The sequence below is a fragment of the Meles meles genome, chromosome 13 (genome assembly GCF_922984935.1).
Source record: "Meles meles chromosome 13, mMelMel3.1 paternal haplotype, whole genome shotgun sequence".
Classification (NCBI taxonomy): domain Eukaryota; kingdom Metazoa; phylum Chordata; class Mammalia; order Carnivora; family Mustelidae; genus Meles; species Meles meles.
In genome coordinates this window covers 16,045,232-17,198,664 of record NC_060078.1, presented here as the reverse complement: position 1 = coordinate 17,198,664, position 1,153,433 = coordinate 16,045,232, and the positions used below count along the sequence as shown (strand labels likewise).

The window sequence follows — 1,153,433 nt, the reverse complement described above, 5'->3', positions numbered from 1 at the left end:
CTTTAAGGACCTTGAATGATAGCAGGAAAAGGTGTATTATCGTCAGACGTACATGACTATCACAAGTACCATGTGATCTATTATTAAGCACCTATAGAGGACACAAGTTCAAGGAAAGAGAGCTCTCTTTACAACTGAGAGGTAGAAGGGTTTTGTTAAGAAAGTGAACTTTATTAAGTATTAAATGATAGGCTGGCTTCTGGTGGGAAGAGAGAGATGAAGAACGTAAAACATATAGTTCAGGGGTCGGCTGTGGCACGTCTGGGAGGTAAGCATGAGATTGAGACCTGGACTGAGATCAAGATTTGGATGCTTAACTGACTGAGCCACCCAGGTTAGCCTACAGATACTCATTCTCTGCTCAAACACAAATATGCTCTCCCATTCTTATAGCATCATAACAATAATGAGATTGCTTTTGAGACATGACCTCTAGAATCAGGCTCATTTTATAAACATATATACTTGTCATTTTTTCCATAAGTATTTATAATAAAATTTATTTTCTTGCAAGATTAAAATAAGTTGTTCTGTAGAATTTACTTTTTTTTAAAGTTTTTTAAAAAATTTTATTTATTTATTTGACAGACAGAGATCACAGGTAGGCAGAGAGGCAGCCAGAGAGAGAGGAAGGGAAGCAGGGTCCCTGCTGAGCAGAGAGCCTGATGTGGGGCTCGATCCCAGGACCCTGAGATCATGACCTGAGCTGAAGGCAGAGGCTTTAACCCACTGAGCCACCCAGGCACCCCTGTAGAATTTACTTTCTTAATCAATATTTCTGACTTTATAGACTGTTTTTTTAAGAAAAAGATAGAGAAGACTTTTAATGCTACCATCCACTCCCAGTCCCACAGAAGAAAAAGAAGAGGAGGCATGTAGATAAAATAGAACACTATCTCTGTAACTTGGACAAGCCCTTGCTAAGAAGGGAGAGTTATCCCGAGTTTGATGATAACTCGTTACTATCACCTGTGTGAGTCCAGACAGATTTCCATTTAGCTCACAGGCTGACCTGTGACAACCATCTGTACACATCAGTATTTGTCCCCCAAAGTGAAATCTGAAAGGCAGCTCCTACAAATACCAGGTACACCTTCTGGGATCCTCATCACGGCCAAGTATTTTTAAACACAGCTTCTCACATGGTTACTGCTATTCTTTCCTCCTCCATTTCAGCCTGACACTTCAACTTGGTTAAAAAAAGAAAGAAAGAAAGAAAACTGTAAAAAAAAAAAAAAAGAATTATCAAGTTCCTCAGTAAGTTCTTAACTGACTCAGTTTTGTGCAAGTTTATCAACTATTTTTTTATGAATACTGCAATTACAGTTTCTTTTTAATTACAGTTCTCCTTGCAGCAGAGAAAGGAGCTGCTCAATCATAACTTTGAATCAATGAAATTTAAATCCATTACTTTCTCATAATTCATCCAGCTCATCATGTTAGAATTTAGACCTTTATCCGTAGTCTAAGAACACAAACGTTCTCTTCAACGTTCATCAGCCTGGTAGTAACTTAGCTTTTAACTGTAACTTAAATACATGTTTTCAAATAAGTATTATTCATTCATAGAAATTTTTATAAGAAATAGTCAAAACAGGGGCACCCAGCTAGGTTAGCTGCTGGAGCATGTGACTCTTGATCTTTGGGTCATGAGTTCCAGCCCCATGTTGGGTGTAGAGATTATAAATAAATAAACTTAAAGAAAAAAAGAAATGGCCAAAGTAGCATTCTCCATTATTATTACCATCTGTTTTTCAAAATAACCCATGAACTGTACGAGTTGTATTTGCAACTACTAGGAAGATAGATGGGTGGATGAGTAGACAAATGGATGGATCAATGGAAGGATAGAAGGATGGATAGATGGATAAATGGATGCAGGATGGATGGATAGATGGAGGGATAGATGGGTAGATGGATGGAAGGATGGATGGAAGGAAGGAAATGTAGATAAATGGTTGGATAGATGGATGGATGGGTGTATGAATGGATGGATAGTATTTTCTTCTCATGTTCAGTCTTAATTCTCTCTCCTGTTGAGTAGTTTATTTCAGAAGCCATTTATTTTTATAATCTAATTTTATCAGCTTTCAGTAAATAAACTTTTTGAGGTATCCACTGCATTCATTCTGTATTTTTAATTTACTTTTATTATTTATTTATTTGATATCATATATAATTAACATTCAATGTTATAATACTTTCAGATGTACAATGTGATGATTCAACAATTCAATACATTGCTCAATGCTCATTATAGTAAGTTTACTTAATCTGCTTCACCTATTTCACATACTTCCCCCTATTTCCCCTCTTGTAAACACCCATTGTTCTCCATGGTTAAGAATTTGTTGTTGTTTTTTCTTAGAGTATTTTTTTTATTTATTTTTTTAAATTTATTTATTTATTTTTTTAAGCATAACAGTATTCATTGTTTTTGCACAACACCCATTGCTCCATGCAATACGTGCCCTCCCTATTACCCACCACCTGGTTCCCCCAACCTCCCACCCCCGCCCCTTCAAAACGCTCAGGTTGTTTTTCAGAGTCCATAGTCTCTTATGGTTCGCCTCCCCTTCCAATTTCCCTCAACTTCCTTCTCCTCTCCATCTCCCAATGTCCTCCATGTCATTTGTTATGCTCCACAAGTAAGTGAAACCATATGATACTTTACTCTCTCTGCTTCACTTATTTCACTCAGCATGGGTTAGGGAGATAGGAGAAGAATTTGTTTTTGATTTGTCTCTTTTTCTTTGTCTTGTTTCTTAAATTCCACATTTCACATGAGTGAAATAATGCATTGTCTTTCTCTGACTGACATATTTCACTTAGATTTATATACTCTAGATCCTTCCATATCACAAATACTAAGATATTAAGTACCTAATATCTATATATTGACTATATTGAGTATAATATGGCATAAAATATACATATATCACATCTTCTTTATCCATTTATCTATCCATTGACACAGGCTGCTTCCATAATATGATTATTGTGAACAATGTTGCTATAGATGTAGGGGTGCATATATCCCTTTGAATTAGTGTTTTCTATATAGAAATAATCAGTAGAGGAATTACTGGATCCTAGGATAGTTCTATTTTTAATTTTTTGAGTAAGCCCCCATACTGTTTTCCACAGTGGCTGCACCAGTTTGCATTCCTACAAGCATGCACAAGGATTCCTTTTTCTCTACGTCCTCACCAACACTTGCTGTTTCTTGTTTATAAAATTTTTTTTTGTCATTCTGATGGGTATGGTGAGGTATACCTCATTGTGGTTTTGATTTGTACTTCCCTGATGATAAGTGATGTTGAGACTCTTTTCATGTGTTTATTGGCCATTTGTATGTCTTCTATTTTTAATTAGATTACTTTTTTTTTGGTGTTGATTTGTGTAAGTTCTTTACATGTTTTAGTCTTATCTACTTTTTGCCATTCTTTTTTTTTTTAAGATTTTATTTATTAATTTTGACAGACAGAGATAGATCACAAGTAGGCAGAGAGGCAGGCAGAGAGAGTGAGAGGGAAGCAGGCTCCCTTCAGTGCAGAGAGCCCGACGTGGGACTTGATCCCAGGACCCTGAGATCATGACCTGAGCCAAAGGCAGCGGCTTAAACCACTGAGCCACCCAGGCGCCCCTACTTTTTGCCATTCTTAATAACTGTGTGTTTTGGTGTGGACCTCCTTGCATTGTTTTATTGGGGTTTCTTTGTGCCTCCTGGATCTCGATTTCTGTTTTCTTCCCCAGATTTGAGAAGTTGTCAGCTATTATTTCTTCAAATAAATTTTTGTCCCCCTTCTCTCTCTCTCTTCTTCTTCTATAATGTAAATGTTATTATACTTGATATTTTTCTCATTCCCTAAGTCTATTTTCATTTTTTGTCATTTTTTCTCCCTCCTGTTTAGTTTGATTGCTTTGTATTACTCTCTTCCAGGACACTGACCCATTTTTTTGCTTCCTCTAGTCTACTATTTATTCCCTCTAGTGTAATTTTAACATTTCAGTTATTTAGGTTTTCATATTTGATTAGTTCTTTTTTAATGTTTTCTATCTCTTTAAGGGTCTCACTGAGGTCCCCTCTTCTTTTCTCAAGTCCATGGAGTATCTTTTTGACCATCATTTTAAATTCTGTATCAGGCATATTACTTCCCTCCATTTCATTCAAGCATTCCTCCTTTATACACAACATTTGATCCAAAGCGTGTTTCTTTGTACCTGGCTGGGTTCCAGGGGATAAGATCTGTTTCAATAACCATTTTAAAAAGGAAAGTTTTATATCTATCTATCTACACAATTGTATATATTATTATATACAATTATGTTGTAATTATGTATATTGGTATAAGAGTTGATCTTTTTTTGTATATTCTGTTGAGTCATATAAATTTTACTCACAGTCTTTCAGTGTAGGTACACTATTCTCTACAGCTGATAGTAACTTATTAATGAATAAGAAGGTCAACTATATTCAAATGGTTCATATAGTCACCTTTTGAAAAGAATAACTATTTTAATTCAAATTCAAATCAAGCATTGTACTGGGATTAAAGTGGTGAACTAAAGCAGATAATATTTATTGTCCTGGTGAGATTAATTATATTTATTTTGGTATATTTTCGGTTTGGGGACAGGCCTAGAAAAATAAATGGTAAGAATTACTAATCTCAGTATTTTTTATTAACAGGCATGTGCCTAGTAATTTCTATTAACTTAATGCAATAACATGAGGAATAAAAATTTTTGGGGGCGCCTGGGTGGCTCAGTGGGTTAAAGCCTCTGCCTTCGGCTCAGGTCATGATCCCAGGGTCCTGGGATTGAGCCCCACATCGGGCTCTCTGCTCCGCAGGGAGCCCGCTTCCTCCTCTCTCTCTCTGCCTGCCTCTCTGCCTAGTGTGATTTCTCTCTGTCAAATAAATAAAATATTAAAAAAAAAGAAATTAAATGTTTTTTTCTCAAAAACTGAATAGAAAAGAATGTACTACATGAGATGATATTAACATGTTTTTGGACTTGAATGCATTTGTTTACATCATGGCATAAAAATTATAAAAATGTAAGATTAAGTGAACAGAAAACATGAAGATCTTCACAGTAATAGCTTGGGAATGATAGAAGGACCACTAGAAAACATGAAGAGGTGTTAAGTGATGGCTTTAAAGGCTAACCCTTTAAGGCAAGGCTTGAATTTAACTTCCTAGATCTTATAGCAAGTTAGTGGCACCATGTTATTAGGACATGAAGAACTGCCTTTAATGTATTTCTTAGGTTATTTGAGAAGCCTACAAGATCATTTTATTGTGTCCTTTGGAAAAAGTTACTCAGCCAAATGTCTCTCTTCAAAAGTTATAATTGCTCTACTGGAATTAGATCATAATGCTATTAAAATCAGTGATTAAGTATTTTTTTGAAACAGCTCTGGTGAGTCTGACTGAGGATAAGATTGTATATTTTACAGGACATATGTGTATGCTGTGTGAATAGTGCACTGGACACAAACGCCATCTGAGTTTGTGCTCTAAGCTCTGCTATCTCATATACTGTCTCTCTGCTCACCTCAACACCACTGGAAAAGCTGCCCTTTGGTTTTTACTGGAGAAGCTATTTACAGAAACTGGTGCTGTTTGCGGTAGACTGTTCACCTCACAAGATATCTGACACCTTCCTTAAAACAAGATCTCCTTCTCTGATTACTGTGCTATGTCCCATTTTTGGCTGTCCAGGATAGTTCTTTCTAAGTAGTGTATATCTGTGAGATTGTGAAAGGAAACATAACCGACTAATAAGGGCTGCTAACTGGTCAGCATTTTTAATACAAAAATGAAGCTCAGAGAGGTCAAGTAACTTCAGTCAATCTGTCAGCCTCACAGACTCTATCCTGTTACCACATGCCATGTTGCTTCACTGAAAAACATCAGACATGGAATTAAGATAAGCTGCTTGGTTCTTCTGAAACCTAAATACAAAATTGTAGTCCTAAGTTCATCAAGTTAAAAATCAAATAGGAGTTGGTAGGAAAAGAGTTTTATCTTTTTGATAAACTTAACATGTTATATTTTTCTGAATATAAGGAAAGAAATTTGGTAGTTTTTTAGGTTAATTTCTCAACAAATAAGGTACTTACAAAATAGAATAAACCTAATAGGTATATGGCAAATAAATTTTAAAAGTTCTTAGAGATTTATCAAGAAACATTTAAGTGTTACATAATAAAGTTTTTAGGTACATTGAGACTTTGCACAGACACTAGTTTTATTCATCAGTTAAAAAAATAAATAAATAAAAATAAAATAAAATATTTACTGGCCTCTAAAATCTTCTGTGGTCTATAGAATTCTGAATAATCAATCCAGATTGTATTTGAACTGTCCCTTCTTCAATTTCAAGAAGACCACAGGAAAGCAGACAGAAAGGATTAGCGTGCTTTAGCAACCTGAGCAATACTTAGGCAGCTGCTATTCATAGGGGAATATGGTTTTCCACCCAGTACCAGTCTTGTTTACACAAACACACCAGTCTTCTACTTCTGTCCACAGAGCATAGCTGCAGAATGACAATCCTGTGGCTGGTTTTGAAATGGATTATGTTGCAATTTTCCTTCAATGTGGACTACTAAGTGGAGACAACTTAAAAGAATCCCATTTGTAATTTTGAAATGTTTTTCAACTTCAGTTATGAATAGCTGGGTCTAAGAACTAATGCCAAATTGAATGAATTCTGTAAAATAAAACTTAAGCAAGCAACTGGTCCAGTTTTACTCCAGTGCATTGAGGGAAAGTTCAAATGCACCTCTCTTGCTACTGCTGATTTGTGCTGCCCACTGGTAAGGCCAGAGAGAGATAATCTCTTCAAATTTTGAGCTAGGAACTGAAAGCTGTATTTGTAAATTCAATCCACACTACCTTCTTCTATCATGCATCTATCATAGCGCTATTTACACATCAAATGCTAACATCTCCTTTTCTACATAGTAAGGTTCAAAGTTCACCTGAACTATCCATTTCATGATTATTTTAAGCAAAATTAAGAGAGTGAGACTTGATACAATATAACTGATAAGATGATTAATTCTGTATAGTTTTTAGTATATACCTATATTACTCCCCAACCCAGTTGGTTAACTTCTACTTCTCTCTCTTCTCACCATCTTCCTGCATTTCCAAGTAAAGCCTCCAAGTCCTAGTTCCCAGTGTCACTCTTGACAACTGTAGGAATGTTAAGTCACTGCTCCCTTAGTTTTGCAACCCAAAACCCCAGTGAAACATCTCCTAGCCATGCATCGGTGTCCATCTATCAACCTTGCCCCTTATTTGAACTGACCTGTGGAGCTCTTTCTGTCCTCCACTGTAAACGTAAGATTGTACTTGAACTTTTCCAAAACATCCCTGCTCATTACGAGACTTTTACAAGTGTATCTTGTCCCCATCATTGTCTCTTCTCCTAGTATTTCTTCATATGTCCCTCTACAGCTTGAATGTGGGGTATAAGTCTTTCCTTTGAGCCTTAAGGCTCAACAAACAGTCTATTTCTTGGAACACCTGGGTGACTCAGTCGGTTAAGCGTCTGACTCTTGATTTTGGCTCAGGTCATTATCTCAGGGTCATGAGTTTGAGCCCTGTGTGGGGCTCCAGGCTAGGTGAGCCCCATTGGGTTTGTCTCTCTTCCTCTCCCTCTGCCCCTCCCCCATCTCTAAAAAGAAAGAAGGATTCCAGCTCTTTTCTCTCTCCCTCCTGGCTGTTTTTAGGTTATGCAGACACAATGCATTTCCTTTATCTTCAGTAAAGCCTATGTAGCAAATTGAAGAGTCATGGAAAACAGATCAGATGATTTCATAATATCTTGGAAAGTGAAAAAAAATTATTTTCTTTCAACATTCAAATTTAGGAGTGACTCAGAAGACCCAATTACCTTGACAGTACCTAAAAAGTAAATAACTGTAGATATTTCAAAATACAGCAATGTTTAATACATGTTTTTATAATCAAGGACAGAAGAGCCAGAACCAATTAAACATCATACAAATCTAAACACTATCAGTAATGAAAGACCTAGAAATTAAACTGTGAGAAATGATTACCAAAACAGAAGGTATTATATATGAAACGAAGACACTACATTATAAATTTGGTTGTTCCCAGTTCTTGAAGGTTTGAATTTTAAAAATTGAGTAAACTCTTATTACATAGCTACAGACATTAGAACTCAGGTTTAAAAGAAACAATGTATATTTGCTTTCAAATAAATGTTAAAGCAAATAAGTAATAAGTGTTTATTTTTTAACTAGACATCTCTGGACATTTATATGCAAAGAAAAGCTTATTATTACAGAGGGGCTTTTTTTTTTTTTTAGTGTAATGTTGTGGTATATAATAGGCTCTAAAGTTTTATACCCACTCAAAATTATTTGGTTCTTTAGTTTTCATCCATGGAATAGCTAAGAGACTTTGTGTTTTCCGTTATTGGACTGCCCTGAAAATGGATGCCCATAGCTTGTTGAGGCTGTATGAGTTCCAGAAACTCATGGTGACAATTTATTCCATTTTGGAAATGAAGACCACTTATTTCCAAATGTAAAAGGTATGAGTTTGTCAGAGAAAATGTCTGAAAGGGAATGTTGCTAGGCCAAGTCACACTATCACTATTGAAAAGAAATCATTTCAGGGCCTCCCTAACAGTGCTTCAGTAATATGTCTCAGTGACTCAGAGTATTAAAATAAAGACATTTTCCTTCTATAGAGTCACAAATAGATTAATCAGTGGAACTCTTCCTGACTACTGTTCAGGCCCAGCATGTGAATAGCCTGAGTTGTAATGACAAGCTGCCTTCTATCTGTTGAGCAGGTATAGCAATCCGGTGGGTCAGGGAAGTAAAAAAGAACTCTAAGGCATTCCTGAGTCCAGTATTTGCACACTTCCCAAACACAGGGATGCCATTCTTCACATGCAGGTGATTCAATAGTCTGCTTTTCCCAAAACAGTCTCAGTTTGGAACAGAAATTAAACATCTATCTTACTTCTAATCATAAAATTTGAAATGACAATAATGAGGTGGTGGATTCAGAAAAGTTGAAAAATCAGATTATTATGTAGAGAAAAGAAATAAGATTAAGGGGTTTTGCTTTATGTTTTTTTTTTTTCCTGCTCACATAAATGAAAGATTCATTGTGTTCTAAACTAACTATTTTTTGCACCACCAACTACAAAAACTCTTCTGTTCTCCCTCTTGCTAGCAACAAGTTATGGCAAGATGGGAGCAGGAGCGAGAAGGGAAAGTATAATTCAAAATCCTTCTGACACAAGCAGACTGAACTCTAGCCCATGGCCATCATAGAGGGTCTTATTTTCCGCAGTAGCCCATAGATAATGAACCTGCTAATAATGACTTAATATACTGCTATTAGAAAGCTCTGAATGATGGGTAGGACTGTCTTAAGACAGGATGGTTTCACTAAGAAATGTAACTAACAGTGAGAATCACATCATCAATGTTATTGAATGAGATTAAACTAAACATGATTAATTTTGAAACTAGCAGCATCTATCACAATACTTTTCCAGTGTTGTTTATTGATTTGTCAGTGTTTGTAACCCTTAGAGGCAAGCTCTTGTCACTTGAATAACTGATGTTTCATTTACCAGTTTTATAAAGAATCCTCTCATTATCCTTCTCTGAGTCGGGACAGAAAGCATTGATTGAAATTAGTACAATCAGGGTAAAAAGGAGGACTCAGCCTTTTGCTTGGTAGAATTATGCCAGTACCTTTGAGAATTGCTGTTTTACACAAGATATAATATACAATTAGGGATTGTTAGTAATTGCTAAAGCTTCTTGAGTGTTTCCTTGTGGTAGACATACCACTAAGAGTTCTTTACTCATTTAATCCTCAGGACAATGGATGATAGATACTGTTATTTTGTATCATAATTGTTATTAATATCATTTTCATATCCATTAAACAGAAAATAAAACAGGTTTAAAGAGATTGAACAATGTATCTTTTAGAGGAAATGTATATTTATTTACTAATATATAGTAATGCAAAAAAAGGTGTGGAGTAAGTTTATTTCCCATTCACCTCAATCCATCCAAGAGTAAGTGCAGAATATTGGAACCAAGCATAACATTCTTTATTTACAACAAAGAAACAAGGAAACAAACAAATACATAAGCCTATTTCTACAACATGTGATTAAATTTCAGACACTATGAGAAATTTATTGCAAAGATCATTCACTGGTTAAGCTACCAATTTATAATTGGAGAGAAGGGTAACTTACATATAATGCACTGTTCATCTTTTCTCCTCCCTTCAAAATGAAAGAAGATAATCAATGATTGTGAAAATCTAAGGCAAAAATCCACAGGCATGTCTTCATGATCAATCCAGAATTATTCTTCCCCAGAGTAGGGATGTCACAATTTGATGCCTAGCTCATGAGGCAGAGGTAAATCTCTTCTTAGGAAATGGCATAAACAAATGTTTGCTTCAGAGATACTCATTCAGGCTCATTACCTGGTGGGAGATAGTTACAATGTTTCATTTAAGCGCTCCAGGGAGGAATGTGATGTCACATGTATGCATGTGCACACATGCACACACCCTTACTCTGGCCTCCAGAGGCTGGTGCAGACTCTACTGAGGTTGTAGGGTGGGCAGGGATGCATCCTCAGTGGACTAGTTAAGAACTTCACAGGAAGCCAATACTGCGAGAACTAGTGAAATAAGAGCTGAGAGACAGCCTGGATACTCAGGTAAAATGCTTATTATGGACAAAGAAAAAGAAGAGTGAAATTAAAACTAGCAAAGTTCACAGAGCTTGCAGAATGTCAGAAAGTGGAGGCAAGAAAAATGGCCTGGAAGTGTATCGGAAGTGTATGGGAAGGAAAATTATTTTTACACCTGAAACTTCCCTCAAAATACTTTAGAACTGTATTCTTAAAATATGTTAAAAGTGAAAAAGATATGCTATCACCATTATTTTATTATACTGATAAAATTATTTAAGTAGACAATCATTTCTCCGAAATATTACCAAACTATTCTAAAGCTACTGATGTATTTTTTTAAAGATAATATTTATTTATTTGACAGAGATCACAAGTAGGCAGAGAGACAGGCAGAGAGAGAGGAAGGGAAGCAGACTCCCTGCTGAACAGAGAGCTGGATGTGGGGCTTGATCCCAGGACCCTGAGATCATGACCTGAGCAGAGGCCTTAACCCACTAAGTCACCCAGGCACCCCAAGCTACTGATATTTCTATATTCATTTCTTAATCATTGCCTTCATTTTGCATGTTTTATTTGCAAAAAAAAGTATATTTTTACATTTTGATTAATTCTCTGAAGCTTTTAGATGTTGGCACATCATATATAGGTTCTTCTTGATACATGCACAGCTTCTTTCCCAAGATACTTCCTTGTCCAATTCCTTGTCCAAGCAACTTCCCCTCCAAGGATGAAGGTGGCAAATCACAGATTCTCTTTGTCTGTCTGTCTCTCACTCTTTCACACACATCTAATTCTGGTTCATCACATAAGTGGGGGCGGGGGGCTAGAAATTTGGTTGAAGCACAACCATGGGACAACAATCTAGTTTTTGGTATTTATAGACTCATTATCATCTCTTTTCAGCATCATTACTGAAACTTTTCTACACTTGGTATATATTTACGTAGGTGATAATTATGCCACTTAATAAGTCGTATATTATATGGTACCAGTGAAAACTACTCTATTAGATTCAGCATATTTGCCATATTCTAACTGGGCCTGTCTGCATCCTTGGATGAAACTGAATAGTAAATATAAACCTCATATCCCTTTGCTTTATGTCTTATACTCCTGAATCCACAGTCTTTACCCTTATAGTGGTGATCTAACTACAATATGAAATTTGCTTTATTACCCTTCCATTGAGCATATCTATGGGTCCATTGTGATCATCCATATGACATACAACTTGCCCTTTGTATCATGGTCCTGGCCCGTTTCCCTGGCCTTACTTTCCAGCACTTCCCAGCTTGATGTTTGTGTTATAATAGTATAGAATACCTATGTGTTTTATGATTGCCTACATTTACCCATGTTTTCCCCTTTGCCTGAAACATAACAGTCCCTGACATTTCCTTATCAGACTCATTACCTAAATTTAAGTTTATGTTGGATAGTGTGTCCTCCAAGAAGACATTCTCAGTCTAGTAGGCTGGGGCTGACTTTAAATGGTGTCACCTCTTTCCTTTCTCTAAATTATCTGTTTACATGTTTCCTTGTTGCTTTAGATTACACATTACTTGCCGGTAGAGCAAATGTGTTTTTTTTTATTTTTGTAGGCTCATCACTGAGCATTGTGTCTGGCAGACTTAGGTGATAATGCATATTTGTTGATTTGAAATAGCCAAAAGTTTTCATGGAATAAGAAACAGAATTTTGTCTCAAGGTTGGGCATTAACAAAATAATCTTGCATTGTTTTGAAATAAAATCATCAATAAAGAAGTTAAGTAGGCTAGATTTCTCCAGTGATCTTAAGTCCATACCCTGGCCTTTCTTGACTGCTTTCAGATCATTCATTCATTCATTCATTCACTCATTCATTCTTTGATTCTCTATCTGTTATTTACATAACTTTTAAGGATGGCGTCTTGGTCTCTATACTTGCTTCAAACAGTATCCAGTTTCTACACCAGGAATTCATTTCCAGTAGGTGCCAAACCAGTATATGCTATATTTCAACACTTCTTCCTTAAACCCATAAAGGCAAGAACATTGGGATCTACAATACTGAGATACTGTTGTCTGATGCACTATTTATCTTAGGGGAGGCTATTCTCACTGGAGTTTGCTTGCAACAAATTCCATCGACTGTCTTACTTAACAAGTTCTCTGCTCCTGCTTTGGGGCTGACCAGGCTTGCCTGCCACGTGAAATAGCTCTTAGGTCAGTAGCTTAAGTGGATAGCTCAAGCTCCAATTCCATTCATCACCTACAAAGATCGGCAGTTAAGAGTACAGCAAGGGCAGTCACAGGGCTCCATATTTCTTATTATAAACATGGTGAAACACTTTCAGCATTGCTTCAAGGAAACAGGTACATATAACATCCTGAACTCAGTTCTATGTTCTTAGCAGGATTATCTGCTTTCTTTTTTCTAAGGTCTTACATATATCTTCTAATTTTCCATTCCCCAAGAGTCAGGCCTCAAAAGCCTGCATGCTCCCTTGGGATGTGTGTAAAAAGTAAAGAATTAGGAAACATGGCAATCATTCCAAGATTTTATATTATCCTTTCCTACTGTCTGAGGCATTGTGTCTATCAAGATCAGCTCTGCGTATCACATGTTTCTGCAAGATACAAATGCAGTGTGAATTTTAATAATGACTCTGGGTAATGTTTGATCATTAGACTCATATTTAACTTTCATGTATAAAAATAATACCTGTTTCGATTTGACTACTACTTCCTTGAGGACAGGGCAAAGTTTCATATTATTACATGTTGTTCAAGGCCACTAATGGAGATTTTGACTGAATACATATTTACTAACTTGGTTCTTTTAAAAAGATTAATTGATATTATTTAGTATAGCTGAAATCTGAGGGTGGTTCATGGATTCCTATAAATGCTTCTAATATCTAATGTTATAACCCAGTTTTTCCGAACAAGTGTGTGGATGATTTCAGGAAATGATGTGATTACAAATAGTTTTGCATCTTGGAATACTTTGAATCTATATTTATCCTTTCTTGTTCTTTGCCATTAGGAGCAAGTAGGAATGACCTGAACATTTTTGACCTAAACATAATTGATTGTGCACTAGACCATTTAAAATTCAGTAGCACTATAGTTTAAAAATCATTTGGACACTTAACCTTATTAGTTTTTATAGAAAAAAGTTATTATGTTAAGTACCAAAGGCAGAAAATGTTTGGTGAAAAATACTTTTTATTTCTTAAAATGTTTTTTACTTAAAAAACTTTCTCTGGAGGAGGAGGTCTTTAAAAGGCCTTCCACTCCAAATGTACGTGAGCATATCTATATACCTTAGCAATTTGCTTATATTTGAGGGCATTTTAAAAAATGTTAAAAACCCTCTAGTGTCAAAGCTTGATGTCTAATCAATTCACTATTACAATTATTGATAAGGTATTGCTATTCAGAATGAATTTATTTTAAAAGCCTACGGATTTTTATTTAAATAAGACTTAGGCATTTCAAGCCAGAGTTCTGTGTAAATCTCACTTATGCATTATTTTCACTTCTTTCTGTCTCTGAAGGGAATCAAGCCTCACTTGTCATTAAAAGTAGCAATCCTAAATAGTAGAATTTATTATAATATTGCAAATTTATTATTATTAATAAGTCTCAATCTAGTCCTCATTATCTCTTCAGCTTCATCTCTCTAACCATGATAAAAAGGTAGATAAATTGTTCTATATTAAGATTAAAAATGTTCATCAAAATATATAATTAAGATAGTGAAAAGACAATTCATAGAGTGGAAGGATATGTTTGTAACACACATAACAAAAACAGATCTCATATAAAGAATATATAGGATACTCCTTCATGTCAGTAAAAACATTACAGACAGCTAGAGAGGAATGGACAAGAGACTCCAGCTACAAGCTCATGAGGGTGCTATCTGAATGGGCAGCAAACTTAGGAAAAGGAGCCTAAATCTGTGAGGAAAATGCAAATTACATCAACTGATACCACTACACACCTGTGAGAAGGGCTAAAATTGAAAGAAAAGTAATACAAAATAATGGCAAGCATGTGAATAATTCAGGATTTTCAAAGCAAGCTTCCAGTATAAAAGTGTGAATTCACCTGAAAGAATGACTTGACATACTCTAAATATAAATTGATGCATATACTAGGATATCAAAAGTTTCACTCCTAGGAAGATAGTCATCATAATGGAACCAAAATATCAGTATATTCTTAAAATTATTGTTTAAATAGCCCTAAACTAGTAACAGCTCAAATAACCATAAATAATAGAATGAATGAATAAATTCTGATAAGTAAAGAATATCCACTAGTCTCCCCCTTGTTGTAAGGGGTATGGTCCAAGATCCCCAGAGGATGCCTGAAGCCACAGATACTACTGAGCCCTATATATGCTATTTTTCCCATATATGCATACCTATGATAAGGATGAATTTAGAAATTAGGCACAGTAGGAGATTAACAATACCTAATAAAATAACAGTATGGTCTAGTAAATGTTATATGAATATGCTCTCTCTCTCAAAATATTGTACTATACTCACTTTTCTTCTTGTGATGAGGTGAGATGCTAAAATACTGATGATAAATGTGAAATAATAGTAATGAGATGAAGTGAGTGGAGTGATATAGGCATTCTGAAGTAGCATTACAGGACTAATAACTGTCTGGCAATATGTCAGAAGGACAATCATCTGCTTTCTGACTGTGACTGACTGAGGGAAAGTAAGAACACATGTGAGGGGGACCAAAGTATAGCCACAGATCACCACACAACTAAACAAATGTTCTGCATACTCCCACAAGAGAATGGATTGACCTTGCTGACAAGCATTAGTAACATTACCAAACACACACACATACAAACACTGTTTTATACCATTTCCATAACATGGAAAAATGGAGAAAATTATTTCATGCTATGAGAAGCCAAAAGGGAGGAAGTGCAATAGTTTCTGATGAGCTAATATTTATTTTTCTTTACCTCTGTGATGTTTTCATAAGTATATTCATGCTGTGTTAATGCATTTCCCTGTACTCTAACATGTATACATTTTTGTAAGGTATGCTATATTAGATGTCTTCAGGGAAACAACTGGATGGATGGATGGATGGGTGGGTGGATGGATGCATGGATGGATGGATGGATAGATAGATAGATAGATAAAAGGGGAAATTTATTGAAAGAATTGACTCACAGGGTTGTGGAGACCAAGGAATCCCATGAACCATTGTATTTAAACTGGGGAGCCAAGAGAGTCAGTGGTGTAATTCAGTTCAAGACCAAAGTCCTAAGAGTTGAGGGGCCAGTGGTGTAAGTCCCAGACTGAGTCTAAAGGCCTAAGAACCAGGAACACTAGTGTCTGAGGTTAGGAGAAGGTGGGCATCCCAGCCGAGCAAATAGGGAAGATTTGTGCTTCCTTCCTTCCTCCACCTTTTTCTTCTGTTCAGGCCCTCTGAGGATTGGGTGATATCCACCTTGCATTGATTTCCATAGACTTTACTCAGTCTACTGATTCAAATGCTCATCTGTTCCAGAGACGCCCTCACTGACACCCTGAAAAAAGAATGTTTTACCCACTGTCTGGGCATCCCTCAGTCCAGTCAAGCTGACCTAAAATTCACCATCACCTGTGCTATGATTTAAGTATGTAATATTTAAATGGTTTATAATACTTTTAGGTCCAGTGAAACCATATTATCATCTCCAGTTAGTATGAATTTAAATTGGTAGTAATGTTTATGAGGGGAATTATGCAATGTGTGTAATGAATATAGAAACAGTATTAATGAATTCTATTGCTAAGAATTTATCTAAAGAAAATGTCATTACTACACTGATATTTATGACTAAGAGTATACAACAGAGTATTACGTGATAGAGGTAGTCATTCTTGTCTTTAAAAAATGACACCATCGGGCGTCTGGGTGGCTCAGCAGGTTAAAGCCTCTGCCTTCAGCTCAGGTCATGATCCCGGGGTGCTAGGATCGAGCCCCGCATCGGGCTCTCTGCTTAGCTGGGAGCCTGCTTCCTCCTCTCTCTCTGCCTGCCTCTCTGCCTACTTGTGATCTCTATCTGTCAAATAAATAAATCTAAAAAAAAAAAATGACACCATCATCTACCTGAGATTTCAAGCCCTAAACCTGTAAAGCATTCTTATATCCCACACATCAATTACTCCCAGAACTATTCTATTCTTGTTGTTCGGTCCCAACTACAAACTTGTTCACTAGTCTATTTTCTCCTTATTGCCAAACTTCCCCGTTTCCACTCCACACTTCCTCATATCCACTCTTCAAAAGATTGGTCTTAAAAAGATGCATGATACTGGGGCACCTGGGTGGCTCAGTCTATTAAGTGTCTGCCTTCAGCTCAGGTCATGATCCTGAGGTCCTGGGATCGAGCCCACATCAGTCTGCCCTGCTCAGTGTGGAGCCTGCTTCTCCATCTGCCACTGCCCCTGCTTGTGTTCTCTCTCACTCTCTCTCAAAAAAAATAAAATCTTAAAAAAAAATGCATGACATGATATATTTCTGTGCATACCCACTTTGTACAAAAGGAAGGGCTATAATATAAAGTAACGCTCAAGACAGTCTCCGTGTTTGTATTTCCCTTCTAGGAATGATTACTATCTGGATTTCCATTTATTCTCTGGTTTGATTTCTGTCTCTGCAATAGAATATGGGCTCTATGGGAAAAGAGTAATCTCAGTGCCATAAAACAGAAGGAAAAAGTGATAGCGAGTTTAGAACAAATCAGAATGTCCAAACACAGAGTATTTAAGGTTTTAGATGAAACATTATGTAGGCATTAAGAGCAAGATTAAAGGTGAAAATTTCTTCGTACAGAAAAAGATTCAGTGTCTTACTTTCCTCTCTAAACCCAGATGGAAATTTAATGAACTATTAAAGGAATTTACTGAGAATTAGTTGAGAGAATATAATTAGAAGGAACCTATAAAAATATACATGTAAAAATGTATACAAAATATTCATTAAGACAAAGCTGATTTTTATATCTTCATGTTGTTTACTTATCTTTGATTAAATAAATATGAATTTACCAGTAAAATGCTTTTACAAAATTTCAAAAGACAGGGAAATTAATGAGTATTTATCCCCTATTAAAATGTTAAATTGTGTAACACTCCAAGTATATTATTAGAATACAATAAAAATTTATGTAAATATATATAAAATATATAAAACATATATAAAACATATGTATAAAAACATATATATACACATACATTTATATATTTTTTCTATAACATTCATTATAGGATATGTTGGCTAAAATTATAGTACAATGAGAATTACATGTAAATGTTTCTGTTTCGAAGGCTGAGTTTTTCCCATCCTATCCCTGTCACCATCCACCTGCTCTGCTCTTGGCTATGAGTTAGATGTATAAGAACTACTGAGCTCTACTTTCAGAGGTGAGCGAAGGCTACAGTTAACATTGTGATCATGATGTGGTAAGATCGCTCATCAAACACACAAAACATACACAGGAATGCTTTCCTTCACAGCTTGTTACTGCTGGTTATATTGACTTAGAATAGGGCCTTCATGATGAAGTTTACTGGACATTCAAGGTATAGTACCTTGATGACTTAATTCAAAAGGTGGCCAATTTTTCTTTCTGTGACATAGGACATAATGATTCATTGAGGATACACAGTACTATTTTATTTTCCTTTCCAGGTGGCATGTATTTCAAAATTATCAAATTACGTTATAAAACTGAAGGTAGCCACATCATTGATACAGTTTCTGAAATATCATAGGAATGTATTATATTGTCTGAAGCTTATTTTTTAATGCTTTGTCCAAAACCCTCTTACCCCTTCAGGCATTAGATCTTTATCCTACCAATTATGGGCAAGCTTATCCCCACACCACTACGGAAGGCGGAAATTATTTTTACAAACATACTCACTTGATTAATATGGACTGTGCTTTGTAAATGAGAAAGAGGAATTTTCTTATTTAGCCTCTTAATCAAGAAGTCCTTTCTTGAGGGCATGGGGGAAATCATCATAATGATCAAAAGTAGCTTCAGTAAGAAAGTTGTACACACACAGGACACCATCAGCAGTTAAAGAATGACTACTCTCTCTATGCAAGAGTAAAGGCTCCATGTCATTGAAAGAATCAGGAATGATACTAGAAGGTATCAGGGAACAGTTGGCTGTCCTGGGCCAGGCACCCTGCTAGAACATCTATTTATCTGTGATCTCTGAATTCAGGAGCTATTCAGAGTAGGCAGTATGTGTTCATTTTACAAGTGATTAAATTGAGAACAAAGAATTAGAGAGGTTATAGGTAACTGATCAAAAGCATACAGCTTTTAAATTAATTGGAGGTGATTTAAAGCAGGTTCTGGCCAGCATTGCATTTGAAGATCTTTGCAGTACCCCACAGATGTCAAATTCTCCATCTCATTCCCTTTCTCCTGGCAGATACAGCAAATAAATTACAGCTTTTCTTTCTCCTCCACAACACACTCCCTTAAAATCCTTCTAAACATGGAATCCATATAGCACTGACCAGATTTGACACAGATGATAGAACCTCAGGGAACATCCTGTTAGAACATTGTTCTCTAATTTTCCTTGGGTGCATCCACGTTACTGGGTCTGTGAGTTTCAAGAAACTCATTTATATGTGACTTGATCCCAGCCCTTCAAATATTCTCTTCCTCCCTAGTTTTGAGCCTTGTTAATGTATTTCTCCAGCCCATGAAATCAACCTGGGTGTGCTTTCTAGCCAAATGAATGTAAACTCGATTTCATTGCAATTCTCCATTTGGATGGCTTTGCCTTTCTCTAGGTGGCTGTGACTAGACGGGGTGAAGGGATGATGATTCCAGATTAACACGGACCCATATTTCCCCTTGATTGCTTCATGACTTTTAAACATCACTCTTCCCATATTAAGGCTTTCTTTCTAGATAAGTATTGATTTAGGAGTCTCTCTGCCAAAGATAAGGAGATGTGCAGAATGCCACTCAATAGAGAAGTTAGCAAGTGGCCTAAATTGTATCTAAGTGTGGTACAGAATGAGAAGTAACCAATAATAGAAAGGACGTTTGTGTAAGAACTCTTTTTTTTTTCTTTCTTCCTCCCTCCCTCCCTTCCTTCCTTTTTTGATATATCATGAGACATTATAAATGGAAAAAAACATAAGTAAGCATAAACATTTCACAGAAAACTGTAAGTGTGCAAAGATAGAAATATAAATATGTACATTTCCATATTCATAGCATTCTACTTTGTGGAAAATCAGAAACAACATGACCATCTAATATAACAAGTTAAAGTAAGTGGCATTTTCAATAGAATGATATACTTTCATTATTAGTGAAGATACAAATTTATATATAGATATACCTGTAGATACATAAACTCAAATTTAAGAGGTCATGTTATGTGAACAAAGAGTTTTAAAGCAGAATATTTGGCATGATGCTATTACGAAGCCAAAACTATGTATTTTTAAAACTTTCAAGAATACATAAATAATAAAAGAGGTTAACTTTAAAATTTCAAATTATTTGCCCTTTTAATCCTATTTGATACCATGTGGTTACGAATTCTTATCTATTAAAAAGTCTCTTCTTATGTAATAACAATAGTAAAAGCAAATAGAAACAATGAGGTAACTGGGTGTTGGGTATTAAGGAGGGCACGTATGGTGATGTGCAATGGTGTTACACACAACTAATGACTCGTTGAACACCCCATCAAAAACTAATGATGTACTATATTATGGCTAACTGAACATAATAAAAAATAAAAATAACAAATGAAACAAAAACAATCCCTTCTGCATCCTGCAAGACAACAGTTGTCAGACAGTAAAGGTGGGGAAAAAAGATACAGGTAAAATATCCTCAGGACAATTCACAACTACATCATTTTATGTAACTACCTAAAAGTACTTGGAATAGTAAAAACAGAAAGGAACAAAATAAAATAATAAGAAGTGACCATGATAGGGGTGCCTAGGTGGCTCAGATGGTTGAGTGTCTGCCTTTGGCTCAGCATGTGATCTCCAAGTCCCAGGATCTAGTCCCCTATCTGGCTCCTGGCTCAGCCAGGAGTTGGCTTCTCCCTCTGCCTCTCCCACGCTGCTTGTGCTCTCTCTCTATTTCTCCCTCCCTCTATCTCTCGCTCTCTAATTAATAAATAAAATCTTAAAAAAAAGAAATAACCATGCTGACGTTGAATTTAAAGTAGAAATTTAGTGTCGAAATTAAATAATAAAATAGCTATGTATCATGAATCATTGCTATTAAGTGAGAAGTGAGTAATGGGAAGGTTTAACTCTCAGCTTCCAACATCATTTTCCTATTTCCCTTTCCTCTGACATTCATAGCACATTTTAAAATATATATATGTATATATATACATATATATTTTTAATTTTAACATTTTTAAATATCAAAAATATTTTATTTTTAAATATTTATGTTTTGTGGCTAATTAATAAAGATGCTATGTTCCTGTAAAAAAAACTTACTTTATCTTAAAACTACTCTGTGGCATTTATTGTCAGTATAACCTATTTGGTAAGTGCACAGGTTGTATTTAATACTTGTTTTATTATTTTGAACAATTTGATTAATTTGTTTTTCATTTGTTAGCCTTGAGCACATTTCTCCCCAGTCCATTTTCCTAAAATGCTTAGCTCATGTGACATAGTAGGTTTATTAATTTATTTTTGAGAATTCCTTTAAAGCACTGGCTCATTTTGGGGCATCTGGCCCGCAGGGAGCCTGCTTCTCCCTGCTCCTCCCCTCTTGTGCTCTTTGTTGCTATCTCTGTCTCTCAAATAAATAAATAAAATCTTTAAAGCAATAATAAAATAAAGTAGTGGCTCATTTTTTTTTTATAATTATAAAGATTCTATTTATTTATTTGAGAGAGAGCGCATGAGCAGGGGAAGGGGGGAAGGGAGAGGGAGATGCAGACTCCCCGCTGAGCAGGGAGCTGGATGTGGGGTTGGATCCCAGGACCCTGGGTTCATGACCTGAGTTGAAGGCAGACGCTTAACAGACTGAGCCACTCAGGTGCCCGGTAGTGGCTCATTTATTCCACAGATTTTCTAGACATGAAGGATATTTTCTGAAAACATGAGCGAAACATTGACTATTATTTTGGTATTTGCCATGTTGTATTTTCCACTTCACAGTTGTTTGAGGTCCTTATCTTGACACTTATTTGTGTCCTATGTTCTTTTAGGTGGAATAAATCCTTCTAAAATTGACTGTATTACTTTCATTTTTAGAATTTTTATTTATTTTTTTAAATTTCTTTTCAGTGTTCCAGAATTCATTGTTTATGCACCACACCCAGTGCTCCATGCAATACATGCCCTCCATTTCATTTCTATCCAGATCATTTTATTTATTTGTAGCCTCAAGTGTATCACCATAATAACATTAACACAAAAGTTAATTTTTTAGTTTTTACTTTATTGCTAAGATATTTATGTTTATAATACAATTTTAACCCCTGAACTGTTACGATTACTCCCAATTTTATGAGTGAGACAACTGAAAATAGGTGAGCTTATGTTATTCAAAATGGAAAAATCCTATACTGAAGTTTAGGCCTCACTGAATTTAAATTCATGCTCTTAAATATGTTCCTTGGAGGAGAGCTCTGTTTTCTTGCCTCTGTTGTGCAGTCGCTCATAACCATAGAAGGTTTATTCATGAACAGTGCAGGCTGGCTGGCAGTCACTGAGGTGTGAGAATTGCCCCCAGTAATGATCTTAGCATTGGCTCCTGTTTTGGTGGACACAAGCCCTCTTCTACCCAAGACTCTCTGATCTGGGAAATTCTCAGTATCAAATTTATACACTTTTCCTCTTCCCATACTTTTTCTAGAAAAAGATGAGTAGTATAAAAACATGGATTTCACTGAAAGTTCAGCGACTGGAAAAGGACACCATTTTTAAAGCCTATTTTTCCTTCAGAAACAAGTTGGAGAATCAATAGCCCAACACCGCTGTAGGTCCCAATACCCTCCCTTTCAAACTGATGAGCTCCAAAAAGAGTTTATTTGTTTCTACTCAAAAAATGCTGCTAATTTAGGATATGATCATGTATGTTTAAAAATAGAATTTACTAGCGTACAGTGATGTTACCAAGTGTAAATCTAGAATTTGAATTGCACACTTTCTAGCAAGAGTCCATTTACTTATATAAAGCAAAGAAAATCAGGAAAGAAACAAAAAGACCCTCAAATGTCAAGATTGTAATTATTCCTGAATTATAAAAGATAAGGAATAATGTTGGGGTAAGAGTGGCTTTCATTACCTTGAGTACTTACTTTGTGTTTGTGTTTATGGTGAGTGTGTAGCATCATTATCTCATTTAAACTTTAGTAGACCTTTTCCATTTTGCTGGTGCTGTCCCTGAGATTGGAGTTCTTACCTGATTGCTGTGCTTATTTTTTTTAAGATTATTCATTTATTTATTTGATAGACAGAGATCACAAGTAGGCAGAGAGGCAGGCAGACAGAGAGGAAGGGAAGCTGACTCCCTACTGAGCAGAGAGCCTGATGCAGGGCTGGATCCCAAGACCCTGGGATCATGACCTGTGCCGAAGGCAGAAGCTTTAACTCACTGAGTCATCCAGGCACCCCTGATTGCTGTGCTTCTTATTTTGAGTTCTTCATCTGAGATGTTTGGAATTATTTCATTTTAATTTTAAGAGTAGCTTAGGCATATGACTTAGTTTAGAAATTATGGAAGTTATATTTATATATCTCATGTCACTGAAGTCACAAGCTTTAACCATTTCTTATTTGTAGTCTATTTTCTATGAATGAGCTGAATCCATAAATGTTAAATCACAGAATAAGATGAAGTTTTAACCCAATTAGATTTCATCTACAAAGCATCTGACTTGAGAGAAAATCAAAACTTATATTGCAGAGAAGTTATTTTGATTTTTAGAGTTTAAGTGATAGAAGATGATTTGAATCTCTGAATTTTAGTAGGATTAAAATCCTGCTGGAAACAAGCGTACTGTTTATGAGTTTAAAAAACAAGTGATGGGTTCCATAGAAAGATGCATTTTTTCATTGCTTTTCACTTCATATAAGCACGTATAATCTTGACCTGTATGAATGTATGTATACACATACATGCATAGAGTGAATATATATAGCTTAGTAAAAAGATGCAGAAGTAATAATTATAAATACATTCCTTGTGTGAGCTTGAAAAATGAAGAAAAGAGTCTACAGTTTCAGTTCCAAGTATGCATGAATATACTAAAGCTAAAAGACACTATGAATCATGCTTCTAAATTATTTATTGTTATTTCTCTCATGGTAGTAAGTAATTTGGGAACAAATAAAAACTTTTGGAGATGTTTTAAATTATCATCTCTGAAATATAATTATAGTTAAATATTACCTTGAATTTCATATGAATTGTAAAATATATTCCTCTTTTCTGATAAAATGGCTGGAGAATTACCTTTATTCACTTAACAACTGAGGGACATACAATTTCTTTTTTTTTTTTTTTTAATTTAGTGCCTTCTCTGTTTTCTCCCCGAAAGGTTGTGAAATCAGTAAAGCTAATTTCTGAGTGGCTTTACCCCACAAGTAGAAAGCCTGCAGAAGGCATGGGTATATTCTTCAAGCTGTGAAAATGTTTGTCTAAGTCTCACGGAAGAATTATAGACAGGGTATAAAGAAAGTTCTTGTTCAGAAATCCAGTTTCCTTGAAGAATGATGTTCATGTATTCAGTGTCTGTAAAATACAAAAAATTTAGATAATCTTGTGGTTGAAAAGCACTGTGTCGTCCCTAGTTTTCACTTCAGTGTGCTCACCTCCACACCCTGAAGAGTACTCCCCAGCTCCTGCCGCAGAAAGATTTCACAGTTAATAAATCAATGCCAAAGATCCTTCTAGACTTAAAACTTGTCAGTCACGAGGTTTGTAATAGTTTAATATAAGGTTGTGGTATTGAAGGGGAGCTATAGAACAAAATGGGTTGGTTCCCAGCTAATGGTTTTTCCAGTTGAAGAGTTACATCAGGAGAATTTCATGCTTGGAAAGCTTCTAGTGGCTACAGACTCCAACCGAATCTAAGAAGTCACACAGCCAGGAAACATACAGTAGATTATGACTCATTGACTCTTTTTCATGAACAGGATTATTTGAGGCTGCTACTAAGAACAAAATAAAACAAAGCATTAAAACAAGGCATACAGTATTTTTCAGAGTCATAGCAACAAATTTAGACACTAACGTGATTCCTTTTTCAAAAAAGATGCAAGGATGTGTGGGTTTTCTTACCTGAAATGTCTTTTAAGAATCTTCTGTTCCTAAAAGTTGATTAGAAAAACAGACTTCCCTCTTTCCTTCTGCTGTGCACCATTACGAGTCTGCTGCTCGAGGACATGAATTACTCCATTTTCTCACGGCCACCATACCCTATACCATCCTTCTCCGGACCATTTGCAAACCATAAATATAGACCCCACCCCACCTGCTCAGAGGAACTCCACTTCCTGATGGGCAGAAACCTGAGGGAAAAACCTGGCATTTCCCTCCCTGATCATCCCATTCAACCTATTATCAAATTCTATAAAGGGTAATAGTATCTTATGTACCTGTTGAAGTACTTGCTTTTCTAGAGACATTGAGGTCATAAGCAAAGCTTTGAACATTATAGGTGGTTCTAAAATTTGGTCAGTAATGGGGCCACTGGATGTCTCAGTCAGATAAATGTCCTTTGCTCAGATGATCTCAGAACCCTGGGATTGAGCCCTGCTCAGTGGGGAGCCTGCTTCTCTTTTTCCCTCCCCCCATTCATGCTTTCTCTCTGTCTCTCTGTCTCTCTGTCTCAAGTAAATGAATTAATTAAATCTTACAAAGAAGTTTTTCGATGATATTAGCAGACCTGGAGACCTTTAGTTGATTGATGATGATGATGATGATTGATGATGAATGGTTTAGAGACTTCTAACAGCTGAAAATGCCAATTTCTAATACTCTGGTGAGATCTTTGATATTGGACCCCACCACCATCTCCCCACACTTTTCCCCCATAACTCCAGGTGTGCATGTACACACACACACACACACACACACACACGTGCATGCAAACACACACACAGAACTTCTGGTACCCAGTACCATGAATGAACTCTTTCATGCCTAGTTTTGACCACCCATTTTACTTTAACTGTGTATTAATTATGTGTCGCCATTACCCCAAACATAGTAGCCTGAAAAATCAAACACATATTCTCGCCAACATCCCATGGCAAGGCATCCTAGGACTGGCCTAATGGCTTGTTCTGGCTCAGGGTTGCACACAGTGTTGCAGTCAAGCTGTTAGTTTTGTCACTGGGGTAAGTTCTGCTTCCAAGCTCACCCAAGTGACTATTGGCAGGCCTTGGAAAACCTGCTTCCAGGTCCCTTCACTACTTGAGGGCAGGCCTCCATTCTTCCCCATGTGGGAATATGCACAAGGCTGCTTCACGACCTGGCAGCTGGCTTGGAACAGTTTAAAAAATGAATTTCATGTTTTGAGAAATTTCCCAGTAACTATACTCTCTGTTCCATCTATGATGATCTGGCCTCAACCTGTTCTTCCCTGCTCACACCCAAATATCTGAAAGTCCAGCGAAGAATGTTCTGTTTCCTAATCATACTGTGTTCTTCATTCACCCGTGATTTTGTGTGGCCTATGACCAATTTTGGATTAAAAGTCATCGCTGTGAAAACTCCACCTGCTGCCTTACCCCGTTCAGAAGAATTTGCTTACATGCCCCCCAGTACCCAAGGGTCTTGGTAACTGGATGTATTATAACACATACTTTCTTATATTATTATCTGCCTGTTTGTTTAGGGAAGAACAGTTCTAAGGTAAGATTATATCTTCACTGCCATGTGCTCTGTGACTAACATAGCCAGGGGACCTAGTATTTGATGTTTTCTTTTTGGAATGGACATCATTAATATTGTTATTTCATAAATGGATGAGTGATGGTAAAAATGTCAGGGATAATCCAAATATATTTATCTACACAATACTTTCTTCATACCCTAATTGCTAACTTACAAAAAGTGCTTTCTGTGTCTAATAAGTTAATAAGGAAAGGGGTTATAACCAAACACAGGTTTTGATCTAAAATTTGTGTCATAGTGTCTATGAATACTCATGAGTTAATAATGAATTATTGCTTTAGAGACCAACAGTTTCTATGAACACTTTACATAGTACTTAAGCTCTTTGCTTCTGGGACTTTCACAATTACCATATCTAAAAAAACTACTTTGTATTTGGATGGTTTAAATGAATAATAAACAATGTTTCCCATGTGTGTTTGTGGAATTGCTTATATTACCATCAATTAGGCCAAATACTTAAAAATGAGCTATTTTATACCCATTTAAATCTATATGTATGTAGATAAAGAAATACAAATACGAACATAGCAGGACTTTTACTTTTGAGGTTGTGGAAACCTTGCCTAACAATGTGGTAACAACAACAACAACAGCAACAAAACTTTAAATGTGATAGAGGAGAAGAACGTGATTTTGGAAACATTACTAAGAAAGCAGGAACTCAGTCCGGTAGCTATAAAAATACAGAATACAAGTCATCTGATGTAAAAACAAACAAACAAACTAAAAAACAAGCAGTTAAGCTTATTGTGCCTTTATGCACACTCTTAATCCAAATAGTGATGGGAATCTTGTAGATTTCCTCATTCACAGTGGGCACAAATAAACCCAAGCCTTGGTTCTCTTCTGCACAGAGAGACCACCTGCTACTGCTGTGACACATTTTCCTCTTGGATTTTTCTTACTGAGAAAGTGATTTCCTCTCGTAGTTGATATAGAGGTGCTGCTTTCAGAGTTTAACTTCAGTGCAGTGCTTGGGTCGGGATAGAAACTCTACTATGGTCTCGTTGATCTCTGCATCACCAGTAGCCAGCAACTCTAATGACACGCTTCTACATTTTCTCCTTGAGAACGGAGCAGGAGGGATGTGTGCACACGTGGTCTGACCACATGCCCATGTAGCAAGGTCCTTGCATATCTTTCACAAGTGGGTGCCCTTCAGGCTATACAGTGGTCACTCACCTTCACCCCCTGCTCTAACACTGTGGATTCTGAAATGCAAAGTTCATGCTGTAAATCTGCTTGTGTGAGGAGACTGAGGCGTCATTACCCATTTTTTTCATTGTTTGGCAGGAGTCAGATTGAACTACCAATGTTTGGGACCCTGTTTTAGCAGGGTAATAATGCTCTCAGTTTGATATGATGAGCCCTACTCTCAAGAAATAAAATTGAGGCTCTGAGGGGTGAGTAGTTTACCCAAACCCACCTGATGGATGAATGCAGTTCTGGAACTCAAACATGCGTGTTGTTTTGTTTTGTCTTGTTTTGTTTTCAAGTTTTACTTATTCATGAAAGAGAGAGGGAGAGAATAAGCAGGGAGAGGGGAAGAGGCAGAGGGAGAAGCAGACTCTCCACTGAGCAAGGAACCCAATGTCAGAACTTGATCCCAAAACCCTGATATCATGACCAGAGCTGAAGTCTGATGCTTAATTGACTGCACACAGGCACTCCTCAAACATACGTTTAATGACTTCGAAATCTATTGTTTCCATTATTTGACTCTTTTGCCATTTATCTACATTCTTAAAATCCTGTCTTCAGTGGGCTGACAATTTTACTTTTTCAATTTAATTGAAATCTCAGAGGTGGATTTAAAATTAGTTTAATATCTACATGGCTGTATCTGTTAACTTTCTGATTTAAATCCTCCATTGAATCCTTATTGCCTTCCAACCGAAACTGGCACTCTTTGGTGTTGGAATTCACACCCAGTCCCAGGTCATGATCTCATGGTCATGAGATGGAGCTCTGGGTGGGGCTGCTTGAGATTCTTTCCCTCTCCCGCTGCCCCTCCAGCTTGCACTCTCTCTCTCTGAAATAAATAACTAAATCTTTAAAAAAATGAAGTTACAGTAGAAATCATTAGTTCTATGGCTCTCATTAGTTTTATGACAATCAAGAGTAAAGCAGAGAAAGCAGTCCGTGTCCTTACCATTTTGGGTTTTCCAATGTTACCATAGTTTATACCAGTTTTAACAATCTGAAAACTAATTTTAACAATATGAATAAAATCCTAGAACTTTATATAATTTCTACTCATTTGTTTTTTTTAATAATGTAAAGCCAGGTAAATTCTATTCTTTAATAAAATTTATCTAAAATTGACAGATTTAATTTTTTTTAGAGTCAGTGGAAATACTTTAACTCCATTCAAGTAGGTTTGGGGACTTTTCAGTTCTCTGGGCATACATTTATGAGAAATATCATTTTTAATAACTTAGAATTTTTGAGGGTTTAAATTTGGCCAAATATTAACTTAAGAGTTGCTTTGCCATCTAACATTTCTAATTAGAATCATTTGTAATTTGAAGTATCTGTTACAGTGTCCAGTATCTAAAAATAAAGTCTATCCCAAATGATTAAAACAAATGTGCAAAGTTGTTCATCACATCATGATATATACCACAAAGATTAATATGACTTCAATTTCTAAAAGTAAAAAAAATATTAGAACTATTAGACTGAATCTAATATTGCAGAGTTTGAAAGATTCTCTAGCAATGTAAAAAATGCTTGTGTGAATTAAATTTTCTAAAAGCCAAAAACAAATTAGTCATTTTTGATATTATGAAAACTAATTTTTGCCAAAAAATATTTAAAAATAACTCAGGAAAGCATTCCCTATGAGTGTTCCCTTAAAAATAGCAATTTAAAGCAAAGATGATTACGTTAAATTTTTCAGTAATACCCTCTAAAACCTGCCAAAATATTAAACAGCCTTTAAACTTTTTTTTCTGATTAAAAAAACCATGTATGTCAAAGAATATTCCAACTAGTAGTAGATAGTTTTAATTTTTTTAAATATATCATCCCCGGGTCACTATTAAAACTGAATACCTTGGGGTGCCTGGGTGGCTCAGTGAGTTAAGTCTCTGCCTTCAGCTCAGGTCATGATCTCAGGGTCCTGGGATTGAGCCCTGCATCAGGCTCTCTGCTCAGTGGGGAGCCTGCTTCCCCCCCCCCCCGCCTACTTATGATTTCTCTGTCAAATAAATAAATAAAATCTTAAAAAAAAAACCTGGATACCTTGTTCTCTTGGGTTTGGATTTCCATTCTAAATTAGAAAAAAGAACAATGACTGGAAAAATTATATATATATATTTATTTATATAAATATATATAATCAAGTTATTATTTATATATTATGGCATGTTATATACGATAAAGCTTATGGACATGAAATCTGTTTATGTCCACGTATGTATGTATACACATTCACGGTGGCTTCTTTGGAGATGGGGTGAAGGGAATGAGGCCAAGGTGTACTTTGCAAGTAAAACCACAGAAGTTCATGAGCAGACTGAATGGGGGTAAAGACGATGAACTGATGAAGTGAGAAGCTAGATTCAGGGAGACAAGGAGACAGAGGAACAAACCCTGAGACCCGAGTGCCTCTCCCAGCATGATAAACAAATAAGTTGTGGATGACAGATATTGTACTTAGCTTTCCTATCTACTGTCATTTCATTCTGCAGAATTTAATATTAACATATTTTAATTAAAATTTTATGTAAATTTAAGTATAAGAATATGATAAGGGAATTGCTGACTTGTTTATTCAGATACCCCTTAAAGAGATAAGATGCATTTTTTTCTGTTTTTCTGTTTAAACAAATACTAGCATACTATTTTCTTATACACTTTATTTTCTAAGGGAGTGCACTGGGAAAATTATTTGATTTGAGTATAAGATTTACATTATTGTTGCTGTTAGATTTTCAATAACAAAAATATAAACTTTGAAGATTTAAATATCCAGGTGATTTTTTTAAATTAACATATAATGTATTATTTGATTCAGGGGTATAGGTCTGTGAATCATCAGTCTTACACAATTTGCAGCTCTCACTATAGCACATGCCCTCCCCAATATCCATCCCCCAGCCACTCCATCCCTCCCACCTCCCTCCCTTCCAGCAACCCTCAGTTTGTTTCTTGAGCTTAAGAGTCTCTTATGGTTTGTCTCCCTCTCTGGTTTCATCTTGTTTCATTTTTCTCTCCCTTCCTCTATGTTCCTCTGTCTTGTTTCTCAAATTCCCCATATCAGTGAGATCATATGATAATTGTCTTTCTCTGATTGACTTATTTCACTTAGCCTAAGGCCCTCTAGTTCCATCCATGCCGTTGCAAATGGCAAGATTTCGTCTCTTTTGATGGTTGCATAGTATTCCATTCTATATATATACCACATTTCTTTATCCATTCATCTGTTGATGGACATCTAGGTTCTTTCCATAGTTTGGCTCTTGTGGACATTGCTGCTATAAATACTGGAGTGCTCATGCCCCTTCGGATCACTACATTTGTAACTTTAGGGTAAATACCCGGTAGTGCCATTGCTGGGTCGTAGGGTAGCTCTATTTGCAACTTTTTGAGGAAACTCCATAGTGTTTTCCAGAGTGGCTGCACAAGCTTGCATTCCCACCAACAGTGTTAAGAGAATTCCCCTTTCTCTGCATCCTCACTAACACCTGTCAATTCCTGACTGGTTAATTTTAGCCATTCTGACTGGTGTGAGGTAGTATCGCACTGTGGTTTTGATTTGTATTTCCCTGATGCTGAGTGATGTTGAGCACTTTTTCATGTGTCTTTTGGTCATTTGAATATCTTCCTTGCAGAAATATCTGTTCATGTCTTCTGCCCATTTCTTGATTAGATTATTTGTAATACCCAGGTGACACTGATATGAATGTTTTTCCTATCCCCTGAGTATTTCCCATGTATAAAAAATAAAACTTGAAATATCTTTATCATAATTTAATTTTAATAAGTTTGACATATTCAAAAGCTATTTTTCGATGTATGTGTACAGATTAAAATAAAAAATAAAATCAATTTATTTTATTATCATGGCTAGGTGTTAAATGGCTTCTATTCAGAGGCTATATACCTACCACTGGAGTGTGATAGAGGTTTGCTTTAACTGATTAATGCCTGGCTTCTGTAATAGGTTAGCTTGTGTCTATAAGAGAGAAATGCAAAGAAATTATTTTTGTGGCTGTGAGTGGAGTATCTTATAGTGCTATATCAGAGGGTTATGAAAATACATATTTACATATGTTTTTATCAAATGAGGCTTATAATCATTGTTAGATTTTCTTCCTGGAGAAGGTAAAACTGCAGATTTAATATAAACATCTAGGTTTTATTAATCTACATATTTCTCTTACCTCCTTAATATATTTTTGAAAACCTTTCCATTTCAGTGTATAAGTATGATTTTTAAAAGATACATGTGGGGCACCTTGGTGGCATAGTTAACTAAGCATCTGACTCTTGATTTTGGCTCAGGTCATGATCTCAAGGTCGTGAGATCGAGCCCTGAGTCGGGCTCTGTATTCCGTGCAGAATCAGCTTTAGATTCTCTCTCTCTCTCCCCCTCCCACTCATGTTCTCTCTCCCTCTAAAATAAATAAATAAATCTTTAAAAAAAAGATACATATATTCTATTAAGACTGCAGAATTCCATCTATCATCTGTTCCTTATTTTTATACATTCTGAGTGTATACATTATACATTCTGATTTCCAGTCTCTTGGTATTACAAATGATACCTCAGTGAATAGCCTCATACCCTATACAAAGTCATTATACCCTATTTGAGTTATATCTGTAGGAAAAGACAGAACCGTTACTTAATGTAACACCTGTACCTTAATATTTGATAGATATTACCTAATTACTTTTGGTAGAAGTAGTAGCATTTACATTTACATTAGCGATGTATGAGAGAGTGTCTGTTTCCCCACACTTCCTCTAATATAAATTACCAAATTTTATCTCTGGTGATCTGATATACCAAAAACAGCATCTTCTGATTTTATTATGTATTTTTCTTATTAATGTTATATTGAGTGTGTATTGTGTGTGTGTTTATATAGGTAGGTAGGTAGAAAGTGCATGTGTACATGTGTATATTATAAGTTTTTTGTGTGTATATGTGTGTGTTTGTGTGTGTGTGTTTGTGTATGCTTAGGGGACAATAAGCAAATAATCCCCACATCATAATGACTTAAACCCACAAAACTTTATTTCTCCCTATATCTTCCTCATATCCTGTATCCAGTGTGTCCATACTTCCAGCTAGTGATTCTGAAAATCAGGCTGGATTTGATCTCAAAGCTTAATAATGTAAGACTTCCTCCATGGTTACCCATCAGTAGGGAGGGAGAAGCTCGATAGCTGACCTGAGACTTCTTACTTCCTCTATACAGAAATATCATGTATCACTTACTCACATAGTCCTAAACAGCTTCTGTGATTCTGACAAACACAGGAAGCAAAGTATCCCATTTTCCTAGAAAGGAAGGGAGAAATATATATTCATGAATATTGATATTTTCTACCATATTAAATTTCTTTTACCGAGATAATGCAATCAAATTTATTTTCATAACAGGCCCATGGAGAAATAAAATTCCTCTTATAAAACACTAACTTGTCAGACAACATATCCAAAGGCAAACTGACTTTTGTTGTCATGGTATTTGTGTAGTTGGCATTAAAATGAGATAATCTAACTTCCAGGGAAAGTCGTCATCTTCTTAATTGTAGCTATTTTAACAAAACGGAATAAATCTTACAATGCCTTTAGATCTAGCATCATTCACATCAGAAGCAAATTCAGTCAATGTACATTCTTCTCCGTACAAATTTATATTTGGAACTGGTGTTGCATATTTTCTATTTTCATTATATTTATTCAAATGGGAAAAAAATAAGATGGTTGCTAGATTTTTTTTTTTTCTGTGATACTTCTGAAAAAGGATTTCTGGCTTGGATACAAGAATTCCCTACCCTGAGGCCATCCTGTTAAAAACAGTTTATTCAGAATTCTGAAAGAGTATTTTCATTTGTCATCAAGAAAGTTTTTTATAGACGAGAGATTTATAAACTTTATAAGCAATGAACACCTTTGGATGAGTTACTGAAAAAATATGGAGGAGACTCTTCTCTATCATTCATATTGGTCCATTTGTAAGAAATGTTCTACACAGGGAGGAGTCAAGATGGCGGAGAAGTAGCAGGCTGAGACTACATCAGGTAGCAGGAGATCAGCTTGATAGCTTACCTAAACATTGCAAACACCTACAAATCCAACGGGAGAGCAAAGAGAAGAAGAACAGCAACTCTAGAAACAGAAAATCAACCACTTTCTGAAAGGTAGGACTGGCAGAGAAGTGAATCTAAAACGACGGGAAGATAGACTGCGGGGGGAGGGGCCGGCTCCCGGCAAGCGGCGGAGGAACGGAGCACAAAATCAGGACTTTTAAAAGTCTGTTCCACCAAGGGACATTGCTCCAGAGGCTAAACCGGGGTGAAGCCCACACAGGTGGCCCCAGGTCCCGCAGGGTCACAGAAGGATCGGGGGTGTCAGAGTGTCAGAGAGCTTGCAGGTATTAGAACGGAGAAGCCGGCTGCAGAGACAGAGCCGAGGACTGAACTCTCAGCTCGGGGTTACCTTGAACTGGTTGCGGGCTGGGTGAGCTCGGAGCGCGGCTAGAGGCTGGGGATACGGGAGTGATTGGGTGCTGTCCTCTGGGGGCGCACTGAGGAGTGGGGCCCCAGGCTCTCGGCTCCTCCGGGCCGGAGACTAGGAGGCCGCCATTTTCATTCCCGTCCTCCGGAACTCTACGGAAAGCGTTCAGGGAACAGAAGCTCCCAAAAGCGAACCCGAGCCGATTACTTAGTCCGGCCTCTGGTAAGGGCAGTGCAATCCCGCCTCGGGCAAAGACACTTGAGAGTCACTACAACAGACCCCTCCCCCAGAAGATCAACAAAATATCCAGCCAGGACGAAGTTCATCTATCAAGGAAAGTAGATTCAGTTACTAAGACAGCAGAGCAATTCCAGAGGAGGAGAAAGCAAAGCACGGAACTCATGGCTTTCTCCCCATGATTCTTTAGTCTTGCGGCTACTTCAATTTTTTTTTTCTTTTTTCAATTTTTTTTTTCTTTTTTCTTTTTTCTTCTTCTGCTAAATTTTTTAAAACTTTTACCCTTTTCTTTTTTAACATTTTTTGACTAGTTTCTCTAAATATATATATTTTTTCTTTCTTTTTTATATTTTTTCTTTATTTGTTTTATTTTTTAAATTTTTTTCTTCTTTTTTTAGAACCTGTTTTTATCCCCTTTTTCCCCCCACAATTACGGGTCTCTTCTGATTTGGTTACAGCGCATTTTTCTGGGGTCTTTGCCACCCTTTTAGTAGTTTATTTGCTCCTTCATATCCTCTTATCTGGACAAAATGACAAGGCGGAAAAAATCACCACAAACAAAAGAACAAGAGACAGTACCGAAGGCTAGGGACCTAATCAACACAGACATTGGTAATATGTCACATCAAGAGTTCAGAATGACGATTCTGAACATTCTAGCCAGGCTCGAAAAAGGCATGGAAGATATTAGAGAAACCCTCTCTGGAGATATTAAAGCCCTTTCTGAAGAAATTAAAGAACTAAAATCTAACCAAGTTGAAATCAAAAAAGCTATTAATGAGGTGCAATCAAAAATGGAGGCTCTCACTGTTAGGATCAATGAGGCAGAAGAAAGAATTAGTGATATAGAAGACCAAATGACAGAGAATAAAGAAGCCAAACAAAAGAGGGGCAAACAGCTACTGGACCATGAGGGGAGAATTCGAGAGATAAGTGACACCATAAGACGAAACAACATTAGAATAATTGGGATTCCAGAAGAAGAAGAAACAGAGAGGGGAGCAGAAGGTCTATTGGAGAGAATCATTGGAGAGAATTTCCCTAATATGGCAAAGGGAACAAGCATCAAAATCCAGGAGATGCAGAGAACCCCCCTCAAAGTCAACAAGAATAGGCCCACACCCCATCACCTAATAGTAAAATTGACAAGTCTTAGTGACAAAGAGAAAATCCTGAAAGCAGCCCGAGAAAAGAAGTCTGTAACATACAATGGTAAAAATATTAGATTGGCGGCAGACTTATCCACAGAGACCTGGCAGGCCAGACAGAGCTGGCATGATATATTCAGAGCACTAAACGAGAAAAACATGCAGCCAAGAATACTCTATCCAGCTAGGCTATCATTGAAAATAGAAGGAGAGATCAAAAGCTTCCAGGACAAACAAAAACTGAAAGAATTTGCAAACACCAAACCAGCTCTACAGGAAATATTGAAAGGGGTCCTCTAAGCAAAGAGAGAGCCTAAAAGTAGTAGATCAGAAAGGTACAGAGACAATATACAGTAACAGTCACCTTACAGACTAATAATGGCACTAAATTCATATCTCTCAATAGTTACCCTGAATGTTAATGGGCTAAATGCCCCAATCAAAAGACACAGGGTATCAGAATGGATAAAAAACCAAAACCCATCAGTATGTTGCCTACAAGAAACTCATTTTAGACGTGAAGACACCTCCAGATTAAAGTGAGGGGGTGGAAAACAATTTACCATGCTAATGGGCATCAGAAGAAAGCTGGGGTGGCAATCCTTATATCAGATCAATTAGATTTTAAGCCAAAGACTATAATAAGAGATGAGGAAGGACACTATATCCTACTCAAAGGGTCTGTCCAACAAGAAGATCTAACAATTTTAAATATCTATGCCCCTAACGTGGGAGCAGCCAACTGTATCAACCAATTAATAACAAAATCAAAGAAACACATCAATAATAATACAATAATAGTAGGGGACTTGAACACTCCCCTCACTGAAATGGACAGATCATCCAAGCAAAAGATCAACAAGGAAATAAAGGCCTTAAATGACACACTGGACCAGATGGACGTCACAGATCTATTCAGAACATTTCATCCCAAAGCAACAGAATACACATTCTTCTCTAGTGCACATGGAACCTTCTCCAGAATAGATCACATCCTGGGTCACAAATCAGGTCTCAGCCAGTATCAAAAGATTAGGATCATTCCCTGCATATTTTCAGAACTCAATGCTCTGAAGCTAGAACTCAATCCCAAGAGGAAATTTGGAAAGAACCCAAATACATGGAGACTAAACAGCATCCTTCGAAAGAATGAATGTGTCAACCAGGAAATTAAAGAAGAATTGAAAAATTTCATGGAAAAAAAGATAATGAAAACACAACAGTTCAAAATCAGTGGGACACAGCAAAGGCAGTCCTGAGAGGAAAATATATAGCGGTACAAGCCTTTCTCAAGAAACAAGAAAGGTCTCAAGTACACAACCTAACCCTACACGTAAAGGAGCTGGAGAAAGAACAAGAAAGAAACCCTAAACCCAGCAGGAGAAGAGAAATCATAAAGATCAGAGCAGAAATCAATGAAATAGAAACCAAAAAAAAAAAAAAAAATAGAACAAATCAATGAAACTAGGAGCTGGTTCTTTGAAAGAATCAATAAGATTGATAAACCCCTGGGCAGACTCATCAAAAGAAGAGAAAGGACCCAAATCAATAAAATCATGAATGAAAGAGGAGAGATCACAACGAACACCAAAGAAATACAGACAATTATAAGAACGTACTATGAGCAACTCTACGCCAACAAATTTGACAATCTGGAAGAAATGGATGCATTCCTAGAGACATATAAACTACCACAACTGAACCAGGAAGAAATAGAAAACCTGAACAGGCCCATAACCAGTAAGGAGATTGAAACAGTCATCAAAAATCTCCAAACAAACAAAAGCCCAGGGCCAGACGGCTTCCCAGGGGAATTCTACCAAACATTTAAAGAAGAACTAATTCCTATTCTCCTGAAACTGTTCCAAAAAATAGAAACGGAAGGAAAACTTCCAAACTCATTTTATGAGGCCAGCATCACCTTCATCCCCAAACCAGACAAGGATCCCACCAAAAAAGAGAACTACAGACCAATATCCTTGATGAACACAGACGCAAAAATTCTCGCCAAAATACTAGCCAATAGGATTCAACAGTACATTAAAAGGATTATTCACCACGATCAAGTGGGATTTATTCCAGGGCTGCAGGGTTGGTTCAACATCCGCAAATCAATCAATGTGATACAACACATTAATAAAAGAAAGAACAAGAACCATATGATACTCTCAATAGATGCTGAAAAAGCATTTGACAAAGTACAGCATCCCTTCCTGATCAAAACTCTTCAAAGTGTAGGGATAGAGGGCACATACCTCAATATTATCAAAGCCATCTATGAAAAACCCACCGCAAATATCATTCTCAAAGGAGAAAAACTGAAAGCTTTTACGCTAAGGTCAGGAACACGGCAGGGATGTCCATTATCACCACTGCTATTCAACATACTACTAGAAGTCCTAGCCTCAGCAATCAGACAACAAAAAGAAATTAAAGTCATCCAAATTGGTAAAGAAGAAGTCAAACTATCACTCTTCGCAGATGATATGGTACTATATGTGGAAAACCCAAAAGACTCCACTCCAAAACTGCTAGAACTTGTACAGGAATTCAGTAAAGTGTCAGGATATAAAATCAATGCACAGAAATCAGTTGCATTTCTGTACACCAACAACAAGACAGAAGAAAGAGAAATTAAGGAGTCAATCCCATTTACAATTGTACCCAAAACTATAAGATAACTAGGAATAAACCTAACCAAAGAGGCTAAGAATCTATACACAGAAAATTATAAAGTACTCATGAAAGAAATTGAGGAAGACACAAAGAAATGGAAAAATGTTCCATGCTCCTGGATTGGAAGAATAAATATTGTGAAAATGTCCATGCTGCCTAAAGCAATCTACACATTTAATGCAATCCCTCTCAAAATACCATCCATTTTTTTCAAAGAAATGGAACAAATAATCCTCAAATTTATATGGAACCAGAAAAGACCTCGAATAGCCAAAGGAATATTGAAAAAGAAAGCCAAAGTGGGTGGCATCACAATTCTGGACTTCAAGCTCTATTACAAAGCTGTCATCATCAAGACAGCATGGTACTGGCACAAAAACAGACACATAGATCAGTGGAACAGAATAGAGAGCCCAGAAATCGACCCTCAACTCTATGGTCAACTAATCTTCGACAAAGCAGGAAAGAATGTCCAATGGAAAAAAGACAGCCTCTTCAATAAATGGTGCTGGGAAAATTGGACAGCCACATGCAGAAAAATGAAATTGGACCACTTCCTTACACCACACACGAAAATAGACTCCAAATGGATGAAGGACCTCAATGTGAGAAAGGAATCTATCAAAATCCTTGAGGAGAATGCAGGCAGCAACCTCTTCGACCTCAGCCGTAGCAACATCTTCCTAGGAACAACGGCAAAGGCAAGGGAAGCAAGGGCAAAAATGAACTATTGGGATTTCATCAAGATCAAAAGCTTTTGCACAGCAAAGGAAACAGTTAACAAAACCAAAAGACAACTGACAGAATGGGAGAAGATATTTGCAAACGACACATCAGATAAAGGGCTAGTATCCAAAATCTATAAGGAACTTAGCAAACTCAACACCCAAAGAACAAACAATCCAATCAAGAAATGGGCAGAGGACATGAACAGACATTTCTGCAAAGAAGACATCCAGATGGCCAACAGACACATGAAAAAGTGCTCCACGTCACTCGGCATCAGGGAAATACAAATCAAAACCACAATGAGCTATCACCTCATACCAGTCAGAATGGCTAAAATTAACAAGTCAGGAAATGACAGATGCTGGCGAGGATGTGGAGAAAGGGGAACCCTCCTCCACTGTTGGTGGGAATGCAAGCTGGTGCAACCACTCTGGAAAACAGCATGGAGGTTCCTCAAAATGTTGAAAATAGAACTACTCTATGACCCAGCAATTGCACTACTGGGTATTTACCCCAAGGATACAAACATAGTGATCCGAAGGGGCACGTGTACCCGAATGTTTATAGCAGCAATGTCTACAATAGCCAAACTATGGAAAGAACCTAGATGTCCATCAACAGATGAATGGATAAAGAAGAAGTGGTATATATACACAATGGAATACTATGCAGCCCTCCAAAGAAATGAAATCTTGCCATTTGCGATGACGTGGATGGAACTAGAGCGTATCATGCTTAGTGAAATAAGTCAATCGGAGAAAGACAACTATCATATGATCTCCCTGATAGGAGGACATGGAGATGCAACATGGGGAGGTAGGGGGATAGGAGAAGAATAAATGAAACAAGATGGGATTGGGAGGGAGACAAACCATAAATGACTCTTAATCTCACAAAACAAACTGGAGGTTGCTGGGGGGAGGTGGGGTTGGGAGAGGGGGAGGGGGCTATGGACATTGGGGAGGGTATGTGCTATCATGAGTGCTGTGAAGTGTGTAAACCTGGCGAGTCACAGACCTGTACCCCTGGGGATAAAAATACATTATATGTTTATTAAAAAAAAATTTTTTTGGAAGGGGAGGTGACCCATAAGAGACTATGGACTCTGAAAAACAACCTGAGGGTTTTGAAGGGTCAGGGGTGGGAGGTTGGGGGAACAGGTGGTGGGTAATGGGGAGGGCACGTTTTGCATGGAGCACTGGGTGTTGTGCAAAAACAATGAATACTGTTACGCTGAAAAAATAAATAAAATGGAAAAAAAAGAAAGAAATGTTCTACACAAGGTATTTTATTGTACTTTGAAATTGGGGACTTATTTTACTCAAACAGAATATTAGGTTGCACTCTACTATGTGCCTTCAGTTATTTTACTGAAAACACTCATGTCTCCTTCCTGAAAATAAATTCAAACTCCACATATTTTTTAAAAAGTAAATTTTGATTTCAATTCAAGATAATTTGCAATTGAATGATATTTTTTAAAAAAATAAGAATTTGAAATTTAGTCATGTTTTTGGCCTGACAGTGGCACAAGCTCACACAAGTGTCATACTCTGGTCTTTATGATTCCCTTTTTAAATGACAATGTGTGACTGAAGACATCAGTTAATGAAAGTTTGTGCAGCATAAGAAATCCAAAATCCTATAACTCTCTCTGCCAGAAGACTTACTATTTTTTTTTTACAAAAAAAAAAAAAATTAGAATCTTCTAGTTGCATTTTTGTCACATTATTTTCTTTGTTTGGGAAAGACTACATAATGAATACCATTAATGCCCTGTTCCCCAACATTATTTTTATTTTCACCTTGAAATCTGTCATGTGAAGAGAAAGGAACTTTAGATTACTTCAGAGATACTGATGCACTGCTGTCACTGAGCCCTAAACTGCAGTGACACTTCTTCCAGCACTGGAGCATCTAAAACTTTCCTTACAAGTGGCTTCTAAGTTCATATTTATTGGAGATGTTCGTGTTTTTATACATGCACACACATTTGAACAGAGACAGCCATGTCGAGGCGTTAAATCATTCCTACCAAATTCTTCCTGCAGAGAGCTTTTCTGTATTGTCTTCCAGTCTATCAACTAATTTTGTAAAAGGTCTTGAAATGTAGTGACTTGCTTCAAAACATCCTCCAAAAAATCCACGAACTACTGGATGACAGAGAGGAGCATTACCAGTTCTCTTTTCCTGGTTAAGCATCATGAGGAGGTGAAGGTTCAGAACGCTGGCTCTTTCTTCTCATGTTCGTAGGAGAGGACTTATCATCCCTTCAAAAATAGTTGGGAGAGCCCCTGAGGTCAGCAGAGAATAACATTTCTCAGTAACAGGGGGTTTGTTTCTTCACCAAAGAAGCAAAACCAGATGAACTCCCCACACTGTGGCTCTTGAATCACACAGAGGCTTCTACCAAAGTTTGTGTCTCCTGTTAGTGTTTGACTCAGTAGAGATATCTTCTGCCCATCTGAAAATGTGTTGGCTATTTTTGAAGATTTCCAAATGAGGACTTCCAATGCCTTTTTTTTTTTTTTAATTGGACAGAGAGAGATATCACAAGCAGGCAGAAAGAGGGGGAAGCAGGTTCCCTGCTGAGCAGAGAGCCTGTTGCGGGGCTCGATCCGAGGACCCTGGGATCATGACCTGAGCCTAAGGCAGAGGCTTTAACCCACTGAGCCACCAAGGCGTCCCTCCAATGCCTTTTTTGATGAACTGGTTGAAAAACATTATAAATTTGTTTATATGGATACTGATAGGAAACAGAATTAACTGTTTCTCCAAGTCACACTTCAAAATATCAGATGACGTATCTGCAGACTTGTAGCAAACACCATCTTTTCTTTTCCTCTTGAAAGTTGCTGACTCCTAGCTGGGATATTTCCTGATGTGTCTACTTGATCAATAGATTTCCACTCTCTATTTATTTTCTAGAGAGAGCGCATGCACATGTGAGTGGGAGGAGGGGAAGAAGACAAAAGAGAGAATCTCAAGTGGACTTTCTGCTAAGCATGGAGCCCAAGGTGGGGCTCAGTCTCAGGACCCTGCGATCATGACCTGAGCCAAAATCAAGAGTAGGCTAATCAACCCAATGAGCCACCCAGGGCCCCCATCTTTCATTACTTAGATTTTTTAGATTTAGTCTTAATTTTAGTATGTTTAGAACTTTTCCAAGCAATAAATTTAATACAGAAAGTCAACACTACCTGATTTATTTTCAGGATGACCAGATATAATGTTTCTGTCTCTTTCATTGATTTGATTCCTTTGTTGCTAAGGAAACTGTTATGCATAAACTAGATATTTATGTCATCATATTTGACATATGAGAGCCCTTTTTTTGATTATGTGTTTCCATTTCACATTTCCCAACCTGTGCGAGGCCTGTTTCTTGTTCTCATTTTGTTGTGTTTTTTGTTTTAGAGAAAGAGTGAGAGAGCAAGACAGAGAGCATGTGTGGTGGTGGAGGGGACGGGCCAAGGGAGAGGGAGGAAAAGAATCCCAAGCAGACTCCCGGCCCAGTGCGGAGTGAGGGGCAGGAACTGAGATCATGACCTGAGCCGAAATCAAGGTTCAACGGTCTGGAGGCTCACCTGACTGAGCCACCTGGGTGCCCCAGGCCTTTCTTAAATAATGATAGATGCCCAGATTTCTAGTAAGAGACTAGTTGTCTTTCATTCCTATAAATAGGAAACTGATATATTCACTATAACACAAAAACAGTAAGTACCTTATCTTATACCACGGAATAGCATCGTAAGTTCCTGTTAGAAACAAGATCTTAAAAAAATGAAGTCTTAACATCGTGATAAGAAGTTTCTTTTTTATTAAAACAATTTTGAGACCATCAAATAAAATGCATTGCTAATATAGACAGTCCAAGCACTGTGTTAGTTTCCCGGGCTGCTGTAGCAATTACCATGACCTCAGAGGCTTGAAACAGCAGAGGTGCATCCTTTCACAGTTCTGGAGGTATGAAATCTGAAAAGGTGTTGTCAGGACTATACTCCCTCTGAAGCCTCTAGGGGAGAATCTGCCTCCGCCTCCTCCAGCATCTGGCAGCACCGAGGGTTCCCCGGCTTATGCCCATGACCTTGCCGTCTCTGCCCATGTCTTCACGGGGCCTTCTCCTGGCCTCTGTCTGTGTGCTTGTGCATGCAACCCTTCCACTTCTTCTAGGTGGATCTCATTGGATGTACGGACCACACACGGTCAATCCAGGTTAATTTCATCTCAAGATCCTTAACTGAATTAGATCTACAAAGACCTTTTTCCAAAGTAAGTGCATGTTCACATATTCTATGGGTTAGAATTTGGACATATCTTTTTGTGAGCGGGATCCCTATTCAACTCAACACAAACATTTAAAAAAAAAAACTAAAAACAGGATCCCAGTTAAAGAACTCATGATGTAGAAGAAAAACCTATTGCCTAAATATGATAGTAATTAAAAAATCAATTTTATGCTTATATTTCTTACAACTTCTGCTTCTGTAAATAGCAACTTATATTTTCAGTCATCCAAATATTAGCCTTATTTTTTTTCAGTGTTCAATGATTCATTATTTGTGTATAACACCCAGGGTCATTACATCATATGCCCTCCTTAATGCCCATCACCCGGTTACCCCATCCCCTTACCCCCTTCCCTTCTATAACCCTCAGTTTGGTTCCTAGAGTCCAGAGTCTTTCATGGTTTGTCTTCCTCTCTGATTTCTTCTTTCTCAGTTTTCCCTCCCTTCCTCTATAGCCCTCCATGCTATTCCTTATGTTCCACATACAAGTGAAACCATATGATAATTTTCTTTCTCTCCTTGTCTTATTTTACTTAGCATAATACTTTCTGGTTCCATTCATGTAGTCTTCTAAGGGCATCTGAGTTGTTAGTTCTCTAGAAAGTCTGAATTCTCTCCCAGATATAAATAACCTTCCTCTTATATATTGAAAATTTCTATATGTTTTTGTTTTTATGACAGTAAAACTGTCGTGAGCTATGATATAAACAGTACCTCTTCCGAGACTCTTTTTCTAATCATCACCTTAACATTTCACAAAGGAAACACTGAGACTTTGAAAGGCTCAAAAACATTCCCAAGGTGATGTAGCTAGACATGGGCAAGATCAAAGTGCAATTCAGATTAGTTAGACCCTTGTCCCAAACTTTTCATCATTACACAACATACCTGAGACATCTCGGCCTTCCCAGTGCCATGAAGAGACAGCTGTCATAGATTTGAAGACCTCACTCCAGACTTGCATCTCATGTCCAACATGTGATCTTGGTGAGGCCACCTGACCTCTCCATCTCCGCTCCTGCCTAGTTCACAAAGAGATGAAAACACTTATTTTTATAAATCTGATATGGAGATTAAAAGATAAGATTTATTTAAAATGCCTAGAAAAGGATCTAAAAATAAAATGTAGATGCTGAAACATTGTAGTTGCTTCTGAAAATTGATGATAGAATTTGTTTTGAATGCTTCCCAATACCTGGTCTGTGTGAAGCATGCAATAAAGGTCTATAGTTTACATAAACAATTCTAAAATTATTAGTAGCCTGTGCTGATGATTAGGAGCCATGCATCATGTCATTTTTCAAAGAACCTTGTTCTAGTCCAGTTGTTCAGACCAGAGTGGTCATTCATATAATACAAGAAGTTTCATTATTTGCTGCCTACCCAAGTGTTTTGAATAATTTCCACCTTTGAAAATATTTATTTGAGATTCAGTTATATTTAAGATATTTTACTTCATAGGAAAAATTTTAAAAGACTTTATTTAATAGTAAATTACACGTAAAGATGAAAAAAGAACTCAGTACCATTTTGACTACTCTAATCCTGCATACCAACAGCTGAAAGTGGCTAGAGACACACAAACACACAAGTGAACTTCAAGTGGCCTGTTATCCCTGTGTACTTAACTATATTGCATTTTCCCCATTCGTTCATGCTCTTATTTTCTCAAGGAGTACTTTATGTCTTATTTCCTCAAACCTCCAACACACCTTTCTCATCCCCAAACTTCCACATATCCCCTGCATTTTCTCTAGAAATAATGAATGAACTGTGCATGTCCACCAGAGCTCAGTCCCTTGTACCAACCTGAGGATGTCTCTCCTGCAGTGATGCCCATGGTCTCTCTTGCTCCTGTTCTGTCTGCACTGTCCCCCCATGGATTATTCCCATCAGTAATGTCCCATCCTTAAACACACAAACATGCACCGCGCACACGACTCCTTAATCAGTCATCACCACTCTCTTCTTGGCTCCATATTTTGCTGATCACTTGTATGACAAGAACATCAAAGAACGGTCTAAACTCTATTTCTTGAAGATCTCTAGGAGGGTTTCTATTCCCACTGTTTTCCTGAAGCTACTTTTCTGTTCAGGACACCAGTGACCCCTCCTTTGCCTCATACTCTGTGGTCAGTTCCCAATCCTTATCTTTTTCAGCGTATCAGTAGCACTTGACACATTCATATCCTCTACATTTTGGAAACTTCTTTTTCACTGGGCTTTAGAAACTCTTCACTCCTTCTCAGCTACTTTAGCTAGACCACCCCTCTTATTTTTCCCAGCACAAACTATTTGCAGGTCTCATTTCTTCTCCCTTTACTCGCCCCATAGTCTGTATCAGTTCCATGATTATTCCATGAACATCAACAGTGTTTCTCACCTGACTTCCAAACTCATTGATATCAGGCTGTAGGACATCATTACTTGTCACCCTTTAACTTTCCAAGTCAAACTCTTGCTGTCTTATTTAAATCTACTTTTCCTTCCACATAACACACCCTAGGAAGAGGCACCCTTACTCTGCAAGCCCCCCGAGTTGGCTACTTTTCTCATGTCCTCTACTCTTGGCTCCCCCTCAATTGAGCTGCAGTTAAATTAAACTATTTGCTGTTTTTCAACTATGGCTGGCATGCTCCCAACTCAGAGCCTTTGAAATTTGTGTTCCTGCTTCCCAGTGATGGATTTTCTAAAACGTCCCCTGCTCTATTCAGGTCTCAGTTCAAATGTCACTTTATCAAAGAGCCTTCCCTGAGCATATACTGCTTAAGGAGCAACTCTCTCACTCCTCCAGTCCTCACATCCATCTTCAAGGGCTAACACTGCCTACATTATGTTTGTGCTTTTGTCTCTTCTTACAAAATTCAAGCTCCATAAAGGCCTTGTTAAATCATACTTTTCGAACAAGGTGAAAAGGTTAAAAAAAAGGACAAATATGTCTGGCCATTTTATTTTTAATACTTAGGAAGAATACTTAATACACTTCAGCTTTGTGTTTAAGTTGTAGAATTTTGCTGTAGAAGGCAGGAAAAACAACCTCTAGCTCTGACCCCAAAGAGCATCTCTACGGATGTACTGCTGAATTATTGATCTTTTATTTCTCTTTTGTTAGGGGCTTCTTTTTATTTTCATTCATTTCCTAACACTACATTTGCCACACTATGCAGGAGAAATAGATAACTTACCATTTCCAGGGGCAGAAAACCTAACTTGCTTTCACAAATGAGCAAAATCTGTAAAGTGAATATATTTAATCAAAGTTCAATTAAAATGTGTTTGGATTAGATATATTTTATCTAATCAGTTTAACATGTATATGTTAATATATCATCTACACAAATAACTAAATACCTTAAAATGTACTTAATCCATCAAATATGAGATATCCCCAAGATTTATAATTATATCCCAAGTTCTGAACTTTACAAGTTACTGGATAATTGTTTAATTTGTTTTCTGAGAAACTAAAGTAGCAATAATATCTTTAAAATAACCAACAGGAATTCATTTCAATTTGTGATAGTATTTTTCTTCAATAAAGAAGTTTAAATAAAACTTTTCTTATTAGACTAAGTATTTTCATTCTTAAAAGTTTCAATAGCTTTTTTCTGTAAACAAATCACTATCACCAGACTCCCACGCCCTCTGTAATTACTGTTGCTTAAGAAAGCTCCATTCAGAATGAGATTACAAGAAAATTATAGGCATCAGCCACTTAAAGGTGTTTAATATGACAGTTAGAATAGCTTCTGTTCTGTATGTATCACTTGGCTGGTAGAAGATAGCACATGATGCAACTTTAGTTCCAACTCAAAGTATTAAAATCCGTGCACTTCTCATGTATTTTCAAGAAGCATGATTTTTAGAGACTAATCTCTGTACACAGACTTTCCCAATTTAATTAGGAGTTGTCATGTAACAGTATGTTTTCCTAGTGTTTTTGTCCACGTGAAGTCTCTCTTGGTAAGCGTCATTATATATAAATGCCCTTTTTTTCTCTCCAGTCCAGTAATCTGAAAGGGAAATTTCCTAGATTGTACTACCAAAGCCTATTCTGTCATAGTTTTTTTTTCTTTTTATTAACGTATAATGTATAATTTGTTTCAGAGGTACAAATTTTTGATCATATGTTTTGAAATTCACATTTGCAACAGGAGTGGTATGCAGATATTTCTGGAATCCCACTTATATAATCAGGGCTTTATTGTTCTACTCAATTTTATATTCCTGTTCTTTCCTCCTATATTTAGACATTATTTTACTCCAAGAAAGTTATGTTTACTCCAAATATAATAGGACATATGCCACCTCTTTTTATCTTTATGGTGTCCTACATGCTAAATGTAGGAGTTCTGAAAATAGTCAAACTTATTTAGGAAGGCTTCTTTTTAATTCAGTTGATTGTAGAAGAAAAAAAAAACATAGGGAACAAGTCTTGTGATCACAATAATTCAATTATTTATTCTTTTTTTTCTTAATGAATAGTAGAACAACATGCATGAGCTTAGAGTCAAAATGGGCTATCACTGGAAGTTGAAACACTAGATTCCGAAAACTGTTTTAAAAGATTGTCTACAACCACATGGATGGCCCTACAGGATATTATGTTAAGTGGTATAAACCATACAGGAAAAGACAAATACCATATGATTTCACTCAGAAGTGGAGTCTAAAAACACAAAGCAAATGAATAAACAACAACAACAACCAGAAATAGACTCATAGATACAGAGCACAAACTGGTGGTTGCCAGGGGGCGGGAGGGGGGGAGACGATGGTGTGCAGAGATGGTGGAAATAGGTGAAGGGGATTGAGAGGTTGAAACTTCCAGTTATAAATAAACCATGGGTTTGAAGAGCACAGTATAAGGAATATAGTCAATAATATTGTAATAACTTCGTATGGTGACAGATGGCAACTACATTTGTCATGAACATTTTGTAATATATGATTGTTGATTCACTCTGTTGTACACCTGAAATTAATATAATAGTTTTGTCAACAATACAGCAATATAATATGTAAAAAAAAGTTACTTAGAACAAAACATAGGTAAATGCCATCAATATGAATTCAACCTAGAATTTTGTATGCAATACATACATACATACATATAGATAGATAGATAGATAGATATAGATATATAAAATTTATTTTAGAGTTTGCATGGGGAAATGGGGAGGGGCAGAGAGGAGAAGAAAGCCCTCAAGTAGACTCTCTGTGGAGCACAGAATCCCCTCCGCCATGGGGAGCTCAACCCCACCACCTGAGATCATGACCTGAACCAAAACCAAGAGTGGACGCTTAACATCTTGAACCACCCAGGTGTCCCTGTTGACTTTTTTTTTAAGATTTTATTTGTTTATTTGACAGAGAGAGAGAGCACAAGTAGGCAGAGAGGCAGGCAGAGAGAGGGGGGAAGCAGCCTCCCTGCGGAGCAGAGCCTGATGCGGGGCTCAATCCCAGGACCCTGAGATCATGACCTAAGCTGAAAGCAGAGGCTTAACCCACTGAGCCACCCAGGCACCCCTCTCTGTTGATTTTTAAAATCGCTCACATGATTACAGAATTTAGAGCGTACATAAGTACTTGAGGCAAGAATTAAATTTGCAATGAAAAAAAATTTTTTTGTAATGATAATGACTATGACCTAAAGGCATAATAAATTTGGAAGGTAGATATGCATCTAAGAAAATGTCTGTGACTGTATATATGTATCCTATATGTGTATCACTTTTTAAAGTAACTACATGACATTTCTGAAAATTCCTTTTGAAGAAATTTTGAGAAGAGTAGTACTAAAGTTTCCACCTAGGTGATTGTTCATCCTGGTACATTATCTTTATAGCTATTGCTGGTATTACTGAGAGATTTTTCCAGGCAGAAAGACACCCTCCACGGCTTTAATTCTTAAAGACTGTGGCTATGAAAAGAGTCTTTGTGGGCCGTGATGACAGACTTGTGATCTTCAGGATACAGAGAAAGCTGGGATTATGTAACTGACAGTCCATGACAGACTGTAAAACCTGAGCTTTCAGATTGTTGTACCCTGGGCTGGACAGCACAGTTACAATTCTTTGCCCAAGCCTGTTATGTTAAAAGTAGTTTAATTCAAACAATTTAATATAGGGGTTGATTGGGTGGCTCAGTCATTTAAGCATCTAACTCTTGATTTGGGCTCTGGTCCTGATCTCAGGGCTGTGAAATCCAGCCCTGCCTCCAGCTCCTCTTACCATGTGGAGCTTGCTTCGGAGTCTCTCTCTCCCTCTGCCTCTGACCCTCCCCCTGCTCGCACTCTCTCTCTGTCAAATAAATAAAGAGGTCTCTGGAAAGTCAATAAAACAATTTAATATCATGGCTACTTACACTCCAGAGTACATGCAGTCTACTGCACACCATGCAAAACGACCAGCAAGCGTGCTCACACGTGTGTGCACTCATGCACAAGCACACACACTCACACACGTGCACGCTCACTCACGCACATGCACAGTCACATGTGCATGCGTGAACATCTTTCCAGCTTCTCTTCTCAACAGCTTAGCACAGGTTTTCATCCCACCACAGACAGATCTGATGATTTTTTAAAATCTTCCTACACGCACTGTTTATAAGCAATTAGCAAAATACACTTCTGCAATGCATGCCAGTTTGGTGGGAATGGACAGAGGGATGGGATTTGCTTCCTCTTTGATCCCCCCTTTCACACTGCCCTTATCATCATTAAAATTGCAACTTCAAAATTATCTGTAATATCTGCTTCTGTCTTTGCCTATGGGCATCACATTAATAAGTTTCCAATCTTAAGACTTCTATATCCTTTCATTCACCAAAGATTCCTGATGCTGATTTATTCACCCACCTCCGAAGCTGGAAAGAGGGGGGAGGGCCTTTCTAGCCATCAGTTTAGATGAGTGTTAGTACTCATTAATGATATTTTTCTAAGAGAAATATCTTACTGAGTCATGTAAAACAGGAGACTTTTCTTACTTTTGAAAGTTACACTGCATGCTTTATGAGCAGCAGTTAAAAATTTGAACCTTTGAACTACAGCAATAATTCTAAGGGGAAAAGCATTACTTTATAAAGTGGTTATTGTTTAATTAGACAAGAATGCTGATTAAGTAGGGGAAAAGCTCCAACTCACATTTCCATACATGCTTTGAGTCCTTTCTGTTTTCTGAAAATTCTTTCAAAAGAGGTACTTATATTTATGTCATTTCCCATTCCTTTTACCGTTTCAACAAAAATGTTAAAATACCATTATGTGACTTATGTTCAGTTATTTCAGTGATTTTTCTATGAAAATCCATATTAAAAATAGACATTATTATGGGTTAAAGATAGTTCTGTTAATATCGGTGTGCTCAGACACACAGCGATGTTTATTATTCATAAAACATTATCTGTGTGAGTACGAGGATTATCTAAATTATGTTTTCCCCTCAAACATAAAGAATACATTAGTTGTATTGAGTTACTGTTGATACAGAGGACTGGATTTTACAATTATAACACTGGCTATCTCTTATAAGGAATGTTCTAAGACCAGCTAATAGCTTTCTTGTTTTATTGCTGTGTCCTGCAAATATCGAGCAACCCTGCTAGTATGTATTTACATCCATATATATTTAAACAGAGGATGTAGCCGGAGTAATTATAGCATTTGGTAGCATATAGTCATCTGTTACTCATCATTCCTCCCTCCAGTACATTTTATGTGTTTCTACTGAGTGAATCTGGATATCATTCTCTTTCTAAAACATGTCAATAGGTTACTTTTAATAAAAATAAAGACAGAAAGAAAGAACAGTAACAACAAAAAGAACCTGTTAGCCTAGGGGAATCTGGGTGGCTCAGTCAGTTAAACCTCAGACTCTTGATTTAGGCTCAGGTCATGATCTAAGGGTCCGATAGAACCCATGGAGCCTGTTAAAGAGTCTCTCTCCAGGCACCAGGATGGCTCAGTTGGCTAAGTGTTTGCCTTCAGCTCAGGTCATGATCCCAGGGTCCTGGGATCGAGCCCCTCTTTGGGCTCCCTGATTAGCAGAAAGCTGGCTTCTCCCTCTCCTTCTGACTGCTGCTCTGCCTACTTGTGCTCTTGCTCTCTCAAATAAAGAAATAAAATCTTTTTTTTTTCCATTTTATTTATTTTTTCAGCGTAACAGTATTCATTCTTTTTGCATAACACCCAGGGCTCCATGCAAAACGTGCCCTCCCCATTACCCACCACCTGTTCCCCCAACCTCCCACCCTTGACCCTTCAAAACCCTCAGGTTGCCCCAACCTCCCACCCCTGACCCTTCAAAACCCTCAGGTTGTTTTTCAGAGTCCATAGTCTCTTATGGTTCGCCTCCCCTCCCCAATAAAATCTTTTTAAAAAATAAAAAAATAAAGATTCTCTCCCTCTTCCATTCCCTCATTGCTCACGCTCGCTCTCTCTAAAAACAGAACAAAACAACTTGTTAGCTTAAATTTTCTGATTGCATCTGATTTGATTGGTGATATATTTTTCCAAATGTATCACGGGCTAGTCCATCAGGCAGACTCTGTATTAGCTTACTGGTTTTGGTTTTCTTAATCCTTCTTCCTTTACTTTTTTAACCTTATTTATCCTACCTGAGTGATTTTTGCTCCCTTCTGAAATCTTATATAGATCTTGTTAGACTTCAAGGCCCTTGGGAAGTTCCACGATATTTGTGAAATAATTCATGTCTCACACTCCAGTTGTCAGGGACGCTCCATCCACACTCCTGTGGAAGAAACATCTTTACTCCATTCTTATACTACATGCTTTGACTTATGTATATTTTCATCTCAAACCTACTATACTAAAACAGGTATCAATAAAATCTACTACAGTGTCTGAATGACCATTAAAGGATTTATAATATATTTTCAATGATCAAACATACAATATTATATCCTCTTTACAAAGTCATTTCATAGCCATTATTTAATTTGTATTCGTTTTTGTTTTCAGCACAATAACTAATTATTTAAAATGTTACATTCTCAGTATAATGCTGTGATTTTCCAACATCCAAGTAGTCCAGATATTTTTAATATTATATCTCTTTTCAGCTCTTTCAGCCACATATAAATTATATAAATTTAGATATAAAATTGCATCATGGTTATTTTTCTAGTCTTGAGCAAAATTGTTGCTTGCCAGAACTTCTGTTCGATCAAGTAAAACTTGGTATTACATTAGAATTATAGTCTCTTTAGGAAAGATTGTAATGACCTTGATGGATTTTTAACATGAATGAAGGGCTTGCATAATCACTTGTTTCTCTAGGTCAAATTATTCATCTTCACACTTTTGCCAGTTGAGAAGATTGAATACTTCCTTAATCATAAAGATTTATAAGATAAAGAGTTTAAAATAATTGCATCAAAACAAAGCTTAAAATAATTCTAAAAAAATACTTATTTATATGTCTTTTCCTACTAAGCCATTATTCAAGTTATTATTACTGTATTTGAGATATTTCTACAAATACTTAAGGCTATAAATTTCACTTATAATTTATTAATATAAATAAGAAAAACAAGGTGACATCAAACAGAACAATCTACCACTTGTCAAAGTTAGGAGTATATGTCTAACAATTTTAGAAATAGTACTCTCATATTCAAAATATCCATCTTTTGCAGCATTTTTATCAGAATCAATCATATATATTTTGTTCTAAATAGAATTTTCCAATTTAAAATTATGATAAATGAACTCGTTCTAATTACGTACAGCATATAGCTTCTGTACTTGGATTGACATCGTAAAGAACTTTGTCTGTGGTTAGCATGTACATAATGTGAACTATTAATAAAGCCTAGAAAAGGCCCCAATTCTCTATGTCCCTTGGGGTATGAAGAAGGACAATGGCAAATGAACTTAATTTCATATGTTCTCCTCTTATATCTCACTTAGCAAAATAGTTAAAATGCAAATTTTCTAATACAGTTACATTAAATAAAAACTACAGATAAAATTTATAAAGTATATATTGAAACAACATAGTACACAAAATACTTTATTAATTAGAAATCCTGTTTCCCAGGGTACCTGGGTGGCTCACTTGGTTAAGCTTCTGCCTTCAATTCAGGTGGTGATCCTAGATTTGTGGGATGGAGTCCCACATCGGGCTCCATGTTGGTGGAAAGTCTCCTTCTCCTTCTCTTTCTCCATCTGCTTCTCACTCTGCTTGTGCTCTTTCTCTGTCACTCTCTCTCTCAAATAAATAAATAAAATCCAAAAAAAAAAAAATCCTGTTTTCCAGTGTTCACTCTAGTATCTATTATATACATCTTAATAGTCAAGTAAGCACCATAAATGATGTTTTCTGTGTTCACCAACTGTATGTAAGAGAAATGATGTGCTTTATTGATTGATCACCCATGATCTCCATGCATGCAGGTTTTAGAAAAACAAATGAAAAATGTAAAGATGACTATTTGGCGTGTCATTTAACACTTGCAAATATTTCTTAAAATCCTAATGGTTATGAATCTTTATCCTAAGTCTGTCACTTACTTAAAAGACTATTATTTAAAACTACATTTCCAACCAAATCTTAGTGATGGTAAAAGTGAGTAAAATAATATGATGAAATTCTAGGACAATTTGTTTTTCAGTTAAGGAAACAGGAAAAAGAAAGATTTATCAGGAAAAATGAATTTTGTGTACCTTTGATCATATCTGAAATAATTGCAATCTCATCACTTTTGTGTTTAAATTAACAATATTTTCAAACTATTATTTATAGTACAGAATGCAGTTTTCTATATATTAAGTATTATTTTAATTTTTTAATTTCTGACTTTATTTTAGTACATATTTAGTGAATCAATTTTCAATTTTACTTATCTAAATACAATATTGGCTCTGTTTATTAAAGGCAAATTGGATTCTCAAAGTTTCCATAGTCCAGAACACAGTACTAATTTGCTTGTATTATTTGCATAAATTTTTAGTAATGGTGTTTGGCAGCTCTAGCACAAAGGGACATATTTGTTCTCCCTACTTTATTTTATACCTGATTAGTTTATGCTCATTAAAATTGTTATTATGCTAGTAATATAAACACAATTAAATATACATTTTACTCATAAAAACCTGGCAGTTGAAGGAAAAACATTTTAGAACTATAGTTACATCATTCTGGTTAGTTTATTTGTTTTTCGAACCTGTAAAAACTTAAGACCTAAGAGATTAGAGGTAGTTAGAATCAACTATTTTTGACCTTTAATTCTTTAGTGTTCTTATCTCAGGAAATGCTTGTGAAATATGGGAAAGCCATTTTGCACATGAGACTCACATACACATGACCCAAAGCAGCATTTAGAGGAAGGTTTAGTCCCGCGATGGTGCAGGAGATGAGTTATCATGCGTGTTGTTTCACAGATGCCGCAGTCCCTGGACACTGCCAAAGCACTCCACGTTTTCTGACTGTGCCTTTCCCACTTTAATTGTGGGCAGCACTCTCCTTCCCATCCTCAATTCCTAAGCACTGCCATTTTACCGACATATATTTTTCATCAGATCCTCCTATGTATTCTCTACTGCAGCGTGCAAACTCCCACACATTTGGGGGCTTAAAACAAGCTGCTTTCACTATGGAATGACTTCTGTGGGTGAGGAGTTCAGCCACAGCCCCTCTGGGACCTCTGCTCAGAGCCCTACAAGGCTGCAATTCCGTGCCTGCCCATCTTCATCTTCTGGAGGTTTGATTAGGGAAGTAGCCCTACAAACTTACTGAGATTGTTGCTGCAGTTCATCCCCTCTCAGGTGTGTGACTGAGGGCTGTTGTCTGCAGGCCACCCTTGGATACAAGAAGGTACCAGGGGTTGCCCAGCATGGGTCCCTCTCCATGAATATTTATAACGTGAATATTAACAGCTTCAAGCTCAAAGGGAAAGTACCTCCAAAAGGCCAAGCCTTCTGTAATTTAACTGAGTCAGGGGGACTCAGTTAAATATCTACCATATTCTGTGAGTTGGAAGCAAGTCCCAGATTTCACCTGCCCATCATGGAAGGGGATCACACCAGGGCATGACTCATAGTGGGACACCTAAGCCTGTAGCTCTCACACTGCGTGAGGCTGAAGACTGCACCTGGAACTTTATCATGCATTTATTAATTCATCCGTTCATTTATTTTGTTCTGCTACTACTGTAGTCTCTGCATCTTATAACATGCACTGCCCAGATTCAGTGCTCAATAAACACTTACACACTAAATTTTTAAAATAAATATTCTTTAGTACTCTTCTTATTAATTTTTGTATCAATCACATGTTCACTTTTTTTACAGAAGAATAAAATGGATTTTAATTGTTTATTTTTATTTTATTTATGTATTTATTTAAAGGTTTATTTCTTTACTTATCTTAAGCAGAGGAGGGGCACAGGGTGAGGGAAAGAGAGAATCGGACCCCTCTCTGAGAGGGAAAGAGAGAATCAGACCCCTCTCTGAGCAAGGAGCTCTATGGAGACTCCAACCCAGGATCCTGAGATCATGACCTGAGCCAAAATCAACAGTTGGACTTGACCGACTGAGCCACCGAGGTGTCCCTACGTTCTAAAGTGGATTCTGTTACCCCAATTTTAAGCTGAGTCTCACAAGTTTTCATTGCTTTACCATTCATATCACAGGGAAGTGCTAAGGGCTAGGAATGCCCCATGAGTCTCCCTCATCCCAAAGCCAGGACTGTTTTTCTAATACCCCCCAAAATTCACTGGCATTATCACACTTTGAATTTCAGTCACTCCTGGCCAACTAAATACTTTGATTCTTGTTTACTCTAGGAAAATAATAATTGTTTTATTAATGTGTGTTTCTTGGAATGTTTAACTTTCATCAAACAAAAATGTTAGGTATAATCTGTTTCCTATGTCGGTGAATGACATAAGCAAATCTCCTTTTCATGTTTTCTTTTGAAATCATGCATGTACTTGTCTGAGCTTTAAAACTTGGTTTTAAATGTACCCGGTTATATCCGTAATTTAAAGACAGTATAGATAAAATACTGCTTGGGCTTTTCCCATTTCAGAGTTCTTGCTCCTTTCAAACTAGGCTTTTTTCCTGTTAGTTTTCTAAGAAATCATAGGAAGCATATTTATGTCTAAGACTAGTATTTACATGATGTTTCAGAAAACATAGATTAAACAGAAATCACTTAAAATTGGACATTAAATTTAATATCTCCCTAATTTAGAATCATCTTATTGAAGTACTTTGAAATGAAGTATTAAGTTTAAAAAAAAAAAAGGTGATACGGTACTCGCTCAATAGCAAAGTCATTGTGAGGAACTAAATTGATTTATTTCTGCAGTAGAAGCAGAGTTTCTAACATGCTTTAAATATGCAGTAAATTCCTGTTAAATAAATATGCATATAAACACTAAAGACAATACCCAATTTAATAACAATATTGAATATAAGTATTGAAATCTACTCTCTATTTAAAATTTTTGCTTATTCTCACTTGATCAAACTAACTCGTATGGCTAGATTATTAACATATGCTTAACACATACCACTGATTATAAATAGAGTCTTGGCTCTCCTAGTAGTAGGATACAGTTTTTTAAAGATTTTATTGGGGGGCGCCTGGGTGGCTCAGTGGATTAAGCTACTGCCTTCGGCTCAGGTCATGATCTCAGGGTCCTGGGATCGAGCCCCTCATCGGGCTCTCTGCTCCGTGGGGAGCCTGCTTTCCTTCCTCTCTCTCTGCCTGCCTCTCTGCCTACTTGTGATCTCTCTCTCTGTCAAATGAATAAATAAAATCTTAAAAAAAAAGATTTTATTGGGGAGAGATAAAGAGAGAGTGAGCAAGAGAGCAGAAGCAGGAGGGGTGGGTGGGTGGTGTGGGAAGGGGAGGCAGAAACAGACTCCCTGATAAACAGGGAGCCTGATGTGGGACTTGATCCTGGGACTCCAGGATTATGACCTGAGCCAAAGGCAGACACTGAAGCAACTGAGCTACCCAGGCGCCCCACGATACAATTTTTAAATGGAAATTAAATAGACTTATTATACTTGTCATTAACTTGTTTCCATTTTTCATTGAAGTATAATTCACACACAATGTTATGCTAGTTTCAGGTGTACAACATAATGACGGAAGCACTTTGCACGTGACTCAATCAGTGCTCACCACAATAAGGGTCCTCAGTATCTGTCACCAGACTGCATTATTTCAGCATTTGTTTATATTCCCTGTGCTATACATTCCATCTACTTGACTTATTTGTTACTGGAAGTTTGTACCTCTTAACCTTCTTTATCTATTTTGCCCACCCATCCCCTCTCCCCTCTGGCAACCACCAGTTTCTTTTCTGTATTTAAGGCGCTGTTTTCATAGAAGTGAAATCATATGGTATTTGTCTTTCTCTGCCTTATTTCATTCAGCATAATATCCTCTAGGTGCATCCATGTTGTATGTTGTCACACATGGCAAGATCTCATTCTTTTATATGACTGTGTACGTTTCCTCATATGTATATCATCTTTTTTTTACCTGTTCAGCTATCAGCAGACATACACTGGGTATCCTAAAAATGCTGCAGAAAACATAGGGGCACATATATCTTTTTGAATTGGTGTTTTTGTTTTCTTTGGGTAAATGTCCAGTAGTGGATCATATGGTGTTTCTATTGTCTTTAATTTTTTGAGGAATCTTCATATTATTTTCTACTATAGCTGCACAAATTTACATTCCCACCAACAATGAATGAGGGTTCCATTTTTGTCTTTCTGATAGCTGAGTAATAGTCCATTATGTATGTATACAACTTTTCTTTATCCATTCGTCAGTCAGTGGACTCTTTCTATAATTTGACTATTGTTGATAACACTGCTATAAACATCAGGGTGCATTATCTTTGAATTAGTACTTTTGTATACTTTGGGTAAATACTTAGTAGTGCAATTGCTGAATTGTAGGCTAGTTCTATTTTTAACTCTCTGTGGAAACTTCATACCAAATAAACATACATTTTAAAGTGGACAGCCAAGGTATACTCAGACATTCTGGCATGTCAACAGACTATAAATTCCAGCAAAGATCAGGTAAGCCTGATTTACCTGGGCTAGGTTGAAGGGCTGCCTTTGATCACAATGCACTGTGAAAACAAGGTTATTTTGTAGCTCTTACATAAAATTAGTTACAAGTTGACTATTTGTGTCCTTGAACAGAATTCACCTCCTGACTAAAAAAAGTATAAATGAAAGATAGCATCAATATTTATCTAGATAGCTAGCTATATATAGTGTAAATTTAAATAAAATATAAATGCATTTCTTTCTATAGACTTTATGCATAAAATATAGATAGTTATATAAATATGTTGCTTTATGTAACTCATATATGCATAAGGTATACTTTATACTATACATGTATGTATATTTCATTATATTTTCTGTATTATATAAATATAATATATTTTATAAATACAATATATATTACATGGAAATATGTAGTACAAAGGTATCTGTAAACATATATATGCATATTTAAAATAAATTTATATATAAATTATAGTAAGAGACAACATATGAAGTGATCTAGAAAGAAGCAAAATCTCTGAATCTTTGGAATGTTATATTTTTTGAAGTTTATATTATAAAGAAAAGAAATAAAAGATTCATCAGGTCACGCTTAGGAGTGAGGACTGTTCTCTGTACTGATGGAAACGTTTTGGTGTTTCCCCCCGTGGTGAGGGAAAAGGAAGGTTTCCAACCAGTCATGTACAGAAGTTCATATTTGGTCTGTTGAGGTGTCGTGATGTTGGAAAACCTTGAGTTTTCAGTTTGATAGTGGAAGCTGCTTTGAGAGGAGTTTGCTTTATTCCCACAAGTGGATAGCATACCCTTCTTGCAAGGAATATGGACCAGTGACAAGTTTCATTTTTACAACGCTGTCTAGATGTTGTCAGAGCTAGACGTCCCAGAGTCTGACAGAGCAGAGTGCTGGGGGCAGGTGCATGGGGACAGCTCCCACTTCACCGAGAGGCATTCCAGCTGGTAGCCTGACACCGTGTCGGGATGGGAGTTCTCATCATGGTACTGGCAATGTGCTCCAAATTTTGATAGATCAAGGAGACTACTGTGTTTTGTTTTGTGTTGTTCCCCAGATAGCAGTCAGGGACAAACACTTAGAAAAAAAAAAAAAATACATATATATATATATATAGTTGACATTGTCAAAAATATACCAGAGGGAAGATGGCTGGGGGGTCAGTCTTGACTACTCTTGCCATGTGTCATACAACCAGCCTGGCCACACAAAGCACCATGTGTTTGCAGTCACTGGATGTGTCCTTGAATGTGAAAGGGATGAAAGGTCATTATTCTTCTTCTAAGAGAGGAACAACAGTGTGTACTCAGGGCGTAAGGTTAACTCAAGGGTGTATCCAGCTAGGGAGTAAAGTTCTCCTTCAGTTCTATTCTCAGAAAACATTGTGGTTGCTTCATATGATCCAACTTCATTCTATGAATGAAAATTAAGTGTTAAGGGACCATATCACATTTTGAAAATGCAAGCTGGTATTTTCATGTCACTACTTTTTCACCTGTTATATGATGTGTTTGTGTTTATTGTTTGTCTCTCTTCATGTTCCTAGAATGCCAGATGCATGAGAGTAGGCATGTCAGTGGGTTTTTTGTCATTGATATCCTGCTGCCTAAAAGGGTGAGTGATACCTCATAGACCCTCCATGACTGCTTGTCGAGTAAATGAATTTCTAAGAACATCGAATGCCCAAGAAATATATATTAGTTTTGTCTGGGGGGAGTCCAAATGATGTGCAAGTCAAAATGGATATATTATATCTTGAATAATTGTAGTAAAATACTCTTAAGCCCGTGGAAAATGTATTGTAAATTTCATGAAACTCAACTACTTACATGTAGAATTATAACATAATGGGAAAGCTGCCTTTTTTCCCAATATATTTGACATAGAATGTTGTTTCCAAATCACTAAGCAAAACAGGAGTTTATTAGGTATACCAGAGTATTGACTTAATCAATTAGATTATCTCCTGAAAGGCAAGTATGATGAACTTATGTACAGGTGAGCTCTATTCCTTTTTAGAATGGGACATGTTCTAGTTGCTAAAGCATAACATTGTTGGCCAACGAGATCCAGAGGGAAGATTTGTACCCAGAGAACATGGTAGAATTTGATACGGAATTTGTAGTAAAGGTACTACACCGCATTTGGGATGTTGTTTGAAATGCCTTTCATTTACATGTGGTCATTTAACAGGATTTGGGTTTTCATCTCCTGTAAGAACTTTGTCTATAGTCCTACAGACCCCATAACTAGTAATGAAAATGTTATTTTGGTTAAAATGTTTGGTCTGTTCCAACTTATTCGATGACAGAAGATCCTGTCAACTGACTAGCACCATGAGTTTATTAATAGTGCAGGTCCTTAGTCTTCCCTTTGTAGAAGCATAGCCTGTTTCCAGGAAATATTTTCTCATTGCATCTTTATTCAGAAATCAGGATTTTCTTATTAAACCAATATGTGCATTATGCGTTAGGATATCAGGCTGACATGATGAGTCATAACTTTTCTTTTAGGTGCTATACATGTTTGGCCCATTGAAATAATTAAAATTGCCTTGGAAATGATAAATACATAAATTAAGTCTTAAAAAATTGAGATAGGAAAGTAACTATGTTTTCATTATTCAAAATAACATATTCTCCCCAAAATTCATATTATACTATATCTAGTCTAAATGAGTTTTGATGCAAGTTTTTATTGTGATATTTTCAAAAATATAAGTATGATTCTCTAGTAACAATATACAGGATCATAGATCAAAAGGTTCTATTTCTGGAGATAGAAAAATGCAGTGGCTTTAGTAATTTTAAAATTAGGACCCATCTGGTGGTTTTCATCTTCAAGGCTGTTAAATGGAACCAAATAGTTTGACTCAGAAGCAAAAGAAAATGACACATTACAGGAACATAATACTAAAAACTAAGCCAGTGAGAGGGAAGTCAAGTTGGTTAAGGACTCATGAAGAAACACAACGTTGCTCTTTTGTCACTTAGAAAGATAATACTTTCCTTTAAATTTTTCTTAATAAATATTTTAACTATTTTGTGTGTATGTGTGTGTGTGTGTGTGTGTGTATTTTTTTTTAAATTTTATATCCTACTTTCTCTTTCTTGGTGTTATTACATTTTTTTAAGAAAAAATGTTTTGGGGCTATCATTTATAAATTATGATAGCAGGACTTTTCTCCAGGTTTGGGAAGAGGCCTCCATGTCCCTTGAAACCTTCTGAGCCTGTAATGCAATGAGCACAGGTTTCAGACTCGCCACCTCTATGGCCAGTTTATAACCTGAAGCTAGTCAATGTGACCTTTCCTCCACAGAATAGAGATAATAGCAACTATGTTAGAGGCTATCCTGAAAACAGGTTGAGAAAATGTATGTTTCAGCACTTTGAAGCCCCCACAGATGTTGAGTCAAAAATGTGCATTTTAATCTCACTCTGTTTGATGCAATGAGCATCATTTATTTATCCATTCACTTATTTAATCCTCAAGACAAACTTTTGGGGTAGGTCCTGTTTTAGCTTCATGTTAATGATGAGGAAGGTAAGATAGAGATGCTGTCTGATTTGCTCAAAATCATGTAACTGGTAATTTGAATAACTTGAATTTATAAAGAAACTTGAGGATGCCTGGGTAGCTTAGTCTTTAAGTGTCTGCCTTTGGCTCAGGCTATGATCCCAGGGTCCTGGAATCAAGCAATGCATTGGGCTCCCTCCTCGGCAGGAGGCCTGTTTCTCCCTCTCCCACTCCCCGGGCTTGTGTTCCCTCTCTAATTGTGTCTCTCTCGGTCAAATAAATAAGTAAAATCTTAAAAAAAAAAAAAAGAATAACTTGAATTTATAACTCTGATCAACTGCTCTTACATATGTTCACACTGGCCAGCTGTAAGTATGGTTTCTTACATTCTCTTAATATTTAATACTGGGTTCTTCTTTGAGCTATCTGTGCCTAGAAGATACAAAAGCAGAGGCTGAATCTATTGCCAGCCAGGGAGAAAATACTTTGTGAGGGTCAGGTAAAAAGAAGGTTCTTTTTTGTCTGTCTATATGTTTGTCTTAGATAAGGAAACAGAAGAATAGTTCCCATTCTTAAATGTGTATGACCTAATGTAATGACCTTGGAAACTTGACTATGTATCCTATGAATAAATAATAAAAAAAAATGGGCTTGCATTTTAATACAAGTTTAAAATAAATTATGTACATTTATATATGTTACTGTACAAGTACACTTTATAAAACAGAAAGATGGATGAAATAAAATCCATGTAAAGGCGGGATGAAAATATTTCCTTGGTACATTCTTATGAGTCTTACCACAAGTCGTCTAAGGAGAGAGAATCTTGGGCAGGAGTGGTAAACCCAAGGCCCTCAGAGGACAATATGGCCCACCAGAAGCACTTGGTTATAAAAAGGGTTTGACAGACGTCTAAACACTGGGCCATCTCACATGGCATTGTGGATTTCTATGATATCCTGGAAACTTAGAAGACCTGGCAACACTGGTTTGCATTCCCACCCAACAACCATTGACAGAAATTGGCCCCAGTTGGCCTCCGCAGACAAACCCTGCTCCCCATCACAGCCTTGCCATCCTCATGGCTGCTTTGCGGTCATTCACTCTTTCATCTTCTTGTCCCCATAGGCACTTGAGCATAGAACCCCTGAATGAGAGAAGCAGAGTTCCTGTCCCTGTTCTACCGTGATCTATTACCAGGGTCACTTTGAGCAAGTCCGTGTGTATGATTTTTTCAATTTACATGGAAACCTAGCACATCATTCTTTCAATATGACTTCTTGGTGCACTCACTGGCCACTAATATCTCACTCAGTTTCTTTACTTGTTGCAGGATTGTAAAGAAAAGCAAAGGGTTGAAAATGAAATGTGTCCCAATGCTTTGCAAGACAGATGTGGTTAAAATAGATAGTCTATCTTTGGTCTCATTTGGCATAGTCAATCTCCTTTTGCTCCGCCAGAAAGCAATTTCTACTGTAATGAGGGGTTTTTCTATTTGATTGTATAAAACAAAGGCCCATTGAAATTTTCATGTAGGACATTAACAACTAGTGTGCCCGCTTAAATTGTCATAAAACAACACACACTTGAGGCACCTGGAGGACTCAATCGGTTAAGCCACTGAATCTTGGTTTTGGCTCAGGTCATGGTCTCAAGGTCATGTGGTCGAGCCCCATATCAGAAGGGAGTCCACTTGGGATTCTCTCCCTCTGCCCCTCCCACTTTTCGTGTACTCTCTCTAAATAAATAAACTTTTAAAAACAAAACAATGTATACTTTGTCATTGAACTAGGCTATAGACCACATAAATTTAGTATCTTAAACTGTTTAACTTTTGCTACACTCATGAGGTCTCAGTGTTTAACAGGGCATGGTTCTGGCATCATCAGTATGTCAGCTTTGCAACTTACTTGCTTAGAGTCACAGAAAATATTTGTTTCCTTAGAGATTGAGTAATCTCTGAAAATCCCTGTGGGAAAGAGTTACAGGGCATTGCAAAGGTGTGTTACTTTGTTAATGGAGAGTATGGCACAGGCTATTGCCTATGAAGTCATTAAGGGTTTTCTGTGCTGTGACAGCTGTGTTTACCTATCACAAATCAATGAACTTGTCCCATGTTTCCTTCCCTCTCCTGTTATTTCAGATCATCCTTGAGTGGTATTCAACAAAAGATGCTACAACAGTTTTATCTCTGGAAACTGTTAGCTTCAGGGACTGTCCTCACAGCGTTCTTCACAATCTGCTTCAGCCAGTATGACGACGGTAAGTCTGCTTGTAGTCTGACTTGGAGTGTTGACTGGGGTTTCTGTTATTAGATGCAGAATGAATCATAACACCACAGTGGATAATGCTCATTTGTAGTTCATTTTTAAAGGTTAGTGGCTGTGTGTAATAATTTACTTTAATTAAAATAATCCTACAAAAGTGGCCTCTGGATGCACCTTGTTTCTTAATAAGGATTGTGGTTTGATAGAAAATCCAGAGGAAGGCCTCCCTTTGAACACTTACTCATTATCACTAAGCAAATGTGTGATTGCTATGGGGAAAAACAGCAACAACATTAAATGCTATTTACTAACCCTTGCATAGACAGAAGCAATGGTTCAGATAAAGTTTAAGAATACAAAATACACCAAAATTTCCTATAAGATAAGATCTCTGAAGAGGTCAAAAGTAGACATTTTAGGTGATTTTACTGTTAGCACTTTTAACTGGGTATTATGTTATTTCATCCAGCACCATTTTATCTGGAAAGAAAAAAAATGGTAAAAGACTTGACATTAGAGTTTGTAAGATATTTGCTAACAGTAATTCAGGCACTTTAGAAAGAAATGTTAGTCATCAGGCTCCTAATGGACCATTTAACACATTCTGTCTGCAGGGTCCTGAATGCGCATATCCTCGATACTTGAATATTAGAGGGATCTGGCTTTGAATACCATGTAATAAGAGTTAGGATATATATAATACTTTAGGTTCAATAGAAGGAAGAAAGGGACAAATGTATCCACTATGTAGAAAATTGAGCTTTATTTTTCCTTTGCATCGTTTTTACCCTACCTTTGTTCAGCATTTGGGGTTCCCAGCCAGAGGCGAGCAGACCCTCTTGACCCCTGTTGCCCTGTTATCTGGTTGCACTTAGTGGCAGCAAAGAATGGGATCCATATTAGTTGTTATGCTTTGCTTGGCTAAATTGAATGATCTGAAGATAGATGAATCGATTTGTCTTTATCACAAACAAAATTCAAATTGCACCCATATTAAGACATTCTTACTCCTTGGAAGTAATAGTTTCTATTTTCTATTCTTTCTATTTCTATTTTTCATAGTTAGAATAATACAACTCTTTGGAGACTTGCAGAATAATTAACAACAGCAACTATTTTCATATAGTCAATAGCCTAATTCCTTGAAAAGTGTTAGTAATTAGTGCATTGCTTGCTTTAAGTGTGTCTGAGCTCAGTGCTCATATTGTTGCCATTTCTGATGATCACAAATCTACATTCTAAAAAAAAATGTTTAAGTGTCATGATAAATAAATAAGGTAACTGCTACTTTGAAGCAAAAATAAAAATCAATGAAACTTAGAAGAGCATGACTTTCTATTAAAAGGATGTATTTTAAATTTGCCCCAGGAAGGGAGCCTGGTGGCTCAGTGGGTAAAACATTCTGCCTTCTGCTCTGGTCATGATCTCATGGTCCTGGGATCGAGCTCTGTGTCAAGCTCCCTGTTTAGGGGAAGTCTACTTCTCCCTTTGCCCCTCCCCCTGCTTATGCTGGCTCTCTCTCTTCTCCCCCCTTGCCTCTCAAATAAATAAAATCTTAAAAAAAAAGGAAGAAAAAATAATTTTGCCCCAGTAATAGATGACAAATCTGTATTGATTGTTATCTATGTCATAAGGCATTCTATTTTTATTCATATTTAGTGTTCACACTGAACAGGGTAGATTTCACTGTCACTGCTCACATTAGAAGGACACAGGCCCGGTACTTTTCAGCTATGTAATTAAGGTTATCAGAGGAAATGACTCCTGGTTTAACTTGGAATGCTGTAGATTGGTTTTCTTTTTTTTTTTTCCCATTTTATTTATTTTTTTAGCGTAACAGTATTCATTGTTTTTGCACAACACCCAGTGCTCCATGCAAAACGTGCCCTCCCCATTACCCACCACCTATTCCCCCAACCTCCCACCCCTGACCCTTCAAAACCCTCAGGTTGTTTTCCAGAGTTCATAGTCTCTTATGGTTCGCCTCCCCTTCCAATTTTTTTTTTTTAATAAACATATAATGTATTTTTATCCCCAGGGGTACAGGTCTGTGAATCGCCAGGTTTACACACTTCACAGCACTCATGATAGCACATACCCTCCCCAATGTCCATAGGCCCCTCCCCCTCTACCAATCCCACCTCCCCCAAGCAACCCCCAGTTTGTTTTGTGAGATTAAGAGTCATTTATGGTTTGTCTCCCTCCCAATCCCATCTTGTTTCATTTATTCTTCTCCTATCCCCCTACCCCCCCATGTTGCTTCTCCATGTCCTCATATCAGGGAGATCATATGATAGTTGTCTTTCTCCGATTGACTTATTTCACTAAGCATGATATGCTCTAGTTCCATCCACGTTGTCGCAAATGGCAAGATTTCATTTCTTTTGATGGCTGCATAGTATTCCATTGTGTATATATACCATTTCTTCTTTATCCATTCATCTGTTGATGGACATCTAGGTTCTTTCCATAGTTTGGCTATTGTAGACATTGCTGCTATAAACATTTGGGTACACGTGCCCCTTCGGATCACTATGTTTGTATCTTTAGGGTAAATACCCAGTAGTGCAATGGCTGGGTCATAGGGTAGTTCTATTTTCAACATTTTGAGGAACCTCCATGCTGTTTTCCAGAGTGGTTGCACCAGCTTGCATTCCCACCAACAGTGGAGGAGGGTTCCCCTTTCTCCACATCCTCGCCAGCATCTGTCATTTCCTGACTTGTTAATTTTAGCCATTCTGACTGGTGTGAGGTGATATCTCATTGTGGTTTTGATTTGTATTTCCCTGATGCCGAGTGACGTGGAGCACTTTTTCATGTGTCTGTTGGCCATCTGGATGTCTTCTTTGCAGAAATGTCTGTTCATGTCCTCTGCCCATTTCTTGATTGGATTGTTTGTTCTTTGGGTGTTGAGTTTGCTAAGTTCCTTATAGATTTTGGATACTAGCCCTTTATCTGATGTGTCGTTTGCAAATATCTTCTCCCATTCTGTCAGTTGTCTTTTGGTTTTGTTAACTGTTTCCTTTGCTGTGCAAAAGCTTTTGATCTTGATGAAATCCCAATAGTTCATTTTTGCCCTTGCTTCCCTTGCCTTTGCCGTTGTTCCTAGGAAGATGTTGCTACGGCTGAGGTCGAAGAGGTTGCTGCCTGCATTCTCCTCAAGGATTTTGATAGATTCCTTTCTCACATTGAGGTCCTTCATCCATTTGGAGTCTATTTTCGTGTGTGGTGTAAGGAAGTGGTCCAATTTCATTTTTCTGCATGTGGCTGTCCAATTTTCCCAGCACCATTTATTGAAGAGGCTGTCTTTTTTCCATTGGACATTCTTTCCTGCTTTGTCGAAGATTAGTTGACCATAGAGTTGAGGGTCGATTTCTGGGCTCTCTATTCTGTTCCACTGATCTATGTGTCTGTTTTTGTGCCAGTACCATGCTGTCTTGATGATGACAGCTTTGTAATAGAGCTTGAAGTCCAGAATTGTGATGCCACCCACTTTGGCTTTCTTTTTCAATATTCCTTTGGCTATTCGAGGTCTTTTCTGGTTCCATATAAATTTGAGGATTATTTGTTCCATTTCTTTGAAAAAAATGGATGGTATTTTGAGAGGGATTGCATTAAATGTGTAGATTGCTTTAGGCAGCATGGACATTTTCACAATATTTATTCTTCCAATCCAGGAGCATGGAAAATTTTTCCATTTCTTTGTGTCTTCCTCAATTTCTTTCATGAGTACTTTATAATTTTCTGTGTATAGATTCTTAGCCTCTTTGGTTAGGTTTATTCCTAGTTATCTTATAGTTTTGGGTACAATTGTAAATGGGATTGACTCCTTAATTTCTCTTTCTTCTGTCTTGTTGTTGGTGTACAGAAATGCAACTGATTTCTGTGCATTGATTTTATATCCTGACACTTTACTGAATTCCTGTACAAGTTCTAGCAGTTTTGGAGTGGAGTCTTTTGGGTTTTCCACATATAGTATCATATCATCTGTGAAGAGTGATAGTTTGACTTCTTCTTTACCAATTTGGATGCTTTTAATTTCTTTTTGTTGTCTGATTGCTGAGGCTAGGACTTCTAGTACTATGTTGAATAGCAGTGGTGATAATGGACATCCCTGCCGTGTTCCTGACCTTAGCGTAAAAGCTTTCAGTTTTTCTCCATTGAGAATGATATTTGCGGTGGGTTTTTCATAGATGGCTTTGATAATATTGAGGTATGTGCCCTCTATCCCTACACTTTGAAGAGTTTTGATCAGGAAGGGATGCTGTACTTTGTCAAATGCTTTTTCAGCATCTATTGAGAGTATCATATGGTTCTTGTTCTTTCTTTTATTAATGTGTTGTATCACATTGATTGATTTGCGGATGTTGAACCAACCCTGCAGCCCTGGAATAAATCCCACTTGATCGTGGTGAATAATCCTTTTAATGTACTGTTGAATCCTATTGGCTAGTATTTTGGCGAGAATTTTTGCGTCTGTGTTCATCAAGGATATTGGTCTGTAGTTCTCTTTTTTGGTGGGATCCTTGTCTGGTTTGGGGATGAAGGTGATGCTGGCCTCATAAAATGAGTTTGGAAGTTTTCCTTCCGTTTCTATTTTTTGGAACAGTTTCAGGAGAATAGGAATTAGTTCTTCTTTAAATGTTTGGTAGAATTCCCCTGGGAAGCCGTCTGGCCCAGGGCTTTTGTTTGTTTGGAGATTTTTGATGACTGTTTCAATCTCCTTACTGGTTATGGGCCTGTTCAGGTTTTCTATTTCTTCCTGGTTCAGTTGTGGTAGTTTATATGTCTCTAGGAATGCATCCATTTCTTCCAGATTGTCCAATTTGTTGGCGTAGAGTTGCTCATAGTACGTTCTTATAATTGTCTGTATTTCTTTGGTGTTAGTTGTGATCTCTCCTCTTTCATTCATGATTTTATTGATTTGGGTCCTTTCTCTTTTCTTTTTGATGAGTCTGGCCAGGGGTTTATCAATCTTATTGATTCTTTCAAAGAACCAGCTCCTAGTTTCATTGATTTGTTCTATTGTTTTTTTGGTTTCTATTTCATTGATTTCTGCTCCGATCTTTATGATTTCTCTTCTCCTGCTGGGTTTAGGGTTTCTTTCTTGTTCTTTCTCCAGCTCCTTTACGTGTAGGGTTAAGTTGTGTACTTGAGACCTTTCTTGTTTCTTGAGAAAGGCTTGTACCGCTATATATTTTCCTCTCAGGACTGCCTTTGCTGTGTCCCACAGATTTTGAACTGTTGTGTTTTCATTATCATTTGTTTCCATGAATTTTTTCAAATCTTCTTTAATTTCCTGGTTAACCCATTCATTCTTTAGAAGGATGCTGTTTAGTCTCCATGTATTTGGGTTCTTTCCAGCTTTCCTCTTGATTGAGTTCTAGCTTCAGAGCATTGTGGTCTGAAAATATGCAGGGAATAATCCCAATCTTTTGATACCGGTTGAGACCTGATTTGTGACCCAGGATGTGATCTATTCTGGAGAAGGTTCCATGTGCACTAGAGAAGAATGTGTATTCTGTTGCTTTGGGATGAAATGTTCTGAATATATCTGTGACGTCCATCTGGTCCAGTGTGTCATTTAAGGCCTTTATTTCCTTATTGATCTTTTGCTTGGATGATCTGTCCATTTCAGTGAGGGGAGTGTTAAAGTCTCCTACTATTATTGTATTATTATTGATGTGTTTCTTTGATTTTGTTATTAATTGGTTGATATAGTTGGCTGCTCCCACGTTAGGGGCATAGATATTTAAAATGGTTAGATCTTCTTGTTGGACAGACCCTTTGAGTAGGATATAGTGTCCTTCCTCATCTCTTATTATAGTCTTTGGCTTAAAATCTAATTGATCTGATATAAGGATTGCCACCCCAGCTTTCTTCTGATGCCCATTAGCATGGTAAATTGTTTTCCACCCCCTCACTTTAAATCTGGAGGTGTCTTCACGTCTAAAATGGGTTTCTTGCAGGCAACATACTGATGGGTTTTGGTTTTTTATCCATTCTGATACCCTGTGTCTTTTGATTGGAGCATTTAGCCCATTAACATTCAGGGTAACTATTGCGAGATATGAATTTAGTGTCATTATTAGCCTGTAAGGTGACTGTTACTGTATATTGTCTCTGTACCTTTCTGATCTACTACTTTTAGGCTCTCTCTTTGCTTAGAGGACCCCTTTCAATATTTCCTGTAGAGCTGGTTTGGTGTTTGCAAATTCTTTCAGTTTTTGTTTGTCCTGGAAGCTTTTGATCTCTCCTTCTATTTTCAATGATAGCCTAGCTGGATAGAGTATTCTTGGCTGCATGTTTTTCTCGTTTAGTGCTCTGAATATATCATGCCAGCTCTTCCTGGCCTGCCAGGTCTCTGTGGATAAGTCTGCTGCCAATCTAATATTTTTACCATTGTATGTTACAGACTTCTTTTCTCGGGCTGCTTTCAGGATTTTCTCTTTGTCACTAAGACTTGTCAATTTTACTATTAGGTGACGGGGTGTGGACCTATTCTTGTTGACTTTGAGGGGGGTTCTCTGCATCTCCTGGATTTTGATGCTTGTTCCCTTTGCCATATTAGGGAATTTCTCTCCAATGATTCTCTCCAATAGACCTTCTGCTCCCCTCTCTGTTTCTTCTTCTTCTGGAATCCCATTTATTCTAATGTTTTTTCGTCTTATGGTGTCACTTATCTCTCGAATTCTCCCCTCATGGTCCAATAGCTGTTTGTCCCTCTTTTGTTCGGCTTCTTTATTCTCTGTCATTTGGTCTTCTATATCACTAATTCTTTCTTCTGCCTCATTTATCCTAACAGTGAGAGCCTCCATTTTTGATTGCACCTCATTAATAGCTTTTTTTATTTCAACTTGGTTAGATTTTAGTTCTTTAATTTCTCCAGAAAGGGCTTTAATATCTCCAGAGAGGGTTTCTCTAATATCTTCCATGCCTTTTTCGAGCCCGGCTAGAATGTTCAGAATCGTCATTCTGAACTCTTGATCTGACATATTACCAATGTCTGTGTTGATTAGGTCCCTAGCCTTCGGTACTGTCTCTTGTTCTTTTGTTTGTGGTGATTTTTTCTGCCTTGTCATTTTGTCCAGATAAGAGGATATGAAGGAGCAAATAAACTACTAAAAGGGTGGCAAAGACCCCAGAATAATGCGCTGTAGCCAAGTCAGAAGAGACCCTTAATTGTGGGGGGAAAAAGGGGATAAAAACAGGTTCTGAAAAAAAAAAAAAAGAAAAAAAGAAAAAAAAAGAAAAAAATTTAAAAAATAAAACAAAGAAAAAATATAAAAAAGAAAGAAAAAAATATATATATTTAGATAAACTAGTCAAAAAACGTTAAAAAAGAAAAGGGTAAAAGTTTTAAAAAATTTAGCAGAAGAAGAAAAAAGAAAAAAGAAAAAAAAATTGAAAAAAGAAAAAAAAAAATTGAAGTAGCCGCAAGACTAAAGAATCATGGGGAGAAAGCCATGAGTTCCGTGCTTTGCTTTCTCCTCCTCTGGAACTGCGCAGCTGTCTTAGGAAATGAACCTACTTTCCTTGATAGATGAACTTCGTCCTGGCTGGATATTTTGTTGATCTTCTGGGGGAGGGGCCTGTTGTAGTGACTCTCAAGTGTCTTTGCCCGAGGCGGGATTGCACCGCCCTTACCGGCGGCCGGACTAAGTAATCGGCTCGGGTTCGCTTTTGGGAGCTTCTGTTCCCTGAACGCTTTGCTTTCCGTAGAGTTCCGGAGGACGGGAATGAAAATGGCGGCCTCCCAGTCTCTGGCCCGGAGGAGCTGAGAGCCTGGGGCCCCACTCCTCAGTGCGCCCCCAGAGGACAGCACCCAATCAATCCCGTGTCCCCAGCCTCTAGCCGCGCTCTGAGCTCACCCAGCCCGCGACCAGTTCAAGGTAACCCCGAGCTGAGAGTTCAGTCCTCGGCTCTGTCTCTGTAGCCGGCTTCTCCGTTCTAATACCTGCGAGCTCTCCGACTCTCTGACACCCCCGATCCTTCTGTGACCCTGTGGGACCTGGGGCCACGCTGACCCCGTGTGGGCTTCACCCTGGTTTAGCCTCTGGAGCAATGTCCCTCAGTGGAACAGGCTTTTAAAAGTCCTGATTTTGTGCTCCATTCCTCCGCCGCTTGCCGGGAGCCGGCCCCTCCCCCCGCGGTCTATCTTCCCGTCGTTTTAGATTCACTTCTCCGCCAGTCCTACCTTTCAGAAAGTGGTTGATTTTCTGTTTCTAGAGTTGCTGTTCTTCTTCTCTTCGCTCTCCCGTTGGATTTGTAGGTGTTTGCAATGTTTAGGTAAGCTATCGAGCTGATCTCCTGCTACCTGATGTAGTCTCAGGCTGCTACTTCTCCGCCATCTTGACTCCTCCCCTAGATTCGTTTTCTTAATAAGCTCATTTGCTTTTGCTAAGTGTGTTCCCATAGACTCCAAAATAAGATCAGGTGGCCACCTTATCATTTACTTTCTGAAGCATCGTGTAGCCTCACACCTGCCCCCTGCCTGCCTGCAGGAGGCCTGCCCCTGGGGGACTGAAGTGGGGATGGCCCCCTGCAGCCCTTGTGAGATCCCTGCTCAACCTCCTTCCACCCCCACGGACTCACTCGGCTTTCAGGAAGACAAAGGGATTGGAGCCCTTAAAGAAGCATGAATTCTGTATGCTGTCTTGTAGAAGTCTCTTCCCTTTATGTGCTTTCTCCCATCTCTTCCATCCTTGCTTCTTCCCATGTACCCCATGCCAGTGTCTCAGTCTTTTCATGAGGTACCCCACCCCCTAGGTCTTCACTTCTCTCTGACTTCCCCCAGTCAGGGAGGCTGTGGCATCACTGTTATTCAGTTGTTTAGTGATGGGTGGCTGGAAATTGTTCTTATACTTGCTATTTTTTTAAAATATTTTATTTATTTATTTGACAGAGATCACAAGTAGACAGAGAGGCAGACGGGGGATAGGGGGAACAGGCTCCCCAACGAGCAGAGAGCCCGATATGGGGCTCGATCCCGGGACTCTGGGATCATGACCGGAGTGGCTTTAACCCACTGAGCCACGCAGGCGCCCCGCTATTTTTTTAAAATTATATAAAATTGGGAGCCTACACAATGAAGGAGTAAATCAGAACTCGGAAGTAAAATTGCACTAAACTGGAATATGCAGTAAGAATTTCTTGAAGCAATGTGTTTTTAACTCAAATGCTGGGGGATGCAGGTATAGAAGATTAGATGGAAGGAAGGTAACGGTGACATCCTAAATATGATTGAATCCTGTGAGGAAAGTGAAAAATGAAAAGAATACTTTGCCTTAGTTAATAATGCTGGTTGGATTGGCCTGTTATGATAGTTGGCAACTGGTCAAATAAAGGGTGAGCAGTTTCGAATATAGAAAAATAAGGGAGAAAAAATTTAAACTACCGTAAGGCTATTAGGATAACAGTCTATTAGGATAAAAGACTAGATTTTTCTTATATGAAATAATAGGATTCTTCTGGACTTTTAATGAAAAATAGTTTCTTCTGCTTTTTTTTTTCTTTTAGGCATAAGAGAGTTATCCTGAAATAAAATATTCTGGTATTAGCCAAATGTGTAGAACTGCTTCTAAGGGAAATATATAATTATTATTTAAAATACTCTACAACACATTTTTTTCACTTGAAAACTTTGGCTAAGTTTTGAGTCTTTTCATATTTTTCACTCTGCTGGGAGAAGTTTCTAGATTCAGTAATAAAATTTGCAGACGGCCTGTTCCATAGTGGACACTTCATTTGTTTGTTGAGTATATCTAAGCAAACATTAATAGTGTCAGTGAGATTGATTGTCTTATATTAAATTTTAAAACTAAGAATTTAGCTAACTGATATAAAATAGAAGAACATAATATATTTTCAGTTAATGGCCTCTTTCTACCCATAGATAGCATTGGAATTGATAGTCTCGCTTGTGGTTTCACACATTATGAGCACTGACAAGTTTTTTTTTTAATATTTTATTTATTTATTTGACAGAGAGAGATCACAAGTAAATAGAGAGGCAGGCAGAGAGAGAGAGAGAGAGAGAGGGAAGCAGGCTCCCTGCTGAGCAGAGAGCCCGATGCGGGGCTCGATCCCAGGACCCTGAGATCACGACCTAAGCCGAAGGCAGCGGCTTAACCCACTGAGCTACCCAGGCGCCCCGAGCACTGACAAGTTTATTTGAATGGGAACGTGTGCCCTGATCCCACATTGATTGTGGGGAGTCTGGGGCAGAGGAGGGAGGAAACAGGGCCATCTGATAAAGTGTGTGTGGGATGGGGGAAAAAAACGCCTCTAAAAGATGTCTCTTATTCTAACGTGCTAGTCACAGGGAGGCAAATAAGCGAAGTTGTGTACAGGGTCTGTTAATTGATCCTGTGTTGATTTTGAGTTCATGAATGAATCCTGAAAGAGAGAGAGAGAGAAAAAGAACGGGAAAATTATGTATGGGTAATGGGTATGTTTTATTTTATGTTGTATGATTTCCTCTGCATTTTCAAATTGTCCATATTAAATCTACAATCAGGAAAAGTATCTCAGTTTAAAAAACAAACTGCAATCTGTACATTATGACTAAGTTTAAAGTCAGAGGAGTTTTAGAAGGTATGTGTACCAATGTGGGGGCGCGAGGTTTCTAGCTCTCTGTAAGAGATAGAAACATTCATTAAGTGCGAGCACGTTATGGAAACCAGCTTGCATTTATTCAAGGAAGGGTTCTCAATGGCTGTTCTGGCATTTAGCTGGAAGACAAACATCTTCTGCCTTGCTCTTGAGCTATTACATAAATCAGCACACATCTGGGACCTGAAGAGAGCTGCTCGATAAGCCCAACCAAATGAAGGGGACCCTGGTTAAAAGCCCATTGAGACACCACAGTACCTAAGCCTGTTCCCTTACAAATAAGTCACTCTTGGAACTCAAGTGGAAAGTCTCTCATAGCATTTGGTATGTGGCTAATGTTCAATTAACTGTTAATCTTTGTTGCTATTATTACTTCTCATCACTTGTAAATCATCATACTTCTTTTTTATAACCTTACATATTTATTTATAAAGGAGTACTATGTGTCTCTGTGCTTGTAAATGTGTTCTTTTTAAAATTTTTTTTTGTCTCTCCAAATTTACCAAACACCTTGAAGGCTTTGTTAAATTACACTTCATTCTGAAAAGTATCTATGACTATGTTCTCTCCTTGGAGAGCTTCCTGGCCCATGTGAAATGGGGGGTTGTAGGGGAGGAAGTTGGAGGAGTGTTTCCAGGTTCATTTTCATGCTTTCTGTTCTGTAATCTGTGGAAGGTCAATGAGGAGATATGCATGCCGGTCTGTTAAGAGTGTGACCATCTAAGGTCTGAGGCCAAGCCCGGAAACTTTGTTTTCCTCAGTGACTTTGCCTCATGCTAATTAATCTTAGAAGAGAATGGCTGATAAATTACAATGCTGATAATATAATTATAAGGAGATTCTGTCAAATGAGCTGAAACACTTGAGTTTCCAAGCAAAGCGGGTTCCTACTTGAGATGCCTCAAAGAAAGGAGAGTTGGTTTAGTAAAGGGAACAGCTATGCCAGAGCAGTGGGATGGTCTTAATGGCTCCTATTCCAAGGCTTTTCCAGACTGTCAAGAGGACGCTGCCATAGCACTATACCCACATCACGGGCTGCAGTGGGACCCCCCTGTCTGCCAGGATCACGCTGGACATCTCTCAAAAATCCCATATCCCCTGAGTATTCTATTTCTAAGTGTAATGCATGTGGTCTTCTTGACAACATTATCTTTCTCTGGACATAGTATTGTGCAACTGTTTCTCCTAGTTTCTTTCAGTTATAATCAAATTAAGCTAAAGATGATTACTGAAGATTCTAAGTAGTTTTCAATGAGCTATGTTGTCTGTGAAACATCTTCATCCCTCATTTAAGGCAGCATTCATAGAAAGTGAGCAAATACATGTGCACACACACATATCTACCTGTATAATACACATTATAATACACATTTCAGACGAACTAGAGCATGCATTCTTATGCAAGTTTTTCACATCATATGTTAATAAACATCTTTTTGTTTGTAATTTATTTCATCTGACAGTATTTGTTTTCGTTCTGGGTCAAAAGCTTGGCTGTGTCCTCTCTTTAGATTATACCCACAGCTGCATTTCTTGTCCCCTCTTTTCTGACGATGAGTCATCACATGGGTCCTTATTAAGCACTCCCCCCACCCCCAGGACTTTGTTTTAGAGTAAAGGTTTGAAAAACATACACCTCTTTATGTAGTTTGTTTCAGCAACAATTGTCCAGTTAGCAAGTTCAGATAAAAACGCTAAGCTCTGACCTTGTGCTGAGAAGGATTACTTCTGTGGCTTTTGTATACTCTAGTAATTGGCTCACTTAAAGTCCATCTGTATACTCTGCAGAGCCAGAGAGCTAAATAACTGGGGGGAGGGAGGGACTCTGATAAAGAGAAGACCAATTATTATACTTAGAAGATTCTTTTTCTACTCACCTGTGCCCACCTATGCGCTCTCGCTTGCGTGCGCACTCTCTCTCTCTCTCTCTCACACACGTTATTTCCTAGATAACTTGGAATTGCTAAGTACTAATACTTCAGATGCCCCATTTGTCCTGTGAAGAGAGGGAAAAGAAGGGAAAGGTCTAATTCAGTGTCCTAGCGCTTCAGACTAAAATAATGGTAACTGGTAAGGTGGATACTTCCCTGCAGGGTTCTAACACCTGAAAACTGGAACCTATTGAAAAATAAAGTACTCATATCCTAATTGCATGAAAGGCATGAAAGGCTGAACTCATTTTAAGTATCCTTAGTAGACACTGAGATTGAGCAAAAATGTCACCGTAACCCTGCATGGTTTCAAGTCATCAGTGACGCATACAGCTCATGGTACGGTGGTTTTTCTTAGTTGGGTTTTTTCCTGTCAAATCTCTCCTGTTACCACCACTTCTCCACCAATTCCCTTAAGCTCTACAATTTGCTTTTTCTCACAACCCTACTAAAACTGTGCTCTCTGAAGCTCCACCAGCCACTTTCTTGGACAAATCCTATAATCTACCATTTTAGCAAGCAGCCCTATTGATCCACCTTCCTTGCAACTTTGTTTTTCTTGGAGGTTCTTTTTACTGACTTTTTGTACATATCAGCCTCCTTCTTCTTCCTGGTGAACATTCTACCTCTTCCTTTTTTGTGGTTTTGAAAGTATCCCACTCTTATTTATATTTCCATAAGGAGCTATATTTTTTAATGAATTAGTTTTGAATTTTTTGACAGTGTGGTCATTCTCTACCCTCCTTCTCTTGCACAGAATATTCCTCTCCCTTCACTCCCTCTGCACATACAGTCACGTTGCCTTGGTCCACATGTTCTGAATCACTTATTTGTTAACATTTTATTGTCCCTCTCCCTCTGCCCCCCTCAAATAAATAAATAAAATCTTTTAAAAATCAAGGCAGTATCTTCATCCAAGTGTAATAATGACAGTGATAGTCAATGTGCAATGTGATCTGTGTATGAATAGAATTAAGTGCAGTGTCTGGGTTTTGGGGGAATACCAGTGGAAAATTTGCTGAAGAATTCAGGGTAGACATAGTAAGAAACTATTCACAGGACAGATTTTGAGTTTCCAAGTTTAGGAACTTGAGGACCATATAATTTGAGAAAGCAATGTGGTGCACTGAGCTGGCATTCTGGTTTTCAGACGTGTACAGGTCTCTTGGCACAACACCAGGGATTGTGGGTGCTATATCGTGATTTTATTCAGGAGATATTAGGCATTAATGTATCCGAAGGTAACAAAACAGCATGTGTTTGTGATCACTATCTGTCCTGAGTTCATCTGTGTGCTCGTCCCATTCATGGAACTCCAGCTGACCACATCCCCAGTCTGTTTTTGTTTTGTGTGTGTGTGTGTGTATGTGTGTGTGTGAGAGAGAGACAGGCAGACAGACAGATGAACAGAGACAGAGACAGAGAAAGGGAGAGATACCCCTAGAAGCTATTTCTCAATGTTTGTAGTGCTCAGTTTTTGCAACTGACTGTATTAATACCGTGCCTTCTCAGACACTGTTCTGTTCCTACGTATTTGCATACACACCATCCGTCATATTCAACAAGTTCTTTGAAATCAGGAAGCGTATCGACATTTATGTTATGTATAAACCATTATCTCTTAACAATAACCACAACATTTATTTAGTATTTACTAACCAAGTCTCCAGGTACATTGCATTCCTTAGTTTAATTTTCAGGAGAACTCCAGGAGGTCATGGAGGTGATATAAACAACCACGTAGCAGTTCTCTTCTATTCCTCCCTAACCCCAGGTCATGAGGCTCTAGTGGCATGAAGAGGTGAACTTGCTTCCCGGTTTGATATAACTAGGAGGGTACAAAGCCCAAACCAGACCTTTTCCTTAGGTCCGTGTGTAGTCACTAGCCTCTGGGCTATTTTATCATGACATCAGAATCTAATATTCCCTTCCAGATTTTACTCAGATTCTGTTTATTCCTTGATACTAACTTATTCATTATTCTTTGATGTTGTTACTAATGACAATCAAAATTAAACATGGAACGTTGGTCAAAGGGTCTAGACTTCTGGGTACAGAGGAACAAGTTCTGGGGATCTAATATCCAGTATGGTGGTGACCATTACTAACACTATAGTGTGTATTTGAAATTCACTGAGATAGGAGATATTGACTGGTCTCACCATGGCAAAACAGAGAAACACATGCATCGATCCACAAATACACAGCCAAGTAAATACATAAATAAGATAGCTGTGCAGGTTGATGGCTTGTGTTATTTGGGTTGATTATGGCCATCATTTTGCAATGGGTAAGTATCCAGACACCACACCATGCTCCTTACATAGGTAAAATTTTTGTCAATTACACTGCAATCAAGTTGAAAAAAAATAATACCTCTCTCCCCCCTTTATATTCTAACATATCATCTAACATTTGTTTTATGTTGAGATTATAAATTGCTGAAGACAGAAACTGTCTCATTTACTTTTCTCAGCCCTTGACAGAATGACCCAATTAGAGGTTATTGAAATAAGTAAACACTGAAATTAGAGAAAATATTAGAGAGATGAAATGTCTCTTTCAACAACGTAGGGCAGGATGATGAAGTTCAAGAAGAGCAACTAGGGTTCAAACAGCAGTTCAGAGACATAGTTAATGAGCGTTTGATTTCTTTGGCATTGCTCAACATTGATGCGGGGACAAAAACAATCCATAGACACTTGTGCTGGGGAGATGCTGCCCACAGCTAGGTATTTTTGGTTTGTTTGTTTCTGTTTTTGTGGGATTTTTGCATCCTGTTGAGAAACCTGTTTAGGCAAGCTCTGTATGTATATATGTGTGATTTTTGAGAGATTCAGCTGTCATTGACAGCATCATAGCGTGTCACTGAGCCAAGTCCATGGAAAACTCAAACTGAACCCATCCTTCCCTCTGGTGTGCTTCCTGCCTGTCTTTTCTCCGGTTCTCAGCCGCCCTTCTGGGCATTTGTTCACAACATCGGTGGATCCCACAGTGGCACTGATTCCTGGATCAGCAGCCCAGCTCATGCCACTAATCTTTTCTGCTCATGTAAGACCTTCTACTGCCCCTCAGGGCCACTCAATTAGACTGTTCAGTGATGACTGTCCTGCTACTCTGAGTTTATTAGGTGTCTCTGTTGAACACATGGAATACTGATGAGCTTTCTTCAGACTGAGCCTGAGACTGGGTGCAGACAAGGCTGTGCCAACTCCACACTGCATGGGGCTAGATCCAGCCCTGGGCCATGGCAGCTCTGCTGGGTACACGGGAGGCACTTGGGATGCCTCCCCCGCAGGGAAAAGAAGACAGCATTTAAAAAAATATTGATAATGCATTGTGTGCATTATATTCATTCATCCGTTTGTCTATTCAGGTAGAGCAAGCATATGCAACTTCTATTATGTGCACATCGGATTTCTGTTAATCACAACCAAGTGATTGCTGAGTGCCAGGTGCATACATACTACACACTCGAGTTACACTGCTTATATACATACAATACACATGATATGTGTGTGTATGTGTGTGTGTGTGTGTGTTTAGATAGGTTGCCAGTGCTATAGAGAAATACAATCTTTGCAAAGAGCCAGATTTCTAGAAGAGCAAGAAGAAAAAAGGAATATTCAGCAAAGTATATATTCTCTTGTTCAATTCATTTAAACTGCACAAGAACCCCATGAGATAAATTCTATTATTATTCCTATCTTACGGATGAAGAAATTGAAGCTCTATGGATAGCAAACTGTCTTGGTTCAGGTCATGGGTCTCCTACATCTGAGGGCTATGATCCTACTTCAGGCAGCATGGCTCAAACTGGCACAGCCTGAACTACTGTGTTTCAAAGCCTTAGGACAGAGTGCTACAGGACTCAAGAAAGTTGGATAATATAGACCCTGATCCATGGAACCTTAGAGAATCATGGCGCCATGATCAACCACTATTGTCCATTTATTCAATATATATGTATTAACATCTCTGATGTGCCAGCTTCTTGCTAAGTTCTGGAGATGAAAACATCAATAAGATACATTTTTTGGACCTCATGAATGCTACAGCCTAGTTCGTACAGAACATCAATACAAGGAACAAACAGATTACAAGTATAAGTCAATATACTATAGGTTGTGAAGGGCAGGAGTTAAAAGGATATCATTCTTTGAAGTGTGCCGAAGTCTGCGAAAGTCCTAGAAAGATTTTTAGGGTGAGATAGTTTTGAGTTACTTGGAAAACGAGTGACAAGCTGCAATAGATTCAAACCTGATACATGATGCATTGTGTGTGCAGTCTGAGCGAAGGGGAACGTGGGAGGATTAACAGAGGATACTCATTGGTGGTGTGCGGAGATGGAAGGAGTGGTTAAAGCACAGGTTTGGGAGTCAGACAGACCTTCTCCAACTTCTGACACAATCAATGCAGGCATTTTGATGAGTGATGTAACCTCCCTCAGACTCAGATCTCCATCTCTTAAACAAGGGTAATGCTAGCTTGACTGGACTGCTGGTGGAATTAACTGACGTGATGTGTGTGAATGGCTCACGAGGCTTCCCAGCATATGGGCAGTGAATAACACATGCACTTTGGTATAATATAATATTTCCATTATCCAGTTAAGGTATACTTCAGGCTTCCTCATCATTATTCAGTATTTATTTGGGTTCTGTTTGCCTGAAAATATGAATGCACACACACAATCACCTACAACATAGTAAATGGACCGCACCCTCCATAGAAAGATCATAAACCTTCACCATACTTGTTTCGGGGTACTAGACTTCTCTGTAGGGTTTCCTGCCCATGGAGCCTGTGGATTTTTTTAGCTGTGCTTATTATGGCATCTGGGAGAAGAGAAACCCAGTAAGCATTTGGCTATCTCTACCTTTTCCATAGTTTTCTCTTATTTCTCTACTGCCTTCAACTCTGTCAGTTTTGAATAGCTCCTTTTTATGTACAGGAACTTCCTTTAGTTCCTTCTACCTACTCTTTCTTTGTTTTTGTTTTTGTTTTTGTTTCAGTGTTCCAGGATTCATTGTTTATGCACCGACCTTCTTCACTCTTGGGATATAGTACTCATCGCTTTCTTCTTTGTGTTTTGTTTCCTACATTTCCCCAACCCTCTCCTCCGTCCTTATTTGTTCTCTTTCCTGTTTCTTTGTCTTCTCTCTGTCTCTCTCTCCCTCTCTCTCTCTCCTCCCCTTGCCCTCTCACTCTCCTTCCCTCTCCTTCGCTCACCCTTCTCCCCTCTCCTCTCCTAGAACTTCCTCTAGTCTTGTTATCTTTCTCCCTCCCTGTAGATAATTTACATTCCAGAAAGTACAACAAGCACTTTCTTGGCTTTAGTCACTTCATATTCCTAACAGTTTGGTCTACATTTAAAAGGTAATCTCAACTGGCCTTTCAGTCTCATTTGTTGCAGAAAAGAATTAGGATAGCATCTTAGAGAAAAAGAAAGAAAAAACTCCCAGAGCGCACACACTGCAATACCTCTAAAGTTTCCTTCTATTATCAAATGAGTGCCTTAGAAGAGATGCCATCCGATTTCATTTCCAATGATACTGAAGTTTGAAAACATTTTCAATTGCATCTCTAAATTTGTCAGATTTCAATTCAAACTAGGACCTTTGCCAAATAGCATCTGTGAAATTATCAATTCCAAGGAAGTTCATTTAAATATGTAAAGTGAGATATAGTCTGGGGGGGGTGGGAAACAACAACAACAACACTGGACTCCTTAGTGACCTGTGGGCATTGGACCTGAGCCCACACAGGCAGTTGGTACTGGTCACTGAGAGCTCCCCAGCTCCCTCCCATCTGACAACAGAAGTCCCTTTTCTCAGCCAGGTTAACTGTGGCTTTGGGAGCAGATCTCCCAAAATGTGTGACGTTTGAAGGCAATCATAATGTATTTCTGTTTGTCGTATATTAAGTGCTTCATTCCATAACATACACCCCCTCACACATGCATACACACAAACACACACACACAAGCTAACTTATGTAATCAAATCATGTGAAAATCAGCTTCTACTTACTGAAAAGTCTTCAAAAGTTTTCCAAGAGCTATGGTGGCGCTGACGTTAAAAGAGACATAATGCAAACAGCCTTGCAAAAAAACTCTTGAATTCTGGATTTTCTACAAACCTGATCCCATCGCTAGAGATTACTGCAAGGAACAACTGGCCAGTGATGGCACTGCTGATAAGAATAACTAGAAACTGGGGTGCCTGTGTTCCTCAGTGGGTGAAGCACCCAACTCCTGGTTTCTTGATCTTAGGGTCATGGGATCGAGGCTCCCCATCAGTCTCTGTGGGGAGTTGCTTGAAGAGTCTCTCCCTCTGCCTCTCCCTGCACGCTCTCTGTCTCTCAAATAAATAAATTAATTCAAGAAAAATGAATAACTAGAAACTTATGAGAAAGCACTTCAAAAACAGAGAATGTTCAACCACATTCCCTCAAGATAGTGAGTTGTCAAATAGGGAAGTGTCAGATAATGGTACTCCTTGTTGACCTGGCAGAATGCAGGGTGATATGAAATACTGCAATTTAAGATTGCTTACATGTTTTGGTAGAGTAAATAAATAATGAATAGGTTTTTTTTTAAATCAATGACTCAGAATATGAAAAACATATTCAGTCGGGTTTGGAAACAACTGAATATCAGTCAGAATTTTATGCTTATGTGATTCCTACACCGTATCTTCTTTCTTTCTTTTTTTTTTTTCTTAGTTCAAGTTTAGCAACAACAATGAAAGATCAAAAGTGATGCCCCACTACTGTACAGTTCAGTCAGCCTGCCCCAGAGCACAGCTTAGGCCATTCTCTCCAGAGGAAGAAAATCTGGCCTCCTCAGCTCCTACAGGAAGGGCCTGTCCTGTCCCATACCACACCTGCACTGAGTCTAAAGTCTTGTGTTTTAACATGGATAATAGTACCAAAGAGATTTTTCATGGCCGCCTATGGCAGCTTGGCCCTAAAATGGCCCAGGGTTCACTTCTGCTTAGAGAAGTATTCTTTGCCTTTGGGACAGCAGGCTTGATGGTATCACTGCCCGCCTTCTAGCCAGCTGGGCACACTTCCCCATGCTTTTCAGGAAACTCAACTAGTCTGACTCTCAACCACAAAGCGACCAGCAGGGAGGTCTTCACAGCGATCTGTGGAAGGATGCCTTTTATCATCAATGATAAAGATGCAGGAGAGGTCTTCATCAGCCTTTAGGACTCCATAGTCCTGAGCGATGGTACACTTGGGGTGTGAAATAAGGGAATGTTTACGGGTCCCCGTCCTCCTTGTTTCTTGGGTGTGTTGATCTACACCAGGTGACGGAAACAAGAACCCACAGAAGTACCAATCACTTGACACTTGACTTTCTTAAATCTTTCTGCCCTGTTACTGGAAGCAATGATCTCTATGGGGGCACACAAAGATAAAGTCAAGAGTCAAAAAGAACACAGCATGTTTTCCTTTGTAGTCAGAGAGACTGATGTCTTTGAACGGGCCATCTAGCATAACAGTCTTGGCTTTGAAGTTGGGGACAAGATGCTCAATTTTGGCATTTCCTGAAGACATCTTTCTATTGGCAGATTTGAAACGGAACACACCAAAGACCAGTCAGGAAGAAGACCTCTACACCCATTTAAAATTTAAATTTTAAATGGAATTTTTTGGGACTATTACAAAGATATATTGCTGTAACAGGGGGGTGGGGAGTCTGTATACATACGTACATACATATGTACATAATTCATTATCTTCAGTGAAAGATGTAGAGGAGCAAATGAATTTCAAAAGTAGGCACAAAGGGAAAACTACATTCTAACTTCACAGAATCTCAAAATAGACTCTCTTCTCTGTGTGCTGTGTGTATGGCAAGTTTGGTGACACATTCATTTGAATATATTAGCATATTACACTGATCAATTGCATTCTATTATAGAATTTCATTATATAAAATTAGGAAAAAAGGAAATATCTTTGCTGGTACTTCTGAAATGTATTTCTTAAGTATTTTGTGAACATTCTTTCAGGTTTGAGATTTAGAAATCGTTATGAACAGGTTTGATATAACAAGTTATTTGAAGAGAAGCTCTTAAAATAAATGGGAAGGGAAAAAAAGCATGTCAGCATAGGTCTGTCTAACTTTATCACCATCACTTCTCTTCCTTCTCATTGGATGGTTACAGTAGATATTTACGTGGTATACACTTGGGCCAAAGTTACTTTAGGAAAGACTGATACTTGTATAGAAAATATATTTTGGATATTACCGAATATGCATTTTTGGCTTTTGTTTAGTTTCAGTGTTTTTTTTTTTTTAAATACAAGGAAATAAGAACATGCAAAATGTACTGCTACCTCTAAACTGACCCATTATGATTACTGTTGGTTTGGGACATAATCATCATTGCTTCAGTGAGAGAAATGAATTTTCTATAAATCACAGCATCTCTGATACTGAATGTTTTTTCTAGAAGTCATTAAATGTCTGCCAACGCCTATGTAATATATCTGAGGCACTAATCACTTTAGTCACTACTCATTTATTTATTTATTCATTCAAAACACTTCTGAAGGATTGCTACTATATGCCAGGTACTGTAAAAAGTGTTGGGGCAAGGCTTTTATTCCCGATGGAAGGAATAATGTGTGTGGCGCTGTGATCAGAAGTAAGCACAGTAAGACAAAGAATTTGAATGAAGGTCAGTGTAAATCAAATGCTAATGGAACTGAGGATATATGCAAGGACCAAGGTTTACAGATGGTAATAGTGATAATTTTAGATTTAATTATAAGTGAAGCCATTGGAGTTTTAAAAGCAGGAGCAGGGTGCCTGGGTTGTTCAGTCAGTTGAGCATCTGCCTTTGACTTAGGTCATGATCCCAGGGTCCTGGAATCAAGTCCTGCATCAAGCTCCCTGCTCAGCAGGGAGTCTGCTTCTCCCTGGTCCTCTGCCACTCCCTCTGCTTGTGTGCGCTCAATCTCTCTCTCTTTCTCTGTTGAATAAATAAGTGAAATCTTTAGAAGGAAAAGAAAAAAAAATGGGCAAGAGTAGAAGGGAAGGTGTGACAACATGATCCCATTTGTTCTAAGACAAATCACTACATCTAGTGGGAAGAATGAATTCCCATAACGTCTCATCGAGAAAAATAACACATAGACAAGATATACAACTGTGGCATAGTCCAAGCAGGAGATAGTGGTGGTTTAAACCATGAAGGGGTCGGATTAGCTAGGGAAGGAAACTATATATAGAGACTGATGGAGAGATTTGGAGGAAAAAAAAAGAAAAAATATATGTATAATGTGTATATATATATACACACACACACATATATATATATATATTTATACACACACACATGCACATATGATGTATGATTTATTAAAAACCAGGAGGGAAGAGAGGAAAAAATATATATACTATGTATATGTGTGTATATATATATATATATTCATACTATATATATAATATGTATATATGTATACATACATACATGCACACATCATGTATGATTTATTAAAAACCAGGAGGGAGGAGAATAAAGGGAAACAAAGCTGAAGTAAGTAGTCCCAAGAGCAGGACCATTCACTGAGACAGAACCCCTAAAAATTCCACAGTTAGAAGGGAGAGCTTGAGTTTCGTTGTGAGCAAATTGAGTTTGAAAGAGAAATTATTTGATTCAGAATTATGTTTAATTTTTGCAACAAAAATAGTAATCTTCAATGCTTTGCCATGATTTTCTAAAAAAATCACCAATGTGTGGTAGAAAATAATCAATTTTTACAGTTATTTTGATTTTGTGTTTTGTTGAAAACGAAAGTTTAACTTTGATGGCTCTCTGGATCCTTTACTCAATGTTGTATACAATTTAATGAATTGTTTTTCTCTATAGGAATGTCCAGTATACAACTGGTAAGGTAACAATTAGTATATTAAAATATATAATTAGTAAGATAACAATTATATATTGGATATTCCTACAAAGAATAATCAACATAATTTTTCTCTCAAGAAAGAAAAAGACATTGGTATTTTTCTCTAAAAATTTAGAGTTGTTAGGCCTTTTACTTCCCTTTTAGTATCATAAAATGAGCAAATTTAGATTCTGCTTGCAGAAATACCTTTTAACTCTTAACCCATTGACCACATAAGATTTTAAGAATCTAAGACCAAAGAATATGTGTATTCATCCTCATAGACTCATTCTTTGAAGTCATGTTTGTCTGAATTTTATACATTGTGTTACAAACTATGGAAATTTAAAATAATTTAAGTTTTGTGGAGACTGCATTATATATCATTTATAATTTATCATCAATTCATTAATAAATTGTTTATTAATTTGTAATAATTTATTGATAATCTTAATGTTTTATTAATAAATTTTATTAATAAATGCACATATATGCAAATCTTAAAATTAAATATAAGGGAAATGATCACATATAATTTTCCATATTTGTGTAATTCAGTAGGGAAATATCAAATATGACTATTAATTTTGAAAGATTAAAATACTCCATAGCAGTATGTGTTCTCCTCAAGGAACACAGGGGATAAAGGACAGCAGGCCCTCTGTTATAGGGACACAAGTATGCAAAACGGAAACTGGGCATCATCCTAATCCCATTAGTCATCTCATTTTCCGCTTTTTCTCTATTGTTCCTGTTCATGTAAATTTTTACTTGAGAGCGTTAGGATTTTAATTATTATTAAATGCCCTTACTGAAGACAACCAAATATACTCCAGGTATATTAACACTGTGCAGAGATTCCTGGGACAGATTTCTTTCAACACAGTCCAAATTTCGGTTTTGAAAGAAAAATCTAATTTATAAATCTGTCAAGTATGTAGACCATAGCCTTTTCTTCTGAACATACTCATTAGATTATAATCAAATATAAGGCTGAAATGCATAGTTTCTCCTTGAACTTGGTGCCCCAGCCTATCTATCTATCTATCTATCTATCTATCTATCTATATATTTTTTTTTGTGAGAGACCCTGAATCCCCAGAGTCTAAGTAGCTCTATTGCATTGTGAAAGTTATAAAATGTGACACAGAGGGAAGAATTAAATAGTCCCCCACCTCTAGGAAGAACTAGAGTGACATTAAGATATTAAGCACTTCTGTGAATAAAATATCACTTTAAAAAATAAATTTGATTAAGTTAACATATAGTGTATTATTAGTTTCAGAGGTAGAATTTACATCAGTTGCACATAACACCCAGTGCTCATTCCATCACATGTCCTCCTTAATGTCCATCACCCAGTTATACCATTCCCTACCCACCTCCCCTCCAGCAACCCTATTTCATTTCCTAAAGTTAAAAGTCTCTTATAGTTTGCCTGCCTCTCTGTTTTTATTTTATTTTTCCTTCCCTTCCCCTATGTTCATCTGTTTTGTTCCTTAAGTTCCACATCTGAGTGAAATAATATGTATTTGTCTTTCTCTGACTGACTTATTTCACTTAGCGTAATAACCTCTAGTTCCATCCAAGTCATTGCAAATGGCCAGATTTCCTTAATTTTGATGGCTGAGTAATATTCTTTTATCTATGTATACCACTTCTTTTTTATCCATTCATTTGTTGATGAACATCTAGGCTCTTTCCATAATTTAGCAGTTTAGCACTGCTGTTAGAAACATTGGCATGCATGTATTCCTTCAAATCACTATATTTGTATCCTTTGGGTAAATATCCAAAGTAGTAGTGCAATTGCCAGGTTATAGGGTAAATCTATTTTTAACTTTTTGAGGAATCTCCATACTGTTTTCCACAATGGTTGCACCAGTTTGCATTCCCACCAGTAATGTAAGAGGGTTCCCCTTTCTCCACATACTCACCAATACCTGTTCTTTCCTGAGCTGTTACTTTTAGCCATTCTGACAGATGAGAGGTGGTATCTCATTATGATTTTGATTTGTATTTTCCTGGTAATGACTGATGTTGAGCATTTTTTCACGTGTCTCTTGGCCATCTGGATGTCTTCTATGGAGAAATGTCTGTTCATGTCTTCTGCCCATTTCTTGTCTGGATTTTTTGTTTGTTTTTTGGGTGTTGAGTTTGATAAGTTCTTTATAGATTTTGGATATTAGCCCTTTATCTGATATGTCATTTGCAAATATCTTCTCCCATAAAATGTCACTTTGATGCTTGAAGAGTTGCAAAATTGAGAACAGTGAGAGAGAGTCTCAGCATGGACAACTGAGGCATGGTGCTTCCTGGCAATCATAGGACTAAGGTGATCCCCTCAGTGACTTTGATATCATAGGATCAATCACTAAGACCACTTATATAAGACTATTTTGCCAAGAGGATATCCAGCATTGACAAGGCTAAGATTTGAGAAGACATAAGATGAATGATCTTGAAAAAAGTCACTTCCCCTGTCTGGGAAACAGTTTCCTCATCTGTTACATGAACAGATTAATTGAAAATAACTCTTTCATAGGAGATTTTTATAATAAACTAGTTAATCAAAGTGACCTGGATATTGTTGATGCAGTAGGTCCTTGTCTGCTTCAGATGTTCAAAAAAAATAAATATAACCTCTATGTCCATGGTGCTAAATAAAATGGGCTGACTATATCCTGAAACTTGATTGTTTCAATACCATAATTACTGAGTTCATGACACACACCACATAATTTATTATCCTACTTGGGATAAAAAGAGTAAAACCTCCCCAAACATTCGGCATTCTAATTTCCAGAATCTATGAGTATATTATATTACATGGTAAAGGAAAATTTAGATTTCAGGAAAAATTAATTTAGCTAATCTGCTGACTTTAAAATAAAAGGATTATGCAGGATGTATGCAATGTAATCACTAGGGTTCTTAAAAGTGGAAAACTGAAACAGCTGAATTCTGCATGGGAGGGAAATGTGAGTACGGAAGAAGTGAGAGGGATATGCTATGCGAAGAAATTATCTGGCTGTTACTACCTTTCAGGATGGAGGAAGGACCATGAGCCAGGAGAAGTGGACAGTATCTAGAAGCTAGGAAAGACAAAGAACTAAATTTTTCTATAGACCCTAGGAAGAGAACACAACCCTGTCCTCACCTTGATTTTAAGCCAATGGGACTATGTCTTACAGAACTGTTGTTCAGAGTCACATAGTCTTGGTGACTGGTTACAATAGCCATAGAAAACTAATATATCTCTTAAAGATTTTACAGCATAGTTAGGGGCACAGACCAGAAAACTCATAAATCTGTCACAGTGGCATTTACAGTGTATTATAAGAAAACAAGATCGCTAACTAAATCATTCTAGAGTTAGCTGTGTTCAGTTGTTTTTGTAAAGAACTGTTCTAAGTTGAGAATTGAGTAAGAGTAGGATAAGCAGAGGCAGAGATACATGATAGGGAACGAAACAGAGCTCAAACGGTGGAAGTAGCATTTGCTATGATGGGAAGGTTTGAAGGACTTTCATATACTTGGAAGGATGACAGCTTACAGAACTCCTGTTTACTTATAGTTTACCGTCATGTGTCTCACAGTAGCCAGTTTTCCTTTAAATGATTTTGGATGAAACAACCAAACACTTGGCCCTGTTTCTTACTATAATAGGTCTATAATAATTTCAGACTTGTGTTTCTTATTCATAAGTTAAAAAATTAAAGGATTTTAAAATATTATATTGTGTAGATATGGGCCTCTTTATAGCTCTCTGTCATTCCTGGTATTGATTCTAAAAAGAAGAAAAGCAATACTAGGTTGTTAACCTTGCACTCTTACTTAGATCCTTTGTCAGTTTTGCTCACTTTTTTTCTTTCTGTTCTATACATTTCAGAGACTAAAGGCTTAAAGCATACTACATTTTTAAGACATGCGACTTCTTGAAAATGTATTTGTTTAGGATGGTCAACTTCATTCACTGCGTGTTTGAATTTCAGATCAGAGGGAAAATGTGATATGTCCTGATTAAATACAATTTAGTTGTATAGTGCACAGAGACATGAGATGGCTGTCCTTAGCAAGGTCTGCGTACAAGTATGGCCCTTGTGTGGCATCTGGAAGAGAGATTACCTCCTGGAGTGGAGCGGAGGGGGTGAGGCCCTACAGAAGTGCAGGTGCATGGTATCAGTACTATTGTAGTTCCTGGATTGGGCAAGTTGGCAATGCTCATTACGTTCTATAAATACATACTTTTTAAGAAGAGTCCTGTTTACTTGGTAATGATGATAGGGTATAATAAACTGGTTATTAAATCAGAGTAGTAAATAGAATATTAATAAACTGATTTATGGGGGTGCCTGGGTGGCTCAGTGGGTTAAGGCCTCTGCCTTCGGCTCGGGTCATGCTCTCAGGGTCCTGGGATCGAGCCCCACATTGTGCTCTCTGCTCAGCAGGGAGCCTTCTTCCTTTCTCTCTGCCTGCCTCTCTGCCTACTTGTGATCTCTGTCAAATAAATAAATAAAATCCTTAAAAAAATAAACCGATTTATGATTAGTCTTATAAAGTACATTTCAGATCTAACTAAAATGTTAACAATGGAGGAAAAGGTTTTGGAAACATTCATATTTTATTCTGAGAATTACTGGATTAATGACTTTATATGGATTAACTGGACTCTATCACTCTGAACTTCACCTTTAATAACAACTGTTGATAAGGATTCTCTCAGAATGTTTTTTTGAGAGGGGTCAGCCATTAGACCTAATACCAAATATTTCTGTTTCTCCATACGGGCACGTTACAGGACTGCACTTCCACGGGCGTTCTGTTTTCGTTTTCTTAAAATGATGTCTAATCATGATATTTGTGTTTAGAAGTGCAATTATGAAACTCAGTTCTGAAAGAAAAATCTAAGTGCCAGTGTATAAGTTGCCACATTTCCTTCTGTCTGCTGAGAGAAAAATTTAATGCCAGTGTATAAGTTGCCACATTTCCCTCTGTCTTCACTTCTGCCAGTCTGCTCTTCTGAGCAGCTTTGATAGCAGAACTATTTGGATATGGAGAATGAACAAGAATATATACTTTCTGTTGTTTTAAGCCTGTTTTATTTCTTTTTGTTTGTCACTACAGCATATCTCTGCTTATCCTAACTGATGAATTTTTTAAAAAAATTAAACATATAATGTATTATTTGTTTCGGGGTACAGATCTGTGAATCATCAGTCTTACACAATTCACAGCTCTCAGCATAGCACATACCCTCCCTAATGTCCATCCCCCAGCCACCACATCCCTTCCCCACTGCCCTCCAGCAACCTTCAGTTTGTTACCTGAGATTAAGAGTCTCTTATGTCTTTTTTTTTAAAGATTTTATTTATGTATTTGACAGAGAGAGATCACAAGTAGGCAGAGAAACAGGCAGAGAGAGAGAGGGGGAAGCAGGCTCCCCGCCAAGCAGAGAGGCTGATGTGGGGCTAGATCCCAGGACCATGAGATCATGACCTGAGCCAAAGGCAGAGACTTAACTACTGAGCCACCTAGGCGCCCCACGAGTCTCTTACGGTTTGTCTCCCTCTCTGGTTTCATCTTGTTTCATTTTTCCCTCTCCTCCCCTATAATCCTGTCTTGTTTCTTAAATTCCTCATATCAGTGAGATCATATGATAATTGTCTTTCTCTGATTGACTTATTTCGCTTAGTATAATACCCTCTAGTTCCATCCATGTCATTGCAATGGCAAGATTTCATTTTTTTGATGGCTGCATTATATATATATATATAATATATATTATATATATATATATATATAATATATATATATATCACATCTTCTTTATCCATTCATCGCTGATGGCCATCTAGGCACTTTGCATATTTGGGGGCTATTGTGGACATTGCTGCTATAAACACAAATTTTTTATTAAAGGAAATAAAATAATACAGCACACCCAGCATAATGCTTAATGTATTAAGAGTGATTAACAAATAATAATAATTATTTTATTCTGTTTTCTACTTATATAACAGCTCTAGCAGAATACCACATAGAATGGGTAAAGTTTGGTAAACAAAATATTAGAGAATTTCTCCATACATGGAGACGCATATACACCTGAATCATGGATCAAGGGCCATTAAATACAAATTCTGTAACCATTTTTTGCCTGGAGCTGTCCCTTTATTACTTGACTTGTTAAAGCAAATTTCAACTAAATGACTGTGTTTTACATGAATTTCTTAAATTTATCTTTTTCTACCTCATAATCAGGAAAGCAAGTCCCAGAATGATTGATTCATTCATAAAATGAGAGTATTTTTATAAATTTTAAAAAGAAACTGAAAAGTATATTGTTTAGGCATACTTACATATATGATTTTTTAGCAAAGGAAAATCTAAACATAAGATTCTGGTGAATGATAATCTGGCTGTAGGAGTTCAGTGGTGAGTTCATGACTGGAAATCTTTATCTTTCTAAAGATGCTACTTACACTTAGGCATCTCCTTTAAAAACAAACAAACAAACCCAAAAACCCAAACCAAAAAGCCCTCCATAAATAATTAAATAAAAGAAAGAAAGAAAAGAAAGAAAGAAATTAATTTAAAAAGCCCCCCATTTTGGGCTTGTTATCCAAAGTAGTAATGCTAGTTATTTTATGGTATCTTAAAAGTGTAGAGTATAAGAAACTATAGTTTTATAAATGTAAAGAAGCCTACTATGTGTCTTTTAAATTTCACTGAGGATCCAGTGTTTGCTTTAGCATATCCATAGCCGAAGCAGTAGGAAGACAGCATGTATGTACAGGCATCTTTCAAATGCACTGTCTTAATTACCAAAATTAAAAGAAAACACATAAATTTTCTTCTTAGTCTCTTCTTGTTGTTTATTTTCGTTCCCATTATTCTCATCCTTTTTAAAGAAAATTTACAGAGCCCTGAATCATAGACCAAGAACACAGCTTCCACTTAGATGAACAAATAAATAACTGCATTTTTCACATAAAAATGTGTAATTTTGGACAAAATTACACATTTTGAATGTGAATGTGAATCCAGGGGCTTATACTATCCTCAAGAACTAAATAAATAAAATATTCTTCATTTTCCATCACTGTAACAAATCAAAACTGCTGTTCACTTTAACAAAAGAACACTTTTGAAATTTTAATCATTTTTACATGTTTTTATTTGCTATACTGACAGGTAATATAAAGAACATCCCTAAGGAAGAATGCCTGGGTGGCTCAGTTTGTTAAGTGTCTGACTCTTGATTTCAGCTTGGGTTGTCGTCTTGGGGTTGTGAGATCAAGCCCTGCATTCAGGCTTCCTGCTGGGCATAGAGTCTGTTTGAGATTCTCTCTCTCCCTGTCCCATTACCCTCCACCCTCCCCCCAAAAAAGAACATTCTTAAGGATATAGAACAGTGTCAAGATCTCATAATTTCGCTTATAAATAGTTCCATTCCCTTGAAATGTAATATTGCTGTTGTTCTTAAGAATAATGCACGTATATGATACAAGTATATAGGCACGAGGAGTCCTCTGAGTTCAGTGTCTGTGGACAGAAAGAAACTGAAAGCATAGATGGTATTTGTGGAGGTGAGGAGTGGCTCAGAGGAGACAGAGGCATGGTTGGTGTGTGGGCATCTTGGGACATCAGGGGATCTGTGGACTCATGGGCAGTTCTGGCTGCCTTATTTATCAGTCCTCATGAAATCTCTCTGTCTATACTCTTTTTATGACATAAATTCAGTTTTCATGTTCTACATGTTTGTTGTGGAGAGATCTCTACAGAGTGAGTATATTCATCCAGTTAGAGACAATTGGTTTATAGGTATCCTTATTTTCTGAAACTGTGGACATCACAGAGAGCACCATTTCCCTCAGAGGGTCAGTATTTGTGTGGACAGTTAGACTCTGTACTGGCCTGTCTCCTTGCTCTGCCTTTTGCTGGTCAGTCCCCTTCTGTTATGGTCAAGGCATTCTCCACTGAAAGTTGCTCTGAGTTCTCTCCAGTCCCCCCGCTGAATTCAGAGGGGCCCTACCCAGTGCATCAGCTCCCTTCTCTGCCCAACCTAGACAGTGTGCTCAACAACCAACCTTCTTCCCTCTCTGGCAGCACTGTCCCCCTTTATAGAACAAATTCACCAACTTTGGAATTGTGCAAATCTCTTAAATAAATGATTAGTTCAACTTCTGAAAAGAATTAGAATTTTAGAAGGAAAAGAGTTCAAGATCTGACTAGATTTCAGTATTCTTTGCCTCTCAGAAAATAATATGCCTACTAATCAGGGCATCCAGGAGAAAGTACTCACTGGACCCTTCCACTTCTTATGTGACTGTCTGACCTTTGGGTTTATCTATGCTCCCTTCTTCAGTTTACTCCATTTTCTTTTAAAGATTTTATTTATTTGACAGACAGAGATCACAAGTAGGCAGAGAGGCAGTCAGAGAGAGGAGGAAGAAGCTGAGCAGAGAGCCCCATGCGGGGCTTGATCCCAGGACCCTGAGATCATGACCTGAGCCAAAGGCAGAGGCTTAACCCACTGAGCCACCCAGGTGCCCCAGTTTACTCCATTGAAACAAAATTTATATAACTCTTTCCACAGGAAGTTATCTCATTTCCTGGACCTTCTCCAGTCTTCCTACTCATCATGGTGTTAAACCAAATACAATTTGGAACCAAAGTTCAGCCTTTAATCTGGTGACCAGAGAATCTCACTGAGTTATAATTTCATTTGAGCAAGTGAGAATAACTTTCACCTTCCTGCTTCCTTTTTATATTCCCATAGCTGCCTATTCAGTGCCTATCCTAGTTGACCTATAATGTATACACAGTTCTCCCCAAAAACTGAATATTTTTCCTTGAAACTTACAGTCCCAATCCTTTTGAGGCAGAATCTAGGTAGGTCTGATTTTACAATCTATAGCATATATTTTTTTTTATTTGGAAATTTCAGATAAGTGATTAATAAGCCTATGTCTACGCTTTTGATCCAATCTTGGGGAAAGTACAAATTCTTATATTTTCCCTCAGAATGGAAGATTCAAGAGCAAGGATACCAGTATCCCTCATCCTCACACCACATTTCAAATACCTTCCCTTTAATGTAGAGTTGTTGCTTTACCCTCTAAATTATTTCTATGAGGTTTTAAAAATATTTAATTAAATGTAATATACAAATAGTAGCTAAAATTTTATTAGAAACCAAAAAATCTTAGGTCATCCTGATTAAGAAGATGGATTTTTAACGTGCTTCACATTTTAACTCATGAAGGCCAACGCAGGCAGGTTAGTGTTTTAGAGAACAGATGCTTGATTTTAAGAACCCCAAATATGGCATTGTTTAAATCTCACTAGGGAAAAAAAAAGTTGATTGACATTTCTCCTCACAAATGTTAAAATAATGACAGTGACCCACATCCATTTAGAGTATAAGTGGGGCAGAAAATAAAATTAATGATTTCATTTTTAACCTGCTTCTTTAAGGGAGATGAGGAGTTATGAATAATCAGAGAAACACATCTATCTGTGTGTAAGAAGAAGATATATAGGAATCCTGAAAAGGAACTTACATGTTCCTGCTTTCTCCCCATCACTTTCATATGCAGACTGAAAGACCTGCTTTCAGGGGTTGGTGTGTCTAGTGCTCATTTACCGAGATCAGAAATCGTCATTTCCATTCATCCACATCTCATAAAAAATGCTGTGATAGAGGCCAGAAAACCAGTAATAATTGTATGACAGATACTAGCATACCACTAACAAAAATGAATATAATTTTATGCCCCTCATAGCTTAAATTTAATGGATGTGCCTTTATAATTATTTTAGGGTATAAAATTCAGCTGTATTGAATGTTGTTTAAACAACTGTTGACCATATGATTTTTCTGTGATTGAATGCACATGTAAATAACTGATAAAATCATGTAGTGCATTATATCTTTGGTTGTTTTCCCAGAACAAGTAATATAGTATTAGTCACTTTAGTGATAGTTTCAAATCCTTTAAGTCAAAATAAAGTATGGAATCTGACAGAAATTTGAAGAAATGTAATGAAAATTGAAGGAATACAATCACTGAAAGGCTTTGGGTTTTGATTGGATTAAATTTTTTTAAAGATTTTTATTTTTTTACTTGACACACAGAGAGAGATCACAAGCAGGCACAGAGGCAGGCAGAGAGAGAGAGAGAGGGAAGCAGGCTCCCTGCTGTGCAGAGAGCCCGATGCAGGACTCAATCCCAGCACTCTGAGATCATGACCTGAGCTGAAGATAGAGGCTTAACACACTGAGCCACTCAGGCACCCCTGGATATTTTTTTTTAAATGTAGGATTATTTCATCCTGTTTTTGACCATTTGATGTCCAAGAGGTACTCAATCTAATCTCTAAAATTATAATAGTCACAATTTGTACCACATTCTTTTATTTATTCACCTTCTTAATTGCTTAAGTCAGATTTGAAAAGCAACCTGGATCTCCTCTCTTCATCACTTCTCCTGTATGCAGACCCTTCTACATATTAGTTCTGTTGACTCTACTTGTTAGTTATTTGTTGCATCAGTTCCTTTCTACATATGTTGCTCTTTATTTTAGTTGTCTAGTTTAGTTTAGTTTTATTATTAGCCACATAGTACATCATTAGTTTTTGGTGTAGTATTCAGCGATTCATTAGTTGTGTGTAACACCCTCTGCTCATCACCACACTTGCCCTCCTTAATACCCATCACCCAGTTACCCCCTCCCCCCACCCCTCCCTCTGTAACCTTCAGTTTGGTTCCCAGAGTCCAGAGTCTTTCATGGTTTGTCTCTGTCTCTGGTTGCTTCCCCTTCAGTTTTCCCCCCTTCCCCTGTGGTCCTCCACGCTATTCCTTATGTCCCACATATGAGCGAAACCATATGATAATTGTCTTTCTCTGCTTGACTTATTTCACTCAGCATAATCTCCTCCAGTCCCATCCATGTCGATACAAATGGTGGGTATTCATCCTTTCTGATGGCTAAGGAATATTCCATTGTTTGTATGAACCACATCTTCTTTACCCATTCATCTGTTGAAGGGGATCTCAGCTCCTTCCACAGTTTGACTGTTGTGGACATTGCTGCGATGAACATTGGGGTGTATGTGCCCCTTCTTTTCACTACATCTCTATATTTTGGGTAAATACCTAGTAGCACAATTCCTGGGTCATAGGGTAGCTCTATTTTTAACTTCTTGAGGACCCTCCATACTGTTTTCCAGAGTGGCTATACTAGTTTGCATTCCCACCAACAGTGTAAGAGGGTTCCCCTTTCTCCATATCACCAACATTTGTTGTTTCATTTTGGCCTTGCTAGTTTATTAGTTAAGATTCCATGTTCTAACTTGCTTCCTCAAACTTACACTGTTTTCTCAGAATACTCTTTCTGAAAAATAAACACTAAAAAAGTAATTTAAAAATGGTTAAATCTATTAGCCTGGTCTATAAAGTGTTCCATATTCAAACTCACCTACTCAACTTTTAACTGATTAACATACATGCCAGTCAAGAGTTACTAAAACGAAACATGCATCTCAAGCCTCAGTGTCTTTCATAGAGTCAGTCTAGCATCTTGTTCATCCTCAAAGAACCATCTCAGGCTTCCTTCCCTAGAAGCTTTCCCTTATCTCCATTCCTTGCAGAATTCTGCACACTCTGCTCTATCTGTCTAGTGTGCCTTGCAATCAACACACCATGTATCATACTGGATAACTCATCTGTTTTCCCAACTGGTCTATCCAAACCTTTAAGGTAAGAACTGGGTCATATTTGTCTTCATATATTTTGTAGGAACCTTACTCTGCAACCTAGTATACCTTTAAGGACTACTTATTTTGCCTGTTGGCTTGGCTGTTAGACCTCCATGCAAGATTTCTTCCATCTGTTTGAGCTAATATCTCTATGGTTGGAATCATGAAATTGCTTATTTTTTGTACCTGTCCTCTGTAGCTGACCTTTCAATATGGATTCAGTTCTTGTTACTGTTGAGCCCTCTTGGGTATGATTATTTAGACTGTTCCTTTTTCTTGAGCTTTTCAACATTCATTCTTGGCAATGTGACCATTAAATCTATTTTTGCTCCTATATAAACTTCAGTCTGAGTCTCATTCCCTTGCTAGACAGACAAATTGCACACCCACAAGTATACCAATAAATGTGTTGAAAGAGTTAATGGTTAGATGAAACTATGTGTGTGTTTAAAAATATCCTAATGCCTGATTATTTGCCCTAATTCCAGAGGCAATGTTATTTTTCATCATTTAAAAAAAATATTCCTCTTCCAGTACTTAAACAAGAAGAAAAACAAATCATTGAAACTATGAGTTTGTATTTTCACTCATTCCTTTGAGAGAAAACTGCACAGATATCAAATCCCTAGTTTTATTTTTTAGACATGCTTTATGACATTCCAAACATTGAGTACAGATAACAAACAATAATAATTAATCAAAGTTGATTTTAGTTGCCTGAAGCATTATCTGTGAGGAAAATGGCATAGCAATTGTTCTCATAAAAATGTGCTGCTGGGGCACCTGGGTGGCTCAGTGGGTTAGGCCGCTGCCTTCGGCTCAGGTCATGATCTCGGGGTCCTGGGATCGAGTCCCGCATCGGGCTCTCTGCTCAGCGAGGAGCCTGCTTCCCTCTCTCTCTCTCTGCCTGCCTCTCTATCTACTTGTGATCTCTCTCTGTCAAATAAATAAATAAATAAAATCTTTAAAAAAAAAAAATGTGCTGCTAATATGTCGTTGAAATACAAGACGAAAACAAAAGATTAAGGATTTCCCCCATACATATCTTTTGTTTCAACCTTTTCTATTGGTTGATTCTTTGCCGGGTCTTGACAGTTTTGTTTTTGTGTTTGTTTTTTTCTACAAACACTGTCAATTTTTCTCGCATTCCAGATTTATTACATTTCCATCCAACTCTTCATCCCTTCTCTTTTTGTCTAGCCTTGGTCAGCCTTAGAAGAAAAGAATATTCAGAGAGAGAGGCTGACTTCCATGAAAACATGCTGATAATAAAACCCCTCACTTGCCATAAGCAATGAATTTTTGTGAGGTGTTAGGTCCCTGAAGGAGAAATTAATGTGTTTAACCAGCAATATGCTGCGGAGGTGGCCAAAACACGAGCCATCTTGTTCTTGCCAGTGGAAGGCTCTTTTCACTTGGTTCCAACATGTTGGCTGTCAGCTCCTAATGCCCTCTCAGGAAGAACAATCACTGTTGTTGCTATTTGGTAGGGGGACAGGACACATCTAATTTCATGCAAAGCAACCCCACGTTCTTTGTCTTCATAGAAGCAAAGAGCGAACTGTTTAACTTGCCAACTGGATGGTTTGTGTGTTTCTGAGCAAAGGTGGCCTATGTAATGGCGTATATTCAATGTGAAAAGTGCCCCAAGGAGACCAAGTAGGTTAAAAAGGAAGATGTTTGCTTACCTACAATCCACCCAGTGTCGTAATTCTCCATATACTAGAAAAACGTGTTGCTTTCTATTTAACTCTTTAATCTATTTTCCAATCATAACCTCCTTCAAAAGATATGGCAAAATTCCATTAATCTGTGAAAAAAGTTATCTCTCAAGTATATTAAGAAAAGCCACATAACTTGTTAAGTAGGGTGCATGCCGATGGCAGCTAGTAATTTTAATTTATAGTTTTGAATTGATTTCTTTTTCTGAGAAAGAATTACTTTAAAAGCTGCTAAGATGTGTCCTGCCTCTTTAGTTGCCCGCCCACTTAGAGAGAGCATCCATTCAAACTCAGGTTAGAGTTATTTTTAGAAGTAAAATTTAATAAATATTAAAAATATTAAACCAGTCTAGTTCTATGAAAGCAGATGCACACACACACACACACACACACACACACACAGTACACCTACATAATTTTTCAAATGTAGGAAAGGCAACAGTAAATGAGATTACAATGATATGCAGTGATAATAGGACTTATGAATGATCACAAATAACTATTTTCCAGGTTTTTACTAGACTCTTCATGTCTCTTAATTTGTAATTCTAATTAAAATGTTATAAACACCTGAGGCTTATAGACACTGTGCAATCCAGGCTTACAGGTTGAGGCAAACACCATAAAAAGGAAGGTATATCCTCTTCTTAAGCCCTTGAGATTCTACTGCAAATCACACCAAGCCACGCTCTGCTTGCTTGCAGATGTGTTCCATCAGTCCTGGCAATAAACAAACAAACAACAACCAAAAAGTAGATTTATGGCCACATAACAAGATTCTCTATGGATATCAGTTTTTATCACATTTATTATATATAACTAGTGTTAGATGATTTAAAAATTCTATTTTGTCTTTAAAACATTATCTGCTGTATCCATTCAAGTATAATTTGGACTCCATTTGAGCTTTATAAGTGAAGTTTGGCAAAGTAAAATATTTGTATTTTATTTAAATGTTTTAATTATGAATTTCTAAATACCACTTTTCTTCATGGAAAATAAGGACTTTTTATCTTATAAAAGACTCCCTACATTTAAGATTCTGTTATGCATTTATAAATATATTCTACATTATTTAAAGGGGCATAATTTTCCCTGTGCTTATTAGTGTTGTTTTATTCCTGCTAAAACATCAATATAAGCTAAATGTATTTTTTTTCCAAGACAATGGAAAAGAGTAAAAAAACCCCATAAAGTTATACATGCAATAACTCGTATAAATGGGGCATGATGGACATGTGTGCCAAAACCCCTGTAGACTCCAGGGCCCTTGAACAGCCTGGGACTTGGGTTTTATTCCAGCCAATGGTGTTCGATGCCAGGGAAGAAGTCAGCACAAAGTAGAAACCAGCCTACCTAGAACAGACTCATGAAAGACAGGGAAAGTAAAATCAATTGAACCAAACTGTGAATAATTAGATTGATGAGATCAGACTTTATTCTGAGATAATGGGAATCCAATCAGCATTCATTCAAAGAACAAACCTGAAAAGAAGTGCAGTATTTGAAGAAAATGCATCTGAAGGTGGCCAGCAGGACACATCAGGTCTTGGACTGACTGACAAGAAACTGCTTTGAAAGAACCCACAGGAGAGAGGTTGTGGGAGGCATGTGTGGAGGCAAGGATGAAGAGGGCCTTCCAGACTTGAGAGATACTGTAGAGAAACAGCCCTGGGGTCAGTGCTTGGATCTGCAATGGGGAAGGAGCAAAGAGACTTGGATCACACTGAAATTAGATAGTCGGGAGCTGGGAAAATGGACGAAAGATTAGAAGCAGTGTGACAGCAGAAGTTAAAGTATGAGGGTGAGAGCCTTGTTGCTCAGGAGCTATGGAGAATGGAGATTAAACTCTTGCCACTGATTATTATATCTTTCCACGTCCCAGGCATCAGCAAGTGTTCTGTGGCACACTGTCCCCTAGGGCTACAGACTTCCCTGCAGAGACAGAAAAGCTGGGGAGACGAGACACGTAACTGCCTCCCACCTCCCCTAGCACGTGCATGTGCGCGCACACACACACACACACACACACACACACACACACACCACTTCGAGTAGGAGCAGCCATTAGTGCTGATGGCTGTAGGCAACATGAAAACAAGAGCTCCTTTCCCTCCCCGCTTAGCAGTAGACACCCCGACCAATCCCATTCTCTAATTTCCCTATGGCTGCACCCTCTCCAAATGTCCTGTTTCCTTCCCTTCCCTGAAGGATGTCCCTTCCTTTCTCTTTTTACCCCCCTACATTTCAGTTTATATTATATTTTCTGTGTGGCTCTTCATTTACTGATTCTCCTGTCTCTCTTAGAGGATGGGTTCTTCCAAACAAGCAAGGTTAGGATCGCTCAAAGCAGCTTGGGAGTTGAGTGGAAAAGATGAGTGGGTAGCAAGCAGAAGTAAAGCTGAAAAGCCACACTATTGAAAAGAAAAAGAAATATATTTTTAGATTAGAAAATAAGAAAAATGTGGACCCCAGGGTGGCTTAGTCATCTAAGCAGGTGACTTTGGCTCACATCACATTCTTAGGTTTCTGGGATTGAGTCCCGTGTTAGGCTCCCTTCTCAGTGGGGAGTCGCCTTCTCCCTCTCCCTCTCCTGCTCTGCCTGCTTGTGCTTTCTCTCTTTCTGTCAAATAAAGAAATCAAATATTTTTTTTTTAAAAAATAAGAAAAATTGATAGGGACTGAGTACTCACAAGCAGAGGAAATAAAAGATATTGAATATTTTCCATTTTCTGGATAAAGTAGATGAGATTATCTACACAAAATGTCTGGCTTTAAATGGATGAGAGAATTCAGAAAAATGGGTCCTTACAAATCTATATGTTGTGAAGTCGTGCTAAATGTAGTGCTCATGCATATCATCTTGATTCTCTTTTTCTTTTTTAAAAAAAGACTTTATTTATTTATTTGACAGAGAGAGACCACAAGTAGGCAGAGAGGCAGGCAGAGAGAGAGAGAGAGGAGGAAGCAGGCTCCCTGCCGAGCAGAGAGCCTGATGCGGAACTCGATTCCAGGACCCTGAGATGATGACCTGAGCTGAAGGCAGAGGCTTAACCCACTGAGCCACTCAGGTGCTCTCATCTTGATTTTCTCATGCAAAGTAGACTTTCCTTTCAAAATAATCTTGGAGACTTATGTAGATATCAGCATATTTAATAAATTGAACCAGTTAATTACACTGGGGGATGCATTTTATTAATAACAGTAATTATAGCTTCTACCATAATGTTTAGAGGTCACTAATGGATACATGTTTATTTACTTGAAATAATGCTTTAATCCCTTTTAAGATAAATGTTGCTTTTGTTACATGAATAATTACAATCAAATTCAGCTCTTATGAGTGAATCAGATTTATGTTCTCAGGGTTTATTTAAAGTGAACTGCAACTCTATAATTTAAAATAAATAACAATTTTCTTTACAGACATAGTAAACCTTAGGGAACATACTTAAATCTGCTATTTTAATGTTTTTCAAAGTAAGGATATATTTTCTCTTTATTGAGTTTTCAGAGATTGATATTTTTCTTCTTTTATAATAAAATTAGTACTAGATCTCTTACTGGTTTTTTTTTTAAGGAAAACATGGCAGATTGTTTAATGAACAGGTTTTTAATAGGGGGAAAATAGAACTATCGTCTGGATAATACTTCTCTTCATATGCATGGCATTAGTACATGGCCTCTTTTTCTTCTGAAGGCATAATTCTATTCAAAATACAAACAATCCTGAAGGTATGTAGGAAATATACAAAAATATACAAAATGAACAGATAGATAATATACTTTTACAGTTTTAAAAGCTATCCTGTTATGATTGTTGTAATTATATACTAATAAGGACGGTTTCTGACTCAATTTTTCAGCCACATCTATCATAAAATGAGGTTTCCCACTTTCCCAAGAAAGCAGAGAGTAATGGCATTCAAAGATTTAAATGTGCTGATGCAGGCTTCTTACTGAAGGTGATCTGACATGTTTAGTATCCTTGACCTTCACAGAAGAGTAAAAAGAATCCATTTTAAAGTACAACCTATATAATTTGTTTTACATGATCATTTTCCCCAAAACTGTGTTAGAGGAAACTCAGTTTCATTTATAAGACTAGAATTAACAGAAACATTTTATCATCTAATATTCACCTACTAGAATAAATCCACTGTATCAGATTTTTCCTATATGACATGTAATTATAAAGTAATAAGAGGGATATTTTATCAGACCCTTTCTGGATGACTTTTCCATTACTCTATAATTATATCATTGGGATGTCTGGGTGGCTAAATCAGTTGAGCATCCAACTATGGACTTTAATTCAGGTCATATGATCTCAGGGTCATGAGATCAAGCCCTGCATTGGACTTTGTGAGGCTGTGCTGGGATGGAACCTGCTTGGGATTCTGTCTCTCCCTCTGCCCCTTCCCACATCCTTTCTAAAAAAGAAATAATAATAAATTATATCATAGGTTCGCAGTATACCTTTCTCCACAGTATTTCTAAATCTCTGTATATCCAAAATAATTTTCCTAGAGCAGGGGTCAGCAAACATTTTCTATAAAGACCAGAGAGTAAATCATTTAGATTTTGTAGGCTGGATGGTCTCTGTTGCAACGACTTCACTCTGCCCTTGTAACATGAGGACTACTAACACTGTGTAAAGGGATGGGCAAGACTATGAACATTGAAATTAGAATTTTATATAATTTCTACATGCCAAGACATATTATTCTTGCTCTGATTTTTCCCAAGTATTTAAAAATGGAAAAACCATTCTTATTGTATTGGCCATGCAAAAATCCAACAGTGGTCTGGATTTGTGCAAGGGGCTGTGGTTTGCCTAGTCCTGTCGTAGATCACGCAATCAGCAAACCAGCTCTTAGAAGCTCAGTTGCAGGTGTAGAAGGGTATACACATTTAAAACTGGAGAAAGGTACAGTATGAACTAGAGGAATATTGTAAACTTGGTCTTCACAGCAAGGGCTCCAAGAAGAGCCTGAATTGTGACAGTCAAGAAAATTAAATGTGGTAATCTACTTAAAAGTGGGGTGTAATTGTGCAAACGCATTCTGGGATACTCGTTTTGAAGTAACTCCTTGGTGGGAGCCAACACCTCTGCTCGGTATCCTTGTCCCCAAGTGTTCCCCACTCCCGGGACTTACTCAAACACCAGCTGTCTGTTTCAAGAGTGCACAGGGAAGGACAGCTAAGGGGGAAAGGATGCTTCACATTAGTTTTACTAGGTGCGAGAATGGTGTTCAATTCCTCAAACTTCAAGACTTCTCTCAATGCCACTATGAAACCATCCCTGGTCTCTTCAATTCTTCTCTTATCCGAATCAATGAATTATCACCCCTCCTTTCTTTAAAATTATTTAAAGGATTTTGGTTCTTATTAACAGATGTTAATTAGCAGTCTGCTATGCAAGAGAGTTGAGGACTTCTTATTTTATATCCTTTTAAAGTGATAGATTGTGAGGGCACAGGGCGTTAGTGTCCTCATTAGTTTCTCCAGGAAAGGGTTTTATTTTTAATTGTTGTCACTTAAGCCTTTTTTTTTTAACTGAGTTAAACCTACATAATGAAATGTGAAAATTTTGTAAGCTCTTAACTATTAATATTGAAGATCAGTGCTTAGCTTTCTTTTCTTTATTTGAAGGGAATATTTTGTTAAAAATGGTAATAATTAACATCATGAACCAAAAACTCAATTTTAAGACTTTTGTATTAAAAGGAAAGCTGGATGGCTCAGTTGATTAAGCATCCTACTCTTGGCTTCCTCTCAGGTCCTGATCTTAGGATCGTGGAATCAAGCCCTGTGTCAGGTTCTGTGCTGGGTGCAAAGTCTGCTTGAGATTCTCTCTCTCCCTACCCCTCAGCACCTCTCCCCACTCATGAGCACTCTCTCTTTCTGTCTAAAAAAATAAATAAAAATTAAAAATTAAAAAAAAATAAATTAATTTAAAAATCCATATTAAATACTTCTTTTTAATGAACATTTCCATTTGATACTTTAATATCTTCCTGGAGTACCATTCTATCTACAGATATATTTTTTCATATAGAATAATGTTATTGGTACATCTGTATATAGTTCCCTCTGTGTACCTTCATGTGTATTTCTTCATAGTGAAGTTACTTTGACACTAAAGATCTAGGTTTCTCTCTCTCTCTTTTTTTAAGCACATGCTTTCATAATGCTGTTTCAATATAGCCACTTATTTGAACTGTAGAAATGGTCCCATGTAAGCAGCTCATGATTTCACCCGGCCCACATCTGGGAGCATGCACGTTCATGCTCAATGGATAATATGTATTATTAGGATACATATGTTTGCTTACATTCGGGGGAGCCTATGAAGTGCCATCAATGATAATCATTGTAATCATAGTGCTGCATTTGTGAATTTCTTACTCCATGCCAGTTGCATCCCAGTTGCATTTTCTTATTTGGTGCTCACAACCATCTGGTTGATTAAAAACAAAAACAAAAAACTGTGTAAACATTGTTCCATTCTTCATTGTTATTAAGAATGAGTTTACTTGAAATGTTCCCCTGCTTCTCCCTCACACTGTGTGTCCTAGCAGGAGACTGGCTGGCTGTGAGTATCAGCTCATAGGAAATGCACCAAATGAGTGAAGAGCTGAACTTAACGAAGCTATTGTTGCAGCCTGAATATCAATTTAGGAAGAACGAGTGGTTCACGGACCCAGCCAAACAGGCGCTCATGCTGTTGTACTGATAAATACATTTCTTTTCTTTTCTTTATTTTTAAAGATTTTGTTTATTTATTTGACAGAGATCACAAATAGGCAGAGAAGCAGTCAGAGAGAGAGGAGGAAGCAGGCTCCCTGCTGAGCAGAGAGCCCAGTGTGGGGCTCGATCCCAGTACCCTGGGATCATGACCTGAGCTGAAGGCAGAGGCTTTAACCCACTGAGCCACCCAGGCACCCCTGATAAATACATTTCAACCTCAAATACTCACGTATTGGGTTCATAGAAATAATTAGCCTACAGCAAAACTGGAGATACCAAAATACATGTTACCTCCTCTCATCTTGTGCCAAAAATGGCAGGAATTTAGAACATTTTTATACTGGGAAATTGTTAATACTCTAGATGGACTTCTGAACTGTTCAATATGGCCCCAAACTGAAAATGAAAGTTCTCATTCCAGATGCTTGTTTGGATGATATGTAGCCCTCCTTCTATCTCCTCACCATCTTCTTTCTCTTGATATTCATTAAATTTCATTTTTACTTTTTTTTTCTTATTTTTATTTTTATCTTTACTCTTGAAGTGTATCTGACGTGCAGGGTTATATTTGTTTCAGGTGTGCAGCATTGTAAGTGTAGCTCCCTTCTGTCATGCAGTGCCATTACAATGTCATTGACTGTATTCCCTCTGCTGTACTTTTTAATCACCATAGCCTACTTATTTCATAACTAGAAGCTTCTGCCTGTTAAACCCCTTCATCTATTTCACTCATCCCCTCCCTACTCCCCTTTGGTAACCAGCAGTTTGTTCTCTGTATTTATGAGTCTCTTTTTGTTTTTGTTTGCTTTTTCATTTGTTTTGATTTTTAGATTCCACATAGACATGAAATTATATGATATTGTCTTTCTTTGACTTATTTCACTTAGCATAATACTCCCTAGGTCTATCCATGGTATCACAAATACCAAGATTTTATTCTTTTTTATGGTCGATTAATATTCCATTTGATATACACACATTGTATATATATGTGCATATTTACATATATATGCATTGCATATATACATACACATAAGCATATATATACACATTGTATATACGTGTATATGCATATTCATATAAAGAATCATGTCATCTGCAAAGAGAATTTGACTTCTTCCTTGCCAATTTGGATACCTTTTATTTCTCTTTGTTGTCTGATTGCTGTTGCTAGAACTTCTAATACTATGTTGAACAAGAGTGGTGAGAGTGGGCATCCTTGTCGTGTTCCTGATCTCAACGGGAAGGCTGCAAGCTTTTTCCCATTGAGGATGATATTTGCTGTGGGTCTTTCATAGATAGATATTATGAAGTTCAGGAATGTTCCCTCCATCCATATACTTTGAAGCGTTTCAAACAGGAATGGATGCTGGATTTTGTCAAATGCTTTTTCTGCATCAATTGAGAGGACCATGTGGTTCTTCTCTCTTCTCTTATTGATTTGTTCTATCACATTGATTGATTTGCCAGTGTTGAACCAACCTTGCAACCCAGGGATGAATCCAACCTAGTCAGGGTGGATAATCTTTTTAATGTGCTGCTGGATCCTGTTTGCTAGGATCTTGTTGAGAATCTTTGCATCCATATTCATCAGTGATATTGGTCTGAAATTCTCCTTTTTGGTAGTGTCTTTGCCTGGTTTGGGGATCAGGGTAATGCTGGCTTCATAAAAAGAGTCTGGAAGTTTTCCTTCTGCTTCAATTTTTTGGAACAGCTTCAGGAGAATTAGTGTTATTTCTTCTTTGAAAGTTTGGTAGAATTCCCCAGGGAATCCGTCAGGTCCTAGGCTCTTGTTTTTTAGGAGGTTTTTGATCACTGCTTCAATCTTGTTACTAGATATCAGTCTATTCAGGTTGTCAATTTCTTCCTGGTTCAATTTTGGGAGTTTGTAGTTTTCCAGGAATGCATCCATTTCATCTAGGTTGCTTAGCTTATTGGCATATAACTGTTGGTAATAATTTCTGATGATTGTTTCTATTTCCTTGGTGTTAGTTGTGATCTCTCCCTTTTCATTCATAATTTTATTAATTTGGGCTTTCTCTCTTTTCTTTTGGATTAGTGTGGCCAATGGTTTATCGATCTTATTGATTCTTTCAAAAAACCAGCTTCTAGTTTCATTGATACGTTCTACTGTATCTCTTGTTTCTACCCCATTGTTCTCTGCTCTAATCTTGATTATTTCCCTTCTTGCATGTGGAGTTGGTTTGATTTGTTGTTGATTCTCCAGTTCTTTAAAGTGTAGAGACAGCTGGTGTATTCTGGATTTTTCAATGTTTTTGAGGGAGGCTTGGATGGCTATGTATTTCCCCCTTAGAACTGCCTTTGCTGTATTCCATAGGTTTTGGACCGAAGTGTCTTCATTCTCATTGGTTTCCATGAATTGTTTAAGTTCATCTTTGATCTCCTGGTTGATCCAAGCATTCTTAAGCAAGGTGGTCTTTAGCTTCCAGGTGTTTGAGTTCCTTCTGAACTTTTCCTTGTGATTGAGTTCCAGTTTCAAAGCATTGTGATCTGAGAATATGCAGGGAATAATGTCAGTCTTTTGGTATCGGTTGAGTCCTGCTTTGTGACTGAGTATGTGGTCTATTCTGGAGAAGGTTCCATATGCACTTGAGAAGAATGGGTATTCTGTTGTTTTAGGGTGGAATGTTCTGTATATGTCTATGAGGTCCATCTGGTCCAATGTTTCATTCAATACTCTTATTTCTTTATTAATTTTCTGCTTCGATGATCTGTGTATTTCTGAGAGAGGCATATTAAGATCTCCTACTATTATTGTATTCATATCAATATGACTCTTTATCTTGATTCATAGTTTTCTTATGTAATTAGCTGCTCCCATATTGGGGGCATAGATATTCACAATTGTTAGATCATCTTGGTGGATAGTCCCTTTAAGAATTATGTAGTGTCCTTCTGTATCTCTGACTACAGTCTTTAGTTTAAAATCTAATTTATCTGATATGAGAATCACTACCCCGGCCTTCTTTTGAGGCCCATTGGCATGAAAGATGCTTCTCCATCCCTTCACTTTCAGTCTGGGTGTATCCTTAGGTTCAAAATGGGTCTCTTGTAGACAACATATGGATGGGTCCTGTCGTTTTATCCAATCTGCAACCCTGTGTCGTTTTATGGGTGCATTTAGGCCATTCACATTGAGAGTGATTATTGAGAGATAGGTTTTTATTGACATCGTGTTGCCTTTGAAGTCTTTCTGTTACCAAAATGACTAGGAGGAGGAATACCCAACAGAAGAAAAATACAGAGGATGGGCCTTCTGCAACAGAGCTAATGGCTATCGACATAGACAATATGTTGGAAAAGGAATTCAGACTAACAATTATGCAGGCAATAGCTAGGTTGGAGAAAGCCATGGATGACCAAACAGAATTGATTAGGGCAGAACTGAAAGCCACCAGGGATGATGTTCACAATGTTAGGGCAGAACTGAAAGCCACCAGGGATGATGTTCAAAATGCTCTCAATGAGTTCCAATCCAATCTAAATTCTCTAAAAGCTAGGGTAACTGAGACAGAAGATAGAATTAGTGATCTGGAGGACAAACAGATAGAGAGAAAGGATCAGGAGGAAGCCTGGAACAAACAGCTCAGAAGCCACGAAAACAGAATCAGGGAAATAAACGATGCCATGGAACGTTCCAACATCAGAATTATTGGAATCCCTGAAGGGGAGGAAAAAGAAAGAAGTCTAGAAGATATAGTGGAAGAAGTTGTCTATGAAAATTTTCCCAATCTCATGAATGGAAACAACGTTCATGTACTAGAGGCAGAGAGATTTCCTCCCAAGATTTTAGATTCTCGAAAATCCTCACGACACCTTATAGTTAGAATGAGGAATTATGTTTCAAGAGAGACCCTCTTAAAAGCAGCTAGGACAAAGAAGCTCCTTACATACAGAGGAAAGCCCATTAGAATAACGTCAGACCTTTCCACAGAGACCTGGCAAGCCAGGAAGGGCTGGCAAAATATATTCAGGGTACTAAATGAGAAGAACATGCAACCAAGAATATTCTATCCAGCAAGACTGACATTTAAAATGGATAGAGAGATAAAGAGTTTCCAAGACCGGCAAGGCTTAAAAGACTATGCAACCACCAAGCCGACACTGCAGGAAATATTAAGGGGGGTCCTATAAAAGAGAAAATATCCTAAGAATATCATTGAACAGAAGTATATGCATATTCATATATAGACTCATACATAGACATATTCCTATATATACGGTGTATATATACACATATATATACTGTATATGTAAATTGTATATATACATATACAGTGTGTGTATATATATATACATGGGTGTGTGTATGTATGTGTGTGTGTGTGTATATATATATATATGCCACTTACTCTCTATCTATTCATCTGCTGAAGAACACTTGATTTCCCTCCTTATCTTGCTTATTATAATAAGGATGCAATAAACATAGAGTTGCATGCATATTTTCTAATTTGTACTTTTATTGAATCCAGTAATGGGATTACTGGACCATATGGTATTTTTATTTAGACTTCTTTGGGAAACCTTCATACTGTTCTCCACAGAGGCTGTACCCCTTTGTGTTCCCACCAACAGTGCACCACGGGTTCCTTTTTCTCTGTATCCTCGCCAACACTTATTATTTCCTATTTTTTAATAGGGTTTTTTCCTTTTGTTTTATGTTTTATGTTTTTTCATGGTTTTTTTCTTTGTTTTGTTGTTGTTTTTATTTTAGCCATTCTGACAAGTGTGAGGTGATTCCTTATTGCACTTTTGATTTGCATTTCTCTGACGATGAATGATATTGAGCATCTTTTCATGTGTCTGTTTGCCACCTGGATATCTTCTTTGGAAAAAAAAATGTGTATTAAGCTGCTCTGCCCATTTTTTAATCAAATTATTTATATTTTTGGTGTTGAGCTTATACATTCTTTATAGATATGAACCCTTACTAGATATATCATTTGCAAATATCTTGTCCCACCCAGTAGGTCTTTCCCATTGTATATTCTTGCCTTCTTTATCATAGATTAATTGACCATGTAATCATGGGTGTATTTCTGGATGCTTCATCCTCTTCTTTTCATTTATGTGTCCTATTTTGTGCTGGGACCATGCTGTTTTGGTTACTACAGCTCTCTAGTATATCTTATCTGGGATTGTGATACCTTCAGTTTTGTTCTTCTTTCTCAAGATTGCTTTGGCCCTTCGGGGTCTTTTGTGGTTCCATATAAATATTAAGATTATTTGTTCTAGTTCTGTGATAAATGCTATTATTCTCCTTGCTGTTCAATTCTTCACTTTCTTTTTATCTTTTGTTTTCTTATGAATAGTGATAAATTACATTGTGTACTTCATTGACTATCAGTGATATAGACGTATAATCTCTCATTTTCTCACTTACATGAAATCCAAGTACCATGTCTCAAAGTTTTAGCTACATCGACCTATGTCATATTCCACATGTATAGTAAATGTAAATTATAGGTTTTAATTATTTTATAATAGTATAATTTATTTCTGAGTAAGATTTTTTCTAAAATATAAATTTACTATTACTTAAGAGCAGGTCACATATAGGTTAGGTGCTTAAGAAATTGCTTAATATGTCATCTCGAGAGTCTATAACTTTATCTGTGAGTTGTTCAATGCCTATCGTGACACCAGAAATAATTGTGGTAATACTTTTAGGCCATTAATGTATTTTAACAAGTACCCGTGTTTCTAAAGGGGCAATGAAATTGAATTTGCAGTAATGATTTATTGAATGATTATTAAATCCAATTAGGTTTTTCTCTTTTATGCTGAATTTAAACAAACTGTAGGTCTAAAAATGTTTTACAAAGAAATGATATACTTTAAAATTACCAACTTGATTAATTAAAATGGGCATTCAAAAGATGTTAAAAGTGTATCCAAAGGCTATAACATAATACAATAAAAATTTTAAAAATTAAATATTTAAAAATTTAAAATTCAAAAATTTTAAAAATAAATAAATGAAGACTATAATGCAATAGAATATAGGCTTCATGCATCCAAACACACCTTAAGATCATGTAGTTAAACTTGTGAGAGGAGAAGGGAGTTGAGGGAAATTGGGAGGGGAGGTGAACCATGAGAGACTATGGACACTGAAAAACAACCTGAGGGTTTTGAAGGGGCGGGGGGGGTGGGAGGTTGGGGGAACCAGGTGGTGGGTATTGGGGAGGGCACTTTTGCATGGAGCACTGGGTGTGGTGCAAAAACAATGAATACTGTTATGCTGAAAATAAATTAAAAAAAAAAAAAAAACAAAAACTTGTGACAATCTAGATCTCTTGGGACCCCTTCCTATGAGTTCTTGTAAGTCTGCATGGGGTTCAGAACCTCAAATTAAACAAGTGTTCTTGGCCAATCTACATATTAGTGTCTGGTGATCAGTGCTATAATTCCAAAACATTTTCTTTGTATTAAAATTAATTAAAGGTACAAAAAAATTAAAAAATAATAAAATTAATTAAAGATACAAATTAAAATAAAGATAGAATTAATTAAAGATACAATTAAAAATCGCTATTTCTGTGCCAAATCAAAAATATTCAGCTTCATAAATCTGCAATGATGCCCAACAACATTATATACATTTTAACAAATACAGGTGATTCTAATATGGAAATCCATTCACCTACTCTAAAAAATCAGGACCTATTTGGATGAAATTTATTCAAATAATCCCAAACCTGCTAAATCTTGAAGCATCCCCAAGAAGGAGCGTCTATGATTTCACTCATTTAAAAGTTTGTCATTGATCCAGGAATATTTTATTATTGATCTAATTTTGCATAAAAAATTAAGGACAGTGGCTTTTTCTGTGTTATTGCTGTCCTTTCACAGTTTCTGTAGTATCCACAGAACTTTTTTCATAATGCCCTTTTCTATTATAATTTCTTTAATTCAGGGTCAAATACTAGAAGCCTGAATGTTGATTCCACCCACAGACATAGTTTTGGGGTTTTTCCATTCTATGTTTTGAAATTTTTTGTTTACTCACTATTTGTGTTTAAACCAAACCAACTGTTGAAGTCTTTATGTGTGAATACACACACACACACACACACACAGAGTCTAGATTTATTTCCTCTCTTTAAAAATATGAGATAATTTGATAGTGCTGAGCCGGCAGTTGTATAAAGGAATAATTTCTGAGTAGAAGCCACCTGCTTTAAACAGAGAGTGAAATATGGAGTTTACCAACAATGCTACCGCTCCTCCTTATAATTTCTCTGACACTGAGACCACATACCCATGGCCATTTCTCATTGGAAATATTTTTTTTTATTATTTTTGAGAAGCTCTTTTCTGTGTTCACATTACTATAAAAAAATCATGGGCCATTAAATTGGACAGGAAAGGCTGCATATTTCAAGGATATGTGAGGGAGATCATTTTTTTTTTTTATGAAAGTAACAATATTTTATGTGTTTATTTTATAAACCTGAAATGCTTCACCCATTTTGTTATCTGTCAGCATCTGAGTTTGCAAGTTTTGGTTTATGTGTTTTCCCTCTCACTGGTTTGAAGGTCTGTACTGTTTTTAGGCAGATGAAGATTATGCCTTACTCGTCTCTGTGGACCAAGCACCAGGCTAACAGTCAGGACCTGCTTAGAACAGATGCACATATGTGTTTCAGTGATTAACAGCATAGTTTTTTTTAAACTTTTTATCAATGTTATAGATGGCATAAGTCCAGTTTTTTGTTTGTTTTTATGTTTGTTTGTTTAATTTTCATGGCTGTATTTCCCAGCATTAGCTTGCCTTTCACGTGTTCTACTTCTTCTGGTTCTTGTCCCATTCCATAATTTCCACATATTTCTCTTTTGTTAAAGGAACACATATAAAAAAAAAAATCTGTCTCAGGCACCCTACTGGCTCAGTCAGTTAAGCATCTGCTGTCAGCTCAGGTCATGATCTTGGGGTCCTGGGACTGAGTCCTGTGTCGGGCTCCCTGCTCAATGGGAAGTCTGTTTCTTTGTCTGCCTATCTCCCTGCTCATGCTCTCTCTCACCATCCTTCTCTCTCAAACAAATAAATAAAATATTAATTAATTAATTAATTAATTAATTTTGAAGTATTTTATTTGAGAGAGAGAGAGAGAGAGAGCATGTGCACCAGCAGGGGTAGCGACAGGTAGAGGGAGAAGCAGGATCTCTGCTGCGCAAGAAGCCTGAGGTGGGACTCAATCCCAGGACCCCAGGATCATGACCTGAGCTGAAGGCAGATGCTTAACCAACTGAGCCACCCAGAGGTCCCTAAATAAAATTAAAAAAAAAAAAGAAAATCTGTCCAGCATACTTCCACATGGAACAACGTATCAAGTACAGAACAATTTTCTCAGCTGCCAACAGAAATCTCCAGCACCTGTTTCCAGTTCACATCTCAGTTCATATTATTCTCCCACTTACCTAGTGGTGTTTATTCTCATCTAATTCATGTTATCTAATCACTCACCTAGGGTTATTGTTCTCTTAGGGGATAGCCACCATCCAGTGCACTTTTATCCATACCTGAGCAGGCATGCTGAATGTTCAGCAAACTGTGTGAATGGGTAAATCCATGCCAGCACCCCAATAAAGATAAATGAATCATTAAAATCCAAGCCCAAGTGAGCAGTAGCAAAAGTAGTCACCATTTGCCGAGTACTTGATGTATGCTCGGCATTAGACTAGGACACTTCTGCACAATTTCTCATTGGTCAGCATGATGATTTCTTCACTGAAGAGCAGATTCAGGTTTAGGCAGGGGTAGGAGCAGGCAGCACCTGGGAAGAAATGGTGGACACTGATCCCAAATTTCTTCCCTGCCCATGTGCTCTGCAGTGAGACTTGGCCTCCCAGGGGCAGGAAGTCAGAAGCGCCTAGAAGCTGAGGAATGGGAAGGGCACCCTGACAGGATATTCACATTAGTGGCAGAACACCTCGTGAGTGATGATTTTGTTTGAAGCTTTAGTATTTGGGTCTAGTAGTGCAAGCAAAATTGTCATGCAAAATCATTGTTTTGTGGTTCCTTTAATCATGAAAATTAGTCAAATGTAAGTGGTTTATAACTTCCAAAATGATGAAGTTCTGACTTTCTGAACCCTTAAAATTTAAGAAATTTAAACTCATTTGAAGCACAATATTGCCCTTAAAACAAACACCTTAAAGATGAAACTTTCAGTATTTCCAGTACTCATTACATCTACTTAAAAACATTCTTAGAAGAAACAGAGTAGCATATATTTGCTACTGGCAGGAAGTTGAGAAATCCTTGAATGACCCAAAGGTGCTAAAACTCAAAATCCCTTCTGACCTCATAGCTCCTCTGGGCTAGTGATGGCTCAAGATTTGTCTTGTTGGGATTATTGCATTTGGGAAATTTCTAGAGCCATTTCCTGTTACATGAATATAGGTATAATAATATGCATGTAACTGTAATATGTGTGGATACATATGTGTGTTTATGTATATGTCTGTATGTATATTGCTTTATATTGCTTACTAATTCCATTGACAATGGCCTTTTATGTACTTTGTCTTTATATATCAGAAAAGTAGTTATCTTTACTAAGAAACAGTCACCTTTATTGAGAAAAAAATAAGTAAATAAGCTCATAACTCTTCATTAAAATGTTGTGGGAAATAATTTTGGAGCTAAAAATGGCCTTGGATCTCCTTCTCTTCCCCCATTATAGGGCTCATCTATGCAGTGCTCAGTTACCCAAGGTCGAGGAGCTCACAAACTTACTTATAAATCTAGACCATTTTGTTATTGTTACTTTTTTTTGTGGGATAGTTTCCATTAATCAGTCAAGCCATTTCCTCTCCTGTCTTTTTGGGTACGTGATTAGAATAAAACTCCTGCTGATCTCCTCTCTTTGTAATCCTAGTGAAACTCTATTAATCTGCTGAAATATCAAAATTACCACAAATGTGCTTAATTCAATGTCTTCTCAGATTATTCCAGAAAGCATGATGCATACAGACACTGGGGCTTAATACTCCACATTTTCTTCCAGCTAGTCAATATGCATGTGTATATGTGTGTGTGTGAGAGAGAGACAGAGACAGAGAGGGAGGGAACGAGGCTTGAGCTTGATACTCTAATCTGAAAAGGTGAGGGTGAATGGTTCTCGGTTACCTGTGCCACGGAGTGAGTCACATTTGCTTTGCAATCCCTGTCACCCCACAAGAACAGACTTCCCAGAACAACAGTCTTTATTTTTCCAGTTCACCCTCTGTGCATAATTTGAACTTTGCCTTTAGGGAATGATAAAGTTTCTTTTCCTTCTTGAACTGAACATGCCCTAGGGACACAGCAATGCCATGTTTACCTGAAACGAGCAATACAAAATATAAGTATCATTTCTAGACCTGAATCAGTATTTTATCTAATCATCTCTATTTGCTTAGTTTTCCTTAATGTTGTGACTACTTTAAATTAAAATAGAAAATTATGCTTTGTTCTTACATGTTTAAAGTGTAACTAAATGAAAACATACACTACTTTTTTTCTAAGAGGGGCATTTTTTATGCAACTGAGAAATATACCAGAAGCTAAAAATGATTTAAATAGGTTCATTTGATTTTTAAGTACCTGCTGCCATTTTTTTTAAAGATTTTTATTTTTATATTTGACAGAGATCACAAGTAGGCAGAGAGGCAGGCAGAGAGAGAGAGGGAAGCAGGCTCCCTGCTGAGCAGAGAGCCCAATGTGGCACTGGATCCCAGGACCCTGAGATCATGACCTGAGCCTAAGGAACCGGCTTAACCCACTGAGCCACCCAGGCGCCCCCTGCTGCCATTTTAAAAGAAGTAAATAAGAATAAGAAAATAGGTATTATCTTCAGGTGACTTTTTCTAGTAGCAAAGTACAATTAAATCCTTAACATAGAAATCTGATAGTTTTACATAGAATAAGTACTCTCGTTAAAGAATCAATAACTCTATCTTCCTCATGGATTTATTTAATTTATTTGCATGGTCAGCATTATTTTAAGTGTTAGGAATCAGGCAGTAAATCACACAAAATCTCTTGCCTTCTTTTGGCTTATAAAGAGTTGGGGTTTCACTTATTACTGTACAATATGTTCATCCATTCATACTTGTGAATTTGAGGGCCAGAAATTCATGTTGAAAAGAAATATTAAGGGTGCCTGGGTGGCTCAGTGTTTTAAGCCTCGGCCTTTGGCTCAGGTCATGATCTCAGGGTCCTGGGATCAGGTACTGCATCAGGTTCTCTGCTCAGCAGGGAACCTGCTCCGCCACCCCTCCACCCGCCCTCTGCCTGCCTCTCTGCCTTACTTGTGATTTCTCTCTCTGTCAAATAAATAAATAAAATCTTAAAAAAAAAGAAAAAAGAAATATTTAAAAAACATAAATATCAAGGGACACTTGGGTGGCTTAGTCAGTGAAGTGTCTGCCTTCCATTCAGGTTATGATCTTGGAGTCCTGGGACCGAATCCCGCATTGGGCTCCCTGCTCAGCACCCTGCTTCTCTCTCTGTCTGCTGCTCCACCTGCTTGTGCTCTCTCTCTGTCTCTGTTAAATACATAAAATCTTTTAAAAAATGTAAATATCAAGATGGACATTACAGAGTAAATTAACTAATACTAATGAAACAAGATGGGATTGGGAGGGAAACAAACCATAAATGACTCTTAATCTCACAAAACAAACTGGGGGTTGCTGGGGGCAGGTGGGATTGGGAGAGGGGGAGCGGGCTATGGACATTGGGGAGGGGAGGCGAACCATAAGAGACTATGTACTCTGAAAAACAACCTGAGGGTTTTGAAGGGTCAGGGGTGGGAGGTTGGGGCAACCTGAGGGTTTTGAAGGGTCAGGGGTGGGAGGTTGGGGGAACAGGTGGTGGGTAATGGGGAGGGCACGTTTTGCATGGAGCACTGGGTGTTGTGCAAAAAGAATGAATACTGTTACACTGAAAAAATAAATAAAATGAAAAAAAAATAAATAAATAAAAAACAAAACAAACAAACAAAAAAAAGAAACTTACTTAGAACTCAATAGAATATGTTCAAATTGGCTTCTATGCTACATAATTTAATACTTTACATCTCATATCAGTACAACTTTGACCAAACTGTTAGGTCAAATAAGACATAGCATTAGTGTTTTTCCACAACCAGTTTTTATTTACCTCATAGAGGTAAGTCAGGGGCGACATTATTCTCTCTTCATTTAGAACACAAAAAGGAACCATGAATTATATATTTGACTTTTTGTTTTCCAAATGTGTAAATCATGACATTCTCTAAATTTCATTGCTTTATAGGATGTATATGTAAAAAAATACCATTTGTTCTCCCAGCCAACTTGGTCTAAAAGTATTTTAGGTAAATAAAAATTAATCGTTTATCTCATGGAAAAATAACTATTAGAAATTTAACAATGCAAAGAGAAGAGTAGGTTTTCTGCTGGTAATGGAGTTTTGTGTTTGTGAATAACTGAGTTGAAGCACCTAGTTTTTCCACGCCACTCTCTGTAATGCCAAAATCTTTTAACAAATATATTTTTATAAAGCTTTAGAAATATCTCTCCTAATTCATTATGTATAGAAAGTCCTCACAAGATAGGCATTTTTGGTTAAACTTAGGATTTCTTATTTTACTACATTTGTTCATCTTATTTCTTTTTGTGTGTGTGTCTTTTGTTTGGGGGATTATGTTATTCTCGACCTCATACTCTTCCAAAGCCACTAGAGTGACTATACAGAAATAGCTAAAGCATTTTGAAGACCATATACCCGAAAAAAAGAAATTTCATAAAGGAAGATAGATCATTTTCATTGATTTTAGGCTCTGCGTGTGTCTTTACAGTTTTTCAAGTGTTTTGACGAGTAGAATACTGTAGAAGAGGGATAGCTGAGAGGGGGATATGAGTCATATAATTTATTCTTTTGTCATTTTTCTTCTTATTTTTCTCTTCCTACTGGAGAAAATTTTAAGTACAAAGACAGTAGATGTATGGCTGCCTGAGGGAGGCTGCTGGTTTACTGAGCTCCCCGCACACCCGCTCTGGGCACATTAGGGACTACCCACAGGTGCTTGGAGCATGCGGATCACTACAGCTTGACCCTGTTGCTCTCCTACCATGGTCTTCCTCCTCCACACCCCCGGCTGCCTCCTGAATTCTGTTACTTTGCGGAAGGCCTAGACTCTTCCGACTCTGCTCCCATCAGCATGTCAGTCCTTGGTCCTATCTCGCCGAGTCAGCTGCTGAACTCGTTATTCAGGCAAGATAATTCTCCCTGGGCACGAATATAAGCTTACCTGTTTAAAGGGAATTTTTATTGTGAAGAGGACTTTAAAAGCACATGCTAACGGAACCTAAAGAGATCGGAGGAGATGCTTTTGAGGATAAGTGTCTCCCTGTCCTTTGTTACTCTCTCAGCTGCTCTCATGCTTTCCACTTTAATCCAGAAGTTCTAAAAAAAAAAAAAACATAAAACATCAGTATTCCTGATATAGAATAATATTACGTTCTTGCTAATGTTTGCACAGGGAACCCATGGTGGCTCAACACACATGGAAACTGGACGTTAGCACAGAGAATTACAAACATTCACAATGTGGGTCAAACCAAACAGATGAACATATTGGAAGGGAAACACAGAGAGAGAGGGAAACAAACCATTAGAGACTCTTTTTTCTTTCAAGATTTTATTTATTTATTTATTTATTTATTTAGAGCATGAGCAAGGTGGAGGGTGGGCAGAAGGGACATAGAGTGAGAGAGAGAGAGAGAGAGAGAGAGAGAGAAAGACTCCCCAGCAGATTCTGCACTAAGCCCAGAACATAATGTGGGGCTCAATCTCATGACCCTGAGATCATGACCTGAGCCAAAATCAAGAGTCTGATGCTTAACTGACTGACCCATCCAGGCACCCCAGAGAGGCTTAACTCTACACAACAAACAAGGGGTTGTTGGAGGGAATTGGGTGGTGGAGGGACTGGATGGAGGATGGGCATTAAGGAGGGCACCTGTTGGGATGAGCACTGGGTGTTGTGTGAAAGCGATGAGTCACTGAATCCTGTTTCTAAAATCAATCCTACCATATATGTTAACCAACTAGAATTTAAATGGAAACTGGAAATCACAACAAAAGACAAAAAAAAAATGGAGATCACAAATATTCAAAATCAAATTTTCACCTCTTCAGCTGCAAGAAACAATGCACTTTTGTGTTTCTTACCTTTTGTTTTTCATGCACTGTCCTTCACGTGGGTTACCCATGTCTTCTGTCTGTGGTTATTTATCCCATTTAGATATTTGGAAAAAATTCTATTTACAAAGATCTGCAGAAGTTGTGCACCTGTGTTGTTCCATCCTAGAGCAACACTGCTATTTAAAGACCGCAAACAGCAGTGACAGGAAATAGAAACAAAATGAAACAAAACAAAGAGAAAAACAAACAGAAAGTCACATCCTTTACAGTTATTTCTCAAGTTCTACAATGCCTTGTCTGGAAACGTGCCTTTTCACTTCGTTGTCACTTACTAGTTCTCTTCAGTCCAGCTCCCCTTCAGGAAGCTTCCCCCAAGCCCCAGAGCACCTCATTCTCCTCTTACTCCCCTTTCTCATCATCTTCCCTATTGTAAGAAGCCCAGAAGGGGCACCTGGGTGGCTCAGTTCATTGAGTGACACACTGGTTTTGGCTCAGGTCCTGATCTCAGGGTCATAGGATCGAGCCCCATGTTGGGCTCCACGCTGATGGGGGGAATCCGCTGTAGATTCTCTCTCTCTTCCCTCTGCCCCTCCCCTCTCATGATATTAATTAATTAATTAATTAATTAATTCTTAAGGAAAAAAAAGTCCAGAAGAACCAGTGTAGCAAAACGTTATTCAGAAGGCGAAATATTGGATAGGTTGAATCATCTCCCCCGGAATGTTTTCCAGAAAGTGGATGAGGAAAGCTTGGGAGTGCTCTTGTCCATGGGAGCTAAAACTGAGGATAGGACAAGTGTAGGCTTAACAGTATCAGCTTTGGAATCAACACAGACCTCTGAATCGTATACCACAAAATACTACCCTTGTGACCTTGCAAAAGGTAGTTAGCCTGTTGAATTTGCTTTTGTGTTCGTTTTTGTTTGTTTATTTGTTTGTTTTTTAATTGTAAAACTGCACCTCTCTCTCAGGTTTAGTACATGGATAGGAGGTCATGTCAGTAAAATGTTTACACAGTCCTCGTATAAAAAAAATATATATTTTTGAGATGACAAGTGTTTTTGAAAACAACTTGGACGTTCAACTCAGAGGACAAACACAAAGCCAGCAGTTTTTATAGGCTAAAAGTCCATAGGTAAGCATTGCTGAAGAGATTCTTTGAGAGAATCGGGATCTTCCCTGAGAGCCCCTTCAGCTTCTCGGACTGTGATGTGACCAAGCTTTATACAGGTCCCCTAGAAGGAGGAGTTGTCGCCCTGAAGGTTATGGAGATAACAGAACCAATGGAACAGGAGAAACATAAAGGGAATAAGTAATAATTTTGTGCAGTGATTTTTATCTCTGACACACCCTAGTATCATTGTTGGAATGATCAATAAATGCAGATGAAAATAAAATTTTTAAAACAACATTTAAAGAAATTACTTTAATGACAAGTATATGAAAATAATAGAACTCGCTAAGAGGTGTTTAAACCAAATTTAGCTGTCTAATAAATTATAAATAGCTCTGTCTTTACACACATTTTCTCTAGGGAGTAAATAGAGTTATTTACTTTTTATAAATATTCAATATTCTTCAAAGTGTCTTCCCTACAAAAATGTTAAAGTAATTGGGGGAGGGGAGGGGTTAAGAAAGCACATTGCTTTATACCCGTGCATATAACTATGTGATTTATACAATAAACACAACCACACTAGCAGTATATTTTCTGGATGTTAATAGCCTGAAATTTCTTTTAGTAGTAGCATTAATCAGTCAAGGATGGGTTATTTTATGGCCTTTAATGGCCTTTGTTGATAGATGGAGATTTTGTTTACAGATTATTCTTCATTGAACTACCATACATTGCAAGCTATGTTTCTTAAATGATGTTCTCAAAATACAAATTGCACTGCTGAGAATCTGTTCTCAGCTAAATTAAATTAGATAAATGCATTCTTTATGAAGCATAGGTAATGGAGCAATGTGCTAAAAATGCCTTTTCCTGAGACATTAGTGTGGAATGCCTTAAACATACAATTTTTCCTTCAGAAATATCTCTCTGCTTGTGTGCAAACTTTTGAGCCTACTTGTTTTTGTTCCAGAGTAATTTATGTAGAATACATAACGTATGAAGTTTGCTTTATGGTGTTTGACTATTATAATGGATATCTGCCTTCAGGTCGCACATTACCAACAATTTTCATTTTTTAAAAATGAACAAAAGCAGAAGTGCCAATTTATATTTTCCAAATGTTTTAATAATGTTGAATATACTGAGAGTGCAGTGGCAAGAGTTTTAATAATTGTCACAGTCAATGTTTTGTTTCACAGAGAATAACTGTTTATTGTACCTTTGAGGGCAGTATTATTCACATGCTTGTAAAACATTATTATTCTTCGTCTTGGTTCTAATAATATTTTGCTCACATAAGCCTTGTGGATTGAGTACAAAATCTCAAAGTTTGGGTAGGATTATATTACTTCAAAATACATTTTTATTTCCCAAACATATTGACTTTTAAAATCTCTATCTAGGGATTTAATGTGGGTTTTTGTCATTGCTGTGATTGAAATTTGCAATGGTAGAAATCAGTGGCTGAGTCACACCAAATAGGTCATCCCTTCATTTAGTTCAACGTGGAAGTTGGATTTTTAAGGCAGTTTGAATGCCTGGCTTCCCAGTCTGACTAGAGGACATCATTTAATCTGAGGGATCTCCTCTCGTTTTGAGTGAAACTGTGCATAAAGAGCCCCTCTTAGGCTAGAACTCTGGTTGTCCGTCTTTTAGCTCTATCACATTTACATTATTTCCAAAAAATCTCTCTCTATATATATACATATATGTACATATATATAAATATATAAGTATATATATAAGTATATATATAAAAATATATTCGTTAAAATTTTTTTTCCATTTTATTTATTTTTTCAGCGTAACAGTATTCATTGTTTTTGCACAACACCCAGTATTTTGAAAATTCCAATCATTTTTGCAAGTCTTTCACAGAAGTCAAAATGGCATAAGCATGGTCTTTCCCAGGAGATGCTGCCCAGCAGGAAAGGAGTGGTTAGTGGTATCTGGCCTCACTCAGTCTGTAGGCCATTGTCCCTAAATGCCAGATTTAGAAAAGATTCTTTGCTCTAACAGTATAAAATTTTAAAAGGTAGTATTGTCTTACTGAGATTATCTCCTATTAATTCTATTAATTCTAATATATATATATATAAATATATCTAGATAGATAGATTTTAAGATGATATATAAGTTAAAATCTCCGTTATTCTCTAGTCCATCTCATTTCCTTACTGAATGAAGAGTTTTTATGCTAAAGCAGTTCTGAGGATCAGGGTTATTTTTACTCTGAATCTGAAACTAGAAAAAACGTTGCATGCACACAAGTTGGCAGAATGTCCAGAAAATAAACATATGCTAGTATTTGAGGGGTCCCCGAGAACAGGGACCTGTGGTTCGTGAATGCCTTCCCACCCTTATTTTGTTCCTCATGCTTTTTCCTTGTTTAATAATTTCACACACCCTCGGGTATTTTGTGGGGACAGGAAGTCTGGGAGAATGAGGACATTTAGATAAACCAGGTAGTTGCATCCCATCCATGGTATATTACATGCTGTGGGCATAAATTCTATAATTAAACCTTATAATTATTTTGTGACTATATCAGTTCTTTTGCATCATATTTCTTATTTGACTTAGGTAAAAAAGTGTTAATTTATTACATGAAAACATTTGAAACAAGTTATTTTCTCAAGCATTTTTCAGCATTTTCATTTGTAAAAATTGCACTAAATCTTAAAAATATAAATAATCAGAGAATAAGATAGCATGAGACTGTTGATTCAGGGAAACAAACTGAGGGTTGCTGGAGGGGAGGTGGGTAGGTGGATGGGGTAACTGGGTGATGGGCATTAAGAAGGGCATGTGATGTGATGAGCATTGGGTATTATATGCAACTGATGAATCACTGAACAGTATATGAAAAACTAATAACATACTATACATTGGATAATTGAATTTAAATAAAAAATATATATATATATAAATAAGCTGAACCACTAGAAGATCCTAATACCATCTTGGTAAGTATCTGTCTCTTACCCTGGTTTAATCTCTCTCTTTTCTTGTTGTTTAATTCACTGTCTTTTTCTGGGTTTGCAGCCACCCGCTACTTGCCCTTAGGGGAAGGACACTCAGGAGCTATGAAATAGGAGCTTCAGACCATTGGGGACTTTGTAACAGAAAACAGCTTTTTAAGTTTCTTCTCACATATCCTTCCTGTCATCCTTCCCTTAGAAATTCTGTTGTACTCTTGGTTTCTGATGTGACTTGGCATTGAGTCCTGACCAGCCTTTCAACAGTCTGTTGGTATTCCCTGCCTTCGGAACAGAAGGAGGTCACCAGACTCCTCCACTCGCCTGATTTCCGGTTGCTTTCATACTGAGATTCTCGGCTGCTGATTCTGTTTGAGGGCATTCCTCATTTTCCTCTTTCCCTTTTAAACACTGGCCTGTCCCCATCATCTTGATCCTGACCCTTCGCTTCCATGGCTAAGGCAGTACAAAGCACCCCAACTTTCCACCTTCTGTTTCCTTTGCCTTCTTGACAACAAGAAATACTGATATTAGGGCTGACCAAGAGATGAGCACTTATTCTTGGATGGCAACACTGAAGATGATTCTTGTCCTCTGGGAATGGTTCCTGGTAGCTGCCTTCTGAGTTCTTGGTCTGTCTACCTCTGTGTCCCCATCTGGGGTCCGCATTCTCTGGCTGCCGCCCAACTCCTCACACCCCCACCCCACCCAGTCAGGCATTGCACCTGCTCCAGCTTCTAGGGACGAGCTAGGCTACATCAAGAATAAATCCCAAAAGAAACATGAACTGCACAATTAAACAAGTTTTCTTTGTATCCTTTTGTTTACTTAATTTTAACTTCCACAATTGATAAGCTGAATATCACTCTTGACACCATCCATCATCCTTCCTATCAATAGAAGGAAACAGCTCTGTGTTGTTTTGTGCAGTGTGTTTCCCTCTGTGTCCGCAAGTGTAAAATGTGCCATGATAATTGGTTCTCCATAGGATAGTGTCAAGTTAAAGCCAAAACTCTCTTGTTTGCACATTCATTGTCATCACATGTTCTGGGGCTCATCTGCTGTTAGATGTAAGCTGAGTTCTGATGAGGCTGGGTTGTGTTGGGTGTCATTGGAATTGACTGAGACATGCTGATGTCATTTTTTTTTTTTATGCTGATGTCATTTTTTAATGAGGACATAATGATAGGTTTAAAACGTTGCTTTCAGGTGGATGACGACTAGAAAAGCTATTTGTTTCTTTGTATTTTTGAGAGTAACAAACTAACCTCAGTGGCATTTTAAAATAATTCAAATTTCTGGGGCACCTGAGTGGCTCAGTCAGTTAACCATCTGACTATTACTTTTGCTTAAATCATGATCTCAGGGCCATGAGATAAAGCCTCGCATTGGGCTCCCCACTCAGCATGGAGTCTGCTTGAGATCCTCTCTCTCCCTCTGCCCCCACCCCTCTAAATAGATAAATCTTAAAAAATAAAATAATTCAAGTATCTCAAATACTTAATATAGAACAACTCTACGTGCCATTTTAATTTGTGTCATAATTTTGGGTATTTTTTACATCCGATTTTGGTAGTGTGTGTGTGTGTGTGTGTGTGTGTGTGTGTGTTATTTATTTAAAAAATATTCATGGGGCACCTGGGTGGCTCAGTGGGTTAATTATCTACCTTTGGCTCAGGTCATGATCCCAGGGTCCCAGGATTGAGTCCCGTCTTGGGCTCCTTGCTCAGTGGGGAGTCTGCTGCTCCCTCTGCTTGTGTGCTCTCTCTCAAATAAATACATAAATAAAATGTTTTAAAAATACACTGTGAGGGGCGCCTGGGTGGCTCAGTGGGTTAAGCCTCTGTCTTTGGCTCTGGTCATGATCTCAGGGTCCTGGGATCAAGCCCCGCATCGGGCTCTCTGCTCAGCAGAGGAGCCTGCTTCCCCCTCTCTCTGCCTCCCTCTGCCTACTTGTAATCTCTCTCTCTTTCTGTCAAATAAATAAAATCTTAAAAAAAAAAGATTAAAAAATATGTACTGTGATCTTATTACTTACCTATTGCTGCTGTGGTGCATTTAGTGGCTCCCAAAAACTCAAGTGTGTTATTTGAGGGTTCTGTCAGTCACATGTTAGACACAGGATTCAGTGGCTAACATCAAGATGTTGGCAAGACTGTGTTCCTTTCTGGAGATGCTAAGGGAGAATCTGTTTTCTCAGCTCTTTCAGCTTCTAGAGGCCACCTGCATTCCTTGGCTCCAGCCCCTTTCCTCCATTTCCAAAGCCAGAAATGTTGGATTTTCCTGGCTATTCTTCTGTAGTCACATCTTCCTCTCTGGCGACAGCCAAGAAAGGCTTACTACTTTTTTTGTTTTTTTTTTAAAGATTTTATTTGTTCGACACAGAGAGTGAGCGCACAAGCAGGGAGAGCAACAGGCAGAGGCAGAGATAGAAGCAGGCTCCCCACTGCGTAGGGAGCCCAATGAGGGACTCGATCCCAGGACCCTGTCATCATGACCTGAGCCAAAGGCAGATGCTCAGCCAACTGAGCCACCCAGGTGCCCAGGAAAGACTTAATACTTTCAAAGACTCATGTGATTAGGTAAAAACCATCCCATACAGATAATCCAGGACAGTCTTCCTATCTCAAAATTGTTAACCTTAATCACATCTGCAAAACAGGGTGCCATTGCTATGTAAATGATGACATATCACTGGTCCCAGGGATTAAGGCATGGATATTTCAGAGAGCCCCACCCCCTACCCCAGTCAAATAACCCAAACTTATTTCCTGTAGTAGTTTTTATACATTCACATTTAATATGGTGTAGTATGTAATCAGTCTGTCAATTATGAGAAAAAATTTCATTATCACTTCAGGAAGTTCAGTATAATTAGGAAACCATATTAAATCTTAATTTTTCTTCCAAGCTTTTATTTAAATTCCCATTACTTAATATACAGTGCAATATTAGTTTCAAGTGTAGGATTTAGTGTTTCATTAGTTATGTGCAACACCAGGTAAACATAAGAAAGTACACTCCTTAACCCCTGTCACCCATTTAGCCCATCTCCCCACCCACCTCTTTCCATCAACTCTGTTCTCTATAGTTAAGAGTCTGCTTGAGGGTTTGCCTCCTCTCTTTTTTTCCCTATGCTCATCTGTTTTGTTTCTTAAATTCCACAGATGTGTGAAATCATATGGTATTTGTCTTTCTCTGGCTGACTCATTTTGCTTAGCAAAATACACTCTAGCTCCATCCATGTTGTTGCAAATGAAAAGATTTCATTTTTGGATGACTAAGTAATAGTCCATGGTATATATACTACCTCTCTTTATCCATTCATCACTCAATAGACACTTGGGCTCTTATCATAATTTGGGTATTGTTGATAATGCTGCTGTAAACATCAGCATTCATGTATCACTTCTAATCAGTATTTTTATACCTTTTGGGTAGACACCCAATAGTACAATATTAGACCATAGGGTAGTTTTATTTTTAACTTTTTGAGGAAACCATGCTATTTTCCAGAGTAGCTGCACCAGCTTGCATTCCCACCAACAGTATAAGAGGGTTCCCCTTTCTCCTCACCCTCACCAACATCTGTCATTTCTTGGGTTGTTGATTTTTGCCATTCTGACTGGTGTGAGGTGGTATCTCATCATGGTTTTGATTTGTAATTCCCTGAAGATGAGTGATGTTGAGCATCTTTTCATGGGTCTATTAGCTGTCAGTATATTTTCTTTGGAAAAATGTCTATTCATGTCATCTATTTGGGAGACCATTATTTTGCCTACTGTGCTGAACATCTGGGTACTAGAGGTTTGAGGCATCTCACCTCTAACTGGATGCCCAGGCTGAAATACAGAAGAATCCACTATGCAGATTTGTATGTATAAATATAGATACATTTCCCTCTACCTGTGAGATTAAAAAATATCCATTGGTTATGCCATTGAATATTTACCATCTATGTATATCTATAAATATTATTCTCTCTGAATTTTTAGCTATTTTCCCAAATGTAGTAAGAGGAGGATTTTTTTGGTTGTTTCTTTTTTTGTTTTTTAGTTTTGGTTTTGTTTTCTGGTACTAGATAGTTGCATGGTAATGTATGGCTATACAGGGTGCAAAGTGTTTTCATGCAAATCAACTCACCAGATTCTTACAACAATCCCTTGAAGTAGGCAAAACAAGTTTTCTTGTGTTTTCTATGCCTTTAACAAATCAGGGTTTTCAACAGCTCAGTAAATATAACTTAGATTTTCAACAGCTCAGAGTCACTTTGTGACTTAGAGTCACAAACATCTTATGTTGTGGGACTTCTCACTGTTATCATTATAGCATATCCAATTAACTTTCTTAGGATAGACAGTTCTTCAAAGAGCTGCCAGGAGTGTTTAAACTACCTTCATAATGTTGGTCCTGAATACTGGAAATTTCTATACTTAAAATAATGCTGGATAATAAATGATGGAGCCAGGAAATTACCAAAGTCATCCAAAACACCTAATTTAAGCAAGAGGTAATATTTGGACGAATATAGCAGATCTAATGGACACTGAGAAAAGATGGAATCAGCCCAAGTTTTGGAGTCAGGCAATTGAATTTCACTTTGAGTTCTATCACTTCTTATTTATGTTACTTTGGGTTACATTTTTTTCTACCTTGATTTTTCAGTTAACAGAATGCATATGATAGTATATGGTGGTTGTGTGAGCACAAAATATCATAAATTAAGGGGTTTGGTTTTAAAAAATTATGTTCCCTAAATTGCAAAATTATTAAAATAATGCTTCATAATACTAAGGACTTTTTTACCTAGAAAAAAATAACAACCAAATCAAGCAGCCCAGATGTTTTAAGACTCTTCTTGTAATGGAGAGGAGAGCAACTCTGAGAATGAGATATTTAAAAATGGGCTTGAGGGACATGAAGAAGTTAGCAAATTTGATTTCTGGGGGAAGGGTGTTCCAGGGAGAGAAACAGTGGAATTTTATGTGTGGTGGTTAAGAGCAGAGATAGTGCAGCTGCAGTAGGTGAGGAAAGGTAGAGTCCTGGGAGGTGACAAGAGAGACGGAGTGTGGGATTTTGTACTAGGGGTGGGTAGCAGCATATCTCTGTTTCCTTCCAGCCATCCCTTCAGAAAAATATTTATTGAATACTCGAGTTTGGGCTATATCAGGGAACATAACAACGATTCTTTGACTTTCTCAAACTCTTGAAATATATTTGAAAATAGTCCACAGTTTAGAGCATCACTATTTTCTCTCACTAGCAAGCGGCCATCCTCAGTTTTTCTGCAGAATATGGTGCAATTCTGATTTTTCCCAATGTAACCATACATTGCCTTACAGATAATTTAGTATTGTTCTATCTTTACTAACATTTTCCTACTTACACTAAACTCTGTATCTTTCATTATAAAAAAATCCATGCTTGCTTTGTGAGGGTTACAAAAACAACCCTGTACATGAAGAGCATACAAGCTAATCTTAATCAGTGGGAAGAATTATGATTGTTCCATAACTTTTACATTTTTTTGTAAAAGTATTTTTAGAATAGTTTACTATAATTTATAGGGAGCTTTTAAAAATAGTAAAATTAATATTTATTTAGCACACTCATTGATATTGACTTTGATAAGTAAAAAAATTAAAGTCACCTTTTTTTCTGACTCTCAAGTTTTATTTTCAACTTTACTATTAGCATTATCATTTTTCATTTCCCATCTGTGCTTTCATGTTTGCTGACCAGTCCCATCTTTTGATTTCATTAAACTTAAAAATTCAAATTCTTATTAAAACATATGAAGAGGGGGAGTCTGTGTGGCTCAGACAGTTAAGAGTCTGCCTTCAGCTCAGGTCACGATCCCAGGGTGCTGCGATTGAGTCCCCCATCAGGCTTCCTGCTCAGCGGGGGAGTCTGCTTCTCCCTCTCCCTCTGCACTCTCCCCCACTCATGCTCTTTCTCTCTCTCTCTCAAGTAAATAAAATCTTGAAAAAAAAAAAAAACCATATTAAGAGTAGGACACCTGTGTGGTAGAGTTAGTTAAGGAACCGATTCTGAATTGCTCAGGTCATGATTTCAGGGTCCTGGGATAGACCCCTGCTCAGTAGGGAGTCTGTTTGAACTGGGGGATTCTCTCCCTCTACAGACCCTGTGTGTATGTGTGTGCTCTCACTCCTTCAAAATAAATCAGTAAATAAAAAATATATATGTATTAGGAGCAGTATGAATAGGGCCTGTTCTCTCATCTTTCAGACAGTTATATAGAGAGCATCTTTTCTATGCCTTGACAAATTCTCATAATTGTAAATTTGAAACAGCTTCCCAAACTTATCTTTTGTGCTTTAAAAGTTATGATGTATCTTTGTGAATTCCTTTAATGTAAAGTTTTTAGTTTTGTTTTTCCATGTGTTTTGATTGTTTTGTTTTGGGTTTTTTTCTTGTTTGTTGTTGTTGTTGGCCAGGGTGTGAGATTTTGGGCTAAAGAACAGGAGCAAAGATTGTACTTCATGTAATTTTCTACAGTTAATATGCTATGATAACTGAGATTTAAACTTTGTCATTAGGGAACTGGTGTAATTGGACTAAACAGTCGGGCTGCCATAGGAAAATATCATAGAGTGATGGTTTAAACAACCAAGTCTATTTTGTCACAGTCCTAGAAACCCAGTGATGGGTTCTTGGGATGCTCACTGCCGCCTCCTCACATGGCCCTTCTGTGCACTCTCACGGGGGGAAGAGAGAGAAAGGAAGCAAGCTTTCCAGGTTTCTTATCGTTGACACTGATCTCATCCCAAGAACACTACTCTCATGATTGCATCTAAACCCAATTACTTCTCAGAAGCCATGTCTGCAAACACCAGCACGCTGTGCATTTGGGGAGCCAAAGGGACACCATTCAGTCCATATCTCATGGTGTAAGGAAGCTGTGTGCATACGGAAACCACATTGTAGAGGACCTGCAGGTAGTTAGGGGCTCACGATGCACAGTGAGATCCTGTGCAGACCTGAACTTAACACTGGGTAACTGGGCATCAGGAGGAGATGCAATCTTCCAAGCCATAGTGTCCACACCTCGAACATGGGATGGAATGTGGCCTGTATGATTGTCATAAGCGATTAAGTAAAGGGATGACTGTCAAGCAGGCACTTGACAGGTGCAGAGTAAATATCTAGTATGTGTTAGTTATTTGGGTTATTACTTCTGCTCTAGTGGGCTTGATCTCCACGGTACCATCATAACCTCATTACCCAGCACGAGGCCTGGAACGTAATGGGCCCTCCATCAAGCTGTTTTAAATCAATGAAATTCAGTTTCTCCACTGTTAGGACAATGCCACAGTAAATGGAACCAAGTAACACATTTTTTTTTTCTTACCTTGCCAAAATTTATTTCCAGGAAGATGTCCAGATTTCCTCTTCTCCATCCCTCCCTTATAATCTTATATGTGAGCAAACAGAAAAGACTGACCCTTTTTAAAATGAAAATTTTATTACCACAAATACTGCATAATAAATACTGTAAAACTGGGTCTAATTTTCCTGAAAATTAACCTTAAAGGAAAAATCGGGAGTAATTTGATTTCCGACTTGAGTTAGCAATCAGTTTTGTTAATCCTACTCTCCCCTCTTGGGACATGACTATCTTTGCTCAAATCCTTTGGGTTTTTCTACGTAGCATCAGATTAACTCACTTGTGCCTTTGAGGCAGAGGTGAAGTGGCTATTTTTCAAATCTCAAGTGCTCTACCCACAGGAAGCAATATTATTTTTTCATTTAATGAGCTTTAGCACATGAACAATTAAGAAGACATAATTGAATGGAGCTAATCAGCAAAAAGCAAGAACTTGCCTCCAGGAACCTGCTGAAGTTGGTCACAGCTCTTATCTGTCCTGATATCTGTTAAGCTGATAGTGCCAATGGGTGGAAAAGTATTGACTAGTAATTGTACACATTTGGTAAGCTCCCGTTTTAAAATTGCTTTTTAAAAATACATATTGCTGGGAGGACTGATAATGCCCATACTGTGAGAATGAAGCCATTGGTTAACCTACAACTCTCAGGTTGTTACTAAAGAAGGCGAAGTTAAAAAAAATGAAATTTATTTTCTTTATCTAGTAATTAACATCTGCTCTGAGGGGTAGCTTTAATTACTATAAGAAAACTTTCCTTATTCTAAGGTAGGGGGTCAGCCACTTAATGAAGGATAGCTTGTTTAGAACTTTTGTTCCAAAGTTTAATAAAGCCAGAGTTTTAAAATATTCAGGTCCCTAAAGGAACTGGAGATATCTGCCTCTCTTAGTTGGAACATGGTAATTCATAGGAAATTGCTATATTGGGATTCCCAGAATCAGGAGCTGGAAAACCTCACAGGATAGATGTCCCAATTAAAGTAGTGAACCTCATAGTAGGGGTTACATTGGCGGTGTATTTAAACTAAACCCTCAGGGCGCTAACTTGTGTGGGTCATTTGCAGCTTCTAAGAGACTTACAGAGCCTTTTTATCTAGAGTTCCAGAAAAGTGGCTTTCTTCAGATTCAAGGGTATTTGCATATTTCTCTTGCAACACTTGTAGCTGTTTAATTTGGTATATTTTATATTTTGATGCTATAAATATATATATCTGATAATTAGATTTTCATAGAATAGAAGCATACCTACTTTCTTTAGTGCATTCTAGTATTTGTAACTGTTCCTGACATTCCCCTTTTTTCCTTGTCTTTTTGTCTTTGTTTTATTATTTGAGAATAGCTATATTTTCTTTATATGAGTAGACTCTCATTGCTAACAGACATTTGGCAAGATCCCTTTTATTTACAGCCATGGGTTTAAAGTATTTCCAGTCACCCCCACAGGTATCTGCCAGACAGCTTCACCCCCACATAGGCAGGGAGCTGGAGCCCAGGAGCTTAGATGCTGGACTGAGGCAGGACATACAGAGAAGGCAATGTAAGAATACTGGAAGAAGAGACATGAATTCAGGAAGGATAAAGAGAAAGTATACAAATTGCTAAAGCAAGAGAAGAGAATGAAATGGTACAAGCAAAAAGATAAAAAAAAAGATGTTATTGTAGAGAACGTATTTCTCATGAAAACAGATTTAAGGGATAATTTTAGCAATATGATAGAATTTTTAATTCTTGCTTTATTTAAATAAATATTCATTTATTATATTTTATTATATATCTTTATATTATATATTTCTATATTAAAAGATATTATATATCTTTATTATATTTAAACTTTGAAAAATATTATTAAGACTGTTCACTATCTTTTTAGCAGAGGCAATTCTGAGGCCCCTGGGTTACTCAGTGGGTTAAGCCTCTGCCTTCATCTCCTGTCAAGATCTCAGGGTCCTGGGATCAAGGCCTGCATCAGGCTCTCTGCTCAGCAGGGAGCCTGCTTACCTCGCTTTCTCTGCCTGCCTCTCTGTCTACTTGTGATCTCTCTGTGTCAAATAAATAAATAAAATCTTTTTTTAAAAAGTGATTCTGTTAAAAAGATTCTGTTTCTAAATCACTTTTCATGCAATAATAATAAGGTGAATGACAAATTCCCAATTAAAGTGGAAGCCTTTTTTTCTGTTCTTAAAAGTTCTGTGTCTTGGGAGGGAGACAAACCATAAATGACTCTTAATCTCACAAAACAAACTGGGGGTTGCTGGGGGGAGGTGGGATTGGGAGAGGGGGAGGGGGCTATGGACATTGGGGAGGGGAGGCGAACCATAAGAGACTATGGACTCTGAAAAACAACCTGAGGGTTTTGAAGGGTCAGGGGTGGGAGGTTGGGGGAACAGGTGGTGGGTGATGGGGAGGGCACGTTTTGCATGGAGCACTGGGTGTTGTGCAAAAAGAATGAATACTGTTACGCTGAAAAAAATAAATAAAAAAAAATAAAAATAAAAATTAAAAAAAAAAAAAAATAAAAAAAAAAAAAAAAATAAAAAAAAAAAAAAAAAAAAAAAAGTTCTGTGTCTTTATTGTTATTTTTATATCTTTATATCCTGAATGAAAGCACATAATATCTTATGATTGAATGTCTTCCTATTGAAATTTTAGTTCAGTCTTAATTTAAAATAGGTACTTACATTTAGGTAATACTTTTTGTCTACCATTTTAACTTCAAGTATAGTTGTAGCTAAGTAGATTCACCTTTGGAGAGATATTGAGCAGGTGTTGAATATACCTTAGGGAGTTTCTGTTTTCACACATCCTTACTATGATAGCAGACAGTAAAATCAAGTTCTTTCCCTTCTAGACTTATAGATGATGTTGATAGATATAGATGATGTTGAAACAAGTTATATAGTTGTTTAGTATATGAGCTTTTTTTTTTTTTTAAATAATTCTTGAGTGCTAATGATCTCACCTGCTACATGTTGGAGTTCCTGTATGTGTAAATACTATTATATTTCCAAGCCTGCATTTAACCTTTCCCATGTAGGTAAAAGAATGAAACACTGCTTAATTGTAATATACCTTAGTATACAACTCTCTCCCTGTTCATTTATTATCTATATGCCCACACCTACACTGTAGCTGTGAAGTATCTTTAACTTTGATCTGAGTATGAGAAGGTAACAAACAGCATTCCAATTAGTGAAATAACATGGAGGGAAAAGGCAATTATCCAAGTAGCACAGTAAAAATAAACAAAAGAAATTTTAGAAAACTTTTGAAATTTTCAGTTGTGTGGTATAATATTCTATATGTTATGCCCATTGGCTCAGATTTGTTATTATATGGATCAAATATCACATGTCAGAGTATTTAGTCTATTTGATCGATCAAAAGCATGACTTTATTTAAATACACTTCTAAAAAGCCTACAAGGGGCGCCTGGGTGACTCAGTGGATTAAGCCGCTGCCTTCAGCTCAGGTCATGATCTCAGGGTCCTGGGATCGAGCCCCGCATCGGGGTCTCTGCTCAGCAGGGAGCCTGCTTCCTCCTCTCTCTGCCTGCCTCTCTACCTACTTGTGATCTCTCTCTCTCTGTCAAATAAATAAATAAAATCTTTAAAAAAAATAAAAAAAAATAAAAAGCCTACATGTTGTTTAGAAGTGCATACATACATTGTAGTATATCAGAAGACACAAGTAATGTACGGCATGAAATTCAGGGTAGTGCGGGAAATGGTGAAGGAAGAACATCAGCAACATTCTATTTCTTGGGTGGCATGCATTTTAAAATTTGACTTTTATTATATAAAAGTAAGTAGAAATGCATACTGTTTTGTGTACATACTTTTTTTTTTTATAAGAAAAGCATGATTAAAAGAGTATATAATTACGATGAGAAAAGGGATATCTTGAATGCGACTTAACAACATAGAGATCCCTTGCTGGATTCTAGGTGTACTAGTTAATCATTTCACACGTGATGTCACTGAAGCTGCACCTTTTACCAGTTACAGACGCAATGATGTAATCAGATGATCAAAGGGAATTTAACAATTTTTATACAAGTAGAATAGTTTTGTTTTACGTGATCATGAAGATATGCCTTTAACAGTAAGCATTCCCCCCTTTTCTTTACAAAGGTAGAAAACAGAAAGTTTAGGCATGCCTGGGTGGCTCAGTTGGTTGTGTCTGATTTTTGATTTTGGCTTTGGTTATGGTCTCAGAGTCCTGGGATCAAGCCCAGTGTGGGACTTCACACTCAGTGGAAAGTGTGTTTGAGGATTCTATCTTGCCCTTCTCCTCTGCCCCTCCCTCTGTTCGTGCACATTCTCTCTCTTTAAAATAAATAAATAAATCTCTTGAAAAAAATGAAGCAAAACCAGAAAGTTTACATTTTCAAAGGAAAACCCTTAAAAAATAACAGTAACAAATGATACGATTAGTGAAATATGTAAGGAAAATTAAAATGTTTGGAAAATACTCCAAGTAATAAGGTTTGTTAATATGGTCATGTATTTTTTAGTGGTTTGTAGTCTATTAAGTAATCTAGATATGTTAATCCCAAGACCAATACAGCATGTCCTGTATTACAAAGATAAGTATTTTAGTTCTCACTGCACCGATGACAAAACTTAGGTGACATAAATTGTCATGTATCATATTGCACATAGATGGTATAATTTAGATGTAAAGAAGTATTTCTGATTTCAAAGATGTTAGTTGTTTAAAGATTTTATTTACTTATTTATTTACTTATTTTAGAGAGAGAGAATATGCGTGGGGGAGGAGGGAGAGAGAGAGAATGTCAGAAGACTCCCTGCTGGGCACAGAGTCCCCCTTGATCTCACAACCCTGAGATCACAACCTGAGCCAAAACCAAGAGTCAGATGCTTAACCAACTGAACCACCCAAGCTCCCTGAAGATGTTAGTTTTTAAAGTTCAGTGATTAAAAATATAATAATCAAGAAATCTTTGAATAACAGAATAAGTGTTTACTAAACTTATCTCCTTATATCTAAAATGAAGATCCTGTACTTTAACAGAATATAGAAATAAAATTTTAAATTGCATAATGTTTTTAAATTCCCTAAATAAACCACATCCATTAATTCCAGTTGTCCCAAAACACCAGTTATCCTAAAACACAGGCACTAGATTTCACAGTGCTGTCTTGGAGTCCAGTTTTTATAAGGGGATATATTTTTCCTTTACAAAATATCTAGAGCCTTCATGGTTTTAAATAGACTTTGCTATGTCTTTTGGAGATATTTCTGTGTTTCATTGGTTTTTGTTTTGATCTGACAACTCTAGACAAAATGCTTCTTGATATTAAACATCTGACATCACCTTTTCAAAGGTTTATTTTTTTCCCTAAAGAGATGACTTATATGAACAACGTAAGGATACTGGTTTTTAGAGTTCGCTTTAGTTACTTGTTTATTTTATTAACTGTTATTTTCAAATCAGTGGAGAGAACAGGGGGAAAAAATGAAAGGACCAAAATATTACAGTAGACATGCCCCCAAACCGTTTTAAGTCTCAAGATGAGATAAGAACATAAGCTCCATCACAGCAAGTATTTTCTCCCAGAACTTTATCCGTAAGGGCTGGAATTGTAGGCACTCAGTAAATACATTGAGTGAATGAATGAATAAATAAATTAGATTAGATTACTCCTGAAAATTGACGTAACTGTAGATTTTGAAGAATCCATGAAGGTTAGAGACTTCATAAAGACATTGTATTTACGAGGCATTCACCGGGTAATGTTTTTTGTACTCAGTCTTCTGAGTTAAGACATTAAAACAGTGGAGTAAAGCTCACAGAGAAGAGTCCCGTTGAGAATAAGAACGTGGGAATCAGAAGGGACCAGTGCACTTCTCACATTTCATAACGTATCTTCAATTATATTAGAACCATTGTTGTTCTTTTCTCTTCTGAAGCCCACACAAAAATGGGAAACTTCTAAGTTTCTTTTAAATAGTTCAAAAATTACTCTTTAACAACTCTCTTTGTGCAGAGGGAGTAGCTAAAGATAAAATAAAAAACAATTTTACATCAGTTTTTCAAATATGTTATTTTCTGAATCATCATCAGTGCTCTATAAATGTCACTTTCCCCTATTCTTTTCTATATTAGGTCTTTATGATTCACCTAGAGGAAAAAAATAGTATGATATCTCTGTACATCGTGTATGAGGGGGATCTCGGGTGATTGCACTTTGGTGTTATCAAACACACAAACAGGGGCGCCTGGGTGGCTCAGTGGATTAAGCCACTGCCTTCGGCTCAGGTCATGATCTCGGGGTCCTGGGATCGAGCCCCGCGTCGGGCTCTCTGCTCCGCAGGGAGCCTGCTTCCTCCTCTCTCTCTGCCTGCTTCTCTGCCTACTTGTGATCTCTCTCTCTGTCAAATAAACAAAATAAAAATCTTAAAAAAAAATTTAAACACACAAACAAATAAATAGATGAGTATAGAGTAGGTAATAAGTCTCCAAGTGCATTTTACTCTGTAATCATTGCCCAGTATTTTTATACTAACAAAACATGTTTGTGGAACAGTGTCTTACATAAGCTAGAAGTCCCTGGGCACCTGTGCTGAAATGGGTTACAATAAGCACTTAGGGACTTCATTTTTTCTGTCCTGTATTTTTCAAGTAGATCAGCATTCTGAGATACACACACACACACACACACACACACACACACACACACACACAATTAGCCTGTAAGAGCCATCAACATTTCTTTCAACTGCAGAATGGCAATAAGTCTACATGGTAAAATCTAGAGTGTCAGCATCAGGGCCACCTTAGGAGCGGGAAGAGGCAATAGGATGAGATGTAGGGGTACGTGTACAGCCTGCAGCTTCTGATAGTTCTGTCTCTGGCATATTGTCTTTTGCTCAACATTACCATTTCATTTCGTAATCTCTCATTATTTCCTCAAGGTTACCTGATAAAACGCAAATTTCCCTAAACCTTATAACTGCAGTTTCAGGTAAGGTAACTTTCATGCCTCCATTCATTCATCCACCCACCATCAATCCACCATAATTCCCAGCATAAGTTGAGGACTATCTATACTTTCAACCCAAGACAAATGGTTCAGAGTCAGATTTTCTTCAGTGTTATAATTCTCCCCTCTGGGGAGGGGAGGTCAGTGGGCAGTTTGCTCTCTATCAGTTTGTTCTCTATAGTTAAGAATCTGTTTCTTCACTTGCCTCTCTCTTTTTTCCCCTTTGCGCATTTGATTTATTTCTTAAATACCATGTATGAGTGCATTCCCATAGTATTTGTCTTTCTCTGGCTTATTTTGCTAACATAATATACTCTAGCTCTGTCCATGTCATTGCAAATTGCAAGATTTCAATCTTTTTAATGGCTGAGTAATATTCCTCTGGTGTGTGTGTGTGTGTGTGTGTGTGTGTGTGTGTGTGTGCATGCGCATGTGTGTGTGTACACCTACATCTAGCACTTCTTCTTTACCCATTCACCAGCTGATGGACACTAGGGCTGTTTCTATGGTTTGGCTATTGTAGATAATGCTACTATAAACATCAGGGTGAAACTATCTCTTTGAATTAAGACTTTTGTATTCTTTGGGTAAACATCGAGTGGTGCAATTGCTGGATCCGATGAGGTAGTTCTATTTTTAACTTTTTGAAAAATCTCCATACTATTTTCCACAGGAGCTGTAATAGTTTGCATTCTGACCAACAGTGCAAGAGGATTCCTTTTTCTTTGCATCCTTGACAACATCTTTGATTTCCTGTGTTGTTTATTTTAGCCATTCTGACAGGTGTGAACTGATATCTCATTGTAGTTTTGATTTGTAGTAATCCCTGATGATGAGTGATATTGAGCATCTTTTCTGGGTCTGTTGACCATCTATATATCGTTTTTGGAAAAATATCTATTCATGTTTACTGTTATTATTTTTAACCATGGGGGTTAATTCTTAAATCTCAGGAGACTAGTCATTAGAAATATTTGCTAAAATCATACCATTTACCATTTCCTGTAAGTTTAATAGTTCTGGAAGATTTCCTTTAAATTGAAAGACAGAATGATTAATCAAATTCCCAAATATCAGAATGTTGGAGAGAATAGTTTCTTTACCAACCATGATACTCACATTGATAGAAATGATTGATAGTACCGTATTAATTGATACAAAGAGTTATTTGTAAGCCCAAGACCAATGACTCTCAATTTTTGTGGAGCATAACAGCTGTCTATGGAAATTTTTTTCAAAAAATATATGTTCAGGTTGACTTCAGCAATTCAGAAAGCACTTTAGAAAGTATAAGGAGTTTGCAAGTTAAAATTTTATAAGACTCCACAGATGATCCTAATACATGCACTAAGGTTGGGAACTATTGTGATCAAGTGTAAAACATTGCAAAGTGTCCATAAACTGCCAGGATAATGTAGGAAAGTATTGTACAATTTTAGCTTATTTAATGTAATTTGTCTTAATTTAATATAGTCATGGGGTACCTGAATGACTCAGTGGTTAAGCATCTGCCTTCACCTCAGGTCCTGATTCCAGGGTTCTGGGAATATGCCCTACATCCCGCTCCCTGCTCAGCTGGGAATCTGCTTCTCTCCCTCTACCTTTCCCATGCTTGTGCCCTCTCTCTCTCTCTCTCACACACACACACATATACACACATGCACATAAACAAATAAGTAAAATTTTTAAAAAATATATAATCTAGTCATGGCATGCTCTTCAGAAAGACTCATCAGGGTTCTGGGTAAACTGCTAGAATACTCATAGAAGAGGAATTGTTCTGGAAGCCAGAAGCTAAAAAATCCCTTCACCCTTGGAACTCCTCTGAGTGAGAATGTTGTCTGGAGGGGAGGGTGTACAGCCCAGACTGAGCCAGGACTCATGTATGCAGGGTCATCTGACCTGTGGATCAGTTCCTGCAAGAGTTTTAAACCAGTAACTAGATGCTAATGAGAAATCCTTATAGGAATGGCTGGCCTTGAGCTTCATCTCTATAACTTGAGAGTTCTTGGTTTTCATGGAGTAATGATATGTGATCAATTAAACTTGACATTCTTTTCCTGCACTCTCTCCAACACAGCATTTTATGATCGGAGGACACCTTAAGGCACTTTTTGAGCACTGAGTTTCTGACAAGAGAACCGCTGACGTTTGTGTATTAACTTGCCTTCACATTAATCTTAAAAGCATTGAAGTCTTGGAACAGGGTGGGCCAAGGAAGACAAGTCAAGAAAATTAAGTTTTCTCCTCAGACCCTCCAGGTCCCCTCTCTTGTCTCCTTCGGCCCTGGCAGCATCTCAGTCTCCCAGGTTTTGAGGCATCAATCCAGACTTTTTTTCATCTTTGTATCAGAATTTCCAGGAGGAAAATAATTTAATCAACTCTACTAGATTGCACACTCCTCAGGACAGGACTACCAATATATTTTTTGCCAAATTCTTGACATAGAGTGGATACCCAAAAATATTACTTGCAAGAATGGATGGATTCTTTAAAATGTAAATTCTTGATTACACTAAATATTTTATGTGCACAACACCTTAGGTCCAAGGGATATGATACAAGGTTTTGATCTGAGAGACCGAAGTGGGGAAGGAGAGGTAAGAGAGGGTAATCACACTGATCACTAACAGAACTAAAATATGTGTGGAAAACAGCTTGATATGTTACCACACTATAATTTTTAAGAGTGATATGGACCATAATGTGTTGATCAGATTCTAAGGTTCTTTTTTTTTTCAGAATTGGGATGCAACTTTCTAATATTTGACATTTTCTAAGACTGATGGAGTCTGATTGAATTCCCTGCACTTGACAACTCATGGGAAAAGTGCTGTTATAACCTACAAATCACCTTATAATTCTTCTCTTTGATAACTTTATGACATTAACAAAGATTATCCCTCAAAAAAAATGTAAGACAGATTATAGACCAAGAAGGCCTTGCCATGAAGCATGGCAGTAGGAGGCTTTATTCATCTTCCTTTTCATTTCCCACAAGTTGTCTTTTAAGAGACCAGTAATCCTCTATAGGACATAATCTCACATTGAAGGAAAATGCCACCAGTCCAGTATTTTTCATACTAGCTCAGTATTTATTTCCTCAACTTCTGGTTTTAAACCTAATTCTTAAGCAAAAGAGGAATCCAAATATCCAACATTGATTTTATAAGAAGTGGGTCATTTGGTACCCAAACCATATGTTATGTAGTTCTAATTCATGAAGAGAGGTGATAGACTTTTTTTTCAAAAAATTAGTAAGCATCAGATAGCTACTAGCAACACATCCTTTCATTATAGTAGACTTATAGTTATGGCACTGTTGGTGTAATACATTTTAAATTAATAATACACACAAGAGCTAACAGAACACATTATATTTGATAACAAGTTTTATACCAAAAAAAAAAAAAAACCCACACAAAAGGGATAGTTGCATTAGCATTTCATGTTCCTTGAATAGAATTGCTTGCAAAATCAATTCTATCTCAGCAAAAGAAGATAAGTAAAAATAAATATAACCAACTTATTTAGAATTTTAGGGCTTGTTTATTTTCAGCAATAGAATAATAGTAGGGACTTCAATACCCTACTCTAAGCAATAGTTAGAAAGTCAGTAAGGAAATATTGGATTTAAAATACATGTTAGAGCAGATGTACTGAACAGGCACAAACAGAACCTTTCAACCAACAATGGAAGACTGCACAGTCTCCTCATGTGCACATGGAACATTCTCCAGGTTAGATCACGTGTGAGGCCATAAAACAAATTTTAATAGACTTAAGATTGAAGTCAATGGTATAAAACTACAAATGAATTAGAGAAGAAATCAGTAAAATTTACCAAGATGTGGAAATTAAACAACACACTCTTAAATAATTGTTGGGTCAAAAAAAAAAAAAAAAAAACTTAAAATGGAAGTAAAAAAAAAATCTTGGAAAGGAAAATGGAAATACAACATGCCAAAACTTATGGGATGCAGTAAAAATAATACTAAGAGGGGCATTTAGAGTGATAAACATCTACATTAAGTAAACAAAAAATTAGAAATATACAACCTAACTTTCCACTCAAGGAACCAGAAAAAGAAGAAAAACTAAGTTCAATGTAGTAGAAGGAAGCATAAATAAATGAAATGGAGACTAAAATACAGTAGAAATGAGTAATAAAAATAAAAGCTCCAAGCCATTTTTGAAGGGATAATCAAAATAACATAATAAATAATTAAACAAAAAACAAACCTTTCGCTAGACCAAGAAAAAGGAGAAGGTACAAATAAATAAAATTGGAAAAAGAGAAGGAGACATTACAACTGATAAACAGAAATACTAGGAATAATATGAAACTACTATGAACAATTATATGCCAACACACTAGATAACCTAGAAGAAATGGATAAATTCCAAGAAACATAACTCAAACAAGACTGAATTATGAAGGAAGAGATAATCAGAATAGACAATTAACAAGTAAGGAGATTGAATCAGTAATCAAAAATTTCCCAACGAAAAAGGTCCAGTACAAGATGGTGTCACTGATAAATTCTATCTATCTAATTAAAGAATAATTAATACCAATCCTTCTCAAAACTCTCCTAAGACATAGAAGAGGAGGGAACACTTCCAAACTCATTTTAGAAGGCCAACATTATACTGATACCAAAACCAGACAAGGACATCATAATGAAAGAAAATTATATGCTGATATCTCTGATGAACTTAGATGCAAAGATTCTCAACAATGTATTAACAAACCAAATCCAGTAGTAAAAGTAGTTAAGTAGATCAATAGACATGATCTAGTAGGATTTATTCCTGAGATGCAAGAATAGTTCAACATACACAAATCAAAAAACATGGTATGCCCCAATCAAAAATGAAAAATGAAAATCATAAATTCATCTCAGTAGATGCAGAAACAGCATTTGATGAAATTGAACATTCTTTCATGATAAAAAAATCAACAACTTAAGTATAGGAGAAATATACTTTAGCATAATAATGGCCACAGCTAACCTCTTACTAAGGAATAAGACAAGGATGCCTAGTCTTACCACTGTTATTCAACATAATACCAGAAGTCCTACCCAAAACAATAAAGCAAGAAAATAGATAAATAAATAAAAGGCAGCCAAATCAGAAAGGAAGAAGTAAACTTGTTGTTGTTTCCAAATGACATGATACTATATGTGGAAAACCCAAAACAGTGCACCAAAAAACAACAGCTAAACAAACAAATCGAAACTAATCAACAAAGTAGTTTCAGGATACAAAAGTCAATACACAAAAGTCCATTGTATTTCTATAGAGTAACAATGAACTATCAGAAAAAGAAATTAAGAAGACAATTCCATTTACAATTACATCAAATTTTTAAGATTTTATTTATTTGTTTATTTGAGAGAGAGAGAGAACATGAGAACATGTGCCCTTGAGAGTAGGGGGAGGGACAGAGGAAGAGAGGGACAAGAAGACCCTGCGCTGAGCATGGAGACCAATGGCTGATCTCAGGACCCTGAGATCATGACCTGCGCTGAAACTGATTGAACTATCTCCCTGCATCAAATATTATTAAACTGTTCTTACTACTCAAAGCGATCTACAGATTCTGTGCAATCCCTATCAAAATTCCAAAATTCCTTGGGGCGCCTGGGTGGCTCAGTGGGTTAAAGCCTCTGCCTTCGGCTCAGGTCATGATCTCAGGGTCCTGGGATCGAGCCCCGCATCGGGCTCTCTGCTCCGCAGGGAGCCTGCTTCCTCCTCTCTCTCTGCCTGCCTCTCTGCCTGCTTGTGATTTCTGTCTGTCAAATAAAAAAAAAAAATAAAAAAAAAAAAATTCCAAAATTCCAATCCATTTTTCACAGACATAGGAAAAACAATCCTAAAATTTGTATTGAAGCACTAAAGACCTCAAATAACTGAAACAATTTTGAGAAAGAACAAATCTGGAGGAATCACATGTCTTGGTTTCACAATATATTAGAAAACTGTTGTAATCAAAATAGTCTGTTGTTGGCATGAAATAGACACCTATATCAATGGAACATAATAGAGAACCCAAAAATAAATACACACATACACGATTAATTAGTTTTTGACATGGGGCCAAAACTATATGACAGGGAAAGGACAGTCTCTTCAATGAATGGTGTTGGGAAAACTGTACATCCCCTTGCTAAGAACCCCAAAGATACAGATATATTGAAAAGAAGAGCCATCTGTACCCCAATGTTTATTGCAGCAATGGCCACGGTCACCAAACTGTGGAAAGAACCACGATGCCCTTCAATGGACGAATGGATAAGGAAGATGTGGTCCATATACGCTATGGAGTATTATGCCTCCATCAGGAAGGATGAATACCCAACTTTTGTAGCAACATGGATGGGACTGGAAGAGATTATGATGAGCGAAATAAGTCAAGCAGAGAGAGTCAAGTATCATATGGTCTCACTTATTTGTGAGATGGAGAGGAGAGGGAGTTGAGGGAAACTGGAAGGGGAGATGAACCATGAGAGACTATGGACTCTGAAAAACAACCAGAGGGTTTTGAAGGGGCGGGGGTGGGGGGTGAGTGGGAGGTTGAGGAACTAGGTGGTGGGTAATAGGGAGGGCACATACTGCATGGAGCACTGGGTGTGGTGCAAAAACAATGAATACTGTTACTCTGAAAATAAACAAATAATAAAAAAACCCCAAAAACATCATCCCTATCTTATACAATATACCAAAATCAACTCAAAATGTACTAAATAACTGAATTAATACCTAAAAGTACAAAATCACTCAATGAAAGTCACAGGGGGTAAGCTTCTTTTCACCAGACTTGTCAAAATTTATTTGTGTTTGTTTTTGTTTTGACACCAAAAGAAAAGGTGATAAAAGCAAAATAAACAAGTAGGGCTACATCAAACTAAAAAGCTTTTCACAGCAAAGGAAACCATCCACAAAATCAAAGGCAACCTGTGGAACAGGGTAAAATATTTGCAAGCCACATATCCAAAAAAGGTTAATTTTCAAAATATACAAGGAACTCATACAACTTAATGATAAAATAAGAAGTAATTAAAAAATGAGCAAAGGACCATTTTTCCAAAGACATGCAAATGCTTAACAGATGAAAAGGTGCATGAAAAGGTGCCCAGCATACTACTCATCAAGGAAATGCAAATCAAACTACAATGAGATACCACATCACACCTCTTAGAATGACTGTTATCAAACAAATAAGAGATCAATGCTGGTGAAATTGTGGAGGAAGGGAAACCTTGAGCACTATTAGTGGGAATACAAACAGATGCAGCTGGTGTGGAAGACATTAGAGGTTAGACCTCTTGTAAGTAAGCAGCACACTTGTTTCTTACACATATGTTGTCTTCAGTTCACTTTTTCATTTCTTTTAATTTTCCTCTTTCTTTTCTACCGAGAAATTATTGGTAGACCTAAAGATACTTGAGAATAAACACAATAAAGCAAGTCATTCATGTGAACTTTTAAAAGATTAGGGAAAAGAAGCATCTAGATTGTTCGGATATTGATGGAAAATAGGTCAGTCTCTAAGATTCATTGTTAAATACCATTATCACAAGCATGAACACAATACAATTTCTTCTCTGTATTTTTTAACTATGACTAAATATTGAAGCAATTATTTTTTCTACAATACCTTTTTTTGATAAAGTAACTTGGTTAATAGTCAGGAATTAGTTATAATGAGATTTATATGTCAGACAAAAATTTGATAAGAGAAGAAATAATGAAATGGAAATTTAGATGATTTTAATAAAGACATTATTTACATATATAGGTAAGAATCTATTTACTGGTAAGGATAGTGTTTGGGGACTGGTAAAAGGAATCATGCTACATTAAACTACTGTTGGCAGGACACTGTTTCCACCCTTGGATCCAAGATCATAATCCAGAGTAAGGTATGGTTAGCAGAATCTGGAGTCAGAGAAAGCTGTAAAGAGAAGGCCACCTTATAGATGCTGTGATGCAGATATCAACCTATATGTTAATGAAATATTTGTAATTGTTTACAGGGTTTGTACATATGCCTTTGTAATTAATTTAGAGAAATCCACTATGAAACATAGAGAGTTAAACCTTTTGAGCAAATGGCTCAGAAATCAGAATTCACCTGTAGGGAAAAGGAGCCAAGGGATATCATCCAAATTACATGCTTTGTTATATATAGAAAATGTTGATACTGAATATTGCATCTTCATGAGCACCAAATTGGTGGGGCCTACGCTTAAGTTTTTTCTCCTAAATCTCTGTTGTTTGATGATAGAAGAAACATAACTTGTAGATTCAGCCTCAGTACTCATATTAAACATTTTTCATTAAAATCTTGGAAAAAATCAAGAAAAATAGAGACAAGGTGTATTCTTTTTTTTTTAAATTAAATTAGTACTGCAGTTTCTTTAATTTGGAGTATGTGAGTCAGGATTTCTTTTGAGAGGAGATTTGGCAAGAATATGGGTTAAAGTCCTCAATTTCTAATCTTTCTTAGATTGGGAAATTATATAGATTATATCTAATTTATATATAATTATATACATTTATATTTGTATAGTTATACATACACATACATACACATATATGTATATATATATATATATTCTAGCAGATGCAAGGCATGGTATAATTTAAAGAAAACATGAAGAAACAAAACACTGATACATAAAAATAGCCAAGTAGAACATGAGGTTGATTATTACCTTTGATTCACAGTAGGATTAAATAAAAAATTCAAACTTGAAAAAGGGCATGTGATTTCCTTCAGGATACAAAAGTTGAGTTTTTACCTGCCTCTTCTAATTTAGCTGGATCTAATTCCATGTACAGGAAACACTGGAGTTACAATAAAGTGATTACTTCTTTTTATCTTTTACTTTCCTAGTAATCTGTTTCAGCTCATCTTTTCTTCACTGAATTTTCAGAATGTTTCCTACAGGCCAGTGAGTAAAACTCATTAATTTAGTAAGTTGTAAAGGAACTAGACCTAATTGTAATAGTAATGAATTATTCATGTAATATTCATGTAATGACTCAGTGTTATAATGGATTCCATTTGGGTGTGCCCACTGTGATCATTGTCATTGTCACCAAAACATTGGAGATGTTTCCTCAGGCGGAGTGCTTACCTCTTATTCCTTCCAATATGGCAAATGTGGTATTCCCTCATTTAATTCTTCTAATGAACCCCAACAACATTATTATGCTACAGTTACAGATGAACAAAGAGAAAGGTTTTAGGAGGGGCCGTAACTTGCCCATATTTTCCAAGTAATAAGTTTCAGAAACTCCTTGAGACCAGGTCTATGTCATTCCAAACCTTTTGTCCTTAACTAGCTCACACTCTGTTTTCCCATCTGCTCCCAAATCCTGTCAGCAGTCACTCTGGAGATTTTCAGACCTTTGATTTTTAAAATTGGTACATGAATCCAGAGCATAAGAATTTCTCTCTGAGGTAATACAACAGCAATTTTTAAGGCAGACCTAAGAAAATGTGAAAAATGTGAAGCAGGCATTCAGTCAAACTGTACCTTCCCACTTGTGTAAAACTTACCCCACCTCATTGCACCTGGCTATTCATGAAGCCCAATTTATTTCTCATCCTTTGGAAAGCTCATTTTTCAGAGCTTCTATTATTTCCCATTTCAACATTTTTTTTTTTTTTAGTTCATTCTAGCTCAAAAACCTTATAAGTGCTGATGGGTAGTCTCTTGTCTTTCCAGGTGTTATAATTGGGTTTTAATGAGGGTATTGTGAAGGTGGTATATTAATCCTCTGCATTGCTTGTAATGATGACATTTATCAGACACTGACATACTTAACAGAAAACCCATTGTATTTACTATAGTCTTATTTTCCCTCAGGAAAATGTTTCCTTACATAAAGCTTTTTCAAATTATGGTTATTTCCTAACACCACCTGCATCTCAGAGCAAGGAGGTCGAACTGAGATCCTTCTCCTCTACCCACTTGCTAAAATCCTTGCTTTTTTCAGCTTCCTTTTCCCCCATCTCATATTACTTGCCCCTGCCAACTTACCCCCAGTGCAACCTCTTTCAGAGTTCTATGTCAGAGGTTATTTTCTCTACCTGAGATTCTCCCATCATCCTGGTGCCTTTCCCATCTTCAAAGATAATGAGAACTTTAGACTCTCGGTTCCTTGATTTTATTCCAGTACTCGCCACTCTACCATAGGCACCCACAGTCCATGGTCAATCCTTCAAACCATGGTTGGGATTAGGGTGAGACCAGTGAGGCTTTCAATTTGGGGGAAAAAACTTAAGGGATGCCAGTGAAACTCAATAATCAAGATAAATTACATTTTAATGTATTTAAAAAATTTAAAATGTGATATAAGGATTCTATAAGAAATAGTTCATTAAAATATTAAAGTCAAGATCAACAAATTGAAATTAATAGTTATTTAAGATCTTGGTCAAGAGAAATTGACAAACAGAGCAGTTGTCTCAGTTGAAAATGAGATGAGTGAAGGAGCAGATTCTGAAAATAGTACCGATGAATTTTCTTTCCTGGAAGCCAGGAAAGTAAAATTATTATATCTTATTACTTTGAAATAGAATAATATTTTAACTTAAAATATTATATGGTTTATATTATGTATTATATGTTATATAATTTAAAATATTGTATGTTTTAAACCCAACTTTGCAATTTTTCATTAATTTTTCAACCATTTTAATGTCCTCAAAAAATAACCATTAAATAGCACATTAAATATGTATATGGCAGCTCACGTTTTTGCTTTGACCTCCGGCTCTGAGGCAGTAACCAGTACTCCTTGCAATTGCTCCATCATGTCTAGGGATTCCCATCTCTCCCTCATTGCCCACTCCTGGGGTAGCAAGGTACACACAGAAACATAAAGAAATCCTTGTTGGATTGGTAAAGAGATACTATGGCTCCTAAGAGTGTTGTCTTCCTGGGCCTTCACCTCTATCCCGTAGTGAGAGTGAGTACTGAGCTCCATGTCTTAGGGACAAAATGAATGTTAGACTCCTAGTTCTATTGAAGTCACCCACTATAGGAAGTTCTGTACAAGGTTTTTATGTATCTTGATGTCTTGGGCCAGAAACTCTAAAAGAACCTTGTATGTGGTAAATTATTTCATGGCAGAGCTCTCTCCTTACCATTTTTAAGATTTCTTGTTTCAGTGTTTGTTGCCAGCATCTTGGTGGTTTCCAGTGAATAGAAAATATTGCCATGAGACCTGTTGTCCAAGTGTTGGCTTCTAATTTAGTCTGGAAATTCCCAAAAACCCAACTTTGTATTTCCTTTTCTAAAAACTACACTAAGAATTTATTTTGGCACAATCATCTACCCTTGTTTCAAATTCTTCAAAATCTGTTTACTGGAATGGAGCACTTTAAAGAAAATTAACTGTGATAATAATCATCCTTGTGTGCTGTTGACTGTAATGTTTTGGAGAAATAAATACCTCTGTTCTTTCACAAATATTCAAGAAATGTTGATTTTAGCGACTTGTGGGACATAAAATTTTCCTATGAATATTGATAAATAAAAATATGAGCATCAGCAGGAGCAAATAAAGATGAGGTTAAAAATTATGGATAACAGAATGACCTATTTTGCAAGAATATTGTACAGGTTTTCTTCATAATATATAATTTTTATTTTTTGGTATTTTCATATATATGTTTTTCATTTTATTTTGTATATTTATCCTGCATATATATTTTCATATATATTTTAATGTAAAAATTTTGAGACATACCAAATTATTCAACTTTATTCAGCATATATATGGTTGTATACACACACTCACACCCCCCCACACATATAATTTCACAATAAAATATGCTAAAATTAATTTTTTTCTGTAAACATCATGACTATTTCAAAATAAAAAAAGTTATTTATTTATTTTTAAAAGGCAATTTACAATTACATTAAAGCAATCTGTTTTTACAGGTTATTCTTTGAAACCCAGAGTCCAAATCTGAGTTCCACATGAAGAAAAAAAGAAAATTATCTATTACAAAATACAAAATTACAATAGGCAAATTGTTTTAAATGGCTCATGAGGTTTACAAAGACCTTGGTTCTGCACTAATGGTTGAGTTATACAGTTTAGTATCATAATGATAAGTTTAAAAATATCACATTTGCTTTTGCAGAATTTTGAATTAAAATAGAAAATAGTACAAATAGAGAATAAGCATGTGACATAAACATAATGCACTGAACAAACCGTAAATTCTGTTTATATGAGATTATACAATAGGCAAAAGAATCTATACCGAAATAAATCAGATCAGCGGCATGTCTCTGTGGGTAGGGGAATAATTGACCCAGGAACATGAGGGAACCTTCTCGGATGATGGATATGCTCTGTGTCTTCCGCGGGTGTGCCATTTGTCAAAACTGTAAACCATAATACTAAAAATCAATGGCCTTCACTGTTTATTAATAATATCATAATAAAAACAAGTAAATAAAACATATTTCAGGTTGAAAACTGTTTTTACTACTTTTTTTAGGTCTAAAAAGTCTACCTTTTTAATATGCTATAGTATGTCAGGTAGTGATATGTAGAATTAAATTTAAAAGGAGGAGGGTAACATGTCATCTGCAAAGAGTGAAAGTTTGATTTCTTCCTTGCCAATTTGGATGCCTTTTATTTCTATATGTTATCTGATGCCGAGGCTAGGACTTCCAGTATTATGTTGAATAACAATGGTGAGAGTGGACATCCCTGTTTTGTTCCTGACCTTAGAGAAAGTCTCTCATTTTTCCCCACTGAAGATATTATTAGCTGTGGGTCTTTTATATATGGTCTTTATGCTGTTGAGGTACGGTACTCTATGTAGAAAACCCAAAAGACTCCACAAAAACACTGCTAGAACTGATACAAGAATTCAGTAAAGTTGCAGGATACAAAATCAGTAAATCAGTGTATAGAAATCTGTTGCATTTATAAACACCACAAATCAAACAGCAGAAAGAGAAGTCAAGCAACTGATTCCATTTACAATTGCACCAAAAACCATAAGATATCTCTGAATAAACCTAACCAAAGAGGTAAAAGGTCTGCACCCTGAAAACTATAAGACACATAAGAAAGAAATTGAAATAAATTGAAATTAAAATAGAAAACACTACTAATAGAGAAGCATGTGACATAAACATAAACATAATACGTCTGATAAAAGGTTAATATCCAAAATATATAAAGAACTTATCAAACCCAACACCCCAAAAAGGAATAATCCAGTTAAGAAATGGGCAGAAGACATGAATAGACATTTTTCCAAAGAAAACAGCGAGATGGCCAACAGACTCTTGAAAAGATGCTCATCATCACTCATTATCAGGGAATTGCAAATCCAGACTACAATGAGATACCACCTCACACCAGTCAGTTTGGTTAAAATCAACAACACAAGAAATGACATGTTGCAAGGACTCAGAGAAAGGGGAACACTCTTGCACTTTTGGGGGGAATGGAAACTGGTGCAGCCACTACTGAAAACAGTACGGAGGTTCCTCAAAAAGTTAAAAATAGAACTACCCTACAATCCAGCAGTTGCAATACTAGGTATTTAACCAAAGGATACAAAAATACAGATTTGAAGGGATACATGCACCCTGATGTTTATAGCATTATCAGCAATAGCCAAACTATGGAAAGAGCTCAGCTGTCCATTGACAGAGGAATGGATAAAGAAAATGTGGTATATATATATATATATATATATATATACACAATGGACTATTACTCAGCAAGCAAAGAAATGAAATCTTGCCATTTGCAACGACGTGGATGGAACTAGAGAGTATTATGCTAAGCAAATTAAGCCAGAGAAAGACAAATACCTTATGATTTCACTCATATGTGGAATTTAAGAAACAAAACACATGTACATGAGGAGAAAAAACAGAGAAGCAAACCACAGGGGCAACCTTTAACTCTAGAGAACACACTGCTGATCATCAGAGGGGTTTTATGGGGAGGATGGGGGAGAGGATGGGGGAAACAGGTGACAGGGATGAAGGAGGGCACTTGTGATGAGCATGGGGTGATGTAGGGAAGTGTTGAATCACTACATCTGAAACTAGTATTACACTGCACCTGTTAACTAACTGGAATTTAAATAAAACCTTGAAACAAAAAAAAAAAAAAAAGAAAAAGAAACAAACAAACAACAACAACAAAAAAAAGAGGAAGGTCAGATCAGAGCTGACAGTGTGGACAGTGGGCTCTTCTCAACAAGGTGGCAGAATAGGCTTCTTTGAGAAAGTGACACTTGAGCAGAAAGGGGAAGGAAATGAGGCCTGGAGCCACACAGTCAAACTAAGGAAGGAAAGTTCAGGCAAAGGCTATGGCAAGGGGCAGACTAAAATGGAAAGTGGAACTGTGTTTAAATTACCAGCTTAACGGTGGTAAGTGAGTGAGAGAGAGAGAGATAGAAAGCAAAAAGAAGAACCAAGTTTTGAAAGTACATTTTTAAAGATAACACCATATCTTACGAACCAAAGTGTACTGATTAGTCCTCTCCTGAGGGGTTAGAATTTTGCTTTCTAAGTGGGCACAAGGCTCTCTTTCTCATCAGTGCGCTGGGTGTCCCAATACTCATACCTAACGGAGATGATTTCAACAACAGAGCCACTCAGAGGAGTTTCCGCAGATGCTGGAAACCACGCAGGATGCGGGCTTCTCTTTCTGTGGAAGGAGAGAGCACAGCAGGCGTGCCTCCCTGATGTGAGGCTGCAACTCTTCACCCGCGGCTGGTTGCCTCTTGACATCTTAATAAAATTACTTACACATCTTAACCCACTTTGGCTCCCTTATCATCGCCTCTAGAAATATATGTCTATGTCGAGTATGAAGATCTTTTTTTGGAATAATTAGGAGAGTCTGCAGACAGTGAAATAGCATTTTCAACATTATAAGCTTGATTATAGAGCACAGAGTGCTTAAGAGTAGATAGATCCAAGACATTATGTTACCGTAGGATGTTTTAGCCTTGCCTTTTGAAAAGATAATTTATCATTTGGTTTTATAATAATAAAAATATAACTGCTTAATAATGGCTTGGAAGAATTAAAAGCATTGATAAAAAATGTGAGATGAGTATTATACAATAAAATTTAATGTCTTTTTTCAAAAATACTGTTTTTAATAAAAACAATTGTGCCACAAATTACATGGTTTTTATTCAAATTTTCACAAATAATTTTATTTATGCATAAGAAGTACTGTAGAGATTTCTGGTGAACAAACCTATTGAGGTATAATTTACATATATAAAATGCAAGACGTTTTCAATGCCATGAGTTTTGGCAATTGCCTACACCTGTGTAGATGGTACTTCAAACAAGGAATTAAACCACTTCCATCATTCCAGAAAGTAACATCATGCCCCTTCCCAGACAGTGTTCTCTTCCATTTTACCATCATCATCATCATCATCTAGAAATCTCCTGTACATCCTTTCCTGACATTTAGTCCCTGTGAAAGACTCCGTTCCCATTAAACATTTTTCGACTGATAGACTCAGTGCAGCAGTTAGAGAAAGAGAGTGTAGCTGCCCACTAGAGATGGTGTGCAGTCCAAGCCTCGATGAGCAGAAGCATGGAGCTGGGGAAAGCTGGGACCAGAGTTGACCCACTGCAGATCTAGAAATGGAATGGGGTCACATGAGCCAAGCCCATTCCAGACCCAGCCGTGGGACAACAGGACAGCTTGTTGCTTATGATAAGAAATACAATGGACAAAGGGCTGGAGTGTCTGAATGTATTAGGTGATACATTTTCTCCCTATAGGAACGTAGAAAGAAGGAGCCAAATTTCAGCTCAAAGACTGCAATTAGAATCAGAGGGAGTGAACTGAGTTTAATGCTGACAACGATTTGGGCTCATCAGTTTTGCTAGACGAATGCATCACTTGTGTTAGAGGAATGGAGACCTCGAGGTTTGTTTGTTTGTTTGTTTGTTTATTCTATTCATTTATTTGACGAGAAAGAGCATAAGCAGGGGGAGAGGCAGGGAGAGAAAGAAGCAGACTCCCTGCTGAGCAAGGAGCCCGATGCAGGACTCGACCCCAGGACCCTGAGATCATGACCTGAGCCGAAGGCAGAATGCTTAACCAACAGAGACACCCAGGCATCCCAATTTTAGATTATCCTTTCTCTTGACAGGGCTACAGAACCCAATTCTAGGAATCTTGTGTATGATCACAGACTATAATACATAAAAAGTATTCCTTGCAGCACTGTTTTAGTGAAAAACTAGAAGCAACCTACATGTCTACCAATAGGGAAATAGTTCAAAATTATGCAATGATTTACATATCTGTATAGTTTGCAAGTATCATCCAAAACACTCAAGAGCACTCACTTTTAGAAATCCCCATCTAAGCCAAGGAATAGGAAAAAAAAAAAATTAATCATACTTAGGAATTTTGAGAGGAAATTATTATGCTAATTAAATTGTTTTCTGATGTAGATTAATCCTCAGTCCATCATGTGCCAGAAAAAAAGAAAAATGCCTTATGAACAGGCATTAGGACTGTTTGGAAGGGAATCAGAGCAGAGGACCAGCGGTCACTTCCACAACAGGGGTACAGGATGACTCAGCCCAAATTCTAAAAGCTCCAGGCAACCATTTTCTAGCTAGAATGCAGTAATGCACTTATTTAAGGGAAACAACATATCAGGTCACAGAAATGGATTTCCTTTTTTAATGGACATTATGAAATCAATAATATCATGCGTGCAGCATTGTATACAGTGATAAAATTTTACTTATGAAATTAATTTAATTTGTTTTAATAACATGAGCGAGTAAGCAACTTTTTTTTCCTTTAAGACAAGTTATTGAGTAAACTTACTGCAACAGGGACATAATTCTCATTTAAGCCAATCATCTCCAAAGTCAGAAACTAACTCCGTCTAAAGCACGTTGTTTTGTTTTCAAGAAATAGTCATTATTAAAATATATACATATAAAATGGTTATTTCTCATTGGTGGTCTTAGAGGACATTTACTATTGGACCAAATTGATGTTTGCTTGGTCACTGAGGGCTTTTGGTGGTGGGGAGAGAAGATTTATACTTTATTCTCTGAAGGAGATTCAGAAAATATGGTCCCTGTAATTTATCTTCAGAATAATAAGTAGACCACATATGCCAACACGTACTCAGTGCCTTGCACTTGGCATTTTAAGAGCTATGACTTCTTCCTACTAAAGATACATCATTGAATGTTTGTAAATATTTTCAAAACCTGACCTCTGCAAGTGGTTTCATTACACAGAGGTTGTTGGTCCACCAGGGCTCAATAACAAGATTAATAGCTATTTTTAAGGGAGTACCTACTAGGAGCTTTAAATACATTATCCTTTGGCCTCCCAGGAGCAGCAGAAAAGTAATGAGGACCATTACTGAGCACTTAGGATCTGTCAGGTTCTGTGCTCAGCTCTGTCCTTGTTACAGAATTTAAATCTCCCATGCAATGTGTGTCTTACATAGTAAAAGTTAAAACAAAAAAAGAAATGGACTGAACAAACTGATGAAAACAGTTAAGTTTATGTAAAATAGCATATTAAAAAATAATCAAAAAGGAAGTAAGGTGTGGGATAAGTCTTTGGAAAAAGCTATCTCAAAAGACAAACACGGTAGTTTTAGGGAAAAAATTACAGATGATTTTTTTCTCACGCCTTCTCACAACAGTAAATGATAGAGAAATACCATGATGCTAGCAGTGAAAATAATGGAAATAAAATACCAGTTGTTTGCATTTACTCCAAGGAAAATACTGTGCTAAAATAATCTACATTTATTGGAAGTTATTGCAATAGGAGTAAATACTCCTCTGACAAAAATTTACCGGTATCTCAAGTGCCTGGGTGGGGCCATTGATTGAGCCTCTGACTGTTGCTTTCAGCTCAGGTCATGATGTCAGGGTCTTGAGGTCAAATCCTGCATGGGGTTCCATGCTCAGTGGGGAATCAGCTTGAGAATCTCTCCCCCTGCTCTACCCCTTTTGCAAATTCTCTCTAAAATAAATTAATAGATTAAAAAAGAAAAAAAAATATTGACTACTTTCTCAGAAACAGGAAGTCAGAAGTGAGACACAAGGAGCTTTGAGGACGAGGCTGCAGAGATTCAAGGCAGGAACGAGTTGGGGCAGGGCTAATTCCATGATACAATATTTAAGTCCTGGACATGGTCAGGGGGCCTGATAAGTAAAGTGTTGTTTTGATGAATAAGCTATTTAGTGCTGTCTCCAAAAAACTTACTTTGGTTACTTCCTGAGACAAACAGTACTTTATTGAATTACTATCTTTTCTTTCCATGAGAAAGTTTTTTTTGTTGTTGTTGTTTTGTTTTGAATCAAAACAAACCACCAACGGAATATTGGTTAACATCAATGTCCTCTAATTTCTCCCACTTCTCTTGTGGTCCAGCCAAAGCTGGAGGATAAACAGCTATCATCCTGATAAATGATCAGCCAAGATCCACACTGCTGTTTGAAGGACTGTGACTGCAAACCAGGTTTTGGGCAGGGGACATTTCCGTGCCTTGTGTTGTCGCCGTGCTTGGAGGATTAATACACTCAGCCTCAGTACTGAGTGGATGGGCCGGACTGCCTCCAGAGAACAGTGACTGCCCAGGCTTAGCCCTGGTTTTTATGGAGAAAATTATCTGGAGATGTCATCAACTAACCCAAAGCAAGGAAGGACTAGAACAAAGGAGACCTGTTACTTTTAAACATGAACTACTAACTCATTCATAGGATAGGTACAGTTGCTCAGAAAGTACATATAGAGAAAAGATGGGCTATAATCACCCCTGCCCCCTAGAGCCTCCTAAGGGTCATAAAAGCTTTGTCTCAAATACCTTAGAGAGTGAGAGGTTCAGACAAAGTCGATGCTGACGTTTCAGCAAATGCCTTAGATTTATGCCCAGAGGTTCAAATCATATTTTCTAAAATTAACTCCATGATGTAGATCACATTTTTCTGTCCTTTTGACATTTTTCTGTTCATTTGTTGGGTCACTTATGACACTCGGGCTACATAGGAGAATTTAAGACCATGGGGATATGCATGTGAATGCTGAATTACTGATAGATACCAAATAAAAATTAGAATCAGGTGATTTACACTTCTAAGCTAGGAGCCAAAAATGTCTTCCTTAAAATGAGAAATGTGGAGCTATTAGCCAAATAATCTAATTTTATTTTATTTTATTTATTTTGCTTTTTGAGTTTTCTCTATCCTAGTAACAAGAAGACACTAGAAGTACCTTGCTGAGAAATGTACACTGTCAGAAAAAGGAAACCAAAAAAAAAAAAAAAAATCAAGCATCATATAGCAATAGGCTTTTGCCACCAAGTCTAGGCAAAGGTTGTAGTAAATAATTGGTTTTCAAAGGTTCTGATAAGGTTAAGTCTGAACATCAATGGATTGTTAAATTAAAAAATAAAAATTGTTAAAAAAAAAAACAAAACCCAAGATTATTAGGAAGGCTGTACATTTAACTTTAAATCACATGTATGAATGCATACACACACACACACACACACACACACACACACACACTCATACTGATTATTTTAGAAATCCAAGGACGGGATTCAGTTATCACAACTAAGTTACATCTTAGAAGTGTGGTAATTTCAAAAATGTTGGGAACCTACCACATGGAGTAACTTATGAGATCTAAAAAAACTTCTTTTTAAAAAAGTTTTTTTTTTTTTTTTTAATCTGTACTTCTTTGTTTATTGTTGCATTGTGCACAAGAGACAGGATACAGTAACAACTTAAGTATCCATCAATAGTCCTAGAAAAGTTTCACCTGGTTTGTAGTCTCTCAAGAGTGTATGTGTATTCCCCTGGACCAGCTATTTCTTAGACGGTACAGTTTTTTCTAACAAAATTATATGTCTTTGGAAACTTTATATGCTTTTGAGCTGTGAGTAGTAGACTCAGTCTCAAATCTCATGCTATCATTTAAAACATGGCCCAAGTTTGCCTGCATATTGGATAAGGGTAGAATCACAGAGAGATTCACGGTCCTTCAGATTCTGGTTGAGGACTTGTCAAGAGTAGGGCAATGCTCTGGGCTAAAATTGTGTAGGTATATTTTTGATTTTCCAGTGGAAAGACTAACAAGTGTTTACTTTCTTGATCCAAAAGGGACAGTAGGAAAACAGAATGTGGATTTAGAATTAAAAAAATGCATAAGCTCAATTGGTGGCATGGCAATCAAAATAATATGGGGTCTTTTGATCATGGGGAAATAAGAATGAATGTTTTGTTCATGGTCCAAAGTCCTGAATGAATGGGTACCCCGGTCCATTAGATTTATGGAATCAGGGAAGATTATTGCAAGAACTGGTACGAGGTATATTGAATTCTTTCTGGATTAGGTTTTTCTGCAGTTCACTTTTTTTTGACGAATACTTGACATAAATAGCATATTAACCTTAGGTATACAACATAGTGATTTGACACTTACGTACATTACAGAATGATCACCATGATAAGTCTAGTTACTGTCACCAAAGTTATTATGACTATATTGACTATATATTGACTATATTCCCTATGCTGTACTTTCCATCCGCATGACTTACGAGTTTTAGAACTAGAATTTTGTACCTCTTAATCTCTGTCACTCATTTCACCTGTTCCTCTATCGACCTTCCATCTGGCAATCACGTGTTTGTTCTCCTTATTTAAGAGTCTATTTGGTTTTTCTGTTGTTGTTTGTTTGGTCCTTTATTTTGTATTTTACATTCTACGTATAAGTGACATCATATGCTATTTGTCTTTCATTCTCTGACTTATTTCACTGAACATAATATCTTCTGGATGCATCCTTAACTGCTGGCTTTTGTCCTCCTTTTGCTTTTGGTAATAGGGGTCAGTGTAGATAGAGATTTTGATGGGTCATTCAGAATGTAATGGGTCCTTCTCCAATTATTCTGCCAGTATCACTAGGACTTTTTTTTTTTCCCACAAATTCTAGAAATCTTCTGGAGAAACTCAGTTTGGTCTCGATTTAGACAGAAGGCTGATAGTAAGCCATTGTCCAAATGAGGTCTGATATGATTGTGAACAGATGATCTCAAGGCAACTGAAGAGAAAGTCCTCTGAAAGGATTTAAATGGGTAATTCCATTTTTATAGTGCATCTGTGCCCACTGAATGAGTAGGTGTTGGTCACAAGGGAGGAAATAATTTTAAAGGTCTGAGGGTAAAAGGGCAAGTGTCTGTGGGTTTTTGTACTTGACCATCCTGAAGCCCCTCATCGACTCTCAGGGAGATGGTATACATGTACAGCAGGGTTTGTGGGTTAAATCTCTGTGTCTGAGTCAATCAAAAACTTCAAAACTGGTTTTTAATATTTGGAGAATTTTTTTCATTTTGACTTTAAGGATAAGATGGAGAATCGGGTACATGATTACCCCTCATGTCAGCACCAGCTTCCCTAAATACATCCCCCCCCCCATTTTCACAGCTACTAGAGGATAACTGTCTTTTTTTCAATATTCTTGCTGCTTATGCTACCTACAATGTTTTTATTAAGGAGACTTCTTCCCCTGGTGCTTGATGAATTAGGTGAAAATATCTAGTTGTTTTATCTGTAAGGCTATTTATTCTGAGTCAAATTCTGCTTTTGTTTCAAAGCTGCTTCCAAGTGTTCAGTGAGGGGTTGGTGTTCTCCCTACAGTGGGGCTGCTCCCATCCCAGGTCCTTTTGTGTTTTCCACACCATCACCAGAAAGGGGGTTTCCTCACAGAAAGTGGGTAGGGAGCCGAGCTTCCACCTCTTTCAAGATCTGTTTCTAAAGATTTTTAGAGTCTTTTCTTCAAATTTACAGTGGAATTACCTTTTCTGTTTTAGGAATGGACTAAAGCCCATTTTATTTTCACAGGAAACGCTTTGGAGTAGACTTTAAAATATTTTCTTTATTACAAACAGACTCCTACATACTTCTGGTTTTCTGTCAAATTTAGGGTCTCTCAGTCACCTTGGGATTCTCCTGACTGTAATTTTTCATCTGATATTTTTTAACATCTACTTTTTTTACTGCCTTATGAAACACTTTTATAAATCAGGGGCCTTAAGATTCCATGTTGTTGGAATGGTTTTAAATTCCTCCATAATTTCTCTGTATTTTGTTTAGACTTTGCAGTCTCACACCATGGTTCTTAGTTCAGACTGAGATGAAGTCTAAAAATAGCCTGTCAAGGCTTGGCCATTTCCAAAGGGGATTTGGTTTTTGGGTTTTGGTTTTGTTTTTTACTTTATTAATTATTTTTATTAACATATAATATCGGGGCGCCTGGGTGGCTCAGTGGATTAAGCCGCTGCCTTCGGCTCAGGTCATGATCTCAGGGTCCTGGGATCGAGCCCCGCATCGGGCTCTCTGCTCAGTGGGGAGCCTGCTTCCTCCTCTCTCTCTGCCTGCCTTTCTGCCTACCTGTGATCTCTGTCTGTCAAATAAAAATTAAAAAAAAAAATCTTTAAAAAAAAATAATATCATTTGCCCAGGAGTACATGTCTGTGAATTATCAGGCTTACACATTTCACAGCACTCACCATATCATATACCCTCCCCAATGTCCATAACTAAACCACCCTCTCCCTAACCTCTCCACCCCCCAGCAAACCCCCTTAGTTTGTTTTGTGATATTAAGAGTCTTTTATGGTTTGTCTCCCTCCTGATCCCATATTGTTTCATTTTTTCTTTCCCTACCCCACACAACCTCCCGCCCTGCCTCTCAAATTCCTCATATCAAAGAGATCATATGATCATTGTCTTTCTCTGACTGACTTATTTCGTTCAGCATAATACCCTCTAGTTCCATCCATGTTGTTGCAAATGACAAGATTTCGTTTCTTTTGATGGCTGCATAGTATACCACATCTTCTTTATCTATTCATCTGTTGATGGACATCTAGTTTCTTTCGATAGTTTGGCTATTGTGGACATTGCTGCTATAAACATTTGGTTGCACGTGCCTCGGAAGGGAATTTGATCTGAAGAGGCAGTTGATATTTATAAATCCCAGACTGGCCAGAAGGTAAGAGAAGTAAGTTAGGAGAGGGGGTAAAGGAGGAAGATGATAGGAAAGAAGGAAGAGCAGATGAAAAGCAAGGAAAAGACACTGAGTTCAAGTTGTGATGGAACTTCAGCTCCTTTCCATCCTATGACACCTCCCAAGTTCAAATTTTTGTTCATATCAATTTTTGCAGAGTGGTCCCTGCTTTTAAACTGTCCTTGATAAAATGATGCCTTTTGAAATGTAATCACATGAATTAGAGTCATGATGTAAATGTCTGTAAGAAGCAAGAGTCCAATGGCCAAAGGCAAAACTTTAGACTTAGAATGATATAAAACCAAGAGAATCTGGCAACAGATCATTCAAAGTCTTGATTTTGCATGCTGTCTCTTGGGCCCCTAAGTTCTTCGGTGGCTTTTTAAAAAATCCCCAATCCAATAGCCTGAGATTCTTGGTGAACAGAATTTTTTCATGGTAGATTTCATACAGAACCAGATTCTTACAGACTAAACAAGAGTTAGGAGCATTCACATAAGTCTTTGAAAAGTGACCACAGGCAAAGTTTGTCCAAAGGATACCAGTCTGAGAAAGAATATTTTAAACTTGTCTGTTGTGGGGCTGTCTCTAGGAGTCAATTGATCAGTGTAAATGTTTGGCCTTCTTCCTAGAAACGTCCTCTTTTTTTAAAAAAATTTTATTTATTTATTTGACAGAGAGAGATCACAAGTAGGCAGAGAGGCAGGCAGAGAGAGAGGGGGAAACTGGCTCCCCGCTGAGCATTTGCCCGATGCGGGACTCTATCCCAGGACCCTGAGATCATGACCCGAGCAGAAGGCAGCGGCTCAACCCACTGAGCCACCCAGGTGCCCCGAAACTTCCTCTTAATAGATTCATATAAATGATGAGGACAGAAGGAGGCAATGAGTGATGTCAGTAATAAGGCAGATTTCCATTAAGCATTAAAAATTTCAAACCTGATCAGATTACACAAGATGCCCTACAAGAGATCCTATTTCCCAGCAGACAAAATAATATTAGCATTTGGGAACTTGATGAAACAAAACAAAGATCAGATTCCATATCAATATTTACACTGTACAATCTGAGTAGAAGAGATTTCCTCAAGAATTCTCCAGTAGAACATTTCCAAATCAAGAGTCTTGGGCCATAGGAGGGAGGCTATGTCCAGTGGACCACAGTCGTGATTTCAGGGTACTGATCTCATTATATCACCAGATAATCTGTTAGTAATGCATACATAAATTTACTAGAATGTAAAGTGATCAGAGAGGACATACCTTGAAAGAATTTTACCAGTGTCTCAGAAGGGTAAGTCAGACTGGGGTATTTATAAAGTCTTATGTCTGGCCTTAAATGATGATATACAAATCTTTCAAGGCAAGGAACTAATTAAGATTGGGAAACTTAATATGATATTTTAGGATTAGTGGGTTTTGTGAGGTCAGTATTTTGAGCCACTTAACTATTGTTTGATAAGTGAATTGTTTGATCAGAGCAACAGACTATTATCTCCAATAAATTGATCTGTAGGAATTTCATGGAAAGAGAAACAACAATGAAGTTAGTTATTGATTTATAGTAAAGAGTTCGATGAAGGTTTCCTGATACAGGTAAGTCCTTGTCATCCACTCTTGCCTGAGTAATGTGGACATTCCCGATCAGCTGATATCCTATTTAATAACTATGGATAGGTTAATGTTTTCATGACACTGTGTGTCAGATATTATCCACCTGCTTTATGATGATGTCATTTACTCCTTGGAGCAACTCTGTGAGGTAAATAGTCTTGTTATCCCCTTTTAACAACAGGTGAGCTGAAACCCAGAAAGTATAAGTAAGTTTTCCAAAACATAGCAAGACTGGGCCATCAGGTAGGATTCAAACCCAGGCAAACCAGTAGTAGAAGCCATGTTCTTCATTACTGTATTTTAATGCCTCTGCTGTATTAACCATGTCACTTAAATTTTAGGAACAAAAGAGAACTGACAATGCCATTCAAAGGTTTCATGTAAGAGACAGCATTAGGCACAGACCTTGCACAGAGGCTTGACTTCTCACTCTGTACTTTGCCATTGGGATAACAATGTCTGGAAAAATTAGCAGTGTAGAAGGTGATCTACAAATAAATTGCCATTGCAATCCAAATTCCTAAATTGTTTTCTCTAGAACTTCATAATCTGACTCTTAAATGGATTACATGGGTGGGGGTCCAAGAAATTCTAAGGACTAAGAATAAGATGGGTGTGGTTTTTTTCCTACCAGTCAGGGATGCTCATTTTAAAGGTGTAATAAACAAAGCAATGGGATTATTAGTGCAGGACGAGACCAAAGAGATCAAAGAAACCAAAGGAGAGGTGTAAAAACTAATCTACATTTGTACCATAATAAATAGTATAAACACCACAGCATTTGCAGATTAATTAGGATGTGATTAAACCTTTCATAAATTGTTCTAAAATAGTTGATTTTTCAGAAAGAAATTGAAAATTGTTCTTTTAATAGCATTTATTAAATAATTACAACAATCAGTCCAAAAATATTAATGACTTATGTGCGAAAGACACAAATATAAAACTAAAGAAATTTAAGAAAAATATGCTCATGTCCTTAGAATCAAGAAGGTTTTCTTAAGTCAGCCACATAAAGAAAAAATGTATGAGGATGATACATTAAAAATAAGAAGCTTCTTTGTTGAAAGACCCAAACGATGATGGTAGTATATTCCATGAAATATATTTTCAACACATGTAAACAATAATTGATTCATTACTAGAATACATTAATTAAAAAAGAAAGATAAGCAGTACAATAGAAAATTGAATAAGCATTCCATAGAAGAGACACTCGTGTTCATTCAACATTAGAAGTTGCCAAGTAGTCAGAAAAAAATGTGAATGTAAGAACATAAAATATTATGTCACAACAGTCAAAATGACAAATATCGTATATCAGCTGTTATGGAAGCTGAGGAGACAGAGGAACTCTGAAATCGCTGCTAACCATGAAAATGGTACAGCAATTTAGGAAAACAATTTGAAATTATTTTGTAAATTTAAGTACATACCATACTTATGACCCAGCACTTCTGTTCCCAAGAATATGCCTCTAAAATATCGTTCTAATTATTCACTAAGAGAAATATGCCATAATGTGCGTTGTTCATAACACTTTATTTATAGACACACACAACCTCATCAAAATAATAATACTCCCAGTAGGAAAAGGAGTCTATGGAGTGTAGTCTAGTTATACAATGGGTACTCTATAGCATCAAGTCCTTGAAGGTACTTGCTTCAGTATGGATTAATCTCAGAAGATAATATTGCAGAGAAAGAGGCAAGTTGCAGAACACACACAGGGTAATTCTATTATACAAATCGCACAAATCTTGTAAAACTCTACCACAGGGCACACGGAAGATTTATGATGTGCTAGTAATCTTTTATGTCTTATTGTGGGGGGTCTGGATATAAATATTCATTTTATTGTAATATTATTGATTTTTTAATTCTACAAATATGTGCCCTTTTTTGTGTGTGCATCTGATATACTTGACATTTTTAAAAAGGAAAAACCAAGTATCAGTAAACAAAGAATAGTGACAGGAGATGGATGGCAGGATGGCTTGCCGCGTAAATAAAACATTTTCTTGAGAAACCCAAAGTAGTGTTAAATGTCATGTTAAACTGCACGCTCGACTATTTTGTTTTCCAAATATATGATTGCCTTGCTTTATTCATAGTGGGACATAGCTCACTGTATACAATAAGTGGAAGAAAAATAGAGTAGAAGTGGAAAAAGGAGAGTTGAAATGTTTTGAACACAGTGAGTGCTGACAAAATATTCCCTGGCTGATGGCTCTTCCCTGGCCTTTGATCTGAATGTGAGCCCCCTGCAGCGAGCTTTCCCATGGCATCATGACAACAGCATCATAGGACCTCTAGCTCAGTCCCCCAAGTAAACTAGAAGTCACTGACCCTTCGAGATTTTTATCTGTTGTGCTGCACTCGGAACCCTGTGCCAGACTTCCATTGGAATTGGTGGGGATCATGCTAAGTTGAAGGAGGTGTTAAGGAGTAGCTGTCACGCCACATGTAGCAGCTTCTGGAGGTCTTCAATGTGGCACGATGACAAGAATGCAATTTTCATGGACTTAACAGACTTTAAATCAACACCTGTTCTGATAAAACTGATTTCACTCCATTACAACATTCTGTATTCTATATTCTATATTGTTTATAAGGTTTTTTATTCTATTTAGAATCTTTGTGATATTATTTATATATATTTTTCTAGGTAAGTGCAGTTCTTTATTTTATATTCCAAGTTGTCTTTATTGTCGGTTTTCTTTTAAGTGTGATACATGAGCAATTTAGGAAGTTTTAAGTAACTAAAAACAATAATGATAATAACGATAATTTACTAGATTTTTGTTGAAAGATTTTACTCAGTCAGTTAAGCATCTGCCCTCAGCTCAGGTCATGATCTCAGGGTCCTGGAATTGAGTCCTGCATTGGGCTCCCTCTCCTGCTGGGAGCCTGCTTCTCATTTTCCCTCTCCCTTGTGCTCTCTTTCTCTCAAATAAATAAATAAATAAAATCATTAATAAAAAAAGTTTAAAGATCAGAATTTCTTCAACAGCACAAGCATACTTTCTTGTGGCTGATTTCAAACATCAAATTTTATAGCACAAAAAAATAGAATGCAAGGAACCTGTTGGGTCCGGAGTGGATTAGCATGCATTGGGTGACTTGGAAGGGTCAGAAAACTAAGCTTGGATTAGGGCAGGATCAAGAAAGAGAGAGAAACACCTATCTGTGAGGACCTGGAACATTGGTAGTAGAATCCCCAATGGTGTAGCATCTGCACGCCAACCTGCAGCACCTGCAGCACCTGTGCCCACACCTTCAGCACCTGCACTCACACCTGTACCACCTGCACTCACACCTGCACCACCTGCACTCACACCTGCACCACCTGCATCACCTGTGCCCACACCTGCAGCAGCTGTACCCACACCTACAGCACCTGTGCCCTCAGGTGTAGCACCTGCAACATCTGTAGTGCTTGCACCTCCCACTGCTTTATCTTGCACACCTGCTCTGGAAGAAACACACGCTTCTCATCTTCTGTGCATCTGAGTTCGTGGTCTCAGGACCCTCTTTCTTCCATGTGTCATAACATTTGGCTCTCTTTGGCAGGTTACCAGGTGAATCCTACCCGTGAATGAATCTAGGACATGACTGTTCAAGCTCCATAGTCTCTGGAGAACAAAATCCCATGCTAGATAAACAGTGGGAGTGGGTGGGCTGATCGGCAGGATGATCTGCAGGACCTGCCTCTATACCGTAGAGTATACCTGAACCACAATGTGTGAACACAATTACTATTGTTTGCACTTGTAGCAGCAGTGTATACTTGTCTGATTATTTCTATATAAGTTTAGTCCCAGAGTAAAATTTCCCCATCAAAGTGCAGTATTCTTAAAAACCTTGCCATTTTTTCTGCCTTCTTAAAAATAGTTGATATCTCCCCCCAAATCACCTAGTACTTTGCATTTCCTAACTTTTTAACCAACTCTAAGACTCTTTTAATAATTTTTTAAATAATTGGACAGAACAAAAATACCACTTCATTTTAATTAGGATTTGTTTTTATTATAAACCCCATAGATGTAAATCTCTCTATAATAGATAGTATGCTTTTCCATTCTTTAAAGAGTTTGCATAAATTAGAGCTTAGGAGGATGAGTTAATGTTATTAGCATAAGTATTAATTAGTAAAATGTGCCAGGAACCAGTGCAGAACAAACAGAAGGATGGCATTTTCTCCAGACAATTATGCTTTGAGAGTTCTTGTACATACTTTTAATGATTTTTACTCTCTGCCCTTGCTCTCACATTGAAATTGTGCCTTCCTTTAGGTATGTCTCTTTTTTCTTACACATTCTCTACCTGTATTAGTTTTTCTAATCCATTATGCATTAAGAAAGAAGAAAATAAATTTTATTATAGGAGTATGGAAAAGTAGCTTTGATTCTGAGTGAAGGCCCAGATCTTTCTCTACATTATCAAGTTCTTGACCATTAGTGTATAGACATTTGGGATCTTGGGAGCTATGTTCATCTCATTCTCTGGTTCTTGACTGTGCCTGTGATCATTGAAATAAAAAAAATAAATAAATTTTAAAGAAACCTCTTGATGTTAGGGATATTACCAAAGTTAATGCGGAAAAAAAAAATCTAACAACAGTCCAATGAGTCCATTGTCAATATTAAGTAAACTAATTTGCGGAGAGATAAAACAATATCATTTTGATGTAACAGAAGTTCTGGAAAGATTAATTTCTGCTATTTGTAGTATTGCCCTCTCACAGAAAATTGTCACATGTGTACCATCAGACATGCAAAGCTAGGAATAGGGGAACAAATGTGAAATAAGAAATTGTGTTGCTTAGAAAGCAAGAAGGGGGGCAGTTATAACCAGAAAGTGTCCTTCAGACTCACTGTCGGCAAAATATGTGATATGAGCAAACACAGAGAAATAAAATATGCAGTTCTGCCCTTCAGAAGTTCTCTTAAATAGCAGCAGCTCTTCAAAATCACAGGTGTCTGTACAGACGATTGTCAAAAAATGAACCTGGGAGTGGTAGGCTCTGCAGGACGTAAAGCTCCATGCATCCTGTGTTGTACATGTGGATACCAAGCTGTCAAAAATATCATCTCTAAATGCCAAGGGTGGTATCATCATCTTCAATACTTGGCTATTTTCAGTCTTTGAGAACTCTAAGGAAAACTTCCAAGCCCCCCCCCCCAAATAGTTTATCAATAACATAATTTTTATTCTTATGGCTCCGTCTAAAATTATAGTCCTCCCTTTCTTTTCTTTAAGGGATTAATTGGAAATAAGGACAGGCATGTTTGAATCTATGGCCACACTGCCTTTTGCCAAATTTGTCAACCAAAGTTTTCTCTCTGTCCAAGAAATGTAGGATCATATTATGACCCTGACTTGTTTTTTACATCAGCCTGCAAGGCTGATGATGCAGAAAGGACTTATTTGTTAAATGAAAGACTATAATTTTAAGAATAGTTGACACACGATGACGTTACCTCTCTGACACTCGGTATTCATTGGGACACAATGAAGAGACCAGAGATTCACTGGGAGCTTGTGGTTCTATATTCAGCAGGCCCCTGGAATGACTTCTAGCTGTTTGGCCCTCAGCACATCGTGTCACTAGGAATTGTGCCTGAGGAAGACAGTGAAAGCAAGCCACAGAAGAATATGGAGATGTAGGACACCGACATTTTGTGGGTTCTGTTGTTTTTTAGGCACTTCTCCCATAACTCTCAGCTCCAGCCTCTCATCATGCCACTGTTAGGCCTTCTTCTTTCTCTTCTTGAGAGAAGAGAAATGTCCCTAGCATTTAGAAATGGGAAAATAAAGCAAAGGGAAAACATTTCTGAATTACCTCTTATCTATGTATACTCAAATATGTGAATTTTCCAGCCAGACAGTGCAACCAAATACTTTTCCCTGCTTCCTTTAACAGCCCCCACACTTCATAAACAGAATAGTTATATCCTAGATGATGAAACAGAAAGTTCCATAATTGGGAGCCTGGGTGGCTCAGTCGGTTAAACAATAGACTCTTATTTTTGGCTCAGGCCTATGATCTCAGGGTCACAGGATTGAGTCCTGCATCCCCTCAGGCTCTGCATCCCATCAGGCTCTGCACTCAGCGGGGAGTCTCCTTGAGATTCTCTCTCTCCCTCTGCCTCTTCCCCTGCTTATGCACTCGCTCCCTCTCTCTTTTTCTCTCTTATACATAAATAAATCTTTAAAAACAATTCAATATTATCACACTCTTCTGGGAGTCCAGTGGATCAGCTTTCTGTTGAAGTATTGCTACACCTGGAGCATATGCATGAGGCTCCCAGACCTCACTGGTGCTAACTGGTTCCCAAGGACACTGGCAGGCTTCCAATAGCCTCAACAAACTGGGATTCTTAGAGTACCCTGGTGTTTTCCACCTCCTGTGGCACTATGCTCTCCACAAGCCCCTGCAAATCCAGGCACAAGGTTGGCACCCACAAGCATCAGGCTGACTTCTACAGACCCAGAGTTTCCACCCATCCCAGTGCCAGGCCAACCTCCATCGACCTAGAATCCAGACCAGCTTGTAGGAATCAGACTGCCCATGAACCTTAGGACCACACAGGTCCTCACTGAATTAACCACCAGGCTAACTCCCACAAACCAGGCTCTAGGCTCACCAAGGCATCAGGTTGGTCCCCATTGCCCTAGCCCTCAAGCCAGCTTCCATGAAACCCAGATTCCTGGCCTATCCATGATATATCCTCACCAGTAGTAACTTGCACCTGGTTGACCCCTATAAACCCAGGCCGAGCTCATCTTCATAGACCCAGGTACCAGGCTGGTCTCCATGTACCAAAGCACCAGGCCTGACCCCCTGCTGACCAGGCACCATATCTGTCCACCCAAGGACTCCAATAGTAATCCTGCCCACAGACACCACCAGAGTCTCTGGATGAGCTGACTGGTGAAGGGCTTTGCCTACCAAAGCCAATCTGTAAAGATTAGAAGCGGTACCTACCTCCTCAAATGCACAGACACCAAGGCAAGGCCGTAAGAATCATGAATATTCAGGATATTCTAATTCTGTGATGTGGTGTGTATTAATCACCTAACTCTAGGGTGGAAGTTAAAGGACAAAAGCATTAAAAATAACTGTAGCTACAATAATGAGTTGTGGATACACAGTATAAAGAGAGGTAAATGGTGACACCAAAAATGAAAATTATGAGGGGTGACAGTAAGAGTGTAGTGTTACTGCATGCAATTAAAGACAAGTTATCACCTTAAAATGCACTGCTATATCTATGAGATGTTTTCTGTAAGCCCCATGGTAACTAAAAAATAAAAACTCTCACTAGATCTGCAAAGAGAGAGAGAAGAGAATCAAAGATAGCAAATGAAAATTACCAGTTCATAGAAATGAAAGCAAAATAGGAAGAAAGGAACAAGGGTTCTGCAAAATAGCCATAAAACAATGAAATGGGAATAGTAATTCCATACCTATCAATAATTACTATAAGGAAAGTGGATTGACTTCTCCAGTCAAAAGGCCTATTGATCAAGTGTTTTATTTTTTTTTTAAAGATTTTATTTATTTATTTGACAGAGAGAAATCACAAGAGAGGCAAGCAGAGAGAGAGGAAGGGAAGCAGTCTCTCTGCTGAGCAGAGGGCCCGATGTGGGACTCGATCCCAGGATCCTGAGATCAAGACCTGAGCTGAAGGCAGCGGCTTAACCCACTGAGCCACCCAGGCGCCCTGATCAAGTGTTTTAAAAAACAAGGCCCCACGCCTGGGTGGCTCAGTGGGTTAAGCCGCTGCCTTCGGCTCAGGTCATGATCTCAGGGTCCTGGGATCGAGTCCCGCGTCGGGCTCTCTGCTCGGCGGAGAGCCTGCTTCCCTTCCTCTCTCTCTGCCTGCCTCTCTTGTAATTTCTCTCTGTCAAATAAATAAAATCTTAAAAAAAAAATATTTAAAAAAAACCAAAAAACAAAAAACAAGGCCCCATCAGTGCTGCCTGTGAGAGATCACTTTAGCGTCAAACACATATATAGACTCAAAGAAAGGGGTGGAAAAGGATATTCCATGAAAACAGAGACCAAAAGAGAACATCAGTAGCTATACTGACATCAAACAAAATAGATTTTAAGTAAAAAAACTGTAATAAGATGCAAAGGATATCATTACATATTGAAGAAAGGGATAAATTAAATGAGAAATTATAACAATTATATATGCACCCAATATTGGAGCACCTGAATATATTAAGCAAATATAAAAAGTTCTTAAGGAAATTATAGACAACAATACAATAATGGGACTTTAATACCACTTTCAACAACGGAAGGATGGTCCAGATAGAGTATCAAGAAGGAAACATTGAACTAGAACCACACCTTACACCCAGTGGAGCTAACAGACACATACAGAACATCCCATTCAACAGCAGCGGAACACACATTCTTCTCACACGGAACATTCTCCAAGATTGGTCATTTGTTAGGTCACAAAGCAAATGTAAGAAGATTTAAATCGTACTGAGTATTTGTTTTCTGGTGGTATAAAACTAGAAATCAGTAATAGAAAGAAAACTGGAAAATTCACAAATGTGTGAATATTAAACATACACTTGAACACCAATGAGTCAAAAAAGAAATCAAGAGGGGCGCCTGGGTGGCTCAGCGGGTTAAAGCCTCTGCCTTCAGCTCAGGTCATGATCCCGGGGTGCTGGGATCGAGCCCCGCATCGGGCTCTCTGCTTAGCTGGGAGCCTGCTTCCTCCTCTCTCTCTGCCTGCCTCTCTGCCTACTTGTAATCTCTATCTGTCAAATAAATAAATCCTTAAAAAAAAAAAAAAATCAAGAGATAATTTTTTAATCTAAAAATAAATGAAAATGCAATCTTCCAGCCCTAAGTTGAGAAATTTCTGAAGCTTTAATGTCCAACACGGTGACTATAATTAACAATTCTGTATTCTATGCTGAAAGTTTACCGGGCAGTGCAGCTTAAATTCTTTCCACACACGCAGGGGCAAATGATGCGAAGGTATGAAAGTGCTAACTAACCTTACTCTGGCAATCACTTCACAGCCTAGATGTGGATCAGATCATTACATCATCCACCTTAAAGTTATGCATGTTCTATGTCAATAATATCTCAAAGCTGGGGGAAAAAAGAAGAAAACAGATGTGATGCTTACGTGGATACAGTATTTGGGGTTTGGTGTTCTTAAACTTTTGTCTTTATGACTTACCCCATAGTTTGCCTTTTCACTGGCAGCTTGGGTACTCATAATTGGCTTGTGGCAAGGAAGTTGACTTAAATAGACAAGCAGGCTGCAAAGAAAGGCTTCTTCAGGATCTCTCTGTTGTAGAATGCCGTTTCAATCAACATTGTTGATGTGCCATTTTATCCTTTGACCTTGTTGAGGATCTGAGGAAGAATCATGATTCTCATTAAGAATATTTAGAAAATAGGGGCGCCTGGGTGGCTCAGTGGTTTAAGCCTCTGCCTTCGGCTCAGGTCATGATCTCAGGGTCCTGGGATTGAGTCCGCATCAGGCTCTCTGCTCAGCAGGGAGCCTGCTTCCTCCTCTCTCTCTCTGCCTCCCTCTCTGCCTACTTGTGATCTCTCTCTGTCAAATAAATAAATAAAATCTTTTTTAAAAAAAGAATATTTAGAAAATAAAATAAATTAGCTTTTGGAAACAACATAAACTCTTTAAATGTTTTTCATAAAGTGTTTCTTGAATAATTTTCTTCTCCTCATTGGCACAAACCCTTCTGCCTTCCTTTCTCCTTTATATTTCAATGATAAAACCTAAAGACAAATTGGATAATGTGGTAAGATGAGCTACCCGACAGAAAATGCCTTTTGAGATGACTTTAGGATAAGAGCAAAATCTTGCAAAGAACATATAGAAGAGATACACAATTTACTTTATGTTACTATGTTAAAAGAAACTTTTTATTTTAGTTGTAAGCATCCCTCAGATAATTTTAAAAAGAAAATCCTTTGCATGACTTCCAATCACTCTATATCCTTTACAATCTATAGACATGTTATTAAATGTGCTGTCACTGTTCCAGTATGTTAAATGGACGTCACAAATGCTAACACATCCTGGGCCTATTTTGATCTGCTAATAAAATATGGCTTTCTTATGAAAGTTGAAAAGGGTAAGAAACTGCTACTTACATAATTTAATTTATGTGAAATTTAAATTTTACATAAATTTAAAATATGTGAATTTAAAATTATGTGAAAGTAATTTTTAAAATGAAGAGATAAGCAAATTTTGTAGAATTTACCTAGCAGGAACATTTAAATCATTTAAAGTCTGCTTCTCCCCCATCACCATCCCCCACCCCTTTCTCAGGCTCCTGCATACACTTTCTCTGTCTCTCTCTCTCTCTCATGCATGCGCACAAAAATAAATACATAAACTCTTTTAAAAAAAGAAATTCACATTTGAGTACAAAAACTAACGTATTTGACAATACATTTACATAAAATTATAAGATAATCAAGTATAGTAATATTCCTTGTGAGCAAAAATAACCTTAAAATGTTTGCTTGATCTTCTCATCAGACTTCTACTGACAATTTCTACCCTGCCTTTTTTGTACAAGGCCCTGACTTGTCTTTATTTTGATTACTTTCATCCATTAACTTCTTAATAAGAATGCGTTTTTCTCTCTCACCAAATGCCAGCCACGCACAAACCTACTGCTGTTGATAAACTGATTACAGTGAAGTGAAGTAATGTCAGAAGAAAACAGTAGCTGAGGGAGCCACGGTCTCTACCATAAAGTGTCGTAACAAAAGCCTTGATGGAGAATGTTATTCGATAATGACTTCAGAGGGCATTACCAGACCATGCTGTTGGATCATCTTAACCAAATCATATAATCGAATTAATAATAACACTGATGAGGGAATCTTTCTGTCTTCAGATTTCACTCCTATGTGTATTTATCTGGAAATGAATATTCTGAAAATCAACTGAAAAGATGAGAATAGACTCTTACTGCTGCTTGTGACAAGCAAACTGAAAGTAAAATATTTGTGCAACATGAAATTTAAAGAGAGACAAGAACCCCTTTGAATGAGAGGCCCAATTGCTTGGAACTAAGCAACTAATTCAGTGTGTGTGTGTGTGTGTGTGTGTGTGTGTGTGTGTACAAATGCAGGCTTCTAAACAAGAGTTCAGATGACTTTGGATATCCAAAATAATACCAGAGGAATGCTGAGAAGAGTAGATGTTTCAGGAGATCTGTAAGTCTTTCTTGACCTTTCTGCTTGATCACTCAGACACCAGTACATTTCAGGACTACAGAGGAACCAGTGGATGACTGTGAGCACCCCCCTACCTTCTAAACCTGGGCTTCAAGCATCATATATGCCTCTATTAAATTTAATCTAAGATAGTGTATCTAACATTGATATCTGCAAGAAGAATTCCGGCATATTTATGTCTATTCAATCATCAGTGCTATCTCATATGACTACTTTTTTCCTTAATGGGAATGTACCTCATGATCACATACATCAATAAGATCACCCCCCACTGAATATTTAGGGGAAGCCAAGAGATTCTCTACTGTCTTTTGATCAAAAGGGAAAAATAGGAATGACTTTCCAAATATGTTGTTTCTAAAATAATACTGTAAAAATTAAAAGTGTATCTATTCTGCCTGTACGATTTGCTAACTGCTATTCTAAGAAATTAGAATAGATTATCTCATTTATCCTTATTGCAATAAATCTATGAGGTACTTATACTTGCTATTATTCCTATTTATGTTAGCTAAGGTATGAGAAGTTAATAATCTGTTCAATATTATGTTACTATTAAAGGCCACAGTTAGGATTTGAAATTAGGTTTTCTGACTCCAAAGGACATGTTCTTACTTCTGTACTATATTAGGAATCAATTACTTTAACATCTGAAAACACTCTCCCAAAAGATTTGAAATGACTAAGAATTTAATGAGTTATTTCTTTTATCCATTTTCCATGAAAGAGGATATCACATAGTACCAGAAATATATTGAATGATTACATAATGTCAAATACCCTGCTGGGTGATAGAATAATTCATTGATAATCATAGGCAGCTGGTAAGGAAATAACTGTGTGAAAATTCTAAGGTGACACAAAAGTAATGGTGATTTTTGCTGTCATAAAATATTTGGTATCTGAGGTCTTCGAGTTTTATTTCTTCAGGTACAATTTGACCAAGTTACAAAAGACCTTGGGACACATCTTGCTATTATTAGCATATTGGTGTAGTCTTGCTCCAAGATTGTTCTATTTTTTTTTTTCAGCGTAACAGTGTTCATTGTTTTTGCACCACACCCAGTGCTCCATGCAGTACGTGCCCTCCCTATTACCCACCACCTGGTTTCTCAACCTTCCACCCCACCCCCCCCCCGCCCCTTCAAAACCCTCTGGTTGTTTTTCAGAGTCCATAGTCTCTCATGGTTCATCTCCCCTTCCAGTTTCCCTCAACTCCCTCTCCTCTCCATCTCCCCATGTCCACCGTGTTCTTTGTTATGCTCCACAAATAAGTGAGACCATATGATACTTAACTCTCTCTGATTGACTTATTTCACTCAGCATAATCTCTTCCAGTCCCGTCCATGTTGCTACAAAAGTTGGGTATTCATCCTTTCTGATGGAGGCATAATACTCCATCGTGTATATGTACCACATCTTCCTTATCCATTCATCCGTTGAAGGGCATCTTGGTTCTTTCCACAGTTTGGCGACCGTGGCCATTGCTGCAATAAACATTGGGGTACAGATGGCTCTTCTTTTCACTACATCTGTATCTTTGGGGTAAATACTCAGCAGTGCAATTGCAGAGTCATAGGGAAGCTCTATTCTTAATTTCTTGAGGAATCTCCACCCTGTTCTTCAAAGTGGCTTCACTAACTTGCATTCCCACCAACAGTGTAAGAAGGTTCCCCTTTTTCCACATCCTCTCCAATACACGTTGTTTCCTGTCTTGCTAATTTTGGCCATTCTAACTGGTGTAAGGTGGTATCTCAATATAGTTTTAATTTGAATCTCCCTGATGGCTAGTGATGATGAACATTTTTTCATGTGTCTGATAGCCATTTGTATGTCTTTGTTGGAGAAGTGTCTGTTTATATTTTCTGCCCATTTTTTTATATGATTATCTGTTTTGTGTGTGTTGAGTTTGAGGTGTTCTTGATAGATCCTGGATATCAACCTTTTGTCTGTACTGTCATTTGCAAATATCTTGTCCCATTCTGTGGGTTGCCTTTTTGTTTTGTTGACTGTTTCCTTTGCTGTGCAGAAGCTTTTGATCTTGATGAAGTCCCAAAAGTTCATTTTCGCTTTTGTTTCCTTGGCCTTTGGAGACATAGCTTGAAAGAAGTTGCTGTGGCTGATATCGAAGAGGTTACTGCCTATGTTCTCCTCTAGGATTCTGATGGATTCCTGTCTCATGTTGAGGTCTTTTATCCATTTCAAGTTTATCTTTGTGTACACTGTAAGAGAATGGTCAAGTTTCATTCTTCTACATATCGCTGTCCAGTTTTCCCAGCACCATTTATTGAAGAGACTGTCTTTTTTCCACTGTATATTTTTTCCTGTCTTGTCAAAGATTATTTGACCATAGAGTTGAGGGTCCATATCTGGGCTCTCTACTCTGTTCCACTGGTCAATGTGTCTGTTTTTATGCCAGTATCACGCTGTCTTGGTGACCACAGCTTTGTAGTAAAGCTTGAAATCGGGTAACGTGATGCCGCCAATTTTGTTTTTGTTTTTCAACATTTCCTTAGCAATTCGGGGTCTCTTCTGATTCCATACAAATTTTAGGATTATTTGCTCCAGCTCTTTGAAAAATATCGGTGGAATTTTGATCGGAATGGCATTAAAAGTTTAGATTGCTCTAGGCAGTATAGACATTTTAACAATGTTTATTCTTCCAATCCAAGAGCATGGAAAGGTCTTCCATCTTTTTGTGTCTTCTTCAATTTCTTTCATGAGTGTTCTGTAGTTCCTCGAGTACAGGTCCTTTACCTCCTTGGTTAGGTTTATTCCCGGTTATCTTATGGTTCTTGGTGCTATAGTAAATGGAATCGATTCTCTAATTTCCCTTTCTGTATTTTCATTGTTAATGTATAAGAAAGCCACTGATTTCTGTACATTGACTTTGTATCCTGCCATGTTACTGAATTGCTGTATGAGTTCTAGTAGTTTGGGGGTGGAGTCTTTAGGGTTTTTTATATAAACAATCATGTCATCTGCGAAGAGAGAGAGTTTGACTTCTTCCTTGCCAATTTGGATACCTTTTATTTCTCTTTGTTTTCTGATTGCCATTGCTAGGACTTCTAATACTATGTTGAACAAGAGTGGTGAGAGTGGGCATCCTTGTCGTGTTCCTGATCTCAACGGGAAGGCTGCAAGCTTTTTCCCATTGAGGATGATATTTGCTGTGGGTCTTTCATAGATAGATTTTATGAAGTTCAGGAATGTTCCCTCTATCCCTATACTTTGAAGCGTTTTAATCAGGAATGGATGCTGGATTTTGTCAAATGCTTTTTCTGCATCAGTTGAGAGGACCATGTGGTTCTTCTCTCTTCTCTTATTGATTTGTTCTATCACATTGATTGATTTGCGAATGTTGAACCATCCTTGTAACCCAGGGATGAATCCCACCTGGTCATGGTGGATAATCTTTTTAATGTGCTGCTGGATCCTGTTTGCTAGGATCTTGTTGAGAATCTTAGCCATGATTGTTCTTCAACTGGATTGTTGGCATATAAAATCCTAACAGAAGTTTTAGTCAGTTGGAGACAAGTGAACGTCTTCTCCTCCCTTGTTTTTCCATTTCTCCTCTTTCTCTATCATTCTGACATCTCCACAGTCTTCCATTACTCATCCCACAGAATCTCAAAGACCTACAAAACTGGCCTATCCCTTCTTTTACCTCAGTAGTAGATTTTCACATGTAGGGGGAAAGCCATTTTCCCTCTACCTCTCTAGGTTCTTGGCTGAAACCACCCCCCACCCCATAATGACCAATTAATAGGAGAAAACCAAAATTAATTACTCACAAAGCGATGAGACTCAAAGGCAGCCAGGCGGTTGAAGTTTATATATATACCATCTTGGACTAAGAAAAGGGACAGTGATCTGGGGCTTCAAAGAGGACGAAGACAATTCACAGGATAATGTGAAGAAGAAGTGTTTGGTAAATAGATGTTTGCCTTGACATGTAGACAAGTCTCTAAGATGAAAAAGTTATCTCTGGTGATAACTGTCTTGCTGGTATAGGCCTCCTTTCTAGATTCTTTTACACTGCTAAAAAAAAAGGTAATAGGCTTTTCCTGACTCTGTTTGGTCTTGATTGCCTTCAGCTCTGTGTACCCAAGTGACATATTTTGACCTGGCCCATCCTGCTCCCCTTCACACTTCTCCTGAGGTAACATTAATGATCCTATCTTAAGACAATTGTTGTTCATTCCTTCTCTATTACTTGTATATGAGAATGATATTTCTAATATTAAAAAGGAAAAAATGATGAAGTTACAGTGGGCTTTGAAAAAGTTGTGTAAATTTGGTTGAAGCCATAAATTCTTGTGTTCAATAAATAATTGCTGAGAATCAATTATGTTGTAAAAATCTGCCCTGGGATACAACCCTGAGGAATAGAAGATCTGTCAGTGAGGAATCAGATATTCATAAACTGGCACTAGAAGACAGAGTTATGAGAGTATATATCAGGGAACCTGAGGGTTGGAAATGGTTTCTTTGAGAAAGTAAGGCATACACCAAAATCTAAAGGATATGCAAGTGAATGATGGGCTGAGAGTAAAGATTAGAAACAAGAAATACTGCAATATGGAAAGGTCTTGAGGTGGCTCAGGATGGAGAATAGAATGCCTAAGGAAAATAAACAAGTCCATTTAGAATGCTGACAACAAGTGAAGGTACAGGATCGGATGTGAGAGGAGAGAAGAGGAATCCATATCATACAGGTCCTGGTAGGCCTTGCAGTTTGGTTTTCATTCTAAAATCAGACTGTGCAGAGGATTGTAGGTCATTAAAAAAAATGTTTTAACCTAAAAGCAATGGCAAATCATGAAATGGTAAGCCAGTTGTTTCTTATAAAAGATCATGTAGATTAAGATATTAGAGAATGGGGCAAGATTGCCAATAGAGAAAATAGTTACCAAACCTGTTTGATAAGTGAGAGATTGGATTGGTGTGTTGACACTGGAGACTGAATGCAGTAGGTAGGTATGAGAAGCTTTTTTTCTGTAGGAATTCAAGACTTGTTGATGGATTTAGTCCAGGCACATGAGGGGAATGGTTAAACTCGAAGGTGATCACCTGGTTTCTGGTTTATGCAGAAGTGTGCTTATTCACTGATATAACACATACTAGAAGCGGCCAGGCTCGGGCTCAGGATAACAATATGTTTAAGGAAACTTTGATATTCCAAGTGTAGGTATCACCTGGACAGTAGGACCCAGACTCAGAAGAGAGATCGACGGCAAGTACAATATGCAAGTGATTAATACAGCCATGGCACCTACAATATCAATATTCCCCTCCCCCAAAAAACACCAAACAAGCAAGTAGGTTTTATTGAAATTTTACTGAAAACACACTGTTTGGCTTTAAAAGGACATTTTGAAAATAGGCTAAGGTTGAAATGTGGTTTTCCTGGCTATAGTGACTTCCTGGTAAAGAATGAGCATGTTTTGACAATTTTGGATTGTTGCCTTTCTGTAACCCATTTGTGCCATGCTCTAAGCTTCAGGCTTCAGTGAGAATGGCATATCACAGATTTAGTGCCTTTAAAACCAGGATATTATGTCTTTTTCTAATACTTCTTTTTGGCTTTTAAATCCAACTTGTTGCATGCGATTATTTAAAAACACATGGCTTATTCTTAGCTTGATGACAAATTTGCAAAAATAGATCACACTGAGCAGTCAGATATTTGTATTCATAGCCTGCACTTTACAATAAATTGGTTATGGGAAGCAGGTAGTGGCCCAAGAGGTTAGAAATTTGAGGCATGAAAAACAATGAATTTGTGATTTAACCAGGACAGTCAAGGATGAAATTAAATAGATTAGGGAACTCCATTTCCAAGGTACAAGCGTCATCAGCTAACCTGCCTTTCATGTGCTGGACAAATTATCCATAGGCCATAGAGAACAGCATCACCCAGCCCCCAAATTGCTTTCTAATCTTCATTTTGATGTCCATTTCGATATTTTGCATACACAATACATTCCTGGCTATTCCATCCAAAATTACTTTCTTTCAAGACAATTCTGAATATACTTTGTTGTTGAAAATATTTCTGGGCCTTCAAAACTAATTAGTCATGCTTTCATGAATGCATCATTCCAAAACAAACATTTTAGCTGTTGTGAACAATGCCATTAGTAGGTTATTTTTAGATATCTGGCTAATCTCTCTTCACTAGCATTGTTAGTCTTTAAAAAAATTACATCACTTTTGGTTTGATCACAAATAACTGAAGTATTTGTTAGATATGAGACTATCTTTCGGGGGGGGGGGTGCCTGGGTGGCTCAGTCGTTAAGTGTCTGCCTTTGGCTCAGGTCATGATCTCAGGGTCCTGGGATCGAGCCCCTCGTCAGGCTCCTTGCTCAGCCGGAAGTCTGCTTCTCCCTCTCCCACTGCCCCTGTTTGTGTTCCCTCTCTTGCTGTGTCTCTCTCCATCAAATAAATAAAAATCTAAAAAAAAAAAAAAAAAAGACTATCTTACTGGGGTGAGGGCAAAGTGGAGTCTGCTGGAACAGGAAAGCTTAGGGAAAGTCTCCTAATGCAAACTAAGTGGGAGGAACCACAGCTGAGCCTCTATGTTGAAGATGTAGTGAAAACAGAGACTTCCGGCAGCTCTCATGGAGGATGTTCGAATGGGAGGTTGAAGCTGGGCAGACTGTAGTTCAGGAAAAATCAACACACGTTCTTTTAGGACCATCTCTTAAAAACTGGTTACTAAGGTGGAATGTAATGAATATGATGGTTACTAATGTTGTTAAGATGATTATGATGGAGGGGCGCCTGGATGGCTCAGTGGATTAAGCTGCTGCCTTCGGCTCAGGTCATGATCTCAGAGTCCTGGGATCGAGACCCGCATGGGGCTCTCTGCTCCGCAGGGAGCCTGCTTCCTCCTCTCTCTCTGCCTGCCTCTCTGCCTACTTGTGATCTCTCTCTCTGTCAAATAAATAAAATAAAATCTTCAAAAAAAAAGATGATTATGATGGAGATTTGGTCTGATGAGCTCTTATGAGAAAGACATACTTGTCTTTGCTGTGTTGTAATGTGTGACATGGAGCATCGTGAGAACTGAAGGAATACAGAGAAGAGTCACTGAATCTGGGCTAACAAGGAAGATTTTCTGGAAGTGGGGATGCCTTGCCAGGTTTTTAAAAAAAGAAATAGAAGTCAAGCCAGGGAAGAAGAGAAGGAGGAAGGACATTTGAGCAGACGGCACAGCCAACAAGAATTGGGTTGGTTGTGACTAGGGAATGGATCGAGTGGAGGGGTCAGGGGGTTAGTTAGAGCTGGGAGGTGGGGAGTCACACTTGGCTTAGCTGAGTAGAGAAAGCATATCCATACATTTAATGGTACCCAGCTGGTGAAGGAATACTTTGGAAAAGTAACTACTCTCTAAAGGACAAAGGGAAGAGATGTTTGGTAATGTGAGAACTGCTTCTGGAAAGAACTGGTCAGGTTTCGTTTATCCTCTTCTGCACAAATGGCCTCTGCCTTCTTATGTATCCCATTTCCACTCCCCACATGCATTATCTCTTTTTGCTTTTAATCATTTATGTTGTCAGTGAACTGATTAAGGAATTGCCTCCACATGGACGACGTTGCCCTACACCTGTGTGATTGTTTATGCATCTCTGTTCTCATTAGTCTCTAACCTGTTTCACCTGAGACCTTTGAAGAACAGAGCTGTTAATTTTGTATTCCCATGTTCAGCACAGTGTAATTCATCTACAAATTTGCCTGAATGAATGAATAACGTTTGAATGCATAGAGGAATACAAAACTAGATGAAAATATATGAGAACATGAAGTAACAGACAAATTCCAAGTGGGGATGTGGGCAAGTTTTCATGAAATAGGAGAAATCATGTTCTACCAAAAGGAGCAGAGCTTTGCTGGGCAGAAGAGAGTCAAGAATGAATTAAGTTAACAGATCTTCCCTAAACATACAAAGTGTGTTCCTGCAAGAGTCGGGGTCCGATATAGCTGAAAGGCACAAAGCTTAATTGTAAATAAACCATGTTGAGACCTGACATCTTTTGAAATGTTGTCCTAAACCACTTAGATTTGAAAAGCTTTAAATGGTATCATAAAAAAGTTTTCTGTACTCCAGAGGAAACATATACAGTTTTGTGCAGAGAGGGGCCATTATTTTACCTTTGATTTGAGTGCATGAATTTAATTCTCACGGGATGAGTCCATGAACACATGGTGGTAACAAATCTTCTGGGAGGTGGTGAGGAAATCATTGCAAGAGCAAGAGTGACAGTGTTTGTCCGGGGTAGAGGAAGGAGGAGGAGTGTAATGAGTATGAGATATTTTAAATCTAAAATGTTGTGACTTGGAATTCCTTGAATATTAATGAGGAGACAAAGAAAAGCACTGGAGACCTCTGTGATTTTCAGTGTCACTTGAGACAGCATGTACCTTACAGTATAGAATGGAGCACACTGAAGGCTTTATTATCCATGCCCATGTGCATAATAGAGTTAGAATGAATGAATGGACAAATGAAAGCATGAATAAATAACCTCAGAATCTTCCAAATAACAGACATAAAAGGACTGTGCTTTGGAGCTATAACTGCCAACACAGTCCCATCAGGCTCACGGAAGACCTCCCAGGGTGCTTTATGTCTCACAAGCATAGCTGTGACATCTTGTGGGCAAAGGCTTCACATGTTAATTATTATGGATAGTATAGCTCATGGTACTTTTTTTTTTATTTTAAGACACTCAATATTTTTATTTTTTTATTCATGATATAAATTCTAGCTACTATAGATTAAAAAAGGAGAAAAATTGCTCTAATGTTAACAGCTGCTAACACTTTGTCTTTTCAGGTCATTTCTCTGATGAATATTTTTTTTCTTTTTTTTTTTCTTTGTTTATTTACAGCATAACAGTGCTCATGGTACTTTTTACATGTTCGTTATCATGAGACTCTTGGCAAGGTATTAGCAGGGTTTTAGACAACAAATTAGTCATCTCTCCTGATGGACAGGCACTATCCTTAAGGTTTGTTCAACATAGGGATAATAGACTGTTCAGAAGTAACTTGTATTTACCTTGTCACAGAAAACATATAAATGTACTTTGGAGTATTTGCAAGCCTATCCATAGTAAAGTTTGGAGATGCTAATGGCATATATTATCAAGTTACTGTGTTACTATTACATTAAGACTGGAAAATCTGAGAGAAGGGTTTTATGTATTTCTTTTCCTCAAGTCATTATGTAATGTATCTGTTGTTATATAGTGCTATTTATATCTTTCAATCCACACTAAATATATACATATATTCTTTCTTCCTTTCTTTCTTCCATTTTTCTGATCTGCTTCCATTGATGACTCTATACTTTTGACTCCAGACTGGCAATATGAGGGTAAGATGACAAAAATAAAAATGCCAAACAACCTCATGAACATTGCTTGTCTGTCTTTGTTTCATTCTCTTTAGAACATTATTAAAATTCTATTCACTCCCTTTAATTAGACCCTTTATCACAATTAAAGTCCAATTATGTTTGTTTCTGTTGTGAAGCTTTAATTACAATTTATCCTTGTTAATCATTCCTTTATGTTATTTCTTTGGGTTAAATTACCATCCCATTATCTCTGTCCTGAAGGACTTCTGCTCTCCAGTGGTCTCTGCTGGTGTTTTCTCAGTAAGATTTGAGTAGTTTTGTGGTGTACCAAGTGATTGTGTTATGATGTTGCAAGGAATCTATGTGGTTCTCATGAAAATTTTTTAAGCTAAAAAATTATTAAAAGTAAAGTAATGATGCCTATCGATTTGATTGTAGGATTTTTCTTTTTTAAATACCAATGAATTTCATCTCAATGAATTTCATCTCAGGGTGAGTGTCCTACAGTTGCTCCTTCTTACCTTTGGTTGTTTTCTCTCTTTAGATTGCAAACTAGCTAGGGGAGGACCACCAGCCACCATAGTTGCTATCGATGAAGAGAGTCGGAATGGTGAGTGAACTTCACGTTTTACAAATGACTTATCTCCTGCTTTCAACCCCAGACTTGTTACGTGTGGAAGTACTAAAGGAAAGCTGCAGCGCAAATCCACAAACTGCACTCCCTTAATTTCTCCCCTGTATGGGCTTGAATTAGGACCTATGCTGGAAATGCTTTACTTGTTTACTATAGGAGAAACTTCTCCATGACTAGAAAGGTTGTTTGTTCTTGATTGTAAAGGAGCATTTTACTCAGGATCAGTCCAAAAGAGTGCTTCCAGATAGGGCTGGGGTTTTTCTTTGTCAGTGGGTAGAGTTGACTGTTGTGCGTACAAACACCTGGTCACCTAAGTAAGATACACTGCATTCCTCCAAAAGAAGTGGACCACAAGGTAAGCCTTCCACAGGCCGCTTACGCTGGCTGGAATCTGGTAAGGTTTAAGCTCCATAGTCCACCAGACATGGGCATTTATGAATGGTTAATGGTAAAACTGAAAATTCTTGGGAACAGAGAACCTGACCAAAGGTTCTGAGAGCAGAGGAAGAAGCTTGAGTGTTGGTTAAGGTTGTCTGCTATAAATAACAACTAATATCAAATCCATATTACATTCTTCAAGAAGTACTTTTCCTTATCAAAACCAAAAATAAATACATTTGGCACTTTGTTCTACAATTCTCTCTGAGCCTCTTTTATCTTCAGTGTGTGAGTGTTTACAGATTCTTCTCCTCTGTTAGGGCTGCAGTAAAACAGTATCTCTTGAGGCTTGGTTTCTATTTCAAACTACTCTAAGTGTGCGAGTGTGCTCTGAGGCACAGTTTGTGTACTGATTCCACAATGGACTTTCCACTGGGCTTCCATCGGGTTTGTTCGGTCCATGTGTTCTGTCTGCTTGAAAAAAGTCTGTCTTCCAGACTTATATATACATATACCTATGGAGCTTATTAGGGAATGATCTTTTTTCCTGGAATTTAACCCACATGTATCTTGAAGCCTTCTATGACATATGTAATACCTTCATTGTGCCATGTTAGAAACATTGCTTTATTCCTTCGAAGAGTTGGCCTAGTTCTTTTTCTTCTTGCATAGCCTTTGTATTAGCCAAAAATATCCATAACTCTGCTGGCCTGTTTAAACAAAATAAATTATCCATACTAAATTTTAGCAACATTTAAAAAATCACAAAACCTTGAGTTTTCTCATTATTTTTAAAAAAGCCAGTCTGGGGATGCCTGGATGGCTCAGTCAAGCTCAGTTAAGCTCCTGCCTTTGGCTCAGGTCATGACCTGACCTCCAACTTGTGTTCCCTCTCTCACTGTGTCTTTCTCTGTCAAATAAATAAATAATATCTTTAAAAAAAAGTTGATGCAGGGGCGCCTGGGTGGTTCAGTGGTTGGGCATCTGCCTTCGGCTCAGGTCATGATCTCAGGGTCCTGGGATCGAGCCCCACATCGGGCTCTCTGCTCAGCAGGGAGCCTGCTCCCTCCTCTCTCTCTGCCTGCCTCTCTGCTTACTTGTGATCTCTCTCTCTGTCAAATAAATAAATAAAATATTAAAAAAAAAGTTGATGCATTATTATGATGTTTTTGAATAAGTTTGAAGTAAATCTTATGTGTGTCTACAGAAAATGAAAAAAAATACGGAAAATTTTTTTCATACATGTAGAAAATCATGGTTTATTTGTTATTAACTGTTTTTCAAATACAAATCTATAATATTTCAAAAACAAATCTACAAGGAAAACAGTTTGTCTTTTTTTTTTACTTTTTCATTTTTTATTGTGGTAAAGTATACATAAAACTTACCATTTAAAATATGCAGTTCAGTGGCATTAAGTACATTCACATTGTTGTATAATCAACACAATTGTCCATCTCCAGGTTTTTTCCTCATCTCCATCATCCAGTATTTATACATAATATAAAGATAAATATATTACTGTATGTAATATAAATATACAGTATTTATAATCAGTAACTCTCCATTCCTCCCTTCTCCTAGCCCCCAGTAACCATCATTCTACTTCCTGTCTCTATGAATTTGACTGCTCTAAGTGCCTCACATAAGTGGAATCATTCAGTATTTTATATTTAGATATATAGATTGAGTACCAAGAACTATGTACATGAGTTAGAGATTATCCATATGCTACACACCCATTTTTTCCCTTTCTTCTTTTTCTTCCTCTTTGACATTGTAAAAAGAAACCATATTTCTTTTTTGTGTGTGTGAAAAAAAAGATCCCTCACATCTGGGGAGGAGACACATAGACTTTGGGGCAGGGAAACTATGGCAGAGGAGAAACATGAGCCTCATAGAAGAAGAGGAACAGGAAATCATTGACATGAAAGTTATCCCTCTAAAAAGAGTAGTAACTCTCTAGAGTCTTACCTTTTTGCTGATTGAAGTGACTTATACTGTGAGTCCATTTCTAATCCAGTTGTTGTGACAGGGCAGATGTGACCATACTGATTTGCTTTGGCTACTCTCAGCCCACCCTTAGAACAAAGGTTGGGGCCATCTACCTAAATCCCATGACAGGGAAATTGCGGATCCTTTCAGAATGACTGGGAGGTTGGTAACCATTAATACAATTCTTTATGATAGTTCATGGGTTATGAACATGAGACCATGTGTATTATACTTCATAGGCCAATTTAGGGGATAAGAGCTTAAAATGCCCCAAGTCCAACTGGCCCTGTTTTTATTCAAGTGCTGACTTGAGATCCTTGCCCTTAGCTACGATGTGACTCTGATAATTGAATGTTGGATATGGTTTTAAAAGATCCATGTTGTTGCTCTAGTTCTTAATAACAAATCTGTTCTTAGAACCATTCCATAGCCCCCAAGCTTTAGCGACATCATATATCACCAACACCAAAAGACACACAGTACGTGGACCTCCACTGGTACTCTTGGTCTGAGTCCTGCAAATGGTAGGTGGGGCAAGCCATGGATTCACTGAAACTCTCTTGACTTCTGCTCATGTGTAAGACAGGGATGATCTGTCATACATCATCCCAGGGTGTCAGGCAGACCAACTGAGGCAGTAGCTATCTGGAGATACATGATGAACTTATGAAAGCACTACACACAGATATGAATTGCTACAACATACAATTGTTGCTATATTCTCTGGAAGGATATAGATTGCTTTACAGGTTTTGTTTTTTCCAAGTACCCAAATATTTAGTTTTGATTACAGATTTTTAAAAAAATGATTTATGGCTCATTTTTTCTGCTGGAGTTGGTTGCTTTCCTCTAAGGTGAGTGAGAGAGAAGCAATTTTTTTTTAATAGTTTGTCTTTTTAACCAGAGACCAAAAAGGGAAAAAAAAATGATAGAATGCCATTCTCTATTTTAGTTTCTTTATTGTTCACTGATTAACTTGAACATATAAGCTGAGTTGAACTGAAACACTTAGTTTTATTAAATAATTTTGTTTTAACATGTTTTAACACACAGAGCTTATTTTGCCAAATGTCCTCAGTAATGATGACATTTTGCCTCCTTTTTAATGACTCAGTCCCATTTTTCAAAGGAACAGGAGCTCTGCAGACATGTTACCATAGAGTATCCAATAGTGTGTGTGATAAAAGTTCAATATTTGTGTTGTAGAAGCAAGTGGCATGACACAGCGTAGGAACGTTGTGTTCTTTAATTGGCATATTTTGTAGAAACTGCCAACTCCTCAGAATCCTGCCAAAGTCATTTGAGTGTCATCACAAGGAATATAAATACTTGTCTAGAGACTAAATGTTTGCATTTTTATTTTACATTAAATTTCTAAAAATATGATCAAGTGAACCTCTGCCAAAGATTATAATACAGTGTGCAGTCATCCTTGTCTCAAAAGTCTGCAGGAAGCAATGCATGAAAATGTGTTTTGTATTTTTCTTCAGGCCCTCTAAGAGACTTCCAGTCAGACAGTTCATTCTGAGCCTCCTCTTAAACTCCCTTAATTTCTCTTTTTCAGAATCTTTTAATTGGTAGTAATAAAACATGTGGGTATTTGGTTTTATCAATATAATACACATCATTTTTAAAAGTTTTGGGACTTCTTAAAAGAAAGGCAGAGGGGCACCTGGGTGGCTCAGTCAGTTAAGTGTCTAACTTTTGGTTTCGGTTCAGGTCATGATCTCAGGGTCATGAGATCGAGCCCCACACTGGGCTCTGCACGCAGCAGGGAGTCTTCTTGAGATTGTCGCCATCTCCTTCTCCTTCTGTCCTTCCCCACTGCTCATGCTCTCTCTCGCTCTCAAATAAAATGAATAAGTAAAATCTTTAAACATATAAGACAGAGCAAATCCCTTATTAAGCCAAAATAGTAAGTTTCTTGTGTGTCAACTTTCCTTTGGTTTGCTTTATTGATGTCTACAGGTAAATAATCTGTATTGCTAAATATGTCCTCCAGTAAAGTAGAGCTTTTAATAGCTCAGCTTTAAAAAAAAAAACAAAACTACACTTATACTTAATTTTCTCATGTAAGTCATTGACGTACATTCGTAGAATGTCCATTATTTGTCACAGGCTTCTGCATCATTCATAATTTTTAGACTCTGTGGGATGGGAATATTTCCTCTTTGTGAATATGTATGCTAAATGCATTTGCACAAATATGTATATTTGAAAGAATTAATGGGTGGAGAGCCATAAACTTCTTAGTAACTCTGGACTCTTTTCAATTCTTTCCCTCTTTGATCATTATTCTCAACAGCATAAGAAGAGATTCTTTATCTTGCCCACAATCCGAACCAGGAGTTTATTTTCATCAAAACTATAAGAGAATCAAGCTTTGGTTTTAAGGACACAAAGTCAACACAAAAATAGGCAAATGCTGGCTCCTGACAACTATCAGAAATCTGTTAAGCTGGTAACTAAAGCGGGCTCAGTGTGCAATCACATTTAGAGAGGAGAATGTGTACTGAGAAATGGACCTGGATGTATTTTCTTGCTCAGGAAAGTGAGAAAAATATAAAAATTCCTTCTGGAGAACTTATGTCCACACAAAAGCCCACACATGGATGTTTATAGCAACTTTATAACTAATTTCTAAAACTTGGAAGCAACCTAGATGTCCTTCAGTCAGTGAATGGATAAACTGTGGTATATCCACATAAATACCATGTGAAAAAGAAAGAGCTGTCAAACCATGAAAGACAAGGAAGAATCCTTTAAAAAATAATGATAATTTATTTTTTAATTATTTAACACATAGTGTTATAATTAACACACAGTGTTACATTAGTTTCAGGTGGACAATATACTGATTTAGCTATTCTAAACATTACTCAGGGCTCATCAAAATAAGTATACTCTTAATCCCTGTTACCTATTTAACTCATCCTCCTTCCTGCCTCTGCTAACCACCAGTGTGTTCTCTATAATTAAGAGCGGTTTCTTTAAAAAAAAAAAAACACAAAAAATAGAGAGAGAGAGGGAGGGTGTGGTTTCTTTTTCTCTTTTTTTTTTGGTTTGTTTCCTCAATTCCACATGAGTGAAGTCATATGGTATTTGTCTTCCTCTGACTGATTTATTTCACTTAACATTATACTGTAGATCCACCCATGTTATTACAAATGGCAAGATTTCATTATACACACACACACACACACACACACACACATCTTCTTTTTGCATTCATCTATCAATGCACACTTGAGTTACTTCCATATTTTGGCTATGGTAAATAATGCTGCAATAAACATACAAGTACATTAATCTTTTAAAATTACTTTTTGAACTTTTTGGGTAGATAATCAGTGTGAAATTACTGGATCATATAGTAAGTCTAATTTTAATTTTTTGAGGGATCTCCATACTGTTTTCTCTAGTGGCTGCACAGTTTGCATTCCGTCAATAGTGCATGAGGATTCCTTTTTTCTCTATATCCTCAATAACACCTGTTGTTTATTGGTTTTGTTTTTGTTTTTTTAATTTTAGCCATTCTGATGGGTATAAGATGTTATCTCGTTATGGTTTTGATTTGCATTTTCCTAATGATGAGTGATGTTGAACATCTTTTCACGTGTCTGGGGACCACATTTATGTCTTCTTTGGGTACATGTCTGTTCATGGCTTCTGCCCATTTTTTTTTTATTGGATTTTTAAATATTTTGGATACTAACCCTTTATTGGATAAATCATTTTCAAGTATCTTCTCCCATTCAGTAGTCAGTCTTTTTGTTTTGTTGATTGTTTCGTTTAGTGTGCAGAAGCTTTTCATTTTGATGTATTCCTAATATTTTATTTATGCTTTTAGTTCCCTTGCCTTAGGAGACATACCTAGAAATATGTTGCCACAGCAGAGAATGTTCCATGTACCCTTGAAAAGAATGTGTATGCTGCTCTTTTAGGATGGAGTGTTCTGAATATATTTGTGATCTATCTGATCCAAAGTATCATTCAAGGATACTGTTTTATTATTTTCTATTTGGATGATCTTTCCAATGATTCAAGTGAGGTGTTAAAGTTCCCTACTGTTACTGTACTACTAATGGTCAGTTGTTTCGTGCTTGTTATTAGCAGTTTCATGTATGTGGGTGCTCTCTTATTGGGTGCATAAATGTTTATAGTTGTTATATCTTCTTGTTGGATTGTTCCCTTTATGGTTATATAGAGTCCTTCTTTGTCTCTTGTTAGTGTCTTTGTTTTAAAGTCTATTTTGTAGATGGGTAGGAATCTTAAATGCACATAAATAAGTGAAAGAAGCCAATCTAGAAAATCTACATATGTATGATTCTAACTGGAAAGGTAAACTATGGAGACATTCTGGAAAAGGCAAAGTTATGGAGAAAATAAAAAATTCTGTAGTCTGGGGGTGAGTGGGACAGAGATAGATAAGGAGAACACAGAGGATTTTTAGAGCATGAAAATACTCTATATGATATTTTAATGATGGATTTATGTCATCATATATTTGTCTAAACCCATAGAATGTACAGTACTGAGACGGAACCTTAAGGTAAATTGTGGACTTTGGGTGATTATGACGTGTTAGTATAGGCTTATCCTTAATTAAAAAAAAAAAAATTCTCATAGTGGTGTTGATAATAGAAGATGCTATGTGTATGTGGGCATAGGGGAATCTCTGTCCCCTTCATTTTTTGTTGTAAACCCAGAACTTCTCTAAAAAAATAGTCTTTGGGCACCTGGGTGGCTCAGTGGGTTAAGCCTCTGCCTTTGGCTCAGGTCATGATCTCTGGGTCCTAGGATCGAGTCCCGCATCAGGCTTCCTGCTCAGCGGGGAGTCTGCTTCCCCCTCTCTCTTTGCCTGCCTCTCTGCCTACTTATGATCTCTGTCTGTCAAATAAATAAATAAAATCTTAAAAAAAAAAAAGGTCTTTAAAAATCTTTCCGGAAGTATATATTCTAGGTTCAGTGGACTCCAAGTTGTTTATGGCATTGAGTCCTTACTGGAAGGAGGGAGGAGGAGTTACATGAGGACCATGGATAGTCTGCCCCAAGTGCCAGCTACTATATGGCAATGGTGGCATGGCTTCCAAACAGGTTTGAGGACATCCAGTTCAGGCTAATCCTCAGAAACTGGATGAGTGCATAGGCAATGCTGAAGCAAGAGGACAAGAAAATTACACTGTGGTTGTACAAAATGGAAAGATTCAGAGGCAGAGGATATCATTATCTAAATGATGGATTCAAGACCCATCTTAAAGGTCCTTTGTAGATTTATAGTTGGAAAGATATTGTGGGCTGGCAACAAATTTAAGAAATGAACGATGATGCTGAGTATCTGTAGAGTTTGAATGTAACATCCAATAAAGGAGGCCACAGCTGACTCAATGGGGAAGTTTGCCCTTTGTTCTCAGGGAGCATTTCAAAGCCAAGGTATGAATGAGGTTGAGGATTATAGATCCCTACATGCTTCCTGGAAGATAGGGGAGGTCACAGACAGGAGTGATGATTTCATTTTGTCACTCCTTCCCCACAATTGCTCTAGTCCACAAGTGCACAGTTAGGGGAGGGAAAGAAGGGAAGTGAAGGTTGGTCCCTCCCTTGAAACAGTTATGATACAAGGGGTATTTAAGTTCCTCAGCATTCTTTTCCTTCCATTGCCCAAACCACTAGACTTATAAAAGGAGGAGATTACATTTTTATGTTGATGTTTTTCTTTCCTTATAATTGTCAGTGATATACACTTTAGTTTCTAAGAAGGAGTTCATCAGATTCTACCCTCCACACTTCCAAAGGGTCCCACATGAAATTACACACAGACCTAGTAAAAGAGGAGTTGGCTCATGGACAGAAAAAAATCTTCAAGTAACCAACATGTTTTAATGAAAATTCCCAAAGTTTAAACAAAGTGTGATGTGATAAAAATCTTTGACATCCAAGTGTTCAGAACTCATCAGTTTTGCCTATTTTTACTCATTCTTCTTAATTCTCCAAAGAGAAGAGAGTCTAAACTGGCTGCAGTTTTGTACCATCAGAATGGAAGAAGCATAGGCTCTTTATGGAATGGTACACAGTAGAAGATGATATGAACCACAGATGTGAGACTGCATGGGCTATTCAGGAGAGGAGGAACTGAGGAACCAAGATGACGGGTGTCAGGCAGCTGGGATAACTGTGCTCTTTTCAGGTGATGTGAGGGTCTCCCAAGAAGTTGTGCCTGCTGGGAATGCATAGTAGATGCAAAATGTTTCAATAAATGTTGTCATAGACAGATTCCTTGGCTCTTGTAAATATTTGTAGAAATGTTGTTAAAGATTGAAATTCTTATGTGGGCCTGTCATTGAGCCATGCTTCCTTCAGTGTGTCAAAACTGGGACTCTGGTTTAAGGTGTCCCTAGATTTAATTCTCTTGTCTCACCGTCGCTGTCTCTTTTTCTCATAATCAATAACTATTTTGGTTATTTCAAATAAGGAATATAATAACTGAGTGTTGCCTACATAACTTATATATTAAATAAAATTTGAATTACAATATACCTTCTGAGATATGAAGCTTTTGAAAAGTTGTATAGAGGTTTAGTCATGGAAAAAAGGGAGGAAGAATCAGGTGACTGTGTCTTATGAGAGGTTTGGAATGTTTGTTTTAAACCACTACTTTCTTTAGCCACTTTAATTCCATCTCTTTTGTGCATTGTTATCTCATTGCTATTGTACAATGTTTGCTTCTTTCTTTTATGTCTTCGTTATTTTATCCCAGAATAATTCTATAGCTGAACTATGAAAAAATTAAAAGCCAAATTTAAAACAAACAAAAGAAAATATGGTTTTATGCTGATGACTATATATTGTATACTGTACATTAGGAAACACAGCAACCATGGCAATGATAGAAACTGCAAAGATTATGGTAAATTAATGGATGACTGCACAAGCCTGTGAAATACTGATGTAAGACTAGAACTTTGGAGTTATGAAGGATCATCACTAATGACATCAAGCAATCAGTTTTTAGCATGATATGGCACTTTTGTTTCTTCTGGATAAGTAGGAAAAATATTTTCTTTTTTGTTCCATAATTTGTAACATTCTAACTTGATTCTTAATTGCCAAAGAAATTACATATTTTTATAAGACGTTACTGGTCTTCTGGCTAGATTGCTGGTGGGTGTTGCATAGGACCAAACTCATGATTACGGATTTCCTTATTGTCATTTTATTGTTGAATTTCCCCAGTCTTCACCAAGTCATACATTTGCCGACCTAAATTGATGTAAAAAAAAAAAAAAAAAAAAAACCTCATGCCCAATTCTTCATGTATTTTAATCCTCTTACTATTATTCCTGTAAGACAACTCTTATAAGAGGAAATAATTTGGCTCTTCTCATTATGGTTTAAACTACATATGCAATGGTGCATCCTGCTTCTTCCCAAGAGTCATTTTCTAAAAGGTCAGCAGCTTCAAACCTCCTGAATGTATAACTGAAATGATAAGTAAATAGAAAAGTTTCCAAGCATTAAGGAAATAGGTTGTTATTTGTCTCCTCAAGTTATATAGAATTTTATTGACATTAAATCATACATTATAGTTCATTGATGATCTTTCTTTGTTTTTTTGTTGACTTTAGTACCCAGTATGCGGTGAGATTGCTGGACTAATGGAAAGATCATAAAACAAGGGGCAGGAGAAATGCAAAGGGCAGAGAGAAGTCAGAAAGACCAGCAAACCAGGGCACTTGATATAAGGAAGACACCTCTGTGAAAGTTAGCAGCCCCTCGTTTACTGTTTAAATTTCAAAATGCTAACGTTATTAACAATGGTGAAAAGATTCAGTAGTGGAAAATAACCCCTGGTCTCTAAGGAAGTGAAAAGTACATTTAAATAAATTCTATTCTAATTGTATTTTTCCTTGTTGTTTAAACCCTTTCTTTTAATCACATTTCTAATTATAATAAGGCTGAATCATAGAGAATTAAAGTGTATTACACACATTCACATACATGATCCCAGATGATGCTGTTCTCATGAGCCTTTTGTCTATAGAGAGTATCTATGTCATAAATCATTATTGATTTATTTGTGTAGATTGTTGGAACTCAGGCCATGGGCCATGGTGGGCAGTAAGAGTGAGCCTTTATATTAGGCAGAAAAGTTTGTTAGGTTCTGTCCACTTATAACCATGCAGAAAAGAAGGCCCTCGGGTTTTTTGATTGTTTGTCTTGTCAGAACAATAGGAAATTCTGTACATTTAGGATGTCATTCTAATTTAAATTTTGATTCCTTTAATGAACCCAAAAAACCACATCTGTGTGTCTTATAAATGGCCTGTAGGCACCCGATATTTTGACTTCTAATTTAGGCAGCAAAGACGAGAGAATTGAGTTAGGATGGTGTAAAAGATAGAGATTCTTCTACATGGAGAAACAGCCTCCTGAGGGTGAGTTGGCTTTGAGTTTTCTCTGCATATCCCAGACACTCTTGATACATAGGTTGTGTAATTTTTGAGTTTAGTTGAGGAGTGAATCCCTGATGGAAATTACTTAGGAACTTTGGGATAGAAGAAGCATCAAAGTTTAATTCCAGGGGCTATTCTCTGCCCAGAACCTTCTAAGAAATGTCTACATCTGTTCTTCCACATGCCTGCTCCCCTTGGGCTTGATTCCACCGTTCCCTGGACTCTGTGCCGCCCTCCCCCCCACCCACCACAAAAGACTTTTCTTTCCATATTTCCCTGAGTCATGAATGGTTCTTTGATTTCTTCTGTTCCTAGTGATCAAATATTGGCCACTAGATTATAATGTTGTTATTGAGACATGAAAATGTGACATAGGTCAGTAGTCTCACTTCTGAATAGAGAGGAGTAATAAACATTGTAACAAGGTTATGAAACAGTAACCAGGATGGTATGAAACATTTCTTAGACTTAGCATAACTCCTCTAGCAGTTTTGAAAACAAATGTTCAAATGCCATGTATTTCTAACTGGAATTGTTAATGTAATTCAATTAAATATACTTGCAAGTGTGCTATGAGGATTAATGCATATGAAAGTACCAGGTATCCCTTTATCTACAGCTACTTCACAGGACCCTGAAGGATGTGCTAAAGCTTAGCACTTATTTTAGATCTGTATCAGAGGATGCAGTGAAAGCAAATAGTACATACTTATTCCTTAGAACAAATAAAAAAGGAATGTCTTAATTGTACTCAGTCATGAAAGATTTGGGGAATCCTCACAGCTAGGCATCATTAAAATAGATTCAGCTTGGTTAAAATACAAATGAGCTTATCAAATAGAATGTGTAGATATGCTAATAAGTATGTGGGCTTTCTTTTTAATCTACTCAAAGTACGTGCCACTGGTGACCAGAAGCAAGTTATTTTTTGCTGTTTGTTTTGTTTTGTTTTTTATTATGTTATGTTAGTCACCATGTAGTACATCATTATTTTTCTTTCCCATTAAGCAGTAATTTTTATTATGTACTATATAGAAGATGAAATATTGTACAAGGTACAAAGATTATATGTAAAGGAGTTTATAAAGCTATACTATTCTTTTTTTTCTTTTTTTTAAAATTTTATTTTGTTTATTTTTTTTTTCAGTGTTCCAACATTCATTGTTTATGTACCACACCTGGTGCTCCATGCAATACGTGCCCTCCTTAATACCCATCACCAGGCTCACCTAACCCCCCACCCCCCTCCCCTCCAAAACCCTCGGTTTGCTTCTCAGAGTCCACAGTCTTTCATGGTTCATCTTCCTTTATGATTTCCCACAATTCACATTTCCTTTCCTTCTCCTAATGTCCTCCATGTTTTTTGTATCAGTTCTTATTTTTGTTTTCTAGGCTCCACATTTTGCTAGACAACAATTCATCGTTCTTAAGTCTTGAGTGCTAGCGACTCAGCACTGAACATTCCTCTTAACTCAGGACAACCTGGAAACAAAGCTCCTTCCATGACAAGAGCATCCACCTTCCTTTCCCTGCTCTTGCTTTGGCCAATGTTTTTCTTCTGGTTTGCTTTTGAAAATTTACAAATCTACAAAATAGTTATTTGAGTTGTTTCGTGTGTGTGTGTGTGTGTGTGTGTGCGTGTGTGTGTGTGTGTGTGTGTGCTTAAGGGGGTTGCTTCTTAAAATGGTTTTGAGGAGAAAAGGAATAGCTTCCAGTCAAGGTGTGCAAGGGAAATTACCCTCCTCAATTTCTCTACAGTGTTCATTTACTATCCTTCCAAGTGTTTATTTAGTGATGTGAGAGCTCTTATTGGCAACAGACTAAAGGTTACAAATGAATTCAAAACAAATTAAAAACAAAATGAATAATTCAGTGGCTACCCTTGAGACTTTGTCTGAAATCTTAGAAACAATCAATTTAAGATTTCTTTGTAGCGAATAAACTTTATGCAACACTGTTATAAGCAGAGTTGTCCTTTTATTTTTCATGTTTCTAATGACCAGTTACTACCTCTACTAGGTTTCCATGCTGTGACAAGTCGCAATTATGAAAATGAATGTTTTACTTCTTTATTTGAACATTCTTTTGACACCTTGAGTTTTGCTATCTATAAATGATGCCCCATGATGAGCAGGCTCTTGTCACTTAATACCATTTGTTTTTTGAAATCTGCTATGAGTCCCAGAAATAATTATTTCAGCTCACTTTCAGTCTCTTTCAAAATGCCAGCTAAGACCCACAAAATACTATGTTTTTCCACCCTTTTCATTCTTTACCTGATGCTACTCCTTCCTTTTTCCCCCTAGTTGAGGCAAAACAATTAAAACAATATCTGACTTTGAGGAAACAAAATATCAGCAATTTTAAATTGAATGACATCATTTTTATTTCCTCACATAATCCCAGTTTATGTACCCACATGAGGTATTTCTAGATTAGAAATCTCTGTTCTGTATATAGAATATCTTTATATATATATATATATATATATATATATAGAAACATCTTTATCATTGTGAATATATATAGAAACATCTATATAGAATTATTTATATATAGAAACATCTTTATCATTGTGAACAAATGAAACATTGATAGGAAACTGTAAACATTCTTATAACTATTTTTCTGTTGTTTTTTTTTTTTATTAGAAGTCTTCAGATATCTTTTAGGCTTTAGTTTTATAAAAACATGCAGCTTAAGCTAATATTTTTGATATGTTATGTTTTATTTTAAGGACTAATATGAATTTAGCATTCTTTCCCATAGTATGTCTGTCTTTAATTTAAATTTTAATTTTTAGGGCACCTGGGTGGCTCAGTGGGTTAAGCCGCTGCCTTTGGCTCAGGTCATGATCTCGGGGTCCTGGGATCGAGTCCCGCATCGGGCTCTCTGCTCAACGGAGAGCCTGCTTCCCTTCCTCTCTCTCTGCCTGCCTCTCTTGTGATTTCTCTCTGTCAAATAAATAAATAAAATCTTTAAAAAAATAAATTTTAATTTTTAAATTATTGATTATTAGTTAAAATTAAGGCTTGAGGAAGATGTACTTTCTGAATTCTGTGACCCAGTGATTCAGGAATGGCACAAATACTCCTGGTACATTAAGAGAAACTTCTTCTGTGAGTTTAATACATGCATAAGGCATATAATTGTATTTATATTAACCCAGTAGTTGAGAGACAAGGAGAATCCCCTGTAAATATACAGAACTCAGTTAGACTATAAATATAAATTCATGTGCTGGGGGAACTATGGGATGGAAGACAAACATATAAGCTTGTGGCTGATATTTTTCTGCCAATGATTGATGGTACCTTTTATCTCCAAAGGGGGAATATTAGGATCGTTTATAGTAGATTGCAAGTTTCATAAGAACAAAGAGTGTATCTGCTTTGATTCTTTGTTATGATGCCAGAATGTAGTGAAATGCCTTTAGGCATTGAAAAAAAAATCTATTTTTTGACTGGGTGAATCATTAACAAGAATCCCACAAACACCAGCTACCATCAGGATTAAATGGCACTTACCTGTCTATGTAGGAGAGTTGAGAGCATTATTATCATTAAGATTTTTCAAAACAATCTGCCACTAATCACAATTTACTGTGCACAAAGAAGAATAGATATAGTGTCTATATTATAAGGGAAAAGAAAGAAGCTTAATAGAACAGACTAGAACAGCCTGTTCTGAAAAGTCTAGTACTCCATTTGCCATCACTAGACTCAATAGAAACATAGGTCTCGACAAAAATTCTCAATATAAATTCTTTATATCTGCTACAATGTTTCCTGGGGACTACCCCTAATTTTAGGCCATAGGTTTTCAATCATATGAGAAAGAAAAAAAAAAAAAAAAAGCTAGCTATTATGTGAAAGTAAGCTTATTTACGACATTATAAAGTTCTAGCACAAATTTTTGTTTTCTCTTTATTTCCAATTGGATTTTAATATTGAAACCACGTGAGATATTTATATTGTTTAAGTAACTGGACTTGTTGGTATGATAAATAAGGGGGGGGAAGTTATAAATGCTTATATTTAAGCTTAAAATGTCATGTGAACACTACCATAGTTTATATGCAAAGGATGTTTTTGTGTTTAATTGTTAAATCCTTATTTACATTGGAAAAAAATATTCTTTTTTGTCTGCATGACCATGTCCAAAATGATGAGACACATTTCTTTTGTATTTAGGAAATAGTTGTGATACTATTTACAAGTAAGAGGATTTAATATGTATTAAATGAGGAACATCACCCCCCAGTGCAGGCAGTGAGGTACAGACAAACCTGCTACGGGCTGTGGAATCAAGACAGTGAGACACTGCCTCCAAGCCCTCTCCCTGTTGTCAGGAAAAACAACAACCACTACCACCACCAAACTGGATGAGTTCAGTGATGGGCTGGCAGTCACATGCAAGAGAGAAGCTACAGAAGCGTAGCCTTCCCAGAGGGAGACTCCAGCCTACCATTGGAGAGAAAGAAAAAAAATAAATAAATAAGAAGGAAAGAAAAGAAAAAAAAAAAAAGGAAAGGAAGGAAGAGAAAAATTGATCATAGCAACAGAGGCAGCAAGAGAACATTCCCGGATCTCCTCTTCCTCTAAGGAGGCACTGAAGGAGACTGATTTGTCAGTGGAGGTGATCTTTCCCAGAGAGAAAGGGAATACTCCAGATGAGGGGGGGTGAGCTGGAGAAGCCCACTTCTCTCCTCTAGCTCCTGGAGGACGGAGATGGAAGCTCTGCCTCTGGACGCAGGAGGATACTGAGAAAGAGACAGAAGAATTTGAGATGGTGGCAAAGGGATGGTGCTCTGCAGAAAGTCCACCCACAAGCCTCTGGGAGTTTCACCCCCAGATTTCTTTCTACTTGGTCTGCAAGAATCCAAAACACCTGTGCTAAAACCACACTGCCCCCACTCTGCGGGTGGCTCCTTGTCTGTGCTCTCAGGTGCACCGCAAAAATGACTCCCAGTTTAAAAAAAAAAAAAGACTCCCAGTAAATAGGGAGCAGGCAAAGAAAGCAGGCCACAGGCCATGGTTGGAGGGCAAGGGGTAAGCTACAAACCTGAGCTATAGCTCCACCTTCTGGATTCCAAAGAGAGGTTTCTAATAGTCAGTCTGGTGAATTGGAAGAACCAAAGAAAACCTTAAAAATCTGGCCACAAGAGGGAAGAAGAATAGAGCAGATATACCTTCACAAAGACAGAAAACAAAACAAAGCAAACCTCACATAATGACACCACCATAGTATGTAATGCTGTGTCTGCTGAAAGCAATGGGCAAAGAGTTAAATAGGTATCAGCTACTTCAAATATGAAAGCAGACGTGCATCACTACAAGCGACATGAAAAATCAAGATAATACGGCATCAGGGAAAGAAAATAATTCTCCAACAACCAAGCCAAAGGCACAGAATATTGCAATCTAACTGATAAAGAATTTTAAGTAGCAATTTTGAAGAAACTCAGTGAGTTACAAGAAAAATCAGAAAGTAGCAATTTTGAAGAGACTTGGTGAGTTACAAGAAAAATCAGAAAGTAGCAATTTTGAAGAATCTCTGTGAGTTACAGGAAAAATCAGAAAGACAAAACACTGAAATCAGGAATAAAATATGTGAATAAAATGAATTCTTTACCAGAGAGAGAGAGAGATTATATAAAAGAGAAAGAAAGAGCCAAACAGATTCTGAACCAAAGAATTTGGTGAATGAGATGGAGAATGAAACAGAGAGCATCAGTAAAGGGTGGACCGGACAGAAGGAAGAAAAATTGACTTAGAGGATAGCAAGTTTGAAATAACAGGTAAGAGAAGAGGGAAAGCCGATAAGAATCACCAAATTCCAAAGAATGACAAATATTAGAATAATCAGGACTCTAGAAGGAGAGAAGAGTGCAGTCTATTAAAAAATAATAAATAAAGAAATAAAATGTAAAGAAATTATAGCTGAGTACTTTCCAATCCTGGGGAACAGTTTGGACATACAAATCCATGAAGCTGCTAGAACACCTATTATCTCAATTAAAAAAAAAAAAAAGATGTTCTCCAACACACATTATAATGAAATTGTCAAAATGCAATGAAGAAGAATCTTAAAGGTAGCCAGGGAAAAGAGGAGTAGGATCTACAGAGGAGTCCTTTTAGGCTATCAGCAGATTTCCCTGCAGAAACTACAGGCCAGAAGAGAGTGGAATGGCACATTCAAAGTGTTGGGGAAAAAAACTAATCAAGATATTTTATGTAGCAAAGTTGTCTTTCAGATATGAAGGAGAAATAAAGACTTCCCCAAACAAACCAAAGCCAAGGGAGTTCACCACCACTAGACTTTCGAGGCTGCAAGAAATGCTGAAAGCATTCTTCAAGCTGAAATGAAAAGATGCTAACTAGTGACATGAAAACATTTGTTAAAAAGATTTTATCCATTTTACAGAGATCACAAGTAGGCAGAGAGGCAGGCAGAGAGAGAGGGGGAAGCAGGCTTCTTGCTGAGCTGAGAGCCTGATGCCAGGCTCGATCCAAGGATCCCAAGATCATGAAGGCTGAGGCCAACCCACAGAGCCACCCAGGTGCTCCTGTCTCTGAAAATTTAAAAAGACTGAAATCATACCAACCTATTTACCAACCCTACCACAGTGATACGAAAATAAAAATACGCCGTATAAGGAAAGCTGGGAAACATGTACAAACATATGGAGATTAATCAACACACTCCTAGACAACCAAGAGGTCAAAGAAGAAATAAAAAAGGAAATCAAAGAATACTTCAAAAAGAAAAAAAAAAAGGAAAGAAAAAGGAAATACAATGTCTCTAACCCTATGGGATGCTGAAAAAGCAGTTCTGAGAGGAAACTTTATAGTGAAAAACACACATGGAAATCAGAAAGATCACAAAAAAAAAAAAACTAGGGGGAAAAGAGCAGATTAAGCCCAAAGTTAGAAGAAGTAAGGAAATAAAGAACAGAGGGAAAATAAATAATATAGAAAAAAATAACATTAAGAGCTGATTTTTTGAAAAAGATAAACAAAATTGGCAAACTTTTAATGAGACTAAGAAAAAAGAGGATGCAAATAAATAAAATCAGAAATGCAAGAGGATATTACAACTGGCCCCACAGAAATACAAAGAATCATAAAGGATTACTATGAACAATTATATACAAACATATAGATAACCTAGCAAAAATGGATAATTTTCTAGAATCTGACATTCTACCAACAGAAAGAAGAAGACAAGACAGTCTTAATAGAGCAATAACAAGTAAGGAGATTAAATTAGTAATCAAAAACCTCCCAGGTTCTTTCCATAGTCTGGCTATTGTAGACATTGCTGCTATAAACATTCGGGTACACGTGCCCCTTCGGATCACTATGTTTGTATCTTTAGGGTAAATACCCAGTAGTGCAATTGCTGGGTCATAGGGTAGTTCTATTTTCAACATTTTGAGGAACCTCCATGCTGTTTTCCAGAGTGGTTGCACCAGCTTGCATTCCCACCAACAGTGGAGGAGGGTTCCCCTTTCTCCACATCCTCGCCAGCATCTGTCATTTCCTGACTTGTTAATTTTAGCCATTCTGACTGGTGTGAGGTGATATCTCATTGTGGTTTTGATTTGTATTTCCCTGATGCCGAGTGACGTGGAGCACTTTTTCATGTGTCTGTTGGCCATCTGGATGTCTTCTTTGCAGAAATGTCTGTTCATGTCCTCTGCCCATTTCTTGATTGGATTGTTTGTTCTTTGGGTGTTGAGTTTGCTAAGTTCCTTAAAGAACCTAGATGTCCATCAACAGATGAATGGATCAAGAAGATGTGGTATATATACACAATGGAATACTATGCAGCCATCAAAAGAAATGAAATCTTGCCATTTGCGACGACGTGGATGGAACTAGAGCGTATCATGCTTAGTGAAATAAGTCAATCGGAGAAAGACAACTATCATATGATCTCCCTGATATGAGGACATGGAGAAGCAACATGGGGGGGTAGGGGGATAGGAGAAGAATAAATGAAACAAGATGGGATTGGGAGGGAGACAAACCATAAATGACTCTTAATCTCACAAAACAAACTGGGGGTTGCTGGGGGGAGGTGGGATTGGGAGAGGGGGAGCGGGCTATGGACATTGGGGAGGGGAGGCGAACCATAAGAGACTATGGACTCTGAAAAACAACCTGAGGGTTTTGAAGGGTCAGGGGTGGGAGGTTGGGGGAACAGGTGGTGGGTGATGGGGAGGGCACGTTTTGCATGGAGCACTGGGTGTTGTGCAAAAAGAATGAATACTGTTACGCTGAAAAAATTAATAAAAAGGGAAAAAAAAACTTACGGAAAAATAAAATAAGCTTACAGTTTTAAGGGCAAAAAAAAAAAAATATCAACAAACTGAATTCAAGAACTCTTTGAAAGGATTATACAGGATGGCCAAGTGGGATTTGTCCCTGGGGTGCAAAGATGGTTCAACATATGCAAATCAATAAATGTGATACACCACATTAATAGAATGAAAGTTAAACATCATATGGTCATCTCAGTAGATGCAGAAAAGACATTTGACAAAATACAACATCTTTTCATGATTAAAAACTCTCAACAATTTGGTACAGAAAGAATGCACCCTAATGTAATAATCTCCATATACAACAAACTCGCAGTTAATAGTATACTTAATGAAGCAAAAGTGAAAGCTTTCGTCTAAGATCAGGAATAAGACAAGGTGCCCATTCTCACCATTATGTTTCAAAGTAGTACTGAAAGTTCTAGCTAAATCAATCAGGCAAAACAAAACAGAACAAAATAAAATAAAAGGTATCTAGATCAGAAAATAAATAAAATTGTCATTATTTCCCAATGATATGATTCTATATATTCAGAATCCCAAAGACTCTATTAAAAAAAAAAAAAAAAGACTCTATTAAAAAAAAAAAAAAAGAAAACATTGGATCTAATCAATGAATTCATTGAAGTTGCAAGGTATAAAACAAACAGAATTCAGTTGTATTTCTATACACTTAAAACTTAAAAGGAAATAAAGAAAACTCCCATTCATAATATCATCAAAAGTAGTTAATAACATACCTAGAAATAAATGTAACTATGGACACAAAGAATCTGTACAATACTAACTACGAGTCTGTGCTAAAGGAAATCAGTGAAGACACAAACAAATGTGTCCATGGATTAGAACTGATACTGTTAAAATGTCCATGCTACCCAGAGCCATCTATAGATTCAGTGCAATCCTTACCCAAATTCCACGGACATTTTTCACAGAAATGGAAAAACAATCCAAAAAACTTTTAGGGAGCCACCAAAGACCCCAGGTAGCCAAAACAGCCATAAGAAGGAAGAAAATAACCAGAGGTATCACACTTCCTGGTTTCAAACTATACTACAGAGCTATAGTAATTAAAATAGTATGGTATTTTTATAAGGACAGATACATAGATCATCAGAACATCTTGGCTGTTGAAACAGAATAGAGAGCCCAGAATTAAACCATCAAATACATGGTCAACTGATAAGGGAGCAGAAAATATATAATGGGGAAAGGATAGTCTTTCAACAAGTGGTGTTAGGAAAACTGGACAGCTACATGCAGAAAAATGGAATTGGACCCCTGTCTACACTGTTTACAGAAATTAACTTGAAATTGATCAAAAACAATTATAAGACCTGAAGCCATATAACTTCCCAGAGAAAACATTGGGAAGAAGATCCTCTAATGCCATGCACCATGGGTCTTGGCAATGTTGTTTTGTTTGCTTGGTTTTTTTTGTTTGTTTTTTTGTTTGTTTTTTCCCCCTCCTCTCTTTTGGATATGGTATCAAAAGCACAAACAACAAAAGAAAAAAAAAAAACAAACAAACAAGTGAGACTACACCAACATTAAAAGCTTCTGCACAGGGGTGCTTGGGTGGCTCAGTGGGTTAAGCCTCTGCCTTCGGCTCGGGTCATGATCTCAGGGTCCTGGGATTGAGCCCCGCATTGGGCTCTCTGCTCAGTAGGGAGCCTGCTTCCCCCTCTCTCTTTGCCTGCCTCTCTGCCTACTTCTGATCTCTGTCTGTCAAATAAATAAATAAAATCTTAAAAAAAAGCTTCTGCACAAAACAAATAGTCAATAAAATGAGTAAGCAACCTGCTGAATGGGAGAACATATGTGCAAACCACGTCTTAGATAAGGGATTAATATCTAAAATTATTTTTAAAGAACTCATACAACTCTAACCAAAAAATAAAGAACCTGATTAAAAAATGGGTGGCAGACCTAAACAGACATTTTTCCAAAGAAGACATGCAAATGGCCAATTTGTAAAGGAAAATGTACATGAAAAGGTGATCAAGATTACTCATCATGAGGGAAATAACAAATCAAAACCACAATGAGCTACCATGTCACACCTGTCAGAAGGCGAGTATCAAGGAGAGAAGAGCATTGGTAAGGATGTGGAAAAAGGAAACTTTGTGCACTGTTGGTGGAATTATATGGTGGTTCACCTACTGTGGAGAACAGTATGGAATTTCTTCAAAAAATTGAAAACAATTATCATATATATTACCCAGCAATCTATCTTCTGTGTATATAACCAAAGGAAATGAGAAGAGATTATTGAACATATATGCAGTTTCATGTTTATTGCTGTTCTATTCATGGTAGCCAAGATATGGAAATAATCTAAGTGTCTGTGACCAGATGAGTGGATAAAGATATGGTATATTGAATTGAATTGAATTCACTATGTATTGAATACAACAAAGACTATTCAGCCATGAGAAAAAAAAAAAAAACAAAAAGAAAGAAAGAAACCCTGCCATCTGCAATAACATGGCTGGACCTTGAGGACATTATGCTATGTGAGATAAGTCAGTCAGAGAAAGACAAACACTATATGGCTTCACTTATACGGGGAATCTTAAAAAAAAAAAAGAAGAAGAAAGAAAGAAAGAAAAATAAGAACTTAAACAGACACTTTGTTACTAAGCAGTTACCTATGGGCTGAGTGTGTGGTCATGGGAGAGATGTTAAGGGTACAAACTTGCAGTTTACAGATAAATTGGTCCTGAGGATCTAATACATGGCATAACTGTATTAGGAACATCGTACTTGTGGAGACTAGCACTTCACTGTACCTACCACCGGAAGAAAAAAAAAAATTCTTTAAGTCAGATACATAGGGTTTTAATTCCAGGTGTCCCGTTTCCTAGTTGCATGGTTTGGGGAAAATTCCTTAATCTTTCCGGTATTTTCTGGTAGTTAATTTTCCCAATTCTCTAATTAGAGATATAATATTTACTGTGGAGAATTGTAATGAGCAATTGGATGAACCCATAGTGCTCCTGGGAGATGGTAGGTGCTCCATGAATGGAAACCTGTGATCAGCTTCACTATCTCCAGTACTAAGACCACCAATATCATCTAGACCCAGTGTTTGTGTTGTAAGTATCCTAAAATCTGTAGCATAACCACCTCAGTGTTCCTATGAGGAACCAGAGGCCCACTGAGAGGAAGGGATGTTCACAGGTCAGAATGATAATTAGTTGCTTCCATGAGTGGTTCATGTGGTGTTTAAACCCCAGACCCTAGGAGTACACTGTCATATTCTAATATTGGCTCTTTCTATGGCATACCTTCTTAGGGAGGTTTCTGATGTTGTGCCTCAACATTCTGATCTATAAAATGGGAACAATGTCATGCCCACCTTAAGGAGCCAATGTGAGGAATCATACGAGCAAAATGCACGCAAATTTCTTATATACTTTGTAAATATAGAGAACCTTTGTAAACATAATACCTAATAAATACAGTCATCGGTATTGTCAGCCTCTCATTTTTCCATTCCATGCACCTTTGTTAAAGCAATGCTCATGTGCTATGGTGAGTGCTGTGAAATGTGTAAGCCTGATGATTCACAAACCTGTAACCCTGGTACAAATAATACACTACATGTTAATAAAAATAATTTTTAAAAAAGCAATGCTCATAAAAAATTATTAAGAAAAAATATAGAAGTGCAGCATTTGGGTGGGTTAGTTGGTTAAGCATCTGAATCTTGGTTTTGGCTCAGGTCATGATCTCAGGGTCATAAGAAGGAGCCCCATGTTGGGCTCCTCTGCTTAAGATTCTCTGTCTTCCTCTCCCTTCACCCCTCCCCCCAGCTCATACATGCTCTTTCTGTATCAAAAACAAAACAACAAAAAAAAACTTTAAGAAAAAAATACAGAAATATTAAATGCATACTAGATATGCATGTATCTATTATATATGTATCTACATATGTAGAATATATTATCTTTGGCTATATTTATATCTACATATCTGTATTTTCTTTGTATATGTAGATCATAGATATAAATGATACATATACTCTATGCAAAATTATATTCTATGTTATATATAGATATGATATAGATAGATATAGATATATGATACTCTATCCAGAAATAATGGCATTTTACTGTTTTTACTTAAATGGAAGTCTACAAAATGAAAAAAAATGCAAGAGACCTACCTCAAAAACACACCGGGATACCCAAACAATGTGAGATTATTAAAGTCCTTTGCAAGCGTAAAATGCAAAACAAACGCTTCCAATAATAATCTGAAATGTTCTCATAAGGAATCACTGGTATTTTTCTTTATATATGCATAAGGAAAAGCAATAGTTTATTAGCCATGTAATTATTAAAGGTACCCTACAGGAATGCATTAGAATTATGGCCTTATTAAGAAAATGCTTATGGGTGTTTGGAAATAACCATTGCTTTGTTCTGTTTTTTGTTTGTTTGTTTGTTTGTTTGTTTTTTAAGATCAGTTAATAAAAAAACATGTTTTGGACTTTAAAATCTGTCCACCAAATCTAGGTCTACATATTTACTTGTTTCCAAATGTAATAACCTGGCCCCTATGCACAATCGTTAGAATAAAAACAGGAACTTCTATGTGTTTGTTTATTTTTTTTGTGTGTGTTTGTTTATTTATTAAAAAAAAATATCCTCCTACCCTTGAAAAGTATTGCTACAGAATACTGATGAGTTAATAATTGGCTGTATATTTTACATTCACTTAACTCACATCCAAATTTGTTTCTAGTCCAGTTTTTGCAAGCAATTCAATATCAGCTCACAGTTTAGTCAACTGAAAAATATCTCAATTGTCTCTACTTTATTATTCTGCTAGACTCAAAAGTATTAATCTTCAACCTATGAACTTTAGGGTAGATAAATGGCTGTTTATTCAGGGTTCCATCTATATGTTAAAAATTACTTACTAAGTATATGATCAAAGTTTCCATATATTTTGGGATACATTATTATAATTTTTTAAAGATTTTATTTATTTATTTGACAGAGATCACAGGAAGGCAAAGAGGCAGACAGAGAGAGAGGAAGGGAAGCAGGCTCCCTGCTGAGCAGAGAGCCCAATGCGGGCCTTGATCCCAGGACCCTGGGATCATGACCTGAGCCGAAGACAGAGGCTTTAACCCACTGAGCCACCCAGGTGCCCCATTACAATTTTTTAGAAACCCAGACATCAGTACTTCCTCACATAAATTTCGTATAATGTAGAAATAATTCAATTTCCATTTAATGTCTCAAAAAACAGCTCATCTCAAAATTTCAAACTTGGAATACCCAGTGTAATCAGTCCCTTTGAATTACCCACCAAAATACTCTTTATAGAAATTATTTTAAGCCATTCTGCATGTTCCAATATATTTTATTTGGATTGAAGAAAAAAAAATCAGTATGTTATATGACACCCTTCTCCCAAATCTCTAAGTGGCTCAGATGTGATTCTTTCCTGCAAACATCTTAGGGTTAGTAACTGTGGATTTCTCCACTACTTAAAAGAGCTGACTTGACCCATGAGCTGTGCATTTGACATAGCAAATAATACGATGGACAGTGCAAGATGAAAAACATCTAATGATATGAGCTGTATGTTGGTACTTAGTGTCAGCAAAATTCTTCCAAACAGTAGTCCAAGCATGCTTTCTAACTAATTGCTATTATCACGAAGCAAGGATCATGTTCAATCACATTACTACTGCAGGAGAAGGAAGAACTCTCATATTGCTGAGAATCCTATTTGAGTTGCAGTTCAGTTAGGTCAAATTTCACAATTTAATTTTGTGCCTCCTTAAAAATAATTTCATCCCACAAATTGGCATTCTGCTCTTGGTACATGTAAAAGCTGTTTCATATGATTTGAAGTCTATGTGTATGGTCAAACTGGGTAGTAGTTGAATGGGGAGATGTGTAGGCATGTGATGAAAATCTGTCTGGGTAGTAGGTAAAGATTTACCTGTTATATACAGGAGATGGGTTTTATACTTAGGGTCAGAGTAAATACTCCTTCCTTTCCTTTCACTTTTTGCACATATTCACTCATCAGTATTCTGCAACAATGCTTTTCAAGGATAGGATATTTATGTATAAAATGAAATAAACAGGTACATAGAGCTTCCTGATTTTTTTTTCTATTGATTGTGTGTGGATGCCAAGGTACCACAACATTTGGAAACAAGTACATATGTAGACATAATTTCAGTAGACAGATTTTTAAAGTCCAAACATGTTTTTTATTAACTGACCTTAAAAATATAGAAGGAAGAGAGCAATGGAGATATCTGTATCTATATCTATATCTATATATATAAATATATGTTTGTTTGGCTCAATGGGTTAAAGCCACTGCCTTTGGCTCAGGTCATGATCCCAGGGTCCTGGGATCGAGCCCCGCATCGGACTCTCTGCTCAGCGGGGAGCCTGTCTCCTTCTCTCTCTCTCTCTGCCTGCATCTCTGCCTACTTGTGATCTCTGTCTGCCAAATAAATAAATAAATAAAATATAATTATATATAATTTAATTTATATATATAAATATATATATTTCAGTTACATATATAACTGAAATATATGTATATGGGAACTTTGGAATATGTGTTGATGTAAGCTTAGATAAGAGAGAAATAAGAAGGATTTTTTTCTAGAACAACCTATTTCAAAATGTGGCTCGACCTCAGTCTAAAGGTTCTGGATTATCACTTATAACTCCATGGGTTTAAGACAATGAGTCAAAGGAGTAGGAGTGATTTGGGAAAACAGACAGATAGAAACACATCTTTTTACCCTAAAGGCATCTTCATTCCCATGATCCCACGACTCACCAAGCAACCTTCTCTGTTTCTTTCAACTTAATTACCAGCTTAGTTCTCCTATTTGAAGTAAATGTCTGCAGTGTAAGTAGCAATCTGTTCACATTATAAATCAGTTTGTTGTAAGTTATCTTCTCCAGCCAATTTACTTATTGATGGTGAGGTTCCTGACTTAATGTTTTTCTAAATTAAAAAACAAACAAAAAAAATTACAGAGAAATCATGGTAACACTATTTTTCTAAATATCAAGCCTTACCTGCTCCCTGAAAACTAAACTTGGATTTGGAGAACCCTATGTAGAGATCGATATATGTGACGAGGATGTACATATAGAACCAAACTTGCCCATGACTCTTTTTAGGTCAGCATAAGAAAGGCTGAGGTTCAGTTAGCATGTATGACTCATTTAATATGTATGAAGTACTGTGCTATCAGCTGGGATAAGAAAAGGTAGTTATGGCATCATATCACCCCTTCAAGAGCCTAGACTCTAGTTGTGAAAGTAATAGTAAAGAGACAGTATTAGGATAAGTAATCTACAAGGCACAGAATTAATACTGAGGAGAAACTGACAAGCCATCTGTTAGACAGAAGGACTGCAGGTATGCTGGTACTAGCAATTCGTGAGCAGGATTGGGGGGAATTTATAGTACTTTTTTCTGAGACAGAAATATTGAGAGGGAAGGGAAGGTGTTGCAGACAGATCATCATGAAATAGCATGGCTCTCGAGAACCTTCTAGTTTTGCATGTTCTATGGGATTTTATCTCACTTCCTGGGGCAGGTGCTAAAAATTAAATGGCTAGGTCCCATCCCCAAACTACAGAATTTGAATCTTTGAATGTGAGACCTGAAGGTGGGAAGATGGGCATTTGTACAAGCTTTCTGAATGATCGTGTGCATTTTAAAGTTAGCGGACAGTTACAGATACCTGAGTGGCCCCAGACAAATGGGATGAGACCTGGAGCAGACTGCTCTTCACCGGGAGCCTGGAAGAGGGCGGTAGCAACAGAGTGAGATGACCACTTTGCATACAGGAAGATAATTCTAGAGACTATGGATTGGCCTGTGGAAGCAGGGGAACTGGTGAGTGACGTGCAGTGTTGACCTCAGGAGTAAATGATGAGGACCAGACTGCATTCACAGTGGTAGGAGTGGAGGAAGGGAACAGACCTGCCAGATCTTGCAGTGTTGAAATACGGGATCAAAGGAAGTCTTCTCCTCATCACCCCTCATTCTGCACAGTTCTTCTTCATTTCTCTCTAACCTTAAATGGAAAATGGGGTCAACTGTCAGTGCTGTGTGTGACACAGACCGTGGTTTACTGGCGTGGTGGTTTAAGAGCATGTGCCCTGTTCAGCAAGTGGCACTCTGGGGGTCTTGCGAGAAGAGTAAGAGTCTCCGAGATCTTTTTTTTTTTTTTTTTAAAGATTTTATTTATTTATTTGACAGAGAGAGATCACAAGTAGGCAGAGAGGCAGGCAGAGAGAGTTAGAGGGAAGCAGGCTCCCTGCCGAGCAGAGAGCCCGATGCGGGACTCGATCCCAGGACCCTGAGATCATGACCTGAGCCAAAGGCAGCGGCTTAAACCACTGAGCCACCCAGGCGCCCAGAGTCTCCGAGATCTTGAAGCGCGGTCTCACTCAGTGCACTGATCTGAACCACGCATATTCCAAGCACTAGCTTTCTAGATTTTTAAAAATCCTCTCCATGCTCTTTCTATCCTTGTCTCTTTCTGGCTGAAATATTCCACCTAATTTCCCTGGATCATCGTGGGCCCCGCTCGGCACCTGCCCTCGTTTCTCTTACTGTGCAAGCCATGGCTGTCTCCTGCTCCCAGATGGCTGTAACATGAGCTCTATTCTCTTTCCAGCATCTCCAGACTCATTTCCTTGCTGGGATTCACTTTTGCTCTGCTCTTGGAGATTAAGGTTCAGAAAACATCAGTGTCTCCTAAGAGTGCCACCAACATTCCTTGCATATCTGTTGCCAAATTAATTTTAACCACAAGCACCTAAGCAAACAAGGTTTGATAGTAAGCTCAGGAAAAGTCATTTTATGTGTACCATACAGGAGGCAAAGGCACAAACCCATGAAACAGAGAATCATTGCTCACAACAAATGCTTACTACGTACTTATCATGAGCTAAGCATTGTTATATAAACTAGAGACAGTAAAATGCATGATTTGAAGAGATTTGCAATCTCATTGAAGATGCTGAACACATGAATATTAAAAAAATAAATAATGTTTAAGGAACAGTGGAAAGAACATTTGACATACAGAAAGAAAAATTGGATTCAAGCCCAATTCAACAGCTTACTATAACTTTAAAGAAAGCATTTAGCTTCACTTTCATTATTTATAAAAATGAGGAAATAATACCCATCTCTGTGGGTTACTTGGGGGCTAAAAGGAAAATGAAATCATTCATTCAACAAGTAGATGTGAGATGAGAAACACTGTCTCCAACTCGACGTTCGGAAATAGAGACACAGTGTGGCACAAAAGAATCCAGATTCCCCCCGCTTAGAGCTTATATTTTAGTGGGCAAGATGAGGGAATAAATGAGCAGATAAATAAATGGTTAATACCAGTGCTTAGGGCCTAAGAAACTGCTTGGGCTGTTTAAGGAACAGACTGAAGGCCAGTTTGGTGGGGTACTGTGACCCAGGTAAAAAGTGCTACAACACAAGCTGAAAAGGTAAGCAGGGGACAGCTAACATCAGCCCTCGTGGCTAAATTGTCTGTCAGACAGTGCACTGACGACCCCAGGTATAGGAATAATCTTAATCCAATAGCCTTTTGACACAGGATGACTATCATCCTCAATTTACAAATGGGAATGGTTATCTTGCTCTGGACTACATACCCGGGGGACCTAAGATTTGACGTTAAGCAGCCTGATTCCAAACCTGATGTTGTTGACCAAAGGAAAGAGTAGTTGCATTAAACAAGATAAAGGGAAGGAGGAAGGAGAGTAGAAAGAGGAGGAGGGAGAGGGAAAGAAGACAGCTAAAATATTATAGTAAGAAAACCAGTCTAGGAATGCCTGGGTGGCTCAGTCAGTTAAGTGTCTGCCTTTGGCTCAAGTCGTGATCCCAGGGTCCTGGGATCGAGTCCTGCATTGGGCTCTTTGCTCAGTGGATAGCTGCTTCTCCCTCTGCCTCTCCCCCTGCTTGTGTTCTCTCTCTCTCTCTCTGGCAGATAAATAAATAAAATCTTTAAAAAAAAAGAAAGCCAATCTAACATTGCATTACATATTCCAGTTGGTGCAAAATTATATGGACGTGCATGCATGCAGAAATTGGAAAATATAAACATTTGCTTACCTTAGGATGCCCATATTTTAGGAAAGTAAGTCATAGACTAATACAGAATGATTTTGTTCAGTTAAAAATCACACAAAACTTGGGGGGCTGGGTGGCTCAGTGGGTTAAAGCCTCTGCCTTCGGCTCAGGTCATGATCCCAGGGTTCTGGGATCGAGCCCCGCATCAGGCTCTCTGCTCAGGGGAGAGCCTGCTTCTTTCTCTCTCTCTTTGCCTGCCTCTCTGCCTACTTGTGATCTCTGTCCGTCAAATAAATAAATAAAATCTTTCCAAAAAAATCACACAAAACAGATCATATTTTAAAAATATATTATTGGTGCACCTGGGTGGCTCAGTTGGCGAAGCATCTGCCTTTGGCTCAGGTCATGATCCCAGGGTCCTGGGATCAAGCCCCCCATCAGGCTCCCTGTTCAGTGGGGGGTCTGGTCCTCTATCTACCTTTGTGCTGTCTCCCCATCTCTTTCTCTCTCAAGTAAATGAATAAAATCTTCTAAAAATTTATTTTTGAAATATAATCACCATACAGTGTTGTATTAGTTTTAGGGGCAAAGCAAATGGAATCGACAGTTCTATGCGTTTCTTAGTGCTCATCGCCATCAAAGTTATCAGCATCTGTCAGCACACAGCGTTGTTATGATACTAGCAACTGTATCCCCTTTGCTGTACTCTTCACCTCCATGACTCATTCTTTTTATAGTTGGGAGTTTGTCCCTCTTCATCCCCTTCATGGCTTCACCTGCACCCCTCCCAACTCCTCTCTGGCAAGCACCTGCTTACCCTCAGTATTTAAAAGTTTTCCAGAGTCCATAGTCTCTTATGGTTCACCTCACCTTCCAAATTTTTTTTTAATAAACATATAATGTATTTTTATCCCCAGGGGTACAGGTCTGTGAATTGCCAGGTTTTTTTTTATTATCAGGTTGTACTTACATTTTTTTTTAAAGAATTTATTTATTTGACAGAGAGAGATCCAAAGTAGATAGAGAGGCAGGCAGAGAGAGAGAGAGAGGGAAGCATGCTCCCTGCTGAGCAGAGACCCCGATGCAGGACTTGATCCCAGGACCCCGAGATCATGACCTGAGCCGAAGGCAGCGGCTTAACCCACTGAGCCACCCAGGTGCCCCAGGTTGTACTTACATTTTTAAATGTGCAGTGTATAATGGATAAATGTACACATCCCACTGAATAACATTGGATATTTCTAAAGAAGGAGTAGAAAACCACCCTGTTAAGAAAGGAATTGGAAACAGAAAAGTAGAGAAGTGGAAGGCAAAATGTGAAACACAAGTGGCCTTTGTTCTCCTCTGCCATTGGCTATGTTTATAAAGTAGACAGTAGATCAAAAAACAGAAAGAGAAAATAAACAGAAAGGGCATGAGGGTTTTGGCATTAGGCTGGCTATGAGACTTTTCTCCAGGCTGTTGGTTAAACACTGGAAGGCAGTGATCACTCGAGAAGGAATGATATGGCCTTTATTAGTTGTGAATTGTGAGCAAAACACTCCTGGATTGCAGAGATGTTTTCATCTGTCCTGAACACCCTTCCTTTGCAGCTTCTCCATATTCTCAAGTATTTTTCATCCCTAAACCATCAGATAGCCAATGTACAGTTCTTCCATTGGAACCATGGTTGCCTGGATTGTCACTGCATCGAATGCAATCTTCTTCAGGGAAGGGGGGGTCATCTTACCCCAGATTCCTTCCCTCTCCTAAGTGACAGTGAATGACCTTTGCATTAATGGCTTTAAGTGTTCTTTGCTAATGTTTATTGTCAACATAAACATTACTCCAAATGAAATAATACTTTATTCCAACTTGCATTTTCAAGACAAACCATTTCTGATTTGCATAGAAAGTAAATTCTGTGGTGGGAATGGAGCAGAGGAGGAGAAGTTATGAGGGTCACTGTGTGTTGATCATTGTGAAGTTAAATAATAGCATATCACAGTATTTGCTGCTCTTGTATATTTTCATACATATTTGAAATTTTCTGTAATTGATGTTTAGAAAAAGAAAGAGACAGAAGAATTGAGAGCCTGAAGTGAACACTTAGAAATTTTAAAATTCCATCATCATGGTATTCAGGGCCAAGCCAAACAGAAATGTTGGAGAAAAGGTGAAAAGAATTATTACTTTTATTTGTGTATATTTTTTATTTTTTTTAAATTTGAGTACAGTTGTCTCACACATTAGTTTCAGGTTTACAGCATAGTGATGCAGCTTCTCTGTGAACCTCATCTCTTTGCTGCTCCCCACAAGTGTAACTCCCATCGGTCACCATGTAGCTCTGGTATAATACCACTGACTCTGTTCCCTACACTGTGTCTTTCATCCCCATGACTTATTCCTTCCATAACTGGGAGCCTGTGTCTCCCGCTCCCCCCGACCCATTTTGCCCCTCCCCTCCCCCCTCTGGCAACCATCAGTTCGCTATTTATGGATCTGTTTCTAAAAAGCTGTAGAGAATTATTAGAGTCTCCCTTCCTAGCACATGAACAGAACCTCCAGAAACAGTGACTTCATCAAATGAAGGATCATATTTTTAACAGGTAAAAGAATTTTGGAGGCGGGTAACTCAGGGCTGCTCCAGTGGCTCCAGGACATCACAAATATCTTGGCCTCCTTGATTTGTCCTACCATACTGTCCCTAAGGTGTGATCTTTGTCTGCATGTGCAGAAGGTAGTTGCTCTATCTGAAAGCAGCACAATGACATCCAGGCATTGTGAGGAGGAAGGAATTAACAAAATGGGAAAGGTATTACCCATGTAATAAAACCACCACGCTCTCTAGCCTACTTCCTCTCCAGTTTTATCATCCAGAAGTGTGTAAGCTGGGAACTCAGGTGCATGGCAATCTAGGAAGTTTAATTTTAAGCTGGGAATATTGTCACTCACCAGCCAAATCAAAGACACACTAGTGAAGAGGAAAAGGAGGATGTAGGCAGGTGACACAACTGGCCCGAGTCCTCCCGTTCAGCTCTTTATACACCTTTATGTAAACTGCTTTCCTAATGTAACCCATAATCCTTCCTCCTCACCTCCTTTGTCAGATATAATGACCTGCAATCTAATCTAGTATTTATATCTCACTCAAAGCCCAGAATTTTACCCTTATCTGAAACAGAATCCCATTGTTAAGATTTCTGCAATAACTTTGTTAAGATAACAGGGGAAGAGTCACAGATTACTTATTAGGGGAAGAGCCCATTCAAGGGAGTGAGTGGCAGGAAACAGTAATGTGAGACTGAGCGAAAAGAGGAGCATGCCAAATGAAAATTTTGGACACAGACCTCCCTCGATACAGTAAATACCGAATGGATGGTGGATCTGGTGGAGCTGTTTAATGGGAGAGATATCAAGGTTTCAGTGATGCCAAGGTTTCAGTGAGTGATGAATAGGAAAAAGGAAAGCTCTCCATTTGTCTTCTCTATAATTTTTTTTTTATCTCTATGGGAGGGAGCAGAGATTATAATATGCAATTTTTTTCTCCAGAAAAATAACACTATACTCTTACTTCTGAATACTACTTTTCCATTTACAAAGGAATGTTAATGATAATAACAAATATTATTTATTCAGTGCCTATTATGTGCCAAGTTCTATGCAAACCATTTCAACATTATTTCATTTAATTGTCCCAAGAATCTAATAAGGAAAATATATCCCCTTCTTCCAGATGCAGAAGATATCTTAGAAAAGATCACACAGCTGGGATTTAAACTCACATTTGCGTTACTACAAAGGACATGTCCTTCTTTCTCTATTATGCTGCCTCTCATGCATTATCATTTATATCCACATATATTTGCATTTTATAGATGAGCTTTTAAACATAGATACATCTCTACATTTTAATATGAACATAGAGAGTGTATTTTGCAAGCAAAATCCCTTTCTGGAATCTCTCACTACTATTAACACATTTCCCCTGACTCTCATACTCTCTCTGTTGACACAAAAGGAATTTCTGTCCATGGCATTAAAACTCTGGGAAGTTTAAGACTCAGATACAAAATATTGTCAGGATTGCCAAAGGAAGCCAACCACTGGAAAGAGGTGCAAGCATCTGGTAGGGGTAAAACCCACTGGACCATAGACTCTGAGAACATCAAAAGTCATGGATTATGTAGTTAACAGGCATCAGGAACAAGGGCTTCAGGAACTGAACTATGGATTCAGCACCACCAAGACCTCCCCTTTGACTTCTCATCATTACTTTACCTCTGCTTTTCCTTGGTTGCAGCTTTCACTCTGTTAAACAGAAATGAAATCTGGATTTAGTAAAGAGAGATGTTATTCAAAAACATTTTTGCAAGGAGAGGAAGCAACTATTGGAACAGGGAAATGCCCAAGTGGTATGATCTGCAAGCCTTACCAGGGTTAGGTTAAAAAAAAAAAAAAAAAAGATTTTTTTTATCTGAACAGTGTTGGAAGTGGGATGGTGGGATGAAAGGATGGCATGGTTGGCTGGTAGATCAGAGAAAGTTTTACCTCATGCCTGCTTATTCTCAGGAGGGGTTTTGTGCTGAAATAGCCTGAAGATGGGTCAAAGTTCAGAGATCTGGAGGAAGGAAAAAAAATCAAGTTTGGTTAACAAGAATTTTGTTCCAGTTGATCAATGGGATACAATAGTTCATCATGGATGAGTGGCGAATAGGACTGTGGAGGGTCTGTGTCTGGAGTTGGCATGGATAAGCAAGGGATGATTCTTAGCTAAGGCATGGGAACGGTAGAATTGGGGTCCTTGCAGTAAACTATCACCTGGAACACAGGGATAATTGAGTTTCTTAACTGTCCCTGTTTTCCAGGATCAAGGATCAGCTGAAATTCATCATTACCATCTATCCCAGACACAGTTTTTCTTTGCAGTTGTTCTCCTCAGACCCACTTTCAAAGTCAGCTTCAAAGAGAAAAAAAGATCTATCCATTCTCTTCTAATTTAGAAAATTCTGGGCAGGGCTTCCAGGGGACAAATGTGATATCTGTGTCAGTGACCATCAGGTTCCAGTAGGTACAAGGCTGATTCCACATGGTTGGGTGGGAGTCCAAGACAAGACACTTAATTGAGCTGGTCAGATGATAAATTATGCAGAACAGTCAAAAACAATAGCAACTGTAGTTTCACCACACCTTTTTTCTGCATGATCATTTTGAAAATTTTACTTGACACAAGTACAGTTGGGAAATGATTTACTGAGGCCCAAAAACTCCTTGAATCTTCCTCAACAAGAGCAAAGTGTCTTTGATACTGGAACGCTCATCACCTCGCTCCATGGGGAGTAGTCGAGGACTTTGTTATCTCTTGCCTCAGCGTACATTCAGATGGATGTCTGTTCCTGTTGACATATCTTGCCTCTTCCATTATTCAAGGCATTCTCTGTGATACTGACATTTTAAGCTACTCTGTGAAATAGGGTTCAACTTGAGGTCTTATATTGTACTTGAGATATAGAGCTTGGCTGTTACTATAACTACACTACTCCTGATGGGAAACAGAGATGTTTGTCACCAAAGAACTAGAACACTAGATGTTATAGAGTAATACAGACATACTACTAAATCTGAGAATCAGGGTATGTATGACGTAAGCTTGGATTACCTGGTGTCCTCTTATAACTAACCCTTTGCAAACATGTAAAATTAGATTCTTATCTGGTTATAAGTGATTTCTCCATGAGATTTGTCCAGTCTTCATTCTTTAGAGAAATTAGTAATGAGCAAATGGGGACACTTGAAAAACGTATCCCTAAAAGTAAGAGCAAAAACCAGAATTCTGGCTTTTCAGAGAATATTTAAAAAATTATTCCAGGGTCACCTTGTATTTTTCAGGTGAACTTAATCACATTAACTGAACTGGATTTTGAAGTTAATAATTTTCAAAAGAGTATTTGGAGACGTGGAGTCTTCAAGAAAGAGAATTTTTTAAGAGCAAAGTTGGTTCTAAACTAGTAAAAACCAATCACTAAAAGAACATTGCTGTTGAAATCTCATTACTCTCACAACTGAAAAATAAAAATAAAACTGTTACACCTTGTTCCAACTACAAGAAAGTATCACTGCTGCTTTTCATATTTTTGCCTAGCTGTATTAAAGGGATGTGATAGCTTTCTTTTCTTAACCTCTTAAGAATTTATAACTTTATAAGCATGTACTCTGTAAGTATAACACATGGGAGGATTAGTAGATAGTAGTTATTAAAGAACTAAGAACTTGAAAAAAAAAGTTTAAGTCCTTTTTAAACTAAGCATGTGAATTAGCACACACTTCTTAATTTCTTAGGCTCTTTTTTTTTTTTTTTTGAGCCACCATGTAGAGATAATACTTGTCCAGTAAATTTTGTTAAGAATTTTCAAATATACAAAGAGCTTGGCATGGTAGTTTAATAGTAACATAGTAACTATTAAAATTCCATCATCAACTTTGAAGATGTCCAAAAACGCACTTTTTTTTTTCCCCCTGATCATTTCAAAGTGATCTCTTCACTGCTACCATTTGGGGATTTGATGGTGACTAGCTGATATCACTAAACTTACCTCCAGAAAAGAGACTGTGTGCTGAGAGCTGCCTTCTTCTCTCTGTGCATGTATATAACACTCGCTCACACACTGATGGAGAACACACTCTTCTCACTAAGGAAATACATCTGGCCAGCATGGGCTAAAACTAAAAGTCCCACCCAGAGCTGCTAAAGGCACACCATCCGGAATCCCACACAGTTCTTGAGGGTTGGGATCCTGTTCCCTAGATATCTTCAGGGAAAATGCCATCTTCGGAGCTTGTGGGTAAACTATTCTCTCCTGATCTTTTGCCGTTACAAACTAAATTTGTTTGGCAAAGCCAGAAAAAGTAAGTGGGCAAAGAGTTCTTTGTAAGAAATCTTCAGTAAATGTTATCAGTCCTTCAATGTGTACCAGTCTTTGAATTCTCTGGTGGAGTCGTACAGAGACTCTATCATAGACTGAGTCAGCACATGGGGTCGTTGTCTGCTTTTCCAACTCCATGACTGACTCTGCTGGGCAGCAAAATTCAAACACTTGTGGTTTTGCTTCTTCAACGTAAAGTTAAAGACATATATGCTGGCTTTTAAAGTTCTCATATGTAGAAAGTAGACACACAAATATAAAGATGCCCCCGTACTGGTCATTTATATTAACAGTCGAGGCTGTTTCTCTGGTTCCTGACCACTCAAGGTTTCTCCATAATTAAGTATAGGTAGTATTAACATACCAGTCATTGAGAGGTAATCTTAATGCTCCCCTATTTTGAATTTCCTTTTTAGGATAAGGTCATTTATTTAATTTTTATCACATGCCAGGTAGTGAACTAAAGATTTTGCATAGATCACGTGGGATGTCATTCCCCTCATCTGATACCTAAAGAGAATGAAGCCAAGATTAAGGATTGCTGAGAGAAGCCCAAGTTCACATTTATTGACACGGGGCGGAAGAAGGCTATTAACAAAGTTTCAGGCCATTCTAAACCTTCATATCCCTCCTCTAAAATCCCCATCCTCTTCAGGAGTCAAATGAAAAATTCCGGCAGGTAGCTCTGCCTTCTTTCTATCTGGTTTATAGCGTTCTTCTTTCCTATTCCTCCCAGTGAGGTCCTGAATTGTTAAGGGTCTCATTGCTAGCCCATTTCTTATAACAGAGGTTTTAGGTAAGCAGGAAAAGAAAGCAAATCTCACTTCTCGGGGACAGAATGAATTAGCTGTGGTACATTTGTTAGAGGACAATATGTATCAGAATGGAGTATAATATGTAACTATTCATAAGAATTTGTAATAACATTTCCCTCACCTTAAGAGTATGTAATAAGGGGTTACCTGGACGGCTCAGTCTGTTATGCATCTGCCTTCAGCTCTAGTCATGATCCCTGGGTCCTGGGATAGATTCCCATATCGGGGTCCCCACTCAGCACAGAGTCTGCTTCTTCCTTTGGCCCCCCCACCAGCGCCAACTCATTTTCTCTCTCTCCCTCTCAAATGAATAGATGAAATCTTAAAAAAAATGCACACATAAGTGTATTTATAAATCACCAATGTGTGGGGCACCTGGGTGGCTAAGTCACTTAAATGTCTAGTTTCAGCTCAGGTCATGATCCAGGGGTCCTGGAATCGAGCCCCGCATTGGGCTCCCTGCTCAGTTGGGGGGGGGGGGGGGTCTGCATCTCCCTCTTCCTCTGCCTGCTGCTCTCCCTGCTGTGCTGACTCTCTCTCTCTGTCAAATAAATACAATCTTAAAAAAAAAAATCTCCAGTGTATACAGTCTCTAGAATACACATATGTAACTATATGTATGTATCAAGTGTGTATGTGTGCATGTATGTGTTATGTATACATTTCAGGGATTATATGCCCTAGAAATGTTTAAATGTACATTTTACCTGTGCAAAATTAACTTAGGAAAAGCTTTAATTTGACGTCTTCTTTTGTAACACTCGCTCTAGTCTTGAGCTCTGTGAGAAATAAGGAACATGCCAAACAAGTATCATTATTTTCACCATTCTTTTATAGAGCAAATGAAATTTTGTGATTGTCCTGTGGATACCTGAAATATCACAAAAATAGTATCAGGCATAGAAAATACCCTGAACATTGTATTTTCTAAAACTTAGGACCCAGTCTTGGAAAGACAACATCAAAAGAGCTAGTGGAGAAGATTGATTGACGTGATTAAGATAGGAGCATCAGTATCTGAGAACAACGGAATGTCATATCTTGACTACCTGTTGATCAAGCAACAATGGAGCAGGTTAAATACACATAAAGTAGGAATGCTATTTTAAGGTATCTTAGCTTTTTCAGAAGTGAAGTAATAATTCAGGGGATGACAAAGTCAACATAACACATTGGAAGTTTTTCTAGTAATCTACAGAATCTCTCCTGAGTAGATTACATGGAAATGAAAAATATAGCCTCTTCTCTCTTGTTAAGATCAGACTGAATAGTCTTAAGGTCAAGTGTTTTTAATAGAAAAAAAGAACATCTAGGTTTGCCTTGTTAATATTTGCCAATAAAAAATTCAAAAGCTTCTTAATAGTTTCCATCTTAACAGACCAACCAAAACTGACCCAGTCCTGGAAAAATTTTGATGAATTCCTTTGCTTTTTTTCCCCATGAGATTTATTATTTGCAGAGATTATAACATATTTAAGTTTTCTTTCCACAAAACTACAACTTCCTATTTTTAATTCAAGTTTTATAATTCATGGTTGTATTTTACATTCTGAAAATATCAGACACTTTGGGATAAAACCACTCTCTTTTACTCTTAATAAACAAAAGCACATTTTCTTTGCATCTATAGTTCTTCTCATCTGCCACTACTAAACCTAATATATTTTCAACCACCCATTTTAATGTGATATTAGGTAACTGTCTTCTCCTTTGCAGAGTTAAATGGGATTAGGTCTAACAAGTACTAATAACATCATGCCCCACAGCCATGCACGTTCTTTTTTTTTTACAACTTTTTAATAAGGCAAACATGGCCACACTTGCAAATATGGCCTAAAGATATAGCTAGTCTATAATGTATAAAAATAAGAATCAAAGAGATATATATTAAAACCATATTTTAGTATTCTGCCTTACTTAGAATCAAACCAAGTACCCAAAGATAATTAACTTGATTTAATATTAGTTCAAAATTACATTCTATTAATATAAAATGTTTGTTGGAAATCTAATCCATTTAATTGAACCCATACTTTTACATTTTTTTTTAACAATTCTATGTGGGAGTATGGTAGGTTGATTTATTAGTAAAATAGTATATTAAAAAGTGTGGGGTTTCATATTAACTAATATTTTAAGGAGAAAAATATAAATTTTATTTTAAAATAAAATAAAATGTACGGTTCTATTACAGTGAATTCTTTTAAAATCATGGAAAATGGGTGCTTTAAAATCCAAATTATCAAAATAGTCTAACTTGTCTGAGGATTCTTTGGCTATGGGAACCTTGGTTTATTTGAGAAAATGCCCGTCAGATAATATTTTCAGTAAGAAAGGTTTCTGTGTGTATGTATGTATGTATGTATGTATATAAAATTTTGTTGTTGTTTTCCAAAAAAAGGCTAGCACACTAAAATCCTAGAAGTTCAGTTTCCTTGTTTTCTGGATTTGGTCACATAACTCCATTAAGTATTTATACATCTAGCACCTCCTAGCAACTTCTAACCATGACTTTAACAGGGGATGGGCCCTCTGATTGATATGTGGGTCCTTTTACAAACTTGACTGCCTAGACAATTACCTTCAAAAACAGCTGATATAATTTCCTTTGTAGTCATTTTGACTGAAGACACCACTTCATATGAACTTAAACCCTTATAAAGGGAATAAAGCAAAAGCTCTTATGTCAGTGACTCTGAAGACCTTTAAAGTGCTGCCTTTTGTCATATGAACTCCTTTAAGACTTGTCTTAGCTTACGGGTGCCTGGGTAGCTCAGTGGGTTAAAGCCTCTGCCTTTCGCTCGGGTCGTGATCCCAGGGTCCTGGGACCGAGCCCCGCATCGGGCTCTCTGCTTGGCAGGGAGCCTGCTTCCTCCTCTCTCTCTGCCTGCCTCTCTGCCTGCTTGTGATTTCTGTCTGTCAAATAAATAAAATATTAAAAAAAAAAAAGACTTATCTTAGCTTAGAGGCGAAAATCCCCAAATACTAACAACTTAAGTAAGAATGGTAGTTTGTTTTCTAGAAAGGAAGTCTGAGTATAGGGGTGGCTCAGTCAGTTAAGAATTGGACTCTTGATTTCAGCTCAGGTCATGATCTCAGGATGGGGAGATCGAGCCCGTTTTGGGCTAGGTGTTGAGTGTGGAGCCTGCTTGAGATTCTCTCCCTCTCCTTTAGCCTTCACCCCTCTCCCACTTGCACTCTCTCTCTCTCTCCCTCAAATAAATTAAAAAATCTTAAAAAATAAAAGCCAATCTCAAGATCATAAAAACCTGGAGCAGGGAGTAGAGGGTTTAATGGTCTTTTGGCTTAAAACTAAAAAAATCACAGCTTTTATTGTGAAAGAAAAAGGGAAAAATGGACTTTGTAGCCTCTGTCACATGTAATTATCTAACACCATGAATGTAAATCAATTAATTATACATTTTAAATTTGAATTACAAAGTAGAAATGATACTTCAAAAGGCCAAATTCTCTTACGTATTTCAAGAACATAAAATAGCAAATAGGGGCGCCTGGGTGGCTCAGTGGGTTAAGCCGCTGCCTTCGGTTCAGGTCATGATCTCAGGGTCCTGGGATCGAGCCCCGCATCCGGCTCTCTGCTCCGCGGGGAGCCTGCTTCCTCCTCTCTCTCTGCCTGCCTCTCTGCCTACTTGTGACCTCTCTCTCTGTCAAATAAATAAATAAAATCTTTAAAAAAAAAAATAAAAAAATAAAATAGCAAATATTTATGCATGCCAAATATTAAGTACTCTAGTGTGGTTCTCTTCAATATTTACATACATGGTTCTAAAACTTTCCAGAATAAAACATGCATACTCATGAAGGGAACCTTTTTGTACCATACTGAGTGTTTTGGTGATCTCCCTGAGCTATGTTTGATGTGCCCCTATCAGCTTAAGTTCTTCATGTCCAGGAAGGACGTGACCTGGCTCTTGACGGATTCTTCTCTGTGACATTGATGGGAGTCCTTGAGCCCTGTTTATTGTCTCAATGTCAGTATGGCTTCTCATCTGTATTGGAGATTCAAATCACTAAATACCTGCTTGATCTGACCACTCAAAGTGGATAAAGGTCAACAGCTCAACCCAGCGAGCTAGGCACTGAATAGACTTTAGAGTTGGTATGACTGATAGAATTGATTGTATTTAAATGTCTTCCTTTATAATCATTAAAGATCTCTTCTTCTCATGGCTTTGTCTTTGTCCCAACCTTTTTGCCATTGCACTTTAAAGCTTTAAAATGTCATTCTTTTTTAGAGTTTTAAAAATCATTTCAAGTTTCTGGTTGCCAGTGCATACCCTAAGGATATGTTTTTCCCAAATTTATGGACAGTCTTGTCTCAGAACAGAATGTGAATTGCACATACTTATATGGATGATCCCTGCTGAGGACTGGACTTTTGAAAAATAAATGGCTAAAAAACTCATGGTTCATAGAAAGGCAAAACAGCAATTCCATCTGTTCTGTTTACTTCAGGCTGAAGTTCTCCAACTTATTTCTTGCCGTGAATATATCACAGGTGAAGTCCAGCAAATAGATAGCATCTAGCTTCATGAAAAAAACAGAATTGAATAGAACTGGCTTATAAGTTTTCTTTTTCACAGGACAAACACAAAACTCTTCCTTTAGAAAGAGACAAATATGAAATGTAGCAAGCAGTATGCAATCTCACCCCCCCCCAAATATTCAATATAATTGATTTGCCTTGCTGCTTCTTTCTCAGTATTCAACTTTGGCCCTATTTCAGTATACTGCTTATAAAAAGAAGTTCAATTGCTTCACTGAGGAGCTAGACTCCCACATGAATTCTTTTGCAAACTCTGAACCTGTTTTCAGTTAATGAGGTCTTTGATTTCTGAGGGTGACAAAGAAAATAAAAGATTCTGGTATATGGAAATGTAGAAGTAGTTTATTACTTTAAAAATTTTTGGCTATTGTTCAGAAAGTTTTGACCAGCATTATTGGCAGGAATTACTTCAGCTTGATTGCAAAAATGGATGTTCTGAGCAAAATTTAGGAAAAGAAAAAAAGAAAAAGAAGAAGTTGTCTTCTCTTGTGAAATATCACCATCCCATCCCAATTTCAGCCTCATCTGATAACCGTGACCTTTAGGGGTCTCTTCACAGGAGGAGTCTTGCTTTCCCCATGGTTTTGGCTTATTTGGTTTTGGTTTTTCTCAGATGTTTGGCCTGAGAATTAATATCTCTATTTATAATTGCTATTATTACTCCCATCAAATGCTGTTTGAGTGGCCTCATACAATGGTGCAAGGCTTTACAGGATGTTCAAAAGAGCTGTATAGGCATTCATTGTGACGAAGTTAACTCTATCCAGACTTCTTGGAACTTAGAGATGGTTGAATCAGAGGGGTTTACATGTTTTCTTTTTGTTTTCAATTCTTTTTTCTAAATCCCTACATTGTCATGTAAATTCTGGTTATGGGTCTGTTACACTTCTATTGATTTTAAATGTATCTCAAGATGAATAGAAGCCCTTCGTTCCTTGTCTGAGGATCAGGAATTGATTTTACTTCATGCTTCTTACCTCATTTCATTAATGTGACTTGAATCTCACTCATGGCTACTGTTCTCCCATCTTCTCTGTGCCTTCCTGACCTGCTACTACTTTTGGGTTTCCCATTTGAGATCCCAGCTTTCCTTTTCTTCCAATTCATGAGAGCAGTATTAAAAAAAGAAAGAAAGAAAAAAGAAAAAAAAAGGAGGAGTATTTGTAGAGGCTGCTGCTGGAGCCTCTACCCAGACCAGAGGCAGCTCTCTAACTGAAGAATTCCATTATGAATGCATTCGACGTTGAAAAGCACTATTAGGTGTTCGAGTGGGTCCCTCGAGAGCATGAGAAGGAAAAGCAATCTCCTTGCTTCATGCTCAAAAAAGGATACTTCAGTGCCTCTCTACACAGGTACTGTCAAACAGACAATTTGCAAAAATGGCACTTGTAATGCTCTGTTCACATGATAGAGACTTTCTCACTCTCTCTCTCTAAAAAAATGAGAAATCATTACCACCTTTCGGTTCAATTCTAGGGACTGGAATCACTTGTTGGGTTCCATTGCAACAGCAAAATTGCAATTTTGGGTTGTATAAGTTATTTTTCCTCCTTAAAGGAGCAGGGATACATTTCTGAAGACTATGGAAAACCTTAAACAACAACAACAACAGCAAACACCTACAACCAATTTTGGACAGAAGGGTGAACATTTGAGACTTAAGGAAGTGTGTCACCAAGAACATAGGGTTTGCAGATGAGTCAGACTAGAGTTTGATTACCAGCTCTGCTACTCACCAACTACATCATTGAATAGTCAAGTGCCAATCTTCTTAACTGTCAACACATTTATAGTATTTATTTACTTGACAGAGTAAACGGGAAATGTTTTTAGAGCACCTGGGATAAAGCCAAACCTCAAACAATCAATGGCTCATTCCCTTCCCCACAGTTTTGGAATTGGAAGGGTACTGCTCAAAAATAATGGAAAAATAATAGAAAACTCAAGACAACCAAGGTGTGGGATTCATTTCTTTTTGTTTTCTATTTGCTCTCTTTGCTGATATCAGCTTCCCTGTAGCCCTACCTTCTTCTTCTTCTGATACACGTTATATTTTGCTTGCAGAGCTGTTCTTCTTCTGTTATAATGCAATCCTAGTGGGACTCCTCATTTCTGTGCCCTCTGGGAATTTAAGTTAATTTAAGAGTCACAAAATGATGAAAGGTATTAGTTGCTGAAACCTGATGGAAACTTCTGAAAAAGAAAATTCATAAATCCCTTCCTCTCACATGTAAGAATTTAGATGCTGCTGCTGGAGAAAACAGGGTCATTTTTCATTATTAGATTCTTTTTATGGTTTTGGAGTACTGATGTCTTTTATTCATCTGCCCACCTTTCCACCTCAAACCTCTGCGATACATGTTTCTGATAGCTGGTGAGTACGTAGCTGTTTATCATTATTCTGATACTGGCACCTGCCTAGCAGTTCACAGTTGTACATTTTTGTGCTATCACCCTCCCAGTCAGGATCCAAGTTGTATTCTCTGGTCCATATGCTACATTTCTGGTTCTGGCCCACGAATGTTTGGAGAACATTATGAGCATGTGAGGTTCTACTGCAAGCTCACACTGTCTCACATAAACTCAGACTTTCTGCTTATACATAACCATGGTGTTCATTTCTTTTAATGCTCTGAGAGACTCACCATTTTGTTTCTGCTTCATCGAGAAGTTTGGGGCATGGCCATAAAGCATTATATATTATATATATATATATTTATATATCTATTATAAATAATATAATTCTGCAGAAGTACAGTTTAGGGTTTTTGCACAGCAGCTGTGTAATCTCAGCCAAGTGATGGAATTTCCCTGAGCTTTTGTGAATCGTGAGTAATAATACAGCTTTCTTGTTATATAACCTCAGAACACACCATGGATGTTTAACAAATCTCTGTCTCCCAGGGTCCATGGTAGGGGAGGAAAAATAATTCTAACTTTACCTTTTTGAGTTCTTAGCTGCAATCCTTATAATAAGAGGCAGATTAATAAAAGAAAAACAGGTTTATTAGCATGTATACCTCATGTGCATATGGGAGCTACTCAGAGAAAAATGAGTAACTCTCCAAAGTGGCTTAGAATTCAGGCTTAACTAGCTTAATAGGAAAGGCGAGAGAGGATGGAGGCCTCTTAGCAGAGAGTGGCCTCCGCCACTCCACAAATGTGCTTTTGGAAAGATGAACAGGAGCTCAGAAGAGCAGATGGGACAAAGTTTGTGTGCATGTGTCTTCTTCAGATGTCCTCACCTATAGTAAGATATAGTCCTCATTGATAAAACTTTCAGGGAGAGGATCCATGAAAATTGAATCCAGTTCCTTTCTGAGGACTGTCTTCGGGCAGATAAAAGGAACTCCGAGAAAACCTCTGCCTGCATTTGCAGTTTTTCAAGTACCTACAGCTCAAGATAATCACTGTACCAAAGTGGCATATTGGGGGTGCCATGCCTGAGTTTCCACTATAACATGCTAAGTTCCATATGTTGCTACCCTTCACTACCTTCACCTCCCTACCCACTGCTCTATTCCTCTTTCCTCTTCCATATGTACTTATTTCTAATCGTGTGACCTGGGGGCATCAATAATCAGTTGTCTGTGGGTTAGGGAAGACAATTTGGTGTCTAACTCTCCTTACTGATGCTTCACTTAACCCTTTTATTTTTAATCCCAACCTCACCCACATTGGCTACTGAAGCACCTAATGCTTTCTGTTCCTGAGACCTTTCTGAAAAATTGGGGTGCAAATACTGTTGCTTCTTCTTGACTCTGTCCCAGTAGCTGTCTGACTTCAATCCCTTTAGCTCTCCTAAATCATCTAAACACTTATTAGTACCTGCCAATCTTCATTAATTTTGTTGCAATCTCTCAATCTTGAATATCTCTTTATAAATCCCTTTGTTCTTATAGATTAGATCTTTTTATTCCTTTAGATAAGGCTTCTAAAAGGAGTCCTGGTAAGTTCACATCTATACCTCGTGTTAGCTGGAACTCTAAGGAATTAGTCCAGTAAGGATTCTGCATTTAAAACTATTACAAATTGCACTCTGTGATTTTAATTTAGGTATTCTTTGATGCCTGTTTTTTTGTAATATTTATTCCCATTTAACTTATTTATTAAATTTTAATTACTATTAGACGTTAATTACATAACATTGCAAAGGGCCACTGAAAATGTGCCGTTGCTTTGGGAATTCACAGAAAGTTGTGCTTCAGTTTATTTATTAAAATTGCTCTAAGTATGCATTTGTACTTAATTTCAAAAAATAATTATGCTATAAATTTGTTTTATTTTTTTATAGATAAGCATAGAAAAATTGGAGATGAAAAGAAAATTCGAGTACACTGTGTACATTTCTACCAAACTGGAATTTGCTTTGTGTTCCAGAATATATGTTGAGTCTCAACACAGGTTATTGGAATTGTGTAATGTTGATTTTTTTTTCCTAGTGGGTGGTTTGTATTCTTATTATAACTTTGGAGTCATACTGGATATTAAATGGTGGACATTACTCCAGGGATGCCAGTGGGGTACATCGGGATAAATAAACTCTCTGCTTATCTACTCATAATAAGCTTGGAGAAGTATCTGTTTTTATAGGAAATTATGCTAATTTTCAGGGTACTCTCATAATTGGGGTATCAATTTCTACCTCTTCCTACATTCATGTCTCTAGAATGTAACATCTCATCATAGGATGTATTTGTGATATTATACCCCACTTTTTCAACATTACTTTGTTCCTGAGGACAGTGTTCCCACTTAGAATGAGACTCTTCTGAGAAACATTTCTTTTTAACTTTAAAAAAAAAGTAGATTTCCAGCCAAAAATGCCAATAATTTTTAAGTAACTTTTCTCTTTAGTAAGTATTAGAAGTTCCAGTGACTGCCACATTTTTAACTTATGTTATAAATTCAAAGGGGCATGGTTGTATTTCTAAACATCAGTGTATTCCCAGTGAGACACACTCTGGAAAAGGGCTTTTTTGCTTAGAAAGACTTAGTTATCGCAGGATGCTGATGATCTTCCTGATACTGCCTGAGATTTAACCTGGTCCCAGATAGGATGGTTCAGCTTTCCTCTGAATGTACATATACCTCTGCTTTAACATCAAATTCCAACTGAAGGGAATTTTAACACATGTAGTATAGACTCACTTGTTTTGGACATTAAAATCTAAGAATTCTTGTATAGAAATTAACAACAGTTGAAAATGAAAAAACAACAACAATTGAACAAAGCAAAAGAAAAATAACATAATTTACTTTTTATGTCTTAAAATCACATTTATATTTGTTCATTTTAGAAAAGATAGGAAACATGATAAAACTGCATACAGTCTCATCATCCAGAAATTACCAGTGTTAACATAAGAATGTCTATCTTTCTAGATGAAACAGTGATTCAAAATATGGCTCTTAGAATAGGCTCTAGAGCAGTGAGCATCTAATAAAAAATAGCTATTGCTGCAAGCTGCCATTTTTGGTATAAAAATGTACAAAATAATAATAATATTATAAATGTTTAAAATTAGTTTTATTATTTTCATTTTAAATGTATTTTAATATTTTGTCAATTACAATTTTATGGTATATGTAAAAGTGACCAACATTTCTTTATGTATAAAAATATGGTTAGCTGAGGCAAATTGCTAATATTGATGGTAAATTTTCATGTAATTTGAAATTATAAAGCCAAACAAATTTAGTGAATATATGTTAGAGAAAAATATATGATTGAAGAATTTTGTGCAATAAAGGTTTTCTTCAAAAAAATATTTAGGCCTCTGTTAACTTGGCTCAAGTATGAACTCATGACTCTTCTATTTGTACAGAAGGAAATCAAGTATTGAATGAATGAGTAAGAATCCTTGAAGTTCTTTTAAAATCATGAATTCTGTGATACTAAGATCTCAGTTTAATATCAAATTATATAATCACAGATTATATAGAAAAGAACATAAACATTTCTTTGCAAAGAATGTTGATCCCCAAATGTATACAACAGAGAGTTCTCATACCTCTATCCAATTTCTATGCTCTTCGTAGAAAAAAGTTGAAAATCACAGTGTAGTACTTGCTAATGATTACAAAAAACACACATTCCCTCATAGGCAGCCAATATTTGTTTTATATTTCTTTGGGAAAAAAATGCCTATCTTCAGAATAATTATAGTTATTAGGTTTTAATTTTATTTTTTACTCTATTCAGTTGCTGAACAATTTTGGGAGGCTCAGAAAATTTTATGAAAGACTTCTGTACCTAATAATAATGGGATATTCATAGGTCTAATGCTTAGGTTTGATAATTGTGTTGGAATACAACCAAAAATGCTCACCATCAGTGTGTGCATTCATGGAAGCCTTTTTCTTTGATATTTGGCAAGTGTCACATGTTTTATCTTGCGATACAACTTCTTTCTCCTCTTTGTGTATTTTGAAGAGAATCTATTTGGATTTTAAGTGGTAAAAAAGCACTTCAATTTAAGTTCAGAATCTTTGATTTAGGTCAGATGATGAATACTCTGTTGGACTAATGTGTCACAGTCTCCCAAGGTCACTTTTGGGTTTGTTTTTTTTTCAAGTCAGGTGTTGTCAGGGAACCTCTCGGGCACTCACAGGCTGTCCACTGAGTTTTTAAGTGTGCACAAGCTTCTTGAGTATTTAGTATGTCCTAGTGGCCCAGTCTTTGCTTCCCATTTGATCCACTCACATAGACAGCTCAGTGCTATGAGTGAGGATTCAGTTATGCAGTTAATTTAAAATTTCCTGTTATTCATAATTATCAGCATCTACTTTTACAGAGCACACATGACCTGTCAGGATGGGAGCTTGTGTGTTAGCCCAGCTGAGCTCCCAACAGAATGTCCTTAAGTGAGTGACATAGTCAACACCACATCAAGAAGAACCACCCAGCAGAGCCCAGGAAGCACACATAATCCTGAGAAAAAAATAAATCGTGTTTTAAGCCAAAAGTAACAATAAAGGAAAGACAGCATCAAGTTGCTCAATCACTATTCTATCAAGGAGCTAGCAAAATGACTGTGCTTTATAACAGTATGTGGACTTAGTAATTTTGCTCTTAGAGTTTATTTTAATTGTGACTTTTATTCTGACCATGAGTGATTCACAGTTGTATCCAGGCATCCTAAAAAATATCACTTAGTTTGAGCTGCCATAATGTAAAGACCACAGACTGTGGGGCTTAAGCCACAAACATTTATTTCTCATGGTTCTGGAGGCTGGGAAATCCAAGATCAAGGCGTCAGCAAATCTGATGTCTAGTGACACTCTGCCTCCTGGGTCATGGACAGCCACCTTCTTACAGGATGCTCATTCATGTGGCTAAGAGAGATACCATCTCTCACTGTCTCTTCTTAGAAGGACATGGATCCCATGCCCTCATGAGAGGCAGATAATGGGGGCTCTACTCTCATGACATAATTACCAGCCAAAGCGAGATAACAAACCATTCAGAGTCAGGACTTCAACATAACTAAGCCTGACCACTGAAAAGAGAAACTCAAGGAAGTTGTTTTGGAAACTGGCACTGATTCCCCAGTTTGGGGCCACTGAGGATCTATCCTTGTGGATAGAAGGTGCCATATGACCTCATTTATCTCCACAGTTGTAAGAAAATCCTAACTATGTGTTTGAATGATTGAAAGGGTTTTCTTTTTTCTTTTCTCTTCCCTCAGATCCTTTTCTTTTTGGGGAAATGGGTGAGGTTATTTTTTTCTGTCCAAAAGGAAGGAGTCAGGAAAATGTTAGTGAAGGAATTACACAGTTACATGTCAAATGGCATGAGCAGTGGGAAGGAGAGTAGACAGAACCAGTAGTTTTACCCCAAAATGCATGGTGTAGATGTTTTTTCATTTTTACTTTCTTGCTGTCTTGTTCTATGGGGAGAGGGCTTTCTTTCACTTTTTCATGTAACAAATAAGAGTTATTACTGTAGAAAGAATTCCTTCTGGAACAATCCAAAATAAACATAGGCTTTTGGTGGATTATATAATGTCCTACACATAAATTAGGTAATTAATGAAGTGTATATTATTGTTGCCTGCTGCAGTGGGGAGACCCAAGCTCTGGGGTCTCCAGGCACCCTAAAGATGAATGAATTCAAGGGCAGACATGCAGCACAGTGGACAAGCCACAGGAGCTGGATGATGATTGGAGCAGGTGTGAGAACAGGTGCCCTCTGGAGGAGAGCATGCCCTTGGCAGGCCCTGGGGTGGGTTTCTGCCTCTGTCATTGTTAAGGAGGGAGTGGAATATTCATTAATTGGACCCTGAAGCAGGGGTTCCTGCTTTTTCTTCCTAATTTGGTTAAGGGTTGTTGTCTTGACCTTCTTCTGACTGGTATGATCTGGCTTCCTGGGGAAGCTGGCTGCACCCTCTTCCTGGATGGCCTTTAGGTATGCTGCTAGAGCCTAGCTGCCTATTTTAATGCCATTAGAAACCTTACATTGATGGGGCACCTGGGTGGCTCAGTGGGTTAAGCCTCTGCCTTCGGCTCAGGTCATGATCTCAGGGTCCTGGGATAGAGCCCTGCATCAGGCTCTCTGCTCAGCAGGGAGCCTGCTTCCTCCTCTCTCTCTGCCTGCCTCTCTGCCTACCTGTGATCTCTCTCTATGTCAAATAAATAAATAAAATCTTAAAAAAAAAGAAACCTTACATTGAGTTACTCATTCAATAAATTATGCACCCCCCCTTTAATTTTCCATCAGAATTATATTGTGTTTTACATAGGCTACTCCCAAAACCAGCCCAGTGACACCACTAAGGCACTGAGGAAAGAAGGAAGCATCTCTGTGAATAGCTTTCAGATAGAATTTAATTAGGTCCAAACGAGTAAATTCACTCAATTACAATGGATCTTAAAACCTCACAGTCCAAAAAACATTTTAGACTCCTATATTGACTTGGAAGAAATTTCTCTTTGATTGAAGTATTAATAAGAAATCCAATTAGTGTGAGATTTCTTTTCAAAATTTATTACCGAATCAGGATTACAATGTTCCCATCTTGCCATTTATGTTGCTGGTGCAATTTCCGTTAATCTCTTATGGTCTTTCCTCCAGTCAAGCATACTGCACTGATTTGGGGAGGCTGGGTTCCAGTGTGACACACATAACTCTGAATTTATATTGCATCTGTTATTTCTATTTTGCCTCTAGACTTGACTGCTATCCCAAGCAACACAATATGTTACCATTTAATTTTAAAGGCCATTTGCATAGCTTTTTTTTCTTTCTTTCTTTTTTTTTTTTTTTTTTTTTTTTTGGCAATAGCTATATTAATGGAGCTCCTGGAATAAGTCTATTGAAGGCATGGGCAAAAAGGAAAATGACGCTACCAAAGAGGATCTAATTCTTCCATTATTTTTAAATTACTTGCTAGCTTTACTCTTGGAAAGAACGGAATGGCATGGTGGAACGCAGGCATGGGGCAGAGGGCACTGATCCCAATGACTGTGCGCTCCTAAAATCAGGCAGATGCTTACTCTTATGTTAAATATGAGCTCTATGTCACTTCCTTTAGAAGCTGAAATTCCTTTTCATATTAAGATTTGGCTTTAAGGAATGAGATAGATCTGTACATCTTAAACTTGGCAATATACACTTTTAACATCTTTCTTTTCGTCCAAAAATACAATGTAAGGAACAGATTGAATTTTGGGGCTCTGGGCCTTCCTGACAAGTTTTAGGCATGTAAATTTTGGATTTACTAGCTTCCTGGTTTCCAAGCTTTTTTTCCTTAGGACATGTTTTAATTATTTCCTTTCCATACACCCTATACTTTAAATTTTATTTGCAAATCTACATATGCCTGCCAATCAGAATGTCTCATCAAAATGGGACGAGTAGACTTCTCCCTATAAATCAGGAAGTTGGATGCTTTTGGTAGTTTGTGTAGCTTTAGGTGAGAGAGTGGGCAATGGCTGGTAAATAAATGGTCAATGTCTTTAGGCTTTTGCAAAATGCTGGAAACATTATGGTAACAGGTTGTTTCAGTCCTCTGAACTTGATCCCATGTCAAATCTCTTACAGCAATAAAAGTACAGAAATCGGGATGCCTGGTGGCTCAGTGGGTTAGGCCTCTGCCTTTGGCTCAGGTCATGATCTCAGGGTCCTGGGGTTGAGCCCTGTTTTGGACTCTCTGCTCAGTGGGGAGCCCGTTTCCCCCTCTCTCTCTGCCTGCCTCTCTGCCTGCTTGTGATCTGTTGCTCTGTCAAATAAATAAGTAAAATCTTAAAAAAAAAATACAGATATCTATGAAACTGTACTTGGATATCCAAAATTTGTCTTAGGTTTTCAGAAAGATTTGACTGCATAATAATAGGCCACATGAATTTAATATACATTTAAGAAGTGATGAAAAATGGAAGATAGGGGAGAAGAACAGGACAGAGCCAAGGTCACAGGTCCAGCAGCACATTCATGGAGGATACAGCCCAGCAGACAAGCACAGACCAGCTCAGAGAGTACCTGGATTGGGGACGAGCTTTGGACCCTCTCCAAAAAGAAGGAGACCTTTTTGATCGCTTATACCAACTACGTACCAGTTTCCAAACACAAATACAGGAGAACCAGAGGCTACATGCAGTGGTTTCTGTTGGACTGTGTTCTTACTACGGCAGCCACGCGATGTAGCATGAGGGTCTTTGGGTATATATGGAGAGGATTCAGCTTGCCTCATTTGGAAATCCAGTTCTGCTCCATATTATCTCATATATCAAGGACATATTGGGGTATGTCCTTGACTAAGCAGAATAATGACCTCCTCGTGGTGTTATGAAAAGAACATATAACACATGGTGAATGAGAGTGTTCAAGCATTTAGCACAGACCCTGGAAGCACCCTACCAATGATATCCTCATTCATATATGCGCTGTATATGCCATGTGCAGGCCTGGCTTTGAGGACATTCTATGACAGCTGCCATGCAGACAGATCCATGCAAGCGTAGGACCAGTCTGAAATGATTCCCATGACATTCTCTGACAGTAACGGCCATCTCTACTTGCAGCTACGCACACAAATTTCAGAGACACCAATTGTTCACAAGACGTTTCTCTTCTGAAGCAATACAAATGATAATAAATGACACTGATTTCTGTTTCTGCTAATTGGATTACATTTAGATTACCTGAGTAAGGACGGATAAATAAGATACATTTCAGAAAAAAATATTGTGTAATTGTCATGATGTTTGAATGTCTCTATAGAGGCAGCAAAGTGAAATGCAAATGAATGGAGATTTTACTGAGTATCTGCTATGTGCCAAACACCTTGCTGGTTGTTTTACATGCATTATCTGTTAATATATGTAAGGACCTTTTAGGTAGGATTGTTATTAGAATTTTCAAGATTAAAATATGATTTAAGGGCATTAAATAAGTTGTCCAGATATATACAGTTAATGACAGAATAAGGAGGTAAATTTCCATAGCTGGTCCTGCTTTAAACATGGTTTAGATTCCAATTAAAAAAAAAATGGTGGGCAATGTAATAATTTTTGGAATTTCCATGTTGTGCAAAACTCATTGACATTAATTTTTATTGAGATATTAAATGAGTAGAATCAATGATTTAGAGCTAAATCAGTTGCTGCAATCTGAAATCTGCATGATAAAGCTTAATAGCAATTATATAAAATGTTTGAAAAAATAAAGTATAGTAAAACGCTGTTTTCCTTTCATAAATACTCCAAGTGTAACTAGCATATTTTTTTAAAAAATTAGAGAAGAATAATTTTTAGGCTATTTTTAAGTTGTGAAAATAAACCACTGTAAGCTTAATTTTATACTGCTTTCCATTTAAAAGAGGTAATTCAGTATCTGGAAAGAGAAATTAAACTTTATTTTTAGACTTCTACAGAATTTATTTCACTGGTAAAAAAATCTAAGGGCTCTATCAAAATCAGCATGAACTGTTCTGCAATGTATTTCATAATAAAGAATGCCAAAGAGGATGCGGATTGATCTCACACTATGGATGGGAATGCAAACTGTTGCAGCCACTGTGGAAGACAGTTTGGAGGTTCCTCAAAAAGTTAAAAACAGAGCTTCCCTATGACCCAGCAATTGTACTACTAGGCATTTACTGGAGGATACAAACATAATGATTCAAAGGGACACATGCACCCCAATGTTTATGGCAGCAATGTCCACAATAGCCAAACTATGGAAGGAGCCCAGATGTCCACTGACAGATGAATGATAAAGGAGATGGAGTATGTTCAGTGGAATATTATGTAGTTATCCAAAATGTTGAAATTTTGCCATTTGCAACGACATCCATGGATCTAGAGGGTATTATGCTAAGTGAAATAAGTCAATCAGAGAAAGACAAATACCATATGATTTCACTCATGTAGAATTTAAGAAACAAAACAAGTGTACATAGGAGAAGGGAGGGAAAAATTAAACACGATGAAATCAGAGAGGGAGACAAACCATGAAAGACTCAACTCCAGGGAACTGAGGGCTGCTGGAGTAGAGGGGGGTAAAGGGATGGGGTAACTGGGGGATGGGCATTAAGGAGAGTATGTGATGTAATGAGCACTAGGTGTGATGAATCCTTGCCCTCTACCTCTGAAAGTAATAATATACTATATGTTAATTAAATTGAATTAAAAGAAGAAGAAGAATGCCAGAGTTTTGGTCATCTATGGCTATTTGTAGCTTGAGAAGTGTTTATGTTTTGTCTTGTTTTATTAATGAGTGCCATATTTCCAGACTGTGGAAGAAATATCTGTAGATAGTATTTGTCTTTCTAGCCATAACTCCACCTTGGAAGGCTCTTCCTTCTTGCCTTTTCAAGAAGGCAATTCAGCAGCGGCCTGTCCTGAGAACCTGTTATGTGCTCAGCCCTGCCTGCCCGTGGGAAATGGTGTGTTAGTTTGGTTGTTTTTGAGAACTTAGTGATCATATGAACAACTGAGCTAACTTACTTCCAGAAGGTTGCCTCAGTGACCTGGGAGAAGCTTGAACCAGGGGCTTTCATGGAACATTCAACCCCGCTTCTTGTTCTGACCCTGAAATCTCCACGGGGACTTGCGGCAAGTCACTTCACCATTTTGGATCCAATTTTTCCCTATCTGTGAAACAGGTTGATTGGAGAATATTTTTCCCTGCTTCTTAGAATCCAACTTTCGATACGTAAGTTCTCTTGTATTTGAAAAAAAAAAAAAAATCTGGACACCATCTAAATGATTATGTTCAGCAGATGTCTCTCGTACATTTTTCATAAGCAATACAAGTGGCATATTCATTGTTGCCAAATTCCTCACAATTCGTTTCTTTGTATTTGTGTTTATGGTAAATTTGTTTTGGCAAGGATTTTTCCTTTAGGTTTTAATCATTTAAAAGCCTTATGTACTTAATATATTCCCTTGCTAACTTGCAGATCATTGTGACTACTTAATTATGTGATCAACTTCATAATTCAATTGATAAATACTTTACATAACCAGATATCTAATACCTTAGAAAATCTAATCAATTTTGAGATAATTATCCCCATAGGTATAGAAAAATGTTTAGTTAGAATTCTGTGTTTATAAATTTCCTGTAAATTTAGGGACCAATTTTCATATTTTTATCCAAGGTTTGATATGCATACCATGTTTATTTGGAGGTGATAAATCAGTGCCCTAATGAAAAAAATATTTAAAGATGCCCTTTATATGGATCGTTACACAGTTTTCAATAGTACCTGAGAACCTAAAGTCTTCTAGTATATTTAGGAAGAATGCACTATTTCAATATTGAATGTGCAGGCAAATAATTAAAGCCTTTATTTTGCCAGGCACATGAGTGAGAACTGCAGGTTAACGATAAAATAGAAGGAAAATTTGCATCTAAGTGATATTCTCAGGAGGGAAAAAAAGAGAGAGAGAGAGAGAGCCCACTGTCTTCTCAGACAGAATGACCATTTGAGTTCTCTCCAGCTCTTTTTCTCATCACTTAACATTTCCAAGGCCTGCAAGTTTCTGAAACATCTTTCTTCTCAAGGATGTGTATATGCTTCAGCTGGCAGTGTTTTCACTTGAGATGGTTCCAAATGGCTCCTTAAGAAGATTTTGCTCACTACGATGTTACTGTCTTAGAACCTCCCCCTCTCCAAAGATTATCTTTGACATGTATCTGGACAAATTTCAATCAGTATTTGCATGCATTTTCCTCTTATTCTGTTGACACTAGTGCTTCCTAACATTTTTTAGCCCTTCATCATTCTCATGGCCATTACTTACACTGACTTAGAAAACCCTGCATGAGAAAAGGAGCAGCCTCTCACCCAGAAAGCACCCGTCCTGTGAGTTCCAGTGAAACCCCTCACTCAATGACCCCATCGTCTGTATTCCCCCCGTGTTTCTCAAGTGGCAATTTCCTTCCCTCTGAAAGTAGACGCGGGTGGTAACAAAATTACTATTTTAATCTGTGCAGATTAATTTATACGCCCTTCCCTTTATATGACATATTTCAACATCTGGTCATTCTTTTTCCATGCCTCTATCTGTGTGACACCCTGCGAAGGCCTGTCCCTTTTCACTCTCTTCCTCATCCTCCAAGACTGTGGTCAGCCATTACCACCTTCTGGAAGCTTCTCAGAACCCATGTCTTCCCTGACTGCAAGACACAGTACCTTCTGTTGTCCTTGACCTGCACTTTTTTTTTTAAACTTTTAAATTTATAGTTCTGTATCCTACTGTATCCTTTCTCTAGATTGCAACGTTCTTCTGGGTCCTGATGAATATGATAAGTAACAATAATTATTTATTAAAGGAATTTCTATGTCTCATACATGGTACTTTTTACTTATTTCTGTCACAGAGGCTTTCTCAGTAGGGCTCATGAACCAAGAGAACATGTGGCTTGTAACATCCTCACAACTTTATTTACCCTCACTAAAATAGGTAGCTATTGAAAATGACAAAAATTAGGGAAAACTTTTAATAAACTTGATACAAAGTGACTGATTTGAGTGCAAATCAAAATGATTTTTTTCATGATATCTGTGTATCAGTAACCAAATACCTTTTGTTGTTACTGTTTGGAGTTACGCAGTTTAGTTATACATCCCAGAATTTAGTATATTAGAAAATAAGTAAAATATTTTTGCAACAAGTAAATGCATAGATGTCTTAAAATTTATTTCAGATTTTTTTAAAAAGTTGATATTTTAATCATCTTAAATAACATTTTTATAAGACAAAAATAAGGCCACCCTTACGTTAGGACTTATTCATACCTTATGAGGTTGCCCCACCTTCTCCCCTCTGTCTTTTGGAAAGTGATGAGCACAACTTCACTGACAATGCTGAAAAATTAGTTACATTCTCATAAATCAGATGGTCCTGTATAAGTCCTGTTTTGTTTCCTATGCCATGGCTGAGTATTATTCAACAAGCAACAACATAATCACTCTTTGAGGAAAAGCGATGTTTAAAATACTTCTCAAAATGCATCTTTTAAATTTATGAAATTGTCTTTGAATTTAAGATTTACAGAAATAATGGATTACACTTGATTCATTGCCTCAAAGATTAATTGTAGACATAGCTTTTTTTTAATCATGCCTCATTTTTTTATCATTAATATTTTGGAAACCATACTCTATAGCAAACAAAAGTATTTCTAAAAAGATAAATTTTAAAATGCTATCTTATGCCCATTTCAATAAGTCACACATTTGTTAAATGCCTGGTATGTGCCAAGAGTATAAAATATTTTTCAGGGCGCCTGGGTGGCTCAGTGGTTTAAGCTGCTGCCTTCGGCTCAGGTCATGATCTCAGGGTCCTGGGATCGAGTCCCACGTCGGGCTCTCTGCACTGAAGGGAGCCTGCTTCCCTCTCACTCTCTCTGACTGCCTCTCTGCCTGCTTGTGATCTCTCTCTGTCAAAATTAATAAATAAAATCTTTAAAAAAAAATTTTCAAATAATTTCAGGAAATTTAAAATCAGATTTGAATAGCTGTTGACATAGAAGAAAATATTACAAGACATCATGTGAGTAATTGCTAAGTAACAGTATAGGCAATAATTGCTACCACAATTAAAAGAAAGAAATATTAATTCAAATTTGGGGAGCCTTGGAAGTGTTGTTGGGAGAAGGGGATTATATGGTTGAGCAGAAAGGGAAGGGAAGAATATTGCAGAGAAAAGTAACAGTATGATTGCCATCTAGGAGTAGAGGGGTAAGACAAGGTGAAGAAAGACAAAACTGGAATCCATGCTGCAAGTCAGGACATGCTTATCTGTGAACCTTGTCTGATAACCTCGGTCCCTAAACCTGAACTTAGACGTTTCTCTTTCTCTGATTTTAGTGAAACATCTTTCTTAACTGTTCAAGCTCTCTTCCTGGCAAGTGTTGGTTTGTCGTTGTTGTTGTTTTTAATGTGATTGGGTCACTCGTGTTTAGATTGATCAATAGATGATAGATAGATAGATAGATAGATAGATAGATAGATAGATAGATGATAGATAGATGTTGCAGAGACAAAGAGATCCTCAACAGTGGGAATAAGGTCAAGTGGAGAGGGACAGCATGGTCTCTGAGCATTGTCCTGGGGCACTATTCAAGAGACGTGTGTAAGGACTATTAAACCATAGATGTACCTGAGTTTGATTTTACCATTTACTGTTTGATAAGAGCTCAGAAACTGTTAAGGTATAGGTTTATTTGAAGATTTCTGTCCAGTAGAGACAATAACCCCACAGTTTAAGATTGTACTGCCTATAAGGAGTTCTCCCATTGCATGTAATGCGGAAATCTTATTCAAGCATGTCTTCCTCAGAATGCATGTAAATACCCAGTTCCTCTAAATGCTTTTGAAATTAGATACCCAGAAATTAGATACCCTTATCATCTTGCAAATTCCATTGTTTATAAATTAGTACACTGTTGGCACATTTATTTTATATTTATAGAAACACCTTGTTTGGAACTCGTGAGAAACTTAATTGAATAGTCTTCAGTGTTACAAATCTTCCCTTTCATGATAATCATTCCCAGCCTTCACTCAATGGCACCCATGCATTTTATTCAGAATTATAGTGTTCATGTGTGGAAAGACTCAATTTCAACAGCAATGAGACACGAGGAAGATAGATTTGGGCTTATGCCCTGATTTCCAGAGTGTCATCAAACTGTGTCCACTGTCTGGACTGGTCCTAGTGCATGGGGGGTCATATGTGGCTGAGCGGGTGGAGAACCACCCCTAACAAAAAGCCCATCCTTTCCAAACCACAGTGGCTGCCTGTCTAGAATCTTCTTCCACACTGTTTCCAGCTTCCTCTTACATCCAAATACCCATCACCTTGATAGAGCCAGTGTTTTCCCATTTTCAGGCCTGTGGTCACACATATTTTTCTCTCTGAAGTGTCCTTTGCTCCTTTGCCCCCTGAGTACCTGTGTTTATTTTTCAAGGCAGAGTTCAAGTGTCACTTTATATAGAAAGCCTTGTTTCTCTCCTCTCTCTCTCTTAGTGCTTTGTCAGCATTTTCCCATAAAGCCACAACAAGCATTTAATGAGGTACTCTGTGGGGTGGACATTGTGGAAATCTTTGAGAATAAGAAGTCAAATAAAACATCACCCCTAGCCTAAGATCCTAGTGGATCTTAGTTAGAGTATGGTGGAAAACTTACACCCTGCCGGGAGCACATTCCTCATTTATAACACATAGTTTTAGTAAAAGCATATTTTTACCTCTAGAAGATAGTAAGTTCTTCCTGGCAAGGATTTGGAATGTTATAAAATAGTCTGTAGTGGGACGCCTGGGTGGCGCAGTTGGTTAAGCGGCTGCCTTCAGCTCAGGTCATGATCCCAGCGGCCTGGGATTGAGTCCCACATCAGGCTCCTTGCTTGGCAGGGAGCCTGCTTCTCCCTCTGCCTCTGCCTGCCACTCTGTCTGCCTGTGCTCACTCTCTCTCTCTCCCTCTCTCTCTGATGAATAAATAAATAAAATCTTTAAAAAAAATTTTTTTTTCTGTAGAAACTTAAAGCAAGATCCTGGAATCTGTCCAGCTGACTGTTTGTCCTTCTTCAAATACTTATTCTCATGGGGTCTTAGTTTTCTTATTGATTAACAATAGCTCTTGGTGTTCTTTTTACCAGTATTAGCCTAGCTGGTACAAAATAATTATGTTAATTGTTTAGGTAGGAAATGGTTTAGATAGGAAATTACATTTAATGCCACATGTATATTTGGTATTTACCATACAAACAAATTGAACTCACTACAAAATATAAAATAAATAATAGTAAGATCAAAACAACATTTTAAGACATTTATATCTTAATATTTACTGATTTATTTTTATTCAACTTAGAACTTTCATCTATAGTAAACTTTGCTTACTTGGAACATAGAAGTTTCTTAAACGGGTGAACAGAGTCGACCATAAACCTCTACTCCTTTCTTAAGGAGCACTTAAGAGCACTTAAGTGGCCAGACTAATCTTGTCAAGAATTCTTTTTCCTTTAATGTCCGATGTGTTTGGAAAGTACTCTTCAACTATTTAGAATATTGTTTTATGTTTATGACAAGTATTAAAATGCTCTGAAAAGTTTGGGTTCTTTATTTAAAAGTCAACACAGTATAAGCTGAAGGATAGGAATGTGAAAATCAGGTGCACCTGGTGACTCCGCTGGTTAAGCCTCTGCCTTCAACTCAGGTCATGATCCCATGGTTCTGAGATCGAGTCCCACATCTGGCTCCCTGCTCAGCGGGGAGTCTGCTTCTCCCTCTGCCTCTGGAAGAGAACTAGCATTGTTGTGCAGAATAGGCACACTCCAAACAGGCCTGCAATGTTCAGCTGTGGTTTGGAAAATTAGGACCTCACCAGATATGTATATGGTCTTCCAGAAATTGGCATATACATGTCAAAAACAGTAGTTTAGTTCACTGAAAACCATTTTCACAGAACATCCTAAAGCTTGCCAACATTGCCACATTCTCTAAGTTAAGAGCTTAATCCCATGAAGGATACCCAGTTAGGATTATTTTGTGTCTGTGTTAACAGGTATCTCAACTCAGGTAACATGCTAACATATGAGGCAGAAATACCTGAAATTGACTAACATTTTTATCACAGGTCAGCCAGCATTCTTAGAGCTTTGCATGTGATGAATGTAATTCTTGTAGCAGCCCCATGAGAAAGGTTTTGTGTCATCACTGGCTTCATTTTACAGACGAACTAATGGTTGTGCAGACAGATGAAAACTTTTCTGAATTGGTATTTAAGATCTGCATGCCCTTAGTCTAATTCCAGAGGTCTCTACTTTTGCGACACATGTAAGGGTCATTGTTGTTGACCTATACTTGTGTAGGTGCGTGCTCGTAGAAACCTCACGCAGCTCAGTATTGTGGGCATAGAGTCATAAACCCAAGAGAGGCTCTAGTCTTGAGGTGTTAGGACTTGGTGGTTAAGCCCCACATGAGGAACCAGCATGAATGAGATTCACAGCAGTGAAAAAATCTTTCTTGCTCATCTATTTAAAAACCTGCAATGGGAAAATACATGTGATTGCCTTTCCATGAAGCATAAACTATTATGAACAGATGTGTTTCTGAGCTTAATTATGTTGTATCCAGTGCTAAAATAACCCCAGTGTGTACCCCCTCTTTGCAGAAGAATGATTGCTAGATGATACTGCAGACATTACACAGTATGTATGTATGTATGTATTCACTCATTCATTCAGGACAGTTTAAAAACAATGAGAAAAAAAACACATTGAGTCTTGCTGTGGAAATTCTTACCTGAACATGAATGCCAGGGGCCATTATTTTATCTTAAAATAATAATATTTATAATTTATTACCTTATTTACAATAAGTGCCATGAAGTAGCAATCCTAATTATTTAACGAATAAGCTAAGAACCATAAAAAGTAATCATTTAGGCACCTCATGTCTGTTTATCAAGCATGTTATAACTGGTATCGATTCAAAATATGTTTTTACTATGATTTCACTTTAATATTAGTTTTTAGTGAATGTGGCTAATTTCCTTTGATTAGAAGTCTGCATTCTCTACGTTAAGATCCGCCCCCTTGAATTCTGTTTGAAGTGTACTTCAAACTCATTTGTTCAAAATTCACATCATTCTCCAACACACCACCCACCCACGGAAAGAGACTTTCTTCCAGTGTCCCAACCATTAATGATAATGTCACTGCTTGTCGCCTCCTTCCTCAAGCCAGATGGATGAAAGTCATTTATGCCACCATCCCTGCCCTCATCTCCCACATTAAATGCTTCAGGACATCTCATCCATTATACCTACTTCCTGTCTCTCCAAGCTTTCTTCTTTCTCTTCTGACACAGCCAGGGTTCAAACAACAAGTTTCAGTTCACAGCCAAGCTGGGCATGTAGCTGGTGCTTCACAGAATGTTATTAAATAAATGAATGGGTAAACTTTGGAAACCACAATTTCCAAATAGTTCAGTATGGAATTGTGGATATCTTATTAGCCTTTCTCCTACCCTATTTTATTTCTGTTTTAGTTCAGTTTATGTTGTCCTCAAGACTGAGATTAAGCTTTATTTCTCCGTTTGCTATCCTCAAGCCATCTGTGGGAAAGGAAGCGCACTTGTATGTTGTTGTTTTTGTTTTATTTTGAAAGACTTCAATGCAGGCTTACAATATGCATGTAAAATAAAGGTAAATGGAGGTGGCTAAGTCCAGTGGCCAATGAAGGGTCATAAAATACCCCAAAATAGGGGCGCCTGGGTGGCTCAGTCCTAAAGCAGCTGCTTTCGGGTCAGGTCATGATCCCAGGGTCATGGGATCGAGCCCCGCATCAGGCTCCCTGCTCAGTGGGGAGCCTGCTTCTCCCTTCCCCACTTCCTCTGCTTGTGTTTCCTCTCTTGCTGCCTCTTTTTCTCTCTCTCCCTGTCAAATAAATAGATAAAATGTTTTTTAAAATACGCAAAAATAATAACACCAAGATTTGCCACAAATAAGATATTGCAGTATCTTAGGACAACACAAAAGGCTGGGTGAAGAGACAAATGAAATAGGAACTACATCCTAAATCTGTTCGAAACATCCCATGGGATATCAGAGAGCTCCAGAGTCTTTTTTTTTCTTTTTCTTTCGTAGTATCATTGACACAATGTTATGTTAACATCAGGTGCACAACACAGTGATTCAACATCTCTCTATGTTATGCTGTGCTCACCACACCTGTAGCTGCCATCATGTCACCATGTAACACTGTGAACAATATCACTGACTGTGTTCCTGGGCTGAGCCTGTCATCTGCCTGACTTACTCCTTCCATAAGCCGAAGTCTGTATCTCCTACTCCCCTTCACCCATTTTGCCCCTCTCCTCCCATTCTCCTCTGGTGACCTCAGTTCCTTCTATTTAAGGATCTATGTCTGCTTTTTCATTTCTTTGTATGTTTGCTTTTTTGGTATAGTTTCCTTCTTTCTTTCTTTTTTTTAGATTCTACATGTATGTGAAATCATATGGTATTTATTTTTCTCTGTCTGACTTATTTCACTTAGAATTATACACTCTAGGTTTATCTGCATTGTCATAAATGACATCATCTCATTCTTCTTTTTTTTCTTTTTCATGCCTGCATAATATTCCATGGTGTGTGTGTGTGTGTGTGTGTGTGTGTGTGTGTGTGTACACATATGTATACACACTACCCAGTAGTGGCAATTCTAGATTGCATGGTAGCTCTTTTTAATTTTGGGGAGAACCCCCATTCTGGTTCCCATAGTGGCTGTACCAATTTACATTCCCAGCAACAGTGCACAACGGAGGGCTTCATCTGGGATTAGAGAAGGTTTTGTGTGAAATCTCTCCAATCCTAGAATCCCATGATTACTTACGAAAGCATTATTCTTGCACAGGACTTATGTCAGTTATATTTCTTGCCGTTATATTTATGTATCCCTTGCTCTTTGTAACCTGTGGTAATCCTCAGGAGACACTGACTACAGCGCAGTCTCGGATCTAAGATCTTTACACATGCCAACTTCTGCACTCCTCACAGTAACCTAAGGAAGCATGCACCACTGTGAATGTGTCATTGAGTAAACTAAGACACTGAAAATCCAACTTAGTTGTCGAGGGTCAGCTCCTAGCACCTGGCTAGGAGGTTCAAAGGGAGGGATCGTTGCACTAGAATGTGTGGTCTCAACCACGAGGCAACACTCCCTGTTGAATTCAGGAGCTAAGATACATCTTGAAAGGAGTCAAAGGTAGGCCTGTCATCGGAGTATGTGCTACCTGTGAATAAATAATTGAAACCATGTGATAATAGATGTTTATATAAAGTGCCGGGTAAGAGAGAAAGAAGATTCACTCTGCAGGCAGAGATGAACTTGAACCACCTATCTCCTGCTGAGTCCAAGGTAGAGGCAGCCTGACAGGTGAAGGAAAAGCCACGAGAAGGCAAGGAGCTGAGAACAGCCAAGGAGATGGCTAGGTTTTTGAGGTGGAGTGAATGGTATGAGAAGAAGAAGGTGTGTGTTGCATCCAAGTCTGAAAGGCTGTAAATATCAGGATAGGTATTTAATCTTAACACCAACAGCAACATGGAATTATTCAGTTTTCACATATTTAGAATTTTTAAGGTGGTCACTTTTATGGTAATGCACAAGAAAGTAATTGTCCGGGGAGTAAGGGCTGCCTTTGGACCCGCCTCCGTGCCCAATGCTGGTTGGGAAGAAATAGAGTCTACAGAGTAAGCAATAAAATTGGAGTGTGAAAAGTAAAGACGAGAAGCTACCACTCTAATATGAGATGAACATATGGGAAGACATATCCTTTAAATAGTAGAGATACATAAAACATGCATAAGAAGCACGCATACTGTTGTCAGACTAAGGTCTCATTTGGCAGCAGCTATTACAAGCAGGCCTTCATGAAAACCCAGTGTGAACTTCAGTCCCACTCAGTGCCTGTTGATATGGGGTAACATCCTGCATGAAGCCCCAGCTGCTTGCCTTGAGATGGGAATATCACGTTATGCTCACATGCAACAGTGCTGAATGCACAGAAGAAACTCCATGTGAGAACGTTTGTATTCCTTGTAGCACACACTTTGGTGTCCATAATGATCATTGTGATACTATTTCATTTTATGTGCTTACCACTATGATTTATCATTAAATTTTAAGTATATTTTTAAAATGCTGTATAGCAGTTTTAGACATATAACTTCTATGCCTAGAATTTTCCCACTGAAACACATTGCGAATTAGCTTTTATTTACCAGAAGAAAAAAATAAAGTTTTCTACAAACCTGTTTTCTCTGAAGGCAACCACAGGTGGTACACACGCTGGGGAATAATCTGGTAACATTGCGACTGTAAGACAGGAAATTTTGAAACGGTACGATAGAGGAATGGGATGTGAAGACTAAGGAGAACTCCGTGGTTCAACATGAGTTCATCTCCTTTTGAAAAGAATAGAGAACACAAAGGTTAGGTGAAGAACAGAGTATCCAGAGGTAACAGAAAGGGGACAATGTCATAAGCCCTTAGCTGTCACTCATTATATTACATTATGGGTATCAGTCTTCCTAATATTACTCATTGTTTAGTTGTTGCTGTTTGTCAGGAAAATAGCATATACATCTGTGAGGGAGACTGACTTTGATGGCTCATTTTCTTGTCACTTTGACAGCTGGCGTGGATATTAGTCATTGAGAGTAGATTGTGTTGTACTGCACACAGTATTGGTGTCTGAAAGCTGCTGGATTCATGATTTATATACCTGTTTGCAAGGCTGATTCATACTTCATTATTCTTACCTTGACCTGAATTGCATCCTTAAGAAGTAAAAGTTGAAAAGATATGAACAAAAATTGTCAAAATACACTCAAATATTTTAATACAAATGAAATGTAGCCAAGATGCTCTTGCAAAGTGTTGCTTGAACAAATGAGAAAACAAAAATAGGCAAATGCACTGTAACAGCTCTCTTTCCACTTAGAATTGTGTTTGTTTGGTTTCTTTTGACAAAACAAGAGGGTCTCATTTCAGTATAAATATGTATACTTTTTACCTCGAAATGATAGGTTAAGAATAAGTCACTGTATTGAACCACTTATGTCCATGTATGTCTAGGCAAGTACACGCCTTTAAACATAATTCAAAGGGATAACCTATATCAATATCCCTTAAGTCTTGGATTAATTAAATTCTGAATATATTATATATATTCATTAACATATTCATTATTAAATATTAATATTAAATTCGTTAATATATTATTAAATGTGATATATTACCTTTATTAAATATATTAAGATGTTGTCATGTGCTATCTTCTCTTCTGCAACTCAGGCTTTAGAATTTGAAAATTCCAAGTCCTAAATACAAATTTATATTTTTCATGTACAGACAAAAATACCAAATAAATTTAAAACCTAGGGTGCTTGGGTGGCTCAGTCAGTTAAGCATCTGCCTTCAGCTCAGGTAATGATCCGGGGGTCCTGGGATGTAGCCCCACATCAGACTCACTACTGAGCTTCTCTCTTTCCTCTGCCTCCCCAGGCACACATGTTCATACTCTCTGTCTCTGTCTCTCAAAAAGATAAATCTTAAAAAAATAAAAAACTAGATCTTAGTAATGTTGAATACAGAGTGGACAGTATGTACATTAATGTATGACAATAAAATCCCACATTTTATATAAATTATAATAGGATGAATGAGTTCAAACAATAAATGTCCCATAAAAATGTTTGAAAGCTGTACATTCAGTAGTACACTGTTTTTGAAAAAATTTTTAATTGTCTACAGAGACTTTTTGTAACCTATAAATATAAAGCAGTGTCATTATTTTGCATAATAAAGAACAAATACCATTCTGTGTGGTCATTGAATTTGGCCTTAATAATTGGGATTCCTTTTGAAAAATTTTAGTAATTCAAAAACTAAATGTATTTATATATTTGTATTTATAAAAATGTTGAATATATTTATATTTATATATGTTACCATTTTTTTATATAAATTTATTTAGTTTTTTCAGCGTAACAGTATTCATTGTTTTTGCACAACACCCAGTGCTCCATGCAATACGTGCCCTCCCTATTACCCACCACCTGGTTCCCCCAACCTCCCACCCCCGACCCTTCAAAACCCTCAGGTTGTTTTTCAGAGTCCATAGTCTTTTATGGTGCGCTTCCCCTTCCAATTTTTTTTTTGTATAAACATATAATGTATTTTTATCCCCAGGGGTACAGGTCTGTGAATCGCCAGGTTTACATACTTCACAGCACTCAGGATAGCACATACCCTCCCCAATGTCCATAACCCCCTCCCCCTATCCCAACCCCACCTCCCCCAGCAACCCCCAGTTTGTTTTGTGAGATTAAGAGTCATTTATGGTTTGTCTCCCTCCCAATCCCATCTTGTTTCATTTATTCTTCTCCTATCCCCCTAACCCCTCATGTTGCATCTCCACATCCTCATATCAGGGAGATCATATGATAGTTGTCTTTCTCCGATTGACTTATTTCACTAAGCATGATCCCCTCTAGTTCCATCCACGTCGTCGCAAATGGCAAGATTTCATTTCTTTTGATGGCTGCATAGTATTCCATTGTGTATATATACCACATCTTCTTTATCCATTCATCTGTTGATGGACATCTAGGTTCCCATTTCTTAAAAGATTTTATTTATTTATTTGAAAGAGAGAGCAAGAGAGAGCACAAGCAGGGGGAACAGCAGAGGGAAAGAGAGAAACAGGCTTCCCACTAAGTAAGGAGCCCGATGGGGGACTTGATCTCAAGATCTCAGAATCATGACCTGAGCCAAAGGCAGATGCTTAACTGACTGAGACATCCAGGTGTCCCATCATTTTTATAAATAAATGCATGCATGCATACATAAATATACACACACATACATAAGAGCTCCTTAAGACCAATGGTTAGGAAAGAATAACACCATCTATATAAATTTTCTAGGGTTGGCATAATAAGTTACCATAAAACTGGTAGCAAAACAAGAGACACTTCCTTCCCTTATAGTTCTCGAGGAAGGAGCCTGCCATTCCACTATCAGCAAGTCCAAGCTCCCTGGGAAGACTCTGGGGGAGACATCTTTTCACCTGCTCTGAGCATCTCATGGCTCCATTGCCTGGCTTGCCACCGCCTCTCTCCAGTCTCTGCCCCCATCCTCCTTTGGCCTACTTCCTTTTGTGTTTCCATGTCTCTGTGCTTGAATTGCCCTCTCCTTTCTCTTATGAAAACACTAGCCATGAGACTTAGGTCCTACCCTGCTCCAGTAAAACTCCTTCTTAGCTAAGTACATCTGCAAAAACCAACTTTCAAGTAGGGTCACATTCTGAGGTTCTATATGGATATGAACTTTGGGGAAAAGTATTCAAACTGGTACACCACTGAAATGTGTGTGTGTGTGTGGTATATGCCACATTTGAGTTATGACTCAAAAACGCCAAGCCCACTCTCCAATCTCGTCTCTTTCCTTATTTCTGTGTTGAGTTTCAGGAAAAGAATTGAACCCCTGAAAACTTCTGAACCTTTCATATTCTCATTGCTTCTATAAGCAAGAGCTTTTGGAGGGACTCCAAGAATGTCCATTCAGCTATCTGAAGGATTTCTGTGAATGAACCCTAGAGTGGAAGATTAAAAAGTGAAGGAAAAGGTAGGAAGTAAAGGAATTTGAGGCAACTCACCTTATTTCTAGTAATTTCTTATTCATGCAGTCTTAAGGAGTATATAATTAATTTTTTAAAATATAGCTGGTTGATTCATTTATTATGACAAAATTTGAATCTAATTCTATCAATCATCACGAAAGAAACAGAAAAAGCCAATGTCTACATGGCAGAATTTGCTAGATCTAGGAAGACAAAGGTAAATATGAAACTCTATATATAAACTCAACATTCTGAAGATTCAAGTATAGGATGGAGAAGAATTGTTTTCTAGGGGCACATGCTAAAATTACTTGCATGTTCTCTTTGGATGAAAGATAACAAAAGTCAACAACATAAGTGCAAATGTCTTCCGCCACCAGAACATGTATAAAACGTGCCTATGTGTTGCTTATTTTAATGAAAGAAGAATGTTAAGCCTGACTTTGGCTTTCTGTCAAGGATGAATATGCCTCAAAACTGGATGTCAAAATTAAACTGTGAGGTTTTGAAGAAAAACAAAGTTATATACACACATTCTGTGTTATGGTGGAAATTAGTAAGATGAGTTTGGCATAATTTGGATCTCTTGAAATTAAGCAATCTAATGATCACTTGAAGGAAGTGAGGGCATTTGGCCTGGACAGGGGAATTCTTAAAGTTGTATGTGATAGTTATTCTTAAATACCAGCATGTCTGCCATGAGTTACATGGGGTAGACTTGCTAGAAGCCTGAGTCAGTTGCAGAATTGTTCCTCAACTGGATAGCACGTGAAGGGGAACGTATCTGTTGAAATCCTTTACAGAGTCTCCTGGAGATATTTAAACTAAACCTGTAGAAAGATAACTTCTAAGTGATATATTTGTGTTTGGATCACCATACTTCAGAGTAGGACTAAGGACTTAACTGCTAAACAGAGGTGAGGATGGGTTAAAAATCTACCTGTGGAAGAGCTATTCAGACTTACATTGAGCCCTTGTAGTAACCTCATCAATTCTATTTAAAGTCAATCCAATGGAGTTACCTAGTTCCCAACCTATTTGGGAAAGTGACAAAATAATTTCTGGTTTAACGTTCCAAAACACAGATGTTAATCGTATAAATAAAACTCTTTCCAAATCATTTGACCAGAATCCATAAAACTGAAACATCTGTTGTTCAGACTCATCCAAGCTATACCTTATTCTGTATTCTGTATTTCTAAGCTGCAAAAAAAGATAATGCACACGAGTTGTTGAAGTCTATAGACTTTCATGCATTATTGATAAAGTCAGTAAAAAATTCAACTATTTACATAATAATTGATGTTAGCAGTAAGAGTATGAGGTTATAAATAGTTCCCAAGTGCCAATAAATGCCAGTGGTGGCAATAAATAGAAAAAGGTGATTTTTATCACAGCTGATTTAATGCTGATTTTCTTGTATATTTCTACAAAGCCAGTGGGATCCTGGCAATGGAAAAATAAATAGGAATCAATTTTACAGTGTTAGAAATAATGTTTAAATTATATTTGTGTATGTGAGCATTGTGCAGATAAAGAGTATAAGAATTCTAGGTTTTTGAGGTATTAGGTGGATTTAGGTATCCTTTGACAAGATTTTGTATATTCACTCAAGGAAAGCTTCACATTGGATCGCTCATCCTTCTTCATTAGTCAGTGAAGCCAGGTGACTATGGCGTCTTTAGCAGACTTGTGTTGCTACTGTCTAATCGTATCACTTCAAATAGGTCCAAGAGGAATTTTGTTCACAGAGAGTTATAAAACAAACTGTGATTAAATATATGGATGATTTGAGTTTTTTTTTCTTTTGAATGTGGAGATGGTGGATAAATAAATATCATAGACCTTCTAGGGTTTATTTTTTATTGAAACTATTAAGGTCCCTTTGATGGATATCTCCACAGATCTGAGCAAAGTTATCATTACCTTTACCCATGACCTTGTGAGTTGGTTATGATTACTTGTAAGTGTTGTTAGTAGCTAGTTGTCCAAATGACTTTGTTTAGAAGATAACTTCTAGGGCTTCCAAACAAAACAAAACTAAACAGAAAGAGAACAAAAAAAAAAAAAAAAAAGAAAGAAAAGAAACCAGAAATGAGTATTATGTCATAGTACCTTTTAACTAGCTGATCCAGCTTTCAGCACCTCCCTGTAGTGGCACATTACTGCCAGAAGCCAAGGAAGTTTTTCAGTAGAGAAAGGGACAGTCATCTACTGCTTCACACTTGCTTCTAAAAATGGAACATTTGCCCCTGAAGGTTTCCTTCTCTTTTCTCCATGTGAGCTTTTTTGCATCTTGTTATCTTTAGTTCCTATTCAAATCTTGGGAGGATCTAGGCTTTTCAAGATGCTCAGCAGCACGGACACATCATGCCTCCTTCCTTATAAGCAACCATATGTCAAAAAGGTGATCACTTTTGTAGATTCTAGATATTTACCAAGAAAAAGCAAGAAATCTTTGTGTGACAGAAAGGAAACATTATGCTAGGTTTCTGTATGTGCGAGTGTGTGTGTGTGTGTGTGTGTGTGTGTGTGTGTGTGTGTGTGTCCGTCCAAGTGTTTCATCTATTTTACTTCCCGGATGCTGGGCACCCCACCCACCCTGCTATGCCTAGGCATTTATGGATGTCAAGGTCAATGACTCATAGGAAACTACAGCTATGAAATGAACTTAGTATTCACATGGCGTTACATAGTGAACATCAAAAGGATTCTTTAATGAAAAAGGTTCAGGTTCAGTGAAAAGTGGCACATCAAAGGGCATGTGGTTTTGGTGTTGAAGGAGGTAAGAGGTAGGCTTCCCCATCATGGCTAAAGGAGGGTGATCCTGGGTTTTCTCATTTCTTGCCTAGACATGAGGCAAAGGGAAGGGGGTGCAGGATGGCCTGAGGGTTGTCTGCAGTTGGTGTTTAAGCAGAGGAAGATAAGTCAGTGTGGGAAAGGAGAAAGACAGCATGGTCTCTAGATGCTTGATCACTCCACACTGTGCCAGAGACTAAGCACCATGCAGTGAGCAGATCAAGATGGGGAGAACTTGGTTTGGGTCACTGACAGGGTAAGTGTTACATGTAATACATGTAGCATGTCTTTCTGAGGGGAAAGTTTGGGGGCATAAAATGATTGCTACTCCCTGTTTGTTTTTGAAGATCACAGATGATTACAGTCAGTGTGCAGATGTAATACAGTTATAACAGTTTTAACAATAAATTCTGTTGTTATTTTTTTTCAGTTACTTTTATTTAGGAGTCCCTGAGATTCTGATTATTGTTTACCGTAAGAACCTCAAAATTTAATGTTTCCTTTTAGATTGTTCTTAATTTCAGACTGTGGGAGAGGCCGGAGGTGACTCCATTCATCGGCTCTAAAACTTGTGTTCACCCAGCACACAAATTCAGAAATTGATTTGTTTCATTAGTGGCATGTGAATGATTCTGTGCTATTGACAACCCTTGAGCTTGCTTGAGACAATAACACTGGTCGGCCATTGACGTCATCACTGGTCATGATGAATGGGCTCTTCAGATCCCAGCTTCTTCTCTTCCCTCCTCTGACCGCCTTCCTCTGGACATGTCCCAACTTAGACCAAAGAGGAGACAACTAACCCAGAAGGATGTTTCCAAACACTTTTATTACCTGTTTCAACCCAGAGTCAATGTTAAGTTGAGGAAACCAATGCCAGTTTTATAAGGAGGCATAGCAGACTGCATGTTTTAATTGTGCATGCTTTCCATGTGGCCCAATCATCATAAGTAATGTACAAGACAATATTCTTTGAAGGTTAGATAAATTCTCTATATATTAGAGAGGATATACTTCAACATTACAAAACTGAATACAATTCAGTTTTCTCACGGAAAAAATATTTTTTACCTAAGTCAGTGTTCTAATTAGCTACTATATATGGAATATCTGTAGGGAAAAAAAATAGCTGAGTAATGTACTTTCTCAGTGTTTTAATTTAAGGATCTATCTTACCCCATCAGGTGATGAGCACAAAATAGTGGTTTTGTTTTTATGATGTTTCTTGTCAAATCAAAATTCATTCAAAAATTCATTTGAAATATTTATTTATAGTCTCTCTGTAATTCATCTGATGAAATCTGAGTAACCAAGAGTTCAAGCCTAAAAGATATTGGCTAATATTATCTGTATTTTAATGTTAAAATAATTAATATTTATATTCCAAATCTGTTTCCTAGACAGTTACTCCCATTTGGCCCTTTTTAAAAAAATTTAATTTAATTTTTTTTCAGTGTTCTAATATTCATTGTTTATGCACCACACCAGTGTTCCATGCAATAAGTGCCCTCCATAATACCCACCACCAGGCTCACCCAACCCCCTAACCCCCTAGCCCTTTATAAGCTGTCACATTTTTAATTTATTCAAATCACAAAGCATTGCCCCATGAGTTTGGACCATCTCAGCTCTACAAAAAGATAAGGGGAAGGATTACAAACCTGGGGTAATAAAGAAGAGAAACAAAGAAGTGAACAAAGAGGAAAGAAAAGTTAAATGAGTTTCAAGTAATTAAAACAGTGATATCTTTTGAAGGATCTCAAAAATAGCAAAAGGACAAGTTTAAAGGAAGATGAATTGTCTGGTTTTATAAATAATGACCATGATATCAATAAGAAGAAGCTTAGGATGTACTGGAATGTAAAAGAATGTAGTTCAATATCAGTTTGAAAAGTAGATTTGGAGGATATTGACATGTAATTCCTAATTAAGCCCTTAATAAGAGATAATTCCTGTAGAAGAAAAATATAAGTAGAAGGTAGCCAAAAGGTAGCCAAAAACAAAATTTGTACCTGATGCAGACTCACCATACCTAATGCTTCATGCATCACTCCATTTATGGAATACTGGACCTAGGAGGGAAAGACAAAGAAAGGGTTTTCATTTAATGCAGGTGAGAAGACACTTTTTTTTTGCCCTGGGTCCCAAGGAAAGAAAGAATTAAAAAAAAAAAAAAAGGAGACATCATTGTATTATATGCAGTTAGGAAGGCAGATGTAGTTTCAAAACAAAACAAAACAACAACAACAACAACAAAACCCACTGAAACCAGAATGCAACTTCTTGTCCATAAAGGTAGACACAGAGAAGAGATGTGGCATAAGTTGGATGGAGGTGAGAAACACATAAAGGATTTTATTTCTTAAAATGTTTTATTTATTTTTTTGTCACAGAGAGATTGAACAGAAGCAGATGGAATAGCAGGCAGAGGGAGAAGGAGAAACAGGTTCTCTGCTGAGCAAGGAGCCCAATGCAGGGCTCTATCTCAGGACTCTGGGATCATAACCCAAGATGAAGGCAGTCATCTAACCAACTCCACCAGCCAGGCACCCCAACACATAAAAGGATTTTGGAGAGAAGCCTGCAAAAGATAAAATAAGGTTAAATAAAGTCATCCTAGAACTTAAATAGTGGACACCAGCTGCATGGGGTTTAAGACTTGGTGAAGGAAGAAGACAGAGCAGTCCCTAAAACAAGACTATAGAAAAGTGAGAACATACAGACATTCAGCAATATTTTGGTTTAATGTCACAGAAAAATAGGAGGTATTTGTTAGCGAATGTGTTTATAAGGAAAACCAAAGAGGGAGAGAAGGGTTATCTATACTCAACTTCAGTAATCACGGTACGTTGGATTGGGAATGAGACGTGTTTTGCTGGCAGGATTAATGATGATATTTTCCTGAGTGTGATCTATCTGAGAGTATGATGTCCACCTCTGCTCCTTACACTCCCTTTAAGATCCTGTTAGATGAATAAAGGGTGAGAGAAAATATGAAAGGTGGGTAAGTTTCAAAGTGGACTGTCACATCATGAATGAAGCAAGAAAAAGAAAGATAATGGAAGGAACGGAAGGTGGGAGGGAGAAAGTAAAGGGAGAAAAATCCCATAAATTAAACCATCGACAATTGACAAGTGAAAGGCCAAAGTCCTTGACTCAGATTGACCAAGAAAAGAGAAATACCAGAGTAAGAATCCTCACGAGATGTGCAGAGATGGAACCCATGGCACAGAGTAGACAACTGACAGTTGAGGAAAAGAGAAACATCATCATAGAAACAGTAGTAAAGGATTCTTTCCTTGACCTCCGGAGAAAGAAAGCTACATACTTTTTGCCAGAGTAAATACAGGCTTCTGCACCATTGAAGACAGAGATGTAATATGACTGAATCTACTACTTGCATGTGGCTAAACACGAAAGACTTTGCTAATGGAAAATACCCCAGGAGCTAAACTCAACACCTGCATTTAAGAAAGAAAATAGAATAGTCCTGTTGAATGTCAGCCATTATGCTTAAACCAACATCCCCATGATGTCACTGGCGCATAGTGAGCTCACCGTCATATCACATGAATGAGGGAAGAGTGGAGACATGACTTAGATAATGGCTAAAAATTTAACAATATGACAGTCTTCTGTTCCTGGTGTTCTAGTCCTCATTAGTTTTGAGAGGGAGTTTGGTTGATCATGTGCTGGCTGAGGAGACATTGTATAAAAATAAAACAATCATATTTCAGGGGCATTTTGGTGGTTCAGTTAAGCATCAAGCTCTTGACTTGGGCTCAGATCATGACTTCAGGGTCGTGAGATGGAGCCCTGAGTGGGGCTCCATGCTTAGAGGGGATTCCCTCTCCATCTCCCCTGCCCCTAAAATAAATCTTTAAGAATAAAGAAACAAACAAATAAAAAAATATAGACCAGAATCCAGAATAATGTGTAGAGTTCGTGTGATACATTTAGCCTCTGTCTGAAGGAAGATAAAATGAAAATGCCCAGAGAATGGTCTTTAAGGAAAGATATTAAGTGAGTAGTACTTTTTCTTTGGTTACTGGCGAGGGACCCCAGATCATCTGTGTGTGCCTCTGGAAAGACTCGATGGCAGATACATTCCAGGAAGCATGAGTCTTCCTGGTGCCAGTTTTTCCCTGTGTGTATAGATGGTGGCCCCCAGAAGGACTCAGGACCCAGCCTCCGTTGCCATGGTGGGAGGGGCCAGGCTGAAGCTGAGAAGTCAGCCTTTTTCATCGTATATTCTATTCTTGAGTTTTATGTTTAACTTCTACTGCTGGAATTCATCCAGGTACATCTTTTTTTTTTTTTTAATTTTATTTTTAGGTTTATTTGACAAAGAGAGAGAGGGTGCACAAGCAGGGGGAGTGGGAGAGGGAGAAGCAGGTTCCCTACTGAACAGGGAGCCCGATGTGGGGCTTGATCCCAGGACTCTGGGATAATGACCTGAGCTGAAAGCAGATGCTTAACCAACTGAACCACGCAGGTGCCCCCAGATATATCTTTTATGAGTGAAAATGATATATAGAGAAAGAGCTATCAGGTAAATATTTCCCTGCTCCCTTGTTTATGGCAGAGGGTTAGTGAGTTGTGTGGGCAAGTTGAATTCACTGTGAGTTGTGATGTTCTTCTCAGAAGGCTATTTTTTCAGGGCAGACTCATGGGAGGACTTTGTGCATATATGTGCGGACAAGGTTTTTAAGATGTGCCTGTGTACTTGACAGACACAAGCCACATCTGCCTGGAAAGGTGGTGAGGACACAGCAACGTTTTAACACAACTTAGAGTTTGTAGAAAAAAATCCTGAGCTGAGGGTCAGAGACAAAGGTGAACTAATGGATCAGAGCAGTCAGAATAATTAGGATATTCAAAAAACATGTAAGTGGAAATAAACACGAAGGTAATCCAGTGGATTGTTGAAGTAAAAGTCAAGGAACCACTAGAGAGTCATAGGCCCATGACAAAACCAACAGATTTGATAAGAAAATTAGAAGCAAGAGAGACGGGAGTATCTCATGGAAAGAGAAGCAGCTTTGTGGTCAAATTAGTTCTCTATTTACAGGAGTTGTTTCATCTCCCTCTTTGAATCTCAGCTTCCTCTTCCATAAAAGGGGTTCAATAATAATTATTTCATAAAGGGTTTTAATGCACCTGTGTGAATTACATGAATAGTGTATGTCACTGTATCCTGTATTTCCTGACACATTCATGTCATTAAATGTTAGTTCTCTTGGGGCACCTGGGTGACACACTCAGTTAAGTGTTCACCTTCAGCTCAGGTCATGATCTTGGGCTGATGATCAAGTCCCATGTCCAGTTCCCTGCTCTGTGAGGGAGGGGGCTGCTTCTCCCTCTCCCTCTGCCCCTCCTGTCCACCCCTTTGCCCCTCCTCATGGGCATGCTCTCTCTATATATATCAAATAAATAAATAAAATCTTTTTAAAAAATAAATGTTCTTTATTTTGCTCTACCATTAAATCTGAAGATATCCCATATTCCAAGTGATTCACAGACCTGTACCCCTGGGGATAAAAATACATTATATGGTTATAAAAAAAAAAGAGAGATTTTTGAAGATAAATCTAAAGTCATCCTAGAGCTGGGATGGTAGGCAAGATTATGTCAGAAAAATATCCCAGCCTAGGTATTGAGAGTAGGGACTTGGAGATTTCACTAATGACTGGAAGGTCTATATGGGTGCAAAAAGGAGGGAAAAATGCTAGTATTTTAATGAAAACTGGAAGAGGAAGGATTGTAGGGTAGTAGCTACCAAGGATTTTAGGTGCCTGTCAAACATGAATAGGAAATCACTGGAAAATCCTGTAAACCTCTTCTCTATGCACATCTCATAGTAGAGCTTCTTGCTAGCCTGATCTCATCTGCAATCTTTGGCCAAGAAATCCCAGAAAATGTCTTTGCAGGTTTCTCCCTGGCATTTCAAAGGGTGCTGTAGAGGTTAGAAGAGATATGTTGGTAATAGGCAGCCCTGTGCAGGTTAGAACCTGTCTGGAGAGTAGTTCCTCACCACAAATTTGGTGATGGGGAAAAAGCGAGCAAACTGGGATGTCCTTCTCTTCCTAGGACTTGAAAGATAAATTAAACAATTAATTGTGTGACTCTTTGCTTAATGTCCAGTCTCTTACCAGACATTTAAACTTCATGAGGACAGACACTAGGTTTGTGTTTGTCACTGTTGTTTAGGCCTCTAACACTTTAATCAAAAAACAAAACAAATATTGTTATTGTTTTTTTCTGAAAGCTTTATCTATTTCAGAGAGAGAGCATGCATACACAGGTGCACAAGGAATGGAGTGGGGGTGGAGGCAGAGGGAAGGGGTGAGGAGAAGCAGACTCCATGCTGAAACCCAAATCAGAGGTGGGGCTCCATCTCACCACCTTGAGATCATGACCTGGGCCAAAATGCAGAGCCGGATGCTCAACCAGCTGAACCACCCGGATGTCCCAAAGATTTTGTTTGTCAAAAATGGGACGGTCTACAGAGATACAACTCCATTCTGAAGGAAGCAGATTATGCAGCAATTCCCTCTTCCAGAATTGGAAAGCTTGCTATTCTTTAACAAAAGCAAATTATCTTTAAAGTATTTTTAATAAAAATTAAATGAATAGTATCCCCCCAAAAGTGACTTAGAGCTTCTACTTGTTACATAATAACCAAGACTTTCTGAACTGTTGAATGCATTCTTTCTCTCCAAGATGTCCAAGATCTTGCGTCCACTATAGTCAAAGCTCAAGATCAGAGAACTGAAATTCTCTCTTCTCTACCCCTTGACTTCTATACTCTACCAAATACCACATCCCAGGAGAGTCTTATAGAATAATTTGCCTAAGTACATGGCCACAAAGTGGAAGATAGTCTTGAGATAGACATGCAGAAAAATATACCTCATCCAGGGCAACCCTTCTCTACTTATTCTTAGTTTAGATATTTTGATTGTGTCCTGAGAAATCATTATGTTAATACATTTTCTGTGATAGATTGATATCTCTTAGGTATTCATCATAGCATATGTTATTAATTCCCTTCATAGTGAAGGCAGGTGGAGGGGAAGGCATGTTTCTATCCCAAACCCATGCTGTGTTCTTTTAAGCTTTAGTCACCTTCTACCTGAAGCTGATGTCTTTATTCAACAAATTTGCTCTGCTACTGTGTCTCATGGTCTCCCCGTCTCTCAATCACTATTGCTCATTATCTCTTTTCACCATAATAGTGTCTGCATAATAATGTCTTCACTAAAATATATGCTGGAAACTCAATAAACACAGATTGACTAGATAAGTGTTTTCAAATTTGTAAAGATACAGAGCTCTACGGGTATCAGTTCTGAATCAACAACCATTTCTTGATGCCAGGTCTTTGTTACTTAGTTTATCTCCCTGAACTCTGTCTGTTAACACCTTGTTGGAGGTGTTCCAGCCAGTAAATTGTGAATCACAATGGGAGTACTTAAACAATGTCTCAAGGACTCAACACAGCTGTTTCTCACAGAAAAAGCCAGAATCCAACAGAAGGTTGGGAATCACTGACTCTAGAAGGCTGTCCAGAGGCCAGAAGATCTGACTCGTGGTTATTCTCACAGTAGGTAAAGGACACTTGGTTTAATAATGGTTCTTATATCTTGAATTTCTTAAAAACAGCAGTGCTGCTACTCTCATAATTTAGTTGAGTTTGATGTGAGCTGAGGTATAACAGAAGAAGTGTTGAGATAAAAATACCTTCTGTGTGCTTCCTCCTGCTCAAGTGACTCATTAATGAGAAAACCTGAATGATTGCACATTAATTTCCTTTGCCAGCCCTCACGCCTGAGTGAGTCTTGGGAAAGACAGGGAGTGAAAGGAGATGGAGAGTTTAGCACCGCCTTCCAATATGATCCAATGATCATGTATTGTTAAATGATTAATTGAGTTCTCAGAATGTTTCCAGTAAAATTCAAACACATTTCATGAAATGCCTGCTTAATTCTGTGGTCACAGCTGTGAGAGCTTGATTGCTTCCTAAGAACAAGTTCCTCCTATAAATAAGGAAAGAGAGCTTAAAAGAAAGGGAGAAGGAGTGGGAACCTAAGGCCACTTGGAGAATTGATGTCCCAGTGGGAAATTTGGCAATCGTCTTGCTATTCTGATCCCTATGTGTTTTTATTTTTTTTTTCAATATAAATTTCCTTTTCTTCTTCTTCTTTTTTCTTGTATAGAATGGTGTTATTTTCTCAAAGTGTGATTTTTTATTGTTTATTGAAAATATTGATAAATAAAAAGTAGGGAAAAATGATAAGTAGTGATGGCAAATATTTATAAAAGTGGGAGATTTTTTAGCAGATGACCTATATCAAGGGAACTCGGTGGGGGGCGGGGGGAGGAGCCTGATATAAGAAAGGCATTTTAAGTTAAATGTTCAATGCAATTTTAGGAATTTGATTCTCTAAATTAAAGAAGGTATATAAAATTTGAGAACACATCAGAGAAATAGATGCTTAGGGACTATATCTAGAATCATCTAGAATTTCCTAAGTAATTGGCCAAGTAAAAGGGAAAAAAAATATAGTATCTGAAGTATTAAAGGAGAAGTGACTTAGCATTCAATTTACCTCAAAAATAGCATAATAAAGTTGAAGAAGGTTTTCCTGAAGCTCTTAATTTTATGCATAGAAAAACTTGACCCAGTTTTTTAATGATGTTTTACCTCCTCTCTGAAAGCCACCTGCAAATCGCTTATTTGCATAGGGATAAAACACCAGGGCCTCCATCTTCCTTTTGCTTATTACGGGCGTAACAAACCTCCGTTCATAGAGTACAGCATCGTTTTTGTTGTAAATGAGAAATCAGCCAGCTTGCAACTACATCTGTCTGCTGATCTATATGCTTTGAATGAATAGTAGGCATTCAACTGCCAGCATCCAGAATCCATTCTTTAAAAAAAAAAGAGAGAGAGAGAGAGAGAGTTTCCCTCCCACCCAAATTGCCGTTTACTTTTACCTTTCAGAACAAGCAAGACTTTTCAAAGATATCAGATTTGATGGTGCAGGGTAGAAAACATTTATTTGATAATTTAAGGACAAATCTATTTGTAGTTCATATACTAAATTTTTTCCCAATGTCCAATTACCCATAAAAGTTAAAATGGTTATTACAGGCAGAATATTTACACAGTAAAAAAAAAAAAAAAAAGTAATAATAATTTCTACTCCCTTTTGAGGGACTTACAGTAAAGTTATTAATTTTATGAAGAATTTAGAATCAGCCTGAGTGAAATCTTAATGGCTTTCTGCTGGGCAGAGAGAATGAGAGCATTTGAAACACAGCAGATAAGAGCATTGTGAAAGTATATTTAATTGGGAAATAAAGACTGAGGACAGCATCCCTGAAATCCAACATCCAGCATTAGCATTTTTCCCCCACTGTTTTCCTAGTGGACCTCATTCTCCTTCCCTAAACCTTCACAATGGTTGTCTGTCAACAGAGTCATTGGTCACAAAGGCAGGAAGATGTATTTCCATGTGGTATCATGAACATCTACCAGGGCAGGATAAGCTAACTCCTTCTGTAATGGGGAAATAGCAGTACTTTATCAAAATCCTTCACTAAGACAATAGCCTTCTTCTTAAGAGCCACGTGGAACTGTTGAAGCCCATTGCATTTGCATCTCAATAAAACATATTTTTCCTCATTTTTCTTTTCTGCTTCTTTGAGTTCTTCCCATTTCGTTCCTCAACTTCTTCAATTTTGTTCAAGTCCCTGTTTCAAGGTGCGTTATGTTGAATTTTTGCACGTACTAATGTCATTGTCTGTCACGCTCAGCTTATTGTGATCTAAAAGTTGATATTAACTCCTTTTATAATTGGTCTCTTTTTTCTATGATGGGTCAGAATTTTCATAGGAGTGTAGAGAATGTTTTCTTATATCTCAGAATTTGTGTTGGATCCCAGTAAGTGATGGTTACTTGTAGGTTCTAAAGAACAAGCAAATCTTTGCAGGATTTAGTAGAAAGCAGCCAGGTAAATTCTGACTCCTCAACTTTCACTGACCGCAATGAGCAATGCTCTTATGTAAAGAGAGGACTAGACATTCAGAGAGGAACCATACAGAAAGTGAGACCTCTGCCTGAGTGAGAATGCTTTCCGACTGAGTAAGCTTGCTTTTCCACCTGTGGCCAGGTTCAGAGTTCAAGGAAATTGGAGACAGTTTCAAGGACAGAAGGAGAGAGCTCTCTCCCGTTGCACTGCAGACACTTAAGGGTTTCCTCTGATACAATGGGAATGTACATGATGAGAGACTTTTAGGAAATCTGCTATGCACCCTCCAGGGTTTGAGGGTAAAGCTGATGATGGCCAGGTCAGTCCCAATATCTGCTTCTGGCCTCCAAAATCCTGAAGGCTAAATGTCCATGGAAGCAGTGTGTGATGGCAGGCAGGGGAAAGGGACAAGCTCCCAGATTACACTTGCCCATTTTGGGTGAGTGAATCCATAGGCCAAGGGGATGCCAAATAGATGCTTACAGACAGTTTAAGACGTTTGTGCCCTCAGCCTGTATCTACTGGTGGGCACTTCTGAGAGGTCAGCAGAAGAATGAATTGTCTCGGTTGAGGCCGTCCAGGTGGGGATGGAGGTCCACAAAACTCACAGGTTCCCTCAATAACAGAAGCAGTATGAGTGTCTGCCCCTCAGAAGAACAAAGCTCACATTATTCACAGAGCCCGCAGCTCTTTTCTTTTAATTCCCTTTGCTATCACCTTCCTGCTCCACCCTGAAAGGACCACCGGCAACAAGAAGAGAATGGGGTATGCAAAGGAAGATGGCAGAATTGACCACAGTGCCTCCTGCTGGGGGTCATTCTGAGCTGGGGTGAGGGGTGGGGAAGGAGAATGTGTTGACTCACGTAATGAACCCTGTTAAACCTTGAAGAGACAACAAATTTACCCCAGTTAAATGTGTTTGTAGAAATGAAAATTCTGTTGAAAAGTCTCTTGAAAGTGACTGGATAGCTGGGAATTGGCTGGGGTTGTCAAGGAGTGGGCAGAGAGGTCCCCGTGAGTGTATTTGCAGACAGAGATAGGAGGAGGGAAATGGGGTGTCTTCTTTTACACCAGGGAGTTCAGATTGACCCACAAGTTTGCTATTGAGGAATTAGGAAGATCTTGACCAGAATGCACTTGCTTTTATAGTCGTGTTTCTTTCTCAAATATCTGCTGACATTTTCTGAAAATCGTTCTATCTTCTTTTTCCTATACTACAGATAATCTCTCTCTCTCTCTGTTTCCCTCTCTCTTTCCATATATATGGATATATGAATATTTATTTAACATTTTGTCCAATACCTATTGTAAAAGTACATTCTGAGTTCCCTCCTAATATATGGCAAACAATTAGGATCTAAATCCATAAGATACCTACTTTTCTGAGGGAACTTCTAAGGTAGTTAAAGGCTAATGAGAAAATGTACAGAATACAGTACCCTTGACCGTGAGTTTGAATATGACTTTCATTTCAGTCATCTATCCAGGCTAAAGCAAATCTCCATTTTTCTCAAACACACTATTTTCAAAATCAGGATGTTATTATTTGTCTGATATGTGTGCACCTGTGTGTGTGTGTGTGTGTGTGTGTGTGTTTTGTTGCTATGAAAGTTGTTATGGTTTATAGAATTAAACTGTGCATTGAGAGATAAGTGCCCCCCAAAACTGCAAAATCTGTTTCTTTGAGTGAATTGAGGGAAGAGATATAGAACTTGCTGACTATTGTTTCCAAATTAATTATAGAGAGAACACAATAATTTTTAAAATAAAATAAATTGAAATGTGCTTCTTCTCTAAAGATGAACACACGTGGTTCACAAGGAGGCCCCACTTATGCTGATGAAGGAGAGGCCCTAATTCTCTGTAGTTTTATTCATTTTTCTTCCCTCTGTTGCTCTTTGTCTCCTACATCACCCAGGAATTGCCCTGAAAGGGTCATGAAACGAGTAAGCCGACTTGCAGGGAAACTTTGGGTCCCTAGAGCAGACACTCCTTGGCTGCAAGTGGAAACTGGCCTGGGGAACAGGAGCTGGGTTGTTTTTAGGTGCAAGGGAGAAGACAAGTCAGAGCAGGACATTTGTTGTGGTTGTCATTCAGTAAGTTAACGTGAGAACAGTGCTTTCTCCAAAAGAAAGGTAATAAAGCTGTACTTTTTCCAGCATCCGCTGTCTGCTCCCTGACTTCGCAGAAGAAAAGATAAAAAAGAAAAAACAAGATGAATCCACAAAACCTCATTCCTACTCCATCTCTTTCTACCCAGGGACTCTTTTCCTCTTCTGTGTGTCTCTACATCTATTAAATGGGAAGGCAGATACTCAGATCTGTGTGCAGATCACCAAAGGTCTCAGAAACATGTAATTGACATAACATTGGATTTTGCCAGTTAGAATTGCTATGCAGTTGGAAAGCCTTCTCCCTTAAGTTCTTACCCATCCCCCATCTCATCCTGCCAGCTCCCTGCTCTGTGATATTTCAGACCCATCATAGTGTGTCTGCTGAGGCCCTGACCAAGTGGCCGACATGCAAACGCTAACTTGAATTTATGCAGCATGATGGGGCAGAACATCTCAGAAACCAAACTCAGAAGGAAAAAATAGAGAAAAAGAGAGAAATGCCTTTACCTGTGAATTTTCTTAGCAATACCGACCATAACCAAAAACAAACAACCCACAAAGTCTTATTTGCTTTAGATTTTGGAATTTATGGCCTATTGTCCAGTTTCAGACCCAGGCAAATGTTCTTCATTTTTCCACGAAGGCTGTTTTATAAAACAAGCGGCCAATCTTAATTGTCTAGTGGTCTGGTAGTTATTTCCATGTAACTGGCCCGCCAAGTCCACTGTGACCCATCACCTCTATAAGAAAGTTGGAGTCAGATCTGGAATCAAAGCTTATTTCCAGGTACTAAATAAGGGAATACACCTTATTTTAAACCTGTTAGGACAGGGGGCCATTTTTCATTCACTATTCAATGTGTTAATGTGTGAGCTACTTTTATAATAGAGTGGTAAATTTACTCTCTGAGATTACATAATATTGCAATGATTATTAAGGAGTACATTGTAATAAAAAAAGTGTCATTTACCAGATTTCTAATAAACTATTCTCAGGTGACTTATATTAAAAATATAGACCTAATGAATATTCCTAATCAGGCCCAAAGACATATAATTGTGAAAATATACAGCAATTACATTATGCTGAGTTAAATCTCAACCTATTCTTAAATTTTTCTTTGAAGCCATGTCAACCCCAGAATCAAACTAACATCATGTTGCTTTGTTCAAAGGGGTATGTACAAAGATGTGACGTGGAAAACAGAAGGCAAGCTAAGACTCAGAAACAGATTTATATTGTGTATCAAACTTTTTTGGATCATTTCAACAATTGATTTTGCCCATGCCCTATCTTCCAATAATCCTTATTTCAGGTGCTTCAGGTGTATTTCTGTCACCCTCTTGACACCCCAAGACGCAAAATGTCCTAAATGGTCAAATCAAGGAAGAACCCCAAATATTAAATGTTTCAGCTATTGGGGTATCAGTTATAAAGCCCATTTTTAAAATAGAACACATAATTTAAACAGCTTTGCTTAATAGATTTTACCTTTGTGAGACTACTCTTTTCACTCTTTTGATGACACCTATTTTAATTTCCATGTTGAGAAGGATTCTAAGGCCTGATACAGACTCAGGCTCCATCAGACTTTCTTGAAATAGTCTTTTGTACTTTCTTTGGCTCTCTCTGCTTCAGCTGACTTGTGAAAATGCAGTGAATACTAGATCACTATTTCAGTGACTTAGTAGATACAAGGTTGCTTAAGAGAGTGTCAGTATACAGTTAAGGACCCACTAAGCAGCCTCTGTTAGTAGTAGTGGTCTCTTGCCACTTATGGACAATAAAACCTGTATCTATGCAAAGATAGTATCATAAATGGGAATCAATCTTCCCATTAGCTTTAACCATTCAAACCCATTCGGCTCATGATTTCTTCTCATCAGAAGTGCCTGTGACACCAACTTCGGCATGACTTTAATTAGGCATACAATTGGGTCTAATAAGCTCCAAGACATTTTATGGTTTCAGGTAGGAGTCCCCATAAATCACTAAGTGAGTTACTCAGGATAAGAGGGGGGAGGTATTGCATATTTGGTAAATAAACATTATCTAAACATTCATATCTAAAACATTAGAGCATGTTTTCCTTTTTTGTCCTCCAGAGAAGCTGCTTGCTAGTCATTTGTGATGTCGAGGTATCTAATAATATAGAGTTGCTGGGTATGTTGCCAGATTTTGGAGTTTATTATTTGGGTGTTTGTTTTTTGTTTAGTTTTGTTTTTTCAATGTCAGACATTTCGAAAATTGTTTTTAGGTCAAGACAAAACACAGAAAGTTTATTTTCTAGGCCAGTGAGGGCTTTGCTGAAAGCAAATGACTAAGTCCATCGAGGCAGTGGTTCATGTTTTAAACCCCTCCCCGTCCAATCCGAGGATGATGTGTGTGCCCACAGTACTACCCACAGCTGATTTCGTTCATCACCTTGGTTGGATGCTCTTGGGTAGATGTGTGACAATTTGTGGTGTCTTATTTAGCAATTCCTATGTCCTTTGCTTTGGGTGCCTCTCAGCTCTGCAGGGTATGCCTAGCAGTGTACCCTCTTGGTCCCAGCGAAAGAGAAGAGATCTTGTTCCAAAGGAAGAGTATACATTTTTGTGATTGCTAGTGAAATGCGTGCATTTTTCCAGGAACAAGAAAGTTATTTTTTAGGGATTCCCTTCTCAATTTGGGATCTATGTTTTCTAGCCAGGAGGGAGAAGAGAAGCCTTGTTAAAAATTTCCATGTCTTAAATCAGGACTTCATGGGTCTAGACATTATTGTTCTCTGGTCCACTTTTAATAACCATTCTCTGTGGACCAAGCAAACCCATTTCTTCCATTTCAAACCAGGGTTGGGGGAGTCACAACCAAGACAGAAATGTGCACTTTATTATCTTTAATTATCAGACTACCATGCTTTTTACCCCCAACAAATGAGAAGAAATTTTGAATCTTGAGTCTGTAATGGGTTATCTGTTCAGTCATAAAGACATATGTGGTAAGTACCATGGATGGTATCTAAAATAAATGCAGTTCTTTTATGTTTGAGAAGCAAAATGTATATGACCTTTCTTCTTTTTCATTAAGGCCAATTTGGTGTGTAGGTTACAGAAAGTCAGAACTAGCATAAAGGTGAAAAACATACATAAAAATCAATTAGTGAACTGCTTTATGTGTTTGAAATTTTAATGAGTCCTTTAAGAATTTCCAGAGCTGTAGTAGCCCCTAGACTAAAACTTCTCAAGTCATTTCTTATTGGTGTATATACCTTAAGTTTTTAGTATTTCAGAGAACCATGCTGTTAAGCTCTATGTTTTTCTGTATGTTCCCTTTTCTTTTTTAGATTTTTAAATTCTCTTCATTAATAAAATGCGCTGAGTAGTAAACCATCACATATTGTTCATAAAGGTCACGACTCTGGCTTTCCTTACAATATCTAACTTCATTGTAAGCCCGGCAGACTTTACTTTCTGCAGTTAAATTTGCAAACAAAATAAGACAAAACCTTCAGTGGACAACAATCCTTATTAAATCAGGGTGTGTGTTCTTTTTGAGCTTGCGTTCTCGTTCATTTTTATGACCCACTTTCATTTCCATCACTGCACCTGCCGCACCTAACTCTAATATCCTCTTTCTGCTTTGTGTCTATTTGCAGTTTCTGTTTGCCTCAGGTTAGAAAAAGCAGAAAAATGAACTGGGGAGAGGTGCATGTTCTCAAGGTTAATGAGACCCAGAGTAGAGTTCTCAAATAAAGACCGTTGTAGGCTTTCAATAGACATTTCTTTCTTTTTTTATGAACTTATTTTTTTTTACTTTTTTTTTAAAAAAGATTTTATTTATTTATTTGACAGACAGAGATCACAAGTAGGCAGAGAGGCAGGCAGAGAGAGAGGAGGAAGCAGGCTCCCTGCTGAGCAGAGACCCCCGATGTGGGGCTTGATCCCAGGACCCTGGGATCGTGACCTGAGCTGAAGGCAGAGGCTTTAACCCACTGAGCCACCCAGGTGCCCCTTTTTTTTTACTTTTTAATTTAAATTCTAGTCAGTTTACATGCAGTGTCATATCCATGTCAGGTGTCCAATATAGTGATTCATCACTTCCATACACCGCCCCGTGCTCATCATGACAAGTGCCCTCCTTCATCCCCATCACCTCTTTCCCCTACCCCCCACCTCTGGTGACCATCAGTGTGATCTCTAGAGTTAAGGGTCTGTTTCTTGGTTTGCCTCTCTTTTTCTCTTTGTTCATTTGTTTTGTTTCTTAATTCTACATGGGAGTGAAATCAAGACAAATCATATTTGTCTACTTCTCTTAGCATCATACCCTTCAGCTCCATCCATGCCATTGCAAATGACAAGATTTCAGTAGATATTTCTTGAGTGCCTACTTTGGTACCTGTCCTTAGTAGCTTATGTTTGACTTGGGCAACATGATGGCTAATCAAAATGCTGAGAAACCCTGGAGGTGCTAGGAGACTGAACTTGATCTAGGTCATGTGGCAAAGCTTCCTTACAGAGGGGACATTTTAGTTCAGATCAAAAAAAAAAAAAAAAATAGCTAGTTGAAGAACAGCAAGGAAAGCAGATCCCATATAGATGGCATCATGGTTAAAGGTTTTGTGATGTGTAAAAATCCATTATAAAGGCTGGTGTGGCTGGGACATGGACAACCCAGAAACGTTAAGGTGTGAGACAGAGCTGGGGCAATAGGAAAGAAGTGACATGAGTTATGCAAGAATTTCTATCCCATGATAAAGATTTTTTACTTAACTCTGAAATCATTGAGAAACCTTAAAGAGTTTTGAAAAAAATAAGTAAAGCCATATACATTTTAAAAAGCAAAGGGACAACAAATAAATGCATACATTGTTTCTTCTTGGTCCCTCTCCTAGATCCCGTGCTTATGTTGAGGGTCGTTTTAATTGTTCACATCAATTTTGTCCTAATAAAAAATCAGGTAGGTTCCCAAGGCTCCTAGTCCTAGCTCCCCAAGCAATACCATTTGATTTCAGTGGTTAACAGGAAGAAATATGTGTTCTATCTTAGACCTAAAAGGGTAAAACATGCAAGAAAATTGTGACTTGGGGTGTGTGTGTGTGTGTGTGTATGGGAGAGAGAGAGAGAGAGAGAGAGAAGAAAAGAGATCCTTTTCACTTATTGGTAATCCAAGAACTTGTTCCAGAGAGTGACGTTGTCAGAGGCTGATGATCGTACATAACCAAGATAGTCTGGTATGCATGTGTTAGGGGTAGATTTATGTATGTGTACAACCCAACATGGCACTGTTTTGATTAGTCTAATTCTTACTCCATTTTTAAGAAAGGAGAAATAATGTTTGATGAGTAAATCTTGTAGCATCACTATCTGTGTTATAAACACAAGTTGCTGTATTAAAATGCAAGCCTAAGAAGAGACTTCAGTTCAATATAAGTAAATGTATGAAAATATCTTTGGGGTGCCTGGGTGGCTTAGTTGTTGAGCATCTGCCTTCGGCTCAGGTCATGATCCCAGGGTCCTGGGATCAAGCCCCACATTGGGCTCCCGGCTCACTGGGGAGAGTCGGCTTCTCCCTCTCCCTCTCCCCCTCCCCATGCTTGTGTTGCCTCTCTCACTGTCTCTCTCTCTCTCTGTCAAATAAATAAATAAAATCTTTAAAAAAAAAAAGAAAATATCTCCATCTGAGCTGTCTTGGAAAATGTTTCTATCTTATGCTGAATTCCTTTGAAATAGGCTCTGAGGTGGAGATGTGCAAAATGTTTACTGGAATGTTCTTGGAATACGCACCTGCAAGTAGGAGAGGAAGGCAGGACTGTACAGAGAGAGATGCTTACCAACAATGTGGATGCAACTCAAAAAAGTTGCTAGGTTTAGAAAAACAAAAACAAAATAAAGCGAGCTAACAAGATACCCAGTTGAATTTAGATTTAAGATAGAGAATTAATAGTGTTTAGTGTAAGTGATTCCCAAATATTTCATAGGGCATACTAACACTTAAAAATTTTTGGCTGGGGCTCCTGGTGGCTCAGTCACTTAAACATCCAACTCTTGGTTTCTGCTCTGGTCATGATCTCAGGGTCATGAGATCCAGCCCTGTATTGGGCTCTGTGCTTACCAGGAAGTCTGCTTGAGCTTCTCTCTCTCCCTCTGCCCCTTCCTCCTAAAATAAATATATAAATAATATTTTTAAATTATTTGTTGTTTATCTGAAATTCACATTCCACTGGAAATGCTGTTTTATCTGGCAAGTCTGAACTGATGACTCAGTCCCACAGGAAGTCCATCAGAGTGGTCCCTGATTAGGGCAAAAGGGGTACACATTTGTGTTCCTACATTAGCCAGTCATAGACCAATGCAACCCTCCCGTAGAAGGCAAAACCTTGAGTGGGTCAGCTCCTCTTAGATAGCCTCCAGGCAGTTCTTAGGGAAGAGTATAGGTGTCAACAGCCAAAAGCTGATATGTGGTATTCTTGTGAGAAGGATGTGCTCCTGAGAAGAGGGTGTCCACCTGGCCGGTCACACCGTCTACAACAGTAACTACTCTAATGTCCATTTACACAGTGATGTTTAGCTAATGTTTCCACATTGTGTTTATTTTGTTATTATGAGTTTTTTCTCTGAACAATCAGTTTTCCCCTTTTGTGTCTCTTATAGAAAACTTGGGAATTATACCTAGAGATGACAATTATAATGTAGAAAGAGGAAAATTTATGCTGACTTACTTGGAAGATTTCCCCTCTAGCTTTTACCAAGGCAGGATAAAAAATCATAAGAATGTATACATTTATGTAATTTTAATCTATTGAATTTCTTGGGGAAAGTCAAAGGCGTCATAGTTATTGCCTGTTCTATTGTGAAAGAGAAAAGAGAAAAATCAAATTCAATATCTATCATATAAACATAATTCTTAAATGACCCTAGTCTGTTTTTATGTAAGTGACTTAATTTGGCATCCCCTTAGAAATAAGAGAAAACAAGTCTGAAAAAAAAAAAAAAGAGGAAGGAGACTGGCTTACTGGAGAAAGAAAAAAATGAAATGAAAAGAATCCTTGACAACCATAGAATGTAATGGAAAATCCATAAATAGAACACCAAGGTTTGGTGAGATATCAAGCAACAGAGGTCTAATTTTACAAAAATACTGGTCTGATATTAAATCCAACCTTATACTTACATGGTTATTAAATTTAAAAAATGGAAGTCTCTAAAACCTTCTATTTAGTAAAATATTAGGTGAAGCAAAGCGCACGGCTCAGGGCTGCACATTTAAACACTCAGCAAGTGTTACTTTTGATGTTCCTTATATGGTTGTTGGGCTCCTGTAGAAAAACTACCACCATGAATACTCTGTAATTGCTTCCTTTGTTTTATCAAGTATCTGAAAGCAACTATGTTTGCATACTGAACTTAAAAGAATTGCCCTAAAACAGGAAAAGTGAATTCAAAGTCAATATCCTCTGGGATCACCAGACAGTTGACACAGAAGGATGTCCGTCCCTCTGCTGACAAAGAAAACAAATCTTAGACATGACCTTCCCTAATGGGAAGGTGGAATACCTTCCTTGAGCAGAGAAGATCAAAGTGTAAGCTGAGCACTTACTCTGGTCTGGTTGCTTCAGACTGCGGTTCCAACAAGTTCAAGCTGTGTGACCACCCCACTAGGGCCAAAGTCACTATGGATGGTCCATTCCATCATACCTCTCTCCATCCAGAAGGATCCTCCATCTTTCTAGCAATCCCCAAACATTTCTTTCCTTCTTCCCACTCTGCCTTCTCTCTCCTCTTACCCGCTGATGTCAGCAAGTGATACAATATAACAAGTGATATAATGTCAGCTCACTAATTCATTCCAAGAGAATGGTGACAGGAATAAGGGAATAATATTAGGTAAGTATGAACTACCTTGTGCCTTTCCTTAGCTGAGAATTCCCAGCTAACCTAGTAACCAAGGGAAATGTGTCATGTCTCCCAGTAATCTGGTGACAAGACAGCATCCAGCCTGGGTAACTCAAATCCTGAATTTCCAAATACCACCTCTTAAATAAGGCACTATAAAAAATGTTTGACCTGCTGCTAGTTGCCTTACAGAAACTAAGAAGAGTCATAGGCCATCACTCTAGCCAATATACATGGAAGAAATGTCAGGTTTAGAGGAAAAATGGCTGTAAGGGGATATGAGGCCAAACAGAGAAATCTTAGGAGTAAAACAGGATTGAGGAAGAGGAAATTAGGCCACTGGAGTCTGTGTTCATATGTTTCTTATGGTTGTTAATAACTCCGTACTACAGTTTAATGAAAACGCCCACTGTTTGTAGAAACAGGAAGCACATCATAAACATTTGGATCCTGGAGTCTACTAGCATGGGTGCAGGGTTCACAGACCGTGGAGACTCTGCTGTTCTAACTGGCTCTGGAAAGCCTAGTCTGGAAGGTTACGTTTGTCCTCGTTCATATGCACGTCAAGTTCAGTCAGGGTGTTTTGACATGATCTTTGAGTGGTTACTGTAAATCCGTAGCTCCCGGCCAGGGCTGATTTGAATTGCTAGGGGATGTTTGGCAAAGTCTAGAGGCATTTGTGATGGCCGGACATCAGGAAGGGGGTCATATTGGTGTCCTACAATGCAAACAACCCCTTTGAAGTAAAGGAATCACCCAGCCCAAAATGACAGTAATGCCGCTATTAACAAGCCATACCCTAAATTGTTTTTACTTCCTTAACCAATAATGTGTGTGAAGTAACTGGCACATAGAAGACAGTGAACAATATTTTACTGGGCATTTATTATGTGTCCCTCTAAGAACCCCACATGCATTAAATCAATTTAGGCTCATTACATTATACATTAGGTCACACAATCATGCCCATTTTACAGACAGGGAAATTGAGGCACAGAAGAGATAAGTTGCTGATGAGGACATAGCTAGCAAGGGACATACCTAGGGTTATCACCAGATACCTTGGCTCCAGAACCCTACTCTTAGCCAATATGGTAACAGGAGTCAAATTCTGTGTATGGTTTCCCTTCACTTGTCTCCATGCTCTTGCAACTGTGAGAAAAGCACCTCAGCAGGTCTCAAGCTATAGAGAATAATGAATTCTCTGAGAGCTCCTCAGAAAATTACAGCTTTATGCTGTATACAGTGTCCCTCCAGTGGTGTGCTGAACATTATCTGCAAAGTGAAGTTTTGTCTGTTTTAAATTAAAATATATTTGATTCACTTCTCATTCCCAAGTCTGTGTTGATTCAGATTTATGAATAATTATATTAAAAAGGAAAATATAGCTTTAGTTCAAGTCATTAAAACTTGAGTTTCATAGGTCAAAAATTTAGACAGTTATGTCTGTGGACATTTTACACTAAATACCTAACATTACAATTCTTTGTACTTTATTGCAATATTTTCTTACTATATTCATTTTATAATGTCCATATAGAAGTTAAATAGTAAGTGTAGTTGAATTTATTTTAGCATACATTAATGCCTAAATGATAATATTAAGCTATTTTTTGTATTATAATTTTCAAAGGCAAACTCTGGTCAGAATTGAAATGTTGATTTCATGTGATAGTATTAAAAAGCTACATTCAGAGACCATTTTGAAATATTTCACCTATGTTTCATCCAATTTGAATCTTCTCACCATATTTCAGCTTATTTTTTTGAAATAGTGATCTGGTTTTTTTTTTAAGTAAAAAACAAGAACTTTGTTTTCATTTACACGTCATGTTGGTGTTCCAAGCTTCAATAATCATTGCTACAGAGAGAATATTTAACAATCAGCGCCACAATTATTCAGTGAGGCAAAACGCAAAGTAACTGACCGAAATGGCAGAGAACTAGAGGATACAGTAATAATGCAGCATGAGAAGAAAGGTGCTTTACCTCTGTGTGGTTGGTGTCCCACATCAAGAGGAGAAGCCTTCAGAATGCCCATGAAATCCCAAGCCTACCTACGATCACATTTATGTGGTCCTATACTGGAGACTTCTGAAGCATACTTAGGTCCCATCAGCAGTATATGAGCTGTGCTCATTTGAAAATAATTGTGTATGTAGTATCTATTAGGAAAACGAGCACTGGTTTCCCAACTGTGCTGAGAATCTTAGCAAAGCCAGTCAACTCCCCTGAGAACTGTCTCCATTCTTAACCTGCTGCCATGGCTGGGATATGGAACCTGATTGTGCCTTGCTAATGGACATGCAGGGGTGTCTTCCTGCCTCTCTGAGCTCGCACTCCTGCTCCTCTGCATTCTGCTCTCCACAGGGCAGTCAGAGCGGTCTCTGCAGAACGGGCTCAAATCCCCCCACCCCTCCCTTACACCGATGCTGCTGCCTTACTTCGGACACCGCCCCCCACTCCGATCCCATCCCTTAAACTTTACTCTTGGCTCACTTTTCTCTAGCTGAATGGGCTTTTTCTGTTGTTCCTTAAACATCTTGTTCTCATTCTTGCCTTAAGACCTTTCTACCAGCTGTTTCCTCTTGCGAGAAGCATCCTTCCTCCAAATCTTCTGGGTAACTCCCCTGGAAGTCTCAGCTCCAGTGAGAGCGATCTCCTTGGCATCTCTCATGGACTAGAAGTTTCATTAAGAATTGGCTGCAGGGAAATCTATGAAGAACGTTTGTTTGTTTGTTTGTTTGTTTGTGTTTTGGTGTTTTTCTGAAATATAGTGTTATGAGCAATATATTAAGTAAATAAAATTTGAAAGAAATGCTATACCTGTCCTAATTCCACACCTTTTCTGTGTACCTATCACCTGTTGTTTGCTAGATACCTCTCAGGATTTCCATATGAACAACATGCATATCGAGTTTATGCTCTCTGGGCATATCCTATTCAGTGCCTTTTATTTTATAACTCAGTGTGGTTTACTTGAACCTCTTATTCCCTTAGGGTCCTAGAGTAATAACTTCAAAGAGTCAGAGTCTTTGCACCGGCTGAGCACACCTTTGCTCTTTCCCTTCTAACAGATGCAGGAGGGCTTTTCTGTGTTTACTCTTCCTCCAATTCCTTCTCCTCTTCCATAACTTTAGGGTAAAAAATTGCACTTCTGCTTTGCCATCTGCTTTTACTATTTTTTTTTCTTTATTCATCGCCCAATTGCCACTTCTGCTGATTATCCCCAGCAGGATAAAGCATTTTAGTCAAATTCTATTTAAAGGGAATTGATGGCTAGGGGAAAATAACTGTACAGTGTTGGATAGTATTTATCAGAAGGCAAATCTTGTGAATTAGAAGAGAAACACACTACTGAACAGAATATCTTGAGTCAGGAATCTGGCAAGGTATTTTGGAAAAACACTTTCATAATATAAAATGGGAGTTCGCAGTTCAATTCTGGAACTCACAGGATTGAGTTGAGCAAAATAATCAGAGTTTGATCAAATGAGACAATGAGTTTAGTGAAGAGTTCAGGCATCAATCCTATTTCCCCCTATAGGGACCCCAAAACAAAAGCAAATGAAGGAATCAGAAGTGGAGCAATGTGTACAATTGCTGGGACTATATTGGAGAAAAGTCAAGAAGAATTTGGGGGAAATCTGTGTGGTGAACAAAGTCTGCCTTATGAGAGGATTGGAGTTGGACTTGAGTTGTAAATACATATGTGCATACATATATCCACACAGAAGCACATATTACTAGTGAATAATAGGGTTGTGAGTCAAAGAGAGCAGTCTGATTTTAAATCCTAAGGACTTGAGCAATATTTTCTAAACTATGGTCTTTTTATTGTATTTGGAAAGATGAACGATACCATAGTTGTTGCTTATATCTCTTTTAGTTTTGATCTTGAGACTAAAATGATTCTGCATGTAGGGCACCTGGGTGGCTCAGTGGGTTAAGCTTCTGCTTTCGGCTCTGGTCATGATCCCAGGGTCCTGGGATTGAACCCCACATCGGGATCTCTGCTCAGTGGGGAGCCTGCTTCCTCCTCTCTCTGCCTGCCTCTTTGCCTACTTGTGATCTCTGTCTGTCAAATAAATAAATAAAATCTTTAAAAAAAAAAGATTCTGCATGTATATTGGAAACCAGTGCTTAAAATCTGCCAAAAGGAACAAGTCTAATACATCAGTTTATAAGTGTAATGGGCCTCATATGTAACTGGAACTCGGGCTCATCTATGGTTCAATATTTTGTTGATAATGCTTCACTACCCGTGTATATAGCATGGATCAATCTAGATCATGCAGTTCATGATAAGACCAGGAGATTTCCTTTGAATAACTTTCAAAGTTTTCCATAGTACATGCTCATCCATCCACACACACACACACACGAGCACACACATACCTGTGAATACACGCAGGCACACGCTTAGACTCTATATATCATTGCTCTGCAAGTCGACCAGTTGTACCATGGAGCAGAACTACTCCAGCGACTCCTATAATTGAAGCCTTCAGAGTCAGCTGTCGAGTAGCAAATCAAAGCCTGTTTCGACAACGCTGGCTCAGCCAGACTCATTATCTTCTCTCTTTTGCTCACAGTGGGATTGTCACTTTTGAAAGTGACTGTTGCCTTTACATTTCTAATAGAAACCTCACTAAAATTTACATTTTTGCCTAACTTGCAGGAGCCTACCTTCAGGATTTGAAAGTAAAGGTAATCATATTATTGTATCTTCAGGAGACTTCCTGTTTCCATTTTCCTCAGAAATTTTGTATATGGTGAGTTTCATCAAAAAGGGAACAGACTATTTGGAAATAGATAAAACAGGACTCTAGGTAATTTATTCCAGAAGAAAGGTGTTTCTGTGCAATTATTTACATAAATGCTAGCATTTCAAAAGCTTTTATAATACCTACAAGAATTATTAAATCCATCAGTTTCTGTTAGAATATTCCCAGCTAGGTATTTTCTTTGAACACATGATTGCCTTTGAACTATACTTCCCAGAGCCTCACAGTCAAGCAAAGGGTAAAAGAAATAAATGGAAAGTCATGGCCAAATTCAAAGCCATGATCATTCTGTATCCTGACTTGTTTTGTTAAGAAAGGTGAGCCAGAGAGCTGTGATGTGCTTCAAGCAATCAAAAAGGAAAGGCAAGCCCAATTTTCCCCTCAGGATTGTGTGCATATAGGCAAGAACTCGATACGCAGGTAGAAAACTCTTCTTCAGATCAATTCCTTCTCAGGCACTCAGAGGCAGCAAAGTTTTGGGCCTTATTATTAACCCATCCCTCCTCTTACTGCTTAAAGAGATGAGGTTTTGTCTAAATTCTATTTTAATAGATTCCTTTATACAGGAGGATTACGGTTATGGGATTCACACAAAGTGTGAACAGAACTGGGCATGAGATCGGCAGTGATTTCAGTAAGACTAAGAAAGCAGTTGACCATGTTGCGAGTGGTTGTAGCAGCAAATACGATTGTATTATTTTGAGTGTGAGGTTGGTAAGGCATATGGCAGGGGCCAACTTCTCCTGGGAATCAGGTATAGTACTTGGCCACGATTGTCAGCTCTGTTTCCTATCGTATGTTCCTGGGGGAAGAACCTTCTATCTTTAGGTGCACATCCTCAACAGAATGATTTTATCTGAAGTCTATAATATTGGTCAGGAATCTGGTTAGGAAAAACAGAGGCCACCCTAGACAGAGGGATTTATTAAGTGATGTAAGTAGCTCACATATTATAATTGAAAGGGCAGAAGAGGTAGACTCTGTTTTGACCTTTCAGGAACAAGTTAAAAATCACAGCATCACCAGACTGTCCTAGGAACTTGTGCCTTAATGATTCAGAATCATGATGTTGGAGAGCTGCCTGGTTGCAGACTCAAGAACCATCCATTTCTGACATGATCCAGGCCCGGCACCTGCTTCTCCCCAAATAATCCATTCTGAGCAATGTCTCATGTAAAAACGTCTTGTCAGAGTAACCTAATCATAGTCAGGATCTGAGCTACAACTGAATCTCTTTTTTTTAAATATATATTTTATTTATTTATTTGACAGAAAGAGAGAGATCACAAGTAGGCAGAGAAGTAGGCACAGAGAGAAGGGGAAACAGGCTCACCACTGAGCAGAAAGCCTGATGCAGGGCTCCATCCCAGGACCTGAGATCATGACCGGAGCCAAAGGCAGAGGCTTAACCCACTGAGCCACCCAGGCACCCCTACAACTGAATCTCTTAAGTATAGTTTTTAGCTTCTCAGCTGAGTCATTTCAGGAACATGTGCCAAGAAGGTGGTTAGAATAAACACTGAGTGAGCTTACCCACAGCATCAGTTGTATCTGTCACAGCTGGTACGCAGAGGTCTGTGTCTTCCACAATGAGCTAAGCAGAGCTCAGGTCATATGCAACAGTGTGTCAACATTCGTGGAAATAATGGACTTCTGTTTCAAAACTACTTTGGACTATGATATTCACTAGGCAGATAATTAATGTTGAATGTATAACCATTGTTTTGACATCAAATGCTTTCAGCACATTACAGAAATGGTATAATCATTCTTATGATTTGAAATGAGATTATAGATTTGTCACTCGATATGTAGGCTTTTTGTGATGCTCATCTCTATGATAGCACTTTTAAGAGGAGAGGTTCTGTTGCTGTGGAAAAATATCATCATCATGTGAACATCATTAAAACCTCTGTGGGGTATATTTCCATACATAGAGGAAACAAGCATGCATGGGTTATTTTTAAACACAGCTAGTTATGTTCCTCAATATAGTAAAAGAAATACTCAGCATCATCCTCCAGAAAGTGAGTTTTCTGTTTTCTTTTCTCCTTGGCTCACTTTCTTCTGTAGTCATCAGAAATGATAAGATAGATAAGATGATAAGATGTTTAAATAAAAATGTTGGAAGCTAATTTAAAGTTCAGGAGAGTAAAATATAACCCAGATCCCTTATTATCCTTAGTGACACAGTGGTTAACTATAGTCTTATTTGTTCTGTAAGAAAAATGAATCACGGGGCGCCTGGGTGGCTCAGTCAGTTAAACATCTGCCTTCAGCTCAGCTCCTGATCCCGGGGTCCTGGGATCAAGTCGCATGTCAGGCTCCCTGCTCAGCGGGGAGTCTACTTCTCCCTCTCCCCTGCTCATGCTCTCTCATACTCACTCTCTCTGTCTCTCTGTCTCTCAAATAAGTACATAAAATATTTTTAAAAAATAAATAAATCAGGGGCGCCTGGGTGGCTCAGTGGGTTAGGGCCTCTGCCTTCGGCTCAGGTCATGATCCCAGAGTCCTGGGATCGAGCCCTGTATCGGGCTCTCTGCTCCACGGGGAGCCTGCTTCCTCCTCTCTCTCTGCCTGCCTCTCTGCCTAGTTGTGCTTTCTCTCTGTCAAATAAATAAAATATTAAAAAAAAAAAGAAAAATAAATAAATCATCCTTTATGTCCTCCTAGTTAAGGGCAAAGCTAGAAAGACCCAAAATTCTAGGAAAATAATGTAACAAATACTTTTCACATGGGGTGTCTTAAAATTGTGAATACCATATATAGACTATAAGACAAATGCCACAGTGAACCCCTTTCTGCTCATTACCTGTCTTCAACAATGACCAATACTCTGCTATCCTTCTCAACTAGGCCTTCACCTTTTCCCTACCTCCATGTGACTATTAGGTTTATGGCTATTTGAAGTTAGATTTACTACACTGAAATGCGCAAACATTAACTATACAATTTTGTGCATTATTTATACCCATGGAACTACCAGCACGAGCAAGATACAGAACATTTGTGTGACTCTCAAGAGTTCCCATGTACCCTTTGTCATTCCTCCACCCTCCCCCAAGTAACCACAGATTCACATTCTATTGCTATAGATTAAATTTTCCTATTTACGAATTTCATATTAATGGATATTGATCACTTCATTTGGTTATTAGTCACTCATATATCTTCCTTCATGAAATATCTTTCAAATATGTCACCCATATAAAAAGTTGTTTGGGGGCATCGGGTTGATTAAGTGTCCAACTCTTGGTTTCGGCTCAGGTGATGATCTTAGGGCCTTGAGATCCAACCCTGCGTCTAGCTCCACATTCAGTGGAGAGTCAGCCTGAGATTTACTCCTGCCCCTCCCCCTTTCTCTCTCAAATAAATATAGAAAATCATAAAAAAAATAAAAAGCTGCCTTCATATTGTTCAGTTTTCTTGTTAATCTATTCCAGATCCAATGTTTATTAGATACATTTTATAAATACGTCCTTCCAGTATATGGTTTATGTAGAGATGTCTTTTTTTTAAATTAATTTATTTATTTTTTCAGCGTAACAGTATTCATTGTTTTTGCACAACACCCAGTGCTCCTTGCCACACGTGCCCTCCCTATTACCCACCACCTGGTTCCCCCAACCTCCCACCCCCGCCCCTTCAAAACCCCCAGGTTGTTTTAGAAATGTCTTTTGAAGAATGAAATTTTAACTTTTGACATAAGTCTAATTTTTTTTTCTTGCACGATTGTTACAATTGCGTCTTGCCTAAAAATTGTTATCTCAATCCAGGCTATAAAGATACTTTCCTCTATTTTCCTCTAACTGCTTTGTAGTTTTGGCTTTCAGACTAGTTTTTGATCCTTCTGACATTTATTTTTGTGTTTTGTAGGACATAGGGATTGAATATTTTTCTCATGAATACCTGGTTGTTCCACTCATTCACTGAAAAGATTGCCCTTGCCCCGCTCAATAAATTCCTCTGAAGTGTTTGTGGCAAGGCCACTGCGGGTCTCCTTCTTAACTCTCTTCCACACATTGCCAAACTATGACTCATGGCCTCAAACTAATAACAGCTGATACAATTTCAATTAAAAAAAAAAAAGAAGAAGTAGTAACAGATATCTCATACTTTAGGCCTACAAAACCTAAAATGCTTAATGTCTGGCCATTTACGAAACTGGGCAATCCTTGGTCTACTCCGTTCCAGTGATTCATTTGTCTTCTCCTTTGCCAATCTCTCCTATTTCTGTAGCTTTATGGTACAAACTGAATTAGACAGTACAAGGCCTCCAGCCCTAATCTTCCTTGCCAATACTGTTTTGTCTATTCTAGGTCATTTGCGTTCCCATAAAAATTTTTAAATCAGTTTATTAATTTCTATAAAAATCTTGCTGAGATTATAATTGAGATTTCACTGACTCTATAAATACATGGGTTACATTGACATCTGAAGAATATTAAATTTTCAAACTACGAACGTGGACTGGCTCCCTGTTTGTGTAGATTTTCATTACTTGATTTCAGCCGCCTTGGGTAGTTTTCAGTGTTGAGGTTCTATCAGTCTTTGGTTAAGTGCGTTCCTAAGTACTATGTACTTTTGGTGATATTGTCAGTGACATTTTTTATACGTTAGTTTTCCAATTTCTTCTATTTATAAGATTTTCTGTATCTTATTCTTTTAAAGATTTTTTTTTTATTTATTTGACACAGAGAGAGATGGTGAGAGAAGAACACAAGCAGGGGGAGTGGGAGAGGGAAAAGCAGGCTTCCCGCTGAGCAGGGGGCCCAATGTGGGGCTTGATCCCAGGACCCTGGGACAGGACCATGTCCTGAGCCAAAGGCAGACACTTCAACAACTGAGCCACCCAGACCCTGATTTTTGAGTTTTTCTCGTCTTATACTTTTGAACACTTACCTTGTGTCCTGATACCATATTTAACTTCCTTATAAGTTCTACTAGTTATTTTGATGAGTCTTTAAGATTTTACATATAAATAATCAATCAACAACAGTTTACTTCTTCCTTCTTGAATCTAATGTCTTTCCTTCTTTGCCTTTCTTGTGGTGGGGAGGATTCACTGATGGAATGTAAGTGTAAGGAGGCTCTTACCACCTTACAGGTGTCATTGTTTTGTTTTTAAAATGTTATTGGGGTGCCTGGGTGTGTGTGTGTGTGTGTGTGTGTATTTTTTTTTAAATCTTTAAAATTCTGCTTCTCAGATTGAGGAAATGACCTTCTTACTAGTTTGCTGAATTTTTAAATACTGATGGGTATCTAATTTTGATTAAATGAATTTTCTATGTTGTTTTTTTTTTCTCCTTCATTCTTTTCATACATTTTGGTTTATTTCAGTTGTTAAACTAACCTTCCATCACTAGTATTAAAACACTTTGGTCATGGTGTATTATCCATTTTGTATATTGCTGAATGTGATCTGCTAATATTTTTCTAATGATTTTATTATTAAATATTTTTGCATTTAAAGTAATGAGGGTGTTAGCTTATGTATCTTTCCTTGCTGTATCATTGTCAGGTTTGGTATCCTAACACAAGATGGGGTAGTTGTCCTTCCCCTCCATTTTTTGTAGGAGTTTGTTTAGGATTATTTCTTCTTAACTCATGAAGAATTCTATCTCACTGTTTGACAGAATTAGCCAGTAAAGTCCTCCAGACTGGGAGGTTTTTGTTGTTATTTGTTTGTTTCTTTTGTTTCGTGGAGTAACCTTAGTTTAAAAATTCCATTTCTTACCTGATGAAATGAGTAGTTGGTCTTATATGCAACTAATGAAACATTAAATTCTACTGCTAAAACTCATAGTATACTATGTTAATTCAATTTAAATCAAAAAAAGAAAAAATAATTCAATTTCTTTGATATAGAGTTATTCAGCTTTTCTGTTTTACTTTGTCTTTTTTTGGTAAATTTCATTGTTTGAATCATATATTGGCAGAAAGTTGTCATGACTATTTCTTATTATTCCTTTAATGTTTCTAGAGGTTATAGTAATATCCTCTCCTTCATTCCTGATATTAGTAGTTTATCTTTCCTTGTTTTTTAACCTGCCTTATTAGTGATTTATCAATATTATTTTATAACTATTTGGATCTTGATTTTGTCTGTTTTGTTTTTTGGTCACTATTGTTTGTTTTTATCACACTGAGTCCTGTTCTCAGGTAGAGGTATATCTGAGCAACTCTGATGGCAGCATCTAGAACTTTCTAGCTCAGTATGTAGAAGGCAAACTTGTGTACTAATTAGTGATTCTGTATGTGGATTGAAGGAACTGGTTGCTAAGAATTTGAGCTGGAACCAGTTAGGACACTAGATCCCTGTGTTTAAGGTTGATCTTGGGTATTCATCTTTCTCTGAGCAATAAGGCAATTCTTGGAGTAAATTTGTATCTGAGGCTTTGCCTCAAACACAGCCCTCAAACTGGAAGAAGGGACTGCTTTGCAGACCTTATCAGCTCTTTATTTCCCAGTGACGGGCATGTTCTGTCTGAGATTTTAATTTCACCCTTGTCTTTGAGAAGCTGCCTTCTGCCCCCAACCGTGGTTTTCCTAAATCACTTTTCGCCTTGTGGGAGGGGTGGGGGTATCTTGAAGCCCGGAAACCATCTAAGATGGGAGAACAGGAATTGAATGAGCTGATCCCCAAGTGGATTTGATGAATTTGACATGAGAGTCCTTCATTAAATAAAATACTAGGAAGTGATCAGCCTGGGCTCAGAGTTGCTTAGTTTGGTGGAAGAGTACAGCTCTGCTACTATAGGAAGCTCGTATTTCACTAAGGTTGCATGCTCCAGACAGAACTCAAAGGTGTCCAGCTGAACTGAAAAGGCCACCATCAGGACTGCCCACGTCATATCTCTACCCCCGACAGGCAGGGATGGAGGTGGACATAGAAGCATCAAGTACGCTGGACCTCCAGAGTTGCTGCTAACCAGGGACTCAGGCTGAATTGTGTTACTTGGGAAATGCAGTCAGCAAGTACATTTTGAACACCTATTCTGTGCAACATTTTGTGCGACAGTGTAATTAGGAAATAAATTAATGGCTGGCTACATGATCACTACCTAAAAATTCAGTGATGTATTCTGAAATGAATTTGTTGTATCCAGTGCACCTTGCCTCTTCTCCCCTTCTTTTATTATCAGCCTATATCCAAATCCATTCTTACTTTTGTGACCGCTTTAACCAGATAACTTTTTTCACCCTATAATTGTGATATAAAATATGAGTTATCATTCATGGCAATGTTCAAATATGATCAAATCACCATTTATTGAACTAAATCACACATAATTTGTGGTAACTTGGCAACAGCAGATACAAGACATTTATTTTTCCTTTCTTAAAACTTGTCTTAACTTTAAAACATTTTGCTGAATTTTATCCTGCATATGAACACATTGCATAAAACTTGGCGAGTTTTCATGAAATGTACATAATGTAACCAACACCCATGTCAGGAAGTGACTAAAATCACATCCCTTCGTGATGCTCACTCTTGCCTCCACTTGTAACCACTGACCTGATCTCTAGTCACAGCTGCGTTCCATCAATGCCATAACGCTTTGCATGTTCTCTGTGTCAGGCTTCTTTTGTTCAAAATTATGTTTGTGCAATTTATATGTGTTAATGTAACTCTGTATTCATGTCTTTGTTGTATATATTCCTGTATGATTATAAAAATGAATATATCCATCCTATTCAAGTTGTTTCCAGTCTGGGGTAAATAGAAATAATGCCGCTATAAACACTCTCATTCGTGACTTGGTCTGCATGCCACTTATTTCTGTTGGGTATACACTTGCCAATAATATATATATATGTCATCAGATTTGCCTGTGTTCATGTCTAGTACTTGATGTCAAACTGTTTCTCAGAATCATTTTACAAATTTATGCTCCCATTAGTATTACAGAAACAGACCATTCTTGTCAGTACTTGCTAGAGGCAATCTTTTTAATATTGGGCATTTTGATAGGCGCTTGTATTATATTACTGTAGATTTAATTTGCATTTCTGTGATTTAAAAAATTGGCAGGATATCTTTCTGTATATTTATTGATGATATAAATATCCTCCTTTGTGACATGTCTGTTAAGGTCTTTTCTCCATTTTGTTAACTACATGTTTTGTTTTGTTTCTTTCATTTTTCTTATTGAATTTTAATTCTTACCTGCTCTGGACATAAGTTTGTCAGTATCATTCCAGGCACTGTTTGTTTGGTTTTTTCCATAATGTTATCAAAAGATAAATTCTTTTGGATTAATTCTTAATATTAATGCAGTGCAATTTCTCTATCTTTTCCTTGACTTAGTGCATTTTGTTTTCTGCTCAGGAAGTTTTTAACCTCTCCCAAGATCTTGAAAATATTCTAAGTCATCATCTGGAAGTTTTCTCTTTTGTCTTTCACATTTATGTCTATAATCTTACCATGTTTTGTGCTTTTGTGAGGTAGTAGTCCAGTTTTGTTTCTTTTAAATACTCAGTTTCAACTGGCTTGGCATTGTGAATCCTTTATGACTGAGTCTCTTTCTAGACTCTGTTTTCTTTTTTTGAGGATTTGATTGATTGATTGATTTAACAGAGAAAGTGCATGAGAAAGCATAAGCAGGGGAGGGACAGAGGGAGAAGCAGGCTCCCCACTGAGCAGGAAGCCTGATGTTCATACCAGGACTCCAGGATCATGACCTGAGACAAAGGCAGAAGCCTCACCTACTGAGCCCCCGGCACCCCTCAACTCTGTTCTGTTCTAGTTGACCGTCTGTCATCCATTGCCCTGCTGTCATGTTGTCTTCATGACCATCGCTTTTTTTTTTTTTTTTTTTTTTTTGCTTATTTACAGCATAACAGTGTTCATTGTTTTGGCATCACACCCAGTGCTCCATGCAGTACGTGCCCTCCCTATTACCCACCACCTGGTTCCTCAACCTCCCACCCCCCCCACACCCCCCGGCCGCCCCTTCATAACCCTCTGGTTGTTTTTCAGAGTCCATAGTCTCTCATGGTTCATCTCCCCTTCCAGTTTCCCTCAACTCCCTCTCCTCTCCATCTCCCCATGTCCTCCATGTTATTTGTCATGCTCCACAAATAAGTGAGACCATATGATACTTGACTCTCTCTGCTTGACTTATTTCGCTCAGCATAATTTCTTCCAGTCCCATCCATGTTGCTACAAAAGTTGGGTATTCGTCCTTTCTGATGGAGGCATAATACTCCATTGTGTATATGGACCCCATCTTCCTTATCCATTCATCCGTTGAAGGGCATCTTGGTTCTTTCCACAGTTTGGCGACCGTAGCCATTGCTGCAATAAACATTGGGGTACAAATGGCCCTTCTTTTCACTACATCTGTATCTTTGGGGTAAATACCCAGCAGTGCAATTGCAGGGTCATAGGGAAGCTCTATTTTTAATTTCTTCAGGAATCTCCACACTGTTCTCCAAAGTGGCTGCACCAACTTGCATTCCCACCAACAGTGTAAGAGGGTTCCCCTTTCTCCACATCCTCTCCAGCACACGTTGTTTCCTGTCTTGCTAATTTTGGCCATTCTAACTGGTGTTAGGTGGTATCTCAATGTTGTTTTAATTTGAATCTCCCTGATGGCTAGTGATGATGAGCATTTTTTCATGTGTCTGATAGCCATTTGTATGTCTTCATTGGAGAAGTGTCTGTTCATATCTTCTGCCCATTTTTTGATATGATTATCTGTTTTGTGTGTGTTGAGTTTGAGAAGTTCTTTGTAGATCCTGGATATCAACCTTTTGTCTGTACTGTCATTTTCAAATATCTTCTCCCATTCCGTGGGTTGCCTCTTTGTTTTGTTGACTGTTTCCTTTGCTGTGCAGAAGCTTTTGATCTTGATGAAGTCCCAAAAGTTCATTTTTGCTTTTGTTTCCTTGGCCTTTGGAGACATATCTTGAAAGAAGTTGCTGTGGCTGATATCGAAGAGGTTACTGCCTATGTTCTCCTCTAGGATTCTGATAGATTCCTGTCTCACGTTGAGGTCTTTTATCCATTTCGAGTTTATCTTTGTGTACGGTGTAAGAGAATGGTCGAGTTTCATTCTTCTACATATCGCTGTCCAGTTTTCCCAGCACCATTTATTGAAGAGACTGTCTTTTTTCCATTGAATATTTTTTCCTGTTTTGTCGAAGATTATTTGACCATAGAGTTGAGGGTCCATATCTGGGCTCTCCACTCTGTTCCACTGGTCTATGTGTCTGTTTTTATGCCAGTACCACGCTGTCTTGGTGATCACAGCTTTGTAGTAAAGCTTGAAATCGGGTAACGTGATGCCGCCAGTTTTGTTTTTGTTTTTCAACATTTCCTTAGCAATTCGGGGTCTCTTATGACTCCATACAAATTTTAGGATTATTTGCTCCAGCTCTTTGAAAAATATCAGTGGTATTTTGATCGGAATGGCATTAAAAGTACAGATTGCTCTAGGCAGTATAGACATTTTAACAATGTTTATTCTTCCAATCCAAGAGCATGGAACGGTCTTCCATCTTTTTGTGTCTTCTTCAATTTCTTTCATGAGTGTTCTGTAGTTCCTCGAGTACAGGTCCTTTACTTCTTTGGTTAGGTTTATGCCCAGGTATCTTATGGTTCTTGGTGCTATAGTAAATGGAATCGATTCTCTAATTTCCCTTTCTGTATTTTCATTGTTAGTGTATAAGAAAGCCACTGATTTCTGTACATTGACTTTGTATCCTGCCATGTTACTGAATTGCTGTATGAGTTCTAGTAGTTTGGGGGTGGAGTCTTTGGGGTTTTCCATATAAAGAATCATGTCATTTGTGAAGAGAGAGAGTTTGACTTCTTCCTTGCCAATTTGGATACCTTTTATTTATCTTTGTTGTCTGATTGCCATTGCTAGAACTTCTAATACTATGTTGAACAAGAGTGGTGAGAGTGGGCATCCTTGTGTTCCTGATCTCAACGGGAAGGCTGCAAGCTTTTTCCCATTGAGGATGATATTTGCTGTGGGTCTTTCATAGATAGATATTATGAAGTTCAGGAATGTTCCCTCTATCCCTATACTTTGAAGCGTTTTCATCAGGAACGGATGCTGGATTTTGTCAAATGCTTTTTCTGCATCAATTGAGAGGACCATGTGGTTCTTCTCTCTTCTCTTATTGACGTGTTCTATCACACTGATTGATTTGCGAATGTTGAACCAACCTTGCAACCCAGGGATGAATCCCACCTGGTCATGGTGGATAATCTTTTTAATGTGCTGCTGGATCCTGTTTGCTAGGATCTTGTTGAGAATCTTTGCATCCATATTCATCAGTGATATTGGTCTGAAATTCTCCTTTTTGGTAGGGTCTTTGCCTGGTTTGGGGATCAGGGTAATGCTGGCTTCATAAAAGGAGTCTGGAAGTTTTCCTTCTGCTTCAATTTTTTGGAACAGCTTCAGGAGAATTGGTGTTATTTCTTCTTTGAAAGTTTGGTAGAATTCCCCAGGGAATCCGTCAGGTCCTGGGCTCTTGTTTTTTGGGAGGTTTTTGATCACTGCTTCAATCTCATTACTAGATATCGGTCTATTCAGGTTGTCAATTTCTTCCTGGTTCAATTTTGGGAGTTTGTAGCTTTCCAGGAATGCATCCATTTCATCTAGGTTGCTTAGCTTATTGGCATATAACTGTTATGACCATCGCTTTTGAATGCACACTGATGCTTAGCATTGCACTCTGCCAATGTCATTGGTTTCTTCAAGCTGATCTTAGGTGTACTTGGCACCTTGAAATTTCACTCAAATTTCAGCTCGCTTCAGTTTATTCACAATTTCTGGGATATTTATGAGAAATGGGATTCAATGTATTGTTTACTTTGAGAAAATGGTAACATCTTTTTTTTTCATTTTATTTATTTTTTCAGTGTAACAGTATTCATTCTTTTTGCACAACACCCAGTGCTCCATGCAAAACGTGCCCTCCCCATTACCCACCACCTGTTCCCCCAACCTCCCACCCCTGACCCTTCAAAACCCTCAGGTTGCCCCAACCTCCCACCCCTGACCCTTCAAAACCCTCAGGTTGTTTTTCAGAGTCCATAATCTCTTATGGTTCGCCTCCCCTCCCCAATGTCCATAGCCCGCTCCCCCTCTCCCAATCCCACCTCCCCCCAGCAACCCCCAGTTTGTTTTGTGAGATTAAGAGTCATTTATGGTTTGTCTCCCTCCCAATCCCATCTTGTTTCATTTACTCTTCTCCTATCCCCCTACCCCCCCATGTTGCTTCTCCATGTCCTCATATCAGGGAGATCATATGATAGTTGTCTTTCTCCGATTGACTTATTTCACTAAGCATGATACGCTCTAGTTCCATCCACGTCGTCGCAAATGGCATGATTTCATTTCTTTTGATGGCTGCATAGTATTCCATGGTGTATATATACCACATCTTCTTGATCCATTCATCTGTTGATGGACATCTAGGTTCTTTCCATAGTCTGGCTATTGTAGACATTGCTGCTATAAACATTCGGGTACACGTGCCCCTTCGGATCACTATGTTTGTATCTTTAGGGTAAATACCCATAGTGCAATTGCTGGGTCATAGGGTAGTTCTATTTTCAACATTTTGAGGAACCTCCATGCTGTTTTCCAGAGTGGTTGCACCAGCTTGCATTCCCACCAACAGTGGAGGAGGGTTCCCCTTTCTCCACATCCTCGCCAGCATCTGTCATTTCCTGACTTGTTAATTTTAGCCATTCTGACTGGTGTGAGGTGATATCTCATTGTGGTTTTGATTTGTATTTCCCTGATGCCGAGTGACGTGGAGCACTTTTTCATGTGTCTGTTGGCCATCTGGATGTCTTCTTTGCAGAAATGTCTGTTCATGTCCTCTGCCCATTTCTTGATTGGATTGTTTGTTCTTTGGGTGTTGAGTTTGCTAAGTTCCTTATAGATTTTGGATACTAGCCCTTTATCTGATATGTCGTTTGCAAATATCTTCTCCCATTCTGTCAGTTGTCGTTCATATGACACATCCCTCCGTTTTTTAGATTTCTGTAATTTCTCTCATCCATGTTTTTATTTATTTATTTACAGGTATTAAATGTATTCTTTGCATTGATTGCTAGGTATTTGGTGTTTTTGATGCTATTAAAAACAGTGTCAGCTTTAGTATTTTGTTTATCTCGCAGATGTTAGAATAGGGAGTTATTTTCTGTGAAGCTGCTTCTACCTGTATTTTTTGTTTTATAACTGTTGTTGAAACGGTGAAAACATAATTAACTTAAAATGTCTTTCTTACTAAATATACAATGTATTCCCTATTTTTCTTGCCAGAAATCACTCACTTTTACCCCAAAACTCACATGCAATATTTCTTTGTAAGGTGATGTTCAAGTCATCATTATTCTATAATTCTATAACATAGACACAGAAAAACATTCAAGGGGAGTGGCCATCAGAGTTTATTTTCATACAAAGCGAGGCTTTAGCATAGAATAGAGAAGAATGGAATATGTGAAAGGCAGGATACATCTCCAAGAACTAAAAGAACTTTATTGTTTCCCTTCTATTTTCACAAATGTGACTAAATATATGTAACTTCTTAATTATCAAGTGTTTCAGATACACTTGTCCTGCACTGAAAATCACCAACTGCTTCTCAGCACCAGGTTCTCACTAACAGTGGTTCACTGTGTATAGCCATTACATTCACTATAAATTATATGAAAAATAATGATTTCTATAAATATCAGTGAAAGAATTCAACTCACTTTTATTTGTATGAAATGTTCTCTCTCTCTCCCTCTCTCTTCCTCTTCAGTGATATTTTTCTGGCAGAATACTGGAAAAAATATGGAGTCAGAGTAAATTTTATTTGTCATCTAGTTTTTGTCATGGGAATGGCACTTTGATGATGAATAATTAATTTTTAATTAATTTTCACTGTGCAAGAATAACAAATCATATTAGCCTCATACTACTGCCTTAGTGAAGAAACTGGAAGAGTACATAGTATTCAGAATATTAATTTATGATGCATATTCATAGTCTAATCATATATTGACCAAACATTTGATTTAACTGAAGATGACTTATATGTTGCATATGATGTGATGGAGATATAAGCATTTTCTGACTATCAATTGATGGTGAAATTCATAGTGAAATAATTAGGACTAACATCATGAAAATCAAACAGAAAAGATAGAAGGGGTTATATCCATATTTGTTAATGGAACAGGAAAGTATCATCCATTTTCATAATTTTCATCATAAAGCTATCTGGTAGAAAAAAAATTATTGTCAAATTAGGGTTCATGTTACCTACTGGATTGGAGAATCACTGGCTTTTACTGGTCATTACCTTCATATTCCTTTCTTTAGATCATTTTGTTAGTACTGTTCTTTAATCAAATGAATACTCCTATCTGAAATGCATTAAACATATAAGACTTATGAGGTTTAATGGAAATCAACTTTATTTGTTCTGCTATGAATATTACTTTGGGGGTGTGGTTCTTCCTGGTTGCCTTGGATTGTGGGGTTTGATGACATTTTTTTTTTTTTTTGATGACTTTATTCTTCTCTGCCTGTTTCTCCAACTTGCTGAGTACTGTTTTCCACCTCTCCAGATTTGACTCTCTGAGAGGCAGGAGAGGTAACGAGGAAGGAAGGGTCCTACCTAGTTTTGGCTACTCTGATAACCACTCTGGGACCATTTTGGTAGATTCTTTGGAGGCTCCCAACTTTGGATAGTTCCTTCATCAAACCAGTGTGCTCTGTGCCTGGCTGCTCACTGTTCCGTTGCTGTGGATAAGGTTGCACAAGCCCAGCATCTCATTCCTTTGGTGGCTTTCTGGGCTGGACCTATGATCTTCTCATTCTTTCTCTGTGGGTGACCAACATCTGGCATCAGAAAATACACACTTCGACCCATCTCTATTTGGAATGCCCAGGTACCTCCCAACTGCTGCCTTTGATGTCTTGCAAAGCCCTTTATCTAGACGTTCACCCTAACCTTAAATATTGCCAACAACTAGTCAGACACCAGTCAGCTAGTTTCTCTGAACCACACTAATTCAGCTCTCAGACATCTCCTTGAGCACTTGTCATCTAGCTTGTGGGGAGCACCATCAGTCTGATTCCTCACTCTTGAGAGGTTGGACCCACCACACATTAATATCCTCTGCCTTTGAGATCCTCATTTCCAGCTCTCAGAACTTCCTAGCATCCAAGTGCTCTTGACCTTTTCAAAAAATACCCCCATGAGAATGGATTTTATCACTGCCAGTTTTATACCTAGACCATAATATATTGGCTATCATTGGCAAAATTATATTGTGCATAAAATTGATAGATATGGGAATTTTAGTCATTGTTCCAGAGCATCCTTGGGGATATTTCTCAAGTGATGAGGTTTGTCTTGAGATGCAGAGGCTTTCACAATTCCAGCTTCTATGACATAACACATCTCAGGAGGACAGTGTAAATCATTTACAGATTTTAATAATATTTCTGTGTTGAAAGGTATAACAAAAATTGAAACAAAACAAGTTTTAAAAATGATAAGCACTCTTTCTCTTTTTAGGAATAAATTTGAAAATTAATTTTGATTACTTTCTATGTGTACAATCTGGTTATTGGAGTCAAAAATAAAGCAAATGATGTGGGACTAAATCTGACATTGAAATAGTTACTTTAAAAATCTCACCATCTGATTTCTGCCTGAGCTAAGACTTAAAAACTATTTCTAGTAAGCAATGAATAAGACATTTTCAAGAATAACAAAAATTCATACTTACAACCGACTTAGATATTCAGATTGATATTGTAAAACGTGACTCAGCTGAATATTTGAAATAGAAGGGGCAATGAATCTTGGACAGTTCATCATGAAGTCTGCCCTTAACTTTCAAGAACCTAGGGAATTTTGTACAATGACTTTCAGATTATCTTAATTTTCAAAGGTCTAAAATCTTATTTGTAACTAAAATATCTGTTTTGCACAAGTATCCACAATAAATTTATACCAAAGGAACATCATCATACCCAGTACATTTAGAAAAACTCTATAAACACAAAAACTGTTATTTTTCATACCTTGATACTAAAGGCCAGTTTTGATGTATAAACAGTATTATTTATAGAAACCTTTATTTGAATTTTAGCTTACTTTAGTGATCACTTTGTTTTTTTTTCCTGTAATATGAAAACATTATCCAAAATGGAACCTGATTCCGAAACAAGTCTTGACTCACTACGGTTCTATCAAAGAAAAATTGTGCTGTTCAGAGTTAAACAGTCAAGGAGGACTTTATTCAATACTGTTGCAATAGGGGAGAGAAATTGAACCCAACTCTTTTGAAACAAAGGACAAGAGAGTTTTTACACTGGGGTAAACACTAGTGGGGAAGTACTAAAGGAAGGGAATATGGCCTGTGTGGTTAGGGCCTCTGTGTTTGCTAAGCGTTGCTCTGGGGAGTTAGGTCCTATTTTCCCACAGAGACTGGGAGACAGGGGCACTATCTTTCTTGGTGGTTATGTTTCAAGGTGATGGCTGCTGAGATAGGCATTCTTGGGTTGTAAACCCAGCAAAAGGTTGCAGAAAATTTACATCTCAAATTGGCAGAGGAGGACTTTAAAGTTGGAAGGTTTCTAAAGTTAAATGCTCTAGAAGAGAAGTCAGGGCCTTGAGTCAGGAAGAAACCTGCCTAAGTGTGGTCTCCTTGAGGGGAATGGAAATATTAAGGCCGTCTTGGTCAGTGCACCTTTTTATTGTGACTCAGAAGCAATTATGGAGGAATGCAAAGATGCACCTGATATCGCAGAAGAAAATGACCTAAAATACACTTACAAATCATGAAACAAGGAAGAATAGTGCATAGATCCTTCTCCTTCAACTTCCTTTGTAGAGCTGTTTTCCACTATGGAGATATTTGAAAAGAATATACTGGAAAAGAGGCTTCTCATATTCGTACTTGGGTTCAAATTCTCTGTTACTTAAAATCATATTCTGAGCTAGGAACATCATCTTTCTATCAGCCTGAGTGTTCCCTAATGCTTAGGTTTTAGTAGGATCTATCTGGGAGTAAAATAAAAAATATTTTAACATATGTCTCTGCCCTTTCTTACTTTGCATTTGCACACTAATTTCCAGAATTTAAAAAGTGACATTCCCCTCCCCCCATATTTCATGTGAACTTTTTTTTTTAAGATTTTATTTATTTATTTAACAGAGACACAGTGAGAGAGGGAACTTAAGCAGAGGGCGTGGGAGAGGGAGAAGCATGCTGCCCGCCAAGCAGGGAGCCCAATGCAGGGCTCAATCTCAGGACCCTGGGGTCATGACTTGAGCTGAAGGCAGATGCTTAATGACTGAGCCACCTAGGTGCCCCTCATGTGAACTTCTAACAGGAAACTGATTTTTAGAATTATAAGTGGGGGGGAGTGGCGCCTGGGTGGCTTAGTTGGTTAATCATTTGATTCTTTGTTTTCATTTCAGGTCATTATGTCATGGTCATAGGATCAAACCCCATGTCAGGTTCAATGCTCAATATGGAGTCACTTGACATTCTCTCTCTCCTTCTGACCCTTCCCCTGTTTGCACTGTCTCTAAATAAATAAATAAAATTGTCAAAAAAAATTATAATGAAAATGCATCAAAAAAGAAAAAAGAAAAAAAGTGGTGTTCAAAAGAGAATGAATTGAAGGAAAGTGAAGTAAAGTGAACTCTGTGTTAATTTCAGTATTCTCTCAGCAGGAAAATACCAAATACACATATTGGTTCAACAAAAACCTTTTTCATAAATGTCTCCTCTCAACACACACGCACAGACATGCACACCCATTCACACACACATGCACACTTTCATATAACCCATCTACAATGATATGGTGAGCATTTATATAACAAAAGGAATTAAGTAACCTTATTGGACTTAGTGAATCACATCATAAGCATGAATAAATACATTGAAAATGGGGTATTCATCTATTATTCCAAGATAGAAAAACATATTGTAAGACAGCATGTTTTGTATAAATCATATCTTTATAGGTATCTACATATGTGTGATATTCAGAACAAAGTTAAAAGCGTTTTTTCCCTTTTACTTAAGTGAATCTTCTAAGAAATCTACATACCATTGTGATATGTATTAGATATCAGATATCGTAACAAGAATATGAAGATGAATGAAATTCACGTAATTTATGGCAGTAATTCTCTGTCTTTTTAAAAAGATTTTATTTGTTTATTTAAGAGAGAGAGTGAGAGAAAGAGCAGGAGCAGGAGGGCAGAGGCAGAGGGAGAAGCAGACTCCCCACTGAGAAGGGAGCCTAGCAAGGGACTGGATCCCAGGACCCTGAGATCATGACCTGAGCCTAAATCGAGAGTCAGTCACTCAACCAACTGTGCCACCCAGGTGACCCTTAAATTTCTTTAATATCTGTTCATATATTGTTGTGTGTGTGTGAAAGCTATGTTCTCATTACAGTGTTACAGTATATAGATTCCAGACTTGCTTATCCATATTTTCATTTACTTTCTTTTTTATCTCTTTTTTTCTTCTACTTACTTGCCCTCCCTCCCTCCCATCTCCCATTTCTCTCTCTCTCTTTCCCTCCCACCTTCCTTCCTTCTTTCCTTTATTCCATCCTAAAACATGCATTAAGCCAAACTGTACTAATGTAATACTAGGTTTCATGATGAATACAAAACATACTTTAGAACAGTTTCGTGTATCTAAATTGGACAACCTAGAAGCTGCAATGACCTGTGCATTAATAGCTCTAGGTTTGTATATAGTAAGAGCATTGACAGTTGTGTTAAAGTGTCTGGTTATGATCTCTCTTCAAGGAAGTGAGGGAGATTTTTATGCTGAAAATATGAGGTAAAGCTTGATGAAGAAAGGGACGTTTGCATGGATGAAAGTGGTAGATGGATTATTGTTTCGATTGTATCGATTTTGCAATAAGAAAATGCAGATTTTATTTTAAAGATCACATGCAGGTCATCCAGTTTCATTAAAAAAGTCTGTGAATGGGAATACATGTGAAAGACATAAAGCTTGAAAAATAAGTTGATGGCGGTTGATCTGAGTGATATATTTTCCTATATCTCTTTGTCCTAGTTCACCAACAAATCTGATATTCTTGTTGTGTATTCGATTTCAGGTAGTTCCTACTGTTTCCCTTGTATTCATGGTGAACATTAAGTTCCTGAGTGTCTCCCCCAGCAAATAATGTGTTACGTGCTAAGAACTTGATAATATCTCATGTTGTTATATCTATTCCTGAGAAATCCAGAGATATTCCTGAGAAAGAAACTGTCACCACCCAACGCAGTAGTCCAAATGACACATGTTTCAATGTCTATAGTGTAACAACCAGGGAGACTGTTAACTTACCCCATTCAATAAGCATATATGTTGTCTGCCTTTACTTACAAATTGGCCAGACCTCATAGTTCTAGTTTGATTAGAGCAAAGAGTTTGCTCACAGCTTGCAGGTAGGGAGGCTAATTTTATATAGATTTTAAATATAGAGATTTGCAGAGTGTCTGAATCTAAATCCAAGTGGAAATGAGCCAAACATCTTAAATTAATTAAAGTGCTCTCAGAACTCAAAAACTATATTAAGCATCTCAATCACATACTGATGATAAAACTTTGGGATGCACTTTGCTTAGCTGTATCCTGGCTGGATGAGAAAGCTTTCTCATTTTGCAACAATGCAAGTTTTTTGACAGGCATCTCATTATGTTTTATAAGGAAACAAGAGTAAGAGAAATGACTTAGTATGCTGTGTCATTATATTTTGTATTAAGTCAATTTGGGGAACATAAGAGATTACAGAGGGTGAGAAGAGTAGTATATTTATAGAATGGCTAAGTTCATAGAGAAAAAAAACCTCCCTCATTTTTAGCCTACTGCTGTTTTCTCCTCCACACAGTAAGAAAACATTTCTGCCTAGTCAAAACTTTTAAGGAAAGAGTAACAGATCTGTGAATAATCACTGTTATATTAAGGAAGTGAGAACTCCATTCATGCCTCTTCATGTCCTTCTCAGCCACAATACCATCATGCTGACAACACGTCTCATAGTCCTTTGAGTTATGAAAGGAAACTTTTTGTTTAGATTTCTCCCCTTGTCATTTCTCACTCTGACTGTCCCCGGTCTTCCTCCCTCCCACCTCCCCCCACCCTGTCACCTGTACGTGTGTTTATATATATGTCAGCTGTGACTCCTGAATTCTCTCATAATCTGTTCTACTTAAAACACGGTATGTTCAGGTATAGGTTTAAGGCTTAGAGAGAAGGAAATTCCTCCTGTTAATAGCAGGATTTTTCAGTATTGAATGTGTTCCTTAGCTTGAAGGTAAAGAAGATGTCTAAAAATGGAATGGGACTCCTTGGGGTCTGGAGACAGCAGTGGTAGCAACGACATTCATCCATGTCTCAGATGTGAAGAGGAGACATGAGATGAGAAAACTATGTAGAATTTAAGAAGATTCAAGAAACAACTTGAATAGGATGGGTGCATTCATTTTTATAATCATACAGAGAAGGAGACAGAATCACTAAGTATGTACAATTAGTTCTGAACATCTGTTCCATGGTCTTCTAGGCTTCTGTGATGTTGGGGTCATTGTTCAAAGAGAACATGCTTAGCCTGAGGGTAAGGAGCATAAATTACTGTATAACACGAGTAGTCTTGAGTAGCATCTTTGACTTATGAGTTCCTGAGCCCTGTGTGGTCCTCCTATAAACAAAGCTAATAAAGAAATGAAAATGTGGCTTATTATATACCTCTGTCATTCATTTCATGGATTTTCTCCTCATATAATTACTACTAGCCATAGAGCGTTATACAAATAACTTCCAAAGTTAGCTGAATATGTTTACAACTGAACGACGTTTAGTGTCACGTACGTTACAAAAAGTGGCATTGCTGTAATTTTGTAAAAATTAAAATAGTACCTTGGGGAATACATAAACATGGATATGCTCCAGTTGCTGTGAGTCTGGTGAGAGGATACAGAAGTTATCACTAGGCCTTACAGCATCCCAAGGGTGAATGGCATGAGCTACGGGTTCAAACACTGTCAGACCCTCCCACCCCATCATTTGCTACCGAATATGATTGTACTGGTGCTATCCCACACCTCTGTGCACACAAGCTTCTGTTTCCTGTCCTCTAGAGCAAGCATCTTCAAAAGCAGGACTCCTGAGCCTTATATTTAAATCACAGCTTCCTGCAGTGGAGCTGGCTTTTCTTTTTGGGACTCAGGTTCATAGTTCTAGGATGGTGCCCTCTGATTGCTCACCCTGTGCCAGACACCCAGACGATTCCGTGAATATTGGACCATGTAAAGACGTGGAAGAAAAGCGTACCTCACTGTTAAATTCATCCTGTTGTTAAACTCTGCATTTCAAACAGAAAAGGCTGTTTGCACATAGAAATTTGTTTCTAATAATACATGGGAGTGGGTGTATACACATGTTCATTTTTCTTAAAAAAGCAAATACAGTTTCCCCCATACTGGCTCCCCATTATACACATGCACGTGCATGCACATGTGCAGACACACACGTGCCCTCTAATGCACATGAGCAGGAATTTATCTGCAGTCTGAACCTGGAATAAAATCATTGTCTCCCAGAGCAGATGAGCTGCCCTGTGTCCTGATAGCTATGGAGCTTGGGCTGAGGGCCATTTCTAACAGAAACCTGGGCAGATCCAGGATACAACTTGCCACACACCATGTAAGAATTCTTAGAGCAGGAGCACTTGGGTGGCTCAGTCCTTATGTGTCTGCCTTCGGCTCGGGTCATGATCCCAGAGTCCTGAGATCAAGTCCTGCATAGGGCCCTTTGCTCAGTATGGAGTCTGCTTCTACCTCTCCCTCTGCCTCTCCCCCTGCTTTTGCCCCCACCCCCCTCTGTCAATTAAATAAATAAATAAATTCTTTAATTAAAAAAAGGAATCATTCTTAGAGAAGGTAAAAATACAGGATGGCTTTGGTACGTATCAAGATTTGAGAAGCTCTTTGAATTGTTTGGCGCTTAGCATATTTTGCTTTTCAAAAAGGCTGGTTACGTACCTAGCACCACAGCCACAACAGCGACAACAACAAAACAGGAAAAAAACGATGTGTGTGCTTAACTGTATTCATGTTTCTTTTTTTTTTTTAAGATTTTATTTATTTATTTGACAGAGAGAGAGAGATCACAAGTAGGAAGAGAGGCAGGCAGAGAGAGAGAAGGGGAAGCAGGCTCCCCACTGAGCAGAGAGCCCGATGCAGGGCTCGATCCCAGGACCCCGAGATCATGACCTGAGCCGAAGGCAGAAGCTTAACGCACTGAGCCACCCAGGCGCCCCTGTATTCATGTTTCACATTTGTTCTTCTGGTAGATTTTTAAAGGTACAAAACAGCACATAATAGCATAAATGAGAATTGATGTAGAAAGAAAAAAAATAAAGATGGTGAAAAGATGGAGTAAAACTTGATGTTCAGAAAATGCATATTATGATAATAGGTTCACCCATTAATGATAAGATATGCTTCTAATTCTGAGCTTTCTGATAACCAGTAAAAAAATAATAAATAAATATTTCCAGGGACACCTGGGTGGCTCAGTGGGTTAAGCATTTGCCTTTGACTCAAGTCATGACTCAGGGTCCTGAATCGAGTCCCTCATAGGGCTCCCTGTTCAGTGGGGAGTCTGTTTCTCCCTCTCCCTCTGCCTGCTGCTCCCCCTGCTTATGCTCTCTCATTCTATCAAATAAATAAATAAAATTAAAAAAATTAAAAATAAGTATTTCCTGGAAGGGGAGATGAACCATGAGAGACTATGGACTCTGAAAAACAACCAGAAGGTTATGAAGGGGTGGCGGGGGGTGGGGGGTGGGGGGGGTGGGGTGGGAGGTTGAGGAACCAGGTGGTGGGTAATAGGGAGGGCACGTACTGCATGGAGCACTGGGTGTGATGCCAAAACAATGAACACTGTTATACTGTAAATAAACAAATAAAAATTAAAAAAAAATAAATAAGTATTTCCAGGGGCACATGGGTGGCTCAGTGAGTTAAAGCCTCTGCCTTCGGCTCAGGTCATGATCCCAGGGTCCTGGGATCGAGCCCCACATTGGGCTCTCTGCTCAGCGGGGAGCCTGTTTCCTCCTCTTTCTCTGCCTGCCTCTCTGCTTACTTGTGATCTCTGTCTGTCAAATAAATAAATAAATCTTTAAAAAAAATAAATGTTTTCAGCCAGATTTCAAAATGTCTGTATGTTTAAAATAAATCCAGTACTTAAGAAAACTAATTCCTAATGGACTATAGAGGAATTAGCCCAGAAGGAAACACCAAACCTGCTGGCGGGAACAAAAACATAAGAGTATGCTGTCTGTGGTGTGTTATATGGTCTGTATGTGGCTGTATGTTCCTGGAGAAGAAGGTCCAGGTAGAGGGCTGAGGACCAAGCTGTTAAGTTGGGAGTGTGCTTCAGAGATTGGAGAAATAACTTGCAGGCCAGTGGCTGAAAGGACAAAATTAAAATGGGCATTTTAGAACAATATAAGGCTTTGGCTTTTATTTTCAGGGACATTGGGAGCCACTAGGGAGTTTTAAGCTGACTTATGTTCTATGTTCTGTTGAGAATGGACTAAAACAGAGTAAGGTCTAAAACAGAAAGATTATGTAGGAATTCATTGCAGTATTCTGGGCAAGAGATAATATTGGCATAGACCAAATTGGTAACAATAAATGGAATAAAAAATCAAACCTGGATATATTCTATGTATAATAGTATTTTTTCACAAACTGGAAACGAGGCATGAGGGACATTGAGTCAACAATGACTAATAATGATTCTAGCTGGAAACATTGGAAAGAAGGAGTCTCCTGTGACTGACATGAGAAAGACAATAAGAGGACTAGGCATAGAAGTGTTTGGAAGGATCCAGAGCTCATTTTGATCAGATTCTGTTGGATTTGCTTAATAGTCATCTGAGTGGAGATGTGGAGGAGGCAGTTAAGGTGTCTATCCTTGGTCCTGGAGTGACCTTGGACTGGAGATTTAATTTGAGAGAGAGTCATGAATCAAGGGTGGCATGGAATGAGACCATCAGAAAGAATGAAGATACATAAAGGAATAAGGATGAAGAACTAGGGCAGACTGAGAGGGGACGAACAATGATGTAGAAGTGAGTCTGAAGACTATGGTGTCCTAAAAGTTAGGGGATGGGTGATCCAGAGGGGAAACTGATTGTGAGAAATATTGCTGGTAAATGAAGTTGAAGGTTGAGGACTGACTACAGAATTTAACAATAGGGAGGCTATCCTAGACAAGAGCTGTTTTGAGGAGACATTGGATAAAGCCCAACTGAAATATATTCAAAAGCACATAAGGACAGATTATGGAAGAGGGAGTGTGAGCTCTTCTTTTGAGGAGTTACTCTGTGAAGTGAGAATTCTCCAGTTACTAACAGCCATGTCATATAATGGGCATTCCATTTTGCATGTGCTTTCATTAGATCAACACCATTTTCATCAGCTATGAGAGCAAATGACTTTTATGGTCATGTTGTAGAGGGATTTGCCAAGGGCTGAAAGGAAGGATTTCCTAAGATGAAGTGGATCCCCCATGTGGTCAGCAAGCAGTTTTCATCCAAAAGGGGGTCCATCTAACTTATTCTCTAGAAAGATGAGCCCATTGCCCTTCTTAGGAGCAGTTCCTGAACTCAGCCAAATGGAAGTCCTCAATGTCATTCCCTGGAGAACATTGAGACAGTTTTCATGGTAGGCTAAGAGTTCTCTCCTAATTAAAAAAAAAGAAAAAGAAAAAGAAAAAGAAGGAGGAGAAAAAAAAGAAAAAGTGGATAAGCAGACTATTAAACGGAATATTGTACATTCTTATAGAAGAACCTAATGAGTTTATTTTTCAATATTTATTGCATGTTCGAGAAAAATACTGTAGGATTATAGAATCTTACAAGTACTGTCAGAAGGATCTAAACTTGTGAGTGTAACTTTTATTGCCCACAATAGAGTCTTGTTCTTTATAGAATCTACTAAATTTGTTTTTCTTAAGCTGGGCTTAGAAAGATATTTGCAGTTCTGACAGTGGAAAGAAAGAGGTGAAAGCAAAGCACATATAATGAAAAGTAGACAAATCAAAGATGATTTTACATGGACACATAGATCAAACTTCCACTAATGTCAGACACCCCAGCTTTGCCATACCCCATACTAGATGGTCCTTACTATCCTAAGCCTAGCACTAAAATTTTATTTCACAAATTCTTTCTTATTTCTACTTGAATCCATGTTCCACAATTAACTGCTCTTCTATTCTTTAAACAAGATATATCCAGGAGAGATCGCCTTACTCTGTGGTAGACAAGTGTGTAGACATAGATGTTCGCCCTTCACACCCAGCCTCCACCTGCATGGTGTGATGCAAATTATGTCCAGAAAGCTCTTGAGCCCTTTGGATTGCTGGTGGTTGACACCAATAGACAAGAAATGGAGAAAGAGGGAAGAGTAAGTGCCAGGTATGGTTCCTTTCTCCCTCCCTAGCCTGGGTGTCTTCTTCTCTAAGTGTGGCCCTCACATTCTCCTTTTGGCATCTGTTTTGTTTTGTTTTATTCTCTGGTGACTTTTTCTTTGCATATCTCTTGTTTTTTTCAGTGCATGACATCACCCCTTGTAGTTTCCTTGAACCTGCCCACACCTCTGTCAAGCAGTCCTTTGCTAAATCCACATTAGATTAGCTTAATTTGAGGGTGATATCTTCTTCCTGCAAGTATGCCAACTAATACAGTAATTGGTGCTTGAATTATCCCCAAGAGAAAAGAAACTTGAAATGAGAGTCTTGGATTGCACTGTGCATATATTTGAGAAGTCAGGGCTAATCTCCATTCCTGGTGTTGGGAGCTCCAAACAGCATATGGTTCATTCATGCCAAGGATGGCATGGCAATTATTCAAATTAGCACCTGTAGTAGCCTGAGATGACAAGCAGGTGTAGAGTTTTGGGCAATCAAGTGGCTGAAGCATTTAATTACTATGGCAACAGTAGTAATTATAATTACATTTAGTTTTTCTGGACAACTCGAGAATATATACATAGGGAAAAATGTGGAATTAACAGCCATAAAATACCATAAGAATACATGTGGAGAACAAGAAGGTCTTCACAGCAGCTTTGAAGGAGGCTTACATCTTTTTGTAATTGTATATGTTTCAGAGAGATTAAGTTCTTAATTCACTTAAATTCTCAACACATTCAGGTCTCTTAAGCTAACAAAATGGCGCTGAATGGGAATAAGAGATGTGGAGATAATGAGATGGGAAAATGGCAAGGCTGAGAACACTGCACCTCTGAATTTATTGGGTCCCTTTGGTCAATGAATTTAAACCCTCACCACCTCCCTAGGGAACCAGCCCTCCCTTTTCAACAATCTTACACTGGCAGTTCCTAGTTTCTTCACAAGCTGGTGATGATTCTTTTTAGGACACACATCTACCCATCCCTCGTTGCCTCCAGGCCCATAGGAAATTTTAGTTCCAGACATCTAAAAAAGAAATAAGACAGTCTCCAACATGAGGTCGCCTGCCCACCAGAACAGGTGCAGGACACTGCCAAGCCCTGTTCACTAGGAGCCTGCCAGCATGGACTGGAGTGAACTCTAAAGGTGTTAGACAATGGAAAAGGAGATCTAAAACTTGTTGGGGCAGATTCCTTTTTAGGAGTGCACTCACCCTGGACTCAGGGTGTTGTGTGTTGTCTAGCATGCTGACAAGTGGTGTTAAGAGTCGGCTAGATTGGATAATAGAAGCCAGGTCTCAAGGATAGCTTACACTCATTGAGGTCAAAATGTCGAACCTTCCTCAGCAGCTTGTAAAACAGAGGTTCTCAATCATTACAGGTGTCAGAATAACATGGGTGACTCTTAAAACAGATTCCTGAGTCCTGCGCTTCAGATTTACAGTACGCTAGCCTGGGGTGAAGGCACAAACATATGTTTCTAAAAAGTTGCCACGTGAAGCTGATTGTCTGTGGACCACCGTTGGAGAGCCATTGTGATAACCTTCATTTTTCAAATTGGGTATGTAAGCAAGCAACGTCAGCATCAACAAGAATATACCTATTGTAAATACTAAATGTTTCTGCCAAATCAGAATTGAAAATTCTAACAAGAACTCTAGAAGATTCCTATTAAAGTTGAGAACCACTTCTTTTGAGAAGGAGTAAATGCCCAGGGTGGTGGAAAGTGAAATGGATTTATTTTTATGTATGATGATAAGATACCCATTATTCATATCCTTCAAGAGTCCCCACAGGACATGCACTGCAACAAGGCTTGCCAAATGCATTAGCAAAGGGAGCCCCCAGCTTCCTTGGAGAGTTCTGTGTAGAGCTGTAGATTAGGGATGGCAATAGAGGTTCTGTCATGGGGTGTGGTTCTCTAATCTCAGTAGGAACAAGGACATGACTCTGTGCAAAGTGACCACAGTGACACAAATTGGATAGGCTCAACCAGTGGTCTCTTAAAGGCTGACCTGGTTCCCACTATTACTAAATGTTCAGTGTGCCAGCAACAGAAACCCCATCTGAGGCACTAATATGGTGTCATTCCTCGGGGGAGCTAGCTGGATGTCCAGGAACATGGGCCCTCTTTTATCATGGAGGAGACAACATATTGCTTGGTATCGATTTTGTGTTACCTGCTTATGGTGCTTCTGCCTGAATCACCACCCTTACGTCTTCACCATTTTGTGGTGGCAACACAGCCTTATTCCCAGCCAGGTATTTATTTTAAAGCAAAGGAGCATAGCAAGAAGCTTATATCTCCAGATAATTCAGGGGTGTTGCTACCATGTTCCCTTACCCAGAAGCAGCTGGCTAGACAGGATGGGGGAGACACTGCTGAATTCTTAGATTTGGGCTAGTTGGGAGATGATACTCTGTGGTGTTTCATTGTTCTCCTGTGGTATGTGGTTATGCATTAAAGTAAAGGTCAGCATATCTTTGCTTTCCTCCCTGAGAGCTTGGGCTGGGTGGAATTTGCGTTTCTATGACCAGAGGACAGATGTGTTCATCTAGAAACCCAGACTCAGTTCAACTGAATTGGAAGCTCAGGTTGTCCCCTCGCTATTTGTAAACTCATGCTGGTGAACCTCTTGTCTGAGCAAGTGTCTCCTGTATCAGCTGAGGATAATTAGTCTTGATGCCCTCGGGCAAATACAGTAAGGACAAGTGAGGCAAATGGATCAGGTGTACACACAAGAGATTTGCCGAAACGTCCCATAGTTCTCTTTTGCCCCAAAGCCCGGGCCACAGAAAACTGTGGCAGGCCACAAAAACAGGACCAACAAGAACATAGGTCCTGCACAAATGGAGCTTTGTGTCATCCTACCAGGTAAATCCCATTCAGCGGAGGTGCTTGCAGAGAGTAAGGGAAGATGGAGTGAGTGGTGGAACATGGCGGCTATGGCCAACAACTTGATTCTCCTGGCTAATTCCTCATGGAGGATTCTGGCAGCTGTGTTTAACTTCTCCTTGCCTCTTGTTGGTGGTGCCATCTTCTATGGCAACCACAAGTAGTGACTAGCCTACAGGGAGTGATGGTAATGACAGGGTAGCTGGTGGGATTTCCTATTTCCTCTTAAGGAGAAGGCACATGGCTCTTGCCCAGTTGGTTCTCCCTTTGTCTCCGCCCTGTTGTGTGCTCTGAGGCAGCAGAGGTAGGTCTACTCAGTATGCAGATGCTGGGCTGTCCACTGTTGCCCACGGCTCTGCAGCATGATGATGCAGAACTGGTGAATCGTTTATTAGAAACTTTGGTAGCAATTTGCTGTGAGCACGAGGTGTGTGCCAGTGGACTTATGTTAGTGATCAGAGGACACATCAGTGGGTTGTTCCTGCGCTAGATTCATGCAGCGTGACCATGTTACCATTTGCAATAATGAGAAGTTAATTCACAGACTGTGATCCATAATAATCCAAAATGCAGAGAAAATGCATTTTGTATAGCTACATTTGTAATCATTTAAATGATTATGTAAAGCCTTTCTTAACCAATATATTATTAGCTAAATTTAGGAAATGAAATGTATTTTTTCTAGTCCCAGTAAATTGATAATGAGTATGATTTACTGGACTTCTTTGTCACAAAAAGACACTTTTCTGAATAAGATTGTGATAGCAAAGCAAAGGATGGTGGTGAAGATGATCCTAAAGAAATGAAGACCAAAATAGTTCTTACTAGTTTTATGAAGAAGGATGATCACTCAAATATCCCATCTATGAGATTTAAAAACAACAGTGGAGGGATTAGGAAACCCTTATAGTCTATGGAGCTGAGTTGCGACAGAAAGAAGTACTTCAGAAATATAACATAATTCTCGGATAACTAAATAATATAATTTGGGTAAACATAGCACTATAAAAAGTACTTTAATCTCAAAAAGTTTGGTTGATTAGCTTTGATAGAACAACCCGTCCATTATCAGCTTTGTTTTTGTTTACTTTTACTGTTTCCTTGGAGGCATTATTTCCTGGGAAATTGACAGAGATACCAAGGAAAGTTTTCAAAGCTTTTGATCCTAGTTTGTGCAAGCTTCCCAAATCCTGGGTGCTGCATGAGATGCAGGCAAGGAAATCCAGGTCCCAGTTTAACCAGCTCAGCTTCACCCATGTATCAACCTGTGTCCCCAGGGGACACTCAGGTTAATCAAGTATTCCTCTCAAGTGTCCTGTCCACAAAGCCCGCCCTACAGGGATTCAGATTTCTGCCCACACTGTCTCCCTCTGCCCCTCATCAGAGGCGCTGACCATCTCTTCTCAGGCTTTCTATTCTTCCAACCACGTCTTCGGTTTAGATTCTCTGAATCTAGCATTATTTCACTTTATTCTTAAGTGCTTACTTAACCAGTTTTCAAAATCTTTTGTTTTTGGTGAGGAAGCTTAGTTTATTCATTTTATTTTTAAAAAACATCAGGTCCCGCAGTATATTCAGAGCTAACAGTTACAGTCACCTGGGTGTGTGAACTGCTCACCAAGGAAAACATAAGATAAGTTTTGGAGACCATAGTGGTCCGGTCTCCTTGACACAGGTAAGAAGGTCGACTCTTGGCAGGAGTTACAAGTCTGGCCAGGCACACAGGCTTCATAAGAAACATAGTCCTCTTTGGAGCACCTGGGTGGCTCAGTGGGTTAAATGTCTGCCTTTGGCTTGGGTCATGATCCCAGGGTCCTGGGATCGAGTCCCCCATCGGGTTTCCTACTCAGTGGTGAGTCTACTTTTCCTTCTCCCTCTGCCACTCCCCCTGCTCATGATCTCTCACTCTCTCAATCTGTCAAATAAATAAATAAAATCTGAAAAAAAGAAAAGAAAACGAAATATATAGTCCTCTGCTTGGTGAGAGGCACCATTTTCTTTGACTGCTGGAAGACTTACGTGTGATAAATTCACCCACCAACCCCCAAATATTACTTGGCAAGGAGTTCCTGAGTTTGCCAGGCTTTTTGGTCCCACCTGCTGGCAAGCATCTGGTAGCATCATAATAGAGCCTCAGAGACAGAAACTGTTGATTTGTCACCCAAAAGACACTATTTACACAGTGGAAACTTCAGACATAAAAAAAAAAAAATGTTTTCTCTAACACTTTATAAACAGGGATACTACAAGAAAGGAACCTGTCATTTAAATTATACATTTTCACAGTGGTACTTTAGACAGGCTCAGACCCCGGCTTCATTAGCATTTTTACCTCTACTGCCAGTCTGGCTCCTGAATTTGGAGGCTTTTTAGAGAACCACAGACGAGGCTGTTTAACAGAGGCTGTTGGCAGGTTACACCACTGCCCAGAGAGCAAGTCATCTCTGCAGGGAGTTCCATGGAGGGCAGAGGAGGGCAACTCAGCAGAGGGGAGGTTTCTTTTCCTAGAGAAGTTCAGGTCAGGGTGAGAAGGGGGGGGAGATGGGGAGCTTGGTGGGAGCACTTTGGCCCCAGTAGGCTGGCTTTGCACTCTTTCAGATGTAAATAAGCAGCTGCATTTCAGCAAACTAACAGCTAAGAGGCCACTCTGGCCTAAGCCTCCCAGTACTCAGGAAGGAAACACCTGCTGTCAGATCCCAGGGAACCCTCTCTCATCACATCACCCAAGCCACAGGGTCTATGAACAGGAGTGACAGTGAGGAGTCTCACCCTTGCCCTTGCACACCGCGTACACAAAAGCTTGCATGCACTACCAGAGACTGGAAGCCACAGGTGGCTCTGGCCAGCTTTCTTCCAAAAAACCTTGCTAACTGAGCCACCAGAGAAGCTTCTTTCAAATCTAAGTTGTCTACAATCCTTATCATGGTACAGTGCAAGGATCCTGATAAATCTGGTAAGCTTACTAATTTGTGCAGCAAAACAATTTTAAGTTATGAATGAATTCTTTTACCCTTTCATATTTTTTTTTAATTTATTTTTATTTGTTTATTTACAGCATAACAGTGTTCATTGTTTTGGCATCACACCCAGTGCTCCATGCAGTATGTGTCCTCCCTATTACCCACCACCTGGTTCCTCAAGCTCCCACCCCACCCCCACCCCCCACCCCCCACCCCCCCCCCACCCCCCACCCCCCACCCCCCCCCCACCCGCCTGCTGGATAATTAACAACCTGAGAGTTGTTTCATTTTGTTTTTAATAGAAGGGTCGCTTTTCTCTGCAGGGAAGGCTACTAGTAGTTTCTTCGGTATTAATTACTATTAGGTTGTTAAGAGATTCAAATGCAAAGTAATAGTTTTCTTGTAGTCTTAATTAAGCTTATACAACTTTTAATTTTGTTTAAGTGCTAGTGAACTAAATGCAGAAAGTAGACAGTCACTTTCAAGTGGATCTCTGCTTTTGTAGTAACAGATCAAGTTCAACAAACGTCCACTCCCTTAAATAAAAGAGTGCCAAGATAACACAGATTCTGGAAATGCCCTTTTCGAGGCTTTAAAATAGCTTCTTCGATGCATGAAATACTTTTCTCTCAATTTCATCCACAAAATCAAGCAATTAAAATAACCTTTAAAAAATATCTGAAAGAAGCTTATTTAACTTGTTTTATTTATTTGATTTTTTTAAATGGAAATTATATTATGGAAAAGGGATAAGACTTAGAAAGTTTATTTCCATTAGCAGTTATAAAGCCTATTAAATTAAATTTGGTTAGTTTGATCAGCCTCTCATATGAGGAGCCTCTTTTCCTATACCTGTTATAGATTTTTAAAAATCTGTTATTTCATATAATGTCGAGGAAAGTGTTTTAAGAAATAGTCTTTTCTAGGAAACTTTTGAAATTTTGGTGCACTTGTGACTCTTGAATAATAAAGCTGAAGCTTATTTATTTTTTATTACAAAGACATTATGACAAAAAATTAAAGAATTTACTGTCATAGTGTGTGACTGCTTTTATATAAAAAAAGCAAATTATTCTTGATCACATAATTACTAAATGTTCTCCAATTGATTGATTGCTTCCAGGGGCAAATTACCAATTGAAGTAAAATATTTTTCTGTGATGTCTTTCTAACTGACCTTTAGTATGGTTGTAAGATCCTCATGTTTTATTCTTTACTCCAGTTCCTCATTAAGGAAGCTCACCTTCCTGTTTATGGCATATTTCTTTGAATGATTTCAGAGCTGAGAAAACAGATGTAACTTTAGCATTATGACCCTCAGGATCCCCCCCAGAGGTAGTGGAAAGCCATGTTGCTATTGTACAAACTAAGCTATGTGGTAAGATATTTTAAATAGTTATTCTGAGTTAAATCTGAAGTTAGAAATGGAGGAACACTCTGATAGGATCTATCTTGCTATCCATAATACAAATCCATGTTGAAAGAACCAGAAACTCAGAAAATACAGAAAAATAAGTTTCAGAAGATGGATTTATTTCATTAGGACCATTAATTCCATCCCATTTTATTTTATCATCTCCTTTCTCTTATATAATTCTTCCTGCAATCCCTATTAAATAAGGAGCTTTGCTTACTCATTTTTTGAAATGGGGCATGTCTACATGGAAACTGCTTGGGTCTTAACTAAAATTTAAAATCAAGATCTTATTTGACCTTAAATTCAAGTCATAAATTATATCATTCCTATAATAAATACAGGAAAGTAATAAAAAAAAAGGGAAAACCCCTTAATTTGTTTTTTGATTAATGTTCTTTGAATTTGTAGGCTTAACGAGCTTAATTCCTTTACACCATTAATTTTCTATGTCATTTTAAAAGATTTTATTTATTTGAGAGAGAGAGAGAGAGAGTGCTCGAGTGAGCACATAGGCAGGGGGAGGGGCAGAAAGAGAGGGAGAAGCAGATTCTTCACTGAGCAGTTAGCCTGATATAGGACTTGATCCCAGGACCCCAGAATCATGACATGAGCTGAACACAGATGCTTGACCGACTGAGCCAGCAAGGCCCCCTTTTCTGTGTCATCTTTAATAACTGAACTCCTATAAACATTTTGAATTATATTTACAAATTTGGATAAACTCTTCAAACATCTAAAGGGGGCAAACAAACATCCCCAACAGAGTTTTTCCTAGATGGCTGTCATTCTTCCATCTTATCCATTACACTGATGAATATGCTGAATCGAATGGTTGAAAGCTTGGAAGTCCTCTTTATTTTAAATCACATATCTAACAATAGTCAAAATTTCCAACAGCTGCGATTTCACTAAAGAAAGCAAATTCTCATTCTCAAGTGAAGTTTTGTTTAAAAAAAAAAATCCTTACCTTGCTAGAGATTTGATTTATTATTGGAGGCAGAGAACAATCCAGGATTCAGTGGTTCTAAGTGATTCTAATGGAGCCCAGGTTGAAAGGTAGAGCCTCTTCAAGAACTTCTTAGCTTTTATTTTTTTTAAATCACTCAGTCTCTCATACACATCTTAAAACAGGATCTTCAGTGATTTTTGTTTCTCTAATTTCAACCAGATTTTTTGTTTGTTTCTTTTGTTTTTGTTTTTGTTTTTTGGGTGAGCAGCAGCTGCTAGACTACAGTCCAAAGCATTTCCCATGGTGGGCAAACCTGGAGATCTGGTGTAAACTACCTTTTCATAATCATTATATTGAAAATCATATGGCCTCTTTTGTGACTTCAACTGCATCGGTTGGATGGTCTGAAAATAATAAACTCTGGCATAATTCTAAGAGTACAAACCTTTATCATTTTAGTACGCCTGTGGATTGAATACATTGAATTCACTTAGTCTATGTTTTATCATTTAGCCCAGCTGATATGATAAGCAGATGATGAGCATTTTGACCTGACCAATAGGACCTCCCTTGCTTGTCATCCTGTTCCTTTTTATTTTTACTAGGAAGAAATGGCTTTCCTCCAGACACATTCTCAGTGATAACTATGGTCCCCTCCTCCCTTTTAGGTTGTGTTTTGCATCTGCATGGTCTTCTCTTTTTTTCCTGTGGGCTTTTATGTACATTCTCTGCTACTTTTATCTCAGTTGTGAAAAAAAGTGGATAATGTTTTCAATTAAATGAAACAGAATGTATCAGCCCTCTGTATGCTTCAAACTACGTAAGCTCCCAGTGGAAATGGGATGAAAAGTATTATTCATTGAATAATAGTGTGCCTCTCTGTACATACATTATTTATTCCTCATGATATGATGTATATTAATATATATTAATAATGCATATTGTTGATCCCAATAATTGAGGGAACTAGCCTAAGATCACGGCACTAGTGAAGCCAAGATTTTGAACATAGATTTTTTTGGCTTTTCAGCTGTATTACTTATCTGTTGCTACATAACAAGAGTAAAACCAAGAGTGTTTTACAACAACACACATTTATTATTATTTCACAGTTTCCCTGGGCCAGTGGTCCAGGCACAGCATACCCTGGACCTTTGCTCCCGGCCTTACATCACTGAGGTCCAGTTTCGTTAGGGGTACGGTTGGGGCGCCTGGGTGGCTCAGTGGGTTAAAGCCTCTGCCTTCGGCTCAGGTCATGATCCCAGGGTCCTGGGATCGAGGCCCATGTCCGGCTCTCTGCTCTGCAGGGAGCCTGCTTCCTCCTCTCTCTCTGCCTGCCTCTCTGACTAGTTGTGATTTCTCTCTGTCAAATAAATAAAATATTAAAAAAAAAAGTAGTTAGGGGTACGGTCTCACTGAGAGGTGACTCAGAGAGCATCTGCTTCGAGGCTTACTTAGGCTGCTGGCAGAATCCACATCCTTGTGGCTGTGGGATTAAAGTCTTCTGTGGGTGTTGGGCTGTCAGCTAAGGCCACCCTCCACCTCTGAAGGCCACTATATTTCCTTGTCAAGGGGCCCTCACAAAATGGCTCATCGCTTCTTCAAAATTAGCAAGGGAAAGAGAGAATCAACAAGCTAATCCTTGGAATTTCATGTAATGTGGTATGACCACATAATGTACATGGGAATATAACTTCCCATCACCTTTGCCATATTCTCCTTTTTTTTTTTTAACATATAATGTATTATTTGCTTTAGGGGTACAGGTCTGTGAATCATCAGTCTTACACAATTCACAACACTCACCATAGCATATACCCTCCCCAATGTCCATCACCCAACCACCTCATCCCTCCCCCACCCCGCAGCCTCCAGCAACCCTCAGTTTGTTTCCTGAGATTAAGAGTCTCTTTTTTTTAAGAGTCCCTTTTGATTTGTCTCCCTCCCCAGTCCCATCTTGTTTAATTTTTTCCCCTCCCTTCCACCACAACCCCCAACCCTGTCTCTCAAATTCCTTATATCACAGAGAGTATATGATAATTGTCTTTCTCTGATGACTTATTTCGTTTAACACATTGTTGCAAATGGCAAGACTTCCTTTATTTTTATGGCTGTGTAGTATTCCATTGTGTATATATACCAGATCTTCTTTATCTATTCATCTGTTGATGGACATCTAGGTTCCTTCCATAGTCTGGCTATTGTGGACATTGCTGCTATAAACATTGGGGTGTACTTGCCCCCTTGGATGACTACATTTGTATCTTTAGGGTAAATACCCAGTAGTGCGATTGCTGGGCCATAGGGAAGCTCTATTTTCAACTTTTTGAGGAACCTCCATACTGTTTTCCAGAGAGGCTGCACCAGCCTGCATTCCCACCAACCATGTAGGAGGGTTCCCCTTTGTCAGTATCCTCACCAACATCTGTTATTTCCTGACTTGTTAATTTTAGCCATTCTGACTGGTGTGAGGTGGTATCTCACTGTGGTTTTGATTTGTATTTCCCTGATGCTGAGTGATGTGGAACATTTTCTCATGTGTCTGTTGGCCATTTGGATGTCTTCTTTGCAGAAATGTCTGTTTATGTCCTCTGCCCATTTCTTGATTGGATTCTTTGTTCTTTGGGTGTTAAGTTTGATAAGTTCTTTATAGATTTTGAATACTAGTCCATTATCTGTTATGTCATTTACAAATATCTTCTTTCATTCTGTTCATTTTCTTTTGGTTTTGTTGACTCTCCTTTGCTGTGCAAAAGGTTTTTATCTTGATGAAGCCCAATAGTTCATTTTTACCCTTGCTTCTCTTGCCTTTGGGGAATATATCATTCCAGTCCTTTCTGGCCTGCCAGGTCTCCGTGGGTAAGTCTACAGCCAATCTAATATTTCTACCATTAAATGTTACAGACTTCTTGTCCTGAGCTGCTTCTAGGAAGAAGTTGCTGAGGCTGAAGTGAAAGAGGTTTCTGCCTGTGTTCTCCTCAAGGATTTTGGTGGATTCCTTTCTCACAGTGAGGTCTTTCATCCATTTTGAGTTTATTTTTGTGTGTGGTGTAAGGAAATGGTCTAGTTTCATTCTTTTCAATGTGGCTATCCAATTTTCCCAACACCGTTTGTTGAAGAGACTGTCTTTTTTCCATTGGACATGTTTCCTACTTTGTTGAAGATTAGTTGACCATAGAGTTGAGGGTCTATTCCTGTGCTCTTTTTTTCTGTTCCATTGATCTATGTGTCTGTTTTTGTGTCAGTACCATACTATCTTAATGATTACAGCTTTGTAATAGAGCTTGAAGTCTGGAATTGTGATGCTGCCAACTTTGGCTTTCTTTTTCAACATTCCTCTGGCTATTTGGGGTCTTTTATGGTTCCATATAAATTTTAGGATTATTTGTTCCATTTCTTTGAAAAAAAAAAATGACGGTGTTTTGAAAGGGATTGTATTAAACTTGTAGAATGCTTTAGGTAACATAGACATTTTCACAGTATTTGTTCTTCCAATCCATGAGCATGGAACATTTTTCCATTTCTTCCTCAATTTCTTTCATGAGTACTTTATAGTTTTCTGAGTACAGAGTTTATGCCTCTTTGATTAGGTTTATTCCTTGGTAATTATGGTTCGGGGTACAATTGTAAATGGGATGATTCCTTAATTTCTCTTTTTTTTTCTGTCCTGTTGTTGGTGTTATAAAAATGCAACTGATTTATGTGCATTGATTTTATATCCTGACACTTTACTGAATTCCCGTATGAGTTCTAGCAGATTTGGAGTGGAGTCCTTTGGGTTTTCCACATTAAGTATCATATCATCTGCAAAGAGTGAGAGTTTGACTTCTTCTTTGCTGATTCTGATGCCTTTCTAAATTTTTTTTTAATGTTTTTGTCTGATTGCTGAAGCTAAACTTCTAGAACTATGTTGAATAGCAGTGGGGAGAGTGGACAGCCCTGCCATGTTCCTGACCTTAGAGAAAAAGCTCTAAGTTTTTCTCCATTGAGAATGATATTCACTGTGGTATTTTCATAGATGGCATTTATGATATTGAGTTATGTACCCTCTGTCCCTACACTGTGAAGAGTTTTGAATAACAAAGGATGCTGTACCTTGTCAAACGCATTTTCAGCATCTATTGAGAGTATTATATGGTTCTTGTTCTTTCTTTTAATAATGTATTGTAACATATTGATTAATTTGAGGATGCTGAATCAAACTTGCAGCCCAGGAAAAACCCTACTTGGTCGTGCTGAATAATCCTTTTACTATATTGTTGGATCTTATTGGCTAGTATTTGGGTGAGAATTTTTGCATCCATGTTCATCAACAATATTGGTCTGTAATTCTCCTGTATGATGGGGTCTTTGTTTGGTTTTGGGATCAAGTAATACTGGCCTCAGAAGATGAGTTTGGAAGTTTTCCTTCTGTTTCTATTTTTTGAAACATCTTCAGAAGAATGGGTATTATTTCTTCTTTACATGTTTAGTAGAATTCCCCTAGGAAGCCATATGGCCCTCCCAAATGTTGGGAGATTTTTGATGACTGCTTCAATTTCCTTGATGGTTATGGGTCTGTTCAGGTTTTCTATTTCTTCCTGGTTCCATTTTGGTAGTTTATATGTCTCTAGGAATGGACCCATTTCTGCCAGATCATCAAATTTGCTGGTGTATAGTTGCTCATAATATGTTCTTATAACTGTTTTTATTTCTTTGAGATTGGTTGTGATCTCCCCTCTTTCATTCAAGATTTTATTAATTTGTGTCCTTTCTCATTTCTTTTTGATAAGTCTGGCCTGGGGTATATTAAACTTATTAATTCTTTCAAAGAACCAGGTCCTACTTTTATTTATTTATTTTTTTTAGATTTTATTTATGTATTTGACAGACAGATAGAGAGTGAGCCCAAGTAGGTAGAGCAGCAGGCAGAGGGAAAGCGAGAAGCAGGCTTTCTGCTGACCAGGGAGCCTGATGTAGTGCTCAGTTCCAGGACCGGGGGATCATGACCTGAGCCAAAGGCAGCTGCTTAACTGACTGAGTCACACAGGTGCCCCTCATTGATTTGTTCTTCTGTTTTTTGTGGGTATTTTGGTTTTTTGTTTGTTTCTATTTCATTGATTTCTGCTCTAATCTTTATGATTTCTTGTCTCCTTCTGCATTTAGGCTTTCTTTGTTGTTCTTCCTCCAGCTCCTTTAGGTGTAGGGTTAGGTTGTTACTTGACACCTTTTTTGTTTCTTGAGAAAGGCTTGTATTGCCATATACTTTCTTCTCAGGACTCCTTTTGCTGTGTCCCAAAGATTTTGAACTGCTGTGTTTTCATTTTCATTTGTTTCCATGAATTTTTTTCAATTTTTCTTTAATTTCCTGGTTGACCCATTCATTCTTTAGAAGGATGCTCATTAGCCGCCATGTATCTGCGTTCTTTCCAACTTTCCTCTTGTGATTGAATTCTAGTTTCAAAAGCATTCTGGTCTGAAAATATGTAGGGTATGATCTCTATCTTTTGATACCAGTTGACACCTCATTTGTGACCCAGGATGTGATCTGTTCTGGAGAATGTTCCATGTGCACTAGAGAAGAATGTGTATTCTGTTGCTTTGGGATGGAATGTTCTGAATGTATCTGTGATGTACATCTCATCCAGTGTGTCATTTAGGGCCTTTATTTCCTTGTTGATCTTTTGCTTAGATGAACTTAGATGAACTTAGATGATTTTGATGGGGGTTCTCTGTACCTCCTGGATTTTGATACTTCTTCCCTTCACCAAATTAAGGAATTTCTTTGCTATAATTTGCTTCAATATACTTTCTGCCCCCCTCTTTCCTCTTCTTCTGGGATCCCAGTTACTGTAATATTGTGTCATCTTATGGTACCACTTATCTCTCAAATTCTCCCCTAATGGTCCAGTAGTTATTTGTCTCTCTTTTCTCTCAGCTTTTTTATTCTCCATCATTTTGTCTTCTATATCACTAATTCTCTTTTCTGCCTCATTTATCCTAGCAGTAAGAGCCTCCATTTTTGTTGCACATTACTAATAGTTTTTTTTTTTTATTTCAACTTGGTTATATTTTAGTTCTTTTATTTCTCCAAAAAGGGATTCTCTAGTATAGTCCATGCTTTTTTTGAGCCCAGCTAGCACCTTGATAATCATCATTCTGAACTCTAGTTCTGACATATTACTAATGTCTGTATTGATTAGGTCCCTGCCTTGTCATTTTATCCAGATAAGAATAGATGAATGAGAGAACAAAATACTAAAAGGTAGCAACAACCCTAGAAAAATATACAGTAACCAAATTGGAAGAGACCTGAAACTGGAGGGAGGAAAAAGGGGGGGGGGGGTTAATATATATATATATATATATATTGGACTGGTGAGTGTAACAGAGCCACACACTTCATTTTGGGTGTATTTTGGTCTGTGAGAAGAAACGGCCTTCCATAATCTTAAAGAAAGGGGTCTTTTGCTGTGATTCTCAAATGTCTTTGCTGGAGGCAGAATGGTACTGCCCTTGCCAAGGGCCAGGCTAGTAATCTGCTCTGTTTTGGTCTCAGGAGCTTTTGTTCCCTGAATGCTTTCCGTAGAGCTCTGGAATACTGGAATGAAGATGGTGGCCTCCCAATATCCACCTGTAGGAACTGAGAGCTTGGGGCCACCCTCCTCTGTGCACCCCAGAGAAAAGCAGTCAATCTGTCAAGTCTCCCTGGTCTCTGGCTGCACTCCATGCTCACCTGGACTGTTACCGAGCATTTCTGTCTCTAGTGCACAGCTCCATTTGGAATCTCCAAATCCAGCAGATTCCTGCCATGTTGCTTCTCCCAGGGGAGGAAGGCCTTCACCCGCAGCTTAGTCTCTGGAGCAACTCTCCCTCAGTGGAGCGGACTTCCCAAAGTTCTGATTTTGTGCTCTGCTGCTCTGCCACTTGCCAGGAGCCAGCCCCTCCCCCTGTAGTCTATCTTCACGTACGTCGCCTCAGATTCACTTCTCCACACATCTTACCCTCCAGAATGTGGTCGTTTTTCTGTTCCTAGAATTGCTGCTCTTTTCTCTTTGATCTGCTGTTGAGTTTGTAGGTGTTCAGAATGGTTTGATAACTATATAGCTGAACTCCTGCAACCCAATGATATTAGGTCTCTTACTTCACCATCTTGCTCGCCATGGTGCCATATTCTTATGGTTAGAAGCAAGTCGCAGGTTATACCTGCACTCAGGGGAAGGCCCTCATGGCACACCAAGAGGCAGCCATCACAGGATCTGTCCACCATGGAGCCTTTCCAGGTTCTGGAGGACTCAGGGTCCACCCTCCATGTTCAGGATTCTTCCCTGTGTCACACTGGAAAGGAGGTATCTTGGTTGTTCCAAAGGTCTCTGTGTTAGTGTGCTTACTTCTTAAACTAGTACTCCCAGTCTGAGCTGAAGATTTATTGGCCTATCCTTAATGCCAGCTATCTTCCCTCTTTTATGAGTGGTAAGCTATAAAGTCAAAGACTATACCATGTGTGTGTATAATCTGTATCTGTAATCTATCTATAATCTGGGAAAATTAGTTCTAGGTTCAGGTAACTGATAATTATATTTTACTATCGTCCCTCTGTCTTCTTTTTTAAAAATTCATTTATTTATTTGAGAGAGAGAGAGGTGGGGAGGGGCAGAGGGGAGAAAATCTCACCAACTCCTCACTCAGCTGAACATGGAGCCCAAAATGGTGTTCCATCACAGAACGCATGAGATCATGGCCTCAGCTGAAACCAATAGTCAAATTCTCAACTGACTGAGCCACCCAGGCACTCCAGTTTCTCCCTATATCTGACTTTAGAGTTGTTTCCATGTTAACCCTTTAAATAATAGAGTACAGAACTGTAAATAGTGAATCAACAGTATTTTTTTGGTGTGTCTTTCCCATGATCTCAAAACAAAACTAATAAGGTTTTCATCATTTTGTATTTTATTACAAGTTTGAATATTTCAAGGGTGATAGCAAGGCATAGAGAAAGGAGATCTATAGTGTGAAGTCATAAACCTGGGATTTGGTCTTAGGTAGGTGTTTATTAGCTACCCTGCCTTGGTCAGGGCATTTTGGTGTTTGGTATAGGGAGATATGGAGGTACAAGGGGATCAGATAAGTTTTCCTCACGGATGCATTTAGAAAGAAAAGCAGGCTCTCTTCTAGCTCTCAATTGGGTGAGCCCAGTAATGGATATTAAGGAGGGCACAGATTGCTTGGAGCACTGGGTGTTACACACAATCAATGAATCATGGAATACTACATAAAAAACTAATGATGTACTGTATGGGGACAATATGACATAATAAAAATAATAAAATTCTGTGCTTCTATTTTGAGTTGGATAAGTGACATACATACAAAATAAACATGACTTCTACACCAAATTGAACAATGCATATGCATTTCTTTACTACTTTACTTGCAACAGAATACACACAGTAGCAGTGGTCTAAATGACAAGGCATTTATATCAATTTCTAAGGAAGAAGTTAAAGTAGAAGAAAAAAAAAAACCCTCTTATTTAAGTTTTTCTATGTCTGTGCCAGGCTTGATAGGTCACCTCTCGAACACCGTGAAGTAAAACATCACAAATAAGTAGAAAGTATCATTACTCAGATAATGTAAGTAAGGTGCACTCAAACAAAGCTGCTGGTTTTGCAATGCTTTGTTCTTTTGAGGTAAATAAAGTATAATTGTAAAGACCGGTGTCACTTTGCAAAGCAGAATGCTTATAGTTTCTGCACGTTTTTGTCTCACCAGTGTTGACTTGATTAGGATCATTTTCCAACTTCAGCAGGTGTTCCATGTGGTTAATATACTCTTAATATGAGAACACAGCCCAATCAAAATTTAGGTTTGTTTGGTTTTTGGTTTTTTTTTTTTTCCATCTTGAAAAGGCTTCACCATTTATTGCCCACAAAAATACACTTGAAATACATGCTCCATATTGTTATATTATTAAACTGGAATCCACTAAGAAGACCTCTTATGGGGTGAGGTCATTTATGGAAAAAAATCGTATACTGAACATAATCAGGAATTCAGAGTAGCCATCCATGTTCTTGAAATGATATGCATTTGATGTACTTCTTTACAATTTCCCATTTTTTATATTCAACAAAGCTACATGTTCACAGTGTTAGAGTCTGGGCTCTATGTACCAATACACAAGGACTTTCTTTTTCTTTTTTTTTTTTTTTCCCCCTTTTATTAATTTTTTCAGCGTAACAGTATTCATTCTTTTTGCACAACACCCAGTGCTCCATGCAAAACGTGCCCTCCCCATCACCCACCACCTGTTCCCCCAACCTCCCACCCCTGACCCTTCAAAACCCTCAGGTTGTTTTTCAGAGTCCATAGTCTCTTATGGTTCGCCTCCCCTCCCCAATGTCCATAGCCCGCTCCCCCTCTCCCAATCCCACCTCCCCCCAGCAACCCCCAGTTTGTTTTGTGAGATTAAGAGTCATTTATGGTTTGTCTCCCTCCCAATCCCATCTTGTTTCATTTATTCTTCTCACAAGGACTTTCTTGAAGTTAAGGATTACTTGTCAGTTCCAACAGAGACCAGTTGGGATCTCTGTCATTTTTTTCAAGATGCTTCTTTACTCTCTGCAGTAAAAACCCTTCAGTCATTATCCCCAAACTATCCAAGTTTCTCCTCCTATATCAAATCATCTTTTTCACACTATAAGGCCTCAGTGATCTCTCTTCACCCAAAGCTGAAATCCCTCGCATACTATATTACACAATTTAGCACTCGATTCCATAGAATTCTATTATTTTACAATTCTCTCATGAATATTTATGCCAGCCTCCCATATTTCAAGCTTCTGAGGAGGGCACTGTGTTTTTTCCCTCCTCAATGTTAACATTAATATCCATCATTCTTTTTTTAAAAAAAAATTTATTAACATATAATGTATTATTAGCCCCAGAGGTACAGGTCTGTGAATCGCCAGATTTACACACTTCACAGCACTCATCATAGCATATACCTTCCCCAATGTCCATAACCCAACCACCCTCTCCCTATCCTCACCACCCCCCCCAACAACCCTCAGTTTGTTTTGTGACATTAAGAGTCACTTATGGTTTGTCTTCCTCCTAATCCCATCTTGTTTCATTTATTCTTTTCCTACCCCCCAATCCTCCCATGTTGCCTCTCAACTTCCTCATATCAGGGAGATCATATGATAGTTGTCTTTCTCCAATTGACTTATTTTGCTAAGCAAAATACCCTCTAGTTCAATCTACGTCATTGCCAATGGCAAGATTTCATTTCTTTTGATGACTGCATAGTATTCCATTGTGTATATATACCATATCTTCTTTAATCGTTCATCTGTTGATGGACATCTAGATTCGTTCCACAGTTCGGCTACTATGAACATTGCTGATATAAATATTTGGGTGCATATTCCCCTTCGGATCACTACATTTGTGTCTTTAGGGTAAACACCCAGTAGTGCAATTGCTGGGTCGTAGGGTAACTCTATTTTCAACTTTTTGAGGAACCTCCATGCTGTTTTCCAGAGTGGTTGCACCGGCCTGCATTCCCACCAACAGTGTAGGAGGGTTCCCCTTTCTCCGCATCCTTGCCAATGTCTGTTATTTCCTGACTTGTTAATTTTAGCCATTTTGACGGTTGTGAGGTGGTATCCACTGTGGTTTTGATTTGTATTTCTCTGATACTGAGTGATGTTGAGCACTTTTTCATGTGTCTATTGGCCACCTGAATGTCTTCTTTGTAGAAGTGTTGGTTCATGTCCTCTGCCCATTTCTTGATTGGACTGTTTGTTCTTTGGGTGTTGAGTTTGAGAAGTTCTTTATAGATTTTGGATACTAGCCCTGTATCTGATACGTCATTTGCAAATATCTTCTCCCATTCTGTCAGTTGTCTTTTGGTTTTGTTGACTGTTTCATTTGCTGTGCAGAAGCTTTTTATCTTAATGAAGTTCCAATAGTTCATCTTTTGCCCTTGCTTCCTTTGCCTTTGGCGATGTTTCTAGGAAGAAGCTACTGCTGTGGCTGAGGTCAAAGTTTGCTGCATGTGTTCTCCTCAAGGATTATGATGGATTCCTTCCTCACACTGAGGTTCTTCATCCATTTTGAGTCCATTTTCATGTGTGGTATAAGGAAATAGTCCGATTTCATTTTTCTGCTTGTGGCTGTCCAATTTTCCCAAAACCATTTGTTGAAGACACTGTCTTTTTTCCATTGGACATTCTTTCCTGCTTTGTCAAAGATTAGTTGACCATAGAGTTGAGAATCTATTTCTGAGCCCTCTATTCTGTGTCATTGATCTATGTGTCTGTTTTTGTGCCAGTACCATACTGACTTGGATGACAGCTTTGTAATAGAGCTTGAAATCTGGAATTGTGATTCCACCAACTTTGGCTTTCTTTTTCAATATTCCTCTGGCTATTCGGGGTCTTTTCTGGTTCCATTAAATTTTAGGATTGTTTGTTCCATTTCTTTGAAAATAAATTGATGTATTTTGACAGGGATTGCATTAAATGTGTAGATTGTATTGGATAGCATAGACATTTTCACAATATTTGTCCTTCCAATCTATGAGCATTAATAATTTTTCCATTTCTTTGTGTCTTCCTCAATTTCTTTCATGAGTACTTTATAGTTTGCTGAGTACAGATTCTTTGCCTCTTTGGTTAGGTTTATTCCTGGTATCTTAGGTTTTGGGTGCAATTGTAAATGGGATTGACTCCTTAATTTCTATTTCTTCTGTCTTGTGGTTGGTATATAGACATGCAACTGATTTCTGTGCATTGATTTTATATCCTGATACTTTACTGAATTCCTGCACAAGTTCTGGCAGATTTGGAGTGGAGTCTTTTGGGTTTTCCACATAAAGTATCATATCATCTGCAAACAGTGAGAGTTTGATTTTTTCTTTGCCAATCTGGATGCCTTTAATGTCGTTTTGTTGTTGATTGCTGAGGCTAGGATTTCTAGTAGTATGTTGAAGAGCAGTGGTGATAATGAACATCCCTGCCGTGTTCCTGAGCTTACAGGAAAAGCTTTCAGTTTTTCTCCATTGAGAATGATATTTGCAGTGGGTTTTTCATAGTTGGCTTTGATGATATTAAGGTATGTACCATCTATCCCTACACTTTGAAGAGTTTTGATCAGGAAGGGATGCTGTACTTTGTCAAATGCTTTTTCAGCATCTATGGAGAGTATCATATGTTTCTTGTTCTTTCTTTTATTAATGTATTGTATCACATTGATTGATTTGCGGATGTTGAACCAACCTTGCAGTCCTGAGATAAATCCTGCTTGGTGGTGTTGAATAATCCTTTTAATGTACTGTTGGATCCTATTGGCTAGTATTTTGGTGAGAATTTTCACATCTGTGTTCATCAAGGATATTGGTCTGTGATTCTCTTTTTTGATGGGCTTTGTCTGGTTTTGGGATCAAGGTAATGCTGGTCTCAGAAAATGAGTTTGGAAATTTTCCTTCTATTTCTATGTTTTGGAACAGTTTCAGGAGAAGGGTATTAATTCTTCTTTTAATGTTTGGTAGAATTCCCCTGGGAAGCCATCTGGACCTGAGCTCTTGTTTGTTGGGAGATTTTTTTTTTTTTTAAGATTTTATTTATTTATTTGACAGACAAAAATCACAAGTAGGCAGAGAGGCAGGCATAGAGAGAGTGGGAAGCAGGCTCCCCGATGAACAGAGAGCCCGATGCGAAGCTTGATCCCAGGATCCTGGGATCATGACCTGAGCGGAAGGCAGAGAGTTTAACCCACTGAGCCAACCAGGCGCCCTGTTGGGAGATTTTTGATGACTGCTTCGATCTCCTTAGTGGTTATGGGTCTATTCAGGTTTTCTATTTCCTCGGGGTTCAGTTGTGGTAGCTTTTAGGTCTCTAGGAATGCATCCATTTATTCCAGATTGTCAAATTTGCTGGCATATAGTTGCTCATAATATGTTCTTATAATTGCTTGTATTTCTTTGGTGTTGGTTGTGATTTCTCCTCTTTCACTCATAATTTTATTTATTTGAGTCCTTTCTCTTTTCTTTTTGTTACGTCTATCCAGGAGTTTATCAATCTTATTAATTCTATCAAGGAACCAGCTTTGAGTTTCATTGATTTGTTCTATTGGTTTTTTTGTTTGTTTCGATTTCATTGATTTCTGCTCTGATCTTTATTATTTCTCTTCTCTTGCTAGGTTTAGGCTTTCTTTGTTATTCTTTCTCCAGCTCTTTTAGGTGTAGGGTTAGGTTGTGTATTTGAGACCTTTCTTCTTTCTTGAGAAAGGCTTGCATTGCTATATGTTTTCCTCTGGGACTGCCTTTACTGTGTCCCACAGATTTTGAACTGTAGTGTTTTCATTATCATTTGTTTCCATGAATTTTTTCAATTCTTATTTAATTTCCTGGTTGACCCATTCATTCTTTAGAAGGATGCTCTTTAGTCTCCATGTATTTGGGTTCTTTCCAAATTTCCTCTTGTGATTGAGTTCTAGCTTCAGAGCATTGTGATTTGAAATATGCAGGGTATGATCCAAATCTTTTGGTACCAGTTGAGACCTGATTTGGGACCCAGGATGCGATCTGTTCTAGAGAATGTTCCATGTGCACTAGAGAAGAATGTGTATTCTGTTGCTTTGGGATGGAATATTCTGAATATATCTGTGATGTCCATCTGGTCCAATGTGTCATTATTTATTTCCTTGTTGATCTTTTGCTTGGATGATCTGTCCACTTCAGTAAGGGAGGTGTTAATGTCCCCCACTATTATTGTATTATTTCAATGTGTTTCTTTGATTTTGTTATTATTTGGTTTGTATAGTTGTCTTCTCCCATGTTAGGGGCATAGATATGTAAAATTGTTAGATCTTATTGTTGGACAGACCCTTTGAATATGATATAGTGTCCTTCTTCATCTCTTATTATGGTCTTTGGCTTAAAATCAATTTTATCAGATATAAGGATCGCCACCCCAGCTTTCTTTTAATGTTTATTAGCATGGTAAATTGTTTTCCATCCCCTCACTTTAAATCTGGAGGTGTTTTTGGGTCTAAAATAAGTTTCTTGTAGACTGCATATTGATGGTTTTTTTTTTTTTTTTTAATCCATTCTGATACCTGTGTCATTTGATTTAGGCATTTAGACCATTTACACTCAGGGTAACTATTAAAAGATATGAATTTAGTGTTATTATATTTCCTGTAAGGTGACTATTACTACATGTTGTCTCTGTTCCTTTCTGGTCTACTACTTTTAGGCTCTCTCTTTGCTTAGAGGACCCCTTTCAATATTTCCTGTATAGCTGGTTTGGTGTTTACAAATTCTTTTAGTTTTTTTGTCCTGGAAGCTTTTTATCTCTCCTTCTATTTTCTGGGATAGCCTAGCTGGATATAGTATTTTTGGCTACATGTTTTTTTTCATTTAGTGTTCTGAATATATCATGCCAGTTCTTTCTGGCCGGCCAGGTCTCTGTGGATAAGTCTGCTGCCAATCTAATATTTTTACCATTGTATGTTACAGACTTCTTGTCCCGGGCTGCTTTCAGTATTTTCTCTTTGTCACTAAGACTTGTAAATTTTACTATTAGATGACAGGTTGTGGACCTATTTTTATTGATTTTGACAGGTTTCTCTGTGCCTCCTGGATTTTGATGCTTGTTCCCTTTGCCATACTAGGGACATTCTCTACAATAATTTGCTCCAATATACTTTCTGCTCCCTTCTCTCTTTCTTCTTCTTCGGAATCCTAATTATTCTAATGTAGCTTTGTCTTATGGTATCGCTGATCTCTTGAATTCTCCCCTCATGGTCCAGTAGTTGTTTATCTCCCTTTTGCTCAGCTTCTTTATTCTCTGTCATTTGGTCTTCTATATCACTAATTCTCTCTTCTGCCTCATTTATCCTAGAAGTAAGAGCCTCCATTTTTTATTGCACCTCATTAATAGCTTTTTTGATTTCAGCTTGGTTAGATTTTAGTTCTTTTATTTCTCCAGAAAGGGCTTTTATTTCTCCAGACAGAGTTTCTCTAATATCTTCCATACCTTTTTTGAGCCTGGCTAGAACCTTGAGAATCATCATTCTGAACTCTAGATCTGATGTATTACCAATGTCCATATTTATTAGGTCCCTATCCTTTGGTACTGCCTCTTGTTTTTTGTTTTGTTTTGTTTTTGTTTTTGTTTTGTGGTGCATTTTTCTGCCTTGTCATTTTATCCATATAAGAATATATGAAGGAGAGAATAAAATACTAAAGGGTGGCAAAGACCCCAGGAAAATGCTTGTTAACCAAATCAGAAGATACCCCAAATTGTGGGGCGACACAAAGTAAGGGTAAACATGATGAAGGGATGGAAAATGACTATAAAGATGAAAATTTTTTAAAAAATTCTAAAAAAGGAGTTGATACATTGGTTGGGAAAGGAAAGAAAAAGAAATTGGAGAGAATTTGCTCAGGCTGAAGACTACAATAAGGCCCTGTGCTAGATTTAGGGTATATTTTGATCTATTAGAAGAAGTTGCATCCCATTTTTTTTAGAAGAAAAAATCCTATGTGTATACAAAAAATAAAGTTAGATACAATGAAGGATAAAATATGACTATAATAATGAAGGTTCAAAAAGATTTTTTTACAAAAGCTATTATTAAGATAAACTAGTTAAAAAATGTTAAAAGAGGTAAGAGTAAAAGTTTAAACAAATTAGAATAAGAAAAAAAAATAATTAATTAACTTTGCAGGACTAAAGAATCATGGGGAGAAATCCATGAATTCCATGCTTTGCTTTCTCCACTGGAACTCTGCTGTTCTTCTTGATAAGTGAACTTAGTCTCGGCTGGATTTCTTGCTGATCTTCTGGGGGAGGGGCCTATTGTAGTGATTCTCAAGTGTCTTTGCCAGAGGAGATATTGCACTGCTCTTGCCAGGGGCCGGGCTAAGTGATCTGCTTGGGTTCACTTTCGGGAGCTTTTGTTCCCTGGACACTTTCCGTAGAGCTCTGGAGGACAGGAATGAAAATGGCAGCCTCCCAATCTCTGGCCTGGAGGAGCTGAGAGTTCAGGGCCCCATTCCTCAGTGTGCCCTCAGAGAAAAGCACTCAATTACTCCCATCTCCCTGGTCTCTGGCCACACTCCAAGTTCACCCAGCCTGTGACCAAGCATCTCTGTCTCTAGCACACAGCCATCCTGGAGTCTCCAAGCCCAACAGATCCCTGCCACTCTTCCAGTGATGTGTCTTTGGATATGCCACTTGTGGGGTCCCTGCTCAAAGAGCAGTGGCCTAAATGTGCCACGGATCACAGTTTAAGGTAGTCCCTGAGTTGAGAGCTCTCTCCTTGGCTCCGTCTCTGTAGCCAGCTTCCCCGCTCTAATACCTGTGAGCTCTGCTACACTCAGACACCCCCAATCCTTCTGTGACCCCACGGGACCTGAGATCACACTGTCTCCATGTGGGTCCACCCCAGCTTAGCCTCTGGAGCCATGACCCTTAGTGGAGCAGACTTTTAAAAGTTCTGATTTTGTGCTCCATTGCTCTGCCACTTGCTGAGAGCCAACCCCCCCCCCCCGTGGTCTATCTTTCCATCGCTTTGGATTCCCTTCTCTGCCAGTCCTACCTTTCAGAAAGTGGTCAATTTTCTGTTTCTAGAATTGCTGCTCTTCTTCTCTTAGATCTCCTGTTGGATTTGTAGGTGTTGGGAATGGTTTGATAAACTATCTAGCTGATCTCCTCCTACCTGATGTCATCTCAACCTGCTACTCCTTTGCCATCTTCAAAATTTAGGTTTTTATGAAGTTACTGAACATGTGTATATTTCTTCCCTTTAAGCGTTTACCAAGTAATAATCTAGCTACACATGAATGTAGACTGAGCTGGAAGGCATAATTTATATAACTGTAGTCCCAGAAGTGTGAAAAAATGAAGTGGAAGGACTACTCCCAGGAAACTCCTCAAAAGTCTTGACAAAGATTTGAGCTTGATGAGAGTTTTGCTTAGCCCATTAATCTTGGAATCCAGATGTATATTATGGCCGTGTTTACTGGTTAACCTCCCTGAAAATTGACAGATTGCTACTTTTTCACTTTTTTAATTTCAAATTTGTTTCAGTCACATAATGTGCATTTGGTAGCTTTGTTTATGTTTCCATTTGTAGTCAGTAACATGCTATGTATCCTTCTGGCTAGATGATGCAGTAGCTGAGCATTCTGCCAATTGGCTTAAACTGGGGAGAGGTTGTTGCAAGAGATTTTATGCAATCCATATTGGTTATATACCTTTGAATAATTAATTATTTTATAGCAACAACTAGTGGATTCTGGACAGAGTGATTTTCTTTATTTTAATGTTTGGAAGGAACCCAAACAGTCAATTACTCTCTTTCCCTGTAGAACTTACTTTTTTGTCTTCATTGAATTAGCTTAATTAGGAAAGCAATGTACCCCCTCCCACTGCCACCTCCACAGAATTTTTAGAGAATAATTCATTTGTGTTAAAATGCCTATTGAAAGAAGCAAATAACTTCCACAGAAACAATATTAAATATCCAATTTTTATTTATACTATATATAGTATCGATAAATACATAGTTTGTATAAAAATATAACTATAATATATAATACAATATAACATAATATTATAAATATAAACAATACTAACATAATATCTATTTATATCTAATTTTATGTGTATATATGTGTGTATATTTGCTTTGAGTTCCCATAGAAGCAAACATGTGGTAAAGTTGAGTAGAAAGTGTTCAATCTAAATATTGCCACTAGTAAGCCCTTCTTGGCATCAAATCTAATCTGAGTTTCTATGAGAAAAATCAGAATTGTCTGTGGTTAGGAAGTAGAAGAGTGGATACCACCCCCTAGTGATGGTGGGCCTGGACAGATTGCCCTCGGTTGGATGTAAGAGGTTCTCTCTACATTTTTGTCTACAGAAAGCATTCTCTCTCTACCTTCTGACTTCGTAGAAGGATTATTTGGGACTCAAATCTTGGAGTCCCTATAAATTCTTCCAGACTGCTGCCTTGCCCATGCATTGACCAAACATGATCACCTAGCTTTGGAAATGAACAGTAGATATTGTTTGTAAAGAAGTCTGGGACATAAAACGAGTCACTTCACTTTAGCTTCAGATGGTTTCTCTTTCAAAATGGTGTTAATAACATCAACATCTGTAAACTTAAATTTTTCAAGTCTTTATTCTGTTCCAAGGACTGCAATCAGTACTTCACACACATTGTTAAGTTCAGTCATCACAACAAACCACCGGACTCTTCTTGGTGCCACTTACCTCATGCATGCTGGTAGGTAGTGAATGGCATTGCTATAATGAGGAAATGTTATCATTCCATATGTTATTTTACAGTATACTCATGTTGTGAAATATTCTGGAAAATCTTTTTTCATAATCAAAAGCAAAGACTTAGCTGTGTAAGAAGATCTTCAGAAAAAAGCTGGAGATCTGCGGCCTCCTTACTTAGTGCACCTAGAGTCCCCACTGGTGTCTACAACTGATGGATGATCTGTCCATCTGGAGAAGGTGTGGGTATAAGGGAAGCAAATGCAGAGTTATTTATCTGACCTTAATTGATAGATAAATGAAGATAGCCAAAAACTGGATCAAGTTTTTAATTTTGATGAAAAAATGTCTCTATTTGGAACCAAATCACCTTCAATCCCTACTTTTTGTCCTTTAAGATTAAGTTATTTATTTTTGGAGAGAGAGAGGGAGCCCGACCACATAGGCAGGAGGGGCAGAGGGAGATGGAAAGAAAGAATCCTCAAAAAGACTCTTCACTGAGCTGAGCATGGAGCGCCATGTGGGGCTCAATCCTGCATACCTGAGATCCTGACCTGAGCTGAAATCAAGAGTCAGATGCTTAACCAACTGAGCCACCCAGGCACCCCTAAATACCTACTCTCTGAAGGAAGAAGAATAAACCCCCAATGAGGCTGGAAAACACTGACTATGATGTTTGGTGAAAATATCACTGAATATTTAACTGTTCTACTATTTTTATTGTGTTTTTTTGTTTTGTTTTGCTTTGCTTTGCTTTGTTTTATTCTTGGGGTTTTTGTTTGTTTTTTGCTTGTTTTTAAAATTACTTTGGTTTTGGATAATGCTCTGACAGTAGAACATACAGAACACATGCTTTTTTTCAGGTACCTACATATGGTGTTACAGATTTTGTAGCAAAGAGATATTACAGGTGAGTGGGGTTGAGTAGTCTACCCACTTTCACATGGTTGGTAAGGGATAGATCCAGGATTGGAGTCTGCCAGTTCCAGGGCCAGCCCGCTCTTAATTCTGTGACATGAGTATCAAACTAATTTAATTCCTTTCTCCTGAATGCAATCATTTTTTATTATGACAAAAGAAAATTTTCATGTAAGAGGGATCCCATCTTGGGCACTGTGTTCTGCAAGACAGGTGTCTTTTGGGTTAACACCTATTGATTAATTGATCCCTTTATTTTCATGAAATATATCTTTTCACCTCAGAATATCCTCTGTTCTGGTTTATTCTCTGATAATAACTGAGCCATCCAACTTTCTTATTACTATTGCATTGTGTATACTATCCTTTCATTTTTCATGTAGCTGTATCTTTATAATTAAAATGGAGTCAGGCAACTATCATATGATCTCCCTGATAGGAGGACATGGAGATGCAACATGGGGGGTTAGGGGGGTAGGAGAAGAATAAATGAAATAAGATGGGATTGGGAGGGAGACAAACCATAAGTAATTCTTAATCTCACAAAACAAACTGAGGGTTGCTGGGGGGAGGGGGGGTTGGGAGAGGGGGAGTGGGGTTATGGACATTGGGGAGGGTATGTACTATGGTGAGTGCTGTGAAGTGTGTAAACCTGGCGATTCACAGACCTGTACCCCTGGGGATAAAAATACATTATATGTTTATAAAAAATAAGAAATAAAATGGAGTCAGGGATGGAAGTGGATTTTCAGCATCACATGGAAGAGGTTAAACAGAAGGTTTTACTGGAAAAGGAGGAAGCTTGCAAAACAACAGAGGAACCAAAACACTGTGCTCTCTCCAAATGTCCAGCAATGGCTCAGGACAAAGTCTGCCCAGGCTGGAAACCTTGGATCCATGAGAAGGGCCATCCTCAAGGCTGGCTTGCAGATGGACCCTCAGTTGGCCTCAGCTAGGTGTCACCTGTCCTGCTGGGAAGACAGGGCTCTCCAGGGAACCCAGAGTGAACATCTCCTTCTCCTCTTCCTCCTTCTTTAAAAATCAATAAGTGGTGCTCTTTACCTCATGCCTCCCTCAACTGTGCTTTATTCTCTCTCTTCTCCAAACTTTCGGTCAAGATGACATGGCTTATGAAAGTATGGAGAGGTTTTTAGCGACATGAAGGTGTGTTCTGGTGAAAGAAAAGTGAAACTCCTGCTTTTTTTTTTTTGGCATATTAGCCCTTGAAACAGTTCTTGCTGAGTTCTGGGCATGGAAGAACACAGGGCTGAGGAGGGAGCCAGAAAACATAGCTGAATCTTAAACATGAAAATTAAACATCATTAAAGTATAAGTCCAGGTACAGAGATTCAGTTTCACTGTGTTAATTGTCATTAACATAACAATCCAAGTTCCTCTGGTTATGATCCATTTGGACCACAGAGGGGGACTCCCTGCCCCTCCCTCTGCATGTCCCAGGAAGACTGCTGCTTCTGCTACAATGCACAGCAGAGTCCAGGCCTGAACGCTGTTAGCCTATCTCCTGCTGTACCTTTCTGTGTCTTTTTCTTCATCAGGAAATAGAATCTAATTTAATTTCTTAATTAAAGATTGACATATTTATAAAATAATTTTTCAAAGCTTAGTGGTGTGCTTTGAAACGAGTGTGTACTCAGGCCTCAAACATGTTCCCAGGTCAGAAAATGCCATCATTGTCGGGTTGTATTTGGGACATATTTTCTGTAGAGAGTCTAGTTTCCATTTCAATAAAAAATAGAAGGATCAGTTTCACTCCCTATTTACAGGTGTGTGTACTAGTATGTGAATAAAGTAGAAGGAGATAATCTGCCATTCAGAAACACAGGTGTGTGAATATGTGTTTAAACATAATTCAGATTTATTGCTATAAAAGGATAGTTTCTTTCAACATTCCTCAGACAGATGAAGCTCATTGATATTACTATTGCAAAGAAAAATAGTATAGCTTTAATTATTATTAATTATTATGAATTTGCTGAGAAAATCTTCCAAAGAGACCCCGCCCCTTTTATTTGTGTCTCTGCAACGATGTAACATGTAGGCCAATTCCATGCCTCAAAAAAGTGCAGCAGATACAGTTGGCATTGTTATTGAAGCTAGATTTATATTTATGGATTATCTATATATTCTTGTATGCTCTCCTAAGGCAATGAGTTCTGTAGATATACACCATTTATTTTAATGTTTTTAGGAGGGTACATTTTTATTTGCATAGCCCCATCTCTTCTGGATGCCATAATTTTAATAAAATGGATCGGCTGAAAATGATTGCCCTAAGCTATAGTGCATTATTGTTTGGCAGAGGGATTGTTACTATATAGGGAAAAAAAAAATGGGATTTGAATCACATCACTGCTGTTTGCATCCAACTTGCAGAATGCATGGAATCTTTAACAAAATAGGGGAGATTAAAGATGTGCTGTCTTTTTAACTCATTCAACACATGTCTACAATTTAGCCTGTTGAAAAGATAGTAAGAAAACAAGCACCCAAAAGTTCCATTGGAACATTGTGCTGTTTTTTTTTTGTTTGTTTGTTTGTTTTTTTTGACAGAGAGAAATCACAACTAGGCAGAGAGGCAGGCAGAGAGAGAGGAGGAAGCAGGCTCCCTGCGGAGCAGAGAGCCCGATGTGGGGCTTGATCCCAGGACCCTGGGATCATGACCCGAGGGTCATGAGGCAGAGGCTTTAACCCACTGAGCCACCCAGGTGCCCCCATTGTGCTGTTTTGATCAAGCACCCAAGATGTGTCTTCAAGAAGAATGAAGTCTAGTTTTGTCTTTCACATTAAGATTTACGTTTTATGGATTTGCGCTAAGATAAAAAAAGAAAGAAGCCGTTCTCACCATGGGAGATCTTGCTACTTTATCTCTTCCTTTTCATCCTTTCTCTAATTTTCAGGCTGTCTCTTTTCATATCAGAAGTCTTACTGAGTGAACTGAAGTATCAGTCTCTGTATCTCCCTTTCTGTTTGGGGTGAAATCCAGTAATCACTCCTGTGCAGAGTGATGGACAGGGAGGGGAACAGATTGAAGTTGTCAAAAGAGAAACCAGAAATAGATGATGAAACTCACCAAGCGGTTGAATCTCTGCCTGCCACCCTCATCTCCCAAAAATGTCATCTATAAATAGTGGAATAAAGGTTATCTCACCTTTTGGATACAGGACACTTTCTATATCATGCCAGATATAATGCTGAATGTCTTCTGCTTGAAAACGGATTTGCCCATCAGCTGGGGTTTAAGAATATGATCTTGCTCAAGAATCTGTATGAGTAGCATATGTTTTCAAATAACTGTCTTTGGCCTGCAGGTACAATTCTGGTGGATAACATGCTGATCAAAGGGACTGCTGGAGGACCAGACCCCACCATCGAACTTTCCTTAAAGGACAATGTGGATTACTGGGTGTTGCTGGACCCTGTGAGGCAAATGCTCTTTCTGAACAGCACGGGCCGAGTTCTGGATAGAGACGTTAGTGACTCTTTTTTCCTTCATTCCCATGTCACAACCTATTGTGGTATAAGTAACTGCATGTGTTTGTTGACAGCATATCAAACTTTCTCTATAGAATTAGACATGATTTTCTATGTATATCACAAAAAAAAACATTTTTTTTAACTCCTGGAAGGAAAAATAAGGAGGAAAGGGATTGTCTGTGTCTAAAAGGCCCATTGTATTTCCCCCCTGAAATCCAGGAACATGTTGGGAGTAGAGTTGGAAGAGTAGGAGAAGCAGGGCGAGGACCCACACAGAGTCTGGGAATGCAGCTCAGGTTTGCTTGAGGATGCAGTGAGATAGGCTGAGCACAGGGGGTGGTCTCACAAAGGACAATCATGGGTTGAGGGTTGAGTGTGTGGCCCTGTGCTTCCTGAACTGTAAAGACATTCAAAGAAGGTGAACACAAGTTTTCTGGCACCTTGCCAGTCCAGCGGTGACAGGTGACCTAGGTATTAAGGCAGCGTAACTCAGGTATTCTGTTATGAAGAACAGCTAAGTTGTCAAAGTCATTGACTATTTCTCTTCTGAGGAAGTGGACTTTGCATTCCAGTCATGGGTGCAGAGGAGCGTGTGTGTGTGTGTGTGTGTGTGTGTGTGTGTGTGTGTGTGAGACGCACCCTGTGGTGGCTATAATAGCCATTATAGGAGACCTTGGGAGAGCATCTCAACACGCCTACTCCCGAATTTCCAGGCTATAAAATCCAAATGTCAGGCATTCAGCACTTGGTGAACCTGAATCTCTCGGATTTATGATTCACTTTACAGTACGGTGTGGGGTGGAGGGCCCCTCATTTATTTTGCATCTGAAGTTTAGAGTCTCTCAGAGCTTGGCTATGAGGCGGGCCATGCACAGGACTTTCCCACCAGGATGGGCTCTTTTTGTCCTCGTGGGGGCTGCAGGGGCACTGACAGAGCCATGGTCACAGTTGTGGAAGGCAGGCACAGTGGAGAGGGGGAGTGGGACTGTCAGGGTCCATGTAGGAGAAGACATCTGACTCAAGGCCCCCTCCCCCTACCCACTCACTATGTACTTCTATCACAACCCATCATTTCTACCCCACACTTCACAATTCAGGATGGGCACCTGGAAGGTGTAAAATGGAATAAGGGCCATTGTTATCTTGTCTTGGCTTAATTTATTTTTGAAGTCTTAAGTTTTGTGAGAGCAGTCTGGATAATGGGCCAGACTGGCAAGCGGGGAGAATGCCCCCCACTGTGCTACCAACAGGCATCCTGTACTGGCCTTAATCAGGGCCATTCATCTCTATGTCCCAGGCATTTTATAATGTAACCTATTAGCAGAATTATAGAATATGTATCTCTTTTAGGCCACTGTTATTTTATGTTGTTTCCTTTTCTTAACATAATAGCTAATTATAATAATTTACTGTTTTGCTAGCAAATTGTTTTCTTTTTTGAAAACATTTTTGTTTCATTTGAGATTAAAAGCACAAGTTCTGGGTCTGAATTGTGAGTAGAGAGAAAGGATATCCTTCAGGATAAATAAACTGGGTCCTGCATCTCCAACCTAAAACATTATTTATATTATGTGCCAAAAATTATCTTTATTTGTAAAGATAAGTATCCACTTCCCCAGTATTATTTTTCTATTTCTGATAAGGGCAGCATTTATTGGATATTAGTGAAACTGGAAAACAGTACCATGGGAATACGCTTGAACAAGTACTGACTCGCAGGTAATAATTGCAAAAATAAGTATCACTTAAAGAATCATCTTGGCTGTTTTGTTTTGTTTTGTGTGTTTGTTTTTAACACAGTAATCAAAACTAATTTCCTTCTACTTCAAATGCCCCTTTCAATTAAGAATGCTATGGTCAAGTTACACTTGCCAAGATATTTTATAAATTAAAGCGTTGTCAGCAGACACCTACCTGAGTTAGCTAAAGATGCTGGAGTCAAGGACACCTAAAGGATATTAATTATAAAGTGAATATTGTACAGGAGAATCTATAAATAAAAATCAAATCACAGGTTCACATATGTGCAGTACGTTGATTTTGCAAAAACAGTCATTGAGATCACAGGAAGACAGTAGCTAAACAGAGGATGAGGGGTGCCTGGTGGTTCAGTCATTAAGCCTCTACCTTCAGCTCAGGTCATGATCCCAGGGTCCTGGGCTCAAGTCCCACATTGGGTTCCCTGCTCAGCCAGAAGCCTGCTTCTCCCTCTCCCACTCCCTCTCTGTTCCAGCTCTCACTCTCTCTCTTTCTGTCAAATAAATAAATAAAATCTTAAAAAAAAAAAACAAAAAATGGATGAGTGTTCATATGAGCTCAAGGCAAGGCTCCCTAGACACAGCACACGCTTCAAATATAGCAGTTTTCAGAGTTTGCTGCTTACAAATGTTTTGCAGAATCATTGGACTTTAGAGGTGGAAGGAATCTTAAAGTTTTTCTAATTGATTATCTCTTTCATGATCTATTGTGTGATACATTTAGACACAGCCAGTCTAACATTCAGCACTTGTCGATGGGGAAATGAGAACAGTAAAGCAACAGGGGTGATTTTTTTATGTGTTTCCATAGATAAGTGTGCTCATGCTATTGTGATATCATGCCCTTTCTGCATTTTTTTATTTTATGCAGTCCTGTAGATGGTAGATGGCTTTGCTTTGTAAAAGTTCTTAAAAAAATCTTTCTTAAAGACATAAAATGTTATCTATCTTAGGTTAGCCTTCCATGATTTTTGTTTGCTTGTTGTTTTGTTCTGCATCATTGTTGTTTGTTATTGTTGTCAGTTTTGCTAGCCTACTGCTCTCATGTACTCTGCTTAGGTGAAGAAAGTCTAAGTCTACTCAGCTAATTAACTAGGAAGCCATGCTGCCAAATAGTTGGGTTTTGGTGTCAGGGAATTCTTCTTGGACAAATGTGGGAGCTGGATTTAAGCAGAGAGTTAGAAGTCTAAGTATAAACATAGTAAAAAGAGTAGCATAGAAGAAGCCAGAAGCGCAAGAAGAATAAGCATAAGTGTGATGTGAGGACCTACTAGCCAGTAAAGGGCACCATCAAGTTAAAGAGTGACAAAAAAAGGGGGAGGGACAGTTTGATGTCAAGAAACTGACATATCTTTATAACATATCAGTGATGAATTTATCATTAAGAAATACGTCCTCGGTAACACCCTGTTGTTGTTTACCACTACTAAATTTCCACGAGTCAAGCTAGTAATGGACTAGGCTGAAATCCACTCTGATTGCTGGATTTGTTGGCCAGTCTTCATTTTGGGGAGGGGGAGCACTTAGCCAGGATTCTGATCAAATCTGTAGACTCATTCCTCAAGAAAAAAGCTTATTTGCACATGAATAAATGATATGCCATCAAATTCAAGAGTTTTACTCATCACAAAGGTTACATAGACCCAGGGTTAGAGATCTTGCCTTGGCTAATGCATCTTCCTATTTTCCTTACTCTCAAATTGTTAGAGGATCTTGCATCTCAAAATCAGGAATTGTCGATAGAACCAAGGGAAGGAATTACTTATTGCATTTGTACTCGTATCTATCCCAACCCACTGGAGTAACTTGCTGTAGTCTTTTTTTTTTTTTTCTTTTTGTAACTTGTATGGTCTTAATGCATTCCCTAGCTATTAGATGGCTGTCACAAATCCCTTAATAGAAAGTGATCTCCATGTACCTCAGAAAAAAAAAAAATCTCAATACATCAGTATTTATTGATCAAAGATCAATAAATCTCTTACATCAGTGCAGTTTACCATGTCCTACATTAACCTTTAAATTTTTAAAATTCTTGTGAATAGTTTTCCCTGATGCCACAGTGCTTTTTAGGGCTTTATTCATCAAAGTCTAAAAGCTTTTTTTCTGAGAATTCTTAACCCAGTGCCCATCTGTTTTATGTGAAGCATAGATTATTGCTACTAGGAAAAGAGTGTGGTATATCAGCGCATTTGTCCAAATCTAATCACAACAGGAATTTTAATTATACTTAATTATAGAATAATATATGCTTATGGTAGACATATCAGAAAATAAAAAGCATAGGTACAAACATTGCTTTTCCATTTAAGGAAAGTATTTAATATGCATCCTGCTATATATTATTTCAAACATCACTTCAAGAGCTATATATAGGGCGCCTGGGTGGCTCAGTGGTTTAAGCCTCTGCCTTCGGCTCAGGTCATGATCTCAGGGTCCTGGGATCGAGCCCCACATCGGGCTCTCTGCTCAGCAGGGAGCCTGCTTCCTCCTCTCTCTCTGCCTGCCTATTTGTGATCTCTGTCAAATAAATAAATAAAATCTTTAAAAAAAAAAAGAGCTATATATATATATATATATATATATATATATATATATATATACACACACACACACACATATCCATATATCCATATATATGTTAGCATATATCTTTATATAACACTATATATAATACATTCAGCCTGCTCTTCGAAAAAGAATTATTTATTTATTTTACAGGGAGAGAGCATGGAGGGGAGGGGCAGAGGAAGAGGGAGAGAGAGAATCTCAAGCAAACTCCCCGCTGAGCATGGAGCTCAATGCAGGGCTCAGACTCAGGACCCCAGGACCTTAGCTGAAACCAAGAGTTAGAGCCTTGGTTGAGCCACCCAGGCACCCTTTTCTGCCTGATTTTTTTTATTTTTTTTTATTTTTTAAGATTGTATTTATTTATTTGACAGAGAAAGAGAGATCACAAGTAGGCAGAGAGAGGGAGGGAAGCATGCTCCCTGCTGAGCAGAGAGCCCAATGTGGGGCTCGATCCCAGGACCCTGAGATCATGACCTGAGCTGAAGGCAGAGGCTTAAACCACTGAGCCACCCAGGCACCCTTCTGCCTGCTTTTTAGATGTGACTTGTAAGACACCTCCATCCTTGTGGATGAATGTATATATGTAATCGTTTTTAATGGCTGCATAGGGTTTTACTGGATGAATAAATGGAGATTATTTTTCAAAACAAATCTATTTTGTACATCAAGTCAGTTTGCAGTTCTTGATGGCTTTCTTTTCTTGTGGTGTCTTTGTCTTGTTTTAGTTTTTGTTGACCTTTTCTGTTGTCTCTTTTATTCTCTATTTCATTTATTTCTTATCTGATCTTTGTTATTTTCTCTCTGCTCCTAACTTTGGGTTTCATTCGTTCTTCTAGCTCCTTGAGGTATAAGCTTAGATCATTTATTTGAGATTTTTCTTCTCTCTTGTACACATTTATCCCTATAAACTTCCCTTTTGGAACTCCATTTCCTTCATCTTGTGACTTGAGTATATTGTATTTCAATTTTCAGTTGTCTCACAGTATTATTTTTCTTAATTTCTTTTTGTTTTTTTCTTTGGCCCACTGGTTGTTCAGTAACATGTAGTTTAATCTCCATGTGTTTGTGAATTTTCCAGGGTTCTTCTTATCATTGATTTATAGTTTCACACTAGTGTGGTTGGAAAACACACTTGATATAATTTCAGCATTCTTTAATTTATTGAGGCTTCCTTTGTGGCCTACCATGTGATTGATCATGGGTAATGCTCCATGTGCACTTGAGAAGAAATACATTCTGCTGCTTTTGGATAGAATAGGCTGTATGTGTCTAAGTCCATCTGGTCTACCGTGTTGTTCAAGGCCAATGTTTCCTTATTGATTTTCTGTCTGAATGATCCATGCATTGATGTAAGTGGGGCATTAAAGTGCCCCGCTATTATTGTATTGCTGTCTATCTCTCCCCTTAGGTCTGTTAATAGTTACTTTATATATTTAGGTGCTCCTATATTGTCTGCATAAATGTTTACAGATGTTATATTCTCTCATTGGATCACCTCTTTTTCATTATGTAATGTCCTTTGTCTCTTATTACAGCCTGTGTTTTGGAATCTTTCTGTTTTCTGATATAAGCATACCTACCTCTGCATTCTCCGAGTTTCCTGATATGCAAGTTCTTTAGGTGGTTTCCAGCATTCTTAGAGTTGTTCATTTTGTGAATATAATGAATCATAGCAAAGAATGTGAATGTTCTGAGTAGCAAACCAGAGCCAACAATCAGGGTTTGACCCTAGTAACAACTGCCCAAACTCCATGTTATATCACTAGTTCAGAATTTATTTTAGCACTTCCTAGGAGAAAATTGCTCTGAAAATACTATGTTAGTGGATTTTTTTTTCCACTGAGCTTTTCAAATACAATGAAGCTCTTCTAAGTGTCTGAGCCCATTTGGACTGCTGTAACAAAACACTGCAGACTGGATGGCTTAGAAGTGACAGAAATTTATTTCTCATAGTTTCAGAGGCTAAGTGTATGGAACCAGGGTGCCATCAAGATGAGGGGAGGGTCCTTTCCAGGTTACAGACTTCTTGTACTCTCACATGCTGGAAAAGAACCAGGATGCTCTCTGAGGCCTCTTTTGTAAAGGTATTAATCTCATCACCTGTTCACCTGATTCATGTTGTTAAAGGGAAGAAAGAAGTAGATGATGGAACTCACCAGATGTTAGAACTTCTGCCTCTTACCTTCATCTCCCCAAAATATTTTTATAAGTAGCATAATAAGAGTATGTTTGCCTTTTTGAAGTAATACATTCTTAAATCACACCTAACATTGAATATTTTCTGCATTGAAACATATTTGTCAGTCAGCCCAAAGCCCTCCCTCCTAATACCATCTTATTGGGCATTAGGATTTCCCCATATGAATTTTAGAGGGACAGAATATTCAGATCATTGCATAGGGATATTCTGATTTTCAAAGTTCTTTGGCTTATAAGGAAGGCACAAAAATTCTTCCAAATGAGCTCAAGTCAGTGGGTGAAGAATATTAAGAATATTAACATCATAGACATGAAAAATAATTTGATTTTAGAAATATTGCCAATGTGGGGCACCTGGATGGCTCAGTTGGTTAAGCAATTGCCTTCAGCTCAGGTCATGATTCTGAAGTCCCGGGATCAAGTCCCACATCAGGCTCCCTGCTTGGCAAGGAGTCTGCTTCTCCCTCTAACCCTTGCCATTCTCATGCTCTCTCTCTCTCATTCTCTTTCAAATAAATGAATAAAATTGTTTAAAAAAAAAGAAGAAGAAGAAATATTGCCAGTGTATCAGGGACAGAGAAATCTACATGTTCTTGAACCACAGGATCTCTAATCACCACATTTCTCTATGTATATGTTTCATTTTCTTCTTCCTGCAGAACAGAATCCTCTGTGTACTTTTAATTTTTTCCCCCCACCTGTTAGATCCATGTTCACTTCCACCTGTTCTTTCTGCAGTGGTTGGGGAAAACTGTGTTTCCCCAAGAAGGAATTATAAATCATGTTTTCTGCACTTTGTTCATTGAGGCCATAAATTATCTCTTTTTTTTTAACTTTTTTTTAAGATTTTATTTATTTGATAGAGAGAAATCACAACTAGGCAGAGAGGCAGGCAGAGAGAGAGGAGGAAGCAGGCTCCCCACGAAGCAGAGAGCCTGATGCGGGGCTCGATCCCAGGACCCTGAGACCACGACCTGAGCCGAAGGCAGAGGCTTTAACCCACTGAGCAACCCAGGTGCCCCCATAAATTATCTCTTAATGGGAGCATTTGAACAATATGGCTTCACAGAACTAAAATAAAATCTAATATAAATAAGTAAATATTTTAAGATTCAATGGTAAAAGTAAGTAAAATAACAAAAGATCTTTATGGAAATTTCTGAGCATTAAAATAAAATATAAAGCTTTTCAAGCCTCCCATATTTGCATTTAACTAGAGAACTTCTCTATGATATGGTATACATAGGAGCCTTGGACAGTTTTTTTTTTTTTTTTTAAGATTTTATTTATTTATTTGACAGAGAGAGATCACAAGTAGGCAGAGAGGCAGGCAGAGAGAGTGAGAGGGAAGCAGGCTCCCCGCAGAGCAGAGAGCCCGATGTGGGACTCGATCCCAGGACCCTGAGATCATGACCTGAGCCGAAGGCAGCAGCTTAAACCACTGAGCCACCCAGTCGCCCCAGCTTGGACAGTTTTCAAGCTTGGTTCATAAGTCTTGCTCTGATGGTCATTATTTTTTTATTCCCTATTTTTATTTCTGTTTACTGAAGTTCCTTACATTTCCTTCAGTAAAAAGAGAGAGAGAGAGAATGCAAAGGTGTAAAATGAAGAGTCTTAAATAATAAAACAACCAAAATATGTTGTCTGGCATGAAAAGTAGGTCCCAGTAATGAAGGAGCATCGCATGAGATGTTTGAAATCCAGAGGAGTGTCTCACCTGAGCAATATCCCCTTGTCACTTTTGGGCATGGGATAGTAATGTTCATAATGACATGGGTAATTAAAACAATAATAGAAACAAAAATATGATTCTGGCACAGTCCTGTTACACTTATTGCAAAACTCTGGGTAAACTTTAAAAACTTTGAACAGAGGGAAATCATGTTCATGGAAGTCCCAAACATCTCACCTTCTCATCTTCCAGACTCTAAGCTGGCAGCTGCACTTAACTGAGCTTTGACTTCTGGCCCCCAGTCAGCAACCATGTCATCACTGGGCGGCCTGTGTTCTCCTCCATAGCCTGCAGGCCTCAGTGACCAACAGTACAGTTGCACAATGAGCCTCTCAGTCCTCACTTGGACTCTGGGACAATCTCCTCATAGTCCACTCACCATATATCATGGTCCAACCTGATGTACCTTCAGCGCCCCAAACACAGTCCCTTCTCACTAGATGCCTTCTCATTGTAGTCAGGCCTTCTCTGGTACTCTTTGATTTTTTTTTTTTTTTGAAGATTTATTTATTGATTTGTGAGAGAGAGAATGAGAGTAGGTAGAGGGGCAAAGAGAGAGAAACTCAAACAGACTCCATGCAGAGTCCAGAGTCCGGCATGGGGCTGGATCCCATGACCCTAAGATCAGACCTGAGCGGAAACCAAGAGTGGAGTCTTCACTCTCTACACTCTCTACACCAACCAGGGGCCCCTTTTTAATCTCTGCCTAAAAATTACCTTTACCGTCTGCCATCAGTTAAATGTCATCTACTACCAACACATGCCTTAAATGCCACTCTTTACATAAAAGATTTCTACATGTTACACTGGTATGTGGTTTCTTGCTCTAAACTCTAAAGCCTTCAGAATGTCTTGACTTGCTTTATTTTTATGTTCATGTCGTATCAATTTTATGGGATTTGCTTACTGCACAAGGACTGCTTCATATTAATCCCAAACCACACTGAATTATGAATTTAATAAATACAATTAACTAAACTGAAAGTCCTTAAGAGTTGATTATGAAAGATTTCTCTAGATATTACATTATCCTAATTATATTATCAAATTGGCACTTTCTTCTTTAGACAACTTATGTCAATATATCATTTACTATGAAACTTTCATTTGTGAGGGACGCTCATAACTCTGGCCAGCCATTTCCTTTAAGTTGGTCTCATTGTTTAAAACTAATTTCTAGGGTCACCTGTGTGGCTCAGATGGTTAAGCATCTGCCTTCAGCTCAGGTCATGATCTCCAAGTCCTGAGATTAAGTTCCAGGTTGGGCTCCCAGCTCAGTGGGAAGCCTGCTTCTTCCTCTCCCTCTGTCTCTCCCCGTGCTTGTGCTCACTCTGTCTCTGTATCTCTTTTAAATGAATAAATTAAAAAATGTTAAAAACAAAAACAAATCAAATTTCTACAACATACTGTATCTTACTTCCTTTCACTTTCTTCCAGTTGATTTGTGAAATAATGAAGATTTTTCATTTTGTAAAGGTAGTCAATACATAGGAAGATAAATCATGACAAAATCCTTTCATTCCAGTGAGGACTGAATAAAATTGGCCTTCGTTTTAGGAAAAATAAAATCAAGTCTTATACGGGTTGGCTAAAAATTTGTTTTCTCTTTAAACCATAAGGCCTCTAAATAACATGGTTTCTAGAGAAAACTCAGTTCCCCTGGGGTTGAAGATGAATGCTATAATCAACACTGTTCACATCAGTAAATTTCTTACAGAAACCTTACTCTGCATGTTAAATTGTAAGTGATTGTCTGAAAAACTCATAATAAAATTTTTCATTTTTGTCTTCCTTCACATTGAAAAATTCAACATATTTGTTGGAAATGTTTCTTTCCTTACTTTCTACTCTCTGACCCGCTCATGGGATAACCTCCATCCACCATTGGTATGTGACCTTCCAAAACTTAAGTTATACATATCAAAACCCATACCCACAAGCACGCTAACATAAATATGCATTCATATATTCTGTTGAACACTCGTTTTTAAATCAGGAGAGTACTTGGTATGTCTATGTATATGCGAATGGTAGTTGTTTTTAGTAATTCGCCCAAAAATTTACACACAGTGTTTTTTCTTCTTCTTCTTCTTTATGTATGAAGCAATTTGAGAGAATTAGGGAAGAAAAAATTGGCAGGACTTATTTTTGCCAGCAGGTAGGAAAGATAACCTAAAACTTCCCTAACAGATTCCTAAGCATTTTGTACTCCCTCAACTCTCACTGACTGTAGAACCGTACTTGATATATTTATGACCTTCTTATACAGCAGAGTAGAATCCATTCCAAGGCAAGACTACAACGTGTGTTATACGAGCCGCCGGGAATTCTGGCCTTCAATGTGATCCATTATGTTTGGGATTTATTGCAAGCTAAGGCCTATTCATGTTACTCACAGTTGCATAGGGAGCTGAAGTTAAATGCGGCCAGAGTTCCAAGTGACCTAGTTATGGCTAATTTATGGGCACGTCACAGGACTAAGTAGGGGCTCAGTGCACTGTGCATTTGCTTCCCTTCTTGCAAAGATTGTGACCTCTCTGTCCCAGCGCTCCCATACTCCCACTCAATATAGCGCTACAAGTTGAGAGGAAACAGTTTTATAGGTCTCTTGTAATATTTAGAAGATAAGTAACTTTAGAAGAACTTAATTCACCTGTCTTCTAATGGGTGCCAAGGGCTAACAGTACAAGTATTTGCTTTTTGTTTTTTGTTTTTGTCTTTGTGGTGTTTCTGTTGGTTTGTTTTGTTTGTTTTTTACTTTCCAGTTGAAATATGCATGACTTTCCTTTAAAATCCATGCTAACAGTACAAATACATGTTTTTGTTTTGTTTTGTTTTGTTTGTCTTTGTGATTTGGGGGGGGGTTATGTTATTTGTTGTTGCTTGGCTTTTGTTTTTTTGTTTTTTACTTTACAATTGAAATACGCAGGACTTTCCTTAAAAATCTATTAAAGAAAACACTTTCAAACTGAGTAAAAATGGAGAGACCTAATCTTTTGAAATGATCTTTTTGCCTCAAGCCTGCAGATTTTCAGGGATGGGCTTGCTTTATAAGATGGTCCATTCAATTCTGTGCTGCTTTGGATTAATACAAAACCACTACTTACATTGAAGAAAAAAAAAAACACACTTTGCAAAATTTTTATTCATTGTGGTTCTTTCTGCTCTCGACTGCAATGAATAAGCTAGTAGAGCTTCTCAAAATAACCATTCAGCTCTCTGATGCATCTTGCAATTTTTAGCTTAAATATCCTCAATTTTTAATCACACTTTCTCAAGGTGTTCAGACTTCACAGCTGTCTATAAAATGGTGCTCACTCTAGTCCACTGATCTCTGCACTGATATTATTAATGAATATGAAGTTTGTATGACTTTACTGCCCCTGCAGTCCATTTACAGTGTCGGTGTGTAAACCCATCCTTTACTGATCAAAATATCATAGTTATATTTTCACATGAATGTTCGTAGCCATTTAGTGTACATGGGTAATTAAGGTGGTTTTTGTTGTTATTGTTGTTGTTTGTCCTGATACAAACAAGGTGAATTAAAGTTATTATTGTAAAAATACATCATTATATAACCTGGTATTCTGACTTATTAAAATGATTTGGAATGCTGCCTTTCATCATTAAATGTATGATGTATCCCTCTGAGCTTTGTGACACTTACTAATTTTATACACAGGACTTAAATGCCATCATTATGTCAGTAATTAAAAGGGAAACACAGAGCTATACAGCCCTTTACCAGGTACCTGCCTGCATATGTTAATGATTCTTTTTTTTTAATTTTTTTTATTTTTAATTTTTTTTATTTGTTTATTTACAGCATAACAGTGTTCATTGTTTTGGCATCACACCCAGTGCTCCATGCAGTACGTGCCCTCACTATTACCCACCACCTGGTTCCTCAACCTCCCACCCCCCCCGCCCCTTCAAAACCCTCTGGTTGTTTTTCAGAGTCCATAGTCTCTCATGGTTCATCTCCCCTTCCAGTTTCCCTCAACTCCCTCTCCTCTCCATTTCCCCATGTCCTCCATGTTATTTGTTATGCTCCACAAATAAGTGAGACCATATGATACTTGACTCTCTCTGCTTGACTTATTTCGCTCAGCATAATTTCTTCCAGTCCCGTCCATGATGCTACAAAAGTTGGGTATTCATCCTTTTTGATGGAGGCATAATACTCCATTGTGTATATGTAACACATCTTCCTTATCCATTCATCCGTTGAAGGGCATCTTGGTTCTTTCCACAGTTTGGCGACCGTGGCCATTGCTGCAATAAACATTGGGGTACAGATGGCTCTTCTTTTCACTACATCTGTATCTTTGGGGTAAATACCCAGCAGTGCAATTGCAGGGTCATAGGAAAGCTCTATTCTTAATTTCTTGAGGAATCTCCACACTGTTCTCCAAAGTGGCTGCACTAACTTGCATTCCCACCAACAGTGTAAGAGGGTTCCCCTTTCTCCACATCCTCTCCAACACACGTTGTTTCCTGTCTTGCTAAGTTTGGCCATTCTAACTGGTGTCAGGTGGTATCTCAATGTGGTTTTAATTTGAATCTCCTTGATCGCTAGTGATGATGAGCATTTTTTCATGTGTCTGATAGCCATTTGTATGTCTTCATTGGAGAAGTGCCTGTTCATATCTTCTGCCCATTTTTTGATATGATTATCTGTTTTGTGTGTGTTGAGTTTGAGGAGTTCTTTATAGATCCTGGATATCAACCTTTTGTCTGTACTGTCATTTTCAAATATCTTCTCCCATTCCGTGGGTTGCCTCTTTGTTTTGTTGACTGTTTCCTTTGCTGTGCAGAAGCTTTTGATCTTGATGAAGTCCCAAAAGTTCATTTTTGCTTTTGTTTCCTTGGCCTTTGGAGACATATCTTGAAAGAAGTTGCTGTGGCTGATATCGAAGAGGTTACTGCCTATGTTCTCCTCTAGGATTCTGATAGATTCCTGTCTCACATTGAGGCCTTTTATCCATTTCGAGTTTATCTTTGTGTATGGTGTAAGACAATGGTCGAGTTTCATTCTTCTACATATCGCTGTCCAGTTTTCCCAGCACCATTTATTGAAGAGACTGTCTTTTTTCCATTGAATATTTTTTCCTGTTTTGTCGAAGATTATTTCACCATAGAGTTGACGGTCCATATCTGGGCTCTCTACTCTGTTCCACTGGTCTATGTGTCTGTTTTTATGCCAGTACCACGCTGTCTTGGTGATCACAGCTTTGTAGTAAAGCTTGAAATCGGGTAACGTGATGCCGCCAGTTTTGTTTTTGTTTTTCAACATTTCCTTAGCAATTCGGGGTCTCTTCTGATTCCATACAAATTTTAGGATTATTTGCTCCAGCTCTTTGAAAAATACCGGTGGAATTTTGAAATGATTCTTAAATTTATTCTCTCTAGGTACATTTATTCAGTCAGGTACAAATAAATTAAAATGCCTTTTTTCTTTACCAGCTGTAAAAAAAAATACCTTGAGATTCAACTAGTTCTCTTTAGTTTAGATATGGTCCCTACAGTGTTATTCTCACTTAGATATGTGGCCTGTGACATTTTTAATGAACATATCCTAGCCTCCGGTGACCCTTGCTATGTCTTTAAATCAGTTTCAATCCAAATATTTAATAAGTTATTTCATAATCCAGGATTATCAGTGTGTATTTCATAAATTCCATGCATTTTGCTTTCTTGGGTTATAAATAAAAACACAGTTCAAATCTGCTAGATGTGCCTGGATCAGGGTAACCTCGGGTGATCCTTATGGTGATCCTATCATATCGGTATTTTTATCCCAATTTGCTCCAAATGTACGGTTAGTAGGTCTCCATAAGTGGCGGGAAACCACACAGTCTGACATGGACAGATTATCTCCCGTAGGCACAGTGTGGTTACTGAGCAGAGAGCCTTAGTCATGATAATGCCCAACGCCAGGTTCATGGACCTTCCAGCCCAGTGAAGGGAGGTAGACTGCAATCAATATGGAAAATGTGTACTATGCCAAGAGACAGGTGAGAAAAGCAATACAGAAAGATAAACAGTGAGGGGAGAAGTTGGAAGGACAGAACAGACTGGAGATCCCGTCTTTCCAACAGGTGGCCAGAATATGTCATTCTGATAAAGTGATGTATTTAGAGGAAAAATTTATAAGCTAGAAGAAGATTTAAAAACTACAAACGAATATTTTGTAGCATTAAACACGTTGACTCAAGGGTCAAAGAAATGTAGGTTTGCATCCCAATTCTGGAACCTCTTGGCCATGTGAACCAAGTTATTAAGTGCCCTTGGATGACACTTTTCTCCTTTGGGAATTTATCATTAAAAGGGGGACAAGTGGGCATATATTTATATACAGATTATTATTGAAATATGGTTTATAATGATAAAAATGGACATCATAGAACATCTTATTATTTGTCTGTACAGAGAAATCATGCTATGGACTCATAATAGCAGTACAGTTAAATCACATGATGCAGCATCATATTATATACCAAAATGTCTTAATACATTTATATTTACAAACATGGGATGATTCACCATGTGTGTGTGTGCATGTGTAATAGGTGTATATTTGGAGAAAGAAAGATCAGCGAATAAACATTTAAATGTATAGAACGAGTAAGTTTGGTTGGATTGTGAACGGATTCTCTTCTTTTGATTATATTTAATTTTTATTGGATATAAACATATTTTAGCAAAAGTGTAAATGAGCATGCATGTTATGCAACCCCTCTTCCCCAGAGATTTTACCATGAACACATTGCTTTTACAGATGGCAAGTTCATATCATTGCTTTCTTAACTCCTGGAGGGGGCGGACTCCGTTTTGTCCCTCTGTCTCTGGTTCTGTGATTGTGCTCACCACCATCCTCAGAGGGTCCACACACTTGCCGAGAGCCTATTATTCTGAGATGCAAAATTCAACAGTGAAATAATCACAGTTGCTTCTCTCATCCTTAAAAGAGGGCAAATGGATCCTTTTTTATCGGTTATTCTTATTTAAAATGAACAAGCATAGAACATTTTATGAAACAAATGTGCTTTTTTTTTTAAGATTTTATTTATTTATTTGACAGAGAGAGATCACAAGTGGGCAGAGAGGCAGGCAGAAAGAGTGAGAGGGAAGCAGGCTCCCTGCCGAGCAGAGAGCCTGATGTGGGACTCGATCCCAGGACCCTGAGATCATGACCTGAGCCGAAGGCAGAGACTTAAACCACTGAGCCACCCAGGCGCCCAACAAATGTGCTTTGACCATAAGTGAGACACTTCTGTCCCAATGCTTTTCTTCACAAAAAGGCACAATTTCTGTATTGCAGCCCCCGATGAACATACACTCCATCGTGGTGCAAGTCCAGTGCATCAACAAGAAGGTGGGCACTGTGATCTACCATGAAGTTCGAATCGTGGTGAGGGACAGGAACGACAACTCACCCACATTCAAACACGAGAGCTACTACGCCACCGTGAACGAGGTCAGTCTTCAGCTCCTCTTCCTTTGTGCCCTTTTTATTGATCTGTGCAGCTCGCTAGACACTATGCATTCCTGGAAATGATGCTACCCAGTATAATAGGTTTAACTGTTCAGAAATATTAAAAAAAAAATAAGGAATAATGCTTCAGAAGATAAGACTGGGTGATGTCTGGTAAACTCTCAGAAATTCATTTTGCTATAGGCAAAATTTGATTTGCTTATAATAATGACCAAAATATCGGCATTTTTTATCATCTTAGATAATTTCATGCCCAAATCCACATATGCATTTACTGAGGCTCAACAGTAGTTATTTATTCTCATCATAATTTGTTGAACTCATTGTTTTCCATATCTCTGAGGTGGTGACAGGAATTAAATATTAGGAAGAGACTATCTATTTGACATTATTTTAATGTAAAGTTACTTCCTTAATTTTATTTTTTTTATTTTTTTTTAAATATTTTATTTACTTGAGAGGGCAGGAGCAGGGGGCTATAGGAGGAGAGGCAGACTCTGCACAGAGTAGGGAGCCCAATGCAGGACTCCATCCCAGGACTCTGAGATCGTGACCCAAGTCGAAGGCAGAAACTTCACCAACTGAGCCTCCCAGGCACCTGCAGTTATTTACTTAATTTTAAAATCAAATTCTAGCATATACAAATATTTAAAAATAAATTGCAACTCAGTTCTTATGCTGATTAATTCTCAAAAAAATTTTTTTAAAGATTTTATTTATTTATTTGACAGACAGAGGTCACAAGCAGGCAGAGAGAGAGGAAGGGAAGTAGGCTCCCTGCCGAGCAGAGAGCCCAATGCGGGCTTGATCCCAGAATCCTGGGATCATGACCTGAGCCTAAGGCAGAGGCTTTAACACACTGAGCAACCCAGGCGCCCCAATTCTCAAAATTTTTAAGTACTACTCCTTTCATTAGAACTAGTGCTTTTTTGTTGTTTTCTTTTCTTTTTCCCTTTGAGCCAAAATCCAGGGTCAAGAAGCCCTTTCACATTATTAAAAACAAGCAAACAAACAAACAAAAAATACAACAGTGGTTACTCGGCTAATTTTTTTGTGATTTCACTAAGAAAATATCTCTAATGTATCTCTGGTATCAGCTATTATGCATATTTTAGACTTATAGAAATGAACCACATTTTTAATTTTAATGAACCACATTTTTATCTGCATATTTTAGCAGATTTTTTTTTTTTTTTTACCTCCCAGATGTTGTTTGAACATTAAAAACTCCATAACTGCTTTATAGAAGGAACAAGTACTTGGGACATTATACACAGCATTTGGGCCTTTAACCTGTACACACTTGCCTTTTCAAATTATTTAAAATGTACCTTATTTATCTCAATGTTCTTCTCGTCAAAAAAAATGGAAGAAATTCTGTTTCTTATAAGCCTTTATAGATTGAGTTACTTAAAAAAGAAACAACAGAAAAATAACAACAACAACAATAACAACAAAAAACAAGAAAATCATGAACTCTTCTTTTAAGGCTAACAGGTCAAGTTTCCTGGTCAATGTTAACTTTTTGAGGTGATTTTATTTGACAGGTTCCTGCTAAATCAGGCAGATGCTAATTAATGTAATTGACCGTATTACATGGTTAATTATTTTAGCATCTGAAATACACTCTTTGAATGTGATTTGGCTTTGAGTGCTAACTTCATCTGTGGATAAACTGGTATCAGATGAATTAACGTCAGACATCAGATCTCATAGTAAAACCCACTCTTGTACCTCATTTAACAGTTCCTAGAGTTCCATCTTTAGTTCCTTTTTTGTGAAGAAATTTACATTGTTCAGTTTGAATCTTAGAGTGCCCTGTATGATCTGACTACTTCCACTCCTCCCTCCCACCTTCTCAGCCCCTTGCTGAAAAATAACCTTTTCAAGTACTATTTTAAACTTATCACTCCCCTATTCAGAAGTTGTGTAAAATTTCTCATTATTTTCTGGAAAAAGGTCATCTGTCTCCACTGGCTGACTTTCAAGGCCTTCTATAATCTGACCTTTCTTCAGTGCGTTCTTAGGGTGAGGTTCTCTCTGTTAATGCATCACTGTTCAGGTTAATTTCTGCATGTCTCACAAACATTTCCATTCCTAGGACTATGTTCACACCATGCACTTTATAACCGAATCTTCCCCACCTTGCAAGTCTCCCGTTTTTATTCATCTTTTCAAGTTTAACCCCACCACTATGCCCATGTCCTATTTGCTTAGTCATCCCTGACTGCTCACAGTCACTGATGTTCAGTCCATCCAGACTCTAAACTTCTACAACCTTTGAATAAACATCAGTTAGAGTGATACAAATTTACAGAAAGTTAAATTTTTATCTTAAACATTATTTGCAGAAGCCCAGGTCTCTCTGCAAACCTGCTCATATAGGATTCTCTCTCACACATTTCCATAAAGTCCACCGAGGCATTCCTACCCCATGGATTTGATGGCTGTACCTTCTGTGATTTGATCCTGAGAACATGTGTAATTGATGGTCATATCCCCCTCATTTTATTTTGCTTAAACTCTTTTATATTTATTTGCTTGGAAAGAACCAAAAGTTTCTTTAAATCACAAAACATAATTATAAGAAAAAATGAAATTTAGCTTTTTTTCTCATCCTTCACTTATTTGAGTAGATCTTCCATAGCTCTTAGTGCAATTGGCTTGTGTGTATATGTTTGTACACAGGCTGCAATTATGTGCACATATATGTACATATGTGTATCGATGTATTTTTGTGTGTGCATATATGTTCACTCAATAATCTATCATATAAATCCTGCTTGCATATAAATATAAACACGTGTGTGTATCCCTGTGTCCTGCAACTACATTCCTGCCTGGCTGCTTATAAATTTAAATTAAATTACATTAAATAGATTTTACCGCATGCAAGATTACAAGCTATTTTCCACGACATTTCTCCTTTCAGTACAAGACATACTGTTAATACAGTTAAGACAAGAAGGTTCTAAAACTTCCTAAAATTTTTAAAAAATTGCTCACAGTTTAATAGAGTGTTGAAGTCAAAATATTATACATGTTATTAAAATCCAAAAGACAGGTATCAAGTCATTATTACAGATTTATGAAAGAAGTTTCCACAATTAAAGTCCTAATGACTCACTGTCCTCATTCAACCTGAGAAAACAGACACCAAGAAGAGGAGTAAGGATTGGTTACATTACGCTCTGAACTGGTCACAAAGTTGGGAATAAAACCCAAGTCTGTGGTTCACTCATTTCTTCACTACTTACTAATAGACATGTGTATGCTACATTGTCACCACTTTCATGTAACTGATTTTAACAATAAATGTCAGGGATTATACTTAGAGTATTATATCATAATACTGTAATCACAATCATTACTTTCATTTTTTAATTTTCTACATGCAATTCTTTATTCTGAGCATGATGTTAAATTTTAAATTGGATATATTCCATATGTTGTGTATCCCATGGTTGAGATATATATATATGTGTGTGTGTGTGTGTGTGTATACATATATATATATGCATGTGTGTATATATATACATATGTGTGTGCTTATGTGTATGTGTGTGTGTGTGTATATGTATACACACACATGCACACATACACAACTGAAATTTTAGGACATAGTTAACCTGTGAAACGGAAGAATAGTTTGACCATCACACTTTTGCATTAGTAGCAAACTTGTCACTGAAATTATGTACTGTGTTCTGGAAGAAAAGTTAGCGAATTTTAACCCTGTGAGCCGTCCTATTCCCGTTCCAACTACTCATCTCTGCCATTACAGTGTAGAAGGCTACCAAAGTCCTAGGTTAAGAATCCTGAGGTTAAGAAGAGTCCCACATCTTAACTTTGTGTAAGGTAGGTTAGTATTTTGAACTAGATCCTTCTATGCCACAGTTTTCATGCTTACGAACCAGGTCCCTGAACTGGATGGACACCATTAATGGAAGGAAAATCCCATATGTCCAGAGTTACAGGTCTGTCCTTCCATCTCTACTTCTTTTTGACTTAGTTCCCATGTTAGAGCATTGTTGTTGCTTTATTTTTTATTGAATTATTTTATTTGTTACAGTCGAATGCCTTTAAAATATTTTATAATGAATTTAAGAAAAACAGAGTGAGCAAAATATCTGCAAATGGAAAAATTAGTAAGAGCAGGAAATGTACAAATATTTTGCATTACTATCAAAATGAGGACTGTTCAATGAAAAGTTATATTTTATGAGCCTATTTTAAGTCATTCAATGATGCATAAAATGCCAGTCTTTTTTACTCTTTGTAAACATGTTCTTCTATTCATGTTTCAAGAATTTGCCAAAATATCAATGCCTGTGTCTGGACACCAAGCAGGAATTACAGCAGGTTTATAATTCCTTGTTTGTGAGCAGGACATCAGATATTACAAGTATTTTTTTCCTCTCTGGGTAATTGAAGACTCTCAATTAATTTTGGACAATTGTATCATTAAGTAATTAGTCTAGTTGGTTTGAAGAACAGATTGCACAGTCTAATTGTAGATGATCGTTCTTAAGCAATTTTTGAGGATAAATATTTTCAGGCTGTGATGTCTCTAATAACACATGCATCTCATCCCCCAAAATCACTTTTGACATAGAAAGCAAACAAGAGCAAGTCAAGACAGACAGTTAAGCCTACAAAGAAATAATCTCAAAATTATATAGAGGTTATATTTGTCCTGGTCTTTAATGATCTCTTCACAGTTAGTGTACTTTTTTTAGTCAATACTAATTTGTTCTTTTTATCGCTTTAAATATCATCTTAAATGTACTTAGCTGCTGTGACATGATGTGTTTTATTCGAGATAATTTGTTGGCTGTTTCTAGAAGAATATTCCCTTGCCATCTCTCAATAGGTGGGTGGTTTATGGTCTCTTGAAAGGAAGGAAGGAAGGAGGGAAGGAAGGAAAGAGGGAGGGGAGGAAGGAAGAAGGGAAGAAAGAGGGAGGGAGGATAGGAAGGAAGGAGGGAGGGAAAGAAGGAGGGAGGGAGGGAAAGAAGGAGGGAGGGAAGGAGAGAAAGAAGGAATTTAAATTTTGAGTTATTTTAAGCCTGTGATTTTCAGTTGAGATGGCTTTTCAGCTTCTCAGTTAGATAGCTTAGATTTTCTTTTACTTTGCTTTGGAAATGTGCTGAGGGCAAAATGTTTTGTAATCTGTAATAGACTAAGGGTGTGCATGATTGCTTTGTATTAGGTAGGGTGCTTTACTGCAGTGACATTTTCTATCCTTTTACTGAAATTGAGACTAATTGTAATCTTACAGCTTCGGATGGGGAAGGACTTAGTTCAAAAATGTAGCTTTCTACAAAATGTGCTCTTCTTCAGATTTCACTAGTTTCTGTGTTGTATAGGTTATTTATGCTTTGCTATTTTATAGTTTTATTTAATTGATTTGGTTAGATTATTTACGTAGGTACAAATATCAATGACAGAAATATAGGCAGTTTCTAAAAATAATAATAATAATAATAATAATAATAATAATAAACAAAATGTATTCTCTTACTTTGTGATTTTTCTCACTATATCCATTGTAATGATTTCATCCTACATTCATTCCTTAAAACATTTTTTTTATTACTTAATCTTTTGTGGTTTTGAGATCATGCTCACATCTTAAGAAAGCCTGCCTGTATGTACATGGTCTATTGTGTAAATGAGGCTTGAGTTCCTCAGCAGGCAGAGATTTTTTAGTGTTGTAAAGAGGTAAACATAGTTGTCAGTCATTCTAGCAGTCACTCCATCATCCCTTTGCACAGGCGTGAGTCAAGTGTTAAGCTCAAAGTGGCTGGGTGGTCTGGGCCAGCTCCAGGTCTTGTCAGGGCAGTTGCTTCAGGGAGGGATGGTTTCTTGGTTTCCACTTGTCTGAGTTAAGAGATAAACTGGGGGAAGAAAGGGAAAATGTGGACCAAAGGTTGGTGAGTATAAGCACGTGGGTGGTCAAGGTCAAGTCCTGGGATCTAGCTGGTGTCAGCTTCAACTGAGCCAGTATGGCCCACAAAGCTGGAAATATTTACAACGTGGCCTTAACTGAAAAATTTTCCTTACCCTTGTCATCACTCCCCTTGAGATGTTAAGAAGATATCATATACGGACACCTGGGTGGCCCAGTTGTTTAAAGTGTCTGACCCTTCGTTTCACCTCAGATACGATCTCAGGGTCATGAGATCAAGTCCTACCTTGTTCTCTGTGCTCAGCATGGAGTCTACTTAAGATTCTCTCTGCTCCTCCCCTACTCATGTTCTCTCTCTCTAAAATAAATCTTTTTTTTTAGAAGATTTTATTTATTTATTTATTTGACAGAGATGACAAGCAGGCGGGGGAGGGGGGAAGCAGGCTCCCCGCTGAGCAGAGAGACTGACACGGGGCTCGATCCCAGGATTTTGGGATCATGACCTGAGTCGAAGGCAGAGGCTTTAACCTGCTGAGACACCCAGATGGCCCAATATAATTCTTTCTAAAAAAGGATATCATATAGTGATACAGAATATATATCAGACTTAGTATTTACTCAGTGAGTATATATATATATAAATATACATACATATATTTTTCTAAGTTTTTGATTAACTGGGAAACTTGGAAAAATACTATTCAGAAGTTATATATGTATATGATACATAATCACATATTATGTACATCATACATTATAACATAATTAAAAGGTTGAATTCAAGGAAATTGCCAATGTTCATTTATTTTTGATCTATAAAATGACAACTGAACAACATTCTGTAAATAAAAATAATGTTAAATAAAATTTGATGCCACTGTATTGTCACAATATATCTATTGTGACCTGAGAAATACATACTTCATGTCTTTTATCAACACTGTTGTCTTCTGATGGCATTTTGAATTTATTTGGTAAATAGTTCCTATTATTACTTACATTTTGTTTAATTCAGTAGACTTTACTTTCCTGCACTGCCATTGACTTCATTGTAAGGAGTTCTGTATAAAAGCTTCAAATGAGGAGGGACAAAATGGGAGGAGGTGAAATGTGAAGAAGAGGTAGGGGCTGGATCCTGAAGACACCACCAGTTAAGAAGGAGCTCTAGGTACTAAGGAACCATGGATGCCTTAACCAATGGAAGCACATCAGCTGTGCTGATTCATGGCATCATTCCCACAACTGGATGGAGAACATGTGGAAGATGTGAGCCAGAGAGATGTAAGGCAAAAAACCTTCAGTTGAAATGGACGAAGAGGGTACCCAGGAAGGATATCCAGGTGGAAAGCTTCACAGGAAGGAAAGCTGGTTGACTGTAGAGGGTAGAGGAAAAAGATGTAGACACTCCCTACTTTGTTTAGGTTGATTCTGAAAATTTGGCTTGTAGTAGGGCAGTGGGTGCTACTCAAGAGAATAATATCTTAGACATGAGCACTTTGGGGAAGCAGATTTCAGTCTAGGGAGGATTTGATGAATTCCAGTATCCGTGAGATAAAGTCAGTTGAAATTCACTAGAATGTGAATAAAATAATGAATAATATACATATTAACCTGTCAAAGGAAGGCAAAGTGACAAAAAGAAACATAGAATAGGCAGAGTAAAATATAAACACTTAAGAGTAGATTTAAACCATCTTGTTAAAAAATGACATCAAAAGTAAAGGAGAAAATGTTAAAAGATGTGAATTTTCAAACTAAATTAAAAAATAAAGCCACATGTAGGCAACATGCATGAAGCCCAGTTAAATATAAGGACTCAGATATCTAAAATATAAAAAGATGGAAGTAGATATACCACATAGTCAGTTATTATGTAAAAGCTGTTGTAGCTGTACTATTATCAGACAAAATGGTTCATTATGGCAAATGACACCGGTAGAGAATAAAAGGAACTTTTCCTGATGATAAAGATTCAATTTGCCAGAAGGTTAGAGCAATTATGAATTAAACTACACTTAATAACATGGCCTCAGAAATAATAAAATATTGAAAGAATTAAAGGAGAAATAGAAAAATCCATTGTCATTGAGGGAGATTTGAAAACCTGGGATAGGTAGAATAATAGCTTCCCACGATGGGCATGCTAATCCCTGGCAAAAGAACTTTGCAGATACAATTAAGGTTATGGAATTTAACTGAGAAGTTATCCTGGATTATCCTGGTGGATCCAGCCTAATCACCTGAGCACTTAAAAGAATGGAACTTTCTCTGGCTGGAGTCTGAGAGTCAAGAGAAAAGAAAGCAGGAAATAGGAAGCAGAAGAAGGGATCCAAGAGGAGTACCTGTGAAAAAGACTTGACCCCCTGTGCTGGCTTTGAGGTTGGATGGAACCATGAGCCAGCGAACACATTCTATGAGCAGAGAAGGAAGCCATGGTAGGCACCAGGAGGGCAAAAATAATGCTCTACAGTGGCAATGATAATGAAGACCAGCCAATAACCAGAATGAGTTGGGAAGTGAATCCATTCCCAGAATCTCCAGAAAGGGATCCAGCCCTGAGGACATTTTTTTTTTTTTTTTTTTTTTTAAGTCTGGTGAGACTCTGACTTCTGACTGATCTGTGAGATAATTAAAGTGTACACAATAAGTTAAACAAAAATAATTCAAGACATGGCATTCCCAACAGGGAACAGCAGTACACAATGTGAAATCTCTCATTGACTGACAATGTACATCCATGGGGAGATAACAGTAAGGAAATAGAAGATTTGAATTAGGAAATTAGCAGACTTGACCTGGTAGATTCTTAGGGAAGAAGCACACAACAGCCACGGAGCTCCTTCCTTTCAAGCACATGGAACACTTACAAGATTTTACCAAACAGGAGGCTATAGAGGAAGTGTTGCCATCTTCCAAATGACTGAAATTACACAGAGCATGTTTTCTAGTCACTGTGCAACTTAGCTTAAAATTAACAAAAACAACAGAAACAAATTAGAAATTTCTCATCTTATTTAGAAAACGACGTATAAAGCTTTCATTATTTGTGAATGGTACTACTGTATATGTAGAAGTCAACATATACATATAAATTATTACAATTAAAATGAGCTTAATGAGTTTGCTGGGGACAAAGTCAATATTTCTAAACTTTTTTTTTTAACAAGCAACAAACAAAATGAATTTTAACAAGAATACCTTGTTCATAGGCTCTACCAAAATGGAGTTTCAATTATATCTATTTATTTTAAACAAAATTCAGCTTTTAATATAAAGGAAGTACAGCCCCGTATGTTGGTAAAGTTATAGAGGGACCACAGATTTCATACATTGTTGGTGGATGAGTGAGTTGGCCCAAGTAATTGGAGATCTGTTTACAGTGCCTAGAAAAAGTGAACAGGTAAATATACTATGACTGAGCAATTCTGCCTTGGTGTATATACCCCAGATAAATTATTGCATATGTCCACCAAAACATATATACATGAAGAATTATTTAATAGTTTTTTCATCATATTTAAAAACTGGAGACAACCCAGATGTCCAACCATGCTAGAGTTGGTTTATCATTTATTTTTCTTTTAAAGATTTATTTATTTATTTGAGAGAGAGAGAGAGAGAGAGTGCACACAGGAGTGTAGAACAGAGAGAATCTTCAAGCAGACTCCCCTCCAAGTGCAGAGCTCCACTTGGGGCTCAATCCCATGATCCTGAGATCATGACCAGAGCCAAAACCAAGATCTGGGCACCCCAACCCACTGAGCCACCCATGCGCCCCTATCATTTATTTTAAAAATAAATATATTTTATCTGCGCTCCAGTTGCCTCTCCTTAAAAATGGGAATGAAAATATTAGAATACCTACTTCATAGGGTATGATGGATACGTGTAATAAATTTTAAATCAGAAATGGAGATCCACGGATTTTAGCATATAACATGTACTTGCATATTTTGTAATTTCTTTTTTTTTTTCCAAGATTATTTATTTATTTATTTGTCACAGAGAGAGTGTGTGAGTACAACGGACAGGGGTAGGAGGAGGGGCAGGCAGAGCCTGCAGAGGGAGAAGGGGGATCCTTGCTCAACAGGAGCTCAACCTGAGCCAAAGGCAGAGGCTTAACCAACTGAGCCATCCAGGCTTCCCTTTTGTAACTATTTCAAGAGACAGTCTGAAATGGGTTACCTTTGTAGGACTTATTCTAACCTGATATTGTGTGTGTATTTATTTATTTGTTTTCTTGGTATCTGCCAAATTAGAATGCAATTCTTATTACAGCCAGTGTTTTGTTTTGCTGGTTGAATTGAACAGTGCCTGGCACGTTGTAGGAGTTCTGTGCTTGGACTTATCAGTGAGCCATGAATGGTACAACCATGAAATAGGAAAGTATTATTTAACATATAGTTCACTTTGTCCTTGAGATAAGGATGACCTAGAGAATAAGAACTTGCTTTGAGTTAAATTTGTAAAGAAGCTCATTCATGGTAACATTTTTAAAGAAACAAAAAAGAGCTTTCTGGATTATTGTGATGAATTACTTAAATTACCCAACAGCGATGAGAAGAAAAAAAAAATCCATCTTTTTTTTTTTTGACTTATTAAATATGAGCTATGAGAATTGTAGTTCTTTTTTTGTGGCCCTTGGGGGAAAACACATATTTATGTTAATTATTGTTCCTTTTACATAACTTTAGGGAAATTACATATTTATTCAGCTATGACTATTATACCACTTGAGAATCTGTACCTTACTTCTCATGTCCCAGAAAAACTAAAGTCCTATTGATTAAGTGAAATTAATGATTCCCTTTTGACCAAATGCCCTTTTTTTCCTCTACAAGATTTTCCTGTATGCACAGTTTTGTGAGGCTCAATGCCAAGGGTCCCCAAGAGCATCCCGCCAATTTAATAAATCTGTGTTTGATCGAGTTCTTTAAGTTACTAATAATAGGAAACTTAAAAGGATGTTTCATAAATCTAAATTTAAAATGGCATTTCCAATTTAGGAAGGTGAAGTTTTGCAGTTGAAATTACCTTGGGTTTAAGGAACAATCAAGTTCTCTCATAATTATTGATATTACTCATACATCATAAATCATGTCCTGGTTAACAGCTTAAACGTCTATAAAGTTGAGATTTATAATAATTCTAGTATTTCTTTTTACTTTTGTATTATTAAGCATACTCATTAAGAAGCAATTTCACACCAGATTGAATTTAAATTTATTCTTATCCAAATTTTGTTCCCAGTAAGGTTTCTACACAGATCTCCTTGCCATTTGAGTGGCATCATTTGTCCTAACACTGAATGGAATAAGGGCCAATGATAATGATAACGGTAGATTCATTCTACCATTCTACTTGATAATTCATGACAGTTGTCTTTTATTAAGTATATTTATTAATGCTAAATGTCTTTCTTGAAGCATCTCAAATCAGGCTCGCATTGGGTGTGGAGACTGCTTAGGATTATCTCTCTCTTCTTCTGCCCCTCCCCTCCTCTCTCTCTCTCTCTTTCTCTCTCTTAAATAAATAAGTAAACATTAAAAAACTAAATGTAATACAAATGAGCCAAGCTTTATTATTTTAAAAATATTTTCTTTTAATAAATGACATGCTCAGGTCTTGGATTTTGTTATAGTGAATGTGATTATGGAAATGGCCTGTTTTAACACTTTAGACCTAAATAACATTTTAGGAGAAGAAATGAAACACCATATAACTCACATCCAATTTCCCCTATTGTTAACAGATTTTATCAGTATGGTACATTTTCTTTATTGACATATAGTGTATTATTTGCCCCAGGGGTACAGGTCTGTGAATCCTTAGACTTACACGTTTCACAGCACTCACCATAGCACATACCCTCCCCAGTGCCCATCACCTAGCCACACTACCCCCATCCCTCTCCCTGCAACAATTCTGTTTGTTTTGTGAGAGTAAGAGTCTCTTACGGTTTGACTGCCTCCTAATCACATCTTGTTTCATTTTTTCCTTCCCTACCCCCCACAAATCCCCCACCTTGCCTCTCAACTTCCTCATATCAGAGAGATCATATGATAATTGTCCTTCTCTGATTGACTTATTTCACTCAGCATAATACCCTCTAGTTCTAGTATGGTACATTTTTAAACAACTACTGAACCAACAGTGATATTATTATTAACCTAAATCCATATTTTATTTCGACTTCCTTAGTTTTTACCTAATGTCCTTATTCTTATTCTAGGACCCAGTCTAGCATACCAGATTACTTTTAGGTATTGTATCTTTTTCGTCTTCTCTAGATTGTGGCAATTTTTTACTTTTATTGTTTTTGATCACCTTGACAGTTGTGAGGAGTACTAATCAGATAACCTTTCTCTCTAGTAGGTAGATAGATATATGTATGTGTATATATATTGCTTATGTGTATATATGCCACATAATCATATGCATAATATATATCACATATCATATATAGATCTACAGACCTCATTAATTTTTGCTGATTTCCCCAATAAAGTCCTTTATAGGTCAAAGACTTTATCTAGGGTCAAACATTGCTCTTAGTTGGCATGTCTTTATAATCTCAGCCTTAGGTCCTTATTATCCCCTTGACTTTAACAACCTTAATATCTTTCTGGAGTGGGAAGTTTATAGATATTTTTCAATGTGCATTTTCCTGATATTTCTGCATGTTATAAATTTTGTTCAAGAATACCACAAAGATAATATGTGTCTTTCATAGCACATTATAAGAAAGACACACAATATCAATGTGTCCCATTACTTTAATGGTGGCCTCTTCAAACCTTTACCCAACATTTTTATTAGTGATTTGTGAAGCATTGATTTGTTGAGAAACCTTGGGTGAAAATGCAAATCACTATGCTTGAATATATTTTCTTTTTCTTCTCTTTACCCCTTGAGCATATATTGAGTATTTTTTCAGGCATGAAGCAATAAACTAGCAATGAAGTTTTGATCACAAATGAGGAAGTTAGCATACTAAAAAGGTAAAACTGGGGATTTATGAAATAATTTGCTTGCTGAGAATCTACCTATTTTCAATGGCAATAATAATTTGAGTTTTCTAAAATTCAGACACTAGCTTAGTTTAACTTCTTTGTCTTTCTGTAAGTATCTCAAAACTATTTTTCCTTAGGGTGAAACATAATTTATGTTTGATAGAATACTTCATCCAAATTGCATCATTTCACATATCTGTGTATCTTGAGTTTGGGTATGTGCCACATTATCTTTATTCCTCCTTTCATTTCATTTCCCCTTATCTCAAAAGCTTATTAATAGCAGATTATGAAATTTCTGAAATAATATATTTCACAGTGCCTGGGGATTTTTACATCTCGAAGTCAGATGATCTGGGGTGCAGTCCTGATCAACCAAGAAGTAGAATTATGACATCAGGCAGAAGCTCTTTGCTTATGATTCCTCAACTATAAAATAAGTTTAACAACAAAAATAATGTTACAAAGTTGCATTAAAGGATTAAAAGAGAATACGTTTGAAGTACTTAGTAGAAGATTGGGCCATCTTGTGAGTCTACTTTGCCTTGGAGCTATGCTGCAGACATAGTTACATAGAACTGCCTTCACAAAGTTAATGCAAAATTTAAGTTCACGGACTGGTGGTAATTTGCAGAACAACACTGACAACATGAGATTTTCCTCACAAAAGAAATGACATGATCTTGGAATCTGTTCAGTTTGAACATTCACTTTCCCGATCTAATTCCTAGTTTTGTGCTGTTCTTCCACATTTCATCATGCTTCCTTGCATGAGTACTTGCATTTTTGGACATCTGTTCTTATCAGCCATTGAGGTAGATCTAAGAAGACAGATGGCATCCATGATGAAGTGTAACAGTGAGATTTCATCTATAGTTAAGAAATTTTAACACAGTTTGTGTTTTCTTTATGATTGTTAGACACAATAAGGTAATTTTTAAGTTAAATATATTTATATATTTAAAATGTAATAAATTTATATATACACACACACACACACATATATATATATATGAATATGAAATGTCCATGGTATTGGAAACTTGATAAATATCTTCAAGGAATAAAAATAACTGAACCTCCAGAGTCATACCCTTTCACAGAATTTCTTTGAGAGATAGCATGAGCAGGTGATCTATAACACACAAAAGCTTCCGAAGAAAGAAGCCCCACTTCCTTTTAGTTATCCCTGTTTTCCACCTCAAGGAAACTAGAAACATCCTCTCTGGGAAATTGGAGACCAGTAAGATAGGAAAAAGGAGACAGAGATTAATGGACTAGAAAGAGACACATAAAAATATTTACTCTACATTATATATGTAAATGGGAATCAATTTTTCAACTCTTTTAAAAAATTCAAGTATTTGGGGCACCTGGGTGTCTCAGTGGGTTAAGCCTCTGCCTTCAGCTCAGGTCATGATCCCAGGGTCCTGGGATTGAGCCCTGCATCGGGCTCTCTGCTCAGTGGGGAGCCTGCTTCCTCCTCTCTCTCTGCCTGCCTCTCTGCCTGCTTGTGATCTCTGTCAAATAAATTTTAAAAAAATTCAAGTATTTGACAAATTTCAAATTTAGTAAGCTCTTATAACATATATATGTTGTATACATATATATATATATACACATACACAAATTCTCTCTGTGTATCTGTATATGTAGATGCACACATATATAATCAATTTAAGCTTAGTTGCTCTTTAGTTTTTTTTTAAATGTTTAAAATATTTTATTTATTTGACAGAGAGAAATCACAACTAGGCAGAGAGGCAGGCAGAGAGAGAGGAGGAAGCAGGCTCCCTGCGGAGCAGAGAGCCCTATGTGGGGCTCGATCCCAGGACCCTGGGATCATGACCTGAGCCAAAGGCAGAGGCTTTAACCCACTGAGCCACCCAGGTGCCCCGCTCTTTAGTTTTTAATAAAGATGAGTATAGGTACTTATCATTCAAATAATAATAATCCTCTTATTTTGAAGATACTTATCTACATGAATTTGCCTTTAATAATTTCTTCAGAAGTCACTTTCCAGCTTCCATAATTAAAATAGGGAATCCAGATTTTACACACAGGTGCAAAAACTGGGTCATGTTACTGGGAAGATGAAGAACATATGCAATCTTAAAAATTTTTTCTTTGATTTTAATAAATACCTGCAAGATAACATCCACTAAATTTGAATTCAGCAATGTGTGCTATTTGCACTTCTTAGAAGATTTTAAGATAAACTCCACATAGACATTTGATTTGGATACATTTTTGGATAAAACAAATATTCTGTTAATGAATTAATATAACACCATCATAATAGTCACAGAGACAATGGTTGTATTAAGCTCTCAATAAGTGGCCATAGACTTGGAGATAATGTAATTTAATCATTATGAGACAAAGCTGAAGTCTTCACCCATGTGAACCTGTAAACAAATTCATCACTCTACTTCATTTGTGAAGACTCTCTTGGTTTTCGAATATATCACTGTATCTAAAGCATATTTCCAAGGCAGGGATGATTTGCAAGAAAGATCATACAATTATTTTATCTGAGGAGGAAGTTAATGGCTGTACAGTAACCAAAGAATGAATGGCTTCTCATTTAGAAAGATTACAATGATGGAAGAGAATCCTCATACCACCAAGGGTAATTGAGAAGACTGTGACAATACACACAATACTTTCTTTATCTATTTATCCATCAGTGAAAACTTAGGTTTTTCCAAATCTTGGCTATTGTATATAAGGCTGCTGTGAACATGGAGGTGCATTTATCTTTTTGAGTTAGTGCCTTCGTTTCCTTTGCATAAATACCCCAAAGTGGCATTGTTAGATCATATGGTAATTCTGTTTCTAATATTTTGGGGAACCTCTATACTAGTCTGCACAACGGCTGTACCAATTGACCACCAACAGAGCACAAGGCCACCTGGAATTTAGTTTTATGTAGGTTGTGAAGAAGGAATTGGTATCATTTTTTGCCCATGTAGATTTCTAATTAACATTGCACCAAATATCATATGGTTTCACTTACTCATGGAGCATAAGGAATAACATGGAGGACACTGGGAAATGGAGAGAAGTGAGTTGGGGGAAATTGGAGGGGGAGACAAACCGTGAGAGACCGTGGACACTGAGGAACTAACTGAGGGTTTTGGAGGTGGGGGCTTGAGTGAGTCTGGTGGTGAGTATTATGGCGGGCAAGTATTGCATGGAGCACTGGGTGTAGTGCATAAACAATGAATGCTGGAACACTGAAAAGAAATATAAAATAACATGGAAAAAAAAGAAAAATACAACATTTAAAAAAAAGACATTGCACCATTTCTTGTGAAGATCATTGAATTCACAACCACTGCTGTATTGTGTTTCTCTATGATTGAGGTGCCTGTTTGTGGGGATTATTTTTGGACACAATATACTGTCCCACTGGTATCTTTGTTTATTCTCAAGCCAGTACTGCAGTGTCTCAATTTCTGTAGATTTATATTGAAGTCAGGGAACTGGGTAGTATAAGTCTGCCCACTTAGTTCTTCTTTAGAAGAGACTGTCTTTCTATTCTTGACCCCATGAAGTTTCATGTAAATTTTAGAATCAGCTTACAAATTTCCACATCTATTGATAAATTTAAAAAGAATCCAGATCTTTGCATTATTGATAATGCCCTTTTATTGATAAAGCGTATCTTTCCTCTTATTTAGTTCTTTAATAAACAATCAAAATACAGATCTAAAATATTTCTCATAAGTGCTTAATACAAATTTAACATTCATAGGCAGGAAATAATTCCAGAGGAGCAAGGATCATCGAGCTCAGGGGAGCTAGAGATGAGACTCGATCCTGTCTCAGTTTCTGGTTGGTTGAGTTTTTGAACCACACTCATAATGAATTACTAGTATTGTTTGTCACGTACAGTTCATCTTCATGATTCACTGATTCTATAATTGCAAGTTTGCCTCCTTGCTCAAATTTATTTATTTATTTATTTTTTTAATATTTTATTTATTTGACAGAGAGAGAGGTCACAAGTAGGCAGAGAGGCAGGCAGAGAGAGAGGGAGAAACAGGCTCCTCACTGAGCAGAGAGCCCGATGCGGGGCCCAATCCCAGGACCCCGAGACCATGACCTGAGCCGAAGGCAGAGGCTTAAACCACTGAGCCACCCAGGCGCCCCTCAAATTTATTTATAAGCCCAAATTCAATACTTGCCAAACTTCCATGCTCATTCACAGACATGTGCAAAGGAATGAAAAAATTGAGTCATCCCCTGTACACACATCTACCTCCAGCCAAACAAGATGATGCTCTACCATCTTGTTTCATGTCTCTTACTGTAAATAAATGTACTTTTTCTGCTATCTAATTAGTGCCACATTGTTTACATCTTTGTAATTTTTGCTGGTGATTTTGCTGTTTAAAATGGCCCCCAGGAGTAGTGCTGCAGGGCGTCTAGCTTCCCAACACAAGAAGGCAATATGTACCTTACAGAGAGACTGTATGTATTAGGTAAATGTATTCAGGCATGAGTTATAGTGCTGTTGGCTGTGAGCTAAATGGTAGTGAATCCAAAACACATATCAAATATGGTGTCTTTAAACAGAAGCACACATAAAACATTGATTGGTTGATGAAAATGTTGTGACGAGGCTGGGGGGGGGACCTAAGCTTGTGTCCCCCCTAGCAGTGGGATAACTCTGTATTCTCTGTGGAAGCAGTGGTTCAATATTTAAGTCAGTGTTCATGGTGACTTTATAGAACATAATCGCCATGGATAATGAGAAGCAATTGTATTTATATGAAGCCATAAATAAAATGCTTCTGTGGGGAAATACTACAAGTAAACTCGCAAGTGAGGACAAGTCTTTTCTTTTAGGAGTGATGTTCATAATTTTTCGGTAAGATTCACTCACCATGGATCACAGTTAACTGAGAACTGTTCATTTTTTGCATTCACATTATAATTTATCGTCTGCATCTCCTTCAGTATTTCAAATACTGAAATTTCTTGCTTTGATTTTACCATTTGCATGTATCTGCATTTTCTGTATTTCCCAATAGCTGTATAAAATCATTTGTGAAAGCAGACATGAACTAAATAAGTAAGTGACCCCCTCAGGCAGCTGCCCACACTGATAATCGTCCCATGCATTAGAATGCCCTTCAGAAAACCAAAATTATATTTCTGAGACTTGTTGAAATGGTAAAGAACACAGAACATGGTCATGTGCATGGAAGATGTGCCCTGAAAACTGTGAATAATAATGTATAGAGCAGCATGGCTTTATAATATCATATTGAGAAATTCACGAGACACCTCCTCTACAGAGAGTAAGTCATGGTGATACGTATGTATTTATATTTATTCAGTGTGTGCGTGTGTGCATGTGTGTATTTGCATACATAGTTGTGTGCTTCTGTTCAGTATACCTGTATTGAAAATGAATGAAATCTGCTTTTTAACACCAGTTCTTATGTTTCATCTCCCTTTGCTTGTTTGCACCTAGAATAGGCCATTTCTTTGGGACTTTTTAGTTTCTCCAGACCTTCCATATAAAGATAAAATGCTTTATCTTTTTTTTTTCTTAGCTATTCCTCTTATATTAATTTTTCATCATGTTATGTTAGTCTCCATACAATACGTCATTAGTTTTTGATGTAGTGTTCCATGATACATTGTTTGTGTATAACACCCAGTGCTCCATGCAGTCCATGCCCTCCTTAATACCCATCACCAGGTTCACCCATCCCCCCACTCATTTCACCTCCAGAACCCTCAGGTTGTTTCTCCAAGTCTACAGTCTCTCATGGTTTGTCTCTCCCTCTGATTCCCCCTGCTTCATTTTTCCCTTCCTTCTCCTAATGTCCCCCATGTTACTCCTTATGTTCCACAAGTAAGTGAAACCATATGATAATTGACTCTCTCTACCTGACTTATTTCACTTAGCATAATCTCCTCCAGTCCCCTCCATGTTGATGCAAAATTTGAGTATTCATCCTTTCTGATGGAGGCATAATACTCCGTTGTATATATGGACCACATCTTCTTTATCCATTTGTCTGTCAAAGGGCATCTCATCTCTTTCCACAGTTTGGCTATTGTGGACATTGCTGCTGTGAACATTGGGGCTCATATCAGTTTTAAACATCCCTAACCCTAGCCTTTTTCTGATGGGTTAACCAGGTACATGGTAGATCACAGATAAATGTGTGCAGCCCAGTCCTGACCCAAGTTAGTGCTGCATTTACTTGTGCATGTCTGCATGGGGATGTTTCCTCATTCTGTTAGTGGACACAAGAAGGAACAAAAGTGTGCTAAGATGTTTGGTCTGAACATTCAGCTGTGGAAGAGAGCAGCACTCACTCGTCTATGCAACTGTTGAACTCATAACGAGACATTATTTCCTGAGTCCTTTGCTGTCAACAACTAAATACCACATTTTCAAAGTTGGAGGGAAAATCTTTAATCCAGTTGTTAGTGAAACTGTAGTGATTGTTAGTGAAATTATAGTGAACAGAGACAGCACCCAGACTAAATACAATGCTGAAATCTGCTGTTATAATAACCCTTTCCACTTAATTTTCAAGGGCCTAAATTCTCCTTTTAAAAAAAGGGTTTAAAATCCTATTTAGAGATCACGCATGACCTTTATTATGGTATCATTACAGAAATGAGAAAATTGATTCTCTTTGTCGACACAAGGAAATTATTACTCCTTTATTTTCCTTTCAAAGATATTAACTAAGACAATTGACTATAGAATCATATTTCTACTTGTAATTTCAGGAAAGAATAAAAACATATATGGGCACATAAATTCTATTGGGGGCAATTATGTGTGGCACCTGAAAAATAAGGTTAAATCCTAGAATGAGAGTGATTAAAATTGAAATTTTTTTTTGGATAAGGTTCAAATTGCATCCATGAACAAATACGCAATAAGTCCTTTCATGTGTAATCCAACAACAGTCTTTGTTATACTTCATCACTAAGTGCACTTTTTCTAAAGGCAACTAAAAATATAGGGTTTGTTTTAAAGATGAGGTATTAAAAATTATACTTCTTTATAAATGTGATTTTTAACTGTAAAAGAAAGATGTCTGATGGAGAGGAAAAATATTAATTGATGATAATATATTAAGGCACCTTAACACTCTTAGGTTGCCTTTTGTGAATTTCTTTTTTTTTTTTTTTTTGTAATTTTTTTTTCATTTTATTTATTTTTTCAGTGTAACAGTATTCATTCTTATTGCACAACACCCAGTGCTCCATGCAAAACGTGCCCTCCCCATTACCCACCACCTGTTCCCCCAACCTCCCACCCCTGACCCTTCAAAACCCTCAGGTTGCCCCAACCTCCCACCCCTGACCCTTCAAAACCCTCAGGTTGTTTTTCAGAGTACATAGTCTCTTATGGTTCGCCTCCCCTCCCCAATGTCCATAGCCCGCTCCCCCTCAGAGGACATGAACAGACATTTCTGCAAAGAAGACATCCAGATGGCCAACAGACACATGAAAAAGTGCCTTTTGTGAATTTCAAAAACGTTTGGACAACTGGAGAAAAGCATAGAGTTTTTCATGGTTAGGGTCTTTGAATTTGCAACTATGTCTTTGGATTCGCAAATATCACACAGGGTGAAGTAAAATCTTTCAAATCATCTATTCCAACCAAATACTGTCATGCAATATTTGTTTTTAGAAACTTAATCTCAGATAAGACTGGGAAATGTGGAAAATTGTGAGATTTAGAGAATATTATGCTTTATTTTCTCCTTGACTAACAACAGTTCTTATCTTCTAAAAACTGCCATTTTATTACTTAAATCAGCAGGGATGTTTCATTTGCATTTTGGATTTTGAGACTCAAAAGCGAGATTAGTTGTTATTTTTTCCTCTACATGTATAAATAATACTTCAAACTTTACATCTAGTCAGATTGAATTTATATTATTAAAACAGCATGGAGAAAATTGTCAACCTGTCTACATAATTTAAAATTTCCAACAGAAAATAATGTCACTGGGTAATAATATAGCTATTGAATGTTACACAAATGGTTACATGATCAAGTGAGAGAATCATAAGGTTTTCTCTTGTTTGCTTGTTTTACTTCTGAATAACTCTAATATGTCATCATGATTTAAGCCCCAATATTTCATAATGTACAGGTGAGGCGCTACTGATTATGTTGAAACTTTGCCCCCCTTCAATTAAAAAAGCAAAGCAAAGCAAAAGAAAACAAGCAACTTGTCAAGAAAGAAAAAAATTGGTTTTAGTAATAGTGAGTTGAATAAAAAAAAATCTTCGTTCTAACATCTTGTTCTTTTAGGTGCGTATTATAGGGGCTGGCAGAATTGATTAAATAGAGGACTTGTGATTGTTTTCAGCACCCTTTCTGCTTGTCACGCTAAAGCCCTTCTTCCCTGGCGTCCAGCCCACTCACTATCTGAGCACCTCCAGACACTGGCATGTGCTCCCAGCTCTTCCAACCTCCTCTTCCTTCCCCCTTAGTACCCGTGTTGTGCCCTTGGCTTCAGGATTTCAGAATCCCTCCCCACAATGATTCTAGTACTGTAGGATATGCTGCCTCAATGAGTAGATAGACACTGACACATCGTTTTCAAAATCTGCCCACACCTACTGTTCACGTTTTTCTGTTTCATTTTGTCTTTGTTTTGATTCCTTTGATTTTAAATCAATCCCACAGCACAGTTTTTTTGTTTGTTTTGTTTTGGTAACAAAGATCTTTAAAAAATACCTCATTGGTGAGGGGGCACCTGGGTGGCTCAGTCAGTTAAGCACCCAACTCTTGGTCTCAACTCAGGTCTTGATCTCAGGTTTCTGAGTTCAATCCCTGTGTTGGGCTCCATGTCAGGTGTGGAGCCTACTTAAAAAAAAAAAAAAAATACTTTATGGGGTTCTGTGGTTTTGTTTTATTATAAGATTGCCAGTAATTTTATTTTCACACAGGAGATAGAAGATACTTTGAAATCATATAGTAGGTGATGTATAGGTGATAGTCAAATCCAATATATATATATTTTGAAGCAGATCCTTTGTTTCCATTGCTACTTCCTTTTTAAACAGTATTTCCTAATTTTTAAATAAGCTTAGTGTTTGAATTTGACTTCACTACAATGGCCCATGTTTCCAAGAGCCTTGATGAAGGGAAAGAGGAATATAGAGGTATTCTTACCACAGAAAATACTTTGTTTTAGTAGTTATCTGGAAATAAATCATCATTCAGTGTTAAAATTTGATAATTTAAAAATCCAAGCAAGCTGCGTTAAAATGATTTAGATGACTTTTTTTTCAAGAAAGCACAATATCTTTGGGGACTGGGATTACAGTTTTAAAAATGAAAATTGTCAGTTTAGAAGTCTTAGCAGTCTTTCAGTGACCTCACATTTTCACCCAGGGTCTCCTTCATGGTGTCCTGGTGTTCTCACATGTGCTGTTCAGACCATCTCCTCTCTTCTTTGTGTTCTCTTTGACCTCCTGGAAGTCAAAATTTGCCCTGTAGAACCTGCTTGCCAGGAAGGCTGACTTTGTAAATGCTCACTACCTTGTATCAATGGCTTGTTTCTTTTATCACACTTGTAATTTTTTTTTCTTTGATCGGAAGTTGCAAAGTACTGTAGTTACTGGGCCTCATGCATATATTTTGTTTGGCCCATTCAGTCCTTAGTTTAATTCTCTTAAATCTAGGCCAACTTTAGAACCAAGACATTTCTCATAAAATTAAAATATAAGAAGACTATATCCATCATGGCAAGAATTTGCTTTGTAGAATGTATGTGATTCTCAGTTTGCCCCCAAGCACATCAGGCTCGCTTCATTCATTTACTCATGATGTGGTCGATCCCTGTAGAGGTCTGGATTTGTACCCACTGAAAACAGGAATACATGAGACGAAACTCCTTTTCTTTTTCCATCCTCAAACTATTTCTCCATGAAAGAATGTTTTTTAAAAACTAACAAAACATATCTCTAAAATTAAAAAAGAAATCAAAAGCCTCTGACACATAGAGGCAGAGAGGTTATGTTTATTGATAAAATTTATTTATTCATGATTTCAATGCAGTGATTAAGGAAGAAAAGTATAAGATGCAAGCACAACAAGAAGGGTACCTTATTCTGATGTGGGATGGAGCATGCTTTGCTGGGGATGGTTTAGGAGAAGGGATGCTGAGTAACTGGAAGTGTAACTCATGAGGAGGTTTCCGGGTAAAGCTTGACTTCTAGAGGCTCTGGATGTAGGAAGACACTGTGCAGGGAATGACCTACAGGTCAAAGAAAATAACAGTGACTCTCTGGTGGAGAGCAACACTGAATGAAGCTAGGTACACTGGCCAAATGCTAAATCATAGTCTTGTGTGCCGTAATAAGTTTTGTCATTGTTTGAATCCCAAAGGAAAAGATCTGGTCCTCTTGCCAACACCCGCCACTCAGCGGCCTTCAGCAACTGCGGCAACTCCGAGCTCTCTCCCTCCTCTGACGCACAGAGCACCACTGCCTCTGATGTCCCATCCTCAAACTTCCATCGTGTCATTCATCTCTCCTAAGTGATTTTTGACTTTAAAATAAAGATGCTAGGGGCGCCTGGGTGGCTCAGTGGGTTAAAGCCTCTGCTTTCAGCACAGGTCATGATCCCAGAGTTCTGGGATCGAGCCCCGCGTCGGGCTCTCTGCTCCGCGGGGAGCCTGCTTCCTCCTCTCTCTCTCTGCCTCTCTGCCTACTTGTGATCTCTGTCTGTCAAATAAATAAATAAAATCTTAATAAATAAATAAATAAATGATGCTAACTTCCACATACAATTTAAATTCTAGCTTGTCCATAACTTAATGCATCAAGGTTTTTTGTTTGTTTGTTTGTTTTTGTTGTTGTTTTTTAAAGGAGGAACAACAGATGCATTCTCTCCACAGGGACTGAGATGCTAATGGTCATAAACTGGTCCAAATGTGCTTCACACTGAGTTAGGGCCTTCTGTTTTTCACCCAAAGCAAGGCCCGTGATGTTGGAAATTTCAGCTTTCACAAGAACTTATATGGAAGGTTTAGAAGCGTTCTCTAGAAATGCATCAGGTCTGTGGCCGTGGGCAACTGCCCACTCTCCTTTGTGTAACAGAAGGCTGAGCTTGTGCTAGAACACTTCTGGTGTGCGCTTGATGGAACGAGGATTGACGGCTTTTATTTTATTTTATTTTCAGCTCACTCCAGTTGGCACCACGATATTTACAGGATTTTCAGGAGACAATGGAGCTACAGACATAGACGATGGACCAAATGGACAGATCGAATATGTTATCCAATATAACCCTGATGATCCGGTACGTTAGTATCTACTTGTGATGTGACATCACCATGAGGAGTAAAAACAGCGCACCCCAGCAGATCCTTACAATGTTTTTCTGTTACTTAGCTCCTTGAACTACGTTAGTAGTCATTCAGCTGTTAAAAATTATTCTCAATATCATCATCTTTTAACTAACTGTGTTATATTTTTAAAAAGCACTTTTTAAAACTTCTGGGTGGGTTTTGTAGGCAAACACTTAAAATGATTTATAGGTACAATATGCCATTTTCATGACATTTCCATTGTGCTTATGGACTCTTAAGCATTCTGAATAAATCATCGGAGGTGGTGTAACTAGTGTGATGTATATGTTTTATGGCTCATGCCAGGTAATACCACACCACCACTGTCTACCAGGGAAGCCTGAGGCAGAGAAGAGAACAAAACCTTTAGCTGTGGCCTTCTTCTTTTTTTTTTTTCTTTAAGATTTTATTTATTTATTTATTTGAGAGAGAGAGAGAGAGAAAGCATAAGCAGGGGGAACCGCAGGCAGAGGCAGAGGGAGAAGTAGATTCCCCGTGGAGCAGGGAGCCCGATATGGGACTCAATGCCAGGACCCTAGGATCATGACCTGAGCTGAAGGCAGATACTCACTAACTGAGCCACCCAGGAGTCCCACTTTTTTTTTTAGATTATTTATTTCTAATTAGAACATAGGATTTCTATTTTTTTTTTTAGGCTGTGAAATTATTTCTTCCAGTATATTATATTACCTATCATACTGATAAGATCAAAATGGTTTTGAGAAGCCTGAGCGAGAAGCTCTCCCCTCCCTTCCTCCTTCCCCCAGAAAGCTTCTCAGGGTGCCATTGGTGCCCCAAAGCATCCTTTTAAAATCATTTCTTAAGTGAATTTTCTTTTTTCTTTTTCTTTTTTTTTTTTTTTCCTCTTGGACAACACTTTATTGAGGAAGCATTAACCATAAGTTCATTTGATTTACATTTCTTTTTTTTATTAACATATAATGTATTATTTGCCGCAGGGGTACAGGTCTATGAATCCTCAGGCTTACATACTTCACAGCACATACCTTCCCCAATGTCCATAACCCAACCACCCACTCCGTACCCTCCTTCCCCAGCAACTGTCAGTTTGTTTGGTGAGATTAAGAATCTCTTATGATTTGTCTCCCTCCCAATCCCATCTTGTTTCATTTTTCCCTTCCCAACCTCCCAAGCCCATTGTATGCATGGGTGTGTGTGTGTGTGTGTGTGTATTTATATATATTTATATATATACCATATCTTCTTTAGCCATTCGTCTGTTGATGGACATCTAGGTTCTTTCCATAGCTTGGCTATTGTGGACATTGCTGCTATAAACATTCAGGTGCACATGCCCCTTCGGATCACTACATTTGTATCTTTAGCGTAAATACCCAGTAGTGTGATTGCTGGATCGTCAGGTAGCTCTATTTTCAACTTTTTGAGGAACCTCCATGCTGTTTTCCAGAGTGGCTGCACCAGCTTGCATTCCCACCAACAGTATGGGAGGCCCTTTTCCACACCAGCATCTGTTGTTTCCTGACTTACTAATTTTAGCCATTCCGACTGGTGTGAAGTGGTATCTCATTGAGGTTTTGATTTGTATTTCCCTAATGCTGAGTGATGTGGAGCACTTTTTCATGTATCTATTGGCCATCTGGATGTCTTCTTTACAGAAATGACTGTTCATGTCCTCTAACCATTTCTTGATTGGACTCTTTGTTCTTTGGGTATTGAGTTTGATAAGTTCTTTATACATTTTGGATACTAGTCCTTTATCTCATACGTCATTTGTGAATATCTTCTCCCATTCTGTCAGTTGTCTTTTGGTTTTGTTAACTGCTTCCTTTGCTGTGCAAAAGCTTTTGAGCTTGATGAAGTCCCAATAGTTCATTTTTGCCCTTGCATACCTTGCCTTTGGCGATATTTCTGGGAAGAAGTTGCTGTGGCTGAGGTCGAAGAAATTGCTGCCTGTGTTCTCCTCAAGGATTTTGATGGATTTCTTTCTCACAATGAAGTCCTTCATCCATTTTGAGTCTATTTTCATGTAAGGAAATGGTCCAGTTTCATTTTTGTGCATTTGGCTGTCCAATTTTCCCAACATCATTTGTTAAAGAGACTGTCTTTTTTTCAATTGGACCTGTTTCCTGCTTTGTTGAAGATTAGTTGACCATAGAGATGAGCATCTATTTCTGTGCTCTCTATTCTGTTCCATTGATCTATGTGTCTGTTTTTGTTCCAGTACCATACTGTCTTCATGATGACAGCTTTGTAATAGAGCTTGAAGGCTAGAATTTTGATGCCACCAACTTTGACTTCCTTTTTCAATATTCCTATGGCTATTCAAGGTCTTTTCTGGTTCTGTATAAATTCTAGGATTATTTGTTTCATTTCTTTGAAAAAAATTGATGGGATTTTGATGGGATTTCATTAAACGTGTAGATTACGTTAGGTGGTGTAGACATTTTCACAATACTTATTTTTCCAATCCATGAGCATTTTTCCATTTATTTGTGTCTTCCTCAGTTTCTTTCATGAGTACTTTATAGTTTTCTGAGTACAGAGTCTTTGCCTCTTTGCTTAGGTTTATTCCTAGGTATCTTATGGTTTTGGGTGCAATTATAAATGGGATTGACTCCTTAATTTCTATTTCTTCTGTCTTGTTGATGGTGTATAGAAATGCAACTGAGTTCTGTACATTGATTTTATATCCTGACACTTTACTGAATTCCTGTACAAGTTCTAGCAGATTTGGAGTGAGTCTTTTGGGTTTTACACATAACGTATCATATCATCTGCAAACAGTGAGAGTTTGACTTCTTCTTTGCCAATTTGGATGCCTTTAATTTCTTTGTTGTCTGATCGCTGAGGCTAGGACTTCTAGTAGTATGTTGAACAGCAGTGGTAATAATGGACATCCCTGCCGTGTTCCTCAACTTAGTGGAAAAGCTCTCAGTTTTTCTCCATTGAGAATGATACTTGGGGCGCCTGGGTGGCTCAGTGGATTAAGCCACTGCCTTCGGCTCAGGTCATGATCTCAGGGTCCTGGGATCGAGCCCCGCATTGGGCTCTCTGCTCCGCGGGGAGCCTGCTTCCTCCTCTCTCTCTGCCTGCCTCTCTGCCTACTTGTGATCTCTCTCTCTCTGTCAAATAAATAAATAAAATCTTAAAAAAAAAAAAAGAGAATGATACTTGCTGTGGGTTTTTCATAGATGGCTTTAATGATATTGAGGTATGTACCCTCTATCCCTACACTTTGAAGAGTTTTGATCAAGAACGGATACTGTACTTTGTCAAATGCTTTTTCAGCATCTATTGAGAGTATCATATGTTTCCTGTTTTTTCTTTAATTAATGTATTGTATCATATTGATTGATTTGCGGATGTTGAACCAACCTTGCAGTCCTGGATTAATCCCACTTGGTCATGGTGAATAGTCCTTTTAATGCACTTTGGATCCTATTGGCTAGTATTTTGGTGGGAATTTTCACATCTGTGTTCATCAAGGATATCGGTCTGTAATTCTCTTTTTTGATGGGATCTTTGTCTGGTTTTGGGATCAAGGTAATGCTGGTCTCAGAAAATGAGTTTGAAAGTTTTCCTTCTACTTCTATGTTTTGGAACAGTTTCAAGAGAATAGGTGTTAATTCTTTTTTAATGTTTGGTAGAATTCCCCTGGGAAGCTGTCTGACCCTGGGTTCTTGTTTGTTGGGAGATTTTTGCTGACTGCTTCAATCTCCTGACTGGTTATGGGTCTGTTCAGGTTTTCTATTTCTTCCTGGTTCTGTTTTGGAAGTTAATACGTCTCTAGGAATGCACCCATTACTGCCAGATCATCAAATTTGCTGGTCTATAGTTTCTCATAATATGTTCTTAAAATTGTTTGTATTTCTTTAGTATTGGTTGTGATCTCTCCTCTTTCATTCATGATTTTATTGATTTGGGTCCTTTCTCTTTTCTTTTTGATAAGTCTGGCCAGGGGTTTATCAATCTTCCTAATTCTTTCAAAGAACCAGATTGTGGTTTCAAGATTTGTTCTACTGGTTTTTTGTTTGTTTTTTTGTTTTGGTTTGGTTTCTATTTGATTGATTTCTGCTCTGATCTTTATGATTTCTCTTCTGCTAGGTTTAGGTTTTCTTTGCTGTTCTTTCTTCAACTCCTTTAGGTGTAGGGTTAGGTTGTGTACTTGAGACCTTTCTTGTTTCTTAAGAAAGGCTTGTATAGCTATATACTTTCCTCTCAGGACTGCCTTTGCTGTGTCCCACAGATTTTGAACAGTTGTGTTTTCAGCATCATTGTTTCCATGAATTTTTTTCAGTTTTTCTTTAATTTCCTGGTTGACCCATTCATTCTTTAGTATGATGCTCTTTAGCCTCCATGTGTTTGGGTTCTTTCCAACTTTACTCTTGTGATTGAGTTCTAGCTTCAGAGCATTGTGGTCTGAAAATATGCAGTGAATCCCAATCTTTTGGTACCAGTTGAGACCTGATTTGTGACCCAGGATGTGATCTATTCTGGAGAATGTTCCATGTGCACCAGAGAAGAATGTGTATTCTGTTACTTTGGGGTGGAGTGTTCTGAACGTATCTGTGATGTCCATCTGGTGCAGTGTGTCATTTAAGGCCTTTATTTCCTTGTTGACCTTTTGCTTGGATGATCTGTCCATTTCAGTGAGGGGAGTGTTCAAGTCCCCTACTAATATTGTATTATTGTCGACTTGTTTCTTTGATTTTGTTATTAATCAGTTTATGTAGTTGGCTGCTTCCATGTTAGGAACATAGATATTTTAAATTGTTAGATCTTCTTGTTGGACAGACTCTTTGAGTATGATATAGTGTCCTTCCTCATCTCTTATTATAGTCTTTGGCTTAAAATCTAGTTTATTTGGTAAAAGGATGGCTACCCCAGCTTTCTTTTGATGTCTGTTAGCATGGTAAATTGTTTTCCACCCCGTCACTTTCTCTGGATCTAAAATGAGTTTCTTGTAGACAGTATATTGATGGGTCCTGTTTTTTATCCATTCTGATACCCTGTGTCTTTTTTATTTTAATATTTTATTTATTTGACAGAGAGAAATCACAACTAGGCAGAGAAGCAGGCAGAGAGAGAGGAGGAAGCAGGCTCCCTGCGGAGCAGAGAGCTGGACGTGGGGCTCGATCCCAGGACCCTGGGATCATGACCTGAGCCAAAGGCAGAGGCTTTAACCCACTGAGCCACCCAGGCACCCTACCCTGTGTCTTTTGATTAGGGGCATTTAGCCCATTCACATTCAGGCTAACTATTGAAAGATATGTATTTAGTACCATTGTATTGCCTGTAAGGTGACTGTTACTGTATATTGTCTCTGTTCCTTTCTGATCTAGTACTTTTATGCTCTCTCTTTGTTTAGAGGACCCCTTTCAATATTTCCTATAGAGCTGGTTTGGTATTTACAAACTCTTAGTTTTTGTCTCTCCTGGAAGCTTTTTATCTCTCCTTCTATTTTCAATGATAACCTAGCTAGATATAGTATTCTTGCCTGCATGTTTTTCTCATTTAGTGTTCTGAATATATCATACCAGTTCTTTCTGGCCTGCCAAGTCTCTGTGGTTAAATCTGCAGCCAATCTAATATTTTTACCACTGTATGTTACAAACTTCTTGTCCCAAGCTGCTTTCAGGATTTTCTCTTTGTCACTGAGACTTGTAAGTTTTACTATTAGACAAAAGGTTGTGAGCCTATTCTTATTGATTTTGAGGGGGATTTTCTGTGCCTCCTGGATTTTGATGCTTGTTCCCTTTACCATATTAGGGAAATACTCTGCTACAATTTTCTCCAATATACCTCTGCCCCCCTATGTCTTTCCTCTTCTTCTGGAATCCCAATTATATTAATATTATTTCATCTTATTTTATCACTTATCTCTTGAATTCTACTCTTGTGGTAGTCATTTGTCTCTCTTCTGCTCAGCTTCTTCATTCTCTCTTATTTGGTCTTCTATATCACTAATTCTCTCTTCTGCCTCATTTATCCTAGCAGTAAGAGCCTCCATTTTTTATTGCACCTTGTTAATGGCTTTTTTTTTTTTAATTTCAGCTTGGTTAGATTCTAGTTCTTTTATTTATCCAGAAAGGGCTTTTATTTCTCCAGACATGTTTTCTCTAATATCTTCCCTGCCTTTTTCTCGCCCAGCTAGCACCTTGAGAATCGTCATTCTGAACCCTAGATCTGACATATTACCAATGTCTGTGTTGATTAGGTCCCTAGCTTTCAGTACTGCCTCTTGTTCTTTTTTTTTTTTTTTGTGGTAAGTTTTTCTGCCTTATCATTTTATCCAGATAAGAATATATGAACAAGAGAATAAAATACTAAAAGGTTGGCAAAGGCCCCAGAAAAGTATATGCTAACCAAATCAGAAGAGACCCCAAATTGGAAGAAGGTAGGGGATAAAAAGAAATTTTGGAAAATTTTTTAAAAAAATTAAATATATATATATATAATTTAAAAACATATATTTTTTAATATATATTTTTAATTTTATTTTATATCTGTATGTATATATTAGACTGGTGAATAGAACAGAGCCACCAACTTGATTTGGGGAGTTTTTGGTCTCTTAGAAGAGACTACCTCCCAAAATTTTAAAGAAAGAAAATTATATATATATACAAATAAAAGGGTAAACATGATGGAGGGATGGAATATGACTGTAAAGCTGAAAGTTAAAAAATTAAAATTCTAAGAAAGGAATTGATAAGATACATTGGTTGGAAAAAGAAAGAGAAAGTGGAGAGAATGTGCTCAGGTTGGACAGTAGAACAAAACCCTGTCCTAGATTTAGGGTATATTTTGATCTATTATAAGAAGAAATTGTATCCTAAGATTTTTCAATTAGCAATAATCACGCCTCGGATAAACCTCATTGGCTACGATACTGCCACTGCGCAAAGCTTGTATCCTAAGATTTTTTAGAAGAAATAACCCTATATACAAAAAATTAAGTTAGATATGCAAATTAGTATACAAAAAATAAAGTTAGATACAATGAAGGATAAAATATGACTATAATAATGAAGGTTTAAAAAGATTTTTTTAGAAAGGTATTTTGAAGATAAACTATTTTAAAAACGTTAAAATGGGAAAAAGGAAAAGTTTAAAAAAATTAGAATAAGAAAAATAAAAAACTTAAAAAAATTTAATTACTTTGCAAGACTAAAGAATCTTGGGGAGAAAGCCATGAATTCCATGCCTTGTTTTCCCCTCCTCTGGAATTCCGCTATTCTCCATGATCAGTGAGCTTGGTCTTGGCTGGATATTCTTGCTGATCTTCTGGGATGAGGCCTGTTGCTGGGATTCTTAAATGTGTTTGCCTGAGGTGGAATTGCACCGCCCTTGCCAGAAGCCAGGCCAAGTGAACTGCTCAGGTTCGCTTTTGGGAGCTTTTGTTCCCTGAACGCTTTTCATAGAGCTCTGGAGGACAGGAATGAAAATGGCAGCCTCCCAGTCTCCAGTCCAGAGGAGCCAAGACCTCAGGACCCTCACTCCTCAGTGTGTCATTGGAGAAAAGCAGTCAGTCCCTCCCAACTCCCTGGTGTCTGGCCGCACTCTGAGCTAACCCGGCCTGTGACCCAGCATTTCTGTCTCTGGTACACAGCCCCACTTGGAGTCTCCAAACCCAGCAGATTCCTGCTGCACACTCCCAGGGGAGGAAGGTGAGTCTCCATGGATCTGCCACTTGTGGGGTCCCTGCTCAAAGAGTAGTGTCTTGACTGTGCCATGGATGATGGTTTAAGGTAACCCTGAGATGATAGCCCCCCGCTCAGCTCCGTCTCTGCAATCAGCTTCCCCTCTCCTATACCTACGAGCTTTGCTACACTCAGACACCCCTGGTTTTCTGTGAACCCGCAGGTCCTGAGACCACACTGTCCCTGCAAGGGCTCCACCCTCACTTAGCCTCTGGAGCAATGTCCCTCAGTGGAACAGATTTCTAAAACTTCGGGTTTTGTGCTCCGCTGCTCAACTGCTTGCCAGGAGCCAGCCCCTGCTCCCACGGTCTATCATCCCATATATCCGCTTGGATTCACCTCTCTGCATGTCCTTTCAGAAAGTGGTCTATTTTCTGTTCCTGGAATTGCTGCTCTTCTTCTCTTTGATCTCCTGTTGGGTTTGTAGGTGTTCAGAATGGTTCAATATCTATCTGACTGAACTCCTGCGACCTGATGTCATCTTAGTCTGCTACTCCTCTGCCATCTTGATTCTCCCCCTTAAGTGAATTTTCTAAGTGAATACTCCTCCTCTATGTTTCATACAAGGAAAATAGAAAGAGGTGAGGCTAATAGTTTGTCTTTACTTTTAAATTATGTGTTCATTATGTAAACTTTAAACAAGAATCAAAAACATTGAGCTTGCAGAGACTGAGAGGGCCTATAGGAACCACCTCACACAAATATTGTGAGAACTAAGTGAATCGTGAACGTTCTCATCTTCTTCTGGCAGATTAGTTTGTGAGAGGGAGAGAATTGGTCTCAAGAGAGTGGCTGGCCGGTGTGAACAGAGCCTCCAAGCTGTAGACTCAGGAGTCTTTCTAGAGCATATGGACTCCTCTCCTTCTCTGCTATGTTCTAATAGAACAGTTCAGTATTTATGGTAAAAGTTTCAAAATAGGGAACAAAAAGGAAAAGGGAAAAGAAAAGCCCCAGGCACAGCAGAACCTATGAAAGATTTGGAGATGTTTTTTGTCAGTTCTATGTGTCTTTTCCCCTAAGTGTGTCTCCACGTGCTTGTAGGTAGAGACAGTGGAAAAGAGAAAGAAAAAGAAAAAGAAAAAGAAAAGACAGGGAAGTAAGAGGATGTGACAGAAAAGGACCATAAATAGAAAGGGTTGCTCAAGAAATTGAGTGAAAAAGATCAAAGAAGGAGCAGAAGACAAAAGGACAAGAGAAACACTTTTCCTTAAAAGCAGAAACAGACAGCTAACTGCACATTTGATTTCTGGACTTTCTTCCTTACTACTTATGCTTTTAAAATAATTCATTGTCTGTGCATCCTGTGTTTCTAGCTTACATTTTATGAAGGTTGTTTCCTAATTTTTACTCTTCAAGCTGGAAAAATGAAACTCCCAGCAACTATAGAACAGCCTGGTCATGTATTTTAGGGAAACATTTATTGCATTTCCCTAAAAACCAACCTATCCAAGCTATAGCTGTAGTGTGAGATAAACATGCATTACTTAGGAACGATCTTTTAGAAGTTTTATGAGGCTGGAAATCCTTGTCACCTGTGCAGGAATTCCTTCTGAAGGCTTCCCCTTTCAGGGATTTGTGGACTGGGCATGAAACATAATATGTGCCTTTACTGCCTAGAGACTGAAGAAGCCAATTGGCCACATGTAGTTTCCAAATTACAGAAAAAGAAAAATGTGCTCTAGCAAGCTAGCAGTTCTGTGGAATAAATAATGACATTCTCTGAGCATGTGCCTAATTCAATGAGGCAAAAGAATAAGACACTGTGAGAGCACCTAACTTGGGGTTTATTGCAGATAGAGGTAAGCCTGAACTCAGCCACATCCTTGCAAAGAGAACCCATCTTTAGCCATTGTGGAAATTTCATGTAAACCTCAGTTACCTACTGATGTTTGTTCCTGCCACTATTCAGTTGCTAGTAACTCTGCTTCTATTAATAACACCATAATATTCACCTACTAACTTCTTAATTTCAAAACAAAATTGTGTGGAGGGCAAACATATTTAACCTGAAAATGTGGCCACCTCTGGCGTCTGTCGCCACAATTAGGATTTCTTTCAAATGAGTCCCACAGTGTATGGATGGGTAAAATTGCAGATTGGTCTGTTCTACTTAAGAATCTCAGGATGTTTGTTTCTTTTTGCTTGTTTGTTTTCCAACTGATGCTGCATTATTCATTAGCAGGAATCACAAATTAATGACCTTGATTTCCATTCCACTAAAGACATTTTGTTTGGCCACAAATTAATTTAAATACTTTATTTGTATTTACTTACTTGAGAGAGAGACAGAGCATAAGCAAGAGGGGCAGAAAGAGAAGGAGGGAGGGAATCTCAAGTAGACCCCATGCTGAGCACAGAACCCAACGTAGGATTCAGTCTCCTGACCTGATCCAAAAGATTATGACCTGTGCCAAAATCAAGAGTCAGACGTTTAACCAACTGAGCCACCAAGGTGCCTTTGGCCACAAATTAGTTTAAATGACTTTTAAGATGATATCTAAATATCATGAAATTTCACACTTACATCTAGATTTCCTCTCTATCTTGAGAAATGGAAATATGGAGACTTGGGTCCTGATTTCCAAATAAACCTGTCTAGTGTTTTTGTTGCTGTTGTTGTTGTTAACTTTTTTTGTTTTTGTTTTTTTCAGCTGGTATAATCCTCACATCTAAATGTCCCACATTTTTAGAGTTTACCTGTCTTTGCTGAGTTTTCCTGTGGTCTCACCTGCAGTGAGCGTATTATTATTTTTTTAATTAATCAATTAATTATTTATTTTCAGCATAACAGTATTCATTGTTTTTGCACCACACCCAGTGCTCCATGCAATATGTGCCCTTTCTATTACCCACCACCTGGTTCCCCAACCTCCCACCCCCGCCCCTTCAAAACCCTCAGGTTGTTTTTCAGAGTCCATTGTCTCTCATGGTTCATCTCCCCTTCCAATTTCCCTCAACTCCCTTCTCCTCTCCATCTCCCCATGTCCTCCGTGTTCTTTGTTATGCTCCATAAATAAGTGAAACCATATGATACTTGACTCTTTCTACTTGACTTATTTCGCTCAGCATAATCTCTTCCAGTCCCGTCCATGTTGTTACAAAAGTTGGGTATTCGTCCTTTCTGATGGAGGCACGCCGCTGAGCAGGGAGCCCAATGCAGGGCTTACTCCCAGAACCCTGAGATCATGGCCTGAGCCGAAGGCAGAGACTTTACCCACTGAGCCACCCATTAGCCCCGTTAGTTACCTATTATTACCACGTAACAAGCCAACACAAATTTAGTGTCTTAAAACAAAACACACTGATTTTCGCAGTTTCTGTGACTTCAGAGCCTAGACTCAGCTTGTCTCTCACAAGGTGGCAATCTGGGTATCGAGCAGATTAGTTCTCCTACGGAGAACTCAACTAAGGAAGAACTTCCTTCCAGTTAAACTCAGACTCCTGTCAGTATTCATTTCTTTATGATTTTAAGACAGAAGGTGTTGGCTTCTCGCTGACTATTGGCCAGAAGCTGCTCCCAGCTCTGACAGGCCACACTGAGTTCCTTGGCTGTACATCCCCTGAGTTCTGCAAGGAGGGTGCGCAGACCCAATCTGTTTGCAAGATGGAGTTGTCCCCGACACAGTGCAGCCACAAGACCGTTTGTCACCTATGCTGTCTCCTGTCGGTTAGAAGCAAGTCACAGCCCCTGCCACACTCAAGGGGAGGTTTTGCATGAAGCCATGAGATGCCTGTCACGATGTGGGGATGGACAGGGGCTCCCTCAGGAATCTGTTACACCCACTCTTACCTTCAACATTATTGTCATCATTTTTGAATGTCATATAAACGGATACTTTGAATAGTATTTTTTAACAAACTTACACTAAAGAGAGGGGATGAAGTTTCTATTCTGGTCTTAATACAGGGTAAATTGAACATGATCTCTTGAACTATTAACATCTTTGTTACCCTACTTGTATTTCCTTTATGATGTGGAAGAACATTTATATTACATTTAGAACAGAGAAAAATCAGGCATTTGTACTAACCATAATCATAAAATTTTAATTACCAATGTTGCAAACTCATCACTAAAACAAAGCACGAGCTTTGTTTAACCCACAAGCAAAATCAGAATAGTTAAAATTGAGCTATCTTTTCTTTTTCTTCTTCTTTTTTCTTGTTTTTTCCTTCTTTTTACTTTTGCCATAATTTTCATTGAATTTTGTCTAAAATAAGGAATGAGTTTAGGGATGAATAACAGCTGAGCTGATTGACTACATTTAAAGCAAAATCATTTATGCTGGTTTCTAAAACGTTCTGGATCTTTCCTTCTTTGGAGCTATGCCAGGACTGCATTTTTTTTGGGGGGGGGGGGGTTGGAAGAATGACCTGCTCTGGATAATGACCTGTGAGCTCACAGAACCAAGTACAAATCACCATCGCCCTCCTCCTCCCCTTGCCTTCCTCTCCTCCTCCCCTGACACCAATGTCGATAAAAGGATATTATATAGAAATCACAAATTGTGATGTTTGAACCTTTGATGACAAAATAAATGGTGGTAACAGGGAAATTTTCCAGATACCTGAACTTCGATTTAGAAGTACCCCAGGGCTATTCAAGAGTAACCCTAAAAATATACCAAAAACTGTCATGAGAAACAAGTTTTGGGATTATTATCAAAAAGACTGGTGAAAAACCCATTGATCAACATGCAGAGTTTTTAAAAATGACGCAAGTATCAGGGCACCTGGATGAGTCCGTCAGTTAAGCAGCTGACTCTGCTTTCAGTTCAGATTATGATCTCTGCATCCTGGATAGAGCTGTAGTTGCTTCTGTGCTCCAGGGGAGTTGGCTGGAGAGTCTCTGCCTCTGCCCCTCACCCATTCTTTCTCTCTCACTTAGAAAAATAAATTCACATTTAAAAAATGATGAGAGGGGGCGCCTGGGTGGCTCAGTGGGTTAGGCTGCTGCCTTCGGCTCAGGTCATGATCTCAGGGTCCTGGGATCGGGCCCCACATCGGGCTCTCTGCTCCGCGGGGAGCCTGCTTCCTCCTCTCTCTCTGCCTGCTTCTCTGCCTGGTTGTGATTTCTCTCTGTCAAATAAATAAAATATTTAAAAAAAAAAAAAAAAAAAAAAAATAAAAAATGATGAGAGTAGTAAATATAAAGCTTATAGGCAATATTTTCAGATGATAAACACGCTCTCTGTAAATTTCAAGGACTAAATTGCAACATTGCATTCTCTAATTCATCTCATATTCAAAGGAGTTGATTCTTTATCTTTCCCAATTTGCAGACATCCAATGACACCTTCGAAATTCCCCTCATGTTGTCTGGAAACGTGGTGTTAAGGAAGAGACTCAACTATGAAGATAAGACCCGGTATTTTGTCATCATCCAAGCTAATGTGAGTATTCAGTCTCCCTAGCTTCCCTCTGGGGAACTAACGAAGCAAAGAACTCACCCCAGAATGTACAAGTGCTCTCAGAGTGCTTGGTATAAATTATAGTAGGGTGCCCACAGCATAACGTGTATATTTTATTCTTCGAGATGGGGAAATGGGATGGAAGGGGGCAGGAGGATGGTTTCTACTCACTGTGTCCTTCCCTCTGAATCCCTCGCACCCACTCTTCAATACTTTGCCTTCAGCTCACACCGAAGTATTTTCTCAAAGTGGGATGCATGGAGCAGCAGCAGCAGAATCACCTTGGGAGGATATTAAACAGGCAGATTCCTGGACCCAACCTCAGACCCTCTGAATAAAATTTTTGAAGGGTAGAAGTGGAATGCCTGCATGTTTATTAACTCCCCAGGGGCTTCCAGAGTACACTAAAGGAAGAGAAAAACTGATCAGCAATCTACTCCCCCATGGCTTCCATTTCTTGAATAGTTGGTCACTATTGGTGTCAGCTTCTAGGACCATAACCAGGAATGTATGCGCCGCAGGAACAGAACATCAGAAAAATAGTTGCTTACATAACATGGACTTTTGTTATGGTTTTAACAAAATCCCTAGATTCGTGTGGATTAAGTGCTGGTTTGACAGCTGAAGTATATCACAGAGGACTCAGGTTACTTCTCCCCTTATGTTGTACCCTTTCTGAAGTTTGGTTATTTTTCCAATGTCATATTTGTCAGGTGCTAGTGAATACCACAACCATAAGCATCATAACTGCATTTCAAGTCTGAGGGTAAGCAGGAGGGAAAGGGGCAAAACTGGGACTCTTCTTCTTCCTTGTCCGTGAGGAGACTTGTCCCAAGTCCTTTTCCCTTCTAGCCTGGGATACCAGGAGGCAGAACAGAGAGATTGAAGGAGACTCTATGTAGCAAAGGGGAGCGAGGTAATCACCTCTGGATTATGCCAAGTCCTGGGCATCTCCTGGAGCTGGACAGGGCTGATAACTCCCTGATAATGCAGGGAGAAGAAGGAGGAGGAGAGGGGGAGGAGGAGGAGGAGAAGGAGAAAGAAGTGGAGGGAGGGGAGGAGCAGGAGAAGGGGAAGAAGAGTTTGTTAACAAGAAGAACAGAATGAGGCTAGTATTTTAGCAAACAACTGATAGGGCTGGCTACAGATGGCTTCCGATATTGACAAAAGTCCATAGTAAGTGACAGGATCATGTTCTGAAAGGGTTACTAGACTCTGAAGCCAGTCTGTGCCTTTAAGCATGCCTAGGCATTGCCATCATACTCACATAGCAGAACAGAAAGACAGCAGAGAGGGGCAAAAGGAAAGCATTCCCCATCAGCTCTTCTGAACAAGTTTATATGCAACAAAGCATCACTCAGTGGGTGGCCATTTTTGCTGTAAAGATATTTGCCAGTAAGGGGGGGGATTTGTATGTGTATATTCATATTTAAATATATAATTTATATCTATACATTTATATTAATATTGTTTTATATATTCATAAATATAAACACATTTACACATGTAAAATATATTTATTTTATATAACATATATATAATTCATCTGTTATATGTAGTAGGTAGGTAGTAGATATAGATACATAGATAGAATTTTTGAAGCCAAATTTCTGGATTTACATTCAAAATTCTCCAGTTTGTTGTTTTTCAATTCATTGTCTTGGCATCCAGGGGTAGAGGCTAAAGCAGAAACAGCAGATATAAGAAAAAGTAAAATCAACTGGCCTCTCAGTAGAATCACTAGGTATGAGTTCCTCAAAACCCTGAAATCTTTCTTTTTAAATATTATTTCCATGGAAGTGAAAATGAGAAGAAAAAATATAGTTTCCCTTGGCCTGACTCAGAATCTCTAATAAAATGTAAGAAAAAGTAAGATTGCTCTAGAATGTATTTGAAAATTTGTTTTTATTGTGCTATTTAAAATGAGTTATTTTTTTTAAAGAAACACAAGCTAAACATTTGAGTTGCTATTTAATTTAAAATATTTATAAAGACATCTGGAACAAGTTGCATGAAATTTTCTAGACTGCCCATAAGTGCAGGAGGGAGTGTTAATTTTTTAGCATTTCGGGGAAAAATTATGAGATAGGTTGTGCATGACTCATCAAAAGGAAAGATTGGAATTGGCAAGAAATCAAAGAAAAGGTTAATTTATCTGTAACAACTTTTACTACAAATATAAATCATAGAGTATAGAATATGAATGTTAAATATAAGAGATTAGAAGTTTTTAGTGTTTTTAAAAACTTTCAGAGCTATACCCTTTTAATGGTTTTAGGATAAACCAAAATTAGGATGCATTATAATTTATCCAACTATACTTCCTGGTTTTTGTTTGTTTGTTTTGTATTTTGGCTTGAGATGATACCCACCCTCAATTCTCTTGTGAGAGGCAGTGAATTCTAGAACCACGTTGCCTGGATTTAAATTCCAGTGCTGCTATTGACTAGCTTTTTGACTTTGGGCATGTGCTACTTATGTACAGCACTTTAGTGTTTGAAAATGGATAAGTGAGGGGCACCTGGGTGGCTCAGTCTGTTAAGCATCTAACTCTTGATTTTGGATCAGCTCGTGATCTCAGGGTTGTGAGAATGAGCCCCATGTCAGAGTCTGTGCTTAGCAGGGAGTCTGCTTGAGATTCTCTCTCTCTCCTTCTGCCCTCGCCCTGCACACACACATACATACTCTCTCTCTCTCTCTCAAATAAATAAATAAATAAATATTTAAAAATTGATAATTTAATAATGGATTTTTTATGAGAAAATATGCATATGTATGCATGTATATGTAGGGCTTTTACTCTTACTAAATAATGCCATATTATTTTCCAAAGTATTACAACACATCACTCCCTCACAAATGGTAAAGAATTCCTCATTGTCTCTACATCTTAGACACATAATTTACTTAAAACTGGGGATGTTGGAACTGAAAAGCTGAATCATCCTTGCTTGAGAACGGGTTGTGGGTCTCCTCCCAGCTCTGAGTTCAGGGACCTTACCTTTGTGTCCTTGGTGATAGAGCCTAGAGGATGGAAAGTGACAAGTGCTACAGATCAGAGCTTCTTCTCTCAGAGAGATGGTTGCTAAACTTGGACTGCTTCATATATGTCAACATCTATGTCGGGGAGCAAGAATCCCTGTCCTCTCAGAGGTCCTTCTAGCTGGACTAAGGAACAAATTGACATGAGACAGATTCACAGGAGAAAATAAAATGTAGTAGGTGTACCCTATGGGAAATCCACGTAGATATGGGAATTCCAAAGACAAGCTGGATGAGGACTCTGTGTCATCCTGAACTAGAGAGAAGGGTGTGGAGGTCTGGGACTTCAGAGGAAAGGGGTGTACTTCACATGGTCATAAGTAAAGCATATGTCTGATAATCAGATGTTTGCCATACCATACAGATGGGTCACTCAGATGAAATTTATCTCCATTAATAACCTTTATTCTGGGAAAGACCCCAATTTAAATTCTTCTGTGTGGTTAAGAGAAAGACAAAATTTATCTTGAGCCTGTAGTCTCAGGTGCCTTCAGCTCAAAATATGCCAAAGTTGTATATTGGGGAGGGGGTTGTCCTGAACCCCTTCATCTATATAATTTATACTTCTATATTTACATAGAATCATAAAATCCATAGATCGTTACATGTTTTTAATTACATTTTTATGTTCTTTGGGGGTTTTTGTTATTTTGTCAGTGGTGTGTAAATCGATGTGCAGTGTAGATCATGTACATTTAAAACCTATGTTATTCTCTTGGAGTCATAAAGAGAGTTGAATTATGAGCGATCAATTTTGATTTTAAAGTAGATGGTATCTAAGAGGGTAGAGGTTTGATGATAAATTACTGAAATTACTCAATTTGGATCTGGTTTTGCTTATGGTACAAAGATTTGATTGATGTGCAAAGGAAACTATTCAAATTTCACGTAATTAGGAAGCTTCTTTTTACCCATGTGGACATTGTTTCTCTTAAATAAGCTGGGGAGTTTTGATTAGTATAAATAAGAAAACTTGTCACTTCTTTTATTGAGAATATTTGCAACGTTATTACCCACAGTTCATTTTAAATATGAATATGCGATGAGGAATGATTAATTCTAGGAACGGAAGGAAAAGAAATCTAAAAAAGAAAGTTCAGAGATGTACCAAGATCACTGGGTTTTCTTTCTGTTGAAATTTCCAATATAGCCTATACCACAGACTCCCAATTTTGATATATTACCCTAAATCACAAAGGAATCAAACTCATCTCTTTATACATAGATATTATTCAAAACTAGGTCTCTTTTGTATTAGCATTATCCTGAGGGAAATACTAAAGATTCTTCTGTACTCAAGAGCTCTTGATGCATTGTCAGAAAGAAAATGTTTACATTTATTTTAGAATCATGGCCAGAGTAAGTTCTAAGTTAACCTTATCAATAACAGGGCAAATTTAATATTTTCTCAAATATCAAATATCTAGAATAGGAATACTAATCGTCTTTCATAATAAGATACTGTAATTCTTTTTTTTTAAGATTTTATTTATTTATTTGACAGAGAGAGATCACAAGTAGACAGAGAGGCAGGCAGAGAGAGAGAGAGAGGGAAGCAGGCTCGCTGCTGAGCAGAGAGCCTGATGTGGGACTTGATCCCAGGACCCTGAGATCATGACCTGAGCCGAAGGCACTGAGCCACCCAGGCGCCCAAGATACTGTAATTCTTAAAAATATTTTTTTCTTATCTCTGTCTTTTCTCTTAATATTATGAATATTCAGAACAGTATGTAAACATTATAATTAAAAGGGCTTTGATATAAAAAAATCACTTTGTACACTTTTGATATCAACTTGTGTAAACAGCTTTTCAAAACCAGCCCCCACTCTGACCTTCCCTCACCTCCACTTCCTACTGATTATAGAGTAAGTACTGAACTGCACACCCATTGTTTTTAGCTCTGCCAATTTCTTTGGTGTATTCTGGGAAAGAGGAGTGAAATAGGAAGATGATGCTTCGTGGTTAACAGATAGAAAACATTCTAGTCCTAAACACATGTAAGCATACGGACATGAAAATAGCATGCTGTTCTATCTACTAGTATGCATAAAAATTAAAGAAAGTTAGATAAATGTCTCAAGCAAACAAAAAGCACTTCCAAAAAAAGCAACTCGCTTCTAAAATGGTTTAGACCTACACAATCTTGTTGCTTCTTTTTTTTTCTCATTTTCATAAAGGAATCTAACACAAAATCAAGTTACTCTAGGATACGTTTTAAATTTTCAGTTACTGATATTCCGTGTACCATCAGTGGACAGAAATAAGGCAAACACCTCCCTGGTCTTCAGTAACCGACTCAGGGTCAGAAAACTCACAGCAACTCTAATTATGCTGCAACTTTTTTTTTTTCCTTTCTCTACTGCAAATACCTGATAAGCTAATGAGAGAGCCTTTAATATATGTATCTGAGTCAGTCTAGTAGGTGCTTCTAGCCATTTTTTTAAAGCTACAAACCACTTGAGTACAGAGTACATAAATGTTGGAAGTCTTTATTCTGAGATTCCTATGGCTCAACAAGAAATCAGAAGATCAGCATGCCTGTTCCCTACTCACTTTAAAACCAAAATTCATGTAATTTCATAGCATTTGGTAGAGTTCACATCATCCCTGGCCCCACTCCAAAAAAACAATATTTAACTTAATACGCTTCTCAAATAGAGACCAGGTACTGACTGAATAAAGAAATTAGCATTCAACCCGTTTGATCAAAAAGTAGTGGACAATTAAATTACCTTACAGCAAGAAAGACTTTTGATTGGGATAAAGGGATTGAAGCCTCACTTATCATCTGACAGAGGTGTTTTATTGTCTTAACATTGTTACAGTTTAAATATTTGCAATTTTATAGAAAAAATTGCTTGGTAAAAAGTACGGATTGTGACAATGAATTAGTTATCTCTGAGCTATTTCTAAAAGTAAATATCTTTGAGGTTCTCTATGCTTAAAAAGAAATTAGTTCTTCCTTGCAATGTATGGATGAAAGTTTTTACTTATTTAGTAAATAATTCATTCAAAGACAGCAGGTGTTTCTGCTATCCCGGGATACTTTACAGTATGACTCCAAAGAGCTTTACATTGAGTTGCCATCATCTGGGGCCAGAGGATTGAAGGCTTTGAATAAGATGCTGAAGATTCTAGGACCAAGTCAGTGTGGCTTTCCAGTGAAACGTTGACAGAATGTTCCAGCTAGGTCACATCCCATACTTTCCTGACTATTTCTTATGGCTTTCTTGATTCTATGTTCAAGATATATGTATGCTTTTAAATTCCTGCATTCCAACTTTGACGCTGGATTTTTCTTTGTATCACCTGCAATTCCGTGCATAGCTGAACTCACAATTATTAAATAGTGACTTGTTTTTAAGGCATCTAATTAAAGGTTCCATGTGAGTTAATGTTTAATGTTAGAAAATGTGTAATGGCATGTGAAAGAATAATGCACATTGAGAAAATACAAGTTAAAAAAAACTTGGATAACTTTTAAAAGAGATATATTCTTGCTTGCCAATTACAGCCATAGCTTCTAAATCAATGAAATATTATTTTATTTTTAAATATTTAAAAATGAAAAAAATTTCATTTCATAAAGGATTAAGAGAAATGAGATGTGAAAATGGAGAAATGGAGGAAGGAATTTTTTTTTTTTCTTGGATGGATAGTCTTTAAAATGTTTTGGGTTCCCGTGTAGCAATGAATGGAAATAGAGACATCAGGAAATCACATAAAAAATTCATGCAAATAATTTTGTTTTATTTATACTACTCCCGATTTAGAATGTTATTTCTTTTATCTAGAACAATCTTGAGCAGTAACATTTTACTAGAAAGAGCAAAAGGTTCTTTTCATTTGGGTTTTTATCTGAATTGCCAGGGGCTATGTTTTAGATGAATTTTTTAGATCAAATTTGGTTCTAAACTGGGAGAAGTACTAAAGCCTTCCATGGCCTTACACATGCTCAATGGGCAGGAGACCTACTTCCATATTTCTCCTCATGTTTTATAACACATTTTAACAACAAAGCATGGGGAAGCTCCACACATGTAGTGAGACTGCTGGCCTTTTTCAGTGCTACCTGTCTGTTTAGATAAGTGAAGAGGAACAGGATGGGTCACCCCAAAATATGCCTTCCTGGCAGAAGGATTGTTTCAGGCTGATTACGTTTTCAGAATGGCAGACAACAGAGGAGCTCTACATGCCATGTAGAAACAGTTCCCTGTTAGAAGAGCACTTTGCACTCACACAGGATGTCTCCACCTGCAAGGGCATGCCTCTCCCACCAGGAAGATGAGAATGACTTAATCTGGACAAGATCCCATCAGTGGTGAAGGTCTGGATGTGCATCTGGAAGACAGCGACTCCTGCATTTACTGAACTTTGCCTGAAAGCCTGACTCTCTAGCACTCTTGACATCTTCTTTAGTCTTTAGCAGGAGTTGGTATTTAAGGTGATAGCTTTGGCCATTTGGGGGAGTTACTCAGTTTTCCTGGAGTCTATGTATATACAGTAGGTGCACATATCATTAAACTGCTTTGGTTTTCTTCCTGCTAATCTGTTTTCTATTACATGAGGTCTCAGCCAAGAAGCTAGAAGCTAGAAAGGTGGAGAGAAAATTGTTTTTCTTTCCTGACAGTAGTTTCTCTAGTATTTTGTTTCCAAGTAAAAATTCATATTTTACAGATCAACACTTTGTAAGCAGTATCTTTTCTCAAAATTGTAACTGAAGCCTTGTGATTTGGCTCCTTGGTGAGTCAGAAACTGCACCACCTGAGTGTTTGCACAAAGAAAACTTTATTTGCAGCAAATAAGGCGATCACGGGCGAGTGACTTCCAAAACAATGACTCCCCAAGCAAAAGTGGATACATTTCTTTTATTTAGGGTTTGGTGAATAGGAGATGTTAGGGGAGACTTGTCATCATATGTAGAGGTAGGCATGAGGTCACACATGCCTCTGAAAGGAAACCAGCCTACAGACACATTGTATATTGTGGAAACAAGGCTCTTGTTCCTCCTTTGATGGAGATTTTAGTATTATAATGAGATAAATGTGGTCATCAGTCATTCTGAAAGTCATGCTGTGGTCCGTCTGCACAGGCATGAATCAGGGATTAAGCTCAAACTGGTCAGGGTAGTCTGGGCCGGCTGGAGGTCTTGTCAGGGCAGGTACTTGAGGGAAGGGTGGTTTCTGGTTTCCATTTGTCCGACTTAAGAGATAAGCTGGATTTTATGAAGTTCAGGAATGTTCCCTCTATCCCTATACTTTGAAGCGTTTTCATCAGGAACGGATGCTGGATTTTGTCAAATGCCTTTTCTGCATCACTTGAGAGGACCATGTGGTTCTTCTCTCTTCTCTTATTGATGTGTTCTATCACATTGATTGATTTGCGAATGTTGAACCAACCTTGCAACCCAGGGATGAATCCCACCTGGTCATGGTGGATAATCTTTTTAATGTGCTGCTGGATCCTGTTTGCTAGGATCTTGTTGAGAATCTTTGCATCCATATTCATTAGTGATATTGGTCTGAAATTCTCCTTTTTGGTAGGGTCTTTGCCTGGTTTGGGGATCAGGGTAATGGTGGCTTCATAAAATCTATCTATGAAAGACCCACAGCAAATATCATCCTCAATGGGAAAAAGCTTGCAGCCTTCCCGTTGATATCAGGAACACGACAAGGATGCCCACTCTCACCACTCTTGTTCAACATAGTATTAGAAGTTCTAGCAACGGCAACAGACAACAAAGAGAAATAAAAGGTATCCAAATTGGCAAGGAAGAAGTCAAACTCTCTCTCTTCGCAGATGACATGATTCTTTATATGGAAAACCCCAAAGACTCCACACCCAAACTACTAGAACTCATACAGCAATTCAGTAACGTGGCAGGATACAAAGTCAATGTACAGAAATCAGTGGATTTCTTATACACTAACAATGAAAATACAGAAAGGGAAATTAGAGAATCGATTCCATTTACTCTAGCACCAAGAACCATAAGATACCTGGGAATAAACCTAACCAAAGAGGTAAAGGACCTGTACTCGAGGAACTACAGAACACTCATGAAAGAAATTGAAGAAGACACAAAAAGATGGAAGACTGTTCCATGCTCTTGGATTGGAAGAATAAACATTGTTAAAATGTCTATACTGCCTAGAGCAATCTAAACTTTTAATGCCATTCCGATCAAAATTCCATCGATATTTTTCAAAGAGCTGGAGCAAATAATCCTAAAATTTGTATGGAATCAGAAGAGACCCCGAATTGCTAAGGAAATGTTGAAAAACAAAAAACTGGCAGCATCATGTTACCTGATTTCAATCTTTACTACAAAGCTGTGATCATCAAGACAGCATGGTACTGGCATAAAAACAGACACATAGACCAGTGGAACAGAGTGGAGAGCCCAGATATGGACCCTCAACTCTATGGTCAAATAATCTTCGACAAAACAGGAAAAAATATTCAATGGAGAAAAGACAGTCTCTTCAATAAATGGTGCTGGGAAAACTGGACAGCGATATGTAGAAGAATGAAACTCGACCATTGTCTTACACCGTACACAAAGATAAACTTGAAATGGATAAAAGACCTCAACGTGAGACAGGAATCTATCAGAATCCTAGAGGAGAACATAGGCAGTAACCTCTTCGATATCAGCCACAGCAACTTCTTTCAAGATATGTCTCCAAAGGCCAAGGAAACAAAAGCAAAAATGAACTTTCGGGACTTCATCAAGATCAAAAGCTTCTGCACAGCAAAGGAAACAGTCAACAAAACAAAAAGGCAACCCACGGAATGGGAGAAGATATTTGTAAATGACAGTACAGACAAACGGTTGATATCCAGGATCCATAAGGAACTTCTCAAACTGAACACACACAAAACAGATAATCATATCAAAAAATGGGCAGAAGATATGAACAGACACTTCTCCAACGAAGACATACAAATGGCTATCAGACACATGAAAAAATTTTCATCATCACTAGCCAACAGGGAGATTCAAATTAAAACCACATTGAGATACCACCTGACACCAGTTAGAATGGCCAAACTTAGCAAGACAGGAAACAACGTGTGTTGGAGAGGATGTGGAGAAAGGGGAACCCTCTTACACTGTTGGTGGGAATGCAAGTTGGTGCAGCCACTTTGGAGAACAGTGTGGAGATTCCAAGAAATTAAGAATAGAGCTTCCCTATGACCCTGCAATTGCACTGTTGGGTATTTACCCCAAAGATACAGATATAGTGAAAAGAAGGGCCATCTGTACCCCAATGTTTATTGCAGCAATGGCCACGGTCACCAAACTGTGGAAAGAACCAAGATGCCCTTCAACGGATGAATGGATAAGGAAGATGTGGTCCATATACACAATGGAGTATTATGCCTCCATCAGAAAGGATAAATACCCAACTTTTGTAGCAACATGGACGGGACTGGAAGAGATTATGCTGAGCGAAATAAGTCAAGCAGAGAGAGTCAAGTATCATATGGTCTCACTTATTTGTGGAGCATAACAAATAACATGGAGGACATGGGGAGATGGAGAGGAGAGGGAGTTGAGGGAAACTGGAAGGGGAGATGAACCATGAGAGACTATGGACTCTGAAAAACAACCAGAGGGTTTTGAAGGGGCGGGGGGGGTGGGAGGTTGAGGAACAAGGTGGTGGGTAATAGGGAGGGCACAGTACTGCATGGAGCACTGGGTGTGGTGCAAAAACAATGAACACTGTTATGCTGTAAATAAACAAATAAAAAAAATAGATAAGCTGGAAAGAAGCGCTCAGGGGAAAATGTGGTGCAGAGGTTGGCAAGTACAAGCAGGTGGGCAGTCAAGGTCAGGTCTTGGAGTCTAGCTGGTGACAATATGAGATAAAATTTGACCCATTCATTCATTGATGGATATTTTGACTGCTGCCAACTTTTGGCCATGGTGAATAGTGCTGCTATGAGCATGTATGTACGTATAACTACTTTTTGGAGTTGTACAGAATACAAATTTAAGGAGACAGAAAAAGTAGAATAAGTTTTTCAAAATAACTAAATGCTAAGAAAGTAAAGACACTCTAGATAACATCATAATGAATGACAAACCACCACCACCATTCTCACCGTGGATGTTCTGGACAGAGATAACTAAGGTCTGGTGTTTCTTCCATGTGTCCTCCTGATGAACTCTCTTAGATAAATATAATCAGTGTAAATGAAATGTAATATAGTGAAATCACTTCCACTCTTGAACATGGGCTGCACATGGTGGTTTTTTCCCCAGAGAAATGAAAAGGGAAAAAAGGAGAGAGTAAATTGACAATGGGAAAATCTGATGAACACAGCCTCAACCAGGTGATCAAGGTTGTCATGTTAATAATATATACTCTTGCTATAATGTGATGACATGACTCGGGACTTCTACAGTCTTCATCCCCAAAATGCATCACCCCCATCTGATCTTGAGAAAAACATCAAATTCCCCACTGAAGAACACTCTGAAAACATACCTGACTAGTACTCCACATTGTCAAGGTAATTGAAAACAAGGGACGTTGGAGAAATTTTCAGAGCCAAAAGGAGCCTGAGAAGATGTGATGGCTACATACGGGCGGAGTCCCGGATGGGATCCTGGCATGGAGAATGGACCTTAGAAACTAAGGATATCTCAGAGGTGGGGATCATAGTTAGTAACAATATATCCTCGAAGCAAAAAGTACATCTGGCCAAGCAAAGTAAGGAATACCTTACAGTTTCTATAAGAGGGACACGGAATGCAGTCTGAACTCAAGTCTGAAGGAATGACTAAAGCATTGTTAAGACCCCAGTTGGGCGTTCTCATCACAATATTTTTTTTCTTTTTCATTTTTTTCCCTGTGTCCATGAGAGATGATGAATGTTATCTAAACTTATTGTAAAATCCTTTCACGTAGATGAATGTCATTATCATTACATTGTACACCCTAAACTCATGCTGTGCTATATGCCAATTATATCTCAGTAAAACTGGAGAAAACCAAACAAGGGGAACAAAAAATCCGTGTTTCTTGGCAATACAATGTCTCATGGAAAAGAGAGGAAGTTGAACAGGTAATTGCCATAATTCTACAAGGACACTTCCTAGAAACTGTAGCTTTATAGTCCCAAAGAATGAAGAAGCAAAATAAAACAATTATCATCCAAGCTCAGAAAACTATGTTATTTCAGTGACAACAGTGCACTCTCTGAACCAACAATGCTGGTCTCAAAATAGTTGGCAACAGAAAGGCTTGTGTGAGCCATTAAACATTTCTCTGTCAAAAGTTCAGCAGACCTGGCAGGTTTTCTTCTCTTCCCTTTTTTCTCCCTTCATTTTACTTTTTTGAGGATTTGGAGTTTGTTTGTTTGTTTTTGTTTGTTTTTAGAAATAACCCAAATTTATCTAAAGTTTCTCTCTTTAAAAAGAAAAAAATATTATTTATGTATTTATTTGAGAGGGAGTGAGCGAGAGAGAGAGAGAGAAAGAGAAAGCATGAGCTGGGGAGTTGCAGAGGCAAAGGGATAAGCAGGCTCCCTACTGAGCAGGGAGTCTGATGTGGGACTCCATCCCAGGACCTTGGGATCATGACCTGAGCTGAAGGCAGACACCTAACCAACTGAGCCACCCAGATGCCCCTAAAGTCTGTCTGCCTTGCTTGAAACGTCACCAAAAATAAAAGACAGAGCTGGGGGGAGAAGAGGAATCAAAAGCCAACTGTGTTTGCCAATTGGCCTTCTCGAAGGAAATGTGGAATTGTGTTGTACTTCAAGGATGGGAGATAGTCCACCACTTGGAGTGAGCCTCCTATGGACCTTAGGCTCCTGTCCTCCCACAGAGACTGGGAGGTGGCCTCTTTCTTCTTTGGTGATTGTGTTTCAAAGAGACAGCTCCCAAGTCCTTGAGAAGGAGTGCTGGACTATAAAACTGGCAGAAGTTTGAGCTGCAGAAAGATTGCCATTGGAAAGGGCAGAGAAAGTATTGACAGTTGCAAGTTTTCTAAAGTAAATCCCCTAAGAGAGGTCAAGGCCTATAATTGGAAAGAAACCTGTCTACAGTCTATTCAAGCTGAAGGGAATGTTGGGTCCATCTCATTGTGTTTTGTGTTTCCTTTCTTTTTTCCCCTTGCAGGACCGTGCACAGAATCTGAATGAGCGGCGAACCACCACCACCACCCTCACAGTGGACATTCTGGATGGAGATGACTTGGGTCCCATGTTTCTTCCTTGTGTCCTGGTGCCAAACACACGTGATTGTCGCCCGGTCACCTACCAAGCTGTGATCCCTGAATTGAGAACTCCGGTAAATGTGCTCACATTCTTCTCCCTTCACTTATGCCTCTTTAACCTCAGTGACATTCTGTTCTAGGAGCTTGAAGACATATTAGGTGAGAAGAGCAAACTTTGCTCTATGGGTATCGAAAGGGATTTATGCTAGAGCCACTTTCAAAGAAGGCAAAGTTTGGTTACCATGCATTACTGCATTCTTTACCAAGTCCAAAGTGTATCGTGAAGCAATCATTCATTGGACACTGATTATTTTGTTTCTCCACCTATAAATCATAATCAAGTTCAGTTGCCAACCTGTTGTAGGAAACTTCAAGAAATTGCTTCAACGATCCTTTAAATTCACCAAATAAACACACAGTCCTAAGTCAGAAGACACACGGGCCAACAGGGTATTTGGTCAGCCTCTTAGCATCCTACGATTTTAGTGGAAGTTGCGTTTGGCTGTTTGGAGGTGGAAGCTAATGGATCCCGAATGCAGATATCTATCCCTTAAAGATGTATTTTAAAGAAGCAGAAAGGTAAGGCATGAATATGTATCTTGTACACTTGATTTTGCCTCTGCCCTGTTTTTGTTTTGGCATCTCTTTTAAAATTCTAATAGAGCTCTAAGTTGCTGTCAGTCTGGAATTCACACCTCAGACCTGGCTGGGTAATAAATATTTATACCTAAGAATAAAAGTTATGAGGCAAATATACTGAAATATCATTTTCTTCCTTAAAAGTAAAATAATAATAATAATAATAATAATAATAATAATAATAATAATAATAATAATAATTGTCTTTTAGAGAAGCCAAATTCATAGGGGTGAATGTATTTGTGGTTCCCCTAGAAAGCTTTCAGTTTTCTGTATTAGTAATGTGGTTTATGGTATCAGAATTTGTTGGAAGGTGTTTGACTTTTTTTTAATTTTCTCAAACATGTAAGAACTGTGGTTTGGGGTATCCTTTCTGTATATGAGAAGTTTCAAGTATAAAAAAAAAAAAAATTCCTTCTCCTAGGTGTAACCGACATAGCATCGTATGCACTGCTAAGGGTTCTTCTTATCCAGTGTTGCATGTCTGAGCCTTACTTTTGAGATTTCATAAATTTTAAATGGCCAAGATTCACTGGTCTGTCTTCCAGCATAAATAATAACTGGTCTGGTTGGCTTACGTGAAGAAAAAAAGCTGGAGGAAAAAAAAAAGAATAAATGTTATGATGTACATTTAATGAAGAAAAATATAATCAAATTTTCAGCTCCATGGAGTGATTTTGAAGACAAAAAAAGCTAATGGGTGTGGACAAATAATTGTGAATTACCTAAAGTTATATGTCAGCATAGGATTTTGTGGAATATACCAGTAAGAAGACTGTTAATGATAGTGAACATCAATTTTTTTTCATTGAAAGGTATAATTGAAATTATGAGGAAAACTTATTTTAAGTATTCATTTGGAGTTAATTTATGTAGCTATCATACCTGTGAGGTCCCCAAGAAGAGGGACATAGCGACACAGTGACTGGAATCGGTGGTTCAGTGCGATAACTCAAACAGTACTTGACAGACTGAGGGATGAGTTACGGGTCACTGCCTGATAAGCAGAGGGTATTAACTTTGCAAAACATCCCCGAGCATCCGTTCCTCTCTCTTCCAGATGGCCGACTGAGCATCTCTCTTATTCCCATGCAGTGCACCATAGAGATGAGTCCATGCTCCATGTTTGGGGGAATAAAAATAAATGATACTAGTGGCTAATGGTTATATCGTTTGTTCCATGTGTCATGAACTGGCCTAAACTCTACAGAGATATTAACTGCAATCCTGGTGGGTCACTCTTAAGGTCACTTGTGGGATGACATCTCTGAGGTACAGAGTTTATGTAACTTATTTTTTTTTGCAGTCTTTTTTAAAAATTTATTTAATTTTACTTTTTTTCAGTGTTCCAAAATTCATTGTTTATGCACCACTCCCAGTGATCCAACTAAAAAGTAAAAAACTGTTCTCTTTTAAAATCATGTCTCTTGAATTAAATGTTATGCTATAAAATCCAGAATGATCAGACTGTATGCTTCATCATCCCTTTTACCAGGTTTACCCTTTCTTTAACATTCTGTGAAGTGGAGAATTTTAATCTTATGTATTTAAATAATGATGGTCAATATTTATTTAATAAGGGGTATATTTTTATTGTCACATAGAAAAAGCTAAGTATATTTACTTGCAAAACTTAGCACCTGTTCTTATTATTAACCACTGCATAAAACAATCACCGAAACTCAGTGGCTTCCAGTGACAGTTTTTTTTTGTTTTGTTTTGTTTTGTTTTTTTGTTTTGTTTTGTTTTTTTCCCCCTTTTATTAATTTTTTCAGCGTAACAGTATTCATTCTTTTTGCACAACACCCAGTGCTCCATGCAAAACGTGCCCTCCCCATCACCCACCACCTGTTCCCCCAACCTCCCACCCCTGACCCTTCAAAACCCTCAGGTTGTTTTTCAGAGTCCATAGTCTCTTATGGTTCGCCTCCCCTCCCCAATGTCCATAGCCCGCTCCCCCTCTCCCAATCCCACCTCCCCCCAGCAACCCCCAGTTTGTTTTGTGAGATTAAGAGTCATTTATGGTTTGTCTCCCTCCCAATCCCATCTTGTTTCATTTATTGAAGAATAAAAGAATAAATGAGACAGTTTTTTTTTAAAGATTTTTATTTATTTACTTGACAGAGAGCTATTTATAAAGAGATCACAAGTAGGCAGAGAGGCAGGCAGAGGGAGAGGGAAAAGCACGCTCTCTGCTGAGCAGGGAACCCAGTGCAGGACTCTATTCTAGGACCCTGGGATCGTGACCTGAGCCAAAGGCAGCCACTTAACTGTCTGAGACACCCAGGCGCCCTGCAATGATAGTTTTTAAAGCTTGCTCATAAAATCTGCAGTTTGGGCAGGCTTGAGGGACCGTCTCATCTCAGCCCTACATAACATCAGCTGAGGATCATTACCTGTGGCCTGGGTAGCAGTATTAGAATGGTTCACTTAGCATTCTGACTGTTGGTGGGAGCCTATCCAGGGCTGTGAGCTGGAGCTTCATTCCCACTCCCCATGGGTCTCTCTTGGGCTGTGGGGGCTTCTCATACCGAGGCAATGAGTTCAAGAATGAGCTTCCCAAGGGAATGAGGCAGAATTTGCAGGAATTAGCCTTGCAGTCTACAGTGTCCCTTCTGTTGTGGTTAAACCTCAGCCAGATTCGAGGACTAACAGTAGGTACCATCTCCCGATGGGAGGAATGTAGAAGTCACATTGTAAGAACATCTGGGGATGGAAATCTTACTGTGGCAATTGTTGAAAAATGAAATCTCCCATGGTGTGGGCATCAAGTTTCCTGGCTCTTTTCTGCATATGCCTCTTTGGAGCCCCCCTGATTCACGAGGGTTCAGAACTACAACCGGTTTTTGAGTTTCACATGCAAATTGCTGTGTTTATGTCTGTCCTTTACATTTAAAAAAATCCTTTCTTAAAAGTTTCCTTTACATATTTTTGCTAAAATTTCTAGAAATTTCAATAAATAAAATCTTGCTATTCAGAGCGAAAGAACTAACCATTTCTGTCAGCTAAACAAGACATGATGACTGTAATTACATACTTGCTGATCCTTTCCTGAACTAATTCTTTAAATTTTGAAAGCTTTGACACCTGCTCACCTTCTGTGTTGATGTGAAATTTTCCACCAATTACCTCAGTGGTATTCTTGACTTGAAAAACCATTCTTAGTTCCACCACAATGCATGCAGAATTTATCAGCTCAGAAAAACTTTAAAAGGAAGTCTGGTACTTTGTTTAACTCATGAACCAGAATATAATAAAAATAAAAATTGACTATTTATTGCAATACAAATAATTGTGTGTTTATAGAGAAACTTACTTAGTAAATGTTTTCTATGTTTTTCTACAACAGAAAATGGTCTTCAGCAAAAAATCATGTCTTCACAAGCACTAAGATTAATATTATATTGAATATGTAAATACATAGATCTGATATCTCTGGGGTACTAAAGCAATTTGTAGTTCTGTGCTAATTATTATTCATTTATTAATTTGATAAGTACGTCCTGGCCCCTGATGTACATTCAACTCTGTGCTAATTGAGGACGTAAGTAGGATGAGATTCTTTTCCAGTATTGCGTAAATTTATTTTCACTTTCTGACTGTGAACTTATTATTATGCCTCTCTAGTTGAAGTTTCCTGATGTTATAGAAAATGCTGGTAGATTCTGGAGAGTTCAGAACCCATATTTCTATTTTCTCCGTTTTCTCTTGAAGCTCAAAGACGCAAAAAATGCTCATATTTTCTTTTCTTTCACGATTGAACAGTCAATCTTGTTTGGTTGTTTGGTTGGTATGTTGCTGAGTGATTTGTCTCTGGAGAGAAACACTGTAGTATTAATATGAGAATATTGACATATTATCTGTCAATATCTGTTTCCTAGATATACCTCTCTTTACTCTTTACTTGGGTGCTTGCCAGAAAGGTCATCTAGGTGCTGGGATCCACGCTCCAATGAGCTCTTCCCATCCCTGTTGACTTGGGTCCCAGGACTGTCTACCCACATGGACCTGTATATAATTGTCTCAATGAACTCTGGTTTTCATATAACTGTCAAAGACAGCTCCCCTGTTATATTTATGGTTCTCTCCCCTTCCAGGGAAGTTTTCCCAGTTATTACGGAAGTGGCACTGATATGCAGTGATGTACAACATTGATAATTTCCTCTTAACTCATGCTCATTGAGCAATCCAGGAACATCTTCCTGTCCTCTTTTATGAGACTACTGGTTCTTCTCCTCCCCTCCATGGCCCTGGGTTTCTCCTCCTACATCTTTGATGGCTTGTTATTTTGTTTTTTGGGTTTTTTTCTCCCTAGTTAAATATCTCTGCTTGAATTTTTACTTACGTATTTGTTTAATTAATTTTTTGCTTATTCTTAAATATTGATGATTTTCCAGAATTCTCTTCTTTTAAAATTTCTTTACACTATAATTTTCACTAAGATTCATCAGACCATCAATACCAAGGGGTTCTAGTTTTATTCAAATAGGAATGATCTGTGTGTTGTGGAAGTGTTTTCTCACTTGGAATCTTTCCTGACCTCCAACCTTGCATTTCTCACTTTTTAAGATGTTTTTGCATGTGTTTTCTGCAGATGCCTCATTATTATTTCTAATGTTTCATCCATCTCTCATCCACCTCCTGTTACCCTAGAGGTCAATGTGGATTCGGACTTTGACTTCACTGACCCCTACCCCAAAGTCAATCAGTTTCCACAGATCCCTTCTGCACTGTCTGTGAGATGTTACTCACATATATGTGGTACCCATTTCCACTGCCAAAATATGCATTTAAAGACACAGTCCCCAGGCACCTGGGTGGCTCAGTCAGTTAAGCAGCTGATTCTTGGTTTTGACACAAGTCATGATCTCAGGGTCCTGGGATCAAGCCCTGAACGGGGCTTTGTGCTCAGTGTGGAGTCTGCTTGAGATTCTCTCTCTCTCTCCCCCTCTCTCTTCTAACCCTCTCCCGACTCACATGCTCATTCTCTCTCTAAATGAATAAATAAAATCTTAAAAAAAAGACATACTCTTAGCTCTAGACCCCAGAACATCATCTCACTGAAGACAGTTATGTTTTTGAAATATAATTCTGATCTGATCGTTTACGATTTATTCTCGTCATATACCAAATGAGCTCCCAAAGCATTTAGCATGTCACGCACAATCATTTTATATCAGACTATGTTCCAGTCTCATCTCTGTAACTTGCCTAGTGCAACCTACCTAATAATGCAGAGCTTTGAGTCCACGCCTGAACTTCTCTGAGAACTCCCCTCTCCACATTGTTCCATACACTAATTTGTTACTCAAGGTTCATCTCAGTAAATCTGATGTGGTGGACTCCCAGGTTAAGCTTCTCCAGGTCCCATGTACACCTGTTGAAGTGCTGAAATTCCTCATGTCCTAGAGTTGTTTGTCCGTTTCCCTCCCACATGACTGTAATTTCCTATTTGTCGTTACACCTCAATGCACCGAGCACCTGCTTCTCATAGTGAGTGTTCAGTAAATGTCCCATTGGACTAATCCATTAATGAAAACTTCGAGAAATACATACTGTGCACTGAGATACCGAATTTAAATATGAATAATGGCTTATTTCTTATTTGCAATGTGTTTGTATCACAAATATGCATGTGTGATGAGCATGCATGTGTGTTTTATATATGTAGATGATATATAACTTGTGTGTGTTTAATTATCTTAGGAATATTATCCAAATATTAGCCATGGCACATATAAGTTTTTCTTATACTTACTTTTTTTTCAAATGTGAATAGAGAGACAAGGACTGCCATATTTGGTCATTATCTGTCCAGGCAGAGTCTAAAAGGTACTGTGAGTAAAGTAAGCATATTTCCCCATTGCCAGAGAGAGTTCAGTTTGTAATTGTCCCAGCACATTGTTTGTAACACTCCATCTCCTTGCAGCAATATCCCAAATATTAAGTGATATCTTCTCTTGTCTTTAGGCCAGTTACTTCAAAATGTGTTCTCTGGAGCTCTTTGGTTGAGGGGACAGTGAGAAATAAGATATGTAGAGTGAACGTACTGCACCGTCTACCATACCCTTGCCAGCAGTCTCACACATACGCTACTAGCTGCAAATGATCCAAGGAGCTTCATGTTCACAATGGGAAACATGAGCTAAAAGCCAAACACGCAAACAAATGCTAGAATTTAGCAAAGGTTGTATAGACGAAGACGTCATATTGTTATAATTCTGGAGGTGGGATGTGAAATAATAAGTGAGGTGAAGAATCATTTGTTTTTTTCCTCATTGGTCAAAATTTACATTGAATAAGTTTGAGTGTTATTTCCATTTATAAGACAGGGTGAAGATATTTTCTAGTATTTGGAGCAATTAAAGAATGAAGAACAAGAGGGACTGAGTTTATTACTATTAGTCAAAGGGAAAAAAGTCATTGTCCTCAGTAAGAGAGAATTAAAAAAAAAAGTCTTCTTGTTCAAGGGTCTGTTCCAATATTATTTTAAATTAACATGGAAGATGTGTTTTCTTAGGAAAAGATATAAAGAAAAGAGAGCATCATGCAATTTGGACATGATGTCTATAACTTTATGAACATGTCTGGAACTCTGATGGTCAGTTGACAGAGGTGCTCACTGTCACAATGTAAAACAGGTTTGTGAGAACTTGGAGTGCAACCTGAACCCTGTGTGATCTTGCAGACTTTCCTTAATATCACTCAACTGTAGTTAGAATTTGTCCTCTCAAAAACGGAGTTAAGAAAATCTAATTTATGGGATTTTTTGAGTTGGAAGGAAGATTCATGCATCACCCTTAAGTTGTTCTAGCCAACTGTGGGGACTTAGTAATAGTAGCTATTGATAATTTTTAAAAGATATTATTTATTTATTTATTTGAGAGAGATCACAAGTTGTGGGGGAAGAATAGAGGGAAAAGCAGACTCCTCACTGAGCAGGGAGCCCGATGAAGGGCTCGATTCCAGGACTCTGGATCATGACCTGAGCTGAAGGCAGATGCTTAACAACTGAGCTACCCAGGTGCCCGTATTTGTTGATATTATTATCATTGCCCTGGAGTTCCTTCACCTGGCTGAGTCTTCACTCAGAGGCTCATGGGAAGAAGTATCTAATTCACACTAGTTGTTAAATGCCTAGGTGTTTTTAAGTGAAATTCCAGCTTTAGAAACTGAGTTGTGTATGTTCTGACTGTGGTATTTGTAATTAATCCAGTATGGTCCTTTAAAAAAAATCTAGTACTTTTATTGAGAAGAACAGTAGATCCATTTTTTAAATAAATGGATTTGGCACAGTTACTGCTTGTGCTGAATTAATTATGCTATATATTATTACTTTGGGAAGAGGCAACAGCTGATGCAAAATGGCACAAGGTAATTCTGCAAGCCAAAAATATATCAATGGATCAAATTGTAAATGTGTGCCATGAAAGCAAGTATCCTGCTCTTTCTTTTTCTATGAACACAAAAGCAATGGATTTCAGTAAAGTTTCTCACATTGTCCCATGAAAAGCTTATGTTCAGCTGAGATGCCCCTGGGACTTATATTGCCAGTAAACCTGGAACTTCCGCTCTGTATAATATTTAAAATTCTGCTTTAGTTTCACTTGGTAATTTGGACATTTTTTCATTATTTATTTCAATTTAAAAAGGATTGGTTGCTAATTGTAAATTATGAGGAAAAAAATTTTTAATTCTACAAATGAAACATTGGAACCCATCAATCCTCAAAGACTGATTTCCAGGATCTCCTGGTAATTTGATGCATGCCTTTGCAAATATCTGGAGCCTGTTGGAGGCAGTTTGAGTTTGTGGGTTGTTGTTGTTTGTTTGGTTTTTGTTTTGTTTTGTTTTTCAGACAAACCAAATGACTCTGACCCATAGAAAAGCAAAGTAGTGGGTTTCAATGGGGCCTCCCCGAATCACCTGACGGCTTGTTTAAATGGTTCTTTTTTTTTTCTTTAAAGATTTTATTTATTTATTTGACAGAAAGAGATCACAAGTAGGCAGAGATGCAGGCAGAGAGAGAGAGAGGAGGAAGCAGGCTCCCTGCCAAACAGAGACCCTGATGCGGGACTCGATCCCAGGACCCCGAGACCATGACCCAAGCTGAAGGCAGAGGCCCCAACCCACCGAGCCACCCAGGCACCCCTAAATGGTTCTTAATAGATACCAGAAAGCACAAGACACAACTGTGTGTTGTGCGTAGACGGGCAGGGTCTTGTGGTCTTGGTGTGACTAGGGGACAGGATGTACTTCTGGATCCCTTACTCAGATGCATAGTCAGAGGAGACAGCACCTGCTTGACTTAGCTTGAACCACATGCTCACTCTTTGTCTAGAAGTGATAGAGCCTGTGATGGTTACTTTTATGTGCTAACTTGGCTCAGCCATGCAACCCAGATATTTGGCGAAATATGTCTGGATGTTGCTTCAAAGGCATTTTCCACATGGGATTAACATTTAAATTAGTAGGCTTTGAGTAAAACAGATTATCCTCTATAATATGGGTGGGTCTCATCTAATCAGATGAAGGCCTTAAGATTAAAGACTACCTTTCCCCAAAGAGGAGGGAATTTTGCCAGCAGATTGTCTTTGGTCTCAAACTGATATCTGTTCCCTGGCTCTCTAGCCAGCTGACTTCCCAGCAGATTTTGGACTTGGCAGCTTCCACAGTTGTGGCATGAGCCCATTCCTTAAAATGAATCTCTCTCAATCTCTGTCTCTATAAGTAGATATATAGATAAATAGATTGACACAGATGTTGTATAATCTCTCTCTCTCTCAGTGTCTTTCTGGAGAGTAGTAAACACAGTTATCCTATTCTGTCTGTTCTGTTTCCCTGAACAGCCCTAATACAGAGCCCCTGATGAAACTGTCCGATAGGCAAAGAAACTTTCTCCAAGAAGACGGAGGTACTATTGAGAAGGGGAAATGGATCCTGGATAGCTGAAAACCCACAGATGTAAGGCAAATATACAATCAAGCCGTCACAAATTCTTGCCTAGGGTCCAGAATGATATTTTAAAAAGACATCAGATGATGCCGCTTCCCTGCTCTGATGCCATGATATATTTTCACTAAATGACTATATCTGAGTCTTCCTATAATGCTTATTATGGTCCTGCCAGTCCTTTGTTACTGACTGTATGGACTAAATCCTTGTGAACCCCCAAATTCATATGAACAAACCTGATTACCAGTGTGACAGGACCTTTGGGAGGTGATTGGGTCCAGGGCACAGCCAACATGAATGCAGTTATCACCCTTATAAAAGAAAGCCCTTCTCCTTCCCGCAAGTGAGGACACAGGGAGAAGATGGCCATCTGTGAACCAGGAAGTGGGCCCTCAGCAGACACTGGCGTGCCCTTTTCTTGGGCTCCCAGCCTCCAGAACTGAGAGCAATAAATGTCTATTGTTTGTAGGCCCCCCAGTCTATGGTACTAGTCTCTTATGGCAGCCCAAATGGACAGACACTGACCTCATCCTCTACCGGTCCAGACCTTCCTTCTGTCCTCTATCATGTCATGCTCTTTCAGCTGAGGATGTTTCTGCCTCTTTCTGGAATGTTCTTTTGTGATACTGGCCTGTGTCTAGCTCTTTTAGTTACTTGGTTTCAGCTCAGAAGTCACCTCCTCAGAGAAGCCTACCCTAACCACTTGGTGTGGTCAAGGGTCGAAGTATCTCGCCTCCCCCATGGATTTGATAATGCATGACCTTCTATTATTTTGTGCAGATTGTAGGTGGAAATGTTTTGTACATTTATTTGTTTGATTAATTAGTGTCTGTCTGATTCCTTGGAAATCTACATACACTATGAATAGGACCTTGCCAATCTTCTTTGCTATCTTACCCGAACTCCTAGAACAGTGGCTCACATGTGGGATGCTCACTAAATATTTACTTACTTGGAATAAATTAGAAATTTCCATTTTCATGAGTATATGTCTTTATAAATAACTGTATAAAAATAATAGCTGTGGGGTACCTGGGTGGCTCAGGTGGTTAAGCATCTGCTTTCGGCTCAAGTCATGATCTCTGGATCCTGGGATCCAGCTATGTGCTGGTGTCCCTGCTCGGTGGAGAGCCTGCTTCTCCCTCTCTTTCTGCCTCCTCTCCCCTGTTTGTATGCACTCTCTCTCTCTCTTTAAGGAATAAAATCTTAAAAAATAATAGCTACATTGTATGCCTTTGTATGAATGCACATAATTTATTTATCTCTCTTTTTTAAAGATTTATTTGAGAGACAGTGCATGGGCACACATGCAAGTGGGGGGAGGGGCAGCAGGAAAAGGAGAGAAGCAGATTCCCCACTGAGTGTGGGGCTCCATCTCAGGACTCTGAGATCATGATAGGAGCTGAAATCAGGAGTCGGACACCTAACCAACTGAGCTATGCAGGTGCCCCTATTTATATCTCTTATGTTTTGGAATTTTATGCTTAGTATTACTTGAAAAAAAAAAGCTTAAAAAATACATGTGCAAGAGTTATTCTCTTATAAGAAGTTTATTTTCATCCAGTATGTTTTCTTATGAGCAAAATCAACTTCACATGCCCCTTTGCTTAGTTCCTCTTAAGAATAATTAATAATAAGGACGTGATAATGTGTTTCATAGTCTAAACTGTCTTGAGGTGTGTGTATGGCCACAAGATGATAATAACATGGGGAATTCAACTCAGTGAGGTCACCACAAAAATAATTATTTAAGTAATTCTAGGGAATGTGATAAATGCAGCTGGTAAGATTTTCACATGCAGCTTTGTTTTTTAGAAACCTCAAGTATGTGAAGTTGGCACGTTGGAAAACCTTTTTCTGAAAACAGACTACTTCTCTGCCACCACAGCTCTAAACCAACTTGATTTGCAGCCTAATACTAATCCCTCTGATTTGCAATTTATTTACTAACATCATCTGCAAAGATACTCAAAGGAGGGAAATAAATAGACCACAGGAAAAAAACCACCTGATTTATTTACTTCCTGAGTGACAGTAGGTCATGATGCCTTCAAGACCTTCAGAGGAAATTTCATATAAGCCACTGTCACCTACCGTCCCTGCTTTCGCTTCTTGCAGCTCATCCTTCACCCAGCAGTCAGGGTGATCTTTTCAAAGCATCAATCAGCTCAAGTCACCTTTGTGCTTAAAATACTCCAGTGATTTCTGATTATGGTGGAAATAAAATCCCAGGGGCTGAATGTGGCTTACAAGGCCACACAGAATTTAACTCCCACGTATTTGCTGCAAGGATTTTTATCCTGTTCTTTGGAACTTCTGAGTTTCTTCTTATGCCCAACCCTTGCTATTCGCTCCGTTACAAAACACTTCTTTCACACCTTCCAGTGGCTGGCCCATTCTCATCAATCAAACCAAGTTTTTTGTGAAAGCATCACGTCCTCTGAGAGACTTTTCCTGACAACCCTCCCCACGGTAGATTTTCTTTAAACAGCAACAGCACATTCATGTGGATTAATAGAAGGGTTTTGTGTGTTTTCAGTTGCTAGGGAAGGGTGAACAAAATTTATAAAAGTTCTGCTGTGTTTTCCGTGAGAGTGTGTTGAAGCCTGCAGCTGTTTTGTGGCAATGATGATTTAAGGTGAGACAATGGTGCAGGTACAGATCAGTAACAACCACACAAGATAGCTGTTTTCATCTTAATGAAATGGAAAACAAACCCTCTATGTCAAGATAATCAAAGAATAATTATTGGAGGTACTGTGGACATTTTCACTGATAATGTCAAAGAGTTGTAATAAATGCCCAAAGAACTCTAAATCCCCTATCCGTAAAATCTTGGCAGACAGTTTATCTGAAGATACTCAGAATAATAATAATAAAAAAAACCCACCCAACACTCATTCCTAAAAAAAAATTGTTCTTAAGGTGACATTTTCACATGAGAGAAAAAGGAGGAAATGTAGAATGATTTAAGTATGTCTCTGCCGAGAAGCGTCTCTTTAATTTGATTTGAGGGTCATAGAAACGCATTTGCATTCATCACCGCGACATGCATGCATTGTGTTCAAGAGTTATTTTAAACATTACTCCCTCCTCAGAATGCTTATTTCTCAGTCTGGTTGCTTTGATACGAGGTGTCGTAAATAAGGAACTTCCTGGATTGTACACTTATGTTGTAAATGTTCTCCATGTTCAAAACAATTTTATACCGAATATTGTTTAAAGAGAATATATACAAGACTGATAACTGACACTGTGTCCTTATAAATTATGTTTAGTTGCATAAAACATGTGTGATCCAACTCCAGGTTGTGTTACTCTAAATTGGTAGTTCTTTTTTTTTTTTTTTTTTTTACTATGAAATAGAACTACATGACTACATGAGGAATTCTGCGGAGGAATTGAGGCACATGTACATATTAGAGACAAAATAGAGTGAAGGTGATTATCTGCTTCCCAAATAACCATGCTCCAAACATTGGTTTGCAAACTAGTTTGGAATGTGAGATAGTTTCCCTTAGAAGCAGTGTGATTAGTGATATTTATGGAAACCTTCTAGAACACACACACACACAAATGAAAAATAAAAAGTTTAAAATATATACACATGTATGTATGTAGATATATTTTTTTTCTGTAGAAATATAGAGGTGTTTTTCTTTGGGGAAAGGAAGACTATAGAGGGATTTGTATTGGAGGGACAGCAGTAAGTCACCCAGAAGGAGGTCTTGGAGGGGCACCTGCCCTAGGGCAGTGTTGCTCATCTGCTGGGCAGTGGAAGCATCTCTGAGCCATGGACAGCGCTAATCCAAGAGCAGGTTCTCTTTAAGCCCTAGTACTGGCAGTGGGAATGATTCATAGAAGCTAAGGCAAACTCATTGTCCAAAATCGCTTTTCTTTTTTATTACTTATGTGGAATTGAATTACATTTAAGCAGGGGGAAATAAGTTTACTTTTTTTTTAATTAAATAAAGTTGTGATGTTTTCCCAAAAAGTAGCCTAAGGTCACAGGAAGAGCCAACAAGTAGAATGTCTACTTTGTGTGAGATATGATATATATACAGTATATGTTATACATTGTGTGTGTATAACATATGTCATATATAGTTATATGTATGTTTTATATGTTATTTATACAGACACACACACACACACAGTTATATATAACAGAGGACTCCTTTAAACTCAGAATCTAGAGCAACACAACTGAAATACACATCATGCATGCTTTCTATATGCTACATTTTAACTGGATGCAACAATGCTTAACAGTGAAGGTTCCCACACAAATTACAGATCTGGCAGTGACTCTCTTGAAGTAATAACCAATTCCACACTCATGGAAGTGGATGAGTAGGAAACAATGTTCACAGATCTGAACCAGTAAATATCATCTTGAAATAAACTACAGAAATTATGACTTCTAAATCCAGACTAATTGTCACCATCTAAGCAGTGAAAGGTAGTCAGTCTATGGCCAAGACAAGCAGTGTGTTGCACTGATTTTGAAGGAAATTCAAAGACATGGGTTTTATACTTTAGCTGAAGAGTAATTGTTTACTTGGGTACTACAAAACAACTGCAAATCACAATGTGGTTGTTGTAATGGTCATTGCAGCATTTCAGTGTCTATTTAAAAGGGAATTTAAGAAAAAAAAATGAAAGACCAGGAAAAGAAATTCCAATAAAATATTTCAGCTCTTAATAAACATATAATGTATTTTTATCCCCAGGGGTACAGGTCTGTGAATCGCCAGGTTTACACACTTCACAGCACTCACGATAGCACATACCCTCCCCAATGTCCATAGCCCCCTCCCCCTCTCCCAATCCCACCTCCCCCCAGCAACCCCCAGTTTGTTTTGTGAGATTAAGAGTCATTTATGGTTTGTCTCCCTCCTAATCCCATCTTGTTTCATTTATTCTTCTCCTATCCCCCTAACCCCCCATGTTGCTTCTCCATGTCCTCATATCAGGGAGATCTGAAAAACAACCTGAGGGTTTTGAAGGGTCAGGGGTGGGAGGTTGGAGGAACACGTGGTGGGTAATAGGGAGGGCACGTTTTGCATGGAGCACTGGGTGTTGTGCAAAAACAATGAATACTGTTACGCTGAAAAAAATAAAAAAAATAAAAAAAATAAAATCATGAAAAAAAGCAAAAAAAAAAATATTTCAGCTCTTAGATACATTGGATGCCATGATGCATCCCCGTCATGTCCCCCTCAGGACTGAGATACTGAACTTTCCCTTCCCAGCTACCCATTCCCCGGGTGCTATGAGGTTGGTGGCTCTTAGAAAATGCTGAGTTTCTCTAGAATAATTGTCCTTTGTTCAAAGAGAGCTGCTCCAGCCAATCTTCTGCCCCATTTCTGGGAACATCATGACCAATGGCTTTTCAATGGGACCGGACAATGTGCAGATACCCAGTCATCCAACCTGAATGCACGAACACTTTAGAAAGTGCCCCTTGAGATCTCTCGTTCTGTTGTGTCCACCTGGATGGTTATGCTCTTCACCTCCTACCTCTGCCCAGTCCTGCTTCCTGTATTCCTTCACAGATTTTATTCCCCTATAAATTTTCTATGTACAAATTCATCTGAGTCTGTTCCCAAGCAAATCATTCTGCAAGAGTGGATTGTATTCCTGTTGGTCCTGAAAGAGATATTTGAATTAGTTTATTTTATACGAAAGAATGATAGTTCTGGCCACAACAAATTAGCATTTTAACTGGATCATAAAACTCATGTAATGTGTTTATTAATATGCATCCCGTAACCCCCAGAATCTGATGACATGTATTTTGGATGAGATCTAAGAATTTGAGGCTTCCACCCCAGGGAATTTGGATGAATATATCCAGGATGGGGTCCACAAATTTGTATTTTTTAATACAGAAATTTTCAAATGTATACAAGAACAGGAAAGAGTAGCATGAATCCCCATGAAGAAATTACTCAGTTATCAATCCATGGGCATTCTTGGTTCAACTAGCTCCTCTCTCATCCTTCTCTCACCCACGATTTGAAGCACGTCTCTGATAGCACATCATTTTATCTGAATATGTTGCAATATGGATCTTGAAGTGATAAGTCATACCACAATGACATCATCACTAATAAAAATAATTAAAGTTAGGAATTTATATTTTCATGTGTCAAAATAATACCAGTGACCCAGAAATCCTGAGATCCAATGGAGTAATTAAAAATGTGTCATGTAATTCTTGGATGACGAGTGTGAGAGTATGTATGCATGTTACTATTCTTGTTTTCATGTGAGCCTCTTTGAATTATGTCAAAGCTGTGTTCAGTCATGTGCTAAAACCATCAGTTATACAGGGTGACTTTCGGTAATTATACCTCTGAGTTAGTAGAGTTGTATCTTTCACCATCTTAATGAGTTCTGCCTTAATAATTTGAATATATTTGGGTGCCTGGGTGGCTCAGTCATTAAGCATCTGCCTTTGGCTCAGGTCATGATCCTGGGGTCCTGGGATCGAACCCCATATCAGGCTCCTTGCTTAGCAAGGCTCCTTGCTTAGCAAGGAGTCTGCTTCTCACTCTGCTTGCTGTTCCCTTTGCTAGTACTTGTTCTCTTTCTCTCTGTGTCAAATAAATAAATAAAATGTTTAAAAAGTAATAATGAGTTGAACATGCATAGTAACAATGTTCACATTTTACCAGAGAAGTTTAGGCAGTTTGTCAGTTCCAACCCTATTACTTGTTATTAGAGCTTCTGTTAGTAACTGTTGCATTCTAGGGTAATGGAGTACTCTTCAACTTCTGTAGCTTGAGAAAAGGATCCCCCCAAAACACACACACACACCCCCATCATCATCATCATCACCATCACCTTCACTATCATCATGAACTATTCAGAAATTATACCATAAACAATACTTGACATTACGATTTTCCCCATTTAGTGAAGAAGCATCCAGGGGGATGAATGCTAAGGACAATTTTTAATCTTAGGCATTTTAACCAGGGTCTGGAGTCCATCTTTAGCCAGAACAGATGGTATGTATGTCTACTCCAACTATGAATGTGGAGAGAACTTCAATTACCTTAAATAGAATTGAATCATGAGTTTCTATCCATGTGTTGTTTAGAATCAGACAGAACTAATATCTGTTATTGAAGCTAATGGCATGGAAATTAGTGGTGTTAATCTTGTCAGAATTGCATGAAGACAAAAACAACAGAAGGACCTGTAAGCATCCTCTTTCATCCTCAGTTTTTAAAACATCATGACTAGTCTCAAAACAAGAAAAATAGGACAAATGAATTTTGATTAAAAAAAGTTAAACCAGGGGGCACCTGAGTGGCTCAGTGGGTTAAGCCTCTGCCTTGGGCTCAGGTCATGATTTTAGGATCCTGGGATTGAGCTCCGGGCTCTCTGCTTGGTGGGGAACCTGCTTCCTCCCCACCCCCCGCCTACCTCTGCCTACTGTGATCTCTGTCTGTCAAATAAATAAATAAATAAAATCTTAAAAAAAAAAAAGAGTTAAACAGGGTGCTTGGGTGGCTCAGTTGGTCAAGCCACTGCCTTTGGCTCAGGTCATGATCCCAGAGTCCTGGGATTGAGTCCCATATCGGGCTTCTCCCTCTCCCTCTGCCTGCCATTCCCCTGCTTGTGTGCTTACTCTCTGCTCTCTGTCACTCTTTCTCTCTCTCTTTCTCTGTCAAATAAATAAATAAAATCTTTTTTAAAAAGTTAAACAGGTACACATAGGTTAAATTGCATTCCTGAAAGTATCAAAAACCCTCTGATGAACATCTGTATTCACCTAGAAAGGATTCCAGACTCACCCAATTAACAAATAGAAGAGTTAAAGATGGGAATTCAGTTTTGCAGGGAAAAAAAAGAAAGAAATGGGCAATGCTGTGTGGAACTTTAATACTTCTAGTATATCCTCATGTACTACAAAGCAAGCAAATAAACAAAATGGTAGAATTGTTATGTCATAAAAAATCCTGATAAATAACTAGAGGGAAGTCTAATTGTTTTCAGATGCCAAGAACATGGTTTGGTGACAATTCTAGTTAATGCATAGTTGGTTTTATAGCTCATTAAAACTCGAAGAGAAGTTTTGAGATTCAGTAAATTTTACCAAAAGTGAAATCAAACTTTAAAAATTGGGTATTTTTAACAACAACCAAAGGTTTAGAAGTGCTGGAGATTTGGGCCCAAATGAAATATTTGATCTGTAACATGTTGATCTGTGTTAGGCTTATACTATTGGTTTGCTTTTCATCCTAGCTATATTCTAACAGAAGATATAAGGAAAACTGACAGTTTGTGAAGCATACAGAAAGAGAATGAGAAAATATAATGGTAGAGGTTCACATCTAAAATTGCTTTTTTCCCTTCACATACCAAGAATAGTCATATTTTTTAGAGAACTGACAGCATAAATTTCTATTGTAAAATAGTTCAACTATTCGAGTTTTTATTGTGTTTATCCCATCACTGTTTGATGAAGCCACAAATGCCATTAAATTCAGTATGTTGAAAGGCTACAATAAATTATCTTTGTTAATAAGTAAAACCTGACTTTTGGGAAAAGGAGGAATTAAAAAAAAAAAAAAAAAAAAGCATGGGGTCTAGGAGCCAAGAGATATATTCTTTAGAGATGGCCGACTTCTCAGATGAATTCCAAACAGGTAGAACAGGGCCAAGCTAATGGTAGTTTCCCAATATTTGTTGAATAAAATGTATTGGAAAATACCTTTAGTTTAAATTTTGAGTAACATTTATTGAGAGCCTTTTGTTTCATACACAAACTTTGTAAGCAAGATGAGACTATTTTATTCAGATGATTTTGGTGAATACTATATATCATTTGGTTTACTTATCATTTGCCTTTTGGTTATACTAAAATGTCAAGGTGGTAGAGAAACAAAGGCTACCCGCATGTACCAGGAACTGGATTTCTTGGAGACTGTATACCTGACTGTCTGCTTTCCCTTTCAAGGCAAAATGGGATTTAGAGATGTTTGGTATCTTGAATGTCCAGGTGGAATGAGGCTTCTTGCATTGTGTAACTGGGCTTCAAGTTTTCATGGTGGGCAGCCCAAGCACAGCATCAGTTCTGTGACAGTGCCAGCCAACGCCGTGGAGGGAACCATGTCCAAAAGCTCAGTCTTGCTTTTCCTGTGAAGAGTTCAACCTTTAGTTTACTGGGGGCTTTTCTGAGAGCTAAGTAAGTTGGGTATCAAAGAGTGATCTGTGGGTCAGAGTAATGGGTTCCTCGGGTAATTTTTTTCAGTCCTGCTTCTAGCCTTAGAATATCACCTTGTTAGTATGTTCATGGCACACTGGAGAAGAACCCAAAAACATGCAATGAAATACCGAGTTGTAAGAATAAGAACTTGAGTGTAGATTCGCTTCTGAAAAACTTGAAGCCCTAGCCTCTGCTGTTTAAAATATAATTAAAATAAGGGGGTGGCATCCTTCAAAGAATATTTTCTTTTTTTTCCCTCTCTGATTAAAAAAAAAAAAGATTTGACAGGCATCCCCAACAGACACACATACCTACACACACGTACTCCCCAAAGATTTGATTTGCTGGCTTTATTCTAGGTTCATTTGAATTCATTTTATCAAAGGTCATTTAAAACCCTCCATTTTGGTTTTAATTTTGACGTTTCCTTACTTAATCCATGCACTCTCCTGATTCCCCTGGGGGCATCCGATAAGGTGCTTCACTTAATCTATGTCTTCTCATACATACCACATTCTTGGTTTTGGTTTTGATACAATATTGTAGTATGTAGGAGTTTTTGTCAGTATTTTTTCATTTCTTGTGTTTTGGTTCAATATTCTTGATTCTCATAACAAACCTACAAAGAGACAATTATTTCTCTTTGCTGTTGTTATTGTACCAACGTGTATAACCATTTCTGTGAATAATTATTATTACCTCCTCTTACCTCTGAGCCTCCTCTTACCTACACTGAGCCCCTTTTCATATGACCGCCTGTACCTGTGGTTTCCACATAGCCTAATAGGTGACCATCTGAACTGAATAGTAAGTATGGTTAACTTACAAGAACGGCTGGAAGCTCAGGTTAGTTATATTTCCCAAGAATTCAAAAAGCATATGGTTGAGTAAAAAGTGAGAAGATATTCTTCTCCTATCCCCCTACCCCCCCCCCCCATGTTGCTTCTCCATGTCCTCATATCAGGGAGATCATATGATAGTTGTCTTTCTCCGATTGACTTATTTCACTAAGCATGATACGCTCTAGTTCCATCCACGTCATCGCAAATGGCAAGATTTCATTTCTTTTGATGGCTGCATAGTATTCCATTGTGTATATATACCACATCTTCTTTATCCATTCATCTGTTGATGGACATCTAGGTTCTTTCCATAGTTTGGCTATTGTAGACATTGCTGCTATAAACATTCGGGTACACGTGCCCCTTCGGATCACTATGTTTGTATCTTTAGGGTAAATACCCATAGTGCAATTGCTGGGTCATAGGGTAGTTCTATTTTCAACATTTTGAGGAACCTCCATGCTGTTTTCCAGAGTGGTTGCACCAGCTTGCATTCCCACCAACAGTGGAGGAGGGTTCCCCTTTCTCCACATCCTCGCCAGCATCTGTCATTTCCTGACTTGTTAATTTTAGCCATTCTGACTGGTGTGAGGTGATATCTCATTGTGGTTTTGATTTGTATTTCCCTGATGCCAAGTGACGTGGAGCACTTTCTCATGTGTCTGTTGGCCATCTGGATGTCTTCTTTGCAGAAATGTCTGTTCATGTCCTCTGCCCATTTCTTGATTGGATTGTTTGTTCTTTGGGTGTTGAGTTTGCTAAGTTCCTTATAGATTTTGGATACTAGCCCTTTATCTGATATGTCGTTTGCAAATATCTTCTCCCATTCTGTCAGTTGTCTTTTGGTTTTGTTAACTGTTTCCTTTGCTGTGCAAAAGCTTTTGATCTTGATGAAATCCCAATAGTTCATTTTTGCCCTTGCTTCCCTTGCCTTTGCCGTTGTTCCTAGGAAGATGTTGCTACGGCTGAGGTAGAAGAGGTTGCTGCCTGCATTCTCCTCAAGGATTTTGATGGATTCCTTTCTCACATTGAATAAATGAAACAAGATGGGATTGGGAGGGAGACAAACCATAAATGACTCTTAATCTCACAAAACAAACTGGGGGTTGCTGGGGGGAGGTGGGATTGGGAGAGGGGGAGGGGGCTGTGGACATTGGGGAGGGGAGGCGAACCATAAGAGACCATGGACTCTGAAAAACAACCTGAGGGTTTTGAAGGGTCAGGGGTGGGAGGTTGGGGCAACCTGAGGGTTTTGAAGGGTCAGGGGTGGGAGGTTGGGGGAACAGGTGGTGGGTAATGGGGAGGGCACGTTTTGCATGGAGCACTGGGTGTTGTGCAAAAAGAATGAATACTGTTACACTGAAAAAATAAAATGGAAAAAAAAAAGTGAGATGATAAAGATGAAAGAGGAATAAGAATTACTCCCTCCATTCTCCTCAGACAAACTGAGGAGACCCCAAATAGTCCAGCTTTCCTGAAGTATCATCAGACCATGACAGAATGAAAGTACAGGCTTCCAAAACACTGCAGAACCAGTTCTCTGGCTTTCTACCCCCTCAGCCGCTGCTGGTCACGCATTTCACTCAAGTATCTCCAGAGTCCTTCACATGGGTTCTAATGGTAAACACTAAACTTCCTTTTGCACCATTTTTCTCCTAGTGAAGTCTGCCACTTCTAACTTTATCCAACACAACTATCCTTTCATCTATGTTTCCAATTTATTTCTCATCATCTTTTCTTCACAATCTCACACAGAAATCTTTTCATAGTCTTCTCCCTCAAAAAGGCACTGACCCTTGGTTACCCACAAAAATCATAAGTTTAACCACGATACAACTTGATAAAATACCTGAATTCTTTCAATACTTTCATCCACATTATAATCAGTTGATTCTGTCTTGGGTCAAAAGTTGTTTAGACTTCCACCCTCATTTTTAGTAGTGTCCAATAAAGCCCATTCACCAGAAGACTCAACACCTTAATTTTCCCAGTGATTCTCAAACTTGAACATGCATTAGAATCACTTGGAGAGCTAAATAAAATAGTGATTGTTGGCCTCATCCTTAGAGTTTTTGGACTGAGGTAAGGCCTGAGAATTTGCAGGTTCCTAGGTGATGTGGAGAACCAGTCTAGTAATTAATGACTAGTTAGATAATTTATACCACCAATAAAAGAAGCAGATACAAGAGTTATACAGAAGTCTGAATTTAACAAAGGTTGTCAATAGTGCATATCAAAGAGGCCTGAGCTGGCCCAGAAACTCAAATGCTATAGTTGACTCCAGAACTTAAGCTGTTATTTAAGACTGTTTGGTTTTAACACCTTTGAATAACTGAATTATACTCTACTTTGACGGACACAGGCCGATGTTATTGCCTTTATTACCTTGACAAGAGAATATTTTTGATGAGTTACTAGATATTTTATTTAATGCCTGAAATATTACTTTAAATTAAGGGCCAGATAGTTATCTGCAATTACATAATAGTTATGCTGTGTTGGCACAGGTAAGAGTTACAGTTTAATTATAGAGTGCCGTCCTTCTAGATTTATTAATCTTTTTTATAGATGGTCGGGCTAAAATTATCCTTCCTGGTGTGCAGTTATCTTGGCACCTATTATAGCTAGATATGATTTAAAAATACTACACTGTGTAATATTATAAAATAAACTATAAAACAAAAGGTCAACTTCTAGAGCCAGATTCTGCCCCACTGTACAACCTCAATACATTCAGTTATGACTTATGTTGTTATTGACAACGAGAAGTTCATTCTCAGACAATAGTCTTATGATCATTTTACTTTAAAATAGAACTTCAGATGTTCAGTGGAGAATATTAATAGAATCAACAGTTACATTTTTATTTAATTAAGTTTTGCCCAAAATGAAGAGCATAAATTAAGTTTTGGAAGCAAGTAGAAAGGTTGCCTTATTCATAAACCTTTTATATTATACTTTCATACATCTTTAGTCACGATTCCAGATGGTGTCCTTTTGTTGTGAGTTTTGAGGGAATTTTTATTTTTGTATATGTATATTTTACACTGTGGAAAATGAGAAAGTAGATATTGTAGCTAATTTATTTAAAAAGGTTACCAAGTTGTTGCTAACATGAGAAACGTAGCCCCCCTCTCCAAATTGGGAGCAGTCCACTTAAGTAAGTTGAGAACTTCTTTATCTTATTGAAAACAAGCCTATGTTCCTTCATAAAATTAACTTTTGGGAAATTACCATATTGGCAAGGTAGAAATTTGCATGAAGCATTCTGTAATTTATAAACACATATTTCCTTTTTTAAAATTTAATTTAATTTTGTTTTCAGTGTTCCAAAATTCATTGTTTATGCACCACACCCAGTCCTCCATGCAATATGTGCCCTCCTTAATACCCACCAGCAGGCTCACCCAAACCCTTACTCCCCCCACTCCAAACCCTCAGTTTGTTTCTTAAAGTTAGAAAGCAACTACCCTTGTTTTAAGCAAAGGCATTTAATTTTTTTAAAAATATATTTTACTTAACTTTACGGGTTGTGCTAAGGTTTAGATAGGCAAGCATTGCATTTTTATAAATACAGTGTTTGTGATACCTGCCATGATTACTTTTATATTTATTGTATATCTGTAATCCAGCAGAAATTGAGAAACAGGAAAATGACTTGATTTAAGATGTCAACATGAAAAATCCCCCTCCAGCAGGAGCATCCACAAAAACAGACTATGACAATCCCCTGAGGGGGATAGGGAATGATCAATAGCTCTGAGTACTTTATAAAGGAATCATACATAAGAAGTTGAAAAGGAATGTAGGAAAAAAGAGCCCATCTATATGAAGATAGTATATGCCCACTGAGAGTAAAACTGTGAAGTCAAGATAGCAGGCTTGGAGGTAAAGAACAAGAAGTAGAGTGGATAAAGCCATTGTCATAGATTACTCGTTCCAACACTTAGTAGTAAAGGAAAGAAGATTGAAAATCGGAGGTCAAGAGTCGAGATCATTCATGGGTCAGAAATCAGGGCTCTGTGAAGGCAGTAGGGATGGCTGAGAGGAGGTTATGTGGAGAGATGTGTGAACTCTCCCTTAAGGCAGAGATGCCCAGTTGTGGTTAAAGGCACAGTTTAGAAAGGTCTTTTATTCCACTGTAGTAGTAAAGAAAAGCTAGAAATGTGACTAATTGATTTCTAACAAAAATATAGTAACTGTATGACTGAGCAATCTTAATTCATCCCTGAAATGCAAAGGTGTTTAGAAGGAAAACAAATAGAGGGTTATACTAAGTCCTGTGACCTTCTAGATGACCTTGATTTTATTATTTCAAATTAGCTGTCTCTAATCTGCGAAGTTTCTTATCATAATTAATAGTTAAGGAATGGGAACTTTGAACACATTTTTACCATAAATGTATAATAGGTGAGGCGATGGCTTAATGGCAACAGTGATCTTGCATTAATACAATTTTAATGGGATATGTCTTCCAGCTATGTCAAAACTGGTTTGATGAGCTAATAATTTCTAGGAAAGACTCAAAGCACCATAGAAAGCTTAATGTTCTACATTCCTTCCCCTCCTACCCGTGTTTGATAAATCAGATGTCTACCATATGCAGTCACCTGATAATTGTTTTAACTAAATGCCACTGTAAACAAGTGAAGCATAAAAAGGTTAAAATTATAAAGATGTGAGTTCCAGGTAATTAATTTTTATATATTTGATACTGTTCTAAGAAGGGGAGGGATAATTAAAAGAAACAACTGCTAATGGGAAAAGTGAGTGTGATTTGAGAAGGCAGTCAGGAATCACACCTTCTTTTAGAAGTACAGTATATTTGGAAATTCTTAAGAGCAATGGGAAGTATCTTCTACCATTTGGGGACAACAAATTACAGGAATGCCAACTTAAATAAGTAGAATAGTGTTCTTGCTGTCGAAAACGGATACCAGTCAATACCCTTCTCCACCCTAGAGTCCTCCCACACATGGAATTTTTTTTTTTTTTTGGGAGTTGTGACTTTCCAAAGTTACTTAATTATTAACATAGCACAAAGCTATATTTTGCTTAATTGGGAGAGATGAGATATAATTTAAATAAATATCTTTAAAAACATATTTAGAAGTTGTAGTCATCTTAGTATCAATATACAGTTCTTAATTTCATCATGTAAACAAGGAATGACATTACTCACAGAACACGCCTCTATGTCATGGAATTTAAAGCTGAAATCATAAGATTTTTTTCCCCAAAAAAAGCTTCCCAACTCAGCACATCCAGCTATTATTAACATCTGTGTACTTATTATTTACACTTGTATTTATCATTTAATATTTAAATATTAATATTAATTTGTTAATTTTGTTCAATTTGCCAACCACTAACACTCAGCAGAGTAAAAAAAACAAAAACAAAAACAAACAAACAAAAACAAACAAACAAAAAAAACCCACCAGGAATATATTTAAATAGGAGGACTTAGAAACCAGGTCTAAATTGTGTCCTATGCTGTATATAATACAGAAAGGTGTCATTCTAGAGATACAGCAAGTGAATGCAGAAAACTATGGATGAAGTAGGTTGAAATGGGTCTCACACGAAGAATTGAGTGTGAATTTTTTTTAAATTTTATTTTATTTACTTTCAAGTAATTAACACATAGTATATTATTAGTTTCAGAGGCAGAGTTCATTGATTCATCAGTCTTATGTAACACCCAGTGCTCATTACATCCCGTGCCCTCCTTAATGTCCCATCACCCAGTTAATTCATCTCCCTACCCACCTCCCCTCCAGCAACCCTAAGTTTTTTTCCTATGTTCAAGAGTCTCTTATTGTTTGTCTCCCTCTCTGATTTCGTCTTGTTTTATTTTCCCCTCTCCTCCTCTATAATCCTTTGTTTTGTTTCTTAAATTCCACATGAGTGAGATTATATAGTTGACTTCTCTGATTGACATATTTTGCTTAGCAGTTCCATCCACATCATTGCAAGTGGCAAGATTTTTCATTTTTTGATGGCTGAGTAATATTCCAATTTGTGTGTGTGTGTGTGTGTGTGTGTGTGTGTGTATGTTACACACACATCTTCTTTATCCATTCATTTGTGGACATCTGGTCTCTTTCCATAGTTTGGCTCTTATGGACATTGCTGCTATAAACATTGGGGGGGGGGAGTGTGAATTTTTTAAAACAGGAAAGAGGGGCACCTAGGTGGGTGGGGCAGTTGGTTAAGCATGCACCTCTTGGTTTCCACTCAGATGGAGATGCCAGGGTCTTGAGATCGAGCCTAGACTGGGCTCATTGCTGGACACGGAGTCTGCTTGAGACCCTCTTCCTCTCTCTCTGCCCCTCCTGCTCATGCACTCTCCCTCTGAAATTAAATAAATAAATACATCTGTTAAAAATCAGTCAATAAATAAAATAGGACAGAGATCTTGGAACATTCAGAGCACACAAAATGACATGAGAAAATGTACATAGATGGAAATTAATTCACTTTAGAATGTATGCAGTCTGTATGTCCCCAGCCTCCTCAGCCATACAGACAGAATTACGTCCAAAATAGAGTGCTGTAGGTCACAAAGTGATCTCAGCTCCCTCTCCTCCCAGCATCCCTTCGGAGGTCCCCAGGATAATGATGTCTCAATTACGCATCATACTTAAGTCAAATTACTCCATCCTACTTTTATTTTTTTTAATCTTTGCACATTAAGGACCATGTTATCTTGTGCTGCTAATTTACCATCAAGTTGACCATAAAGTATGAGGGGAGAAGAGCTAATTTATCCCTTTCTGTACCCTAAGGAGACTCTTTAAATATTCACAAGAAAGTTAAATTAAAATTAAATAAAGACTAAAATTTTTACAGGATGATATTAAAGGTTCATGGATAATAAGAGAATTACAACATGTGACAGAAATCTACAATACGAGGGACTACTGCAGGACTCACTGATGAAGCAGTTCCTAAGAATTATCTCAGAAATGAGACTGATTGCAGTTACTACAGATTCAGGATGAAATAGGGAGAGTCCCACTTTCTAAGATGATATTCTAAAAAATGTAATAATAATAGAACCAACATTATGGGGTTGTTGTAGGGATTAAATGATTTGCTGTATAAACATTTAAATCAAACACATGAGCGTAATAAGTTCTTTATAAGTATTAGCATAGATTTCATTATTTTTAAATTATTTTATCTTGATTACCACCTGAGTACCTTATCATGTATATGCCCAAAATACTGACATGTATATCTTCAGTTTGAACACCCCTGAACCCAAACCTATATACCCATCTCTCTACTTGGTATTTCCAGCTAGATGTCTTGTGAACATCTCAAATACATTGTGTCTGTAGAATTATCAATCACAGATAATAGAGAGTCATGTTTCCAATTCTTCAAGACAAACTTTGGTGTTATCTTGGGTTCTTGTATATTCCTCTCACTCCAAAATAACTTTGTGAAATCTGGTCAACTCCATCTCTGGAACGGCCCCATCCAAGCCACTGTCCCTACATCCAAACCACAATTCTCACCTGTAAAATTTCAGTAGCTGGTCTCTGCTCTCGGTCTCCCACGCCCTCCACATTTTGTTTTCAAACAACCATTGACGTGTTCCTTGGAAACTGAACTCAACTGGGTCACACCTCAGTTCAAAATCGTTCAGTGGTCTACCATCTCATTAGAGAAAACCCCATGTTTTTCAAACGACTAGTGTTTTTCCTGCTCCCTCTCTGACTTGCAGTCCCTCATAGAATCTTGTTGAATATATTTAACAGTACCAAAGAGATACCCTTATGTTTCTAGTTTATAAATCTTTTCCTTGATTATGTTGTCAGCTAAAATATGGGACTCCCAGTTAAATTTGAATTTCAGATAAACATTTTTTTCTTTAGTATAAGTATGCCTAACTATTTAGTATAATATTGATTATGTGGTTCTTTAGTATAAGTATGCATAACTATTTAGTATAATATTGATTACATGGGGCATACACTAAACAAAATTATTTGTTGTTTATATGAAATTCAAATTTAACTAAGTGCACTACATTTTGTTTACTAAATTTGGCAATTCTATCCCCCCAGAACTTCAAGTTTATTAGGAATGGTAGCTGCCTTCCATATTCCTGCTGGTGAAAATCTTATCAGATGTTTGACCCCCACAGGACATGGACCCCAATGCTTCCAGCCTCCATGATAGCTGCTTTTCCACTGACCAAACGACCATAAAGGCAATGACACAAATTTTAGGATTTGTGGTAAGAGTTTTAGTATCAGTCAGGATATGCTAGGTCATACTATTGCAAAGAAACCTTCTAAATCTCAGAGATTATTTTTACTCAGACTGCATCCCACCACCAGGTCAGAGAGGGAACATGTCTCTGTGTTGTACTCACTCAAGACCCAGGAGAAGAGGGACAGCACCTCTGTGCTTCCATGCTTCCTGAAGCAGGAAAAGAAAAAAAAAATTGGATTCTAATTTTAAGAGAATAATCACAGAAATACATGTAGCTACCACCCTTTCTCTGCTCAATCCTGTTTTCTATTTTTAGTTTTGAGAGGTAAGAAGTATCTTGAAATTGGTGTGTATTTCTCCTTTGCATGTTTATACATCTACCGTCCATCCACATAACCACAAAAATATAGCAATATTTATTTTGTTACTTTGGACAGATGAGGTACTTAACATGTCTACTGCAACTTTCTTTCTTTACTCAACTAGCATATCAACTTAGTGATTTCCACTGTATGAATATGTTACAATCTGTCCATTTCTTTATTTTGGATCACTTAAAGTTTTGCTGATCTTTCACTGCATTGAGAAATGTTGCAGTATGCATTCCTAGAGAGGTTCTGCTGAGTTTTTCTAAGGGAGATACTTTGTTGTGGAATTTCTTGGTCAGAGTGTGTACATCTACAAATGTGTTGGATGCTGTCAGCCTGTGTCCTGAGTGCTGTCTACCCCTATTGATCTCTCTGCCATCTGGTATTCAGGATTGTTAACTGTTGCTGACATGATGGGAATAAAATGTTTTCTATCAGCATCTTCATGTGTATTGCTTTTATAACATACAATACAATTCTTCTCACAGTGGAACCCTTTCATGAGCTCCCTTTCATATTCTGAACACAAAATCTTTGCTGGTTAAATATGAGAGCATTGTTCATCACCTCTCTCTGCTTCCTTTTCACTTTGCTTTAACATTATTTCATGTAAAAATGTTTTTAATGTGACATCAAAAGTATCTGTTTTTTTTTTTTATTAATTTCTTTTCAGCGTAACAGAATTCATTGTTTATGTACAACACCCAGTGGTCCATGCCATATGTGCCCTCCTTAATACCCACTACCTGGCTCCTCCAACCTCCCACCTCCCCACCCCTTCAAAACCCTCAGGTTGTTTATCAGAGTCCATAGTCTCTCCTGGTTCACCTCCCTTCCAATTTCCCTCAACTCCCTTCTCCTTTCCATCTCCCTATGTCCTCCGTGTTATTTGTTATGCTCCACAAATAAGTGAGACCATATGGTAATTGACTCTCTCTGCTTGACTTATTTCACTCATCATAGTCTCTTCGAGTCCCGTCCATGTTGCTACAAAAGTTGGGTATTCATCCTTTCTGATGGAGGCATAATACTCCATTGTGTATATGGACCACATCTTCCTTATCCATTCGTCCATTGAAGGACATCTTGGTTCTTTCCACAGTTTGGTGACGTGGCCATTGCTGCTATAAACATTGGGGTACAGAAGGCCCTTCTTTTCACTACATCTGTATCTTTGGGGTAAATACCCAGTAGTACAATTGCAGAGTCATAGGGAAGCTCTATTTTTAATTTCTTAAGGAATCTCCACACTGTTCTCCAAAGTGGCTGCACCAACTTGCATTCCCACCAACAGTGTAAAAGGGATCCCCTTTCTCCACTTCCTCTCCAACACACATTGTTTCCTGTCTTGCTAATTTTGGCCATTCTAACTGGTGTAAGGTGGTATCTCAATGTGGTTTTAATTTGAATCTCCCTGATGGCTAGTGATAATGAACATTTTTTCATGTGTCTGATAGCCATTTGTATGTCTTCGTTGGAGAAGTGTCTGTTCATATCTTCTGCCCATTTTTGGACAGGATTATCTGTTTTGTGTATATTGAGTTTGAGAAGTTCTTTATAGATCTTGGATATCAGCCTTTTGTCTGTACTATCATTTGCAAATATCTTCTCCCATTCCGTGGGTTGCCTCTTCGTTTTGTTGACTGTTTCCTTTGCTGTGCAGAAGCTTTTGATCTTGATGAAGTCCCAAAAGTTCATTCTCGCTTTTGTTTCCTTTGCCTTTGGAGACATATCTTGAAAGAAGTTGCTGTGGCTGATATGGAAAAGGTTACTGCCTATGTTCTCCTCTATGATTCTGATAAATTCCTGTCTCATGCTGAGGTCTTTTATCCATTTCGAGTTTATCTTTGTGTACGGTGTAAGAGAATGGTCAAGTTTCATTCTTCTGTATATAGCTGTCCAATTTTCCCAGCAGCATTTATCTGTTTTGTTTTCACGGCTTTTACTTTTTTTCTGTCTTAAAAGGCCTCCTTGATTCCTAGACCATGATGATAGGTCCCTATATACATTTTAAAGTTTTACTTTTTGTATTATAGTTTTAAGTCCATCTGGAAGTGATCTTCGTGTACTATGCAAGGTAATGGTCCAACTTTACATTTTTCCACAGTCAGTTGTCCCAGCTCTTTATATTTTCTCATTTGTGTTCTGATCTTTATGTCACTTCTGTCATAACAGAAATTTCCTTATGTGGCTCTGTAAGTTTCTGAGCACTTTGAAATTTTCACTGGCCTTTTTCTTAGTGTTGTGTCAAATCCAGCATTTCAGCGAGAGTACTTTAGTTACAATAAGTGTTGGTGTTAAGGGAGATACCCTGGTCTTTATTCTTCTTAAAACACTATTGGATTTACTTCCTCATTAATTTTAGGATAAGCTTGAGAAATTCTTAAGATTTTTTTTTTATTGTGGTGACCACATTTTAACATGATTTTGAGGGAAAATTACCCATTCATGTAATAATATAAATGATTTTTTTTCTCTTAAGTTTGTTGCACAAAATTTATGCATGGTATCTAGTGACATAGTGTATCAGGTATATGAGTATATGCTCTAGATAGACACTTTTCATTTGAATCCCACCAGAGCCACTGGTTGACTTTAACCTTACACAAGTCCAGAACTCTCTGGGCTTCAGTTTCCTGTAGGAAATAATGTGCCTTTTACCTCATGGGGTCTTCGGGTATACTTCATGTGTTAACATTTCTCAAATACTTCACATAATAAGCACAATGTATATGCATTTTAATTTTTAATCTTTAAAAAACTTGTCCTATTGAGATATACTTGACCAATGAAGTTGTATATATGCATATGCATGTTGTAAGTGTACAACATGGTAATTTTATATAAACATACACATAGTGAAATGATCATCACATTCAAGTTAATTAACACATCTGTTGCCTCATGTAGTTACCTTCCAGGGGGTGGAAGAACACTTATGACCTACATTCTTGGCAAATTTCAAAGATACAATACACTATTCTTAAGTAAAACCACCATGCTCTGCCTGAGATCCCCAGAACTTGTTTGTTTTCTAACTGAAAGCTTGTTTTATAGGATAGGCATTTCCCCATATTCCCCATCCCCAGGTCTTGGCAGCTGCCATGCTCTTCTCTGCCTCTAGCATGGTTCCTTTTGTTTTATTTTGTTTTTAGGGCCCACATGAAAGGGATACCATGCAGTTTGTGTCATTCTCTGTCTGGCTTATCTCACTTAGAATAATGCCCTCAAGTTTCTGCCATGTTGTCACAAATGATAGCATTTCCCTCTTTTTTAAAGCTGAAAAAGTATTCACATATATAACAGGATCTTACATTACCTTTATTCCTCTGTCATCACACATGACTGACATTTACATTGTTTCCATATCTTGGGTATTGTGAATAATGTAGCTGAGAATATGGGAATACAGATATCTCTTTGAAATACTGGTTTTACTTCCTTTGGATATATTCCCAGAAGTGGGATTATCAGATAAACAGATCCTAAGGTAATTCTGTTTTTTAAAATTTTTTATTTAAAATAATTCTATTTTTAATTGTTTAAGGAAACTCCATACTATTCTCCATAATACCTGTACCAGTTTGTGCTCCCCCCAAGAGTATGCAGGGTGCCCTTTTCTCCATAGCTTCACCAACATTTGTTATCTCCTTTTAGGTAATAGGCATCCTGACAAGGGTGAGGAGATATCTGAAGGTGGTTTTGATTTGCATTTCCCTGATGATTAGTGAACTGAGTAACCATGGTTTTGATTTGCATTTCCCTGATGATTAGTGAACTGAGTAACCATTCATGTACCAGATGACCATTCATATGTCCTTTTAATCAGGCTTTTTTTTTTTTTTTTTTTTTTTTTTTTGCTATTGAGTTACATCAGTTCATTATATATTTTACATTTAACCTCTTATCAGGTAATATGGTGTGTGAATATTTTGTCCCATTCAATAGATTGTTTTTTCATTTTGTTGATTGTTTCTTTTGCTGTACAGAAGGCTTTTCGTTCGGTGTAGTCCCACTAATCGATTTTTGCTTTTGTTGCTTGTGCTTTTGTCCTCATATCCAAACATCACTGAGACGACCCATGTGAAGAAGGCTACCTCCTACGTTTTCTTATAAGAGTTTTATAGTGTCAGGTCTGACATTTAAGTATTTAATGAATATGAGTCCATTTTTGTGAGTGGTTTAATAAAGGCGTCCAATTTCATTTTGTATGTGGCTGTTTTTCCCAACACCACTTATTGTAGACTGTCCTCTCCCCGTTGTGTGTTCCTGGCTCACCTGTTGACGGTATCTGCATGTGGGCTTGTTTTGGGGCTCTCTATTCTGTTCTTTCAGTCTATTTGTCTGTTTTATACCAATTCCATTCTGTTTTCATTACTGTAGTTTTGTAACACAGTTTAGAAACAGTAGGCAGGATGCCTCCACCTTTCTTCTTTGTTTTCAAGATTGCTTGGGCTTTTTGGCGTCTTTTGTAATTTCTTAAGAATATTAGAATTTTTTTTTTTAATTTCTGTGAAAAGTAGTATAGGGATTTGGATAGGTATTGTGATGAATATTAGATGGCTATGGGTAGTATGAACATTTACAGTATTCTTTCTTCCAGTCTAAGAACACGGGATATCTTTCCATTTGTTTGGGTCTTCTTCAGCTTCTTTCATTGTTTTATACTTTTCATGTATAAGTGTCACGTCCTTAGTTAAACCTAACCTAAATATTTTATTCTTTTGGATGTAATTATAAATGAGATTGTTTTCTTAATCTCTCTTTCAGATACTTGGTTAAGTATAGAGATGCAATTGACTTTTGTTTGTTGATTTTGTGTTCTGCAACTTTACTGAATCCATTTATTAATACTGCTTTTTGCTGGAGTCTTAGGGTTTTCTATGTATAAGAACATGTCATCTGTAAATAGAGACAATTTGCACTTCTTCATGATTTTAATAATGTTTATTTCTTTATCGAACCTAATTGCTCTGTTTAGGATTTTTACTTTTTTTATTTTTAATTTTTTAAAAAAATATTATTTTATTTTTTCAGTGTTCCAAGATTTGTTGTTTATGCATCACACCCAGTGCTCCATGCAATACATGCCCTCCTTAATACCCATCACCAGGCTGCCCTATCCCCATACCCACCTCCCCTCCAAAACCCTCAGTTTTTTTTCAGAGTCCACAGTCTCTATTGTGTTTAAGAGTGAGTGTCCTTGACTTGTTCTGATTTTGGAGGAAAAGTTTTATGATTCATTTATTGTCAATGATGATGTTAGCTGTGGGCTTCTCAGTTATGGCTTTTATTATGTTGAGGTTCATTAATTCTATACCAAATTTGTTTTGTGTTTTTAATCATGAAAGTATGTTGAGTTTTATCAAATGATCAGAAAGGATATTGATATGGGCTCAGTCTTCTTAAATTTGTTGAAACTTCTTTTGTGACTTAACTTATAATTTATCCTAGAGAATATTCCATGAGGCACCTGGATGGTTCAGTGGGTTGAGTGTTTACCTTCAGCTCAGGTCATGATCCCAGGGTCCTGGGATCGAGTCCTGCATTGGGCTCCCCACTGAGTGGGAAGCCTGCTTCTCCCTTTCCCTTTGCTTCTCCCCCTGAACATGCTCTCTCTCTCTTTCTCTCTCTCTCAAATAAATAGAGTCTTAAGGAAAAAAAAAATGAGTATTCCATGAATGTGAAGTTGAGAGGAATGTGTATTCTGCTGCTGTTGGATGGAATGGTTGCTGTATGTATGAAGTTCAGTTGGTCCAAAGTGTCATTCAAATCCAATAATTCTTACTGATTTTCTGTCTGGATGATCATTCCATTGTTGAAAATAGAATACTGAAATCTTCTACTGTTAGTATATTGCTGTCTGTCTCTACCTTCAGATCTGTTAGTATTTGCTTAATATATTTAGACATTCCTACATTGAGTGCGTTTATATTTATAAGATCATTATATAATGACCTTCTTTGTCTGTTCTTACCTTTTTTGACTTAATGGCTACTTAGTCTGATATAGGAATAGCTACCCATACTTTCTTTAGTTTCCATTTGCATGGTACATCTTTTCTGTCTCTTCACTGTTAGCCTATGTACATCCTTAAAGCAGACACAAGTCTCCTGTAGGCATTTAGGTGGGTCTTTTTTTCTATCCATTCAGCCACTCTCTGTCTTTCAAATGGAAAATTTACATTTTACATGTAAATTTACATTTACATTTAAAATACTTATTGATAGGTAAGGACTTTATTATGGCCATTTTGTTCATTGTTTTTAGCTATTTTGCATTTCTTTTGTTTCTTTCTCTATAGCTATTTGTGTGTGTGTATATGATTTGATGATTTTCCATAATGATATGTTTTGATTCATTTTTATCTTTTGTGTGTTTACCTTTTTTAAGGTTTTTATATTATGATTATCGTGAGACTTACATAAAACATCTTGTAAGTGTGTTTAGACTGATAACAATTTAATTTCAATCACATACAAAAACTCTACCTTTTTACTCCTCCAATCACATTTTATATTTCTGATGTCAAAATTTACATTTCTATATTGTATATCAGATTATTATAGCTATAATTATTTCTAGTGCTTTTATCTTTTAATCTTTATGCTAGAGTTAAGTGATTTATAGACTACCATTATGAAAATATTGTTATTTTATCTATATACTTACCATTAGTAGTGAGATTTATATTTTCAAGAGTTTTCATATTATTCATTAGCATCGTTTCATTTCAGCCTGAATAACTCCCATTAACATTTCTTTTTAAGACTGGTCTAATCCTGATGAACTCCTATCGCTGTTGTTTGGGAAAATCTTTATGTCCCCTTCATACCTGAAGGGCAGCTTTGTTGGGTAGAGCATTCTTGGTTGGAAAGTCTTTGTTATTGTTGTTGTTTTCCTTTTGTCCCCTTGAATATATCATCTCATCTCTCCTCATGTGCAAGATTCCTGCTGAGACATCCACTGATCTCTTTAGGAGAGTTGCCTTGTATGGGATAAGATTCTCTAGCTGGTTTCAAAATTCTCTTTGTCTTTTATTTTTGACAGTTATTATAATGTGTCTCATTGAAATCTTCTTTGAATCTGTATGAGCTGTATGTACCTGTATGTTCATATTTATCCCCAAATTTGGGAGGTTTGGGGGTGTTCGTTCTTTTTTTTTTTAAGATTTATTAATTTAATTTAGAGAGGAAACGAGCAAGAGGGGCAGAGGGAGAGGGAGAGAGACTTTCAACTAGATTCCCCACTGAGTGCATCAAGGGACTCTATCTCAAGACCCTGAGATCATGACCTGAGCTAAAACCAAGAGTCAGACACTTAGCTAACTGAGCCACCCAGGTGCCCCAGGTAACATTTTTTTTTTTTTATAAACTTTTTGCTCCTTTCTCATCTTCTTTTCCTTTTGGGACTTCCTTGAAGAAAATATATATTTTTTTGATTGATGATATCTCATAATTCACATAGGTTTCTTCACTCTTTTTCGTTCTTTTTCTTATTCTCCTCAGACTGGATAAGTGGAGATTTGTCTTTGAGTTCACAGCTTTTCTTCTGATTGGTCAAGTCCATTGTGATGTTCTCTATTTTGTTTTTCTTCCATTCAGTGTATTTTTCAGTTCCAGAATTTCTATTTGGTTCCATTTATAATTTTTTTTTTTAGATTTTATTTATTTATTTGACAGAGATCACAAGTAGGCAGAGAGGCAGGCAGGGCAGTGAGGGAGCTGACTCCCTGCTGAGCAGAGAGCCCGATGTTGGGGTTCAATCCCAGGACCCTGGGATCATGACCTGAGCTGAAGGCAGAGGCTTTAACCCACTGAGCCACCCAGGCACCCCTCCATTTATAATTTCTATCTCTCTGTTGAACTTCTCACTTTAATTGTGTATAGTTTTCCTGATTTTGTTGTTACCTATATTTTCTTTTAGCTCACACAACTTCCTTATACTACTTATTTTGAATTCTTTGTCAACTTACAGAGCTCCATTTCTTTGAGATCAGTTGCTGGAAAATTATTACAGTGGTCTGTGGTGGTGTTAGGTTTTCTTGAATGTTTGTGTCTCTCATATTCTTGCATTAATATCTGCATATTTGATGGAATAGTACCCTCTTTCAGACTTTATGGACCAGTTTTGGTGGGGAAGGACCTTCATCTGTAGATGGTTGTGAGAGCACTGGTGGGTACGTGGTACCAGTTCCAGCTCCAACTCCAACAAAGGCCCAGCAGCATAGTGCCCATGCATCCCCATCAGCTGAGGTCTGCATTACTGAAGATTACAGTGGTCTTCAGTGACCAAGGCTGTAGGTGCTTGCAGCAGCAGTGAGGGATGTTAGGGTCTTTGGTGACAAAGGCTGCTAATGACCATCCCTTTCTCTCCCAGGAAGTATATCATGGCCAAGGGATCCTTCTTGGCTCTGAAGCTTGGAATCCAGCTTCCAGGCATCCTCCCAGTGGTGGTGGCACTGCTTCTAATGAGTGGTTTCTGTGGAATAGCCCCTGAATGAGGGACTAGAGCATGAGCACTTACTCTGTCCCTGGGGTTATAGCAGCTATCCTGTAGCAGTGATAGGTCTAGTGCTTGAGACATTTCTGTGTGTGCACAGCTGCTGTGGAACTGAGGACTGGTACATGGGTACTCACAGACTGACAGGGGCTCCAGGGTCCAGAGTTCTGACTAGCCCACAGCAGCAATGATCCACGAGACCTGGGTTCATACCGAATGGCCACAAAGCCAAGACCTAGAGCATGGGCACGTGTGACATGACTGGGGCTGGGAGCTCTAGTTTGCCCATAGCAGCTTTGTCTCTGGTGCCTGAAATGCAGGTGCATATGAAACAACCATAGGGCTGGAGTCTGGAGCCCAGGTGTGCATGGAGTGGCTGCAAAGCTTGGGTCTAGAGCATGGGTATACACAGGGACCACAGGGTCAGGATCTGAAGTGTAGGTATGTGTGAAATAACCACAGCCCTGTGGTCTGGGGAACATACAGGACAGTGGAGGTGGGCTGCCCTGATCCCCAAGCAGTGCAGCAGCAGCTCCTTCCGAGGGAGGGGAAGCAGCACCTCCTTCCCCAGGCGTCTTCACAGCAACACCTACTGACTGCCTCAGTGACAAAAGCTGTCAGGAACCTCTGCAGAGCAGGCCACTGAGGTTCATGCCCAACGCATTATGGGGAGTTTGTGCCTGTTGTGGGCGCTGCCAGGATCCTCCACAGTATAGACCACAAGGACCACGATGGTACCCACCACACAGCTAATTCTGACAGCCCCACCCTCCGTCTTGGCTCCCTACTGCCACTGACGCCTCAGCTATGCCAGTTCCTGCACCCACACTTCCCGTGGGTTTCTGCCCCGCATTTCCCAACACTGTGTTGCTGTGTTGCTGGAGGCTCTTAACAGGACTCCTGAGCATTCTTCCCCAAGCTGGTTTTGCTCATGGATGCCTGTGTCACTGTTGTTTTTTCTGTGGGAAATGAAGGCCAGTATGTCCTACTCTGCCATCCTGCTGAGGTCACCTTGCACATTTCAAAGGATTTTTTTTTTTTTATCAAATCTGCTGACGTCTTTTTGACTGTAACAACTTGTAGTTTCTCTTGTAATCTCTATGTAGACAACTTTATTGCCTATGAATAATGACATTTTATTTTTTCTTTCTGACCCATGTGTCTTTTATTTCTTAATATGACTTGGATCCTTAAAACTATACTATTTTTTAAAAGATTTTATTTATTTATTTGAGATAGAGAGGGAGCACAAGTGAGGATGGGGCAGTGGAAGAGGGAGAAGCAGGCGTTCCACTGAGCAGGGTGCCTGAGGGGATGTGGGGCTCCATCCCAGGACCCTGGGACCGTGACCTGAACCAAAGGCAGTCACTTAACTGACAGAGCCACCCAGGTGCCCCAAACTGTAATGTTTTTCTAAAAAGACACCTTACTATCATCTTTGCCTTCTAGTTCCTCATCTTAAAGGGAGTGTTTCTAATATTTAATTAAAATGATATATACTACAGATTTTAGAAAAATTTTAAAGGCAATTATTAAAGCCCTAATTATTTTTACTTTGTTAATAATATTTATCATGAATGAACAAAAGATGTTTGAAAGATTTTCATGCATTTATTGAGAAAGTTTAAAGATTAGATCTTTTCCCATATGATGAAATGTATTAATACACTGGGTCATATTAACACACTACTCACTCTGGGGATAAAAAGTGTGTGTTTGGGTGCCTGGGTGGCTCAATGGGTTAAAGCCTCTGCCTTCAGCTCAGGTCATGATCTCAGGGATCAAGTCCCATATCAGGCTCTCTGCTCAACAGGGAGCCTGCTTCTCCCTTTCTCTGTCTCTGCCTGCCTCTCTGCCTACTCATGATCTCTGTCTGTCAAATAAATAAATAAGATCTTTAAAAAATATAAAATAAAAAATAAAAAAAGTGTGTGTGTGTGTGTGTGTGTGTGGTGATTTTCTGCACATACACATACATTCACATTAAGCACTTGGTGCTTAATTGAGTTTCCTAATGCTTTATTTGAAATTTCGTACTTAAGAGCTGAATCAAAATTGGCTTATAATTCATTTTACTGTCTACTTTAGGTTTATATTTTTAAATAATCATTTTATTATTTATTTATTTATTTGAGAGAGAGAACACAAGCAGGGGGAGGGGCAGAGAGAGAGGTAGAAGTAGACCCCCACTGAGCAGGGAAGCTCCACATGGGGCTCCATCCCAGGACCCTGAGATCATAACCTGAGCCAAAAGCAGATGCTTAACTGACTCAGCCACCCAGGAGTCCCTACTTTAGGTTTAGAGTCAAGGGTATGTATTCTAACCAAAAATATTCAGAAAATAGTGTTGGCTTCTTATTATGTCCCAAATCCTGTTCCAGCTTCTGATAGTCTAAGAGGGATTGGGAATAATTGGGGAAATGATAGAAACATTATCTGGTCCTGGCAGGCTTCATTGACAATGAGACATTCAAACAGATAGTAGAGAAGGAAGAAAAGTGGTATTTCAGAGTAAATAGCCAGCATGAAGCTGAGTCAGGAGTATACATGGTGTATTCTAAAATTACAAGTGGTTAACATTGAGAGTTCTTGCTTAAAATGTGGTTTATGTTCACCTGTGGAACTATTCGTGCCTATACTTTTTGGAAGACTCTATATTGGATTGCCTCCCTATCTATCTATCTATCTATCTATCTATCTATCATCTATCTATCTATCTATCTATCTATCTATCTATCTATCTTCCTACTTCTCTACCTAACTATTCATTCATCCATTGGGTTGATGATATGTATATGTTAATTGTTTTCTTTTAAAATCTTCCTGAGTCATGACTGTTCAGTTATGTTTCTGGAAAAAAAAAAAATAGTGCCCTTTTTCTGTATATTCAATAGCAGTTGATAATAAAGTATTCTTATGACTTTTTAAAAATTCTCTGCTGGACCTATAGTTATGACCCTCTTTTTATTCACTGTTTTATATCCTCCTGTCTTTCTACCCTTTTTCTTTTTTCCTAATAATCAATATGGCTAGATTCATGTCTATTTAATCTGTGTTTTTAGAGAGTCTTTTTTTAAAAGATCTTATTTATTCATTTGACAGACAGAGATCACAAGTAGGCAGAGAGGCAGGCAGAAAGAGAGGAGGAAGCAGGCTTCCTGCTGAGTAGAGAGCCCAATGTGGGGCTTGATCCCAGGATCTTGGGATCATGACCTGAGCCAAAGGCAGAGGCGTTAACCCACTGAGCCACCCAGGCACTCCAAGAGTCGGGTTTTTTTTTTTTTTTTTAATTTATTATACTGTTTCATTTTTCTCTTTCATTTATTTCTACTTCAACATTATTTCTCCTTATTTTGTGTATTTGTATTTCCTATACAGATTTTTAAAAGTTGCTATATTTTTAGCCAGATATATAAAATATAAAATATCTTCTTGCTATATTCAGTAGATTCTTCCTTCTTTTTATGTGGCATTTTCACTGTTGTTTGTTTCTAACTATTGCATGATTTCCATTGGAAATTTTCACTGAACCACAATTTTATACAAGTGTCTATTTCAGTTAAAAATATGACATTATCTGGCTCTCTCTTCTTAAGAATTTTTAACTGTCTCACGTTGGATCAGGGAATCTGGTCCGTGTAAAACAGTTTGGTTAACCCCTTGTTAAATTCACTAAAACACAGACTGATGATCAACTTGTTAGCCAAGATATTTTGTCTTAAGTATTACAGTTTGTTCCTTTTCTCATCAGTATTCTCAAAAATAACTTTCAAGAACACTCTTTGTTGGGCACATGGGCGGCTCAGTGGGTTAAAGCCTCTGCCTTCCGCTCAGGTCATGATTCCAGGCTTCTGGGATCGAGCCCCATATTGGGCTCTCTGCTCAGCGGGGAACCTGCTTTCCTTCCTCTCTCTCTGCCTGCCTCTCTGCCTACTTGTGATCTCTGTCTGTCAAATAAATAAATAAAATTTTAAAAAAAAGAACACTCTTTGTTATCACTTTATGAAAATTTAAAAATATTAAATAAATTTATATCTAATTGTATTATTTTATTAAGTATGACTTTTTGAATGGCATATAAACCAAGTTACTTCCCTTGAATGTGGATCTTCCCTATTTGCTGTAAGACAGCCAAGGAAATAGTTTGGTGTGCTTTAGGAGGTATAGTAGTAAGAAAAATCATGATTGTCTATATGTCTCACTTTAGAAAATCTCTTATTTTTTAAAACTGAATTCATTTGCTGCATTATCAAATTATTATAATTTTAGATTCTATCCCCTATAGGGATCTATCTTCTGTTTACTTGATAATACCTTTTGAATGACTAAGATAATGAAACATTGTTCCCTCTTCCTCAGAATTTTCTGTCTCACATGTTCATCCATTGGCAGTAAAAGTAAATTGGAATCATACCAATGAGTACCCAGAAGTAAGTACATGCATAGTGAGTACTCAAACATATTTTCAGGATAGTTTCTAAAGAAGATATTGTGTTTCTTTAGTTGCTTTTTTTTTTTAAAGATTTTATTTATTTATTTATTTGACAGAGAGAGATCACAAGTAGGCAGAGAGGCAGGCAGAGAGAGAGAGGGGGAAACAGGCCCCTCCGCCAAGCAGAGAGCCCTACATGGGGCTCGATTCCAGGACCCCGAGATCATGACCCGAGGCGAAGGCAGAGGCTCCAAGCCACTGAGCCACCCAGGTGCCCCCTTTAGTTCTTCTTTGCAGTTGTTTTTTTTTTTTTAGAGGAGTCAACAGTCCAATTGCATAGAAATGGAGATTTTCATCTTTTTAAAAAAGATTTCATTTATTTGTTAGAGAGGGAGAAAACTTTAGTGGGGGGATGGGTAGAGGGAGAGAGAGAAGCAGACTCCCTGCTGAGCAGGGAGCCCAATCGTGGGCTTCATCCAAAGACCCTGAGATCATGACCTGAGCCAAAGGCAGACACTTAACCAACTGAGCCACCCAGGTGCCCCAAAATGAGGATTTACCTTAAAATATTCAACAAAATGCTACTCCCTCCTTTCATCTATAAGTTATAGTTTAAGAATTAAAAGAATTCCACTTAAGAAATAGTTAAGAAATAACAACTTACCCATTGACTTGACTTTAGGAATGTATCATTACTATCCAATTGCATATCTGATAGAAATCATTTTAATTTTGGTATCAGCTGTCAGAATATTAATTTAGACCATAAATAGCTACATATATACAGTGGCGAAAGAATTCTATCCCACTGTTGTTGAAACAGAGAGAGCCATGAATGATTTGATAGCTATATAATTAATCAAATAATAGGCTACCTAATTGAATCCATTAGCTATAAATAGAAAATATATCTGTGGATAGCTGTAAACATATTAAAATTTTACTTTCAGTGTCCCCGGAGTTTTAAATGCTATGAAAACCAGCAGGCATGAATTTAAATGATGATTCACCTTTCTTTGCTACTGTGTAGGAAGTTTGGTAGCAGGTTTTCTTTCTTACTTGGGAATAAGAATAGTACAATCCAGCTGTAAGGATGATAATCAGATTATGTGGTAGATGCCTGCCAGAGCCAGAATGAAAGACTGTATTTCTACTGGCCAATATACCCAGATTATTCTGTGAAAAAGATGGATGGTGTATCATACATATCTGTGTGTGTGTGTGTGTGTGTGCAAATTTTAAAATTTTTCCCGTTTCCCTTTTTAGTTAAGTTCTAGAAATATAAAAATTATGTATGGTTTGAACTGTTATATGATGTAGGAGTAAACTGTGAATATGAGAATTATTACATTTTATTCATTTGTATCTTATATACTTCCTCTGTTACTTAAGTAGGTAAAGACAAGGAATCATTAGAAAATATTTGTTAAGTCCAGTACCTGACTAAAAGCAAAACCGTGGAGTGCCTGGTTGGCTCAGTCAGTTATTGACTCTTGGTTTTAACTCAGGTTGTGACCTCATGGGTCATGGATGGACTCTGTACTCAGTATGGAGTCTGGCTTAAACTCTGTCCCTCTACCCTCTCCTGCTCTTTCTTGCTCTCTCTCTCTCTCAAATAAATAAATAAATCTTAAAGGGAAATTAAAAACAATAATAACTGTAATAAAATAAAATCTCATGTTTTTGGAAAAACATGCAATGTTTGTAGAGAGAGAAGGGAATCTGATTAATTTCTGATATATGTAAGTAAACCATGTGTTAATGTGAGTGAAATATAAACAATAATACTTTTTTATTAAATGAAGAGGCAAACCATAGCTGCAGTTGTAAGAGAAGGTCAAATTAATATTGGTTGTCTGACTATTTTCAGTGTCTCACTTTTTAGAAGAAATTTAGCTGTTTGCATGGGATTCCTGATAAACATCTTCAATTCTTTTTTCTCTGTATATGATGGACATTTTGAGCATGTTGAATACTTTATGAGCAAATAAAAATCCAGCCAATTCATATACTTATTGACAGTGTGAGTAATTTAAACCAAAAAAAAAAAAAATGTGATATATGATAGCATTATCAAGAAGATATCAATGTAAAGGAAAGAAAATTATATCAAATTGTAGATTTGTTCTTTCTATAGTAACTAATACTTGAATGATGTTTCTTTTAAGATCCTCTCAAAATTTAGGGATAACTGGAAAATAATTTATATTCAATTTGACTGTTGAGTTTCATAGAAAAGACTGTAGACAATGAAATAAAATCTTATGAAAGGAAATTTACTTATCCAAAGGAAATACTAGAAAAAAGAAGTGTAGACAGAAGTTGTAAAGAATCACAATAAGGGCCAAACACTTACCTTCAGTGTGAATTGAAAGTAAATATGCTTTGGACCAAACCATGTCCCCCCACATTTACATACTGAAGCCCTCGCCTCAATGTGATGGTGATTGGAGTTAGGTTCCCTGGTAGGTGACTAGGTTTAGACAGTGAGACCCCCTTATGCTAACTGCTTTTAAAAGAAAAGAAAGGAAAGACCAGATCTTTCTGTCTGTCTTCCCTGGGAGGCCAAAGTGAGAGGGCAGCCATCTACCAGTCAGGAAAATGACCTTCACCACAAATATCTGATGTATTATATGTCTATCTTTTGGTTGTTATTTTCTGACTCCACCCATAAAATTCATTACAATGGAATTTTCATGAGTGCAAGACCTATGTTGTTTATTTTTGTCTCCCAAGTCACTGACACAGTCATGGCAGTAAGTGGCCACCAAGAGATTCATTATCGAGTTAATGATTATTAAGGGGAAAGAAGAGAATAAAGTTGATTACTTTCCATGTTGTTTTTTCTTACAAAGTGATAGAGTGTGACATTTTACTATGTATACCACATCAATTAAAAGCATTGTAGAGCATCATATTGATACAATTAGTATTATGCTGTAGCTAGAGTTCTTTTAAAAAGGAGCCACCATGATGAAACTCCGATGGAAGTTTTGAGAGGAGAAACAGTGCCTTTCCCCTTCATTCCCCTCAGATCCCTACTTCTTCCAGGGAATTCCTAGGGCTACTCAGAAAATAGTTGGGAAGAATTGCCTAGGTGGCTCAGTTAGTTGAGTTTCTGGCTCTTGAATTCAGATCAGGTCATGATCTCAGCGTCCTGGGATCGAGCACCCTGTGGGGCTCTGCGTTCAGCTGGGAGTGTGCTTAAAATTCTCTCTCTTCTCTCTGTGTCTCTGTCTCCCTATGCCCCTCCCCATCCCATGCACTCTCTCTCTAAAATAAATAAATAAACCTTTAAAAAAAGAAAGAAAGAAAATAGTTCGGACAATTTGGGAAGTGTTCATTTTGAAATATCAAGAAACAGTCCCTGTCAAAGTTCATTTATTTGTGTTCATTTATTCAAGAGACAATAAACAAATATCTGCTATATTCTGAGCAATGGGTTGATTGCTGTGTTAGATATGATGACGGAGAGAAAGCCTCCCTCTCAATGGAAACACCATCTAATAAGCAATACAAGACCAAAGGTAAATGACTATCCAGTAAGCCAGTTTATTTATCACACAGTACAAAGTATTAAAAGAATTCAAAGATATACAAAACAAACATTTCTGAGACAAAATGCATAATAATTCACTTCGGGTAACATATTTCAAAATTATAGGCACAATTGTGGACATAATGATAATAATGATTACCTACAAATTTATTAAACTTATTTAAAAATCTTTACAGAACGATTTGAATTTTTAATACATTTAGGGGCCTTTTTTCATAAAATCAAGTCACTCTCCAGAAATAGTTGGTTTCCTTATTCCTGAAAAAGGAAAATCCAACATCTATAGGTAACATTATAGTTAAGAGGAAAGAAAACTAAAGGAATTGCAATAGACTGCTTTTGTGAAGAAAAAATGAAATGTCAAAGAGAAAAATTTTATGGTTCTTTAATCACAGGCATCAAATTGTAACAAATGGAACTTTCAATTGAATTCCTCACTTTGCCTGAATTGCACATGGGATTATGCCTGCATACCAAGTGAAGAATCATATTTCATAATGCATTTCATTGGGCTTCCAGAACAGTGATTCTGGTGGAGACTTTTCTGTACAGCTTGCCAGATATAAAAACAAGCAATTTAATAAGCACTATGATCAGATACCTATGCAATTCATCTCATCCTTTTTTAAAATTTGAATGCCTAGAATCTCATTGCTAGAATAAAGTGCATTATTTCTTCTTCACTCTGATTCATTAAACCATGTTCATTGTTCTTTACAAAGTTGTTCTGGTACACCTCACTCACTGCCAAGTTGAGGAAAAGGTCAGTTGCTTTTGTTCAACAAAAATGCATGTTCTTTAATAATATTATTTCTTAAAAACACATGTTGGCTTGTTTTCTTTCAGTCTCTCATTTATCTGCATTTGTTCCCCTTTGCTGAAGGCTAAGCTGGAAAACAACTTGAACTAAGTATGTTTCTTACCTGTTGCATTTCCAAGTGGCTCACTTTGCCATGATTATGACATTGAAAGAGATGGCTTTACTTGGTAGGATTAGAAAAATGACTGAGACACACTCAGGTTTTAGTGCAGGCTATGTTCTGAGGGTTTTTGGAAATAGAGAAAGTATCAGCTACTAGATTGTACCTAAGGCAGATAGGTTATCAAAGTGTCTGTTATCTGAGACAGGTAAGGGCATGCTCTTCAAAAAGAAAAAAAAAAATTAAGTCTTAGATATTCATTCCCCAGGTGATTTTTGGAAAATCCTATTAATCAAGGAACAGCTTAAATCAGTGAAGATTTCCTTACCTACAAGACGCAATTAGTGGTGTTCTTGACTCTTGCTCTCAATAACACATATGTGATGAGAAGCTGGGGTGTGTGCTCTCCTGGCATCCAGCCCAGTGATGAAGAGGCCAGACTCCAACAAATGAGTATCCAGTGAATAAATCAGGAGCTGAGATTCTGAGGTCTGAATGCCCTCTCTTCTGTGCAATCTCATACAATATCTTCCACTCTCCTCCACAGGCAATGTGGGAAACCATGAATAGAACACAGAAGAGCTTTGCACCTCTATCAGCCTGAGCCACTCAGTGAGAGCTTAAACTTCCTCTGAGTGAGAAATAAGCATATCTTACACTGGGCCACATCAATTTGGATGTTCATCTTTTCTAGCAGTGAACACTAACTTACAAATGTGGGGTATTTATTCGATTTCTAGGTAAGACAGAAGGAGAGATAGTACTAACTTCCCATTCCATAGAAATCTCCTTGCATTTTGGCCAGATTGGCAGCATGGAAAGACATGAGTCAGCGGTCTTTCTGGCTCATGCCTCTGGGATAGAACTTGTTCTCACATCCTGCAAGGATGAATATGGAGTTGTTCTCACGGTTCAAGCACCATGCCGAACACATTACACAATATAAAAAGGTCTCAGTCTGTTCTGAGGCCTGGACCATGCTTAGTCTCCATCTTCCTCTTTTGTCTATGCAAGAAGAACCACCTTGGGACCAATTTCTTTCCTACCCAAAGATCCTAAAGAAAGACCACAAGCACGAGAAAGGGAAGGGGTGCTTTACTGGCACTGCCATGTTGGTTCTTAAGACCCATGAACAGTAGAGTGAGTAAATGATGCATTTATGTGATAAATGACTTTAAGTTAACTAGGGAGGAAATTTTAAACAGTTGGGTCCTTCTTCTGGGTGGAAACTAATTCCATACCATGTTGTTGTTTGTTTTGATTCATTGTACATCTTATAAGGAAGGAAATAAAACCTGTGGGGAAGGAAACAAAAATTTCTTGACATCCTACCACCCAGCAATAGTTGCTTTTTCCCCATTTGTGCATTTATATATGTAAAATCAGATAATTTCGCACAGATTCATACTTGCTGTTTTGTTTATGCAAACTGTTTTTGTGCGTGTTCTTTTCACTTTTTTCTTCTCCTCTCCCAACACCAGCTGATTTGCACTCCAACATTTGATTCTAAACATGTGTATACTAAAGTATGTAACATGTGTGTACATGTTAAGAATAGACTCATTAGGGGTGCCTGGATAGCTCAGTGGGTTAAGCCTCTCCCTTCTACTCAGGTCATGATCTCAGCATCCTGGGATTTAGCTCTGCATCAGGCTCTATGCTCAGCAGGGAGCCTGCTTCCCCTTTTTCTCTCTGCCTGCCTCTCTGCCTATTTGTAATCTCTGTCTGCCAAATACATAAATAAAATCTTTTAAAAAAAGAATAGATTCAATATATATACATGTTTTGGTATCTTGCTTTTTTTTTAAGGAATACCTATAGGAAATCCTCACATGTACTCAGGTGTAGATCTAATACATCATTTTAATGTTTACATCCATTATATCCAAAAATCTAATGAATCTGAGTATTTATTTATTTGTTTGTTTGTTTATTATTAACATATACTGTACTATTAGGCCCAGGGATACAGGTCTGTGAATTTCCAGGTTTACACACTTCACAGCACCCACCATAGCACATACCCTCCCCAATGTCCATAAAACAACCACCCTCTCCCCGACAACCCTCAGTTTGTTTTGTGAGATTAAGAGTCTTTTGTGGTTTGTCTCCTTCCCAATCCCATCTTGTTTCATTTATTCTTTTCCTACCCTCCAAACCCCCCATGTTGCTTCTCGACTTCCTCATATCAGGGAGATCATATGATAGTTGCCTTTCTCCTATTGACTTATTTTGCTAAGCATAATACCCTCTAGTTCCATCCACATCACCACAAATGGCAAGATTTCATTTATTTTGATGGTTGCATAGTATTCCATTGTATAAATATGCCACCTTTTCTGTATCCATTCATCTGTTGATGGACATCTGGGTTCTTCCCATAGTTTGGCTATTATGGACATTGCTGCTATAAACATTCAGGTGCACATGCCCCTTCGGATCACTACATCTGTATCTTTAGGGTAAATACCCAACAGTGCAATTGCTGGGCCATAGGGTAGCTCTATTTTCAACTTTTTGAGGAACCTCCATGCTGTTTTCCAGAGGGGTTGCACTAGCTTGCACTCCCACCAACAGTGTAGGAGGGTTCCCTTTCTCTGCATCCTCACCAACATCTGTCATTTCCTGACTTGTTAATTTTAGCTGTTCTGATTGGTGTGAGGTGGTATCTCATTGTGATTTTGATTTCTATTTTCCTGATGCCAAATGATGTGGAGCACTTTTTCATGTGTCTGTTGGCCATCTCAATGTCTTCTTTGCAAAAATGTCTGTTCATGTCCTCTGCCCATTTCTTTTTTTTTTTTCCCCTTTTTATTAATTTTTTCAGCGTAACAGTATTCATTCTTTTTGCACAACACCCAGTGCTCCATGTAAAACGTGCCCTCCCCATCACCCACCACCTGTTCCCCCAACCTCCCACCCCTTACCCTTCAAAACCCTCAGGTTGTTTTTCAGAGTCCATAGTCTCTTATGGTTCGCCTCCCCTCCCCAATGTCCATAGCCCGCTCCCCCTCTCCCAATCCCACCTCCCCCCAGCAACCCCCAGTTTGTTTTGTGAGATTAAGAGTCATTTATGGTTTGTCTCCCTCCTAATCCCATCTTGTTTCATTGATTCTTCTCCTATTCCCCTACCCCCCCATGTTGCTTCTCCATGTCCTCATATCAGGGAGATCATATGATAGTTGTCTTTCTCCGATTGACTTATTTCACTAAGCATGATACGCTCTAGTTCCATCCACGTCGTCGCAAATGGCAAGATTTCATTTCTTTTGATGGCTGCATAGTATTCCATTGTGTATATATACCACATCTTCTTGATCCATTCATCTGTTGATGGACATCTAGGTTCTTTCCATAGTCTGGCTATTGTAGACATTGCTGCTATAAACATTCGGGTACACGTGCCCCTTCGGATCACTATGTTTGTATCTTTAGGGTAAATACCCAGTAGTGCAATTGCTGGGTCATAGGGTAGTTCTATTTTCAACATTTTGAGGAACCTCCATGCTGTTTTCCAGAGTGGTTGGACCAGCTTGCATTCCCACCAACAGTGGAGGAGGGTTCCCCTTTCTCCACATCCTCTGCCCATTTCTTGATTGGATTATTTGTTCTTTGGGTATTGAGTTTGCTAAGCTCTTTATAGATTTTGGATATGAATCCTCTATCTGATATGTCGTTTGCAAATATCTTCTCCCATTTTGTCAGTTGTCTTTTTGTTTTGTTAACTGTTTCCTTTGCTGTGAAAAAGTTTTGATCTTGATAAAGTCCCAATAGTTCATTTTTGCCCTTGCTACCCTTGCCTTTGGCGATGTTCCTAGGAAGAAGTTGCTGTGGCTGAGGTCGAAGAGGTTGCTGCCTGTGTTCTTCTCAAGGATTTGGATGGAATGCTTTCTCACATTGAGGTCCTTCATCCATTTTGAGTCTATTTTCGTGTGGTGTAAGGAAATGATCCAGTTTCTTTTTTCTGCATGTGGATGTCCAATTTTCCCAACACCATTTGTTGAAGAGACTGTCTTTATTCCATTGGACATTCTTTCCTGCTTTGTCAAAGATTAGTTGACCATAGAGTTGAGGGTCTATTTCTGGGCTCTGTATTCTGTTCCATTGATCTGTGTGTCTGTTTTTGTGCCAGTACCATGCTGTTGATGATGACAGCTTTATAATAGAGCTTGAAGTCCGGAATTGTGATGCCGCCAACTCTGGCTTTCTTTTTCAATATTCCTCTGGCTATTCGAGGTCTTTTTGGTTCCATACAAATTTTAGGATTACTTAATCAATTTCTTTGAAAAAAATGAATGGAATTTTGATAGGGATTGCAATAAATGTGTAGATTGCTTTAAGTAGCATAGACATTTTCACAATATTTGTTCTTCCAATCCATGAGCATGGAACATTTTTCCATTTCTTTGTGTCTTCCTAATTTCTTTCATGAGTACTTTATAGTTTTCTGAGTACAGCTTCTTTGCCTCTTTGGTTAGGTTTATTCCTAGGTATCTTATGGTTTTGGGTGCAGTTGTAAATGGGATCGACTCCTTAATTTCTCTTTCTTCTCTCTTGTTGTTGGTGTATAGAAATGCAACTGATTTCTGTGCATTGATTTTTATATCTTGACACTTTACTGAATTCCTGTACAAATTCTAGCAGATTTGGAGTGGAGTCTTTTGGGTCTTCCATATATAGTATCATATCATCTGCAAAGAGAGAGTTTGACTTCTTCTTTGCCGATTTGAATGCCTTTAATTTCTTTTTGTTGTCTGATGGCTGAGGCTAGGACTTCTAGTAGTATGTTGAATAGCAGTGGTGATAATGGACATCCCTGCCGTGTTCCTCAACTTAGCGGAAAATCTCTCAGTTTTTCTCCATTGAGAATGATATTTGCAGTGGGTTTTTCATAGATGGCTTTGATAATATTGAGGTATGTACCTTCTATCCCTACACTTTGCAGAGTTTTGATCAGGAAAGGATGCTGTACTTTGACAAATGCTTTTTCAGCATCTATTGAGAGTATCATATGGTTCTTGTTCTTTCTTTTATTAATGTACTGTATCACATTGATTGATTTGCAGATGTTGAACCAAACTTGCAGCCCTGGAATAAATCCCACTTGGTCATGGTGAATAATCCTTTTAATGTACTGTTGGATCCTATTGGCTAGTATTTTGGTGAGAATTTTTGCATCTGTGTTCATCAAGGATATTGGTCTGTAGTTCTCTTTTTTGGTGGGATCCTTGTCTGGTTTTGGGATCAAGGTGATGCTGGCCTCATCAAATGAGTTTGGAAGTTTTTCTTCCATTTCTATTTTTTGGAACAGTTTCAGGAGAATAGGAATTAATTCTTTAAATGCTTCGTAGAATTCCTCTGGGAAGCCTCTGGCCCTGGGCTCTTGTTTGGTGGGAGATTTTTGATGACTGCTTCAATTGCCTTACTGGTTATGGGTCTGTTCAGGTTTCCTATTTCTTCCTGGCTCAGTTTTGGTAGTTTATATGTCTCTAGGAATGCATCCATTTCTTCCAGACTGTCAAATTTGCTGGCATATAGTTGCTCATAATATGTTCTTATAATTGTTTGTATTTCTTTGGTGTTGGTTGTGATCTCTCCTCTTTCATTCATGATTTTATTGATTTGGGTCCTTTCTCTTTTCTTTTTGATGAGTCTGGCCAGGGGTTTATCAATCTTAATGATTCTTTCAAAGAACCACCTGCTAGTTTCGTTGATTTGTTCTATTGTTTTCTTGGTTTCTATTTTATTGATTTCTGCTCTGATCTTTATGATTTCTCTTCTGCTGGGTTTAGGCTTTCTTTGTTGTTCTTTCCCTAGCTCCTTTAAATGTAGATTTACGTTGTGTATTTGAGACCTTTCTTGCTTCTTGAGAAAGGCTTGTATCGCTATATATTTTCCTGTCAGGACTGCCTTTGCTGTGTCCCACAGATTTTGAACCATTGTGTTTTCATTATCATTTGTTTCCATGAATTTTTTTCAATTCTTCTTTGATTCCTTGGTCAACCCATTCATTCTTTAGTATGATGCTCTTTAGTTTCCATGTATTTGGATTCTTTCCAAATTTTCTCTTGTGATAGAGTTCTAGCTTCAGAGCATTGTGATCTGAAAATAAGCAGGGAATTATCCAAATCTTTTGATACTGGTTGAGACCTGATTTGTGACCCAGGATGTGATCTATTCTGGAGAAAGTTCCATGTGCACTATGGAAGAATGTGTATTCTGTTGCTTTGGGATGGAATGTTTTGTATATATCTGTGATGTCCATCAGATCCAGTGTGTCATTTAAGGCCTTTATTTCCTTGTCAATCTTCTGCTTGAATGATCTGTACATTTCAGTGAGGGGATTGTTAAAGTCCCCTACTATTATTGTATTATTGTTGGTGTGTTTCTTTGATTTTGTTAGTAATTGGTTTATGTAGTTGCTTGCTCCCATGTTAGGGACATAGATGTTTAAAATCATTAGATCTTCTTGTTGGACAAACCCTTTGATTATGATATTGTGTCCTTTCTCATCTCTTATTATAGTCTTTAACTTAAAATCTAATTGATCTGATATAAGGATTGCCAACGCAGCTTTGTTTTGATGTCTATTAGCATGGTAAGTTGTTTTCCACCCCCTCACTTTAAATCTGGAGGTGTCTTTGGGTCTAAAATGAGTTTCTTATAGACAGCATATTGATAGGTTTTGTTTTTTTTATCCATTCTGTTACCCTGCGTCCTTTGACTGGGGCATTTAGCCCATTTACATGCAGGGTAACTATTGAGAGATATGAATTTAGTGCCATTGTATTGCCTGTAAGGTGACTGTTCCTTTCTGGTCTATTACTTTTAGGCTCTCTCTTTGCTTATAGGACCCCGTTCAATATTCCCTGTAGGGCTGGTTTGGTATTTGCAAATTCTTTTAATTTTTGTTTGTCCTGGGAGCTTTTTATCTATCCTATGTTCAATGATAGCCTAGCTGGATATAGTATTCTTGGCTGCATGTTTTTCTTGTTTAGTGCTCTGAATATATTATGCCAGTTCTTTCTGGCCTGCCATGTCCCCTGTATAAGTCTGTTGGCAATCTAATATTTTAACCTTGTATGTTACAGACTTCTTGTCCTGGGCTGCTTTCAGGATTTTCTGTTTGTCACTAAGACTTGTAAATTTTTCTATTAGATAACAGGTTGTGGACCTATTCTTATTGATTTTGAGGGGGGTTCTCTGTGCCTCCTGGATTTTGATGCTTATTCCCTTTGCCATATTAGGGAAATTCTGTACAATAATTCTCTCCAATATACCTTCTGCTCCCCTCTCTCTCTTTCTTCTTCTTCTGTAATCCCACTTTTTCTAATGTTGTTTCATCTTATGGTATCACTTATCTCTCAAATTCTCTCCTCGTGGTCCAGTAGTTGTCTCTCTGTTACTCAGCTTCTTTATTCTCTGCCATTTGGTCTTCTATATCACTAATTCTCTCTTCTGCCTCATTTATCCTAGCAGTAAGAGCCCCCCATTTTTTATTTTACCTCATCGATAGCTTTTTTAATTTCAACTTGGTTAGATTTTAGTTTTTATTTCTCCATAAAGAGCTTTTATTTCTCCAGATAATGTTTCTCTAATAACTTCCATGCCTTTTTTGAGCCCGGCTTGTACCTTGAGAATCATCATTCTGAACTCTAGATCTGACATACTACCAATGTCCATATTGATTAGGTCCCTGGCCTTTGGTACTGCCTCTTGTTCTTTTTTTTGTGGTGAGTTTTTCAGCCTTGTCATTTTATCCAGATAAAAAATATATGAAGGGGTGAATATAATACTAAAAGTGTGGCAAAGACCCCAGTAAAATGTGCTTTAACCAAGTCAGAAGAGACCCCAAATTGTGGGGGGAAGAAAGAGGGTTAAAAGACTTTAAAAAAATTAAAAAGAGAAAAATATATATATATTAGACTGGTGGACAGAACAGGTTCACCCCCTTAATTTTTGGAGTATTTTGGTTTCTTAGAGGAAACTACCTCCCAAAATTTTGAAGAATGAAAAACATATATAAGGGTAAACACGATTAAGGGATGGACTATGACTATAAAGATAAAAAATTTTTTTTTAAATTTCTAAGAAATGAGTTGATAAGATAAGTTGGTTGGGAGAATAAAGAAAAAGAAAGTGGAGAAAATTTGCTCAGGCTGGAGCTAGAACAACGTCCTGTGCTAGATGTAGGGTATATTTTGATCTATTAGAAGAAAGTGTATCCTAAATTTTTTTAGAAGAAAAAAACCCTATGTGTATACAAAAAATAAAGTTAGATACAATGATGGATAAAATATGACTATAAAAATGAAGGTTCACAAAAGATTTTTTTTGAAAGGTATTGTTAAGATAAACTAGTTAAAAAATGTTAAAAGAGGAAAGGGTAAAAGTTAAAAAAAATAGAAGAAAACAATAATATTTAAAAAAATTAATTAACTTTGCAAAACTAAAGAATCATGGGGGAAAGCCATTAATTCCATGCTTTGCTTTCTCCTCCGCTGGAATTCCACTGTTCTCCTTGATAAGTGAACTTGGTCGTGGCTGGATTTCTTGTTGATCTTTTGGAGGATTTCTTGTTGATCTTTTGGAGGAGGGGCCTGTTGTAGAGATTCTCAAGTGTCCTTGCCCGAGGCAGAATTGCACCACTCTTACCAGGGGCCAGACTAAGTAATCTGCTCGGTTTGCTTTCAGGAGCTTTTGTTCCCTGAATGCTTTTTGTAGAGTGCTGGAGGACAGGAATGAAAATGGCAGCCTCCCAATCTCCAGCCCAGAGGAGCCAAGAGCTCGGGACTCCACTCCTCATTGTGCCCTCAGAGAAAAGCGCTTAATCACTCCCATCTCCCTGGCCTCCGGCTGTGCTCCGAGCTCATCCAGCCTGTGACCAAGCGTCTCTGTCTCTGGCACACAGTCCCACCTGGAGTCTGTGAACCCCGCAGATCCCTGAGCTCTTCCAGGGGAGTCTTCCCTGTCTTGTGGGGACCCCACTCACAGAGCAGTGGCCTGTGCCATGGATCATGATAAGGTAACCCGGAGCTGAGAGCTCACCCCCCGGCTCTGTCTCTGTAGCTGGCTTCCCTGCTCTAATACCTGTGATCTCTGTGACATTCAGACACCCCTGATCCTTCTGTGACCCTGTGGGACCTGAGACCATGCTGTCCCCGTGTGGGCTTCACCCCTGTTTAGCCTCTGGAGTGATGTCCTTCAGTGGAGCAGAATTTTAAAAGTTCTGATTTTGTGCTCCATGCTCCGCTGCTTGCCGGGAGCCGGCCCCTCCCCACCACAATCTATCTTCCCGTCGCTTTAGATTTACTTCACCGCCGGTCCAACCTTTCAGAAAGTGGTCAATTTTCTGTTTCTAGAATTGCTGCTCTTCTTCTCTTCGATCTCCTGTTGGATTTGTAGGTGTTTGGAATGGTTTGATAAGCTATCTAGCTGATCTCCTGCTACCTGATGTCATCTCAGCCTGCTACGTCTCCACCATCTTGACTCTCCCCCATCTGAGCATTTAAATAATATTTATAGACTACATGATTTCTTCATCTATGATTTATCAGTTCATTTTATTTTCCTTTTTTCTAACTGGTCATTTGCTGTTTAGCTATATAAAACAGTATTATTATTATTATTAATTTATATTGGTATTATTATAAGTATTAGGCCTTATTCTGATAGACAATAATGTTTCCATAATATATAATTTATTTGTTGAATCTATAATTTATTTGTGGGTTGTATTAATATCTTTGAAACAAATGCTTCAAACTTTTTATAATAAAATTTTTTTATCTTTTTTAATAGCTATTGGTTATCTATTTTATCCATGGGCTTTGGATAAGATCTCCCAAATTTTATATTTTGTATGTAGTGATCTATATTTTCTTCTAGAATCTTACTTCTTTTATATTTTTTCTAAATCATTTCCTAATTTTGTTGATTTTTGTCTCTAAAGGCTAAAACCACAAAAATAGTCAATATTTAGATAAAAAGAACTCTCATAAATATAGTGTTAGAAGGTTAACTGTCAAATAAATAGTACACATCATTATAGACAAGGAAACGTTAAACTGTTTAAAAATGTAAGAACAGGGTGCTTGGGTGGCTCAGTGGGTTAAGCCTTTGTCTTCGGTTCGGGTCATGATCTCCGAGTCCTGGGATTGAACCCTGAATTGGGCTCTCTGCTCAACAGGAAGCCTGCTTTCCTCTCTGCCTGCTGCTCTGCCTACTTGTGATCTTTCTCTCTCTGTCAAATAAATAAATAAATAAATAGATCTTTAAGAAAACAAAACAAAACAAAAAATGAAGAACATTATGCACACAGAGATGTCAACTAAATCTATTATTAAGAATGTTTTGGAAGGTCATATGAAATTTGTAAGATTAAAAAAATGAATATAATTTTTTAAACTGAAAAAAGGCAAATTTGGCGATGAGTAATGGCAAATCTGAATATTCATAAGATTCTTTTCAATGAAAAAAAAACTACTAAAATTAATAGCAATGCAGTGAACTTAATTTGGTGACTCTTGATTGCATATAAATTAAACCTTTAAAAAAAAAAGTTAATAGGCTTCCTACAGTATTTTCCAAGAATGGACACGACATAAATCATAATTGTGAGAAAACTATAATAAGTTTTAACATCAACTTAATGCAATATATGGTAATCTATTATTTATTTTGTTTTAAAATCGTATTTTATTCTCCAGCATTCATTTAAATCTTATTGTGATTTTTTATTACTTATAAATATTATTACTGTCATTAGGTAAGTAAATGGCTTTTCAGAGTGGATCATTTTTGCTCTTCCTTGCTTCTAATGGCATGAAATTAACAGCTATGCTCCTGATACTATCACGGAATCCTTACAATTCTTAAGTTTGTTTTTTTTTATTTTATACTAGATTGATGTCATATTTACATTTCTTACACAAGCAGTCATCATTTCCTTTTCCTTGATCTTCTCTGGAATGCTCTGAAGCTTATTATTATTTTTTTTTAATTTCTTTTCAGCGTAACAGTATTCATTGTTTTTGCACCACACCCAGTGCTCCATGAAGCTTATCTTAGGTTAAATTTATTACCACTTGACCTAGGGATTTCTGAAAGTGGTGGAGAGTAAAGAATGGAGTATGGAAAATTAGTTTCTAGAACAAACTTGAGTCCATATCCCACAGATTCCTCTAGGTTCCAGGAAGCACCCAGAGCAGAATCCATTGAAATCCATGCCCATGGCTTTTCCACTTTGGTTTATCAGGATGGTGCATCCCTTCAGGGGAGAGAGTCGCAGGCATGATGATAAAGCTTGCTGAACTCTGCTCCCTCCCTGCCATGCATCTCTCCTTGCTTCCTGCCTGTCTCTCCTCCTCAACTGTCTGTTTGCATCTCACTTGCCTTTATTAGATAACCACTGTCCTGATCTGGCAAGGTTGGAATTGGTTACTTTCATTCTTACTCAGATGACATCCTGTGCTATTCATGATGCCTCCTTACCTCTCCCTGCTGCCACCATAGGCAAGGCGCATCCTGACTCTGAACCTGTCAGGGCCCTCAGGACACAATCAATGCCAGAGAACCTTCCAGAGGCAAGCGGAAGAATTCAGTGCCCTGGCAAGGGCTCGGGTATTGAGAGTAATTTTCTTTCCAAGGCCGTGGCCTGTTTAGTCAAAGTTTATTAAATGCATGAAATTTATTATTCTCTAAAAGTGAAACTTTTAGCCCTTCTGTGGCATTCCATTATGGCAAAGATTACTCTTAAAGTAATTCTAGGTCACTGTGTCTTCAAATGCAGAAATCTGTAATTTCTCAAGAAGCTTTTCTTAATGCATACATTTTATAAGATCAAAAGTGAACAAGAAACTTTGAAAGGATATATAGCTAAAGAAGAAGTGTCATTTTAATTTGCTTATATTAGCATACGTTTCTTATTTTAGGTAGAAATAAACACAAATGCTAAATGGAAATTAAGTAGGCTTTTTAATGTTTTATGTCAAGATTTTGTGTTGTGTTGTGAGCTAAACATTGTAATTAGTGTTCTAAGATTTTGCTCAATGAGGTTTTTTTTTTTTTTTGAGAAATACAGCGGTACATTTATTGAAAAATGTGTTCTTTTTAAATTTGGGGATGTTAGTCATATTGGTTCTTATTATTTTAGTGTGTTTATTTTTTCATCAAATTATTTTTATCAGAAGAAAAATCAAGTGGTGAAACAAGTGTTTCAAAAAAGAAAAAAATAAGGAGATACCTGTGTTGTTCAAGTTCACACAGAGAAAACTCAGGACTTAGCCCCATTGTACTTCCCACTCTGCCTTTAATCCAGTGTGATGATGTGATTTTGCTAACCCTTTTGCACCCATTTGTACTGAAGGTTAGTCTGGGAATTTGTCTCAGATGAATTTGGCAATTCATTTTGCAGAAGAAATAGTAAATGTTTAGGCTCATAGACTATTCTAAATGGATTATTACTATAATGATATTCACTGTAATTTTCCCTATATCTATTACTTCTTAGTGAATTCCACCTTACACCAAAAATAATATATCTTCCCTTCCTTGACGATCCATAATCTCCACCTCCGTCAGCAAAACAGATAAATTCTGTTTTCAAGCAAGAACAAGACATCAATCTAATTCACTCTTTGACCTTCAAGGTCCCCTTGGCTCTACAGGATTTGCTGTTTCTAAGCAACCTCATCTCGACTTTCTCATCACTGGCACAATGGCTCTGGAATATTGAGTAAAAATCAGAGCACAGAGAAATGTCCCCAGAAAGGAAAAGAATCACTGACAGACTGTGAATGTGCCAATTTACCAATTATCTTCTCCATGCATAGCACCTGAGATTCTTTCCCTCTCCAGGCTCTTGTGCTACTGAGCAGACGTCTGATAGGTCGGTCCTGGGCAGGCCGGGTGAGCGGCGCAATGCTTGTGAGGCTGTTCTTAGCCACCTTTGAACTGTTTATCTGTCCATATAAAATGGGAAAATAGGGGTTGCTTCCACGTTATGCCCCTTCGGCAAGTATGTTGTTTGAAAACAAACGCTTCCATTGTATGATTTATTTTAAACCGGTAGCTAACTGTATTGGCGGGACATCTCATTTTGGTGCCATTGATTTACTAGAATACGCGGAAAGCATGTGCGTCCGCCCTCTACAGGTACATACACATATAAACCCACACATTTTCCTAGCTTAGCAAACAGGTCTTTCTGTGATGCTTTCCTCAAGCTAAATATCAACAAGTACCATGCATATTGTAATAGTAACAGATTTCCTATTTTAGCTCCTCATTTGGCCTACTTTGCCCAATTAGGAGTAGCTCTATATTTCTGAAAAATAAACAAAAGAGGGTAGCATTTACACAAGTCCTGTCTTCATTATGGAGCCTTTTATTACAACTGGATTTGTGCTTTTGATGTCATTTAACCTTTCTTTAAAAAAAAAAAAGATAATTCTCTTTTTATCACACTGCTCCTATGAGACACAAATTAAATAAAATATATGATAGGACATAAAACTCTTCAGAAATGTGAGGTAATATTTACATTACTAGGGTTTACTTACCACCCAGCCCTCAGCCCTCTGAATAATTCAGTAAAAAATGAGTGCCTCAGGATGTGCTTTTCATTATTAGCTATATATTAATATCAGTTGATTTGTCTTTCAATTATATCTTAATTTCTTGACAAAGGAATTCGCATCTTACCTTTTTTTTAATCACAAAAAAGAATCAGCCCATCTATTGTAGATACATACACAGTATATCTCTGTCTGTCTCTCTATCAGAATAAGAGAGAAAGAGAGAACAAAAGGGAATAAGAGAGAGACTAAGAGAGACTTTTATTGCAAAACAATATTTTGGGTGCTAGGGAGATAGAGACTGTGATCATGGCTTTCAGAGAACTTACATTTTAGTACAAGAGACAGAAAATTGAAATTTAAATGAATACGATAAATGCAGACACTGATGCATTCTATGGAGAACATGATAAATAGTGAGTGAGAAGAATGCCAATGAATGAAGGAGTTTTCACAGGTAGAACGGTCGGGGAAGGCTTCTCTGAGCAAGGGGCTTTGAGACCTGATTTATCAGGTAGAAGGCTAAAGAGATAGCAAAAGCAAAAAACCTGGGAATGAAAACGTTTGACATATTTTAATAAGAAAAATAAAAACTTGTGGAAAACTCGTTTAACTCATGGCTTTAGGGGCTTCTTGGTCTCTGTGCTGCCCTTCCTTTGATGGATGACTGAGTGCATAATTCTCATGGTTTGTGTGCACTACTTAGGTTAATTACATCTGTCAGGGTCCAGGGAGAGAAACAGAGCCCATGGCATTTAGTTAAACAGAAGGGATTTGAGTCAGGGAGCTTGTTAGAAGGGGTCTGGCAGTGTACCATGAGATGAGGAAGCAAGTATGAAGCTTCCGCTCTGACTTCTTCTCCCTCTGTGCTCATTCATGAACTCCCCAGCCGTCTGCTGGACGTCTCTCTAGGTCCATGCTGAGGGAGTCACACAAATAAGCAAGACCTAGGACTTGTGTTCAAGGATCTCAGGGCCTAGTCTGGGAATAATATGCAAGCTAGTGATCAGAAGCAGGCAGTACCTGTCTCTATGAGTATTCAGAGGGAGAAAGGATCAACTCCACCCAGAGGCTCACAAAGAGCCTCAAGAAGGTGGTGGTGTTCAAGAAGATCCTTGAACCTTTCTTGATATTAAGAAGTCTCGGGAGCTACAGCAGGGACGAAGATGTAGACTCAGGGAGTGAAATGATTTCCCGTGAATGATTAACATGTTTTGTTGGGCGAGAGCAGTATGTGAATAGGAACAGTGACAAATAGATATGGAGAGGTAGTAAGGTGCAGCCAAATTTTGGAGACCCTTTGCATACCAAGCTTCAGAATAGAAACTCCAGGCACTGTGCCTTGGGTTGGCAGACTATGGCCCACGGGCCAAGTCTGGACTGACCCTGTTTATGTTAGACAGGTGGATTCTGTAGATAGGGAAGGGGTGTGTTCTATCGATGAGCATTTGCAATCTGGTGATAGAGAACACTATCCCCAATTAACTGAAATCTTCTCTTCCCTGCAAAAAGAATTCATTCTCTTCTTTAATAGATCTGTATCACCAAAAAAAAGTACTCTTATTATATGTTGAATTTTTTGTCAGTAATAATTTTGGGCGGAAAAAAGGAAAAGAAAGCCAGAGATGCTTGAGTGGAGACATGGGAAACATGGTGGGCGATGCAGTAGGGCAGGCAGGGGAAGGCCTGAGGCATGAAAGGGCTCCATGCTCCTCCTCATGGCACACCACTCCCGAGGCTTTGGATGGCTTTTCCAACTATGATGTTGTGAGAATTAAACAGAACTAGGCACAGGTAGAATATCAATAAATGGGACTCTATTTTTTCCACTTTATTTCAATAAGTAGTTGTGGGTCAATTGATTAGAACAACCAATCTCAAATATTTTCTAAAAAAGCTGACCATCTGATTCCCTTCATTTAAAAAAAATTACTTATTAGTTTCCTTTTTTTTTTTTTTATGATCCCTGTGGAGTAGTTCAAATTCTTTTTCCATTTAAAACTCCACTTTTGGGGTGCCTGGGTGGCTCAGTGGGTTAAGCCTCTGCCCAGCTCAGGTCATGATCTCCAGGTCCTGGGATCGAGCCCTGCATCGGGCTCTCTGCTCAGCAGGGAGCCTGCTTCCCCCTCTCTCTCTCTGCCTACATTTCCCCCTACTTGTGATCTCTGTCAAATAAATAAATAAAATCTTTAAAAAATAATAATAATAAAAATAAATAAAACTCCACTTTTTGCCCATTTTGAATTAGCAAACTTCTTGTCGTTATGCTTGTTTTTGACCAGCTTACTGAACTCAGTTGAAGGGTATCGTGTACAATTCAGTTGAGTTCTGGGTCGGTGGATTCCTTCTCATCCCTTTTTCCTAGTTTGAATACTTCCAGTTGGTATTTGGGGGTATAAACGTAGCAATAGTGTTCTGAAAGTAGGCTTGGGATTATTAAATTTTAATATCTGGAAACGTTTTATCACAAGAGTAAAATCCTGGTTTTCAACACTGAGAATAAATAGAATACGTATGGAAGTCCTAAGTGAGAAGAGCCATAGCATAATATAAATTAAAATGCAGTGTGAAATGTTGTTCAGTATGGCTGTGAAGGACGGACCATGGGTGTGCCATACCGGTGAGACATTGCCCAAGGTTGAGATTTAGGAAAGATTGTCAGAAAGGGCTAGAAAAGGATAAGTGATCTGCAAAAGTCTTTATTGCACACAAAAATTTCCTGAGTTATGGTTCCAAATGCAGATAACCTGAAGGATTACCAGCATCCTCACAGATGAGGACTGTATTTGCATTCTGGTGTCAGGCTCCACAGTTGTGATTAATCAATTGATTTTTCATTGGTTTTTTTTTGTTTGTTTGTTTTTTTTTTTTGAGAGAGAGAGAGAGAGAGAGAAACATGCTCATGAACTGGGGGCAAGGGGCAGAGGCAGAAGGAGAAGCTGACTCCCTGCTGAGCAAGGAGCCCAATGTGGGACTCGATCCTAGGACCCTGGGATCATAACCTGAGCTGAAGGCAGACATTTAACTGATTGAGCTACCCAGGCATGCCAGTTGTGTTTTTTTTAAAATGACCTTCATGCCAGTGTGATAGTACATGCACTTTGAAAAATGTCAGCAGAGTGGGAAATAAGCACATTCTATGTGGAAGACATCAAAGCAGGACCAGGAAAGGAAAAAAAAAATGCTATTATCTTGAACTTCTGCAGGAAAATTGAAAAGTTTAGCAGATGGTTCCAGAGACCCTGTAACAAATACCACAAAGGCCATCTGAAGGAGACATTAAGAAGCATCTATCGGTACTGTGCACATTAGCATCCAGTTACCAACGGCTCCCCTGCGGTGGTTCAAAGTAGCCTCTACTGCTGGACAGAACAGAAGTCTGGAAACAAGTCTGGGTTATACTTCTTTCACACATTCAAACCAAGTGTTCCCGTTTGCGCTTCCACAAAGAGCCACATCTTCCGGAGACCCGTGTGGGGGGGATTTAAATGTTGCTGATGGTTTTGTTTGGAGGAGGTCATACTCTGCGTTTCAGAAGCTAGCAGCAGCCATGGGCGAGAGTGCATGAGATCTGGGCTGTAGGCTGGTGTCGTCTGTGCTCTTCTAAGCGTTCATTCTGTTCACTGAAGAAGACTCAATCCTGCCAAGAGATAACAAGATGCTTCCATCTGTCATCTTTCTCACCTCCTATCTTCAGGAAAAGCACACGGCATGAGCTCTATAAAGCACTAGAACCTCAATCAGTGTACTAATCAGTATCGGAAAATTAATATTAAAATGACAAAATAAGTCCATTGCTTTTTCTCTTCAGTTGTTCCAGCTGTGAATTATGAATTTAAAATTCACTTTTTTCCAGTAAACCCAACCCCCAGTAAAATTTACCATCAGTTGTTCCTGTTTCCTAAGTTTATCTTGTTCTTTGGATTCTCCAGTACCAGCTCCATCAGGCTGTGATTATTCTCCTTCCAGAATTCGCTCAGTAGCCAAAAATCTGGTTTTCTCATCGAGTGAATGGTGTTTGAGTATCTGTTCTATGTTAAGACACCAAGTGAGGTACAAACAATGAAAGAAACGCACGACCCAGCAATTGCCCTAGTAGGTATTTACAAAGGGATAAGAAATACTGATTTGAAGGGGCACATGCACTTTGCTGTTTACAGCAGCATTATCTACAACAGCCAAACTGTGAAAGAGCCCAAATGCTTATTGATGAGGAATGGATAAGGAAGATGTGGTATGTATGTATGTATACCTATATCTATATCTGTATACACACACACACACACACACACACATGGAATATGACTCAACCACCAGAAAGAATGAAATCCTGCCATTTGTAATAATGTAGATAGAAAGAGAGGACATACTGTTAAGAGAAACAAGTCAGTCACAGAAAGACAAACACCATATAAGTTCACTCATGTGTGCAATTTAAGGAACAAAACAGACGAACACAGGGGAAGGGGTGGTGGGGGGGGGGAAGAGGGGAATAAACCATAAGAGGCTCTTAACTATAGAGAAAAAACTGGGGGTTGATGGAGGGATGTGGGTGTGTGATGGGCATTAAAACGGGCCCTTGTGATGAGAACTGGGTGTTATATGTAAGTGTTGAATCCCCAAATTCTACAGCTGAGACCAATTTTACCATATATGTTAACTAACTGGAATTGGAATAAAACATTGAATTAAAAAAAAAACACACACAATGGTCCCCTTCAGTGTATTTATATTCTAGGTCAGAAAGAAATTTATATGTAAATAGAATAATGAAATTTTAAAAACTAGTGTTTATTGGATATTAAAATGCAATAGTTACTGCAAGGGACTGGCAAAGGCTACTTTTTTTTTTTTTTTAAGCTGAGAAGCCTCTATGATTAAGTGGATATGTTAATGGATGTAATTGGATATCATATAAGGTTACTGTTGCACACTTAGAAGGCTGATCTCAGAGAGGATGGGTATTCTACAGTTGAGAAGTTGTGGAGCACAGTGTGAGACTTGGTCCCTTCCCTGGACTTCTGATCTGGCTGTGAATGAGTGAGCACTGGGTGTGACCCCTTGCTGGTTAGTGAGCACAGCCTGGAGACTCTGCTGCTCTGTCTAGAAAGGCCAGAGGAGAAGGCTTTCCCACAATATAGAATCTCATCCACAGATGAAAACGTGGTTTTCTCTGATACCTCCTTTGTCCTGTCTTTTGTCTGCTTGTTCCCCTGGAGCAGGAAGGTCTGGATTGCCATTGCGGGTGGCCCTGGGAGCCTGCTTTACCTGCTTTGGTGACCAAGAACAGAGGAAATGTGGCATCAACTCTGGAGACAAGGATAAGGCAGGGTTTTTGCCAGGACGGCCACAGTCCTGAAAGAGAGAGAATGAAACAGTCCAGACAAGGACAAGGATGGATTTCGGGGTCTCTGCTACAGAAACAGAGGATCTCCCTGTCTCAGAGGTGTCGGTCATCCACGCAGTGCACTGGTGCAAACACACATGAGCTTCACAAAAGATTCCACGGCATTCAAGAAGAAGAATATTTTATTTTCAAGATAAAGGGGAAAGGTCTTTAAGAACATTTATAAAAAAACACACAAGATATTTATTTAAAAAAAAACCACGAGTTTCAAATGCAACTCAAGAAAGAATGAAATGTATAAAACATGACCGACAGTGAAATAAAGATAGGGACTGAGAATAAAGTAGAACTAAAGAGACTAAAGACAGAAATTATAGGACTAAAGATGCAGAAAAGGAAGAATGCTTTATTAATCACAAATAACTATTAATACTTACTTAGAACTTGCTGGGAGCATTGAGATAGGTATTCTACAAACACTTCTGCATTTAATTACCAAACCTCCTACCTAAGACACTGATATTCCTTTATTTATGGCCAGTAAAGGGTGTAGCCCCAGGAAGAGAACTAACCAGAGAGGCGGGCTTCAGTCTGTCCAGTCCTGGTCAATCCAGGACTCCTCTCAGTGCCCTGTGGTGCTCTGTCACATGTGTGTGTGACACCACCATCCAGAGTGCAGGTGGGTCCTGGAGGGGTCAGGCAGTGACATCAGAGAGCCAAATGGCTACTCAGTGTTGACCCAGACATTGGGTAAAATGAGCATGTACAATAACAAAAACACTGTAGAAAGAATCAGAATAAGAAAAGACCTTTAGAATTTTGTAAAGCCCCTATGTTTACAGATCCAAGGTGTTCAAATCATGAAACACAGTGAAGGCAAGGGGACTAATCCTTGGAAAACCCCTGGTATATTATGTTCATTACAAGATAAAAGAGAATTTCTACCAGATAGTTAAAACAAACGAACAAAGGAAGAAAGCAAATGTTAGTTACAATTCAGAAATATGCTCCATAGGAGAAAATAGAGGAAATTTTGTGAAGAGAGAACCACAAATTCAGTCAAAATTTCATTCAGGTGTGTAGCACCTGACATTCTAACATCTACATGGACTCACATGTTCTTACTGGAAAAACAGTCAAGGTCTTGCGTCAGTTGGCCGATTGTCAAACAAAAATAAAGAATTTAAAAATAAGTAGGGCGCCTGGGTGGCTCAGTGGGTTAAACCTCTGCCTTCAGCTCAGGTCATGATCTCAGGGTCCTGGGATCAAGCCCCTCATTGGGCTCTCTGCTCAGCAGGGAGCCCGCTTCCCCCTCTCTCTCAGCCTGCCTCTCTGCCTACTTGTGATATCTCTCTGTCAAACAAATAAATAAAATCTTTAAAAAAAAGAAATTAAAAAAAGAATTTAAAAATAAGTAAATCATGATACAAATGTTTAGATGTGAGCATTAAAACCAATAAAACAAAATGTAGTATAAATGTAACCCAGTCAAACTTTATTATAAATTTATAAATGTATACATGTATAATACATATGTATGAGAGCAGGAGTATAAAATAATTCTTAAAAGAAATGTAAAATATAAATAATAGGAATAATAGTAAGCTATAACTAATAATATTAATGGTAATTTTCAATTCTCAAATTTTATTATCAAGGACAGCAATTTGTGTGTGTGTGTGTGTCACTAGAAGGTAGAAATGTCACAAATTAGAGACAACAAATGCAGTTAGATGGCATTTTCTTGTTTGGAATTCCATCTTATTTATTTCAATGAATCTTGTTTTGCTAGTTTTCTATAAACCTAGATTATCTGGATCTAATTCTTTATTTTAAATCATCATATGTTCTTCCAGTTTCTACTTTACACACACACATGTTCCTGACCGTCACAGGTCTAATATGATAAAGCAAGTCTGAATTGCTATTTTAAATCATCATAGTCATGGTCAAATTAAGATTTGTAAAGCAGTGTATACTAGAATATGATAGAAACCTAGGATTCTTAAGTTTCTGAAAGATATTAAATTTTCTATGATGTCTGTTTAAGGCAGAGAAGAAGGGTGAAAGGAAAGAAAGTGTTTAGAACTAGTTAAACAAAAGGAGGGGGTAAAATTCCATCCGCAGTTTGATGAGCATTAAATTCTTACTATTCAATTTTCTTGATAGATTGAAACATTAAACTTAAAATGTTGCAACCATAATACTTGAAATTAAATAGAATGCAGCCTTTATATAACTTTCAGATGGTGAAAGACTATCTAAGCAGAAGTCAAAAAAGGAAAGAGGGATATATTTGAATACATAAAAATGCCAAGCTTCTAGATGTCAAAAGCAAAGAACATTAAAAGGCAAACAGCACACTAAAAAAAAAAAAAAAAAATTTTTTTTGTAAGACTACTAACAAAGTGTTGATTTCTGTCCTATGCACATATGCCATGGGAATAAAATTTTAAAATACCAAAATTTAAAAATAAAGATAGACAAAGTAAATGAACAGAAGAATCAGAGATAAATATATCACATAAATTATGCTAGCAACCAAAGAAATGCAGAATTAAACCTCACATTTATTTAGCAATCCCCTAGGCATATATCACACTCAATATTGACAAATATGTGCTGTTATAAACACTCACACACTACTGAGGAGGAAATAAACCATCACAGTCTTTCTGGAGTGCCATCTGGCAATTTGTACAAAGGACTTCAACTCATTCCTTGATCCAGAAATTCCATGTCTAGGAATTTAACCCAAGAAAACAACTAAAGACACAGAACAATAATGAATACAATCCAAGCAACTCAAGTGTATAGCTAGAGAGCCTAATTTATAATATTAGTGCAGGCTGCGTGTTATTGCAAATTGTGTTTTTGAAACATATTTATTGGCTCAGAGCAGGATTATGAAGTAATGGGAGGTAAAAGAGTCAACAAAATTTATACACATAAAGTCCTGAAAGATCACCTAAGTGGGTACATAGATGACAAGGTAGAATACATAGGTGACAAGTGTTGATAGAAAACCTGAACAGGGCACCTGGGTGGCTCAGTGGGTTAAACCCACTGCTTTCGGCTCTGGTCCTGATCCCAGGATCCTGGGATCAAGCCCCTCATCGGGCTCTCTGCTCAGCAGGGAGCCTGCTTCCTCCTCTCTCCCTGCCTGCCTCTCTGCCTACTTGTGATCTCTGTCGGTCAAATAAATAAATAAAATCTTAAAAAAGAAAAGAAATGAAAATACCTGAACATGTTGACACTGGGTTGCAGGGTTTAAAATATTTTCTCTTTGTATCTATACTTACAGGACACTCTGTGATAATTTTTTCTTCATCAGAAAGACAAAACATTTCTTGCTATTTACCTGTAGATGTTTCCATCACCAACAATATGAAAATTAAACCATATTGTTTTTAAGGTACTTGAATGACTCTCCCCAAATTATTGATTATCTATCAGTTATTCATCCATCTATCTACCTATCGATTGTGGGTTGTGGGTTGTTTTGTTTGTTTGTTTTTTAGCTCCCTTGTCCATGGTGCATCTCTCCCAGCCTCACTCCTAATACATGGATCGAAGTGTGCTTTATTCAAGCTACACATACTTGAATTTCTCTGATTCTTGTTATTTTGAATATTTGACTCATAATACTTGAACATGTGAGTTTTCTGTCAGAGGTCTCTCTTAATATTCATCAATAGACATCTTTATAAAAGAAATTCTAGAGGAAACTGTGTACATATGCTTTGAGTCGCTGTGACTATGAGTCTCTCCATAGGAATTTATTAACATTTCTGTAATCAAAGCATAGAGAATGTGTTTATAAATTGGATGTAAGACTAATGTGTCTGAGTGTATAGGAAAAAATTTCACTGAAGCTTCAATTTAATAAAGTGACATGTTCATTTTAAGTGAATATTCAAACTCTCTGATACACTATCTTAAAATTATGGTTAAGTGTAATCATTAGAAAATTTGCTATGCAGGTTTTGCATCTAAATCTTGGTTTAAGATCAAATAGTAATGAGAGTCCCCCTTCATTCCCTCAAACATTTGATCAGTTATGCAATTTTAAGTAAAACCTTCAAAATTCATGTTGGTGTCATGTTTTCAGAAAACTGAGCAAGATATACTCAAATTAGCTTCCGACTTGACATGAAAAAATTTCCATCTCTGTCTGCTTATAACTTGGAGTCAATTTTAATGCCAACTAAAATAATGAGGTAATTTTAATAATACTAACTATAATAATATCCATTACTAAGCATGGCACTTATTTTTTTTAATATGCTGTCTTTCATGAATCCTTATACCAATTAATAGAGTGTAGATATTGTTAACCTCACTGTGAAAATTATGATTCAAGATCTGAGGGATTAAATAACTTACTGAAAAGTGCTACAGCTACTTATTTAGCAAGTTTGAAATGCTTTCCTGTAGGATGCTGGAGCTCACCACTCAGTCTATTGCAACGTTTGTGAAACTGTTTGGGTCACTGAAAGGGCATCTCCATGATGCACTATGAACCCACATTTGTGTATTTTGAGATACTCTCGTGAAGACCCCATTTTTCAGTTTAGTTGGGTGCGGTAGTTTTTTGAGCATGCGAAAGATCTTAGTATAGTAAGAAGATGCTCATAAAACATCAGTATGTGTATTTGGAGGTCTTACAGGAATGCAGAAAGCAAGGGCAAGTCTGTGAGGCTCAAGAATCCTCAGAATACTATAGAATGGAGAAGTCCTTTATTAAACTCCCTTTTTCCCCTAAGATTTTATTTATTTATTGGACAGAGAGAGAGAGAGCGAGAGTGGCAGGCAGGAAAGAAGCAGACTTCCCCCAGAGCAGGAGCTCAATGCGGGACTTGATCCCTAGGACTGTGGCCCTGTGATCATGATCTGAGCCAAAGGCAGACACTTAGCCGACTGAGCCACCCAGACATCCCTAGTCAACATGTCTTAAGTGCTGATGTGCCCTAAATGTTTCTGGTACTTTCCATGTGGCCTTTCCCTGCACTCAGGAAAGCTATAGGCAAGCAGACTAAGACATACAGGTAACATGAGTGTTTGGTAAATCTTAATAAGGGAGAGTACAGTATTCTCTGTATAGAAATACATAAAGAAAATTGTCAACTATACCTCGGGTCAAAGTAGTGTACAGGTAGAGGAAAGAGCCAAGTATAAATGAAAAGAGAAAGGGATAAATGGGACTATATTCTTTCAACATAACAACCTTAATAGGGTCTAAGTGTAAGCAATAGAGTTGGGATATAATGCCTGCCTAACAGTAAGCTGACAAAAGACTTAACACTGTACTATATAAAGAGCTCTAATGAGCCGGTGAGAAAAAGATAGAAAAATGCACAAAAGACATGAACCAACACCTCACAAATATCACAAATTGTAAAAGAGTTCAAATCACTCTGACATAACAGTACAGACTTACCAGAATGGTTAAGCCTTAAAACAAATGGAATTATCAACTGTTGGCAAAGCTAGGGAGCACTCAGTAAAGACCATAAGCCAATAGGATTAGCTTAGAAAACTGTGTGGCAGGGACCTAGCTCGTCAGAACACATGCACGTCCAGCAATTGGATTCTCATATTTAACCCAAATATATTCGTGTGTAAAAGGACATGCAGAAGGGCACGGCACTCTTTGTCAGAGCATGTGCTAGAAACAACCTAAATGCCATCACCAGTGTGAAGAGGAGAGAAAGTTGGCTATGTCTTGCTCATGGAACACAGTCCTCCACTGAAATGAGTGTGCGGAGACTATACTGCATGGTCCTAACTCTTGTACGCATGCATATCATGTAAGACCTAATAATAAATGAAAAAAGTTAATAGACACACCATATGGTATAATTATATTTGTGACACCTTAAAACAAGTAATTTTTTTAAATTAAAAAATATTATTTATGATATTAGAAAGCAGGTTATCTTTAGGATGGAAGGGACAGTAGCGATTCATAGAAAACAGATAATATAGGGCTTCTGATACACGGACAGTATTCTATTTCTTCATGTCAGTAGCATTTAGAATTAAATATAACTGTGATAATTCATCAGGCTATGAATTTATGATTTATAAAAGTCTGTTATATATAGTACTTCCATATAAAGTGTATTCTTAAAAGGCAAGTTGTAGGTTGTAACGAATAATCCTTATAAACACATGTCTGCGCATGTATTTCATAATTTCTGTAAAATAAATAGCTCAAACTACATTTCTTAAGTCTAAGCAAAGAAATGATTTTAAAAGGCAAAGATTGAAAGAAATGTTTTGAAAAGAAGGGCAGTATTAGTAAAAAAGTCAAATATTAGTAAGATATGCAATTGCAATTATGTTCAAATGCACATGTTCAACACAGCATGCCATCAGGGTATATTACATAAAAATATGTAAAATATTTTGTAATATGTAAAATATAAAAATATAGCTCAAACAATTTTTCAGAGACACCTCATAATAAGAAAGAGCCTGACATTGAAGCAGGCCCAGTTTGCTCATGAAAATGATACAACAAAGTATCTGTTTTGCAGAGTGGTTTTGCTCGTTTCCTTTAATGTGTGACGTAAAGTTCCAGCGATCAGGAGAAGCTGACACCCTTCGTGGATCATGGCGGTCAGAGTATTTCATGTAGGCTCGCTGTTCTTCTGTTCCAGAGATGATTATTATCAAAACTGAAAGACTGAAAAGAATCAGACATCATAGGTGTTTTAGTATATAAGGTTCAAAGGCATATGCGAATGTTCTACTGTGTTTCTTCTGTGATCCCATAGGAAGGAAGTCCAACTTACTTGGTTTGGCCCATGTCACCCACCTTAATACTGTTCTGTTTTGTTTAGTGTTCACAGAGAATAGAACATTTTAAAATACTTTTTCTATACTTATATGTAAATATATACTTATATATAAATCTTATACTTTTTTTCAAGCAATCCAGTATTTCTGCCATTTGAAGAAAGCAAAACTAATCAAAGAAAAAGCAGAAATGGCGGTTTGGCATCTTAAGGGAGTGTGTTAAGTGTGCATGTGTTTATATTAGAGTATGCATGAACATATCCATTCTTCCTTTCTGTGTCAGTTAATGTATAGAAACAAACAACAATTTGGCTAAACATTTTCAAAAGCTTGCAGGAAAATAGCGCATTTACAGTATAGTATGAGATAACATTGTCCACCAAATTTTCTTTCATAAACTCTAAACCTTATTCTTTCATTAAAGGAAGTGCTCAATAGATTTAAAATACAAATTTGGTATTAAAAATTTCTTAAGGATATAAAAAAGGAAGTATTTAAGTGTAAAGAACACATAAAATTAATGAAAGGAATTTAAGAATAACACAGTCAATAATTAGGTATTACATAGCTTGCTAATGTTTTAAATCACTTATCAGTGCTTGCATATATTTATAGGTGATGGTGAGGTTTTTACTATTTTAACATAATTATCTGCTTTCTTAATACTGTAAGATTATTATTTGATTAAAATATAGACCCCATAGGGCCACCTGGGTGGCTCAGTCATTAAGCGTCTGCCTTCGGCTCAAGTCATGATCCCAGGTCCTGGAATCAAGCCTCGCATTGGGCTCCCTGCTCGGCAGGAAGCCTGCTTCTTCCTCTCCCACTCCCCCTGCTTCTCTTCCCTCTCTCACTGTATCTCTCTCTGTCAAAGAAATAAATAAAATCTTAAAAAAATATAGAGAGACCACATAGCTAAACAATGATGAGCCTAGTATTCTATAAATAGAAGGGTGACCATTTGAAAGTCCAAATTAAGAATTATAATAATTAAAGAAAATATAAAAGCTTGACTCTTATGTTAGAGACACTGTGGTATTTTGAGCTTAGTTTACCTTTGGAAGATTGTTTCTTACTGTGCCCTCTCTAGAGTTTTCCACTGTAACAGGGCAAGCCTTTCTATTGACCACTCTTGGAGACTGTTATAATGTTCTCATTTAATTTAAAATATTATCATGGGTTCAGTGTAATATTATGTGTCCATTACTCATATGAAGCTATCACTCCAATGCTGAGTTGAAGAATATTTAAAACTTTTTAAAGAAAATTTAGAATTTAAAAAGTGCTTTAAATTCTACCTGTATCTTCACTGAGGCTGAAAGCCTTACTAATCAAGTTACTAAATGTCAAATGTAAGCTTTTATTTTCAAAATTCACTACCCCATTGGCTTGTATGATAAATGATACTGATTCATTTCCATTGGTGAAATGAAAACTGTTTAAGATATAAGGATTGGCTAAAATTATTCAAAGGCAGTCTACCTGTCCAGGAAACAGATTTAGGAACCAAGAGAATTATGTGTGCTTTGAACTTTCGGGGTGAGATAGAATGGATCTCACAGTCCTGTAGACCATGACTTTTCTTTGTTTGACACTGGTTAAAATGGTGAAAGCATTCTACCACCGAAATCTCTGAGTTTCCCTTGAATGTATTTTTTATGCAAGGTAATAGTTCGAACACCTAAAAGAAAAAAGAGTTGGGGCTTCCTTAAATCCACAGATCATGTTCCTTAATCTTCTTTTGTGATTGCTTGTGAATACATTTTTACTTATTATCTATATAAATAGATACAGGTGTATCTATACATAGACATACAGCAGAATTGGGACTGGAACACGTAGAAGGAATAAGTAGTCCTCACAGACCCCAGCCCTCTAATTAACTCTAATTCTTTCTCAAAAGAATTCAAGAGTTGAACATGAAAACACGGTCTTAGATCTATTGAAAAGACAAGACGCCTCTCCAGAAAATGATCATGAAGCATGTGTCTCTAGCAGAATAATCTTGGGTTTTATAATCATAGAATCAGAGAACATTTCTACTGTAGACAATCTTTTTGTTACTGTTTGATAGATTCTATGATTATCCTCACGACATGAATCTCATTATTTGGACTTAAATCATTTTAGGGGTGAATGACCATTACTAAATATGTCAGGAAATTTAACGGCTAATTCAAGGAGCATGGGAATGCAAGCCTGCTCTTCTGTTCACTTGTAACATGCACCCATTAGCATGAGCAGAATTCAGGAGACATGACTTCTCAAAGGCAAATAAGACAGAGAGAAGGCAGACCTGCTTTAGGGGCAAGGTGTTTAGGTGCCTTTTTAATGTGACTCCTGGAATTCAACTTGATGAATCAAATACATTGCCCACTTTTCGCACCAGGCTGCGGGTTGTGTTTGCGCAGGTTGGGCAACAGAGTTTCCAGTGAAGAGTGATTCCAGTAATTATGCCAGCATAGAAGATCCTCCTAATCCTCTCCTTAAGGACACCCAAGTATATTCAAGCCATGGGTGAATTTCTCATTTCTTGAGCATAATTCTTCTGAATCCAACAGTAAAATAAGAAGCTAAGAGAAATAAAGGGACAGGAGAAATAAGGAGCAGTAGTTACTATCTACTTGAAGAGAATGTTTCTTCAAAGGAAACGTATCTCATAGGTGCTAGTCTTTTCACAAGACCCATGAAGGTTATTCTCACAGTAGCTACCACTGCACTGTTTCCTCAGAGTCCACCCGAGAGTACTGATCTCTTACCAGGTTGTGTAATTCAGTAGAATATGAATTGACCAGAGCGTATTAAATGAGTATATATTGTTTGCCAAACCTTGTAAATGATTACATGCTTGTTTTGTTTTTTTTTTTAAAGATTTTATTTATTAATTTGAGAGAGGAAAGAGAGAAGGCAGGGAAGGCGGAAGAGGCAGAGGGAGAAGCAGACTCCTCGCTGAGCAGGGAGCCAGATGCCGGGCTCAATCCCAGGACTCTGGGGTCATGACTTAAGTCAAAGGCAGATGCTTCACTGACTGAGCCACCCAGGCGTCCCTACATTTTTTTTCCCCATAAAATTCTTGCTTTTTCCATAAAATTCTTGCTTATTTCTACGCCCTTCCAGTGCCTGGCTGCATCTAATATAGAGATTTTTGGTGAGAGAAAAGTTAAAAAAATGATGCATGTTCTTATGTTGTTTCTTCTAATGAATGCATATGTAATTTTCCTACTCTGGTTTAAATGTTACTTACTTTATGAAAAATTACATTAAATATTTTAACGGTGTCATTCTAAACAAAACACAGCATCCTTTAATGTTACATGTTGTTCGTGTTAAAAATTCTCAAGATTCAGAGACCCCCGTATACATGGGAGATAATCTCAGAAATTAAATCTGAGAATTCATTCTTTTCACCTTTAAACCCAAATTTTCTGAAAAACTCATTAATGGTAGCATAAGAACAATTTTTTCTGGGGCACCTGGATGATCCTTGGACTCTTGATTTTGGCTCAGGTCATGTCTCAAGTTTGGGAGATTGACTGAGTCCTGCATGGAGGTCCTTGATCACTGGGGCGTCTTCTGGAGACTGTCTCTCTCCCTCCTTCCTTGTCCCTTCCCTTGCTCATGTTATCTTGCATGTTCGCTCTCTCTCCCTAAAATGAATAAATAAATCCTTAACAAAAAAGGAGAGTAGTTTTTCTTAAGGTAAGTTGCTAGTCTTTATAGCGTTAAGTCCTAATGAGTTATTCAGGATAGCTATGGTTCTCCCAAATTTCCAGAGACGTATTGAAGACTTCACCCAGAGGATTGATTTTATTCTCACTAGTACAGTTTATGTATTTGTAATATTAAAAGTAAGTTCAGAGTATGGTAACTACATAGTGAAATGGGACTATATGGCTTTTAAATAAATACCTTGCATCGCACCTACCTTCACTTCTAGATCCAGTCTCCTGAGTCGTGGACATTTTGGTATTTGCATTTTTAAGTCTTCTGATTCTAAATAGCACACTTGCGTCCTTTTATTTCTTCAGTTCTCACCATGTGTTTATTAATAACCGACTTTGAAAGACGAACAATGCTTATTAGCACCTCTCCCTCCCTCTGGGTTTGGTTTACCATGTTATGTTTACTTTTATCTATCGTTTGCATAATTTTAAATTATATGACTAAAACCCCATTGTTCATCCTAGCAACTTTAGATTGTACAGGAGAGGATGGTAAACTCTATAACTCGTTACCAAAACTAAAACCGCGTAGGTGTGGGCATTTAGCATCTCCACAGAAACAGCGGAGCAAAGGTGATCAGCTGGGACCCTCTCCCAGAAGAGCGCAGACTCAATTTTTGTTAATGCTGGGTAAGTTATTTCCCACAACAGGAACTGAGGGTCCCTTAGTATATTTCCCTGAGCATGGGAAGGAGGAAGAGATTGCAAAAAAATCCTGAGATTGGGGGAACCAGGTGGTGGGTAATAGGGAGGGCACGTATTGCACGGAGCACTGGGTGTGGTGCAAAAACAATGAATACTGCTACGCTGAAAAGAAAAGAAAAAAAAAATCCTAAGATTGGAAATGCCTTCGCAAGGTCTGAATCGACTTGTACTTTGGGAAAGCTATCACAGATTTGCTAGTTGAACCAGACTGAAGTAGCTTAGCTCTACGGAGACTTTAGCTCTCAGATTCCTTTGAAAAAATGTCTGTGGTGAGCTATCAGCCCTTAACTCCTGCATTCAAACATAGGTACTTTGAAGAGCTTTGGATTTTTATCAGTTCCAAGAGAAATCCAGGATTACAGAGAAAGTAAAATGGAAATTGGGAAGGGGGTGTGTGTGTGTCTGTGTGAGTGAGAGAGAGAGAGGGGTGGGGGAGGAGAGAGAGCATAAAACAGAAAAAGAGGGACAGAAACAGGGAGCAAGGAGAAGAGTCTAAGAAGAGTATTCTGTTGTAATGTGTTGTATTCTGTGAAAACAGCAGCAACAACAACAAAACAGTAGTCATCTGGATTTAATGGCATAATTTTGATACTGATTTGATATTTTCATGGTGCTGAATCCACATTTCACAAGTGAATAGAATATTAGAAAGTTATCCCTACCAGGAGCTCTCTGTTTTAGGAAAATATTAATAATGTTTAGACTACTGAGTGCCCATGAGAGATTATGAACTGGGCAGAGTCCCTCAGATGTATGTGAGCTCCATATCATTGGTCAGTGATTATCTTTAATTATTGCAACTTCAATAATTTAATATATTTTAATACTATAGCTATGCTTAACATCACTTAACTTAATCAAAATTAAGTATCAGACAGTACAGTTTAATATCATTGCCTTTTTAGCATGGCACCACTGTGCATTTCTGCTGAGATTAGAAATTACTGATTTTATTTGAAAGTGCATGATATGCATCAGGGTTCTATCATTTGAGAAGATTTAACATAACATTGCAATGATTTCTTAGATTGTGAAGTTATATATTGAAATAGACATTATTTCCCTTTAGAATTAATATTATAGTGGCACCTGGGTGGCTCAGTCGTTAAGCGTCTACCTTCAGCTCAGGTCATGATCCCAGGTTCCTGGGGATCGAGCCCCGCATCAGGTTCCCTGCTCGGGGGTAGGCCTGCTTCTTCCTTTCCCACTCCCATACCTTGTGTTCCCTCTCTCACTGTGTCTCTCTCTGTCAAATAAATAACGTCTTTTAAAAAATAGAATTACTACTGTATTTGGCCTGAGCATTGTAGAGACTTAAAGCAGTATTACTCAAGCTGTGTTCTAAGGGAGTGTAAGAGTTTAAGATGTAGGGGCACGTGGATGGCTCAGTGGGTTAAGCCTTTGCCTTCAGCTCAGGTCATGATCCCAGGGTCCTGGGATCAAGCCCCGCATCAGGCTCTCTGCTCCACAGGAAGCCTGCTTCCCTGCTCTCTCTGCCTGCCTCTCTGCATACTTGTGATCTCTCTCTCTGTCAAATAAATAAATTAAAAAAAAAAAAAGGAGTTTAAGATGTAAATGGGTGATTCTAGAAAATGTGCAAATAAACCCCTTTCTTGGACAGTCATTATGCAAATTAGCACGTAAGTCTCTGAAAAGATCTGCAGTAGAGTAGATTAGCTTTTTGATAAGTTATTTAATACCGTGCATCACAAACTTATCTGTGTGGAGTGCATATTTGTTTTTCAGCATACCTTTTATAAATTATAACTTATAATTTAGTACAGGGGTTAACAAATCACATCCTGTTCACCATTTGTTTTTGTAAATAAAGTTTTATTGCAATATAGTCATGCCCATTTCTTTTTTTTTGTAGTATAATTTTTTATTTGTTTATTTTCAGCATAACAGTGTTCATTGTTTTTGCACCACACCCAGTGCTCCATGCAGTACGTGCCCTCCCTATTACCCACCACCTGGTTCCTCAACCTCCCACCCCCCTGCCCCTTCAAAACCCTCTGGTTGTTTTTCAGAGTCCATAGTCTCTCATGGTTCATCTCCCCTTCCAATTTCCCTCAACTCCCTCTCCTCTCCATATCCTCATGTCCTCCGTGTTCTTTGTTATGCTCCACAAATAAGTGAGACCATATGATACTTGACTCTCTCTGCTTGACTTATTTCACTCAGCATAATCTCTTCCAGTCCCGTCCATGTTGCTACAAAAGTTGGGTATTCATCCTTTCTGATGGAGGCATAATACTCCATCATGTATATGGACCACATCTTCCTTATCCATTCATCCGTTGAAGGGCATCTTGGTTCTTTCCACAGTTTGGCGACCGTGGCCATTGCTGCTATAAACATTGGAGTACAGATGGCTCTTCTTTCACTACATCTGTATCCTTGGGGTAAATACCCAGCAGTGCAATTGCAGGGTCATAGGGAAGCTCTATTCTTAATTTCTTCAGGAATCTCCACACTGTTCTCCAAAGTGGCTGCACTAACTTGCATTCCCACCAACAGTGTAAGAGGGTTCCCCTTTCTCCACATCCTCTCCAACACACGTTGTTTCCTGTCTTGCTAATTTTGGCCATTCTAACTGGTGTCAGGTGGTATCTCAATGTTGCTTTAATTTGAATCTCCCTGATGGCTAGTGATGATGAACATTGTTTCGTGTGTCTGATAGCCTTTTTATGTCTTTGTTGGAGAAGTGTCTGTTCATATCTTCTGCCCATTTTTTGATATGATTACCTGTTTTGTGTGTGTTGAGTTTGAGGAGTTCTTTATAGATCCTGGATATCAACCTTTTGTCTGTACTGTCATTTGCAAATATCTTCTCCCATTCCGTGGGTTGCCTTTTTGTTTTGTTGACTGTTTCCTTTTAGTCATGACCATTTCTTGTTTTTGTGTTAACAGTGGCAGAGTTGAAAAGCCGACTCAGATACTTTATGTCCTGCAAAACCTAAACATATTTATTATCTGGTTCTTAACAGAAAAATGTTTGCCTATCATGATAGCAGAACAGTACACCTCTGAACATCATATTGGGAAACATGGGCTTAAAGAAATGTATTGCTATTTTAAATAGCATCTTCTTATGGATAACTACAAGTTAAATGTATATACATGCATGATATAGAATTAATTTTAACTATATAAAATTTGCAATGATGGGGCTTTGATATTCAATTAAAGCATGACTTTTTAAAGATTTTATCTTAATAAAATTAAAATGTGAAATTTTGAAACACGATCTTGGAAGAAAATCAACATAAATATTCTTATGAATCTTGTCTGAAGACAGATAAAAATAATACTTGATAGCCTCACATTTTTTCTGATTTAATTATATCTAGGGAAGATTCAGACTTTATTGATATCTTTCTTCCTTGTTTTCCTTTTAGGAGAAATTCCTGATAGAACGTTCTAAGTGCATAATTACTCTGTCTTTTCATTTTGACCTTGAGGACACAATGTTCCTTCTTCAGATTCAAAATTAGGCTAATATGTTAAGTTACAGATCTTGAAACCTGAGTTTAAGCTCAGATATTACCTAGCTGTCCAAACTATAATACCCAATCCCTGAGTGTCAGTTTTTCATGAGGCATTAATAATAAAGCTGAACTAAACTGTCCGAATTTTTTTCCAGGAAGAACTGAACCCCATCATTGTTTCCCCGCCCATCCAAGCTGTTGACCAGGACCGGAATATCCAGCCACCATCAGATAGGCCAGGCATCCTCTACTCCATCCTTGTTGGTTTGTATTTACTCATATTTTACACTCTCAGTTACACTCTCGAACCATGTAGAAAAAGTGGTCTCAAATCAAAGGAAACACTTTTAATAACAAAGTTGATCTCCTTGGAAATTACTATTTTTACATAAAAATAAATTTAAAAATAATAGCTTTTCTCTTAGAATTAATTTTAGTGAAATGTGTAGAAGAAAACATGGAATTTTTTTTTTAATTGAAGAAGTGAAGCCACTTTAAAAAATGAATAGTAATCTACATATTGGTAGTTTTCTCTGTGTTACCTCATAAAGAATTCTATAAGAAAATTTTGAAAAAAACTCAATTGAAAATATATGCTGTTTGCTCTACTAGTATTTTACCATTGGTTAAATGTAATTATGTAATTCTGAAAATATATGACTGAATTAAATAAGGGTTTTTGGAACCATATGGGAGAAGGACCATGATTACCCAAGGGTACACAATATATTATACCCTTGGCTAATTTTTCCTTGAAAAATTTCACAGGAGCTATGCTAGTTCATCGTTGTGCATATACTGGTAATTGTACCAAAGCGAAAATGATGAGAATTTGATTATGCTACTCTTCTCAAATTACTTTTGCTAAAATACGGGTGTTGCTGCTTTGCATGGTTTATAGTCTCTAGAGAGAGAGATGCGTGTGAGACAGATCATAAATCTCTTCATGAAGAAGAGGCTGCTTTTGAAATATGCTTCAGAATGACTATTCAGTGGAATTCAACATTACCCTCAACCCCTTTCTAACCCTGAGCCTTCAGCCTGTGTGTGTGCACACATACATAGTAGTACAACAGCCTACATACATTAGACAGATTTCCAAATATGACGTTATATCCCACTTAGAAATGTTGTCTGTAAAGAAGGTTGTCTCGGGAACTACACACTTGTCATAAGCCAGTTGCAGATATTAGACTATTACATTTTTAAAAGATCTAATGAACATAAGCATCCATCTTTTAAGTCTGTAAGGGCCTTAGCATAGATAAAAAGAAATAGCCAGTGTTCCTCTCATTAATGGAAGGGTTGACACCATGTCGGTCACTGTGCTAGGTACTATAGATGCAAAGATGAGAGATAAATGTTCTAGGTTAGGGAGGGGTGGAGTCTATGTCTAGAAACATGTCCAAAGATAAATTCAAACACCTAGTTCTAAGCACTAGAAATAAGCTATGAACCACATATTACATGGGATCATGGAAAGAAAGTGCAAAGTATTTCTGAGAAAATTGCTTAGAGTTATTTCAGCAGAAAGATCAGGGTTTCCAGGGAGAAATTACCTAGAAGGCTGATATAGCTTGTACTAAGTCCAAAGGATGAAATTTAAAGACACTCTTGGAGAAGCAGACTACCCAGAGTGGGCTGAAGTCCATTGGTATTCATGAGTTTAATTCACTTTCAGAAATTGCCTTTATTCTTTCTTTCAATAAATAAGCATCTACTCTGTGGAGGAAGACAGTTTCCTCACTTCACACAGCTGGTATTCCAGCAGCAGAAACAGGCAACAAACAACAAATATAATAAATACATGTGTATTTAAATACATGTGTATTTATTATACAAGATAGAGATGGTCTGTGCTGTGAGAAAATAGAGCTGGATAAGTAGGAGTAGAAATACAGAAGGGGTATTGCAGTATAAATTGTAGCATTAAATGGGATGAACAGGGCATACCTCATTGAAAAAGTGAGGTCTGACGGCACCCGGGTGACTCAGTCAGTTTGGTGGCTGCTTTCAGCTTGGATCATGATCCCAGGGTCCTAGAATGGAGGCCCTCATTGCCTCCCTGCTCAGCGAGCCTGCTTCTCCATCTTCCTCTACTGTTGCCCCTGCTTGTGCTCTCTCTCTCTCTGTCAGATAAATAAATAGAATCTTAAAAAACGAAACAGTGATTTTTGAGTAAAGTCTCATGGACATTAGAGAAGTTAGCCATGTTGATATCTAGGATATCCAGGAGATAGTTCCTGGGCAGAGATAAAAGCTAGAGCTCGTCTGTTCATTTTCAGAAGCATCAAGGAGGTCTGTAGCATTGGAGAGGGAAGTAGAAAGGAGATGTGAGGGTCACTGGATGACACAGTTGATTAAGCATCCGACTCTTGGTTTCAGTTCAGGTCATGATCTCAGGCTCCTGAGACTGAGCCTCAAGTCGGGCTCCAAGCTCAACACGAATTCTTCCCCTTTCCTTCCGCCCTGCCCCTACACTCTCTTCTTTTCTCCCTGTCTGAAAAAAATAAATAAATCTTAGAAAGAAAGAGTGAAAAATAAGAGGTGGCCAGAAAATACAGAATCTTCTATACTATCAATTTGCTTTGTCATTTACTTTAAGTGAAATGAGAACGAAATATATTAATGAGAGCAGAATAATGAATTGCTTTTCTATACCATCAGCCACCAACTGTAGTATGATGAATAGTCCTAAATAAGAGACATACCACTAGCACTAACTTTGCTTTCACAGCCAAGTTTTTAAAAAGTGATATGATTTCATATATTTATATTTCTAGAAGGCAAGATGTTGTATGGGTAGTTTCAACTATGTTCAGATTCTGACTTTAAAACTTACTACTCATAATTATATGATTATGCTGGGCAAGTTACTAATTTCTCTGCCTCAGTTTACTCTTCTTTAAAATGGAGTTGATAAAAACAGACCTTCTATAAAAGGGTTTTGAGGATTTGATTTCATACAGGTAAATAGTTAATAGTGCCTAGAAAAAAGTTAGTTCTCAGTAAATGTGAGCTGATATTGTCATTACCATTAGGAAGAAAAATCATGTTTCCTAAGTTAAATAAGATTGGTAAGAATAGAAGCACACACACACAAAAATCAAACATACAAAATGAGATTTTCATGGCTCTTATTTTACTTCCTTTTCCAGAAGTCTTTTTTTTTTTTTAAAGATTTTATTTATTTGACAGAGATCACAAGTAGGCAGAGAGGCAGGCAGAGGGAGAGAGGAGAGAGAGGAAGGGAAGCAGGCTCCCCGCTGAGCAGAGATCCCGACGCGGGGCTCAATCCCAGGACCCCGAGATCATGACCTGAGCCGAAGGCAGAGGCTTTAACCCACTGAGCCACCCAGGCGCCCCCCTTTTCCAGAAGTCTTAATTTTCCTTAAGTCCCCCCAAATAATTCTGAATGTATGTGTTCTTCAGAGCTAGTTTTTGCAATCTCCATGTGGAGAGTTCTCCTCTCTCACACATTCTTGGTGGTCTGCTTACTGAATGTGAGGATGTGGATACTGAGGTGTATGAAAAGGTCATCTAAGGATTGTTGCCAACCCCTTCACTGGTCCTACTGTAACTATCATCAGTTCTGGAATTATTTCTTTTACTATTGATTCCCTGACCCTATGTCACCTCAATCCATTGTTACCTATGATGTGTCCACTGGCTTTACTCAAGAAAAATGATACCATTATATCTGTGGTTGGGGGGGAATAGCAGGGATAAATGAGTGAAAGATATTCAAACTATAAGCAAAGTCAAAACTTCATAATTGAAATAAAATCCTCAAAATTGATTACTGCCTTAAAATGGAAATTGTTTCATGCCAAAATGGGGAAGGGCAGTTGGTGGGAATTAGTAAAACTCTGATAGTCAATCCAACCAATGCTCCTTTCATGTTTTACTATTAGGAAGATGAAATTCAGGTTTAAATTGGAGCATGTACTAAAGGGCAAAAAAGTGACAATAAAATCTCAACTAATAAGTGCAAAATAGAATCTTCTGGTAAACTAAAATTTCCAATGAAACTGGCATAAATTTAGATGAACTGAATTATTTTTGTTTGGGTAGTTATGATTTCACAAACACTGACTTGGATATTTAATGAAGCTCTTTATGTTTGTTATAGTCAATATAATAAAATCATAGTATATGTAAGATTAGATTAAAGTTTTAATAATTTAAGGACCCATCCCAGGTGAAGTCATTGAATATAGACAAGTAAACACTCCTGAAAATCCGCCCTTCCATAAAAGCAATGAAAAATTGGTTTAAAAAAAAAAAAAAAGGGAAAATCATAATTTGGGGTCATTAATTCCTGAATTAACCAAGGCTTAAAAACAAACCAGGGAACATTTATTCAAGAAAAACAGATGACTCTTTGTAATAACTTTTTTTTTTTTTAACACAGTGAAATTTTTCACTTGCCTGATTCCCATTGCCTGCTCTTTAGTTCAGCAGTAGCACTAAAAAATAACAACCTGCTCCCCCAAAGCAGCTTGGCAGTCATTGGAAGAAGCAGAACAAAACTTGGTTTTGGAAGAACCCATATAAAAACCTGACTCAGATTTCACCCAGCACAAAAAGCCTTATTTGGGAGCTGGAGGGGGAAGATAGGAGAGGAGTTTGTCAAAAACAGTTACAAGCAAGTGTTTTTACTTTGTTGCTGCCTGAAGTGATAGATAACAATTGGGACAAGCAATAAGCTAAATAAACAGTGAAGTTAAAAAAGAAAACAGAAATGATATCCATAGGGTCTGTAAAAAGTTTTGACGTATCTCTAGGCATCTTAGGGCAGCAATAAGAATAGTGTAGTGTGAATTCTCAGAAAAGATCTGAGAATGCCTTGGGTTTTCAGCTCTGGGTTACCTTGAGTTTCTGGAAAAGCAGAAAGCAAAAGCTAAGGTCGAGTTCTAAACAGCAAGACTGAAGACTAAAGATGTGATCCAAAGTACACAAAGTCCTCCTTAAAAAAGACTAGGAGAATTACTGCTTCCAAATATGTTAAAAGATCTCTTCCAATCATTAACTAACCACTGAACTAGTACAGATTTCAGTGGAACCACATGACAAAGAATACAGATTTTGGAGTATTAGTTCAGAAATAATTATTTGAGAAAACGAATGAGCACAACTAAAACAAGCAATATCCTCCATAATTCCTGGGGAAGGAGGGAATCTGATTTTCAGTGTTGTCACATAATACTGTTTGCAATGACCAGTTTTTAACAAAAATTATGAGACTAGAAAAAAACAAGAAGAATGGTTGATACACAAGGCAAATAAAATAACAAAAGTATTTCTGAGGAAGCCCAGACATTGGGCTTACAAAGATTTTCAACTGGGTGGGGGGGGGGGGGAGACACAACAAAGACCTTTGATCGGGTATTTAAAATATGTCCAAAGAACTAAAGAAAATCATATGCAAAGAATTACATTAAAATATGGGAATGATATCTCATCAAATAGATAATATTAACAAAGAGACATAAATTATAAAAAAGAACCTAATAGAAATTTTTGAATTGAAAAATACCACAACTGTAAATTAAAAATTTACTAGCAGGGCTTAATAGAAGATTCAAGTATGGAGAAGAAACAATCAGCAAATTTGAAGAGAGATCAATTGAGATTCTCAAATCTGAGAACAGAAAGAAAGTGAAGAAGAGAGCCTCAGACACTTGTGAGATACCATTTTGTATACCAACATATACATAACAGGAGTCCCAGGAGAGAAGAGAAAGGGCCTGAAAGAATATATGAATAAATAATGGTTAAAAACATCTTAAATTTCAGGAAAACAATCTGCACATCCAAGAAACTCAGTGAATTTTCAAAAAGTATAGACTCAAAGAAATTCAGACACATCTCAATCAAATTACCAAATTACACAGACAAATAAAGAATATGAAAGTAACAGGTGACTTTTCATAGATATTGGTTCTCCATAAAATTATGATTTATCATCTGAAACCATGGATGCCAGGAAACAGTGGATGACATGTTCAAAGTACTAAAAGAAAAAATTGCTCATCAATAATTCTAAATATGACAAATATTTCCTTCAAAAATGAATGAGAAATTAAGACATTCCCAGAAAAAGAAAATGAGAGAGTTTGTCAGTAGCAGACCTTCTCTATAAGAAATATCAAAGAGAAATCTAAGGCTGAAATTAAAGCACAATAGATAGTAACTCAAATCTACATGAAGAAATACAGAATAGTGGAAAAACAACTACATAGGTAAGTATAAAAGATAGCGTTTTTCTAGTAACCCTTCCTTTTCTATCTAATATAAAGAAAATGTTATAAAGCAATAATTAGATATCAGCATTGATGGATATGAAATGTATAAATATGCATTTACAATAATAACTAGAAAGAGGGAAGCAAATTTAAAGATTTAAATTACTTAAGCAATTTAAAGATTTATGTGAAAAGACATAACAAGGGAATTTAAGCAGTATATATGAAAAATAAACATTTAACACAAAATAGTCAGTAATAGAGGAACAGAAAAGTCAGGAAATATAGAAGACAAAAAGCAAAATGGCAAATGTAATCCTACCTTTTTAGTAATCACAATCAATGTAAGTTAATGAAATGTTCCAATTAAAAGGCAGAGATTAGTGGAATGGATAAAAAAGAAAGGAAAACATGATCTAACCATACATTGTCTACAAGAGACACACTTCAGATATGGAGACATGAACCTTTGGGGTGTAAAAGGTTGTGAAAAGACAGTCCACAAAAATGATAACTAAAAGTGAGCTGAAGTAATACTACTGATGTTAGACAAAAATAGATTATATGACAATATTTTTTAATTTGAGACAAAGGTGAACATCTTATAGCAACAACAGAGTCAATCCATTAGGAAGGTATAATAGTTAAAAACATATATGCATCTAACAATAGAGTCCAAAAGTACATGAAGCAAAAACTGATAAACCTGAAGGGGGAAAATAGATCATTCAAGCATGATAGTTGGAGACTCTGCAACCCTACATAAGTAATGGATTCAACAGCTAGACAGAGGGGAGCAAGGACAGAATTGAACAGCATTGCAAGCCAACCATACCCTACAGATATTCATACAATACCGAAACCCAAAACAATGGAATACACCTTTTTCTTAAAGGCACATGAAATATTCTTCAATATAGACCACAAGTTAGGCCACAAAACAGGTGTTATTAAATTGAAAATGATTGAAATTATACAAGCTATATTCTTTGACCGCAATGGAATGAAATCAGAAACCACTAACAACAGAAATTTGGAAACTCACATATATGTGGAATTAGATACTCCTGAATAGTCAATGGTTCAAAGGAAAAACCACAAAGAGAGTAAGAAAACTACTTTGAGATAAGTAAGAATGAAAACATGTCACACCAGAATTTATGGGATGAAGATGAAGAGATACTCGGCACAAGATTTATGGTTGAGCATGCCAACATTAATAAAGAAGAAAAATCTAATCAACAATGTAATCTCTCAAGATTGTGGAAAAAGATGAGCTAACTAAAACAGAGAAATCATAAGGATAGAAATAATGAAGTCTAGAGTGGAAATTAATGAAAAAGAAAATAAAAAACAGAGTAAAGAATATCAATGAAACTAAAATTTAAATTCTTTGAAAGGAACAACAAAACTGACAAACCTTGAGCTATGTTCACCAAGAATATAAAAGAGAAGAAGCAATTTACTCACTCTAGAATGAAAGAAAGGACCTTATTGCTGACCTTTTAGACATCAAAATATTATAAGGGTATATTACCTACAATTATGCACAAATTAGAAAACTGCTGGGGTCAAATTATTAGAAAGATACAAGCTATCGAAACAGACTCAAGAAGACAGAAAATTCTGAGCTAACCTATGACCTGTAAGGACATCGATATATCAAAAAACTTCTCAAAGAAAAACCCAAGACCAGAAGTCTTGACCCAGGAATTCTACTAAAGTTTTTTTAAAAAGATTTAACAGCTATCCTTCTAAAAATAAAAGAGCAAGGAATACTACCTAACTCATTCTGTGAGGCTAGAATCACCCTGATAACAAAACTAGCCAAAGATAGCATAAGAATAGAAAGTTATGCAACAATATCCCTTATGAATATAGGTGCAGAGTTTTTCATTTGAATACTTAACAAATCAAATCCAGCAGCTTATAAACAGGATTATGCATTGTGCCCAAATGGAATTTAACCCATGAATGCAAGGTTGGTTTTATTTACAAATAAGGCAGTATAATATACCACAGTAATTGACAAAACCCATGATTACTTCAAAAGAGGCAAAAGCAAAATCTGACAAAATCAAGCCCTTGATTAAATATAAATTTACTTAATGACAAATCATTGAAACTCATATAAAGCAAAAACTACTAGAAATACAGGGAGGGGATGTCTGAAGCCTCTGTCTTCAGCTTAAGTCATGATCTCAGGGTCCTGGGATCAAGCCCCACATCGGGCTCTCTGCTCAGCAGGGAGCCTGCTTCCCCCCACACCTGCCTCTCTGCCTATTTGTGATCTCTCTCTCTGTCAAATAAATAATCAAAATCTTAAAAAAAAAAGGAAATACAAGGAGATTTTGACTTAACAGTTATCATAATGAAAGATTTTAAAGCTACCTTCTTAGAACTTAGATGAAGTTGATAAAAATTCAGTAAGCATATAATGACTAAGTGATAAGGGATTAAAATAGAAAAAAAAAAAAGAAAAAATATACAGTCTTTTCAAATTGTTTTTAAAAACCCAAAATACATTTATTTAAAAATTGTGTGTTAGGCTAAAAAAAAAAAAATCTTGATAAGTTTCAAGAACTAGAACACATTCTGTTAAACTGGAAAGCCATAGAACCAGAGAATCAAAACTAAAGGGGAATGGCGAAATTTCTAACCAAGTGAAAGGAATAATATTTTTTTTTTGTAAGTAAAAATACAGAGGAGGTGATGTCAGTAAGATGGTGGGCTAAGAGGCCCCAACTCTTGTCTTGCCCACAAAAATAACAAAACAATAAATAACTACAGACTGATGGGAATAGCTCTGCAAAAGCTCTGGACTACGAAAGTGAAACAGCAGAAACTCTACAGGGCTTACAGACTGATGATTCCCACATAGGAAAGCATAGGGCGCCCTTTACCTACCTTATGCCTTCCCCAAGTCTGAGCAGTTTGGTGCCAGGAGGGGTCCTCTTGGAGGGACTCCATCTCACAGGACCAGGAGAGCAGAGAAATCCCAGCAAACCTCACCACAATGGGCATTTGTAGCCTTTGCTAGGGAGGACCTACAGTCTTCACCAGGGCTGAACCTAGATGACAGAGCGGCCCAGTGGTCTCTACTCTGTCTCCTCCCTGGAGCTGGAACTGTCACTGCAGTGAGACTGCCCCCCCCCCGGGCATAGTCACTGTTGTGCCCTGTTCTTGGGGGTCCTAAGTCACGGTGTGTCTTCCCTCACTGGGACCCTGCTGTCAGCCCTGAGTTGCAACTTTGATTCACCCTCACTGGGCTGTACTGCAAACACACTTCAATTAAGTGGCAACAGTAAGTCCTTACCCATCAATAACTACTCCAGATATAAGTGGTTTAAAATCTCCAGTTAAAAGACATAGACCAGCTAAATGGATGTTTTATAAAAGATCTAACAATAAGCTACCAATGAGAAACTCACTTAAGCCTGAGGACACTAGTGGGCTGAAAGTGAAAGGGTGGAAATGTATTTCTGGCATACGTAAACCCACAGAGGGCAGGAGTACCAATACTTATATAGGATAAAATCAACTTGAAGTCAAAAGTTCTCATCAGAGACAAAAGAGGGCATTTCCATGAGAGTTCCCACACCGACACTAAGAACAATATAATAGTTATGTATTTACTTCCAATAATATAAGAAGGTCTACTAACACTTGGTTGATAATAGTAGCTTAAAATGTTAGTATTTTGTAATGCTGGGTACTCTAATACATAGGGGTACTCTAATACTGGGTGGCTCAGTCAGTTAAGCATCGGACTCTTGGTTTCTGCTCAGGTCATGATCTCAGGGTCCTGAAATGGAGCCCCAGGTCAGGCTCAGAACTTGGGGGAACGTCTTCTTCACCTCTCTTTCTTCTACTCCCCCTCTCGCACACACTCCCTCTCTAAAATAAATAAATAAATCTTTAAAAAAATAATAAATATAACATATAGTTAAGATAGAGGTTACATACTAACATATAAATATTAAAATATAATTAATAGCTACTTTTCCTTATTTAAAGTAGTATAATAATTGTGATGATATTATGAATATTCTAGCAGCTAAAGAGTTGGTGTCACGCACTAGTTAAGAATAGAGACACCAAACCAGAAAACTTGGGTTCATACATTTTATACAAGCACACATTAACTCAGATGGGCATTATGAAATATTAGTATTTTTGTGCTCAAGTGTACAGGATAGTCATATTGGAAAAGACATGAAAATTCAGATTTGAATTATATTTTAAACTTAAAAAGGAATTCCCTCTTTTGTATATTTCAAATTTCACAAATGCTGGAGGGAGCATCCAGAATTTCTATTTATTTGCCTTTACTTTTCTTGTTTAGTTTTGTTTTCCCCAGCCATACACCTTATAACTGCATCCTTGTTTATATGCTGGCATTTCAAACATTAAGTAACCTCACACATAATCTGTGAGTCACCTTCCCTCAGGCCTTTTTATTTTCCAGGATGTTGATTCTAATTTTAAATTACCTCCACTAATTCAGAAATTTTCTTTTTCCTTTTTGGATTCTTTGGGTTATTCTTCTCCATAATCAGAAACTTATTGCTGGCTAATAAACTGGAATATTGTGAAGTATTATTATTATTATTATTATGTAGGTATGTGAGAAGTTTGATTTTATGGCACACATTATTGGAAGATGTGTCTCCTACTACACAGGTCATAGTACTGAGTATCAGTATTATTCATATTTTTATGGCTTTCCCTGGAAATTGTTCTAGAAAACTATTCATTTCAAACACATTGAAACTCTTGTCCTGTCCCCCATAAAGATCACATAGGGTAGAATAATAAGCTACAAATACTGGAACTCATGAAAATAGATCTGCTAAAAATGAGAGCATTGATTGAATCCAAAGCAAAGTTATGTTACCTATAGTAGTGGGCTAGGGGGTGTTTATATTAGTAAATGTACCAGCTTGAATACTTCTATAAAGAACCTCCGAAACACAGTGGCTTAAATCAAACAGAAGTCTATTTCTTTCTCAAGTAATAGCCCAAAGGATTGTGACCCTGGGTTTGTGGGAAGGCTTTACCATTCTCAATTCTTTGTTCACTATGTCGCTCTACTCATTAACCCATTACAGCCAGTGGGAAAAACAGTAAAGTTCAGGGCAAGTAACTTTGTGGAAATGAACCAAAATTCATGAAAACAATACAAGCTGGGGAAACATAAGAGAAGCTGTAGAGACAGTGGGTAGTGCTTTAGTTGTCTGTTCTTGTACAGTAAACCACTCAAGAGATTAGTGACCTAAAATGGCAACGACTTGGTATTTCTCCTATTTCTGTGGGTTGATTGGGATTGACAGGTCAGGTCTTCTGCTTCTCACACAGTGCAGTTGATGCTACTCAAATGTGTGGCTTCAGCTGGGAGCTTGCCAGGGATATAGACATCCAAGGAGGTTACTCACTCCTCCCCTTCCCTCCGCCTCACCTTATTCTATAGCCTTCTTCACAGTATTGGTCACTGACTTCTAAGAAGCCAAAAATGAAGGCTACCTTCTCAAAGCTTAGTCCCAGAACTGGAATGATATCATTTCCACTACCAACCATTGATCAAATCAAGCAGGACTCTAGCCCTTATTCAAGAAGACTGAAAATAGACTCAACTTCATGGTGAGAAGTGCACAATCTGTAGCTATCTCTAATCTACTTCAGGTAATTTGTGTACATGTTAGCTTAAGATAGTTACATGTTGGATTGAAGACAACTCTTTCATTCCTTGTCCCATGAGTTAAAAGTAAGTTGAGTTAGCCCTCTAATGTTTCATAGTGATGCTTTCATAATCATTAGTTAAAACTTCAATGCTCAACAATTGCATAAAGCACTGATTACTATTAATTATATTGGATGTTAGCCTACATTTCTAGTAATTCTAATTGTTTAAAAACTGTCAGGCTGACTTGATGTGCTTGGATATTCATTATGTGATGTAATGACACAACTGATTAAAACCTTGTACTAGGAGCATGGGAGTGAGCATCCTGTTCCTTTCCTGGTGTTCACTTTTGCATGCACAATTAGTGTTAGCTTTAACATACTTGGATACTGACCCTTTATCAGATATGTCATTTGCAAATATCTTCTATTCAGTAGAATGCCATTAGTTTGGTTTGGTTGATTATTTCCTTTGCTGTGTAGTAAAGTTTTATTTTGATGAAGCGCCAACAGTTTATTTTTGTTTTTGTTTTCCTAACCTTAGGCAACATATCTAGAAAAATGATGCAGTGGCTAATTCCAGAGAAATTACTGTTTGTGTTCTCTTCAGGATTTTTATGATTTTAAGTCTCATGTGTATGTCTCTAATCCATTTGGAATTTATTTTTGTTTAATGTGCTAGAAACTAGTCTAGTTTTATTTTTTACGTGTAGCTGTTCAGTTTTCCTAGCACCATTTATTGAAGATATTTTCTCTTCCCCATTGCTTATTGTTGGTTCCTTTGTTGGAGATTAAGTAACCATATGAATTATGGGTTTATTTCTGGGCTCTCTGTTCTGTTCTGTTAATCTATGTATCTATTTTTGTCCTAATAGCAATCTGTTTTGATTACTATAGTTTTGGGTATATCTTGAAATCTGTAATTGTGATACCTCCAGCTTTGTTCTTTCTTAGGATTGGTTTGGCAATTCAAGGTCTTCTGTTATCCCATACAAATTTTATTATTATTTGTTCTAGTTTTCTGAAAAATGTTGTTGATGTTTTGATGTGGATTGTATTGAATCTGTAGATTGCTTTGGGTGATATGGACATTTTGACAATATTAATTCTTCTAGTCCATAAGCATGGAATATCTTTCCATTTTTGTGTGTCCTTTTCATATCTTTTCAGCAGTATTTTAGTTTTCAGAGTACAGATCTTACACCTCTTTGGTTAAGGGTATTCCTAGGTATTTTATTGTGCTTGATGTGATTATAAATTTTTTTAACATCTTAATTTTATTTTTTCATGTTCCAAAATTCATTGTTTATGCACCACACCAGGGCTCCATGCAATATGTGCCCTCCTTAATACCCACCACCAGGCTCTCCCATCCTCCCACCTTCCTCCTCTCCATAACCCTCAGTTTGTTTCTCAGAATCCACAATCTCTAATGGTTCATCTTTCCCTCCAATTTCCCCCAATTCACTTTTCCTTTCCTTCTCCTAATGTCCTCCATGTTATTCCTTATGCTCCACAAGTAAGTGAAACCATATGATAATTTACTTTCTCTGCTTGATTTATTTCACTCAGCATAATCTCCTCCAGTCCCATCCATGTTGATACAAAAGTTGGGTATTCATCCTTTCTGATGGTTGTGTAATATTCCATTGTATATATGGGCCACATCTTCTTTATCCATTCTTCTGTTGAAGGGCATCTTGGCTCTTTCCACAGTTTGGAGAATGTGGACATTGCTGTTTACACTGTTGGTAGGAATGCAAGTTGGTGCAGCTACTTTGGAAAACAGTGTGGAGATTCCTCAAAAAATTAAAAAATTAAAAATAGAGCTACCCTATTACCCTGCAATTGCCCTACTGGGTATTTACACCAAAGATACAGAGGTAGTGAAAAGCAGGGCCATATGTACCCCGATGTTCATAGCAGCAATATCCACAATAGCCAAACTGTATTTTTTTTTCTTTAAACCTCTCATTCTGCAACTTTGTTGTCCGTGTATAGAAACACTACTGATTAATTATTATTATTATTGTTGTTGTTGTTGTTGTTGTTGTTGTTTCTTGCCACTTCACTGAATTCACTTATTACTTCTAGTAGTTTTTTGGTGGAGTTTTTTTTTTGTTTTTTTTTGTTTTTTTTTTTTTTTTTTTTTCTCATTTTATTTATTTTTTCAGCGTAACAGTATTCATTCTTTTTGCACAACACCCAGTGCTCCATGCAAAACGTGCCCTCCCCATCACCCACCACCTGTTCCCCCAACCTCCCACCCCTGACCCTTCAAAACCCTCAGGTTGCCCCAACCTCCCACCCCTGACCCTTCAAAACCCTCAGGTTGTTTTTCAGAGTCCATAGTCTCTTATGGTTCGCTTCCCCTCCCCAATGTCCATAGCCCGCTCCCCCTCCCCCAATCCCACCTCCCCGCAGCAACCCCCAGTTTGTTTTGTGAGATTAAGAGTCATTTATGGTTTGTCTCCCTCCCAATCCCATCTTGTTTCATTTATTCTTCTCCTATCTCCTACCCCCCCATGTTGCTTCTCCATGTCCTCACATCAGGGAGATCATATGATAGTTGTCTTTCTCCGATTGACTTATTTCACTAAGCATGATACGCTCTAGTTCCATCCACGTCGTCGCAAATGGCAAGATTTCATTTCTTTTGATGGCTGCATAGTATTCCATTGTGTATATATACCACATCTTCTTTATCCATTCATCTGTTGATGGACATCTAGGTTCTTTCCATAGTCTGGCTATTGTAGACATTGCTGCTATAAACATTCGGGTAGACGTGCCCCTTCGGATCACTATGTTTGTATCTTTAGGGTAAATACCCAGTAGTGCAATTGCTGGGTCATAGGGTAGTTCTATTTTCAACATTTTGAGGAACCTCCATGCTGTTTTCCAGAGTGGTTGCACCAGCTTGCATTCCCACCAACAGTGGAGGAGGGTTCCCCTTTCTCCACATCCTCTCCAGCATCTGTCATTTCCTGACTTGTTCATTTTAGCCATTCTGACTGGTGTGAGGTGATCCACATGCAGAAAAATGAAATTGGACCACTTCCTTACACCACACACAAAAATAGACTCCAAATGGATGAAGGACCTCAATGTGAGAAAGGAATCCATCAAAATCCTTGAGGAGAATGCAGGCAGCAACCTCTTCGACCTCAGCCGTAGCAACATCTTCCTAGGAACAACGGCAAAGGCAAGGGAAGCAAGGGCAAAAATGAACTGTTGGGATTTCATCAAGATCAAAAGCTTTTGCACAGCAAAGGAAACAGTTAACAAAACCAAAAGACAACTGACAGAATGGGAGAAGATATTTGGTGGAGTTTTTAAGAGTTCCTTATGTACAGTGTCTTACCATCTGCAAATAGTGACAGTTTAACTTTTTTATCAGTGTGGATTCCTCTTACCTCTTTTTCTTGTCTGATTGCTGTGACTAAGACTTCTAGGACTGTATTGAATAAAAGTGGTGAAGTGGACATCCTTGTCTTGCTCTTAACATTAGAGGGAATGGTCTCAGTTTTGACCACTGAGTACGATGTTAGCTGTGATTTTTTCTTATATGGCCTTTATTAAGTTGAGGTATGTTCCCTTTCACCCCATTTTGTTGATAATATTTATCATGAATGGATATTAAATATTGTCAAATATTTTTTTCTGCATCTATCAAAATGATATGATTTGTATCCTTCATTTTGTTAATGTGCTGTGTGATGTTGATTGATTTGGGAATATTTAATCATCCTTGCAATCAGGCATAAATCCCAACAAGTTTTGGTGATTGAGCTTTCCATTTCATTATTGTATGAAATTTGGTAGTATTTTCTTGAGGATTTTTGTATCTATGTTCATCAGAGATATTGGCCTGCAGTTTTCTTTTGTGTGTGTGTGGTATCTTTTGGTATTAGAATAATGTTGGCCTCATGGAATATATTTGGAAGCTTTCCTTCCTACACTGTTCTTGGAATTCTTTGAGAAGAATAGATATTAACTCTTGTTTAAATGTCTGGTACAATTAATTTTTGAATCTATCTGGTCCTGAATTTTTATTTTTGCGTCATTTTTTGATTATTAATTTAATTTCATTACTTGTAATCAGTCTGTCAGTTTTTCTATTTCTTCCTGTTTCAGTTTTGGAAGATTGTATAGTTCTAGGCATTTGTCCATTTTTCTAAGCATTCCAGTTTGTTGGCATGTAATTTTCCATAGCATTCTCTCATAATCCTTTATATTTCTTTTTTTTTTTTTAAGATTGATTTGTTTATTTATTTTAGGCGGGAGGGGCAGAGGGACAGAGAGAGTCTTTTTTTTTTTCTTTAAATTTATTTATTTTTTTCAGCGTAACAGTATTCATTGTTTTTGCACAACACCCAGTGCTCCATGCAATACGTGCCCAGAGAGAGAGTCTTAAGCAGACTCTGTGCTGAGCATGGAGCTCAACATGGGATTCAGTCTCATGATCCTGAGACCATGACCTGAGCCAAAACCAAGAGTCAGACACTTAACCAACAGTACCACCCAGGTGCCCAAATCCTTTGTGTTCCTGTTGTACCAGTTATTACTTCTACTCTCTCATTTGATTGTATTTATTTGAGTCCTTTCTCATTATTTCTTGAGGAGTCTGCCTAAAGGTTTGTCAATTTTGTTATTTGTTTCAAAAAACCAGGTCCTACTTTCATTGATTTCTTTTCTACTTCTTTTTAAGCTCCTACTCATTTATTGCTGTTGTGAGCTTTACTATTTACTGTCCTCTACTCACCTTGGGCTTCGTTTGTTCTTTTTCTAGTTCCTTTTTTTTTTTTTTAATTTTTATTTATTTATTTGACAGACAGAGATCACAAGTAGGCAGAGAGGCAGGCAGAGAGAGAGGAGGAAGCAGGCTCCCTGCTGAGCAGAGAGCCCGATGCGGGGCTCGATCCCAGGACCCTGAGATCATGACCTGAGCCAAAGGCAGAGGCTTTAACCCACTGAGCCACCCAGGCGCCCCTTTCTAGTTCCTTTAAGCATAAGGTTAGATTGTTTATTTCAGTTTCTTTATTGTTTTCTGAGGTAGGCCTGTATTGCCAAATACTTCCCTCATAAAGCTGTGTTCATTGTGTTCCAGACATTTGGGACCATTGCGTCCTTGTTTTCATTTCCTCCATGTGTTTTTTTATTTCTTCTGTTTCATTGGCCCATTAGTAGTTTAATATCATGTTGTTTAGTCTCCACATGCTCATGACTTTTCCAATTATTTTCTTATGATTTATTTCTAGTTTCCTAACATTGTGGTCAGGAAAGATGCATGGTATGATTTCAAGCTTCTTAAATTTATTGAGTCTTATTTTTATGGCCTAAATACTCTGTTCTGGGTAATGTCCCCTGTGCACTTGAAAAGAAAGTATATTCTCTTGATTGTGGAGGGAATATTCTATTTATATCTGGTATGTCAGTCTGATCTAATGTGTTATTCAGACATTGTTTCTTTGTTGATTTTCCATCTAGATGATCTATCCATTAATGTAAGTGGGGTATTAGGGTTCCGTACTATTATTATATCACCATAATTTTCTCTCTTAATGTCTATTAATATCTGCTTTATGTATTTAGGTGGTGCAGTGTTGAGTGTAGATATTTACAGTTGTATCTTCTTGTTGGATTGATCCCATTATAGTTAAGTAGTATCCTTCCTTGTCTTTCATCACAGTTTTTGTTTTAAAGTCTATTTTGTCTCATACGAGTGTTGCTACCCTGGCTTTAGTTTTTTGTTTTGTTTTTTTTTTTTCCACTTCGATTTGCATGGTGAATGTTTTTCTGTCTCTTCTCTTCTAGTCTGTATGTGTCTATGTCTGAGGTGAGTCTCTTGTAGGCAGCATATAGATGGGTCTTGTTTTGTTTTGTTTTGACTTATACATCCTATCTTATGCCTTTTGATTGGTGCACTTGGGCCATTTATACTTAGCGTACTTATTGTTAGGTATGTGCTTATTGACATTTGTTTTCTGGGTTTTTTGTTCTTTGTTCCTTTCTTCTCTTGCTATTTTTTCATGATCAATGAATATCTGTAGTGTTTCTTTGGCCTTCTTTCTCATTATTTTTTTATAAGTTTGTCATTTTCATAAGGTTCATGTATAACATCCTAAGTAAATAGCAGTCCATATTAATTTAGTGGTCACCTAAGCTCAAGCACATTCTGAAAAGAAAAGAAAAAAAAGCAGAAAAGGAAGAAATATTTCTTTTTCCCTTTCTTTTTTTACACCCTTCTCCATAGTTTATGTTGTCATATTTTACATCTTTTTATTCATATTTTTCTTATGTCTAATTGTGGGCCTTTCTTTTCCACTTAAAGAAATGGCCTTAACATTTTCTGTTAGGCCGTTTTAGTGGTGATAAGCTCCTTTGTATTTTATTTGTCTGGGAAGCTCTTTATCTCCCTTTCAAATCTGAATGATAACCTTGCTTGGCAAAAAATTCTTGGTTATAGGGTCTTTTTCTTACAGCATTTTGAATATGTCATGCCACTCCTTTCTGGAATGCAGATTTTCTGCTGAAAAATCAGTTGATAATCTTATAGTTAATGCTTATGTTTCTCTTTCACTCTTTTAAAGATTCTCTCTTTATCTTCTACCTTTGACATTTTAAGTATTATGTGCTATGGCATGGACCTCCTTCGGTTAATCTTGTTTGGAACTCTCCATGTTTCTTAGATTTGAATGTCTATTTCCCTTCCCTAGGTTAGGAAAATTTTCAATTATTATTCAAATAAATTTTTTACACCTTTCTCTCTCTGTGTCTTTTTTCTGAGACTCCTATAACGTGTATGTTTGTCCACTCAATGTCCAAGAGATCTCTTAATCTATCCTCATTTTTAAAAAATTCTTTTCTCTTTTTGTTGTATTGCTTATGTGTTTTCCATTGCCCTATGTTCCAGATGGCTAATACTTTCTTCTGCATCTCACCTACTGTTGATTCCCTACTGTGTGTGTGTGTGTGTTTATTTTACATGCTGTATTATTAAACTCTGATTGGTTCTTTTTAATACTATCTATGTCTTTATTGGTGTTCTTACTGAGTTCTCCCATTCTTTTCTGCAGCCCAGTGAGTACCTTTATGATCTTTAATTTAAATTCCTTATCAGGCATATTGCTTATCTCAGTTTCCTTTAGGATTTTTTTTTTCTTGTTCTTTCTTTTGAAGCATATTATTCTGTCTCCCCACTTTGTTTTTCTTTCTGTCTGTGTTTCTATGGATTGGGCAAAACAATTACTTGTCCTAAAATTGAACAAATGGTCCTGTGACACGTTCTCTTTGTAGTCTGTGAATGCTTGGTGAGTTCTGCTGGTGGGTTGGAGCTGTAGCTGTAAATGATAGTTGTTCTTTTAAATCATGGCTTTTTATACAAAGAAAAAAGGGAAAATACAATAATAAAAGAAAAAGGGAAATGATAAATGAAGAAAAGAAAGAAAAAATGAGAAAAAGAAAAAAGAAAAGAAAAAAGCAAACAGAAGAGAAAAAAATAAAATCATAACAAGACAAGATAAATTTTTAAAAAGTATAATAATAATAATAATAATAATAATAATAATAATAATAATATTTTTTAAAGAGCACACACAAAGCCACACCTTGTTTTCTGTGCTCAGAACTATAAGGTGACTGATGTGGCTTTGTGGACCCTGGGTTCCTTGAGATTGCCAGCTGATTGTTGAGGTGGACCCTGCTCCAGTCTGACTTTCATGGTTGGTGGGGAGAGACTGTTCTCTCAGTTCCCTGGCACTCATAATAATGCTTTTGTTTCTGTGCCCCAGTGTGACCAGGATTGCTGTGGGCCTGTGGAAACTGAACTTACTAAAGTCACAAGCTCACTGAGATGACTGGACCCACTTGCCATGGCCTCTGGACCCTGCTCTGGTCCAGGCTTTTAAGGTGGGGTAGGAATATGAATCATGTCATTCTCCAGTCCCTCTGACCTAGAGAGCATTCAGTGGCTCCCCTAGTGGTTGGAGGTGTTCTAGTGTTATCCCTTCTATATCCTAGTATCTCTTTGAATCCACCACTTTGTTTCTGTATCCAAGGACAGAGGGTTCTGTTCCCAGTCCCTCAGTACTGTCCCACTTCATTGTGGCTTGCAGTGTGGGGGGATGAGGATTCCTTTCCTTACCATGTCTCCATCTCTTTTCCCGTTCTCTTTCTGTCCACTCTCTTTGGCGGTTCAGTGGCCCTCAGTTCTTCTTCAGGAGCAACTGTTCTATTAATAGGTGTAATTTAGTGTGTTCCATGGAGGAGGTGAGTTTAGGGTCTTCCTATGCCACCATCTTGAACTGAAACCAAGAAAAAACTTTTTCAGATGAATTAAGTATACCTTTGCTAAATGGAATGAATACCACATTTTCTAAATGAGAAAATTAAGTGAATCTGTAGGGTCCTTGAACTTAGACATGCACTTCTGTTCTTGGAAAACATTTTTATACTTCAGTAATGGCCTGGCTTTTGCAAAGCACTTAACATTCAGGGGTCACACGAAGGTTTTCATTGAAAATCATTCTGGAGAGAAGTTGTATATCATAATTGCTTTTGCTCTACCAAAAGAAGTTATAGCTCTGTTCATCAGTAACATTTGACTGAGACTGATCATAAATTCCTACATATCCACAATATAAAAACTTGGAGAATAGCCATAAATTTCTTTATGTTTCTATGGCAATACAGTTTTCTATGATAAGAATTGTTTCTAACACTGAGAATGATAGAATTAAGACACCACATTCTTATTCATTTCACTTCTGGCAAAATAGTTCCATAACCGTCTTATAACAGCACTAACTTGAACACTATTATTATCATAGACAGTTTTTTTTTCATTATTTTGTTTTGTTTTATTTATTTTTTTGTTTTTGTTTTTGGTAATTTCTATTATTCTAGAGCTACATTATATCATGAATGTGAAATCAAGTTACTATCTTTTAAAGGTATCTGAGATGGTCCTTTTCTGTTTGTGTTTATGTCACCAACTAAATAAACATTTAGATTTTTAAATTTTATTTTATTTTTATTTTTTGAGTTGCCCTTATATTCAGTGTCTTATAATGATATATATTTATGTGACTTAATTTTTTTAAAAAATTTAAGCTTCATTGCCTATTTCCTCAAGACATTCTATCTCTCATATGTAGTACTTTTTTGATGTTATAATTTATCATCTTATTATCATTCGTATAGACACATTCGTATATATATTTCCTTTTATTTACATATGTGTTTACTTCTCTTTCTTAAAAGTTGGTAATACAATATGCACTTTTCTCCAAGTTATTTTTTCACTTAATATAACTACAGAGAACTCTACAGTAATGTAGTAATGGGTAAAAATACCCATCATTCATTTTTTCATTTCAGTTATTATCCACTTGAGGATGTATCAACATTTATTCAGCCAGACCATTAGTAAAGTATATTTAGGTAATTACTTACATTTTATTATTAAAATGCAAAAAATTCCTTGAAGTGGGTTTCTGTGTCAAAACTAAATGCTAATATGATTTTTTATTATAATAAAATACGCATAACATACAATTTACCACCTTAACCATTTCTAAGTATACAGTTTAGTGATACTAAATTCATTCATAAGGTTGTGCCGAGAACCCTTTCCATTTTATAAAACTGCAATTCTATTCCCATCAAGCAATAATGCCCTATTCTTCTCTTCCCTGCAATGCCTAGAATACTTGCTTCTACCTACTGTCTCTGTAATTGTGACTAAGTACTTTATGTAAGTAAAATCATGCAGTATTTGTCTTTTTTATGACTAGCTTATTTCATTTTGTCCTCATGGTATAACATATGTCAGCCTTTCACTACTAACTTATTTGTGTCTTAGAATCTAAAGTGAGTGTCTTGTAGAAAACATATAGTTGGATTATTTTTTTAATCCATCTGTTTGTCTTTGAGTGAAGAATTTAATTAATTTACATTTAAATTCATTACTGATAAGGAGGGATTTCTGTCATCTAGCTATTTGTTTTCCACATAGCTTACAGCTTTCTCATCCCTCATTTCCTTCAATACTATCTTCTTTTGTGTTTCATTGATTTTTTTTTTTTTTTTGGAGAGTTTAAATTCCTTTCTTATTTCCTTTTGTGTATATGCTATAACTGTTTTCTTTGTTTGCATCATCGGAATTATATTTGAATCCTATAGTCATAGCACTCTAACTTGAATTTACATTAGTTTAATAGTGTACAAAACTCTGCTCTTTTCTAGCTCAGTCCTCACCCTTTTAGGTTGTTTATGTAGCATATTCACATGTTTCTCCATCATGTGCCTGAAAACATAAACTAATAATTCTTTAAAATTTCTTAGTCTCTTATGCTATGTAGAAACCACAGAGTAAAATTACAGATGGTTGTTACTATAATACTAGCTTTTATAATTGCCCATATATTTACCTTTTGTGAGATCTTTTACTCCCCCTTCTGCTTCAGATTATCATCTACTGTCCTCACCTTGTAACCCACAGGCTCCCTTAACATTTGGGGAACAGGTGGTGGGTAATGGGGAGGGCACGTTTTGCATGGAGCACTGGGTGTTGTGCAAAAAGAATGAATACTGTTACGCTGAAAAAATAAATAAAATGGGAAAAAAAAAACAACAAAAAACATTTCTTGTAGGGCTGGTCTAATGGTAATGAACTCCCTCATCATTCCTGGAGTATCTTCATTTCTCTGCCACTTTAACATGACAGTTTTGCCAGATACGGGATTTTTTTTTTTTTTTTGACATTTTTCTTTCCTTTAGCATTTTTATTATATAGGGCCACTCTCTTCTGGCCTCCAAGGTTTCTGATAGGAAATAGGCTGATAATCTCATTGAGCACCCTTTGTATGCGATGATAAATCCCTTCTCTCTAGCTACTTTCCAGATTCTCTCCTTGTCTTTGTCTTTTGGGTTAGATTATGAAGTTTCTTGGTGTGTCTTTAAATTCATGTTACATGAATTTTATTGAGCATTTTGGATCTATATCTGTATCTCTCATCAAACTTTGGCAATTTTCAGACTTTTTTTCCCCCCAAACATTCTCTCTGCACCTTTCTCTTTCTTTTCTCCTTTGAAGACTCCCACAATGTATATGTTGGTCTTAATAGTACCCTACAGGTCAATTAGGTACTGTTCCCTTTTGTTTAATCTTTTCTTGTTGTTACTCTGACTCAATAATTTCCATGGCCCTATCTTTAGTTCATTGATTCCTTTTTCTGCCTTCTGAATCTGTCTTTGAATCTCTCCAGTAAACCTTTCATTCCAGTATTGCCTTTTTCAGCTCCAGAATTTCTTATAGTTTCTTTTTAGGTTTTCTTTCTCTTTATCGATATTTCCATTTTGATCATGCAACAGTTTTTTTACTTCCTCTATAGCTGTTTTTAGTTCCTTGAGGATCTTTAATACAGTTGTTTAACATCTTTGTCTAGTAGGACATTCATTAATCAGGCGTTTTTCAGGGGCTATTTCTGTTGATTCAGTCTTTTTTTTTCCTTTGAAGGGGCCATACTTTCCTATTTTTTTTCCCATTTTATTTATTTTTTCAGCGTAACAGTATTCATTCTTTTTGCACAACACCCAGTGCTCCATGCAAAACGTGCCCTCCCCATTACCCACCACCTGTTCCCCCAACATCCCACCCCTGACCCTTCAAAACCCTCAGGTTGTTTTTCAGAGTCCATAGTCTCTTATGGTTCGCCTCCCCTTCCAAATTTTTTTTTTTAATAAACATATAATGTATTTTTATCCCCAGGGGTACAGGTCTGTGAATCACCAGGTTTACACACTTCACAGCACTCACGATAGCACTTACCCTCCCCAATGTCATACTTTCCTGTTTTTATGTACACTCGGTGTTCTTGTTAAAAATTGGACATTTGAATCTAATAATGTGGTAATTCTGGAAATCAGAATTTTTCACATTCCCAGGATTTACTGGGTTTTGTTTCTACTTTTGTTGATTAATTTATTTTTTATAGTTGTAGTCTGTCTCTATGCTGAGAACTAGTCTAAAGTGAAAATACTTAAGATTTTCTCAAGTAATTTCTGAGCCTATGCCTTCCCCTGGGTATGCATGGTGACTTTCTAATTTCCCCTCATGTATAGTCACATTTGGTTGTCCTTCTCTTTAATGCCTATCTTCGAAGGGGGGAAAAAGAGAAAGAGCAAAAAAAAAAAAAAAAATGAAGGGGGTAAAGAGGATGCTGGCTTTCAAATCTCATGGAAGTTAATTCAGCCTAAGTGGAGGGGCTTATAACAATGGGAATAATGAGTATGCGTGTGTGTGTGTGTGTGTGTGTGTGTGTGTGATACAATAGTCACCTACACCTCTGTGATCAGAAACAGGAATTGCCAGGGAGAGCACAGATCATTGCTATTTGAAGGACATGGTCTTTTTTGTCCAATCTTGCTCCCAGAGGTTGTGTATAAGCTTCTCCTGGAACATGGGTCCAGCTCCCTGCCAAGTGGGTAGTAGCTACTGTGCTAAGAGCTGCAATTGTTAGAAATTAATCATATTTTACTATCCACACTTTACTCTGGAATTTGTAAGACTTTAAGACACCGAAATTCTAAAACATTTTCATCAGTGTTGACTACATGAAGAGATAGATTCCTAATGCTTCCAACTTTGCCGTCTTCTTAGAATTCCCCAATACATCATTTTCATGGATATGCCAAGTTTTCCATCATAGGTTTTATAACATTCTTTTAATAATACCAGAAATGTCTGGAAGTGCATATTTTTTCACAGGCTCACCAATAGAGTATGGTATCCACTTTGGACCATTGCTAATCTAACAAACAGGAAATGGAATCTCGGTTTAATCTCAAATTTAATTTGCATTAGTCTTCTTGTGTATAAAGGTGAGCATCTTTGTACTTGGTCAAGATTTGTTTCTTTCTCTTTCTATGAACTCTTTTCATTCTCTAGCCCAGTCTTTTTAATGTATTGCTGATCTTTTTCTTTCCTAATTTGTAAATCTGCATATGTTAGGGATATGAACATTTTGTGTCTGTTGTTAATTGCAGATATTATCCCTAGTTTGTCACTTGTCGTTTTACTTTGTTTATTGTGTCTTGCCAAGCTATTTTGTAATGTCATCAAATTTATCTCTCTATTCCCTTGTTGCTTCTTGATTTTGAGCCATAGTTAGGAGAGATATGCCCACTCTCGCATTATAGTAGAATTCATCTGTGTTTTCATCTATTGCTAGCATTTGAATTGTTTCATTGTTTATTGTGTATGAATATACTCTCCATTTGGGGTTTACTCTAGTATAAAAAATGGATGCAATTCGATCATTTTCTGTATGGCTGTTCTATTTGATAAATGCTAGTATTCAAAAACCTATTTCCCCCTACTGTTTTGAGATGATTACTTTATCATATGCTAAACTGTCATGTGCAGTTTTGACTATTTCTGTATTTTCAAGTCTATTTTACTGGTAAACTTTTTTTTTTTTTTTCCCTCACAAAATGCCCCGGGAGAGTTTCTCATCTTGTCTCAGTGTTGAAGCAAAAGAAGAATAGAAATTAATCCATTTTTTAATATGTCTGGCTCTGGCAACCTGGATTTGAATGCAAGCTCTGTCTTATATTGTCTCTTTGGTCTTGGACAAATTAATATCTCAAAGTTACCAAGTCCTCCTCTGTAAAATGGGAATGATTTACAGACTTATTGATGATTATTTGCATAAAGCATTTAGTACATAGTAGCCTTTAATAATTGGAAACCATAGTTATTTCATTCTTATGGCTATTGTGCCAAATGCATACACATACTCTATAGTTACACGATTTGACTTCTACTTATTCTTCACATTGAGAAAAAGGATGCCACATCATACAAAGGAAAATAATGCAATTGAAGGAAACTTCTGCAGGAAGAAATGTATTTCAACTCACTAAAATGCCTGTACTTAAGAAATACCCTCTCTAGACATTAAGAATATCATCAATACATTTTTATTTAATATGATTGATGTGATTAGCTAGATTCTTGCCTTAAGAAAAATATTTGCCCAGCTGGAACAGAATATGTTCATTTTAATTTTCAAGCAGCTTGATATTTGGTACAAATTATTAGTCTTTGTTTATTACGAGATACAGTGAAAGACCATGCAGGCTATAATTAAGATTTATGCACCATTAAAACACAATTTTATACTTCAAAATTTGCTCTCCGTACACTTAATATCTCTTTTCATGTGATGATGTTTCAAATTAATTAAAGAGCTCTGCTAATAAAAGATATTTGGAAAATCACCCCAATAAGAAATACTTTCCATCTTCTGACTCATAAGCTAATTAATTGTATACCACATTTCTGTCTCCTTTCCCTAGACTGCATGATTTTGAAAGTTAATTTACTAATGAAATTGTGATTCTGTTCCTCAGTTAATGAAGGGAAGTAGATATAGCACACACAGATACTATGTATTGTTCTCAATTATGTGCCAAAATTTCAATGTCTTTCAGGGACTCCTGAGGATTACCCACGATTTTTCCATATGCATCCTAGGACTGCAGAACTTAGCATATTGGAACCAGTAAACAGAGACTTCCACCAGAAATTTGATTTGGTTATTAAGGTAAATTAAACTAATTTATTCTCTCTTTGTATTTATAAACTTCTAATCAAAGAAACTTGTAGTGGCTATTGTAGGCACTTTTATGTTACAAAAATTAAAATTAATATTTAATTATTAATTAAATGCAATATTTAAAAAAGTGAAGTTCAGCTATTTTAATACATTGTGCTACTTTTCTTTAAGATAACTGTTTATATTATGATATGATTCAAATACTGAGTATTTTGTATGTAACAAATGCCTTGTCCAAATATATATATATATATATATAATGCTATATAATATAATTTTGTTACATTTTCTAACATTTTTTCTTGCTAAAAGGAATCAATTCTTGACCACAAAAACTGCTCATGAATATATTTTAAATGGGCATGAATTTATATATTTTTATTTTAATATCATATTATGTTTTAAAATATTTTCTTTCTAACATAAAAAGTAAAGATCTTCCCTGTATAGAAATTCTTTCAATATATGTCTCATTAATTTCTTTATTTTGAAAAATGATCCTAGGCTAAAAAAATTGTCAAAGCTAGGGGAATCCATCTGGCATTACGATTACAGTTAAATAATATCTACTGTATTGTAAGAAATTTGTTTAAGAGGTACTGTGAGAACCAGGATGATCTGTCAAGTAATTCTGATAGACTTTGCTGGGCAGGTAAGATAGGAGCTGGACAGTGAAGGAATAATGGCAATTTACAGAGTAGCAATGAGGGTGGGAGAAGTCCTTTAATAGAACAGACCAAGCAAGGACGTGGAGTAAGTCTGGTGTGTAATATAAGACCTTCTCATAACCACACAGATAGAACAATAGCTATAGAAATGCACACTGTGGGTATTTTTTTATAATTTAAAACTGTTAAAGGAAGAGGAAATAAGATAAGGAAGCTTACCGAGCATGTCCAAAGTTACTTAAGTACATTTTTCATTGAATTAGAGCCATAATCTTGGTGGTAAGCTCATTGATGCAAATGTGGAACATAAAGCTCAGCCAGCATAAGGAGCTGGCTCCGAGTTACCTCCCCGAGAAGCAGCAACTCTGTGATTCACACTTAGGTTGATCTAAGCGAGGGCCATACTCTTATCCCTTCACCAAGACGCAGTTGCTTCGAAGTGGTGGGTTTAATTCTCTGTTGGTACAACTGCAAACAAAAACACACAGACACACATTTGATTTTAGTTCAAATTAGGACATATTTTGTGGGCACTGATCATGTTATACATTACCAGATCCAAGGTTATGGGTTGTCCCTCATTCTTGAAGAACCTGTGATCTCTAAGGGTAAAGAGTTGTACATGCTGATAAATCAAATAGGTCCCATCGACACGTAACAGGAAGGCGTCTAAAAAGTGCTGGAAAAGTACAGAATCGGGACATATAAATTAATCTGGGGATTCCAGGAAGATGTTCCAGAGATTCCCTGAGCTACCTGTCGCTACATCAGAAGGCTTTGGCCAATGAATAGAAGTGGGAAGTATGTTTGAACATCAGGAAAAGCCACAGTAAAAACTAGAGGCGTGTTGCAGAAGGCTACAAAGAGTTAACAGGGAAACGAGGGATAGGGGCAGACCAGGAAAGCCTCCTGTGAAATTGCTTTTTCCTTCGATTTTATTCAGTAGGGGTTTGGGAGTCATTCAACAAAGACAAACTCCTTTTACCATTTGTATAAAATGGCCATGCATGAGATTTATCTTCTTGCACTGACTATTTCAATTATCAGGGAACTATATAAAACTAGAAAATATGTATCCATTGTCTACCCTCCGTCTCTGGTAGGCCTGCGGTGCTGCTCTCTGTAGGAGCTAAGAAAGCTGACAAGGCACTGTTACCAAACTGCCTCATTTCAGTCCCGAAATCAATTATTTTCATTTACTATCAAACTTAGTTGTCCTGGTGTACCTGGGTACAATGAAAAGCAGCCCATCAATTATAGAAACAAAAATCAATTAGAACAGGCCATAGATAATTTGTTTATGTTTTAATAACACTTTATATTATTAATGGAAGTTTTTATAGACATTATTAGATTCAAATTACTGTGTTTTGTGTGCAGTCAAGGGGATAATAAGCAAAGGTATCAATCTATACAAATAATAACGTGCCACCTGCTTGAATAAGAGCTGAATATTGTGGCTTTGTAGAGGGATCCGTTGAAGTGTAACAGTCTGGCCGGTCTCTGGAGTGAGTCTTTCAACTTCTTCCCCTTTTCTTATTTCAACAATGTTTCATTTTTCATTGGACATAGAAGTTTTTATTGAATTTGATCCCCATTTCTGTTTCGGGAACAAGGAAAAACAAAATGAAGTATTTCCTCCCTGACTTTGAAAATTCTGCTTTAGAAAGCTATATGCACATTTAACAGCTGGGAAGCATCATGGTTAAGAAATTTTCCATCTTTATTCCATACATTTTAGCCAGGGATTTATTCAGGATGCTGGCAAAAATGTAAAGGTGAAATTAAGGAAACACAAGGGAGTAGCCCACCAACTTTCGAATATTAAAAGATTGAAAGGAATCCAATGAAAAGAGGAAAGGATGTTCCATTTCAAACACTATCCCAAATGTTAAAGGATTGTAATCTCTTAAACATTTTTAACTGAAATACACATATTGAGTAAGAGTCATACATTTGGTTTTCCCAGGACGGTTCACATTCATGCCTATTGTCTTTGTATAATTATTCGTAATCTCTCTTTCACTCTGAAAACTGGCCCAGTTTGGATGGAAAGTTATGTGATCACCATAGTTACAAAGCAAAAAGCAACTAGGAGATATATGAAAGCATATTTTATTATCTGAGTGATAATGAATCAGTTCATGCATGAATTATCTATTACAAAGCCCAGAAAATTCACTTTTATGATTTTAAGAGCAGTATTTTTTAAAAAAATTATTAATTGATATATTTATGCTCTTGACACCTAATACAAATATCAAGTGGATAAATTATTAATAATTCACTGTCTCACAGTTGCTCAGACATAATTGTGTTTTTTTATGGAAATATCATGGATTCACAGCTAAAGTGAGGCTCACAGACATGATCGCACCACGGTCTCTCTGATTTTCTTTTTTTAACATTTTATATATTTATTTGACACACACACAGAGAGAGAGCATAGGCAGGGGGAGTGGCAGGCAGAAGGAGAGGGAGAAGCAGGCTCCCTGCTGAGCAGGGAACCTGATGCGGGACTCCATCCTCATGACCTGAGCTGAAGTCAGATGTTTAACTGACTGAGCCACCCAGGCACCTGGTGTCTCTGATTTTTAGGTTGTTACTTCCAGCCTACAGTAGCTGTTTTGCAGGCTGAGCTACTATCCCTTGTCTTTCCACACCACGGGCATGTTAACCTGAGTCTTCTTCAGCCGCCCTGAACACTCTCTGTCCAGCCAGCCTGACACAGTCGCCATCCTCTCAGTCTGCCATCTTCTCTCCAGCCTCCTGAATGTCCCTTCTTTTCCTCCTGGGCAGTCTGGGTCACACTGTTACATCAGCGATTGCATCAATGTCTCACTGATGCGTCAGAGGCTAAGACAGTCAGTCTAGAAAGGCCTTACCACAGCCTAGAAGCTTCTCCCCACATCCTTGTCCCCATGATGGCTCTAACCACCCTACACTGAATTTTCCTGTGTATTTTCTCTTGGCCTTTACAGTAGGGCAGGTGGTTATATATTTCTTTACGCTGTGGCCCAAGCATATGTCAAGTACGTAGAAGATGCTCAAGAAATATTTGTCGTAAGGTATTCTCCCTGGCTCAGACTTCTAGAGCAGCTGATTTTGCGCACCTACGTCTTCACTGTATTTAAATACCTACCTTCGAAAGTGTGAGCATTTGGTATGACTTCATCTTATCTGGCTGTCTAGAATAAAGATGCAATAAACTTCTCAAATAAATTCAGCTCCTGGGGAAAAAAAGGGCCAAATCTATGTGAAAGCAGGGTTTAAAGCTGTTTATGAAAACTGAACAAAAAACACTCCTTTTGGGAAAAAAAAAATATATATATATGTGTGTGTGTATATATATATATACACACACATATACACACATATTTAAATATATATATACATATACACACATATTTAAATATATACATATGTATATATATGTGTGTGTGTATATATATACATATATATATATTGACACAGACAAGAGCCACAGAATTGAAACTGGAGAACTTGAATATCAGTGCTGATGGGACAGTGATCCTGGCAAGGTACTTTTCTCTGGTCATTTGACAAGACAAGAAACTCTCGAGGCCTGAGAGGACCGCTAGCATACTCACAGATTTGTGATGCCACAGCCTAGAAAGTGCTTGGCCTTTGTGTGAATGATAACATCGGTGATACTTTACTTCACAGGGACTCAGTAGAACCCTCAGAGACACTATTTTTGAGGCTTACGGCGTTTGTAGTCTTCAGTTTGCTAAGGCTTTGGAGTGTGTAACACTTCACTTGCTGTGGGAGAGAAGGAAAGGCATTGAAGCTCTGCATTGAGGAAATCGCCAGTATGGAAGGGGCGCTTTTAGGTTATTTCCCACCTGCCTTCAGCTCAGGTCATGATCCCAGGGTTCTGGGATTGAGCCCCCCCCCCCCCAATCAGGCTCCCTACTCAGCAGGGACCCTGCTTCTCCCTTTCCTTCTGACTGCTGTTCCCCCTGCTTGTGCTCACTCTCCCTCTCTCCCAATCTCTGTCAAATAAATAAAATCTAAAAAAATAGAATGCAGCAAACTCTACACCTTTTAAAACCTGTCTTCTACTTTTGCTTTTCTCTTTTCATCAACACCATGCAATCAGTAGTCACCCAGGCACCTGCTCCCACATGTCCCCATGCAGTCCTTGTCAGGTCCTCTCCATGTAGCTCTAGAGTTTCTCCCCGTCCCCTCTTCCCATGGTAGTCCTCTAGTCCCCCTGTCAAGGGCCACCATCTCCTCAGGTGGTCCCTCAAACCTTAGCCTCTTCTCCTCACATCCTGCCTGTCTCATTGCCAGCAGAATGTTCCTAAAACAAAACTAGGCCATGCCCCTCGGTGTTGCCTTCAAGACACTGGACCATTTGTGCACCACATGGATTTCCCATGGAAGCACTGTTGAGCTGAATGATCTCAGGTGCCAGGAGCCAACAGACAGAGCTGCAAGTCACAGACCATCAGGTATCACATCTCAAAATATAGATGGCAGCATCTCCTATGAAAATGAAACAAGTTCATCAGGTCTGCTGGGAGACTGTGAATTATAAGTGGCCATTCTCTCTGCTGTCAGTCTATCCAAAAGGAGAGAAATAAAGAGGAGGGAAGAAAGGTGTGCATACTTCTCTAGGAAAGTTTGAATAGGTGCCTCCCACGAGCCAGGGTCAGGACAGAAACCCTCTGAGCAGATGTTTCCACAGCAGGCAAGACAAATGCTCTGGTTGGGAATGTTCTAGCTTCCTGTCCTCATGGACTCCTGCTTCAAGAACGAGGCACAGACACGCCCACATCTCTGTTCTGCAGCTCAGTAGAAAATAAACTCCATCTGCCCGCCTAGCAGAATCTCTTAAGGTGAGGAATTCTGAGTCCATTAAGAGCCAAATTTTAGAGAAATTATCCCCCAAAAATTTCAGGCATTAGTCCTGATTAGTAATGGAATAGCAGTCTCTCCATGGATTTCTTAATGAATAAGGCACTTTCAGGTGTCCATCAACACATCTGATACACAGTCATCTATTATTTTAATTTTATGTTCCTTTCCCCCCCTCAATTTAGCAGATTAACACATAAACCATTATTTTTGTTTCCTTGAAACAACAGTGCATACTTGTATATCCTCCTGGCAGCCACATTTCTAAATATTCTCATGCTGAGGCTGAATGAAAGGACGACTACGTCATTTATGGAAATGAATAAAAGGAAAGAATGCATCATGTCTTCCTGTCTCACATTGTTATTCATCCAGCTGAATTAGAAGAGAAATGGAATGCAGCAGTCGAACATTGCAGGTCTCCAAATGTGCAGGCTGACAAGAGACACACAGAGGTGATATTTTAGTTGACCGCCTTCCTTCCTTACAAGGTGATCTGCTGCTGCTGCTTGGAAGAAGAAAAGCCATTTATCCATTCTGATCACACTGTCTTGATTTTGGCAAGGCCATCTTATCTGCAAAGGTCATGGTAGGAGTACAACAGCAAGTCCAAATATTGTAAAATGTCCAGTTGGAGTCACTTTCTGAACAGCCCTAGCCGGCAGTCCCTCCCTGCTACACCCCTTCACATGCGACGACTCCCACCATCCTCTTGCACAGCCGTTCCCAACAGGTCCTCATAAACCTCTTGGTTGTTGCATGGAAAATTTAGAGATACTGTAACAACTCGCAAGGTAGATAGGTCTTCTCAACATTTGTTCTCAAGAATAAGCTGGTACCTAGGAGAGACACTAAACTCTCACTCTCCCTAGCTTCCAGGCTCTGAAAAATAACCCACTTGGAGATAAGGGTTTTTCTAGGTTTGATTTGTTTTGTTTTGTTTTTTGGGGTTTTGACTTTTGTTTTTTGGGGTTTTTTTTGTGGTTTTTTTGGATACTGATGATTTTTGAAATTCAAATATTCCAAGATGGAATTTTCCAGTCCACCAGTTCAAATAAGACACTTCAATGGGGTTTTCTCCTGGTTGAGAGAAAACTCAGTGGGAATGAGGTTAGAACCCTGTGTGGGCCTTTGCTGGTTGGGGAGGCAGATGGCATGGCAATATGATGGAGATAAAAGAGTTAAAAGTATTCCAGAGTAAAGTGACTACTTCATCACCATCATAATTCTGTCTCTGGTTAGCCTCGCTATTTACAGCCAAGATGATTCCCATGTTCCAAGCACCAGCTGAAGAGCCTGACATACCTGATTAGCAGGGTTTTTCTGGGCCTATGTCTTCCCCCAGAGTGACTGGGTTTTTCTTCTTTAAATCATTCAAAATTATTTTAGTCATTCTGGTGTCAGTTCATATCTCAAACACTAAGCAAAGAGGAAGATTTTTATTATTGAATTATATATAGGAACTTTGAAGATTCAATTCAATAAATTATAAACAGAATGGTCATATTCTTCCAGTGAGGATAAAATATACTTCAGTTTATTAAAAATATTCTTTTGGTGGGAAGTGTGTCAGTATGATTTTCTTGTCATTTTATGAACCCTTGTTGGGTGTGATTTGTCTATATTCTCTCTAGGGAAGACATTTTTTTTTCCTTTTTTTAATTTCCAACCAAGACTGTACTTCTTTGCTCTATTTGTGGTATCACAAACCAGTTGTGTGATATACACACTGATTTTTTTGTATTTTATCTGATAAATTATGGTATGGGTCTGTAAGTTCTCAAATATTTTTAGTCACTGTTCTAAGTGCCCTTGCTGCCAAAATCTTTAGGCATTCTTTAATTTGTTAGAGTATGGAAGTTTAAATAAAGAACATTTCTGTAGGGTTAAGGCACTGTAATTTTCTAAGAAGGGCCAAGAAGCAATGAAATATACTTTTTAATTATTAATTAGTTGGTAATATTAATATAATCTTTGACCTAGGAACAGTGGCTTGCCACAACCATCTCTCCCTAAGACATCTCAAAAGAAAAATGTACTCATGTAGAAAAGAAATGTAACCTATTGTCACTAAGGCTCTGGCCCCAAATCCCTTCTAGGGCTTCAGTGAGCTGAGCAGGATCCCACAGAGAGCTCCCTTAAACAGGTGAGGTTCCTGCACTTTCAACTGTTCTGTCCAACTGAAATTTAAAACTGCAGTCCCCAGAGGTCTCCTGGCTCCACATCTCATGGTCACCAAAAGTGCTTGTTTCTGGAAGGCAGATTTCAAGGCTCCCCCCACCAAATCAAGACACCCACGTGTCTCTCACAACATTTGAGTGTGAGAGCCCACCATATATTAACATCATTCGGAACCCTGTAAGGCAGGGTAACATTAAAATAATAATTAAGGAAACAGACAAATAAATACCTATCAGAAAGCCTGACTGAGTCCGCAGGAATGTGCCATAAAGAGACCTCACGTGAAACAGGGAGGCATCAGACGAGAAGGGCTTCAGAAACCAGTGTTTGAGAAACACTGATGGAGAGTACAGAAGGTGGGGTCTTCTTTAGGAGCCTGACTTTAATGAAATGATGGATGGGAAGAGACAAGCATCTGGTATGTTTAAATATCCTTGTAATGTTGGCTGTTCCACTCACGTCCTAGATCAGACTTTATTAAATGCACTGTTTGCCCTTAAGTGGCCATAAATTAATTTACTACCTTACTATAAACTAGTGGCCACAAACTAGTTTACTAGTTCACTGTGGTGGAAGGAGGGGCAGCATGTGCACATTTTGGGAGGACAAGTGTATAGCAGGTTTTAGTAAACTTTTTATTAGAAACTGTCCCTCTTGCTAGGTTTTTACAAACCAAGCACCCAGATATACCCCCCCAAAAAAGGTTAAGAATGCCCAGATGTCTTTCCACCCCTCCTAGCCACTACTCCCCACACACCCAAGAACCCCAACTACATGATTATAGCAATGTAGATTACTTTTGTCTGTTTCAAATTTGTTTTAAGATTGTATTTATCAGTTTGTTAATTTAATGTACTAATTTATTTGAGAGAGAGAGCTCAAGCTGGGGGGAAGAGCAGAGGGGGAAGGACAAGCAGATTCCCCACTGAGCACAGAGCCCCATACAGGGCTTAATCTCACAACCCTGAGATCATGACCTGAGCTGAAATCAAGAGTCAGGCACTCAACTGACTGAGCCACCCAGGTGGCACTTAAATTGTTTTCATAATCACGTTGAAGTATCATATCTTGTGCCAGAATCATAATAGCATTATGCACCTTTCCTTTTGTTCGTGTTTTTTTTTTTTTTTTTTTTTTTTTTTTTACTGTGGCTAACCTCCGAGGTATACCTTTCACAACCATGCACTGGCCACTTATGAAAGAATCAGTAACAACGTGTCGTCAAGGTAATGTTCCGACATTCATAAGCATTCTCTTCCAAATAGAAGTCCAAGTCATTCTTGTTTGAATCCCAAGGCAGGCGTGTCTCAATGCCTGGCTCTTGGAAAGGTGTAAATGAGTAAGGTTGTTGATGCTTATAAATAAATTGATTGAAAACATGAGTAAATAGATTCTAACAATCTAAATCGGTTAGGAAAAAGTGAGGGTAATTTCTGATCGAAGAGAGAAAACGGGAGTATAAATGAAGACTTCCGGCAAGATTCTCCAAAGTCAACCCTCTTCCTTGGGTCTACTTGCAAGTTGCATTCAGGAGTGGCAATGAGGGGTGCGTGAAGCCTGGGCGGCATGGGCATGTCTGGTTTTCAGAGTGAGCCTCCGACTGAGGCAAATAAGCAGCCTGTGCTCATGCGGGAGAGGCAGGCTTGACGAATGGCATCCTTTGTCTCCTGGAGGCTTGACCGAAGAGAACGGTCCTCTCCTGGGGTTCAGGAGAGAGACGGAGTTCATGGAGTGAGAAGGACAGGAGCATGATGGAGGCCCTGAAAGCTTTGGTGAGAGAAGTGACCCAGTCTGGCTGGTCTTTCACAAAAGCACAGGCTCCCATTATGGGCCTGTGGTGTTGACCAAGGTGGATGGGGACAGAGAAGTTAATGTGATCAGGGGCAGATGGTGGTAGTGAAATCAGGGTGGTAACCAGGGAGGTGGTGAGAAGTAGTTAGATCCAGCTTGTATTTTATATTTTATTTTAAAGTGTGGTATCGCTCCTATTCTTTTTCCACAAGTGATTTTTTAAAGCCTTTATTTATTTATTTGACACTGTTTTTTAAAAGATTTTATTTATTTATTTGACAGACAGAGATCACAAGTAGGCAGAGAGGCAGGCAGAGAGAGAGAAGGAAGCAGGCTCCCTGGGGAGCGGAGAGCCTGATTCGGGACTCGATTCCAGGACCCTGAGATCATGACCTGAGCCGAAGGCAGAGGCTTAACCCACTGAGCCACCCAGGCACCCCTATTTGACACATTGAGAGAGAGTGAGAGAGCACAAGCAAGGGGAGCAGCAAGCAGACCCTCTGCTGAGCAGGGACCACCCCCCCACCCAATGTAGGACTCGATCCCAGAACCCTGGGATCATGATCTGAGCCAAAGCCAGATGCTTCACTGACTGAGCCACCCAGGTGCCCCGTATTTTAGTTTATAGTCAATAAAGTATGCTCGCGGATTGCTCGTGACGTGTGCACAGAAGCAGGAGTGGAGGCGGGCGGTGGAGCCTGAAGACTTGGCCGCCGTGACTCGTAAACAGCCATGGAGCGGGTTTATGAGGGTGAGAACTCCCTTTAGAAATGTTTGCCGATCCCCACACAGGTGTGAGGTGGACCAACATGCTGAGATAGACAGGAGAGGTCAGCTGGGGGTCCTGAGGTTATGGACACTTCTCAGACAATGACATGCGGCCAGGGTCCACTAGGACCTGAGTGGGAGGAGGAGGAGACAGTCCAGCCCTCCCTGCCGGGCCTCACCAGCTGTCAGGAGCGGTGGAGAAAGGGACAGATCAGCAAAGGAGAATGGGGAGACGCGGGGAGTAAAGCCGGGAGGAGACCAGGAGAAAGTGCTGTCTGGAAAGGCTGCTGAACAGTGCTTGAAATGCTGAAGATAGGTCACAGGGATAAGGCCTGAGAGAATAGAGCCTGCTGCTTGCATCCAGGTCAGCGTCCTGATGGTTTTCCAAGGACAGGTGGGTGAGGCCAGGGCAGAGCCTGACCTAGGCGAGCGGGTGGGATGGGGTAGGGGGCTCAGGAACTCCTGTGAGGAGGGACACCCCCCAGTGGTGAACACATGGGTGTGACGAGTGTGTCTTACAGGTTCACCAGAAAGATCTCCTGACTGCCCAGGAGAAAATGATCTCCTCTTACTTTCCTAGAATTCATTTCCATGTCTTGATCATCGCCCCCATTTTCTCTTTCTCCCCTAAATCCTTCTATCTACTTGAAAGGGGTCACGTTAGAGATGGTGGGACTGCTTGCCACCAGTCCTCAGGTGCAGGGAGGAAGGGATTATCCACACTTGCTCGTTTTAATATTGAAAAAGGAGTATTTTGTCTCTTTCGGTGTTTTGCTCTCAAAAGTAACTGAATAGTGTATTTCTCTTCTACTTTTGCTTTCTTGGCTTTTAGTTTCATTACTGAAAATGGGACTCATGCCCAGAAATACTCCAAACAAAATCTGGCTTTTAAATATAATGTTTAACTTGTAACTACAGATGCGGTAGATACAAATAAAGTTACCTTTATGGGATGAAGCGATTTCTTAAAAACCCCAGCTTGTTTCACTTGACCTGCTTTTTGTGCTTCTCATCTCATTCACCAGTGATTACAGGGGAACCGAATAAGTCAGATTTTTGAGAATTTCTACTTATGTTGTTTAGAAGCAGAGAGGGTCAGATGGCAGGTCTGATGCATGGTCTTGCAGCAGAGCAAAGTGTAATAGTATTAATTTGTGTTAAGTGCCATATTTTACCTCTAATTAATCTGGAGTATCCGCGTTGTTACTATTCTTTCCTGCCACTAATCTCTTCCATCCGTCTTACATTTGTGTATTCATTTGCATTCTCTGAATTAGACAAACATGTTGTGAATTTCCCTGCGTAACCTCTCGTAAATCAAGACACCTGAATTTGGGGGCTTCCCTGTCTGTTACTTACATGTGATGCAGCCTTGAACTTAAAACTCATCCTTCTCCTTCTCCATGAACACAAAGGAATATGTTTTCGTGTTTAGAAAGGGGTATACAAAAGAGAGTAGGGGTTAAGAATGTGGACCTTGGAGACAGATACCTGGTTAGCTCCCCTGAAACGTTGAAATCAAAGTATGTGGTAGCAATCCGAACATACCGACCATACTAATGACAAACTAATGGGAGGGTTGACAGAGTTTCACTGTTATGTTTAAAGATGAGAAGAATTAGATTCTTCTCATAGATCTGACTTGAGTTTTATTTCCTTTTCATTGGATTACTTTGTTTTCATCATGCAGATGATAACATGTTTTCCTGGCTTCACAACAGGTAGTAAAAATTAACAACCTACGAGCTGAATGTAAAACATAAACTTCTTTCACCGGGATAAAATTTGGCTTTTTGTTTTCCTGTCACCGTCCATAAATTGTGTGTTCGTGTGTGTTTATTGGGGGGGTGGGGACAAAGGATAGATTTTGTGACTTTTCATGACATCACTAGTATGTCCGTATGGCTAGGACATAATTGCTTTTGGAATAATTAGCTACAAAATAAAGGTGAGAGAGAAAAGGTCCCATTCAGAATGACTTGCATGTACGAATTACTCCAGCTTTAATCAGATCACAGTTGCTGGGTCGGAACCCCATACGGACCAATTAGTTTCATCCAGTATAAAAGCGATGTTTTCTGGTCTTAGACTGTACCTCTCACCCCGATCAGCTGTGCTCAAGGAGCTTGCTGTGTGTCGCAGAGGGGAAGCCTAAAAGAGTGTCCATAGCTCAGCACAAATTAATCATAACCTCTGGATGCAGAAGGAGCTACCCATGGTGTCAGCAGCACATATGGGCTATGTGTGAGAGGAATACATAATTCCAGAAAAGGCTACACATTATTTCAGGATTGTTGTCCTCAGTGCAGAGTGGAGCTCATGAACATTTTACACCATGGACCCCTCTTGGCAGTCTGTTGCCAAAGAAAATTCGAATGCACAAAATAAATGGCATAATGTTATAGAGGGATTCTAATTCATTGAGATGGAGTTACCAAAATATTTAAAAAAAAAATAGATAGTTTTTCTCCATGCTTTAAATAACATAATGTTATGGTGACTTTATTAATTACCATAAATTCAAATTAGTAATTAGCATAAATGATACTTCAAAATATCTTCACTATTAATACTAATGTGAAGGAAAAAAAAGTATTGTGCTTTTTCTTGGTTCAGAGTTACCAGCCTTGCCAAACATCACTGTCATTTGGTACTTACCCTATTAGTTGATGAAAATGCTACATTACAATTGGAGGAAAGTGCACAACTGTCTTCTAGAAGGCCTAGGTTCTTGCCTCTGGGTTGAAAAATCAGAGATATCTATCTGAACTATTTATAAATTTTCATGACCAAAATGTTATTTTTTCATCCAGGAAAGCACTCCACTATTTAATGTAAAATATTTAACTTTCACCTGGAATTGATTTCAAAATACAACTATTGTGCTTATAGGGAAAACTTATCAATAAAAATTGACAATGGGGACTTTGAATTTATTTTAATAGATGTACATTATATTGGATTGTATCAAGGTTTCGCCTAAGAGGTAGAGGAAATTTTCCAGAACTCAGTTGTGATGAAATCTTCTCTCAAATAAAACTTTTGGATTGCTATAGAATAAGACAAATTTTCTTAATAAAACAGAAAGTCAAGGGTTGGTGTTCACCAATTCCCAACATGACTACATGACCATGGAAAGAAAATATATTAGAAATATAAATTTTCATCAATTTTTTAAACTAAAGAGGAGAAAAAACAGGAAAACAAACACATTTCTAGGGCATGAATATTAATTTTACTTGAATAACATATGCAATTAAATAATATTTGAAATTCTACAACTACTAAAAGTATTTCATTGAAATCATCTCTGTCCCATATTTGATGTTTTTGAGGGCTTTCCATTGGCAGAAATGTAGACTTAATCTATTAATTTTATATGGAAATATGAATTATTTGGGGATTAGCTCATTCATGTGGAGCTAGAAGACACAGAGGAGAATAAAGTAAATGTGATACGTTATGAATCTTTTTTACTTGGACTTACATATTTTATCAGCAATTTACCACATGTCTTTGTTTCTTGGTTTTCTGTCTACTTGTATGAAAGCACAGTTATCTCTTCTTTTTTTTCTTTTCTTTTAAAGATTTTTATTTATTTATTTGACAGCACAAGTAGGCAGAGAGGCAGGCAGACAGAGGGAGGGAGAAACAGGCTCCCCACTGAGAGGGAACCCAATGTGGGGTTCGATCCCAGGACCCTGGGACCCCTCAGGGTCAAGACCTGAACTGAAGGCAGAGGCTTTAACCCACTGAGCCACCCAGGAGCCCACAGTTATCTCTTCTAACAACATTCAGCAGCAGATACAATAACTCACAGCAATGATTATTAATATACATATTTTTTAATATATGCTGAGATTTAGGACAGGAGATCAAAAGTTGATGAAGTCTCTGTGGACTTTCTCTTCCTCATTTATGCTTTCTAAGGGCCCCAGGCCCCTTAACTCTAAAGCATTTCTTCTTTCTGTACTGACAACCCATTCGAAAAAGAATCCTCATAAATAGTATGAAAAGTGAGCCTCCAAGATAATCCAAGAACATACAACATTTTAACCTTTTTAAAAATTCTTTTCTAGGCTGAACAGGACAATGGCCATCCTCTGCCTGCCTTCGCCAGTCTCCATATTGAAATCCTGGATGAAAACAATCAGAGTCCATATTTCACAATGCCCAGTTACCAAGGCTATATCCTGGAATCCGCCCCTGTGGGAGCAACCATCTCTGACAGTCTGAACTTAACTTCCCCTCTGAGAATCGTGGTTCTGGACAAGGATATAGAAGATGTAAGCTCAGTATAAATGTTGCTCTTGTTTCCTTGACACATCTTATTATATTTATGTCAACAGGAACTTTGACAAAGACATCGGGATGGGAGCTATGGAATAGAGAACAGAGTCCTTGTTAATAAGAGTCTCATAAATGAGAATCTTAGTGTTGTAATTTCATTTCACTTCAAGAATACTATAAGGAAAGAGTATATTTGAATTCAGCGACCTTTTTTTTTTTTTTTTTTCAGTTTTATAGATACTGGGTATAGGGAAGAAAACAAATGTTCCGTTTATAGTTTGCTACACCCCCCAGGAATCTTTTTTATTAATATGGGTTAAAAACTGTGTATACAGTTGCTGATAGGGAACAGTCACGGCATTAGACAATGAGTCTACAAAAACACAAAGGCAGTGCTGGAGTATGATTTGGGGGACTTTGCTGACACTATGTTATTTGGGAGCAGCTGATTTGCTCCTGCTTCTGCTGGTGGCTGTGCTGAAGCTTAGATGGTCTGCTCCACGCTTAGTGGTCCGTGGTGGTAACACTAGCTTACACACTGCGAAATGTCCCAGGCTGGGCGGGCCAGCCTACTCTCCCCCTTCAGTCCCTCTCTGGTTGTAAAGAACAGACAAAAAATCTGTACCAGGCCAGTCAGAACACTTCCAGGGAAGGAAAAACAAGGAATTGGAGCTGGAAGGTTTTGGCATCATGTATTAAAGAAGTAGAAAGGACTCTCGAGCCACTGGACCCAAATTTGCTGGCCTCATGGCAGAAGTTTGTCACCAGCAGGGGAGAAGGGGCAGAAAAGAGTCCTGCTGGGTCTGTCGGGTAAGACTTTCCATAAGGATGGAGGTGTTCTGCAGCTGTGTTGTTCACCTCGGGAGCCGTGAGCCCCGTGTGGTTGTGCAGCGCTCAGTGTGAACTGGACTAGGAACCCCATTTTAATGTTTTCTTGATTAACTTAAGTGTAAAGCATCCCCTGTCACTAACTGGACAGCGCAGTTGTGGAGTATCCCCCAGATCTCATTCCATGGGTTTTGTCATCTGTCTGGTAAATGAAATGCCAGACTTTTTTTTTCTCATTCTGGAAAAAGTCTGTAACACTTCGCCCAGGCTGTGACAACTCCATGTGCACCCTCCTCTTCCCAGGTCCCTTTCTGCCTCCCAGTGCTTTCTCTTCTGTCATCCACCTTTCTTGTCTTTCTTATCTCTCCTCTTCCATCTCATCATGTTATCTCATGTCACAAATATCACAGCAGTAGCTGTCACTGAGTTCTAAGTACCTGCCAGACAGTATAGTAATTGCTTTATCTTGTATTAATTCTCTTAAATCTCATGGCAAACATAATAGATGCAATTTCTCATATTGCAAAAGGGGAGATGGAAGCTATTTTAAATGCCTAACAGTGATCACAGGGTTCATAAATGGTGGAGCTGGTCCTTGAGCCAGGTCTATGAGAAGTGAAGACCTTGATTTTAAGCACCAAACTAAAGCCCCTATCTCTTTGCTACGGTCTGACTCTTATCTGACTATGATAACGGCTGATGAATGCTACAGACTTTCTTCCAGAAAAGTGCGTATCCATGCACAGCTTCCCATCCTAGCTTTAAGGGGTTAGGGATCCCCTGAATGTCGTCATTTAGTGAATCCTTGCTAGAAAACTCAGAGTCACCCTAATACATATTATATAGGCTAAGCTACTGGTAGGACTAGTGCTGTCCCATAAATTTTGGAATGGCTCCTATTTCATTTTTAAATTGGAATGCATAATCATATTTTGAGCAGTGACTAGCTAATTTGGGAGATTATCATGGTTTAAGTCACACCTTCATAAACACAGTGGTAAGCAAAAGCTAAATCCTGAAGAAGAAAAATAAGAAAACAAAAAACTAAATCCTGAAGAAGGGAAAAAAAAAAAGGCTAAATCCTGAAGAAGTTTTACTTTTTCCATAATTGCAAAATGTACATGTCTGGACTCATTGATGTATTTATTATTATTATTATTATTATTATTATTATTATTATTTTGCTTGATGTACTTACATTTCTGAATGGTTGCACACTAAGCCCTACACTAGTTTGTGTACATGCTGACTTTTCTGGATTATCCTTCGGCTTAAAGATTTTCAGATTGCTGCTAAGAACCTATCAAGAATGGTGGGACTTGCAGGGTGTCGCCGAGGCATGTGGGAGAGCTCCTGGGTCTAGAACACCTGGGAAACATGATTAGCATTGTGCTCTGAGCGCTGACAATTCCAGTGAGCCTACTAAATGCTCTGAGTGTTTCCAGGGGTAGGGCAGCAGGCTGTGGTTCTGGGGAGTTTGTGCTTCGGAGTTAAACAGCCCTGTTTGACTCTTGGTCCTACTGTGTAATGACTATAGCATATGGAGGGGCTCTCATTCACCAGTTGCTCTTTTCGCTTAATCACCTGTAATCCAAAAGGTCAATGATTGCTACCTTGGCCTGCTCCTTTACTCAGGACTGGCGTGGATGGGTGGGGAGAGGACTGTTCCCATAGATGAGGCCATACAGATGGAGAGTGGCACCATTACCACATCTCATTAAAATATCACATTCTTGAACACTGTGTATCTGGCCACTCTTTTCTTATTTAGGCCCATCCTCTTTCTGAAATTAACAACAATGAGTGCCATGAGGTGACTTGAAGGGAAACCAGTATCTCTAATCTAGTTATAAATGTTTCTAAAATATCACATACAACTGACAGTCTTTGCATCCTTCCTATTTTGTCCTCTGAATGTTTCACATTCTCTTTTCTTTTCCCATCTTTACAACCATCACCCTACTCGCCTCTCATTAGAATTGCCTCCTGACGTGCTTGCCATTGTATTTTTTTCTGACTCAGGCCTCTCTCTCACCCGGCCACTAACAGGGATCTCTTTGAGAGCTCACGTGGGGCTGTGCCACCTGTCTGCTTAACATGCTGGTGGGACATCGCATCCCCCACACAAGAGAATGGCTAGTGTCGCTCGATGCCTGAGCATTCCTACCCCGTCATGTGCTCAAATTCCCTGGCTCACCTGTTACCTTTAACAATTACTTGTAGTCTCTCCTGTACGTGCCAACCTGCTTCTCATCTCATTTCCATTGTTTATGACATTTTCATGTTTTGAATTCTTTCATGCTTCGTTTCCCAAGCTGACTTGGACAACTTAAGTTCAGTGTTTAGAATTCGACTCAGACTTTCCCTTATCCAAGCATCTTGCTCAGACTCTGCTTCCTCCCAGATAAGCTGCCTTTCTTACCTCTGTGCATTTCTCTAGTGCTCTACTCACATCATTGTAGATGCCTTGCTCCCTCTTTGATTGTAAATGGAGGATATAACCTATATCTCAGTCACTTCTGTATCTTGAAGATCTAATGCAGTTCCCAGAACTTAATAGAATCTAGTGATTGTTTAATGAGCTCATGCATTTGAGCATGAGTAAAGGGATGAGAACATCTAATATATGCATCAAAAATTCTAGTGATATAGATTTAACTGTGTCACAACATGGCCCCATTCCGTGGTTGGACGACTAATTCCTAGAAAGCTCTTCATCATATTGAATTGGAACTAACCTTCTTGCAACTCATCCAGTATTCCTTACAGCTTTCATTTGAAGCACGCAGAATAAATTCGTAGAATAGTCATTAATATCTTTCAAGATATATTGATGTCCTTCTGAATCATCTCTTTTTCCAGGCCAATGACTGTTTGTTTTTAAAAAGTAAAATATGTTCATTGCTAGGTTACTTTAAGATCTGTGTTAACAAAAGAAACTTTAAGGCCCTGGTAGTTCACAGGCAAGAATTTTACTACATGGTAAATTCTTGCTGTTTCTGAATGTCAGAATTAGTGAAATCAATCAGCACAGGGATAATAGGATTTAAGAATAAAGACAGAGACATGTCACCACATGCAGACGTTACTAACAGAAATGGAGGTTCCGTATCAGGCATGAAAAGAAGTCCTCTCGGTAGGAGTCAGTTTCCTGAGTTGTTTCAAGAATAACTGTGCCACAGGGCATATGCCAAGAGGAGAACAGACTTGGATTATTTGTCTAAAAATTAAGCTATGTTTCTTTCCTTCAACTCAGGAGAAAATAAGACAAAGTTTTAAAATGCAGTAGCAAGGATTGGTGAGTTGTGGTGTTATTAATGGTGTACATTCCGCATCAGAGAGAATCTTAAGAGTCACAATGAACCTGAAAAAAAGAGTAAAAAAATTATGTTAGTGTTTCTTTTCCATAGTTTTATAAATAGCAACATATAGATACATATATTATAGTCAGAGAGAGATATGAATCACCTTTATGTGTTTGTTTGTTTGTTTTTCAAGTACTCTTAGCTCATACTTTCAAAATAGCTCAGAAGATAGGTAAGCAAGATATGGCCAAGGTTTTCAGGAGGATGTTTCAGGAGGATTTCTGAAAACTGGGTTTTCAGAAGCAGAACTACCAGAAGTTGGTTCTTGAATTCTGGTTAGAAAAAAATAAGTAACGAGGAATAGGAATCCACAGAGGTTACTCACTCAGCTTGTAGAAAGGCAGTGAGTCACTTAACAATTCCAGCTGGGTTCATGTTCCTGCCTAAAGTGTTACTGTTTCGAGATAAAGGCATCCTTGAATCTAGTACAAAACCCTTCAGAGTGCTGATATGTGCTTATATGCTTTATACATATTGATATGCTATTGTATGTAAGTTACATCAGAGTATGAAGACAAAAATACACCTTGAAAAAGTTATTAGTTTAAATGTACTAGAAAATGTCATTGTTGTCTGTTTCTCCCTAGTGTATATTTGTGTGCCATATGTGTGTTTGTGGTCATGTATGCTTACATTGTTTTTTCTTGATGTTAAATTTGCAAATAGGTCCCACCTGGTGGAGTTCCTGTAGGTACTGGGTGTTTATTTTGAGTTTGTTCTGTTGTGAATTGCTGTGGTTATTTCTTAGCTCTTTTTCGATTTTCTACTACAACAAGTAGACTGTTAATTCATGATCACTTATACAGAAATCTACAACTACCATAAATACGTATATGCTAGTAGATGTAATTGAAATGTATGTTCCTCATGTTATTGGTTAGAATAGAATGAATTGTGCGGAACCCAAAGTGCAGCTGAACTTTGGCAAAGATTATTCAGTTGTTAAATGTTTCTTCAGTCCATGACAACCGTGCATAATTCATCACAATATTCTTTCTAAAAGATTCTAAGTGCGGAGCTGAACCTTTTAGAACAAGTTTTTCTGAAGACAACCACTGCTGACCAATTCAAATTGATAGATGAGATTAATTCTTTTGTCATTTCTTATTATGCTTCTTAATTTATGTATGCCCATAAGTATGCATATGTATGTATATGCACATATACTCACATGTCTGTGTCATATGTGTGCATATATATATGAGAATGCATATAAACTTGTGTGTGTGTGTGATATATTTTAATTCTTGTTGGAAACCCAAAGTTGGCTTTAAATCCAATTACTTATTATATTTGAATGTTTTTCTTCTATATGATGGGATTTCCAATTCTACATTCACCTGTTTGTTTATATTTGCATATGTGTTTACCTTTGCCTTCCTTTTTTTAATTCTGTGCTGTAAGTGAACATCAGAGTTTATTTTACCCTCCCAGAAAATAATACACAAATCAGTGAAATGATATGATATGTACTGAATGTATACTTTAGACAAAATAATTTACCATTTGTCTGAAGGATAAAAGAATATTTATTAATCATCCTTCTTTGTACATATTAATTAAAAACTAATATGTATTTTAAACAAATTTATAGACACAAGGACTACATGAAATCTATTGTCCCTGTCAGAATAATAAGCCAGAATGTTATCGATTTACACCCATAATATACCATACCTGAAACTAGTGTTAAAAATAAATCCAAGTGTTAAGCTTTGAGTAACAACTAGCTAAATATTTCCAAATATGTATTCTTAAATTCTTGTCCTCAAAGAAACATCAAGATGTTCACCAATGGATCTACAGATTCAATATATAGATTTTAGAAAGATGGTATGTGACATGTTCATAAAATTTGCAAGTTAAAATTTAATCAAAGGTTAACTGAGCAGTACAGATTAAAATGAGCTAAGAGATGTCGTGGACAATTGTAGCTTTCTGTGTTATGTTTTCTCTTTAGAAAAAAATAATCTGCATGTCTGGGAAGTGTTACTTTACTCCCCAGTTATTACAACAGGACTTGAAGTGAAGACAAATTATCCAAAGGTCTTTAATGTTTCTAGTTATCAAATACAAGTGTCTGTTTATGAGGTCCTGGTGTGTATATTGTCTTCAAATGTGAAGCCTTTGACAGTGAAAAACTTGCATCTTCTGTCAACTGGGGAAGGGTCTATGTTGTTTGGGACACAAGCATATTATGCGGTTTTACAGACGCATATGCTGGTTCACAAGCCAACATTCACTGCAGTTCTGCACCCTCACAATACCTGGCATTTAAAAAAAAAGTGCCTACAACATGTGTTGAGGATGTGCATGAATATACCTAACAGTTCTACTAACAGGCTCCAGTTGAAAGGAAGAAAAGAAATTTGGAAAATATTCATTATAAGCAAGTAAAGAATGACTGAAGTACTTGAATAAAGGGAAAAAAGTAAATATCTGCTTTATCAGGTCCCATAGCAGAGCTTACTCACTTTGATTTACTGAGTGTTTCAAGTCTGAGCAAAGGAACCTACTCTTCAGCACCATTATGAGTAAATTCAGAGGGCACAAAAAAATATATAACGTATTTTTATCCCCAGGGGTACAGGTCTGTGAATCGCCAGGTTTACACACTTCACAGCACTCACGATAGCACATACCCTCCCCAATGTCCATAGCCCCCTCCCACTCTCCCAATCCCACCTCCCCCCAGCAACCCCCAGTTTGTTTTGTGAGATTAAGAGTCATTTATGGTTTGTCTCCCTCCCAATCCCATCTTGTTTCATTTATTCTTCTCCTATCCCCCTAACCCCCCATGTTGCTTCTCCATGTCCTCATATCAGGGAGATCATATGATAGTTGTCTTTCTCCAATTGACTTATTTCACTGAGCATGATACGCTCTAGTTCCATCCACGTCATCGCAAATGGCAAGATTTCATTTCTTTTGATGGCTGCATAGTATTCCATTGTGTATATATACCACATCTTCATTATCCATTCATCTGTTGATGGACATCTAGGTTCTTTCCATAGTTTGGCTATTGTAGACATTGCTGCTATAAACATTCGGGTACACGTGCCCCTTCGGATCACTATGTTTGTATCTTTAGGGTAAATACCCAGTAGTGCAATTGCTGGGTCATAGGGTAGTTCTATTTTCAACATTTTGAGGAACCTCCATGCTGTTTTCCAGAGTGGTTGCACCAGCTTGCATTCCCACCAACAGTGGAGGAGGGTTCCCCTTTCTCCACATCCTCTCCAGCATCTGTCATTTCCTGACTTGTTAATTTTAGCCATTCTGACTGGTGTGAGGTGATATCTCATTGTGGTTTTGATTTGTATTTCCCTGATGCCGAGTGACGTGGAGCACTTTCTCATGTGTCTGTTGGCCATCTGGATGTCTTCTTTGCAGAAATGTCTGTTCATGTCCTCTGCCCATTTCTTGATTGGATTGTTTGTTCTTTGGGTGTTGAGTTTGCTAAGTTCCTTATAGATTTTGGATACTAGCCCTTTATCTGATATGTCGTTTGCAAATATCTTCTCCCATTCTGTCAGTTGTCTTTTGGTTTTGTTAACTGTTTCCTTTGCTGTGCAAAAGCTTTTGATCTTGATGAAATCCCAATAGTTCATTTTTGCCCTTGCTTCCCTTGCCTTTGCCGTTGTTCCTAGGAAGATGTTGCTACGGCTGAGGTCGAAGAGGTTGCTGCCTGCATTCTCCTCAAGGATTTTGATGGATTCCTTTCTCACATTGAATAAATGAAACAAGATGGGATTGGGAGGGAGACAAACCATAAATGACTCTTAATCTCACAAAACAAACTGGGGGTTGCTGGGGGGAGGTGGGATTGGGAGAGGGGGAGGGGGCTGTGGACATTGGGGAGGGGAGGCGAACCATAAGAGACTATGGACTCTGAAAAACAACCTGAGGGTTTTGAAGGGTCAGGGGTGGGAGGTTGGGGCAACCTGAGGGTTTTGAAGGGTCAGGGGTGGGAGGTTGGGGGAACAGGTGGTGGGTAATGGGGAGGGCACGTTTTGCATGGAGCACTGGGTGTTGTGCAAAAAGAATGAATACTGTTACACTGAAAAAATAAAATGGAAAAAAAAAAGTGAGAAGATAAAGATGAAAGAGGAATAAGAATTACTCCCTCCATTCTCCTCAGACAAACTGAGGAGACCCCAAATAGTCCAGCTTTCCTGAAGTATCATCAGACCATGACAGAATGAAAGTACAGGCTTCCAAAACACTGCAGAACCAGTTCTCTGGCTTTCTACCCCCTCAGCCGCTGCTGGTCACGCATTTCACTCAAGTATCTCCAGAGTCCTTCACATGGGTTCTAATGGTAAACACTAAACTTCCTTTTGCACCATTTTTCTCCTAGTGAAGTCTGCCACTTCTAACTTTATCCAACACAACTATCCTTTCATCTATGTTTCCAATTTATTTCTCATCATCTTTTCTTCACAATCTCACACAGAAATCTTTTCACAGTCTTCTCCCTCAAAAAGGCACTGACCCTTGGTTACCCACAAAAATCATAAGTTTAACCACGATACAACTTGATAAAATACCTGAATTCTTTCAATACTTTCATCCACATTATAATCAGTTGATTCTGTCTTGGGTCAAAAGTTGTTTAGACTTCCACCCTCATTTTTAGTAGTGTCCAATAAAGCCCATTCACCAGAAGACTCAACACCTTAATTTTCCCAGTGATTCTCAAACTTGAACATGCATTAGAATCACTTGGAGAGCTAAATAAAATAGTGATTGTTGGCCTCATCCTTAGAGTTTTTGGACTGAGGTAAGGCCTGAGAATTTGCAGGTTCCTAGGTGATGTGGAGAACCGGTCTAGTAATTAATGACTAGTTAGATAATTTATACCACCAATAAAAGAAGCAGATACAAGAGTTATACAGAAGTCTGAATTTAACAAAGGTTGTCAATAGTGCATATCAAAGAGGCCTGAGCTGGCCCAGAAACTCAAATGCTATAGTTGACTCCAGAACTTAAGCTGTTATTTAAGACTGTTTGGTTTTAACACCTTTGAATAACTGAATTATACTCTACTTTGACGGACACAGGCCGATGTTATTGCCTTTATTACCTTGACAAGAGAATATTTTTGATGAGTTACTAGATATTTTATTTAATGCCTGAAATATTACTTTAAATTAAGGGCCAGATAGTTATCTGCAATTACATAATAGTTATGCTGTGTTGGCACAGGTAAGAGTTACAGTTTAATTATAGAGTGCCGTCCTTCTAGATTTATTCATCTTTTTTATAGATGGAAAAAATAAATAAAATGGAAAAAAATATATGAATTTAACAGGCTAGTGATTTTATCTTGATTGGTAAAATCAAGGACATACATTAAAAAAATGACAGACACTCCTACTTATTTAGGTTTTTGTTGTTGTTGTTGTTCATTGAAACTGCATTCTAACTTTTCTGCTCACTTAAAAATAACCATTGGATTTTATCACAATTGACTTTAAAGTACACAGTAAGAAGCAACCTCAAAATGTAGATCAAGATATGTTGAGTTTACATGCATTTTATAATCTATTTTTAAAACAAATAATTTAACTTATTAACTAACATGCTTGATTATCCAAATACCCCACCTGCTAGCCATACTGACAAATGGGGGTCATGACCCTGACGTAGAACCTGAGGTTCCTGCTTGAAAGTATCCAAGGAAAGTCTCTGACCTTTCACAACTCTTAACAACCTTGATTATTTTATAGTCAAGAAACCAGTGGAAATTATTATATATAGCATTATTTTTTCTTGTTCCAGGATCAGTAAATATACCATACTGAACTGACATCACAATCATGGACATAGAAGCTACAATAGTATATCTAAATGCTATCTCCTAATGAGATGTTACAAATATAGAACTTGTGTTTGGTTCAAATAAAACCATGCATTTCAAAGTTGTTTGAAACATACCTACTGCATTTTTAAAAAGGTATATAGGTTACAGTATCTGTGGATCAAGCCATGCCTACCTTTTAATATAGTAGGACACATTTCAACTTTCTCACACATAGAAATTTTTAAAAGGTCAGTTCTAATTTTTTAATCAAATGAACATGTCTTTAACAATTCCAAAGTCTATAGTCTGCCCTCCCCCCCTGATTTCAGATTTGGAAAAGTACTCTATGATATTAGATTATATTTCACACTGTGCTATGCATCATATGTATTTTTTCATTTGAGTCTAGTTGACACGTGCTGTGACATGAGTTTCAGGTCAACTTCTCTGTATGTTATGCTGAGCTCAGCACATGGTAGGTCCCATCTGTCACTGCACAGTGGTCTTACAGGACCAATGACTATCCCCTGTCCTGTGCTTTTCATCCCAGGACTTACTCATTCCATTCCTGGAAGCCTGTTATATATTACAGGCTCCCCTTAGTGCACAATATTTTTATAGTTGCCAAAACCTATAGAAACACCTCACCTCCCTGTGTCAAGTCTGTTGATGTTGTTTTCGTAAAGCTTTGTCCATCGTCCTATTTCCCATTATTCATTTCTCTTCCCCACCTGCCTTTTTACTCTACCACCAGACACCAGTCCATGTCTCCCCACTTACATCCTTGTTCTTTCTCTAACAGGCAGAGATTAGTATCTTATCTTTCAGGACGGCAATAAGACTGTAAAGGGTTGCCAATGCATAATTATCTCTGTTTTGAGCTTTTGTAACCCCTTCTTCTTTATGCATATGTCATTTTTCTGAACTCTCATTGGACACAATGCAGCCAATTCATATATCTTCAATCTAATCATCTGAAATTTTTAAATTAAAATAAACATTATGTTTCCCTTTGGAGAGCCTTTGCAGCATTAAAATAAGAAAAAGCAAGCATGATATTTATAGGTAATGAATTATACATAACCAATTTTATTTATTTTACATTAAATGTGAAAACAGAAGAGTAATAGGCGTATGTACAGTTTATTACTACAAATGAAGTAGTTGTACAATCCTACAGCTAAAATTTTGGGCTCCAGTTTTCTTTTCTTGCATTTATTTTTTATTCCTCAAGTCCGATGACGTTCTGGAGAATATTGATATTCAATTGGTTTGTTATCTATCCTATTCTTTTCCTTTTATTCACATTAAGTATACTTGTACTCAGTCTCCTATGGTGTTTTCCACAAAAGTGGTCATTGTCTTTGCATAATACAGCTCAGCGATGAGTGAATGTCTAGTGAAACCTATCTTGTCTTTGAACTATTATAGTCATGCATAGTTTTATAATAGATTTGCAAAATTAATCTCCAGTTAATGAGCTAATAACTACATTGTGTATTCAACATTTTAAATAATGGCATTCTTTTTTCAAAGACGAAAGACCCAGAGCTTCACCTTTTCCTGAATGATTACACCTCAGTCTTCACCGTTACACAAACTGGCATTACTCGCTACCTCACCTTACTTCAGCCAGTGGACAGGGAAGAACAACAGACTTACACTTTTTCGGTAAAAAGATTTCATATACACGTGTGTGTGTGTGTGTGTGTGTGTGTGTGTAACAGAAAGATACCTGTTTAAAACTGAAGAAGTCAATAATTGAGGAGGAAAATGCAATATTTTCAAGGAATTGAGAATTAAGATTCTCAAGAATAAAATTCTTCACATGTATTTTTTTCTGTTTTATAAGTTTGTGCAACTGTGTTAACATTCTTTCTAACAGAGGGAAAATAATTTGAAGATGGAAACAGGAAAATAGGAGTCTTGTTTTTCACCATACACTCATAATTAACTTAAATTTGAGATATTATCATCCAGAATCCACAAATAATTATTTCCTAACCCTTATTTTAACTTTTTTTTTTTTGTTATTACATTTTAAATTTTGTCATGGGGTTAAGCCACTGGGATGATCCCTGCTCCCCCCAAGCCCATCCCACCCCTCCCCTGGAAACATTTGGCAATGTCTGCAGACACATTGGCCATCACTACTGTGAGAGGTGCATTTCGTATCAGGGAGGGAGACACTAAGGATTCTGGTAAGCATCTTATAACACACAGGACAGGGCCCCCTCCACCAAAACAAATAATTATCTGATGGAGAGATCCTAGTTTAGGTTAATCAGAAAAAAGAGAAAAGAAAAGTGAGGGGAGATTATTCAAGCTGTAATTGTAAATAGTTACCAAAAAATAGAAATATTTTTGTGTCTCTACGAAAACGCAATTGAGAAGTGAATACAGATGAAAAGAAAGTTGTATTATCCAACTTTCTAAGATGAATTTTATTCAGATATAAGAGAAAAATGAGCTGATAGAAAGGTAGAGATTGTGGGACTTACATAGGATTTCCTTCTGAGAGCCAGAGCTTCCAGAAACCTGACAGGTAAAACTTAGGTACAGAGTGGATTTCAGGAGTCATTCAGAAAAAGAGGGTGGAGTTATAACACTGATTTTGTTTGTCAGACCTTCCTAAAATGTAAATGATGTAATTACAATATCACTATTAACTAATGGCACTAAGTCCTATAAAAATTGTCGCTTGGTAAATTACCAGAAAAAGACATCACATCTCTAGGGCACCTACTTTCTTGTGTGATGTAAGTATGTTGACTATAAACACTTCTATGGCATTGTATACAGAATATGGAAATGTGAAGAATAACTTCCTTTTTTTTAATTTAACAAAAAATTAAGTAGTAGTTAACATCAGCAATGTTACTGGCTCACCCCAGGGCTCTAACACATTTTGCACATCTGCTTCTTTAAAATGTGCGTGGAATTGAATACATGAAAAATAAAACGGAATCCTCTATAATCACCTCTGCTTATATGTACTATCGTAGGTCTTTTTCCTTTTATCCACAAAACATTTTGGCACCCATTTAAAACTGAAATTATATATAAAAAATGTTTTAAATCGTAAGAGTGAATTCTGTGCTGCTTCTGTTCGCATGACTTCTCTGTTACATGTATTTTTCTCTCCCCAAAGATAACGGCATTCGATGGTGTGCAAGAAAGCGAGCCAGTTACTGTCAATATTTGGGTGATGGATGCAAATGATAACACTCCGACCTTTCCTGAAATATCGTATGATGTCTATGTGTATACAGACATGAGCCCCGGCGACAGCGTCATTCAGGTAACTGCCTGTGGGGTGTGCAGATTCACACAAAGCCATTAATTCCGTGGGCATTATGCAATGTGTACGTTAAGAAACTGCTGAAGAAGTGAAAGTGAGCTCAGACTCATGGTATGGCATAACTGAGTTTAAGAACTTTAGATTTATGTCTATTTTTCAAATAAAAGTACAACTATATGCACTTTTTTAAAGATTTTATTTATTGAGATGGAGGAGAGCACAGAGAGGGAGAGAAGCAGACTCCCCGCATAGCAGGGAGCCCAATGTGGGACTCAATCCCAGGACCCTGAGATTATGACCTGAGCTGAAGGCTGACACTTAACTGACTAAGCCACTGAGGCGCCCCATTGCACTTTAAAGTGGAATTAATTAGTTACTAAATGCAAACATAGCTATTTAACACCCTGAAGTTTCAGGTATTAGACATACAGTTGAAAACTTCCAATTATTTTGAACTTCTGCAAATATGGGTTGAATTTCCCTTGGTGATAAAGGAAGAAGACTGCCTTAATAAATTAGTGGATAATACTGTTAGACAGTGGTTACCCAGACATAAAATGGAATCATTGCAACAGAGAAAATTAGAATTGTGTAGTAAGTGGTGTCTTTGAAAACACAGAAATTGGGCAGAATCTTTCTCCTTGATTTGTCTTATTTCTATTACTAACTTGTGTACTTACTGCATTTAAATTAATTATAAGTTATCTTAAAATATGTGGGGTTTTTTGCTTTTTTTTTGTATTTTGAGTATAAGTCATAGAGAAGTCATAATCTTCCTTGAGGATTTTTAGAAAGAGTGGAGTCTAGCACTTTCCAAACTGACTGTGCTGCGAGTTAATGAGGGAGCTGTTTAGAAATACAGACAACCAAAATTTCACGTCTACTTTCCTGGATCTGAAGCTTTACTAACAATACATACATTACTGATAATTAGAAAGTGAACCCTGAGAGCTTCAGTTGCCCAACCGTGTAAAGATCACTTATGTAGATTATCCTCTAAATTTGAGAGTCAGACTCAATAATTCTAAGTAACTTTCAGGCCAGGAAGGCCATGAATCTATATACTTTCAGAGTATTTGCATAGCTCCAAATTAGTAGTAAATTACATATTACATATTACGTAACAATTATGTATATTACACAAATTATATATAGCAAGTATTACACAAATTACATATTATATAACAATTACATTATATCATTAGGGTCATATAAAGTGTTAGGGAAAGGCTGGAATTTCGCCTGTACCTGCTTGCACGTGTGAATACCTTCAACTGCATCTGGTATTAAGGGAAAAGCAACAGCACATTCTCGTTTTGATGAAATCCACCCTTTCAGCAATTTGCCTTGAGGGAAGAACTCTGTTTAGGTTATTTCTGCATCCATAAACTCTGTACCCATAATGCCTAGCACCTAGTACATACTCAGTGTAGTAGATGCTCAATAAATGTTTATCCAAAGGTGACAGAGGGACACTTGCAGGCAAGTGGTATGAATGAACAAGACGGTGTAAAAATGCTGACCTTTATTTCTAGTCAACTGGTGACCTAGTGAGATATAGATCTAGATATAGATACAGATATAGATATATAACCAGCAGGGAACTGGAAAGTGTAATTAAGAAAATCATAGCAATTATGTGGTGGAAACAGCTCAAAAAATGTTTGCCTTGGAGGATCAAAAGCTTATTTCTGGCATTTGCAGGCTGCAGAAGTTAATTTCCCTATGTACCTCTTTATAAAATAGATCTTTTCTTGCCTTTAAAGATTCATATTTTGTATATCTCCCTGAACCACGCAGATTATGGAGATAGAGTATTGTTTGCATCTTTATGGCTTTGGTTTTTTAAAAATTATTTAAGCACCAAGAAATGAAACATTATAATTAGTATTTTAAATGTTATTCCCACTATGTGGTAACAGGATGGTATGTCTCTAAAACATCCTCCAGGGGCCTCGAAATGAAGGGAAATACATTTCCTATGAAGAGAAAGATTTGTAAATAAAGCAAAATGACTCAGAACTGTGGCCTGCCCCAGCCTCATAACAGTCTTTGAAGAAGGTTCTGGCTGCCCCCACCCCAGCCCTTCACCAGCCTGCCTTTCCCTGACGACCCCAAGATCAACTTGTTTATATTTGGTTAGTATTCTTATGTCAAAAACAGTGAGAGGGGCGCCTGGGTGGCTCAGTCGGTAAAGCGTCTGTCTCTGCTCAGGTCATGATCCCAGGGTCCTGGGATCAAGTCCCGCACTGGGCTCCCTGCTCTTTGGGAAACCTGCTTCTCCCCTCCCTCTCCTCCTGCTTGTGTTCTTTCTCTTGCTGTGTCTTTCTCTGTCAAATAAATGAATGAAATCTTTAAAAAAAAAAAAAGTGAGAATATTAGAAGCAAAGGGGACAGTGAGTACTAATCAGAGAGTACCTTGGATAACAGCTTTTAAGTATATTTTATTTTATTTGTCAGAGAGAGAGAGAAAGAGCACAAGCAAGGGGAGAGGCAGGCAGAGGGAGAAGCAGACTCCCCACTGAGTGAATCACTGGATCACTGGAAGTTGATCCCAGGACCCTGAGATCATGACCTGAACCACCTAGGGGTCTCCAGATTTTTAGTATACTTTAATAGGATAATTTTAAATCTATCATTTTCAATGCAGTTGTGAGACTTTCTTGGCCTTATGTCAGTACCTACTCAACTATTTGAGTCCACCCCCTCCCTGTTGGGAGGGGCATGTATGAAGTGGATGGGTTGGTCAGAAAGATGTGAGGAACCAGGTCCTTATTACAAATTTTGTTATAAATTTGTTCTCTAACTTTGTATCTCCTAGGCCTGAGTGTTGTAAATAGAAGAGAGGGGCTCATGAGCCACATCTGGTAGAGCACTGCCCCAAACCAGCATCTGTGTCCTTTATACCTAGAAATGAAGTGATTCAGATTACTAGCATATCTTGTGTGTAGGGGGAGATTACTGGCATGAGTGGGAATGATTTTTTTACATGAAAGAATGTCTTAGGGCCACATGGGTGGCTCAATGGGTTAAGCCTCTGCCTTCGGCTCAGGTCATGATCTCAGGGTCCTGGGATCAAGCCAGGCACTGGGCTCTCTGCTCAGCAGGGAGCCTGCTTCCCCCTCTTACTCTGCCTGCCTCTCTGATTACTTGTGATCTCTCTTTCTCGCTCTGTCAAATAAATAAATAAATTCTTAAAGAAAGAAAGAACATCTTATAAGCCATCAAAGAACTCCTACAGGATATCATGACCTGTTGTCCTAGGTCTCATTCCACATATTACTGGTTTTCTCAAAAAACCAATTGCTCAATATTGAAGATAGAGATTTTGATATATAATTTTAATATTTTGAAAATGTTGGTTTTCCTATCAGTAGCTACCTCTCCAGTCCACACTCCATAGATGCTCTTCCTAAACTCTCACAACTTTCATCAATCAGTGTTCTTGATCCTAACTGAATAAAGAGATTGCCCTGATCAGCCTTTGAAAATGGGAATGCCTCAACTCCATCCTGCCATGGTTTTATTTCAGCCATCTGACCACTCACCGTTGAGCCTCATTGGGAGATTCACCTAACAAAACAAAGCAACTCTGATATATGGCCAGTTTTGAGAAAACTCATCTTTACCCTTAATAAGATTTCATACTTCAGAAAATCGAAATTGCTAATTTGTGATGATGGAGTCTCATATGGAGCTGAGTCCTTTGATTCTTACCCCACCTCTTTCTGTTTTTCTTGTTCTCCAGTTCCTATCTTCTGTCCCACTTCCTACTCCTCCTCGCTGCTTTAACATCCCCTCCCCCACCTTCACCCATGCTCTACTCTTATTCTGCTCCATTCCCTTTCTTTCACTACAGCAATGTCCTTCTCTCTCCAGACTCCTTACTGTCCATCTATAAACACCCTCACATCTCCCCCTGACCTGGTCTAAATGCTTCTCCCGGGTAAAACCTCATGGTGCTGTCCCACTCTCATATATTCAGTCACTAGAGTCGGTGGATACACTTAGAGAATTTATTAATTTATTACCTTATAGTTATTAATTGCTATTCTATTATTTTATTCAAATTATACCATGAAAATCATACAAAATCATAAATCTGATGAGTCTCTCTTTAATTGTCAAACACAAAAGCATTTCTCACTCCTTCATCTAGGTAAAACTCTCGTCAGTCCCGTTTTATGGAAAATTGGTTCTCATCCCACCTCCCTGGTGACAAAGGAACTTTGTTGCCAGCTCCTTGTTCACTTCTTATTCTTTAAATATTAGCATTCTCCAAAAATAAATATGCAGTGTTCTGTTTCATGTATTGCCACGTTTTTAGTCATTACCACAATGTATAGTCATGTCTCCCAAGATTCAATGCCCTGTGGCTACCTCAACATCCAGCTGGCATTCCAAGGATCTGTTGTAGGGGGGAGTACAGGTTTTGGTTAGGAATTTCAGACTGGACATACTCCAAGATAAATTAGCTAATCCATGGTCATTCATCTAATACAGAAACACATGCAGACTCAGACACGCACACCCTGTCTCCTTTGGAGGCTGCTACCTTGTGAAGGGGGCTGTTGATCTAAGATTACACAGGCTTTAGCACCCACCTCCAATCATTTCTCATCCTTCATTCTCATTCCCCTCCCCACACACAGGTGACGGTCCAGGTGCTGAAATTGCTGTTCCAAAATGGATCTGTCATTATTTGCCTTTCTGTTTCTATGGCGCGCCAGAAATTAGGCTACAAGGATGGACTCTGAGTGGTAACTCCATTTCCACAGATGCCCCCCATGTTCTTTTTTTTTTTTTTTTTAAGATTTTATTTATTTATTTGACAGAAATCACAAGTAGGAAGGGAGGCAGACGGGGCGGGGGGGGGGGGGGGGGACAGGCTCCCTGCTGAGCAGAGAGCCCCATGCAGGGCTTGATCCCAGGACCCTGGGATCATGACCCGAGCTGAAGGCAGAGGCTTTAACCCACCGAGCCACCCAGGTGCCCCTGCCCCCCATGATCTTATTCTGCCACAAGAATCAGGACAGGTCTTCCCTACCTGAGGAAGAGCCCAATCTTCACACGTGCCTTCAAGAACATCCCTGTAATGTCTCACGTTCTTCTGTCTCAGCTCCTGCTACATCCCCCAAGTAATCGACTTTGAGATCCTAGAGATAGTTCTATTTTGTTCTTTCTGTTTGACTCCAGCATGGACTCTCCCTTCCCATTCTGAGTCTATCGACATCTCTCTCAAGCGTCAAGGTTTGATCCAAATGATGTCCTTTTTTTTTTTTTTTTTTTCATTTTTTAACACACAGCTCAGATGTGACTTTCAAGTAAAGCCTTTATTTTTTCTAGCAAGTCTGAATTAATGGTTCCGTGCACCATCCTCCACACGTCCAGCTAGCAGCATCTACCTGGCACGCAATTTACCGTGTCCTGCATGGCATTTAGCTCACATGTGTCTGCCTACCTGCTGACCTGAAAATTCCTCCAGGACAGGGACTCTTAATGATACCTAACCACCAGTGCTCAGCACAATCCCTTCCTCGTGGTAGGGCTTCACCAAATAGCCATGGAATTGATTCCCACCATGCTCTCTCAGTCAGTGTACAAAATCTCTCATTCTAGAAATGAATTCTGTTTGGAATTCCCTCCGTCATAGATAAAGTGTTGCCCACCCCCCCAACCCCAGCCCTCTCCTAACTCCACAGCCTCAGGGAGGCCGTGCCTTTCCTGCTCTTCAGGCAGAAGACATTCGACACTGGCACATTTCTCTTAGCCAGGCTGAGTCACAGGCCCTGAACAGTACAGCTGGAAATGACTTTGAAAAGGTTTCTTGTTCCCAGGCTCATTTGATAAAGAATTTGAGTGAACACGCTGATAAAATGATCGGTCCCAAATCACCAAGTTTGTAAGTGACAGAGGTGATACTGAATCCAAGTTATAAATGACAGACTCTGGACCTGGACGAGCTGCATCTCCTTCTGCCCCTTTGTACCCTTATGTGACTCTGGACAAATAGCTCAGTCCTCTGTATTCAGGTTTTTTACTCTTTAGAAAGGTGATAAATATAGTACCAGCTTCACAAAGGCTATTAGTATTATTATTAATTATTAGTTATGAGTATTAGTTCTATAAGCTACCAACATATGTGCACTTTGCAAATCCACTGTATATAAATGTTACATTGTTATTAGTATTATTGAACTATTCTCATGGATTATATAAAACACTTATGACTATTAATGCCTTTACCACCTTATTTGTGTATATCCTTATGTGTCATGTGTATTATACGCTGAGGAGGACACATAAACACAATGTATAAAAGGATATACTGAAATTCTTTTTTTATGATTTCCAGCATTATAAACAGAATCAGGATAAACCCATGTGGTGTTTTAATGCCTTCTGACAATTTATTTTATGTAAAATAATGAGTGTTCTCTGTGGTATATGTGTATGTGAGTGTGTTTGGGCTTGTGATATCATGACTCAAGTTTGAGGGAGGGTTCTGTTTATGTTAAAGTCTTGGTGGAGTTTAGTATTTCAGCAAATCTCAGATAACGATTTGGTGGGCAAACCATGCAGAATTGTAAGCATATTTTCACATCTATATACAATTTATTTTTGATGTTTGAAACAATTTAATTTTACCGAAGACCATACAATTTCTTACCCAAACCCACTTGCATGAGAATGAAAACAAATACCTAAAATTGCATGGATACCATCTGAATTCTGTACACGTGGAGGGCACTCCCCCACTTGTGAGAAAGCACCACCTTCCCCATACTTGCAGGCTGGAAATCAGAGGTAGTCCTGGCACAGTCTAACTTCCTCCTTCCTCTCCATCAGTTACCAAGTCCTACTGATTTCCCCTTAGCCAACAACCAAATGTACCTACTCCAGCCTCTTCCCTCCACTATCCTCCTCCACAAGCTGCTATCAGCTCTTGCTGGGACCTTCCAGCACCCTCCTGTGGGCCGCCTGGTGTATCTCCTCTCCCTGGTGTCTCCACGCAGCCCCCCACAGGACTCCTGTGAATAGGAGTTGTGGTGCTGACACCTTTAGGGATTTTCCGCAGCTGTCAAAATAAAGCCAGTCACTATCCTGCATGACCAGTCTGCTGATGACTCTCCAGTTTCTGTCTTGCCAACCACCTTTCTCTGGCTCTTTTAATGCGTTCACTTCTATTCACATGCTTTTCCTCACTAAGATCTCAATTCACATGTCACCTCCTCAAAAAAGCCTTCCTGGACTCCTTTCCTACATTATACTCCCTTTGTTATCCCAGAGCAGCCTGATTCTTCCTTCATAGCATATTTCTAAATTTATTATAATTTTATGATCCATTTCTCCTCTTAGGTAATAAGCTCAAGCAAGCTCCCATGATGAGACTTTGTCAGTGTCTCCTTTTTGTCTCTTGTTCCACTGCTGTTTGTATACAACCTCAGGCAGGGCACCTGGTCCATAGTAAACCTATAATTTTTCGTTTAATGAACAAGTGGGTAAAGGAACTAATGGGTTCATGTGAAAGAAGTGTTCTTTAACTTAGGTACGAATGTTGGGAAATTACCCATATTTCAGGTTGAAGTGATTTAAGCATTAATTAGCTAAACTGCAGGGGGATTAGTGTCCCTAGGATATCGTACTTCCTAGCTTGATTATCCAGAAGACTCTCTCCAGCAAAGTCTCTTGAGACGCTGAACAGTCTGACTGCAAACATGTCATGAGAAAGCACTTGCACTTTTTGGAGAAGCAAAAGTGAATAATTAACACACGTATTTGAAAGTCATTCACTGTGTTGGGAGAAGTGCCTAGGACTGTGCCAATCATAAGGAATAAAGGAACTACTAACATTTAATTTCTGACCTTCGGTAATCACTAGTGTTGTGGGGAAGAGAGGCACGCAATATTTTTGCTTTTTTCATGATGATAAATATGGCTTGTATCATCCGGTTAAACACTACAAAATTTTTTAACATCTCAATTGCTCTTAAGACGTTAAGAGTGATCTTGGGTAGAGTAAGTTTTCCCATTTGATAAACTTGGAGAAAATATTAATGATATCAATACAGTGATCACAGACATCTGCATTTTGAACTTGCATAGCTAAAAATTAGTTCTCGCATTTGGCTTTTATATTATTTTTCGATCGCCATCCCCCTTTCCTGATATACTTAGAAACCCAGCTTTTCAAAGAAAATGTATTTGTAAAAGATGTTTCGTTTGTTTGCTTTCATGTTTATGTAGCATGTTTTGGGTGGCCACAGTTAAAGCTGTCGATGGTCAGTTTTAATAATGGATGCTTAAATGCTTGCATTTTTGTAAAGTTTTTAATTGTGTATGATTGCTTTTAATATCATTTATGTGGTACGTTTTTAATTTTGACAATATTCTTTCTCATCATTACAGTTCTAGATATTGCCAGTTTACTAGATAATTGGCTTGAAATTTAGAAACTAGAAGAAACAAAAATGTGTATTGTATTTTATTTATTTTTTCTTTTCTGTGTATCACCAAAGTTTGTTTGCCTTTTTTCAGCTGTTGTTTCAGGAAAAGACAAAACAAAACAAAAAAACCTGTTTCCCTTTCAACTCCCTTTTGTAGTAAATTTTGTTAAAATGTCAAAGCGTAGTCATTTGAGTAAAAGAAAAATGCTTGCATATTGAGATGTTTCACAGACAGGGAATCTTAGAAAAAAGCCACTATTCCAAATAGAGCAGTAGGGATTTCTTGGAAGCCTAGTAAACTTGCTCATTCAGTTTGGCAAACAAAACAAGTGAAAACACCAACTAGAAAGCCCTAATATACATGCATATTACAAACATATGTTGTATATATATATATTCTTAGACAAATTATAATTTGATGTGTATAGATTTTAATGTACATGATGCTAAACTAGAGGCCTGAAAAACATGTTGAAGAAAATACAGTGCTAACCCTTGAGAAATATATATATATATATATATATATGGTAAGATATATAGTAAGAGATGACCCTTATTCACAGTGAAGTAATCAGAAAATATCACAAACCATTCTTGATTTTTTTAAATTACATGAAACAGACTAAGAATACAATGAGAGTTCATTAAATGTGAGTGGGGAGGGGAGAATGGTCTGGTAGGGCTTGAATAGCCGGGAAGGTTTCATTGCTGGTCAGAACTCCACGAACCTAGCAGGATGATTAGTACTCAGGCAGGCAAGGTTACTGGAGGTGGACGTGTACAGCCAAATCCCACATACCACAGTAATTCAGATTGAGCATTGTAGACAATGTAAGATTTCTTGAAGACGTATTTAAGACTAAGTCTTTCAGTTGTGAGTTAAGGTCTGATATGGCATTTGCTGGATGCCAACTTTGAGGAACTCTTTCCTGGTCAGTGAGGGTAGAAGCTGAGTGTGAGAGAGCATAGCAGCTTGAAAGCATTCAGGGTTCCAGGTTACAATCTCAGAGTCTGAGTAATGAGACTCAATGAAGCCCTATAAGAGGATTATGAAGTTGCCACAGAAAAGGAACTAGCTCTCCAAATTCTCGGGCAATATTGTCGCTGTTTTATTCTTGAGCTTTTCATCAGGCAGAGGAATGCCTTAAATGAGAGCTCCATCTCCAGTAACAATACTTGGGTCCATAGAAAAATAATTATTAGTGTATTGTTAATGAATTATACACCAGAAAGGTCCCTTTACTAAACACCTACTCTACTGAGGTGGCTGCCATCTTGGATTAATCTAGGACATGCTGAACAGAAGAGGGGTGACCATTAGTCCTGTAAGCTTTTTTAGCTTCAAAGCATCACCAGCTCCCATTAAGGCTTTAGAGAGCATAATGTGGATGTGACTAATTTACGCATTGCCCAATTTGCTTGATCAGCAGAAGTGGTCTTAGGTTCAGACTGACTGTCAACCCTGAGAACCAATAGGCCTCTTGTAGGACCAAGTTTATTTAGCTTCAAGGGAGGACGCAGGATAGACAACAACATAACTTTTATGGCAATAATACAGTGGAAGTCTTATGACCTCTAAATACAACTTCTAATACCTCCTAAATCATCTACACTTGGGATATATAATTCCCTTGATACATACATCGGAGGCATTTTCCTGAAAGTTTTGTTATAGCAACTTCTGTAGTACGTAGTGCATAAAAGAAGACTTACCAAAACACTGGTAAACACCAGAATATCTTTTACCCGGTAAGGAATTGGCATTTCCTCTGCAAAATACATTTCCAGCCATACCTTTTCCTAAGTAAGTTATCTGATGTTTCTTTAATATTTTAAAGATTATTTCTTTCCTTCATCTTCTATTACTTACACCTTTTTATAAGTGCTGATAGTGACATTCAACAGTGTATGTAAGTTTTTCAAATGTAAATTAAATTCTTCCTCCAACAAATCTGTCCCCATGGTTATTACCTGACTGGTGAGTTTTAGGTTGCCTTCCCAAATAATCTTTCTATCCAAGAGATCAATATCCACTCAAGCTTCATTTTTATCAACTATATAAGTGATCCAAAAATCCTTTATTATATTACACAGCTGAGGCCAAGAGATTGAATGTTTAACACAACACACTTCAATTAATAATGCCATGTTATTATGTCAGCTTTCCCAACAAAATCAGGTTGTTCTCATATATCATACATTTTCCATTACCCAAGTAGGCATCAGAGACTTATCTTTCAGGCAACTCTGGGTTTCATCTGCTTTAACATCAAAACCATATGCCATCCCCTATGTATAAATTTTCAGTGACACAAGATTTTGGGCATCATTTTAATGCAACGGGCATTTGTCTCTCAGGAGGCAACATAGTATTCACCCCTAATCTGTCCAAACCTACCCAAAGTTACAAGGGAGAACTACATTTCCAAGCGATCCCAGGTTAGCTGTATACCTTGGCTTCTTGCAAAAGCCAAAGATAGTGGCCTCCTCTAGCTTTAGCCATGATTCAATATCACATCTGAGAGGAGCAATTGACAGGGTTATACTCTTGTTCTGAAATTTTCCCTCACAAGGTGTTCTCAAAGAAGATATCCTTCCTTGAAATCTTATTCCTATTCTATATTCCACATTTCCACCTTATTTCCCTTTTATGACTTTTCTTAACATAGACTCATGCTTCCAAAGTGGGATTTTTCTGGGGCACCTGGGTGGCTCAGTTGGTTAACCATCTGCCTTCAGCTCAGGTCATGATCCCAAGGTCCAGGGATCGAGCCCCACCCTGTGGTGGGAGCGGGGGAGTCCTTGCTCAGTGGGGAGCCTGCTTCTCCCTCTTCTTCTGCCTGCCACTCTGCCTACTTGTTCTCTCTTTCTCTGACAAATAAATAAAATCTCAAAAAAAAAAAAGTGAGATTTACTGATTGTACTCCACTTTTCTTCCATAAGGCTGGTGTGCTTCCTTAGTTTCCAGAACTTTCCCTTCTGTCCATTCCTAGGGAAAGGGGGTAGGTTTAATGGTTTTGTTTTGTTTAGTCTTTGTACTTTTTTTTTTTTTTTTAGATTTTTATCGAGAGAGAGAGAGAGAGAGAGAGAGCATGCGTGCATACACAAGTGGAGGGGCAGAAGAGGGAGAAGCAGACTCCGCATAGAGCAGGGACCCCAATGTTGGCCTTGATCCCAGGACCCTGGGATCATGACCCAAGCCAAAAGCAAGGCACTGAACTGACTGAGCTACCCAGACATCCCTGAAGGAGTATGTTTAAAAAGGTGTCATGGAGTAGCACGGAGTTGATAGTCAATTACTTGAGAAGAGAGCAGGACATAAAGATTTAAAAGAGAGATAGAAAACTTGTTTATAAGATACAGCGAAGACCTAAAGTTTGGAATGTGTATTGGAAGGGAGAAAGGAAAGAGAAAAATGGATTAAATCACAAAACAATGAGTGAACAATGACAGGGGTGCTAGTCAACCTGAATGGTATCCCGTCAATGCAGTAGAAAAGCAAAATGGTGGGGCGCCTGGGTGGCTCAGTGGGTTAAAGCCTCTGCCTTTCGCTCAGGTCATGATCCCAGGGTCCTGGGATCGAGCCCCGCATCGGGCTCTCTGCTTGGCAGGGAGCCTGCTTCCTCCTCTCTCTCTCTCTCTCTGCCTGCCTCTCTCCCTACTTGTGATCTCTCTCTGTCAAATAAATAAAATCTTTGAAAAAAAAAAAAAAAAAAAAAAGAAAAGCAAAATGGATAAAGATCCTATATGTGGCTGAAATTTTCTTTGTCATTCCTGAGAGCATTACTGAGTGTAATTTACATGTCCTAATACACATTCATCGTCGTGCACATTTCTGGGATTATTTTAGTAACAGTTTTGTAACAATTACCACAATCTAGGTCCAAACATCATCCTCACCCAGAACGGTTCCTTATGGAACTAGGAACCTTTCCTCTAGGAAACTAGTTCTGCTTTTTGTCGCTAAAATGGGCCTTTTCTAAAAATTTTTGAAAATTTGGAAATGTACAACATGTTGCCTTTTCTTTTGGCCTGGCTCCTTTCACTCAGCATGACTCAGGACTACTGTATTTAGCAGCAGAAGTAGCACAACTGTGTTTAACCATCTGAGCAGTAGCGTGACTCAGTCCTATATGTTTCTTTGACTTACTCAATAGTATTCATTTTATAAAAACAGCATGTTTTGTTTATCTGTTCACTGATAGACATTTGAACTATTTCCAGTGCTGGAGAACATTAATAATGTAGCTAGGGATTCTCTGTATGCCTTTGTATGGACAGATACTGTGTATTTTATTGGGTGTATCCGTAGACACCCAGGAGTAGAACTGCTGAGTCATATGAGAGGTGTGTACTTAACCTTTTCAAGAAACTGCCAAACTCCTTTCTAACATGTCTGTAGGCTTTACTTGTCCACACCATCCCTGATGAGTGCTCTTGTCAGTTTCTTTATCAAGCCCATTATAGCAAGTATATCTCCATATTTCATTGTGATTTTAGCGGGCATTTCCCCAAAGACTAGTGATTTTGAGATCTTCTCATGTGCTTGTTAGCAATCTTTCCATCTTTGATAAAAGGTCTATTCAAATCTTCTGCTTGTTTTTTGTATTTGTAGTATCTGTCTTCTTAGTATTGACTTATAATTCCTCTTTGTAAATTGTAAATGCAAGCCCATTGTCAGTCATATGATTAGCAGTTATTTTCTCATAATCTGTGTTTTGTTTATCATATTCTTAATAGTGGTTTTGGGAGAGCAAACCTTTGAATTTTGATAAAGTTCAATTTATCATTTTTTTCTTTCTGTGTATAATGCTTTTGATGTCATATTTAAGAACCTTTTACCAACCTAAGTTCATGAAGATGTTCTCTTGTATTATCTATTACAAGACTCATAGTTTTAGCTTTTACATTGTATGGGTGATCCACTTTAAATGTTATAAGATAAAGGTCTCAACTAATTTCTATTTTTATTTTTTTACTTTTTGCACAGAAATATGTAACTGTCTTAGCAGTTTTTATTGTAGAAATTCTATTTTCCCCATTGAATTACCTTGGTATCTTTGTTGAAAGTCAGTTAGCCATAAATGGAAGAGGTTATTTTTGGACTTCTGTTCCTTTCATGTATAGTTTACTTTATGCCAAAACTGCATTGTCTTGATTACTGTAGATCGATTGTATATTTTGAAATCAGATAGTGTAAGTCTTGTAAAATTATTTTTCTCTTCTCAAATTGCTGTGGCTATTCTAGGTCTCTTATATTTCCATATAAATTTTAGGATTAACTTGACAAATTCTACTAAAAGAGCTTGATACGGATCTTGGTAGAAGATATATTGAGTTTACAAATCACATAAATTGTGGAGAATTTCCATTTTAACAGTATTGCACCGTTCAATCCATGAACATGGACTGTCTTTCCAACATGCTTTTAGATTTATCTCAACAATGCTGTACGTTTTGGTTTGTATATTTTGCCCCAATTTTGCTAAATTTATTCCTAGTTATTTTGTCATTTTTTAAGCTGTGGATGGAAATATTTTTATTTTTGGATTCTTCACCACTAATATAGGAATATACAACAAATTTTGTTTCACCTTGGCAATCACTAGCTAGTTTTTATAGTTTCTCAAAGACTACTTAGGATTTTCTACGTAGAAAATCGTATCTTCTTCAAGTAAGTACACTTTTACTTCATCTTACCAACCCGATGCCTTTTGTTGTTGTTGCTCTTTCATGTACTTTGTTGCACTATATTGAAAATCCACTACAATGTAAACTAGAAGTGCTGAGAGCATCCTTTTCCTGTTCTTGATCTGATGGAAAGGCACTCAGTCCTCACTGTTAAGTATAATGCTAGCTGTTGGTGGCTCTGTAGGTGGTTTTTCAGGTTAAAGAAGTTTCCCTCTATTTCTAGTTTGTTGAATCTCCCCCCCCCCCCCCATAAATAGACATTAGTTTTATCAACTGCTTTTTCTGTGTTTAATGAGATCATCATGTGGCTCTGTCCTTTACATAATATGATGCATTATGTAAAGTGATTGGCTGTCTTCACATTCAGTTTGAAGGACTGTTTCACCAGATATATTATCCCTGGTCAATAGGTGGTCATTTATATCCCAGTACTTCAGAATATGTAATTCCTATTTCTACTGGCCTCTGTTGCTTGTAATAAGAAGTCAGCTGTGAATGTTACATCATTTCCTTTTATGAAATGAGCATTTTTGCTGCTTTCAACGTATTATTTGTCTTTCAGCAATTTGACTGAAAATTGTTCATCACCTACCCTGATAGCTGATCACCCTAGCCTGCCTTCTGTGAAAATCCTGTTAAGTTGGTTTAACAAGCCCCCCACTCTTGATGTTTTCCATCTAATAATTTTCCATCCACTGTCCTCATTGGCTATAAATCCTCCGCTGCCTTTACTGCACTTGGAGCTGAATTGAGCCCCCCTCTCCTCCCTATTATGTTAGTCCTGACTCCTATCACAAAGGCCCTAAACAATACTTTCCTTTCCAGATTAGCAAGTATCAGGATTTTTTTTCTTTGACAGTCTCTATATTTATTTTTTAATTATATTAAAAATTATAAAATTATATTTTAAAATTATCTGTTTGTTTTAATGCTATACTATAGTACCTCTGGATTTTGATATTGACTCTAAGGACTTTTTTTTTTTTTTTAAATAACATACCTAGACTGTATTCACTGAACCTATTTCTCTTAAGTGTGTGGTTCCTAATGTCTTTGCATGATTTTTGCTGTGATTCTTCATTTCTGTGTGGCTTCATGTCATCCAGTGATTTGCACAAACACCTAAGCCCATAAGCCTTCTTGCTGCCTTTGCCGGTTGACCTGAACACAGGTTGGGGTGAGCCCCAGAAGTTCAGGCAGGGCCCAGGATTTCCTGTCAGCATGGACATTCTCTAGGTCTCCTCTATGCATGCGAGTGGTTTCAGAGATGTGCAGAGAGCCTACCCAGCCCTTCTTCCGGGCCTGTTTCTTTTTCTGGTGAATTTCTGGCTTGTTGGCTTACAGCAACTGAGATCACAACTTTACAACTCGTATTGGCTGAGCCAAGATGGTTCCTCATTCAGTTCCCATTGTGCTTGATTCCTTTATTAATGCCTCACCAAACTCACCCTGTCCTCTCTTAAAGCAAGCCTCCTGCTGTCATGGCCAGCCCTCCTGTTCTAACGTGTGTCCAGTGTACTGGGAGGGGGCTAAGTAACATCCACATCAGAAGGCCACTGACTCCTGCTTTTCTTATCCTCCCGCAACAACAGTTTTTAATGAATAATTTCTCTCAACTTGTCCACTTCAGCAGATTCTCGGAGCCCTAAATGGTGTTTTTCAACATTTTACTTAGATTTTTTAAATTAAATTTATTTATTTGAGAGAGGGAGAGAGAGCGCATGCACTGGGGGAGGGGCAGAGAGAGAGGGAGAGAGAATCTCAAACAGACACCACGCTGAGTGCAGAGTTAATGACATGGGGCTGGATCTCAGGGACCCCAATAATCTTACCCTGAGCTGTAATCAAAAGTCCAGTCCTCGGGTGTCTGGGTGGCTCAGTGGGTTAAGCCGCTGCCTTTGGCTCAGGTCATGATCTCAGGGTCCTGGGATCGAGTCCCGCATCGGGCTCTCTGCTCAGCAGGAAGCCTGCTTCCCTCTCTCTCTCTCTCTCTGCCTGCCTCTCTGTCTACTTGTGATCTCTCTCTGTCAAAATAAATAAATAAAATCTTAAAAAAAAAAAAAAAAAGTCCATTCCTCAACTGACAGAGTCATCCAGGTGCCCCACAATTTGCTTAGATTTTTACTTGTTGGGAAGAGAATTATCTAGCTTCCGCACACCACCAGAACCAAAAGTCTTACCTCCTTGATGCCCCTCTTTGCCACTTTCAAAGTGTGGTTTCAGTCAGGAGTAGAGATGAGGCCACATGTATAATATAAAGGAAGGGAAAGAATTGTGAAAATAGGGATTCCTATGACAAATTGAAAGGAAACCAATGAATAAAATAAAGGCACTGTATTAACAGGAATATTTTTTTCTTTTTATTGAAATAATTTAAGTGAATATTTTCATGAATCAATTATAAGTCATGGATTATATAGTTTATTTTTATCAAAGGAAAATTCCATATCTTTATATCACTATTATGTGAATGTGTTCATTTAAAAGACTCTAAGTTTCATATTAAGCATCCTCTCTCTGTCTAATAAAAATTATAGGGCAACAGGTATGTTAGGACTGAATCTTCGTTCTGTTGAATTAAAATATCAAAGGAAGTACTGTCTAAAGAGAATTGCAAGGGGCGCCTGGGTAGCTCAGTGGGTTAAGCCTCTGCCTTTGGCTCAGGTCATGATCCCAGGGTCCTGGGATCGAGCCCCGCATCAGGCTCTCTGCTCAGCAGGGAGCCTGCTTCCTCCTGTCTCTCTCTCTCTCTGCCTCTCTGCCTACTTGTGATCTGTCTGTCAAATAAATAAATAAAATCTTTAAAAAAATTTTAAAAAATAAAGAGAATTGTAAAATCATTCAGCAAAAAAGTAGTCCTGCAAGTTACTGCACAAGGCTTCAAGAACCGTGCTTCTTTTTCAGAGAAAGAAACAGAAAAAAAAAAAAAAAGAAAGAAAAAAAAAAACTACATGAAAGGCAAAATACAAAATGAAAGGAGTTGGCATGACATACCAGGAAATAGAAGTGAATGTCTGAAAGCACAATGTAGGCTTTCCTGCCTTAGCTAAAAATCAAAATAAGCAAGCCTCAGACACTATTCTTGAAAAGTCCTGGAAAGTGCCGAGTGTCTTCTCAGTGATTCTTCCTGAGGAATCATAAACACAGCGGGTTGTTGGCCCTTTCTACCCTCTAGGTGAACTTAGAATACAAGAAACACCTGTTAATAAATGATCTCCTTCATAATAGAAAGCGATTGAAATAAATATTCAGATGCTGAGGTTTCTAGAACAAAACACTTTGTATCATGATGTAGTGAAAGGCTGTGGTCTAGCTGGTCACCTGTGTGTGGCATTGGAAGCAGTGAGGCTCATTCTCCATTATTCGATTGAGGTTTACACTGTGGACCAAAACTTCCCTTTCTTCAAATATATTTTGCTATCTAAGTCAGGTGTGAAATGTTTCAATCCATTTTTTAGAGACAAGCACAGCTCTATTGTAATTTTATTATAAATAAGAACTGTTAAATGAATTCACTGCTATTTTCTGAAACCTTCTTAGCTAAAATTATGGCACTCTCTCTAGCATTTCCTGCTCAAAAACAAAAGGAGAAAAAAAGAGTGCAGAGACTACTAACCATAAAAATACCAAATACCAATAAATTCAGCATTCAGTTGTTGCATGCTGAGCCTCAAAGGCGTTGTCATAGCCATGGAAGCCCTTCATGATGTCTCTGCTTGTCGCTTGATTTCCTGTACTAGTCTGTCCAGACTGTCACATTCTGCATCCCCAAGAGCCTTTTCCATTCTCCTGTCCTCAGGGTCCTTGCACATGCCCTTCCCTTCTCCATTAACTGTGTGTAATCCATAGTCTTGGATCTGCCGCCCATCTTTCACTCCCAGCTTGAGTATGACCTAGACCAGAGAACTTTTTTTTTTTTTTTTTTTTTTTGAGATTTTATTTGACAGAGAGAAAGAAAGCACAAGCTGGGGAGCAGCAGAGGGAGAGGGAGAAGCAGCCTTCCTCTGTGCAAGGAGCCTGATGTGACGTTCGATCCCAGGACCCTGGGATCGTGACCAGAACTGAAGGCAGATTCTTAACCTTAAATGAGCCACCCAGACGCCGACCAGAGGTCTCTCATTGTTGCTTATGTTCATTTTCAGTAGTGCTTGCCACATCACGTCAGTATAGATTTCCTTATTATTAATAATATTCCTCCTTCAATGGCACATTCCGAAGAAAAGATACCCTTATTTAGAAATCACGATTAGCTGCTTAAAGTGATAAAAAAAGTATACACAGATAGATAACAAGTATATATATTTCCCTATAATAAAGTGGTTCTTATTTAAACAAAGCAATTTTCTAATTAATAAAGTTTAAAATATATATATATATTTCTTACACTATCTTTCTCAATCTCTTTATTATTCATGCTAACTATTCAAACCAGGCAGACAAAAAAATAGAGCCACATGTATAAGTTTGGTGATATTTAGTACAAAGTAATGTCATGAATACTCATGTTTAGGTCTTTTTAAAATGAAGTTCAATTTGCAAAGTAAGCTCTGGATTGATGACATGTGAATATATGTAAATCTGAGTTTAGAAGAAGTCTGGAAAATTCAGTATCCTTTCCACAAGAGTTACACAAGTGAGCCAACTAAGACCACTTGCTGATAATCATAACAGAAATAATTTTTAAACTTGGTTAGGGAAAATAAAATCACATAAGCAAGGAACTGATTTTTGACTTATTTGTTAAACTCTTTACCTGCTGTTGGTTTCTGTGGAGCTAGTGGTATTCCTGAGTATATTAGTCATCTGCAGTTGGCTGCCTGTGCAGACCAGGGACTGTTTTTCTCACCTGTGCTTTGCGGTGCTCTCTGGTATTTATAGAACATCCCAGATGGGTGCCTTCCTCAATTTAATTATTATCCGGCTTATCCTCCCTTCCAATATCATTCAGGAAAATGTTAAATAAGGCCAGCCATAATACCTACATCCCCAAAGCATGCTCCCCAACAGTTCTCAACTTGATGCATTGCCATTTATCATTAAATTCCTTTAGCCAATTTAAGTCCCAGGAAGAATGTTAATATTGAATCCAATTTGAGCTAAATTTTAATTAAGATTTCCTGAGACATTATGTTAAGTGATTTACTATAATCAAAATTGATATCTCCTCTGCTACCCCCGCTCTCAATTTTCTAATTTTACTCACATGCAAAAGAGAATTGGGTTGCTCTGTCTTGACTTGTTCTCCATAAATAGACATCATTCATGGGTTGTGTTTCTGCAAATAGTTTCCTTCTCCTTTGCCTTTAGGACCATTCTGTCATCCTCCTATAAGTCCCAGAATCATTTTATGAAATGCATTTCCTTCTGGCAACCACATCTGTCGACCTGCGAATACCTAATCCCAGCTAACTGAATGCCAATCTCTCAAATTTCCTTCTTTCCTCTCAATTATTTTTGTAGCTACTATTTCTCTGCACATTATTATTCTGAATGCAATTGATGCTAAACATAGAAACAGTGTGCGCAGTATATCCCCTTAAGGGTGATGGTGTGTGTAAGGCACTTTGTTTACATTTTCTCAGGATGGTGAGCATGAGCATCTGAATGGCCATTAATTAACATGGCGCTCTTGAAATTGAATTCAAGTTACAAAGTAAATGTGCATACTTGCATTTGATCTAAGAAGGTGTGCCAACAGTATCCAGGGGCCACCCAATCGCATCTGTGAATGATAAAGAACAGTTACTTTATAGAAGTGAAATTTAGGGGTTAGAAATACATATGAAAATGTTAGTAATTAGTAAATAAGAAAACTTTTTTATGTAGGTTTACTTATTAAATGTGTATATTTTAGTTATTCAACAGGAAATTTTTAATTGTTTTCCCCTTATGTGTAAACTTACATGAGGCCACCTTTCTTATCTGCATCTATCACTTTTGGAATGAGGAAAAAAGAAAATTCTGTGAATGTATGAGGGCACGTGGGTGGCTCAGTAGATTGTGTCTGCCTTTGGCTCAGGTCATGATCCCAGGATCCTGGGTTTGAGTTCTGCATCAGGTTCCCTGCTCAGCAGGGAGTCTCCTTGCCTCCCTCCTCCCCCCCCCCCCCCCCCCCCCGCTTATGTGTTCCTGCTTTCCCTCTCTCTCTGTCAATCTCTCTCAAATAAATAAATAAATGAAATCTTTAAAAAAAAGAAAATTCTGTGAATGTCTGCAAAATGCATATTATAAGATTTCCCACTAGTATCTACTTCTCCCAGGGATAAATTTATATTTATCAGCCAGTTAAGGAACTTTATTTAACTCATTAAATCATTCTTACCTTAATTTTGCTTTATTGAATTAAAAATGTTCATTCTGCTTTTACATATAATGACCCAAATATAGTTTTAGCTATTGGATACAAGTTGCTTCAAAAGGACTATAAAGACCGGCAAATTAGCCTTAAGAATGTTCATGTGGTATTATCAAGGGCCTCTGAATTCGTTCCCTTTTCTCAAAAAAAAAAAAAATATGTATATGTATTTCTTATGCTTCACAGTCTAAGTTTTTAGTAAGATATCCTACGACTGGAGATGCATTTGTTTGATTTTGGAAAGGCAAAACCCTAGACCCTTTCCGTCTTTTATAAGTCAGTGTGAACAAGATCATAAAGATCTTTTTTCCTAAAGCTAAGCAGAAATTAAAAGGATACAAGGACAAGAGACTCTCTGAGAGACCAAAGGAAAACATTATGGATGTCAAAGACAAGAGCAGAAGGAAGGATGACAGTAATAAAGACAGAGTTCACCCACTAAATTTTCTCCAGTCTCGGTAGGCAGTAATAAGTGTTTATCTGTCCACAACAGAAGGGTAAGGTAGAGGGGAAAAAATTAACTTTCCCATAGTGATATTCAATTTGCTGTTAGAGCTTTCCTCTTCTTTCCTTTAGTAAATTAAAATAAAGACAGTCTTCAAGAACCAAAATTTTATCACTTTTATAAGAAAAGGAAAAAAAAAAAAAATCCTTCCTGCTGGGATTTCTTCTGAATCAGATCACCTGTAACCATGCTTCAAGAAAAGAGCGAATGTGCAGAGATCTTTCTTCACTTCTATTTTGTCTTTGAAAGCAGGGACACTGGGGTAGAAAGCTGAGCCCCAGGAGGACTGACGATATGGTTTTCTGTTCCAGCTCACAGCGGTGGACGCAGACGAAGGGTCCAACGGGGAGATCACGTACGAAATCCTGGTGGGCGCTCAGGGAGACTTCGTCATCAACCACACCACAGGGCTCATCACCATCGCCCCAGGGGTGGTGCTGACAGTGGGGCGCACCTATGCCCTCACGGTCCAGGCCGCGGATAATGCGCCTCCTGCGGAAAGAAGGTAAGGCAGCATGCAGTCACAGCAGCTTCTCCGCGCTCCCAGTTAACCATGCCCTGCACACTGAGGAAGTGCAGCAAATGTTCTTTTATTCTGTACACGTCTAAATTAGACCAGAAAAATTCTAGGGGCCAGATTCTAAGGAACTGTACGTTCTTTCTTGGTTTAAGTTGTAAGGAAAGGACAATAAAGATTAAACCACAAAATAAGCAACTCTAATTTCACAGATGTGAGGGATACAGATCTCTGTACTTAGGGGGAGAATGGGAGATAGCAGAAGCAGGTAGCCAACTGATTGGTGAAAAGCAAGGTTGTTGACAGTGAGAGGTTACAGACATAGCAGCGGCCTGAAATATCTTGTGTTTGAAGCCACCTCCCAATGTCCAGGTAATTCAAATGTATACATAAGTACACATATATATATCCTCTCTTTGTATATACAAAGTATATGTGCATTCACACATGTATACAAATATATACATTCTCTAACTATTCTATCCATAAGATTTATAATAGAATTGATAATTTACCTATAAAATATATCTATAGGTATCCCGTGTACACACGTTCAAATATATGGCTACATGGAGGGTGTGGGAGAGTAGAAAACAAAAGACTTCTAGCTATTACAACTGTGTTTATTTAGTGTCCCACCCGAGCTACCTTTTTTATTAATTTCCTGCTTGTTTCCCAATTTTCAGTATGCATTTAAAGAAAATACAAATGAATTCCTGCACCAGTTGGGTTTGTCCCCTTACAACACACCCTGGGGTTCTTCCAACATGAATACTGAATTATTTCTTCAAAACTCTCTTCCCAGCTACATAATATTCTTTCATACATGTGTTATACTGTGTAAGAAACCCACTGTCGATGGACTTTCAAATTCCGGTTGCTCTTTTACTGACAATGAAGGAATAAATAAATAACACCGAACAAGCATCCTTTTGGATATGTGCAAATATGTCAATACAGTAAATTCTCATTTACCAAAAGGCATATGCAGTTGTAAGTTTCAGCGATAACTGCCAAATTATATTCCACAGGGTTCATAACAATTTACAGTTCCAACTGTCAAGTCTGAGAGTGGGTAATTCTAGTCTCCCCAGCTGTGTGTCATATCAAACATGTGGATTTTTGCCAATCTGAATAGGTTTTAAAAAAATCTATTTTTTTATTCATTTGCTAATGAGTAAGTTTGTTTCCTATGCTTTTGAGCCAATTCTGTTACTTTTCCTGTAAAGTCTGTGTTCATAGCCTCTTACCCATCTTTTGACTGATATGTCAAGCCCAGGCTATAATTATCTTATATTTACTGTTAATGATTTTATAGGTTCATGCTGTGTGTTTAAATCTTTGTTGCTTTTGAGATTTATCCTAGGATGCAGGAGGAGGTATCAATCAGCAATAATTTTTTTTGTGCTACTCTGTAATTTTTGCCACACAATATGCTAGATAGTCCATCTTTATCTCACTGATTTGAGACCTTACATTAATTATAATCATGTATTTTCTCATTTATTTGAGTTTGATTAAAAACTCTCTCTTCTATGCCATTTGTTCACCCCACTTTTCATGAATTATTTTCACAATTTTAATTTTTAATGTTTTAAACGGTGCTTCATAATATGGTGGTGCTAACTTACACCAATGATGCTTTTCTCTAAAAGTGTCTTGGTTGCTCTTTATGTTAATTTTTTTACTACAAATAAACTAGTTCTGTGGATTTACTAACCATATTTTTATTAGGAACACTTTAAATTCATAAATTAATTACTTATGATTAAATTATATGTGTCTGATGTTGAATCTTTCTATCCAAGAACTTTCTATTTGCTCATACTTTCTTGTGTGTCCTATAGGAATTTTTATTTTTTTTAATTTTTTTTTCAGATACCCATTTTTTTTTTAATTTCTTTTCAGCGTAACAGTATTCATTGTTTTTGCATCACACCCAGCGCTCCATGCAATACGTGCCCTCCCTAATGCCCACCACCTGGTTCCCCCAACCTCCCATCCCCTGCCCCTTCAAAACCCTCAGGTTGTTTTTTAGAGTCCATAGTCTCTCATGGTTTGCCTTCCCTTCCAATTTCCCTCAACTCCCTTCTCCTCTCCATCTCCCCATGCTCTCCATGTTATTTGTTATGCTCCACAAATAAGTGAAACCATATGATACTTGACTCTCTCTGCTTGACTTATTTCACTCAGCATAATCTCTTCCAGTCCCGTCCATGTTGCTAACAAAACTTTTGTAGCAACATGGACGGGATAGGAATTTTTATTTTTTTAATATTTTCTTTATAAGAGTCCTGTGCATTTCTATGTTGGTCTGTTCCCATATCTTTTGCTATTATTGTACATAGACTCTTTTCTCTTTATTCATCTCTCTGGTTAATATTTATATATGTGAAATCTATTAATCTCTTTTTATTAATTTTAACCCACTTTCTTATTTAATTCTTTTATATTTTTGTAAAAGTTTTCCTATCAGTTCTTCAGTGTCATCCAGGAATGTATTTTATAAATAGAGAAAATTTTATATCCTTCTTTCCACTTTCTTTCCTTTAAGTTCATTGGCTAATTGTTTCAATAAAAGTACTTGTCTTTTTTTTTTTAAGATTTTATTTATTTATTTATTTATTTATTTGAATGAGAAAGAGTAGTAGGGTAGGGTAGAGATGGAGGGAGAAGGAGAATCTCAAGCAGATTCCCTGCTGAGTATGGAGCCTGATATGGAGCTAGATCCCACAACCCTGAGATCACAACCTAAGTCAAAACCAAGAGTCAATCTCTTATCTGACTGAACCACCCAAGCATCCCTGCTTGACTTGTTTTTAACTCAAGTAAGAATGTCTCCCAGATTTTCCCATTATACTGGTTTATGGTTTTAATTTTTTTAAAATTATGTTGAGAAAGTGTTTATTCCCATTTTATTGGCTTTCTAAAATAAGAAAATATATACCCATCATCTATGAAGACAGTAATGACTTTCATTCTTGAGCTAATCATATGATTGATCTTGATACAATTCCTAAATTAATCTATTTTGCATTCTTACTATGAATCCCACTAGGCTGTGCTTTTTTATTCTTGAATTAAAATGCTAGATTATGTTTGTTCCTCTTTAGTGAAATTAGTCTATTTTTCTCTTTTTGAGAAATTCTTATGAAGATGCCATGCAGCTGTTCTGATACCTCATCAAAGAAAGAAAAACCACAAAAAAAGGCAAGAAAGAATTAACCATTTTAATAGCAAGTATGAATCTGGGGTAAACATCTCTAAAACCAGTGAATAAATCAAAATTTTGTTCTCTGAAAAAGGAGATAAAAAATAAAAATATAATCAAATGGATAAACTACCACTTTATTTAATTAAAAAAGGGAGAGGGGCATCTGGGTGGTATAGTCGATTAAGTCTCTGACTCTTGGTTCAATTCAGGTCATGACCTCAGCGTCCTGAGATCAAGTCCCATGTTGGGCTCTGTGCTCAGCAGGGTATCTGTTTGAGACCCTCTCTCCGCCTCTCCCTTTGCTCCTCTCCACCCAGGCACTCTCTCTCTCTCTCTCTCTCTTAGATAAATAAATAAATCTGTTTTTAAAAAGGGAGAAAGCAAAATAATAAACTCTAAGAAGGAAATGCTACAGAAACAGGGGAAATGGAAAGAATCCTAAGAGACGCCTTTGCTTTTAATATATGCAAAATTTGAAAACATGAGTGAAATGGATAATTTTTCCAGAAGATACAGTTTATCAAAACTGATTCCAAAAAGTAAGAAATTTTAAAGAGATGAACCTTGTGGAGGTAATAGAGAAAGTTTCAGAGAGCCACTACCCAAAGCTATATGAGGGCCAAGCAACTGATCAGGAGGACTGGAACACAGCCAGTGAGAGGGGTCATTTCCGGTTGAGCCACCCTCCAGAGCACACTCCACACCCCCATGCCACACTTGGCATCTCTCTTGTCTTCGATCATGGACCGTCATAGGGGGAGTTCTTATTCCTCATGGATATTGGTGGACTGTCTCTCCTTTTCCTTCCTGTTCTCCTGTTGCATCTCATCCTGTCTGTCCCTCCATCTACAGATGGTGGTCCCTTCCCCATCATTTTGTCTTCTAGCTTAACCTCTAACTTCATCTCCCACTGTCACTTCCCACTCCCACAGGTCCCTCCAGAGGGGAGCTAGTTCCCAACAGTCCAGCATCCCTTCAGCAGCACCTGTCACTTGGTGTCTTCTGGCTGGTCTTGCCGCTGCTTTGGTTGAACATCCCTGGATCCATCCTTAGTATGTTCCTTTCTCTCAAACTCAGATGCAACTTTGAGCAGCACCTCTAAGCTCTACCTTAAGAACACGTAGAAATGGACAATCCCCTGCTCCTGTGACTGACATCCCGGTCTGCATCAAGCTTCTCTCTGGTCCCATCTGTTGAAACCTCTTCTGAAACTTCTGCCATTGCCCCTTCCATCCCTTCTCTGTTCAGGGGCCTGAGAGATTCTAGAAACACAGGAAACACACTTTCTTTTTACTCAAGCTCTTCTTGGGGTCTCACATCTGACCCAAAGTAAAAGACAAAATCATTAAAAGGGCCAGGGAGCCCAGCACACATTGCCAACGGCCACCAGCCAGAGGACACTCCCTAGTGTCACCTCCTTTGCAGAACATCACCTCCTGCTCCACCTTGCTTCCCCACTCCTGCCCTCACACCACCCCCACTCATCCCTGAGGCTGGCAGCTGCCTTCCAACCTTCGAATGGGACCTTCCCCCTCAGCCTGGATGGCTCCTCTTTCCATTTGTCCATGGACTCCAGTCCTTCCAGCCCCTACCCAACCATCACTTTCTTTACCATGTCTTTTCAGACAAAGTATTTACAGCTGCAGCAACCTTTCCATACTTAATGCCTCTTTTTATCCCCTGCACTTACTGTCCTGGGACAGGTTATTATGTACCTTCAGTTAGGGTATGAAGTTGATGGTCAGCCTCACCTCCTCCCCACTGGAATTTGAGTTTACAAGGGCAAGAATTACTGTGCTTTCGTTGTCTCTTGTGTCTACAGAAGCCCAAGCAACTCCTGGAATGCTCTAGATGCTTAAAAAGTCATCCATTTTTATTGTTTTCCTAAGTTCTTAACAAACATCTTCTTTTTCTGTTTCTTAAACAGATGAATTAGAAAATGAGACAAATAATTTTAACTCAAATAATTTTAAAGAGCCCCCAAAATGACAAGGCACACTGGAAATTGTTCTATCTTCTTTCATAAGTATACACCAATTCTAATTTTGTCACTAATAAGTCAGGGGGAAAAAAAGGTGTCTGTGATAGTAAGATTTTCTGTTCCGTCCAACCAACCATTTATTATACAACCATCACTTATTGTGTCATGGAAATACAAAGATAAACAGAATGCCGTCATGTGCAGGCCAAAAAATTATAGTAAAGAGTGGAAAGTAGGACTTTATAAATCATTAAATTCAGTTGAGTGTGGTAGTGTGTGATTGAGCTAATTTGTCCTCTCTCTGGGGCATCAAAGAGGGCACTTGTTATAATGAGGGAGTACTTAGAAGGCCTCCCAAGCAGATGAATTTTGGAGAATGGGTGAAGTCTGACCAAGTGAGAAAAGTAAGCCACATTATTTACACAGCCTGAGAGCTCTGAAAGAGCTTGATCCTTATGGGTAATTACCAGTCTAGTCAGTGTTACCAGTGCATAAACCAATTTGAGAAGGGGCAGGAGAGTTAAAGGTTATTTCATGGAAAATATAATTTGTTTTTTTTAAGAAGTTTGGACTTATTATCCAGTATGTAGAGGGTATTCGTGAGGGACATTAAATTAGAAGTTGAGTGCAAGTTTCTGAGTTTAGTTTCTGGAAAATCCTTCTGGCGTCCTTGTGGGAGATGAATTTGAGAGGGATGCCACTGGAGGCAAGGAGATGACAGAACTCCACCACTGAAAAAATCCAGGGCTTGAACTAGGCGTGTTGGGAAGGTGGAAAGATGGAATGATCAGAAAAACTGTCTCCCACTTTTTTGTCTCAGGTGACAGGGTGGTGGTGTCAACTTGGCGTGCATGGTTTAGATGAAGGAGATGAGCTGAATTTGGGGCACATTCAGTTGGATTTGGCCACTGTTCATATACCCAAAAGGCAAATAGATGTGTATGTCTGAATGTGAGAAAATAGTTAAGAGTTGTTCCTTGAGAAGAAATGTGGAATACTTCTATATTTTTATATTTTGATTATATATATATATTTTATATAACATATATATTTTTTAAATTTTATATTTTTATATATCTGACCTAAAGTAAGAGCCAAAGTTTGAATGAATTTAAAGAATACCTTATTCATACTGGGTTTTTCTGAAGAGGAATTAAAGACAACTGATGCTCTTTAATTAGCATGCAGTAGATATCATGCAAGCTACTCTCTATCCATAATTTCTAATCTGAACAATACTGTGGCTTTTGCATTACTCTGTTTTTGCAGGCCAGAAATCTGAGGCTGAAAGATGATAATTGACTTGGCTAAATGCCCCCTTGCCAACACTCCCACCCACCTCATAAACAAGTTGCTGAACCTTCACCTGAATAAGAACTATGGGATTCTAGATTTTATCTTCCACTCTGTGCCATAGCCATGATCTTTTGTCATGATTATTCTGGAGAAGAAAAAAAAAATAAAATACTGCAATTGCATAGTATCAGTACTAATAATGTTAATTTTAAAAATTAAGGCACCTTTTATTTTTACCATTTAAACTAATATTAAGGTCCCTTAATAATCATCAGTTTATTTCATGACTTTTTATTTTCATTGAGGATAGCCCTATAGATCCAATAAAATCTATATATACTTGCATATTATGACTGATGACTTAACTATTTTATAATTTAATCAGTGATATTTTATAATCCACTTCTCATTCAGTTCCTATTTGCAAGTCGTATCACTGATTTTCTCAATAAGATGTTGCCTGCAGGGGCACCTGGGTGGCTCAGTGAGTTAATAAGCCTCTGCCTTTGGCTCAGGTCTTGATCTCAGGGTCCTGGGATCAAACACCCCCCCCCCCCCCATTGGGTTCTCTGCCCAGCAGGAAGCCTGATTCCCCCTCTCTCCCTGCCTACTGCTCTGCCTAATTGTGATTTCTCTCTATGTCAAATAAATAAATAAAATCTTAAAAAAAAAAAAAAAAAAGATGTTGCCTGCAATAATCAGTGCAATAAGAGGATTTCACTGGAGTAAAATCGTATTCAACTCCAGGAAACAGAATGCTATCTTCAGATTCAGAATACACTATCTTCAGATTGTGAACACAGATCTTTTTAGTGACACTAAGCATGTAGTTGACCTGGCCTCATTGTGTTCCTTATAGACAATGGTTTGGACACTAAAAGATCACCTTATAATATTCAGTCAGATATCAAGTGGGACTTACAGAGAATAAAATCTGGATACACCCTTTCTCCCTGCAGGGATAATGTCATGTTCCCTATAGGATAATGACATTTACGTTTTCTGGAAGAAAATTAAGCCTTCACATTGACTTGATGAATGAACTGAAGAGTTGTTTTGCTTTTAGTATTTCCTTTGAAAGGAAGAGGCTATTTGAAAATTATCAGCATGGAAGTACAGACCTTGATATATTTTACAAAATGACCGGGCCATCAACAGTGATATGTAAACCTACTTAAATTGTAACATTAAAAAAAAAAAAAAGGCAATTTTCCATTTTATTCTTTCTTCAGATCAGAAATCTTTATGAATTAAGATTATATAATAATTAATTATGAATTAATTAATTCATAAATTGAAATAACAAAATAAGGCATATGTGAATTAACAGTTAATGTATTTGTTATCCTAATTAAGTGGGTAAAGATTCAGGGAGTAAGTAGAGCAATAGTCTATAATCTATTTTCTGTTTGTTGGTTTCTCATAAGTACAAGAGGAAGGATAAAAACCAAAGATTTAAAAACTAATTGCATTCAGATATAGTATTTAGTCTACTGGTGTATGTAGGTCTTCTTATACTTATTGAATTGAATTGAATTAAATTAAATTAATATCTATTTAATTTTAATATGAATAAAGTACTGCTATTAGGTATTTGTAAAGACAGAGAATGATGGACAGTCCTGTCCCCAAATATAATATAATTACAATAAAATGTTTGGTGCATGGCACAGCATATTTTTTGATTCCCAATTTTTTTCCATGGACTCCAAGGTTCTATCTAACTAAAACAAGTTTAAATAGTCCATTCGCAAATAAAATCATTTTTATCACTAATTTTATTATTTTAAATGGCAACATTATATATTTAACATTAATAATAGAAAACGGGAGTACTCTCATTTTAGCAAAAAATTACTGAGTTCTCACAATTTTTACCCTCTTGGGGAAGCCCTGGAAATATAAGACAATTAGGATGAGATCTCTGGCCTCAGAGTATTCATATGGAGGAGAAGCAAGGGTAAGACTAGACGCATAATTGTAGGTGACTACAAGTACAGGTTAACTTCAACAGGAATGATAATGGGATATCCAAATAGAGGACCAATAAAAACAAAGACCCAGAGACTTGATGAAGAATTGTGTGCTGTGAGAACAGGCATTACTTGGCATTTGAGCATATCACTAACCTGTTTGAAGTCTATCAGCCAGTCCCCAGTGGTCAAGATGAAACTTAAATCAATAACTATATAATGCATGAGTCCCTGCATGATCTCTCAGATCCTACTTTTACCATTTTCCTATTTATACCCTTCTCTGTAGTGCTACAAAACTTACACTTTTTTTATTTATTGCCCTGTGAATTTGCACATGTGTTTTCCCCCCGTGTGGAATATCCTGTCGTTAAATCTAAATCCATCTTATGTCTGAAAACTCTGTCCCTGCAACGTCCCCTGAGAAGTTTCTCTGATATCCTACGTTGTTCTTAAATCTGAAACCTTTGCTCCTATAGATTTCTTGTATGTACTTCCAAAATAGTAAAATAGAACTCAGGAAGGCTGACCTGTAAATAGAGCTTTTCTAGCACAGTGTTGGTGGGAGACAAAGGAAAAGAAAGGCAATTTCTGCTTTAAGTCTACTAGGGAAAACAATATACACACTTCCACCTCAGAAGCGAGGTAAAGAAGTAGGTTACAAATAAATACCTGTAGCATAGGTTGACCCATCGATAGTATATTACATTATACATTGTGCAGTCCACAATTCAGCAACATTATCTCGTTACTACTGAGTACTACTGTTATATCGAAACAAACGGACTTTTTATCTTTTGAAATATTTCTGCAAGGTGAAAACCTCTTAAAGTCTATCTTCCCAACCTTTTCTTTATTCAAATTCTAATTTGGTCTTCCCCCCAAATATATATGTGAGTGTGTGTACACACACACACACACACACACACACACACGTATATATGTATACATGAAGTCTCATGAATGATATAATGAAAATGAATTGTGATATCATACCTTAAGCTCAAGATTTGAACCAATTCATGATTTCTTGTAAGATACCATCTTTTGTTACAGATGTTTTATACTAGGGATGTTTCTACTCACCCACAGAAACCCACACACAGCAGATAGGTCAAAAATCTGCAATTTATTTCCCAAATTTGTTCTTGTAGAACTGCGGGGGGTGGGGGGGTGCAGAGAAGAGGCAGACAGATTTTGAATTTAGAAGCCTTGCCTTTTAGTTTATCTGCAGTTCCTAATTAACTTTTTAACCTTGATTCAGTCACTTAATCTTTCTGATTTTCGAATCCTCTTTTGTAAAATGAGAGAGTTAAATTAGATCGTTTCTAGGGTCTTTTAAAATTGTAAGATTACCTGAGAAAATACATCAGCCCTTGGGTTCTGCTTTGACCTTCATTACCAAATAAGAAAGAGCAAGTGCTATGATTTTCTTTTTTTTTAGAAATAGAGGTCTACCTACATCATACTGGCTACATTACAAAAATTAAATCTGTATTATATAACTGCTTTATTTTATGCATTTAAGACTAGCTGTAAAATGTTAATACAAAATGTTCACATAAAATGTTATTATTTATCTAGTGACTGTCCTATTTTATTATGTGCTTAACTGATGCTGTTGAATTACTAGTATTTATTACAATATTAAGGGTATCATTTTATTGTGAATACTATTGGTGTTTAGTTTCAGGAAAGCTGACTCTACCACAATGCTGACATCAGGGATAAAAAGCAGGAAGGCTTGTGCTTATTTCAATGCGTTGTAGGTTGAGCCAGGAAGTTGAAGATGAAAAATGCTAGACCTTGGAACTTGATCTTTCTCAAATAATTCCCAGATCCAAGTGGAGAGGGGTGGGGGGAGCAGAAACAAATGTAATTAGCAATTTTAGCATTTGAATTGTGGAAAGCAGCAGAGGGAGGGAAGGAATAAGTTTGGATGAAGGAGAGGCAGGTGTTGGGCAGCAGCTATTCTGTCCATCCTTTGCCTGGGGGTATAGGGTTCTCTGTTTTTTGCATTTTAAAGTTGTCATCTCTGTAGCTGATAAACCCAGCCTCTTTGGGTGTAGGGGTCCTTCCTGTAGTTTTGTGGATGTAACAATTTAGTCCTCTTGGGGGGAAAATAGTCAAAAGGGGAGGAGTAAGGAAACACACAAAGTATAACCAGTTCAGTATAAATCATACTTTCATGAGGGAAAAGAGCCTCATATTTTGGTAAAGACTTTATCAAGTATTCTAGGCCGGTAAACTGAAGCTGTAAAAAATGCCAAAAGCAGGAAAGGCCTAAGTTTTTGAAAGAAAACTTTGAATCTGGAGTACAAGTGTGTTCTAGGTTAAAAAAAAAAAAAAATTGTGAATCAGTGAAAGAATCTCGTACCTCCAGGGTCACCAAGGTGAGTGTTTGGTCAGTTTATAGAGGAAGCCCCAGGCTACTAACTTAAAAAGTAGGTGAGCCTACACACAATTTTGCCAAGAGCTCCCCGGCCAGTCATCTTCTAAACCAACTGTGTGTAAGGATATTGTATATCCATTGAAAATGGAGAGTCTTCTGTCCCACACCAGAAGGTTCTGATCTAATATGTCCCAACACTGACAACACCACACCCCACTTGGGGGGAGATGACTAGGATATCACGCCCTTAGGTATTTAGCCTAGAAAAGGGAAAGGATGGAATTAAAATGCTTTAAAAATTATAAGGGAAGTTAATAATATATCAAGCTTATTTACCACATTCCATAGAACAGGAGTCCTTATTTTGAACAGTTACCAGTAGTAATGGAGAAATGTTTTATATATGCATGCATACAACATACATACACGTGCACACAAACACACACACACACACACACACACACACACACATATATGTGATCTTATTTAACCCTTATGCTAAAGTGTGATGTCAGGATTACTCTCATATTTTGGATATCAGTGGTCAAACTGAAATAATTTGCCCAGGATGTGGTACCCATCCAAATTCTAACTCACGGATGTGTGGTTACAAATCTTGTGCTCAATAACATGCCTCAGTCAAGGTTATTACCAATATGGTAGAGGGCAGATGTTAGAGGACTTCTTAGGCACAGACAGTGTACTGGCTGGAAAAAAGAACAGACTTACAAAATGTTTAAATGACTTGATGGGTAACAGATGTTCAAAGATGCCAGTGTCATGAGAGTAGTTTAGGGAGAGTAGGTATCCTGGGGGTGCAGTTGGAGCCAGATCACCACCTGGGAAGATAATAGGTTTAATTCAGAATGAGAAGTGGGGCTCTGTAATGCACATTACATTTGGTAACTTGTGGATATTTTCTTCCCTCCATGTTGTCTTCTGCTTCTAGCCCTAAGATTAAGGTTATAAGTAACATTTCATCAACCATTTTAACCTACTGTAAACATCTTACTCTTAAATTCTCAGTTGTAAATATATATATATATATATATATATATATATATATGCACCCACATATGTGTATTTTTTGTAAAGAAAACATTAGAATTTAATTCATTTTATTGATAAATTTTAACAAAAAATTTTAGATCCAGAGGCCAGAATAAATACAGATACCTTGATGATAAAGTACCAAAACTGATTATAAGAGATTTTAATTTAAAATGAGGTTATTTTGGAACAGTATTGTGATAAATGTTAAGTATGAAATTTTTCAAGTCACTACAAATTTTTAGAAGTCCTTATATTCTATAAGTACTCATCTATTGAGAGTATGTCCAGAAACATTTTTTTTTTTAAGAGAACAACAGTGAGCTGGCAAGCTGATGGGAGGGGCAGAAGAAGAGAGAGAGTCTTAAGCTGGGGCCAAGATCAGGGGCGTCTGGGTGGCTTAGTGGGTTAAAGCCTCTGCCTTTGGCTCGGGTCATGATCCCAGGGTCCTGGGATCGAGCCCTGCATTGGGCTCTCTGCCTGGCGGGGAGCCTGCTTCCTCCTCTCTCTCTGCCTGCCTCTCTGCCTACCTAAGATCTCTGTCTGTCAAATAAATAAATAGAATCTTTAGGGAAAAAAAAAAAAAAAAAAGCTGGGCCAAGATCAGTGTGGAGCCCAACACGGGGCTTGATCTCACAACCCTGAGATCATGACCTGAGACAAAATCAAGAGTTGGATGCTTAATTGAGCCAGGTGCCCCCAAAGAACTTTGGGCTACTTTAAGGAAATTCTAGCCCCCCAAAAGAAATGACAACACATGTGAAAAGTGGCGATTTTATTAAAATAAATTTAAAGCATACAGCTTAAGCAGGGGTTGTGTGTTCTTCAAGACATCAGGCTAACTGTCTTCAGATATTAGTGGTGGCATCTTCTTCCAGATGGAAGATGACTTTCTCATTACTATAATTTTAGCCAGTGCTACTTCAGTATAAACCTTGAATGTCTTGCTTTTATAGCCTTTGTTGAGCAAAGAACTGTCAGTGGTTAGAGATAGCCAAAAAGTTGAATATGTACGCATGAATATTTTTGTCTTTGTAGTAACAATGTCCTCTTGACCTTCAGAAAAATTGCCTATCAATGTAAGGCTTTAATTAAATCTAATTCTAGCCTTTCATAGCATATTTTTCAAAGAAGACTTAAAAACACCTTTAGTTTTGTTTGCAACTAATTTACACAACGATTACTTTATGAGCCTGACTCTTGACATGCATTTACATGAAGCCATTGATGTCAGCACGAAAACTAATAAAACACAGCCCGTATTTCGTTTTGTGTGTTATTTTAATCAATACTCCCTCTGCTGGTTTAATAGGAAGAGAGCCCCAAGGACAGCTCATATTACCAGATATTTATAGAATGCTTTTTGCTATTAGAAAGACATTAAAAAGTAAAGTCAGCAGTCAAGGCTCCTGTTAATTTATTAGCTTTATTTGTACCGCTATTCCGTTTTAATTCGCACTATTAATCTAAGCAGGAAAAACCGGTACCCTGAGGCATTCTTTACTTTTTACTGAGATAATTTCATAGAAACATGATATTCTGGTGGTAACTTTTATTTTAGCATCCTTTCATTCTGAATTGTTTTATTGTCTTCTGTAAAAACTCAAAATGTCCTCTCCTGTCAGCCCCACAGCAGAACGCAGACTACACTCCGTCATGAAAGATGATGTAGATTTTTACCCATCCTATTCTGTTCTCTTTCTCTGCAGACACTCCATCTGCACAGTGTACATTGAAGTGCTTCCTCCAAATAATCAAAGCCCTCCCCGCTTCCCACAGCTGATGTACAGCCTTGAAATCAGTGAAGCCATGAGGATCGGCGCTGTTTTATTAAATCTACAGGTATGCTTCTTGGTATATACGTAGAGCTCTATGGAGACAACCTTGAAGGCTGATGGGTCTGTATCTGTGCATGGGGAGGGGGATCCGCATGTCTGCTTGCACTCTAGTACAGGAAAAGTCCATCTGGAAAGGAAAACAGGGTAATATGGATGGAGGGTTTCCTCAGCTAATCCATTCTATTGATTGCCACAACCAAAGGACTAACGTTAGCTGACAGGGATTAGCTGCAATCATTACAAGACAGAATGAAGGGATTGGAAACACGCACTTGAATATTTTGTACTTTGCACCCAAAGAGTCTGCAGCTGACTATTATTTTCTAACTCAAATTCCTTTGCCCAGCAGGATTCAGTTTTGCTGCAGTGTGGTATAGAGAAAATAGCTTCGGATGGTAGGCATTCTGATTCTGAGGCAGTCACCTTCATTCTGTGGCCATGGGCAAATCTCATAATTGCTGGGCCTCCTTTATCCATTTAGGTGAAGGGAGGAGGTTGAGCTTATATTTGCATTTGCAGGTCCAGATTCATGGGCATATTTTGTAACTAGTAGGATGATTGCTCTGTTTACACTGTTTATATATATTCCTGACCAAAGCATGTTTGGCCAGAAATGCTTGTATCTTTCACTCAATCTACAAGTTGGGCTTTATATGGTGTTGATAACTGCCCCTCGATGTAAGAATCACCACATGACCCATCACTCTACCTGTGGATGTCCAGAGGACAGGGAAATGACCTTCTGGTATTGTTACACGGGTACGGGTCAGCTCGCTGATGAGAGTTTGGAAAGCTGGCCTTGAAGGGTAGGACAGATAGATGTGTTGAGGGGCACCTGGAAGGCTCAGTGGGTTAGGGCCTCTGCCTTTGGCTCAGGGTCCTGGGATCAAGCCCCGCATCAGGCTCTCTGCTCAGTAGGGAGTCTGCTTCCTCCCCTCTCTCTGCCTGTCTCTCTGCCTACTTGTGATCTCTGTCAAATAAATAAATAAATAAATAAATAAATAAATAAATAAATAAGATGTGCATGTGATACTTCAGGAAAATCCCAGCACTGATCTTTACCACCACAGGAGGTGATGTAAGACATAGTTACATCTTGCCCACCTCCAGTTTGAATGCGGACACCCTCTCACCCAAAGCCTGACGGGGTAAAAGTGGACTGGAGAGGATGTGAAAGTAATGAGCCACATCAGCCTCATGAGCCAGATGTGGAAAGTGAACCCTGTGGAAAGTAACTGGGGCCTAGATCAGTTGATTGCATTTTCATCATTTCCAAAACAAGGCTCATTCCCTTGGATCCCTCTTCATACCTGAGGCTGCTGGAACTGTGTCTGGCATTACAAGATACTTCTCTGTTCCTCTGCTGTAGTATCCATTTGGTTGCTTTTCCCCAGGTAACTACAGAGACTTTGCTTCTTTGGTTCATTTACTATTGAAATATGTGGGAAACAAAATTATGTGAAGGTAGTCATATTAGCAACAAAGAAATTTGGAGTATCTTAATGGACAAAATAAAAGAACCCCATAGTCTCTGAAAATGAATATGAAGACAAGTCCATTTAATGCAGTAACAAAAGTCTTATATATATATACATATAAATCCACATATACCCATATATGGATTTATTTGTGTAAACAAGAAGAAAACCTAAATATATCCTAGATTTGTGATATTCAAGCTAAGACATTGTACATGTTTTACATTTAAATATTCCTTTGGAATGTGACTTTGTACAATTTAACTTTCTATGAAGTAGCATAAATTACTTATAAGATGGCCCTAGGTCTCAATTCAGTAAATCCCAAAAATGTCCAGGAACCACATTATAGGAGAATAATTCTACCTGTGAGTTAAAGATGAAAAGGAGTTGATCTTTTTCATATCTCAAATTTCTCTACTGCAAAAGCTGAGCAAATACAAGAATGACATTTCTGTTCACCCTTTCTGCTTCTGGTAGGAGCAAAAGAAAGGGTGCCACTTTCAGTGGCAGTCTCTATGGGAAAGAATGAGGGTGTCATCATCAAGCCTTTTTTTTTCATAAGCTGCCAGCCATTCCCTTTTGCTCCTGATCAACTGAGATGGAATTTAAACTAGTGACCTAAAAGCTGGAAAGCTTCTACCAAATTACTCTCCCAGACACTTCTTATAACAGAACGCATCAGTGGTACCTCTGGCTCTGTCCTCATCTCTTTCACATGCCACACTGCCCACTGCTGACTCACTGCTCAATTTAGAAAGACAGGATTTGTGGAGAAATATATTTTCAAAGGTAACAGCAGCCTGGTTTCAGGATGATCTGTTTTGACTGAGATCAAAGTGGTTTCGTCTCGGAAAACAATCCTCATTTCTCCTCTTCCGCTTCTAAGTATTTTCCTTTCATTCTGTCTGAAAACTGCTGGGGAGGCTGTGATTTTCCTCAGCTTATTAAGGCTGTCTTGAATGGCTCCTGCATCCATGGCATTCAGTGGAGGAGATTGTGAGCCAGAGCCCTGCTTTTCCAAACTTCCTGGGCTGAGCAGGGTTGGCTTTAGGTGGCACTTTAGTTTTCCAGAGTTGGCAGATCTTTCTCCAAAGCATGATTGTACATCACCCCCACTTGCCAGTGAAACCTATTAGAGGTGTGTGCCCCAGCTGTGTGCTGGGATCATGGGATCATGGGAGCCCCTGTGTACAGCTGTCCCATCGTGTCCATCTTTAGTCTGAAATCAGCCATGGTGGGCACATTTATGCTACAGAAATGAACAGATGCGACAAATCAGTACCTTTGACTCCATCCACAGCCAGTCGTTCATCCTTACCAGCACACCACTGGATGTGGAGCCAATTTCTTCAAGGACTGAAGTGACTAGAATGTGTTAACTTCATCAGCCTCTTCCATCTTTGACTCTCTGAGATTCTGAAATCCCCTTGTACCATCACCATTACCCTAGCGCTCAGATAAAAATAATAATTGGTGACACGTATGTGGCACTTAATGAGGCACCTGCCTGTGCGGGTAGCTGGGGTATATTCTGCGCACACTCAGACTCAAAATTTCAACAACTTGTGACTGAGAAGGGTTATTTCTCACTCCCACTGCATATCACCACGGATCAGTTCCCACTCCATCCTGCACCGTTTCACCCACATCAGGATGAAGGGACAGCGTCCATGCAGAGCACTGCTGTTCTTCTGACAGAGTGAAAAGACAGGCACAATAAACCACAATATGGATTTTAATGCTTCTCCGGGATGTGAGGCCTGACCCTGCTGCCCGTGGTTCCTTCACCAAACCCAGGGACAGGCTGTTCCTGAGCTCTTCCCCTCAGGGGTGCATAATCCTCAAGGGGGAGGCCCACATGAGCTGCCTGGCTGCTCCGAGGTCCAGAGCTGTGGGTTCTTTGGTTCATCGCTTGCCTTGCGGGTCACTGCAGGCAACCATTTTGTAAATGAGCTTTCACTGCCAGCCATGGTTCCCATCCTGATAGCTTCCAGTAACAGTTTCCTCACCAGCTTCCAGTCTCTGGAAACCACACTATTATTTTCCGGGTGTTTATCACGCACACTCTGCCTCTGACTGTCAAGTTGGGATCAGTTAGGGTAGCTATAGGTTTATGTTGCCAAACCCCACAGCCAGTGCCATCAAAAGCCAGCAGAGACGGTGCCGTATCCAGCCTACACGCCACAGCCCAGCTGACGAAGTGGCCTCTGTCTAGAACAAGTCATCTCCTGAGGGCAGCGTTTGCTGTGGGAAACACAGCAGAACAAAACAAAACCCAGTTCTTCATCGCTACGTACAAGTGAGGCATGGAATTACTAACCACAGCATTTTCCATCAGCCAAAGCAACTCGCGGGGCTGCTCCTGAGTTAATAGGTCAAGAATGTATTATCTTCACCTGGGCAAATGGCTCTACAGGCTGCATGGCCAAAGCTGATGTCAGTGCAACAGGGGTGTCTTACATTCCCTAGAAAGGGACTTCTCCCTTATTTATTAGCTTTTATTTTTAATTTTTTTCACTTACAAGTTGTGATGCATTATTGGAGATTAGCTACCCTCACCTGCTAAAACACAGTTCTGTGTCCTCTGTTTCTGTGTGATACCCCATTGCTTCGGGTCACCACACTGACCTACTACGTAGGTAGGTATTATATTTACTCTCCGGAAAATGAGAAAACAGAGACTCAGAAACAGTAAGGTTTGGGAGCCAGAGTAGTTTTGGGTTTGTTTTGTTTGGTGGTGGTGGTTGTTTGTTTGTTTCTTTAAAAGATTTTATTTATTTATTTGATAGAGAGAGGGAACACAAGCAGGGGGAGTGGGAGAGGAAGATGCAGGCTTCCTGCCGAGCAGGGAGCCCGATGTGGGGCTCAATGTGGGCTCGATGCAGAGCTTGATCCCAGAACCCTCGGATCATGACCTGAGCCGAAGGCAGACACTTAACGACTGAGCCACCAAGGCGCCCCTGTTTTTGTTTTTATTTTCTCCCCTTTGACTCCTGAATCAGGACTCTATTGTATTATTTTAGTTTTAGGCTATAGAAAAACTATTATTTTTTTTCTTTTTTCCCTATGGGTGGTAGGTGTTTTTTTATTATATTAGATTTGTGTTTTCCAAAGGTTAATTTTATGATATTTATGATGATAAAATATATGACAGCTTGAAGGGAAGATCTGATTTATTTTAATTGTCTCAGGAAGAAGCAGTTAAAGGAAATGTTGGATATTTTCTTCTCTCACTTGGAGGTTATAGATAGAATGTGGATTATAACCTAGATAAAGCACGTTAAGTAAAATAATAATAATAATAAATTCTCACATCCTACCTCAAAGAATTCCTGGTGCTTAGTGGAATACTCTCCAAGAATCTAGGTAGAAAAAAACGCATATGGTTTTGGAGACCTTTACCATACAAGTAGTAAGGGTGAAATTTTTGATTGCTGGTCCAGTGTTTCTCTTAGTCCAAGACTGAGAGAAGAAAATCCAAGAGGAGGAAGGGTAGATTGGTATCCAGTTCTTTAACTGAATGGTTGCTGGGATTTGAGTCTGTGCAAATGCCCTGGGGGGTGTCATGGTGGAATGGGTAGCTGGCAAGAGGGCATGGACTGCTGCCCACATTGTCCGCAAGATGATCCTGCCTGGGGCCATAGATCTCAGAGTTGTGTTTCCTAAGTGCAAATAAAAATGAAGGAAACTAACTACAGCACGTGGAAAAGAGAGACATGAACACCTACCGAGATGTACAGCAAAGGGCCACCAGCCAAGCATTATGCACAAATGTCCCCTAGTCACCACCTGTCCCTAGGATGGCTACTTGGGATCCAGCCCCATGACAGTGGAGTCTGCTGGTGCCAATTCCTCCCACACTGATCCTCACACAACCTCCATACAGTCAGTCCCTTTAAGAAGTGGGTTTTCCCACTGTAGCCTCTCTATCCCAGTGTCAGAGGGGAAATGAGAGGAAGAAAGATGAATATGAGTGAGAAAAATCAAACACACTTGAAGTCCCTAGAAATGAAATTGGTTTTAAAGTAAAAAGGAAGGAGTCATATTAGGAAGGGTTAGAGAGTTTTACTAAACGACAATGGTAGACCTTTAGACAGAGACACGGGTGAAGGAGTCAGCTCTACGGCAGAAGGGGAGGTGAGTGACAGATGCTTGAGAGCAGCCTGGAAGAAATGTAGCCACTTCATTTCTTCTCCAAGGGAGTCCTTATCCAAACTGGACACAGGATAATGCAGAGCTGAACTTTTGTGCTTATAATGAAAGCCCATAGAAAGGAAAAATAGATTGAGGGAAGATGCATTTCTGTATCATTTGGCATTTAATTCAAGCATCTCTGGCCCTGCCTCTCTTTCATTCATTCCTACACTTCTTGGCTTGATGCCTTGAGCAAAGCAGAAAAGGGCCTGATTCCCAAGGCTTTGACTTTGTTTGTGACGGGGCTCATTCTTGCACACTTCTACAGAATATCTAGTCATCGGTTGTATGTTTCTGCCTGACTGTAAAGAACAAATCTTAATTATAACAAGCTGTGAATCAAATGATCCACCCACCTTTTGCCAAGGTCTTCCCCAAGGAAAGTTCAAGTACATTTTGTGAGATGGTTAACAAATACACATGTGGGGATAGAGTAACAACATGCCAGTGCTTGCACACACTGTATTCCTTGCAGAGTGAAGAGTTGGGATTGGGGAGAAACAAGTGTTGACAGTTGGTCCTTTATTTAAAATGTCTTTCGCCTTGCTGTCGATTTTTGCTATCACGCCTCTATTTCCGAAAATGAATGGTAGTAGAAACAATGTACTTGAAGTAATGCCAGTGTTGATTTTTTTTTTTTTAAATGAATAATGGAACAGGTGGTGGGTAATGGGGAGGGCACGTTTTGCATGGAGCACTGGGTGTTGTGCAAAAAGAATGAATACTGTTATGCTGAAAAAATAAATAAAATGGAAAAAAAAAAATGAATAATGGCACGGCTTGGCAAACTCTAGCCTGTGAGCCAGATGACCTGTTTGTCTGGCTGGTAACCTGAAAATGGTTTTTCCATTTTTAAAGGTTAGTTGATACAATGTAAACCAATAAAATGAAATGACAACAAAAAATAAACAAAGAATAATATGCAGACATCAGATACAGTCCACAAAGCCTAAAATTTTTGCTGACTTTTTACAGAAGAAAAAAATTTCCTGGCCTCTGCATATACTGTGAGTGGTCATTGGAACACTGAAAAGTAAAATAAAATAAAATAAAATAAAATAAAATAAAATAAAATAAAATAAAAATAAAAAAATACAAACCTAAAAAAACAAAAAGCAGACCGACAAACCAAAAAAAAACCAAACAACTCTCACACAATAATAGTGCCCATCCATTATATTGAAATGAAGTTTAAAGACGCCACTGAAAGAGATAAGATATGATACATATCTTTGTAGTCCGAAGAGTTAGCATTAGATTCGTATAGTAAATTGAATTGAGTATATTAAATTTAATTATTTAAACTGTGTCAGAATAATCTGTTATCTGAGCTGGGTCTCAGGTGAGCTAGCTGAAAACAGAAGCAACATCAGTTACACAGGTATTCTGTGTGTATATAAACGTTCAGGTCAGTATTTGTGTCAGTAGATACTAGTTGAATAAAATAATAGAAATTAATGCACCCTTTGGTGAGGGTCAGAAAGCAGAGTTTTAAGAGCTTGAGATTATTGTCTCTGGGTTAGGCAAGCCCAGATGAAATGGATAGCATGTAAATTGCATGGCTCAGTGCCAGCAACAGAGAAAAGAAAGTACTTAACTAATGGTAATTATTTTTATTTGAGTTCATTGCCATTTTTGTTTTTCTGAAAACTCATACTAAGCTGGGGGGTTTATAATTTTTTTTTTATATTTTATTTATTTGACAGAGAGAAATCACAACTAGGCAGAGAGGCAGGCAGAGAGAGAGGAGGAAGCAGGCTCCCCGCAGAGCTGAGAGCCAGATGCAGGGCTGGATCCCAGGACCTTGGGATCATGACCTGAGCCGGAGGCAGAGTCTTTAACCCACTGAGCCACCCAGGCGCCCCAAGCTGGGGTTTTAAAAGTGAGCAAGAAGAGGGGCGCCTGGGTGGCTCAGTGGGTTAAAGCCTCTGCCTCCGGCTCAGGTCATGATCCCAGGGTCCTGGGATGGAGCCCCGCATCGGACTCTCTGCTCCTCAGGGAGCCTGCTTCCTCCTCTCTCTGCCTGCCTCTCTGCCTAGTTGTGATTTCTCTCTGTCAAATAAATAAAATATTTTTAAAAAAAAGTGAGCAAGAAGAGCAACTGTTTAGCTCAGGTCTCTCTGCTCAGCAGGGAGCCTGCTTGCCCCCCATCCCCCGCCTGCCTCTCTGCCCACTTGTGATCACTCTCTCTGTCAAATAAATAAATAAAATCTTTAAAAAAAAAAAAAAGTGAGCAAGAAGGTACCAGGCATTTGGAAGAATGAAGGGACTGTTGAAGAATACGGGTGAATGGAAGTATTGCAAAGAATGTATTCACCTGCGTTATGCTTTTACTAGTTCTTCCATTGAGAAGAAATGATCACTTGCAATTTAAAATACAGAGTGACACTTTGGCAAATCAAGAGGTAGGTGGTCAAGAGGTCAATATTAATAATAATACCAACATCTAATTTTAATTGCTGTTGTTAGCCAGGGACTTTAAGCATTTGAAAACTTCCTTATCTTTTATACATTTAACAGAGCAGAGAAGTAACTTTTGCAAAGTCCAAGAGAACACTGCTGTAGAGTGGGGATCCCGAATCAAGCTGCAGGACAGGAGAGTCAGTGCTGTACCTTTCCCAGAGACTGAGGTCCGCTCAGTGCTCCCAGGTCTGTTCCGTGCCCCCAGCTCTGCTCCAACTTGTAACCACTTCTACAGCAGCGGAGACCCACCCACGAAGCTGATGCTGCTTTTCTTTTTAGGACCTCCTTGATCAGCATTGATTTTATTTTCTTGTGGTTGCGTCTTGCTTCTTTACAGAAGTGAAGGCTAATATAGAGATAATGACCATGGATGCTGGGAAAACTTAATTCAGCCCCTGCTTTAAACTGGCTTCCTGAGCTGCCTCCTGTGGTCTGAGTGACTTTGCTTTTCCTGGCTTCTCCTGGTCAAAGCTGCAGTGGCACATGAAACAGCTGGGACACGGGCAGCGGGAGAGAACAGCAAGGCCTGGGTGCCCCGGGTGCTCCGAAGGTGAAGTGTCTGCCTTTTGCTCAGATCATGATTGCAGGCTCCTGGGATCAAGTCCCGCGTGGTGCTCCCTGCTCAGTGGGGAGCCTGCTTCTCCTTCTCCCTCTGCCTGCTGCTCCCCCTGCTTGTGGCCCCCCCAGATAAATAAAAATCTTAAAAATAAACAAACAAACAAACAAACAAAAACAGAAAGCCCTGAGAAGTAGCGCAGGAAGTTGGATGTTGCATATCTGGTTCCTTGAGGGAAAAGGCGTGCATTTTTCTGATGAACTTCCCAGGGGATGCGTGTAAGGCTGTACTGGGTCAACTTGCCACCTTCAGCTCCCTTTCATCTTTATCCATTCTTCTCCTTTTTAATAGTTTAAAAAAGTGTCAGCATTTAACCTATACGCCTCAAGGAATTATTAATTTTAGTCCTGAAGAAAAATGCCTGCTGCCCTGATTTGATCCAGAATTGATCCATTTCCAAGACAGTTTGAGAGAAATGCGGGCCATCATAGAGCCTGCCCTTCTGCGTTTGCAGGTCTCGTCGCAGGTGCTAATTCGTTTTTCTGACATCTCTCAAATGTTCTAGAAGGTTTGGGGGTTCTTTGTTCTCTTTCTTTTTTGATGACTATTTCTTGTAAAATAGGATGCCCACCCCCGAAGATGATAGGGTTTATGATTCATGGATGTCGTGAGACTAGCATAATCATGAACCCCAAGCCATAGGATCTGCAGTGTCATTTCTATTAGGGGGATCCCTTCAGAACCGTCACTTGCAGATTTGCTTTGCGTCCTCAAAGGAGACTTTCTTGATGTGTTCTGATGCTTAAATGTGTTACTGCATAGATGAACGTCGTGGAGCACACTAAAAAGATGACTGTTTTCCCTTCAGTTTAGTAATATATAACCTGCTCTGTTTACTAGGTGTGAGAAATGAAAGTCTCATTTATTTTCGTTTCAAGCTGGGGAGAATACATTTTCTCATCTTTCCTTACACTGGACTTCAGATGGCTCTGTCCTCATTAACATTATCTCAAATGCATAATATCCATGTGGGCGCACATAGGGAGGTGGAAACATGCCACAGATGCTGGTCATCTGGCCCCAAGGTATAATTTATATTTTGAATGAAGAATAGACAGCTGGATGGATAGACAGAGAAATTTGAAAGAGAGATGTCTTCTAATACTAAGCAATTCCTTCTTGCAAACATTAAATCTGGTTTGTAATGCTAATTTTTTTTCTTTAAAGCAGATGTTCTGATAGGTCTAAGTTCCCCCCAAAAAGTTTAATCCCTTTGGCACTATGGGATACATATTACCTGAAATGATTTTCATCTACTAGCATATAAAACTGTTGAAAGTGAAAACACATATTTTTAAATGTATTCTCTATTGATAGCCATGTCTTCCTCTTCCCAAACACTAATTTGGCCCCTGTAATTCCTCTGTAGTCCACAGTATGCTCATAGGTAGAAAGCCAGAGAGGCAGGGTATAGGGAGAGGCGAAATCTAACTCTGATACATTCGTTCAAAAGAGCTGGCTCCTAATTTTTTTTTTTTTTCTTGAGCTTTCTATCCTCAAGAAGGAAATAAAAATGATTAAAAAAAAATGAGGTCATGCCCCAGAAGTGTTGTAGACTATACATTTTATCGCATATCTTAACTCTAATACACACATATATGAGATGTGTGACTTAAGTACATATGTGAGTGGAGTTAGACTTGACTTCTGCCTCTAACTTATGCTTCAACAGGAAGTAGGACATATAAAAAATGGGTGAAAATAATCTTCTTGACATGTTGCAAGAAATAAAGCCACAGGGGCACCTGGGTGACTCAATCAGTTGAGCGTCTGCCTTCTGCTCAGGTCATGATCCCCGGGTCCTGGGATCAAGTCACCCACTGGGCTCCCTGCTTAGCGGGAATCTGCTTCTCCCTCTCCCTCTACTTCTGCTTATGTTCTCTCTCTCTCTGTCAAGTGAATAAATAAAATCTTTAAACAAACAAACAAAGGAAATAAAGCCACATTCTCCAATTCTGTTAAAAATAATGAAGGACCTAAAAGCAAGCGAACAAGAAAAAAAATGGTCTTTTCCTGATACCAGGGAGGAAAAGCTGAACTGCCGTGGCTGATTGCGCAGATGGCTGCCCTGGACAATCCATGGTTTGTGTGGTGCCCGGGGCAGAGAGTCACTGGCACGAAGATAGGCTCTACTGTGGCACCTCACCTGCCCCATATCTTCATCAAATCTTCAGATGAAGATGTTTACAGCGTCGTCACCACGCCTACCGCTCTCTCTGCACCTGCATTTGTATATTTTGCTCTACTCCTATGATTAAAAATGAGCCCTCCTTGTGTCTGTTGAAAGGGTCACTGGCTTCTCAGAGCCTCGGAAGTGAAGGCTGCATCTAAGTGAATTACGAGAAAAAGGAAACAGGAAGCAAAAACATACAAACCCATTTTTTACTATTAGATTTGACAGATATAAATCACCTGTCAAATCACTTATTTTTTTCTAAAAACAACTATAAATTCGACTCTAGAGGAATTTACTCTAAATTCCTTATATCATCCGTAATAACCACTTTGCGAACGACACCGTGACCTTGGACCCCACTTGGAATAGCTCTCAGGACTGGCAGTGTGGTTTGCAAGGCCCAGTGCAAAATGAAACCAGAGCACTTCTAAGTGTGGGTGCTTTGCACTGACCTGGAACCACTCTCCTCGATGCCGCCCACTCTGGGCTACTCAAGTACAGTGCTTCACAGTCACCCTTTTACCTTCCTGTAGCATGAATAGCTTCGGTTCTGTCTTATCCTTTCCATCGCCATCAAAATCTGCAGTGGCATCTCCCAGTTAAAGACAAGCAAACAACACAAAATGCCCTTGGCCCCGTAACCTACTCGAGCTGCTTACTCATTTCTGTGTCTCCCTTCGTTACAGAAGCTACTCAACACTGGTACCCAGACTGGCTTGAAGAAAGTCTTGGTCAGATTCCTTGCTGTTCTCTCTTGACCACAGCAAAGTCATGATTTCAAACACACCCAACCCTTGATGTGACTCTTTTGGTCCCAGGGCTTACTCCATGGCCAGGTGAATTACCCATCTTCCTGCCCATTGATGGGTAAGCTGTGATGGAGTGGATAATCCCTTCCTTGCTTAGAAACGTATGTGTTTGATTTCCAGAACACCACAGTGTCCTGGACTTTTCCCCATGCTCCCTGGCTGATTTCATCTGACTGCTTTGATGGTTCCTCCACATTGCCCTGACTCTTAAAAGTTGGAATGCCCTGAATCTCAAGCTACTAACCTCTTCTTCATTCACTCCTGGAATTAGTTAATCTGGTCTCATGGATCTAAGTTATTATTTGCTCATACCTCTAATTCATATCTCCACCTTAGCTCTCTGCCCTAAAACTCTACACCCATGCCCGACTATGCATTCAATATTTTTGGTTGTTAAATAGACATCTGTCTTAGGTCAAATTTCCAGAGAAGATTCAGTTGCAGATGTTTGTTAAAGAGTGTTTTTGGAATCAACTTCTGTGGAAAGAAGAGAGAAGCAAGCCGAATTAAATTTAGAGAGAAGATGAACTTCCTCTGACCCCATGGACAGCTCTGGAGCTGAGAGAGCCCTTTAGAGTTGGAAAGTCCACACAATGAGGTCGGCCCTTCACACACCTGCATGCAAATGTTGGATGCAGGTTGCCTTAGAAACAAGCTTGGCCTTGACATGGTGACTCTCTTCGGATGGACCAACCCCTTAAGTTCTCAAGTAGGACCAGTAGCTGAAGGTTCTCCATTGGCGACATTCCAACACATAGGGAATAGTTACTTCCTTAAAGAGGATGTGGGAGGCATAGCATAGTGTTCTCACACAGAGATGATAAAAACGATCGTATCCCTGATAAAATCTGAAATGAGGATCTGGGGGCATGCAGCCTCAAGATAAGGTAAAGGGGAATGAGCAAGTTGAGCATTTTCTGAAAGAAAATATGCTAAGTGTAGTAAAGCAATGAACTGTAACACAACGCCCTCTAGAAATGCCAAAAAATTAAAAACATGATTTTTATAACTACTTGAATATATTCAGAAGGGGAAGGACACATTTTTTTTTCCATTTTATTTATTTTTTCAGCGTAACAGTATTCATTCTTTTTGCACAACACCCAGTGCTCCATGCAAAACGTGCCCTCCCCATTACCCACCACCTGTTCCCCCAACCTCCCACCCTTGACCCTTCAAAACCCTCAGGTTGCCCCAACCTCCCACCCCTGACCCTTCAAAACCCTCAGGTTGTTTTTCAGAGTCCATAGTCTCTTATGGTTCGCCTCCCCTCCCCAATGTCCATAGCCCGCTCCCCCTCTCCCAATCCCACCTCCCCCCAGGAACCCCCAGTTTGTTTTGTGAGATTAAGAGTCATTTATGGTTTGTCTCCCTCCCAATCCCATCTTGTTTCATTTATTCTTCTCCTATCCCCCTACCCCCCCATGTTGCTTCTCCATGTCCTCATATCAGGGAGATCATATGATAGTTGTCTTTCTCCGATTGACTTATTTCACTAAGCATGATACGCTCTAGCTCCATCCACGTCGTCGCAAATGGCAAGATTTCATTTCTTTTGATGGCTGCATAGTATTCCATTGTGTATATATACCACATCTTCTTGATCCATTCATCTGTTGATGGACATCTAGGTTCTTTCCATAGTCTGGCTATTGTAGACATTGCTGCTATAAACATTCGGGTACACGTGCCCCTTCGGATCACTATGTTTGTATCTTTAGGGTAAATACCCAGTAGTGCAATTGCTGGGTCATAGGGTAGTTCTATTTTCAACACTTTGAGGAACCTCCATGCTGTTTTCCAGAGTGGTTGCACCAGCTTGCATTCCCACCAACAGTGGAGGAGGCTTCCCCTTTCTCCACATCCTCGCCAGCATCTGTCATTTCCTGACTTGTTAATTTTAGCCATTCTGACTGGTGTGAGGTGATATCTCATTGTGGTTTTGATTTGTATTTCCCTGATGCCGAGTGACGTGGAGCACTTTTTCATGTGTCTGTTGGCCATCTGGATGTCTTCTTTGCAGAAATGTCTGTTCATGTCCTCTGCCCATTTCTTGATTGGATTGTTTGTTCTTTGGGTGTTGAGTTTGCTAAGTTCCTTATAGATTTTGGATACTAGCCCTTTATCTGATATGTCGTTTGCAAATATCTTCTCCCATTCTGTCAGTTGTCTTTTGGTTTTGTTAACTGTTTCCTTTGCTGTGCAAAAGCTTTTGATCTTGATGAAATCCCAACAGTTCATTTTTGCCCTTGCTTCCCTTGCCTTTGCCGTTGTTCCTAGGAAGATGTTGCTACGGCTGAGGTCGAAGAGGTTGCTGCCTGCATTCTCCTCAAGGATTTTGATGGATTCCTTTCTCACATTGAGGTCCTTCATCCATTTGGAGTCTATTTTCGTGTGTGGTGTAAGGAAGTGGTCCAATTTCATTTTTCTGCATGTGGCTGTCTACACATTTAATGCAATCCCTATCAAAACACCATCCATTTTTTTCAAAGAAATGGAACAAATAATCCTAAAATTTATATGGAACCAGAAAAGACCTCGAATAGCCAAAGGAATATTGAAGAACAAAGCCAAAGTTGGTGGCATCACAATTCCGGACTTCAAGCTCTATTACAAAGCTGTCATCATCAAGACAGCATGGTACTGGGGCACCTGGGTGGCTCAGTCGGTTAAAGCCTCTGCCTTCGGCTCAGGTCATGATCCCAGGGTCCTGGGATCGAGCCCCACATCGGGCTCTCTGCTCCGCAGGGAGCCTGCTTCCTCCTCTCTCTCTGCCTGCCTCTCTGCCTAGTTGTGATTTCTCTCTGTCAAATAAATAAAATATTAAAAAAAAAAAAAAAAAGACAGCATGGTACTGGCACAAAAACAGACACATAGATCAGTGGAACAGAATAGAGAGCCCAGAAATCGACCCTCAACTCTATGGTCAACTAATCTTCGACAAAGCAGGAAAGAATGTCCAATGGAAAAAAGACAGCCTCTTCAATAAATGGTGCTGGGAAAATTGGAAGGACACATTTTAAGAAGATTCATCTTAGCATTTTTCCAGAGATTTTGTTCCCCTTGCTCCAATATTTGCATGCCTTTACCAATGAATTGTTGCCATGTTTTTCTAACCATGGGAATGCGTGCGTGTGGGAGGGGTAGTGCAATGTGGACTTTTAGCCCAAGGTGATAGTCTTCCTAAAACGGAGAAGAGGGGTCTCAGAGGGTGGTGGTCCCCAGAGCAGAAAGGTGAACTATGAGATCTCTGACTTGAATGGACTTTTATGGACAACAGCTGGGGGAGTGTATACAGGAAGACAACCCTACTTTGGAGATCTGATCAAGAGACCCTTCACACTGAACTTTATTTCCTCTCTACTGCTATGTTTCTACTCTTTAATCTTCTTATCTGTATCATGTCTCCTAAAGCCATTGAGGACTCTCTCTAGCTTCCAAGATGGCAGCCAAAAGACACCCCCTAGTCCTTGTCCACTGGACTTTGTGGAAATGTTGGAGACCTGCTTTCATCAACCCTTTCTTTTTTTTTTTTTTCTTTTTTAAAGATTTTATTTATTTATTTGACAGAGAAAGATCACAAGTAGGCAGAGAGAGAGAGGAGGAAGCAGGCTTCCTGCTAAGCAGAGAGCCGGATGCGGGACTCGATCCCAGGACCCCGAGATCATGACCTGAGCCGAAGGCAGAGGCTTTAAGCCACTGAGCCACTCAGGTGCCCCCATCAACCCTTTCTTATAAAAGATCTTTCAACCAGGGTTTATAACTAGAGTATGAAAGTAATGAGTTCCATTCACTACACACTAGAGGACTAGTGTATGATTCAAAGAAAATTTTATAATTTTAAACTGCTTGATAAAAAGAGTTTTGGGGTTTCATTTTTTTTAAGTTGACCAGAATTAAACCATTCTGCTTTTCCTAAAAGTTAGATTAAAAAAAAAAAGATTAATTTGAAATGTGAGTTTGAATGTGAAATAACATTTGGCTGAGCAACTCTTTGATAGCGACTGTTCTTATAAAAGCAGTAATCAGTATTACCTTTAGTAACTTGGCACTAAAGATTCCCTGCACAGTTTTATAAATAAACCTCAGTTTATTGCATGCCTTGAAGCTGTTTATTGCTTCACACACTGCCAGTTACTGTTGATTAAAGCTTCAGTATGCAAATGCAGTTATTTCCCTGAGATTTTGATAAATTAAAGAAGAACAAAAACACTGTTTCTGAGGTATACTCGATAAATAGCTAATCGGTGTCGGTTGTCTAGAGAAAAACAACAGAAACTAAATTGATGCTGAGAAATGCCCATGGTGATTCTCCACTTAACTGCCTGGAATTAGCTGATTTAGAGCTAAGAAAACTTTTTTGGTTTTTTTTAGGTAGAGATAAACAATATTGGCCTTGGAATAGTTACTTAAGGAAACTGAAGAATTTATTTGCATGTCTCTTCTTCTAGTATTAAATACTTTTTATTTAACATGGATTCACAAAATCCTGTAGCAGTTTGAAAAAGAAAATGAAGGGAAAAATTCCTTGTTTCTCTGATCCTCATTCACATACTCGCCTCACTACACACAAACACCTACCCGCAAACACACACACACACACAGTTTTTTTTTAAGAAGCTCCAAATTAAGGAAACATAACATTTCAAAAAAAAAAAAGAAAAGAAAAGAAAACATAACATTTCACAGACAAAAACAGAATTATCTAGCAATAAAAATTAACTCGGCTTGGCAACAGAGCTATTCCCTACTCCCTACCCCCAAACAAAAGCAGATAATTTTGATTTTGATAAACAAATGATTACAAGGAGCAGCAAGGTTTGATTGCAACTACACTTTTCCTGATTTAACCAGCTTGAGCAGGGTGATTTGAATCAGAAGTTGCCTTCGTGAGTCAAGAAGAATTTTTCTTCAAGAGGAAAAATTCAAAGATTAATGTCAACAATAGCAAGCTGAGAAGACCCAGCTGTTTACACTTCCTCTTTCCTTGTTTAATTTTATTTTTACAATTAGTCTGTGTATATTCATAAGTGCAATCATATCGCATACTCTTTTTCTTTTCTATGCAGCTTTCTTTTTTATTTCCTATTTCTGCTTCGTCTCTGATTCCCTACCTCCTTTGCCCTGGAATAACTCCCCAGCCCTCCTTCACGAGAGAGCTCAAGTGAACCCAGTGGTGTGCGTCTAACCATGTTTTCCCATCCCGGTCACATATGATTATGTAAGGCGCCTGAGTGTGTGTGTAGAGGTGACTTTGTCATTGTCATCATATGCATACGTTTATTTTATGTTAATTTTTCTCTTGGAATGATTTAAGACTTGGCAGAAAAAAAATGTGAGAATCCTACAAGAACATTTAAGTATTAGTGCCCAGCAGGCTATCCATTCCCCAAGTATGATTTCCAGTTCCCATGAAGAGTATGGTCTGCTGTATAACCACCACACTGCTGTGGAAATCGGGGAGTGACTTTGATGCAGTCCTACAGTGTAGCCCTATGATGCCAGTCAACTTGTGCGGTTACGCTCTAACATCCTTTACTGCAAAATGACCCCAGCCAGGATCATGTGTGACTTTGATGCGTCATGCCTTGTTGGTCTCCTCCATCGGCTCCAAGCTTTTGAAGATTGCAGGTAGCTTATTTTCTACATGTCCCTTCAGTCTGGTGGTGGATGTCTCTTGGTGACTGGTTCAGTCATGGGTATTTCCGCAAAAGTGAAGTGATGCTGCGTGCATCTCATTGACTCCGTCGGATGACAGATGGCTTACAGGGGACCCTTCCAGGGAACGCTGCTCTGGATAACCTGATCTGAGTTGCACCAGCCTTCAGGTGTGTGGATGACTCACCTTGAGATTATGCAAATGTTCTTCCCTTACTTATCTTTCCTCATTTTTTTTAACATCAATTGATGTCCTTCAGCTGAAGTATTATTACAACTGTTGCCAAATGATGATCTTTAATTGCATCATCTCTTTGAGAGTGGTTGGTTGGCATTCTACTGAAAGGAAAGATGTCTTTTTTCCCCTGTGTATTTATTCATGTATTTATTGATACCAATATGAACTCAAAAATTTATCTGCTTTGGCTGATTATACACCATGACAACCATTATTTATTCCAACGCTCAAATTGTCCCAGAATTAGCCTTGACGAGCCCATGTGAGCAGGCTCTTGTGTCCTTTGCGCATGGCCCTGTCATGTTTTGAGTACCCATTTTAGCCTTCTCTTACCCCATCCTGGGTCTAATCATTTCTCTAAAAAGTTCCAGTGTCTTTAAGTGGGGGTGGCATTTAGAAACCCAGATTGAGGACACAGAATGTTCATGGCTCTTGGCTAGCTCTGTTTCCAGGCCTTCTCAATGGCCAAAGCTGGTAATATATGTACCTGTCTCTGTGTGCACGCATGAGTGTGCTCAAACATACACACACACGTCTCTACACACACCACATACATAAATATGTGGTGTAGACACACATTCATTTGCATCTGTATTTGTTTATGCCTACATATATGTCTGTGTAACATACATATACATATTATATGTAATATTGTATATATACATTTTATAACTTGTGAAGTATATAAATATATATATGTATATATATATAGTTAATAACTGCTACAATGAGAGAACTGACCCTTTTATCCTTAGTATATTTACTTACTGAATATAACCAGTTCCTGTTGACCCCCATGCTGATGTCCTCCTCAGCCCACTCACGTTCTGATGCCACAAACCTGATTGTCCCTCCTTTTCTCCCAATATTGATGTGTTCCCCACCCTATGGGGACTCTGGTGTGCTGCAAATACCTTTCCTACCGAGTCCAGGCACATCTCACTACCAGCTGCTACCATCATATACTAAACAGTTCCCTTCCTCATTCCACTTGTGCTGTGATAGTCCACCGGAGATTGATGTCCTACCAGCCCCGTTCCCATGCAGACAGCTTCATAACCTCATAGCTCAACAGCGGACAGCACACCATGCAAAGACTCTTTGGGCTTTGCAACCACACCAAGCCACCACTCTCTCTCACAGAAGCTTGGTTTATTCTCCTAGGTTACTGTCGCGGTCCAGGCATTGTGAGTGCCCTTGGTCCTATATGGGTATGATGCCCCATGACAGGCTGCCAACAGCCCACCCAGACTCTGACTCCCCATGTCAGGCAGTTCTAACAATGTTTTACAATTTTAAAATTGCAGTGTTTTTACTTCTCTCGTTAAATTTATTCCTGAGTATTTTGTTTTTTTCAGTTTACAGACTGGAATCTTTTCCTTAATTTCATTTTTGATCATTCCTCACAAGGATATAGAACTACTATGGATAGTTTCATATTGGTCTTGTATCTTGTATCCTTTCTGAACTAACTTATCAGTTTAATCGTTTTTGAGTGGGTTCTTTAGGACTTTCTATTTAAAGATAATGTCATCTGTAAATGGAGTTAATTTTACTTCTTCCTGTCTGAGATGACTTTTACATCTTTTTTTCTTGCCTAATTACTCCAACTAGACCTTTCAGAAGAATGTTGTAATAGTTTTTAGCATAATCTTTGTCTTATTCCTGACCCAAGTATAAAAGTTGTGAGTCTTTCAACATCACTATGAAGCTAGCTGGAGTTTTGTGTAGCTGTCCTTTGTCAGGTTGAGGAAGTTCCCTTAAGTTCCTTGTTCATTAAGCATTTTTATCACAAAAGGTATTAGATTTTGTCGAATGCTTTTCTTGATTTTTCTAGATGACCCTTAAAAAAAAATCTGTTTATTACATTAATAGATTTTCTTATGTTGAAACAACTTTGCATTGCTGTGACAAATCACATTAGATCATTATGTGTGATCATTCCTATATATTGCTGAATTTGAATTGCTGGTATTTTGTTAAGGATTTTTACTTCTATATTCATAAGATAAATTGACCTGTAGCATTCTTTTCTTGGGATACCTCATCTGGTTTTGGTATGAGGGTAATACAATCCTCCTATAATTAGGAAGTATTTCCTCTTCTTTAGTATTTTGGAAGAGATTGTGAAAATGCTGTCAATTCTTTAATGTTTGGCAGAATTCACTAGTAAAGCCATTTGGGCCTGTTTTTGTTTGTTTAAGGCAGTTTTTTATAGTTTTGTTTTCGAGATTACTAATTTAATATTTTTTATTCATTATACCTCTATCCATATTGTATTTATCATCTTGAATCAGTTTTGGTAATTTGTGTACTGCTGGGGATCTGTTCATTTCATCAGGGTTATTTAATATGTTGGGATACAGTTTTGCATCATATTTCCCTAAAATCTGCTTTATTGCTGTAAGGCCAGTCATGACAACTCCACTTTTGTTCCTGATTTTAGTAATTTGAACCTTCTCTCTCTCTCTTTTTTTTTCTTTATCAATCCGACTAGAAGTTTGTCAGTCTTGTTGATCTTTTCAAAACATCAACTTTTGGCTTCGTTGATTATTCTCTACTGTTTTTTTATTTTTATTTCATTAATTCTCACTTTAATTTTTATTTCTTTCCTTCTCCTTGCTATAGGTTTATTGTACTCATCTTTTCCATTGTCTTAGATGAAAAGTCATTGACTTGAGAACTTACCCTTTGTACTACAGATGGTTACACCTATCCATTTCTCTCCAAGAGCTGCCTTGTACTATTGCTTGTGTTTTAGTACAGATTTTTTTAAATAATTTTCATTCATTTGGAAGCTTTTTCTGATATCCTTTGTGTTGTCTTCTTTGCCTCTAAGTGCCGTGTTTCAATCCTGTATAGATGTGAATTTTGAGACTTGATGTTGTTGGTTTCTGATTTTATTCCGTTACAGATAGGGAAAGGATTAGCAGATGGCAGATTGTGCATTTCTGCAACATGGACTGACAGGCAGAGGATAAGGAATGTTGTTGGCCTGTCGCTCCAGGGCAGCTGCCATAGTCAACACTGGCTCTGGGGGGGGAGAAGGAGTCCAGGGATTCTGCTTACACCTGCTACAAGTAGACCTTTCTCTCACTGTGCTGGTCGAGAGGTAGAGGGGAAACACCTTATTGTTCCAATGCCACAGTCCTGCTGTTCTTACTGAGATTTTGTAGATTTTTTAAAATAAATGTTTCTCTCATTACTTGTTTGAACAACTTCCAGAGACTTTTTTTTTAAACTATTTTTTAGTAGTCATGGTTATTTTCATGGGAGAGGGTCCACAGGGCTCTTCACTCAGCCATTCCTGAAATATTTTCCTTGTGTGCTGTATTTTTGCTCATTTTCAAATACAAAAAGTACTGCAAAAAATGTATCAAGAGAATACTCTTGATATGTTGGGTCTGCTTATTGACTTAGAATAATTTATACTGGGTATTATTTGCTATGAATTATGGATCTCACTGAATTTGTCCTTTTAGCTCCAGGTGTTGATAGACTTTTTTTCTGCCCATCATTTCTTTATGCCCCACCCTCACCAGCCCATCCCTCCCCTTCCAGGATTAATTCATTAACTAATCAAGATTGTGCTTTCTGATGCATTCTGATTAAACATTCTGATACGTAGGTGACTAGAGGGAAATGTTATGTTTTATGTTTAAATTTTTAATTTTATATCTTGCTGATATTGGTAACCTATCATGTATGCTACTTGGTCAAGTCTTCTATCCAATGAGTTCTATTGCTGACATTGATGACTGACTTTAAAAACACTGTACAGGGGCACCTGGGTGGCTCAGTCTGTTGAGTGTCTGACTCTTGGCATCAGCTCATGTCATGATCTAGGGTCGTGAGATTGAGCCCCACATTGGGCTCTGTGCTCAGTCTGCTTGAGATTCTCTCTCTCTCTGCACTCACTTCCCTCTCTTAAAGAGAGAGAGAGCTTTAAATCAAATTTAGAATTAAAATTAAAAAAAAAAAAACACTTTACAGATTTTTAAAAAAATTGTTGGATGCAATTTCTTTCTTGATATTAACATCAACAGTATTTGTTGAGTGTACGATATGCACTAAGCTGCATCTGAGATATGAACTATTTTGCCACTGCTTAAGCATCATGACAACCCTGAATTAGATGCCATTCTATTTCAATATCATACATGGAGTCACTGAGACATAAATAGGTTTAGTTATTTGCATAGCTAATAAGTGACAGCTTTCATCCCCCCTTATTTTTTGCTTTAAAGCTCAAGATTTTTAGATACCAAAATAAATTATTTCCTTAGATGAGACTTTTAATTTGAATAGAATTCTAGAGTTTTCTAAACATCTGTTGCCTCATCTGATTCTACATCAACTATATATACAACACATTTCAAGTGTTATTTACCCATTTAATGATTGAGAATGTAGGTTCAGAGATAGACCCCAATTCAGGTAGTTAAAAATGAGATATTTGGGACTAGGTCCTCAACCTTATGGTTATAAACGTTGGGCTATTTTTTATAAGTATAGGTTTAATCAAAGTATACTGAACATTATTTAACTCTTTCCTGGTATTAATATCACAAATGATTGGAATTTTCTCAAAGATAGGGGCTGTTATACATAACTTAAATCATTCCTAATCCTAACATTAAATATATGTTTTTTTAATTGTTGCCCAGTACATTTTTTTGGCTTATTGAACACAGGATAATGTGACTCTTAGTTTCTAAATTAGATTCTACATCTATATCAACAAATGGTATTGTGGTGTGTGAGGCTTAACAGATCTCTATGCTTATTGATACCCATGCTCTTATTTAAAGTAGATTTTTCTTTTTCCCTCAGTACTGTCAGACCATTAGCTAGCTGTATGTTTACTCCATTCATTTGGCCTGGCTCTATTAACTCCACTATTTTGAAAATCTGGTTTTAATGAGAACTAGTATTTAGACTGTGAGGGACAGCTTGAGAAACCCTTGCACTAGTGTGCAAGAGTTTCAGTAGGGGCTTTGTAGGCCTTCAGATCTCCATAGGCCTGGAAACATCCCCCCGCCACTCTACACACACACACACACACACACACACACACTCTCTCTCTCTCTCTCTCTCTCTTCAATTTATTTAAAACCAAACCAATCTATTTTTTTAAGATATTTTAGCATTAAAATGTTGTTTCTGAATTGTATCTATTTGGTTTATTACCAAATGTTGAGTGCTGAGAACTGACCAGAGCCAAATACCTCTCCACAATTATCAGATTACCTTTGGAAATTATTAGCAGCCACCAATAAGCAGTAGTAACAAGAGCTAGTATTCTCTGTCACAATCTCTTTTTCTGACTCAAGTCTGGAAGAAACTGAGACAGACAAAAGTGAAGTATGGAAGATAAAGATCAAAGTACATTTTTTTTTCTTTTTTACTGTAAATATAGTTGATCGAAGTACAAAAACAAACTGGATCACTGTTCTTCCTTCATGACACTAAACTTAACCTCTTGGCCATAGGAAATGTAAAGGAAAGCCCAAACTGTAAATACTAAAGCACAGTAGTAACAAAGCAAACAAGTGATCTGCTTTCATGGAACTTACATTCTAGTAAAAAAAAAAAGGGAAAATTAATAAAATACATATGAGTTATATAGAATTTTAGGAGGTAATAAATGCTATGTGAAAATGTACATGAGGAAATGGATGAAGGACCTCAATGTGAGATAGGAATCCATCAATATCTTTGAGGAGAACACAGGCAGCAACTTCTTTGACCTCAGACGCAGCAACTTCTTCCTAGGAACACTGCCAAAAGCAAGGGGAGCAAGGGCAAAAATGAATTATTGGGACTTCATCAAGATCAGGAGCTTTTGCACAGCAAAGGAAACAGTCAATAAAACCAAAAGACAACTGACAGAATGGGAGAAGATATTTGCAAACGACATATCAGATAAAGGGCTAGTATCCAAAATTTGTAAAGAGCTTAGCAAACTCAACACCCAAAGAACAAACAATCCAATCAAGAAATGGGCAGAGGACATGAACAGACGTTTCTGCAAAGAAGACATCCAGATGGCCAACAGACACATGAAAAAGTGCTCCACGTCACTTGCCATCAGGGAAATACAAATCAAAACCACAATGAGATACTACCTCACACCAGTCAGAATGGCTGAAATTAACAAGTCAGAAAATGGCAGATGCTGGCAAGGATGCAGAGAAAGGGGAACCCTCCTACACTGTTGGTTGGAACGCAAGCTAGTGCAACCACTCTGGAAAACAGCATGGAGGTTCCTCAAAAAGTTGAAAATAGAGCTACCCTATGACCCAGCAATTGCACTCCTGGGTTTTTACCCTAAAGATACAAATGTAGTGATCCAAAGGGGCACATGCACCTGAATGTTTATAGCAGCAATGTCCACAATAGCCAAACTATGGAAAGAACCTAGATGTCCATCAACAGATGAATGGATAAAGAAGGTGTGGTATATATACACAATGGAATACTATGTAGCCATCAAAAGAAATGAAATCTTGCCATTCGCGATGATGTGGATGGAACTAGAGGGTATTATGCTTAGCAAAATAAGTCAATCGGAGAAAGGCAACTATTATATAATCTCCCTGATATGAGGAAGTCGAGAAGCAACATGGGGGGTTTGGAGGGTAGGAAAAGAATAAATGAAACAAGATGGGCTCGGGAGGGAGACAAACCATAAGTGACCCTTAATCTCACAAAACAAACTGAGGGTTGCCGAGGGGGAGGGGGGGATGGAGAGGCTCGTTGGATTATGGACATTGGGGAGGGTATATGCTATGGTGAGTGCTGTGAATTGTGTCAACCTGGCGATTCACAGACCTTTACTCCTGGGGCTAATAATACATTATATGTTTATAAAAATTTTTTAAAAATTATTTTAAAAAGAAAATGTACATGAGGGAGAGTGGAGAGGAGTATATGGGGGATGACAATTTGATCAGTGATGATTTTACTAAGGAGACATTAGCAAAGAATTGAAGAAGGTGAGAAGATGAGCCATGTGGGCATCTGGGGCAGAGTGCTTCAGGTTCCCATGGAAAGGCCCGAATGTTCAGGCCTGCCTGGTGTGTTTGAGGAACAGTGAAGCTACTAGTGCTACAGGAGTCGAGTAAGAGAGGAGGAAGCATATAGAAATGAAGTTACCCGGGAACTGGTGATGTGTGGAGATTAACTACTCTCAGTGGAAACAGGTGCTAATGGAAGAATTTGAATAGAGCAGTGACACGAATAAACTTAAAATTTTAAAGGATCATATGTGATCCTTTACGTGAGAAATTGTGCAAATTAGTTCAGGTGTTATTTCAGTAGTCCGGACTAGCCTGGAGTGATATTTCTGGAAATGACAAGAGGTAGTTTCTACCTTGTTCTGTTTGTGGGTAGACACTAAAGGATTTGTTGGTGATTGGATTTGGGAGAGAAGACAAGTGAAGAATGGCTACTAAGTTACAGCCCAAGCAACTGTTAGGGTTGTATTTCCAATAGCCAGAATGAAAGGAATGTCAGAGGAGGAATAATTCAACTTTGGACATGTTAAATTTGAAATGTCTTTTGACATCTAATTAAAGCTATTCAGTAGCCAGTTTGGTATGTGTCTGGGGAAGAAGTATGGACTAGAAATACACATTTGGGATCTTGAGCATTTAAACACTACTTAGAACTTTGAGGTTGGATGAGGTTCTTAAGGGAGTGAAAGTAGAAGATATCCAAAGGCTGATTTTAAGGTGTCAAGGAGAGGAGGAGGACCAGGAATGGGGACCCAGAAGAAGAAATGTCCTGAAGTCAACTGAGGGGAAAAAAGTGTGTCAAGGAGAAGGGAGAGGTCAGTTATGCCTAACGCTACTGAGAGGCCATATTAAAAACAAACAGACAGAACAAAGAAACACACCGAAGCAAATACTGTGGACTGATCTGTAATTTTACTAATACAGGAATTTACTGGGGACATTGAAAAGATCAGTTGCAGCATAGAAGTCTTGGGAGGGTAGGAAATGTTATCCAAATGGTTCCAAGAAACAATGAGAACAATGAGAAATATCATTAATAGCTGGACAAGACTGAAGGTCTTCAGGTATGCACATGTATCACAGGGACACTCTATGTGAGCTGCATTTCCAAGTTTCAGATATGTTATGCTGTATCTTACTTCTCAAACTACTTATATATTTTTTATTTTTAGAAAATTCAATAAATTGATTTTTTTACATAAAAGAACTTATTTCCAGAAAGAAATTTTATATCAAGATCATACATGGCAAAAAAGCACTTCTTGACCTAAAAGAGTCTGCATAATTCATCGAAATAGATTCACAAACATTAACATTTTGGTAATGGACTGGTAGTTAGACATCAGGAGCACACACACACACATTTTCGGAAATGCTGCTGTCCTGAATTGAAAACCTCCATTTTTGCTCTCGAGCGGTTTAATAACATAAATCAGAACTCGTTTGCCTAAGTGAGAAAAGAAAAGATCATCTAAATCGGTTGATTTTTATCTATTTTAGAATCCCTCAGGGCAGGTGCTTCGTCTTAATGTCCTGTGAAATGCGCAGAATCATTCTGTGTGCCTGTAGTGCAGTCTACCAGATGGTATTTGATGGCTGTATTCGTCTTTAACATGAACGGATTATTAGTTTAGAGAAGATTTGTTTTCTTTCTCAAAATTCCTTTTTTCCAGTGTCTAAGCACCATGCATATTGAGATAAATACTTTTGTGTCCCTCTTGGTGCTTCTGACAAATGGGAAACCTGAATTATAATATGCGGTGAGTTACCTGGTTGAGCAGACTGGAAACAGAAGTGGCCTTGATCTTTATTTTATTTTATTTTTTTAAAGATTTTATTTATTTGACAGACAGAGATCACAGGTAGGCAGAGAGGCAGCCAGAGAGAGAGGAAGGGAAGCAGGCTCCCCGCTGAGCAGAGAGCCTGACATGGGGCTCGATCCCAGGACCCTGGGATCATGACCCGAGCCAAAAGCAGAGGCTTCAACCCACTGAGCCACCCAGGTGCCCCTGGCCTTGATTTTTAAAGCAAACATCACAGGACATCACAGGACAGTTGGCTTGATTGTAGTTCACAGTGTTGTTAAAACATCTATCAGCAGACCAGCAACCACGTCTTACTAACTGTGCAAAGTGAGCATCACTCAATCATTTGACCCCGGGTATTTAACCTCAGGTTGTGTACCTGGGCGAAACAAAAGAGCTGGTTTCCATTTGCTCGCTATTCCTCGAATTCACGAGGTCTGTTTCCATCTCATGGCCTTTTCCTTCGCTGTGCCCTCTGCGGAATGCCCTTCCCCACAGGACTTGCTCTCTGGCCCCTCACATTTTCCTGATAGCTTTACTGATGACTGCAAGCCCTCTCACTCCCCTCCCTGCCTGTCCTTCCTAAAGTGCCCTATATTTTAGCAGCACTTACAGATATCTGAAAGCTGTATATTTTCATGGCTTATTTTGTTTTGTCTCTGACTCCCTCTACCACAGTGTAAGTTGCACAAAGGCAGAATTCTTGCCTGTGCTGCTCACAGAGTTTTGTCTGTGTGGAAGCCTCAGGGCTCATTAACACACTGCAGGTGATTCATGACTATTTGTTGAGTTCATGAGTGAACACTATAGGTGTTATTGTTGTCAGTTTCCTTTTGTAGTTAGGCATCTTGGCCTGAGAGGTAAGGGGTCACTCTGGAGCTCACACCCGGTAAACCCTGCCATCCCCCTCACCCTGTCCCAAAGACCACGGCTCTCATACTTTCTCACACCTTGCACAGAGGGCTCGGATGGGACTTGACTGATCAGAAATTGGAGAGAGAGACAAACCATAAGAGACTGTGGACTCTGAGAAACAAACTGAGGGTTTTGGAGTGGAGTGGGCATAGGGGGTTGGGTGAGCCTGGTGGTGGGTATTAAGGAGGGCACATATTACATGGAGCAATGGGTGTGGTGCCTAGACAATGAATCTTGGAACACTGAAAAAATAAAATAAAATAATATATAAAAAAAGAAAATACATTTGCACAAAAGATGACAGATTCCTTTCTGTTCTGTATGGAAAACATTGACATTACCCCTCCCTTTTTAAGATGGACATTACTATTATCTCCACATTAGAGAAAAGAAAAATGTATCTTCCAATTAAGTAAGTTATAGGGGACTTTAATTGGAGTGGTGACAGAAACACTCCTAGAATTAGGGATGCTTTGGTGGCTCAGTCAGTTAAGCGGCTGCATTCAGCTCAGGTCATGATCCCAGAGTATTGGGATTCAGTCCCACATTGGGTTCCCTGCTCAGTGGTTAGTCTGCTTCTCCCTCTCTTGCTGCTCCCCCTGCCTGTGCTCGCTCACTCTCTCTCCCTCTCTCTCTGAAGAATAAATAAATTTTTTTTAAAAAAAGAAAAGGAAGGAAGAAATGCTCCTAAAATTGAAGTCCTTTGCATTTCCTATTTACTATATGGTCTGTAAGGTTTAAATGACACAAGGCATGCAAGTATAGTTCCTGACACATAGTAAGTAGTCAATAAATTCTAACTTAAGGATTCACTGTTCAATATCATACTTGAATTTCTACCCATCAATTAGAGGTGGCTGGCTAGACTCATCTTAGAAAAATAATTTGTATAATTTTTAAAAATATTTTATTTATTTGAAAGAGAGAGAGAGCGTGAGCATAGGCAGGGAGGAGGGGCAGAGGGAGGATGAGAAGCAGACTCCCTGCTGAGCAGGGATTCCCAACATGTGGCTGGATCCCAGGACCTTGAGATCATGACTTGAGCCAAAGGCAAGGGCTTAACCGACTGACCCACGTAGGCACCCATGGCGGGGGGTGGGGGGGGGGACTACTTAAAAAATGTTTTTAGAAGTATATTTTAGGTCAGAAATATGCACATGATCAAATCTTAATACTCCAAGAATCATTGCTTTTCTGATTTTTTCCAGTTATTCCTTTTATGTGTTATTTCTTCTTTTAAATAATTTCTCTCATTGGGTGGCCTGTATGGCTCCGTCAGTTGAGCATCTTGATTTTGGCTTGATTTCAGCTCAGGTTATGGTCTTGGGATTGTGGGATCGAGCCCCAGTTCAGGCTCTGTGCTCAGTGGGAAGTCTGCTTGAGTCTCTCTATCTCCCTCCATACTTACCCCACTAACACTCTATCTCTCAAAAATAAATAAGCAAACCTGAATTAATTTATCTCCATGAGTGCTGACAAGTAGAGATCTACTGTACTTAGATAAGAGCTGACAAATGTAATGGGTGGATTTCAGAGCTCCAGATATCACCATCACCCACTGGCTTCGCTGACCAAGAAACGATGAATCCTCTTTGGTTACTACCCTGTTGGCCACAGATCCTTGCACAACCAAAGAAGATTGGCTAAAAGAATTAAAGAAACAAAACAATCAAATAAGGATTTTCTTTCCAAATCCCAGGTCTTCAGGCTTTCCAATATGGACACAACTTCACATGAGAATAAAGTGGGCAAATTACTCGCTCTCACATTTCTTAAAAGCCGGAGGCATTTAAATGGTTAAACAAACAAACAAACAAAAACCTGGAAGAAGTATTTCAAGGTAACTCGGGGACTGAAAGTAATTAATGGGGAAGAAAAAAATTGAAAATCCTCTAGGAATTTTTCCCCCTTATTATTTTAGTAACATAACAGCATAATGACTTAAATAAATAAAATGATACAACCTTCACAGCACTCTCATCCCTCAGCAATGATATTAAGTATTAGAGTAGAGTCGATCCATTAGAAGAAAGGCGAGCATTAATCTGGCCTTAACATTACTTACACAAAGCTATCTTGCTTCAGAATCCATTTCTTTTGGCTTTTATGAAAATGCAAGACAATAAATTGTCTTTCAGAAAGTAACAGCAACGGTGTATCAATGAACAAACAAAAAAAGTTGATAATATCTATAATAATACGACAGGTAAAAATGACTGGTTGAAAGAGAAAAACGACAGAAAAAGTTTAGTGGGAGCTTTTCAGTGATAAAAAGCAGTTTCTTAATGACATAAGCAAGGCTGGGTCTGAGGACCCAGAAAGGGTCCCGGGGACCAGCCAAGAGGGTCCGTGGCTACACATAGGATGAAACCAAATGTGAGCCAGCAGCAGGTGAGAACAGAGTTTATTGAAGATGCAAAGACAGTGAAGGTACAGACAGTGTCTGGGAGACACAGAAAGGAAAAGAGAGGGAGTCTCATCTTTATTCAGAGTTTGGGGGTTTTATTAAGGATTGTTGTGTAGTGTGCATGTCCTTCAGGTGTTCAGGAATGGGTCAGAACAAGGACAGGTGTCCAAGTGTCCTCTATAAGTCACGTTCCCTAGAGCCAGGGGTCTTGGGGTTGAGATGTCCAGCATGGGTGGTTTTGATATGGTTTTGGAATATAAGTGAGGGTCCAGAGCCCATGACTAGGAAAGATTTCTTGAGACGTCTTTGGTGCAAAATGGTGGTTTTATTAAAGCCCGGGAACAGGACCAGTGGGCAGCTCCAGGATTGTGACAGGTGGCTGGTTATATACTTGGGAGCCCGGGGAGTTAAGAAAAAAGGAAGTTTTTCAAAGAACTTTCATATGCTAAAAAGGACCTATAAGATACCAGAGGCTTTGCCATTGTCAAGTTAAGGTTTTTCCATCTAGCAAGGCAGTAACGTAAAGATAGTTGAAAGTTTCCTGGAAGAATATCACACATGTCCCTCCCAGGAGTGGGGTGTGGGGTGGGTGGGTAGGAAGGGTTGCAGGGTGTCTGTGTATGTTTTGTCCTCAGCTAGCCTTTTGCTCCGTCATCAGTCTGAAATACACAGGGACTGACCACATTGGGGCATTCTTGCCTGGCCACTCCTTAGATGTTACATGTCGTGCTAGTGGAGTCCAAAGAAATCATGACCTCCCTGTCCCTTACAAGGAGGACACCCTACCAGGCCTGTATAAGGTGGGGCTGCAGGTCCAGGAAGAACAGAAGCAGGGAAGGGAGCAAAAAGCAAGTTTTTATAGAGTCTTTCAGTCTCCCTATCTCAATAAATATAGCCTCATTCTGTGTTCCTTGAAAAAAATTAACTCTTATTATTTGTAGTCCTGTTTTATCTTTCTGGCTAATGCTTGCCTGGCAAAGAACAAAAAATAAGAGGAAAATATCAAGCATCTATTATCAATTCCATTGAGTCTGTTTAAAAAAATATTTTGTTCCTTTTTCTCTAATCTTAGGTCTCTATTAAAATGAATTCCAGGCAATTTAAAATTTGAGATTTAGCTATAAATGGAATGTTTCAAGGTATTACCCTAGTTAGTTGATTATTTCACTGTATTTTACTGCTTTATTTTATTCCATTATATTTTAGGGAGTGTGTATTGGTCATAATACAAAAGCATTTCTCCAAAGAAATACAATGCAGGCCTGAAAAGGTGGTAACTTGCTGAATTAAATCTGACTCCTGCTCTTGGTCCCTCCCCCACCCTCAAGAACACCACAGCCTGCTGCTTTCCCTCTGGATGACCTCAGTCAAAGGGAAAGCAGCAGGCTGTGGTGTTCTTGAGGGTGGAGGAGGGACTGAGAGCAGGATTTGGGAAGTGGGCGGTCAGGAAGGACACAGGATATGGCTGAAATTCAGAGGAAAGGACAGGTTGAGGGATATATACTCAAAGTCAGAAGCTCTAGGTTTTGTCTTCTCTGACTTTGGTGAAGGAGGGAAAAGAAGAAAAAGGGTAATATTTATTGGAGATTTTCAGTGCACCTGATGTCACTCTATGTGCCTGGACAGAAATCATGTCAGTCCAAGCCCCGATATTGATGGACTTTTGTTCTCTTATCGTTCTCATTTACAAATGAAGAGGTTGAAAAATAATCACACATTTCATAAGTGGAGCCAGTTTTGAATTCTGGTTTCTGGCTTCAGATTCAGGATTTTTTCTTATTTTTTAAGATTTTATTTACTTACTTGACAGAGAGAGAGCACAAGTAGGCAGAGCAACAGGCAGAGGGAGAGGAAGCAGCAGAGCTCCCCACTGAGCAGGGAGCCCGATATAGGACTCAATCCCAGGATCCTGGGATCATGACCAGAGCTGAGGGCAGCTGCTTAACTGACAGGGCCATACAGGTGCCCCCAGATTCAGGATTCTTAACCATAAATATTCCTGACTTGATATATGCTCAGCAGAAAAAGAAACCAGTGGGCTAACAGAGTTTCTGTACACTGTAAGCATTTACACAAAGTGTAACACATTTGTTTAAACTCGAGAGATATACTCATTTAAAATTAAATGCAGAAACCATAAGAGAGTGTTAATCTATTTCTGCACCAGGTAAGATTCTGTATAAATTAGGAAGATGCTATTCTTATTCATTGTTGCTACTTTCGGATGAGAGGAAATGCTGGGGTCAGATGTGGAAATCTGAATTTTACCTCTTGCCATTAGCTCACTTTTTATCCCTTAAGCGTCTCGTGAATATTCTGTGCTATTATTTTCTAGCTCCCATATTCCGCTGTATGGACCAGGAGCTGTATCTATTACTCGATAATTCAATCATGTTTTCTCTCTGAAGGCAACTGATCGAGAGGGAGACCCAATAACATACGCCATTGAGAATGGAGATCCTCAACGAGTTTTTAATCTTTCAGAAACGTAAGTTAAAAGTTATTTCAAAATTTATTTTTTTAGAAGACATTAAACAGTATACCAGTGACAGGGGAACAGACTTCTAATCAGAGGTTTTCAGCTGTTTGTAGCTTTATTTTACTTTTTTTTTTTTCCTGTGAATGCTAATGAGATCTGGGGGCAGGGGATAATTCTGAATTCAGAAATCTTACCCAGGAGACTATTTATTTTAAACATTTTTACTAGGTAAAAATCCACTGAGGTGGAAACATTTATTTGTAGGCTGGGATTAATTAGATCCCTTTAAAGTTGTCAGTTACTCATAATAACAAGGGCATTTCTACCAAGAGTAATGTGGCGCTAAATTGTTCATTCAAAGAGAATTTTGTAAGACAAAGCATAATTCAGACACATTTAAAGGACCGCCAAAGTCTACCCTTCAGTTTTTTAGGAATGTAGGTATATTCTGGAAAAGCTAACACAAAACCATCGCCATGTCCCTGCTAAGCCTTCTGAGGTCTTTATCAGTGTCATTCTACTTCCCTTGGAGAGCAGCAGAGATCATGTTAGTCACCACCAGGAGAAAGCCAGGAGGCCGGGAAGGAGACACCAAGGTTTGCAGAGAGATCACTGGCTTCCCGTCTCTAAGAGCAAAGTCACCCAGTTGCTGTCTCATGGGGCTGGAAACCTGAGTGGGGCCCATGATTATAAAGTGAGAATTTTCACAAATGAGCCAGACATTACTTTCATCACAGGAACACAGGTGCATCATGCCAAATCAAGTGAACCATGTGTGGTCTCTGGTCTTAGAAAGAACACCTGTAATTTCACTCTGGCAAGAATGTTCCAACCATGAGTTAGCTTGCCTGGGAACAGCATTTCTCAGACTCTTGGATTTCACAGACGAATAAATGTCCACTTGAAAAAATGGAAAGACTTAACTATTTGGAATTATCCCCTGTAGATACACACAAATCTCAATTAGCTATAATTTACAATCATCCTGAAAGAAATAAAACTTTTTAAAGGGACACTTGAGGGCACCTGGGTGGCTCAGTGTGTTAAAGCCTCTGCCTTCAACTCAGGTCATGATCCCAGGGTCCTGGGATCAAGCCCCACATCGGGCTCTCTGCTCGGTGGGGAGCCCGCTTCCTCCTCTCTCTCTGCCTGCCTCTCTGCCTACTTGTGATCTCTATCTGTCAAATAAAAAAATAAAATCTTTAAAATAAAAATAATAAAATAAAGGGACACTTGAACAGGAATCTTGACTATATGGTACTGGTATAAAAGTACATGTGTAGATCACGAGAATGAAGTCCAGAAATAACCAGATCGTAACATTTATGGTCAACCGACTCCTCCCCAAAAAAGACAAAGACAAAGACAATCCAACCAGGAAAGAAGAAACTTTACAATAAATGAAATTTGCAGGATGCTTGAGTGGCTCAGTGGGTTAAGTCTCTGCCTTCAGCTCAGGTCATGATCTCAGGGTCCTGGGATCAAGCCTCGCATCAGGCTCTCTGCTCAGTAGGGAGCCTGCTTCCCCCTCTCTCTCTGCCTGCCTCTGCCTACTTGTGATCTCTTTCTCTGTCAAATAAATAAATAAAATCTTTAAATAAATAAATAAATGAAATTTGGGGTCACATGCAGAAGAATGATGTTGAATCTTTACCTCACATCATTAGCGATATTAACTCAAAATGGATCACAGACCTAAATACTAGAGATAAAAATATATAACTCTTTAAAGAAAATACAGAAGTAAATATTCATGATCGGAATTAGGCAATGCTCTCCTAGATATGACATAAAAAACACAAGTGATTAATAGTAAGACAGATAAGTTGGACTTCCTCAAAATTGGGAAAATCTGTGCTTCAAAGGACAGTATTAAGAAAATGAAGACCACCCCCAGCCTGAGAGAAAATATTTTTAAATAATGTAGATAAGAAAGGACATAAGTATATCTAGAAAACATAAAGAACTATTATAACCAAAAATAAGCATAGAAATAACCCAAATAAAAGTGGACAGGAATTTGAATAGGCATTTCTCCAAAGAAGCTTTATGAATGGCCAATAGCATGTGGAGATTCACTCATGATAACTAGTCGTTAGAGGAATGCCAATGAAAAGGACAAGATACTGCTTCTTACCCATGCAGAATGTCCATAGCGAAAAAGGATGGAAAAAAGAAGTATGGGTGAGATTTCAGAGTCCTCGTATATTTCTGGAGGGGAAGTAAAGTCACTGTGTACTTTGGAGAACCATTTGTCATTTCTTCTAAATAAGAAACACAGAGTTATCATTTAACCCTGTAATTCGGGGTACGTGGGTGGCTCAGTGGGTTAAAGCCTCTGCCTTCAGCTCGGGTCATGATCCCAGGGTCCAGGGATCGAGCCCCGCATCAGGAGCGTGCTTCCTCCTCTCTTTCTTCCTGCCTCTCTACCTACTTGTAATCTCTGTCAAATAAATAAATAAAATCTTAAAAAAAAAAAAAAACACAACCCTGTAATTCTACCTGTATGTACTCAAGAAATGAAGACATACATCCACATAAAAAGCTGTACAAGAATGCGTGCAGTGGGATTATTTACAATACAAAATGTGGAAACCACTCAAATATCCATCTACAGATGAATGGGCAAACAGAACGTGTATCCATATAATGATTTTCTCAATAAAAGAGAACTTAATGTTGACACCTGCTAGAACATGGATGAACCTTAGAAACATTATTCTGAGCGGAAAGTCATTCACAAAGGACCGCACAGGGTATGATCCCATTTGTACAAAATGTCCAGAATAGGTAAATCCATACAGATTTAAAAAAAAAAAAAAAAGTAGATTAGTGGTTGCCGGGGCTGGGGGGTAGGGTTGGGAGAGAACAGGGAGAGACTTCCAGTGTGTGATGTAGTATGAAGAGCATGTTCCAGATTTGATTGCTGTGATGGTTGGACAACTATATACCAACATTCACTGAAATGTGCCATCTAACTGGGTGAATTTGATCACATGTGAGTTATACATTAATTAATAAAGCTGTTTTTGAAAAGGACAGTAGTGAGCCTTTCTCCTGCCCAGGAAGCCCAGCCCTTACTCTCTGTGAGGGATTTCCACTCCTGTGTTTATCTATTTTCCCCCTGAGGCTGAAAGGTTTTTTAACCACAGGTGGGGAAAGTTGATGAGCTGCCAAGTTGACCAAAGAAATTCTCCCCTCGTGCTGTCTACCCTAGCAAGTGTGTCTCTATTGTTTCTTTCATCTCTGTTTTTGAGACCAGAGAGACACCTACCTGGGTCACAGAGGTTCTTGCAGGTGTGAAAGATGTCAAGACGGCATCCTCCTTATCTATACTGACTGTTCCTAACACCACAGCTCGTGCATCAGCTCTTTAAGTGCAAAATGCTTCTAGGACAGCTAGACGAGGGGACGTCCTTGTGAGGCTTGCACGATCTCTTTCAATGACCATTCTTGAGCCATTGCTTTTTAGCTACCTCTTTGTTGTTGCTGTCATTAGACTTGCAGGCTATCTTAGACCGTTACCAATATATTTCCACACATTTGAAAGGGGAAAAATTGCAATTTTAATCCCTTCCCTCTCTGAAACTTCTGGGCTGCTTGTGCAGATTTGCACCACCACTTCTATTTGAATCTTAAGGATTTCAATACGTCAGGTACTCTTTTAGAGAATAACAGATAAGAAAGAATGGTTGACCTTATCAGACACTATAATGCATACAAATAATGTTACATTTTCCTTCTTAGAACAACAAAAAAAGTACACGTTCATTGCTTACTTTAAATATTTTATTATTTTACACTATGATACAAATTTTAACAATAATCATCATTACAAAAACATTAGTTTACCTTGTTCTGTTGAAATAAAACCAGGCCAAAACTTTTCATAAATCCTAAAAAAAATCAGTAGTAATAAAGAATGGTTTCAGTGCTACTATGGATTTAAGAAAATGTTGGCTTGTTATCTCATATTAATGTATTGGATTAGTCCTGTAGCCACAAAAGAAACCCACTCTTTAAAAAAAGGTCTGTGTTCCTAAAAATCACAAGGGTTTGTCATAAAAATCATTCCATGGCACCGGTTAAATGACACATCTGTATGATTCAGTAACACACTGCATTATTTTAACAACTTTTCATAATGTCGTTGTTGATTATTGCGTATGATACAGCAAATATTTATTCATCAAATACTCACAGATCAGTAAACATTTAAACAAGATGAAAGCAACACTTCCTTTCTAGGGTGATGGCCAAATATTGATGTTATTTATTGAAGGAGAATGAGGAATTCCTCTGAATGGAATTGTATACAGGGGATGTGATAGAACCGTGAAAGCCTCAGATGCTGAACAGAAGAACCTCAGAGAGTTAGATGTGCCCCCTTGTTAGCATTTTATTTGAAAATTTATCTTTTTATCTTCCCTGGCATTTTTTTTCCTACGTGACTAAATTCATTTTGACTCTAGCTTTAAAGCTTATTATATTTTTCACATCAGTGTGCCCTTTAGGATGTCACTGAAGATTACATAACATAGAAGGCAATGATTCGCGTTTTCTGTGTGTCACCCCTACTTTCCAAATCTGTATTCAGATGGGTCTGCTTTCTCTTGTCCTTGACCCCCTCAGCTCCTGCCACCGACCAGCTTTTCTGAACCTCTGCCAATACCCACCTCCCTCTGTTGGTCTGCATTTACTAACTGCTAATCGCTCTTTAACACAAAACACTGCATCTGACTTGAAGCAATCACATTTTCAAGTACACTTTAGCCTCTCTCAATATCATTATGAGGCTTGAAACATGGTGCTCATGGGCAGCATGATAAATCTCTCAAAGACTCAGACACTTGTAAGTGCAAATGATATTAAATCACAGCCAGCAGAATATATTGACAACGTTTTAAGGAAGCCTAGAATACAAAGCATGAAACCAGTGAGAGAATTTCCGTCAGCCTGTGACGTGGCTGCTGCAGTATTTCCTAATCCACTGTACAATTTGGGAAGTTAGCTCCTGGGAGGAGCAGGTTTTACATGCCAGGAGATTGGTTTGTGTGGAAGTAGATACCCTCCTCTATGTTTTATTTACATGGCTTGAACAACTCTTTGAACACCACTTTCATGGTTAGGCAGAGCAACTCATTGTCTCAAAAAGCTTGATTTTTGTCCAACACCATACATTTCGGAAATACAGCCTTGGAGTTCAGTGAGGGAATTCTTTATAATCTAATTAATGTAACTGAGGTGAAATTCACATAGCATCCAATTAACCATTTCAAAGTGAACAACTCAGTTCACAACTCAGTGGCATTTGGCAGACTCAGTGTTGTGCAATGACCCCTTGTATCTAGTTCCAGAATATCTTTATCAGTCAAAAGGAAACTGGAGCCAACAAGCAGTTCCTCTGGACCGGCCCCTCCCTCATCCCAGCAACCACCAATTTATGTCCTGTCTCTGTGGATTGATCTATTCTGGATATTCCATATAAATGGAAGAATATAACATGTGACCTGTTGTATCTGGTTTCTTTCACTTAATCTACTGTTTTAAAGTTCAACCATGTTGAAGCATATAGCAGCACTCTGTTCCTTTTCATACATGTGTAATATCTCAGTGTATGGATATATAATTTTTTTTATCCATTTCATATATGGATGGACATTTGGGCCGGTTTTCTATGCCTTGACTATTGTCAATATTGCTACTATGGACACGTATGTACATGTACTTAAGAATCTGTTTTCAGTTCTTTTGAGTATATTCTCAGAATTGGAGTTGCTGGGTCATACTGTAATTTTATGTTTAGTTTCTGAGGAACTGCCAAACTGTTTCCCATGGTGGCCAGACTATTTCTATTCCCACCAGCACTGCACAGTGTTCCAGTTCCTTTATATCTTTGTCAACATGTTATTTTCCCATTTGTTTCATTTTGTTAATTATATCCATCGTAGTGGGTGTGAAGTGGTATTTCCCTGTCATTTTGATTTTTATTTCCCTGAAGAGAATATTTTCATGTACTTGTTTGTCATGTTTGCATCTTCTTTGGAGAAATATCTGTTCAAGTCCTTTAACTAATTTTAATTGGGTCATTTGTATTGCTGTTGTAGAGTTGTAAGTGTCCTTTATACATATGGGAAGCAGACTCTTATCACATATATGATTTGCAAGAATTTTCTCTCATTTCCTAGGGATTTTTTCCCACTTTATTTTTTTTTAATATTTTATTTATTTATTTGACAGACGGATCACAAGTAGGCAGAGAGGCAGGCAGAGAGAGAGAGAGAGAGGAGGAAGCAGGCTCCCCGCTGAGCAGAGAGCCCAATGTGGGGCTCAATCCCAGGACCCTGGGATCATGACCTGAGCCTAAGGCAGAGGCTTTAACCCACTGAGCCACCCAGGTGCTCTTTTTCCCACTTTATGATAGCAAAAATTCTTAATTTTGGTGAAATCCAGTATACCTATTTTTTCTTTTGCTTCTCATGCTCTCAAGGTCACAGCTAAGAATCCATTTTCGAATCTAAGGTAATGAAGATTTATTTTCAAATTTTTGTCTAAGGGTTTCATGGTTTCAGTATTTATTGTTGACCCATTTTGACCTAACTTCTATATATGGGGTAATAAAATGACCCAACTTCATTCTTTCATGTGGAGATCTCCAATTGCCCCAGCACCATTTTTTGAGACAATTCTTTCCCTATTGAGTGATCTTGGCATCCTTGTTGAAAATCAGTTGGCCATAGATGTATAGGTTTATCTCTGGACTCTCAATTCTATTCCATTCCCAAGCTAATATGGGTGCTCTTAAATGTCTCAGTTTCCTAAGAAGCTCTCTACCTATCTTTTCCTCCCAGTTTCCAGCGCTCTATTGTACACCCCAGCCCTATGTGTGTGTGTGTGTGTATATATATGTGTGTGTGTATATATATATATATATATATATATATTTTTTTTTTTTTTTTTTTTTTTTTTTTTTTTTGCCTGAGGTGACTGTAGGCTGTTTCTTGCCTTTCAGTGTCTTCCAGAAAAACCCCTTACTTTTTTGCTTCCAGTGAGTTCTGAGTTAGGCAAAATAAAGACAAGCAGCATGCATTATTCCTTCAGGCAAACTGTAGACCAGGAAACACAATTCTTTGTGAATCAGGATAGTTCTGCTCTCTCCAGAAACAGGGACCAGAGTGTCACACTGAGAATGCTGACAGCAATCTTCAAGACCACTGATGCCACTGTGAGATAGATTTTCAATCATGCAAAATTTAAGTTGCACCATTATTGATGTTTTACCAGAAATGACCCTTCTGTATTTTTATTATGTGGACTCATGAGATTTCCTGCATTCTTAAATGTAGCTCAGTGTATCCTTGCCAGTTGATAGGAAGACTTACCTTTGCTAGTTAGCTCCAGAATTTCAGGAAGACATGCTTGTGTGTACCTATCAACTAGTCTATTATAAGTACCAAAAAATGCTACCTTATCCTTTTCTCCTTCTTAATCTCCCAAATATCTTAACTGCCTGCTGCACTGGGACATGAGGCACACATCGTCTCAAGCAAAGAACTCTCTCCATGATCATCACCAGACCAATAAAAACTAGCCATTTGTATATAATATAGCTCTAAATGGGAATACTATATATATTTATAGAGATTTTCTAGTTTAATGTATAAAGAAGAACATAAAAATTTGAATCATAAACTGAGGGGGGAAAATGGAGAGCAATAACTCAGTTTTCTTGTTTACTTTCATTGGATGGGTTTTCAAGGTCTCCTATTTCTTTTTTTTTTTTAAGATTTTATTTATTTATTAGACAGATCACAAGTAGGCAGAGAGGCAGGAAGAGAGAGTAGGAAGCTGGCTCCCTGCTGAGCAGAGAGCCCGATGCGGGGCTTGATCCCAGGACCCTGGGATCATGACCTAAGTGAAAGGCAGAGGGTTTAATCCACTGAGCCACCCAGGTGCCCCAAGGTCTCCTATTTCTTAAGTAGCTTGTGAATAAGTCTCAGAAGCAACATATGTCCTACTTTTCTCTTGAAGTCATTTTAGAATGAGATAATCTGAACCATCTGGAGTGTGGGAAATTACTCCAAAGCCATTGTTATGAACTACTCTGGGAACTGGTTTTCAGTTATTTTGACAAAACATGTAAAAACATACAAGTTGTAGAGTTAATTTTCCATAGTTTCCATAGTTCTACCATATGTTCAGAACTTCAAAGTCTGTTGATCAACAGCAACACAATAAAACAGAGTAGCTATGACTCTGACCTTGATTCATTGATGTTGAGTCTCTTTACCCAACTACCATGTGTGATGTGAATGGCTTAAATTCCACTGTAACAATAAAATCACTTGTATTAAAATGTGAAAGTGTTCTATTAATCAAAAAAGATTCTTTTCATCCTTGAATAAATGTTTTAATGTTTTATTATGTTATTATAACCTGTCCACTACAATAGATGTTTGTCAGGACTTTATTAAAATGTCAGGTAGGATATCAGGTGGTAATATCTAAGACATAAATGTAGAACTTGTTTTAGAGAGCATTATAAATGACCAAACTGTCACAAAAAATTTACATTGCAGAAGACAATCTTAAATACTTAACAGCATTTATTTTAAACAGTGAAAGGGAAAGAAGTAGTATTAGAATATTCAAATTATGAGAATTTGTCCAAAGGCTGTTCATCTCCCATTATACATAATAAATAAAATTAAGAAACATCTAAAGTTCAAAAGAATAATAAAATGATGAAATTGTTAGTATATCTGACAAAAGTTTGTTTTCATAAACTATAAAATTAGAGAGTGAATGCTCATAAAATTATCTTTTCTTAAATAGAATATAAAACACACAGTCTAAGTCTCCTTTGGGAAACAATATAATGTGTTCAGATATGGTTATTATAGAGAATAAAAGAAATGTCACAAAAATAATCCCAATATCTGTGAGAGTTTTAATATTCTACTGCATATTTTCTAATTTTCTCCAATGAGCCTCAATTGTTTGGAAACTAGGAAAGAAGAAAAAAATAGATGTTAATTGTTAGTGTTGATAAAAGGTGGGATTCAGATGTTTGCATTTCCAGCATGGCAGTGTGTGTGACAATGAATGGGAATGACAATATGTATTAGTTCTAAGAAACCATTCCTTGATTCAAAGGATTATGAAACTACTAAAGATTAATGGAGTCTTCCACCTTTGAAATAATCACAAACAAGATCGATATCTTTCTTCCCAGAATGAATTAAGCACAGTTTTATTTTTCTCCTGGGGGCTGGAGAATCAGCTCGATTATCTCCTTCTGTTTGGCAATTGTTCACTGTTGCTAAGAAGCCCAACAGCCTTAAAAGCTTTTTTTCAATTTTCAACATGAATCTTAGAATCACACATCTTAAATATTCAGGCTACATTTGCTGAAAGGGAAAAACCAGTGGAAAGTAGTTCCAGATGGGAAGGAAGCCTCCCTGTGACATAAGATCTTTGTGTGTCTTATCTGTCTGTTTGTTTTCTCTGTCACTAGTACTGGGATTCTAACCTTAGGGAAAGCCCTGGACAGGGAGAGCACCGATCGCTACATTCTGATCGTCACTGCTTCGGACGGCAGGCCCGATGGGGTGAGTACTCAGCCTGGGGACAACAGGTGGTAAGAACAGAGCCCTGTAGTCTGATGCTCCAGAAATTAATTTCTTTTCACCCAGAGCAGCTCCTTAACACTGGGAGAAGTACTCTTTTAGTAGTTGAACCTGTACTCCGAATCTGTCAGGGTGGTGGAAATTTTTGACCTGACAGAAGACATACTTGGGATTGGCATTTTACCCAACTGATGGGGAAAATAAAATCTAACGGTCTAAAACGCATTACGTGGTGATTATTGGCACAACACTCTGAAATATCCCCTGACAGTCTGACTCTTTTGGAACCTAGTCCCTTTAATGTCACTTTATTGGGGGGAGGGGCAGAATGTGGATAGATATTGTGAAGCACTTAGGAAACCAAGTTGATTGATTCCACAAGTTGTAAGGAGCACTGAGGATCCCGACTAATCCTTGGTGATGGAAGTGGTTTAAATGGACCCATAATTCTGGAGAGGATAAATGTAATTTATCTCTTATAATAATAAGTGGTTTATATATAAGTGGTATATATATATATATATATATATATATATATATACACATATACATATAATAAGTGGTATTAATGATAAGTGGTTTAAATAGCTCTTATAATAATACGTGGTTTAAATGGGCCCATAATTCCAGAGAGGATAAATGTAATTTTCTCTTAAAAAATCAGTTTTAAGAATAACAAAATTGTTAAGTCATTCTGGAGTGTTTTAAAATCATTTGATTGTATTCTTCAAACTAACCTGCTTACAAACACTACTGTTCTAATTTTTTAACATTGTAACATTTCAGTTATTGATAACAGATCCTTAGACTGTTTTGTTGTTGTTGTTTTGTTTGTTTTGTTTTACCATTTCCATGACACAAAGTAGTTTTTTCTTTAGTCAAATGGCTATGGACCAACTCACTCTTCTCTGGAAATAATTTCAAATTCAGTTAAGCATCTAGGCAAGGCTCACCCAATTAAAATAGCAACATGGCTCCCAATGACTTGTCATGACTTGTTTGATTTCTATGATAGAAATGGTTGAGGGCATATATTTGAGGAGGATTGCTCAGAAAATCTTACCATTATAAAGACGTATAAACTGAGGCACTAGGGTGGCTCAGTCGGTTAAACATCTGCCTTTGGCTTGGGTCATGATCCCAGGGTCCTGAGATCAAGCACTTTATTAGGCTCCCTGCTCAGTTGGGAATCTGCTTCTCACTCTAACCATACTCATGCTCTTTCTCTCCCAAATAAATAAATAAAATAATTCAAGCAGAGAGAGTCAAGTATCATTTGGTTTCACTTATTTGTGGAGCATAACAAATGACATGGAGGACATTGGGAGATGGAGAGGAGAAGGAAGTTGAGGGAAATTGGAGGGGGAGGCGAACCATGAGAGACTATGGACTCTGAAAAACAACCTGAGGGTTTTGAAGGGACGGGGGTGGGAGGTTGGGGGAACCAGGTGGTGGGTAATAGGGAGGGCACGTATTGCATGGAGCACTGGGTGTTGTGCAAAAACAATGAATACTGTTATGCTAAAAAAATTAATTAATTTTAAAAAATCTTAAAAAATAAAACAAAACATATAGCCTTGCTACCTGGACATTTTTATTACTTTAATTAACGGTTAGAAAAATAAATAAAGATAATTAATTATTGATAAATCTGCCCATTATAAGCCATTTACCATTGCTCAAACATTAGGTAAAACAGTTACATGTAAAAGATTAAATATACAGAACAATCTTGGTAAATAGTGGGGCCAGTGGAAGCTAGTTAGATGTGTGAAGAAAAATAAAACCAAGATTGATTTTATATATGCAGAATCCTTAATTAAGAGTGTGCCTGTTTCAGATCTTTGTAAGGAAGTCAATGCAACTCTCAAGAAGAAAATGAAAGAATTTGACATGTTGAAGATTAACTGGCAACATATCTAAGCGATAATGAGGGGGGACCTGAGAAGAAGGAGGCATTATTCAGTATGGAGGAAGGAGTGTCATTAGTGTGAATTGAAATAAATGAGTGGCATTCAGGTCAGTCATTAGGATAGGAAAAAAATTACTAGGATTAAAAAAAAACCATAATACACAGCCTTGGAAGATGTCACATTACAAATAAGATATTAATGGCAGTGGTTTCAGTAGGACCCTTTAAATCTGGCCTTAACAGTAATTTCTCAGACAAAAGAACAGATGGGGGAAAGTAGTATATTGAGATATTTGACATTATCTCAGTGTATGAATTATGGGTTCACCCACATCAAAAACAGAAGAAAGCCCAGGTTAATTTCTTCTAGAGCATTTTGTTTCCAGTTACTTACTTGGGTATCTCAGTCCCCTTGGCCAGGAGTCACTTAGCATTTCTGGCCCTTGCCCCCCCCACCGCCCCCCCCCCCTGCAGCCCCTGTGTTTTCATTCTTAGGATCAGTGAGGTCTCATTGGGCTTTAAAATTCTGACCCTCTTTTTTTTTTTTTTTTCCATTTTATTTATTTTTTCAGCGTAACAGTATTCATTCTTTTTGCACAACACCCAGTGCTCCATGCAAAACGTGCCCTCCCCATTACCCACCACCTCTTCCCCCAACCTCCCACCCTTGACCCTTCAAAACCCTCAGGTTGCCCCAACCTCCCACCCCTGACCCTTCAAAACCCTCAGGTTGTTTTTCAGAGTCCATAGTCTCTTATGGTTCGCCTCCCCTCCCCAATGTCCATAGCCCGCTCCCCCTCTCCCAATCCCACCTCCCCCCAGGAACCCCCAGTTTGTTTTGTGAGATTAAGAGTCATTTATGGTTTGTCTCCCTCCCAATCCCATCTTGTTTCATTGATTCTTCTCCTATCCCCCTACCCCCCATGTTGCTTCTCCATGTCCTCATATCAGGGAGATCATATGATAGTTGTCTTTCTCCGATTGACTTATTTCACTAAGCATGATACGCTCTAGTTCCATCCACGTCGTCGCAAATGGCAAGATTTCATTTCTTTTGATGGCTGCATAGTATTCCATTGTGTATATATACCACATCTTCTTGATCCATTCATCTGTTGATGGACATCTAGGTTCTTTCCATAGTCTGGCTATTGTAGACATTGCTGCTATAAACATTCGGGTACACGTGCCCCTTCGGATCACTATGTTTGTATCTTTAGGGTAAATACCCAGTAGTGCAATTGCTGGGTCATAGGGTAGTTCTATTTTTAACATTTTGAGGAACCTCCATGCTGTTTTCCAGAGTGGTTGCACCAGCTTGCATTCCCACCAACAGTGGAGGAGGGTTCCCCTTTCTCCACATCCTCTCCAGCATCTGTCATTTCCTGACTTGTTAATTTTAGCCATTCTGACTGGTGTGAGGTGATATCTCATTGTGGTTTTGATTTGTATTTCCCTGATGCCGAGTGACGTGGAGCACTTTTTCATGTGTCTGTTGGCCATCTGGATGTCTTCTTTGCAGAAATGTCTGTTCATGTCCTCTGCCCATTTCTTGATTGGATTGTTTGTTCTTTGGGTGTTGAGTTTGCTAAGTTCCTTATAGATTTTGGACACTAGCCCTTTATCTGATATGTCGTTTGCAAATATCTTCTCCCATTCTGTCAGTTGTCTTTTGGTTTTGTGAACTGTTTCCTTTGCTGTGCAAAAGCTTTTGATCTTGATGAAATCCCAATAGTTCATTTTTGCCCTTGCTTCCCTTGCCTTTGCCGTTGTTCCTAGGAAGATGTTGCTACGGCTGAGGTCGAAGAGGTTGCTGCCTGCATTCTCCTCAAGGATTTTGATGGATTCCTTTCTCACATTGAGGTCCTTCATCCATTTAGAGTCTATTTTCGTGTGTGGTGTAAGGAAGTGGTCCAATTTCATTTTTCTGCATGTGGCTGTCCAATTTTCCCAGCACCATTTATTGAAGAGGCTGTCTTTTTTCCATTGGACATTCTTTCCTGCTTTGTCGAAGATTAGTTGACCATAGAGTTGAGGGTCGATTTCTGGGCTCTCTATTCTGTTCCACTGATCTATGTGTCTGATTTTGTGCCAGTACCATGCTGTCTTGATGATGACAGCTTTGTAATAGAGCTTGAAGTCCGGAATTGTGATGCCACCAACTTTGGCTTTGTTCTTCAATATTCCTTTGGCTATTCGAGGTCTTTTCTGGTTCCATATAAATTTGAGGATGATTTGTTCCATTTCTTTGAAAAAAATGGATGGTATTTTGATAGGGATTGCATTAAATGTGTAGATTGCTTTAGGTAGCATAGACATTTTCACAATATTTATTCTTCCAATCCAGGAGCATGGAACATTTTTCCATTTTTTTGTGTCTTCCTCAATTTCTTTCATGAGTACTTTATAATTTTCTGTGTATAGATTCTTAGTCTCTTTGGTTAGGTTCATTCCTAGGTATCTTACAGTTTTGGGTACAATTGTAAATGGGATTGACTCCTTAATTTCTCTTTCTTCAGTCTTGTTGTTGGTGTACAGAAATGCAACTGATTTCTGTGCATTGATTTTATATCCTGACACTTTACTGAATTCCTGTACAAGTTCTAGCAGTTTTGGAGTGGAGTCTTTTGGGTTTTCCACATATAGTATCATATCATCTGCGAAGAGTGATAGTTTGACTTCTTCTTTACCAATTTGGATGCCTTTAATTTCTTTTTGTTGTCTGATTGCTGAGGCTAGGACTTCTAGTACTATGTTGAATAGCAGTGGTGATAATGGACATCCCTGCCGTGTTCCTGACCTTAACGGAAAAGCTTTCAGTTTTTCTCCATTGAGAATGATATTTGCGGTGGGTTTTTCATAGATGGCTTTGATAATATTGAGGTATGTGCCCTCTATCCCTATACTTTGAAGAGTTTTGATCAGGAAGGGTTGCTGTACTTTGTCAAATGCTTTTTCAGCATCTATGGAGAGTATCATATGGTTCTTGTTCTTTCTTTTATTAATGTGTTGTATCACATTGATTGATTTGCGGATGTTGAACCAACCCTGCAGCCCTGGAATAAATCCCACTTGATCGTGGTGAATAATCCTTTTAATGTACTGTTGAATCCTATTGGCTAGTATTTTGGCGAGAATTTTTGCGTCGTGTTCATCAAGGATATTGGTCTGTAGTTCTCTTTTTTGGTGGGATCCTTGTCTGGTTTTGGGATCAAGGTGATGCTGGCCTCATAAAATGAGTTTGGAAGTTTTCCTTCCATTTCTATTTTTTGGAACAGTTTCAGGAGAATAGGAATCAGTTCTTCTTTAAATGTTTGGTAGAATGCCCCTGGGAAGCCGTCTGGCCCTGGGCTTTTGTTTGTTTGGAGATTTTTGATGACTGTTTCAATCTCCTTACTGGTTATGGGCCTGTTCAGGTTTTCTATTTCTTCCTGGTTCAGTTGTGGTAGTTTATATGTCTCTAGGAATGCATCCATTTCTTCCGGATTGTCCAATTTGTTGGCGTAGAGTTGCTCATAGTATGTTCTTATAATTGTCTGTATTTCTTTGGTGTTAGTTGTGATCTCTCCTCTTTCATTCATGATTTTATTGATTTGGGTCCTTTCTCTTTTCTTTTTGATGAGTCTGGCCAGGGGTTTATCAATCCTATTGATTCTTTCAAAGAACCAGCTCCTAGTTTCATTGATTTTTTCTATTGTTTTTTTGGTTTCTATTTCATTGATTTCTGCTCTGATCTTTATGATTTCTCTTCTCCTGCTGGATTTAGGGTTTCTTTCTTGTTCTTTCTCCAGCTCCTTTACACGTAGGGTTAGGTTGTGTACTTGAGACCTTTCTTGTTTCTTGAGAAAGGCTTGTACCGCTATATATTTTCCTCTCAGGACTGCCTTTGCTGTGTCCCACAGATTTTGAACTGTTGTGTTTTCATTATCATTTGTTTCCATGAATTTTTTCAATTCTTCTTTAATTTCCTGGTTAACCCATTCATTTTTTAGAAGGATGCTGTTTAGTCTCCATGTATTTGGGTTCTTTCCAGCTTTCGTCTTGTGATTGAGTTCTAGCTTCAGAGCATTGTTGTCTGAAAATATGCAGGGAATGATCCTAATCTTTTGATACCGGTTGAGACCTGATTTGTGACCCAGGATGTGATCTATTCTGGAGAAGGTTCCATGTGCACTAGAGAAGAATGTGTATTCTGTTGCTTTGGGATGAAATGTTCTGAATATATCTGTGATGTCCATCTGGTCCAGTGTGTCATTTAAGGCCTTTATTTCCTTGTTGATCTTTTGCTTGGATGATCTGTCCATTTCAGTGAGGGGAGTGTTCAAGTCCCCTCCTATTATTGTATTATTATTGATGTGTTTCTTTGATTTTGTTATTAATTGGTTGATACAGTTGGTTGCTCCCACGTTAGGGGCATAGATCTTTAAAATTGTTAGATCTTCTTGTTGGACAGACCCTTTGAGTAGGATATAGTGTCCTTCCTCATCTCTTATTATAGTCTTTGGCTTAAAATCTAAATTATCTGATATAAGGATTGCCACCCCAGCTTTCTTCTGATGCCCATTAGCATGGTAAATTGTTTTCCACCCCCTCACTTTAAATCTGGAGGTGTCTTCGCGTCTAAAATGAGTTTCTTGTAGGCAACATACTGATGGGTTTTGTTTTTTTATCCATTCTGATACCCTGTGTCTTTTGATTGGGGCATTTAGCCCATTAACATTCAGGGTAACTATTGAGAGATATGAATTTAGTGCCATTATTAGCCTGTAAGGTGACTGTTACTGTATATTGTCTCTGTACCTTTCTGATCTACTACTTTTAGGCTCTCTCTTTGCTTAGAGGACCCCTTTCAAGATTTCCTGTAGAGCTGGTTTGGTGTTTGCAAATTCTTTCAGTTTTTGTTTGTCCTGGAAGCTTTTGATCTCTCCTTCTATTTTCAATGATAGCCTAGCAGGATAGAGTATTCTTGGCTGCATGTTTTTCTCGTTTAGTGCTCTGAATATGTCATGCCAGCTCTTTCTGGCCTGCCAGGTCTCTGTGGATAAGTCTGCCGCCAATCTAATATTTTTACCATTGTATGTTACAGACTTCTTTTCTCGGGCTGCTTTCAGGATTTTCTCTTTGTCACTAAGACTTGTAAATTTTACTATTAGGTGATGGGGTGTGGACCTATTCTTGTTGACTTTGAGGGGGGTTCTCTGCATATCCTGGATTTTAATGCTTGTTCCCTTTGCCATATTAGGGAAATTCTCTCCAATGATTCTCTCCAATAGACCTTCTGCTCCCCTCTCTGTTTCTTCTTCTTCTGGAATCCCAATTATTCTAATGTTGTTTCGTCTTATGGTGTCACTTATCTCTCGAATTCTCCCCTCATGGTCCAGTAGCTGTTTGTCCCTCTTTTGCTCGGCTTCCTTATTCTCTGTCATTTGGTCTTCTATATCACTAATTCTTTCTTCTGCCTCATTGATCCTAGCAGTGAGAGCCTCCATTTTTGATTGCACCTCATTAATAGCTTTTTTGATTTCAACTTGGTTAGACTTTAGTTCTTTAATTTCTCCAGAAAGGGCTTTAATATCTCCAGAGAGGGTTTCTCTAATATCTTCCATGCCTTTTTCGAGCCCGGCTAGAATGTTCAGAATCGTCATTCTAAACTCTTGATCTGACATATTACCAATGTCTGTGTTGATTAGGTCCCTAGCCTTTGGTACTGTCTCTTGTTCTTTTGTTTGTTGTGATTTTTTTCCGCCTTGTCATTTTGTCCAGATAAGAGGATATGAAGGAGCAAATAAACTACTAAAAGGGTGGCAAAGACCCCGGAAAAATGCGCTGTAACCAAATCAGAAGAGACCCCAAATTGTGGGGGGGGAAAGGGGATAAAAAACAGGTTCTTTCAGAAAGTGGTTGATTTTCTGTTTCTAGAGTTGCTGTTCTTCTTCTCTTTGCCCTCCCGTTGGATTTGTAGGTGTTTGTAATGTTTAGATAAGCTATCGAGCTGATCTCCTGTTACCTGATGTAGTCTCAGGCTGCTACTTCTCCGCCATCTTGACTCCTCCCAAAATTCTGACCCTCTTATGTGCCATGGTGAGTGCTGTGAAGTGTGTAAACCTGGCGATTCACAGACCTGTACCCCTGGGGATAAAAATACATTATATGTTTATAAAAAAATAAAAAAATAATAATGATAAAAATTAAAAAAAAATTCTGACCCTCTTAAGTAAATGTGTTTTATTTTCAAAATTTGTTTTGAGGATATCAATAGAGAAAGGAACACTCCGATTTCAAATAAAAGCTTCTCTAGCTAATCCCTTTATTTACATAATTTTAGGGATGGACTTCTCTGTGGGCACATATCATGGGTTCCCGCAGGAGAAAGTGATAACACAATCACTACAGTGCTACATTGTAATGCACTTTTCTTATCTACACATTTAAATTTATATCCTTTCTAGAGTTATGGTAAAATTAACCTTTTAACCTTAATGATTATGGTTTGGAAGAAAGATATTTAATGAACACAGACCCCAGGTTGATGTATTAAATTGAAATAATTACCAGCAGTTTGTGTAAAACAGACGGCAAAGATATAATTTGATAGTTTCATCATGGAAAACCACCTCCCCCACCACCACCAAAATGTGGTTAGGGGAGAAGAGAGCTAATGTTCTACTGCGCATTGCTAATATGTTTGTAGACAAAGTTCAAAGAATGTTATTGGTGTTCTTGTGCCTTTTCCCCCTTCTCTGAATCAACTTTATCAGTAGTAGCAGAGAAAACCTATACAATTGTAGGTAAATATCTCATTATTATGAATATTTAGATTTCTTCAGCTATCATGAATACAGATAAACTCATACTTTCTAGATTTTAGTAGTTATTTGCACTTACTTGGAATTCCTTGTAAATCTATGAGTTGAAAATCCCTTGAGAAAGCTTCTGCCATGTTTTATTCCAATATTTTCACATTTTAGCTGAAATAGACTTCAGAATTTTTATGTATCATATGCTTTTTAAACAACTACATTTTACCTTATTTATAATAATAGCATCTAGGATGACTCCCAAATGCATTTTTTGAAGCAATATACACACAACTTCTTTTCAGAATCTTCTTTGTAACATTATTTACTTCTAAGTGCAACCAATCTGAGCTAAAAATGCATTTTATTGGAAATTTTTATTGGAAAATCTGGGCAAACCTTATATTCATGGGTATAATTTGATCAACAGGGAAGAAGAAGTTTTCCTCGACCCTCTTAAGGTCCCTGGTTAGGTCTGAAAATTAGAGTGACAAAAAGACAGATTGAGAGGAGAAAGCATACAAATTTATATAAGTTCTACATGATGTTTTAGCCCCCATAAGGAAATGAAGACCCAAAGAATTGGCAAAACCCACTTGCTTTCAAAGTAGGTGACAGGGAGACAAGCAGGTGTTGGGAGGCAAAAAGGAGGTGTGAATTATTTTAATAAGGTCTGCTTATATAGAATTCTCTCCATCTCAACCTCTTGTGCTTGTTGATAATAAAAATGATACCTTCCTTCTGATACAGGGAGTCATCTTCCACATGGGAATTTAATATTTTAATACTTAATATTAAAATATAAAATTAATATATGTATTAATATATTAATTAATAATTAATATGAAAACATTTAATGTGAGCATTTTCCTATATTTGCTGTTTTCCAGTGCCTTTCACTCAAAAGAGTCAACATAGCAAAGTGGCATATTTTGGGATGATGTTCTCTGAACTCCTTCAACACGCAGTGGTAGCAACAGCCTTTAGGAAGTTGGCTGTAAGAGGAAGCCAAACAGCAGGGACTTAACCACAGGGTTTGTTTGTCTCATATAAAGAAATGTAGTGGTGGACAGAAAAGTGCTCCTGCAGGGCTCCCGCTGTCTCCTACCGGCTCTGCCATTTATCGTGTGTTTGCTTTAATCTCCATTCTCTTTACCTAACGGGTTTATGATGACTAATGCAATTCTAGGCATCTGCTCCGCTTTGCAAAGAGCGGAGGGTAAGGATGAATGCCGGACACATCGGCCCCCTTTACTACCTGAACTAGAGCTCTTTTAGAGACCACACCTGGCGTTTATCCACACGGGCTGAAAGATGACTAGTAAGTAGGGCTTTGTGGGTTGCAGTTGTTGATAAAACAGTAGCACAGCAAAAATAAACACATATGCAAGTCACAGTGAAAGATCTAAATATGCAAATAGAAGTCAGGATTTTTCTCTTGTTTTTGTTTGTTTGTTTTGTTTGTTTGTTTTTAACAAGTTTATCAGTTGTTATTTCCCAATGGGGAACCATTCCTATTCAAAATACAAAGTTGTTCTGTAATGTGGATATTTCTGACCAGATGTCCATGAGTTCTGCAACATTGTTTTTGCTCTTGATATAATTTGTTCTTGATATGATTTTGTTCTTGATATAATTTGATTATATCACGATTTCTGCTCTCCATAAAATTTTCCAGAATTCCTAGCTTGAGTTCCTTGATGATGGCGTTCACAGTGAATACTGGTGAACTTACAATTTCAGATCAGCAGGAGGCTTAGCATCTATGCGTGGGCCTTGAACTAAGTCATTCCCCAAATGTCTTTTATTTCATTTTTAAAGATTTTTATTTACTTAGTTAATGGACAGAGAGAGAGAAAACACAAACAGGCAGAGAGGCAGACAGAGGGAGAGGAAGAAGCAGACTCCTCACTGAGCAGGGACACCCCCCCTGCCCTGGGCTTGATCCCAAGATGCGGAGACACATGATCTGAGTCGAAGGCAGAAGCTTAATGACTGAGCCACCCAGGCACCCACATGAATGTCTTTTAAAAGTGACAATATAAAAAAACATTTAGAATCCAGAAGCTGAACATTAGTAACTGTGTGTCAAGTTATAGGAAACACTAGCAAAAGGAAAAATATATATATATGAGAAGAACTGTGTGTGAAATCCAAATAATTGAATTTCAAGATAGCTTGTTTAATAAAATTTTAGAACGGAGTAATGATGCATCTATGTATCTATCTATCTATCTCTCAATCTATCCTGGTAGTTTTGAAAAAAAAAATTGACCATGTAATTTTAAAATTTTAAAAGAGAATGAGCTACTTGTTCATTCTCTTTGAAAGGCATAGATCTCATATTTCTCATTTGTTGGGAATAAAATACTGGTATTTTAGTGTTTTCCGAAGTAAATCTTCCAGAAGTTTGATTTTTGTTTTTAGTTTTGAGATGATCTATGATGTTCTACTAGTTTCTATTAGGTTCATATTATATGTAATATAATAAATTATATTTATATTACAATATAGATATTTATAAAGTATATAGTCTCCTCACACTGAGCCTAGATATGCATGGAGTTAAAATCTTTTTTTTTTAATCTCCTTTTTTTTAATATCTAGTCTGATCTTTATGAGTTCAGTCTGCTGCTTAGATAGTAACGTGTCCCTGGGCTGGGTCAGGTCACACTTAACTTGCTGAAACAACATCCTAGCCTCTTCTCTTTTAACCACTCTTTTCAAGGTAAACATGCACTCACCAGTGAAGCTGCTCTTCCCCTCTTGCCTGCCCTTATCCTAAAATCATACAGGTCCCTGGTGTGCTTACTACTTCTTGATGCTTGAGGAGGACATGCAGCTCCAATGCTCTCCCTCCATCAGTCTCTGTTTCCATGATGTGTCTGGTTTGGCCCCTCTGTGCTGGCTTTTTAATTCTCTCCAGTCCCCTAGTGACTCCTTTGAGTATCTGGTGCATACATTGCTGTCTAGTGCTGATGTCCACTTGACTGTGACCATCAGGGTCCTTTGCTCACAAAGTGATCTCTCAGCCCCTGGAATTCCTGAGCCACACACAAAGAAACAGCTTCTCTCTTTGGCCCCTTGTCTCTGCCACTGCTACGTATTCCCTGCCATGTCCTATAAGATGTGACTGCCGTGGAAATTCTCTGGAGGCTTCTATGCTTCACAAGGGTCAGCCACTGTTTCACCAAAAGTTCTCTCACTTTCTCAAGACCTATCACCACTTTCCCCAAATGCTTCCCCAATGCTTCCTGTCTGTAGATGTGACCCAGAATAGTAGGGGAGAGGGGATGAAGAGGAAGACCATTGCATCCCATCTCCTTGTCTTCTCTCTGCCTCCCCTTCTCCTCCCCATAATCCAGAGTAGGAAGACATCCCCTCTTTCTGCTTTTCTGGAAGATATTTTATATTCTTTCATTCTCAGAAGGGGAAGAAGCCTCCCATGCCAACCTCCCTGGTAGTAGGAAGGGCACCCTGTCCATGTCATCAAAGAAACTCTATGATCTGGGTCAGGCTGGCTTGGCTCTTGGTGTTGTAGCCATAGGATGATTTTTAGCTATGGATAAAAATGTTTTGGATTAATTTGACCAAAAAGAAAGCAGATTACAGAGTATATGTATTTTCTTTATCCTATTGGATGGAAACAAAAATGGTCAGATCCTAAACAACACAACTTCATTGTTCCAGACTCCAAACTCTCCAGTTTTATTGAAAAGAATTAAACATGCTAATAAACATTAGTTTCATACATGTTTATAGAAAACTTTTAAAGGTCTTTGAGTATATATATGTCTATGGATACATTTCCACAATGACCAAATAAAAGAGAGTACATCATTCCATCCTTTTTTTCCCAATTATATAGCTTATAATTCACATTTTTCTATTTGCTTTTGAGGAGATAGTTTCATTTAGATCTATATCAATGGAAAGTCATCATAATTCTATCTTCAGTAACTAGATAATGAATACATTTTGAATACCCTAAATATCTTCTACTTAAACTAGGGGTTTTTTAAAAAAAGATTTTATTTGTTTGTTTGACAGAGAGAGAGAGATCACAAGTAGACAAAGAAGCAGGCAGAGAGGGGGGGAAGCAGGCTCCCTGCTGAGCAGAGAGCCCACTGCAGGGCTCGATCCCAGGACCCTGAGATCATAACCTGAGCCGAAGGCAGAGGCTTAACCCACTGAGCCACCCAGGTGCCCTTTAAACCAGGTTTTTAATAATTTAAGAAATTAACTTGATAGATTCAATGAAGTCCAGAATATAAAGTTAAGGAAGATTATAAAATATTTTTAAAGTTCTCAGGGATTAAAAAAAATGGTTTGTGTAGATGAATGTACACATGCTTGTGTTTTTTTTTTTTACTTTGACTTTACATCTCTCATTTTTTATACTATATCAAACCAATGGTATCATATTAATGTCTTTATTTCAAGGCCATAGTAGTTTATGAAAATAAATGTGTATTCAAATGGTCTGCTAAAAAAGAAACATCTGCTTGCATTGTTGAGAATTTAATACATTTTGTGAGGATTTATCCATGACTTAAAATAAGATAAAATCTATGGCATGTTATAATTAAAATAAGTAATAACCCCAAAAATGATAAATTATGGAATATAGTACTGCAAGTACTTCCAGCTCCTAGAATTGTAATTTGATACAGCATTTGAGAAAATAGGCAGTAAGACAAATTCCCTTAATGGGAAAAAGGTAGCTTTGCACTAATCAGGTTTATTAGTTTGATAACTTATCTTTTTTATTTAATTGGCATCATGTAAATTGATTTTTTAAAATTAATTGTGAACATTTGTTGGCTGACATACTGTTCTTTTTATCTAATTCACTTAAAATGACCTGATCTGATATCTTACGTATTCAACATTAACCAGCTGAAAATCTGTCCTTGATAAGATACATAAACATCTTAGAGGGCACAGATCCGTATTGAAGTGTTGTCACCATCTTTGCGAACCTATCAAAAAAAAGTTACATGATTGTGCTTTACAACTAACTAATCTGCCACTCTTTCAATAGATTGAAATGAATAGAGTCAATAGTTCTACTGTGTAGCCTGGGCATTTGTGATGAATAGCCAAGTGATTCCGATGCAAAAGGTCTTTAGACTACTTTTCAAGAAATATGTAGGCTGGAAATTATTCCGTGTGTTCTTAGTTCTTAATACTTGGGTCAAAAGAGACATGAATATTCCTCATGCATATACGATTACTAAGATGTGGAGAAATACATCTATACATGAATTTTAGCCCCCATTAGCACAAAAACAGTGGACTTGTTGTTGAGCTTTTCAGATTTCTTGGTGATCCAGCTCTCCTGCGTTACTCAGCGACAGTCCATAGTCTTTGACTAAAGACCAATACAGTCTGAAAACATCACACACTATAGGGTCAAGAATGGGATTTGTAAAGAATAGGATGAAAACCCATCCAGGAGATTGACAGGGAAATAAGAACAGGTGGGTGGGCATAAAGAGGGTGAGACAATCTGAAGGAAGTCAACACACTCTAGTGTGGCTACTCTTAGATTTTCACCCTGGCTGTCAATTTTAATGTCTTGTTCACCCGCAGGCAAATTGAGAACTAGTGGTCCTGTAAAGACATCATTTTCCTGGTTTTAACTCATATAACTTGTAGAGAAATAGCATTTGTTCAACTATGTTTTTCTTGTTGTTGTAAAAGCAATGTAGCCTTGTTGGAAAAAATGTGGAAAATACATAAAACATACAAAATATATTTTATATGAAATATATAAAAATATATTTTTATAAAATATGCCCTGCACTAGCATAGAGCTGGGTGTGCAACAGGTGCAGCTTCTCAGGCTTTGATTAGAAAGAGCAGTTTCCAGCTCGACTCACATCTGAAGATGTTCCTTGATTGTGCAAGAAGCTTAGTGGAACTACATAATAGACTCTTGTTGCAGCAGGCCAACGGTTGGCCTTTGAACCTGGTAGCACATAGGTGTACCTGCTTACCACTTCCTCGGGCTCTGTGATCATAAGATAATAACTTAACCAGTGATATATAGGGCTCAAATTCTTGGTGTAGAAGTGAAGCCAGAAAATGATGAATGTAGGTATTTTCTGACAGCATTGACTCACCTGAGAATACCCATTTGATGCACTCTGCTCTTTGATAAGGTTCCATTTTTATTTTTAAACAGTGTGAAATGTAAGCGCTATAAACTACAAAAATGTTACATTTCAGAGAAAAAGAGATACATGTGTATATAAACAAAAACTTGCCACCCATAAAATGTGAACAAGATAAAGGTAAAATCACTTTCTCAAAGTAAGCCTCCAGGAAATACTTGTCATTTTCAAGAAGATTTTTGCCCTGTAATATCATCATTTGCTTTCTCCACCTGTTTTGTTTTCTGTGTGTGTGTGTGTGTGTGTGTGTGAGTGTGTGTTGTGTGTGTGTTTTGAGCTGAGTATTGCAAACTTCCTTTTTTTTTTTTTTTTCTTTTTTGGAAAGCTAAGGAGTGAGGATACCAATGAGATGATTTGGGTTTTAGTTGGAGTGAGGCAAGGTCTCACTCTATTTCAGGTAGATAAACACCAAGATGACCGATGAGCTGACATCAACATCGAAATAACTCCTCTCACATTTAGTCCTTTTTTTTTTTTCCTTTAAGACCTCGACTGCTACCGTGAATGTGGTGGTGACTGATGTCAATGACAATGCGCCGGTGTTCGATCCCTATCTGCCTAGAAATCTGTCTGTTGTGGAGGAAGAAGCCAACGCCTTTGTGGGTCAAGTACGGGTAAGTGGAATATACGTGTGTATATATATACATACATATATATGAAATGTGTTTTTTAGTTGAGTACATTTCTCACATTTTAATTTTGAAAGGAGATTCAGCAGATGCAATGTGCAGTGGGTCATCAGAATTGTTGAAGGGAATCGGTGAGTGAGATCACTTGGGTATAAGGCAAAACAGCAGTAAAGTGCATTCATTCTCAGTCACAGTGCTGGATTCTCTTCAAGGTTGTTTTCTTGTTTTTCAAAAATAAATCTCCTCGTGTCCATTTGACTTCACTTACTAATCGTGTCGATTTACATTTTGTGACCCTTGGGTGATTGAAACACTGATTCATTGGGAAGTATTCTTCTCTTATTTAGGATAAATTTTTATTTTCTGGAGTTATAACAAGGTATCTGTAGAGAAATATGTAATTAGGTATACTATTTAGTGAGAATTTGTAAGTGCATACCTCAGAATATGGATGTTTAGAGGCAAACTCATCTGGTTGTATGAACATCCGTTTAACATTGCTTTGCACCCGCATTTCACACACGCACGTCTTGTCTAACACTGATTCCAACACTGGATCTATCAGCACCCCTTGTGCTTGTGCACCTCTTGCTCTAACACCTCTTGCCTAACCTGATTCTAACACTGGATGTATCCACTGTAGCTCCTTTGAAGAATAATCCCATTTTTCTTGTAGAAGCAGTATTTCCTCAGTTGGGCCATACTTGGTCTTGAACATGGTTGATGGTTTAGAAGCCATAAGCTGAGAGCAAATTTTGAGGAAGGCACACATATTTCACAGGATCTACCTGAGAGGAGACAGCTGTGTGAGCCACAGGCAAAGAAAGAACCCTTGTCTCACAAGGACTGGGTCACCCAGATGTGAGTCCAGACTTCAGGATCCCACCTCTTCCCTGTTAAAGCCTTGAGTCTTTTTTTTTTTTTAAGATTTTTTCATTTATTTATTTGACAGGCAGATCACAAGCAGGCAGAGAAGCAGGCAGAGAGAGGAGGAAGCAGGCTCCCGGCCGAGCAGAGAGCCCGATGCGGGGCTCGATCCCAGGACCCTGGGATCATGACCTGAGCCAAAGGCAGAGGCTTTAACCCACTGAGCCACCCAGGTGCCCCTGAAGCCTTGAGTCTTGAATAGGAATTTTGCTGGTGCCTTGAAGCAAGTCTTCTCTACAAGCCAACTGCTCTTCCAGTCAGACAAAATCTGGTGTTCAGTCCAGTTTCCTCTGTGGCTGCAGACAAAAAGAGCTTCTCTAAATGTTGTTAAAGGCAGAGACCTTCTGCCTTTCATACCATGCCCTGAGATTTTGACTGGGCAGTGTGAGCTCGTCAGTTTTTTTCCTCAGCTCTGACTATACTTGACAACAACTCCATAGTCATTCTCATCATCGCTGTCACTCTTCCTCTCAAATCCTGGAGAGATTGCATAAGGCATACATGCCCTCATGCCTTGATGCAGCCCCAGCTCACCACAGGGGAGAGTACTAGTCCTTGTGCTCCTGTAACAAACCACGGGGTCTTGATGCCATGTAGCCAGCAAGCCATCCAGCTCCAGAAGCCTGTGTACTAATACTTTCTGTGTCATAGTGTTTACCATGGAGTCTACAAGAAAAGACCTGTAGACCAAAGATTGAGGGGGAAATCATTTTTGAGAAGTTCAAGTGATACTCACAGGCAAGTAGGAAGCAATGCAGGAAAATGACAGCTGCTAATAAAGGGGCAGCTACTATACCAGTCATTAGGAAGACTGGAGCTCAATTCCAAGGGCAAATCTAGGAAATTCTCCAAACATATGTCCCAGAATTATTGATTCTGAGATGTGATGGGACTGGCAAATTCATGCACGAAATCCTGAGAGTTCTTGGTCACTGATGCTATGGAGGAGGGCATTTTTGGTACTTCCTGCCTCCAGGGCAAGCATGCAGCCAGCTCTCTGCCATTTGGATACAAGGGCATTGGGTCAGACTGCAGACACCAACAGACAGAAGTCGGCCAGAAAGTATACATGCTCCAAGGGCCACACATGGGGCACTGAAAGTCTATTACACCAGGCAGACAAGGTGGTAAAATGAGTTGCATGTGCAGAAAACACAGAAAAGGGGGTGGTGATGAATTTGGCTCATGAAAGATGAACATTGACGAGAAGAAAATTGGGAGAAGTTGGAAGCGGTCTAACATGATTGCATGAATAAAAACACAGACACAGAGCATAGGACATGTCATATTACATGTGCTAAGTTGTGAACATTTCTCTGTGTATATTGGCAAAAATGCTGGCAGGGGGACCCCTGGAGGGTTTGAGGTATAGCATCACTAGATTTCTGTTATAAAGATTAGTCCTGAGTAGACTGTAATGGGAGATTCTACATCCAGAAAGCTGGATCAGAAGGTAATTATAATAGCCCAGACATAGAGACCTGAGCTATTACAATTGTCTAATCATAATGATGTTAAATATTGGGGTGCCTGGGTGGCTCAGTTGATTAAGCATCTGCTTTCACTCAGGTCATGATCTCAGGGTCTTGAGGTTCAGCCCTGTGTTGGGTTCCCTGCTCAGTGGGAAGCCTGCTTCTCCCTCTGCCTCTGCCCTTCCCTACATTTGTGCTCTCTCTCAAATAAATAAAAAACCTTAAAAAAATACCATTACAGTTGCCATTCTAGTTGCCACATTGATGAAAACTGAAAAATATATTTAGTCAGAACTACCAACTATTCAGATAAAATAAACAGGTATTGAAATCATTTAGGAAAATTATATTTTCCATTTCTCTTAATTTATTTAGCATTGGAGAGATAAAACCCATATGGAATATATAATTAATAATATGTAAGTAGACATTAACATAATGATAATTATTGGTAATTTTTATTTTTCCTTTCTCATTATGGTTACTTTTCCTAGTCGTTGTTTGTCTTTGAAGGACTTACAGCATTAAGTTGGTGTCTCATCTCCTAATTCTCAAATTAGATGAGAAATGGCCTCTGTAGTTTATTTCAGCATTAAAAATTGAGATATAAACTTTAGCATTCATAATTTGACAAAGCAGTAATTGTCTTGGTATTTAGGCAATAACATGCTTCCACAAAAAACTAAAATGAGTGTGAAAGTACAAAGGAACACAGAAACGTGCCAAGCAGGTGCAGCCTACTGATTCTGCTCAGTTCCAGGGAAGTTCTAATGTTCTGAGAATGGAATTTTGATGCATCATAATGGTCTCCTGTTGCTACCTAATGATAATTATATAATACATTAATTTCACCAAATGACTCATGCTCTGCTTATAAAATTTATTTTTAATTGTCACCAAAAAAACTATTAAGACACATTTAAGACCAAGATCCATATGGTTAGTTATTGCACTGAATTTGAGCTACCAATTGAAAGGATTTTGTTCTAATGATGTTTTAGCATACATAATCCAATATTTGCATGTTGAAGGAAAATTTATTTACTTTTTAATGTGTTAAGGTAGTGTTGTGGTATCAAATTTTATTAAATAGGGAATACTTCCAAAGCAGTATTTATGGATTATGCAGAGCAAAGAATTTTATCAGCATATTAAAAAATAAACTACCAGCCAGTAATTTCTGAACGTAGAACTCACAACACACAAGTATGATATACCACACTTAGCTTTGGAAAGCATTTGCATAATTCTCAGAGCTTTTGCAGCAGCGGTATTGTTGGGGAGAGAAAAAGTATGCAGATTGAAACCTAGCACACATACAACAGACTCCCTCTCTACGTCGTGTCCAGTGTGTCATCCTGATGATTTCCTAAAGGATGAGGTATGCTCCAGAGGACTAAGGCAGCTGTGTCAAGGTTCACGGGAAAATGTATTCATCTGCAGTCTCTTGACAAATTAGTGAGATTCTAGGTTGGGGGAAAAAAAAAAAAGAAAAAGAAAGAAAGATACCAGGCAGATAGGATAGAGGACAGAGTTGAACTTAAGCAATAAAAAGTAATGATGTACTGTATGGTGACTAAGATAACATAATAAAGAAAACAAAAAGAAAATTTAATAAAGAAAATGGGGTTACCTAAAAATAATAAATAAAGAGGCAATTTGAGAACAGTTTGACAGTCATAGAAGATTGGTTCAGAGGCGTTCTGGAAACTGACGAGAATCATGTTGAGTTCTGATGAGGAAGCCCAGGGAGGCCTAATGACACAGCTGCTGGTAGAAAGACTCGGTGACTGGGTGACATGGCATGTCCAAGTAAAGTCTTATTCAGTGCCCTTTCCAGCATGTCGTCGCAGGAGGCAGTGTCTAGAGGATCAGTAAGTATATCCTGACTCTGGACCACAAGCAGGCCAACAGTTCACCTCCAGGTGGGTCTCAGATAGAAGAGGCCTCACACCTGCTACAGAAAATCTCCACTCCTCCCAGATCCTGGAGTGTGCAGATAAGCAGCAGAAGACCTGGGGGGGAGGGGGAGAGAAAGAGAGAAAGTAAGAGAGATGTTACGGAATACAGAATATTGATCCACATGCCTACATATATAAACAATTTATGTATGCATGTGTTATTGTTTAGGTAAACAGCTGAGGGTAAAGAAGCTGGGTGGGCACCTGGGTGGCTCAGTTGATTAAGCATCTGTCTGCGACTCAGGTCATGGTCTCCGGGTCCTGGGATCGAGCCCTGTGTTGGGCTCCCTGCTCCGTGGGAAGCCTGCTTCTCCCTCTGCCTCTGCCTTTCCTCTGTGTTTGTGCTCTCGTTTTTTTCTTAAAGTTTGCTAAACTGCTTAGATGTGTCTCCCAGACCCTCTTTCTTCCTAAATCAGAAGGACAGGCTAACAATGGGTCATTCTGATGTGTGAGTCAGGCGGACCACTTTGGTCCCACCATCAACACTGGGTCGGCAGAAGTGGAGAATCGTGACACCCCACTCAGTATGGTGCACGCCACTTTCATTCATTTTCTCGCCTAATGTCTGATGGATTCCACCCTGAGTCTGGATGGGGAGTGAAGAGGAGATGAAAGGGGCAGTGGGCCGGGGGGAGTCTGTTCTGTTAGCTCTGTCTTCGTCAAGGCGTCCCAAGAAGAACTTCTTTGTAGTTAGCATGAGGAAGATGAGAAGCTGTTTTCACTTTGGCCCTGGCTGGCCCAGGAGTTCTTCAGTAGATATTCGGGGTGAGTGGATATTGAGGGGAGGGGGAAACTTGGAGCTTCCTCCAGCTGTCTGGCCTCCTAGCAGCATCTCAGGGAGGGCTCCTTAGGACCCACGATTCTCCTTAAATTCATTCTTTCTGTTTTTCAGAGTAGCCCTGGGCCTGAAAGCCCACACAGATGCAGAGAAGGCATGCTTGGAAATAACGCTGCCTCTTCTGTTTAAACCAGGTTCTTAGCGGTGTATACAATACAGAGTGACCCACTTCCTGGCCAACTTCCCGTCAATGCCTTGTAGAAATTCTCACGCCGACCTGACTTCTTTTTAGCTCTAAGTAACAGAAATAGAGCTCTGAGTCAACAAAATGTTCTTCTGGTTCTAAAACAGAAGAGGCTTAATTTATTTAACCTGAAACAGAAATGTATTCCCAACGTGAGGTCTGCATGGTGAATGCCAGCCACTGTAAAGGGGCTGTGATACGGTTTAAACCCTTTGAGTGGTCTTAAAATCATTAGCGAACTTCAGCATTGAGAAGGGTAGGGATGCTTTTCATTTAAACAAGAAATTGGTATTTCCTCCAAATATACAATTGAATATTAGGGAAAATAAATCTGAACCTCAGTTGCATGTCTCTGATGAATGTCCTTGTCATCTCCCTGTGTGGGGCTCTAAAAATGAAATGAAGGTGGGAGCTTTATGGTGTTTTATTTACATTTTGTAGCTCAGTCTGGCATTCAGCAGTGCCTAAAACTATCATACTTCTTTTTTAAGTGGGCCACAAGTGGGGAATTTTATGGGTTCTCTCGTCAAATCATGCTATGCAATGCAAACCCTGTACTCAGTCAACTCAAGAAGGAATCCCACACGATTTGAAAAGTTGGTGACATGGATTTTAAGGCTGCTACCTGACAATATTTATTTATAATGGAGGTTTATTCGCGGCTTGTGAATATGTTTGAAGCTTGGCGATCCTTGAGATACTCAATGAGCAGTTGGTAAATGAGTTAGAACAGGTTGTGCATGTATTTTTGAGGTGTTTACTTAGGGCCTACGCTTAGAGCAGTTTATAGTCTTACTGTCAGCCATCATGACAAATACACATGTGTGTGCCTGTGTTTGTGTGCTTGTGTAAATATTCACAGTTGCATAATCCCAGATGTGGGATGAATGATCACGGTCCCCTCCTTACCACTGAATGTCTTCTTTATCTGAATGACTTCACCGGCTGCCATTGAAATGGGTCTCTCTCCCCTTCTTGAGACCCTACAACCTGTTTGGTCCTGGTCTCCGTATGTTTAAGCACATCTGATTCTTTCTACCTTTCCCTAGATCTGTTTGCTTCTTAAACCTTCTCTCTCTCTCTTTTTTTTTTTTTTTTTTAAAGATTTTATTTATTTATTTGACAGACAGAGATCACAAGCAGGCAGAGAGGCAGCAGAGAGAGAGGAGGAAGCAGGCTCCCCGCTGAGCAGAGAGCCCCATGTGGGGCTCGATCCCAGGACCCTGAGATCATGACCTGAGCTGAAGGCAGAGGCTCTAACCCACTGAGCCACCCAGGTGCCCCATCTCTTTTTTTTTTTTTTTAAGATTTTATTTATTTATTTGACAGAGAGAAATCACAACTAGGCAGAGAGGCAGGCAGAGAGAGAGAGAGAGGGAAGCAGGCTCCCCGCTGAGCAGAGAGCCCAATGCGGGACTCGATCCCAGGACCCTGAGATCATGACCTGAGCCGAAGGCAGTGGCTTAACCCACTGAGCCACCCAGGCGCCCCTCTCTCTCTCTTTTTTTTTTTTTAAGATTTTATTTATTTATTTGACAGAGAGAGAGATCACAAGCAGACAGAGAGGCAGAGCAGAGAGGCAAAGCAAAGAGAGAGGGGAAGCAGGCCCCCTGCTGAGCAGAGAGCCTGATGCGGGACTCGATCCTAGGATCCCGGGATCATGACCTGAGCTGAAGGCAGAGGCTTAACCCACTGAGCCACCCAGGCACCCCAAACCTTCTCTTTTAATAGTGTATAATAACACTCTTTTTTCTAGTTTCATTGAGGTATCATTGGCATTCAGAAAACCACATGTGACTCATGTATGCAATTCGGTTGAGTTTGATTTAGGACATACGGATATTCTTGTTACTGTCACAACGATCAAGGAGACAGACGTTTCCACCACCTCCCTAGCTAACGTATTCAACATGCGTCACTCAACCCTTATCTTCAGCTTCTTGGGATGGGGCTCCCTGCCCTGAATTCTGCTTCTCGGTCACTCTGTTACAAGCCAGATGCTGGGAAGTCTTGCATTTCTTCTTTCTCCCTCACTGTCCACGTCTGGTCCATCACCAGTCCTGATAACTTTACACACCTCTCCCTGTTCTCAGATTCCCTCCTTCTTCCTCCAGACAAGCACAGTCTAACTCTGTTTCTCACCTGAGCTAATGTCACAATGTCTTTTTTTTTTCTTTTAATCACAGGTTTATTTTATTTTTCTGCTATGCATCAAGGACACACTACATTAAAGTCTATTTTTATAGTTTGCTTAACTGCTATTTTTTTTTCACTTAATTGATTATCCCAACACTAGTCTGCACACCTCCTAATTATCCTCAGCATACTTGCTGGAACGGTCTTCTCTAACCAAGTGTTCAGCTGCAGGAAACATCTCTCCATGCAGCAAACAAGGCTTACCCAGCTTTCCCTGAGTCCATGCTAATCTGCTTGTAGCTACCAAGACACCTTCTCAGTACTACTCTGGAGTCCCTGTGCCTTGGCTTGTACTCCATTCTTGATTTCTTCTTTTTCCATCTTTTATCTAGAGAGCTGATCTTTGAAAATTCTGGCCAAACATAATCTCTTCCAGAAAACCCTACCTGAACTTTTCTGTCTCCTAAGTGACCCATACTCATGGTTCCATTTATACTGTGAACAACTTTTTTTATTATTAATAATATTTATTTTTATTGTGTTATGTTAGTACAACTTTTTGGTAGTACTTAAAAAACATACCGAAGTTATCTATTTACCCCAATTTCTTAGAAGCAGAGACTGTGTCATATTGATCTGAGAAACCTACTATTCAGCCAAAATATTTGGCTTTTAGAAGCTGCTGAATTAAACTAGATCTAATGGATTAAAATAATCTAAAAGTGCATTTTTTTTCAATGAGGATTCAGATTCATTGTACAAAGAGAAGAGCTGTAAAAGATGTTAACATGCCCACAAATAAAACGTCTTCACAAAGTTTTGTTATTGGATAGCAGTCTACTTTTAGAATTTCAGCATGTAAGATAGAAGGTTCATTTAAAACAGTCATTTAAAAAGCAGTTTTGGGACGCCTGGGTGGCTCATTCAGTTAAGCATCTGTCTTTGGCTCAGGTCATGATTCCGAGGTCCTGGGATCGAGTTCCACCTGGGGCTCCCTGCTCAGCAGGAAGCCTGCTTCTCCCTCTCCCATTCCCCCTGTTTGTGTTCCCTCTCTCACTGTCTCTCTCTATCAAATAAACACATAAAATCTTTAAAGGAAAATTAAAAAATCATTGTTAGCACAAAGAACAAGTGAAATTTCTAATCAGGGCAGGGCAAAATCTTTACCATCTAGAGACAGGGAAACATCTCGGTCTAAGACGATTTACGTGAAGGAATCCTCTGACAGATATGCTACCAACCTGTTGGGCCACACTCTTGGAGCTATATTTTCTACCCACCCTTTTACAATAGATACCCCATTCTAATTATTTAATATTTGTCTAAGAAGAAATCCAGACTATTTTTGCCTCACAAACCCGTGCTCCATTCATCTAGCTTTGCCTTCTAATGCTCCATTACTTATTTATGAGATCCAGCTTTATACAAATTGCACTTCTGTTTTATAGACTGATGAAAATTCATGGCCTATTCGCTCTAGTTGGATTTGGTTATCCATCTCTACAAATGTTATAGCTCCCTACAATTACTTACACCGACTTTACTGCCTAACTCAGGGGGAAGCTTGGCAAATCAGCTTTTGGTTTTACAGGAAGGATTCCAACTGTTTCTGAAGCTTTTTATTAAGACCAAATCTTGTCCTTTATACTCTAAGAAAAATGGGGAATAGATATAAAGTGATCTAAAGATATATGCACAAATTACTATAAAGTAAACCTATGGGGGCTCCTGGTTGGCTCACTTGGTTGAGTGTCTGCTTGCAGCTTGTGTCCTGTCCCAGTGTCCTGGGACAGAGGCCTGCATCAGGCTCCTTGCTCAGCAGGAAGCCAGCTTCTCCCTTTGCCTCCTGCTCCCCCTGCTTGTGCGTGCGCCCGCTCTCTCTCTCTCTCTCTCTCTCTGTCTCTCTGACAAATAAATAAGTAAATAATAATTCAAGTAAACACATGTGCAGTGCATATGGTCCACATACTGGATATATAACCATCACCAGGAGAGCCCGTGCATGCGTGCTCCTGCCCCGTGAGACTCTCCTCCACTGTCAGGTAACCACATGGTTCGTTTCTTGCTTTGTACTGTAGATCAGCCCACTCTGTAAACACCCATAAACAACACAGTTTAGTTATATATTTTTTAAATTGTCTATAAATTGAGTTATAGACTATGTATGCTCTACTATCCGCCTTCTTTTACTCACTTTATCTTTTTAGAGTCAACTTTCTGTCCATTTGTTGGTGTATTTTGTTTATGGTATGTGGTTGCCCTACAATTCATTTCCATGTTCTTTTTTTTTTTTATTGTGTTATGTTAGTCACCCCCAGTATATCAGTAGTTTTTGATATAGCATTCCATGATTCATTGTTTACATAGAACACCCGGTGCTCCATGTAATACATACCCTCTTTAATACCTATCACCAGGCTAATCCATCCCGCCTCCCTTCTAAAACCCTCAGTTTGTTTCCTGGAGTCCGTAGTCTCTCACGGTTCATCTCCCCTTTTGATTCCCCCTCTTCATTTTTCCCTTCTTTCTCCTAATGTCCTCCTTGCTATTCCTTATGTTCCACAAGTAAGTGAAACCATATGATAATTGACTCTCTCTGCTTGACTCATTTCACTCAGCATGATCTCCTCCAGTACCATCCATGTTGATGCAAAAGTTGGGTATTCATCCTTTCTGATGGCTGAGTAATATTGCATTGTATGTATATCCCAGGACCCTGGGATCATGACCTGAGCCGAAGGCAGAGGCTTTAACCCACTGAGCCACCCAGGTGCCCCTGTGGTACTTCTTTATATACTCAAGCTATGACTAACTCCTTGTTACATGTATTTCAAACATCTTCTCAAACTCTGGAGCTTGGGTTTCACTTCCTTAAAGGTGTCTTTTGGTACATAAAGTACTTATTTATGTATTTATTTAGGACACAGAGAAAGAGTGCACAAGCAGGGTGGAGAGAGGCAAGGGTAGAAGGAGAGAGAGAATCTCAAGCAGGCTCCATGCTCACTGTCCACCTAACGTGGACTCAATCTCACAACCCTGAGATCATGACCTGAACTGAAATCAAGAGTCAGACACTTAACCAACTGAGCCACCCAGGTGTTCCTAGATATCATTTTTAATTGTTACTTGCTACCCTTAGGTCATTAAGATATTCTTTTTTTTTTTTTAAGATTTTATATATTTATTTGACAGAGAGAAATCACAAGAGATGCAGGCAGAGAGAGAGGAGGAAGTAGGCTCCCCACTGAGCAGAGAGCCCAATGTGGGGCTCGATCCCAGCACCCTGGGATCATGACCTAAGCCGAAGGCAGAGGCTTTAACCCACTGAGCCACCCAGGTGCCCCAGACCCTAATTCTTAATCTCGCCTATTCTCCCTGTCCAGAAAAGTACCATATAATGGGCACCACTTCCTTAACCCTATAGAAAGTCATCCCCCAAAGTTGCCCTTAGCTGCTTTCTTAAGAAGTCATTCCCATATTGTAACAGGCTGGCATTGTTGGATGGTACAATATAGTATGGCCAACTACAGTCCTGCAGTTATATGCACATAATTGTACCTCCTTTGCCCTAAAGTGAGTCCCTTGGCCTGTATGGTGTTATGTGGAATCTCATAGACAGTAAATCAGGTATTTAATACCCTTTGATTTAATCAGGTATTTAATGCCACACTTAGAATGTGCATTATTCACAGGAAAGATCATAGTAAATTAGAGTCTTTAGTTCACCTGCTATGGACAGTGTTTGGTTACTTAATCAAGCATTACCCTTGTTGACTGCCCCACTATCTTGCCTTCAGGAGGACCATGATCCCTACACATCGTAGCAGTTCAGTTGCCATCCCATCCTTGCAAATTGTTAGGAAACATTTCATCCATGACATTTGAGTATAGTCCGCAGGATTCGGAACCAGAATCTAGAGTTCTGCCATTACACTGACACTGACTATCCTGTCTTTGGCCTAGAGAGGAGAGCCACCCCTGAATGTCCTGATAGTGCCAGTGCATCTCAAGTGGCACTGTACCACATTTCTGCAAAGAAGGGAAATAGCTGAGGCCAATCCTGGGCAGCAGAGTTAACTGGTGTATTCTCTGGTCTCACATAATAAATCCATACTGAAATGTCCATAGCTTTGAGTCTCTGACCCCTTCCTCAAATCTCTAAGATAGTTCTAGAATGTATACCTTGTTTTCTGTAAAACAGAAATCTTTGTTTTCCTGGAGCTGCAGGGAATAATCCAGTGAAAAGTTAGGATCAGCTCCAGATGTCCTTGCCACCGTCTTAAGAACCTCAGATATATGGAAACTCTCTTGTTATTCAGAGCTGTAATTTGCTCCCTTTACCCCAACCAGCACAAGGAAGGTTCATCCCCAGGTATATTCCTCTGGATGCTACCAGTAGTTGTTAACCGTAGCCTAGTGTTGTTTGTGCTGGATGGTCTTCTTCTTCCCATAGCAAGGATGACTAGCTATGTGGCAGATTACCTGCTATTGCTGCAGAAGCAATGCAAATAGACAGTTACACATCTGGAAGAGGGTGTACACCGTCTTGTGAGACACCTACTTTACATGGGGTCATTTTATAATCTCCTGGAAAGGGTAGACTGCTACCCTGTAGCAAGAAAGAAATGGTAAATTTCTCATTCTGAAGTCCCAGAGAATGAAGATGTTCAGGGTTTTGAAGGGCCCTGCTTTCCTTCCCTGCCAGTACTTTGAGTTGGTATAGAAGGTATATCAGAGATCCTCACTGGAGAATTTATCAGCTTCTTGAGTTACTGTATTACTTAATGGACTACTTACAATGTGTCTGAAGGAAGAGAATCGTAATAGATTTTTTTGTTTCCTTTTTTCCTTCTTTTTCTTTCAGTAAACATTTATTCTCTACATTAAAAAGATACACAGTTCATTGACTTCTTGCTAAGTGGATTTCTGGTTCACTCTATGTCAGTTTGTCTTTTTGAAAAAACTCCACTGCTTTAAGCAAATGTTGGCTTGCTTTGAGAAAAGATAATGCAAGATTTTGTTTCCTTCTTTCACTGGCTTCACACTTACCACACACACAAAAAAAAGCATTATCAGTTGGGGACTCTGTTTCATAACAAATAAATTTCAGATAGACTTCAAAGGTACACCAATAAATAGGAATTTCTGAACCTAAGTGATTGATTTCTACAGAAAATGTATATATATTTTTTTCATTTGTCACTTGGAGTCACTAGGCCTCTTGATCTATACATCAGATTGAATGGAACCTAAGATTTCTGGTTGGGGCTGGCCTATTGGAGGAAGTTATATCCTTATAAGCCAATTCTGTCTCTGAGTTCCTGCTTCAGTGACTACTCTCTGTTTCATACCTTGATCTGTATATGTAAAATGTAACTCCTGCAGCAGTCAGTGTTGCTGTAGTAATGCTGTGTAACAAGCAGCTTCAAATCTTCATGACTCACAACAGTGAAGATTCACTGTTCTCACGCTTGGGCTTCAGGCTGGTAGGGATTGGTAGGAGTTGATAGGGATTGGTAAGCATTGGTAGGGGAAGGTCAGCTTGGGTTGACTAATCTCAGCATGCCCCCAACCTGTGTGGTTCCAGGCTATAGCTCAGGTTTAAGCCTGCTACATAAACGTCTTACTCTGCACCAACACTTACTTCAAACATGTCTCCTTATAATGGGTAAAAATGCAAGAGGCCACACCTAATCACACATATACACATAACCACATGAGTGTATGTAACATATGTCTTCTCAGATGGGAGCTATTGCAGTGTCAGTTGTCAAAGGGAATGGGGCAAAACATCCAGTAAAGGAGAAAGTAGAAAATCAGAACAATAATTCAATGTACCTTTATGATTTACACTAATTTAATGTAATCCTTTATGATTTACACTAAAATCTGTTTACACTGATTTCATCAGAGATTCTATTTTAGTAGGCATCTTAGCAGAGGTGGGAGCATTCAGAAAATACAAATAGCTTTTTATTGTTCAACAGTGTTTTTTCAAAATCTGTCGAGTGTTTGAACACAGGTAGTCTCTTGCTCTGTCTCTGCCTGCATAACATGGAGCCCTCCCAAAGCCCATCTTTCTGGCTTTTCTCCACTTCTTCTCTTCTTCTTCCCTCAAAGAAAAAAAGAAGTAGCTTTTCTTTTAGCTATACAACTGTTCAGTAAATATCTTTTGACTAGACTTTTGCAACCATCATTTTTAAACCAAAGAATAGCAAATCAATATATTTTCCTCTGGGGGAAAGTGTATTTCCTTCTTGAGAGTCATTTTTGTAGAAAGTGCTAAAGATGATTTTATAAAATTGTCCACATACTGTTTTTGAATTGTTAAATGTAGTTTGAAACCCCTTCTTTAATTATGCAAGAGAAGAAAAATCTACATATTTTAAAGTATATTGCTGCAAAATATTCACAAGAATGCTATTGCTTTAAATTGTCTTGTTTGTTATTTTTACTACCCTCAGCATCTATTTGCATTGTGAAACACAAGTGAAAAAAAATTTAAAATATGAATGTGAATGAGTAAGTGAATATTTGTTAGTACTTTTATTCTTACAGTACAGCAGGGGAAATCACACCAGAAATATTAGCCAATTTTATAGATAAGGTCAGATGGGTTGGAAAAGTTACAATTTTCACATTTATTTATTGATTCAACTACCACTTGAACTTGGTTGTTCCTACAACCAAAGCAAATTCTATTTTTTTACCACACTGCACTGCCTTTGTTGAAAACCTTCACATCTTATCCTATCCACTTGCAAAGAAAAAAAAAAATTTAGGGTCAAGGATATGAAAAGAAAATTCTTAAAATTTAAAAAAATATTTTAAGCCAAATAAATATGTGTAATGTTGCATTAAATGTAATTTTGTACTTATTTTCAATTGTATATATGTATTGATCATGGTTCAATCTGATCCTTTCAGAGAAAAAAGTCCCACATATTTTTGTGATGTGTCCTAGTAGCTAAAGGAGAAATCAAAGCAGCCTTTAATAAGCCTATTAACAGGGGCACTGGATGGCTCAGTCAGTTAAGTAGCTTGCTCTTATTTTCAGCTCAGGTCAGGATCTTCAGGTCATGAGATCAAGCCCTGAGTTGGGTTCACTGCTTAGCATAGGGTCTGCTTAAGACTTTTTCTCCCTCTGCCCCTCCTGCTCATGCTCTCTCCAATTAATAAATAAATATTTTTAAAAGTCCCCTATTAATAGCATATTTCACCCAAATAAATATATGCATTTATATTTACCTGTCATATTTTATAAATGGCTATTCATGCAGTAGAAACTACAATGTCTCACTTTTATCTATCCAAAGTTGCTGTTGTTCCCTAAACAAATCTTCTGTCAGAGCTATCTCATCATGAGCTTGGCGTAAAATAAATATAGCAACTAAAATAAATTATGAAAGCATAAAATCTTGAAGGTTGAAAGCACCATTGAAATAACTTTTATAGAACAAACTTTTAATTTTAAGAATTAGTGGGAAAACCGAAGGCCACATAGTCAGCATGTTAGGATGAGGGCTCAAGCCAAGATCTTTCATTTCCAAGTTCAATATCCTTTCGACTACCATCACACAGAGGACCCTCCCACTTTCCAGTGCCCAGTAGAATCCTCTCATACATCTTCCCAGTATACTCTAAATTATGTCTGACCTGTTAACCCAGTTATATGACATTACATTGCAATGGTACTAGCTATTTTTTAATGCTAGTACTGTAATATGTTACTGGATTGATAAAACTGATTCATATAAAAAGGGAAGTGTGATTTTGCTTATATGTTTTATTTCTACCAATATTCACTAATTTAATTTTTCAAAGAGAATACACACACACACACACACACACACACACACACACATATCTTTATTTTTAGGAACTCTCTAATCTGATATTGACATCATGGGTAATACAAAGAAATTTTTACCAAAAAATTTTTGAAAATTTTTTTGGTAAAAATTTCCAAAATACAAATTACCAGAAAATATCTAAGAAGGTTTCTAAAACACAGAACTTGTGAACAATAAACAAATTGACCAAATCATCAAAAACATAACAGTTTAGTTGTTTGTACTATCAAGTACCTGGATGGTTCTGTGTTTAACTCTTTTTCTTTTTTTAGCTTTATTGAGGTATAAATAACAAAATTGTAAGATATTTAAAGTATACAACATGATCACTTAATATATGTATATATTTTGAAAGGGTTCCCCCAAATGATGTATAATCATTTTTAATATTTAGTAAAGAACATGAAGAGGGACAATTTTTTGATTATTGTTGATAAAATAGTTGAAAATGGCATGTGATATCAGTGTTATTGAGCTCATTAGGTTCATTCCACAATAATTTAAATTTCATAGGAAATTCAAACTAGCCAGTCATCAGCTCCAACACATTAACGACAAGATGTCATACCATTTAGCTCAATATGCTTCAAAGGCATGTCCCTTCAGAGCAGAACTTACTCTCTTTCTGTGAAAGCCAGGAATTGGCTGTGATGTTTACCACCTGGCAATTATTTTTATAGCTAAAACTATGCATTAGGGGATCATCCATTTCTCCTTTTTTGACTTCCTTTATCATTTAGTTATACAGTCAAGAGTCCATGGGAAATAAAAGCAACATAACAAATAGGGAAAAATAGTATAGTTACGGGATACTGGCAGAATCATGGGATTACTAAAAATACATTTGGAGAAATTTGTCAACACCAGATACTTCTTACTGTTTCATTGCAGATAAAAATTAACCATAGAACAGTGAAATGAAATTAGCCCAAAATGGTTATTTATGATTTGCTTCACTACTTTTCATTTAATTGAGTTCTTCGTCAGATAGTGTGGTTCAAAGCAATTTCTGCTTCACAGGACTTATCTCTTGACTAGGGCTTATTGGTGATAAAAGGAATGGAGGAGGCACAAGGGTGAAGACTTGGCAGCATAGGGGTAGAGAGAAAATAGAAAGGAGGGTCTCCTGGGTGGCATAGTCAGTTAAGTCTCCAACTCTTGACTTTGGCTCAGGTCATGATCTCAGGGTCATGAGATCGAGCCTCTGGTCAGGCTCCCCACTCTGCTGAGAGTCTGCTGGAGATTTCCTCTCCATCTGCCTCTGCTCCTTCCCCACCCTCCCTTTCTCTCTGGCATAAATAAATCTTTAAAACATAGAAAGGAAGTGAAACCAGCATCTTGATGGGATATTTGCACTTCCATGATCACTGAAGCATTATTCACAATAATGCACACAATCAAAGTGTTCATGGACCAATAAATGGATAAAGTAAAGGTGATATATTTGTATAATGGTATATTATTCAGGCTTAATAAAGGACAAAATCCTGACATTTGTGACATCGTGGGTGAATTTAAAGGACAATTTGCTCCATGAAAAAAGCAGCACACAGAAGGACAAATGTTGTAGGATTTCACACATACATAGAATCTAAAGAAATCGAGCTCATGGAAGTAGAGTGTAGAATGGTGTTTGCCAGGGGCTGAAGGGTGGAGAAAATGGGGAGATGTTGGTCAAAGGGTGTAAAATTTCAGTTAGAAGAGGAACAAGTTCCAGAGATCTAATGTACAAAAGTGTAACTACAATTAACAATAATGTAAAATACTTGAAAAAAATAGAAATGATAGAAATGTAAAAGTATCACAATGAACGGGTTCTCCCTTGTCCTTTCCTATAAGAAATTCTTTTTAAGAAATTTCCAAAAAAGACAAGAATACCTCCCTTCCCCTCTGAATTCTTGGATAACTTGACCTTACCATCCCTAAGTAATGGGACATGGATTTCAGGTGGAGCTGTGTGCATACCTAGAAAGTGTTACATTCCATTTTTGGTCTCACTAAAAACTGCAGGTAGTCTTGGTCCTGAAGAGGCTGAAAAATCAATGTTAGAACATTGAAATAACAGACATCGTTCACAGGAAGAAATTAATGAATTAACCAATTCAACAAAGTAGCACTGGTTACATAAATCTAGTTGACTTTCAAAGCAAGTTTGCTTTTCTGATTTTTCTCTTTGATTGCCACTCAGTTGGAAATCACAAGTCCCAGGAGCTCAGGGATAATTCACAAGTGCATAAAACCTTCCATGGACTTAAATGTGGACACTTGGTACTTTCAATTTTTATTTTAAAGAAATGCTGTAGATAAAAATATTCAGAGAACATATTCTAGAACAATTGCCTCATATTTTCCACAACTTTATTTTCCCTCTTATATTTGGCTTACTGTCAGCTTTTGAAATAAGAAGTGAAAAGAATATCTGGGACCTTGTTAGGATTTATTGGGAACAAACATGTGACAGTGTTGAAGTGCTAAATGGATTTTTGAAAGATTGTCCAGATTCCACAGAGATCTGTGGGCATTCAGCAACATTTATTATATAACATTTATTGCAAAAAAATGTTTTAAAATAGTATTCCCATTATTAATTAACGTATGTTAGTTGTTTGCAATATGACAGATACTGCTCCAAGTGCTTTCTGTGGATGAGCTTAGTCAATACTCGCAAAATCTGATGCAACAGGTACTGATATTACCTCTGTACCTGTAGACTCCAAGAAGTGAATCATTCAATCTGTTGTATGATGCTGAGCTACCTGAAGAGCTTGTACTTAACTGGAGGCAGCCTAAAATTCTGGAGAAGAGCCCTGACCTTGGCACTAGACAATCTAAGTTTCTAATTCTAGCACTAGCAACTCTAGGAGTTTCTACCTGAAATTCAAATTTCCTCATCAACAAAATGGGGAGAGTTGGTATAATTTATAGAGTCCCCTAAGGCTTAAAGGAGAAATGCACCATCCCTAACCGTAAGAACCCTGCTAGCTCATGGGATCCTAGTAGTAGCAATGGCAGCCATACATTCTCTATCTTTAACTTTGAGACCTAAATTGAGATTTCTTTCCACCTTGATGCAGTCGTCTGTGGCATAAACTATTTTGTTAGGCTTCGCAGCACCCATGCATTTCAAAAGCATGTCCTTTATGCTTTCGTAAAAGTGGCTGGCAGTGTTGCACCAATCACTAAGGACGGAAGAACCTTGCTGCTCACCGTCAGAGTTTTGTTATGGTTTGATGTTCAACTTGGGGATGAACTGTCAATCAGCTCCGAAGCTAAATCACCATGATGTCATCTAGAAACATACTGTTTTCTGTCTTAACCACTAAAATGCTATCCAGCACAAATTTGGCCATAAATATGTGGGATAAATCAATGAATGAAAGCATGTCTGATGGAATCAAATCAAATCTACACATAGTTCTTTTGTATTTTTATGCATGGATATATTCTTTCTGATATAGGAATGGGAAAACGTAACACTATTCCAAACTATTAAATTAATATTTCCTGGGATAAAAATGAAATTGTAGGCTATAGCATAAATGTGAACAAAGTACATTCTCTGCTCGTTCAGAATTTATATCAGATAGCAGAGGTTCTAGTGCAAATCATTATATACAATGCGGAGTGAAAAGTGCAGAGACCAGAGTATATGGAGTGCAGTGGGATCAGAGGAAGTGGAAACTAATTTAATTCAACTCTCAGCATTTAAATGATTATAGAAATAGAGGTTTAATTTTATTTTTGTTCATTTGGTTTTATTTGATAAAATAACATTCGTCCTGCATCTATACAAAAACATATTTTAGAAAATGCTCCACTGAGAAATGTCCGTTGTGTCTGATGTGCTTTCCTTCAAGGTAAAAAGGGTTACCCGTTCTGCCATCTCTTCAGTGTTGACTCCTCCTTTCCATCTAGTCCAGCACAGACTTTCCATTTCCAAAAAATGCTTAGTATAAAGTGCATACTTTTACCTCAAGGCTACATTCCATAGATTTCTTGCCTGTTTTGATTTGTGTGAAATCCCAAAAGGTCTGGTTAAACGTGATCTGCAACAACAGAATATCGCTGAAGTTTTGGAGCAAATAATTGCATCCACCTCTAAATATGTTGACACACTGAACTTGCATAAGACCCACCATTGTAGCTGGACAGACTGGCACGCCCTGTGTGCATCACTGACAATTTCACGTAGAATTCGAAATCCAGGTTTGAAATGGGACTGTTCGTCTGAGGGTCATGTTTTTCCATTATTTCTCTGAACCTCATAGCAGATCCTGACGGGCCCTGCTTTTATAAAGTCCCTACTCACCTAAAATCAACTCAGACAAGGAATAAGAGTGTCTTGGGTTCTTTTAGATGCAATTGTTTTCTTTTGGATGCAGATAAGATTCCTTTCACTTTATATCTGAGACTAGTGTTTATTATCTTAATAGTTAAGCCAAGTTTATAGTTGATTTTTTCATGCTTCTGTCGTTTTCAAGGAAGTTACTTTCAGGCAATCTGAGCACATGGGCATGAAGAGAATGTACGGCACATGTACTACGGTATCACACATTCCCTCGTATATTGTCATGGAGACTAGCAGACACCTAGCGTGAACAGAGAAAGCGAGAGAGAAACTAATGGGGAGTAAAATTGCATAGGGTAGGAAAGGGACAAGTTTTGTAGTAGAAAACTCTGGATTGGAGTTTTACTTCTGCCACTTACTAGCTCTACTAATTGGTCAATTTATTTAAGTTCAAATAACATCAGGTTTTGTAAAATGAAGTTGATCATAATAACTTTCTTGCAGTTTTGATGCGATGAGTAAGAGCGCTAATGAATATAAAAGCAGCTTTTAAATTAGAAGGCACTAAACAAGTATCTAAATTACTATGTACATATACACATTTACATAATTATGTCTAACTGGCACGCAGCACCTCATTAATATCTGCGTTCAACATCCACATTTATTCACAGAACACATTTACTAACAATAAAGCAAAGATTAGGTATAATGCTTTTTATTTTAATTTTATTTTAAAATAAGTAATTGTGACATCTTTAAGAGCAATTACTTACCAAACGTATCTTATGTTTCTGGATATTTAGCCCCAAGCACAGTACTAGCAAATACCATATATTTAATACATATTGTTAAAACGAACGATTAAGGGGCACCTGGGTGCCTCAGTCATTAAGTGTCTGTCTGCCTTTGGCTCAGGTCATGATCCCAGAAACCTTGGATCAAGTCTCGCATCAGGCTCCCTGCTCAGCGGGAAGCCTGCTTCTCCTTCTCCCACTCCCCCTGCTTGTGTTCCCTCTCTCGATGTGTCTCTCTCTGTCAAATAACTAAATAAAATCTTTTAAAAAATTAAATTAACAATTAAAGTTACAGCTCTGATATTAAGAACAAAGGGTAACATACCAAAAGTTTGGTATTCTTTTAATTGCATTATGCTAAGATAAAATCCAGGGAGTTCAAGAACATCATGACCAGGATACCATTCCTCACCCAACCCAAAGACAACATTTAAAAGTGTTTGAACAAGTGTTTCTGATTGCAGGCTAGATAGTATTTTGCTGTGTCCCCTACTGAAGAGAGACTCATATTATAAAGGAGGAAATGGTGGCATTTTATCAATATGTTTATCAGCTTAATATACATTGCACCAATATATATTCCACTTTGGATGGCTGTGATCCTTTTTATCTTTCACTTATCTATTCCTTGAATGGAGATTTACGAAGTGTCTCGTATGTGTGGAGCACAGTGCTGGGACCAACAGAGGGTGTCTGCTCCCACGGACCTCACAGACCATGGAATGTCAGACATTACCTACATAAACACACCGTTAGATATAAAAGTAAAAATAGTTAAAAAAAAAAGTAAAAAAGATAGAGAGGACTCTGATTGTGTAAAATTGGGACCCTCCTCTAGAGAGAAAAGCCTGTATATTGAGGTCTCCTGTGGGAGGGGGTTGGGTATGCTCTGAACTGAAGGATCAGAGGATTCCTGGGATGACCATGCCTAATAGAAGAAGATACAAACACTAAAACAGAAAAAAAGAAAGAAAAGAAAGGAGGAGGAGGAGGAGGAGGAGGATTTGGAGGATTTGGAGGAGGAGGAGATTTGGAGGAGGAGGAGGATTTGGAGGAGGAGGAGGAGGAGGAGGAGGAGGAGGAGAAGAAAGTCTGGCATGACAATAAATAAGTCAGTAAATAACCCATGAAGCCAAATGCTTCATCATGTTTGAAGGCTGATGCAGATAGATTCAGGAAAGAGCGATGTGGAAGATTCTGGAAAGAGGCACAACATAGCCCCAAGAGCATGGTCACGAGAATGTTCGAGAGGAGTGTCTGCCCTGATGTTTCTGTAGCAGGAGAATGAAGAAGACAAGGACAGAGGCTGGAAGATTTGTAGAATTATGTTGAAATGATTACCCTCATGTCTCAGAAGAATCAATGAGATTTTACAGTTCTGGGTACACCGAGTTCTGTGTGTCTCAGGACTTCAGGGTACGACTTCCATTGACTTTGCTAAAGATTTTTTTCATTCTGATATTACTTCATATGAGCGGGCCACAGGGTAAGGAGAAATATGAGCTTTCTGCAACCGAGGTTTCTTTTTTTCTAACTGAATACATGTAAATGCTGGATGTTGATGAAAAATGGTTTCCAAGGGGAGGATTTCTGTGATGTGGCTCTTGATTTCCAAAATTAAAATAAGTATTTCAGAGTGAATTCTAAAATTTTTCCAGGTCATTTTAATGTTTATCTCTTAGTTCCAATCTATCATTCAGCTAGGGTAACCTATATTGCTACACCAAATAGAAAAACCCCCTCCCTTTAAGAAAGATCACAAACAGATGGCATATTAATATCCCAAATTAAAATCCAAGTTCTCTTATTTGCTACCTCTAGGAATCTGAACACCATTCCTTAGATTTTCTGTAATATTCGTATCTGTAAAGTGTGGTCAATAATAACTGTATTACTTGGTGTTTTAAGAACTAAAATATAGAAAAGATGTAAAGTTCACTCTACCTAGGACTTGCACTGTTACATGAAAATTAGATTTGAAAAGAAAATACGAGTCACATCGCTGAGGATGGGGGTAGAAGTAAACTGTTATTAGCTTAGGTCAGAGCCATCACCTGAAAGATTTCTGTAACTGTGAGGCCATCCTGTAGGTCTGTAGATGATTATTTAATTTGAAAACAATGAATGAGTGATACTGTCATGATTCTAGGTATGCGTATGTATGCATGTGCATGTGTGATTCATTATGTTCTGTTAAACAAGGAGTCTCTCATCTAATAAAAGGCCCATACAGATACAGGATCATTCTGGAGACTGAGGTCTACCACCCAGATACTCCTTCAAGCAAGGATGGAATGTTCTAGCTTCTGGGAGTGATGTAGGCAGACATTGTTCACTGGCTAGCTGCTTCTAGGATTACTCAGCTGCAAAGAGTTGCCTTACCCAACGTCAAACCCTTCTCCACACAGCCCACATGCTGACCAGTGGCTGAATGTGAAGACTGGCCATTTGGTCATTCAGAATAGCTCCAACTTGCAGTTCTAACTCCAGACTCCTCCAGACTTGGCCAGTGCTATTGTTGGCCATGCATAGGAGTTGAATTTCTCTCTCAGTCCTGCTTTCTTCTTCTCCTTTTCATGTGCATTGTTCCTAAAGGTAACCCCAGTAAACCACTTGCAACTAAATTACCTCTCATTACTTCAAAGGGAACACAATTTGCCAACAAAGACCCCTATATGTAAGTGTATTTCCTCAAGTCATTTAAGAATCAAAGATGGGAGGCTCTTTTTTTTTTTTTTCTTAAATCTGGATTCAGACTACAAAATAAATAAATAAAAGCAGGCAATATTTCTTTGGCTTGTTTTCTCACTATTTACTTTATGATATCTCTAGTTCATTGGGATTCTGAAACCTGGACTGGAAATATTCCCTGTGGGTATCATAACTCACTGTGTGGATATATAGTAAATACAGTCTCTTTTTCACTGTCTTTTCCCCTCTATCTGAACATTTTTATGAGGAGTTCCTTTGAGCCCACAGTCTTCTCTAATGTTTTTATGACTCCTCAGTATCATACTCATCTGAGTCCACACAGACAGATTCCTGTCAAAAGCGATCAGTCTTCATGAAAGTAGTAAGAGTAATGCTTCCTCTGGGCATTCCAAATCAAAGTGGTTCAAACTTGTCATGTTGGACGGTGCCTTCCATCTCCATTTAGATTCTTCAGACTTTAAGTTTGAAATGAGTCAATAACTTTCTTCTTTATTATCCACAAAGATTCTTGGCAGACAGATTATAGAGTTTCAGCTTCTCAGAGTAATATACTTTAACTTCCAATTTTTATCTATTTTTTATGCCAGACTCCAATTCCTTTATATCACTTAATGATAGTGACTAGACCATTGTTAGCTGTCACCATAATTTCATAGAATAAATCCCATTATTCTCGGGAAAACCTTCTGCTGAACCAATTGCCACTAAACTGTTCTTTTTTAAAAGATTTTTTTAAAAAAAGACTTTATTTATTTGAGAGAGAGAGAGACAGTGAGAGGGAGCATGAGAGAGGAGAAGGTCAGAGGGAGAAGCAGATGCTCTGTGGAGCCAGGAGCCCCCGATGTGGGACTCGATCTTGGGACTCTAGGATCATGACCTGAGCCGAAGGTAGTTGCTTAACCAACTGAGCTACCCAGGTGCCCTCTTTTTTTTTTTTTTTAAGATTTTATTTATTTATTTGAGAGAGAGAGAGAGAAAGAAAGCATGAGCAGAGGAATGTTGGCAAAGGAATGAATAGAAAATGTGTATTTCTAAACCTACCAATTTGGTGACATCCCAGATTTGGGGAATGGAGCATAACTAAAATTGCTAAATTTGGAGCCTAGTCCAAAGAATGATGAATGATAACATAAAAACATGGGACCAGAATCTATATTGGGCTAGCCCCCAGTGACATTCTCAAGCTAGGTGAATAGGATAAGATTGTGACAATGTGTATAAAATGGAAAAAGGCCTTTTCATTTTACAGTTGCTATTTGGGAAATAATGTGAGCTTTTATTTAGTAAAAGGCATTATTCAGAGGGTTTGGGAATTAGGAGATATTTTCTCTCATTAGCTGTATATTATATTGGCCAAAGACATTTTTATTTCTTTTGCCTTAGATCTATATCTGATCATTTAATACTTGAATGTTCTCTGGAAAATGTAATTATGGAGGATTTCACAGGGAATCCAAACTCATTGTCACTTTTTTTTTTTTTCCGGATCCCAGTTATGATTTCCTTCCAGCATTGATAGAAGCAAATCATTTGTGAGAGAACATACTATAACAACAAACACTTCTGTGACAGACTGAAGGGCAGTATTTAGGGGATGGATTATTCCTGGTTCTCGGGGGAAATCCTAGGGCACCTTTACATTTAATACAAAAGAATGCTGGATCAAAACAAAATTAAAACTTGGGATTCATGGAGAGGATCATAAAGACATCTGGAAGAAAATATTATATCCTCAATAAGCATAGAGAAAACAATTTGAAATACTTTTCAAAAAAGAAAGGAAAACAGCACTTTGGGTCAGAATTTGACCAACAAGGCAAACGAAACAAGAAACAAGAAAAACGAAAACAGAAATGCCCAAGCCAAGCAGATTATCACATAAAATGCAAGCCACCTTGGTGGTATTTTTGTCTTCCTTCCTTACTTTCAGAAGTAGTAACTATTGACCAGAGATGCCCTAAAAGATTTACTCTACCTAACAGTTTAGGAAAATGTTTTAGAAAGGGATGCCATTGTAATGAGTGCTTGAGAAACAATACTTATATTAAAATGTGTATTTATGCTATTTTAGGAATTTACAGGGGATTTTGTGTTGACTGGCACATGCATTCTCAACATCACCCCCAAAATGGAAAAAATCAGTTCTTGCGAGGCAAAAAATAATAATAAAACAAAAACAAAACCAATATTCTCTTATGTATCATAAACCTATCTACATAAATAGATATACAGTGCGTCTCTGGATATACAATTTGGAGAAGGAGCATTTAGACCCATGGTGAACGGGTGCACAGGGAGCTTCAGGACTGTGGGATGAGGCTGTCCACGTGTAGGTCATTGTGAGGGAGGTGGAATGAGGACTGAGGGCAGCCAGGTGGAGAAGTAGAGGGAGGATTTGGTGCCGGAATAAATCAGGTGTGAGACAACATAGTTAGTTTGACAAAGTGAGCCTCGGTGTAGGGTGTGGAATATGTTTGTCCGCAGAGAAAAGATGAGACTGAGTTGTTGGATGAATAAAAGGGAGATCCCATATGTAGCATTCCACTATCACACAACATGGTGTAATACACAGCAGACCCCAGGTGAAGAATGACCCAATGCAGAGGGAGGGAAAAATATGAAAATCCCCAGGTTTTCCTGACCCCTTTCAGGACTATAGGGAATGTCTGAGACATGTGAAAGACAGCCTATAGAGAAGGGAAAATTCTTCCTCTATCCTTCAAGCTCTTCCAGGTGGACTAAGAATTAAATTTATAGGAGACATATTAACAGGAGAAAAAAAGCAAAGGTTTATTACACGTGAGACCCAATGATGAAACTGAGACCTAAAGAAATGAGCAAGGTGCGTAGTTTTTATGCTTTTCAGACAAAGGGACTACATTGGTGAAGCGTGGGTAGGATAAATAAAATGGGGATTTGGGAGCTTTAATTAGTAGGGAATCCCAAGCAGAATGTAGGCTGAGGGGGTAGAGTCGTGAAAACTCTAGCAAGGTTTGTTTTTACAGCTTTTTGGCTCTGAAGTCCCTCTTGCTGGTGATAAGGATGTCTCTTTTTCTCAGCACAATGAGTATTTTTCATATGGGAGATTTTTCCCCTGCTGTCATGGGGACAGGGGAGGGTCTGAGTGTCCTGGCCAGCTGTTGTTTAAGTAGCTGCTCTTTAAAATAATCAATATACCCAAGTGGCCCATCTTGGGGCAACCTGCCTTGGCCCCTGCACCTTGCTGTGGAACCATATAAAGACGTTAATGAACATGAAACATTATTGTGTGTATTTGTTGTATGAAAATGAACCTGATGAAAACTCTTTTCCTGAAGCATCCAAGCCCTAATCTTTGAGTGTTTACCATTTTGTGACAAATGAATATTTAAAATTTTTAGTACAGGGTTACATCTTTTTCCCTAATGCATACTTTTTAATCACCTGGAGTTAATTTACATTCTGTTATTAAGAGAGCTGTAGGCTAGGTTGTAACTACTTAAACTGGCTGGCTTAATTTGACACTCAGCTCATTTGCATTAAATACCACCCAACTCTAGAAAAATCATTTATTTCCATTTGCTTCATGTCTGTCTTTTGTTTTTTGCTTCTCTTCCTCATTTCTGTCCATGCCCCACGTTCCCACTGGTCACACCTTCCCTTCCCAGAATTTTTCCCTAATGGTTCCTCCCATTATGGAATGTGTGGGTGAGCAATGACTTGGGATGCTTGATATTCTACCTCACAACAGACATCAATAACAGCAGAAAGTGTTTTGTTTTAGGGCCACCTGGGTGGCCCAGTTGATTAAGCAGCCAACTCTTGGTTTTGGCTCAGGTCATGGTCTTTGTGGTGTCATGGTTGGGACCCCAGTCTGGCTCCACAATTAGCACAGAGTCTGCTTAAGAATCCCTCTTTCCCCCTCCCTCTGCACTGCCCTCCCATACACCATGTGCACATGCTCTCTCTCTCACAGATAAATAAATCTTTAAGAAAGAAAGGAAGGGAGGGAGGGAGGGAGGAAAGAAAGAAAGAAAGAAAGAAAGAAAGAAAGAAAGAAAGAGAAAGAAAGAAGGAGGGAAGGAGGAAGGGAGGAAGGAGGAAAGAAAGAAAAAAAAGGATGAAAGAAAGAAAGTTGGTTTGTGCTTAGTGCAAGAAGAGTCAGAAGGCTGGATGACAAGTCTTTCCAAAAAGAGGATGAGTAACTCTGGAGGCTGGTTTTGAAGAATTGGATAGGATTTAGAAACAGCAAACTCTCAGGGAAGGTGGGAAAGCCTGGTGTGTTTCAAGAGCAATGAGGGTGGTGAAGCAAGCATTTTGTTGTTTCCCAGTTTGTGCTGTCCCACACGATGAGAGCATGTGTGTCCCCAGCATGGCCTCAGCCTTGGTCATACAAGGCTTGTCTTGACCAATTAAGAGAGAGTGTAGTTGGTATATCTCCTTTCTTTTTAATTTTTTTCCCTTGGTCACGGGAGTGGCATGTTCCTATAAAGGCTGCTCCTTCCACCCCATTCCCAGAGTGGAGACAATGAGAGGAGAACTGATGGCTTAAGAAATAAGCATCCACTGTGGCAGGCCACTGAGTGTCAGAATTGCATGAGAGCTGACTAATACAATAAATAAACTATCTTGACTAAAACATGGAGTTGGTATCAAAGGATGAGTTGCCGGAGGTAAGTCCAGAAAGGTTAGAACGAGGCCCCTTGAGTGTTCCCAGGAAATATGACTTATCCTGTAACTGGTATAAATTGCTTTGGCTCTTGGTAGATTCAACAAAACTTTAAGGAAGGCACATATTGCCTTAGAAAAGAAGGTCCTCCATTCAACATTTATTCAGCAAATATTCACTGACATCTTAGGAAGAATAAGCATTCGAAAGTCAGCTACAAGCAATCATCTCTTGTGACCTGGGTCAAGTGTAGTGTAGGAGAGAAACGGGTATCTACGTCATGTTGTTAGAGCTAAGAAAGAACAGAAGGGCTGGGAGTCTCAGTGAAAGGGCATCTGATCTGACGTGGGGGGCAGGGAAGATATCCCAGAGTCCTTCAAGACAGTTTAATTGAGGTTTCCAACGTGGTAGAGTGGGAGGAATTTAAAAATACTAAAAAAGACATGGGTTTGGAAGAAAATATGGGCAGCTGTCAAATCTTTTATGTGGGGGAAATAGTATTTACTGATTTCTCCGGGTAGAATTTATCTTTTCAGATTTGGAAGGATGGCCTGCAGTAATGACAAGTAAGAAAATGTTTAGTGTGAAATAACTCTCATACCCCTTTCAACTCTCACTACAACGATTTTAAAGCCTCACAACTTACAATCAGGCTATGATCACTCACCCATTGACATAGGCATTTGTTTCCCAGTCCATGGTGAAATTACTTTAAAATGCAACTGAAAGTTATCATCTTTTCTCTTCTATTTTCCCATGGAATGTATCTTTGATTTTTCAGAAATGCAACTGATCTTTCTCAGGCCAAACCTAGTAGACATTTCTCAACGTGGCTGTGTCCATAAAATCATCACATATACTTTTTCATAGAAATGTCTCTATCATGTGACAATACTACCTTAATTAATGCATGAAAGCCTGTATGTTCACCGTTGCTATTTGTCATAACTAAAGTGCTCTCTCCTTTCTGCTATTTATCATCTGGTCATGTAAGGTTTTCCTATATTTGTATTTATTGCTCTAAAAAATAATGTGTGGACAGGCTTGGTATGTCACATATGGATTAATTACTACAAACACATTCACAGAAAAAAATGTTGAGAACAGCAGTGTTAATAGAACCTAATAGACTCACTATAACAAAATGAATGTGATCCCAAGGAAAATGAAATGCATAAAGAAGCCAAATAAAAATAGGCTGATTTGTCTTCCCCAAAAATATTCTTTAAGACCCTTAGGACAGGGGTACCAGGGTGGTACAGTGAGTTAAGCATCCCGCTCGATTTCAGCTCAGGTATGTTCTCAGGGTCATGAAATAGAGCCCTCCCCACCATGTGGCTCCATACTGTGCAGAGTCTGCTTGAGATTCTCTCTCCTTCTATCTCTCCTCCTCCCACTCATGCTCTCTCTCTCTCAAATAAACAAGTCTTAAAAAAAATTTAGGACAGAATGGAGCTTTTTTTAAAAAATATGGTTTTCTTACGCTGAAAAAATAAATAAAATGGGAAAAAAAATAAAAATAAAAAATATGGTTTTCTAAGTAGACATTGAAAAACATGGAACAATGAGCATATTATTTCTAATTAATTACTTAGTATGTCCCAAGCATGCTGTATGTTCCATTCTCATGAGAAGCAGTGAGATAAATGGTCGTCGTCATCATCATCATTTCATAGATGAAGGATTGAAGCTGAGAGTGACTGACTCACCTAAGGCTACAGAGTGGGTTTGGGAAAGGTATGGCTTCTACCCTAGAGCTGAAGCCTTTGGGAAATTGCAAGTTTACACATGGGTTTTCTAGATTCTTAGGAATTAAGTATTCGAGAGTTCCAATATTTGATTTAAAAAAAAAAAAAATTCACTCTGGTTATGTTTTTGGTCATTTGAGCCATGTACACTTGCTACCTGCTAGCAGTTGGTCTCTTTGCCATGGCTCAGTAATGAATAAAAGGCTGTGTAGAGAGAAGAAAAATCTGTGTAGGGAGAAGACAGCCACCATCTGACTCAGTCCCTTTTCTCTCTTCTTTCACTGAAAATCACAGCCGTTGATATGACTCCGCTTCTTGAAAGAAACAAAGACAACTATTTTATATATTTCAGAAGTTGTTAGACAGTTTTAAAAAATGTATTTCCCTTAGGAATGTCATTCAGGGTGACCTGGCCCACTATTCCTTCTGGCCCTCCTGCTCAGCAGTTTCTGTGTTTCCCATCTGTAGGTCAGAAGGAGCACAGCCTCTCACACTGCTGGAAAGGACAAGCAGAAAGGAGAACTAAGCTCCCTCCCGACTTCACACTTGGCTAATTAGGTGTTGCCTGGGAGTTCACACCTTTCTAGTAGCGGTGTTTTCTTTCTGCCTTAAAGTTCTTCATAGGCACTTGATTTTTTGTGAGAATAAACAGAAATAATTTCATATATAAGCATTCATCCAAATGAGCATGATTATGAGACATACTTCAAGTCAAAATTCATCACTGAAGATATGAACAAGTAGTCTCCTCAGAGACTTCTTGGTAGAAGAGGTTACAGATCCCAGACTGTCCTTTGAGTTTTTGTCCCAGTGTTTCCTGACCATGTTAAGAGGCATGCTTTTAGGTCTCCATAGAGTCAGTAACCCCTGGGTGAGTACCCCAGCAGTGGGCTTCTATTTCTATTGATGTGACAGAATGGGTAGTAAGGCACTCTAAAGGGATCATGAGGAAAAGAAAGAATGAGTAAATGCATAAGAAATACATATTTCTTGGCCCCCATTTCAAGTGGTATGCAATAAAATGGTGCTTAACAAATATTCAGTAAATTTTATTTCAGTAAATGTCCGTATATATCATCTGATTTCTTTCTATAAAATGGTGCTTAACAAATATTCAACAGATTTTATTACAATAAATGCCTTTATATATCATCTGATTTCTTTCTTCAGGAAGTTTTTAGTTACTATACCCTAACTTTGATTTTAATGATTAAAGATTTCCCACAAGTTTTTCTAGCAGATATTTGAAGTTTTGTCCAGTGAGGTCTTTATTTGACCTCAGACTATCAGCCAGTTTCACAAACAAGAGGCATTCACAAAGTAACCGCAAATCAGGCCCCATGGTAAGGTGTATGTTACAAAACATGTTAACCATGGACAGATGATTATAAAGTTGCAGCTATTCCTGTTTATCGCTTTGATGTAGTACAAGAGAAGAAGAGATGTGTGATTTTTCTTATTAACAATTTTAATTAACTTTTAATTGATTTCTGGGAAGATAAATGGTTTCATTATAGCATCACACACAGAGCTCCTTGGCTAGATAGTAAACATCAGTGAGAACTTCCTGAGAGTATTGCTGATAATAAGGGGTTTTGTGTTTTGTTATCTTGTCCAACATCTACAGAGTCATCTGTAATAGTCAAGAAATAGAACTACCTTGCTTAGCCAACCCATGTCACTTAACGTACATGACCTTATTCGTGCTCCTCCATTAATTAAGAGATGGAAAAGGAAGGAAATAGCATTTTGCAAACATTCTAGTTCCTCTCTCTCTATTAGATGGTAGTCTCAGTTACCTTAAAATTTTTAGAGTACTTTCTTACAGAATATTACAGTCTTTTGTTTCATGAGTATCAGATGCACAGCCTTTCTTGGAAGCGAGGCATTCAGTGAATTAAGTTGTAGTGAATTGGATAAAAACATGTGGTGGGGTAGCGACAAGGGGCACACTTACTATTATTATTGAACATATTATACACATTCTATGCCCTAGCTGACATTAAGCTATGTGGCCCCATTATGCAGAGGAACCCTCTAACATTTATTTTCTACAGTCTACCTGTGGAATATGTATTTGGATATGTATTCATGTATTCTCCAAATGCTGGAACTTTCCCTACAAGGGGCAGAACGGCACCAGGATTGGAGGAATGGATGGGTGATTGGAATTTCAGAGGTAAAAAAGGAATCGTTGTGGCAGGCCTTGAAGAAAATGCCATGAAGTATATGCTGAGTCCTAGGGAAATGTCGAGAATTGATTTGATTTGGGTGGAGAGCTTGTAGAAGAGAGAAGATAGTGAGGGAGTGCCGACAATGGGGGTGGGAAGAGATCGGGCATAGGAGTCTTGGCTTCTTTCTATAGTTTGTGCAACATGTTGAAAGGAGGTGGCCTTTGCTTGGGATTTCTAAATCTGGTGCATAACGTATCCCCCTTGAGAACTTCACCTCATTCACTAAAATAGTAATGTTACCTCAGGAATTATGATGTAATAAAACATTTTAAATTTTATTTAATCTCAGTTTCCCAAATTTGTTTATTTGAACCCAGACTTTCCCATCTCTCTTTACCTCCTCTCACTCTTGTCCCTGAAAGAACGTACTGGCATCCTGAGGGACATTAACTAACATTCCATGAAATGCAGCACAGGGGAAATTCACACCCAGAGTTGCTTTATCAAGGCCATGGCTAAAACCCAATATCTCTTCCTCTCCCCATGGCCTTTTCTATCAATTTCAGCCATTTGAAAAAATCCTCTCCCTGTCCTGCTGAAAGCATATTTTTTTGATTACGTTTTCTCTTCTGTTTATTATTTCTCTGTAGACCATTTTAAGAATCCAAACATGGCTGAGAGTGTACACCATTACAATAGTCATTTTCAACATGTCCTGGAGAACAAAGAGTACTAAGTGGAAATATCGTGTGAAAGGTATCACAGACAGATTATTAAAAGAAGGCCTTATTCTTGGCATTGCTCAGTGAACTATCGCAGTATTTAACAAGCTGTATGTCCCTCAAGATACTAGTACCTATTCTGCTAAACAAGCAGCAGTGGAAACTATGATAAAATCCCTTTGGAAGCTGTGCTATAAACCCCTGGGGGAGGTGGCGTTGAAGATAATAAGGAAGATCCTCTAGGTTGCCCAGGTTCCTCTCCTTGGGTAGATGCGTGACACTGATTTTGGAGGGAAAGAAGTTTAGTGGGAGGGCCAGGGGGTGTTGATAATACCACAGCCTACAGCTAAACTCACTCACACAGATCTTCTTTTACGGGCAAGGCTGGAATTGTAGGTGTCCTTAAGGGAAGAGCTTATACAACTCAACAGCAAAACCGCTGTCTTTACAAGCAGATCTTAGAGAGGCATTAACCCAATTGTTCCTACCAAATTCACCACTCCCAAGTGGGAGAGGGAACAACAGAGGGCATTTGTCTTACTAAAATGCCGTTCCTCTTAGCAAGATGAAACATGGGGGAGGAAGTTCCTATTCAACAATCCTAAATAAAGAACTTAATAAAACACTTCTCTGAGCTAATATACATTGGGAAGTTCCCAAGGGAAAATGTGATTGATACAGCAGTTTGGGGAATGCAGGTGGTTCATTCTGAAATGGAAGTTTGTTCTTATCTCTGTCTCTTGTCAGAGCACGTGTCCTCACAATCCTCTAGATAAGCTCTTGGCAGGCATGGGTTGTTAAAATCAAATGTGAAAAGTCTCATGCAGGTCACTGGTTACCAATGTAGTTACTACATTTGCATTGTTCTGATATTAATGATTAGGTTAAATCTATAGTAGTGTCTGTTTACTTAAGTTTACATATATTTTATTCAGTGGAACAGGAAAAAAATGGCATTACAATTATGGGAAATCCTTCTGTAGCTATAGTGTATCTTATTCATGTTACAATTGATGATCTGGGCCATGTTTGTGAATTTAATCTCTGGCATGCATAATGGTAAGAAAAGAGATTGAAAACTGCTCTCTACTCCACATATTTTATTTTATAGTTGAGATATCTGAGACATAGAGAGAAAAAGTGACATATAAAAGTTAATGACATCAAAAACTTGTATGCTGGGAACACTGAGACCAATCAGCACTTGTACAATATAGCAATCTCTTCTTAGAGAACAGTCATTTGCTGCCTTAACGTACATAATCTCTCCTTGTCATTCTACAAAATGCTAAAAATACAAAGATATTTACTTGTCATATGTTTGTTTGGGTTGTGATAAAATATCACTCTGTTCTTCTAAAAAATGATATTTTTTCAGCATAGAATCAATAGTTTCACCAAGGTGATCAAAGTACTAGATGCAATTCCAATAATTCCAGTTTTAATTTTCAGATTCCTAACCAGATTCACAGAGGATAATAAAACAAGAGCCAAAGTAAAGCCAAACAATAGATGCACAATGACAAAAGTAAATAAAATGAAATAAAATAATGAATTAAGAATTATAACAGCTACTACATAGAAGTACTAATATATTCATGTATATATCTTAATATATATAATTCATTTATGAATTTAAGTATTTATTGCATGCCTACTATGTGCCAGACACTATGTGAGGCATGTTAAAACAGAAAAGCCCAGAACATATTCTGATGGCATACCTTATTTTACAAAAGGAGACCAACTCTTTTGTTTGTTTATTTTCAGTGTACCAGTGTTAATTGTTTTTGTACCACACCCAGTGCTCCATGCAGTACGTGCCCTCCCTATTACCCACCACCTGGTTCCTCAACCTCCCACCCCCCCCGCCCCTTCAAAACCCTCTGGTTGTTTTTCAGAGTCCATAGTCTCTCATGTTTCATCTCCCCTTCCAGTTTCCCTCAACTCCCTCTCCTCTCCATATCCCCATGTCCTCCGTGTTCTTTGTTATGCTCCACAAATAAGTGAAACCATATGATACTTGACTCTCTGTGCTTGACTTATTTTGCTCAGCATAATCTCTTCCAGTCCCGTCCATGTTGCTACAAAAGTTGGGTATTCATCCTTTCTGATGGAGACATAATACTCCATTGTGTATAGGTACCACATCTTCCTTATCAATTCATCCGTTGAAGGGCATCTTGGTTCTTTCCACAGTTTGGCGACCATAGCCATTGCTGCAATAAACATTGGGGTACAGATGGCTCTTCTTTTCACTACATCGGTATCTTTGGGGTAAATACTCAGCAGTGCAATTGCAGGGTCATAGGGAAGCTCTATTCTTAATTTCTTCAGGAATCTCCACATTGTTCTCCAAAGTGGCTGCACCAACTTGCATTCCACCAACAGCGTAAGAGGGTTCCCATTTCTCCGCATCCTCTCCAACACACGTTGTTTCCTGTCTTGCTAATTTTGGCCATTCTAACTGGTGTTAGGTGGTATCTCAATGTTGCTTTAATTTGAATCTCCCTGATGGCTAGTGATGATGAACATTTTTTCATGTGTCTGATAGCCATTTTATGTCTTTGTTGGAGAAGTGTCTGTTCATATCTTCTGCCCATTTTTTGATATGATTATCTGTTTTGTGTGTGTTGAGTTTGAGGAGTTCTTTATAGATCCTGGATATCAACCTTTTGTTTGTACTGTCATTTACAAATATCTTCTCCCATTCTGTGGGCTGCCTTTTTGTTTTATTGACTGTTTCCTTTGCTATGCAGAAGCTTTTGATCTTGATGAAGTCCCAAAAGTTCATTTTCGCTTTTGTTTCCTTGGCCTTTGGAGACATATCTTGAAAGAAGTTGCTGTGGCTGATATCTAAGAGGTTACTGCCTATGTTCTCCTCTAGTATTCTGATGGATTCCTGTCTCACGTTGAGGTCTTTTATCCATTTCGAGTTTATCTTTGTGTACGGTGTAAGAGAATGTTCGAGTTTCATTCTTCTGCATATCGCTGTCCAGTTTTCCCAGCACCATTTATTGAAGAGTCTGTCTTTTTTCCATTGTATATTTTTTCCTGTTTTGTCGAAGATTATTTGACCATAGAGCTGAGGGTCCATATCTGGGCTCTCCACTCTGTTTCACTGGTCAATGTGTCTGTTTTTATGCCAGTACCATGCTGTCTTGGTGATCACAGCTTTGTAGTAAAGCTTGAAATTGGGTAACGTGATGCCGCCAGTTTTGTTTTTGTTTTTCAACATTTCCTTAGAAATTCAGGGTCTCTTCTGATTCCATACAAATTTTAGGATTATTTGCTCCAGCTCTTTGAAAAATACCGGTGGAATTTTGATCAGAATGGCATTAAAAGTATAGATTGCTCTAGGTAGTATAGACATTTTAACAATGTTTATTCTTCCAATCCAAGAGCATGGAACGGTCTTCCATCTTTTTGTGTCTTCTTCAATTTCTTTCATGAGTGTTCTGTAGTTCCTCGAGTACAGGCCCTTTACCTCTTTGGTTAGGTTTATTCCCAGGTATCTTATGGTTCTTGGTGCTATAGTAAATGGAATCGATTCTCTAATTTCCCTTTCTGTATTTTCATTGTTAGTGTATAAGAAAGCCACTGATTTCTGTACATTGACTTTGTATCCTGCCACGTTACTGAATTGCTGTATGAGTTCTAGTAGTTTGGGGGTGGAGTCTTTGGGGTTTTCTATATAAAGAATCGTGTCTCTGCGAAGAGAGAGAGTTTGACTTCTTCCTTGCCAATTTGGATACCTTTTATTTCTCTTTGTTGTCTGATCGCCGTTGCTAGGACTTCTAATACTATGTTGAACAAGAGTGGTGAGAGTGGGCATACTTGTCATGTTCCTGATCTCAATGGGAAGGCTGCAGGCTTTTTCCCATTGAGGATGATATTTGCTGTGGGTCTTTCATAGATAGACTTTATGAAGTTCAGGAATGTTCCCTCTATCCCTATACTTTGAAGCATTTTAATCAGGAACGGATGCTGGATTTTGTCAAATGCTTTTTCTGCATCAATTTAGAGGACCATGTGGTTCTTCTCTCTTCTCTTATTGATTTGTTCTATCACATTGATTGATTTGCGAATGTTGAACCAACCTTGTAACCCAGGGATGAATCCCACCTGGTCATGGTGGATAATCTTTTTAATGTGCAGCTGGATCCTGTTTGCTAGGATCTTGTTGAGAATCTTAGCATCCATATTCATCAGTGATATTGGAAGGAGACCAACTCTTAAACAAATAAGCTCATTGGTAAATATATAATTAGAAATTATCAAAAGTGGCAGAAGTGGCAGGTACGTGGCACTTTCGGCCTACGGACAACAGGAAAATCTAATCTCCATTTCAGGAATCAGAAGAGGCTGCTTTAAGGAAGTAATGTTTGACTTGATGCTTGGAAGATGCATGAGTAAGGGGGCTGGTGAGTGACAGCAGGAACCCTATGGGAGGAGGGCCTGGGAGAAGTTTGGAGGTTAGAGAAAACGGAGTGAAAGCTGCATCTTCTGTGGAACCTCTTGGTTGTATTAAAGGTTTTACTATTGCCCAAAGCAATGGAAATGACTGAAGGAGTTTACACAGAGGACTGATGTCATTTTTTTTTTTTTTTTGCTTTTATAAAAGGTCTTTCTGAAGGGATATAACTGAAAGAAAAGAATTAGCAAGTAATTTAGTGATCTAAGCTGTAGTTGGTGGTGGCTCGGACCAAGATGATTAGGAGTAAGATATTATTTCCCCAGGGTTGGGGGGAAGGAACATATGATAGATAGATAGGGATTATTTTGTAAATGACTTTAGGTCTTGGACCTTGGTACTTAATATACTGTGTATCTCACAGCCTTGGAGCTGAGCCTCATGCATGGTATTACATAAGCTTTTCTCAAATTATTGGATGAGTGAGTAATTGAGCAGATAAAAGATGGAAAGCTCAGAAATATCTACTTTACATCTTACATAACCTCATATGGTAGTAGAAGACCATTCACTGAAAGGGGAAGGGTGGAAGTAAACAAGATTTGGATGCAGGAGTAATGAAGAGTTCAGTCACAGACACATTAAGCTTCTGATTCTATGAGACAGAATATTGGCCCCCAGATATGCCCTACCTACAAATATTTTACCTCACATGGCAAAAGGAGCTCTATAGATGTGATTAAGGTTAAGGAGCTCACAACAGGGGAAACTGTTCTGGATTGTCCACGTGGGGCACAATGTAATCATGCAAGCCCTTAGAACTAGAAAAGGTTGGGAACAGAACGGATCAGAGGGATGATATGGAAGAAGAAAGAGGAGAGCGTCAAAAGTGTGAGAGTACCTTGACCCATTATTGCTGACTTTAAAGATGGAGGAGATGGCCGTGGACTATGAGTGGCCTCTAGAAGGTGAGAATGGTCCTCATATGACAACCAGAAAGGAGGTTGGGATCTCAATCCTACAACTCAAGCAACTGAATTCTGTCAACAACTCCAATAAGCAAGGAACTCCAGTAAGTGAACTTCCCCTACAGCCTCGGGAAAGAAACACAGCCCTGTCTGTACTTTGATTGCAACCTGGTGAGACGCGTGTTGAACTTCTGACCTATGGAGCCATAAAATAATAAACTTGTCTTTTGTAAACTGTTAAATTTGTGGTCATTCGTATGGCAGGTATAGAAATCTAACAGAGATATGTACAAGGCATTCTTGTGGAGATGGCTAAGCAGCTAGAGGTGTATAAAACAGTACTACACAGCACCCTCCCACACACGTATGCACACACACACACACACACATTAGTCAAACGGAATCATTATATAATACACCTTCCATTATATGGATGAATGAAAACATAATTTGAACAAGAATCATTTAAATTACCGGTTATATAAATGATTGATTTTGTGATTGTAAGAATTCCCACAGACAGAAAAAGTCACTGAAATTTCCACGAATGTTGCCATTAAGAAATAAGAGCTATTTATATTATATTACTGGAGTACATTTTTCCATTTACTTATGCAATGATTTCAGACCAAAAGGGTGGGGGGCTTTTCTGTTTTTTTCCCCTGAGGGGGCTATTGTTGTCATTTGGTTTTTCCTCTGAGTGACAAGCTTGACGAATTTGTCAGTAATCTGTATGGCAAATTTTAGGCGCAAGGTAAAGAATCTATGTCAATGGAAACTCTTCAACTCGTTTGCGGTGTTTCTTCCTCTTTGGGCATTCCTACAGTGCCTTCTCCATCTGTTCTCAGGCTTTAAACCTCAAGCATTTGTGTTTGGATGAGTCAAAGGGGCAAATCCCACTGGCATGTCTGGCGTTAAGACATAGAGAAGGAGCAGAGTTGCCAACATGACTCATGTCTTGGACTTTACCACTTTACCTCAAATAAGGCATAAGCATTCAGCCATGTCCCCAACACGTTTTGCCAGAATTTGTAAACTTGAATATACATCTGCATTTATGCTACTAAAATCCATCCTATTGCATTCCAGGCTTTGTGGATGTTAAGTGATTTTATTGTATCCACAGCTCATAATGCAGTCATGTGTCTTCCTTCCTTTCCTTAACAACAGTTTTAGGACAGGATTATACTACAGTTCATGGCTTCTAATACTTACTCCAGTTTCTTTGAAAACCAGTAGCATTACTGAACACAAAATGCGAAATAGTTAATAGTAAGAGTCATCATTTATATCACACTTGAGTTTGGATAAGATTAACTCTCATAACACTCCATTGGAAGAATATTCACTTGAAATTTACACATTTTATTTGATGCAAAGTGATTGTGATGCAACTTAAAAATTTTATTTAATATGTTATTATAATAACAATAATTCTCAATTATCATTTGGAGATTGTATTCCAATATTGAAGAAGAGCCCTTTACTAGTACTTCCCAGTTATGATATCTTGACTCTCTTTGGGAGAGTTTGGGAGCAGATTTCGTTTTAAATCTCAGTTTCATGTATTTATTTATTTCAACATTCATTAATTCCAGAAATATTTATCAAGTAGTTTTATATGTACCAGAACTGGGGCACTGTATATTTATTTCTTATGTAGCTCTAAGCAGGGGCTTTAAATTCCATAAGACACCATTCACTTATTTACAAAATGGGAACAACTGTGTTTATTCATAAGACCATGGTGAGGATTGGGCATCTGGGTGGCTCAGTCAATTAAGTGTCTGCTTTCAGCTCAGGTCATAATCTCAAGGTCCTGGGATCAAGTCCCACATTGGGCTCTCTGCTTAGTGGGGAGCCTGCATCTCCCTCTCTTTCTGCCCCTCCCTTGCTTGTATGCTCTCTCTCTCTTTCACTTTCTCTCAAATAAATACAAATAAAATCTTAAAAAAAGTAACATTGTGAGGATTAAATGAGATATTTAGTGCTTGAGAAAAATTATGTAGGAAAATGAATAAACAAAGTGTTTGAACAAAAAGTACTACAGCATCTTAAGTTGTCATCTAGTACATTATGTTACATTAATTAAAAACTACCTGTGTTTTCCTGATTTAGAATTCAAAATTGTTAAAGAAATGATAGTACAGGAAAAATCCAGTTTTTTATAATATGAGTTTTCTTTTACAATATTGTTGTTGTTAATGATATTAGCAATGTATATCATGGTCATTCTGAATGAAGAATAATTCAACTACAGTGTATTTCTTTTCAAGTTCTAGACTTTTGCATTACATCATCATTATCTTTTTCAGTTTTCCCCCTAGAGAAAAAAGAATTTTCAGTTGAAAATATGCCATGATTTTTCAACTGTCCCCTTCTAGCAGAGCACCATAGCAAAATGTAATGTGCAAAAAGCATGACAAAACATACTAGGTGAATGCCTCTGTTTTTCATCTCTCTTCAGGCAACAGACCCTGATGCTGGGATAAACGGCCAAGTGCACTACAGTTTGGGCAACTTCAATAACCTCTTTCGCATCACATCCAATGGGAGCATTTACACAGCAGTGAAGCTTAACAGAGAGGTCAGGGACTACTACGAGCTTGTTGTCGTGGCCACAGATGGAGCCGTGCATCCCCGCCACTCGACGCTCACACTAGCCATCAAAGTTTTGGATATTGATGATAACAGCCCCGTGTTCACCAATTCAACATACACTGTCGTCGTAGAGGAGAATCTGCCAGCTGGGACCACCTTCCTCCAGATAGAGGTATGTGGGAAAGCAGACAAGTCCTGGATCCCACATTAGAAGCTCTGCTGTCTGCGGAAGTTTGCAGATTTAGCAAATAAAAAGACAACATGCCCAGTTAAATTCTAATTTCAGATAAACAATGAGTAAAGTTTTAATAGAAGTATCTTCCCCATATTGCATACTGGTTTTATGTAACAACCTTACTTCGGGGATATACCAACAATTAAGAGGAGAAAAGGTGCACTTCTAAGAAATCAAATAAGATGTCTTAATTTTTTTATTTAGAAGATCAGTGCTATATATTTACCATAAAAAATGACAATATAATACTCTATAAAGAAAAATTTAATAATCTCCCACTTTGTACCTCCAGAGTACTCAGTGTTAAGTTTTTGTTTTTTGTTTTTTGTTTTTTTAAAGATTTTTTTTATTTACTTGACAGAAAGAGATCACAAATAGGCAGAGAGGCAGGCAGAGAGAGAGAGGGAAGTAGGCCCCCTGCTGAGCAGAGAGCCCGATGCGGGACTCAATCCCAGGACCCTGAGATCATGACCTGAGCCGAAGGCAGCGGCTTAACCCACTGAGTCACCCAGTGCCCCCAGTGTTAAGTTTTTAAGTGTATTCTGTGTTATGCTCACACAATATGAAATAAAATATTTTCATATTTACATACAAGTAAGTATGCATGTAAGCAGGTGTGTGCATATATATATATATGTATGCATATATTCAAATAAATATTTCCATATTTATGTATATGTAAATATGCATTATGCCAGTATATACATGCATAACTACATGTGTACATATTCAAATAAATAGTTCTATATTCACATATATGTAAATGCACATTATCCAGGTATGTGCATACACCTATGTTTGTGTGTATATGTATAGATACATATGGACACATATTTATACATACACACACACACATACACACACACACACACACACACACACACACACACAGACACCCAGGTAGAGATTTTCCCATATTTTACAGAAAGAGGATATTGCTAAACCCATTATTTTTCACTTTTGGTAAACAACTGGCATCCTTCCAGAGGACTTATTCTCCTTTTGAACAGTGCCCCAATATCCAAGACTTTTTTCAGTCCTTGGCTACAGTACCACCAGAAACTCTGGACATTCTGATTCAGTAAGTTAGGTAGCTTAGGTTGGCTATAAATCTGCATTTTAAGCAACCACCCCTTTTAATTTTGACATAGATGGTCTATAAAGTATAATTTTGGGGAGGATGATTCTAACAAAAAAATTATATAAAAGGAAAAAAAAAAGATTCCAGTCCTTCCTTGTCCTGCCATCCACAACTTGAACTCTGTTAGCATGGGTTTCAAGAACTTTCATTTTTTTCATAATTTAACTCAATAAATATTTAGGCAAAAACATTAATCTTAAAAAGGCAGGTGCCAGCCGGGAAAGGTCCATATTTCTCCATTTATTCTTCTGTTCGTCTATTCATTTATTCATCCATTTATTCAACACGGGTATTTCCAGTGTTTATTGTATGCCAACTGCTCTGCTAGACTTTGGGGATTCTAACATGGAAAGACACATTTCCTGCCTTCATTGGGTTCTCAGTCTGGCGTGGCTAACAGACAAGTAAATCCTTAATTGCGATAGAGGTTCTTAGAGCAAGGGGCCTCAGAGATGACAGGTGGAACTCTCAACCTAATCTTGGGAGTTTAGAAATCTGGTCTTGAGATTTAGACAGTTGCATTCTACAGTGTGAACTGAGGAGCAATTAAGAGTTATTCTAGCAAAGAAGAAGAAATATTATTCAAGGCATTGGAATGAATCTGCTTGAGATCCTAGATAAGAGACAGGGAAGAGCTACAGGCTGGAAATTGTATGGATCCTCCTCTCTATGTTCAGGAGAGTGAAGTTAACCCAAAATGAAATGGAAAACAAGAAGGATTTTAGATAGGAAAATGACGTCATCAAATCAGTGTTTTCCCCATGTCTTCTGGTCATGATGTTGGTAACTGACTGCAGGGAGCCAAGACAGAAGTTCACATAGCAGGTGCATGGGTTCCTGTGTGCGTGTCCTAACACAGCTCATATCCCCATCCCCCCCGATCCTGTTCCAGTTCCTCCACCAGAGCTGCCTTGGCCAGTCTGTTCTCATTATCCTGGGAGACCTGCAGCTAGAACACATCATCCCCAATTCTGAACACCCCTCAATCGCCATGTCCCTGTTTTCTTTCTATTGTGGTATTTGTGTCCTTTTTTTTGAGATATTAACCTGGCGAGCAGGATTTGTGTCTTGGTTCATCTTGTGCTTCTCCTGCATAATAACTACTCCATAAAGATTAATCAAGTGAAGGAAGTATAGTAGACTGAGCTCTAGAAATATTATAGAATCCTTGTAAGGAGAAATTATTACTTAAATTTCCTCCATTTCCTTATACTCCATTATACTCCATCTGTCATGTTTATGAAAAAACACCCAATAAAACTTTATTTTTATTTAAAAGATTATTTTTCAAGGTTATTCAATTAGTAGGAAATAATACAATAATTTACAACAGTAGTCATTTCTTTACAGTGATATGATTCTTTTAGTTAGTGATTTCTCAGGGAAAATAAATATAGTAATAAAAAAATTTTTAAAAAGACAGAATGTCATGAATGTCTGTCTCTCTCCCTCTGTTTCTCCCTCCTTCTCCCTTTGGATCCCTTTGGTAAATTACTTAACAAACATGCTTGTCTCTGAAACATGCCTTGTGATCATTGTTAAGTTCATGCTGTCCTGGGTGCTGACCCATGACCTCCATCAGCCTTGCATTCCTCCAGTTTGGTAATACCACTGATACCATCATCCTTCTGCTTTACTTCTTACAGGCTAAGGATGTTGACCTCGGAGCAAATGTGTCTTATCGGATCCGAAGCCCGGAAGTAAAGCACTTTTTTGCACTGCATCCATTTACAGGAGAACTCTCCCTTTTAAGGAGTTTGGACTATGAGTCGTTTCCAGAGCAGGAAGCAAGCATCACATTTCTCGTGGAGGCCTTCGATATTTATGGAACGATGCCACCTGGCATTGCTACCGTCACAGTGATAGTAAAGGTAAGGAGCACGGATGACTCCTGGTGGCTAACTCCATACTCTCTTCTGAGTTTGAACTATATTAAATATCCAGGGCTGCTATTCTTAAAAACACAGTAGTACTGGACCCAGAACATACAGTCTGGAATGTGTTAGACTTGAGAAGTAGCCGAATTGTTGAAGTAGGATACATACATTTGAATGAAATACTAAATAAGAATTTAACCACTGTGGCTGCCCAAATGTTCCCATAGCTTTATTTATTTTAATTTTTTAAAGATTTTTTTTAAAAATTTATTTGACAGAGAAAGAGAGAGAGAGATCACAAGCAAGAAAAGAGGCAGGCAGAGACAGAGAGGGAAGCAGGTCCCCCACCGAGTAGAGAGCCCAGTGCGAGGCTCAGTCCCAGGACCCCGAGACCATGACCCAAGACAAAGGCAAAGGCCCAACCCACTGAGCCACCCAGGCTCCCCAGTTCTTCGATTTTAATCTAGTCCCAATTTCTCCAGACTAGTTTATTCCAAATTTCACAGCACCAGGGATAATAATTTCATCCAAACCCTTCAATTTAAAAATTTTAAAAAGAAAAGATTACAGGAAAGGCAAGAGTTCTAAGGCCCCAGAGCTAATTAGCCTGTAAGCTGTGATTCTGGAATGAAATAAGCTTTGCGACTAAATGGAATCAGAGTCGAGCTCAGCTCAGCCATGTTCAAGGTTTGTGACCATGAGGCCTTCGCTGGCCATGCCAGATTTCCTGTCTCATTCATTGTGATAACAAGTGCCAAGTGGTTGCCTCAGAGAGCATGGTATCTTCGACCTTTTGGGATTTGAGTGTTTTTCAGGTGTGCCTTTAAAAAAAGACATGAGGAGAGATTTATCAGTTCTCAAACATTAGTGTAGGTAAAGGTCACCTGAGCTGTGTCCTAAACTGTCAGATTGCTCTGCTCCTTCCTAAAGGAGCCCTCGTCCCATGGGGAAGACATCACCAGTGCTTTTCTGCAGATGGATTTTTGCTTAGAATGAAAGGAAGTTAGGTACTGGGGATGTCTCCAATTCTTGAAATGTTCTCTCAAGAGAGAGGAGATGAATGCAAGTTCATAAGGCACACAAGGTCATAAGGTGTATAAAGTCATAGACAATGTTTCTACTATGCTCATTTTGTTTTGTTTTGTTTTTTTTGCATTTTTTGTTTTGTTTTTTACATGTTCATTTTTGTAGGTTACTGCAGTATGGAAATGGAATAAGAAATAATCACTTTTTTGTGTTTTTGTTTGATTGTTTAGTTGATAACTCATACATACTACTGGTTTTCTTAGACAATAAAATACTGGTATGAATACACAGAAGATTGTTAGAGACTGTGCCAATATAGAATTAGCATGACATTGTTTATCATATACGTAACTACTCTAATGTTAGTGACTATAAGGTCTTTAGGTCTGGGTTTTAGTTTTTTTTTTTTGTTTTATTGTTTTATAGATACTCCTGCAGTCGGACAGGGACACAGAAATTATTCTACAGTCTCCTCTTTACACTTGACCTAGCTGGCCTGCCAGTGGACACCTAATATTTCTTCCCTGGGAACTTGCTGTCTCCCCTAAATTATTGGGACACATGCATCCTTTCTATTCTCAGATGCCTGAAAGCTATCTGGAGAGTCTTATCAGGGTCTGACTTCCTTCTTTCTCAGGCATCCACAATGGCTTTTTACCTACTTCTTCCATTGTGTGTCTCTCTAGCCTAAGAAATTATATATATATATATATATATATATATATATTCAGAGAGTTAAAATTTTATGCAACATTAAGTCCTCTTTGGGAATAGAGATTTGAGTTATTAGACTCTTTCTTTGGGTCTAAATTCAGTTTGTGTGTCTCTTTCCCAAGACTGACGTTCCAGTGGATTGGAGAAGGATCAATCACTGATGGCCCAAGAAGCTTTAGTTCATATTTTAAAATACAATTTTGCCATACTATTGTGGTATGACATTTAGACATTTAGAAATCTGTTTACAAAAATACTTTAGGGACATGATAATGTTTTATTTACAAAGATATCTCAACAAGTAAAGAAATGAAGAAGGCTAAGATAAGCCTGACCTGAGTGAACTAACAATATGGCAGAATGGCTCAGGACCAAGTGAAAACTTAGGCCATCTTACCCTGTCTACACTTGCCTAACCCTGTGGTTTGATGGAAGTGACCACTCACACACACACACACAAATTAAAGATAGAAAAATGGCCATTTATTTGGCTGTTTTGAACAGTAAGAGAAGACTTGCCACTAATGACTTTCTGCACATTCTTCCTAGACCCACAGATGGATACTCAGTGGGATGGCCTTGTGTCTCAGGATGGGTGTGGTTCATCAACGAGATGGTTCATCATCTAAACCATCACAGACTCTGACTTGGCTGCTCTGGATTCAGTGTAGATTGATTTGTTTGGATTTTTTTTTTTTAATAGAAGTCTTTGGAGTTGGATTAGATCCAAAAATATCATCTAATCAAGCAGAAAGTGCTCTAAATAAGTCTTGGTCTCTACCTGGGACTGAAGTTTCTTAAACTGGATTTCATGTTCCCTGATCACCCCTTTATTTTAATATATGGGTGTCCCCTAAGGCTACCACATTGGCATGTGGAAAGGGTTTGCTCATCAATAGACTCATTCTTTCTTCAGAAGCGGAAGGGTGTTGATCCAATTTTTGTTGTCTCCGTTGCTTAATATCTTATTTAGAGAAATCAAGCGGTTTCATTGGTCAGGTCATCCTGACCTGTACTAAATTATTTCTGATTCATTATACATTTATGATAAAACTTAGTCAACCAGCATTCAATTCTAGATACATTTTTTTCTTTTAAAGATTTTATTTCTTTATTTAAGAGAGAGAAAGAAGACACACAAGCGTGCACAGGCTGGGAGGAGCACAGAGGAAGGGAGAGGACGGGATGAGGAATCCGAGGTGGACTCTATGCTGAATATGGAGCCTGCCACAGGCCTTGATCTCACAACCTTGGAACTCATGACCTGAGCTGAAACCGAGAGTTGTCCCCTTAAACCAGCCACCCAGGCGCCCCAATTCTAGACATTTCCAATGCCACGTCCTTTTTTCAAGGTGATGAAAGCATAATAAAATTTGCAGAACATTTCCCCAAATGCAGGCTGACACTTGCTTTTCTCTCTTCTGGTTGCTCAGGGTGACATTATCCCAGAGAAGAGCTTTAAAACTATTACCTAATATTGGAGCCCATAAAAACATTGTTACTTGTTTGTTTTGAAGGGAAGAATGGAATACAATTCCCATTTCTCCACAAATGTAGGTCTTTCCCAAGCATGCAGATTTTCTGTCATTGTTCTGTTTACTTGCAGTATGACAAGCTGTTTTGCTGATAACATAATTGCATAGTACTTGCTAAGAGATATCTTTACCCAAAACAGTCACCACAGGGAAAGCATCTTGAAGATCTCTCTTTGAAAATGAGAAGACACATAATTTTCTTTTGTAAAGAAGAAGAAAAAAATCAAATGCTTAATATCTAGTCTATCAAACATTTCTAATTGGAGTGAGAGTGGGAAAGCTGAAGTGATATTTGGAAAGAAAGATATTTCAACAGTAGAAAGAAAGTAGAATTTTATCATAGGTACCCGCAGAGTGCTTTCTTAGTGATCCAGAACAAAACCAATGATGACCAAATGTATAATATGTGTTTTTGTTGCAATGTTTCTGCAGAACACGGAAACACAAGGCCTTCTTCACTGTACATTTTACTGCATATACTGGATAATTGAATATATAATGGTAAATTAGATGATGTGAGTAAATCTCTGAAAAATAAAAATCAAATTCAATACAGTTTCAGGCATATAATCCAGAGAAAAATCTATCCTTACAAACGGAGTTGTAATATAATATAGGAATATGCAGAAAGAAAAGGTCTATCTTCTGTGATAAACCAAAAGTGGAAGACCAGTCAGAAAAGTCGAAATGTGTAAATGGCTCTGTGATACTGGGCAGCCTCGTGAAGGATTGTCTAAGACGAGCAGATGGCCTAAGTCCTTTTGTTTATTGTCACCCTGGTGAGGGAATGGCTATGGCACAAGAGGATGAGGGAGACCCTTCCATGCAGGAAGGAGACTTGGCTCACCAGCTGTGTTTGCCTGTCTTACAGGTGCAGATATGACCATAGGCAGGGAGAACTGGAAGGACCGGAAGTGAAATAATATCCATGAGGACCAACTGTTGAGAAATGCAGGGAGTCTTAGAAGATGGAGCTAGTTTTCATCTTTCAGAGGTGTTTTCTCCCCAGCAGGAAGACAAATGTCCTTATCCCCATAAAATATAGGAATGAGGATAATTTTTCTAGAGAGAATCTCAACGCTGAGTACCAAGGCGGCACTGTCATTCCATAGACACCTGACAGGTGGTGATGTGCCACTGATGTTCCATGGTGACCCTATGGGCAGAGCCCTGGATTTCATTCAGTCAGAGGAAGCTCTGGAGAGTTTAAGATTTATAGCATCCTCCTTCCCTTTCTTGGGAGGGAGAAAATTGAATAAAAAGAGGATTGCAATGAGCCAGGTAGGGGGATCTCATTGGGTTGATTGGGTCAATCATTATTTTTTACCACTTGCTGACTTTTCCCTGAGGGCTGGTTAAACTGGAGAAAATACTTGTTTTGGACTGTGGCATTCAAATATTCCTCTTTAGTCTATTCTCCATTATCATATCCTTATTAGTGTCATCTTTCTGGTGTATTCACTGGCAAGTTTGAAGAATGCGAATGTATCAGGAAGAGCATGCCAAGGGGCAGCGTTCTTACAGCAATTCTCACAGCATCTGCATACTCCGCTATTGCAGAGTTTTACGACTAAGCTGTGACATATTTCCCCTAAACAACCAAACTGGCGGAAACAAATGAAAAGGTACCTGCCCAGAGTTAGCAGTAATAATTCACATTTCTGTGGGTCTTCATCCTGGTTCCTCAAATATCACCCACTGGCTTCCAGGAATCCCAGGAAAGTGCTTTACTTCATGCACACAGTTAAGTTCTTTTACTCCTCAGCGACTGTCACATTCTCCTGTTTGCCAGAAGTCTCCAAAACCAAGCTGCCTCCTGGTGGGGGCAGGAGATGCTGATAAGCCCTGCCAGTGGTGGATACCACCATCCCTGGCATCTGTCCCCCTGCCTCCCGTGGTTGCCACAAACTGGGGGTACTCTCTATGCAACAGAATTCTCAATATATTCTCCGAAACCTTTAATTCACCGAAGTCAATATTCCACATAGCCACAGTGTGCGCCCTCAATATTGCACTATCTTCAAGGTCCCTCAGGAAAGATTCCACAGAGCATGAGCTCCTTGAGATATGGTAAGGGGTGTCTCATAGACAAAGAATTTCATAGACAAATGGCTTTGGGAAATGCTGAGGCACACAGAAGTAAACCGATGTCTCCACTGCATGCCTTCCTCTAAAAGTCCTTAATAAGCTGGTGTACACTGTGACTCTCAAGAAAATAAAAAATGATTTCCCACATTTTTCCATAGTGGAATTATGGGATTCTTTTTGTTTATAAAGCTTCTGGTAGGAGTAGCTTTCCAAAGAATGAAATTTGGGGAAAATTTTCTTAGCTTTTAGTGAAAAAAACTGTAGGGTTAAATATTGAGTTAATTGTTGTTCTAAATGTACAAATTCAACTGATGCAAGTCTCTTTCTTTTTTTAAGCAAAAAAAAAAAAAAAGGAAGCTTTGTAAATAATTATGAAAATTATCTTCAGGGAAATAGATTAGTATTATGCAATGTTTAGAAGCATATCAGGTTGCCAAGATAAAAATGTAATGGCTACTTGAAAGAATTTTTAAATTGTAAAGTATTTTTGACCACAGATCTTTAAAAAGTTATTGTGGACTTTTATTGAACATCCTGCTCACATCATCTTAGTTAACATCTGATACATAATCTTTTAACAGCTAGGCCAGTTCCTTTTCTTCTCATGTCCGAATATCAGAATGCCTCCTGTGGGGTCTCACATGCCAGCATGAGGTCCTGGGTCTGCCCTTAATAGCGGGATCACCACAAGCAACTTGACCTGTCTAAGCTTTGGTTTCTTTATAATTAAAATAGAAATAAAATAGCTCATATATTTCAATGCGATGATAAATCGAGCAGACCTGGCATGAAGCCTGATGCACAGTAACCATAAAGTATGCACATGCAATTCCGCAGCACGTTGGAGAAAGAAAGACAGAATCTGCTCGAAGATTCTAGCTCAGATCATGCACATAGTCTTTCAGTTGCCCATAGCTTCCTGGCTTGGAAAACATCCCTAAAGCTCATCAGCTCCCTTCTCCCCACATTATCATTCCCAAACTGAGAAACTAGATGGGGATGGAATTATGTATTAGAGCTGTGACTTGGTCAACCTTGCCCAGCCTTGTGCTCCTCATGCAACCGTCCACTGCACAGAAGGACGGTCCCAACTGCCGGAGGACGTGAGTGATGGAGCAGTTGCTTTGGTGACAGAGATGCACCCTGTGTGAAATTTAGTTAAATTCCTTACTACGCTCTCTCATTACATCCTTATACTTTTTTTCCATAAAATTCGTCATGCCCAGCATTATATATTTAATTTCTGCTTTCCACTCTGACCCATCAGCTCAGTACCAGCAGGCACTGTGCCTCTCTTGGCGGTAATGAGATCCCCACCATCTAATGTGGTGACCAACACCTAGAGGGAGCTCCATCAGTATTTGTGCTACTGAATGCTACTAGGTACATTTTGCTGGTGTGGCAAAGCAGGGCTTTGATCCCGTCTGAATCGGGGGTTTGCAGCCCCTCAAGAACCCAGAATAACTACACCCTCAGAAATCAAACCAAACTAAAATGAAAACAAACTCACACTTCTAAGAGAGAAGCTTCCAGGGCAGGTTTTGAGGCAAAAAGAAGAAGGAGAAGGAGAAGGAGAAGGAGAAGGAGAAGGAGAAGGAGAAGGAGAAGGAGAAGGAGGAGAAGGAGAAGGAGAAGGAGAAGGAGAAGGAGAAGGAGAAGAAGAAGAAGAAGAAGAAGAAGAAGAAGAAGAAGAAGAAGAAGAAGAAGAAGAAGAAGAAGAAGAAGAAGAAGAAGAAAGAAAAAAGAAAAAGAAAGTTGAGTAAGTTTATGACGTATGTTTAGGATTGCCCCATGCAAAACAGAAAAAAAGATTTGTCTGGCTGGAGATGGGGCCTATTTTGATCCTCTGCGCAGAGGGAGAGGGGAGAGAAGGGAGCAAAGTTGGATAAGACAAAAATGAGAAGTAGAAGTTGGAGGAGGGAGCAAACAGCAGAAGGCAGCAGCTGGGTCAGTGCAGCTGGTCAGACCCAGAAGAGGTCTGGCAGTGGAGAGGGGACCTGGGAACAGGCAGAGAAGTCCATGGCACCATGCACCAGGAAAGACGGTCATCTGCTTCTCAAGCCTCAAGGCATTTCAGAGGACAGGCAGCAAACAGTTGTAGGTGGACCGTGCTAAGCTGTGGGAGTCCCCCCAGCCACCAGCGCCCCATTCCCGTATCCCCAGACAAGCGTACCTGAGAGCTGAGGATGAACGCTGGTGTTTGCTGTATCTTCATCCTTCTAAAAAAGATGATTGAAGTATAAACATCTAGTACTCTTCGGTCTGGAAAATCTCTTACCAAGAACAGCTCTTACCCCCTATTCCAGAAACTCAAAATTCTTACCATCTCTTTCTCTACTTTTTGTGGAAACCTGCCATTAATTTGCAAGATCCCCAGCGAATTCCTGGTTCCCTGGGATGCTCATTTACAAAGTTTCTTTAAATGCATTCCTTGGTCTGCAAAAGTAGCAATGGTTTCTGTAATTAATTTAGACTTTAATTTAGAAAATAAATAAGTAGAACTCATATTTTCTTCTTTGTAGCTCACTGTTCCTTCAGGTACTGTTTTATTTGCTTGAGATATGGAAGCAAATGATATACTGACCGGAACTTTTTTTTTTTTTTTTCTGAGAAGAGCATAGGGTTGTTCTAGATGAGAACCATGCCAACCTCCAGAATACTCTTTAGAAACATGAACCATAATTTTTGTTCAGACCAACAAAGATTATAACCCCGGAAAGGAAACTTTTAAGGGTCTTCGTGATAAAACTGTTAGCAAGTGGGCAGAGGAGGCTATGTTTCTTTTTGCCAATACTACCCTCTAGTGGAAAATGGGCAACAGAAAACAACCTGTACAGAGAGTGTAACTGCTCCTTTGCTGCGTAACAGAGCATTTGCACAGCAGATTACTGTCTACTTTTCTTCAGCCATCCCTAGAGCATAAATATAACGAGCTATTGATTATGCCTGTTGGCATCGCATTTCAATAAATTTGCTCATCTGAAATCATGCATTGTGCAAGAACGTCTGAGCTATGATAAAAGATTGCAACCCCAAAATATGTACAATGTACTATAGAGAGAAGGCTCCCATAGGAGCGGCATTGGTTTATTCTTGGTCCTGCCAGTGGCAAGGGAAGGAAAGGGGGAGAAGAAACAGTCCTGTGAGCCCTCTGTTATTGCTTAGGTTTGTGTCTAATCAGTCTGTGAGGCCGGATTATAGAAAACAACCACTACAGATGCAGTTAGAATGTGACTTTAGTGAATACTTTGATAGGGGTAAAAGGAGGGGGGGCACTGTACTGAGTACTGTTAGCAACTATATGACAAGTAGAAGATCACATGCCTTTTTTTTTCCTCTGAAGAATCAAAGTACCAAAAGTATCTTATACCAATAAGGTTGTAAGTATCTTTTGAGATGAGAAAGGAAAAGAAGAAGAAAGAGGAGGAGGAGAAGAAAATTTATCAGGACATATTGAGTTTGCGTGACCTTGGGAACTTGTGTATAGAAAAATTCCAGTGTTGGGTCCCTTCTTTTCTGACCTTCAGAAGTTACAACTTTGGGTGCAAAGGAATTTCCACCCCTTTAGTTACAAGATTAACTCATTAAATTAATTGGCGCTCTTGAAAAGAGCAGGACAAAGTGTGCGTGCAAATGTTTTATATATGTACCCCCTGCCTGAAACCCCAAGATCAATACCGTCCACCATCCTCATTATCGAGGATGGTGCTTTCAATGTCTTGTACTTGTTCAGATTCTAAAGGTCATAATTTATAAAAGAAGCTTTTTCATTTTTTGTTCACGGAAGGTTATGAAGACTGTATGTCAAAACCCAGGAAATGGTATTTTTTACTTTTTAGTTTTGCTTACACTTAAAGATCTCTTATTTTTCATTAAAGTCTGCAGATTTTCTCATATTTACAACTCAGAAGTCAACTCTATTATGAATATAAAAGCAAATGCTGTTTGATTGTAACAGATAATTATCCTGACCTCTTTGCAAAAAGAGGTGTTTATATTCAGTTAATTAGTGGGTTTCCAATTCACATTGTACAGGGAAATTGTTGTATCAGAGCAGATATTAAAAACTGTGTAGAATAATTTTCTTCTTTTGTTTTTAATAGCAAGTGAGAAAAAGATGACCTGGGGAGTAAGATAATTAACACATTCAGCTTTAAGCTCAAATGTGTCTGACCCAAAGTACCCAAAACAATTCAGGGTGTAGTGATTATTTTAAAAACAAGTAAATTTAAGAAATACAGATCAGCCATGGTAAGAAGCATTATTTTGAGGAAAAACTAAAATGTATTTCTCTATAAAACATAAAATAGTTTTGGAAAAAATGGTCTTGCTCTCAAAGGACCAGATTTATTAATTTGGCTCTGTCAAATAACTAGATTAATTTAGGCAGAGTCACGACTGTCTGCCAAATCGGTGTCTTTGCCTGTCAAATGGCAAGTAAGTGACATGAAGTGAAGACCATCATTTTCTTGAGCGACCTCAGTAGACCCAGTGCCTAGCACTGAGTCGTAGAAATGGGAAGAACTTGATAATTATTTGTTTAGTGAGTGATACTACATAAATAACAATGCACTTATATCACTGAGTTGTAAAAATAAAATAGATGCCTATAAATTAACTTGAAAACCTCCTGCAGTAAATCACCATTGTTTTCTGTCTATCGGAACATCTAATTCTATGTGACATTCTTGTAGTGTGTTATAGGGAAAACATTCTTGAACCATTTTATGTTTGTAAAAATGTAAGATGGCATCAAAGGCTGTTTCATAGTTTGCATTTGAAATGCACTAATTATCCCATTATGCTAAGTACATCCAGAATTTTCAGTGGCAACAGAAACATTAGTGGGCTATTTTTTTTGGAAAAGGAACAGCAACACAACAAAGAAGGCACCATCCTTGACACCTGTGTCATAGAATGGCCCTTTTTAGAGAAGTTGCCCATCCCTGTTTCCAGAGTTCAGAACCACCTCATACCACTGGAACTACCTTCTGGGAAAATTGCAAACATCTTTCCCATGTCCAGAAGGCATAATTTCAGACCATTTATGGAGTGGCATGCTATTTCATGCGTGAATATTGGATAGTTCTGCCAGCTTCCTTTGGGCCACGGCTCTGCAGTGAGAATCACGGGATTGAGAGGGTGGAAGGTTGATGGTGGCAAATAGGTTGTGTGATAGGAAGAGCAGGAGCCAGTCTCATAACTGTGTCCCCAACCCACTGTTACCAGCAGCTCTAAACTCTTCATTGTGTTTTCCAGGATATGAATGATTATCCTCCTGTATTTAGTAAACGGATCTACAAGGGGATGGTGGCTCCAGACGCTGTCAAGGGCACACCCATCACGACCGTTTATGCCGAAGACGCAGACCCCCATGTAAGTAAGGGACAGGGATGGATACTCGGGAGCTTAGCAGAGAGGACCTTGCATGCTCACATAAGACACACATTCGGACAGTCTGAGTCCACTCTGTCCTCCCCAGTCATTTCATGTGTGCTCACCTGTAGCGCCCATGGGGACAAGCGCACTTCACACAATTATTATTGAACACAGTTAAGCAGATGCCTTCTATGTTGCTGGAATTCAGAATTTGCTATTCGCCAATGTATCCCACATGAATAATAAATAGAGCTGGAGAAGTTCTCTGTGTTCAGAGTCAGTATCTTTATTTAGGGCTCTTTATTTAGGACAGTGTAAGATTAGTTTAATTGGTTTAGGTTTCATCCTTAAGAGTTTTCCATTTTAGTCACATAACATAATGCTTATGTCGAATGTATTAATTTTGGTAATTTTGGTAAATATTAATATGGTGTTTAGAACATATTTAATGCAGTCTTTATTATCCAGAATTTTACCTCTTTTGAGATATTCCAGATTGCCTTCGAAAATAGAGGGTTTTCATTACAACAGAAGTGAGGTAGATTTTCCTTAATGTTATTATGTTGATGATGAAAAGTCGCATGTAGAAAAAATAGTACCTATGTAAAATAGTTTGTATAAATAATGTGAGCACTTTATAAATATTAATTAATCTCTTAATAGCCAAATAATGAAGATCTAGATGTTTTACTTTTGAGTGAGCTTCCACCATTAGTCAGTGGCTGATATCCTCTACAAAAATAAAATATCAAATAAGACATTTTAGAAAAAGAAGAAAATAGAGAAAGACCCGAATTTTATAAGCAATCTAGGAGTTCTGTTTCATATGGCTAATATAAATAGTATTTGTGTAATGCTGTTTATTTAATAAAAGGTGAATGACTGTCAGAACTTTTTTCACCTTCAACTGCGACAGGTCATATGCAGTCTTTTGTGATGATAAGGTCTTGAAAAATAATAATGTTAACATGAAAGCAGTAACATTCTGTCAGAAGCTCCTTTTCTTGAGTGTGTTAGAATATCTTTGAAACTGTTTTATTGCATTCTGGGAAATGTGAGAGGCAAAATTTCGTAGATTTGGACACACTAGTCAATATGGTGAATATGAAATTGGTGCTATATCTGCTTTTAATATAAACTGTCAGCAAAAATATATATATAAACTGCCAGAGGTAGAAACTACTTTGAAATGAAGAGTACACTTTCAGTTCTCTCCAAGGCATGTGTTTTGAACATCAAGTCTATACTGATTATTGTGCTAACCAGTTTTTGCTCTCCAGACCGGAGAATCTTCTAGGAAAAACAGAACTACTCATAGGAATTAAAACACAATGTACTAAATGAGTATAAACAAGCCCAGCATCTTAAAATACTCATATATCTTTTTTTTTTTAAGATTTATTTATTTAAGACATAAAGAGAGAGTGTGAGTGGGGTCAGGGACAGAGGGAGAGAAGCAGACTTCCCCGCTGACTTGGGGATCCCAACACAAGGCTCCATCCAATCCCAGGACTCGGACCCTGAGATCATGACATGGGCCTTAATCAGGAGTCAGATGTGTAACAAACTGATCCACCCAGGCACCCCCCCAAAATTCGTATTTCTAAGAAATTTTTATTAGCACAGAATGGAAGGTAGTGTTAAGATTAATGGTATTAATGATAAGAGACTAAATATAGGTATGCTGATCCCCTATGTGCCACATACCCCAAGTGTTGGTATTGATGCCAAAATCCTCACTTTCCTTTTGGCACCTGCCACCCTGGTACCTGGCTGGACCTTCAGATCACCCCACCGATGTGAGAGAAGCTGTCTCGGTCTGTTATCTGTTCCATAAAGAAATGCTATTATTTATGTAAAATATCTAGAGAGAGGCCCTCAATTTGCGGTGAGATAAATGTTTGAATAGTTCAATATGGAAATTAGATTTTGTTACTCATTTTTTTATTCCCTTAAATGGGTTTGAAGATTAAGATCTTACTCCCTTCAAGGGTAGATAGCACATTTTTGGGTAGTCCAGGCTTTGAGTCTCATTTACCACATTTGGATCCTTCCTTTTTTATAGCCTGATGTGTATGGAAATTTATGGAAATTTACCAGTTTCAAATTCCATATTTCTGTTAAGAAGTTCTTGGGTTTGTATCCCCAGTAGTCGTTTCTCACATTTAACAACTAATGCTGGCTTTTCAGTAGATGAAAGACAGATGATAGTCATTCAGTGGAAATACTGAGTGTACTTATTTCAGTTAGGGAATATGCATTTTGTCAGACTCAGTTTTTTAAGCTTTTTATTCTAAAATTTCAGTGTGGTTAACATACAGTAGAAGAATAGTTTCAGGTGTACAATATAGTGATTCAACACTTCTGTACATTACTCTTGGTCATCGTGACAAGTGAGCTCCTGAATCCCCCTCCCCTATTCCCCCCCTCCACCTCCCTTCTGGTAACCATCAGTGTTCTCTGTAGTTAAGAGTCTGTTTCTTGGTCTCTCTCTCTCTCTCTCTTTCCTTTGTTTGTTTCTTTTGTTTCTTAAATCCCACGTATGAGTGAAACCATATGGCATTTGTCTTTCTCTGACTGACTTATTTTGCTTAGCATTATACTCTTAGTTCCATGCATGTTGATGCAGATGGTGAGAGCTCATTCTTTTTTATGGCTGACTAATATTCCATTGTGTACATATACCACATGTTCTTTATCCACTCATCTGTTGATGGATTTTGGAACACTTCTGTAATTTGGGTATTGTAAATAACATGGCTATAAACATAGGGGTGCATGTATCCTTCTGGATTAATGTTTTTGTATTTTTTGAGTAAATAACTGAGTAGTGTAAGTCCTGGATCATAGGGTAGTTTTATTTTCAACTTTTTGAGGAACCTCCATACTGTTTCCCATAGTGGCTGTACCAGCTCGCATTCCCACCAACAGTGCATGAGAGTTCCCCTTTCTCCGCATCCCTGCCAACACCTGGTGTTTCTTGTGTTATTGATTTTATTCTTTCTGACATGTTCTCAGGCTCAGTGCTGATACTTGACACACCAGCAATCTTCTGCATAACCAGTGTTCAGCATTGAGTTTTCCAGCGATTGCCGGCAAGCTGGATCCCTTACATTAGCATAGTTGCAACTGGGTTACACCTACACCAATCAGAAATAAAATCTCGATTCCGTGAAAATATTCAGAACATAAATTTCATATTGCACAACTTTCAAAAGTATTATGATTGATTTTTACTTGTATAATTTTATGTCAGTGCCGTAAATCCAGAATATGTATTTTTTTGAATGAGGTTACTGAGTATTTTCTACTTTGTTGCTATTATAAACATTCTGTAATTAGAAGATACCGTTCAGGGCTCCCGTGTGTAAGGCTCTTTGGAAACACGATGTGTATTTAATGGTCTCTTTTCCAAACTAGAAAGGAAGGTCCTCGAGGACAAGAATCAAACCTTAACTCCAGTTTGCATGTCCACATCCAACGCTATGCTTGAGACTTTGCAGTCTCTTAGGAAACACTCATTAGATAATTGAATAAATTAATAAATTAATAGTGATTTCTATACTCTCCAGAACTGACAAAGTACACCAGATATTCAGAAATTGAGTGATTTGTGATGATGGGAAAACTTGGGTGTCTCTAGTTGGCCATTGAGGGCTGTGCAGATAGAGTGGGTGGATGTGTGTGCAAGATAGAGCGGGTGGGTGCGTGTGCAAGACAGAGCAGACTGACATGTGCGCAAGGTGGAGAAAGGCTTCTTTGCCCTCCTAGCCTGGGCATGGCCACAACTCAGCAATAATAACGTTCGCCTCAAGAGACTGGCCACCTCCTTTTCAAGGCATTGTGTTTCCTCTAAATGAAGGGAGAACCACCTACTTTTAACCCAGAAAGTAGCAAAACAAAATCCTTTGAAATATCAGATGGATAACCTGGATAAGGTCTTAAAGCCAAAGAGAACACCGTTGCTGAATATAAATGAAGAATTATAAAATGCATTTTGTACAAAACGGAAGTGCTCTAGAGCGGGGGGGGGGGAAGAAACAACCTCCCAGGGACTTGTTTTTTTCCCCACTAAATTAAAGCTGTTAGGACTTTATTTTCCACCTTGCTTTTGTGACAGCGTTGGCATGAAGGAGTTCACAGAGATGTGAATAGGTAATGACTGATCATTTTGGATATTAAAAATTGCTAACCTTTTCTTTCTGCTCACCAGAGACCTCTCAATCCAACTTTCACAAAACAAAACTGCAAGTGTAATTTTCATTTGCATATTTTATTCTTCCAGAAGCTGCAGGCCAAACCCCGAGATACAAGAGTTCTGTTTGTGGGCAGGGCAAGCGCCTGACAGAACGGGACCCCTTGTGAGCATGTAGATGCAGAAAAGTTGGCATAAATAAATGAAGTTTACATTTTGCTCATTTCTGAGAAAGTATGAGGAACCCATGGGGGATCCCTTTCCTCATGGTTATATCATTCTTTCCACTTAATGCATTTTAGGAAGTTATAGGATTCCTGTTTAAAGTCAAGTAGTAGTTGAACTTGTTCAATATTAGCCATTGTCACACTCTTGTTTGCATATATCAGTGTGTTATTGACATGGAAGACTTCTTTTTTTGGATTTTGATATTCACTTATAAAATACAAATGCTCCCTAAAAGAGATCTTTCAAGTTCTCAATAGTAATTGGCTTTAAAAATCAGTTGAAAAAAAAAATCAGTTGAGCATTCTCTTTATATTTTTTTTCAGAAATAATTTTTATAAAAGGCCAATAATTACAAGTGTGGGTTAGTTTTGCCTCTGCTGAGATTTTGAGAGCTATACTAGCCACTCAGTTTAGACAAGCTGCCTGAAGAATTATTTCTAAAGTGTTTTGACAAGTGGCTTTAACATTCTTCTCAATCATTCAAGTTTCATTGGTCTCTAAGAGAGTAAAAAAAGGTGGTCAGGTTTTCTTTCCTATGACGCATACCTGATGTTTTATTAAATTGATGTGATGTCACCAAATAATGCCAAGTCATTACAGCGATCTTGTCAAAATCATTAACTCTCCAGTTAGTGACTCTGTTGCTGTCTAAGAGCAGAGGTAGGGCAGAAGAAGAAAAGCAATCATCTGTATCTGTGATTTGCCACCTGCTTGCTTTGTGGGCAAGAGTTCAAAGTATTTTGGGTCATGAGTTTGAGATTATATTTTTGTCTCCAGATAACATGGGTGTTCTGCATTCTTTTCCATTGACGTCTTTACAGATTTGACTTTCATCACGCACCACATACTGGCTTGTGGGGTTATTCTGTACGGATTTAGATTATTGCTAGCAAGGTAGCAAAAATTTTGCTGTCAGAGCTCGGAGCCTACTAACCACGTTCACTGACCCTGGAGTATATGGGAGGAAGTGCACATGGCTCAGTGTTTTGTTTTTTTCCTTCACATCAAAGCTGTCAGGGAATAGTTATCAAAAACTGTTTTTGTGATGCATGTCAGCTTGTGAAAACTGAGTTAATGTAGCCCCAACCTGTGTCCCTCTGGTCTCGAATACTTAATTAGAAAGAAAGCACACAGTGAGACAGTTGGGACTTGATCTTTAAAATGACAATGAGCTATAATTAGATTTGAGAGTATAAATGAGTAGAAAAGGGAATGTTTTATGAGAAATTTTATACATGATTAACGTCTAGAAAAGGCTTATCTAATGTTTTAGGAACCTGTGTCATTTTCCTTTTGTGACTTATTGATTCCTTTCAAGAGCAATTACATTGTTAGCATTACTTGAGATCAATATTAGATTTAAGTGTTTCAGAAGTAAATATTGCTCTTCTAATTAAAAACCTGCCATCTTACTTGGACTAAAAGGGCATTTTTCTTGTGTTATGAATGGTAAGTAACATCTGTGAAGTTGAGCGTTATTTGTTTTGTTTTGTTTTGTTTTTAGCCTTTACAAAAGTGTCACCCAGTGATATATCAGTGACTTACACCATTTTTTTTTAAGAGAATATACCTCATGTGGTTATAATTCCTAAACATGTTAACACAAGTTTTCCAAAGAAACTGAGTGAAATATAGCAGACCTTCTCTGGAGCTCACCTAACAGCTTCCCTTAGGCTTAAATTATGTGCTTTATTGTGAAGTTCATCTGGGGGGAATGGAAAGAGACCCTCTGAAAGAGTTTCTTAGCTTCTCATGATCTGGACTTGCCCTCAACAACCCTCAAAGCCAGGCCACCGATAACTCTTGGTCTTAAAATCTCAACTCCACACTTCTTCCCTATCCTTAAACACTGGCCATATGAAGACAGTAGGCCTACAATCCAATATGTGCCTGGCACAACACAGTTACCTCATAAAACTTACTGAATGAATAAATCAATCAGAAAACATTTATCGTGGACCTAACAATTAAGAATATGGCAAGACAGACACAGAGGTCAAGCCATGGGAGTGCGTATTAAAAATGGCAAGAATTTCACCAGTCTGTAGAGAATGGGGAAACAAGTGTGTCCCGGTGATGTCTGAATCTACAGCAGACAGGAATTCAACTCTGAAAATAATACAGGGAATTCATTTAAGTGAGGGTAGAAGAAATAGCCAGAGGAAATGTATTCAAAAATCGCAGAGCCAAAAATATCCATCTTATGACCATGAATTTTTGTGACATGATTGGAATATGTCTGATTAAATAAATGTTAGCTACTTAAAAGAATAGCCCACAGGGCACCTGGGTTGCTCAGTTGTTAAGCGTCTGCCTTCGGCTCGAGTCATGATCTCAGGATCTTGGGATCCAGTTCCCCATCAGGCTCCCTGCTCAGCGGGGAGCCTGCTTATCGCTCTCACTCTGCTTGCTGCTCCCCCTGCTTGTGTTTGTGTTCTCTCCTTCTCTCTCTCTGTCAAATAAATAAATAAAATCTTTTTAAAAAGTAGCCCCAAAACATCAGGACTGTCTTAGATACCCACTTGTAGACTGGAACTATAGCAAATATGGTTTTGTGAAACGCATTTTATCATATAGAAAAATGGAAGCTTACTCAAGACTTACAAAAAGCAGTGACAAAAGTAGGACCTATGGGTGCCTTGGTGGCTCAGTGATTAGTTGTCTGCTTTCAGCTCAGGTCATGATCCCAGGGTCCTGGGATCCAGCCCCACTTCAGGCTCCCTGTTCAGTGGGAGTCTGCCCCTCTCCCTGCTTGAGCTCTCTCTCTGTCTCCCTCTCTCTCTCAAATAAATAAAATCTTTTTTTTTTTAAAGATTTTATTTATTTATTTGACAGAGAGAAATCACAAGTAGGCAGAGAGGTAGGCAGAGAGAGTGAGAAAGAAGCAGGCTCCCTGCCAAGCAGAGAGCCCGATGCGGGACTCGATCCCAGGATCCCGAGATCATGACCTGAGCCGAAGGCAGCAGCTTAAACCACTGAGCCACCCAGGCGCCCCTCAAATAAATAAAATCTTAAAAAAAAAAAAAAAATCAGAGCTACACAGTGGAACAGTGATTTGTCTCTGAGATGCAGTCTTTATTGGGTGAAATAATAAATGAAAGCCAAGAGATTACTTAACAGATTTGCTTTATTTAATCATTCAAAAAAAAAAAAAAAATACCAGGGTGGACAAAGGAAACAGAGAAAGCAGAAATAATAAAGTCATTGAAATAGAAATGGAAGAATTAATAGTGATTGGGCAGGAAGCTGAAGATACAGATGAAATAAAAGCAAAATCAAAAGTGAATCACAGCCCTCTGTCTCAACTGATGAAGACACTGGGGATATTAGTTGGTGGAAATAAGGTAGATGGAGAACAAAGCTCTTCTAAGAGGAAAATAATGAGATCAAAGTAGGACTTAGTCCATTTTAAATGATTTTAGAACACATGTGTGCCACCAGCTACAGAAGGCTATGTCGTCCTCCCAGATCTGGGCAGGATTCTAGTGCTGGGTCTGGCAGAAACTTCTCTCTCTCCCAGGATAATAGGCTCACCCAACAAGGGAGTGCCTAACACCTAGTGCTGAGAGGAGGCTGGAGGCAGATGGCAGGAAGGGCCATGAGGTCAGCAACACCACAGGGAGGATGGAGCACATGCTCGGTGGCCACAGCTGTTTCCATCTGATGCCAAGGGGACCTGGCTACATTGAGAGGGCCAGGGAGGGATCCGGTAGAAAATATGGGAGTGAGAACCAAGAAAAAGTACAGAATAGGAGCCACCCAATTGAAGTTGACGCTATGAGAGTAATGAATACATCCTTCAAGAAAGACTATGTAACCAGATAAGCGAAAACCTTGGAAATAAATCCTCAGGTTATGTCCTCTTAAGGATGGGCCAGGGGTTGAGGAGGGAAACAGAAAGACCGAGGGGCAGAAGAGAAGTCTGCTAAGCATGTGGTTCAGAGCAAAAGAAGTGTTCAATGCAGAGAAGAAAATTAAAAGGTAAAGGATTTTTTTTACAGACAGGGCAAGATGAATGACATCAAGCTGAGTGGATGACCTTAGTTCTGTTGACTAGACTTGTGGGGAAGCTCAGTGGTAAGCCGTCCTCTGCTGCTCTCCTGCAGCTGGCTTTCCCTTTTATTTGTCATGTGTCTGAGTTATTTGGGGCATGACTTTTATCTATAAGTCGCTTTTGTTTGTTTTTGACCCTGTTTATTTTTATCACATCTTTTTTGAAGAATTGAATTCTGCATGAAAATGTCTGGCATTTTAATTCCATTTCCCAGATGCATTTACAATAACTATTTATACTTATTTTTTTATTTAAACATATGCATGATTTATGCCCATCTTTCCATATTCTGATGCATCCATTTTTAAGATCTGTATTTTGTTGCCTCTTGTGGTTTACTCCTATATGTCTTAAACTTTGTAGAAAGGATACATATGTTGTGAGTTCCAAGTATGAAATTTTCTTTTGCTTATACATGTAACATATGAGTTGACAGTCTATTACTGTTTTGAATTCAAACTTGTACTTTTTAAAACTGTATATATGCTTTCCCACTATTTTCTGTATTTTTACTTATTTATTAACTTATTTATTTAGGGAGAAAGAGAGAGGAGGGATGGGCAGAGGGAGAGGGAGAGAGAATATCTCAAGCAGACTCCCTGCTAAATATAGAGCCCGACAGGGGGCTCCATCTCAGGACTCTGAGATCATGCCCGGAGCCCAAACCAAGAGCTGGTCACTCTTGAGCCGAGTCACATTTCACCAGTATATATTGAGAAATTCTTTTGTCTATATTAATTGTTTCTGGTACATGATGGTCCCTTCCCACCTGCAAACTTACAGAGTTCATCACCCCGGGACAGTTTTAAGTAATGTCAGGGCTACAGAGAGATTGGCTGGTCTCATCTCCTCAAGCCCCTACTGGCCAGCCATGCATGGGTAATTCACCATCATTCTTTCCCTGAGTTCTCCTATTTGTAAAATGAAAACAAAACAACATAATTGAAATATTTTTTATTTATTTTTTATTTTTTATTAACATATAATGTATTATTAGCCCCAGGGGTACAGGTCTGTGAATCACCAGGTTTACACTCTTCACAACACACTTCATAGCACATACTTTCCCCAATGTCCATAACCCAGCCACCCTCTCCTTACACCCCTACCCCCAGCAACCCTCAGTTTGTTTTGTGAGATTAAGAGTCTCTTATGGTTTGTCTCCCTCCCGATCCCATCTTGTTTCATTTTTTCCTTCCCTACCCCACAAACCACCACTTTGCTTCTCAAATTCCTCATATCAGGCAGATCATATGATAATTATCTTTCTCTAAATGACTTATTTTGCTAAGCATAATACCCTCTAGATCCATCCACATCATTGCAAATGCCAAGATTTCATTTCATTTTTTTAAGATTTCATTTCTTTTGACAGCTGCATAATATTCCATTATGTGTATATGTGTATATATATATATATATATATATACCACATCTTTATCCATTCACCCGTTGATGGACATCTAGGTTCTTTCCATAGTTTGGCTACTGTGGACATTGCTGCTATAAACATTCGGGTGCATGTGCCCCTTCAGATCACTACATTTGTATCTTTAGCGTAAATACCAGTAGTGCAATTGCTAGGTCATAGGTTAGCTCTATTTTCAACTTTTTGAGGAACCTCCATGCTATTTTCCAGAGTGGCTATACCAGCTTGAAGTCCCACCAACAGTGTAGGAGGGTTCCCCTTTCTCTGCATCCTCTCCAACATCTGTCATTTTCTGACTTGTTAATTTTAGCTATTCTGACTAGGTGAGGTGGTATCTCACTGTGGTTTTGATTTGTATTTCCCTGATGGAGAGTGATGTGGAGCACTTTTTCATGTGTCTGTTGGCCATCTGGATGTCTTCTTTGCAGAAATGTCTGTTCATGTCCTCTGCCCATTTCTTGATTGGATTCTTTGCTCTTTGGGTGTTGAGTTTGATAAGTTCTTTATAGATTTTTGGATACTAGCCCTTTATCTGATATTTGTCGTTTGCAAATATCTTCCCCATTCTGTCAATTGTCTTTTTTGTTGACTGTTTCCTTTGCTGTGCAAAAGCTTTTGATCTTGATGAAGTCCCAATAGTTCATTTTGCCCGTGTTTCTCCTGCCTTTGGTGATGTTTCTGGAAGAAGTTGCTGCGGCTGTGGTCGAAGAGATTGCTGTCTGTATTCTCCTCAAGGATTTTGATGGATTCCTTTCTCACATTGAGGTCTTTCATCCATTTTGAGTCTATTTTTGTGAGTGGTGTAAGAAAATGATCCAGTTTAATTTTTATGCATGTGGCTGTCCAATTTTCCCAACACCATTTGTTGAAGAGACTGTCTTTTTTCCATTCGACATCCTTTCCTGCTTTGTCGAGGATTAATTGACTGCATACTTACATGTTTACTTCTGGGCTCTCTATTCTGTTCCATTGATCTGTGTCTTTTTTTTGTGTCATTACCATACTGTCTTGATGATGACAGCTTTGTAATAGAGCTTGAAGTCTGGAATTGTGATGCCACCAACTTTGGCTTTCTTTTTCAACATTCCTCTGGATATTCTGGGTCTTTTCTGGTTCCATATAAATTTTAGGATTATTTGTTCCATTTCTTTTTAAAAAAATGGTGGCATTTTGATAGGGATTGCATTAAATGTGTAGATTGCTTGAGGTAGCATAGACATTTTCACAATATTTGTTCTTCTAATCCATAAGCATGGAACATTTTTCCATTTATTTGTGTCTTCTTCAATTTCTTTCATGAGTACTTTATAGTTTTCTGAGTCCAGATTCTTTGCCTCTTTGGTTAGGTTTATTCCTAGGTATTTTATGGTTTTAGGTGCAATTATAAATGGGATCAACTCCTTAATTTCTCTTTCTTCTGTCGTGTTGTTGGTGTATAGAAGTGCAACTGATTTCTGTGCATTGATTTTATATCCTGACATTTTATTGAATTCCTGTACAAGTTCTAGCAGTTTCGGAGTGGAGTCTTTTGGGTTTTCCACATAAAGTATCATATCATCTGCAAAGAGTGAGTTTGACTTCTTCTTTGCTAATTTGGATGCCTTTAATTTCTTTTTGTTGCCTGGTTGCTGAGCCTAGGACTTCTAGTACTATGTTGAATAGCAGTGGTGATAGTGAACATCCCTGCCGTGTTCCTGACCTTAGCGGAAAAGCTCTCAGTTTTTCTCCATTGAGAATGATATTTGCGGTGGGTTCTTAATAGATGGCTTTGGTGATATTGAGGATGTACCCTCTATCCCTAAACTTTGAAGATTTTTGATTGAGAAAGGATGCTGTACTTTGTCAAATGCTTTTTCAGCATCTATTGAAAGTATCATATGGTTCTTGTTCTTTCTTTTATTAATGTATTGTATCACATTGATTGATTTGTGGATGTTGAGCCAAACTTGCAGCCCTGGAATAAATCCCACTTGGTCATGGTGAATAATCCTTTTAATGTACTGTTGGATCTTATTGACTAGTATTTTGGTGGGAATTTTCACATCTGTGTTCATCAAGGATATTGGTCTGTAATTCTCTTTTTCGATGGGGTCTTTGTCTGGTTTTAGGATCAAGGTAATGTTGGCCTCAGAAAATGAGTTGGGAAGTTTTCTTTCCATTTCTATTTTTGGAACAGTTTCAGGAGAATAGGAATTAATTTTTCTTTAAATGCTTGGTAGAATTCCTCTGGGAAGCCGTCTGGCCCTGGGCTCTTGTTTGGTGGGAGATTTTTGATGACTGCTTCAATCGCCTTACTGGTTATGGGTCTGTTCAGGTTTTATATTTCATCCTGGTTCACTTGTGGTAGTTTATATGTCTCTAGGAATGCATCCATTTCTTCCAGATTGTCAAATTTGCTGGCATATAGTTGCTCGTAATATGTTCTTATAATTGTATTTCTTTGGTGTTGATTGTGATCTCTCCTCTTTCATTCACGACTTTATTGATTTGGGTCCTTTCTCTTTTTTTTTTTTTTTGATAAGTTTGGCCAGGGGGTTATCAATCTTACTAATTCTTTCAAAGAACCAGGTTCTAGTTTCATTGATTTGTTCTATTGTTTTTTTGGTTTCTATTTCATTGATTTCTGCTCTGATCATTACTATTTCTCTTCTCCTCCTGGGTTTAGGCTTTCTTTGTTGTTCTTTCTCCAGCTCCTTTAAGTGTAGGGTTAGGTTGTGTATTTGAAATCTTTCTTGTTTCTTGGGAAAGGCTTGTATCCCTACATATTTTCCTCTTAGGACTGCCTTTGCTGTGTCCCACAGATTTTGAACTATTGTGTTTTCATTATCATTTGTGTCAATGAATTTTTTCAATTCTTCTTTAATTTCCTGGTGAATAGAACAGAGTCACCCACTTGATTTTGGGAGTCTTTTAGTCTCTTAGAAGAAACTACCTTCCAAATTTTAAAGAAAGAAAAACATATATATAAACATACACACACACACACCCTCAAAGAAAGAAAGAAACACACACACACCCTCAAAGAAAGAAAGAAACACACACACACACACACACACACAAATAAGGGTAAACATGATGAAGGATGGAATATGACTGTAAAGATGAAAATTTAAAAAAATTTCTAAGAAAGGAGTTGATAAGTTGGTTGGGAAAATAAAGAAAAAGAAAGTGGAGAGAATTTGCTCAGGCTGGAGACTAGAACAAACCTTGTGCTAGATTTAGGGTATATTTTGATCTATTAGAAGAAGTTGTATCCCATATTTTTTAGAAGAAAAAGCCCTATGTGTATACAAAAGATAAAGTTAGATACAATGAAGGATAAAATATGACTCTAACAATAAATGTTCAAAAGATTTTTTAAAGAAAGATATTGTTAAGATAAACTAGTTAAAAAACATTAAAAGAGGAAAGAGTAAAAGTTAAAAAATTAGAATAAGAAAAAAATAAAATAAATTTACCTTTGCAAGACTAAGGAATCATGGGGAGAAATCCATGAATTCTATGCTTTGCTTTCCCCTCCTCTGGAATTCTTCTCTTCTCCTTGATCAGCAAGCTTGGTCTTGGCTGGATTTCTTGCTGATCTTCTGGGAGTCCTGTTGTAGAGATTCTTAAGTGTCTTTGCCCGAGGTGGAATTGCACTGCCCTTGCCAAGGGCCAGGCCAAGTAATCTGCTCAGGTTCACTCTCAGGAGCTTTTGTTCCCTGAATGTTTTCTATAGAGCTCTGGAGGACCAGAATGAAAATGGCAGCCTCCCAATCTCCCGCCCAGAGGAGCTGAGAGCTTGGGGCCCCACTCCTCAGGGCACCCTCAGAGAAAAGCACTCAATCACTCCTGTCTTCCTGGTCTCCAGCCGCTCTCTGAGCTCACCTGGCCTGTGACTGAGCGTCTCTGTCTCTTGCACACAGCTGCATTTGGAATCTCCAAACCCAGCAGATTCCTGGTCTCTTCCAGAGGGGTCTCCCCGAATCTACCACTTGTGGGCTCCCTGCTCAAAGAGCACTGGTCTGACTGTGCCACGGATCACAGTTTAAGGTAACCCCAAGTTGAGAGCTCACTCCTCTGCTCCGTCTCTGTAGCCAGCTTCCCTGCTCTAATACCTGCAAGCTCTGCTACACTCAGACACCCCCAATTCTTCTGTGACCCTGGGGTACCTGAGATCATGCTGTCCCTGTGAGGGCTCCACCCCCACTTAGGCTCTGGGGTGATGTCCCTCAGTGGAGCAGTTTCTAAAAGTTCTGATTTTTTGCTCCATTGCTCCGCTGCTTGCTGGGAGCTGGCCCCTCCTCCTATGGTCTATCTTCCCATGGCTTTGGATTCACTTCTCCACACTTCCTACCTTTCAGAAAGTGGTCAATTTTCTGTTTCTAGAATTGCTGCTCTTCTTCTCTTTGATCTCCTGTTGGATTTTTAGGTGTTTGGAATGGTTTGATAACTATCTAGGACTCCTGCTACCTGATGTCATCTCAGCCTGCTACTCCTCTGCCATCTTGACTCCTCCCCCAACATAATTGAACATTATATGCCATGAACAGCAGCTGTCCATCATTCCTGAGCAACCACAACACTATCATTATCTTCTATGAGGTTGACTGCTCTAGATACCTCATACAACTAGAATCATGCAGTATCTGTGCTTCTGTGACTAGTTTAGGTCACATAGCATAATATCCTCAAGGTTCATCCATGTTGCCACAAATGGCAGGATTTTATGACCTGTGAAGGTCAGAGGTCCAGTTTATTGAGCATGAATTGGGGGATGAGTGAGATGTGGGGCAGTGGAGAAGGAGCTGGGCCTCTGACCCATCACTGTGACCCCTTTTTCCCAGCTTGATGTCCTCTCACGGTGTGTTTGCAATGGAAGAACCAGAGCTGAGTGTTCTGTACTTGGGTTTCTGGTTGACCAGACCAACACTACAGCTGTATGCGATAGCTCATGTGGCTTCACCTTGGCTCTTCTACTCTTCTAACCCAGCATGATAATGTAGGGTCCTCCACCCCCATCTCTCCCCAGCCCCAAGCTGTCCTTAATGCAGAGTCAAAGAATCCCAAAGCATTCAGGGAAATCTCTGTGCCAGGAATATTATCAGCCATAGTGGGGACTAACACATCAGAAAAATTCCCACCCAGCCATGATCATTATTAAGACTGAAATATCTCAAGAAATTCTAGCACAGCAGGATTTTATGAGCATAGAGCAACAAGAATGAAATGCAATGACGTAATATTCAGTGGACATAGTAAGAAAGAGAAAATAGCACTATTATATAAAATTCTTTTAAAAAGCAAAAAGGCGTGTAATATGCAAGTTAGGTTTTCCTCCCAAAATGCTGCACACTGAACAATACCAGAATACCACTAGGTTCATGATAACAAAGATATTCCCACTTGTAGATATTTGAGGCAGCTAGATGTTGGCTGACCTTGTTTTCAGGCTGAAGGTTGTCCTCAAGTCTGGTTTACATACCTCTTCCTTCAGGGATCCATGCTTAAACTAGCCTGCTCTGTGCACGGGGAAGGACAAGACCGTGAGAGAACTTGCCTAACCACATGGTCACATGTCCAGCCACGTGTCCCAGGTTTCACAGTCTGCTGACCAAAATAAGTCCCACAGCCAAGCCCAGAATCAATGAGGCCAGAAGTGGAGGAAGAAGGAGTGATCATTTACTGAACAATTGTGCAATGTACCACAACAATCTAGTTAAAAAATATTTCTTAAATTCATTAAAATAGTTGCCTTAGAAAAAGAGGTAAGATTGTGTTGTGAGGATAAAAGGACATAAAAGAGGAACAAGTATGTCTTGATCCACCTATGGCAATGTTTCATGAACTGTGGGTTATATTTAACTTAAATCTCTATCTTTGTGTTTGAAACAAAATAAAAATCTGCCAATATTTATTGCATGTTTGTGTGTCCAGTATTAATTAAGGGCACTGCATGAAATATTAAGAACTAACATTGCCATGTTTCCTTGACTTAGAATTTCAAATGTGTAGAGTTGGAAATCAAGTAGAAATGACAGACCATAAAAAGCTCTAAGAAGTGAATCTTTAGGGTGTTCTGAACTTAGACAAAAGGGAGACTGATTTGTCTGAGAAGTCAAGGAAGGCTCTGGAAAAAGTGACAGAAAGCTGAGGAAATGCAAAAAATTGCATTTCCAATGCAAGGAGACATGGAAGAATTAGACCCTAAAGTCGGAGAAAGAAAAATAATTTTCAAAAACCAAAAGGAGGTAACTTTGCCAGGAGTCTGGAAAGGAAAACCTGAGTCAGAACGTATGGAGTTTGATAGGCTTGAAGAGACTGACAAAATTTCCTTTCCTAAGAAAAAATGGGAGGGTTTTAAGGCAGAAGGGACAGGATCACTAATCACTAGCTCTTCTGTGGCTTCATTCCTATTTTTAAGTTCCTTTGGGTTTATGAGTTCATTTATGCGAGGCAAGTTGAATGTTTGCCTACTGTTATTTTTAGAAATTTCTACAATGTACCTCAATGAAGAAATTTTACAAGGAATGCATTATTTGTTATTTGATGTCTTGAGGGGATTGAGTTATGTTTACCTTTGAAAAGCATATTTGCCCAAAGATTTAGAGTTAAAATTACCCTGACGCAAATACTTCTTGGGATCTTGGAGAGTTATGTTGATACCACATTGGTAGAAACTCAACTGTATGCACAGTCTATGTTATATTAGGTCAGTGACATAAGCACAAGGCACTTGTCCCTGAGATGTTGACTCACTGTGTTGTCCACACCTGGCAGTTACTGCGGATGTCAGACAGTGGGGAGGAGAGAGGAAGAAAGAAAAGCCCATTTCTTCTCAGTGGTCACATGGAGAGTTTGACTTTCCTTAGCATTTGGTTAGATCCACTAAAAAAGCTATTATGATTACAAAAAGCAATATAAACCACTTTGCAGTAATCCCTAATGCTAAATCATACTTGGGAGGTTTGGTGAATTACACTGTTACAAAGTAAATCAGATTAGTTGCTTTAGAGGACATTGGAAAAAAAGAATTTTAGAAACCACATCAGGGAGAACAATCTTTGTATACTTGAAAACAAATTATTTAATGTTTGTTTGTAATGGTAATAATAGATTTAGTATTCCCTGATATAATGTGATTGCCATTATTACAAAGAAAATTATGTGGGTCTGAATAAGTAATTTCTTGATAATTATGTATATAAGAAAAATTACTAAATCAAGACATCCCCTGATATTAAGAACTTAATTATTTTGGTCCATTATAGGCTCATTGAAATTCCCTCTGTTTGTAAGTTTTGGAAGATCTTTCATACAGACCTGCGATTACCTTCTGTAGTAATTAATTACATTCTCACCATCATTAAGTCAAACCATATTATGTTTAATGCTCACTATAGAAATGGAAGCCCAAAGTAAAAATGAACTTAGTAAAAAAGAAAATAATTGTAATCTTAAGGTTCTGTTTTCTTGATATAAATTTACATTTATTCTGCCACATTGATTATACCCACCCCATCGTTGTATATAAATGTGTTACTGTTTGATGTAAAAAATCAAATGTCATGGAGGACATTGGGAGATGGAGAGGAGAAGGAAGTTGAGGGAAATTGGAAAGGAGGCAAACCATAAGAGACTATGGACTCTGAAAAACAACCTGAGGGTTTTGAAGGTGCGGGGGTGGGAGGTTGGGGGAACCAGGTGGTGGGTAATAGGGAGGGCACATATTGCATGGAGCACTGGGTGTTGTGCAAAAACAATGAATACTGTTACGCTGAAAAAAATAAATTAATTAATTTAAAAAAAATCAAATGTCAGCACTATGATGATGGGATTTTTTTTTTTTTTTTTTTGGTCTTTCATGTTCCCCTCATCTGAAAAAAATGTCTGGTTCAGAACGTCACTATATCACCACCTTGCTGTCTATATGCTGAATAAATGACCATTCCAGTAGTATTATCTCATACTAATATTTATTGAGCCTTGCACAGTCAAATTTAGTGGGGAAAAGGACATCACAAAGTTGAAATACCTTTCACATTTTGGAAACCACACTCTATTTAAATAAGTCACGTACTACTTCAAATCATATTTGGAAAGAAACCTAATACATGAACAAACAAATCAATTAATTCATTTATTAATAGGTGATATTAAATCATGCCCTTCCTGAGGGCAATTAGGGTTGGCAAACATTCTGATTCTTTCAAAGCCATTGATTAATGTCACCAGGGCTGGCATGTGTGTTTAACCAGGAAAAATGATATTGTACTGCAGTTACTTTACTTCTTGAAACCTCATCTCCATGTAAGAATAGTAAGAACATTGCACTGGATTGGTACTTGGGTTTGATGAAGAATGAAAGCACTTAGTCAATGTCAGGCACGCAGATGATAGTTGGTATTTCCTCATCATCATTCTTGCTTTCAGGGAGATGGCAAACTTCCCAAACTTCGCCTCTGGTTTGGTACAGTCCTTATCTACTCAGCATTTATTGACTTTAGGATATCAATGCCTGGACTCATGAAGTATTTCTAGTGTCATTTATGGCAGTGTATAATTTGAGAATAAAGTTTTCATGAAAACACCATGCTAATTGGGTCTCTACAATGCCCCCCAAATAAATACGTATGTATGTATGTTTTAGATTTTATTTATTTATTTCAGAGAGAGAGAGAGCAAGAGTGAGCATAAGCATGAGTCAAGGTGGGGGGTGATGAACAAAAGAGAAGCAGACCCCCCCACTGAGCAGGGAACCCAATGTGGGGCTCAGTCCCAGGACCCGGAGCTCATGACCTGAGCCAAAGGCAGACGCTTAACCGACTGAGACACCCAGGTGCCCCAAATATGCACATATTTTAATAAAGTTTTTTTAAACCAATGATTAGCAAGGTATTTCATTTAAATAGACCATCTTCAATTTATGTCACCTCATAATGATGCATCTCTACTTTTCTTCCCTTGAGTGGAAGACAAAGTATTCGAAATCTTGACACATAAATTAAATTTTAGCTTGTCGCTCTAATACTCAAACTATATACCAGATTGGACTCCACATGTGACACCGTCACGATACTCCCTATGAAAAAGACTGCATGTAGAAGGCTCATCTCGTGTTCATAGGGATGTGCCTGCAGTGAGTAGAAAGTCTACTTGATTATAAACATTAAGACCTGTGATCTAGTTCTAGCACCTTCAGTTAGTAGGACCCATACTTCTCCTTTACGGCTTTTATCAGAAGTGTTCGTGTTTATCTGTGCCCCTTCTTTCTCCCTGCCCCACACCGTTCTGAGGCCCATAAGTACAGAAGCACATCTCTCTTTCTCCTCATTGTTTATCATTCTGAGAGATAAATAGTAGCCATAGGTGAGAATCTATGAACATATATTAGCGGGCTTTAAATGGAAAACATGCCAACAATTTAGCCACTTTCTAAGGTTAGTAAAATTTTTAAGTGATCCTCCAAACCATATACAAAATTACCTGTGTAATGATGATTCTCACAGTTACCAACAAATTACTCAGGAAACTCAATCCTGTTCAACAGTAAATTAATCCACAGTGTAACTTGGATTAGACACATTGTGTGATGCAGTGAGTGTAAGAAAACATCATCAATATCTTAATAATGTAAGTCATATGAGGATTCCTTTGTAGGAAAAATCCAGAGGATTATGTCATTCTATTAAAGGATGGGCTTAACAACAGAAGGTATTAAATATAATTAAAGAAAGCTGAGAAGTAGGGAAGAGATAATGTTTTATATTGAGCCAGTCCAGAAAAAAAAAAAAAGGATTTTCATGATGATAGTTTCATTTCTGAAGTACTAGACTGAGGGGAACCCTCTTACACTGTTGGTGGGAATGCAAGTTGGTGCAGCCACTTTGGAGAACAGTGTGGAGATTCCTCAAGAAATTAAAAATAGAGTTTCCCTGTGACCCTGCAATTGCACTACTGGGTATTTACCCAAAGATACAGATGTAGTGAAAAGAAGGGCCATCTGTACCCCAATGTTTATAGCAGCAATGGCCACGGTCGCCAAACTGTGGAAAGAACCAAGATGCCCTTCAAGGACGAATGGATAAGGAAGATGTGGTCCATATACACTATGGAGTATTATGCCTCCATCAGAAAGGATGAATACCCAACTTTTGTAGCAACATGGACGAGATTGGAAGAGATTATGCTGAGTGAAATGTCTGTTCATGTCTTCTGCCCATGTTTTTTATATGATTGTCTGTTTTGTGTGTGTTGAGTTTGAGGAGTTCTTTATAGATCCTGGATATCAACCTTTTGTCTGTACTGTCATTTGCAAATATCTTCTCCCATTCTGTGGGTTGCCTCTTTGTTTTGTTGACTGTTTCCTTTGCTGTGCAGAAGCTTTTGATCTTGATGACTATGGACTCTGAAAAAACAATCTGAGGGTTTTTTTTTTTTTTCCCTTTTTATTTATTTTTTTTTTCAGCGTAACAGTATTCATTCTTTTTGCACAACACCCAGTGCTCCATGCAAAACGTGCCCTCCCCATCACCCACCACCTGTTCCCCCAACCTCCCACCCCTGACCCTTCAAAACCCTCAGGTTGTTTTTCAGAGTCCATAGTCTCTTTGAAGGGGTGGGGGATGGGAGGTTGGGGGAGCCAGGGATTAAATCATTATATGGAGGATCCCTTCATTCCCTCGTTCATTTGACACATCTACTCACTAGATGCAGCTGAGTCCTGAGGGTACCATAATGAGAACTGAATTGGGAAGATGGAGTTCTTCTCCTATCCCTACCTTCCTGATGATCATTTGAAGTAATTCAGCAAGAATGGCCCTCCTAGAACACCAACCTCACATCTATCCCAACACTCGTTTGTCTGTTGTTCATGCTTGGTCTCTCTCCTGTGTGGCTAGTTCCAACACCCAGTTCTCAGATGACCCCTCCTCTGCCTCTACCCATTCAGAAACCACTTGAGTCAATCCTATTGTATTTTCTTTAGACTATGTATCCCTATCTGAATTTATATTTCATATTTACTTGTTCACGGGCTTGCAGCACATCTCTGTCCCTTGACTGTGAGCTCTGTGAGAGCAGATGACTCCAAGGATGTCAATTCCATGGGGTTGTGGCTGTATATGGAACCCCTACTGTGGTTGAAAATATGTGTCACCTGAGTCCCTGCTTGCAGTGGTCATTTGCACACTTTTTGAGAGCAGAAAGGAAGTGAAGATTATATCAGTGATTTTTGTTTGGGGGAAAATGCATCAGAAAAGAGATGATAACAGGGGGCACCTGGATGGCTCAGTGGGTTAAAGCCTCTGCCTTCAGCTCAGGTCATGATCCCAGGGTCCTGGGATCGAGCCCCGCATCAGGCTCTCTCCTCAGTGGGGAGCCTGCTTCCCTCCCTCTCTCTGCCTGCCTCTCTGCCTACTTGTGGTCTCTGTCTGTCAAATAAATAAATAAAAATAAAAAAAAAAAAAAAAAGAAAAGAGATGATAAGGAACCTGTGGAAAGAAAGTTCCCAAAAGTAGACGTGTGTTGGAGAGAATGTGGAGAAAGGGTTCCCCTTGAAATAAGTCAAGCAGAGAGAGTCCAGTATCATATGGTTTCACTTATTTGTGGAGCATAACAAATATAACAAATGACATGGAGGACATAGGGAGATGGAGAGGAGATGGGAGTTGAGGGAAATTGGAAGGGGAGGTGAACCATTAGAGACTATGGACTCTGAAAAACAATCTGAAGGTTTTGAAGGGGCGGGGGATGGGAGGTTGGGGGAGCCAGGTGGTGGGTATTAAGGAGGGCACGTATTGCATGGAGCATGGGGTGTGGTACAAAAACAATGAATACTGTTATGCTGAAAAGAAATTTTTAAAAATGTATTTTGACTTTGCAGTCAAGGTAAAATTTCAAAAAAGGGACTATGAGATAGACTCTGGTCCAACGTGGTTTTTGAAAGTTAGTGGGTGATTTCATAATAGGTATGTAATCTCACATAAAAAAAAGTCTTATTTTTTTTATGTGAGATTACATACCTATTATGAAATCACTCACTAACTTTTCACTTGATCTTGATGAAGTCCCAAAAGTTCATTTTCACTTCAAAATACATTTTACGTCATCATATTAAGACACCTGTATGAAGGAAGAGACATGGTAGTTTAGTTAGTGGATTCTACTGTGCGGCTGTCTAATTTGTCTTCCTTGATGGTGCCCTAAAACCATATATGATTTGCTTTGTTCTTCTGAGCCCACAGTTGGAAACATTTCTAGACAACTATGGGAAGTATGGGCATGGAGACAGACAAGCAAGAAGAGAATCCCTCAGTTGCTGTGAAAAGAATTATAACTGTCTATGCTGACAAAAATGAAGCTTGGGGTAAAACATTGGTTTTCAGTTAGGAAGGCTTCTGTTCCCTTGAAAAGAAAAAGGAATATGCCCCCTCACTGTGGGGGACAAAGAGCATGGCTTTCAGGGAGTGTTTCCCTGAGGAAAGAGCCCTTCTGATTGTCTAAGTCCTGAAATGCCACTGTGGGTCTGAACAACACTGATGAACTTCCTTTTGCCAAAATTTTATGTGAATGAAATGGTTTAGTGGTGCTGTTGTCTAAGGACAGAGAGCTAACTGATAACCTCATGAGGTTTCTTCTGTCCTAAATAAAGACGAAATTTTTTATCAGCATGCAAGAGCAAGAAGCCTTTTTCTTATCATTTATAAATTAAACTATAGCCTAGTTTTAATTTAGTATAAACTTGAAGAAAATAATTTTTGTAAACTGCTTGCGGTGTTAGTGACTTCATTATACTTTGGAAATGCTATAGATAAGACATCTATTGCCATAGTAATAAAATTTTAAAGATTGGCTTTTTAAAAAGTTTTTTTATATATATTTATTTGACAGAGAGAGAGGGAGGGGGGAAGCGGGCTCCCTGCTGAGCAGAGAGTCTGATGCATGGCTTGATCCTAGGACTCTGAGACCATGACCCGAGCCAAAGGCAGAGGCTTAACCCACAGAGCCACCCAGGTGCCCCTAAAGATTGGCTTTTTTGAAAAGACAGCTCTTCATTCAGTACTGATGGTCTAAAAAAGCTCTCTTAATAAACATATAAATGCATATACAGACATACACAGTATAATATATATACTATCTTATCCCAAATTAGAGTATGAAGTAATAAATATTTTCATCTCAATTTTAAGTATGTTTTTATAGCTTGGTTTACTTTAAAAATAAATATGATCAATGTATTCAAAAATATCAACTTACTGGGAATATGGAAGAGTAAACAGAGATCCTTCTATTTCTAGCACAATTTGAAGTAAAGAAAAACCAAAATATTTGGTAAGTTAATATTTGTCAAAATTATGAATTATTTGGGTTTTTAAAAATTAATACCAATATTGAAATTGATATTTACTAAATGATAACTTGAATATTTACATGCCATGTTATATTACAGTTAATAGAATACATAATTCATCAACTTAGTGAACTATTTCATTTTCTAAAATATAATTGAGTGAACTTTGTACATTAGAATACTTTGATCATACCTATTAAATTTTTAGTGGAATCAAACATTCAATATTTAATAAATAATAATAAGTAATATTAAGTGATAAAGTTCATAATGGTTCCTTTTTTTTTAGTATGGTTGAATTTCTGAATTTTACAAATACATTGTTTTCCAGATTAATCATAGTAATTTTACCTTGCCTGACTCATGCTGTAAACGACCTACAGACAATGTTAGGCATGTTAGTTGAAGCAGTTCCCAAAGCCAGTTAACTTCACTTATCATATGGCTTAATTATTTAAGTATAAAGCAAGACTCAAGTAAAAAGATTTTGGAAAAGAAGAAAAAAGGAGGAAGAGAGATAGGGAGGAAAGATGAAAAAGGAAGATAAAAATAGAGGGAAGAGAGGGAAAGAGGGAAAGAAAGAGAAAACACTTTTGAAAACAGTCAAAGGAAAATCCAAATAATTTTAGGTATTTAGTTATTGCTGCATGTAATATCAAATAAAATGCAGTGCACCCCCTAAGGGTGATGGGGGACCAGTGAGAATGACTCGGGTGGGCTAACCATGCCACAGGAGGCCACATTTTCTTTATGTGGTAGAGATCTGTGGAATAACAAATCATAGAATAAAAAAGTTCATGACATACACCTGCAGTCTTACCTGTCATGACCCTCTAGGAAGGACCTGGATGTTCTGGAAAGCAAAATATGTTAGGCATGTGGGAGGTAACACTTCAGAATACTGAAACTTGTCCTCTTTTTATCAGTTAAAGGCATAATTCAAAATATACTATGAGTACATTGGCTTTGTAAAGAAAGCATGCCAAGTCTAATGAAGATATTTTAAGTTTCTGGATAACTACTTTGTGATGGGAGCAAGGGTTTCAGTTATACTACAGATGGAGTGGGAGCTGAATCAAACAGAAACTCTGAAATTTTGTCTTGAAACCGTTTGTGCTATGATGTTGCTCTTTCTTCCTTCACTCCTCTTCATGGGACATGTGCTACAGAACTTTCTGGGCAGTGCATGAACTAAGCAGGATTTACCAGAGCATTTTTCCCAAGTAACTTTGTTCATTCTCATGTTGAAGGACTGTTGCCTGTAGGATATCATAGATAAATGTCACATTGGGTTCAAGTGTAAGGACCTGTGTTGTAGTATGAGCGTGTTTCATTTGAGTAATAATGATGACATGTACTAGCTGAGGAAATTCAGAAATGTGCTACCTTTAAGAGCCTTGATTGTCTTTTTGTAAGGTATGGTTACGACTCATAACAACGCATGGGTTTCTTGTAAGCATACACGTGAGAACACATGAATTGCACGTTATTAGATAATGTAGTAAAGCAGACAAATGGAGCGCTAAGAACTCCTGCCATTATCATTATTTTTTTAATTAATTTATTTATTTGAAGAGAGCGGGATCACAACTAGGCAGAGAGGCAGGCAGAGAGAGGGGGAAAGCAGGCTCCCTACTGAGCAGGAAGCCCAATGTGGAGCTCGATCCCAGGACCCTGAGATCATGAGCTGAGCTGAAGGGAGAGGCTTAACCCAATGAGCCATGCAGGTGCCCCCATTATCATTATTTTTTTTTTAATTTTTAGATTTGAGTATATTTTACATACAGTGTCACACAAGTCCAGGTGCATAGCACAGTGAATCACTTGATACCTTATGTTGGGCTTACCCCAAGTGTAGCTCCCATCTGTCACCGTAAACACTATTACAATGATTCTATTCCTCTCATGCCTTTCATCCCCATGACTTATTCATCCCACAATTGAAAGCCTGTGTCTCCCCTTTGCCCATTTTACCTTCCTCAACCTCCTTCCCTCAGACAACCATCTGTTTGTCCTCTGTGTTTATAGGTCTGATTCTGCTTTTCATTTGTTTGTTCATTTGTTTTGTTTTTGAGGATCCACATGTCAGTGTATCATATAGTTATTTGTTATTTCTTATTCTTACTTATTTCACTTAGCATAACACCCTCTAGGTTCATCCATATTGTCACGAATGGCAATATCTCATCCTTTTATGTGGTTGAGTAATATTCCAGTATATAATATAGAATTACATCTATCAGTGGACATTTGAGTTGCTTCCATATCTTGGGTATTGTAAATAATGCGGCTAAAAACATAGGGGTGCGTATACCTTTTTGAGTTATTATTTTTGTATTCTTCAGTAATTTCAATAGTGGAATTGCTGGATCATCAGGAAGCCCTATTTTTAATTTTTTTGAAGAACCTCCATATTGTTTTCCACAGTGGCTGCACCAGTTTGGATTCCCACCAACAGAGCATGAGGGTTCCTTTTTCTCCACATCTTCACCAGCACTTGCTATTTTTTTTTTTATTTTAGCCATTCTGCCAGCTGAGAGGTTAGATCTCATTGTAATTTTGATTTGCATTTCTGTGCCATTGAATGATTTAGAACATCTTTTCATGTGTATCTGGCCATCTGTGTATCTTTGGCAAGTGTCTGTTTATGTCTTCTGCACATTTTTAATTAAATTATTTGGGTTTTTTTTTTTTCTTTTGGTGTTAAGTTGCTTAAGTTTTTGATATATTTTGGATACTATCTAACCCCTAATTGATTATGTCTTCTGCAAACATCTTCCATTAAGTAGGTTATCTTTTAGTTTTGTTTATCCTTTCCTTCATTTTTACAGAAGGTTTTGTTTTGATTTAGTCCTGATAGTTTATTTTTGCTTTTGTTTACCTTGCCTTAGGAGACATATCCAGAAAAAAAATGTTACTACAGTCAATGTCAGAAAAATTATTGTCTATGCTCTTTTCTAGGATTTTTATGATTTCAGGTCTCACATTTAAGCCTTTAATCTATTTTTAATTTATTTTTATATATGGAGTAAGAATGTAGACCAGTTTTCCAATACCATTTGTTGAATAGACTTTTTTCCCATTGAATATTCTTTTTCTTAAAGATTTATTTACTTTAGAGAAAGAGAGAGAGCACACAAGCAGAGGGAGGGACAGAAATCCTCAAGCTGCTTCCCCACTGAGCACAGAGCCCAACTCAGGGCTCAGTCCCAGGACCCTGAGATCATGATCTGAGCCAAATCCAAGAGTCAGATGCTTAACCAACTGAGCCAGACATGTTCCCCACCAATTGCATATTCTTGCCTCCTTGGTCAAAAATTAATTGACCATATAACCGTGGGATTATTTCTGGGCTCTTTAATCTGTTCCATTGATCTATGTGTCTGTTTTTGTGTCAGTACCATACTGTTTTGATTTCGATAGCTTTGTATGGTATATTTTTGAAATTGGGATTGGGATGCCTCCAGTTTTGTTCTTCTTTTTCAAGAATGCTTTAGCTATTTGAGGTCTTTTCTGCTTCCTTACTCATTTTGTGATTGTTCTCGTTTGGTGAAAAATATTTTTGGTGTTTTGAGAGAGAGTGTATGAAATTTGTAGTTTGTTGATAGTATGGACATTTTAATAATATTCTCCCAATCCATGATCATAGACCTTTCCATTTGTTTGTGTTACCTTCAGTTGCTTTCATCAATGTTATAGTTTCCAGAGTATTCCTAGGTATTTTATTATTTTTGGTGCAGTTGAGAATGGGACTGTTCTCTTTGTTTCTCTTTCCGCTATTTTGTTATTAATATATAGAAATACAAAGGATTTCTGTATATTGATTTTGTATTCTGAGACCTTATTGAATTCATTTATCAGTTCTAGTAGTATTTTGCTGCAGTTTTTAGGGTTCTATATATAATATCAAGTCATTTGCAAATAGTGGAAGTTTTACTTGTTCCTTACCAATTTGGTTACTTTTATTTATTTTTTCTTGTCTAGTTGCTGTGGTTGGGACTTCTAGTTCCATGTTGAATAGAAGTGGTGAGAGTAGACACTCTTGTTCTTATTCCTGATTTTAGGGGGAAAGCTCTCAGTTTGTGGGTTATATTTTTATATCTCAGGAAAGGTTTATATTTTTAAAGATAACTTCAATAGAATAGAAGCAGAAAGTCAATTAAGAGTCCACTGCAGAAAACAAGTGGATAGAGATAAGAATAATCTACATCAGGCATGCATTCATTGAGTTATTAGCAGGACTTCAGGATGGTTTGGTGGTAGAGTCCAAGAGAAAGAGAAGGGTCAATGGCCACTTCTAGGCTTTCAGATGGACCAACTTGGTGAAAGGTGGGGCCATCGATCTAGTGTGGAGAAGGTGCACTTTTGGGAGAAGAAATCAGGATGCTGGTTTGGGATATGCTGAGTTAAAAACAGAACATCTAAGCTGACCATTATATATATATATATTACTTTGGAGTTTAAAGGGGGAATGTAGCTGGAATGTAAATGGGAATTATAAACACATAGAAGTTGTTTAGAGACACAAGACTGAAAGAAATTGCAAAAACTGAAAATAGATGTAGAGAAGGTAGCTATTCCTGTGACTGAGTCTTGGGAGTGCTTTCCTCCATGGTGTCTGTTCAGGTTTGTGATCAAATCTACCACATACCAGCTCTGTGCCCAAACTGTTTACTTGACCTGAGGGGTGACTTATGCACAGAGAAGGTTATGTAATTCCAGTGTCACTTTATGTAATTCAAAATGAGACCAAAGTAAACCCTAATGTAAGTAAGTCAGTTTTGACTATTTTTATTGTAGTCTTTAAAAATGTATCAAATATTAATTTCTTTTTTAATGATTTTTTAAATTTAACTTTATTTTTTCAGTGTCCCAAGAGATTTAATATCCCAATTTATCTTGTTCTATATCTGGGACAATTCCACATCCTTTAACTCCCTATAAGCCTCAAGTTCATTATCTAAAAATAAAAAATGGGTGGTTGAATCTACATGTATCATCTTTAGTATAGTTCTTGGACATAATAAGCATTCAACAAATGTTAGCTATCTTTATCTTACTATTATTACTATCATCATCATTAGTAATGTTTTCCTAAAGGATTGTTATGGGGACTAATTTATTTATGAAAAAAAAACCACACAAAACTAGCATGTTTAACAGCACAGAGCAGCTGGTAAATAGTTTTGTCTCCTCCACTTCCATACCCATCCCTCCACTTTACAACAGACCTCCATGCTCCATCATTCTCTTAGTGTCAAAGTTCAAGTAAGCACAATAAAAGAACACCATTTATAATTATCTCAGAAGGTAAAAGAGTAGTCAGACATGGGATTTAGGTCAGGTGAGATTCCTATAATTAAAGGACAATGGAAGAGAAGACACCCAAAGCAACATTAATTTATTCTGTCACAGAAATAATTTTCAATAACAGGTAGTGAAGATACTTCATTGATTCAGGGGCAGTCATCCAAAAGAAACAGAGATTCTGCTGTATTCCAGACCTGGAAGTGTGAGCGCTAAATACAATTTTTCACTTCTAGAAGGCCATGCATTTTATACATTGGTTTGCCGCTGTCAATACCCTTTGTTTTCATTTTGCAAAAGTGAATTAATAAAATATTATCTCATTTTAGGGATTGCCTGCAAGTCGTGTGAGGTACAGAGTAGATGATGCCCAGTTTCCTTATCCTGCCAGTATTTTTGATGTAGAAGAAGATTCTGGAAGAGTAATAACTCGAGTCAATCTTAACGAAGAACCTACAACAATTTTTAAGGTCAGTGCAGTGTTTTCCTTACCATTATCTGTTTGATATTTAACTTCTGAGAGTACAGTTTAATAGATGACCATACATGTTTCCATTTTTCTCCTTTCAATTTTTTTAAAATTACAAAATAATATATATTTTACCAGGAATATACTTAAGAAATATAGTTAAGCAGAAAGAAAAAAAAAACCACTACACACAGAATTGATATTTCACATTTTGTGGATAACTAGAATTGAGCAGTTTAATATCTATCCTTATGATGACATTCCATACAAATGCAAGTATACACGTGTGTGTTTGATACTAATATGATCGTATTATTCATACTGCTTTTTTTGACTGAATAATATATTGCTCATGACAGTAAATACTGTTAATGGTATTATTTTAATGGTTGAATGATGTTCTATTGTATGAACGTGTTTTATTTTTTTGTCTTACACTTTGTTGTTGGATTTCATGTTTCTAATTTTTTGTTGTAATAATATTTGCTGTTGTGAGACTCCTTGCACAAATATTATTTGCCACTTCCATGATTTTCTTTTTCCTTAAGATAAGTACTGAGAGGCAAGATTATTGGGTCAAGTTTATGTACTCATGATAAGTTCTACTTCAGGAAATTTTGAAATATTACCACCCTTCATTATTATCATAAATAATTGTTTTATTAAATGTTTGAATGTTTCCATTTTCTGTAATTCCTTAGAATAATTTTTTTCATTGTGAGTAAAACCTTTGGCCCTGCATTGCGGAAATGTCCTCATTGGTTAACCTTGCGTGTGTCAATGAGTAGTACACCTCACATAATCCTAGCACTGCTGGGAGCAATTGTTCTCTTGGTTCAGTGTTAACCCAAGGGTAAAACATGGGCCCAAGGATGATCCTTAGTTATGGTTTCGTCTAGGTTGAACTGGTTTAAATTAGTAGCCTGCAGGTTCCAAAATGACATATATTCCAGAGAAACACATAATATTGAAAATATTTAACATTTCTTAAATAAAAGCATTCTTCTTGACATAATATACATTATCCAAAAAAGAGCAATTATAAACAATGTTGTAGTAATAAATATTATTACTTGAAACATCTTGAGATGAAAGCTTTTCTTCAGTTTGCATCATTTGAACAGTTTCTTCTATATGGTATGAACTTAGTTTTATATGTTTTTAAGAGAGTGTATCTCCAACTCTGTTAAACTATAAAGATTTCCAGTTTTATCCTCCAGAGTGAAGTATTTCTGCCCTGTAATCTTGCAGACAATTAATTCACGGGAAAAATTAATTTCTTTTTTGTAAGGAAGCTAATTAGCTTTTTGCTATCAATGTGACTGAATTTAACACTTTTTAAATAAGTGTCGGTGCTCATAATGGCCTGTGTTTTTGCTGTGGGCACCAGTGGGACTGTGGGAGAGAAATCAGTTTAATCATTGGAGAGATGTAGTATCATATACCTGTTTTACTGGGGTGTTTTATCATAGAGTTAGTAAATCCACTTCTTCAAGTTTTCTTGTCTAGAAAATTAAAAAAAAAAAAGAAAGAAAGAAAGAAAGAAAAAAGAAAAAAGCACCCAACTGGTGGGATTGTTGTGAAGAGCAAGTGAGAAGATAGGTAACATACCCTAGCAGTCCAGTACCTGGTCCATGGAAGACAGTGAGGAAGTGATCATTGCTCCCCCTTCTGGAGCCAGGCAGTCCAGTAATTAAAAATGATGCTTTACTTGCTTCTTGCTAATCCTCTTTAACATAAATCTTTGTTACTTTTTAAGTTGGTGGTTGTTGCTTTTGATGAGGGTGAACCTGTGATGTCCAGCAGTGCCACGGTGAAAATTCTCGTCTTACATCCTGGAGAAATTCCACGCTTCACGCAAGAGGAATATAGGTACTGATTTCTATCTGTTTTTGTAAAATGTGTAAAGGTTTTTTGTGTTGCTCTGTTTTGGCCTTTCAAAACTGAGGTGATTTGAATTGATCCATGACATGAACTTCTGGTTCTTGTTTAAGTTTTTCTAAATTAGCCTAATATTAGATTTGTTTTTAAAGGTAATATAGTCAAAATGATAATTTAGTCTAAAAATACCAGTTTAGTAATGCTTTCATGAATAATGGAGCCTTTAAAAATAATTAATGTGTTGGGGCACCTGGATGGCTCAGTCGGTTAAGCATCCAACTCTTAATCTCAGTATGTGAGACTGAACCCTTCGTCAGGCTCTGTGCTCAGCATGGAGTCTGCTTGTCCCCTCTCCAACTCCCTGCTGGCTTCCTCTCTCTCATTCTCTCAAATAAATAAATAAATAAAATCTTGAAAAAAATGCAGTCTTTGAAAAATACAACATTATATTTTGGGGTTTAAATTGCAACTAATTATTAATCTCAATAGCAAGAAGTAGTAAACGTTTCACTTCTTGTTATTGCCAGATAGATACATAATTTTTTTTTTTTAAAGATTTTATTTCTTTTTTTTTTTTTTCCCTTTTTATTTATTTTTTCAGCGTAACAGTATTCATTCTTTTTGCACAACACCCAGTGCTCCATGCAAAACGTGCCCTCCCTATCACCCACCACCTGTTCCCCCAACCTCCCACCCCTGACCCTTCAAAACCCTCAGGTTGTTTTTCAGAGTCCATAGTCTCTTATGGTTCGCCTCCCCTCCCCAATGTCCATAGCCCGCTCCCCCTCCCCCAATCCCACCTCCCCCCAGCAACCCCCAGTTTGTTTTGTGAGATTAAGAGTCATTTATGGTTTGTCTCCCTCCATACATAACATAATTTGACACAAATCTACAATGATTTTTCTCATATAATCAGTGAAAGAGAAAGAAAGAATGTATGTGTATATGTGTTTATGGATATGATATATATTATGTATTATAGCTATAGAGATAGTGTATATACTGTCTTAAGTCAGGCTGCCATTACAAGATTCCACAGACCAGGTGACTCCAATGGAAATTTGTTTTCTCACAGTTCCAGAGGCCGAAAGGCTGAGGTCAGGGCACCAGCATGGTTGGGTTGTGATGAGAGCTCTCTTCCTGGCTTGTGGACAGCTGTGTCCCTGTTGAGTCCTCATGAAACAAAGCAAGCTCCCTGGTGTCTCTTCTTATAAGGGTGCCCATCCAAAGATTAGTCACCCCCATGACCTCATCCAAACCTAATTACCTCTCAAAGGCCTCATATTCGAATACTATGCCATTGAGGGTTAAAGGCTTCAACATATTGATTTTAGGGGGACACAGTTCAGTCCAAGCATGTCTGTAGATACATAGATAGATAGACAGACAGACAGATATTCTTAGGAAGTGTAGAATTTATTTAAAAATAATAAAATTAAATGTACTGTATTTTATGATTGCTTCATGATTGCATATGAGTGAAAAATTTTATAATGCTTTCCTAAAAAATAGTAGAACTTTCTTTCATGATATTGTTTTAAGCAAAAATATGAATATACATGTATTCAAATGTTAAAACCCATAAGAGATAGTTTCCCATACATATTTGAAGGAGACTCACAACATACTACATATTTACCATTTTCTTATTCTGGACATAGCATTAAATGGCATCCTGTCCTGGAGCTCCAGGGGTTCACAACCACACGTGCAAACTAAACATTGTATGAACAACACAATATAGTGTGAAGACACAATGATAGGAGATTAGTGCTGAACAAGTGTGTTGGGGAAATACCTTACTAGATTTAAACACACATAGTTTTAAGTTGTATCTTGAGAAAAAAATACAGCTTAACTACTCCACAAAAATATGGAAGGATGTTCCATGCTGAAGAATTAGCATACATACACATATGAATAAACAATATGGGGGGATGTATTGATTTCCAAGATATTTTGGTATTTTAGTCTATATAGAGACAAAGTAGACATTATGTCATGTTATTTGAGGTGCAAGAAAAATGAAGATTTCACATAATACTTGATCACATTCTAAAATGTGGATTTTTATTGTTTTGATAACTGTGGTGGGTTTGTTTTTCTTAAGATTTTATTTATTTATTTGACAGACAGAGATCACAAGTAGACAGAGATCACAAGTAGGCAGAGAGACAGGCAGAGAGAGAGAGGAAGCAGGCTCCCCGCTGAGCAGAGAGCCCCACACGGGGCTCCATCCCAGGACCCTGAGATCATGACTGAGCCAAAGGCAGAGACTTTAACCCACTGAGCCACCCAGGTGCCCCAACTGTGGTGTTTTTGTTTTTGCTTTGATAATTTCTAAGGATTTACTGAGAATTGTAAGCTTTAAAGCAAGGACAAAGCTACCGATAGAGGAGGCAGGTGATGTGTCTGGGAACATTTACTACACTGAACCAATCAGTGCTTTCCTTTTATAAAATGCTGCCTTGGGCACTTGGGTAGCTCAGTTGGTTAAGCATCCCACTCTTGGTTTCAGATTAGTTCTTGATCTAAGGGTGGTGCTCTCAGGGTCGTGGGATTGAGCCCTGCATTGGGCTCCATGCTCCGTGGGGAGTCTGCTTGAGATTCTCTCCCTCTACCCCTCCCCCTGCTCATGCATTCTCTCTGTCTCTCTAAAATAAATAAAACCTTTAAAGAAAAGCTTCCTTTGCAATATTCAAGCAATAAATGAGTGTAATTTTACCTTAAAATTCTACATAACACATATGTAAACCACTGAGATGTAAACTCTATTTAAAACAGTAAGAATTCCTGGTCAGTCTGTTTGTAAGGCCCTTTTCTTCCTTCTGTCCATTGTTACCAATACCTTCCTCTTTGGCCAGCATGGCAACCTGTGAACCCCAGTTCTCTGCTATGGGACATGCAGTTTTCTGCTTCTAGAGACCTTCCCTGGATGTGTTCATGGCTTCTCAGGAACCAGAATGGGTATAAACTCCCTGTGTTTCTCACCGTCTTACCTGGACTTGATGCTCACAAAAAAAATGTACTTACTATTTGGGGTGGGTCCAGGAATCCCTCAGATCTTCAGCCAAACAGAATCCTCACATGTGTTCTTCCAGAGTTCTCATCCCGAACAGTCCTTTGTCGGAAGCCCCAAAGAGAGAGAATAAACACAGTAAATGCTGTCCCCTTTCTCCTGGCTTTCATGTGCAGCTCATTTCCTATTATTAGCTGTAAGCCTCCAGACTTCTGTAACATATTGCTTATTAACTCTTTTAGCTAAAATACTGTGGCATTCAGGCCAAGGTCATAGATCTCATCAGGGCATTGCTCATTTAACTTTCTTTTTAAAATTGCCTTATTTATGCCACTTTTAAAAATAAAAATATTTTGTTCAATGAATAATTTACCATTTCGTACCTTCTCTGCAAAGAACTACGAACTGCAAATAGATTCTATTAATAAAGTTGTTAACTTAGAGAAGAAAAGAAAACTGCCAATTACTTGGTGCTAAAATTAAGAGGAGTCACAGGAGCACATGGGGAAGAATTTTCTGACCTTCCAGAAAAACATTTCTAACACTTGCAAATAGTGCCCTTGACTGTTCTGGTCCATTTGTTACTCTGATACATAAAGGCAATTTGGTATCCTTGTTGCATCTTACAGTTTATGAAGAAAGTCCTCAGAATTGACTTAATTGGCATAATGGATTCAGTAGGACTTGGGCATTGAACAGGATTGTTTTCTTTTTTATAAGATGCTTAGAAAACTTGAATAATAAAAAAGTCATATCAAACACTGGCAGAACACACTGTATTTTGAATAAGTCCCAATAATTCAATTTAAATGTTCAAGGAAGTTTACATTTGACCTGAAGTATGGAATGAACTATTTAAAAAAAAAAAAAGATAAGAGACCTAAGGCTGATCTTCATTACCTCTCCATGCTCTTGAAGATTTTTGACATATATACCAGAGTCTCCTTTCTTCGTCCTCCTGGACACATAGCCCTACTTGCTAGATAGAGCCATGGGACTGAGTTCTGAACAATAAAATGTGGAACACAATGGTCTGCACTGTTCCCTGGCCTGATTTAACCTTTCCCTGTATGGACAGGTGAAATGGAAAACACACTGAGAGACCCTTGGGAGCCATATGCTGACAACTGTAGGAATGTGAGAGGAGCCCAGGCCTCTGAATCACAGATTGGGAGAGTGATACCTAACTAGGAATGTCCTAAATATACATAATTTTTTTTTCAAAACCATTTACTGCTTTGGCTGGATACACATAAATCCCAGAGATGCTGCATATGTTATGGGACCTCAATCCCTTGCATTGGAGTCCAAGGGTGGCAGAATATGCCACTTGGGCATAAGGAATATTTTGAGCTGAAAGTGCTTAAAAACACAGCAGCTGTAAGAAGGACATTCTGATCTCCCCTTTTCCTCCCAAAAGCAGGACCTATAAACTCATGTGAAAGATGCTTTCTCTGTACCAGGAGGAAAAACACATTCTTTAATGAGGAGTCAAAGCCAAGAGAAGTGATACAGACAGGCCTGGTTAAAACAATTCACAGCTCACTTCAGCCTCCTTCTACAGTTTACTTTTCCACAATGGCCTGTCTCTGCTCATCCTAATACAAAAGTATGAAGGTTTTGCTGTTTCTCTGGCTCTTCATTTTCTCACAAGGGCTCTCCTGTCACATATAACTTATATAAATGTGGATGTTTTCTCCTACTCATCTGACCTATGTCAGTTTAATACTTAGACCCAGCCTAAAAACCCTGAAAGGGTAGAGGTGAAGTTTTACTTCCATTACAAAATTGCTCCTGGTAGAAAAACTTTCTCATGGGATCAGTCTGGGAGCGGAGGGGACACCAAGCAATAAGCAAGATTTCTGTCCCTGTTGGGGTCGGAAAAAGCTCATGGGTTGCAAATGGAAAGCAGAGATCCACAGTAAGGGATCTAAGACAAGCTGAGATACATATGTTCATATCTTGGGAATACCTTCATTCCAATAACAACTCTTGAACTCCTTAGGAAAAACTGGTTTTCAACAAATGACGAGGTGTGAAGAAAGCCTCTAAAGATAAAATATTTGTTCATTGTAGAATATTGAACTGGATTCTTAAATGGACCACCTCCCCAATCCAATTTTCTTGTGTTTGGAATGGTATATCATTAAATCTTTAAATCTTGGTTAAAAGGATTAAATAGGGTAGGTTAGGCTGGGGTAGAAATAAACCCTTGTATTATAATAGTTTTAAGAACAAAAACTCATGTGTTTTGACTCACATGAGAGTTTAAACTGAGTGTTTCTGGTGGTGGTAACTCGTCATGCAGTTCTTCCGTGCTGTCATTAGCGACCCAAGCCAACTTAGCATCTTCTGTCCTAAAAATCCTGTTTCAGAATTATCCCAGTGATTGTCATTTTAGTCCCTGGAATGGGACCAAGGGCAGAAAATCCACAAGCAGAGATTTCCTAAAGCAAGTGAATTAGGGCTTGCAAATTTCACCACAGCTCAAGTTCTTTCCTGAAACTCAAGGCAAATGGCCACAGCCAACTCTGAATGGGTGGATGAATTCTTCCCTTGCTAGGCAGTTGTATCTCATTTCCACCTCTCCTACTGGGGAAAAAGGGAAAACAGTGTGGGTGGATAATTAGCACATTAAACATGTAGTTTCAGACAAGTTACAGGTTTTCATCACTGTGGTCGTCTTAAGATGACTTGGTTTATGTTAATATACAAAATTGGTTACATGAACCCATGATGGAATAGTACAGAAATATTTTGTTCTTAAATATGTATTGGTGAAATAGATTGCCTTCCTCTTAAAGTAGCAAGAGAATGCATACTTTTTGTTTGTTTGTTTGTTTGAATTCAAAGAAAATCACAGATGGACGTTTTTGAATGTTTTAAGTTATTTCTAGTGATTTCAGCATATCAAATGTTAGTATTACATGTTCCCAGCCAAACCTTTCTAGACTTCAAGCTAACATTTGGTTATCTGATTATAATTCATTACTCTCTCCACGTTCCAGAGAAATATAATTGTCTTGATCACAAGGAAAAGGAAAGAGGCAAAAGAAAAGGAAAAGGGAGGTGTAAATGAAAGTTATAAGGTGCAAAATCACTTTGTGGAGACCATCCAAGAGATCTGAGAAAAAGCATTTACTATTTGGTGAAACATTTTCCAATGTACAGGTTCTACATAGAGAGAAAAAAGTCCATTTCTCTCTCTCCAGAATTGAAAACATTTCAATATCGAGCTACTGATAATTGCCTTGTTGCTGGAGTGCAGAAATAGACCTACCATTACCTTTTCTAAAATTATAAAAGTATAAGTAGGAACCAGCAAATAATAAACATCAGAGTAAATCCTTTAATATTTACTAAAGGGAAAGTCTCCTTGACTGCCAGCTAAGTTTGTGATGACAGATGATTAGCAGATTAGCTAACCAATGTGAAAGCAGCCATTTAACAAAAAGCCAAACCCTCCTTTCACATATTGTTATGTCTCTCCTTCCTATTCCTATCTAAAAACTTCCTCACTCTCTGCTAATGGTTCTTTGAAAAAGAAATAATCCAGTTTGTAAAATTATTCAAAGATTTTATAAAAGACCACCTTGTATTAAGGGAAGTAATTTAGCCTGTCAAGATTAGAGGAGAAATTTCTCACATTATTTTCTTATTTTTAATTTTCAACATTGGAATACTTTCTATGTGTTGAAATAAGATTTGATTTTGTTTTTCCTCAAATCTTGTGAACTGAAATTGTTCCCTGATGGGCCAACTTCAAGTAATTGTTAAGTGAGGGAGGAATCTCATAATGAGAAAGCTATTTACCCCATACAGATATATGTGTACTTTTATAATGTCCAGACTTACAGTAATTCTTAAGATAAGTGTGTGCCTATTTCTCTTTGGTCCCTTTGGTGATTATAATACTTGAAACACTTATTTTGTTCATTTCATGACCTCTTCAGTCTCTCCTTGAGTCATTTAATTAGGTTAAATGGAAAATTAAGACATCAGTTTGCTTCATCTGTTTGTCATTGGATGAACACTTAATTTTCCAGAAAACACTGAGTTCTTCTCAAAATGTATAGAAGTATATAACTCTTCAGACTTTGTAATATTAATTTCTACAATTATAAATAAGCATTCGTATTATTTAGGAGCATACACACAACCCAACATTTCACAATTGTAACAAATTTGCATTTTCATGCATCATTCCTGTTTTATGTGAGTCTTCCAGATTATCTTTTTGACAGACAAGGAAATGTCAGAAGTTTTGGTCACTTAGAGTTTGCATACCTCAGATCATCATTCTTCATTCGTTTTTCTCCCTTTCCTTGAACCAAATTTCTTAAAGAGTCAATGGTATCTCTTAACCTTCATTGTTAAAATACCTCTCACTTCTCAAAAGTCTCTTCAGCTGGACTTCTTTAAGTCCAACTATTAACCCCTACCTCACATAAATAATAATTAGATTGGAGTCATTACTCTTCAGATGATTAAGTATCTCTATGCCCATATGCCAACTCACATCTTAATTCAAACCACTTCCCACAATCTGATTCTCATTGGAAGCAGAAAAAAAAAATAGCTTAATCTTTTTTTTTTCTTTTAAGATTTTATTTAATTGTCAGAGAGAGAGAGAGAGAGAGAGCCCACAAGCAGGGAGAACAGCAGGCAGAGGCAGAAGTAGGAACCCTGCTGAGCAGGGAGCCTGATGTGGGACTTGATCCCAGGACCTTAGGATCATGACCTGAGCCAAAGGCAAATGCTTAACCAACTGAGCCACCCAGGTATCCCAGAAATAGCTTAATCTTAATAAAAATCCTGTTTTCGAATGCCTATCATGTAATGGACAAACAGACTATAGGAATCACTTAGTCAGCCTAATAGTGTAATACTTGCTTTTTCTAATATTCTTGCCACAAAGTTGACTAGTCTCTTTTTCCATTTCGAGAAAGTCATCCCTTCAATCTTTAGATAGTTATGGATGTTGGGAACTCATGCCTTATGCTGAGATTATTATTTTAATTAGCTTTAACTCTTTTAAGTTATAGTCTATACATTTCTTTCTACACCTTCATAAATTTTAGCATTTGCCTCCTCTTTCAAGTAGTATGTCTGTGTCGGGGAAGAAAATTAATTTTCCCTTTACTCTTCTGCATTTTTAGCTGAGACCCCTGTAATAAAGGACACAGTAACAAATGAAAAACAAGGAGTTTTTTAAAACCTATACTTCATGTGTACATGGGAGGTACCCAGGTAAAATGAGTAACTCAAAGTGGTGGCTTTTGAATTCAGGATTAAATATCATCTTTTGAATTCAGGATTAAGTATCCTGATATTTAATATCCATCTTTTGGATTCAGGATTAAATATCATCTTAACAGAGGAAGGAGACAGGAGATATAGGCCTCTCAGAGAAGAGTAACTGATTTTTAGGGAACATGAGTGGGTTCTTAGAATAGAGGGCAGGTATAATTGTGGTAAGGTTTGTCTGGGTATGGTATCTTCTTTAGCTGTCCTCCTCTGTGGTCATTCAGTTTTTCTGGTCAGTGAAACTCCTGGGGACGGAATCTCTGACAACTGAGTCTCTTTTGGATAGACTGGCTTTAAACAAGTAAGGGGAGCTCACAGAAAGCATCTCCCTGCATTTCCCATTTTTTGAGTGCCTACGGCTCAAAATAACCAATATGACAAATTGGCATATTCTTTTTAATTTTTTATTTTGCATTAACATATAATGTATTATTAACCCCAGGGGTACAGGTCTGTGAACAAATTGGAATATTTTAGAGTGGCATGTCCTCAACTCTTAGAATCCATTTTGGGGTAGCATATTCTGCTGCTCTTTGATTGAAACTGAGCTAAACTCATTACTTAAGACAGGTGACAAATAATGCTCTTCTATCAATTATTAGTAGGTATCTCGACAAGGATTTTTCTTACTGGGAAAAAGAGTTCTCTGAACATGACTGTGTCTGACATTAACGTGGAAAAAAAAAGAGTGATATTCACCATGTAGTTGTTGACCTAAAAGATATGTTAATTCCAGTTTCTCATACTAGTTTGGTATATCTTACAACATATGACAAAGTCTTCTGCCTTGTTAAAATGTTAAATAATGGCTAATTATAGCCTCAAGATTATCTTTTTTGTCTCTCTGTAATTTAATGTATATTAAATCTATTCAATTCATTTATCTTTATTTTATTAAGTCTATATATTGGCACCTATTTTATTATGTATTGAAATTCTATATTAACATCTTTTAAATGTCTTTATTTTTCCCAGAACTGTTTTTTTTCTAAATGTTCATAGATATTTTAAATTTAATTCATACCTTTTAAAATACTAATACTCCTTTTTTTTTTTTTTTAATTTAGTCCCCTTGTTCTGTGTTCATTTTGGTCCTTTCTCTAGCAATCAGTCATCAAGATGAAATGTAACAAGTTCTTTAGGGAAAATACTTGTGTGGAAGAAATGAAGAGAAAGCAGGGTATGACTAGGGAAGCTTCAAACCTCATTCATTCTGACCCCAAGGAAGGAAGAAGGAGAGAGGTTTGTGTAAAAATCCAAGTTTAGTGTGCCATAGAAGTAACTTCTGTGTCATTTAAGTAAGTTCCACATAATGATCAGGGAGCCCTCAAACCATAGTCTGACATTGGAGAAGTTCAGTGTCTCCCAGGAAGGGACCCACCATAACATCTCCACTTTTCCCAGTGATGTTCTGAAAGTAGCCTCAAAGAAGCATGGCCTGCATTTAAAGAGCAGTAAACTTCAGAGCACAAGAGAACCTTGGTCAACTTGCTTCCTATACTTGGAGATTTGGGGGACACACTTTCATTGCCGCCACATGGCCGGATCTGGATCTGATAAGAAGTTTTCAGTCAGTTATCTATTTGAATCTTCTGGAAAATAAGCATGGTGTCATAATCAGAAAATATATTTTATGTATCTTTCATTTAATCCAGACAGAAATATCAAAATCCTAACAGTAGTTCAAATGCATATAACTTAAGAATAGATAGACTCCTGTAGGTCAAGTGAGTTAGCATTCGAAGAATATTTGACCTTCATCCCAGGATGATGGACTAAACACACAGGGACACTTGTCCTCGGTTCTAGAGGTAAATATCATGGAAAGGTCAGCGTGTCTGGAATAGATCATGGAGTCTAAATGTGAATATTGATTTTGAGTGGGAAATGCAATACCTCACACAATTTATCAAAAATTTTACCAAAGACAATTATTTACAAATTTTCCAAACAAACATGCTACCAATATAGACATACCTTTGGTATTTGTTAAAATAGAAATGTATCAACATTGATTATTAAACTTTGAATGATTTAATGCCACATTTATATTCATTATTAAGGATTCATGTATTTTAAAATGTATTTTCCATAAAAAAAATTTAAAATTAATATTTGTATGTATATCAAATAGAAGGGGCAAATGTTGCTAGGGCATTTTTATGAACCTCTTGAACAAGTTGATATTTGCTAACTCTTAGCAAAATATTGAGTCATATTTAATTTCCAGTATTATTCAAATTTAATATATTAAATCCAAAATAAGAATATTACACATATAAATATCTTGACATCTTTTAAGAATTCAAATACTTTGAATAAAGAAAATAATCTTTTCAGTTTCTGTATTAAAGTAAAAAATTGATACTTTGTTGATAAATTTGAATTAATCTTGTAACAAACAACAGTGCAAAAATTTAAATACAACTTACCTTTAAAATAAGTTTCTCAGGAGGCTTTATATTGAAGAATAAAAAGAGTTGATTTTAAAAAACTAAAAGGGATTAACAGTTCACCTCTTGATATGCAAAAACAGAGGAAAAAGTGTAATTTAAAAATCTAGAAATCCATTTTTATATACTATGAAAAATGAAAACAATGTTATCAGAATGGCCAAGGAAATGGTGAGTGAGCAGTTCTAGTTAGCATTGCATTATTCAAGAGAATTAAATTTACCTTATATTGAGGAACATTGCATTATTCTTACATAAACCACACAAGTTTGCACTTGGGATTTTGAGAAAAGATTTTTTTTTAATCAATAAGTACAATAGTTTAGGGAGAACTATTCATCTTAGTTTCAAAAAATGAAAAAGAGAAAAGCTATTAATACAAAATAAATCCACATGCAGAGAGCCTTACTTGTTTGCTTATGTTATTTACTATTTTAATTTAGATTTATTGTCCAATATGAGAGTTGACTTTACCTGAACATAACATTTCCTCTCTTTTTATGGTGCTACTAAAATCTTGCCTCAAAGATAATAGATTTTGCGTCTTCAGCTATTGAAAGACTGACTCTGGCAATCCTTCATTTCAGCATTCACAGGCTCCCTCTGCATCCACATGGAGTATAATTCTCTTCCACATCCTCAAGGTTGTCGTAGGGTCTGACATTTGTTCACAGAGCAGAGTGAAGCCAGTGCACCAGCAACGAAGGATTCAAGTTTGAGCAGTTTAGAATTTGAAGCAAGTTTTCACAAACAATGTTATTACTGATGCTGTTCTTGTTCCATTGCTTTATATTTATGGAAAGTGTTTCATTCAAGTCCAACATATAATAGGTCATGTTATTTTTATTTTATTAATAGTTAATGCAAATTTTTCTGAGGCAAAACAACACAACAGATACCAAGGTTTGAAGCCTGACTGTTGGATATCAGACATTGGTTGAACTTGGACAAGTTATGGAAGCTCCTTGAGACCAGCTATCCTAGAGATACAATACTTACTTTATATGTGAAGGAAAAAGATTTGCAAAGAGCCTGGTGTGGAACACGTGCTTAATAAATAATTGTGATTTTATTATTTAATAGGCTTATCCCAGGTGTTGGCCATGCAAAAGATTTTAAGATGTAGGCCTTGTTCTAAAAGAGTTTAGACACAGAAAAGAAGCCATACTAATTGCCTGTCTTGCTGCCAGATGATGATGTACAAAGCTTTCTCTTCTGATTGGAAGAAGCGGAGATGACTATACTTCTTATAGAATATTATTTTATATACTTTTAATATACAATTAGTATATTATCAAAATAAGAGAGGTAGAGAGGAGAAATTGCCAAAAGGCAAATTTTGGTGTGTGGAAGGTAAAGAAGACAAAAAGCAAACCAAAATGTCACAAGCCCATTTCTTTACCATTATTGATTTATAAACCATCACCAGTTTCTTGATTAAAAAAAAGAAGAAATCCTCATAAAATACCACTCTAGTTGCAGCATGTAGAATGGATTTCTACTCAGTCTGAATGTTAGTTTAAACAATAATGTCTCAGATATGTATGTGATGGTTAAAGATACATGGTTCTCATGACCGGATATGGCTTTTTATCCTTAATTTCATTACTGACCTATCTTCATAAACAAAATAACTCCCTCTGCATTCGTCATGTAGAGATACAATCCTACATGCTGATATTCCTGATCTTCACTATCAGTCAACAACAGAGTTGTTGGCGAAGCCTGTTTCTATCTCAGTGATCCTGTAGTTGAGTTGTTTCTTTGCAGAAGTTTCCAGAATATTCTGTGAGCTGTAGTTTCAGTTGAGGGCAGGATGAGATAGATAAAGCTGAAAAATTAAAATTATTTCTCCTTGAATTTAACTAATCCACCTGGCATTTTTGTCCATTAATGTATTCAACAAAAGTTGTTTTTTGTTTTTTTGTTTTTTTTTCATTTAAGCACAAATACAGTTTCTTTAAAATGCACGATCTCTCTGTTGGAGAAAACAAACATTGAAAATGTGTACAGACAAGACAAAATGACCGCTATGTTCAAATGGCATTTGTTCTTCTCTTCATCCTGCTAATGAATATGTATTGAGAAGATACACGGTGGTAGGAATAATAATGGTGGACAAAATATACGTGGTCTCTGTCCTCAGAGATCTTATAATCTACGTAGTAGGCAGAAATTAATCAAATGATGTTGTTATTGAGCAAGAAAACAAAACATGCAAGAGCTTTACACTGAGTCAAATTGCTTATCGTGTGCTTCTAGAATGTCTTGAAGTCAAAGTCTTAGCATAGAGCGTAGGGATCTCTGGGAGAGACTCATAGGTGGTGAGTCAGACGGTGAAGGCTCTTATGAGCCCCGTTACCAACTTGGTTCATTATCATGGAGGAATCTGAAGATGGTGTTAAACAAGAGACATAAGCAGAGGCATTTTATGGAAGATCGCTCTGCTTCCACATTCTACGGGGAAAATAGATTTTCACACATAAATATTTAAATGTTGATTTGCAATCACAGCATTTTTATCACCAATTATAATGGTGGAGTCATTCATCTCCAGACTGCTTGGAGCGTAATAGCTGTGCTGTTAGCTTCATCCTCTTCTCATACTGTGTTATTTCTGGTAAGCTTTCCACACGTGGTTCAATGCCATTAAACACTGTATTCAAGGCAAAATCACACAGATATGCACACACTAGGAGAGTGGCAGGGAAAGATACACGAGGCGATTGCAAACAAGGGAAAGCAGGAATTACTATATTAATGCCAAAAATGTGTAATTCAGAGCAGAAAGAACTAAACCTGAGTATGTATACACTTCATACTCCCGTCTGAGTATGTACACATTCATCTCAGAATGTAGGTTTCTTAAGTGGGAGAGCTGCATTTTCCCCTTAACTCTATCCATGCATGTAGTGTCTAATGTTAGTGACGATCATGTGATTTATTGCCCAAAGCAGGGCACTATTGAGAGTAAAGGGGACACCCTATAATACTTAAGCTAGGACAATGGATGTGAATAGGGACTGCCACAAGTAAAGCAATGATATGATCCTTGGTACCTGTAAGTGCAGTACTTTGCCTAAGACGGGTATCGTATAAGTGCTTAGTGACTCCTGGAAGGATATTTATGACCAGAATTGTGTTCAAAGTGAGATTTTTCCTATGTGCCTCAATCATCAATTGCTACAGAACTCCCTTTCCAAATTTAATAGCTTAAAACAACAATTTACTATTTCTCTTGGTTCTGTGGGTTAGCTGATCTCGTGCAGGCTCAGTTATGCTACTGTCAAAGCTCAACATGCATGGGACAAATTTAAACAGGCAGGGAGCAATCCATGCAAAGCTATTGCAGTCAGGGAGCGAGGCCAGAACTCAGCCTGAGCTCAGCTCTGCTGAAGCAAGGGATGGGGAGTTGTCAAGAGCTGGCGTGCTCGGGGACTGGCCACCTGGGTTTGTAGATGGCCTCCACCCAAAACAAAAGCAAACTTTCTCCTATTTTCATGATAGGATGGTTTCACAATTTGCAGCAATTGCCACCAAAGTCTGGATCCTAACCTCAGGGACATAGGACTCTATTGTCCCTGCTGATTGCATTTCACAGTCAGGGCTCCTGGGTCCTGGGTTGTGAAATAGGAAAAGGCTGTTAAAAAGATTTATGTCTCAGGGAGGCAGAGAAATCCTTTCCTAGTGCAGGTTCTCCAAAGTAAAGTAAGAAAAGAGAGATCAGGGACCTCAAGTCAGGAAGAAGCCTGTCTGAAGTGTAGTCAGGCTGAGGGGGAGTTCGGGGCTGCCTTGGCCAAGAGACATCTGGCTGGTCAGTGGGGTGGTAGTTGAGATTCTCATGGAGATGGTCTGGCCTCCTCATGGAGACTTCCACCCTCCATACGCAGTCTTAGGACACAGTAGAAGATTCAGGGTATTTTGAATTTGAGGCTTGAAGTCCCAGAAAGTCACTCCTGTCCATCCCTAATATGTACACATTCACACACACACACACACATAGGCACAAACATACACTCACACACAGACACTCACATAGACACAAACATATACACATGCACAGTCATGCACAAATAGGCACAAACACACACACACACACACAAAAAAACATATTCACACTCACATAGACACAAACATGCACTCATATACACCTTTTACTGATCAAGCCTATTCATGAGACAGCCCCAATTCAAAGGAGGGGGGAAATAGACTCCACTTCTTGATGGAACTAATAGAAAAACACTTGCTTCTGTCTTGTTAATCACCATAATCAATCTTTCATCCACCATTATTCCCGTTCCTCCCACATGCAAGAACAAAGAAACAAGCAAACACGCTGTAATGATCTGCAGAAGTCTCGTCCCATGATGTCATCTTGGTTGAAGCTCTGGGTCACATCATTTAAACTAAATCCAAATGTGGACAGCCTCCCCCAGGGGTAGCTTTTCTTGATTCAAGGACCTGGGAACTGAAGACATTTGCCTTCGGTGCCATGATGGGATGGGGACAGGAGAAGCACTCTCATCCCCGGTCGCTCCGTGCAGTGGTGAACTCTTTCAGGAAATCTCCTGAGCTGAACCTGCCACCTCATTAGTTCCCAGGTTCCTCTCTTCCACATGACTACAGGTGGCAAGTATGCTGAGGGTTTTGCAAGGCCACAATGAAGGCTGCCCTCTGTCCAAACTTGAACAACTATTCCGTCATTGCTTCTGCAGCCGCAGCGGATGGTGAGCTCACCCCTCCTCCAGCGTCCATCCACAGCCCCACCTCATTTTCCTGCCAACCCCTGCCTGCCAGACTCCCGGCACTACCACGTGGTTAGATTGTTATGATGGTGCCCCATTCCTAAGAATGTATTTTTCTATCTATTCTCTGACTCCAAGGTTCATGACTAAAGACAAAAAGAATTTGTATCTTCTGAAGATCCTGTGAGTTGCCTGGGTCAGGGTCTGCTGGACATTGTCCTGCCTCAGGAGTGGCTGGGATATCCTGACCTTTCTCACCATGTGGTTTTCCCTGTCCTTTTCGTACTTAAATCAGTGACACTGGGACTTCCCACGTGGCACCTCAAAGCAGCTCTCCTTCCACCTGTGTGATGGCTGAAGCCAGAGGCTCTGCCTTCAGTGAAGCTACATCACATGACTTTCTCTTTCATTTCTGTTTGGTCAAAGCAATGGTGGCAATAATCTAGAAACATTGGAAAGGGAACATAAACTCTGAATGAGAGGAAAAGTATAGAAACGTGGTCTGTTTTTAATCTATTGACCATGCCCAATAGTCTCTTAACTTCATCAGCAAAAAAAGTGGAAGAACAGATAGATTAGAAAAATAAAATATGTTATGAAAATATTTCATGGAAGGACATGTCCCATTACAAATGATGACATTTACATCTCAGTTTTACAAATGACTCCCAGGATTATGTGATTATCATTATATATGTGTGTGTGTGTGTATATATATATATATAAAATGGGTCAAGTAGGTATTACTCAAGAAGAGCAGAAATCAAGTTGCTGGGCAGGTATACTAAGTATAGTGAATCTGTCTTTGGTACATGGATGTTTATAACCCTTTGCTAATGGATTCTAAATCATATGTTACCATATTTATGGAGAAATTTTGACACAAAGTCTTGTTTGTCAGAACAACCTCTTAGGCTTTTTAAACTTTGTTCCAAGTTTAATAACTGGGGATGGATAAAGGAACTGGGTAGGGGAGACCTAGGTATAATTCTTCCCAGGTTTACTGAGATATGACTGACATATAATATTGTATTAAAGTGTACAACGTGGTAGTTTGATATATGTCTATATTATGAAATGATTACATTTAGTTAACATCCACCACCTCATGTGGTTACAATTTTTTTTCTTGAGATGAGAACTTTCAATTGCTACTTTCTTTGCTACTTTCTTTTTTTTATTTCTTATTTTTTTATAAACATATAATCTATTTTTATCCCCAGGGGTACAGGTCTGTGAATCGCCAGGTTTACACACTTCACAGCACTCTCCATAGCACATACCCTCCCCAATGTCCATAATCCCCCTCCCCCTCTCCCAACCCCCCTTCCCCCAGCAACCCTCAGTTTGTTTTGTGAGATTAAGAGTCACTTATGGTTTGTCTCCCTCCCAATTCTTAGCTACTTTCAAATAAGATTGGAAATTTCTACCCCTTGACCACCTTCTTCCCTTTTAGCCACTCCTGCTCCGCCCTCTTGACTCTGGCAAACACCAATCTGTTCTGAGTTACGATTTTTTTAAGATTCCATATGTAATGAGATCATACAGAATTTGTGCCTCCCTATATGACTTATTTCACTTAGCATAATACCCTCTAGGTCTATCCATGTTATTGCAAATGGCAGGATTTCCTTCATTTTTGTGACTGAATTATGTATGTATAATATATATAATATAATATATATATTTTTTTCTTTATCCATTCATCCATCAGTGGGCACTTAGGTTATTTCCATGTCTTGGCTATGACAAAAAGTACTGCAGTGAATATGAGCATACAGAGAACTCTTCAAGACAGTGATTTCTTTCCTTTTGTCGTATAGTAATTCTACTTTTTACTGGGTCATACGGTAACTCTACTTTTCCTTTTCTGAGGAACCTCCATACTGTTTTCCACAGTGGCTCCACCAGCTCGCGTTCTCACCAATAGCACATGAGGGCTCCCTCTCTCTGCATCCTTGCCAAGCCTTGTTATTTTTCATCTTTTTGATTCTTGCTGTTCTGACAGGTGTGAAGTGATATCTTAGTGTGGTTTTGATTTGCATTTTCTTGATGTTGAGTGATGTTGAGCATCCTTTCCTCAGGAACATCTGGACATCTTCTTTGGAAAAAATATCCACTCTGCCCAATAGTCCCTCTGCCCATTTTTTCATCAGATAAGTTTTTGTTTTGTTTTGTTTTTTAGATATTTTGGATATCAACTCCTTATTAGATATATGATTGGCAAATATTTTCTCCCTTTCCATAGGTTGCTTTTTCATTTTGTTGATGGTATCTGTAATTATTTTTAAAAAGCGAATACAAAAATATTTAAAAATTAGTTAAATCTGAGATCAGATATATATCTTAGAGTAAGTTCCTTATTTTAAGTTTGTTTAAAATATTTCATCATTGGGGTGCCTGGGTGGCTCAGTCAGGTAAGCATCTGCCTTCAGCTTGAGTCGTGATCCCAGGATCCTGGGATTGAGCCCCACATGGGGTTCCCTGCTCAGCAGGGAGCCTGCTTCTTCCTCTCCCTCTGCCCCTGCTCATGCTCATGCTCTCTCTCTTGCTCACTCTCTCTCTCTCTCAGAAATAAATAAATCCTTAAAAATATAAAAATAAAGTATTTCGACATTTAAAATATTTAAAGAAAATCAGAATTTTTTTTCACCTTTTTATTGCTTCATTGTCTTTGGCTTAATAGCCAGGTGATTGTGCTGGATAAAGGATTTTGCTTATAGTTATCCTTATCATAATAAAAAGTAAGTCTAGAAATAATGTATATATTACAACTTCTTTAGCAAAAATTTAAATGAAAATAAAGTTCCCCACTTTCTAAATAGTGACAAATTTATCTAATACAATATTGAATATTGACAATATACTGTCCTTCATAAATGGCATTAGTGTGCTCTTTTTCTAAGGTATGCATAACATTTAATGAAAAAAATGACTTCTTTCTTTCCTAAAAATTCCATCAGATCTTGAATGTGTATTTTTATTATTTTATGCCTGTATTTTATTACTTAGTAATATATTTGAGGTAGTGCATTTATTCAACTGTTAAAGGAGAATTAAGTTGAAATATCGAATGCTATATATACGTATTCCTTTCTCTTTTTTTTTTTGATACTATTTGTATGATCTTCTAATAGATTTCAAGATTCTATGGTGACTTCTTACCTTTATATGACTATTTCATACCAAAGACATTGAATTTAATCAATAGAAAATAACATAAAATCATTAAAGGTCCTTTTTGAAATTTACTGTCATACCTTTCAAAATTTCAAATGCACAAAATCATCTATAAAGGAAAAAGAGACACCCCTGTGTAGGTAAATGAGCCAAAACATGAAACCATTTTCTCAGAGATCATTACTATGTGTACATATAAATTAAATTTTCTGCCAAACCTGCAGCCTCTGATTCTACTCAGTTACTTTATAGGTATTTGAAGAATATAAAATATAAATGGTGAGCACATATTTATTACTAAATCAGGGATCTAATACTAATATACTTACCCCATTTTACTGTAATTTTTCATATAACTATTTCATATAACTGGTTTTCCTGAAAGGTGATAAGTTTCATGAAGGCACAATCCATTTCTTCTCTCTTGTCTTTGTGTTTTTACTGCCCAGTGAGTGCCAGGCATATGGTATGAATTCAGTAGGTATTTATTGAATGAGTGGGTGAACCTCTATAAAGAAACTCACTAAACCTTAAATGATTTTGTGATTGTATTCTTTTAAGATTCAGAGCCCATATCTACTTACAGTGATCCCACCCCCAGTTGTTATTTTGAATGAAGACAGAACAAGTCTATGGATTTAAAGGTATAAGAAATGGTAAAAAGAGGGGCGCCTGGGTGGCTCAGCGGGTTAAAGCCTCTGCCTTCAGCTCAGGTCATGATCCCAGGGTCCTGGGATCGAGCCCCGCGTCGGGCTCTCTGCTTGGCTGGGAGCCTGCTTCCTCCTCTCTCTCTTTCTGCCTGCCTCTCTGCCTACTTGTAATCTCTATCTGTCAAATAAATAAATCTTTAAAAAAAAAAAAAGAAATGGTAAAAAGAAAAATATTATCCTCATTTCAGATGTAAAATTATTCTGTGATTGAGAACTAGGACGGGGAAATCTGAGTGTTTAAGACAATCTACACTATTAGCCAAGAGCAATATTACTTATTAAAAGCATTCACATTTTTTCTCCTATATTCATTAGCAACTCATTTTATTGAGATATTATATAAATATTAATAGAAATCAGTGAGATAATTTATCTTGCTGAAAAGGGGATATTTATGTGTATAATTTTATAACTTTAAACTGTTGAGGTTATGAGAAGACTTCAAAAAAGAATGGCAAGATTTTTGCACACCAGTTTCACTATTTAAAGACATAAACTTATTTCTCTGCTCCTTTCCCAGTATAAGCTCTGAAAAAGAGAGTAACGTAACTTTGGATTCTGAATACTGAGGACAGTTTTTAAAGTCACCAGTTTTGGGGTGCCTGAGTGACTCAGTCAGTTAAGTGTCCAAATCTTGATTTAGACTCAGCTTACGATCTCGGGGTTGTGAAAGTGAGGCCTGCATTGGGCTCCACACTCAGTATGGATCCTGCTTGAGATTCTTTCCTTCCCTCCAACCCTCCCTCCTTTTACCTCTCCAAAAATAAATAGATACACACATACATACATAAAGGAGCAAACAATAAAGTTACCAAGTTTTTTACCCCTAGACTAATAAGTATTTGATCATCTTACCTCCTACCTTTTAAGTAACAGTCTTATTATGTTTGCTCTTATCATATTATTTTATCACATTAAACAAGTATATACATAAAATTTTAAAGCCCCATGTTCTCACAGAAGTGCACAAAAACGAGGATCTCTAATGTTGATGTGTATAATTATAGATATTTCATTGGTGCATATTTGTTAGCATTTTAATAAAGTTGCTTCTTTTCATTTTTATTATGGAAGGTTAGTTGACACATAATGGTATGTTAGTTTCAGGTGTACAAGAGTAATCTGACAATTGTGGGCATCACTCCATGGGCTCCGGGATAAGTATTAACACCTGTTAGCATGCAATATTATTACAATATTGTTGCTTGGATTCCTTGTGCTATACTTTCCTCTCTGTAATTTATTTGTTTTATAACTGGAGGTTTGGAACCTAACCCCCTTCAGCTATTTTACCCCCCTCCACCTCCTTCCCCATCTGACAATGACCAGTTTATGAGTCTGAATTACCGGGGTTTTTTGTTTGTTATGTTTTCATTCCACATAGTAGAATCATACAGTATTTGTCTTTCTTTGACTTATTTCATTTAGTGCAATACCCTCTTGGTCAATCCACGTTGTTGCACATGGCAAGATTTCAGTCTTTCTTATGGCTGAGTAATATTCCATTGTATACATACATCACATCTTCTTTATCCATTCATCTATAGATGGATACTTACATTGCTTCCATACCTTGGCTGTTGCAAATAACGTTGCAGTAAATATAGTGGTGCACATATCTTTTTTAATTTGTGTTTTTATTTGCTTTGGGGTAAATATCTAGTAGTAGGATTACTAGATCATATGGTATTTCTGCTTTTGACTTTTTGAGAAACTGCCATGCTGTTTTCTACAGAGGCTGCACCAGTTTGCATTCCTGCCAACAGTGAGTGAGGGTTCCATTTTCTACCCGTCCTCACCAACACTTGTTATTTCTTGTCTTTTTGACACCAGCCAATCCAACTAGCATGAAGCAATATCCCATTGTGGTTTTGATTTGCATCTCCTTGATGATGAGTGACATTGAGCATCTTTCCATGTACCTGTTGGCCATTTGGATGTCTTCTTTGGAAAAATATCTATTCATTTACCCATTTTTAAATTGGATTATTTGTTTTTTGATGTTGACTTGTAGAAGTTCTTTTTGTATTATGAATATTAACCCCTTATGGATATATAATTTGCAAGTATTTCTACCCATTCAGTAGGTTACCTTTTCATTTTATTGTTTTCTTTGCTTAAAAGTGTTCAAGCTTTATTTTTTTTTGTTCCCCTGTCTAAGAGACAAACTTGCATATCAGTATAATATTTATACTAAACTTCTAGAAGTATAGCCGATAGAATAGTGTATTAATAAAGCCATAATTTCTGGAGTACCTACTCTATGCTAGGTTTAAGGAAATCTTTTTGTCCACATTATGTCCCTTAGTACACTCCACCATCTTCCGAAGTAGGTTATGTCCCCATTTCACAGGAAAAAAAAAAATAAGAAGAACTTGTAGAAGTTCTTTTATGTATTATGGATATTAACTCCTTATGGATATATAATTTGCAGGTATTTCTACCCATTCAGTAGGTTACCTTTTCATTTTATTGTTTTCTTTGATTAAAAGTGTTCAAGTTTTATTTTAATTTTATTTCTATTTTAAGCTAATGAATTTTTGCAAGGTCACATAGGTAGTAAGTAAATTCTTAAACCAGAATTTTATAAATGATTTTCCTATGGACCTACTAAATCAGAATCTTTAAGCATGACAGAGGAAAAAAAATGAAATTTTAATAAATTCTTCAGATAATTCTTATCAAGTTTGAGAGCCAATGACTAAGCAAAATTAGATAAACTCTATTAATGTGAATAATAAATGAAATCAATGAACATATACACCCTAGATTGCAGATGTCGCTTCAGGTAGTTTTCTGGACTTGAGAAATGGTTTACTACTCAGGGCTCCAGTTTTCTTCTCTTAAAGATGAGGATGCTTCATGTATCCGAAAAGAAGCAAAACTCAAAATAGCAAGCATCTTTGGAAAATATGCAAAAAAATACAGCATCTAACTATTTGGTTCTTCTTCTTTTTTTTTTTTTCCCAATCTACAATCCATCCTAAAAATTCTGGGAAAGCTGACATTTCTCTCCTGATTCATGTCTTTTTAAAACTGCTTTTCTTGTTTAAATAAGTAAAATCAGATCACCCTGATGCAATTGCTCCAAGGTTACAAATAATAGGAGTTCTGGTGGATGCTTTTTTTTTCTTCCCATTTTCATTAAATTCCTTCATAGTAGATATAAAAACAGTTCCTTAATTGACACTGATTTGCAAATATATTGAATTCAAACATGTCAAAATAAATTAGATTTGTCTCTCAGTAGAAAGAAAGCAATAGAGCCAGATTGAATCCCGGTGAAATTTTATAGCATCTATTCACAAACACTTTTATATCCAAAACTGCACAGCATTTAAAATAATTAGGAGCTTTATGCAACACATACAACATTTACTTTTATTGTTACTTCTTGAACCCAACAATAAAAGTAGATTTTAAATTGTAGAATAATTATTTCATCTATATTTATACTATAAAATGGGGTCTACCATTTGAAAATTGCAAAGTCTGTTATTTTAGCATAGTCATTATTCAGATGATTCAGATAGTTAAAATGTATTTAATTGAGACAGATTTATTGTAATTTATATTTTCAGGAAAAAATTGAAATGTTAAACAGATATCTATGAATTAATTTCCACATCCTTAAGAAAATTACACTGTAAGCATTTTGCATATAAATCCTGTAGCAGTTAACTTTTCTGGGTCACACTTTATCTGAAAGATTTATTTCTCTTAAACAACAGTCTTGGAGTTATTTTGATCAATTTTCTTTTACTAAAATGCAGCTGTTCATCGTACATTCATACAGCGTAATGTGATTGAGCAATAAAAGTATAAAGCCACCAAAAGACATAGGGGAAGCTTAAGTACATACTGCTAAGAAGCCAGTCCGAAAGGATGAGATACTGTAGGATTCCAACCACACGACAGTCTCGAAAAGGCAAACTATGCGGACAGTAAAAAGAGTGGTGGTTTCCAGAGGTTCAGGGGGAAAGAGGGGTGGGTACCTGAAGAAAAGGAGAATTTTGGGTGACCCCAACAATTCTGTATGCTATTATAATGGTAGATGTATGACATTATAAATCAGTCTAAACCCACAGAACTCTACAAGGCAAGAGTCAACAAGTCCTCATGTCAACAATGGACTGTAGTTAATAATTATGTATCAATATTGGCTCATCAGTTTTAACAAATGTGCCACACTAATGCCAAATGTTAAAAATAGAGCAAACTACGGGTGGGAGTTTGCATAGGAGCTTTATACTTTCTGTTTAATTTATCTGTAAACCTATACTGCTCTAAAAATCAAAGCGTGATATCCAAAAAACATATAGCTGTTTTACATGTAGAATTTAGGGGAGGCAAGGACAATGCAAATAGCAAGATTAATGATGTAATAAAATGTACATTTGACATCTATAATAATTGAATTTTTTCAATTGAAATATTATTTATACTTTGTTTAAGAATTAGCTTATGTTATTTTGGTCTTTTTTCTTTTTAATTTTTTTTTAAGATTTTGTGTATTTATTTGAGAGAGAGTGCAAGCAAGAGAGCACAAGCAAGAGGAGCTGAGCAAGGATCCCGATGCGGGACTCAATCCCAAGACCCTGGAATTGTGATCTGAGCAGAAGGCAGACACTTAACTGACTGAGCCACACAGGTGTCCCTAGTTTAGGTGATTTGGGAATTTTAGTCAGAATCTGGGGGGTTTGTTTAAAATGGCCAATAAAGCCCAAAATGTTGCCCCAGGAGGGACAAAAGGAGCCAGGGCCACATCGAGTATGTCGGATACACACAGACATCAAATCCACCTGGATCAAGCTTTGTGATAGATGCCCTGATGGCAGGTTACAAGTATGAAACCATGAGTCTCTCCAATGTTCAAGGTGTATATTGGTTAAAGCTATAGCCACTATCCTTAGCATGCTCCCAGCAGTACCTCTTCTGGGGAGGGGGACCCAGCTGATTGCTTGGCTCTAAAGACTCATGGGAAAGCTGTGTAGCTACACTTCTGGGCCCTTTGTAATTCAGCTGCCTCTCTTATTGTTGAGAGTGCTTTTGCTCAATTATAATGGCAGTAAATCTAGCTTTAAAAAGCAGAATTCCTTAATTTCAGACACCTGACACCTATTTGTTTTGAGTGAGGTGTTAAAAGTTTAAATTGGAAAAGGTTATTGATATATTGTTTATTATAAAGTGGATGAATTGCAACATTTTTTTAAAAGCTTCCAGAGAATCCTTTATTTGGCCATAATTCTTTGCTTCTGAAATTAATGAATAGATTTGACTGTACTCCACAGAAAGAAGGGGATAATGATAAATCACATGACCTCAGACTCAAAATGGGGTTGGACCAGAAAGTACCTTACAGATGAACTCTAAAAATCAAAAACTGTCAGCCCATAGATCAAACCAGGTCAGATGATGCCTTAAAAAAATAAACTTCCACTGGCTCCCAAAATATAAAAGTTCATAGAATTCACAAAAAAACTTGAGGGGTACCCGGGTGGCTGAGTCGTTAAGTGTCTGCCTTTGGCTCAGGTCATGATACCAGGGTCCTGGAATCGTGCCCCACATCGGGCTCCCTGCTCGGTGGGGCATCTGCTTCTCTCTCTGCTTTTGCTGTTCTATCTTTCTCTGTCAAATAAATAAATAAAATCTTTTAAAAAAGAAAAAAAACTTGAACTTCCTTTATCCCATTTTAAACCTCACCACACTAGCACCATATCATAGTAGCTGCCCTCATTAAATAGAGCATCAATGCCACCTGAGTCCTCCCACCCACCTGGTTCCCTCTTACTGGATGCCCAGTCCATGTCATGCCATTCCCTTACCTCTCTGTCCTCTCTGTCAGCCAGCTTTACAGATCCTGATTTACACCAACTCTTTCATTTTGTATTCAAGTAACATGTGACTCCTAAGGAAATATATAATTTGCCCCAGTCATATAACTGGTACTTTTCAGGGCATAAAACAAAAATAAAACAGGGTCTGCCTTGCAATAAATAGAAAAGAATTGAAATTTTGTGATCTAATGCTCATTATCATGGAGGTTCATTTAATTCTAGCCAGGAGAAAATTGCATTTTTGTAGTATGTTTTGATTCTGGTAGAAAGAAGTGTGTTGGAGCGATAAAGCAAAGGTTAATGAGGAGATATTTTGTCTAGAAAACAAATCTGTTTTAAACACTTACTAACAAATAGTATTTTAAATGCTTTTAGTGGTGTGCACAAGATTTAAATTCCTTTTAAAATGATGCCAGCTACTTTTTCCAGTATCGATCATTTCCATCCTAACTGTACAAAAATATACATGAAATGTTGTTTTTAAAGTTTGAAATGAATGGTGGCATTTTTCTGGTGTTAAAGCTGAAGGTACATTAGCTGCAAACTTTCTATTTATGTACTTTATAAGGATCAAGAAACTAACTATGGAAAGCATAAAATTTAGTTCTTATCTCATGAGTAGTAACAAGATAAACAAGCCAACAATCTAAGCAACATTTACTTTCACAAGAAGAAATTCAGTTTATGTCAGTCATCCCAGAATCTGGCTAACATATGTTTTCTTATACCAAAATAAACTTGTATGGTATATTGACCTGTCATAAGTTAATTTGTTGTTCTTAACATTCAAGCCATGTGTATCAGTTATCTCTTGCAAAAGACAATATTTTTATAAACTTAATGACTTAAAACTATACATACATCATCTTGAAGGTTCTGTAGGTCAGAAACCAGTTACTTGCATTCTGTGTTTTATTATCTCACATAGGTTTGAACCAAGGTGTTAGCCAGGGCCAGTGTCTCATCTGAGGCTGGAATAGAGAAGAGTCTGCTTCCAAACGAGTGGTTGTTGGTAGAATCAGTTGTAAGTGGGATGTTGGGCTGAGAGCCTCAGTTCCTTGCTGCCTGGTGGTCAGACATCTCACCTTCATTTCTTGCCTTACGGACAATTCCACATGTCCCCTTCATTCAGTCCGGCAAGGGAGAGAGTTACAGTCTCCTAGCAAGAGGGATCTTGAAGGATACAGTCTTATGTAATGTAATGACTGGGTGACATCCTGTTCTCTTTACAGTATTCTGGTGATTAGAAGCAAACTGGAGCCTGGCTGTCTTGTGAGAGGAGAGCGATATGCAAGGGTCACAATGTCAGGAGGGGCTATTATTGAGGTCCATGTCATAGACTATCCTGTTTCCATCTCTCTGATTTTTCATCCTTCCCAGGTTTTTTGATTTCACCACCACCATGGTCTATCAATAGGCAATGCAACAAACAGCATATGGTCTCAATGTCTCCTTTATAATCTCAAATACCATACAAAAGTGTATCTATTTATCATCAAAACCAACCTTAATGTTGCTTTTGTGATTGTCTTCCTTTTTGTGGTAGACTATTATCTCTCCTGCTCAAGATTACCTCAGACATCCGTGTTCCACTGAATGGACACTGTGACAATGTGTCAACAAATTGCTCAGAAAATATAACTGTTAACTCAGATATGTTACTTTAGAAGTGTTTACCTAGGCAAATGTATCCTTTCCTAATCTAAACATGTTCCTGTTAATTAGTGGGGACCTTCTTGGTTGGAAATCATAGAAATCCTAGATTAAGGAGAAATTAAAGACTCTTTTGGTCACTGAAATGATGAGCTTACCTAACTTTCAGTACAGCAGCCTTTAGAATATTAGCCAAATATAAGGGACCTATTTTTAACCTTTAGTTCTTTCATTTGTGTTGGTATCATGATCAACAAGAATCTGATCAATGTTCTCATAGGGTAACATCAAACAACATTAAAATTCTTCCCAAAAATGTTTTTCTAGTACTAAAAAATAAAATTTCTGGGCAAGACTTTTTTTACGTGAGATATCAACACTGGGCAATGAAGATAGAGCACCCTCAGTGACTGGAGATGGGTAATGTGTCTATTACCCATCTATTATCCACACCCTGGGGACACAGGCAGCCTTTGCCAAACCTCTTAGATGTGGTATGGGGGAGTTGTGGTAACAACTGTAACAAAAGAAGGCAGAAGTACATGTGAACATACATACGTACTTGATCATTTTCATTAAAATTTATATGGATTAGTTCTTATTCTTTTGGGAAAAATAGTTATTGAATATGCGATGAATATATGGACCCCCATTAGGCACTAAAGCATCTATAAAATAGATCACTTTACATTTTGGTAACTTAACAAGCATATGGACTATGGTGACAAAGGACACAGCCATTTGGACGTGTTTATAAAGAGTTGTATGTAATTAATTTTCTGGACCATATGTTTGTAGTTCAGGATTTGTTATAAAAGTGTTTGGTGAAGTCACAATACAATTGTACAGTGTAATCCAGATTAGAAGAACTGAGAGGATGGAGATAAAAATGAGGAGCAATATTAGGAGAGTAAGCATTAAAAGAAAATGCCAATGGAGGAAATGACAGTAGGATTTGTCTTATCTGCTTGAAGCAAGATGTGGGAGCTCAGAGAAGTTGGACACACTAGGTAGATTGACTGGGCTATTTACTAATTTTTTTTTTAATCTGTTGGGTCTAGGTAACATAAATACTTGTATATTATAAAAGTGAGATTATTTCCATTAGGTTATAATTAAAGTTATGATAGCCTAAGTTACAGTCACTAATACTGTAAAATAAATGAAGATTTTGAGAATGAAATGTTTTGTTGAAAATATCACTTGGAAATTAAGTGAATATCATAGTACTGAGGGCAAAACATGGCTACAGGTGAGCAAAATCAGTGAGTTCAAGAAAAAGGTCAGTGTTGGGCTCCCTGCTCAGTGGGAAGCCTGCTTCCCCCTCTCTCTCTGCCTGCCTCTCTGCCTACTTGTGATCTCTGTCTGTCAGATAAAAAAATAAAATCTTTAGAAAAAAAAAGAGAAAAAGTTGAGTGTTGTGAGGCCATCTGTTCAAATACTTTCAGTACATTTAGAGCCTCACAGTAGAGCAAGAATAAGGACTAGAAAGAATCATCTGGAAGCTATTGGTTACATATGCTAACAGCAACAGCAAAAGAGCAACATTTTACTTTACAAATTGAGGTAACAAATTGTATCCTTCTATTGCTTTCAGTCCAGAAGGTAATTTCAAGAAACAAGTGGGAAGAATTTTTGTATGATGTTTGGCAGATAATAAAATAGTATCCAAAATTAAATTATATCTCAAATTAAAAATAATGCAGGTGACAAGACATTCACAACAAAGAGAATTTGCATAATTGTGAACACAGTTTTTAGAGCTGGAGATTAATGTAGTACTTCTTTGAAAACTTCAGAAAATGCATTATTCAAATAAATGCACTCATACATGAACTAGCATATTCTATTATTAAATTCAGAACTCTGTCATGACAAATAGACAAAAAATGAATCTTCTTCTCTAAACCTGCAGACCCCCTCCAGTGAGTGAACTTGCAACCAGAGGGACTATTGTTGGCATGATTTCTGCAGCGGCCATCAACCAGAGTATTGTGTACTCCATAGTTTCAGGAAATGAAGAAGGTGAGTATGTATTCAGTCTGTGTCTTCACCATAAACTAACACACTTGGATCTAGGATTCAGTTTAGATTGAATTATTCTTTACTCCATTTTTCCTAATAAAAGTTATCCAACTTAGACGTAATTGGTACCTTTGTGTTCATCCTGATTAAAAAATTTGGTAGTACTAACAAACATGATTCCCACTCTCACCCACCCCACTCCATCCCCGCCCAGGAAATACTAACTATCCAATTCTGGAAACTTTGCTCTTGTCCTCACTTAGGGATATTTTAATAATATTTCTTCAAAATTAATGCATCATACTTTCAGCTTTTGGTTATAATTATTGCCTACTGGGCTCTCTTCCCACCATTCTGGACCATCCATGACTCACTCCATGTCATAGCTAGGCTAACACTGAAGAAATTTTAGGATCATAAATAATTTTTAATGCCCAAAGAGCCACATCCATGATAAAAACCCATGTACATTGTATAATATGATTCCTCAAGTGGTCAACTTGATATAAAACTAACAATTGTAAGTAAATAAATAATTTCAGTTTTGTGTACCAACCAGTATTCACTGAAAACAGGATGGTTCGCCAGCTTCTGGGAAGAAGTTCACAACTGCATTTCTCACCCATTCTTTTTCTTACCATTATCCATAGTTAGTGGTCCTCTGTTTTTCACTTTTGATAAACTGGATAGCCTGGCATGTCATAAGTGGTTGAGATATAGTCAGTATACATTTAGGGGCACCTAGGTAGCTCAGTCCATTGAGCATCTGCCTTCAGCTCAGGTCATGATCCCAAGATCCTGGAATCAAGTCCTACATTGGGCTCCCTGCTCAGCCAGGAGTTTGCTTCTCCCTCTTTGTCCCTCCCTTCCCCATTCTCATGCCCTCCCTTGCAAAAATAAATAAAATCTTTTTAAAAAGTAATAATCAATATACATTTAATAAATACATGAATATTCAATATTTAATATTTAGTAAGTGAATGAGTATAAAATAAATGTGATTAAGCAATTCACAAGGAAATTATAAAGGCACTTTTTAAATATCTCAATGACCATTACTGGAAATCGCTGCCCTTGCAGCAAGTGCTGGACATCTTATTTTTGTTACTTTCTTCTTTGTTACTACTGTGCTGCTATGCCTCCTCCTTAAATATCACAAACTTCTAATTCCTTTTAGTATTTAAAGGGCCATCGAAATCTACTATGATGGGTATAGTATGCGGTGCTTCCCAAATTTAATTGACTGATGCAACATTGTTTCATTGTTCTAGGAGAATTTCAACGTAATAGAAAATTAAAAGAGGTTCACTTAAGTATATACTGATGATAATTTGGAGAGATGGAACATAGTTTCCAAAAGCTAGCATCCTGTAACTTTAATGCATTACTCCTGTTAACAATTCACATTTTTAAAAGCACAGTACCTTTTAAAGAGAATTCTCTCTTTTTTTTCTTATAGTGTGAAGGAAATGACGAAAGAACTGTATTTTAATTGCAGATATGTTTGGAATTAACAACATCACAGGTGTTATCTATGTGAATGCCCCCCTGGATTATGAGACCAGGACAAGCTACGTACTTCGAGTCCAGGCTGATTCCCTAGAAGTGGTTCTTGCCAATCTCCGAGTCCCTTCAAAAAGTAAGTTACATTACTTAAGCATTCTGTAAGGATTTTATGGTTCTTCTGCTCATTTGCTGATGAAATACATGTCCAAAAGTCATCCATACAGAACATAGGGAGATTGGTAGTACTTGGAGCTGACTGCCCATCCATTTTAACAGCTGATAGAGGACAGTGCAGGGAGTGATTTCACACTCCTGATATATCAGAGTAATAACACACCATCTTCAAACTGGGTATACGATATTTCTAGAATCAGTTTTATTCTTAATCCCACCGTAAGGCTCTGTCGAACTCTCTGGAACATATATTGTTAATGGGTACAGGACTGCTCGACATTTTCTGAATCTTGTGGTCTCTTGTACTTACGGATTTTCTTAGCACAGAGGAAAATGCATCTTAAAAGAGCGACTGGGCGCCTGGGTGGCTCAGTGGGTTAAGCCACTGCCTTCGGCTCAGGTCATGATCTCAGGGTCCTGGGATCGAGTCCCGCATCAGGTTCTCTGCTCAGCAGGGAGCCTGCTTCCCTCTCTCTCTCTCTCTCTCTGCCTGCCTCTCTACCAACTTGTGATCTCTCTCTGCCAAATAAATAAATAAAATCTTTAAAAAAAAAAAAAGAGCGACTAACATTTATTGTAATTTATATGTACGTTATATTTAATTCACACCCATTTCTAGGAGATGAAAATTATTATTCCCATTTTACAAAGACAAGGTAAGAAAAGGTTAAGTGACTTTTTAAAAATGACACTGTTGGTAAATGAAAACCCAGAGATTTAAGCAGATAGCTTTTGACTCCAGAATCTTTCTCCAACATCTGTGTGATATAGTTTACCGACACAAGAGAGCAAGTAAGGCCGGTCTGTGAAGTGAACCAGCAGAGATTCTGGGAGATATTACTAATAACAAGATAAATGCTGTTCCTTTCTGTCTGTTGAGGTAATACTTATTTGCACTTTGGGCAGTTCATCTTTTTATAATCACACCAACTCTTTTAGAATTTAGAAGACCCGAGAAAACCAAATTGAATTTAACTGTTAGTGGAATGGAGGCTCAGAGAGAGCATGAAGTGAAAACAGGCTCTGAAACAGGCTCCTTTCACTCCAGGGTCCTTCCTGGACATTGTACACCAATATTCCAACAATCAGCATCTTTAGAAGGGGAGGAGGGAAGTGAAGAGCCTATGAGAACCCCAGCATGGGTACAGGTGTAAAGCCAGAGCAACATAACCCAGGAAGTGGAAGAAAGGAGAGAAAGGTGGAGAAAAGGCAAGAGATGTGCCCTAGAATTTTCTCTACCAGCACGGTAATTGATGATCCTAAAAGTTATCACTCCTTTTTTATTTCTTTCAAGTCTCACTCACTGATCTAATGTGGAGGGCTACACAGTTGTTCAGAAAGATACAACCAAGTCATTTGGTAAATATCAGATATACATGGTGCAATTTTGAAATTAAGGGAATTACGTCGTCCTCAATGATTATTCATCACTTGCGTAATTGTTTAAGAAATATCAGGCCAGTTTTCTGAGTTCTTAACATCTTTAAACTGTAGACAATTATTTTTACAAAATATAGAGAAACCTTTAAATTGTTATTTGAATTGACTAAACCAGGAGTCAAAAGGTTAGAGTAGTTCTAAATGATATAATGCAGACTACCTTACTACAACTTAGGGAAACACGGAAACTATTTGAAAACTATATTTGTCATCCTTCTTTGAAAAAAATGAGCGGTTGTATTTAGAAAGAAAAATCTGCTAAATATTGAGGTTGTAGAACTTGGCATTTTTCAGGAAATAGCTCCAATTTCTAGGAATAAAGACATATCGATATCTCATATGTGAATATGATATAACTAGTTCTCATTACTTTAATGTAAATCTAATTTAAGGTTAATAAAAGTTTAGCTAATATACCTATGTATACTTACATGTGTCCAAGTATGTGTGGAGAGTTGAGACCAGCTAGCAGATGCGTGAAGTAGCTTCTCAGAAGAGCATGAGATCTGAAAGCTAAATGTTAGTTTGTTTAATGTCTGAGGCTTTTAATATTGTTATTAACATTTCATGACTGACCTCTGCCTCTAGAGTCTGAAATACAAACTCACATATTTAAAACATTTTCATTTATCAATGACTGTTAATGGCCTATAATGAATCCCTAGTTCATTAGCTATGCAAAAATAAAGCCATTATGTAAATTAGGTTAATTAATTAATTGTTTAAAGGTTTTTCCCTCCTTTAGAATTAGCTGTCCCATGGTCTTCAGCTCTGCCATATGTCACATGAATAAAACTAATAAACAAAAGAGTTTTGATTCATTGAAGAAGTATTCTATTGTAATTTCTTTCCCAACAATTTGTTAATGAAATTAATTTTCAAAGTAAGTTTCAAAACTATGCTGTGACTGGGTTTAATATTTAAATGCAATTTAATAATTAAAATAGAATTATTTCAGAACTCATTTCATAACTTTGACATTAGGAATCTTTAAAACATTCTAATCTTTTAGTATGGACATTTCAAACATACATAAAATTCCAAAGAATATTATAATGAACCTTCGAGTATCAGCTACACAACTTAACCAATGGTGCTCTCCACCATTCCCTCCCTTATTATTTTGAAGCATATCAGAGACACAATATTTCATCTTCAAATATCTGAATATGTATCTCTTAAAGATAAGGACTCAAAACTTAATCACAACACCATTATTACTTCTCCCAAATTAATAAAAATTCCTCGATATCAATGAATATCCAGTCCATATTATATTAAAAATTTATTCATATCAGAACCCTAATAAGGTCTATATATTACAATCGGTTGAAAAGTATTTCAAGCATCTTTTTTTAAAATATAGACTTCCCTACCACCACATCTTTTAATTTCCTTTAATGTTTCTTTGTTCAAGAAATGAGATTTCTGAAGCCCAGGTTTCAATGAGCACACTTCTAAGGGGTCATTTCATATTTTTCTTTAGCTCCTTTATTTCCTGTAAAATGAGAGAGAGCTAGATGCTTGGTTAGATTTAGGTTGTTTTTTTAAACAATTAAGTTGTAGGTGATATCCACTGCTTCCTCAGAGAGACATGCCAGTCCCTATGACTTTCCTTTCCTGATGGCCACCAGCACCTCTAGTCAAGTCCTATCTACTGAGTCTGGCCTTCCATCTCTTCTGTTTGTAGTAGCCAAATATTTCCATAAAAAGAAACTTCTCCGCATCAAATATTTGATTACCCTGAGGTCCTCCTTCTATAGTAAAGAGAGGAAAAAAATGTTTGATTCTTCCCTTTTATTTCCTGGTTTTCAAAGTAAACGTTGATTCACTGTCATACTCCAAATGCAGCCACTGAAATAACACACAGTTTTGGTTTTCTGGGTCATATGATCTCTGTCGAACTACTCTATCCTGTGGTAGCTGAAAAGAAGGGAGATATGATCTGTAAACAAAATGGTGGGTTGTTCTTCAACACTAAGCAAATGGGTGAGGCTCCCCTCCAACAAAATTCCACTTGCGAGAACAATGTGTGGGCCAGATTTTGATCACGTTCTCTTACTTTTACTTTACGTAATCCACTTGGCCCTTCCCCTACTGTGTATCTCCTACTGTGAACAATGTTTCTGCTTCATCTACTTTTCCCACACATTGCATTTGAAGAAAGATTGTTAATATCTATAAGAAAATCAGTCATCCAATTGTCTATAGTTTGTCCTGAGGGAGACTCCTCACAGGAGGCTTACAAGAATAGCATTACCAATATTTTTGTGCATTAGTGACAGTTTATCTGTGGACCCGAAAACTGAATGTGAATTTGGCTAGATATGAAAGCCTTGGGGCACCTGGGTGGCTCAGTCAGTTAAGCGTCCAACTCTTGGTTTCAGCTCAGGTTGTGATCTCAGGGTTCTGGGAGGGAGCCCAAAGTCAGATTCTACACTCCATGGGGAGTCTGCTTCTCCCTCACCTTCTGTCTCTTCTCCGCAACTCATGTTCTCAATCTCTCTCTCTCTCTCTCAAATAAATAAATAAAATATTAAACAAACAAACAAACAAAACAAGACTTTCTTTGTCTTAAGTATCTCAGTCCATTTTTTTCTCCCATGAAATACTTCTGCCAAAAAGTATAATGACAAACTGGTTTTCTTTTCCAATGCATGTTGGTTTTACTTCTGAGTTTCCAAAGAATTTCTCTTTTTTTCTCTAAAGTGCATTAGGTTTATTGGAATGTCCTCCATTTTGGCTATTCTGAGTCATTTTCTGCCTATATAGATAGTATAGGCATTCTAACCTTATTTCAGAAAACTTTTCTTGAATTCTAATTTTTAAATTTTTTTTTCTAATTTATTAACTTGTTTTTCATCATAGGACACTCCTACTATGCAAGTAATGAATCATTTCCTATTGTTTATATCCCTTTCTCTCTATCTCATTAATATATTTCTTCATTGACTTGGATTTTTTTAAGATTTTACTTTATGAGTTTTTCTAAATTCTGATACATGTTTTTCCTATAGGATTTCTCTTTTTTTCATAAACTATTTTAATTTGTTTCAACATACTAAGGTAAAGTTTGCATATTCTTTTCAAATACCTTTATTTTTTTTAAGAGCCATTGTTTTGATCACTGTTCTTTTTTTTTTTTTTTAACCATGTGGACTTTGACCATGGTTCTTTTCTATTTTTCATGTTTCAGTGAATTTATTTGTTCCACACTCAGAAAAGGAAGGTGGGATAAGGCAGTTTTTCTAGCTCAAGACTATTCTTTCAGTTATTTTCACAAAGTGATAAAAAGAAATAGTATCCTTTTACTTTTAAAAATCTGGTTACTTGTTTCTGCACTCCCACTTTCATTGGAGAATCAATCTCTCCCTCTCTCTCTCTCTCTCTCTTTGCCCTGCTGTCCCTGTCCTGCTCAGTTTATATTCTGTTCTCAGGGTTTCCCCTTTCTCCATAGTGTAAAGTTTTGCCCTATTGCTTTCCTATTATCTTAGTCACGTTTCCACTTAATGCACAATGGCAACTTTGAGACTCACTGGCTCTCAGGGCAACAGAAATACTTAGCCATCCCTCAGCTTCCCTAAAAACAGTGGCTGTTACCATACTTGCTGACAATACAGAGATCTTGTTTCTGTCCGTTGTTTTCTTCAGTTGCTCATGTTCTGCGATTTGGAGGTTAGCTTATTGCGGGTTCTTAGCTGAAGAAATTATCTGTGGGTTTTTGGTCTGGTTGCTAGGATGTATGTAATTATCCTAATTACATACATGTGATACTGAGGAGACCTAGAAGCAAGAGACTCCCACAAAAATAACTGTACACTTTAATAATTTAGTTCCACAGCTGCTGATAAGAGAGACTCCCAGGTCAGAGACTAAGGACCTCATTACTCACAAAGAAAGTATTAGGTGTATCAGCGTAGCACACAGCATATGACACGGGTCCCTGAGCTCCAGACCTGTGGTAGGGCCAGGGAAGCCCTGCCCTGAGTGAAGCAGACAACAGTGGGGGCAGGGGACAAGGAGCTTGGAGACTCTGCCACTTTTACAGCAAGGAACAAGAACAGTCATCCCAGAAACGGCTGGACCGTGCCATGCATTTCTGTGTATCATTATCTCACTTTTCAGACTTACCAGCTGCATAAATAGTTCTGTGTCCCTGGTAGGAAAAAAAGGTCCAAGCAATGCAATTTTGGTACTCAGCAGGACACGTGGGGGAGCAAGACGCCCGCGGTATCCCGTCCCCAGTACTTGGCCATTCAAATCCCTGCCTGTCTGTAATGAGGCGCGATTCAGGAAGATTCGGATATTACATTTTGCCCCAATCATCTTCTTCAATTCCCTAAATACACATTTTAATCCAAGGAAATTTGAAATAATTGTTGAATCAGTGGAATTGTTTCACAGTTGATGAATTTTAGAGAATGAGAGCTCTCTAACCCTCTCAGGCTTTCATACTGTGTTAGCTGTTACCAAGTTTAGGATGAAGGTTTCACTCGTGTGCTTTAGATTTTTCATACAGGGTGTCTAGATATATTTTGCTTTCCTTACCTGATTTTATAGTTAAACTCCATTAACCAATTTGGCAGTTATAATAAATATATGACCAAATGAAAGAACAAATGGTGAATAAAATAACCCAAATTAACAGAAAGCATTCTTTTTTTTAAACATTTTATTTATTTATTTGACACAGAGAGATCACAAGTAGGCAGAGAGACAGGCAGAGAGAGAGGAGGAAGCAGGCTCCCTGCTGAGCAGAGAGCCCCAGGCGGGGCTCAATCCCAGGACCCTGGGATCATACCCTGAGCTGAAGGCAGAGGCTTTAACCCACTGAGCCACCCAGGTGCCCCCAGAAAGCATTCTTAAAGAGCAAACTTTCCCCAGAATGGAAAACTAATCATGAAGAGAATGGGTCTACTAGCTCATTAGCTTAGTGCTAAAATAAAAATAGTTGAACTAAAATGTATCCCAATAAGCCACAAATATGATAGCTCCCTTTCTTTTTTTTTTTTTTTTTCTTCTTTCCTATTCAACAAGCTCTAGACTTTGCATATCGGTCACGAGTGCAGGCCTTACAGAGAATTGTTTTCCTTTGCCATCGAGACCATTCCCCTGTCTTGGCATTGAGCATTAGCATTTTTAATGTGCCAGGTGTTGTCCTAGGATTTTAGGACCAGAGATAATGAAACAAAGTTGCTACTTTCACCCTGTTTTCAATGCCCGAAGGACATATCAACTTGTGACAACATAATGCCATGCTGTCATGGGGTATGGTGGCTGCTGGTGAGGCGTTCACAGAAGAGTGAGTAGCTAGCCCATGAATGATCAGAGACGTCTTCTCAAACAGCCCAACCTGTAAGCAGCACCCTGAAGAATGAGCAGAGGAAGTTTGAAAGGACAGTTCCAAACACCACTAGTGACTGTATATTAGAAATGATGAGAAACTCCATATTTGATCGGAAATTTAGACAAAGGACCAAGATACAGCAGACCTAAAATGACAGAGATGTGCAAGAGATAGATAGGTGTTGTCAAAGAGATTTAAAATAAAACAAACAGCACAGCAGATCACCACTCTATAAACCCTTACTGCCAAGGAGAGGAAAAACAATCAAGTGAAGGGAGATTTAGCAGTCATTTTCTTTGAAGTATCCCTTTGGGAGGAAAAAGTCGTCAACTTGTGTTTGCGCTTCTGCTCCAGGACACATCCATCCCCAGAAAAGGAGGCTCTGAGAGTACAAACTCTTCATCTCAAATTTCCTGTTACTGATGTCTGAGACCACAGGGGCCGCGGGATCAGGGGCACAGGGCATCCGTGTCCAAGAGCGGCCGAGGGGGGCAGTAGTGCAGACAGGCTGTTACCATGGCTGGAGCAGAGACCAGGGACAGCCACTCCAGAAGGAGATTGCTCCTGCAGAATTATGCAGGCAGAGACCTGGAGAATGCTACCCAAGGTCCCGATTTGGGATATGGGTGAGTGCTAGCTTTTGTTGATGTGCACTGGGATCAGTTGGATGAGGGTAAAAGGCAAACATTAAAAGCTGGAGACAGGCCTGTCTTTCGACTAAGGGGACAAGAGGAAACCAACTGAAAATAGCCATCCCAAACCCAGTTGTAGCCAAGAGCACAGCTGTGCCCAGCACCCCACTGATCCTGCTGCTTCAGACCCATAGGGTGGGGGACCATTTCCCAATAGTGATCTTTACACTGGAACTTTCCTGCCTGCCTTACCTACCTTTCCTCCTCAGCCTCAGGGGCCAGAGGATGCTCCCTTTGTGGGAACAACACCCACTAGGGAAGGGGTGAGGAGCTTGGTGAATCAAGAAGGTACCTAGGGGCACCTGGGTGGTTCAGTGGGTTAAGCCTTTGCCTTTGGCCCAGGTCATGATTTCAGGGTCCTGGGATCGAGCCCCACATCGAGCTCTCTACTCAGCAGGGAGCCTGCCCCCCCACCCCCACCCCGCCAGCTGCTCTGCCTACTTGTGATCTCTCTCTTTGTCAAATAAATAAATAAAATCTTAAAAAAATAAAGAAGAAAGGAACCTCTTCCAACTTCTTCTCCCTAGACAGGAGACTTCCCAGGAAAACACCCGAGCTGGGATGCAAGAGAAGTTTTACCTTTGAATTAAATTAGAAATACTGATTAATATATTGAATTAGACTATTTTTTAACTTTACCATGACTACAGTACTTTCTATTACTTAAAAAAATTTTTTTAAAATGTCACAAGTAGCTTGAGCTTTTATTCGGCAGCAGATAAAAAATGGGCTCAAATCAGCAGGTTAACAGGAAGAGTAGAAGAGACAGCATCAACTTTTATGGTTGTATTCCTGGACAAAGGAATAGCACACGATGTGAGTATGGATGGAGAGCAGAATATAGTTATAACACTCGGAATGAATTTAAGCTCCTTGAGAGTGGGGATTTTTTTTTTTAATTTATTTGACAGAAATCACAAGTAGGCAGAGAGGCAGGTACAGAAAGAAGGGGGGGGGCAGGCTCCCCGCCGAGCAGAGAGCCTGATGCAGGGCTCGATCCCAGGACCCCAGGATCATGTCCTGAGCCGAAGGAAGAGGCTTTAACCCCCAGAGCCACCCAGGTGCCCCGAGGGTGGGGATTTTTGTCTGCTATGTGTATTGACAGCTTCCAGTAGCCTAAAAGGCATAGTGCAAACATATGCTCCGTAAAGGCTTATATAGGAAGTGAGCAAGTCTGGAAAGCGAAGGGCAGCTTGTGAAGGGATTCGACCTCAGGTGGACTCACGCACATGTGCAGTATCTATACCATCCACGGTTCCTACATTGTAGCATACCTGGAACCTTTTCACTGCCAGGATCCAGGTGGGCATTAGAAGAGCCAGAGTCAGTTAAAGGTTTCAGTCCTGCAGCGCATGATGCTGAACGCATTCTGGAAACTTCTGGACTGTGATTTCTTAATCCTCCTGCACGATAAAGTCTCTGAACCTCCAGGTTCCCAGGTTTCATTCTCTTCTGCTGGCCCCATTCGGTCAGGCAACTGTATATTTCCTGCTTGGCTCTCAATGAGCATTATTACTGACCAAATGAATACCTTCATTTCATGAGGGAAAGACAAATGCAAAGGCATTAATGTTTTTAGTATTATTTCAACATTATGAGTCTTCTTTTGTGTCTGTCTCCATTCTCCATCTCCCCAGAACACCTCAATCCCTCCTGGATTTTCAGGATGGAACATTGTTGTTCCCAGAGAGACCCCAAGGGACCTGTGTGCAGGAACCTCCGCAAAAACAGATGTCAGTATTTCTGCCACAAAGTCATCACCATATTTTTCATCTTACACAGAGCAAAAGCAGTATTACTCACCTTTTTAACTAGCTCATAGCTGTATAATTTGGTTTATGCAGTTCCACAATTGAAGTGCAATTCTTCTTTTATGGTAAAATTATAATTATCTTTAAATGTGGAAGAAAAAAACCCCAGCTTTTTATGAATAGATCATTGTGTTTTGATTCAATAACTAGCCTTTCAATCAAGGATAAGTGACAAGACGATTAAGATAAACCTTAAACTGGTGATAAAACAATTCAAACGCTATTGATTTCATTTTATAGTTTTGCTGTAGGGTACAAGCTTGTAATACATTTCATTTCCTTGGCTTTTCTGGTTCCAAACAGAAGGTCTGTGACAAGTAATGCTAATGACTCTTCAGCTGTGATTGACTGACTTAAAAAGTGTCCCTCATATAAGTTGGGTGACAACATCACAGCATCTCACATGTTCATTTTCTCAGTCCTAAAACCTCGAATGTTCAAGGTCTTATATTTGTTCTATAAAAACATAACCATGATTTTAGAAACTATATTCAGACTTTATTATTTTAAAACTTGGAGACTACTTTGTGAACGTTAATACCATTATATTCTTTATTGGATTTTTGTCTCTAACATTCTAGGTATCTTCTATAAATACAGAGTTGAAACAATTACATTTTTAATGAAATAAATATTTACCTGTGCAAGAAAACAATTGAATTGTGCAAAATAGCTTTGCTTGGGAATGTGATTTAAAAATGGTTATGGAATTTTATGAAATCCATTTCAGAAACCAGGTGCATTGAGGCAGTGTTCTTCCTTTGACCCCAAAAGTGATTTGTTGAACCAATGACAAAGATGCGTGATCAACCCTTCTAAATGAGGGTACAGATTATAATACATATTTTTTTCACATGTATTAGGAAAAAATAATGTGCCATGAAGAAAACATTTTTTAAAATTTTATTTATCTGAGAAAGAAAGAGAGAAAGCAAGGGAAGAGGCAGAGAGAGGTGGAGAAAAGCATGAGTAGGGAGCCCAATGCAGGACTCAATCCCAGGACCCTGAGATCATGACCTGAGCCCGTCAGATGCTTAACTGACTGAGCCACCCAGGCACCCCCATGAGGAAAACATGTTATATGACTTCCATGGTCAACTAAAACTAAAATACTAGGAATGCTTAAAATTGTTCTCCTTAACTTATACCTAAGTTTAAACCCTAGGGCCTAAGACAGGGGATATGATTTCTTTATTCTTGGGAACTTCTGTTTAATTAGTACAGTTAATAATTTAATTTTTTTCCTTGCCTTTCCAGGCAGAATTGAAAAATTGAGATTCAAATGGAGCTCATTTGCTGATTCACAAATATTTGTCCTACTTATATTCTTTTTCTGAGAGCAACAATCATCCAATTAATAATGAAATTCCAAAACTATGAAGTAGAAACTGTATATCTTTTGCTTCAGAAAAAATACCATTTCAACAGAGGCCAACTGAGCTATGTTAAATGCACATGAAACTATGCACAGAAGTGAAATCTGTTAAGTCATATACATTATAGAACTATCATTTCCAGAAATAGGAAATAAAAGCAATTATCTGGATAACATAAGCGTAACATTTATCTCGGCCACAAAAATAGGCAGGAAATTACCAGAATTTTTCTACTAAATACATTGATTCTTTATACTGTTGATGCGTGTGTCCACTGGCCCTCCACACTCTGTTGTAACATGATCAAGGTCAGCTCTTCTCTATAGAGCAAGGACATACAAGTCTTTCTACTATTTTGCTAAAGATTTAGATGGCTGTCAGATTGATTTTATTTTATTTTTATCTCATAATAAATGGAAAGTGAACATTCCTTTCTCTTAGTGACAGATTCTACTTTGACCAGCTTTAACATGCCTACAGACTTACCAATGGATTATTTTTAGAAGAAAAAAAGACATAACTGCCCATTAACTACACAAAAATACATTTTAGCATTGTATTTTAAAAATGAAAAGCATATGGAGAGAAGTGCCACACGGAAGGAATGTTGTAGGATGACCATTCTGTAGCTGTCATCCTCTCAACAGGAGGGGGCTCTCCATCCTGCTCAGCATTTCCTAGGTCCTTGCATCTCCCAGTCTCCATATTAATGGAGGTGTTTTCACTAATCTCAAGGACTCTACCTTACTGATTTTTGTTTACACTGTTCCCTTTGTTTAAAAGGTCCTTCTGTCCTTGTTCTCCCCGTAATTCTTTTATAAGGCTCATTTTAAAACTCATCTTGTTTTTTACCTTTCCTTAATCACCCATTATCCCTGTCATGTGGGGAACAAATATGTCATGTCTGTGAGTTTCAAAGGCAAGGATGTGATATCCAATTTCGTAGTGCTTCAGTTTCTCAGAAACTCAGAGAATATGAAGTTTGAGATGGATCCTGAAGGAGAGAGTAGTATGCATGATGGTCTGGAGGAGATCTATTTCAGGGGGAAATAGGGAATACTACTTTGCCAGGGCGATAGAGAATTTGCCTGGTTAGCAATGTCTGATGCCATGCTCTAATGCTTTCTATCAAAGAAACGCTATTGTGTTTTCTGTTGATCTACTCAACTTTACCTTTTGGACATCTATTATTTATACTAAAAATCCTATTGTACTTAACTCTTAGATCTTGTTATGATTGATTTTGGCCAACATCGATGTAATCCTTCCTGGAATAATTAATAGAACCATAATAGTCTTCTTCTTCTCAATGATTTAACTTGTATCACATTTACAAAGACACTTTATGAGTTAAGCATATGAAGTGATAATAAATTGCTAGATATATGGCCAAATAAAAGAATCTAGGGCATTCCAAAATAAAAGTGGTAAACATACATACAGCATGGAATATAGAATACTGTGTTGTTAAGACCCTAAAATCAGGTGTCACTTATCTTTGATTCCATGACACGGATGGGTGAGGCTTTGTGGTTCCTCTTGTAATTATTTTTACTCTTAGACAAATGTTAGTGTTCATGATTACAGTCATGTAGCTGAGGGGCACCTGGGTGGCTCAGTTGTTAAGTGTCTGCCTTCGCTCAGGTCGTGGTCTCAGGTCGTGGTCTCAGGTCCTGGAATGGAGCCCATATCTGGCTCGCTGCTCAGTGGGGAGCACTCCCCCTGCTTGCATTTCCTCTCTCACTGTCTTTCTGTCAAAAAAATAAATAAATAAAAATAAATAAAATCTTAAAAAAAAGTCATGTAGCCAAGATAATTTATGTAAAAGACATGAAAACCTAGACTATAATTCTTTTATGCAGGAAAGATGTTTTTAAGAACAATAGCTTAAATTTTATTAATAGACACGTTGAGAGATCTGTAAAAACAAAGGAAGTCAAGCAATTATACATGTGAGTTGGTGGGAGGTGTATTTATATAACTATATATTATATAAACTTTCAGAGCAATATATTCATGTCATTATATATATATATATATATATATATATATATACACACATATATATATATACATTTTCAAACAGACTAATACTTTTTAAGTGATTGTTTTACTTGCAACAGCTATGCTCATTTTATTTTTTATTTGGCAGAGAGAGAGAGATCACAAGTAGGCAGAGAGGCAGGCAGAGAGAGAGGGGGAAGCAGACTCCCTGCTGAGCAGAGAGCCTGATGCAGGGCTCAATCCCAGGACCCTGGGATCCTGATCTGAGCCGAACGCAGAGACTTAACCCACTGAGCCACCTAGGCCCATGGCCTCTGAAACATTATATTACTGCTACAGGGATCATGATAAAACTGTACATTAAACACATATGTTGAGTACTGGAAAGGCATAAGTGTTTTTCTAAATGCTAAGTGGAGAAGAAACTAGAAGGTGATATCATGGTCTTCAAAGAGTTTGTATTCTAGTGAAGAAAACTTGAAGCCTAAGTATAAAAATAAGCAGTAACACCAAAAAAAGTATGTGGCTAATTGATTAAGAGAAGCATAGATATGTATAGTTTGAGTTTAAAGAGAATATATTACTGTGGCAGGTTAAATCACTTATTGATCGAGCTGGGAATTGAAGACTTTAGTTGAAGCAGTTTTTTGTCTGCTAATGTATTTTGTCTGCTAATCCCTTCTGTTAGGGCAGGTGGAAGAGGGAAGGACAGAGGATCTGGGGGGTGGGTGGTGTGGAGAAACTTTGAAGGAAATGCTTGGGGGAAGGAATTTACAAAGTGAGTCCAGAGCAGAATGAGGTAACAGAGAATTAATGGTAACAGAACTAGGAAGACATTCAAAAGCAGTTCAAAAAATGTACCATCCAGAACATAGTCTTTGAGCCATTTGACAGTCACTTGAGATGCTTGTTTAAAATTATATTTTTTTGTATTTTTCCCCCCAAACCTAATGAATTCAGGTTATCTGAAAACAACAGAAATCTGAACATTCATGATGTTTCCTATGTGTATGTGCACACACAAGTATGTGTGTACATCCGTGTGTGTACATTTCACAACAATTTAAAATACTGCTAAAGGGAATAAATGTAGTCTTCACTTGTCTGTTTGGGAGGGGGCAGAGAAATAACATGACGAAAGTTAATCAGTACATAGGATAGATTGGAGAGAGAGAGAGAATAGAGAACAAATGTTAAAAGAATAGTCTAAGGCACCTGGGTGGCTCAGTCAGTTAACCGTCTGCCTTCTGCTCAGGTCATGATCTCAGGGTCCTGGGATCAAGTCCCACATTGGACTCCCTGCTCAGTGGGGAGCCTGCTTCTCCTCCCCCATCCCTCTGGGCACTTGCTCTCTCTCTCTCTCTCTCTCTCAAAATAAATAAAATCTTTAAAAAAAAAAAAGAATAGTCTAGGCATGAACTAGTATTGGGCTTAGGTTTCTCCAAAGAAATTGAACTGATTAAGTTACAGAAGATTTATTATAAAGGATGGGCTCATGTGATTATGGAGAGTGAGCAGCCCAGTAATCAGCTGTCTGCAGGTATGAGGCCCAGGAGAGCTGGTGGTATAGTTCCAGTCCAAAATCAAAGTCTTGAGAGCCAACAGAGCCCAATGGTAATGGAGTGAACTCCCATCTGAGTCTGAAGCCCAAGAACCAGGACCACCAATGTCAGAAGAAAATGGATGACCCAGCTCAATCCCAGAGCAAATCCCACCTTCCTCCATCTTTTTCGACTATTCAGGCCCTCAAGGAGATTGGAAGACACCACCTGCATTGGTGGCGATGTTCTTCTCTGCTTGGTCTGCTGATTCAGATCTCAAAACGTCCTCACAGACACATTCAAAAATAATGGTTTACCTGCTATCTGGGCTTCTCTAAGTTCAGTGAAGTTGTCACATAAAATTAACCATCACCGGCCAGCTAGATGGGGAAGATGTAGGACTAATGTAAGAGAATTTGATAGGACTTGAAGACTTGCCATAAAGAGAAAGAAAAAAATCAAGAATAATTTTATATTTTTGATGCCAGGTAACATAAATTAAATCTAGAAAGTAGTTGGAAATAAAGAACTGAACTTTTGAAGGATGGTCAGGACTTGGCTTTTAGATTTTGAAAGATGTCATGCAGAATGATTACTTAAGCCAAGGGATATTATTTTGCAAAGGATCACTAGCATCACATGGTATAAATGTAAATGAGGTTTAATTGGGGAGATCGGCAGAAAGGCATCAAAGAAAAAAATTACCTCTTAGCTTCTGTAACCCACAGAGAGAACTTTAATCTGCACATACTTGAACACCCCATCAAAGGTGCTAAAATCAAGGGAGTCATAACGGTACTACTCTACATATGTAAACAGAATCTGGAAATGAGGATAAGAAAAAATTCATTGACCACATAACAGTGGATCTTCCTGGTCAAGGAAATAAGACCTAAAGCAGGGGGCTGATAGAGCCAAGCAGCCTGGACTGGGGATAGTCAGTTGAGATCCACTGAACCAACCTAGATCCAATGACCTGGTTACTTGTTAATCTGCCCAAAGAGGAGAATTAAGGAGCTTCCAGGGCCCTCTGGCTTTGTACCTTTGAAGAAGAGGCAGGGGAGGAGAGCAGCAAAAGACTGAGTTTAAGGGAAGCCCTTCATTCAGTCAAGGAGAGAAAGGAACAGCCAGTTGAAGAGGCTATAGAAACAGGAGTAAAATTTGTGTAATAATGGCCTGTTGTCCAAAGGCCAGAGGGTTTCAAGAAAAGCAACAGGTGGTGGAAACATCAAACATCACACACAGACATTCAAGAAAATTGCATCTAAAGAGATTACTGTGGATGGCTCTTAGCTGGGCCATGCAGTGATAAGGTTAACGTTGAATAAATAGAGAAGACTTGTATATGGAAGAAAACAGGGAAATTATAGTAAGTAAAGGATTTCTTGGTTTTATCTCCACAACAGGCATAATTAGTATATTCTTAAACATTCTCTGATTTTTAGTTTTATATATTTATGAAGTATGCCTTTCAGTTTAATTCATGTATTATATGTATTTAAAAAGCTGATGCTGAGAATGCTAGGTTTCAGAGATAAAAAACATAAATTTAGCCTGTCATTCTTTTTAATCATACTCAAAATGCATGTCTAGTAGATAATTGTTCTTCCCAGGCTAATTCATTCTTTATCCCCAGGAATTGTATAAGTTCAATTCATCAGTCTTGTTCCTTCTCTGTCTTGGTATCTTGTACCTAATTACTCCCCTACATTGTAGCTTAAAAATAATTATAGATAAACAATTCAAAGGAAATCATTATTTTAAATATTGTCACTTTCAATTTTGAAAGTCTGTTTCCAGTTATTAATTTATAGCATATGCTGGCATCAAAATTCCCTAAGGGTGATTGCCATATGTATGTTTTATTAAAATGCACAGGATAGACTCCAACCAGTCCAGCAGCTCAATTTCATTTATGAAGAATTCCTACTAGATGATTTTCCATAAATGCTGAGAAATATATGAGACTAAAGGAACAGAGGTAAAGAGAAATTCTGTAAAAAAGTACTTATGAAGGAAAATGTTATAGCACATAAAATTGATCAGTGCAACCATTCCAAATCAAAATTACCTTGATGTTAGGTCCGTGATCAAAGGAGCGAGACTGATACAAAGCGAAAATCAAGCAAAGCTTTATTTCACCCAAGCATCGAGAATCAAACCCACTCTTCCGGGCTGCCTCTTACAGAGAGAGCGAGCGACTCCCAGCCTCACAGACTAACTTTAATACAGCAAAGGCCATGTGGTTGAGCCACACACAGGTGGCTAATGAAATTGTAACACACAGAGAAAGCTGCACAGTCATGCTAGGTCACACATGGGTGACCAACTGAATTACAATTCACCCCATAGTAGCTATTTGAATTAGCCTACCACCTTGGTCAGAATTGGTGCCCAAAAGGTGGGGCCCACACTCCTTGGTAGCTAGGGAGACAGTATGCCTGCCTCACTGATTGGATGTCTCCATCTGGCCCGACTCATCCCTGCATTCGGGCTCTGTTATCTCCACCTGACCTGACCCGCCCTTCTATTTGGGCTCTGTTATCAGGGACTGGTCGACCATATTTTACTGGTTTCCCAGACTTGATTTTAAGTAAGTTCCTCTGAATGGGGGGAGGTTGGGGGGGGGCAGGGTCAGTTTAAGTTTTACTGCATAAACAACAAAATCACTGTTCAACCGAGATGAAATCGCTCTGGCTAAATAGCCCCTTACACTTGACAGAACAGTAGAGGAAGTCTAATGTGTGAATTGTTTAAGACCCCTGATTCTGCTTTTTGATAAGCCTGGGTTCCATAGACATCTCTGATCTTTACTAGCATCTTTAAGCTTTAGAATCTTCAGCACTCTATCAGAATAAATATGTCTACACCTCCTAAGGTTTTGGAGCAAAGTGATGCCCGCATATTACTTATTAGAACATTGGAAACACCCAATTAAAATGCTAAAGTAATTATTATCACTATTGTTTTTATTGTTGTTACTAGCTGTGATATATTTGAGCGACCCTTCAACATACCATAATCACATGCTGAAATCACATATGAAAGTGCTTCATCTGCTCCCATATCATAATACAGAGACTTCATGTTTCTCAGGAAGCTCTTCACATAACCCAGTGGTTGTGGGTTGTGACATGTTAGAAGGATGGTCAGGCCATCTTTTGCCATCGTTAGATTTGAATGCCCTTATCTTGATTGATCTCTGGATAGTGTATGTACAGAAAACCAGATGATATTTTTCCAAAAAGAGCAGTGAAAATAATATAATTATCCATGATGACAAAGAAGAAAATATGCTAAAATTTCATACTTAAGTCTAGCAACACTAAATGGAAAATTTGCATTTAATACTGTCTTTTGATACCTGGAGAAGGAAAATCCACACTTTATGTATAGGTAGGAAGATATGGTCCCTATTCTCTGATGTGGACTAAACTGACTGTTCCCCACTGTGCTTATGATGGTTATTTGGTTAGAAGCAACAAACCTCCTCTGACTGACTTATACTAAAAAGAACTTAGCAGAAGAGTACTTGGTGGCTTGCATAATCAAAGGAGAGGTTGAAGAGGATCTAAAGAAGGACACAGTATGAGGTAAGCTTTGGTAGTCTTGGTCGGAAACTTGAAACACTGCTTTTAGGGGCAATGCCATCAAGACACCTGGGATCTTCAAGCTAAGGTCAAGAGACTGAGGGGGGATCTGATGCACCTAGGCTGATACCAGGACCTTTGAACAGGTCGGAAAGCAGAGCATCGTAAATAACAGTTCCATTAAGGGCATAAGACAAATGGAGGTTTAGTAACTTAAGAGAGGAAAAGATGAAGTTCTGTGTCCAAAATTAAGGGGGATAGGATGTTGGACAGACAAATAAAATAAAATAAAATAAAATTCTACTTTACTTTTTCAAAAATCAATTTAGGACCTAGCTGTGGTTGACTGAGATGCCCAGGGAGGCAGTGTGGGGACAGCCCTAGAAGAGAGACTTGTTCCTTGAAGGTTACAGCACTAGATTGCATGTTCTATCATAATGAAAATTTAGCTTCCATTTTTACTGTGACTGATGCTTGAAAGTTTAAGTAGCTGATTACTCGAACCTTTGAAAATTTGTAAGTTTCTGTTTCTTCAAAAAATTATTTTATCTTCTGAGAAGTTTTGGAAGAGATTAAAGATAATGCTTGCATGTAATGACATAGTGCAGGAACTCGGCACCCCTATTTGACAAGTATCCATTAAGTACTTTCTAAGGACTAAAATTAGCCTGCTTGTTGCACTAAATAGTTGTTAAATGGCTTCTAAAATCTGCAAAAAGCTAATTATTAAATATGTTGTGTACCAGATGACTAATGAGGGAAGCAAAGATCTACAGATAAAGAGTAATTAGATTATGATTGGCAAGGTCATCTTTCTCTTTATTCATCACTTCTGGTTAAGTGTTCCCAAGGAAGTCACAAATGCCTGGGGAGATACCATCTTACAGACAAACAAGCAAATAAATAAACAAATTTATTTTATTTCTGGGGGAAAATACATACTTGACTAGCATCTGCCCAAGTTTGTCGATGCAGAAAAAGTAGAGATGGACACGGTGTCTCCCCAGGCTCTTTAGATAGAAGACATGATATTTTGGGAAAGGCATACAAAGGAATCAATGAAGTTTCTTTCAAGATTTTTCATTTCTGTGAATAGTGTGTTTTTCATAATTTGGTTTCCATTTCCCCTTTCTACATATTTAATACTAAGTTTCTCTTCATTATAAAAGTATTATTGTGGGATGCCTGGGTGGCTCAGTCAATAAAGTCTGCCTTTGGCTCAGATTGTGATCCCAGCGTCATAGAATCCAGCCCCACATCATGCCCCCTGCTCAGCGGGGAGTCTGCTTTTCCCTCTCCTGCTCCCTCTGCTTGTGTTCCCTCTCTGGCTATCTCTCTTCCTCTCTCAAATAAATAAATAATAGGTTAAGGATACATAAATAAAATTATTATTTTAATAAATAAAATTTATTAAATAAATATAAATTATTTAATAATTTATAAATTAATTATAATAAATAAAATTTGATAAATAAAATTATTATTACTACATAAGATTTATACATATATGTATAAATTATTGCTATATGTATATATATGTATTATTATTACTACATAAGATGTATATTTATATATATATATATATATATATATATATGAAGAAAATAATGTATAATCCTACACTTCTGAATGTTTTTAAATTTGCTTGTTTCTGTCAGTCTTTTTTCCTGGGGCCACACACACAGACATATACATATATATACACACACATTCTGATCACGCATTTTCTGTTTAGAATCTTGGGTTTTGTATTTCCATTTAGTGTTATATCAAAAATATTTTATGTCATTAAGTACTCTTCAAAAAATATTTCATATTGTGTCATTGTTTCATATTCAACCATGTGCATATACCAAGATTTATTTACCTCTTTCCATGTTACTGAAAATCTAGTTTGTTTCGCAAGTAGCATTTGGAAGTAGCTGTTGCTCTTAATCTGAGATCCTTGGAGCCTAGGACTGCTCTGAAATGAAAAATATTTCATCAGATACCCGTTAGTCCTTTTATGGAGATAAGGTCCATAATTTTCACAAAAATTTTCAAAGCTGCATTTATACCAAAAGAGGATAAACCCTGCTACTAAGTCATATGCTATAGATATAAAGTCATGTTTTTCTCTTTTTAAAGGATTTATTATAATGATCAAGTAAGTTTGCTAGGATCCTAACCTACCCCATAGAAAAGCACACTCCTTCTGTGTGTTTCTCACTCCCTCTCATGCTGCTAGCTCCCTTAAAACACCTGTGACCCCAGACATGTGGGCTTGCCACTCACGCAGTCCTCTTCGACACCAAGATGGCTGGCCTACGCTTCAATGTCACTCTGACTCCCACCCGTGTTCGAGCAGACGCCTCATGTCAGGCTTGGTCCCACACCACTGCATCCCACTTCTGAAGCCAACTGAAAATAGTAGGTTCTCAGGTTACCCACAACTGCTGTCAGGCTTGGTTACACTTAAGAGGTTCCCACGACCCCCTGTTGTTTCAGTTAGTCTCTATAACAGCTCAGTGAAACACTTACATTCATCAACTTTTTTTTTTCAAGGATTTTATATATTTATTTGTCAGAGAGAGAGAGAGAGTGTGTAAGCAAGCACAAGCAGGGGGAGTGGCAGGCAGAGGGTGAAGCAGGCTTCCCACTGAGCAAGGAACCTGATGTGGGGACTTGATCCCGGGATACTGGGATCATGACCTGAGCTGAGGGTGACGCTTAACCTACTGAGCCACCCAGGTGTCCCTGTTCACCTCGTTCTTATAGAATAGAGGACAAGATGAAGGACACAGATGAAGAGATACAGAGGACCAGGTCTGAAAGGAGCTTCCGACCGCTGGAGTTCCAATGCTCCACCCATCCTGGTGGATAGATGTGCTCATAATCCAGAAGCTCTCCACACCTCATACTATGGGGATTTGGGGGGAGACTTCATCATATAAAAGGCATGACAGATTATTAATTCCATTTCTAGCCCCTTTGCCCTCTCCAGAGAATGGGCAGTGGGCCTGATGGTCTGAGTTTCTAATGACAGCTGGGGCTCTCTGGTGACTAGAGCCATCCCAGAGATGACCAAGAGTGGCCTCATTAGAACAAAAGACACTCCTCTTACCCAGCGGATTTAGAAGTTCCATGTCAGATGCTCCTGTCACTCAGGAAACTGGGTATTCCTTAGGATCTGTGTCAGGAAATGGGGCCAAAGACTAAGTGTTAGAACAAAACATGCTCCTAGCACCCCTAATTACAAGGAGTTTTAGGAGCTCTGCGTCAGGAGTAGGGGCAGAATCCAATATATATATTTCTTATTATTTCACATATAATTATCCCATATATACATATGTAGTACTGATAGCTATTCACATATACTTTGATGCAATCTACTAACTATGCACATGTTTTGAAAATAGCATGTATGCCAAAACACTTTTCAATTTTTAGGGACAACAACTCTATTACTTTACATTTTTCTGATGATGGCAAGTACATGCTTGTCTGTTGTAACATTTGATAACCAAAACAAGCCTATTGTTTTTCAACAAAGTTATAGATGAGAAAATCAGAGTTTTTTTCTTGTCTGGATTCATTCAAAACATACCCCAGTATGTGGAAAGGGGATTTCTGTTTTGTTTTTTGTTTTGTTTTGTTTTTTTCATTTTGTTAGGTTTGTTTGTTTGAGAGAGTGAATGAGTGAACAGGAGTGGAGGTGGAGAGGGAGAGAGAGAGAATCTTGAGTCCCCTGACCTGGGGCTTTTTCTCATGACCCTGAGATCATAACTTGAGCCAAAATCAAGAGTCTGGTGCTTAACCGACTGAACCACTCATGTGCCCCAGGATTTCTCATTTTGAATTCATGGTGTTTCTACTTTACCCAAGTTCCCATAAAGCAGGGATGAAGGATGTTTTCAGCAAAGAATATTCAGAAATACTTCCACTGAGCAGATTTAATTTTAAGCCAGATTAACTACAGAGTCTTTCACCTATCTTCCTGATGCACTTGAGAAGCAGACTCATTTTGCCCGACCCATTCTGTCACTATATTCTCAGCCTTCAGGATAGTTCTAAAGACTTAGAAACCCTTAGACGTTGCCTAGGGAATTGTTCGTTCTTCCTGTGGTTTTAGGCATCAACGTACATATACCCTAATATAAATTAAAAATTTACACCGGCGGACCCAGACTGTCCTAGCTTCCCATAAATCACAAACTTTAGAGAGGTTTAGGGATACATTGGGTTTTTTAAATTACCCAAACTGAAGGGAGGCCGTAAAGTGAAATGGTCAGGAGTACATGTTAGCAGGGGTTTGGCTCTGAAGCTTCCACCTCTTCTGGCCGTGCAGTCTTAGACACCTCATTTAATCTCTCCAAGCCCCATTACTTGTGTGGATAAGATGGGGATAATCAGTGACAGCGTTATTATGGGGATAAATTGCAGGAAAGCACCGAAAAGCATTTAGCTTAGAAACATCTCAACTTTTCAGTAGTTAGTGTCCCCATTGCTTTGGTGTGCTCAGGCTGGTAAAGCGAAATACCACAGATGAGGTTGTGTAAAGAACAGAAATGCATTTCCTCGCTGTTCTGGGGGCTAGAGGTCCAAGATCAAGGTGACATCAGGGTTGGTTTGTGGTGACACCCCTCTTCCTGGCTCATACATGGCCACCTTTGAGCTGCGTCCTCACAGGGGATGGAGACAGGGTCAGGGGCAGAGGCAGAGAGACTGAGAGAAAGAGAGAGAGAGGTGGGGGGAAGGGAGGAGAGTGTGCTAGCTCTCTTCTCTCTTCTTAAAAGGACACTAATCCTTTTGGGCCAGGGTCCCACCCTGTAACCTCACGTAACCTTAATTACGTCCATAATGGCTATATGTCTAAATACAGTCACATCAGGGATTGGGGCCTTGACATACGAAGGTAGGGGAGACACAGCTCAGTCTATAACTGCCATTCAGTGACTGCCATCAGTAATGCTCTTTGTAAAGGAGGAAGAGCTCTGGTTATTACCATATATGTATTATCACAGAATTGGGCTTTTCCTGAATTTGTCATTGCCAAGCACCCTAAAACTTTCCTGTTTCGTAAATATAGTGTCTTCCCTGAATGCAACATTTTTAATAAATCATCAATATCCCTTTTGTAGGCAGAGTAATGCTCCCTCCCCCAAGAGATGCCCACATCCTAAACCCCAGAGTGTGTGGCTATATCACCTTACATGGCACAGGGTTCCCGGAAGTTTCCTAAACTCGGGATACGAGATGGATCGATTCTCCTGGCTTATCTGAGTGGGCTCCATGCAATTACAAGGGTACCTATAAGTAAAAGAAGGCAGGGCAGTCAGTGTGAGGGTAATGCTGGTGGGAGACTCCATGGGTCATAGGTGCCTTTGAAATGGAAGGAGACGAGAGCCAGGGGGTGGAGGGAGGCAGTGGGTGAAGCTGGGAAGGGCAAGAAAACAGCTCCGCCTCCCAAGCCCACAGAGAGGAATGCAGGCCTGCCTACATCTTATTTTAGTCCAGGAGGACCCCTTGGACCTACAGAACCATAGTATAATATGCTTGTATTGTGTGAGCATTAATTTACAGAAACAATTGGAAACTCAAACGATGCCCGTATTTTCTCTGCATTAATGAGCAGAGGCTAATGTCTGTGCTCTCAAATACTTTAGCATATTATTTTAAATGCTGTCTCCCCCTCCTTCAGCAAAGTGCCACAGGCGTTTTTAAATCCTTCAAATTATTGGTCATTTTTCTTCCACTTGTGACCAACTGGAGGAGAGGTGATTACAATAGCCCGCCCTCTGAAATAGACTTATCTTCTTACTCAGAAATCTTTTATTTCACTTCTACCATTTGCAAGCCTATATTCTAATCTCTAAAGATAGTCACCTGATTTGTTATTAGAAATTTTTTGTTGTTGTTCTTATAGAGAGAGACTGGATACGAATTTCATGCATGCTTGGATAGAAAGTCTGGCTCTCCCTTATAGGCATTGACTTAATCTCTTTAAGTCTTACTTTCTTTATCTGAAAAGCAAAAATGACAGTATCTATTTCATGGATCATTTAAAAGATTTTAAAAGAGATACTGGAAACAAAGCAGCTAATGCAGCGGCTAAGGCAGAAAAACTATGCTAACAGGGAGGAATGAGCCTCCCTCTCTTCCGTTAAAATACGGTAAACCACAGTTGGCTTATTAATCTTTTCTCGCCGGATTCTTTTTTACCTATTTCAACGTAGGAAACAAGAACATGTTTCTTTCTGGTCGTGTGTTTGGGGTTATGCACAATAATTCAAGACTGCCTATCTGACATGAATCACTACAGTCGATGTATCTTTTCAAGTGCTTAAAAGATTGCTTTTCCAAGACATAATCATTTTGTTGGTTAGCATTTTTTTGGTCTCTTTATTTACATATTTTACCAGATTTATCAACCATTGCTTCTCTTAAGTAAAACAGCTTTAGGCTAGTGGTCCCTGGGTAGTCGGCTGAGCATCCGACTCTTGGTTTCAGCTCAGGTCATGATCTCAGGCTTGTGAGATCCAGCCCCACAGAGGACTTCATGCTCAGCAGGGAATCTACTTGAGACTCTCTCCCTCTGCCCTACACCCCACCCCCCAGAATAAATAAATCTCAAAAAAAAAAATCAAAAATAGCTTTAGGCTTAAAGTATACTTTTTAACAGTAAATAAAAAAATACCAAGGTTATTTAATGGTATACTCAAGTATAACTGTTTGTTCTCAGCTATGATTCTGCATTTAAGGAAAAAAGGATTCATGTCAGGCTCGTAATGTCAGAATATTTTTATGTCAGATATTGTATAGTGTGTCTATATTTCTCAAAGAGAAAGCTTTTCAAAATGAGTTTGGCAAATTTGTGGTCTTGTCCTATAAACAAAAGTATGGGTACTTAAGACACTTTTACTGTATTTCTATTATTTCATTACTAATTAAATTCTTCTAGCTGCAGGAAGAAAGTGTATTTCCCAAAACCTTATTTGATGTTCCCTATAAAATATCCCATAAAAAATAATTTTCTTTTATAATTCAGTGCTAGGAAATTTTATTATTTTAATTTTTTTTAGGAAATTTTATTTTTAAATTCTGTGGCCTTGGTACTCTTCCTCCTTCTGGTGGTAATAGTGTTGCTAATACTTTCCCTCTCCTGACCATCAGTAAGCTGAGTAATACGGGAAATGGTGAAGCCTCCTTGTAATTGCTCATTTAATCTAGTTGGCTATGTATGATTACTGCCCTGTTATTGATGAGAAACCGTAGCTCAGAGAAGATCAGTAACCTTTGGCAACGAGGGTCTTTGGGGTTGGTCTTTTTAGAAAGCTAACCAGGGACCTGAAATCTCTTTAACATTTCTACTGATACTACCATTGAGCCCGGACTCCTGGTAACACCTTCAAGGGCTTTCTTCCTTCTCAGGGTCTGGTTACTCGTTGTAGGTCACAGGTGATTATCATAAAAGACACCCCCCCCCCCCCACACACACATAGGGCAGGGTAGTTCTGGTTATTCCCTTATCTCTGGCTTTCCCACACCTCCACACTTTTAGGATATCTGTGAGCCTGTTCGCATGGCCCCATATCTATCCCTCCTTACCTAGCCCCGCCTGTCCCTTCCTCATTCTCCCTGGAACAATAACCCTAACTTCCCTTAAGGAATGGGACGGTGACTGCTCTGGTTGCTCCCTGCTGAAATGGGGTGGCATGCTGTGCTGCAGTTAGAGTCTGTCCCCGGCCAGGTCCAGGGGCCCGAGGTATGGCTCCAAGGGTCATGATGGGCAGCAAACTGCTCTGTGCATCAGCACATGCAAAAGGATGAGCATGAAACAAGTATTAGGCCCCAAATTATGATCACATCTCTGAGATAAGAGCCCCAGTTCCCAATTTTGTCAAATATATCTGTGGACATCTTGTTCTTATTTAATTGATCACAAATGTCCCCTATTAATTGGGACACATCACAGGAGTTAATTGTAATGCTAAAACAACATGTGTGGGTACCTGGGGGCTCAGTCATTAAGCGCCTGCCTTTGGCTCAAGTCTTGATCCCAGGGTTCTGGGATTGAGCCCCACATCGGGCTCCCTGCTCAGTGGAAGCCTGCTTCTCCCTCTCCCACTCCCCCTGCTTGTGCTTCCTCTCTTTCTCTCTCTCTCTCTCTGTGTATGTGTGTGTGTCTCTCTCTCTGTGTCAAATAAATAAATAAAATATCTTAAAAAAAAAAAACACATGTGAGGAAATTTTTCACACCCATAAGTGTGGAGCAATAGTAGACAATCTGCAGAATTCCTTCTCTGACTTCATTTAATTCTTGGCTGAGTGCATCCAGGGCCTGGGAAGTATCATTTTGAGTCCTGCTGAGCAAGCATCTGGTTTTGCCTATTATATGCTGCAGTCCTAAGTAAGTCCTGGGAGTCCCATAGTGAGCTCTGAGGCCCTCTTTAACCTGGGGGGCTGTTGGATGCATGGTTAAAGCCTTTGTTTGCAATTGTAGGAGGTGGCTTCTAGGGTAAAGGACTATCAGAGAAGGAACCATCCAGGAGCCCTGCTAGTTTAGGAAGTTTTTACCCATTTTAGTTTTGATCTTCAAAATACTGAATACCTGTATTTGTCCTAGAAGTCCTTTTTATGAGACTCCTGAAGGATGAAACTTATTTTGCAAGCAAATAAGAACAATTATAAATGACAAAATTCAGAAATGGGCTTTGTTAATGAGAATTCATTAGGATGCAATTGACAAAGAAACTCCATTATTTCTGTGTCACATAACACTTCAATAGCCAGAATGTCCAGTGATGACCTTATACCAGACTGTAACTACCAAACAAGTCTGATTAGTCAACAAGACTGTGTTCATGATTTAAATCTTGGAGAAGTTTGTTAAAACATTAGAAAGTTTTAAAGCACCTGCCTAATAAATAGGATTAGGGATTTCAAAGACCTGATAAAGGCAAAACATAGAAACTGGTTTTTCTGGGCAGGCAAAGAGAATATAGTTGTTTACATTCTACCAAGAAGAGCACCAACAACTCAAGAAAACTTTTGTGTTTTTAAAAAGACTTTCAATCTTACACTGATGTACTTATAAAATCATCTATTCCAATCTTAGTCCATCCTGACCACGCCGAAAATTCCTTTCCAAAGATTTCCCTTCACAAACCTACAATTTTGTTTTGCATTCCGAGTTTGTCCCAAGCCATTTCTCTGCAAACAACTGGTTTCATTTAGGAGAGAATTGCTTTCTTTTACCTTCGTCACAAATGCATTCCCGTGCCTCATATCTTTCTTACATCTCCTACTTTTCCACACACAGAGTTGACTAAGATTTCTAAGAGTGCAAAATTTGGCTCCAGTAAAAGACTAAGTAGTAACCAATGGTGAACCATTACACCAGAATTCTTCAGATGGCAGATTTATGAATCAATTGAGCATAAAACATGTTTACCAGAAGATTTTAAATATCCTCAGTTTCTTCAGAGTAAGTAGTCAAAAGCACAAACCTACATCCAGTCATCAGTGACTGAACACCTTATCCTATTTGGAAAAGACCTAGAGGTCCAATGAATCTAATCCCAAAGACCTTGAAAGATATTTTAACAATTTCCTATGAAAATTTTGATGAGACATACAATTAACCATCATTTTAGCCATCTTTTTGCTAACAAATTGCAACGTAGATAACACGAGCTTATTTGACCTTCAGCAAACCTTGGCAGAATATGAGTTTCACATTTAATGATGATAACTTTAAAGACATGTAGTTTAAATTTAGTTTAAATCCCAAGTTTTGTTCCAGCTGGGTCCACTTTTCAGTATGTTTGTTTCCTGTTGTCAAGTTTCACCTGAGACACAGGAGGGGAGATCTGAAGTGAGCCCCTGTGCAGGCCGCACCCAAGGTGCAGAAACAGGAGGGGGTGGGGCAGATAGATGGGGCAAGTGCTGCTGGGAGACAGAGCAAAGTGTTCCCAGTTCTAAAGCTCACCAGCTTGGACAGATGCATAATTGCCTTGTTTTCCCACCAACAAGTAGGGTTAGGCAGTCCCTGTCTGGCCAGAGAAGACAGGGAACAAAACAAAGGGAATTTTAGCAGCTGCTTGGAAATATTTCTCAAAGTCCCGGACCTGAGGCCAACTAACCACAGTTGGCTCCAATTATCGCCATTAACCTGAGAAAGGAGTGAGGGAGAAGCCTTCACATCTAGTAGTAGGAACAGTGAGGGGCAGGGGGAGAGCCAGCATCCCCTTGCTGGGGAGGCCTGTGTTTCCTCCAGCAACCTGGGTTTATTGGAAGGAGGATTATTTAGACACTGATCCAGTAGGTCAGGAGGGAGTTTACTAAACAACATGTTTGGGTAAACGCCTCTACAAGAGGCCTTTATGTCGGGGCCCTGATTTAGAGCCCTGAAAGCCTGGATGGATCCAGGATTCCTTAGTCTATCTGCCCCGTTTCCTGCAGGAGACCGGATCCCACTGTGGCCATGCAGTGAGCCTTACAGGAGCTCAACCCTTTCCTAAACTTGCAATGCCAGTTGTCTCCAGTGGGTTAAGAAGGACCCCAAAGGAGAATTCTTGGGAACTGAAGAGACCATGCCTTGCTGCAAAGGTCACGCCTGATTTTACCTTGCCTTGAAGAACCTGCCCATGTTTAACCCATGGAAAATACTAGAAAGTTTTACAAGGAGAATTGCCCAGTTTTGCAGCACCCGATTCGGGAGTCCCAGTGGAGAATGGCTTCCAATCTCCTGATCCCAGTAGGCATTACCCGGTGGATGTTGGGAAGGTAACTGTGAAGGCGTCCCTACATCCAGCTCTCCCCTGTGAACCAAGGTGTCCCGTGGTTTCCTACCCAGTGTGAAACAATGGCCTATCACCTTGGGTTGAGCGGGGATCAGGCCAACAGGAGTAGCCACACTGACCCGTTCTGTCACCTGATCTTCCTTTTCTCCTCTGGATGTACCCCTAAAAAATCTGGCCTAATCATAAAGGCTTAGCAAGGTTAACAGTTTAAACTTGGATTCAGTTATGTTCCCTCGCCTTACCCCTGGGCGTGTTTTCTGTCCCTATGCCTGAGGTCCCATTTGTAAGCATGGCCCTATTGAGGGGTGCAACCCCGAGATTTAGCATCATCATCATTTCATATTTCTGTTGTTGAAACAAGAAAGCCCCAACTACATGACCCACTAAAGTCCCAGCCGCTAAGGCAACCAGTTGAAGAATTGGCTGGGGTCTGCAGCTCCCTCCTTCATGCCCTGTGTAGTCCAGTAAAGGCCCAGGAAACACTGGGCTCCCTCTGACCTACATGTAAGGGGATAGCTCTAATCTCGCTTGCGGATAACCTGGGTTTTGATCCCTGGTCGTGATTAAACCTAAACTGTACCTAACAGAGAAACGTATCTTACTAAGCAACAAAAATTGAGGAAAGTATTTTCCTCCTAAGTTCTCACAAAAAGACATTTTTAAATGAAAAAACAAAAACCCAAAACCAAAACCCAAAAAACCCTTTTATCTACATAGGCAACATTCTTCCCCAATCTGACAAAGCTGGACCACCGAACCCATAAAATTCCCAGATGCTTAGAGAAGGGAGGGCGGAGGATAAAGGGACCCTGAACTGAGTCCCTGGGTGGAGGGTCCTACTGATCCTCAGAGACTGGAAGGACCTGACACGACGTCCCTGAGGCAGGAGAAGGTCCTTTAAGAAAAGGCAATGAAGGGAAAGCAACTGGGTCAGGTGAGGCCAGCATTCCCTCCATCAGAGGAAGGGGGATCAATCAAACCTTTCTCCAGAGCCTATCACTGAGCCCTAAGACCGGCGCCTGCGCGGTTCGCCTCCAGCAGGCCCACAGGTGCGGGTTTTGCTATTTATGGGAAGAGGTCGGCTGAGGGACAGCCTCTCCCAGCAGAGGAAAGAGTTCGCTTTCTGCTCCTCCTCCGGTGGAAGAAGTCCTGACTTTTGGCACCAAAATGATGAGGGAGAGCGAGGTTTTTGTCTCGGGAGCGGAAGAACGAATCTCGAGGACGAGAGAGTGAGTAAAGCTGTACAAGTTAATACACTAAGTGAAGATGTAGAAAAAGCTCTCAAGAGCGAGAGGGGTCCCCACAGGGTTGCTGACAAAGGCCTTTAGGGTTGGTCTTTTTAGAAAGCTAACCAGGGACCTGAAATGTCTTTAACAATACTGATACCACCATTGAGCAGGGACTCGTGATAACCCCTTCAGTGGCCTCCTTCCTTCTCAGGGTCTGGGTGTTCTTTGTTGGTCCCAGGTGACTATTCTAAAAGATTCCCTCCCTTCCCTCATTTAGGGCAGGGCGTTCCTAGGGCAAGGTATCCGGGTTGTTCCTTTATCTCCGGTTTTCCCGCACCTCCACACGTTTGGGATTTCTGTGAGCCTGATCGCCTAGTCCCGTCTCTCTCTCCCTACCTAGCCCCACCTGTCCTTCCCCACTTACAGGTCCTTTGTTAAACTGCGCTGTGGAGAGAGTTGGAGTTTAATAGACACAAAAGAATTAAAACAGTGTTTATTGTTTATTCCGGATGGAAACAGAGTGAGCTGAAAGTCATAACCATTGCCTCCCAAAGCCTCTAAATGTATCAGTTCTGTCTCACAAGATTAAGGAGAAATGCTAGCCCTACCAATGAAAAGAAACAATGTTGCAGTCTCAGCTTTTGTTTTTTTCTGGTTAATGTTTACAGAGAAACTTAAGTTCATCAAGTGTTCCTAATGGGAAAATATGTTATATGGATACAAAGCTAAACTTCAGTTGGTATTGAGAGTTTTAGTCTTCCTGATTATCTCCCCATCACTGTCCTGGTAACATTGTCAATGTCATCATTTTCTTGACAAAAAGACTTTCCCCAAAACAAGTATATATTATCGTAATCTGAGTGTCTGTTTATGAAGCCAGTGGTTACAGGCAGTTATGTCCTTAATTCAGTTATTCACCTTGCAGCAAACACATACTCAAAATGTATGTTTTAGATGCAAGCAATTAAAATCACGCAAAGGCTAATTAAATCAACTGTCAGAGCTCAATTACAAAAATATTAAAATGAAACTCAAAAGATTTAATCTCTCCTGCCTAGCTACTGAAAATAGTGTGTATAAATATAACCAAGTACAATTCTTGCAGAGCAGAAAGCTGAGAAATAAAAAGGTAGTGGCTTTTCTCATGCTAATATACTTAATAATTGATTTTTCAAAAGAGCATGTAAATATATTGTATTTCTACAAATTCCATCTAATGAACACAACAAAACCTATTTCTTCCATGCTTTTCTCAAATCAGCCTATTTTTTTAACTGAATAACTATCCATAAACCCCTTAGTAAGATCAGATTAAGTTCTTATTTCAGATGATCCTTTTGTTCTTAAACACTAAAGAATCAGTCATTTATCTGGCATATAAACTAGGGCAGAAGAATGCTGAGGAAATTAACAATAGTATAAATAACATAAATCCTCAGTTATTCCAAATAGTCCTTAGACTTATGAAATGATTTCAGAGTCCATATTCTCCTAATATCAGTATTTTTTAAAAAATCTGTTATCTTTGAGACAGATGCTCCTAATTTTAATAGCAACATGGATTTGTTCAGTACTGTGATTTTTTTAAGGGCTTGAAGTCTATGATCTCATTTCATTTATGGGGATAAAATACCGCGATTCATTTTATTTAAGTGGATACTGGGTGGGAGGGGATGGTAGCAATTCTAGTCTAAATCAACATTTATTGAACACTTACCATGTGGAAGTCCCAGTGCTTCCAGAGAATCAATTTGTCAGTCAAACGTATACAAAAGTAGTATCAATGGAAAAACAGTGTAAAAAGGTGTGTGTGTGTGTGTGTGTGTGTGTGATGTGATTTCATGAGGAACTAATCAATTTTTTGGCACCAGCAGAATAACCAAGTAGGCCTGGTATTCCAAGGATTTTGAAAGTTCTCTGCAATGGAATCATCAGAGAATATAAGTCATTTACCATCTTTTTGATACATTTCAAAAAAAAATCTATTTAATGCATTAGACCATGAAGAATATATAACAATAAGAAAAACAGCCCTTGCCTCCAAGGTTTTAGAGTCTAGTGTATGTTTCTAATCAGACTAAGCTCCTGTAATCCTAAGGATGACAGTAGTTATTTCTTTGATGTATTTATCAGTGATAATTAGAGATGTGTTTGGAGCTCAGCTCGTGCAGATGGATGCAATGTCAAGAGCAGAGGCCAAGGGGCAGTGACAGGAGTGCGGGTGAACAAGATCAAACCTCTGACTTGAAAGAACGCAGCCCCAGGGGGGATGGCCATCATATGATTGAGTAATTTCAGCCTGTTTTGATTGAGTCCTGCATTAAAGATGTCTACCTGCAGGTGGACCCAGGACATGGTGTTTTTATATATCCACAGACTTTCCATTTATCTTTACTCCTCTAACTTCTCTTTTATTTTAAACTGGGGTTTTTCAGCTTCATCACTATCCACAGGTTTGGGTTGGATTTTTTTTTTTTTTTTTTTTTTTTTTTTTGCTCTGAAGGTCTGCGCTGTTCATTACAGGATATTCCTCAGCATCCCTGGCCTCTACTTACTCAATCCCCCTACCTACCTTCCCTTTGCAGTTATTACCACCAAAAATGTCTCCAGATGGGCAAAGTCAACCATGGCCAAGAACCACGGCTTTAACTCCTTAGACAACTGTCCAGAAAGTCTTTCTTGAGAACCCAGTGCAATGTAGGCAGTAGGCTTGTCGTGTGGATAGAAGAAACAGATTGATCTTGAGAATACTAGAGGCATCTTGGGAAAACTACCAGCCCAGAGTTAATTACTTAAAGGAAAGAAAGAAGGAAAGATAATCACAAACTAAATGTTGTCTTGAAAAACATGGAGTCAAGTTGAAGTTAATGGTATTTTTTGAACATCATTTAGTGTTTGAACACTTTTTTCCTTATTACATTGCCTAAGGGAACAGAGGGCTCTTTCCAAAGGTTCTGTTCTGACTCCTAGTTTCTTCCCTGAGCTTTACTCTTAAGCAGTTCCATTTTCTTTTTCTTCAAACTACGGAGGTATGTCACATTTCCTCACGGGAGTGGTCCCTTCTGGAACATCTTGGCTTACCGAAGCCAAAGGTGTTGCCCGAAGAAGAGGTTCTCTCCTACAAATTGGAGGAAAAAGAATGTCATTTGAGGAGGGAAATGAGGCACTGAGCCCCCAAGTACAAAGGAAGAGTATAATGTCTTTAACCAAAACACATGCCAAATAAATCTGCCCCCTGCTCCCAGCTTGTAATGTCCTTTGGCCCCTGTGGGGCTCCTCCCAGTCCTTGCGTGGTCTCACCCAGAAGGGGAGGGCAGGGGGTGTCCGACATCTGGCACTGGTGTTGCTCTTCTCACACTGTTCTCCCACCCATTTTATCAAAATGTCACTTTCCTGTTTTCCCTCAGCATTTTTCTGTTTCTGTTATGTGCTTCATAGCTACCTTAAAGGATAGAATATTGACCAAAAAACAAAAACAAAGGTGTGCAAATACTCTTAAAAAGATAAAAGTGTATTTCCTTAAAGGAATTTAAATCAGTTATTTCTAAATTTCTTCCTTTGAAATCCTCAAAACCCAAATTCAGTGGAAGACCAGGATAGCACCCTAAGTCTGTATGCAAGCATCATGAAAGTGTGTAAGCCAAGGAAGCCACTGGTGTCACTCACACGGTATGTCCATGAGTCAGAACATGTGAGTGAGTGACATTCTAGGGATTAAACCACCTGAGTGTATTTTATGACTGCCAGGTATTTTACAGTCGTTGCTTAGACCTATCAAAATTCTGTGCCAGCTTTATTTGGGTATCCTTGGCAAATAAAATTGTTAAGGTGTATAATTCGGTGATTCGATATATGTATATATTGTGAAGTGATTTACCACACTCAAGTTAGTTCTCACTTCCTGTCAGTCTCCATGGTGTTCACTAGAGCCTCAGAATGAAGTCGTCTTTTTACTGAACGTTTGTCTGTTTGATCAACAATACCTCCCTCGCCACGCCCCACCCTGGTATCCCTTGCCACTCTGTTCTGTTTCTCTGAGTTCTGCTTGTCCTCACTCCATGTATAAGTGAGGTCATACAGTATTTGTCTGTCTGACTGACTTAATTTGGCAAAATGCCCTGCAGTTTCTTCCATGGACCGCCCCCCCTTGCCCTGACTTCATTTTCTTCCTTAGGACATGTATCCTTAAGATGTTCTTTTATCTTCTGACCAAATCTGACCCCCTGACCATTAGAGGATGTTTCTTAAAGTGGGTACAAGTAAATTCCAGGCACCTGAGAGGACATTGTGTTTCACACAATGCATTGTAAACTCATAAAATTGATTATCCTGAGGAGGATGCCTGGACTGGAATCATCACCAGCAAAGGCAAAACTCTAAAATTTATTGATCAGTTGATATATTTATGTGTTTACTTGCTCAACAAAAATGTGATATAGAACAGGCCATCAAATACTTCCTGGGGTAACTGGGGAGTCAGATCATAAACCCTGCACTAAAGTCCTCTAGGACAGTGTGGAGGACTGTGTGAGAACTCAGACAGGCAAGGTACAGAGGCTCCTAATTACAAAAAGGCAAGGAGTTCGCAATTGTAATCTTTTTTTTTTTTAAGATTTTATTTATTTATTTGACAGAGAGAGAGATCACAAGTAGGCAGAGAGGCAGGCAGAGAGAGAAAGGGAGAAGCAGGCTTCCCATTGAGCAGAGAGCCCGATGTGGGGCTCGATCCCAGGACCCTGAGATCATGACCTGAGCCGAAGGCAGAGGCTTAACCCACTGAGCCACCCAGGTGCCCCCAATTGTAATCTTTTTTTTTTTTTTAAAGATTTATTTATTTATTTATTTGACAGTGAGAGAGATCACGAGTAAGCAGAGAGGCAGGCAGAGAGAGAGGAGGAAGCAGGCTCCCCGCTGAGCAGAGAGCCTGATGTGGGGCTGGATCCCAGGACCCTGAGATCATGACCTGAGTTGAAGGCAGAGGCTTAACCCACTGAGCCACCCAGGTGCCCCCCCCCCAATTGTAATCTTTAAAGTGTTGTTTGCAGTCAATCAAAAGTGTTGGCTGCAATCAACCTGAAACTTCTTTTCACCCATGTTAGGGCACACAAACTGGCCCTTTTCCCAAGGACCTAGCGATGTCAGTGTTTGCGTCCTACTGTCTCATAATGGGTTCCAGTCTCAGCCAAACCATGTGCCAGAGAGAAAGCGGTCCAGCCCCTCACCTTGTTCTCCTGTCAGTGTTCTGCATGAAAATGAGAATAACAGTAGTTGTGATAACAGCTCTATCTATCTCCTAGGACAGATTCTCCTGAAAAGCTTGGCGCAGTTGGTCAGCGACATACTACCCAATAACCTTAGCTCCCATATTGAATTTTAGCTAGACCTGGGAGGACAATATAAAGATGTGAATCTGGGTTTAAATTCCTCAACAAATAATGAGAACTAAGGAGCTATTATAATAAGAAAACATTTATGTTTATGGTTTATATTTGGACAGTCATGATTAAAATAGATTTTTAAATGGGTTCCTGTAGATTAAAGAAGAGAATTATTCATACTATTAATCACACTTTGGTGCTGCCTTTTTTGGTTTTGTTTTTTTTTTTTCCTTTCTAATTTGTGGGGGCTCCTGGCTGGCTCATTGGGTGGAGTATGTAATTTTAGATCTCGAGGTTATGGGGGTCAAGTCCCACATTGGGTGTAAAAATTATTTAAAAATAAATCCTTAAGGAGTACTGAGTCGGTTAAGCATCTGCCTTCAGCTCAGGTCATGATCTCAGGGTCCTGGGGTCGAGTCCTGCATCAGGCTCCTTGCTCAGTGGGGAGTCTGCTTCTCTCTCTCTCTAACCCCTGTTCCCTACCCTCTGCTTGTACTCTGTGTCTCTCTCTAAAATAAATAAATATAACCTTATGAAATAAAATAAAATCTTTTAAAAAATAAATTAAAAAATAAAATTTTACATTTTATTTTAATGTTGTGATTGATGTAATGTATATTACATTATGATGTATGTAATGAATGTTGTGATTACACAACATTCCAGTGTGTGAAACGCAGTATGGCTGTAATGATTATGATAAAGTTATTGGGTATAAAAATAGCCCAGGATGAAACTGACATGGAACTCAACAGCGTTACATACCAAGTAAATATAAAATACCTATAATATTTTCTTTCCATTTATTTTCTGGCAGATGAGCCAGAAATTACACAGCTCAGTAACACAGAGTTATGATCCAATTCTAGTTAAATTTTGTCAAACTGCAGAGTTGTTAGGCAAATATTTAAAAAACCAAGAGGAGAAAATAACCCATATTGTATTGAAAAGACATTAGAGGCAAGAAGAGCAGCCAATAAAAAACTGAATTGGGTATGTTACATAGATGCTTATTATTATTATTACTATTACTGTTATTATATAAACCTAAAAATGCCCAAACCTGGCAAATGAAAATTACAAGAAAAACAGATGATCCAGTCCTGTGATTATTCTCCATCATCGTGCTGCTTTCCTCACATAATTTATGGCATGGAAGTACTATCACACTTTATTTTACTGTTTATTTAAAGCACCAAGTGAAATGTGGTTAAACTGTATCAGTCTCAAAGCAAATATGGACTTAAGCACAACTGATAGGAAAGCATGCTATTTTACGTGGTAATGATAATTTCTGTGAGATGAGTATTTTGTCAAAGGAAACCTTGAAAAACTTTAGTCTGGTGGTTAAAGCAGGATAAATTTTACAGATTATTTGTGCTCAATGAATGTCATTAGTGTAAGTAGATATTTATGTCAATGTTTCTACGGATGTTAATTTCAGAGATTTTTAATAACTACTAATCATATATTTTAAAATATTTTTATTGCAGTCTCTGGAATCTATAAAATGTATACATGTAATACATTTATGAGCATGTAAGTGTCACTTCAAATTACAATACTGATTCTCATGTTATTTTCCCCAATACTTAACAGTTGCTTTTTAAAAGATTATCTAAAGCACAATTGTTCTGATGGCATAATACGTTGTGCCTGGGACTTAACCTTCTTTCATCATCTTAAAATGTGTCAGGAGAAAAATAGATAAATTTCAGCACATAAATTTATTCCTTTACAGTGAGTTTAAAATCAGCCTTCACTTTCTCAAGTATTGCCAATAGGGATCATAACTAATGTGGTCATTAATTAAAAACATAAAAAAAAAGCTTAAAGGTGATGATTTTAGTTTGGGATTGCTTTGTTAAAACGTGTTAAATTTAGAGCTGTTAGATCCTTTGATTCTAGAGATAAAGCTGGTCAGTTAGTAAGATGAAAGTGGTGTTCATTTTGGCCGACCTTGGCTGGTGGCCCACCAGGGGGCAGCTGGGAGCACTCCCCCACCCCGCTGCTCTGCAGGCTAACTCTGCCATTAGCCTTGCTTCCTTGCGGGCACCTTCTCTGTTGAGCTAGCACACTCTCCTCCCCATTCCAGCTCCTCCAGGTTAGGGATGGCCAGAAAGAGACAGAAAAGAGGGAAACTAAATGGGTAGCAGCAGGGTAGGGTTAAAACCTCCAGGAAAATAACTCCCTCACCTCTCTGACCTTTTTCCGGGCAAGCAGAAAAGAGCTTTTCAGTTCTAAGACAATGCAGGTTATTCCTTTGTGTACTTAATCTACACAGATCTACTGTACACCCACGATGTGCCTACCCTGCTATAGATCAGTGTTACTTTGTTGTAGTTGGGGATATGATAAAGCAACAACTTTAAGTTTTCCCTGATAAATAATTTGTAGCTCAGTTGCCCTATATCTGATCCTAATTGAAATATATGAGCAAAGTTCACATTGGTAAGACATCAGAATGCTTCTATCATTTCAGTCTACTTGTTGCAAAGGGATTACCAAGTGATTCCTCATTTTTCCTGGTTTGTGAATTATTTTTTTTTTTTTTTTTTTTAATATTTTATTTATTTGCGAGAGACAGTGAGAGAGAGCATGAACGACGAGAAGGTCAGAGAGAGAAACAGACTCCCTGCGGAGCTGGGAGCCCGATGCGGGACTCAATCCCGGCACTCCGGGATCATGACCTGAGCCGAAGGCAGTGGTCCAACCAACTGAGCCACCCAGGCGTCCCTGTGAATTATTTTTAAGTATTGTTTTAAGATTTTATTTATTTTTTTGTTTTGTTTTGTTTTGTTTTTATTGTTCTCCATACTTTAACAGACCAGGGGATTTGAAATCAGAAGGCCAGCCAGTATGATTGACACCCAAGTCTGGGCTCCTTCACTGATTTTTTTTTCTTAATTTTTTATTAACATATAATGTATTATTTGCCCCAGGGGTACAGGTCTGTGAATCCTCAGGATTACACATTTCACAACACTTACCATACATAGCACATACCCTCCCCAATGTCCATAACCCAACCACCCTCTCCCTAACCCCCCACCCCCCAGCAGCCCTCAGTTTGTTTTGTAAGATTAAGAGTCTCTTACGGTTTGTCTCCCTCCCGATCCTATCTTGCTTCATTTTTTCCCTCCATTCCCCCCACAGCCTCCCCCTGCCTCTCAAATTCCTCAATCAGAGATCATATGATAATTGTCTTTATCTGATTGACTTATTTTGCTTAAAATAATACCTTCTAGTTTCATCCATGTCGTTGCAAATGGCAAGATTTCATTTTTTTTTTTTTGGTGGCTGCATAGTATTTTGATACACACACACACACACACACACACACACACACACGTATATCTTTATTTGTGAGAGACAGCACAAGAGGAGAGGAGAAGCAGACTCCCCACTGAGCAGGGGCCCTGACACAGGACTCGATCCCAGGAGCCAGAGATCATGCAGAAGGCAGATGTCTAACCAACTGAGCCACCCAGGCACCCTGAGTTATTTTTGTATATTGGGTTCCTTGTAGAGGGTTATTCGTGGACCAGTGACAGGTGCTCCATTTTTCATTAGAGTGATGATGATGATGAAGGGAATGAGATTCTAACATTTGATGCTGAAATGTGTTCTTTATGGCATATTTAGTACAGTAGACATCACACCCCAGTGTAGATGACTCACACGACCTCACTGACCAGCTACACTTTTGTCAGTGGATAAACAACAGGCTATACATTATGATTAAACTTGGTTTCTCTTTGTAGAAATAAACCCCTCACCTAACCACTGTTTACTTCTCATCCTAAAAAAAAAAAGAAAATATTGTACATTTTTATTTTTTTTAAGATTTTATTTATTTATTTGACAGAGATCACAAGTAGGCAGAGAGGCAGGCAGAGAGAGAGGGGGAGGCAGGCTCCCCACTGAGCAGAGAGCCCGATGGGGGGCTTGATCCCAGGACCCTGAGATCATGACCTGAGCTGAAGGCAGAGGCTTAACCTACTGAGCCACCCAGGTACCCCAATATTGTACATTTTTAAACTGAGAGACTATCGATGCTAGTTTTACACTTAAGGAAAAAAATATTGTTTTTAGTTGACGTCAGTTTCTCTTATTTCGTAAAGGTATTTATGTATTTGTGTCACTTTGGTGTAGTTGGTAGTGTGTGTGAAATGTTTGTGAGCATGAACAGTTGAATTGCTTCATTAAAATCAGCAGAACACAATACTTTAGTGCCTATTAAATCAAGTAAAACGAATTACCAAGACATTGTAATTAAAAGAAATAACAGCAATTTCACATTATTGGCCCAGAAGCATCATTATCCGTGTCCCCTGTGGACCTTGGGGGATTAGACTTGCCATTCAGGAATGACTTTCTCATTTAAGCCATTTCCATTGTTTCAGAGAGAGAGAAAAAAAAAGGCAAGTATAATAAGTATTTACTCCAGTGCATTTTTTCTAGTGAATAGCCACCAATTAAAAATATATTATTTCTTATCCTCCAGGCAATACGGCTAAAGTGTATATTGAGATTCAGGATGAAAATGATCATCCCCCAGTGTTTCAGAAAAAATTCTACATTGGAGGTGTATCTGAAGATGCAAGAATGTTTACTTCTGTGCTCAGAGTTAAGGTACGAAAACATTTATTAAGATACCTAACCAACGTTAAAACAAAGAGCTCAGACTTTGCAGATAAAGTGTAACCATGTAGTTTGTATTGACTGAGTACTTATTCATGTTGTTTAAACAAAAGTCTGAAACTCAGAGATACATGAGTTTAATTAGCCAAACTAAATACAGAATAGTTATGAGGCAAATACTGTGCAACTTTTATGTTCTATTTTTACTATGAAAATAGGAAAAATTACTTATGATAATTTACTCTGAATAAGATATTAAACCATTAAAATGTATGGCTCCCAGTAGATTTGTATGCTTCTCATAGATTTAATTCAGGGCAGCTCCAAAGATTTGCAAAGTGGAGTTTCTAGTGGCAAATATAAAATTACTGTTTTTCTAATATAAGGAATCATGTGATAAATTTTTTCTGCAGTATTTTTTAAAATTCAACATCTGAAATAAATGTAAAACATAACACTACTAATTTTAGCACTTTACTAAAAGTTTAAAAAAAACCTCAGATATGTCAGAAAAAAATCAAAAACCTACTTAGACTTTTTTGTTTTAAAGATTAATTTATTTGACAGAAATTACAATCGGGGAACGGGCAGAGGGAGTGTGAGAAGCAGGCTCCCACTGAGCAAGGAGCCCAACATGGGGCTGGATCCCAGGTCCCTGAGATCATGACCTGAACCAAAGATCATGACTTGAGCTGTCCAGGCACCCCTACTTAGAATTTTTTAAAAGCACAACATCCAAGACTAAAGTTGATAATTCTTCATTTCTCTCCAATAAGTCATCATGAAATATGTTGAAAGATTTTATAAATGGTTAGCAGCATATAAAGTTACAATAGTTTTGTTACTGAGAAGTAAATTGGTAAATACTGTATTACGTTGGGGAGAAATTTTAGAAACTAGAGCATTTTCGATTATTTTAAGATTTTATTTATTTGTCACAGAGAGAGCTAGAACACAAGAGTGGGGTAAGGGACTGAGGGAGAAGCAGACTCCCCATTGAGCAAGGAGCCCAATACGGGGCTCGGTCCCAAGACAGGATCATGACCTGAGCTGAAGGCAGACGACACTTCACCAACTGAGTCATGCAAGCATCCCAACATTTCATATTCTTAATTACAGTTATTTTTCTGAAAGTATTTTAAGAATATTTTTTAAATAGCATTAATACACACACATAAAACCTAAATTTCCCTGGGTGAATCCAACTGATAGTTGTGTCTACTTTCAGTCATGATCAATGAGTTGCCTTTCTTTTCTTGATGACAGGAGAACTGTAAGTAGAACTCTTCTTACATATAGCCTTATCATCTTATGCACAGGAAGTATGAAAGAGGAGAATCAACCAAGCAAATGAACATGTTTAGTGTGCTTGCCAAACAGCTCCTTCATAGTGCCAAAAACTGACTCCTGCTCAGAATCCCCCTTAGAACTAAAAGTGGTCCACAAATGGTCAACACGTTATATGTAAATCGCATGAGTTGCTTTTTACTTTTACATTTTAGTCCCATGATGTGTTGATTGGTTCAGTTCATTCATTTAGTCAGCAAACACTTTTTTGAGTACTCATAGTGTGTACTGTTCTTGAAGTTGAACATAGAGCAGTTCAAAAAAACAAACAAAAAACAGTGTTACCACACCAGTACTTCAAACCAGTGAAAGAAACACATCACTGATGGATTGAATCAGTAACTACTTAATACAAAGTCATCTATGTGGTCAAGAGCAAGACTTGTAGATTCCTAGGTCAGGAGCATTCTGCTCATTCCACTGTCCAGTCCCTCAAGCTAGTGGGAGCCTGGAGGTCAGCATGGCTAGAAGATTGGTTGGAGATAAGATTGGAAATGTAGCCCAGGACCAGAACATGGGGTTTACCCTTGATGGAAGAAGAAAGGAAGTCTTTGAATGGTTTTGTTCAGAGGTGTGACATAACCCGATGTAAGAGGATTATTCCGGATGTTGTGCAGGGTTAGTGTGGGGGTGGTAAACAGCATTTTCGGACAAGAAGAGTCACAGAGCCCAATGTATTACTTTCCAGAAGAAACATGACAGTGGGCTGAACCACAGCAGTGGGTTGGGGAGATGGGAAAGGGCTGTGTGGGAAGACGTATCTGGGTGGTGACAGGTGCTTTGGAATGGACATGTGGACTTCATGTGATGAGGTGGACTGGTAGGACTAGTTGTTTCTCCAGGACTACTAACAACTCTGAGGGACACCCCACTTTTCCTTTTACCAGGAGGTACTTGGGTTCTTTCCAGGAGGCCAGCTTTATGCAGTGTAATATTCTGTACAAGTTAGAGAAGAGGAATGGAGAGAGAGGGAGAGAGGAAGGGTGGGAGGAGAGGACTTTAACAAGAATGCACTGATGCAAATATATGCTGTAGTAATCAATTCTGTTAGGAAAGCACAGATTGCCCCATGGATTCAAGGGAAGGAGACACTTCAGTTGGTGAAAAAACACGAACAGCTAGCTTCCAGGGAGGTGAAGAATTTGGGCGGCCCTGAAGTGTGGTTAGACTTTCTCCCAGTGAAGCTTAAATGAGGCAGAGCCTGTGCATCTAAGCAGAGGAAACAGGGAGTCAGAACCCAGAAGGAAAAAGTGTGGAGTGTGTTTGCGGAGCAGTGATTGGAAGCAGGGAGCTCAGGAGCTGATGGGAGCAATGAATCTTAACTGGTGGGTGCTTTCAAGAGCTGTCTGTAGCCTTGATGCCTGGAATCTTCTTCTTGCCAAGTTTAATCAGAGTGAAAGTGAGTTAAGCAGTCCTTTTCAATTCACGCTTAAAGCTGCAGAAATCTTATTGGAAACAGCAGTGCATCAGACGAGCCCAAGTACAGGAACTTGATGGAAAGACCCTTCACGAAACCAGGGAGGAGCTCTCACACCAATCACGGTGTCGTAGTGGGGCGCTCCCTATTTTATCTACTATACATGCAAGTTAGTTTCTTGTAATTCATCGTGAGATGCATAATCATAAATCTTATCTTAAATTAAAAATATTGTGTAACATGCAGGAAAAGGAAGAGGAAACAGAGTTGACTAAGAAAGGTGAGACTTTAAAACATCAGTGAATAAAACTCACTAGCTTAAAATGTGGAGAGTGGATTAAGAGCATTGCTAAAGATACTTAACGGTAAAGGCAACACAATGAGAACATTATTAAAATGAATTCTGCCATATAAATGACCATAAAAGAAAGTTGTGTATATGTGCCCTGAAGCAGCATATCTGCTTAGAGACTGGTTCCAAGTTCATTTTCTTAGAAAATATGTATTGTATTCCTAGCACGTGCTGAAAATAAGGAGGTGAAGAGAAAAGACTCCCCCTCAGTCCTTACGGAGTTAACATTCTAGTAACTAGACAAAAGAGTAAATAAGTCAGTCTTTTATTTATACAGACACGTGGAGATTTGGTTTCTGGCTCAAAAATGTGAACGTTCATGTCGCGTTAAAGTACTTCTTGGGTTGTGTCAAGAGGACACAGAACACAAGTATTAATTTGGGAAAATCAGCATTCACTACAGTTTCATGTTGATATCTCTGTCAACACCAGTCCCACCAAATTGATTTCTATTGGTCACAAGCAATCAGTTGTTTTAATTGCTGGGAGAGAGAGAAAAAAATCAATAGTAATTTTTCTCTCCAGTCTTTGATACAAGAATTAACATCAGTTAAACGTATCACCTTTGGTATATACCCCAAAGAACTGAAGGCAAGAACACAACCAGGCACAGGATTGTCCTGGACAGCATCATTCACAATAGCTGAAAGGCGGCAACAATCTCGATGTCCGTTAGCAGGTGACTGGATGAACCCAAACCTGCAGTGGACTAGTATCCAGTCTACAGAAGAAGGCAGTGTTGACTGGGGATACGTCACACTTAAACCTTAAAGACCTTAAGTGAAATAAGCCAGACACAAAAAGGCAAATGTATAATTCCACTTTTATGAGGTTCTGAGATGGCAAAGTGAATGGTGGTTTGCCAGGACCAGTGGGGAGGGGGGATGGGAGTTCATGGTTAAGGCAGCGGAGCTTCGATTTGGGAAGATGAAAAACATGCTAGACAGGAATGGTGGTGATGCTCACATAATAACGTGAATGTACTGAAGGCAACTGATGTGTACACCGAAAAATGGCTTAAATGGTATGTTTAATGGGATGACTATTTTAGCTCCATTTAAAAAAAAAAAAAAAAAAGTCCCAAAGGGTGAAGGGCATCTCCAATGTTGGCAAAATATGGAAAGTGTTCCTTCCAAAACTGTCATTCCTCAATGGTACCCATCCCTCTTAGTTTGATGTGAATGTGAATCTTACCTTCAGCCTCAGAGGTAAAGATTTGCTTTAGTCTGTTTTTCATTGATTATGTAACTGGATTTTAAAGTTTTGTTCTCCAACACAACATTATGGCTATCAGTATTGGCTGCAAATATCTGGTCGTGATGCTCTCAGCCTCCAGGGAGTATGTTTCAGGATCTCCAGCACTTTTTATGTTGAAAAAGCTCCTGGGGTGCCTGGGGGTCTCAGTCCGATAAGCGTCTACCTTCCACTCAGGTGGTCCTGGGATCAAGCCCCACATCGGGCTCCTTGCTCAGTGGGAAATCTGTTTCTCCCTCTGCCACTCTCCCTGCTTGTGTCCTCTCTCCCTCTCTCTCAAATAAATAAATAACATATTTTTTTTAAAAAGCCCTCAGGAAATTTAGATGCCCCTAACTTTGGGTCAAGGCCATTAGTTGAATATCGCTTACTGAAATGTCCTCTGCTAATTAAAAATGACTGATAAACTTGGTTACATCAGAATAACAGATCACTATGACAGAGATGCTATAAATGATGAAAAGCAAAGCAATAAGCTAAAAGCAATTATTTTGCAACATATATATCTTTAAAAGTCAAAGAAAGTCTGCAGAACACAGAAAAAAAAACTCCTCAAAAGCAACCCTACAACTGATGAAAACAAGGCTGGAAAAATTCATGAGTACTTGAAATATTACTCATAATTTTCTGTGTGAGCTAAGGAAGATTAAGCTGAACATTTGAACATGAACTTTTTTGGTCCTCTTTGTCCTTTGGAAAATATTAATCACTGAATATACCTTACTGATAACAGTAGCTGCCATTTGTTTGTCATGATTTTTCTGAGGACTGTGAAAAACTCTTCCTATTTTAGCCTATGGAATTTATTTAAATACAAGCAAACAAATAAAACACCTACCTCTAAGGTAGGTGTGCATTATTTTTATTGCACTGTTGGGAGCAAGGGCTGTTAGTAAGGTTTAGTAACTTTCCAAGTATTACTTAGCCCATAACCAGTGAAGTGAGAATTCAGTCCAGTTTACTTTTTTTAAGGACTTTGCTGGTAACTTCCACAGCCCCTGCTTCCCATTGGAAGTGAGGAGTAGAATCGTGGCAGAAATGGAATGTTGGCAGAAATAACAGAACATATTAATTTTCTATGAAAAATTAGGAGGCAATTAACAAGGCAACTAATTGCTTTTCGAATTGAGGTGGCCTCAGTGAGTCATGATTCCCTCTATTAAAATAACAAATCAGATCTGGTTTTAGAAGCACTGCTCAATTTAGTAACTAATTTTTCCCGTTTACTGCATGTCTTTTTAACTGGAACAAAGAGCCTGACTTAATGCAAATCTAGGGAGAGGTTAAGCAAGTATGATCAGGAAATCTCTGACTTATGAAGATATTTTGCAGAAGTTAGTGTATGTAATAAGTCCCTCTCTCTACAGACTGCAGATGAGAAAAACTCAGTGTCAGAAAAATTGAATTAAAATGTTGACTCAATGTCTACTGAATGTCAAAAAGATGATGAATATTGCATCTCTGAGTTATTAGAGGGCCCAGATTTAAGAAAGTTATGGACTAAAAGAAAAGACGATTCTGAAAAAGCATCAACAAGGGAACAGTTCTCACTGTCAGATCCTTAATTCTTTATTACATTTTCTCAATAAGCATGAGACGTGGGAGTTAGCAGAATGATGCTGTTGAGAGAAAAAAACTGGGGGCACTGTAAGAGGATGCAGATGTCCTTAGGGGCAAAGCATGTAGAAATCCACAAGGTGAACAGTGGAGGTTGGTGCCTCCAAAGGCTCCTGAGGCTCAGTGCGGTGCCTGCTCATTTGGGTCTGAAGGAAAACAATTCCAGCCCGTTAGTGAGGGTTTACCATGTTTCCCCAGCACGGCTTCTTGTACTAGACCCATGCCTGGCTCACGTCCAGGAGGATACTAATAGTGACCCCGTCCCTTATGGTTGCACGATGCTGGGTGCTCTAAGTGCTCTCAGGAATTAACTCGTTCAGACTTCTCCGAAACTCTGTGGGGTTCTTACATTATTCTCAATTTACGGGTGAGCACACACAGGCACTGAAGCAATATGTCATCTGTCCACAGCGGGTCAGGAGGTCATCCCTGCCCGGAGACCACACTCAGCCGTCTCCCCAGTGCCAGAGTGGGGGCCTGGTTCGGATCACTTGGGACTCAGTCCCAGAAATTAAGTAGTGGTGGGGCGTTACACTTCAACTCTCCCAGCCACCCTTATCTTCCCTCAGGCAAATAACTGCTTTAGGACTGGGTGCCTTTTAAAACCTTTGACCATTTCTGATACTTGTATGTTCCTTAACCTTAGAGAAACAGTGGTGTGTGTGCCCAGTGGGGTGTGGGGGGCGGGGGGAATGCCAAGTGCCCTGAGAAAACTGTTGTATTTGAGAACTACATTTAAAGGTCAAGAGTGTGGATTACTTAATTCTGAAATAGAAAACACTGTGCTTGTCTCAGTTTTTGTGATCTCTGTCACTGGAAACCAATGGCTTATTTTAGGACCATTTTCTTCTTCCTCAGCACTCCATACAATATACATGTTAACAAGGAGCAGTTTGAACAAAGGTCTCCTAAAATACTGATTTTGATTCCCCTTTACCAACTATGGGAAACACAGTTTTATGCAAACACCTATTTCAAGAGGCACAGGTGCCTCAGGGCCTGTTGCCTTCTTGGCTATGACCCTACAACTGAATTACTAGGTATCTAATTTAGAACTTAGACATATTATATTTTGATTGTGTATCTGTGTGTTTTCTCTACTATAATTCAAATGTCATGCTTCCCCACAAATTTAATGGCATTATAGATATACTGTGCTTAACCACCTCAAAATTGGTGTTTGTTTAAAATTTTATTTGCTTTTACGTATAGCCATGGATTTTACCCTCTTTAGTCAGGACATTTCCCCATGAACTATGTGAACAAACTACTGATTTTCAGAGAAGTACAAATACTCTTTCAATGAAACTTTTTTAAAAAAATTATTTACTTATTTATTTGGCAGAGAAAGAGATCACAAGTAGGCATAGAGGCTGGCAGAGAGAGAGGGGAAGCAGGCTCCCCACCAAGCAGACAGCCCCATCCGGGGCTCAATCCCAGGACCCTGGGATCATGACCTGAGCAGAAGTCAGAGGCTTTAACCCCCTGAGCCACCCAGGAGCCCCTCAGTGAAACTTTCTTGAGCCTGATTCCAACACTGAGAGTTATAGGATCTCTTATTTCCCTGGGAGTTTCTCTTCTTGCCAAAATTAAGAGCTTAGGTTTGGTATCTTTTTGAATTTCAGGCATTCATCATACTTCTCCATTTATTTACCTCCAATGGAGACACCACTTGTCAAGAAAAAAAAATTTTTTTTTTTTTTCCTAACAACTGGTATACTTTTGTTATATGGTCTCGGTTTATGTTGTAGTGAATGATGTTTTCCTTTTGCTTTGTCTGCTGGAGCCTTTAAGTCAAATATTTGATTCATCGTTAGCAATTGTAGAAGACAAATGCAAGGCATGCGTGGCATGCTAGCTTTCTGTCTGGTTTCCTTGAAAGGATTTGCTTTTTTTCTGTCACCGTCCCCTTTAACTGTTTTTATGTTATTAAACCTTAACAGAGTTTTAGAAACGGCTTTATACCTATTTTTTGAAATCTGTGGGGAATATGCAAACAAATGATCACTAAATACTCTGTTTTCAAGAGTCCAACACACATTTTTCCCTTGTGCAAGTCGAGATCTGTAAAGTTTCTGATATGTAGCATGTGTCTTTATTGGTATAAACAAGTATAAAATTACAGTTTCATTGGTATTGGTATAAATGGACGAGACCATGGCTTTCCTTTGCTGCAAATGGACTGTTCAGATAAATTAATTTTGCATATATGTTTTATTCTTTCTTTTTTCCTTCTCTATACAAATCAGCCTTTCTGTTATCACAGAAGAGAGATCTAAAATCTTCCGTTCACATGGTAGTAACTTAATCTATACTTTTTGGTTTAAATGTGACTTAATTAAGAACTGTCTTGATTTCTTTTGCTTAAAATAGAAAGGGATTTTTTTTTTCTGAGCTATATGTTTCTGAAAAATGAAGTTTTTGTGTCCTTAAAACTAGATGAAAAGTGGCTCTCATAACTGGAAATTTCCTTAAAAGTAGAGAGCTTGAGGAATTTTTGTGGGTTTTAGAACCTAGGTGAGGTTCAGTGGGCTGAGGTCCGGAGCCGATGACCAAGAAAGAATTCTTGAGACATCTTTGGTGCAAAATGGTGGTTTATTAAAGCATGGGGACAGGACCCATGGGCAGAAAGAGCTGCTGCCCCAGGTTGTGAAGGATGGCAGGTTATGTACCCTGTGGTTGGGGGAAGGTGAGGGAAAGGGAGGTTTCAATGGAGTTTTCATATGCTAAAAAGGGCCTACAAGGTGCTCCTGGAGGTCTTTGGGGATACCCAGAGGTCTTCCAGCTTCAATGTTGTCTTTTGGCAAGCTATTAACATCAAGTTAGTTGGGAGATTCCTGGTGGAATGTCACATTTCTGCTATCAAGCCTCTTTGTTAGAGAGATTTAGGTTCAGAAGAGATTTAACTATATTTACATTTCCTTCTACCTCAGCTTCCTTCAGTTTTGTGTATGGAGGGGAGGGCGACCTTAGGGCTTGAGGAACTGAGTTATTTGCCTCTGGAAATTATCAATAGCACAAGGTAACTTCTTTGTAGATCTCTAGGACATTTGTAAACCAAGGGGAACTATTTGTTTCTCCTTTATGGTGGTCAGGGGTGCCTGAGGAATGTTACACATATTACTGAAGGGAGCGGATGGAAAGGGGGTGCAAGGTGCCAGCTTTTGCTTTGTCCTCAGCCAGCCTTCTGCTCCCTCATCAACTGGACATGATACATGAAAAGAAAATACTTTATTCAATGAATGGCCAAATAATTTTGCCTTTCCTGAATTCATTGGTGGCTCATATATTCCAGAGTCTGATCACACTCTGTTGGGTTTATAAATTTATATAAGGCCTCCATGTCTTTTAAGTGATTAAATGCATAACAATTCAGGGTGTGGATGGGGAAATATCATCTTCTACATTTTCTGGTAGGAGATTTTGTATGTTGTGGGGCAGTAATAATTGTGTTTGTACTCCCATATTGTTTCAAGGATTGAGTCTTCCTCCTCTGGTAGGAATGTTGACACTCATCTTAAACATCCCAGAATCCTAGTGAAAGTGAGGGCTGTGTTGTCAAACACAATTCCAGAGATGATTCAGGCACATGAGAATGACTTCTGTCTGAAAATGTCCCGTAATTTATTAAACCTCTGTTTTACTTGGTGTCATTCTGGCCTGACCCAAAAGGCTGAGAACATCAATCTAAGCAAAAGTGATAAATCGTATTTTTAAAAGTTTTGTTCATATCTCTCTAAATATATTTTAATTTTGAATCACCTGTTAATATTTCCAGTAGGAAGAGTAAAATACTAGATTCCTTTAATATGTATTATGAAGAAAAGCTAGATCCAAATGAGTCATAAAAAATGGCTGATTCTTCTGAGTAGTTTTAATGAATTGTCCTTAATGAAAACCGGGTGGCCTAAGGCAAGGTTATGTACATAAAGAGAACATAACTTACTTAGGTTAGTTCATGAATCATTGTACATCTAAGAAGTGCCAAAAGAATTAAAAAAAAAAACGAACAGGCACGGTAAATGTCTGAATTCACAAGACAATAATTTAAGCATAAGAATAACAAAACTGTAAACTAGAATTTCCCAGCAAGTAGATTCTGAAACTTTATGTGGTAGCTATACTAGTTTTTATAAACATATCTTCTTTTTATAGTGCTTCTTTTTATTTGTTCCCAGGATTTTTTCACCTAGACAGTCAGTGGCCTCTTATGATCCAAGTAATCTATGAAAAGACAAAGTCAATGAGGTTCATAGTAATTTTTTTTGGTGTTACTTTTTTATTATTTTTTTAAGATTTTATTTATTTGAGAGAGAGAGAGAGAGAGAACACAAGTAGGCAGAGAGGCAGGCAGAGAGAGAGGGGGAAGCAGGCTCCCTGCAGAGCAGAGAGCCCAATGCCAGGCTCCATCCCAGGACCCTGAGATCATGAGCTGAGCTGAAGGCAGAGGCTTAACCCACTGAGCCACCCAGGCACCCCAAGGTTCATAATAATTTGAAAGACTTTATTACCACCTGAAGCCAAAAGACCCCAAGATAGGTTACAAACTAGTATCAAGGATCTCCAATCCAGAGTGTAAGGAACTCTAACAAAATGATGATTCAAAACAAAACGCCCAAGATAAAAAGATAGCAGTAAGACTGGAATAGGCCCTACATGAAGATAGAAAAATTAGCAAAAACAACAACAACAACAACAAAAACAGAAACATAAAACAAATGCCAAAACGCGTAAAGAGGCATTCAGTTTTGTTAACTACTAAGAAATTACAAATAAACCACAAGAGACCACCCTATGTTCATCAGAATGGCTAAGAGACCAAAGATACCAAATTTTGCAACAGCCAGGGTTCGCAGATATTGCTGATGGGATGTAAGTTAGTACAACATTATGGAAAGCATTATCTATCAAGTGGGAACATATGCAGAACCCTGACTCAGAATTTCTACCCCTAAATATTGGTACAGTAGAAATGCACACATATGCCCATAAAAGATAGGTACCAAAAATCTACTTTTTGTAGCTATGTTTCGTATTGTAATATCTAAAAGTTGAAAAAGTTGCTGTCCAGCCCCAGTATGTGCATCAACTGTAGTATATCTGTACAATAGAGTTCTGCAGAGCAATGAAAATGGATAAATTATTTCTGCATGCAGCAGCACAGATGGCTCTCAGGAAGGCAATGTGAACTGATGACTTCAGACCAAAAATTACCTAAGCCTGTTTATATAAAGTTGAAACAGGAAGACGTGGTCAAATCAGAATAGTTATTTTTGAGGGGGGAGGGCAGATAATGCTCTATTTCTTGATCTAGATTCTGGCTACCCCTAGAGATATAATTTGGAAAAATTTTAGAAATGTTATTAAAATTTAGAGGTGCGTGGGTCGTTCAGTGGGTTAAAGCCTCTGCCTTCAGCTCAGGTCATGGTCCCAAGGTCCTGGGATCAAGCCCTTCATTAGGCTCTCTGCTTGGCAGGGAGCCTGCTTCCCTGCCCCTCTCTCTGCCTGCCTCTCTGCCTACTTGTGATCTCTGTCTAGTAAAAAAAATAAAAAACTTAAGAAATGTTATTAAAATTTAAAAGCATAAAAACAAAGGAAAGATGTTTACTTAAATTTCTGGTCATTTTAAGCTATTCCTCTAGGAAGATAAAATAATTGTGACAGAAGGAGGGGGTTGCATTTTTCTTATTAGTTCTCCGTTTAGTTAATAATTAAAATTTTTCTGTTTTAGTGGGGAAGCCTGGGTGGCTCAGTCGGTTAAGTGTCTGACTTGATTTCAGCTCAGGTCATGATCCAGAGTCTTGGGATCAAGCCCTGCATGGGTCTCCTTGTTCAGTGGGGAGTCTGCTTCTCTCTCTCCCCTCCCCCTGCTCTTGCTCTGTCTCTCTCAAAGTCTTATATAAAAAATATATATATATTTTTTTAATGTTTGTTGAAACAATGTCATATAGTTTTCTTATGGTTTCTAGTAAGAAAACATGTTTTGGAAACTGTGTTATTGGTGCAAGTGACTGAGAAGTGCCAGCCATCACGTACACTGGGTTAGATGAGGAAGATGATATTGGTAAGCGAACAAGCACATGGTTTTATCTGGTGCTTGGTTCCAGAACCTGGAATCTTGTAAGCCAGAGAGATGAGATTTGGACCTGACAATGGGGTAGTCATGTCAACAGGCCAGGAATGGATTGACAAGTCTCCGTGTCTCCAAGACATACAGGGACAGTCGGAGGTCTTGCTGCTGTTTTGCACCAGGGCTCAAATAAAGCATCTGCACTAGGAGGGAAGGAGACACTACAGGAATGGGATTGAAGTCGCAGAAAAGCTGAGTGGAAGAAGGATTTAGGCCCTCGGCGAGAGCAGGCAATCACAGGAAAAGACCCGTGGAGACCTAGAACGCTGGGGTAGTGAGCTCAGAACATACATCCCAGCAGGGCAAGGCCAGGTGATGCGGAGACAGCCACTTCTGAGGGGCAAGCTCTTTGTGGATTTCCTATTTGAGGTTAGGGCTAAAATGAGAGAGTGGGGTGGAGCTGAGACCAAAGATACAAAAAAACAAACAAACAAACAAAAAACCAAAAAACCAAAAAACCAGGCCCATCTGTGGGCAGGAAATGAACGCGGGCTCCTCTTCCATCTGTGTGACAGGAACTACTGAGGGAACGTGGGAAGTCTTCATTTAAGTCACTATGGATTAAATTTTAATCCAATGTTATGAATATGCTAAATCCCAAGAGCATGAAAAATAAGGATAATGAATACGAAACATAAAGGCCATAAAAGTAAAGTCTTAATACTTATCTTTTAAGCTTTAATATTTAAATCTATATTTCTTTTCTAAAAACACCATGATGAAGACAAACATGAGAGAGTGTGTGCACAGGAGTGGGGGTGGGGGGTGGTTTTGCAGAGGGAGAAGCAGGCTCCCCACTGAGCAGGGAGCCCCACACAAGGTTCATCCCAGGACTGGATCCCAGAACCCTGAGATCATGACCTGAGACGAAGGCAGATGCTTAACCAACTGAGCCACCCAGGCAGTGCTGTGTTATTTTTTAGCCACTACTGGGCTTCATAAACTTGGACAGATTTCTTAATTTTTGTAAGCATCATATCTACAAGTTACAAGACTGTATAACAAAATTCTCATGAATATAAACAAGAAAATGCATACAGAGCAGTGAGTGTGGTGCCTGGCTCACATAGTTCTCTCAATAAATGCCATTGTCACTGTGAATTATTTTATCTGAGTAGGTTTTTTTTTGCCTGTAAGATAATAATCAATTTGGTGTTCTCAGTCCACTATGCTTTGTGTGTGTAAGTTACCAAACACAATTCAATGGAATGCTCATGTATTTCATCATTGCCCTTGAAACCAAATAGTGGACCTATCTTTCTAGAACTCACTTTAGTATCAGTATAGAATTCTAGATTTTCTTATGTGAATGATAGAATAAGAAATAGTTGTAAATGCTGAAATTAACATAAAAACAGTTTCTTCCATTATGTAATGACTAGGTATACCCAATCTTTGAAACACACGAAGATATTATCCCATTGAGAAATAATCCATGTAACTTTTTCCCACTTGCATTTTGTTTCACTATTGAAGTACATACCCTTTCTTTATTTCACCTGTCCCCCACCCACCTCTCTTCTGGAAACCATCAGTTTGTTCTCTGTATTTAAGAGTCTAGGGTTTTTTTTTTGTTGTTGTTCCTTCCTTTCTTTGTTCATTTGTTTTCTTTCTTAAATTCCACATATGAGTGAAATCATATGACTTTTGTCTTTCTCTGATTTATTTCTCTTAGCATGATACCCTCTAGTTCCATCCATATACATTACTGCAAATGGCAAGATTTCATTCTTCTTTATGGCTGAGTAATATTCCATTGTGTTTTATAGCTATACATACACAGATGTGGTGTATCCATTCTTCAGTCGACAGACATTTGTCCCCTTTCCATAATTTGGCTATTATTGATAATGCTCCTGTAAATATCAAGGTGCATGAATCTATTTGGAAGTATTTTTGTGTCCTTTGGGTAAATAACTAGTAGTAAAATTGCTGGATCGTAGGGTAGTTCTATTTATAATTTTTTGAGGAAACTCCATACTGTTTTCCGTAGTGGCTGCCCCAGTTTGCCTTCCCACCAACAGTGCACAAGGGTCCCTCTTTCTCATATCCTCACCAACACCTGTTGTTTCTTGGATTGTTGATTTTAATCATTCTGACAACTATGAGGTGATATTTCATTGCAGTTCTGATTTGCATTTCCCTGACGATGAGTGATGTTGAGCATTGTTTCTTGTGTCTGTTGGCCATCTGGATGTCTTTTTTTGTAAAAAATATTTATTTGTGTCCTCTACCCATTCTTTAATTGGATTATTTGGTTTTTGCATGAGTTTTATACATTCTTTATATATACCTCTTCTCTATCCACTCATCCAGTGAGGGACACTCATGCTGCTTCTATATCTTGACTTCTGTAAATAATGCTGCAGTAAACATAAGGGTGCATACATCTTTTTGAATTAGTATTTGTTTTCTTTGGGTAAATACCCAGTACTGGTTAATGATCATATGGTAGTTTTATTTTAATTTTTTGAGGAACCTCCGTACTATTTTCCACAGTAGCTGCACGAACTTACATTCCCACCAACAGTGGACAGGCATTCCTTTTTTCCCCACATCTTTGTCAATTCTTGTTATTTCTTGTCTTTTTTATTTTAGCCATTCTGACGGCTATGAGATGATATTTCATTGTGGTTTTGATCTGCATTTCACTGATATGAGTGATGTTGTCATCTTTTCATGTGTCTGTTGACCATCTGTATGTTGTCTTTGAGAAAATGTCCCTTCAGGTCCTCTGCCCATTGTTAATTGTATTATTTATTTTTTGGTGTTGTGTTGTATACGTTCTTTATATATTCTGGACATTAACTCCTTACTGGAAATATCATTTGCCAGTATCTCCTCCCATTCAGTAAGTTGCATTTTTCTGTTGTTGTTGACTATTTCCCTTGTTGTGCAAAGGCTTTATATTTTGGTGTAGAATCAATAATTTAATTTTGTTAAACTCCCTTGCCTCAGGAGACATCTAGAAAAATGCTTTTATGGCTGATGTTAAAGAAATTACTACCTATCTTTTCTTGTAGGAACTTTATGGTCTCAGGTTTCGCACTTGGGTCTTTAATTCATTCTTGATTCATTTTTGTTTATGACATAAGAAAGTGGTCCAGTTTCATTCTTTTCTACGCAGCTGTCCAGTTTTCCCAGCATCATTTGTTGAAGAGACTGTCTTTCCCATTGTATATTCTTGCCTCCTTTTTTCATAGGTTGATTGTCCATATAATCACAAGTTTATTTCAAGGCTCTCTATTCTGTCCACTGATCTTTGTGCCTGTTTTTGTGCCAGTACCATATAGTTTTGATTACTACAGATTTGTAGTGTATCTTGAAATCTGGGATTGCGATACCCTAAGTACATCACCAAGAAACTGTTAGAACTGATAAATGCATGCAAAAAAGTTGTAGGGATGCATGGTTGATGTACAGAAATCTGTTGCATTTCTATATACAAATAATGAAAACAGAGAAATTAAGTAAATAATCCCATTTACAACTGTACCAAGAAGAATAAAATATAGCTAAGAATACCCTTAACCAGGAAATGAAAGACTGCCCTCCAGAAACTATATAAAACACTGGTGAGAGAAACTGAAGATGACACAAACAAATGGAAAGATTTTTCATTCTCATGGAATTGAAAAAGCAATATTGTTCAAATGTCCATACTACCCAAAGCAATCGACAGACTCAGTGCAATCCCTAGTGCACTACCAACAGCATTTTTCACAGAGCTAGATAATTCTGAAATTTGTATGGAGCCCCCAAAAGACCTGGAATAGCCAGCTATCTTGAAAAAGATCAACTTGCATGATTTTGTTTGTTTGTTTAAGATTTTATTTGTTTATTTGACAGAAAGATCACAAGTAGGCAGAGAGGCACACAGAGTGGAGGGGGAGGGGGAAGCAAGGCCTCCCACTGAGCAGAGAGTCCACTGCGGGGGTCAATCCCAGCACCCTGAAATCATGACCTGAGCTGAAGGCAGAGGCTTAACCCACTGAGCCACCCAGGCGCTCCCAACTTGCATGTTTTAAATGAGATATTTCTTATATCAGCAATTGGTGTTTATAAGACATATTTGTATGTTTTAAATGAGTAGTATTATCTCAACACTATGCTATGAAGTATCTTTGTACATATTTTTTCCTTGTAATTATCAATGGCTTGGTATTTCCCTTTCAGGAAAACATAGCAACTTTCAAAAAACAAAACAAAAAAAACTCCCCATATTTAGTGGTGAGTTTCTGAATAGCAAACCCTAACAGCACAGCTAGGAGAAATTTCATTCTTCAGGCAATACGCCTTCCAACTTATCCAGAGAACGGTTTTAAAAAGAAAATTTTTAAAAAGTGCACATGGGGAGTTTTGGTCCTTATCTCACAACAGCAAACCATAACATTGGGTGAGGTTATCGTCTAGAAATTTAATTAATGTATGAGAAGTGGAAAAAAATCTTGAAATTCTCTTAAATAAAACATAAAAATAATCAAGCAGTCAGTACAATTTCTTAAATAGACTTTTTCAGAAAGAAGGCACTAAAGCCATATTAAAAAAATAATCACAAACTGGGAAAGGCCAGCAATTTAATAATGTTAAATAGATCCATTAAATTCTCGCTTTGTAGACAGCTATGGTCAAAAATGCCATTTTTTCAAAGAAAAAGTATTAATAGAAAGTTTTGAACAGCAGAATATTTATCTTTCAAGATTATAAAATGAATTATCTGTTAAAAAGTTGAAAAATGCCCGAGTCCTTTCTCTGGCTTTAATGAATCACAGCATGACACATAATCTTTTCCGACACCTTCTGAGCATATCAATGTTATGTTGTATTAATAGTCATCGTGAAAATTAGGGATAACTAATGAGGAAAGGAAAAGAACACAATGAAAATGTGTAATCTCACCTACATTTATAAAGGTCTCATTATTGCATAATTGCACTAAATGCAATTAAAACATTGAATTATTTCTTAACATGTTATTTAATGGAGCAGAACTGCTAGGATAAGGATATAAACAACACAGCTTTTTCCCAGAGTTTGTGTTCCCCTTTGTCCTGCAAGAGAGATGCCCAGATAAAGCTACTTGTCTTAATTTAATTCCTATTGACTCTGAGAGAAGGAGGAGGAAAAAATGAAAAATCTTAAACTTGAATTTTTAATAAGCTCCATTAGTTAGGTACAGGTGTCATGTCTCTCTGAAGCAAGGAGCCTGGGAATAACCTTCAGTCCAAGACCTCCTTCCTTCCACACCATCAGTTTACTGGCAAATGCTACATGGGCCCTGGAGTCAAAGATTCCAGGTTTTGCTCACCAGCCACGTGATTTGGTCTCACTGACAGTGTTTTACTGTCAAATAAACACTTCAAGAACAGCATCTAGAGAATGCTGCTGCTTCTTTCTACCCACCAGTGCTAAGGAAACTAAATGAAACCCATTTTATAGGGTACTTAGTCCGATGCAGAGCACTTGGTGCCCAGTCTGATTATCTCTTACGGTTTCCTAGATCTTTCTTCATTTTGCTTTTCCAGTGCTGATGCTTAGCCTGTAGTCCCAATCATTGTCAATGACAGCCCTTAATTGGGGGAAGAACTATTTGGCTTACAGCAGATTGGCCAAAGGCATTTAGGCTAAAAACAGATTGGCCAATGCTATGGCTTAGCCAAAACAAACAAAAACTAGCAATCTTATCAAATGTAAATGTTATCTAGTAACAGTCTTTGATTTTCTTAACTTTGTGTAGAGTTGACACACAACATTACATTAGTTTCAGGTGTGCAGCATAGTGATCCATTTCTCTGTATTTTGTCCTGTGCTCACCGCACATGTAGCTCCCATCTGTCACCACGCAACATCAAGACAGTGCCATTGACCGTATGCCCATGACTTACTCTTTCCATAACTGGAAGCCTGTGTCTCCCTCTCCCCTTCACCAGTATTTCTCATCCTCCCTCCCCTCTGGCAACAATCAATTTGTTCGCTGTATTTATGGATCCAATTCTATTTTTATTTGTTCATTACTCATTTCTGTTGTTTTTTTAGATTCCAGATACAAGTGAAATTACATGGTATTTGTGTTTTTCAGTTTGACTTTAGTTAGCATAACACCCTCCAGGTCCATCCATCCATGCAATTGCAAATGCCAAAATCTCACCCCTTTTTAAGGGTGTGTAATAATCCATGTGTGTATGTGTGTGTTAAACTGTATATGTGTGTAAAATGTATATATTTTATACTTTTATAATTTATAATTATATAGAATTTTATAATTATATATTTTATGTGACTATTATATGTTCCTTTTTAAAAATTTTATTTTATTTTTTGCGGTGTTCAAAATTCATTGTTTAGGCAGCACACCCAGTGCTCCATGCAATACATGGCCTCCATAATACCCACCACCAGGTTCACCCAACCCCCAACCCCACTCCCCTCCAAAACCCTCAGTTTGTTTCTCAGAGTCCACAATGTCTCATGGTTCGTCTCCTGCTCTGATTTCCCCCAACTCACTTTTCCTTTCCTTTTCATAAGGTCCTCCATGTTATTCCTTATCCTCCACAATTAAGTGAAACCACATGATAATTGACTTTCTCTGCTTGACTTATTTCACTTAGCATAATCTCCAGTTCTGTCCACGTTGATACAAAAATTGGGTATTCATCTTTTCTGATGTCTGCGTAATATTCCATTATATATATGGACCATATCTTCTTTATTCATTCATCTGTTGAGGACATCTTGGCTCTTTACACAGTTTGGCAGTTGTGATCATTGCTACTATGAACACTGGGGTACATATGGCCTTTCTATTCACTACATCTGTATCTTTGGGGTAAATACCCAGTAGTGCAATTACAGGGTGATAGAGTAGCTTTGTTTTTAACTTTTTAAGGCATCTCCACTTGTTTTCCAAAATGGATGCACCAACTTGGAATCCCACCAACAGTGTAAGAGGGTTCCCCTTTCTCCATGTCCTCTCCAACAGTTGTTTGCTGTTGTGTTAATCTTTGCCATTCTAATTGGTGTAAAGTAGTATCTCATTGTGGTTTTGATTTGAATGTCCAAGATGGCTAAAGATAATGAACATTTTTACATGTCTGCTAGCCATTTGTATGTCTTCTTTGGAGAAGTGTCTATTCGTGTCTTCTGCTCATTTTTTTGATGTGATTACCTGTTTCTTGGCTGTTAAGTTTGAGGGGTTCTTTATAGATCTTGGATATCAGCCTTTTGTCTTTAGTGTCATTTGCTAATATCTTCTCCCATTCTGTGGGTTGCCTCTTTGTTTTGTTGACTGCTTCCTTTGCTGTGCAGAAGCTTTTGAGCTTGATGAAGTCCCAAAAGTTCATTTTTGCTTTTGTTTCCTTCGCCTTTGGAGACATGACTTGAAAGAAGTTGCTGTGGCCAGTGTCGAAGAGGTTACTGTCTATATTCTCCTCTGGGATTTTGATGGATTCCTGTCTCACATTGAGGTCTTTCATCCATTTATCTTTGTGTGTGGTGTAAGAGAATGGTCAAGTTTTATGCTTCTGTACATAGCTGTCCAATTTTCCCAGCACCATTTATTGAAGAGAGTGTCTTTTTTCCACCATATATTTTTTCCTGCTTTGTCGAAGATTATTTGACCATAGAGTTGAGGGTCCATATCTGGACTCTCTACTCTGTTCCATCGGTCTTATGTGTCTCTTTTGGTTGTGCCAATACCATGGTGTCTTGGTGATCACAGCTTTGTAGTAAAGCTTGAAATCAGGCAACGTGATGCCCCCAGCTTTTTTTTTTTTTTTCTCAACATTTCCTTGGTGATTCAGGGTATTTTCTAGTTCCATACAAAGTTCAGGATTGTCTTTTCCATCTCTTTGAAAAATGCCAGTGGAATTTTGATCCAGGTGGCATTGAAAGTATAAATTGCTCTAGGCAGTATAGACATTTTAACAGTGCTTATTCTTCTGATCCATGAGCATGGAATGTTTTTCCATTTCTTGGTGTCTTCCGTTTCTTTCATGAGTATTCTTTAGTTCCTCGAGTATAGGTCCTTTACCTCTTTGGTTAGGTTTATTCCCAGGTATCTTATGTTATGGTTCGTGGTGCTATAGTAAATGGAATTGATTCTCTAATTTGCCTTTCTATATTTTCATTGTTCGTGTATAAAAAAGGAACTGATTTCTGCACATTGATTTTTGTATCCTGCCACATTACTGAATTGCTGTATGAGTTCTAGTAGCTTGGAGGTAGGAACTTTTGGATTTTCCATATAGAGTATCATGTCATCTGCGAAGAGAGAGAGAGTTTAACTTCTTCTTTGCCAATTTGAATATCTTTTATTTCTTTTTGTTGTCTGATTGCTGTTGCCAAGATTTCTAGTACTATGTTGAACAGCAGTGGCGAGAGTAGGCATCCTTGTCGTGTTCCTGATCTCAAAGGAAAGACTGTCAGCTTTTTCCAGTTGAGAATGATATTCACTGTGGGTTTTTCATAGATGGATGTTATGAAATTGAGGAATGTTACCTCTATCCCTATACTTTAAAGTGTTTTAATCAGGAATGGATACTGTATCTTGTCAAATGTTTTTTGTGTGTCAATGGAGATGATCATGTGGTTCTTCTGTCTTCTTTTATTGATTTGTTCTGTCACATTGATTGATTTGCAAATGTTGAACCACCCTTGCATTCCAGGGGTAAATCCCACCTGGTCATGGTGGATAATCTTTTTAACGTACTGTTGGGTCCTATTAGCTAGGATCTTGTTGAGAATCCTGGCATCCATACTCATTAGGGATATTGGTCTGAAATTCTCCTGTTTGATGAGGTCTTTGCCTGGTTTGGGGATCAGAGTAATGCTGGCTTCATAGAAAGAGTCTAGGGGTTTTCCTTCTGGTTCTATTTTTTGAAACAGCTTCAGGAGAATAGGTATTATTTCTTCTTTGAATGTTTGGTAGAATTTTCCAGGGAATCCATCAGGGCCTGGGCTCTTGTTTTTTGGGAGGTTTTTGATCAAGCTTCAATCTTGTTACTGGATATTTGTCTATTTGGTTGTCACTTTCTTCCTGATTCAATTTGGAAGTTTATAGGTTTCCAGGAATGCATCCATTTCTTTTAGGCTGCTTATCTTATTAGCAATAACTATTGATGATAATTCTGATGATTGCTTCTCTTTCCTTGGTGTTAGTCATGATCTCTTCCCTTTCATTCATAATTTTATTATTTTAGGTCCTCTCTCTTTTCTTTGGATTAGTTTGGCCAGTGGTTTATCAATCTTATTAATTCTTTCAAAGAACCAGCTTCCAGTTTCATTGATGTGTTCTATGATATCTCTAGTTTCTGTCTCATTGACCTCTGCTCTAATCTTGATTATTTCCCTTCTTGTGTGTGGGGTTGGCTTAATTTGTTATTGATTTTCCAGTTCTTTAAGGTATAAAGAGAGCTGGTGTATTCTGGATTTTTCAATGTTTTTGAGGGAGGCTTGGATGGCTATGTATTTCCCCCTTATGACCACATATGCCATATCCCATAGGTTTTGGACCTATCTGTCTTCATTCTCATTGGTTCCTATGAATTGTTTAAGTTCTTCTTTGATTTTCTGACTGATCCAAACATTCTTAAACAGGGTGGTCTTTAGCTTCCAAGTGTTTGAATTCCTTACAAACTTTTTCTTGTGATTGAGTTCCTGTTTGAAAGCAGTGTGGTCTGAGAATATGTAGGGAATGACCTTTTGGTATCAGCTGATCCCTGATTTGTGACCCAGTATGTGGTCTATTCTGGAGAAAGTTCCATGTGTGCTCCAGAAAAACGAGTATTCTGTTGTTTTAGGGTGGAATGTACTGTATATATCTATGAAGTCCATCTGGTCCAATGTGTCATCAGAGCTCCTGTTTCTTTGTTGATTTCTGCTTAGATGATCTGTCTATTACTGAGAGTGGTGTGTTAAGATCCCCTACAATTAATGTATTCTTATCAATATGACTCTTTATTTTGATTAACAGTTGGCTTTTGTAGGTGTCTCCTCCCATATTTGGGGTATAAATATTTACAATTGTTAGATCTTCTTGGTGGATAGACCCTTTAAGAATGATGTAGTGCCCTTCTTTATCTCTGACTAAAGTCTTTAGTTTAAAATCTAATTTATCTGATATGAGAATCGCTACCCCAGCTTTCTTTTGAGGCCTGTTAGCATGAAAGATGTTTCTCCATCCCTTCACTTTCAGTCTGAATGTATCTTTTTTTTAAGATTTTATTCATTTATAGGGGCACCTGGGTGGCACAGTTGGTTAAGCAACTGCCTTCGGCTCAGGTCATGATCCTGGAGGTCCCAGGTCCCAGGAACGAGTCCGGAATTAGGCTTCCTGCTCAGTAGGGAGTCTGCTACTCTCTCTGACCCTCTCCCTTCTCATGCTCTCTCTCTCATTCTCTCTCTCTCTCTCAAATAAAGAAATAAAATCTTTTTAAAAATGTAAATAAATAAAAACATAAATAAAAACGTTTTATTTATTTATTTGGCAGAGACACAGAGAGAGGGAACACAAGCAGGGGCAGGAGAGGGAGAAGCAGGCTTCCTGCTGAGCAGGGAGCCTGACGTAAGGCTCAATCCCAGGAACCTGAGATCATGACCTGAGCTGAAGGCAGACACTTAACAACTGAGCCACCCAGGCGCCCCAGTCTGGATGTATCTTTAGGTTCCAAATGGGTCTCTTGTGACAGCATATGAACAGGTCCTGTCATTTTATTGAATCTGCAACCCTGAGCCATTTTATGGGAACATTTAGGCCATTCACATTGAAAGTGGTTATTGAATATGCATTTTTAGTGACATCATGTTGCCTGTGAAGTCCTTGTTTCTATAGATTGTCTCTGTAACTTTCTGTTCTATGTCACTCTTGGGTTCTTTCTTCTTTTATAGAATCCCTCACCCCTTATGTAGTGACAGCTTGGTGACCACATAATCTTTTAAACCTTGCTGGTCTTGGAAGCTCTTTATCTCTCTGTTCTGAATGTCAGCCTTGCTGGATGAAGTATTCTTTGCTGCATGTTTTTCTCATTTAGTGCCCTGAATATGTCTTGCTAGCCCTTTCTGGCTTGTCAAGTTTCTGTAGAAAGATCTAACATTATTCTGATGGTCCTCCCTCTATATATAAGGAATCTCATCCCCAGCTGCCCTTAAGATATCATTTCTGAATTTATGACTCATGAATTTCACAGCCATGTGCCTGGTGGTCTTTTTACTCTCATTGACCTGGGGAAGGGCAGTAATCCTCTCTACCTCTAGGACACAAACACTTGTTTCATTCCCCAGATGAGGGAAATTTTCATCTAGGATTTGTTCACCTATATCTTCTAGACCTCTCTCTCTTTCTCTGCCCCCCTCAGGGATCGCCATAATTCTGACACTGGAAAATTTCATGGTGTTGTTTATTTCCCTAATTCTGTTTTCATGGTTTCTAAGCTGTTTGTTCCAGGTCTCCTCCTGATCATTCTTTCTCTATCAGTTTATCACTTATTCGATCTTCTGCCTAGGTTTCCCTGGCTGTTAGAGTATTTAGGTTAGATTGGATCTCACTGATAGCATTTTTAACTTCTGTCAGGTCAGCTCTCACTTCTGCCCTTAGAGATTCTATGTTGTCACTAATGATCTTCTCCAACCTAAGCCATTGCCTGGGTAACTGTTACCCTGAATTCCTTTTCCAACATATTATTTATGTCCATATCCAATAGTTCTGTGACAGAGGTCACAGTCTCTGAATTTTTCCTCTTTTGGGTGTTCCTCCTCCTTGTCATTTTGGTGAGAGGTGGTTGAGGGGATGTATAGCTGAATATATCAACCACAGTTCAGGCAAGGCACCCTGGAGGGTTTCAGAGCAATCAGAAGTCACCACCAAATAGAAAAAAGAAAAAGAGAGAAAAAGATAAATTAAAGAAAAATCCCAGCTAAAATGAGCCCCCAAAGTCAGATTTATAAGGTACAAAAACAAAAATACCGACAAAATTAAAAGAAAAAAAAAAAGAAGAAAATGAACCCCAAGAAGAAGATTTATATAGTAACAGAACAAAAATAAATAAACAGAGGGGCACCTGGGTGGCTTAGTGGGTTAAAGCCTCTGCCTTCAGCTCAGGTCATGATCCCAGGGTCCTGGGATCGAGCCCCACATTGGGCTCTCTGCTCAGCAGGGAGCCTGCTTCCCTCTCTCTCTCTCTCTGCCTGCCTCTCTGCCTACTTGTGATCTCTGTCTGTCAAGTAAATAAATAAAATCTTAAAAAAAAAAGGAATAAACAGAAACACTGACAGAAGAATAAGATGGGTGTGTGGTTATAAATCCTCGATGTGGGCGAGGAAGATTATTTTGGTTCTTCCTGGGTGTGTCTTGATATCTTTGCTAAAGGACTCAACTTTCCAGAGATATAGGGAAATTAAAACTGGTTTATATATATGGGTAGTATTGAATAGGGAGAAAGGAATACTTTGAAGCTTATGTCTCCCTCTCTCTCTCTCTATATATATATATATATTTGAAAAAAGAAACAAAGATATATGTATGAAAAAAGTTCAATTTTAAAAGTTTTTATAGAATATCTTGTATTAAATACCTAGTTGTGGGGCACCTGGGTGGCTCAGTGGGTTAAGCCTCTGCCTTTGGCTCAGGTCATGATCTCAGGGTCCTGGGATCAAGCCCAACATAGGGTCTCTGCTCAGCGAGGATCCTGCTTCCCCCACTTTCTCTGCCTGCCTCTCTGCCTCTTGTGATACTCTCTGTCAGATAAATAAATAAACTCTTTAAAAAAAAAAATCTATTTGTAATGGTAAGTAGGTCAAAAAAAAAAAAAGAATCATGAAAACAAATTTTAAAAAAAGAAGAAAAGTTGTATCTATGAAATTTGGGGCAGTACCAGGAGCTTAATATATTGTTTTCCTCGATGTTGGGGTTTCACAAGTTTATGAGCACCCTGTGGTGCTTGTCCTCTTGTTTGTTTGGCTTGTCTTTGGAGGAGGGGCCTGCCCCATTGTTTTTCATTCCGTCTTTCTTGGGTTCAGTCGTCCTGCCCTCTATCAAGGGGCTGGGTTCTGTGGAAACCGTTGTGGGTTTTTTTTTTTTTAAGATTTTTCTTTATTTATACAACAGACAGAGATCACAAGTAGGCAAAGTCAGGCAGAGAGAGGGGGAAGCAGGCTCCTCACTGAGCAGAGAGCCCCATGTGGGACTTGGTCCCAAGACCCTGAGATCATGAGCCAAAGGCGGAGGCTTAATCCACTGAGCCACCCAGGCACTCTGGAAACTGTTTTTTCAGGCTTTTGTTCTCTGGAGGTTTTTGTTCTTTGGCGGCTTTTTGCAGCTTTTCTGAGGTTTAGTGGAATGCAAACTGCACCCAGCCCTCCACTTCAGAGAGGAGCCTCAGTCTGCTCCCCTCTGGGTGGTCCAGGACACACAGACTTCCCCTCTGCAAATTCCGCTGAACAGCACAACCTCCCATAGGCAGAGCACACCCCCAGCCACCCACTCAGATATCACGTCTTCCTTAACTGTTTGTCCAGCAACATACAGATAGATGGTCAACACATTCATGAAAAGATGCTAGACATCACTCATCATCAGGGAAATGCAAATCAAAACCACAATGAGATAACCAGCTCACACCAGGATGGCTAAAATAAAAAAGACAAGAAATGACAAGTGTTGGCGACAATGCAGAGAAAAAGCGACCCTCATGCACTGTTGGTGGGAATGCAAACTGGTGCAGCCACTCTGGAAAACATATGGAGGCTCCTTAAAAAATAGAACTACACTTAAAAAAAAAAAAGAATTATTAAAAAAGAAAAATAGAACTACCCTAACGATTGGATATTTACACAAAGAAAACAAAAGCACTAATTAAAAAAAAATAGGCACCTTTTGTTTATTGAAACATTATTTATGATAGCCAAGGTATAGAATCTAGTGACTATCTTTAGAGCCTTGATAATGCTGGTGTTCTGTGGGCTGGTTTTACAACAATTTATAAACTTTATCTATCCTTTAAAAATGTCTGTTTTTAAAAATGGTATTACTTGTTTATTACAATTTTAAACCCTACTCTTACTATTATAATATACATTTTGTTGAAATAAACAAAAATTTTATATGACTAGTTAATGACTAAAAATAATAGGTTATAAAGTCATACAGATTTTATGATCCTGATTACAGATAAAAAAAGATATATATGTATATATAGTAAATATAAAAGGTCCTATATAAAGATGAATAATAGCTATAAATCGATACAATTACTGGTTTTTTAATATTTCTCTGCCAATATTTATTTCCTGATATTCCTGTAATAAGCAAGAAGTAATCAAATACTTTATATATCAGACACATTATAAAAAACAGTTGGCCACTTTGGTTGCTGTAACTTTTCATTTTTATAAATAACACAGAGCAAGAATACTTAGATGAAAATGATTTAGGCAGGGGAGGAGTCAAGATGGCGGAGAAGTAGCAGCCTGAGACTACATCAGGTAGCAGGAGATCAGCTCGATAGCTTATCTAAACATTGCAAACACCTACAAATCCAACGGGAGAGCGAAGAGAAGAAGAACAGCAACTCTAGAAACAGAAAATCAACCACTTTCTGAAAGGTAGGACTGGCGGAGAAGTGAATCTAAAACGACGGGAAGATAGACCGCGGGGGGAGGGGCCGGCTCCCGGCAAGCGGCGGAGGAACGGAGCACAAAATCAGGACTTTTAAAAGTCTGTTCCACTGAGGGACATTGCTCCAGGGGCTAAACCGGGGTGAAGCCCACGCGGGGCCAGCGTGGCCCCAGGCCCCGCAGGGTCACAGAAGGATCGGGGGTGTCGGAGTGTCGGAGAGCTCGCAGCTATTAGAACGGAGAAGCCGGCTGCCAAGACAGAGCCGAGGACTGAACTCTCAGCTCGGGGTTACCTTGAACTGGTCGCGGGCTGGGTGAGCTCCAAGCGCGGCTAGAGGCTGGGGATACGGGAGTGATTGGGTGCTGTCCTCTGGGGGCGCACTGAGGAGTGGGGCCCCAGGCTCTCGGCTCCTCCGGGCCGGAGACTGGGAGGCCGCCATTTTCATTCCCGTCCTCCGGAACTCTACGGAAAGCGTTCAGGGAACAGAAGCTCCCAAAAGTGAACCCGAGCCGATTACTTAGTCCGGCCGCCGGTAAGGGCGGTGCAATCCCGCCTCGGGCAAAGACACTTGAGAGCCACTACAACAGGCCCCTCCCCCAGAAGATCAACAAAATATCCAGCCAGGACGAAGTTCATCTATCAAGGAGAAAGCAGATTCAATTCCTAAGACAGCAGAGCAATTCCAGAGGAGGAGAAAGCAAAGCACGGAACTCATGGCTTTCTCCCCATGATTCTTTAGTCTTGCGGCTACTTCAATTTTTTTTTCTTTTTTCAATTTTTTTTTCTTTTTTCAATTTTTTTTTTCTTTTTTCTTTTTTCTTCTTCTGCTAAATTTTTTAAAACTTTTACCCTTTTCTTTTTTAACATTTTTTGACTAGTTCATCTAAATATATATACTTTTTCTTTCTTTTTTGTATTTTTTTTATTTGTTTTATTTTTTAAATTCTTTTCTTTCTTTTTTTTTTTTTTTTCTTTTTCTTTTTTTTTCAGAAGCTGTTTTATCCCCTTTCTCCCCCCCACAATTTGGGGTCTCTTCTCATTTGGTTACAGCGCATTTTTCCTGGGTCTTTGCCACCCTTTTAGTAGTTTATTTGCTCCTTCATATCCTCTTATCTGGACAAAATGACAAGGCGGAAAAAATCACCACAAACAAAAGAACAAGAGACAGCACCGAAGGCTAGGGACCTAATCAACACAGACATGGGTAATATGTCAGATCAAGAGTTCAGAATGACGATTCTGAACATTCTAGCCGGGCTCGAAAAAGGCATGGAGGATATTAGAGAAACCCTCTCTGGAGATATTAAAGCCCTTTCTGGAGAAATTAAAGAACTAAAATCTAACCAAGTTGAAATCAAAAAAGCTATTAATGAGGTGCAATCAAAAATGGAGGCTCTCACTGCTAGGATCAATGAGGCAGAAGAAAGAATTAGTGATATAGAAGACCAAATGACAGAGAATAAGGAAGCCGAGCAAAAGAGGGACAAACAGCTACTGGACCATGAGGGGAGAATTCGAGAGATAAGTGACACCATAAGACGAAACAACATTAGAATAATTGGGATTCCAGAAGAAGAAGAAACAGAGAGGGGAGCAGAAGGTCTAATGGAGAGAATCATTGGAGAGAATTTCCCTAATATGGCAAAGGGAACAAGCATCAAAATCCAGGAGATGCAGAGAACCCCCCTCAAAGTCAACAAGAATAGATCCACACCCCGTCACCTAATAGTAAAATTGACAAGTCTTAGTGACAAAGAGAAAATCCTGAAAGCAGCCCGAGAAAAGAAGTCTGTAACATACAATGGTAAAAATATTAGATTGGCGGCAGACTTATCCACAGAGACCTGGCAGGCCAGAAAGAGCTGGCATGATATATTCAGAGCACTCAACGAGAAAAACATGCAGCCAAGAATACTCTATCCAGCTAGGCTATCATTGAAAATAGAAGGAGAGATAAAAAGCTTCCAGGACAAACAAAAACTGAAAGAATTTGCAAACACCAAACCAGCTCTACAGGAAATATTGAAAGGGGTCCTCTAAGCAAAGAGAGAGCCTAAAAGTAGTAGATCAGAAAGGTACAGAGACAATATACAGTAACAGTCACCTTACAGGCTACTAATGGCACTAAATTCATATCTCTCAATAGTTACCCTGAATGTTAATGGGCTAAATGCCCCAATCAAAAGACACAGGGTATCAGAATGGATAAAAAAACAAAACCCATCAGTATGTTGCCTACAAGAAACTCATTTTAGACGCGAAGACACCTCCAGATTTAAAGTGAGGGGGTGGAAAACAATTTACCATGCTAATGGGCATCAGAAGAAAGCTGGGGTGGCAATCCTTATATCAGATCAATTAGATTTTAAGCCAAAGACTATAATAAGAGATGAGGAAGGACACTATATCCTACTCAAAGGGTCTGTCCAACAAGAAGATCTAACCGTTTTAAATATCTATGCCCCTAACGTGGGAGCAGCCAACTATATCAACCAATTAATAACAAAATCAAAGAAACACATCAATAATAATACAATAATAGTAGGGGACTTGAACACTCCCCTCACTGAAATGGACAGATCATCCAAGCAAAAGATCAACAAGGAAATAAAGGCCTTAAATGACACACTGGACCAGATGGACATCACAGATATATTCAGAACATTTCATCCCAAAGCAACAGAATACACATTCTTCTCTAGTGCACATGGAACCTTCTCCAGAATAGATCACATCCTGGGTCACAAATCAGGTCTCAACCGGTATCAAAAGATTGGGATCATTCCTTGCATATTTTCAGACCACAATGCTCTGAAGCTAGAACTCAATCACAAGAGGAAAGCTGGAAAGAACCCAAATACATGGAGACTAAACAGCATCCTTCTAAAGAATGAATGGGTTAACCAGGAAATTAAAGAAGAATTGAAAAAATTCATGGAAACAAATGATAATGAAAACACAACAGTTCAAAATCTGTGGGACACAGCAAAGGCAGTCCTGAGAGGAAAATATATAGCGGTACAAGCCTTTCTCAAGAAACAAGAAAGGTCTCAAGTACACAACCTAACCCTACACGTAAAGGAGCTGGAGAAAGAACAAGAAAGAAACCCTAAACCCAGCAGGAGAAGAGAAATCATAAAGATCAGAGCAGAAATCAATGAAATAGAAACCAAAAAAACAATAGAAAAAATCAATGAAACTAGGAGCTGGTTCTTTGAAAGAATCAATAAGATTGATAAACCCCTGGCCAGACTCATCAAAAAGAAAAGAGAAAGGACCCAAATCAATAAAATCATGAATGAAAGAGGAGAGATCACAACTAACACCAAAGAAATACAGACAATTATAAGAACATACTATGAGCAACTTTACGCCAACAAATTGGACAATCTGGAAGAAATGGATGCATTCCTAGAGACATATAAACTACCACAACTGAACCAGGAAGAAATAGAAAACCTGAACAGGCCCATAACCAGTAAGGAGATTGAAACAGTCATCAAAAATCTCCAAACAAACAAAAGCCCAGGGCCAGACGGCTTCCCAGGGGAATTCTACCAAACATTTAAAGAAGAACTCATTCCTATTCTCCTGAAACTGTTCCAAAAAATAGAAATGGAAGGAAAACTTCCAAACTCATTTTATGAGGCCAGCATCACCTTGATCCCAAAACCAGACAAGGATCCCACCAAAAAAGAGAACTACAGACCAATATCCTTGATGAACACAGACGCAAAAATTCTCGCCAAAATACTAGCCAATAGGATTCAACAGTACATTAAAAGGATTATTCACCACGATCAAGTGGGATTTATTCCAGGGCTGCAGGGTTGGTTCAACATCCGCAAATCAATCAATGTGATAGAACACATTAATAAAAGAAAGAACAAGAACCATATGATACTCTCAATAGATGCTGAAAAAGCATTTGACAAAGTACAGCATCCCTTCCTGATCAAAACTCTTCAAAGTGTGGGGATAGAGGGCACATACCTCAATATTATCAAAGCCATCTATGAAAAACCCACCGCAGATATCATTCTCAATGGAGAAAATCTGAAAGCTTTTCCGTTAAGGTCAGGAACACGGCAGGGATGTCCATTATCACCACTGCTATTCAACATAGTACTAGAAGTCCTAGCCTCAGCAATCAGACAACAAAAAGAAATTAAAGGCATCCAAATTGGTAAAGAAGAAGTCAAACTATCACTCTTCGCAGATGATATGATACTATATGTGGAAAACCCAAAAGACTCCACTCCAAAACTGCTAGAACTTGTTCAGGAATTCAGTAAAGTGTCAGGATATAAAATCAATGCACAGAAATCAGTTGCATTTCTGTACACCAACAACAAGACTGAAGAAAGAGAAATTAAGGAGTCAATCCCATTTACAATTGTACCCAAAACTATAAGATACCTAGGAATAAACCTAACCAAAGAGACTAAGAATCTATACACAGAAAATTATAAAGTACTCATGAAAGAAATTGAGGAAGACACAAAAAAATGGAAAAATGTTCCATGCTCCTGGATTGGAAGAATAAATATTGTGAAAATGTCTATGCTACCTAAAGCAATCTACACATTTAATGCAATCCCTATCAAAATACCATCCATTTTTTTCAAAGAAATGGAACAAATAATCCTCAAATTTATATGGAACCAGAAAAGACCTCGAATAGCCAAAGGAATATTGAAGAACAAAGCCAAAGTTGGTGGCATTACAATTCCGGACTTCAAGCTCTATTACAAAGCTGTCATCATCAAGACAGCATGGTACTGGCACAAAAACAGACACATAGATCAGTGGAACAGAATAGAGAGCCCAGAAATCGACCCTCAACTCTATGGTCAACTAATCTTCGACAAAGCAGGAAAGAATGTCCAATGGAAAAAAGACAGCCTCTTCAATAAATGGTGCTGGGAAAATTGGACAGCCACATGCAGAAAAATGAAATTGGACCACTTCCTTACACCACACACAAAAATAGACTCCAAATGGATGAAGGACCTCAATGTGAGAAAGGAATCCATCAAAATCCTTGAGGAGAATGCAGGCAGCAACCTCTTTGACCTCAGCCGTAGCAACATCTTCCTAGGAACAACGGCAAAGGCAAGGGAAGCAAGGGCAAAAATGAACTGTTGGGATTTCATCAAGATCAAAAGCTTTTGCACAGCAAAGGAAACAGTTAACAAAACCAAAAGACAACTGACAGAATGGGAGAAGATATTTGCAAACGACATATCAGATAAAGGGCTAGTATCCAAAATCTATAAGGAACTTAGCAAACTCAACACCCAAAGAACAAACAATCCAATCAAGAAATGGGCAGAGGACATGAACAGACATTTCTGCAAAGAAGACATCCAGATGGCCAACAGACACATGAAAAAATGCTCCACGTCACTCGCCATCAGGGAAATACAAATCAAAACCACAATGAGATATCACCTCACACCAGTCAGAATGGCTAAAATGAACAAGTCAGGAAATGACAGATGCTGGAGAGGATGTGGAGAAAGGGGAACCCTCCTCCACTGCTGGTGGGAATGCAAGCTGGTGCAACCACTCTGGAAAACAGCATGGAGGTTCCTCAAAATGTTGAAAATAGAACTACCCTATGACCCAGCAATTGCACTACTGGGTATTTACCCTAAAGATACAAACATAGTGATCCGAAGGGGCACGTGTACCCGAATGTTTATAGCAGCAATGTCTACAATAGCCAGACTATGGAAAGAACCTAGATGTCCATCAACAGATGAATGGATAAAGAAGATGTGGTATATATACACAATGGAATACTATGCAGCCATCAAAAGAAATGAAATCTTGCCATTTGCGACGACGTGGATGGAACTAGAGCGTATCATGCTTAGTGAAATAAGTCAATCGGAGAAAGACAACTATCATATGATCTCCCTGATATGAGGACATGGAGAAGCAACATGGGGGGGTAGGAGATAGGAGAAGAATAAATGAAACAAGATGGGATTGGGAGGGAGACAAACCATAAATGACTCTTAATCTCACAAAACAAACTGGGGGTTGCTGCGGGGAGGTGGGATTGGGGGAGGGGGAGCGGGCTATGGACATTGGGGAGGGGAAGCGAACCATAAGAGACTATGGACTCTGAAAAACAACCTGAGGGTTTTGAAGGGTCAGGGGTGGGAGGTTGGGGCAACCTGAGGGTTTTGAAGGGTCAGGGGTGGGAGGTTGGGGGAACAGGTGGTGGGTAATGGGGAGGGCACGTTTTGCATGGAGCACTGGGTGCAAAAAGAATGAATACTGTTACGCTGAAAAAATAAATAAAATGAGAAAAAAAAAAAAATGATTTAGGCATTAAAAAAGAATGATTTAGGAATTTTTTAAAAGGAAAAAAATAGTGATAAAAGTATGTAAGCAATTTTGCAAAAATAGATTCATAAATTATTATAGCCCCATCTGTGCTTCTCAAAATATAAAAATATTGGAGATGCCTGGGTGGCTCAGTTGGTTAAGCCTCTGACTTCAGATCAGGTCACGATCCTGGGCTCCCTGCTCAGAGGGAGTCTGCTTCTCCCTCCGCCTGGGGCTCCCCCTGCTTGTGTTCTCTCTCTCTAACAAATAAATAAATACAATTAAGAATAAATTAAAAATAAAAAATAGAAAAATAAAAATATTTCTAAAACTCAGCAATTGGCAATGCTAATATTTTATCATATTATCTTAAGACAGAATTGTAATGTTGGCCAATCCACTTTATAGCATATTGTTTTGGGGACAATTCTTTTGAGAATTTCATACAACAAAAAATAATAGTAGCAGGAATTTTAGTTTGTTACAGCTGTTTCTTCTTAGCTAACTTGTTAGATGTACAACATAAAATACTGTTATAAAAATGAAAAAATAAGTATATATGTGTATTGTGTATTTATGCATATAGAGAGAGAAGGAATGTTTCTAAAATACCTCCAATTTAAGTGAGGGAAATTACAGAGAGCAACTTTTTTGTTGAATGTGTTGTGTTATTTATATTAAAATGTTGCAAGTCATATATATTCAAGGAGACAGATTTTATTGTCCCATGTGTAAATAGCACCATTCCAATCTGTAAATACAGACTTCTTTATAATTAGTGTCACTTTAATGGTCCTTAAGGCTTTTCTTTTTTTGGTCCTTTTAATGGTCCTTAAGGCTTTTTTTCTTAACTAATCATTAGTTCCCTCCTAGTACTTCATATTCAATATATTTTTGAAAGTTCTCCATTTATTTTCCAAAGTAAAAAGTTTATAAATTGAATTCTATTTTCCTTTGACATACTCTTTTAAAAAGTGATGATAAAGGCTTGTCTTTTTGTAGTAAAGGTTTTTGTTTGTGCCTGTTGTTTTCTTCTTAGATGGGCAATCAAACATCATCAGAGAGAATGCAAAGAGGATTCAACATTTGGATTTAATTTGCAAATGTCCTGCTATCCAGTCCCTCTGATTTTCTCTTAAACTTAATAATTGAAGAATAAATAGGCTTCTTATACATTATTCATATTCTAAACCTTTCTGCAGTCATGAAAATGCCATTATTTTTTCTTTTAACATTAACTCTGTTTTAAAATTATAAAAATACATATGAGGATGTTTACATGAAAAGATACATAAATCTTTGTATGAAGCAAGGTGGTCCAAATTATTCAACACACGAAGGACACCCTGTCTTAACTATTATAGTGATGGGAACAAAAGTAAGCTTAAAAATATGTTTGTATTCAAGGGCATTTTTTTAAGTCATGTTATATATCCTAGTTTAAATTTTAATTCTCATTTTTGACGTAGATTTGAGTAATCAATCTGGAAACCAAGAGACACAAAATATATATAAGAATAAGAAAATTAAGAAACAAATTTTATATGTAATGGAGACACATACATATTATAACATGCCAAGGTAAATGCTATAGTAAAAAATACATAAGATACAGTACCAGGAACACACAGGTGGAAATAACATTGCACCTAGGGGAGTCAGGACTGCCTTCAAGAAACTAGTCATTTAAGCTGAGGGTTGACTGTGCTGCTCGATACTGTTTATGTTCTGTGTGCGTATGTTCATGTGCCCCCAAATACAATCCAGGAGGGAACATCATCTGGCCTAGCACACAAGATACTTTTTAAATTAGAAGAAACTGTGTAAGCAAAGGATTGGAATCCTAAAACAACATATATTGTTCAGGAAAAATTCTAGGTAACGTGGTTTCGGGGGACTTATAAGTAGAGTTAAACGTAGGTTAAGAAGCTGGAATGGAAAACTGGCTTCAGAATGAATATTTCTCAGACCTGTGTGGATGTCCCTCCTCTGGCACTTGGGAGTTCTTGTTTGCTTTTAGCTGTTGCTGGAGTGAAAAATGAGACACAGAGCCTGCGTTGGGCAGCATCTGCTGGATAGATAGTCTCTGAGCTGAGGAGTATTGCCCAAGTCCAATGTGGAAGGAAGGCTTGCTGACAGACTACAATTCAGGAGGCTGGGGTGGAGATGAGGGATGCTGAGATACTTGGCTCAGGACCTGTGTAGGGGGGCCTGGAGTGTGCCAGGCAGAGGGACTAGAGCCAGAGGGACAAACACTGTAGCCTGGAGAGGGGCTAGAGCGGGGTAGGGGGAAAACTGAGAAGTATTTGGTTTGGATTCACTGGATTTAATGTAATTGAAGAAGAACACTGGGTTAGAAATGAGTGTGTCATTTAATTTGCTTTGGATGCTGAAGGATTTGATTCATAAGAATAGAATTACTGCAAAGGCACAGATTTCTTAAACTTTTCAATAATAAGTTAGTGTTCCCTAAAAATCCTGAACATTTTGGGATTCAGAATCAACATTAAAGGCAGTTTTCCTCTCTCAAAAAGAAGGCTCAGATTGTACATGTGTTTTTGGTTCTTACGGCTTCTGTTGAAGAAGGTACAATTTCTTGTTTTTCTACACGCATGAAAAGATAGGGCAGATGTTTCAGAGTTCATTCCAAAGCATCATTGAGGGATATATGGTCAGTCATGATAGTAGCAATAATGAAGAAAAGAACAAAGCAATTTTTTGAGGTAATATTTATTTTCCAGAGAATTTACAAGGAAGGAAAATAGCACTTAAAATGTTGAGGTTATCACATAAATGCAAGCCTTTCCAATGTTTGAATCTTGTGCCTTCCGTAATAAAATGTGTTTCAGTATATAACTGTAAAAATTATAAAAGGAAGAGTTTCTTCTTCTTTGGTTTCTTTAATTTTTCAAATGAGTATTATCTCATGATATTTGGCACCACTCTTTAAGAGTAAACCTTGCCAAATTCTAACTATAATAAAACAGTAGTAAAACTCCTGGAAAGGTCTTTGTAATTCAGTGTTGCACTTATCAAGATACCATTATTAAATCGCCATTTCTGCAATAAACTGTATTTTACTCATTAGAATACCTCTGAATTAAGTTAGACTTTTACTTAACTGTACAAAGAGCGTGCATATTGAAATTATGAACTATTGGACTGTGATCACTTTTTTGACATCCTGATAAATGAAACACTAAGCTTTCTTATTTAAAATGTCTCCTCTTTTTTTCTAGGGTTTTTTTTTTTCTTTTGCATAGGTCTTGAATAGCCTTTTAAATAGACCAGTCTACCTGACATTTTCATTTTCTCATCATATTTTATCATATGTTGGACAAATGTATTGTTTTTAAGTGCTTTAAAATGAAGGTTTCTTTGTAGTTCCTACAAATACAAGAGCCAAGTTTAAGAAGTTGAAGAGATCTACAGCAGATGTTCTTTTTGCCCCCTGCAAATACAGCTTGACATACTGACCTTAGTAGATGAAAATGTAGGATTTGAGTATTTTTACCTTGAAATTCTAAAATACCTACACCTATTTCAGGAGAAGTGAGCCTTTGGCGCTGTTAAATGTTAAAATGGGATCTAATTGAAAAGTTGAAGTTAAAAGTTAGCATTATTGGACTTTAATGGGCTTTGGAAGTTCTTAGGACATCGCTAATTATTCCACTAATATTTCTGTATTCATAGTATTAATTTAGGCAACAGAGGGGAGCAGTTACTTAGGCTGCTACAAAATTAATGGGCTCCCCTACACCCCTGTATGATAGAGGCAATTATTTGGTGATTTTCTCTTAATATTGGGCACCTGTGTGCATTAAGATTTCCAGATGAGGTCTTAGAAATGCATGAGTGGTTTCCTGTGTCTTAGCTTTCATTTAGAAATATAATTACAGCAGGTATAATTACAATATTCATTTCTGATTTTCATTCTTTTAAAACAACTCTAGACATAGCTTCCCAGATTTTGCTCACTAACAGAAACTCCCTGAAGTCTGCAAATCAAATCTTTAAGGGTTCCCTCTTCCAGGTAATAATGACTGCCCAGAGCCCAGGGTACATTTTTGATTTTAAAGAAGCTGATGAAATAAGTAAAGTGACATTGATTCTTTACCAAATTTGATTCAGTTACAATTTTCTTGATGAGCCAGTTTTCATTTTTAGGTGTTAGTTTAACCAAGCTTGTTAGATGTTACCTTATTGCTACCTAAAAATGATGCAATTAATTTGTAAATTTTACCTATTTTTCCCCTTTTTAGAATATCATTAGGAATTTCCCCCATTTTTAAGGAAACATTCGTCATAGTTTATTAAAAAAAAACCAAAACGCTTAGCTGTTTTGCTTTATTTACACCTAAGTTCGTTAGTGAAATCTTTGGCAAGTAATTTCCTTTCAAACACATTCCTACTTACACAGAATGCATCAAGACTGACTTCTAAGATTGTTAGCTAATTTTAAAATACCAGTTCTTTCTTCACTTCTCCCCCAAATCCGGAAGGGTATATTTCTATATGATATTAAATGTGTTCTATTATAATATAAATGAATGTTGACTTATGTTTCCAATAATTTTCTTATTTTAGGGATGATATATTGTACATTGGAGTAGAGTATATTCTTTCCAGTGTGATTAACCTGGTCTTTTAAGTAGAAGATTGAATTACATTTGTTCTAATTGCGGATATAATAGATTTTACCTTCTATCATTTTGTTTTGGCTTTCCCTTATCCTGTTTAGTTTTTCTCAGTTTTCTATATTTTTTCTCTCCTTTTTGTTTTCTTTTGGATGGATATTTTTTCCTTGCCCTATGCATGTATCCTTTGTGTATTTGTAAAGTTATATGCTCTCTTTATTTAATAAGGGTTACCTTAGAAACTTTAAAATACATGTACTTTAAAATACCAATATACCTTCCATCCTGAATATTATTTAGAATCTTAAGACATTTAAATTAAATCCGCCCATTGAATTTTATGTATTATTGCTTTTGGATATGTTATTTTTATTTATTTATTTTTTCCCCACACACAACAAAATAATTATTGTTTTGTAGAGTTATTTAGCCACCTAATACTTTCTTTGCTTTTTTACATTTTCGTAAATCTTAGGTCTTCCACTGGAATCACTCGCCCTTCACTTAAGGTGCACAATTTAGAACTTTCCATGGGTGCCTTTCCATGCCACTCTCTGAGTGTGCTAAGACCTCCTATGACTCCCCTTTCTGTTGGGGGTGGGGTGTTGCATGTTCTGGATAGATCACTTTGTATTTGTTCTGTTGTTAGGTTATTGGGCTTCTCAAATCTGTTGATAGCTGTCTTTATCAGTCCTGGAAAATTCTGTCCTCTCTTCTTGACTCTCTGATTAGACGTTTGCTAAATTTGATCACTCTCAATGCTTTGTCTCAAACTTGCTTTTAGGTTTTTGGTCTTTGTTGCTTTGTAGGGCATTCTGCATCACTTTTTTCTGTCCCTATCATTTAGTTCACTAATTCTCTCATCAGCAATGCCTAGGTTGCTAATAGCTTCATCTCTGGGTTTTTCATTTCAATTATTATTTCATCATTTCTAAAAGTTTCTTTTTATTTATGTTCAACTATTCTCATTCTTTTTTCTTTAAGACTCTATTTACTGAAACATTGAACATCTTTGCTTTATTCTCTGTGCCTGCTAATTCCATTTGTGGGTATGACTTTGCTTTTTTTTCAACAAGCTCTTTCTTATAACATTTTGTTGCTTGTTCATTTTGAGGATTATTTTTACTCTAACTTTTTAGTTTTATTGGAACTTAATTGTTAGAATTATTTGAGGCATAGGTTAGAGGGGACTGTTTTGAAAAAGCATCTACTTCTGTGAGGAAGCTAGGCTATTAGCAGTTAAAGATCACTTTTCTCAAATTCTCAGCTGTGGTTTTTCTGTTCATTCAGGTAGAATTTAGGACCACTGGATTTACAAAGTCAGAAATTCAAAATATTATGATTTCTCCTAGAACTGAGCAATTGATAGTGTGTGAATAAAGACTGCAGACTATGATGAGGGCTTGTGTTGGTTGGAGTAATTCCCAAGGAAATTTTTCCCCCATTGCACTCAGCATCAAAGTTTAAGCCAGGTGATTTGGTTTGTAGTTCTAGGGTGGTGATAGCAATGGTGGCTGGAAAGGACAGATGAATTTCTCAACTGCTCTTAAAATGAGAATTTAGCCTTCTGGGAAGGGTAATCTTACTAGACTCATTTCCACAAGTGGGGCTTGGGTCTTGATTCCCATTCTATGAGCCACTCACAACCTCATGGATAGAATCTTGAGTTTCACCTAGATCAGCAAAATGCCCTCTAAGTGGAACTACCATCAGCATGAAGGTTTGTATTTCTGCCTTCACTTAGTTTTTGGCCTGCATTATTTATTATTTTCTCTCCATCTCCTGACCTATCTAGGAGGAGTTCTTGGGATCTTTTTATGGCTTTTACTGTTGCATTCCCTGGAGTCCCAGTCCTGGTACTTAGTGTGATATATTGAGTATAACAGTTTCAGTATAGGTTTCAGAGCAAGACCTCCCCACCTGTGCTATCAGAAATCTTTGTGAGGATGAGAAAGTGACTAATCTCTCTGTGCCTTCGTTCCTTGACTTATAAAATTTGATAACAATAAAACGTACTCAGCAGGAAAGGTGTCCTGAGGTACTGTGTGAGGCACCAGTCTGCTGGACTCTCTCCTTCATCATTCCTCAGTCCCCAGTTAACAGTTACATTGGCTCTAGAGGAGGAAGTTTCAGGTGTTGAGGAAGGACAAAACAATGAGAGCAGTGTGACCACTGTGACATCCATGATAAGGATATAAAGGGCATAGCTCTGAAGTAATGAGAACAGAGAGGGCATTTGTGGGACTGAAAATTCCCTGGTACCAAGATCTTCACTGAATAAGAAAGTGATGGGACCTTGCAGTCGGAAATGTATACATTAGAAGTTTACGCTTCCAGAGATGGAGCGTTTCTTTAGAGGGAGTATCTCCATAGTCAGAAGATGAGTGTGTGGTTACGGGATAGAATCGATGTGGTGAGGCAGGTCAAAGATCAATGGCAGTTATTCAGGCCTAAGAATTTGAATGTGGGTTGTTGTGTCATCTCCAGGAACACTGAAATTCATAGAGGAGGAGAACGTCAAAATAGGAGAGGCTTCATTACATTCAGCACAAGGAAGCGTAGAACGTGTGCTGCATATAAATGCATGGATTTCAGTTGGGGAAGAGGTTTTGCAAGCTTGACTCAGATGGTCTGGTAGCAATAAAGAGAAGTGGAAAAGAAAACAGAAAGAGGAGAGCAATGTACATGCATCTTGAAAAAACTGTTTAATGGATCATTTTAAGGAAGTTAACAATTTGGGGCAGTTGGGTGTCTCAGTGGGTTAAGCGTCTGCCTTTGGCTCAGGTCATCCTGGAATCCTGGGATCAAACCCCTCATTGGGCTCGCTGCTCAGCGGGGAGCCTGCTTTTCCCTCTCCTTTTGCTGCTCCCCTGCTTGTGCTCTCTCTCTGTTAAATAAATAAATAAAATCTTAAAGAAAAAGGAAGTTACAATCTTTTGATAATGTGTCTGGAGTAATAAGTTTAAATTAATTTTGTGCTTGAAATTGCATATTATTGGTAAATATCATTAGATATAAAATAAAATTTTGGAATCTTATGGTTACAAATTATCATAAGAGTATACTTGGCTATATTTCGCATATGTATATATATTTTTTCTTGAAAATAATGCTGTTGACCAATATATATTTTTTTTCATTTTACAAATAAGGAAAGCTGAAATTCTGAGTGGTTATATATATTTTTTTAATCATACCCAATTTTTGAGTATGTCTCAAACGCAACACAAAAAACAAGTGAATTTAAAATTATTAAAATTAGGAAGCAGTTACAGTACACTCTGTGCTGAAACACTCACTTTTCACATCTGTAACCAGATTTAAAATTGTGTTCTTAATTTTGTTGTCAGTATTTTTGGTGTATATTTAAATATATCATGTCTTTTAATTAATTTCATAAAGGAACATCTGGTTGTTCATAGCGCACAGTTCTAATGTTCATACCCGACATTGATTAGTCACATCTTTTATACACGTTTCTGTCTTAAGTCATGTGTTTGTGAAAATTGAATAGATTCAAAATTGAACTTGAAAATCCTTTAAGTTGCTTCTAAGTGTAGTGTCTATTGGCGTGTTTATCTATCATTCAATGTTTGACTTGCTATATTCAGCTACCTGCACTTGGGAGAGGGAGGGGAGATTCGAAAGAATGTCAGTGATCCTGGCGCCATCATCCGTGCCTGTTTTCTGAAATGAGATCTTTGAGATTCGAAGAGGGTTAAGCCCACTCAAAGAAATAGAAATTCAGAGTGGAATCATTATTGACAATGTACATATGATAGCAGTTTTATATTTGGGGGAAAATATCCAGTAAACATGATTTTTTTAAGACCCTGTATCTCATTTGTTGATGATCTACTCCCAATGTACTATGAAAAATCCTTGGGAGGGGTTGCATGTGTGTGTGGGGGTCACACTAGGATTGCCTTTTGCCCTTAGCAAAGTATTAACATTAAGGTAGCTGAGTCCCTAGAGGAAGGTCACTCTGCCTGTTTCAAGGACTTGTCAGTGGGCTCTAGGTAGTAAGGAAATTTAACAATTTTTCTTCTGCTTTTGTTTCCCACATATCTCCTTCCAGATGGGGAAGAGGACCCCTGTTTGCCTCTAATGAAGGGTTTTATAAGTTTTGTTTGTTTGTTTTAATTAGCTAATCCTATACGGAGGGGCTTACTCTTTAACTTTGGACTTTACTACTATGTTACAGTTCATTTTCTCATTGTCTTAGTGATGTGGTTTTAGAAGGCAAGTGAGGTTCATTGGGGTGCGGTCTGGAGCCAATGGTTAAGAAAGAATGCTTGAGCTGTCTTTGGTTCAAAATGGTGGTTTTATTGAAGGATGGGGACAGGATCTCTGGACAGAAAGAGCTGCATTGTAAGGGTGAAGAGTGGCTGATTTGTATATTTGGGAGTTGGGGGAGGTAAGGAAAAGGGAGGTTTTCCAAGGCCCATTCTTATACTAAAGAGGAGCTACAAAATACTGGAGGTCTTGCCATTGTCAAGTTAAGATTGTTTAATCTCTTTAGCAAGGCATTAACATAAAGATAGTTGGGAGCTTCCTGGAAGAATATCACACATTTCCCAGGAGTGGTGGGGGTGGTGGGAGTTTGCAGGTGTCCCCATGCGCTTTGTTCTCAGCCAGACTTCTGCTCCCTCATCATTGGGGTTGTGGAATTACCCACAGAGAATAATTTTAAGAATGTCCGGCCTTTGTGGCTTTTACTGCCAGAGGGAGTGGGATCTGGTAATCTTCCATGAGTTGGATCTTCTGATTCTTTTTACCACCTGTTGTTGTTGTTGTTGTTTAAACATATGACCTGACTTTTGGTTAAGGGTCAGCCTAAAACCAAAATGGCTTTAGTTCAGTCAAACTGTTTCTCAAACTTTCCTTCCCTCCTGCCTAGGTGTGCTTTAAAATGCACCTTAACCTATTAAGATAAAATAAGGCTACCTTGAGGTTCTCTTAATTTAGTAAGTTAGGGATGTCAGAAATTCTTTGTTTATTGAAATCGGAAGTTCATCAGTAAGAACTGTGCAAAGAAATGTAATATACCAAGCAGTCACGGTGATTTTATTATAACTGTCATTTCTTCTCTAAATGTGATTGTGTTGTGGTACAGGGGTTAATTTTAAAATACAAAAGTTTGTTGAACTGAGACAGACAAATACCAAGTGATTTCACTCAGATATAGAACCTAAAAAACAACACAAACAAAAAGCAGAATGAGACCTATAAATACAGAAAACAAACTGATGATTTCCAGAGGGGCCCAGGGTGAGGAGGGAGGGCAGTTGGGTGAAGGGGGCCAGAGGTTCTAGTTATGGGATGAAGAAGTCATGGGGATAAGGAGTGTCATCAGTGATACTGCAGTGGAACTATATGGTGAAAGATGGTCCGTATACTTGTGCAGAGCATATCATGTTGTACAGAGATATTGAATCACTATGTTGTATGCTTGAAACTAACGTAACATTGTGTGTCAGCTATACTCAAATTATAAAAATCTAAAAACTTTTTGAAAAAGACAGGCTTAGGGGTACCTGTGTGGCTCAGTCAGTTAAGTATCTCTCTGCCTTTGGCTTGGGTCATGATCCCGAGGTCCTGGGATCAAGTCAAACATGGGCTCCCTATTTACCGGGGAGTCTGTGTCTCCCTCTCCTTCTGCCCCTCCCCCTGCTTGTGCTCTTTCTCTCTCTGTCAAACAATTAGGTAAAATCTTAAAAAAAAAGAAATAAGGAAGAAAATCACAGGCCAGAATGTTGGTTGTAAATACTTGGGCATGGGGAGAGGGGTTGATGTGTCCAATTGGACTTAGATTCTAGAACTGGAATGACCAGAATTCAAATCCCGAAGCATAGAGATAGCTAAGTCTCAGGTTCTTTGCAGGCAAAATACAGAATAATAATATGTATCTCATGGTATTATAGGATAGATGAAATAAAATGATTTAAAATGCCTATAAAAATTTAAAAATACAAAGATTTAGAATCTCACAACACATAATTGAGTAAAAGACTTCAGACAGAAAGGAGAAGATATAGTGTGATCCCATCAACATAAAGTTTAAAAATAGGAATAACTAGGGATGCCTGGGTGACTCAGTCAGTTAAGTGTCTGCCTTTGGCTCAGGTCATGATCCCAGTCTTGCATTGACTGGGCTCTGTGCTCAGTGAGGAGGCCTGCTTCTCCCTTTCCTTCTGCCCCTCCACTTGCTTATACTCCTCTCTCTGACAAATAAATAAAATCTTTAAAGCAAAAGTAGGCAGGGATGCCTGGGTGGCTCAGTGGGTTAAAGCCTCTGCTTTCAGCTCAGGTCATGATCCCAGGGTCCTGGGATCGAGCCCCAAATCGGGCTCTCTGCTCAGCAGGGAGCCTGCTTCCCCCTCTCTCTCTCTGCCTGTCTCTCTGCCGGCTTGTGATTTCTGTCTGTCAAATAAATAAAGTCTTTAAAAAAAAATAAAGTAAAAGTAGGCATAACCAATTTATTTATTTAGAAGTGAATGCAGTGGTTTCCTGGGGAGAGGGTATGGCTGAAAGGACATAGAGAACATCCTAGGATGTTGGTAATGCTTTATTTCTTGATGCAGGGGCTCGCCACATGGATTTGTATAGTTTGCAAAATTTAATTCAGCTGTATACTCAAGATTTGTCCATTTTTGTGCACATTTCTTATACCTCACTATTATTTCATTAACAGCAAAAATTTTATTTCAATAGAAACACCCATGCTAATTGTAAGTTAAAGGATGGTATTCAGCCAAATCTTTGACCCATTTGGCATTAGTCTCAAATTTCCTCCTAGTATATGAAAGAAATGTCTTTGATTACTTGATTCAAACTCTGATTTTAATTTTAGTTGGAAATGTGCTTTTTTTAATGCTGTCCTTTATTAAATGAATAAAATCCCTGAGTTCAAAGTGTAAAAGGAAACACTTTGATAACTATTTTTTCTTTGTTCTTCATCTCCTTTTAGTGATAATGTGATCTAATGTTGAAATCTAATTACTGTCCCTCTAATGCCAAAATCTAATTATTATCCCTCTAATGCCAAAACTGAGCTCTGCCATTCTGTGAAACATATAGACGATCTACGGAGATGAGCTAGTAGCTAGAGCTCATCCTAGTCTAAAGCTGATATTTTTGACTTCTTAGAAAATTCCAGAAATATTTTATCCCGAAGTGAAATATCTGTTTTTTACTTTAAATTACCTTGTTTACCAGGTGGTTAGAGTTATCCTGAAATGTTTTTCATGGTTAAGCACGTATATAGAATTCGAAGCTGAAGAGTAGAGCTCATGGTAAAGCTTAATATACATTTGCTGTCATTTACTATTACCATTATTTATATCCCAACTTTACCACTTAAAATGTAGCTGTTGGCTATTGAAATTTAGTTAGAATTCAGAGTTTAATTTTGGACTCCCATTAGCCTTATTTCGAGTGCTGAGTAGCTGTATGAGGCTAGTAGCTTCTGTGTGGGACAGAACACAGAGCATTTCCTTTATCACAGAAAGTTCAGTTGGATGGCACTGATTTATGCGACTGGAATAATACATTTCTTAGAGTTTTTATTAAAGAAGGTGATGTTTTATAGAATCCTTAGCATTATAATGGGAAATCAGAAATGCTTGATATGGCACGCCTGGGTGGCTCAGTCATTATAGTGTCTATCTATGGCTCAGGCTCAGGTCATGATCTCGGGCTCCTGGAATCGAGTCTGGAATTGGGATCCCTCCTCAGGGGGGAGTCTGCCTCTCCCTCTGCCCCTCACATCATGCATGTTCTCTTTCTCAAATAAATAAAATCTTTTAAAAAATGCTTAAATCATGATATTTAATAGTATCTTTGGTAAAAATAAGAATAACCAAACAATGAAAATAATATTAAACTTTCATATCTAGTATCATGAATAAGGTGTATGTAACCTTGTATAAATTCACTGAGACTCTCATACCCATCATTCCTCTTCCAAATATTCCACAATGAAATAATTCTCAGACTGGCATTCTGAAAAGTCTCTGATGTTGAAGCCATGGAGACAGACTAATAAATTATACTCACAGCTTCATTTAAAAAACAAAAAAAGCAAAAAAAAAAAAGAAAAACCCCACCACCAAGCATAACAAAAAACACGGAGGACATGGGGAGATGGAGAGGAGAAGGGAGTTGAGGGAAACTGGAAGGGGAGATGAACCATGAGAGACTATGGACTCTGAAAAACAACCAGAGGGTTTTGAAGGGGTGGGGGGGTGGGAGGTTGAGGAACCAGGTGGTGGGTAATAGGGAGGGCACGTACTGCATGGAGCACTGGGTGTGGTGCAAAAACAATGAACACTGTTATGCTGAAAATAAACATAAAAAAAATAAAAAATAAAACAACAACAAAAAAGAACCCCACCACTAACAACATTCTAAACAACTATTGCCCTTTTTAAATTCTAAATGTTAAGAAACCTTAACATGTGGATTTTAAGTACTTACAACTAGGAAAAATATCTGGTTAATTAGGATATAGAATGAATAAAAAGGAGCCTGGATTAATATTCTAACCTTCTGTAGTTCTGACATGGCATTAAGGAATTAGGATATGCAGCTATAGATGTATTGCTTAAAAGCTCTGAACTTTTACTATCATTTGAGATCTTTCAGTGGATTCTTTTATCTTTCCCCTTCCAGAAATAGGTTAGATCAAAATGACTATCACATGCTATGCCTCTTACACAAGACAATGGCTAGGTAAACAATCAGTCCCATCCTTAAACCAATTTGGATCACAGCTCAGAGTTGAACCCATCAGACATGCCAGTCAAAACACTTAATTCACCAGGCTGGACTCTGTTATAACAGAGTCTGTGTCCTTTGTATTCACAGTTGGGTAGTTATTATTCTAATAACAACCATTCATCCCTATGAACACAAAACCTGTTAATCTATAGAATGGCACCCAGAACAAGAGACTTTGAGGAGGGTTGTATTGTGATCTTACAAAAGAACATCAGTCTTACAAAAGCAATGAGCCCTTGAATACTGGTTGTTTTTTACTGCTTATTTATACTCTGTGTTGTTTCCCTCCTAGGCTACGGACAAAGATACTGGCAATTACAGCGCCATGGCGTACCGACTGATCATTCCACCCATTAAAGAGGGAAAAGAAGGATTTGTGGTGGAAACCTATACAGGGCTCATCAAAACTGCTATGCTCTTTCACAACATGAGAAGGTCCTACTTCAAGTTCCAAGTCATCGCCACTGACAACTATGGGCAGGGACTGAGCGGCAAAGCAGATGTCCTGGTAAGTAGATAGACCTCCAGATTAGGGGAAGCGCGTGCACCTGCCAGTCTGTGGTCGATGTCTCCGACTCATGGAACTTTTACATTTATTCGAAGTAGGTTTTCTAGAATATAAATGTGATCAATTTTCCTCCAGGTTGCTAGTAGCCACAGTTTAGGATATAAAAGGTATAGCTTTAAGTCTGTATATTTTTTTGACATTGGGAAATACATCCCAATATGTTTTCCTGTATGACTGTGACAGCAATTCCACAAGTGCTGGATTTCCATTTGGTCTGTAGATCGCATTTTTAGTATGGAATTGGCTGGATCTACTTAAAATTTTAAAATGCTTCACTGCTTTGTGCTATAGAAATTAAAATGTATAAATTTTTTATTACTGTTTAAATTCCTTTTAGACCTTTTGTAATTAAGAAAACAAAAGGAAATGCTTTGGAGCAAATTTATGTTCCAATAGACGTAGTTTCCTTCTTCTACTAAGATCCCCAGTGATGGTATTGATGATCCTTGACTCAGTTATATTTGGCTTCAGCCATGAATACCACTTTTCTCTTCTCTTTCTTTGTCTCTACCATATCTCCATGGTAGAGTGTTCCCAAGGGCAGTTTGATCTTACTGTTTATTCAAGATACTCAGCACCAAAGCTTCTGTCCTATGGAATTTCCCCAATGTGGAAGCATGGCTTGTTGGGACTTTGATTAATCTAGTAAACATTATAATTTACAATTATTACTGGAAATGCTTGTCACAGGAATACAGAATCCAGTATAATTTTTCTTCTGCTGTTTCCATCTTGTTAAATCTTCATCTTCACAGTTCCCCTCCGTTAGTTCTCTGAACGAGTTTAACCTTCTCGTATACGTAGACATCACAGATCCCATATTTTTCTTCTAAATCACGAAGGCCAACTCTCATGAATGTGGTGGCCATGAAGAACAGGACGTCCTTATTTAGAGCAAGAAAGCTGCACTAGAATAAACAAAGGCCATTCTGAGCCAAGAAGCATTTGACATAGAAGATTTCAAAGTTGACATAGGTTTTTAATAGAGTTAAGATCTATAAACCTAATGTACACAGTGTTGCCATTTCCCTTCCTGTTGTTTCAGGGCTGCACAATGAAGTGCTGTCAGAATAGACAGGATAAGTAAAAAACTGCAATAATGGGGGCACTTGGGTGGTTCAGTGGGTAAAGCATCTGCCTTCAGCATAGGTCATGATCCCAGGGTCCTCGGATCGAGTCCCGTGTTGGGTTCCCTGCTCATGCTCGCTCACTCTGTCAAATAAATAAATAAAATAAAATAAATACTGCAATAACATAAGTAAGATGTAACTATATAGATTATCTGTGTAATATGTGCATGAGCAATGTGAAGTTTATGGGTTTCTTATTTGGACTCTTTATTGTGTGGGAATTTGAAAGTATACCTTTAAAATTACCCAAAATTCAGTTAGGAAGAGTTATTTCAAAGTAATCATAATGTGATATATTTATGAACTATATATATGTGGAAAACTTACCAGCAAAACAATTTTTTATGGTGAGATTGGAAATCCTTTCACTCAAGGGAAGGGAGATGTGGGGAGAAATAAGACTTTGATGTAGAGGTTCTTTCAGAGAAGTTAAGTCATTACAGAAGACTACCTTCTGTAGTCAGAAGGCCTCCAGTGACCTCATTTCTGCTATTCTCCATCTAACTCATTCAGACCCAGTAACATCGGCCAATTTGCTGTTTTCCAAACAGCTAGACCCGTCCTCGCTCTGGAGATCTTGGCAGTGCTGCTGTCTAAAATGTTCTTCCCCAAATGTGTTTCTGACGAGCTCCCTCATCTCTTCCAAATATTTGCAAGGATGTATTTCACAGTGACCCCTACTCCAACTGCCCCATTTAGCAATGCAGCCCTACTGTGTCAGTTCGCACCTCTTTACTGTTTGCTCTTTACAACAGATTTACCATACTTATGTTCATATTTCCCCGCAAAAACTCCATGAGGAGAGTTCTTTTGTTTGTTTTTTATGATTTTATTTCATGATGTATCTCAAATGCCCAGAATAATTTCTGACGTGTCGTGGGCACTTAGTGGCTATTCAGTGGATGAATGGCTTCTCTATTGCAGTATACGTTAGCAGCTCTCAAAGTGTGGTCCATCGAACACTAAGGAGCCCTTAAATCATTTCAGGGTTCAGTATAGTCAGAATTTCTTTTGGTGAGAGTGCTAGGACATTGTGTTTTAGTATATTGTATTTGCACCACTGTTTTCATTGTATCCTGCAGAGTCATACACGAGAGAGAGAGAGAGAGAGAGAGAGAGAGAGAAGCCTGAAGAGTGCCCTTCTCATAAGCAGTAAAACTTACTAGTTTTAACAAATCTCTGCTCTTGACTAAACACCTTTTCAATATTTTCTGTAGTGAAATGGAAAGTATGTGGAAAGCATTTCTTCTATAAAAGGAAGTATAATGGTAGTCACAAGGAAAAGCTCTATGCAAGCTGAATTTACTGTTTTTTTTTTTAAGGAATACTTTTTTATTTGGAAAAAATCATGAGAGAAAATGTGGTGTCTCAAACTTGAATATTTGCTAGACATTTAAACAGAAATGAACAAAGTGAGACAGCCAATTTAAGGAAAACAACTGACAGTATTTGCTGCTAATGATAACAACTAACAGCACAAATTCGAATATTGGAAACTCTTATCCACTCACCACTGTGAGCTTGACAGCTTCCTGTTACTTAGAGACCATGAGATCAGTGATCATATTAAAGAATGTGATTTCTTTTCTTGATATTGTGCTATATAATGTGTCAGTGTTTGAAAAATCTGCATTATTCAGTGAACCAGTATTTTCCAAATGACCAATGCATGATATTAAAACGTCTCTGTGGTCAAGAGCGATTCCCAGTGCAAGACAGAGAAATGGGTTTTAACATAACTAAACCCAATTTTCAATTTCACATTAAAACTAATCTTCGACTAACACTTGAGTTTGGGAGTGGTATCAAAGCCTATACAAAGCTATCTGAAAAAGATAATTAAACTGCTTCTTCCTTTTCAAGAGAAGTGAGATTGCACCAGCGGCCAGTCAGGACAGACAGTGGCTAGTGGCCAGTTGATGCAAGACACAGTGAAGCTCTCTAGAGCTTTGCTGCCCAGAGTGTGAGTTATTGGTCCCATGTGCTCATCGAGCACTTGCCTTTGTGACAATGTCACACTGAGATGTATTATAAGCATAAAATGCACCCTGAGATTCAACGACTTGGTATAAAAAAGTGAAAAATGTCTCCTTAATAAGTTGTTTGTATTCAGTATGTGTGAGAATGATTCTATATTAATATATTGGGTTAAGTGTATTATTAAATGACTTTCATTATTTTTTATCCTCTGGTACCCTATTATGGGTACCAGAGTACTTGAAATTACATATCTGGCATGTATGTGTGGCTTATGTTAATTTTTTTTTTTTTAAATGGGCAGCACTGTCTACAGTATTTGGGAATGAATGGAAAGGAAGAAAAAAGGAAAGCTGAGCAATTTATGAAGAAGGATTAAAAGGACTTAGAAATAATAGAATATGTCAACTAGGAAGTTCTGGTTTTAGAATATTGTGCTTCACAACTGTTACTTTTCCTTCTTTAGACTGTCACTCATAATTTTAATCCATTACAGAGATTGATCCCACAGTGATAGAAATACGTTTTTTAAAAGTCTTTATAAGCAGACTTGTTATAGTTGGTATAATAAACTGATGTGTATTTCCAGAAATATTTGCATAAAGACTGTACTGGAAAAGTAACAAATAAAATCTAGGAATCTTAAGCATTTAAATACCTTTATTATAGATGATAGATGAAGTCAAGATTCAGTGAATTAGCATTCCTTTGAAAAATGAAAATTTAAACTATATTATCTTATTTTCTGGGTTAGCATAGTGAAAAATGTATGTGTTCTCCATGAATCATGATTATACTTCAGGGAGATTTAAAACTTCTAAAGTAACTACTTAGAGGTCAGTCTGAGACAAATACTTCTGAGTTACATACAATCTGAATTTTGTTACTTTATCAGAATTGTAACTACATTGTTTTTTATCTTAATACAAAAGTATGTCTTCAAAAGTTAAGATCAAAAAAATCTTTTTGACCAATTGTAAGCTTAATATGTATATATTTTGAGGCAAGTTAAACCTTTTTTAAGGTTTTATTTATTGGGCAGAGAGAGCATAAGCAGGAGAGAGGCAGACTCCCTCACAATGGGCTCAGTCCCAGGACCCTGGGGTAATGAGCTGAGCCAAAGGCAGATGTTTAACCAGTTGAACCATTCAAGCGCCACTGAGGATCTTAAATCTTAATTTATTTTGTTAGTTCAGTCAGAATTTAGCCCCAAAACTCACTAGCAAATTCAAAATTCCCTTGAGTAAGTACTTTATCCTTCTGAATAAAGAGAAAAGTACCAGCTGTCCTTAAAAGACAAATGGTAGAGTTATTACTATCGCCAAGGCCAAATTTTGCTCCCAGATTGAGTCCCTAGCACATGAATTGATTTCTTTCCAAAAGATTACTTGTAAATGAGCTTCTGAAACTTTAAAACGTAATTATACAAAAGGAAATCCTACCACTTCCCTGCACCCACATAAAACTAACATTCTAGGGGTGCCTGGGTGGCTCAGTGGGTTAAAGCCTCTGCCTTCGGCTCAGGTCATGATCCCAGGGTGCTGGGATCTAGCCCGCATCAGGCTCTCTGCTCAGCGGGGAGCCTGCTTCCTCCTCTCTCTCTGCCTGCTTCTCTGCCTACTTGTGATCTCTGTCAAATAAATAAATAAAATCTTAAAAAAAAAAAAAAACTTTGAAAAACTAACATTCTAGTTTTTTGTTGCCCTCCAATTACTAAGAATCTAGCACTCCTACATAATAGAGCCCTGGGTGTTTGTCCTGGTAGGCCTATTTTTTAACCCAAAACTCCAAAACATTTCAGGGGTCTAATATTAACACATTGTATGTTTCTCTCACAGGACACAGCAAGAGTGCACATGGCTGGGTGGTATTCCTGATGGCATTCCAGAAAGTGGAGATTTAGGGACTGGAACTCCTTCCACCTTGTGTCTTTGACTTTCTTTAGGGCTTCTTTATTCAGATTGAGACCAGGAAAGAAAGGGAACCCATAAGAAAAGACAAAGTTACACAAAAAGTGTGTTAATCCCTTTTTCTAATGAAGTCACTTTTGTTTGTTTGTTTTTTTTTTGTTTTGTTTTGTTTTTTGGTAAAGCCACAATCAGGATCCATGTACAGATTTGTGGGAAATTTGGACATAGGGTCCCAGATGACAATAATGAGTTAGAGGTACAGGATTGGAACTGCTGGTGTTTGCTCCTAGGTGGTATTCAGACAGATCCCTGGCTTAATTTAGTCTATACACATGAATTATGAGACTCACACATGGTGTGAAAGATTTCTATTTAGTTGAAATATTTTATATAATATTTTGGATTTCTTCTCTTGAAAAATAGCAAGGTCCAGCAAATCTGGCGATATTCATTAGGGATAAAAAGTCTCTTTATTAGTTTTCTTTTTTAAAAAAGTGAAATGGGGCTACCTGGGTGGCTCAGTCAAGCACCCAACTGTTAATTTCCACTGAGGTCATGATCTCAGGATCAAGGGATGGAGCCCTGCATCTGACTCCAGGCTCAGTGTGGAGTCTACTTGAGATTCTCTCCCTGCTCCTCTGCCCCTCCCCCTGCTTGCCTGCTCTCTATCTAAAAAAAAAAAAAAAGTAAATCTTTAAATAAATAAATAAAAAGTGGAATGATAGTAATAACTACGTGATAATGGTCATATTTAGAATTAAATGAGTGCAAACCTATGGAGTATTGAGAGCAAAAAAGTAAATGATAGTTTACACATGCTGAATAAATACTATGTTCATTTTTTTAAGTAAGGTCATAAAAGGAATTCCATAAATGTTAGCAGAATAGAATTGATTTGTAAACAGCTGCTAAACTAGCTTATTTTAGTCCCACATGTAAATGTGTATCTATCGCTTTATTCACACAAACGTAGAACTGGCTGAAGCAAACAAGAAGACTATGTGTGATGATCCCATAGAGTGAATTATTCAAACTAGTCATATCTCAGCTTCCTAGTCACACTGGATAGGTGATCTCTCGAGGTTTGTAAGACTTGGGTTTTCCATTATCCTGAGCGCCCTTCAATAACCCAATTAGAAAAATAAATGCACCTTCTTTGATGCCTTAGAAAATAACCAATGAAACAAACACACACAAATCAACCACACTAGAAGTTAGACTTACTTCTTTTTTAAATTTTTTTAAAGATTTTATTTATTTATTTGAGAGAGAGAGAGCATGAAAGGGAGAAGGAGACTCCCCGCTGAGCAGGGAGCCTGATGTGGATCCGATTCTGGGACTCCAGGATCATGACCTGAGCTGAAAGCAGTCACTTAACCAACTGAGCCACCCAGGCGCCCAAGTTAGACTTACTTCTAAGTTAATAGTGACAGCACATCAGTCGCCTCCTGCCGCAGCATCTAGCAGAGCTTGTGTACCTAAAGATACCATTCATTCCTACGTTACAAATGGGAAACTACGGGGTCCATGCCCAGTAAGGAAGAGATGGAAGCATTGTGTTTTGGTTATATAAAATGCTGGGAAGACATCAGAGAGACAGACCATGAGAGACTCTGGACCCCAGGAAATAATCTGAGGGTTACAGAAGGGAGGTGGGTGGGGGGATGGGGTAACCCGGTCGGTGATGGGTATTAAGGAGAGCATGTGATGTGATGAGCTTTGGGTATTATGTGCAACTGATGAATCATTGACCGCTACATCAAAAACTAATGATGATCTACTATATTGTGGCTAACTGAACATAATTTAAAAAAAAGAAATAAAGAAAGAAAGAAATGCTGCTGAGTTCTGAATAGGCTCTGGCTTTACTTCCTGCAGGTTTCCGTGGTCAATCAGCTGGACATGCAGGTCATCGTTTCCAATGTGCCCCCAACTCTGGTAGAAAAGAAGATAGAAGATCTTACAGAGTAATGGATTTTGCTTACTTATATATACTGATTTTCATTTGACTATAATTTTACTGGATTAGGTCCTTTAAATCCTTAGAGCGTTCCGATGAAACATATATTACAATATGTCGTTTTAATAATTCGGTTACCTTTTCCTGAAACAGCTTCATCTAACGCAAAGGAAGCTAGTGAGAGTGCCTTCGAGTAGGCATGGAAATGAGATGTGAGAAGATCTTACTCAGGATGCTTTGACTCATATCAACATAACCTCAGAATGCTGCATACAAGTATATGCACATATATATATAAGCTCTAATAATCCTAATATACATTACTAGAGCATATTTTGATTTTGTGTCCCCAAATTATTCAAAAGCTCATTATCTCAGCAATCCAGCTGGTTCGGGGAATGCTATTTCTCATAGTGATGTATCTAGATGGCTCAAGCTTACTCTTTCAAAAATCATGAAGACTAATTTTCACCAATACATATTTTGAAGTATTGTAGAATGTATGTCACATTGTTGCATGCCACTGTTGACTCAAAGTTGTGACCATTTATGAAGCTCTCATTCTCTCATATTCTGAATGCTATTGAGGATTATTAAGATGCCTTTCTAGTTCACTCTGCATGACCCGAAACTAGCCTGACGTCATTTCCTAATTTTCACAGGGGCACATTCTTGTTATTCCATGTCTTTGCTTGAGTTCAGGCTGACAGATGTCAGTTATCACTGCTGCTTTCTAACAAAGTATCTTTCACTTCCAAGTTGCCTGAAGAAGCATCAGCTATCAACAGCTAAACTTTCTGCAATTATGTGTCAAATACAATAGGAAAAGCACTGATGAAATCATGAGTGCTTCTCCTAATGGAAACATATGTGCTCTATAACAATTATTCCTTGCCATCTCACAAACTTAACCTTTGCGTGTCAGGCGCATTGTCCTATGGAGAAGGTGATTCTCAAGGTGTATGCTTGGAATATCAATCAGGCAGTGTCTGGTTTACTTCTTTGAGGGAGGTTTACACATATTTAGCCTTCGTCAGAAAAATAGCTGATTATACCTGCAAAAATCTAGAATCATGCCTGTCTCTTAGCTGCATAATGTTATCTATGGAAGCAGGCCTTCTCTGATTGTACCACCCAGAAGATGGTAGAACCATCTTCAGCCGGTAGCTCTTCATCCTGCTTTATTTTTTCTTCACAGCATGATCTAATATTTTCATTGCATGTCAGTTCCCCACTGAAGTATAAGCTCCTTGAGGCTAAGAAACCTGTCTTCCATTGCTATAATTCCAGACATATATATTGTGGGCACTCAATGCATTTTACTGAATGAAAATTTTACACAAGCAAAATCATGATTCCCCTTTCTCATAGGGAGACAAAATTTAGGGAAACCAGAAAAAATGACCAGAAAGAAGTATAATTTCATAGAAGTTTATGATATTTTTTTCTTAAGTGGAAATGAGGATCTCAATGAGGAAAATCAGGCATCTTTCAAGTCTTGAGAGAAATGTATTCCTGTGGAAGGAGCTTTGAGTTCTGTGCCATTAGCTTAGAAACCGGAGCGGGAGTAAATCACATCTATCTCCCCAGACTGCCTCCCCATTTCTAGTCATCTGTTCACAGAAACTAATAAAGCCAATATCATGGGGTTGCTGTCGAAAACTAAAAAATATCAGCCACCTAGGACAATGGGAATTGTGACTCCTCAAGGAGTAAGAGATATTCTAAGAAATGAGGTTAGTGACCCAGTCGGGAGGGTAAAGACAGAGACCCCAGTTTTTCCATTCTTACCAAAGAGGATAGTTTAGTATGGAGCTCAGATGATGGATTCAGACAAGTTTGAATCTTATTGTAGCCGTGTGTGATCTCCAGGCAAGAGATTTCACACTTAGGGCCATACCTCCTTCTCATGAAAATTGGAACAAGAGTGCCAATCCTGTGTTGTTTCTTTTTGAAAGAATGAAGTATAAATTTGCTCATGCAGTAAACATGGCGGGCAAATGCCGGATTCCTTACTGTAGGTTTTTTAAAAAATCTGTGTTAATTTAGAGATTCTTAAGCATAAAAATTTCTGATCCCTTTAAAAAATAGGCTTTATTTTTTAGAGTAATTTTGTATTCACAGCAAATTGAAGCTGAAGATACAGAGAGAATTCCCATATGCTCCCTCCCCCACCATTCACAACTTCCCTCACTATCTCCATCTCCCACCAGACTCTGGTACATTCGTTACAACCAGTGAACCTACACCGACACATCGGAATCACGCCGAATTCATAGTTGACCTTAGGTTTACTGTCGGTGGCGTACATTCTGCAGGCTTGTGCTAAAGTGTAATGACATCTCTCACTGTAGTAGGGATACAGAATGGATCCACTCCTCTGAAAGGCCTCTGTCTCCACCCCCTTTCCCCTCTTCCCCCCACACCTTCTCATCCTTATGGTCTCCATTGTTCTGCCTGTTTCAGAATGTCATGTGGCTGGGATCATATGGCATGTCGCTTCTCCGATTCCTTTCTGAAAGCTGCTAGTGGTCATGATAAGGACTGTTAGATCTGATTCAGCTCGAGTCTGCACCAAACACTCCCTGAGCATCCAGGGGAAGAAGAGAAATACACATGTAACCATGTAAACAATGGGATGACAGTTCTAGGAATCTGAAGAGAATAAATAAGTTTGTTTTTTGTTTTTGCTTTTTTGTTTCTTTGTTTTGTCATCTGGAGTACATAATACACTAAATCAGGACTTGGCTAGTTAAAGGACACAGGCTAACTTCTAGCTGCTGTTTGTTCTTGGAAGTGAAGTTTTACTTACACAAGTATTACCATTAAAACTAGTAAATTAGAAGTATTGTTTTTCGATTACAAATTACTGTTAACATTTAAAAATTGTCATGGAAAGAAATAATGTAGTAAAATGATTTTTTTGTAGTAAAACTATTTATTTATTTTTTAGTGTTCCAAGGTTCATTTCTTATGCACCACACCCAGTGCTCCATGCAATACGTGCCCTCCTTAATACCCACCACCAGGCTAGGCCATTCCCTGCTCTCCTCCCCTCCAAAACCCTCATTTAAATAACATTATGAACATTCTAAAAATGTTTTGGAATATATTATTAGTCTATTAACATTAATATTTATAATATTCATAATTGTCCCTGTAGAGATGGTGTCTTGGTCCCCTCTCCCACCCCCAGCTCTAAGGAAGAAGAGAGTAAGAATGATCAGACCATGTAAGGATGTTAAATAAACATAGGAGTTCTTTGCTCTGGTGGTCACGCTCACCAGCACACTCATTTCCTATAGACATTCTTTAATGGCAAGTCACACCATCACCAAAGCCATTTCCTATATCTCCCACGAGACAGCCTCACCCTACAAAGTGGGAAACTTGAATTCCGTATGATCACCACTTTCACTTCCTCCTTTAAGCAGACCCATAAATGAGGCCAGATCATAATCCATAGTTTTCTCGGGAAGCGTGAAATCAGTGCAGCCTGGGAGGGTTGATAAAAGAAAAATTTAATGACCTAATACATTCATTTCATGATGAGGAAGGTTTTGCAGACGGGGTCAGTATCCTTTGATGGCAAAGAACACGACGCCTGGGAAAATAGAGAGCTCCTTCAAAGGGGTGTTGCTGGAGTGATGGTAATGATCACTCCCCGTTCCTCTGAATGGACATAAATGCTGTACCGAAAGTTGTTTTATGACTTTTGCCATTTGGGGCTTATAGAATTAAACAATGCTCCTTTCTAGGGAAACATATTTCTTTTAATTTTTATTAATGTATTCAGCAAATTCCAGGGAGAATCTGGGCCTATAGGTGGCCTTTTGTGTTTATGTTCTGAGGTATTTTAGGTGGAATTTAGGATTTATCTCCTCGTGGGCCTTGTGTTTCTCTTACAAATTCTTGCAGGGAAGGAGTGGGATAAACGGCTGGGAGAATAAGAACACAGAAACTCGATTTACCAGCAAACCGCTGGCAAGGATATCTCAAGAGGAAGGTAGGAAACCTTGGGATTCATGTCTCTGTTCTCCTTCCACTTTATCATGGATCCCAAAGGAGTCCAAAGGAAGCTTAGGATTCTAAGATATAAATCTTTAAGAATCTGCAGAAATGGCATTTTTGAAGAATATAAATAAAGGCGTTTTTAGAAGTCCTGCATTACAGCAGGAATTGGAATTGATCATCAAGGTCATGGAGTTGCTCAAACACTTCTCTTACTTTAAGTACAATTTGGAAATTCGGTGATAATAGGACTTTAAAGTATGTATTGACTTGGTGGAGGAGGGCCCATCTCCACGAAATACTGGTACAGCATCTGAAATGTGCCTGCCTAACTGACCCATGGCTCCTTAGTTAAGATTACAAAACATACTTTAGAAATCAGGCCAGGATACATATTTCTAGGAAGAAAATTATGAAGTATCTTGGAAAGAAAACCTATGAAACAGTAAACAATAAAATACTAGCACTTACTTTTTTTTTTTTTTTTTTAAATCAGTGTAATAAAAACTGGTCTTGAGGGGAAAGGTGAAATGGAAAGGTAAATCCATAAACACTTGGCTTTGATCACTCTTAACCTCTCCTTATTTAGAGATGTCAGTGGGGGCTCTGAACACCATCTCTATAGGGACAGATAAGAATCTTGTAAATATGAATGTTACTAGGCTAATAGTACATTTCAAAACCATGGTTATAATGTTACTTAAATTATTTTACTACATCATTTCTTTCCATTATAATTTTTAAATGTTAATGGGAATTTAAAATTTAAAAACAGTACTTTTAATGATTTTAGTGCCAGTACTTGTGTAAATAAAACTTTATTTCCAAAAACAGAAAATAGCCTGAATTTAGCCTGTGTGTTTTAACTTGCCAAATCCTAATTTGGAGTGTTGTATTCTCCAAACAGGAAAAAAAAAAAAAAAAAAAAAAAACTTATTTAATATATTCAGATTCCTTTAAGAATAGGAATAGAATTCCTGTAAGAATTTTCCTTCAGAGGGGCGCCTGGGTGGCTCAGTGGATTAAGCCGCTGCCTTCGGCTCAGGTCATGATCTCAGGGTCCTGGGATCGAGCCCCGCATCGGGCTCTCTGCTCTGCAGGGAGCCTGCTTCCTCCTCTCTTTCTGCCTGCCTCTCTGCCTACTTGTGACCTCTCTCTCTGTCAAATAAATAAGTAAAATCTTTAAAAAAAAAAAAAATTTTCCTTCAGGGAAAATCTAATGTAAAATTCCTAAGTGATTTTTAATTGGACCCCTACTGAGGAAGCCAGTTCCTTTTGAGTTCAGAGGACCCTAGGCTCAAGTCCCTGGACCATCAGTGACCAGCTGGGAGGTCTCAGGCTATTCAGTTAAACTCTTCAAGTCTTAATATCCATATGTGAAGCTGGAAATGTATTAAAGAATAAAAGTAGTTACTGGTTTTAAGTACTAGAGACTTAGCAATGAACAAAGCAAAGTCCCTATTCCCATACAGCTTACATTCTATTGGGGAAAAAGGGAAACAAAAGTATATTATTTATTTTTATTATATGTATATATATATATGTATATATATATAACATACTTATATATAGAATATATGATAATAGGGAAATAAAAACACCAATATGAAATGGATGGAAGAAAGGTACTATTCGTATAGGATGACCGAGGAGAGCCTTTTGCTAAGCTGAAATCCAAGCAGAAAGGAATTAAGAGAGCCGTGTGGCTGCTTTGATGGGGGTGGGCGTGCAGAGGGTGTTTTCCCAGGGAGGACACTGCTGGTGTGAATACCCAGCTGTTGGAGCATGCTTGTCCTATCAAGATAGGAAATTAGTATATAGCATCTTACAGGCCACTTGGAGGATTTATTATCTTACTCTGTGTAAGATACAAAATCGTTAGAACTGATTGTCCGGTAGCTAACCACTAGGCAGTTGGGTGCTTGGAATGTGTGGCAGGTCCAAATGGAAGGTGATCTAAGTATAATATACATATCAGGTTTAAAAAAATTGCTACTCCCCCCAAAAACGGACAATACCATTAATATTTTAGGTGGATTAAATGCTGAAATGATAATCTTTGGGTATATTGAGTGAAATAAATATATTTAAATTAATCTTACCATCTTTGTTTTTAATCCTTTAATGTGGGTACTCAAATTTTTGAATTTGCATATAATTTGCATTATATTTCTTTTGGCCAGTGTTGCCTGTGAAGTTCTGCACAGAGAAATCGTGTTGTGGCTTATGTTTTCGAAGGTTGTTGAGTGGGAGATGAGGTGTGAGATGAGGCAACCCGCTGTGAGTCTGTAACAGGAAGGAGTCCAGGGGGAGAGATCATTGGTGACTTGGACTGGAGGTAGAGATGATCACAAAGAGTGATTAGATCAAGGGTACATTTTTCAAGGCGCAGCCTCTAAAACTTGTCATGGATTAGATGCATGCGCAAAGTTAAGAAGCAATAATGGCTCCTGGGTTTGGGGTCTGAGCAGGTAGAAAAAATAAAAATATTTTTCTTACTTAGCCACTGAAGAATTTGATAACACGATATGTGGGAAAGTAATAGTGTTTTGTTCTTGGGGAGCGCTGACTTTAACAAGATTTGGTTCCCATCAATAAATGTCCTGACACCAATTCTTTCTCATCATCATTCTGCTGATTTCCAAACTCGGTGATGAATGGAAACACCATTATTTGCTGTATACGATCACTTCCTTAGCCCGGCATTAAGGTTGTTTTCCTCTCATACTTACTCTTCATGAACTGAGTGAGTATGGTTAGCAGGCATGTTACAATCCCATGAAACCAGTGGTAATCTGTGAAAACACATAAGCCCAACTGGAACGTATGGAATGTTAGTGTGTATCTGAGAGTTTCTTCAGTTGTGTAGTCTTTCTTCTCTGCTGCATTTTAAATTGTTGTAAGCATTGGCAATCACATGCTGATTTTAAGCACACTTAGCACAAGATGTGATTGAAGTAGGGGAGGTTATCAACAGAAGCTGACTGTCAATGATCTAATTCTTAACAGAATGAAATACAGACATTTCAATAGACAACTCTTGAGAAAACAACGTTTTCTGTAACTGGCATGTAATAACTATGAAATAAATTGAAGCCAGTCATAAAAATAAAACACAAACTCAACATAAAATGAAATCCTACTTTTTAATGTTTGAAGTATAATTCCTTATTCTTTGAAAAAAACATAAATAGGATTGGGTTTTATTCAAAGCCTTGGTGATTCTTTGTTTCAACACAAAGCGAATTCGTTTTCTATTTTTTTTTCCTGAAATACTCATTTTAGGGCTTTATTTTGGCAGAGAAGGAGAAGTCCTCTCTTTTTGCAAGCACAATACTTAGTTTGAATGTACCATGTGGTAAGAAGTCATAGCTCTTCACAGAATGGAAGCTAGCCTAGAACGTAACCAGACTTTTATAATGTAGAGTCTCAGTGTTGTTACTCATGCATATTGTCATAGTATCTTTAATGCTTAATTCCTTGAAATGTGGAAAATATAAGGATTTGAAGTCCAATTCATATTTCATGTCATATAGCAAAATTTTTAATTATCCCCAATGTATTAGTATTGAGCTAAAAACATGGAACCATAGTTATGAAGAGGGGAGGTCTCCCTTCACCTGTCCTATCTGGGAGGGTTACAATGTCCCATTTTGTATGAATTCTTTGTTATTATTTGAAGGTATGCTATCAGAGCACAACATGAATATTTTTTTTTTTTAAAGATTTTATTTATTTGACAGAGAGATTTCAAGTAGGCAGAGAGGCAGGCAGAGAGAGAGAGGAGGAAGCAGGCTCCCTGCTGAGCAGAGAGGCCGATGCGGGGCTCTATCTCAGGACCCTGGGACCATGACCTGAGCCGAAGGCAGAGGCTTTAACTCACTGAGCCACCCAGGCGCCCAACATGAATATTTATTTGACGAATATTCAATATATGAATTATTTACACTAAGGATTAAACTTATGTTAGAATGTCTCAAAGTCCCAGTACTTTGTATTTTGTTTCTAATAATAACTTTTGGATATATGAGGGTAAATTCTTATTTTTTTTTATTTTAAAAAATTTTAAAGTTAACATATAATGAATCATTTGTTTTGGGGTACAGGTCTGTGATTCATCAGTCTTACACAATTTACAGCACTCATCATTGCACATACCCTCCCCAATTTCCAACCCCCAGGCACCCCATCCTTCTGACCCCCCTCCTGTCCAGCAACCCTCAGTTTGTTTCCTGATACTAAGTATCTTATGGTTTGTCTCCCTCCCCAGTCCTTTGTTGTTTGATTTTTTCCCCTCCCTTCCTCTATGATCCTCTGTCTTCTCAAAGCCCTCATATCAATGAGATCATATGATAATTGTCTTTATCTGATTTGCCTATTTTGCACAGCATAATACCCTCTAGCTCCATCCACATTGCTGCAGATGGAAAGATTTCATTTCTTTTGAAGGCTGCGTAGTATTCCATTATATATATGTACCATATCTTCTTTTATCCATTCAGCTGTTGATGGACATCTAGGCTCTTTCCATAGTTTAGCTATTGTGGATATTGCTACAATAAAAAATGGGGTACAGGTGCCCCTTCAAATCACTACATTTGTTTCTTTGGGGTAAATACCCAGTAGTCCCATTGCTGGGTCCTAGGGCAGCTCCATTTTCAACTTGCTGAGGAACCTCCATGCTGTTTTCCAGAGTGGCTGCTCCAGTTTGCATTCCCACCAACAGTGTAAGAGGGTTCCTCTTTCTCCGCATCCTTACCAACATCTGTCTTTTCCTGACTGGTTAGTTTTAGCCATTCTGACTGGTATGAAGTGGTATCTCATTGTGGTTTTGATTCATATTTTCCTGCTGCCCAGTGATGTTGAGCACTTTTTCACGTGTCTGTTGGCCATCTGGATGCCTTCTTTGCAGAAATGCTGTTTGTTTCTTCTGCCCATTTCTTGATTGGATTATTTGTTCCATGGGTATTGAGTTTGATAAGTTCTTTATAGATTTTGGATACTAGCCCTTTATCAGATATGTCATATCATATCGATATGTCATCTTCTCCCACTCTGTTGGTTGTCTTTTGGTTTTGTTGACTGTTTCCTTTGCTGTGCAAAAGCTTTTTACCTTGATGAAGTTCCAATAGTTCATTTTTGCTATTAGGGTAAATTCTTATTTTTTATTTTATGTCCCATGGATTTTCCAAACTCATACACAGTTAACCCTTGAATCACTTAGGGCTTAGGGGTGCCCTGCAGTTGGAAGTCCACATATAACCTTTAACTCACCAAAAACTCAACTACTAATCCTGCTATTGACCAATAACACTGTTGATTAGCATATATTTTGTATGTTCTATGGACTATATGCTATATCCTTATGATGACATAAGTTAGAGGAAAGACAATCATAGTAAGAAAATCATAGAGGAGAAAAAGATACATTGAGGGTGTTGTCCTATAAAAAACCATGTATCAACAGATTCACACAGCTCAAACCCATGGTGTTCGAGGGTCAAGTATATAATTCCCTACATGCAGAATTAACCAAAAACAAGGGATTTGCAACTAGAGTTTGCCTTTTCTAAAGATTCCATTGTATAGTAATTCAGTAAAGAATTACATGTGCTGATGTTCTGCTTTCAGTAGGTTTGTTTTGTATTTTAGTGGTCAGAATATGCATCATTTGTTAATTAACAAATTTCAGAATCATTATAGTCAAAACAATACTAGTTTCTTTGGGGGAAATAAGTACTGAAGAATAATCGACTTTCTCAGTTAATATTTGCCATCTGGTACATGTAATAGCGGGAAATTTAAATATATAATTGTGCCACACTCTCTCATTTTTCTCAGCAATATGCATTTACAAAAAACATTGGGCTTGGGGCACCTGGGTGGCTCAGTGGGTTAAAGCCTCTGCCTTCAGCTCAGACATGATCCCAGGGTCCTGGGATCGAGCTCCGCATCAGGCTCTGCTTAGCCAGGAGCCTGCTTCCTCCTCTCTCTCTGCCTACTTGTGATCTCTGTCTGACAAATAAATAAATAAAATCTTAAAAAAAAAAAAAAGGAAAGTCATATTAGAGGAGGTATTCTGTTTAAGAACATAGCAAGTTTGAACAGTAGATTTTGATTGAGGGGGAATATCAGTTTGATTCATAAGAGATGATTATAATGAGGGTACCACTATATTGGCTCTAATACTCTTATTTTAACTTATGACTTATGATATATGCATGTATCACTTATTAACGATTAAATCACTAACATAAGCGATAACACTTATTAACATACAGAAGTTAATAGAATAAAGTTAATAAAAGAATTTATACAGGTATATTCTATCCTGTGATTTGGGTTAAGTGGTTACTCATTATCCAAAAGTAAAATCCATTCACAAAAACAGTGAAGAAAGCCATTTTCCAGTTTCCTGTTGTGCTTATCTTTTCATCAAAAAATCTTTGGAAACACAATTGTGGAAAAATGGGAAAAAAGAAGCAGAAAAAAGTAGAGTGTCATAATCTCTGTTGTACTTTTCCCAAATCTCCTACTATTCCATTCAGTGTATTTTTCAGAGCTTTTGCTTTCACCAAAGAGGAGAGAACTAGAAAGCAGACGTAGGGTGTGAGTCACTGTTGCGGCATAAAGATTTTCAAAATACATGCTGGGCATTTGTTCCTTTCAAAATTCTCCTATCATATTCTTTTAAGTTTTATAGGGCAGAAATTTTGTCAAATAAAAGAGCTTACTTTTTTTTTCTTTATGTAGGCTCCGCATCCTGTGTGGAGCGCAGCATGGTGCTTGAACTCACGACCCTGAGATCAAGACCCGAGCTGAGATCAAGAATCGGACACTTAGCTGACTGAGCTATCCAGGCACCCCAAACAGCTTATAATTATATATTTTTTTAATAATCAGTTCCAACTTGTGGTATGAGGTAATAGGCCATTCCCTTGTGCATCCACTCAGTTTAGACACCTGATCAGCAAGACCCAGTTCTCTTCTCTCTTAATTACACATATGGTTCTTTTCTTAACTTTCTCCAATTTATGCACAATTTACTTCTGTCCATGCTGTGGCTTTTGTAAACATGAGAAATGAATTCAACCAAAAGTTTAGATAAGAAAATTCCATTTGTATTAGCAGCAACACAAATAATATTTTAGATATTTTCATTTCTATCTAAATTGTATTAGATGCTAAATGTAATTATTTTTAATGTTCTACCTATTCAAAGAGAATTTCAGGCATTTTACAATGATTCATACTATAAAATGAGGTAATATACATTTAACATGAGTCATAAAAATAAAGCAAATAGAATAGAAAGAAATTAAAAGAGTTAAGAGTTAGACAATTACAGAGACGATGAGACCGAGCCCTGCAAAGTCCCTAAAGGATTCCAGAACTTGGTTTTCATCAGTTAGGGCCAAAGTAAAAGAAGCAGACCAATAAAATAATAATAATAGTAGTAATAATAATATTAAAGAATCAGTTACAAAAATGAAAAAAAAAAAAAAACCACTTCTGGTGAAAAGACAGAACCATTTCTGAGTGAAATACCAGTTTGGAGGGGGAATGTCTATATCCTGCAAGACATCATAGAAGGTACAAAGTGTTTTGTCCAGTTTCCCATGGTGGAGTCTCTCAGGGTCTATATCAACAGAGGAAGTCCCTGTAGGATATCAGGAAAGCTTGCCTTGGGTCCCTGTGGCTATCTGCACTGGGTTCTTTAGCCAGGTATAACTGGTACCTGGGGTGGAGTCCCTCTGTTGCTGGTTAAATGTAATCCAGTCTATACTAACTACCAGAGGCCAAGTGGGGGTTACCCTCTGGAAATGCAAGGAATTTCTGTAACCACAACAAAATAACACATCTTTGTGGTGCTCTTTTTATTTGTGGGTTTTGTGCAATTAATGGGTGCTGTTTAATTAACTTCTCACAGAGCCTTTTGAGGTAGGTCTGATTACTTTCCCCATTGTACAGAGGAGTTCCCAAAGCTTTTCAAAGTCATAATTTCCACCAGACACACAGATGGCAAGTGGTAGAGGTTTAATTTGAGTCTCTGTCCAAGGGCCAGCAACAGGCTGGGTCCTAACCAGTTGCTCTTGGCAGGCAGGGAAACTCAATTTAAAATCTGAACCCCACCCACCCAAAATCAACCCATCCTTTTCTAGGGAGTGGGCTTCTCTCCCCCACAGAAATTTCCACTAAATAGTATTTTTAGGTTGGCCCCTTCATCCAAATGGGTAATTAAGAAGATGGCCACTTTAGGGTGCCTGGGTGGCTCACTGGGTTAAGCTGCTGCCTTTGGCTCAGGTCATAATCTCAGGGTCCTGGGATCTAGTCCACATTGGGCTTTCTGCTCAGCAGGGAGCCTCCTTCCCCCTCTCTCTCTCTGCCTGCCTCCCTGCCTACTTGTGATCTCTCTCTCTGTCAAATAAATAAATAAAATCTTAAAAAAAGAAAAGATGGCCACTGTAATAATTTTAGTATGAAAAACTAAAAGATAAATCAACCATAAATAAATAACTACTTCAGCTATAAAACTGTTTTACTAAGGCTCCACACTTAATTTTTTATAATGCAATGTCTGGTTGAAACTCATTGAAGAGGTACATATAGGTAACTAGATAAAGTGATGCTGTAAATTAAAATTTAGAAGCATCTACCAAAAAAACTTGGCTTGAGGGTAGATTAGTTAAGTGACTCACTTCTTCATTGCTGACTTCAGTTTATGATTTAAAGAAAAAAGCTATTTGCATCTAAAAAAATTCAGTTAAATATACCTTCCAATGTTTACTGCAAAATTTATTAATATATCCAGCATTTATTATAAAAATCTGTTTAGATAAACAATTAATTTTATAAACTAGTTTAAAGTGATAAAAAATGTTTTATACTGATGTATTTTCATGTAAGCTTATATGTGTATAAAACAAATATGCATTTGTAACGCAAACATGTATTTTTATGTAAGTATATGCATATATGTACACTTGTGTGTATATGCATCTAAAATGTATGTGTTAATTATATTTAGAACTTTAGAGTGTTTGAAACTTTGTCTAGAGGTGGCATAGTTACTATTACCAAGTTTTATGAGTAAACTGCAGATCTTTTAAACCAGAATAGAATAATAAGCCCTAAATAAAAATTTAAGTTTTGGTTAATGATTGTAACTACTATACTAATTGATTTGTACTATATTTGCTTCTTAGAAGATCAAAGACCATTCTTCGTTTTAAGAAAGTTTGTTATAATTAAATAGTATTCTGCTATATGTTTGTTTACACTATGTATATTTGAAATTGATACATTGCTCCCAAGATTTTAGATGCAGGGAAAATGTAAATGACTAGATTTTTCTAGAATACAGATTCTTCTCAAACTCTATAATGAGCAACCTCACAACTTTAAGCAGAAAGAATACATGGCCCGCGGAATTACAAAGAGTCTAGCAGGGCCGATTAGACTGGGACTAGGAAAATCAGACAGATGTTGCTGCCGTGAGATAATTAGAAAAAGGACTTGTGTGTTGGCACAGCGGGACCTTAAAAGGAAACATGCGTCTTATGAGATCTAATGTGCTGGAAATGGACTGAGACTAATTTTAGTGGAGGGAGCTTTGCTGGAAGCTATCGGGAGCCAAGAGTGACAATAGGAGGAAGGAACGCTGGCTGGGGAGCAGCCTTGAACAGGGACAGGTGCAGGGGTCAGGGAAGCAAAAACCGTAGGGGTGAACAGGTGCACACGTGGTTTCAGTGTGATGAGCCCATGGCACCTCAGTGAGGGGGCTCCAACCTTTCTACACTCTTGTGTCTTTGACTCAAGAACCAAACTCCACAGAGAAGAGGGCCTGGTCTGTGTCACCTGCATTTGTGTTTAGCGTGGGATGAGGCAGGACGGGACCAAGGATCTAAGTCAGTCATGTGTGTGGGGTACCAGGCTAATCCCTCCATTGAAATCAGGGAATTTTTAGGGAGAGAAATAAATGCTTTGCAGCCAAAACCCAATAGAGTCAACGTGGGTCAGGGAAGTGGTAGTGCCTTTTTTATCGATGTCTTCCTTTCGCTTATCTAATAAGGACTAAGGATGGTTCATGGTATGGACAGCACAGTCCCAGGCACATAGTTTTGTCCATGATGGCAATAACTGACCGTTGGCTCGTGGTGGTTTCCATTTGCTGTGAGTAGATGGTGTCCAGGTGACCGTTCATTACCACAGTCGACAGTGGGGGGCTTGAGTAGGCCTTGCTCATATTTTATTTGCCATTTTTTGTGGCTGAAACAAACTTTAGAGCTTGCAGTTTTGTAGTTTGTTTGAACAGTTTTAAATTATAATTAAGCAGTGCTGATGAGAATTCACACATCTCAAGTGAGAGAAAAGCAGCTAATGCAATTGGAAATTTGGGTTCTCGTGGCTGTTTCACAGCAGACATAAGGGATCAAGGAAAGGGGATGGTAATGAATAATCATTTGTTTCATGTAGTTTGCTGAAAATTCTTTGCTTATCACCTCCTTTGGCTGGTAATACACACTTATTTAATAAGACTGCATAGGAGTGTGAGAAAGAGTCTCCTTTAGCTGTTTATCCTTTCCGTGTGTCAAAGACAAATCTGGATTTCGAAGAAAAACTTTATTTCTAAGGATTATTCTAAGGCGGGAGAGAGGAACTAAGGTACTAGAAGGTACTATGACAACGAGAGGATGGTTGTCATAAGGAGAACCGTTTGACCCAGAGGTTGACGGCACTCAGAGGTTAGTAGAAGAAGCCATTCTTTCATAGGGAGCAGTGAACAAGCGTAGAAAGGACCAGTTGTGGGCAAGTGGGGTGATGGGACCATGGATCTAGACCAGAGAGTGTTTTGCCCCAACACCCACCATTCTGGGAGGGGCCTGTGGGCATGCATGCTGTCACAGGCCAAGAATGGCTCAAAATCCAGAAACCTGAAGGAAGGAGAAACACTTAACCAGTGTTTGGTTAGTAAGAATTTTTGTGTGTTGGTTTGATTGCTCAGTTGAGACATAACAGTTCAGCTGATCATGTATGAGGCAAAAAATGGGAGTTTGTATGAGGCAAAAAATGGGAGTTTGTAGGATCTGTGCCTGGCATCCCCCAACGCTTAGCGAAGAATGGTTCTTTGCAGTTTCCTGATAACACAGTTGGCTGGGGCCTCCTTGTTGTGGTCCAGGAGCAAAGACCTTAGGTAAAATTCAACACTGTCACAGTATAAGGGGGTATTGTATGCCAAATAGTATGCACTTTATGACGTAATAAACCACTCAGCAATTATGACATTATAAACTATAGGCCCATCCCCATCCTAACCTAAAACAGAGTCTGAGATTTCTTTCTCTAAAATTTAATGTTAGTACATCTCTCAAACATTTATTCTATAAAGCCAGCGGGAGGGGGAGGGCAGGTGACTGAAAACTGTGGAAGAAAATCAGAGCACAATTAGCATAAGCCTTTATTTGAAAAAATGCCAGGCATGGAAGTCTCCCAGGGAGCTTGGGGAGGGAGGACAGAACGTTCTATAAGGCTTTATTAGCAGGATTGTCCTTGGGGCAAGCAGCCACTGTGTGAGTAGGTTGGGTAATCAGGAGGGGCACAGGGAGCAGTTAATGGCCCCCCTCCTCTGCAGGGGGCACGCCTGTATGGGCTGTCATGGGGCAGCTGTGCGTGTTGTGGTGGGGCAGTCGTGTGGACCACAGGCGAAAATCCTCTGCCCGCCTGCATCTTTCACAGAATATTTCTCTATTACTGTTTTTTATTTTCCCAGTTGAGTCCATTCTCTGCATTATAGACCTAAAGCATCTTCAGACGGTATCATCAAATAGTGCCTGGTGGTTTTGCATAAATCCCACTTTCCTTGAGATGCCAGCCGACTTTAGTACATGCTGTATAATAGTGTGGTAATACCACTGCCACGCCGACAACATTTCCCCGTACACAAAACACTGGACTTCACAAGGAAACAATTCAGATGGCACGAGAAGATGCTGAGAAGGATCTGTGCTGAGTTCAGTACAAAGGCAATGGAAAGAAGCAGAACTCTGAAAAAATGGGACCCGCTTTTGAGAGCCATCTGTGCCTAGGTAGACACTTCAAGGGAAATAATGAAGCATCAGGAATTGATCTCTGAGCTCTAGTCTCTCTATGCTTTTCTTTAAACAAAGAATAATCTATAAAAATTGACCTATTTCCAGATGAGCAAACACGAAAGGCCGGAGCTTATCTAGGTCAACTAGATAATTACCGGAAGTATTTGTCCAGTTAAGCATTGCCTTTATTGATCTATTTTAAAAGATTTATGCCTCTTGCATATTTAACTAGGTGTATTAATAATACATAGATATTAATATCTGATTATGTGGTTCAGAGATGGCTCATAATCAGTGATTATGCTGTGTCTTCTCTTCCTCCAAATTACTGAGTAGACTGGGCATTTAATAAGTTCTGCATCTCCTTAAAGTCATTATTAACTTGTTTCCCTGATTCTCCTCTTGGCACCTGTTGCCGTCTCTTCACAACACAGCGGCCAGGCTTTCTTCTTTTAAATGTGAGGTCACTTACATTACTTCCGCATTTACAGGCCACTGCGTGATCCGCCCCCACCTTCTCTGCTGCACCCACACTTGTAAACCAGGTTCTTCATGTGGGGGGTGCGGGGGTTATCAGTTTCCTCCTTTGGAAGGCTCCTGCCTGCATGTCCACATTACTCACTGTCTCCTTCAGTCTGCTCACATGGCGACATCTCAGGGACATGTTTCCTAAACATTACTGCCATTTTATTACTTTATTTTTTTTAAATATTTTAGTTATTTATTTGACAGAGAGCACAGGCAGGGGGAGCAGCAGGCAGAGGGAGAGGGAGAAGCACGCTTCCTGCTGAGCAGGGAGCCCAATGTGGAACTCAATCCCAGGACCCTGGGACCATGACCTGAGCTGAAGGCAAATGCCTAACCAACTGAGCCACTCAGGTGCCCCACATCTTATTATTTTATTATATTGTCCAGTTTGCTCAATTAGAATTCAAGTTCTGTGATGTCAAAGACATCACATATATATTCCATGTGTCTAGAACAGTGCCTGGTCCATGGGATGCGTTCAATAAATATCTATGGGGGCGCCTGGGTGGCTCAGTGGATTAAGCCACTGCCTTCGGCTCGGATCATGATCTCAGGGTCCTGGGATCGAGCCCCGCATCGGGCTCTCTGCTCTGCAGGGAGCCTGCTTCCTCCTCTCTCCCTGCCTGCCTCTCTGCCTACTTGTGATCTCTCTCTCTGTCAAATAAATAAATAAAATCTTTAAAATAAATAAATAAATAAATAAATAAATATCTATGGAATGAATGAAAACGAATGAGTGAATGAAAATTTCTCACTAACCACTTACCTGAATTTTGCTATAAATTTATTAGACAGCTCCAACTCCAACTTAATCTTCTATACCTTTAAACTGTATTTATATAAAGATTTCTTTTTTCTTAGGATGCTTGGGTGGCTCAGTTGGTTAAACATTTGACTCTTGGTTTCAGCTCAGGTCCTGATCTCAGAGTTGTGAGATCAAGCTCTGCACTCAGTGGGAAGTCTGCTTGAGATGCTCTTGTCTCCCTCTGCTCCTCCCCCCTCTCAAACAGATAAATGTTTAATTTTTTTTCTTTAAGAAGTTGAGAAGGAGGAAGTAGGGAGCTAAATAGTGTTTTGTAAGTATGATCATATTGTTTTCTTATGCCCATTATAAGAAATTCAGGCAACATAATATAAAGAGGAAAGTTTGTATGAACTATATTTTTCTATTTTTTTTTTGTAATTTTATTTTTTTCAGTGATCCAAGATTCATTGTTTATGCACCACACCCAGTGTTCCCATGCAATACATGCTCTCCTTAATATCCACCACCAGGGTCACCCATTTCCCCCACCCCCAAACCCTCAGTTTGTTTCTTAGAGTCCACAGTCTATCATGGTTTGTCCCCTGCCACGGATTTCCCCCAACTCACTTCTCTTCTCCTTCTCCCAGTGTCCTCTGTGTTATTCCTTATGTTCCATGAGTAAACAAAACCATATGATAATTGAGTTTCTCTGCTTGACATATTTCACTCAACATAATCTCTTCCAGTCCTGTCCATGTTGCTACAAAAGTTGGGTATTCATCCTTTCTGATGGAGGCATAATGCTCCATTGTATATATGGACCACATCTTCCTTATCCAGTCGTCCGTTGAAGGGCATCTTGGCTCTTTTCACCATTTGGTGACTGTCGCCATTGCTGCTATAAACATCGGGGTACAGTTGGCCCTTCTTTTCACTACATCTATATCTTTGGTGTAAATACCCAGTAGTGTAATTGCAGGGTCATAGGGGAGCTCTATCTTTAATTTCTTAAGGAATCTCCACATTGTTTTCCAAAGTGGCTGCACCAACTTCTTCTGCCCATTTTTTGATGTGATTATCTGTTTTGTATGTGTTGAGTTTGAGGAGTTCTTTATAGATCTTGGATATCAGCCCTTTGTCTGTAGTGTCATTTGTGAATGTCTTCTCCCATTCTGTGGGTTGCCTCTTTGTTTTGTTGACTGTTTCCTTTGCTGTGAAGAAGCTTTTGATCTTGATGAAGTCCCAAAAGATTATTTTTGCTTTTGTTTCCTTCGCCTTTGGGGACATGTCTTGAAAGAAGTTGCTGTGGCCAATGTCAAAGATGTTACTGCCTATGTTCTCCTCTAGGATTTTAATAGATTCCTGCCTCACGTTGAGGTCTTTTATCCATTTCAAGTTTATCTTTGTATATGGTGTAAGAGAATGGTCGAGTTTCATTCTTGTATACATAGCTGTCCAATTTCCCCAGCACCATTTATTGAAGAGACTATCTTTTTTCCATTGGGTGTTTTTTACTGCTTTGTCAAAGATTATTTGACCATAGAGTTGTGGGTCCATATCTGGGCTTTCTACTCTGTTCCATTGATCTATGTGTCTGTTTTTTGTGGCAATACCTTGCTGTCTTGGTGATCACAGCTTTGTAGTAAAGCTTGAAATCAGGAAATGTGATGCCCCAGTTTTGTTTTTCTTTTTCAACATTTCCTTAGAAATTTGGGGTCTCTTCTGGTCTCATACAAATTTTAGGATTGTTTGTTCCAGCTCTTTGAAAAATGCTGGTGGAATTTTGATTGGGATGGCATTGAAATTATAGATTGCTCTAGGCAGTATAGACATTTTAACAATGTTTATTCTTCTGATTCATGAGCATGGAACGCTCTTCCATCTTTTTGTGTCTTCTTCAATTTCTTTCATGAGTGTTCTGTAGTTTGAGTACAGATCCTTTACCTCTTTGGTAAGGTTTATTCCCAGGTTATTTTATGGTTCTTGGTGCTATAGTAAATGAAATTGATTCTCTAATTTCCCTTTCTGTATTTTCATTGTTAGTGTATAAGAAAGGAACTGATTTCTGCACATTGATTTTGTATCCTGCCACATTATTGAATTTTACTGTATGAGTTCTAGTAGTTTGGGTGGAGTCTTTTGGGTTTTCCATATAAAGTATCATGTCATCTGCAAAGAGAGAGAGTTTGACTTCTTCTTTGCCAATTTGAATACATTTTATTTCTTTTTGTTGTTTGATTGTTGTTGCTAGGACTTCTAGTACTATGTTGAACAACAGTGGCAAGAGTGGGCATCCTTGTTGTGGTCCTGATCTCAGAAAAAATGCTATCAACTTTTCCTCATTGAGAATGATATTCGTTGTGGGTTTTTCATAGATAGATTTTATAAATTTGAGGAATGTTCCCTCTATTCCTGTACTTTGAAGTGTTTTAATCAGGAACAGATACTGTATCTTTTCAAATGCTTTTTGTGCATCAATTGAGAGGATCATGTGGTTCTTCTCTCTTGTTGATTTGTTCTATCACATTGATTGATTTGCAAATGTTGAACCATGCTTGCATCTAGGGATAAATCCCACCTGGTCATAGTGGATAATCTTTTTAATGTACTGTTGGATCCTATTAGCCAGGATCTTGTTGAGAATCCTGACATCTATATTTATCAATGATATTGGTCTGAAATTCTCCTTCTTGATGGGGTCTTTGCCTGGTTTGGGGAGCAGGGTAATGCTGGCTTCATAGAAAGAATCTGGGAGTTTTCCTTCTGTTTCTGTTTTTTTGAAACGGCTTTGGAGAATAGGTATTATTTCTTCTTTGAATGTTTGGTAGAATTCTCCAGGGAATCTGTCAGGTCCTGGGCTCTTGTTTTTGGGGAGGTTTATGATCACTGCTTCAATCTCATTACTAGATATTGGTCTATTCTGGTTGTCAGTTTCCCTCTGATTCAGTTTAGAACTTTATAGGTTTCCAGGAATGCATCCATTTCTTCTAGGTTGCTTAACTTATTGGCATATAACTGTTGATAGTAATTTCTGATGATTGTTTTTATTTCCTTGGTGTTAGTCGTGATGTCTCCCCTTTCATTCATAATTTTATTAATTTGGGTCCTCTCTCCTTTCTTTTGGATTAGTTTAGCCAGTTGTTTGTTGATCTTACTGATTCTTTCAAAGAACCAGCTTCCAGTTTCATTGATGTGTTTCTACTATATCTCTAGTTTCTTTCTCATTTATCTCTGCTCTAATATTACTTCCCTTGTATGTGGAATTGGCTTAATTTTTTGTCCAGTTCTTTAAGGTGTAAAAGGAGAGCTGGTATATTCAGGATTTTTCTTTCTTTCTTTTCTTTTCTTTCTTTCTTTCTTTCTTTTTTTTTTTTTTTTTTTTTTGAGCATGGATGGCTATGTATTTCCCTCTTAGGACTGCCCTTGCTGTATCCCATGGGTTTTAACCGATGTGCCTTCATTCTCATTAATTTTCATGAATTGTTTTAAGTTCTTACTTGGTTTTCTGTTTGATCCAAACATTCTTAAACAGGGTGGTCTTTAGCTTCCAAGTGTTTGTATTCCTTCCAAACTTTTTCTTGTCAAGTTCCAGTTTCAAAGCATTGTAGTCTGAGAACATGCAAGGAATAATCTTAATATTTTGGTATCAGTTGAGACCTGATTTGTGACCCAGTATGTGGTCTGTTCTGGAGAAAATTCCATGTGTGCTCCAGAAGAATGAGTATTCTGTTGTTTTAGGGTGGAATGTTCTGTATATATCTATGAGGTCGATCTGGTCCGATGTGTCATTGGAGCTCTTGTTTCTTTATTGATTCTCTGGTTGGACAATCTGTCTGTTACTGAGAGTGGTGTGTTAAGATCCACTACAATTAATGTATTCATATGAATATGATTCTTTATTTTGATTAACAGTAGGCTAATGTAGTTGGCTGCTCCTATATTGGGGATGTAAATATTTACCATTGTTAGATCTTCTTGGTGGATAGACTCTTTAAGAATGATACAGTGTCCTTCTTTATCTCTGACTACAGTCTTTAGTTTAAAATCTACTTTATTTGATATGAGAATCACTACCCCAGCTTTATTTTGAAGCCCGTTGGCATGAAAGATGCTTTTCCATCCTTTCATTTCAGTCTGGATGTATCTTTAGGTTCCAAATGGGTCTCTTGTATACAGCATACAGACAGATCCTGTCATTTTATGCAGTCTGCAATCCTGAACCATTTTATGGGAATATTTAGGCCATTCACGTTCAAAGTGGTTATTGAATATGCATTTTTATTGACATCATGTTGCTGTGAAGTCTTTGTTTCTATAGATTGTCTCTGTAAATTTCTGTTCTATGTCACTCTTGGGTTCTTTCTTCTTTTATAGAACCCCCCTTAATATTTCTTGTAGTCCCATCTTGGTGGTCACATACTCTTTTAAACTTTGCTGGTCTTGGAAGCTCTTATATCTCCATCCATTATGAATGTCAACCTTTCTGGATGAAGTATTCTTGGCTGCATGTTCTTCTCATTTAGTGCCCTGAATATGTCTTGCCAGCCCTTTCTGGCTTGCCAGGTTTCTGTGGACAGGTCTGACGTTATTCTCATGGACCTTCCTCTGTACATAAGGAATGTCTTCCCCCTAGTTGCCCTCAGAAGCTCTTGTCTAAAATTATGATTCTTGAGTTTCACAATCAAGTGCTTTGAGGTTATTCTAGATCCACTGATCTTGGTGGGTGATCTTTCTGCTTCTAGGACAGGAAACCTTGTTCTGTTCCCCAGATTGGGAAAATTTTCATCCAGAATTTGTTCAACTGTATCTTCTAATCTTCACTCTTTCTCTACCCCGCTCAGGGATCCCAATAATTCTGACACTGGGGCATTTTATAACATCATTTATTCCCCTAATTCTGTTTTCATGGTTTCTAAGTTGTTTGTTCCAGGCCCCCTTCTGATCCTTTTTCTCTATCAGTTTGTCCTCTAGATCACTAATTCTATCTTCTGCCTCAGTTATCCTAGCTGTTAAGAGTATTTAGATTAGAGTGGATCTCATTGATAGCATTTTTACCTTCTTCCAGGTCACCTCTCACTTCTGCCATTAGATATTCTATGTTGCCACTAATGGTTTTCTGCAACCTAGCCATTGCCTGGATAATTGTTACCCTGAATTTCCTTCCCTACATACTTATGTCCATATCCAATAGCTCTGATGGAGAGGGCACAGTCTCTGAATTTTCCCTCTGTTGGTGTTCCTCCACCTCCTCCTTGGTGAGAGGTGGTTGAGGGGATGTGTAGGTGAATATACCAACCACAATCCAAGCAAGATGTACCCTGGAAGGCTTTGGAGCAATTGGAAGTCACCAAAAAGAAAGAAAAAGTAAAAAAAAGGAGAGAAAAAGAAAACCCAGCCAGCATGAGCACCAAAAGTAAGATTTATAACGTATATAAACAAAAACAGACAAAAAGACCTACAAAAGTAAATGACCAAAAAAAAAAGCCAAAATGAGCTCCAAGTATAAGATTTATATACTACCAGAGCAAAAACAAATATACAGAAACACTGACAGAAGAATAAGATGGGAGGGTGGTTGTAAATCATCCTTTTGGGTGAGGAAGTTTATTTTGGTTCTTCCTGGTATATCTATTATCAAAGCCATCTATGAAAAACCCACCGCAAATATCATTCTCAATGGAGAAAAACTGAAAGCTTTTCCGCTAAGGTCAGGAACACGGCAGGGATGTCCATTATCACCACTGCTATTCAACATAGTACTAGAAGTCCTAGCCTCAGCAATCAGACAACAAAAAGAAAGTAAAGGCATCCAAATCGGCAAAGAAGAAGTCAAACTATCACTCTTCGCAGAAGATATGATACTATATGTGGAAAACCCAAAAGACTCCACTCCAAAACTGCTAGAACTTGTCCAGGAATTCGGTAAAGTGTCAGGATATAAAATCAATGCACAGAAATCAGTTGCATTTCTGTACACCAACAACAAGACAGAAGAAAGAGAAATTAAGGAATCAATCCCATTTACAATTGCACCCAAAACTATAAGATACCTAGGAATAAACCTAACCAAAGAGGCTAAGAATCTATACGCAGAAAATTATAAAGTACTCATGAAAGAAATTGAGGAAGACACAAAGAAATGGAAAAATGTTCCATGCTCCTGGATTGGAAGAATAAATATTGTGAAAATGTCCATGCTACTTGATATCTTTGTTAAAGGACTCAACTTTCCAGAGATACATAGAGATTAAAACTGGTTTATATATAGGGGTAGTATGGATTAGGGAAAGAGGATTACCTTGAAGCTTATATCTATATGTATATTTAAAAAAAGAAAGAAGAAAACAAAAAGAACACAGGTATATGTATTGAAAAAAGTTCAAGTTAAAAGGTTATTATGGAATATGTTGTATTAAATCTCTAGCTGTAATGGTAAGGAGTTTAAAGAAATTAAAAGAACAAGAAGCGTGAGAATAATTTTTTTTTTAAAAAGTTGTATCTATGAAATATACGGGTTTTAGAGCAATACTGGGAGCTTAATATATTGTTTTCCCCTGATGTTGGGGTTTTACAGTTTTATGGGCACCCTGTGGTGTTTGTCCTGTCTTTCTTTTGGCTGCCTTTCTGGGGGAGGGGCCTGCCACATTGTTTTTCAATCAGTCTTGCTTGGGTTGAGTAGTCCTGCCCCCTATCAAGGGGCTGGGCTCTATAGAAACAGGTTTTTCAGATTTGTTCTCTGGAGGTTTTCATTCTTCGGTGGCTTTTTGTGGCTTCTCTGAGGTTTAGTGGTAAGCAAACTGCACCCAGACCTCTGTCTCAGAGAGAAGCCTCAGTCTGCCGCCCTCTGGGTGGTCCAGAACACACAAATTCCACCTCTGCAAACTCCGCTGAGCTGTGCAACCTCCCACAGGCAGAGCTCTCCCCAGCCACTGTCCCAGAGGCTGCCCAAAGTACCTGCTTGTCTCTACACCCATGTGCCACTAAAACTGCAAACATTATTGGTTCAGGGAGCCCACTTCCTGTGGCTGCCTTTGCGGGACTGCGATATGGGGTCCAGGCCCAGGCAGGGTGCACTCAGACCCCACAGTTGCGCAGGTCGCAGAAGGCTGCTGCGGAGGGATCCTGAATGGAGATCGCTGGGTTCTCCCAGACTCGGGCTGGGGTGTCGAGACCCTCTGCCGGTGGCAGATGGCTATGGTCTTAAAGAGCATTGGCTGGCGTCCATACAAGACTCCCTTGCACGATGGTGGGAGTGTGCCTCGCCCAGCACTGGTGCAAGCAGTGCAAAGCTGGGAGCTCAGGAACCTACAGAGGCTCCACCACACACTCTCTGGCATGGGTGACTGCTGGGCGGTGGCCATTCTGGGTCCCTGGGCTTAGACCTGTCCCCGTGCCCCCCAATTCCACCAGTTGCCCCTTACGATTGTTTGCTCTTTTTGACTCCAAGTTAATGCTGGCCCCTGATCACAGGGCACTTTTGTATTGGGGTATTACTTCCCAGTGGGTTGCTTCTAGTGGCTCCCTCCCCCTCTGTTCTTCCCCCAATATCAGTCCTATTGTTCCCATTCCGCTTTACCTCTCTCCTGGAGTCTTCTGCCCCATAGAAGTGTATAATCCTACATCTCAGGCTGATTTCATGGGTGTTCAGAGTGTTCTGGTAGATATTTAGCTCATTTTAGGGGACCAGTTGAAACAGGTCTCCGACTTCACCATCTTGCCCTTCCTCCCTCCTTCCATGAACTTCTTATGGCAAACTATATCGGTGTCATTGCAGAGCTCTCCCTTGATACAGGGAGAAATGCATGATACAGATATTACAGATAAGCAATGCTGAGGGTCTCTCTGTCCCTGTATACACGTGTGTCTGTATACTAGTAGCGTACAAATAATTTAGGCTGACAGGCTGGAGAGACATGCTGTTCTTAATGAATTTACATGTAAATTCTCATGACATTTGATTCCAAACTGTATGTATGAATTGGCTTGGCATATTAATAATTTAAAGCAAAAGGTAAAGATAGAGGCAGTTTAAACACTGGTACAAATTTATAGGAGTCAGTTCAAAGTAAGTGACTAAAAAGTTGTGAACTCGGGAAACCTCTGTTAAGTAACAATGTACCCATGTACATTTGAAGATCAAGGGTTGAAGAGCCATTCTTGAATAGCACATGTATGTAATATACTCATGTATGTAGGCAATAAGGTAGACATGCTTAGGTATACAGATATAGATCACAAGTAGAAAGACAGATTTTTACAAAATGTTCCCTCATTTAAAAAGGTTTAACATTTATTTACCAGAAAAGGTGGGGAAAGAGTTCGAGTTTGGACACCTCTTTCTGTATCGGAAGAGATATTTAATTCTGGAAGATCTGCAAAATTTTAAGAGAAAAGAATTCAGGGAGAAGACATCGTTACAGGCCTTAAATGACATAATTCATTTTTGGACTTCATTGGTGTGTGATTCCCTGAGGTGATCAAGGAGTTAGTACAGTTGTATTTCATTCCACATTTAAAGTTTTAGTCACCCATGATTCTGCAATATTGCCCCCAAATACAGGAAAAGACACGATCTCAGTAGACAAGTTTCCTCATTGTAGAAAAACATAGTTTATGCATATATAAGTGATTTCCTTGGGACGTACTTAATCAATGTGTAAATGGAAATGCACCAGTTATAAATTATTCAAGTGCAGTATTGGGACAGATAGCCACCTTCTGCAATATATTTAACAACGTATTCATTCGGTTTTTGATATGTGAGCTAATATTACTAGGGAGAAATAGGCTTTCTTAATAATGCCACAAATTCATTAAATGTCTTGAATGAATTAGGGGCAGGGGAGAAGTTTATTAATGCAGACTTTTCAGCCAAATTAATAAGCATAATCACATTTTATGGAACAGCAACTATGTGCTCAAAACTGTGCAGAGATTTGGCTATGTGTGTTCATACCTGTAATGTACACAGTCGTCCCGTGTGGCTAATGATCACCTCATTTTGTGGTTGAGGAGTCTGAGCCTTTGATGGCTTCTTACTGATCTAAGATTTTGCACTTCGTAAGTAAAAGAGCTGAAAACGAAAGCCAGATATCCGAGTCTTTACCATGACGTTCTTCCCATTCATACCTGTACTACCTGTCCAGAGTACAATGTAGTTTGACTCCAAGGCCAGCCTTCCTTCCTTTCTTTCTTCCTCCCTTCCTTTTCTTTCCCTTTCTCTCTCTCTTTTTTTTTTTTTTTTTTTTTTGTTAGGGAGCATAATTGTCTCAGGAAAGGAATCCACAGGCTGAACACTGGTCCACATTGTGTGTCTCCTTGAGCAGCTATTCTCTTCGGGTTCTGGGGAGAATGCATTCTTCTCATCCTTATTCCTCAGCAAGGATCTCCTCAGAAGAAATACTATTGGGCAGACAGACTAGTGGGTGTGAGCTGGTAAGAAAAAGACGAGGATGAATAGTACTTTAATAAGAGGGACATTGACTGCGCTGCACCAGACACATTTAAAAGCAAACAGACAAACACAGTTAGAAAGATGAAAGCCAACAGACAAAGTGGACTTTGCCACCACATGGACTCCAAATGGTGGTCGAATCAATAGATAAATTTAAAAATATTTGCTATATCTATTTATTAAAATCAATTCATTTACATTTGACTGTCTATAAATATTTAATAATATACATTCTGATATTAACCCATGGGGATTAATAATGTCAAGTTTTTGATAAGGAAAAGACATTAAGGAAATTGTCATTTGTGGCGATAGAGACCACAGACATATGGCAATAATGTGTGCTTTTGATTAAAATCAAGTTATGCAATTAGAAAAAAAAATGTATTTTCCAGAAGTTACCTGTAGGTTAACATTATTTGTCTTTTCTGTTGGTGATTGTTGATTCTAGACCAAATGATAGATCTTTTTGTTGTTTGTATTCACCTAAATAGCTTCTGAGATTTGCATGCAGTATTTTTCTTAAGTTGGTAAACCTGCCATTCCAAAACATCTCTACCTATTTTCATTGCTGTAATGCTCTGAGTCTTTATGCCCTGAGGGAAATAGGTAGTCTAGTCCTGGACTTTGGTACACAGCTATGCACCACGTATCACAGAGTCTGGTGGCATATACAGTTTATAACACCAACCATGTGAACACAAGGGTTCTAAGACCCTGTTTCCTGTAAACCATGCACAGGTTTATGTGTACAACATAGTTGGCAATTCCCATGAGACTCGTAGAGCTCAAAGGGTATCATAAATTCCAAAAGTCTAGACTTAAACAGGACATGGTTGATGACCTTGTTCTACCTTATTCAGTTTCTCGCATTATTGGGAGTTAAATGCTGAAAAAATACAGAGAATTTTTTTTCAAGTGTTCTTATTCAGTAAACATTAGCAAAAACCAGGCTGTCATCATTTTTCATTTACTAAATGTCATTTCAAGTTGAGAAAGATTTTTTTCTCCCAGAAAGCCTGTCAGAATGTCATGTTTGTACTTTGATTTATAGGATTTTGGATCGCTATGTTCAGGAGCAAATTCCCGGTGCCAAGGTGGTGGTGGAGTCCATTGGTGCTCGAAGGCATGGGGACGCCTTTTCTCTGGAAGATTACACCAAATGTGACCTGACTGTCTACGCCATCGACCCCCAGACCAACCGAGCCATTGACAGAAATGAACTATTTAAGTAAGTCCTTTATGATTGTCTGTAACAGCTCCCTGGTGATAGTATTGCCCTACAGAGGATCCTGGTTTAAGGCTGTAAGTACTGAAAGGTTAAAACCCACCAAATTGTTTTTGAAAATGTAGTGTAAGCAAAAAAATCAGAGACCATACCTAGGGTCCTCATGCCTAGATGTTTCCAGGCCCAGGTAGGAGGGAGGGACTTGGGAGGTCAGAAGGTTCATTAGGAGCAAGGGGCAGTGCACAGAGATGACCTCCACGATGACCTCCACGCCTGCTCCCATACCACGCTGTTGGAAGGCGGAGAGCACAGATTCCTTCTTCAGCTATCAGTTTGCCCGCAATGATGTCAGCAGGCATGAATTTTAAGAATACATCTAGGTTTCCTCAAGGTTGAAACAACAAAAATTACTATCTTTTTTTCCCTTGACTTGGGAGTGTGGGGCAAAAGGCGATAACCCCTTCCACTTCAGTCCATACTTTCTATTTATTCCATCCTGGTAAATTTCAATGTTTGAGTTATGAATCCTAAAAATAAAGTGCAGAATTCTCCGCAAAACACTGCTATGCAGTTCTCCCTTGGAAATCTTTTTAGAACAGCTTACAGCTTTGTCGTTCTAACTTTCAGTTTCACTCCAGTGACACCTAGTGTCCATCAGCCTCTAGGAATACAATTCTCATTTAAATTGAAATGCATTCTTTCTTAAACAATATTTGGTGATACCTAGTCTTATGTACGTCTTCTAAATATTTATTGGTATTTGTGTGTATGTATGTACCCAAATCCATAATTTCAAATTTTAGTTTTTCTTTCTCTATATACACTGAAGAGTACTGAATAAATAGATGCACATACTAATTTACATATATATCCATATGTGGCTGCATTTATGTATTTAGCAAATATCTACCTACCCATTTATTTATTAAAACCCATACATTCTTAATGGAATCTGTTCTGAATTTAAATCTGTTCTTGAACAAAATTTCAGTGCTGCTACTTTAGCAACAATGGAACTGTGATTTAATAACTTTATTATAAAAGAGCCATCATTATTAAGCATGTTATTCACCAACTTAAATTTAATAGCTCTTTGGGCCACAGGCAAGATAGTATGTTAATCACAGGGAAGTAGAGAGACTGAGCAGTGGGTTCCTCTCAAGTTCGAGAACCAACATCCAGCTGCAGTAGCATTTTAGATCTACCAAGCCAATTCTGCATATTGTATTCATGTTAAAATTCATTTATAAATAGACTTCAAAATTACATATAGTCTATGAATTGTTCTTATTAACATTTATTTAAACCCATCTGCATTCTTTGTTTTTACATACATTGGTTTTATTTTTAAATATGATAGGTGAGGCACCTGGGTGGCTCAGTGGGTTAAGCCTCTGCCTTCAGCTCAGGTCATGGTCTCAGGGTCTGGGTTTCGAGCCCTGAAACGGGTTCTCTGCTCAGCAGGAAGTTTGCTTCTCCCTCACCTTATCCTCCCCCTGCTTGTTCTATCTTTCTCTCTAGCAAATAAATAAATAAAATCCTTTGGGGAAAAAAAAAAAACTTTAAAAAATCAAGAGTAAAGTAATGATGAGCGTCATCTGACTTGCTCATATAAACATTTAGAGGTCAGCAGTTTGCAAACTGAAGCCAGTTGGGTTTCAGCTGACACTAGAAAGTATAAGATAAACATCCTTCGTTCTAAACAAGTTTTCCCAAAGCTAGGTTGTGTTCTAAAGAGTAAACATAGAAATTCAATTGAATAACTAAGGGCCAGGAAAGAAGGTAGAAATTGAGAATAACTATAAATCAAGATTTTCTATACTAAAGAGAGGATGGAATGGCCATTAAGTATTCAAGTTTTCCCTTAGCAGCTTGAGCTATTCTAATATATTATTAGTTAATTATTAGTTAATATGATAACCTAAATCCTGGAATTGTTCCTCAAAATATTTTATAATGAAATCATATAGATATATTTCATAATCCAATGCTCAGAATGCATTGATAGTGTTGTAGTTAGAAGAGCTGTTGAAAATTTAGTTTTTGACACTGAATAAATATACTAGAATATTAAGACTATCACCTAACACCCAGACCAGTGGAAATAGGATTATTCTTTCAACTTCCCCTGATCCTAAAATCTGAGCTTTTGAGGATATTGGAATTCTTAGGCCAAAGAATTAGAAACAAACAAAATGTATTTCCTCAGAGGAGTTTACTTTGATTTTTAAAATTGATTTCCTATCAAAACTTTTCTTTAAAGCTTATAAAAGCATAGAGAAGATTGGAATCAGTATAATTGTATGTTAACCACTTTGTCTTACAAGGCTGTGAGTATTTTGATTTTTCTTATTTTGGGTCATCTGAATTTCTTAGATTTTTTTGAAGCAAATATGCATTCCTTTTATCCTGCTTCTGTTCTTGCTGTGGTTTTTTTGACCTTCTTGAATCTGAGTTTTTTGTTTGTTTTTGGTTTTTTAGATTGTCTCAATTTCTAGGATATCCTTAGACATTATCTTTTCAAGTGTTTCTTATAACGTAGATTCTCTCTCTTCTCATTCTGGGACTCCAATTAAAATTCATTTTTCTCCACGCTCTTGGATGCTCACTGTTCTCATCTTCCTCCTCTTCTCCTTGCCCTCTCTTCTCTTGGTGCTTTCCTTGAGATAATTGCTGTTGCCTTGTTTTCAAGTTCACAGATACATCTGTTAGCCTGTCGATGTGCTCATTAAAGGAATTCTTCATCTTTACATCTTAAAAACAAAAACAAAACAAGCCTTCCATTTCCATTTGGTTCATTCTTACAGTTTCCACCACTTTATTGAACTTCCCATCACTTCAAGCATGTTTTTCACTTTCTGCTAGATTCTGTAAAGTACTAAGCAGAGCTGTATCAAAGTCCTTCTGATGTCCCAGCATCTGGGCAGTGTCTGGTCTGGCTTCCCTGCTGGGTGTCTCTGCCAGCCCTGGGAGCTCTTCATTCTCTTAGCCTGCCCCCATCAGGGCCGGATGCACTCGCTAGCTCACTGCTTGGCTCTCCTCCTGCAGCGGAGATGCAGCAACATGGGTGGGTGGCTCTCTGTTCTCCTTGTCTAGCCTGCATGCCTGGGACATGTGCTGAGGCTCTCTCACTTTGCTCCCCCTCCTTCCCATGGCACTTGTTCACTACACCATACTTGTGGCATGTCTTGGTGTCAGAGTTCCCTGCCCCTCCCAACCAGTAGTAGAACTCTGCTCCGTTCAGGGTGTCCAGTCCAAGAGAACTCCTGTTCCTCCTCCACACAGAGTGAGTTTTTGCTTATACTTGTTCCCCAGAAGCAGTGGACTTATCCTGACCCATAGGGACTGGGATACTTCCTTCCCCTCTTTCTGTGGCTTAAGGCTCTTGTTTTATATGAGAGATGGGCCTGTAGATTTGCGAGGTGCCCCAGCCTCAGCTGCTTGTTCCCTATAACGCTGAACTAGAAGGGGATTTCTCTCCTGTCTCTAGCCCTGTCCCTAGGTCATCTTATGAGGGCCCTTGGAAAACAGTTTGCAAGTGAGTACAACGCCAATCCCCCCCCCCCTTTATGTTCACGGGTCTCTTATGCCAACTTTGCATGTTGGTACATACTTAGCTTCTAAAAATCAATTAAAATTAAATTAATTAAAATTTTAGCTCTTTTGCAGGCGCCTGGGTGGCTCAGTCGGTTGAGCATCTGCCTTTGGCTCAGGTCATGATCTTGGGGTCCTGGGATCAAGCCCCACATCGGGCTCCCTGATGAGCAGGGAGTTTGCTCCTCCCTCTGCTTGTGCACTCTCTCTCTCTCTCGAAATGAATACATACATTCTTTAAAATATTTTAGCGCATTTCTTTTATTTGCTTTTTTGGCAGCCACTTTTTCCTTGTTCTGTGAAAGGTGAAACAATGCATGGTCTCATCTCCCTGTAGAGGAAACTGTCACTCTTCAGAATTTGGCATTTTGCTTGCAAAAAAGTTAGGATTTTTGTATTATTTGACTTTTTTGTCATTAGGGTGGGAGCCACAGACTCTTAGGCTTCCTGCACCCTGAGCACCCTGAGCAGGAACAGATCATAGTACTTTAAAATAGAACTTAACCAAGTATTTGTTTAAAAAAGCAAATATAGTTTTAGCTTACGTGCCTTTTTATACATCCAGCCTGTTTAACATTGTCTGTCTGGATGGTAAACAGGAAATACAGGAGAAGCCTGTATACTGTACAGACTGATTTATAATATAGTGGAAAATAACATGTTTATACTTTAAATCATAATCTGACTTCCAAGCTCTCATAAAGCTTATTTCTCATTCCTAAGACCAGGGGGGGAAAAAAAACCTAAAAATAAAGAGTGAAAATTATTTATTCATTTATTTATTTATTTATTTATTTATTTATTTATTTAAAAGATTTTATTTATTTATTTGACAGACAGAGATCACAAGTAGGCAGAGAGGCAGGCAGAGAGATAGAGGAGGAAGCAGGCTCTCCGCTGAGCAGAGAGCCCAATGTGGGGCTCGATCCTAGGACCCTGAGATCATGACCCGAGCCGAAGGCAGGGACTTTAACCCACTGAACCACCCAGGTGCCCCAAGAGTGAAATTTAAATAATGGAAAAGTCATTATTAAAATCTATTTTACTATATAGAGTATGAAATATAGTAAGGAATATAAATTAGTCCTTAATTTGGAACTGTATAAAGGAAATACTGGTCTACCCATGACTTGCTTTATTAAGCAAAACAATGTTATTGAAGTGGAATGGATATTGGCAGATGTGTTAACCCTTATACAGATGCCCCAGCATCTGTATGCCTGTTTCAGAGACCCAGAAGCAGGGTATCTACCTGGCAAAGAGGCAGCTGCCCCTCTACCATGTAGGTGGGGGTCTCTGTGGAATAGAGTGCTCACTCCTGCTCACCGTCCCCTTTATCTCTGCATGCACAGGTACACTGCAGTATGATAACCATCAAGGCAGAATGCAGTGTGGACGGGTGCTTCCATACCACACTTGGACACTTGTATCTCACACAAGTAAACAGGCAGGGATGCACATTGGCCTGTGCTCCATCAGCAGAGTAAATGGGAAAACAGGGAGCTGTCTGAGGAATGTTATCTCTTCTCAGTGGTGCTGGAGAGCGAGGTTCTTGCCTTACAGAGTCAAATCTCACAGAATGGAGAGAAAGTAAAGCGATACAAGTTTATTGAGTGAGGATACAGAAAAAGCTCTCAGGAGTGAGAGGGGTTCAAATAGGGATGGTCTTTTTTTTTTTTTTTTCATTATTTTTTATTATGTTAGTCACCATACAGTACATCATTAGTTTTTGATGCAGTGTTCCAAGAGTCATTTTCCATGTATAACACCCAGTGCTCCATGCAGTAGTGCCCTCAATACCCACCACCAGGCTTACCCCTCCCCTCCCAAACCCTCAATTTGTTTTGTTTTGTTTTTATTTCTTTTCAGCGTAACAGTATTCATTGTTTTTGCACTACACCCAGTGCTTCATGCAATATGTGCCCTCCCTAATACCCACCACCTGGTTACCCCATCCTCCCACCCCCCGGCCCTTCAGAACCCTCAGACTGTTTTTCAGAGTCCATAGTCTCTCATGGTTCGTCTCCCCCTCTGATTACCCCCCCTTCATTTTTCCCTTCCTTTTCCTAATGTCCTCCATGCTATTCACTATGTTTCACAAGTAAAACCACATGATAATTGACTCTCTCTGCTTGACTTATTTCACTCAGCATAATTTCCTCCAGTCCCATCCATGTTGCTACAAAAGTTGGGTATTCATCCTTTCTCATGGAGGCATAATACTCCATTGTGCATATGGACCATATCTTCTTTATCCATTCGTCAGTTGAAGGGTATCGTTGAAGTCACAGTTTGGTGCCTTTGGCCATTGCTGCTGTGAAAAATGGGGTACAGATGGCCCTTTTTTTCACTACATCTGTATCTTTGGGGTAAATACCCAGCAGTGCAATTGTAGCATCATAGGGTAACTCTATCTTTAATTTCTTAGGAATCTCCACACTGTCTTCGTTGGAGAAGTGTCTGTACATATCTTCTGCCCATTTTTTGATATGATTATCTGTTTTGTGTGTGTTGAGTTTGAGAAGTTCTTTATAGATCCTGGATATCAGCCTTTTGTCTGTACTGTCATTTGCAAATATCTTCTCCCATTCCGTGGGTTGCCTTTTTGTTTTGTTGACTGTTTCCTTTGCTGTGCAGAAGCTTTTGATCTTGATGAAGTCCCAAAAGTTCATTTTCGCTTTTGTTTCCTTTGCCTTTGGAGACATATCTTGAAAGAAGTTGCTGTGGCTGATACCGAAGAGGTTACTGCCTATGTTCTCCTCTAGGATTCTGATGGATTCCTGTCTCACGTTGAGGTCTTTTATCCATTTCGAGTTTATCTTTGTGTATGGTGTAAGAGGATGGTCGAGTTTCATTCTTCTACATATCACTGTCCAGTTTTCCCAGCACCATTTATTGAAGAGACTGTCTTTTTTCCATTGTATATTTTTTCCTGTTTTGTCGAAGATTATTTCACCATAGAGTTGAATTTAAATCCTTTTAACACCTCTATTGATATCACCATAGAGCAGGGACTAGTGGTAACACCTTCAATGGCTTACTTCCTTTTTAGGGTCTGTAATTTTCTTGGTCACAAGTAGCTGTTATACCAAGACCATCTCTGACACCTAGGACAGGATGGTCTGCTCTGTTCCCTTATCTGGTTTCCTTTCATCTCCTGCATCTTTGAATTATGTGAGCCTGATCCTACTGCCCCATCCCTTCTCTCCTTACCTAGTCTCACCTTTCCCTTACTTACCAGGAAAACAGCAGATCTGACAGATCTCCTTCCTGAGATAAGTAAGCATGGGACAAAATGGAATCAGTAATAAATACTGGAAAACAAAGTGAAAGAAATAACATTGCAGTGACTTAGTGGCAGAATTTATCTCTGGAAATATTCTCCTCCAGAAACCACTGGAAAACAGTTTAAGGTTTTTAATATAAAACAAAACTGTATGGGACAATGAAATGGTATGTGTGTTTGAGGAGCCCAGAATCCTTCCTTCCCTGTTTCTGGTGAAAGAACCCCATCAGTGCTCTCTACCATGGTGCTGGTGGTGGACGTCTACACTGCCTCCCCCTCAGGACTCGAGCCTCTGCTCACTGCCTGGGTGTGGGTCAGTTAGACACACAAAAGGACTTGGAATCCCTCTTCAAGGACCAACATGGAAGCTAGCTTTGCCCCCAAACCAGAAAAAGTATAAAACAAAAGTCTGAAGGTTTGGGTCACTTTTTCCACCTCAGTATGGAAAATCTCCAAACTTTTCCCCAAATGAGAAAACATCTGAAAAAGAAATTAGCAGCATAAAGTACATACATAAGAAGCTAAAAAAAAAAAAAAAAAAAAAAGATATGCATTACAAAGGAGATCAAAAGATATTTAGAGGACAGTGAAGATACAACCTGACAACTGTAGGGGATCTCTGAGGTAAAACACTGCAGTCATAATCACAGAAACATAAACCAAAAGTATAATGAAGAGACTCCCATTACTTTCCCAGACAAAATCAATGAAAATGTCATCATGCGTCATTGAAAAGTATCTGAATAGGGGCACCTGGGTGGCTCAGTGGGTTAAAGCCTCTGCCTTCGGCTCAGATCATGATCTCAGGGTCTTGGGATCGAGCCCCGCATCGGGCTCTCTGCTTGGTGGGGAGCCTGCTTCCTCCTCTCTCTCTGCCTGCCTCTCTAACTACTTGTGATCTCTCTCTCTGTCAAATTAAAAAAAAAAAAAGTATCTGAATATGTTTTCATACTACTGAAATACGAATAAAAGTGACTTGATTATAAAGAAACAAAAAAATTAGATAAGCCTTAGACATCTCATATGCAGAATAAAATGCCAAAAGGCAATAGGAATCAGATCCACAATTTTTTTGAAGGAAAAATGTTAGGACTCAGGAATTTGTACCTAGCCAAACTGTTTTGCATGTAGAAAGCAAAAAGGATATTCTAATTCTAGACTAGGTATGGGTTCAAAAGCAATCAACAATTCCAGGAAACAATGAGGATACTTACCTAAATTGAGAAATAAACCAAAGTAAATAATCAAAATAATGGAGCTCTTGTACTGTAAAAAGACTAATCAATCTTCCCATCTTCAGGTGATGGGATGGCAAATTCAAGAATCCCGTAGAAGGGGGTCCATCGTGTGGATTCCACATGATAGGAGTGAATTCTTCCCCCAAACTAATGATCTTCCTCTACTGATTCTTCCCAGTTTCTAATACTGATTTTGCAAAAGAACTCTTAATCTGTACTTTAATTATTTTTATTAACATCAATGTATTATTTGCCTCAGGGGTACAAGTCTGTGAATCATCAGTCTTACACTCACCCTAGTATATACCCTCCCCAATGTCCATAACCCAACCACCCTATCCCCTCACTCCCCACAACCCTCAGTTTATTTTGTAAGATTAAGAGTTTCTTATGGTTTATCTCCATCCTTATCTCATCTTGTTTCATTTTTTCCTTCCCTACCCCAAAAGCCCCTGCCCTGCTTCTCAAATTCCTCATATCAAGAAATCATATGATAACTGTTTTTCTCTGATTGACTTACTTTGCTCAGCATAATATCCTCTAGCTCCCTCCATGTCGTTGCAAATGGCAAGATTTCATTTCTTTTGATAGTATTCCATTGTATATATACACCACATCTTCTGTATCCATTCATCTGCTGATGCACATCTAGGTTCTTTCCATAGTTTGGCTATTGTGGACATTGATGTTGTAAACATTCGGGTACATGTGCCCCTTCGGAACACTACATTTGTATCTTTAGTGTAAATACCCAGTAGTGTGATTGCTGGATCGTAGGGTAGCTCTATTTTCAACTTTTTAAGGAAACTCCATGCTGTTTTCCAGAGTGGCTGCACCAGAGTGGTTGCATTCCCACCAACAGTGTAGGAGGGTTCCCCTTTCTCTGCATCCCTACCAACATCTGTTGTTTCCTGAATTGTCTATTTTAGCCATTCTGACTGGTATGAGGTGGTATCTCATTGTGGTTTTGATTTGTATTTCCCGATGCCAAGTGATGAGCACTTTTTTATGTGTCTCTCTGCCATCTGGATGTCTTCTTTGCAAAAATGTCTGTTCATGTCTTCTGCCCATTTCTTGATTAGATTATTTGTTCTTTGGGTGTTGAGTTTGAGAAGTTCTTTATAGATTTTGGATATTAGCCCTTTATCTGATATGTCATTTGCAAATATCTTCTCCCATTCTGTCCATTGTCTTTTGGTTTTGTTGACTGTTTCCTTTGCTGTGCAAAAGCTTTTGACCTTGATGAAGTCCCAATAGTTCATTTTTTCCCTTGCTTCCCTTGCCTTTGGCGATGTTTCCAGAAGACGTTGCTGCGGCTGAGGTCGAAGAGGTTGCTGCCTATGTTCTCCTCAAAGATTTTGATGGATTCCTGCCTCACATTGAGGTCTTTCATCCATTTTGAGTCTATTTTTGTGTGTGGTACAAGAAAATGGTCCAATTTCATTCTTCTGCATGTGGATGTCCAATTTTCCCAACACCATTTGTTGAAAAGACTTTTTTCCATTGGACATTCTTTCCTGCTTTGTCGAAGATTAGTTGACCCCAGAGTTGAGGGTCTGTTTCTGGGCTCTCTATTCTGTTCCATTGATTTATGTGTCTGTTTTGTGCCAGTACCATACTGTCTTGATGATGACAGCTTTGTAATAGACCTTGCCACCATTGTGATGCCACCAAATTGGGCTTTCTGTCTCAACCTTCCTCTGGATATTCAGGGTCTTTTTGGTTCCATATAAATCTCAGGATTATTTGTTCCATTTCTTTTAAAAAAATGGATGGGATTTTGATAGGGATTTCATTAAATGTGTAGATTGCTTTAGGTAGCATAGACATTTTCACAATATTTGGTCTTCTAATCTGTACTTTATTTGGAACTTCTTACCTTATCTGACAAACAATTAAAACAAATTGTGGTACCATTCTATTTTAGCACTTGGAACCATGGTTAAATCTTTATTATATTTTCTAACATACCTAAAAATGACCTAGGAAAAATGCTGTGAAAGGATTTTTATATCTACAAAAACATACTTGTAAGAAAAAAAAAGTAACAAAAAATCCTAACTTGCCTTACATTATCACATGAAAACATGAGTAAAAACATACACCTTTAAAACTAAAATTGAGTTACCCAAGACACTGGGTTTCTTAAATAGGAAGTCTAATAAACTACCCAGTGGAATTTGTATCTGGTATCAGTCATCTCTTTACTTTTTCCATAAGGAAGCGATGTACACTGTGCAGTAAAGTCAGCATGATCAGTCAGAAAATTAAAAAATGTCAAAACGGATAAAATAGACTGTCAGGTGCTCTTTGTTATCATTGGGATAGTGAAATTTGAGGACATTTAAAAAATTTTCCCCCATTTCTTTGTGCTTTCTTCATTATCAACGTAAGTATGGTGGTTTATATTATGCAGTGTATTTCTAAAACCATAGTTTTCACTTTATATATGCTGTTTAAGTACAAGAATAAAAAAATATTTGTTAAAGAAGATGTGATGTGGGTATATCCAAATGTGAGCAGCCTCTGCATTGGGGCCTGTGAGTAATTTAGCTTTTTGGAAAGTTTTGTGCTTTCCAATTTTCTGTAGTCAGACCTTCGATTTTTATAGATGAACATCTAAAAATTCAAAACCAAAAATACCTAAGTCATGGTGTGGTTTTGTGGTATTAAGAACAGAAGTGTTAGGGCACCTGGGTGGCTCAGTGGGTTAAAGCCTCTGCCTTCGGCTCAGGTCATGATCCCAAGGTCCTGGGATCAAGCCCCACATCGGGCTCTCTGCTCCGTGGTGAGCCTGCTTCCCCTTTTCTCTCCCCCTCTCTCTCCGCCTGCCTCTCTGCCTACTTGTGACCTCTGTCAAATAAATAAATAAAATCTTAAAAAAAAAATAACAGAAGTGTTATATCAATACTGTAGGATTTATATAGGGATTGTGCAAATATTCCCAAGGAATTTTGAAAAATAGTACCTGCTAATTAAAGCAAAATATGTAACAAAATCATAATAAATTAAGTAACAATTTTCCTTGATTATCCGCTCCCCCCACCCCAATGTGATGCCCGTAATAAGAATTGTATTATTCAGAAGAAGATTTTGCAAAAATTGTTGGCTTATTTTGGCTAATTCCTGTCATCCTGACTGATTCGCTATCTGCATCATTTATAGAGTCTTCTCTTTCTAGGCAGGAACACTTTTTAATTTGTTCACCTCTTGCCCATAAAATGTCATTTTGGTTTGGGATTTGAGAGTGTCAGCATACAAGACAAATGGAGATTTTGGACCCTGACAGCTTGGGTTGGTGCCTCAGATTCATGGCCCTAACTGTGTAGCTTTTCCGACCGGCAATAAATTAGCATTATGACTGTTCTGTTCTACAGGGTGATTCTGAGGACCCAAGCAGACAAAATGCAGGATATAATTTTAAACTATGCCCTATGTAATTTAGAATATTCATTCACACGAATAACGTAATCATGTAAATAATTTCAATGGGGTGATATTAAGTTCAAGGGTGTCGATAATTATTTTTCTCAAGTCTGTGAGCATATTAAGTAAGGGTCATTGTTACTGTATCTGTGATACGTGTATACAGGTGGTAGTTGCTCTTCCTCATTGCTCTTTTTTTTTTTTTTAAAGATTTTATTTACTTATTTGACAGATCACAAGCAGGCAGAGAGGCAGGCAGAGAGAGAGAGAAGGAAGCAGGCTCCCTGCTGAGCAGAGAGTCCGATGTGGGGCTCAATCCCAGGACCCTGGGATCATGACCTAAGTTGAAGGCAGAGGCTTTAACCCACTGAGCCACCCAGGAGGCCCCCTCATTGCTCTTTTTATATATTTTTTTATTTATAAGACTGACTCAGCTTGTGATTCAATTAAAGAAAATAAAAGCTATCACAAATTTATTTAAATACTTAATACTTAATAAAAGTAGTAATGAGATATTACAAAATTATTTTCTATATTATTTTAAAATATTTTATAAAAATACTTTCAAAGGAAATACTAAAAGATATTGGAAAATTCCATTTAAAAGAGAACTTTCTGTTAACTTCATTGATTTTACCATTTATCTAACAATGCAGGTTTCTGGACGGCAAACTGCTTGATATCAACAAAGACTTCCAACCGCATTACGGGGAAGGGGGACGCATTTTGGAGATCCGGACCCCGGAGGCAGTGACCAGCATTAAAAAGCGAGGAGAAAGTCTGGGCTACACTGAAGGGGCCTTGCTGGCGCTCGCCTTCATCATCATTCTCTGCTGTATCCCTGCCATTCTGGTGGTTCTGGTCAGCTACAGACAGTGAGTATCCCTTGATTGAAACCTGCATCATCCCAAAGCCACCCCCGTGAACATGGCTTTGGAGTCCCAAAACAGGAATGGTGCAGACCTCTCAGGGACTGCTGTATGGCCTTCCTTGAAGGGAAAACAAAAGAAACTTCCAGCATTGCCCACAGCGAACTCAATGCACCCGTGCTCCTAAGATGCTCTCCTCCAGCAGGACTGTTAGATTAGGTCCTGGGGCTGTGTTCATGCTCTTTGGGGAACCGACCTCTGGGAGCGAAGGTATCAGGGATCCTAGGAGGTGTCATGTACAGATATCCCTGGCCCCGAGGAAGGTCTGAGATCTGACCACACCGTCATGACAGCACTGTATCCATGTCGTTAAATTTGCATCTCTGTAAATGCCCGCAGTGTTGGCAAAACCATTTAAAAATCGTAGTATGCCACGTGTCATTTTCCATGGGGGCTCTTCCTTCCTGGGGAGCCCTGCGAGAATTTGCGTTTTGACATATGACAGGATATTGTGGTGGTGCAGGCCTTACGGGCAAATACTTCCATTTAAAATCTTACTTAGGCCCTTCGAAGTAGTAAAGTAATAAGAACTAACGTAAGCATTTGTACTTGAGGTTGCCTAGTAAGCTCTTCGTTATTTGACACTGGTTGCGGGGAACCTTCGTGATAGAAGTCTAAGCACTTCAAATATATCCATGTGGATAACGACTGGTGAAAACAGTTGTGGGACAGGTTAAGAAGATGCTGTAAGAGTATCTTTCATCACAAAAACAATGTGAAGTTGCAAACACAGCATTTAGGCTGATACACTGGAGTCTGAAGTATCCTTAACAAATCAACTGATGCACTGGCTCTAAAGCCTTCATGAACCGACTTAACAGTGGACAAATAGTTTTAATTTTTTAAACCATCAAGCCAGAATTCATTTTCATGTTAATCTGGCTTACAGTTATTCTTACTTATTGCGCTGCTTCCCAAAGGAATACCACAGCAATAAACCAGGGAGGAGACCTCTTCTATTGGGCGCACACGATGCAGGGACCCAAACTGAAGCATCCCAGACGTTACACTCAGAGGCCTGAACTGTAATAAACCACTGAGATGCTTAGCGTTTCAACATTATGTAGATGGATTTAATTATTATTCCTTTTGTAGTTCAGTAATCAGGTCGACACCCGTGAATTCATTTTAGTTACTGCTTTTTGTAGATGGACAGAATTAAACAAAATGTTTTGCGCTGCTCGTGTTTCAAAGTAGCATTCTAATATTTACAAATCTAACTTCTGTACTTTTATGTTCTGCTTCTAAGTAAGACCAGAGGGATGGCTAGTCTTTTGTATTAACATTTGTTTCTGAAAGTCATCTGCACGTGGCAAAGTTAAGGGGCAAATATGGGGAAAAGTGCCATGGATTCGTGACCCAGGAGGGGCACCTTTGAATCCCAGCCCCCGCCTCAAAGGGAGACCCCGGGGGTAATCAGAGCCCGGTGCCTGAGTCCATTCCTGTAACACACCCAGGACGCCAAGAAGCCCATTACAAGAATCAGATCACCTGGGGCGCCTGGGTGGCTCAGTGGTTTAAGCCGCTGCCTTCGGCTCAGGTCATGATCCAGGGTCCTGGGATCGAGTCCCGCATTGGGCTCTCTGCTCGGCAGGGAACCTGCTTCCCTCTCACTCTCTCTGCCTGCCTCTCTGCCTACTTGTGATCTCTCTCTGTCAAATAAATAAATAAAATCTTTAAAAAAAAAAAAAAAAAGAATCAGATCACCTTTACTATTCCATTTCTCCCTCAGAGTTCGAACTCCTGTCTCCACGTATTCATCCAGTGCTGCTTGCTACATTTAGTTCATTTCTTTGTTTCCCTGTAATCAATGTGTTCACAGCATCTGTGACGTTGTCGGTAATGATGAAGTGCTCCCCCATTCTGACTTTCTGAATTGAAATACTTAGCTTCCCTGCTGTGTCATTAAGTCTGTGTCATTATGTGTTTAACCAGTAAATTATTCATCGTGTAGAATAAATCAGATGTTAAAATATTATGAATGCATCCCTTCTAATGTAGCTTTCTCTCTTTCTTTTCTTACTCACTGCCTTTCGAAACAGGTTTAAAGTGTAAGTATAATTAACATCTTACATATGATTTTCTATACTATGAAAAGAAAAGCCCCACATACCCCTGATAAAGCAGTCAGTCTGCCAGGACCATGTACATGTCTTCAACTTCCTTGTGCCTTTGTATGTACAGAATTGACCTGGTCTTTAACTTTGGGATCCAAGGGAGGAAAAGTGAAAAAGGCAGTTTGCTGTGATAGCTTCCACACTCTGAGATCTTGGTTTTGAGGAAGGAGCTAATAGTTGGTGTTCAGGACATTCAGAAAGGGCCAGAATGCTAGGTGTCCCAGGTACCCGAAGGAAACAAAAGCTAGCCCTCCCCATCCTTTAGGAGGGGGACCCTATGTAAACTACATGGCTTCTGTCAATGAATGTCAAAAATGTTTCAGATCATTTAAATAGAATTACTTTTTTTAAAAAATAGATGGACAATGAAAGATAAGGAAAAATTATGTATCTCCAACATTATGCATCTTCAGCATTGTCTCACTTGATGAGAGAGATTACTCAGTAACCACCAATTATTAATCACAGTTTTAAAGACAGTTTACCCCCATCTTTAATATTACTATTTCACTTAACTTGCCAATATTTCTACTGAATTCTACCTGTTATTCAAGGGTCAATATTTTAAAGAACTGAAGGAGGAGAGGGTACGAGAGAACGATACTCAATGAGGATGCTTCTGTAACTCTACCAGTTTATAAGTTGGAGTATTTGTGTTCCTGATGTTTTTAGTAGGTTTGTATGCCAACTGATAAGTATACGATTTCTAAAATGAGTTTTCCTTGCCTTACCCAAGCCGCCAAGCTGAGTGCACCAAGACTGCGCGAATCCAGTCGGCATTACCCGCGGCCAAGCCCGCTGCACCCACGCCCGCACCTGTGGCCGCACCCCCGCCGCCCCCGCCTCCCCCTGGGGCACACCTGTATGAAGAGCTTGGGGACAGCACCATGTAAGTAGGCTTTGCAGCCGCCCTTACAGACAGGTGGGTGTGATGGATGCTGGGGGGTGAGTATTTCATGTCAACCTGATGCAGAAATGCAGGTTCCTTGAATTATGACATTTTTCTTAACCAAACAAAAAAACTAAATTGTTAGGATGAGAACCTAAAAAAGGTTGAGCTGAAAAATAATAACCAAAACACAAGCAAACCAAAAAAGAACATAAAAAACTTGTAAGAGAAAATTTACAGATGTCTAGCTTGAATAGTCTATTTGTAAACCTTCACAATTAGGCATATATTTTTTTCTCCAGAATTAAAAATATGTTCTGAAATTTTCTCATAGAAAATAAGCAAAATATAAATAAATAAATAAATAAAATAACAATCATAAATCAAAAACAAATAAAAATCCAAAACATAAAATAAAAACAAATCATAATCCTGATTTGGTATCAAAAGCCAACTCCTGTTTGGAAGTTTAAAACTGATGCGATGGTTTAAATCACAGACTTTTTAAAGATGCAATCCTAGGATGTCATAACATAGAGTAATGAAAATCTGAAACCCAAATAAAGAATTAAATATCCAGCCACTTAAAGAATATACTTTTCATTATATTCTTCTCAAAAGAGACTGCTGTAATGCTTAATATTGCTCCCACAATATTCGGAACCTCTAAGCAATATTAAATCATCCACATTTGAAAACTCTTAGATTACTATGAAAAGACTTCACAGATGTTTTCCATAATGATGCTACCCTCATAACCTGATTCCTTTTGGACTTACTTAACTTGCCTATGTTTTAAAAATTCAAGAGTAACTATTTTGGGACATGAGATGCAGAACAACCAAGAAGATGATAAAATTCTGAATATGACTGAATTAAGTCCAAGACAGCTTTTATCAACTGGAATTTGGTGGAGTTGAGGGACTAAAACACATTCAACTGTGTTACATTTGTAGCATTCACTAGTAGGAATAAAGCAAGCCTCAAAAATTATGAAATTTACCTTTTAATGAGACAACTGGTTTTAAACACATGTATCAATATTATTACACAAGGTAATGTTAAGTTTTAAAAATGTTAAAACAGATTTTAATGTTGTGTATCTTAATGCTAAAATTGAATTTAATGTTTGACAGTTGAGTGCTTGGGATTCCATTTTTAAAATAATATGGTAAAGGATTCATGCTTTAAATATAGTTTTTAAAATTTTTAAATTGAGTTGAAAATTATGGTCTCTTTTTGAATTACTGGTGAATGTAGGAATTGAGCCAATATGATTTGATTCTCTTTATATTAACCACCTCTGTCCAGGAAAAAAAAATATTCAAAAACTAAAAAGACTAGTGTGTAAAGTTTTCTGTTATCTGAAGTTAGTGGCATATATTCATTTTTACTTAACAAAAGTAGATACACTGTAACATCATCTGGAATAAATATAGTTTGATGGTGGCCATTTTCAAATAGCAACACTTAAGGACTACTTCCATTTGAAAAATTGTGGTAGATTTAGAGAATTTTTCAATTACAATATGTATTTAATGAAGTATTTTGTGTTCTTCACATTTAAACATCTTTAACAAATGTTTAACCTATCTATTTAAAAACTTTATATAGGGATTCTAACCGTATGTTACTAGAAAATAGATTAGCTCCAAAAGAATTATTACCAAATTTAAACAAACAAAAAAAATCAAAGGTCATTTTGAAAAGAATCTTAATGATCTAATAACATTATACAGATTCAACAGTTGGTCTATAATAATCACCACAGTACTTGTATATTTACTTTCTTCCAAACAGTATGTTTATCTTCTTTAAAAATCAGTGTGGACTAATTTTTCAGTTAGGACATAGAAACAATTCTTAGATTCTCATTTAAAATATCTGTTTTGGGATTGAAATCAACCATATGTAATGAAGGTAAATTTTACCTGTGTATGGGAAACGGATAGCTAGCTATTTTATGGGATGAGACAACCAAAGAAATGCCATATGGTTTTATCTAAAATATTATTACATATCAGAGTAAAAACAAAATATCAAAACATGCATTTTCTTTTCTGGATATACATATCAAATGTTTACATCAAATTCCTGTTAGTATTTTCATAACCACCTCAAAGTAACTATAGTTCAAACTTTTCTTTCTTTCTTTTTTTTTTTTTTCTGTCGCATGTTTTCTCTTTCCCACCTGTGGATACATAGGCATAAGTAAGTAAATAATATCATTCTAATATGAGGTGTTAGGGAAAAAAGATACAAGAGAATAGATTAAGTTTTACTCTAAATATAGTGATTTTCATCATTTTACCACGGAGTCATTTGCTTTTAAAAAGAAATTTCTGTTTCTCATATCTCATTCACTTTTGGTATCTTGAAAACCTGTACCTCCCAAGAAGTATATCAAAATTCTTGTTCTTAATTTGTTAAAAGTATTTCAAGATGTCTCTTAATCCAAAGTGGTACAGTTCCATTATTAGGTAGTTCTTAGCAAGAACAAATCTATTTTTTTTTTTAAAGTATCAAATAATGTGTCAAGTCCATTTTTTTAAAAAATGACTTTGCAAGATCAGGAGAAGGATTTGACGTCTATTGAATCCAGATTGTCTGTTCTTTCCGAGTTATCTGGGTGGGCCTGATACCCCAAGTCCAGCTGTGAGGGTTCTTCCTTAGTAGTTTGTTTCTTTGTGAAAAGACAAAGTAACAGCCTCAGCTTTATATATAGCATTGTATTGTCTCGCCTGTTTTGCTTTTCAGTGTGGCCACTTAATTTTTATTCACAGTATTTCCTTTTATTTCATTCCTGCTGTGTGGGTAAATATTAAACATTGAGCTAGAGATCAAAGTCTGAGGAGAAGGCATTCCAAACCTGCCAGCCTTCCTGGGCGAAAGGTCCAGTGCTTTCAATAGTGATATGTGCTTATGTCCTTTCCCTTAGTTGACTTTATCACTCTCAGCCACTGTGACTCAGTGTCAGTGTATGAGCAAATCTTCCAGGGATATTGAAACTATGTGACTGGAACATAAGTGTTTTCATTAAAGTCAGTCTTGACCAAAATTGACACAGATCATATTCAAAATAAATAGCAATAGCCCCTCTTGTTATTTGTACTGTTTATGTCATTTTATAATGGATTCAGCTTAAAATTGAAATAGAAGGAAATAATCTCTGTTCAGGTTCTAGCGTAACTTCAATTTCTCAACTGTGATTTTGAGAGAAATTCTCCCACCTGTCCTTGAAGACTTTTAATTCTCTAATCTAGGCAATAGAGAATTCCTTTCTGTATTCTCTTGTAAGCTTTGTCTCAGACCGGAGAGTACTTTTAGCTCCAGGACAGAATGACTGAGAAGAGAGATAATGGTACCGATTGAGATACAGCTAAGGAACCTTTTCCCCAGACAGCCAGCTCTGAGCATTGTCCACCAAAGCAAAGGATATGAAACCATTAGCCAAAATGCTGGTTTGCAATTTGGAATCATGATTTCTACATAAGAAAACTGTTATGTGTGGTCATGGATACTTTGCTCTATCAAACACACTAGCCCCCCCCCCCCCAAAATCAGTCTACAGATTGATGCATTTTCTTAACAACAACAACAACAAAATGAAAATTTCTCATGCTACTCACAGCTCTCAAGCTTTTCTTGCCCTGCCTTTTTGAGTACAGGGACATGAAAGTAATGTCTGGCTTCGGTAGATTAGTGTTATTTGGCCTTCTATATTTTGAAGTCATAATGAGAACCATAAAGACATCTTTCTCATGAAAGCTGTGTCACGACCTGTTTCCTTACATTTCATTATCTTCTTTTCTTTCAAGTCTTTTCCTTCTCTACCATTTCCAACAAAGCAGGGGAAATAAGTCAGTCTCGGAAGACAGGAAAAGTCCCCAAACTGTGATGCCCTTTTCTTCCAGCACTACTGAGGCTCACAAGCAGACTCATGTAGATGGATCTCTTAAGAACAACCAGCCCAAGTCGGTAAGAAAATTCACGCTGATGTCTGACGAGGACGCCTCAAGTATCCACAGTACTCTTTATAAGGAAACTCTAGATCCAGGACCAGCAAATTCAGACTTTTTACTAAGAACAGATTTTATAGACTCATTTTTACCCAAAACACAAGCCAGGAGTAAGTCCCTGAGGGGCCCAAGAGAAATGTTTCAGAGGATGTGGAATCAGCCAGTCTGCTTCCCTCAGAGACCAGTGTGGGAACTTCCCAAGAGACCAGAAGCCATAGAGCTGGAGCAGTGGCAGAGCAACAGGCAGGAAGGTGGAAAGGAAACCACTAGAACTTTTCCAAAGAGAAAAGGTAGCAGCAGTCCCCGGCCTACTGTTGGAGATTCGAATGTACCTGAGAGAGGAGAAACAAGGCAAGGTGAATCACTGCTCACAAATGGAGCAGAGCCCTTGGAATCTCTGCCTTCAGACTCCTCCTGTTTCTCTCCTTCATCTCATTCTTCTTACTCCACTTTGCCAACTGTTTCAAGAACCATGGAACTCCTGTCAGAACCTGATGTCATCCTTTCTCCTGCTGACTGTTGCTTGGAACTTTCTCCTTCAGTGCCCTGCGCTTTAAATTCCCCAGGCTTCAGGAGAGAGATACCCACATGTACGTTGACAGTTGAAACCAGAAGAAACATTTTTGAAATCATTCCCAAACCACCAAATATCTCCCCTCCTCCCCCTCCTCCCCCACCTCTTGTCCTTAGTCCATTTGCTCTTTCCTGTCTTCCCCCTCCTCCTCCAATTCTTTCACTTTCTGCCCCTCCTTCTCCTTCCTCTTCTTCTCCTTCACCTCGTCTACCTTCACTCCCCTCCCTCCCTCCCCCATCCCCACCTCTTCCTTCTTCTCTGTCTCTTCCAACTTGGACTCCATCCACTAAGCGTGTCTGTGTCCCCATTGTTCAGCGCACTGTCAGTGTGACACCCCCCAAGGAATTGGAGTCCTCTGTCAGACAGCCGCCAGCATATGCAACAGCATGTCGTGCAAATTCCCAGAGAGAACCAAAGGGCATCCTCAAGCATATTAAAAACTTAGCCGACCTTGAAAAGTCGGTAGCTAACATGTACAGTCAAATTGAAAAAAACTTCCCACCAACACACAACTCAAGACTGGAAACTCGTTGCCATCCAGAAACAGAAAATGTGGAAGTGGCTGAATGCGACCAGGGGAATTTGCACAGTACTGTCGAGGGCACTGAGAACCCGCCTCACAGTCAATCTACTTCACTGTGATGTTGATTTTCCTATTTTAACTGGACAACTCTTTTGTTGACCGAAATCTTCAAGTAGAGGCAAATGTGAACATTAAAGAAGATTCCATTCTTTTACCCTAAACTCAGTGCAATGCTGTTTTTTCCTTCTTTTTTTTTACTTTTAAGATTATTAACCTCAACATTTCTAACTCATAGATTTACCTTAATTTTCTTAACTACGAAGTAGCATTATTTGTCTACATTTATTTAAAAAGTAAGTAATTTAATTTTTCAATGGGAATATATGGGCAAGAAAGTTATATCTCCAGCTTAAACCAATGGCCTGTTAACATGTTAATGCAGTAATGCCTATGTTTACTTTCTGATCATAGTTTTACTGAATGCTCCTGGAAAAAAAAAAAAAAAAGCAAACTGTTAAAATAATCCCCCCAAAATGATATCATAGGTTCTTTTCTTTCCTTGAAGGCTATGTATTTGGTAAGGTTAAACACTACCAAAGTAAAAATGTCATGTATCTAGAAATGCAGGATTTGACAGATATGGTATTCGGAAATAAATCCCAGGTGCTGTAAGATGTAGTCATCTGTTTTCTCACAATGACATTCTTTACTCTGGCTTGCTTTTATCTTACTAATATGCTTATACATTTGAAAAATCTTTTACTTTTTTAATGATGGTCTTATTCTGTTTATTTCTCATTATGCTTTCTCTTCCCTTCTTTACAATGAAAATAAATCTTGAGTTGTGGCTTTTGTAAGACATTTCACTGTTCCCACAGATGTTTAAAGTGGTCTTCAGTTTTGCTTGTCCACATGTTGATATCATCTCATAATTTTGTCAGAAGATTCTCCTTCAAGGAAAATATTTTTCTCCAGTTTAATAAAATCCTAATAAGTTTCATCAAAATAAGTTTCAATAAATGTCTATGAAGGTTTGCCTAGTATGATTTTAGTTATTTGATGAAAATTATAAATATTTTTATTAAGCTTATCAGTGATATAAAATGTTCATCAAAATTTTAGAACAGCATATTGGCTTCATTTCTATTTACCTTTCTTTAGATAAATCATCCAAATTTAGTTGCATGAGGAAAATAATTAACACTTTAAATAGAAATCAAGAAGGAATATATCTAGCAAACTGTCCTCAGTTTTATATAGGCCTTGACTCTTTATATTAGGGAAAGAGGATAAAAATGTAAACTTGAGAAAGGAATTTTATGTTGTAGTTGTTCTCAGAACTCAACTTGGTAAATTCTTAATGGCATCAGCTCAGCTAAGTGTTACCTTCCTATCTTTTTAATGAAAGCTACACTTGACCAGCAAGTAATTACACTGTTTTCCCATATAACATATGGAATAAATTGTATTTGTAATTCCCCACTTGTGAATACAGGTGTACTTATTTGATTTATTCTGCAATTCTATTATAGAAGATAAAAGTCTGCATAGGAAACAAAGCAAAGTTTCAAAATATAGGCAAAGGTCTTGCTTGATAATTTCTATTGGAAGTATATTAATATAGGCTCGGGAAGGGCCTTATAATGCATCATTTCAAAGGTTTTGTTCAGCTCTTACATTATGTGACATTTCTTCAAGAACTTGGTCTGTTATCCCTGTTTAATCGTATCAGAGTTAAAAAAAAAATCTATAGATCTAATTATTTTCATTAGCTCCTCTGATTCAGATTCTTTTCATCCAAATCCAGAGTAATTTACTTCTTGGGGTTCTTGAACATGATTTTTTTCTCTCTTTCACTGAAACACTTCAGTTGGAGTTTTTGTTGGCAGCTGGTCATATGCATGAGAACTTGTGCTATTTGGCGGACTTTGACAAGGTATTATTCATGATTGTGTACGCCTTTGATATGACTGTGTGTTTTTTAAAAGTATTTTGTATCAACTTCTTGAATATATGAGAGAAATTCCTTGAGAATGTATTCTCTAAATAATTACAAAGAAATATAAAAACTCCAAATAACAATCTCATGTAGGTATCTGTAGCCTTACTGAATTTGTAACATTTGCTACATCACTTTTATAATATTTGTCTAAATATCTTACTAGTATCTTGTGCTTTTTAAATGAAACATCCATTCCCATGTTTGTTTGGTTTTCTTTTTAAATTATTATCCTCTTTTTAAAAAAGATATTATTTAGTTATTTGACAGAGAGAGAGGGATCACAAGTAGGCAGAGAGGCAGGCAGAGAGAGAGGGGGAAGCGGGCTCCCTGCCAAATAGAGAGCCTGATGTGGGGCTTGATCCCAGGACCCTGAGATCATGACCTGAGCTGAAGGCAAAGGCTCAACCCACTGAGCCACCAAGGTGCCCCTCCATTCCCATGTTTTTTATTTACTTCAGTTACATATACATTCTATTTAGAGATCTCCAACTTTGTCATAGAAGTCAGTTACAACATCTGCATAGGACCTATTATGAGTACACAGGCCAAAATACTATTCCTCTTCTCTGTCCTTGAGCCCCCACAACCTGACAACCAACCTCCACAGAAAGAGTATCATTTTTTTCTTCTGCATCATTATGCTCTAATTAGTGCATAAGAAATTATTAGATACCTTTTTAAAGATGAAAGTAGATTACCATACATTTTCCTTATTGTTAAAAGTAAACTTAATGTAAAGAAGTGGTGTGAAGTAAATAATTAATACACGTTGAATTAATCTACGTAAAAATGCATTAATATTATATGACTGGTCTTAGAAGGACCAAAAGGAAGTCATGTTAGTTGTAAGCCCACAGACAGTGATACCCACTGATTCTGTTGTGTGCTTTTTCCAAGTCACTTTCTGCTTTTGAGCTGAGACCGATAGTACAAATAACCACATGAAAGGTAACAGAAAGGTTAATGGAAACATGTAGCTCATCTCTTGATATTTCATTCTCTACATGTATGGAAAATCCTGCTAATGAAAAAAAGTTAGCTTAAATATCCTGGAGAATAAAGTTTAGCTTTAGCTGGACACTTTAATTTCATGTATGTGACTCGATTCTCATTACTAAAACCAGAGTATGAGTGTCTCTATCTATGTCAGAAAGATACAAATTGAGGAAACTTCTAAATGCTTTAGAAGGATTATCATTGTCATAACTATTGGCAGAACCATAAAAGCAAAATTCACTAAAGAACCATTTCAAATAATGAATTGCCAACAGGATTAAGTAAGCATTGTACTACCATTATTACCAACCATTTCAATCAGCAATGCCTTAACCACTTAAGATTTGTTCAGATAAGTAGACTTATTTTGTAAAGGCCTTGTAATAGTTTAAAGAAATTTTCTAGAGAGACTGTTTTGTTGGACTTTAAAGGTATGTACGTGCCTCTTCATAGCAGTTCCTAGCTTTATATACTTGGTTCATAACAGCATATGAATCATATAGTACTTTAGATCAACTGTAGTAATAGACAAAAGTCTTTATAACTAATGGCATTCAACACTGAAAGCACTGTATACTCCCCCCACCAAGTACAGTTGAACATTTCCCCAACTTGTGGCCAATGAACTTTATAAATCTCTATGGAATATTGAATATGAAATGGATGTGAAAATAGTTAGCTCTTATATTTATGTCTAATAATGTCACTGACCCTTAAAAGCTAATCAGTATTCTGCATTCATTATTTTTAGAATCAATTGATGCAAACAGACAAAAAACTTCTTACAAACGTTTGGAAGAATATATTCTAGTCATTGAGGTCATTTCTCATTCTGTACCATATGCTCTTCATATATAAAACACATCTTTTCACCAAATGAGTATCTTACATGTATCAAGACATGGCAAGATTAGAGATGATATAGAATATATTTAATCCAGTTGACAATAACAGAGTCAAAGTGTGTTATTATACACTACTGAGATAATGCACAGTTAATTTAACTTTTTCATATCAATCTTTATAATTCATTAAATTAACAGCATAAAGGAGAAGAAACATTATATCATTTCACTAGAATCAGAAAAAACATTTTACAAATTTCAATACCTGTTTATAATCTCAGAACACTAGTTATAGAAGGGAACATTCTCAAACTAATAAAGGGTATCTATATAAACCTATAGCTGACATCATACTGAGGAATGAAAGATTGCTTTTTCCCTAACATTAGAAAGAGTGAAAGCATCTCCACACTCACCATTCTTAACCAATATTTTAGTGAACTTCAGTAAAGCACAACAAAGAATTGAAGACACACAGTGTGAAAGTATGAAGTAAAACCGTTTGAATTAGCAAACGACATGACGATGGATGTAAATGCTCCTAAGAAACCTACAAAAAATATCCTAGAATTAACAAGTGAATATAACAAGATTGCATAAGACAAAATCAATATAAAAATCAATTGTATTTTTATGTGCTAGCAATGAAAAAAAGAAAATTAATTTTCTTAAGTATTTACTATTGCACCTAAAACCATGAAATACTTAGAATTAAACAAACTGCAAGACCTGCACTGAAAACTATAAAACATTGGAAAAAAAAAATAGATTATTTAAGGTATGCTGGCGCTAGGGTCTGGCCTGCTAACTTTGTAGTCATAGAGGCATGTGACTGCGATCTTCCTGATAAACTGCCACAAAATGTGTTTCTCACTGAAACAATTTTTAGTAAAAATTACCTTCTCCTTTTTCTCAGATTTAAAAAAAAAATCTTAAAATTTTCTTGAATCTGAAACTCTAAGTTGTTTAATACTGATCTCTCTGTTTCTGCCTTGCAGGAGAGTTTATGCATCAGAGGTAAGGGCTTTATGGTGTTATATAAAGCTTACGAGGAAAATACTTACGTTCTAGGTAGGACTGACTTTTCTTGCATAGCTAGGATGTTTTCCTTTACTTCAATAAAACTTAGAAGTACGCTGGTCTATTTATTCTCTTTTATACCTGTTGCTATTTTGTTCTGAGGTTTTAAGTGGGTGAACAAATATCAAATGCTCACCTTTCCAAGGATAGATTTATTGTTTCCTGAATTGCTATTACTCAATATTGTGACATTCACTGAAATTTATTTTTCTAAGACTAGAAATGTACTTTAGAAACCTGGGACCTTTGTCCCTTTTACCAGAGTCCAAGTCCTTCCTAACACATTAGAACTTAAGATCTTAAAGAGTTTTAAAAAGTCAGATTATGAGAAAGCTCAGGCTTTCCATAGTGTTCATTTGGAGAAGATAGTGACGATTCAGGCCAGTGGGATCTGGCTAGGTGCTCTCAAAGTGGTACTGCCAGTGAGGTCACTGAGAACCTAGCTGAATTTAGCAGACAGCTTCAGTCAAGAGAGTGAAATGAGCTCACGACCTAACTGGCCACCAGCTGAGAATGTGTGAGTCCTAATGTATTTGGAAATCAGGCTGAATGCATTTCAGAATCACTGGTTTTCAGAGACAGGTAACAGATTGGATCAGACTGTCTCTACCGCCAACTCCCTACTCCTTTAAATGAATGCCTTCAGTAGACAAACTCGCTCACAGCCTCACGAAAAGTCAGTCCTGCCTTCAGTCACCTGGCTGTTCTCTGGGCCATTTCCAAAGGCTGGTTCGCCACTGGAATTGTCTCCCAGGATTTCTCTGCCCACATTTCCAATGTCATTCCCATTTAAGATTTGTGTTGTGTATCTCTCAAAGAGTGGATAAACCAAAATTTGAAGTATGTCTCTTGTTCGCACATATTATAGTATAAATTATCAGGAAACATACTGTAGAGACCGTATTTCCTTTAAATGAGTAGGGGTGAGGCTGAGAGTCAATAAGGAGTGATCCCTGCAAAATCCAAGGAAGGACAATTTCCCAGATCACAAAAGAATTTCTGAAAGCCTGCTCAGTGTTTGGCTGTAAGCAACCCACGTTTTGGTCAAAAACAGGGAGCATTTCTTAACTATGACGATGCGTTATGACTATATGATTATGTTATGTGCTCTACCCTTCTCACTAATGAACCTGATTACATTTAATGTGGGGAGAAAAAAGAGGGACAATTTAAAACAAGATTAAACTTGTTCAAAATAATCCTGTGGCACTTGAAGTGCTTTTAAAATCGTAAATAACTTTTTATATGAAGAAGTTTGAACTGAAAAGTTACTTACAGGTTTTCATTGATTAAAGGTTATTAACTTTCATGTTACCTAAAACAATGATGAAACAGAAACTAATTCTTTGTTATTTCACATTCCAACATCAATAGTCAAAATATTGGTAGCTATCACATGAATAATAATTCATAATCTTAAGGTAACCAGTTTTAAGCTGTGGCCTTTTTTTTCTCTTTTCAATCATGATCTCCCTTTTCCACCTGAATTATCTTCTAAACCTTTTTCTATTTTAATTTCCTTTGGCAGCAACAGCAACTGCTGAGGCCTTCTCTTCTTAAACCAGAGGTATCAATTTTCTTTTTCTTTTCGACCTCACTGAATCTCCACTATATATATATATATATATGTATATACATATATACATATATATATATATATAGTGGAGAAATATATATATATATTTTTAAGATTTTATTTATTTACTTGACAGAAAGAGATCACAAGTAGGCAGAGAGGCAGGCAGAGAGAGAGAGAGAGGGAAGCAGGCCCCGTGTTGAGCAGAGAGCCCGATGCAGGACTCGATCCCAGGACCCTGAGATCATGACCTGAGCCGAAGGCAGCGGCTTAACCCACTGAGCCACCCAGGCGCCCCTCCACTATATTTTATGTCACATTAAGGCCCGTCTGACATGCAGCAGAATGTAATCAAGTGGCATGATTTTATAAGATGGAGAAGGGGTGGTTTAAAGTAGAAACAAATATATAAATAAGTAAACAAGCTAATCACTTCTCTCTTGGTTGTGGGGGGCTGAAATTCCAAATTTTTATCTTCATTCTCTAGGAGGTAGACAAATAAGACCTTTGTTCCTATTGAAAGGAAGCTATCATTGTATAAGACAAATCATGAACTGTTTATTTATTCCAGTTATTTGAAAAAAGTTGATGGTATTTTGATGGGGATTGCATTGAATGGGTAGATTGCTTTAGGTAGTACAGACATTTTCACAGTATTTGTTCTTCCAATCCATGAGCATGGAACAGCTTTCCATTTCTTTGTGTCTTCCTCAATTTCTTTCATGAGTGTTCTACAGTTTTCTGAGTACAGATCCTTTGCCTCTTTACTTATATTTACTCCAAAGTATCTTATGGGTTTGGGTGCAATTATAAATGGGATTGACTCCTTAATTTCTCTTTCTTCTGTCTTGTTGTTGGTGTATAGAAATGGAGCTGAGGGGCACCTGGGTGGCTCAGTGGGTTAAAGCCTCTGCCTTCGGCTCAGGTCATGGTCTCAGGGTCCTGGGATCGAGCCCCGCATCAGGCTCTCTGCTCCGCGGGGAACCTGCCTCCTTCTTTCTCTCTGCCTGCCTCTCTGTCTGGTTGTGATTTCTCTCTGTCAAATAAATAAAATATTAAAAAAAAAAATGGAGCTGATTTCCATGTGTTTTTATATCCTGACACTTTACTGAATTCCTGTATGAGTTCTAGCATTTTGGGGGTGGAACCTTCTGAGTTTTCCACATAAAGCATCCTATCATCTGCAAAGAGTGAGAGTTTGTTTGACTGCTTCTTTGCTGATTCGGATGCCTTTTATTGCTTTTTGAATTGTCTGATTGCCGAGGTGAGGACTTCGAGCACTATGCTGAACAGCAGTGGTGATAGTGGGCATCCCTGCCGTGTTCCTGACCTTAGGCAAAAAACTCTCAGTTTTGCCCCATTGAGGATGATATTCACTGTGGGCTTTTCATAGGATGGCTTTGATGATATCAAGGTATGTTCCCTCTATGCCTACACTGTGAAGAGTTTTAATCAAGAAAGGATGCTGCGCTTTGTCAAATGCTTTTTTCTGCATCTGTTGAGAGGATCATATGGTTCTTATCCTTTCTTTTATTAATGAATTGTATCACACTGATTGATTCGCAGATGTTGAACCAACCTCACAGCCCAGGATCAATCCCTCTTGGGTGTGGTGAACGATCCTTTTAATGTACTGTTGGATCCTGTTGCCTAGTATTTGGGTGAGAATTTTTGCATCTGTATTCATCAAGGATATTGGTCTGTATTTCTCCTTTTTGATGGGGTCTTTATCTGGTTTTGGGGATCGAGGTAATGCTGGCTTTTTAAAATGAGTTTGGGAGTTTTCCTGCCATTTCTATTTTTTAGAACAGTTTCAGGAGAATAGGTATTAATTTTTCTTTACATGTTTGGTAGAATTCCTTTGGGAAGCCATCTGGCCCTCCCAAATGTTGGGAGATTTTTGATGACCGCTTCAATATCCTTACTGGTTATAGATCTGTTTAGGTTTTCTATTTCTTTCTGGTTCAGTTTTGGTAGTTTATACATCTCTAGTAGTGCATCCATGTCTTCCAGATTGTCTGATTTTTTGGCATATAGTTGCCTCATTTTCATGTTTCCATGAATTTTTTTTTTAAGATTTTATTTGTTTGGGGGCGCCTGGGTGGCTCAGTGGGTTAAGCCTCTGCCTTCGGCTCAGGTCATGATCTCAGGGTCCTGGGATCGAGCCCCGCAAGCCCACATCGGGCTCTCTGCTCAGCAGGGAGCCTGCTTCCTCCTCTCTCTCTCTGCCTGCCTCTCTGCCTACCTGAAATCTCTGTCAAATAAAATAAAATCTTAAAAAAAAAAAAAAAAGATTTGGGGCGCCTGGGTGGCTCAGTGGGTTAAAGCCTCTGCCTTCAGCTCGGGTCATGATCCCAGGGTCTTGGGATCGAGCCCCACATCAGGCTCTCTGCTCAGCAGGGAGCCTGCTTCCTCCTCTCTCTCTGCCTGCCTCTTTGCCTACTTGTAATCTCTATCTGTTAAATAGATAAATAAAATCTTTAAAAAAAAATAAATAAATAAAAAAGATTTTATTTGTTTGACAGAGAGAGGTCGCAAGTAGGCAGAGAGAGAGGAGGAAGCAGGCTCCCCACCAAGCAGAGAGCCCAATGCAGGGCTCAATCCCAGGACCCTGAGACGATGACCCAAGCCGAAGGCAGAGGCTCAACCCACTGAGCCACCCAGATGCCCCTCCATGAAATTTTTTAATTCTTTGGTTTGACCCATTCATTCTTTAGTAGGATGCTCTTTAGCCTCCATGTATTTGAGTTCTTTCCAACTTTCCTCTTGTGATTGAGTTCAAGATTCAAAGCATCGTGGTCTGAAAATATGTAGGGAATGATCCCAATCTTTTGGTACCTGCTGAGACCTGATTTGTGACCCAGGATGTCATCTATTCTGGAGAATGTTCCATGTGCACTAGAGAAGAATGTATATTCTGTAACTTTGGGATGGAATATTCTGAATTTATCTGTGAAGTACATCTGGTCCAGTGTGTCATTTAAAAGCCCTTCGATCCTTGTTGATGTTACACTTGGATGATCTGTTCATTTCAGTGAGGGGGTGTTAAAGTCCCCTACTATTATTGATGTGTTTCTTTGATTTTGTTATTAATTGGCTTATATAATCGGATGTTCCCAGGTTAGGGGCATAAATATTTACAACTGTTACAACTTCTTGTTGGACAGACCCTTTATGTCCTACCTTCTTACTACAATTTTTTAAAATCTAATTTGTCTGATAAAAGGATTGCTACATCAGCTTTCTTTTGATGTCCATTAGCATGGACATCCCCTCACTTTCAATCTGGAGGTGTCTTTGGGTCTAAAAAGAGTTTCCTGCAGACTTCATATCGACTTCGTATCGTGTCTTGATTGGGTCATTTAGCCCATTTACTTTCAGGGTAACTATTGAAAGATATAAATTTAGTGCCATTGTCTAGCCTGGAAGGTGACTGTTACTGTTTGTCTCTGTTCCTTTCTGGTCTATGTTATTATTGGGTTCTCTTTCTTGATTAGAGGACCCCTTGCAATATTTTTTTGAAGGGCAGGTCTGGTGATTGCAGATTCTTTTAGTTTCTGTTTGTCCTGGAGCCAATGAGGTTTATCCAAGGTACAATTATCACTGCTTGAAAAGTTTCACCTGGCTTCTAAGACAGATTAGTGTGTTTCTTTTCAAAGTTTATGCAAACAGGATTCAATAGAATCCTGTGTTCCATTGACACCTGACTTCTGTTGCTCATTGTTCTGTTTGGGAGAGTCATTTCTATTACTGGGTGATGCAGTAGTGTGTATCTCATGGACTTGTGCCTCAGTTCCAGTTTTTGGCCGTTACAAATGATGTATTTTGGTGCACAATTGTACACACTTCTGTTTAGCATATAAATGGATCTATACTGAATTTTTGTGAAAGGATATGCATATATTTGACTTTTGTATTATTGCCATTTCCAAAGGATTTGGTGGACTTATAAAGTGTCTGAGAGATCTAGTTATTCCATGTCCCTGCTAAAACATGGCACTGCTGAGTCTTCTGTTTGTTGGAACCGTTCTGGTGGGTGAACTGAAACAGTTTTGCCATTGAAATGGGACACCTTCGCCAAAGTATTTGTAAGCTGCAAAGTCACCAGAGAGTAGTAACATGAAGAAGCATCGAAGGAAATAGTGGAAGTGAATGGAGGTTATTAGACGCCAGTGAGGAGCACATGGGAGACCTGACTGGTGATGGGTGGGGCGCAAACAGTATGGCAGAGGACAAGCAGTAACCGGAACACGAACCGCTGCCAGGAGTAGTGCCAGCAACTACCTTCATGACAGAGAAATGGAGCCCAGTGCTGCGCTGCCATCTTGTTATTTTTCAAGAGAAACCCAAATCCTGAATTTTTTTTTATCACATTTTCTTATTAGATTTTGGGCAACTACATCCAAGTGATAAAGCACAAGCGAGCGTCATTGTCCATATCCACCATGAAGCCTGTGAATTCCCCACTTTTTAGTAACATTTTTTTTCCTGACTTATTAGTAGATCTGGACCAACAGAACTGTTATTTAAATAAAGATACCTTAGGGATAGATACCTACCCTTTTTACTGTGGGCACCCATACTTTTTCCGCCCTCCCTTTGCTTATTTCATTGCACAATTCATTTGGTTAAGTTTTACAGTTCAGCCTACTTGAAATGTTAAAATATAATGAAATTGAATATAATCGTTATTTAAAACTAGTTATATGGTATAAAAAATATGTATTTTTTTTCCCTCAGGAAAAACATCTTTCTGTTAAGAGCAGAGTGACAAAATCAGTAGTTTAGAATTTAGAACTGGAAACCTCGAAAGGGCTGCTGCCCTGACAATTATTTTTTTTAAGTAATTAAGTCCAGTATGTTTTTAAATGTAAACATTCTTGAGAGGTATCACACATAAATATCATAATTAATGTACAAATGATTACCAAGAAATTCTTTCATAAAAATAAATGTATGAACAGGAGTGCTGTCAAGCTGTTATCAGGAAGGTAACTTTCTCATTCCCTCAAGGCTAAAGTCTATTTAATAATACAAGTTAAAACAGTGAAGTATGATGTCTACTGATAGTTTTAAAAGTTAACAAAGAACAAGTGATGTGCTCATCTAGAAAAATGTAGCTTTTTTACTCCCTCAGGTCTAACAACATAACCTTATTTCACATGAGATAGTTATGCCAGAGAAGGAAGTTTTGATTATGTTTGACTAACGTGTAATTAAAGTTTTTTGGCAGGAGTGTTCTGAGAGTCATGGGATTCTAGGTCTGGAAATAAATCTGAATTCATTTGATCTAAAATGTGATAAGAATCTATTTTCAAATGCAATTTCTCTCTCTGAACAATAGGAGTTATCCATGGAGTCTGGAATTGATCCTGGCCAGGAATACGGACAAGATTATTACAGTTATGAGCATGGGTACATCTTCAGATTTTTTTTAACCACTGTCAATATTTTTTATGAATAATATGGACCTACTGACTCTTATTACTAGCACTTGTGTTATAAATGTCACTTCATCAGTTTCATCTTTGAAAAGGAATTATGTACCTACTTTTAGTTTCAGTCAAGCTTTATCCATTTTTCTACATTCAGATCTGTTTTGAAGTTCCATGTTGATACTGACTACAACTTTAACGATGCAGTAAAATGATTCAAAATTATTTAAATGAGTAAATAGAAGTCAAACATATTTGCTCAATTCCTGAATTCACCATTTCGTGCATATGAGATGTTTATCTAACTAGTCAGCCTCAAGATTTTCCCAAGAGAAATTAAGAAAACATATTTTAGAATCCAGTAATAAGCATTTCAAGTCACTATACACATGTGTTAACTGCTTTCTAAAGATACAGAAGAGGAATGTATACACCATTCCAGACCATGTTTGAAGCAGATCTTCACTGTAAAGATAGAAACGTTATGTCCTGAATAAGCTATTCATTTTTCAGAGAATTTTCTGTTCTAAATTCTTCAACTAAGTAAGGAACTATATCCCCTTCTCTAAGCAACAGTCTCTCCAAAAACTTAAATTTGAAATAACCTCTTTTTACAGTTGCTCTAGGATACCATCATGGCAAAAACCACTGGCCAACAGGTTGTAGTTCTTAGCTATGGTTTTGTAACTAGTTGACAAGGAGCATGATAGGCACTGTATAAATATCTGCTCATTGAATGAGAATGAAGAAGCAAACAGATCAGTCATGGTTGCCAGGACCTCACGGAAATGTGCTAAAGGCTGTAAGTTTCTGTTTTAGGTATGAAATGCCTCAGTATGGAAGCCGTCGCCGTCTGTTACCACCGGCTGGACCAGAGGAGTATGGGGAGGTAGTTGGTGAAGCCGAGGAGGAGTATGAGGAGGAAGAGGTAATGCCATAATGTTTAACCCTAATTGAATAGCAGGCTGCAAAAAATTTCAAAAATCATTAAGCCTATTCACTTAATATTCATTTTCTGTAGAAATTTAATAATGCAGACCATTTCATTGCCCTGTTTATAGAAGGAAATTAATTGCGCAAGTTTATTTCCTTCTATAAAATGTTAAATGCCTGAAATAAAGCCACAATAAAGTTTATATTTTCTAAAATCCTAGAAGTCAACATTATAATCAAATATATAAACACTATTTTGCAAAACAGTGTGTTACTTTGGTAACCACATTGTCTGGCATACTTGAAAACCATGGAAAAGTACAGTTGCCAGACAGAAACAAAATATTACTGCCAATATGTTTAACAGAATGCTGTCATGTCTTAATTAACATGAGTCACTTTGCCACGTTTATGCAAAGCAAAAACAAATCAATGTCACTGTAGCTTTACCCTGTTTAAAATTGAGAAAATAGTCAACTATCACATACTTTCATTCAAGAAACCACAGGGAGAGGTGATGATTACTTCTCCTTTGATCTATTAGAAGGCCTTAGATTTTAGTACTATATAGTACAAGCCAAAATGAAATACTTCTTCGTGATCACTTTGTATCCATACGCAGTGGGGATGAATGGTGGAGAACTGGGTGCTGCTTCTCTGAAACCAGTCATAACTCTGCAGAGTCATCCCTGCTTGACTTGGGTGCGACAAGGTCCTAGCATAACCATCCTCCAGCTGACGGTTCACTTGCCTTTTCGTGATTTTCAGGAAGAGGCAAAGAAAATTAGAAAACCAAAAGTTGAAGTTAGAGAGCCTAGTGAGGAGGAGGAAGTAGTGGTCACCATCGAGAAGCCACCGCCAGCCGAGCCCATGTACACAACGTGGAAGAGAGCCAGGATCTTCCCCATGATTTTCAAGAAAGTCCGAGGGCTCGCTGACAGAAGGGGCCTCTCTGAACTGGAGGGGGAAGAGTGGCAGAGACGCCTTGAGGAAGTGGATAAAGATTACCTGAAGCTCACTCTGGACCAAGAAGAAGCCACGGAAAGCACGGTGGAGTCGGAAGAGGAGTCCTCCAGCGACTACACGGAGTACAGTGAAGAAGAGCCTGAGTTCAGTGAGTCAGAGACCACTGAAGAGGAGTCTGAGTCCGAGACCCCCTCGGAGGAGGAGGAGAGCTCGACTCCGTCTTCCGAAGAGTCAGAGTCCACAGAGTCAGAAGGGGAGAAGGCCCGGAAAAACATCTTTCTGGCCAGAAGAAGGCCTGTGGTTGAAGAGGTCAAGCCGGTCAAAAGGAGAAAAGAGGAGCCCCCAGAAGAGCTGGAGGAAGAGCCAGCGGTGGAAGAGGAAGCAGGAGAGGAGACTGAGCTGGGCCCCGAGGAGGAGCCCACAGGCCTCGAGGTCCCCGATGAGGAGGGCAGTGCAGAGTCTGTTTCGGTGGAGGCAGGTGTGGGCAGTGAAGAGGAGTCCGAGCCGGGCAGCAGCAGCAGCAGCAGCAGCAGCAGCGAGAGCCAGTCCGGAGGGCCCTGGGGCTACCAGGTGCCCGAGCGGGCCACCCGCAAGAAAGCACCCCAGGAGCAGCCCCCGGGAGCCGACTCCGAGGATGACAACACGGCACTCTGAGACGGGGCCCAGGAGGTGGGAGTTTGCCGTGACGAGTGCTCTTGCGTGCCGTGCTTTCTGTGTGCTCTCTGCAGTGACGCTCCAAGGGAGGAATGTGACTGTCACCTCTCGCTGACCTAGGACTGGAAGCATGCCAGGAAGGGGAGCATATGTGCGCACCAAGTAGACTTGTACGTCAGAGCACATTAGAATCAGACTGTTAGCCGTTCCAAAGACGAGCCCTGAGTCCGTAGTTAGTATCTGCCAGTGGGGTTTCTTGGATGGATTTTGGGAGTACATGGGCACGTTTTTATTTCATCTGTAGACAATAAATCATTAGGACAACACTGGGAACAAAGGAGGCCCTCTATAAAAGTCTACTTTTGCATGTGTGTACATTTCAGCTGACAGAAGGATTGGTAAAAGAAAAAATTGTAGAAATGTCCATTGGGTTCCAGTTGCTTACTAGAGGAAGTTTATCATTCATTTTCATTTTTCAGTCATTACTGAATGATTCAGGATGGGAAGATTTTCTTTCCAGGTCACATTTGTTGAAATAAAATCCAGAAAACCAGGATATTCCGAGTGAATACAAAAAGGATACAAAAAGTTTGGCTAATAATGAAGTACTAATTAGAAATTAGAATGATGCAACTTAAAAAAATCCTTAAATTTGGAATAAGGAAGTATTAGTATGAATAGACTATACTAATACTGTGTGTTTCCTTCAATTTGACTTCATAGAAGAATAGAGCAACTGTTAAACAATGGATCAGATCCTTATCTAAATTTAAGTAACACATACACTTTTCCTTTTCATGTAGAGCCATAATCTGATCTAGAATACAAGTGCTTCCTAAAACGTCTGCTTCTTAACTGAGCAACACCTTCTTCAGAAGTTAAGCTCTAAAACCAGTGGACAGCTGGCAGGAAAGAATGCAATGTCTCCTTACCTCTTCTGAGCTCTTTAACCTTTGATGGCTTTCTGTCAACAGTTTTTGAATTTTGCAGACCTTGTCACCTTTGCTCCTTTCATTCCTTTGACTCCCTGTGTTTTATTTTGGCAGTGGGCGAGAAAAGGAATGATCAAGTTAGTTGTGGATCGCGAGTACGAAACGAGCTCCACTGGCGAAGACAGTGCTCCGGAATGTCAGAGGAACCGTCTTCACCATCCCAGCGCACACAGTAACATCAACGGCAACATCTACATTGCCCAGAATGGGTCCGTGGTGAGAACCCGCCGTGCCTGCCTCACTGATACCTTAAAAGCGACTTCCCCTGGGCGCCTGGGGAGGCACTTTAAGAAACTTGACAAGCTGGCAGTGACACACGAGGAGAGTGTTCCCCTGAACACGTTATCAAAGGGGCCGTTCCCTACTGAGAAGATGCACACGAGACCGACTCTGGTTACGTTTGCCCCTTGCCCTGTGGGGACTGACGGTACCTCAGGGAAGCCACTGGGGCCCAGGCTGAAAAGCACAGTTGAACAGGAGTCCATGGTTGACAGGAAGAACATCAAGGAGACTTTGGAATTCCATAGTGACCACACGCACTCAGACGATGAGGAGCTTTGGATGGGCCCCTGGAACAACCTCCATATACCAATGACGAAACTGTGACCAGTTTTTAAAAAAAAAAAAAAGTTATTTTGATTTTTACTTCAGTTTTTAATAAACTGCGCTTTTTATCGTCACTGAGAAAATGATGTATGGGATTTATATCATGCACACAAGCTGAAACTTTGAATGACATGCTTTAAAGTTTAAAAACACACAAATTTGCACTTGCCTTTGTATCAATTAATTGTTCTTCCCAGAAAATCCTTTTGGACAGACTCTCAATTTCCTGAATGATCTATCATTTAAACTTACTGTTTAGCTGTTTGGTTGGGTCTTGTCTTTTTTTTTTTCCATTTTAATAAATGAGAAATAATTTACTAAGTAATCATTTATATTTGATTAACCTAGATTACTCTTCATCTCTGGCTTCACACAATGTTTTTTGGTACATGTTGTGGATTTACTTTTCAAAAAAAATGGGAAAAAAAATAGAGGATTTTACAGGGAATGGGTTTATACAGTTGCTTGTCTATACCATCCCGATTTTTTTAAAGATAGCAAATGTGAAAATCTGTAAATTACTTAGAATCATGAGCTTATTTTCCTTATTGTCTGATACAGTCGCTCAGATTTTTACATATGCATCTGTTGACCTTCTAAAGAACACTTGAAATCATATCTTTTATAATTATCATTCACAACTTTCCCTGCTGTCCCACCACACACACACGCATACTTCATGAACACTCTATCCACACAAAACATAGGTGTTTAGTTTTGCCACCTGAAGTGAAATAATTATCTGGAGCATCATAGAAATCTCCCCCTCAGCTACAGCTTACTGAGGTGGAAAAGGACCAAATTGGCAATAATGCATCTAGAACCACAACTTCAGTATGGAAGATGAAGTAAGAACATTATTTCACAAATTCGTGTAAAGGAATTTGGCAGGGTCAAGAATTCATAAAATAGGTGAAATGCCTACAAAGGGTATAAATCCATAGATTCAAGTGTATTATAGTATTATCACTTCTCCTGGGTCCAGATTATTTACGGAACATTTTAATACCCATAATATTTATGTGTATAAAGTGCATAACCAGAAAATGATTGCCTGGGCCTTTGTTTTTATCAAAGAACACAATCTTGGTTTTTCACCACTGAACAAAGCACAGTGTTTCATCATTAACATAAATGAAAACCAAGTATCCTTTCCCAAAAAAAACAACAAAAAACCAAGCCCAAGAAACTTGCCTTGTGTGTTGCATACTCTCCAGATGTGAAAAGGATGACACAATATAATTTAAGAGAAAATTCAGAATTGTATTGAATATGAGTTCATATGATACAGAGTTCCCCTCAAATTTTGCACAGTATTGACCAAGTTAAGATTTCAATAAAATTCTCTCATGCATGCTTATTGTATGGTTGAAAGAGACTGAATAATGCATTACTAATTTCTCTCTCATGTTTCATAGTTTAAAAATTGTTGATTATAATGCTGTTTCTTTCTTTCCAAAGGGAATGAATTGTACGTAACATGAACTTGCCAACTTACATTTTTTAATTTCGGGTTTCAAAAAGTGCTTGAGATCAAATGCAGGAACATCTCATTTATCTGACATAATTGGAAATCAATGCCTTCTATTACCCTAGCTGGAAAAACTACCAGCATTAACTGGAAAGAAATGCAGCATTCTAACATTAGCTTGTTAGAAATACAGAGTCTTGCTCACATCCCCAAGTCTACGTGGGGGTCTCACAAGATCTCAATGTGGTTTGTACTCATATTAAATTTTGACAAAGAATGACCTGTACCACTGAACTCCAAAGCTTACTCCTTAAAGTACCAAACCATTATTTTTAGGATACCATATTTCGGTTAGAAGTTAGATTGCACATATTATATTTTCTTACTTGTTCAGTCAGAGATCACTAACTACATTATTTCCTTCATGTCTGAGGGTTGTCTCACCTGGCATCCCATGATGTCTCTTTGCAAAGAGTTTTCTCTCTTTCTCCCATTTCAGGCTGTGGTATTTAACTAATTTTGTCACTTTGACGCTCTCTAAAATTTATCTTCCAGTTTATTTCTAATTCCTGGTACAAAAGTCTGTGTTTTTATTTGTTTTGCTTCTTATTGCAAAATTATTAAACCTGAGACAGAGATCAGGCATGTGGATTCAAACAAAATCTGGTGATTCACAGAAGCTTTTTGGGACTGCTATTGGGATCTGAGCACTGTTCAAGAGAGCTGAAGTTGGCAGAAGACTGATGTCTTGATAATAAGAGATGTCATTGTCTTTTAAGGTTCACTTTTTATAAGGAAAAATAAAAATACCACAACCTACTTAGAAGACATATTTCTGCAATTTCTGGTTGACCGCTTCAGTAAAAACAATCATGAAATTAACCTGTCCCTAGTGAATGGAGATAGTATCAAGGTAAGCAGTATTTGCAAAGAGCAACCAAACCAAACATTTGGTCAGTATATTTTGAGGTAATGTATATGCAGCAGCAAGAACAGTACCAACTAAATACATAAGTCTGGACTGAATCAGTTACTTTGATAGGACTTAAGACTGTTCTAGAATATTCTGACTCAGGATTAAAATTCTGGAACCCAGGGGAGATGTCCACGTAGTTTAAACTTAATACTTGACATAAATGATGTTTCTATGTAAATGCTTGTAAAGAAATTGGTGGTTATTTTTCCTAGATAGGCATAGTGATTGTTGTTCTTAGTCCATACTGGCTCTCAGTCAGGAAGAAGGAACATGAGATACCAGCTACTTAAGATGAGAACAAACTGGTAAGACTATTACTGCTAAACCTGCAGACTTCGGAAGATCATGTGGGTAGGAAGGGTCAGTGGGGGAAGAATGAGACCATAAAGTTAAGGTGACAGAACATTTGGAACTCTGGCCATCAGCTCACAGATGCTACCCTCTTGGCCCAGCCTTCTTGTTTTCATTAATTATAGACTCTGAGAGTTGTCATAGAATCATAACTGTAGGTTAGTCAAAAGGATCTTTTTAAATCCAGAAAAAAAAGAAGTTTGCCTTGAATTTTATATGTGATATGTCACTTGTGTTATTAGACCACATTGTTGCGTTTTGGATTTGTTTTAGACCACATTGTGAACAGGGAGGTTGAAACATGTTACTTACCGTAAGTGGTTCTTCCAAATGGGATAGTGACCACTATTAAATGAGGATTAATCACATTTGTGTATCGAGCCAGAAAAAAAAAAATGAATACTGATGCTTGAGGGAAGATATGTTCTTTCTTTTCTTTCGTGAACTTTGGTTTTTTCTTGTTCTGCTCCACTTTCTGCAGTCTGTCCCCTAAGTGGGGCTTCTGTATACCACATCAGTTAATTTGTAAAATAGGCAGAAAGTGCTAATCTAGTCTCAGGGCAGATGCCCACTGGTGCCTGCAAATAACACAGCGATAGGCTGAGGGATAGGTTCCAAATAATATTGAGGACCTCTATTTTTATGGATAGTTTCTCCCTCTTCTCAAATGATACTGTCAATTCCTTTGTTTTACTTTTCTCTCTCTTGTTTTTGCATTTGTGGACCTCGATCTTTATAACGATCTTTACTTTTTAGACTGGTATATTTCTTTTAACTACAATTTACTTTAAATTTATGGTAAGTTAAGCACATGTATGGAAGATTTGAACTTTGTCTATGGTTTGGGAAATTATCAGCACATTCACTGCTTTCCAAACACCTATTTTTCCTTAACAAATATTACTTTACTGTATGAGGAATATGAATTAGAAATTTTCAGTTAAAATGCATTGTTACTCACTACACAATGTTTCAAAAATAAATTTCCATTTGGAAAAAATTGTTTCTCATTATTCTGTCAGGTGGGGATAAAAATCAGTAACTATTCTCCCATTTACATATTTAGTCTTTCAGTTTGATAGCACAAGGAAAACCTGCTCTGCAGACTCTGAATGATGCAGAGAAAGGAAGCGTCCTTTAAAACTCTCATCCTTTTTTTAGACATTTCAGTCATGTACACAAGTCCCCAAGTTCTAAGAAGGATGGACACTGTATTTCCTAAAATACTGGCCATCTATTTGTTTAAAAAACAATATAATTACTTAAACATGAAGGTGTTCATATACAATCAGTTACATTCACAGAAATGCTAAACAGGAGGCACCTGGGGGACTTAGTCCATTCAGTCTCTGCCTTTGGCTCAGGTCATGATTCCTGAGTACTAGGATTAAATCCCACATCAGGGTCCTTGGCCAGGAGGGAGTCTGCTTTCCACTCACCCTCCCCTTCCCCCAACTTGTGTTCTCTCTCTTTTTCAAATAAATAAATAAAATCTTAGAATAAATATATAAAGAACATAGCTGACATAAAGTTACATTAGGTCTTAAACAGGAGAGAAGTCTGATGTTTCAGAGATTTATAGTTTGCACACTTGTATCTACATCTAATTATCCATCATCCACCTCTCTGACTACAGGAAATATGCTCATATTTCCCTATTAGAACTTTGTGATGCAGCTGATAATACAGTAATTTTAATCTTCTTTTATCCTAAACAATCAGGATTGGGAAGAATAAATTTTCTAAGACAACCATCATGAACACAGAGAAAATTCCCAGTCTTTTGTCATTCTGGTGTCATATCACAGGTAGAATTCTATGTATCCCTATATTTCCAGGGCCGACACACCCTACATAAACAATAGCCATTAAGGAAAATATTGCATGAGTTCATTCTTGCCATCAATGTGTAACTTTGGGCATGTCATTTTATAATTTTCCCCCTTCATTGGAACATGGCACTAATAACATTCACTTCAACTGAAAGATAAAATTGAATATTTAATTTGTACCTACTTGGCCATTTCTATAATGCTATATGTACAGAGCAGAAGATTAGACAACCTCCTTTGCATTTGTATCCACAAATAGGCCTTCTAATGTTTTACTGGCTAAATGCAGGTATACATCTTATTGATGTAGTCCACAGAGTAGATATTCTAAGTTACAGGTATAGGTCTTCAAAGAGAAAAGAAATTTATAGAACTTTTCCCCTGGGCTTGGACTTCTATATAATTTTCTATATAATTTTTAAAAGAAGCACCTGTCAAGAGAGTAAACGCATGTGTGGGGCCACTGAGAAGTCTCATCCAAAACCTGCTTCATTTTCATCCAAACACTTAACCTTAAATTCTCTTTCATGAAATCACTGAATTAACACTGGTTCCTTTGAATTTGATGTGAAACAGAAGGTTTTTATAAAAATCTGGCCCTCTAACTCTAATCTCAACATCACGATTTACATAAAAGAGCATACTGACGAAAAATGGTCTGTAAATATCAATAACTGTGATTCTGGGTCACCTGCTACCTACTTTCCAGGAGATTTCTTCACCTCTGCCATCTCCTATAAAGAATTCTGATCTCTCAAACTCTATAAAAATACCATTCATAGGACAAGGAGGAGAAATGAAATTTTAGCTAGCTTTTAGATAAAGATAGACAAATATATGTAGCTACAGATGGGACAGAAAATGTACATGATACCTATGTAAATGTTGTATACGCATAAAAATGGTATGAGCCCATGTTCACATATTTAAATTGACTTTAGTTACACAGACATATTTAAATTCATATAAATAAAACAACACATTCATCCAAATACTACTTTTACTGACTCTCACATGTCACCTGATTTTATTTATAGTATTAAACTCACCATCAATATCCATCAGTGTGTGTTTTCTCCATAGGGACATGTACTTGCGCATATAATATTAAGACAGTTATTTTTTGGATGGTGTGGGAAGGGGCGACTAGAAATATATACTTGTGATACAACAAATATTTGCCTTTTAAAAGTGGCTTGTATACACTGTATGGCTTTTCAAACTAACCCTTAAAGGCTTGTTCATGCCAGCATGTATAACTGAGATATCACAGCTGCTATAACCTGCTTGGTGAGCAACAAGCATAGGCTACAAACAGTATCTGAAAAGCATTATTAGATTTCTATCAGGTCCTGGCTACCACCCAGACACAGATTTATCTGAAGAATCACCAATCTTTATTTTAGTGCTGAAATAATTTGGATCCTAACCTACCAACACATCACTATCTAGTCAATATTCCAACGTGCATTTCAGTTTTCCAATGTTGCTTAAAGAATACATTTTGGGGAACGAGAAGCAAGATGGTGGACAAGTAGGAGACCTAAATTCTGTCGGATCCCAGGAACTCAGCTAGATAGTTATCGAACAATTTTGAACACCTACAAACTCAATAGAAGATCAAAGAAAAGAATAGCAACAATTCTATGAATAGAAAAGTGACCACCATCTGGAAGGTAGGACATGCGGAGAAGTAAATCTGAGGCAATATATGGAAAGATACACCGTGAGGGGAGGGAAGCCTCTGTCAGCCAGCTCCAGGCAAGGGATAGAGCAGTGGAGCACAAAATCAGAACTTTTAAAACCTGGCGATTCACAGACCTGTACCCCTGGGGATAAAAATACAAAAATACATTATATGTTTATAAAAAATAAGAAATAAATAAAAAATTTTAAAAAAAGAGATACAAACGTAGTGATCCAAAGGGGCACGTGCACCTGAATGTTTATGGCAGCAATGTCCACAATAGCCAAACTACGGAAAGGACCTAGATGTCCATCAAGAGATGAATGGATAAAGACGATGTGGTATATATATATACAGTGAAATACTATGCAGGCATCAAAAGAAATGAAATCTTGCCATTTGCGACGACGTGGATGGAACTAGAGGGTATTATACTTAGCGAAATAAGTCAATCGGAGAAAGACAACTATCATATGATCTTCCTGATATGAGGAAGTGGAGCTGCAATGTGAGGGGCTTACAGGGTAGGAAAAGAATAAATGAAACAAGATGGAATCGGGAGGCAGACAAACCATAAGAGACTCTTAATCTCACAAAACAAACTGAGGGTTGCCGGGGGGGAGGTGGGTAGGGAGAGGGTGGTGGGGTTATGGACATTGGGGAGGGTATGTGCTATAGTGAGTGCTGCGAAGTGTGTAAACCTGGCGAGTCACAGACCTGTACCCCTGGGGTCAATAATACATTATATGTTTATAAAAAAATTAAAAAAATTTAAAAAAAATAAAATTTTTAAAAATTAAAAAAAAAATCAGAACTTTTAGACGTCTATTCCACTGAGGGACAATGTTCCAAAGACTAATTGGGGGTGGAGGGGTAGCCTTTGTGGGAACAGTGTGGTCTCAGGCCCTTGGGGTCACAGAAAGACTGGGGGTGTCTGAGTGTGGCAGAGCTCCCAGATATCAGAGCGGGGAAGCCAGCTGCAGAAATGGATGTGAGGAAGGGGCTCTCAGCTCAGGGTTGCTATAACCATGGCCCGCAGCCCAGATGGGCTACTCCAGGGACCCAACAAGTGGCAGAATCAGGGAGAGCCCCCTTCCTCCCTCAGGAGGAGCAGTGCAGCAGCATGTGGCAGGAATCTGCTGGTTCTGGAGACTCCAAACAGAGCCATGCACCAGAGACAGAAATGCTTGGTCACAGGCCGGGTGAGCTCAGAGTGTGGCCAGAGACCAAGGAGACAGGAGTGACTGACGGTTTTTCTCTGAGGCTGCACTGAGGAGTGGGGCCTCAAGCTCTCGGTTGTTATGGGCCAAAGAGTTGGAGGCCGCCCTTTTCATTCTCCTCCTCCAAAGCTAAATGGAAAGTGTAAAGGAAACAAAAACTATTGAGAGTGAACCCGAGCAGATTACTTAACTCCGCCCCTGGCAAGAGCAGTGCAATTCCGCCTTGGGCAAAAACATTTGAGAATCCCTACAATGGGCTCCCCCCCAGAAGATCATCAAGAACATCCAGCCAAGACCAAGTTCACCAATCAACAAGGACAGCAGAACTCTAGAGTTAATGGAATACAGAGCATAGAATTTATGGCTTTTCCCCCCTGATTCTTTAGTCTTTCAAAGTTAGTTTTTTTTCAACTTTCTTTTTCTATTTTTTGGGGGGATTTTTCTTCTCTCCTTGCTCAAGCAACATCTTATCAATTCCTTTATTAAAATTATTTTTTAATTTTCATTTTTACAGTCATATTCTATCTACTATATTTAACTATATATGTATATTACTCTTTAAAATTTTGGTTACAGTTTCTTCTAACAGGTCAAAATTTACCAGAAATGTAGTGTATGGTTTTGTTCTAGTATCCCGCTTGATCACATTCTCTGTTTGGTGTGTGTGTGTTTTATTTGTGTGTGTGTGTGTGTGTGTGTTTTATTTTTTTCCTTTTTGAACTAACATCAATTTCATTTTTAAAATATTTAATTTTCATCTTTACAGTCATGCTCTATCCCTTCATCATATTTACCCTTATTTTTATATATATGTATTTCTTTAAAATTTTGGGAGGCAGTTTTTTCTAACAGACCCGATATACCCAAAATCAAGTGTGTGGTTCTGTTCTATTCACCAGCCTGATATATAGATATATATATATATATACACACACACACACATATATATATATATATATATATTTTTTTTTTTTTTTTTTTTTTTCCCTTCCTCCCAACCTTCTACCGGGTTTCAGGTATCTTCTGATTCGTTTAGTGTATATTTCTCTGGGGTCATTGTTACCCTTTCAGGATTTTGTTCTCTCATTTATCTATTATCATTTATCTATTCTTCTCTGGAGAAAATGACAAAATAGAAAAACTCACCTCAAGAAAAAAAAATAAAGAACAGGAGGAAGTACTGACTGCAAGGGACCTAATCAATATGGACATTAGTAAGATGTCAGAACTAGAGTTCAGAATAACAATTAAAAAGATAATAGCTGGGCTTGAAAAAAAGCACAGAAGACACTAGAGACTCCCTTTCTGGAGAACTAAAATCTAACCAAATTGAAATTTTAAAAAGGCCATTAATGAGGTGCAATAAAAAATGGAGGACCCAAATGCTAGGATAAATGAGGCAGAAGAGAGAAGTTGTGACAAAGAAGACCAAATGATGGAGAATAATGAAACTGACAAAGATAGAAATAAACAACTGCTGAATCACAAGGGAAGAATTCAAGATATAAGTGATACCATAAAGTAAAACAATATTAGAATCCCAGAAGAAAAGGGGGGGGGCAGAAAGTACATTGGAGCAAAATTATAGCAGAGAACTTCCCTAATTTGGGGAGAGAAACAGGCATCAAAATCCGGGAGGATCAGAGAACCCCCTCAAAATCAATTAAATAGGTCAACACCCTGTCATCTAATAGTGAAACTTACAAATCTCAGGGACAAAGAGAAAATCCTGAGAGTAACCTGGAACAAGATGTCTGTAACCTACAACAGTAGAAATATTAAATTGGAAGAAGACTTATCAACAGAGACCTGGCAGGCCAGAAAAGACTGGCATGATATATTCAGAGCACTAAATGAAAAAATATGCAGCCAAGAATACTATATCCAGCTAGGCTGTCATTGAAAATAGAAGGAGAGATAAAAAGCTTCCAGGAGAAATAGAAACTAAAAGAATTTGCAAATGCCACACCAGGTCTACAGGAAATATTGAAAAGGGTCTTCTAAGCAAAGAGAGAGCCTTAAAGTAACATATACTAGAAAGGAAAGAGAAAATATACAGTCACAGTCACCTTACCGGCAATATAGTGGCATTAAATTCCTATCTTTCAATAGTTACTCTGAATGTAAATGGGATAAATATCCCAATCAAAAGACACAGGGTATCAGATAAAAAAACATGGATAAAAAAAACAAGACCCACAGATACGATGTCTACAGAAGGAGACTCATTTTAGACCCAAAGACACCTCCAGATTGAAAGTGAGTGGGTAGAAAACCATATATCATGGTAATGGACATCAAAAGAAACCTGGGGTGGCAATCCTTTTATCAGACACATCAGACTTTAAGTCAAACACTGCAATAAGACATGAGGAAGGACACTATATCATACTTAAAGGGTCTATCCAACAAGAAGATCTAACAATTTTAAATATCAATGCCCCTAACATGGGAGCAGCCAATGATATAAACCAATTAATAATAAAATCAAAGAAACACATAGATGATAATACGATAATACTAGGGGACTTTAACACTGCCTTCACTAACATGGACAGATCATCTAAGCAAAAGATCAACAAGGAAATAAAGGCTTTAAATGACACACTGGACCAGATGGACATCACAGATACACTCAGAACATTCCATCCCAAAGCAACAATGTGTACACATTCTTCTCTAATGCACATGGAACATTCTCCAGAACAGATCACATCCTGGGACACAAATCAGGTCTCAACTGGTACCAAAAGATTGGGATCATTCCCTGCAAGTTTTCAGACCACGATGCTCTGATGCTAAAACTCAATCACAAGAGGAAATTTGGAAAGAACTCAAATATATGGAGGCTACAGAGCATCCTAGTAAAGAATGAATGGGTCGACCAGGAAATTAAAAAAGAACTGAAAACAATCCACAGAAACAACTGAAAATGAAAACACAACTGTTCAAAATCTTTGGACACAGGAAAGGCAGTCCTGAGAGGAAAGTATATTGCAATAGAGGCTTTTCTCAAGAAACAAGAAAGGTCTCAAATACACAACCTAACCCTACACATATAAGAGCTGGAAAAAGAACAGCAAAGAAAGCCTAAACCCAGCAGGAGAAGAGAAATCATAAAGATCAGAGCAGAAATCAATTAAATAGAAACCAAAAGAAGAGTAGAACAGATCAACAAATCTCGGATTCAGTTCTTTGAAAGAATTAAAAGATTGATAAGCCCCTGGCCAGACTTCTCAAAAAGAAAAGAGAAAGGACCCAAATTAATAAAATCATGAATGAAAGAGGAGAGATCACTACCAGCACCAAAGAAACACAAACAATTATAAGAACATATTATGAGCAACTAAATGCCTAATCTACAAATTAGATAATCTGGAAGACATGAATGCATTTCTAGACATGTATAAACTACCAAAACAGAACCAGGATGAAATAGAAAGCCCTAACAGACCCATAACCAGTAAGGATATTGAGGCAGTAATAAAAAAATCTCCCAACAAACAAGAGCCCAGGGCCAGATGGCTTCCCAGAGGAATTCTACCAAACATGTAAGAAGAATTAATACCTATTCTCCTGAAACTGTTCCAAAAAATAGAAATGGCAGGAAAACTTCCAAATTCATTTAAAAAGGCCAGCATTACCTTGATCCCAAAACCAGATAAAGGCCCCATCAAAAAGCAGAAATACAGATTAATATCCCTGATGAACACAGATGCAAAAATTCTCACCCAAATACTAGGCAACAGGATCCAACAGTACATTAAAAGGACTGTTCACCACACCCAAGAGGGACTGATCCTGGGCTGTGAGGTTGGCTCAACATCTGTGAATCAATCAGTGTGATAGAACACATTAATAAAAGAAAGGACAAGAACCATATGATCCTCTCAATAGATGCAGAAAAAAGCATTTGATGAAGCACAGCATCCTTTCTTGATTAAAACTCTTCACAGTGTAGGCATAGAGGGAACATACCTCGATATCATCAAAGCCATCCTATGAAAAGCTCACAGTAAATATCATTCTCAATGGAGCAAAACTGAGAGCTTTTTGCCTAAGGTCAGGAACATGGCAGGGTGTCCATTTTACCACTGCTGTTTCAACATAATACTAGAAGTCTTACCTCAGCAATCAGACAACAAAAAGCAATAAAACACATCCACATCAGCAAAGAAGCTGTCAAACTCTCACTCTTTGCAGATGATAGGATACTTTATGTGGAAAACTCAGAAGGCTCCACCCCCAAAATGCTAGAACTCATACAGGAATTCAGTAAAGTGTCAGGATATAAAATCAATGCACAAAAATCAGTTGCATTTCTAACACCAACAATAAGACAGAAGAAAGAGAAATTAAGGAGTCAATCCCATTTACAACCGCACCCAAAACCATAAGATACCTTGGAATAAACCTAACCAAAGAAGTTAAGGATCTGTACTCAGAAAACTATAAAACACTCATGAAAGAAATGGAAGAAGACACAAAGAAATGGAAAAACATTCCATGCTCATGGATGGGAAGAACAAACATTGTGAAAATGTCTATGCTACCTAGAGTAATATACACATTTAATGCAATCCTGCAATCCCTATCAAAATACCATCAACTTTTTTCAAAGAAATGGAACAAATAATTGTAAAATTTGTCATGGAATGAGGAAAAAAAATAATAAAAGACCCTGAGTAAATAAAAGACCCTGAGTAACTAGAAGAATGTTGAAAAAGAAAACCAAAGCTGGTGGCATCACAATTCTGGACTTCAAGCTCTATTACAAAGCTGTAATTCTCAAGACAGTATGGTACTGGCACAGAAACAGATATGTACATCAATGGAACAGAATAGAGAGCCCAGAAATGGACTCTCAACTCTATGGTCAACTAATTTTCGATAATGCAGGAAAGAATGTCCAGTGGCAGGGGGGCAGGGGACAGTCTTTTCATCAAATGGTATTGGGAAAATTGGGCAGCCTCATGCAGAAGAATGAAATTGGACCATTTCCTTATACCATACACAAAAATAGACTCAAAATGGATGAAAGACCTCAATGTGAGATAGGAATCCATCAAAATCCTCAAGAACACAGGCAGCAACCTCTTTGACCTTAGCCACAGCACCTTCTTCCTGGACACATCACCGAAGGCAAGGGAAGCAAGAGCAAATATGAAATATGAAATACTGGGACTTCAACAAGATAAAAACCTTCTGCACAGCAAAGGAAACAATAAACAAAACCAAAAGACAACTGATAGAATGAGGAAGATATTTGCAAATGACATATCAGATAAAGGGCTAGTATCCAAAATCTATAAAGAACTTATCAAACTCAACACCCAAGGAATAAATAATCCAATCAAGAAATGGGCAAAAGACATGTACAGACATTTCTGCAAACAAGACATCCAGATGGCCAGCAGACACATGAGAAAGTACTCCACATCACTCAGCTTCAGCGAAATACAAATCAAAACCCCAATGAGATACCACCTCACACCAGTCAGAATGGCTAAAATTAACCAGTCAGGAAATGACAGTTGGCAAGGATGTGCAGAAAGGGGAACCCTCCTACACAGTTGGTGGGAATGCAAGCTGGTGAAGCCACTCTGGAAAACAGTATGGAGGTTCCTCAAAAAGTTGAAAACAGAACTACCATAAGATCCAGCAATCATACTACTGGGTGTTTACCCTAAAGATACAAATGTAGTGATCTGAAGGGACACGTGCACCTGAATGTTTATGCAATAGTATGCATCCATCAAAAATGAAATCTTGCCATCTGCAATAATATGGATGGGACTATGCTGAGTGAAATAAGTCAATCAGAGGAAGACAATTATCCTATCATTTCACTTATATGAGAAATTTGAGAAACAAGACAGGATAATAGGGGAAGTTAGGGAAAAATAAGACGAAATCAGAGACGGAAACAAACCATAAGAGACTCTTAATATCAGGAAACAAACTCAGGGTTGTTGGAGGGGAGAGGGGTGGGAGGGATGGGGTGGCTGGTGATGGACATTGGGGAGGGTTTGCGCTATGGTGAGTGCTGTGAATTGTATAAGACTGATGAATCATACACCTGTACCACTGAAACAAATTATACATATATGTTAATTAAAAAAATACATTTTGGCTCTATTCATTCCCCAGTTACTATTTTCTATTGGTCACATCACAGACTCTCTCGTTCAGCTTCCATAACTATGAAATGAGTTTGAACAGAAGAGTCTTGGGGCCACTCTGAGTTGAGGCTGAACTCATGGAATGGCATTACCTAGAACCAAGGAGTCTGACTGTGCCCAGACCCCCCCATGTTATGTCTTTACAGCCCATTTAACAACAGAAAGTTGTCACGGTGATTTACAAAAATGCAAAGACTACAAGAGGTGGAATAAGGTTGAAAGAATGAGACAAATGGGAATAAAGATGAGACAACAATGAATCCGGTGGTTTGATCAGCACCCAGACTTATGTGCCCCATGGTCCTAGACATTAGTTATTCTGGCCACTAATTTAACCCTAATCTTCCCCAGCTGTCAGACCAAAAAGAAAAGTAGAATTAGTTACAAGATTTACAATGTGCATAAAGTTAAAAAACAATTATTAGAGATAAGTCAGCTTTGCTTGTTGCCAAGACCTGAGAGAAATTTGTCCTAAGGGTCTTTAGAAAAACTCTGCTATATGATATACCGGCTTAGCTGTCGGCATTCACATCTCATTTCTGTATGAGAAAATGTTGGCTTTCTCTTGCTCAGCTCAGAAACATCAGCCTTCCTTCCAGGAAATCTTCAAGTGTTTAGGTCACTGATTGTTCCCCCTGTTATCAGCATTTCCTACAGTGATTACTGAAAGCATAGATTGCCAGAATATTTCCAACTTCCTTCCACTAGCATTCTGTCTTGCCCACAGATACATATTAATCCCACTTTAATTAAGTCATTAATCAAGGCTGGGTTGTAAAGGTCTGCAATTTCCACAGCTGTGCAGCTGTTCTCTCCGCTGACAATGGCCTATGTAAATGCAGACCTATTTCTTTATTTCTTCAGAACATAGACTTTTTCTCCTCTTGCATCTTGAGCCCCAGTTTAGGGAAACTTTTTTTGAGACAAATGAAATGAGCTCTTATAAATAGGTAAAAATATGAGGAATATGCCATCACCTTAATTGCTGGACTAATTTAGCTTAATTATGTCCAGTATATTAATTAGTAATTCATATTCATATATCTTGACAAGAATGGGTGCAAGTAGCGTTATTTTCAGTGCTATCTTACAAATTAGTTCTCTAAAAAAAAAAAAAATCAAAATGGCTCATTGTGTTTTCAGATTCCTATCATAATCACGTGCTGATGGCTTCATAACCAGCTTTCCAAATCCCTGCCTCAACCTTGGCCTCACTGGCCTGGAGGGACCACTTTGCATGGTTTGTGCTAGAGCAATTAATGACAGCACCTACTTGCACTCTCCAAAAAAGTACATTGTTTCTGGAAGCCAAGAAAGGCTTTACAGAAGGACATGCCAGAAGGAGAACAACAAAGGAACAATTAGACAAGTCTCCGCCATCTGTGGGGGAGGAGAGACCACGAGAGGACTGGAGGATGCCAGTCAAGCAAAAGGACCATTTTGTGCCAAAGCCAGAAATGTAAGAAATTTAAATTATATATTCAGAAAACGACCAATAATTCCATTTCACATGTTAATGAAATGCAAGGGAGTGGGGTAGGGTCAGAAAAGGTAAGCTAGGGGCGCTTGGGTGGCTCAGTGGGTTACAAGCCTCTGCCTTCAGCTCAGGTCATGATCCCAGAGTCCTGGGATTGAGTCCCACATCGATGGGGCTTGCATCGCAGCAGAGAGCTCCCCAGGCTCTCTGCTCCACGGGGAGCCTGCTTTCTCCTCTCTCTCTGCCGCTTGTGATCTCTATCTGTCAAATAAATAAATAGACTCTTAAAAAAAGAAAAGAAAAGAAAAGAAAAGGTAAGCTAAGCCTGTGTCTCAGGCAGGAGCTAGACAATCAAATACCTATTTCCATCTTCTATCACAGACAAATGGGCAACCACTTAAAACAACCTCACAGGACAGATCACCCTAGAAGCTCTGCATATAAGAGGAAGGGGAGGATTCCTAAGGAAAAGGTTGAGCAAGAAAAAGAGAAAACACCTCAGCCAGAAGGCCTGGATTCAAACCTCAGGTCGCTGATGAATACTCTAATGGGCCCCAGAACCGGGGACACGTTATCACTCTCCCACTTTCCGCGTGCCTGTTTAGGTTAGCACCACCTGCTCTTATAATGTGGATTTCATCCCAGATCCTCTCATTCATTCTTCTACCTAGTGGAGAAGCCACCATTTAACTTAAAGCTTGATTCTTGCCCCAAGTGGCTCTGTCTGTTTCGCCAAGGGGCCTTGCTGTGACTCATTCCTGCATGTGGACATAACTGGCCCTAAGTCATTCTGCTCTTCTGGAAAGCCACCATAAGAACTACACCTTTACTTCGTGATGAGAATATGTACATTTCTTCACTAAACCACTGTGATTATGGTCCAAATAAGGCTGTACAACAAATCTCGGAGTTCACTGTGCCCTTTTGGGTTATGTGTTTCTCTATGGGATACAAATTACCTCCGTTAGGACTGAGGTTCATTTTGGCCCATTTATTGCCCCAAAGTTTAGCAGGTCGATACAAATTTTTTGCCAGGTCACGGTAAGTAATGGCCTCGCCTTGGACTGCCTCTTGGCTGCCTAGCATGGGAATTACTGATCCCCTCTAGGACTTACCATAGTCAGCTGTGACTGGTACCCTGGGGCCATAATTTGGGGCAAAGATTGGCTTTATAATTCCTGGAATCCTGTTGATAATTGCCTTAATTAAATGCTTATGACACAAGCACTTATTTCTGGCCTCTGTCAGTCAGATTAATTAAATAGCCAGCAGAGTGGGACACTTCTAGAATTTCCAAATTCAGTGAAGAATACATCAGGCAGGGCGCCTGGGTGGCTCAGTGGGTTAAAGCCTCTGCCTTTGGCTCAGGTCATGACCCCAGGGTCCTTGGATCAAGCCCTGCAAGGGGCTCTCTGCTCAGCGAGGAGCCTGCCTCCCCCCACCTGCCACTCTGCCTACTTGTGATCTCTCTGTCAAATAAATAAATAAAAATCTAAAAAAACAAACAAAAAAACCCACCACATCAGGCACAGGGTGGGGATGGCTGATAAAGGAAAGGCACCAAGATTCAGGAGCATCCCTTAAAGTTGCTCAATGCAAACACAACACTGAGAAATGGAAATGAGGAAAGAGCCATGAGGCCTTGGAGTCCCCCAGTTTCACCCTCAAGGTGTTTTTGTTCCAGGGAACACCTTTGTTTCATTGACACACCTCCCTGTGTAAATGGCTTCCCCCAGAACCTGAGAGGGCGGACTGATAACAAGTTTCAAATTGTAGATTTCTTGTCCACTTTGCCACTGTGCCCTCAAAGTATCTTCCACGCCATTAGGGAGCCCAGGTCATGCCTTCTCCAACATGATCTGGATCATCCCATTATATATAAAACATATATAAAATATTTTTTATGTTCTATAATTATATATATAATATATATTATACATATATAAATATATTCTGAAGGGAAATATGTATATATATTTTGCAGAGAAAAAGTCTGATGGTATATTTCTACTTTAATATTTACATTTCTTTTATGTGTAGTAATCAGAATTCTTGAGGTTTTTTATTTTGGCCAATTATCTGAATAACAAAAGAAGGCTCATTGTTCTTTTTTTTTTTTTAATATTTTACCTACTTATTTGAAAGAGAGAGAGAGCATGAACAGAGGGAGCGGGAGAAGCAAACTCCCCACAGAAGGCTAGATGTGTGTAATTTTATTAATCATAATTATCTTTAGACAAAAGGTGCTAACGGGTGCCCTAGGGAACACTGTTTTGGAAATGGATCTGTTTAATATTCTAATAAGTGATCTGGAAGATAAAAGAATATGGCCTTTAAAGAAATATCTAGCAAGACTATTTTGAAAGGTGCTAAACACACAATAAGAAGCAGATAAATTAGGCGCACCTGGGTAGATCAGTCAATTAAACGACTGACTCTTGATTTCAGCTCAAGTCATGATCTCAGGGTCCTGAGACTGAGCCCTGTGATGGACTCTGTTCTCAGCGGGGAGTCTGCTTGAGAGTCTCTCTCACAGTCCTTCTCCCCCACTTGCACAGGCACACGCTCTCTAAAACAAATAAGTAAAATCATTCAAAAAAGTAACTTATAAAAACATGAATAATTGAAACAGATGATATTTTGCACAAAAAGAAACACCTTAAGGCCGTCTAAACCAAATGAAAATAATGTTCCCCTCCTAGCAAAAGGGACAATCAGATTGGGAGAGAAACTGCCACACCTAAGGGGAAGTGCTACGATTCGATGCTAATATTTTCATTTTTTGGAGTTTGTAGATTTATGAGCTTGCAACAGCAAATGGTATTTTTTGGTTGAAGTCTTGACAGCCTCGTTCCTATAACAAAGTAAGAATGACTTTATCTTTATTCTTTTACTGGGCTCACTGGTTTATATGGTGAGCCCATCACCCTTCTCCCCAACAGCAGCATCTGAGAATTCTGATTCTCTATATCCTCCAAAAGTTGATTTTATTCAAACTTGTAAAGTTTTGTCAGGCTCATAGGAGATGAAAATACCTCGAGGCTTTAAATTACCTTTCCCTTTTTGTTAATGAGAATGAACATCTTTCCATGTTCTCACTGGGCATTTACATTACTTCATTTATGGCTTCACTGCTTATGTACTTTGCTCATCTTTATGTTAGGTTTCCTCTTTTATTTCCAAAAAGAAATTCTGCATGTTAAGAATGTTAAATTTTGTCATGTGTTGTAAATACCTATTCTGATGTACAGTGTACCTTTTGATTTTGCTTATGGAGTCTTATCAGACAATTTAAAAGATGTAATTGTTTTCCCCTTATAATGCTTTTTGTCTTTAAGAAGGTTCCTCCATGCTTAAATCAAATAATATTTTATTCTAATCTTAAAAAGATATTAGTAATACAACACCTGAAATTTATTTATTTTTCTGTATGTGCCTGTAGCTATTTATAAGCATGAGAGACACAAAAGTCATTCACTGTGGCCTGAAGGGAAGAATATCAACTGTGGTCCAAAGACCAGGGTCTAGTCGTAGGCTCTGCCTTCACTATGAGCTCGGGTAACATGCTTGATTTCCCGGAGTCTTAGTTTCTAAATTTTTTAAAAGGGATTAGTCCTATATACTGACAAACAGAGCTTATCCCTAGGATACATACAGGGTGCTCCTGGAATGCATTTATTATAGGTGTTTTATCTATAAAACAATTTGAATCACTCTCATGAGCCTGTTCCACTCTCTGTACCTGGTCTCATGAGATCCTTCAAAGGGAATGAGGTGCTGGGAAGAGACTGCCATACTTGTAAATCCCCGAGCTCTCTGGGACATCTGGTCATTCACACTGATGGGGAAGAGAAAGGATCAGAGTGTTCCCTGAAAATCACAGAGTCTCTACCCATCTGGGTTCTGATTCAAGCTCAAGGTTTCCTGCTGGAAAGTCAGTGCCTGACTTACAATTAACAAAAACAAAATAAAACAAAACACTAGTTATCCCTTTAAAGCAGAGCCTGATCTCATTAAATATTTATTGACACTAATGACAAATTTGTAAAACATAGTTTCAGACCTCTCTGAGTGAGGCTAGTGGGTTACCGATGGAAAGAGAAGGGATCTTTGCTTTAAATATGCTCCAGTTAGTGACTCGAGGTAAGTTGTTATGAGTGAGGCAGAAGATATTCAAAATGTATTGCAACTGCAAAGCTGAAATAATTGTATCACACATACTTAATATTTAACATGATGATACTTTATCATTTTATCAGTGTCATATATAGAGCTCATCACAGAGGAGTTGTACTTGGATATTTTAAAAAAGATTACCAGAGTTCACCATTAATTAGGTAATATGTTCCAGGTCCCGCCTCAGTTCCCTTCACACAACAAACATCCTCATAAATTAGTAGGAAAAACTTGGCTTTTTGTCATGGGTCTGATTCAAAGGTCTGTCATTATTAGACAGGAAAATTGGGTCCAATGACCTAGCACTGTGAAATGGAGATAATGTTTATTTTAAAGGCTGTCGGTATTAAGAGTGGGGAACCTGTGGTAGCCAGCATGAAGCACATCCCACCCAGAACAATGGTGGGCGACTTCTGGAGGGAGACAGTAGAGACAGGCCCTCAGCGGCTGCGCAGTCGTGCCAGGACATCACGGTCCATGGGGAGGTGTGGCTACAAGCTCTGGGGTGGCAGTGCCTGGGCGCTGCTGAACAGCTGGAGCCACAGCCATCGGATGCAGGCGAGTGTGATGGGGACACAGAGCAGGATCACAAAGGGCCAAAGAGGGGAAGCTGCACTAGAAAATACCAGTGATGCTTATGATTTCACGAAATACATTTGCTTTTGACACCGTGGATGGTTCCTGAAAACTAATGGCTCAAGTGCAGTGAAGAGAAAAAATTCTGTTAATAGGCTTTTTTCAACTTGACTTTGATAGTCAAACACAAGCTTCTGATTAATTTGGAGAGGTCTTGTGATATGCTTTTCTGCCTGTGGTTCGCTGTGCTGGTTTCTGCATTCCTATTCAGTTTCCAAACAAGTTATTTGATCTCACAGAATCATCCCCTAGGACTCCCTCCCTCTAGTCACAATTCTGCGTGCGTGAGTTCCTAAGAACCACAGTAACTGACTCCTTATTTTAAAAATGATTTGTACTTCCAAAAATACAAAAATTTTAGGATCAGTTTGGTGTGACCAAGAGCCCTTCCTATAAGAAATTCAGAAACACAGCTGCCCTGTTTTGTGTTCTACCCACCGGTTATTTCACTTTCAGGAGCAGAAATTCTATTTATGTCCTCTTTCATACACACACACACATCAGAGTACTTTCACCTTCACCAATCACACTGCAAAATACATTCACAAAACATGTTTATTTATCAACTGGGATCCATCACATAGGTGGTGCCGATGGATAGATTTATAGGGAAAATGTTAAAAATATGCTGGCTGCTTGATAAAATGCTGGACTTTCGCTGAGAGTAACTCAAGCGAACACATATTTTATTGAAAATAAGCAACCGAGTTTTGAAGGACCTGCATCTCACACAGAGAATCACGCTAACCTCTGAGCCGTACAGTTTATTGTCAAAGCAAGAATAAATCCAGGGCTGATGAGGAGCTCACTCATCACAGGAAATGCTGTAGCTTTAAAGGATTCAGATTTCCTTAAAAATATTCCCTGAAGTATTAGGCAGAGAGAAGGTGGGCCTCCGCCTGGCCCTGAAACTGCCTCCCTTACAGTGCCAAGATGTCTACTCAAGTTCTCTCGGATACAACACCTTGGAACAGAACACAGCGGCCAAGATTCCAGGAAATGTCTGCAGTATACACTGTAGCTTATGTGCAAATGCCTTATCTCATTTCTTTCAGCAAATTGTCTATCTGCTTCGCAAGGTTACAGTGCCTTTATCCCCTGATGCCCCTCTTCTGATGGTGCCTCCCATAATCCCAAGTGCATTGCAAGACTACCCTGGCTCTGGGGGCAGGCTACAGCTACTCGTTCCTGCTACTCGTTGGTCCTGCTTGTTGCCCTTCAGGGAGTCTTCTGGACCCTGCCTTTTTCTTCCTCTCTGACCCCCAGGTTCTACAATCTCAAGGTTAATTGTGGTGGTGGTTAGGAACCTAAGTCACCACTAACCCCAGCAGCTACCCCTTTGTGACACAGTGTGAACTACCAGCTACTGTGTGTGCAGTTACACGGTCAGTACAGTGGCCCTAGGAAAAGGCTACCTTGAGTATTTCTACTTGACCAACGAGTTAAAAGAGCGAGTTAAGGAGGCAAATGGAGGTTACGTCTTTTACTCAACATTATATATCTTCTAAGTGGTGAAGCAAGGATTTGGGAGCAGGTGGTCTGACTCCAGAATCTGATTTTAACCACTTGGTTGACTGAGGAAATGGCCCTGGGCCAGTATGGAGAAGGGAGGTCTTTGAGTAAGGACTCAGTGCATAGGAGAAGCTCGGGCCTTCTACATGAGCAGGCACAATCCCAGCTCTGAGCGGGGCTTCAGCTAGGGATCCGGACTCACACAGACCCGGCCTGCACACTGTGGGTTACTGGAAGGCTTCTGGTGCTCAGTAGATATAGTACCTGCCAAGTCAATCTTAGACTTACTAGGAATCTACATAAATATAGTTTACATAAAAGTTTTATTGTGCCCACTTCATAAAACCTGAGCCTGTTAAATGACATCAGTTGATAAGTCTATTCATTGACCTTCTGCCAGTTAAGACTAATGTATTTAAAATTGCCATTACCATTTTAAAAATAAGAATATTAATCAATATATTAAAGTTTTAGATGAGGGGTAGTTTGGACCAGTTCATTGTCTTTCTCATATTACCCTTACCATTTATTCTTAAAAAAAAAAAAAAAAAAAGATTTTTTTATTTGAGAGGGAGCGCGGGCACTTGTGGGGGGAGGGGAAGAGGGACGGAGAGAAGAAGACACCCCACTGAGCAGGGAGCCTGACAGTGGGCTCCATCCCGGGACCCCGAGATCATGGCTGGAGCCAAAACCAAGAGTCAAACCCTCAACTGACTGAGCTCCCCAGGCTTCCCTCTTTAACATCTTTTCATGCTTACGTTTTTCTCCTGAGTATTACTGGAATTAAAATCTCATGGAAAGCCCTACTCTTCCAGATAATACTGTGGTCATATCCAGCTTTGCAGCTAATATGCATGTCAGCACGGAGTACCTCCAGCTCCAGGGATTTCCCCGGCTAATTCACTTCAGCTGGCTGGGAAAAGGACAGCCCTCTTTAAAGGTACTAGGTATGCCCAGGCTGACCCCATGAAATGTAAATAAGTAATTGCCTGCTTTTGTCCTCTATCCCTCTGCGTTTGGACGCTTACACACCATCAGGAGACTTGTTAGTTATGTATATCTTTTCACACACTGTCGGGCAGGATTATGGCAATTGGCAGACACATCTTCGATGAAGCAGTTTTGCAAATTGTTCTGTGACAACTGGGATTCACAGTGTTAGATTTTGCATTCACACAGGAACTGGCAGGAATAAACCCAGGGAGCGAAAGCAGTAACTATGAGACCCGCTGACAGTCTTAGAGCTTGTATGCCTCCTGTGGACTGAACAGCAAGCCAACTTGGGACTTTTGTATTTCAACCTGGACAGTGAGGCTGAAATCATCAGCAAATTAGAAAGCTCACCGTATTTGTTGGTCTATTAGACACAAGACTTTCTGTTATGCAATGAGAATTTTAACAAAAGTACAATCATTATAGGTCCCTCCTTTCCCTCTCCTTCAGGAATGTCTTCGGCTACCCACTGGTACAGAAAGAAGAAGGTAGGAAATACAACCCATATCACCCCACTAGTTGGGGCACCTAAGTGGGCTATTTTTTTTTTTTTTTTTTTTTTTTGCCATTTACAGGTGTCTCTGTGTACATGCCTCTCACTTCCCTGGAGGCCAGGCTGAAACATTTTCTCTTTATCATGGAGAAGCTGGGCAGAAGTTCTGGGAGATTGCTTTTTTCCCTAGTTTCCAATGGTGACACAGTCTCATTCCTACCCTTCTGCCTTTACCTCGTATTTATAATAGGCTGTTCATCTCAAAAAGACCTAAAAATGTGTGGGGCGGGAGTTGAAGAGTGTGCTTGCATATGTTTCTGCCTTATAACAAAATATCCCTTTTCCTTGCCTCTTACTTGTTCTTAAAAGTGCGATCTCTACTTGGAAGCATTCTTTGACTCAGAGAAACAGAACCATATTCCCTTAAAATTCTATCAGACTATCAGCTTATTTTATAATTATTCATTCATATATTATTTTCTACCCCCAGATTGAGAGTTCTTTCCAGGGATGAGTTATGAATCCGTCATTGTCACCTTGCACATATGGTGGGATCTGACAATATTTTATTGAATGAGTAACTGAGCTAATGAGAAATTTATTACAAAATTTAGGAAAGTATTTTGATAGAGACTTTTGTATTCTTCATATAATATTTTTGGTCACTTTAGACCAGTATTTACATATCATCTATATAATTATGTGAGTAAAATAAGTTACTTTATTTCAGGATATGATTAAGTGGTTCCTATTCCTATTCCTATTTCTATTCCATCTACTTCTTTTAAAATATTTTTCACTTAGGGGCACCTGGGTGGCTCAGTGGGTTAAAGCCTCTGCCTTCGGCTCAGGTCATGATCCCAAGGTCCTGGGATCGAGCCCTAAATCAGGCTCTCTGCTCAGCAGGAAGCCTGCTTCCCCCTCTCCCTCTGCCTGCCTCTCTGCCTACTTATGATCTCTGTCTGTCAAATAAATAAATAAAATCTTTAAAAAATAAAAATAAAAATAAAATATTTTTCACTTAGAAGATAGCATTTTTGTAACACCCCGGGATAAGAAACACCATATTAATACACATTTTACATTTTTTAACGAAAACTCTGTAAGCAGAGTTATTAAATGTAGAATGGAAGGGGAAGGCTGTCCAGTCAAATGTCAGTCAAATGTCACAAGTACTGAACTCTCAGTAAATGATGTGAGGTTGAGATGAAACCCCATCTTTTTGGTACACCTTGCTTGTGGCTCACATCTGTGGTAATTCATGTATCCTCTCACAATCCGTTTAAAAGGGTTGGAGAGGGTTTATCATGGGAAGAAGAGCCAGAGGCTTTTAATTTTCCCTTAGGGTAAACAGCAGGAGGTGAAACTGGGATAAGCAGGAAGCTTCATAGTTAGTCAAGATTAAACCAATTTAAAGGATCTGAAGAATGAAATTTCTTTATATGTTTCAAAGTTTTTCTGTGCCCGAAGATCTTCACATCTACATCCATATAATCTGAGTCTCATTTGGGTTGTCTGTTATTCATGCTGGGATGTCACATGGGGAGATTCAAGTCCAGTTTCTGGTACCTGGTTCTCCTTTCGTGACCAAATTTATTTCCTTCAGATGCCCAACAGTATGGTAGGAATTTGGATAAAGATAGTGACTCATGATGTACTGAGCACGTAGGAGGCTTACTTGGGTAAAAGAGAAAATGGACCAGGAAATGGAAGAGCAGTCCGAACAAGGTGGAATATGGCAAAACCAATTCTAATTAATTTGGCAACAGAGCCTTACAAAGGATGGCGAATGAGCTGAACACTGAACACAGCCCCCAGGGCTTCTCCACTGAATTCAGTCAGAAGACTGAATTTATGTTAAAAATGGATTCTGGTACAAAATGCATCATCCCAGGTGCCTAAGTTTCTCAAAGTAAAATGTCACATAAATATGAATACTACATCCTTATCTTGCAGATTACTCACCAAATTGACTTATCTCAAGGTCTAATCAAAGAAGAAAGGAATCATCAAACAGGAACTGTAAGGAAATGCCAACTAAAATCACCTTTTTAGTTCCCAAATAAGGAAACAGTAGCATTAAGCAGACTCATTAAGTATCCTTTATGTAAAAATCATTGAAAACATATTGTTTTAGATTTGCAGTCAATGCAGAAATACAGAGATGCTTCTGACCCAAAGTCACCTCATTCATTCACTCACTCACTCATTCATTCATTCATATACTCTTCAGAAGTACTCAGTAAACCATGTGCCAGGCACTGTTCGAGGTTCGGGAAGATAGCACCACTGCACGAAAGTGCCTCTCCTGGTGGGGCTACAGTCAGTGCTTATCACCAACAGAGAGATGGAGTCAAGCACAACTAATCAAAAGGAAAATGGCACAAGAGATTTGATATGTGTTGACCCTGTCAGCTACCCCTTGCCCTCCATCTTATTCCAAACCCATAATGATGAATTTGAAGATGAGGCTGGTTATTTTTAAGGCTGTTCAGTGGCCGAGTCTCAGGGGTGCAAGTCTGCTTTCTCTTGGAATTGTCCCTTCTTTTCATGAAGTGGGTTAAAAACGTATGCCAGGGACAGGTTTTATTGGAGCCGCACTGTCGAGGGGGAAGAAAATCTCAAATGGAAGAAGATTTCATAAAAAGCACTAAGAAAGTTTGAGGTCTAATATGCTATCGGGAAAAAGCAGTCCATTCAAAATTGTTTTAACAACAACAACAACAAAACACCACAACTAAATAGATAGCTACATGCACATGTCAATTTCTAGAAGTAACCATTCGTTTTCATGTGAAAACAAAATTTATTTATTTATTTATTTTTTAAGATTTTATTTATTTATTTGACAGCGAGAGAGAGAGAGAGAGATCACAAGTAGGCAGAGAGGCAGGCAGAGAGAGAGAGAGAGGGAAGCAGGCTCCCTGCCGAGCGAGAGCCCGATGCGGGACTCGATCCCAGGACCCCGAGATCATGACCTGAGCCGAAGGCAGCGGCTTAACCCACTGAGCCACCCAGGTGCCCTGAAAACAAAATTTAACTAGAATTTTTTTTTTTAAGATTTTATTTATTTATTTGAGAGACAGAGCAAGAGAGAGAGCATGAACAGGAGGAGTGGGAGAGGGAGAAGCAGGCTTCCTCATGAGCAGGGAGCCTGATGTGGGGCTCGATCCCAGGACCCCTGCACTATGACCTGAGCTGAAGGCAGACACTTAACCAATTGAGACACCCAGGCACCCCTAGAATTTTTTTTTTTTAAGGGAAATAGTTGCCTAAGCTATCAACTGTTGCATCTGAGTCTGAGAATAGATGTTTTGTGAACTTTGACAGATGGCTGCTGGCATCATCTGGAGGCCCCTTCACTGACATCTGGCATCTTGTCTGGGGTGATCCAAACGCTGGGGTCTGCTGACACTACTGATGGCAAGATCAACACAGCGCCTCTCCCATGGCCTTGGGCTTGTTCCCACCATGGTGGTGTCCTCAGGAAGCAAGATGGAAGCTGCATTGTTTCTATATATGCTTGACCTCAGAAGTTACATGACATTTCTACAATCCCGTACAAATATAAATTCACTCAGATTCAGGAACTTGAGCCTTCTTTTCAATGGGAGGAGAGTCAAATTTTGCAGCTTTTTTTTTTTTTTTTAAGACTGCTACAGTTCACCATCTGATCACAAATTATCTCTACTCCTTCCACAAGGCAAACTAAGTTCACCCATCCAGAGACTCTCTTAAAAAAATCTCATCCCATTAAGACTCTAAATTCCAGCCTGAGGGCCAAGATCCCTTCATTAACATCTGGCTGGGTTTTGTTGGGATTCCTCAGCCAGCGTGGCTCTTCATATACATTTTTGTCAGAAGATCTGTCAGATAAGGAAGAAATTATACGTCTATCATACCCAACCCAGAAGAGGGAAGCTGGAATGCAAGGCCTGCAAGGAAAGTCTCCAGCTGTAGGGCCCAATGTTCATAGTCTTCCCTGGTTCACTGATATTTTGAAATCTGGACAGCTCCTTGATTGAAGAGAAGTCCTAGTCTATGAGATTTTGTTCTCCATTGCTCTTGATTCTGTCCTTTGATTCCACCCTCTCCATTAGCATAACAGTCACTTTATCATAAGTAATACCTAGTTTTTATGACAAAGTAACTTTCTCAGCTGACTTCTTGTTCAGGTAAGGTTTGAGGTCCAAAGACTTCTCTTCATATTTTGCTCTCTGACACTTTGATACAGAGACACTTCTACCAATAAAATTATTCTAAACTTTTATAGGTTTATAATGGATTTTACTAGAGAATCGTTCTACTGGACCAGTTCCCTTGAGATGGTGCTTTATCTCGGCCTGCCAGTGATGCATCTAAGGAGTACAACATTAGGAGTCTTTGACATCCTTAGAACCCTAGAGCCACAGCCTTAAAATCTCTGTAAGGCTTTTCCTTTGCATTCCGGGCCTGGTGGATGCCACGTTAGATCTCTTTCAGGTCTTAGCAAAGGTCTCAACTTGTCCTGAGACCTCAGTTTTCTGCTTGCTGAAGACATTTGATGTCTGGAGGAACAGGGAATGGGAAATAGTTTCATTGTTAAAAACAGAAGTTCTGACCTCTTTGTATTTCCTCTACATTCTGGTTAAAAATTATTTGTCTGGCTTATTTCTGTTCATATCTTCAGGGCATCCCTAATGGAGATTAGTTCTCAGATGCTCCCTGGAAATCTCTTCTGCCAGATCCATCTGGTCTTTAGGTACCTTTTCTATTTCCACGAGACTGCATGCAGCAGCTAGGATAGGCTGTCCATGATTACAGCGCAAGGAAATCCTTTCTTTGACCATGATCCAGGCAAAATGAGCAAACTTTTTAGAAATTACACACACACACACACACACACATACACACACACACACACACACACACACAAATGGGAGTTTTCTTTGAGCCCAAGTTAGGACTGTTGCCCCAGGATACAGTCTTCACAAAGAGCGAGCTCCATTATACACATTGTTGACATAAAGAATTACAAATAATTAGACAAAGAACATTTCAGAAAGATGCAGACCTTAAGTTTCTAGTAGATATGGGGCTAGATGGCTTTAATTTTATGGTCATGACAGATAGCTAGAAGGCAGGCAGGCAAGGACAAGAGGCCCCGCCCTAAGGGGAACCACCCTTAAAAGGATTTTACACCATCCTAGGAGCCCTCCACCCTCTCCCACGTGACAGAAACCTGACTGGGTACAGGTGCATGAGAGTTAATCAGATTAAAGCCACCTGGACTTAGAAACTCTGGTGGCAACCCTCTGGGGTCCCTTCCCTCTTTGGAGCTCTGTACTGTCACTTTGCTATCACTCTGCTGACCACCACTCTGTCTCGTCTCACTCTTCATTCTTCAAAGTGGCTGAGAAGAAGATGGAGAAAAAAGTCCTGTAACAATGGGTACCAGGGAGGTTTCTTTATTTTCCTATCTTTTCTGTTCAGAAGGCACCTTTCTGATTATTTTCTTTAAAGAAGCAGACGTGCAATGTGTGCTTGGGGCAGAAAAGCAGTGCGTGCTTTGAGATTTGGCAGAGTCATTCTGACCTTGGTTACTGTTACAGTGGCACCTGGGGGCAGGGCCCACGAACACTGAAACTGGAAAGTTCCTTTTATCACCCTCCAGTAACATTTCCTCATGGAGGGGTTCTTCTGGCTATTCTTCTGACAGTTTCCTCAAGGCCATTCTGCCTCTGACTGTCACCATCGAGTCCCACAGATGATGACACATACCATTAGGCATCCGTAGGACCCAATGCTATGCAAACAGCGATTGCATTCCATCCAATCTGCAAACATACCCGCAGAAGATTCTTAATCACCTTCTTTCATTATCTTTTTGATGTTTGCAAAATCTGTAACATCCTTTACTATTCCTGACACTGGTTGTTTTTGTAATTTTTTTTTAAGCCAGTCTTACCAGAGGCTTGTCAATATTACTAGTCTTTCCAAAGAATCAATTTATGATGTCAATTTTTACATTTATTACAATTATATTAATTTATCTAGCTTCTCTGGCTTCTTCATTCCAAATATTTTACTTTAATGGGCTGTTTATAAATTTTTAGATGATGCTGAAGGCATGGATTTTTAACCATTTTTCAATAAATGCATTTAAACAATAAATTTCCTTCAAAATACAATTCATAATTTTGTCATTATTTTCATCATCATTCAGTTTAAAATCTAATTGTTATACAGATTTGTTCTTTAATCTCCAGGTTATCTAGAAGTGAACTGCTTTTCTAGAAACAAAGGGAATTAAAAAAAAAAAAAAAGAATTGATGTTGATTTTTCCCTTAATTCTATTTTGGTCAGAGAACATACTCAGTTTATTTCCATGACTTAAAATGTATTGAGACATTCTTTATGTCCCAGAACACACAGTTTTTAAAATGTACCATGTGCCCCTCTGAAATCATATCCTCTGAAGTTGCTAGGGGAGGTGTCAAGTCAGAGCATGTGTGTTCCTTTCCAATTCAAAACTTTACAACGCTATAGATTATTTGTCTGCTTACTCTATCAGTTACTAAGAGAAATATATTATTTTCCATCATAATTTTATGACTTTCAACCCTGCCAATTTTTTGCTTTATGTATCAAGAGACCATTATGCATGCACTCACATTAAAAAGTTATATTTTATAGTTACATTTTATAGTTAGATTAATATTTTTATCAATATCAAGTGTCTCTGTGTCAAGCAATGTTTTAGCCTTAAATTATGTTTTGATTATGTTTTGATGTTAATGTAGCCATATCAGTTTTCTTTTTTAGATTTCATTTATTTGAGATAGAGCATGAGAGAGAGAGAGCTCAAGCAAGGAGGGTGAGGGGCAGAGGGAGAAGCAGACTCCCCGCTGAGCAGAGAGCCCGATGTGGAACTCGATTCCAGGACCCTGGGATCATGACCTGAGCCAAAGGCAGACAATCTACTGAGCCACCCAGGCACCCCCATATGTTTTTGGTTATTGTTAGTGTTTTCATAGTATTATATGTGAACAATTTATGCTGTCAACGACAGTGTATCATCATATCTTAGGTCTTTCTCTTAGAATTGAGATATAGGTGACTTTTTAAAACCCAAGTTTGGGGGTGCCTGGGTGGCTCAGTTGGTGAAGCAACTACCTTTAGCTCAGGTCATGATCCAGGGTCCTGGAATCAAGCCCCGTGTTGGGCTCCTTGCTCAGCAGGGAGCCTGCTTTCCCCTCTCCCTCTGCCTGCTACGCTGCCTGCATGTGCTCTGTAAATAAATAAGTAAAATTTTAAAAAATAATAAAATAAAACCCAAGTTTAATAAATCTTTTTTTATGAGGAGAACTTAGTCTATTTAGATTTAATAAAATGACTGATGAATTTATGCTTACATATTTTTACAATTTTATTTGTTTTCTTGTTCCCATTTTCCTCCTTCTTTCATTAAGATTAATTATTGTTTTTATTATTCTATTTTCCCTCTCTGTTGACTAATGCATTATAATGCTCGTATTTCCTGGTTATACCAAAGACTTCAGTGTGTTCCCTTAATACCTTTTTTATTTCCCAGGAAAGTCAATGATTGTAGAATATGTTAACTGCTTTTCCAGACTCCCAAATTACATATTATAGATAACATATATGTTTATGTATATCTTGTTACTTACGTTTATGTGCTTATATATTGTTTATTGTCCTATATAACATGAATATATCCAATGTTACTGTTCTATAGAGACGATTTATTCATTTACTATTTCAGCTTTTTATTATTTTGTGCACCAGCACTTATCTGAAATATTTTTATTTCTGTCAGAAGAATACACCACATTAGTGTATTTTTAATGTTGTTCTGTTGGTGATTATGTGTTGTTTTTTGTCTTCAAACTTTAATTTTAGCTTTTGACAGACAATGTCAGTATGTATATGATTCTTGCTTGTTGCATTCCCCAAGACCATCCTGTCACTTGAAGATGATCTAGAAGGAGTCAGGATCTCAGCACATGGTATACTCATAACTGAGATTTGCTGTGGTGGCCCAGCAACGCTATGCACCTACATCAGAAGGGAAAAAGACAAGAACAGAGTGTAGAAGAATCACCTGCAGGTTTCCTTCTGCTCTTTCCCTTCTGAGGGTTCACACAGAGCACCCTTTTCCCTTAGCAACAAAAAAATGCAGCAACATGTGTGTGATTTTTGTGTGCAGAGGAGCCTGTAAAAGACTCAACACTCAATGATTTGATTAGGACTGGATCCATGGATACCTGCTGCCTAGCCCATACCAAAGTTCTAGACTCCCAGGAGAGCAGGTGTTCCACATAAGCCAAAATGTTTTCAGAAAAAGTCTAGGCACGATGAACAGCATTTTCCAGTTAACTGATTACTGGGAAACCCTAGAAACCACATCCCAAGATGCCACCCAAGGGCAACATTAGAAGAGCATTAGAATTACATTGGTAATCATTTTTTAAATAATCAGCAAATCCGACTCCTATGTCTTCTGCTTAGTATTGTGACTTTTTATATGTCAGCAGGTAGCATTTTTGATGCATTTTAAAAATAAATTTTCCTAGAGGAGGAGTCCAAGATGGCAGAGGAGTAGAAGACCTAAATTCCGTCTGATCCAGGAATTCAGCTAAATAGCTATCAAACTATTCAGAACACCTATGAATTCAACTGGAGGATGAAAAAAAGTATAGCAGCAACTCTATGAACAGAAAAATGATCACTTTTTACAAGGTAGGACATGCAGAGAAGTGAATCCAAGGCAATATATGGGAAGATAGACCGTGGGGGGAGGTAGCCTCCATCTGCCAGCTACCAGGAAATGACAGAGCATTGGAGCCCAAAATCAGAACTTTCAGAAATCTGCTTCAGTGAGGGATGTCTCTCCAGTGGCTAAGCAGTGGGTGGAGCCCTTACTGTGACAGTGTGGTCTCAGGACACACGGGGTCACAGAAACACCAGGGATACCTGGGTGGCAGAGTGGGGAATCTGGCTGCAAAGACCAAGGTAAGGAGTGGTATCTCAGCATGGGGTAGCCATAAACCGTGATCTGCACTTTCAGGTCACTACTTTTCGAGAAGGGACTCAACAAGTGGCAGAACCAGGGAGACTCCTCTTCCTCCCACAGAAGAGGTGGCATGGGAGCATGCCACAGGAATCTGCTGGGTTTGGAGACTCCAAACAGAGCCCTGTGCCAGAGACAGAAATGCTCAGTCATAGGCTGGGTAAGCTTGGAGTGTGGCCGAAGACCAGGGAGACAAGAGTGATTGACTGCTTTTCTCTGAGGGCACGCTGAGGAGTGGGACCCCAAGCTCACAGCTCCTCTGGGTCCAGAGACTGGGAGGCTGCCAATTTCATTCCTGCCCTCCAAAGCTGTCCAGAAATCTTACAGGAAACAAAAGTGACGAAGAGTAAAACTGAGCAGATTACGTAGCCTGGCCCCAGGCAAGGGCCACGCAATTCTGCCTTGGACAAAGAATTTGAGAATCACTGCAACAGGTCCCTCCCCTAGAAGATCCCCAAGAACATCCAGCCAAGACCAAGTTTACTGATCAGTGAAAACTGCAAAAGTCCAACACCAAGGAAATACAGCACACAGAATTCATGGCTTTTACCTCATGATTCTTTAATCATTCAATGTTAATTTTTAAATTTTTTTTCTTTTTTTAAAATTCTTCTTTCCTTTTTCAAGCTTCATCTTATCAATTCCTTCTTTAATGTCTTTTTTAATTCTCATTTTTACAGTCCTATTTTATCTCTTCATTGTATTTAACCTTATTTTGTGTCTGTGTATGTACATAATGTTTTTCTTCCTTTAAAATTTTGAGATGCAGTGTCTTCTAACAGACCAAAATACAGCCAAAATCTAGTGCATGATTCTATTCTATTCACCAGCCTGATCGTTTTTTCTTCTTTTTTCTAGTTCCCCCAGTTTTTGGTCTCTTTTGATTTGTTTAGCAGTTATTTCTCTGGGGTTATTGTTACCCTTTTAGCATTTTGTTCTCTCATTCACCTATTCTTCTCTGGACAAAATGACAAAATGGAGAAACTCACCTCAGAAAAAAGAACAACATGCAGTACCCACTGCCAAGGACATAATCAATACAGACATTATTAGTAAGATGTCAGAACTAGAGTTCAGAATAATGTTTAAAAAGATACTAGCTGGGCTTCGAAAAAGCATAGAAGACACTAGAGAATCCTTTTCTGGAAAAATAAAATCTAACCAAGTTGAAATCAAAAAAGGCTATTAATGAGGTACAGTCAAAAAGGAGGCTCTTACTGCTAGGATAAATGAGGCAGAAGAGAGAATTAGTGACATAGAAGACCAAATGATGGAGAATAAAGCTGCTGAGCAAAAGAGAGACAAACAACTACTGGACCACAAGGGGAGAATTTGAGAGATAAGTGAAACCGTAAGATGAAACAATATTAGAATAATTGGAATCCCAAAGATGAAGAAAGAAAGAGAGGTGCAGAAGGTACACTGGAGCAAATTAGAGTGGAGAACTTGCCTATTTGGGGAAGAAAACAGGCATCAAAATCCAGGAGGCACAGAGAACCCCCTCAAAATCAATAAAAATAGGTCAACACCCCAACATCTAATAGTAAAACTTACAAATCTCAGAGACAAAGAGAACATCCTGAGAGCAGCTTGGGATACGAGGTCTGTAACCTACAACGGTAGAAACATTAGATTGGCAGAAGACCTATCCACAGAGACCTGGGAGGCCAGAAAGGACTGGGAAGATATATTCAGGGTACTAAATGAGAAAAATATGAAGCCAAAAATACTTTATCCAGCTAGGCTGTCATTGAAAATAGGAGAGATAAAAATCTTCCAGGACACAGATGCCTGGGTGGCTCGGTCAGTTAAGCAGCTGCCTTTGGCTCAGGTCAGGACCCCAGGGTCCTGAAATCAAGTCTTGCATCGGGCTCCTTGCTCAGCAGGGAGCCTGTTTCTCTCTCTCCCTCTGCCAGCCACTCTGCTTGTGGTCTCTCTCTCTCTCTGTGTCAAATAAATAAATAAAATCTTAAAAAAAAAAAAAAAAAAAAAAAGCTTCCCGGACAAACAGAAATGATAAGAATTTACAGTTACCAAACCAGCCCACAAGAAATACTAAAAGGAGTCCTCTAAGCAACAAGAGCCTAAAAGCAGCAAAGACCTGAAAGGAAAAGAGACAATATAAAGCAAGAGTCAACTTAAAGGCAAGACAATGGCAGTAAGTTTATATTTTTCAATAGTTACTCTGAATGTAAATGGGATAAATGCCCCGATCAAAAGACACAGGGTATCAGACTGGATTAAAAAACCAAGGCCCAGATTCTTGAAGCAAGAGGTGGAGGAGTAGCAGACTGAAATAACATTAGGTCCCAGGAGTCCAGCTACATAGTTGCCAAAACATTCCAAATACCTACAAACTCAACAGGAGACAGAAGAGCAGCATTTCTAATAACAGAAAATCTACCAATTTCTGGAATGTAGGATGTACGGGGAAGTGAATCCCAAATGACAGGAAGACAGACCATGGGGAGAGGGCCCAGCTCTCAGCAAGCAGTGGAGCAGCTGAGGACAAAATCAGAACTTTCAGAAGTCTGCTCCACTGAGGGATGTCATCCCAGAGGCTAAGCTAGGGGTGGAGCCCTTGTGGGGACAGTGTGGTCTCAGGACCTGCGGGGTCACAGAAAGACCAGGGGTGAGTGAGTGTGGCAGAGCTCCCAGGTATCAGAGCAGGGAAACCAGCTACAGACACGGAGCTGAGGAGTGAGCTCTCAGCTCCAGGTTACCTTAAACTGTAATCCAATGAACAGTAGGGCCACTGTTCTTCAAACAGGGACCCCACAAGTGGCAGATCCTGAGAGAACCCCTCCTTCCTTCTCCAGGAGGAGTGGCACAGGAGCGCCCGGCCAGAATCTACTGGGTTTGTAGACTCCAAACGGGGCTGTGCATCAGAGATAGAAATGCTGGGTCACAGGCCAGGTGAGCACAGAGTGCAGCTGGAGACCAGGGACACGGGAGGGATTAACTGCTTTTCTCTGAGGGTGCACTGAGGAGTGGGGCCCTGAGCTCTCAGCTCCTATGGGCCAGAGATTGGGAGGTTGCCATTTTCATTCCTGTCCTCCAAAGCACTACAGAAAGCATTGAGAGAACAAAAGCTACCGCCAGCGAAACCGAGCAGATTACTTAGCTTGACCCCTGGCAAGGGTGGTGTAATTCCACCTCGGGCAAAGACATTTGAGAATCACCTAACAGGCCCCTCCCCCAGAAAATCAGCAAGAACATCCAGCGAAGACCAAGTTCACTGATCAATGAGAACTGCCAGAACTCCAGAGCTAGGGGAAAGCAACACATAGAATTCATTACTTTCTTTTTTCCCATGATCTATTAGCCTTGCAAAGTTAAATTTTTTTAAATTTTATTTCTTTTTCTATTTTTTTAACTTTTGCTTTTTCCTCTTTTAACATTTTTAAACTATTCTATCTTATCAATACCTTTCTAAAAAAATCTTTTAAAATTTTGTTACAGTCATATTTTATCCCTTCATTGTATTTAACCTTATTTTTTGTGTACATATAAAGGTTTTTTTTTTTTCTTTAAAATTTTGGGATACACTTTCTTCTAATAGATCAAAATATACCCTAAATCTAGCACATGGCTTTGTTCTAGTCTCCAGCCTGATCACATTCTCTTTTTTTTTTCTTTTTCCAACCAACTTACTTTATCAATTCCTTTTTTAGAATCTTTCTTTAATATTCAACTTTATAGTCATAGTCTATCCCTTCATCATGTTTACCCTTACTTTTGTATATTTGTAAGTTATTCTTTTTTTAAAAATTTGGGAGGTAATTTCGTCTAAGACACCAGAATACACCCAAAATCCGGTGGGTGGCGCTGTTCTATTCACCAGTCTAATATATATATATTTTTTATTTTTATTATTTTTTCCCATTTCTTCTCCTCCTGGTTTCAGGTCTCTTCTGATTTGGTTAGCATATATTCTTCTGGGGTCTTTGCCACCCTTTCAGTATTTTATTCTCTCATTCCTATCTTATCTGGATAAAATGACAAAGCAGAAAAATCTCACAACAAAAAAAAAGAACAAGAGGCAGTACCAATGGCTAGGGACCTAATAGGTATGGATACTAGTAACATGTCAGAACTAGAGTTCAGAATGACGATTATCAAGGTGCTACCTGGGCTCGAAAAAGGCATGGAAGATATTAGAGAATCCCTTTCTGGAGGAAAAAAAAAAATCTCTTCTGGAGAAATAAAAGAAATAAAATCTAACCAAGTTGAAATCAGAAAAGCTATTAATGAGGTCCAATCAAAAATGGAGTCTCTTACTGCTAGGATTACTGAGGCAGAAGAGGGAATTAGTAATATAGAAGACCAAATGACAGAGAATAAAGAAGCTGAGCAAAAGAGAAAATAACAACTACTGGACCACAAGGGGAGAATTCGAGAGAAAAGTGATATCCTAAGATAAAACAATATTAGAATAATTGGAATCCCAGAAGAAGAAGAAGGAGAGAGGGGGGCAGAAGGTATACTGGAGCAAATCATAGTGGAGAATTTTCCTAATATAGCAAAGGGGAAAAACATCAAAATCCAGGAGGCACAGAGAAGCTCCCTCAAAATCAATAAAAATAGGCCCACAACCCATCATCTAAGAGTAAAATGTACAAGTGTTAGTGACAAAGAGAAAATCCTGAAAGTAGCTCAGAACAATAGGTCTGGAGAAATATTACAATGGAGAAATATTAGATTGGCAACAGACTTATCCACAGAGACCTGGCAGGCCAGAAGGACTGGCATGATATATTCAGAGCACTAAAGGAGAAAAATATGCAGCCAAGAATACTATATCCGGCTAGACTGTCATCGAACATAGGAGAGATAAAAAGCTCCCAGGACAAAAATTAAAAGAATTTGCAAACACCAAACCAGCCCTACAGGGAATATTGTAAGGGGTCCTCTAAGCAAAGAGAGCATAAAAGTAATAGACCAGAAGGAACAGAGACAATATACAGTAAGAGTCACCGTACAGGCAATACAATGGCACGAAGTGCATACCTTTCAATAGTTACCCTGAATATAAATGGGCTAAATGCCCCAATCAAAAGACACAGGGTATCAGAATGGATAAAAAAAAAAATAAGACCCATCAATACGATGTCTACAACAGACTCATTTTAGACTCAAAGGCACCTCCAGATTCAAAGAGAAGGGGTAGAAAACCATATATCATGGTAATGGACATCAAAAGAAACCTGGGGTGGCAATCCTTTTATCAGACACATCAGACTTTAAGCCAAACACTGTAATAAGACATGAGGAAGGACACTATATCATACTTAAAGGGTCTATCCAACAAGAAGATCTAACAATTTTAAATATCGATGCCTTTAACATGGGAGCAGCCAATGATACAAACCAATTAATAACAAAATCAAAGAAACACATAGACAATAATACAATAATATTAGGGGACTGACATGGACAGATCAACTAAGCAAAAGATCAACAAGGAAATAAAGGCTTTAAATGACACACTGGACCAGATGGACATCACAGATACACTCAGAACATTCCATCCCAAAGCAACAATGTGTACACATTCTTCTCTAATGCACATGGAACATTCTCCAGAACAGATCACATCCTGGGACACAAATCAGGTCTCAACTGGTACCAAAAGATTGAGATCATTCCCTGCAAGTTTTCAGACCACGATGCTCTGATGCTAAAACTCAATCACAAGATTCCAAAATTTGGAAAGATCAAATATATGGAGGCTACAGAGCATCCTAGTAAAGAATGAATGGGTCAACCAGGAAATTAAAGAACTGAAAACAATCCACAGAAACAACTGAAAATGAAAACACAACTGTTCACAATCTTCGGACACAGGAAATGCAGTCCTGAGAGGAAAGTATATTGCAATAGAGGCTTTTCTCAAGAAACAAGAAAGGTCTCAAATACACAACCTAACCCTACACATATAAGAGCTGGAAAAAGAACAGCAAAGAAAGCCTAAACCCAGCAGGAGAAGAGAAATCATAAAGATCAGAGCAGAAATCAATTAAATAGAAACCAAAAGAACAGTAGAACAGATCACCAAATCTCGGAGCCAGTTCTTTGAAAGAAATAAAAGATTGATAAGCCCTTGGCCAGACTTCTCAAAAAGAAAAGAGAAAGGACCCAAATTAATAAAATCATGAATGAAAGAGGAGAGATCACTACCAACACCACAGAAATCCACACAATTATAAGAACATATTATGAGTAAATATATGCCAACAAATTAGACAATATGGAAGACATGGATGCATTCCTAGAGATATATAAACACCAAAACTGAACGAGGATAAAATATAAAACCCAAACAGACCCATAACCAGATATTGAGACAGTAATAAAAAAATCTCCCAACAAACAAGACCCAGGGCCAGATGGCTTCCCAGGGGAATTCTACCAAATATTTAAGAAGAATTAATACCTATTCTCCTGAAAGTTTTCCAAAAAGGTAAAATGAAAGGAAAGTGTTCAAACTCTTTTCACAAGGCTAGCATTACCTTCACCCCAAAATCAAAGACACCATCAAACGGAATTATAGACAATATCCCTGATGAACATGGATGCAAAAATTCTCACCCATATACTACTAGCCCATAGGATCCAATGATACATTGAAAGGATTGTTCACCACAACCAAGTGGAGTAATTCCTGGGCTGCAAGGGTTTGATATCCACAAATCAATCAATCAATCCACAATCAATCAATTTGTTACACTACATTAATAAAAGAAAGTACAAGAACCATATGATACTTGCAAAAGATGCTGAAAAATCATTTGACAAAAAACAGCATTCTTTCTTGATTAAAGTTCTTCACAGGGTAAGGATAGAGGGTACATTCGTCAATATCATAAAAGCCATCTATGAAAAGCCCACAGCGAATATCATTCTCAATGGGGCAAAACTGAGAGCTTGTCCCTTAAGGTCAGGAACATGGCAGGGATGTCCACTATCACCACTGCTCTTCAACACAGTACTAGAAATCCTAGCCTTGGCAATCATACAACAAAAAACAATAAAACTCATCCACATCGGCAAAGAAGCAGTCAAACTCTCACTCTTTGCAGATGATAGGATATTTTATGTGGAAAACTCAGAAGGCTCCCCCCACAAAATGCTAGAACTCATACAGGAATTCAGTAAAGTGTCAGGATATAAAATCAATGCACAAAAATCAGTTGCATTTCTATACACCAACAATAAGACAGAAGAAAGAGAAATTAAGGAGTTGATCCCATTTACAACTGCACCCAAAACCATAAGATACCTTGGAATAAATCTATCCAAAAAGGCAAATTATCTGTACTCATAAAACTATAAAACACTCATGAAAGGAATGGAGGAAGACACAAAGAAATGGAAAAACATTCCATGCTCATGGGCTGGAAGAACAAATACTGTGAAAATGTCTATGCTACCTAGAGCCATCTACACATTCAATGCAATCCCTATCAAAATACCATCAACTTTTTTCAAAGAAATGGAACAAACCATCCTAAAATTTGTATGGAAGCAGAAAAGACTCCAAATAGCCAAAGGAATGTTAAAAAAGAAAACCAAAGCTGGTGGCATCACAATCCGGACATCAAGTTCTATTACAAAGCTGTAATCATAAAGACAGTATGACATGGGCAGAAAAACAGACAAATAGATCAATGGAACAGAATAGAGAGCCCAGAAATGGATCCTTAACTCTATGGTCAACTTATATTCAACAAAGGAGAAAAGAGCATTCAATGTTAAAAAGACAGTCTCTTAACAAATGGTGTTGAGAAAATTGGACAGCTACATGCAGAGTTGGGAAAATTGGACAGCTACATACAGAAGAATGAAACTGGATCATTTCCTTACACCATACACAAAAATAGACCCAAAAAGGAGGAAAGACCTGAATCCATCAAATCCTCGAGGAGAACACAGGCAGCAACCTCTTCGACCTTGGCTGCACCAATTTCTTCCTGGATACATTGCCAAAGGCAAGGGAAGAAAAGAAAAAATGAACTACTGGGACTTCATCAAGATAAAAAGTTTTTGCACAGCAAAGGAAACAGCCAACAAAACCAAAAGACAACCAACAGAATGGGAGAAGATATTTGCAAATGACATATCAGACAACAGACTAGTACCTAAAATCCATGAAGAATTTATCAAACTCAACACCTAAAGAACAAATAACCAAATCAAGAAATGGGCACAAGACATGAACAGACATTTCTGTAAAGATGACATCCAATGGCCAACACACACATGAAAAAGTGCTCCACATCACTTGGCATCAAAACCACAATGACATACCTCCGCATACCGTCAGAATGGCTGAAATTAATAATCAGGGAACAATAGATGTTATCAAAGATGTAAAGAAAGGGTAACCCTCCTACTCTGTTGGTGGGAATGCAAGGCTGTGCAGCCACTCTGGAAAACAGTATGGAGGTTCCTCAAAAAATTTAAAAAGAGCTACCCTAGGACCCAGCAACTGAAATACTGGGTATTTACCCCAAAGATACAAATGCAGTGATTTGAAGGGGCAAGTACACCTGAATGTTTATAGCAGCAATGTCCACAATAGCCCAACTATGGAAAGTACCTATATGTTCTTTGACAGATGAATAGATAAAGAAGATGTGAGATATATATATATATGAATGAAATTATATTATATATAACAATATAATTTTTGACTGCTGACTGTTTATATATATATGAATGAAATTATACATATAATGGAATATTATGCAGCCATCAAAAAATGAAATCTTGCCATTTGCAAGGACATAGATGGAACTAGAGGGTATTATGCTAAGCAAAATAAGTCAATCAGAGGAAGACAATTATCAGATGATCTCACTGATATGTGGACTTTCAGAGACAAGATAGAGGATCATAGGGGAAGAAAGGAAAAAATGAAACAGGACAAAACCAGAGAGGGAGACAAACCACAAGAGACTCTTACTCTCAGGAAACAAACTGAGGGTTGCTGGAATGGAGGTGGGTGTGATGGATGGGGTGGCTGGGTGATGGACACTAGGGAGGGTATATGCTATGGTGAGTGCTGTGAATTGTTTAAGACTGGTGAATCACAGACCTGTACCCCTAAAACAAATAATATATGTTCTTAAGAATAAAAAATAATAAATTTTCCATTTAAAATTTGTCTCTAAGATTGATCACAATATGCTGAGATTTGGGTTCTTCTACATTTATCTTGCTTTGGTGCTTTTTTAATTCTTTCCTTTTATTTTTTTAAGAGAGAGTGAGTGCAGTGTGGGGGTGGCGGGGTAGAAGGAGAGGAAGAGAAAGAAAATCTCAAGCAGACTTTTCACTGAGCTTGGAGAACAACGCAGGGCTCAGTCTCACAATCCTGATATCACGACCCACCCCATAATCAAGAATCAGGGGCCAACCAACTGAGCCAACCAGGTGCCCCCCCCTCAATTTGGTGCTTTTTAAATGCAGTGCTTTAAATATGTTGCTAGATATCTTTTATCATTTTTACAAAATTTTCAGGCATATCTCTTCATATATATTTGCCCCTTTTTATTTCTGTTCTTCCCCTAAGGTTCCAGTTATTTATATGCTGGACATTTATGCCATATTGTATATATGGTAGTAAGCTCCAAATGAAGACACACTGAGTTGCCAACAACTTAGAAACCCTTGGAAAACCCCCTCATCACTAGTTGAACAGTTTGTTCTTCATTATCTGTTTAAAGCACTCAAATTTTATTAACAACCACATTAACTTCCTTTTTTTTTTTTTAAGATTTTATTTATTTGACAAAGATCACAAGTAGGCAGAGAGGCAGGCGGGGGGGGGGGGGAGGGCGCAGGCTCCCTGTTGAGCAGACAGCATGATGGGGGCTCAATCCCAGGACCCTGAGACCATGATCTGAGCCAAAGGCAGAGGCTTAACCCCCTGAGCCACCCAGACACCCCCCTTTAGTTTAAATCAGTATGTCAAAATAGTGATAGTAATAGTAAAAATAACACTGATTTCATCATTGCTTTTAGATAGGGGAAGAGAGGCTCAGTTTTTCTTCCAATATCCTGCCCCTTTACCTCTGTGCTCACCCCCTTTTGGGATGTAGTCCATACCCGCAAGATAAATAAAACAGATAGTATTTATCAGAAATTGTGCTTTATTTAACTTAGGCTGTTGCATGAACTACTTGGAACTTGATACCCAGGCACAATGGATTCTGCTTAAAATCTTTTGATGGCTCCTCACTAGTCTTAGGGCTTAAGATCGAATTTCTTATCCCTTTAATCCAAGACTCTGTCTATTCTGCCTCAATAATCCAGCTTCTGTTTCCATTCTGAGTGTGGACTCAGTTTCCATATGCTGCAACCATGTCTCCCAAGCTTATTAAAAGACTTCCAATTCTGGGGCACCTGGGTGGCTCAGTGGGTTAAAGTCTCTGCCTTTGGCTCAGGTCATGATCTCAGGGTCCTGGGATCGAGCTCCGCATCAGGCTCTCTGCTCAGCAAGGAGCCTGCTTCCCCCTCTCTCTCTGCCTGACTCTCTGCCTACTTGTGATCTCTGTCAAATAAATAAATAAAATCTTAAAAATAAAAAAAAAAGACTCCCAATTCCTTAATCATGGTCTTAGGTTTTTCACTGTAGACATGTGAATAGTGTGAATATTCATTTTTGTTCTTGTTCATTTGCCAAAATATATGATTCAAATTTTACAAGTGAATTTGTTTTATCCCTCTGAAAAAAATCATTAATTTCTATCATACAGAGGAATGAAATTTCTGAGCACTACTCATTCTCTATATTTATATTTATATCTATCTTATGATTAAAATGATGCCTATACCATACTAAACACTTGATAAAGAAAACTTTTTATTATTAAAATAACTATGTCATGGAGCACGCGGGTGGCTCAATTAAGTGTCTGCCTTGGGCTCAGGTCAAGATCTCAGGATCCTGCGACTGAACCCTGCATTGGGCTTGGTTCTCAGTGGGGAGCCTGCTTCTCCCTCTTTCACTGCACTTCCCCCTGCTCATGCTCTATCTCAAATAAATAAATGAAAAAAATCTTTAAAAAATAACTACTTCATTATTAGTTAATAAGACATATTTATGATCACAAAGCAAATTCTGTTTAATCAATGGGTTCTTTTAACACCTTGTCAAATAAATAGCCAGCAGTGCTTTCTTAAAAGATTTAAAAAATTTTAAATAACTTAATTGCTTTTTAATTTAGCCAATAACTTCTTATTCTTCTCTGTCAATGTCTATGATCTATCAATATCAAAATAACATACTGGGGAAGCCCATTGAATCCTTTTACAAATTAGCCCATGAAGCTCTGGTTCTTACATAGCTTTTTGTTTTTGTTTTTCCTCCAAGGAGTCTTATGAATGAAATTATATTGCAGATCAACAGAAGTCATTCTGTGATGATGTTTCATGCAAAAATCTTCATTCATTCTCCCTACTTAGCTACAGAATCTATGAGATCTTCTTGATTCCAAGCAAATAAAATGCAGAACTTGGCTTTGAATGAAAGAGCCAACCGACACTTACAATAATCTATTGTCATTTTGTGGAAATAGGGGGAGGGGTCTATAAGAACTGAAAAGATACACTGATGCAGTCTGATTTTTGAAATATGCCTGTTTTCCTTTCTTTCACTACATTCGTGCCAAATTATAATAATCACACAGAAAAAAAAACACCTAAACACATTCTAATGAAACTACAGATTCTGTTGATTAAATAGGCTAATCATACAGAGATTTAAGGTCATGTTGAGAATAAATAAGTTTAAAATCACATTAGCATCCTATCCTCATGTAATTCAAATTTTTACAAAATACGTAAATAGTTTTTAGTTCTGACTCCCATTACCAACTACTTAGGTGAGATTCCACTCCGTAGAAGAAACACTTTTATGTTTGCATCCCAGAAAGAATAATTCTACATGTATTCATGAGACAAAGCCCTTTCACAAGAAGTATAAATAGCAGAACTCCTGCTGGTGAATGATTCTCTTTAATTTGTTATGATAACTATTAAATTAAAAAAATGATGAGATTATAGTTCATACTCAAAGTGTATCAGGAAAAGCATCATGGTTATTGCCAAAATGCACCATCCATTGTAGCCAGGAAGTACAATGACAGCAGATTTTTGTTGATGAAACAAACTGGCAGGTCATTATTTGGAGATATGTATCTATCCTTTGAGGAAATCATGAACCTATTGTCACAGGAGAGCTGAAGGGAAACAGAATCATGATGACCCATTCCAAATTAAGTTAAAATTATGCTTTCCAAAACATAGTTTTATTTGGCACAAATTAATAAACATCAAGTAATATAGATAATTACACACACACACACACACACACACACACACATACATGCATCTAAGGCAAGTAACATGCCTTGCTCTTCATCTTTTCCTGCTCCTCAGCTTCGCAGACTTTGAACAGTTTTGCCATTTCTCTGTATCAGTATGAGCAGGGGCTTGAGCATGCTCTAAGTTCTAGCACAATCCTCATTTCCTCTCTCAAAAGTTTTGCCACTAACTGCATCAGAAAGGTCTCTACCTCTCTACATTCATAGCACTCATTATGCTCTTGCACTCGTTCATCATCGAATGTATTACTATGCATCTACTGTGTGCTGGGGCTCAGGCAGGGAGGATACAGCACAGATAGGACTTGTTTAATAAAACTTAAATCCTACAGAGAATATTGCAACGAGTAGTATAGACAAAGTTACAATACCACATGCATCTATGTGTCCCTTCATCTATTTTACGTAGATCATAAGCTTTTTCAAAGGAGTTTCTGTGTTTTGTCAACAGTTGTATTATTTTCTTCCTAGTAGCATCTAGCAGGGGCATCGAGTTATTGCTCACTATACATTTGCTGAATTTTATCAACCAAAGCAGCCTATATGTTTATAGATTTTAATGTGTTTATATGACAAAATTATAGATGTCAGTTTTGTTTTGTTTTTTAAGATTTTATTTATTTGGCAGAGAGAGCTAGCGGGAGAGCACAAGCAGGTGGAGCTAGAGGGAGAAGCAAACTCCCCGTTGAGCAGGGAGCCCAATTCGGGGCTTGATCCCAGGGACCTGAGATCATGATCTGGGCTGAAGGCAGATGCTTAACCAACTGAGCCACCCATGCGCCCCTGGGATGGATGGATGGATGGATGGATGGATAGATAGATATTTTTTAAAAAACTTTTGTTTTTTAAAAAATAATGTATGTACAGAGAAGTGGAAAGATCATTAGCATAGAGCTAGATGAAGTTTGAAACTGAACACACTAATGCAGCCACAAGCCGGGGTGGCGGTGGGGGGGGGGGGGTATTGCAATTATCTCAGAATCGTGACCTGAGCTGAAGGCAGATGCTTCATGACTGAGCTACCCAGGTGCCCCTATAGATGCCAGTTATTAAGAATACATCTCCACACAAGTATGACGGCCATTATTTATAGTTGGGTAACTGACTACCTACAGCCATGATGCTGAGCCTGGGAAGGTCCCTCATTCATCCAGAACCTACTGACTGACACTATGATAGTTGGAATTAGTTCACAAACAAGATTAAATACTTTCTTTAAAAGTATAAGTATGAAAAATACAAACTGTAAAGAGTTTGTTTGTAGGGGCGCCTGGGTGGCTCAGTGGTTTAAGCCTCTGTCTTCGGCTCAGATCATGATTTCAGGGTACTGGGATCAAGCCCCACATCAGGCTCTCTGCTCAGTGGGGAGCCTATTTCTCCCTCTCTCTCTGCCTGCCTCTCTACTTGTACCTCTCTCTCTGTCAGATAAATAAATAAAATATTTTTAAAAAAAGAGTTTGTTTGTAAAGAGATATATTAATCTTAGCCAGATTTTCACTTGAGTGCCATTTAGTAGAGAGAAGACTGAAGAACAAGATCAAACAAGCAAACAAATGACTTCCCTTCCTGGGAGTCAGTCTTTCATTTCAATTAAACAAACATTAAATACTATGTAACAATAATTTCAGTAAGCATAGGGATAGTACAAGGACAATAGATTTGAATTCCTGTATTTTTACTGCAGTGTGTGGTTCTGCACAAGGTTAAGTACCCAGAGATCTACAATGATGTAACCACAGAGCTATACCATTGGCAAAGGAGATAGTAAGCAGGACCTAGGGGGCACATGAAATGGGCTCTTCAAGGCTATCTACCTCACAACTCCTTCTTGGTTTTGGCTATTTTTTAAGATATATTCTACCAAGATAAGTGATCAATTTTACTTAATGTATCTCTTGTAACGTCTCTTGTATTTGCCTCATCTACAAAACTATTTTTATAGTTTTTTTTAAAGATACTTATTAATTTGTTTGAGAGAGCAAGCTCGAGCAAGAACACGAATAGAGGAGGGGTAGGGGGAAGAGGGAGAAGCAGGCACCATGCTGAGCAGGGAGCCCTCAGTGTGGAGCTCGATCCCAGCACCCTGAGATCATGACCTGAGCTGAAGGTGGATGCTTAATCAACTGAGGCACCCAGGTTAATAACTGAATAATAATTTTCCCAAATATAAAATTCTAGGTCCTGAATTCCTTTTCTTCAAAATGTTGAAAATTCTATGGTGGCCATATCTACCTCTGCACTTTTCAACTGCATGTGTTACTTTGAACTTCAATAACCACTTGGCATCATTAGGGAGACACCCCAAGAGAACAGGTAACTGTTTCAGGGTCAGAGAAACAAAAATCGTGTCTCAGATACAATTTTACTCTATTTTTATTTGTATCCAGTCTTATTAATAAAAAAATAGTTCTCTTACTTCCTTGTGTGTGATCTGCTTTTTCCCCTCTATAAATAATTAGACTATGCTCTTTTTCTTAATCTGAAATTTTCACCTTTTTAATTTAGGGACATTTCTCTTTATTGTGTTGGTAACTATCTCCTGCTATTTACATTTACTTCTCTTTCTGAAATCATATTAATCTAAGTTTTAGTACTTTCACTTTTAACTTCTCTATTTCTCAGCTTTTCTATTTCCTATGTAGTTGTCTCTCCTTCCATCTGGGAAATGTCCTTAATCTGGACTTCTATTTATAAAACAGCTTTTTAATTAGCTCTATCCATTCTTCTATTTTTCTCAACTATCCTATGTTTTAAACGTTTTTTCACTTATGGTATTTTTTTATACTTAACATCTCTGCTTGGTTAAAGATTAGCAGTATAGGGGCGCCGAGGTGGCTCAGTCATTGAGTGTCTGCCTTCGGCTCGGGCCATGATTCCGGAGTCCTGGGATCGAGCCCCACATTGGGCTTCCTGCTCAGCGGGAACCCTGCTTCTCCATCTCCCACTCCCCATGCTTGTGTTCCCTCTCTCTCTATCTCTTTGTCAAACAAATAATAAATAAAAACTTTAAAAAAAAAAAAGATTAGCAGTATAAAGCAAGAATAAGAAAACAAAAAAATACTATTTTACATATAACAAAATTGCATTCCTATAATCCTAAACTATTTTTGTAAAGTGATGTCCTTCCTCTTAGAGATGTCATATCTTTTTTTTTTAAAGATTTCATTTATTCATCTGACAGACAGAGATCACAAGTAGGCAGAGAGGCAGGCAGAGAGAGAGGGGGAAGCAGGCTCCCCACGGAGCAGAGAGCCCGATGCGGGGCTTGATCTCAGGACCCTGAGATCATGACCTGAGCCGAAGGCAGAGGCTTTAACCCATTGAGCCACCCAAGCACCCCAAGATGTCATATCTTTTTTAAGATGTCTAAAACTTTCAACTTATGATTTGAAATACTGCAAACGATATAATTTATACCAATACCTATTACATCCTTCATATATATATTTACTCTCTGATGGAACTTAAATCATACACTCAAAAAATACCTGAGCAAGTTTTACTTTCATATGTAGTAACTTATTTTTCTCCAAACTTATATATATACACAATATATATAAAATTTTGCCCCACAAATTTTTATCATAATACTGTTTTGTAAATACTGAAGTATTTGAATGTATTCAATTATTTTGAAAATACTGAAATTTTTAAACTATTTGAAAAAATGCTTGAAAATATTTTATTACTCACCTCATCATAATTTGCTGTTACCAAATTATTTTTTTTAATATTTTATTTATTTATTTGACAGATACAGATCACAAGTAGGCAGAGAGGCAGGCAGAGAGAAAGGAGGAAGCAGGCTCCCCGCTGAGCAGAGAGCCCAATGCGGGGCTCAATCCCAGCACCCTGGAATCATGACCTGAGCTGAAGGCAGAGGCTTAACCCACTGAGCCACCCAGGCACCCCCCAAATTATTTCTTTTAAATAGAATTTTTTCCAGTGACCCTAAAGTTCTGTTGTTAAAAACCTCTGTCACCATTGCATTTGGGTAATCATTCCAACTGTAATTAATGTACAACTGATCAAAGCACAAAAACATATTGCTAATCTTGATAAAAATGCTATCAGAAACACATCTTTCAAAGATATATTAAGATATGGAGAAATAGCATATTTTGGAAGGAGACATTTGTGGAATGAATGAATAGAACATCAACTAAAGGGAGGAGTCAAGATGGCGGAGAAGTAGCAGCCTGAGACTACATCAGGTAGCAGGAGATCAGCTCGATAGCTTATCTAAACATTGCAAACACCTACAAATCCAACGGGAGAGCGAAGAGAAGAAGAACAGCAACTCTAGAAACAGAAAATCAACCACTTTCTGAAAGGTAGGACTGGCGGAGAAGTGAATCTAAAACGACGGGAAGATAGACCGCGGGGGGAGGGGCCGGCTCCCGGCAAGCGGCGGAGGAACGGAGCACAAAATCAGGACTTTTAAAAGTCTGTTCCACTGAGGGACATTGCTCCAGGGGCTAAACCGGGGTGAAGCCCACGCGGGGCCAGCGTGGCCCCAGGCCCCGCAGGGTCACAGAAGGATCGGGGGTGTCGGAGTGTCGGAGAGCTCGCAGCTATTAGAACGGAGAAGCCGGCTGGAGAGACAGAGCCGAGGACTAAACTCTCAGCTCGGGGTTACCTTGAACTGGTCGCGGGCTGGGTGAGCTCGGAGCGCGGCTAGAGGCTGGGGATACGGGAGTGATTGGGTGCTGTCCTCTGGGGGCGCACTGAGGAGTGGGGCCCCAGGCTCTCGGCTCCTCCGGGCCGGAGACTGGGAGGCCGCCATTATCATTCCCGTCCTCCGGAACTCTACGGAAAGCGTTCAGGGAACAGAAGCTCCCAAAAGCGAACCCGAGCCGATTACTTAGTCCGGCCGCCGGTAAGGGCGGTGCAATCCCGCCTCGGGCAAAGACACTTGAGAGTCACTACAACAGGCCCCTCCCCCAGAAGATCAACAAAATATCCAGCCAGGACGAAGTTCATCTATTAAGGAGAAAGCAGATTCAATTCCTAAGACAGCAGAGCAATTCCAGAGGAGGAGAAAGCAAAGCACGGAACTCATGGCTTTCTCCCCATGATTCTTTAGTCTTGCAGCTATTTCAATTTTTTTTTCTTTTTTCAATTTTTTTTCTTTTTTCTTTTTTCTTCTTCTGCTAAATTTTTTTAAACTTTTACCCTTTTCTTTTTTAACATTTTTTGACTAGTTCATCTAAATATATATATTTTTTCTTTCTTTTTTATATTTTTTATTTGTTTTATTTTTTAAATTTTTTTCTTTTTTTTTTTTCTTTTTTTTTTTCAGAAGCTGTTTTTATCCCCTTTCTCCCCCCACAATTTGGGGTCTCTTCTGATTTGGTTACAGCGCATTTTTCCGGGGTCTTTGCCACCCTTTTAGTAGTTTATTTGCTCCTTCATATTCTCTTATCTGGACAAAATGACAAGGCGGAAAAAATCACCACAAACAAAACAACAAGAGACAGTACCGAAGGCTAGGGACCTAATCAACACAGACATGGGTAATATGTCAGATCAAGAGTTCAGAATGACGATTCTGAACATTCTAGCCGGGCTTGAAAAAGGCATGGAAGATATTAGAGAAACCCTCTCTGGAGATATTAAAGCCCTTTCTGGAGAAATTAAAGAACTAAAATCTAACCAAGTTGAAATCAAAAAAGCTATTAATGAGGTGCAATCAAAAATGGAGGCTCTCACTGCTAGGATCAATGAGGCAGAAGAAAGAATTAGTGATATAGAAGACCAAATGACAGAGAATAAGGAAGCCGAGCAAAAGAGGGACAAACAGCTACTGGACCATGAGGGGAGAATTCGAGAGATAAGTGACACCATAAGACGAAACAACATTAGAATAATTGGGATTCCAGAAGAAGAAGAAACAGAGAGGGGAGCAGAAGGTCTATTGGAGAGAATCATTGGAGAGAATTTCCCTAATATGGCAAAGGGAAAAAGCATCAAAATCCAGGAGATGCAGAGAACCCCCCTCAAAGTCAACAAGAATAGGTCCACACCCCGTCACCTAATAGTAAAATTGACAAGTCTTAGTGACAAAGAGAAAATCCTGAAAGCAGCCCGAGAAAAGAAGTCTGTAACATACAATGGTAAAAATATTAGATTGGCGGCAGACTTATCCACAGAGACCTGGCAGGCCAGAAAGAGCTGGCATGATATATTCAGAGCACTCAACGAGAAAAACATGCAGCCAAGAATACTCTATTCAGCTAGGCTATCATTGAAAATAGAAGGAGAGATCAAAAGCTTCCAGGACAAACAAAAACTGAAAGAATTTGCAAACACCAAACCAGCTCTACAGGAAATATTGAAAGGGGTCCTCTAAGCAAAGAGAGAGCCTAAAAGTAGTAGATCAGAAAGGTACAGAGACAATATACAGTAACAGTCACCTTACAGGCTAATAATGGCACTAAATTCATATCTCTCAATAGTTACCCTGAATGTTAATGGGCTAAATGCCCCAATCAAAAGACACAGGGTATCAGAATGGATAAAAAAACAAAACCCATCAGTATGTTGCCTACAAGAAACTCATTTGATGTGAAGACACCTCCAGATTGAAAGTGAGGGGGTGGAAAACAATTTACCATGCTAATGGGCATCAGAAGAAAGCTGGGGTGGCAATCCTTATATCAGATCAATTAGATTTTAAGCCAAAGACTATAATAAGAGATGAGGAAGGACACTATATCCTACTCAAAGGGTCTGTCCAACAAGAAGATCTAACAATTTTAAATATCTATGCCCCTAACGTGGGAGCAGCCAACTATATCAACCAATTAATAACAAAATCAAAGAAACACATCAATAATAATACAATAATAGTAGGGGACTTTAACACTCCCCTCACTGAAATGGACAGATCATCCAAGCAAAAGATCAACAAGGAAATAAAGGCCTTAAATGACACACTGGACCAGATGGACATCACAGATCTATTCAGAACATTTCATCCCAAAGCAACAGAATACACATTCTTCTCTAGTGCACATGGAACCTTCTCCAGAATAGATCACATCCTGGGTCACAAATCAGGTCTCAACTGGTATCAAAAGATTAGGATTATTCCCTGCATATTTTCAGACCACAATGCTCTGAAGCTAGAACTCAATCACAGGAGGAAAGCTGGAAAGAACCCAAATACATGGAGACTAAACAGCATCCTTCTAAAGAATGAATGGGTTAACCAGGAAATTAAAGAAGAATTGAAAAAATTCATGGAAACAAATGATAATGAAAACACAACAGTTCAAAATCTGTGGGACACAGCAAAGGCAGTCCTGAGAGGAAAATATATAGCAGTACAAGCCTTTCTCAAGAAACAAGAAAGGTCTCAAGTACACAACCTAACCCTACATGTAAAGGAGCTGGAGAAAGAACAAGAAAGAAACCCTAAACCCAGCAGGAGAAGAGAAATCATAAAGATCAGAGCAGAAATCAATGAAATGGAAACCAAAAAAACAATAGAAAAAAATCAATGAAACTAGGAGGTGGTTCTTTGAAAGAATCAATAAGATTGATAAGCCCCTGGCCAGACTCATCAAAAAGAAAAGAGAAAGGACCCAAATCAATAAAATCATGAATGAAAGAGGAGAGATCACAACTAACACCAAAGAAATACAGACAATTATAAGAACATACTATGAGCAACTCTACGCCAACAAATTGGACAATCTGGAAGAAATGGATGCATTCCTAGAGACATATAAACTACCACAACTGAACCAGGAAGAAATAGAAAACCTGAACAGGCCCATAACCAGTAAGGAGATTGAAACAGTCATCCAAAATCTCCAAACAAACAAAAGCCCAGGGCCAGACGGCTTCCCAGGGGAATTCTACCAAACATTTAAAGAAGAACTAATTCCTATTCTCTTGAAACTGTTCCCAAAAATAGAAATGGAAGGAAAACTTCCAAACTCATTTTATGAGGCCAGCATCACCTTGATCCCAAAACCAGATGAGGATCCCACCAAAAAAGAGAACTAGAGACCAATATCCTTGATGAACACAGATGCAAAAATTCTCGCCAAAATACTAGCCAATAGGATTCAACAGTACATTAAAAGGATTATTCACCACGATCAAGTGGGATTTATTCCAGGGCTGCAGGGTTGGTTCAACATCCGCAAATCAATCAATGTGATAGAACACATTAATAAAAGAAAGAACAAGAACCATATGATACTCTCAATAGATGCTGAAAAAGCATTTGACAAAGTACAGCATCCCTTCCTGATCAAAACTCTTCAAAGTGTGGGGATAGAGGGCACATACCTCAATATTATCAAAGCCATCTATGAAAAACCCACCGCAAATATCATTCTCAATGGAGAAAAACTGAAAGCTTTTCCATTAAGGTCAGGAACACGGCAGGGATGTCCATTATCACCACTGCTATTCAACATAGTACTAGAAGTCCTAGCCTCAGCAATCAGACAACAAAAAGAAATTAAAGGCATCCAAATTGGTAAAGAAGAAGTCAAACTATCACTCTTCGCAGATGATATGATACTATATGTGGAAAACCCAAAAGACTCCACTCCAAAACTGCTAGAACTTGTACAGGAATTCAGTAAAGTGTCAGGATATAAAATCAATGCACAGAAATCAGTTGCATTTCTGTACACCAACAACAAGACTGAAGAAAGAGAAATTAAGGAGTCAATCCCATTTACAATTGTACCCAAAACTATAAGATACCTAGGAATAAACCTAACCAAAGAGACTAAGAATCTATACACAGAAAATTATAAAGTACTCATGAAAGAAATTGAGGAAGACACAAAAAAATGGAAAAATGTTCCATGCTCCTGGATTGGAAGAATAAATATTGTGAAAATGTCTATGCTACCTAAAGCAATCTACACATTTAATGCAATCCCTATCAAAATACCATCCATTTTTTTCAAAGAAATGGAACAAATCATCCTAAAATTTATATGGAACCAGAAAAGACCTCGAATAGCCAAAGGAATATTGAAGAACAAAGCCAAAGTTGGTGGCATCACAATTCCGGACTTCAAGCTCTATTACAAAGCTGTCATCATCAAGACAGCATGGTACTGGCACAAAAACAGACACATAGATCAGTGGAACAGAATAGAGAGCCCAGAAATCGACCCTCAACTCTATGGTCAACTAATCTTTGACAAAGCAGGAAAGAATGTCCAATGGAAAAAAGACAGCCTCTTCAATAAATGGTGCTGGGAAAATTGGACAGCCACATGCAGAAAAATGAAATTGGACCACTTCCTTACACCACACACGAAAATAGACTCCAAATGGATGAAGGACCTCAATGTGAGAAAGGAATCCATCCAAATCCTTGAGGAGAATGCAGGCAGCAACCTCTTCGACCTCAGCCGTAGCAACATCTTCCTAGGAACAACGGCAAAGGCAAGGGAAGCAAGGGCAAAAATGAACTATTGGGATTTCATCAAGATCAAAAGCTTTTGCACAGCAAAGGAAACAGTTAACAAAACCAAAAGACAACTGACAGAATGGGAGAAGATATTTGCAAACGACATATCAGATAAAGGGCTAGTCTCCAAAATCTATAAGGAACTTAGCAAACTCAACACCCAAAGAACAAACAATCCAATCAAGAAATGGGCAGAGGACATGAACAGACATTTCTGCAAAGAAGACATCCAGATGGCCAACAGACACATGAAAAAGTGCTCCACGTCACTCGGCATCAGGGAAATACAAATCAAAACCACAATGAGATATCACCTCACACCAGTCAGAATGGCTAAAATTAACAAGTCAGGAAATGACAGATGCTGGCGAGGATGTGGAGAAAGGGGAACCCTCCTCCACTGTTGGTGGGAATGCAAGCTGGTGCAACCACTCTGGAAAACAGCATGGAGGTTCCTCAAAATGTTGAAAATAGAACTACCCTATGACCCAGCAATTGCACTACTGGGTATTTACCCTAAAGATACAAACATAGTGATCCGAAGGGGCACGTGTACCCGAATGTTTATAGTAGCAATGTCTATAATAGCCAGACTATGGAAAGAACCTAGATGTCCATCAACAGATGAATGGATAAAGAAGAAGTGGTATATATACACAATGGAATACTATGCAGCCATCAAAAGAAATGAAATCATGCCATTTGCGACGACATGGATGGAACTAGAGCGTATCATGCTTAGTGAAATAAGTCAACCGGAGAAAGACAACTATCATATGATCTCCCTGATATGAGGACATGGAGAAGCAACATGGGGGGGTAGGGGGATAGGAGAAGAGTAAATGAAACAAGATGGGATTGGGAGGGAGACAAACCATAAATGACTCTTAATCTCACAAAACAAACTGGGGTTTGCTGGGGGGAGGTGGGATTGGGAGAGGGGGAGCGGGCTATGGACATTGGGGAGGGGAGGCGAACCATAAGAGACTATGTACTCTGAAAAACAACCTGAGGGTTTTGAAGGGTCAGGGGTGGGAGGCTGGGGCAACCTGAGGGTTTTGAAGGGTCAGGGGTGGGAGGTTGGGGGAACAGGTGGTGGGTAATGGGGAGGGCACGTTTTGCATGGAGCACTGGGTGTTGTGCAAAAAGAATGAATACTGTTACACTGAAAAAATAAATAAAATGAAATAAAAAGAGAAAAAAAAAAGAACATCAACTAAATAAATTAATGAAAATGAACCTTTCAGAACTCCCCCCCATGAACAATATCTCTTCCAATTAGCAGTTCCACAGAAAGTACTTCGGCTTTCAATTCCCTTTGAATCTCAACAAATATTTTCCTAGTAAAGGAATTATTTAGATAAAACAAACAGCAGAGTAAAACCTCCCTATTAGAACCAACCATTCCGAGAGAATATATGGAATTTTATGTTGCTTGAAAATAATGACTCTCATTTTCTGCAAATTTAGTAACTCAGGCACTACGATAAACACTTTACATTACTATTTCATTGATTCTTGTTACAACTTAGAAGCTAAATCATCACACCATTATTTTGTGTAAGAGAATAGAGAAATGGGATATATGACTTACCCAGGATCCCAAGGGTGGGAGAACCACCCTAATGAGAATCCATCAGAGCCAACATTCTTCAACAGGGGACCCACTGCCTCCCCATGAGACCACGTGCAACCTGGTGGCTTCCTTTCATTTCACTGACATGGCCAATCACACAGAGGAGCCGTTTACTTCACTATGGGTTTGAGCTAAGTGAATACAAATAATTAGATACATTAAATGTTTGTAATTTCCCTCTCTTGTGAAATCATCTCTCCTAAGTGTCCATAATAGTAGAGGAAACATGGCCATCATTCATACACTTTCACTTTTTCTTGATACCAAGTATCTCCTTAAATCACCTTATAAGATACATCTGTATTCAATCTGAAATGCCAGTGATAAGGATTTGTTTCCACTTAATGCTTTCTTAGTTTCAGTTGAAATAGTTACACAATTTAAGGTATTTCTGTTCCAGTGATTAAGTTCATGTGGTATCTTTGTGGGTGAAGGAAAATATCCAGATATGATTTAAGCCCTATCATGTTATAATGAAAGACTAAAAATGTACAGAATTCAGCAAAATCTAGTGAGGAACTGAGTTTTCCAATGTCTTAAAGATGCCTAAACACCTTCCAGGCTGTTCATACCATTTTTAAAGATCTCATCAATTTTTTCCTGAATACATTATGATTGTTATTTGGTGAAGGTCCAGTGCTGACAACTTTGGAACTTACAGAGAAAAAAAATCATAACTACAGGATCACAGTTTTAATTTTAAACTCTGGTTAATACAGCTAAGGCTATTTGATCTGTGTGGGAACAAATAAATACATGAAAATATGTCATGTGCCACCAAGTGTTAGTTTGTTTATGCCACCAAAGCTCACAGAAAGGGCAAACCCCCTGGTGGATTCTGTGAAGGGAGTGAAATCAGTAGACTTAAGGGTGTGAGAAAGAGGACAACATCTCAGAAAGGAGGGAAAACCAAAGTCAATTGTCAAAACCAAAGTCAAGTGTCAGGAAAAAAATGACAATAGCGGAACTTAATGCTGACCTGGCAAGTAGAGTGTAAAATGTATCAGAGGAGGAAAGATTGAATGCAGGGTATTATAATAAGCTAGTCTTAGAAGGAAGTACTGAAGAGTATGAGGATAGATTTGCTTTTCTAAAGAATAATTTACCTATAAATTTACTAAGAGCTTCTATGACCTATACTTTCTGACCCCCAGCTGACCCCCCATATAATAGGGACTGGGGAATTCATGGTGTTGAACAGGATTAAAACAGGATGTTACCAAAAAGACAGTATCTTGGAGTGGGGAAGTAGATATAGCTACGTACTGCAAGTGTATAAAGGTGAGTGTGCAATGCTGTGGAACAAAATGGAGGGAGCAAGTCACAGGGGGAGGCATTTCAGGAAGTCTTATGCCAGTGGTCTGGGTCTAAAAAAATGAGTAAGGTAGGAAATGGGAGTGTGTGGGAAGATTATCCTAGGGTTAGGATGTGAAGCAGATATTCTCTAGTGATGTAATCTGTTAATGTGAAAGCATAGGGCAAAAATAAATAAAATTTAAAAATAAATGAAACAGATATATCTTATATTTATTCATATATGGCAATTTATATACATAAAATATGAAATAGATACCATGTAATCTATATTTATATTTTATATATTATGCCATTATATATTATATGGTATCTATATATAATATATGGTATCTATTTCATATTATATCACACACATACATTATATACATAGTGTCATAATCTCACAAAAAATGGACAGAAAGCTCCATTTCTGGGGGGCGCCTGGGTGGCTCAGTGGATTAAGCCGCTGCCTTTGGCTCAGGTCATGATCTCAGGGTCCTGGGATCGAGCCCCGCATCGGGCTCTCTGCTCTGCAAGGGGCCTGCTTCCTCCTCTCTCTCTGCCTGCCTCTCTGCCTACTTGTGATCTCTCTGTCAAATAAATAAATAAAATCTTTAAAAAAAAAAAAAGAAAGCTCCATTTCTGGTATGTACCAAGGAATTTAGCTTGTTAGCACTATTCCAAATAGGTTAAAATGAACAAGTGATAGGAAATATTGTGCAACTGGTATTTATTTTTTCTGTATTCCACATAGAAATAATGAAGGCAATGACTAAGTAGAAAATGTGAAATGAATATTGACAGTAATTGTTCAAAGTATTAAAGCCAGAATATGCAGCACCAAAGGGGCTTGTAGACCCAGAAGTCATCAGTCATGCACAACAAACTACCTGAATTACACTTTTTGTGTATTTGCTTATCTAGACAGGAGGACAGATTCTGTAGTTGAGTCATAGAGAAAATTAGAAACCACATTCAAACTGAACTGATAAACTAAACCAAAGTTAAAACAGTGAGGACATAGCTGAATGTTAACATGCAAAGAGAAGAGAACAGGCTCCATTGATACTACTGATTATGTTTTATCTCTTCTTTTTCTTAGCACTCTCTCCTTCCCTTCCTCTTTCCCACCCCATCCTTTCCTTCCTTTGTCTTTGCCGGTGACAATTTCGTAAGACTTGGTGAGAATTGTGTGTACCATCTCAACATTTTCTCCAAATGATTCAAGCCTGGAGTTTCAGCGAGTCAGATGCGCAGATCAATTATTCACACCCAATTTGTCAAGTGACACACTTCTGCTTTGCCTTTCTTTATATGTACCATTTTTCACCTACTGAATTTGTGTTCTCAGAATGAAGCCATTTATGAAATTCAAAGTTAGCTTATAACTAAACCCTATATATCTGATAAATTTCAGTTGGGAACTCTTACTTTCACAGATAAACTCATGTAAAAATCAGCCTGAGAGTCCTTCCTAAAGCTTAGCACTGATAAATTCTCATGCCCACCAGATTTAGTGGTACAATTATTGTCAAGTAGGTGGTATGTGCAGCCATTAGACCTCACCATCAATATCAAACAGTCGAGAGGTCTTTTAGGAACATCATGAGTAGAGTAACCAATCACCCAATCAAACAACCAGAAAAGAAAATTATTCTTCCAATAAAATCTAGACCGAATATATTTGAGTGTTCTGGGGAAGCCCAAACAAACACACCTAGACGTTTTTGTGATAAGTAGAGAGCAGCACAGTAACTGGGGTTAGAAGAGAAGGGAAGATTTTTTTTTATTGTTTTCCTGTACACCTATGAAACCAGTAGCTATGGGGTGACACACTTCCCTTCACAAAGCCCCTCGAATTGGTGTTGATCCCAGAGAGAGGTCAGGGCAGAAAATGATGAGCCCATTTCTTGGCAGATTTCATAGAATCAGAGTAGAAGCAGCACAGATGTGAGGACCAGATAATAAAGCAGGACACCAATTTAGGGACAGCACCGGCCTCCTCCTCATGGGGCCCTGAGGGCACGGGGAGTCCCAGGAGGCCCGGACACGCTGGTCAAACCATCAGAAATGCCACCAGCAACATGGGGTATAGCATGCCTGTCTTGTGTGGCCGGGCCTCTATGGATTTTAAAGAATTAAATGAGGGCAGAAGATTCAAACAAAATCCCAAACAAAGATGACACTATGACAATGAAGATTTGAGCATGTATGAGTGAGCCTGGGGCCCATGTGGCTGAATCTATTCTGGGAAAATCTTTGACTGCAATATTATTTATGGCACAAAGGCTGTTCAAAATGTAAGCATGGGAGCCAGTGCAACATTTAGCAAAGAAGGAGTGCAAATTACCTTGCAGACGCTGGAGCTAGCCAGTGCTCTCGGAGGACTGGGGAGGTTTCCAGGCACGCTGGCCACCGCTGGGAACCCACAAATCCTGTTGGGGGAGCCAGCACTGCACTCTGTTATCCTTACCGATGTATATCTTTCCTGCATGTCAAGAAATCAGAAATACAACCAGTTTTTTAAAAAGTGTACCTGAAAATGTATCTTCTATTTCTCTTAAGGAAAATATGTACATGGAGTCATTTCAATTAGTCAAAGAGTAGGAGACTACAATAGTTTTTTTCTATAAATATTCTGCTTTGTTTCACTGATATAACACAGCAAGTCCATTTCTGAAGACAGATGCTCTAAAAAGCCTCTCAAATCTGTGTCAGATATTTATTATTGTGCTAATTTTACTGCCTCTTTCCTATCAAAGAAACAAAAAAAAAAAAAAAAAAAAGGAAAAGAATAAAAGGGGAAAAATACAGCTTTAATTTCCACAAGTTGGGAAAGAAGTGGTTGAGAATCTGTAATTTGATTTCAAAGAAAAAAGAGAAAATCAGAGAGGCAGATTTGCTGTATGACAGCATTTTATGAAGAAAAGGAAAGAAAAGCCATTTGTTTTCTATGTATATTTTTTTTAGCTTGGGAGGAGGTGTGAAAACAGATGGTCCAGGCTAGCATTGGTTGACAGGCAGAAAGGGATTTGCTGCAACGAATTTAAAACCTTATAGTTGTTTCCAAAATTTTCTTTTCTTAATGAACAGGTTTGTCTCTTTCTTGTTAATTTGTAGGACTCGTTGGTTACAGGGATTTTGTCAATCAGGATTCTTAATTTTAAGCAATGCAGGGTGATTCGGGCTGGGTTAGGCAAGAAAGGAAATAATAGGGTGTTCAGGGCATTATTGAAAGGGCTGAAGATCCGCTCTTGAAAAAAAAATATTTTTCCATACCACGGTGTAGTAGAATCACAATCCATAAAGGAATTATAGCTCTAGAAGCCAGGAACTCCTGATTTGGCTAATTTCCAAGTGTCTCGTGAGAAATTTTATTTGCTGAGGCTTCTAATAGGTCCTGCTTTTTAGGGTGAATCAATTTTGCTCTTTTTCCTCACAACGCCTATGTTCTCTGCAAGAAGGTATTCTTTCCATAAATTTTTGAATCCATTCTCTCCCTCCCCCAACCCAAACCTGCTAGAGCTCAAATGAAATTCCACTGAGAATTAATATCTTCATATTAAATGTTCCACTTTTTAAATTTGGCTTTATCTGTCTGTTTACTGAGATGACTGTCACTGTCCCATGGTATTTCAAAACCTTTCTCTCCGTAATTACACTTGTGTATTTGGTTCGGTTAATTGCTGGGCATTTTAAAGTTTTGGTTGCTGATGTGAATTGTACATCTCTTCCATTTAATTTTATGAAAGATCTTCTACGGTGTAGAGGAATTTCCCAGACTAACAGATTTTGCATTTTCCAATGTTAATGACATGGAAATAATAGTGTAACTGATAATGGTATAACTATACCATTATATCTCCTTTTCCAAATGGTGATCCTGTTTTGTTCATTTCCTCAATGTTTTGACCATCTCTTATGTAATATAGTGAACAAAAGCATAGATAACGGGTATCCTTATCTTACTCTTTCTCTTAAAATAACTGTTTCTAAGGATTCTCCCCACTGAAAATGTTTAGTCTAGTTTTATATTAGCTTGTTTGTATATACATATTATGGAAATTCTCTTAAGTGCTTATTTTCTATAAGTTTTATAAAAGGCAAATATGAAACTATAAGCAGCATCTTTTTTGATTTATTACACTAACTCCAAAATAAATATGAAACTTTTGGTAGTGTTTTTCTTAATGAATTTTCCTTATACAGTTTTATTTCTTTTTTTTTAAAGATTTTATTTATTTATTTGACAGACATATCACAAGTTGGCAGAGAGGCAGGCAGAGAGAGGAGGAAGCAGGCTCCCTGCTGAGCAGAGAGCCCGATGTGGGGCTTGATCCCAGCACCCTGGGACCATGACCTGAGCCGAAGGCAGAGGCTTTAACCCACTGAGCCACCCAGGCCCCCCAGTTTTATTTCTTAAGTTAAATAATTTAGTGAATTATAATAATAAATTTTCTGATGTTAAGATATTCTTACATTTTGGGGATAAGCAAGTCCTGGTCAATACATGCATTTTAAATACATATATTTACACACATATTACATTATGGATTATGCATACATTACATTATACAAAATTATATACCTTGCATTATATAATTATATACATTATACAAAATAATTACATAAAATAATGTAATGTATGCATAATCCATAATGTAATATGTGTGTAAATATATGTATTTAAAAGACATACTTTAGGGGCACCTGGGTGGCTCAATGGATTAAAAGCCTCTTCCTTCAGCTCAGGTCATGATCCCAGGGTCCTGGGATCGAGCCCCACATCGGGGTCCCTGCCTGGCAGGGAGCCTGCTTCCTCCTCTCTCTCTGCCTGCCTCTCTGCCTACTTGTGATCTCTGTCAAATAGATAAATAAAATCTTTAAAAAAAAAAAAAAGACACACTTTAAGTTGGTTAACCATGGTTTGGTTTAAGAGTTTTGCCCCTATATAAACAAAATTAACCTGCAAATTACTCTCCTATCTTTATCTAGTTTGTTATCAAAGTTACACTTATCTCAAGAAATATATTACCAGATTTTCCATATTCTCAGATTTTCCCAGAATTTTTGTTCTCCATGATTTTCAAATTCTGTCTTTACATGTATCTTGATGTTTTCCAAGTCCGGCCAAGAATGTGACACTCAGTAAAGAAACTTCATTCCTTGTTTAATAGGCAACATGCAATTTTTACTGAGAACAGGGAATGAGAATCTCTTCAATAAAAGCAACACAAATTGTGGGAAAGCACAGACTCTTGCTCCAAACTGTGAGAAAAACTCTAGCCTGCCCAGTCCAATGTTGCATCTGAGCAATCTGCAAACCAGACCAATTGAAGCCAACACGTTTCAGCATCTGAGGAGCCTGAAGAGGCATTTCACAGTTTAGGAGTGTCTGTCCCCCTGCAGACGAAATTTGATGCCTCAGCTTCATTGTCACCTCGAGAGGTGTGATCCACTTTGTGGACACATGTGAGTAGTAGCCTAAGTTTCTGAGACTTAGGGTCTTCTTAGCCAACTGCGATGACGTAAGACAGGAGTGAAGGAGCAAACCTGTGAGTGAGTTAGTCACGATACAGCAGGTGGGAGGAGAGTTGGGTGGTTTATCTGTTGAAATCCAATAATCAGATCACTGAGAAGAAGCATTTGGAAACGTATTTCAAGAAATGAAGCTAAGGGGCGCCTGGGTGGCTCAGTGGGTTAAGCCTCTGCTTTCAGCTCAGGTCATGATTCCAGGGTCCTGGAATCAAGCCCCACACTGGGCTCTCTGCTCAGCAGGGAGCCTGCTTCCTCCTCTCTCTCTGCCTACTTGTGACCTCTGTCTGTCAAATAAATAAATAAAATCTTAAAAAAAAAAAAAAAGAAATGAAGCTAAAAAGTGTGCTTGCTCCTGATTATAAGGAAGTCTCCTATTCCCTGTGTCAACATCTTAGAAACATTTTGTTCTAAATCTTTCATCTACTAGTAAACAAGGAAGGTTAGGATAATCAGTACTTCTCTGGCCTGAGGAAGGAAAAGTTATCAGACAATAAAACCCAATTTAAATTGAAGTTAATTAACCATTTATGTGCTATATGAATACAATGTCTCTCTCCCCCTCTCCGTCTGTCTCTCCGTCCCTCTGTCTCTGTCCCCCTCTGAGAAATATTTAGTGTTCAGACAGTTCTTTGGATCCAAGTTACAGTGCTAAGATCAATGTTAGAAAATGTTAAAGAAACAGATAAAAAGTGGACAGCTGAAGGTTTTCAGCATCAGTGATTTTATTGAACAAAAAAAGAGAATCTCAAAGGTAATGATTCTCAAACTTTTATAATGGATCCCAACTATGTCTGATAATTTTCTGGCAAACTAAGATAATCTCAAAGGACTCCATGGGTTTAGAAAATGTCAAAGTAATGAGAATTTAAATGAGATGGCCCAGTTATTTGCAATTAAATTATACAATAGTTATAATTTTAAGACTATAAGCTCTGAAATGCTATCAAGTAGCTTTATGAATTATAGAAGATGAAAGAGGATAAAATACTACATAGGAACTGAAAATGACTACTTATCTTACCCTCTTTGTTAGACACAGGCAGCATATACTCGTTATAATATTTAATGAGTAATGCTGACATGTCACCATCCCAACTTCTATCTTTTCAGAAAGCTGTTTATCTCATCAGAAATCTAAACCCCAGTGTTCTACTCTGGGACTCACGGTGAGAGCATCAGTCTTGCGTTTTTTTAACTGAAGCTTATGGCTGAGATCGAGCCTGTAGATTAAGTATATTACAAAGAAAGTATAAGAACAAGAGACTTTTCGCTTCTGGAGCAAACATTAGCACATTTGAGATGCTAACAGGATTTTGGAGGTGATGATATTTTAGAATTTCTTTTTACTTTGACATGTGATGGAAGATTCCAACACTGTCCTTCTCTTACAAGGAAAATCTAAACGTTCTGTAATCAGGACATGGGATAGAGTACAGACTTTATATTCAGAGTCCTCATTTCCTTCTTTCAATTCTCTTTCTTACATATTTGGACTTTTTATCTGGACTTTAACAAGTGTTTGCAGAGCCTGCTCTGAGTGCCAGGTTTGTTAGGAAGTGGAGGCCGAGGCTCCATGAACAGTTCTACAACTACTGAGTCACAGTCTTTCCCCTTTTACTTGTTTTTAACTGGGATCATGTCATAGCCTACTCAGACTGCTGTCACAAATCCCACAGGCGAGGTGGCTGATGGGCGAGGGCACTTCATCTCTCAGAGTTCCAGAAGCTGGAAGTCCAAGACCAAGGTACCAGATGAGGTTCCAGCTTCCTGGTTCTTGACCCTGTGCTCTCACAGGAGGAAAGGACCAGGGGGCTCTTTTTGAGAGCAACCTTGGCTCCCATGGATGATTTCTGTACTTGCTGTTCATTTTTTTTTTCTTTTTAAGATTTTACTTATTTGTCAGAGCAAGAGAACGAGTGAGAGAGGACAAATAGGAAGGAGCAGGCAGAGAGAGGAGCAGGCTTCCTGCTGAGTAGGGAGCCCAAGCCTGGACTCAATCCCAGGACCCCAGCATCAGGACCTGAGCTGAAAGCTGATGCCCAACAGACTGAGCTGCCCAGGCGCCCTGACTATTCACTTCTTAACCTATAAAATTCAGTAAAAACCATACATCACTTCACTAAAACTGTTCTCTTTTGTTACAATGCCCTTTGTGTAAAATCTACAGGTTGCTTCCTATCCTAAACGCTTTCTACAGCATCTAATGTACATCCGTTCACTGGGTCCTGGAGCAGATACTCAGTGCACGCTTGTTGGCAACTTTGAAGCCACATCCTGGGAAGACGACAGCGTGTGCTTTGGATGTTAGACTGACACGCATGGACTTCAGAGTATGGAGCTACTGAACCTGATGAAAACTTCTACTCCATCTTGATTCAACTTCCAATCTGGGCATCTAAGAATTATTCATTTGAAAGACAGAGAGAGAGAGCATGCAAGTACAAGCAGGCAGAGGGGCAGAGGGAGAAACAGACTGTCTACAGAGCAGGAAGCCTGATATAGGGCTGGATCCCAGGACCCTGGGATCATGACCTCAGCCAAAGGCAGATGCTTAACTGACTGAGCCACCCAGGCACTCCTGGGATACATATTTTTTTAAACAAACTTTTGGTTTTGAAATATAACATAGATGCAGAGAAGTGGAAAGATCATTAGCATAGAGCTAGATGAAGTTCCAAACAGAACACACTAAGGTAGCCACAAACCGGGGGGTGACGGGGGGAAGAGTACCACGATTATCTCAGAATTCACCTTGTTCAGCCTCCCATTGCCACTCTTCTACCCAAAGGTAACCATTAGCATGATTTGTAACACTCTGGGTTAACTGGCTTTTTTTTAAAGTTTATATCAATAGTGCTATGGAATTTTTCATCTTTTGTAACTCCAGGCAAAGAGGAGAGAAGTGTAGTATAAATTTCTCAGTTTACCCAACATGATATTTTCATCTAATTTTTTAAATCCTCTTGCCTTAACCCCTCCATTATGAGTTGGCTTTTGGATAATCAAAGTATCTTTTATTGGAATTCCATAGGGGATTTAATTCTTTTCATTTGGTTTGACCTCTCCTACATAATACTTTGTTATCTAAAAGAGAAATAAAGCTTTGGGGTCCTCAAGTAACATTCTTTCCCTCTTCTAAAGAGATGGGCTTGGGGAGGAGTTTAATAATAACATTTGTCCATTCTGTTTCTTTCTTTCTTTTTTTTTATTTTTTGTGGAACAGACTTAGTCTCAATAAGTAACCATTTTTTCTACTTTTCTCGTGTTAATTTCATTTAGATAAACCTAAGGATGTGCATTTTAATCACAAATGCAGATATGTTTTATTGGCAATCTGTAAGGAGTAATATACTTATCTATCTGCACAAACTGCAGAGGCAGGGGCGCTGACTTCAATTTCCTCAAATAATTAAGGACTTGATTTATAACCTTGTACTGAGAGATCTCTAATTAATGGAATATATAATTTTTCAAATTCGCTTTAATCTATCAAAAGGATTTATATAATGTCTAAGAAGGATTAAAGTTCTATTTTAACGGTAAGTGGTGAAATTTAAACTTTTTTAAAATTTTATTTATTTAAAGAATATTTTATTTAACTCTTTGACACAAAAAATCAGCGAAAGCAGGAACCCAAGCAGGGGAAGTGGGAGGAGAAGCAGGCCTCCTGACTAGCAGGGAGCCCAATGTGGGGCTCGATCCCAGGACCCTGGGATCAAGACCTGAGCGGAAGGCAGACGCCTAACGACTAAGCCACCCATGCTCCCCTAAACTTGCGTTTTAAAAAATCTTTGTTTGTTTGTTTGTTTAAACTGAAGTAAATACCAGTGGAGGAGTTCTCCGACTGAAGTTGAGGCTTGAGCCTCCCAGAGCTCACCTGCTTCCCATTACTTGTCATTTCATTCTAGGTACTGAATCCCATCTGTGACCCCCCACAAAGCAGTTCCTAAACAACTCTTCTGGATTGCTTTTGCAACTGGGAAAGGAAGCTGCACGTTTCCAGAACTTTCTTGAAAAAATGTTTGTGTTGGTGTACCAGACCCACTCACCAAAGCTAAAAGGACTGTCTGCAGACACCTACCTCCAGGGGAAGCAATGCCTTTGTTGGCCTGGAACCAGCAACTGCTGCTCTGATGGGAACTCTGAGACGAAGCCCACGCTGATAATGGGTTCTGGACCAGTACAGTCAGTGCTGGTGACAAGGGTGGTCCATGTCCGAGCAGAGGCTGCGGAAACACAAGAGTTAAAGAAGACATGAGAAAAACAATGTTGCGGGAGAATGACACAAAGGGAGAAAGTGATTGCATATAAAATACAGTTATTTCACTGCTGGACGGTAACAGCTCCTGAAGGATTGGTGTTCACTCTTGACCAAAACAAGAGCACAAATGGCCAGGCAGTGATCTTCCCTCATACCATTTAAAGTTCAAAAATTTCCTATAGATACTCAGAAACAGTTTTTACACTATTTCCTATGTGTAAATGGATGGCTTGCGTATCACTGAGCTGGTTACAAACCTAATCTGGATATGTGACCAATGGGGGCTTAAAAGGTCCTGCTGGAATCTTCAGCGTGATGTCTCCTGACACCAACATTCCTTGCACATAGCTGCTCTTTCATAATCCACAAAGTGTGTCTCATGTGACTAAAAGCCTATATGTCTCTCCTAGAAGGCCCTTGGCCCAGATGTGTGTCTACCCTTCCTTTACCCTGCTCTACCATATCCTTTCCCTTTATTAAAGCCTCTCAAGAAAGTGTTCTGTGCAGTCCGTGAGTCTTTCTAGTGATCTAAACCTGTGTAAGCATGAGATGCTGCCTTGGATGCCAAGAGCGTCCCTGTTAGCGTGGCCACTTTCATTGCTTGTCTTTGTTTCCAAATAACAAATTCACCCTTTACATAATTTGAATAGACATTAATTCAATAGCAATCTATCACTGCAACCAAAGGCTTTCCCAGAGTAAGAAGAATAAAAATGTGCTTTTGAGAAGGTCATATAATATGTGTTGCCCAGGAGAGAGGCAGAGATTGCACAGATGAAATTTTGATTATTGACTCTGAATGATTTTAACCTGTGCAAAAGGCTTTGGGAAGGGGAGCTTTGGAAACCAAATCCATGACGGGACTCCCCACCCAGGAAAAAGGAGAAGAAAGTCAGACTTGAGGGGCAGGCTACAGAATTGTTTACTGTAAAAGGGCAGTCGGAAATATGGTTCAAGCCCACTGGAGCCAAGATCCTTTCCTTTCCTCTAGATAAGACTCTGGCCCTTGCTGACACAGAGCATGACATGAGAAAATCAGGAGGTATGTAAACCTTCCCATTAAATGAAGGAGCACTATGGTTCATGGAAGACCTTCCCGAATGATAAGGCAGGCTTGAGTAAGAAAAGCAGCAAAGAAGATGAGCTCTTTCCACAGCTCCTCTGCTCTGGTGACAGCAGCAGAGCTGTGACCCCCTTCATGGTCCCTGGCTGTCCAGGACTGACGCACTGCACTAAAAGTGCCTGTGTGTGCCTTCTGCAGACATGTCTTTTCTGGACATAGCTTGCATTTTTGACTAATTAATTAGCACACAGACAGCTCCACAGAATGTTAGCGTGTGGCCAGAAACTGATTACGAATTCACAGGTTGTTGCTGCAGTGAGAGGAGGGCTTCAAGACACATTACTGGAAAGCCCTCTGTCTCATCAGACACCCTACGTGGCCCGTCCTCTTCTTTCGCTGTGCTCACCTGTGCCAGCCCTTTATTTCCTGCACCAGTGTTATTCCGGCAGGAGGGGAGGACAGGGCAAGCAACACAAGTCAAATGCTTTAATAAAGGACAGATTTGTTACTTGTGTGCCTTTTGTGGTGGTCTTGAAATGCCTCATCTATTTTCCACCTTCCATGCCTAGAAACATGGCTAAGTCTCTAAGGGAATGCATGTTGTACTTGCTCTGTTTCGAAGTTAGAGGTTCACAGGCTGAATGGTGATTTCTGGTGCTCAGTTCCAGCCACCATCAAGCAGGTCAGGACTGACCCCAATGCTGTGTGTGTCCACCACCAATCCTACACTCCTTCGGGGTCCTGGGCAGCACCCACCCCGTGGCCCCGCACATCTGTCAGCACGCCATGCTCCCTCTCCAGAACTTTTGAGAACAACACCTACCTTATCTGTATAATTTTGAATTTTGTGAATGCCCCCCGAATAGAGCCTGGTGCTCTGTGACTTTCTGTCAACAATCAGCTGATCTTTATAAACCAATTAATCATTATGCATGCCTGAAAACACCGCTGAACTATCATTAGAGTCTTATGTATCCTCCTAGCTAACACGTGTATTTTCAAATTTGCAATTTTAGATAATGCTCCCAGGGTTTAGGAGCAATCGATTTAGGATTGTTATCATGAACTATTCAGGATATAAGAAAGAGAAAATGATGCCGAGAACAGACAGGATTCTACTTAGGTAACTCCTTCATGAGCTCCCGGATTACCACTGTTTCATACACTTTAACATTAGTTAAAGTGTAGACTTTCCACTCCAAAAATATTAGAATATATTTAAAAAAAAAAGAATCACGTGAGTCATTTTTCCCAAGAAAGGGAGGTGACAGAAACTGAAAAAGTTTTCTCAGTAATACGCCTCCACTGCTTCTGATGAAAGGCAGCTGCCATTCATAAGGTTACAGCTTTTCTCAGCGAGTGCTGTTGAAAAACAAAATTCAACTGAGTGTTAAAGATCTTACTGGCTTTATTCAACAATTCATGAGTCGGGCAGCATTCCATCCTGCACATAAAAAGGAGCTCCAAGTTGCTGCACAAAATGACAGACTTTCATAGTGAGGAAGGGACAGGCGGGGCTACAGAGGGAGAGACAAATGGAGGGCCCTGGCATCAGGCTCACAGAAATCCCAAACGTGTGGAGGTACGGGAAAACCAGAGATGAGGGCATAACCCGGGCCACCCTGCCCCAGGCATGTGGGAGAGGGATATTTTATGATAGTCACCTGGGACCAACAAAGAACACCCAGACCCTGAGAAGGAAGGAGGCCACTGAAGGGGTTATCACGAGTCCCTGCTCAATGGTGGTATCAGTATTGTTAAAGACATTTCAGGTCCCTGGTTAGCTTTCTAAAAAGACCAACCCTAAAGGCCTTTGTCAGCAACCCTGTGGGGACCCCTCTCGCTCTTGAGAGCTTTTTCTACATCTTCACTTAGTGTATTAACTTGTACAGCTTTACTCACTCTCTCGTCCTCGAGATTCGTTCTTCCGCTCCCGAGACAAAAACCTCGCTCTCCCTCATCATTTTGGTGCCAAAAGTCAGGACTTCTTCCACCGGAGGAGGAGCAGAAAGCGAACTCTTTCCTCTGCTGGGAGAGGCTGTCCCTCAGCCGACCTCTTCCCATAAATAGCAAAACCCGCACCTGTGGGCCTGCTGGAGGCGAACCGCGCAGGCGCCGGTCTTAGGGCTCAGTGATAGGCTCTGGAGAAAGGTTTGATTGATCCCCCTTCCTCTGATGGAAGGAATGCTGGCCTCACCTGACCCAGTTGCTTTCCGTTCATTGCCTTTTCTTTTTTTTTTTAAAGATTTATTTATTTGACAGATAGAGATTACAAGTAGGCAGAGAGGCAGGCAGAGAGAGAGGAGGAAGCAGGCTCCCAGCTAAGCAGAGAGCCCGATGCGGGGCTCGATCCCAGCACCCCGGGATCATGACCTGAGCTGAAGGCAGAGGCTTTAACCCGCTGAGCCACCCAGGCGCCCCGTTCATTGCCTTTTCTTAAAGGACCTTCTCCTGCCTCAGGGACGTCGTGTCAGGTCCTTTCAGTCTCTGAGGATCAGTAGGACCCTCCACCCAGGGACTCAGTTCAGGGTCCCTTTATCCTCCACCCTCCCTTCTCTAAGCACCTGGGAATTTTATGGGTTCGGTGGTCCAGCTTTGTCAGATTGGGGAAGAATGTTGCCTATGTAGATAAAAGGGTTTTTTGGGTTTTGGTTTTGGTTTTTGTTTTCTTTTCTTTTTCATTTAAAAATGTCTTTTTGTGAGAATTTAGGAGGAAAATCTTTTCCTCAATTTTTGTTGCTTAGCAAGATACGTTTCTCTCTTAGGTACAGTTTAGGTTTAATCACGACCAGGGATCAAAACCCAGGTTATCCGCAAGCGAGATTAGAGCTATCCCCTTACATGTAGGTCAGAGGGAGCCCAGTGTTTCCTGGGCGTGTACTGGACTACACAGGGCATGAAGGAGGGAGCTGCAGACCCCAGCCAATTTTTCGACTGGTTGCCTTAGCAGCTGGGACTTTAGTGGGTCATGTAGTTGGGGCTTTCTTGTTTCAACAAAAGAAATATGAAATGATGATGATGCTAAATCTCAGGGTCTGCACCCCTCAATAGGGCCATGCTTACAAATGGGACCTCAGGTATAGGGACAGAAGAAGCGCCCAGGGGTAAGGCGAGGGAACATAACTGAATCCAAGTTTAAACTGTTAACCTCGCTATGCCTTTATGATTAGGCCAGATTTTTTAGGGGTACATCCAGAGGAGAAAAGGAAGATCAGGTGACAGAATGGGTCAGCGTGGCTACTCCTGCTGGCCTGATCCCCCCTCAACCCAAGGTGTTAAGCCACTGTTTTACACTGGGTAGGAAATCAGGGGACACCTTGGTTCACAGGGGAGAGCTGGTTTTGGAACGCCTTCACAGTCACCTTCCCAGCACGCACAAGATAACACCTACTGGGGGCGCCTGGGTGGCTCAGTGGGTTAAGCCGCTGCTTACGGCCCAGGTCATGATCTCAGGGTCCTGGGATCGAGTCCCGCATCGGGCTCTCTGCTCGGCAGGGAGCCTGCTTTCCCCTCTCTCTCTGCCTGCCTCTCTGTCTACTTGTGATCTCTCTGTCAAATAAATAAATAAAATTTAAAAAAAAAAAAAAAAAAAAAAAAAGATAACACCTACTGGGATCGGGAGATGGGAAACCATTCTCTGCGGAGACTCCTGGATTAGGTGCTGCAAAACTGGGTAATTCCCCTGTAAAACTTTCTAGTGTTCAAACAAACAAACAAAAACAAACAAACAAAAAACTTTCTAGTGTTTTCTAGGGGTTAAACAGGGCAGGTTCTTCAAGGCAAGGTAAAATGAGGCGTGACCTTCGCGGCAAGGCATGGTCTCTTCAGTCCCCAAGAATTCTCCTTTGGGGTGCTTTTTAACCCACTGGAGACAACTGGCATTGCAAGTTTAGGAAAGGGTTGAGTTCCTGTAAGGCTCACTGTATGGCCACAGTGGGAAACTGGGCAGATAGTCTAAGGAATCCTGGATCCATCCAGGCTTTCAGGGCTCTAAATCAGGGCCCCCACATAAAGGTCTCTTGCAGAAGGTGTTTACCCAAACATGTTGGCTAGTAAACTCCCTCGTGACCTACTGGATTAGTGTCTAAATAATCCTCTTCCTCCTTCAGATATCCCCTCCTGTGTCTCAGGTGAAACTTGACAACAGGAAACAAATACACTGAAAAGTGGACCCAGCTGGAACAAAACTTGGGATTTAAACTAGATTTAAACTACATGTCTTTAAAGTTATCATCATTAAATGTGAAACTCATATTCTGCCAAGGTTTGTTGAAGGTCAAATAAGCTTGTGTTATCTCCGTTGCAATTTGTTAGCAAAAAGATGGCTAAAATGATGGTTAATTGTATGTCTCATCAAAATTTTCATAGGAAATTATTAAAATATCTTTCAAGGTCTTTGGGATTAGATTCATTGGACCTCTAGGTCTTTTCCAAATAGGATAAGGTGTTCAGTCACTGATGACTGGATGTAGGTTTGTGCTTTTGACTACTTACTGTAAAGAAACTGAGGATATTTAAGTCTGCTGGTAAACATGCTTTGTGCTCAACTGGCTCATAAATTTGCCATTGAAGAATTCTGGTGTAGGGGCGCCTGGGTGGCTCAGCGGGTTAAAGCCTCTGCCTTCAGCTCAGGTCATGATCCCAGGGTCCTGGGATCGAGACCCGCATCGGGCTCTCTGCTTGGCTGGGAGCCTGCTTCCTCCTCTCTCTCTTTCTGCCTGCCTCTCTGCCTACTTGTAATCTCTATCTGTCAAATAAATAAATCTTTAAAAAAAAAAAAAAAGAATTCTGGTGTAATGGTTCACCATTGGTTACTACTTAGTCTTTTACTGGAGACTAAGATTTTAATAAGAGTGCAAAATTTGGTAACTCTGTGTGTAGAAAAGTAGGAGATGTAAGAAAGATACAAGGCATGGGAATGCACTTGTGATGAAGGTAAAAGAAAGCAATTTTGTCCTAAATGAGACGGGCTGGTTGTTTGCAGAGAAATGGCTTGGGACAAACTCGTAATGCGAAAGAAGATTTGTGAAGGGAAATCTTTGGGAAGGAATTTTAGGTGTGGTCAGGACAGACTAAGATTAGAATAGAGAGATTTTATAAGTACATTGGTATAAGATTGAAAGTCTGCTATCTCTGTTAAAAAACAAAAGTTTTCTTGAGCTGTTGGTGCTCTTCTCGACAGAATGTAAACAGCAATTTTCTCTTTGGCTGCCCAGAAAAACCAGTTTCTATGGTTTGCCTTTATTGGGTCTTTGAAATCCCTAATCCTACTTAGGCATGTGCTTTAAATCTTCCTAAGGTTTTAACAAACTCCTCCAAGATTTAAATCGTGAACAAAATCATGTAGAAATAATGCCCTTTATTATTTTTTGGTAAAGAGAGGCATGTCTCGAAATTGGTTATCTAGGAAAAAAATATTTGAGGACAGATAAACTGATAACTAATGAGATGTGGTTGACATATCTTCTTAGAGATGTAACCCTAAGATTAGGTAATTTCACTGACAGCTCTGAAAGATTGTAAACTAAGCAATCAGAAGCTAGTGTGCTTGTATCATTGTATCCTGGATAGAATTCGTAAAAAAAAAAAAAAAAAAAAAAAGTTTTCTGCTCTAAAACTAAATATCTTCTGTTTGATCAATATTAGATTTAAAAGACTGTTTTAACTTATCCTCTTGGAATGAAAAATTTGCTAATGTTTTTTAATGCAAAAGATAGCTGGGCTCTTCTCCTGCTCCCTCTCTCCCTTTCTTCTTATCTCTCTGTCTCTCTCTCCCTCTGTCTCCCTCTCTCTCCCTTTCTCCCTCTCTCTTCTTTCTGTCCTCAATCTTTTTTTTTTAATATTTTATTTATTTGACAGAGAGAAATCACAACTAGGCAGAGAGGCAGGCAGAGAGAGAGGAGGAAGCAGGCTCCCTGCAGAGCAGAAAGCCCCATGGGGCTTGATCCCAGGACCCCGGGATCATGACCTGAGCCGAAGGCAGAGGCTTTAACCCACTGAGCAACCCAGGTGCCCCCTGTCCTCAATCTTGATGTCTTGCAACCCATGATTAAAGAACTTCTGGCTTCCTTCCTAGCAATCTAGATATTTGCCTCAAGCTCTTAACTTTTTGAAATCCCACAAGATTATTCCACTGTAAGAAGTTCACGGATAGTTGGAGCTGAGATTTATTGTACTACTTTGCATGTAGAAGTTGGTGTTAAATTTGTTGGTGATTGTGTAACCACACCTAGCAGTTAATTATAAATGCAAAATAAGGTCACCTAATTAAATAACAGATGTCACAAAAAGCCCTCATTTGATAAGCATAAAAATCTTCATGGAGGTTTGTAATAAATATTTGCCAATGGACTAAAAAATATAATTTTGGTTTTCAAAAGAAAATATACTGAAATTAGTGTTTAGAAGTCATTGTCCTCTAGTAGTAAGTAATCATTTATGAGAAAGAAAGTGTAAATAGAAAAGAGAAAGATATAAGGTAATAAAAATATGGGGAAAGAATGAATGAAAGAATAAATGAATGAATAAAAAAAAGAAAAAGAAAGAAAACTATTTTGCAAACTAATTTTCAAAACTCATACATTTAAGACAAAGTAAATTAGGATACTGTATTAGTTTTTTTTTTGCCTTCTATGTTAGTATTCTGTACTATCTATAATAACACATACTGTTCAGAGTTAATGCTTCAAATTGTACTAGCATTTTTGAGTTACTTTTTAAAAATCTCTCTTGATAAAGATTTATTAACTTGACAGCAGAGAACTAGAAATTTTATTTTCTGATTTTACATATACACAGACTAAGTCCCAAGAGCTCTCAGACTTTCAGAATGCATATGAGGACACTGAGCTCATTGCATTGATAATCTGCCAATTTCTCCATGGGCACACCACTTTGGGATGTTGTTTTTAGTTTTCAGTTCCTTGGTGTGTTTGTACTAAATAGATATGTCCTTAAACATTATTTTTTTAGACTTATGTATTTGTCAGAGAGAAAGAGAGAGCACACAAGCAGAGGGAGAAGCAGGCTCCTCACTGAGCAACGAGCCTGATGTGGGACTTGATCCCAGGACGCTGAGATCATGACCTGAGCTGAAGGCAGACACTTAATGACTGAGCCACCCAGGCATCCCTGTCCTTAAATACTTAACTCCTATTGCACTAAAATTTTCATTAACAAGATGTATTTAGTTCATGGAACAGTAATTTTTAGTGTTTTTATGGTAGATCTCCTTGTAAAATACTGTATAATGGTTCTATCTGTGGTATACTTGGCTCTATTCCAGGTACCATCTGTTAACTGAGTTAAACTGTTTTGTTTTACTACAAACACTAAATCATGATTTACCCAATTCTAAAACAATTAAGTATAAACATAAGTTTATCTATTGCTAGTTTTTCTCCTATCCTTTAAAAAAGTCCTTGTTTTAAGGACTGATTAGAAACTATTATAAGCATTATAAGCAAAAGATCCCATTTTAAAATTTATTTTTAGTGTATTCCATAGAGACTTGGCAATGTTCTTGAAAAGTAAAACTGAAGTCTTAACTTCCACAGATTTTTGCCATATGGTTAAAAATATTATTGTGATAATAATAGTATTGGTTTTGAATGTCTAGAAAGTACTAGTACCAGTACTAAGAAGGAAAATATCACAAGTAAAGCTAGAAATCCAGAATGGGTGTCAAGAATTTATATCAAAAGGGGCACCTGGGTGGCTCAGTGGGTTAAAGCCTCTGCCTTCAGCTCAGGTCATGGTCTCAGGGTCCTGGGATTGAGCCCCACATTTGGCTCGGCTCAGCAGGGAGCCTGCTTCCTCCTCTCTCTCTGCCTGCCTCTCTGTCTGCTTGTGATCTCTCTCTCTCTTTCTGTCAAATAAATAAATAAAATTTAAAAAAAAAAAAGAATTTATATCAAGAAAGCAGGGGTGCCTGGGTGGCTCAGTGGGTTAAAGCCTCTGCCTTCAGCTCAGGCCATGATCCCAGGGTCTGGGATCAAGCCCCATATCGGGCTCTCTGCTCAGCGGGGAGTCTGCTTCCCCCTCTCTCTCTGCCTGCTTCTATGCCCACTTGTGATCTGTCTGTCAAATAAATAAATAAAATCTTAAAAAAAAAAAAAAAAGAATTTATATCAAGAAAGCAGGGGTGCCTGGGTGGCTCAGTGGGTTAAAGCCTCTGCCTTCAGCTCAGGCCATGATCCCAGGGTCTGGGATCGAGCCCCATATCGGGCTCTCTGCTCAGCGGGGAGTCTGCTTCCCCCTCTCTCTCTGCCTGCTTCTATGCCCACTTGTGATCTGTCTGTCAAATAAATAAATAAAATCTTAAAAAAAAGAAAAAAGAAACCAACATCAACAAGGAGAAACTAAAGAATGCTTCTACTTTTACAAGCATAAAAACAACAGGGCATCAAGACTGTAGTTGAGGTTGAACAAAAGGAGCGTACCACACAACTGAGACCAACGTGTTCTGAGGGTGTAATCCCCACGATATTTTGACAACGAAACGCCCATTTTTGTTATGACATTTTAATGGGGGGAACGCAAATCTTCAAAATAGTAATTAACCTGGAGGCCACATATGGTCTGACTGGATGCAGCCTACAAGCAGGTAGGGAAAAGTTAGGAAGATGTCTGTGCCAGAGCAAAATCCAAACAAGTACAAAGAAGAACACAAGTTATAGAAAAGAGGGTCAAGTGAGCCAGAGTGCAGAAAGACCATCTGAATTCCGCTGATTCCTGTTCCCTCCCTTATTTCATGTCAGATCAATGTAGGTAATCAATCACAATGTTGTATAGCCACATTGTCTTGCCTGTTCTGCTTTGGGGCATCATTGTCTGAGGAGTACCACAGCCTGAGAAGAGGTGAAAGGTCTGTACCCTAATTCTTTATGGCGGTTGGCCCAAATTCACATCCACCAAGATTTGCCAGCTGCTCCTCCTGTTTGTTTCCATTTAAAGAAGAGTAAAAACAACCAAAATAATAAAATGTACCTTGTTATTACAGGTCCCAATCTTGTACCTAAAAATCTTGGACCAGATGTGATTGGGGATTTAGTAGTCTTGAGCTTTAGGAAACTATTGCATTTTTTTTTAAAGGAAACTATTGCATATTAATACTCAGCATAACATATTACATATAACACAGCCTGGAGTGAGTTTAATGCTAAGTCTAGGACAGAACACTTTAAATAAATATGCTATATTTCTACAGAATATATAGGGATATTTACATAATAAATGTATACATGACCTTCTTAGAGATGCCTTATTTGACATTTATCTATGAGTGTCCTACCATTACATTTCTGATTTTGATGTCCAATACATCTTTCTAAAATTTGTACTTCTCAAATATTTTTCAAGCTGAATTAAGGGATTTGGGTCTTATATCATTCCATTAGTATTATAATTATCATTAAATCTCAAAAAAAAAAATACTGAGTGAGTTACTTACTTTTTTCCTTTTCCTAGATGTGGGAATAAAACTCTGAAGAGTTCATGAAACTTGCCTGTAGGCTGTAGCTGATGAACAGTGTGTGGGAGAGAAACTGAAAATGAGCAGTAAAGCACACCACTGGGAGTCAGACTTAAACAGGCGTGGAAGTAGTAATTAGCCAGACCAATCATTCTGTGCACTTTTCCAGAAACATTTCTGGAATCATCTGTTGTCCCGATTAAACAGGTTCAAGGCCACAGAGGTTCCACACTTACTGGCTTTCAACACCTTCCTCTTGTGTAAAGATTCTATTAGATTTCCCAAAATGTACTGCTTACAAATGTTATCTTTGAATAACTGAAAATTTTTTCTACTTAAATATCTTCACAGTATATGTATTGTTCAAACCAGAGTAGGTCAATAGATAGGATTACATTATACCAACATCCATTATCTATCTTCAAGTTATACTCTTAGACCACCTGGAGAGTTAAACAAAACCAAGCTTTGAACTCTCTCTAATCCCACCCTCTCCAAACACTGAGGCTCACTTAGGATTTGATATTTCAGTAAACAAGACTATCATTCTTCCTATTGCTCACTCCAAAAATATGGCATTCTTTGAAATGCTACCCTTGAGAGATTTTGTTTGAAACAGGAGTGTGATAGTATCACCCCCTTTCTCAAAACTGATAGCCTGCATTTCAAACAGAAAGCATGGCACATTTCCTCCTATGCCTTCCACATCTCTGCACTTGGCTACTCTTCTGACTGACAGATATGGTGAGGGTGATGTTCTGAGATTTACGAGACTGGGTCATATAAAGCCTTACTACTTCTGCCTGGGTCTCTCCTGATGCTTCCTGTTGGAACCAAGCTTCCATACCGTGAGAAGACCAGGCCATACAAGTAGGTTACAGGCAGGCAGAGCTCATGGCTGGAATCAGCTGGCTGCCATGGGATTGAGCCATCACAGACGGGCAGCCCGCTCAGTCCTTTTGACAACTTCAGCTCCTGGAATACGACAACAATTATACTTGAGAACACAGCAGTATCCACCAAGTCATATTCCCACAAGTTAACCCACAGAAGGAAGAGAGATAATAATACAATTTTCTTTCAGGCCAATATGTTGTCAAATGTTTTGTTGTGTAGTGATGGAGAAAAATATCCTTCACCCAAGATTCAGATCACACAGGATTTTTCCTTATATTTATTTACATATTTTCATAGTATAATTATATATATATATATTTAAAGATTTTATTTATTTATTTGACAGAGAGAGAGATCACAAGTAGGCAGAGAGGCAGGCAGAGAGAGAGGAGGAAGCAGGCTCCCTGTGGAGCAGAGAGCCCGATGTGGGGCTCGATCCCAGAACCCTGAGATCATGACCTGAGCCGAAGGCAGCAGCTTAATCCACTGAGCCACCCAGGCGCCCCAATATATATTATTTCTTATATGCAAACTTCTGTATCTCCTTTAGTCACACTAAAAAAAAAAAAAAAAAAAAAAAAAGGACAGTGTGCTAACGTGCAGATATATCCTTGTTTGGCACTATCCAGCCTTTTCCCCAACACAAGTTTTTTGAGCCATGGCTACCTGCCTAGAGAGATCCCAACAGTCAAACTTACAGATGAGGACAGATGACAAGACACTGTGTGGCTTGAATCTGAGGCTCCCCGAAAGGCTTCATGTGAAACACAGAAGGTTTTTTAGTGTAAAAATCCTGTTGTGATAAGCATTACATAACTTGCTATTAAGCCTGAGAGATGTGGTCCTGGATACTACACCCAGACTGGCTTCACGTCCATAAAGCTAGAAAAAGTTAAAATACAAAAGCATTTTCCAGAGACCAGAAATAAGAATTCATATATGAACATCGGTAGGAATGGTGGATAAAGAACTTCTAACTCACTGCTTCTCCATAAGAACAGGGAGAAAACTGGAACAAAAGTGGTCAAAATAAACTTTTTCAAAACGCAGAAAATAACTGATGGCTTGTAATGATCAGCAAGATATTTATTTAACAAAATAGTTGAATCTTCTTGAGAACATTACAACTGACCCTATTTCCATCTCCTTGTCCAAGTTCTGTATTAACCTTAAAAACTGGTGCCTGGTGAAAAGCAGCAGCCAGGCAGCCACTGGAGCTAGCAGATTAGGTTTGGAGCTCCTTAAAAGCATTATTTTCAGAGAACTGACATCGGTTAGCCTGGCTGGCAAGTCCCTGGAAATCTTCCTCATATGGCTTATACTTTATTTGACCTAATTGAGAGATCAGTCAGTGCAAACAGCATTTTTTTAGAGGGCATTTGTCAAAAACAGTCGGCAGCAACTGCTTAATATTGCAGCTGCCTATGGCAGTGATCACACTTGGGGCAAACAGAAAGCTGCCAAAAAAAAAAAAAAAAGGTAAAAGGAAGACTTTAGGATTGGGATGTCCTTTAAGGGCTTTGAAAAGCTCTAATATATTCTGGGGAATCTAGAAGGCCACACACACACAGAGGACTATGCACATGCCCAAGGCTGTTTATATTCCAAAAGAAGGAGTGAGAATACCCAAAACTATCACTTCTGGTTGACCCTGAGGCCCGATGCAAGCAGGAAGAGGAGACTAAAGCAGAACTCTAAGTATCCTCTTGAACGTAAACACACACACAGTTCCACAAACAAAGAATGTAAGCTTACTGGTTTGAGGCATTTAAAGGAAAACATGATGAATAGAACTACTTCAGAATTAAAATTCCAGCTCCTCAGAGACTCTTAAGCCACACACTGAGAGAAACTATTTGCAAATCACATACATGATAGAGGACTTGTATCTAAAATATGTAAAAAAAAACACTGAAAACTCAATAAGAAAACAAACCATCCAATAACATCCAACAAAATTCAATTTCTGTCCACTTTTGAACACTTCACCAAAGAAGACATATGGAGTCAAGTAAGGAAATGAGGAATCAATAAAGTGTGGTCCACCCACCTAGGGGCATTCTACTGAGCAACATAAGGAATGAACTATTACTGTCACACGCAGCAACATGAGTAAATCTCAAATGTGTTGTGCGGCGATGAAGACAGGCAACGTTAATAGACTATAGAGTTCCATTTATAGAACATTCTTGCAAAGGTAAAACTATAGCAACAGAAAACAGGTAAGTAGTTGCCACCTGCCCAGGATGGAGGGATGTCCACTAAAAAGGGCCATGTAACCATTCCGCTTCTTGATACACATTTATCAAAACTCACCCAGGGCACCTGGTCATGCTCTCAGGGTCCTGGGATCAAGTCCCACATTGGGCTCTGCTCTACGGGGAGTCTGCTTCTCCCTCTCACTCTCCCTCTGTGCTCTCTCTCTCAAATAAATATTCTTTTTAAAAAATTAAAAAAGAAAAAAGATTAAAAAAAAAAAAAAAGAGGGATGCCTGGATGGTTCAGTGGGTTAAGCATCTGCCTTTGGCTCAGGTCATGATCCCAGGGTCCTGGTATCAAGACCTGAGTCTGGCTCCTGGCTCACTGGAAAGTCTGCTTCTCCTCTGCCCCTCCCCCCACTCATGCTCTTTCTCTCTCTCATATAAATAAATAAATAAATAAAATCTTAAAAAAAAGAAAAACTGACCCATAACATTAAAAAGATGAATTTTAGTGTTTTTACATGAGATTGTAATAAAAAACAGAAGGAAAAAATAAACCACTATCAATTTCATTTAAATAAATGCCATACAACATCACTGGTGTGGTTGGAAGGAAGGTGGAAAATCAGTGAATTCAATGTTTATACCATAATATTAAAAGACATTATTTTAGTGTAGTTTATAAACTCAAAAATTTTAATTCCGTTTTTAGTGATCAGTGGGTACATCCCACAGACATAGAGAACTTTAATAGGTAGTTTCACGCATTCCCAGAAGCGACATCTGTTTTTCTGCCAGGCAGCACTTTCCAAAGTCAGCCAAATTAAATAGAGGATTACACACTTGAATCATTATTACAGCAGTGAATGAGAATACCTACCCACATTTTCCCCAGCAAGGACAATGATTGTTTGCAAGATAATTTTAAAATTTATTCCTTCTGTGCTATTGGCATTCTTCATAACAATTTTTTAAAAGCAGTTCTATTTTCCTAAGTGCTTAGAACTTAGTCTTTAGTTCTTGATCATCCTTCAAGTTCAAGAGCCACAGACATGAATAGGCATAATTTTTACAGTTAAACTATCCATTTCAAGGTAAAAAGTGTTTATATTCTTTTTTACATTGTTATCATTGAAATGGAAACACTTTCATCTTTTTTCTTGACATTAGCGCTAAGGAGGGCCCTGTCTTTCAAGGAGAAAAATGTACACAGATGACTGTCGTTTACCTGGAAACAAGGCAATGCTGTTTTATGAAGGCTTTACTTCTGCTTTGGGCTTAATCTGTGGCTTAATAATAGCGCCTGTCCTCGCCCCTCCTTGAGGGTGTGATAGCAGATCTATTGGTTCCTTTTGCCTTTACAGTGGGCCTCGTGAAACAAAACATTTTAAAGTCTGCGCCAGCAGTTAAGCCCCTTATTTATAGGATTATTTTACTTAATCCTCCCAAAACTTCATTGGAGTATACCATTATTGTCCACACTTTAGCAATATGGAAACTAAGACAGAGAGATTAAGGATTTTGCCCAAGGCCAGGCAGCTGGTGAGCTATTGTGGAAATAGACCTTCTATCTTCCTTCTCTTAAGAGAGATGTAAATAAAATTATATTACTTCCCCTTTGATCAAGGAAATCTCAAAACAGAAACGTCAAGTGCATCTCACATTCAGTGTTCTTCCTGCACACACACAGACACACATGCTTGCGCGGAAGGGGCTGAGGACATTCTGGAGATAATGGCATTGTGTATTACACTGATTGTGTTCATCATGCATCGTCATGGACACGTGCCTATCTCCAAACTCTTAAAATTGTATATAGGAAATACATGCAGTTTTTTCTTTATAAATTATTCCTCAACAGATCTGTTTGAAAAACAAGAAATGGAGATATCCCTTTAAGCATGCAATCAACTTTAATTAAGACGAAACTATAAAACAAATCAGGTGGGCCTCTAAGAGCTTTGTTTTTCAGGCTCTAGATTATAAAACACTTCTCTTCTGATAAGAGGAGTCGAGGATATAAAATGCTCAAGATTCAGGTTGTTTAACAATGAATTCACCCAGCAGCTAATCAGGAAAGACAAGACAATAACACTAAAATGTGTTTCTTCGTGCTCGTGTATGGTAAATTTCCTTGATTGCATTTTTTAAAACCACTGAGTTAACACATATTACATATTTCTTATCAATATTTTACACAGAGGGTGTAGATTCAATATAATCATTAATGTTTAAAATGAAGACAATAATTTGTTACTGTGTTTGAGTCCCTCTAACAAAAATCCCATAGACTGGACAGCTGAAGAACAGAAACATTTCTCACAGTTCTGGAGCCTGAGAAGTTCACGGTTGGGTGCGGACCAATCTAATTTCTGGCGAAACCCCCTTTCCTGGTTTGCTGATGGATGACTCACAAAATGATGTAAAATCACCTTTTTCTTGTCTCTTATCTCTTGTCTCTTGTAAGGACACCACTCCCATTTATGAGGGCTCCAAAGTTCCTGCCTCCAAATACCATCACAGATTTGGGCTTTACTGGATGGATTTTGGGGTGGGGGGGCACACAAACATCCACAGCAGTCACCAGAAGGGTTTTCACAGAAACAGTGTTAGTTTATACTATTTTTTTAACAATGTGCAAATGGTTTCTTCCATCCTTTTTTCTTCAAAAATATAGACAAAGTATTTTTCTCAGAAAATTGTTCTTAATTATGTGCCTCTTAAAAGTTTAAAAAGATGATTTGTAAATTGTTAAAAAATATTTAAATTCTCTGCTAATTTCTAAATACCTAAGTAAATGTGAAACTGTCTTTACATCAACTGTTAGTAGATGGGAATTTGAGTAGGAATTCTTCTGACTCCAGACCCAAGATCTTAACCAAGAAGCGCTAACTGTAAGTGTACTTTGCTTCATTGTTTCTGCAGGGGATACACTTAACACTGAACACTGGATGCCCTGGGGTCACGTGGCATTTCTGAAAGCTGGTCAAGGTTGGGGACTTCAACTTTTCTGAGAAGTAAAGGATTTTATCTGGGATTCTTGTTGTAGATACAGAGTAAAACTACAGGCTTTTCAACATGCTTAAAAGAATATACATGAATAGCAGGTCATGTATTGATAGCTAAGCGCAAAGTGTGGCCTAAGATTATCAAACCACAGCAACCTCTTTACAGAGCAAAACTCTTCTTTGCAAAACTCTGCAAAGCATCTGAAATTATCTTGGCATGAGATAAAGAAATTCCTTCTTTTCCCCCAGAATTAACTATTTGCTGAAAATGTCACTGCTTTAAGGGTGCATTTGACTCAAGGTAAATTATCCCTGGTTAGATTTGAATCTCAACACTAATAGAAAAGTCATAAAGGTACCAATTTTGAGTCTAGCATTGGGCATAAAGCCCCTTTTATCATCGATTTTAAGCTGCTTTTCACACGTTTCACAGCTTCGCCCTCACAACTCTTCAGTTTGAACAGCCTCCTGTATTCAGCTGTGTGGCCTACTGTATACCTCAGCATGGTGAGCCCTTACTTGCAAGTTAAGCAGACTTGTCATTTAAGGCAGAAATATTACTTTTCTCTTTTTTTTGGCATTGACTTTAAGATGTTGCTTGACACAGAATAAGTGGACCGAACATAGAACATTTTTTTTAAATGTATTCTCTTCATCGAGAAAGTACAAAATATGAGAAGGTAACACAGACATTTTGCATATATGTAGAGCCTGAATTGCTAAAAAAAGCAAACAAAAATCAAGGTTCTGAAGCAGGTAATTGAATTCATTTTTCTCAAAAAAATTACGATTTTTTATTATGGAGAACACATGTATTTTCAATTATTATTGTTTGTGAGTCAAATAAGTTAATTTTTTAAAAAGATACAGCACTTTCTGCTAATTGAAGCATTTAGTCATTTTTAATGCTTTAAAAATATTTGTTAGTTCTTTCATAACTACTGAAGTTAATATTTATGGCGTGGGTTAACCACTGGAAAACTGGTTGTAGCACGGTATTCAGAGAGGTCCTTATAATATTTTATAGACTGCTTAACACATTTAACAACAGACTTAATTCAGTGTAGCTAAATTCTCATTAACTTTTTACTAATAGTTTAATGCCAAGCACTAGTACAATAGAAAAACTCATGACAAATGTACTAATAAAACACTTATTTTCAAGAGTGAGTAATTTCTTGTGAGTGAGTAATTTTTCTGTGCCAAATTTTATTTTTTATTACTCAATGGTGGAAAAAATCCAACCATAAATGATGATATTGTAATGTTCATAATCTACTTGGTACCTACGATCTTGATTTTAATCAGTTTTATCTCAGAATCGTGTTACTGTACATGTAAGTTAAGAGAGGAAGCTCACACCTCGACCCTCTGAATCTTCCTGCCACAGAAATGTCTTAATAAGGTGAGTTGGTGGTAACTTCTTTTATAGGAAAAAAATGAAAGTGTCCCCAAATATTCTGAACTCTGAAAAGCCAATTCACTGAGGTAATTATATTGCGGCTCCAATATTTGGTTTAACAAAAAAAAAAAAAAAAAAAAATCACTTTTCCCATTTAAAAGATGTTATACAGCAGTACTCATTATAATGAGCATATAGTTTATTTTCCAATATGTTCATGTTTAAAGATTCTTTGTATTATGATTCTTCTGTCATTATTGACCTTATACAGGTCTGGTTTGGGTGTTGCTTGTGTTGACTTCATTTCCCACCCACTGCTGTGCTATTAGCCCCAAAGGACTTTCTAAATTCTAAGTTGCTTGAACACAGATGGGGAATCACTGCAAACAAAGAGATGATATCCAGTTCCAGAAAACCCTATTAAGCAAATGAATATGTTGCTAGCATCTTAAATTTTGCATTTAAAGTAACTATATGTTTTAAGCAAGCCTTTTAAAACAAGCACACTCTCTCTACAGAGCTAATTAATAACCCATAAATGTAAATTATATTTTCCAGGTTAATTTCCATTGAGAACTATATTGCAGGAAAGCTTTATAGGTGATGAATATTTTCTTATTCGAAGAGTCGCATATGGAACAGAGAGATAACCACAAGAATCTTAAGGATATAGCCTTTCTAACGCTGGGAGTCAATCCTGAGGATGGAATCTGACACTTATTCATGGAAATCAGTTGCACAAGATTTGCCTTCAGCCTGCTCACTTTATCTTGTCTTTAAAAAAGACTGGTTTTGGGATGCCTGGATGGCTCAGTGGGTTAAAGCCTCTGCCTTCAGCTCAGGTCATGATTCCCAGAATCCTGGGAGGGAGCCCCACATTGGGTTCTCTGCTTGGTAGGGAGCCTGCTTCCCCTCTCTCTCTGCCTGCCTCTCTGCCTACTTGCGATCTCTTTCTGTCAAATGAATAAATCTTAAAAAAAAAAAAAGATTAAAAAAATAAGAAAGACTGGTTTTATTTACTCTCTTTTCCATAAGTACTATTATTAGGTTTTAAACAATTTTTAGAATTTAAATTGTATTGGATACATTGGATCTGATAAATTTGGACACATATGTAAAGCTTTCGCAGTAATGAATATCTCTATTACATCCAAATTGTGCCCCATTGTAACTCCTGCCTTCTATACCTCCATGACTCATCCCCAAGTAACCAGAGACTGGTTTGTATTTTGTAGAACTTATGTACTCTTTGATCTGGCTTCTTTTACTCAACATTATTTGAGAATCACACAAATTGTACTGTGTATCAATATTTCATTCTTTTCTCATTGCCAAGTTTTTCATTACCTGGATGTAGCACAGTTTGTTTCTCTGCCTGATTATGAACATCCGGGTCACTTCCTGTTCGCCTGATCATCAGCATCCAGGTCACTTTCCGTCCACCTGATAATGAACATGCAGGTCACTTCCTGTTTGCCTGATCATGAAATCTGGGTCACCTCCTACTCGTTTGATCATGTACATCAGGGTCACTTCCTGATGGAGGCTATTACAGATGCAACTGCTGTGAGCTTTGGTGTAAAGTCTTTTTATGGACACACACTTTCTGACATCTGGGTAGACACTTAAGAGTGGAATGGCTGGAGCATACAGTAGGGTAAATTTTCCATATTCCCATCAGAAGTTAATGGCTGTTCCAGTGGCTCCACATCTTCACCAATACTGGGCGTATTGTCACCCTTTCTGACATGTGTGCAGAGGTATACATTCTCACTGTGCTCTTTTTTAAAAATTATTATTATTATTATTTTTTAAGATTTTATTTATTTATTTGACAGACAGAGATCACAAGTAGGCCGGGAGGCAGGCAGAGAGAGAGAGAGGGGAAAGCAGGCTCCCCGCCAAGCAGAGAGCCCGATGCAGGGCTCGATCCCAGGACCCTGAGATCATGACCTGAGCCGAAGGCAGAGGCTTTAACCCACTGAGCCATCCAGGCGCCCCTAAAATTATTATTTTTTTAAAATATTTTATTTATTTATTTGACAGACAGAGATCACAAGTAGGCAGAGAGGCAGGCAGAGAGAGAGAGGAGGAGGAAGCAGGCTTCCCACGGAGCAGAGAGCCCCATGCGGGACTTGATCCCAGGACCCTGACATCATGACCTGAGTTGAAGGCAGAGGCTTAACCACTGAGCCACCCAGGCACCCTCTCACTGTGCTCTTAATCTGCCTGTCCCTTACCACTAGTGACATTAAGCCTCTCTTCATATGCTTATTTTCCACCATTATGTCTTCACTGCTAAGTGTGGTGCTTCTGTGACTAGTATGTTAAAATTTCAATTTCTGATTGTTCCTAGTCTATAAATTAATTTTTCACATTGATTTGGTATCCTACAACCTTACTAAACTCCTATATTAGTTCAAGTAGCTTTTTTGTTAGATTTTTTATAGATTCCATAAGACTTTTTATAAAAATAAAAACAATGTGACTTTTTTGTTTCTGAAAGGGAAGTGTGCCAGATTTTCTGTTTCTTGCCATACTGTGCTCATTAGAGGTTTATAGGTTGCAGAGTTCCTTTGTGTTCTTAATTTAATGATAGTTTTTATCAAAAATGCATGTTTAATTCATTTTGTCTAAAGAGATAATCATATAATTTTTCCCTACTGCTTAGTGTTAATTGTGTGTAATGATTTTTTGGTAACAGACTATGTTTTAGAACAATTTTACAAGTACAGTAAAATAGAGAAGTTAGTGCAGAGAGTTCCCCTCTATTCCTGCATTTAGTTCCCCTTATTGATAACAAATATATGTGGTATATTTGCTAAAATTAATGAACTAATATTGATACATTGTTAACTCCATAGTTTACTCAGATTTCCTTAGTTCTTACCTAGTGTACTTTACCTCTTCCAGAATCCCATCCAGGATATTACTCTGTACTTAGCTGTCATTTCTCCCTAGTTGGCTCTGGTAGTTTCAGCGTTTCCTTGCTCGTGATGACCTCCCAGTCTAAGGAGTACCCCTCAGGGATATTGTAGGATATTCCTCTACAGGAGTTTATCCAGTGCTTCTACACAATTACACTGAACTTATGGGTTATTAGAGGGAGACCACAGAAGTGAAGGGCCATTATCATTATACCATATCAAGGGTACATACTAGGGACATGATTTATTACTGCTGGTGCTGTCCTTGCTAACTAACCGGAAGGAGCATTCCTTAGGTTTCTCCATAGCAAAATGATCTTTCTACCCCTGTTTGCACTCTGTGCTCTTTGAGAAGTCACTGGCACAGCTCACACTTAAAGTGGGAGTTAATGGGCACCTGAGGGGCTCAGTCAGTTAAGCCTCTGCCTTCAGCTCAGGTCATGATCCCAGGGTCCTGGGATCAAGTCCCGCACCGGGCTCCCTGCTCAGCGGGGAGTCTGCTTCTCCCTCTTCCTGCTGCTCCCCCTGCTTGTGCACTCTCTCTCTCTGACAAATAAAAAATAAAAATATTAAAAAAAAAAGTGGGAGTTATGAGCAAGATGGCAGAATAGAAGTTTTCTATCATTGTCTCCCTATAGTAACATCAATTTTGATAGCCACCTACAGAGAAGAGCACTTTTGTGGGGGTCTGGGAGTATAGCAGAGAAGTTCCAGCATACCACTGGAGAAAACATTCCAAAAATATACACATTGGAGAAGGTAAGCAATATCACCTAATCCAAGACAACCTCTTCTCTATGCAGCTCAGTTCAGTTCCATGAGAGGACCCATCAGGCCATGATCTCTCCCACAGGGAAAAATGGGAGTGTAATACATACCAGTCAACTTCCCCAGCTGTGCAAGATGCTGCCCACACAGGGAATTTCTTTCTTGCCTCACCCAGAATACTGAGGTGCCAGGTGCAGCTGAGAGACAAGGAGAAGGGCAAGAGGGGGGAACGGGGACAAGAGCTGGGAACAGGGACAAGAGATGGGAGCCAGGGCTCAGGAATCAAGAAGGGGCCACAGATCCTTCTGATGGCTTTGTGGATGCTATCTGGGGGCCTGCCCCAGAGCCACTGTGATGCCCCACCGCACACCCCCACAAATGTCCTTCAGGGGCCTCTGATGCTCCAGGTGCCTCACTCCCTTGGCTTTGGTGGCCGGTTCCCTACCCATGCCTCTGCAGGTAGCCCGTGTGAGCATTTGCTGACAGCTCACAGACACAAACAGAAAGCTGGCTCAAATCTACAGGATGGGGTGCGGTGAGCAAATGAACTTGAGCATTTCAAGGCACCTTTCTAGGGAAAAAAAAAAAATGGAGGCTCTTAGCCCCTGGCTTGGCTTTGTAGGGACTGGAAGAGATTCTTAAGGATTCCTCCTCACTCCACTCTATACCCCACCCCCCAACACACAAACACAAGAAAACACAAGAAGTGTGGAGTGGACAAATCCATGGGAGAAGTCTGAGAGAGCCTTAGAATCCCAAACGAGGTTCACTGTTTGGGGCACATGGGTGGCTCCGTGGGTCGGAGCTGCTGCCTTCAGCTCAGGTCATGATCCCAGAGTACTGGGATGGAGCCTCGCATCGGGCTCTCTGCTCAGCCGGGAGCCTGCTCCCCCCCCTGCCCCGCCTACTTGTGATCTCTGTCAAATAAAGAAATAAAATCTTAAAAAAAAAAAGAAGTGTTTTTCACCCAAAATCAGTCAGTAAGGACTAGAGGAAGTGACTGGTTCTTCAAACATGAAGCAATAAGAGACTTCAAGAAACATGAAAAATCAAGGAAAATGATACCACCAAAAGAACACAGTAACATTCCAGTAACCTACCCCAAAGAAATGGAGATGTACAAATTGCCTGACCAAGAATTAGAAGTAAGTCATAGGGCAGGGGTTGCACTTCATAATCCTATGGTTAATTCTCTCTTAGTGGGGCTGAGCCATGGGACTATGATCTCACAAACCAGTTTTGTCAAATGTTGCTGCTGGATGAGTAAGATAAAGCATGGATGCTGACCACGGGTTTGGAGAAACGAGAACTCACTGGAAACCTTGACAAGAGCCATTTCAGTTGAATAGTAGAGATAGAAGCCTGAGTACAGCAAACTCAAAGAATGCAAGGAAAGAACGTGGAGACAGTGAATGCGAGAATTTCTTCGGAGAGTTTAGCTCTGAAACGTCACAGAAAAATAGGGCATTTGCTGGAAGTGTGCTGTGGGGGTCAATGGAGAATTAAAGAAAAATTAAGTGTGGGATATTACTGTGTATTTCTCTGATGATGGAAAGGATAAATTAAAGTGGGATTATCATGGTTTAGGAAATGAGGGCACAGTTTTAGAAAAAGAGCATTCTGAATTAGTGAGAATGCATGGCTTCTTACACACAGGATTGATAATCCAAGTATGGACAGTTCATGATCACAATAGAAAGGAGGTAACATATACGGACACAGATACAGAAAGCAAGAAAGCAAGTTTAAGTGTGAAGACAGGAGCCTGTAAGACTCTGATGATTTTCTTCTCATGTATCAGTGTAACTGAAGCAAGGTCACATGCTTATACCGCAGACAGCAACGGATGTCCTTGTGCAAAGCGTACCTCTACTTGCTCCACTGGATTTATTATGCTGGCGTAAGAAGAGTAAATAGGTTTATTATCATAAGGATAATTTAATTCCTCTCAGACTTAACTGGAAGACATAACACTGTCTATTACCCTAAGTAAAGATAATTACATCTGCTAACTAGAACAGTAAACGGCGGGTTCACACTGAAAGGCTCCTGCATCTCTGATGACCGAAGTTGTATACAGCTTCTTTTAATAGCCTCTTCTCACTTCTGCCCCTTCCCACACACATCCGCACCCTCACTTGAGGCTTGGAACTATTTTTTGAAAACCAAAGCATTCAAGATTTATTCAAAGCTTTGCATTTCAAAATGCTACTTTGGGTCAAGGGCAAACCTAGCATTTCAACAGTATTCATTGTGTTATTTCAACAAACACTTGCTATTTGGGGTGTATATTTTCACCTTTCACACATCTGTTTATTAATGTGTTCTCCAGAATGAGGCTGACAAATAGGTTGCTTAGAAAAGCTACATCCCATCTATTTGCCACCTAAGCTCCCTCCCCATTGATGTTTTTACTGTGGTGTCAAACAACCCACACAATGATGATTTTAGAACTCATTAAGGATGTGTTAGTTTTTCTCTGCAATAGACAGGCAGAAATTGATACTTACTATCAGGCCTATAAAATTTCACAATGAAACTTTTAATTAGTAACCTCTGTGAATTATTTCCTTTCTGTAGCTGATTCCCATACAAAGTTTTATTCCAGCTTTTACTACTATTTGTAATGTTTTCTCCATTCTGACCAGAAATCAAAACCCAGCTGATTCTGCGCGCCTACTTCCTCTTCCATTTACTGCGTCAGGGTAACCATCAGTAGCATATACATTAGGCCATCCTCCTCTGGAAAGTACTACACTTCTTGTCTGTACTATCTGACACTTAGTAATAGACTCTCTTGAAATGATACATGTCTCAAAGAGACTTTCTTTCCTTTTTGATTAATTTCCTTACAAACAGGAATATTTTTTTACATCCCTCACAGAGCCTCTCACACTTGAAAGAACAGGTAGAAGCTCAATATACATTTGAATTAGAAACAATGAAACCAATTGGGCAATGGTCATTAGCGGGCCACGTTGACATGATGAGCACTGAGTGTTAGATGCACTGGTAAGTGATTGAAATCCAAATCTGAGACTAAAGATGTATACATGTTGGCTAACTGAATTTAAAATAAAAAAATGAAACAATGGAACACATCAGTATGTGTGTTTGTTTAAGAGTAATTACCACACTCTGAAATGTTAAGAACTGTACTGTTTTAGTTCCAGGTTCACAATTTGCACTAAACAAATAAATTATTGAATTAAAAATATAAGTGGAAGATTGAGGATTTGATGATGCTATCCTAGATTGATCCAAATCTATGCTATCAACTTTTAATATGTATGCTGTATATGTTCAGTTTGAATACACAGCATTTCATTATTTGTTTATTGTCAGTTTGAAGAGTATCTTATTTCATCATTTGTTTAGATGCACAAACTGTCACAATTGAAAGGAACCACCATGAAATACTCCAGTGATTTTGATGAGAGCAGTAGGAAATGCTGATCAAGTAGGCGAAGCATAGCAGAAGGGTAATAAGAGACGGATAGCCAGCCAAGTTTTCTGAAGTACAGAAACCAACACATCTCAAACTTTTGGGAATAGACAATGTGATTTTTATAAAATAAGATAGGCAACAGTATAAAAATTTTAAAAGGGGGAGAATCAAAGGACATTCTGTGTGACTGAATTTTATGAATTATTTAAACTAAAAATATTAGAAAGATACGCTTTTGGACGTGCATCTAACCTGCATCTAGACTTTGAGAAGATGTGAGCATCCCCTAAAGAGACAGAATCAAAGCTGTACGGGAAAAATCACATACCATTTATTGCAATCCAATTACTTTACGAAGGAGAATTGAAACCTAGAACACTTTTTGTTTGGTTTTGTATTTTTAGAAAGTGTGGGAGGGGGGAGGGGCAGAGGGAGAATCTCAAGCAGACTTCATGCTGTACACAGAGCCCCAGGCGGGGCTTGATCACACGACACTGCAATCATGACCTGAGCCCCAGGCAAGAGTTGGATGCTTAACCAACTGAGCCCCCTAGATGTGAGCCGGAGAGCATTTCAATGACTTGTCCACACATACTCGGAGGGTGAATGACAGAGGCTGAGCTTGCACAAAGCCCTCATGATCTTTGCACCAAGGCTTCCACATGGACATCTCCAAGTGTCATTAAAACCAAAATACAACTGGGTTTTCAGTCACTTTCAGTTTCTAGAACCATGGACTTCAAGATTTTATTATTTATTTATTTGAGAGGGAGACAGAGAGTGTGAGAGAGGGCCACACATGAGCCGGGGGAGTGGGCGAGGCAGAGGGAGAAGCAGACTCCCCACTGAGCAGGGAGCCCGATGCGGGACTTGATTCCAGGACCCTGGAATCATGACCTGAGCTGAAGGCAAATGCCTAACTGGAGCCACCGAGACGCCTCTGGAACCATGTACTTTGATGTAGCAGAGCCCGAAATAGCCAGAAAATCATTTATAGTTGACGTGATGAGGCATTTTGTACACATGGGCAGGTGATGGAGTTCAAGTGAGGAATGCTTGTGCCAGAGAGGGGAAGGTATGGCTGTTCCCTACTGGGAGCAATAATGTAGGAAACAATACCAAGTGCTATATGTTCTTCGTGTCTGATCACACTTTCTTCTTCTTCCAGCAACACCATCCAGATTTGGCTTCAAGAACCCATCTTTTCTCCCCCAGGTGCTCAGGCAGGCTTGTTAGCAATGTGTGAGTGCAACCAAATCACTAGGCCATTAACTAAAACCATGTGTCCTAGGAACAACCCTCGCAGACAATTACTACTGTCATTTTCTTCTCCCCTACCCCTATTTTGCTGAAGGAGGGCTAGAGATTTGAAACACTATGCCCTGGTATCTCGCTGCTAGTGAGTGACAGAACAGGTACGAAAGACAGGTGGTTAAGGTAAAAATTACACCAGATAAGTTGAACAGGCAAGGAAGATTGTGTTCAAGACGACTGCAGTAGGACAGAGAGACTGAACTCAGCTCCAGTGAAAGAAAAAAGGAGGAGGGTGTTCAGCCCTGAGTGAGCCCCTGGAAAGGGACTGAAGATGCTGTGGTGAGCTGGGGGTGGGGGGGGGGGGTTTGATCACTGGGATCTATGGAGCACACTAAGCTATTCTTTAGTTTGCAAATGCTTTCCTCTGTGATTGGGCCATCTGTTCCTGTTAATTGTTATTTACTGAAGTTGGACTCCTTAGCTCCCATGGAGCCTGGAAGATGAGGCTGTTCCCTCCTTCACAGTGCTTGCATTTCAAAGCCACAGTCCCCAGGTCTTGGACAAAGACATTTATAGGATTGTAAAACTGGTCAGAGCCAGGGAGACTAACAGTCTCCCAAAGGGACAACTGCAAGTTTTCTTAGTAAATGTTCTTTAAAAGGGGGGAAGGAGATCAAAAACAAAAGTGTCTAAAATTTTGGGACTCTGAGGGGAACGTGGAGACCCTTCAGGGTCCACCATGCACTGAAGCCAGTATTGTTACCCAGGGACTGTATTCCCACTTTCAGGAGTCCTCCTTGTGGTAAAACCAAACTCCACTATGCATGGAAAATGATTTAGAAGAAGCAGTGTTCTCACAACATGTGGGAGGTGAGCAGCTAGCTTTGCCTCTCAAAAATACAGAAAACCTTTGTCTCAGATCCAGGGGAGGCAACCTTTCTTAAACTCCTAAGAGGAAGATGGGTTTACATTTATTTTTAAGAGTTATCCCACATGTGTGCGCTATTTTAAGAATAAGATGCAAAACTATTGGGGCATCTGGGTGGCTCAGTTGGTTAAGCGTCTGCCTTCGGCTCAGGTCATGATCCTGGGATTGAGCCCCATATCAGACTCCCTGCTCAGCGGGAAGCCTACTTCTCTCCCTCCCTCCGTCACTCCCTCTGCTTGTTCTTTCTCTCTCACTGTCTGACAAATAATAAATTCTTTAAAAAAATATATATATAAAGCTATCTTTTACAAAACCCTAGGACACAGGGATGAGAACCCCCCTTCTAAACAACTATTCACTGAGGGACTCCTCATACTCTCAAAAGAGTGGTTTTCAGACTGGGACGCCCAGGGGATCCATCAGCATGCTCTAAAAAGGACTGAGCCTTTGGTCCCATCAGCAGAGACTCTGCCTGACCTGGTGCAGGGTGTGGCCTGAGCATTCCAGCTAAAGCCTGTCCATGGGATTCTAACGCCAAGCCGAAGATGACAACCACCACTGGAAGGGGATTCTCTCCAGAATCCTAGAAAAAGTTTACTTAGTAAGAGAAAGAATGAGGAACAGTTGAGTTGCTGTTGCAGAAAACATGTGGCTGTCAATTTGCCCCTGAAAAGTATAGCAAGCTTGTTCAATTCCCCTCCCAACACTCTTCAAAAGCGGCAGCCTGACCAGCAGGCAAGCGAGGGGTCTGACCCAACCTTGTATCAGTTCAAGTGGGGCTCTTACAACCTACTTTTAGTTATCACATGATTTCATATGGCTCACAAGGAGTAGCCCTTTTCCGGTACCGCTTGATCCATAATGATTACTTTTTCTGAAAGAATGAAAATATGTCTTCTCCCTGTTTTAATAACTGTTGTATCATGCAATCATCCAGAAATTGAGATATCAATTTTATACCTGCTTTTCACTAGACAAAACTTGAGATGGTAAGATTTCTCCACCCAGGGGCGCCTGGGTGGCTCAGTCAGTTAAGCATCCAACTCTTGATTCTGGCTCGGGTCATGATCTCAGGGTCGTGAGGTCAAGCCCTGCACTGGGCTCTGCACTAAATGTGGAGCCTACTTAAGATTCTCTCTGCCCATCTGCCCCTCCCCACTCCTGAATTCTCTTTCTCTTAAATAAAAAAAAAAAAAAAAAAAAGGAAAAAAATTTCCCCATCGTTAAATTTCTTAGAAATATCACAGCAGAATGAACATTTTCAAAGACCACTCTGTAGATAATATTTCTAGAATAAACTAAGTTCTAACTAGTGCATGATTAATCAGTGGTGTTTAATTGAAGACTTTGGATGCATGCAAGTACAGAAGAGTCGATTTCTTAACATTAACTTAAGGCATTTTCCCCAAGGAGTCAATTAAATATCAGCCAATTAAAAAATGTTAATAATATTTCATGTATGTCTTCTTGGGCTATCTTACATCCTTAATATTTTGAGACCAGCCAAACTTTCTTTTGAAGGAGGCTAGATTTGCATTTTAAATGAAAGTCAAGTTAGTTTCCCCAACCCAACTGTCCTCTTACTTGAGACCATCTTTTCCTAGGCTCAGCAGAAATACCGCTTTGGTGAGAAGCTCCCTTAACCCCAGCTCAGCACTTCCCAGCATGAGCTTCTGTTGTTCTGCACCTGAATGCCTGGGATTAAAAACCTCAGCTTCCATATTATGCTTTGATAATCATTCTCTCTCTCTCTCTCTCTCTCTTTTTGATTGGTTGTGTAGTTCTTCTTTCCCAAATTAATGAATATACTTCTTTTATCATATTGCATTAGACATCAAGGGCCTAGGCCTTCCCTGTCCTTCTTTCCTCACAAAAAAACTATATATTCAGACTCCTGAAACTATGTAAGAATAAAGCCGCTCAATACATCTCAGTGCAGATTCTGTCTGGAAAAAAACCTGATGGGTGGAACACGGCTTAGGCCTGAAGCCAAACTTGGAATTTTTACTTCTTCTGACCTTAACAAGAGAACAGCTTGCAGCAAAGACTGCCTTGATTTCTTGCTTTCAGCCAAAGAAGCTGGGGTTGGGAGGAGAAAGTATGGAGGAGAGGGAGGGATGGAGATAAGGAGAGAGGAGCCGTGCGGGATGTTTAGTGTCTGACAGGAACCATGGACACTCTGAGCTTTGACAGGTGTGAGAGGAAGCAGGGTTCTCTGCCACCGAGGCCCACCATCCGTGAGCACCAATAGGGCAAGTCTTAATGGTGGTAGGATGCTACCAATCACACTGGCTCTGCCTTATACATTAGAGGAAGACTAGGTGTTCAGTCATCTGCCCTATTCCAGTGGACATGCCCAGGGCCATTAAATAAAATACATTAGTCCCTTTAGAGTTATGGAATTACGAGAGAAGTATTTATGGACGTCCTCAAAGAACTAACTTTCAAATTTCTTAGGAAAGAGACTGTATGAAGCAATTATTTTAAATACAAACAGCAAGTACCTATTATCAAGCTCATGAAGGAGAGATTACACTCAAATATGATGTGGATTAAATTTTCCACAGTAAAATGACTACACCGTAGAAGTAATAAGGTTATTATAAATAAAGAAACAGAAACACGGAGAAGAGACTGTTTATAAGCAATCTAATGTATGGGAAATGATGTGATTTCTTAAAACTTCAGATCGTGTTCTGGGGTGACAGTCTTTTTTAAGCATAATCCTTCTTAAAATAAAATGTTAGACATTACCAAGAAAGTATTTAAACCAGGGAAAAGAAAGCAAGGATTAGAGAAATGTCAACTCACCAAGAATTCAATATGCCAAATCTTATCTTTCCTACTGGGCTCTGATTTACATGTGAAATCTGACCTGACTGTTCTTAGAACCCCTGAGAATTTTGTACAATTAAGTGCCCAAGATAATTGCCTCATCTGCGAGTATATTAAAGGTTAATAAGACGTTTACTTAAGTTTTCATGTCAGTGATTTTTTAAAAAATATTAATCCCATCAGAACTTTTACCTCTCAGTCTAGAGATTAAGGCTTCCCTGAAATAATCCTTAGAGCACCAGTCCCATTCAGTTTCTCTTCCCAACCTTCTGGAGTCTTATTTTCTTGCCTGATTGTGACTCCACAGTACAGTTCCTTGAGGAAACTTTCTCGTGCCAGATTCACCACTGAATTCTCAATCTCAAGAACAATACTTGGTAGAAAATACTTCTGAATCACTGTGGTATAAATAGACTGTCTCATGATTTCAAGTAGGACAGCTGTTGTCGGGGCTAGATACTGGACTTCTTCTTCCTGTCATTAGGAGCAAATAAGTAACACTTAAAGACAAATGTAAACAACAAAACAATATAAAACTGGATAAAGAAGAGAGTAAACATTCAGTTAAAGGTCTATTACTTTCATTAACTTGAGTTTTCTACAAAACCTTCCATCTGAAGAATACAAGATATGATAGACTCTTCATTGTCTTGTTATTATCATCTTGTTATTATCATCATATAATGAAGTTTTATCGTAGTTTAATTTTGGTCCTAAGTATAATAATATACTCAGGACCAAAATTAAACTATGATAAAACTTCATCATTTATATCTGCATGAATTTCTGAACATGCTATTTTTTTAAATTAGACTTTAGAAGCAGATAATTCTATTTTAATTTTTTAAAGATTTTTTTATTTATTTATGAAAGAGAAAGAGAGTGTGTGAGAGAGCATGAACAGGGGGAGGGGCAAAGGGACAAGCAAACTCCCTGCCAAGTGGGGAGCCCGATGTGGGACTCCATTCCAGGACCCTGGAATCATGACCTGAGCCGAAGGTAGAAGCTTAACTGACTGAGCCAACCAGGCGCCCCATATACTAGCAAATTTAAAGATACGCATGTGCAAAGCAAGAAAGCAAAAGGAAACATAACACACTTTTCTTGAAGACCATGTCTAAATAAATCTGATGAGACTCGGAATTGCTTTTATCCTAATGTAAAAGTCGTAAGAAGTTCTAGAGCACTGATGAAAATGATGGTTTAGGGGCACCTGGGTGGCTCATTCGTTAAGCATCTGTCTTTGGCTCAGGTCCTGATCCCAAGTCAGGCTCCCTGCTCAGTGGACAGCATGCTTCTCCCTCTCCCACTACCTTTGCTTGTGTTCCTTCTCTCGCTGTGTGTCTCTCTCTCTATCAAATAAATAAAATAAAATCTTAAAGAAAAAAAAAGAAAAAGAAAATTATGGTTCATCCCCTCAACTTCAATACAAGTTTTTTTTTTTTTTCCTCCCTGAAACTTTTTGAAAAGGATGTCGAAAGGTAATTTCCTAAAGCCAATGACTCAGTTGCACTGGTATTACCCTGCAAATTGTAGTGCATTTAATGCTGTCCCTCAAAAAAAGACACATCCAAGTCCTAACCCCCCAGTACCGTGACAGTGACCTTATTTGGGAAGAGTCTTTGCAGGTGTAATTAGGTACCTCTGGATGAGATCATCCCAGATCTGGTTGGGTCCTGAATCCAATGACAAGCATCCTTAAGGGAAAAGGAGAGACAGGGACAGAAGAGAGGAAATGGGGAGGCCCCGAGGTGCTGGGCAGAGACAGGTGTCGTAGGGCGAGGAGCTTGGGCACGAGGTTGAAGGCAGCACCAGCAGCCTGGAAGGAAGCATGAAGCAGACGCTTCTCAGAGCTCAGAGGAATTGTCCTGCTGACACACTGATCTCAGGCTGCTGCTCTCAAAAATTGTGAAATAATAAATTTCTGTTGTCTTAAGCCATCATTTGTGTAATTTGTCATAGCAGTCCCAAGAATCCAATGGATTAATGAAGAGAAGTTGGGCCCTAAGTGTTCCAAAAGTAATTCCAGTCTGCTATCAAATGCATTAACAAATTTCCCTTCAATAGGCCCTGAAGTAGATGTATCTTGAAATAATTTTGAAGGGGCTCGTACAGGAACTTACCTGGATTTTTTTAGTACAATTTGATGAATGGCAACATTGATGCCTGAGATGGTAAGGAAGATACTCATTTGGGATGAAATAATTTGATTGCCCAAAACAACGACTATCATTCTAGAAATAAGGAACTTGGCTGCCCTCAGGGGAGCTGAACACCCACATACCAATGGGGTTGTGTGGGTCCCATGACGGTGGATGTTAGACCTACCTTGCAGAACTCCCCTATTGCCTTTGTGCCAAGGTTTGAAAACGAAGTGTCTTCTTACTTGCAATATCGATTTTCAAGATACCAGCATTAATATTTACTCCCCATCCTCACCGATCCTTCCCGTCTTCTGCAGAAGGAAGCAGCAGTAACACAGACTCATTTGCACCGAGGGTCTAGCGATGGCAGGAGGTGGGTGTTAGTGCGGCAAAGGCAGTCAGCCAAACGCGGGCATTAAGAAACGCTCTGCCCTTGGCAAAAGACAGTTCATTTAAGTTTCAATTAACATTTCTACATTTGTAGTTGCTAATCTCAGGTCCCCAGGGCTCGTGTGCTCATTAAACGCACTGAAGAGTTGTACAAATGTCTTATCCTAGAATATATTTAATTCGTGAGGTTGAACATTCATACAGAGAAGTTACCAAGGTTCATGTACTTAAAACAGTCCTACTACAGGTCAACTCTTTTTTGGTGCTAGCATTGAAAGAGCCCACGTTTCCTTAAACCTTACCACGTATATCAGCTTCATATAGTTGAGCTCATATTGAAGAGCTCAACATTATTTCCATATTCTCTGATTATTATCAGCGAGAATCTTTCATATTTCCTAAGAGGTTCGGACAGAACTGACTGTTCTTGGCATTTTTGCTTATACTGTCCTTTATCCATCTCTATCCTGAGAGACAGGGTACAGTGATTTGGTTTCCTAACGAAGGCCACCGGCGGAGCCCACCTATTACACTCTCCGTTGGATTCATCTAAGGGTGATGGTAGGATTGGGTCACTCGTTCGCATGCTGCCCCCTCAGCCCGCCCTGCAGGCAGACACTCAGTGACCACTCCACCCGTGAGCAACCGGGTAGCACATAATTTCTGTTTATCGGTGACCTGATACTCAGAAGAAAGATGTTACTGACCAGGATACATTGGAGGCGGGGTAAATCGTGGGGATGACTGCACTTAGAAGGGCCAAGTCTTCAACTTTAGAGCTGTGGTGTCTTGTCAGTTGTTAAAGATTTCACAGAGGTTCACAGAGGTTCAACAAAGAAAAGTCATACATTTCACTTGTTGAATACAGAAGGTATTTCCTTATCATAAATATGGTTAGCCATATTGTGATATTTTCTTTTGTTGATTGATGTGTGTGAGATCACAGCTGTTATTCATCAGCTATAAAGGATTCTGAGCAGTTGTCAATGTCTGACCTTGGCATCCAGGAGTCCAAGTTTCAAATCCCACCTTTGCCACTAAGCACCCAGGCACGTGTGGAGGATAAACATACTCCGTAGGTCACAGTATTCCTGCAAGGATCAAATTAGATATTCAGTGTAGAATGCTTAAGCTGGAACCAAACACATGTAAGTGCTCAGTAAACAGTGGTCACAGTGGAAATATTGCTTTGCACTTTGATTTTCGGTACTTGGAATCGGAAGGGTTTATTCCAGTCAGAGCAAAGCATTATCAAAAGGTAAAATCTAATCATGCCTGGCATGCCTCCTTCAACTCTCCAAGGACACTCTTTGTATTTGATAGGTTCCAAGACCCCACCTAGTTTGGCCCTGGCTTCGGTTCCCTGGTTCTGCTTCTTGCTCAGAGCTCTAGCCACATGATCTGTGCTGTGGCTGCCGCTCCTCAGGCCTGCTGCCCTCGCAGCTCCTTGGCCCAGGTCATTCTCTCTGCCTGGATATGTGCGTGGCTGGACTCTCTTACTCTAATGACATATACAGAAGATTAGGGATATTGTCTTGTCTGCTGCTTTATCCTCAGCATCTAGAACACTGCATTTCACACAGCAGACTCAGTTTTTGTTGAACGAATGAATGCATTCCAAATTTGTCTTACTTTCCTTCCACTTTGCTCTTTGGTATTCATTTCATAGCTGTAGGGAAGTCAACATGATTCACTCAACGGCATGGGAATGTGATGCGGTATAATGGAGACAATCCTAGGCCTGGAGCTAGGAGCCCTGAGTGTGAATTACAGCTACCACTCTTATGGCTATAAGACTGTGGACAAGCCTCAGTTTCCCAGTTTGTGAAGCTCCCCCAGATTGTAAAGCCTGCGATGTTTTGAAGGTTAATGGGAAGAAGTGTTTAAAAACAACTATCCTGGGGCGTAGTGTGCTTAGAAGGTTAATCACGGGAAATGAATATGTATGATAGAAAAGATAAAAGCCATTCTGAGTGCTTATTGCAAGAGGCCTGTGGAGCATGCATCATTTCGTCTTCACTGAGAGGAGGAAACCGGGATTTACAGAAGTTCACTCACCAAAGATATCATTAAACATTTTCATTTAAATTTGCATTCCTATACTGTAGGTAGTTTTATGTGGATACTGTACAACTTATTTTTTTTTTGATAATTCATTTGTTTACTTACTCATTTGGCAATTTTTTTTGAAGATTTTTATTTATGTATTTGGCAAAGAGAAAAAGCACACAAGCAGGGGGAGCAGCAGGCAGAGGCAGAGGAAGAAGCAGCCTCCCCACTGAGAAGGGGGCCCCGACTTGGGACTCAATCCCAGGACCCTGGGATCATGACCCAAGCCGAAGGCAGCCACTTAACTGACTGAGCCACCCAGGCAGCCCTCGGCAATGTTTCTTTTTATTGTTGTTGTTAAGATTTTTATTTATTTGAAAGAGAGAGTGACGGGGTGAGGGTCAGAGGGAGAAGCAGACTCCCTGCCGAGCAGGGAGCCTGATGTGGGACTCCAGGATCATGACCTAAGCTGAAGGAAGTTGCTTAACCACTGAGCCACCCAGGTGGCCCTCAGCAATGTTTTATTGAAAGTTTATTTTAGTTTCTGTGCTCAGCACTGGACTAGTGGACACATACAAACAACATGTAACACTTACTGATTTAAACTGAGAAATTATTTCACCTGTCAGTGTGCTGGAAGGCTGGGCTGGGAACAGTATGGCACCTGAGACTTTTTTCATGATTTCCTAGATATTGTCCTTTTTAGTTTGGACTAGAGCTGGAAAGTTGAATCCTTAGGGGGGAAAAAAAAGGCATTTGAATTAAAGTCCTCCAATAGAAGTCCCTGTTTTTAAGAGTCAAATCAAAAGTTACAGCAAAATTCACCTGTTCTGACAATAGTGGTTAATTGATAATTTGAACATTAACTGGATGAATGATTCAGATAGATTGCAAACTAGCCAGAATACCTCCTCATTCCAAAGATCTGATTTAGAATCTGACTGATCTAGTTAGCACCGACCCATCAAATGAACAGTAGAGAAAGTTCTCATGAAATTAACTATTAGCGTGTTAAGAAAGGCCGTGGAAATTTGGAGATAATCTTCTAGCTAGATTGGTTATTCATTCGCTAGATTCTAACATAAATCCAAGCTCAAAATTGACTCCATTTCTTTACCTTTTAAATATCAGAAAGGTGAGGACCTCCACAACTTTGGATAAATTCAGAGAAGCACGTCCACAGACGTCAAAAGCCCTATCACTGGAAAAGTTGCAAGTTGTCATCCCTGGTTTACAAAGCACGTGTGAACACTGAGTGCACCAGGCTCTGTCACCTACAATAGGTAGGATGTCATCATGGAAGAGACTCCTTCATCAACACAATATCAAAATCAGAGGATGCTTTAGATAATGTCCCAGTAGTTACGGATACCACTATGCCTTGAGTCCCATGGGGGAACTAACTAACACTGTGTCTCTGGCTATTGACACCAACTCAGTATTCTCTAGATCATCCATTATGTTCCTATCCTGTTGGAACACTGCATTTTCTTAAGGAAGAACAGCGTGTTTACTATGGAACCTATACTTGGCGTTTCAAACTCAGTAAGTGCATAGGTCTTCCACAAAATTTCCTATAAAACTCATCTTTGGGATTCCCTCCTAAGCTTAAATTAGAAGTCCCATTACAGCATCTTAGGCAGGCTGACACCACAGTATAGACACACATGAAGAATAAGTCAACATTTTAATAGGACAATCCATTCTTCCCACTTTCTTTTCTGAAGGACACTCTGATTTGGGAAGACAGCTGTGTGGTGTCGGGTGGTTTTGCTCACATCTGATGGTCTGGTTTATCTTCAGCCCACATACATGCCATGTGCCACGTGCCACAAGCCCAACTGCAGACTCACGGTTTCCATCCTACTTGACTTGCCACTGACTCCTCTAGATTACCTCTCAGGGACGAGGGGCCCTGGGATATCATGTTTCACTCTTTTATCACTATTTTAAACCCTTCCTAGGTGAGCACTCTCTAGACTTTTTGACTGTAACCCACAGTAAGAAATGTACTTTACATTGTGATATATCACACCTGTAAACATGAATTCACATTTGAATTCATAGGAAACACAAAATACATATGAGACAAAAAGATATATGGAACAAAAAGTTCACAAAACAAAATTACTCTTTATTACATATGATCAAATCTTGTATTACCTCTTCTATCCTACTTATTTAACAGGTCCTGGTCATATCCCACTAAGCTGACTTCACGACACATGAACTACTGAGAATACCTCCAGGTAAATGGAGGTATATTTGTACTATTATTGGTATTATATTTGTCTGAAATGTAGAATGACAATGTCTGCCCACCACCCTACCCCACAGCTCCCCCACCATGCTTTTTCTGTTCCTTCCCAGGCTTTCTCATTCCAGTGAATGATATCATCCTTCTCCCAGAAATTTCCATTCCCCAAAGCAGGTGTATCCTTGATTCTTCAGCCTCTGTCCCTACATTAATCTTCTTGTTCTTAAAATATACCAATTGGCCCACTTCTCAATCTCTGTTACCTCTACCCTAATCCAAGTCACACCAGAAACCGTGGCTTAAACTTCCATGAGATTCGCCTAGCTCGTCTTCCCACTCTTATTCACAGGCCCAGTATAATCTCTTTATTCTCTTTTATTTTGGAAAAAAAATTTTTTTAAGATTTTATTTATTTATTTGACAGAGAGAGCAAGAACACAAGTAAGCAGAGAGGCAGGCAGAGAGAGGGGGAGAAGCAGGCTTCCTGATGAGCAGAGAGCCCCATGCCAGGCTTGATCCCAGAACCCTGAGATCATGACCTGAGCCGAAGGCAGAGACACCAACGGCACCCACTGAGCCACCCAAGCACCCCTACTTATTATTTTATATAAAAAGATTCCTGTCAAGAGGACATGAGGTCTATTTTATCCCTAGAGCTCATGAATTACACTAACAACTCAAATAAATCAGAGATTTGAGAAGGTATCTGGAGAATTCAGTACAATCCCACTTCCCCACCCTTCCTAGTGTTTTCCTATTGCCCTTAGAATGGCCATCTACTCACCTCTCCTTCCTAATGTCCCAATACTTTCTTCCTTGATTAACATTTGACAGACATACTCCTTTCTTGAATAGACCAAACTGAGTCCTGCCTCAGGGTCTTTGCCCTTACTGACATGCTTTGTGGGGGGTCTCTAACTTGAGGAACTGCAGGGCTGACACCCTCTCTTTTCCAAATCATTTAGAAGTCCCCAATTCAGAAAAATCTTTGAATATATAAAAGCTATCTGTCATTTCACTGTGAATTTTTATTTTCTTTATGTATTTTATCAACATTTGAAATTATGTTACTTGGTTATTTTACTTATTTTATGTGCTTACATTGTGATGTTTAGTGATAGAATGAAAATTCTGAAAGAACAGCAATTTGCCTGCCCTGTTCATTACTATGTCTTCATCTTCTGGGATCACAACAGGAAATCAGTTAAAATGTGTCAAATGATTAAATGGATATTATTTCTAGGCATGAAATATCAAAAATGTAGTTTTTCATTTATTTAAATCATAGCTATGTAAAGTGCAGATTTATCATATTCTTCAGAACATGCTGGGGAGTGGTCACTCATAAGTTTATCTAAGCAGTGGTCTCCAAAGGCTAGAAAGGCAGGAACCACTTTTTTTAAAAATTTCTTTTCAGTGTAACAGTATTCATTGTTTTTGCACCACACCCAGTGCTCCATGCAATACATGGCCTCACTAATACCCACCACCTTGTTCCCCCAACCTCCCCCCCCGCCCCTTCAAAACCCTCAGATTGTTTTTCAGAGTCCAGAGTCTCTCATGGTTCATCTCCTCTTCCAATTTCCCTCAACTCCCTTCTCCTCTCCATCTCCCCATGTCCTCCATGTTATTTGTTATGCTCCACAAATAAGTGAAACCATATGATACTTGACTTTCTCTGCTTGACTTATTTCGCTCAGCATAATCTCTTCCAGTCCCGTCCATGTTGCTACAAAAGTTGGGTATTCATCCTTTCTGATGGAGGCATAATATTCTATCGTGTATATGGACCACATATTCCTTATCCATTCGTCCGTTGAAGGGCATCTTGGTTCTTTCCACAATTTGGCGACCGTGGCCATTGCTGCAATAAACATTGGGGTACAGATGGCCCTTCTTTTCACTACATCTGTATCTTTGGGGTAAATACCCAGCAGTGCTATTGCAGGGTCATAGGGAAGCTCTATTTTTAATTTCTTGAGGAATCTCCACACTGTTCTCCAGAGTGGCTGCACCAATTTGCATTCCCACCAACAGTGTAAGAGGGTTCCCCTTTCTCCACATCCTCTCCAACACACGTTGTTTCCTATCTTGCTAATTTTGGCCATTCTAATGGTGTCAGGTGGTATCTCAATGTTATTTTAATTTGAATCTCCCTGATGGCTAGTGATGATGAACATTTTTTCATGTGTCTGATAGCCATTTGTATGTCTTCATTGGAGAAATGTCTGTTCATATCTTCTGCCCATTTTTTGATATGATTATCTGTTTTGTATGTGTTGAGTTTGAGAAGTTCTTTATAGATCCTGGATATCAACCTCTTGTCTGTACTGTCATTTGCAAATATCCTCTCCCATTCCGTGGGTTGCCTCTTTGTTTTGTTGACTGTTTCCTTTGTGTGCAGAAGCTTTTGATCTTGATGAAGTCCCAAAAGTTAATTTTCACTTGTTTCCTTTGCCTTTGGAGACATCTTTTTTTTTTTTTTTTAAAGATTTTATTTATTTATTTGACACAGAGAGAGATCACAAGTAGGCAGAGAGAGAGGAGGAAGCGGAGCAAAGAGCCCAATGCGGGGCTCAATCCCAGGACCCTGAGATCACGACCTGAGCCAAAGGCAGTGGCTTAATCCACTGAGCAACCCAGGCGCCCTGCCTTTGGAGACATCTTGAAAGAAGGTGCTGTGGCTGATATCTAAGAGGTTACTGCCTATGTTCTCCTCTAGGATTCTGATGGATTCCTGTCTCACGTTGAGGTCTTTTATCCATTTCGAGTTTATCTTTGTGTGTGGTGTAAGAGAATGGTCGAGTTTCATTCTTCTACATATAGCTGTCCAATTTTCCCAGCACCATTTATTGAAGAGACTGTCTTTTTTCCACTGTATATTTTTTTGGCAGGAACCACTTTTAAGAGTCCCAGTATATTTAACAATTTAGCAGTGGAGAATGTTGGCAATAAGATGTATGTTATGTGTGTTATATGAAGGAATTAACATATTACACACAAAAAATTTATAGTACCATCACTTGGAAATAATGTCAAAGTTTAAATTTAAGATTAGTGGCTAAAGTGAGCTCACAATCAAATAGTCCTCTTGGACTTCCTTGTTATGATACTCATGAAGCACCATGTGCAAGGTGTGATAGAAATGAAAAATTTAGAGGGATGTGTCTTTACTACTGAATGGGACTAAGACACATTTCCCCTCAATAATAGTAAAACTTTGCCATAAACTAGAGATGTCCAAAGACAGATTTTCCTTAGGAGGAATGAATCTCGAGGTTTCTGAGGCATTCAAACCAAATCGGACAGCTAGGTGTTACAGATGTAATGGCAGGAATAAAAGCACAGGATGAGGGCTTGACTAGGATAACTTTTAAATTTACTTCCTGTCGGGAAAGTCTATGAATCTAAAATTAGCTTACCTCTTAAACAAATGTCAAATTTACCACATAATTTTTAGCACTTTAACATTTGCTTAATGTCAAGCTTTCTACATATATGACCCCTTGATTCTATTAGTGGATTCATTTCAAATTTTGAGTCTGCTGTTTCTGAGGCTAGTATCCTTCTGGGACTTTATTATGTAATAGTTTCAAAAGTAGCATTTTAAAAGTTTACAGTTGATCTCCATAGGAAGAATTTACACATTATCAATTGTCTTCTTTTGTTTTCTACTCTTAACAAAGACCAAAACTTTTAGAATATCCATATATATATATATATATATACATATACGTGTGTGTGTGTGTGTATGTGTGTGTGTATTTTTTTTTTTTTTAAACAAGGTACAGAGATTTCCTGGAGGCTCCCTGCTCCCCCCGTGCCGCACTGACAGACCTCCACTGACATGTCATAATCAGCCAGAACCCATAGTGGGCATCCCACTTCCTTCTGATGTCACACATCTATGGGTTGGAGCATACAGAACGGTAGACATTATTTATCACACTTCATCACGTATACTGACGTATTCTTCTTGAAGTGACTTGCCGAGTAGTTGCCACACTCTAGAAACCTTCTTTGCTCTGCCTGTTCATGCCCACCTCCCTCCCAACCCCTGGCAACTCCCAACCTTTTTCCTGTGTCCACAGTTCTGCCTTTTCCAGAATGCCACAGAGTTGTAATCACACAGTGCATAGTCTTTCAAACCGGCTTCTTCCCTCAGCAATATGAATTTGCTTCCTCCATATCTTTTCCTTGGTTTATAGCTCATTTCCTGTTCGGGCTAGAATCCCAGTGTCTGGATGCACCCATGTCTTTACCCGTTCACCCACAGAAGGATGTCTCGATTGCCTCCAAGTTCCAAGTTCTGGCAAGTGGAGGAAGAACCCATATCAAGGATCTACTAGGTCATAAAGAGGGGCCAGAGCAAGTGGCATGGATTATTTTGGAAGTCATGAAAATCAAAGTGGAAAGCAGAACTTTAAACATAAAAATGAGAACACAGCACTTGAAATCCTGATGTTGGTATTCAAAGACAGAAATTCGTGACCGAATGTACCCAGCAAATGATGTGCTTATCCCTTTGAAAGACAATGTTTTGCGTGGCAGAGAAGGGACTAAATCATCTCATATTCACCTTAAAAGGAGAAATGACTAGCAGACAGCCAGTTATTTTGTAGTTCACACTTTAGGGCGCAAAGAACCAAAAGGCTCTCCTTTCAGAACTTTTCCCATGGACATCTGATTCTCCTTTATGGCCACGTCCACGTTTCCCCCTAGAGATTCCTTTGTCCATGATATTTCTTTGCCACTTCTAGTTTCTGGTTCCATATAACTATGTCTGGAGAGGGAATCAATGCTACTATATTGAGGAGAATTTCTAGCTAGACTTGCACCCTGCATTTTTTTTTTTTTTTTTGCATTGACTTGAACCACATCTTATTTTCAATCTAGAGCTCTTGAGTATAAATGAGAATTTCTCCACCATGACAAAGAACAGCAGCAACTTAGTGGACGAGATGGTAGCACATTCAGGGTAAAGAAGAAGATGATTTCACTGTAACGAGATCTGACCCCTTCCTTTCCATATGCTGCTGACCACTGGAAGCATGATCTCCAGCAACACTGGGGCCATGAAGAACGGTACAGGGCGTCGGTGTAGGATTTTTGGATTAAAATCCCCACTATTATGTATCTCTGTCTCTGGGGAAGTTCTGAACTTGCTCTGTGATGATACTTTTTTTTTTCTTCCATAAAATGGAATTAATGGATGAATGATACACCTGCCTCATAGGTTTGCCATGAGCGGAATTAGGATGTATTTCTTGGTGGGTAAACACTTCATACATGTTATCAGTCATTACCATCTTGAAGAAGGTCACCTGCATGACAACATACATCCATATTCCAGCGTGGCACCCAGTTCTGTGAGGACCTCCTCAGTGGGCACACTACATTAATCTCCATTTGCCTTTTCTCTCAAGTAGCCCTTGGGCTCAGAGTCTCACTGACCTCCACTCATCAAGTATTTCTGCTTTTCAGAATTTCTTTATTCCTGATTCTCTTCTTCTTCCTCCAGCATGTGCTTCTGCCCTGGGGACAACCTTAAAAATAATCTGGTTTTTAAGAAAGTTTCCTGATTCCACCTTAGAGGCTCTCTAACTTCGGGTCCCCCCAGCATCTGAGTTATATCAATCAATGCAGAATGGTACACATGTATTCACTCTCTTTTCTTCTATTTATATTCTCAAAATAAGCTTCCATGTTATTGAGAGAAATGCTTTCTTTCATACCCTCCTGTTCACCCAAGAGCCTTTTTCCAATGTTAAAAACACAGAGAATGTGCATGGCTGACCAAAAGATTTCTCCTCTAAAATAACTTAGCATTGCATGTAGAGAATTATAGCCATTGCCTTTGTCTTCTTTCTAGATATTACGATTGATATTAGAACTTGAAGTGTTTTCCACTGGCATTCCTCAATGTCTTCTCCTAGGAACCACACAAGAAAATCATCGAGCATGAAGTTCACAAGATTATTAGATGTCTGGTTTTGCAGGGCAGCTAAGAAGCCCAGAGAATACACGTCTCCTAACCATAGGGTGCTTCGTGCTTCAGTCTGATCATACAGCTATGAGAAAGACTTTGTTTTCCTCCCCACCGAGTCTACTAGTCTCTCTCATCCATTAATTTGCACTTAGCGGATAAGTGGATGCCAAGTCAGAAATCACCATGAATAAAACATGGTCACAGTTAACTGTTTTTATTGTGACTGACATCACTCCACAGGTTGCTGGTAAATATTAATTTTATTGCAGGAAACTGCTGTGTTGAAAATTGCCCTCTTGGTGCATCCTGAATGGCTTTCCAGTAGAAACCTAATTCCTCTAATGTCCCATTCCAGTCATAAACAGTTGTGCACCTAGTTTCAAATCTAGCCCTAAAATGGTGAAGCTTGTCCCTAAAGTATTTGTAAGTGCCCTGGAAGGGACAAAGTCTATACTTCCAAAGAGGAAATTATTTGTATTTGTCAGTCCAGACCCAGAAAATAGGGGAAGTGTTATTTGCGCAAGCTGTTCCAATGACAGGTGGTCAGCTCTACCTTATTAATTTAATGTCCATAAAATTAGAGCTGCAATAGAGCATCCTACAATTTATTGACCCGCTCATCATAAAGCCAGACATTAAAAATCACTGATATAACTGAGCATGGTACAGTGCCAAGACTGGGTCGCCCTGAAAGGGAAGAATATTTGTGTTGGACATATTCTGTTTCTACCTACAGCCCTCAAGCACTGGACAGGGTAATTGAGAAACAAAGTGGGAGTCAGAGGGGCTTCAAAGATGTCAGTGATAGAGATAAGCAGTTAACACAGAGTAGCATCGAGGAACTAAGGGTCATGCTAGTAGTTACAACGAGATGCTTTGAAAGCCTGGAGGACAAACATTCAGCCCAGTTTCAGCCCAAATTCCAATAGCTGTGGAATGACTTTGTTCTGTTCACCAGAGGCAGCATCTCGCCACTTCTCCTACTGATCCTCGGCTCTCATTCACCATGTCCCAATGGCAACAAGGGCCAAGCCGGAGAATCGCTGGGACGGCACTGAATTAGTTCTTCACACCAGAGGACAGGCCCCAGCCCCACCTCATGCACTTGCGTTGCCATGGATTCCAGATTCAATGTTCCCTGATCAGAGCACCGCAGCCCTGTTCCATTCATCATCATTTCGCCACACCCGCTAGAGGGCCTGTCTCAGATCCCTCTTGCTCCCGGCAGAGGAGCTGAACGTAAGTGATCAGAAAACACCACCTGTTTGGAGTTTAACACAAAGGAAACAATGTAGCTGTGCTGTTTGGAATGGAGACTCATGAGCTTCAGCTCAGCATGTCCCTTGTGTTGCCAGCCCTGAAAAGTCTAAGTTCCTGGGAGCGGGCAGGGAAATATCCTGTGATAGGTGGGGCCCTGGAAGCCTCTCTCCAGATCACTTCAGTCATTGGAGGAGCATTGAAATCACAGCAGTTGTTTTGCAAGTAACAATTTATCAATAAAACACCACAGAGGACCCCTAAAGGGGTCAGCCCGGACCTACCGCAGCCCTAGTGTCAACAGTGAGAGAAAAGGTTTTTTTCTCCTGCTCAAAACCCAGAAACTTTTCATTTATTACTACAAGGAGAAGGGAGGAACACAAATCATCTCGATTTGCCTGAAGTTTTCAGCAAAATCGATTCAAGGGAGCCACAAGCTGCCAATGAACAGAGGAAGCTCTCAGAGTGATTGGCGGTAGATCCCCAGCTTCTCGCCTCTTGCCCGCCTGCTTCTTCCATATTCCAGCTCATCTGACTCTTCCTCTCCTCAAATTCCTCCCTTCGGGGCCATATTTCATCTCTTCTCCGGATTTCCGCTTCAGTTGTCCGGGTGGTAATTCATGCCACAAGGTGTATTTGGCTGGCCGCCCATCGTTCTGTGAGAAGCTGTAATAGACATGTGGCCTGGCTCAAATCTGGAAGGCATCTATAGTCTTATTGTTTTTAAGATGGCAGGTCAGATGCCACCAAGACCTAAACAACAGAATTCATAAATCAGTAATCTGCTGAGCAGTCTTTTGATTGATTGGACCCAGGATGAGCGACAAGCTAGAAGGAGGGATCAGAGTTTGGGAAAATGGGCTGGGTTCTATTTTCCCACAGTGTACAGAGGAATCCATCAGGGATGATGACGACTAGCTGATGATCAAGCCGTGAGTTAAAATCTATTTAAACATCTGCTATGAGTCAGACATGATATCAAGTACTTTGTATGATTTATAGTTTAACCCTCACAGTGATCTTATGGGTTGGATGTCTGTGGTAAGCAGAACTTTAAGATGTCCCCCGAGATTTTCAGCCCCAGGTGTCCATGCTTAGGAATAACCCCCTCCCTGAGCATGAGCAGGGCTGGGGAATATGAGGTAACGTTGCTCCCAGGACTCTATATAGCAGATGCGATTCTGCGAGGCATATATAATATTCCCAATCGGCAGACTCGGAGTTAATCAGAAGGGAGATTTGCAGGGTAGGCCTGGCCCAGGCAGATGAGTCATGAAAAAAAGAAAGAAACTCAAAGCATGGGAGATTCTTCTGTGATGGAAGGAACATAGTACGCTGTTGTGGGGGCGGGTGGAGGCACCTCAGCGCTAAGGCAGGGCGCTGTGGTCAGCAAGGGAGCCAGAGGGCAGCAATCTCACGGATAAACACCGCAGAACTAAATTCTGGATAACAACAGCGACCTGGGACGGACTGCAAACCTCAGGTGAAATGGAAAACCTGGCTGAGTCCTTGATTTCTCAGTGGGCCCCTGAATACCTGCCCAGGTAACCCTTACCATCCCCCCGGGGAAGATAGTCCGTGATATGCTGAGCCTGTGCAGTTTTCTAGGCCCTTTGCTGAGAAATGTTGCTACAAAGTTGCAACAGGGAACTAACACAAAGCCTTGGTACATTAAATTTCCTTCGGTTTTTTAAGCGTGAATGCTGCCAGAGGCATTTGAAAGTCATCTCAAATAAATAAATAAAATCTTAAAAAAAAAAAAAAAGTCATCCTAGTCCGCGCAGGCTCACAAGAGGTCTGCTTCCACAAAACCCCTGTGGGCTGCAGGGCAGGGACACCAGTCCACAGGAAGCATACGTCCGCTGGGCCAGGCGTGGGGCAGACACCCACAAGCAGCAACGGATCAGGACAGAGGAGCCAGAACCTGGTCCAAAATGGAGAGCCAGGGGCTGATGAGTGTGAAAGCCTGACAGAGCTGGGATGCACCTGCAGCCTGACGGGGGAGGGCACCTGTGGATTTCCAACTGTGCACCTGCGGGTGGGGAGGGGGTGCAACTGTGGCCCAAGGTCGGGCTGCACCTGCAGCCTGAGAGGGGGGTGCACCTATGGCCTGATGGGGGTGTACCTGTGGCCTGAGGTGGGGCTGCACCTGTGGCCTGGGGCAGTTCACCTGTGGTCTGAGGGGGACTGCCCCTGTGACCTCCCTTGTGGAGGCGTGCTGGGACATTCTGCCTATGGCTAAACAAATCAGTCTCTATTGTAATAGCTAGAGTTGTAGGGGAAAGAAAGAATCCCACAGAGTTTAAAGCATGTTTTATTCTATTCAAGAGAATAGAGAAGAACTTCGGCTAAGGAGATGAATCAAAATAAGAATAAGAGAATGGAGGTGAGCTTTAGAAAAAGAGCCAATGGTTTGGGAATTTGAGAACAATGTAAATACCGGAAATGGCAGTTCTGGGGATATTTGAAACCAACAGATATAAACAAAAACATCTTCCTAGAGAAGATTGAAGAATCACTTTTCTTACGTGTGATGAGAGTGCTGCAGATCTCTGTCAGCAGCTTTCAAGTACACAATGCAGCATTCCTACCCATGGTCACCACGCTGTCCCTCACATCCCCAGAAGTCATTCCTCTAAACGGAAGTGTCTGTCCCTGGACCAGCATCTCCCAGGTGCGCCCCCCTATCTGAATAAAGCCCGTTAGCAAAAGTATGCAACTTCCTCCTGAAAGGTTTGCTAGGAAAAGAAACAGGACAGGTGTGGGAAGGCAGCAGGTGGAGACGGTTGGACCCTGAGCAATTCAGAGATATGGAGGTCCCAAGGAGCCGGTTTCAGGACCAGTTCAAATGCAAGTCTAAGAAAGAAGAAGTAGACAGGGCATTCAGGTACTGATCCACTGACCTTTGGTGTTTTCCAGCAAAAAAGAACATTGCCACCAGGAACTTTTTCCTTCTGGGGACTGCATGGGAACATTTATCACTCCTTGTTCTTTTACAAACTCGGGCAGCTAAGCCACTGGGGAGGGGGCTTCAAATCCGTGTCTGTCTCTCACTGTCCCCCCCATAATAGGATTTCTGTAAAACTATGAAAATTTACTCACACAAACATTCAGCATAGCACATATTTACCATAGAGACAGAAGAGGAAAACTTTCCCATGTGAAGTTAGTAATAAACAGCTCTCAAAGTTGTGGCTAAAACTGCGGCCATGAACGACTCAGGAGGCCCCCAGTACAGAGATGCAAGGAAGACGGAGATGATGCACGGCCATGGGCTCAACGTGCCCCACTACATGACTCACTCAGGGTACCATTACCTCACCACCTTACCATGAACAAGGATCCTTGTGTCCGTTGCAGGGTGACAGCCTCTTACACGACGACTTATTAGTAAATCCAAAAACGGAGTCTAGAACTGTTCTCACAGACTCAGAGAGTTCCCTGCAGTGGAAGAATTAGAGAGCATGAGGAAGAAAAATAACATAACTAGAATCAACTAAAAGCCATTGGGAAAGAACTAGTATGGAGTCTAGACAATGATATAATCGCCTGTTATCAAGTTGGTCAGCAAGCCTTTTCTCAAACATAGAATGGCCTTGATTTAGAGCAGGAAGAGAACAGGACTTCGACACACTATTCAGTATTACCCCTGGTACCATAGCTGAGATCTCACAAGCTCTGTGCTCCTTCTTAAGATAAGGGGAGTTTTGCCAAACTCCTAATGAGCTAAGTTAGCACTTGGTCACTATAGTCCTTCTAGTTGAAATCATTTTGAATTTTAAAGGGAAATTACAAATGATTTTGTAAAAATGTCTTCTTTTTTTTTTTTTAAGATTTATTTACTTGAGAAAGAGAGAAATTGGGGGAGGTAGGGGCAAAGGGAGAGGGAGAAAGAGAGTGAGTCTCAAGCAGACTTCCTGTTGAGTGTGGAGCTGAAGAGGGGACTGGATCTCATGACCCCGAGATCATGACCTGAGTCAAAACCAAGAGTCAGCCGCTTAACTGACTGAGCCACCGAGGTGCCCCAAAATGTCTCTAATTTTAAAAATAATCTTACAGGTTGTCATCCAAAACTATGACCAAAACCACTCATGAAGTGCATAAATCATTATAAAAAAATAAACAATGGCAAAACAACTTTTGAACTTTTGGGAAATATTGTATTGTTTGAAGCAAAGCACTGGCAAATTCTACTGCGTGTAGGAACCTGAAGCTATTTCATTGCTGGGTCAAGTGTGGCAAAAGCCATAAAGAAAACCCAGGAAATGAAGAGGAAATAGTGTCCATATATGGTTGCAATAATTAATTTGACTTGGAGAGTCCTTCCAGAAACAAAGAGGATTTTATGTGGTGCCATGCTGGGGTAATGAGCTAGCCCTCCAGCTCTGTGCTCGTGGGTCCCACCTAGACCATAGTATTTAGCTCTAGCACACTCATAAAATAGTCTGTCAAGTCAGCAGTTTCAACCAGAAAGGCGAAGAAACCTTAAATTTATGTGAAATCATTAAAATAAGAAAAAATTCTGGCATTATATTGGGGGACAGAAATGGGATAATTTTCTGTAATAGAAGAAAATATAAGCAGACTAGGGTTTAAGAACAAGAAACAAAATAAATACACATGTGTTATTGAGACTGTATTTTAACAAAAAACATACAATAAAATAACTTCCTATCCAAACTGCCCAGACATAGGAACAGATGTCCAAGATAGTAAGGAGCACGTCATCTGTATGGTCGTTCAGGCATAAACTTACCCGTCACTCCTTGGGGTGCTGTGGCCAAATCCAAGCATCGAATGAGACTGTATTTGAGCAGGTGACACCTCGGTGGCTTAGCCAGTTAAGCAACTGCCTTCGGTCATGACCTCAGGTCCTACAATGGAGTCCCACTTCGGGCTCTCTGCTCAGCGGAGTCTGCTTCTCCCTCTGTCCCTTCCACTGCTGGTATGCTCTTTCTCTCTCTCTCTCTCTCAAATCAATAAATAAAAAATCTTTTTTTTTAAAAAAAAAGGAAACATATTTGTTTCCAGATGAAATTTAGAATATTTTGCATGAAAAGCTTAATTTCCTGCATCTCTTAGTATACCTCTTGGTCCTTGAATATGAGAAAATCTGTCAAAATTGAACAGTATTATTTGTGGCAATAATAAATAAGAGGCAGGAAGTTACTGGCTCCTTTAGACAGATTTTCCTGTCTCCATGTAACCACAGATAAAAGTGCTTTCTCCTACATTCCCAACATTAGTACTAATTGCCATTTCTCATCTTACTTGGGCTATTGTTACCGTTTCTTCATTCTAATTACCTATATGCTCTATAGGCATTCTGGTTTTCTATCTTTGGACTAGATAAGGTAAGATCCCTTCTGACCTGAACTTTTTTTTAAATTCCTTATTCTGACTTGATAATAGAAACTTCCAGGTCCCCACCAGTTCATTTAAGCTAGTGTACATCTACCAAAACAATCTCATATTACTAATGAAGAACCTACAAGCACACAGCTAGTTAGTGACAGACCCTAAAACGGGGCCCTTGACTCTTCTGGTAAATCACATTTTTCTGCAAGTTCAGTTCCAAATAGCCTCGCTACTTTTTTTTTTTTTTTTCACACTTGATCTTAGCTGAAAGGCTGAGAAGTGATACCTTTTTTTTTCAATTAAGGATATATTATTTTAAATAAAATGTCCTGTTATCATGTACGTACGACCTTTGCAAGGCCTAAGGCTGTCTAAACCAGAAATTCTCTGATACCATCTGTGACTGTGTCATTCCAGTAATGAGTTATGACTACAAGTGTGTGAAAAAGTACAAGAAACCAAAACCATACTTGAACACATATAATTATATTATTTGGAAGGGAAAAATAGAAAGCCATACACAATGTCTATTGAGTTCATACTTCCTAGCCAACGATACAATAAGGCTTCTCAGATTCGGTATCTAAATCATCACAGAACTACTATTAATTAGATAACTTCATTATCCCTTTTTTGAAAAACAGAAGACAGAGACCGAGGACTATTCAGGTCACAAGTTAGTCAGGGCCATGTAGTCTAATTCTAAAACCTATGGAGTACAACTGTGTACAGTTTGTGTTTGTCTTATTTATTTATTTAAATGATTTCTTATGTTCAAGTAGCCAACATATAGTAATACATCATTAGTTTTTGATGTAGTGTTCAAAACTAGACAACGCTCCTTCTCGCTCACTTGTCTTTAATACCATCTACCAAGTGGAGGTGGTGGTAGGCGAGTGGGGCCGTGAGAAGGCACACCTATGTTTCTGGTATGGGTAGGCATGGAGTGACGGAGGGGGCTTCAGGCTGGTATATGCTGAGCCTAGAAAGTGAGAACACCAAGTGTTGATTTCCACGTCTTCAAAGTAAGTTAGGACCTGGTTACATACTGGTCCCATCCTGCGGTGGCATTTCAGAATTCTTTATATATTAGATGATCATGTGATATTCTGATGTTAGAACTTGCCTAGTGTGGTGTTTTGAAACTCACATGAAATCTGTCAGAAACATCTTTGCGTTGCCACTGTTCTGAGATAGACACAGCGCCTTCCTTGCTCTAGAGGTTCACAGGTTAATGAGAGCAACCCACCAACCCACCCTACAGCGATAAAGCTAAGAAATGAAATAGTGTAGATTCAGAACAAGAAAAATATTTATAGTAACATAAACCACCTAGTTCTGGAGCTAATTGCTAGTTTTATTTGACCTAAAATAGAAGAGTTATGGATGGATAAACTAAAGCAGTAAAAAAGAAAACTAATTACAGAAAAAGATACTACCCAAGATGAGGGTTTTCAAAAGTCATTAATTTCAACACATATAAAAGCTGTGAATATGCTTATGTGAAAAATTAGAGGCTTAAACAAGGAAAGACCCTGTGTGTGTGTGCGTGCCCATGGGGATGGGTATGGTATATGGGGGGGTGTTAATCACCTCAAACAAAACTTATTCAAATATACAACACAATGATACTGCTACCGATAGGCAAAGGCATCGAATAAAGAAAAGAGAAAAGACATTTAAATAAGTCTTGAGAGTAACGCTTAAAGTACATTCATGTAACTGTATTTAAAGTGACAATACCTTTGTGCCTCGCAGGACTGGAAAAGTAAACAAAGGGAAATTATTCTCAGAGCCAGAGAGGCTTTACCATGTCACCCTTGGGGCTGTGTGGGATGTCGCTGAGGTGTCCTCAAACACCGCCTCCATTTTGGACACTGCTCGACAGAGACATTTTCTCCACTAACATCACTTCCCAATTCTTCTAGGTATCAATTCAATTCACAGCTCTGCTCTGCCCAAAGCAAAAACCTACACTCAGAAAGTGGATTAAGTCCTTATGGACTGCAGATGATGTTATCTACATAGAGGAATCTGGTTTAACAGAAAGCGTGGAGAGTTCATTCTGCTATAGTTTTATTCATCTGATGGCTTGCAGTTGATTTATTTGGCTCCTTCATTTTATTTGAATAAATGCAGGATAAGAGGGAAGAACTCTGGATTTTCCTATATATCCTTACAGAGTTTTGGTAGCATCAGACCTCCCAAAGCCATGACTAATTCAGCATGAACTTTCTCTCCTGAAATTTATGACCATCTAAAAGTCTGTGTGGCATAGGGCAGGGTTTTAAATACAGACTCTGGGGCTAGAGCTTGAATTACGGTTCTGCCAGTAGTTGACCTTTCAATACTGTAGTGTCTTCATCTAAACATCTGGGGCAAAACGAGAGACCTCCCTTTGTTATGGGTTCATATGCACAAAATCTTAACCAAGGAAATTGAAAAGAGAATTGGGCTGTATTAAACTAAGCTCAGCCCTGTCGGCTTGACTGTTGGAGAAGGAGGCTAGTAGGCAGGTGATGACTCCCTCCCAGAAACTTCCTGCCAGGTCAGCAGCAGGCAGAATGCCAGTCGCTTAATATCGCCATTAATTATCTGTGGCACCTTCAACAAGGGGATGCCAGCGAGGGAGGGAAGCATTTCACATGTATATTGTTCGCCTGCCCCAGGAACAGGACGCCTGCAAAGGAGTGATGAAGCTCGCCAGGACCTGAATTTGGGAATGAGCTCTAGCCACTCCCTTTAGGTGCTTCTTAGACTTATCAGCCAGGGACAAATGCCTATCCCCCAGGCATAAAACACGTCTGTTTTCAACATCACCCTCCTACACATACATCTTAAAAATGTGTCTTTTCTTAAAGCAAAGTAATATCTTAAACACATTTCAATGCATAAATTGCTATTTGCTTTCTTAGGTGTGCAAAAGGAAAAGAGAAATTGTCAGGAGTCCTCTTGCAACTTAGTCGTTTCACTGCTGTAACTCTTTTTAGCTACGGAGATAAGCGGTTCTTTCTGCTACAGATGTGATCATGAAACAGCTCAGAGTCATAACATTTCGCCTTCAGTTTTCTATAAATTAGCTCCCTTGTGAAATGGAGGGACATCATTGTGTCTCCTACTCACTTTCATTCAGCATAGCCAGATCTCCTGGGTTTGATTTTTGAAGGAAGACTTTAAAAAGCCAAACACTATAATTATTTTGATATCACACTTTTCTAGCTCTGGCTGATTTAATGAAATCATCATGCAAGTCTGCTCATTTCAAAAATTATATTCTAGGGAGCACTACTTTTAATGGTGAGAAAATACCTTGGTCTACAAATATCTGACCTGAGACTCGTTTTTATTGGGTAAAACAGGAATAGGACTGGAGTTAGAACCAGAATCCCACTGCCTCACTGGTTCCCTTGGGTCTTAAACTCGGTCTTTAACGTATGGAGATAAATTTGCTCTTGGCGGTCTGAAGACAGGCAGAAGGAGACACTCATGAACCACCAGCCAGCATGGGGGCAACAAAAGGATCCCTGTAATCTAAGACTCAGTATCTGTGAGCTCGTGTCTGCTCTGTTCATTTTAAACAACAAGCCTTTCCACTTGGTTACTTAAAACTTGAATCCATTAACGGTTGCTGTTTGCCAAATGTGTATTTATCAGAATTAGAAGAGGTGAGAAAGTGTTCACTCTTTCACTGGCTGATGATTACCGAGGTGGTGCCAGATAGTCAAAGGGAAGCCAAGTGACTTAAATGATGCCAAGATGCATCTCTGCCGTGGACACCAGTCCTCTCTTGGGAGACCAAGAGAGGTAAGTAGGCCAAGGTAATCCACTACAGGATGTTTTACATAAATTTCAGGAAGGTACATTCACGAAAGGGGCCCCAGCAGTGAGAAAAAATTGCCATTCAGGAGAGTCACTACCACAACCAGTAAAAGAACACAGAATACCTATTGCATTGAGAGAGAGTCATGTTCTTATCCACCACATTATAACATAGGGGTCTAACTTCTATCGTAATCATTACATTTCTAAGATTAGGAAACTATGTACCAGCTGAATAGAGAATAAATCCAAGACTTCTGGGGCATCTGGGTGGCTCAGTGGGTTAAAGCCTCTGTCTTCAGCTCAGGTCAGGATCCCAGTGTCCTGGGATCGAGCCTACATCAGGCTCTCTGTTCAGTGGGGAGACTGCTCCCCCTCCCCTGCCTACTTATGATCTATGTCTGTCAAATAAATAAATAAACAGAATCTTGAAAAAAAAAAAATCCAAGACTCCTGAGCTGCCATGAATGCTTCCTTTGGGAAATAGTGGAAATTAGTAGAAATGGAAGCTTTAAAAAATTATTTTATTTTATTTTATTTACTTGTCAGAGAGAAGAGACAGAGGAAAAGCAGGGGGAGCAGCAGGCAAAGGGAGCAGTGGGCAGGAGAAGCAGGCTCCCCACCTAGCAAGGAACCCAATGTGGGACTTGATCCCAGGACCCTGGGATCATGACTTGAGCTGAAGGCTGATGCTCAACCAACTGAGCCACCCAGGCATCCCAGAAATGGAAACTTTTAGTAACACTTTTAATTCATTTTCTTTTATTAACATATCTATTGATAGATAAATACGTAGACACTTCTCAAAATTTCTATGGAAACCACCCAATAAATATCTAAAGATATACATGGGAAAATTAATCAAATAGATGTCTTGCAGAAGAAAAATTATTTCCCTTGAGTTGTTATAAAACTTCCTTGATGATCCCGGAAGTTGCAGCCGTTTTAACCAAAACTATGTGGAGCTCCTGTTGACAAATTATTCTAACTTTGGTAGGTGTGGGGAGAAATGTAGTTCCATGGCTAGGCAAATTCTATGGTATTTTATGGTGTTATAAGATTTATTATAACCTGAAATGATATATTGTATATCTTCAGAAAATCGTTTCCCTGATGATTTAGTGGGAAAACACTTTCCCCCTAATCCGTGCTACTGTAAGAAAGTGACTCATTATCGTGACAAGTAGATCTATCAGAGGTACCTGCAGGCCCAGGCTGCCCGGATTAGTAATGACCTGGGAAATAAATTGGCCATTCCAGAACTTTCTAGTCAACTGGAGGAGAGGTGGTGACCCCACAGGCTCACCCTAGACTCTAGCTGATGCTCCAAGTAACGGGCTCGAATCCCAAGGGCTTACAGAGCTACGTTGATATAATGCCCTTACCTCCCGAACTGATTTAAAGGTCAAGTGCAAGCCTAGGGTAATGGTGTCTGAAAAATACCAGCTCAGTGCCCTTAATTTTAGAAGCAGAATAATTTTAAGCAGAACATATGATTAAAATGATTAGTGATTGGACTCCAGAGTCAGCAGACTTGTGTCTAAATCACAGCAGTGTCATTTACTAGATTTACGACCCTCAGAAATTTCCTGTAATGTTCTGCACTTTGATTTCCTTGGCCCCCAAAGTGAGGTTACAATAATTTGTGTCTCATAGAGGTGTTGTGAGCTTCCATTCTCTCCTTATTTGAAGGGCTACTATTACTAGCTAGATGTGGTAGGCAGACCCTTTTCTCTTCAGCTTGCATCCTGGTTTATGACGATAGCCAATAAACCAATTAATAAGGTGGCATCTACTGTATGTATATCATACGTACTGTGATATGACAGAGGGTGACAGGGAGGCGCCATGGAACGCCCATTCAAATGAATAAGAGAATGTTCTGGGTGAAAAGCTTGGAGGAAGAGTGCTCCACGTTGAAAGAACAGCAAATAAAATGTCCCTGTGCCAAGGAAAAACCTTAGAATATTCAAGGAACTAAAAGATGGATGTTACAAGTAGAGGGAAACAAGCAAGGGAGACAGGACTGAAGAATCCGGCAGGGTTCTGATAAAGACCATGGGACTCCATTTGGGAAAAGTAGGAAGACATTCAAGCCAGAGATGGAATGATCTGACGCGTGTTTTCAGAAGACCACTCCTGCCACCCTGAGAAGAAGGAGTCCAGCCTGGAGGCGTGGAAGCAGGAGGTGAGGTAAGAACTACCTGGATCTAAATTAGGATGACGGTAACAAAGATGGAAAGAAGCCGTTGGATTGAAGATCTACTTGGGAGGTTTGGATCCACAGGACTTAATGATAAATCGGATGTAGGAGACCAGGCAACATACATACTCCACCCAGTCTGACCCCCAGGGTCCTGGCTGAGCAGTAAGGCCATACTGGTGCACGTGTCCGAGATGCAGGCAAGTGGAGGGAAGCAGGCGGTCAGGAAGGAGGGATGCACACAGTTAAAAGGGACAGCTGGGCATCCGAGAGTTGCTGTCCGACAGACCTACCCAGAGCTGGAGATTAATCCGAGAGAAGTGGCAGGAATCACATAGAATGCACAGCTCAGGGCCTGGTGTGTACTAGGAACTTAGGAAAGGCACACTTCTACAAAACGGGCACACTTTGAAAGTGAGCTCTACAGGAAAAATGTATATTGGGCGATGTTCTAAATTTGGGCTTCTCGTGACAAACAGTCAGCAGAGGATGCCACTTCTACTCCTGCGGGCAACTGTTAGTTAATTTCCGTAAGGATGATAGGAAGAGTGATGCCCACACGTCATCCTCACAGTCTGGCTTGGTCAGACGATCTCTGTGAGTCCAACAGCGTCATCACGCGGCAAACACACAGCAAGAGACAAGTTCATGTGCATGTTGAACATGGCCACTGCTGTCACACTGAAACTAGAGGTTCCGTGACCTGCTTTGATTTGTCATGACAAGGCAGCTCCTGAACATCTCTGAGCCTCGACTCCTCTATTTGCAAAATGCAGGTGTTAATAGTATGTCAGGGGCTTTAAGGGGATTCATTAAGCTGGGCAATAAAATCAGATTGCACACTAGTACCTAATAAATTTTCCTAAGCATAAAATATAGGGCAACCAATAGCACTCACAATGTGTTATCATGAAAAAGATTGTCAAGGGAAATTGTAGAATCAACAGAAGAGCATTTTAATAAATTTAAGTGTTAGAAAATAAAACAGTTAGGATTTCACAACACAGACCTCAGCCTTGAAAAGGGACAGACATCTTATTACAGAGACGTGCTGCAAGGTCTGGGAGAGATTCCTTAGCAATCTGTAGTTGCGGAAATCAGCAGCTTCACTGTGGAGTTACTCACCATAATGGGGAGAGAATTTGAGCTCATGCATTATTCACATTTTTCTGAATCTGAACTAAGCAGTGAAAAATAATGAAAGGGAGAGACTTGTAATAGATTTTTTTTAAAGCTGGTACAGGCTTGTGTTAAATTGATGCACCTCTGTGACATGAGAGCCCGTGTGAGCATTACGATTCTGTCCATTTCTTTGGGTGAAGAGGTAACAGACTCTCATACTTTGGAGACTGATTTTCCTACCACTTTAATTATTTTCTTTAGAAAAAAAAAAAAGGCACAAAATCCATCCACTGGGACTCAACAACTTTCATATATTTTTTGCCAATTTAATTGGCAGAAATTTACATAAGCCGCTGTCGTGTTCTCTGAAGCCCAGGTTCAATTTCTGCAAAGGATTTAAATTCAGTAGCTGATTCTGTGTTGGGTATCTTGTATCTGAAAAATGCTGCTGCCAGTGTTGCTCACGTGGGCCCTACTGACAGGACTGAAAATGATGATGTCCATCCCATGTTTCCCGTTTCCGCCCAGAGCTTGTTTAATTGCGATCGGTAGCTGAGTCCAGCCACCCTCTGAGCTTTGTCTCCTTCGGCATGTTTCTGTGAGGCCCACATCTTACTTTTCCTTCAGAGCTTCCCCTACAATCCACTTCTCCTCGCCAGGATTTTAAGGCAGGTTAGACTCACCCTTCAATACATTTCATACCTGGAAGAATTTTATTCATTTAGCAAGTATGTACTATGGTCTTATTATATGCCCAACACTGCAGATTAAGTAGAAGAGGATTTGCCACCACATCCGCTGAACGCAAAAAGCAAAATCTCTGTCTAGAAAGATAAAAGAAGAGAAAATGCAGTATGTTTCTCTTTTGACCCTGTAATCCGACTTTTAGGGATCTATCCTAAAGTCACACCTCTGACCCTACAGAAATGCATGTGCAGAAAGCTTTTCATTTGAGCCTTTGTTGTAACTGCAAAACATCAGAAACAATCTCAGTGGCTCACACCTGGAAAGTAAATTGACACATCCAAAATTAGAGGTCTAGGCTGCTGTAAAGAAGAATGATGTGGATCTCTGTGAGCTTATGCGGAACGATTTCATGTGATATTGCTAAATGCAGAAAGCAAAATATGATGAATTACCATATTGTTCCACCTTTACTGTGAAAATAAAAAATAAACTAAATAGCAAATGTCTGCTCATTTGAGCACAAGAAATGGAGAAAGAATAAAGCAACGCTCGGTTCCCAGGCAGGAGTTAAAAAAATGGTGGAAAGAATGGAAAGGAGTTGGATGCCTTCTCGATTCTTTCTGGTACTCTAAAATTAAATAAATCAAGTCAACAAATATAGGAGGAAATTAAAAACTGTGTATTAATGGAAACAAACGAATATAAACATACCAAACAGGGAGTGTGAGGCAAGGGCTGACCCAGGTAACTTTAAGGCAGTGTTTCGACTAATCCCCTTGGGCTAAAGACAAAATTAACTTTAATCAAATATTAGGCTTTAAGGTTTAGTTCTTTTTTTTTTCCTCAAATGTGTATAGTGAAGCTAAAATTAGTTTTTTATGTCTCAGGATTGAGCAAATAAGTAAATAGTCATGGATAATGAGAGCCAGGTTTCTCCTATCAGAGTGTTACAGATACATCTTGCCATGTTGGATTGGAATTAAAGGTGTCAGTGTGAACGCACGGGAAGATAGATGATAGATAGAAGACAGATGCATAGATAGACAGATGTATGGGGATATGTATCTAAATATGTGGGTGCATGTTGTAAATGTGATCTATTTCCCACTCTTCCTATTCAAAGGAACTAGGAGCATTAAAAACCAAGCAGCAATGGTCATAACTGCTCACATATTTTGGCTCCTAAATACCATTCTTTCCTAAAGGAACAAAGGCTCCTTTAAAGAAATGACTGGCTCCAGGTCTGGGACTCAAAAGAGGAAAATTACTTTCTTTTCCTATAAGTGACATTCCATGGACAATAAGGAAGATGTAAGATCTGTGTGTTAGATCAGAGATCAGAAGATTATGACCCATGAGCCAAGCCATCCTACCACCTGTTTTTAAAAATGAATTTATATTGAACATAGCCATGTGCTTTTATTTACATATTTTATCTGGCTGCTTCTGAAATACAACAGCTTAGATGAGTAGTTGCAAGAAAGATCAGAGCCTAAAATAATTACTGCCTGACCCTTAACCAAGTATGTCTGCCATCCCCAGGATTAGATAATGGTATTGCATCAATGGTAAGTTTCTGGTTTGATAACTGTATTGCATTGTGATTATGCAAAATCATTTCTCATTTTTTTGGAAATACACATGGAAGTTTTGGGGGACAAGGGAGTATCCTATCTGCAGATCATTCCTCAATAGTTCAGGAAAAACATGTATTACTATATATAAATTATGTATGTGTCAATAGATAAATGATAGATATCATGACTGACAGAAAGTGGGATGATTAAGCTTTTGTAGTAAAAAGCTGTAATTAAATGCTAGCATTGGTGAATCTGGATTGAAAGTATCTAGTAATTTTTTGTACTGTTTTTGAAAATTTGTATAGTTCTGAAACTGTATCAAAAATATTGGCAAAGGAAATAAAATGAAGGAGGAAGTGCTTAGCTGCTCTCTTTGCTCTGTCCTGTTCTCTCCAAATGCCCCCCCTACTTGGCTGTATTTCTGTCTCTTTTGTGGCTCTCTTTTCCTTAGACTGTCCCTTAAGTCATTTTGTAATTCCAATGTCAGAAGAGGCCAACTTGCCTTAAGGTAATTAAAGAAATGTCAAGAGTTCACCTTTCTCAGGTTCTACAGGATATCTAATACTGCCCATAAGATGTCTTCAAGTTCTCATGGCAGGGGAGGTATCTCATTACCCCTTCTGAAAACACCAACTTCCCCTGTGGCAGAAATCCCATTTCACCACTAAACCTTCCTGTAACTTTCTATATTCCTCTATTCTTTGCTAACCCACATATGGAATTCAGCCTCCCTTTCAGGTATCTTAGACACACACACACCGTGCACTCGCACGGTGCCAAAGGAGAAGATGTGAAATGAAGATGAGACATTCCTCATCTAGAAGGCTTTTCTGCTGTCACACTATGCACTATTAGGGATATCACGCTGCTCACATTTCTCCATACTCTCCAGATCCCTGTGCCCCCCTCCTCCTTAGGATCTTTTCTCTCACAAGTTCACTACCTCCTTTAAAGAGCCATGCAACTCTATATTCTCAAGTCTAGACCGACATTTGGATTTCCAAAACATCATTAATGTCTCTGCTACAAAGATGTCTTGATTCCAGAGTCTCACCTTTCAGCATAAAATTACAGGAATCCATTCTCTCTATTCCATATAGATAAGAGCTACATGGCATTTATTGAGCCCTAAACTAATATTTATCACACACACTTAGGAAAAAGCTCTGGAACTTCTGAAACTCAGAGCTCATTTTGAAATGCTGGACATTAAGGCTACCAGCAGAGCCACCTTTGCCCTCTAGAAATACATAAGCAGTAAGAGCCTGGGATCCAAATGCGGACTGCCTACCTTTCTAGCTTCATTCCCAGGCAAGCTACCTGAATGTCCTGTGCCTTCTTGTCTTCCAGTGTTTAATGACAATTACGATGGTACCTAATTCGTGGTCATTCACACAGGCCATCACAGCACACTTACAGTAATGCACCCGGAGACAAATGAGGTGGCCATCAGTAAGCAAATCTTTAACTGAGTAACTCCATGAAAATGATATAAGACTCTGCAGTCATGGCATGAATGATACATATTTTTGTTTGCTGATTTCAGAAAAGATATGATTAAGGAAAAGAACTTTCTATATATACTTAGTATTTAATATAAACTATGTATGAATATACATTAATTATGTATAAAATATATTTAATATATATTAAGTATAAATACATTTTAGATTTGTACATATATATTTAAATCCAGGAAGAACCACTAGAAATTTGATTACTTAACATTAAGGAACTGGGTACAAAGGCTCTCGTTTTTATTTTGTACCTTTTCATACTGTTCAGGTTTTCCAACCACATAATATGGCATTATTGTGTAAGTGACCAAGGGATTTATGGGCAGTGAAATTATGGGTAATTTTTATTTTATTTGTGGTTTACTACATAATAAAAAATCCAATATATGTTCTAGTTATATATTATGAAAGAGAATAAATTATTAATAGTACTGATGCCAGGGATTGGCTATAAATTGAAAACTGTTCTTGTGAGTTTTTGACATTTATAGGAATGACTGAAAATGAATGTGATGGTATTGTCAAAAAGAAAACAAAAAATAAGAAAGCGCATATGCATGCAATTAAATTACTTGGCATTGTGACCAGTGTAGAATACATGTTTTAATAAGTCTTCACTCTTGTTACTTTGTTGTCCTATTGCTGCTATGAACATTAAGCCACAGCCTACTTAAGTGTTTTAAACACAGCACTGGACAAGGGTGAGAATTTAAACTCATTTAACATGGTAATGATTTCAAGAACACAGTGATCTTTAAAATATTTCTAAATGCAATGCCAGGAGACTATTGCTTGAGGAAAGGAAAGGCACATGTGATTTCTTCTCCTCCTATGTTGAGGTAAATACTAAGTTTGTGCTTTGAGGCTTTTAAGAAAAATCTGTGACCTGAGAGCAGAGATAACTGAGTTCTGGATATGTTAAGGAGAGACTGATTCTTTCTTTTCTCCCATCCAGGTCTGTAACATTGCAGAGACAACTATCATGATAAAAGCATGCTTTTCCTTTGGTGCCCTGTACTGACGACTGAGAGAGATCAGTAATCAACATAGGCAAAGTACGTCTACAGCAGGACTTTAAAATGGGCATGTCTTGGGGCGCCTCATGGCTCATTCAATTGAGCATCTGAGTCTTGAGTTTGGCTCAGGTCATGATCTTGGGGTTCTGAGACTGAGTCCTGCATTGAGTCCTGCGTTGGGCTCTGCATTGTATGGAGAGTGTGCTTGGGATTCTCTCTTTCCCTCTCCTCTGCCCCTCCCCACCACTCATGCTTTCTTTCTCTCTCTAAAATAATAATAATAAAAATAATAATAATAACAATAACAATAGTAATAATAAAGCGGACATTCCTTAAGGTGACGAACTGGGAATTCAGCTGTGGGAATTAAATTCTTTCATAAGAAATGGACTGTTTATACAGTAGCAGGTGTGTATACTAATAGAATGATTTTGGTTTTAATTAGCAGCACTTCCCTGCAAAATAATTACATGTGTTGTTTACTCAACTTTTTTTTTTTAAGAGCTATTAACGTGTCTGTAATCTCCTTTCTTCCCAGACTACTTTAAAAGGCTTTAAACACTTTCATTTTCATTATGAAGGGAAGACAGAATAGGAACTACGCTGATGGCAAATTTTTATTTCCTACAAGATATTTCATCCAGAGATTCGAACAAGCATGCTCACAGCCTTACACACAGCATTCACTTTGAATTTACAAACTTTACTGAGGCTTTTTATTGCAAAAATGGAGACATAAAATCTGCAGCAGAAAAAACTGTTTGGAGAGTCCCACAAATGGGCATTCCCAAAAGACTCTTCCATGGCGGCCATGAGGTCTCAGGTGCACCGCAGCAGAAGAGTGAGGGGCAGGGCATGCTTCCGCATGCACAAGCCGGAGGCTGGGCCGTGTTGCCTTCTGAACCAAGTAGTAGCTGATTGAATCCAGGCTTCTCATATGGTAACGCACAGAATGGAAATGCCTCTTGAATAGGTCCCTGAGAATTTGCTTTAGGGTCATCCTTTGAACTCAAGATCTACTATGTGCTTGTCAAGTTCATAAAGACTTTTGCTCCAGGGCAGAATCAACCTGACTTTCTTATTTGAAGACTGAGAGCTATCTGTGGGCAGCTCTTGGAGATGTGTAAAAAAAGGCTGTGTTTCTCAGAGAGGATGCATGTCAGAAAATCAACTCCCTGAATTCTTCTAAAGACACAGTCTAAGAGGATATGGATATGGATACCAGCCTCTAACATCTTATTTTCACAGGCACAGCTTGACATCTGAGGATCCCGTGTCTCAAGGGTTTCTGATTTTGATCTTCTATGGTGGAACAGTGAAATCACAGAAGCAGTCTTGATCTGCTCATGTGGCAAGATAGCAGTCATTACGAAAAGAAGGAAAACACTTAATTAGGTTTAATTAGGAGACTGAACAGAGAGATTATCCAGATTATATGCTTCCATCTACTAACCGTATGACACCATGTTAGATACACAGAGCAGTTCAAAACTGGAAGAAAACTTTTGATAACTACATGCCATTGACTTATTTTTGAGAAGAACGGTACTGGGACAACTCTGTCAGACTGTAAGGGGAAAGGCATAGAGGGCGAGTGGCCATTGAGAGGAACTGTCATAGTTGGCTAGATTACGGTGTCCTTCTCTCAGAAACATGGCCCTTGATCTGTCCAAGTCAGATATTCAAAAGCCACAGCCTCAGAGTCATCAAACTGATACTGAGTTCAAACGTAGTTTCAACATGTTTGCCAACCTAGCGATTAGCAGTATGTACGCTTTCATTGATCACATTCCAGGGAAGAAGCTACTCCTGCTTTCTCACGAGGTTGACATGCCACAAGGGTAGATTCTGCAGTAGCTGTGATTGTTCTCCTCAGGTGGCATTCTTATGTTGCACAGTCACATGTTTTCTTTGTGATCAAGCATCAAGTAATTCTTGAAGTTCAGAATCAACTGTAATTGAAGCAAAAGCACAAGACAAAGGTCTGGAAGGGTTGTGGGCAGCTGCTACTCTACTGAAAGCATGAAACAGGTGACGAATCCATTAGATCTAAAAATGGCTCCCACTCCAACTATACGTACTAGCTCTACACTAGACTGAAACACAACGTCTGCCATTCCATAGATTTCCTAGTCTTCAGAGAGTGAAGGAGCCTTTCACTCTGCCAGTGATACAGTGTTGTGGATTAAATGTTATCTAACACGTTTAATGTGCAAACCCTGGAAAGGTGCAAAATCAAGGCCAGATTTTAAAATCCATGAAAATAGGTCTTTCATGAAAGAAATTACCTGGGATAGATTCTCACGTTTCCAATCGTTCTTTAAGTGACACAGTTTCGTAAATGAAGATAATGAATGGTTTGCACACCAAAGGAAGATATCCTAGATTAGACTGATTGGAAATGTAAGCAATTTAAAATTTAATTAACACATTTGATAAAGACTCTTTCCTTTTATGCTCACAGCTCTCAAAAAGGTTCAGGAGACCTGGTCTCCAGTTTTAGTGTGATCTTGGTAAAGGGTGTGGGTCTCAGTCCAATGGGTTAAAACAGTAAGAACAAGAAAAAGAACATGTGCTCGTAACAATGGTCTTTGAGATTTCTGAACCACGCGCAAAGATCCTGGATCATCCAAGATTTTCCTATCTCTTTTGGTAGCCAGCTGTTACCCAGGAAGTGAGGGCGGAATTAGGCCGCTGTTTAGCTAGAGGACCCAGCTGTCCTGTGTCTCCCGAGAATTTGCTAGATGAAGAATGGGAACCATGAATTCATCCCTTTGCCTCCTTTGTACCTGACACAGTGGAGAGTCAAAAAAGTTTCATGTGATTTATGAAAACCTCACCTGAATCTGTAAAACACACCTAAATATAAAGAGAAATTGTCTTCTATAGTTAAAATCACAGATAGATATATGTAGAATTGTAAGTCTGTGGCTTTAGAATTCTAGAAAGAAGAAATAAAACTGAATTGGGTCCTCCTAAGAGGAATAAGTTAAGAGTGTCACAATTACCTAGTACATGCTGGCTGTTGGCAGCGTTTACTTGATGATCAAAGCTTAAGTTTAGGCTTAATATGTGCCTTTTCTTTAGACATGCGGCAGCATATCTGGAGCCGTACTTTATCTTGTCAATAATGACGTGTGAAGACTGCGGTTTGCTGGCATACAATGGGTATTGAATGCACACGGACGCATAACCAAAATCTTAGCTTTTAAACAAGTCTAGAGAACACTTAGAGTAATATCTGATTTGGGTAATGCATATATAACCCACTGGGTTGTGCTACCTTTTAGTCTAATTAAATATAATCCTGCTGTGCTCTATTCTCACAAGGAATCACGAAAAATTAATATAGTTATGAGTGGTCAAACAATCTATCCATTTGTATTTTGTTTTATCACAAGATAATTTCTATTGCTGTTTCAGCTGCGAGAACTAAGCTGGATTTTTCTTCTGTAGGGCAGTTAATTGGTTTGAGACTCCCTGGTCAGTATATTTATTTTAGCTGCAAACATTTTTTTCTTAAGAAGAAAAAAAGGAAAAAGAAAAATCTGACTCAAGAGAAGTTATAATTAAAATAGAAAATCAGGCAAGAAAAATAAGGGAAATATAAATATAATTTCACAACCAAATATAATTGCTCTGGTTTTTGTTGAGATATAGTTTTCTTATAATGGGATCTATAGCGAGTTCTAGAAATTCTTTTAAAAAAGGCAAATTCCATGGGATAAATAAAATGTTTTAGCTCTACAGGTTTTGTCATTCTATGCTTCTGGAGTAACACTGAACACTCTTCCGATTTTTAGGGTCATACAAACAAACAAGCAAACTCAATCTGAATGGTTTGTAAAAGTTTGGGCTCCTGAAACATGTCAGCAGAAGTACAAACAATTCAGTTTTAGGAAACTGCAGGCTTCTTCTGTAAGTAAAAAACGTATTTGGAAAGGAGCACTTCAAAGTCCAACTCTGCCAATAATCATTATGTGCTAACTACATATTACATAAATGACACAAAACTGTTGTTTGACTGGACAACTTTTGATACATGTGATGGGCTTCTTTTTCTTCAAAGTTAGGTTGGAAATGCACACCGAAATGCAGATGTTTACATAACCTCTCTTGCACCTGGGGTACTGATGGGTATCATACTTTAAATTAATAATCTCCTAGTTTACTCCTTTATATTGAGGCTTAGATGAGGAGTTAGAGTAGAAGTGGAGGGATTTTTTTTTTCTTTCCTAGCAGGGAAACGAAAATCTGGTTTTGTCTCAGTTTTCCAGAGGAGGAGGGACAGAGGTATTTTATTTAATCTGTTTGGCATCATGAAGTAAAGGGAATGAAAGGAATAATGAAGATGTATAGAGAGAGGAAAGAGAGAGAACAGGACTAGTAAACTGAGGACTGCCTAGCCGATTCTCACCTCCATGACTCCATGCAATCCGCAAAGTGTCCTGAGTACTGGCTGGGACTGGGTCAGGCCGCACTGATTCCCTGCTGCTAACAGAGGAGATCAGACGACTTAAGCTGCCAAAAGATGATACTGGACAGTGTTGGGGGCAGATCTCCTAAATGTTTCTCATTTTTGTCATTTATTTCGGCATGCCACAAACTAACGACAGCTATCTAGGGGAAAATGTGGGCGAGGTCAGTAATGGAAACTTCATTTGTTATTTTTAAACTAGTCTTAATTAATATCGAATGGTAACAAAAAGACATGAAATTTACTGCCCTTCTCTAGTATTTACTTTCAAACCGGAGATTTGGGGATGTCTAGCCAATAAAACCAATTTTACCTTTTTCCATATTTATACAATTATGTTCCTATTCCATGTGCAATTATGTAACTTTCCTTTTGTGTAATATCATAGCGTTCAACATCACTACAGATAGAGATAGATAGACTTTTAAGTGTTATTCTTCTTTTGTGTATTAGCCTCCCAATAAGTACATGATCATCTTGTAACTGTATAAACTTTGTTTTATTTTTTTAAACATTTTTTAAAGTTTTATTTATTTACCAGAGATGAGAGAGAGAGAGCACAAGCACAGGGAGCAGCAGGCAGACGGAGAAGCAGGCTCCCCAGTGAGCAGGGAGCCAGATTCGGGACTAGTACTCTGGGATCATGACCTGAGCTGAAAGCAGATGCTTAACCGACTGAGCCACCCAGGCGTCCCTATAAACTTTGTTTTAAAGAATTTATTTATTTATTTGACAGAGAGAGCATGAACACCAGGGAGGGATAGAGAGAGAGGGAGAGGGAGAAGCAGGCTCCCTGAAGAGCAGGACCTTGGGATCACGACCTGAGCCAAACCAGATGCTTAACCAACTAAGCCACCCAGACGCCCTGTAAACTTTGTTTTAAAGTTTGTCCATTACAAATAATGCTGCAGTACTCAAGCTGGTAGAATCAATCCGAGTGTCCCTCCAGTTAATTTCTTAAGATTATTTCCTGAGAGTAGAGTCACCAGATCCAAGAATGTGACTATTATAATAAGAGTTAAGAGTCTATTTCTTCATTTCTCTTTCTTTCCTTTGCTCATTTGCTTTGTTTTTAAATCCTACATAAAAGTGAAATCATATGATATTTATCTTTCTCTGACTGGCTTATTACACTTAGCAAAATACCCTCCTGATCTATCCATGTCATTGTGAATGGGAAGATTTCATTCCTTTTTACAGTTGAGTAATATTCATTTTATATATACACCATATCATCTTTATCCATTCATTAGTCAGTGGAGACTTGGCCAGTTTCTATAATTTGACTATTGTAAATAATGCTGCTATAAACACAGGGGTGCACGGATCCCTATGAATTAGTGTTTTTGTAACACTACTGTTTTGGGCAGACCAAGCAGAGACCTTGGTGCTAGGCTGGGATAGGGCTGGCAGAGTCTTAATTACTGATTTCGTTTTTAATAAGTCTACCTCTGTTTGTTACACTGATTTCCCAGTTAAAAAAATAACTATGATTATTTTGTATAACCCATAATGATGCAGGGTAAATCAGGCTTTCATTATTATATGATTAAAAAATAAGCTAGAAATGAATTAAACCTACCCAAAAAGAAATCAGGCTTTTAACTTATTCATTAAACAAGTTATGTCACTCAAATTTATTTTAAAAATGATGTACAGATATTTCCCTTAATGTGTTCAAAAGAAGACCATTTCTTTAAGACATTCACTATTTCCTTTGGCTTATTTATACATACATAAAATTCTGTGTGTGTACATGTGTACATGGACTTTAATTCTACTATATTGATAATCTAAGATTCTTTCCTAGCTACCATTTTCCATGTGAAAAGGTGTGGTAAGAAACAGCAGTACGCCGAAGGGAGTGGTGCTGAGTGTGGAGAGCGCTGGGAGGTCCACGTGGTTGGCCTGCATCTCTAATGAACGTATTCCAAGACCCAGACCCGTGGCAGAAAACCAATCCCCTAGGAAAATGTGTTGCACAAAAATGCCAACCGAACTTAATTGGAAGAGGCTTTGTTTTAGAAACCAATGTTCCAGAAAATGCCAAATTAAATGGACAATTATTGTGGATTGCCTTGACAATAGCTTTACAATTTAGGCAAAAGAACCGAAGAACAAGTTGTTCTTTACAGAGAAAACATTCCATGTATCTTTAGTTACATACAAATGTCATTATAACCCAGATGAAAATATAAAAGATCTGAATCACATGGGATGGTTATGGCAAGTCATCTGAGAAAAATGAAGACGAAGTCTAACTTGAGTAAACCAACCCCTTACCTTCTAATGTATCACATCCGTAAAGACAGAAACTTTTCCCTTTTCAAATAATCAGAAATAGTCAAGCAGACATAATTTCTCCAGATAACAGTATCATTTTTCATTCAAATTTTCTTTCCAGCTGCACAATTATAACCATACATAACCAGGAACAAGTTTCCATCAATGCCTGACATCTCAGCTCAGTGCACCACCCACAAAGCCCTATATGGAATGTATGGATTTACTGAATTTTGTAAAGAGACAGTTTCATGTCATGTTCAAGGGTAAGATGGGCTGAATAGTTCGAGATCCTCTACTCGTCACATGCAGACCTTCAGATCTTTCTTTCTCTCTGAAGTCTCCTTATCCCTAATAGAATGATCTGTGCCTCACCGCTCTGCTCTATTTTAATTATGTTAGTGTATAATATCATAATTAAAATTTTGTGTGCACTCTATCTTCACTAACACATATATCAAGTTAGGAACTTCTTTCTTCTTTCTTTAAATATTACACCCAGTAACATAAAGAGTATTTTAAAAAGTGTGGGTTAACCATATCATACTACAAGTACAATCAGTACAGACAGACCAGAATAAAATGAGACATGGGGAAGGTGAATTCCTACAAAATCAACAAAGGAAAGCATTCCCTTTATCAAATGAGAAGAAACATTATATGAGGACAAATATATTGGGGAAAGGGATATGTGAAATATACTTCAAGGCATGGGGGAAAGGTGATTGAAATCATATACTGCAGAACTAGAATCTGGAGAATTCTAGATCTCTAGGGAAGAGATGACTTGAGCCTTACGTATGGCCACAGGACCTCTACAGACTAACAGCTTCACCCTCTCCTGTGCCCTCCAAAGTCTACAAAGATGTGTCATTGACAAACTCAAGACCACAAACACAACCACAACCACAACAATCAAAAGGTCTTGGGAACTACAACTATGGCTTTTCCTCTCATTGAAGGGGTGCTTAGGAGGAAGTGGCCACGATGTTGGGATGAAAACCGACAATCACAGACAACTCTTGCCTCAAATAACATGGGTTCAAAAACTGTCATAAATAGGGCAAGAGTGAAAGGAGACAAACTTCAGAAACTTAGCTGAGATGAACAGGATTTATATCCCCTAAAATAGCCAAGAAGTCATCATGTAAATGCAATACAGCAGCAGTTCATGTTTGGAGAAGCAAACAGAAGCCATTGGAAAATGAGTTCAAAGGAAGCATTAAAGAATTAACAAAAATCTCACAAAAACGGAAGGGAAAAGAGAATTCTGGTGAATGTAGGATCAATATCATAATAAACTTAAAATCAAATTGTGGAGCCAAGTAGGGCTTTAACAGTGATAGAAACTATGTTGAATTTAAAGAAGTGTTGTTTGTGTTCAGTCAGACTGAGTTTGGAGAATTTCATTTAGGGAGGACCAAGGAGGAAAGAAATTAGTTTGTGATTAGGAAACACACACACACACACACACACACACACACATTCTCTTTCTCTCTCTCTCTCACACACACACACACACTCTCAAAGAGCAAGCATTTCAAAATATGTATCCCCAAACTCAAAGTCAAAGTCAAGGGGACGTAATTAAGAATACAAAAATTCCTGCAGAAAACATGGCGAGACACGGATTTTTTTTTTTTTTTTTTTTTTGGCTATAAAAAGTGGGAATAGAAGTATAAATTAACCTTCACAAAATCCCAACTATATACCATGGTTCTGTAAGGCTATGGCAGTTATATAACGAACAAATATATCTCTATTTCTACAGAGAGGAAAATCCCTATTTTACAGAAAGAAAAGAGAGAAGGATAGTATGGCTCCACAGGGATGTCCTGAGATGCACAACACACGGGGCTATGTGCTCTTCCCTCCCAGATCTGTTTTTAATTAAGTTCTTCATCTCACCCTACCGACCTCAGTTATCAAATTTAGTGCACTGTGTTCTGCTGCTAATATATATATTTTTAAGATTTTATTTATTTATTTGACAGAGATCACAAGTAGGCAGAGAGGCAGGCAGAGAGAGAGGAGGAAGCAGGCTCCCCGCCAGGCAGAGAGCCCGATGTGGGGCTCGATCCCAGGACCTGAGCCGAAGACAGAGGCTTTAACCCACTGAGCCACCCAGGCGCCCCTGCTAATATAATTTTTAACATGATTTTCTTTGTATCCACACATTTGTTTTGCAGATTCCCAATTCAAATTATTTCAACAGGTGTTCTTCAAACTACACATCTTTTTCCAAATTTTACTTGTCACTAGTAATGCTAAAACAACAAACCAGCTAACAGCAAGAGCAAGTGATGACTTAGTCTCAAGTCCTCTTAACGGTACAGGCACTGGTTAGTCTCATGTTTCAATATAAATGGTTTTACTTGACTTTTGGTATTGCTCTTGCAGCTTCTTCCCTGACTCCCTTCCTAGTATTTATATAGGAACATCTGGATCATTCGCTTTCAGAATGGATCTTACTTGTCTCCTGTGTGGGAAGAACACAATACTCACATTTTTCTATCGTACAGTTTTATGTATCAGCCATTATTAAGTTTAATGCCATTCTCGTTTCTTTCCTGAGCTGCCTCTAAATCATCTGAGTGTGGACCCCACTCCCGACTTAGACTCTCCTGACTCAGCAGCTCACTTGAAACAGGAAATTGTTTAGGGTGTTCAGGAAAACCTTCCATGACCGAAGATTCTCTCTGAGTCGACAGAGCCTGGTGCCCAGATCAAAGCAGAGAGGAATTAGCGATCCTGTGCCAGCAGCTTGGTGCTTGGCTCTCTCCTGGGCTATGGTGTGCTCTATAAATTTCTGTTAGTTTGTTTCTTTGATAGGCAAAACACAGTTTGCTACGTGAGCACGTGCCCATGGACACTCTGTGTGGGTGTCAGGTGCAGGCAGAGGGGCTTAGGGCTAGGTATGCACAGGAGCAAGTCATGTGTTCAATTCAAGTAGTATGGGGTATGGACAGTGAAATTAGCTAACGGATCATTTTAATAACCTGATAAATCTAAAATTACACACGCAGCAGGTTGAGATTTATAAAGATGGCCAAATCTTTATAAAGATGGCCAAATATCATGTAGTTGGTGGGTTTCCTATGGATACAGCTGAATCAAAATATTATTCATTGTGTTTATATGAGAGGGAAGTAGCCGAACCTTAAAATTTAAGCTAGAAGTAAGGTTCTGATAAATTTGTTACAGGAAAAATCTCTAGAGGAATTTGAGGATATCCTTGTTCTTGAGCCATATGTCTGTTAAATGTTAACACTATAGGTCCAAATACTGCTTCCTGTAAATGTTTCTATCTATGCATTAAACTGCAGTCATTAAAACAGGCGGCATCTCTATTTTTAATATCTCAAGAACATATAGAATATCCATTATTCATTCCTTATTCATTATTGAATTATATTCATTTATTTATTATGTTCACCAACTATTCTAGGCAATTGGCAGCATGTTGTAAACATTATTTTAATTCATGAGAAAGAACAGGAGCACCTGGGTGGCTCAGTCAGTTGAGTGACTGCCTTCGGCTCAGGTCATGGTCTCAGGGTCCTGGGATGGAGCCCTTCATTGGGCTCCCTGCTCAAAGGGAAGCCTGCTTCTCCCTTTCCCACTCTCCTTGCTTGTGTTCCCTCTCTTGCTGTGTCTCTCGCTGTCAAATAAATAAATAAATAAATAAATAAATAAATCCTTAAAAAAATTCATGAGAATGAACAATGTATACCTATATTGGTAATTTGCACTTTTTCCTAAGAATTGTCTGTTATGCATGGAGTGGTAGGATGTTTCTTATTAGTCTATAAGAATTTTCACATGTGTAGCCTTTATCTATGATAATAGCCCAAAGAATGTTTTCAGACTGACACTTGCTTTAATAATTATGCCAATATTTGTTATCTTATTACTCTAAATACCCATCACTGGTAATAGTTCTTTTTATGCTTAAGAAGTTTTCTCCTCTGCATATCAGTGCTGTTCTCCCTTTTTTCTTCCACTTTTTAAAATATCTCCTTTGTTTTTATATATTTTAAATGCTTATGTATATGCTATTAAGAACAAAGTTGATTTATATTATTTATAAACTGCCACTTTTTCCAAGATCATGTATAGAAAATTAACTCCATAACCTTAGATTTTTAGGCATTTATTTATTTATAGTTTATTTATTTGCTTACTTACTTACTTAAAGTAGGCACCAGGCCCAGTGTGCGGCCCAATGCAGGGTTTGAACTCAGGAGCCGACGATCAAGACCTAAGCTGAGACCAAGAGTCAGACGCTCAACTGACTGAACTACCCAGGCACCCCTAGATTTCATATATTAGTACAAAAGGGAAAAAATCATTTGTTCCATTTATTATTTTTCTTGTTTTGAAAACCAAACATCCTGGCATTCTGAGAAAGTTTACACGTAATCTGTACTTTCCTCTCCATATTATTCTTTTTGTTCTAATGCTAGATGTGAAACAATGCTTTTAACTTATTCCTTTGTAGAGAGACAGGACCATAGTGCACCTTTAGGTGGCTACCCTGGTTTTTAGCTTTAGATCAAGATTATTCATGACTACGTGATGGAAATAAAAAAATATTAAAAGGTAAATACTGACAATTCCTACTCCTTTCTGTGTCCGCATGAATCGTCTTCCATGCTTCTGACTGTCATCATTTACAGCAGACCGTATTTGGAGACGTGCCAGGAAGAAGTAGTGGAAAAGAATAGTAGTAGAGGTGAATATTGGGGGGAGAGGAAGATCAGAGACAGGCAGGGCAGAGATCATTTAGGGAACAGAAGTGTGAATGAGGTGACAAAATATTTGGCAAATTTCCTGCCCTGTTATTTGTTACAATTCATGCCCTGCAGCCTTTTCAAGGATTTAATAGTCAGCAGAGGAAGTAGCTGGCCCAGTTCCCACTGAGGCGGGAACCGAGGAGGCCACCTGTTACACCACCAACAAATTCAGTAGAGGGAAGGCTGCAGAGAATTGCATCCTGTTCACAAGCTCTTCTTCTTATAGACATTCAGATTTTTATCTCGTAAATAATGGTGCAATAAACATATTTATAAATAAAGTTTTTTCCAATTGTTTTAGGATTTCCCCTTACTATAAATGTTCATGTCTATAATAATCAAAACGATTAATACTTTTTCCCATTCTTTTTAAAAAAGATTTATTTATTTTACTTTATTTAGTTAGTTATTTATTTTAGAGAGAGAAAGAGAGAGAGTGTGTGTGAGTGAGCTGGGGAGGGGCAGAGGGAGAGACAGAATCCTGAAGCAGACTCCCCAGTGAGCCCAAAGCGTGACACAGGGTTCTATCTCATGACCCTGGGATCCTGACCGGAGCCAAAACCAGGAGTCAGAGGTTTAAATGACTGAGCCATCAGGCTCCCCTCACATTCTTATAACATGTTCCCAGTTACTGGACTAAGCAATTTATATTTTGCTGCATTAACAACTCCCAGAAAGAAGTATTATTTACACTACCCACGTGATATCTGAATACAACAATTTCAGTAAATTCTAGAAAAGCAGATAAATATTGTTAAAACAGGTAGGCAAATAGTATTGTTAATTATTTCACGTTTTTATTTGTTTTTCTTTTCTCTCGTATCTTCTTAATTTAAACTCTCCTTGTTAAATACATTTTGCTGTATTTGATAGTACTTGTATCTCCTTTGTGGAAATAGTCATTTAAAATCAGATGCCAAAAAAATTTTTTTAATTTAAAAATTAAGAAAAATAAAGACATGTTTCTATTTAATTTATTTATATTTTAATCACTTAGTTTGAAATAAAAATATAAGGTAATAAATATTTCTCTCTTGTAATTCCTACAAAGATTTTTCCTTAACATAGTCTTCTTTAAAGGGGAACCCTCCTACACTGTTGGTGGGAGTTCAAGCTGGTATAGCCACTCTGGAAAATAGCATGGAGGTTCCTCAAAAAGTTGAAAATAGAGCTAACCTATGACCTAGCAACTGCACTACTGGGTATTTACCCTAAAGATACAAATGTAGTGATCCGAAGGGGCATGTGCACCTGAATATTTATAGCAGCAATGTCCACAATAGCCAAACTATGGAAAGAACCTAGATGTCCACCAACAGATGAATGAATAAAGAAGATGTAGTGTGTATATATATATACACACAATGGAATACTATGCAGCCTTCAAAAGAAATGAAATCTTGCCATTTGCGACGACATGGATGGAACTAGTGGGTATTGTGCTTAGCAAAATAAGTCAATCAGAGAAAGACAACGATCATATGATCTCCCTGATATGAGGAAGTCGAGAAGCAACATGGGAAGTTTGGGGGGTAGGAAAAGAATAAATGAAACAAGATGGGTTTGGGAGGGAGACAAACCATAAGAGACTCTTAATCTCATAAAACAAACTGAGGGTTGCCAGGGGTAGGAGTGTGTAAGGTGTAAGGTGTAAGGAGAGGGTGGCTGGGTTATGGACATTGGGGAGGGTATGTGCTATGGTGAGTGCTGTGAAGTGTGTAAACCTGGCAATTCACAGACCTGTACCCCTGGGGATAAAAATACATTATATGTTAATTTAAAAAGAAAGAAAGAAAGAAAGAAAGAAAGAAAGAAAGAAAAACATAGTCTTCTTTATATCACATTAGGCATGTCATTCACATTAAAATAATATCTTATTTGCTTATACATGTATCTATTGTTCCTTTCCCTTGACTATTTTTTATTTCAAGTATGTAAAACTGATAAAATATTAGAAAGACAGGCATATCTACCTTATCCTGAAGAAAGGCTGGCTCTAGCTCTCAGTATAAATTAAACTCAGGTGTGATTCCATTGGAACACCCACGTCACCCTGTGGAAGCATTAGGACCCTGTGGTACCTTGATGTCCCCTTCATGATTCTGCAAAAGCCACACATACACAGTAACAGCGGGGTCTTTTCTTAGTTCCACTGAGTGGCTTATTTACCTATAGGAGGAGAACAAAAATGCAGAAATCACTATGGGGGCACCAGGGTGGCTCAGGTCATGATCCCAGGATCCTAGGATCAAGCCCCACATTGGGATCCCAGTGGCGGAGAGCCTGCTTCTCCCTCTGCCTCTGCTTCTCTCTCTCTCTCTCTGTCATGAATAAATGAATAAATAAATAATCTTTTTTAAAAATCACTATGGATAAGAGAACAGGGAGGAGGAGGGGAAAGTATAGGTCCTTAAGCAGTGAAATAGAAAACTGAGAATAGGTTTCTAAAGCAGGTCTAGAGTTATTTTCATGGTGTTTTTCCAGAGTGATAGTTTTGTCTAGAGGGATGGGGGTTCTGGCCTTCACCGTATTTTTCCCTCAGCACATCGGAGGTGGGAATGAAGTCTTCCCCTCTCTCAGGAAGGAATTCCCAAGGTCCTTTCTCTTGGGACTGCGTTCAGACTCACAAGCTGTTATTTGTGTGTTTGAAGACTGTTTTGTTTGCTTGTTTTTAACACCATCTTTATCTATTTCATATTAAGAGCACATTAGTTCTGACATGAGCAACTTCATACATCTTTTCCGGTGCCTTGGGAAAACTTTCCACCCTGGGGGGCGGGGGGCACTAAATGTCACTGAACCATCATTCCACGGGTGCAATAGCTCTTTAATGTTATCAAAATTTCATTTTCTAACTGACTTTATGAGCTATCTTATAAGTGATTAGAGGCTTTGTTTTTGCTTTCTTCAACTTTTTTCTCTTGCCAAATAAACCTCTCTCCTGTTTTTACATCATATTTCCCCCATCTTATTTTGTGTAAGTTATTTTTGCATGTCTGTCCACATTTTTGATAAACCTTAATAGAATTTTTCTGATACTTCCAAGACCACATAAAAGGCATCTAAGTTTTTATGATGATCTCTATGCCTAAAGAAATCTCCACGTCCAGAAATCATACCAACCAGGTCATATTCTATAATAAGCTTTCTTACTTTTTCAATACTTCCAACATAAATCCACAGTCATATGGATGTGTGGCAATTTCACACTGCCCCAACATTAATCAATCCATTCCAAGGCTATTGATGGATGTATGTTTAATGGCACCCTTTACTCCCCCAGTAAGTGGCAAATGAAAGAGTGACAGGCCTTAGCAGCAGAAAGCATTGATTTTTGTTTGTTTGTTTGCTTTCCAACCTGGTGAACTTTCCCATGCACAGAGCCCAGATTTACTTTCTTCTGTAGAGAGATTTCCCTCCAGATAGATAAAGTGGGTTGTAAAAATGTGATCCCATTCAATTCTGCACACATATACATGCACACACATGTACACATATTCAAACACAAATTTTTAAATACTGGTATTTTGATACTGATAGCTCAATGTGGGGATACTAGTTAACAGATATGCCCCTTCCTGCAGAAAATGGCTTATTGCTACACAAATCTTTCAGATCACCGAGTCTTGGCTCTGCATGTTGAATCTACAGCCAAAGCCCAGAATTCTAATCCTGCGGGTCAATCACTATTGAGGTACTTGGGGCAAGGCATTAACTGTCTTTGTATTGCTTGGAAAAACGTGAATTTCCAGTTTGACAGGTAATGACTCTGCCATGTACTAGTGTTTCTAAGCCTCCATGTCTTCTTAATCCTGTTAAATGGAGATAACGATACTGTTAACAATTAAATAAGGAGGCCATCGGACTGAGGTGGCTCTCCTGTTCCAGTGGTCTACATAGGTAAATCCCAATCTAATCCTATAAATGCTTCAAGGTCACACAATTGAAACTTGGTGACAACCAATCACAAACAGCCAACTTGGCTTTAAGGAACAGCCAATTGGTAATGTCCTTGTTTTTCTGCCTTCTCTCTATAAAAGTCTCCCCCTAGCTCCTGACCAATTTTGGTGTGGAATGATTCAAATCCATCTTTGCTCAAATATACTCTTAAACATTTTCATATGTTCAGTTTACCTTTCAGTAGTTCCCATCTGCATGTGGGTGTGAAAACCCCACACAAAGTCAGCATCTAGTAAATGGCACATCCTGTAAGATAACACCCTGTAAAACACACACACACACACACACACACACTTTAAAACAAAAAATATTGCACAAGGCAAGGTGGATCCGTTCACATGGGCAAGATGCAGTGATGACATTTAGAATAATATCTAAAAATGCATAAGCCACAAATGTGATACCCTTACCCCGTTAAGACTTAGCTTTACCAGAATATAAATTTTTTAAATTGTAACTTAGTTCAATTTCTCTGTTTCTAAAATAAACCCTTGCCACCTTCCAATTTTAACTTCGGGAGGTAGTCTGAAATCATTTTACTTAAACGGCAGTCGGGGACACTGACTTGTCCCGATCTCCTCTGATAGAGCCTGGAGGGATGTCATCCTCAGCTTTGCTGCTGGGGGGGGCCCTCACTTCCCAGAGTAGTATCCCTTACTTCATGCAACTCACTTGGCCTGAGGCCCAGGCCCTCAGCCCTTGTGCTTTTGGATGGAAATCAATGCTATTGGTACATGGAGTCAGCATGAGGGGATCTGATTTATTTTTTTCTGTATTTATTCCTAAGAACCGTTTTTAAACAGTTTGTGCTTTATAATTATGTCACCACTCACTGCTGCATGTATTGAAATATTTTTATCAACTGCACTGTTGCCTTTGTCCATATTCTTTCCTGGGGAAACTATCATGCATTTAACGTGTTTGTCACACACTGTGTGCTTTAAAATTATTAACCAAAACTTTCTACAAGAGCATGATGGGCTCTGATTAGCTTTCGCTAATACCAAGGCAAAAACAAAAAACAAGAAAATGAACCATAGAAATGCTCATGGTCTTCAGAATCAAAAGAGTTTTCTTAAGTAAATTTGAAAAATATTTTTAGGTTAATGCTTTAATAGTTACAATAAATAGTTATCATGGTAAATTATGGAAAAAAATCTCATTAGTTCTAGGGTTTGTTAAAAAATAGTCATAATAAATCTAAAAGGCATGAAATGATTTATACATTTTTGCTTGAAATTTTTATTGTACTGAAATTCCACGTCAGCCCCAGCATACTTTTAAAATTTCTATTAACATATAGGATGCCTGGGTGGCTCAGTCAGTTAAGCTTCTGACTCATGATTTTGGCTCAGGTCATGATCTCAGGGTCATAAGATGGAGCCCTGTATGGGGCTCGGTTCTGGCCATGGAGCCTGCTTAAGAGTCTCTCTCCTTCTCCCTCTGCCCCCTCCCTGCTAAAAAAAAAAAAAAAATTAAAAGTTTCTGTTAAAATAGAAAGACTTATCTGGAAGTCTTTTTTTTTTAATGTCTTGTCACTATGTATTTACTATTTCTTTTATATCACAGAATTTCAGTTTGGGTTACTAGAGAGAAAAGCAGATCAGATAAAAAATAATATGAGATAGCAGCATTTTAATGAAACCACTATGCCCGATACAGAGTTACCCAATAAGGTTCTATTGTTTAGACAACCATAGCACTTAGAATTTGAATTGTGTTTTAAATTTAAATAGTACTATGAAGAACTTTGAATTGATAATGTAAAATCTCATAAAAGAGTGAAAGAAGAACTTCTCATCCATATTTAAGGTAAAAAAAATGGGGGGGAAATGAGTGATTTTTCTCATAGTTCCTCTCATAATTCCCTTTTTGCAAAAGAGTGCAGGGAGCAGAAGAGGGGAGAATTTTTAGTCAGTTCTTGAGAAATTTTTGAAGTTCGTTCTTCATATACTAATCAAGTTGTTTTTGATTACCCTGGGAGTGCTCTGGTTTTCTTTTGTTATTGTTGTTGTTTGTTTGTTCATTTTATCAGACCTATAGTGTTTCCTGTTGATTGTATTCATTCTCAATGCACTGAAATGTATTATTTGCTTTTTTAGGGAAGATGTAACATTTTTTTTTTTTTTTTTTTTTTTTTAATTTTTTTTTTCTTTTTTACAGATTGAGAGAGAGAGAGAGAGATTACAAGTAGGCAGAGCAGCAGCCAGAGAGGGGAGGAAGCAGGCTCCCTGCCAAGCAGAGAGCCCGATACGGGGCTCGATCCCAGGACCCTGAGATCATGACCTGAGCTGAAGGCAGAGGCTTAACCCACTGAGCCACCCAGGCGCCCCAAGATGTAACATTTTTATTTAGATTTCACATTGTTGGAGTAGGCTTATAATGATTTTGACAGAGACGCTCCATAAATATTTGTTGTTTTTTATATTTCTTTAATATAGTCCCATAAGTTCACTAACCTCTCAAATATTTTATGTAATTGGGGAATTCAAAACTGTTTTGCCTTCATTTGTGTTGAAAAATAAGATATTATAATTTTTAATGCAACAGGACCAGAATAAGTATGAACTACCCTCATATTAACAATGCAGTGGGGTGGGTATCTGGGTGGTTCAGTTCGTTGAGCGACTGCCTTTGGCTCAGGTCACCATCCTGGAGTCCCAGGATCAAGTTCCACATCAGGCTCCCTGCTCCGCAGGGAGTCTGCTTCTCACTGACCTCTCTCCTCACCTGCTTTCTCTCTCTCATTCTCTCTCTCTCTCTCAAATAAATAAATAAATAATCTTTAAAAGCAAAACAAAACAAAAACAAAACAATGCAGGGGTGACAAGCTTTATATTATTCAGGATCCTTACACACGATCTGCTAGAATTAAAATAGTTTCTCCTGCAAAACTCAGTAATAATTAAATTAATTCAGAGTACAGCAATAATTAAATGTCATTTTTCATCTCCCTGTCTGAATGTCAGCAATTAAATAGATTGCTAACTCTCAAAGATGTTAAAAGTTAATGAAAGGTGGATACTTTTATTTACTAGGGTACCCAATTCTTTGAGCTAATAATTACACTTCTGAGAATTTATCCTGAATAACGGAGAATGTCAAAAGGACTTTGTAAGACTCTTTGTTGCAAGCATTCTCTTATAACAGTAAAAAAACTGTACATTATGAATATGATAGGTAGAAATCTAGAGCCTATCCTGAAAAAAAAGAGGGAGGGCAACTGGGAGGCTCAGTCGTTAAGCGTCTGCCTTCGGCTCAGGTCATGATTCCAAGTCCTGGGATTAAGCACCACATCAGGCTTCCTACTTGGTGGGAAGCCTGTTTCTCCCTCTCCCACTCCAACTGCTTGTGTTCCCTCTCTTGCTGTCTCTCTCTCTATCAAATAAATAAATAAAATCTTTTAAAAAAATGGCAAGACAGAAACATTGCCCTTTGTGACATCGTGGAGCCAATATTTCTTTTACTGTTGGCTTGTGGACTTATTTTGAGAACAATACCTTATACATAAGCTGCTATTATTTGGGTTTTCTGTTAGATAACCTGAAAGAAATTCTTTTTACTATGGAGAGTTTAAGGAACACTGGAGGTGTAAAAAGTCCTTGAGAAATAGTCTGTTGTTTTCTGACCTCTGAGATAAGCGCCCCAAGTGATCACATTGTAATCAAGACCAATGGTAGGAATTCAGGTATGATTAACATCCTCTGACCTTTGAGAATTTTCATGTGATATATAGTGATGCATTTGTATAAGAATTTCATGGACTAATTTTTATAATAGATTCCTGGAAATGAAATCGTCTCATATATTAACATCAATTAGTGGCGAAAATGGTTTTCCGAAAGAGCTGAGGTTACCACATTATCTTCCATCATAAGCATCCATGAAGGATGCTACTACATGCTATAGTTACTGTTCTCAGAATAATTCTACTCTGGTGAACTCCCCATAGTCAGTCCACGTGTCTCATAAAAACACACGGTGATGTCAAAGGAAATGCAATGAATAGGGATTTTAGACAACAGCCAAATAAGGTCTTTTTATTTTTAAAAAAAAAATTTAAAAGAGGTTATTTATTTATTTTTGCTAGCAAGAGGGAGCACAAGTGGGGAAGGGAGCATCAGAGGGAGAAGCAGGCTCCCCACGGAGCAGGGAGCCCAATGTGGGGCTCGATCCCAGGACTCTGGATATCATGACCTAGCCGAAGGTAGATGCTTAATGACTGAGTCTCCCAGGTGCGCAATATGGTCTATTTAATATGAAATTTTACAGTGATTTTTGTCTTTGTTTTGGAAGTGTGTACAATGGTGTATACAGATCACCATCCTTCATTTGGTTCTCATACTGAAAACATGCAGAAAAAGCCAATATAATGGCAAAATTTAAACTACAGAAAGATATAGTTCCTGAGTACCTCCCATCTGTAAGTCTTGTAATAGATGTTCTGGAATTTATTACTAAAGTTATAATGAATTTATGTCGTGCTATATTTTCATAGTGTACGTGGTCGTATGTCTAGTCTTTCATGCATGAAGCTAAAATCCTCCACAATCTCTACTAGCTAATAATTAGATGACATGAACTTCCCTTTGGGGGGATCTATGCCACCTTTCTTCTCTTGCTCAAATTCCACCCCCTCCCCCACCACTGCTTCAAATGAATGAGTTACAATCCAGGGCAAAATGCTGAAGCTCAAAGGAGGAGATATTCTAAGATTTGAAGACTCTGATGGTGTCTAAGTATCTGACAGTGGAAATTTTATATGATTTCAAAAATCGGCATGTATTGCATGTGTTCCTCTATCTCCCACACTGCCCCATTCTCGCACCTTTAGCTACCAAGTGGAGCCCATTCTACAGGTAAGAGAAGACTCCACACTTAATTCTGCCTCTCTCCCTTTCCACATTCACACACGTGTATATGTAAACCCACCTTAATACTCCCCCTTAAATAAAAATACAAATTTAATAATCTCAACAAAAATTTAAAAATTAGAGCTACCCTACACGCAAAAATAGTGGTGCCTGGATTTTCCCCCTGATTTGAGAAAACCTTCAGTCTCCATCCTAAGACAGCTAGCATCAAGATATGTTGGCCAATATTCTCTCTCCTCTCCCATCTTCTGCCCCCCATCTCTCCCTCCCTCTTAGTTCCTTCTGTATGTTTGGAGATACAGTAGGACCAGGCAGCACAGGCCTAACTAAGGGTGGATAAAGGAATCTAATCCAGTTTCACCGGCTAGACTGAACTACAGGTTCTTGAGGCCAGCATCCTGGGTAACAACAGATGGGTGACTTGCTTTCCCTGTTGTGGTTCTATGCACATACTCAGGAGCTGTGGGGGAAGCAATGAAGAATCAGGAACAGAATTTGGTTTTCTGTGGTTCACTGGCCAGAATGTCCTTATGAAATTTCATCTAATATATGTTCATATTGCCTTCCTTTGATCAGAGCCCATGTAAATTTGATTTGGAATCCATAATGCATCTCCACAGTGGCCTAGTTTCCATCCTCATGTCAAGGACAGTTTTCCATGTCTCTTCTATTTATTTTCTAGGTGAAATCTGCTCTTGGATGGTGCTCCTTAGCACCATGGACCTAACTGCAAATACCTAGTGGAATTTGGTATAATTAAATACTTTCTAAAATTTTGCATATGTCTATGTCAATTTCGGGGAAATAGGGGTAGAATTAAAATGTTTCATCCAACTTTTAAAGGATATCCTGTTTCCTTACCCTTTGTTTTAAAAATATTGTCCTACTAAACATGTAGTAATAAGTAATAATGATAGTGGCGATAAAATATAATCACAGCCACTCACTGAGGTAGGGTGCTGAGTGCTTTACATAAAGACTCATTTGATTCTTACAAGAATGCCAGAAGTAGGATTAATGGTCCCCACTTTAATGTGGAAGAATCTAAGCTAAGGAAAGTGAAGGAACCTTCTTAAAGTATCACATGAAGTAGGGGAGATGCTGATCACACCCAGGCCTGACAGACTGCACTGCCCATATTCTTAACACACGACACCATATGGGGCACCTGGGTGGCGCACTCAGTTGAGTGCTCGACTCTTGGTTTCAGCTCAGGTCATGATCTCGGGGTCATGAGATCAAGTTCCACACGTCAGGCTCTGAGCTTAGCATAAGGTCTGCTTGAGATTCTCTCCCTCTCCATCTGCCCCTCCCCCACTTTTCTAAAATAAATAATAAATCTTAAAAACAAGAACAACAACAACATACTATACCACATTGATACCACAGGCAAAATGACTTGCAAAGCTGAGTGGGTAGGGAATAATATCAGGCATAGCACATATGTATACTTTATGCTAAGGAAAAACATTTCTAATTGAATTTATCATTGAGTGGGGAGATAGTTTCAGATCAGAAAATTATTTTTCTCAAACACCCTCCCCCATACATTATGGCAAATGGGTTACATGGCCAAATGTCAGTGTGATTCCAGGTTAAATCAGGGTCTTATTCTTTTTTATCACTGGAAAAAACAAAATATCTTGAAACAGAGCCTTTTATAAGGAAGCAGTGAAAATGTATACAATTAAGTCTGAGCTCTTTAATTGTCCTATATCCTGAAGCTGGTGCAAGGAGGTCAGCATCACCAGCCACCATTCCCATACTGGCACGTGCAGACGTCCATGGACCAAGAGTTGTAAGAGCCAGGATCTACTTCCGGGTCAGCCGCAAGCCATGTGGTATTCTACATGTCCACACCACACTCCAGTCCTCATCCACCTCAACCTACCAAAGGACAGCATTGCTCTTTTCTCTTACTTCTCCAAGATGAGGCCATTTGACTCAGTTCCGTGCTCCTGGTTGTCCAAGTCTGATGGAATGTATTGTTAGGTCCTACTTCACTGCTTTTACTAAATTATCACTTAATGCAGCAGATTTGCAAGGAATTTAGTTTTTGCTGTTTCTTGCATTAAACAGAAGCCTATACTACATGTGCATAATTTCCCTCTTTGATTACCTTCATTTCTTTATTGACTATAACAATACGTGTGTGGAAGTCCTTCCCATATTTAGCCCAAGAGACGACTTCCCCATGAGTACTGACTGCCCTTCACATTTTTCCTTCTGTCAAGGGTCAGCATATTATGTAACAGACTTTTTAAATAATTAAAAGTCTCAATATGATTTCCTATATGAATTGTGAAGCCTAGTATCACAATAATTTGCTTTCAGTCCAAAAAAATAAATAAATTATAAGACTAGCAAAGCACTCACTTAAATCGGTGCTGAGGTTGCAAAAAGTCATGTATAAATTTGGCCACTTTAATGGAGAAAGCATTCCATCAAAGATAAAATAACATACTATACTGTTTTACTCCGGAGTACCTAAATAGTTCATCAATTATGGAAACAACGATTATAACAGAATATTATGAACTGACTTTCAACAATAGAAAGGAATCTTATGGATTTCAAGAAACTTAGCAATGTGGGCAGCAATCCCTTACAGGTTAAACATTAATTTGCTGGAAAACAGTAAGATCTGGAAAGCTGGCCTCTTCCTCCTGTTTCTAAGCTATGTCCTGTGGTCGGTAAGCCAGCACAGTTTTTAAAACCGCGTCTGTGTAAGTGTATGACTTCTTGTGAGCTTCCATCTGCTCCATTCATTTCTATAAAATATGCTCGTTACCAATCTTTTCACGGTACTATGATAAGACACGGTAGGGCATGTCCCATGGTATATTCTGGGAAAGCTAGTGAGCACTGGATTGATTAAGAAACTAATGACTTTTAATACCATAAAGTAGAAGAGAAGGAGGAAGGTGAAAAAAATACCTTTCAGTGGTGGATAAATGACAAAAATGTATTGACCATTTCTGTTTGTAAATATACGGCTCTTCTACCTCTGAGAAACTGATCACTATCCATTGGTTTAAGGAAACAAACACAGGAGTAAACAACAAGAGCAAATTTTCCACCAAGGCAGCACTTCTTAAGGACCTCTGGTCTAACCTCGTGCAGATGGTAGTACCAGTGGCTTAAGGGTTAATGCTGGATCTGCAGTGGAGACAGAGGACTCTTTATATCTTTACTTACTTTTTTTTTTAAAAAGATTTTATTTATTTATTAGAAAGAGAGAGAGTACAAGCAGGGAGAGCAGCAGAAGGAGAGAGAGAAGCCGACTCCCGGTGAGCAGGGAGCCGGACGCAGGGCTCCATCCCAGGGCCCAGAGATCATGACCTGAGCTGAAGGCAGATGCTTCATCAACCCAGGCATCCCACCTTCATTTCTGACATGACTCTGCAAACCCTACAAACATTCTGTTCTACCTGCTTACAATATTGAGCTTTCAGTACATCCATTACTTGAAATATCTCACATTTAAAGATCGAGAGTACCCAGCTAGGGTCATAAATAGTGCCAGCAGGACGTGAAGGAACATTAGGAAATCGAGTTTGTCCTTTGAGGTGAGGGTCAGGACAAGATCTGATTCAGGGCTACTGGGTTCTAAAAGGAAGCATGATAATAAAGGCAAATAAAGTGTCTTTTACCAGAGAATCAAATCAACCAGAGTCCTGGGACTGTTAATGTATCATTTATGTCAATCGCAAGGGAGAGAAAATTAGTAGAGAAAAAGGATATTAAAATATTCATGGCTAAATTTCCAGCAAATCTTTATCAAGTCTCTCATTTGGGATGAGAGTTCATCTTACCTATGGGACATTAAATAGTTTGCATTTAATTCCATTCAGCTAGCTTTAAAGACTTCCTGCAGATAATTTATCTCTCTTATAGTTAAATAAACTAATGAGTCCTTTGACTTATATCTTCCTTAAAATAGATATGTCTTCACTGAGAAGTATATGCCCTAAGTGCGATATACACTCATTTGGAAATTGAAGCAAAATTGAAATCTGAATCATTAGAATTATAATATATATATAAATATAAGTATAATAATAAACAAACGATGTGTTTGATAGAAAAGTTCTAATTTGTGCAAAGAAAAATTACATTTGTATTAATTTCATTATAAGCATTGTGTATTTTACATATTTTAAATTTTTTAATATTTTTAATAACAGTATATTGCATACAAAATTATTTTAAGTAAAATATTAACCATTTTTTGGAGTACTAAATAGTTTCAGAGAGTTTTTTTTTAATGGGATAATTTTACTTATAGTTTGCTGAATGATTGCAGAAATATGAACATTTAAATCAATGGTTCTTGACAAGGGGTGATTTTTGTTCCTTAGGAGATACTCAGTAATGTCTAGAGATGTTGCTGTTGCACAACACAGAGAGAAATGCTACTGGTATCCAGTGTAGGTAAGTCAAGAGTTCTTTACATGCCCTCTAATGCATAGGAGGCCCTCGGTAACACAGTGCTTTTCAGCCCCAGACGTCCATCATGCCAGAACTGAGAAACCCTGACGCACGTGGATCCTTTGGCTTCCCCTTTGGCCTCCAAAACCCTTCGAGTCCTGCACAATTGTTTCAGTGAAATATTGAGAAGTAATTAAAATGCACTGGGTGTTGTACAAATACAATGAATACTGTTACGCTGAAAAAATAAATAAAATGGGAAAAAAATGCACAAATAATTTGGTCTGTGTTTTTCTAAGTAAAATAATCTCTAACCCATGTGGCTGTCTTTGCCTACATGGAAAACATTTTCATATTATGAATGTCTAGAAAGGATACGAAGATACGTGAATTTAAGTAGCTTCGGGCTGCTGGAATCAAGCCCTCGCTCCAAACAACCCCTCCCAGGGTACAGCGTCCTAAAGAAGTCTTCATGGACCCCAAATGGGGCCACGCAGATAATGATGTCAAGGTCCCCTGACAAGTTTGAGCAAAAAAGTTCTCTGAGTTAAAGCTAAAGAAAGTTTTTTTTTTTTGTTTGTTTGTTTTTTTAATAACATTCCTATCTGGTGCAAACTGATGCAAATATGAACATATCCTCAAATTCTAATCCTTAATATTTGCTAAAAACAATGGTTCAACTTTAAAACCCACTGTATTTTCTGGTTTTAATCTGCAGGAAAGCAGATTAAAAAAGTAAAACCCAGTCAATTTGTATGTCTGCATATGTGTTTGGTTTCCCTCACTGGGGAGGGACAGAGCGGGAGGGGAGAGTGAGCTGTCGGCATCGGACCCCTGGATGCTGATCTGTGCCCCGCCACCCAGAAGTTACATCAGCTTGATGGTGCATGTTCACTCCAAAAGGGGGAAACAGTTAACGTTTAAGATTCAGTTATCCTGAATCCTAAAGCAGTGTCCTCTCCACGCTGTCTGGCCCACATTCGGCTCCCGCTAGGTGTCAACCCTCAACGAAAGGAACAGCTCTGCGTCCCCAGTGCTGGTGTACCTTGTGTGCTGTGTCGCATAGGGAATGCTCTGGAAGCCCCTCACTGTCACAGAGAGGGGTTCTGTGCATCAGGGGAAGAGCTCCTTGTGACTTCACAGAGACCAAGTTGGAAGACCATTTCCACTGCCTACGAGGAGATGTCATCGTGATATAATCCCACTCAGAAAAGTCAACTGAAACTGAAAACCCTTAGAGAAACTGAAAACTTAAAGAAAAAAAAAAAACCACAGTAAAAATGAAAAGTTCCTAGTATTAATATCAGTACTAGATTATAGCTTTTCAGACTGACATATAGTCTTACAGATAATCATACATAATTTAAAAGAAAATGAACCTTCAGAAATTCACACCAAGAGAGCATTTGACTGCAGGAGATTTAATCAATGGAGAGTTTCCTTACAGCCAAATCACCTTACATTATAAATAATATAATAAAATGTACACTGAAAAGCTGGTTAAACTCTGCTGTTTACAGAGTGCTTTACTTTGGAGCATGGGTGTAAGGAGATAAGTCAGAGCTAAGGTGCAAGTATCTGGGCTCCAGGATTTTAGTGGGGCCCTGGAAAAAGCCAGACCAGAGGAAGAAAAAGCAAGGTTCAGGAGGCGAAAAAATTCCCATGGGAAAATCGGAATCTGGTGCAAAATAAAGTCATCCCAAAAGCCTAGATATCCAAAGGACTTAGTGGTCCTAAGTTGGTGGAACATTGCTTTATCAACTCCCTGTGTTCGGATCCTGGTTTGCACGTCTATTCAGGGCAGGAGAGAACAGGAAGGTAGAACTCGCACTCTCCTTCTTGCAGGGGAGCCTCTAACGAAGGGCTGAACTCTGACGTGGGGAAAGGAAAGTGATACACTGTATCAACAACCAAGCAGGGCATGGGAGAGCAAGGTGGAGCCATAGGAATGACCTTGGTTTTATGTTGAGATGCATGGCCCCGCCTCCACTCCCAAGCTTACTCTTACCCACAAAATACACTCCTTTTTTTTTTTTTTTTAAAAAAGATTTTCACTTATTTATTTCAGACAAAGAGAGGGAAAGAGCGAGCACGAGCAGGGAAAGTGACAGGCAGAGAGAGAAGCAGGATCCCGGCTGAGCAGGGAGACCAAATGTTGGGCTTGATCCCAGGACCCTGAGATCCTGACTGAGCAGATGCTTAACTGACTGAGCCACACAGGCACCCCCAACAACTCTTTAGAAAGCCTCTTTAGAAGGATGTGTGATGGGCAGGGTTATTTTACCAATGAAGTTTAGAGACCATGCATTACATAACTTTATCTAGATTAACATATTGAGAGCTTAACACATCTGTCTATCAAAGTCTGTGTGGATGCGTAAGCATATACACAGACATGCATCATGCTTACAGACAGAGAGACAGCTTGGATGCTAACTGCTCTACTGATAAAACTTAAGGCATGTAGATTTAGAAAAAAATGTAATGGTGTGTTCACGTTTTTCCCAGAAGGTAAAGTACAGAGAAGTTTGCCTTCATGACACAACCTTCCCCTCAAAGTCCTAATGGTAAGTGTTGTTATCATTACTAGGATGGCAGGCGCATGGTGGGATAAATGAGAGTCAATTATTTCAACTGGACATTTTCCTCAGGAGTAGAGAGCAGTGAGAATTATGATGTAAAGGAATAAATGAAGAGTTACCTTGAGGGGGGAGAGGGCATCGTTGTTAATTCTGTACAGTTTAGCTCTAGCAGCTGTCACCTTCAAGACAGGGCTACCCTGCTCTCCGCCCAGGGAAGACAGCTTCTCCCCTCAACGGGAAGTTGGCTTCACTGTCTCTTTTCTGGCTGGCTGTTGCTGAAAGCAGCAAGAATTATTTTTAATGGTACCTTATAAGGATGTACTTCTTGAACGAGTACAAAAGAGAGTGGAATGAGTCAGTATGAGGTATGTTTATTTTTTTAGCATTATTATTTCAATAAAAAATGTGATAGATGATTTAAGCCTAGTGTTAAAATGCCAGAGGAATTTTGGTAAAAAGTTCATTATTTCTATGTCTTGCTTTGAGAAAGGGCATGGAAGTCTGGCATGATTATTTATAGTCATATAATAATTAAGTAGGATCATTAGTAAGTTTGTTTTTCCACATAACTGAATTATGCAGATAACTGAAATTCACAATTTAAATGACAATTTTCTCTCTAGGCACTAATGTCAGAGTTGTTTTAACACATTTAAAAAAAATCTACAGATCTTATTTTAGCTATTTGTTTTGATAAATCAGTACAATTATATCATCAGGTTACTATTTAGGGCTGTGATTCATTAGTAACACTGAAGTGTTTATGACTACTTAACCCCACAAATTGTACACTGTTTTTTCTCTGTTTTCTTTGTTCTTTGCTCTTGGTTGGCGTTTTTGATCAGGAAATTTCCTAAGGTGGATGCCAGGTATGCGCCTTTTGAGACACTCTTTAGGCACTGGTTTAAATTGTCTCTGTTACTAAAAGATGCAGAATTATTTTGATATTGAAAAACCCACCATACACTGTCGGTTTTAACACTGTAAATTCAGGTGCACAACTTTAAATACCCTCCTTAAAAACTGTGCCAGTTACACTCTCTTTCTGATGCATGACAGGAACCACCTCCTCACAACCTCGCCAGCCCTAAGTGCCATCACGGTTTAAGTCTCTGACTATAGTTTATTGATGCATTTCAGAAGAAGCCAACAAAATGAACTTCAATTTTTCAGATAAATTGTGAATATTTATGGGTTGTCCCTCAACCCACTAAGCCACCCAGGTGCCCCTATGGCTTGTCCCTCTTGGGAGGATGGACGAAAAATATAAATTCTGAAATTGAACTGAAAAAAAAAATTGCTCACTATAATCAAAATAAAATACTTCATTTGACAAATACCTATGGGGTCCTTACTTTGTTAGGTGTGAAATAAACACTGGGCCTATATAGTAGAAAAGGCAGCCGAAGTCCCATAGGCCTAAAATTTATGAAGGGAGGTATAGTTCTCCTTGTAGATCTTAAATTCTAATGGTGGGATGTACATAATAAGCTAATACACAGATTAATAATAACAAAAATAATGGGTCATTTATTACAGCTCTAGAAATATGTATTGGTCCTTCTTAGAGATAAAACCCTGAACAAAGCAGACAAAAATCTCTATCCTATGGAGCTTGCACTCTAGTAATAGTTACAAAACATGTAAGTAAATTTTAAAAGCATATAAGTAGGGGCGTCTGGGTGGCTCAGTCAGTTAAGCATCTGCCTTCGGCTCCGGTCATGATCCCAGGGTCCAGGAATGAGTCCCATGTCAGGCTCCCTTCTCAGTGGGGAGTCTGCTTCTCCCTCACCCTCTCTCAAATAACTAATAAAATCTTAAAAAAAAGAAAAGAAAAGCAAAGAAAAAAAGCATGTAAGTTCTATGGAAATCAACTGATCAGAGTAAAGGAATTATGTGTCAGATTGGGGTAGGATTCCTAGAGCCATGCAGAGAATTGCTACATGGTGTATCATAAATAGTAAATACGTGTAAGAAAGTGTCACAGCAGCTCGATTTGAATGACAGGAGGGAGACATCTCCTTAAAGATCATGGGGAGCAACACAAGAAGAATATTTGTACAAAGTCTGTAAGGCATAAACTACTTGTATGTCTGAGGTAGGAGAAGAGAAGGCAGATATGGATGTTTTCAGGCCAGTGAGTTACAGGTGCACAGGTGTACGGGAAGGCACAGGCCAGATCATGCAAGGCTACACCGACGAGGAGGAGGGAGGTATGTATAAAAGGGTATGGTAGGAATTATATTTAGAATCATATAGCATATTCATCTCCTAAATCCTTATCTGCTGAATGCATTCCATATTAATCATTTGCATCTGTATGTTTGTGTGTGTTTCTGAAACACCCACTAATAACATAAGTGAAAGAGTGGGTACCAAGTTCACTTCGGCACTTGGTTTCCCTGAGTTTTTCATAGGGTTGGTTAACTTCTTTGGATCAGTGTGCCACATGAAACGTCAAGAGCATACCTAACTGAGTTGTTCCACACACAGTAGTCAAGGGACATGACTATAAAGGCAGGGACCTCATACATGGAATAAGGTGATGAAGATGCAGGTGTATCAGAGAAAGGAGGAAATGTCAAAACATCACACTAGATAGATGATAAAGATGCAGTCTTGTGATTGGGTGTGTTTGGAAGGGAGCTGTATTTATCTATGATCGTTTTACTCAATTTATTTCTATAATAACTGTTTTATAATTTTTGTAACTCTTATTTCACCAGAGTAGAATAAATAAATAAATTCAGTCAATTTTGCATTCTCGCCCATTCCCTATGTTTCTAAGTAAGATCCAAAGGGGGCTTGGAGTACACCATGTCAAAAAAGAATAAGGGGAAGTGAAGGGTCTTCAGAGACATCTATCCACACTCTGATGGTCATGTACATTGTCTAGGCTGGGCCAGATCTACAACCTCTTTTACAACCACTGCTGTCCTCCTGCTCCCCCATTCAGCTCAGGAGCCCATGATTTATCTGCAATATAAGGAAGTCAATTGGTCATCAAGTTGCAAAGGGCTTCTTTACATGCCCCTCCCTTGAAGTACTGAACTCAAATTGTTGTACTGGGCTGACACCTGTTTGGTTTTGACGAAGAGGTATGCAATAAAAGGCCCAGGATCCAAAAGTCACATACAGTGTGAGAAAAAAAAATCAATTACTTATTAAAAAAGATATTTGCTTGTTACAACAATCTATAATATGGCAATATGAAATCCTAGATAAGGACACAACATGGAAATGATCCGCCATAAAATCAAGCCACATTTGCAGAGAATTAAAGTACTATGTCATTTAAATGCATGGCAAACTTCATCCATAAAATAGAAGTAATTTTTTTTTTATGCACAGGAAGTTTAATTACAAAGAAGGGAAAATACTGAAATGCATCAAAGCCTCAGGATAGAGAATCACCAAAGATAATTACTAAATTTTACAAAACTGAAATTGAAAATTAAAATTTTATTTATTTCAAGGTATAAGAAAATAAATCTTTTTTTCCTTATTTGCCACTCATTTCAGTGTAATATATTACAGTAGTTTGAAAGAAATCTTTCCAAAGATAATTTTAATTTGGTTCACCTCCAGTGGCAGCAAAATTTTGAGAAGAAAGCTAGGTACAGATTTGTTGAAAGGGGAATTTTCTTTTATATCTAGGAGGCTGAAACTTTATAGACTTCTTTTTAAAGGACATCTGACTGTAAGGATTTCTCGTTAGAAGAGAATGTTCCCATTTGATCTTTTACTCTCGCTTAGTTTGTCCTTCACAACAAACCAGTATTAAAACTCTTTTGTATATGATCTAATTAGATTTGTGTCTTTAATTTTATAAAAAAATTTCCTATCATTAAAGGAACTAATCAAAGAAATATATATGGGAAAGATATGAAGTTTCCTCTTAGAATAATTAATAATATCAGAAATATAATTTAAAAGGTCAACAAGTATTTTAAAAACTGCTGAATCAAGTATAGAGAAATTGATCTCATATAATTACATGTATTTAGCAAATAGCATGTTCCTTTTATCATTATACTAAAATCCACATTTCACTATGAAAACCTTCCTGTGCTATCTTCAAAGTTTTCTACAAATAAAATTATCCTAAACACTGAAGTCTATTAAACCATTAAAAGGTCCTTCCTACTAGATACTACAGTTCCTTCATACATGACTCCAGTCCTGAAAGGGTATAAACCTAATAAAAGATTGAATTCAAGATATAAGACCAACTCCATGTAAAGATGTCCGTTCTTTTCAACTTGATCTTTAGACTAAAATTCCAATCAAAATCCATGTCATGGATTTATGAATATCAACAAACTGATTTTAAAGTTTTTATGAGGGGCACCTGGTGGCTCAATCCATTAAGCTTCTGCCTTTGGCTCAGGTTATGATCTCAGGGTCCTGGGATTGACCTCTATGTGGGGGGAAATGGAGGGAGTGGTGTCCCTGCCCAGCAGGGAGCCTGCTTCTTCCTCTCCCTCTGCCCCTGCCCCAACTCGCGCTCTCTCTCTTTCTCTCCTAAAATAAATAAAATCTTAAAAAAAAATAAAGTTGATATGAAAAGGTGAAAGACCTAGAACAGCCAACATACCATTAAAGAGGAACAAAGTAGAAGGACTGACACTACCTAACTTCAAGACTTACTATAAAGCTACAGAAATCAGAACACTGCGGTACTGGTGAAAGAGTAGAAAAACCGATTAATGGCACAGAGTAGAGAGCCAGAGACAGACTCGCACCAATATAGTCAATTGATCTTTATCAAAAGAATGAACACAGTTGGGTGGAAAAGAGTCGGTCTTTTCAACGGAAGGTGTTAAAAATAACTACACATCCACATGCAAACAAGTGAACCTAGATGGAGATCTTATACCTGCCACAAAAAATAAAACAAAATGGATCATAAGCCTCAATGTAGAATCCAAAACTGTAAAACTCCTAGAAGATTAACATAGGACAAAATTTAGGTGACTCTGGGTTTGGCAATGCCCTTTTATTTATTTATTTATTTTAAAGATTTTATTTATTTATTTGACAGAGAGAGAGAGATCACAAGTAGGCGGGGGCGGGGGGGGAGCAGGCTCCCTGCTGAGCAGAGAGCCCAATGCGGGGCTCAATCCCAGGACCCTGAGATCATGACCTGAGCTGAAGGCAGAGGCTTTACCCACTGAGCCACCCAGGCGCCCCTGCAATGCCCTTTCAGACACCAAAGGTACAATCCATGAAACAAAAATGAATATTAGACTTCATTATGACCAACAACTTCTGCTCCGTGAAAGACACTGGTAAGAGGATGACAGAATAAGCCAAAGACTGGAAGAAAATCTTTGCAAAGCATATATCTAATGAAACACTTGAGTCTAAAATACACAAAGAAGTCTTAAAACTCAACAATAAGAAAGCAATTTCATTTAAAAATGGGCAAAATATATGACTATCACTTAACCAAAGAAGATATAAAAATAGCAAATAAGCATATGAAAAGATACTTAACATCCATATGTCATTAAGGAATTATGAATTAAACTAAAAAAAAAAAAAAGATATAACCACACACCTTTCAGAATGGCCAATATTGAAAACACTGCTGGCACCAAATGCTGAGGAAGCTATGAAGCAACAGGATCTCTCATTCATTCATGGTGGAAAGGCAAAATGGTGCAGCCACATTTATTTTTTAAGATTTTATTTATTCATTTGTGAGAGAGAGAGAGAGCGCACGCACACAAGCAGAGGGAATGGCAGGCAGAGGGAGAAGCAGGCTCCCCACTGAGCAAGGAACCAGAAGCAGAACTCGATCCCAAGACCCCAAGATCATGACCTGAGCCAAAGCCAGATGCCCAACTGAATGAGCCACCATGTATCCCAGTGTAGCTATTTTTTAAGACAGTTCCTTACAAAGCTAAATGTATTCTTATCATAAGATCCAGCAGTGTGTTAGTCACTGAGTATGCTACAGTTAGGTAGACATGTTCCCTTGAAAGGATCCTACTGCAGACCTCAGGCAAGTAATCACACAATTACAAGAGACTGCTAAATATTATGGAAGAGAAACAACAAGTTGCTAAGAAGGTGCCAGAAAATGAATAATGGAGGGGTACTAGTCCAGAATTGGGGTGGGGAAAAGACATGTCAAACTGGTAGGTAGATTAGTAAACAGGGAAAGAAGAGAAGATTCTAAGCATTAGGTACAGCTTTGTGTCAGGCTATTCCTAGAGCCAAGAGAGAAGCTTATTTCAGGAAATTAAAAAAAACAAAAAACACAGTGTGTTTGAAATGTAGATTTGGGAGTGAGAGAGAGAGAGATAGAGAGAGATGGAACATGTTGACAGGTTGATCAGGTTCAGATGTGAACAAATAATTGTTTCAGCATAGAAACTGGACTGTACGAAGGGAAGACCAGTAAAGCTTTTGTGGTATTTTCTGCAGGACAAAATGGCAGTCTGAAGTATGGCAGAGTGATAGTGATGGAAAGCAATGTACCGATTCACAAAATTTGGAAGTTATGTGTACAGAACTTAGCAATCCATGCAACAGGGGAAGTTAGAGGAATGGATGAAACATGGCTCCAGGTTTCCCTTCTGGTACAACTGGGTGGGTGGCAGCGTCTTTCACTCATGTGAAGTTCATGAACATTGAAGTACATAGGGAGAATGCAGTAAGGTCAGTGCTTTAGGAGTTCATTATCTTTTTAATGCAAGTCTAGGAGTAAATCAATATATGAGTTGAAGGTATGTATTTGGGAGTTATTATATGGCAAATAAAGTCATGGAAATGGTTGAAATTAGTAGGAGATTTCCTTTAGAGATCGAGTAAGGAGTCTAAGAATTTAAAGAACTTTAAGAGATTTTAACATTTTGAAATAGGAATAATTTTTCCATAATTTTGACTGGCAATGTTTTGAGACTGGAAGCAAAAATATAAAAACAAACGAATAAATCTACAAGATCAAAATGCTTCAGGCAATCCTGATTTAATCATAAAGATAATTCAAATTTATGTCTACATAAGTTGATACATTTTCTCTCAAAATATTTGCAATTATAAAGACCTAAACAGTGAGCTAGATTAGGCAAAAATTATTTTTTTCAAATTGGTAGTTATAAATTGGTAGTTATATATACATTTAAAAAAAATTTTTATATTAGTTTTTTTTTTTTTTTAAGAGAGAAAAAAAGAGCACCTGTGAGCAGAGGTGGAGGGGCAGAGGGAGAGAGGAGAAATAATACTGAGCAAGTTCCATACTCAGCATGGGGCCAAAGCAGGGCTTGATCCCAGGACCCTGAGATCATGACCTGAGCCAAAATCAAGAGTTGGCCACTTAACCGACTGAGCCATCCAGGTGCCCCTACATTGCTAATTGTATCTGTGACACCTTTTGATATAATTAGAAATTTTACATTATCCAAATTGAAATGGTTTATATCCAGAGCTTCTTTCAAAACCATAACCAAATCCTTAAAAGAAATACAGTGGAAATAAAGACTGTGTAAGAACTGCTCTATAATTTTCTATCCCAAAGCCCTTTATCTGGAGGACCCTGAAGCTTAGTCATGATTATAGAACCGTTGTGTTGTTTTTTGTTTTGGTTTTTTTTTTTTTTTTTTTCACAAGATTACATTATTAACCTTGTAACTGATAAAATTGCACCAACTTCTCTTCTGCTCTGGTCAGTAGCAGAGGGCTGGATTTATGATGCACTTTTTTTCTTCTTTTTACAAGCTTTGTTACAGGAATTAGATGTTAGAATTTTATGGCCTCATCTGCCCCCTGAAAGATAACTTAATTGTCTAACTCTGACCTTTTCCATGTTCTATAATTTTACTGCATCATCATTCTGATTCTTCCCTTTACCAGTTAGCTCTGTAGCCCACGACAAGAGAGGAGTCACAAAGAATGCCATATGTCATTGATAAGTGGCCAAAGATCGGCAGTCCAGTCTCATATTTCCCATAAGCCTCTTGGCTTTCTTGGGTTGGATTCTCCTCCTTGAAGCAGTCATTAACATGGAAATAAAACAAAATCCTAAAGTAATGTGTGAAAAAATTACTGCCATGAGGAGGAAGGATGATTTCTCTTGACTGACAGAATTTGTCAGCTAGATAATGAATTTAACCTATGGAGGTCCCGTATAGAAGCAGGAGTAATTCCCTTGCAGTTCCCATACCTTCGTGGCACCATCAGTTATTACTTAAATAAACAGGTAGGTCCTGTCACCATTAGCATGTCAGTCTCTTAACGGTGTAATGAATTAGCAGAGTTCTGCTGGCCCAATACCTTCCATATTATGCAGAGATGTACCATCTTCAGACGAAGATAGGAGTACAAACAAAATTGCTCTTTTCGGTGACAGGCTTCCTGACGAAGATGTGAAATTCTGGATTCCAAAGAGTCATGGAAACATGCATTTTGTGCGATGGCTCCGTATGACGCTTGCAATAGACAGCTACCTGATTCCACTGTTTGGGGCTTTCAATGGCTCAGTGTAAAGAAGCTGGCCCAGCTGAGAGCCAAAGGGCCCTTCCATCCTGAGAGTCTCTGATTCATTGCTGTCCGCTTGCCCCCTTGCCCTGTAGCTATTCGTGTTTTGTCAATGTTTGATCATTCTAGAATAAAATTACTGAGAATGTACATTCGCATTCCAGATAGCTATATGGGCAAAGGCCAAAATATACAAAACTGTACCCTAAATTAAGGAAATACCTAAATTAAAGAAAGCATTGGCGGCCAGCCATTTTGACACCAAGAATAACACACATCATTAAAAGATTGAGGTTGAGAGGAAAAAGCATGTGAAAGTGAGTAACGTTGAGATTCCTCAACGTCAAAGTCTTTGAAGACTGGTTCCAGGAGGAGTTGAAAATGGCAGTAAAAATCTCAGGCTGTTTTAAGTAGTTTGGCTCTCCATTAAAAAAAGCATTCATCCAGGCCATTTTGACTGCAATGATTTCTTCAATGAATCTGTTAAGTTGCAAAGTAGCTTTTTTTTTTTTGAGCCAAAACTGCATACAAAACTGCATACATGAATCAGAACAACACATTAAGTTTAGAAGATCAAAAATAAATAGTTCATATCTAGTCTTTGTTATTCTCTTATCATAAAGAAAGAAAAGAATCAGAGAAACCATATGAATAAAATGTATGAAGACTTTAAATGAAATTTAATATCCCTCTATCCCCCCATACCAAAATATAAAATATATCTAATTTTATAAGTTGCTTTATCTTATAAATTTGTTGCTTTATCTTATAGACTAAATGCATACAATCTTCCCTTTTCAGTTGTCATTCCGGTATGTCTCTTAATAGGTTCTAATTAGATCTTGGTTTAAAATTAACAAAGAAGGGGCACCTGGGTGGCTCAATGGGTTAAAGCCTCTGCCTTCAGCTCAGGTCATGATCCCAGAGTCCTGGGATGGAGCCCCACATCAGGCTCTCTGCTCAGCAGGGAGTCTGCTTCCTCCTCTCTCTCTCTGCCTGCTTCTCTGCCTACTTGTGATATCTGTCTGTCAAATAAATTTAAAAAAAATAAATTAAGTAAATGAAATTAACAAAGAAAAATAAGAAAACTTTACTTGAAAAACAAAAGGAACCAATTATCTAAATTCATTTGAATGGTACTTCGTGCAACAGGTCTTTTCTTTTCCTCTAGATCTGTCACTTTTCAAAGTTCACAGCTCAGAATTTCATAGGAGATATTTGCCCCAATGCCAACTTATGCCTGTGGGACCCGGTTCTTTCACATGCTTGTTTTCTCTCTTATCTTCTGTAACTGAAGTTTGCCGGTCTCACAATTTTTTCCCTTGGGTTAGAATCAAGTTCAATGGTTTCAGTAATCTCTTTAAGTCTCCACTCTGTTTTTCTCTGGTCTTCTATGTCTTAATAGATGACAGACCGAAGATACATATAGATGGATAAATAGACCAATGGTAGAGTAGACGGACAAAGATAAACAGATAATTGACAGGCACATAGATAGAGGATAGATACAGGGATTAACATACCTTCTATAAGTTATTAAGTGCCTCTGCTCTAATCCCATACTATTTGATCTTATCTGGGAATTGCTTTAAGACAATACAAGCATGACATTTTCTTCTAAATATTATTAGAAAAATAGAAAAATAAGAAAAATTAGAAAAAAATTAGAAACTAAGGGGCTGCCTCAGTTGCCTAAACAACCGACTCTTGGTTTCAGCTCAGGTCATGCTCTCAGGGTCCTGAGATCGAGCCTCACATCTGGCTTTGTGCTGGGCGTGGAGTCTCCTTGAGATTTGCCCTCTCCCTCTGCCCCTACCACTCCCCACCCCACCCCAGTCAAATACATACATACATACATACACAAAATCTTTTAAAAAAATAATTATTATTAGAAAATTAAATTTCTTCCATCTTATGGAGTACAAAATAAAAAAGGACTAAATATAGATTTGTCAAATCATAGATGGTATGAACACATTTCTGTTTCCTCCATTTGGAATATTCTTTTCCTCTTCTTAACCCTGCCCCAAGGCCCAACATCCCTCAGGTATCAACAGAAGTATCGTCCTCCTCAAATAGTCTTGCTTCACTCCTGGATGCAGTTAGCTGATGCAGCAAAATGCTCCTATAACACAATGTAATGTTTCCATTGTGGCATTTTTTCCAGTCAAGGGTCATTGCTTGTATAATCATCATTTCTTTAGCAATAGCCCGAGCAAGGGAAGAGAGTCTGTTTATCTTGATCAACAGACACTCTGGGTCTTGCATCATGCCTCGTTGATATTTTAGTTTTAAAAATGAGCAAATGAATAAATATGAAGACTGCTGTTGGTCTGGTAAAACAATCAGAATCTCTGTTACACTAAGGAAAAAAATACCTGGTTATTTAACAACTGACACATTTAACAAACATTAAAAGGCACGAACTTGAAACCACTGGGTTTTTTGCATTCTGGGTCTAGGACTTTAACAAGATGGGCTGTCACTGAAATGCTGAAACACGGTAACAAGACATTGTTAGTACAGAAAGCTTTTAAGTAGTTTCATTTATATTTCTAAGTTTTTGTCACTCAGGGCTTCCTAGAATTACAAGAGCTGCATCTTGAAGTAATTGCTTTTTCAAAAGGATTCTTGAGAACTCTAACATTTTAAATAATTTTGCAAACTCCTCTGAGAATTAATTCCTGGATTCCATAAAAATGGGCATTCACATGGCACTCTGCTTACAATTTCGGAGCACTGACAGACCTCCTTAGTCTGTGTCATGTAGTGAGCTGAGTCTGTCCATTCAGAAAGGTGAGGACAACCTTCAGCTGAGGACATTTTAAGCTTCTGTCATAGACCAAATCCCTTAGCTCCATACCTTGACCCTATTAGAACAATCCCTGGTGAGGACTCTAAGGTGAAACATTTCCCGGCTTAACCGACCACCAAAGTTCTACCAGAAAGCATCTCTGTACTGTGTCAATAAGAACGTTCTAATGCAAACTGTAAAATGGGTCTACAAGCTCAGAGAAAAGGCGCTGATGGTAATTATGGTTTACCAGCAAAACCCAATTAGCTGGCACCGGACCAACACGTACATTTGACAGCTGGTTTACACCAAAACTCAGATTATAACCCCTTAACAAGGGAAGTATATCTACATTCAGGGCAAACTTTTCTAAATCCTCAAATGGGACTTCACTTTTGTATTTCCCAGGATCCATCCTCTGACTGAGAGAAATACACATTTAAGAGAGAATGTTTCTATGACAGCGGACACTTAAAACTTAGGAATTACTAACAGATCCTTAGTGGTCCTCCTCTACATGGATGGTCAGGAGGTAAACTTGTTAAGACACATGGGTACGGGTGCCTGGGTGGCTCAGTGGGTTAAGCCTCTGCCTTCAGCTCAGGTCATAATCTCAGGGTCTTGGGATCGAGCCCCGCATCAGGCTCCCTGCTCAGCAGGGAGAATGCTTCCCCCTCTTCCTCAGCCTGCTTCTCTGCCTACTTGTGATCTCTCTGTCAAATAAATAAATAAAATCTTAAAAAAAAAACCACACAACCAACAAGACACATGGGTACGATGAGTCTGGGGCTACAGGACAATGAACTCTAAGGTTCACTGCCATTGTATAGTGGCCCTAAACTCCTTAGACTTCCTCTTCCTCTCCTTACACTTGCAGCTTCTAATTTAGAGTTCTGTCCCCCAAAGGTAGCATGCTGGAATTCCGTAAATGAGAAAACCCAGTAAGTGTATGCAAAGCCATCCAGCGGAAGGGGAACTCAGTATTGTCGACTCCTATACTGAGTGCCTCTAAGCGCCAAAGAGAATGAACCCGTGCCCGAGTCCCTGAGCTTAAAACAGCTGCAGGAGAACTCTCTTTTGCTACACCTACTTTTTCTAAAACTAAGAACAGTACCCCTAGTTTGTATTTTATCACATAAATCTATTGAGACCTCAGGAATGATCAACACAGATGAAAGATCAAGTAGGCTAAACATTCGTTACACTGAACACATGGATAAGTCTGCATTCCTTAAAACCAACAGGCAATAATCCCATTTAGCACATATTTGGAGGAGACGCTGAGTTCTGCTTCGGACAAAAGTAGAGAAAGAGGGACTCTGGCCATAGTTCTCAGAGTGACAGTTACTTTCCTGTGTCCAGAATGTTAGGCTCTAGAGCCAAACTTTTAAACTCCCCATTAGGCAAAATGAAAATTACATTATCAACAAATGGAGACTCGCCATATTAGAACACAAACTTACCTCTTATACAAGCATGTCCTTTGGCATTCTTTTAACACTTGAATAATGCTTTTTCTGAATAACATTATCCAATTCCATCATATTTCTGGTAATACTTCAACCACCCTATAAATAGCATGCCAGGAACTTGGCCAGCGATCATCCTTTATTCATTCTGTGTTTTAACAGGGTGCTCCTATTTGCTACTATGACTTTTTGGATACTCTGCAAGTGGTATCTTACCCCCATCAACACTTATGCCTCAATTTAAGAAGTATAGAATAGGGGCGCCTGGGTGGCTCAGTGGTTTAAGCTGCTGCCTTCAGCTCAGGTCATGATCTCAGGGTCCTGGGATCGAGTCCCACATCGGGCTCTCTGCTTGGCAGGGAGCCTGCTTCCTCCTCTCTCTCTCTCTCTCTCTCTCTCTGCCTGCCTCTCTCCCTACTTGTGATCTCTATCTGTCAAATAAATAAATAAAATCTTGAAAAAAAAAAAAAAAAGAAGTATAGAATAAACCGGATCCCAGTTATTTTACAGAGAAACAGAGTGAGCCAATAACATGAGAACTCACCTATCCAATGACAACACCATGTAAAAGAAACAGAGTTCATGAGCTATTGATTGTTTTCAATCAGGTAGCAAACCAGCAACAAGTGAAGAGCTTTAGAGTCTTTGATTTTCATGGTATCTACCATTGCTGTAGAATCGTTCATTTTGTAGTACGGATGGTAGGAAATACAGAGTGGCCACAAAGTACTAGAAACTGCAAGAGCTGATTTATTATTCAGTTAAAAGTAAAAAAGAACAGTAGTCGCCGTTATCTAGAAGGGATACTTTCCAAGACCCCCAGTAGATGCCCAAAATCACAGATATCATATACATATGATTTTGTACTCTCTCTCTCGCTATATATATATATATATAGGATTATATAGTACACACACTCATGCATGATAAAAGTTTATGATAAAGTTTATTATGATAAAGTTTAATTCATAAATTAGGCATGGTAATAAGTTGACAATAAGGCATAATAAACTAGAACAATTATAATAATGTACTGTAATAAAGGTACAGAAGTGTGGTCTCTCTAAATATTATGCTGTCCTCGCCCTTCTTGTGATAATATGAGATGATAAAAAATGCCTACAAAATGAGGTGCAAAGAGGTGACTGACTAGACAGTGTGACACAGCGTTAGACACTAGTGGACCATGTGCTTTGGGCCTCCGTTGACAAAGTTATCTCAGGTAACTTAAACCACAGAAAGGGAACGGTGGAGAAGGGGACAGCACCACAGGAGGAAACCTGTCTTGGCTGTATCTTCTGCCGTATCAGCACATTACTCAAAGATTTCAGATATTTTCATGTGTTTTCAGATACTGCAGAATGATTTATAGCTGTTTCTTGCTGCTTTGTGATTTTTATTACTTAGTAATGCTTTCTTCAGCTTCTTAAAGATAGCTTATTCTTCATTATCTGATTTATGCTTGGTGGTAGCATGTCAATGTTAAGAAGATAAGCTAATAATTGTTTGGGAGGTACTTTTTTCCCCTTCTCTCCTATATTTCATCTGTTAAAAAATTTTCTAGATAGATGATTTAATAAATTGTGGACTTCCTAAGAGAAATACTATATGAAGTGCTTTGTTCTTCATCAGATGCTTTGTGAATTCCAGGGTACTTGATGTTGCATATCTGGTTTTATTTGGAGTATGTCCCAAATGTCTCACGGGACATATTTAACCTCAAAGAAATTATTTATTGGTTATTAGAAATTCACATTTAACTGGCCATCCTGTATTTTAGCCTATGTTAACAATCTTACACTAACTTGCTTTGGCTCTAAATGTATTCATTTTTATTCTAAATGTATTCATCTTCACGAACATTTTTTCAATGTAAAGTGAAAACTATCATACACATAATAAAAACATATTTAGACTATTACTTTTGTACTAATTTTATATAGCAATAAAAAGATTGGCTAAGAAGTCCTGAATGGTCATGTTTGATTTTTCTCTCCTATCTCCTTTCAGTATTGATGATCTGTTTTCCCCCCTCTCTTCAATTACAGACTTAATCTCTTCAGTAATTATAAGGCTATACAGAATATCTATTTCACATAATTGAATTTTGTTAGTTTGTGGTTATCAAACACTAAGTCTATTTCATGTAAATTGTATTCATGTGCACAGTATTTTTACAGTAAAACTTTTTATCTTTGGTATATTGGTTTAATTCCTGAAATGTGTGTCTTCTCTCCTTTCATCTTTGTCAGTCTTGCTAGAGGTTTATCAACTTTATTAATCATTTAAAGAATCATCCTTTTCATTTCATTGATTTTCCTGATTGTTTTCCTGTTTTCAGTGTTGTTCATTTTTGCTCCTATGTTTATTTCCTTCCATCAGCTTTCCTTGGCTTTATTTTGCTCTTTTTAAACCAGTTTCTTGAGCTCAGATATTTGCTTTTGATTTTTTTTTCTAATAGAAGCATTTTAATGCAATGAATTTCTTGCTAATTACTGCTTTAGCTGTATCCCACAAAGTCTGATATACCATATTTTCATTTTTGTGCAGTTTAAAGTATTTTTTAACTTCCTCTGAGACCTTGTCTTTGACCAATGTATTATATATGAGTGTGCAGTCTAATATTAAAGTGTTTGGAGATCTTCTGTTATTTATTTCTAGTTTATTTCCATTGTAGTCAGAGAGCATACTTTGTATGACTTCAATTCTTCTGCATTTTTCAAGGTTTGTTTTATAGCCTAGGATATGATCCAACTTGGCAAATGTTCCAGAAACACTACAAGAAAATATATTTCTGTTGGTGTGTGTAGGGTTCTATAAATGTCTAATAGATCCCTTTGGTTGATAGTGGTTTTAGTTCTTGTATATCCTTGCTGGTTTTATGTCTATTAGGTCTGTTACTGACAAAGGAGTGTTAAAATCTCCAACCAAAATTATCCTATTATCCTATTGCTGTTTTCATTTCTGTCCATTTTTAAAATGCATTTTATTTTTTTTTAAGATTTTATTTATTTATTTGACAGAGATCACAAGTAGAGAGGCAGGCAGAGAGAGAGAGAGGGAAGCAGGCTCCCTGCTGAGCAGAGAGCCCGATGCGGGACTCGATCCCAGCCGAAGGCAGCGGCTTAACCCACTGAGCCACCCAGGTGCCCCTAAAATGCATTTTAAAGCTCTGTTTATATATGCATGATTTTTTTAGGATTATTATGTCTCCCTGGAAAAATGACCCTTTTATGACAATGTAATATGACTTCTTATAACTGAAAATTTTCTTTGTTCTGAAATCTAATTTGTCAGATAACAGAGCCCCTCCAGCTCTTTGATTGAGTTTGGATGGCTTATTTCCCCCCATTCTTCATTACACATTAAGTTTCTTGTAGACTACATGTAGTCAGGTATAACTTTATTATCCAATCAAAAAGTACCTGTTTTTTAACTAGCATCTTCAGATAATTTGCATTCAAAGTGATTATTTACATATTTGGATTTAGGTCCTTGTTTTCTGTTTATTCCATTATTTCAAAAACTAGTTTATTTTCCCTTCCAGCTTTCTTTTGAGTTCTTGAAGCATTGATGTTTCTACTGTGTTTTGGTTATATCTCTTAGGGTGCTTATAGATGAGTTTAAGAAAGTCATGGTCTCAGGCTTCAGGCCAGCCTTTGTCACACAGGCTACTGTGGTGCTTCCCCAGAATTGCTAACATCTCAGCCATCTTATTAGCCTAGTTTTTAGCTAGTTCACAGCCTGATTTGATTTTTTTTTTAAGATTTTATTTATTTATTTGACAGAGATCACAAGTAGGCAGAGAGGCAGGCAGAGAGAGAGGAGGAAGCAGGCTCCCTGCTGAGCAGAGAGCCCGATGTGGGGCTTGATCCCAGGACGCTGAGATCATGACCTGAGCCGAAGGCAGAGACTTAAACCACTGAGCCACCCAGGAGCCCCCTGATTTGATTTTATATGAGGACTATAAGGACACCTGCATCAGCCATGGGGCCAGAGTTGAAACTCACCACAGAAATGAGAAGCACAAAACTTTTGTGTCCCAGATAAAGAGCCACAGTTCAGTTAGAAGCAGATTTCACAGGAAGAAAGTGACCCACTGGCCAGCTATAGCCAACAAGAAAAATAACCCAAAAGACACTACTGAAAGCCAGTGTTAATGAATGAGGTCACATCACTTGGCAGAAAACAAGGCTACAGGAGAGCTGAATAATAATCTTGGAGTGGAAATATCTAGAAAGGGTTTATATATATTGGAGGAAGGTGACCATTTGAGATAATGTTGGCCAAGAGAGATCAAAGCCTCATAACACATTTAAGTGTCATTCTTTCTAATTAAAATATATATAATGAAATATATGATGGGTTTAAATATAATCCAAAGCACCAAAGGCTGGGCCTGGTGTTCCAGAATTTTCTGAGAGCCTATAATTATTAGTACTTTGTTGTTGTTTTCAGAATTTCTTCTGATGATAAAGAGAATTTAGCATCTTCATGAACAATAAATTGGGAATGCTTGAAATCATGTAAAAAAAAAATCACACTATTCACACCTTCATGGTGTGATTTTAGAGAGTAAGGATGGTTTCTACAGAAACCAGATAAAATATTCACTCTAAGGAAGTGTCTCTCCTTAAGCAAACACTAAGGGGGCTTGAAAACATTTGAGTGGAAAATCTCCAAGTCATTTTGAGAATAAAGAAAAGAGTCTGAAAATAATTGAAAGGTGTATTTCGATGGAACTATGGTAAGTTCTATGGAGGATTATTGAACTCTCAAGGGGAAAGAGTCATATGCAAAATAACCCAAGGGCAGAAAAGCACAAGAACGTGATCTGTTTAACCCTGAAACCCAAGAAGGAGACTGGCAGAGTTGTTCTACAGAAACAGATTCTAGAAGAGAATTTGGAGAGAAAGAGCAGAAAATCTTAGAAGTTAAAATACAATAATATAGAATTCAAGAACCCCCCAAAAAATTAACTAAAAACAAGCCAACTAACCAGTTAACGTTTCATAAAATTCTCATATTTTAAGAAGAGCCATGGCTACATAATGACTTCTCATATTTCAGAAAGAACTCTTTCTGAAGAGAGACACCAGCTGTCAACCTGGAGATACATCGGAAGACAAGTGAGTGAAAATATGGTTCTGCTTCAAAGGTGAGCTCCTAAAAGATATATTTATCAAATATTCTCAGAGAAAGGAACTCTAAGACAAGGGAGCTTCATGTTTTCTTCTACCATCCATCACTGACAGACCACCCTGAATTTTTTTTTTTTTTTTTTTTTTTTTTTTTTTTTTTTTAGTTTCTTTCCAATGAGAAACATAGGTCTGTGTTTAAAAGCACTGGCCACCGTCTGATGCAGCAGCAAACCCACCTTGAATTTGGAACCTGGAGCAGCTCCAGCATCTCCTTCACTCTGAAACATGGTGTGTATTACACCGACACCCCAAACCTCAGGCCTTGCACACATGCCTGTCATTACTTTCCCCCAGAACACTGGCACTCCCCATGTAATTAATCTGGACTACCCCCTCAACTACAGGGCTTTGCGCCGCCCCCTCCCCCACCTTCCTAATCTGATTCCAGTGGGGAACTGTTTTCAAGAGACCTCACTGAGGCCCTCACCCTGAGTAAAGGGCTTGCCTTCTAATCTTGAGTGTTTAGCCACAGACACACACCTTAGTGTTCAACTGTGAATGTCAGTGTTTTGCTAAAAGAAAGGAAGTTCATCATCTGTAGAGACCACTTAAAGTTTTGGAATCCTATAGACTTAGATACCTATTACAATTTATATTGTGCACCTCATCTACAGAGAGAATGATTTAAAAATTATGATGAATACACCTTTATATATGTGCTTTTGTGTTTTATATTTAAATTTTCTCTTGCCTTAAAAAATAATTGCAAACTATACCTTTAACTTAGAAATGAAGTTGTTTCTCTGAACATTAAACAAAGCAACACACAGTTTCTAGTATACTTGGTGAAAGCTCTTTTGCATTAAGATCTTCTGCATTTTGATTTGTTACACACATATTAGATTAGCAGCTATAATCTGATTTTCCAGCCAACAAATAATCTCAACTATTGCATTCACTCTAGATAAATTACTTTTTGCACTTCCCTAAAAAATACATCAGGAGAAATAAAAGGTAGCTGTCTTCTGAACCATAATCATTTGCTGCTAAAAGTTGTTATACAAAGCCTCACATGCTGAAATGGTAGACATAAAGAGCAAATGGTCCTTTAATCACCTCATTGTAAATGTTTACAAGAGAGCGCATTGCGGGCCTGAAATGTGAACTTCTTGTTCCCTTTACTGCAATCTCCAGCAAAATTCTCGTTAAATGCTTTGCTAAACTGCCCCATTGACAACACATGTTCTTATATTACTGCCATTTCTTAGTTTGATGGAGCTATACATCCCGGGATATGAGCTGAAACAGAGCCTACCCATGTTACTACGGCTATATGACCAAGTTGTCAAGTAATTTGTATCCTAACCATTATAACATCTGAGCAAATGTGCTTGTTGGAGCTTTTCTCAGTTAGGCCACAGAATAAGAAAAGTGCAATTTGAAAATAATCTCTGAGCTCCTCAAGGGTATAGACAATACTGTCTGTTGTACACATTCATGTTAGAATAAATAAAAGCAAGACCATCTAAAATACATGAGCGGTATTAAAGTTTAACATACATCTCTATCAAATGTAATTCCAGATTCTCCTTGAGGACACGTGCATATTCTACTCTCTGTGATTCTCCTCTGTCATCTGTACTCAAATACAATCTACACAATATCATCACAGCATTTTGTTGGCAGAAGAGATCAAAAGGACCTACGGATATAACAGCTAAAGGCCAATAAAATTCAGCACACCTATTACTGAAAGGAATTGTTTTAATTTAACTAAACATAAACCTATTTACTTATTATTTTTAGAGATTTTTTCTTTCAAGCTTTCAAAATTTTCTATAAACTTTGCAAATAAAGTAAGTCTGCTTATACTGTTTCCTTAATATAAAGGTATTGATTTGAATTCCATTCTCTATTTTGACTCAGTGACATTTTCAGCATATTTTGTCTAAACAAAGGGTCACTTAAACATTTACTATGAACATTTACCATGTTCCTTTTGGGTCTGAGGTAACTCTGGTGTTATGGACTGTCTAGAAAAAAAGAAAAACTATATATATACCTCCCGCCCCAAGAGGGTAGTTACTACCCAAATCACTGGCCATAGCAAAACAACATACCAGCTGGATTAAAGACCCAAATGTGAGGTAAGAATCCATCAAAATCCTAGAACCAACAGCCACTTTGACCTCGGCTGCAGCAACTTCTTGCTGGACACGTCCCCTGAGGCAAGGGGAACAAAATCAAAACTGAACAATTGGGGCTTCATCAAGATCAAAATTTCTGCACAGGGAAGGAAACAATCGACAGAACTAAAAGACAACCTTTGTAATGGGAGAAGATATTTGCAAATGACATATTGGATAAATAGCTAGTATCCAGAATCTATAAAGAATCTGTGAAACTCAGCACCTAAAAAAATAAAAAATCCAGTCAAGAAATGGGCAGAAGACATAAACAGACAGTCCTTCAAAGAAGACATCCACCCCATGGCTAAGAGACACATGAAAAAATCCTGAACATCACTCATCATCAGGAAAATACAAATCAAAACCACAATGGGATACCACCTCACACCTGCCAAAATGGCTAAATTTAACCAGTCAGGAAACGACAGGTGTTGGCGAGGATGTGGAGAAAGGGGAACCCTCCTACACCATTGGTGGGGATGCAAGCTGGTGCAGCCACTCTGGAAAACAGTATGGAGGTTCCTCAAAAAGTTGAAAATAGAACTACTTTATGACCTATCAATTGCACCTCTAGGTACGTATCCAAAGGATACAAATATAGTGATTCAAAGGGGCACACACACCCCAATGTTTACAGCAGCAATGTCCAAAATAGCCAAATTATGGAAAAAGCCCAGATGTCCACTGATGGATGAATGGATAACGAATATGTGGTATATATCTATATACACAATGAAATATTACTCAGCCATCAAAAAGAATGAAATCCTGCCATTTGCAACTATGTGGGTGGAACTAGAGGGTGTTATGCAAAGTGAAATATGTCGGAGAAAGATAAACACCATATGATTTCATTCATATGTGGAATTTAAGAACCAAAACAGATGAACACAGGGAAAGGGAGGAAAAATAAGATGAAATCATAGAGGGAGACAAACGATGAGACTTTTTTAAGTCTAGGAAGCAAACTGAGGGCTCCTGGAAGGGAGGTGTGTGGCAGGATGGCGTAACTAGGGGAGGGGCATTAAGGACGGTAGGGGATGTAATGAGCACTGGGTATTGTATGCACCTGATGAATTGCTAAATTTACCTCTGAAACTAATAATACACTGTATGTTAACTAACTTTGAATCTGGATAAATAGAACAAACAAACAAGCAACAGATCTGCCAAACCCTGTCACACATTCCTTGGGTGGCAGGAGGAGACAGATAGTTTCTGCTGCTCTTTCGACTTTCGCGTCTCTCTTTTCCACTGGAGCACTCTGGTTCCCAGATTTTTCCCCTTCTATACAGGTGAAATTTAAAAAGTCACTGGGGAATGAAACAATCAGAAACAACCTGGGTAATATCTAACAAGTTCTGAACACGAAATCTGACAAATAGCAAGAGATGATAGTAGCAGAATAACAGAGACTTTATGTCTTCATGTCCTCAGATCCCTGATGAGTCAGTTTTATTTTGTTTTTTGCCTACTCACCTGATTCTCATTACAAAGGTAGGAGTTACAGTCTGCTGAAACTATACATAATGATAATTATCTGTGAGGAGTCAGCAGTCTACGAACTCACTGTTGATTCTGGTTGTATTACGTAGTTTGACACAATGTTTACCCTAGGGTCTGTTCATTTATCTGTACTTTCCTCTTGCCCACAAGCAATAAGCACCACTTTCTATATGATATGTGTTTAACAGATGCTAATAAAATTTATTTCCAAATCAGTGCTGTGGCCCCTCATCCAAGGGATAGAGGAACCAAACCTAAAAGGTCTGTAATCCCCGGATTACAACCTCAAGTAGGTGGGTCTAAACCAGAGCTAAGTGACATATTTATGAGAAAATATGAATAATTCAAATATATTTGCAATAGTATCTCAGTTAAAAGTGACGTTTTTCTGTGTTTAAAGAGGGAAGCACTTCAGCTCTTCATTTTTCTTCACAGAACATATCTTCATGTCTATAGCCAGAAGGAACAAATTCACATTTTTAATGCAATTTTTAGACACAAATCCTTTGTTCCATACTTAAACTTCAGTAGTGCCACAGTGAACTCAGTAGTGCTCACATTTTTTTAAAGAAGCTCTATTGAAGAAGTAGTCAAAAATTAGTAATAGGGAGTTTGATACAAAAATGGAAAGTGGTCGGAACCCTACCTCACTTCTACTCTAACTTGCTTTTATGTTATGTCACATTGTTATTTATTTTATCTTTCTACGGTAGTTCAAATTTTTTTGTACAGATGAATAGATTTGGGGCAGGTAGGCAGATTCTGTGTATGTCAAGAGTGACAAATTGTCTTTTGCAACAGAGAGATTCATCTACATCTTCCCGTCAAGATCAGTTACAATAATTACTGCTGCAAATACAATGAAATTTAGCCTAAAAAATAGAACATAATAACTTTGCAAAGAGTTCCATAAATTGAAATGAGAGTCTGGATGGTAATGTAGCTACAGCAGCCTTGACAGGAGTATGTTTTTGTACCAATCATTGGAATTCTCTGGAAAATAAATGACTGCATTTTAATTACCAATTCTAAAACAACAAGATTTGGGGGTAATTACAAGTTTTGCTCTTAGAAATAGAACTTAAATTTTACTTATACATGAAAATCAGCCAAGACAGAAAGAAACTTCTCGCTGAACTGGAAATTATTTTGTTAATTATCACATAGCTATTTAACATAAATCAATATAAGAGATCAATAAATGCACCAGAAAACAAAGAAGTTATTTGTCTTACTATTTTAATCTACCCCATGTAAAACAAACTGCAAATGCATTGCAGTTTTACTGGTTAAAAATCTATAGGAATGTTTATCACTCAGAGACGGTGCTTTCCATATTCAATATGGGAGCAGCCCAAAGTATCTCTCAACTGTTGGGGGAGGAGTTAAGATGGCAGAGAAGTAGCAGCCTGAGACTACATCAGGTAACAGGAGATCAGCTCCATAGCTTATCTAAACATTGCAAACACCTACAAATCCAACGGAAGAGCGAAGAGAAGAAGAACAGCAACTCTAGAAACAGAAAATCAACCACTTTCTGAAAGGTAGGACTGGCGGAGAAGTGAATCTAAAACGACGGGAAGATAGACCGCGGGGGGAGGGGCCGGCTCCCGGCAAGCGGCGGAGGAACGGAGCACAAAATCAGGACTTTTAAAAGTCTGTTCCACTGAGGGACATTGCTCCAGGGGCTAAACCGGGGTGAAGCCCACGCAGGGCCAGCGTGGCCCCAGGCCCCGCAGGGTCACAGAAGGATCGGGGGTGTCGGAGTGTCGGAGAGCTCGCAGGTATTAGAATGGAGAAGCCGGCTGGAGAGACAGAGCCAGGACTGAACTCTCAGCTCGGGGTTACCTTGAACTGGTCGCGGGCTGGGTGAGCTCGGAGCGCGGCTAGAGGCTGGGGATATGGGAGTGATTGGGTGCTGTCCTCTGGGGGTGCACTGAGGAGTGGGGCCCCAGGCTCTCGGCTCCTCCGGGCCGGAGACTGGGAGGCCGCCATTTTCATTCCCGTCCTCCGGAACTCTACGGAAAGCGTTCAGGGAACAGAAGCTCCCAAAAGCGAACCCGAGCCGATTACTTAGTCCGGCCGCCGGTAAGGGCGGTGCAATCCCGCCTCGGGCAAAGACACTTGAGAGTCACTACAACAGGCCCCTCCCCAAGAAGATCAACAAAATATCCAGCCAGGACGAAGTTCATCTATCAAGGAGAAAGCAGATTCAATTCCTAAGACAGCAAAGCAATTCCAGAGGAGGAGAAAGCAAAGCACGGAACTCATGGCTTTCTCCCCATGATTCTTTAGTCCTGCGGCTACTTCAATATTTTTTTCTTTTTTCAATTTTTTTTTTCTTTTTTCAATTTTTTTTTCTTTTTTCTTTTTCCTTCTTCTGCTAAATTTTTAAAAAAACTTTTACCCTTTTCTTTTTTAACGTTTTTTGACTAGTTCATCTAAATATATATATTTTTTCTTTCTTTTTTATATTTTTTTATTTGTTTTATTTAAAAAAAATTTTTTTTTTCAGAACCTGTTTTTATCCCCTTTCTCCCCCCCACAATTTGGGGTCTCTTCTGATTTGGTTACAGTGCATTTTCCCGGGGTCTTTGCCACCCTTTTAGTAGTTTATTTGCTCCTTCATACCCTTTTATCTGGACAAAATGACAAGGCAGAAAAAATCACCACAAACAAAAAAACAAGACACAGTACCAAAGGCTAGGGACCTAATCAACACAGACATTGGTAATATGTCAGATCAAGAGTTCAGAATGACGATTCTGAACATTCTAGCCGGGCTCGAAAAAGGCATGGAAGATATTAGAGAAACCCTCTCTGGAGATATTAAAGCCCTTTCTAGAGAAATTAAAGAACTAAAATCTAACCAAGTTGAAATCAAAAAAGCTATTAATGAGGTGCAATCAAAAATAGAGGCTCTCACTGCTAGGATAAATGAGGCAGAAGAAAGAATTAGTGATATAGAAGACCAAATGACAGAGAATAAGGAAGCCGAGCAAAAGAGGGACAAACAGCTACTGGACCATGAGGGGAGAATTCGAGAGATAAGTGACACCATAAGACGAAACAACATTAGAATAATTGGGATTCCAGAAGAAGAAGAAACAGAGAGGGGAGCAGAAGGTCTATCGGAGAGAATCATTGGAGAGAATTTCCCTAATATGGCAAAGGGAACAAGCATTAAAATCCAGGAGATGCAGAGAACCCCCCTCAAAGTCAACAAGAATAGGTCCACACCCCGTCACCTAATAGTAAAATTTACAAGTCTTAGTGACAAAGAGAAAATCCTGAAAGCAGCCCGAGAAAAGAAGTCTGTAACATACAATGGTAAAAATATTAGATTGGCGGCAGACTTATCCACAGAGACCTGGCAGGCCAGAAAGAGCTGGCATGATATATTCAGAGCACTCAACGAGAAAAACATGCAGCCAAGAATACTCTATCCAGCTAGGCTATCATTGAAAATAGAAGGAGAGATCAAAAGCTTCCAGGACAAACAAAAACTGAAAGAATTTGCAAACACCAAACCAGCTCTACAGGAAATCTTGAAAGGGGTCCTCTAAGCAAAGAGAGAGCCTAAAAGTAGTAGATCAGAAAGGTACAGAGACAATATACAGTAACAGTCACCTTACAGGCTAATAATGGCACTAAATTCATATCTCTCAATAGTTACCCTGAATGTTAATGGGCTAAATGCCCCAATCAAAAGACACAGGGTATCAGAATGGATAAAAAAACAAAACCCATCAGTATGTTGCCTACAAGAAACTCATTTTAGACGCGAAGACACCTCCAGATTGAAAGTGAGGGGGTGGAAAACAATTTACCATGCTAATGGGCATCAGAAGAAAGCTGGGGTGGCAATCCTTATATCAGATCAATTAGATTTTAAGCCAAAGACTATAATAAGAGATGAGGAAGGACACTATATCCTACTCAAAGGGTCTGTCCAACAAGAAGATCTAACAATTTTAAATATCTATGCCCCTAACGTGGGAGCAGCCAACTATATCAACCAATTAATAACAAAATCAAAGAAACACATCAATAATAATACAATAATAGTAGGGGACTTTAACACTCCCCTCACTGAAATGGACAGATCATCCAAGCAAAAGATCAACAAGGAAATAAAGGCCTTAAATGACACACTGGACCAGATGGACATCACAGATATATTCAGAACATTTCATCCCAAAGCAACAGAATACACATTCTTCTCTAGTGCACATGGAACCTACTCCAGAAGGTCACAACCTTCTCCTGGGTCACAAATCATGTCTCAACCGGTATCAAAAGATTAGGATTATTCCCTGCATATTTTCAGACCACAATGCTCTGAAGCTAGAACTCAATCACAAGAGGAAAGCTGGAAAGAACCCAAATACATGGAGACTAAACAGCATCCTTCTAAAGAATGAATGGGTTAACCAGGAAATTAAAGAAGAATTGAAAAAATTCATGGAAACAAATGATAATGAAAACACAACAGTTCAAAATCTGTGGGATACCGCAAAGGCAGTCCTGAGAGGAAAATATATAGCGGTACAAGCCTTTCTCAAGAAACAAGAAAGGTCCCAAGTACACAACCTAACGCTACGCATAAAGGAGCTGGAGAAAGAACAAGAAAGAAACCCTAAACCCAGCAGGAGAAGAGAAATCATAAAGATCAGAGCAGAAATCAATGAAATAGAAACCAAAAAAACAATAGAAAAAATCAATGAAACTAGGAGCTGGTTCTTTGAAAGAATCAATAAGATTGATAAACCCCTGGCCAGACTCATCAAAAAGAAAAGAGAAAGGACCCAAATCAATAAAATCATGAATGAAAGAGGAGAGATCACAACTAACACCAAAGAAATACAGACAATTATAAGAACATACTATGAGCAACTCTACGCCAACAAATTGGACAATCTGGAAGAAATGGATGCATTCCTAGAGACATATAAACTACCACAACTGAACCAGGAAGAAATAGAAAACCTGAACAGGCCCATAACCAGTAAGGAGATTGAAACAGTCATCAAAAATCTCCAAACAAACAAAAGCCCAGGGCCAGACGGCTTCCCAGGGGCATTCTACTAAACATTTAAAGAAGAACTGATTCCTATTCTCCTGAAACTGTTCCAAAAAATAGAAATGGAAGGAAAACTTCCAAACTCATTTTATGAGGCCAGCATCACCTTGATCCCAAAACCAGACAAGGATCCCACCAAAAAAGAGAACTACAGACCAATATCCTTGATGAACACAGACGCAAAAATTCTCGCCAAAATACTAGCCAATAGGATTCAAGAGTACATTAAAAGGATTATTCACCACGATCAAGTGGGATTTATTCCAGGGCTGCAGGGTTGGTTCAACATCCGCAAATCAATCAATGTGATAGAACACATTAATAAAAGAAAGAACAAGAACCATAGGATACTCTCAATAGATGCTGAAAAAGCATTTGACAAAGTACAGCATCCCTTCCTGATCAAAACTCTTCAAAGTGTGGGGATAGAGGGCACATACCTCAATATTATCAAAGCCATCTATGAAAAACCCACCGCAAATATCATTCTCAATGGAGAAAAACTGAAAGCTTTTCCGTTAAGGTCAGGAACACGGCAGGGATGTCCATTATCACCACTGCTATTCAACATAGTATTAGAAGTCCTAGCCTCAGCAATCAGACAACAAAAAGAAATTAAAGGCATCCAAATTGGTAAAGAAGAAGTCAAACTATCACTCTTCGCAGATGATATGATACTATATGTGGAAAACCCAAAAGACTCCACTCCAAAACTGCTAGAACTTGTACAGGAATTCAGTAAAGTGTCAGGATATAAAATCAATGCACAGAAATCAGTTGCATTTCTGTACACCAACAACAAGACTGAAGAAAGAGAAATTAAGGAGTCAATCCCATTTACAATTGTACCCAAAACTATAAGATACCTAGGAATAAACCTAACCAAAGAGACTAAGAATCTATACACAGAAAATTATAAAGTACTCATGAAAGAAATTGAGGAAGACACAAAAAAATGGAAAAATGTTCCATGCTCCTGGATTGGAAGAATAAATATTGTGAAAATGTCTATGCTACCTAAAGCAATCTACACATTTAATGCAATCCCTATCAAAATACCATCCATTTTTTTCAAAGAAATGGAACAAATCATCCTAAAATTTATATGGAACCAGAAAAGACCTCGAATAGCCAAAGGAATATTGAAGAACAAAGCCAAAGTTGGTGGCATCACAATTCCGGACTTCAAGCTCTATTACAAAGCTGTCATCATCAAGACAGCATGGTACTGGCACAAAAACAGACACATAGATCAGTGGAACAGAATAGAGAGCCCAGAAATAGACCCTCAACTCTATGGTCAACTAATCTTCGACAAAGCAGGAAAGAATGTCCAATGGAAAAAAGACAGCCTCTTCAATAAATGGTGCTGGGAAAATTGGACAGCCACATGCAGAAAAATGAAATTGGACCACTTCCTTACACCACACACGAAAATAGATTCCAAATGGATGAAGGACCTCAATGTGAGAAAGGAATCCATCCAAATCCTTGAGGAGAATGCAGGCAGCAACCTCTTCGACCTCAGCCGTAGCAACATCTTCCTAGGAACAACGGCAAAGGCAAGGGAAGCAAGGGCAAAAATGAACTATTGGGATTTCATCAAGATCAAAAGCTTTTGCACAGCAAAGGAAACAGTTAACAAAACCAAAAGACAACTGACAGAATGGGAGAAGATATTTGCAAACGACATATCAGATAAAGGGCTAGTCTCCAAAATCTATAAGGAACTTAGCAAACTCAACACCCAAAGAACAAACAATCCAATCAAGAAATGGGCAGAGGACATGAACAGACATTTCTGCAAAGAAGACATCCAGATGGCCAACAGACACATGAAAAAGTGCTCCACGTCACTCGGCATCAGGGAAATACAAATCAAAACCACAATGAGATATCACCTCACACCAGTCAGAATGGCTAAAATTAACAAGTCAGGAAATGACAGATGCTGGCGAGGATGCGGAGAAAGGGGAACCCTCCTCCACTGTTGGTGGGAATGCAAGCTGGTGCAACCACTCTGGAAAACAACATGGAGGTTCCTCAAAATGTTGAAAATAGAACTACCCTATGACCCAGCAATTGCACTACTGGGTATTTACCCTAAAGATACAAACATAGTGATCCGAAGGGGCACGTGTACCCGAATGTTTATAGCAGCAATGTCTACAATAGCCAGACTATGGAAAGAACCTAGATGTCCATCAACAGATGAATGGATCAAGAAGATGTGGTATATATACACAATGGAATACTATGCAGCCATCAAAAGAAATGAAATCTTGCCATTTGCGACGACGTGGATGGAACTAGAGCGTATCATGCTTAGTGAAATAAGTCAATCGGAGAAAGACAACTATCATATGATCTCCCTGATATGAGGACATGGAGAAGCAACATGGGGGGGTAGGGGGATAGGAGAAGAATAAATGAAACAAGATGGGATTGGGAGGGAGACAAACCATAAATGACTCTTAATCTCACAAAACAAACTGGGGGTTGCTGGGGGGAGGTGGGATTGGGAGAGGGGGAGCGGGCTATGGACATTGGGGAGGGGAGGCGAACCATAAGAGACTATGGACTCTGAAAAACAACCTGAGGGTTTTGAAGGGTCAGGGGTGGGAGGTTGGGGCAACCTGAGGGTTTTGAAGGGTCAAGGGTGGGAGGTTGGGGGAACAGGTGGTGGGTAATGGGGAGGGCAGGTTTTGCATGGAGCACTGGGTGTTGTGCAAAAACAATGAATACTGTTACGCTGAAAAAATAAATAAAATGGAGAAGACAAAGTATCTCTCAACTGTTATCAGATGACCACCTGTGTCCAAACTACCTGGATTATTTGTTTATGGTGTTGATGTCTGGGTCCCTTTCCAGACTTACTGAGTTGGAATTTGGGGGACTGCAACTGAAATTTTGCAATTTTAGTAAACTTCTCTTTTTCTTATCACACCAAGGTTTGAGCATTACTGTTTTATAGAAGATAGAAAATGTCTATCACCTTCAGGCATATTTGAAACCAGGAAGAGTCATCACAGAAGTGAAAATAAAGGACAGTTTTAAAGTAGAAGGAAAAAACCTCTATAAATTAGAGATACACTATGTCTATATCTTTAGATACAAAACCACCTATTTAGTGGCAATGGTCTAGAAACTGGTGGATGCCCAGCATTTTATTTTTTTAATTTAATTTAATTTAACTTATTTATTTTTAATTTTTTTGAGAGTGTGCACATGTGAACAGGAGGCAGGGGGGTGGGGGGAGGAGGGCAGAGGGAGAGGGAGAGAGAGAATCCCAAGCAGGCTCCACATTCAGCATAAAGCCCCACATGGGGCTCAATCTCACAACCCTAAGATCATGACCTGAGGCAAGAGTCAGATGCTTAACCGACTGAGCTACCCAGATGCCCCTGGTGCCCATTAAAAAACAAACAAACAAACAAAAATAAACACACAAGAATGTAGGCCATTATGAAACTTACAGGAAAAAGTCAGACACTAAAACACAGTGAACCAGAAAGTAAATTAAAAGACAATTAGAATGGAAAAGAGAAAAAACAGAACTGGGTAGAAGGGACCAAGATTGCCAGGGAGGAGGGGTGGTAGAATTTAAAACAGGGTGGTCAAAGTCGACCATATTGACAAATAGCCTTTGGAACAATGATTTGAAGGAACTGAGGGAATTAGTAATGGAAACAGTCTAAGTAGAGGAAATAATCCATGCAAAGCCCTCACGGGTTATACATTCTTTGCAGACAATCACATTTTCTTTAATATCACCCGTTTCACTGAAGAAAATAATTTCTGGTATTCCTTCTATGGATCAAAGACCCCTATGATGCTTGCTGTAGTCAGTTATCTCTTTACTGTGGATTTCTTCCTAGAGAATTTCAAATACTAACTAACTGTTAAATATTTTTCCCTAGGGATTGATTAAGGTTAACTGACATACTCTGGCTCTAGTAAATTATAAGGTAAATTGTACAAAATATAGTAGATGCCACATTAGGGGTTTGTTGATGGGAAAGGCAGGTGTGATTGTCCACGCAAATAAATTCTTTATAATTATGTCTTTCTCTTTTTATACTTATATACCTCTTCTTGCCACAAAGTATAGATAAATTTTAGTTAAATAAATGTCTATATGATGATATACGATTTTACCTATGGCCTGTGCAAAAGAAAATAGTTATCGTCCCTACAGATGCTATTGTGTTAATCACAGTTCACATAAACTATATTTTCTTTTTTTTTATTTTTTTAAAGATTTTATTTATTTATTTGGCAGACAGAGATCACAGGTATGCAGAGAGGCAAGCAGAGAGAGAGGAGGAAGCAAGCTCCCTACGGAGCAGAGAGCCTGATGCGGGGCTTGATCCCAGGACCCTGGGATCATGACCTGAGCTGAAGGCAGAGGCTTTAACCCACTGAGCCACCCAGGCGCCCCAATTTTCAAATTCAGTAACAGATTATTTATCTGGAACATAAAATCATACATATATATATATATATGTGTGTTTGTGTGTGTGTATGATTATATATATATACATATATATATTTTAAAGATTTATATTTTATTAATCTAGAGAAAGAGAGAGTGCAGTGGGGAGGGGCAGAAGGAGAGAATCTCAAGCAGACTCTGCACTGAGTGTGGAGCCTGATGTGGAGCTCGATCTCATGACCCTGAGATCACAACCTGAGCCAAAGCCAAGACAAGGATGCCTAATTGACTGTGCCACCCAGGTGCCCCTAAAATCAAATATAGTAAAAATATGAGAAATCCAGTAGTATAAAGAAGAAGGATGAGATAGGTATGCATATTGAAAGAACAGCATTAGTTTTCACATGTTGTCAACTCTTAAAACTACAAATTTTCTGTTTTTTAATTGAAACCTCATTGCAATAATGAAACCAACATTTGTTTTTTGTGATAGCTTAACTTAAAGTTCTACTTAAGGATTAACAGGACTGATAATATTCTAAAGAGTACAAGGGAACAAACTAATTTTAATCTATGACAAAACACTTATTCATATTCTTCATTAATAACAGTACCATTATCAATGTAGAAAAAGAAAGGGAAATATTTTTATCTCATTTTTCAGATAAGAAAATTAGGCTCGGGGCACCTGGGTGGCTCAGTGGGTTAAGCCTCTGCTTTGGGCTCAGGTCATGATCTCAGGGTCCTGGGATCGAGCCCCGCATCGGGCTCTCTTCTCAGTGGGGAGCCTGCTTCCCCTGCTCTCTCTGCCTGCCTCTCTGCCTACTTGTGATCTCTCTCTTTAAAAAAAAAAAAAAAGAAAATTAGGCTCAAAGATGAAATAATTTACTCATGATTAAAGAATTGGTTTTCAAAGTGAAGTCTTCTGATTATATAAGCCGCATATTTTGTTTTTCAAACCAATTCTGATTGTGACTTATTAGTAAGGGAAATACTTACCTTGTAATCATCTGTGGCAGCCAGCTTGCAAGAGGGCTTGTGCTGACCACTGCATCCTGATATTTTCACCATCCCATGGTCTTTTCCCACATTACATAGGAGTGACTCTTGTTACCAAAAGAAAATTGTACAGTTGATGGAATGCATCATCCAAAGCTGACCCATAAAAGACATCACGGCTTCTGTCTTGCTCTTTATTTTGAACACTTGCTCTGGGCAAAGCCAGCTGCCACATCGTAAGTAACTGAGGCCTCCTGTGGAAAGTCACTTGAGTGTGCCATCTTGGAAGTAGACCATCCAATCCCAATCAAGCCATAGGATGACTCTAATCCTGGCCAGCATCTTGATGGCAACCTCATGAGAGCCTCTGTATTCCTGAATTCCTGACTGAATGATCCACTGTGAGTCAATACATTTTTATTATTATAAGTTACTTTTTTGGAGTACAATTTATTATGAAAAAATAGATAACTATTTGTACACAATATATGTATGTTAAAATGTAAATGAAAATAAATGTTTCCAAAGAACAAGTACTTGCCCTTAAAATGCGGGATATATTTATTCCTCAATCTTATTCTCTTTTATTGAAATTATTCTGTTTATGACTCCTAAAAAATGCATTATTCCAAGGGATTCCAAGGGTTAATCAGCATCACTATTACTGTTTCCCAAGGAGAATCAGGTGAGTTCAGCTTCAAGTCTTGTTCCAAACCATTTGGTGCTCCTGAGACATTTCCATAGAGAAATTCTGGATATTCCCTGCTTGCTACTTGTATCATTTGTTTATAGAATTGTGACATCACATTAAATTCCCAATGAAGTCTGAAACTAAAAGAGGAAAACCTTTCCATCCTATGAGATGGAGAATGCTTCCGTCTTCAGTTCATGCATTTCATGACATCTTTTAGAAGGAGAATCATGTTTCAAGCATCTGGGGCTCAATACCACAAACTGTAGTCCAGCACGTGACATTGGCAGTATCTCATTATATCACTGAAGACTGAATAAAGGACATAACTAGTCATCAGAGCCAAATCACATGCTAGTTTGGGAAAAATCACTTAACCTCTGCACCATGCTTTACTGGTTGATGCTGGCTGGGAGATCCCTAGTACATATTTAAGGACTTGAGAGAAAAGGAGATCTTTAGAAGGAATGGCTGCATTCTTCTCTCTGCTTCTGCTCACCCGAGAAGCAGAATAAACTGATGGTGTTGGGGGCGGGGGGGGTTGAGGTATTTGCATTTACCTGAAGGCCTTTCAGGTAGACAGGGTGAACGAACCTTGGCAGGAATATAAATTGTGGGTGAAGTTGCTGGTGTTATGATTGTTCCCATTTTACAAATAAAGAACTAGGGGCACCTGGGTGGCTCAGTGGGTTCAAACCTCTGCCTTCGGCTCAGGTGATGATCCTGGGGTCTTGGGATTGAGCCCTACGTTGGGCTCTCTGCTCAGCAGGGAGCCTGCTTCTCCCTCTCTCTCTTACAGGCACTCTGCCTACTTGTGATTGCTGTCTGTCAGATAAATAAATAAAATCTTAAAAAAGAAAACAATAACAACAAAAAACAAATAACTAATGGTCAAGAGCAGTTATTAGTTCATGACTACAGTTAATAACTGCCCAAGCAGATACCTGTTCATTAGCACAGTGCCTGGAAGACAATGACCAAGAGATTTCTTTTACTTTCTTTTCTTTTTAAAGATTTATTTATTTTTTTTGAGAGAGAGAGTGAGAGCACAGGGTGGAGAGGGGAGTGAGGGAGAGGGAGAGAGAGTCCCAAGCAAACTCTGCACTGAGCACAGAGCCCTTCGTGGGGCTCCATCCCATGACCCCAAGTTCACAACCTGAGGCGAAACAAGAGTCAGATACCCAACTGCCTGTGCCATCCAGGCTCCCTAGAGAGACTTCTTTAGTCTTATAATTATCTTAGAATCTCAGTATTATTTAATCATAGAGTTAAGAGGAAATTAAACTTCAGCTGTCTACTTAACAGATCAGTTGACAATGATTTAAGCGTCAGTTGGGAGCCTTTATGAGATTAACGTTTCTCCTTCATATACTATCTCTGAATAAAGATGGTCTTCCCTCAACTTGAACAAGCCAGGAACATGGGGGTCTAACTTTCAGGAAACCATGCTGAATTTCATTAGTTCAAAAATGTCTTATAATAGACTGAAATCATCTTGGAGATCTCTTCATTCTTCTGCATTTCAGTTATTCACATATGTGATTATTCCCCTTCTTTCTTTTAGATGTCCTTAAAGGACCTGGCTTCAGGAATCCTCCTTTCCTTGGTCCTTATATTTTGAACATACCTTTGTTGCTATTGATTTTTTTTTTTTTACATTATACTAAACACAATTATCTTAGATAACAAGATTGGCACAAAGCATGATATGATTATAATTTTGATATGGATCTCAACCATATTAATACCTTCTGAAGCAATTCTTTCCTTGTTACAAAGTGGGTTATGCTCCAAGCCATCGGGCTCTACTATTTCACCCTCATACCCAAGCAGATGATATCTTGGCATCGTTTTCAGAGCTCAGGGTCACCTCTCTATCTCCATGGCTGTACCCTCTGCTATGCCCTGAGACCCATGCCACACCATGAGCTTGCTGCCCCTCAATTCTACTCTGTGATTTGGGGGCGTTTGAGGGCTGGATTCCAGAAAGTCTTCAGGAGCCACTGAAGAAATTGGCTCTGCCCACCATACCTTAAAGAGACAGTTGACAGAAGCATGGATATTTAATGCTTCTGATGAAGTCTCTGATAAAAATGAGAAACATATTATTGAAAACCAGAGGAAAGGTTATTCTTGTTATAAAGTGGTGAAAAACTTTTAAAAAAGAATAGAAATAATAAAGTGGGTTATGCTGCCGTTTAGTATTATGGCAAATCAATACTTATAATCATACTTTTTTCATATTAAGAATGATCAAGTCATGTTACCTTTTTGTATACACACACACTTATTTTTTAGCCTAATTACAAGATTTTATGCGAAGTAAGCGACTGTCATCAATCACAACTCCTGAGTGATGGGGGGAATTTATTATGAGAGAGATGAAATGGTATCGTGGTTGAAGACGTGCACCTGGCACCAACTTCTTGGGTTGGATTCCTTCCCCGCCCCACTGCTAACAAACAATGTGAGTGTTGAAGAATTGTGTAAACTTATGTCTCTCATTTTCTGATCTGTACAACAGGGGTAAAAATAACTGTCTCACAGAGCTATCACGAGACTTAAATATGTTAATGCATTTTTTTTTTTTTAGAAAGCTGTGTGGCATTATCTTTGAATTTAAAAAAAAGTCATAGGATTGGTTCCCCTCCAAGAAAATGTAAGCCTTTCTACACAAAAATATCAAACATACACTCTGACAGGTGTAGACCCTCTCTGTTATTTAGCCTTAAATAGTACCACTATTATCACCTGTTGCTCTATGGTGTCCACTCTGCTCACCTGTGGGAACAGCCAACGATTATTTATGCTACTGGCTAGACATTTGGCTGAATGTTCTATGTGTTACTTCCTTTAAAATTCACTTCAATCTTAGGGCACCTGGGTGGCTCAGTCATTTGAGCGTCTGACTCTTGGTTTCAGCTCAGGTCATGATCTCAGGGTCCTAAGACAGAGTCCCACGGCCAGCTCCATGCCCAGTGGGGGTCTGCTTGAGATTCTCTCTCTCCCTGAGTCCCTCCCCCTGCTTGCACTCTCTCTCTCTCTCTCACATGCAAATTAATTAACTAAATAAACAAAATTTACTTCAATCTTGTAAACAAAGAATAAATATTCTCATTTTCTAGATAAGGACACTGAAACTCGGGAAATTTAAGTCACCAGGAAAAAGACACAACTATTAAGTGGTGGTCCAACCAAGCTAAGCCAAATTTATAAACTGTCTAGTTTAGCCAGAAAGTCAGCTAATAATGATATAAGCCTGGGTTTGGGGCTGGTGGAAAAGTTATTCCAGGACTGGTAGGAAATCAGAGAATGCCTGTCCTGGTTCATCCTATGGTTTGGACCCTGTTCATTTTCCAGTCATGCAAATGCCTTCATCTAGGTTTCTCAAACAATCTCTTTTTACTGATCTTCAATCATTTCTCTTTGAAATGCTTCAGGTGAAGAAGCAGAATCAATTCTGAAAGAAATAATAAAAAGAGGGAAACACAGGTCTGAATTACACACGAAAGAGCTTTGAGAATAAAATGGTTTTGGATTTTTGGGGTGCCTGAGTGGCTCAGTCAGTTAAGTGTCTGCCTTCCACTCAGGTCATGATCCCAGGGCCCTGGGATCAATTCTGCATCAGGTGCTCTGCTTGGCAAAAAGCCTGCTTTTCCCTCTCCCTCTGCCTACCCTCTGCTTGTGCTCTCTCCCTCTAATGAATAAATAAAATCTTTAAAAAATGTATTTTGGGATTTTTTTATTTCAAAGGTGGACAGCTGTAGTTACTATCATCGGAGCCGACCCCTTGCTTTTTATTTAGAGAGCCCCTGGTTGTCATCCCCTTCTGGAATTCACCTGAGGTCACTGCCTTTCCTGGTGTCAGCCTGCATCCAGTAATTCATCCATGTGCGAATGCAAGGGCTTGAGTCTGCACCATCTGGGGCAGCTTTGAAGGGCTCACAACTGGGGGTTGGCTGAGACTTCCAGAGAAACATCATCCCTGGTCCAGTCCATCCTCTCTCTGTACAATCCTTCCTTCCTTTCCACAGACGCTGATCTTAAGAACATTTCTACCAGGACTCCTGTGAGCTAATCTCCATCTCAGTGTTTCCCGGGAATCCAAAGCGACCAGAGAAGAGTGAATTTCCTCTGTAAGAAAACCTTCCAGCAAACAAGCTCTGTGCCCAAATATCTCATGGGCTGCCAGTGGAGTGGGGTACACTTGGAGCAGCATTTTACTGAAATACATTTTTTATTCCATTTTGATTTTCAGTTGTGTGTGTGTGTGTGTGTGTGTGTGTGTGTGTGTGTGTGTGTTAACATGTCAAACTGGCTTAATTGGTTGCCTAATGCAACTTTAAACTTTTTGGTACCCTGAAGTCTGTTTCTGCTTCTAATTTTTGCAAATGCCAGACAATCTGACATTCCCTATTTTTTTTTTTAAATGTCTAATTCTGGATCTCAGTCATCCTTAAAACAGAGAGTTTTGAAGTAAATCTTTCTTGAGGTTGTGTAGTAGAGAGATTTGGAAATGACGATATTCACATCTCCTATCCCCATAACAATATTCAGACATTGCAAATCCAATTTAGTTTACATTTCTCTTTATCTGGAATTTCCATCAGATAGAAATTTGAGCCGTTTGGCAGATGCTGAAATTTATTTCTTGCTTCTGAATTTATGTTTAGCTATAAAAAAATAAAATCCCCTTTGGTCTGATCTTCCCTGATTCTTAACCACTTATTCCTACTATTGCATATATCAAATCACCATGGGAAGAAAAATTTGTTCTTAACCATTTTTAAAATTTTGTGTTAAGAAGATATAGAATGGATTTTAATGGTTTGACATAAGCAGAAGGCTCAATCTTCTAATCTTCTAATATGAGGGCTAATTACATGGAGGCTGATGGCCAGACGTCTTCTCTTTCTCTTCGGCACAGAACAAGGATAAGTAGGCTTAAGTTTAACACAGGAGATTCAGAAATCACACCAGAAAGTCTCCAAGCAGAAAGGCTATTCTCAAAGATGACTGCATTTACAATTCACAAAGAGAGTGACCAACCCTTTGCTTAATACTCATTTAAAGGAGATTCTATAATTAACGTGAGACAAAGTAAAAAAGAGTTGGTGTTTAGGCAAACATGTGTGGGTTGTTCAATAAAATGGTTACTGGAAATTTCTAAATATAATTCATGATACATTAATGCAGCAGGTATTTACTGAGTTCCTGTGTACTAAAATTTATGCTAGGGAATGAATAGGGCAATACAGCCTCTTAGGATTCCTTCTGCAATGTAATGTTTAATTTCAGGGCCCATTTAAAAATCAAATCATGGAGCCCAATTCTCTTCTACATACGAAACCAAAATAATTGTTGTCCAGAAGTTATGTGGGAAAATTACACCAGATCTGACTGGTTATTTTATTTATTTCGTTTATGTATTTTTTTAAAGATTTTATTTATTTATTTAAGATTTTATTGATTTATTTATTTAAGATTTATTTATTTATTTAAGGTTTTGTTTGTTTGTTTATTTATTTGACAGAGACAGTGAGAGAGGGAACACAAGCAGGGGGAGTGGGAGAGAAAGAAGCAGGCCTCCCGCTGAGTGGGGAGCCCCATGCGGGGCTTGATCCCAGAACCCTGGGACCATGACCTGAGCCGAAGGCAGACGTTAGACTGAGCCACCCAGGTGCCCCATATTTTAAACTGTCATGATGAATATAAATATGTAACACCTAAAGAGCAAGGATCAATGGTGTGTAATGAGCTTATGCAAATCAATACAAAATGTCCAATAGAAAAACTGGTAATTGGGGAGGGGAGGCGAACCATAAGAGACTATGGACTCTGAAAAACAACCTGAGGGTTTTGAAGGGTCAGGGGTGGGAGGTTGGGGGAACAGGTGGTGGGTAATGGGGAGGGCACGTTTTGCATGGAGCACTGGGTGTTGTGCAAAAAGAATGAATACTGTTACGCTGAAAAAATAAATAAAATGGAAAAAAAAAATGAGAACAAAACCAGAAATTCATAAATTACCAGAAAAATTGGTAAATTCCTAGATGCTTTGAAAAATATACCCTAGGGGCACCTGGGCGGCTCAGTCAGTTGAGCGTCTGACTCTTGATTCAGCTCAGGTCCTGATCTCAGTGTCCTGAGACTGAACCCTGTATCCAGCTTCTGCACTGGGTGTGGAGCCTGCCTGGGAGTCCCTCTGCCTCTGCTCCTCCCCCACTTGCTTTCTTTCTCTCTTAAAAAGATATATATATATACACACACACACATATATATATGTATATATACACACATATATATATATATATTTACCAGATTTGGTATGAAATAGAATATTGTTTAGCCTTTAAGAGGAAGGAAATCCTGTCACATTCTACAACATGCATGAACTTCGAAGACATTCTACTGAGTAAAATAAGCCAGTCACAAAGTAGACGAATACTGTATGATTTTACTTATTCAAGGTATCTAAAGTGGTCATATTGATAGATAAAGTAGAGTGGTGGTTGCCAAGGGCTAGGAAGAGAGGAAATGTGGTGTTATTTAATGGGCACAGAGTTTCACAAAGAAATAGTTCCGGAGATACGTTGTACAACAATGAACATACATAACTTCAGTGAGCTATATGCCTAAAAATGGTTAGGATGATCCACTTCATGTGTTTTTATCGTAATTAAAAGGTTTTTAAAAACCAAACACACAAATTATTAAAATTATCTAATGGAGGTGAGGATTTTTAGAAAGTAGTTTTTTAGGTGTATTACTTGATATAATATTTTAAATTTTCAATTTATTAATATTTATCATTTAAAATTTGTATTTCATTTTGAGTAAAGATTCTTTTATAATTTATCACGCATCCTTTCTTACAAGAGCAAACAAGTGTAAACCATCATTTGTAGAAAGGAGTTTTATTAAAATACTGTCAACATATGTTTATCAACAAAATAAGGTTCGCTGATGTAACAGATAAACCACTAATCTCAGTGCTTAATACAATAAAAGTTTACTTCTCAAACATAAATCCAACTGGTTATTCCCAATTAGCATTAAAGCCCATAGGCTTCCAGTTATGGAAGGAATAAATCATTCATAATAATGATTCAAGTCAATATTGAAGCACTCAGTAAATCCAACATTCAATGTTGAATTTTTCAAAAAAATGTGTTCCATAAATAAATCACAGGAATAAGAGGTACAGCACAGGGAATATAGTCAATGGTATTATGATAGTGTTGTGCAATAGCTACACATAGGGTGAGCACAGGATAACACATAGATATATGAATCACTGTGTCATATGCCTGAAACTAATATAATACAGTGGGTCAACTATACTCAAAGGGAAAGAAAGAAAGACAGAAAGACAAGTAAGACAGAAAGAAAGGAAGGTGCTCTTGCAGTCAGAAATTCAGGCTGAGGAAGAAAGACTTCACCCCCTTCAGCCCGTGCCTGCCATGGTCATTTTCAGCTGTCAACAAAGAAAGGACAGTGAGGATCTGGAGTGTGGGAGATTCCTAAAGTACCTCCTTGTTGCACCCAAGGATGGCCCAGCAGCAGCCCTCCGAGGGAGCTATGGGTCCAACTGTGTAAGTCTCCTTTCAGACCAACTGAGTCAGACCCTGTATTTTTTTTTTTAAAGATTTTTATTTATTTATTTGACAGACACAGATCACAAGTAGGCAGAAAGAGGCAGAGAGAGAGGAGGAAGCAGGCTCCCTGCAGAGCAGAGAGCCTGATGTGGGGCTCAATCCCAGGACCCTGGGATCATGAACTGAGCCAAAGGCTTAACCCACTGAGCCACCCAGGTGCCCCCCCAGAATCTGTATTTTAATATGATCCCCAGGTGAATGATACTCATATTAACATGTGAGAAGCAATGCTTTAGACAAGGGAGAGGCAATGCTGTCAGCCAAACAGGGCCTGTTACACTCCAAAAATTACTTATTACTTTTAGGGATTAGGATAAGGGAGAGGATATAAAGAGCTCAAATTATTTCCAATATTTCTGATTCAATAGACACGTTATATTTTTCACACACAAGATTTGTTTTAAAAGCACCAGGAACTACTAGCTTGCCATCTTAGTGTTCACCTGGATCCCTGATGATGGATTAATCTGGAGTATAGCCGGATATATAAGAATTTAGCTCACGGACGTCAGAATTGTTGGAATCCCTGAAGGGGAGGAAAAAGAAAGAAGTCTAGAAGATATAGTGGAAGAAGTTGTCTATGAAAATTTTCCCAATCTCACGAATGGAAACAACATTCATGTTCTAGAGGCAGAGAGATTTCCTCCCAAGATTTTAGATTCTCGAAAGTCCTCACGCACCTTATAGTTAAAATGAGGAATTATGTCTCACGACAGACTCTCTTAAAAGCAGCTAGGACAAAGAAGCTCCTTACATACAGAGGAAAGCCCATTAGAATAAAGTCAGACCTTTCCACAGAGACCTGGCAAGCCAGGAAGGGCTGGCAAAATATATTCAGAGTACTAAATGAGAAGAACATGCAACCAAGAATACTCTATCCAGCAAGACTGACATTTAAAATGGATGGAGAGATAAAGAGTTTCCAAGACTGGCAAGGCTTAAAAGACTATGCAACCACCAAGCCGACACTGCAGGAAACATTAAGGGGGGTCCTATAAAAGAGAAAAAATCCTAAGAATATCATTGAACAGAAATATAGAAACAATCTACAGACAGAAAGACTTCAAAGGCAACACAATGTCAATAAAAACCTATCTCTCAATAATCACTCTCAATGTGAATGGCCTAAATGCACCCATAAAATGACACAGGGTTGCAGATTGGATAAAACGACAGGACCCATCCATATGTTGTCTACAAGAGACCCATTTTGAACCTAAGGATATACCCAGACTGAAAGGGAAGGGATGGAGAAGCATCTTTCATGCCAATGGGCCTCAAAAGAAGGCCGGGATAGCGATTCTCATGTCAGATAAATTAGATTTTAAACTAAAGACTGTAGTCAGAGATACAGAAGGACACTACATAATTCTTAAAGGGACTATCCGCCAAGATGATCTAACAATTGTGAATATCTATGCCCCCAATATGGGAGCAGCTAATTACATAAGAAAACTATGAGTCAAGATAAAGAGTCATATTGATATGAATACAATAGTAGTATGAGATCTTAATACGCCTCTCTCAGAAATAGACAGATCATCGAAGCAGAAAATTAATAAAGAAATAAGAGGATTGAATGAAACATTGGACCAGATGGACCTCATAGACATATACAGAACATTCGACCCTAAAACAACAGAATACTCATTCTTCTCAAGTGCACATGGAACCTTCTCCAGAATAGACCACATACTGGGTCACAAAGCAGGACTCAACTGATACCAAAAGACTGACATTATTCCCTGCATATTCTCAGATCACAATGCTTTGAAACTGGAACTCAATCACAAGGAAAAGTTCAGAAGGAACTCAAACACCTGGAAGCTAAAGACCACCTTGCTTAAGAATGCTTGGATCAACCAGGAGATCAAAGAAGAACTTAAACAATTCATGGAAACCAATGAGAATGAAGACACTTCGGTCCAAAACCTATGGGATACAGCAAAGGCGGTTCTAAGGGGGAAATACATAGCCATCCAAGCCTCCCTCAAAAAAATTGAAAAATCCATAATACATCAGCTGTCTCTACACCGTAAAAAAGTGGATAATCAACAACAAATCAAACCAACTCCACATGCAAGAAGGGAAATAATCAAGATTAGAGCAGAGATCAATGAGGTAGAAACGAGAGATACAGTAGAACGCATCAATGAAACTAGAAGCTGGTTTTTTGAAAGAATCAATAAGATCGATAAACCACTGGCCACACTAATCCAAAAGAAAAGAGAGAAAGCCCAAATTAATAAAATTATGAATGAAAAGGGAGAGATCACAACTAACACCAAGGAAATAGAAACAATCATCAGAAATTATTACCAACAGTTATATGCCAATAAGCTAAGCAACCTAGATGAAATAGATGCATTCCTGGAAAACTACAAACTCCCAAAATTGAACCAGGAAGAAATTGACAACCTGAATAGACCAATATCTAGTAACGAGATTGAAGCAGTGATCAAAAACCTCCCAAAAATCAAGAGCCCAGGACCTGACGGATTCCCTGGGGAATTCTATCAAACTCTCAAAGAAGAAATAACACCTATTCTCCTGAAGCTGTTCCAAAAAATTGAAGCAGAAGGAAAACTTCCAGACTCTTTTTATGAAGCCAGCATTACCCTGATCCCCAAACCAGGCAAAGACCCTACCAAAAAGGAGAATTTCAGACCAATGTCACTGATGAATATGGATGCAAAGATTCTCAACAAGATCCTAGCAAACAGGATCCAGCAGCACATTAAAAAGATTATCCACCATGACCAGGTGGGATTCATCCCTGGGTTGCAAGGTTGGTTCAACATTCGCAAATCAATCAATGTGATAGAACACATCAATAAGAGAAGAGAGAAGAACCACATGGTCCTCTCAATTGATGCAGAAAAAGCATTTGACAAAATCCAGCATCCGTTCCTGATGAAAACACTTCAAAGTATAGGGATAGAGGGAACATTCCTGAACTTCATAAAATCTATCTATGAAAGACCCATAGCAAATATCATCCTCAATGGGAAAAATCTTGCAGCCTTCCCGTTGAGATCAGGAACACGACAAGGATGCCCACTCTCACCACTCTTGTTCAACATAGTATTAGAAGTCCTAGCAACGGCAATCAGACAACAAAGAGAAATAAAAGGTATCCAAATTGGCAAGGAAGAAGTCAAACTCTCTCTCTTCGCAGATGACATGATTCTTTATATGGAAAACCCCAAAGACTCCACCCCCAAACTACTAGAACTCATATAGCAATTCAGTAACATGGCAGGATACAAAGTCAATGTACAGAAATCAGTGGCTTTCTTATACACTAACAATGAAAATACAGAAAGGGAAATTAGAGAATCGATTCCATTTACTATAGCACCAAGAACCATAAGATACCTGGGAATAAACCTAACCAAAGAGGTAAAGGACCTGTACTCGAGGAACTACAGAACACTCATGAAAGAAATTGAAGAAGACACAAAAAGATGAAAGACTGTTCCATGCTCTTGGATTGGAAGAATAAACATTGTTAAAATGTCTATACTGCCTAGAGCAATCTATACTTTTAATGCCATTCTGATCAAAATTCCACCGGTATTTTTCAAAGAGCTGGAGCAAATAATTCTAAAATTTGTATGGAATCAGAAGAGACCCCGAATTGCTAAGGAAATGTTGAAAAACAAAAACAAAACTGGCGGCATCATGTTACCCGATTTCAAGCTTTACTACAAAGCTGTGATCACCAAGACAGCGTGGTACTGGCATAAAAACAGACACATAGACCAGTGGAACAGAGTGGAGAGCCCAGATATGGACCCTCAACTCTATGGTGAAATACTCTTCGACAAAACAGGAAAAAATATTCAATGGAAAAAAGACAGTCTCTTCAATAAATGGTGCTGGGAAAACTGGACAGCGATATGTAGAAGAATGAAACTCTACCATTCTCTTACACCGTACACAAAGATAAACTCGAAATGGATAAAAGACCTCAACGTGAGACAGGAATCTATCAGAATCCTAGAGGAGAACATAGGCAGTAATCTCTTCGATATCAGCCACAGCAACTTCTTTCAAGATATGTCTCCAAAGGCCAGGGAAACAAAAGCAAAAATGAACTTTTGGGACTTCATCAAGATCAAAAGCTTCTGCACGGCAAAGGAAACAGTCAACAAAACAAAAAGGCAACCCACGGAATGGGAGAAGATATTTGCAAATGACAGTACAGACAAAAGGTTGATATCCAGGATCTATAAAGAACTTCTCAAACTTAACACACACAAAACAGATAATCATATCAAAAAATGGGCAGAAGATATGAACAGACACTTCTCCAATGAAGACATACAAATGGCTATCAGACACATGAAAAAATGTTCATCATCACTAGCCATCAGGGAGATTCAAATTAAAACAACATTGAGATACCACCTGACACCAGTTAGAATGGCCAAAATTAGCAAGATAGGAAACAACGTGTGTTGGAGAGGATGTGGAGAAAGGGGAACCCTCTTACACTGTTGGTGGAAATGCAAGTTAGTGCAGCCACTTTGGAGAACAGTGTGGATATTCCTGAAGAAATTAAGAATAGAGCTTCCCTATGGCCCTGTAATTGCACTGCTGGGTATTTACTCCAAAGATACAGATGTAGTGAAAAGAAGGGCCATCTGTACCCCAATGTTTATTGCAGCAATGGCTACGGTCGCCAAACTGTGGAAAGAACCAAGATGCCCTTCAACGGATGAATGGATAAGGAAGATGTGGTCCATATACACAATGGAGTATTATGCCTCCATCAGAAAGGATGAATACCCAACTTTTGTAGCAACATGGACGGGACTGGAAGAGATTATGCTGAGTGAAATAAGTCAAGCAGAGAGAGTCAAGTATCATATGGTCTCACTTATTTGTGGAGCATAACAAATAACATGGAGGACATGGGGAGATGGAGAGGAGAGGGAGTTGAGGGAAACTGGAAGGGGAGACTATGGACTCTGAAAAACAACCAGAGGGTTTTGAAGGGGCAGGGGGGTGGGAGGTTGAGGAACCAGGTGGTGGGTAATAGGGAGGGCACGTACTGCATGGAGCACTGGGTGTGATGCCAAAACAATGAACACTGTTATGCTGTAAATAAACAAATAAAAAAAAAAATAAATAAATAAATAAAAGAATTTAGCTCACGGAGATAATCTCATTTAATCTTTCTGTGCTCACATTTAGATAATACTCTTCTGGAAAAACAGTATTCTCAGTGATATTGGACAAGTTGTACACAGAATTATGAAAATTATTCTGTCAAAAATGGTGAAAAATTATTCCAACTGGAGCATGTAAATTTGCTTTTGTGACCACTCTGTAAGAATATGAACATGCTGGCAATTCAATTTCTTTATGTTTAGATTGGAAACACATACACACACACACACAAACGCACTTACCCACATCTCATATTCCTATAATTCATGGAGGTTCTGAATAATCAATGGAAACATACTTTCCCAAAGATAAACTTGGTGAAGATAGTTGACAAATTTCACTATAGATTTTAATGTTGTAGTGACATTTTGAACAAGCAGGCTCACCCTGGTGGTACTGCGTATTTGGAGGTTTACCAGGTTTAAATATTATTCACAACCAAAATGAAACAGTGCTTTCCCCTAAATCCGTGGCGAGCAGACCTAACACAAAGCAGTATTAGTGCGCCCCCTGCTGACACACGGCCGCCGCAGCTAACAGGTGCAACCACCATTTTACGTGGCCAAGTGGTTCTTGAACCTTGAGATTCATGACTTGAGTTATTACAACAGTTCTATATTTTAGTTTTTATAAATGCTTCTTTTTCAGTCGGTCATAGATAATTGGTTAATTTTGTAAAACACTAAATAGGAGGCCTTTTTATTGACACTATTTACAAAAAAAAAAAACTGGCAGCTATTTCGCTGTAGCATTTGAATTTTTTAAAGATGACCCTTTTCCTTTTTTTCTGAGAATGTTTGAGATTCTACCATAAAGTAGAATCCTAAAATTTCTCTGGAAGAGATCTGGGATTTCAACTGTTTCAAAAGTTTATCCCCCAATGAAAAATCAGAGAAGAAGGCATTTGCTAGTGTTCATGCAGCCAGACTGTACCGGGTTCAATTAGGACGGCGTGGACACCCAGCCCACTGGTTGTTCTGCTGTTCACTATTCATTAGAATAAACTAGTTGAGTATGTTGAACAAAAGACTGTTCGTTCTCCAACGGTTAAAGAGAGTCAAAAATCAGAGTTTTTCTTACCATTCAAAAAAAAAATTACAAAAAAAAATTTTTTCTTACAAAGTTTATCTTTTAATTCATGCAACAAACACACCTCATTTATTAAGTTCATATATTGTGGGTCCTATTATTTAAAAAAGAATATATTCATTCTAATTTTTAATATAATGGCCATAATCATTAGTTTACAAAATAAAATCCACTGCTTTGACTTCTGTTGGGTCAGGCTGAATGTTCTTTTTCCCTGCCTGGGTATTTCTGTAAGCAGTTACCCCATCTGAAGGCCATATGCAAGAAGCAATAATCAACTAAATTTAGAACATCCCAACTATAAGAACCATTCTACTTCATTTTTCTACTTCCCTGACAAGCTTCTGAGGAATTCAATTTCAAAAGGGAATTGCCACAAATTTCTACAATAATGTTAGTTGTACATGCTGATTTCTGAAAAACATCTTACAGAAAAATAAGCAGAAGTGGCTTGCTACAGGGCAGAAGGAGCAACACAATTCTTTCCTGACATATTTTAAATGCCTCACCAATTCTAGGCAGTAAGAAGCTGGTAAAACTCACTACAGCAAGATAAAAACACCTTGAAGACTTTTAAAAATCTTTTCTTTTTTCTTTTGTATTGTGGTAACTATTTTAAGATCATTAAGGAAGACTCCTTTTAGGATAAAGAATATATGTGTGTATGTGAACAGTCAACAAATGTTTCATTGTAAATATCTTTTCCTTACCTCGGGCTCTATGGCAACAGAAGAGGGTAAACTGCACACGTATGTGTTTAAGTTCATCATGATATTAGGTCTATGAAAGGCTTCATTTATTATGGCTAATCTATTTTTAGCCAGCATGTGGTACTGTATGTATGTATGTTTGCAGAGTATTTAACTAGAAGTGTCAAGGAAATGCAATAAAAGATTTCTAGATGAAACCTGCACTTTAAAGAGTATGAATGGGGGCACCAGGGTGGCTCAGTGAGTTAAGCTTCTGCCTTTGGCTCAGGTCATGGTCTCAAGGTCCTGGGATCGAGTCCTCTATCGAGCTTCCTGTTCAGCAGGGAGCCTGCTTCCCCTTTTCTCTCTGCCTGCCTCTCTGCCTACTTGTGATTTCTCTGTCAAATAAATAAAATCTTTAAAGAATGTGACTATATTTAAGGAGATGAAGCCACAGTGTATAGGAAAGGAGTGATTTAGGGATCGTAGAATTATCTTACATCGTCTATCAGCAAAGAAAAGAAACTGAAGACCCTGAATGGATCCACAGTACTTCGTTTGCTTGGAAGAGACTAGCTTGGAAACCACTAGGAAAATACAGCAATCATATCTTTAATTAAATATTGTTTAAAAAAAGAGTAGTAGCTTTTTTGTTGTAAAGAATCAGTTCTACTAAAGCAGTTTGATACAAGAATCGAAGAGGCCACCTCTTAAAAAAAAAAAAAAAGAAAGAAAGAAAAAAAAAAAACAGGAAGCTGCTGAAAACATGTAGAAAGTGATCTTAACAAACCTGTCAGGTATTAATTAGTACAGAGAAAACAAAAAATGAAGGAATTGCATTATGCTTTATGGAGGGAAAATAATAAAAATAAACCCAAGAAAATATATGTAGACTGATTTTTAAAGCTTAAATTCACTTTGAAACATTAGCCACACTCACTTCTCTTTGGTGGTTTTCCCAGGGTGAAAGCCCCAGCCTGTCCATGAACTCGTGACAGGTAAGAAAGAGCCTCTCCAGCAGCGAGCACATCCTCCTAAGTTTCAGGTGGAAATGAGGGTCTCCTGAGCCAGGATATGATTTGGTTAATTTCTCTGAATAGCACCTTTGTTTGAACATACTGATCAGAAGGTGATCTGGTGGAAGGAGACATTTATAAAAGGCGGTTTTGCTAATGTTCCCAGAGTAATAAAGAGATCAAGGTGCTACAAATCTCACTGGGAATTCTATTCACTTGAAACTGCTTTTCTAATTTAATCATCTTGCCCTCAAGAAGAGAAGGGTCAAGTGAGTTTCTGAAGATTTGGTACTTAGCTAAAGGTGTAAACACACTAAAATCTTTTTTTTTTTTCCCTTTAAATGATTAAATCTCCATTTTGGTACCAGGAGGCCCTTATTTCTCATATGATCAAGGCCAATAATTTTTTAGTTAATTAAAAAGCATGTTATTCTAGAAATCACAACTCTCTATGCATAAATATTTTAAATATTTTATTTTAAATTTAAACACATCCACCCACCCATACCTCATCTGATGTCCAGTGGAGGCCATTCTAGTGCTGCAAATTCCCCAGCTGGAGGGCTACATGATTTCATGTCAACTAGAGTCACTCACCAATTAGGAATTAGTTTTTTAAAAGTGCAGTGAGAAGTTAAAGATCATTCCAAACTCCTCTGAGGGCAGAATCATCTAGACCTTCATTTCCCCTTGTCCCCATTTCCCCAATATATTTTTACAATAAACTCATCTATATCTGATTCAACAAAATTTATTTTTTTGGCATCTGTTTTTATTGAGTCAACCCAAAGCAATGGGTTTTTAAAAACAACTCTCTTTCTGGTGTTCTATGTGCTTGGTTAGCACAATACTTAATTAAATTGTGTAACTCCAAATAGCTTGTACAACTGGCTGCGTGACTAGGATAGTCTGAACATTAATCACTAAATATTTGCTTACCTCTCCTTCCTCCTGTGGGCGGAGAATGATCCCATGTCTCACTGACGTTGGCCTTGGCTGGGTGACTTGATTTGGTCAATGGCTATTATTGGATGTGAATTCAGCGTGGGCTCGAAATACACCTGCTCTCTTGCCTCTCTGTCATCTCAGGGAGAATGACAGGCCCAGTGTGGCTGCTCCTGCCAAAAGAATGAGAAATGCAGTGAGGAGAGCCATGCTGGCTGACCCACAGATGCGCAAGCAATAGAAGGGACATGGCTGCTGTATGCCTCTAAGTTTTGATGTATTTGACATGCACCAATGTATGAATGTGACAGAAATTAGCTCAAATGACTTTAGGAAAGCAACTACTCAGCTTGTTAAAGCAGACACAGGTAGACGAAGAGAATCCTACTAACTCTAAGTATAGGCATGGCATGGAATAAAAAAATAAAAATGGGGAGGAATCCTGTTTCTGTTGGTCCCAGAACTTTGCGCACTGGCTTACACTGCTTTTCTCCCTGATCAGAAATAGTGTGGCCAATGGTGTTTACCACTGGTGTTGAGTCTAAAGACAGTGCTGCACTCATGTTACTTCAAAGAAAGATCACATTGATTTTTTTTTTAAGATTGTTGTTGTTGAAACCAGTATTAGCAAAGCCTATCCCAAAAGCTGCCTTTCTCAAAATCCTAGTCAGCTCAAGGTCTTTGTAGGGAATACTGCCATATTTTGTAGCCTATCTCCTAACAGATCTTATGCTCACCTTAGGTGTCCTTCCTGTTCCTGTTGAGCCATGTACCTTGTGTAGTGCCTCATTTCTAGATTTCTCCGTGGCTGTGGCATAATGCGGAGTACCTGCAGAGGACCTCTTCATTACAGAGGACCAGTCACCATGACTGAGACCCCCTTGTGTGACAGGCCTCTGGAGCATCCATGGCTCCCCCAGTCTGCTTTGTTCCCCGCTCAGCAGAGCCTGTTCAGTCACGGGACTTTGCCCAGCCAGCTGTCCCATATACCTGTCCCGTACCCCAACCACCAGATGCCCCTTCTTCTCACAGCTGCAATCTGACCCCTCCAAGAGGATGAGGCATCTGTGGGCTTCCCACACCTGCTTCTCAAGCATCATTACGAGGGTACTATCAACATTCCATGCCAGGCATCCCTCGAGGGTCTGGAATATAACCATCAGCACAACATGACAAAAACCCTGGCTTTAAACACATATATTCTAATCTAATCTAATTCTAATCTAACACATAATTCTTATTCTAAACACATATAATTCTAATCTAATCTAATCTAATTCTAATAATATCTAATCTAATCTAATCTAATATTCTAATCTAATAATTCTAATATTAAACACATATAATCTAAACACAAAATGTAGTCAGAAAGGTGGATAGCAAAATGCTGTAATGTAACATTTTCACCTATCAAATTAGCAGAGACCATAGATTTCTAATCTCTACTTACTACTGAAATTACTTCTTTTCCTTCAGTGGAAGAAAGAGTGGGGAAGAATGTTATAATACACACAGCCAGATGCAAGGTAGTAAGACTTTATAGAAAGCCAGAAGAGAATTTATAAGAGGAAAAAAAAAAAAAAAGGAAGAAAAATTTTAATGAAAAGCTTTCAAGATCTTAAGAAATTTTATCTAACACTACCTTTGAGTGTTCTAAGGACAATTATGAGTGGGCATAGTTATTTAAATAAAATATGCTTATTTCAATTAATTAAATATAAATGGGGAGGGAAATCTTAACAACCAAAGATAATGATTTTAGATAAACAAATTCTGTAGTATTCTTTTTTTTTTAAGATTTATTTATTTATCTGACAGAGAGAGAAAAAGAGAGAGCACATGTGAGTGGGGGGAAGGCAGAAGGAGGAGAGAGAGAAATTCAAGAAGACTTCATGCTGAGTACTGAGCCTGATGCGGGGCTCAATCCCACTGCCCTGAGATCCTGACCTAAGCTGAAACCAAGAGTCAAAACCTTAACCGACTAGGCCACCAACGCACCCCTAAATACTGTAATATTCTTAAAATGGAAACATAATGGAGTTACTGAAATTTTAAATTTTACTGACATAAGAACTTTTGTATGCTGTTAACTTTTGAAATTATACCCATACACTACACTATCGTTTTTCTTTTTTCTGGGAAATTTACATGGATGCCATATGTGTGTGAAGGAACACATGAATTCCGATATTGTGGAATATTATTTTATCCCTGAGAAAACAGAGCATATCAATAAAGACTTAGCTATTTTTTGGTTCACATAAGAGGATATTAAAAACTGACACACAGTTTGCTGCTTCTGTGAAAAACAGGAGAAAGCTATAGCTACATGTTAATTATGGTCAAATGTTCACATACATTCACAGGCTTATGATTCATATTAAAGCAATGTATTTAGGCAGTTACAGTTTTATTTTGTGGGAATTGAAAACAATTTTGAAAGAATAACATATAGAGGAAAATTAGTAGAAGTCTTCCTGTTCTCCTATCTCAAATTTAAATATTTAATATTTAAGAAAAGACAAATGGCATTCAGAAGCTACACCAAGTATCTTGTTAGAGCCTGCCAGCAATTAATGGATTTCTATTTGCAGTTTCATCATATTTGTTTAACTTTACTAAGTGCTTCAACAATTGAGTATATATAGCAGTGCCGATTTTCCTCAAATTAGAAACATCTGCCCAGGCCACTTAATTTTGACTTTTTTTTAAAGTACAGCTATCACTGGAATGGGCACCTTGGTGCTGTGGTCCACTGAGCATCCAACTCTTGGTTTCGGCTTAGGTGGGGTGTGTGTGGGGAGGGAGAGGTTGGAGATAGATGATGCACTCAATGATTGTATTTCAGCCATTCAGTCATTTAGATTTTGGATAAATTCTGCACTAGTGATATCTGTTGTAATTATGTAAATGAATGAACACTTATAATAGCTAACTGATTATAAGTCTTAGGAAAAGTCATAGGGTCGAGTCCTGTATTGGGCTCCACACTCAGCCAAGAGTCTGCTTCTCACTCTCCCTCTGTCCCTGCCCATGCTCACGCTCTCACTCTCAAATAAATAAATATATATATTTTTTCCTTTGAGAGAGAGAGAGACAGAGATAGCAAGAGAGAGCATCAGCAGGGGAGCAGAGGGAGAAGCAAGCCTCCCTGCTAAGCAGGGAGCCCGATGTGGGACTCCATCCCAGGACCCTGGGATCATGACCTGAGCCAAAGCAGACACCTAATGAACTGAGCCACCCTGGCTCCCCAAATAAATAAAGCTTAAAAAAAAAAAAGTATAGCCATCATTCTACATGAGATGGTAGGTGGGTTCCTAGCAACAACAGGCAGCTGTGTCTTTTCTGATAGAACTAAAGCCCTATGTTTGGGCAGAATATCTTATCAATTTTTAATGGAATTGTGTAGGAGATGCATGAGCCTCCTCTGAGACCACTCCGACTGCAATTAGGACTAAGAGCCTACACAGGCTGTCACAGAACCTTCCACTGGGCTCCTTCATCCCCCTGCATTCCAAGTAAACACATTCAGTGAAACAAAGCAAAAGGAAATATGCCAGCAAACAAAACCCCTGCAGTCTGTGTATGAAGAAAATAAAGACCTCAATTTCAGTTTCAAAGACGTGCTAATGAGCTAAATAAACTCACTGAGATCTGAGTTTTAATTCCTGTCTCCAAATCTCCCCAACACTTTATCCCTGTTTGTCACTCTGTTCCATAGTGAAAGTTTTGTAGTTATTTTATTGATTTTCTAAACCAATTTAGCCTACTATCAATATAAATCTAGTGTCTCTTAAATTAGATTAAAATTTAATTTGCAACCAATACCTATTGAAATAACCAACTCATCAGTAAATTTTGATGCTGAGTTAAAAGTCAAGAGAGCTATTTTATTTCCATTGATTTGCCTATTGATGGCTAAAACCACAATCCGTGATGCTCTTGTCCCATTTAACATAATGCCTATCTATTATGTAAAAACTGAGACTTACCATTGTAAGGTGACCTTTTACTTTTCTTAAGACTTAAAATCAATTAGTGAGAAGTCTATCTCCAACACTCTCTCCACACTGTATCCCCATTGCCCCCTACCAGATTAACTCCTGCAGAATCCCTTCCCTGTACTCAGTGTGATTAGTTGGGTCCATGAAAGCATTTATTTTACTTACTCTAAATTACACAAGATCACATGGAGGAGTAACAACATTTATAATTCTAAAAAACGGTTTCATCACGCGAGTCCAGGACTACTTCTTATACTGACAACACAAGCTCTTGACTCTGAGCTCATTCTTTGTCTACTGCCAAACCTTTCCCAGACTACTTCTTGGCCTTTCTTCCAAGCTAAAACTGCATTAGTCAGTTTGGAAGAGAATGTATTATCATGACTCTTATAAAACCCAATATTGGTCAAGATGTCTTATGGGCTCCTGATGGCCAAAATTGTTTCCATGATTGGAGAGGTTCTACCATGCTCTTCCTGGCTTATTTCACTTCTGTGGTATAACCACATCAACATTCATGATCTTCCTCTTTCCACTTCTTATTTCCTTCAAATTCTGAAGATTCTTCATTTTATCTTTCTCTTTATCTTTTTCAGCAGAGCAACTCAGCCTAGCCCTTAAAATAGTCACATATCCTTTGTGCACTAGATTTCCCTCTTGTCTTTAACTTTTTAGCAAATAAAATTGCCAAATTTTAAAGTACATTGCTATGTGAGTATATCCACATGCTCCTACTATTTCCACTGTAACATAATGCATATAACACAATATGATACAATTCAGTTTTTATCATATCTCATCCTTGATGATGTAAACAAACTTCTTTGCCTTATGAATGCTTATTTCCCCAAATTCATAAACATTTGCTAATAATAATTTTATTATTCATAAATGATCTATGGGTTGGCTGATCACATCAATATTTGTTTTTCCCTCTAACTCCTGTTCTAAATGTCTAAGATCTTCACAGAAAAGAAAAGGACTTTATATTCAAAAAGTATCTATACTGTATCCCAAAAAACAGCAAATGCTTTAATTCTAAAAAATGGGAACATAATAATGCACTTGTGGGAAATTGAGATATTTTAGAAATACGGTAAATTGCAGTATAAGAGAGCTCAGTGTTACACTTAACATCTAAAAATCACACAAATTTAACTCAAAATAGCTGCTTCCAAAAGAATAATTCAGGCAGTTTTCCACATAAATGCAGAGTGACAAAAAGTCACCCTTTCATATGGGATAATTATTTTTTAGCCAAAGTCAGTTATTCATTGTTCTCAATTACCTGGATTTCTTTGCAATACATTCTTAAAATAAATAACAAAATTAGAGGGTATATTTACAACTTATAAACTATACTCTATGTAACTGAAGACAAGTTTGCCTAACTTTTTTTTTCTTTCATATAATTTTGGCTTATCAAGTTTCGCCTAAAGATCCAGGTTTCTGGTCTCATTTGGAAAAATCTGAAGATGAGAATTCCTGTATGTCAACAGTCAGTGTGAGCAGAGCTGCCCCCACTCAGATGGGTCATATGTTTTCCAGGCCACCTCTGTGCTTACTGTTCCCACACTGAGGTCCTGCGTCATCCCCCATTGAGAAATATTGATTCCTGGTCTACCTCTCGATTGCTATTTGTTTTCGGAAGTCTTCCCAATCCCTGGACCATTTGGAACTGTAAACATTAAGTTGCAAACTCTTAGTTCTTTTCTGCCGCTGGTAGTAAGTGCAAAGTCTTTTGCAATTAAAAAATGCTAAGTTATCTTCACTGTAGTTGACCAATGTCTTTTGAAATAGACTTATAACAATGAAAAAAATTGCTGAGAATTACTCAGAAATTTCAACTAATGCATTTGTTGCAGTCTAAATGAGAGTAAATCATGCTCTTTTTTTTAAAGAGTGAACTGTGCGTTATAAATACTGTTCATTGTGGTAATCACTGAAGTTTCATGTACACAAATACACTTTTGTATTTGTTCATCAAATCCGATATAAATACTTATGTTAATCAGTTAAACAGGAAAGTATACATTGACTCTAATTGGAACACTCGGCTAGATCTTGAGCAATGAAGAGGTGATCAGATTTGAACGCGTGGATCACATGCATCTGTCCCTGAGAAACTTCGGATGTCACCTCCTTAGGGATCCACACCTTCCAGGGTGTGAGTCATTCTAGATGCCAAAAGGGCATTTAGGTACAGAAATTTAAAACACATCTTTTGAAGGGGGGAAGGGGAGTGGCAGAGGGAGAGAAAGAGAATCTCGACCAGACTCTCCACTGAGTGCAGAGCCCCAAGACCCCATATCGGGACCTGAGCCAAAAGCAGATACTCAACTGACTGAGCCACACAGGCACCCCTAAAACACCTACTTTTTATAAGCAAATTTAGTGTTTCATTTGTAGGAATTATCTTACTTTTCTGTTGCTGTATAACAAATCAGCACAAGCATCAGAGCTTAAAACTTCAGGGGTTCTGAGCTCAGGACTTTCAGGTCAGAGGTCAGAGGTCTGAAAAGCGTAGCTGCATTGACTGCTTGGGTATTCCTGCTGGGTCGACACTTCCCTCCCAGCTGGCCTGGGCTCTCTTCAGGAAGAAATCCACCTCCAAGGTTCTTGTTGTGGTGGAAATAATTCCCTAGGTTGCGTTGTAGGATTGAGGCTCCCCTATGGCCTGTCTGCCAGCAGCTGCTCTTTGCTCCAGGGCCATTTTCAGGGCCTTTTTCTTTTGACCCAGTAGGCATGGATGTTTGCTTTCTTCCAGGCCACAGTGACTTTCTATTTTTCCACCAGCTGTGAACAACTTTCTATTTTATGTGATTAAACTATGCCTGGATAATCTCCCTACTCTAAGGTCAACCGGACCGTACAACATAACGTCATTGTGGGGATAGAACCATCATCTCTACAGACCCCGTGATTATGCAGGGAAGCTACAGCAGGACAGAGGAGAACATCACAGGCCTTAGAATTCGGCATGCCCCAGAAACATTCACAGTGAACTTATGTTAAGCACAGTGATGCCCACAAACCCTATTCAGATGAGTATGTTTCTTTGTCTTTTTGTCAAAATGCTTCCAAGTATGGAATACTGCTCCTAAATGTAACTCGTTCATTTCACTTTTCCAATAAACTCTTCCTGTTTTGCAATAAACTCTCTTTTCACCACTTTCACTACCTCCAGTAGTTTTCTTGCCTCTTCCCCAAATTTTATTTCTGATCTGCCTTAAAATCCAAATATGCCTTTGGTATAATAGAGGCCCCATGAGTAAGCACAATTAATGGATTTTTAGTTCCTGTGTCTGATGACGTGCGCTTTGTTACATAGAGGTGCTTCGCCTGCCAACACTCACTCACTCTGCTCTGTGACGAGACACTGGAGGTGAGTTCCCAGACGGGCGGTGTGCTGCTGTTTGACTCCATGCTTTCCATTTTGAATTCTGGAACGCTGCTGAGAATGGCGTGTGAGTTGTGATTCCTTTTGCCCATCCACCGGTAAGGTATCAAGTTTCAGAGTGTAAAGAACATACAAATACTGAGTGCTCGGGGATTTTTACAGAATTAATAAATGACAGATATTACCCTAAAAAGGCAAAATGATCGAGTGAAGAGCCCAAATCTTGGGGTCACAACTACTGAGACATTAACTGAGACATATTTTATGTCTTTGAGTCTTGACCTCCTTCCGGTGGAAGAGCAAAGGATACAGCTCACTGCCCTATTATGATAATTACAAGACAAATTAGATAATCCATGTTACTAACAACCATGAATTTGAAGGCACTGTTTTGTTAAGTGATTTGTTAAACATTCCACAGAATAAACATTTCTCAAAATAATCTACAACAGGGGTGCCTGGGTGGGTCAGCTGGTTAAGCAGCAGCCTTCTGCTTAAGTCATGATAACAGGGTGCTGGGATCGAGTCCTACATTAGGCTCCTTGCTCAGTAGGGGGCCTGCTTCTGCCTTACCCTCTGCCTGCTGCTCCCCCTGCTTGTGCTCTCTCCCTCTTTCTCTTTGCCAAATAAATAAATAAAATCTTTAAATAATAATAATGATCTATAAGAGTGGACTCCTGTGTCTTTGGGAGGATATTTCCTTGCTTAACTCTCATATATTATCTTCGTTTCTTCTGGGAAACGTTGAATTTCTTAAGGATTGTTTCTGAATTAGAATCAGGCAGAAATTACTGGGAGCAGAGCATCCATTGATTAGAAGGAGTACCAGAGAGTAGCGAGCAGAGAAAATCTATTTCTTATGCTGGCTTCACCTTTGGCAATTTGGGGCACCAATGGATGATCTTTTAGCTCCTCTCAGAAAGTACAATTTATCATCCTTATCTGTTGAAGTGTTACAAGGATTAGTATTTGTAACACATTTTTAAAATCCCAGTGTAAAGCTATTTTATGAGTATCAAAAAATCATCACATGAGCTTAATTTCCAATTCCACAGGAAAGGATATGCATGGGCTCTTTATTATTAAATAAATATGCTGGATGATCCAGCTTAGTGTGATTTTAACAGCATGCTGGTTGTTATAAATTTCATCCTCGTAATGTTTGCTGATGGAGACTTTCTACTGCAAAGTGCACACACAAGCCTGGGACCGTAAAGCTGGGGTTTGAACCAGAGAGTTCAAGGCAGTGATCTGCAAAGTAATCTGAATGAATTTCTGTGAAAAATTACAAGCAGGTCCCTTTTCCCTAAACTTAACCTTTAAAATTACAGTTACCCTACACCACAAGTTTATGCAGTATTGAGACTTGGATCAAATTTGAAATGTATATATACCTGCACCCTCCACTCCCTGCCATTCACACACACCATTCATTCCCTCTTTTACATGATAAATAAATACAAGTCATTTTAGATGGAAAACATAATTCAGAAAAAATAGGTGGACTGAGAAGAAAGATGACATTTTAGATGCATGAAAGGAGTTTTCTTTATGAAAACCAAAAAATGATTTACAATGAATTATTAAGATAAAAGCTGTGGAAACATTAAGCCCGAAGGGAACTTCAAAACTAAATGCTATGTGAGGGTATTATGAACATAAGAGACATCAATATATGTGGAAATATATGTAATTTTATATTGCAAAGAAGAAATTAAAAATAAGAAGCTACTGGAAGGCATAAACTAGAAGGATGTAAGCAAAAGTCTCGGACCCCATCCCACCATTTGGAGCACACTGATAAAAACTAACTCCCTGGGGCGCCTGGGTGGCTCAGTGGGTTAAAGCCTCTGCCTTCAGCTCAGGTCATGATCCCAGGATCCTGGGTTCGAGCCCCGCATCGGGCTCTCTGCTTGGCAGAGAGCCTGCTTCCTCCTCTCTCTCTCTCTGTCTGCCTCTCTGCCTGCTTGTGATCTCTGTCTGTCAAATAAATAAATAAATAAAAAATCTTTAAAAAAAAAACAAACCAAAACTAACTCCCTGAGTTAGAGTCCTCAACCATTGTTGGATCCTGGATTTAACTTCAAAGATGACCTCACAGCAGATGTTCTCGGATAAGAAGAAAGGTGAAAAATCATTACAACCCTTCAGAGATGGCACGGTGAATATGGTGAATACCGAAGTGAAAATCCATAGGTCTCCACTTAGATGCCTACGTAGCCCCACGTCAGAGATCTCAGACCATCCCTCCAATTCCTCTGCCTCAGAGTCTTCTTGGGTAAAGCAGGAAGGGTGACTACTGTATCACTCAGTTGGCAGGATTGCTGTGATAAGGCAATGGATACTAGGTGTTACTCTGCAAGTGAACAGACACGTTACAGATCTGGGATCCAAACCAGGCCAACGGGCGGGGGTGCTGACAGCTTCCTGGAGGAGCCTTCCACGAGAGCCCCACACCGTTTATTTTCTTTTGTGGTAAGAGCAGTTAACATATGATCTGCCGTCTTAGAAAATTAACGATACGGTACAGAACCATTACCACACACACACACAGTATTTTGAAGAATAAATTAAAAACATTGAAGGAGACAGGAGGAAATCTTTGGGAGGTGATGGTAAGTCTATGGCCTTGATAGGGTGATGGTTTCATGGGTGTGTGTGTCCCCACGGGCAAACTCACGGAGTTGTATGCAGTACTCATGTGCAGGTTTTGGTATCCATCAGACCTCCAGTACGGTGGTTTCAAGGAAAAAGAGAGACAACTCCATAAAGACACCACCTCCTGCTGCCCCTGCCTGAACAAGGGTGTGTGTGGCTGGGACCAATTGCATGAATGTTATGCGGGGTGGTGATCAATGTGGAACTGATTGCATTCCCATCCAGAGTGTCCCAAGAAATGAAAGAAGATGAGGCATGAGGTCTTTGCATGGATTTTCCCCTACGGCGTGCAGGCGGAGGAAAAACAAACACTTGTGAGCTTTCCGAAGATCGCAATAGTCTCTTTCTCATCCTCTTATCTCCATCTACCAGTGCAGAACTTGGCAATTCATAAGTTTTTAATAAGTATCAATTAAGGGGCACCTGGATGGCTCAGCTGGTTAAGCATCAGACTCTTGGTATTGACTCCGGTCAGGATCTCAGGGCTGTGGAATAAAGCCCAGCACTGGCTCTACACTCATTATAGCGTCTGCTCGAGATTCTATCTCCCCTCTGCCCCTCCGGCTCTGTGAGTGTGCATGCAAGCTCTGTCTTTCTCTCAAATAAGTAAATCTTAAAAAAAAAAAAAAAAAGAAAGGCACCAAGTTAAGTTTGAACGGCAGTTAAAACAATGACTATAAGAATACGTGAGAGGTTGGAGTCATAGTTCTAAGGCTTTGTGATTACTTCAGAAAATGAGAAGACAGGATCACGTTTTAAGAAAATGTGCTTAATCCTGTGGACCAGCATTACCGATCCCCTGTCCATACTTCATGTGTCTCAAACCCCTTCATTTCCATTCTATATGCGTCATAATGTCAAAGCTTCTTGTCTGATTCTTGTTTTTCCTCAGAGACAAGATAGTTCTATTTAACCAACTCCTAGCAAAGAACTAAAAGAACTAAAAGAAACCAAAAACGTAGCAAAGAGCTCCAAGTAAATGTTTTCCCTTTGGGTAATGTATTCCAATTAGCTTTTAAGCTGCTTCCAGGAGGGTAGGGTCCTATCAATTTTTCAAGTACATCTTATTGGGGCACCTGGGTGGCTCAGTCAGTTAAGCGTCTTGATCTCAGGGTCATGAGATCGAGCCCTGCGCCCACATGGAGTCCTGAGCTAAGCAGGGAATCTGTTTGAAGATTCTCTCCCTCTGCCCCTCCCCCACTTTCTCTCTTCCTCTCTCTCTCTAGTAGATAAATAAATCTTTTAAAATAAAGTAAAACAGATCTTACTTTTTAGAACAGTTTTAGATGCACAGCAAAATTGAGGGGGAACAACAGAGGTCCCCGACAGTCCTTGCTCCCAGCACGCATGTGTCAGCTACTACCACGTGTGAGCCCGGGCCCCTGAGTGTGGGCTGGGAATCGTGACTACTTTCCAAAGAGTACAGTGTGGGAATATATTATAATGGACAAATAAGACAAAACTACAGTGGGTGGTTAAGGTCAGTATTGACGGTAACGAGCCAGGTTGCTATTACGCAGCCTTGATACGGTGTGATGAGAACGTTAATTTACCCCAGTGCCTTTCCTCCCAGAAAAAAAGCAAACCCAGTCTAATTGTGAGGAAAACATCAGACAAATCTGAATTGACGGGCACTGTACAAAACATTGACCAGTATGCTTCAAAACTGTCAAGGTCATCAGAAGCAAAAATGACTTAGAAATTGTCATACCCAAAAGAAACCTAACAGAACATAACAACCATATGTCACACAGTCCTCAGGATGGGGTACTAAACTATAAAAAGAACATTAGCTCCTTCAAAAAAAATTAAGAAACCTGAATAGAGTATCAAAGTCAGCTAAAAATAATGTGTCCGTATTGGTTCATTATTACTACTGTATGTTACTAATTAACTTCTGTTAATTAATGGTAATTAATGGTAACTTCTGTGTGGGAAACATAGGACTAGGTACTATCTTTGTAAATTTTCTCTAAACCTAAAACCATTCTCAAGTTTAAAAGATTACTAAAACATTCATAGAATTTGAGATAAAATTATGATTCCAGGAAAATAAGAAAATGATGTAATATTTCCAATTGCTAATAAAGATCTCATTTATTTTTTAAATTGAATTGGAAGTATTAAAACACTATGTCATGTGTATTTTATTACATATATATATTTTTTAAAATATATCTTTGCTTTACCATGTTGAGTACTGAAAATTACAATTTAAGAAATTATTTAAACTTATGACACAATGTTTTAGATGCTGACTTGAACTAAGGGCAGGATACACATGTTTTTCAAACAATTTTGGGAGTACCCAGAGCAAATACATTTTGAATAACCTTTATAGACAGACTCCATGATTTCAGAATCATCTAAGACTTGAAGGGGATTTGCTATGCTGATAAAATATTTTAAGAAGATAATTTTCTTATTCTTGGTACAAGAGAAGCATCACCTTCTGAACTTCCCGGCGGCATTTCCCTTTTAACTATGTTTCAACATGATTAAGTTAATTATACTCTTCCGTTTCATATCTGGTACAGCAACAAATGGTGTGATTTATAGTTTGCCCTTTTTGTTTTAAGCAATACTTTTTTCTGTGTGTCTGGTGCAATATTAAGTATCAAAGTCACATAGCACCAAATAGTGAAAAAGTAGGTATCATTTGTGGCACATGGAGAAATGTAAAAAAAAGAGGGTATTAAGTCATTTTGTCAACTAAACTGTCCACAGGAAAGAGGTACGTGCTGCTTCTAAACTTTCTAACTATGAGCCTCTCAGGTGTTGGCAGTGCTCTGGTCTCTTGAATGGAATGGGAGCGTTGGAATTATTCCTGCATTTTATGGGGGGGGGGGGTAAATTGAGATTCAGCAAGATGGTCACTATTCCACTCACAAGGAATGAAAAGATGCTCCTTAGATAAAAATCCAGGTCCGTCAACGGAGGCCAGAATTTCCTTCACATCCTGCCCCTCTTTCACCAAGGAGCAACCAGAGTCCCAAGGGGAGGGGATTACATAAAAGCATGAACTCCAGGTGGTGGGGATCAAGCTGGGTGTTCACTAGAGTTCCCAAGACACAGAGTTTGGGAAGTGTTTATTTTTACTCAACTTTCTTTTCTTCCTTTCTTTCTTCCTTTATTTTTAACACTCTCTTTTATGGATAAGAAAATTATACCAGTTTAGTAGACTATCCAAGGCCATGCAACTAGTGATATTCAGACCCAAGACTCTGAACCCAGTTCTCGAACTTCAAATACTGAAAATCTTGCTTTACCAATTTGTTTGTGATACTTTGAGAACATGAATGACAGCTTATGCTCCTTTGATAGTGCTATGGACATTTAAAAATGTGCAACAGATGTGTTATTTGACATGTTTATACAAATGATGAGAGAAACAATAACAAGGCTCTAAGAAGAAAACAGAACAATAAAAGTTGAAGCTGGCTACTCTGGATCTGACCAAGAAAGGTTCAATGTTCTCCTGGGCTTCACTAAACCTTAGACTTCTTCCTGATTTAAGGACACTGACCTCTCTTTTCTTAGAACATTTACTTTAGAAAACGTATTATTGTAAATCCTTCTCTGCATTTTGAGATGTGTATCTTTTTTCACTTTTTTTTTTTTTTTAAGATTTTATTCATTTATTTGACAGAGACCACAAGCACAGTGAGCGGTCGGCAGAGGGAGAGGGAGAAACAGATCCCCGCTGAGCAGGGAGCCTGACGTGGGGCTTGATCCCAGGCCAGGACCCTGGAAGCATGACCTGAGCTAAAGGCAGAGGCTTAACCAACCAAGCCACTCAGGTGCCCCTTGAGATATAAATGCTTTTAAAATCCTCTTGTCACTTTTGCAAGCCAGGACTTTCTCAAGGACATAGGACCCATCCTTCTGAAAGGTCATCATCAAGGAAAAGAGGTTCTCTTCCTCCAGTTCCTGTGGGAGGGCAGGAGTCTAATTTCAGCCAGTTCCCAGTTCAATTTGTATGACTACCTCCTCTCAAGAAGAGAAAGTTTACTTTGCCTTTTGGGTAAAGCCAATTAGATAATACAGATAGCCTACCATCTTCCATTTACCCCAGTTTAAAAACTCCACTGTCTTTTGCTCCAGTGGAGTTGAATTTAGACTCAGTTCTGGCCTCTCTCCCTGTTGCAATAGTCTTGAATAAAGTCTTCCTTGTCTGTTTAAATTTGTCTAGTGCTACCTTTGCTTTGACAAGTCAAGTCTCAATTCCTAAACCTACATTCAGAAATGCTTTCGGAGGTAAGTCCAAATAAGGTCTTGGAATTAAATGGGATTTCTGCTCATACAAAAGGATTTTGTCAATGTTCAGGAGCATAGAATGACTTCTGAATGCTGGCTTTGCTCTGTTTTGATCCAATTTAAATCTAAATTCACTTCTCCCACTGGTGTCAGAAGTAATTTTCCTTACCCTTTCCATCAAAACAAGCAAGTTACTGTTTCCTAGGCTCTACTACCACTGTGGCTCTCTTTTGTGGGGAGCAAGGAAAGCTTTAATCAAGCAGTTGAGCTTTGCCCTCAGTAAGTCACTTTTCCACCTTCATTGGAATTGAGATGAAGAAGTGCCCAGAAGACAAAATTCCTCTGCATTTTACTGCCACTGGGAACCCCCATTCTTGATCAAGTTAATGCAAAAGAGCTGAAAATGCTATCAGTGAAGATGTGAAATCCTACACAAGAGAAGAGAGTGTTTACTGGGTGTTTGCTTTGTAATTCTGGCTAAGATTTAGTTTTTGTACCAGCATAAAGCATGCAAAATAATCAACTGTCAGAAAACTATGATATACACATTTGCATTACTTTAACTTAAATTATTCATAAGAAACAAGAGAAGATTTTTTTTTTTTTCTTTTGGACTCATACTTCTATTTAAACATAAGTGGAAATGCAGTTTGCAGCCTGGCTTTGGGGTGCCACTGTACCGAAAATATGTATTTTTTTTCTTCTTGCATGTGTCTAAACAATGGGTCCTGATATATAGTAAGTTTGTCCCCAGGGTCCAAGAATCTCTCTGTTTAGGGCAGGTCTGAGACAGCTTTAATTAAAATCTATATGGAGCCTGGGAGTGTGGAGCTCTGACAGGTGTCTGGTGATCAGGGCCCATTTTCATAGTCAGCTGATCTAGGTGGGAATTCAAGGTCAAAGTAAATGTTTGAGGAGATATGCTTGCCACACACCTTCATGCACACAACACCTGCACTGCTATTTCCAAGACATACCTTTTCTCTTCATGATCCACCTACAGGGGATTTTGTAACTTTATCCAATCAGCGCATACCAATCTTTCCATTTGACTTTTTTCTTTTTTTTAATTAAAGACAAATGTAGGGAGAAACTCTTCTTTCTAGTTACTTGTGGATATGCTGGTTTTTGGTTTTTTGGTTTTTTTTGGTCAGTGTCTCTTTGGGCTGCTCTGGATCCTTCTTTATGTTTCTTTTCTTTCTTTCTTTCTTTCTTTTTTTTAACCAGGGCTCCATTCACATTTTTTTTTTAAGATTTTATTTATTTATTTGGCAGGTGGGGGGTGGAGGGGTGGGGAGGGGAACAGGCTCCATGCTGTGTAGAGGGCCTGATGCTGAGCTTGATCCCAGGACCCTGGGATCATGACCTGAGCCAAAGGCAGAGGCTATAACCCACTGAGCCACCCAGGCACCCCCATTCACATTTTTTTGTGATTGTTCTTTCTCCCCTACATATATCTTTTCTGTAACTTACTTGGGCCCTGTTTGCAAGGTAGATGAGATTTTTTTTTTAAGGAACAAAAATCTAAAATTTGGATCTCTCTAGGGGCTGTGCATGTTGCAAATGAGTGAAAAAGTCTGAATATAAGATAAATTACATCTTTTTCTGCATATTAAATTCTAAAAATAGACTTCACTTGGAACAAAACAGAGTGTACTCACCAAACCTCCCTGAAATACATAGCCTCTAAGTCTAAGTATTATTTTCCTGCTTGTGAGAGGGAGTTTGTCATAAACCATTTTTTTCTTCTGTAAAAAATACCATTCAAGAAAAATAGCAACAGATTTGGGCATCCCTGCTGGGAAGTTAAAAGAAAGCTAAGAAATGTTCTGAACTGACCTGCACAATGAATGCCTTCTCTCAAGGGGGCAGTGTTTATTCATTAAGTGTCTTTTGGCCTTCTGGGAGTGTAGGTCTAGTGAGCCCAAAAGGTCTGCTATTTCAAGAAAGATAAAAAAAAAAAAATGATTTTTTTAAAGTGTGAATTATCTAGATGTTAAAAATACTCTCTCCACTTACTTTAAGATACTTTGAAGATCAAGCAAAATACATATTTGCATCATAGAGAGCCCCTGGGGCAACAATTTTCAGTCTTTGGTGTGGAAAACAAATGACAGGAAATAAGTCACACTAACACTTAACAAAGGCCATTCCAGTGTGCTCAACAAACAAGTGTGTGATATTGTGAGCACAACTGTGGAGCCCATGATGCACCAATGTACACAACTCATCACCCACAACTCCAGTACTCTGCTCCCTAAATGGGATGAGATAGTGGGACATGGCTACTCCAGGGAATGACATTCACAGCCAAGTTGTCAGGGAAAACAGTGAGTTCTCTGCAACCTGGATGCTGCCTCTTGTTAATCTGACATTTATAGGGTGTTTTGATGGCATAAACACAGAAGATAATGCGCAAAACCAGAGCGTTTCCAAATTCATGTAGAGTTAAAATCTAATATGAACATAGTGAATTTAATCAGATGACATGACGGTATTGTTTCTCCTAAGGTTTTTTGTGCAAAAAAAATTGTATTAAGAAAACAGTTATTTCCATGCAAAAGTAAATGGCCTCATTTTAAACATATTTTAATTGGTTATATACTTAAAATAATTTATTGATGTATACACCCAAAAGGAACAACTGTAATTGTGTATCTTGGCTGCATTCCTATGTGACCCACCTCCAGGTTACTGGCCACACGGAACCCTTCGCTCCTCTCCCTCCACCCAGATTAACTGCTACCTTGACTTGCACATTATCTGTGCTGCTTCTGAGTGCTGTATGAATGGAATCAGAATGTAATCATTTTACACCATTTTGAATGACTCCAATCATATGAATAATGTAAATGGAATCATTTCTTATTTGTGTATAGGTACATTTATTCAAATTAGGCCTGTGTGTTTCATCCATATATCATATATCATATGTTTCAATCATATATCATATATCAGTTTGTAGCTATCATTTGTTCATTCTTATGACTGCATAAGATTCCATTGTGTAAACAGGCAAGTGTTTATCTACTTGTTGTTTACCTTTTTAAATTACAGTTCTCACGGTACCTGTGATGTGGGACACAGAGGCAGAAGAAAAATTATTACATTTCCTTACCTACTGACAAACCCCTGAAACAGGCAGAGTGACTCCCCTCTAGGGACTCAACTACCCTCACCTTGAGGCCTTGCTAAGGGCAAAGGACAAACCTAGCCTGACCAACCCCTACCCCCAACCAGGATACTGTAAGTCTACTTTAACAATTTCTTTAGGAAACTTTATCTCTAAACCTCCAAGATAGTGTTGACAATCATTCCCAAGCATATGGCCCACTGATATACATCTAAAGGGTCTCAGGAGAAGGTTTTATTTACTGGTAATGAATAACCTTTTCTCCAGACAATAGCTAGCCCCTCAAGGTCCTAGGAACCTTGCTTCCAAAATTCCTTAGAGATTTACATCATCCCTAATCCCTAATCACCTCCCAACTTACAAGTATATAATGTATACTTGTAATATATAATATATACTTGTAATATATAATATATACTTGTAATATATAATATATACTTGTTATATATATATATATATATATATACACACACACAATATATATATAATACATCCCCGGGGCAGCAGCTCTTCCTGCCTGCGGGTCCTGTCCCCATGCTTTAATAAACCACCATTTTGCACCAAAGATGTCTCAAGAATTCTTTCTTGGTCTTCGGCTCCGGACCTCATACCACCAAACCTCACCTATGTTCTAGAACTTCATCGCCTGGGCTCACGTCATGATGCCAGTCCTGGGATCGAGCCCCGCATCAGGCTCCTTGTTTAGCTTCTCCCTCTCCTTCTGGCCTTCCATCCCACTCTCTCCCTTTCTCTCCCTCAAATAAATAAATAAAATAAATAAATAAAATCTTCAAAAAAATAAATAAAGTAAAATTAAAATTCTCAGAATGCATCAATCCATGGTTGGGCTTTCTAGAGGCAAAATTATCAAAAAGAGAAAACTAAAATAAGAGTAAAAATATGGGGCACCTGGATAGTTCAGTGGGTTAAAGCCTCTGCCTTTGGCTCAGGTCATGAACCCAGTGTCCTGGGATCCAGCCCGCATCAGGCTCTCTGCTCAGTAGGGAGCCTGCTTCCTCTCTCTCTCTCTCCCTCTCTCTGCCTACTTGTGATCTCTGTCTGTTAAATAAATAAATAAAGCCTAAAAAGAAAAAGAATAAAAATGTATTTAGAGTTTCAACTTCCAGTCATAGAAAATATTTGAGTGACAGTTTATAAGGCATTTTTTCTAGGGACCAGGGACACAGGAGTCCTCAAATTCTTGTCCATGCCACAAACAGAATACTTAAACCAATTCAATTACTATAAGAATTGCTATTTTTATGTAGACATAAAAAAAAAATCATCACACACTTCTCAAAACTGACCCTGAACAGTATTAGAAGAACGGGATCATGAATTAAATGAACTAAAGTCTTCTCTAGTGTGAAATTTCCTTTATTTTCATCACTTGAGTTTCAGATGGTCCCAAGTAATTTGTTTGCTGGGAGAGACAGAGTAGACGAAAGGTTAAGGACCGCACTGATGTCCCATGAACAAATTGCTCGTGATGGTTTGTGATGATGAATTATGTTCTGTTCAGAGAAGAAGGCTTCCCGCCCTGTACTTTTGTTTGAACTGGTTACGTTTCCATCGCTTCAGAGTCCTGCACTGATTACTGGATGTCTCTCTACCTGTCTCTAGCTCAACGCTCAGGCTATAGATGAGAAAAGACAATGTATTCAGGGTGTACATAATGAGCAAGGAGTGAAGCGAAGCTGCTCTTTTCTTTGTCACACTTAAGATCAAGGCTGGTCACGGGTTTTCTGAGTCATTAAAAGTAATTAGCCTTACCATGCAACTAGCTACTTTGCGACCTGTATTTAAAGGAGAAAAAGAGGAGCAACACAAAGAATTTTTTAAAAATGGAATCATATTCATTCTACTGCAGATTCAGTTAGTAAAAATCACCCTTGTGTAGGATTAGCAGTCATATCTTGTCTAGGAGCAGTGCTCTAGGTTTATTTTATTAATTTTTTATAAAGACTTTATTTTTTTTTCCCCTTTTTATTAATTTTTTCAGCGTAACAGTATTCATTCTTTTTGCACAACACCCAGTGCTCCATGCAAAACGTGCCCTCCCCATCACCCACCACCTGTTCCCCCAACCTCCCACCCCTGACCCTTCAAAACCCTCAGGTTGTTTTTCAGAGTCCATAGTCTCTTATGGTTCGCCTCCCCTCCCCAATGTCCATAGCCCGCTCCCCCTCTCCCAATCCCACCTCCCCCCAGCAACCCCCAGTTTGTTTTGTGAGATTAAGAGTCATTTATGGTTTGTCTCCCTCCCAATCCCATCTTGTTTCATTTATTCTTCTCCTATCCCCCTACCCCCCCATGTTGCTTCTCCATGTCCTCATATCAGGGAGATCATATGATAGTTGTCTTTCTCCGATTGACTTATTTCACTAAGCATGATACGCTCTAGTTCCATCCACGTCGTCGCAAATGGCAAGATTTCATTTCTTTTGATGGCTGCATAGTATTCCATTGTGTATATATACCACATCTTCTTGATCCATTCATCTGTTGATGGACATCTAGGTTCTTTCCATAGTCTGGCTATTGTAGACATTGCTGCTATAAACATTCGGGTACACGTGCCCCTTCGGATCACTATGTTTGTATCTTTAGGGTAAATACCCAGTAGTGCAATTGCTGGGTCATAGGGTAGTTCTATTTTCAACATTTTGAGGAACCTCCATGCTGTTTTCCAGAGTGGTTGGACCAGCTTGCATTCCCACCAACAGTGGAGGAGGGTTCCCCTTTCTCCACATCCTCTCCAGCATCTGTCATTTCCTGACTTGTTAATTTTAGCCATTCTGACTGGTGTGAGGTGATATCTCATTGTGGTTTTGATTTGTATTTCCCTGATGCCGAGTGACGTGATTGGAAGAATAAATATTGTGAAAATGTCTATGCTACCTAAAGCAATCTACACATTTAATGCAATCCCTATCAAAATACCATCCATTTTTTTCAAAGAAATGGAACAAATAATCCTAAAATTTATATGGAACCAGAAAAGACCTCGAATAGCCAAAGGAATATTGAAGAACAAAGCCAAAGTTGGTGGCATCACAATTCCGGACTTCAAGCTCTATTACAAAGCTGTCATCATCAAGACAGCATGGTACTGGCACAAAAACAGACACATAGACCAGTGGAACAGAATAGAGAGCCCAGAAATCGACCCTCAACTCTATGGTCAACTAATCTTCGACAAAGCAGGAAAGAATGTCCAATGGAAAAAAGACAGCCTCTTCAATAAATGGTGCTGGGAAAATTGGACAGCCACATGCAGAAAAATGAAATTGGACCACTTCCTTACACCACACACGAAAATAGACTCCAAATGGATGAAGGACCTCAATGTGAGAAAGGAATCCGTCAAAATCCTTGAGGAGAACGCAGGCAGCAACCTCTTCGACCTCAGCCGCAGCAACAACTTCCTAGGAACAACGGCAAAGGCAAGGGAAGCAAGGGCGAAAATGAACTATTGGGATTTCATCAAGATCAAAAGCTTTTGCACAGCAAAGGAAACAGTTAACAAAACCAAAAGACAGCTGACAGAATGGGAGAAGATATTTGCAAAAGACTTTATTTTTTAAGAGAAGTTATCATTCACAGCAATACTGGAAGGAAAGTACAGAGATTTCCCATGTACTCCTTGACCCACACATGTATAACCTTTCCAGTAGTATCGCCTTCCACCATAATTTGTGTTGGCGCATTAAACCTACATAAGTTTCAAGTACTATAACTAGCTATTAGACAGAATGTCTCCAGAAGGACTCTTTCCTTCTCGAGTTTTTTGTTTACCTCTTTCATCTTCCCACACTGCAATTATGAGCCAATACTCATTCTGGACAGGAAGCCGGTGCGTTTCAAATGTATGGCAATTTTTAATTGTGTGTGTCAATAGAAATTTAAAAACCAACTTGCCGGTGTGCATTCTCTTGCCTTTAATCTAGAACAACAGTATTTTTTAAAGATAATTCCTATACAAAGGTGAAAATATTTAGCTGAGAATAAATATGCTTTTGCAAAGGAAAATAAGCATTTTATTCACAATTCATTCTCCTTTCTCTCTTTAGTGGAGATGGGATAAACTCTTTTTCTGGAAGATGTCTCCAATTTCCATTAGGAAATGTTAATTCCACGTTCATTTTAAAGACCTGGCAAACTGAAATAGTGTTGCTCCCTGTGATCTGTTAGCAACTCTTCACTACAAATTCTGTAGTGGATCATAATAATCAAAACCTTTGGTCTTAGATAAAGGTAAGGATTTTCCATAAGACACTAAATCCACCGTTCTTGTAGTTTGCCTTATATCCTTGCATTACGCCAGATCATGATGCTCATGTTCAGAAAAAAAAAAAATTACTTTGCATTCCCATTCATGGGATTTATGAAATTGTCCTTTGTTGCTATATTAAAGATACACGTTGAAGAATGTAATGGCAAACAGCTTTTTGATTTTGGTTTTATGTATTTATGACTAGAATGTCTTTCTTATGTTTCCTAATTACATTACAATACCTTTCTTAGGCTTCCTAATTGCACTGCATCCTGTAAGAAATAAAGAAACAAACTTTAGTTCCTAGTGAAAGTAAGTTTTGCTTCTGCTGAGCAGGTTTTATTTTCACTTATTTATTTCGGTTTTTATTTTTACATGGCAGATCTTATAAATCAATATGTTTCTCTTTTTTCTAGGGCAGCTAGGAAACACAAAGCCTAATCCTGACCTATAGATGGTGAAAGTTACAGGATCTCCAGACATGTGCCCTAAGGGCTAAATTCTATAACTATCGTCATCTGATTTTCCCACCTATGTTTTCTTTGTTTCTCTCATATCTCAGCTACAAATACATTTTTTTGTATCTTGTTTTTTCTTCTTTAAAACTCATGGAAGTTTTTGTTTTGTTTTTTAAATAAGGAAGAAGTTAAAAAATAAGCAAACACATTTATTGCACTCATTTAGCTTTTTAAAAATAAACCAATCAATAAAAACACCTGATTCCTGTAATTTCATATGCCATCTGGAAGAGTTTCAAATGATTCCCATACTCTCATTTGAACTTGTTTATACAGAAACATGTAAAACTAAGACAATCACAAAAATGATTTAAGAGAGCACTGTAGTAACTCAGGAAAAGCAGTTTTCTGTACTTTTGAACTATAATCTCTTTGATAGTAAATAAATAGAGTACAGTATAAGGCAATGAGTACCCAGTGAAGGGACTACCCCAGAAGCAGATTATTGTTTATAATAATCCAAGTGTGTTCTAATATACTACTGTTTAGTTATTATAATGCAGCATTGTCAAACAGAAATATATTATTAGCCATAGAGACAACTTTAAGTTTTCTATAGCTGCATTAAGACAAATGAATAGAAGTGGATAAAATTATTTTAATAACATTGTTATTTAATACCATATATCCAATATAATTATCTTTCAAATTCAGTTAAAGTAAGAAATATTGAGGGAGTTTGTATTCTTTTTCTATTTCTATTTTTCTTTTAAGTTTTATCAGTTTTGCTTTATGTATTTTTAAGATACATTATTTATGAAGTACATAAGCATTTAAAACTGGTATAGTTTCTTGGTGAACTGACTTCTTTATCAATGTGTAGCTTGTATTTATTCCTGATGATACTCCTAATTCCGAAGTCTAATTTGTGCTATATTAATACAGGAAATCCAAATATACCAATACAGTGTTAGCGTGAGATATCGGTTTCTAACCTTTTAATTTAATTTAATTTTTTTAATATTTTATTTATTTATTTGACACAGAGAGATCACAAGTAGGCAGAGAGGCACACAGAGAGAGGGGAGAAACAGGCTCCCCGCTGAGCCAAGAGCCTGATGCAGGGCTCTATCCCAGGACCCTGAGACTATGACCTAAGCTAAGGCAGAGGCTTAACCCACTAAGCCATCCAGGTGCCCCTAACCTTTTAATTTTAAATTATCTATGTCTTTATAGTTATAGTAGGTATCTTGTACATAGTATATATTTTATCTTATTTGAAAATTTCTGACTTATAACCAGAGTGCTCCGACCATCTGTAGTAATGAAATTGCTGATATGGTTGGATTTAAATCAATCATTTGCTAGCTATCTTTTATCTTTCCCATCTATTCTTTGATCTCATCATTCCTTCCTATCTTTTTTATGACTGGGTATTTATGATTCCAATTCAATTCCACTATTGGCTCATTAGTTAATTAATGAGTTAATTTATTGGCTTATTCCCATTTTTAAAATATACATCTGTAACTCATCTCAATCTATGTTGAAATAATATACAATTTTCTGTATAGTGTGGGAATGTCTCAATATTATACATCCATTTCCTCTTTCCTATTCATTGTATTATAACTGCCATATGTGTCTCTTTTGTGCTTTACTTGTTGTAACCCTTACAATATATTGCCACAATTTTTACTTTAGATTTAGATCAAAGGTATGAAATTTTTTTCCTCAAATGGCTAGACAGTAAATATTTAAGGCTTTGTGGGTCACATATGGTGCTTGTTGCTGCTGTTGTTGCTGCTGCTGCTTTTTGTATTCATCTCTACAATCATTGAAAATACAAAAAAACAAAACACAACAAAACAAGGAAACAATCTTAGCTTCTAGGGCCATGCGTCTGATTTTGGGAATGGGCTGACTGGTAAACACTGCTTTAGACAGTCACTTATTTATTTTAAATAATTAAAAATAATGAAAAAAGCTTTTTGCATTCATTTTCATTTTTTATCTTTTAAGTTCCCTTGCGGGAACTTAAAATTTCAAATTTTAAGTAGATTCAAATTTCCATATAGTATTATATTCCCTCTGCCTGGAAACTTTCTTTAACATCTCCTATATGGTATCTCTTCTTTATCTCTTATGTCTTATTCTTTAACATGTTCTGAAATAGTATCTTTTTGTCTTCCTTAAAATTACTCATGTCTTACTTGTTAACATCTTAAACCTGTCTGCTGTCAACAAACTCATAGGTATTGGTCTTCCCCTTCTGGATTATTTCACTTAGCACAATGCCCTCAAAATCCATCCATGTTGTTGCAAATATATAGCTTACTTTCTTGATCCATTCATCTATTGATGGAAACAGAGGTTTTTCCATAGCTTGACTATTATAAATAATGCTGCAATGAGCACAAGATTACAGATATCTCTTCAAGATACTAGTTTCAGGGGCCCCTGTGTGGCTCAGTTGGTTAAAACCTCTGCCTTCGGCTCAGGTCATAATCCCAAGGTCCTGGGATCGAGCCCCACATCAGGCTCTCTGCTCCGCAAGCAGCCTGTTTCCTCCTCTCTCTCTGCCTGCCTCTCTGCCTACTTGTGATCTCTGTCAGATAAATAAATAAAATCTTAAAAAAAAAAAGATACTAGTTTCATTATCCTTGGATGTATACCCAGAAGTAGAATTGCTGGATCACATATTAGTTCTATTTTTAATTTACTGAGGAATCTCTAATGTTTTTCATAGTGGCTGTACCACTTGACAGATGCACCAACAATGCACAAAGTCTCCTCTCTCTCCAAAATCTTGTAAGCATTTTGCCTTTTTGATAATAGCTGTATCAATAGTAGTTTTAGTTGACAGGAATAATTAGTATTTACATGCCCATATTGTGCATCTACTTTATCTCTTCATCTTCAGCTTAACCCTATTGCTGTATGCTTTAGTCTTAGTCTAAAGAAAAGGTAAGAATGTCTTGGTACGGGCTTAGTAAAGGAACTTTTGTTAAGTCCACGATGTACAGGTCACTATAATAAAGACTCAACTTATATGAAGATAATTTTCAAAATATCCACTCTGTAGAATCATTATGGATGCTAACTAAGGTATATGTATTTACAGGATACTGATTTTGATCTTCCCTTTCTTTGCAGGTTCCAAGGAAGCATAGAACTAAAAGCAGAAGAGATGGAATTTTCCTCAAAGTCTATCTGAAGTCAAAGATGTCCTGTACACTATACTACATTTGGGTTCTTTATTATTTTCAAGCCTCCTTTTTAATGGTCCAGAACTATAAGGTGATGAGGTTTATTGCATTCTTTACTTGTATTTTTAATTTTCTCTTTTATATAATCGCAAATCTTTTTTTCCTACTATGTGTGCTAGCAAAAACAATAAAAACATTCAGTCAGGCAAAATGTTTAAAAGCAGCATTTAAAGACTCTGTTCATGGGTATGAGTGAGCTTAGACAGCTTCTATAACATGAACAGCTTGAATAGTTGAAAGTTTCTTCTATTACTTGCAACACAGCAGGAGGCCCCCAACAGTGAGTGTTACCAGAAACCGTAATCAATAAACATTCTCCATGTTGTCTATTCTCACTTATAAATCTCACCGTGAAATTATCTAGGCTGTTTCCTAGGAAAGTATGTTGTAATTTTATAAAATATAAGACAAAATGTAACAGGCAATTAACTTGGATTTTTTTCAAAATGATTTCACTTTTCCTGCAATATGGAAGAATTCCATGTAAACTTTTATTATATTCATTTTGTTTTATTTTAGTTGGCTTAATAAAATAGAAGCCTGACAGAGACGTCTTTCCACTTTGTTTTATTCCCCAAATGATGCACTTAATAATAAGATGTTTATTTTTCACATATATTGATTATGGTGCTGTAAGTAAGACAGGACGAGCTTTAGGAAGGCCAGAAAATATCTACAGAAAAAACTACTCTTAAGTAGAAATATTCTATCCTGGGAATACTTTCCCATTAGTTCTGATGACTTCCCAATCACCCTTTGACCACAGCTCATCCATACCATATCAGTGAATTGAGGTTTTAAACTGCACATAATAGCAACTCAAGTAATAGTGCTTTTTGCAATAAAATATCAAAAAAAAAAAAAACTCACAAAGAAAAAATATGGAAGTCGGCAATCTAGGACTGATGCAAGAGATAACCAATGTAATCAAATCCAAGATCTTCCCATCCTGTCATCACTGGCATGGATGCATGCACACACGTGTGTGTGTGTGTGTGTGCGCCTGTGCATGTGTGTGTTTTTAACTCAGAGAGAAAAACACCTGTTGTAGCCCCCAGAATCACACTTGTGTCCCAGATGACAGAAGGAGAGAATGGGTTATGTCAGTCTGATTTCTGTTTAATTCTATAATTATGCCACTTCTCAGTTCACTAACTAGAACTATCAGTTGGACAGTAAAGAATAGTTTCAAGGGAATCTAACCTCAAAAGAAAGTTTCATAGTAGAGGTAAAGACAAGGAAGATGAGTTAGAAAACAATGTGCATCAGCTAACAGCATCTGACATCATTACTTTTTATGGAGACTTACTTGACATTACCATGTCAGACTCCCATGATATGCTGGAAAAGCAAAGGTCACTGTCCTTGTTGGCATGTGATACCATTATAAATTAGCTTTATTTATATGCTATTTTCTTAAAATCTGTCTCCTATTAATGGGAAAAGATAATTGCAAATGATATACCTGATATATCTGAAATTAGTATCCAAAATATATTAAAAAACTTATAAAACTCAGCACTCCCAAAATTAATAATCCAATTTAAAAATGGGCAGAAGACATGAGTAGACATTTTTCCAAAGAAGACATCCAGATGGTTAACAGATACATGAAAAGATGTTCAATATTACTCATCATCAGAGAAATGCAAATCAAAACAATGAAATACTGCCTCATACCTGTCAGAATGACTAAAAGCAACAACCCAAGAAACAACAGGTGTTGGGGAGGATATGGAGAAAGGCGAACCCTCTTGCACTGTTGGTGGGAATGCAAACTGGTAGAGCCACTTTGGAAAACAATATGGAGTTTCCTCAAAAAGTTAAAAATAAAACTACCTTTTAACCCAACAACTGTACTAGAAGATATTTACTCAAAGAATACAGAAATATTAAGTCATAGGGACATATACACCCCGATGTTTAAAGCACCATTATTTACAATAGCCAAAATATGGAAAGAGCCCAGATGTCCATCAACTGTTGAATGAATAAAGAAGTGGTGGTATGCATGTGAATATATATATATATATGTCTCCACACACAGAAAATAGAATATTAATCAGCAATAAAAAACAATGAAATCTTGCCATTTGCAATGACATGAATGGAACTAGAGAGTGTAATGCTAAATGAAATAAGTCGGTCAGAGAAAGACAAATCCATATGATTTCACTCATATGTGGAATTTCAGTACAGAACAATGAGCAGTGGGGAAAAAAAAAAGAGAGAGAGAGAGAGGCAAACCAAGAAACAGACTCTTAATGATAGAGAACAAACTGATGGCTACCAGAGGGGAAATGGTGGGGGGATGGGGGAACAATAGGTGATGGGGGTTAAGAAGGGCACTTGTCCTAATAAAAACAGGGTGATGTATAGAAGTGTTGAATCACTATATTGTACACTATATGTTAATCAGAATTTAAGGAAGAATTTTAAAAAATAATGAAAATTGGGCACCTGGGTGGTTCAGTTGGTTAAACATTTGCCTTTGATTTAGGTGGGATCAGGCCCCATGTTGGGCTCCCTGCTCAGTGAGGATCCTGCTTCTTCCTCTCTCTGCCCTCTACTCATGCTCTCTCTCTTTCACTCTCTATCTCAAATAAATAAATAAAATCTTTTAAAAAATAATGAAAATTTTCATAGTTTTTATCATCACACAATGTGTTATTTTGTATTGTTTGTTTATTGTGCCAGCTAAATTAGTCTGTGTATCCAATTTACTCTAAGACACTTGAAAGTGAAGCTTTTTAAAATACTTCCTTGGGGGGCGCCTGGGTGGCTCAGTGGTTTAAGCCGCTGCCTTCGGCTCAGGTCACGATCTCAGGGTCCTGGGATCGAGTCCCGTATCGGGCTCTCTGCTCGGCAGGGAGCCTGCTTCCCTCTCACTCTCTCTGCCTACTTGTGATCCCTCTCTGTCAAAAAAAAAAAAAAAATACTTCCTTGGTTTTCCTATAGCAACTTCTATCTTGCTTAGAGCAGAGTGATTGGTCTGTATGAAAAAATCAGTATTTTATTTAAAGCATCATTTTAGAAGATAATGAGTTGGAGTCTTAGCTTTGAAATGCTTAGAATAATAAGAAAAACTAATTAACATACAATATAAATACAGCGAATGCACTACGGCAAGCATGTGTATATTTCTACTTGTCACAGCATGTCTCTTGGATTTCTCCTACATGAAAGCTTTGATAAATTATCACCTAATTCGATCATACAAGAATAGCTATAGTGATGGAAAATACAAACCACTAGTGAAATTATGCCCCAGGATTAGCAACAATTGATGATTAAATATAGATTTTCAGTTTAGACTAGAATCTAAGTATTAGAGGGAAGCCAAAGAGTATTGCTGAGGCAATCGCCCACCATATTTGCTGGTGAATGGGCCAGTTACAGGAAAGGAATAGAAAGATCTGTCTGCTCTCCAGTCTCAGTGGAAATCTGCCACATGCATACTGGATCTCATCTATTACAGGACTGTAAAGAAAAAAAGAATTGGGTAGAACAGAATCCCAACTCAACATTTATGTGCTGAACAGGCCAGGTATAACACAATCAAGATAAGAGGAATGGTTAACCCTAAATGCATAGGAAAGGCCAGTAAGGGGAATTCTTTATTAATTAAATTATTCATTCAGCCCTGATTTCTTGATGATCTACTTTTATGTCTGGTCTTAGCCACAGAAAGGAAGTTAAGTTTTCATCCTAGCCATAAAGAAGCTCTCATTTTAGAAGAAGGGATTTTAAAAATGTTCCAAAAGCAGCCATGATTTCTTTAGAAAAAAATATATTGAGTTATAAACACTGTGCATTTCTTTTCCCTGCTTGTTTTTCTTTTGGTTTTGTTGTCGTTTGTTCACTGCTGACCCTGGGTAGCACTGGCTATGGCAGCTCAGATTACTTGGGTATGACATTTTATACATGCATATGCATAAACATAATTTTACAGTTACATATGATGTATATAATATTTTCAACTTATTTACATTTATAATATATGATTTTTTAAGATTTTCTATCTTTCCAAATCTATCTAAACCATGTAAGAAGGGGAAGATATTTTCAATTCTCTCAATTCTCCATGAAATAAATAATTCTCTCTACAAAGCATATCCTCAGCAATTTTCTAGTAATGTGACTGTGCATAAATTAGTAGTCTCCTGGAAGGAGGTAAACAATTTTAAAAGACCTGTATTTATCCATAGCTTTTATGCAGAAGTGAAGAATTTTTGTAATTCTTTGTGTATATACACAACCACCATTTTTCCCCTTGAAATTCAAAACAGATGATTTTAGTGATGATGTTGATTCTTATTTGTTTAAGGATATATATATATATATACACACACATATATATATCATATATACCACATACATACATATATCATATATATATACCATATGTGTACACACACATATATATGTGGATACACACATATATTGAAGTTCGCAAATTATAAAATTATATATATATACACATATATATATACACACACACACACATTACTACCAAATACATGATACATTAAACAAATGATAGAAGGCATCACAGGACCTTATAATCTAAGCAGGATAGGGTGTTGTCATTTTCTTCCTTCCTACATTTTAGTAAAATTCACATGCCTAAATTTCCTAAGAACTTTCCCTAGGAAATTAAAGAATATTCTCTCTCTCTCTTTAAAAATATTTTATTTTTATTTATTTTAGAGAATGAAGGAGAGCGTGAGAGCACATGACTGTGGGGTTGGGGGCGTTGCTAAGGGAGGAAGAGAGAATCCCAAGCAGACTCCCTACTAAGGAGGGGGGAGCCTGGTGCAGGGCTGGATCCCATGACCTTGAGATCATGACCTGAACTGAAATCAAGAGTCCGATGTCCAACCAACTGAGCCACCTAGGTGCCTTAAGAATATTCTCTTGTTATTCTGAGTGCCACAGTATTGATCTTACTGAAATCTCATTAACAAGACATTTTTTGTGTGAGAGAAACTTTTTTAAAAAAAGATTTTATTTATTTATTTGACACAGAGAGAGAGAGATCACAAGTAGGCAGAGCAGCAGGCAGAGAGAGAGAGGGGGAAGCAGGCTCCCTGCTAAGCAGAGAGCCCGATGTGGGGCTTGATCCCAGGACCCTGAGACCATGACCTGACCTGAAAGCAGAGGCTTAACCCACTGAGCCACCCAGGTGCCCCTGTGTGAGAGAAACTTCTTTTGAATAAGGTAAATGTGAGAGATATGAAATCAAACTCAGGGAACAAAATATATTTTTCACAATTCATGTAATTAGCAAGAGGTCAATTAGACACAGTGCCAATAAACATTTTTTTAAAAACACTTTTCTTTTCCATAGAAGCATAAATATCTCTTTTTAGATATTTCAGGATAATATAACCAGGAATCCTCTGTTGGTTAAAATCCCCAGGCAGAGATCTTGGGCCTGAGACGTGCTCTGCTCGAACAGGGAGGAGCTACTCATCTCTTTGAGCACAGAATTCACCACAGTACAGTTATATCTCAGCTGGTCTGTGCTTTGTAGCATTTTGCTCTCGGAATGCCTACTACACGCAAAGGAGCATGCTGGGCTGCAGAACTGAGTAAGAAGAAGAACCACTTGTGGTTTCTGACATTAATGGCTTCTAAGCAAATGGGTTATTGAGGCTGAAATGGACCAGTTTTGCTGACACGGGATAGCTGTCTGGTGCTGTATTATACGATGCAGCACAGTGCTGAGGGGTCAGAGACGCTTTTGCCTCAGGCAGTTAGGGACACGTTGATGAAGAAGGTGACCCTTCAGGTGGCTTCGCAGATAGAGGAACTCAAGGTGCAGAGTTTTGGGAAGCCAAAAATTGCTGTGGAAAGCTGTAAAGGTATGCAATTAAGTGGTGTATTTGAGAATAATCACGAGTGTGCAATTAGTCACTTCCAGACAAGGACAGAAGTATGGCAGGTTGGGACACCTCGGTGGCTCAGTCAGTTAAGTGTCTGCCTTCAGCTCAGGTCTGATTCCAGGGTCTTGGGATCAAGTCCCATGTTGGGCTCCCTATTCAGTGGGGAGTCTGCTTCCTCCTCTCGTACTTTCCCTCTTTCTTTCTCTGTCAAATAAATAAATAAAATCTCTAAAAGAAACAAAAGAAGAGTGGAAGGTTGTGTTTGAGCAGATTGGGTAAGACCGTGGATACCAGCCCCAAACACCTGCATTTCCCTTCCGGAAGTCTGCAAGCAGTTTGAACAAGAGAGCGGCACTGTCTAAACTGAGCTGTATAAACTCATCGGAACACTGCGGTGAGACTGTTGAGGAGAGAGCAGCAGAGGACAAAGCTAAGACATCTGACATGAGGGGGAATTTTACTAGAAGATGAATATTCAGGGTGATGTTGGCATATAATCAACTGAAGAGACAGAAGTGTTTTCTCTTCAATCAGAGCAGCATCGGAGGGACATGACCTTGGGGCACACAGAACCTATGCTGCCTGAGAAGCACACTTTGTGTCCTTCATTCATCAGCATGTGAACCCTAACAACAAAAGCAGCTCTCCCTATATGGTAGCAGAGAGCTAAGCAGCATTGTTATTGGGCCCTGCTGCCTGGTTTCTATCCATTCACTCAGCACTGAGGGACACATGGTACACCATCTTTGACCTGGGGAAGGTTGTTCTCACTGTGCTGGGAGTGGGTGACTCGTGTTAGCCCTGGCTACTTAACTCGGTCAGATCTAACCACAGGTACGGTTTCTGTCACTTTGTGTATTGTTTCAACGTGAGAAGCTCATTTCTAAACCAGTCTTATTGATACCTAAAATGCTTGTAACTTGAAACAACATGGAGAGAATATGAATTCTTGAGAGTGATTTGCAGGAAGGCAATGTGATCCCATAATGATTAGTATAGCAGGTGGTCCTACTGGATGCCATAGGGACTTACCATTATAGAAAATATTGTTGGTAGTTTGACTGAATGGTCACTTCACTTGAGTATTTAAAAACAAGGAGGAAACAGTAATAATGAATATTTATTTACAAGTAAAGATGGTTCAGACACCATGTTAAATGCTGGGCATGAAGGATACTTTTAACCTTCATAATGACTTCATGGACTAGACGTAATTTGTACACCCATTTCACAGTTCCAAAATTCAAAGCATGCAGAGAATTTATTATTGTCAGTCACAAAGCTGATCAACGGAGACTCAGCTGAAACAAAATCTCTCTGATAAAGAACCCTGGATTCTTAACCATTCTTTTACAGTGTATTTCTTGGTATTCTAGTGTCTTCCAAGAACTTCTTACAAGCCACCAGATGCTTCCCACCACATTAATTTCCTACAGGTCCCAGGCCCTGCCACTCTTTATGACTGTCAGCTTTCAGCTCTGCATTCTTGGGACACCACTCTATCAAAGGGACTCTGAAATGCTGGTGTTACCTAGGTAGAGTTAAGGTACATAATATATCAATGATGATGATAATGACGTGATATTTATTGAAGACTTAACACATGTTGAAAATAGGTCCTGATGCATTTCAGAGCCACCTACAAAATATGAAAGCTGTCTTACCAATGATCATGTGGAATTAAAAAGTTTTTTTTTTCCCCTTAACTAGAAGGTATTCTCTCCTTTCATTGTCTATGTAATTCCTTGTGAATTTTCAAGCTTAGCTTAGAAATCACTCCTCTAAACAACCATCATGTCAATCATTGGAGTGCCCATCAATCTCACCTTTGCTACATTTACACCCTATCTGGCCCACATTTGTGGTTTAAGTGACTCAACCTTCTCCTTTGTGTCCAAGGAGAGCACTGAGAAAGCAGGGGCTTGCTCATCTTGTACTATTTGCAAACAACAATGGTGAATATAGGTAATAAAGGTTAAACACATCAAATTGGGCCACATTTCTATTATCTCTTTATCCTTGGGCATTCAGATTACAAACAATTTCTAATTTAGGGCAGCCCAGAGGAGCTGAAGTATCCCCTTGAATGCTGTCTTTTCTAAGCTATGGTCTGGAAGGATGATAAGGGTCCTCCTGACAGGGGCCTCCTTCACCATGGTTCTGAATCTGGTGGCCCATTTTTCCATCTTGTATCTTCTTCTGAAGCCATGGAGATGCTCAGCATGTGAAAAAGCACAGGTTGGAAATGGGGAGAAGCTAACTAGACATAATTCTCAACTTCCCATCGACTACATGAATCATTCAAGGAAATATTCTGGAATTTTCTTAAGAGGTCCTGGTGTAATTTTTATGGGCCTCCTACCATGGTGTCCTCAATAATGTACATCCTTTCCACTCCCTCTTTACTGCTCTTTTGGATAAAATCTCAAATAAACTACTTAACCCAAATCCTTAACTCAGGTTCTGCTTAAGAGAGTGGTAAAACTAAGTATTCAGGGAAATATAAAAGCCCTTTTTATCTAGACTAAATTAAGCTGTACCTTCCAAAACTTTTTTCTCACTTCTCTTGAGACCTGAACTTGCATTCCACTTCACTTGAGTGGTCCCATGACAGCTACCCTGGCAGGATGTGACATTATTTTGGCCGAGACAGAACCACTTTTCCAACACATGCTCCTGGTCTGCATCCTCACACAAAGCCCCTCGCACAGCCTAGAGCCAGTTCTTCTGACTACACAACCCTCCCTTTGGAACCTGACATAGACCATCAGAAAGGAGGGTCCACTGCAACTGAATCTCAAATGAGACATCTATTATTATTATTACTTAGAAAGGCCTCTTATTCATTAGCATAGTTAGGCAGTCTTTGATTTCTGAGTCATCTGAAAAAAATTATATATCCTAGGTGCATGGTACAAGTATAATTGTGATCATTCATTATGGCTAAATACAACCTGAGAAAGGTCCAAAAGGAACTCATGCTTCCACTGGGAAGTTAGAAAAAAGATAAAGTGATTTTCTGAAATGAACCAGTGGAAAGAGAAATCTATTTAGGAGCACTAGAAATTGGCCAAAGGAAGGAGGACTGGGAAACCAGTCCGTGAGTTAGAGGGCAGAAGATGGCAGGTGAAGGGGGGCATCAGCGAAGATGAAGGTGTCTATGGGGGACTCTTACTAGTGTAAGACACGCTAATTCTGGCATGTTTACCCAGAATTATCAGTCTTCTTCTCCAGCTACCCCAGACACATTTATACGGCTGGTGTTCCCTCCTGGACTCAAAATTCTTCTCACTACTGAAGTAGCTCAGGCCCTAGCAGATGCATTCACTCTCACTTGTCACTGCCCCATTTTATTGGAAGCTCTACTAGGTGGTTCAGGGGTACCTTCAATGGCTTGATATTGGAGAACATTCTTCAGTGTTACTAATTAGCTAGTGGAGCTGCGTGGACAAGGGAGATCTCCCTGCAGCCAGAAATGGAGGCAAAACTTAACCCCAACATTAGAAGTTAGATGTACTGAATCCCTATCAAGTGAGAAAAATGGGTCAGATACTGTTCCTTACACCATTTCAAGACATCCCAAGAACACGACTTTAAGGTAAGCATTTGTCAATTTTCTAAATAATTTTTATAAAACCTGACCAAGGTCTCATTGCTAGCTTGGGATAGAGATAGCCTTCAAATTTAGACATAAGAAGAGGTAAGAAATAAAATAAATAAATGTGTAGGATGTCTCTGGAGCGTATTTAAATGTTAAAAAAAAATGTGTTGGTTGGGGCGCCTGGGTGGCTCAGTGGATTAAGCCGCTGCCTTCGGCTCAGGTCATGATCTCAGGGTTCTGGGATCGAGCCTGCATCGGGCTCTCTGCTCTGCAGGGAGCCTGCTTCCTCCTCTCTCTCTGCCTGCCTCTCTGCCTACTTGTGATCTCTCTCTCTGTCAAATAAATAAATAAAATCTTAAAAAAAAAATGTGTTGGTTTTTTTTTTGTTTTTTTTGTTTTTTTTTGGTAGGGGGAGGGAACAAGCACAAAAAGTTCAGAGAGAAACCAGTGGAAGCAAGGAGAGAGACAGAACTGGAGCTGGAACTGGATGAAAAAAAAACAAGGAGACAGGGTGAGAGAGGGACCACAAAGAGGGGAAAGCAAGGATGCTGGGACATAGGCTTAACTGACCACGAACTGCAATACTAAAGCAGGACAGAAACAAACAACCGGGTGGGAAGAAGTAAGGGATTGTATGCTGAACAACCAGACCCGTTATGAATCCAAAGTTTGCTTTTGGGTACCTAAAGCTCAGACTCAGTATAATGGCATTCATGCAGATGAAAGCCCAGAGGAAATTCCAAACATTGTTCACTCATTAAGAATGACAGGGGCACCTGGGTGACTCAGTGGGTTAAAGCCTCTGCCTTCAGCTTAGGTCATGATCCCTGGGTCATCATCCTGCTCTCTGCTCAGCAGGGAGCCTGTTCCCCTCCTCTCTCTCTCTGCCTGCCTCTGCCTACTTGTGATCTCTGTCTGTCAAATAAATAAATAAAATCTTAAAAAAAAAAAAAAAAAGAATGACTTGAGAATTAGCATTCACTATTCACAACATTTTGAATACATTATTTTCCCTGCTTGGAAAAAGTAAATCCTAAATTCCCTTTATTCATCTCCACTTTCCTCAGCCACAGGTGGTTGGGAAAAATTAGGCTGGCATTTTCTCAAACCCAAGTGTGCCAGCCCCTGGAAATTTTCAGAACAGGAATACTGTTCCCGCCTTTCTTGTTTACAGCCTGCATAACAGCTCTCTCTAAGACAAGACACTAAAACATATGGATTTCTCTCAAGCACTTGTTATCTCTTTCTTCATATCTTTTGAATTTACTTTTATATTCCTCCTTTCAACTTGCATTTTTTAGAAGGAATTATATGTGGTGTTTATTTGATGTTTGTGTGCATGCACTTTTATGATTTCATTTTCAAATTTGAAATATATTATTTTTCTCACTCTTGTCTGAATTCTGACTGTTCACTTTTCCTATCATACTTCTCCATCTCGTTTCTGAGTTTTTAGTTTTGATTTATATTGTTCTATAACATCTATCTTTTTTTAAGCTTTTTAGCTTGTTTAAAATATAATATTTGCCTAAAATTATGATCAATTTTGTGGGTGAGTTTTGTGTGCCTCTATTATCTTTAGAAAGATTTTATGTTCATTATTCTCTTTTTACTCATCATAGCTTTGGGGTTTTGTTTGTACATGTCATTATAAAAGGGTTAAAATACAGGCATAACAACTAACCTTACATATATTAAAGAACAGGGCACCTGGGTGGCTCAGTGGGTTAAGCCTCTGCCTTCAGCTCAGGTCATGATCTCAGGGTCCTGGGATAGAGTCCCGCATCGGGCTCTCTGCTCCGCAGGGAGCCTGCTTTCCTCTCTCTCTCTGCCTGCTGCTCTACCTACTTGTGATCTCTCTCTGTCAAATAAATAAAATCTTTAAAAAAATACTGTAAACAAACAAACAAACAAACATTAAAGAAAAGTAGATACACAGACATGCAAGTGTGTATATTAGCTTCTGTAATCCCCAGCACACAACTGATCATTCTATATGATCAGTTTTATTTTTGCCTTTAAAAACCCAGAACAAACCTGTTCAAGTCCATTTCTTGAGGTGTTTTTCTGCCCCAACCGTTTTGGTGTTGATATCCTGACCTCGGAAACAGCAACTAACTCCTCCCTTTCTTTTGTTCACACAAATCTAAACTGTACACCAACGTTTCAACACTTCCACCCAAGGATATGTCATCAGTATTATTTGACCACCATCTATCACGCTAAAGGCAAGTGACTTATTCATATAAGAGTATCTATAACCTCTCCTCAAAATTATTTGAAAATAATTCAATTTCCTACTTATCAGTCAAAGATGAAATGTCTTTGGAAAAATATATTTTGCGGTGCCTGGGTGGCTCAGTGGGTTAAAGCCTCTGCCTTCGGCTCAGGTCATGATCTCAGGGTCCTGGGATTGAGCCCCCACATTGGGCTCTCTGCTCGGCAGGGAGCCTGCTTCCTCCTCTCTCTCTGCCTGCCTCTCTGCCTACTTGTGATCTGGCTGTCAAATAAATAAGTAAAATCTTTAAAAAAAAAAAAAAAGAAAAATATATTTTAAGGGAAGGCATTCATTTGTCATTACAATCAATCCAGAAATACGTAAGGTAACCTTATCATTCAAGCAAGAGCTATAAAAGTAATTTTATTTATTTATTTATTTATTTTTTATTTATTTTTTTAAGATTTTATTTATTTATTTGACAGAGAGAGAGATCACAAGCAGGCAGAGAGGCAGGCAGAGAGAGGAGGAAGTAGGCTCCCCGCGGAGCAGAGAGCCCGATGCGGGGCTCGATCCCAGGACCCTGAGATCATGACCTGAGCCGAAGGCAGTGGCTTAATCCACTGAGCCACCCAGGCGCCCCTATAAAAGTAATTTTTGTTACAATTCAGAAAAGCTAAGTCATCATGGTCTATGATTATTTTGCTGTATGCCATACTGTTTGGTATTTCATAAGTAAGTGTCATAAAGACCTGAAAATATTACATCTTTCAGTCCAGCAATGACTGACACGCAACTGTTAGTTTCATTAACAACTGATAAATATGAAGAAGAAATTCTGTTTGCTAACTACAATTATACAAGAAGGCAACATTTATCCAAAACAAACTATGAAAATGAATTGTACTAAATGATAGGTTGTCAGGAGCATGTGGAAACTAAAATCATTTAAAAAAGACATTTTGTCTTTGAAGAACACTTTGCAATAAAGCAGTGCATGTGTTTGCATGTGTGTTCATTGTATGTGAGCTTTTACATTGACATAGCCATTTACTTTATTACTTTTAAAGATTTTACTTATTTATTTGAGAGAGAGAGAAAGAGTGAGCAGGAGGGAGAGGGAGAGAAAATCCGAAGCAGTCTCCGCACTGAGCACAGAGCGTGATACAGGCTTGATCTGAGGACTGCGAGATCATGACCTGACCTGAAACCAAGAGTTGGAGGCTTAACCAACAGAGCCACCCAGGTGCCCCAGGTAGTCATTTAATATTATGAAATTCTGATGCACAGGAGATCCTCTCAAAGAGGGAAAAATAACTAATGTCAAAGATAAGGAGAACCAGTCCTGTCCAACAGCTAACTGACTTGTTTTTTTCCAGAGAAGTGACCACTTAAATAATTTGTAAATGCTGAAAATCGTGTAAGACCCAAAGAAATGGCAAAATGTTCCATGCTCATGGATTGGAAGAAAAATATTGTGAAAATTTCTATGCTACCTAAAGCAATCTACACATTTAATACAATCCCTATCAAAATGCCATCATTTTTCTTCAAAGAAATGGAACAAATGATCCTAAAATTTATATGGAACCAGAAAAGACCCCCAATAACCAGAGCAATGCTTAAAAAGAAAGCCAAAGTTGGTGTCATCACAATTCCAGACTTCAAGCTCTATTACAAAGCTGTAATCATCAATACAGCATGGTATTGGCACAAAAACAGACACACAGATCAATGGAACAGAACAGAGTACCCAGAAATAGACCCTCAACTCTATGGTCAACTAATCTTTGACAAAGCAGGAAAGAATGCCCAATGGAAAAAAAAGTCAGCCTCTTCAACAAATGGTGTTTGTAAAATGGGACAACCACATGCAGAAAAATGAAATCGGACCACTTCCTTACACCACACACAAAAATAGACTCAAAGTGATGAAAGACCTCAATGTGAGACAGGAATCCATCCAAATCCTTGAGGAGAACACAGGCAGCAACCTCTTTGACCTCAGCCACAGCAACTTCTTCCTAGAAACATTGCCAAAGGCAAGGGAAGCAAGGGCAAAAATGAACTATTGGGACTTCATCAAGATCAAAAGCTTTTGCAGAGCAAAGCAAATAGTCAACAAAACCAAAAAATAACTGACAGAATGGGAGAAAATATTCACAAATGACATATCAAATAAGGGGCTAGTATCCAAACTCTATAAAGAGCTTATCAAACTCAACACCCAAGGAACAAATAATCCAATCAAGAAATGGGCAGAGGACATGAACAGATATTTCTGCAAAGAAGACATCCAGATGGCCAAAAGACACATGAAACAGTGCTCAACATCACCTGGCATCAGGGAAATACAAATCAAAACCACAGTGAGATATGACCTCATACCTGACAGAATGGCTAAAATTAACCAGTTAGGAAATGACAGATGTTGGAGAGGATTTAGAGCCTACACTGTTGGTGGGAATGCAAGCAGCCACTCTGGAAAACAGCATGGAGTTTCCTCAAAAAATTGTAAACAGAGTTACCCTACAACCCAGCAATAGGACTACTGGGTATTTACCCTAAAGATACAAATGTAGTGATCTGAAGGGGCACATGCACCCGAATGTTTATAGCAGCAATGTCCACAATAGCCAAACTATGGAAAGGACCTAGATGTCCATCAACAGATGAATGGCTAAAGAAGATGTGGTATATATATACAATGGAATACTATGCAGTCATCAAAAGAAATGGAATCTTGCCATTTGCAACAATGTGGATAGAACTAGAGGGTATTCTGCTGACTGAAATAAGTCAATCAGAGAAAGAAAATTATCATATGATCACCATGATATGAGGAATTTGAGAGGCAGAATGGGGGTTTGGGGGTAGGGAAGGAAAAAATGAAACAAGATGGGATTGGAAGGGAGACAAACTATAAGAGACTCTTAATCTCACAAAACAAACTGAGGGTTGCTGTGGGGAAGGGGGTATGTGGAGAGGATGGTTGGGTTACAGACACTGGGGAGGGTATGTGATATGGGAGTGCTGTGAAACATGTAAGCCTGATGATTCACAGACCTGTACCCCTGGGGTAAATACATTATATGTTATATAATGTATACGTTATATGTATAATAATAATAATATGTTATATGTTAATAAAAATAATTAATAAAAACAAAAAGATTCCTTCCTTCTTTTCAAAGCATGCCCATTAGCAAGCTGATGATAATCTTCATCGTGTCAGATAGCCAAAAATGCAATAATGAAAAAATAAAACAGAATTTTTTAAAAGCATCAGGTAGCAGGAATTCTTTGACCCTGGATTGATTGATTACATATTTCTAACTGAATAATCTATCTAATCCATTAAGTGAACACATTTTCTACAGATATTTTGCAGGAATGGACCACTTTGAGCTGTGTGTTGCTATAACAAACCAGTGTGCATTAGGGAAAAGTATAATAATTTCTATTTTACCAATGAATAAAGTTTGGCACATTGCTTTTTCTCAAGGTCACAGCATCTATTTCAGGACAGTGCCAAAAAAAGGGCCCCTTACAAAGTGAATTTTGAGAACAAAATAATGTAAGGTACTATTTTTTTCTATTTAAATGCATTATTTGTTTATATATTTTTGTGTATCAATTCTACATGTATATGTATAATACATTTTTAATTCTTCTTTTAATCAGTGTCCTCAAACTTGAATAGTGCATGGGTGATTTAAACAATATGTACTTATATTGCTCCCTAAATAGTGCCTGAAATTATAGTTATTTTAGTGTTAATGTTACATGTATAAGTTAAGTTTCAACAGTTCATAGATAGTGCTTACTCAGCTACAAGACAAAATAAATTTCACAAATTAATCATACACAAAGCTACCAAAGCATGTAAAATAATTAAGAACAATATTTTAGCATGATGGATGATAATTTTAATTGGAAATAAATCACCAATTTAAGATATAAATTAGAAAAAACCTTACAGCACATTTTGTTATGTTTGACCTTTTTTCTTTTCTCTGAATTCAGTGATATTATACTTTATCTTTTTTTTTTTTTTTTACATTTCTCTACCATACCACATAAAATTAATGTTAAGTCTTTGTTTGCTAGGGAAAAATAAAAGTTAGGGTTCGAACTTATCAAAACCACATTAAGAAGAAATTGCCACATTTGGGACCTGCCTTTTATTAACATTAAACTGTATTTTCCACCAATAGACTGTTAAACTTTAGTGTTAGTGGAAAGTATATTAAATGAGCACCGAATCCAAACTTTGTTTTGGGAGCGAAAGACCTAATGCACATATAATATCACTTCGTAAGAAAATATGGCAAATTGATACATCTCAGTAGGTGATAGATTCAAGACCTATAACAATTCAGAATGTAAATCAATGCTGCTATTTGAAAAGTAAGATTTATTTAAGATTTATGGAGGTATAATGTGCACAGAGTACAATTCACCAACTTGAAGAGTATAATTTGCATAATGTCTCTAGTTATTTGTTATTTGTTTTTACCACCAAAACAATCCTGTAATATTTCAGTTGTCATGGGCAAAGAAAGTTCTCTGTGCCCTTCTGTGGTCAAGTCTGCACCTTGCTCCCAATCCCAGCTCCCTGTTATTATAGTGTGACTTTGCTAGAATTAATACAAATGGAATCAGAGCAGGTGTCATGGTTTGTATGCGTCTTTGTTCATCTAGCTGTTCATCCATTTTATTGCATGTATCACTGGTCTGTTGTTTTTCTTCCCAGTTTCTTCTTCTCTAGGTCCCAAGGAAGAAAGCTGTTAAGCACATATGAGTAAATGTCTCTCTGTGGACTTACTTCTTTTTATTTCTCCATATCATACAATATCCTAACATAGGAGAAGCTACACACTATTGTCAAAGTGGCTAGAGTGGTTTGTATTTCCACCAACAGCGTCTGAGCCTTCTTCTTGTCCCATGGTCGCAACTCTTAGGGCAATTTTTTTTTTTTTTTTAATTTTAGATGTTCTGGCAGAAGCATAGAAAAATACACTGTGGTTTTCATTTTGTTTCTTTTTTTAAAATTTTATTTATTTATTTGACAGACAGAGACCACAAATAGGCAGAGAGGCAGGCACACGCAGGGTGGGGAGGCAGGGAGCAGGCAAGCAGAGAGCCTGATGTGCGGCTTAATACCAGGATCCTGGGATTATGACCTGAGCTGAAGACAGAGGCTTTAACCCACTGAGCCACCCAGGTGCCCTTTTCATTTTGTTTCTTTAGTGACAAATTGTGTTGTGCAAATTTTCCTGTGTTCTCCTGGTCATTTAAAAATAGCCTTTGGTAAAATGAAAACAAATATTTACTCATTTTTTTTTATTATTGGGTTTGTGCCTTTTTAATATTGGGATGTGGTTTTTTTTAATATATTCTAGAAGCAATTCTTTACTGGATATATATTTGGCAAACATAATCTACATTTGTGACTTGTACTTTACTCTTTACAAGTGTGTATCATTTTAAGAATAATTTTTTGAATTTTATAATTTTTTTTTAAGATTTTATTTATTAATTTGAGAGAGAGCAAAGAGAGCACAAGCAGAGGGAGAGGGTGAGGGAGAAGTAGACTCCCTGCTGAGCTGGGAGCCTGACATGGAGCTCGAACCCAGGACCCTGAGATTATGACTTGAGCTGGAGGCAGATGCTTAACTGACTGAGCCACCCAGGCAACCCATAAATTTTAAAATTTTAATGAAATACATTGTATGGGGATTTCTTCATTCTGTGTCTTACCTAAGAAAATTATTCCCATACCAATGAGGGAAAAAAAATCCTTCATCTTTTTTTAAGTATTATATTTTCAGCTCCTTACATTTAGATTTGTGATCCACTTCTAGTTTGGTTTTACATGGAGTAAAATGAGGTGTCAG

General features: G+C 38.3%; 1 protein-coding gene and 2 pseudogenes across 1 annotated transcript; 1 reads left to right on the top strand and 2 right to left on the bottom strand.

Annotated features, from left to right (window-relative positions):
- Positions 1–83,865: 83,865 nt before the first annotated feature.
- LOC123955637 lies at positions 83,866–84,444 on the bottom strand (annotated as a pseudogene).
- A 253,339-nt stretch (positions 84,445–337,783) lies between these two features.
- On the top strand, positions 337,784–905,679 carry PCDH15 (protocadherin related 15). The gene is made up of 31 exons (XM_046026577.1): positions 337,784–337,975; positions 353,564–353,719; positions 377,853–377,972; positions 390,989–391,099; positions 404,296–404,466; positions 483,869–483,977; positions 510,143–510,255; positions 524,639–524,845; positions 536,388–536,522; positions 538,003–538,152; positions 559,462–559,655; positions 573,283–573,415; positions 605,601–605,680; positions 615,189–615,282; positions 630,674–630,802; positions 671,127–671,432; positions 674,283–674,507; positions 685,136–685,252; positions 714,128–714,268; positions 716,027–716,139; positions 744,968–745,077; positions 746,576–746,716; positions 786,457–786,584; positions 833,371–833,586; positions 840,542–840,630; positions 868,508–868,684; positions 880,882–881,100; positions 883,197–883,205; positions 884,008–884,160; positions 902,030–902,138; positions 904,810–905,679. Exons 1-31 carry the CDS (start codon positions 337,784–337,786, stop codon positions 905,359–905,361), a joined length of 4,899 nt encoding a protein of 1,632 aa, XP_045882533.1. The 3' UTR covers positions 905,362–905,679.
- On the bottom strand, positions 384,792–384,913 carry LOC123955813 (annotated as a pseudogene).
- Positions 905,680–1,153,433: the final 247,754 nt, after the last annotated feature.

Excerpts from the sequence above, each read along its gene's own strand:
- PCDH15 (XM_046026577.1), top strand. The coding sequence starts at position 337,784 with ATGTTTTCAAATAACTGTCTTTGGCCTGCAGGTACAATTCTGGTGGAT. Across the intron at positions 391,100-404,295 it reads TTGTCATCATCCAAGCTAAT|GACCGTGCACAGAATCTGAA; the intron begins GTGAGTATTCAG and ends TTCCCCTTGCAG. Across the intron at positions 605,681-615,188 it reads GTTTTTAATCTTTCAGAAAC|TACTGGGATTCTAACCTTAG; the intron begins GTAAGTTAAAAG and ends CTCTGTCACTAG.